This window comes from Hyperolius riggenbachi, chromosome 2 (genome assembly GCF_040937935.1).
Source record: "Hyperolius riggenbachi isolate aHypRig1 chromosome 2, aHypRig1.pri, whole genome shotgun sequence".
Taxonomy (NCBI): Eukaryota; Metazoa; Chordata; class Amphibia; order Anura; family Hyperoliidae; genus Hyperolius; species Hyperolius riggenbachi.
Genome location: NC_090647.1, coordinates 278,877,344 through 279,739,843, shown reverse-complemented (window position 1 = coordinate 279,739,843; position 862,500 = coordinate 278,877,344). Strand labels below are relative to the sequence as shown.

Here is an 862,500-nt window from a genome sequence, read left to right as displayed (position 1 = left end):
TTCAGTTATAAATCATTATTTGTATTTTTATCATTTTTTAGGATTTAAACATTGTGGCTTTTAGATTAATTGAATCTATTATGATTACTGAATGCTGATATTATATGGTTGTAGCAGACCTATTGGAAATCTATGATAGTATTAACTACTGTTAATGTTAAGGTACTAAGTAAAAACAGACATTATATTTTAGACTGAACTCTTACAGGCTACAAGTTTGAAGTAATCCCTGCCTTCTCCGAATAATCATCTAAAATTTCCCACATAAGTAGAAGTATCTGTAAAATGACTGTGTTGTGCCCTTTTTGCCTCAGCTCACAGCATGATGCCTTTTGCCTCTAAATACCCAGTACCTAATGATGCCAGAAGCATTTAGGCCCCTATATTGATGTATTCTGATCATGCTGGGTTTCATCACTTTGGTTAAGTGTTATAAAGACTTGATGCCAGTGATTTGGAATCCTCAGATGTGAATCTGAAGAGCTTTAAATTGTTCGTTACTTTTCTACATTTTCAAGATGTGGGTATCCATTGTGCTGTTACTGTGTAAGGGCTGGAACCCACAGGAGCGCTTTTGGCAGCGTTTTGGCAGCGCTGCGATACGCTAGCGTTTTGCCAAAACGCTCAGCTGATGTTAATGGATGGGGCAACTTCCACAGGAGCGTTTGCGTTTCCCAGAAACGCAAACGCAGGACATGCAGCATTTTGGGAGCGTTAGCGCTTCAATGTAAAGTATTGAAACGCTAGCAGAAACGCTCAGCAAAACCTAAACTGAGCGGTTCTGCTAGCGTTTTGCGGTTCAGCACGCTGTAACAAAATGAAAAATAATTCACAGGACCAATCAGGATAAAAACGCAAAACGCAAAACGCTAGGCACCCGCTGGGGAAAAAAATACACTGTTGCAAAACGCGACCGAAAACTCGCATGAATCAGCTTGCAAACCGCTCAGGCAAAACGCTAGCGGTTGCGTTTAGCGTTTGCGGTTTGCAGTGGGTTCCAGGCCTCACAGTGTCAGTGTTGACTAAGCCTTTTTTAATTAAATACTGCCTCCCACTGGACAAATAATGCTACAGTGAATATGTAAAACAAAAAAAACAGGAATAACTAATTTTATCAGGTGAAGTTGAAGTCTCTGGTCATACTAGACACTGAGATTCTAGAATGTTTAGTAACAATATATGCATAGATACCTTTTCTTATAAAACAGTAGTTCTGGTTTAGGTATACTTGTGCTTATCTTTGCAGTTAGGCCTTATTTAATTGCAGCATTTGCTGCGGCAGGAGGTTACCTAAAGCAACAATATACAATCGTTATTGGAAACTATAATAGAATGGCTATTGTCTTTATAGTGCAGAAGTAAGCCTCTTTGTGTCCTGACATCAGCTGTTTGACTCCAGGACTCAGAGAAACCAGAGTAAAAGTAGAGCTGCATCCAAGCCAGCTAGGATCACTGTTCGATTTAAAACCTGACTGGTTGCCCTAAGAGACTGCTTTACTTTATTCCCATTTTCTTGCTTACATCTTTTCAAGTCAGCCCCATTATGTTCTAGAAAGAGTAATGTACTGACATGTTTCAGTACAGAGCTATGACACTGGATAAGTTTAACCAGCACTTCATACATTAACTCCACCATACTGCAATACTGCATTGTGCCTTTTGTTTCTACAGAGTGAAAACTGGTTATCGTGGGCGTTTGAAAAGCTGGTCATCATTATGGTGTTCTATTTCATTCTTTCTATCATCAACTCCATGGCACAGAGCTACGCCAAGCGTGTTCAACAGAAAAAGTTATCTATTGAGAAGACAAAATGAGGGGAAGAACACTGGGAATAAATGGGCGGGTGACAAAAGACACAGTGCTACTAAGAACGTCAATTGACCTGATTAACCGTTAAATGCATACTGGCAAATTAAACTTTGGACATTTTAAAGCAAATTATTTTTTTTTCAAAAACAAATTAAATTATTTTTTTTCTCACTTTTTTTCATAATATAATATGTGGATAAGAGATGTCTCTGTGGCAAAACAAGGTAATGTATACCCCCTCTTCATTTTGCATTTCTGGTGAGTTCGTTTTTCCTTCTTTGTAGGTAAATATGTTTTAGCAGACGGTACTCTTACACAGTCTGTTCCTTCATATTTTTTTCCTTAGGTTTGGGTGGGAAGGGGGGATAAGGAAAATTAGGCCAGTTTTTCTCTGTATGTGGTGAGTAGCACATTCTCTGCCTCTCTGCTGCTTGCTGTATTCTGGAAGCCCTATGTGAAATTTTGATATTTTTTTTACATATAATAGGGAAAGTGAAAACCACCATGTCAAACTACCACTAAGAGATTTGGGGCTTTAAGACTTTGAGGGGAACTACATTGTAATTTTTCAACATCTTTCATGCCCCAGTTTGCCTGCTATAGTTTATCTCATTGGGAAATGACCGGGGTTTTGCAGAGCATTACCTTATGGGCTCTTCTAGTTGTGATGAAGTCAAGTCATATTGGAAATATGTCTTATTTTTCTGACGTACAGCCAGTCTGCAATACTGTTCATATCTTTGTTACTTTATGGGTGAGAAACATCAGCACAGTGCTGTGCAGTGTGCTATTCACCGAAGGACCTCTGATCTGTTTTGTACATGGAACATATTACTCAAGATGGCCCAGCATTTAGTAGTTGCACTGATATCTTACAATTCTATATATTTAATTTACTTATTTAGCTAATCTTATAGGTTATATTAATTATTTTGGAGAAAACTCCAGTAACAAGTGCTGACTACCAGTTTGATTGGTTTTTACTAGTCACTAAATTCTGACCTTCGGACAGGTATTCCCGTAAGCTTGGGATAGACTTGACAAAGATCTAGCAATATTGTCCATCCAGAATTGTATTTTTATCATACAGATAGGAATTGTAAGCTCTTTGGTGCCTCTACTATTATCTCTAAAATGAGCTGCTTATTGAAACCAGTCCACATGGTTGTAGCAGTCCAGTTCTATGGAACTGATTTTTTTTTTTTTATTCTGTACATATAAAATGGGAAGTTGAAAGTGAACTTTATATAAAGCCACCTTTGATCATTCCAGAACTTCTCGTGTCTGTTTTTTTTACCCTGCCTTAGTTTAATTTTCATTCTTTGTAATGTGTGCTTAGTTTTAAATTTCTGTTGCATTGATTCCTTTGTCCACTCCGCCCCCGTAGCTGTTGGACCAAAGTTGATTGCGTGCGTGCTAATCCTCCCTGTAGAAAAACCTTTTGTCTGTGATTTCCCAATCATTCTTGCCTTGCAGAAGCAGGAAGAAGGAAGTATGTATTTAGCTCTGGCGCTGTGCTCACTGCTGACCTAATATTACAGCTGCCTTCCTAGAAAACGTCTTCATGGTTCTACTTGTTCTCCTGCCAAGTCTGAGTCATTGGCAGCCAGGTTAACTCTTCAGAACACTTTTTCTTCCATTCACTCTTGCAGGCTCCAGCATTTATTAATATAGTCACAGGCATTGCATGGATTCTGGTCTTAAAAGGAAAAAAACTATATTAAATGGTCCACTTTGTCCTGTTAGCATTATGAATTGAATAATTAAATACAGATATTTCGGAAGTTGTTAGAATCAAATTTGACCGTGTTTATTTTTTATGTGGTTTCTGTACTTTTCCACAAGCTTCTAATATAATATTTGGAGTAAACCGGTTGAGCAGTGTGACCAAATCTACTAAAGATATAGACCCTTGACTCAATATGCAGGACGCTTAAGGCTACACATACATGAGTTCTAGCTGCTAATGTTCATTCAGCACATAGGGAAAAAGCGGATATCAAGATAGATGTGTCCATTTGGTGAAGCAGTTTTGAGGAGTGGAGACAACAGGGTCAACATGGATTGATGCTGCAACTCATGTTCATTTTATTGAAACTCAGCAAGTAGTTAGCTCAGCTCTCGTACATACTGTGTACTCTCATAACGGTCCTTGTAGTGATTGATCTAAATTGTTTTATCACTGTGGATATGAAGAGCACTTGTTTTTCACTAAGGCTTTTCATTCTTGATACTACCAAAGCTTTGTCATTAAACAGTTCAGTTGTGTTTAAATGTTTTTTTAAGGGTACCCTCACTTGAACCATTTAATTATTAAAGGCTAAATGTTTGGATCTTACAGCTATTGCCATGCATGCCCTTTTTACAGGTTTGGCCCACGTCATATAGGTGTGCATGAGCTACTAGTATTCATCGGTGCTGCTTCCACCAGTAAAGTTTGGTAGCAATGAATGCACAACCTTATGAAAGCCTTTATTGCGTAGGCCTTAGAATATCTGAACTATTCTGAAATGGGCTAATTACTTTTTTAGAAAGAAAATCTTCACTAATATGTACTAAGCTTTATAATCTGGTTTATGAAATAGCTTTAAGCTGTACATTTTCTGTTTGTCAACCTTCTAACATTGCGATTGGTACAGTCGGGAGCCAAAATGTACAGTCCCTACTGTCTGATGTCACCACTGAGTTCTATGAATGTTACTCTCTGTATTTTTGTACCTGTTTGCTGATGTTTTTGGCTGAGATGGAGCTCCTCTGTCCCCTTGTGTGCTTTGTCAGTCTTAGTATACTTCTGTTCTTAGCACAAACATTCCAAGTAAATGAGTCAACAACGAATGACGCATGTGGGGCCATTGCAATCAAGCTGCAGTATAAAAACTGCAAGGCTTTGTCAGAAATAAATTCCACAAGTGTACCCTTAATTAACATTGAAACATACCAGCTTTCATAATGCTTTGATGATGACAATAATTATATATTCTCTGCCTGGTTGAACGGATGTTATAAGTGGCATTTGATAGTACTGTATTTATACTGACCTTGAATTTGTTAATACACATAAACTTAACACATAACTGTGACCCAGGATTAGGAATACCATGGCTTGCACAAGCTTGTACACAGCTATTTGATTTGCTGGGAAAGATGGAGATTGTGGAAAATGTTTTGTAAAGCATGGGCTAGAACTTTATGCTACTTAGACAATCAAATGTGGGGCCAAATCGCTATAATATAGTGCTAGGAATATTGAATGGTGTCATCCATTACTGGAAATATCATGTTTTGCAGTATTTGTTGGATAATATTACAAGCAATAATTACACATTATTTGGCTCCTCCTACACAGAGATCATTCATTGGTTGTAGTCTCACACAGAACCAGTCAACAGCTGCCATACTAGCCCCTCCCTTCTTGATTTCCCACTCCATTCACAGAGAATTTAAGGCAAGGGCTATGATTCATGACTTGTAGGCAAAATGCCAGCTGTTGACTGGGCATGTAATACTATAACTGGGGGAAGCAGGGGGCAAACAAGGTAAGTAAAAGCTTGGCATACGATTTTAAATGTGACATCAGGAGATAGCCTATATTTAATGGAACGTTACATTTTAGTTTATTAAATATTAACAAATGCAGCAGTACATTACCATTGCAGACTATTATGGAATTTTAACCCAAAATCCAGTTTTCAGCAAAGTACTTGTCTTTCTGAGCAGTGCATGCTTCAAGCAGGTCATATCCATTGTCTTCAGCACCATGGTGTCTTCCTGACTATTACATGTATGTTGCGCCTCCATCTGTCACCGTGACATCTCCATGGCTGTACCATCCTGTCGGATAGCTTATCAGACTGATGTTGACTGTTGGATGTCATGGCAACAACAGTCGGTAGGCTGTCTGACATTTTGGTGTCGATCACCTGACCAACTGTGTCTTAATCATAACTGTGTTTTGGTGGGTTTTGTTATATATAAGTAAATATAGTGAAAAGCATTTACAACCGTGTTTTATTAGTCCTTCCCTGCAAGCATATATTGAGATAACATTTAAAATTGAATTCATAAAAAAGTAAGTGCCTCTGACTGCCTTAACTTTTATTGATTTTGAATGTAAATAATCACTGCAGTGTGAAAAAAAGCTGTTTAATTTGACAGTTTTAGCAAAGCTGTGTAATTATAACTTTCTAAGTACTATGCTAGATAATCCATTAATGATATCTTGTCAGTATTAGTATTATCTTGTCAGCTGGGCGGGCATTCCAGCGGCAGTAGTGCGTGTGTACAGTCTGTCAGGCAGACTGATAAGGCTGTTTCTGAACGATCCGCTGAGCGGACCATTCAGAAACAGCCTTATCAGTCCGCCAACAGCGTGTACACACGCGCTACTGTCGGCTGATCGTCCGCCCAGTGGGAGGGTCCGGCGGACCCGTCGTTGCCGGCGGTAGTGCGTGTGTACGCGCCTTTAATCAGACCAAAGACAGTCTAGTGTGCTCCATGTCTTGTGATCGTATTTCTTGTTTGTTCATTCAGTGAATTAACATTTTCCATTCTTTTCCCCTTACAACATTCAGACACATAACTTTAAGCTGACCAGTGGGGGAGTGCATGGGGGGGGTGTAAATCTGCAGTTTTGTAGGGTATGAGGCATGGGCTAGAGTTGTGAATGGGGACAAGGGGAAAGCCATGTTTATGGGGAATGGAGTAGAGGCAAGCTTATGGGAATGAGGGCAGGAGTAAGAGCATGGTAAGTTCCTCATATTCCTCATTACTGCTGTATTACCCCAATCCTCATCCTCTTACACATTCTTAAATGCCCGAGTACACTATTCTCATTTTGGAGCTCTGGTGTCACTAAAGATGCTACTGTGCTAATAGCTTCATTTTTTCATGCATTTACAAGTACAATACACTTGCATGCACGTGTCTATGTATTTTTTGTTGTGTATTATTGCTAGTGCACGTTTCTGGTTTACAACTAACAGTTATATTTTCTTTTCTTCAGCACTAGAACACTTCTTTTCTTCCCATGTCCCTTTAAGCATGTATAGTTATATGATCACATGATTTGTTTGTCCTTTAGTAAAACTTCCACAGAAAAGTAATGCCTGGCATAAGCAGGTTGGCTTTTCCACTCAAACAAGCAGTCCATCATTGTATGTCATCAACTGCTTATGGATTAAATTTGTCATTTGGTTGATGAAAGTTGATCAAACTTGAGGGTAGAATAGAAAGGATCTTGATGAATAGGCATTGGTTGATTTTCACACTGCTTGCATGAAATGTTCATATTGTTTCACCTCTTAAAACTTACTTCAGTTTCTTGACATTTTTAAAGGCATGCTTTTAAGCTTTTGCAAGGTAAACGATGAGGTTGGGTATATTAGGAGTCATTTAGAGCATTTCCTGCGATTTTCATTATTATATTCGTTTCCTTGCCTGTAGTATAAAACAGCTGAGGTATAATCTTTGATCTCTTTGATGCCTTGCATGCACCAAAATGACTTAACAGTATGGATTGTAGGCAAAACAAGCACGCTTCCTTCACTGGCAGTCTTTCATGCTGTACATTCAGTATATGTATACATGAAATTCAGATGTAGCAGGTACTACCAGCAGTGGCGTCTTAAAAATGTTAACAATCATGTTGCATTGCCTTTCAGTTTTGTAGTTCTCTCTCTTCTTTAACGTGAACCTGAAGTGTTGAGGCATGTGGAGGCTGCTGTTCCTGACCTTTTTTTTTAAATGTTAATTCTCTTGTGATCCTCTAATACATTGTCACTGGCCCAGGAGTATGCGGCACAGATGATGTGAATCCTAATGGAAATTATTCTAGCCACACTGAAGTAGCCTAGCGGTAACTCTACTAGGTGGGGTTGATTCTGTCTCCTGTATCATATGTCACACATATGACACAGCACTGTACATGATCCTTAGTACAAACTGTTACAGAGAACTTAAATGACACATCGCAGAACTTAAATTATTCAGGTAACTCATTTTTTTACCTTCATTATCCTGGTTTCAGCATCATTATCACTTTTTTTATCTATATATGGCTCTATAATGGTATGTGACTGCATCCCCTAGTGAAATTAAGCCCAAGTTACTGCTAATTGGTGTGTAACTGCACCGTCCTAGTGAACTTAAGCTAATGCCATTCAGCCTGATCCCCCAGACCTGTCTGGGAAATTGAATATTGGGCAACCATTGACATAAATGTATTAATCAATATTGTAAAAATAAGCCATTGTATTGATAAAGTGTCTCTTTAACTGCTAGTACTTAGCCCACAACAATGAGTCCTGATGGCTAATGTCAGTTTGTGGTACCGGTAGCCATTGTGTGACCATGGAAGGAAGAAGAAGAGTTACAATAACTAAATCCTGTTGTTATCAAACTTGGGAAGTGCAGCCATATTCATTTTTAGCTTCTGTAGGAAATTATCAATGATGAAAGGTATAGTTCTATTTTCATGCATCTTTACATACATTTGGAAGTGAGTCTCTTACAATTTACAATCAGCCTTCCTGTTCCATGGAAATGTAAAACAAAATATGCCTTTACTAGTTCAGTGTTAGTAATTATCACTAAGCCTACTGCTTAGAGGCGGGAAATGAAGGGAATAATATCAGTGAGTGTAAAATTAAGTGGTTATTACTACAGTAAGAAGGTAGTGCTTGCACAGCATGCATCATGTTTTAGGATGATGGAAGCCCAACAATTACGTGCAGGGCCAATACTGATCATTGAGGGATGAAAAGTAAAATTATATTTTGGGGCTGATCATCTAATAGGAGGGTTACTTCATTGGTGATGAGCTTTTTATATTTCAGGGACTAGCTCACAGTGGAGTAGCTAATGAGCTATGGGCCCCATCACAAGTTTTACATTGGGCCCCCAAGCATTCTATACACAACAGTTCATATGTTCCAACAAGACCTGCCAAGGACAATAACAGTATGAGAGGTGTAAGCAGAGGAGGGAAACGTTTGTTAATAATTACCTCTAATCAAAGCATATATTGAAGTGATCATTACCAGCATAGCACGGTTGAAGAGGTAATACTGTGGTTGAAGGGAGGGCCCAGGCGCAAACACAACCTCTGCGTTCCCTATTGCTACGCCACTGCTTGCTCAAAAGTACTTGTGCTGTGCCTCTTCAGGACGTTGCCTCCATTAAACACAAATTCTTTTGCAGATAACTTGTCACTAAAATATATATCTGTGACAAAAAAAGAAAGAACCATCAGCCCTGCAATGCATTGACATCTGGTTGTAATATATTTTTTGAACATGTTTCTGATAATGACTTATTTAAGCTTAACACTAATGCTTTATTTTCAGTCATTCTTTTTGGATAACTTAAATGTGAGCTGTTCGTACTGGAATGAGGATTAAGTATGTGAGTGTTTCTATTTTTGTGGCTTTTTTATGTTCGTTAAATCAATAAACAGACTGGAATAATATGAATCCTTTGTGTGAGTTTTTATTCTCTTCAATCAATAGATGCTTGTTGCTAAGCTTAAGGCCTCGTTTCCATGAGCTGCTGAAGGCAGTGAAGTCACAGCCTGTCAGCTGCTCACCTCCACCAGCCCTGCGCCTGCTACTGCTCTGCTTGTTATTGCATCCCAACGCTGCTTGTGGTCGGCAGCTGGGAGGCTAAACTGCCCGACAAGCGCACAGATTAGCCTCCCATGGTAAAAAGGCCTTAACCACTGTTTTTCGAACCAGTCTTCAAGTCTCACCAACACTTTTTTTGTGTGCATCAATGCTCTTTATTCCAGAAGAGGACCATATTCCGGTCTTCTGTGAAAGAAAGACTGGTGGTAAGATTAAAGAGGTATTGCAGAGTAAATACTAAAATCCAGCAGCCTGCAAGTAAAAAGTTATATTTACCCGAGAAGCCTTGTCCCGCGATGCCGTCTCGAAGTCCCTGCATCACACGACTTCCGGTGCCTGGCCCCACCTCTCTTCGCAGAGAAAAACTACAAGCTATCTACTGCAGAGAGAGAGAGAGGAGGCGGGCCAGGCGCTGGAAGTCGGGTGATGCAGGTACTTTGGGACGGCATCGCGTGACAAGGCTTCTTGGGTAAATATAACTTTCTTTTACTTGCAGGCTGCTGGATTTTAGTATTTACTCTGGAGGTCCTCTTTAATCTTACCACCAGTCTTGTGTATTGCTGCATGCATGTCACTTTGTTACTCTGATGGAGCAGACTCTTTCACTGTCCAGAGGACTGAGCATTTAGTACCTGCTTGGAAGTTGAACTATCTTCCAGTTTTATGTTAAAATACACCACTTCGAGTCCTGCTTTCCTCCTTTTGTTTAAAGGAAAACTTAAGTCAAAAAAAAAAATGACATTTACTCACCTGGGGCATCCCTCAGCACCCCGAAGCTGGATGGTGCCCTCGCAGCCCCGCTCCGATCGTCCTGTCCCCGCCGGCGGCTACTTCCGGTTCGGCGACAGCCGCCGACAGGCTGGGAACGCGGCTGTTTTTCCGCGTTCCCAGCCGCTGCTATCACCCTCTATGCTGCTATAGCGTATATATACGCTATAGCAGCATAGAGGGTGATAGCAGCGGCTATATACGCTATAGCAGCATAGCAGCATAGAGGGTGATAGCAGCGGCTGGGAACGCGGAAAAACAGCCGCGTTCCCAGCCTGTCGGCGGCTGTCGCCGAACCGGAAGTAGCCGCCGGCGGGGACAGGACGATCGGAGCGGGGCTGCGAGGGCACCATCCAGCTTCGGGGTGCTGAGGGATGCCCCAGGTGAGTAAATGTCATTTTTTTTTTTGACTTAAGTTTTCCTTTAATCATTTTTTGATATACACAGTTTTTTACCTGAACAAGCAAACTATGGATAGGTGAAGTTACCTAATTGCAGTGTTGGTGAGATTTGGACAGTTTGGGGAAGATGGGCAATTAGTTTTTTTCTGCTTTGAAGATACTGTGTGATTTCATACAGTATAGAAGGGTTAATAAAACCGTTTTCTACAAACACAAAGAGATCACTTAACGCATACACATACATGATGGTGTAAACCGTTAAGCTGTACTCTAGCCAAGCGCATACATGAAAAAAAGGCACCTGGAAAAAAGGGCACAGGAGATTGCCGCTAGTAGAATACCTCTACAACTAGTGATATTTTACTGCTGGATTCAGATAGTAAAATATCGATAATGTTCACCGATACTTTACTATAGCTAAACCTAACCCTACTCTCACACAGGACCCTCCCTCTACCAATACCTAACCCTAGGACCTCAAGTGCCTAACTCTATGACCTCCCCTAGTGGTGCCTAAAACTAGGACTTCCCCACCCGTGGTGCCTAAAACTAGTAGTCAGTAAAATATGTAGTAGATAGTAAAATATTAAATGTACTAATGTTTACCGATATTTTACTATAGCTAGCCTTACTCTCACACAGAACCCTCCCTCTGTGCTTAACCCAGTGGCGCCTAATCCCCAACACCGAAACAACCCCCACCCACCCACCCCCGCTGCAAAGCCGTGATATGCGTCAAGGAAGAGAAATTTCAGCGCTGGGTGGCGCCTGATTAGCGTCAGTGACACTAAGTTTCGGCGCCCAAAAGCATCGCAGGCACTAGGGGCTTGTGGAAATGCTCATTGCAGCATTGCATAGCTGGTGCTGAAATTTCCCTTTTGAAATTTGGGCATCAGAAGGTGCCTGATAACGGGCACAGCCATGCAGCACTCAAATGTCCTTCCTTTGCCACAAATCACAGCTTTTACAATAGGTGCCTATAGAGGGGCTGTTTTTTTGTTGTTGTAGAAGTGTGGATATTCCTCCCAGAGTATTAATAATTTTGTGTGACCACTGGTAAAAGTTAGACTTGGTGACCACAGTATCTCATAAGTGGCCATATGCAATTAACTTTTTCTCCTGAGTTATCTCCTAGGAGATCATTTTCATCTTCTCTTTAAATTAACTTTTCAGCATTTTACAATTGAAAAAGTTCCCAAAATTGGTGAAAAACTATCAAAAGTATTTTGAGTATTTTCTTGATTGCTGGTGGCTAAACAGGCATTTTATAACAAGGTGTGAAAATATCATCCAGGAGAAAACTCGGGAGAAAAAGTAAATTGCAAATGGGCCAAGGTATCCAAAGAGATTGTAATCCATCAACTGAATCAGTCTTTGTGCCAGAACAGGTGAGATGTCTTGTCTGTGCATGTTATGACACTGCCAGTTGACTAAAAAGATCAACAGTCTGAACAGTTGCTAATAGTGAATTCAGTTATTTATTAAATAAATAATTGGAGCAAGTTAAACAGTTGCCAGCTTTTTACAGCTTTAGAATCTCAGATTTAACTGCTTCACTGTCCCATCCCTACCCACTTACTGGACATTGATGGAGCACCACCAGTCCACAATGCTGAGGTCATAGGTATGCTGTAAACAGCATCCATCCACAAAGAAAGCATGCTGGATTTACCTTGTTATACCCCCCCACCTTCCAATACAGATTGTATGTGATGTAAACCTTCTTTCCTGATTCATTCAGGATAAGCAGAAGTAAAATCCATGGTTAATCTCCTTGGACATCACAGTGGTTAAGTGGTCAGCACTGTTGCCTACAGCACTATAGTGTAATGTTGAATTCCTCACCAAAACACAATGCATGAGGTTTGAATATTTCCTCTGTGTTTGTGTTGGTCTCATTTGGCTGCTCTAGTTTCCACACACAGCCCACAAACATACTGGCAAGTTAGTTGTTCCTGCTTCCAAATTGGCTTTAGGCTATGGTAGGGATATTAGATTGGTAATAGCATGTATTGTTCAGTGTACCCATAAACCAATGGTACAAATACTTGCTACCAAAGTGCATAACCATATACTGTAAGCACAAACAAAACAGTCATTCTGTCAAAATCTATCTTCAAGCTGTTTTAAAATCCATTTTTCTGAACAAGGTGATTTAACTGGCTGTTCATCAATGATTGTTTTGTTTGTGTTTAATGTATCAACAGCTGAATGCCTGGTACACACAATGCTATTTCCTGTGAGATCGAAGGGTTGAATCGATCATTTCTGGCATGTCTGGATAGTGTAATTGTTAAGGGATATGCCTCTGACCTGGGTTCAAATCTAATTTTTAACTGTTCAGTAAGCCAGCATCTATTCAGCAAGGAGTCCATGGGCTAGACTCCCTAACACTGCTACTGCCTATAGAGCGCGTCCTTGTCTTGTCCTGTCTGATCTGCTTCCAATCATCGGGATTTAATTTTTGCAGTAGTGATCTGAAAATCATTTCGGCCCACCGATCTGACGGAAAAATGTATTGTCTGTACCAATCTTAAGTGTGTGTGTATGTATGTATGTATATATATATATATATACCTATATTATACACAGAGGGGCTGCAGCACACAACAGGAAAAGAGTGACAGGGGCTCATGGTTACGCTTTAACGCGCTTAAGCTCACCAACTGCGCCAAAGTGTCCCCAATCTGGTGATTCCTACTCTACCATGCAAAATGCCAGTTTTTATAAGCAGTCTAGTGGGAACTAATCCAAAAACCCAAGAGTCAACTAAATGGGAGAAAAGGAAATTAAAAACACCTCACCAAACGAACTCTCTGGACATGTGCAATGCACTCATTTATATACTTACCCGTGCTAGAGGTGGGCGTGGTTATGCAGGCTCACAAGGGGAAAATTATAAATAAATACCAAGGGGTGAGCAGCACAAACCCAATTTTTATGCAATTCTATGAAAAGCATGCACACAGCACTGGAGGTCACCAGACTCCATAAGAAATATACAAATACAGAGGGGCTGCAGCATACAACAGGAAAATAGTGACAGGGGCTCTTGATTACGCTTGGTTTCTTGGATTCTAATGAGGCTTCCCATGTCCTCTTCATCCTCGGGGATCCAGCACTAGCTCCCCCAAAAATCCCCTGACAAGCTGTGCGCAGTAGTGTACGGCAATATTTACAATCTACGCTCTTGTGCAGGTGCTGTACAGTGCCAGCTTTAGAGTGGACCCAATCGGGCTCGGCTACTTCCGCCTGAGCCCAATCGTAAGATTATACATATTGCCGCACGTGGTGTTCGGGGGCTGCCAGCGCTGGAACCCTGGAGGGAGAAGAGGATCCTAATGAAGCTTCCTCCTCCTGATGTAAGTACCCCCAGGGGCAGTATTTTTTTCTTACAGATCCACTTTAAAACATCTCAGATGGACATCAATTTAAGAACCGTCTTTGTAGTATCACAGCAATGTGTTGTATGCTGACACAGCTGGCACTTTGTTGCTACTACTGTCTTTGTTCCTACTGAAAAGATTATTCTTATTATCTGTTGTAATAGAGAACAAGGGAGAGAAAATGTCCCCAAATGGGACACATTTAGCAACACATTCAACATTAACCACTTCAGGACCACAGTGCTAAACCCCCCTAAAGACCAGGCTATGTTTAGTTAAATTGGCCACTGCAGCTTTAAGGCCAAGCTGCAGGGCCGCACAACATAGCACACTAGTGATTCCCCCCCCCCCCCCCTCCTTTTCTCCCCACCAACAGAGCTGTCTGTTTTTTTGTAGCCCTGCTCCCTCCCTCCCCCTGCCAGCCAATCAGCGTGATCAGCTGTCATAGGCTTCAGCCTATGACAGCCGATCACTCCCCAGCCTCAGGAGGGGACAGCCGTGTCACACGGCTGTCCCCAGTACAGCGCTGCTGCCGATCGGAGACTGAAGGTGGGGCGGAGCTCCGACGCCAAGCAGGAGATGCGCACGCAGCCTGCACGCCATCTCCTGCAAAACAGAGCCCCAGGACTTGACGCCAATCGGCGTTAGGCGGACCTGGGGCTGCCGCCACGGCCCTGCCCATCGGCGTTAGCCGGTTGGCAAGAAGTTAAAAACGTTACCTATTCTTATTCTATCCTTATCTGACCACAGTGGGTAAAATATACCCACTGTGGTATAAACCCTAGCTGGAATTTTGAGCATGTTTGAAATGTAAGCCCTACCCCGAAAATAAGCCCTAGCGGAAATTAGAGAGGAGGAAGAGGCAGCCAGTAAGTGGGAACACAGTGGTGTAGTGCCAATCGATCACTGATCCTGTCATCCCAGCACACAGCAAGGTTATCAGCTGTGTGCAGGGATGAGAGGGCAGGTGCCTGATCAGTACAGTAGCATACTTTCAAATTCAGGAACAGCACAGTACAAAGGAACAGGAAATGTTCTGCTGAGAGACACTTCCTAATAGAAATATAAGACATTCCCTGAAAATAAGCCCTAGCACATCTTTTAAAGCAAAAAATAATATAAGACAGTGTCTAATTTTCGGGGAAAGACGGTGTATGTGTATATATATATATATATATATATATATATATCTCTGAACTTCCACTTTAAATCAGAATTCTAGGCTATAATCCGAACATATGTATAGATTTAGCTATACATATCCGAACATATGGCCCTCCCCAGCGCTGGCCACGCTTGTGGGGGTCGTCTGCGCTACCCAGCCTCCCCCTCCGGGGTGCCGCTGTGGTCCCTAGGCAGTGAGAGAGCCTGGGGCCCCGCAGCCCCCCCGGTTGTATGGGGGCATTGGGAAGCCTCCCCGTGGCGCTCCTGGATAGTGCTATATAGCATGAACTAATTCCCGCAGGGCAACCGCTTCGCGGTATTAGTTTTTGACCCTGCAAAGTTTGGCATGCGAAAGCAAATGCATTTTTGCGTGAGCAATGCCTCATGGTAAGCCATTTTAGCCAGATTTGCACAACCTGACTTGAAAGGGTTAAGCTTGGTGTTGAGCACGCATAAATTTTCTTGTGGTTAAACATTTTTGCATTTCTGTCCTTTGGAGGCAGGTGGTGGATGACTTGCTCTGTGGTGTGAGCCCTGGAGTGGGCTGTCTGTGCCTGTCCCCCCCCTTCTGGAGTGATGTGTGTGAGCCAGCCCTGAGCACCACAACTCGGGGTGACCCATGCGTCATTCCTTTCCTATGCAGTGCCCCGAGTTAATGCGCAGTAGCAGAACGCAATGGACGTTAAGGTAAGTGCCTGTTTTTAAATTTTGGGAGGTGGGTGCGGATGGCCCTCCCCGGCGCTGGCCACGCTTGGGGGGGTCGTCTGCGCTACCCAGCCTCCCCATCCCGGGTGCCGCTGTGGTCTCTAGGCAGTGAGAGAGCCTGGGGCCCCGCAGCCCCCCCCCCCCCCCGGTTGTATGGGGGCATTGGGAAGCCTCCCCGTGGCGCTCCTGGATAGTGCTATATAGCATGAACTAATTCCCTCAGTGCAACCGCTTCGTGGTATTCGTTTTTGACCCTGCAAAGTTTGGCATGCGAAAGCAAATGCATTTTTGCATGAGCAATGCCTCATGGTAAGCCATTTTAGCCAGATTTGCACAGCCTGACTTGAAAGGGTTAAGTTTGGTGTTGAGCACGCATAAATTTTCTTGTGGTTAAACATTATGGAGGTAAGTCCACCGCTTCCTCCAAGAAAATTTTAAAGTTTTTATCCTGCTGGCGCCTCTGTTCTCCTACTGCTATACCGTGTCCACCCCTGGTGGAGGGGTGATCTACCCCCTTTCGCATCTACAGAGAGCGACTTCTTATCCCTGAGTGAGGACAGGTCTAATCTCCTCACCTGCCTATACAGTGGTTGCCTCTGTGGTAACCCACGTTTGTGAGTATAATTTTCTCACGATAACCTTTACTTCATTTATGCTTAACATACTACACTATATTGGGCTCTCGGTTTCTCTACACTATATCTCTCTACAAATCTCTTCATAAGGGATTCTCAGCAAGGCTTTTATTCTTTATAAAGATATTGCCTAAAAGGATTTACACAATTATGCTGGCCAGCTTCCCTGCTCACTACACAGTTGTTTAGCAGTTGGACAGAGCAACTGACATTCACTAAGTGCTTTTTGAAAATAAATAAATCCCTGAGAATCCCCCATGAAGTGATGGACTAGTCCAAAACCTGTCGCTTCTGTCAGATTTCTACTATCTACTGTAAGTGACAGTAACAGGAGAAAAGTAATTTATGGCTCATTTTACTCTAGAAAAAAAATGTACTTCTTATTTGTATATGTTTGCACATATTTTACATTTTATAATTTTTCGCCATAGTGCCCCTTTAAAATAAAAAAAAATCCATGTTCAAAGGCCAAAAAAGGAGGAAGATATTGGTTTGCATAGGAAGTATAAACAAAGACCTAGGCCATATGCAATTAACATTTTCTTCTAGGTGATATTTTCATAATTTGTCAAAAAATGACTTAACACACCAGTAAGCAAGAAAATACACAAAATAATGTTGATAGTACATTCTCACCTACTTTTTGGTACTTTTTCAATTACAAAAAGCTGAAAATGTTTTAAAAATACAAGATGATCTCCTAGGAGAAAGATAATTGCATATGGGCACTAGTCACTAACCCTTAACCACTTAAGGACCAGACGCTTTTTTTTTCCATTCAGACCACTGCAGCTTTAACAGATAATTGCTCGGTCATACAACTTACTATCTAAATAAATTTTACCTCTTTTTCTTGTCACTAATACAGCTTTCTTTTGGTGCTATCTGATTGCAGCTGTGATTTTTAGTTTTTATTATATTCATTAAAAAAGACATGAATTTTGTCCAAAAATTATTTTTTTTAACTTTCTGTGCTGACATTTTTCAAATAAAGTAACATTTTTATATACATTTTTGTCTAAATTTATTGTGCTACATGTCTTTGATCAATAGACACTTATTGGATTTTTTTTTTGTTTGGGTAAAAGTTATAGCGTTTACAAACTATGGTGCAAAAAGTGAATTTCCCCAGTTTGAAGCATCTCTGACTTTCCTGAGCACCTGTCAGGTTTCATGGGGTGCTAGAATTCCAAGATAGTATAAATGACCGCATTTTGGAAAGAAGACATCCCAAAGTATTCACTAAGAGGCATGGTGAGTTCATAGAAGATTTTATTTTTGTCACAAGTTAGCGGAAAATGACACTTTGACAAAAAAAATTAAATAAAAAAGTTTCCATTTCTGCTAACTTGTGACAAAAAAAAATGAAATCTGCCACGGACTCACCATGCCCCTCTCTGAAAATTTTGGGTTGTCTGCTTTCCAAAATCAGGTAATTTGTGGGATGTGTTTACTGTCCTGGCATTTTGGGGGGTGCTAAATTGTAAGCACCCCTGTACAGCCTAAAGGTGCTCATAGGACTTTGGGCCCCTTAGCACACCTAGGCTGCAAAAAAGTGTCACATGTGGTATCTTTACACATGCCCATGCTGGGTGGGAGAAATATCTCTGTAAAGGAAAAAAAAATTATTTTGTTTACACACAATTGTCCATTTACAGAGATATTTCTCCCACCCAGCATGGGTATGTGTAAAAATACACCCCAAACACATTATACTACTTCTCCTGAGTACGGCGATACCACATGTGTGGCACTTTTTTTGCAGCCTAGGGGCCCAAAGTCCTATGAGTACCTTTAGGATTTCACGGGTCATTTTGAGGCATTTGATTTCCAGACTACTCATGGTTTAGGGCCCCTAAAATGCCAGGGCAGTTTAGGAACCCCACAAATGACCCCATTTTAGAAAGACAACACCCCCAAGGTATTCCGTTAGTATGGTGAGTTCATAGAAGATTTTATTTTTTGCAGCAATACTGCCTCCTGCCACAGATGTCTAAAGGCTTTTTTTGTCCCCATATTTCTGTGCCACGGATGTCAAAAGGCATTTAGGACAAAGTTTTGACTCCGAGGCAACTTTGCATTTGACTTAAAATATGCAAATAATTTTAAGTTGATGCAAGGCCTTTACAGGATGCCGGATTGATCGATTTCTGACAAAAAGTCGATTGGAATGGCGATCAGGTGGCCATTTTACAGCATCGATCTCTGTCAGATTTTGATCATTGGATATGAATGCCACAAATCGAGTAATGTATGGGCACCTTGAGGGTTTAGGTCTTAATGCTTTCAGCACACCTAAAAACTACTTGGAGCCAATCTTGCAGAAGTCCTAAAGCTTCATCCATTTTCAACCCTTGTCAGCTCCTGTCTATAATTTGCTCAACCAAGCAGTTATCAATAATTAGTAACAGACTGGCAATCAAACCCTCTGTAATGTTGTTGAAAGAAACTAGTAACTGCCTGACGCTTGTGTCATTTTCATCTCTAAGGGCCGGTTTCCACTACATGCAGATTGGATGCAGAAAAACTGACTCCAATGAATGCCTATGGGAGAATCTGCATCAGAAAAGTCGCATTTAGTGGAAACAGGCCCATAGGCATTCATTGGAGTCAGTTTTTCTGCATCCAATCTGTGTGTAGTGGAAACAGGCCCTTATCGACAGTAGGGATCTTCCATCACAACCCTTACCTGCTAGTTTATCAATGTAAATTCATGTTTGTTCTACATTGAGGCTGGTGAAGAAGACTCTCAAACAAGAGAGAAATAACAATACAATTTTGAGACGTACAATCAATTTGATTGTAACATTTGAAAAAGATGACCAATGTATCACACACGTGTTCTATTTTCATACTCTGTTATGAAAAAGAGTGATTGAAAACTCAGAAAAAATTATTTGGGTATATAAATCAAGAAATTGACCATCTATACTACACCATTGTAATTGTGCCGGAATTTCTGCCACTCCCATCAAGGATTATCGAAAAAAATTGGGAAATTAATTCAGATCGCTTGCTCAAAAAAAAAAAATGATTTATCTCTACAACCGATCATTTTATTGCTGTAATCGCATATGGCCACCTTTAGACTCCCTCCTTGTTACAGAAAATGTATATTGAAACCATTCTCTTGTTATCATCCTGATTCTATACTTACTAGCTTAATAGCTTAGAATTAGCTAAACACTAATAATGTCATTACTCCTTGCAGCATATTATAAATGAAATGCCATATCTCTAATGTTCAGAAATGAGCCTTTATGATGTAAGGTATTGCTAAACAGTAAAGAGAGCTGTAAGAATTCCTTGCCAAGTCTCAACTTACTCTTGTTTTGGATTATTTCACCTTAAATGAACTCAATGCAGTGATAATGAATCCCTAAAGCTAGCTGTGTGAGCCAGTCTGCAGCTGCTGCAGCCTTCTCTAATCTCTCCACCCTAAAAGACAAAAAAAAGGCTTTAAAGGAGTTCTTTAGCGAAAAAAGTAGGCAGTTAAAAAATGTGACAGATGACAGGTTTTGGGCCAGTCCATCTTTTTAAGGGGGATTCTCGGGGCTTTCTTTGTTTTCAACAGCATTTCCTGAACAACAGTTGCAAAATGTAAATGACATAATAGTGTGCAAGTGATTAGGGAGGCCGGCTGGTATCTTGCTATTTTGGCAGTTAAACTGCTGTTCAGGAAATGCTGTTGAAAACAAAGAAAGCCCTGAGAATCCCCCTTAAAAAGATGGACTGGCCCAAAACCTTTCATCTGTCACATTTTTTAACCAGTTCGGCCTATCTGGACGAGCTTCCTCGTCCAGATAGGCACTGCTGCTGCCGTTGCCTCGTGCACGCAATCGGGCGCGCCCCCACTGCCCGCCGCTAGCCCCCCGATCAGTGAATGGGAATATAATTCCCATTCACCGATCTCTCTTCCCCGCAGAAATACCGATGCTTTCTCTCCAGAGAGCGCGGTATTTCTGCCCCCAGGAAACATTTCCCCTGCTTATAAGTTCCTGGATGCGAGATCGTTCGCATCCAGGACTTTTTTCACTGTGGCCATCTTGTGGCCAAATAGTAAACCACAATACATTTTTAATAAAAAAAAAAATATTATTTTACATTTAAAATTAACAGTTTCCCTCCCACACCAAAAATTACCCACATACAATTAAAAAAAACAAAAACAACATAAATAGTTACCCAAGGGTCTGAACTTTTTAAATATGCATGTCAAGAGAATATGTTATTATATTATTTAAAATTATAAGCTTATAAATAGTGATGGACGCAAATTGAAAAAATGCACCTTTATTTCTAAATGAAATATCGGCACCATAAATTGTGATAGGGACCTCGTTTAAACGGTGTAATAACCGGGACAGATGGGCAAATAAAATACATGAGTTTTAATTACGGTAGCGTATATTAATTTCAAACTATAATGGCCAAAAACTGAAAAATAATGAATTTTTTTCATTTCTTTCTTAATCTTCCTGTTAAAATAGATTTAGAAAAAAATAATTCTTAGCAAAATGTAGCACCCAAAGAAAGCCTAATTAGTGGCGGAAAAAACAAGATATAGATCAATTCATTGTGATAAGTAGCAATAAAGTTATAGGCAAATGAATGGGAGGTGAACGTTGCTCGGATGCATGAGATTTTCGGACCGCGGCGCTGAACCGGCTAACTGCCTACTTTTTTCGCAAAAGAACCCCTTTAAGGAAAAAAATACATAAATGTCAGTAATGAATAAAATGTGTCTACATGTCAAGGTAAAGAGGGCAGCCACTTGAGCAGTATTTACATACAGAAACGTGTGGATCTTCTTCAGAGTAACTTTCCTGAAAAACTTCCAACTCCACCACATGAATCGCACGGGGAAACTCTGCCATAGGGGAGAATGGAGCCGCCGACCGAATCGCTTGCTCTAGCGATTCGGCCGGAACCCCCCGCAGAATTAGCGGCGGAGGCTGCGATTCCCGTAGCCGTGCATGGCACGGCTGATGGCAATCGCCTGCGATCCCGCCCACCCGCTCAGTGTCGGCGTGCGTCTCGCAGACGCACGCCGCACTAGTGGAAACAAAACTTAACTGGAAAATGTTCTTTATAAGTGAAATTTAAACTAAATTTAATAAAATTGGTATACACATATTAAACTGTGCTTCATAACACGCTGATTTAATGCTGTTAATTATATTTCCATTATAGTTTGTAGCTAGCCATGAATTTATGATGACCTGTAAGCTCAAAATGCTTAATACTACTATCTTTGAGATCAATATGGATTTGATAGGGCCAGCACTTCCATAAGGGCAAACTAGGCAGTTGCTTTGAGCCCAGGGGTGAATTATGCACAGGGTGATACCATCAGGGGTGCATTGGGCCAACCCAAACTGGCAGCAACTGCATTCATTTGGTCAGATTTCAGGCTGCATAGAAATTGCAACAATATTTGGAGTAATCACATGCAGTTATCAGCTAACAAACACTCTTGTTGGTGTTTCCAAGTACTCTGCAGATAAAATCTGCAATAAAGTTTTCAGCAACATCTTGTAATGCATAGATCTGATTCTTCTCTAGGCTGGACTATATTTTTGTCTACTGTTTCTCTCTAGGCATGTTGGAGTGAGGGTAAACAACATTACTTGCTCAGATCATGCTCCAGTCTTAGCTAATTTGGAATGGAATATGTGTACTGGAAGCAAAACAGTAGGATTGATGAGGCATGATAAAAATAAAAAAGGCTCAAGATTTGTCTTCCTTCTCAATGGACATCAGGACAACAGGGAAGCAATGGATTGTACAATGTACAAATTATGTTTAAAGTAATTGGGAATCAATAAAAAAAGCAAGATACTTACCTAAGGAGAATTAGAGCAGTATTTGACCAAATACTGCTACCAGCGACCGAGAGAGGAGCAGGAAAGCTCTGCAGAGTTCCCCAAACCTGTCCTCAAGGCCCACCAACAGTACATGTTTTGCAGAAAACCACACATAATCACAGGTGAGGTAATGAGTGTTGCATCAGAGCTAATCAACTATCTGCGTGGATTTCCAAAAAATGCACTGTTGGTGGGCATGGTTGGGGAACACTGCTCTATAGGACCCAGAGCCTTCCCTCTCCTTTAAAGCAAACCTTAACTGAGAGAGATATGGATGTTTTAAACAATACCAGTTGCTTGTCCCCCCCCCCCCCCCAGGAAAAAAAAAGTACAGTGAGCCCTTTCCCCCATAGTTAAAGCTAGCTGTCTGTAACATAAACGGACATGTCTAACTTTGGTTGTATGAGCCCTCTGACATGCCAATGGGTGATATTGTCTTGCAACATTACTTCTTGCATGAAAATTGATTATTATTGGTAAATGTGTTTTGGAAGTTCTTAACAGGTGAGTTTGTGTTGCACAGGGAGATTTTCATGTAACTGATATTTTTTATATTTGATGGAAACAACATTGTTTGGCATTATAAGACTGAATTCCATGTGATGGAATAATGTATAAAGGTAGTTCATATGTTCTTCCTCAACAGGTCCGCTCTAAAGAGTATTCATTCCTTTGTCCGCTTAGGTTTCAGTGTAAACCTAACCTGTTTAGAAAGACACAATGCAAGTCTATTTATAACAGAGTTTATTATGAAGTATTATTTACTGTATCCAGCTTTGAAGTCACGCTGCATTTGGATATCGAACGGTGGCACTGGCTACTGGCTTATGTGTTATTTCAATTTTCATTGCTAAGATTCAAATATGATAGAATACTGATGCTTTACTAACTATGGGTTAGTGCAGTTTGCTCTGTGCTGGGAGTGATTTCACTATTTGTGCCTACTCAGTAATTAGAAATTATCCCAAAAAAAAATAATGGAATACTAACATGAAGAACCATACAATTTGAAATATGATATGAATATATATTACTCCCACACCAAAACTCACTATAAAAGGACATTTACCCCGTGTCTGTCACTTACAGTAAGTAGTAAAATCTGATAACTCTGATATGATAATGTTGACAAATGGCTTAACGTCTTAGTACTTATTTAGATTATGAGAAAGTCTGATCTTGTCGCCCAGAAAGCACTTTCATTATAATTTCTGGGAAATTTCCAGGGCTGTGGAGTCAGTTAGAGTCGGAGCAATTTTTGGGTACCTGGAGTCGGTTGTTTCATAAACTGAGGAGTTGGAGTTGGAGTTGGATGTTTCTTGTACCGACTTCACAGCCCTGGAAATTTCTAGGAACAAATACTTGCAAAGAAACCTGTTCTATTCTATGGAAAATGGAGGACAAGGGAGAGCTGCTTCACTGTCAACTACAGAAGAAAACCAGTAGAAGTCGGTTGTTAGTGATCCAATCTGATAGACACTGACAAATGCATTAGGGGATACCTGTACTCACACTTCATTTCCTGACTGAGATTTCCACGAATGATCAATCTGACTAATGTAAATCTAGAGGGCGTCGATAGATTCGGATTGGTATCCTTTTCCGTTTTTAAAACAAAAGTAAATAAAAATTTAAAATAGAATACATCCATTTCCATAAAATACTGCATACCTTTTGAAAGGACCTGGTGAATAGGGATGATCAATGAGATGCAAATAATTTTTACTTGCATTCAAATTCGATTTCACTGTTATTCAGCTCCATTTGGAACTTGACAGGAAGATATTCTGATTGGTCTGATTTCAAGCTGTATATAATTTACAGGAAATTTGAATGCAAGGAGGAATTATGTGCATCTGATTGATCATCCCTACTGTTGAAGTCTTTCATAAGTCGCAAGGAATGTCAGTAGGTCTTACCAGTGAATTCCGCCTCACAGTTAGAGAGTGGACAATATTATTAAAGTACAGTATAATACAATCTTACAGACATCCCTGTGGAGCTTTAAAGGATTCTGAGGGGAGAGGGATATGGAAACTGCCATATCTCCTTTTAATGCCTGCCAATTGACGGAATGTCCTGCTGATCTCTGGCTGCAGCAATGTCTGAATCACACCCCTATAAGAAGCATGCAGCTAATATGTCCAAACTCTGTAGACAGTACCTGATGTTCATACTCGTTTGTGGGTCTTTGGCTGCTGGTATTAGAGACACAGGATCAACAGGAATGCCAGGGAACTGGTATGGTTTAAAAAGAAAAAAAGACAACCTTTTACGTCTGTTTCACTATAGCGTCCCTTAATGAGTTAAATTCCATTTGTCACTTTTCACCGGAATTAAAGGAATACTATCGATTCACATATTTTTTTCAATTGACACAGGAATTGTTTGGGAAGTGCTGCTAAGTACTGGTGTATACATTTTAGTAGCAACTTCTTTGTTTACTGTTAGCAAAATACTTTCAATCTTTATTGACACCAAAACTGATGGCTGACTGAGCCATGAGGAGAGGGGAAATTCCCCTCACACTTGATCAGTTAACTCTATGTGTAGCTCTGTGTGTGACAGAGAGAGACAGGACACAGGAGCTGCAGCTGTTGGGAGCTCTGTTTCTGACTGAAGTGTCTGAAGAGAGCAGAGGAAATGTAACTAATTGTCACAGCTTTTCATAGGTACTGCTTTTGCTTTTAGAGTTTGATATGTTTGATATTTGCTTTCTGTAGTCTGATATGCAACTCTGGCGGTGCATTAGCAGACACCCCTTCTGCAATTGATTTGTCCCAATATAGCTAAATCCTACCCTCAATAAATTACAGTTTTTGCCTCTGATATTTAACATGAAAAGTAGGAAAATGTTTACACAGCTACTTAGACATTATTTGCACACTGTCATTTTAGAACACTTGGGTATCGATAGTATTCCTTTAAGCTTTTAAAAAAGAACCCCATTAAACAGCACTACAAGGTTTTGCAGCCTTTAACCATATACGAGTAGTACAAATAGTCAGTAGAAATCACTTTCATTTACAGTCTGTGCCAAATATCTTTCATTCTGGCAAGTTCAAGAGATTGAAGCCAAGCATTAAAGCCAGTTCCAGCTCTGATATAAAGTACAATCCCACTAAGGCTCTCATCCAAGTGGGTAAAAGAGGTGTCATTTGTTTTTTACTGCAGCCCAATGAGCACTGCAACATGTTTTCATAGCTGTGAGTACTTTGAATGTAACATTGCTGTGTTTTTGCCAAAAACTTGTCAAGTACAAGTCAGCTGAATTATTTATAGGGTTTATATAAGGTACTGCTGTATTTTTTTACAGTCTGTTTTGCCTGTGAAAAAGCACAAACCCATTTTATGTTTATATAATAAAGCCATTTTAACACATTTCTTAAAATATACCTGTCAAGTCTGCATATAGATGCATTAATTCAATGTCTGAACACACACCTTTACCTACATGTAAGTAGAGTAAGGCCTGGAACACACTAGCAGTGCTTTTCTGAGCACTTGTGATTTTAAAAGCTCTGGCTAATGTAATGCTATGTGTTTGATCCCACTTGAGGGATATGATTTATAAAAAAAAAAATCCCCATAGCATTACATTAGCAAGAGCTTTTCAAATCCCAAGTGCTTAGAGGAGCGCTGCTAGTGGGTCCCAGGCCTAAGGGCTGGTTCACACTGCAAGAGCTTTTTCTAAGCGCTTGTGATTTTAACCACTATCTGCCCACGTGCTGTTTTTAAACATCCTGTTGAATCCTGTTAACGGACCACAGGGCGTTTTAAAGCATCGCTCCCCGCCTCCGCTGTTGTTTGCGATCACGGCACCCCCTCCCCAACCCCTCTTTGTGCCGCGCTTACCATCAAAATCCGCAGAGCCTTGATTGGGGAAAGGGAACCAATCTAAGTTCCCATAAGCACAGATCATGGCTTCAACGAGAAACCAATGAGCTTTGCTCTTACTACACCCTCTCTGTCTCACAGACACAGAGAGTGTGAGGACATCTAGTGGTCAAAAAAAAATACATGCAAAAATAAAAAACACATTTCATACTACATTTTACACTTATTAAATTAAATAAAAATAAATCAATACCTCCTTTTTCCCTTTTCATAGTTACCAAAATAAAAAAATAAAAACTTGAGAAAAAAAAAGACTGCATAAAAAAAAAAAAACATACATAATACATACAGTGGGTTGTAAAAGTATTCGGCCCCCTTGAAGTTTTCCACATGTTACTGCCACAAACATGAATCCATTTTATTGGAATTCCACATGAAAGACCAACACAAAGTGGTGTACTAATGAGAAGTGGAACGAAAATCATACATGATTCCAAACATTTATTATAAATAACTGCAAAGTGGTGTGTGCATAATTATTCGGCCCCCTTTGATCTGAGTGCAGTCAGTTGCCTATAGACATTGCCTGATGAGTGCTAATGACTAAATAGAGTGCACCTGTGTGTAATCTAATGTCAGTACAAATACAGCTGCTCTGTGAGGGCCTCAGAGGTTGTCTAAGAGAATATTGGGAGCAACAACACCATGAAGTTCAAAGAACACACCAGACAGGTCAGGGATCAAGTTATTAAGACATTTAAAGCAGGCTTAGGCTACAAAAAGATTTCTAAAGCCTTGAACTCCCATGGAGCACTGTTCAAGCGATCATTCAGAAATGGAAGGAGTATGGCACAACTGTAAACCTACCAAGACGAGGCCGTCCACCTAAACTCACAGGCCGAACAAGGAGAGCGCTGATCAGAAATGCAGTCAAGAGGCCCATGGTGACTCTGCAGAGATCTACAGCTCAGGTGGGAGACTCTGTCCATGGAACAACTATTAGTCATGCATTGTACAAAGTTGGCCTTTATGGAAGAGTGGCAAGAAGAAAGGCATTGTTAACAGAAAGCATAAGAAGTCCCGTTTGCAGTTTGCCACAAGCCATGTGGGGGACACAGCAACCATGTGGAAGAAGGTGCTCTGGTCAGATGAGACCAAAATGGAACTTTTTGGCCAAAATGCAAAACGCTATGTGTGGCGGAAAACTAACACTGCACATCACTCTGAACACACCATCCCCACTGTCAAATATGGTGGTGGCAGCATCATACTCTGGGGGGTGCATCTCTTCAGCAGGGACAGGGAAAGCTGGTCAGAGTTGATGGGAAGATGGATGGAGCCAAATACAGGGCAAACTTGGAAGAAAACCTCTTGGAGACTGCAAAAGACTTGAGACTGGGGCGGAGGTTCACCTTCCAGCAGGACAATGACCCTAAACATAAAGCCAGGGCAACAATGGAATGGTTTAAAACAAAACATATCTATGTGTTAGAATGGCCCAGTCAAAGTCCAGATCTAAATCCAATCGAGAATCTGGGGCAAGATCTGAAAACTGCTGTTCACAAACGCTGTCCATCTAATCTGACTGAGTTGGAGCTGTTTTGCAAAGAAGAATGGGCAATGATTTCAGTCTCTAGATGTGCAAAGCTGGGAGAGACATACCCTAAAAGACTGGCAGCTGTAATTGCAGCAAAAGGTGGTTCTACAAAGTATTGACTCAGGGGGCCGAATAATTATGCACACCCCACTTCGCAGTTATTTATTTGTAAAAATTGTTTGGAATGATGTATTATATTCGATCCACTTCTCACAAGTACACCACTTTGTATTGGTCTTTCACGTGGAATTCCAATAAAATTGATGCATGTTTGTGGCAGTAATGTGACAAAATGTGGAAAACTTCAAGGGGGCCGAATACTTTTGCAACCCACTGTAGTTAAAATACATAAAATAGTTATGTTAGGGACTCTAGGCTTTTCTACTATGCATGGCATGAGGGTATATTAGTTATATTTGCGTATATGTGGTTGTAATAAGCGACGGCCACAAAACTGAAAAAATGCACATTTATATGCAAATAAAATATTGTCGCCATACATTGCACTAGGGACATAATTAAAACGTTGTAATAACTGGCACAAATGGGCAAAGAAAATATGTGGGTTTTATTCACAGTAGCACATTTTATTTTAAAACTATAATGGCCGAAAACTGAGATATAATGAATTTATTCAATTTTTCCCCTTATTATTCCTGTTAAAATGCATACCCATTACCTAAACTGGGGACACCTATATACCCATTACCTAAACTGGGGACACCTATATACCCATTACCTAAACTGGGGACACCTATATACCCATTACCTAAACTGGAGCCACCTATAGACCTACTACCTAAACTGGGGATGCCTATATACCCATTACCTAAACTGGGGATGCCTATATACCCATTACCTAAACTGGGTACACCTATATACCCATTACCTAAACTGGGGATGCCTATATACCCATTACCTAAACTGGGGATGCCAATAGACCTACTACCTAAACTGGGGATGCCTATATAAAAATTACCTATACTGGGGACACCTATATACCCATTACCTATACTGGGGACACCTATATACCCATTACCTAAACTGGGGACGCCTGTATACCCATTACCTAAACTGGGAATGCCTATATACCCATTACCTAAACTGGGGACACCTATATACCCATTACCTAAACTGGGGATGCCTATATACCCATTACCTTTGCCAGTTAGAGCTAAAGCATTGTCAGCCCAGGACAGGTTCTCTGCGATGGTGACTCCCAAAAATTTGAAGCTGGAAACTCTCTCCACAGGCTCTGCATTGATCATTAGCGGTAGGTGAGTGGTCTTTTTGGTGGTCCTAAAGTCCAGAATAATTTCTTTGGTCTTCTTTGTATTTGATAACAGGTTGTTAATGTTGCACCATGCAGTCAGGTTCCTAACTTCTTCTCTGTATGCAGCTTCCTCATTGTCTAATATAAGCCCAATGACAGTCGTATCATCTGCAAACTTAACAATTATGTTTGAGATATGGATAGGCTGGCAGTCATGGGTGAAAAGTGCATAGAGTAGAGGGCTTAATACACAGCCCTGTGGCACGCCAGTGCTCAGGGTAAGGGTGGAGGATGTCTGTTTTCCTAGTCTTACAGTTTGAGGGTGATTAGTAAGGAAGTCCAATAACCAAGTACATATGGAGGGAGCAAGACCTAGTGCATGGAGTTTGTTGGTCAGCTGGCTAGGTACAATGGTGTTAAATGCTGAGCTGTAGTTAACAAAGAGCATCCTAACATAGGAGTTGGGCTTTTCCAGGTGTGAGAGGGCAGCATGGAGAGCTACACAGATGGCATCCTCAGTCGATCTATTTGTTCGGTAAGCAAACTGGTGTTGATCTAGATTTGCTGGGATGGAGGCCTTGATGTGTGTGGCTACCAGTCGTTCAAAGCACTTGGCGATGACAGGGGTTAGAGCAACTGGTCGATAATCATTAAGACAGGTTATCCTAGGATTTTTTGGGACTGGCACAATGGTTGTAGATTTAAGGCATGATGGGACTACACCCAAGAACAGAGAGAGGTTGAATATTTGTGTAAAAACTTTCACTAGTTGACCAGCACAGGCCTGGAGCACACGTCCTTGCACACCATCAGGACTTGCAGCTTTCCTGGTGTTGATATTTGTGAGTGCTTTCTGCACTTCATGTATGTGAAGGATTAAAGGCTTTGAGTCTGTAGTGGGCCCAAAGTTGACTGGAGGCCGATTGTTGTATTTTTCAAATCTAGCAAAGAAGTTGTTAAGTTCCTCTGCTAGGCTGGGGATGTTATTGACTAGTGTATATTGAGTGCTATTCTTCTTTTTGTAATCTGTGAATAGTTGAATGCTTTGCCACATCCTCTTTGGGTTTGAGTCATTTTCAAAGATTTCCTCAATCCTTTGTTTGTATTTAAGTTTTGCATTTCGTATGCCTTTTTTCAGACTTGCTCTGGCTGAAGAATATGCTTCTTTGTCCTGTATTTTAAAAGCTTTGTTTCTATTCTTTAGAAGTTCCTTGAGTTCTTTTGTTATCCATGGTTTATGATTTGGGTAAACCGTAATTCTTTTGTTGACAGTGATGGTGTCCACACTGAAATTAACATATGACAATACAGAGGCAGTACTCGTCTCCAGGTCTGTTTCATGAAAGAAAATATCCCAATCTGTATTTTCAAAGCAATCTTGGAGCTGAGAGACGGCAGTCTCAGGCCAGACTTTAACAGACTTGCTAATTGGTTTAGCAGTGTTGATAATGGCTTTGTATGCGGGAATAAGAAACAAAGATAGATGGTCAGACTGTCCCAGTGGGGGGCGTGGGGTGATTTTATAGGCACCTTTTATGTTTGTATAGACATGATCCAAGGTGTTTTCTCCTCTGGTTTTACAGTCCACATGCTGATAAAATCTGGAAAATACCTTCTTAAAGATTTGCTTGGTTAAAATCTCCAGCAATGATGAAAATTGCATCAGGGTGTGAGTTCTGTTGCTTACTAATGACATCAAACAGTTGTTCATTTGCTGACTTAGTATTGGCATGAGGTGGAATGTACACTGCCATAATTATAATAACTGTATGTTCCCTGGGTAGGTAAAAAGGTCGACATCTCAGCATTAGATATTCCACATCAGGTGAACAAGACTTGTTGATTATGGTTACGTTAGTGCACCAAGCATTATTGATATAAACACATAAACCTCCGCCTGTTTTCTTGCCAGAATCATGCGTTCGATCAGCACGGTGAAGCGTGTGACCCAGGGCCGGCCCGCTCATGAGGCGGGGTGAAACATTTGCCTCAGGCGGCAAACTTCAAAGGGCGGCACCCGCCCGGGGGGGCCGGCCGCCGAGCCGGAGGGGTAGCGGGCAGGTCGGGGGTATTGGGCCTAGCGGTGGGGAGGGGGGTCGGACCCCCCCCTCCCTCGCCTGGGTCCCCCGATCTGCGCTCCCCTCCAGCCTGTAATTAGTAAGCTGCTGCCAGATCGTAAGAGGCACGGGCGGGGAGGACTCACCTTTTCCGCGTTCCAGCGAGCGCTCCACTGACATCACTTCCTGCATCGCCGCCCACTGTGTTGTAAGTGGACGGCGATGCAGGAAGTGACGTCAATGGAGCGCACGATGGAACGCGGAAAAGGTGAGTCCTCCCCGCCCGTGCCTCTTACGATCTGGCAGCAGCTTACTAATTACAGGCTGGAGGGGAGCGCAGATCGGGGGACCCAGGCGAGGGAGGGGGGGGTCCGACCCCCCTCCCCACCGCCAGGCCCAATACCCCCGACCTGCCCGCTACCCCTCCGGCTCGGGGGGGGGGGGGGGGGGCCGCGGCAGCAGCAGCTCTGCTAAATTTGCCTCAGGCGGCAAAAAGTGACGGGCCGGCCCTGGTGTGACCTGCAAGCTCAACTGCAGCAGCGTCTGGTATGGAGGGGTCCAGCCATGTCTCCGAAAAAATAAAAAGGCAACAGTCTCTCATAGTTTTATACGTGGAGATATCCAGTCGGAGCTCATCCATTTTATTTGCGAGGGATCTCACATTTGCAAGCAGTGCGCTAGGAAGAGGGGTTTTATGTGGAGTAGCTCTCAGTCTAGTTAGCAGTCCTGATCGCTTACCTCTCTTTTGTTTCCTCTTGCTTCGCTTTCTGCCCGTCTATTTCCAAAGATAGCAGTGGTTAACGAAAGTCCCGGTGATCTAAGAATCTCCTGCGGTATTGATTCCGTGTTAAAGTAGTCTCCTGTGCTGCTTGATCCGATCTGTAGAAGCTCCTGGCGATTGTAGTGGATGCTTGCCTTTGCTTGTGAGGCGGTGAAGGTCAGTAGGAAGAAAATTAATAGAAGAGAGCACCAATGTGGGTAGCATGAAGCCGCTGCGTCTGTTCGCGCCGCCATCGTACTTGGTCTGTGCTGCAGATGATGGTTCTTGTGCTGCAGATGATGGTTTGTGCTGCAGATGATGCTGATCTCCAGAAGGGAGAGAGAGCAGAGAGATGTTACCTGCTTCACAGCCAGCCAATACTTTCTGAGAGAGAAGCACAGACCCACACTAGAGTAGGTACAATATCATGCTCTGCTGTGCAACGCTGCATATTAGGAGGGCCTGTCAGGGGAATAACATACTGGGCACACTTGTTGCAAGATTTATCGAGCGCTCCACACCGATACAACTAGCTGCCAGAGGAGAATTCCAATCCACAATGGAACAGAAAAAAATGTAATCTGTAATCCTTAGCGCTGCAAACGTCACCCACTTCTTGTTGCTACAGCCTGCAGTCACCCAGTGCTTTTTGGATACACAGTGTCCACCACCTTATTACACCATTCAATGGTCGTTCGTCTGAGATAGCCCGTCTCTCCTTCCCTACCAGGTTTCGGCGTTATGCTGTCATCAGGAGATATCCCCTGATGACGGCATAACGCCGAAACCTGGTAGGGAAGGAGAGACGGGCTATCTCAGACGAACGACCATTGAATGGTGTAATAAGGTGCACTTTTGACATTGGTCAATGCAAAAACCTTATATGCGTGTTTATGCAGTTTGGGTCCAGTTTGCATGGACCCACAATGTAAGTAATGTGTTTTATTTGATGAAGATTGTGGAATATAGTTTGTAACCCCCTGTTGTTGGAAACTACTAAGCCTGGTTTATTGCTTGTCCCTTGGTGGTGGACACTGGGTGACTGCAGGCTGTAGCAACAAGAAGTGGGTGACGTTTGCAGCGCTGAGGATTACAGATTACATTTTTTACTGGGCACACTTACTATGAAGAAAAGGAGGGTTGCTATACTGGTCACACTTGCTATAGAAGGGGAGGTAGCTTATACAGCCCCACTTGTTATGGGAATGAGTGTGTGTATGTGTGAGTGTGTGTATGTGTGTGTGTGTGGGGGGGGGGGGCATTCTGCTAGTCACGTTTGGTATGGGTGTTAACAAGTGGCTGTACTTGTTGTTGGGGGGAGGGTATGGTAGCTTCATTAGTTGTGTAGGTGGGCACCACACTTTAAAGCGGGTTATGCCCGCGGAGCATGTGAGACCTATTTTGAGGGGATCCTCCGTCTGACCTAGCCAATTTCCTGCACCTTACTACCCGGCTAAGTATCTCCTTTGTTTTGCACTCAATTATTGCACCATGTATATGGGCTGCTCCTGACTTTTCTCAATAGACCTACTACTGTGTAAATTACAGTTTTTATAGCACTGTTTGCACTATTTATTTATATATACCTTTTGCACATCCATGGTTTTGGAGCACATAATGTATTGTTGATTAATGTTTTTACATGTATTTTAATGTTTAAGTGAGTGATTTATCAATTTGTACTTGTTATTTACAGTCACTTTTTAGCTCTTTTGCACAGCTCTCTTGCACAGTTACATACTGAACCCGGGTTCACCCATGATGGGGCTCATTATCTGAACCCCTCATGGGATATATTATTACCTAGGATAAAGGTTGTATTACTAATGATTATTATATCTTGCAGGTTTATATGATCATATTATTACACTCTGGCTAGGTCATTATTGATATTAGTGTGTTTGTGTGTGTTTTTCAGAATCAGAATCAGAATCTTTATTTCGCCAAGCACGACTGGGTCGTGCCCGGAATTGGGCTTGGCACGTACAGGGTACTGATACACAATATAGTTACAGATACAGGACAGGACATGCAGTAGGAACAGAACTTACAGAATACAGAACATTATATAACCTTTATGCAGAGGGAGACAATGTGGCATAAGTTACAATACAAAAAAACAACCGAATGGTATGCTTGAGCTGGAGCGCCGTCTATGTGCAGAGTTCTACAGTGCATCATGGTATTGTGGGGTGGGGATGGGCATTCCCATGGAGAGAGTTCAGGAGGTTGACAGCCGAGGGAAAGAAGCTGTTCTTGTGTCTTGTGGTCCTGGTGTAGATGGATCGGAACCGAAGCTTCCTGCTCGAGGGGAGCTGATTAAAGAAGCGGTAGCCTGGGTGCGAGGGGTCGTTTGCGATCTTTAATGCTCTGGTGTTCAGCCTGGAGTGGTAGAGGAGGTCCAGAGTGGGAAGTGATCTCCCGATGATCCTCTCCGCAGATCTGATGACCCTCTGCAGTTTGAGCCTGTCGCTGGCGGAGGAGCTGGCGTACCAGACCAGGATGGACGAGCATAGGATGGATTCGATTGTGGCTGAGTAGAAGTTTGTCAGAAGTTTTGGGCCACACCGAACTTTTTCAGTTGCCGGAGAAAGAAAAGTCTCTGTTGGGCTTTCCTCTGTGTTGAAGCAGTGTTGGCGTTCCACCTCAGGTTGTTGGAGATAGTTGTGCCCAGTAGGCGGACACTGGGGACTCTTTCTACTTCCTTGCCGTCAATGTGGATTGGAGGTGGGGTAGAGGCGCGCCTCCTGAAATCAACGATCATCTCCACCGTTTTCGCTGTGTTTAGGACCAAACCGTTCTCTCGTCTCTGCACCAGCGGCATATGTTATCGACCTGGTGGCGGTACGCCTTCTCATTGTTTTTGGTGATGAGACCTACAATGGTCGTGTCGTCGGCAAATTTGATTACTTTTACTGAGTCTGACGTGGACTTGCAATTGTTCGTATACAGAGAGAACAAAAACGGCGACAGGACGCAGCCTTGTGGGGCCCCTGTGTTTGTGATTCTGGGTTGTGAGGAGATAGTGCCTAACCTGACGACCTGGGACCTGTTGGTGAGGAAGTCCGTGATCCACAGGCGTAGGGTGGGGTGGAGTCCTAGCGCAGCAAGATTTTCTTGAAGTATCTTAGGGCTGATGGTATTGAATGCTGAGCTGAAGTCCAGTAGGAGGATCCTGGCGTAGGAGTCTGGTCTATCCAGGTGATCATAGACGAGCTCCAAGCAGATGTTGATGGCATCATCAGTGGACCTGTTCGATCTGTACGCGAACTGGTGCGGATCCAGCAGTCCCTCTGTGGAGTGCTTGAGAAGGGGTAGCACCATGCTTTCAAAAGCTTTCATGATCACAGATGTAAGTGCCACGGGCCTGAAGTTGTTGAGGTCGAGGATGCCCTGCTTTTTGGGGACAGGGATAATGGCAGATCTCTTGAAGCATGCGGGAACTTTGCCTTCCTGGAGGGACCTCGTGAAGATGGAAGAGAGGGTGGAAGCGAGCTGACGAGCACAGGTTTTCAGGCAGGCTGGTGACACTCCGTCCGGACCCGAGGCTTTCCTAGAATTTAACCTTAGCAAGTGTTTCAGTACATCCGCCTCCCTCACTGGCGGTGGGGGTGAGTGGGGGCCCAGGGCTACAGTGGCAGATTGTGGTGGTGGTTGTGGGAGTCCTGCAGGTGCTGGCTGGTTCTCGAATCTGCAGTAGAATTTACTGAGACTCTCTGCAAGCTCAGTGCTCGGTGTGGCATGCTGAGGGGGGGGCTTGTAGTTGGTAGCAGCCTTCAGCCCTTTCCACACGGCTTGTGAGTCATTTGAGGAGAGGTTCTGTTCCATCTTTTCCGCGTAGCACTTTTTTGCGCACCTCAGCTCTCTGTTTAGGTCGTTTCTTGCCTTCCTGTATTCATCCTGGTTACCGGACTTATGTGCGACTTCCTTGCTGCGCCGTAGTTGTCATAGTTTTTTTGAGAACCACGGTTTATCGTTTGGATACAGTTTGAAGGTTTTTGTTGGAATACAGGAGTTCTCGCAGAAGCTGATGTACGAGGATACATTTTCTGCCCACTCGTCCAGGTTAGGCGATTCCAGAGCCTTCCAGTCTGTGCAGTCAAAGCAGGCCTGAAGTTGTAGTTTAGCCTCACTTGACCACACTTTGGAGGACTTAGTGACCGGTTTTGAGGTTTCCAGGCGCCTTTTGTAAGTAGGTACCAGGTGGATGATGCAGTGGTCAGATGAGCCTAGGGTTGCCCACGGTGTCGCTTTGTATGCGTCTTTCAGGGCCGTGTAGCAGTGGTCGAGGGTGTTGGCACTCCTGGTGGGGCAGGTGATGTGCTGATGGAAACGAGGCAGCTCTTTGCGGAGGTTGGCCTTGTTGAAATCCCCCAAGATAATGAACAGCGAGTTCGGGAGGGCCGTCTCCCACTGCGTGATGATGTCACTGAGGTCACGCAGGGCAGCATTTACCTCTGGAGGGATATACACACCCACAAGGACGTAGGAGGAGAACTCCCTGGGCGAGTAGATTGGCCTGCAGTTGATGAGGAGGAGTTCAAGTTCTGGTGTCCATTTCTTGGCCAGTACAGAGGTGTTTGAGCACCAGGCGGAGCTGATGTAGAGCAGATGCCGCCCCCTTTCTTTTTCCCAGAGAGAGTGCTGTCTCTGTCTGCTCGGATGAGGCTGAAACCTGGGAGCTGGAGGGCACTCTCAGGGATGTCGTCATGGAGCCACGATGATTTTAACCACTTCCCGACCGCCGCATGTACAAATGGCGGGCGGGAAGTGGATCCCGCAAGGACCGCCGCATGTACAAATGGTGGCGGTCCTTGTACGGGCATGGGCGGAGCGATCGCGTCATCCGTGACGCGATCCTCCGCCGGGGATCGATAGCCGGCAATTTAGCCTCCAGCTCGCCGGCCACTTAGCAGCGCCGGCGAGCGGAGGAATATACGAAATGAGCCAATCAACACATATAAGGCACTTTGTTAGGTAAACAAAGTGCCTTATACATGCTTCCTCCTCGCCTCGTGGTCTCATTGTTCCAGAGACCCCCAGCGGGGAGGAAGCCATTGTAAGTGAACAAGACACGTTGTTGTTTTTTTGTACCTAGCCCCCCTGATCTCGCACCCCAGCCTTCAGACCCCCCCCCCTGATCACCCTAGCAGACCCCTGCCAGCACCCTTGCACCCCTCTAAACCCCCCCCCCCCACCTGCCACTAACTATCGACGCTATCCCTTAGCTTAGGTCCCTAACTGCCTCCTAATCACCCCTGATCCCCCCCCTACCTTTAGATCACCCCAGACCCCATCCCAGACTACCCCCTGTATACTGTATACATCTGTATACAGCTACCTTACCCGCTGATCCCCCTCTGATCACCTGTCTATCACCCCTCAGCACCCCCACCCATCAGAGCAGACCCTAACTGCCCCGCGGGGGCAACCGATCACCTGCCCAAACCCTTGATTGCCCTCATACCCCCCTCCTGATTACATCCCCTGCGCATTGTTTACATCTGTCCTCCCCAGCAATCACTAACTGATCTGCGATCAGTAACCCCCTGTGTCTGCCTCTCATCAGATCAGGACTCAGTCTGCCCCGTGCGGGCTCCTGATCAACCCCCCACCCCCTCAAATCGCCCTCAGACCCCCCCCCCCTAATCACTGTCCGAGTGCATTGTATTTGACTGTGCTGTGATTGTATTTGATTGTGCGGTGATTGGATTCGATTGTGCTGTAATTGTATTTGATTGTCCCGTGATCTGCTTCGATTGTCCCATGATTGTTTGATTGCCTCTGAGACCCCACTTCCCGCCACCCCCAACCCCACCCTCCCCACCACCACCTCCAACCACCACCTTCCGAGTGCATCAGATTTGCTTGTGCTGTGATTGGATTCGATTGTGCTGTGATTGTATTTGATTGTCCCGTGATCGGCTTCGATTGTCCCGTGATTGTTTGATTGCCTCTGAGACCCCACTTCCCGCCACCCCCAACCCCACCCTCCCCCCCACCACCTCCAACCACCACCTCCAACCACCACCTTCCGAGTGCATCAGATTTGCTTGTGCTGTGATTGGATTCGATTGTGCTGTAATTGTATTTGATTGTCCCGTGATTGTTTGATTGCCTCTGAGACCCCACTTCCCACCAACCCCCCCCCCACCACCACCACCACCACCACCACCACCCCCCACCCCCCATCACCTTCCGAGTGCATCAGATTTGATTGTGCTGTGATTAGATTCGATTGTGCTGTAATTGTATTTGATTGTCCCGTGATCGGCTTTGATTGTCCCGTGATTGAGACCCCACTCCCCACCACCCCCAATACCTCTCAAATACTCCCTTTTGCTAGGTAGGTGCTCTTTTTTTCTGGGTAGTCTCGGAGGAAAACCCCATAAATTTAGCAGTCCACAATGGCAAGAAGGGGGATTTCCGATGAGGAGGTATACAGGTACATGGACCAGTCGGATGAAAGCGTTTGGGAAGACTCATCTGACGAATCATCCGGGTCCGAATTTGAACCTGTGGAAAGCAGTGGTTCTCTGACCGAATGTGATGACGAGGGTTTGGTCCCGGCTAGAGCCAGGCGTACCAGACCCCATGTCGTTAGACCGCAGATGGCACAGGATCCGCCTCAAGGGCAGCAGGTTGGTGCTAGCGCTGATGAGAGTTTTCTTGGTGAGGCAGGCACCAGCAGCGCAGCATCTCCTGGACTTAGTACCAGTACTTCCGTAGACCCTGGTGAAGTGGTGAGCGCCAGCATGGAAGTTGAAACTGGTACGTGCAGTAGTACCCCTGTCGCAGCCACCAAGAAGAAGACGGGCCCGTAGTACCCATAGACTCCCAGAGGTGCTGGCACATCCAGATTGGCAATCCCCTGATTCCGCCGCACCCGTAGAGCCCCCTTTCACCGCTAACTTGTGACAAAAAATATCTTCTATGAACTCACTATGCCTCTCAGTGAATACTTTGGGATGTCTTCTTTCCAAAATGGGTTCATTTGGGGGGTATTTATACTATCCTGGAATTTTAGTCCCTCATGAAACATGACAGGTGGTCAGAATAGTCAGAGATGCTTGAAAATGGGAAAATTCACTTTTTGCACCATAGTTTGTAAACGCTATGGGCTTGATTCACAAAGCGGTGATAACCCAGTTATCACGCCTAAAAGACTTTAGGCGTGATGACCTTTTCACCACTGAGTTATCACCGCTTTTTCCTGCTCTTCGCGCAAAGTTACCGCGCGTACGCGCGTGAGCGCGCGCGCAAAGTCCCATAGGGTTTAATGGGAGCTTCGCGCGAAGCGTCGGGTGCTGCGCGCGCACTTACGTGCGTATGCGCGGTAACTTCGCGCGAGTTTCTTCTTATCATGCCTAAAGTGAGTTTAGGCGTGATAAGGGCCTTTTCACCAGCGTGCAAACACTTTGCACCGCTTGGTGAATCAAGCCCTATAACTTTTACCCAAACCAATAAATATAGGCTGAATGGGTTTTTTTGTATCAAAAACATGTTTGTCCACATTTTTCGTGCTGCATGTATACAGAAATTTTACTTTATTTGAAAAATGTCAGCACAGAAAGTTAAAAAAATCATTTTTTTGACAAAATGTATGTCTTTTTTGATGAATATAATAAAAAGTAAAAATCGCAGCATCAATCAAATAGCACCAAAAGAAAGCTTTATGAGCGACAAGAAAAGGAGCCAAAATTCATTTAGGTGGTAGGTTGTATGAGCGAGCAATAAAAATCTGCAGTGGTCTGAATGGAAAAAAAAGGTCTGGTCCTTAAGGGGGGTAAAGCCCACGGTCCTCAAGTGGTTAAACTGTTTGTGCTGTGTTGGTATGTCGGATATCTATGAAATAAAGTTGTTATGATTTTTCTAAATTGATATTTTTGTCTTGAGTGGTGCTTTTTGTAAGGGGTTTCTGTCCGCTCCCCCTTTTTTGCATTATATTTATTACCCCAGCACACTTTCCAGTGCAGGTGTTGCGGACAAATATTGTGAGAAGGCACCACACCTACTAAGTGGAGAATCTAGGGGTGGGTTAAGGTGATCACAATAGTGGTGGAAGGAACCCTACACATTTTTTGCTGGGTGACCCAATGGTTTGTAGTTACACCTTTGGAGCTAGAAATCTTTTTTTTTTTTTTTATCTATGTCCATTGGAGAGACTTCATTCCTTTTCTTCCCGATTTTGGTGATACCTATCACTGAGGAAGTTAAAAAGAAATATTGCCAATGCCAATCCAATAAAGACAGATGATGTAAACTAAACCTACCCTAACCGTAGCTACAAACATACAAATGTTGACTCCCTTCCCACAAAAAAAAAAGAAGAACCCACAATTCCCTGAAATAACCTGAGACTGCCAGAAGTAATTGGCTCCCAGTACTGTTTGTTCCATATTTAACAAAAATCAGATTGCTTGAAAGTGTTAATGCAACAAAATATTTCAAATAATAACAGAAATCACGTTGTCAAAAATAATGGAACCCTTGCCTAAAAATGTGTTGAACAATCATTACAGGCAATCACTGTAAACAAGTGATTCACATAGCTCTCACTACTGCTGACCACTAATTATTTAATCGTTTTATGTCCAATCTTACCAATTCTATGTAATAGAAGGGTAAACTCGGTAAATATATTGGATGGATACTTTAGGCAGTCATGGTAAGATTGGATGATTAGTAGGGTCACACTTGGTCATGCAGAATTGCATGAGTTTTCCCCATAGAACATAGTTGAACTCATGTGAATCTGCTAAGTGTGACCCTGGCCTAATACTTTCCTGTCAACAAGTAGGTTTGATTCACTCTTACTAAGCAAACGGTTCCAGCTGCACTCGGTTTGAAGGTTGCCTTTTCCAGGCTGTATGTTCACTTATTTCCATATTCATATCCATGTGTGATAGGATTCACATCAGGACTCAGATGGTTACATCAGAATAGTCCAACATTTTGTTCTTAGCCATTCTTGGGTATTTTAACTTTAAACTGTTGGATGATTAATAACTTATGACTAAAACATAGTTTTCTAGTGCTGGGCAACACCTTTTGCTCCAGAATGTTTTAAAAAATTAAAGGCTCCCTGCACAGGATCAAGGCACATACAAATAATATAACATGGAGCCAAAGTGTAGTGTATACCAATGCTTGTCTGTTAGCCACTCAGTACACAATTGTGGTGCAACATCCAAAATGAATTCTGATAAGGACAGAAGATTAACGGTCTTGACAAAGTCCAGATTTCGGGGCGAAACATAAATCTGCACATTTCTAGTCTGGTCCTGTCCAGTCAGTTTTATATCCGTTATGTATATGTGTTTCTTTGGCCAGGTTCACACATAAAAGATTTACATTTCTGGTCCAGTCGGGTTAAACCGATAGAAAAATGATGCAAAACTGAAAGGACAGTACTGGACTGGACCGGAAATGTGCAGATTTGTGTGTGAACCAAGCCTAACTGCCATCTTTGTGATGTTTTCATTAGCAGGGGATTAAAATACAAGGATGCTCTCAGACAATAAATAGCCATGCATGAGATTTTGGCAGCAGTATAAGAACTGTCCTCCGGCTTTTAGCTGTTTTAGTATTGTTTACGAATTAAACAACTTGTGTCAGTAGTATAGGATGGTAAAATAGAGCTGTAGTACTTCTCTTATAATTGCACACCGTTGACTTTCCCTGTGAGTTAGTGGTTATGAATAACAGTTTTGCAAAAAGTGTGTAAGGGGGAGCGGGCCCCAGCTGAGAGGGTAAACTCACCCCTGTCGCCACTGCGCTGCTCACTGCTCTTCATCTTCCTGACACTGACAGTGCAGCAGTGAGAGGTGGTGACACCCCTGTACATGGCAGGACAGTTTTGTTTTCATATAACTGTCCTAGCTGCCTAGTTATGAGGTGGCTTATATTAATGCAATGCCACCTCAATGGGCCACAATGTAATAACCTCCACAACCCATACAAGCACTGTATGTGTGGCTGAGGAAGGAATAGATTTAGCCAAAGTGATCAGCAGGACTGCCAGGAAACTGGAATTGTTTAAAAGGAAATAAATATGTCAGCCCCCAAATTCCTCTCACTCTAAGTTCCCTTTAAATTGTCAGTATGAACGATGCCCAAATACAAGGAGGCAGAGAGTTTTATCCACAGATAATAATATACAAGGATAACATGAGTGTGCTTAAAATGTTCTAATACATGGCCCTGATAACTGTATGAGAAACCTGCTTCTAAAATATTCTCACTGCTTCATGAATAGCCACCCCACCCCCCCCCCCCCTCTCCTCCTCTACGTATTTGCACACTATTTTGGCTATTGCACAGAGTAACTTCCATTCAGTAGGTACTTTTGTAAATAAATAACAGAATCCCCAAGAGCAGATGGACTAGCCCAAATCTGTCAATGTTTTACTACCTACTGAAAGTGAAACCAACATAGGAACATTTAAATGTATAGTGCATTTTACTCGGGGAACAATGTACATTTGTATGTATGTATTTTACATTTTGTAATTAATTTTTCATGGTAGATGTCCTTCTATATAGAAGTTGTCTATATACCAACAGCTGAATTGTATAATAAGGATGATGTTTATTGAAAGGGAATATGGGAAAACTGGATTGTTTTGCATATACTTATACCCAGGGCTGGATTTACCATAAGGCACTGTAGGCACGTGCCTACAGGCGCCTAATGATGGAAAGGCGGCCCACTCCTTTTCCCTGAGAGGTTCCCTCCCTTCTTCCCTATGTAGAGTCCTGATGGAAGAGCGTAAATGGAAGCTTTCAGCATTCCACTGACAAGATCTACCTTAACCTCCTTGCCAGTTATCCTGAGCTGAGCTCAGGGTAACCCGCGCAGGAGGATTGCTCAGGCCCCACTGGGACGATTTTCACAATTTCTTTTTATTGCACGCAGCTAGCACTTTGCTAGCTGCGTGCATAACTCGATCGCCACCGCTCGCCACCGATTCATCGCTACCCGTCGCGCTGCGACGCCCCCCCAGACACCTTGCACAGCCTGGCCAATCAGTGCCAGGCAGCGCTGAGGGGTGGATCGGGACTCGCTCTGATGTCCCGACGTCCATGACATCGGTGACGTCATCGCGATCATTGCCATGACGACGGGGGAAGCCATGCAGGAAATCCCGTTCTGAACGGGATTTCCTGCTTGCGCAGATCGCCAGAGGCGTTCGGAGTGGGTGGGGGGATGCCGCTGCTCAGTGGCTATTATGTAACTAGCGCTAGGCTAGCTACATGATTTAGAAAAAAGGGCTGCGCTGCCCCCTTCCCGCAATAATTGGAACGGCAAGGGGGTTAACGGAATAAACCCACCTGATTCTAGAAATTTAACACATATATACTCTGACTGAGAGGTAATTAAAATTTAACTTTTGATACAATACGATAAAACACGAAAACCAAAATTGCTGACCATATAGTAAAAGTGTGATACAGTGGACTAGAGGTTTGTGGTCTTTGGTCGGAGGACCATCCTCCTAGCTCACACTGGTATTATTGGAACCCTACACCAAACTCAACATGTTTCATTTTCTTTAATTGGAAACTTCGTCAGTAGTGATAAGTGCCCTAGTGGTAGAGTGCTAAGTGCTCAAAATTACAAATACATATCAATATCACATATCTAATACATTTCGGTTAGCAAAGTAGCAGAGTAACGGCCACTACCAGCAGCCTATGAAGGAAGTAAGGGAGAAGTGACAGCTGGGCCAGCCAGCACACTTGTGGTGCAGTTCGGGGGGGGGGGGGGTTTATAAAGTGCCAGGACATCTGTGCCTATAGGCTCCTGCGAGTTAAATCCGAGTCTGCTTATACCTTATTTAAATATAACAAGAAGATACAAAATACTACAGGGAAATGTTTACAAACGTGTGTGATATGTTCCCCAGATGTTCTAAATATTGCTTCATAAGGAACTAGGCCTTCTTTTATCACATGGTTTTCATCTCATTTTACTCTGCTGTCTAAACACTTTTTTCCCGTTTACTATGCTAACTGCTCACCATTGGTCTTAGGAAACAAGACAGCATATTCTATTTGGGATTCACTGTGTGCTAGGACATTTGGTTCCTCCCAAAAATAATCATCAAGTTACATAATTTCACTGGAATGAGTTCCATCCTTCCACTTGATGCATACAAAATAATTCTTCCAAGTACAAAACTGTAATGTATGCTTCAAGTGATGGACAGGAGGGAACTTTGTGGGTGTCAGAGTTTCTAAACGCAGGCATTTCCATGTATTGAAAAAAAACTTGATAACTGGTATCTATTTACCATTTGAGGTCATCAAGGGCTGACTAGAGTCTTGAGTGCAAGACAGCAGATAGAGACAAGACAAAGCAGTCATATTTGAATGGAGGCTCTAAACCTGTAACCCTTGCACAAACTTTGGGGAGCCTTTTTACCCAGTAGAATTGAGGCTTATCCAAGGTACACTTCAGAGTCTGTGTCAGCTAGGTTTTCACCCTAAATACCCTTTAAACTTCTTTTTTTTATGTGAATTGGGAGGTGGCTATATTTTTCATTGCTTGTTGATTAATATATTATGAAGGTAGTTCAAGATAGCTTTTCAAGTGTGGAAACAATTTACTGTAAAAGTTGCCCCAAATGATACATTTTTGTTTGCACAATCTTACCAAATCTATGTAGTAGAAGGGGTAGCAAAGTGAATATACTTTGATTAGATATTTTAAATAGTCTCCCATATTACACCGAACATTTATACTGCGCTTTTCTCCTGGTGGACTCAAAACACCAGTTACATAGAAGAGGTAAAACTGTTCAACCAAGATTGTATCATTTATGGGCACCTTTCATTGTTTCATGGATTTGTACATGTTTGAGAAAGAAGATGCTGTAAACTGTGCATCATGTCCAGAATGTATGCTTGTGCTAGGATTTAACCACTTGAGGACCACAGTCTTTTCGCCCCTTAAGGACCAGAGCCTTTTTCTCCATTCAGACCACTGCAGCTTTCACGGTTTATTGCTCGGTCATACAACCTACCACCTAAAGGAATTTTACCTCCTTTTCTTGTCACTAATACAGCTTTCTTTTGGTGCTATTTGATTGCTGCTGCGAGTTTTAGTTTTTATTATATTCATCAAAAAAGACATGAATTTTGGCAAAAAAATGACTTTTTTAACTTGCTATGCTGACATTTTTCAAATAAAGTAAAATTTCCTATACATTTGAGCGCGAAAGTTATTCTGCTACATGTCTTTGATAAAAAAAAACCATTGATTGTATATTTATTGGATTGGGTAAAAGTTATAGCGTTTACAAACTATGGTGCCAAAAGTGAATTTTCCCATTTTCAAGCATCTATGACTTTTCTGCGCACCTGTCAGGTTTCATGAGGGGCTAACATTCCAGGATAGTACAAATACCCCCCAAATGACCCCATTTTGGAAAGAAGACATCCCAAAGTATTCAGTGAGAGGCATAGTGAGTTCATAGAAGATTTTATTTTTTGTCACAAGTTAGCGGAAAATGACACTTTGTGAAAAAAAAAAAGTTTCCATTTCTTCTAACTTGCGACAAAAAAAAATTAAATCTGCCACGGACTCACTATGCTCCTCTCTGAATACCTTGAAGTGTCTACTTTCCAAAATGGGGTCATTTGTGGGGTGTGTTCACTGTCCTGGCATTTTGGGGGGTGCCTAATTGTAAGCACCCCTGTAAAGCCTAAAGATGCTCATTGGACTTTGGGCCCCTTAGCGCAGTTAGGCTTCAAAAAAGTGCCACACGTGGTATTTCCGTACTCAGGAGAAGTAGTATAATGTGTTTTGGGGTGTATTTTTACACATACCCATGCTGGGTGGGAGAAATATCTCCGTAAATGACAATTGTTTTATTTTTTTTTACACACATTTGTCTATTTATAGAGATATTTCTCCCACTCAGCATGGGTAAGTGGAAAAATACACCCCAAAACACATTATACTACTTCTCCTGAGTACGGCGATACCACATGTGTGGCACTTTTTTGCACCCTAACTGCGCTAAGGGGCCCAAAGTTCAATGAGTACCTTTAGGATTTCACAGGTCATTTTGAGAAATTTCGTTTCAAGACTACTCCTCACGGCTTAGGGCCCCTAAAATGCCAGGACAGTATAGGAACCCCACAAATTACCCCATTTTAGAAAGAAGACACTCCAAGGTATTCCGTTAGGAGGATGGTGAGTTCATAGAAGATTTTTTTTTTTTTGGTCACAAGTTAGCGGAAATTGATTTTAATTGTTTTTTTTCACAAAGTGTCATTTTCCGCTAACTTGTGACAAAAAATAAAATCTTCTATGAACTCACCATACTCCTAACGGAATACCTTGGGGTGTCTTCTTTCTAAAATGGGGTCATTTGTGGGGTTCCTATACTGCCCTGGCATTTTAGGGGCCCTAAACCGTGAGGAGTAGTCTTGAAACCAAATGTCGCAAAATGACCTGTGAAATCCTAAAGGTACTCATTGGACTTTGGGCCCCTTAGCGCACTTAGGGTGCAAAAAAGTGCCACACATGTGGTACCGCCGTACTCAGGAGAAGTAGTATAATGTGTTTTGGGGTGTATTTTTACACATACCCATGCTGGGTGGGAGAAATATCTCTGTAAATGACAATTGTTTGATTTTTTTTACACACAATTGTCCATTTACAGAGATATTTCTCCCACCCAGCATGGGTATGTGTAAAAATACACCCCAAAACACAATATACTACTTCTTCTGAGTACGGCGATACCACATGTGTGACACTTTTTTGCAACCTAGGTGTGCTAAGGGGCCTAACGTCCTATTCACAGGTCATTTTGAGGCATTTGGATTCTAGACTACTGCTCACGGTTTAGGGCCCCTAAAATGCCAGGGCAGTATAGGAACCCCACAAACTACCCCATTTTAGAAAGAAGACACTCCAAGGTATTCCGTTAGGAGTATGGTGAGTTCATAGAAGATTTTTTTTTGTCACAAGTTAGCCGAAAATGACACTTTGTGGAAAAAAAACAATACATATCAATTTCCGCTAACTTGTGACAAAAAATAAAATCTTCTATGAACTCATCATACACCTAACAGAATACCTTGGGGTGTCTTCTTTCTAAAATGGGGTCACTTGTGGGGTTCCTATACTGCCCTGGCATTTTAGGGGCCCTAAACCGTGAGGAGTAGTCTTGAACCCAAATGTCTCAAAATGACCTGTGAAATCCTAAAGGTACTCACTGGACTTTGGGCCCCTTAGCACAGTTAGGCTGCAAAAAAGTGTCACACATGTGGTATCGCCGTACTCAGAAGAAGTAGTATAATGTGTTTTGTGGTGTATTTTTACATATAACCATGCTGGGTGGGAGAAATATCTCTGTAAATGACACATTTTTGATTTTTTTTTACACACAATTGTCCATTTACAGAGATATTTCTCCCACCCAGCATGGGTATGTGTAAAAATACACCCCAAAACACAATATACTACTTCTTCTGAGTACGGCGATACCACATGTGTGACACTTTTTTGCAACCTAGGTGTGCTAAGGGGCCTAACGTCCTATTCACAGGTCATTTTGAGGCATTTGGATTCTAGACTACTGCTCACGGTTTAGGGCCCCTAAAATGCCAGGGCAGTATAGGAACCCCACAAACTACCCCATTTTAGAAAGAAGACACTCCAAGGTATTCCGTTAGGAGTATGGTGAGTTCATAGAAGATTTTTTTTTGTCACAAGTTAGCCGAAAATGACACTTTGTGGAAAAAAAAACAATACATATCAATTTCCGCTAACTTGTGACAAAAAATAAAATCTTCTATGAACTCATCATACACCTAACAGAATACCTTGGGGTGTCTTCTTTCTAAAATGGGGTCACTTGTGGGGTTCCTATACTGCCCTGGCATTTTAGGGGCCCTAAACCGTGAGGAGTAGTCTTGAACCCAAATGTCTCAAAATGACCTGTGAAATCCTAAAGGTACTCACTGGACTTTGGGCCCCTTAGCACAGTTAGGCTGCAAAAAAGTGTCACACATGTGGTATCGCCGTACTCAGAAGAAGTAGTATAATGTGTTTTGTGGTGTATTTTTACATATAACCATGCTGGGTGGGAGAAATATCTCTGTAAATGACACATTTTTGATTTTTTTTTACACACAATTGTCCATTTACAGAGAGATTTCTCCCACCCAGCATGGGTATGTGTAAAAATACACCACAAAACACATTATACTACTTCTCCTGAGTATGGCGATACCACATGTGTGATACTTTTTTGCAGCCTAGGTGCGCTAAGGGGCCCAACGTCCTATTCACAGGTCATTTTGAGGCATTTGTTTTCTAGACTACTCCTCACGGTTTAGGGCCCCTAAAATGCCAGGGCAGTATAGGAACCCCACAAGTGACCCCATTTTAGAAAGAAGACACCCCAAGGTATTCCGTTAGGGGTATGGTGAGTTCATAGAAGATTTTATTTTTTGTCACAAGTTAGTGAAAAATGACACTTTGTGAAAAAAACAATAAAAATCCAATTTCCGCTAACTTTTGACAAAAAATAAAATCTTCTATGAACTCATCATACACCTAACAGAATACCTTGGGGTGTCTTCTTTCTAAAATGGGGTCACTTGTGGGGTTCCTATACTGCCCTGGCATTTTACGGGCCCAAAACTGTGAGTAGTCTGGAAACCAAATTTCTCAAAATGACTGTTCAGGGGTATAAGCATCTGCAAATTTTGATGACAGGTGGTCTATGAGGGGGCAAATTTTGTGGAACCGGTCATAAGCAGGGTGGCCTCTTAGATGACAGGATGCTTGGGGCCTGATCTGATGGATAGGAGTGCTAGGGGGGTGACAGGAGGTGATTGATGGGTGTCTCAGGGGGCGGTTAGAGGGGAAAATAGATGCAATCAATGCACTGGGGAGGTGATCGGAAGGGGGTCTGAGGGGGATCTGAGGGTTTGGCCGAGTGATCAGGAGCCCACACGGGGCAAATTAGGGCCTGATCTGATGGGTAGGTGTGCTAGGGGGTGACAGGAGGTGATTGATGGGTGTCTCAAGGTGTGATTAGAGGGGGGAAATAGATGCAAGCAATGCACTAGCGAGGTGATCAGGGCTGGGGTCTGAGGGCGTTCTGAGGTGTGGGCGGGTGATTGGGTGCCCGCAAGGGGCAGATTAGGGTCTAATCTGATGAGTAACAGTGACAGGTGGTGATAGGGGGTGATTCATGGGTAATTAGTGGGTGTTTAGAGGAGAGAAGAGATGTAAACACTGCACTTGGGAGGTGATCTGATGTCGGATCTGCGGGCGATCTATTGGTGTGGGTGGGTGATCAGATTGCCCGCAAGGGGCAGGTTAGGGGCTGATTGATGGGTGGCAGTGACAGGGGGTGATTGATGGGTGGCAGTGACAGAGGGTGATTGATAGGTGATTGACAGGTGATCAGTGGGTTATTACAGGGAATAACAGATGTAAATATTGCACTGGCGAATTGATAAGGGGGGGTCTGAGGGCGTTCTGAGGTGTGGGCGGGTGATTGGGTGCCCGCAAGGGGCAGATTAGGGTCTAATCTGATGGGTAACAGTGACAGGTGGTGATAGGGGGTGATTGATGGGTAATTAGTGGGTGTTTAGAGGAGAGAAGAGATGTAAACACTGCACTTGGGAGGTGATCTGATGTCGGATCTGCGGGCAATCTATTGGTGTGGGTGGGTGATCAGATTGCCCGCAAGGGGCAGGTTAGGGGCTGATTGATGGGTGGCAGTGACAGGAGGTGATTGATGGGTGGCAGTGACAGAGGGTGATTGATAGGTGATTGACAGGTGATCAGTGGGTTATTACAGGGAATAACAGATGTAAATATTGCACTGGCGAATTGATAAGGGGGGGTCTGAGGGCAATCTGAGCGTGTGGGCGGGTGATTGGGTGCCCGCAAGGGGCAGATTAGGGTCTAATCTGATGGGTAACAGTGACAGGTGGTGATAGGGGGTGATTGATGGGTAATTAGTGGGTGTTTAGAGGAGAGAAGAGATGTAAACACTGCACTTGGGAGGTGATCTGATGTCGGATCTGCGGGCGATCTATTGGTGTGGGTGGGTGATCAGATTGCCCGCAAGGGGCAGGTTAGGGGCTGATTGATGGGTGGCAGTGACAGGGGGTGATTGATGGGTGGCAGTGACAGGGGGTGATTGACAGGTGATCAGTGGGTTATTACAGGGAATAACAGATGTAAATATTGCACTGGCGAATTGATAAGGGGGGGTCTGAGGGCGTTCTGAGGTGTGGGCGGGTGATTGGGTGCCCGCAAGGGGCAGATTAGGGTCTAATCTGATGGGTAACAGTGACAGGTGGTGATAGGGGGTGATTGATGGGTAATTAGTGGGTGTTTAGAGGAGAGAAGAGATGTAAACACTGCACTTGGGAGGTGATCTGATGTCGGATCTGCGGGCAATCTATTGGTGTGGGTGGGTGATCAGATTGCCCGCAAGGGGCAGGTTAGGGGCTGATTGATGGGTGGCAGTGACAGGAGGTGATTGATGGGTGGCAGTGACAGAGGGTGATTGATAGGTGATTGACAGGTGATCAGTGGGTTATTACAGGGAATAACAGATGTAAATATTGCACTGGCGAATTGATAAGGGGGGGTCTGAGGGCAATCTGAGCGTGTGGGCGGGTGATTGGGTGCCCGCAAGGGGCAGATTAGGGTCTAATCTGATGGGTAACAGTGACAGGTGGTGATAGGGGGTGATTGATGGGTAATTAGTGGGTGTTTAGAGGAGAGAAGAGATGTAAACACTGCACTTGGGAGGTGATCTGATGTCGGATCTGCGGGCGATCTATTGGTGTGGGTGGGTGATCAGATTGCCCGCAAGGGGCAGGTTAGGGGCTGATTGATGGGTGGCAGTGACAGGGGGTGATTGATGGGTGGCAGTGACAGGGGGTGATTGACAGGTGATCAGTGGGTTATTACAGGGAATAACAGATGTAAATATTGCACTGGCGAATTGATAAGGGGGGGTCTGAGGGCAATCTGAGCGTGTGGGCGGGTGATTGGGTGCCCGCAAGGGGCAGATTAGGGTCTAATCTGATGGGTAACAGTGACAGGTGGTGATAGGAGGTGATTGATGGGTAATTAGTGGGTGTTTAGAGGAGAGAAGAGATGTAAACACTGCACTTGGGAGGTGATCGGATGTCGGATCTGCGGGCGATCTATTGGTGTGGGTGGGTGATCAGATTGCCCGCAAGGGGCAGGTTAGGGGCTGATTGATGGGTAGCAGTGACAGGGGGTGATTGACGGGTGATTGACAGGTGATTGACAGGTGATCAGGGGGGATAGATGCATACAGTACACTGGGGGGGGGGGGGGGGGTCTGGGGAGAATCTGAGGGGGGGGGGTGATCAGGAGGGAGTAGGGGGCAGATTAGGGACTAAAAAAAAAAATAGCGTTGACAGATAGTGACAGGGAGTGATTGATGGGTGATTAGGGGGGGTGACTGGGTGCAAACAGTGTTCTGGGGGGTGGGCAGGGGGGGGTCTGAGGGGCGCTGTGGGCGATCTGGGGGCAGGGGAAGGTAATCAGTGTGCTTGGGTGCAGACTAGGGTGGCTGCAGCCTGCCCTGGTGGTCCCTCGGACACTGGGACCTCCAGGGCAGGAGGCAGCCAGTATAATAGGCTTTGTATACATTACAAAGCCTATTATACATACGTGCAGCGGCGATCCGGGTGCTAGTAACCCGCCGGCGCTTCCGAACGGCCGGCGGGTTACAGCGAATGGTGGCCGGAGCCAGTCCCCGGCGGCTGATCGCGTCACGAATGACGCGATCGCCGCATAGCCACTCCCGCAGCCGCCCCCGCCGATGGGCGTATTGCGGTCGTTTGGGCCCGGACTTTGCCGCCGCCCATCGGCTGGGGGCGGTCCTTAAGTGGTTAATAGGAACCCGATGTAAAAGACATATTTATTTCCTTTTAAACAATACTAGTTGTCTGACTGTCTTGCTGATCTTTCTTGTCAGTAGTGTCTGAATCACACACCTGAAACAAATATGCGGCTAATTAATTCAGAAACTCCTCATCTGCATGCTTGTTCTGGGTCTATGGCTAAATGTATTAGAGGCAGAGGATCATCAGGACTACCAGACAAGGTGCTTTGTTTAAAAGGATAAAAATACTGTATATACTCGCATATAAGCTGACCCGCAAATAAGCCGAGGTACCCACTTTTCATTTAAAAAAATTCAAAAAAGTGATTGACTCACATATAAGCCCCCTCCCCCAGTATAGCCCCCTCCACTGTGTTATAATTTAAGTAGGCCTCAGTTATTTGGACTGAGTTTTAGGTAAAAGGCTTGTTCGCAGAGTATACCTTTAAATAGAGTTTTTCGTGATGCAGGCAGAAGTATCTCAGTGTCTGCTTGAAGCAGATGATGCTAGCAGATACTGAGAAGATGTTCCTAGTCCAAGGTCTTAGGCCTACACTGCCCCAGACAAACGGACTACGAGAACAATCAACATAGGCCATATTTTCCAAACATAACATTCCTGTATGTGGGGAAAAGGGATCATAGAATATTAATCAAGTAGGTGGGTATTATGACACCACGAGGGGTCTGAACCAATAGTAGATTTTGGGGGATGGCTCAGATGAGGTCACGATTAACTCTTTTCTGGTCAGTATTAAGGTTCATGATGGGCCAACGAAGGGCACTCTTACTTTCACGCTCTCTATCTACTGACTGGAACCCTAATTACTTTCCTTTATGTATGTAATCTGATATAATGTTTGCTGTACATAGGTAGTCTAGATGTAACGTAGTATAGACATAAGGGGACCTGATTACCTTCAGCAGGAAGGTAATCACGAAGCTGTAACGCAACGCAAGAATCTGCTTTGCTAAGATGTAACGAACTGTATCTGTATATCTGTTTACTGAATAAACAACTTGGAAGCCTAAAGAAGTTCTATCTCCTATAATGCTTGCTGTGAGGAGAGTCGAGTCAGCTCACATTCTGTGAGGTGCACTTCTAAGGGGGTGCTGGTGCCAGAGTAAAGGTGATATCTAACACACTGTATAAATAGAAAGGAAGTTCTGAGTTCAGTACCATTTTAACCCTTCATATGATTAAAACGAGGGTCTGGCTAGCAGAATAGGGTTAAGGACAACACATCTGGACTGGCAGGCTGGCATGACAGGGACATGGACAACAAGTTCAGACTGGAATGGCTGGCTGGAAGGTTAGGGAGAAGGACAACACATGTGGACTGGCAGGCTGGTATGGCTGGACTGGCAGGCTTGTATTGCTGGCCTGGTAGGCTGGTATGGCAGGGACAACAATAAGAAGTGTGGACTGGAGTGTCTGGCTAGCAGGATAGGGATAAGGAACATGTTGACTGGCAGGCTGGCATGACGTGTAACCACCAGCACAAGGGGACTGACCTGTGTAAGGGATTGTGCAATGATCATATGACGCCATCTAGTGGCGCCTTGAGAAACAGCGAGCGGGACAGAGAGACAAAGGAATCCCCAGAGCTGCACGTGACTCTGATACACGCACTGCTTCTGAGCTACCACGGAAATGGACACAGCGGGGAGCCCTAGAGGAAGCAGCACCTGTTAAACTGTGCGTCCGTGGAGCAGTGACGATGTCTCTCTTTCTCTGCTACAATTTATCAGGGGACACAGGTCAGTTGTAATTCTGGATTAAACACCGTTGCCGCAGGCATGCAGGGACATAAGAAACAGCCGGGGATGCAGTACATGAGTGTGGGATCATTGCACAATCCCTTACACTCCTCAGTGACTAGTCGGGAGGGCACCCGGGGGGACAATGATTCGCATATAAGCCTGGGGGGGGGGGGGGGGGGGGCGTTTGAGCACAAATTTTGTGCTAAAAAATGCGGCTTATATACGAGTATGTACTATACGGTATGTCAGCCTCCATATGTCTCTCACCTCAGGTTCCCTTTTTTTCATTAATTAAAGGTATTTATTGAGAAGATACAACATTAGTAATGTTGTAAAGTGAAATTCAGCATACAGACCTGTCAGCAACCTCCCCTTTCTGGGGAAAGTTATTGAAAAGGCTGTCTATCTCCTAACTTGAAGCCAGGCTCTCTAGAAACAGCATCCTTGATCCTCTTCAATCTGGCTTCAGGAAATATCACAGCTGTGAAACAGCCCTCACTCAGATTTGCAACAATCTGCTCATGGCAAGAGACAGAGGCCATTGTTCTATCTTGAGTTTGCTTGACCTTTCAGCGGCTTTTAGCACAGATCATAAAATTTTGCTTAACAGGATACAAGAGTACTGTGGCATAGATGGCTTCGTTCTCCAGTGGTTCAACTTCTTCCTGGCTGGCAGAACACAAAAAGTAGCCTTAAAGCCCTTCCTCTCCAATCCTGTACCACTAAAATATGATGTACCCCAGGGTTCAATATTATCCTCTTTACTTTTCACTATATAAATGCTGCCACTTGGAGAAATCATACAAAAACATGGCATAACAGATCATTGCTATGCTGATGACACCAAGCTGTATTCATCATTCAAACCTGGTGTCACAGACCCTACTCCACAAATAAATGCGTGCTTAGCTGAGCTTCAGGAGTGGATGAATAATAACTGGCTAAAGCTAAATGCTGACAATACTGAGGTTCTTGTTATCAAAGGTCAGCGCTAGACAGTAAAGCAGCCCCAGTCTCAACCAGCACCACTAAGGATAGGAAGCTCAGACCTGAACAACTCAGACTTTGTGCGCAGCCTGGTGATTGATTGATGGGAAATTAAGCTTCAGGAATCAAAACTTAGCTGTTGTGAAACATTTCTTCTTTCACCTAAGGAATATTGCAAGGATTAAACACCTCATTCCTCTTACGAAGTTTATGCCTTCATCAGATCAAGGCTGGACTACTGCAGTGTTCACCATACAGGCCTTCCAAACAAAGACCTGCACCGCATGCAATTAGTACAGAATGCCGCCGCAAGGCTGTTAACTAGCCAACACCGCCATTGCCACATAACACCAAACCTTTGCTCACTACACTGGCTATCGATAAAATGGAGAACTCTGTTTAAGATTGACTTACTGACATTCATATCCTTGTACAATCTGGGCCCTGGATACCTGAAGGACTTGTTGCAACCATATCAGCCCCCCCCCCCCCCCCTCACACACACACAATATTAGATCAAAGGATGTAATACCTTGGTCACCCCCAGAGTCCACCTCAAACCCTTTGGAGACAGAGCCTTCTGTCATGCTGCCCCTACACTTCAAACTCCCTACCACATCCAATCAGGACAGCTCCATCCCCGCAGGGATTTAATTCCAAACTGAAAACCCACCTTTAGTCTTGATCTGAGACATAACTACATGCTTTGAGTCTTATGGGAGACAAGCGCTTTACAAATGTTATTGTATTATTGTTATTGTATAATCAATAGTTTCAGCTGGAGTCTGAGATGTCAACAAAATCCACATAAGGAGAAGTACAATGAAAAGTAGTTGTAAATCATATTAGCAGGTAAGAGGAGCAATTACCGGTACATATGAGGATCCCAGATATGATAAAATGTCTTGGGACAACACCATGTGTTCTTACACTTATATGGCAGAGTAATCTTTATTTCGTACTTCTAATCCTCAATGGTGGGACAGTGTGGAGATAGCCATCGAAAAGGAAACTGTGTTTAGCAGCAAACAAAGTTTTCATAAGAAACGCGTTATCAAATTTGACCAAGATTTCTTTAGTAAGGTTTAATACACATAATTTGAGGTCTAGGGAGGCAGGAAATCGCGTAGTGCGGGTTCCCTTTAAGCGAAAGTTGTCATTTTTTTTTAAGTAATTCCCTGGAAATATTGCACTCTGTGTGACTTCACTATTGTGTGAAACCAGTAACCAGTGTGAAGGTATAAGTGTAAACATGTTTTTCCTAGGCACTCAGACATTTCATAGTGAAGCCATGCAAAAATAACCATGACAGCCACTGAACTAGCCAATTCTTACAATAAAAGTTTAATGAGATATTTTGATAGATTACAGATAACAAAACAAGGAGCTATAAATTGGTAGAAAGTTTTAGATTTTTTTTTTTTTTTTAAACTGTAACTTTCTTTTACAAATTTAGACAAGAATAGAAGTTCAACATTCTGGACTTTTGGTCCAGGATGCATTGTGTCGTGCAACCTGCATATTTGCAGTGCATTGCATTTTTCCACTTTGCCAAATTATCTGTTTGCATTTTCACAGCTGTTGAAAGTGAGTGGTATGCAAGTGGCTTTTTTTGCAACAAGGACCTGCTTGCTCACTTAAATTCCATGAATTCTTGAACGCTCTGCCGAGTGTAGTGTTTCCATACACACAAGCAGTAAGTGGCAGCTGCAATTTGCCATTCCAGTGGTGTGCATTCAAAAATCTGCACCTGTACTTCATAAAAATGTAGGTAAAACCACAAAAAAAACTGTTAAAGAGAACCTTAACTGTGAGGGATATGGATCTTTCCTTTTAGTTTTAAACGTTTTATTAAGATTTTTAGATGAAAACAAAAATGCTTTTGGTTTGGCCCTTAGAAAAGGGCACGTTCACAAAGTATACAAGAGAAATAAACAGGGTAACTTTGACAATAACAAGAACATGCAAAAACATGGCACAATATTTATGAAACAGGTTATTCAGAAAAAAGATTTCTTATTGAGTAGGGTTAGATGGATAAGGCACAGGATCTTAGGCCTATTGTGGCAGCAGCAGAGAGCCAAGGTTGCCAGGTCCTGGTGAAGGACAGCGTTGTATCATTTAGTATTGCAAGCAATCTTTCAGAGATCAGAATATCTTTTATTATAAGGTCTGCTAGTTCTAGGGAGAGAGATGGCTTTTGCCATTGTCTAGCAATATGCAGTCTAGCTGCTTTGACAATATGCTGCACTAGTCGATGCATAGGGAATTTCCATTTTTGTGGTTTGTTGCCAAGAAGGAGTTGGAACGGATCGGGAGATAAAGGTATCTCTAGGGCAGTACTTATAGCGGATGTGATGTCCTGCCAAAATTTCTGTACTACTGGACAAAACCACCAGATGTGCGCTATATCTCCAATTTGACCACAGCCTCTGAAGCATCGTGGTGATGTGGTGTTTGAGAATCTGTGGAGTTTCTGGGGTGTTAGATAGGTACGGTGGAGAATCTTATAATTTGTCTCGATGTGAGAGTAGTAGTTGCTGCCCTTAGTTAGCGTCAGGCAGCAGTTTGCCCAATTTTTTTCAGGAAGTGCCAGTCCCAGGTCTCTCTCCCAGTCTGCCATTGCTTTTAGTTTATTGAGATCTTGAGGTTGTGAAATTACTGAGTAGATGTATGAAATCAACCCCTCCTCCAATGGCCGAAGTGAGCACCAGGCCTCATACGGGGTACGGGTGAGGGTGTTATTAGGCTCGATTTTGAAAGACTTCAGAAAGTGAAAAAGTTGTCTAGCTCTGAAGTATTCAGTAGGCGGAAAATACCGTATTTTTCGGAATATAAGACGCACTTTTTCTTCCCCAAAACTGGGGGGAAAAAGTGGGTGCGTCTTATATTCCAAAGGTATGGTATTTTCGCCCCATAACATACTTACCGGATCCTGCCGCCGCGATCCTAGCCTCCTTCGTCTGTCCGCCGTCATCCAATGTCGCAGCAGCCGTCATCAGAGGGTCCAGCAATCCCATCCAGTATCCCCGACTGATCCCCGCTCTTTAAGTGTCCAAGTCGCCGGCTCCTCTTCACTGCAGTCATGCTTGTATGCAGGCTCGCGGTGATTACGCGCTGCCGGGGCCGCCTTCCTCCATAGTTACGGCATCCTCTTCTTAGATACAGTGCCCCCTTCTGTGTGACGAGCGGCGCATGTGCGCCAGGGTCACGCATGACGTCAGGCGCACGTGCGCCGCTCGTCACGCAGAACGGGGCACTGTATCTAAGAAGAGGACACTGTAACTATGGAGGAAGGCGGCCCCGGCAGCGCGTAATCACCGCGTGATCACCCCGAGGCTGCATACAAGCATGACTGCAGCGAAGAGGATCCGGCAACCTGGACACTTAAAGAGCGGGGATACTGGATGGGATTGCTGGACCCTCTGATGACACCTAATGGGACCCTCAGATGACGGCTGCTGCGACTCTCGGGTGATGACAGGCAGATGGAGGAGGGGAGGATCGCGGGGACAGGATCAGGTGAGATGCAGCAGGGGTGTAGTGTAGTGTTGTTTGGGTTGGCTGAAGGGGTTACTTAGTGAAGTGTAGTGTAGTTTGGGTTGGCTGCAGGTATTAGTGAGGGAAGTGTAGTATACTGTAGTGTAGTGTAGTGTAGTGTAGTTGTAGTCGGGGTTAGTGAAGTAATGTGTAGTTGGTGGGGGCAGCAGGGGTAAGGGAAGTGTAGTGTAGCAGGTGTTAGTATAGATGGGCAGTGTAGCTTAGATAAAGACAGTTTTTGGGGAGTTAGAGGTCCATAAGAAGCCCCTGCACCATAGACGCACCTAGGTTTAGTTTATTTTTTTTTTCCTGATTTTTGCCCTCTAAATCTAGGTGCGTCTTATATGCCGGAGCGTCTTATATTCCGAAAAATACAGTAGGTAGTTGACCAGAATTGTTGCCAGGAGGGTATCTTGTCATTTAGTAGGAGTTTTGTCTATGGAAGTAAGTCCATGAGAAATCCACCATTGATAGGCACGGGGTTCAAGACCCGGCGGAAAGGATGGATTATTAAATATTGAGAGTTGTTTCGGAAAGGCAGATTGTAGATGTTTAGTTAGTTTAATGCGGTTCCATATTTGCAGCGAGTGGGCATTTAAAGGTGAGTTGGATAGATATTTAGCTGGTGGGAGGTTCATCGACCATTGGAGTGAGGAAAATGATGCTGGAAACAATAAGGCATCTTCAATATCCGCCCAGAGAGGACTATTGTGCTGTGAGTGGATTTGGGCTATCTGTGCAATTTGAGCCGCTCGGTAATAGTTAAAGAGGTCTGGAACTCCCATTCCTCCTTTAGATCTATTCATGAACATTATTTTCTGATTTATTCTACTTTTTTTGTTGTTAGAAATAAATTTACAAATATGTGATTGAAGGTGCTTGAGCGCTGATTTGGTGACCTGGATCGGAAGCGTTCTAAATAGGTATAAGAGGCGTGGTAAGAGATTCATACGGACTGCTTGTATCCGACCAGTCCAGGATATAGAAGGGGTATTCCACCTAGAGAGTTCCCGTTGCGGCTCAGCAAGCATTAGTTTGTAGTTGAGGTCAAAGAGATTTTTGGGGTCGGCGGATATTTTGATACCCAAGTAAGTTAAGTAGTTAGTTCGGAGTTTTAACCCCAATTTGGAGGCAAGGGATATTGCGCTTTGTGTGGTAAGATTGGTTAATAGTATCTCTGATTTGTTGATATTCAGGCATAATCCAGATATGGAGCCAAATTGTTTAACTATTTTAAGCAAGTTAGGAACAGATGTGTGGGGGGAGGTTAGTGTAAGCATAAGGTCGTCGGCGAATAAATTGGCCTTGTATTCAGTAATGCCTACTTTAAGACCTTGTATATCGGTGGATGATCTGATTTTGTTAGCGAGCGGCTCGATTACTAGGGCGAAGATTGCTGGAGATAGGGGGCATCCCTGTCTAGTGCCGCGTTGGATGGGGATGGAGATAGGGGCATTAGTGGGCAATTTTAATTGGGCTGAGGGATTAGAATAGAGGCATTGGACTGCTTGGAGAAAAGCTCCCCCTATTCCTGCCCTTTGTAGGGCAATAAGCATAAAGGGCCAGTCTATAGTGTCGAATGCTTTTTCCATGTCGAGGGAAATTAGGGCGAGTGGTGTTTTGCGAGATTTAGCTACGTGTAAGAGATTGACAACTTTTCTGACGTTGTCAGGGGCCTGCCGTAGGGGGATAAAACCCACCTGATCTCTATGGATTAGGGGGTTTAGGACTTTATTTAATCTTGCCACTAGTATTGAGGTTAGTAATTTATAGTCAAGGTTAAGTAAGGAAATTGGTCTATAGTTTTTTATATCTAGTGGATCTCTTTGTGGCTTAGGAATAACAGCGATGACGGATTGTAGAAATTCAGGGGGGGGGGGGGGGGGGGGGATCTTTCCATCTAAAATTGAGTTGAATAGGCATTTGAGGTAAGGGGTTAAAACTTTTTTGAATTTTTTATAATATGTGGCCGAGAAGCCATTGGGGCCTGGGGCTTTACCAGTTTTGAGTTTTTTGATAGCAAGCATGATTTCCAAATCTGTAATGGGGATGTTGAGAGCCTGTGATTTTTCTGGGAGTATGTGGATGGTCCTTAATTGCTAGAGGAAAGGGGGGATTGTTGGGTCCTCTGTACTAGGGGGTTTGGCTGAGTATAGTTTTTTATAGTAGTCTGCGAACTCGGAGAGTGTATTTTAAGTGGATCCGATGTTATGTTACCCGATTTGGCACGTATTTTTAAGATTTTATTGATTGAGTGGATATAGCGCAACTTTCTAGCAAGCCAGGTGTTAGGTTTGTTATATTGTACATATTGTTTGGACCTTGTCCATCTGATTGCCTTTTCTGTGCGAGCTGAAAGGAGAATCTCTATTTCGGTTTGCGTGTCAGCAATTTGTTTTTGGAGATATCTGGAGGGAGAATATGCGTGGGCTCGTTGAAGTTGCGATAGTTTATGTTCTAAGTTTAGCTATTTATCAGTTTTAGATCTTTTCTTTTGGGAGGCTATTCTGATCAGTTGTGTGGGCTATTCTGAACAGGTTTGTCGGCAAGCCAGAGGGTGTCCGGCCTGATATTTTCAATGTTGGATCTTTCCTTTTAAACAATGCCAGTTGCTTGGCAGCCCTGCTGATCTCTTTGGCTGCAGTAGTGGCTGAATGACACACCTGAAACATGCATGCAGCTAATCCAATCTGGCTTTAGTCAGAGCACCTGATCTGCATTCTTGTTGAGGGGCTGTGGCTAAAAGTATTAGAGACACAGGATCAGCAGGAGAGTCAGGCAACTGGTATTTTTAAAAAAAATGTATAATATATATATTATATATTTATAATTAGAAAAAAGAAAATTATAATAAGAAAAAAACATATCCTTCTCTGTTTAGGTTCCCTTTAAACCCAGGTCATAGTGTTAGGTGCAGGGGCATAGCCAATAGGGGTTACAGGGGTTGCGACCGCATCAGGGCCCTTGGGCCAGAGGGGCCCCAAAGGGCATTCATTGGAGTCAGTTTTTCTGCATCCATTCTGCATCCAATCTGCGTGTAGTGGAAACAGGCCCTTATAGTACTCACACATCACAGAAGTAACTACCAGACTAGAGTAAACAGTATATGATAGCCATGCTTTATACCATAGTGCCATCCCATGTCTTCCTTCATGTAACAAGCAGGTGTTCATACTAATCCTAAATCAATAATATGCTTGATGTTTTTTCCTCCTGTATTGATGCTTCCAGCATCTGCCTAACTTGCTTTAACCTAAAAACTGCCGTCCCTGTTTACCACCCCCCTCTCCCCCCCCCCCGGACAAATAATAACCCCCGCCCTCATAAATAGCTTTGCACCCGGTAGCTGCCGTTCACATAGCGGATGCCCATTTTTATGAGCCACATTTAGCTGCTTTATATTAGGGAGGTCAGTTTGAGAATAAAGCTTTCCTTAGTATAGGATAGCATTAATCCTTTAGGGGTTATACTTAGGCATATGGTAGAAGAAAGGTAAGTACTGGCCATATAAAGGATAATAATAATATTATGTTTAGGTTGGCTCTGGAAATGTTTGTGCACTATCCAAAGTTATTGAGCTGAATCCAGAGAAAATTAGATAAATCTTTCTGATGGTGACTCAAATAGTGATCAATATTTTTAACTTTTCTGATTGCCCAAAATTACAAAAATAAAGTATATGGTGGTATGGAGAGTGATGATAAATGGTAACCAGCAGCCTATGTAATTTTCTGGACAGAGCTTGATGATGGACATGCTCCTTTAATCCAGTTCCTCAGCTGAGAATAGAGGGTTAGTGTCATCAATAACCCTCTGTAGTTGAAGAGGTGACAGATGGTACTGTTTTCCCAAGAATCTACATCTGGGTAGTGGGTGAGGCTGACCACTGATGTCAGAACTTAACCACTTCATAACTCAACTGTTTTTAAACCCTTTTAAACTTGACTGCTATGGCAGTTTTAGCTTTTCAACATATTGGCCTCAAAACTAAACCCTATTTTCAGGTTTAGTAAAAAATATTTTTTTATATATGTTTACTGGAAGTGTTCTATAAACAGGAACTAAATCAGTCCTTGTAGGGTTGTTTATGCTTATAATTTGTCAGACAACAGCAATCCCTCTGCAACCAGTATTTACAATATTACAGAACAACTTAGCCATACATGCGCCTGCAGGCGGAGTTCAACTCTTCAGAGGCTGCCAGCCAGAGATGGGTGAAGACCGGAGCTGCGGTGAGAGACCCACGTGACTCGTAGGGGCTGGAAGAAGCCCCAGGCAAGTAAAGATAGTTTTATTTACTCACTTTGCTTGTCCTTTAAAGAGATCCTGAGCTGGTAATAAACTATGAAAAAAATATACTACCTGATCCAGGGTGCTAGCCAGTTCAGGTAGAGACTCTTACCGCCTCTTCCCACCGCTCCTGGATTGTTTTATGCTGCCGATTCATTTCTGCATAAAAAGAAACAGACGCGACCCGGGGTCATGACGCTGAAAAAGAGCTCTGTGCTTCTCCTTTAAGAGGAGATAAAGGGATGGGGGAGAGGCTAGGCGGTGCAGGGGAACAGAGAGGTGGGGAAGGGGCATTCTTAAAGGAAACCTAAACCCCCCAAAAATGAGTTTCACTTACCTGGGGCTTCTACCAGCCCCATGCAGCCATCCTGTGCCCTCGCAATCACTCATGGCTCTTCCGGTTCCCAGCTGCCAGCTAGTTCCGTTTTTGCCGACTGGGAGTCGGCTGGCCGCCATGCGTACCTTTTTACGCATTCCCGCTGGTGCAGGAAGCTATCGCGGACATAACAAATAAATTTTTACGCGGTGCACCCGTAACGCATAAAAATGTCCGCGATAGCTTCCTGCAACAGCGGGAATGCGTAAAAAGTATGAGTGACTGCGAGGGCACAGGGTGGCTGCAGGGGGCTGGTAGAAGCCTCAGGTTGGTGAAACTCATTTTTTTTTTTCGGTTTAGGTTTCCTTTAATGCAAGAAGGGGCATTTTGTAGCAGCGCCTTTCCTGCAAAGGATGCCCTTTCCACTTTTAGTCTGCTAAAAAGCTAGTTCTCTGTAGATTCAGGGGATGGAGGGGGGGGGGGGGGGCAGAGAGTGGTGCAAAGAGGACACAGAGGCATGTTAGAGAGCAGGGAACATGCCTCTGTGTGCTATCTGCCCCCTGAATCCCCCTCAGGTACACTATGAAACCTTCTTTATTTTGTTCTGGACATGGTTAGAGCATTTGTGATGATTTTATTGGTGTCTCTGTCACAGTTTCCCAAATTTGTGATTTCCTTTTATCGTCTGTGTCAGCAATAAAGGAATGAAGAGGAAATCTCCTAAACGGTCTGTCCAAATCTAAACTAAACTGAGTTACGTCAACCGTCAAGTCCCTCTTTAGCTCATAGCAACCCAGCACTACACTGAAAGAATGCATGGTCATTTTTAAAAATATCAGGTTTTCTAGTTCAACACTGATTATTATAGCTGGCATTTACATTATTGCCAATGTTTATAGTCATTTCATATTTAATAAAATCATAAAGCGTGGATATCAGTTCTGCATAGCGAATGTGTAGAGCTTAATGGCATGGCTTGCTCTCTGGAACTGACACTGAGAGGACAGAGGCTGAGATCAGGGGCTTTCTGAGGAAAAGCTGAGGAAACGTTCTGACTAATTTCCTGACTCTGAGAAAATGGGGAATTCCTTGTAAGCGATCTCAGATTAGGTTACACTCCACACATATAAATCAGATATAAGTAATTCATAGCAAGTAACAGACAAACACTCTTCTAGTGGAAATCAAAGTGTGGACTGTGCTAATGAAAAGAAGGGCATACACCCAGAGTGCCAGATTTTAAAAACTGGTGTGTTTTGTTTTTTTTCAATGGCATTAAGTGTGCATATTTTATTAAAACTTTTTTTTTAATTAAATTTGTTTTTTTTAAAGACGGGATAGTTTCAGGTTAATATAAGTATTATGTCATGTTTCCATTTCAGTTATAAATAATTTTTATTCAGTATTATTTCAGGGCTTAGAAAGATGATGGTTTGTGTCAAGCTGAAAATACAGATAGATTTGTATTACTGTGCTGGTTGGGTTTGCAATGCTGGTTGGGTTTGCAATTATGATTTCCTGTGTGAATCTCAGATGCATCTTGACCGGCTTGACCAAGTCTGTGAGCTGTCCGGACTCCTTCTCATCTCATCATCACCCACAGAAGGTAGTCAGAGAAAGCACCAGCCAGTGATTACCTGTGAGTACAGAGCTGACTCTGCCTAACTGCCGACACACAACCAACTTGTATTAATGTTTGAGGACAGCCAGATCATCCTGCTCCATATTTTACAGCTCTTTTGTTACTGCCTCCATGCTGTTGGTCTTGGAAAGGTGCCCCTTGCCAACCTTGCACTGGCTGCCTATGGCCTGTAGGGTCAAACACCTATGTTTTTAGGCTGGAGGAAACTGTGGCTGGAGGAAACCCACACTAGTATGTGGAGAACATACACCTTGCAGATATAGTCCTGGACCAGATTTGAACTGGGTCCATAGCGCTGTTATTTATTTTTCTACAATAGTAAAGGGAGAAAATGAGTACAAATTTTTGGAGAACAATTCTGCATGAAAGAAAATCTTATTTGTTTCAAAACAGCAATATTTCTATTATAGGAAAGGAAAATTGTATAGCTATCTGTACCCCATTCTGCCCTATCTCCACAAGAAGCAGGGTAAATCTGTCCTCAGACCTTCAGGGCGCTTTCACACCAAGGTGTTGCGGTGCGGTATTTTTACCACACTCCATCGCCGTGCAATCTGTGTTGGCCCGGAAGCCATGTTAGTCTATAGCGACGCATAGTTTAAAAAAAAAACACTGACTCGATGTCGCAGTGCACATGTGCGGAAGCATATTTTAACAATACGCTTCTTTGCACTTCCACATACCCGAACCAGGAAGTGATGGCAAGCACACATCACGCGCGCATTACTTCCTGCTTGGCCGGCGGCCAGACAGGGAACACTGCGCAATAGTGCGGTGTTCCCTGAAGGCCTGTTTTTGATGGTGTGAAACCAGTCCCAGGGTTCACATTAAAGTCATGGACATTCAAGACATTCAAGAGACAGGAAATGTGTGTGTGTTGGTTCCAAAACTAACAAATATTTTTGGCTGGACTTGAGAGTTAATCCTTTGTGTTTTGAGAGTAATTTAATATCCATATGGTAGTAACTTATAGGTAATATTTTGTTAGGATTCCAACATCTATACTAAGCATACTGATTTAATTAGCTCACCGGGACTATTGCCCTGGTGCTCTCGTAGCTGGCTGACACAGCATAGGGGTGTGTATTGTGCACTAGTAAACACTTCCTAAGAAATAAGATATGGCTTAATATTTTGACTCATAGCAACAGTTGATAGGAGGCAGTCATGTAATTGCACCCAGGTTTAATATCAGCTGTTTGCTGATGTGGAGCACATATATATTACTTTTAGAAATCTAAAAAGGTGTTAAACGTGTATGTGAGAATACAGTGGAAACTGTACAGCTACATGTTCTGCTGCTATTTCTATTTTCTGATATTCACATTACAGTAACTCCAAACTGTCCCTCTCCCCTCTGCAGTTGTCCCCTTATAACACATTACATTTTGTGTCCATCCTCTGGTTTTTCTTATGTTCAATGGGATTAGTGATTTCAAAAATGGTTTACTCATTTATTATCCCTGCTATGTATAACTAAAAAGGATTGGAGGGGGTGAGGAAGGGTGGATGTCAGGGGCTTGTGTTTTGCCCTTTTTTTTTTCTTCTTTTTTTTTTTAGATGTCCTTCAATCTCACCTCTTAAAAATGAAGGTTCCTTCAATATTATTGTCAATTGCAGTGTTGTAACAATAACGGATGCAGAGTTTATGATCGCACTGGTGCCCCTGGATTAGAGGGGCCCACTAGGGGCCATCCTTAATCTATCTTATTAGCTTTTCATTGGTGCTATGCTGGTAATGAACACCTATACTGTATATGTGCATCGTTAGTGGTAATCCTTAAACACTTAAGGACCACAGGCTTAACCACTTGAGGACTCAGCCTTAACCCCCCCTTAAAGGGGCACTATTGCTAATTTCATTTTTTTTAGCCACTTATACATTCATATGTCGTTCTGGAGTAATGATCTTGCTAAGTATATAGTCCAGTTCAAATGTAAATGTTCACTGACAATATGCATTTAGAGCCAGGCACTCACATCAGTAGTTTTCCTTTCCGACGCCAATGCAGCCTAATCCATTTTATATTAGGAAGGCATCACTGGTTTTAGAGCTGCCGTTATTTTCCACCCCTCTGTGCAGCTCCATTTACTTTGTGCCACCTTGTAACTGCTCTAACGTGCAGTAACATAGCTCACAGCAGCCACCGTAAAGTGCAGTACGTGGCTGCGAGCGGCTGTGTGTTGAAACGAAGCACTGCCGCCAAGGACCCCTTTTGCTAAGCAGGAATGAAACGGACACCTATTGTCCGTTTCTATGGTAACCCGACCGGCTTCTGAACTGCGCAATCTAGCGGTGGCCGCTAGATTGCGCAGTTCAGAAGCCGGTCGGGTTACCATAGAAACGGATAATAGGTGTCCGTTTTATTCCTGCTTAGCAAAAGGGGTCCTTGGCGGCAGTGCTTCGTCTCAACACACAGCCGCTCGCAGCCACGTCCTGCACTTTACGGTGGCTGCTGTGAGCTATGTAACTGCACGTTAGAGCAGTTACAAGGTGGCACAAAGTAAATGGAGCTGCACAGAGGGGTGGAAAATAACGGCAGCTCTAAAACCAGTGATGCCTCCCTACTATAAAATGGATTAGGCTGCATTGGCGTCGGAAAGGAAAACTACCGACGTGAGTGCCTGGCTCTAAATGCATATTGTCAGTGAACATTTAAATTTGAACTGGACTATATACTTAGCAAGATCATTACTCCAGAACGACATATGAATGTATAAGTGGCTAAAAAAGATGAAATTAGCAATAGTGCCCCTTTAAGGACCATAGTGTTTTTTTATGATCTGTGCTGGGTAGGCTCTGCAGCCCCCAGCACAGATCAGGTTGCAGGCAGAGCGATCAGATCACTCCCCTTTTTTCCCCCCTATGGGGATGATGTGCAGGGGGGGTCTGATCGCTCCTGCCTGCCTGGGTGTTGCGCGGGGGGGCACCTCAAAGCCCCCCTCCGCGGCGAAATTCCTCCCCTCCCTCTCACCTCTGGTGATCGGGGCTGCACAGGACGCTATCCGTCCTGTGCAGCCTGTGACACGGCGCTGATTGGCCGGGGATCGCCGATCTGCCTTACGGCGCTGCTGTAGTAGCAGCGCCGATAAGTGTAAACAAAGGAGACAAACGTCTCCTGCGTTTACATTTAGTCTGCGAGCCGCGATCAGCGGCTTCCCAGCTATTCACGGAGACCCGCTCAGTGATCTAACAGGAAACGGCCGCTCGCACGAGCGGCCTTTCCTGATTAATTAGGGAGGCACCTGGCGACGCAGATGTGCGTCGCTGGTCGTCCAGCTACCACTTTGCCGCCGCACGGTATGAGTGTGCGGTCGGCAAGTGGTTAAACCCCCTAGTGATCAGGCCATTTTTTTTTTACTAATTAGGCCATTGCAAGCTTTAAGGCCTCACTGCAGGGCTGTACAACATAGCACACAAGTGATCCCCCCCCCCCTTTTCTGCCCACCTCCAGAGCTTTCTGTTGATGAGATCTGATCCCTGCAGGGATGTTTGTTTATTTATTTGTTTGTCTTCATATTTTAAATACATTTTACTATTTTTTGTTTATTTTTTAATCCCTCCCTCCCCCGCCAGCCAATCAGCGTGATCGGCTGTCATAGGCATGAGCCTATGACAGCGGATTGCTCTAGCGCCTCCCAGGGGGACAGCTGTGTCACACAGCTGTCCACAATACAGCGCTGAACAGTAACAGTCTCTCTTAGTGGCGATCACGGCTGGGAGACTTATGACAGAGCGGAGCACCGTCCTTCAAGCAGAGATGTGCGGCACATCGGCGCTCGCGGTCTCCTGCAAAACCCCAACCCAGGACCTCACGCCAATTGGCGTGGAGTGATCCTAGGGCTGCCACCGCGTTTATGCCAATTGGCGTGGAGCAGTCGGCAAGGGGTTAAACTGCTTCATTACTCTAAATAAATCTCTCTGTCACTGCAGCTGTCCTTGATAGGTTTTTGGGCTCCATATCAATAGAGTGCATGGAGCCCCATGTAAAATTAGCAATCACTGACCAATCGGCCGATTCCCAAGAGATTTCAGCATGAAATTATTCGGGAATCGGTCTGTGGCATATGGGCAGGCAACAGATCTCTCTCCGGTTTTAATGTTAGGGATATCTATCCCTTGATCAATCTGACCATAAATTGTCTGATGTATGTGGACCTTTAGACTTGACTAAGCAAATAAGGAGGAGGGCAGGCGGGTATTTATCAATAAATTCTTCTACTTTGATTCTAAAAAGGCAGGTAGGGATTGGTAGAGTTTACTGACAAGCATGTAATGATTATAAGATTCTAGTGACAGGCAGAAAGTGACAGTTAGATTCTTGTATTAGGAAGGTAGTGACAGTGACATGGTAAAAGTTGGACTCTAGCAGCAGGCCAATAGTGCTAAATAGTATCTGGTGGCAGGGAGGTAGTGATAGGTAGATTCAATTAACAGGCAGCAGGTGATAAGTATTGACAGGTAGTGGGACACAACGTCTGGGTGGCAAGTGGTGACAAGTGCTGGATGACACATTGGATGACACATTGGGCTTGATGCACAAAGCAGCAGTAAAATTGCAGTGCGCAGGCAGTGACCTACTGCACATTACTCCTCTAACAGACATTGCACTGCTAACGATGTTAAAAAACCCTGCGCACTGCATTTTTACTACTGCTTCATGTGTCAGACCCATAGTGACAGATAGTGACCAACAAGTAGTGGGTGGAGTAATCATAGAGAAATATGACCATTGCCAGGTAGTGAGAGATGAGTAGTAACAGGCCATGAGTGACAACTGTTGGGTGGCAAATAGTGACAGCAGATGATGAGTAGTGACAGATAGTGGGTAACAAGTACTGGGTGACATGTAATAACAGTTAGTTGGAGAGAAGAAGGGGGTGACAAGTAGTGTCAGATGGTGGACAGTAAGGATTGGCACATAGTAGGCAACACAGAGAGGGTGACAAGTCCCTTATGTTTACTCTGTAAGCTGGACTGGGAGTCACTGGTGGCAGTGGTCCAGATCATTCAGCAGATATCAGCACCTCTCCTCCATAGCTAATGCTCTCTTCCTCCAAAGGTTGTCCTTCTTCTTGACAGGTTTGTGGCCTCTTCCTCAAACCATGTCACATCCTCTCCCTTGTGTGGTCATGCTGTGAAAACATGTGGCAGGGAGAGAAGACTGACTGTCAGCACAAGACCAGGCCTGCTGAGTTGTAGCCTTCCATGTCTAAATGGGGACACACTAAAGAAGTAGGGGCATTTTCAACAGAGCATCAACGGGAAACTGAGGCTTCATGGCCTATGCCTAGAAATGGTTATTTTCAATTGCTGAATGTCGACAATGTAGCGTTTACACAAGATGAGAAGGCAGCTTCAATAGTGGGAGGTTTGCCATTCAGCTCTCGGCCACTGGGGGTATTCTGAAGGCATTCAGCAGTGTAGACAAAGTGACAAGTGACCATTTGTATTGATTGGGCCACATACGATAACATTATAATTGTATATACAATCTATATAATATGCAATTTCGTTAAAGGGGAACTGAAGTAAGAAGTATACGGAGGCTGACATATTTACTTTCTTTTAACCACTTGCTGACTGCCCACTGCACATTGGTGGCGGCAAAGTGGCAGCCCCAGGACCACATAATGCACATTGGCGTTGGGTCCTGGGACTCCTCCGGGTCGGGGATCGCGCGCATCCGCCGGCATTAGGCTCCGCCCACCCGCGACGACATCCCGCCGGCCATACAGAAGCACCGGCGGGATGTTAACCCCCGATCTGCCGCATACAAATCGTATAATACGCTTTGTATTGTATACAAAGCGTATTATACAGGCTGCCTCCTGCCCTGGTGGTCCCAGTGTCCGAGGGACCACCAGGGCAGGCTGCAGCCACCCTAGTCTGCACCCAAACACAGCACCCCTCAGACCCTCCCCCTGCCCACCCCCCAGACCACTGTTTGCACCCAATCACCCCCCTAATCACCCATCAATCACTCCCTGTCACTATCTGTCAACGCTATTTTTTTCTTTAGTCCCTAAACTGCCCCCTGGGGACTCCTGATCACCCCCCCCACCCCTCAGATTCTCCCCAGACCCGCCCCCAGACCCCCACACCCTGTGTACTGTATGCTTCTATCCCCCCTGATCACCTGTCAATCACCTGTCAATCACCCCCTGTCACTGCCACCCATCAATCAGCCCCTAACCTGCCCCTTGCAGGCAATCTGATCACCCACCCACACCATTAGATCGCCTGCAGACCCGACGTCAGATCACCTCCCAAGTGCACTGTTTACATCTGTTCTCTCCTCTAAACACCCACTAATTACCCATCAATCACCCCCTATCACCACCTGTCACTGTTACCCATCAGATTAGACCCTAATCTGCCCCTTGTGGGCACCCAATCACCCGCCCACACGCTCAGATTGCCCTCAGACCCCCCCTTATCAATTTGCCAGTGCATTATTTACATCTGTTCTTCCCTGTAATAACCCACTGATCACCTGTCAATCACCTATCAATCACCCCCGGTCACTGCCACCCATCAATCACCCCCTGTCACTGCCACCCATCAATCAGCCCCTAACCTGCCCCTTGCGGGCAATCTGATCACCACCCACACCATTAGATCGCCTGCAGACCCGACGTTAGATCACCTCCCAAGTGCACAGTTTACATCTGTTTTCTCCTCTAAACACCCACTAATTACCCATCAATCACCCGCTATCACCACCTGTCACTGTTACCCATCAGATTAGACCCTAATCTGCCCCTTGCGGGCACCCAATCACCCGCCCACACGCTCAGATTGCCCTCAGACCCCCCCTTATCAATTCGCCAGTGCATTATTTACATCTGTTCTTCCCTGTAATAACCCACATATCACCTGTCAATCACCTATCAATCACCCCCTGTCACTGCCACCCATCAATCACCCCCTGTCACTGCCACCCATCAATCAGCCCCTAACCTGCCCCTTGCGGGCAATCTGATCACCCACCCACACCATTAGATCGCCTGCAGACCCGACGTCAGATCACCTCCCAAGTGCACTGTTTACATCTGTTCTCTCCTCTAAACACCCACTAATTACCCATCAATCGCCCCCTGTCACCACCTGTCACTGCTACCCATCAGATTAGACCCCTATCTGCCCCTAGGGCACTCAATCACCCGCCCACACCCTCAGAACACCCTCAGACCCCAGCCCTGAGCACCTCGCCAGTGCATTGCTTGCATCTATTCCCCCCACTAATCACACCTTGAGACACCCATCAATCACCTCCTGTCACCCCCTAGCACACCTACTCATCAAATCAGGCCCTAATTTGCCCCGTGTGGGCTCCTGATCACTTGGCCAAACCCTCAGATCCCCCTCAGACCCCCTTCCGATCACCTCCCCAGTGCATTGATTGCATCTATTTTACCCTCTAACCACCCCCTGAGACACCCATCAATCACCTCCTGTCACCCCCCTAGCACTCCTATCCATCAGATCAGGCTCAATACAACCTGTCATGTAAGAGGCCACCCTGCTTATGACCGGTTCCACAAAATTCGCCTCCTCATAGACCACCTGTCATCAAAATTTGCAGATGCTTATACCCCTGAACAGTCATTTTGAGACATTTGGTTTCCAGACTACTCACGGTTTTGGGCCCGTAAAATGCCAGGGCAGTATAGGAACTCCACAAGTGACCCCTTTTTAGAAAAAAGACACACCAAGGTATTCTGTTAGGTGTATGAAGCGTTCATAGAAGATTTTATTTTTTGTCAAAATTTAGCGGAAATTGATTTTTATTGTTTTTCACAAAGTTTCATTTTTCACTAACTTGTGACAAGAAATAAGATCTTCTATGAACTCACCATACACCTAACGGAATACCTTGGGGTGTCTCCTTTCTAAAATGTGGTCACTTTTGGCGTTCCTATTCTGCCCTGGCATTTTAGGGGCAATAAACCGTGAGGAGTAGTCTAGAAAACAAATGCCTCAAAATGACCTGTGAATAGGGCGTTGGGCCCCTTAGCGCACCTAGGCTGCAAAAAAGTGTCACACATGTCATATCGCCGTACTCAGGAGAAGTAGTATAATGTGTTTTGGGGTGTATTTTTACACATACCCATGCTGGGTGGGAGAAATCTCTCTGTAAATGGACAATTGTGTGTAAAAAAATCTAAAATTTGTCATTTACAGAGATATTTCTCCCACCCAGCATTGGTATATGTAAAAATACACCACAAAACACAATATACTACTTCTTCTGAGCACGGCAGTACCACATGTGTGGCACTTTTTTGCAGCCTAACTGCGCTAAGGGGCCCAAAGTCCAATGAGTACCTTTAGGATTTCACAGGTCATTTTGAGACATTTGGGTTCAAGACTACTCCTCACAGTTTAGGGCCCCTAAAATGCCAGGGCAGTATAGGAACCCCACAAGTGACCCCATTTTAGAAAGAAGACACCCCAAGGTATTCTGTTAGGTGTATGACGAGTTCATAGAAGATTTTATTTTTTGTCACAAGTTAGCGGAAATTGATTTGTATTGTTTTTTTTCCGCAAAGTGTCAATTTCCGCTAACTTGAATAGGACGTTAGGCCCCTTAGCGCACCTAGGGTGCAAAAAAGTGTCACACATGTGGTATCGCCGTACTCAGAAGAAGTAGTATAATGTGTTTTGGGGTGTATTTTTACACATACCCATGCTGGGTGGGAGAAATCTCTCTGTAAATGACAATTTTTTTTATTTTTTTTTACACACAATTGTCCATTTACAGAGATATTTCTCCCACTCAGCATGGGTATGTGTAAAAATGCACCCCAAAACACATTATACTACTTCTCCTGAGTACGGCGATACCACATGTGTGGCACTTTTTTGCAGTCTAACTGCGCTAAGGGGCCCAAAGTCTAATGAGTACCTTTAGGATTTCACAGGTCATTTTGCGACATTTGGTTTCAAGACTACTCCTCACGGTTTAGGACCCCTAAAATGCCAGGGCAGTATAGGAACCCTACAAATGACCCTATTTTAGAAAGAAGACACCCCAAGGTATTCCGTTAGGAGTATGGTGAGTTCATAGAAGATTTTATTTTTTGTCACAAGTTAGCGGAAAATGACACTTTGTGAAAAAAAAACAATTAAAATTTCCGCTTACTTGTGACAACAAATAAAATCTTCTATGAACTCACCATACTCCTAATGGATTACCTTGGGGTGTCTTCTTTCTGAAATGGGGTCATTTGTGGGGTTCCTATACTTCCCTGGCATTTTAGGGGCCCTAAACCGTGAGGAGTAGTCTTGAAACCAAATGTCACAAAATGACCTGTGAAATTGGACTTTGGGCCCTTAGCGCAGTTAGGGTGCAAAAAAGTGCCACACATGTGGTATCGCCGTACTCAGGAGAAGTAGTATAATGTGTTTTGGGGTGTATTTTTACACATACCCATGCTGAGTGGGAGAAATATCTCTGTAAATGGACAATTGTGTGTAAAAAAAAAATCAAAAAATTGTCATTTACAGAGATATTTCTCCCACCCAGCATGGGTATGTGTAAAAATACACCCCAAAACACATTATACTACTTCTCCTGAGTACGGCAATACCACATGTGTGGCACTTTTTTGCAGCCCTTTCATTTTCATTTTTCATTAGTCATTTTCCGCTAACTTGTGACAAAAAATAAAATCTTCTATGAACTCACCATGCCTCTCAGTGAATACTTTGGGATGTCTTCTTTCCAAAATGGGGTCATTTGGGGGGTATTTATAACATCCTGGAATTTTAGCACCTCATGAAACATGACAGGTGGTCAGAAAAGTCAGAGATGCTTCAAAATGGGAAAATTCACTTTTGGCACCATAGTTTGTAAACGCTATAACTTTTACCCAAACCAATAAATATAGGCTAAATGGTTTTTTTTTATCAAAAACATGTTTGCCCACATTTTTCGTGCTGCATGTATACAGAAATTTTACTTTATTTGAAAAGTGTCAGCACAGAAAGTAAAAAAAAAAAATCATTTTTTTTACAAAATTAATGTATTTTTTGATGAATATAATAAAAAGTAAAAATCGCAGCAGCAATCAAATAGCACCAAAAGAAAGCTGTATTAGTGACAAGAAAAGGAGGTAAAATTCATTTCGATGGTAGGTTGTATGACCGAGCAATAAACCGTTAAAGCTGCAGTGGTCTGAATGGAAAAAAAGGCTCTGGTCCTTAAGGGGTTTTATGACTGCAGTCCTTAAGTGGTTAATCAATACCAGTTGCCTGGCAGCCCTGCGGGTCTATTTCTCTGCAGTAGTATCTGAATAACACCAGAAACAAGCATGCAGCTAGTCTTTTCAGATCTGACTTTAAAGTCTGAAACACCTGATCTGCTACATGCTTGTTCAGGGGCTATGGCTAATAGTATTAGAGGCAGATGATCATCAGGGCTGCCAGGCAACTGGTATTGCTTAAAAGGAAATAAACATGGCAGCCTCCATATACCTCTCTCTTCAATTCCCCTTTAAGAGATCGGGTATGCTGCCACCACTTCTCAAGAGCGTGAGAAGACGCAATTCTATATCTAGCTAGTCCTGTAGGAAAAAAGTTTTTTTCAACCACCTAACTAGACATAACAATATAATAATGAAACAATTATGGCTTTTTTTTCCTCCGAAAGGCAGGATTCCTTGCAGAGGATATTCAGAACAAGTGCTAGAACGAAACAATTTTTATCTTATAACAAAATCATGCAGCAAAGACTACAGAAAACTGTCAAAAATGTTGTAACAAACAAATGAGATTTGCATAGTAAAATAATCGGTAAATAAAATGGGAAAAAAACTGAACCAAGTCTGAGCAGTCTATGGAATTACCATGTCCTTTGGAACTGTAAGTCCAAGACGTTGGGAGAAATTATCAATATTTTTAGTTTTGGATAAAAGTTAAAATCGCTAGTACCCAGCGCTCACTCATACGATCCCGGGGGATGTGAAAATAAGTCTGATCGGCACACAACCAAGAGCTAGTTGCCTGGGTAGAACAGTGATTATTTGAATTTAACATAATGACAGACCTAAAACAAAAGTGTTACTAACGTTTTCCGACAACAATCCAACTTCACTGATGAAAATATTGTTCCATCCAGGTCAGTGACTCAAAAACTCACGAAGACAAAATATCACTGTGATGGCAGCTTCCTCCCATTGGTCTGTTTTCAAGCTGTACACATCGGCATAAAAATTAGCAAAAAAAATGTGTATCAACTCAGTGATTATGTGCTTCTCAGCGACCATTTCTACTCAGCAAGCAGAAAAGGGATTTGGTCTCTCATTAAATATTTTGTTTGCCTACATTTACAAGAATTCCCATAGAGGAATGTTTCTATGTTGGTATTCCAATCACGAAACCCAATGTATATTGCAGTCTGAAGGTAAACCTCAAGAGTTAAAATAAAATCCACTTTGTCAGCAAAACTAGTTAAAAAAAATATTATAAGAGGGGCCTTATATAAGTTCTGATGGTTAATCATGCTCCTCCTAGTTGTATGCCCTTGCAAAGACTGCTAAGAGATCATTTCATATATAAGTGGGAGGGGTCTCTGAAGACTCGTACAATTGTAAGAGGTCTGTCCCATGGCATGCATTGGGACTTGATCCCTCGGGCAATAGTTTAGGGCCCAATGCTGTACAGACATGTCACAAACTTCCAGGCTAATAATGCATCTGTTACTAAGGCGGGGGCGAAGGAGTGGGGCACATGATGGAGAGCCTTCTTCCAAGTGGAGTGAGTGGGGAGCACAATGTATTGAGGGGTTACTTGGACATTAGGGTTGCTAAGGATCTGGCATGCCTGATTTTTATGCGATGTAGCCTGGCCGCTGTACACAAGCTAGGTGACTGTACATTCTCACTCAAGGCAGTCTTTATCAGCCATCCTGGCTAAGCTTAATCTAGCATATGTACATTAGCAGTGTCCAGAGTGGTTCTGTGCTTCTGCTTGTGCCACTGAGTCAGCCTATGAAAGAGAGGAGAGGTGAAGAAAGAAGTAGTGGAATGGCAGCCATAATATAAGGCACTCCAAAACTGCCACAGGCCTTCCCTAGTCCGTACTGTATCATGCAGGAATCAACCATTGCACTGGGAGAAAAAGAGGGTAAACAGTCACACCATCTTTTTTTCACTTTGGAATTTACAGTTCAGGTTCACTTTAGGTCAGCTTTTTGGCTGGCGTAGCACTATGGTCTAGAGTTTGGAGTAACGTTGCCTCAGTGTCCTTATCAAATATATTAAAGGTTACTGCTATTAAGCTTATACTTAGGTGGTACTACATGCCGGTTAAATTACAACGCATGTTTCCCACTGTTTCACCCTTATGTTTTCGGGGTTGTGGGTGCCTGGGAACTCTTTCCCACATTTTTTGGGACTGCCCTGTAGCCCAAAGGTTCTGGGTGGACTGAGACACTCTGGCCTTCTCGTTTTTTCCTGTCACCCTCACCATTACCAAGAAGCAGGCTCTGTTCTTTCCTAACTCTAAAGTCCCTGTCAGGAATATACTGGGGTGCTTATGATGTAAGGATAATATTTTCATTTGCCTGTCTGACTGCTATGTACTGTACTTCAGATGCGTATGTATGGGTCATCATCTGGCTTTGGGGGAAGCTGTACTTGTCTGTGTGACAGTGTGGAATACAATTACCCTCAGTTCCTCGGAGAGCAGGGAGCTAATTAGAAGCCCTATTGTCCCATTATACCAATCAGGACATAGTCAGGGAACTTCAAAGACCTACATTTGCATCTAAAGAGGACTTCAGTGAATAATGCTTGGGGTAATAAGACAATGGCAGAAGTGAAGTGTGTTGAAGTCCTTGACACTTGAAACATTTACACTTCTGTTGAGGAAGTGAAGAACTGTAGGCTAAGTCAGGAAGAGTAGCTGCACCAAAAGTTGGCATGTGTGTTAAACACTATTTCATTGTGGGGAAATTGAATTATTGCTGGAGGTGCAAGCTATACCCTGTAAATTACATCTATTGGAAGTCTTTTCATGTATGTGGGCTATTGTACATTTTTCGCAGGTGGATGTTAGATCTCTGGAGATCCAATTATGACTGAGGATGTAATTAAATCTAGCTTCCCCCCGTCCACACAGGCTTACAGCCTCGAGGCGAATATTTCATTATAAAAACCAGGGGACATCTACCTCAAATCAGTTCTCTTCTGACGGTAGCGGCGGCTGGACTCCCAGCCTAAGCTAGTGGACTCCTGGTCTAGCCAGACTGTGTCCGTCCACACAAAGTCCACGATTCTTCTATCTGGATCCCTTTATTTTGGTAAGCAAAATCGCTTTGTGTGTTATCTTTGTAACTTTTATCTTGTAACTATTTTTACTTGGTTTTTGTAATCTTTTTGTATATATTAAGTTCTGCACTGTTCTATGTTTTTCTGGAATATTAAATTATTCTTTAATAAGCTTGACTTCTGCCGTACTAAACTAACACTCATAGCCTAGAAGAGACTGAAGTGTAACCGTGTATAAGTTTCATGCCTAATTGTACCCTTGAGCAACACTACCGTATGAAATTGTAATTGCATTGTGTGTGGGGGCGTTTGTCATACGTTGGCCTAAGCGCGCAGCTGACCCAACGTACGAACAACGCCAGTGCGAGTAGCGACAGCAGAGTGGCTAACAGTATCGTTCGGAACGACTGTTAGTGGGTCCTTGCTTCACGACAGTGTAAGATTGCAACTGTGTGTGTGTGTGGGTGCGTGGCATTCCCGTATTTGGCCTAAGCGCAAAGCTGACCCGAATACGAAAACGCGGAGTGCGCGCTGAGGACTCAACAGCAGAGTGGAAGTGTCTAGCGAACCGCTAGTGGTGGCAGTGAGAGGTGTTCGGAGGGGTCCCAGCCTTGTTTTAGCTTGAATAAGGCTGTTCCCCTCTCAGTCTGGTCAAACCCGCAGTTGGGAACCGTATACGCAGGCGTGCCGCGGGCCGGTTCCTGACATAATTGGCTGGCAGTGGTGGGATCGTTTAGTACATTAGTACGCAGTTTAGCTTGCTATTCTGAGTACTAAAGGCTGGAAGCTTGCTAGAAGCAACTAGCCTACAGAAGTCTACTCAGTGCAGAATCTATATACGTTTTTTTTTTGTTCAAAGATACACACTTGGTGTTTGCTTTCCCCTCCCCCCTTTTTCTTTTTCTTTTTTGCAACACGATGGCTCAGAAAGCATCCAGCTATGCAAGGCAAAACAAAGAGATACTACTCAACCTGTGTGAGCACAAAGGCATCGAGACGGTGAGCGGCCAGACTAAGGAGCAGTTAGTTTGTGCGCTCGAGGAGTATGATGAGGCAGAACAAGCCCGTGCTTCAACGTCAGCGGATGCAGCTCACGACACGCCAGAGGAGGAATCGCTCCCGCCACAGGATGCGAGTGGAGACGATGTCCTGGATGATCCACCGAACACGGAGATGACATCTCTGGAAGCCGACCTACAGCTACTAGGTTCGGCTGAGCCCGAACTGCGCCTAAAGCTGATTCTGGAACATCGGCAAGCAGAAAGGGAAATACGACAAGCCCAGAGGGAACAAGCTGCACAGCGACTCCAGGCTGAGAGGGAAAGTGCTGCCCAGCGACTCCAGGCCGAGAGGGAAAGTGCTGAACGGCAACACCAGCTGGAGCTGGCTAAACTTCAGCAGCAGAACCGGTCTGCTGGACCCGCAGAACGCGAAGGTGAGCGAGTCCACAGAATTCCCCTGGATAAGTTCCCCGCTATGGACAAGGACTCTGACATAGACACTTTCCTACAGGGGTTTGAAAGGACTTGTCGGCAGTATGGGGTGCACCGTGAGCAGTGGGCAAGATACCTCACACCAGGGCTGAGAGGCAAGGCCCTGGAGGCGTTTGTGAGTCTCCCCCAGGAGGAAGAAACAGACTTTGAGGCAAATAAGAAAGCCATCATTGCGCGATACCACCTCACGCCAGAGGTGTATCGCAAACGTTTCAGGACAGTGCAGCGAGGTCCTAATGACAGCTACCTGGATCATGCTTGCAACCTGCCTTCCAGCAGTGGCTAAAAGGACTGTCAGTTAAAACCTTGGATGCCCTGCAGGAGCTGATGATAAAAGACCAGTTCCTACACACCTGTCCTGTTGAGGTCCGTCTGTTTGTGCTGGATCGAGAACCAAAGACAGTGGATGAGGCTGCGGAAATGGCCGATGCCTACACCGCCCATAGAGCACCTGAGTCCCGAAGGACTACTACGCCCAGCTGGAGAGGAGAACAGATTGCTAAACCTGTTTCACCCAGCACCCAGAGGAGGCAAGCACCGCTGTCTCCTGGATTCAAGCAACCTGACACTCGGAAATGCTTTGTATGTGACAGGGTGGGTCATATCAGCACGACTTGCCCAGAGAGGAAGAGGGAGGCCCCAAAATCCAGTGAGGCCTCAAACGCCAGTGAAGTCCCAACGGCTTTGTGTGCTACCAGGAATGCCACTGGCTATGCAGAGAATCTGCAGCTTGTCACGGTTGGGGGTACAGTTGCCACTGGGCTGAGAGACACTGGAGCAGGAGTGACTCTCATACATCCCCAGCTTGTGAACCCGGAGCAGTACATACCTGGGAAAATGATTGCTGTCAGAGGAATTGGGGGTGTCACCCCAGCAATACCCACCGCCTTGGTCCACCTGGATTGGGGGACCGGCAGCGGACTGAAAGAAGTTGGGGTAACTGACAAAATCCCCACCAACGTTTTGCTGGGTACTGACCTGGGACGGTTAGTGGCCCGGTATGAGCCTGCTCCAAACCCTGTGGAGCCCGCCTCCCCAGCAGAAGTTCAGGACTCTTGCAAGGTACTGTTTGATAATGCTGTGCAAGTGGGGAGTGCTGGCGAGGCCCCAGGGGCTACGGACTGTATGCTAGGAGCCAGCCCTAGTGAGTCTCCAGTGCCTAGGCCTGGAGTGGGACATGTTGATACAAAGAATGCAGAAATTGATAATGTCATTTATGACGCCCGGACTATCGATGCGATCGATGCAGGAACTGTTGATGCTACTGGTGAAGTGCTGAGTACCACTGTGTATAATGCTGCAGATAATGTTGATGTTTTATGTGAGGGCCCAAATGACCATATACGTAGGGCTGATTATGCTGATGTCACCTGTGTTGTGCTACATAATGCTGTGTGTCATGTGGACACTCCGTCAGCTGCAGGAGTAACCAGCGGCGCTCGCTGGGCTGCAGCAGGTGGACTGTCCACTGAAGGGGCAGATGACACCAGGCCAGATCCTCCCCCTTCAGATGGTTTCAAGACCAAAGGCGATGTGATTTACGATGTGTGTAATGTGGGCGCTCCCTCAGCTGCCGTGGTAACCCGCAGCGCTAGCGAGTCTACAGCACAGGGACTGTCCACCGAAGTGGCAAATACTGCTGGGTCAGCCACATCTAATTCGGAACCTGGCCCTGAGGGCCCAGGAGCCTCTTCGTCTGCAACCTTCCTAGAATGTGTGACAGGCAGCACTGAGCTCTCTGGGGCTGTTCGATTTGACAGCAGCCTGGAAGAGCTCAGGGGGCTAGCCAGCAGGTCACCAGCTGGGAGGGGCGGGCTGAGAGGGTTCTGGGAAGTTATTCCCTCGGAGCTGTCCGAAGGGGAAGAGGCAGACCAGCAGATAATCGATCCCCAAAGGGACCGAGAGATAGCTCCTGCCACTATAGAGAAAGTGCGTGTAGCGACGGTTGGAACCCTCCCCCAGCTGCAGCACTGTCTCTATGGTCGCGAATTCACGGTTGTCACTGACCCTCATTCCCCTGGTTGGTTACGTCAGGTTGTCAGGGGCAATGACACATTGCAGCAACCTGACCTAGCTTTCCAGTCCTGTAGCTTGGAGCTAAGGAATTACCCCCCAGGCCCGGCCGTCAGTGTCGGCTTTGGCAGGACGATTCGTTAGAATCATCTGCCGGCGCCATTTGGAAGAGGGGGCGTGTCAGGAATATACTGGGGTGCTTATGATGTAAGGATAATATTTTCATTTGCCTGTCTGACTGCTATGTACTGTACTTCAGATGCGTATGTATGGGTCATCATCTGGCTTTGGGGGAAGCTGTACTTGTCTGTGTGACAGTGTGGAATACAATTACCCTCAGTTCCTCGGAGAGCAGGGAGCTAATTAGAAGCCCTATTGTCCCATTATACCAATCAGGACATAGTCAGGGAACTTCAAAGACCTACATTTGCATCTAAAGAGGACTTCAGTGAATAATGCTTGGGGTAATAAGACAATGGCAGAAGTGAAGTGTGTTGAAGTCCTTGACACTTGAAACATTTACACTTCTGTTGAGGAAGTGAAGAACTGTAGGCTAAGTCAGGAAGAGTAGCTGCACCAAAAGTTGGCATGTGTGTTAAACACTATTTCATTGTGAGGAAATTGAATTATTGCTGGAGGTGCAAGCTATACCCTGTAAATTACATCTATTGGAAGTCTTTTCATGTATGTGGGCTATTGTACATTTTTCGCAGGTGGATGTTAGATCTCTGGAGATCCAATTATGACTGAGGATGTAATTAAATCTAGCTTCCCCCCGTCCACACAGGCTTACAGCCTCGAGGCAAAAATATTTCATTATAAAAACCAGGGGACATCTACCTCAAATCAGTTCTCTTCTGACGGTAGCGGCGGCTGGACTCCCAGCCTAAGCTAGTGGACTCCTGGTCTAGCCAGACTGTGTCCGTCCACACAAAAGTCCACGATTCTTCTATCTGGATCCCTTTATTTTGGTAAGCAAAATCGCTTTGTGTGTTATCTTTGTAACTTTTATCTTGTAACTATTTTTACTTGGTTTTTGTAATCTTTTTGTATATATTAAGTTCTGCACTGTTCTATGTTTTTCTGGAATATTAAATTATTATTTAATAAGCTTGACTTCTGCCGTACTAAACTAACACTCATAGCCTAGAAGAGACTGAAGTGTAACCGTGTATAAGTTTCATGCCTAATTGTACGCTTGAGCAACACTACCGTATGAAATTGTAATTGCATTGTGTGTGGGGGCGTTTGTCATACGTTGGCCTAAGCACGCAGCTGACCCAACGTACGAACAACACCAGTGCGAGTAGCGACAGCAGAGTGGCTAACAGTATCGTTCGGAACGACTGTTAGTGGGTCCTTGCTTCACGACAGTGTAAGATTGCAACTGTGTGTGTGTGTGGGTGCGTGGCGTTCCCGTATTTGGCCTAAGCGCAAAGCTGACCCGAATACGAAAACGCGGAGTGCGCGCTGAGGACTCAACAGCAGAGTGGAAGTGTCTAGCGAACCGCTAGTGGTGGCAGTGAGAGGTGTTCGGAGGGGTCCCAGCCTTGTTTTAGCTTGAATAAGGCTGTTCCCCTCTCAGTCTGGTCAAACCCGCAGTCGGGAACCGTATACGCAGGCGTGCCGCGGGCCGGTTCCTGACAGTCCCCTCAGTATACCTGAAATTATATACCTTCTTTTGGCTGTTTATGGGCAATTCCTTCTAAATAGAAGTTGGTGGATCTACATATCTCTCTGGTTACAGGCTGCATGAACATGATTAGACTCTCTGTCCGGCCGTTTTATGCTTCTATAGACAATTTGGACAAATTTAATTCCATCTGGGAGGCCTGGTCAACATATTGTGGTCAAGTGTGTTCTAGTACAGTGTTTCTCAACATTTCATTGGTATGTACCCCTTTTTAAAACCCCGTACTCACCAAGTACCCCCTAGCATAGTAAATATTATCACAAGTACCCCTTGACAAATATATATTTAATCGTAGTACATGATAATTGGTTATAAACCATGTCCAAGCATTTACTATTGCTTTTAATTATTTAAACAACACCAAATTAGTATTTTAGCTAAGATTTATCATTTTCTAAAACTCTAAATGTGTTATTCTTGGTTAAATATATCAACCCGAGTACCCCCTGGAATCATCAGGAGTACCTCCTGGGGTACGTGTACCACACGTTGAGAACCTAGGTTTTAGTACACTGGTACCTTTAGCTCCTGCATCCACTTAGCCTCGAAAAGCTTTATGATTGTGCAATTCTTTAGGTCCATTATTCATGGCCTTTGTTGACAATGTGTATATTTGCAACCTTTGTATTCTTGTCACTTGATTTCTTTGGACTTATACTGATATTCCTGATAATACTACTATTTATTTTGTACTGTTTTTATCTTTGGTTTGAATAAAGCCTTTTTGAACTATAAAAACTTTGTAGGAGAGAAGATAGAAACATACATTTCCTGCTAGTGACTGCCTGGGAAAGTGGGCAGAATTGGGAGGCCCAGAGAAAAGCAAAATCAGCACCAAGTCAGCAACTGTCAGTCTTCTGCAGGCAGAACAAGTAGAACTTCACTACAATGGTTATGTGTGTCTTATTATGACTGAAGAATGCTGCAGGGAATCTTATAAGGCAGTGTATGTTTGTATTAACATCTGATGTACTTTGAATTATCATTTTTTCTAAAAGAGACTTGTCCTATTATGTTGTATTTGAAGTGTTCTTATTATTTCTGAAATCAGCTAGTGGTTCTGGTCATGCACTATGCAAATTGGAAACATGGTCAAATTCAAATTATGTAATTCAAATGCAAATGAAACACCCATTAAATAAATGGTTGCAGTGTCCAGGACAACAATGCAGCAGACTCACAGCTATATAGTGCCTTCCCTTATGCCCAGAAACACACCTGGCTGTACTTGTAAGAGTTTCAAACTAGCAAGCAAAGGACTGCATCTGTATGTGGCCTCAGAACCAGACAAAGAATATGTGGTGGTCACACTGCTAGTGAAAACTACAGTTCCTGGAAAATATGGATGAAAGCAGGATAAAGCTTGGTGATGACTTGACAAGTACATCTTCATTCATAGCAGCTTATGTTTTATTTACCAACCCTCCTCCTCATACTGTATGACTCTCCACCATGTCCTTTTACCTCTGCAGCATTGCCAAGAAATGATATCAATGTTGTGCTCACTAATTTAATTAGGTAAAATATCAAAGGTTAGATTTGTTATTCTTGTTACAGGCAACTATCCACAATAATTAAATTCTCTTTACTTGCAATAAAATTAATCAAATATATCTCAGTATAGTTTTCTTGCAGTATTTAGATTTAGATATAAGCCTATGGCAGCCCCTCCCCCCTTTATGTTCCCAGCTTGATCATGCACCCTCATCTTTGAACACCCCACTCATGGACTCAAACAGACTTGAACCATACCTCCCAACTTTTTGAGACTAAAAATGACACTTAAAGTGTAACTGTCATTAAAATCAAAAATCTATTCTTTATTTGTATCTGGTAAACAAGTAATAAGAATGCTAACCAGGCAATACAAAAGTTAAAAATCACTCTTACTTTTCTTCACCATAAAACATCATTCCCCAATTTTCCTGGCTCTTACTTGGTACATTGCTACACAAAGGAAGTTGCAGGGCATGCTGGGTTTTCTTTTTTTCTTCTCTACTTTCCCCTCAGACATAACTACTGCAGCCTGATTGGCTGAAGCCTCTTTCCCTCCTGTTTTCCCTTCCCTCGTCTCTGTTCCTCTCCGATTGGCCAATATTTATCATGCTGAGACAATGCATTTTCTACTGCAGAGTTGGTGGGAGTGTCTGAAGACTGGGAGGAGGGCAGGCAATGATACACAGACAGAGTAAGGGAGGAAATGATGTCAGGATTGGCTTCAAGATAGTCAAAATTGAAAATCCTAAGATTTTATTTTATTTTTACTATAGAAAAATCACTAAAATCAAAATGTGGACAGTGCAATACATACCTTATATAAGTAAAGCAAGTATTTATCCACTTGTATATGTGTTGTCCTCTTTAACCACTTGAGGACTGTGTGTGTTAAATTCAACTAATAACCTGGCCATTTTCTCCTAATTGGGCCACTGAAGCTTTAAAGAGAACCCGAGGTGTGTTTAAAGAATGTTATCTGCATACAGAGGCTGGATCTGCCTATACAGCCCAGCCTCTGTTGCTATCCCAAACCCCACTAAGGTTTCCCTGCACTCTGCAATCCCTCATAAATCACAGCCGTTCTGTGAGACTGTGTTTACATCTGTAGTGTCAGTCTCAGCTGCTCCCCCGCCTCCTGCATAGCTCCGGTCCCTGCCCCCGTCCCTTCCCTCCAATCAGCAGGGTGGGAAGGGATGCAGGCGGGGACCGGAGTTCTGCAGGAGGCGGGGAGAGCAGCAGACTGACACTATAGAGATAAACACAGCCAGCTCTGACAAGCTGTTTGTCAGCAGCGTGGCTGTGATTTATGAGGGATTGCAAAGTGCAGGGGGACCTTAGGGGGGTTTGGGATAGCAACAGAAGCTGGGCTATATAGGCAGATCCAGCCTCTGAATGCAGATAATATTCTTCAAACCCACCTCGGGTTCTCTTTAAGGCCTCGCTGCAGGGCCATCCAAGTGATTCCCCCCCCCCCCCACCTTTTCTCCGCACTAACAGAAACCTTTCTGTTGGTGGGGTCCCATCGCTCCAACAATGTTTATAGTTTTTTTTTACAAATAATTTGCTTCCTTATTTTTAAAAAAAATAATGTATTTTTTTATTAATTTTCCCACCTTCCCCCAGTCAGCCTATCACAGCAGATCGCACCTGTGTCCCCCAGGAAAACAGCCGTGTCACACGACTGTCCCCAGTACAGCGCTGCTGTAGATCGCAGTGCTGTACAAAAAACCACCGTTAACAGTCTCCGAGTGGCGATTGCCACTGGGAGACTGAAGGCGGAGCTCCATCATTCATGAGGAAATTCGCGCAATCTCCTGCAATCACTGCCCGCAGTCATTCACGCCAATCGGCGTGGAGTGGTCCTGGGGCTGCCGCCGCGTTCACGCCATTCTGCGTGGAGCGATCGGCTAGGGGTTAAGCCACGCCCCTGCCCCATCCCTAATCACACTTCTGACACACCCCTAGTTATGCATACCATAAAGATTTTATGAGAAAAATACATTGATTGATGATTCAAACCTCACTGATACTTTGTATCATGGTTCATTTCTATCATATTATCAAATGAAATGAAGAAATATATCAATTTACAGGATGTGAATAAAGTTTATAGTCAATTAAACACATATTTCAGTAGATAAATACAAATATGTACATAGACAATGAAAGAGGGACAAATGAGGAAGAAAGAGGGACAGAGGGATTGGCTTACCAAAGAGGGACTGTCCCTCCAAAAAAGGGACAGTTGGGGGCTATGCTTGAACAATTGTAATCAAAGACACTGAGGGCCCTATCACACCAGGGCAGTGCGGTATTTTTACTGAACCCCACCACTGGGCAATGAAAGTCTATGAAGACTTTAATACTGCCACGTTACAGCGCGATGCGACAGAAGTCCAGAACTATGTTACCGTGCGTCTTCGGCCCGGAAATCATGTTAGTCTATGGCGACGCAGGAATTTTTTTTTTTAAACGTGCCAATGCGGTGCATATGTGCAAAAGCATATTTTTACAATATGCTTCCGCGCACTTCCACATACCCGAAGCAGGAAGGGACTGCAAGCGTGCATAACTTCCCCTGAAGGTCTGTTTCTGGCGGTGTGATTCGGTGCAGTGGAAGCGACTCGCTGCATTGCTGCCGCCAGTTTGCAGTGTGAAATCAGCCTGATCCCCATTGCATGATCTTGTTTTATTGTTCATTTTTTTTTTGTTTAGATTGTGCTCCTTGTATGTCTTACCGTGTTATGTAAATCCCTCATATCTATTGTACAGCGCTGCGTAATGTGCTGGCGCTTTATAAATACTGTACAATAAATAATAATAAGCCAGTAGTTCTAGGATTGTTGTATGTTGTCACAAGAACATAGTTCTGGTTAATTTCTAGTTTCTATTTGCAAGGCTGCAATAGTGCCATCTTGTGTAACACAGAAGAATCAGCTGCATGTATTGAGGACGTACAGGAATTATTTCATACTTCAAGATCAAGGGTTATATGTCCTATTAAGCAGGCCAAGCCCAAATCATTACTGAGAAATCTCTACGGAGAGACATGGAAAGTGCTACCTTTAGTCGTACCTCTAGTACCCTTAGCTACTTGCCAATTGTGTTAATTTTTATAGCTTTATTTCCATGTGTCATTAACCCAAATGTGAATGGAGATTAACAGTTCAGACTCAAGAATAACTTTACTTGCAGCATATTTGTTACAGGCGTGTGACACACTACGGAAGGCACAGCAGGTATTCCTCACATAACAGGTTTCCTTGAAGACGTTAAAGTAAACCTCCAGACTAAAAATCTACTCAGCAGAACTGAAAAGGATGGATGTTTCTTTAACAGTTTCACGGCATCAGAACTTTGTTTTTCTTATCTAAAACTCATGTTTAGCTGCACAGAAGAAAACTGCCCGGGCATTTTTCCCCTGATGCTGTGCAAAGCATGATGGGATTTCTGATATTGTTGTTCTCGTTCTGCTGTTTTGGTGCAATTTTTTTTCTTTCTTTTTTTGAATTTGAGATTTGAAGCCTGGTGCACGCAGCTGGGAGGGGTGATCAGGACACAGGACAGTTGGAACTGTGTCATATGCTCCATGTCACCTCCGTTCAACCAAAAAGATGGCTGCCCCCATGAAATCACAAACATTTGCCTGTTCTTTTAAAACAGGGTGGGTAAGAGATTTAAATACCTATCTATTTTAATTAATATAGCTAATGTAACTGAATGACAGTGTGTTTGTTTAGGCTGGAGTTCCCCTTTAAAGCCTTCACAGCTGGACAAACAGTTATTTTTTCTTACTTTATCATTAGTATTATTCTATGCTAAAAGTAACCATTTTTTTCTGATTTTCCGATGTAATTCCCTATCAGTGAGGGTTGCTATAGTAAGGACTGGATTGAAACTGTTACTTGAAGAACTAAAATGTTAAAGGACAACCGAGGTGACAAGTGACATGAGGAGATAGACATGTGTATGAAGAGTGCCAAACACACAAATAACTATGTGGTCTTCCTTTTTTCTTTCTCTGTCTGAAAGAGGTAAACATCAGGTATGGAAGTGACTGTTTCTATCTGGGTCGGACTGGGTCAGACTATAGCATAACCCTCACTGATAAGTAATTATAGCCATAAAACACTTCCCTGCCAGTAAATGGCTTCTGAGAGCAGGAAATAAGATAAATAGGGTCGACAATTCATAGATTTGAGCTCTGGCATACTGCAATGAAGGTGTCATTGAGCAGAGACAATGAAACAGTAAAAAAAAACAACTTAAAAACTATTTTTAAATATAAAAATAAACCTGTGGGATATCTTAAAAAGTCATATTTAGGAGAAGGAGGATAGATACAATACTTTTTCTCATCAGTTTATTTTCACCTCGGATGTCCTTTAACTGTTTTAGGCAGAAAAGGAAAAAACGAACACAGCCTGTATGCTTGGCACAGTGCATACACATGTTTATCTCACCATGTCACAGTTCACCTCAGGTACACTTTAACTACCTTGGGACCGCCTAACGCCAATTGGCGTCAAGTCCTGGGGCTGCAGTTTCCCAGGGCTGCAGTTTCCCGCGATTGTTCCCTGCCACTTCACGGAGCCGATCGCGGCTAGCAGGCTGTTTGTAAACAAAAGGGGAAAGAAATCCCCTTTGTTTACATCCGTACAGCGCTGCGGTCCACAGATTGATTGGCCGGGGATCGCCGTCCTCTCATAGGCATCAGCTCAACTCTGTTCCACCGCCTATGAGAGGCGGAACAGGACGGATCGCCGTCCTGTTCCATAAAGATCACGGAAGGGGAGGGAGGAGGGACGGAAAAACAGCCTCATAGAGGCTTAGAAAAAAAAAAAGGGCCACAGCGATCGGACCCCTCCAGCGGCATGTCCCTATAGGGACAAAAAAAGAAGGCTCTTTTTTGCTAAGCTGGGCTGTGCAGGAGGCTGAAAAGCCTGCACAGCCCAGCTTAACAAAAAAGAGCCTGGTCGTTTAACCTTTTTTTTTTTAAAGGTTAAAACCAGTGGAGTGAGGCCTGGTTATTTGTTCTGGGTCAGTTTCTTAGAACATAATAACAGACACAGGATCAGCCAGGCAAGCAGCATATTTTAGGATGAATTCCATATCTGCCTCACTGCAGGTTTTTTGTTTCTGCAGAGATTTTGTTTCACTGATGCATAGTAAAAACAAGTCAGTTGCCAGCAATGAAGATGAGATGCAAACCTCACATGGATGGGCTAAACATGGTCCAAAACAATCTTTTGTGATCACTTTGGGTGACAGTTTACTCCCAATCAGTTTACAGAGGTGCTGCTTGACAGAGCAGAAACCCTAGCGGCTCATCTTGGTTTACGGAGTAGGGGAGGATTTGCAGGCGATGTCCCACTACAGCTTGCAGCAGGAAGGAACTAAAGGATATATCTACCTGGCATCGATTTTTACGTTCTGTTCCTGGCAGACCGGATCACTTTGATCAAATTTGTTGGAAATCTATTGCACCAACATATCCAATCGATTTAATTTTGATCGAGTTGAATTTAAAATCCATCCGGAGTATTGACTGGACAGGAGGAAAAATTGTTATTAATCGGGAATGGGGCAGGAGCAGTGACTGATTGATGGGCTATAGCATTGAAATGCATCGAACAGTGCAATGCTACAGTTTGATCATTTTTAAATAGATTTTCTACTGAAATATATTGAAAATTGATGTGCTGTGTGTGGTTGGAATCAATCACAATCTGATTGGATTCTGATCAAATAGTGATTGTTTGATTTGCCACTTCCAGGAGTAATTGATGCATGTATGGGCACCTTAAAGTGTACCCGAGACATCGGAAGTAAAATATTTGTTACTTTCCCGGGGCTACCACAAGCCCCATAAGCACAGATCCGTCCCACGCCATCCTCCCGAGTGCCTCTGTTCAGCCGAAATCACTCCTGGTAATTTTGCTTAGTTGCGCTAGTCGGCTCTTTTGCGCTCGGGGCGTGGGACACATCTGTGCTCATGGGGCTGGAGGAAGCCCCAGGTAAGTAACAAATCTTTTACTTCCGACATCTCAGGTTTTTAAGGCTGTCATCTATAAAGATCTGAAAATCAGTGTGAGTGATTCATATACTGTAGCATACGTGTGGCTTTAGTATTCTGCAGCAGAAAAGCAAGACACGTTTTATGCTGGACTGTCAAAAACCAGTGGGTGGAGCTGCAAACATATTAAGGTATCAATTGTAATATTTAATATTTTCTTTAACGAAAAATAAAAGTAAGCCGGATAAATATAATACGGTAATAAGTATATTCTTAAAGTCAGGGCTGGAATCACAGGCCCTCAATAGCATTAGGGAAACTTTTTACTGCTCCCTACTGCCATCTAAATCAGAAAAACAAATCTTCCAAGTCATCAATAGTATATAATGATACGTTTATTTAAAAAAAAAAAAATGTAAATAACCAAAAATACTTTCACCAGTAAAGAAATGAGTAAGAAGAGCTTTTATAAAGGTTCATAAGTTAGAATAGCTGGCGATAACTTGCTCCAGAGTTGTAAAGCACTGCAGGAATTCTTCCTCATCAATGCCGTATTTTGTGTACTGATGGACATATGCCCTAGGAATGAAAACACAAAAAGAATGATTAATTATTCTGGTTATCATATTCTAATAAATTAGATTTTGTTTATTTGAACTGGAAAGCATAATATATATATATAAAAAAAGATTTAGTGTAATACTGTTAGGCTGCATACGCAAGTTTATGTAATGACTCAGATGCTTAAAAGGATCTACGTTTTGAAAAAGTACATTTATCTAAACTAACTCCCTGCAGTTCCTCTATTAACAATAAACGCAATCTGCACATACTCAACCTTGTAGTGAAGCCTGCAAACTGTAACACAGGAATGACGGCACAGCAAACTGGATAACTGAACCAAAATTACATACAAGTGCCATCACTCAACAGGCTGTAATACGAAACACTTTATTAGTAGAAAAAACACTGGCAAGAGGGCAACCTAAAATCAATTAAAATCACTGGAGCGCTCCAATATCAGACATGCCGCAAGCACACCTCTCAATCCACCATCCATACAGGGGTACCGGTACCTCACCTAGATAACTACCCTGCAGGAGATGTGGGAAACAGAAATGGGAATGTAGGCAGTCTGTAGTGTGTCACCCGCTGATCCAGATATATCGCAAGGATCTCCAAGTGTCAGCAATAAGTGGGTGGAAACTCTTCGCCCGCTGTGCGGGACTCACCAATCTTCGTCCAATTGCGGACCCCGGATACCTGCTGTGCGCACAGCCGAGACTTGCGAATCTTCACCAGTCCTCAACCCGAAGGGGAGGTCACTGGTCACGGAAGCCAAGGCAGGCCAGCAACACGATAAGGGATCCCTGCTAGTAGACACGCCGGGACGCTCCAGAACAGCTGCGGGGTATTGCCCCGCCCACCTACACGTTGCGTCCGCCTTCTGCGGACTTCAACTGGGTGTGGCTCAGTAGGTATCCGGGGTCCGCAATTGGACGAAGATTGGTGAGTCCCGCACAGCGGGCGAAGAGTTTCCACCCACTTATTGCTGACACTTGGAGATCCTTGCGATATATCTGGATCAGCGGGTGACACACTACAGACTGCCTACATTCCCATTTCTGTTTCCCACATCTCCTGCAGGGTAGTTATCTAGGTGAGGTACCGGTACCCCTGTATGGATGGTGGATTGAGAGGTGTGCTTGCGGCATGTCTGATATTGGAGCGCTCCAGTGATTTTAATTGATTTTAGGTTGCCCTCTTGCCAGTGTTTTTTCTACTAATAAAGTGTTTCGTATTACAGCCTGTTGAGTGATGGCACTTGTATGTAATTTTGGTGCAGTTCCTCTATTACCATGCCCAAAAGCGCTTGGTACCTGGTCCTACCTGTCCACACCCACGGCAACAGGAGTAACTGACATGGTATTTGCATACTGTACCACGACTCCCTTGATGACCAGTTGGTAGTACCCCGCTCACCCAACCAGCAGGTTCCTTGGGTCCCACGTTGTCCTTGGAGGCCTACTCCAGAACCCATGCACTGCAGGGTTCGATTTCCTGTCTTCCCAAAACCAATAGGGCAATCCCAGGAATCGCCAACTGGCAACACAGTAGTCCCTCACTCACTAGTGTTGGCGGTGTAGCATACCTTGCAAGGTGCTCTGATGAAGTCCCATGGTCAATTCGACTCCACGCCCTGGGAGCACACACAATAACCACTGGTGCCAAAAATCAACATGGGTCCTTCTATTCCCCTTAGTTTCAATGTGTACACAAGCTTGGATGAAAAAAGTAAAAAAAACATAAAAAAAAAAAAAATACATAAAAAAATTGTGAACAAAATATATATACAAACAGATAAAGAATCTGTCTCTAGAGTAGTCTCCAATAATTCCTCTTATTATCGTCAACTTGCCAGGAGTTTTTTGGGTACAGTTTGCGTAGCTTATATTCACACTCACAGTTTCCATGTATATCTGATAAATATCACCACAAAGACATTCATACAGATGGCTTCTCCAACTCTGTTCCACTCCACTCCCCTCAGACCGTCACCGCCACTTGCCCCGGGGCAATCTGCTGCCAAACCTCCTGAAGAAGGCCAACGCTAATTGGCAGAAACGCATAGAGGTTATATACTTTTTGACAAAAGAAACGATCTGTGTAGGCCCAGAACGTGGGCGAGGCATAGCGCGCAGCGGCCACCCAAGCCTGAAGTTCCAAGGACCTGTAAGTGGTGACGTCACCCAGAAGAAACGACGCGAGCTGAGACCAGCTGGACGGAAGTGCGGCAAGCAGATCACTGAGCCTGACATACGGAAGTGACGTATGCCGCTCCGGGATACCAGCGAGGAAGGCGGCGCGCGGATTGTTTCGCAGCAGATTGCCCCCGGGCCCGTGACGTTCTGAGGGGAGTGGAGTGGAACAGAGTTGGAGAAGCCGTCTATACGAACGTCTTCGAGGTGATATTTATCAGATACACGTGTAAACTGTGAGTGTGAATATAAGCTGAGCAAACTCTACCCAAAAAACTCCTGTCAAGTTGACGATAATAAGAGGAATTATTGGAGACTACTCTGGAGACAGATTCTTTATTAATCAGAACTTTGTTTTTTTATATATATATTTTCACAATTTTTTATGTAGTTTTAATGTGTTTTTTACTTTTTTCATCCCGGCTTGTATACACATTGAAACTAAGGGGAATAGAAGGGCCCTTCATCCGGATGTGTGTGTGATGGAATTGGATGGGTGAATAAACTGATATTTATGTGAATTTAATATAGCTTTCTAAACAAATAAATTTGCATATATTATAGCGCGTTAGACTTGTTTTAAACTTGAGTTCATATTCATTAAGGAATTGAGGGATCCCTTATCTAACACGCTGCTGATTGGATAGATACCCCCTAGTGCTTGGTATATATTTTGATTTTGTTTTAAAAATCAACAGAGCCCTGACCGTGGCCTTCCCCTGAATTTATTGAAAAGGGGGGCTGTGTGTTGAATACAGCACAAAAGCCTAGAGTGGCTGGAGGAACAGTATAAAAATGAGTGTAAGCTAGCACTGGCTGCTAATGCCATCCTATACAATTAAACTGAAGTGTCGCTGCGTCCAGCAGTTTGCAGCGTCCCTGTGTCCCAGGTTTTTTGTTACTGCGCCGTAACGGACAGCTGGGACCAGGGAGCTGGGAGGATGAGCGAGGTGGGCGGGTGCAGGTGAGCGAGGGGTGCGGGTGAGCGAGGTGGGCAGGTGCGGGCGAGCGAGGTGGGCGGGTGCGGACGCATGTATGCGCACTGGCGGCTGCAGCTGCCGGAAAAAGACCTAGAACCCGTTTTTTAAACGGGCTTGGGTCTACTAGTAGAGGAAATAAAGGCGTGGGAATAGATACATTTGCATTGCAACAAGATTTCTTTAAAAACCACTTAACACCCAGGGTCTGTAAATTCATGTCCCACGGGTGTCAACTTGGAGTTGCAGCTCTGTACAGTCAGACTTACCTACAGTCAGATTCATAACACCAAAATCCAGCAAGCAGAACTAGGAACCAATCAATTTCCTGATTGTGTCAGGATCAAGAAATAATAGTCTGTGAAATCAAGAAGTCATCACATTGTGCTAAGTTAACCTCCTGAGTGTTATGCCGCTCAGGAGGTTTTGTTACTTTTTGCCCGATTTTTAAATAAATGTGCTAAATGGCTATAAACCCTCTAGCTAGCACTAGGCTAGCTAGAAGAAGTCTCCGGCACCCTCCGTTCCCCGCCGCTCCCTCGTTTATACATTACCCAGCCTGGATCCAGAGATCGGCGCAGCCCGGTCTTCACTATGGGGAGGATCGCAGATGACGTCATGCGCAAACCCGATCCTCCCCATAGAGAGACCGGAGCTGTGCCGGGAGGCTGCGCGATCACTGCATCCAGGGAGGTAATGTATAAATGGGGGGGGGGGGGGAATCGGAGGGGATCCAGGGGTGCCGGACACTCTTACTAGCTAGTTTGAGAGGCTTGATGGACCTCCAGTCCAAGTTTGTACTAAGTGAGGATTCACGGGGGGCGTATTGGAGTAATATAGCGCCTATGGCAAACACTGAAATTGCACAACCCCGAATCAGAGGCCCCTTCCGCTCTAAAAACAGCATCTTTTATCGCGTACATGTGTTATGGTTGCTTGTGTGTTTTGGCTCAGGATATTGCTGAGGTTGCTTTTTTTGAGATGGCTCTTGTTATTCACTCTCTGTCCTGTTTTCTAACACTAAGCAAAGTGTGTGCCATACATGCATAAGTTAAGCAGCCATGTTCCGCAGATAACTGCATTAATTTGATCTGAGGTCTGAGTGACAGGGAGGTATGGGGCAGGTATGGCTGCGCAGCACAATGGCAGATATGGCACCCATGGATGGGGCTGTGGCACCCGTGGCACAAGCCATGCCTGCACCCCTCTAGATAGGCCTCTGGTGAGGAATACACAACTATGAAGCAAGAAAAAGCATTTTTTGCTGGCTTCACATACTTATGAATTCATATAAAAGTCCAATGTCTGTTGAGTTTTGTACCTTCTTTAGTGCTATTGAAATAATTATAGGCAACTATAAAGCACACTTTATCAACAAACATAGCTGCCCTCACTCTGACTATGCCCTGTTGATTCATTGGAAATATGAAATAAGTGATGGGATTGTTTTAATTCAGGTATTTGTTTTCCTGGACATATGTCAAATTCTGAAAGACATTTCACTGGAGTGGGCACTAAAAAAGCATTTACAAAATATAAAATGGTTCATACATCAAAAATTGTTGGCAGCATAATGTTTGAATAACCTTCAAACTCTCTCTAGTCAAAATTGTGACTAATGTCTGGGAATACACTGAGAAGATGACTGAGCTGCTTAACTGATCGATACAAACATAACTTAGTAATTTTGAGTAATAGAAAAAGCTGGGTTCTGGCTCGGAGAACTTGTTTAATTTGAACACAGAAGATCATTTAAAGTGGAATATACGCAAGTGGGAAAAAGGGTTTAAAAACATTTGCTTTAGCCTATATAAATTAGGCACCACCTCCAGGGCCCTTTCACACTGGGGCGGTGTGGTGCAATGTGTCAAATTGATGCACTGCTACCGCAGCCTAATTAAAAATCTATAGGGAAGTTCATACTTCCCAAGGTGCGGTATGCTGCACCAGAAGTGCCCAATTTAACGATAGTGCACACCTATGTCACACGGTGGCTCCTGCAACGATCTTCGTATGGCCGGAAGTCATGGTAGTCTATGGCGACGCAGGGTTGTTTAACCACGTTGGCGTTGTGGCGTGCATGCGCGGAAGCTATTTTTACAATACACTTCTGTGCACTTCCGCATACATAAAGCAGGAAGTGACCGCAAGCGCGCGTCACTTCGAGCTCGGCTGAATGCAAGACAGGGAATACCGTGTACTAACGCGGTATTCCCTGAAGGCCTATTTTGGTGGTGTGCAGCGGGCGCGTTGCACCGCATTGCTAACGCCAATATGCAGTGTGAAACCAGCCTTGAGGAGTTTATAGTGGAATTAATCACTGTATTAAGTAAAGTTAAAACATACATGCTCTGTAATGAGAGAATCTCTTACTTTGATGCAAACATGTTCCAGGCTTTTTCTACAATTGTATCCAAAGGTTTTAGCAGACACTGGCTGTTGCTCAGTATTGCAGCTGACTTCTCATATTTGTTAAAAGCTCTTGGTGTTCTCCAAATCCTGAAGGCATCTTCTGGTAATAACCATGATGTATATAGAGAAGGATCCCTGAAGATGTCTAGTATAAAAGGACACAGCATAAAACTATTATTATGGAAATTATCACTATACAGTATCGAAAAAGCTAGTGGTTTACCAACAGTGCATATTATGCAGACATACTTGCCTATGCACAGGTTGGAAATTAGTCTCTTAGCGGTGTGGATATGTGCAAAGCATGCACAATTCTGGGGAACTGAGGGCAGATTCATTGTAAGTTCACAGTGGAAGCTTTAACCACTTAAGCCTAACAGGGCATATATATGTCCAGCAGGAGCCGCTTGGCTGCAATCTGGACGGATATATCCTTCCAGCGGTGTTGCGGCGTGTGTGCGCTTGGTCCAGACAGCTTTTACAAGGGATCAATTGGGGAAGGGGAACAAGTGTTCCCCTGAGCCAACCGAAGCCCCTATGAATCACGAGGCATGTTGAGTAATAAAAGTGAAGGTATTTTGTAGTAAAAAAAAATAAAAAAATCGTACACTTCCAGGTAACTTCCAAGACAGTGTACAGCACCATCTAGTGGCCAAAAATTAATATTAAAGTTAAAATAATAAAATAAATACATTTCATTTTTATTAAAACCCTATTGAACAATCCCCCACCTCCCCCGTAGCTGCAAAACAAACACATGCAAAAAAAAAAAAAAAAAAAAAAAGACATAACATACAATACTTACATTAGGGACTGAACTTTTTTATTATGTATGTTGTGAGGGTATACAGTGGGGGAAATAATTATTTGACCCCTCACTGATTTTGTAAGTTTGTCCAGTGACAAAGAAATGAAAAATCTCAGAACAGTATCATTTCAATGGTAGGTTTATTTTAACAGTGGCAGATAGCACATCAAAAGGAAAATCGAAAAAATAACCTTAAATAAAAGATAGCAACTGATTTGCATTTCATTGAGTGAAATAAGTTTTTGAACCCTCTAACAATAAAAGACTTAATACTTAGTGGAAAAACCCTTGTTTGCAAGCACAGAGGTCAAACGTTTCTTGTAATTGATGACCAAGTTTGCACACATTTTAGGAGGAATGTTGGTCCACTCCTCTTTGCAGATCATCTCTAAATCCCTAAGGTTTTGAGGTTGTCTCTGTGCAACTCTGAGCTTGAGCTCCCTCCATAGGTTTTCTATTGGATTAAGGTCCGGAGACTGACTAGGCCACTCCATGACCTTAATGTGCTTCTTCTTGAGCCACTCCTTTGTTGCCTTTGCTGTATGTTTTGGGTCATTGTCGTGCTGGAACACCCATCCACGACCCATTTTCAGTTTCCTGGCAGAGGGAAGGAGGTTGTCGTTCAGGATTTCACGATACATGGCTCCGTCCATTTTCCCGTTAATGCGATTAAGTTGTCCTGTGCCCTTAGCAGAAAAACACCCCCAAAGCAAAATGTTTCCACCCCCATGCTTGACGGTGGGGACGGTGTTTTGGGGGTCATAGGCAGCATTTTTCTTCCTCCAAACACAGCGAGTTGAGTTAATGCCAAAGAGCTCTATTTTGGTCTCATCAGACCACAGCACCTTCTCCCAGTCACTCACAGAATCATTCAGGTGTTCATTGGCAAACTTCAGACAGGCCTGCACATGTGCCTTCTTGAGCAGGGGGACCTTGCGAGCCCTGCAGGATTTTAATCCAGTGCGGTGTAATGTGTTTCCAATGGTTTTCTTGGTGACTGTGGTCCCTGCTAATTTGAGGTCATTCACTAACTCCTCCCGTGTAGTTTTAGGATGCTTTTTCACCTTTCTCAGAACCATTGACACCCCACGAGGTGAGATCTTGCGTGGAGCCCCAGAGCGAGGTCGATTGATGGTCATTTTGTGCTCCTTCCATTTTCGAACAATCGCACCAACAGTTGTCACCTTCTCTCCCAGCTTCTTGCTAATGGTTTTGTAGCCCATTCCAGCCTTGTGCAGGTTTACAATTTTGTCTCTGACATCCTTGGACAGCTCTTTGGTCTTTCCCATGTTGGAGAGTTTGGAGTCTGCTTGATTGATTGATTCTGTGGACAGGTGTCTTTTATACAGGTGACTAGTTAAGACAGGTATCCTTAATGAGGGTGACTAATTGAGTAGAAGTGTCTAACCACTCTGTGGGAGCCAGAACTCTTAATGGTTGGTAGGGGTTCAAAAACGTATTTCACTCAATGAAATGCAAATCAGTTGCTATCTTTTATTTAAGGTTATTTTTTCGATTTTCCTTTTGATGTGCTATCTGCCACTGTTAAAATAAACCTACCATTGAAATGATACTGTTCTGAGACTTTTCATTTCTTTGTCATTGGACAAACTTACAAAATCAGTGAGGGGTCAAATAATTATTTCCTCCACTGTATTACTGTTATTTTTTACCTATATGGGCTTGTAATTAAAGATGGACGCAAAGCTGAAAAATGCACCTTTATTTACAAATAAAATATTGTTGTCATACATTGTACTAGGGAAATATTTTAAACGTTGCAATAACCGGGACAAATGGGTAAATACAGATAACTTAGGTGTGATAAGCCGTGATAAAAATATTGGCGAATGAATGGGAGGAGCGCTGACGGGGGAAAATTGCTTCCGTCCTCAAGGTGAAAACACATGCGGGCTGAAGTGGCTAAAAACAGGAAGGCAATGGAGGGGAAACGTCGCACTGCACGTTATGTGTCTGTTGCGTACATACAGCACTCAGTCAATGAAAAAGTATTGACAGAGGTGCCTGGCTCTTCTACTGACCACATATGCTATTGCTCCGTTGTTATTGCCTGATGAAGCGGGATCAATCCTGCGAAACGCGTTGCATATTTGGAGTTCATAAACAAAATATATTGACTGTCTTTACTACAGTCGTTGTGTGTCTACTTGGAGGAGGTAAGTCCACCACTACCTCCTCTATTTACCAAGAATTTGGTTTTAAGCTCATTTAGCTTCCTTTTATCCTTTTGGCGCCTCTGTTCTCCTGCATAATATTGAGTCCACTCTGGGTGGAGGGTTGAACCCCCTTTTTTCTCATCTACAGAGAGCGACTTCTTATTCCTGAGTGGGGTCAAGAAAATCTCCCCACCTGCCTCTACAGTGGTTGCCTAATGGTAACCCTGGTTTGTAAGTATTAATATTTACTCTATCTAGTAACCATTTACCAGTACATATTACACTATTGGGGCTCTTGGTGTTCCTTGTTTTTATAATGAAAAAATATGGTTCCACTGTCACTGTTAATGAGTGCAGTAATGTGCTACATACACTGTGTTAGGATACTGTAGTCCGTTGGATCGCATCACACCGAATGCATTCTGAACAGGGGGTGGGGTTAAATACTAATAATTGCCTTTTTAATGTGTCTTCACTGTGTATGTGTGTGTGTACAGTATGCACCGAGTGGAGCACTCTCTAGTGCATTAATCTTTTTAAAAAGTGCAATTTTTAACTTTGGGAAGTTTCATTAAAAAAATGAATGCACCAGAGAGCACTCCACTCTCTTTATGTTTTAGTTTACCATACACTTGGATCCCACAAGTCTTGGTGGAGCAGCATACTCTGGTAGCATTGCAGATTGAAATTGAGGATGTGGTTGAACTGGTTTGGAGCTTTGGATGTAGATGGCAATGTAGTTAGGATAGAGACAGTTTATTTTTTTTGGGGGGGGGTCCATAAGATGCCCCTGCACCATAGATACATTAGATTTAGTACTTTTCTTTTTTCCCAGTGCAGAGAATCTTATAGTCCAAAAAATATGGTATGTGTTTATGTGTCGCCATTATTTGTATACAGCATGTGTGGTGAATTTAGGTTATTTCCAATGTCCACAATATAACTAACTCTCACATTCTGTGACACTAAAGTCACACCCCACTAACTACCTTCCACTTCTACCATCTCTGGATAGTGTACTGGTTAAGGGCATTGCTTCTGACACAGGAGACCAGGGTCTGAATCAGGGTCCTGTTTAGTAAGCCAGCACCTATTCAGTAAAGATTCCTTAGGCAAAACTCCCTAATGGCCCATACTCACGAGGGACTTTTGTCGCCTCAACACGCGGCGCGCGCGTGTTGCCCGTGAGTATGGGCCGCGCGCACCCCGAACTGTCGCCCGCAACGGGCGCGCACCCCGAACTGTCGCCCGTCGCTGATGTCGCCAGGCGATTGAAAAGTTCAATCGCCTGGCGACAGTCGCCGCCGCAGCTGTCGCTAGTTCGCGTGAGTACGCGGACTAGCGACAGCAACCTCCATTGAGGTACACAGAGCTTCCGGCGAGCTTCCGGCGGGGGAGGAGGAACGTCGGCGACAGCTTCCGTCATGCCGCTGGTCCCTCTTCCGCGTGTGTACGCGGAGGGACCTGGCGAGGAGCTGTCGCCGGCCTGTCGCCCACACGCTCACGTGTGCTGGCGACAGGCAACATTTGCTGCCTGTGAGTATGGGCCATAACACTGCAGGGTGGCCTACTGAGCGCAGCTTTAGTGGCTGCAGCTTTCAAGCACTTTGAGTCACAGAGGAAAAAAGCACTATAGAAATGTTAGGATTATTATTATCAAAAACACAAATACACTCCTTACTCACACAAGAGGCTACTAAAATATGCTTGTGAAAACCTACCAAAAACCAAACTGAAGCCACTCCGATTTCTACTGAACTCAGGAACTTCTCTCATCTACCTCTGAATTTCCACACTTTTTGCTAATCCCTCCAATTACTAGAGGATCCAGTTCAAAGTTCTAACTCTCTCTCACAAAGCTCTCCATAAGTTGTCCCCTCCCTGTATTTTCTCAATAATTTCCAGATACTATCCCACCCATGATCTTCACTCCTCATATGGAACACTCCCATTCTCAATTTTGTTTTTCCTTTCACCCTCGCTTCCAGGACTTCAAGGGTTTTACAAATCCTTTGGAATCCTCTTCCACATCTTGTTCGGTATGCTCTAAGCCTTGAAACCATCAAACACACCCTGTAAAAAACGCATCTTTGGACAGGCATATAATCTGCCGCAGTACCCCTTCAGATATAGATCCTCATTTGTGCCAGGTGTCAAGACTTGTGTCATCTAATAGCTCCTTTGTCACCTTAGTTAATGTCTCCACTCCCCTCTATTTTGCGAGCTCCCAAGGGCTAAGCACAGAGTACATGTTCATTTCACAGAATGTTATCACACCACACATGAACTACGTATGTATTTTGTACTTGTGTTGAAGGGATGTTCTGATTGTACTGTGCGGGAACGGTGTAGGATTTATGATCCTGAGTACTGTCTACCGGTATATTGTATTCTATATTGCACCAAGAGAATTATTGGCGCCATATAAATAAGACATAATAATTATATCTTAGCAAGGCACTGTATAAAAAGGACCTAGGAGTAGAGATATGTAAGATAATGTATATGACTGTGATGCAATTTAGTATGTTTCAAGCATAGTGCCAAACTAAGGAAAAACTCAGTTTCCGATTTACATAATTTCCAAGCCCCGAACACACACCAGCTTGGAGCATATGCATTTGATGCATGGTTGATAGAAATATAACTAACTAAATAACGAACTAAAACGAGATATAACCAACTAAAATAAAAAGTTTCAACTGGAGTTCCAATTTAACATAGTATTGTAAGGATGGGAATAGGTCACCTCTAAAATAAAGTTAAAAAATGGCATTGTCCATAATCATTTAACTCTCTGCTTAGTATGAAGTAACCAAATAAATAGGTCAAATGCTACTCACCAGGAGACGCCGTCTCAATATCCTTTCCCCGGAATATAGCAAGATTAGCCATTGATTTATTGAACCGCAATCCACTTTTCAAGGAAATCTTTTCTGCTGCTACTGATGGGGGCTGAACTTGCCAATCAATACCTTGAAAATAAGAAAATCACTTTATAATACATATAAAAGCACCGAACAAAGTTTAATGCCGTAGTTCATGCTTGTATTTGTTATGCATATTGTGCGATTATATAATTCACAAAGAACAATGTTATGTTTATTGGACATAATCCAGTTTTGCATTATTAATTATTTATAACTTGGCTTGCAAAGCTGTTTTCCTGTGTGAATGTCAGCTGCAGCTTGGTTATACTGAAAGGCAGTCTGTAAACTGTCCAAACTCCACCCCATTCCATCATCACTTACATGTCTGGGAGGAGCCAGGAGACCACTTATGCTGCATACACACTTGAGATAAAAGTCTTTGGAAAAGGCAAGATCACAGACCAATTTTACCCCCTTCCATGTAGTATGAGAGCCATACTCTACACAGTCTATTCTATGGAGCTGAACTCCACATCAGATAAAATCTTTGCAAGATGCTGCACACACAGATGCCCGTACACATTCAAAAGATCATTATCTGCAAAAGATCTCTTCTTATCTTGCAATAGATCCATTCCTGCAAAATGCATTCATAGTCTATGAGATCTGCAGATCATCATACACACCTTGTTTAACAGGCAATCATCTGCAGATCATCTGCAGATCAGATCCACCAGGATGGATTTTCAGATCTGCAGATGATTGCCAGATATGCAGATGAAGTCTGTTAAACCAAGTGTGTATGATGATCTGCAGATCTCATAGACTATGAATGCATTTTGCAGGAATGGATCTATTGCAGGAAGAGATCTTTTGCAGATAATGATCTTTTGAATGTGAACGGGCATCTTTGTGTGCAGCATCTTGCAAAGATTTTTTATCTGATGTGGAGTTCAGCTCCATAGAATAGACTGTGTAGAGTATGGCTCTCATACTACATGGAAGGGGGTAAAATTGGTTTGTGATCTTTCCTTTTCCAAAGACTTTTATCTTAAGTGTGTATGCAGCATTAGTCAGACAATGAACACAAAGTTGATGACCATACCCAACTCCTCTCTGCTGCTGAGAGAGATTAACTTTTTGTTGCCAGAACTGTAACACTACATTTCCACAAAGTTTCATCACTAATTCTGGTCTAGTTCCTTCCTGCTCAGGATGGATAAATGCTTTTACCATTCCCACACGCTTTCCAGTGCATTTATTAAAATAAAAATCTAAATAAAAGGTCAGGGGAGAATAGCTTCATACTGTAAGCCAGGCAAGGTTGACACATGGCTTTTATACAGTTGCAGTGGTTGCCATAACGGTTAAATCCCTATTAAGAGTGGGAGGAAGTGAGCTGGGTCAGGTGATCTGCTTTAATGCTAGGGAGGGATCCCCTGGCTATATAAAGGTACTGGATGTAGCCTGGTACAAGCCAGACAGGTATACGCATTGTGAAAATGACACACATGCAGTGCACAAATCCTAGTACATTTGCATCAATCAGCAATGCACAATCATAAGCATTAATAAATAGGAGGCTGAACTAAGGCTGTAAATTATAATATGAAGACTTCATGGCATCTTCCTTCAGCACATGAAAATCTGAAAAAAACAGATAACTGATATATCTTAAACAAGAATTCCTAACAGAATGGGAAAATACGTTATACCTATGTATGTGTAAACCTTAATGAAGACATTGTTGTAGCATTGATAGCGATTGTATTTTATCATGCAGATAAAAGAATATCAGTATAGCCATGTTATTTGTATGGCAATGTAGTTATCTGTAGTTCCCTGCATATGATTAGCGGGCTTGCAAACTGACAGAAGCAATCAGGATTCAGCATTGTCAACAGGGTGTTAGCTGCTAAAAGTTAATGTTATGGAGCATGGGAAGTGCAGTCCTGAGCTCAACAGGAAGTTAGTGCAGGAGGCAGTACTTCCCCCAACAGTGCTACAGCTAGGGTGGCGCATCAGGGCTACAATGATGAGATTAAAGGATACTGAAAACTATTTAAAAAGGTATCTGCAAACTTTAGAGGAGGGAGAAAAATGTGTTGTTTTTTTGGGGGAGGTTAGAGTTCCTCTTTAAGCAAACGTGTGCAATCAAAAATTGATGTATAATTGGAAGATGATTTATAAAGACTTGAATAATTAATAAATTGTTCACAACAGATAATTAAGGATTTGTTTCCCTTCTTGGAAAAATGACATCATGTGCACAACTGGCTGCTACTAGTAAAGCAAGATAGAAAGTAGATTTTATTACTTTCTAAAATTTTAGATGTTAGGCCCATTTTTGTCAATGTATGTTTTTAAATGCTGCCCTTTATAATTCAAAAGTACAAGTGTTTCCCCATAGCACTTGCAATTAGAGCTAATGCATTGCGATACAGGCCATTTTCGAAACATGCTGTTGAAAAGCATTTGTGTGCACTAAACGTGTTTAATGTTGTCAATGTGAAATTGGACACGACACGTTTTCTTTACCTTCAATCGCAGAATCTAGTAGGATAAAGCACATAAAGGAAACTAATAATGGTTCATTTATAAAAATATGATTAAATAAAGACATTAATCAACAGACTGTGAAAGGTAAGCCATCTCCATTTCAGTTATGAAATGTAGCTAAATATTTTTACTGCTGCGCAAAACTTAGAGCTAGCTGCTAGATTTAGGATGACCCTAAACTCGCGAAAAAGTATTTGAAAAATGCCAAGTGCACGTCTGGTTCAAGGCACAAGTACTGAGAAGGGTCTGTTCTAGAATGGGAGTCACTGCCGTCCAGTTTGGTGGGGTTCAGACTGTGGGTGCTGTAACCACAGTATATGCCGGTAAAGATGCTTCTTTAGCTTACGTGGAGGGAGATGTTTTTCCACTGACCCAGCCAAAGTCACCAGAGGAACATCCAAGACAAATAAACCCATGCAGCTTACAGGAACAGTTATTCTGAAATGCTTAGTTATTTGTGTTTATTTTGAGCTGGTCTACATGATTGCCTGCACCTTCTTCCATTTTTGTATTAGCTATGAGCATCTGTCTCAAATGCTTAACGAGTCCATGCCAAGTAAATGAGCTGTATGCCAGGGAGTGTTCAGACATCTGAGGAATGTTATGAAGACCCAACAACTTAAATTCAGGGTGTGGAACCAAGGACTCCATTAATTCCCCTGAAAAGAGAAAGAAAAGCATTCTATTAAAAAAAACACAAATAAGTGTTAATGGAAAATAGAGTTTCATGTGCTTTCAGATTGCAACATCTGTATTGAAAAACACAACAATGGTTTACAGCTTTTTCCAGACTGTGTGCTGAAGTTAGATAGAGGCTACATTAACTAGGATAAAAATTCTCTGAAAAGCCAGCTGCACAGCTATCTAGTGTCCACTGTGAAAGCCTTTTAACCATGGGAAAAGTAGTGCTTTCTGACAGGGCATGACATATTTTAGGACAGCTATGAATGGAATTCTATATTTAAAGTCCTTACTTCAACTTGCAGACGAGACAAAATAGGGTCACTGTAAGTTTGACTGTCTGTAGTGACAGGAATACGGAGGCTGCCACATGTATTTCCTTTTAGACAACGCCAGTTTCTGGCTGCCCTGCTGATCTTTTGGCGGCAATAATGTCTGGATGACACACCTGAAAGAAGCATGCGGTTAGTGTGGTCAAGCCTTAGTCAGAGCACCTGATCTGCACACTCGTTCCAGGTCAGTGGTCGAGAGTACTGGAGGCACAGGATAAACAGGAGAGCCAGGCATTAGGCATTATTTAAAAAGAAAAATATGGCAGCCTCCATATTCCTCTCACTATGAAGCAGGCAGTTTAGATGCACGCCTGACCTGGGAGCCGCTATAGCACTAATGCTATAGTGCGGATTCTATGCTAGGTTAATTCAGGGTTTCCGGACCCCAAATTACTTCTCCCTCCATGCTGTAGGATGCACAAAGCCCGGCCAGCACCTGTGCAGTAAAGCATGACTCCGGCGACCCGGAAGAGGGTCTCGGGAGGCTTTTAGGCATAATGTGGGGGGGCAGAGAGGAGAACGGGGGAGCGACAGGCATTAGAACAGGTAAGAGTATATGCCTGCTCCCCCGTTTCTGATACTAATTTGACATCTGGTATCCTTTAACAACACCACGAATTTGAGCAGCAGCAGGTTGAGCAGTCATTCGGCTCACCCTGCGCCCAACTCACCAGCGCATACTAACACATACGCCTCTCACTACAGCATCATTTAACAGACCTGTTATCTACCAGATATTAGAAGGACATAATTACAAGAATTTCTAGGACCATCAAAGCTTTGTGTTTCAATGATCTCCTTGCAATTTTCACTTCACTGTTTCAGTCATTGTAAAATTTTAAACTGATCTGATTGGTAAGCATACATAAAATTAAGCATTTTTACCATGGTGTAACAATTTATCTTTGGTTGCAGAAGGCTAGCTAGTCAGAATACTAGAGATGGCTATCCTCTACAAAAACACAAATGAGGATTTTTTATGTAAGCTCTAATGCAGATATTATATAAAAATGCATTTGGGTAAAAGCACAGTAGATGTGTATACAGAATGCCCTGCAACATCACATGTAAACTGGATGAAATTTGGCGATGATGAAGGGGGAGCTTCTTCAGCTTTGTGGGACTTCAAGTCCCAGAAATACCTCAGAATCAGAATCTTTTATTTCGCCAAGCACGACTGGGCCGTGCCCGGAATTGGTTTTGGCAAGTACAGGGCAAGTGTGAAGAAAAAGAAAAAGAACAGGACATACAATACAACTACATGCAAGCATCAGCAATACAAGATACAGTTCCAGCAATTGGTCGCCTTGAACATATTTACATAGCAATATGCTTCCATGCGATCAGGTTTAGAGTTCAAGAGTTCAGGTAGTTAACGGCTGAGGGGAAGAAGCTGTTCCTGTGCCTTGTGGTCCTGGTGTAGATGGATCGGAATCTCCGGCCTAAAGGGAGTCTGCTGAAGAAGCGAAAGCCTGGGTGGGACGGATCATTAGCTATTTTCTGAGCCCTGGAGCGCAGTCTTGAGTTGAAGATTTGATCAAGAGGGGGGAGTGGTTTCCCGATGATTCTCTCCTTTAGGGATTGTTCACATTAAGGGTGTTTTTGCCTTTTTTTCAAGCGCAGGCGATTTTCAAAATCGCCCATAAAACGCTTGTGGTTCATATTAGCGAGTTGCGCCCGTTTTGCGGTCGGCAAAGCGGTGCCTATACCATTTTTGGGGCTATTTGCTATAATGCACGGTATAGGCAAAACGCTTACAAAAGTGCTTTGTGCAGTGATTGCATTTGCATTTTTAAGAATAAATACATTGTATTTATTATTTTCCGGGTCACAGAGTTCACTTGTGTCAGGGAGCGAATTACAAAACCCCTCTAGAAAAGCTCTTAGAAAAAGCGCTTTTACCAGAAATGCAACGTGCAGTGGAGCGCCGGGAGGGGAAAAAAAAGCGCACGAAAGGAAGAAAAAAAACCCCAGAAAAACGCTTGCGGTTTTAGGTGTGAAAGAGGCCTTACTGAGTTTAATCTCCATGTTAGAAGCATTATTAAAGAGAGATATTGGCATATAGAAGTACTATACAGTGCCTCTTTATAGCTGCAGTTAGCTCCTATGTAGTTCTCCCTTTAATGTATTTCCTCATTCCAGCTGTCCCACCCATACCTCAGAGCAGTGGCAGAATCACTTTGTGCACACTTTGAAAAAGCAGGCCTGTATGCAATCAACTTTTTCTCCTGAGTTTTCTCCCAGGTGATATTTTAACACCTTGAAAGTAAATGCTTTTTAAAACACCAGTAAGCGAGAAAATACTCAAAACTATTTTTATAGTACTTTTTCATCTACTTTTTGGTACCTTTTCAATAGCTGAAGTGTTATTTTAAAAAGAAAGAAAAAAAACTCAGAAGAAAAAGTTAATCGCATATGGGCTCCAAAGTCTTGCAACTTCCTGGTTTGTATGAAATGCTGCACAGAATTGATAGCCTTTTACCATGTGCAGCTTTTGATGATATGAGATTTGGATGGAACTGGATTTGAGAAACTTTATTATGCAGGGTTCTACCATAGACCATAGCTGAAATAGGGCTATGTGCAGAGCACCTATACACCACTGAATGCTGGTGGGGACCAGGATACCCTGCCACGACAAACGACTCTGGGGGGACACGCATATCCCCGCCGGCTGGCCAGTATTGTATAGGAGAAAGAGAGGGCAAGGGGGAGGAGAGCGAGAGCCGAAGCCGGCGGCTTCATCTGTTACATTGCCGCCGGCTTCATGTTAATTCCATTAACTTACTTTTTACAATACATTTGGCCTCAGCGAGACGGCCACTTCAAACACAATACAATCGGTTACATTAACACTTTTGTTACGTGAAGTGTTAATGTAATTAGTGCCACCTGCCGGATACAATTGGTTACATTCACACTTTTGTTACGTGAAGTATTAATGTAATTTGCGTCACCTGCTGGGTGCGTCCGGCTAACGGAAAAGTACCGTTTTTTTCCCCATAGAAAATAGCAGCAGATGACACCATCCTATATAAAGAACACACTATAATCATTAAAAACATGCTGTGAAGTATACTTTAACCCTAACAGAGAATCTACTGGAAGTTCACTAAAGAGTTTTATTTCCCAGCCAAGTTCACTGTATACCTATTGACATCAGGTAAAACAATGGAAACAATATTTACCAAATGGATTTCTGCTATAATGCAAGGATTCCTCTTCTGCGTATGCAGGCTGCAACACACTACCTAACTGGTGTGCAATGACTTTGTTGACATCCGTGAAGGAAATGTGCTTAATGTTCATTAGTCGTGAGCAGATTTTGTGAATGACATCATTCTCATGGACCAGCAGAGCATCCGAATTTTGATAAAGGTGAGAAAGAGTCAGGACAGAGTTGTAATTTTGAACAATAACCTAAGATAAAAAGATATTTTCATGTTGATGTCAATGTGGCAATTACATAAATAGGCAAATGCCAATTCTTAAATCCTCTGCTTTTAGAATTAGAACAAAAAACTGGAACCTCTAGCGACTGAGGGACAGTAATCATTAAAGGGTGTCTGAAATGACTTGTAGCATGATGACATAAAATGTGTCCTAAGTAATCCTACTTAAAGGACAACTGAAGCAATATGGATCTGGAGGCTGCCATATTTATCTCCTTTTAAGCAATACCAGTTTACTGTCAGCCCTGCTGATCCTCTGATTTGAATACATTTAGCCATACACCCTGAACAAACATGCAGAAGATCCTTTTTTTCTGACATTTTTGTCAAATCTGACAAGATAAAGTTGTTATGCAGACACTACTACAGCCAAATATATCAGCAGGGCTGCCAGGATACTGGTATTGTTTAAAGAGACTCGGAAGTCTCATTAAAATCAAGTTTTTATATTAAAAATGTCTTTAACATGATTGCCCTAACTAAAACACTGCATCCCCACTGCTGAAATCTAGCTAAATCCCCCCAAACTAACCAGGGCACACTGTGGGGAGCACTTCTGCGAGAGGCAGAGCTTTTAGCTGCAGCTCTGCCTCTACACGTGTCTATCAGCATGTAACGTCGCCTCCGCCCGCACCTCTCAGTCTTCCTTCACTGAGAGGGGTGGGGGAGAGGCGGAGATACGCACTGATAGACGCATGTAGAGGCAGAGCTGCAGCTGAAAGCTTTGCCTCTCATGGAAGCGCACAGGGAAGCAAACTCCACGACCAAGAAAGTCGTGGATTTTGTAAGGGGGAGTTAGGGGGGATTTAGTTAGATTTCAGCCGCAGGGATGCGGCATTTTAGTTAGGGCAATCATGTTAAAGACATTTTTAATATAAAAACTTGATTTTAATGAGACTTCAGAGTCTCTTTAAAAAGAAATAAATATGGCAGCCTCCCTATCACTCTCAATGCAGTTGTCCTTTAAAGTGTATCTGAGATGAAGGGAACAAAATGATTTTACTTACCAGGGGCTTCTTCCAGTTCTCTGTAGTCCATCAGCTCCCCCGAAGTCCTGGCGGTCCCCTCCATTGTGCAGTTTTCAAGGCTGTTGAAGCCTGCAATCTGGCTTAGTCATGAATGGCTGTGAATGTGCAGTCCTGACTGAGCGACTCCCCAATGATCCCCCCCCCCCACCCGAGTATTTTGCGTAGCTGGTAAAGACTAATGCCCTGAGACACGGGAGCATAATGGGTGAGGAGTGCAGCCCGAGAACAGTGTGCGCATAGTGGCCTGCAACCCGGCTGGATCACAGACTTCACAGCAATACAGCAGACTGGACTTACATTGAGGGAGCTGACAGACTACAGGGGAGAAGCCCCAGGTAAGTAAAAATCCTCTTGCTCTCTTTGCCTCTGGTTTACTTTACAATGATCTTGTGTTCTGTTTTGTTTTTTTATTATTGTAAGTGTTAACAATCCATGGCTCTAAATCGCAGTATCTCTGCAGTCAAACTGCAGCATTAAGGTGTATATGCATTCTCTATTAATGTTGCCTGTCAGGATTGAGCTTGATACTGCCAGTGAGACTGGAGCATGAACACTGACATGTCCCTAATATGTACTATCTCCATGGATGTGGGGGTTGGGGGTCACTGTGGCGCACGATGGAGTTAGTAGGCAGGGCAAGAAGGAGAACAATGTGTTGTATGCATTCTGTCATACTGGCACAATTCCACAATTTGATTCACAGCTGAATTTTTCTGTTTTGTTTTCATACATTTTCACTGAACTTTTATCAAATGCATTAAAGTTAAAGGATTTGTAAATCACCAAATCATGTTCTGAATTTACAATTTTGCTACAAGGGGCCACAACCCCCCACCTCCGTGTGCAGCATCCCTTCCATTAATAATAACTGGAGGTGTGCACAGGGTATGCTTTTCCACCCATTCCCATTAATTTGGCATCTGTCCCTATCCCAGGGATGGGTTGTATTGTCCCTCTGCACTATAGCAACCTCCTCTTGCTCATAGCAATAGCCTCTCTTTCTTATGCCTTCTTTTTTATCCTTCCTGCCTTCCCGTGACCACAGTTCCTTAAGACTTCGTCCTATGTGACCTGTGATCTGTGGGCCCCTTTCACACATAACAAAATTTGCATGCGATTTGAGTTTTTGTAAATTTGCGTTCAACATCTAATACAAGTCAATGGCATCACATTTGTTGTGCGAATTTTCATATGACAATTTTCTGTAGAAATAAAGATAGCCTAAGTGTATGCTTTTTTTTTTCCCTCTACTGGACATGCGATTCATATACAATGCAAGTCAATGACATACAATTTAATGTGAATGAACTTTATTGGTATGCACGGAAAAATTGCAATGCTAAAATTAGCATAAAAACGAAAACAAAAGAACATTTGGAACCTAAAAAATGCAAAACGGGCTGCCTAAGATAAATCTGATCGCAAAAAGACAAAAACATGTGCACTATCCGTCCTATATCATTGCTGTGGAACACAGCGTGACCAAGCGTCCGGCTGGACATGAAATGGTTGCCGCTAGGCCCACCACCACCTCCCCGCCAGGCAACCTGCAACACAACATACAGGTAATTTTATGTATGTTCAATCTCTCGATCGATCACCATGGTTTCACTATAGTCACAATAAATCAGCAATGATATAAGATGGATGGTGCACATGCTTTGTCTTTTTGCTACAAGAATTGATGTGTTCTCTTTCAAGCTTTATTACGGAGCACACGTCCATTGACGGTAAAGAGAGATACAGGCTGTGGTGGAGTATCAGTTTGCTTTCTGTCACACTGCAATCAATTGTCGGTTTACACTAAAAGGGGAGTGCCCCACTTTCCTCATTTTCCTCCCATTGAAGAAGATAAATCTGACTCTCACTATAAAGCCCCATTAGATGATCAGCCATTGACGTAACTACTACGGCTTTCTAGGAGAACAGGTACATCTTTGCAGCCCCTTCTGTATTCTAAATGTTTGCTGTTACCTTTTCTTTCCTACTTCTGCAATATAACCATCACACTTCAGTCTTCTAATTTATTAATGCTACAAGTTTCTTTATAAGGTTGAGTGTTGAGAAAAAAAACAACCTATGGGAGCTTTCGTAATCTACATTCATATTTAAAGGGATACTGTAGGGGGGGGGGTCGGGGGAAAATGAGTTGAAGTTACCCGGGGCTTCTAATGGTCCCCCGCAGACATCCTGTGCCCGCGCAGCCACTCACTGTTGCTCCGGACCCGCCTCCGGTTCACTTCTGGAATTTCAGACTTTAAAGTCTGAAAACCACTGCGCCTGCGTTGCCATGTCCTCGCTCCTGCTGATATCACCAGGAGCGTACTGCGCAGGCCCAGTATGGTCTGTGCCTCTGCCGTGCGCCCCTGGTGACATCAGGGGAAGCGAGGACACGGAAACGCAGGCGTAGTGGTTTTCAAACTTTAAAGTCTGAAATTCCAGAAGTGAACTGGAGGCGGGGCCGGAGCATCGGTGAGTGGCTGCACGGGCACAGGATGCCTGCGGGGGACCATTAGAAGCCCCGGGTAAGTTCAACTCATTTTCCCCCCGACCCCCCTACAGTATCCCTTTAACTCAATTACTCATAACTTTAAGGCTAGTTACACACCAGGACGTTGCATTTAGGGGACGTTATAGGGCACATAACGTGCCCCTAACGCAACGCCTGGTGCTCTCTGGTGTGGACGTCGGAGTGAGCCGCGTTGTGCAGGTCACTCTGGCGTCCGTGATGCCGTGATGCGTACTCTTGGACGCATGCGGCATCACGTGGTCCCGCCCGGCCAATCACCACACAGAGCGGCCACTCCAGGAAGTAAACAATGCACGTCACTGAGTGCAGTGAATATTAATTAACCATGTGCCCGTCCGCTCTCCCCTCCTCCCCAATATGACTGAGCATGTGCAAACAGTCTAACACGGCTTAGCCGCGTAGAACGCACAGCATGCAGCACTTTGCTGCGTTACAATGTAACGCAACGTGTGCAGTGTGAACAGCCCACTTGTGTTGCATTGCTGTGCATTGGGGGAGCGTTACAGGCTGCACTAACGTGCGCCTGTAACGTCCCTGTGTGCAAGAAGCCTAAAGGTAGTACATGACTCAAACCATCCATCCATTTACAGTCTGATCAGACGAGGATCTCACATCTGTGGGGTTATTCTAGCAAGTGCTGGTAGTTTTCCACCACACTGATGTTACATAAAGGAGGAGATCCACTAAATTAAAAACCTTTACTAGCTCTCTGGTGTCCGCTTTATCACACTACAGCACTAACAGGGACCACTTGTCACAGTGGGACGTTGCATTGTAATGCGACGTTAAAGTCGCATCGCAGCATTACAACGCAAAAAAAAAGTGGTAACGCACTTGAACGCTACATTACCGTGACATACAATAGATACAGTGGAGCATACAGGCAATGAATAGTATGCCTCTCTGTATTTGTTTAACGTCTACGTTTAGAGGTAACGCACTGCAGGCAGTGAGTTACCATAACGCAACATTTACAACGCGACGTTAACATTGCACTGTGAATTTTGCATAGGCTTAACATTACAGTGCGTTACCCTGCGCTATAAGGACTTTATAACGCAGGACAATAACGTCCCACTGTGAATGGGCGTATAACTAGATTAAGCACAGTCTTTTAAAGAGAATTTAGTAATAAAATAGTCATATAAATAGATTGGTACTGCAAAGTCTTTGCAATTTAATGTTACTTAAAATGATCCTTCCTTTTCAATCTGCAGCCCGCTAATAATTTCCTCAACTAACTGAAAGTAAGTGTTAATTGCTTTGGCAAGACCACTCCGGAGTACTCTTACGACGAGACTGTCCAGAAAATACCATCTTGCTGCAAATGTAATTACGGCAGCTACGCAGGACAGAAGCCTTCAGTACTCATCTTCAATGTCTGGACTAGTCCAATGACTTACAGCAAATGTTGACACTTCCATCAGTTTCATTTAGAAACACTTTCACAATGCTGTATTTTATATACACATAAAAACAAAGTAATCAAGCTGAAATAGTGTTTCCCAATAATCCTTATAATGTACAAAGGTAGTCAAAAATTACTGAGTTTCTATAACAGAGGTGGAGTTTGCCTTTAAATTTTGTTCACAATCTCATGGTTTCACATACCTCTCCGGTCCCATAGGGCCAAATTACTTCATTGAGTAGCAGTGACTTAGGATAATCATCTCGTAAACATTTTGTCACAAAGGTTCCCATACCAGAGCCAGTGCCACCAGCCATACTCATTATGTTGAAGAAACCACCTAATCGATCACATTTTTCTACTTGCTTTCTGACCAAGTCCATGACAAGGTCTTGATGTTTTGGTCCATGTATGCAGTAACTGAAATGAAAGGCATATGTAAACATAACTTGCAAAAAAAAAACCTTCATAAAAATCATAAAACAGTAAACATCTTCTACTGTCCTCACAGCAAATAGACTGGTTACTATGGTTCTTATACAATAAACGTGCCTTGCCTCTTTCTGAATTTTTACTATAGGACAAAGTAGAGTCAAACAGAAAAATAACTCTTTATAAAATAATAATTTACAACAGAATTATTTAGAAAACTTCTAAGGGTACTTTTCACCTGGGCACTTTGCAGCCATTGAGGCAGCCACAAACTTCTCAGCATTCTAAAGTTACATGGACCACACGTGCAATAGCTAAAGCTTGGGTCATGCAAAAGAACAATGATCCCAAGCACACTAGCAAATCTACAAAAAAATTCACTGAAAGGAAGAGACAATCAGTTACAATTGTCAAACTAATGTCCAGACTTCAACCTGATTGAAATGCTTGGCAGGAGCTGGGAAAATGTGAATACCCACAAACCTCAATAGACTGAAGCAATGCTGTAAAGAAGACTTAGCCACAATTCCTCCACAACAAACTGAGAAACTAGTAAAGTTCTACAAAAAAAATGATTACTTCAAGTTCATTTTTGTTAAATAACGACACAGTGAAATCTGGTTTTCATCTGAGTAGGAATAGTCAGTGTAAAATTCCAAATTGATGCAAAAAATTTGATTATGCAGGTTGTAAAGCTGCATAAATCTGCATAAAGTTAGCATCAACAAGAATTATAAGCATCTCATTATCTATCACTACAGCTGAGCTTAAGTTTAAATACAATGGCCCCCAGCAACCCTCGCTGTCGTGAGGGGAGGAGCGGGGGCACGGAAGCTTGAAAGGCCCAGTCCTGTGGGTATGCAGAGCAGCAGTAGAGTTTTATACATTACCTGTTCCCAGCGGCTATTAGGGATGATCAATGAGATGCAAATATTTCCAAGCTGATGAAAATTTGTATGCAAATATATGCAGTTTGAAAATGGACCAATCAATTTAAATCCAAAGTTTAAATTGATTGGCCCATTTTCAAGCTGCATGTATTTACATAAACTCAGAAGTATTTGCATCTCATTGATCAGCCCTAGCGGTGATACAGGTCCTTTTCAGGGCCTGTTTCCACTACATGCAGATTCTGCATGCAGAAAACTGACTCCAATTAATGCCTATGGGAAATCTGCATCAGAAAAATCGCGTTCAGTGAAAACAGGCCCATAGGCATTCATTGGAGTCAGTTTTCTGCATGCAGAATCTGCGTGTAGTGGAAACAGGCCCTCACTCCCCTTCAGCGTAAAAGTGGCAAGCAGCCAGCCAATCACTTTGCAGCTTCTTTTCCCGATACATGACGTGGGCCCGAAGAAGCATAATGATTGGCTGGCTGCATAGCCCTTGTACACGGCCACCCTACATATCCACAGGACCAGGCCCCTCAAGCTTCCGCCCTCCCCCCATAACAGCGAGGGTTGTGCCCCTCCCATGACATTGATGCAGGTTAGGAGGGGAGGGGGCACCACTATATAGTTACGCCCCTGTAAATACATTAAGAGTCCAAATATATATCTAGGTCTTTTTTTTTGCCGCTGCCAGTGCCCATGCGCGCGCCCGCTGCACCCGCCCACCTCGCTCCCTGGTCCTGTACAGCTTTCCGTGTCCGTTACTGCGTACATGCGCAGTAGGCAAATAACAGGGACACAAGGACAAACGCTGGATGCAGCGACACAGGTTTTATAGTATAGGAGATATATATAAAGCCCTGATATGTAAATAATAGGATTGGAAGAGGGTGTACTTTCTTTTTCTCATGACTGAAACCTGCAACAATAATAAATATGCCATACCCGTGTGCCCAGTTGTTTCCAGATCCTTGCTTTTGTGAAAAATGTGACTTATCATCATACGTCCATTTTCCAGATTGGGCTGCCAATGAAATAGTTTGAGTAATGACTTTGGGTTCCATGTCAAGCAGAACGGCCCTGCTCACTAATTCTGCAATACAAATAATTGACTCAGTACAGTAAAAGCAAGATTTTTAAAGTATTTACAAAGCTTAAAAACTAAATTACCTCCGGCTTCAGTCTCATTGAAGAACCTTTCCTTGGAAACTGTCTGGTAATGTTCATTTTCTTTCTTAGAACACAGCCCATTGCTATGGAGGTCATTGTATATAAGACTGAACAACTCATAACCAATTTGGTTTCCACACTGGCCTAGCTGCAGTGTAATAAGCGACATATTTACCAGTTCAGCCTTTATCTGCAAAATGAGAAGAACAAAAGTATAAAATGTCAGTGTAGCATACAACATTTACTAATATCTGCTGAGCATATATGTGAACTAGTCATGAAAATAAATGGAATTTTAACTAAGGAGCATTTTTATACAGTATAATACAAGCATGAACAGGAAGGTACAAGTGTGAAGAAGCCCTAAAGAAAATTTGCTGAACACTTTTGGATTCATTTGTTCAAATCTTTCTCACTCTAGAGTTGGTAAATATGCATGAACTGGAGGAAATGCCAAGATCAAAGATTCTGATTGGTTGCTCTGGGCAACAGCTATGTCGTAAAGGTCGACTACTAATCCATAGTTCTTCTTCTCCGTAGCTCCTCATTTATCAAAAAGTTTGTGGTTCCTTACTGTGCCTTTTGTGCCTCCTGTGCAGCCCTGGGGTTTCTTCAATTTATAGACATGTCTATAAGTGGGGTTATCTGAACACCCACATCCCACCTATAATATATTTGTTCCAGAATCTTTAGCCCCATCCTTAAAAAACCACCAGAGCTGTAAAAAGAAAATTTGATACCTGCAGCTTTCTACTGCAGCATACATCCATCTGAGTTCCACGCCGACCTCCCGCAGTCTGCCATTCAGCCGCGATCAGCCCTGGTAATAGGTTCAGTGCGCGCATGCGCAGAAGACCCAGACTGGATCCAACTCAGCCTATTACCAGGGCTGATCGTGGTTGAACGGCAGAAGCCTATCACCGCTGATCGCAATGATTGGCTGACTGGGGAAGGGAAAACATTTAAAGAAATGTTTTTTTATTTAAAAAATATTTACATAAAAAAATAAACATGGGAAGCGATCAGACCCCACCAATAGAGAGTTCTGTTAGTGGAGGGAAAAAGGGGGGGTGGGGGGCGGAAATCACTTGTGTGCTGTGTTGTATGGCCCTGCAGCTTTGCCTTAAAGCTGCAGTGGCCCAATTAAGTACAAATGGCCTGGTCACCAGGGGGGTTTAACACCGCGGTCCTCAAGTGGTTAAAGGGAACCTTCACTCTTGCAACAAAAAAAAAACAACAAAAAAAAGTTTCACTTACCTGGAGCATCTACCAGCCCCCTGCAGCCATCCTGTGCCCTCAACACTACATAATATAGACCAGGGGTCTCAAACTCAATTTACCCGGGGGCCGCAGGAGGCAAAGTCAGGATGAGGCTGGGCCACATAAGGGAGTTCACGTGTCCCCGCCGCAAAACGAGGGCTGCAGAGCCCCCAAATCGCCCCGGGGGCAATCCGCCGGCATTTCCTGGAAGGGGCAGAGCTTTCAGCTTCAGCTCTGCCCCTCCTGACGTCAATCGCGGCGGATCGCCCGCCCCTCTCACTCTTCCTTCACAGAGAGGGGCGGGGGAGAGGCGGCGATCCATTCGGCGATTGACGTCAGGAGGGGCAGGGCTACAGCTGGAAGCTCTGCCCCTCAGCGCAGTCGTGGATATTTGCGCGGGGGTTTTGGGGGTCTGCAGCCCTTGTTTAGCGGTGGGGATGCGGCGGATTACTTTGGAGCACTGAAGCGAACTATAAGGTAAAATGGGCAAATATAGTTCGCTTCCGTGTCTCTTTTGCCGGCAGGCAGGGCCGGTTTAAGCAACAATGGGGCCCCAGAGCAAAATAAACCTGCCCCCCCCCCCAACAGATACCCTGGAACAAAAATCGGCATTAAGGGACCTTTTTTGCAGCTGGTATAGTCAGGGTGTGGAGCCCCAATCGGTCAGAGCTCCACATTCTGGCTACCCCAGCCTGCATGGGGGACAAGGGGTTAAAAAGTTTCAGGAGGGGGGACCCCACATAATTTTAAAAAAAAATTCCCACACTCTAAACATAGAAAAAAAATTGGGAAATAGGAAAAAATGCCAGGAATCTTCATACAGCCATATTGCGGCTGTATAGCAATCCCTGGCCAAAGCGCTGCGGCTGCGTATGGACCCCCTGGAAACCCTGTCAGGAAATGTATTGCTCTTTCTTTTGATACATGTAAAATACACTACCGTTAGGCTTGCTACTAAAAGTGACATTTACCGCATTTAAAAGTATACTATTTTCCTTCGAAACTTTAAAATCGATTTTCTCAAATACTATAAGGTCTTTTTGAAAAATTGTTTTTTCCTCTTATTCCTAATGATCTCCTTAACATATCCTGCAAATTTAGGGTTTCTAGCATTTAAGGTGGATTTGCTATTAACCATTAAAGTCGGCGGGTTTTTAAATGTGTATTTTTTTCCTTTGCAACTTTAAAATCGATTTTCTCAAAAACTATAAGGCCGATTTGAATTTTTTTTTCCCTCTTGTAGCCACTGGGGGCCCCTACAAGCTCTGGGGCCACAAAATATTGTATCGAGGGCCGCAAATGGCCCGCGGGCCGCGAGTTTGAGACCCCTGATATAGACATATGGCAATGGTTGGGATTAGATTGTGAGCTCCTTTGAGGGACAGTTAGTGAAAAGACAATATATATATATATATATATATATATATATATATATATATATATATATACACTGTACAGCGCTGCGTAATATGTCGGCGCAATATTAATGCTAAAAATAAAAAAATAATAATAACATCAGTCACGTCTCCTCCAGTCCCCTGCTGTCAGCTAGTTTCGATTTTGGGCGTTTGGGTGGCCCCCAACGCGTACCTTTGCATGCATTCCCGCAACTTCTTTTTTTTTTTTTGCAAGAGTTAAGGTTCCCTTTAAGACAATGGAGCAAATTTATCAACAACTGCACACAAAATTGGGGTACTGCTCTAGTTTTACTTCAATTTTTCATACAATTATGTTGAATAAAAACTGCTCTAAGGAACTTATTTTTTTTTAGATGTACTGGTAATCCCCAGTTAACAAACAAGATAGGGACTGTAGGTTCATTCTTAACATGAATACGTTGTTACGTTGGAATGGATATAGTACCTAGGGAATGTGCATTTGTTTTAGTTCCCCTCCACCCATATAGCATATAGCTTCCCTGGAATTGTTAAAGGGTACATGAGGTGAAGAAAATCATTTTAGATTTACTTACCTGGGGCTTCCTCCAACCCCTGGAAGCCAATGTGTCCCTCGCCACAGCACTGCTCTCAGCAAGTCTCCTGGGGTACCCTTCGTAGCAGGCGCCGACCCGAGTCAACAGGTTCTGCGCATGTGTGCAGATGCACCACTCGCGGTCATTGCACCTGCGCAGAACGCTCCTGGCCAGGGGGACGCGACCATGAGCAGTGCATCCATGCACTTGCATATAAGCCACTGACCCAGCTGGGTCGGCGGCCGCTACGGAGGGGACCCCAAGAGACTGACTGGCAGAGAGCAGATTTGCAGCGAGGGACACACAGGCTTTTATGGGCTGAGGAAGCCCCAGGTAAGTAAATCAAATATTATTTTTTTCACCTCCTATATCATTTAAAGGGACCCTGAGAGGTGGCAAAAAAGAAAATTGGATTTACCTGGGGCTTCCTCCAACCCACCATAGCCCACGAGGTCCCCCCTCATCTTCTGGCCCCTTCCGCGGTCCCGCTGGCGGCTCTGGTAATGCAATGACGTCGGACGGAGTCACGTGTGCGTGCCTCCGCACCATCACACCTGTCACTGTAAGAGTCCTGCCCATGCTTGGTTCTCTAAAGATTGAACTGCGCATCCACAGGACTCTTACGAACACAGGCTTGATGATGCGATGGGTGCGCGGCAGCGGCGCGCACACACAACTTCACTCGAAGTCACCGCATTACTGGAGCCACCAACGGGACTGTGGAAGGGGCCAAGAGGATGTTGGGGAACCTCGCTGGCTATGGTGGGCTGGAGGAAGCCCCAGGTAAGTTTAGTTTACTTTTTTTGCCACCGCATAGGGTTCCTTTAAAGAGACTCTGTAACCTCAAAAACATCCCCTGGGGGGTACTCACCTCGGGTGGGGGAAGCCTCCGGATCCTAATGAGGCTTCCCACGCCGTCCTCTGTCCCACGGGGGTCTTGCTGCAGCCCTCCGAACAGCTGGCGACAGACCCGACCGTAAAATCAATATTTACCCTTGATGGCTCCAGCGGGGGCGCTGTGGCTGCTTTCCGCTCCGAACTACACGGAAATACCCGATCTCAGTCGGGTCCGCTGTACTGCGCAGGCGCCGGAAACTTGACGGCGATCGGGCATTTCCGTGTAGTTCGGAGCCGACAGCCGTCAGAGCGCCTGCGCAGGAGTCGGGAAGGTAAATAATGACGTCATCTTGTACGGAGGGCTGCAGCGAGACCCCCGTGGGACAGAGGACGGCGTGGGAAGCCTCATTAGGATCCGGAGGCTTCCCCCACCCGAGGTGAGTACCCCCCAGGGGATCTTTTGATGTTACAGATCCTCTTTAAAGAGGAACTCCAGTGAAAATAATGTAATAAAAAAGTGCATCATTTTGACAATAATTATGTATAAATGATTTGGTCAGTGTTTACCCTTTGTAAACTCTTTCCTCTCCCTGATTTACATTCTAACATTTATCACATGGTGACATTTTCACTGCTGGCAGGTGATGTCAGTGGAAGGAGATGCTGCTTGCTTTTTTGACAGTTGTAAACAGCTGTGATTTCCCACAATGCAACAAGGCTCCCACAGTGTGATGTCAGAACCAGGATCCTGACATCACACTGTGGGAGGGGTTTCACCACAATATCAGCCATACAGAGCCCCCTGATGATCCGTTTGTGAAAAGGAAAAGATTTCTCGTGGGAAAGGGGGTATCAACTACTGATTGAGTGAAGTTCAGTTCTTGGTTACGGTTTCTCTTTAAGTGCTTCCCCTAATATAGATTCCTGGTATGTAGTAGTTTTCCCCCTCCCTTCTCAATATAGCTTTCTCAAGGGTGTTTTGTGCCCCCTCCCATATTACTTCGCTGGTGGTGTTTATTGATCCCCTCCTTCATTTAGCTTCCCTAGTGGTGTTAGAGGCCCCCCATATAGCTTCCCTGGTGGTGTTAGTGGCCCTCCCCTCCTTTGCTCCCCCAGCCCAGTCTATAATGCAGAGTATAGCTTCTCTCTCACCTTCCGGACAGAATCTAGCTCTGTGCTTCATCGTCTCTCCACCCACCGCTTGCTCTAGTGTCAACATCTTATTCTCCTCATGTCGTGTATAGTTATTATACAACATACAGGAGGAGACGCCAGGCACTGTTCAAAGCATTTATTATCTGTTGGCCCTCATACTCTATGGAGGTGGTAAAATTGGCCAATCAAAATTGGATTTGTGTACTTGGCTTAAAGTAAACCCATCATAATAGTACAATCTGAACTGTATAGTTTTACAAAATGTATTTAGTAGAGGGGTAAACTGAGTGAATATACTTTGTATGGATACTTTATGTAGTTTCTCATACTACAATAAAGTTGTAACATTGTATCATTAGTGGGCACCCTTAAGCTACTTACATATGCTGGAATGGACTCGAATGTGGTGGCCAATAAAGACTAAAGACTGCCTCGGCAAGAATCGAATGTATACCAACAGCCCCACGACGTCCGCTAAAATTCCAGCCTGCCAGAAACTGCATTGTTCTCTCCACTCACCTGTCTGCAGGAAGCCGCTCCTTCTCCCCCCACCACCCACAGCAACAGGCGCTTAGCTAGCCTGGAGGCTAGTGATGCATCTGTACAGTGTCAGCACTGCACTGTTTCTCCAGGGATTGAGTACCGATTCCTGCTGGGCAACAGAACTGCCTCCATGTGTACAAGGCTTTAGGGGGCGTATACAGACATACCCAGTCTGTTCTCTACATTTAAAACCTTTTGGCTCTCATACTACATGGAGGTGGTAAAACTGACCAATCAAAATTGGATGTGTGTACGCACCCTGAATCTTTCAGCAGCAGTGAGAAGGTGGACAAAGTGAACTCAGTTATCAGTGACAGACCACTGGTCAACCACAGTCCCAGTTTCTCTGACCCATTGTTTCTCTTGCATTCAGATTTGTACTTCTTATGATTGTCATTTGCGTCCCTAATTGCAATGTACAATGCTCTGGGGGTTTTACAATTAAAAGGCAGTAATAATGTGGCAGTGTTTCTAATAATATTCCGGTCAAATAATTATTGGTAATAATAACTTGGTTGAAATGCAGCATGATCGAAGAGAAAGAGAATGTAATTTTTTTTTATTAGTGCAACAGCTTCTTACATTACCTTAGCGACTTAGAACAAGAGTCTTCTCCATAAATTCTGAAGAAATTGACACTTTTCATCTCCCAAGGCAGCCGTACATTGACAATCAACAAAATAACTTTTCTCCTACGTTAACTATTTATCTTTCAGTATTAACTGACGTTTCAACTGCTTCCCTTCTAGAGCAGCAGCGCTAGGTGTACCCGTCTCTGCTAATCTTGTCTCCAACAAAGGAACCATTTTTGTGGAGTCACAAAGCGCACCAACCATGCCATTGATTAACAAAGATACAAACAATAAAAAAGAAAGGCATGCATGAAACGGACACACGTTTCTTAATCATAAAGCGAGGAAAGCGAACCTCCGTTCTGTAACGCAGAATCTCATTAGTTATTCTCTAGTATTACTATTAATAAAGGGCGCTCATTCTGTACATATGCAGTTTAGGCATGGTAAATTTGCTGTCTATAAACTGAAAGTTTTTTAATTGTTGTGGGAAAAACGGAACTGTCAGAACAAAAGTAACGGGCATCCCCCATGTGCGCATGCGTGTTCCCTGTCTGTCTCTTCGTCTGTCTGTCTGTGTGCGCGCGTACCGCGTAGTCCTGGCAGGGAGCGCGTACGTAGAGTTTCTGGGAAGTTGCGACGTGCAGAGGCGCCGCCGCGTTACAACGTCCGGTGATGGCGGCCGTGTGTAGGCTCCCATGAGGCGGGGAAACGGAGCACCGAATCGCGGTGGGGGTAAACAGAAAACGTCCGAGGCCATGGCGGGCGTGTTTGACATAGACCTGGACCAGCCCGAGGACGCGATCTCGGACGATGAGCTGGAGGACGGGGTAAGTGGAAGACCGGGGGAAGGGAGAGAGGCCTGAAGCCAGAGAAGTCTGTCAGGCCGGAACACCGGACTCAGCTTTGTAATGGAACCCGAATTTTGCTTGTGAGCGCAAAAGTGTTGCCTGACCGCCTTCCATTGTTGGCAGCTGTCAGCAGAATGACCGACAAGACGCAGATGGGACAGCAGCACCGACATGATCAGCATTCCGTCCCGTATGGCACTGCAGTCACAAGTTGTTTTGTGTGTCATGTGATGGTGTAGACAGTTAATTCCCTTACTTTTAGCAATAAACTACCCCGGCAGACAAATGTTTAGATTACTGTTACTAAGGGTGCTTCATACGTTAGTTCTGTCAGTTTGGCGTTGGAATGTACACACTGTCGAGATTTTTTTTTTGCTTATTCAGCAAAAACGTTTTCAAGTATGTGTCATACTTGTTCTCACATTATAATGCTCCTTTCCTGAGAACAGCTGTGGTCAAGGAACGGTATTATAATTGCTTGGAGTACAGAGAGTTCATGTTAGGGCAGCGTCATGCCTTGTACACTTGTCACACTGAGGGATCGTGTGACAGTGTGGTGTCATACACATTGCTAGCCTCTAGGCTAGTGGTGTGTTCTGTTGCTAATTGGGGGGTTGCTGACTGAGTACTGTGTGAGTAAGGAAAACAATGCTTGGCCAGCGATTGGTGGACCAGGCCTGTACTGTACCCACGCTAGATTCTTGGTAGAGGTAGTCATTCATGCTGCCTCGGCCGAGTTTCATGTAGCATGTGCAGGGCTTAAAGGGACTCCGAGCAGTGCAGAAACTATGGAAAGATGCACATCGTTTTAAAGCTCTCTTTCTCCTCTTTCCAATGATATATAAACCACCACCCTACGTCTTTTAGTTTTCGCTATTTCCGCGATTGAAATTGCCGCGGCCGCGATTTCGATCGCGAAAATAGAGAAAACTAAAAGGCATAGGGTAACGCTTTAGGTGTCGTCAGAAAGAGGAGAAAGAGAGCTTTAAAATGATATCCATCAAGCCATAGTTATATTGTATTACACAGGCCGACACTTTCCCCAGTGTCAGCAGCTCCATTCTGCTGAATGCAGCTGCTGACTTTGACAAAAAGTCGCCCTGTGTAATACAATATAACTATGGCTTGATGGATATCATTTTAAAGCTCTCTTTCTCCTCTTTCTGACGACACCTAAATCGTTGCCCTATGCCTTTTAGTTTTCTCTATTTTCGCGATCGAAATCGCGGCCGCGGCAATTTCAATCGCGAAAATAGCGAAAACTAAAAGGCGTAGGGTGGCGGTTTATATATCATTGGAAAGAGAAAAAAGAGAGCTTTAAAATGATGTGCATCTTTCCATAGTTTCTGCACTGCTCGGAGTCCCTTTAAAGCGGATCCGAGATGAAGAACTAACTATAACAAGTAACTTATCTATATATCTTATCTAAAGTTTAGATAGTTTACATAGCAAATCTAGCTGCAAACAGCTTCAACAGTTTATTATTTATTCCTGTGATATGACAGCAGCCATGTTTTGTTTGTCACATTACACACAGGCAAGCTGCTAACATCTCCAGCCTCCCTCCTCCCCTCTGCCTCTGAAATCTCTGGCCGGTAACCTCCCACTGCCCAGACTGAGTTCCAATCAACCCTTGCTACAGTGCCAAGGCACTCTGAAAAAACTGTGGGCGAGGCTTGTTTAGTGTATAGGGAATTGGAGTATTAAAACAACAAAAAACAGTATTTGGCTTGAGGAATGCCCTATAAACTATATGTAAGGAACACAATTATGCAATGAGTAAAGCCCCATCTACACCATGGGACATTGTAGCGATCCGGCGGCTCGATTATCCGCCGGATCGCCTCTTCTGCGTGCCCGCCGCGTCCCCGCTCGCGCCGCATTCGATTCCGCGCTCGTGCCCGGGGATCGAGCAGGGAATCGGCGGTGCGGAGATCCGTCCTGTCGGATCTTATCAATCGAGCCGCATCAGCGGCTCGATTGATAAGGAGCATCGCGGCCGCATCTACGCGTGTAGATGCGGCTTAAAAGTTTTTCTCGGATCCACTTTAAAGGGAAGGTTCAGGGACACCTTGAAAAAAATAAAAATCGATATCCACTTACCTGGGGCTTCCTCCAGCCCGTGGCAGGCAGGAGGTGCCCTCGCCGCCGCTCCAGAGGCTTCCGGTCGTCTTCGGTGGCCGACCCGACCTGGCCAGGCCGGCTGCCAGGTCGGGCTCTTCTGCGCTCCAAGGCCCGGCACTTCTGCGTCCCACGCCGGCGCGCTGACGTCATCGGACGTCCGCCGAACTGTACTGTGCAGTCGCAGTAGTTCTGCGCCTGCACAGTACAGCCCGGCGGACGTCCGATGACGTCAGCGCGCCCGCGTGGGACGCAGAAGAGCCCGTCCTTGGAGCGCAGAAGAGCCCGACCTGGCAGCCGGCCTGGCCAGGTCGGGTCGGCCACCGAAGACGACCGGAAGCCTCTGGAGCGGCGGCGAGGGCACCTCCTGCCTGCCACGGGCTGGAGGAAGCCCCAGGTAAGTGGATATTGATTTTTATTTTTTTCAAGGTGTCCCTGAACCTTCCCTTTAAGACTAGATAATGCAACATTTCATGATGGTGCGCTGCGTCGGCCTATATAATCGCATTGCTAACTTAATGTAATTGTATTCTAATGGTACTATTCACATCGGTGCAACGGATCTGTTGCAACAATGCATTGTGCATTTTAACAGTAGCAGTGTAGCATACTTTCAATGTACTGTATGCTTTACTGTACGTGTCACACTGCAGTCATAGTGTGCAATGTGACTTTAGCCCTCTGTCATTCTGTTTTTCCAGAGAATGCAATGCAACTCCCATCTGTGAAAATAATAATAATAAAAAGTAGCTTTACTCAATCCAATCAGATAAGCAATTAAAGAGACACAGAAGCGAAAACAAATATATGATATAATGAATTGGTTGTGTACTATGAATAATTACTAGAAGATTAGCAGCAAAGAAAATATTCTCATATTTTTATTTTCAGGTATATAGTGTGTTTTCTAACATTGCATCATTCTCTAATATGTGCAGATTACACAACACTCTGCATTCAAAATGATTATTTCAGAGCAGTCTGTGAACTAATGACCTCTCCTCTGGCAGATAAAAAGTAAACTGTTTACTTACAGTTGAGATAATAAAAGTCAGAAGACAGCCCTCTCCAGACTTTGAAAGTCGTAGAGATTAATGGCTTTTTTGCATAGAGATAACAACTGGAGTTTCTTGACTCTTCCTGTACTGGAAACAATTACACTGATGTATTTGATCTTAATCAGTGTTCTCCCCAGGCTCTTTTAGCCGGGTGCTCCACCCGGCTAGTTTTGGTGAGCACCCGGCTGTCATATACTCACCTCCTATGCTATAAGCAGAGTTGCGCAAAGAAGCACCAGCCCTCCATTCTCTCATAGTGCCCCACTCGGCTACTTTTTTATGCCACCCGGCTGGAAAAAATTTCTGGGGAGTACACTGTTAATGTTTTATTTCTTAGCTGTGCTACACATACAAATCATAATATCATACTTTTTTTTCGCTTCAGTGTCTCTTTAACATTTCATTGATGTAGCATTGATCAGGCAGTAATTATTTTTGTCTGCATTTTGCCATTTAGTTTTAATGAGATTACATCTGGAATCTAAAGGGGCGTGCGCACGCCGTATTGTTACAAACAACGGGTCCGTCAGACCCTACTGCGGGTCGGTCATTCTGACGACAGTAGTACGTGCGTACAGGCTGTCGGCAGACTGATAAGACTGTTGTTGACTGATCCGCCGGGCGGTCTTATCAATCTGCCGACAGCCTGTACTCGCGTGCCACTGTCAGCAGAACGACCGCCCTGTGGGAGCGTCTGACGGACCCGTCGTTTGTAACAATACAGCGTGTGTACGCGCCTTAAAGCAGGAGGATTAGCCATACTATGCAAGGGAAAAAACACATATATAAGTAGATAAATACTTGATCTACTTACGTAACACATGTATTGTACTGTCCACATTTTGATTTCAGTGAATTTTATATAGTAAATTAAGAGAATTCTGTTCCTGGTGGGAACCATGTCTTTTGCCAACAGTTTGGGGCTAAATACTGATATCATTTCTTCCCTTAATTTTTTTTCTTTTCTCCTCCAATCGCTGAGTCACCTCAGCTTTGCTTGTAAACACAAGTGAGCAGCGGATCATGTTTCAGCTAGCCAGCTAGACAGGGAAATAAAGGGAAGAGGAGGAATATATTACAGGGAGTGCAGAATTAGTAGGCAAGTGGTATTTTTGAGGAATAATTTTATTATTGAACAACCATGTTCTCAATGAACCCAAAACACTCATTAATATCAAAGCTGAATATTTTTGAAAGTAGTTTTTAGTTTTTTAGTTTTATCTATTTTAGGGGGATATCTGTGTGTGCAGGTGACTATTACTGTGCATAAATATTAGGCAACTTAACAAAAAACAAATATACCCATTTCAATTATTTATTTTTACCAGTGAAACCAATATAACATCTCAACATTCACAAATATACATTTCTGACATTCAAAAACAAATCAGTGACCAATATAGCCACCTTTCTTTGCAAGGACACTCAAAAGCCTGCCATCCATGGATCCTGTCAGTGTTTTGATCTGTTCACCATCAACATTGCGTGCAGCAGCAACCACAGCCTTTCCAGACATTGTTCAGAGAGGTGTACTGTTTTCCCTCCTTGTAAATCTCACATTTTATGATGGACCACAGGTTCTCAATGGGGTTCAGATCAGGTGAACAAGGAGGCCATGTCATTAGTTTTTCTTCTTTTATACCCTTTCTTGCCAGCCACGCTGTGGAGTACTTGGACGCGTGTGATGGAGCATTGTCCCGCATGAAAATCATGTTTTTCTTGAAGGATGCAGACTTCTTCCTGTACCACTGCTTGAAGAAGGTGTCTTCCAGAAACTGGCAGTAGGACTGGGAGTTGAGCTTGACTCCATCCTCAACCCGAAAAGGCCCCACAAGCTCATCTTTGATGATACCAGCCCAAACCAGTACTCCACCTCCACCTTGCTGGCGTCTGAGTCGGACTTGAGCTCTCTGCCCTTTACCAATTCAGCCACGGGCCCATTCATCTGGCCCATCAAGACTCGCTCTTATTTCATCAGTCCATAAAACCTTAGAAAAATCAGTCTTGAGATATTTCTTGGCCCAGTCTTGACGTTTTAGCTTGTGTGTCTTGTTCAGTGGTGGTCGTCTTTCAGCCTTTCTTACCTTGGCCATGTCTCTGAGTATTGCACACCTTGTGCTTTTGGACACTCCAGTGATGTTGCAGCTCTGAAATATGGCCAAACTGGTGGCAAGTGGCATCTTGGCAGCTGCACACTTGACTTTTCTCAGTTCATGGGCAGTTATTTTGCGCCTTGGTTTTTCCACACGCTTCTTGCCACCCTGTTGACTATTTTGAATGAAACGCTTGATTGTTCGATGATCACGCTTCAGAAGCTTTGCAATCCTTTTGCAAGTGCTGCATCCCTTTGCAAGATATCTCACTATTTTTGACTTTTCTGAGCCTGTCAAGTCCTTCTTTTGACCCATTTTGCCAAAGGAAAGGAAGTTGCCTAATAATTATGCTCACCTGATATAGGGTGTTGATGTCATTAGACCACACCCCTTCTCATTACAGAGATGCACATCACCTAATATGCTTAATTGGTAGTAGGCTTTCGAGCCTATACAGCTTGGAGTAAGACAACATGCATAAAGAGGATGATGTGGTCAAAATACTCATTTGCCTAATAATTCTGCACTCCCTGTATAGATAAAAAGAACCCCCAGCATGCAACTGATTGGCAATGGCTATTAAAGCAGTAGGATTAGCCATACTATGCCAGGGGAACACGCACACACACACACGTACACACACACACACACGTATGTAGCTGCAGGGGGAAGAAGGTAAACACACAAATGATCTCTTGAGATTCAAAAGGAAAGCTGTATACAGCCTGCTTGTGTATGGATGTATTTTCTATGTGTGGACGTACTGTACATCAACCTACTTCTGGTTTTGGTGGCCATTTTGTTGTTTGGTGGGGAGCTGCAAAATTGTGACAGGGGAATAGGAGATGTCCCCTAACGCACTGGTATGTTTACTTTTGTGCGATTTTAATAATAGAGATTCTCTTTAATACACTCAGAGCAGTTGCTGTTGAAATTTGATTTTTATGGTGACAATCCCGCTTTGAGTCCTCTATCATAGTGCAACGTTAAAGTCGCACGTTAGAAAATGTTTCAACGCATACTAACGCGCAGCAATGCTCAGTCTGTGCGACATTCACAGTGCACACATTGCGTTTGTGTGTAGCGTTATTACAAAGTTCTGCATGCTGTTTGTTATACACGTTATTAGCTGCGTTGGACTGTTTGCACATGCTCAGTAATGACTTGGAAGCATACTTATCATTGCCTGTATGCTGTACTGTATGCGACGATAACGGGGCATTAAGTTGCGCTGCGACCTATTTGGGGCGTTACGTTGTAATTTGCGTTGCGACTTTAACGTCGCATCAGACCGCAACGTCCTACTGTGAAAGAGGCCTAAAGCTACCTCTGACTTTGTACAGCTCATTGCATTACAGACATGTCAACCCTCTTCTGTTCCTTCCTGAGCCTAGTATCACAACACGTGATATTTGTACCCCAGTACCTGCAGGTTCTACTTGACAGTCAACTCATGATAGTAAATTTTGAGATTAAAAAACAATAAAACTTTACCTAAACAAATCTGAATAAGTATTAAACTGAAAAGCATAAGCGACGGTTTGAAACCATGTATGCATAATTATAGAGTTCTCTGAATAAACATTAAATCAAACCTGTAACATGTCTAAAGAATAAAAAGCAAGATACTTACCTAAGTAGAGGGAAGCCTCTGAATGGTCCAGAGGCTTCCCAATGCATCCACAAGCCCACTGTAATTGCAGATGGTCCCTTTTAACCAGGGGTCAGAAACATTTTTGTCTGAGAGCCACAAACGCAACATTTTAAAATGTGATTCTGTGAGAGCCATATGTTTCAAACTGGGACAGTGGGCATGCGCAGCAGGCGGCTCACGTCCTTGTTGCCATGGTAATGTGTATACAGTTGATCCGCTGGGCAGCGGAAGTGTCAAATACATCTTCAGCTTCTCTTGGGTTTCATCAACCTCAGCAATTTCCCCAAGAGACAGACAGGAGAAATACCAAATTACAGCTTGTACAATTAGCTAGCTGACTTGGGGTTTGATTCACTTTGTACGACGAGATTCCCGCACTTTGGCCCAATAGGCTGCCTGTCAAGTGACAGGCAGCCTATTGGGCCAATCATAGTGTGGGGATCTCATCCTACAAAGTCACTGGACCTGACAGGGTCCAGAGTGGGACAGTTGGAGTAGCTGTTAGTTTTGGTGGGAGTGTGAGTAAGTTAGTAGTGCATGCTACAGCAGTAGCATGCCTACTTTGAAAATGTTACTTGCGCTGCCACACTAAGCTGTACTTCTTGAACAGTGTAGCTTAGTGAATTAAGCCCTAACTTTGAGCCAGAGGTAGCCATCAAAAGAGCCACATCTGGCTCCCGAGCCATAGGTTCCCTACCCCTGCTCTGAACATATACGATAAGAGCTTGTTGGATATGTTCTCTTGGGTGTGCCCGTAGCTGTGCATTAGCAAGTACAGCCTCGCCTGTGCAGTTAGCCAGGCTGCTTGTCCATGAGTGGCTTCGTGCTACTGTGCAGGTGTGACGTAGTACTGCCGCGCTCATACATAGAGTGGAGCAAGGCGGCAAACAAGATTATGGTCTTGGCCAGTGGCGGTGGGGTTGAGGAGGACCTGGGAAGCCTCTACATCATCCAGAGGCTTCCTGCTTATTACAGGTAGCTAACTTTTTGTGATGGGATGGGACATGTTGCAGGTTTGCTTTAATGTGTCAGGGATACTTGAGATGATGTCAATCTCAAGGGGGTACATGGCCAACACTGTCATTTATAAAGGGGTACATGTTACAATGTTAAGAACGACTGGTCTAGAGTGACTAAATACCAATATGCCTGTCCAATAATGGTTGTCCAAAATTGTAATTTTTAATGACATTTCCCTGTATAACCAAGCTGTTTGACTCTCTGCCAATCAGTGTCTTCTGCTTTATGGAGAGGGGAGGAGGGATGATGAGCAACAATGGGCTGCTAGTGCCTATGCCTGTACATAACTATAGCAATCGGGCATGGTTTTCCAGCCTACCTGACCTAATGTGTTATGAGGGGTGACATCTGAGGACACGTGAATGCAATGGGAAATGGTGCCCAAAACAATATTTGTTATTGTATTGGAAAACTGAGTTTCAAGTGTTTACATTCTCTAGTTTTTAATATGAGTCCGTGTTCCCTTTGAATCAAACAAACCTCCTGCTTAAGGATATCGCATAATGTATGCTTAGTTTTAACACAATAATTCTTCATTCTAAATGGCCAGAGTTTTGTAAACGTAGAAGTTAGATGGTGGAAAGGCGTGTCATGTGTGTCCTCATTTTAGTATAGTTGCTACTAGTTTCTTGTTCTCCTTGTGCTGCATTACTTCAGGTTTCCTTATTTTCACCACTTTTATGTATGTGAACCATAAGAAAATTAATAACATGCTAGTAACAGTATAGCAAGCAGTAACATGATGGCATGAGGTATAAAATCATCCTCAAAAGCATTACAGGATACATCCAAGGAGATAAAAAGATCTACTTACCTGGGGCTTCAGCCAGCCGCTGGCAGGCGATTTTTTTTTTTTTTTCCTTCGGTGCAGCTCGTGTCCCGGTATCCCCTCCGTTGCGCTGCTCCCGATCGCACTCATGGCCTGGATCATTCAGCACAGAACATTCCAGGCCACATCAGTGCGAGCTGTGTGGCCACGTGCTTGAGCAGGCACAAAAGATGCTGACCTAGCGAGGTTGACATCTCCAATGGAGGGAAAACCGTGACACCGGAGCTGCAGCAAGGGACATACCGGCTGCCAGGGGCTGGATGAAGCCCTGGGTAAGTAGATCTTTATTTCCTCGGACCAGTCCTTTAAGGGTGAATATAAATGCATCCACTAATGTGGACATCTGCACACATGCTTAGTTCTTGCCAAGGTTGCTCTGAATGACCATGTCAGCTGAGTTTAGTATAGTGTATGTGCGCACCTTAAATTCTGTGCACAAACTTGTTTTTATAAACGGTTTCTGAACAGTTAATAGTTTTATTTTCCTTTTCTCAAGTTGCCTACAGGATTTGATTCTTACAGCAATTTGGGGGCTGAGTGCTGTACAGACATCTCACGTGGGTTTTCCTTTGGGGAGGAGGGATGATGGGGTGATGCACAATGAAGTGGCTGTGGTCAGAAAGGGTAAGGAGGAAAATGACGCATTTAGGGTTTGCTGTCATTTAAAAATACAGCATTCCTTGGACAGTAGTACACGTTCCATTTCTGGCTGAGATGAACACCTTAACTGAGCTCAAGCTTTGGAGAGATTTCCTGTTTAAAGTGCACCTAAACTGAGAGGGATATGGATGTTTCCTTTTAAGCAATACCAGTTGCCTGACTCTCCTGCGGATCTCTTTGGCTGCAGTAGTGACTGAATCACACACCTGAAACAAGCATGCAGCTAATCCAGTCTGACTTCAGTCAGAGCACCTGATCTGCATGCTTCTTGAGGGGCTGTGGCTAAAAGTATTAGAAACACAGGATCAGCAGGAGAGTCAGGAAACTGATATTATTTAAAAGGACAAATCCATATCCTTCTCAGTTTTGGTTCCCTTTAAGTCTATAAATAGCTATGTGCTGCTTACAGATTGAACTGGATATTCTGTATGATGGGAATGATGGGATGTCTTATTTAGGGCCTGTTTCCACTACATCCGAATTTGCTGCATTTCCACACATGTGAGTTGTCAAAAGAAATAACTTACACGATGAGACTTCTCCAATTGGTGCCAATGAAAATGAAATCTTTATTTACTCAGCTGAGGACCTTTTCATGTACCAGCATTTAAAGGAACCACAAGCTAGCAGCAGCTTGGCTAGTCAGAAAAGGTGGGAACTTCCTTCCTCTGTTGATCTTTATACCCCAGTTAATATGCTAAAATATTCCTCCCCCGGGCAGTCTGTTATCCCATGAGTCCAATGAGCAGTGTCCAAAGGAGACTGGACTTCTTCTTTGGGCGGGTTTTTTCCTGTGTCCTTCAAGAGACTTCCTGTAAAGTTAACTTCCACTTTAGTGAAATGATGTCAGAAGTCAGAACAGTTTCGATTCTTTTAAAGAGAATTCAAAGACATGCCCTCAGAATCTGGTTCAGGGCCCGTTTCCACTATCGCGAATCCGCATGCGTTGCCCGCATGCGGATTCGCACAGCCAATACAAGTGGATGGGCCTGTTTCCACTTGTCAGTTTTGCTGTGCGTTTTTCTGTCCAGGATTTTTCTGCATGGCACAGCCCTCAGAATTTGCCTGCGTGTGGAATGCAGGCGAATCGCACGCAATGTATTTAATAGGGAAATCGCATGCGTTTTCCCCATGCGTTTTTGCCGCGAATTCGCATGCGATTTCGCATAGGTACCCATGTTAATTCACACAGGCAGTGACATGGTTAAAATCGCATCACCCTAACCTATGCGAAATCGCGGCAAAAAACGCATGCGGAATCGCATCCGCATGCGATTTGCCTGCGGTGATTCGCCGGCGATTCCGCAACGCTATAGTGGAAACGGGCCCTCAAACTGCTTTTCCAAAGAATTATTTCTTTGTGCCGTCTAGAGCAGAAAGGAGGGGGGAGGTGTCCTGAAACAGAGACACTACAAAGCAATAACTGTATTCTGCATACACATTAATTTTGGTTACATTGTGTAATTCCTAAAACAATACTATAATCATATTCTTAAAGTGTCACTCTAGCACACTGGTCTGATTACATCAATGTGGTTCTTATAGCCACGTGGGAATATAAAGGATATACATATGATTAATTATAAATCTTCATTAATTCTTTCCACAGAGTCAGATGGGGAATGATGCCTATTTGGTAAATAAGCTTGTCATCCGGATTAATTGCCGGTGCAATTTAGACGGCATGCTGCAGTTTACCGCAGCATGCATCCAAATCCCCATAGCTGTGCATGACACAGATATAGTGGTTTGGCTGTGGCTTCACAGCACCATGGGTTATCTACTATTTCCCTTTTCAGCCTTGTCACACTGAACTGTCCTCAGCCAATCAGCAAGGAGCAGGCATGTGGGAGGGGAAGAAAGGAAGATAAGATTCATTACAGCAGACACATTAATGATTATTGGAATGCTTGCAACGCAGGGTCATAATGTAGACTACATAATTAACATGGCTGTCAATCCCTCTTTTAGATTGCTGCTTTCACACCAGCTGAATTTGACTTGGGTGACATTAGGATTTTTACATAGATTACAATACTTGATGACATTACTTTTTTGGTGAAAGACACACTGCATAACTAGTGAGCAGAGAGTTAGGAGGCAGGTTTTTATGTTCAATAGTTTATCAAACAGGATAGAGGCAATACAGTATAATCTTATTATAGTAAACTACCTCGCCAGGTCCTGGCCAATGTCCATTATAAGTCTATGGGAGCAACTCCTGGTATAGTAAACACAGATATAATAAAACCTGTTATAGTAAACGTTTTTTGGACCCTATGTGATGCTGACCCTGGATATAGTAAAAAGTGGGCAGTGCATGTATTATATGTCAGTGTGAAACCCATGGACAGCTGCTTTTTACAGGCTGGTTGTAGGTGAATTGATACCGGATAACATTTTGTAAAACATGAAGAATGGCACCGGAGCTGTATATACAGTACTGTACAAATAAGCAGCCTTCCTCAAGGAAAAAGAGGGATAGGTGAACATAAACAAGAGGATGTACCGTTACTACTTCCATGTTGCAATCACTGATAAAAGTATCTTCACAGTCCTCCCACAGGATTGTACACACTCCCTGGTATCTCTTCCTTTGTTAGCGATGACGCTCCTGGTAGCGTGTGGAGCGCAGTACAGGATACTTTCACTTGTTTTGCAGATCAGAGCAGGCCTACTCGCTTTAAGACTAAGAAAAGTGGAGAGCAGAGTGCTAAGTAGAGCCCATGGTGGTATCGGAGCCACTCACATTACAGGTGTGAGTGGTTTATCATGATTGGCTGCTTTTTAAAGAGATACTTCATGATTGACTCAAGTGTGAGCAGAAAGTTTTGCAGGATACGTGCTGCAAGTCCCGCTTGCGGAGGTATCGGAGCCACTCACAGGAAGCAAGTGGCTGCCTCTATTCGGTGACGGCAGCAATTTTTAAGGGGCTCTGGATACAGTACCAGCAATTTGTCCTGTCTGGCTAAGCAGCTCTAAGGTTTACTTAAAGAGACTCTGAAGTCTTTTAAAAATCCTCGTTTTATTACAAAATCCTGTTTAACATATTTGCCCTACCTAAACCGCCGCAGCCCCACCATTGTAATCTAACTAAATCCCCACAAACTCCTTGGGAGGCAATCCGGGCAGTGCTTCCGTGAGAGCCAGAGCTATGAGCCGCAGCTCTGCCTCTCAGCGCGTCTGTCAGCCCGGATCGCTGCCTCTCCCCCACCCCTCTGTCTTCCTTCACTGAGAGGGGCGGGTAGAGGCGCCGCTGAAAGACGCGAATGGAGGCAGAGCTGTGGCTCATAGCTCTGCCTCTAACAGCAGCAAAATCCACGACCAAGAAAGTCGTGGATTTTGCTGGGGAAAGGGAGGGGGGAGCTAGGGGAATTTAGATAGATTACAGCCGCAGGGATGCGGTGGTTTAGGTAGGGCTAACATGTTAAACAGGATTTTGTAATAAAAAAAGGATTTTTCAGAGTCTCTTTAACCTTGTAGTAATGTGCAAGTGCTTGTACTGTACCTTCAATAGAAAGACAGTGTTAAGGCTGCCATACACTAGTCGATTGCCACCAGATCAACCAACAGATAGATCCCTCTCTGAGGGATCTATTGGCATCCCATACACTGCACACATATTTTGAATCAATTTCAGCATGAAATCGATTTACAACCTGTGGAACTGCCGCCTGCCTCGCCACCCTCATGACATTCTCCTTTCTTGATCCCCTGGCCAGCAGCAATGATATTACAAGCAGAAGTTCAAACAGTAGAGGGCGCTCTACTGTTTGAACTTGGCCTTCTCACAGGACGGGACAGGAAGTGAAGAGGAGATGGAGAAGAAGGCCAGCCGGAAGAAGGGACCTGGGTACTCGTGCCGGCGGACAGGTGATGATATTGTTGCATCAACTGACGCAGAATTGAACACCGCTAACAACGTGCTCCTGACCTGCCGGTGATCAAAATCTTCCGCCTGGGCAGATCGACTGAATCGACTGATTTCTGATGGAAATCGATCGATCGGTCAACATTTGCATTAATGATTTCATAGCAGCTTTGATCACAGTGATTGAATCTGCTGTATATCGATGGGAAATCGACGTAGTGTATGGATGCCTTTAGTCCTTTGCCGCAGTGAATGTACAAAGGCAGACTGGACGATTTTTAGGACAATTTCTGATATAGTAAACCACTTTTCCTAGTCCCTTGGCGTTTACTATAAAGAGATAATACTGTACCAACATCACCAATTAAATGTTTCCATGTTTATGACTGTGTACGATTAAGAATGTTCATATTCAGAATAACCGCTTACAAAATAGAAAAACCATACGTATAAGCATGCAATATTAATATAAACCAATTGACCTATTCAGTTCTAACGTGTTAATTATATGAATAGCACTCTGCTGATGCTACCAAAAAATGTATCTCAATTACTCACAAATTCTCTGCATTTCCAGGATATTCCTGGTGATGTACAGTTTTTTTTTTTAAGAATACATGATGGGAGCGCGCTGTGCTTGCGCAGTTCAGGGAGAATTGAACAGCGCAAGCACACAATTCTTCCAGCGACTTGAGCGGGATCACAAGTGGTGCACATGCGCAGAAGATCCCAAGCTGACCACGGGTCGCAATGTTCTGGAGGGGAAAGCGGAACCCTGGCTCAGCGTGGAACCTAACAGACTTTTAGGGGCTGGAAGAAGCCCCAAGTTAGTGAAACTTTCTTTTTTTCCCCCACATGTACCCTTTAAAGAGCAACTTAAGTAAGAAGAATATGGAGGCTACCATATTTATTTCCTTTTAAAAAAAATACCAGTTGCCTGACAGCTCTGTTGATCTATGTGTCTCAACACCAGAAACAAGCATGCAGCTAATCTTGTCAGATCTGGCAATGTCAGAAACGCCTGATCTGCTGCATGCTTGATCAGGGTCTAATGCTGGGCACACACGGTAGGATTATTCCTTATCAATGGAGCCGCTGATGGCTCGATTGATAATTTCCGACAGGTCTGATGACCCGCCGGATCGATTCCCCGCTTGATCCCCGCGGGCGGACAGTAGCGAGGAATCGAGCGGAAGATAAGGAGCGCCCGCGGGGACGAGTGGGAATCAATCCGGACGGGGACGTGGCGGGAGTCGATCCGGCGGCTAATCGAGCGGCCGGGTCGACTCGTGTATGCCCAGCATCAGGCTGAATGTATTAGAGGTAGAAGATCGTCAGGATAGCCAGGCAACCGGTATTGCTTTAAAGGAATTAAATACGGCAGCCTTCATATCACTCTCACTTCAGTTGTCCTTTAAGGCAGCTGTCACAGACATCTTTGTCCTGCCATTTGAGCACTAAAGTCACTAAATGTGACTAGGTAAAAATTGGGAGAAGAGTGCTTCTTGGCAAAGGATTGACAACAAGGAGTCTACAAGGAAAGAACAGAGGTATAATAAAAATCAAAGTAGTAAGAGAAGAGAAGCAGATGGAAGCCTCTGGTTTAATTTGGACCAATTGTTTAATGCACTTTCCTGTGTCGTTTTTAATTTTATGTTGTGTAGCTGTAGTTCCACAGATGCAGCATTTGAATTCAGTCTCAAATGATGAGAGCAGTGATGGGAAGCTGTCTGTGCTGCCTCTGCCCCCTTCCACGTGTAGCTTGCAGAGCGTGGTCCAGGGCGGTGTGAGCAACTGGGAACCCTGCCTGTTTTGCACACTTCTGTTTGTGTGCTATATTCTACAAGGACATATGGTGGGAACACACCATAAGGGTTTTTTTTGTTTTGTTTTTTTAGTAGATTTGAACTCCAATCGATAAGTCCGATGGCCAGATCGATAGTAAATTTTTCGGTCGAAACCAATTTCTCACAACATGCCAATGCGTTTTCTTGACCGATTACGATCGTTTTCTAGTTTGTTCTCACTGGAAAACACAATCTAATTCTGGGGAAACTTGTCCAATTTCTTTTCTGATTCCTTTTCCAATCGACTTAATGGGCGGGGGAGAAGTGGTAAGCCTTTGCCATACAATGGCAAAGATGTAAATTCCTTTGAGAACGAGAATCCCCAGCACACTATTATCTTGCTTAACTGTAAAATCTTCCATGCCTCAATCCCAGAATAAAAGCGAAGTACCACCATGAAATGTTGTACAAAATGGGCAGCTCAAGATAAAATCAGCAATGGTTTGTTTCAACATTTTAAATTGCTAGGCTGGCGGTTTGCTCCATTTGTGGTTTTAAGCGCTGGGTTTGCTTGTTAAGCCCCGTCTACACGAGGCGATCCGGCGGCTAATCGCCTCTTCTGCTTTCCCGTGCGTACCCGCCGCGTCCCCGCTCGCCCGCGCGCGTCGGATTCGATCTGCCCTCGTCCCCGCGCCGCTTATCTTCCGCTTGATTTTCTGCCATTGTCCCCTCGTGAGGAACGAGCAGGGAATCGACGGCGGCAAAATCAGACCTGACGGATCTTATCAATCGAGCCGCATCAGCGGCTCGATTGATAAGGAACATCGCTCCGTGTAGACGGAGCTTTAGAGTGTGAAGATAAGCTTAGCTACTTGGTCTAGCACGTATTTATGACAATAATGCTGGGCAATTGAAAATGTTGAAATAAATAAAATAATTACAGATATTATCTGGAGACTTGTCTGGTTTCTTCTTAATTTGGTGGTGACTTTTTGAAAAATCAATTCAAGTTCTGGTTCATAGTTTTGCAGCTTTAGTAAATTAACCACACTGTTTTCCTAGTGTCATGCCAGAGTGTAAATTACACTATATTATTTCACCTGTGAGTAGGTGAATAGAACTGGAAAACATGTATAATTAAAATCTACCCAAACCTGATCTTTCAGTTTTGTATGAAGTCAGTGGGTTGTATCAACCACTGGCATCTCATAATTGTGAATGACTTTAGCATTATGGTCCTGCTCAGGGAGGTTTCTACTCCTCTTGGCTCTTGTGAAGATGAGTGGGTGGCTCTTGTTTTTCCTTCTGCTTTCCTTTTGAAACACTAAGGCAAGATTGAGATTTCTTTGTAATAGCTAGAGCCTGTGGGCATTGATGGCAATGTTTGCTTGCAAATCCCATGCATTTAACTGCAGTGGAAGATCGCAGTACAGGATTCATTCTGTCAGCTTTCATCCTAAATAGAAATTAGACTGGTGATTAAAGTGACAGGTAGCTTTTCACAGTGTTTTACCGAAATTTACCATTTGGCAAGCTTTGAAAATTAATTGTGCATCCAGTTCACTCTTAAGGGGCCCATACACTTACACGATTTCCCGCCGATATACAGCAGATTCGATCACTGTGATCGAATGTGCTGTGAAATTGTTGCGCAAACGCTGACTGATCGATTTCTGTCTGAAATCGATCGTTCACGTCGATCTGTTCACGCGGAATATTTTGCTCAATCGCTTGCGGGTCGGGAGTGCGTCGATAGCAGCGTTCGAATGTCCGGCCGACACTAGCTACAATACATTACCTGTTCCCCCAGCGCGTGTCCCCGCTGTCCCTTCTCCGCGCTGGGCTCCGGCAGGCTTCACTTACTTCATGTCCCAACAGGAAGATTAAACTGCTGTTTAAACTTCCCTCGACAGGAAGTAAAGTGAAGCTGGAGCCCAGAGCGGAGAAGAGACAGCAGAGACCGGGGGACTGGTGCCGGCCAGATCAGGTAATGTATGCAAGGGGGGAGGGGAGGGGGGGAGGGTTGAGCGGCGGCGGCAGCTCCACAGATTGTGAATCGGTTTTCACAGTGAAATCGATTCAAAATCTGTTTGCAGTGTAGGCAGCCAGTAGATCCCTCTTTGATCAGATTTGATCAAAGAGGGAGCTATCTGCTGGTCGATCTGGTGGCAATCGACCAGTGTATGGCAGCCTTTATACGAAGTAATAATCACACTGCATTTTCTGTTAAATGTTTAAATCACCAGGGCTTGATACAATTAACTGTTTGCTGAGTTGTCATGAAACTGACAGCCATTCAGCATGCACATACGTGGCCATACATCTTCAGTTTGCATGTTGACTATTTGGATTGGTCCAGATGCCGGCTGGAATGCTCATCTCGTTGACCATCTCTAGTAGGGTTTTAGCTCTGCATGGACCAGACAGCAGTTCTGTTGGGCAGGCCTGTCTGTTCCCTCGTGAACTTTTGTTTCTGTGCTGGAAGCAGTTAGTGAGAGTTATGAGAACAATGTGCCCATTTAAAACAGAGCTGACTTAGCTGATTTTATTCTAAACATTTGCCAGTTGCCTAGCTCTCATGGTGGTTCCCTGCTTGTAAATGAATGGCCCAGAACAAATATGAGAACCAACACTCTTTGACTACATTTGCAGCATGCTTGTTGCAGTTTAGGGGCTCAAATCCTTGTAATGCCAAAACTTCAGTATTACAGCCAACTAGACGTTTTGTGTGTGTGTTATGTTTATTATTATTTTTTAATAAAATCCCTTAGAGCAGTTTGAAATAGCTGACAAAGCAGTATACTGTAGTAACAAAATTTAGCTTTTTTGGAAAACCTTGTCATAGAAAATCATATCAAATTTACTTATACCCTTACCCTCTACCTCCCACCACCCCAGATTTGTTTCCTATTTCTGACACGCTGTTCCTGCTTCTGCTGCTTTGATAGATGTGAACTAACCCTCCCTGGCGTTCAATTTCTGCTGGATTTCTGTGCAAAAAGTGGTTCAATGAATTTTTTGCCTTTACCTTATAAAAATGTGTGAAGCAAGACTTATTATTATTTCGTATTTATATAGCGCCAACATCTTACGCAGCGCTGTACAGTGTGTGTGTGTATGTATGTATATGTATGTATATGTGTGTGTATATCTATCTATACATACATATATACATACATACATACGCAGTGCAGAATTATTAGGCAAATGAGTATTTTGACCACATCATCCTCTTTATGCATGTTGTCTTACTCCAAGCTGTATAGGCTCGAAAGCCTACTACCAATTAAGCATATTAGGTGATGTGCATCTCTGTAATGAGAAGGGGTGTGGTCTAATGACATCAACACCCTATATCAGGTGAGCATAATTATTAGGCAACTTCCTTTCCTTTGGCAAAATGGGTCAAAAGAAGGACTTGGCAGGCTCAGAAAAGTAAAAAATAGTGAGATATCGTGCAAAGGGATGCAGCACTCTTAAAATTGCAAAGCTTCTGAAGCGTGATCATCGAACAATCAAGCGTTTCATTCAAAATAGTCAACAGGGCCGCAAGAAGCGCGTGGAAAAACCAAGGCGCAAAATAACTGCCCATGAACTGAGAAAAGTCAAGCGTGCAGCTGCCAAGATGCCACTTGCCACCAGTTTGGCCATATTTCAGAGCTGCAACATCACTGGAGTGCCCAAAAGCACAAGGTGTGCAATACTCAGAGACATGGCCAGGGTAAGAAAGGCTGAAAGACGACCACCACTGAACAAGACACACAAGCTAAAATGTCAAGACTGGGCCAAGAAATATCTCAAGAGTGATTTTTCTAAGGTTTTATGGACTGATGAAATGAGTGAGTCTTGATGGGCCAGATGTATGGGATCCGTGGCTGGATTGATAAAGGGCAGAGAGCTCCAGTCCGACTCAGACGCCAGCAAGGTGGAGGTGGAGTACTGGTTTGGGCTGGTATCATCAAAGATGAGCTTGTGGGGCCTTTTCGGGTTGAGGATGGAGTCAAGCTCAACTCCCAGTCCTACTGCCAGTTTCTGGAAGACATCTTCTTCAAGCAGTGGTACAGGAAGAAGTCTGCATCCTTCAAGAAAAACATGATTTTCATGCAGGACAATGCTCCATCACACGCGTCCAAGTACTCCACAGCGTGGCTGGCAAAAAAGGGTATAAAAGAAGAAAAACTAATGACATGGTCTCCTTGTTCGCCTGATCTGAACCCCACTGAGAATCATAAAATGTGAGATTTACAAGGAGGGGAAACAGTACACCTCTCTAAACAGTGTCTGGGAGGCTGTGGTTGCTGCTGCATGCAATGTTGATGGTGAACAGATCAAAACACTGACAGAATCCATGGATGGCAGGCTTTTGAGTGTCCTTGCAAAGAAAGGTGGCTATATTGGTCACTGATTTGTTTTTGTTTTGTTTTTTGAATGTCAGAAATGTATATTTGTGAATGTTGAGATGTTATATTGGTTTCACTGGTAAAAATAAATAATTGAAATGGGTATATATTTGTTTTTTGTTAAGTTGCCTAATAATTATGCACAGTAATAGTCACCTGCACACACAGATATCCCCCTAAAATAGCTAAAACTAAAAACTACTTTACAAAATATTCAGCTTTGATATTAATGAGTTTTTTGGGTTCATTGAGAACATGGTTGTTCAATAATAAAATTATTCCTCAAAAATACAACTTGCCTAAAAATTCTGCACTATATATATCTCTATATATCTCTATATCATATATATCATATATATATATATATAGATAGATAGATATAGTCTTGTCACTAACTGCCCTTCAAAGGAGTGTACAGTCTAATCCCTACCATTGTCATTTGTCTATCATGTATTATGTCTTAGGTCAATTTGAGGAGGGGGGGGGGGGCATTGACTTATCTCTAGGTTTTGGGGATGTGGGGGGAGACTGGAGTGCCCAGAGGAAACCACACAGACACAGGGAGAGCATGCAAACGCCTTGCAGATAGTGCCCTGGCTGGGATTGGAACTGGGAACTCAGTGCTGTAAGGCTAACCACTATGCCTCCGTGCTGCACTTTCAGTATAATAAAAGTTTCAAGCACAAAATCATGTATAAAAAAAAACACCTTAATTTTCCCTTTCTGCCAGACCACAATTTCCCCACTCTTCATCTTTTTGACAGATGCGTTTGTGTGCTTATTTTGACATGCAGGATTCAAGCACGGCTGTGGAGTCAGTACAAAAGTCATCCAACTCTGACTCCTCAGTTTATGAAACCACCAACTCTAGGTACCCAAAGTTGCTCCAACTCTCTGACTCCTTAGTCTAATACTTACCAGGGCTGTGGATTATGTACAAAAATCAGCCGACTCTGACTCCTCCGTTTATGAAGCCACCGACTCCAACTCTGACTCCAGGTACCCAAAATTACTCCAACTCCAGGTACCTAAAATTACTCAACTCAGACTCCACAGCCCTGGTTTTTAGAGCATGTGAAAATTTGTATACAAATGTAAATTTTAATTTGAAAAGGATATGTAAAAAATGGAACCCTGCCTTAGAACTGCTGGACGAGCCTGACTCTTCCATACCGTTTTCAGCTATTTTTCTCTGGATGAGTCAGGCTTTCCTATACTGCCAGGGAAGTTAAAGCTCTACAGTAGTTCTGTCTCCCAGATTTTTCATTTTTGGTAAAGCTGAATAAGGGCTAAACTACTACTCGCACAAGTTTAATATTTGATGCAGATAAGTTCCCTTCAGAAAAGTCTGTTGCGTGACCCTGCCAGTTTTGCACACAAAGTACAGAATTGTCAGCAGAGTGGGAGTTTCTTCTTCAGCACAGAGCAGATCACCTCACCCCGCCCACCTTCTGTGCAGTAAATGATAGCAATGTGAAGTATCAGCATTTTCTGTGGCACTTTATAGTGCAGTGTTCTCCCCAGGCTCTTTTAGCCGGGTGCTTCACCGGCTAATTTTGGTAAGCTTCCGGCTGAAATCAGCTCAGCGTCTCATCATCCTCCTATGCTGTAAGTAGAGCTGCGTCAGCCCTGCATTCCCCCATTGCTCCCCACCTGGCTACTTTTTCATGCCACCAGGCTGGAAAAAAATTTCTGGGGGAGAACACTGTAGTTAGTAATGCATATATATCTTTCCCAGGACGTCTCCCAGGACAGCACCCCTCTTGAGTTTTGTCTCTCTTCCCCAAGCTGGACAGGAAGCGAAAAGATTAAAAAATTAGCATAACAAGCAGGCTGTCAGCATATATAATATCTGTAGCTCACCCTAAGTCCTCAGTTTGTTTTTTCTGTCCCGGATTGGATGCTTCGGGGGATCCTCCGCATAGCTATCTATGTCAGGGGGCAAGGGCAGCGCTGTTGCAGGCTGAGCTATAGCGCCGGTCAGGGGAGCCGGCTTTGAGTCTGCACAGCGTGTAGGAGGCTTCTCCCTATCGGGCAGCATTTTAATGCGCGCAGGGGGCGTGCAAAGGAATTTCCGGCCGTATACCGTAAATACGTCACGCGCTGGCGTCCCGTGTGACCGGAAGGAGGAAGCGCTGATTGCAGGCGTAATCCAGCGCAGCTGTAACCACTCCTCGCCAGGATACAGGTAAATGGCAACCTTATTTAAATGCAGTAAGCATTCCATGTTCTCTCTCTCTCTCTGGCAACATGGAGGACGCCGGTGGCCCTACTCCTTTGCAATCTGCTGAGTTTGGCATTGAACCCTCTCTGGTAAGCGGCACAGGGGTGCTCCCTTACCTTGTTATATACTGATATATATTTTGATGAGGATGTTGTGGAACCTGCACTAACTGGGGGGGCATATTGTGCAATATTTATTGCAGCCCAAAAAAGATAAGTCCAGCTCCCAGCATCATTCATCTTCTGCTTCTACCTCTAAAGTGGAAAAGAAATGTCCATTATGCAATGCAAAAATGTCCTCATCCTCAAGCAAAAAATTATGTCACCATTGTACTGATAAAATAGTGAAAAATAAATCACCTGTGATATTTCAAGATCTTATGGGTTGGATGAGATCAGCAATGTCTATAGCTATTAAAGAATTTAAGGATTCTGCTGTAGCCTCCTCTTCAGCTTCGGTTCCTACGGAATCTCAGCCTGCTACACAACCTGAGGAAACTGTTCCTCCACCTGCTTCTCCTCCTGTATCTTTAAATCCCTCAGGAACTAGAAGGAGAAGAGGGGTTGAAGAGTCGGTGGGATCTGAGTTATCTGAAGGGGAACTGGAGATGTCCTCCTTTGAGGAAATTTCTGAAAATGAGGGTGAGAAGGGTGGCAAGATCCAGAAGTTTGTTTTCTCACCGGATCTTATTAATGATTTATTATCTGCCTTGCATAATACTATGGGCATTAAAACTGAACAAAAATCTGACTCCGCTGGATCAGATGTATGAGAGCTTATCTAATCCTCAGACCTCTTTTATGGCAGTCCTTTCTTCTCTCAAATCTATGATTACAAAGGAATGGGATAATCCAGAGAAACCGGCTTTTTGGCCAAGGACTCGTAACAAACGGTACCCTTTTAGTGCCGAGAATCAGAAATTTTGGGGTCCCTCTCCTAAGCTTCATCCAGCTTTGTCTAAAGTTTCCATAAATACAGACTTGCAGTTTATGGACTTTGGGCACCTTAAAGACCCGATAGATAAGAAAACTGATAATCTTTGAAGAAGAGCATGGGAATCTTCATCCTTTACGTTTAAACCTGCTGTAGCTTCTACTGCAGTCAGCAGATCCCTTAAAGGATACCACAACCGATTGGTTGTGGTAAAAATGATTGCAGCACTGTGTAGGTTGTAATCAGCACATACCAGCTGTTCCTTCGCCCCTCTCCGTCTGCTACCGTTCTCATTGTATGCATCCCGGTGTGCGGCGACTTTCCTGAACTTTGACCCGGACATATTGTGCCCTGTGTGCGCAGTATGTCCTTCCCTCTTTACTTCTGGCCGGCGCTGGTGCAAGGCTCAGAAGCACGCGGACTCCTCTGTGCTGGGTATGCGCTCCATTACACCAAGCGTCACATGCTAATCATGTTGAGTATGTCCGGGTGAAAGTTCAGGAAAGTTTCTGCACACCGGGATGGATACAATGAGAACGGTGGCAGACGGAGGGGGGCGAAGGAACAGCTGGTATGTGCTGATTGCAACCTACACGGTGCTGCAATCATTTTTACCACAACCGTTCTGTTGTGGTATTCTTTAAAACCTGGTTGACTGAGACCAAACATAAAATCGCTTCTGGAGTTTCTAGAGAAAATTTTTTTAAATGATTTTCCTCATCTGTTTAATGCTACCAATTTCCTTACTGATGCTGCTGACGACTCAGTGAAACTTACTTCAAGAACGACTGTTTTAGTTAATTCAGCCAGACGTGGTGTGTGGGTTAAGACATGGAAGGGAGATAACTCCTCCAAATCCAAACTGTGTGGAGTTCCTTGTGAAGGAGGTTTATTATTGGGATCTAAACTAGATGAAACTTTAGATAGAATAGCTGATGCCAAGAAAAACTTTCCAGTTAAGTTTTTCAGCCTAAACGTTCCTTTTGAGGCCACACAAAGCCAGAGTCAGACAATAAGTCCACCTTAAAAAGGAGATGGGCCCTCTATAAAATTCAAAAGGGAAAAATCAAACTTTACCTCTCAACCTTCAGCCCAGTCTAACAAACAATGACGCCAGTATCCCACTAGGGGGTGGGTGGGAGGATTGCCTACTTTTACAAAAAATGGCAGGAAATATTTCAAAACCAGTGGTTATTAAAGATAGTACTAGAAGGGTACAGCATAGAATTCATGCAGCCGCCTCCTCAAAGATTCATGGTTTGCCCAATTCCAAGGGACATATGTCAGAGACGCCTTGCAAAAGGAGATATCCTCTCTTCTTCTGAAAAAAGTGATCAGAGAGGTACCAGCGTGCCAACAGGGACTAGGGTATTACTCCCCGGTATTCGTAGTAAAGAAACCTCAGGGGAATTTTCGGTTCATCCTGAATTTAAAGGAATTAAACAAGTCAGTAAAATACAGAAGGTTTCGGATGGACAATATTTACTCTGTCATAAATCTTTTACAGAAAAATTGCTTCCTAGCATCTCTGGATTTAAGATGCCTACCTGCATGTTCCAATACATCTGAGATCACAGCAATTCCTCGAGTTTGCCATTCATCTGGAGGGAAAGATAAGACATTTCCAATTTAATGCATTACCTTTTCGCCTCTACTCCATGGTTATTCACAAAGATCGTGTCATAAGTATTAGCTGTCATTAGGAGCAAATCTGTATCTATTCTGGGTTACCTTGATGATTGATTAATTTGGGGACATTCTAAGGACTCCGTGTTAGCTCAGTTAGAATGAACTATTTCCTTTTTACAGTCATTAGGGTGGCTTGTTAACTGGCCTAAATCGTCTCTCCACCCTTCTCAGCTCATGGGATTTTTAGGGTTCAATATTTGTACTTCTGATGAGAAAGTATTGTTACCGAACAGAAAGATTTCTGCGATTCTTAATGCGGTTTCTTCTTTTCAGCTGGCTGCATCTCTTTCAGAAAAGCGATGGCAATCCTAGGACTACTGACTTCCGCTTTTCTGGCCATCCAGTGGAGTCCGTTTCATTCCAGGATTCTACAGATTTGGATCCTCAAAGAGTGGAACAGACACGAAAAATCCTTAGACAAGAGAGTATTAGTTCCTTACAATGTAAAGGTGTCACTCATGTGGTGGCAAGATCTCACACATCTGTCCAAAGGTCGTCTGTGGCATTATACCTGTCAGTCAATGATGACAGATGCCAGTCTGTGGGGTTGGGGAGCTCACATGGATTGTCTTACAACTCAGGGACAGTGGTCCAGCAAGATGAGAGCACGGTCATCAAACAGCGGGGAACTTAAAGCAGTTTGGTATGCTCTGAGTCTACAACACTTCAGCAAACAGATAAACCAGCGTCACGTTTTAATAAGAACAGAAAACAGCAGTGTGGTGGCTTACCTGAATCGGCAGGGCGGAACAATTAGTCCAATACTGTGGTCTCAGACGATGCAAATCATGAATTGGTCAGAAAAGAATCTCAAATCTCTCAAGGCCACACACTTAAAAGGTACAGCCAACCAGCCGGCGGACTTTCTCAACAGATCTCTCCTGAAACAGGACAATTGGGCCCTAAATCCATTAGTATTTCAGGAGATCATAGATCAGAGGGGTTCTCCAGAAGTGGACTTATTCGCCAACAGGGAGAATACCAAGTGTCTGAAGTCTTGTTCACTATGCCTTCAAGACAAGCCTTGGGCAGTGGATGCATTTTCTCAGAATTGGGGAACCCATCTCATGTACAGCTTTCCTCCAATATCCCTCGTTCCGCAGGTCCTGAACAAGATCATCCAGGATCAGGCCCGCATGATTCTAATGGCTCTATTCTGGCCGAAAAGACCCTGGTTCACGTTGTTACAGAAACTGGCAGTATCTCAACCAATTATTCTACCAGATCTACAGGATCTGCTTCGATAGGGCATGGCATTTCATCTCAACCTTTAACTTATTTACCTTACGGCATGGAACCTAAGTGGAATATCTTAAAAGCAAAAGGGTTTTCAGATAAATTATCTGAAACTTTAATATCGTGTTGGAAGAAAGTAACCAGAAATATTTATAAAAAGGCATGGAGAGTCTACCCGGAATGGTAAGAAAAGATCTCTAGATTTAACCTTATCCTCTTCGGTTCTTGAATTTCTTCAGCAAGGCTTTCAGAAAGGATTAAGTGTCAGTACATTGAAGGTTCAAATTTCTGCAATCAATGTATTTTTAGAAAGAAAGCTAGCAGGTAGATTTTTTTAGGCATTGAAAAGACTTCATCCAGTAATAAGTTCCAGAATCCCCTCCTGGGATTTAAATACTGTCCTTCAGGCTATGTGTGCACCACCATTCGAATCGCTGGAAGAAATTTTCGGATTAATTTCTTTCTCTAAAAACTTCTTTTCTCTTAGCAATTACAACAGCTAGAAGAGTCGGTGAACTTCAAGCTTTGTCAATCTGAGAACCATATGTATAATTTCAGACGACCGAATTATGTTAAGACTAGATATTTATTTTCTTCCTAAAGTAGTATTCAGGTTCCACAGATCTCAGGACATATACTTACCTTAATTTTGTCCTAATCCATCCAATGATAAAGAAAAGCGATTACATTGCTTGGAAGTAAGAAGATGTATTCATTATCTAGAAAGAACAAGAGTGGAGAAAATCTGATACAATGTTAATCTTGTTCGGTGGAAAATCAAAAGGAAATCGGGTCTCTAAAGCCTCATCTACACACGTAGATGAGGCGGCGATCCGGCGGCTCGATTAGCCGCCGGATCGCCTCTTCCGAGTCCCTGCTCGCCGCGCCGCTCATCTTCCGCTCTATTCCCTGCCATTGTCCCCTCGCGGGGAACGAGCAGGGAATCGGCAGTGGGGATTTCCGTCCTGTCGGATCTTATCAATCGAGCCGCATCAGCGGCTTGATTGATAAGGAACATCGCCGCCGCATCTACGCGTGTAGATGCGGCTTAAAGCCACCTTGGCCACATGGATCAAACAGGCTATTACTACTTCTTACCAGTCACAGGGAAAACTGCTTCCTTCTTCAATTAAAGCTTATTCAACAAGAGGTTTATCAACATCCTGGGCAGAGAGGGCTGTGCATCTATTGAACAGATTTGCAAAGCAGCAACCTGGTCCAGCCAGAACACCTTTGGCAAGCACTACAAACTTAATGTCTTATCCTGTGCAGATTTGAGTTTTGGCAGAAAAGTTCTACAGGCAGTCGTCCCACCCTAAGATTTCATCTCGTCTCTCTCTCAAGGAGGGGTGCTGTCCTGGGAGACGTCCTGGGAAAGACCACATTTACTTGCGGTAAAGTCTTTTCCGGGAGTCAAAGGACAGCACCCCTATGACCCACCCTGTTGTGGGAAATATTAAGGTATATATGTACATGTATATGGATACAGTATGAAAATTTTATTTTATTTATTGAGCATCAAGTATGGTCCGTGTAATCTTTTTTTATTTTATTTATTTATTTATTTTTTACTACTGAGGACTCAGGGTGAGCTACGGATATTTATGCTGCCTGCCTGCTTGTTATGCTAATTTTTTAATCTTTTAGCTTCCTGTCCATCTTGGGGAAGAGAGACAAGTCTCAAGGAGGGGTGCTGTCCTTTTGACTCCTGGAAAAGACTTTACCGTAAGTAAATGTGGTCTTTTATAATAAAGTAATATGTAATTTAAAAAACTATATAATAATTTATAGGTTCATGTGATCTATACTAGGTAACACTATACTGAGTTAACCTAGCAGAAAAGACTGTGTACATGCAAACTTCCAATATACTTCACTTTCCTCTTCAGACAAGGCAAGATATTTATCCAGGCAATGTATTTCATTATATTCTGTTTGTTCGGTAGAACATTTTGTGGTAGCCACTTACACTGCTAATACATTTTAACCTGTTTTTTTGTTTGTTTCAGAACACCATAAATGAATTTATGGACCATGGAAACATATCATATGAACTGTAAGTTTGCAAATATTTATTTACGTTAAAAGCCATGTATGATTTGTAAGCATTTAAAAAAAAAAAAGCTTTTGACTATAGCTATGTCGAAATCTGACAAAAATCTTCCTGTAGGGCAAAAACAATATACTTGAAGGGCTCGTACACACGAAGGGCATTTTTGCTGTTTTTTACAGCGCAGGCGATTTTCAGAATTGCCCACAAAACGCTTGTGTCATATTTTTAGAATAAATACATTGTACTTAATATTTTCCTAGAAATAGGAGTATCACCTTTACTGGGTAGTCCATTTTATTTCAATATGGGGATGAACTTTAACAAAGGATAATCTCTTGTTGAGTAAAAAAGGTAGTTTCATGATTCAGCTGAACTCTTAATTACAAATGATAACTTTGCATGCCAGTCAGACTAGTTTTTCAAGATCCAGCTTATGTGCCAGATTCATCTGCTGATGACTCCACAGAGTCCACAAACATGATGATTGGAAAATGACGTCTTAATCAGGCTGGATGTTCTTCTTTTGTTGGCTTGACTCACAGTAAAAATAACACTTGCTTATTCTTGGAAAATAGGGTTAGAAGTAAGGGATATCTCAAGGAATCCTATTTTGTAAACAGTGGAAAGACTGTGTACTGCATTATTTATAATTTTTACCGTTTAGTCAGTGTTTTGTCATTAAAAGTGGATCTGTAATTTTAAATTATTAAAGGGTTGCTGTGGAGTTAAAAAAAAAAAAAAAAAAAAGACACACACTTACCTGGGGCTTTTATCAGCCCCCTGTAGCTTACATGTCCCGCGCCGTCCTCCTACTATTCTCTGTTCGCCGGCACCGGTCAATTATTCGTCTAACAAGACGAATAGTGTGCGCTGATGCTCGCGTCTCCAGGAAGCTTACTGCGCAGGCGCAGTATGAGGTTTTCACGTACTGCGCCTGCGCAGTAAGCTCCTGGAGGCAGGAGCAAGCACGCTCGCGGCCGCGCAGCCGCAGTATCCCTGAAGGCATAATTAGACCGGTTCTGACGGCGCGAGGCATGACAGTTACAGGGGGCCGATAGAAGCTCCAGGTAAGTGTCTGTCTATGTTTTGTTTTGAACTCCAGAAAACTCCTTTAACCTCTTAGCAACTTCAAACAGATATTTTGTTTGAAGATGCTGCACTCTGAGGTCATGCAGAGTGGCACAGGGAGCGTTTTTATAGCTACCTGTTCCGGACGTCTTCTAAGATCACGTTATTATATGTGATTTGGGTTCAGATAATAGTGTCAGCGGTACAGCACCACCTGGTGGTGGAAGAGGGATAATGGTAGTCTCTTCCATTACCCCTCTTCCACCACCTGGTGACGCTGCGCCGCTGACACTATCCTCTGAACCCCGATCACATGCAATAACATGATCGGAAGTCAGAAGCATATGCCAGGAGTGCAGTGCCACAGGTGGATGAAGAGAGGAAACCTGTCGAATGTCCGGAACATGTAACTATAGAAGCACCCCGTGCCACTCTGCATATACTGCCTAGCCTTTTAAGCGGCAGGAAAAATTTGGCCCTACAGCCAAATAGTTTTTTTTACTTTATTGGCTGCTAAAAGGTTAAACAACCTGATACTTCGGGAGGGGGAAGTCTGGATACTTAATGAGGCTTCACCTGTCCTCTGCAGCGAGCCCAACCCAGCACTGGGATCCCGGGACAGATCAAAACTGTAGCCTACACACTAGTGGCTTTCAGCTCAGGCAGAAATAGCCAAGCCCAATCTGCTATTTCCGCCAGAGCCCAAGGGGAATGATGCTATTATGCCTGCGCTCAGCAGTGACAAACTCGCTTTTTGAGGTCCCAGCTCTATATTGCGTCTGCTGAGGAGGATGCAGAGACTGCTCCCTCTGGATACTTTTTTCACTTCAGGTCCACTTTAAGAAATAGTAACTTGGGTAATTTTTTAACACTCAGTTGGAAAATTTATAGTATTAAAATATGTAATGGATGGACTCCGCATCAGTAAAAAACAAAGAGGTTCTGACGCCTTACCACACTTGCTAAAAATTGAATCATTTTTTTGTTTACTCTAAATTAATTAGAAAATGCCCTTTTTAGCTAATGTAAGCTTCTGTAATTGTTCCACATGCAAGAAAATGTTTGCTTTTGCCTAACTCAGGGGCAGGCAAATTAACCACTTCAGCCCGTGGGTTGTTTTCACTTTATGGACGAGAGTAATTTTCACATTTCAGTGCTCTTCCCTTTCATTCCCCAATAACTTTGTCCCTACTTATGACAATGAAATGACCTATCTTTTGTGGTGTTTTTTTTTTTCGTTTTTGTTTTTTGCCTCCAATTAGGCTTTCTTTGGTGGTACATTATGCTAAGAATTATTTTATTCTAAATGCATTTTAACGTGAATAATCAGAAAAAAATGCATTATTTCTCAGTTTTCGGCCTTGATAGTTTTAAAATAAAATGTAAAACTGTGGATGAAAGCCACACATTTTATTTGCTTATTTGTTCCGGTTATTGCAATGTTTAAATTATATCCCTAGTATAATGTATAAAAACGCGAAAACAAGTGGTACAAAAGCGCACACAATAATAAGAAATACAATATAATGAAGGCCTATATGGCCTAGGAGCCTGGATTTAAACACCAAGTAACCGGTGGAGCGCTTTCCTAGTGATAAATTCAATGGATAACAGTATAATAAGAGACGCGCTCAAATGTCCAGTTCCACACTCAATAGAGTCAATAAGCTTCATATATCTCACAGAGATTGCAGAGTACACAGTTCATATACAGGCGAGGTGGCATTTAAATACCACCCCCCTATGCGGGTTGACTCACCAGATGATGCGGCCTAGCTGGGCCCGTCTGCACGTCAGGGGTATTGGCCACCCCTCAGCCTTTCTGGCAAACCTCCTCCACACCGTGTCTTCAATCAGATATAGCCTCCAAAGAAAGCATAACAGACACTTCATATAGCGTAAAAGGGATTGTCTCAAATTTATTGTAAAAAAAAAGATATTAAAAGTAAGCCATATACAGAGGCACTGGCGGGGTTAGGGACTGAAGAGTGGGCGACTGTAAGCCTTATGCGGCGGTAAGTTCGCATCAAACTCGTTGGTATATAGAGTACACAAAAATCCCGCCGCTAGTGCAAGCAAAATGTGGCGCGTCCGGTGACGTCAGACGCTGATGAGTCACCCCTGATCAGTCGCTGATCAGAGCCCCTGATGAGTCGCCATAGCGACGAAACGCGTAGAGCGGAGCTACGGAGCAGCGTGACGTCTGACGTCACCGGACGCGGTGTTTGGTCGGCGCACGACACATTTTGCTTGCACTAGCGGCGGGATTTTTGTGTACTCTATATACCAACGAGTTGGATGCGAACTTACCGCCGCATAAGGCTTACAGTCAGTGCCTCTGTATGTGGCTTACTTTTAATCTTTTTTTACAATAAATTTGGGACAATCCCTTTTACGCTATTTGAAGCGTCTGTTATGCTTTCTTTGGAGGCTATATCTGATTGAAGACACGGTGTGGAGGAGGTTTGCCAGAGAGGCTGAGGGGTGGCCAATACCCCTGACGGGCCCAGCTAGGCCGCATCATCTGGTGAGTCAACCCACATAGGGGGGTGGTATTTAAATGCCACCTCACCTGTATATGAACTGTTTTCTCTGCAATCTCTGTGAGATATCTTAAGCTTATTGACTCTATTGAGTGTGGATGGAACTGGACATTTGAGCGCGTCTCTTATTATACTGTTATCCTAGTATAATGTATGGTGACAATATTTGAAAATAAAGGTGCTTTTTTTAAGTTCTACATCTATCGCTAATCACAAGCCCATAATTTTACAATAATATACCCTCTTGACATACATATTTAAAACAAAAATTTATTTCCTATTGTATGTAGGTATAATTTGACTATTTGCCCACAAGATGTCCTTGCACATTATTTCCTATAAGCGTACAATAAGTACACTAAATAGGAAGTAATCCGTGGCTGTGTCACTTTGGAAGTGATGCCTGCGATCATGTGGACTTAGAGGGGAGATAAATGAATGGGAACATTGTTCCCATTCATTCATTTAATGATCAGCGGTGGTAATGAGCAAACGGGAGGCAGCGAGAAGGCATTATTTAAGAATGATCATTGTTTTTGAACAAAACCGGTGATCATTCTAGCCGGGCAAGAACGGATTGGCCAATCAGCGGGGAGGGAAGGGACGCGAGCGGGGACTGGAGCTATGGAGGAGGCGGGGGAGCGGTAAGACTGACACTGGAGAAGGTAAACAGCCGGCTGCGACACGCTGTGTGTCGACAGCACGGCTGGTGATTTATGGGTGGCAAACAGAGCGCAGAGGGGGGGCCTGGGGGGGGGGGGGAGCGGTATAGCAACAGAGGCTGGGCAGTATATGCAGACCCAGACTCTGTGTGTTAACATTCTTAGAACCCACCTCGGGTTCTCTTTAAGCAATACCAGTTCTCTGGCAATCCTGCTGATCCTCTTTGTCTAATACATTTAGTCATAGACCCTGAACAAGCATGTGCAGATCAGGTGTTTCTGACATTTTCAGATCTGACAAGGTTAGCTGCATGCTTGTTTCTAGTGTGATTCAGACACTACTGCAGCCAAATATATCAACAGGGTTGCCAGGCAACTGGTATTGTTTTACAAGGAAATAAATATGGCAGCCTCCATATGCTTATCACTTTAGTTGCACTTTAAAAGAATGGCCAAATCTCAATGAATATTTATAATGGCAAAGAGTTGTAAGTTCATAAAAAGCAATTCCTTCATTTCCTGTATATTGATGCATCTCCTTGTATTCCAGCATCCTTAATACATCTTTGTACCTTGTGTGATATTAAACAGGTATATCAAACAAAATTGCTTTTCTGACGATTGTTTATTCAGTCAAATCTATATAAAACAGATGGTTTAGGAATGATTGATCTTAATTTTTGAATTTGGACTGTAAACCTGTCTAAATCAACCCTCGTATTTAATTCAGCATATTTTTACAGGTGGTGTTTTACTGTAAGAATTTTAAATACCTTATAACCAAAGATGGTTACTTGTTTGGTCATAAGTCTCTGAGAGTGTCTTCAAATGTTTGATCTATGTGTGTGCCATGGGAGCCCAAAAACCTAGGTTGTTAAAATGTGCAAATGCAAACTTTACATGATCTAAGAATGTTATATCAAAGTGACCTTGCTGTGGGGCACTGCCCTTCATATCTGGTAGCCAGGCTGCCTTCTAGACAGTCTTAGTACCTTAGAAGCACAGCTCGGACTCAGGATCTGCAGAGCTCCTGCGAGTTGCATCTGAATCTGGCTTTGGACTTCAAGTATTGACGACTTCTCCCTTCCCCACCTTACATCTGCTTGGCCTATGTCGAGGTTGGGAGAAGGTGTTGCAGTTGTGGGAATGGGTGAGGTGAGGTTTCGGGAAATAACCAAACATCAGGGCATATTAGAACATGTTTTTGTAATACAAACCAGTACAGATTTGATTTGATTCCAACATCCACCATTTTTGTTTTGGATTGCATGGAAAAAGGTTTGCAACTTTTTTTTCTTGGAACAGTCCATAATTGAATGCAGAGGAATTGTGAGGCAAGCCACACATACAGTACAGACCAAAAGTTTGGACACACCTTCTCATTCAAAGAGTTTTCTTTATTTTCATAACTGTGAACATTGTAGATTTACACTGAAGGCATCCAAACTATGAATTAACACATGTGGAAGTATAGTACATAACCACAAAGTGTGAAACAACTTAAAATATGGCATATTCTAGGTTCTTCAAAGTAGCCACTTTTTGTTTTGATTACTGCTTTGCACACTCTTGGCATTCTCTTGATGAGCTTCAAGAGTTAGTCACCTGAAATTGTTTTCACTTCACAGGTGTGCCCTGTCAGGTTTAATAAGTGGGATTTCTTGCCTTATAAATGGGGTTGGGACCAGGGCTGTGAAGTCGGAGTCGTGGAGTCGGGCAATTTTGGGTGCCTGGAGTCGGAGTCGGGAAAAAATGCTCCGACTCCTAATGAATTTGTAACTGTAATTAAAATAGAAAATATGATAAAATGTTCTATTTCTCAGATAATAGTCATTAAAAATAATGTATATATACAGTAATAGCTGTGCTTAGTCCACAAAAATGAAATAAACCAATCAAAATTAGTTACTTGTGCTGTTTCAATAAAGCAGTCCTCGTATTTTTAAGGTCAGATATACATATCTGATTGTGACTGTATATATGATGTGTACACAGGAATCTCTTATATATATACTAAATAACATCTATGCTGTAAGAATAAAGCCTGATGTGTAGCTGTGTCACTAATAGAGATGGTCAACGAGATGGAAATAATTCTGCATTGATGCTGATTTATGCAAATGTATGCACTCCCTTTGCTCATGAAATCAAATAATTTGATATGTTATTAAAATTTGGTTTGGTGACTACAAATTAAAGGGTAACTGAGACGGATGAAAAGTAAAGTTTTATACATACCTAGGGCTTCCTCCAGCCCCCTTCAGGCTAATCAGTCCCTCGCTGTCCTCCACCACCCGGATCTTCTGCTATGAGTCCTGATAATTTAGCCAGTCAGCGCTGTCCAGCCGCATGCCGCTCCCACAGCCAGGAACATTCTGCACCTGCGCAATAGTGCTGCACAGGTGTAGTATGCTCCTGGCGGCGGAGTGTGTGCATGCGCACTACGCCTGACTGGCTCAAGTACCTGGACTCATAGCAGAAGATCCAGGTGGTGGAGGAGGACAACGAGGGACTGATTATCCTGAAGGCGGCTGGAGGAAGCCCCAGGTATGTATAAAACTTTAATTTAATCTGTCTCAGGTTTACTTTGTTACACAGTAGTACTATACTCTACATATGCACTCCCCACAGAGCTGCAGGGAATCCACTGAGAATGCTGTGCACATTGAACACAGAGGTGTTGTCTGTTTACAATCTCCTCCTTCCCCTGCAGAGTACCTGCACATCATTCTTACATGTACCCACACTTACATTGCCTAGGGCCTGATAGATGTTCTTTGTTCCGGTTTGTACCTTTTACAAGTACTCTTACCAAGGACTAGTTTTAGTCTAAAGGGAATAAATATAGTAATCTACATATCCTTCTCACTTCAGTTGTCTTGTAAAATTCCTAAGCGTTGGCAGTTAAGAGACGAATTTCATGTTACATACTTTTAATCAACAAAATTGTAATATGCAAATTAGAGGAGTCGGAGTCGTGGAGTCGGAGTCGGTGGAATCCTAAACTGAGGAGTCGGAGTCGGTGGATTTTTGGACCGACTCCAGCCCTGGTTGGGACCATCAGTTGCATTGTGGAGAAGTCAGGTGCATACACAGCTGATAGTCCTACTGAATAGACTGTTAGAATTTGTATTATGGCAAGAAAAAAGCAACTAAGTAAAGAAGAATGAATGGCCATCATTACTTTAAGAAATTAAGGTCAGTCAGTCCAAAAAATTGGGAAAACTTTGAAAGTGTCCCCAAGTGCAGTCTCAAAAACCATCAAACGCTACAAAGAAACTGGCTTCTAGTCACCAGCCTCAGAAATCGCAGGTTAACAGCAGCTCAGATTAGAGACCGGGTCAATGCCACACAGAGTTCTAGCAGCAGACACATCTCTAGAACAACTGTTAGGAGGAGACTGTGTGAATCAGGCCTTCATGGTAGAATATCTGATACGAAACCACTGCTAAGGACAGGCAACAAGACTTGTTTGGGCTAAAGAACACAAGGAATGGACATTAGACCAGTGGGCATCTGTGCTTTGGTCTGATGAGTCCAAATTTTAGATTTTTGGTTCCAACCACCGTGTCTTTGTGCGACGCAGAAAAGGTGAACGGATGGTTTCTACATTCCTGGTTCCCACCGTGAAGCATGGAGGAGGAGGTGTGATGGTGTGGGGGTGCTTTGCTGGTGACACTGTTGGGGATTTATTTAAAATTGAAGGCATACTGAACCAGCATGGCTACCACAGCATCTTGCAGCGGCATGCTATTCCATCTGGTTTGCATTTAGTTGGACCATAATTTATTTTTCAACAGGACAATGACCCCAAACACACCTCCAGGCTGTGTGAGGGCTATTTGACCAGGAAGGAGAGTGATGGGGTGCTGCGCCAGATGACCTGGCCTCCACAGTTACCAGACCTGAACCCAATCGAGATAGTTTGGGGTGAGCTGGATCGCAGAGTGAAGGCAAAAGGGCCAACAAGTGCTAAGCATCTCTGGGAACTCCTTCAAGACTGTTGGAAGACCATTTCAGGTGACTACCTCTTGAAGCTCATCAAGAGAATGCCAATAGTGTGCAAAGCAGTAATCAAAGCAAAAGGTGGCTACTTTGAAGAACCTAGAATATTACATATTTTCAGTTGTTTCACACTTTTTGGTTATGTACTATACTTCCATATGTGTTAATTCATAGTTCGGATGCCTTCAGTGTGAATCTACAATGTTCATAGTCATGAAAATAAAAAACTCTTGAATGAGGTGTGTCCAAACTTTTGGTCTGTACTGTACATGGAATGCTTTATTACCGCATTAATCAAACTACCATTGAAAAATCACATTCTCCTGTGGCATGCAATTTTTCTTTAGTAGTAGATGCATTTTCTGTGAGGTGAATAAACCACAGTCGTTTTCTCATTTATCAACATACTCCTCCATTATGGTTTGTTTTTCCTTGCACACCAAAGATCATTGAAATTTGTTGTATTTTCTGGAGTTAGGTAAAAATTGCTTTTTTTTTAGTGGTATGGAACACTGTGAGAAGTTTGAGATCTCGGAGACCAGTGTGAACAAAGGGCCAGAAAAGATCAGACCAGAATGTTTTGAGCTTCTTCGAGTACTTGGCAAAGGTGGCTATGGCAAAGTAAGTAGATTATGTATTTCCCCCCCCCCCAAAAAAAAATAATATATTGCATGGCAATGTATGCACATTGTAAATTCTTAGTTTAATTTTAGGCAAAAACTAAGATTCTTCAACACAGTATGCCCGTGTGGTGGAGTTATTTTGTATTTATATAACACTATTTTCTGCAGCGCTTTACTGTTCATTCATGCATGTGTTTAAAAGTTTGTAATTCAAACTGGAAAAGTGTTACAATTAACCTTTTCCTGTGTTTCCTATCCATTTTATCTGAAAGTCTGAATTAATTTCAACTTCACTGGCATTCAATTTCCCCAGGATTTCTGTGCAAAAAGTGATCCAATTAATATTTTCATAACCTTTTTTTTTTATCGTGTAACTTGCCAAAATGTGTTAAGCAAGGGTCTAGTATACAGTGCAGGAGAGTACTGACGTGTATGCACGTCAATACCATTCACAGCATGTTTTGTATAGAGGTGCATAACCATCAATACCGCCAGGGAGGTTAAGGCCCACTATCACATAAAAATGTAACATTTAAAATTCATGTGCACACAGGTTTTCAGTCACCCTTTGATTCTGTACAAAAGCTCTCCCTAGAAATTATCTGTACAAAGATATCCGCCAGCCTGCCTAATAATTTGCTCCCTTTTTGGCAGTTGAACTGAGCAACTACAGTATTTTTCAGCATGTAACAGGTACTTTATCTCTCCAAATAATGGAGAGTAAAAGTTCCTGCATCTTATACCAAATACAGGGAGTCCCTGATTTACGATCGCCTGTCAATACCACCGGTTAGCCTGCCGCGTCCTTAGCGATTCTCCCCCTGTGTCAACCACCCCCCTTCCCCCCCCCCCCCCCCCCCCGTCTCCTCCATTCCCTGTGTGTAAACACAAGTAGCTGCGGCTAGGCTCACTACAGTTCCAGTGGCGATTGGTAAGATGCGCTATCTGTCCCAGGAGAGGACGTTAGGATGTGTGCTCCTAATCCATTGATAGGTTTGATGCAATGAATGTTTGCATGTCTGCACTATGCATGTTACAGGGCCAGAGTTAGGACACCTATGTTTACCTGGGTACTTCTGCGCAGTATAGGTGACTAAGCATAAGAATGCATTCTTCTGTGAACTAAGACCCCGGCTTTTAACTTAGCTGTAGGGATAACAGTGGTGCCTGGATGGGTGAATCTGTGAATGCATTTGTTTGAACATTTGCATGCGAGAGTGCGAAGGGTTAAAGCGGAATATAACCCTGCATTTCAACTTTGCTCTAAAACATTATTTACAGCATATTATATGCAAAAAGCATTTTTTTTTTTACTAGACCAGCATTGGAAGGGTTAAACACAGGTTTAAAGTTCCGTGGAGAGATATGCAGAAGTTCAGATTGTTACATTCTATTTATTTATATGTATCTATTGAGAAATGTTACACACTCTTTGGCTGTCCTCCAACTCCTTCTCAGTCAGAGAGATGAGTCACATTCAACACTTAGATACATTTATGTAAACAAAATGTATCTATGTCAGCTTCGGATGCGTCTGCAGAAATCTCCAGGAACTTTAACCAGCTGAGCGGTCTGGACGAGCTCAGCTCGTCCATCACCGCCGGAGGCTGCCGCTCAGGCCCTGCTGGGCCGATTTTCATCAAATAAAAAGCAGCACACGCAGCCGGCACTTTGCCAGCCGCGTGTGCTGCCTGATCGCCGCCGCAGCGCGGCGAAAGAGGGTCCCCCCAGCCGCCTGAGCCCAGCGTAGCCGGAACAAAAAGTTCCGGCCAGCGCTAAGGGCTGGATCGGAGGCGGCTGACGTCAGGACGTCGGCTGACGTCCATGACGTCACTCCGCTCGTCGCCATGGCGACGAGGTAAGCGAAACACGGAAGGCTGCTCATTGCGGCCTTCCGTGTTACTTCTGGCCGCCGGAGGCGATCAGAAGAACGCATCCGGAGCGCCCTCTAGTGGGCTTTCATGCAGCCAACTGGAGAAATAGTTTTTTTTTTTTATTGAAAAAAAACCCTCCCGCAGCCGCCCTGGCGATCTTAATAGAACGCCAGGGTGGTTAAAGCACTGTGTAACCCTTCCAATTTTTTAGAGCAAAGTTGAAATGCAGGGTTATATTCCGCTTTTAATAGATTTTTAGTGGTCCTTTAAAGGAATACTGTAGGGGGGTCGGGGGAAAATGAGCTGAACTTACCCGGGGCTTCTAATGGTCCCCCGCAGACAACCTGTGCTTGCGCAGCCGCTCACCGATGCTCCGGCCCCGCCTCTGGTTCACTTCTGGAATTTCTGACTTTAAAGTCAGAAAACCACTGCGCCTGCGTTGCCGTGTCCTCGATCCCGCTGATGTCATCAAGAGCGCACAGCGCAGGCCCAGTATGGTCTGTGTCTGCGCAGTACACTCCTGGTGACATCAGTGGGAGCGAGGACACGGCAACACAGGCGCAGTGGTTTTCTGACTTAAAAGTCAGAAATTCCAGAAGTGAACCAGAGGCGGGGCCGGAGCATTGGGGAGTGGCTGCGCCAACAAAGGATGTCTGCGGGGGACCATTAGAAGCCCCGGGTAAGTTCATTTTCCCCCGACCCCACCTTCAGTATCCCTTTAAGGAACTCCTGCTGCCTGCCTGCATTTTTGGTCTCTAGAGGAACTATGATGTGCGGTGAAGGGTATGACCATGCATGGGAAGCAAGATCCGCACCATCACGCTATAAACTTGCTTTCATAGCACATCATAGAGCTGCTTGATTAGTTTGGGTTTTGGGGAATTTCTCCCCAAAAGATAAAAATTCTTCAAATCAGGCCACCTCCTTTCACTGCTGCATGGTCCACTTCTGACACTTGCTGAAATCTCCAAGATAAAACAATATTTAGTTTGCATTGTATGAAAAGTATCCTGTACCTCTTTAAACTTCCAGGATAACAAATAAAAATGCAGCCAATGGTTTTTCAAAAGTGTCAAATTTCGGCTTGCGTATAAATATTGAAGTGTTTTTTTTTTTCTGTTTGTACACAGGTCTTTCAAGTAAGAAAAGTACTTGGAGCTCATTGTGGAAACATATTTGCAATGAAAGTATTAAAGAAGGTACCCTTATATTGGTTCTTTTCGTATTAATACTTGTTTGGAAAAAAAATAAAAGACCCCAAAAACATTTTCCTGTTTGTGTAATTCACTTACGGTATATAATTTGTTTAGTCTATTAAATTGCATCTGTGCTTTATGAAATAACTTCACTAACATTTGATAGAATGATCTGTGAGCTCTAGTTTTCATCATTTTTATGAAATGCTCAAACTGCAGCAAGAAAAATAGGATTCCTTATTGTCATAGTTAATGTTCTAATCTGGGTTCTTTTATTCGTAAACCTGCATAATATCGTCCAGAACACTTTACCACCATTACTTGCAGAGAGAGCCACCGAGCTGTGTTCCACGTCACACGAACTCTAGCTCGGCCTGCTATCTTTTGTTGCATACGACAGTAAGGAATTAGTCACGTACGCAGTTTTTTGTGCATTGCAGGTTTGCATTTTGGTTTGCTGTAAATATACCTATATTTAAATTATCTGGCTGGTGCAGTAACTCTAGTTCAACTCCTTATTAAGATGACAGTGCAACTTTGTTCCAAACTCATCCCACATCTCATTATTGCCCACTTGAATTCAGGGAGATGTTGAGATGGGAGGATCCAAGACAAGACAAATAACATTTCTATCGCGCTTTTCTCCTGGTGGACTCAAAGCGCCAAAGCAGCAGCCACTAGGGCGCGCTCTATAGGCCGCAGCAGTGTTAGGGAGACTTGCCAAAGGTCTCCTACTGAATAAGTGCTGGCTTACTGAACCATTAACCATTACACCATCCAGCCTCTCCTTGTTCCAGTTCAGAATGTTGTAACCTTTTAACCCTTCCACACTCTCCTGAGTGACTTAAAGTGGACCCGAACTCTTGCACAGGACAGAAGGAAAACCTATAGAAATGTACCCTGTATGTATGTAATTTGATCCCTCAGCTGTGTCAGCTGGCAGAGAGCTAATTTGGAAACATAGTAACCCTATGTCTGCTTCCATTAAATTAGGAGGTAGACACACTGCAGATTTATCACAGTATTTATATCCGCTGTAACAAATATGTTTTCCTTTAAAGGTTATTATGCTGTTTCTTATCTTTTAGAGCAGAGAGGAAGTTTTGAGTTCAGGTCCGCTTTAATAGAAGGCTTAAAGAGAACCTGAGGTGGGTTTCTGCCGTCAATATTAGGACACAGGCACATTCGGCATACAATGCCCAGCCTCTGTGTCCTTTTAGTGCGCCCCAACCCCCCATGCGCTCTGCTGTCCCCCAATATAAAAACCACCAGGCTAGCGACACGCAGATTGTTACTAGTTGGCTGTTTACCTTTTTGCTGCCAGTCACCGCCGATCCCCCGCCTTCTCTATAGCGCGGCTCCCCCGCCTGTGTCTCTTCCTTCTTCGCCTCTGTAAGCAGATTGGAGGAAGGGACACAGGCGGGGAGCGGCGGTGAATGGCAGCAGAAAGGTAAACAGCCGATTAGCGACAATCTGTGTGCCGCTAGCCTGGCGTTTTTTTTTATTGGGGGACAGCGGTGTGCAGGGGGGGGGGGGGGGGGGGTCCTGGGGGTGTACTATAAGGACATAGAGGCTAGGTATTGTATGCTGAATATGCCTCTGTGTCCTAATATTGATGGCAGAAACCCACCCGGGTTCTCTTTAAAGCCGACCTGAACTCATAACTTCCTCTCTGCAGAAAGCCGCTAGTGCAGCTCGCAGGCAAATGTACTTCCGAGAGGAAAGCCGCTAGTGCAGCTCGCAGGCAGGCAAATGTACATTATTATTGTGCCTGCTTGTTCGGGGTGCCAGCGATGGATCAGACTGGCAAAGGGAGAAGGGGAAACCTCATTAGGATCCAGATTCTAACTACTGCGGTCCCGAGTCGGCTAAACAATACAAATTGCCTGGCTGTCCTGCTGTTCCTCTGTCTCCAATGCCTTTTACCATAGGGCCTGAACAAGCATGCAGATCTAATTGAAGTCTGACTGGATTAGATCCCTGCTTGTTTCAGGTGTGTAATTTCAGACATGGCCACAAAAAAAGAAAAAAAAGTGCATTAAGTAACCGTAATATTAGTCTTTTCACACTGAACAATAGAGTATTGGTTCTGGTTCTTACTTAATTTCAAATATTTTTCTTTTTTTAGGCTATGATTGTGAGAAATGCGAAAGACACGGCACACACAAAAGCTGAGCGTAATATCCTGGAAGAAGTGAAGCATCCTTTCATTGTGGACTTGATCTATGCCTTTCAAACTGGTGGAAAACTCTACCTCATCCTAGAGTATCTTAGTGGTCAGTTTTCCTAATAGTACATGCTGCTCTTGTTACAAATGTGCAGACTGTTACATTGTTGAGTATTGTGTAACTGCTGTGTTAATGTAGGTGGAGAGCTATTCATGCAGTTAGAAAGAGAAGGAATATTTATGGAAGATACAGCTTGGTGAGTAAACAACAAGTTTGTTTTTATAATTGCTATTCTGTTTTCTTGCTACTTATGTTTTACGTACATAGACTACTTGAGTTCTATGTAGAGATGGCGATCGTGGCAATGAAGCAAGCTTTTGGAAGGAACAAAGCAAATGTTTAGTGACTTGCTGGCAAAATTGTATATCCACCATTGTGCTTCAGTAATGTAAAACAAGTAGTTATGCTTATATTCATAGAAGATTAAGTATACAAGAGAATGAGTGATCATGTTGCTGTTGAGCCTCTACTGCCTTTATCCAGACCATGGGTCTCTGCATCCTGTGCTAATGGTGTGGTAGCATAATCATTTGACAGGAGAACACACCACATGGGCATTCAACAGTGCATGTTTGCAAGTCGGTGGCACCAAAAGCCGGAGATTAAGTAGCTATGCACCCAATTGATCATCTCTAAAGCCTTGTACACAGTACATGGTTCCCAGCTGAGATGGGCAGTTAAGATCACTGCTGCCAAGAATCTAGCTTAAGTACAGTGGCCCCTGACACATCCTCAAGAGATCCAAAGCAGGGCTGTGGAGTCGGTACAAAAACATCCGACTCCTCAGTTTATGAAACCACCAACTTCAGGTACCCGAAATTGCTCCGACTCCTTAGTATACTTGCCAGGGCTTTCGAGTTGGTACAAAAATCATACAAGGACATTGTTCTTTTCACACCCTTCCTGCTCTGCTGTGCACCACCCTGTTGTCTTGACTGCCCCTCTATAGCTGTAGAATGCGTCACTAGCCTTGATGCTAGTGATGAGTCTATATAGCACTAAGTCTAGAGCTGTTGCCCAAGGGATCTCATGAGAAGAGTTAAAGGTATAAGCAGAATCATTGTGCTGCTTATTGTATTGATGCTGTTTCAGTACCAATGTAAAAGAGGGTGTACTCTAAACCAAATTTATGTAAAAACATTAGGTATAAATTATATATATATATATATATATATATATATATATATATATATATATATATATATATATATATATATATATATATTTGATTTCATAAATATCTTTAAGAATAAAAGTTCAGCCAGAGAATGCTACCATGCTTGCACACCTTTTACATCCTGAAATCAAATATGACTCACCACCTTCGCTTTATTACTGTGTAAACATTTGTTTTGCCACTCCACCCAACAAGCTCTTATGACTCATGGTTTAAAAAAGAAAAAAAAAAATTCTTAAAGTGGATTGGAGATGATTTTTTACTCATTGCATAATTGTGTTCCTTTCCTATTGTTTATAGGGCATTCCTCAAGCCAAATACTTTTTTGTTTTTATTTTAATGCTCTAAATCCCTATAAACTAAATAAGCCACTCCCACAGGTTTTCAGAGAGCCAAGGCACTTTCAGACACTAGCAAGGGCTCATGGGAGCTCAGTCTGGGCAGGAGGAGGGGGAGGTATTACTAGCCAGAGTTTTCAGAGGGGAGGAGGGGGGGGGGGGTTAGTTTTCTTTGCTCAAGATGCAGATAAGCCTGCCTCTGTGTAATGTTTACAATCAACATGGCTGCTGTCATTGTATCACAGGAAGAAATATTCTTATTCCATTAAAGCTGTTTGCAGCTAGATTTGCTGTGTAAACTATCTAAACTTTAGATAAGATATATAGACAAGTTACTTGTTATAGTCAGTTTTTCATCTCGGATCCGCTTTAATATGCAAATTTCCAGGAACACAATGAGTATACAAAGGTAGTAAATCACAGCCTTTAAATGCTTGTTACTTTTAGTCTCTGAATAACCCATTTTCAAGTTTGTGAAATGCAAATTGTATCAGCCCGCAGATGTCTAAAGCTCAGCCATACACTGTTTTTGATCGACCCACTACTAGAACCACGTAACGTTGATCATGTTGCTGGTGGAAATCATATTTTTTGTCTAATTGCACCAAAAATTGTATGGTGTATGTATGACTAGCTTTAGGTATCAGTTCCTGATCAAGAAAGTGGTTTATCAGGCCCTTAGGGAAGTTTAAATCTGTTATGCCTGAAACCCACTAGCAGCGCTTTCTAAGGGCCAGGGATTTGTAAAGCGCTTGCTAATGCAATGCTATGAGAGATTTAAAAGAAAAAAAAAAAATTACATCCCTCAAGTGGGATCACAACCATAGCATTTCATTAGCAAGAGCTTTTCAAATCACAAACGCTGTATATCCTTTGCTGACTCAAGAATCAGATATCCAAAGTTTTTTGCCAAAAGTGTCTGTATTGCTCCTCAGGTCAGTATGTTACCTACTTTGGTCCGATTCAATTAACTTTTCTTTGAAGTTTTCTCCCAGAATGTAAATTTTCATCTTAGCTTTGAAATAAGTTCAGCTCCGGGCAATTAAGAATATACTAAAAGGTAGGCAAGGAAGTAATATCAAACTTATTTGGTGTATTTTCTTGTTTGGTGGCTTAAAGTGGATCCGAGAAAAACTATTACTCATTGCATAATTGTGTTCCTTTCATATAGTTTTAGGGCATGCCTCAAGCCAAATACTTTTTTTTTGTTTTTTTTTGTTTTAATACTCTTAATTCCCTATAAACTAAACAAGCCTCGCCCACAGCTACTTTTGTGCCTTTGTACTGTAGCAAGGGCTTATGGGAGCTCAGTCTGGGCAGGAGGAGGTTACTAGCCATTGATTTCAAAGGCAGAGGGGAGGAGAGGGGACTGAATTTACACACAGGCAAGCTGATAGCATCTCCAGCCCTCAGCCTGTGACAAACAGAACATGCCTGCCCTTATTGTATCACAGGAATAAATAATCATAAACTTTTGAAGCTATTTGCAGCTAGATATGCTGTGTAAGCTATCTAAACTTTAGATAAGATATATAGACAAGTTACTTCTTATAGTTCATTTTTCATCTCGGATCCGCTTTAAAAGATGTTAGATTGGGTGTAAAAATGACTTCTATGAGGAAATTTGGGAGAAAAGTTAATTGAAAATGGGGTTTTTATCACTTTCACTTTTTAGAAATCAAGCTGGCTTTGCTTTTTCTTCCTCATAGAACAAACGCTTTTTAGAATAACAAAACGTCTATTTGTGAGCTTTTTAGGACCCTCAAAGACTAGTTTCCAGGGCATCTTAAGCCAGATGGTTGAAACGGGCAATTCATAAGGCCTACTCGGCAGCCAACGTAATTCCCCCTGTGAAGGTAAAAGTGATCCCTTTAAAGCGGTTTTAGTACCTTGCGCTGAGATGGAGTATCTACATTTTTTACAAAGCAGCCATTTGGAATAGGTCTGCTGCCATTGTTAAGCAGTATTGTTTAGATATGTTTGTTGGAAATGCTATAACTTCTGGCACAAACGTTTTAAATGGTGGTGTTTATGCTCACAGTTGATAGCTTTCTATTCTCCTGTGCTGAGCTGTTGAGGGATGTAAAGAAAAGGCCAACTTTTGTTCTTTCCTGGGAATTCATTTTCCTTTATATCTTGAAAGCAAAACAAATTTACCCAACCAATAAATGTTGTTGTTTTTTTTTTTTTTTAAACAGTCAGAGGAACAAAACTAAAAAAAAAAAAAAAAAAAAAAAAAAGCCTTGGCCATATTACACCCTCCGCATTATAAATAGAAAATACAACAATATTACCTAGTTATTCCTCCACTATTTCTTAGCTGTACTACACATACAATCAATTATCTCATACGTTTATTTTGCGTCAGGTTTGCTTTGATTTGCAACTATTAAACATTGTTAATAAGTTTCTATGCATTTTAAAATTGCTGAAGAAGTAACCTGCTGTTTAAATTGTTCTTTTGATGTGAATACAGAATACCCTATTTTCTGTTTGCACCATCTAAAATCCTGTTGCCACTGCTACTGGGGGAGATGGATAAATATTCATTTATTTTACACTAACCCTTGTTCTAAATAAAGATTTGTGTTTATTTCCAGCTTTTACTTGGCTGAGATCTCAATGGCTTTAGGACATTTGCATCAGAAAGGAATAATATACCGTGATCTGAAACCAGAAAATATCATGCTAAATCATCAAGGTACAGAAACCATATGCCGGTTGTGTCTAGGGCTGTTGTTAGAAGGCATCATACAATGTTAATCAGCATATTTGTTCATCTGTGATAAAACTATTGGAGCCTTATCAGTTCAGTCTGGTCCTAAGCCCAATCTACACGATGCGATTCTTTGTACGATTCGATTACGATTCTATTTACGATCTGATTAAATCCGACATGTCCGATCGGGATTCGATTCAATTTGATTTGCCATTGCAAAACAATGGCAAATCAAATTGAATCGAATCCCGATCGGACATGTCGGATTTAATCATATCGTAAATAGAGTCGTAATCTAATCGTACAAAGAATTGCATCGTGTAGATAGGGCTTTAGGACATCACTAGACATTTGATTATTGTTGCTATGTGTTCTTTGCAATGTCTGCTGAAGAAAGTGAAGCTCCAGTCTTGATACCTTAGTAGATCTACAAAGCAGAATGTTCTGCTGGCCTTGTTGTTCCATTTCAGATGATGTATAATTTTGTGCTTGATGGAAGTTGATTGTGGTAGGCACAATGCTTGGATTTTGATGAAGTCTGTGATTGCTCTCTGCATTGTGTAGCAAAGCTACATAAGCTTCAGTATCATATTAGCTGTGTGTTGCTAGATTGACATTGAAAGTGCAGGGTGGGGCACAAAAGACCGGCCCGCGTGCCTATCATGCAGGGCTGTGGAGTTGGAGTCGGAGCAATTTTGGGTACCTGGAGTTGGAGTCTGTGATTTTATAAACTGAGGAGTCTCAGTTGGATGATTTGTGTAAAAAAAAAAACCAAAAAAAACAAAACCCAAAGCCCTGGTAAGTATTAGACTAAGGGGTCAGAGTCGGAGCCATTTTGGGTACCTGGAGTCGGTGGTTTCATAAACGGAGTTGGAGTCGGAAGATTTTTGTACCGACTCCACAGCCCTGCTATCATGAGCATGAGTTTACAGGCAAATGCTGGCCACTCCCCTTGTGCTTCCTACTCCATCCCTGCTTTTTGTTTTCTATCCTGCCCAGCTTTACTGAAACCTGTATCGAATGCATTTGCTGCCATATGAGTGTGTTACGCATATGGCAGCAAATGCAGGCGACACCATACATGAAGAGGCGCACGGGGACCAGCTGGCATTTGCCTGTATACTCGCACCTTGGACAGGAAACTAGGCCGATCTTTTGTGCACTACCCTGTATCTGCTTTTTTCGCAAAGGTTGAATTAAATGCGCTGGATGGAAGGAATCTATCATTAACCTAAATACTGTATGTCTTATGAAGGCTGCTTATTAAGTGAGTCAGACCTTTTTTTTTAAGTAGACCTATGGGCTAGTATTACACTTTGTACACCATCAATGTGTTGTTTTTCAGCATAGCCAAATAACTTAGTTTTTTCTATATGAAAAAATGTTCCGTCTTGTTGTGCATGAAATATTTTTTCTGATTTGCAGTGGTCTGCAGCAGAACCTCCTTCTGTTTTGTGATTCAATTACCTATAAAAAGCAAGTAGCCAGCCCTTCCCCCTTTAAAGTGGAGGACGGGAAGGCGCCCTGGAAGACTAAATAAGCAGCTAGTCTAGGCAAGATTTGAGATCAACCCCCATTAAAATTCTGGAGATCAGAGTGATTTTTCTTGTACTGAAGTTTTGAGAGGGACAGTAATGTCTAAGCACACTGAAGCCTAGTGCCTAAGCAGGAGGGGTATAGCATAGGGATGGAGCTTTTTTCCCAGTGGCTCTCCTTCTATGGGCAGGGCAGTACCTCAAGTGTAAGGGCTCAAACCCACTAGAAGCCTCTTCTAAACGCTAGTGATTTGAAAAGCTCTTGCTAATGCAATTCTATGGGGGATTTTTATAAAATCACATCGCCCAAGTGGGATCACACCCATAGCATTCCATTAGCAAGAGCTTTTCAAATCACAAAGCGCTCAGAAAAGGGCTCATAGTGGGTTCCAGGCCTAATGCTGTGAACTGAAGATAAAGGGTATCGTATTTTACAGTGACTACTCAAAAAAACCTTTTTAATCCTCTATCAATATGTTTAGAGACAAGGGGGCTGATGCACAAAGCAGTAATGTGCAGTGCACTAATAGGATAACAACGCTGCTCCACTAGCATTAGTATCAGTAAATGTTATCACTGCTTTATGCATCAGACCCTAGGTTTACTACAGTATCACAGGGTTTAAAATGCCTTAGCACTCATCCACGTTTAGACAATTATTGCTGTCATTGTACAAGTTAATAATGAAGTGAAAATAAAACCTTATTTGGTGACTACTGTAAATACGGTAGCTAAATTTGCACACCCAAAGTTTGCCCTTTCAGCAGCGTTAATAGTGTCATGTGTTGAATAGAGTAATTTAAAAGCAAATAACATCTGTAATCAGTCAATATGCCGTTTCATCATTTCTATTTTTCTTATCTAGGACATGTAAAGCTAACAGACTTTGGCCTTTGTAAGGAATCCATTCATGATGGGACAGTCACTCATACATTCTGCGGGACAATAGAGTACATGTAAGACATCTTTTTTCTCTTTTTAACACTACTTCATTTTATTACTAGAACAAATGGAATTATTATTGGAAGTATTCAGTTGTACATCAGTTCCTAGAAATGGGGCAGTCATAAAAGACATTTAATAAATTTAATGTTTTAAGAGAAGTACTTAAACTGGATGATACCATGTATTGGCTAACTTAGAGATAAATAAAAAATAAAAATTAAGCTTTCGGCTAATATAAAGGCTTCATCAGACTTGGTTGCTGCATATACTGAAAAGTAAAAAAAAAGAAAAAAAAAAAAGGCTTATATACATTGGACATACAGAGGAGATGGCTAACTAACTCTACTGCTTCTACTTTAACTGGAGTGTGTGTAGTGTGAAAAATACCCATCTGACATTTTTGTATAGATTTTAAGTATTTTTTTTAAAGAGGAATTCAAGGAAGTATTTATTTAATATTTACCACTTTTACCTCTGATTTAAAGGGAACTTGAAGTGAGAGGAATACAGAGGCTATCATCTTTATTCCCTTATAAACAATGCCAGTTGCTTGGCTGTCATACTAGTAACCCGCCGGCCGTTCGGAAGCACCGGCGGGTTACTAGCACCCGGATCGCCGCTGCACGTATGTATAATAGGCTTTGTAATGTATACAAAGCCTATTATACTGGCTGCCTCCTGCCCTGGTGGTCCCAGTGTCCGAGGGACCACCAGGGCAGGCTGCAGCCACCCTAGTCTGCACCCAAGCACACTGATTTCCCGCCCCCTGCCCCCTGATCGCCCACAGCACCCCTCAGACCCCCCCCTGCCCACCCCCCAGACCACTGTTTGCACCCAGTCACCCCCCTAATCACCCATCAATCACTCCCTGTCACTATCTGTCAACGCTATTTTTTTTTTATCCCCCCCCCCCCTGCCCACTGCCCCCTCCTGATCACCCCCCCCACCCCACCCCTCAGATTCTCCCCAGACACCCCCCCCCCGTGTACTGTATGCATCTAACTCACCTGCCAATCACCTGTCAATCACCCGTCAATCACCCCCTGTCACTGCTACCCATCAGTCAGCCCCTAACCTGCCCCTTGCGGGCAATCTGATCACCCACCCACACCAATAGATCGCCCGCAGATCCGACATCAGATCACCTCCCAAGCGCAGTGTTTACATCTCTTCTCTCCTCTAAACACCCACTAATTACCCATCAATCACCCATCAATCACCCCCTATCACCACCTGTCACTGTTACCCATCAGGTTAGACCCTAATCTACCCCTTGCGGGCACCCAATCACCCGCCCACACGCTCAGATTGCCCTCAGACCCCTTCTTATCAATTCGCCAGTGCAATATTTACATCTGTTATTCCCTGTAATAACCCACTGATCACCTGTCAATCACCTATCAATCACCCCCTGTCACTGCCACCCATCAATCACCCCCTGTCACTGCCACCAATCAATCAGCCCCTAACCTGCCCCTTGCGGGCAATCTGATCACCCACCCACACCAATAGATCGCCCGCAGATCCGACTTTAGATCACCTCCCAAGTGCAGTGTATACATCTCTTCTCTCCTCTAAACACCCACTAATTACCCATCAATCACCCCCTATCACCACCTGTCACTGTTACCCATCAGATTAGACCCTAATCTGCCCCTTGCGGGCACCCAATCACCCGCCCACACGCTCAGATTGCCCTCAGACCCCCCTTATCAATTCGCCAGTGCAATATTTACATCTGTTATTCCCTGTAATAACCCACTGATCACCTGTCAATCACCTATCAATCACCCCCTGTCACTGCCACCCATCAATCAGCCCCTAACCTGCCCCTTGCGGGCAATCTGATCACCCACCCACACCAATAGATCGCCCGCAGATCCGACATCAGATCACCTCCCAAGTGCAGTGTTAACATCTCTTCTCTCCTCTAAACACCCACTAATTACCCATCAATCACCCCCTATCACCACCTGTTACTGTTACCCATCAGATTAGACCCTAATCTGCCCCTTGCGGGCACCCAATCACCCGCCCACACCTCAGAACGTCCTCAGACCCCAGCCCTGATCACCTCGCTAGTGCATTGCTTGCATCTATTTCCCCCCTCTAATCACACCTTGAGACACCCATCAATCACATCCTGTCACCCCCTAGCACACCTACCCATTAGATCAGGCCCTAATTTGCCCTGTGTGGGCTCCTGATCACTCGGCCAAACCCTCAGATCCCCCTCAGACCCCCTTCCGATCACCTCCCCAGTGCATTGATTGCATCTATTTTCCCCTCTAACCGCCCCCTGAGACACCCATCAATCACCTCCTGTCACCCCCCTAGCACTCCTATCCATCAGATCAGGCCCAAAACATCCTGTCATCTAAGAGGCCACCCTGCTTATGACCGGTTCCACAAAATTTGCCCCCTCATAGACCACCTGTCATTAAAATTTGCAGATGCTTATACCCTTGAACAGTCATTTTGAGAAATTTGGTTTCCAGACTACTCACAGTTTTGGGCCCGTAAAATGCCAGGGCAGTATAGGAACCCCACAAGTGACCCCATTTTAGAAAGAAGACACCCCAAGGTATTCTGTTAGGTGTATGATGAGTTCATAGAAGATTTTATTTTTTGTCAAAAGTTAGCGGAAATTGGATTTTTATTGTTTTTTTCACAAAGTGTCATTTTTCACTAACTCGTGACAAAAAATAAAATCTTCTATGAACTCACCATACCTCTAACGGAATACCTTGGGGTGTCTTCTTTCTAAAATGGGGTCACTTGTGGGGTTCCTATACTGCCCTGGCATTTTAGGGGCCCTAAACCGTGAGGAGTAGTCTAGAAAACAAATGCCTCAAAATGACCTGTGAATAGGACGTTGGGCCCCTTAGTGCACCTAGGCTGCAAAAAAGTGTCACACATGTGGTATCGCCATACTCAGGAGAAGTAGTATAATGTGTTTTGTGGTGTATTTTTACACATACCCATGCTGGGTGGGAGAAATCTCTCTGTAAATGGACAATTGTGTGTAAAAAAAATCAAAAATGTGTCATTTACAGAGATATTTCTCCCACCCAGCATGGTTATATGTAAAAATACACCACAAAACACATTATACTACTTCTTCTGAGTACGGCGATACCACATGTGTGACACTTTTTTGCAGCCTAACTGTGCTAAGGGGCCCAAAGTCCAATGAGTACCTTTAGGATTTCACAGGTCATTTTGAGACATTTGGGTTCAAGACTATTCCTCACGGTTTAGGGCCCCTAAAATGCCAGGGCAGTATAGGAACCCCACAAGTGACCCCATTTTAGAAAGAAGACACCCCAAGGTATTCTGTTAGGTGTATGATGAGTTCATAGAAGATTTTATTTTTTGTCACAAGTTAGCGGAAATTGATATGTATTGTTTTTTTTTCCACAAAGTGTCATTTTCCGCTAACTTGTGACAAAAAAAAAAATCTTCTATGAACTCACCATACTCCTAACAGAATACCTTGGGGTGTCTTCTTTCTAAAATGGGGTCACTTGTGGGGTTCCTATACTGCCCTGGCATTTTAGGGGCCCTAAACCGTGAGCAGTCGTCTAGAATCCAAATGCCTCAAAATGACCTGTGAATAGGACGTTAGGCCCCTTAGCGCACCTAGGTTGCAAAAAAGTGTCACACATGTGGTATCGCCGTACTCAGAAGAAGTAGTATATTGTGTTTTGGGGTGTATTTTTACACATACCCATGCTGGGTGGGAGAAATCTCTCTGTAAATGGACAATTGTGTGTAAAAAAAAAAGCAAACAATTGTCATTTACAGAGATATTTCTCCCACCCAGCATGGGTATGTGTAAAAATACACCCCAAAACACATTATACTACTTCTCCTGAGTACGGCGGTACCACGTGTGGCACTTTTTTGCACCCTAAGTGCGCTAAGAGGCCCAAAGTCCAATGAGTACCTTTAGGATTTCACAGGTCATTTTGCGACATTTGGTTTCAAGACTACTCCTCACGGTTTAGGGCCCCTAAAATGCCAGGGCAGTATAGGAACCCCACAAATGACCCCATTTTAGAAAGAAGACACCCCAAGGTATTCCGTTAAGAGTATGGTGAGTTCATAGAAGATTTTATTTTTTGTCACAAGTTAGCGGAAAATGACACTTTGTGAAAAAAAACAATTAAAATCAATTTCTGCTAACTTGTGACAAAAAAAAAAATCTTCTATGAACTCACCATCCTCCTAACGGAATACCTTGGGGTGTATTCTTTCTAAAATGGGGTAATTTGTGGGGTTCCTATACTGTCCTGGCATTTTAGGGGCCCTAAAACGTGAGGAGTAGTCTTGAAACGAAATTTCTCAAAATGACCTGTGAAATCCTAAAGGTACTCATTGAACTTTGGGCCCCTTAGCGCAGTTAGGGTGCAAAAAAGTGCCACACATGTGGTATCGCCGTACTCAGGAGAAGTAGTATAATGTGTTTTGGGGTGTATTTTTCCACATACCCATGCTGAGTGGGAGAAATATCTCTATAAATAGACAATTGTGTGTAAAAAAAATAAAACAATTGTCATTTACGGAGATATTTCTCCCACCCAGCATGGGTATGTGTAAAAATACACCCCAAAACACATTATACTACTTCTCCTGAGTACGGCAATACCACATGTGTGGCACTTTTTTGCAGCCTAACTGCGCTAAGGGGGCAAAAGTCCAATGAGCATCTTTAGGCTTTACAGGGGTGCTTACAATTAGGCACCCCCCAAAATGCCAGGACAGTGAACACACCCCACAAATGACCCCATTTTGGAAAGTAGACACTTCAAGGTATTCAGAGAGGAGCATAGTGAGTCCGTGGCAGATTTCATTTTTTTTTTTGTCGCAAGTTAGAAGAAATGGAAACTTTTTTTTTTTTCTTTTTTTTGTCAGAAAGTGTCATTTTTCGCTAACTTGTGACAAAAAATAAAATCTTCTATGAACTCACCATGCCTCTCACTGAATACTTTGGGATGTCTTCTTTCCAAAATGGGGTCATTTGGGGGGTATTTGTACTATCCTGGAATTTTAGCCCCTCATGAAACCTGACAGGTGCGCAGAAAAGTCAGAGATGCTTGAAAATGGGAAAATTCACTTTTGGCACCATAGTTTGTAAACGCTATAACTTTTACCCAATCCAATAAATATACACTGAATGTTTTTTTTTTTTATCAAAGACATGTAGCAGAATAACTTTCGCGCTCAAATGTATAGGAAATTTTACTTTATTTGAAAAATGTCAGCACAGCAAGTTAAAGTCATTTTTTTGCCAAAATTCATGTCTTTTTTGATGAATATAATAACTAAAACTCGCAGCAGCAATCAAATAGCAGCAAAAGAAAGCTGTATTAGTGACAAGAAAAGGAGGTAAAATTCCTTTTGGTGGTAGGTTGTATGACCGAGCAATAAACCGTGAAAGCTGCAGTGGTCTGAATGGAGAAAAAGGCTCTGGTCCTTAAGGGGCGAAAAGACTGTGGTCCTCAAGTGGTTAAGGGGCCCATACACCTAACGATTTTCCCGCCGATATACAGCAGTGATCGAAGCGGCTGTGAAATCGCCGCGCACACCACTGACAGAACGATCGTCCGTCCGAAATCGATCGTTCGAAATCGATCGATCGTTCCCGTCGATCCATCCGTCCGGATTTTTCTCGATCACCGGCGGGTCGGGAGTGCGTCGCTAGCGGCGTTCGAATGCCCGACGACCGACGCAATACAGCGGTAATACATTACCTGCTCCAGCCGGCGCGAGTCACTGCTGCTCCGTCTCCGCGCTGGGCTCCGAGTCCAGCAGGCTTCACTTCTTCCTGTCCCGGCATGAAGTTTAAACAGTAGAGCGCCCTCTACTGTTTAAACTTCCCTGGACAGAAAGAAGTGAAGCCAGCCGGAACCCGGGGCCCAGCGGAGAAGAAGACAGCGGGGACACGCGCCGGCGGAGCAGGTAATGTATGCGGGCGGGCAGTGGCAGCACCACCACAGATTGTGATCGGTTTCATGCTGAAATTGATTCACAATCTGTTTGCAGCAAAGGCAGCCATACGATCCCTCTCTGATCAGATTCGATCAGAGAGGGATTTATCTGTTGGTCGAATCTGATGGCAAATCGACCAGTGTATGGCCACCTTTAGGCAGCATAGAAAACTGTGGGCTTACTCCTACCCACTTCCATATACAATAAAATATATATAAAAAAAAAATTGCGCCAGTGAACCAATCTTCACACAAATTTACAGTGGGACGCGAAAGTTTGGGCAACCTTGTTACCGTATATACTCGACTACAAGTCGAGAAATTTAGGTCTGATCTATTTTTGTGAAGTAGGGGGGTCGACTTATACTCGCATCAGACCTAAATTTCTGACTTGTAGTTGAGTATCAAGTGTCCCCTCTACTCTGCATTTGCTCCATTCTGCCACCCTAGTGCTGCCATCCAGCCAGATTGTGTGTCCATTCTTTACTCAGATGCCTGGGTCACCATAATGCAGCTCCCCTCTGCAAGCTGCAAAATGGATTAACCCCCGCTCTGACAGCACGTGGTGCTAAACAGCCGGCGGGGGTAGGAGCTGCTCAAAGTCCTGTTATGTGTGCCTCCTTACTGCTCTAACCCCCGCTGGCTGCTCATAAATCCTCCGTCCGTTCTGGCCACAGATCACTGTCCTCGCTGCTGCCTGCAGCTCCCCTTCACTACACACAGGCTGGGCTGCCCTGCACAGTGACGAATGAGGAAGTGAAGGAGGGGGATCAGAGCGATGGGACACGCTGAATGGAAGCTGAAGCCAGCGTGTGTTCCGCGGTGCCTGGGAGTTTTAGCTGCATCCACACTGGGGAATTCACTGACAGCTGACACTGACCCACCCTGCATCTGAATGGTAAAGTTGACAGAGCTGTTTACACAGCCCTGAGCACTCAGGCTGGAAACTGTTCGGTTTTTTAATTGTTGCTTTGAAGTGCAGGACTGGCCTTATCTCCCCTGTCCGGTCCTGTACAGTGTGCTGGTGCTTGTTTTAAGCAATTAAGGGCTCTTTTCCACTATGAAATGCGATCGCGATTCCGATCGCAATCGCGTTTCAATTTCCACCATGCGATTGCGATTGAGCTACTATACTCATTATAGTCCAGCTCAATCGCATACAAAACGCGGCAAAACAAGGATTGCGATTTGACCAAAATCGCATCGCAATCGGATCGCACTAATGGAAATTGCTGCTGCAGTTTCCATTAGTTTAATGTACCTTGCAATTTGCGATCAGAAGCAAATCGCAAATCGCAGGCTAGTGGAAAAAGGCCCTAACTCCTTATGATCTGCAAGCATGTTTCCAACACTACTGCTGCTGTTACTGTTGTGTATTAAAGAGAACCCGAGGTGGGTTTGAAGAATGTTATCTGCATACATAGGCTGGATCTGCCTATACAGCCCAGCCTCTGTTGCTATCCCAAACCCCACTAAGGTCCCCCTGCACTCTGCAATCCCTCATAAATCACTGCCACGCTGCTGACAAACAGCTTGTCAGAGCTGGCTGTGTTTATCTCTATAGTGTCAGTCTGCTGCTCTCCCCGCCTCCTGCAGAACTCCAGTCCCCGCCTGCATCCCTTCCCTCCCTGCTGATTGGAGGGAAGGGATGGGGGCAGGGACCGGAGCTATGCAGGAGGCGGGGGAGCAGCTGAGACTGACACTACAGATGTAAACACAGCCTCACAGCACGGCTGTGATTTATGAGGGATTGCAGAGTGCAGGGGGACCTTAGTGGGGTTTGGGATCGCAACAGAGGCTGGGCTGTATAGGCAGATCCAGCCTCTGTATGCAGATAACATTCTTTAAACACACCTCGGGTTCTCTTTAACACATTAACAGCAACACAGTGTGGGGAACATGCATGGAGATCATGCAGGGTTGCTCCATGTAGCTTGCCTATACATGCCCATTGTTAACCTTATTTATCACTTACTATACTGACAGAAGGTTTGGACTTGACCACAACTTTGCTGGGTAGACTTTTATTTGAGATATTAATAAATACCAGATTAAGAGGGTCAAATATTGGGGTCGACTTATATACGAGGTCGACTTGTAGGTAATCATCATGATTTTCCTGTATAAATCGTTGGTTGTTACGATAAAAGATGTCAGTTAAATATATAATATAGGAGACACACACAGTGATATTTGAGAAGTGAAATGAAGTTTATTGGATTTACAGAAAGTGTGCAATAATTGTTTAAATAAAATTAGGCAGGTGCATAAATTTGGAAAAAAAAAGAAATGAAATCAATAGTTAGTAGATTCTCCTTTTGCATAAATTACAGCCTCTAAATGCTTCCTGTAAGTTGTAATGAGAGTCTGGATTCTGGTTGAAGGTATTTTGGACCATTGCTCTTTACAAAACATCTCTAGTTCATTCAGGTTTGATGGTTTCCGAGCTTGGACAGCTCTAACTCACACCTCAGATTTTCAATTATATTTAGGTCTGGGGACTGAGATGGCCATTCCAGAACGTTGTACTTGTTCCTCTGCATGAATGCCTTAGAGCAGGGGTCCCCAACCTTTTTGGACCCGAGGCCCACTTTGACATAAGACATTCTTTCTGAGGCCCGGCAAACCGGGATGAGGAGAAATCAAGCACATAACACGACAAAGTGTATATATAATATATATATTTTTTCAAACAATTCTTTCTTTAAACATACACACCAAATAAGCCCTTATGAAAAACGGCTTTTCAGCAACATAAACAAGGGAAAAACGGCACATATAAAAATTACAGCAGATCCATATCTCCAAATCAGACATTGCAACTAACACCGTCATAGCGTGATGAGTACAGCTAAAATACTAAAGCCTGATTGGCTGAAGCCACTTTACCTCCCGGTTTCCCCTCCCACACCTCTGTTCTTCTCTGACTGGCCAATATTTCTCATGCTGAGACAGTGCACTTTCCTCTGCAGAGCTGGCTGGGAGTGTCTGAAGACTGGGAGGAGGGAGGGCAATAATACACAGACAGAGTAAGGGAGGGAATGATGTCAGGAGTGGCTTCAAGAAAGACACAATCAAACTGGAAAATCCTAACATGGATTTTCTCTTTATTACTATAGAAAAATAACTGAAATCAAAATGTGAACAGTGCAATACATATGTTTATGTAAGTAAAGCAAGTATTGATCTACTTATATGTGGGTTTTTTTTTCTGAGATAGTATGGCTGACAGATCCTCTTTAATGAGATGCAGATGGTCCTCCCAAACCTCCTTAAAGGAAATCTAAACTGAGAAGGATATGGATTTTTCCTTATACTACCAGTTGCCTGACTCTCCTGCTGATCCTGTGTCTCTAATTAGTTGTAGCCACAGCCCCTGAACAAGCATGCAGATTAGGTGCTCTGACTGAAGTCAGACTGGATTAGCTGCATGCTTGTTTCAGGTGTGTGCTTCAGCCACTACTGCAGCCAAAGAGATCAGCAGAATTGCCAAGCAACTGGTATAGTTTAAAACAGAGTTCCCCAACCCTGTCGTCAAGGCCCACCAACAGTACATGTTTTGCAAGAAACCACAAGCATTTACAGGTGGGGTAATAATTAGTGTTGCAGCAGAGCTGATTAAATACCTTTGTGGATTTCCACAAAACATGCACTGTTGGTGGGCCTTGAGGGCAGGGTTGGGGAACACTGGAGGAAACATCCATACCCCTCTCAGTTCCCTTTAACGACACCTTCTGTTGATAGAATCTGGAGATTAAATTTTGTTGCGACTAAGTCAGCTGTACTGTACTAAGTGCTGAAAGCAAGTAAGCCCTAGTTTGGCCATCTCAGGTGATGCTATAGCCAGGAGAAAACTCATTTGTAAGTACTGCCAGAAAGGGAATGCAACCAACAAATCAGCAGTCAACTCAGCCAGTGAAATAGCATTCCCATCAGGCCATAAATCTTAAGTAACTAATTGTTTGAGGTTTGTAAGTCTTGGGAGAAAGTTAGAACTATGCCCAGGCACAAATCTTTTCTGAAAGCTTAAAGAAGAACTGTAGTGAGAGGTATATGAAGGCTGCCATATATATTTCCTTTTAAGCAATACCAGTTGCTTGGCTGTCCTGCTGATCTATTTGGCTGAAGTAGTGGCTGAATCACACCAGTAACATGCATGCAGCTAATCTTGTCAGATCTGCCAATAATGTCAGAAACACCTGATCTGCTGCATGCTTGTTCAGGATCTATGGCTGAAAGTATTAGAGGCAGAGGATCAGCAGGATAGCCAGGTAACTGGTATAGCTTATGGAAATAAATATGGCATCCTCCATACACTTCTCTCTACAGTTCTCCTTTAACGAAGTCAATAGACCTGGTCATTTCGTTTTCCGGTAGCGCCTTCGAAAGCCCACAATAGTAGCCCATATCAGAGGGTGAGAGGATATGAAAGGGGGCCAAGCTTGTTCTATCTCCGCGATTCCACGGTAACCAAGCTACATCCACTCAATAAAACTGCCTTTCCAAAATTGTAGCCAATCTTTATCAGAACCGCAACATCAGTGGGAGCCCTGCGCTTGTTTCCCTGCAACTAGCTGGTCCCACCTCGGGGTGATGGGAGACAAAGACACCCGAAGTGTGCTACTTATGTCCAGTCTACTACGTAATCTTGTTTTGGTTGCAGTCACTGCAGAGAATCCTGCTTCACAAAGGTAGGATGTTGGAAATGGAAGGAGGCTTTTCAGTGCTTTGGTGGCAATCTGACGATATTCTGCCTTGACTTTACTCCAGAAATTATAGAGATTTGAAGTTGTCTCAAACATACCTTTCAGACCACCATCATTTGCAATCTCAAGTAGTTGACCCTCTTCAAGTACTGATAAAGTGGATTCATCGGGTTTGTTGACAAATGGGTCACGGATCCATTTCTTTCCAGTACGGGGGTCTTTTAAGGTTGGGAAGTAATGCTCAAACTCTTGTGAAAGCTGAGACAGGTGATCCTGCACCATCTGAGTAAATGAAGGCCCAGGGTCGGTTTCTTCCAGAATGCCTGACAATGTTTGAAACATGACAAAAACCCCGTTGTTCACGTGTCGTAGCCATAATTCTAGTTTGGCTTTGAATGCAGCCACTTTATCCGCTGACTTGAACACGGTGGTCATTCTCCCCTGGAGTGACAGATTGAGTTCATTGAGCAGGCTGAATATGTCACACAAGTAAGCAAGTTTTAAAATCCATTCTTTGCTACTGAAGTGTGCTGCCAGTGGTGACTGTTTTTTTAAAAGAAATCTCTGAAGTGGCTCTCGTAACTCAAAAACTCTGGTCAGCGATTTGCCTTTAGAAAGCCATCTAACTTCTGTGTATAGGAGAAGACGTTTGTGGTCTGCATCCATTTCCTCACAGATCTGCTCAAATAGGTGTGAGTTAAGGGCATGTGCTTTGATGTAGTTGATCATTTTTATCACATTGTTCATAACGGTATTCAATTCAGGTGACATTTTTCGGCTAGCCAGTATTTCCCTATGAATGACACAGTGTGTAGATTCACATTCAGTAGCAACCTCCTTGACTTGAGAAGTAAGCCCAGAAATCCGTCCAGTCATGGCAGCAGCTCCATCCGTGCATATCCCAACATAGAAAGACCAATTCAGTTTTCCTGATATGTAATCATTCAAGGACTTGAATAGTTCTGCAGCTGTGGTGTTTGTTGGCAATAATAATGCACATAACATATCCTCATGCACCTCTTCCTGAAAAATGTATCTCGCAAAAACAAGCATTGTTGCCTTGTTGTCAACATCAGTAGACTCGTCAACCTGTATTGCATACCATGGTGATGCATTAATTCTCTCTATCAACTGTGTCTCAATATCCTCTGCTATTTCATCAATTCGTCCAGTGACGGTGGTAGCTGAAAGAGGAACTTGTGCAACCTTTTTAACTGCAGCCTCTCCTAAAACTTCACGTCAAATGTCCTTTGTAGCAGGCAGGATCAACTCTTCACCAATGGTAAATGGCTTTTTAGCCTTAGCAATGCGATTAGCCACCAGGAATGACGCTTTTAGTGCACATACATGTGTTGAAGTGGTGGACTTTAGCAATCGCTTCTGTCCTTCATATTCAGGTTGTTTTCTTTTAAAAAACTCCAAAGGCTTGTCTTTTAGTGCAGGGTGCTTGGTCTCCAAGTGTCGTAGCAGTTTTGAAGGTTTCATAGCTTCATTGGATAGCCGTTCACCACATGTTAGACAAAGTGGGTTTGGAGCAAGAGTATCTCCTATAGCAATGAACCCATAATTTAAGTAGGACTCTTGGTACTTTCTTTTAAATGCAGCTTTCTTTTTGTTAGCAGTCTTGGAGGATTCACTCATTCTGCCCGTGAGCTTGCAAAGAATAATGCAAGTGTAAAGTGTTTTTTCAGGCTCTGTCCTTTGTTTTCTTGCTTCTGATACTTCGGTTGGTCTGCTCTTTGTGATGTGTTCTTGTTATACTAGGAAAGAAACAAACTTGCGATACTAGGGATTCATGATGTCAAAATGTGAATCAACCTTGTTAACCTCCCCCAGCAATCTGCAGAAACCCCATCTCTCTGCCAATCCATATTGAATATTCTATGCATGTGTTGCATCATATGCCAGCACAGTAACTCCCTAGTCACTAGTGTGAATCACTAGTTACTAGGGCTGGCATATGATGCAAGGTATGCAAAGAGGCAACTGACCAAAGTGTGCCTTCCTTGACTGACATTCTCACTGTATAAGCAAGGTACCTGCAGAAAATAAAAAACGCTATCCATAACTGAACAAAATACACACCATTCCTTCTACATTTCAGTGTTAGCACAAAGTTTATTAGGGACTTATCCCAAATATGAAACCTCTATTTGGGGTAAGTCCCTAATAAACTTTGTGTTAAGACTGAAATATAGAAGGAATGGTGTGTATTTTGTTCAATCATGGAAACCCTTTTCCCTTTTTAACCTCCCCCAGCAATCCACAGAAACACCATCTCTCTCCCAACCCCTAATAAATAAACTTTGCATGCATTGCATCATATGCCAGCACCGTTACCTAGTCACTAGTGTGAATCCAACCTTAGGAAAAAAAAAAATATTCCAAAGGTTAGATTTACACTTGTGACTAGTGCTGGCATATGATGCAACACATGCAAAGAGGCAACTTTACTACCCAAAGTGTGCCTTGCTTGACTGATATTGTCACTGCATGAATAAAGGTACCTGCAATCTGACTCTGTGGACTTGAAAGGCTCCCCACGCAACTCTGTGGACTTGTTCCAGGGCTGGACTTGTCAGGACCCCCACGTAACTCCTCGTCTGCCGCTTGTCACACTAAGTAGCAAGGAAAATGGCGTGGCTGAAAACAATGCATGATTGGACAAAATACACACCATTCCTTCTATATTTCAGTGTTCGCACAAAGTGTATTAGGGACTTATCCCAAATATGAAACCTTTATTTGGGATAAATCGCGGCCTAATAAACTTTGTGTTAAGACAAATATAGAAGGAATGGTGTGTATTTTGTTCAATCATGGGATTTAACCTCCCCCAGCAATCCACAGAACAGAACCCCTAATCATAATTATGTGTAGTTTTAGATCCACCTCTTGCATAATACATTATTATTCATTATGGCCTAATCATGAATAATAATGTATTTTGTTCAGTCATGGATACCTTTCAAAAAACAAGCCAGCAAGAGGTGGATCAAAAACTGCACATAATTATGATCACTGCAAAGTATTAAAATGCATGTACAACAATCCTAGGCCTAGGACCTGCCCTATGCAGCACAGTATAGTGAGGCTACATTCAAAGGAAAGGTAGTGATGCTACATTCAAAGGAAATGTGGAAAAACGCTGACTAAAAGGCATATAGAAACTGACTTGTCAGCCGCCTTACCCTGAAGAGAATGTATCTGGAATACAGTCCGCAACGGCCACGCTATCTCCGTCTCACTGCCGCGCTGCCTCACACTGCCCGGGAAAAGCGCAGCTGCACAGGCTACACACGCTGACGCCACTCTCGAGAGAGATGGGATGGGATGGGCGTGACTTCCGCGGCTGCGCTCTGCATCTGCCTCTGCTATGCGTAAAGGCGGAGTTATAGCCACGTGCACTCGCGGCTAATGAAGGAGGGGGCGGGACGGTAGATTTACACCAGGCACCAAAAAAATCATTGTGAGGCAGGGGATTTGCCGCGACCCGGCGCTAAAAGTCCCGCGGACCGGTATTGGGCCGTTGACCGGGGGTTGGGGACCCCTGCCTTAGAGGATTTTGAGCAGTTTTTAGAGTCGCTGTCTTGTTGAAGGATCCAGCCCCGGCGCAGCTTCAGCTTTGTCACGGATTCCTGGACATTGGTCTCCAGAATCTGCTTGATACTGAGTGAAATCCATGCATCCCTCAACTTTGACAAGATTTCCCAGTCCCTGCACTGGTCACACAGCCCCACAGCATGATGGAACCACCACCATATTTTACTGTAAGTGTCAGGTCTTTTTCTTGGAATGCTGTGTTTTTCCTTCATGTATAACGCCCAAATAAATAAATTTTAGTTTCATCAGTCCACAGCACCTTATTCCAAAATGAAGCTGGCTTGTTCAAATGTGTTTTAGTGGCACTGTTTGCCCTGTGGGTGCAAAAAAAGCTTCCTTTGCATCACTCTCGCATACAGCATCTCCTTGTGTAAAGCGTGCCAAATGGTGATTATTATTTTGTATAGCGCTGACATCTTCCGCAGTGCTGTACAGAGTATATATATTGTCTTGTCACTTAACTGTCCCTCTGAGCGGCTCACAATCTAGTCCCTACCATAGTCCTATGCCTATATTGTGTAGTATATGTATCGTAGTCTAGGGCCAAGTTTTAGGGGGAAGCCAATTAACCTACCTGTATGTTTTTGGGATGTGGGAGGAAACTGGAGTACCAGGAGGAAACCCACACAGGCACGGGGAGAACATACAAACTCCTTGCAGATGTTGACCTGGCTGGGATTCGAACTGGGGACCAAGCGCTGCAAGGCAAGAGCGCTAACCCCTACGCCACCGTGCTGCCCATATGGAACACAAATGGTTGAACGACGCACAGTGACTCTATCTGCAGCAAGATGATGTTGTAGGTATTTGGTGCTGGTCTGTGGGTTTACTCTGACTGTTTTCACCATTCAATGCTTCTGTTTATCCGAGATTTTTCTTGGTCTGCCACTTCGGGCCTTAACTTGAACTTAGCCTGCGGTCTTCCATTTCCTCATTATGTTCCTAACTGTGGAAACAGACAGCTGACATTTTTCCTTCCCCCTAAACCATGATGGTGAACAATCTTTGTCTTCAGGTCATTTGAGAGTGGTTTTGAGACCCCCATGTTGCTACTCTTCGGTAGAGATGTTGCGAACTGTTCGCTCGGCGAACATCTCTGGGGCTTTTACTACTTCCGGGTCGCTCTGACCCAGAGTAGTACGCCTGCGCTGCCCGGCGAAGCGCGTCCTAGATCGCGCTCCTGTTGCCGGGCACTCTCTGCGCATGTGCGTGACGTCGTTCATGACGTCACGCACATGCGCAGAGAGTGCCCGGCAACAGGAGCGCGATCTAGGACGCGCTTCGCCGGGCAGCGCAGGCGTACTACTCCGGGTCAGAGCGACCCGGAAGTAGTAAATGCTCCATGTATTCAGAGATGTTCGCCGGCGAACGGTTCGGGAACCGTTCGCTACATCTCTACTCTTCGGAGAAAATTAAGAGGGGCACTTACAATTGACCCCCTTAAATACTCTAGCTCATAATTGGATTCACCTGTGTATGTAGGTCAGGGGTCACTGAGCTTATCAAGCCAATTTGAGTTCCAATAATTAGTTCTAAAGGTTTTGAAATCAATAAAATGACAACAGTGCCCAAATTTATGCACCTGCCTAATTTTATTTAAACAATTATTGCACCCTTTCTGTACATCCAATAAACTTCATTTCACTTCTCAAATATCACTGTGTGTGTCTCCTATATGATATATTTAACTGACATTTATCATCGTAACAACCAACGATTTATACAGGAAAATCATGACAATTTACAAGGTTGCCCAAACTTTCACATCCCACTGTATTTGCTAAAAATGAATATGAATACAATTCCATAAAATGGATTTGTTTTCATCCACAGCCACGTTTCTGGTCAGATAACCACACACAATCACACACCTCATACACACTGACTGACCCCTAACTGTGCTTGATTAGATATCTCTATTGACAACCAAGCAGTGAATATTGGTTGTCAATAGAGCTATCTAATCAAGCACAGTTAGGGGTCAATGTGTATAGGTGTGTACACACGCACTATTGTAACAAACGACGTGTCAGTCAGACCCTCCCGAGGCGCGGTCGTTCTGCCGACAGTCAGGGCCGGTTTAAGCAACAATGGGGCCCCAGGGCAAAATAAACCTGGGGGGCCCCCCCAACATATACCCCGGAACAAAAATCGGCATTAGGGGACCTTTTTTGCAGCTGGTATAGTCAGGGTGTGAAGTCCCAATCGGTCGGAGCTCCACATTCTGGCTATCCCAGCCTGCATGGGGAACAAGGGGTTAAAAAGTTTCAGGAGGGGGGACCCCACATAATTTAAACAAAAAAAAAAATTCCCACACTCTAAACATAAAAAAAAAATTGGGAAAATAGGAAAAAATGCCAGGGATCTTCATACAGCCATATTGCAGCTGTATAGCGATCCCTGGCCAAAGCGCTGGAAACCCCATCAGGAAATTTATTGCGCTTTCGTTTGATGCATGTAAAATTACACTACCGTTAGGTTTGCTACTAAAAGTGACATTTACCGCATTTAAAAGTATACTTTTTTCCTTCGAAACTTTAAAATCGATTTTCTCAAAAACTATAAGGTCTTTTTGAAAAAAGGTTTTTTCCTCTTATTCCTAATGATCTCCTTAACAACATATTCTGCAAATTTAGGGTTTCTAGCATTTAAATTTTTTTTCCCTCTTGTAGCCACTGGGGGCCCCTACAAGCTCTGGGGCAGCTGCCTCCTTTGCCTCTATGGTAGCGCCGGCCCTGCCGACAGTAGTACGTGAGTATAGGCTTTCGGCAGACTGATAAGACTGTTTTTGACTGATCCACCGGGCGGTCTTATCAGTCTGCCGACAGCCTGTACTCACGTACTACTGTCGGCAAAACGACAGCGCCGCGGGAGGGTCTGATGGACCCGTTCTTTGTTACAATAGTGCGTGTACACACATTTTGAGGTGTGTGATTGTGTGTGGTTATCTGGCCAGATAGGTGGCTGTGGATGGAAACAAATCCATTTTATGCAATTGTATTCACATTCATTTTTAGCAAATACATTTGTGTGAATATTGGTTCACTGGTGCAGGAACATTTTTGGGGATATATTCTTCTTTCTGAGCGACTGTTCAAGACGGACACACTTCCTTTCTCAGCCAACTCTTGAAAAAATACTTCCGTTGTTGCACACAGATTTGTAGTTCCTGCAGCTAAAAATTGCTACTGTTGCATACCTGTTATAAGTTAATTATAATTGTTTTAAATCACCTTAAAGATACTCTGAAGCGAGAATAAATCTCGCTTCAGAGCTCATAGTTAGCAGGGGCATGTGTGCCCCTGCTAAACCGCCGCTATCGCGCCGCTAAACGGGGGTCCCTTCACCCCCAAACCCACCCCCGCAAAACTTGGTCGTAAATTTTCTCTTCCTGGAGGCAGGGCTAATGGCTGCAGCCCTGCCTCTAGTCGCGTCTATCAGACGCGCATCGCCGCCTCTCCCCCGCCCCTCTCAGTGCCCCCTCTCAGTGAAGGAAGACTGAGAGGGGCGGGGGAGAGGCGGAGGTACGCGTCTGATAGACGCGCATGAGGCAGGGCTGCGGCGGTTAGCCCGGCCCCAATGCGGAAGTGCTCCCCGTCTGCACGGAGGGGATTTGGGGGTGAAGGGACCCCCGTTAAGCCGCGGGATAGCGGCGTTTTAGCAGGGGCACACATGCCCCTGCTATCTATGAGGTCTGAAGCGAGATTTATTCTCGCTTCAGACTCTCTTTAAATAGCACTTTGAGGGTAAAATGTGAAATACTTAAGATGCATCATAAAATGTGCAGTGAATTACTTTTCTATGTACCTTTCGCTTAGCGTAGGTATTATAAATTATTGGTTGACTGCTCTTTAGTGCGTGGCTATCCAGCACCTCAAGTCTGGTTAGGATTTACATGAATGAGCTCAAGAGCACAGAAGTAATGTTTTGTAATCCAGTTAAATGCCCTGATTCAGGGCCCTTTTCCACTAGAGCTGAATTCGGCCCGAATCTGCAGTGTTTCCCCACAGACGAGAGAGGCGGGGAAACGCTCCCTATATTTTCAATTGCTTTTCCATCCAGATCACACTGCTGTCTGAATCCGGACGGCATGCTGCAGTACACATCCGAATCACTATAGCCGTGCATGGCAAAGCTTAACCAATCGGATTGCGGCACAGCGAGAGCTGCAGCCAAATTGGGAACGGCTGCGGCTCCCAGTGTTAATAAGCCCTAATGCCTGGTACACACAATTCGATTTTCTGGCAGATTTACTGTCAGATTATTTCCAACATGTCCGATCTGATTTCCAATCGATCTTCCAAACGATTTTCATTCTCTTCTATGGAAAATCAATCAGAAAATCAATTAGAAATCGGATTGGACATGTTAGAAATATTTGATCTGGCTGTAAATCTGCCAGAAAATCTCATTGTGTGTACCAGGCATTAGTGACCTTTTCTCCTGAGTTTTCTCACAGCTGTTTTGTCCTATTATCTGCAAGATATATTTTCAGCAGCAAGCAAATGAAAAAAGTAAAATAAAACACCTTAAAGAGAACCCGAGGTGGGATTTACTTATGCTAGTGGGGCACAGAGGCTGGTTGTGCACACTAACACCAGCCTCTGTTGCCCCATGGTGCAATGCGCTGTGTGCCGCTAGCACTGCGGGGTGTATAGCGGCGTGCAGGGGGGTTCTGGAGGCACACCATGGGGCAACAGAGGCTGGTGTTAGTGTGCACAACCAGCCTCTGTGCCCCACTAACATAATTAAATCCCACCTCGGGTTCTCTTTAAATTAAATGTGAAACTTTTTATTTGATGTACTTTTTTGCTTGCTGGTGGCTGAAAAGTTGGTTTGTTGACAAGATATGAAATACTCTCCTGTGAAAAAACGCAGGAAAAAGTGAATTGAACCATGGGCTGGTGAGATTTATGGTAAAGTGGTACTGAATGTCAAACTGTAAAACATTGTTTACAAGAGGAGATTTATTTTCAGATGTAGTCAGATTATGGCTCTGATCTATCGCAGATCAGCTGTTACTGATTTGCATTTGTTTTATGTGACCTTCCAGTGTCCATTGACCGCTGTTCATTAAAGAGACAGTTTTTATTGTAAAAATGTATTTAACGTTACTGTCCTACCTAAACCGCCGCATCCCCGCCGCTGTACACTAATTAAATCCCCCCTAACTCCCCGTGGGGGCAATCCGGGCAGCGCTTGCGTGAGAGGCAGAGCTATGAGCCGCAGCTCTGCCTCTCAGCGCGTCTGTCAGCCCGGATCGCCGCCTCTCCCCCGCCCCTCTCAGTCTTGCTTCACTGAGAGGGGCGGGGTAGAGGCGGAGATCCGCCGCTGACAGACGCGTGTAGAGGCAGGGCTGCAGCTCATAGTTCTGCCTCACACGGAAGAGTAGAGGGAAGCAAAATCCACGACTGAGAAAGTCGTGGATTTTGCAGGGGAGAGGGAGGGCGAGTTAGGGGGGATTTAGTTAGTGCACAGCGGCGGTTTAGGTAGGACAGTAATGTAAACACATTTTTAAAATATAAACACGGTTTATAGGAGACTTCAGTGTCTCTTTAGTTTTGCAAACTTCAGCAGGAGATTAGCACTGGGAATAGAGTTCTATAACAATACATAAATTAGAAGCGGTTTGTGGCATATCTTTTCTTCACAAGGGCAGCAATTTATAAATTAGGTTGCAACCGAGTATTTTTTTTGCTTGTAGTGTACCAGAGCACACGCAAAACAAGGAATAGATGCTTACCTGGGGCTTCACGTGCTTATGGGGCTGGAGGAAGCCCAGGGTAAGTATCGATTCTTTGTTTTGCGTGGGCTCTGGTTCCTTTAAAAGGTATAAAATATAAGGTATGAAAATATCACCTGGGAGAAAACTTAAGACGAAAAGTGAATTGCTTAAGGGCCACGGTCTTTATTGTCCTGCAGGAGATATTCAATTCTACGTAATAACTAAATGTATCAATGCTTACAAATTGAATGAAATACCTTGACTAATATCACAGCCTCCAGAAGCTGACCCGGGCCCCAATGAGGAGTTTTTGAGGGGAGGTGAAGCCCTCTATAGTGGTAGAAAGGGAGGCAAATAACAATGTTCTAGCTGCCGTGTTGCTATCTTGGCATCTGTAATTTGAGTCACACTTCTCATAAGCATGAACTTGTTCAGGCCGAGTGGAATCAGAATATCTGAATATGCTTAAAAATTGTTCAGTCACAATGATTATTCTATTTGGAATGGGCTATGCAATGGCAATTTTCATAATCTCAGTAGGTTTACTTTTATTTGTGATGGTTTTCCTATATCTGTTATTTCTTTTCTCAGGGCTCCTGAAATATTAATGAGAAGTGGACATAATCGTGCTGTTGATTGGTGGAGCTTGGGAGCATTGATGTATGACATGCTGACTGGAGCAGTAAGTTCTCCCCCTCTGTTGTTCATAAGTGTATTCTCTGGCTCAAATTTTCTTGTTAATGAATTCTACATAAACCTGTAACATGTTCCTATCCATATAATTTACACATGTTCATTTGGCCAAGGCCCACTGGTCCATTTGTCCTTTATGAACTTTCGTTCTGTTAATTCTCCACACATTACAATCTACAAGGTGTTACAATCAGTAAGAATTGTAGTTACTGTAAAGAAGTATTTTGATTCTATTTATCGCTATATGTAATGTGACTTTCTCTTTTCCATAGCCACCTTTCACTGGGGAGAATAGAAAAAAGACCATCGATAAAATCTTGAAGTGTAAGCTAAACTTACCCCCCTACCTCACACAAGAAGCCAGGGATTTACTTAAAAAGGTAGGCATTTGTGCATGACCATTTTAGGCTTCTTTAGACAACAAAGGTGTGAGGAAGACAACGTGACTAGGCTGGGAAACAGATTTGTCGTTGTGGTTTATTGTAATTATTGCGGTTTCTTTTTACATTATCACTGTCCTATGCTTGTATGTTGATATTAAGTAGCTGAGAAACTATTAAAAATTGCTTTGTTTTTTCACCTCAAAGCTGCTAAAAAGAAATGCTGCCTCTCGTCTTGGAGCAGGAGCAGCAGATGCAGGGGATGTACAGGTAAATTTGTATTCTCCCTTACTTGCTATACTTCTCACTACTAGCACTGAAATGATTTTTTTTTTTTATCGTGTAGTCTGGGCCATACTTGTGTTCTGTATTAGTGAATGATTTAAGTTGCTTACACTAATTTAGTTGCCTCTGCCAATACAGATCAGTTTGTATTCGCTTGTTTTTTTTTCCCTCATAATAGCTTGTCCTTTTAATATGCTGACAGCACAGATCTGAACTACAACACTAGTTTCTGTAAAAACCAATATTCGTGAAAATATATCAGGTATTGCATTGAAACCTGTAAGAAACGCCCCACAGCATTGGCTGCACTGTCTGTTCAGACTACATGCGCTGCTCATCACATTGCTGCATGCCTCTTTTGGCAAAGCACAGTGCTGACCTATTCACTGTATTGAATGGGATCACCAGCACAACACGACAGCGCAGATGGTGCACGGTCACAACGGTGCGTTCCAAACGCACGGCCATCTGCTCTGAGAATCGTGAACTAACTTAGGCATACTCACATTCTTACCACATAGATGTTCTACTCCTAATGGGAATCCTTCGGGTCTTGGTGGCTGACTTAGTAACATGTACTATGAAAAGGAGCAGTTCATAAAAGCGTGGCCAAAAATGGATGCAACTGTTGTTTTATCATAATATTGATAGGTGTTATGCTACTTAGCGAGCGGCTGTGATTAAAATGTTTATCTTATTATTTTTAGTGTGGATTGGGGGGGGGGGGGGGGGGTCTTAGGGTTAGGCTCCACTTGGGGGTCTTAGGGTTAGGCACCACTGAGGGGGGGGGGGGGGATTCGGGGTTAGGCACCGCTGGGGAGGATTTAGGGTTAGGCACGGGAGGAGGGGGTCTTAAAGTTAGGCACCATCAGGGGAGGGTTCTGTGTGAGAGTTGGGAGAGGTTAGGTTATAGTAAGGTTGTAGCGTATTGGTAGATTTAACGATAATTTAATACTGCAATTAAAATGTTCTCTACCCTGGATTTGTTATGGTTATTTAATGTTGTGCCTAAATTGTGATATACTGTTATTGATATTATTTTACGTGGCGCCTAAATTAGCATGCAGGTTTTTCAAATGTATGCCTACGAAGGGTTTATAGCTGTTCTTGATGTAACTTTACATTTAAAGTGTATCCAAGCCGAAGCTCGGGTACAAAGTCAGATGGAAGCCTCAGGATCCTATTATCAGTTGTCCACTGTCGCTGAGCGTATATCTCCCCCCCCCCCCCCCCCCAAGATTAGCGACAAGGCATTGTTACTAATCACATCTGTGCCATACAGCTCCTCTTCCTGGATAATGTGCATGCAGTAGCATGGAGCTGCATGCTCCATTCTACTGCACATGCTTGGGCGGGCTCGCAAGGCTATTGCACGCACATGATCAAGGAAGAGGAGCTGCATGGCCCCGATGTGAAAGGGGGCCACGCTCAGCAAGAGGGGGAGGCTGGCTTGCGACAACCGAGGGAAGCCTCAATAGAATCCTGAGGCTTCTTTCTTTTTTCATAGTAAGTATCAGATTTTGAACCTGAGCTTCGGCTCAGGTTCACTTTACTTATTTGCCTTGTTTATCAGGTAGCAATCCAGAGTGCCTGTTGTTTTCCAAAGTGACTTTATTTCAACCTCAGATATTTAGAGTTATAAAGAAACTTCAACATTCGTATTTGTGTTGATTTTAAAAAGTAGAATTCTATATCAGAGGTTGTTTCTTGTACCTTTAGGCCTCTTTCCCACCAGGACGTTGCGTTTTAGGGGACGTTAAGATCGCATAACGTGTCCCTAACGCAACGCATGGTGGTGTTGAAGTTGGACGTCAGATTGAGCCGTGTTATGCAGCTCTTGGTGCGCTGTTTTCGTTCTATCTATACTGATAGAACAGCCTCTCCAGGATAGTGATGGGAAGTCCGGATCTTTTCAAGGATTCGGATGATTCGAATCAGATTATTGAAAAGATCCGGATCTTTGAACCGCATCATTTAAATCATTTTACTAGGGAAGCAGACTGGGGGTGAAATGACTAGCAGGACAGGACTTTCCCTACGCTGTACATTCTGTATGTTCCTGTTTCTTCCAGATAGACATCCACTGTGAACCAAATCGTTCATTGTGATGATCCGGATGATTCGACTCGCAAAAAATCCGGATCAACTGAACGATTCATTCATGATCCGGACAACACTATGAGTCCAGGTTACGTCACCACAGTGCAGTGAATATTAATTAGCCATGTGGCTAGTCACTGAGCATGTGCAAGCAGTCTAACGCAGCTAAAGCCCAGTAAACGCACAGGATGCTGCCCTTTCCCAGAACGTGCCCATTGATTTTTCATTACTGTGCGGTGGGCTGCGTTACAGGCTGCTCTAACGTGCGCCTGTAACGTCCCACTGTGAAAGCAGCCTTAATGATTGCTTTAAATGTGAGTACTGTGTTAAACCTGTAAAACATGCAGAAATACTTTATATTTGCCACTTTTGTTTCAGGCTCACCCTTTTTTTAGACACATCAGCTGGGATGATCTTCTAGCTCGGAAGGTGGAGCCTCCCTTTAAACCTCTTTTGGTATGTGTGTATTTTTAATATGTTTGACAGTAGTCCTATTAAAGTGGAGTTGTCAGCCATACTATCTCAGAAAAACACATATATAAGTAGATAAATACTTACTCTACTTACATAACATATGTATTGCACTGTCCACATTTTGATTTTAGTGATTATAAAAAAAGAGAAAATCCTTCTTAGGATTTTCCATTTTGTCTGTGTCTATCTTGAAGTCAATCCTGACATAATTTCCTTCCTTACTCTGTTTATCATTGCCCGCACTCCTCCCAGTCTTCAGACACTCCTATCCAGCTCTGTAGTAGAAAGTGCATTGAGAAATATTGGCCAATCAGAGAGGAACAGAGGTGTGGGAGGGGAAGACGGGAGAGAAAGAGGCTTCAGCAAATCAAGCTGTATTATTTAAGTCTGAGGGCACAGTAAAGAAGAAAAAATGAAAACCCAGCATGTCTTGCAACTTCCTTTGTGCGGCAGATGTACCAAATAAGAGCCAGGGAAACTGGGGAATGCTGTTATATGGAGAAGAAAAATAAGAGTGATTTTAAACTTTTGGATTGTCTGGTTAGCATCCTTATTACTTGTTTACCAGATAAAAATAAAGAATTGATATTTGATTTTATGCCCAACAGTTACTCTTTAAGAATATAATAATGCAAATAATAATATAGTTAAAGCTTTAAAACTCTTGTTGCTGATTAGATTACAGTGATATGTCATACATCGTCATCCATTTAGGCACAATGTGCAAATAAAATGTAAAAACAAAATTATTGAAACTTAATGGTGCGTACACTCATCCATTCTTGACTGGACAATTTTACCACTCAATCAACTGTTTAAAATATTTTGGCCCTCATACTACATGGAAGTGGTGAAATTGGCCATTCAATATTGTATGTACTGTATGTACTAGGCTTTAATGGTTGAGATCTTGAAAGTAAACAAAATAAGTCGATGACTTATTAATTGAGCAAGTATTTTGTCCACTTTAATTCTAGCTAGAACAGTTCAAGGGTATTGCATTCCAGTGGCAATGTTAGCACGCTTTATTGGTTTACATTAAAACAGTATGTCACTCCACAGCTGCAGAGCAAGCATACTCTTGCTTGCTACCCTGTAGCGCTCAATTCAAATTTGTAAATGCAGCATGAGGCTAGGTGACAAGTTCTGCACCAGGTGGCTCTTAATTATACAATTGTGATATCTAACGTTAAAACAAAGGATGTTTGTCGCACGCAGCCTTAACTATTTAAAGACCGCTCCACGGCAAGTGGCGTGGACGCGGCGGCAGCCCCAGGATTGCCTAATGCCAACCGGCGTGCAGACCTAGGGACGTGTTTTGCAGGAAACTGCGGACGCCAACGCTGCGATCTAAGGCAGCGCTGTACTGGGGACAACCGTGTGACACGGCAGTCCCCCTGGGAGGCTCTAGAGCGATCTGCTTTTTGGATCGGGGGGGGGGGGGGGGGGGGGAGCACCAAAAAATTACATATAAACATCATAGCCCAACAACATAAAGCTCTGTTGGTGGGCAGAGGGGGGGAAATCACTTGTGTGCTAGGTTGTATGGCCCTGCAACGAGGCCTTAAAGAGAATCTGTATTGTTAAAATCGCACAAAAGTAAACATACCAGTGCGTTAGGGGACATCTCCTATTACCCTCTGTCACAATTTCGCCGCTCCTCGCCGCATTAAAAGTGGTTAAAAACAGTTTTAAAAAGTTTGTTTATAAACAAACAAAATGGCTACCAAAACAGGAAGTAGGTTGATGTACAGCATGTCCACACATAGAAAATGCATCCATACACAAGCAGGCTGTATACACCCTTCCTTTTGTATCTCAGGAGATCATTGTGTGTTTCTTTCCCCCTTCTGCTCTCATGCACTGAAGTTTCAGGCTGCTCTTTTCTTCTTGCAAACAGCTTTGCCCTTGTCTGTAATCCTCAGTATGTGAAAGCCCAGCCAGCTCAGAGGACGATTTATCCAGCTTGTAAAAGATAAGAGAGAAGAGAGAATCTGCCATAATCTAAATAACACACAGGCAGTGTGCAGAGAGGGGCCTGGAGGGGGGAGATTCATCACAGAACCACAACACTGAAGAACTTGGCAGCCTTCCAGACACAGGCCGACAAGTCTGACAGGGGAAAGAAACATTGATTTATTACAGAGACTGTTATAGTAGAAAGTGCTACAGTAAGCCAGAACACATTAGAATAGCTTTTGGAACTTGTAGGATGATAAAAAACAGGATGCAATTTTTGTTACGGAGTCTCTTTAACCACTTCACCCCCCCCCAGTGCTAAATTTCTCCGTCCCTCTGCGCACCGCTTCACCCCCAGGGACGGAGAAAGGCGCACTTGTTTATTTACTGGCTGGGAGTGGGCGGGGAACTCTCGCGCACACTCCAGCCAGCCCGCACAGCAGGTGACTAATTGGATGTTAGGAACGAGCGTTCCTAAATCCAATTAGCCTTGCCGATTGCGAGTATAATGAAGACGGCTTTAAACAGAAGCCGTCTTCATTCAAAACAATGTAATGTAAACAAATGTGCAGCGCGCGATCGCGCGCCCCCGCACACACTCCGGCTCTGCAGTACAATGATTGGTTATGGGGACTCTCCAGTCCCCAATAACCAATCATAGTACATAAATACTAGAATGGAGGCAGCGCTAAAAGGTAAAAATAGCGCTGGTGTTACAGGGGTAAAACCCCTCAGTTGTGAAATGGTTAAAGCAGCAGTGGCCTAATTAGCAAAAAAATGGTCTGGTCACTAAGGGGGGTTTAAGCCAGTGGTCCTTAAGTGGTTAAACTGCATGGTGAGCACATGATCTCTTCCCTTAAAGGGAACCTTAACTGGCGTGGAAAAAATAATTCACTTACCTGGGGGCTTTCCCAAGCCTCCTGCAGCCGTCCTGTGCCCGCGCCGGTCCTTCGGTGCGCTCCGGTCTCCCTCCGCCGCTAAGTTTCGTTTTCGGACGACTGCCAGTCGTCCTCAGGCAAGCGTCATCTTCCGGATTCCCCGTCGTAAAGAGCCGTAAAGCGCGTCCGCATGACGCGTTTGGCGTCATGCGGACACGCTTTACGGCTCATCACGACGGGGAATGCGGAAGATGACGCTTTGCCCGAGGACGACTGACAGTCGTCCGAAAACGAAACTTAGCGGCGGAGGGAGACCGGAGGGCACAGGACGGCTGCAGGAGGCTTGGGAAAGCCCCCAGGTAAGTGAATTATTTTTTCCACACCAGTTAAGGTTCCCTTTAATTATTTTTTTGAACTTGGTAGAACTGTCTTTTTGCTGCTGTTTCAGCTGTGTATTGAGATATATTGCTTAACATTATGCAACCTTACTCTTTGTACTGCAGAGATCCTGTCTGGATCAATTTATAATTTAGTAACATGATTACAAGTTTAAGATTGTATGACTAGAATTAAACTTGGTTTTCCATATAAATAACAACTTTTGTTTTCCCCAAGCAATCTGAAGAAGATGTGAGCCAGTTTGATTCTAAGTTTACAAGGCAGACACCTGTAGACAGTCCAGATGATGCCACGCTCAGTGAAAGTGCCAACCAAGTGTTTGTGGTAAGACACTAGTTACTATACCTACCTATTAAGTGAATGCTGCTACCACCTAATTTTGTATATTGGCATAAAATAGGCATACAACTGACTTGTATAGCTTTACTCTTATCGCTGTGGCCCTTCCAGTCACAAACTATAATATATGCTTGATTAGGAAAGGGAATAGAGGGAAAATGTTTTCTGTTTTTGATTCTCACCGATTTAAAAACGGGTGGTTGTGGTGCAGGTATGTGTAGTGGTCTCTCCTCATGCTCACTGCTCCCCGTTCTCCTCCGTCCCCCTCCATTACTGTATACTGACCCCGGAACTTCCTGGTCAGGATGGTCGGTGTGGATCGCGTGTCCGGAGCTCTGTACACACACACACTCACACACTCACACACACACACACACTAACACACACTAACACACACACACTAACACACACACACTACGTAATTGTGTTGTAGTACACATGCATTGCTTCCGGACAGGAGTGCAGCCAGGGATGCGCGTCCGCCGGGCAGTGCCTGAACAGTCCGCTCAGACCCTCCCAACCTGGAAGTAAGAACGGGGGGAGCCATGGGCATGAGGAGAGCCCACTACACATGCCTGCTCCCCCCCCCCCCCGGTTTTCAATTTAGATGTGCGCTAAGGCATCCTTTAAAAGACATCTCATCTAACATGTTTTTAGAATGATTCTCCATAGGGATGATCAATGAGATGCAAATAATTTCTCCTTGCATTGGAATTTCATGTAAATTTATACACAGCTTGACCTTGGACCAATCACAATAACTTCCAGTCAGTTGTCATTGGTCCAAGTTGTATAACATTTACATAAAATTTAAATGCAAGGAGAAATTATTTGCAGCTCATTATTTGCACCACTGTCAATCCATAATGAAGTACTCCAATTGCTTTATATGTACCCAACAGCAATTCAACATCATCCTTGCTGTGTGCATCTGAATGCAAAGTGTTGGTATAACTGATCTAATCATATGTACCCTCAGCTCAGAGATCAGGTCTCTCAGAAACCTATTCTTTGGGCAGTGGTAGTAGTAGTAGTAGTAGTAGTAGTGGTGGTGGTGGTGGTGGTGGTGGTGGTAGTAGTAGTACGGGGCTTTATGTGCTGAATTCAGCTTGCATACACTATGCTTATATGCCTGAACAGCATATATTCATATATTATATGCCTGAACAGCATATATTATATGCCTGAAGCTGCATATAATTAGCTGAACAAAGATAAAACACAAAAAGAGTGGGGAACATTTCTTTATACAGTAGCAGCTGAAGACATGGGACTGATTGAAGATAGTATATTTGTAAGTGAGCTGTGTTATCACATAAAATATGGTTTCGTGCTACACTTAGTTACTAAATAAAAGTTTAAAACTGACCTAAATACTCCCTTTAAAGAGAACCCGAGGTGTGTTTAAAGAATGTTATCTGCACACAGAGGCTGGATCTGCATATACAGCCCAGCCTCTGTTGCTATCCCAAACCCCACTAAGGTCCCCCTGCACTCTGCAATCCCTCATAAATCACAGCCGTGCTGTGTGGCTGTGTTTACATCTGTAGTGTCAGTCTCAGCTGCTCCCCCGCCTCCTGCAGAGCTCCGGTCCCTGCCCCCGTCCCTTCCCACCAATCAGCAGGGAGGGAAGGAATGCAGGCGGGGACTGGAGTTCTGCAGGAGGCGGGGAGAGCAGCAGACTGACACTATAGAGATAAACACAGCCAGCTCTGACAAGCTGTTTGTCAGCAGCGTGGCTGTGATTTATGAGGGATTGCAGACTGCAGGGGAACCTTAGGGGGGTTTGGGATAGCAACAGAGGCTGGGCTGTATAGGCAGATCCAGCCTCACTATGCAGATAATATTCTTCAAACCCACCTCGGGTTCTCTTTAACTATTTATCTAAGGATTTACTAAAGTGAGTTTGGTTGAAAAAAAAGAGATTTGTAGAACAAGAATTATAAAGAGTCGTTTATGTTAATTGCCTGTGATTTCTCACTTTTTTATCTTTCATCTACAGGGTTTTACCTATGTGGCTCCTTCTGTGCTTGAAAGTGTAAAAGAGAAGTTTTCATTTGAACCAAAAATTCGGTCTCCCCGCAGATTCATCGGAAGCCCTCGGACACCTGTAAGGTAATCTATCATTGTCCATTTATTTGATTGTTCATTACTGTAGTACCGTATATACTCGGCTATAAGTCGAGAAATTTAGGACTGACTCAAAGTATAAGGGGGGGGGGGGGGGGGGGGACTTATACATGAGTAGTCCTAAATTTCCCAACTTATAGCCAATACGGAGGGGTGCTGCCTCCTCCCTCCCACCCACCATCACCCAAAGGGAGCCGTCCGTCTCAATGTCCTACTCGCTCTGTGCAAAGTGATTCCCGCTGTGGTAGCCGTCACCTCCCCCTCCAACAGCGTTTGCAGCGTCCTCTCTTCTCCCTTCGTGGCACTGATCCAGTAGCCCCGCCTCCCGATGTCAGAAGACAGTGCTACGCTGAAGCAAGGATACCAGCGCTACGCTAAAGCAAGGAGACCAGCGCTAGTGAAGGGAAAAGAAAGGCAGCTGCGCACACAGAGGGTGTGTGACAGCTTCTCACTGCGGGAATCACGTTTCACAGGATTACACAGATGAGGAGGAATTGGAGACAGGCAGCCCCCTTTGTGTGATGGTGGGTGGGAGGGAGAGATGAAATACACAGGCAGGCAGCAGGGGGTGAAATAGAGACAGGGGCTCCCTTTAGGAGATGGTGGGAGGGGTGAATTACAGGCAGCAAGTGTTTTGGTGATGGTGGGAAGGAGGGGTGAAATGGAGACAGGGGCCCCCTTTGGGTGATGATGGGTGGAAGGAAAGGGGGAATTACTGTACAAGCAGCATGGGTATGGGGAAGTTGCAGGACGCATGTGTTTGGTGATGGTGGAGGGGAGGAGGGAGCTACAGGCAAGAGGGTTAATGGCTGAATGTGTGTCCTGGAGGAGTTATTGGCTGTACTTGGGGTTTCAGGAGAGGTTAAAGGGATACTGTAGGGGGGTCGGGGGAAAATGAGCTGAACTTACCCGGGGCTTCTAATGGTCGCCCGCAGACATCCTGTGCCCGTGCAGTCACTCACCGATGCTCTGGCCCCGCCTCCGGTTCACTTCTGGAATTTCTGACTTTAAAGTCAGAAAACCACTGCGCCTGCGTTGCCGTGTCCTCGATCCCGCTGATGTCATCAAGAGCGCACAGCGCAGGCCCAGTATGGTCTGTGTCTGCGCAGTACACTCCTGGTGACATCAGCGGGAGCGAGGACACGGCAACTCAGGCGCAGTGGTTTTCAGACTTTAAAGTCAGAAATTCCAGAAGTGCACTGGAGGCGGGGCCAGAGCATCGGTGAGTGGCTGCGCGGGCACAGGATGTCTGTGGTGGACCATTAGAAGCCCCGGGTAAGTTCAGCTCAGTTTTCCCCCGACCCCCCTACAGTATCCCTTTAATGACTACAATACTTTATGCAGTGCATCCATTAACCCATCCTGATCCCCATGTGCAGCCATTAACTTTGCTGGATAGACTTATACATAAGTGATTGAAAAATTCCAGCTTATGAGGGTCAAATATTGGGGTCGACTTATACACGGGGTCGACTTGTATCCGAGTATATACGGTATTTCTGAGGGTCAAAAAAATGTTAGTCTGAAGGTTATTAATTTTTTAAGTTTGCAAATATTGTGGCATTTGCATTTCTCAATAATGAATATCACACATAGCCATAGTCTCTTATAGAAATGTAACTTATAAGCGTATTATTTTTTGGGGTGTAGAATTTGGTCACCATATGGGAATTATTATTGGAGAATGCAGAATAAGTGTTAAGCTATTTTTATACATAGTTTTATGCTTTATGGGAATTGTATGCTTTTAGCCTATGTTTATTTTGTTTAGTACAATTTATTAGCTATTAACTTACAAAATACTTATTTTTAATATTCAGGCGCTCCATCCATTGGTTTGACTGGAAAAATAGTGGATAATGTTTTTGTTTATTTGTTTTTTGATGTATGGAAAAGTCCCATTGAACTCTACTGTTTATGTTCATATGTTTATGTAAAACTTTTACTGATCTCAATATGTCATTACGGAAAATGTTATAACATGAAAAAATTTCCAATAAAAATTGAGCCCAGTTTGACTGGGAAAATGTTCTCTTAAGTTTTCTCCTAGGAGATAATTTTTCATCTTCTGTTTGCAGATTGCCAAAAAGTTATTTTAAACAGAAGATGAAAAAATGATCTCCTAGGCGAACACTTAGGAAAGTGAATTGAGGGCTTAACTACCTGAAGCACCGCACCACGCCCATGGGCGTGGATTTTGCTGCTCATGGAGGCAGAGCTATGAGCTGCAGCTCTGCCTCCATGCGCATCTATCAGCCGGCGGATCTCCGCCTCTCCCCGCCCCTCTCAGTGAAGGAAGACTTGAGGGGTGGGGAGAGGCGGCGATCAGCGCTGATAGACGCGCTGAGAGGCAGAGCTACAGCCATTAGCTCTGCCTCAACAGGAAGTGCTCCCCGGGCACCACGGAGGGGATTTGGGGGATAAAGACCCCTCGTTCTGCCGCGGGATAGCGGCGTTTTAGCAGGGGCAAACATGCCCCTGTTGAATATAAGGTAAAAAGCGATTTTTAATCTCCCTTCAGAGTCTCTTTAAGTCCCCCAACTCTGTGACTAGAGATGATCAGTGCGATGCTAATTTTTAGAGGGATTGAAATCAGATCAATGGAAATCCACATCAACTGCATTTGATTGCTCCAGCTTCAATCTGTGTATAGAGTGGTAAAAATGTAGTATGAAAGATGAGCAAATCATAATAATCTCTGTTAGCAACTGATTATTACACCCTGTTCTCTACAGAGCCATCTTTTAATTACTCACCAGCATTAAAACCATTTCCAACTTGAACTTAAAACCCTTTCTACCCAAACCAGCTTGCCAAACCAAAATCACTTTTTGGTAACCAGTTAAATTTCTCCGATTTTTAAAAAGAGGAAAACATTTTTTTTTCTTATAGTGAAAATAATTAAATGGTGAAATAAAAATGTCTGTTACCCTAGTTTAAATAAAAAGAGTAAAACAAGTTTAGTGGCTATAATTGTGACTACAAAGGCTGTGTGTATAATATAGGAGGGGCAGCAGCACAGTGGCGTAGTGCTTAGTACTCTCGCCTTGCAGCAGTGGGTTCCCAGTGCGAATCCCAGCCAGGGTAATATCTGCACGGAGTTTGTATGCTCTCCCCGTAAGAAATTAAGTGTGGCTGGAATTCCACAATGCAAAGTGTTGTTTTTCACATGATTAACCACTTTGCATAACTTTTTTTAGTTTTGCCATCAAAGTGATACACATGTAGGTTTTTTTTTCCAGGACAATCTAGGCTTTCTTTTGGTAATATTTGTTTTCAAGAATTTAATTTTATAGGCATTTCACAAGGGAGAAATGGGCATGAGTACAGAAAATACTATTTTATTTTTTTTCATATTTCACCTTTTGCAAATTTCACATGACGAGTGCCCCAGTTATAAAACATCTCTAAATCTATTACTTGTCTTTTCCCAGTTAAAATTGATACCCTACGTGCCATATTTCATCACTAGTTGGAAATGTTGCTTCCCATTATCACCAGCTTGCGCATCTGTAGTGATTGGATCGATAGGTATGGCACACAGTTTGGGGACCCCTGTGCTGTACAGACACATTGCTAGGCAACAGCACAACAATGCATCTGTACAGTGTTGGGTCACGGAACTACACGTGGTAGCAATTACAGGTGTTCACTAATCCTAGGGCTAAGTGTAGGTGACACATGAGGCTAATAAGTTAGGAGTTAATATCTTACTGTGGGAGGGGGGGGGGGAGGGGAGGAGGAAGAGTAACATTTAATATTTAAGGGTGACACTGAACATTAAAAAAAATGTATTCAACTCACCCCCCCCCCCCTTAGTTTTCATGAATGAGTGCTGCTATTAGCACCAGTCATTCACCGTTAAATGAATACTTGAACTCGTACCTGCAAACACAGGGATGGGGGTGCGCATCGATTTAACTGCAGGACGTGAATTTGTGTCCTGGAATGCACAGGTGGGCCAATTAGGACGTGCAATTCACCTCCTTAAATCCTTAAGAGGTTAGCCTACACAAAAGGGATAAAGGCTATGTCTAGAGTTACATGTTATACGTGTTAGCATATATATTTTGGTAATTAGTGGATGATAAATATTGACCAGGTTTTTTGTTTCTAAACCTTTTTTTGTTTTCTCTTTTAAGCCCTGTGAAGTTCTCTTCTGGTGATTTCTGGGGAAGAGGAACAGCTGCTGGAGCAACAAATACTCAAGCACCATCTGATTTCCGAATGGAAACAAGTGGTGTGGAACAAATGGATGTGACTGTGAGTGGGGAAGCCTCTGCTCCCCTACCAATAAGACAATCTAATGCTGCACCATACAAAAAGCAAGCCTATCCATTGATCCCTAAACGACCAGAGCACCTACGCATGAATCTATGACAGTGTGGCATTTCTTGATGCACTCTGACTTGTACGGGCAATGAAACCAAGGAAAACTAATTCTAGCTTATGAAATGGCAAATGCAAAGATTTCAGGAACAGTTTTAAATGCCTGTGAGAGGGACAGAAACAGTGGTCTGGGTCAGCATAAAGCAGATTGGACACAATAATGAACATACATTTTTTTTTTAAAGATAACAAATATATATATATATATACGCAGATATATATATATCAATCAGTGGTGCGCAAAAAAACAAAGCAGATTATGAGGCTGCATTCTAGACATGGATAAAATGTATTAATAAGCTCCCAGCATATTGTCGTAGATGGAAGATAAACCATAATATGTATGGATTTCATTTTATTTTGCGAGTTTACATTTTTTATTTCTCCATGAAAACAATCTGATGTTTGGAGTATAAAGATGTCAATCTGAAAGGACAATTACTGGGTCTAAAAGTATTTCATGAAATTCACAAATGCCAACTTGTCTTAATAGCTGAGGTTTGATTGCACGTGCTGATTAAAATGTAATGTGGTTTTCTGGATGCAGAACACAGCTCAGAAACAGCAGTGGAGATCATCCTGGATGTCCTGTTAGATAGGGCTAGTTTTATTCATTACCCATTTGGCAGTCTTCCATTGCATTATGGGACACTCTTGCATTGGCTGGCTTCATCAGTGTGACTGAGTTGCATTCTTCAAGTTATTTATGCACTGCTTTGCTGTTCAGGTGTGTCAGCGATAAAAGATGAGTATTTGAAGGCAACGTTCATTTTGAGTGAATCCAAGACACACGTGTACCTTGATAATGGAGTGTTATAGACTACCAGTTATGTATTTCATCTCTATTCTTTCTTTCTGTCCTGCTTCTTCCTCCCACAATCTTTGGTCTGGCTGTGCTCCCTGTTAGAACTTAAAATGCTGGGACTTCAAGATTGTAAAAGTATTAAATGGCCTTTCTACTCATGTCTTCCATGTTGAGGGAATTCTATTCCTGGACCTAGGGAATGTTATCACAATGCTGGTCTTGACTTCAGTTCTGTATGAATGGCTTATAGGTACAAAGAAATAAAGGTAACTTTACCTTAACTGCCTTAACAAAGCATCTTCGTGAAACATCATTAAGAGGATTAATAAAATAGTGATCCTTTTGTGATTTCTAAAGTTGGTTGTCCCATTCGTGTGTTAACTGTCTTGCTTTAAGGCTTTTATATATAATGTGCTGAATCTGGGATATATAGACTGGAATTTGATAAGGGTGCTTGAGCCAGCTATCTTAATCCACATTAAGCTGTAGGAAACAAGCCATATAAATATAAATACATTATCACTAACAAATTATAGACAAAACCATCCCCTGTGGCGCTATTTGGAACCATATTTGATGCCAGTTTATATTTTGTATGATTCCTAAGCTGGTACATTAAATTTCTGAGTGAGACTTTAGAGTTGAGGGCTTGCCTATATTTATAGGCAATATGTTTACTGAAAATCGATGTTATTGTACTCCTCATAGTAAGAATTTTATGCAGAATAATTCACTGCAGAGGGCATTGATAATGTGGAGTGGAGGACAAGCTAAAAACCTTCTGGTAGTATGGGGTGGCATCTCATCAGGATTTTATTAATGCCTGCATTATTGTTAGAAAGACTTTCTCTCACTGCTTGCCATGTTGTCAGTACTCAATTAAAATAAAACAAAGAAATACATTTGACTATTCTAACAGAAGTATTTCTCCCTTTAATCCTGGGCTGATCAGATTGGAACTTGTAATGGAATAGAGGTGCAGGCTGTGCAAGCTGTGAACGATACCTGCTCAGAGATACTATTCGATGTTATGTATCTCAGTCCTAAACTCAGTACAACTGGGAGAGACAGATAGTGGTCCTTCAGCAGAGTACAGTGCAATAGACTTTTTATAGACAAATGCCTAGAATTTATCAAAGAAAAATTCAGCAGAAGGTCTATTTCCGATTCTGTCCAATGATTTAACGTAAAAATTTTGCCTAGACTATAAACTTTGAAATAAACAAAGTATCCCTTTATAAGTGTCAATAATGCCATGATATGTACAGTTGGATTTCTAAATGACTACCGTATATACTCGACTATAAGTCTAGAAATGTAGGGCTGACTCACTAAATAAAACTATAGGGGTTGGCTTATACACTAATCATGAGCACCACTTAGCACACTGAGTAATGTGTGTGCTATTAATGACATTCCCATTTCCCACTTTCTTGATAAAGGAAATGCCAAGAAAATACAGGTCTGAAAGTCCTGGCCACAACAATTAACGAGGAAAGGGGGCAGGTGGGAAATACTGGTCTGCAAGTTATTGGCTGCACTTAAAGAGAAACTCCGACCAAGAATTGAACTTTATCCCAATCAGTAGCTGATACCCACTTTTACATGAAAAATATAATGATTTTCACAAACAGACCATCAGGGGGCGCTGTATGACTGATTTTGTGCTGAAACCCCTCCCACAAGAGGCTCTGGTACTGTACGGTACTCTGGGCAAACTGCCACAATGTAACAATGACACACACAGGAAATGGCTGTTTATAGCTGTCTGTTAAAGCCAGAACAGCTACATAATCTGCCCACAGTAACAATGTCACCATGTAATACATGTCAGAATGTGAATCTGGGAGAGGAAAGATTTTACAATGAGCAAACTCTGACTAAATCATGTATACATAATTATTGTAAAAATTAAGCACCTTTTTATATTAAATTATTTTCACTGGAGTTCCTCTTTAAGGGACAGGAGGAGGTTAATGGCTACAGTATTGCATGCAGTGCGGGCATTAACACCTCCTGGTCCCCAAGTGAAGCTGTTAAAGAAAATCTGTAATGAAAAAACCTCCCCTTGGGGGTACTCTCCTCGGGTGGGGGAAGCCTCCGGATCCTATTGAGGCTTCCCCCGTCGTCCTCGGTCCCACTGCGGCGGCGAAAATCCTCCCGGAGCAGCGGCGATGTAAATATTTACCTCTTGGCTCCAGCGCAGGCGCCGTATCGGCTCTCTGCACGGAGATAGGCGAAAATAGCCGATCTCCGTCGGGCAGCTCTACTGCACAGGCGCGAGTCTCCTGCGCCTGTGCAGTAGAGCGGACCCGACGGAGATCGGCTATTTTCGCCTATCTCCGCGGGAAGAGCCGCAACAGCGCATCCGCTGAAACCAGAAAAGGTAAATATTGCACAGCCCGACAATTGTCGCCTGTGCGTTCCGTGGGCTGCAGCGAGACCACCGTGGGACACAGGAGGACGGGGGAAGCCTCAATAGGGCCCAGAGGCTTCCCCCTACTGAGGTGAGTACCTTTTTTTTTTTCCCGTACAGGTTTTCTTTAATTCTTCCTGGTTCCCAAGTGCAGCCATTAACTTTGCTGGGCAGACTTTTGCTTGAGCCAATAAACAATTCCAGCTTAAGAGGGTTGAATATTGCAGTCGACTTATATTCGAGAATATACATTAACTTTCCAAAGATTCCATCTTCAGCTATCCAGATGTTATTATGTAATTATTTGAGATCGTTTGCTATTGGCTGTTAATACAGGTGACTCATTTTGCCCAAATTTCAATTTATACTGATTTCAAAGAAAACTTTTTTTTTTTCTTACCAAATTGGCATTTTGTTTGTTTGAATTATGAAGTATTTATAAACCATCCATGTCATAGAGGTGTATTGACAATGCAGGAGTGTGGAGAGATGTGAATCTACACAAGGCTCGAGGGGGGCTATCTTCAGGGCACAGATACAGTACTGTACTAGGGTTAGAAACATTCACTGTGATATAACGCACTGCAGAGTTTTACCGATATTTAGTACTGTACAAATGTGATCTGTCCCTCAGTTTGATGCATTGCTGGCACACATTGCAGGTCTTTTACTGCAGTGTGGCATGGGCTGGCAGGTTCCATTCACTTCAGTATTGTAATAATATACGTTTAGAATATACTTATGTTCATTCAAAACCCCTTGTATCGCAAACACCCAAATAGGTGGATAAAGGGAGAGTGTGGACAGAAACTGCATTTTATCCTGTATCCAGAATCAAGCACTGGCGACTAAGCACTTGCTTCTGCAATCCCATTATAGTGTATCCAAGTCTGATTAAAATAAAAAAAGGTTGTTACCTAAGAAGAGGAAAGGATCTGACCATCCAAAGGCTTCCCACATCCTCCTGGAGACCTCCTTTGCCACGCCTGTGCAGTAAGCCGAAGCCACTTGTACACGAGATGCTCCGTGCTACTACGCAGATGCAGTACAACTGCACTCTTGCATGAAGAGTAGCAAGGCTGCAATCTTCCAGAGGGTTCCAGGCAGTGGTGGTGCTCTCCAGGTGCACGTAGAGAACCACTGGAGGATCCAGAGATAAAGTAGCTAACTGAGTCACGTTCATTCATAAGATTTTTCTTAGAGGGGGAATTTATAAAATCATGTATATTTTGCTTTTCTCAGTATAGCTGACTTAAAATGTAAAGGTATCGTTTCCTACAATATAAATATGAGAATGAGCCGTAATTCCTTTTTTTTTTTTCCTGCTTGGTGTGAAGCTGCTTTTCTTTTTATTTTATTTCACAATCAGATATACAGTATAAGCTGTCAAAAATCAGATCCAACTCGAAATGTCTAGTGACTGGCCGTGGTAGTAATTACCGGTCCCTTTGCAGAAAGGCTTATCGGCTGGAGGATGCCGAATAAGAAAGGCCACAGGTCTTTCTATTTCCACCTCACATTGCTGCCCTATTTTACCTCTGTAAAGAGATTTTATTTTTCAAACATAAATTCGGCATCTATACAACTGAACAAATGGTCAGATTTTGGTTAGCTTTGTTACAAATCAACATTGGTTCAGTCGTCTTTAGTGGTCTATGAAGAATGTTCTTTTAGAAAGTGCGTGCGCACACCTACTTACACACCCACACCTCAGCCATTCATATAAAGCAGTGTTTGCGCAAGGATTTTTTTAATTTTTTTTTTTTACTCTTTACAAAGCTTTTCAGTTGGGCTTGAAACAATGAACTCCTAAATTAATATACACTTTGATATATAGATTCCTTAAATTGTTTGATATGCATTATTTTAATAAACTTTGTTTCAATGACGTTCAAACATCTCATCTAGCAAAATGTTCACCTATTTTCCATAATAAATTACTTGAATTTCATAAAAGGTTTGGGTGGATGAATACCTGTTTACTGATAACTGTGTACATTCCTAATTTTGTAAATGTAAGTCATTATTATTACATGTTTATTTTATAACTTCTGCGAAGGAATGGGGGCTGAGAAAATGAATTCATACTATATAACTCAAAAGGCATTTCTATTGACCTGAAAGCGTATACGTTACCATAAGGGACACCAGTAGCATTTAAAATACAACTGATAGCTTAGCTTTAGGCAGCCTTCTCTAATTGTATGTGCTATGCTTAAAATATGATACATACAGCATATTTAAATGCCTATACAGCTTTTAAGCCCCTATACATTAGGAGTCCAGCTGAATGGACCCCGGGATGTAAATGTAAAGGAATCTGTTGATGGGAAAAAGAGAGATAACTGACAATTTCAAGAGGAATACTTTTAAACTAATTGGGCCTATCTGGTTTAACAATGATCTGAATGTGGCCCTTTTCATTGACTTGTATAGGGGACCTTATGCAGTCTGGTCTCTTTGGGCTGATCTGTAAGTCTGTGGAGGCAGAGGATGATTTGTTTTCGTTTTGACTTAAAATCTTAATTTGATAAGGTTATTTTAGGTCCTATGTAGACAATGAGGCGATGTAGTTGCTGCTACATGAAATCAAGTACTTTTCTCTCCAGCTGTGAAATGGCAAACCGTTTTGTGTGGGACACCTTTGAGATGACAAGCATCTAATTAGTTGCTACATACACACCGTTGAAGTATTTGGTTTGAAGGGAGATAAAGGTTGACAAAGGTACGCCATCCGCTGTGGAAGGAGCACTTCTATTGTCTACTATTCCCTACCATTCTAATGCATATCCAGGAGGACTTTGTGCATGCAGCTGTCCTATTAGCCTAGTAGCTCACTGGTGAGATGCTGACCCAGGGATTTATTCTCCTATGTGCAGTTTCATATGTGGGAGGATTAAGAGGATCTGAATGTGGTGAGACTAAATCCCTAAGTGCTGTCTGCACTATTGGACAATTGTGGACTATTGGACTTCCATCTAAGTCATCACTACTGTTGGGCACCATCCTTTGAGCCACAATTATTTGATTATAGATTCAGAGGAATTTCGATGGTTAGATGTGTGTATGGTGTGACGAGTAGAACACTTTCCTCATTGTTTTGATATGGTTTTATGGAGGATTTTGATATATGTTTATACACTAATAAAGCCTATGCAATTTTGTTTGATTCAGTAGCAGTGCAATTTTGGTTTATTGCTCTGTATTAAGTGAAAGCGTTCTTTCAGTCACAAGGGATTTAAAGAGGTACAATCACATGTCTGTGCTCATTCTCTTCCGGCACCACTTAAAGATTTATCAATTAACCCTTTGCATACTCATGTAAATACTCATTGCAGACCAGCCATCCAGGAACCACTCTATTCCTACAGCTAAGTTAAAAGCAGAGGGCTTATTTTGCAGAATTTTTTTCTTTTTTAATGGGATAGCATGTTGATACAATGTAAAGTAGTCAATGTGCAGCCTGTATATAACGGTGAAAATTTGCTGCCCCATCAAAATAACTCACACAGTCATTAGTGTGTAAACTGTTTGCAAAAAAGTGAGTACACCCCTAAATGAAAAATGCCAAAACTCTGGGCTGATGAAGTCCCACCCAGGTTTAAATTGATTGGTATTTTTCAAGCTGCATATATTTGCATAAAATTTTACATAATTCTGCATCATCTCAGAAATATTTGCATCTCATTGATCACCATATCCAGTAGCAACCTGTAAAGCTCTTGTTAACTGCATGCCCAAGAGTGCTAGAAAACAATGGTGGACATACAAAATATTTACACTTCAGGCATGGCTCACTATCGCGTTTCCTCTTTCAAGCTGGAAGGAGGAAAAGAGGAAGTGTGATAGTGAGTCATGGAACACGGCTTTCATTACGCCTATGACATGTAATGAAACGCAGACGTCCCTGAAGACTTCTGGCTACATTAACTCCCTGCTGCCTGTAGTCACAGCTGAAGTCATTAGACTTTATTTGCATTTGGAATTCGAGTCCTTCTGGACTCAAAAGCCCTGGTAAATGCATATATTTTTATAAAAATCAACATTAACCACTTGAGGACCTAGGGCTTTACACCCCTTAAGGACCGGCCACTTTTTTTCCATTCAGACCACTGCAGCTTTCACGGTTTATTGCTCGCTCATACAACCTACCACCTAAATGAATTTTGGCTCCTTTTCTTGTCACTAATAAAGCTTTCTTTTGGTGCTATTTGATTGCTCCTGCGATTTTTACTTTTTATTATATTCATCAAAAAAGACATGAATTTTGGCAAAAAAATGATTTTTTAACTTTCTGTGCTGACATTTTTCAAATAAATTAAATTTCTGTATACATGCAGCGCGAAAAATGTGGACAAACATGTTTTGGATAAAAAAAACCCATTCAGTGTATATTTATTGGTTTGGGTAAAAGTTATAGCGTTTACAAACTATGGTGCAAAAAGTGAATTTTCCCATTTTCAAGCATCTATGACTTTTCTGACCCCCTGTCATGTTTCATGAGGGGCTAGAATTCCAGGATAGTATAAATACCCCCCAAATGACCCCATTTTGGAAAGAAGACATCCCAAAGTATTCACTGAGAGGCATAGTGAGTTCATAGAAGATATTATTTTTTGTCACAAGTAAGCGGAAAATGACACTTTGTGACAAAAAAAGTTTCAATTTCTTCTAACTTGCGACAAAAAAAAAATGAAATCTTCCACGGACTCACCATGCCCCTCTCTGAATACCTTGAAGGGTCTACTTTCCAAAATGGGGTCATTTGTGGGGTGGGTTTACTGTCCTGACATTTTGGGGGGTGCTAAATTGTAAGCACCCCTGCAAAGCCTAAAGGTGCTCATTGGACTTTGGACCCCTTAGCGCAGTTAGGCTGCAAAAAAGTGCCACACATGTGGTATTGCCGTACTCAGGAGAAGTAGTATAATGTGTTTTGGGGCCAGAGGCGCTTAATTTGAATCCTTGTGCAGATTGTTTGATACTCCTCCCTATATTGCCTGATGAAGCGGGGTTGAACCTGCGAAACGCGTTGCATTTCTTTTTGGAGTTCCTAATAAATGTGTTTGACTGTTTGAATCGCAGTCGTTGTCGTGTCTGCTTGAGGGAGGTAAGACCACCACTTCCTCCTTCAATTTTGCCATTTAAGTTGGTTTTTAAGCTCATTTAATCTAATCTTATACTTTTGGTGCCTCTGTTCATTGTATACAAGCATCTGCAAATGTTGAGGACAGGTGGTCTATGAGGGGCTGAATTTTGTGGAGCCGGTCATAAGCAGGGTCTCCCCTTTCATGACAGGTTTCGTCGTCGTTGAAGTGCAGGAAGCGCAGGATGGACTCAAATCGTGTCCTGGACATGGCAGCAGGGTACAAGGGAACATGATGTACTGGGTTCGTAGACCAATACGACCGCAATACATTCTGTTTCATTAGTCCCAAGTGAAGGATAAGGGCCAAAAAGATTTTAATGTCGGAAACTTGGACTGGTTTCCACCCGAAAGGCTGGGCATACATGCTCTCCGGGTGCTCGGTGATGAATTGTGTGGCTTTACGGTTGGTCTCAACCACAATTAAGTCCAAGAGAACCTGGGTGATGAACAGCTGCAAAAAGTCTAGGGCCGTTCCTAGATGAGCTGTCGCCACCTGGACTCCAGACTGGGCGGTGAAAGGGGGCACTACGGGTGCGGCGGAATCAGGGGATTGCCAATCCGGTTGTGCCAGCACGTCTGGGAGTCTATGGTTACTACGGGCCCGTCTTCTTCTTGGTGGCTGCGATGGGGGTACTACTGCACTTGCCACCGTACCAATTTCAACTTCCATGCTGACGCTCACCACTTCGCCAGGGTCTACAGAAGTACTGGTGCCAAGTCCAGGAGATGCTGCGCTGCTGGTACCTGCCTCACCAAGAAAACTATCAACAGCGCTAGCACCACCCTGCTGCCCTTGAGGCGGATCCTGCGCCACCTGCGGTCTAACGACTTGGGGTCTGGTACGCCTGGCTCTAGCCGGGACCAAAGCCTCGTCATCACTTTCGGTCAGGGAACCACTGCTTTCTACAGGTTCAAATTCGGACCTGGAAGATTTGACGGATGATTCTTCCCAAAAGAACTCATCCGACTGGTCCATGTACCTGTATACCTCGTCATCGGAAAGCCTCCTTCTTGCCATTGTGGATTGCTAAATTTATGGGGTTTTCCTCCGAGACTACCCAGAAAAAAAGAGCACCTACCTAGCAAAAGGGAGTATTTGAGAGGTATTAGGGTTGGTGGGAAGTGGGGTCTCAGAGGCAATCAAACAATCACAGGACAATCAAATACAATTACAGCACAATCGACTCCAATCACAGCACAAACAAATCTGATGCACTCGGAAGGTGGTGGTGGGGGGGGGGGGGAGGGTGGGGTTGGGTGTGGCGGGAAGTGGGGTCTCAGAGGCAATCAAACAATCACGGGACAATCGAATACAATCGCAGCACAATCGAATACAAGCGCAGCACAATCAAATCTGATGCACTCGGAAGGTGATGGGGGGTGGGGGTTGGTGGGAAGTGGGGTCTCAGGGACAATCGAAGCAGATCACGGGACAATCAAATACAATCGCAGCACAATCGAATACAAGCGCAGCACAATCAAATCTGATGCACTCGGAAGGTGGTGGGGGTTGGTGGGAAGTGGGGTCTCAGAGGCAATCAAACAATCACGGGACAATCGAAGCAGATCACGGGACAATCAAATATAATCGCAGCACAATCGAATACAAGCGCAGCACAATCGATACAATCACAGCACAGTCAAATACAATGCACTTGGACGGTGATTAGGGGGGGGGGGGGGGGGTTGATCAGGAGCCCGCACGGGGCAGACTGAGTCCTGATCTGATGAGAGGCAGACACAGGGGGTTACTGATCGCAGATCAGTTAGTGATTGCTGGGGAGGACAGATGTAAACAAAGAGCAGGGGATGTAATCAGGAGGGGGGTATGAGGGCAATCGAGGGCCTGGGCAGGTGATCGGTTACCCCCGCGAGGCAGTTAGGGTCTGCTCTGATGGGTGGGGGTGCTGAGGGGTGATGGACAGGTGATCAGAGGGGGTTCAGGGGGTAAGGTAGCTGTATACAGATGTATACAGTATACAGGGGGGTAGTCTGGAATGGGGTCTGGGGGTGATCTAAAGGTAGGGGGGGGATCAGGGGTGACTAGGAGGCAGTTAGGGACCTAAACTAAGGGACAGCGTCCATAGTTAGTGGCAGGTGGGGGGGGGGTTTATAGGGGTGCAAGGGTGCTGGGCAGGGGTCTGCTGGGGTGATCAGGGGGGTAGGAAGGCTGGGGTGGGTGATCAGGGAGGCTGAGGGCAAAAAACGCAGTGTCAATGTATACTCACAAAGTGGTTCCTCCTTGCTGGTGGTCTCTGCAACAATGAGACCACGAGGCGAGGAGGAAGCACCTATAAGGCACTTTGTTTACCTAACAAAGTGCCTTATACATCCGGATTGGCTGAATATGCGGATTCCTCCGCTCGCTGGCTCTGCTAAGCAAGCAGAGGCAAAATGCCGGGCTTCCGACTCCCGGCGGAGGATCGCGTCACGGATGACGCGATCGCTCCGCCCATGCCCCTACAAGGACCGCCGCCATTTGTCTATACGGCGGTCCTTGCGGGGTCCACTTCCCGGCCGCCATTTGTCAATACGGCGGTCGGGAAGTGGTTAATAAACAACCTGGCCTGTTCATACAAACAACAATCCCAACACAAAGAGCAAGCTGATGAAGCTTACTGTATATTCTCACTTAGGAATTTTTTCAATGTAAACTGATGTTTGCAAAAAAAAAAAAAAAACACAAACAATACAGGAAGTAAGGAAAGTTTATTTAGAGCCCTTCCCCACAGTCTGTTGCAGTGCAAAGGAATTCCTATGGGGCATTACACATGAAGGCCCATGTAGGGGCAGTCGGCCCATGACTCATTTGTGTCAGGCGGCATGGGTCCTGAAGCAGCATTCAGCCCTCCCCCTGCTCTGTGTTACTGTCTGAGCTGGTGTCTGCTTCCTGTATTAGAGTCCCCACCGGTCCCCCCTCCTCCATGTGAGCCTCGTCATAGCAGCATGTCTAGCGGCTGCTATGAAGAGGCAGATGCAGGACAGTGACTTATTGTAGCAGCGACGTATCTCGATTGGGGGGGGGGGGGGGGGGGGTAAACTGTGGCGGCAACTATACTTATTACCTATACCTGACTACCTACCTATTTTTCAACCCGGAAGGAGGAAGTGTATGTAATCACGTGACCGCCGGATTGGAACGCCGCGTGGAAGACGCCGAATCTGAATTCGAAGTTGAGAGCATCCCTGGTTACTGCCAGGATCCAGATATCTGGAAACCAGCTCCTGCTGCCAGCGATCCTCCAGCTATAGAGCAGCCAGGAGCCAATCAGGTACCGTTCCTGGGCAAATTGAAGACCTGCTGCCCTCTCATAGGAGCAGGCCTGTGCACCCCAGCTGCAAAATAAACAAATTAGCTGCCTTGGCCCCAGGAGTCATCCCATGGACTCACTTTTTAACCCTATGTTCCCTGCCATTATTCTGTGCGTTGTCAGTCATTTACAGTGGTAGTGAGGCTGCATTTCCACTTGTGCGGTGGGAATCATCGCGGGAAAAATTAGCGGATGCGAATTTCGCATGCGGGTCTATGCGAATTTGCGTGGATGACGATGTATGCAAATTTAACCATGGCAGTGCTGGTGTGATTTTCCACTGTTTCTATGCGAATTTGCATGAAAATGCGCAAACCCAAACTGCATGCGAATTTCCTATTAAATACATTGTATGCGAATTCTGATGGCTCTGCCATGCGATTTTTTTTTCTGCACAGAAAAACGCAAAGGAATCTTGACAAGTGGAAACAGTCCCATTCACTTGTATTGCTATGCGAATTCGCTATAGTGGAAATGGGCCCTGAGGCATACTTTCATTGTACTGTATGTCAACTCTGATTATGCATGATCCCAGATTTACACATGGAAGCCACAATACTTCAGCAATCTGGGTAATGTTTAACTTGTCACATTTGATTTCATAAAATACTTCAGAACTGTAATGAATAAAGCAATACAAGCTGAAACTAGAAAGCAGGGATGCTCAACTTCGGCTTTGGGTGAAACCCGGATAGTTGCTATCCGGATTTTTACCCTCCAAATTACAATCAGCTGGGCGGGGGGTCAATCTTACCTCTCTGACGTCTTTTTCGGTCCGTCCCTCTGAAGAAGACGTCAGAGAGGTAAGATTGACCCCCCCGCCCAGCCGATTGTAATTAGGAGGGTGAAAATCCGGATAGCAACTATCCGGGTTTCACCCAAAGCCGAAGTTGAGCATCCCTGCTAGACAGTAGCTGGAGAGCTGCAGCACACAGAGGTGTGACAATGGCGAGTTAACGCTCTGCCACAGCGTGCATCAGTTTAAATATCGGGTTTGTTCCAAAGCATTCTCAGCAGCGGTCAAAAGAAGTGGGCGACAACTGAGCTAAATTATTTGGAGATGCTGCAAAAGGTCTGAATATTTCTGTGTATGTGATTTCATCATTATGGCCTCAATTCACTAAGCTTTATCAAACGTTTGATAATTTACCTCATGGGTAAAATCTACTGTTGAATTCACTAAAGTGTTATAGATTTATTGAATGTTTTATCGATAAAACATTCAATAAATCTATAACACTTTAGTGAATTCAACATTAGATTTTACCCATGAGGTAAATTATCAAACGTTTGTTTGATAAAGCTGGTGCGTACACACGGTGGATTTGCGCAAACGACCCATCGTTTGGACGTGTGTACAGTCTGTTGTTCAGCTGATAAGTGCGGACTTGACTGATCCGCTTGGTGGATCGCTTAAGTCCACTCTTATCAGCTGCACGACAGACTGTACACACGCCCGAACGACCGGTCGTTTGGACGTCCAAATGACTGGTCGTTTACGCAAATCCGATGTGTGTATGTACCTTATGGTGTATTGAATGTACATTGTAGCATTAGGTTGCAACAAAACTGTAGTGGGTATGATTAACTGAAGGTATTGTATGTTATATACAGTCACACAATACACATTGTGCAGGACTATAGCCTGCACCCTACAGCATACCTTTGGCCTGTGCCGAAAACTTATTTCCAAATTTTTACTAAAGTGAGTGAGGTTAGTTAAAAACCTTTACAGCTGCTATGTGATAAGTCTGCAAAGGTTATTGAATAATCCTAAGAAAATGCAAAGCTTACAATTTTCAAACTTGTATGCAGAAGAGACCATAATCAGACACTAAATACACGAAAAGAGAAAAATAGTTTTATTTAAGTGATTTTTTATAAATATGCTGGGTTTTGCAACACCCCACACATGCACTAACAGAGAAATAATGTTGACTTATGTAAACAGTCATGATTCATTTAAAAAAACTAAAACCAAAATAATAAAACTTGATTCAGAATACATTCTGCTTCAAATTGGGTAGTAAAGCTTCCTGTAAATTGTACTACCCATGCAAGTATTTAAAAAAATAATAATCCATAAATCAATGTCTTTGTTATGATTATGTTGAAAACTATAGCTACCATAGGTTCAGTTTAGACATAAAAGCTGCTGCACTGTGCAGGTTGGCTGGATGCCAGCTAAGTAAAGCATGGATTTATACCATCCAGGGTTTATGTTCTGCCAGGCTGTGCAGAACGTCTGTCAAAATGCTGCTTAGGACAAAGGAAAGTGGATAGTGCAGACATCAAACACACAAATAGCTGAATGGCTGTGCTTTGGTTCTCTGAATAAATACATGCTTAGATAGTTTATTAATGTGAAGAATTCATTCCAATTGGATTTAATGAAAATCTCCTAAATATTTTTCCAGAGCAATTTTAAGTGTATCCAAGGCAAACCTAAGGATAAAAGATAGATACTAACCTAAGAAGGGAGCCTCTTAATCCTGCAGAGACTTCCAATGACCTCCTTAGACGCTCCCTCCTCCCCTATTGCTGCACACAGACTTCTGAAAGAAATCCGTCAAAAAGTTTTCTGTTAGTTTCTGCATTCCTATTCATGCACAAATAGCTTTGTGCTACTGTGCAGGTGTGGCCATACACATGCAGCACAACCATGCTAGTGCATGAAGAGGAGCACAGGCATGATCTTCAGGGGAGTACGGGGTAGTAGAGGTAAGGAGGACATGAGAATTCTATGGAGAATTCAGAGGCTTCCCTCTTAAGTATCTGCACTTTGACTTTAGTATCATCTTAAGTTCACTTTAAAGCATCATTCTCATAGATATGCTAAATAAAATAGGTCTGATCTACTAAAGTGGTAGGCCTATGAAAAATCATGATGCAAAGCAGGTAGAAATAGCCTACTATCAGAATGACAGAACTACTACAAATACAACCACTTCTGACCAGAACATAGTAGGTCTGCTTCTATTCATTGGAATTTTAATATGCACCCATTCCTAATAACAAATCAGAGCAAGTGTGCGCTGGTCCTGTTATTCTAGTAGCTGGCTGCTTCACCTTTTGGAAAAAAATTACTTAGCATATCTACCAAAAAAAAAAAAGGCCCCAGCCCAGAAACCAGTTTTACTACCAGGGCCAAAACTTCCACCATGTTAATAAGCTACAATAATGTGGTTTAAAGTGACCCTGAGATGACCGTTACTAAAATATTTATACATACCTGGTGCTTCCTCCAGCCCCCTCCGCACGGATTGCTCCAACGCAGTCTTCCTCAGCCTTCTAATTCTCCCATTACAAGCCCAGATATCTCAGCGAATCTGGGCACACTGCACATGCCCGCAACACTACCAGCCGCAGGGGTGCAACAGGACAACTAGGAGGCAGAGGAAGACGGCGTGGTAGCAATGGGTGCAGAGGGGGCTGGAGGAGGCCCCAGTTATGTATAAATCTTTTAATAATGTTCATCTCTAGTACACTTTAAAGCAGAATTACAATCAATTTCCCCTCTGCTCCAACAAATTTGCCAACTATAACTGTTAAGAAAAAAAAATGAAGTGAAGTCAAAGGCTTGGTTCAGACAGAAAAGTTTATATCCCAATTTTTTTCCCCATTGTTTGAGCCGACCCTGGAAAACAGGTTGCTTACAGTGTCTTTTACCACCATACCTCCCCGTGTCCCCCTGCGGGGATGAAAACCGCTGAATGCCACCAAAAGCTTTTTTGCATGCTTGCAGAAAAGCATTTTTATGAGATGCTGTGCAACATCTGAACAAAGCCTTATGTGATTGTACCAACAAGAAGTTTCTGCACACTCTGATCCCCTTGCGGTGCTGGCAGACTTTATTTTGATGGAGCAATAGTAGACGTTAAGATTGTTTGCAAATCAAAGTAGGAATCTGGGAAAAATAGGTGCTTGCTGCACTGATTCTGAGGAGTAGACCGCTTTTTCTCCATCACTTAGTCCTCTGACATACCACAACATAAGGTAACCTTGCAATGACTGCTTCCACCACTGCCTTAATGCCTGGTACAAACCATGACATTTCCTGACAGGTCGAATCAATCCTTTCCAACAGGTCCAATCATTTTTTGTTTTGTTTACTTCTGCACAAAATCTATCAGAAAAGCAATTGGAAATCAGATCAGGCCTGTTGGACATTATCAATTTAATGGGAAATTGCACTGTGTGTACCAGGCATTAGAGGGGAAAATTATGATCTTTACATAGATGACATTACTTAAAGATGAAGCTAATATAACTATGGAATGATTTCTACTTTGTTATTTTAGACAGAGAATGCACTGTAATTGTAGGGGAAATTGTATGCATATACACACTTCCAGAATTTGTGAGTTTTGCCCTCCATGTCTCTCTACTACACTGTAATGCAACAATAATAATATATCTAACTTACTGGGAACCCTGATGGCTAATGCAGTATAATACTACAATAATATTGCACTATAAGTACTTAAAGTGGATCCGAGGTGAACTTTTACTCATTGCATAATAGTGTTCCTTTCCTATGGTTTATAGGACATTCCTCAAGCCAAATACTTTTTTGTTTTAATACTCTAATTCCCTATAAACTAAATAAACCATGCCCCCAGGTTTTCAGAGAGCCTTGGCAGTAGCTAGGTCTCATGGGAGCTCAGTCTGGGCAGGTGGAGGAGGAGTTACTAGCCATTGATTTCAGATGCAGAGGGGAGGAGGGGGGGGGATTCAGTTTATTTCACAGGTTGAGTGCTCAAGATACAGATAAGTTGTAAATTGTGTAATGTTTACAAACAACATGGCTGCTGTCATATCACAAGAAGAAATAATCATTTTCTATTAAAGCTGTTTGCAGCTAGATTTGCTGTGTAAACTATCTAAACTTTCGATAAGATAAGTTACTTGTTATAGTTAGTTTTTCATCTCAGATCCACTTTAACACAAATTTGAGTCTTGCTTTCAATAACACTGTTTGTAATAGTTTACTGTGAATACTAGACTGTTGACCATATTAGACACTGCCCCATACTACAATGCATTCTGATGCTTTCTACAGTGGAAAGCATGCAGGATGCTTTCAGTCTTTGCAGGACACACAGACCAAGCAGTGTTTTTTTGTTCACCTGATGTTCCTCCATTAAACCTGCAATACATAGTCTACCATTTTTCATTGTCATGAATGTGTTTTTTCTGTAAAAGGAAAAGACAGTATACTGTAAAATTTGAAATAGACACATGTATATATACATTTTTGTCTAAGTGTAAGATGCACTGTAAACAATTTTTTCCTATGTAGATATTACTGTTTCTGACCCACTTTATTACAGGTTTTGGACCATGGAGAATTCTTAAAGCAGATCCGAGATGAAAAACTAACTATAACAAGTAACTTGTCTATATATCTTATCTAAAGTTTAGATAGTTTACACAGCATATTTAACTGCAAACAGTATTAAAAGTTAATGATTATTTATTCCTGTGATACAATGTCAGCAGCCATGTTCTTTTTGTCACAGGCTGAGGGCTGGAAATGCTATCAGCTTGCCTGTGTGTAAATTCAGTCCCCTCTCCTCCTCCCCTCTGCCTCCGAAATCAATGGCTAATAACCTCCTCCTCCTGCCCAGACTGAGCTCCCATAAGCCCTTGCTACAGTGCCAAGACACAAAAAGAGCTGTGGGCAAGGCTTGTTTAGTTTTTAGATAGGTAGAGAGGATGCAGAGAAGCACATTTGTCCCAGCGGTAATTTCGGGTGCATGACCTAGGAGGCTAAGCAACATCCCAAGCAATATCCAAGTGGTAGAAAGGTCGGTCAGCACACCAGCTTCTCAATGAGCAAAATTTAATGAATCATATGTCAACACTACGGTTAACAATTGTTTCGGGGCCACAAGGGGTCCCCTTCATCAGAACAGTGCAGACAAAATGAATGAAGGGGACCCCTTGTGGCCCCGGAACAATTGTTAACCGTAGTGTTGACATGTGATTCATTAAATTTTGCTCATTGAGAAGCTGGTGTGCTGACCGACCTTTCTACCATTTGTTTAGTTTTTAGGGAATTAAGAGTATTAAAACAAAAGTATTTGGCTTGAGGAATGCCCTATAAACTATATGAACGGAACAGAATTATGCAATGAGTAAACATTTATCTCGGATCCACTTTAAGGGTTTCCTTTATTTTTTTTCAAAGCAGTTACTGAATGGCAGAAGCACATTCCCACTGCCAGAATGAACCATGAGTAGACAGGCTCGCAGGGACGTGTGCACAAGTTCTTTCCAATGAGAGCTTTTTTTTTAAAAGAATAAAAAGGAAACCGTAAGAACCCCCCATAATGAGGTTAAACCTGGTTGATAATGGGTTCAAGCAAGCTACATGGAGAGAAAAGTTATTTGTGGTGCATTTTACTAGGAAACAATGGTTTACATTTTATGCATATGTTACAGCCAGAACCCAAAATCTGGCTACTTCTGGTTGTGGTCAGCCAATGCGTGAAATGGCTGACTGATGCAGCAAATACAAGGAGAATGGACTGTGGCCGGCCAGAACGTAACCTGACTATTCCCGGCTGGCCAAATCCTGAAGCAGCTTACCAATGCAGCTTTTCTTCCTGTGTTCCCTCAGACCCACACGGCAGAGTCACCCAGCCGGCGGGACTACTCACCTCCTCTAGCTGATCGAAGACATCTTCTGTTCCAAGTTTCTCCCTCTAGTGTGACACGCCTAGCGGCAACTTTCCTAAACCGGTTTGGTTGGTGGCATGGAGTTTCCTGCTGGGTCTCTTAACCACTTGATGACCCACCCTTTACCCCCCCTTAAGGACCAGCGCTGTTTTGAGTGATCTGTGCTGGGTGGGCTGTGCAGCCCCCAGCACAGATCAGGTTGCAGGCAGAGAGATCAGATTGCCCCCCTTTTTCCCCCTATGGGGATGATGTGCAGGGGGGGTCTGATCTCTCCTGCCTGCCTGGGTGTTGCGGGGGGGCACCTCAAAGCCCCCCTCCGCGGCGAAATCCTCCCCCTCCCTCTCCTACCTGGCCCCCCCCCCGGCGATCGAGGCTGCACAGGACGCTATCCGTCCTGTGCAGCCAGTGACGGGACGTCCCCTGTCACATGGCGGGGATCCCCGGCCGCTGATTGGCCGGGGATTGCCGATCTGCCTTACGGCGCTGCTGCGCAGCAGCGCCGTACAATGTAAACAAAGCGGATTATTTCCGCTTGTGTTTACATTTAGCCTGCGAGCCGCCATCGGCGGCCCGCAGGCTATTCACGGAGCCCCCCGCCGTGATTTGACAGGAAGCAGCCGCTCGCGCGAGCGGCTGCTTCCTAATTAATCAGCCTGCAGCTGGCGACGCAGTACTGCGTCGCTGATCCTGCAGCTGCCACTTTGCCGACGCACGGTATAAGCGTGCGGTCGGCAAGTGGTTAACTTCGCATGCATGGTAGGGTGGGGTTGCTTAGAACATTACACCAGCAGCAGAGAACTAACAGCGACCTGGCCGGTGAAATATTCTGTGCTACCCCTCCGATAATGGTACTGTGCATGCAGTTAGGAGACCCAAGCAGGAAACACTATCCCAGCCCCCAACTGATTACATTTAGTAAAGTTATGTGAGCGGAGGCGGTAGCCAAAGCCAGTGCCGTGCCTGAAGCCCAGCAGCTGACGATGAATAAGCATTATCTGAATCCGTGAAAGGGAAAAGTGGTTGGCAAATGTAAGAACTTCCAAAGGGCCAGTTCTAGAAATGGCTGACCACTTCCCAATGCACAGTGATTCCAAGAGATGGTCAGTCAGATAGCAATTGCAAGCAGCTTGAAACTGGGCCAAACAAATACACATCCTGTCTATTTTGATTTGCCCAATACCAAACTGCATACAATTTACATTAATACTGCATGCAAGCTAGGTTTATTTCAATGTGCTATCTTTAGTGTTCTGTTAAAAGGGGAGAAGAGAAGAGGAGACGACCTTATGCGGCAGCTGTGTACAATATTCATCAACCAGCAAAAGCCAAATGAGCAGACTTGACAATTCCCCAAAATTACGTTCACTGTAAACAGTCCAGGGTTCTGCCGGCTCTACACACACAAACATTTGTTGCCGGATTGGACCATAGTCATCCAGTCTGATGATCTATCACCTAACCACTGTATGTCCTTGCTAATGTCACGCAATCAAGCTCACTGAACAGATCTGTGCAGCTAAAGAAAGCTCAGATCACAGCAAAAGGAGAGCAGAAATCCCATTTTTGATAAATGCTGTATTATTAAAAGAGCTTGCTTTTATTTGCCCCAAAAGATGTATTAGCTAAATAATAATCTCTTCATTTTAAAATATTTTAAAGCACAGTACCTCATTTGCATAGAAATGAAAAAAAAAATGGATTACATTTAACAAATTCCAACCCACAACAATAACGCTTAGCCCTTTTTTGAAGCAAAAAAAAAAAAAAATGAACATTTTAAGCAAGTCTTGAGGGAAAAAAAGATGAAAATCATCTAATCCAGTGCAGAGCGGAGGTAAGACTAGAACAGACGAATCTGTAATGATGTAGCTCCATCTTTCCACTTGTGGTTATGGCTAGAAATCACAGTGCGGCACAGAGGACAGCTCTTTTCTCTATTAAACCACAGAGAGATGCACTCATCGCAGAATACATGCTGGGGAATAAGGGAAAAAATACAATTCATTACAACTGCACAACCGCAGGATACATTATAAAATTTATCATTGTATGGAGGTTCTGATATAACTAGAAGAAATATGGTTAGACAGCAATCTTATATTTCCCCATAAGTAAAACAAAGACTGTGTTCCATGGATCTAAAGCAGGGGTCTCAAACTCGCGGCCCGCGGGCCATTTGCGGCCCTCGATACAATATTTTGTGGCCCTCGCCGGCAAAAGCTTCCTTATAGTTCGCTTCAGTGCTCCCAAGTAATCCGCCGCATCCCCGCCGCTAAACAAGGGCTGCAGAGCCCCCAAATCGCCCGGGGGCAATCCGCCGGCATTTCCTGGAAGGGGCAGAGCTTTCAGGTTCAGCTCTGCCCCTCCTGACGTCAATCGCCGTCTCTCCCTGCCCCTCTCTGTGAAGGAAGAGTGAGAGGGGCGGGCAGAGGCGGCGATGAACCGCGATTGTGAAATTCCTTATGCGGCCCAGCCTCATCCTGACTTTGCCTCCTGCGGCCCCCCCAGGTAAATTGAGTTTGAGACCCCTGATCTAAAGCCTCATCTACACGATACAATTTTTCATCAGATAGACGGATCTATTAGACAGATCTAATAAGAAATTGCATTGTGAGCAGATGTCCAAATTGTTTCAGATCAATTTTGCGAAAGGATTTTGCTTTGATAAGTACCCAAAATCTATTGCAAAATCGAACGCAATCTGATTGGGCCGGTTGGAAATTATCTAATAGATCCGATCTGATGGAAAATTGGACCGTGTAGATGAGGCTTTATTCTGAGAATACACGGGTCGATTTTGCCGCTCGATTCTGCGGTCAATTCTCTTACTCATTTTTCTTGGGCAGGAGATCGGATATGTCGGAAATTATCTATCGAGCCATCTTAATGGCTCAAAATTGAGCCGTGTATTCCCAGCATTAGAACTGATGGCAATGTGTACTAAAGCTGTCCACACCCGAGGTGGATAGCCAGAGCGGACAATGACATGTCCATTCTGGTGTTCTGTTCCGGTCTGTTTGGAGATCGGAGCAGAAGTATTTCCACCACAGAAGTCTGCGGGAAACCATACATTGACCACAACGGTTCAAACATATTCCTTGCAAACAGATATGTTTGAATGGATCCTATTATGAACATATGACCACGCCAGTTTGCTGATCTGTCAAACGGACCCCCCCCCAAAAAAAGAAGTGATTTTTTGGCTCAAGTGGTCAACAGATCATGGTAGCAAGGGTAGTTTCTCAGCTACAGAGCTCCCAAGGTGAGTGTATAAAGATTGCATGCATACCCCACCCCCCGGTACATTTGGGGACACTATTGAGATGCGGTAGCCAGAAGTGCTATTAAATATCTTATGCTATTATATTATCCATATTGAATAGCCCACAATATAGCTACCAAAAGCAGCCCCCCCCCCCCCCCCCCCCAGCATAGGTAGCCACAGGAGCTCCCACTATTAGGTAGCTAGACACCGCCTCTCCAGAGATGCAAATACGGCCGTGGCCATGCATGAAGGGGAGCATGGATAATAATTTCCAATGCATCCTACTCAGCTGTCTGGAGAAGGGTTCCCTCTAAGGTAAATATCTATTTTTTTTGTATTCTTATGCATTGGGTTCTCTTTAAAAACAACTTAATTATTTTAAATTCAGCATCTATTTTTTACCCACCAGTAAACCTGGCAGTCAGTATTCTTACCTGACATATAAGTACAATTGGCTTCCTAAATTCAGCGTGACAGATTGCACAAACGTCAGCTTCAGAGCATTGTTTCTTGGTTGCAGCTACTCCATAACTCTAGAGATAAAAGATAAAATACTTGCGTTTGTTTTCATGCACATATTTAATTATTGCCCTATGCTCATCCATTTATTTGAGAGCTCACTTGAAAATTACAGTTTTTTAATGCACAAAGATGCTCTCCAACATAGGGTTTGCATCTGTATAGAAGTGCAGTACTGATGGCAAGTAAAGACCAAAGTTACTAACGGTAACTTCTTTTCCAGGTGTCGGAAGGACAGCACCCCAACTAGACAGGAAGTCTTAAGTATTAAGTGATAAAGATGCTAATTCTGCAGTCAAAACTTTTTCTGCTGTTATGGTTTGAAGTCATCACATACCTCAGGAGCACTGGCCCTTTAATTGCCATTGCCATCAGCTGGCAAAACAGTGGCATGCTGGGGGGGGGGGGGGGGGGGTCTTTCTATCTATACTATATTCCTCTTTCCTTTATGTCACCCCTCCTAATGACATAAGACAGTGCACTTCCTAGTATAGACCTCAGTGGGAGTGTCTGAAGACTCTGGTAGGAGGGTGGGTAACGAATACACAATTAGCAAGAGGAGAAAAAAGTGAGGGAGGAAATGTCAGGATTAGCTTCATTCAAAGGTAACCAAGATGGAAACTGTCTAGAATAGGATTCTCTGCTTTTCCTTTATAAAATTCACAGGAATCATAAGGTGGACAGTTATGTAAGTAGAACTAGTATTTATGTACTTATATATGTGTTTTATTTTTAGGTTAGTATGGGTGTCACTTGCTCTTTAATGCAAATTTTTGTTTCTTTCACGTTGGACAATATACTTGTGTCACCCCTGAATACAGGGATGGATTTCAAGCTCTCTCTTTAGATTGTTCCGTCTTTCCTTCTGCCTTCCCTAATTTATTATGCGGTTTGCCCCTCCTACTCTCTTTGTTCTCTTTTTAACCCATATGTACATCATTATTGGGTGCACAGTATCTGGGCAGTCACTCCCTGCCCCTCTTACATTGCAAAGCCCCGACAATCAGGGATGAGTGCATTTTGACTGTCAGTTTAATGCTGTTATGTGTTAAATTTTTTAAATTGCATCCTGTTTTTTATAATCCTACAAGTTCCAAAACCTATTCTAATGTGTTCTGGCTTACTGCAGCACTTTGTACTATCACAGTCTCTGTAATAAATCAACTTATCTCTCTCTTGTCAGACTTGTCAGCCTGTGTCTGGAAGGCTGCCAAGTTCTTTAGTGTTGTGGTTCTGCTATGAACTCCCCTTCCAGGCCCCTCTATGCACACTGCCCGTGTGTTATTTAGATTAGAGCGGCTGTCCCCCTGGGGGACAAGAGAGAGCAGAAGCCTATGACAGCCGATCGTCAGGATTGGCCGGCTGGGGGGAGGGAGGGCTTTGTAAAAAAAAAATAAAAAAAATAAAGAAATATTTATTTAAAAATAAATAAATAAATAAACAGATCAGACCCCACCAACAGAGAGCTCTGTTTGTGGGGGGAAAATCACTTGTGTGCTGTGTTGGACTTAGAGACACTGAAGCGAAAAAAAAAAATTATAATATTATGATTTTGTATGTGTAGCACAGCTAAGAAATAAAACATTAAGATTAGATACATCAGTCTAATTGTTTCCAGTACAGGAAGAGTTAAGAAACTCCAGTTGTTTTCTCTATGCAAAAAAGCCATTAATCTCTATGACTTTCAAAGTCGTGGAGAGGGCTGTCTTCTGAATTTTATAAATCTCAACTGTAAGTAAACAGTTTTCTTTTTATCTGCCAGAGGAGAGGTCATTAGTTCACAGACTGCTCTGAAAGAATCATTTTGAATGCAGAGTGTTGTGTAATCTGCACATATTAGAGAATGATGCAATGTTAGAAAACACACTATATACCTGAAAATAAAAATATGAGAATATTTTCTTTGCTGCTAATCTATCATATATTTTTTTTCGCTTCAGTGTCTCTTTAAAGCTGCAGTGGCCATTTTAGTAAAAATGTGCCTGGTCTTTAGGGGGGTTTACCACTGTGGTCCTCAAGTGGTTAATGTATACTCTTGTGTGACACAATGAGCAGTAACAGTAGTTCTAGAGGTGTGGCAAGACAGGTTTATTATACATTTACCCAGCCCCTTTGCCCGCTCTCAACCTCCAGACCCACATGCCAGCAAGTGTCCTGAGGGAAGTGAAACAGCCATAGTGCTGGCCTGACGTGCTTTTTGGCTTCCCACCCCATGAGTAACTTACACTCTGAACCGTTGTGTGTGGGAACTCTGTATGATACATTGCTGTGATTTGCTGTTGCTGTGATTTGCTGTTGCAATGAAAGTGAATGATTGGACAGTGGCCAGGTTCCATTTCTGCTTTGCTTTTTGTTCTAAGTAGCTTTAGAAGGCCGTTCCTCCAGGCGCTTAATGTAGTAAAGTACACCCTTCCTCACATCTAGACCCTACAGTCACTGCTCCTGTAGGAAAGTAGAAAGTATCCAGTTGTAGGGAATTCCTGTCAGCAATCATACAAAAAGTTTCTCTGACTAGAAGAGCCTGAAGTTTACCTACTCTTCTTGCTCATGAAATTCCCAAAAGAAAATGGTCTTTCATTGTAGATACTTTTCTCAGCTGGGTCAGTTTCTTGTAATGCAATCTTTGAGCCCTGTGTGAACCAATGTCTGACATGTAGCCCCACCCCCTTTCAGATGAGTGCCATAGCACTCATACACGAGAGTGCCAGGGAAAGCACACTTCCTTCTTCAACCCGGAAGGAGGAAGTGTATGTAATCACGTGACCGCCGGATTGGAGCGCAGTCTTACCCATCAGGCGTCTTCATCATCGCTCGTCCCTCGGCGCCTCTGATGCTGCATTCCATTCCGGCGTCACATGACTATACATTTCCTCCTTCAACCCGGGAGGAAGTGTATGTAATCCCCGGATTGGAACGCAGCGTGGGAGGCACCGAGGGACGGAGCAAGAAGCCGCCTGATGGGTAAGATTAACTTACCCCCCCCCTCGGCCACGCGCACAGCTGCAGTAATTAGCAGGATGAAATTCTAATAACCCTATTCAAATTTCATATGAATTTGAGAGCATCCCTGCAGTTTATATAACATTGTATAGTCTCTTGAACCACCTCTTACATTTTATAACATGGCATCATTGCTATGGATGACAACAAATAAAAAATCCTATTGAAACAAGAAACCTGTCAAATCACGAAGCATGCGAAAACAACCTAGGAACCAAGCAATTCTAATGTCTTCAGTGTTTGCATGGTGCAATGCAATAGGACAAGAAAATGTAGAAAGTGCACTAGTTATTACAATTTTTCTGTATGAAAGCCCTATTTCTCATTTCAGGATGTGTAATTGTTCGTAAAACTGAATCGAGAACTATTCCGTTATTCAGGTCATGGAGCACAGGAATTAGGTGGGCAGGGTCAGCTCTGTGCTGAGACCAAGAGACTGGCTGGTGGCGTTTCTTAGCTCCCCGACTACCTTCTGAGGCTAATTAGACAATATAAAAATACACATAATTTTGTTCACTGCAAACTATGATATACTCCACAATTTGCATGAGCCTGAACAAGGTTTTAAATTACTAGTTAGTTTGTGATCAATACCATGCAAATGAAAAATGTACTTCAACTACTTACATGTCGACTGAAAAAAATTTTCAGGAATTCTGCAGTTGTTTTCCATTGTCCAAAAATGACAAAAAGCTGAAAAAGTAAAGTTGTTTTATTCAGGGCTGGCTGTTAGTTACATTGATAAACTTAGGTTAACACTAAGCACAAAAAACAGTCAGATGGGTGCCAAGATTATCATCTGAAATATTAACATTTGGGTCATATAGGTGAAATTAGAAAAGTGGGCATATACCTCCCTTACTGAAATCTAAGCAGCAAATTTACTCTTGCTGCTGGAATGTCTTTAGGCTAGCATTAGTGGTGGTCATGTCTGTAACTCATAGAGAAGCATGTGATTTGGTTAATCAGCTGGTAGATTTGCAATGTTCTGATTTGCTGTGATCACATCCTGCTTTAGCACATGATCAAGACTAGCAAATCAGAGAATTAAATATCTATCACCTATAAACAACAAGTGTCAACGCCAAGGCAGAAGGCGACCGCAGCCAAGAAGGACAATGTCCAAAAGTCCACACAAGCAATGAATATATAAAGTCAGCGCAGGTCTATAGTAATACAGCTTTCGTCATTTTCTGGTATACAGGATCTTCGAACAAAAAGGTAAAGAAGCAAGGCTTACCAGATTCCAACAACCCACATTATAAGGTTGTAAACGAGTTTGATAGATGGTCCGCAGAACTTTCAAATGGTGTCGTTTCACCAGCGATGTTGCACACCACAGATTCCTCCGGAATATATTAGATATCCTGAGGTCGCAGAGACTCGCCAAAGAGGAGTCCAGTAGGATAGTGACATGAAAGATGTACGGCACATCTAAGTGTAAACCGTCTTTATTACATAACAAGTAAAACAATTTAAAAACAAGGATAAAAGAAACTCACATACGGGGCCCGTGCACTGGGAACCTCGATAAAGTAGCGCACATAAAATGATCGGGGTTCCCAGTGCACGGGCCCCGTATGTGAGTTTCTTTTATCCTTGTTTTTAAATTGTTTTACTTGTTATGTAATAAATACGGTTTACACTTAGATGTGCCGTACATCTTTCATGTCACTATCCTACTGGACTCCTCTTTGGCGAGTCTCTGCGACCTCAGGATATCTAATATATTCCGGAGGAATCTGTGGTGTGCAACATCGCTGGTGAAACGACACCATTTGAAAGTTCTGTGGACCATCTATCAAACTCGTTTACAACCTTATAAATGTGGGTTGTTGGAATCTGGTAAGCCTTGCTTCTTTACCTTTTTGTTCGAAGATCCTGTATACCAGAAAATGATGAAAGCTGTATTACTATAGACCTGCGCTGACTTTATATAAATATTTATCACCTGACCAAACTGATCACATGCTTCTCCAGGAGTTTGTGTAGACATGACCATCACTAACTAGCACAAGCACACATAGGTGGTTAACTGTACCCGAGCTGAAAATTGGGTCAAAAATCACTTACTTGCTTAAGATTAAGGAAGCTTTTGGATCCTTTAGGGTCCCATCTCCGCTTGTCAGTTTTACTGTGCATTTTCTGCACAGGAAAACTGAGAAACAATGTTAATCAATGGCTAATTTACATTAGAGTGCATTTTTCATATGCAAAAAACAAACAATTGATAGCAATGCAAAACTAATTCACACAATTCTATACCTTTGCAAAACCGATTAAAACATAACTTTTATTCCATCTACTAAAAACCCTTAGCCTATAAAAATACAGTTTCCATATACAAACTGGGGAAGAGAGAAGGGAGCACAGAGAGCCCTGTGAATGAAGCCCCTAGTATTAGTTCCTGGGTGAAGTGTTTCAGGTTTATAGGTGGGGTGTTGTGTGTTTGATTGGCAACCTTACCTGGATAATAGGGAGAACCTATGTAGTGAGCTAAACTCAATGGCTTCATTTACAGGGCTCTGTGTGCTCCCTTCTCTCTTCCCCAGTTTGTATATGGAAGCCGTATTTTTACAGGCTAAGGGTTTTTAGTAGTCGGAATGAATGTTATGTTTTAATCTCTTTTGCAAAGGTATGGATTTGTGAAAATTATATTGAATCGCTGTCAATTGTGTTTATATTGAATTGTAATTATATTGAATCAGTTGTGTTATTGCAGCAATGCAAAACTGTCAGACAACTCATGAAGAAAAACTGACAAGTAGAGACAGGCCCTTAGAGGTTCCCACGGTGTCCTCTGGGCTTGTCGGTCACCTTATAGGTGCCGCACTCCTCTTCAAGCACGAGTGCGTTGTACTGCTACTGCTTTGTCACAGCTGTGCTAGAAGCGGCCCCGATCAGCTGGAGGGTCCCTGGCAGCAGCGGAGGCCTGGAGGACAGCGTGCGAAGCCTTGAGGATTCAGGGGCTTCCCTCTCCTCAGGAAAGTGTGTGATTTTTCACCAAAGCTTCAGCTTGGGTTCTCTTTAATATTCCTTATCACCAAACCCTGCACTCTGCTAAGGTCCTGTACCAGACTACATAAAATTAACAACTGACTAGGTGTATGCAGGTAATTTTACATAATAGTTTCAGAAATCATAGGAGGTGAGGAATTCATTGTTGAGTAACCTAGTCAGGTTTTTCATACAGTCAACAGATTCATGAAGAAAAAAATAGCTACTTTTCTGCACTCTTAACAGCATAGCAAGTGCATCATGGTAGAGATGTGGGCAGGCCCGGATTTACCTCACAGGAGCCTACAGGTACAGACTTCCTGGCGCCATAGACTCTGCCCTCCATGAACCTACAAACCCCCACCCAACCACACCACAAGTGTGCTGGCTGTCCCAGCTGTCATTTCTCCCTTACTTCCCTTGCCTGCCAGGTAGCTACAGGTGGCCCTAAGTATTGAGAAGTACCCTCAATATTAAGTAGCAAGAGGTGCCCCCAAGTATAAGGTAGATAGAGGAACCGCAATATTAAAGGGAACCTTAACTGAGAGGGATATGGATGTTTCCTTATAAACAATACCAGTTGCCTGGCAGTCCTGCTGATCTATTTGACTGCAATAGTGGCTGAATCACAGAACTGAAACAAGCATGCAGCTAATCCAGTCTGACTTCAGTCAGAGCACCTGATCTGCATGCTTGTTGAGGGGCTGTGGCTAAAAGTATTAGAGACACAGGATCAGCAGGAGAGTCAGGCAACTGGTATTTTAAAAAGGAAAAAAACTCATATCCTCAGTTTAGGTTCCCTTTAAGTAGCTAGAGGTGCCCGACAAAAGGGAGATCTTGTCGGTGGAATGCCGAGAGCAGGTTGAGTAACCTCTCATTTATACTCTCATGAGGACTCTGCATAGGGAAGGAGGGATGTACTTGGGGAGGGGAGTGAGCCGCCTTTCCATCATCAGGTGCCTGTAGGCACGTGCCTACAGTGCCTTATGGTAAATCCGGCCCTGGATATGAGAACAAACTTATAAACCAGGTAAAAAGTACAGAAAATGAGGAATTACTTCAGGCTTATAAACATTTTTGTTTATCTTCTCCATTCAGACTTGGGGGTCTGATGCGCAAAAGGCTGGCAATTCTGGCGTGCGCAGGTAGTGCATGGCAATCTTACCGGTCCTAACTCCAGGGGAGCGCTGCCTGTTATCCTATTAGTGCCACATGAGGCCTTTCATGCATCAGGCCTTTGATCTGATAAGGCAGCAGAGAAAAATGTCTATCTACTTGAAACAGTGTAGCATCACAGTACTGCTCATTTCAAGGCCCTGTATCTTTGAATGGACACAGTGATTTCTTATACTGTAAGTGATGGCAAAGCATATATAATCATGTTTCACAAATCTACCTTTACATCACTACAATAGGTGTGAAAGAGGCATTTTACACATCATTAATGAGACACCTGAATTTGCATGTTAAAGTGATCCTGAGCAGAAGCTCGGGGATCAAAATCAGATAGTTACCTTAAGAGAGGGAATCCTCAGGATCCTATTGAGGCTTTCCTCACTGATCTAAAGCCCCCCGTTGCTGAGTGCACCCCCGAGTGCGCAGCTCATCTTCCTGAAACGGGGCCATGCACTAGCCGCGTGAACCCACCTGCGCATGTGCAGTATCACACAGAGCCCGCTGCTCCAGCTTACTGCACATGCGCAGGCTGGGTCAGCTATTGCACAGCCACGCTGGAGGAAGAATAGCTGTGTGGCCCAGATGGGATTAGCGACAATTCATTGTGCGCTCAGTGACAGGGAACAGCAGAGCAGGGAGGGAAGCCTTAATAGGATCCTGAGGCTTCCCTCTCTTTAGGCAAGTATCTAATTTTGTACCAGAGTTTTGTCTCAGGTACTCTAAGGCAGCTCTACCCACAGAACTCAGGTACAACTGGATGCATTCACTTAGCTCCATCTTACATTCATGTAAATTAATAACTAAGTACTACAGCTATCAGTTTATAAACCCTAGTGAGCAAAGCAGACATTGTCTTACTGGGCCGTGATCTGCATATTTACTTCTAAAGCTATGCTGGAGAGATACGTAGAGAGCGCCCTTCCTCTTACGCAGAATGGCCGCAACAGGAGGAAGTTACAGGACCTGATACCGGAGCTGCAGGCAGCGGCGTGGGACTGATCCGTGCGCATAGGGCTGGAGGAAGCCCCAGGTATGTATAATACCTTTTTTCCCCCGTCTTTGGTTTCCTTTAAAGTGAACCTCCAGACTAAAAATCGATTTAGCAGCACTGAAAAGGCCTGGTGTTTCTTTAACAGTTTCACAGCATCAGAACTTTGTCTCTCTTATACAAGCCTCATTTTTAGCTGCACAGAAGAAAAATGCCTGGGCATTTTCCCCCTGATGCTGTGCAAAGCATGATAGGATTTCTGATGATGATGTTCTCGTTCTGCTGTTTTGGTGCAATTTTTTTTTTTTTTTTACATTTTTAATTTGACATTTGAAGCCTAGCGCGTGCAGCTGGGAGGGGTTATCAGGACACAGGACAGTTGGACACAGGACATCATGTGTCTCATGCTCCCTGTCACCTCCTTTCAACCAAAAAGATGGCTGCCCCCATGACAAAGATGGCAGCCCCCATGAATCACAAACATTTGCCAGTTCTTTTAAAACGGGGTGGGTAAAAGATTATATTACCTATCTATTCTAACTAACATAACTTATGTAACTTAATGACAGTATGTTTGTTTAGGCTAAAGTTCCCCTTTTAACATTGTCAATGAGCTGCATGATTAGCCGTTTCTGGCATGAAGATAAGCTGTTCTAAATTATCACAAATATTTTGTTCTTCTTAAAACATATATTAACTAAACACAGCAGGCAGACAAAATGTCTCCAACTTACTTTTATGATGAGGTAGAGCAAAGCCAACAAAACACCAAAATGCCATTCCGCTCCACTGGTTTCAGCCCCATAATCAATCAAATAACGGAACCATACTGGCGTTGATACAAGCATGCAGTAATACTGTGCAACCTCTTCTATGCACATGTACCAATAGCCCTAGAGAAGAATAACGACATTGTTAATAAAAGTGGCCTGCAAGATCTCATTTGAAGACTACAGTGCTCTATTGTGAGATCTATCGGTGCTGAGATTAATAGTACATATAGTGCCAAGGTTCAGGCCTTTTTAAAGCAGCATACGCTTCATGGCACTCCTTACTTGGAATAGTTTTTGGGTTTTTTAACCATTTTTCCTGGTAAGGTGCCAGTTAGTGAGGTGTTGTTTCAAGGTAGTGTCATCAGAGTAGGGTTAATTTAGAGCTTAAGGTAAGTGTCAAGTACCAGCTAGCATCAAGCAACGTAAGGATTTATTATTATTTTAGATTTATAACATTGCCGTAATCTTCAGTGGCAAAGGAATAACGGTAACTTGTTGATGTTAGGGAAATTGTGAGAAATAATGTTGAGCTTCATATTTGGGCTACTTATTAAGGCAAAAGAAAATGCTATGCGCCCCAATAGATTCCTTATCTAGTGCAACATGTTTCAAAGGTGTAAAGTAGGCTCATAACTGATCTCTAGATCTCAGTCATTTGTTCAATAGCCCAAGAAGCTTGGACCAGGTAACAGTTGAGAAACTGGGAAACCTGATAAACAGTTATTTATAAGTTTATAAAGAAAAAAAAAAAAAAAAAAAAAAAAACCACAACTAAAATACTTAAAGAGAAACTCCGACCAAGAATTGAACTTTATCCCAATCAGTAGCTGATGCCCCCTTTTACATGAGAAATTATTCCTTTTCACAAACAGACCATCAGGGGGCGCTGTATGACTGATATTGTGGTGAAACCCCTCCCACAAGAAACTAAGGACCAATACTCCTGGCAGTTTCCTGTCTGTGAACCTTGTTGCATTGTGGGAATTAGCTGTTTACAGCTGTTTCCAACTCTAAATAGCACGCAGCAGCTACATCACCTGTCAACAGTAAAAATGTCACCATGTTATAAATGTCATTATGTAAATTAGGGATTTAAAAGATTTTACAAATGGTCAAACACTGACTAAATCATTTATACATAATTATTGTAAAAATGAAGCACTTTTTTTTATTACATTATTTTCACTGGAGTTCCTCTTTAACCACTTGCCAACCGCCCACTACCTATGGGCGTCGGCAAAGTGGCACCCTCAGGACTGCCTAATGCCGACTGGCGGCAGTACCTGGGGGACTGATTAGCCGGGGATCGCGCGCATCCGCCGCTATTAGGCTCTGCCCACCCACAACGTCAACCCGCCTAACCTGCCCCCTGCGGGCAGCTGATCACCTGCCCACACCCTCAGATCGCCCAAAGACCCGCCCTCAGATCACCTCCCAAGTGCATAGTTTACATCTGTTCTCTCCTCTAATCACCCACTGATCACCAGTCACCCCCTGTCACCACTACCCATCAGATCAGACCCTAATCTGCCCCTTGCGGGCACCCAATTACCCGCCCAAACCCTCAGATCACCCTCAGACCCCCCCGATCACCTTGCCAGTGCATTGCTTGCATCTATTCTCCCCTCTAATCACACCCTGATCTATCAATCACCCCGTCACCCCGTTACTGCTACCCATCAGATCAGACCCTAATCTGCCCCTTGCGGGCACCCAAACACCTGTCCACACCCTCAGATCGCCCTCAGACCCCCCACCTGATCACCTCCCCAGTGCATTATTTACATCTGTTCTCCCCTCTAATCACCCACTGATCACCCATCAATCACCCCCTGTCACTGCTACCCATCAGATCAGACCCTAATCTGCCCCTTGCGTGTACCCAATTACCCGCCCACACCCTCAGATGGCCCTCAGACCCCCCCCCCCCATCACCACCCCAGTGCATTGCTTGCATCTATTCCCCCCTCTAATCACACCCTGAGACACCCATCAATCACTTCCTGTCACCACCTGTCACCCCCTAGCACTCTTATCCATCAGATCAGGCCCTAATCTGCCCAAACCCTCAGATCCCCCTCATCCCCCTTCTGATCACCTCCCTAGTGCATTGATTGCATCTATTCTCCCCTCTAATCACCTCCTGTCACCACCTGTCACCCCCTAGCACTACTATCCATCAGATCAGGCCCTAATCTGCCCCCTGCGGGCTTCTGATCACCCGGCCAAACCCTCACCCGCCTCACTGCAGTGACAGAATTTTTTTTTTGATCACTGCTGGTCTCTACGACTTAATTGTGGGTGAGACCAACCGTTATGCCACACAATACGCAACCGCCAATTTAAGAAGCTACCATGCCCAGCCTTTTCAGTGGAAACCACTCCAAGTTTCCTAATGTAACATTTTTTGGGGCCTTCTCCTTAACATGGGTCTAGTCCAGGCATGGGATAACTTAGCCCTCCAGCTGTTAAGGAACTACAAATCCTACAATGCATTGCAGGAGTCTGACAGCCACAGACATGACTCATAAAGGCAAATGCAATGTGGGATTTGTAGTTCCTTAACAGCTGGAGGGCCAAGTTTGCCCATGCCTGGTCTAGTCAAAAAGACTACATTGCGGTCTTATTGTTCTACGCACCCAATACATCACATGCCCATGTTCTCTGCTGCCATATCCAGGTCACGATTTGAGAACATCCTGCACTTCAGTGCCAATACAACCTGTCATCTAAGAGGCCACCCTGCTTATGACCGGTTCCACAAAATTCGGCCCCTCATAGACCACCTGATGCTTATACCCCTGAACAGGAATTTTAAGGCATTTGGTTTCCAGACTACTCCTCACGGTTTTGGGCCACTAAAATGCCAAGGCAGTATAGGAACCCCACCAAGTGACCCCATTGTAGAAAGAAGACACCCCAAGGTATTCCATTAGGTGAATGACGAATTCATAGAAGATTTAAATTTTTGTCACAAGTTAGTGGAAAATGACACTGTGGGGGAAAAAAACAATAAAAAAAAAAAAACAATTTACGCTAACTTGTGACAAAAAAATAAAAACTATGAACTCACCATACTCCTAATGGAATACCTTGGGGTGTCTTCTTTCTAAAATGGGGTCACTTGTGGGGTTCCTATACTGCCCTGGCATTTTAGGGGCCCTAAACCGTGAGGAGTAGTCTAGAAACCAAATGCTTCAAAATTACCTGTAAAATCCTAAAGGTACTCATAGGATGTTGGGCCCATTAGCGCACCTAGGCTGTAAAAAAGTGTCACACGTGGTATCGCCGTACTCAGGAGAAGTAGTATGTGTTTTGGGGTGTATTTTTACACATACCCATGCTGGGTGGGAGAAATATCTCTGTAAATGGACAATTGTGTGTAATAAAAAAAATAAAAAAATAAAAAATCTCATTTACAGAGATATTTCTCCCACCCAGCATGGGTATGTGTAAAAAAAAACACCCCAAAACACACTATTACTCCTGAGTACGGCGATACCACATGTGACATTTTTTTGCAGCCTAGGAGCGCTAAGGGGCCCAAAGTCCTATGAGCACCTTTAGGCTTTACAGGGGTGCTTACAATTTAGAGCCCCCCAAAATGCCAGGACAGTAAACACGCCCAACAAATGACCCCATTTTGGAAAGTGGACACCCCAAAGTATTTTTTTTGTCACAAGTTAGAAGAAATGGAAACTTTTTTTTATTTATTTTTTTTGTCACAAAGTGTCATTTTCCGCTAACATGTGACAGAAAATAAAATCTACTATGAACTCACCATGCCTCTCAGTGAATACTTTGGGATGTCTTCTTTCCAAAATGGGGTCTTTTGGGGGGTATTTATACTATCCTGGAATTCTAGCACCTCATGAAACATGACAGGTGCTCAGAAAAGTCAGAGATGCTTTAAAATGGGAAAATTCACTTTTTTCACCATAGTTTGTAAACGCTATAACTTTTACCCAAACCAATAAATATACACTTATTGGATTTTTTTTTATCAAAGACATGTAGCACAATAAATTTGGACAAAAATGTATATAGAAATTTAAAGTTAAGAAAGTAAAAAAAAAAATCATTTTGACAAAATTAATGTCTTTTTTGATGAATATAATAAAAATTAAAAAAAAAAAAAATCACAGCAGCAATCAAATAGCACCTAAAGAAAGCTGTATTAGTGACAAGAAAAGGAGGTAAAATTCATTTAGGTGGTAGGTTGTATGACCGAGCAATAAACTCGTTAAAGCTGCAGTGGTCTGAAAGGAAAAAAAAGTGTCTGGTCCTTAAAGGGAACCTAAACTGAGAAGTATATGGATTTTTCCTTTTTAAATAATGCTAGTTGCCTGACTCTCCTGCTGATCCTGTGTCTCTAATACTTTTAGCCACAGCCCCTCAACAAGCATGCAGATCAGTTGCTCTGACTGAAGTCAGACTGGATTAGCTGTATAGAAGAAGAAAAAAAACTTGCGCTCAAACAAAATAGCACTGGCCCTTTAAGAATGCACATGGCGCTGCTTTCTTGGACTGGTTGGTGCCAGTAACTGTCAAAAACAAGAGGGTAGGGAAAGAAACAGAGAGCGCTCCATAGTGCAGCACTACGGAGCGCTCTGTTTCTTTCCCTACCCTCTTGGATTAGCTGCATGCTTGTTTCAGGTGTGTTATTCAAACACTACTGCAGTCAAAGAGATCAGCAGGACTGCCAGGCAACTGGTATTGTTTAAAAGGAAACATCCATATCTCTCTCAGTTTAGGTTTCCTTTAAGGGGTTTTAAGACTGCAGTCCTTAAGTGGTTAAAGAAAAACCGTGACTAAGTATTGAACTTCATCCCAATCAGTAGCCAATACCACATATCCCATGAGTAATCTTTTACTTTTCTCAAAAAGATTATAAGGGGGCACTGTATGGCTGATATTGTGTTGAAACCCCTCCAACAGTGTAATGGCAGGACCATGGTACTGACATCACACTGTGGGAGCCTTGCTGCATTGTGGGAAATAACAGCTGTCTCCAACTGCAAAAAAAGCAAGCAGCAGCTACTTCCACTGACATTACCTGCCAGCAGTAAAAATGCCACCATGCGATAAATGTCAAAACGTAACTCAGGGAGAGGAAAGATTTTACAATGTGCAAACATTTATACATAATTATCGTAAAAATTAAGCACTTTTGTTCATTGCGTTATTTTCACTGGAGTTCCTCTTTAAACTGTTAACCGCAGGGGAAAACGTTTGGGCAGGTCCAGCATCCTCCCCGGTAGTGACAAGTCACTTGTAAATGGACCGAGCTATGCAGCTTTCACTGGCCAAAACACACTGCCAGTCACAACGACTGTGCTCGGGCCAATGAAAGCCACACAGTTTACTTTTATTTATTTTAATTATAAAGCTCCAACATATTACGCAGCGCTGACATATTACACAGTTCAGTTCATTCACGAGTGATCTGCCAGCCGTTGCCACAGTAGTTCATTACTACCTGTGAGGAGGCAGGGAGGAGTGTGAGGGTGCTGGGCATAGACCTTCTGCCTACCTGTCAACTTCCTCTTGCCAGGCACTAAATACAGGTTCAAACAGGTTTTTTTTCAGTTGAAACTGTTTTAAACCATAGTTCTTGTACCTAGCAATAGTTTTATGGAAGACATTGTTGATACAAGTGATATTGATACAAGTGATATTGATACATGTATTGCCAGCATACAAGATCACTATCGCAAAAAATTGTTGCATACAGTAGGTAATGTTCTGACAGGTTTTGGACTAGTACAGCTCCTCATGGAGGATGCTCAAAGTTTTTTCTAGGACAGATAAACCTCTTATTAGTATGTATACAAAGGGATTTTCATTTTTTTTTTTTTTTTTTTTTTTTTTTTTTTTGCGATATTGGTCTTTTTAATAGTGTTATTAAATTATCTAATCAGGTTAAGAAGAGACAAGGACTTACTTTGCATTTATGTGACAATATAAAAGAAGGCACCAGCAGAACTAAACACTTGAGGCCCATGAAGAAAAATTTCACAACAAAGTCTGTGATACCAACAATCCACAAAACATCCCAAAACTGCAAAGGTCCAATGGTCGGGTTCATGAAAATCAAGCTGCAAGAGAAAAATCGTTTTGAATATTCTGGGATGTATAAATCTCAAGAACAGCCTCAGCTTTCAAGGACAACATTAAAGTGGAACTCCATGCAGAAAGGTAAATATGCTTTTCAAAAACTTAAATGTAGCAATTTAAATATACACCCATTTCAAATTTGTCTTCCGGTTCATGCACAACTTATTTTCTTTAGCTGTACCACTTGCCTTCTCATATACATGCTGATCCTCACAATACTGACTGTGCTTTGCACCATGACCTTGGAATCTGCATAAGCAGATTTATTTTAGTCTACCTTCCTGCTACTTGCTTTCTCACCAGCTCCCATAAGGTCACTCTAATGTCTGTGTGAAAGAGAAAAAAAATTCAACTTAAATCCCTCCTTCCTGTGCCAGACCAGGCCATACGCCTTTCAACATTTGGGAAGGGGGATTAATAAGAATGTGGATTACAGATGGCCAGGATGGGACAAAGCGACACCCTCATTCACATTAACCAACTTAAAGGCCCATACTCACCTCACGATTTTTCCGATGACTTATCCGACTACCATTGACTTTTTGAGCAACAAGCGGTCATTTCTGTGATCACACGGACGTTTAGCACCGCATGCCGATAATGACATCTCGGCGAATAGGATCTTTGAGATCCCCAGCGACTTAGCGGCAAGTACTGCGATTGCTTGACTTCCCATTTGCATCCGTCACGTGAAGTTGCACACACCCACCAGTAGGAAGATGGATAAGGGCGCGCTCGTCGTCGTGGGATGTCGCCGTGATCCATCTTCCTTCACCACCAGGTGAGTAACCCAGAAATCCAATAATGTACACAGAATCTCGCACAGACAAAACTATGAGGGCTGGGCTGGTTCACGCAGAGGGCAATTGCTCTGCGCATTGCACAATTGATAGGTAATTTAATGATTGCGTTTTGCAGTGTGAACCAGGCCTTACACAGATATGACTTTCCCAAACCAAATGACCAATTATCCACGACAAGTTTGACTTTTGCCCAAATCTGAACAGCGGCACTAATTTAAAAAAGGTTTTTAACTTAATTACCAATAAACCAAAGCCAATTTTTCAAGGTAATGGCAGTACTATTGTTAACATACGACTGATAGAATTGCAGCTATCAGCTAGTGCCTTCATATTCCTACCACTACATCTGAGAAAGCAATAAGGCAGATTGGTTAAGAACAACCCAGCACACACCATTTTCCACTTCCTACAGCTGAAGCTGACAACCACCTGGAAATCTGATCTCCCTGTGCTGAGTTCAGGAGGCTGCATTACACAATATAATTAAAGACCTTACAGCTCAAAGATAGATCGGATATCAGCACTGGGCACAGAAAAGCAAGCTTGAACAGGTTGCCTTTTTGCAACACTGTTCACCTGAAGTTGAAATATGTTTATGGCAAATAATCTGTGGAACTTAACTTAGGGCTGGTTCACACGGACGCTTGGCAGCGTTTACTGCCAAGCGTTCGAGACTCATCGGCTAAACGTTCCCATTCAAGTGAATGGGAGCATTTAGCATCACGCGGTTACCTGTGATTACAGTCGACTGCGCAAACGCAGCGTTCAAATCACGATTTAACACGTCGTTTCAGCCAGCCCTAGAAGCCGCAAGCGACGTCCAGGGTTGCCTAGCCATCGCCGCTTCATGTCCCCTTGCGGGGCCGAAACCCGCTGATCGCGACGGTAAGCCGACGATAGCTGTAACGCCGCCCCTGAACAAGACGTCACAGGATGACGCGGCTTCCGGCTGCCCCGACGCCACCAGCTGTCCGTGTGAACCAGCCCTTAACCACTTGAGGACCCACCCTTTACCCCCCCTTAAGGACCAGCGCTGTTATTTGTGATCTGTGCTGGGTGGGCTCTACAGCCCCCAGCATAGATCAGGGTGCATCCAGAGCGATCAGATCGCCCCCCTTTTTCCCCCACTATGGGGATGATGTGCTGGGGGGGTCTGATCGCTCCTGCCTGCCGGTGTTGCGGGGGGGGGCATCTCAAAGCCCCCCTCCGCGGCGAAATCCCCCCCCTCCCTCTCCTACCTGGCCCCCCTGGTGTTCCGGGCTGCACAGGACGCTATCCGTCCTGTGCAGCCAGTGACAGGACGTCCCGTCACATGGCGGCGATCCCCGGCCGCTGATTGGCCGGGGATCGCCGATCTGCCTTACGGCGCTGCTGCGCAGCAGCGCCGTACAATGTAAACAAAGCGGATTATTTCCGCTTGTGTTTACATTTAGCCTGCGAGCCGCCATCGGCGGCCCGCAGGCTATTCACGGAGCCCCTTACCGTGAATTGACAGGAAGCAGCCGCTCACGCGAGCGGCTGCTTCCTGATTAATCAGCCTGCAGCTGGCGACGCAATACTGCGTCGCTGGTCCTGCAGCTGCCACTTTGCCGACGCGCGGTATGAGTGCGCGGTCGGCAAGTGGTTAAATACCACTTTCCTGGAGTGTTTCATTCTCATTCCCATTTTCATTTTATGGGTTGAAAATGTATTCTAAAGTCTCAGCCAGATAACTTCACACTGACATTGCTGCTGTTCACCCACACAAAGAAACAATGACTTTGATGAATCTGTTAAATTGTTCATACCTATCCTCCTATAATTTAGTGTTTGCAGAGCCATACAAAGATGTTATGGCTTATACTAATTCTCAAAAGAGCTGCTGCCTGGGTGCACAAATACAAGCACTGTTTTATTAACCATTGCAATGAAATTAAATAAAAATAAGTAAATAAAATAAATTTTAAAAAAAGGGAGACACGGGCAAGTTCAAAGTAGAATTGGTACCGTATCACTCAGAACTACTCTCTGCTCTGAAAGATATACAACAGCATAATAACCTTTAAGCAAAACAACATTTCTTTGTTACAGCTGATATAAATCCTAAAATAAATCTGCATGGTTTCCTGATTCGTGCAAGCAGACATATTGTTTACAGCCTGTGCTTTCAAATGGGCTTATCTGCCGGGGCAGTCATGTGACACGGGGAGGATCAAATAACCTGTAATTAGACACAAATGAGGGGGAATTAAACAGGCTAAACTCTCTAAATACATTCAGGGGGCATTTCTCTGTTTTCCTTCTGTCCTCTGCAAGAGTTCAGGTACACTTTAAGGTACTTTAAAACAGTGCACACAACAAAAGTCATGGTCACACCCTGTTTTTTTGGTGAATAGCCATTCAAAACTTGCAATCTCCATTCACCTGGTTGGAGCTGTGGGACACCAGTTTAAGGTAATTAAAGCACTGATTGGCATCCCCCCCCAAAAATAAATAAATAAATAAAAAAATATCAGATTGCCGTTTTATAAATACAGCAATTTGTGGCAACCTGATTTTTCAATCAAACAAGGAAGTAGCGAGAAAGTTACGTGTGAATAGGGGCAGGTTAGTGTAAGTAGTAGGTAGAGGGGAGGGTTAGTGAGAGAGGAAGGTTAGGTAAAGCGATAGTAGAATATTAGTAATTTAGCAGATATTCTACTATCGGTATTAACCAGTGCACAATAGTAGTATATCAGTAATTTTACAAATATTTTACTGGCGGCTTCCACTGGCGCCCTTACTGCATGTACCCCAGTGCGGAACCCGCTCCTGAACTGTTTAACCATTTCAGTCCACGAGGATTTTTCACCTTATGCATCAGAGCAATTTTCCCCTCCCATTAATTCGCTAATAACTTTATCACTACTTATCACAATTTATTGATCTATATCTTGTTTTTTCTGCCACTAATAAGGCTTTCTTTGGGTGGTACATTTTGCTAAGAATTATTTTTTTATAAATGCATTTTAACAGGATTACTAAAAAAAAAATGGAAAAAAAATCATTTCTGAGTTTTCGGCCATTATAGCTTTAAAATAATCCACGCTACCATAATTAAAACCTATGTAGTTTATTTGCCTGTTTGTCTCGGTTATGACACCATTTAAATTTTGCCCCCATCACAATGTATGGCACCAATATTTTATTTGGAAGTAAAGGTGCATTTTTTCCGTTTTGCGTCCATCACTATTTACAAGCTTATAATTTAAAAAATGTTCGTAGTATACCCCCTTCAAATGCATATTTTAAAAGTTCAGACCCTTAGGTGACTTTTTTTATTGTAATTTTTCTTCTTCCATTAAAAATTTTATTTGGGTAATATTTTGGTGTGTGAAATAAACAAACAGTTAATTTTTAATGTTATTATGTGTGTAAATTGTAATGTAAAAAATGTAGATGTAGTTTTACTATTTGGCCACAAGATGGCCACCTTGAGTTTTTTTCTCCTTGTGCTTCTCGCTAACTGGAAGCACAAGGATGAAGCGGAAAATTTTACGTGCAGAAAGACTGAAGCCTCTTGTAAGAGCGCTTCGGTTTTTCTGCTGGGGACACGGATCGGTGATTGTGAACCATGTTCCCGTTCACTGATCTCAGGCCTACCGGGGGCGCAATCGCACGCCACCGCAGCAGAGCAGCCGCCCGGACGTGAGCTTCACGTCCGGGCAGCAGAAATGGTTAAAGAGTAACTGTTAGGCAGTAAATACAAATTGATTTTCTAGTGCAGGCTATTAAAATAGTCAAGAGGATGCTAACCAGGCAAATCCAAACTTTAAAATCAATCTTACTGTGTTCCTTCTCTCCCCATGCCCCAAGGCTCCAAGATGGTACACAGTGCAGAGAATGGTAGATGGGAACAGCAGCGCTTGGATCCATTGTTAGGCGAGTCTGTGCCTGCTGCCTTTACCCTCGTCGCTGTGCTCACAATCAGTGCGGGGAGGAGGGGGATGCGGGGGTTCTTTGAAACTGGAGGGCACAAAATGGCCCCTCCCAGGTGACTAGTAAAAATTGAAAATAAAAAGAAAACCAAAACGTGGACAGTGCAATACATCGGATATGTAAGTAGAGCAAGCATTTATCTACTTACATATGTATTTTTTGTGTGGGGGCATATGATGGCTAATAGTTCTTCTTTAACATAAACATGCACAGGCTATATCCATTTACAGCTTGCCTTGATAATGTTCTGGTTTCAAAAGGTTAAACTATTAATATGTGGTTACCTCTTGTACATGTTGCCAAACAACATATAAATAGCAATGGTAATTTACATAATTAGTTAATATAAGGATGATCCTTGGATGACTTACCTGTAATAAAGTGTCTGAGAGTAAAAGGTGTAATATAAAAGGACTGAGGAGCCAGATAAGAAAAATAATAACCAAATGCACTGCATTTTGGAATACTTGTCCTGTATAAGTAAGCAGAAAATGAAATGTTTAAATGTATAATTAAAAATACAGTGATAATACCATATAAAAGGTAATATGGATGTTTTACTTTCTAATCTTGTGGCTGCTGAGACAGACCAAGTAACCACAGTAGAATGTTACATCATTTTGCAATTGCCAAAGTCGATGGAGAAATTGGAATCATAATATTCAATACCTGTGTTCTCCCCAAGCCCTGGTGAACGCCTGGCTGTCATGGCTCTCTACAGAGGAGGTGGAACCAGCCAGCAGCGCAGTGAATAATTAAGGGGTGGGATCACACACTCAGCTCTGGTCATGCAAGTCAGCAACAGATCGGGAGAGAGTGTGAGAAAGAGGAGAGAGTCTCCTGTACCAGGGTACAATGCTGCTGCCCCCTAGAGTTTGCTGCCAGAATCACTATCGCGCAAACCTAAATAATGTAATTCAGGCAGCAAACTCTTGGGGAACCAGCACTGTTCATTGGTACAATGCTGATGCACAGAGTGGAGAGCTTCAAGTAAGTGCATCTCGCCTATCAACTTAATCATAACTTTCTTGTTTGGCCCTGCTTTGTCCCCCCATGCTGTTGCCATACCAGAGGTAAGCTTCTCATCTGAGGAGTGTATGTGTGCGTGTGGTGTGTGTGTCTGAATGTGCACACAGCAGCACCAAGCAATCATGTGTCAGAGGAGCACACTGATACTCTGCAAGGGTACTGAGGGAGCACTATCAATTGGGGGGAGACTTTCAGGCCTATCAGCCAGCTCTGGGGCCCTAGCCAGTTGCACTGTCTGTCCCTATGGAACCAATGGCCCCTGTATTTCCCTGTCCCTCCCCACCTGGCTAATTTTTCATGCCACCCAGCTGGAATAAAAAAACTATTCTGTAGAGAACACTGAGTACTGTACTAGTTTAATCAGATATCATTACCACAAAGCAAATCAGTTCCAGTCTCAATCAGCCCCATTGAGGGTAAGGCGCTCAGACCTGAATAGGTCTGACTTTATGCACGCAGTTTAGCTGTACTGATTGATGGGGCATTAAACTTCAGGAATCCGATTTCAACCCTCTTAAAAAAAAAAAAAATTTTTTTTTCACCTAAGGAAAAACTTAAAAAAAAATTGAAAGCACCTCATACCCCTAGAGGTTCTTCCAACCCCAGTTCACGGTTAAATCATCAAGGACTATTACAATGCCCTCTATGCAGGCCTTCCAAAATAAAGGCCTACATCACTTGCAGTCAGTACAGAATGCTGCTGCAAGGCTGTTCTCAAACCAACCCTGGCATTGCCACACAACACCAATCCTTTGCTCACTCATACAATGGAGAATCCTCTTCAAAATTCCCCTAACATTTACATTTCTACACAATTTAGACCCCAGACACCTGAAGGACTTGTTGCAACTGCTTCACACATCCCCAAACCTCAGATCAACAGGATCTAATCACTTGATCACCCCAGAGTCCCCCCCCCCCCCCCAAAAAAAAAAAAAAACACCTTTAAAGTCAGGACCTTTTGTCATGATGCTCCTACCCTTCAAGACCATTTCATACTGAAAAGTCACCTGTTGAGTCTGGCATTTAACTCAAATTTTCCTCTAACATTCCACACCTTAGCCATATATACATCTGAGATAAGTCTATGTGCTTTGAGTCTTATGGACATAACAGCCCTTCACACATGTTGTTGGGGCAATTAAATAATATGTAGATAGAGGAACCAAACATAATATTTCTACAGTTTTGATGGTTCCGAATTGTTCACATGGGTGCCATACAGCACAGAAAGTAACAATTCAGATAACAGTTAAACAACATTCAAATGAAGATATATGGCCATATGAATGAGTGAAAAAGATTAAAAGGATTCATGCAGTAATGGTTAGCCGTACTGACGTTTGTCCATACTGGATGTGGCATCAAAACAGAAGTCACTAGAAAACAGATTTAAACATAACTATACCAAACACTTACTTCTGGGCAAAGTAAAATGGAACTCAAACTACAATGTTTTCAGCCATTGTAATGTTTGGATTGTTATTTTCCTGCTGTATATCAGAGAAATGTAGTCTCATATTACTTAATAACTACTCCACAGATTACCTGCATCACTGGCTATTCTAATGTCCTCAAGTTCCACCAACAGTGCTTGTTTTGTGGAAATCCACAGAGATAGTTAATCAGCTCTGCTGAGACACTAATTAACCCACCTGTGAATGTTTGTGGTTTCCTGCAAAACAAGTACTGTTGGTGGCACTCAAGTCCTGCTCCAATGGATTACAGCCCCTTTACAGGGGTAGCTTTAGTTGTTAGGGCTAGAAGATAATGGTTATGCATCAGGAGAGGTTAAGCATTAGGGAAGGGAGATCAGGGATAGGCATGAGAAAGTAAATGTTTGGTGGGGGGTGGGATCTACACACTAATAGAATACACACTGTTTGGAAAAGCAAAAAAAGACTGGCAATGCTATTCCCAATACTCTTCACCAGTGCCATCCAACTCTGTGGACATGGGGGCCTAGCTACTGGGAGTCTTGGTCTGGTGGGAGCAGAGCAGTAATGTCCTGTCTTTTGGGGGTGGCGACACAGCAAATAAACTGGCCACAGCAAGAGCTTGAGGGGAGTATGTGGCCCGCCATTTAAACAGCCTGCTCTACATATGATCAGGCCACTGGCTTTACTATTAAACATACCCGAATGCAGATCACCATGCATAGCATACATTAAGAGCAATGTTCGGAGTCATAAAATACAGAATGACTGATGGATTGCTGTGGAAGGTACTGTAACAGCTACATGGTATGCAATAAAAAAAGGCAACTCCCAGCTCAATATGGAGGTAGAAGTTGTCTTACAGAAAGTTAATATTTGTCTCAATAGGATTTGTACTTCTCTCCTGTAGTATCAGTACAATAGCAGGAGATTAGGACATAGACTGGAAACATCACTTGTGCAAAAATGATTTTAAATTATGCAACAGAATTCGGTCTTATGTACACAGACATTTTAAGGTTTGATGTGATGTTTAAATGGTTTTCCTTTGTACTCCGTTTTTCTAACTGCACGCTTCTCTATTTGCCTACTTTACAGATCCTTTCCTGTCATTTGGAATACAGTGGGTGGCTGAGACCAAAAAAGTCTCATTGGAACCTAACACAATGCAAATGTAAACAACAATTTCATAAAGCCCTAAAACTCAAATTGGTGACTTCAGTTTTCAAACACAAATGATTGCATTCTGTGGCTGTAACAGTTACAAACTTGCTCGAACAGGAGCTTACTTACTCTTAGAAAAACCTGATTTACAATGCATTTGTTTGCATATAGAAAAGTTGTTAGCAGACCAATTCCAACAGAAATGCCTAATAAAAAAATAAAATAAAAAGCAGTTTAAATATCAAAACAAAAATATAAAAAACAGTTAAAATAAATATGGTCCAATTAAGAAAAAAAAAATCGATACAAAAAACAAAAACAAAAAAGAAGATAAAGTCCTTTCAAAACAGAAAATACAGATACAGGAGGAAATCTGACCCAAAGGCTTTTCCCTCCCACACAATATGGAGTTTCAGCTTAACTTTTTGTATTTTTATTATTGGCAAAATAAGAATGAATAACCAATTTGACAGCAGTGAGACAATAGGAAATGATGAGTAAAGAAGAAACATTGGGCAAACATTGGACAAATGGATAAATATTAGCAATGGCTGGAATAATTCTTTAGCCCTTCCACTTAATTTCCCATTAAATCTGGCCATATGCTATACAATTTGTTTTCCCAATTAGACCATTCGATTAGATGAAAACATCTAATTGGGCAAAGATCGTGTTTTGCAACAGCAACGCATTTGACATCACAAGAACCGCTGTGGCAGTTCTTGGTCATGTTGAACACCATGTTCAACATGACCAAGAACTGCCACAGCGGTTCTTGTGATGTCAAATGCGTTTGTATAGTGTATGGCTGGCATTATATACAAAGCATGACCAGTGACATTAGGACCAAGGAGATATTGGCTCAAGAACTACCAAGATAAAGCATGAAATGTAAAATACATATGTATACATACATATAACAGGTACAATAAGCGGCTAAGTAAAATGCACTTCATATAACTTAATTCCTATGTAGCTAATCACTTATAGTATGAATTTGCAATTTGACAATTCTGAACCTCTTACAAGAGGTTTTAAACCAGTACTTTATCCCACAGGGAATTCTAAAGGTTTCCTTTACTCTTTTCAAAAGCACTCCCCGTAAAGGGCCTATGGATCAATGTTGGATGGCCTGCTTATTTAAGTGCAGGCTAATCTGGCGGTTGGACTATGCCAATACTATTGACACGCCACGATGAGGTTTACTAGCTAGTCCAAAAGTGTAAGTGATGCCTACATATCAGGCAAAAGTAATTTACAGTGCATCTAACTCTGGGGCAAATATGCGAGGAAGGGAAAAGAAAAGACTGCTTAGGCAACAAGGGAGTAGATTAAATTACTGGTGTCTACATGACCCCTATACCTCTTTTGGCCAAATTAAACATAATGTGGGAAATCCAGAGACTCTGGTGCCCAAGTAAACAGGTGCTCAAAATCGCATATATACACTCCCCCCCAGTCATTATGAACTTGAACAGTCTGTGGTACAAGGTAGTATCCCTCTTGTCAAGTGTGCAATAACACAGCAGTCACACAGCATTACACGCTTGAATGCCTTTCAGCAACGGGCCAGTGGGGTGTTGTCTGTCTGGAATCAGCATGCTTCAGGGCCCATACCAACATGTGGAAAAATGGGTGGGGTTGGTGTTCCAGGAGATGGTTGATTCAATAAAACATTTTTACACTGCTATTGAAAGCCACTGGTCTACACCAAAGGCCCTGAATGGCTACATACACCAGCACCCTTCCGATTTATTTTTAAATGTTCATATGGAGGAGGAAGTTGTGGGAAGGAACACAAATTCTGTTACCATCCTTAAAGAACTTGTAGCTTTTTTCCCAGGATTTTAGTTCAGCTTTAAAACATGGCAAAACCCAATTACAATAATAACAACGAGGTGGCAGTTTAAATTGTTCATCAGTCATGGCCAGTGCACACCAAAAATCACTAGCGTAATCAAAACGTTAAGCCATTTTTCGAAGCGATACCAGGTATGTGCCTAGCAATTTTTGGAGCATTTTAGTGTAGATTTTTCTTTCCCAAAAAAAAGAGCTTAGAAAATCGCTGCTTTAGAGTTTGTTTTTTTTAAAGAAATTTTCCACTTTTCCTATACTGTACTTAACATTGAGGCTGAATTGCCCCAGAAATGCTGCAGGACCCATGTTTACATTTGAAAAAAAAAAAATCACACTCTGGTGTGATCAATCCCTTATGAATACATTAGCCAAGTGCTTTTCAAAGCACTAGCGTTTTAAAACTGCTCAAGAAGCGCTCTTGGTGTGCACCAGCCCTCACTCTTTTGCCTACATAGACAGTAGTCAGGGCTGTGGAGTCGGTACAAAAAAAAAAAAGAAAAATCAACCGACTCCTACTCAGACTCCTGAGTTTACGAAACCTCCAACTCCAGGTACCCAAAATGGCTCTGACTCCCTTAGTCTAATACTTACCAGGGATGTGGATTTGTTACAAAAATTACCCGACTCCGACTTCCAACTCCTCAGTTTATGAAACCACCGACAGACTCCAGGTAGACAAAATTTCTACGACTCCATAGCCTCGATAGTAGTGACACTATTTGGAGCGGTCTCAATGTTAGTAATAGTATGCCTGACTATCAAACAGCAAAGGAAAATGTATCAAATAGTACCTAAAGAAAACTTGTGAGGAAAACATTTATTTTAGTTGGCTACTTACCTTACTGCGAAGCCTCTGTATGCTCCAGAGGCTTACCAGATCTTTCACAGGACCACTGATGCTGGCTGGGGCCCTCTTCTCTTCCGTGGCTGCACTTCCATTCTTGTATGAGCGTTACTGTGAGTGCTGTCCGTGCACACCTAGTTGCATGAAGCCACTATTACACGGAGAAAAATGCTGTTCATGAGTGTCTTCAAGCAACTGGGCAAGCACAAACTGTACTCGTGCCTGCACAGTGTGGTCATACAAGAACATGGCCACAAAAACATATCAGACATGCCTCTGTCGAATTTGCTTACAGGGAACCTGTGCTGGAACAGTGGGATACAGGATGATCAACAAAGTCTCTGGATTATCCAGAAGCTTCCCTCTAATGAGGCATCTATTTTTTTTCTCCTGCTTCAGGTATCCTTAAATTAGGGCTGTGGAGTCCATACAAAAATCATCCAACACCTCAGTTTATGAAACCACCAACTGCAGGTACACAAAAATTGCTCCAACATCTCGACTGACTCCACAGCCCTGCTTTAAATTATGGAATGTTGTAGTTTTGAACATACTGCAGTCTGTAACAAAGCAACATTTTGTTTAGGTTTATTGAGTGAAACTAGCTTACTTACTCACTGCCCTGTCGCTAATTAGCAATATTTCTTAGGAAATAGGCTCCATACAGGATTTGAGTTTGTGGTAGAATCTCTGTATTAAAACTAAACATTACCTGCCAAATGTTGAACAATAAGTTTGGCACTGAAGATTAAAATATATGGAAAACTCTTATCCAGCCACTGGTAGACATGGAGAACCTCTGAAATACTGTTGCCATTTTCTCTACTGGCTGTGTTGTTGGGGTCTTCTTGTCCACCTGCCTCATTGGAATTAGCATTTGTGTGACTATGTCGACTGTGTAAACGTATGGTTGGCCTGTTATGTCTAGAGCCAGTCCTTCCTGCACTCTCAGAATTTGCAGGACCGAGATTTATTGCTACTTCTCCAGTATTGCAGGAACCTTCAGCTGGTGAACGTGTGGTGGGAAGAGTAAGACCAGTTGAAGATCCATCAGGATTTCCAGTGTGATGGGAGTGTACGGAGGCTGCTTGCATGTTGAACGTCTCCTCTTCTAAATGACTGGCCTCACTGCTACGTGCCCTGGATTTAGGAAGAAGGGTATGTTAGTCTTAGCTATGAATCAAAGTTACAAGCAAAACAGAACTATTTTTGAAGTCCAGTGTTCTACCAACTAAAGTATAAGGAACTGTACCGGAACTTCCCAGCATTCAGCTTTCCATTTGTTGCAATGCTCAGGACTTATCCTGAACTCTGTACATAACAAGGAAACAAGACTACCAGGCTAAGCTTATTGTACTGACCCATTTGCTACACAGGGAAGGAGTGGACACATCTGTGGGAATGAAGGGGAAACAATGACAAGAATGCCCTATTTTTCTGTATACTCCCAATGACTGCTTCTCATCACTTCCTATCAGGAAGTTATTCTACTTCACTGTATGGTCAGATCTAGGGTACAATAGGTCTTCTCAGTTTAATGAATGCCTGGCATAAGAACGATATCTCCCTGACATCAATTGTTTAATTGGGTAACCACCTGGTACCACTACCTATTAAATCAGATGTCTTCCTTCCGATAGTTTTGTACCACTTGATACAGTACACAGCTATACAGCCATTTATTACCAAGTACTAATCTCTGTTCTCCCATCCAGTGATTGCTTATCAATAGAATGGACTTTCAAAATTGAGGTTTTTAAGTGATAGTTTAAAAAACATCGCAAGAGCCCTAGTTTTAAAGAGGAGCCGTCGCGAAAATCTTAAAATTTAAAAAACACATACAAATAGGAAGTACGTTTCTTCCTGAGTAAAATGAGCCATAATTTACTTCTCTCCTAGTCCAAAACCTGTTGGTTCTGTCAGATTTCTACTACCTACTGTAAGTGACAGCAACATAGGAGAAAAGTAATTTATGGCTCATTTTACTCTGGAAGAAAAGACTACAGTACTTCATTGTATGTTTATATATTTAAAATTTTAAGATTTTCATGACAGAGGTCTTGTAAGTAGTGTCACTGGATTCAATGTTTTTATCAAAATGAACATAAAAGAGTAACTGTCGGGCATAAAATCAATTATTTTTATCTGGTAAACAAGTAATAAGGATGCTAATCAGGCAATCCAAAAGTTAAAAATCACTATTACTTTTCTTGTTGATAAATAATCATTACCCAGTTTACATGACTCCCATTTGGTACACAAAAGAGAAGTTGCAGGGCATGCTGGGCTGTCTTTTGCTTCACTACTTCCTCTCAGACTTAACTAATGCAGCCTGATTGGCTGAAGCCTCTTTCCCTCTTGTTTTCCCCTCCCACACCTCTGTTCCTCTCTGATTGGCCAAAATTTCTCAGGCTGAAAAGATGCACTTTCTATAGTGAAGGGCGGGAAAATCAGGTAGAGGAGACTAAGGGCGGATATTACATCACGACTGGCTTCAAAATAGCCACAGTAAATATGGAAACTGTCTAAAATAGGATTCTCTACTTTTCCTTTATGAAATTCACAGGAATCATAACGTGGACAGTGCAATACATATATTATGTAGAGCAAGTATCTATCTACTTATATATTTGTTTTTTTCCCTGAGATAGTATGGCTGACAGCTCCTCTTTAACAGCTTGTTAAAATGCTTGTCACGTATGAGGAGAGTGTGTTTCCAAAATGGAGTCACACTTCTATAAAGTTTCTGTTGTATTTTATTGAATCTACCAGAAATGGTAGTGTCTCACACTACGCAACAGTTGTATTTATTTGTACTTGTGCTGATGATTGTTTTAAACTTTTCATGTATCTATGCTCCCTATTGGCTGTTTTGTATCACGTACAGAACTACAGGAGATATTGGCGCTAGACTAATAAAAGCAGTATAATGATACTCTGCACCACTAATTGCCATTACAGGACACCTAAAGTAAGAGAGATATGCAGACTGCCATATTTATTTCCTATTAAACATTACCAGTTGCCTGGCATCTTGCGATCCATGAATCAATAATATCTTATCATCGACCTGAAACAAGCGTGCAGCAAATCAAGTAAAAATACCGTCCAACACCTCACTAGCATAATTTTTTAGGGTCTATGGCTGAAAATGTTAGAGGCAGAGGATTAGCAGGACAGCCAAGCCATTTGCATTATTGAAAATGAAATAAATATGGTAGACTCCATATTCCGTTCACTTCAGGTGTCCTTTAACCACCTTCCAACCAGGAAGTGAACACACTTTTCAGGTTAGACAACAGCTTGTTTAGTTGAGCTTTAATGTTATTTCATTTCCCAGTATCTAATTATTTAACCAGCACTGTATAGACAAAGGCAACTTACTGCAGTCTCTATATCAGGCACTCGAGGTACTGAAAGGTATACAGATAGCTATATACGCGAAGATACACTCCCCATCCAAATTTGATACATGTAACTATAACTATATCCTGCTTTGAAGTTGTCACAGTTATACCCTCTGCCAAGATCTTATGGCGATTGGCGAATATGTACACGTCCTCACCGCTCATAGCCCGGCCGGAGCTTCATTGCGTCTCCTGAAGCCGTGCCCGTCGTAGGCCATCTCACGCCTCCCAGCTGGCACCGCGGCCACTCGCACGACACAAGCACCGGAATGCGGCGACAGAAGCGACCTCAGATGCGAGCAGTGCGGGCCTGACGTCCCAGTCTACCCAACCGCGGAAGAGACGTCATGCCACAGGCGCGGAATGCGCCAATTACTGCAGCCCCAACAAGCAGCCTTCCCTGCGCGTCATGGCGGATGGGAGGATTCAGTGTGCGTCGTTGTCAAAGGAAAGGGGTTTGGCGTCTCCTGCCCGTAGCAACGAATCCTGCCTCGCTCAGGTGAACTATTATTATTTCGTAAGAATATCTATTTGTATTACTGTCGTTTTCTATAAAAATTACATCCGAGGATAAACTGTACCCCAGTTTGCACAGTTGCACTATTTTTTCTGGGAGAAAAGTTTACTTTTAAGAGTATTCTTTAAAATGTTAAAGAGGAACTGTAGTGAAAATAACATAATGAACAAAATTACTTTTTTTTAACAATATATTAATTTATATATTATTTAGTCAGTGTTTGCCCATCATAAAACCTCTCTTCACTCTGATTTACATTTTGAGATTTATCACTGGCGGTGACATCTTTAGTTCTGACAGTTGATCCGTACCTATGGAATGTTCGTTACTGAGAGTTCTATGCACAGATGGAGATATAGCTTGCACAGCAGTTGGAAAAAAACTGTTATTTCCCACAATACAATGAAGTTCACAGACAGCAAACTGTCAGGACTATGGTGATGATATCACACTGTCTGAGGAGTTTCACCACAAATCAGCCACACGGGGCACCCGTGGGCACCAGGCGGCGGTTCGCTGCTGCAAAAATGGGCGTAACCATGCAGGGAGTGAGCGTGGCTGACAGAGGTGGGACAAGGTCCTCCAGCACCCTAGGCTGAGATACCAAAGTGCGCCCCTCCATCCCCCCCACCCCAGCCGTCACACACTGATTGCTAGTAGACTAAGAGGTGCCCCCGGGTCCCCAACACCTTAATCTCTAGTTATCTGTCTTGCAATCACTGCCATGTATCCCCTTTTCTTATTTCTCTCTGCCTCAAACACAATAGGGAATGATAGCTGAGTGAGTTGTGCACCCCCTCCTACACTGCGCCCTGAGGCTGAAGCCTCCCTCTCCTCTGCCTTGGCCCGGCTCTGGTGGCCGAGTTACAGCGGTGTAAGGTAAAGATAATGGGCCTGTTCATCAAAATGTTGAACGGAGCCCAGGTCCTTTAATTGGATAGTTTACAATCAGTATAGGCATAGAGTAAAGATGCATACAGATACACACATTCAATTTTGACTGCTCAGTCACTGACCAATTTTACCACCCCCATGTAGTTTGAGGGCTAACAGACGTTGAATACTATGAACAGAGCTGAGCTCTCATAATACCTAGAGGTAGTAAAATTGGCTAATCAAAGTTGTATGTGTGTACCAGGCTTTACAGCCAATACTGTACATACTGAAAGTAGCAGAGATCAGCACACACTGCAGCTACAGGCACAGAGTAACAGCTTATCCTGTACATACAGCAGAGCAGCAGCAGAGATCAGCACACAGAGGCACAGTTGCAATCACTTACCTGCTACTGCTGGCATATTCCTCTGTGGCTGGCCGCTATGTGGGCAGTGGAGAGCTGTCGCTGCCCACTGAATTGCCAGGCTGGTGTGGCGCCATGGGGGTTCGGCGGGCAGGCATTCAAATTAAGTTTCGGCCGGCATCTCCTCCTCTTGCTGGGGGCGGAGCTACTCACGTTCTCTCCAGCCCCCTGCCTTTTCAGTTCAATTCTACGCCCCCTGCCAGATGCTCCTGATTGGCCAGGGGGCGGATGGGCAGAGCCTCTCTACTGGCCTGCCGCTGACTATAAGAGTAGCGAGCACCGCCCACAACATGGCGGCCGCCATCTCCAACATCATAGCTGCCACGCTGAGCCAATTAGGGGCACCTCAAAGCCATATTTGGGGCACGGGCCCCGAATAAAAGGGGCTAGCAACGCTGATGGTACTAACTACTAAAGTTGTGCCTGTGTGTTGCGGGACAAATAAAGCTAACTTCACCATAGGCAATACTGTCTTGTTTGATGCAGCTAGCAATCATACAGTCATGAAGGAGGACAGGAGGCACAGGGAGACAGAAGGAGGCCCAAAAGGGACACAGAAAGGGGGGAGGGGGCACGGGTGCAGGGGGACTAAAGACACATATGGAGATAGGAGTCACAAAGGGGGGCAGAAGAAGGAACAGGGGGACAGAAGGAGGCACAAATGGGAACAGAAGGAGGCACGAGGGTCAGAAGGAGTCACAAAGGAGGACACAAGGAGGCACACGGGGACAGAATGGGGCACAGTGAGGGACCTAAGGAGGCACAGGTGTAGAGAAGGAGGCACAGGGAGACTGAAGAAGGCACACAGGGTGGATGCACAGGGAGACAGAAGGAGGCATAAGGGCCAGAAGAAGTGACAAAGGAGGACAGAAAGAGGCACAGGGGACAGAAGGAGGCACAGTGGGGGAGGAACAAAGGGGGACAGAAGCAGGCACACGTGGACAGAGGGAGGCACAGGGGGACAGAAGGAGGCACAAAGGAGGATAAAAGGAGACACACAGGAGGACAGAAGGAGGCACAGGGAGACAGAAGGAGGTGCAAAGGTGGCACGGGGGATTGAAGATGCACATGAAGACAGAGTGAGACAAAAAGGGGACAGAAGGAGGCACAAAGGGGGAAAGAAAGATGCACAGGGGGACAGAGGAATGCATGAGGGGGGAGGGTGACACGGAGGGACACAGTGGCAGCTGCCTGCTACTTACGCTACCTTGACGCAGCAGAAGCAGGTGATAGAACACCTGTGGGGGCGGAGCTTATCCCAGGGCAGGACTTAATTTTGGGCAAGGCTTAATTCAGGGGCATTGTGTTCCCAGGACTTATGGCACTCCAGGCAATGGCCTGTAATGCCTATGCCTAAAACGCCCCTTAGATAGACTAATAGTAAAATATTGGTAATTTTATCGATATTCCACTATTAATAACAGGTAATAGTAGAAGACTGGTAAATTAACCGATATTATACAATTGACAATTTCTTGCACCCACTTTTCTTCACGGGAATATTACCTGAATCAATGTTTGTGTGTTTGATGTTGGCAAGTTTGATTGTCCTGTGTTTTCTACAGTGTTATTTATTCCTTGTAAACCTTACTGTAGGAACGTTAGTAAATTAGGTTCATTGTGTGTCTAGTGTGCTGTATGTTATAGTGCGTGTGTGTGTTTGTTTTTAGCTTTGTTTTTTAGTAATTTCTGATGATTCTGTCATGTTACATGTTATGTTATCACCAGGGATGGAAACAAAACTTAATCCCAATTCAGACAGCAGACAACACCTGTATAATGAACCATGGCTGGAATTGTGCCTCCATGAAACATTGTTACCAGGAAGTTCATGGACTAAGGTATGGAAATAAATATTTGTTCAACTAGGGAAATAAAATACTTGTTACTATGTAGGTATGAGTCTAGGGCGTTTATAAGAATAACATAACATATATAGGTTATTTATTTAGCACGCAGTCAATAAACTATGTTTTTATTAAATCAAAATCTGTTAGTAAAACAAAGCTTAAAGCAAACCTGAGGTGAAAATAAACTGTCACGATAAAGTATTGTATCTATAGTCATCATAAAATCCTGGAAAATCCAATAGGGCACTTCTGATTTGCGTTGTACATGCATTATTTTTTCCACATTTTGTCCAGACACCAAGGATATTTCCATGTGCAAACCATTAGACAAGTGGTAAAAGGCAGCACCCAACCATCCAGATGCGACGTGCTTTTGGTCGTTGTCCCTCTGCCTCCAGGAACAGCAAGTGGAAACTCCAAGAGTAGAGACCCACCACCATCTTCAAATGTATTTCAAGCTCTTTATTTTTAAAGCATCAAAGACATAAAAAGGGCAAGTCTCTGCGACGTTTCGAGAGGAGCCTCCTCCTCTCTTTCTCAAGCCAAAAAGCCCTCTGAATACATACAAGTTCAAAACAGCTTTAAATAGTACTTGCTCCACTAAGGAGCCAATCAGAATGGTCTAGACGCCCTGTTGTCAAACAATCATGGTTCATATGTAGGAACTTAGGCTGATTGGTTGACAACAGGACTTCCAGACCATTCTGATTGGTTCCTTAGTGGAGCAAGTACTATTTAAAGCCGTTTTGAACTTGTATGTATTCAGAGGGCTTGAGAAAGAGAGGAGGAGGCTCCTCTCGAAATGTTGCAGAGACTTGCCCTTTTTATGTCTTTATGATGCTTTAAAAATTAAGAGCTGGAAATACATTTGAAGACGGTGCTGGGTCTCTTCTCTTGGAGCTTCATGTGCAAATCATGTGCATTGTTTTTCCACAGCAGCAAAATGTAACTAAATAGAGAAAATGTGCATGCTGTCCAGAAAATAACATCACGTTAGATGGAAAAAGACCATTGATTAAACACAGACTGTGAGATCTAATGTGTTTTTTACATGCGTAAAACCGTATCTAGTGGAAAAGCTCCAATACAACAAGCAACAATAAAGAAGATCTGTCTTCTAAGCTTTAAAACAAAGCAGAAATAATGACCATTTGAATTTTCCTTTAGTAAAACCTTATCCAAGCTGTCTCTCACTGTTTCTTGGCTGTTTAAGTGCTTCAGAAAACAGGATAGGTCAGAGAAGCTTTCATCGATAACAACTGAAGTTTTTTAACTCTTCCTGTTATGGAAAACCATATGAGACTCTTTTCTTTTCTACTAATGTTCTATTCCTTAGCTGTACTAAACATACAATTCATTATCACATACATTTATTTTCACTTCAGGTTTACTTTAAAAAAATTACATGGGAAAAAGAGACTGCTACACTCACATGTGATCCCAAATGGGAGCAGGGAAATCCAAAGCCAGATGATCCAAGAGTAATGGTAAAAAAATCCCGCTGCACCAGATGGTAGGGTAAAGTGAAAAAATCTTTATTCTGTTACTCCATGTCAGTGTTACAAATAAAAGCTCACGCGTATCGGAGCAGAAGATGGCTCCTTAATCATAGCTAACAAACACATGTATTGCATTGGTTATATAGCAAACATGTAGCTAAATAAGAACTGTAGCTCCCAATGCCCACATGTTGGTCTCTGTATATATTTTGAATTGCGTAAAGCGAGAGCTCTGTCTGTTATGCACATCCTGTTGTAACAGAGGCCACTGTTATGGGGAGCTCTGTAATGGGAATGTAATATTAAGGAACACAATAACAGGGTCAGTATTATGGGAGGGCACTATAGCAGCAGTATTGCATAGGGAACACTATGGTGTGGGCACCATTATGAAGAACACTATAATGGGGCCATTGAATTGGGAAGTGATATTATAGGGAGCAGTATATTGGCGGCACTATTAAAGGAGACCCCTAAAATCCTTTAGAGAGGATGGTACCAGGATATCCAGGGACTTTAGTCAGGGAGCGGTTCCAGTAGGAAAAATAACCCTACCATCTTATTTCCTTTTTAAAAATGACAGTTGCCTTTCTGAGTATTTGGGATTTAGTGAAAGATCTGCAGCAAGAATGCAACCAGACTATGTAAAGATTAGAAAAACAAAATCATACCAAGTCTGCAAAATGTATACCTCTCCAGTTTTTGGGACAAGGAAGAAGGACAACTCTAAGACACTCCCCTGCCACACCTGTAATAATTCCCCTGCCACACCCCTAGTCACACATACCACAAAGAATTAATAAGCAAAAAAATGTAGTTTTATCATTTAAATCCACTCTGATTCTTCTTATAATCAGTTTCCCTTCATAATATCAATGTAAAACATGGGAGTAAAGACTAGAAGTAATTCAAAACACTTTCAGCAGAAAAATACTTATTTACACGGACCTATTCATCAGTTCTGAAAGAGGTTCCAACGATGGACACAATGGATGGGAAGATGGGATAAGAGATGGGCAGGGGGATTTGGTTCCCAAAGAATACATGTCTACACAGACCTTTTGAAGAACAATTATCGATTAACACAGTGGCATAGCTAAGGAGCTGTGGGCCCCAATGCAAGTTTTACAATGGGGTCCCCCAAGCACTCTATACATAACAATTGATACGGCGCACCAGGGGCGTAACTAAGCCCCACCGGGCCCCCCTGCAGAATTTCAGAGCAGCCCCAGCCCCTCCCCTGGGGCCCGCTCGTGGCCGTTTTGTGGGGGCTGGAGGGGTGGCAGCATGAGGGTAAAGCCTTGGCCACAGTCGGCGGGGAAAGGGGAAGTTCCCCCCCTCTCCCTCACCTCGGGGCTCTCCCCTCTGCGCTCCCCTCCAGCTAGTTACAGTGTGTGGGCGGCGGGCAGATACATACCTTCTTCCGTGCGTTCCATCGCAGACTTCTCGCTGTAGCGGCTGACGTCACTTCCAGAAGTGATGTCATTGTTACGCCACTGCGGCGCACCAAAACCTGCCAATGGCAACTACAGTGTCAGAGGTGCAAGAGGGAGATAGAACATTTTGTTAATGATTAACACTATTCAAAGCATCTATAGAAGTGATTATTATGAGCACAGGACCAATAGAGAGCTAATACTGTAGTTAAGGGAGGGCCCTCTAGCCCAAGGGCCCCGATACGATTGCAACCTCTGCACCCCTTATTGCTACGCCTCTGGATTAACATGTTTTTTAACTGGTTCGTGTTCCATGGTTTTTACCTTTCAAAGTTCCTGACAATTTTGACACTTTAGCTGTGTTGCTATTGATACTGCAATAACTTTTTCATTACTTAAAGATACCTAAGTGATATATATACTGTTTTTTTCAGGGCAATCAAGCCTATCTTTGGGTAAATGTGGGTTACAGTTTGTCACCAAATATTTTTTTTCTGGCAAGGACCCCTGTTATAAAACACACAAAAAAATGATTCTCCAGTTTCTGACGGTTAAAGTGAGGGCATTTGTGCCTTGTTGAAATAATTGGGCCTGCAGAGGGGCATTCTGGCTGGTGTGCACATTTGGATTTTAGTTTTGGTGTTCTTGTCGTTTTGGTGAAATTTTATCAAATCTGATCACTATTTTGAAAATTACATTTTTTAAGTGTGGGTTTGTCGTAGAAAACAAAAATTCTGATGGTCAAAATGAGGGCACATATGCCATTTTTTTTACTTGCAATAGGGCATTATGCATGGCATGCATGCTTGGATTATTGCAGGACCATTTTTACAAATTTACTAGGGTGGCACACAATTTGAGCAAAAAGTAAAATAGTTAAAAACAATGTATTGTAATAGGGTAAAAAGAAAAAACGTTAATAATTGTAGACTGTGCGGTAAATTTCAAAACATCCTTCAAAACAGAGACCTGGATTGAAAGGACAGGATGGGCAGTAATTTCGAGTGTCCTTTCGGATTTTGTGTTTGCTACACACTCTGCATTTTTTTTGAGGATAGGCTTTTCTTGGAGTAGGGGGGAGGGAAGCTGGAAAATGTTTGTCCCGTAGTCTGACGATATCCTCACAGTCAGTTTGATTAATGTTGCCACTCGGGCTGGCAGAATCAAATATCAGGGATGATAAAACATGCTCCTCGAACTTCAGGAAGTAGAAGTGTTGCCTGATTTTTGTATATGACAAAAGAATTATGCAATGCCATCTGAATCAGGTAAATCCCCATTTTTTTGTACCAGCTTTTGGTTTTCATGCTTACCAAATAGTAAGACATCATCTGGTCCGAAAAATCCACTGCCCCCATATGTTTACTATTATCCAGTATCGCCTGTGGTTTCTCCGTCTCTTGTCTTTGAGACCTCACTGACATCATAGCCTCAGTATGCATGGTGGTCAGCATCAGGACATCTCTCTTGTCTTTATATTTCATAACAAGGAGTTCACTGCTTCTCAGGCTGCACATCTCCCCCTTTTTTATTTTGTATGCACAACCTCTTCTGGTAGGCCCTTCCTGTTTGCCCGCAAGGTACCACAGGCCACAGTTTGAGCATCAAACAAACATTTAAAAAGGGGCACGCTGGTGTAAAAATGATCTAAATTGGGTGGTACCCTTTATTTAGTAATGGACTAATAAGGTCCACGACAATCTTTCCATTGGTGCCCATATAAGTAGGGCACCCTTGTAGTAGTCGATCCTTCCCCTCATATATATGGAATGAGTAGGTGTACTCTGTACAGCTTTCGCAAAGCTTGTACAATTTCACTCCTTACCGAGCTCGTTTGGTGGGGATGTATTCTTTTATGCCTAGCCTCCCTTGATGGGGCATTAGGAATTCATCGACTGCGATCTCCCGCTCAGGCACATACATTTCACGGAATTTCACATTCAGATGGTCCAGAAGTGGCCTTAATTTAAAAAGGCGGTCTCGATAAGGTTCTTCACAACTGAGGTCTTCCGAATTGTTGTTATAATGAAGAAACTGCATCAGCATTGTCATCTTCCCTGAATATTGAGGAGACTGATGGAGTGCATTTCTGCTCCAATACATGCCTAGCTGTGGTCGCCACGTTAAGCCCATATTTAAAATAAGAAAAATTCTGAGCTCAGCCAAATTTGTCGGTCGGTGTCCATTTTATGACATAAACTGACGTTTGATTGCAGCCAAATATTGTGCAGCATAAATGTTAGTCCACAATATGTTGTAGAAATTCATCGGGAACAAACATCTGAAAAAAATTAATAGGGGTCATATTCCCTGTATCCACCGTAATGCCACTGGCTGCAGTAAAGGGGAGGATTTGTGGGTCTTCCATGTTCGGAAGTAACCATTGTGGGTGAGCAATTTCAAAGGGTACCGCCTCTCTTTCACGTACCCTCGGCTGTATGCGTCCCCCTCTGCGTTCTGATGGCCCCTCAGTTTCAGAGTTGCTGTCGCTGCTGATGGCACGTGCAGCGACATTAGATTGCACCCCACTTCCAAGTATATAATGAATGATTGCTGCAGCAGCGGCAATCATTCATTATTAAAAGTGATCAGATTGATTCTGTGAACTTTAGTCGAGTGCGCGTGGGACCACGCGCGCGCACAACGCTGTTTTAAAGGGAGGGCGTAGTTCCTACGTCCCTGAACTTTCCTGCTGCATTAATTGGGACATAAGGATTACATCCAGAAACTTTAATAGGTTAAACTGGGAGGTTTTTTTTTAGCACTGCTGTATATCTCTTACTTTAGGAGCCTTTCACACTGGAGAGGTGTGGTGTGGTATCTTTACCACACCCCATGGCAGGACAATGAAAGTCTATAGGCCCTTTCATACTGGTGTAGTGCAGTGCGACGCAATGGAAGTGACGTTTTCGACGCATCCCTGCTGCGTGGGCAAACCTAGCATTACTGTGCGGTTCTGCGGAAATATGTGGCAGACCAGAAGTTATGTAAGTCTGTGGTGACGCGTGCATGTTAAAATGCCCACCGCAGGTTTTACGTGACTCGCATGTGCGGAAGTGTATTTAAACAATATGATTCTGTGCACGTGATTGCTTCAGCCACAGGAAGTGAGCATCACTTCCTGCTTGGCTGGCTGCCAGACGGGGATTACCACGTACTAATTTGGTAATCCCTGAAGGCCTGTTTTTGGTGGTGCGGCCCCTGGGCATCTCACCGCTACAGCCAATTCTCAGTGCAAAACCGTCCCCAATGCTATCAAATTCCTTTCAGGAGGGGTGTTGGACCAGTGCATCAGACCAGTGAATCATGAGGGGAGGGGGGAATCTCTCTCTACATTTTGTTAACCCTGTGTGTAGTTTATATCTTTAGCAAATGACAGGTCTCACTAGCTTAAACTGCAGCTGTAATGTTGTCTCTCTGAATGGGCTGTCCAGGTTTTGAGTGTTGTATGTCTGAGGAGAATTATGCACTGACATTTGCAGAACTAGCAGACTGAAATGTATCTATCTGCAGCATAAATAAACATTCTCTTTTGTGTGTGAAACCTGATACCAAGGCAGGATTTTCATACCAAAGTTTTCCTTTGCTGCAGTTGTTAACCACTTAAAGGGAAGGTTCAGGGACTATGAAAAAAAAATAAAAATCCACATCCACTTACCTGGGGCTTCCTCCAGCCCGTGGCAGGCAGGAGGTGCCCTCGGTAGCACTCCGCAGGCTCCCAGTGGTCTCCGGTGGCGTGCCCGACCTGGCCAGGCCAGCGGCCAGGTCGGGCTTCTTCTGCACTCCAATCTGCGTTTCACGCGGGCGCGCTGACGTCATCGGACGTCCTCCGGGCTGTACTGCGCAGGCTCAGAACTACTGAGCCTGCGCAGTACAGCCCGGAGGACGTCCGATGACGTCAGCGCGCACCAGTGAGACGTAAATTGGAGCGCAGAGGAAGCCCAACCTGGCCGCCAGCCTGGCCAGGTCGGGCGCGCCACCGGAGACCACCGGAAGCCTGTGGAGCAGCACCAAGGGCACCTCCTGTCTGCCACGGGCTGGAGGAAGCCCCAGGTAAGTGGATGTGGATTTTTATTTTTTTTCATAGTCCCTGAACCTTCCCTTTAACCTTTTGCTGACCGCGTCACACCGATGGGCGTGGCCGTGGCGGCAGCCCCAGGACCGCCTAACGCCAATTGGCGTAAAGTAATGGGGCTCTGTTTTGCATGAGATCGCGCGCAGGCTGCGCGCGCATCTCCTGCTTGGGGGGCGGAGTTCCGCACCGCCTTCAGTCTCCAAGCGGCTATTGCCGCTCGGGAGACTGTTAGACGGCGTGATTGCCGTCTATTTAGACTGTGCAGCGCTGCGATCAGCAGCAGCGCTGCACTGGGGACAGCCGTGTGACACGGCTGTCCCCCTGGGGGACAAGAGAGCGATCGGATCTCATAGGCAGAAGCCTGTGACAGCCGATCGCCGTAATTGGCTGGCTGTGGGGAGGGAGGGAGGGAGGGAGGGAGAGGGTTTAAAGAAACAGTTTGTTTTTTTTAAAAACCAGGAACAATAATATTTACAATAAAAAAATAAACATGGGGGAGCGATCAGACCCCACCAACAGAGAGCTTCGTTGGTGGGGAGAAAAGGGGGGGATCACTTGTGTGCTGTACTGTGCGGCCCTGCAGCTTGGCCTTAAAGCTGCAGTGGCCAATTTTACTCAAAATGGCCTGGTCACTAGGGGAGTTTAGCCCTGCAGTCCTCAAGAGGTTAAAGGACTTACAAGGTGAACAACATAAAAAAAGTTATTTACCTCATTGCAAAAGCAGACCTCAGGGCAGACGAATAGCGCCTTCCTTGTCACTATCAGGCGCTTTATCAGGCTAATCCACTGTTCATTGTAGCTCCCGACCCTCCACAGGGTCGCCTTATGAGAATCGCAGCTTTAAAAATCTACCTCCTGCGCAGCTTGCATAGCCGTGGCTGCGCAGGATTACAGCTCCGCTCGTGGCCGCCCTCACTTCCTGCGCACTGGTATACGTCATATGGGCGGCTCCACATGACTAACTACACTGACAGCCAGCCGCGCACCCTTAGCAGAGAATAAAAGCGCTGAGTGAGCGAGCAAGCTCCTATAAGAGCGATCGCTCTGTGAGACACTCCAGGAGACGGCCGAGTGACAGGGCTGTCCCCAGTACAGCGCTGTACAACATAAATAAACCGCAGTTTCTTAATTTAACAACCTGCCAGCGACGATCGCCGCTGGCAGGTTGTTTACAGAGCTCTGCTTCTTCACCCAAGCGGGGATGCGCGATCCCCTGCAATTAACTCCCCCAGGACTTGATACCAATTGGCGTTAGGTGGTCCTGGGGGAGCCACCTTGCCGCGCATTAGGCGGTCGTAAAGTGATTAATCTTCTGAGAGATGCAGAGACTAGCACTGGCTGTATTGTCACTTTTTTCACAAAGCACAGACTCTCCTTTGCTAAGGGCCTGAGCCCACTGCTGCGTTAATAAAAATGCACAAAAACGCATGCGTTTTAATGAATGTGTTTTACACACTAAAATGCCTTCAATGCATTTCAAAAACGCTTGAAACCATGTGTTTTTGTGCATTTTTATAAATGCAGCAGTGGGTTCACGCCCTAATAAATCCTTCCTATACAGCTAAAACCTACACACAATTATTTACAGCTTTTGCCTCTGATATTTAAGATGAAAAGTAGGAAAATGCTTACACAGCTACTTAGACATAAATTGTACATTGTCATTTTAGAACACTTGGTTATTGATAGTTGTCCTTTAGTTCTCCCAAATTGGGGTGATGCGAGTTGTGTCTGTGTGTTGGCCGCTAACATCATATTCAAAGAGAGTTGGCCACTCTCTGAAATTGTATAATTTCTGTCAATTAATACAAGCGCAAAGGTACAGGTGTTTAAAATACACAGAAAAAAACTCAGCGTGGCTTAATTCTTTAAAGAGACCCTGAAGCGAGTCTAATTCACGGTTTTAACTTTTATTAATGTTAAGCACTATAGCTAGTGCTAAACCGCCGCATCCCCGTGGCAAAACAAGGGGTTTATACCCCCAAATGCCCTGTGCAAATCCACGACTTTCTTGGTCGTGGATTTTGCTGCCCAGGAAGGCAGGGCTTTGAGCTGCAGCTGTTTTGCCGTGGGGGTGCGGTGGTTTAGCACTAGCTATAGTGCTTAATAATAAAATCTTCAGAGTCTCTTTAAGGCCTGGGATCCACTAGCAGTGCTTTTCTAAGCGCTAGTGATTTGGAAATATCACGCTAATGCAATGCTATGGGGGATTTTTATAAAATCACATCGCTCAAGTGGGATCACACCCATAGCATTCCATTAGCAAGAGCTTTTCAGATCACAAGCGTCTACAAATTTTGCTGCTAGAGGGTCCCACTGTCCCAGTCCTAAAAATACTGCTTTCTAAAAAGTAAAAAAGTTCTGGTTGCCTAGAAAGAAGTATAAGCTTCTCTGTCCCCCCTTATAACAGGGGGATCCAACTGAGGACCAACTTTCAGATCTGCTTGATTAATTTTTTTTTTTGCAGTTGTCACGTCTTTGAGCCTTTTATAATTGCCTGTTCTCACAGACGCCCATCAAATTCAAAGTGTGAGCATAGACGTAAATCAGTTTTGTCACTGAGAAAAGGTAAATCGGTTATTATTAGGACCATGTTGATACATCTGGTGGTAACGCTTCAAATAAGTTGCAGATTTTGGATCCAAATAGTGACTGCAATTACCTATATTTATGGGCAAACAGTACACAGACAAATGGAGTTCTTCAAACAATTAACCGTATGTTCAGTGCACACAAGAACATTTTTGCATTCGTTTACTGAGGAGAACATTGTATGTCATTTGTCAGAAGTATGTAGCAGATGGGGTGTATGATTGGATTAAAGTGCCTTCTCTTTCTGCAAGCAGACATATTTTTCACTAAGCCTGTCTTGCTTGTGCATTCACAGCTAGAGATCTTTCCAGGCTCAGTGTACTGACATATCATGCTGCGCTGGACAGATTACAGAGTGGCAAACTGAGGTTGTCTCTTGATGAGGATTTCTGGGGTCACAGCAGGTCACAGTACCATGGTTCAGCCTACCCAGCAGTCAAAGAGTTGGCTCAGGATAATAGAGGTGAAAAAAATAAAAATCAAGCATTAAAGCTGAACTGCAGGCCAATAAAGAAACACCTCGATTTAGCAATATATTAATTAAAAAACATTAAAACCATATATTTTATGTACAGCTTATATATATATAATTAGCAGACGTTGGGTAAAGAAAAAAACAGAACAGTACAGTCAGGCTGCTGCTGCTTAAAGGAAACCTAAGATGGGCATTGTGGGTGTATTTATACTTACCTGGGGCTTCCTCCAGCTCCCTTATGTGTGTGGTGTCCCTCGCCTTCCTCTCCGGCTGCTCCGTTCTCTAACAAATCCCTTCTGGTAATCCATCCGGCCGTGCGCTTCTGTGCATGGGCAGCAGCAGTGCAGGCGTGGCAGCGGTGCGCGCACGGTGACCCGCGCATGTGCAGAAGTGCACCACTGCCCCTGTCTGGCCGGATTACTGGGGATGAGGGGTTTACTAGAGAACGGAGCGGCCGGAGTGGACGGCCAACTGGACTTGCCTCCATCTGTTTACTATATTCCCTTGATACTGACAAAAGGGCAGGCAGAAGTCAAATAAGAACAACACTGTAAAACCATTTTAAAGTGTACCAGAGGTGGTACACTGGTCATTATTTATACGTACCCGGGGCTTCCTCCAGCCCCAAACCGGGAGTTATAGAGGCAGAACGGGGGACTTGAGGAGGACAGCAACGGAAGCCCCAATGCTCATGGGGCTGGAGGAAGCCCCAGATAAGTATAAATAAGGGCTAGGATAGGAAACCATCTCTGGTTTCCTTTAAATCCAACCTTTTCTTTTAACCTCTCAGGGCATAAACAATACAGCCTGTGTATCCAACTGGACCCTTTTTCAAGAAACAACGTGTTGCATTACAACCTCTTCTTAGAAATGATACATGATTCATTTGAGCTGAGACACTTGATGGTGTGTTACAATGTGGTGTGACACTGGTGTGTCAGTTCTTGGACCATCTGACTTATAATTGGCTACAGACATTTTATGTTATGAGATCCTCACTGATCTGAAAATTTCTCTAGCATTCATATGGCTGAACAGGCATGGCTGAAAGGATTAAAATCAACCTCATATGATACCTGGCTGCATGATGTTATACCCTTAAAGAGAACCTGAACTGAAAATAAACATACACAGGTCATACTTACCTCCCATGTAGTCTGCTCATCAATCACTTTCTCCTCTCCTGTGACCTGTTTGTCTACTGTGATCGATGGAATTCTCTGTCCTCCATTTTGAAAATGGCCATTACCCCATAACAGCTTCCTGGTCAGCACACTGTTAAACTGTTATATTGCCCACTTGAGCCTTAGGGAAACATGGACACTACCTTGCACATTCAGTTGTAACTGACAGCAGCTGATATATAACTGACAGCAACTGGTATATTTCAGTTCTGACAAAATATTGTCAGAACTGGAAGGGCTCACTATACAGTAACAAGAAAATGGTGAGCTTCTGAGAGGAACTGACGATGAGGTTAGTATGCAATATTCATTTGCAGTTACATCATGTGTTTATTTTAAATAAGTTTACTCCGTTCAGGTCCCCTTTAAATGACAGCATTGTAGGAATTGTACGATAAACAAGGAAATGTGCCACTCATTCAGCAATTCAGGTAATTCACTTGTTTACCGGTGGTATTATGCTATATATAAGATCTCAGATAGTTCTACCAAACTTGAAGGAAATCAGAGTTACACTGTAAATAAGTGGCCATACACTTTGGCCAAACTTAAAATTAGCAATTCTGTTCCAACTGCTTGTTTTACCCTATGGGATGGGATGCAGAATTTCTGTATAAATGATATTTGCTCACTTCTAGACTTTTGGAGCCTAATAACACTTTGTGACTCAGTGTAAGAATTTGATTGCACATGCTGATCAGTAATCCTCATGACTGACCATTGTCAACTAATTTCTTGATCAAGTCTATGGCCTCAATTCACTAAGCTTATCTCTTGTTTTTAATATCTCTTCTAGAGTTGTTACCACGGTGATAAGGCATGTAGTATTCAGGAAACATTTTACCTCAGGCAAGCCTAAAGTTAACTCTTCTGTCTTTAAGTTAACTCTCCAATCCTTAAAATAACTCCAGAGTTAAAGACAGACTGTTAATTAACTGCCTGTGAAAATAACTACAGAGGAGGTAAATTAACTACAGAGGAGGTAAATTAACTACAGAGGAGGTAACTTAAGGAATGAAGAGATAAGATAAGTCTCTCACTGTGTGGAGGTAAGTTTTCTCTTGCCTTATTATCTCCAGCATGATCTTAGTGAATTGAGGCCATTGAGTGGTGGGGGAAAGTGTTGTATAGGGAAGATTAAAAATTATTTAGTAAGTGTTTGCCCATTGGAATTTGTTTCTCATCCTTTTCTCTTTCTGACTTACATTCTGAAAATGTAACACGGGTGGCAACATCTTTAGTCCTGTTAGGTGCATCTCTGTAGAATGTTTGTTCACTCAGAGTTCTGAAGCCAATACCTTGTCTCCCAGACTGCTCTGGGAGAGAGCACTCCACATAGCTAAACAGCCTAGGCTAAGCATCACTTGGGGGAAATTCCATACCAATATTCAGCAATATATACTGTAGATATAGGAAGTGTTTCCGATGATGAAACCAGGAACATACAAGAGGGTATACTGAATAATTGACTACATTCTACTATATGTCTCTGTGGTGCCTCATTAATTAAAAAAAAAAACCTTTCTTTATGCTTCTCTTGTTCATCTGTCACTTCTGTCTTTTTTCTTCTATATTCTTTCTTGAAAAATTGCCCTCTAGCCGTCGCTCTTCGTCAGCCTACTGCTGCTGTTCAACGCTTCTTTGCCAAACATTCCCACCACTTTTAGAGCCTCTCCCTGTCTCAACTCTGCTAAGCATTGGCTCCATCGCTATCCATCCCCACAGTGCTGAACAAGCCACTCCCCACCGGGACCACCTCCACTTCCTCATTCATTGCTGGGACTTATCTGCTGCAATACTATACAGCAGGCTTTCTCAACCAGGGTTCCTTGAGTACTCTGCAGGGGTTCCTTGGCATTTTCCCCCATCGTGGGGAAGTATAATACAGCACACTATAATAGGTGGTACTGTAACAAGAAGCACTAGTTTGGGGGGTCAGGAGACAGTATAATGTAATAGGGTAATAGGGGGTAGTGAAATAAACAGCCACACATACTTTTAAAGACCATGCCTCTTGCAAAATAACTGCAGGGGTTCCTTGAGATCAAAACATTGTTTGCAGGGGTTCCTTGGGATCAAAAAGTTATGTGCAGGGTTCCTCCAGGGTAGAAAGGTTGAGAAAGGCTGCTATACAGGGAGCCTCAGCAAAGCATCTTCACACCTCCTCTCGGGGCTCCCCATTGATCCACAGTCTAAACCAATAAGAATCTTCCCGGACGAATACCACCTTGCCCGCCACTAAAGTGCTGTTCACTCCTATACACACCCAACGTTCACTGCTACAGCGCTGGGCACCTCAGTATTCTCTCAACGTTGTTCCCCACTTCCACTGTGTCATCCCTCCAGAACCTCCACCGATCTCTGCTGCAACTTACTGCAAACTAAAATAGGAGCCAAAGCTAAATGCATCTTCAAAGCTCCCTCTGGGGCTCCCTAAAGTTACCAAAAGTAACAGGCACATCGCAAAGCTAGTCTGGAGTCGGTCTTTGTGATTCACCAATACCAGGGTTTTGTTTGTGCTGTTCAGGCAATTTACAATATTTATAGGACAAACCGGTAATAAAACATAAACAAAAACCTTACTACTAGATTGGCTACTAACTGCAACTTAAAGATGAAAATCCTCTCTACAAGGAATAAACCTATTGTTTGATAAACCACAGAAAACACTAAACTCAAATACCTTTTGTTTGTCAGTCCAGTATGCTTTCCAGAGTAGAAATAATTTAGACTGAGCTAACAAGCCATTTATTTACCGAATGAGCATCTATTTCAGGGAGAACACCAAAACCAAAGGTGAATTTGTTAAAAGGTACCCGAGGTGAGAGACATATGGAGGGTGCCATATTTATTTCCTTTTAAACAAGATCCTGCTGATCTTCTGGTCAGTAGTGTCAGTACAAGCATACAGCTAATCTTGTTAAATTTATGTCAGTAACATCTGATCTGCAGGCTTGTTTAAAGAGACTCTGTAACAAAATGTTCAGCCTTAGTTCTTCTATCCTATAAGTTCCTTTGCCTGTTCTAATGTGCTCTGGCTTACTGCAGCCTTTCCTAATTGCACAGTGGCTGTGTTATCTCTGTTATATGATCTAATCTGTTTTCTTCTGTCAGCTCTGTCGGGCTAAGGCTGGAATGTGTGGAATGTGCAGGGCTGCTTGTGATTGGATAGAAGCGATACCCACCCTCTGCAGGCCCCCTGCAGGCTCTGTATGACTCACACACTCTGCTTATGTGAGCCTATCACAAGCTGGTTAGTTTGTTTGTAAACACTGCCTAAAACTGTTAATTACAAGCCAGGATTGCAGCAAAGAGTGGCAGAAACAGCACAGAGGGGCCCAGGAGAACATAATGAATAGAATGGTATGCTTTTTGCTGTAAAAATTTTAGAGTACAGATTCTCTTTAAAGGGAAGGTTCAGGGATGGGGGAAAAAATCCTTATCCACTTACCTGGGGCTTCCTCCAGCCCGTGGCAGGCAGGAGGTGCCCTTGCCACCGCTCCGCAAGCTCCCGGTGGTCTCCGGTGCCCGACCCGACCTGGCCAGGCTGGCTGCCAGGTCAGGCTCTTCTGCGCTCAAATGACGGGCTCTTCTGCGCCTCGCGGGGGCATGATGACGTCATCGGACGTCCTCCGGGCTGTACTGCGCAGGCGCAGAACTACTGCGCCTGCGCAGTACAGCCCCTAGGACGTCCGATGACGTCAGCGCGCCGGCGTGGGACGCAGAAGTGCCGGGCCTTGGAGCGCAGAAGAGCCCGACCTGGCAGCCGGCCTGGCCAGGTCGGGTCAGCCACCGGAGACCACCGGGAGCCTGCGGAGCGGCGGCGAGGGCACCTCCTGCCTGCCACGGGCTGGAGGAAGCCCCAGGTAAGTGGATAAGGATTTTTATTTTTTTCCCCCCTCCCTGAACCTTCCCTTTAAGGTTTATGGCTAAAAGTACCAGGCAGTGGATCAGTAGGGCAGCCGGGCAATGTGCATTATTTAAATGGAAATAAATATGCCAACCTCCATATGTCTTTCAGGGCAGAAGAGAGGAATGTGGGACATGTATAGACACCATTGATCACCTTCCCAGACACTGTCTCTGCAACTGCCATACTAACTATAATTTTTTAAACATTCCAAATAATATTTCCCAGATTTTCATGCTTACATCTCCATTTTGCTTTGTTTCATTTATGCAGGTTGGAATGTTTTTAAAAGAATATGTAACGATTGTGGAATTCCCTCCGTGATCAGCGCACAAGACGTGCGCTGACACTGCGGAAATCCTCCACAAGCGTGTAATTTGAGGGAACCCAGCAAAAGGTGCAATGCACCTGTAGAGGGAAATTACTGTCGACAGGTGGAGCTGTGGAGTGCAGAGGAACAGCTCCTCTGCCCTGCCACAGACGCCAGACAGGAATTGTACGAAGGGAAGAAACGCAGGGCAAGATAGCCCTGAAAGAGAGAGATCAAAGGGACAGAGGGTATGTGTGTCCACCAAACTAGTCACCACCCTGCGACGATGAACACATAACCATGAAGACAAAGTGAGAAGGCAATCGCCAGAGATGGCGATTGCTAACAGTGACACAAGACTGAATAAGCACAGATAAGGAATGTATGTATGTCCCCCAATCTAGCCGCCAACCTGCGACGGTGGACACACAACAGAAGAAACCAAGTGAGAACGCAATCGCAAGAGAAGCGATTGCGGAAGAGAATGAGCACAGGGACAGATTGTATGTGTGTGCACCAAATTAGTCGCCAACCCGCGACGGTGCATACACAACAGCAGATATGAAGTAGGAACGCAATCGCGAGAGAGGCGATTGCCGGAGGTGACACAAGGCTACAGCAAGGCAGAACACGAGAGTAGCAAAGGCACAGCAAATCATACAATGAGAAGATAAGGAAAATAACAAACGCTAGCTAAACGCGAACACCGCACTCATTCGCAACAGTGCACGCATTTATGTGCGGTCTCCACGTGATAAGCACAATAGAGACAAGCACGCCTAACTAACCACTGACAGACAAACATAAAACAGAGGACGCGAGCGCTTGCTTAACGGTTACCTCACCGAGCCTCCAGCAAGCGTTCGTACAAGACAAAACAGATACACGAAAACAGGAATACGTAAGAGATACGATCCACTGCTCTTTCTGCCAGAGCGAGTGCGATCCAAGTATAGTAACAATAGAACAGAAGGGCCTACCAGTAACAACCGCTGCTCTGGTAGCACCCCACAGACAGACAGAACAGGCAATACAAATAATGCAATCCTAACTGCACTAGGGGAACCTGCCTAGTGCAGTCCCAGGAATTACTCTAAGCTAATCTTCAAACAATGAGCAAGGCTGACACTGTCCGGAGTGTTTCACAGGAACTAACCCTTATGACCAGCCACTTACTGTGGAATCACATGGTATATATAGAGCAAGCCTACAAAGGATGTGGCTAGGCAATTTGCATGACAAACGTATGCAAATTCCTCAGCAGCAGCAAGCTGCAGAACTGACAAGAGGTCTCTCTTCCAGAGACCTGCAGAATGCAGACCTAAACAGTGGTCAAAAGGCTGGCAGCCGCGCGGATCCTCACAGAATACTATCGATTCACATATTTTTTTCAATTGACACAGAAATTGTTTGGGAAGTGCTGCTAAGTACTGGTGTATACATTTTAGTAGCAACTTCTTTGTTTACTGTTATCAAAATACATTCTAACTTTACTGACGCCAAAACTGACGGCTGACTGAGCCATGAGGAGAGGGGAAATTCCCCTCACACTTGATCAGTTAACTCTATGTGTAGCTCTGTGTGTAACAGAGAAGAGAGCTCCCAACAGCTACAGCTCCTGTGTCCATTGTGTCCATTGTTTCTGACTGACGTGTCTGAAGAGAGCAGAGGAAATGTAACTAATTGTCACAGCTTTTTTGCTTTCAGAGTTTGATATGTTTGATATTTGCTTTCTGTAGTCTGATATGCAACTCTGGCTGTGCATTGAAGCAGACACCCCTTCTGCAATTGATTTGTCCCAATATAGCTAAATCCTACCCTCAATAAATTACAGCTTTTGCCTCTGATATTTAACATGAAAAGTAGGAAAATGTTTACACAGCTACTTAGACATTATTTGCACACTGTCATTTTTGAACACTTGGGTATCGATAGTATTCCTTTAAGTTATTGCAGTATAAGAAATTCAGTTCCATGAAAGCACACCTGTGTTTTTGCCATTATTTTCGGGAAACCTAAAGGCCAAGGCCATGTCATGTGGTTCCATTCCCATGTATAGCTGCAACTTAATTAGCAAACTATGGGCCTGATGCACAGCAGTGTGCATGGCATTTTTACCATGCCGGGAGAGTTCACATTGCGAAAAGCAATTTTACCCTTCCTAACACCAGGGGAGCACCATACATTTACCTTTTAGTGTTGTGGCCATTACCGCACTTCAATGCGCGTTTCCATAGCTCTCCCGGCATTGGTAACTGTTGTGCATCAGGCCCATAGTGGCATGCTATTCAGATTGCCTGTGCTTGTTTGTGTGGCCACAGGTGGGAGGTGCTGTTTTAAAGTTGTCTCTGCTATCCAGATTGCCCGTGTTTGTGTGTGTGGCCACAGGTGGGAGGTGCTGTGGTAAGGTTGTCTGTGCTATCCAGATTGCCTGTGCTTGTTTGTTTGGCCACGGGTGGGAGGTGCTGCATTGTTAAATATTTGTTAAAGGAAAGCAAACACCAATTAGTAACCTGGAGTACAGGGCACCAGAAAGGGAAGTTATGCCTTGGACCAAAGATAAAGCAAAGTACAGTGGTCCAATAACTATATCCTGTGCAAGTTTAACTCCTTCCCGACCATCTAAAGGTACATACACACGTCGGATTTTCGCCAAGCGGATCACTCAAGTCCAGTCTTATCAGCTGATCGACAGACTGTACACACGCCCGATTTGACATCCAAATGTCGGGTCATTTGCGAAAATCAGACGTGTGTACAAGCCTTAACGCCGATAAGCGTCGGGAAGGTGACAACCCCAGGACCGCCTAGCGCCGGAAGGCGTCAAGTCCTGAGGCGGGGTTTTGCAGGGGACACTCACGCATCCCCGCTTGAATGACAGAAGAACTCCGCTCCGTCATCAGTCTCCCAGCGGCGATCTGGCCGCTATTAGATTGTTGACGGCGAAACCGCCATCTATTTACATTGTATAGCGCTGCGATCTATGGCTGATGCCTACTGTATGAGAGCTGATTTCTGTGATTGGACATCGGGGGAGGGAGGGGGATGGATTAATTAAAAAAAAATTAAATATAAAAATATTTAAATATTTATTTAAAATTAAATAACTGAAAAATTAATGATAAAAACAAACAAACTGGCAGCAGCAATTAGAGCCCACCAACAGAAATCTCTGCTGGTGGGCAGAAAAGGGGGGTTCATTTGTGTGCTCGGTTGTGTGGCTCTGCAGCGAGCCATTAAAGCTGCAGAGCACTTATTTGTAAAAAATAGCCTGGTCACTACGGGGGTGTAAGCCTGTGGTCCTTAAGTGGTTAAAGGGGGATTGTCAGCCACAAAATCAAATTCTATTTACCCACTGCACTATGTTCATTATGCAGCCTGGAACCTTACCCTACATTGCAAGCACTCCAATCTATTCAGAAATGTTTCAGCTGTAATTAATCTTACCTTAGTCAGCCTGGCTCTATTTCCCCATCGCCAACGAGAGGGTGAAAGGGAAGCTTGTCATCTCCCCTCCCACATTCCTGCTCCTCACAGATTGGCTGAGTGCAGTTCAATGTGAAGCTGAAATATGATCTATGCCTCTGCTCTCATGTGTTTACAAAGCAAACTAGCTATGACAATGCAGATTGTAGGAGGGGAAAAAAGTAAGGGAGGAAATGACATCAGGATTGGCTTCAGTCAGAGGGAACCAAGATGGCAAATGCCTGAAACATAATTCTTTTTATTTACTATATAGCATTTACTGAAATCAAGATGTGGACAGTACACAACTGTTATGTAGTGAACATTACATTTTCAGTTCCGCAAAAGTTTGTGAACGGGCGAACCGCCATAGACTTCAGTGGACAGGCAAATTTTAAAACCTATAGGTGTCAGTTTTCAAAAGTACATTTTTTTTTCTTTTCCCTCTAGTTTTCTTTGCAGCAGGCAATTAGCTAGGGGGAGGGACTAGCTGCAACAGGAGGTATTTGGTCAGCTTCAGGACTCAGTACTGAGCTTGCTCAGTCTGTGGCTTGCTCACTAAGTGGCTTCGACACAAGTGGCATAGGCATTAAAAACAGGCGTTAAAAACAGGCGTTACAACACAGGCACAAAGAGAGTGGTGAGAGGAAGTAGGTAAGGACTAAAAAAAAAAACAAACCTTCAACCAATATTGCGTTTTTTTGCATTGGTTAGAATGTGCTAGGCACGTTGTGGTGTAGTCTTTAAATTTTGAGGACTCCACCCCAACTTCACTCACTCCACTTCCACTCCTCCACCCCTCCCGCCCCTCCTCCCCCCCCCCCCCTAACTTCACTCACTCCCCAACTTCACTTACTCTCCCTTTCCTCCTTCCCAGCTACACTCACTCTCCCGTTTCATCTTTTACCGCCACAGTTTACTTTAAATAATTTTTCCCCACACAATAGTCATCATGTTGGACTATGCTGTACAGTGTACATCCTGCAACATGTATGCATGCCTTGATCAGCGGATTGAGGGTGTTTACTGTTGCCCTGGGTGTGTGCGTGTTGCTCAGTTAGAGGCGGAAGTCGCAGAGCTAAATAAGCATCTTGCAACACTGAGACGCATACACAACATGGAGAAGAGCTTGGATCTCACGATCCAGACACTGGATCGAACCGTTGAAGATGAGGAGGGTGGAGTACAGCCGGACCAAGAAGCAGAAGCAGCCGCTAGTTGGGTCACAGTTAGAAGGGGTAGGGGAAAAAGTGGCAGGGAGGCTAGTCCCGAGTTGTCCCTCACTAATAAGTATGCTTGTTTGTGTAATATTGGGGAGGATGATTCAGGAGTAGCAATGCTGCAGCAGGATGTGCTCCTTAGCAACCAAGGGGAAGACTGCTGCAAAGAGAAAGGAAATAGGAGTGCAGCTAAGGCTAGACAGGTACTAGTGGTAGGGGATTCAATTATTAGGCGCACAGATAATCTGTCGAAGAAACCGTGAATGCCGTACAGTCTGTTGCCTCCCGGGTGCTCGGGTTCGGCATGTAGCGGAAAGAATTGACAGATTACTGGGTGGGGTTGGGAAGACCCGGCTGTCATGGTACACATTGGCACCAATGACAAAGTTAGTGGGATATGGAAGGTCCTCAAAAATGATTTTCAGGTACTTGGAGATAAACTTAAAGCAAGGACCTCCAAGGTGGTGTTTTCTGAAATACTGCCAGTGCCACGTGCTACATCTGAGAGACAGAGGGAGCTTAGGGAGTTAAATAAGTGGCTGAGAAATTGGTGTAGGAAGGAAGGGTTTGCGTTCCTGGAGAACTGGGCAGACTTTGCAGTCGGCTACAGGTTCTACAGCAGGGATAAGCTGCTCCTTAATGGGGAGGGTGCAGCTGCATTGGGGGAGAAGATGGCTAAACGGTTGGAGGAGATTTTAAACTAGGATCTGGGGGGAGGCGGGAGGATAAAGTCTCAATACGTAGATAAGATGAGGTAAAAAGACAGTGGGAACCTAACATTATGAGGGGTGGAGAGGGGTGTGGGGACAGTGTAAAGATTAAGGAGGTTGGTAAAAATTTAAGTAGCCCATTTCGTGTAAACAAAATTGGTAAATGTGTTGGTAAAAATATGAAGTGCATGGTAACCAATGCTCGGAGCCTTGCAAATAAAGTAGACGAACTAGAGTTCATTCTGAATGACAAAGGCTATGACATTGTGGGAATAACCGAGACATGGATGGATAAAAGCCATGACTGGATAGCTAATTTAAAAGGATACAATGTGTTTAGGAGGGATAGAACAGGGAAAAAAGGTGGAGGGGGTTGTCTCTTTGTTAAGAATTCTCTTACAGCTGTCCTCAACGATGAGATGGAGGAAGATTGCGAAGATGTGGAGTCCGTTTGGGCAAATATTCATGGTGGAAATAAAAGTTGCCAATTGCTTATTGGGGTATGCTACAGGCCACCTCTTATTAATGAAGCTGCAGAACTGTGATTACTACAGCAGATTGAAAAAGCTGCAAGTAAAAATGAGGTCATAATTATGAGCGACTTCAACTTTCCAGACATTGACTGGAGTATTGAGGCTACCCATTCTGGTAAAAGCAGCAGATTTCTGGCAGCACTGCAGGACAATTACTTGACTCAAATGGTAACGGAACCAACTAGGGGGAATGCTAGGGGGAACTGGATCTGATCATTTCTAATAGACCAGATAATGTTTCAAATGTGCAGGTTCAAGAACATTTGAGAAATAGTGATCACAACATGATAACGTTTGATCTGGTGACTGATAGGCCACGGGGCAGCGGGACCACTAAAACTATGAATTTTAGAAAAGCAAAGTTCAGTCAAATTAGGCAGGCACTAAGTTTGGTGAACTGGGATAATGTACTACAAGGGGAAGACACTAAAGGGAAATGGCAAGCTTTTAAACTTATACTCAATCAATATTGTAGTATGTATATCCCATATGGAAACAAAATATCTATGAATAAAAAAGGCCTCTATGGATGAATAGATAGGTTAAAGATAAAATGAAGAGGAAAAAGAATGCCTATAAGGTCTTAAAACAGGAGGGGACCGAGGCTGCACTAAGCAATTATAAGGAGTGCAATAAAAATTGTAAAAAATAAATTAGGCAGGCAAAGATTGAAGCTGAAAAACAAATCGCTAAGGATATCAAATCTAACCCAAAAAAGGTTTACAAGTACATTAACTCTAAAAAAAGAAAGGTTGACTGTATAGGACTCCTAAAGGATGAGGGTGGGAACTCAATGGTGGATGACCAAGGTAAGGCAGAGTTATTAAATGCTTTCTTTGCTTCTGTCTTCACAAAAGAAACAGCACTGTTGCAAACTACAGAGGCGGATGAGTCTCAATCTTCTAACTGTAATATTAAATACTTAACGCAGGAAGAAGTGAAGGCAAGACTAAATAAATTAAAAATAGACAAGGCACCTGGCCCGGATGGCATGCATCCTCGGGTCCTAAAGGAATTAAGTTCAGTTATAGATAAACCCCTTTATCTTATCTTTTGTGACTCTCTTGCAACTGGCAGAGTCCCAGTGGATTGGCGTACAGCCCACGTTTTCCCATTATTTAAGAAGGGCAAAAAATCAGATCCCGGAAATTATAGACCTGTAAGCTTAACATCAGTTGTATGCAAACTATTTGAGGGGTTACTAAGAGATACTATACATGACTTCATAGTAGAAAATAATCTTATTTCTCAGCATCAACATGGGTTTACTAAAGACAGGTCCTGTTTGACTAACATACTCAGCTTTTATAAGGTAGTGAATGCTAATATGGATATTGGGAATGCTGTAGATGTGATATACTTGGACTTTGCAAAGGCCTTCGACACTGTTCCCCACAAAAGTCTGGTGCAAAAGTTGAGGATGCAAGGACTGGGGAAGAGTCTCTGTTCATGGATAGGGAACTGGCTAATGGACAGAAAACAAAGAGTTGTGGTCAATGGATCATACTCAAAATGGGAGACTGTTAGCAGTGGGGTCCCACAGGGGTCTGTTCTGGGTCCAGTGCTCTTCAATTTATTTATTAATGACCTAGTAGATGCAGCAGTGAGCAATGTTGCTATTTTTGCAGATGATACAAAATTGTGCAGAATCATAAACTCTCAGGAAGATAGTGTCATATTGCAACAGGATCTGGATAGGATGGCTATATGGGCACATACATGGCAGATGAAATTCAATGTTGACAAATGTAAAGTCATGCATTTTGGACGTACTAATGGTCTAGCACCATACAAAATAAATGGGATACAGTGGGGGACATCAAACTTGGAGAATGACTTAGGAGTATTCATTGACAACAAGTTAAATAATCGTACTCAATCCCAAGCAGCTGCAGCTAAAGCTAACACAATTTTGGGATGCATTAAAAGGGAAATAAAAGCTCGAGATGCTAGCATAATATTGCCCCTGTTTAAAGAGACACTGAAGCGGGAAAAAAATGATGATATTATGATTTGTATGTGTAGCACAGATAAGAAATAAAACATTAAGATCAGATACATCAGTGTAATTGTTTCCAGTACAGGAAGAGTTGAGAAACTCCAGTTGTTATCTCTATGCAAAAAAGCTATTAAGCTCTCCAACTAACTAACTAAATCTATTGGAATTCTATCCTGGTAAAAAATGTTCTAAAAACGTATCAGATAGATCATCAGATGCATTTCTTATCTATCTGCTGCCAATCTGACGAGTGTATGGGCACCTTTAGTCGTGGAGAGGGCTGTTATCTGACTTTTATTATCTCAACTGTAATTGAACTGTTTACTTTTCCTCTGCTAGAGGAGAGTTCATTACTTCACAGACTGCTCTGAAAGACTCATTTTGAATGCTGAGTGTTGTGTAATCTGTACATATTATAGAATGATGCAATGTTAGAAAAAACACTATATACCTGAAAATAAAAATATGAGAATATTTTCTTTGCTGCTAATCTTCTAGTAATTATTCATAGTACACAACCAATTCATTATATCATATATATTTTTTTCGCTTCAGTGTCTCTTTAACTCTCTAGTAAGGCCACATCTGGAATATGGAATTCAGTTCTGGGCACCACATTACAAAAAAGATATTGCAGTTTTAGAGCAGGTGCAGAGACGAGCAACAAAATTGATACGTGGGATGGAAGGTCTCACTTATCAAGAAAGGTTAGATAAACTGGGTTTATTTAGTTTAGAGAAAAGACGCCTTAGAGGGGATCTAATTAACATGTATAAATACATCAGAGGGCAATATAATAGCTTGGCGGATGAGCTTTTTGTCCCTAGGCCTTCTCAAAGGACTAGAGGACATGATCTGCGCATGGAGGAAAAACGTTTAGCTATTTATTTAGGAAAGGGTTCTTTACAGTAAGAGTGATTAAGATGTGGAATGCATTGCCACAGGAAGTCGTTATGGCAAACTCTATACCTGCATTTAACCACTTGAGGACCCACCCTTTACCCCCCCCTTAAGGACCAGCGCTGTTTGTTTGGATCTGTGCTGGGTGGGCTCTGCAGCCCCCAGCACAGATCCGCGGCCACACAGAGCGATCAGATCGCCCCCCTTTTTTCCCCACTAGGGGGATGATGTGCAGGGGGGGTCTGATCGCTCCTACCTGCAGGCATGTTGCGGGGGGGGCACCTCAAAGCCCCCCCCCGCGGCGACATTCTCCCCCCTCCCTCTCCTACCTGCTCCCCCGGGAGATCTGGGCTGCACAGGACGCTATCCGTCCTGTGCAGCCAGTGACAGGCTGTCTTCTGTCACATGGCGGCGATCCCCGGCCGCTGATTGGCCGGGGATCGCCGATCTGCCTTACGGCGCTGCTGCGCAGCAGCGCCGTACAAATGTAAACAAAGCGGATTATTTCCGCTTGTGTTTACATTTAGCCTGCGAGCCGCCATCGGCGGCCCGCAGGCTATTCACGGAGCCCCCCGCCGTGAATTGACAGGAAGCAGCCGCTCGCACGAGCGGCTGCTTCCTGATTAATCAGCCTGCAGCTGGCGACGCAGTACTGCGTCGCTGGTCCTGCAGCTGCCACTTTGCCGACGCACGGTATAAGCGTGCGGTCGGCAAGTGGTTAAAGGGGGCTTAGATGCTTTCCTTGCGTTGAAAGACATCCATGGCTACAATTACTAGGTAATGCCTAAAGGCCCATACACACGTCGGATTTTAGCGAACGACCCGTCGTTTGAACGTTCCGTCGTTCTGACGTTTTCGCGTCAAATCCGACGTGTGTACAGACTATCGTTCGGGTGATAAGACTGGTTACCAACGATCCGCCGGGTGGATCGCTGGTAACCAGTCTTATCACCCGAACGATAGTCTGTACACACGTCGGATTTGACGCGAAAACGTCCGAACGACGGAACGTTCAAACGACGGGTCGTTCGCTAAAATCCGACGTGTGTATGGGCCTTAATGATGTTGATCCAGCGATTTTATCTGATTGCCATCTGGAGTCGAGAAGGAATTTTTCCCTTTAGGGGCTAATTGGACCATGCCTTGTAAGGGTTTTTTTTGCCTTCCTCTGGATCAACAGGGATATGTGAGGGAGCAGGCTGGTGTTGTACTTTATACTGGTTGAACTCGATGGACGTATGTCTTTTTTCAACCAATATAACTATGTAACTATGTAAAATTGTTTCTTGCCACACAAGTGATGGAAAAGTTGTTTAAAGGGGTCTAACACCTGGACACTGGCATGCCAGAGGGGGATCCATCACAAAAGTCTCACCAAAAATGACATAGTTGACACAGAGTCATGTTTTAATCTCAGAAAGGGCAGAAATCACACTTCATTCCTAAATTTGTGGAATTAAGTTTGTTAAAACGTCTGACGTGCATACACTGCGATAAGGTAGTGTAACACACAGAACTGCAATATATTTGGACACACAGAACTGCAATATAACAATAGCACAAAAAAAAAGAAAAACAGCTTAGAAGGATGAACTACTGTAGCACTAAGCACTGACTGCGCCTGCCTGCAACAGCTAAAGTGCACTGTGTGGACACATTGAACAGCAATGTCACAACCTTTAGAAGGGCTCTTGGAGTTATGTAGATGGTGAATTGGTACTGTAGCAGCAAGAAACTCCACCGGGGACACAGAACTCAGGCCTAACTAAAGCTTTCCCAAATAGCAGTACATCTCTATCTCTAGTCTCCTTCATAGCAGCCACAGGCAGAGTGTAAAATGGCTGCTGTGCTGGCTTTCTGATAGGTATGGTGGGGGGGGGGGGGGCATTCTAGGTGGGAGGTGTAGCTGATTGCCTGCCATGTGTCTGCTGACTTTGGGTGAGGGGTCAATTTTTGGCTCCATTATAATGTATAGGTGCAGGTCGAACACGCCATATGTTCGTGAACAAATGCAAACACGCATTGTTCACCGGGAACTGTTCGCCAGAGAACAGTTCGGGCCATCTCTACTGTTATGTAAGTAGAACGAGTAGTTATCTACTTACATATGTGTTTTTCCCCCTGGCATAGTATGGCTGACCCTTCTGCTTTAACCCTTTCCACTTGTATGCCCTGCATAGCGGGACATCGCGAATTCCGCGTTGCACTCGTATGTCCCGCTATGCGTGACATCCCAGCAGCGGCGGTTTGCAGCTCATCAGGACCGCCGCAAACCGCCGATCTGTGTGCGCCCGTTTGTGGGCATGTAATACTACATGCCCACACACATAGTGTCCCCAGACCCATACCTGATCTCCCCCATCAGCCCTAGAAGGAAGTGACAAATGTCACTTCCATTTCTTTCCTGGTTTTTTGTTTTGTTTTGTTTTTAAATAAAAAATAGCTGCTGATTCATTTTTGCAGATTCCATTCTGCAAAAAAAAAGAAAAATAATTTCAGATTACATTTTTATCTTTCTTGCAGATTGCCTGCAAAATTGTTTAGAGAATGAATGGCATCCTATGGGATGGACTGGGGGAGGGTGTAAATAGTAGCCAGTATTTTATTGCTAACCTGCCCAATCGAAATACCAACGATTGCATTGTGTGTAGGGACAGTAAGACCCCGGGTGGCGGGCATAAAACCACCTAGTATTGCGAAACTTGCTCACGCAGACCCGGATTACACTCAGGAAACCATACCTTGGCTTTCTCCTCTGCTACTAGCCAATAGAAGATGCCAAACTGTCCAAATAAGATATCAAATTAAACTTTATAATGTGTTCTTTAAAATAAGATATACCATGTTACTGTGCTACATTCCATGTTAAAATGGGAGAGAGTGTAAGAGGGAGAGCGCATTTCCTTAAAAAAAAAACTCCGAGCAGAAACGACTTCCTTTAGGAAAGAACTCAGAGTGGAAAGGGTTAAGGGAAAATAGATAACATTTTTAGAAATAAAAACCTGAAAACAAATTCTATTATAATATTTTAATATTTCCTCACAATTAACTTTTCATTATTAAGCTATTTAGGTCTCAAGACTTAATTATGCTTAAAATGTGAAGAACATCTTCAGCGTTATCTCAGCAAGTAAACATGCTGTTGTCTGATTTGTTTAATGCTGTGATCTTTTCATCCTTTAATAAAGGCTAAGTTCTGACATTCTTGTAAAAAGGGTAGAGGTTAGCTTACTGTCAGAAACTAGCTTCAGGAGCACACCTCATTGTAGTTTAACCCTGGATTTCTCAGCACAAAACTGAGAACGGAGTGCTTTCTGTTTGTTAAGGTTAGGATTTTATAAAGGAAACATACTTATACATAAACAAACAAAAAAAGAAAAAGAAAACAGTTGACGGGATCTTGAAGTGGGAAGAATGTGGAGGCTGCCATCTGCATTCTTTAGTAAACAATGTAAGAAGCCTGAATTCTCTGCTGATGCTCTGCTTCAACATAGCTAATTATCTAACCTGAAAGAGATTCCTTGCTTCAGGTTCACGTTAAAGTTTTTCACCAATAAGGGCTAGTTCACACTGCAAGAGCTTTTTAAGAACTTGTGATTTAAAAAGCTCTTGCTAATGCAATGCTATGGGGGAATTTTATAAAATCACATCGCTCAAAGGAGTAGACACACATAGCATTACATTAGCAAGAGCTTTTCAAATCACAAACAAACTCTTACAGTGTGAACCAGCTCTAAATAGTGAGGATGCATGCACACATGTATATAGTGTGAGTCATGTGCCTCAAGCAGATCAAAGGAGGAATAAGCACAATAAAACAATCAGGGGCGTAACAATAGACCCTGCAAGGGATGCCTCCGCAGGGGGCCCCAAAAGCCACAGGGGGCCCCGTGGGGGAAAAAGTGAGAGACTGAGAAGCAACTAAGGGCATGGAGAGAAAATGTATTCTACTCTCGTACCATTGTTATGTTGACTGCATGTGTCCTCCACACAGATAAGGAATCATACACACTTTGGAATTTGTATACTGTCCCTGCTCCCTAGGGTTCGTAAAAAAACATCTGTATCACACTGCAGCAGTTCTGATGAATTCATGTTACAAACAAAAGAGTCACGGTTGGAAAAAAAGTTGTAGACCTTCCCTCAGAAGAGATTCCTAGATTCATATCACACACAGGATAGTGACCTGACTTTATGGTGTCTGGTTACTGGACACAGTGGAATGGGAAAGATTGATGTCTGACTGACTGCCTCATTGAGAGCTGGTTGTCTCATACTGAGTCCGAGATCCCCTAATAACAGTATCAATCAGTGACATTCTGAACGTTTTGCCAAAGTTACAGTGAATATACTGTATCTTATGTTCAGCATGCCATTGTTGTTCCTCCATATAGCATGTGCTCTCATGTAGTAAAATAATACCGCTGTGTGTGTATGTATGTACTGGGAACAGAGCTGTGACGAGGGACTTGTTGGCTGCAAGGGGCTGGAGGAAGCCCCGGATAAGTAGATCTGGGGGTAGCATAGATTGCCTGACATATCCTTTAAGTCTAAGTGTTTTTCTCTGCATGGGGAAAACACATTGGTCATTTTCCTGTGCAGAAAGCAAGGGGGTGGGTGGGCCCCTTCCAAAGTTTCGCAGGGGGGCCCAGTGATGTCTAGTTACGCCTCTGAAAACAATTAAGCAAAGAGAAGCATTAAGGCTGGACGCTATTTTAAGAAGGCAACTCGCCGCATAGTGGAAAACACATGCAAAAGCCCATATGCAATTCACTTTTTCTCCTAGGAGATAATTTTTAAACTTTTCAGCATTTTGCAATCCAAAAAGTAGGTGAAAAAGTACTATCAAAATTATTTTAATTACTAGTAAAAAGGCCCACCCATTAATAATAATAATAATAATAATAATAATAATAATAATAATAATAATGGCAGTATTTGTATAGCGCCTTTCTCCTGTCGGACTCAAAGCGCTTGCGAGGCAGCCACTGGAGCGCACTCAGTAGGCAGTAGCAGTGTTAAGGAGACTTGCCCAAGAAACTCCTTACTGAAATAGGTGTTGGCTTCCTGAACAGGCAGAGCCGAGATTTGAACCCAGGTCTCCTGTGTCAGAGGCAGAGCCCTTAACCATTACACTTTCCAGCCACTATCCAAAAAGCAGGTGCTAGGCAACGGCCGCTACCATACCCCCCTCCCACAACAAGTTTAGATGCATCCCGCTTACCCATCCTCCTGTCATGATCGCTGCTGCAGCAGGTATTGCTGGAAATAGTAGTGCTGCAGCTCAGGCAGTTCTGATCTCTTTCCATGCAAGCTGCATAGCTTTGTCTGTCTTTCCCTGCTGTCAGCTTGTGACTGATTATCATTCACCTGTGTGGGAATCTGCATGTCTGCTCCCATTGGATGACCTCAGTATAAAGATCTGCTTCCTGCAGGACTCCTCGGGTTTTCATAGCTTCAGTTTAAGCCTGCCTTGCTGTCGCTTCAGCCCCAGATCGTGTTTCTTGTTCTAAAGATACTTTGCTGGTCTTTGCATCATATATTGGTTCATTGCCAATATATATGCATACCAGCACGTTTATTATTTTCCTTGTATTCGTGTTACGTTGATACATCAGTGTCGCTGATATATACGTACACGAACTGTTTATATCCTGTGTTCAGTTAGTCAGTTTTCCAGCACGTTTTGGTAGTTTGCGCGTACCGTGATCACCCGTGCTGAGGTAGTTACCCTGCTCCTGGTTCTGTTTGTGGATTGCGTTCATCTCTGCAAAGAGATAACGAATCCTTCTGAATCCTGTTCTGTTACTGTTTGTGGATTGCGTTTATCTCTGCGAAGAGATAACGAATCCTTCTGAATCCTGTTCTGTTACCGTTTGTGGATTGCGTTCATCTCGGCGAAGAGATAGCGAATCCTTCTGAGTCCTGTTCCCTGTATTGCAGTCCTAGTCAGTGTTCCTGCTTATGTCATATATCGGTTCATTGCCGATATATACATATGTTAGTCAGACGTTACAAATAGTTTCATTGATAGCTGTAATTGTAATACGCTAGGAAAACATACTTATTGTATATTTGTCTGTGTTACGTTCATCTATCTTGATCCTGCTATTTCCTGACTATCCTGTCCTGTCCTTGTGAGGCACGCCATCGCTGCAAACGCATTGGCTGCCTCATTCCAGTCTGTCTTGTTGTGGACGCTTGCTGTCACTAAGTAGCGGCTAGCTAGCAAGCGTTCATTCTGTCTACCTGTCCTGATCTCCTCAGTTCTGGTTTATGCGCTTAGCGCTACCTTGCGCTGAGACGTTATCGCAAAAGTATTGTTTGTGGCTGTCGGATCTGCACCGGCTCTGTGCGCCACAATCTCCTTTTGGAGTCAGTCCTCCCCTCCACTATACTAGGGATAGCCTGTTTCCTTGTGCTAGTGTGTGTACCTCCTCCACGTCAGCTCATGCGTTGCATGCTGACTGTGGAGAATACACCACCAAGCCTTACATTATGAAAACCCCTTTACCAATCCCCATTGTGGGGGGGATTCCCAGAAAGTATGACACTGTTAATTATGGTTCCTGTTCCTTTAAGAAATTTGAAGAACTTAACTCTGAAACAGAAAATGAGTTTTTCTCTGAATGTGCCAGGTTCCTGGCCAATCCCGATCTCCAAGCGACTCCTGTTTCAACCTGGGCACTCCAACTAAGTTATATTTTGTTTAAAGGGCAATTGTTTCAGTGGGCATTTGATGTTCTCAATCATTCCGATTTGAAAGAGAGACTGCTGGAATTTCTAGTGTTTGTGATCCATAACTGGTTGCGCATAGATCCATTGCCTTTTCCTCTAAATGAACTCCTGGCAGCAGGCCAATCAGCTTCTCCTTCAATTGTTTGCAAAAATGATCAGCAAGCAGAGAGTGTTCCTGATAATTTTCCTGCAGCTTTGAATAAATCATCGAAGGCAGCAGGGTCTAAGGCCAAACGCAAATGTTCTAAGTAACGTGTCCGATCTGCAGAGTCGTTATCCTTAGCGACTGAGACCTATAATGAGATTCTGCCATTAAGGGCTAGTTCACACTTGATTTAAAAACGTATCCGTAGCTACGTTTTTTGTCCCGGACGAACCAATGTTAAAAATAGGAACAGTACACACTCAAGTTAAAAACGTATCCGCGTGCGATCCGCGTAATACGTTTTTAAACCCGGAACGCTGAGTCCGGACTTGCAGCATTTTTCACGGACCCGTATACACGTATGGGTAGTGAAAATCAATGGGGAAACGGGCCTCCCTCTTCACTGACATTTTGGGACACTGGAAACGGATCAGTTTCCAGTGTTCCATGGTGAAGGAGGGGGCCGCCATGCTGGAGGGGGTAGCAGCCAGGACGGGGGGCTGCGGGCAAAGCGGCGGCCAGGGGGGGTCACATCCCCCCCCCCCTTGCTCACCTGGGTGCCCCCCGTCCCCGCTCCCCCTCCAGCTCGCATATAATGTAATAATTTGTACCTAAGGAAGTTCGGCGAGCCGGGCACTTCCGCCCACACCGCTCGCCGTCACTTCCTGCGATGCCGCCCACTGAAATACAGAGGGCGACATTGCAGGAAGTGACGGCGAGCGGTGTGGGCGGAAGTGCCCGGCTCGCCGAACTTCATTAGGTACAAATTATTACATTATATGCGAGCTGGAGGGGGAGCGGGGACGGGGGGCACCCAGGTGAGCAAGGGGGGGGGGGAAGTGATCCCCCCTGGCCGCCGCTTTGCCCGCAGCCCCCCGTCCTGGCTGCTACCCCCTCTAGCAAAAAAAAACAAAAAACACGCAAGCGGATCCAAAACGTGTGCTGCAAAAAAGGCAGCACGGATCCGTTTGCGTTCCGGGTTTTGAAAATCGGAGCCCGGACCGCGGATGCGTCCCGCACCCGGAGCTAGTGTGGCCCTAGCCTAACAGATAATGAAATGCAATTGTCTTTCAGGGGAGTTAAATGGACTTATGAGACTACTAATGAACTTTCCTCCCTGGCTAGGGAAAATAAAGATTTTTGTTTAAAAGAATTATCTGAGTATGATTATGAGGAGATATTACAGAGTATTGAACAAATCAACTTATTTGTGAACCAAGGGAAGTTTGCATACACTACAGTTCAACACTTGCTACAGGTATTGGAGATTCTTAAGAATAAGGAATCTGCCAATCACCTGCTAATTAACCCTATACATGTGCCTGCCACAATCATATCTGCCAACTGTGATCAGCCTAAATGTTTCGCTGTTAAGTATGCATGGGATCCTCCATTGGAGAGGGGAGAGATGGAAGCCCTGGTCTGTGAATGGAAGAATGATTCAAGTTCATTTTGTCAATTTTACAGTGCAAAAAGTGAAATGGTATTGAATGCATGCATTAAGTCAGCCTATAACCTAATAGAGACTGGTGTGTGTAGGTATGACTGTGTGGCTCCTTTGATTGATGTGTGGGAACTGATTTTGGATGATTTTTATGTGACTCCGAATTCGCAAATATGGCGTTCTGACCCCCCTTCTTCAGCACCTTTCGCTAATTCAGCAGGTGATTCGGAGCTCTTTTTGTGTGAAATTGAAGTTCCTGCAATTCCACCCTGTACCATGGATAACTCAGTGTTACTTCCCAGTAAAACAGAAGCCACTGATACTTTCTTAACCTTGCCCTGCACAAATTTCTCAGCAGAGAATCCAGAGGTCCTGCTGACTTCCGAGTCCAGTCTAGCCAGTACTCATGAGTCTTTGTTCAGTGAAACAGACACCAGAAAAATCTTGCCTGCCTCTGCAAACACTTCTGCAGAAATTACCTGTGTTAATAAAGTTCAACTCCTGTCTGATCCAGCAGATGCCAATAGATGCACTACATCAGTTTCCGAGTCCCAGCAATCCTGTCTAGAAACCTCAGAACCCCAGCATCTGAATTTTCCAATTTTACAAATGAATGGTGATTCAGATGCGCAAACATTGTGTCTTGATCTTCCTGTTTCTACACCTCGCTCTAGTTACGTGAATAGCTCAGAGCATCTGCTATGTGAACCTGAAATCGCAGAATTATTACCTTGTTCAGAAAATGTTCCAGTAAATTTGCCCTGTACCATGAATTTTGCAGTAGATCTCTCCAATGAAACTCAGGTCACAGAATCATTATGCTGTCCAGCAGGTGCTTCCATGGTTTTGCCCTGCAATATGGACTGTTCAGTGATCCTGTCCAGTGAAGCTGTGGTCGCAGAGTCTTATGCTTCACCCAGTACTTTGGATACTTCAAACCCTCTAGCAGAGGAGTCTGAGGCACTGCTTACCTCAGTTGGTGTTGCAGTAATATTCACTTGTCTAGCAGCTGTTTTGGAATTACAGTCTGCTCTAATAAAACTTGATGAATTTCTGCCCAGCAAAGCAGAAGCCATTGAAATATTGTCCTCGTCAGCAAGTGTGTTAGATACCTTGCCCTGTACACAGTCTGATTTAACCAATGTTGTTGAGTCCCTCTCCAGTGTTGTAACAGCCGAGGAACTCCAGCCCTGTCCTCTGAATGTTTCAGAAGTCTTGCCCTGTAACATGGATAATTCTGATTCTCTGGTCAAAATAATAGAAATCTCAGAATTTCAGTCCGGTCTGATGAGTGTTCCTGAAACCCAGCCCTGTATCCTGAAAGATTCTGGTTCTCTGGCCGCTGTGGCAGAGGTTCCAGAGTCCCCTTCCTGTCCAGGGAATTCCTCAGTTTTGCCTAGTCCAGTGGGGGCTGCTGCAACACTGACTTGTTCTGCAGCGCCTCATGAGCTCCAATCCAGTGTATTAGATGAGTCTCTGTCCAGTCCAGAGGTAGTTGTGGAGTCCCTATCTGGTTCAGTGCATACATCAGAAGATTTGTCCTGTCTTGTTAGTGCCCCTGAATCTGATTTGTTACTGACTTTGCTGGAATCAGCGACATCTAAGTCTGATCCTGCATTCTCGTGTAAAAGTCCAGTAGTTGCGAAGTCTAGTCATGATGATTTTTTTTTGGCCAGTCCTGGTTTTGGTCCTGTCTTGGCTGACCCTGAGGCTAACAGTTCCTTGACATGCCCAGAGGTTTCTCTTGTGCCAGTGTGCCCAGATGTTCTTTGTGTGCCAGAATGCCCAAGTGTGTCTAAGGTGTTAGCGTGCTCTGATGCTTCCTTAGTGGGAACATGTTCTGATGTTGCCAGTCTGCCTGCATGCCCAGAGATGGTTCTGGTCCCTGAAAGCCCTGATCTTGATGTTTGTCCTTGTGGCCCTGACTCGGGAATTGCCCTAGGTTCCATAGGGGTTCTTGATAGTTCTCCATGTGAGTCTAAGGGGCATTCTGACCTATGGGGATCTCTTTGGAGCTTCAAGGTGTTCTGGGAGGTCTCTGAGAAAACTTGTCCTGGTGCCTTGGACTGGTTCAACAGTGGGTTTTGTGTTGGTAAAGACAGTCCCGGTGGGCATTGCAAAGGCTTTGGCGTTTTTGAACGGTTCCTGGAAGGCGGTGGGTATCGCTCAGGGAGTTTCGGAGGGCTTTCTTCTGGAAATCATGGTTCTGATGGGTGTCACACTGGGGCTTATAGTACTGATGGGCATGGTTCTGTAGGTTCTGGTTCTGATGGGTCCAGTCTTGTGGGGACTGATTCTGGAATTTGGTCTTGCCGGGCTGTCCCGGTCATCATGAATTATCAGTCAGACTGTTTTGTTGGGAATTTCAGTTTTGAAAAGCGTCTGGAATCCGCTTTTAAGGGCGGGGGTACTGTCATGATTGCTGCTGCAGCAGGTATTGCTGGAAATAGTAGTGCTGCAGCTCAGGCAGTTCTGATCTCTTTCCATGCAAGCTGCATAGCTTTGTCTGTCTTTCCCTGCTGTCAGCTTGTGACTGATTATCATTCACCTGTGTGGGAATCTGCATGTCTGCTCCCATTGGATGACCTCAGTATAAAGATCTGCTTCCTGCAGGACTCCTCGGGTTTTCATAGCTTCAGTTTAAGCCTGCCTTGCTGTCGCTTCAGCCCCAGATCGTGTTTCTTGTTCTAAAGATACTTTGCTGGTCTTTGCATCATATATTGGTTCATTGCCAATATATATGCATACCAGCACGTTTATTATTTTCCTTGTATTCGTGTTACGTTGATACATCAGTGTCGCTGATATATACGTACACGAACTGTTTATATCCTGTGTTCAGTTAGTCAGTTTTCCAGCACGTTTTGGTAGTTTGCGCGTACCGTGATCACCCGTGCTGAGGTAGTTACCCTGCTCCTGGTTCTGTTTGTGGATTGCGTTCATCTCTGCAAAGAGATAACGAATCCTTCTGAATCCTGTTCTGTTACTGTTTGTGGATTGCGTTCATCTCTGCGAAGAGATAACGAATCCTTCTGAATCCTGTTCTGTTACCGTTTGTGGATTGCGTTCATCTCTGCGAAGAGATAGCGAATCCTTCTGAGTCCTGTTCCCTGTATTGCAGTCCTAGTCAGTGTTCCTGCTTATGTCATATATCGGTTCATTGCCGATATATACATATGTTAGTCAGACGTTACAAATAGTTTCATTGATAGCTGTAATTGTAATACGCTAGGAAAACATACTTATTGTATATTTGTCTGTGTTACGTTCATCTATCTTGATCCTGCTATTTCCTGACTATCCTGTCCTGTCCTTGTGAGGCACGCCATCGCTGCAAACGCATTGGCTGCCTCATTCCAGTCTGTCTTGTTGTGGACGCTTGCTGTCACTAAGTAGCGGCTAGCTAGCAAGCGTTCATTCTGTCTACCTGTCCTGATCTCCTCAGTTCTGGTTTATGCGCTCGGCGCTACCTTGCGCTGAGACGTTATCGCAAAAGTATTGTTTGTGGCTGTCGGATCTGCACCGGCTCTGTGCGCAACAATCTCCTTTTGGAGTCAGTCCTCCCCTCCACTATACTAGGGATAGCCTGTTTCCTTGTGCTAGTGTGTGTACCTCCTCCACGTCAGCTCATGCGTTGCATGCTGACTGTGGAGAATACACCACCAAGCCTTACACCTCCACTGTTGTCCGAAGGATATGCACACAGGGAGATGTTGCTTACTTGGCAGTAGGAAAAAGCTGTTATTTCCCACAATGCAATGAGGTTCTCATACAGCAAACTGTCAGATTTGGAAGCAGAGACACAGGGAAACATGAGGACACAGAGACACAGGGGTTTTATTATATAGGACTAGTGACCTAAGCTCGTATAAAAATAGGCTCTAGGTCTGTCACCGCCGCCACAGCACGTGCGCCCACTCGCCGCCAAGCGGGCGCACACACGCCCACCACCTGGCCCCGTCGCCCTCCTCCTTCCCCACGTCATCCTCCCAGCTCCGCGCTGTGCGTTTCTGTTGCCCTAGCAAGCACAGGGACAGCGCAGAGTGAGCCGACCGAACTGCGGGCACATGCGCAATTAAGTTTTCACATGGACACAGGGATAAATGAGGACGCAGGGACAGTTAGGGATTATTATATAAGATTTTCTTGCTTGCTGGTGGCTTAAAATGCATTTTATTGGCAAGGCGTGAAAATATCACCTAGGAGAAAACTCAGTAGAAAAAGTTAATTGCATGTGGGCCAAAATTGCATATGATAAAAGTCTATGGTCTGCACAGTAATCGCATAGGTCCAGAATTTTGCAATGTGCATTTTATGCGTGTTGAAAAAATGCACAGCAGTTTTCTTTTTCTGCACACTGCAAGCAAACAACATGTAAATCAAATGCAATGGTTTCGTTTGAAAACGCAATAGGTGTATGTTTTCACCGCGTGTATCAAAAATAGGCGCCTGGGAAAAAGGGCGCGGGATATAGCCGAAATTATAAGTTGTAATGTAAAACAATATTTTTCGTTTATAGCTTATAAACGAAAATATAGTGCTAAACGGTTCAATAAACTGAAATGAAACGGCAAAATACCGTCTATAACAACAAACGAATTCGGAAATGAAACGTCAAATAGCGTCTATACCAAAAAACGATATTTACACTTGTATTAAGCATAGTAATACAATGGTAGATTTTACAGGTATTTTACTGCAATTATACCTGGTGGTGTATATTGTACTGTAACTATACCTACTCTCACACAGAACCCTCCCTGTACCTATCCCTAACCCCTAGACCCCCCTGGTGGTGCCTAACCCTAACCCCCCCTGGTGGTGCCTAGCCCTAACCACCCCCCTGGTGGTGCCTAACCCTAACCACCCCCCTGGTGGTGTCTAACCCTAAGACCCCCCTGGCGGTGCCTAATCCTAAGACCTCCCTGGTGGTGCCCAAACCTAAATCTCCCCTGGTGGTGCCTAACCCTAACCATCCCCCTAGTTGTGCCTAACCCTAACCATCCCCCTGGTCATGCTTAACCCTTACCTTCCCCACTGCACAAACACCCTTACACACATATAAACAATAATATATTTAATCCTTAGAATACTTCACTATAAATAACATGAATAGAATAATTTATATATTTGTGTAACGATCGGTGTCAGCACGCAGAGAGAATCTGATTATTGGTGATCTGCAGTATCACCAAGAATACAGATATATACCTGATTATTGATGATCTGCAGAATCACTGATAATACAGATATATTACTAACCTCTGGACACCTATGTATATAAGAGTGTTTGATGTAACAGAAATACTTTGAGAGACACACCTGATGAGCAGGTGATATTGGGCAGTATAGGCAATACTGCTTTAGAGAATACAAGAACCTTCCAGCAGCCTGAGACTCTCCAAGGGGTGGAGTCAGGCTGGAGGTAGGAAGGACCAGAGAGTGAGTGACACCTAAAGGTGAATGTCACTGACAGATCTGGAGACTATCTCTTAAGGAGAGAGATAGCTCTCGAGGTCGGGCAAGCCAGGTCAGCAACACACGGACAAACAAAGTACAAAGGCAGAAAGCTGATTCGGTATCCAAGGCTAGCAGGGTTTGGCAACGGAGTATCAGGTGTGCAAGGTACCGAATCAGATATCAGAGGAGTAGTCAGGAAAGCAATAAGTCATAACAGATATCAAACAATGCCTAGTCTGGGTGTGAGGTCCGTGGTCTCTACACCCTGGAACTAGTCTGATGTATAACAAGTTCCCTAGTCTGGGTGTGAGGTCCGTGGTCTCTACAACCTGGAACTAGTCTGATGTATAACAGAATGATAACACAATTTCCCTAGTCTGGGTGTGAGGTCCGTGGTCTCTACACCCTGGAACTAGTCTGAAGTATAACAGAATGATAACACAATTCCCTAGTCTGGGTGTGAGGTCCGTGGTCTCTACACCCTGGAACTAGTCTGAAGTATAACAGAATGATAACACAATTCCCTAGTCTGGGTGTGAGGTCCATGGTCTCTACACCCTGGAACTAGTCTGAAGTATAACAGAATGATAGTACAAGTAATCTGGCTCAGTGTGAATTCCCAGGTCCTCCTGGTTCAAACACACTGTTGGATCTGACTAAGGTCTGAGTGCTTCCACGTAGTGTTCTCAACAGCAACAGACAACTTGTGACTGGCCAGCAGTAACTATATATGGAGTAGTGCTCTCTGGCGCCACCCCTAAGTGATCAACCAATAGTTACCAGCTCTGGGATCAGCTGATCGGCTAGGTCAGCTGATCCCCCCGTGCCCATCATAAAAGTTCTGCCTCTCAGTGCGCGCGCTCGTATTCCTAAGCCTGTGTGAACTAACAGACTCAGCCACACCAGTCACACGCTGCTGCGTGCAAGCCGTCGCTCTGGACGCGGAACCAGCCGCCTTGCTGTCAATACATGCGGCGGCTTTTCCGCGTTCTGCCATGTTACCAGACGCACGCTTCCGCGTGCAAACCGCCGCATTGGACGCGGAATCAGCCGCCTTGCTATCAGCACACGCGGCGGCTTGTTCTCTCACAATTTGTAATAGAATAAATAGCGTTAAAATCACGTACACATTAATAATAATATTTTAAATAGAAAAAGGTGTATATATATATATATATATATATATATATATATAGAAGTACAGAGGGGCTGCAGCACACAACAGGAAAACAGTGACAGGGGCTCTTGGTTACGCTTTAACGCGCTTAAGCTCACCAACTGCGCCAAAGTGTCCCCAATCTGGTGAGTCCTACTCTACCATGCAAAATGCCAGTTTTTATAAGCAGTCTAGTGGGAACTAAACCAAAAACCCTAAAATGTCAACTAGATGGGAAAAAAGGAAATTAAAAACACCTCACCCTTCACCTAGCTACCAAACGAACTCTCTTAACATGTGCAAAGCACTCATTTATATACTTAACTGTGCTAGAGGTGGGCGTGGTCATGCAGGCTCACAGGGGAAAATTATAAATAAATTACCAAGGGGTGAGCAGCACAAACCACATTAATAATAATATTTTAAATAGAAAAAGGTGTATATATATATATATATATATATATATATATATATATATATATATATATATATATATATATATATATATATATATATATAATAGAATAGATAGCCTTACAGTCACGTACGCATTAAAAATCTTAAAATAACGGTAATATTAACAGTGATATATTACAAAACTATAATCAACGCATTATAAGTGTAAAAAACAAAGTTAATACCAAAAGCGACGTATTTCTTGTAGAACAAGGTTGAAAACAATATTTAAGCATTATACGTATGAAAACAAATTTTAAATGATAACATAAGTGTAAACGATAATTTACTTGTTACAGTCCTGAAAGTGAAATTTAAAAACGGAAAAATAAGTAAAAGCTCCTATAAGCGAAATTTAAAAACGAAAAAATAAGTAAACCACAAAGTTAAAACGAACTTGTAAACGGTATTTGTATTAAACCTTATTCTGTAAACGAAAACGTTTGTTAACACGATCCCTGGAACCATTATTTCTCGCGCGCCCTTTTTTCCTGTCGGGCGCCCAATAGCCGATATTTTGCATTGCAGTCTATGGCGGCGCCCTTTTTGTCCATTAGCCATATGCGCCCTTTTTTACTGGCCTGGTTTTCGCCTGCATTTTTCTGTCGAACAGATCTAGTGATGTACAGTATATTTTCTCTGTTGTTGAAAAGGCAGATTAGTAAAAACGCAACCGCATAAAAAATGCTGAAACATATATGCCTTGAACCGCAAGCTTTTCTGCATGTACATGTGTGCTCCCAGCCAAATGCTTAACTTTGCGCAGTTTGGTACTGTAAATCATACCCTTGGAATAACATTTACTACCATATTACCCCTCATGCTGGGCATACAAAGCTCGATTTTGCCGCTCGATTCTCCCGCTCGATCGATTCCCCGCTCGATTCCGTAGGTGATTCTTTTATCTTCTGTTCGTTTTTCTTATCTTTTTCCATTGTCCTCAATGTGGCATTGAGCGGCGAAATGAACGGGCGGGAGATCGAACATGTCGGAAATTATCTATTGAGCGATCTAAATGGCTCAGAATCGAGCCGTGTATTCCCAGCATTACTGCCATGCGCTAGTGCCACAACAATTCTAAATTACACAGTAAAGTTCCTTTAGCAAACAATCTTTTCCTTTGATCAGTGATGAGTGACTGGTCTCCAATCACCCTACAATGGTTGAGGCTGTGAGGTGTAGCGCGGACCTGGATGAAGCAGCACATTGGACATGATTCACAAAGCTTTTTCACCCTTTTCCCTCTGTTTTCACCTTATCTATGTTCCTTTTTTAAGCTCCCAAAGAGCCAAAATATATTATAATTAAGGTAAGAAAAGTAATATTGAAATGAAATTAGTCAGGAACAACTTACTTTGAGTGATTATTTTGCTTGTAAATGTGCTGAAAAGTTATTTTTATCAATTAGGTATTTGCGCTGCGTAATATGCTGGTGCTTTATAAATACAATAAATAAATGAATAAGTAAGTAATTTATGGGAAGTTTTGTGAATAGAGCCCATTTACATCTAATCTGGTGAAGAATAAAAGACTAGTATACTTGCAGCACAATGTACAGTATGTGTCATAAGAAAGTTAATTTACTGTGTGGCAGCAGGAAACTAGTAAAACAACAGTTGATACTATATTTGTAACAAAATTCTAGATTGAGTCACACACAGAATAGTCACACACAGATTGTTTTGCAATCATCTTAAACCTTTTATTCAGGATTGATTACAAAACAAAATAAAGTGATCTTTCAATTGTTAAAGTGAAAATCAGTACAGGCTGGTCAAATGTTTCTGGCTTTGTCAGTTAACTGAAAATACTCACTACTAAATGATCATCCTAAAAAGTGCCCACTAATTATACAATCTTGATTGTATAATCTCACCAGATCTACATTTTAGAAGCCAGGGTAAATTAATATACTTTAAATGGATATTATAGTTAGACCCCCAGATTACATAGAAATGGTAAGATTGTACAATCAAGATTGTATCATTAGTGGCCGCCTTTAAAGTGACCCTGATTTAAACCATGAGCAGTATAATAAATGATTGCTTGTTTTGCCATTTCAGGTTTCCGTGTTGTTTTTTTTCATGTAACAGATTGCTTCACTCAGTGGCGTAGCTAAGGAGCTATGGGCCCCAGTGCAAGTTTTACACTGTCCCCCCCCCCCCCCCCCCCACCTCTGGCCCAAGGGCCTTGGTGCAGTCACAACCTTTGCAACACCTATTTCTATGCCACTGGCTTCACTGGGCGGTAGGAAAGCTAAGCTTTTAGTTCCACTTTTCTTTGCATCTGCCCAGTTTTCTGGAACCAATGGAAAATCGTCATATGCTCTGTTTGTGCTACCAAAGCTTGACACAGGGTTGCAAATTTACAATCTTATTTTACTTAGAAGTGATCATTTTATGAAATCTTTTGTAAAAAAGAAGGCAACCTTCAGCTCTATCTTTGCTATGTGATTTTATTGCACAAATAAAAGAGCTATCTTTTTCACTTTAGCGGTGCTGCTGATACTTCTTTTTTTCTATTTTTGAACTTGATGAGCAACAAGTTCTGATCAGCTATAGCACGCTTGTCTCCAATTAGAGTGCTGGGTCAAACAATTTGTTTGCATGAAATCTTTTGTTTCATTGCAATCTTCAGGGGCAAATCCAGGATTTTCAAGGGGGGGGGTTCCTGATAGGTCTCTTTTGGCAAGCCGCACACTACCGCGCATGCGTTTGCCCACAAAATCCACATGATGCACACACAGCATTTCTCTACAAAATACACACAATGCGCAGTGTTTCCCTACAAAATACACATGATGCAGTAGCGTTTCGCCAAAATATATATAATGTGGCAGTGATTAAGTAGCCAGATAACCCCCCTTTATTATGGATAACGAAATTACCCCACCCCTCTTTAGTATAGGTGACCAGATGACCCCCATTTATCACACAGGTAGCCAGATGAGGCCCCCCCCAGTTAGGATAAGTAACCATATGATCCCCATTTATAGTATATAGCCAGATAACTCCCCGTTCAGTACATTCCCCCTTGTATTTCGCCAGATCCCCCTTGTATATATGGCCAGTGTATATAGTCAGATCCCCTGTATATATAGCCAGAGATCCCCCCCCCCCTGTATATACCCATATACCCACTGTATGCAGCCAGATGCCTCCCCCTGCATATAGCCAGTGTATATAGCCAGATCCCCCTGCATATAGCCAGTGTATATAGCCAGTTCCCCCTGCATACAGCCAGTGTATATATATAATCGTAATGTGGGCAGCAGCCATCAGAAAATAATCGTAATGTGGGCAGCAGCCAGCAGTCATCAGAAAATAATTGTAAAGTGGGCAGCAGTCACCAGAAAATCACAATGTGGGCAGCAGGCACCAGAAAATCGCAATGTGTGGGCAGCAGTGACCAAAAAATCGTAATGTGGGCAGCAGACACCTGAAAATCGCAATGTGGGCAGCAGACACCTGAAAATCGCAATGTGGGCAGCAGTCATCAGAAAATCGCAATGTGGGCAGCAGTGACCAGAAAATCGTAATGTGGGCAGCAGACACCTGAAAATCGCAATGTGGGCAGCAGACACCTGAAAATCGCAATGTGGGCAGCAGTCACCTGAAAATCGTAATGTGGGCAGCAGACACCTGAAAATCGCAATGTGGGCAGCAGTGACCAGAAAATCGTACAGTGGGCAGCAGTGACCAGAAAATCGTAATGTGGGCAGCAGTCACATGAAAATCGTAATGTGGGCAGCAGACACCTGAAAATCGCAATGTGGGCAGCAGTGACCAGAAAATCGAAATGTGGGCAGCAGTCACATGAAAATCGTAATGTGGGCAGCAGACACCTGAAAATCGTAATGTGGGCAGCAGACACCTGAAAATCGTAATATGGGCAGCAGACACCTGAAAGTCGTAATATGGGCAGCAGACACCTGAAAATCGCAATGTGGGCAGCAGTGACCAGAAAATCGTAATGTGGGCAGCAGACACCTGAAAGTCGTAATATGGGCAGCAGACACCTGAAAATCGCAATGTGGGCAGCAGTGACCAGAAAATCGTAATGTGGGCAGCAGACACCTGAAAATCGTAATATGGGCAGCAGACACCTGAAAGTCGTAATATGGGCAGCAGACACCTGAAAATCATAATGTGGGCAGCAGACACCTGAAAATCGTAATATGGGCAGCAGACACCTGAAAGTCGTAATATGGGCAGCAGACACCTGAAAATCGCAATGTGGGCAGCAGTGACCAGAAAATCGTAATGTGGGCAGCAGACACCTGAAAATCGTAATATGGGCAGCAGACACCTGAAAGTCGTAATATGGGCAGCAGACACCTGAAAATCGTAATGTGGGCAGCAGTCACCAGAAAATCCTTATGTGGGCAGCAGTCACCAGAAAATCGCAATGTGGGCAGCAGACACCTGAAAATCGCAATGTGGGCAACAGTGACCAGAAAATCGTAATGTGGGCAGCAGACACCTGAAAATCCTAATGTGGGCAGCAGACACCTGAAAATCGCAATGTGGGCAGCAGACACCAGAAAATCGTAATGTGGGCAGCAGACACCTGAAAATCGCAATGTGGGCAGCAGACACCTGAAAATCACAATGTGGGCAGCAGACACCAGAAAATCGTAATGTGGGCAGCAGACACCAGAAAATCGTAATGTGGGCAGCAGACACCTGAAAATCACAATGTGGGCAGCAGACACCTGAAAATCGCAATGTGGGCAGCAGACACCAGAAAATCGCAATGTGGGCAGCAGACACCTGAAAATCGCAATGTGGGCAGCAGACACCTGAAAATCACAATGTGGGCAGCAGACACCAGAAAATCGTAATGTGGGCAGCAGAAACTAGAAAAAAATGCACCTGTGAAAAAAAAAAAAACAAATCACTTACCTGACAGAAGTCTTCTCCTCTCCCGGCATCTGGCACCAGCTCCCCGATGATCCTCCTGCAGCACATCTCCCGCGCTGACAGGCAGAGTGCAGGGCTACGGCAAGATGGCTCCCGAAGCCCTGTACTGGAGACACAGTCTCCAGAGCAGGGCTTCAGCAGCCATCTTGCCGTAGCCCTGATCTGCCTCCGGGAGACTGCGCTGCGGGGCTGCGGGGAAGAAGCAGCATATCTGGCTGGGGGGTCCCTCAATAGGGAGGGTGACAGCGCTCCCCCCCCCCCCCCCCACACGGCTAGCGGGCCCCCCTACTGCGCACACACATGAGCAAGCGGCAGCTGCACTATTACATTCAGTGGCTGCCGCTGCTCAGATTCCGGAGGCACTTCCGGTCTAGGTGCAAGGGGGTGGTTCCAGACACCCGGAACAACCCCTTCAGTGCGCTAGTGATCTTAGTGTGTTGTCAGCATAACTTTATAATATGTCGTATTAAAATCTCAAGACGATCAAGTGAAAGTCCAGGTTAGCACACCATTTCAAGATGCGAAATGCTTCAATTTATTGCTTCATAAGCACATGAACATGACAATTGTTTTGGGGCCACAGAGGGTCCCCTTCTTCAGATAGTGCAAACAAACAAACAAACAAATGTTGTTTGTTTGCACTATCTGAAGAAGGGGACCCGCTGTGGCCCCAAAACAATTGTCATGTAAATTGAAGCATTTCGCATCTTGAAATGGTGTGCTAACCTGTACTTTCACTTGATCATTGCATTGAAATACCAGAAGCTTGGGCTCAAATATATCAGTTTTTTTATTTACATAACCAGAGACAATTTGGGAGTGAGCCTAATACCATTAGTAGGCTGAAAAATGCAACTCTTTAGATTTCTTCTTCAGGCAGGATACAGAACTGGGGCTAAAATTATTGCTTGTTTAAATTGCATTACTCTGTTTTTCCACATGGGGGCAACCTTTGCACACTGAAAAGAACACTATATAATAGCGTTCCAATGATGCCATAGCAGATTTATACTTTCTTTGACATATTAGTATTTATCTCTGGTAGTAAATTATAGTAAGACGTCTGTTCCAATAAATGGTTTGTAAATCTAGTCTAGCCGTCTTTATTCCATCCTTAGTAAGACTTATAACTAAATACTTATGAAACTGGGAAATTGTTTAAGTAATATCACTAAAGAGTACCAGTGTCAGGCTTGTCTGGTCAATGACTATAGGTCAGGCTGTATGCCCATATGACTGACCTATAGCCCAGCCTGTAACATCTGCACAAACTCCTACCTAGTACAACACTACAATAACCCTGCAGGTAGATGTAGCATACCGACTGACAGATAGTATCCACCAAACAGAACCAATAGCAATAATACAAAGCACAGTATCACAATGATATAGTCACCTGAGGCCTGACGGATGAGGCTATCCAGAGGAGAGTCAGATGACTGCAGGCAGGAGTAATGGTATGCAGATCAGGTGCCTAGAGATAACGTGGTCAGTACTAGCCAGATGTTAGGGCAGGCAGCGGTCATGCAAATCCTTATCCAGTCCGAGGTTGATCCAGGCGGCAATCAGGGAAGTCCAGGTTCAAGCAGAGTCGGTAACAGGTGATCCAATCAGAAAGCGTGGTCAGGAACAAGCAGTGGTCGGTAACAGGAAATCAATCTAGAAATAAGCTTGATCAGGATACCGGCAAAGTCGGCAACGATATCAATCAACTGTGAGCGCAATCTCAGCAACAAGCCCAGCATAAACTATCACGGGCGATAACTGAGGGCGCTCACCTTACATTTATACAAGGACTAACCAATCAGAAAGCAAAGGAATCCAAAGCACCCAATCCCATAGCAGCATGTCATCAAGTCAGCTGACACGCAAGTGAGCATGTGATTATTGTTTACAGTGGCAGAGTGTGTACTGAGAACGTGTCTGATGCGTATCCAATGGGAGCTGTGCGCCCTGCACTTCAGTGACGTCACTGAGCTGCCGAGACCCAGAAGCTTGCGCCTCAGCATGGGTCTGGCCATTCCGCCGCCATGAGCGGCCAGAGGATCTTATAACCAGCAAATATTACATTTACATAATTCGCTGTATATACCACTTTCCATTCACTTTGCATTAACATTGTTTTACTATGATCGCCTACTAGTTTTTGTAAATGCATTTCTGCCACATACCATGCACACTCGAATATGTTAAAACACACATGCTGTCAGCGAAATCCTAATGCATATCAATGTAAAAATCATGTGATGCACAGGTGACAGGCTCTGTCTAAATGATGGAGGATGGGGGTGTGTTAGGATTAAATATTTACCTGTCCTGATGTCTTCCCCCTCGAAGATGGGCCTGGGCGATTTTTTTTCCAAAGTGCCTTCCAAAGCTCTGGCCAAGACCACCTACATTGCCATTGCGCTGCCACTGGATTGGCAGGCGTGGCTCAATTGGTGGCTGTTAAATTGGGGGTGGACCGTGGCAACGCAGGTGGAGGTTCCTGAAGGGCTTCATCAGTCTTCGGAAACATGGCCGTTACTGGTCTGCCAAGGAGGGGGGTGTAGTGTCACCTGTGACCCGTTCGGACTAGTATATAATGCTGCCACCCCTCCCCGATCCATTCCCATTAAAGTGAACCCGAGGCGAGAGTGATATGGAGGCTGCCATATTTATTTCTTTTTAAGCAATACCAGTTGCCTGGCTGCCCTGCTGATCCTCTTTTAGTCATAGACCCTGAACAAGCATATGCAGATGTTGGGTGTTTCTAGCAATATTGTCAGAACTGACAAGATTAGCTGCATGCTTTTTTTCCTGGTGTAATTCAGACACTACTGCAGCCAAATAGATTAGGACTGCCAGGCAACTGGAATTGTTTAAAAGGAAATAAATATGGCAGCTTCCATATCACTCTCACCTCGGGTTCACTTTATGACAATTTTTTTCTATCAGGTATTCTTTCATGTTAAAAAGGGACATGGAGGGTTTGTCTGTAAATTATTTACAACAAATTAGTGTGCATGAAATGGGTTGTATACTGGATCTTAAGTAATCCTGTAAAATATCAATGTGAGATGCACTCACATTGAAAGACTACGTCTCCCGACATGCACTACAGTAGCCTGGAATGCACAACACTGCCGCAGGCACTTCAAACTGTGGCACCTCTGGCTGGAAAAGATGGCAGAATACATTGTAAGGTCTGACAGATCTCTCACCTTCCTTTAGCCTTTATCCTGCAATCTGACACCACATTCTTCACCTTTACCTAAGCCCCCACTTGAACAGGAAACTGGAATTGACTACCTGACTTTGGTTGCCCCCAGGTTTTAGTGTGCAAGGTATAGAGACTGAGGCCAGGAAGGCATGAGTACAACCAGAACCCACTAGGCAAAGACAGGCAATACTGGGTAATATCAGGAAATAGTGCGAGATGCACTGTGGAGTAGACACTACAGACCAAAGTAGGAGTAGGTAAACAAGACATGGGGAAAGCTTCTGGTAACCACCACAACAAACAAGAAAAAAACAGACAGGAAGAAGCGTTACGCAGCATCTACACAGTTACAAACAAGATTGGATACAACAGGAAGGAGCATCACTAATAGTGACCGCAGCTATGGCAATGTCCACACGGCTAGACTAGAAGGAGCGCTTGCCAATAATAACCACAGCAATGGTAACATCCTCACAGACACAAGCAAGACTGACAAAACAGAAAGGAGCGTTTACCAATAGCAACCGGAGCTATGGTAACATCCACAAGGCAGGACTAGAAGGAATGTTGCTGTTTGCCAATGTATGAACAGCAACTGTCCACAATGATGCGAGGCAAGGTAACCAACCGTTATAACACAAGACCCAACAATGCAGCTATGGCTCAAGCTACACACTACCACGGGCAATCTGCTCAAAATAGGGAGAGGCTTTTTTATAGACATCCGCCAATGAGAGCAGATATGCAAATTCTGTCCCTATCAGTATCTGACAATCCAAGAGCACTGAGCACAATACCAAAAAGTTCACTCTGCCCCCTCCCGCTGCTGAACAGACACATCACCTTGTCAACAGCTAAGTCTATGAAGCAGAAAAGAAGGAGGGCAGAGTGAAGACACATGCCTCAGAGAGCTTCAGCTGGCAATGATTATATTTGCTGATAACCATAGATAAGCAAGCTTCTCCTGCTCTCTGCAGTGAAAATAAAGGTTTTTACACACATGGAATACCTGAGAATGCTTTAAAATGTTATTTTATGTAACTAAGGTTCTGAAATTTAAGTTTTGGGAGTATAATCCCACTTTAACCGTTTGTGTCGAACTGGACAAATATATCTGTCCACCAGGAGCTGCTTAGCGGCAATCTAGACGCATATGTTCGTCCAGCGGTGTTGAGGCAGATGCTCACTCATTCCCAGCGCTTTGTCCCAGTGGACAAGGGATCAATTGGGGAAGGGGAACAAGTGTTCCCCCAAGCCAACCAAAGCCCTTGTGAATGATTCAACACACTTTGAATCACACACACGTATACTTCCTGGTAACTTTCAGAAAAATGTACAGCCATCTAGTGGCCAAAAAGTAATATTAAAGTTAAAAAAATAAAAACAAATACATTTAATATTTATTGAATCCCCTTTAAACCCCCCTTCCCCTGTAGCTGCAAAACACAAACACATGCAAAAAAAATAAAAATGACCGCTTAAAAAAAAAAATACACCTTATGGACTGAATTTTTTTTTAACAAACGCCGCCCGACCCCCCCCCCCCCCCTACCCCGGGCATGCGCCGAACCACCGCAAACCACCTTGTCTTCAGCCACCGGGATCCCCATGTCCCTGCTATTCTTCCGGGGACCCGGCAGCCAATCAGTGCGGCGGAGCGGCGTGACGTTGCGGGGGGCTGAAATTATGCACATGGCAGACAAAAAACATAGAGAAATGTGCCCTGTATATATATGTCTGTCCTGTGCAGCAGATCGGGGTCCAGATGGGGGAATCAGACAGGCTATATCTTACATAATAAAACCCCTATGTCCCTGCGTGTGCCTCCTGTCTCTGTGTAGCATTGTCCGTGCTTTTTGCTACTTCGCATGTGCGCAGCACGGACCCAGCCTCACTGCGACAGGAGGACGGGGCCAGGGAGCCGAGCGGGCGGTGTGTGAGCGGGCGGCCTGGTGTTAGGCATGTGAGCGGGCAGCCGGATGTGCGGCGGGTGAGCGGACGGCCTGGTGTACGGCATTCGCGCGCGGTGGCGCATGGCAGGCGCGCCCAGAAACACTGACTTAGAGCCCGTTTTTAAAAGGGCTTAGGTTTACAAGTATATATATATATATATATATATATATATATATATATATATATATATATATATATATATATATATCCTGTCTGATCCCCCCATCTTGACCCCGATTTGCTGCACAGGACAGTAATTAAACAGAAAAATGCAGCCTGCATGTATATAGAGAGTTTAGAATGTCTAATTCCTCCTCATTTGTCTCTAATCACAAATTGTAATTTGATCTCTTCCCTGTGTCACCTGACTGCCATGGCAGATTAGCTAATTTCACAGCACAGGATGTCAATATAGCCATTTAATTCCCAACTGTTTCTGAGCGAAGTGCTTCTGCTTTACTGTTACTGATTTTTGCCTGGATTTTGACTACTCTCTTCCTGCTACCTGCACTGACATCTGCCTGGATTTTGACTACTCTCTGCCTTCCACCTGCACCAACCTCTGCCTGGATTTTGACTACTCTCTCCGACCTCTGCCTGGATTTTGACTACTCTCTCCCTGCCGCCTAGACTGATAACAAAATGAATAAAATCCGAATGGAATCATGCTTCTACTACCACGATTGGGATGTCTCCCTCTGTGCCATTCTCTGTTCATATACCACACGCGGGAGGTGTATTAGGTATATATGTACATACTGTATAATAATCTGCAGCCTTATTTGTACAGTTTTGTAATTTTTTCAGTTTATTGATAAATTTATTTATTTCAACTATTTTGTGTTCCAGTCTTTTATTCATATGTGGAATATCTACCAGGCCTTTATTCTGATATATTTTGGTGAGATATGACTTAAGAATTAGAGGCCTAAAATTCTTTAAAAAAATGTACCGCTTTTGACTCATAATTCCGGACAGAAATGCACCGCCAGGGAGGTTAATATGCATGTTGTGAGGGTATATTACTGGTATAATTATTTATTTCCAAACAAAATATTGGTGCCATACATTGTACTGGGGAATATTTAAAAAGTGACAATAACCAGGACAAATGGGCAAATAAAACGTGTGCTTTTATGCACAGTAGAACATTTAATTTTAAAACTATAATGGCCGAAATCTTAGAAATAATGATTTTTTTCCATTTTTTTCTTATTATTCTGGTTAAAATGCATTTAGAATAAAATAATTTTTAGCAAAATGTACCACCCAAAGAAAGCCTAATTTGTGGTGAAAAAACTAAATATAGATCATTTTGTTGTGATAAGTAGTGATAAAATTATTGGCGAATGAATAGGAGGTGCGCTGATGGGAAAATTGCTTCGTCCTTAAGGTGAAAACACCTGCGGGCGATGATGATTTCTTTGTACATGCAACCCATGTCATAGAGTTACAATACATTCTGAATATCTATACTGATAGAATTCATACTTGGTTTAACCACTTCCCGACCGCCGTATATACAATTGGCGGCCGGGAAGTGGACCCCGCAAGAACCGCCGTATTGACAATTGGCGGCGGTCCTTGTAGGGGCATGGGCGGAGCGATCGCGTCATCAGTGACGCGATCCTCCGCCTCCGCCTGGCGCCGCTCACCCGCCGCAACATCCAGCCGGCCATACGGAAGCGCCGGCGGGATGTTAACCCGACGATCGCCGCATACAAAGTGTATAATACACTTTGTAATGTTTACAAAGTGTATTATACAGGCTGCCTCCTGCCCTGGTGGTCCCAGTGTCCGAGGGACCACCAGGGCAGGCTGCAGCCACCCTAGTCTGCACCAAGCACACTGATTTCCCCCCCCCCTGCCCCAGATCGCCCACAGCACCCCCCAGACCCCCCCCTGCCCACCCCCCAGACCCCTGTCTGCACCCAATCACCCCCCTAATCACCCATCAATCACTCCCTGTCACTATCTGTCAACGCTATTTTTTTTTCTATCCCCCCCCTGCCCCCTGCTCCCTCCTGATCACCCCCCACCCCTCAGATTCTCCCCAGACCCCCCCCCAGACCCCCCCACCCCATGTACTGTATGCATCTATCCCCCCTGATCACCTGTCAATCACCTGTCAATCACCCATCAATCACCCCCTGTCACTGCCACCCATCAATCAGCCCCTAACCTGCCCCTTGCGGGCAATCTGATCACCCACCCACACCAATAGATCGCCCGCAGATCCGACATCAGATCACCACCCAAGCGCAGCGTTTACATCTATTCTCTCCTCTAAACACCCACTAATTACCCATCAATCACCCATCAATCACCCCTATCACCACCTGTCACTGTTACCCATCAGATCAGACCCTAATCTGCCCCTTGTGGGCACCCAATCACCCGCCTACACGCTCAGATTGCCCTCAGACCCCCCCTTATCAATTCGCCAGGGCATTATTTACATCTGTCCTTCCCTGTAATAACCCACTGATCACCTGTCAATCACCCATCAATCACCCCCTGTCACTGCCACCCATCAATCACCCCCTGTCACTGCCACCCATCAATCAGCCCCTAACCTGCCCCTTGCGGGCAATCTGATCACCCACCCACACCAATAGATCGCCCGCAGATCCGACATCAGATCACCACCCAAGTGCAGCGTTTACATCTATTCTCTCCTCTAAACACCCACTAATTACCCATCAATCACCCATCAATCACCCCCTATCACCACCTGTCACTGTTACCCATCAGATCAGACCCTAATCTGCCCCTTGCGGGCACCCAATCAACCGCTTACACGCTCAGATTGCCCTGAGACCCCCCTTATCAATTCGCCAGTGCAATATTTACATCTGTTCTCCCCTGTAATAACCCACTGATTACCTGTCAATCACCTGTCAATCACCTATCAATCACCCATCAATCACCCATCAATCACCCCCTGTCACTGCCACCCATCAATTACCCCCTGTCACTGCCACCCATCAATCACCCGCTGTCACTGCCACCCATCAATCACCGCTGTCACTGCCACCCATCAATCAGCCCCTAACCTGCCCCTTGCGGGCAATCTGATCACCCACCCACACCAATAGATCGCCCGCAGATCCGATGTCCGATCACCTCCCAAGTGCAGTGTTTACATCTGTTCTCTACCCTAAACACCCACTAATTACCCATCAATCACCCCCTGCCACTGCTACCTATCAGATTAGACCCCTATCTGCCCCTAGGGCACTCAATCACCCGCCCACACCCTCAGAATGCTCTCAGACCCCAGCCCTGATCACCTCGCCAGTGCATTGCTTGCATCTATTCCCCCCTCTAATCACACCTTGAGACACCCATCAATCACCTCCTGTCACCCCCTAACACACCTACCCATCAGATCAGGCCCTAATTTGCCCCGTGTGGGCTCCTGATCACTCGGCCAAACCCTCAGATCCCCCTCAGACCCCCTTCCGATCACCTCCCCAGTGCATTGATTGCATCTATTTTCCCCTCTAACCACCCCCTGAGACACCCATCAATCACCTCCTGTCACCCCCCTAGCACTCCTATCCATCAGATCAGGCCCAATACAACCTGTCATCTAAAAGGCCACCCTGCTTATGACCGGTTCCACAAAATTCGCCCCCTCATAGACCACCTGTCATCAAAATTTGCAGATGCTTATACCCCTGAACAGTCATTTTGAGACATTTGGTTTCCAGACTACTCACGGTTTGGGGCCCGTAAAATGCCAGGGCGGTATAGGAACCCCACAAGTGACCCCATTTTAGAAAAAAAGACACCCCAAGGTATTCTGTTAGGTGTATGACGAGTTCATAGAAGATTTTATTTTTTGTCAAAAGTTAGCGGAAATTGATTTTTATTGGTTTTTTTTCACAAAGTGTCATTTTTCACTAACTTGTGACAAAAAATAAAATCTTCTATGAACTCGCCATACACCTAACGGAATACCTTGGGGTGTCTTCTTTCTAAAATGGGGTCACTTGTGGGGTTCCTATACTGCCCTGGCATTTTAGAGGCCCTAAACCGCGAGGAGTAGTCTAGAAAACAAATGCCTCAAAATGACCTGTGAATAGGACGTTGGGCCCCTTAGCGCACCTAGGCTGCAAAAAAGTGTCACACATGTGGTACCGCCGTACTCAGGAAAAGTAGTATAATGTGTTTTGGGGTGTATTTTTACTCATACCCATGCTGGGTGGGAGAAATTTCTATGTAAATGGACAATTGTGTGTAAAAAACATCAAACAATTGTCATTTACAGAGATATTTCTCCCACTTAGCATGGGAGATTTTATTTTTTGTCACAAGTTAGCGGAAATTGATTTTAATTGTGTTTTTCCGCTAACTTTTGACAAAAAATAAAATCTTCTATGAACTCACCATACTCCTAACGGAATACCTTGGGGTGTCTTCTTTCTAAAATGGGGTCATTTGTGGGGTTCCTATACTGCCCTGGCATTTTAGGGGCCCTAAACCGTGAGGAGTAGTCTTGAAACGAAATTTCTCAAAATGACCTGTGAAATCCTAAAGGTACTCATTAGACTTTGGGCCCTTTAGCGCAGTTAGGGTGCAAAAAAGTGCCACACATGTGGTATCGCCGTACTCAGGAGAAGTAGTATAATGTGTTTTGGGGTGTATTTTTACACATACCCATGCTGAGTGGGAGAAAGATCTCTGTAAATGGACAATTGTGTGTAAAAAAAATTAACAAATTGTCATTTACAGAGATATTTCTCCCACCCAGCATGGGTATGTGTAAAAATACACCCCAAAACACATTATACTACTTCTCCTGAGTACGGCAATACCACATGTGTGGCACTTTTTTGCAGCCTAACTGCGCTAAGGGGTCCAAAGTCCAATGAGCACCTTTAGGCTTTACAGGGGTGCTTACAATTTAGCACCCCCCAAAATGTCAGGACAGTAAACACACCCCACAAATGACCCCATTTTGGAAAGTAGACCCTTCAAGGTATTCAGAGAGGGGCATGGTGAGTCCGTGGCAGATTTCATTTTTTTTGTCGCAAGTTAGAAGAAATGGAAACTTTTTTTTTTTTCTCACAAAGTGTCATTTTCCGCTTACTTGTGACAAAAAATAATATCTTCTATGAACTCACTATGCCTCTCAGTGAATACTTTGGGATGTCTTCTTTCCAAAATGGGGTCATTTGGGGGGGTATTTATACTATCCTGGAATTCTAGCCCCTCATGAAACATGACAGGGGGTCAGAAAAGTCATAGATGCTTGAAAATGAGAAAATTCACTTTTTGCACCATAGTTTGTAAACGCTATAACTTTTACCCAAACCAATAAATATACACTGAATGGGTTTTTTTTATCAAAAACATGTTTGTCCACATTTTTCGCGCTGCATGTATACAGAAATTTTACTTTATTTGAAAAATGTCAGCACAGAAAGTTAAAAAAATCATTTTTTTGCCAAAATTCATGTCTTTTTTGATGAATAAAATAAAAAGTAAAAATCGCAGGAGCAATCAAATAGCACCAAAAGAAAGCTTTATTAGTGACAAGAAAAGGAGCCAAAATTCATTTAGGTGGTAGGTTGTATGAGCGAGCAATAAACCGTGAAAGCTGCAGTGGTCTGAATGGAAAAAAAGTGGCCGGTCCTTAAAGAGAGTCTGAAGCGAGAATAGATCTCGCTTCAGACCTCATAGCTAGCAGGGGCATGCGTGCCCCTGCTAAAACGCCGCTATAGCGCGGCTTAACGGGGGTCCCTGTCCCCCCAAACCCCCTCCGTGCAGCGGGGGAGCGCTTCCTGGTTGGGGCAGGGCTAACCGCCGCAGCCCTGCCCCATGCGCGTCTGTCAGACGCGTATCTCCGCCTCTCCCCCGCCCCTCTCAGTCTTCCTTCACTGAGAGGGGCGGGGGAGAGGCGGCGATGCGCGTCTGATAGACGCGCTGGGAGGCAGGGCTGCAGCCGTTAGCCCTGCCTCCAGGAAGAGGGGAAAAGCGACCAAGTCTGCGACCAAGGTTTGCGGGTGGTGGGTTGGGGGTGAAGGGACCCCCGTTAAGCCGCGGGATAGCGGCGTTTTAGCAGGGGCACACATGCCCCTGCTATATATACAATACAATACAATACAATACAATAACATTTCTATAGCGCTTTTCTCCCATAGGACTCAAAGCGCTTAGGCTCTCTCAGATTCAGTAATTAGTAGGATGAAGTATTCACACAACAAAAGTTATATTTCTGCAAATGCCAAACTGAACAGGTGGGTTTTCAGTCTGGATTTAAACACGTCCAGGGATCGAGCTGTCCTGATCTGTTGAGGTAAGGAGTTCCAAAACGTAGGGGCAGCATGACAGAAGGCTCTGGGACCAAAAGTTTCCAAGTGGACTCTGGGTATGACTAGATTATTAGAACCTGTTGATCTGAGAATGCGGGGATTGCTACGCAGCTGCAACATATCTTTCATGTATCCAGGGCCTAAATTATTCAGGGATTTAAATGTCAGTAGGCCGATCTTGAATAGGACCCTCCATTCTATAGGTAGCCAGTGAAGGGAGTGCAGGACTGGCATTATGTGGCAGTGACGGGGTTGGTTGGTTAGCAGTCTGGCAGCAGTATTCTGTATCAGCTGTAGTCGGTACAAGACCTTTTTTGGAAGGCCAGTGTAGAGAGCATTGCAGTAGTCCAGTCGGGATGTGATGAAGGCGTGGACTAAGGTTGGCAGATCTTCTGGGGGTATGAGGTGCTTGATTTTTGCAATGTTCTTCAGGTGAAAATAGGATGATTTCACCACAGCAGAGATTTGAGTTCTGAAGTTTAAATCCCAATCAATTAGAACTCCCAGGCTACGCACATGATCAGAGCTGCGCAGATCCGTGCCTCCTATTCCCAGTGGTGAAGACTGCAAGTTAAGTTGTTTTGTTATCATGCTCTGCCCTCCTATCAGAAGGACTTCAGTTTTGTCTGCATTTAGTTTCAGCCAGTTGTCATTCATCCATTGCTGTAGTTCACGTAAGCAGGCGTTTATAGTTAGAGTTGGGTCTGTCACACCAGGCTTGAAGGAAAGATATAGTTGAGTGTCGTCTGCATAGCAGTGGTATGTCAGGCCATGTTTTTGGATTAGTTTTCCCAGCGGTAACATGTAAATCGTGAAAAGCAGGGGAGAGAGGATTGAGCCCTGGGGCACCCCATACCTAAGTGATACAGGGGTGGACAGGAAGGGCCCCATAGACACTTTGTGGGTTCTGCCACTCAAGAAGGATTGGAACCACTGAAGAACTATGCCATCAATGCCGCAGTATTCCTGTAGCCTGTTTATCAAGATGTCATGGTCAACTGTATCAAAGGCTGCAGAAAGGTCTAGCAGTATGAGGATGGAGCACTCTCCTCTGTCTCTTGCCATGAGCAGGTGGTTGCATATTTGGATGAGGGCCGTTTCAGTGCTGTGGTGTTTCCTGAAGCCAGACTGGAATGGGTCATAACTGTTGTTTTGTAGGATTTTGACTTCTAGCTGGAGGTAAACAGCTTTTTCAATTAGCTTGCCCAGAAAGGGAAGGTTAGAGACAGGTCTGTAGCTGGTCATTGCATCTGGGTCCAGGGAGGGTTTTTTGAGGAGAGGCCTGATGATTGCTTCCTTCAGTAAAGCAGGAAATATCCCTGATTTTAAGGAACAGTTAACAATTTTTAGGAATACCGGTACGAACAGGTCGGGGCAGTTCAACATGAACTGTGTTGGGCCAGGATCTAGGTCACAGGTAGTTAGGCGGACGTGAAGGAGGATGCTTGATGTGACTTCTTCATCAATTTCTTTGAAGTTTGACCAAGGTGTTACATTGTCTCTGCTAATGGTCTTCGGCGCTATATTAGGCTCAGATGCTGTAAGTTGGATGGCGGACCTTATAGCGGAGACTTTGTCTGTGAAGAAATGGGCAAATTGGTCACAGAGGTCCTTTGAAGACTCGATGTTAAGTTTTTGACATGCCGGGTTGCAGAGTTTTTCCACTGTGCGGAACAGTTGGGCTGGTTTGTTAACTGCATTTGCAATCTCTTGTGATAGAAAGGATGATTTTTTTCCCGTGATTACCTTTTGGTAGCTCTTCAAGTGGAGGATTAAGGCATGTTTGTCTTCTGGGGACTGAGATTTGCGCCACAGTCTCTCAAGTTTTCGGCCTTGTCTTTTCAGCTCTTTTATAGCGTTATCAAACCACTGTGCATGATGGTGTGGAAGCGAGATTTAGTCTCGCTTCAGTGTCTCTTTAAGGGGTAGAAAGCCCTAGGTCCTCAAGTGGTTAATGATGCTGCAACAGGCAATGTTACAATAGCACTTTTTTCAATGTAGGGGACAGTTACTTAAAAAGGCAAATACAGATTTTAATAATAGGAGAGCCCTTTGATTGATGCACTTGGAGTAGATGTTAGAGTAAATTTGGAAGGTAGTAAAATGAGGAAGTGGCAGCGCTGGAGGAAAATAATGCCAGTGATACTTATTGTACTGTCTTTCCTTCCCTGCAGATCAGCATTAAATATTAATTCAACACATTAGCAGGCATTTCATGATCTCACACAGTTCTGCCTGCTATTTCTACCAGAAGCACACAATAGTTTTCTGTGAAACAATACCTCAGAGGTTAATTATGACAATGGAAACAGAGGCACTATGTTCCAAACTGATTGCTCCATATATGCAAAGAAAATGTATTCGAATTTATGAGTAGGATTCAGCAATATGTTTCCTGTAATAAATGTGACGTGTAAAAGAAGATCTAGAAGTTTGATTTTTCTTTGGCATATTGGAAGATCAAGTTTTAAACCCTGTACCCCTTTAGCTTACATATTATGTATCTATTTGTTAAAGGCTTTCCAAGACACTTAGCCTGAACTAGGTCACTGTGATTGGCCATTCCAAGAAAGACGAGTAAAATAATAAGAAATAATCCTTATCTCTATTGAGTATTCACTAACATAATGCTTCGCATTAGACACATCTTAGATGCTGCATGCTATTGATTGACAAATTGAATGAATAAATGAGCATGCACATGGTTAGTTTCTTAGGAACAAATTAGCTTGTTGCATCACAGTCACGTGGCACATTGCTCATGTCTATTCCATGTTTGTTTCTATCCTATTAATACATACAGTATACACTTGCATATAAATGTAAACATAAGTTCAAGTAAAGTATAAATCACCAAGCTTACTACCATCACTGAATACCTCCCGTATGGTCCATCAGCATTAAACCGTTTTGTTAATTTATTTTATTTGTGAAGGTTTACTTATTGGGAAAAGAAACATAATTCCCACCAAATCCATACATATTTTGCCTGAGGATGAAACCGGAGTTTAAAGTTAGCTGTCAGCTGATGCCATCCTGTTAACTGTCTAACTTCAGACTAATAAGACAGGCTGTCTCTTAATACCTAAATGTGTATAACAGCTCCAAATAGCAGAGCTATGAGGCTTAAAGTAATGTCTCAGAAAGCTTAATATATTGTATTCATAAATAGATAAAATGATGACCCTGATTCAATTACGGTAACTTTTCTGCAAATTTTCTCCCACAGTATAATTTTTCATCTAGCCTACAAAATAACCTTTCTAGAATCTAGCACTTACAGTAGGTAGTAAAAATCTGACAGAGTTTACAGATTTTAGAATAATCCATCTCCTTATGGGGTATTCTCAGTATTATCTTTATTTTTTTTCTCCAAAATCACTACCTGAAAATGATCCATACAAAGATGTCAGCCAGCCTCCCTACTTATTTGCACACTATTTTGGCAGTTGGACTGATCGACTGCAGTTCAGTAAGTGCTTCTTGATTATAGAGAAATAACTGATAATCCCCTATAAAGACATGGACTAGTCTAAAACCTTTCAGATCTGTCAGATATTCACTACTTACTGTAATTGAGAATGACATAGAAAAAAAAAGTAATTTATGAAATGTGCATTTATATCTATGTATTTAATACATTTAAATTTTTCATGATAGTTGTCCTTTAAATCTATTTTTATTAGGGCTCATTTACACTACACGCAGTGCAAAGCGGCTACATAGCCGGCACCGCGGCCGAACTGAAACCAAAGGAACAGTTTCCATTGCATGCTGGTTATCTGGAGTGGTGCGGAGCGATCAGAGAATCTGCAGCATGCCTGCATCCGCCCCCATCTCCTCCATTCGGGGGATTCGGAAGTGACGTGAATGGGAGCCGAAGTGATGCGTAGCCATATCGCATCCCTTTGGTTCCCATTCGCAAATGGGAATAGGAGCAATATGTATATTGTACAATGAAAGCAATACCTGGGGAAGTCCCAGAACATGGCAACATCACAAGAGTTCCCGAAGAAACATGAACAAAGTGCTGCTTTCATAATATAACAAGACAAAAGACAAAGAAAAAGTTGAGGTTAAAGACAAAGGGAGGGAGGGAGGCAATGGAGAATGAAGAAGGAAAGGATAGTACAGACCCTACAGGTGTCCAGGGACAGAGAAACCTAAGGGAGTACAGTAAGAAGGAAGAGCAAGAGAAAGTAAAAGAAAGCAAAAACTAAAAGGATAACAAGGCAAAGGGGGATCGTCAGCTACAAAAAATGTAGAAAATATATAAAAATACATCTATAGTGATTGGTGATGATCACAAGTAGTAAATACAGAAAAAAACTATGATAAATGTAATCTAACAATGGTCCAATGTAAAAATCCCACCTCCCCTGCATATCAGGTTTGTGTAAGTTTCATCTTCAAATGATTGTCTCAAATAAGGTTGATGCTAAGTTAAGTTTAAGTGCACATTTCCAAAAATCTTCCCACATGTCACATACGCAATGTAAAACTGAAAGCACTCAACACAACAGCAGAGGTAGCCTAGTAAAGCAGTGAATGGATGCTACTGTATATGCTACACAGTGGGTTTGATTTACTAAGCCAAACGATAGCAATATATAATCCTTCAGCTTAGTGCAGGAAAATATAATCATCAAGCAAGATTTATATTCTGCATAGCTGGCATTGTAGCCCAATCTCCAAAGAACCAGAAACTCTTCTGGCTTACTGCACAAGAGCCATGACTGTCTTCTTTGAAATCAATAGGGATAAAAAATTATAGTGCCCCCTCCCTAGTCATTATCTCCTATTCAGTAGGGAGTTCTTGGGCCAGACTCCCTAACACTGCTACTGCTTACTGAGTCGCTCTATTGGCTGCCTCGCAAGCGCATTGTGTCCGACAGGAGAAAAGTGCTTTACAAATACTGGAATAATTATTGCCATGCAGATTGACTGGCCAGAAAGGAAGAGCCAGTGAGCTTGTGTTTCTTCCTCCCAAGTTATAACCAAATCACCATTGTTCAGCATTGGGATGTACCTTGCGAGAGGAAGTTGAACTCCTCCTTGTTAAGTACCATTTTTCCAATGTTTAGGGACAAAACGCTCTCCTTTCCTGTCCCCAAAAAGACGTAAGGGTAAGAATGGGAGTCTTAAGGTTTTATTTAGACAAGCTGTTGGTAAATTCAAATTATCATCTTCACCAAGGTAAATTAGTAACGGGAGTCTTTTTGGTCAGCTTTTTTCTACTTTTTACACACAGTGCATGCTCAAGTGCACATAATGACAAAACATGATGCAGTGGACTACAATGGATAAGGAAACATACAGTATACACACATGGACTAATTTCTGTTCATTTAAATCAGGGGTGCTCAATAGGTCGATCGCGATCTACCGGTAGATCGCGACCGCCTATTTGGTAGATCGCGGCCTCTTGGCCGCGTCTTGTTAAATATAGCCGCGCGTTCTCTGTGTCGTGCTGCGGCTGTCAAAATCTGCTTCCGAGCGGAGCAGCGCTGATGGGAGAGGCGCAGCTAAACAGAGAGGCGTGGCTGGAGGGGGAGAGGAGCCAATTGAGCAGCGCTGATGGGAGAGGCGTGGCTGGAGGGGGAGAGGAGCCAATTGTGAGCGTCTTCTCTCCCTCCTCTGTGATGGTCAAGCGTTGTGGCCACGCCTCCCCCTTGTCCCGCGGGCTTCTACCACCGCATCCATCTTTGGAAGGACTGGACTGGAGACTGGAGAGCGGAGGAATTACATTGCTGCCAAGGTGGGGAATAGAATTATGGTGCTGGTGGGTCGGGTCGCGCTGCAGGTCGGGGCCAATTAGTTTACTGTGGGGCTGCAGGGGGAAGGGGATTTAGTTATTATTCATAGAAGCCCTGCGGGGGGAGGGGAGGGAGGGATGGGGGTGGCAGGGGGTTTAACTGAGCTTAATGTGGGCACTCCTAGTTGAGGGAAGGATTGCTGCCAAATATGCTGGGGTGGGGAGGGGGGTTAATGTCACTGTGTGGGGGTACATTTGTGGGGAAATCTGCCAATGAGATTGTATTTGTGGGGAAATCTGCCAATGAGATTGCACTTGTGGGGAAATCTGCCAATGAGATTGTATTTGTGGGGAAATCTGCCAATGAGATTGCACTTGTGGGGAAATCTGCCAATGAGATTGTATTTGTGGGGAAATCTGCCAATGAGATTGCACTTGTGGGGAAATCTGCCAATGAGATTGCACTTGTGGGGAAATCTGCCAATGAGATTGCATTTGTGGGGAAATCTGCCAATGAGATTGCACTTGTGGTGAAATCTGCCAATGAGATTGCATTTGTGGGGAAATCTGCCAATGAGATTGCACTTGTGGGGAAATCTGCCAATGAGATTGCACTTGTTGGGAAATCTACCAATGAGATTGCATTTGTGGGGAAATCTGCCAATGAGATTGCACTTGTGGGGAAATCTGCCAAGGAGATTGCACTTGTGGGGAAATCTGCCAATGAGATTGCACTTGTGGGGAGATCTGCCAATGAGATTGCATTTGTGGGGAAATCTGCCAATGATATTGCATTTGTGGGAAAATCTGCCAATGAGATTGCATGTGTGGGGAAATCATCTGCCAATGAGATTGCATGTGTGGGGAAATCATCTGCCAATGAGATTGCATGTGTGGGGAAATCATCTGCCAATGAGATTGCATGTGTGAGGAAATCATCTGCCAATGAGATTGCATGTGTGGGGAAATCATCTGCCAATGAGATTACATGTGTGAGGAAATCATCTGCCAATGAGATTGCATGTGTGGGGAAATCATCTGCAATGAGATTGCCTGTGTGGGGAAATCCTCTGCCAATGAGATTGCCTGTGTGGGGAAATCCTCTGCCAATGAGATTGCCTGTGTGGGGAAATCCTCTGCCAATGAGATTGCCTGTGTGGGGAAATCCTCTGCCAATGAGATTGCCTGTGTGGGGAAATCCTCTGCCAATGAGATTGCCTGTGTGGGGAAATCCTCTGCCAATGAGATTGCCTGTGTGGGGAAATCCTCTGCCAATGAGATTGCCTGTGTGGGGAAATCCTCTGCCCATGAGATTGCCTGTGTGGGGAAATCCTCTGTCAATGAAATTGCCTGTGTGGGGAAATCCTCTGCCAATGAGATTGCCTGTGTGGGGAAATCCTCTGCCAATGAGATTGCCTGTGTGGGGAAATCCTCTGCCAATGAGATTGCCTGTGTGGGGAAATCCTCTGCCCATGAGATTGCCTGTGTGGGGAAATCCTCTGCCAATGAGATTGCCTGTGTGGGGAAATCCTCTGCCAATGAGATTGCCTGTGTGGGGAAATCCTCTGCCAATGAGATTGCAATTTGTGGTCGTCCCATGCTAAACTTAGCATTTATAATGTTGTTATATGACTATACAAGACTTGTATAGTAATATACCAGCATTATTAATGCTAAGCTCAGTATTTGAAATGTTGGTAGATCTCCTGGCCTCGGCGAATTTTAAAGTAGCTCGCGAGCCGAAAAAGTGTGGGCACCCCTGATTTAAATAGTGACAATCTCTGCTCCTGTTTTGCATAGAACCATGCAATTCTATAGTTTCTTCACATTGCAGTAGCACCACAGACCAGGCAGTATGCGATCACATCCTGACAATTGTGTTCTCCACATAGCACTAAACTGAACTATAGCAAATTGCAATCCTTCAGCTTACTAAGTATTGCCCATGGTCTTCTAGGCAAAGATCGCTGTGGATTGAACAGACTTACTAGTGTTCACTCCATGACTGGCCAGCACTATCTGACTATCAACTAGCTTACAGTCCATTCTTCCTTTTTTCCCCCACAGTGCTTTTCAGATAAATCACACAACCCTCCTTCCTTTGTGTGGTGGCCATTATTTGCTTCCCTATGTGATTAGCTGTTATGCATGATCAAAGAGTTTTGCTGGTGCATTTTCAAATAGTTTTGTTGGTGCCTAATGGGATGCCTTCGCACACTTGTTCTTGATTTATTAGAGAGTGATAAAAAGTGAATTGCTATGGTTAATTTGAACCCCCAAAAATTGTTTTGGAATTGAAACTTACTCCTGGAAGGTTATTAACTCTTACTACAAATATAGATGTACTAGTAATTCTTTTTTATGTAAACAGCTACCGGTAGTACTTACTTGTTGTAATCTGTCCATCATGTCATTTCTGAAAATAACAAACCAATGTCGTTCTGCCGTTTGATGTAAAGATCCTGTCCCTTACTCCCCCATTGTTTCCACTGTCTTCTAGCCTGATCATGTGATCATGGAACATTTTCCATACATCACAGTCTGTTAGGTTTACTTTAAATGAGTCAAACATGTTTATGTTTTTGTTTTTAGGTGTTGGACAAAGTTGGAGCCAAGTTTGCTATAAAGGTGCAGCCATTTCTTAATGAGACCAAGGAAAGACAAATAATATTCAAGCTCTTGGGAAAAGAATTTGTAGAAAGATATTTCAGTAAATATCCAAATGTTCCTGGTCTTTTGGTAAGCATTAATACATTTTGACTTGACCAAGTGACATTCTGACTCACTGTGATCACAGCAGCGAGGGCATATGCAGAGCGCACATCAGATTAGGTTAACTCACCTTGCCAGGATTCGAGCATGGTATGCACTTCCTGGTGTCTGTCTCAAAGTAACATCCCCACCCCCAGGCTACCAAGGCTGGGGCTCAATGGTCACCAAACAGAGGGTTCTCTGGCTACCCAAATGGGGGGAGGTGGGGGAGCTCACCGGCCACCAAACAGAGGGCTCTCTGGCCACCAATCAGGGGCAATGACTCATCCTGCATCTCCCAGCGGCTTTCCGGTATACATGGACGGCTCCTGGCATATCACCTGACCCGATGCAGGTCAAGTGACACATCTGGAGCCGTACACAGAGGACGTCGGAAAGCCGCTGGAAGCTACAGAAGGGGAAGAAAATGGTGCCCGTAGAATCAGTAAATAGTTTCTGCTGCACAAGGGAAGGTTTGTGCTATTTTTGGCCGGTTGCTCAAGCAACCAGCAAAAATATGTATCCGATATCAGTCAATCACCACCTGTGTCGGATATAAGGGATTTTGCTGTAGTACCAGTAAGAACTTTCCTATGTTTCCTTTCTTTTATAGCAGTGTTAACAAAACCAGTGCATTATACTGTATAGTCTGGTTGAAAGTCAAATTACAGTGGAATGCAGGGCAGCTTTGCTGAAAAGTAAATAGAAGCCAAAATACTTGCATATAGTTGTACAATCACTGCAAATAACAATATAGCACTGAAAAGTTAAAAAGGTAATTACGGTACTTCTCTTTTGTTAGAGCTGGATGAACCAGATTTTTTATCCCAATGACATAGTTGCTGTGCGGTCTTTAGATTTAACCACTTGAGGACCACAGTATTAAACCCCCCTAAAGACCAGGCCATTTCTCACAAAAAGGGCCACTGCAGCTTTAACCCCTCGTTGCAGGGCCCACAATACAGCACACAAGTGATCCCCCCCCCCATTTCTCCCCACCAACAGAGCTCTCTGCTGGTGGGGTCTGATCGCTCCCCCAATGTTGTTTTTTTTTAAATAAATATTTATTTGTTTTATCCTTTATAATAAAACCCCTGTGTCTCTGCGTCCCGTGTCTGTGTGTCCCTGCGTTTGCGCTACTGCGCATGTGCCGCAGGGACAACCTTTGGACAGGGAGCCGGACGGGCCAGGTGGCCCCCAGGCGGGCGTGTGCTCGCGTGTGGCGGCAGTGTGCGCAGCGGGTGCGCATGTGCAGTGGCGGCGGTCACAGGGGATGGAGGAGAGAGGAGGGTGGGGGGTTCCAGCACAGACCTAGAGCCCGTTTTTTAAATGGGCTTAGGTCTACTAGTTTTTTTAAAAAAATGCCGTATTTTTATTTACCATGTGTCCCCACCCTCCCTCCGCCGGCCAGCCTATCACTGTGATTGGCTGTCATAGGCTTCAGCTGGCATGTATGGTAAGTCGTCCTGAGGCCCACTGCTCCCCCTGTTCTCTTTTCTGTCCCTCTGATGCGGCTTGCCCTCCAGCACCATCTTCCGGGTCACGAAGTCAGGCATCACTATGCCTGCACTGGCCCGGTTGCGCGCGTCACTCAGCTTGTGACTGCAGCCAGGAGCACTCTGCACATGCGCATGACTTAATCGTGACATCAAGTGCATGCACAGAGTGCTCTCGGACGCTCTCCTATATTTTTCGCATCTGGTATCCTTTAAACCCTTACATTTGAAATTATGGTAAAATTTGGAAAAATCTACAGGCCTTATGCAATTCACGAACTCGCCAGCAATAAGTGCTGGTGAGTTCTAAAGCACTGAAAAGTTAAAAAGGTAATTACTTCTTTTTTGGTAGAGCTGAAAGAACCCGATTTTATGTCTCACTGACATAGTTGCTATGTAGTCTTCAGACTTAAAATTTAAATCGTTAAATTTAATATTACGGTAAAATTTGGCGACGCTAGCTGCCCTATGCAATTCCCGAACTAACCAGTGACTAGCACTGACAAGTCCTAAAATTAAGTAACGGGATAGGTTAGACCATTAAGATTTATGGTATCCTAATTTATTGACCAGCAATGGGTATGCGCACCTCCCCTGGGGAAGCGAGGCAGCACAAATACCTTGCTCCACATCACTCAGCATCACACAGGACCAAGTATCGCTCACCTGAGTTATGCTTGCACATCACTTTATGCTTGCACATCACTCAGATGAAGTCGGCAATTGGATGCCGGTAAATCGTGAGTGATGTGAGGTGACAAGAAGCACACGTTTTCAGCTTCTTATCACCTCGAATTGCATATGGCCATAGGAATGTTCTCTTTATCATTACTACTACACATACAAATAATTATCTCATAAGTTATCCCTATCAGTTTAGGTTTGTTTTAAGTTAATACACATATTCCTTTGTTTATTTTAATGTTTTTTTTCTCCGTGATTTTTCAATGTGATCTCTTTTCCCTAATATCAAGAGTCCTCCACACATTATCAGTCTTGAATATGAAAAACTTGAGAGAAAGAAGCAAATCTTGCTGAAAGATCTATGGACAAAAGCAGCAGAAGAAACAGGATGTCATCTTTCAGGTTTTTTAAACTATAACATAAAATGCATGACATGATATGATATGACATGACTGATGGGTGGGGTGAAATCTGGGAATTTCCTTTAGTAATAAAAAGTCCCCCAGATCTTTGCCCCCTCCCAAGTAAATAGGTAAATCGATAAAACAAATCTGTTTTAAAAAAAAGCCTAAGAAAATCTAAAATATAGATATACGGTACATTACTGTTGGGATAAGCGGGGGTTTAAACTGAGAGACTATGAAAACTGAAATTGCTGACCGTCACCTAAAAATGATGCTTCGTTAGTTGTGTATGATCGTCTGAAAATCTTATCCACAAATGTAGAAAGAAAATGAATATCAGGTGTTCTGCCTTCTTGTTGCAGGTGTGTGCATGAAATGCCTGAATACCACCACAGACACTCCTACATTTCAGATATGTGTGACAAGGGGATTTCCCTACCTGTCCCCTGTAACAATAAAGGGTAATTTTCCGTTAGCCGGGCGCATCCGGCAGGTGGCAATAATTACATTAATAGTTCACGTAACAAAAGTGTTAATTTAACCGATTGTATTGTGTTTTTACTGGCCGTCTCGCTGAGGCCAAATGTATTGTAAAAAGTGAGTTAATGGAATTAAAATGATGCCGGCGGGGGGGGGGGGGGGGGGGGGGGCGGAGCCGGCGCTCGATGTAATAGGACGTGCGCGACCTGAGCTCCCGAGCAGCACAGTTATCCGAGGCTAATACGCCCACCATTCGGTTGACATCAAGATCAGGAACCACTGGACTTAACTGAAATGGCCACTGCACGAAAAAACAAACCAAATGCAGCGGAGAAACTTGCTCAGTTTCAGTACGCCGAGAGTGAAAAACAAGATGGCGCTGGATCAAGTAAGGGTGTGGAGGGCACGGCGGGCAACTCTGATAGTGACTCAGAACCACCTACGCTGGTCCCACTACAAGAGGACAGAGAAGAACTCACCTTAAGCAAAGTATATGAAAACTTACTGGTGGCAATAACGGAGACCAAAACCTCCCTGACTTCCAAAATCGAGGAGATGAAGGTAGAGGTAGGCCTCATCTGAGGTGATATGACGAAGCTACGCCAACGAACCACCGAGGCGGAGCAAAGGATATCCGACTTGGAAGATACGGTGAAACCGATGCCCAAGCAAATTGCTGAACTACGGACGTCGGACACCGCGACCACCGAGAAGTTAGATGACCTTGAGAATCGCCTGCGGAGGAACAACGTCCGCCTGATAGGCCTACCGGAGAAGGCGGAAGGAACAAATCCTGAGGCATTCTTTGAGACATGGGTGAAAGAAAACCTGGGATCTGAAGGCCTTTCCAGCGCGTTCATAGTCGAGAGGGCCCACAGGATTCCGGGGAAAGCACCGCAACCAGGGGCTCCTGCTAGGCCATTTATTGCTCGATTTCTGAATTTCAGAGATCGGGACACAGTACTTCGTTTGGCAAGAGAGAAGGGTGACATATCGTTCGAAAACGTCAAGGTACAGATTTTCCCGGATTTCTCGCTGGCTTTACAAAAACGCAGAGCTACCTTTATAACAGTTAAGAAGAAGCTGCGTGATAAAGGGGTGAACTACTCTATGGCGTATCCTGCTAAACTGCGTGTGATCCATGATGGTAAGACTCACTTCTTCGAAACACCCGAAGGGGCCTTAAACTATGCTGTTAAATATCATCTTATTTGAGCAAGGTCACTCTTACTTTTGTGTTGCTGGAGGCCTGATCTTGAATCTTTTGTTTTTCTTTTCCTTTAATTATTGCTTTCTGATCCTGCTGACTACATGTCTTATACAGCCGGGAAACTACATAAACAGAGGTCCCGGTGCTCCATTTTAATATGCCTCAGATCCACGTATATAAGAACTTGAACTGAACTAACCCTCTTTATATGCTTCAAAACATATATGAATCCGTATGCTACGGGTTACCAGTGGTATATCCAGATGCATGCCTGGGGGACGCTGGTTTAAGCTGAGCTGCGGGGGGCTCTCCTATTGCATACCCCTGACGTGGAGTAATCCACAATTACAGATGATGCTGAAAGTACCTATGAGCACTGTTTATGTGATATTGCCATATGTTACTATGTGGTATCTCTTGTATATAGTTAATAATCATTCCTGCATGTTGCAGGTAACTGATGCAAAATGTTGGTGCTGGCGTCTGGGGTGGGGGCGGGGGGGTTCAGCGGGGGCAGACGGTATGATCAATGATTCAGCGGATGGGGAGCTTGTGTATGAGAATGGGGCTCCTGAGAGTCTTAACTTTATATATAGATCCAAATGGGAAGAATGATTAAAATAATGTCCTGGAATACACGTGGGCTGGGCACTTCTATGAAGCGGAATTTAGTGTTCACGTTTGTAAGAAAGCATGACCCAGATATCTTGATTCTGCAAGAGACACATTTACTAAAAGAGACCTCTATAAGAGTACAGAGACCCTGGGTTGGATGGTCTTACCATTCATATCATACCTCGAACTCGAGAGGAGTCTCAATTTTAGTTCATAAAAGAATTCAATGGGAATTACTCTCAACTAAATCTGAAGCAAATGGCAGATATGTATTCCTTCAGGCAAACGTGGACACTGTGCCGTTTAAAATTTTAGCGGTATATTTACCGCCTCCAGCTTCATTGGAGGTGCTACGTCCGATTATTCCATCTATATTAGATGATGGACATACGTCAATACTGTGTATTGGAGATTTCAATATGGTTATGCATAATCAAAAGGATAGAATGTCCCCAGGAACGGCGGGAAAGGGAGATATAAGAAGTAATTTGGCATCATGGGCTGCGTCACTGGGCTGGTCTGATGGATGGAGATCCTTAAATCCAGACACATTGGCATACTCCTGCTACACCCCTGCACAAAAGTCATTCTCACGCATAGATTTGGCGTTGATGAATTCACTTGCTCTTACCCGTCTGAATTCTGCTGTATACTTAAATAGAGGAATTTCTGATCACTCACCTTTTCTTATATCAATTGAAATTCATAGTGAAAGAATTAGGCCAGTTTGGAGATTAAACCCCTTTTGGCTATCCTTATTCCCAATACCAGATAGAACTACTGATCAAATCACATCCTTTTTTATAGATAATAATTCCTCAGCTTCTACATCTGTAGTTTGGGATGCTTCCAAATGTTACATGAGGGGACGTTTACATGCCAGTATTTCATATGTTAAACAAGCTGCAAGTGAAAAAGAGGAAATACTTTTAACTAAATGCACCGAATTGGAGCAGGAGTGTGTTACTAATCCATCGGACCAGTCCAGAAGGGCGTGGCTCATGGCCCAAAGGGAACTTAATCTATTTCTGAATCATAAGTCTAAACAGAAACTATTTTTCTCAAAACAACAATTTTTTGAGTCCGGCAATTTTACTGGGAAGTTATTAGCCCAGATGGCACATGGCCATAGGGGCTCGTCAGTGATAACAGCTATTACCAATGGGACGGGACAGATGATTAGCTCTACTGCAGACATACTGGGGGAATTTGTCTCCTTTTACACTGAATTATATTCTTCTCATTCAACGAAATCGACAGAAGATATTGTTACATATTTGGCAGACTGTAACTTCCCTGCTCTCACTGAGGAACAAGCGAAAGATCTAGATAGTCCATTTATGCTAGAAGAAGTAGAAATAGCTATATCAGCCTTGCAAAACAATACAGCCCCGGGCCCAGATGGCCTCCCGGCCGACTATTATAAAAGATACAGAGATAAATTGGCCCCTGAACTATTAAAGGTCTTTCTATATATCAAAACTGAGCAACAACTCCCTCCTTGTTGTAATGAAGCTACAATTATAGTACTACTTAAACCAGATAAGGACCCGCTACAATGTGGGTCTTATAGGCCCATATCTCTGCTCAATGCAGACTATAAAATTTTTACTAAACTATTAACAAACAGGTTAGCCAAATATATATTAGACATTATTCACCCGGATCAAACCGGTTTTATGCCAGGCAAAAGTACATCAATTAATATTAGGCGTACATTAATACACTCCCAAATATTACACAATATTACTGGAGATAGAGCCTTAGTATCACTCGATACTATGAAGGCATTCGACTCCATAGAGTGGAATTTTCTCCTAGTGTGTCTGCAGTACTTTGGGTTTGGTCCTAGGTTCATCAGTTGGATAAAAGTGCTGTATAATAAGCCCCTTGCTAGAATGTGTATTAATGGACAGGTCTCTAATTACTTTGAACTGCAGAGAGGGACCCGACAAGGGTGCCCTCTTTCACCTTTCTTATTTGCAATATCTATAGAGGCCTTAGCCATTAAATTTAGATCATTTTTGACAATTCGTGGTCTATCAGTTGACTCATCCACAGACCTCATAGGGTTATATGCAGATGACATAATTCTATATCTGGAAGACACATACTCATCATTGAGAGAAGCAGTCATCAAAATCAATGAGTTTGGTCAGTACTCAGGCCTCAAGACAAACTGGGACAAGTCATGTATCATGCCCCTTGACCAACCCACAATTAGCTTGAGCCCAGAAGAATGCCCTCTATTGGTGGTATCTCAGTTTAGATATTTAGGGATCATCATTACAAAGTCCGCAGGAGATTTCTATCAATCTAATATCTTCCCACTCCTACAAGAACTATCAGAAAAATGTAAAATTTGGAGTAAACTCCCTTTGGCAGTTATTGGCAGAGTTAATTTAATAAAAATGATTTCACTGCCCAAAATTTTATATATTATTTAGCATACAGCAATACCCATACGTAAATCCTTTTTTACTAAACTGAATAGCATTATCTCTACGTTTATATGGGGAGGCAAAAGAGCTAGAGTCAAACTACAAACACTACACAGACCACTAGATGAGGGAGGCCTTGCTCTACCAGATTTCTTTTTATACTATTTGGCTGGGCAACTCCGTTTCCTTGTCTCTTGGATGCCCGATCAGATTCCCCTAGAATCAGAAATCTTTCTAGCATCATACGCTTCTAAACGGAACCTATTTCTGCTACTGGAGACAGGAGCAAAGGGAGGGGCTAGACCACTTACACCTATTCATAAACTTGCAATACAAGTATGGAGACTTAGTAAGTCTGTTCATAAATATAAAGATCTTCTGCCTGAAACCCCCTTATGGCATAATACTAGACTCACTGAACTGCTGGCTATACCAGATCCAATATACTGGAAAATGAAAAATGTAAAAACCCTCATTGATGTGACTTCTGATCAACATAAAATTTTATCACTAGCAGACCTCACCTCCAAGTACCAGATCCCAGACTCAGCTGGACTGAGGACTCTACAATTACGCCATGCTTTACGTACCCAACTTGGATGCTCCAAATTACCCATCTCTCAATACTCATTAATAGGAATACTTAAGACCCAGGATGCCCAGGGACTTATCCTACTTATATACCCATCTGCTGAATACAAAAGTTACTAAACAACCTCTGCCAATTTTTGCCAAATGGGACCGTTGTAATGTAACAATAACAGATGATGAACAAGAAGATTTCTTCTTGTCAGTAAAGCAATCTTCACCAGTGGCTCACAATCGCCTAATACAACTTTACATTATACATCAGGCTTATTGGACTCCTAGATCTATGCTTTTAAAAAACCTTAGAGAAGATGCAAATTGCCCTAAATGCAATGAACAAGATGCAGATTTCATACATTTGATCTGGTTGTGTCCGGCAGTACAGGCCTTCTGGACCAGGGTGGTTGCAATTCTAACTACTGTATCTGGATTTGCGATAAATTTAGAACCGAAACTCTGTCTATTTGGTATTATGCCAATTAAAGACGGCCAACACTACCATAGGATATTCCTAAATGAAACCCTATTTTTAGCTAGGAAGGTAATTATCCTTAAGTGGTTTGCTCCTGAACCCCCTAACGTGAGCCAATGGAAGAAGTTGGTTATTGAAACCATACACTTTGAAAAAATTCTATATTCCCATCGTAAATGTCCACAAAAACATAGTATGATTTGGCAGGAATGGTTAGATTCCATAGATACGGTTGACTAATTCAAAAGATAAATGATGCTGTTTGCCCCGGGATTGCCCGCCCCTTGACTAGAAGCCAGACCACCTGTTACTAGAAGAATGCAACACGTTGTTGCAACAATGTTAATTATAGGATAATAGTAAAATTTCTTGTGAGGATTGTATAAATGAATAGTGCATGGGTTAATATGAAGGAAACATTACTCTGTATACTCCATATTGAAGAAATGTTACTCTAGTACAATATGTGATCTGATGATAATTATACTATTGCAAATAACTTTGGAAAAAACATGTATTCCGGTGAAGTACACCAGCAAAAACAATGTTTGTATATTACTCATGCATAATATAAAAGCTGTATTGTTTTATACTTTTCTCAATAAAACGAATTTAAAAAAAAAAAATGATGCCGGTGGCAATGTAACAGATGAAGCCGCCGGCTTCGGCTCTCGCTCTCCTCCCCCTTGCCCTCTCTCTCTCCTATACAATACTGGCCAGCCGGCGGGGACATGCGTGTCCCCCCAGAGTCGTTCGTCGCAGCAGGGAATCCTGGTTGTTTTCTTGCGACGAATGACTATGGGGAGCACGCGTGTTCCCCCCCCCCCCCCCCCCCCCCCCCCCCCCCGGCTGCCAGTGTTCTATAGGAGAGAGGTAGAATACAATACAGTCGGTTACATTAACACTTTTGTTACGTGAACAATGAATGTAATTAGCGCCACTTGCCAGATGCGCCCGGCTAACGGAAAAGTACCTTTTATTGTTACAGGGGACAGGAAAAAGTACCCAATATAGATACTACCAAATATGTAATATTTGTAATATTAAAAAATAATAATAAATGAATAGTTTTACTACGTAATCTAATATAATACGTAGCCCTAACCTTTACCTGTAACGTAAAACCCATTCTGATGCCTAACTTTATTTTACCATTAGGAAAATTGCCTGCACATTTTCTGATACTGGAAAAAATGCATGGTAAAATGCATCTGAAAAATCACATTGGATGCAAACTTGTGAATTGTATGAGAAAATTTGCACATGAAATGAGGAAAAATACAGCTGGCTGGCAGTATTTTTCACATGTTAAAATGTGCATGAAATTGAAATTAGCCCATTTACAATCATTGGTTTCCATACTAATGCAAATTTCATTGTGAAAATTCAAGGAAAAATCACACAAATGGAAACCTAGCCCAAGGTGGAACACTTTATAGGTGCACCACCTATATAGTGCATGCAGTGTAATGTGTTTGTGTGCATACGTTGCAACAGGTGTAGGAAAAACTGAAGCACTCTGTCCACTCCCTTACACCTCTGTCATCTTTGACACCTGTGTATTTATTATTTGCAGAATAAGAATCAGGGAAATAGATGCCATTGTGTGACAACTTTTACAACCTGTCCTCTCTACTACCCTCCAGAAAAATCTCAGTATCGCAAGGGTGATTTTTTTGATGACAGTGGTACTGTGTGGATGAAAAAAATAGGCATGTTCTTCCAGTCTTCACTAAGTGTCATCTCACCAAATTTTAGGTCAATTTATTCATAAGAATTGACATGTGAGCCATCTGTGTGATTTACTTCACATTATTAATACCTGTTGCAGTTTTTTTTTTTTTACAAACATACAGTACATATCCAACAAGATCTACGTTGTATAGGGCAAATACACCCTTCCAAACTTCACTGTTGACAGTTTCCCTGTCTTTTCCTGGAGTTTATGTTATAGGGGACCAGTCTGCAAAATATTGTTAAACGTACATATAATTGTAATTTTCTCTAAAAGTAACATTTTATAGTGTGAGGGTGTCACAAGTGAAAATATCTAGTACTCTGTTGTTTCCTAAGTGAAAGTTTTATTGTGTTCATGTATTCCAAAGAATATACTCCTGCAGTAAATTAATTGGCTTCTGGAATATAATGTCAGAGGGGCATCTGTAAAATATCAGCAATGACAGCAGTAGCTCTTGTTTTACCTGGTAATAACAAAATGTGAATTGAAGAATTATTGTAGCTTCAGGCCTGTGCACTGCTTGTAAGGTAGATACATTAACAAATGACTTCCATTACCTTTGGTCCTGGATTTGGTGCTGGTGGTTTGGGTACAGGTCAATTCTACATAGCTAATTTTGTGCTGTTGCTCTCTACATGATATTTGCCGTTTTGTTTATATTCCATCTACTTTGTCTAAACCTACATTTCCATTTAGACATAGCAGACCCTAAACAATTTCCTTTAGTTTTAGCTGTCCCCATGCTTTAACCTAACTGTACACCCAATCATAACTACTGCACCTTCTGATGTGTAACCCTAAATCCCACCTTAATATGACACTTAACCTTAACCAATACCCCTAAGTGATGTCTAGCCTAGTTCCCCCTTTAAACCATGCCTATTGTTAACTTTCTAACCCTAACTGACAAAACTAACATCCCCCCTCCCTAGCTTTCGTATTGAAGCCGAGACATAACCTTACCTTTCTATGCTACTCTTTGCCTTCTCATTGCCATCAATACCAGTGCCCAAACCATCCCTGCCCTTATTTTCATCCACTGAAGCCAAGCACACGCACCTGAAACCATTGTGCCAAATCCATCCACTTACACTTCTGGCTGTTGATATTTCCTTTACAGGGTCGGTTCTCGACTTTTTGCTGCCTGAGGCAAACTTGTGATGATGCTCCCCCCCTCCCCGATTTGGAATGATTGCACAGCACCCAACAATTTACTCTGCTTCATTTAATGTTCTCACATGATGTGCTGCAGCTCAACACAATAGCATTCTGGCTGGCTGTGAGTCTGTGACAAACACTACTGCTCTCCTCACTCACTGCCAGGCTCCTCACATAGCACTACAAGCTGCTTTTCCCCAATGATGACCTCTTCACCTCGCTCTCCTCTCGCTTTTCCTCATACTCTGATTGCATGCTGTTAGTGTAAACACAGTAAAAAAAAATGCTGCCCCCGAAATATCTGCACCTGATGCAAATGTTTCACCTTGCTTCAGAAGAGAACCGGCCCTGTTCCTTTACCTATTCTATCTAATGTTCTTCCACGACTTTGATTGCAAGCTCTTTTGGACAGGGTGTTTCACTGCACTTGTATCATGTCTATGTGATTACTCATCACTTACATTTTCAATTTACTTCTCTTATTGAATTTACAATGGCATTTAATATGTTGGCTTTTTATAAATAAACAACAATAAGATCAATAATATTATGCATAATAGACACATGTATTTGAATTTTTACACTTGTAGACGACCCTGCTGAACTCTCAGCAGAAATGACAGGTTTTGTCAATCACACCTTTAATCTGGTTGAAAACAAGATGAATTTGATATTGGCACAGTGTGAGACAAAAACAGTGGTAAGTAAATTATTTTATTATCATAGTTACTTAATTGAGGGCTCATGTTTCCCTTTTTGGAAGGATAGCAACATCCACGCTTGTAAGTCCTGTGGAAGCTTATGTTAAAATTAGGAAACCCCCTTTAATAATAAGGGCACCCCAGATATTATCCTATGTAAGCAGGTAAACAGTCAGTTTTGACCCATACTTGTTTATCTAAAAGGGTTAAAATCTTTATTTGAAATAAATGTAATTCAAATAATTTATTAAAAATCATAAATAAATAGCTTTATCTGTCTATTCTTTCTTCCTCCGTGTACTTTTATCTTTACATTAGTTAAATATTTTTCTTCTTTTGTACACTTGAACAGTCTGGGAAATAATTATTTGATCAGTTGCTACATTTGTAAGTTTGTCCACTTACAAAAAAAATGAATAGTTTGTATTTTTTATGGTAGTTTCATTTTAATGAAAAGAGAAAGAAAACTACCAAAAATCCACAAACAACACATTAAATTAACGTTATACTTTTTTTGACTGTCATTGAGTGAAATAAGTATTTGATCCCCTGCAAACCAGACAGAATTCTGTTTCCCACAGATTGGTTATGTGCCCATGTGGCACACAGATAAAAAACGGTTACAGATATTCTTGATCTCGACTCATTATGTGAATGAAGCACACCTGCCCACAGAAAGATCCTTCCATTACAATCTCCCCTTCCCCATGGGCAAGAACAAAGAGCTGTTGAAGGAAATATGTGACAAGATTATAGACCTGCACAATGCTGGAATGGGCTTCAAGACCATTAGCAAGAAGCTTGGTTAGAAGGTGACAATTGTTGGTGCAACTATTCAGAAATGGACAAAATATAAAATGACCATAATTCTACAGCTACATGGGAGGAGCTTTTTAATGATCTAAAGGCAGTGGGAACCACAGTCACCAAGATCACCATTGGTAACACAATATGCTGCAATGGATTGAAATCTTACAGCACTCAGAAAGTCCCCCTGCTCAAGAACACACATGTAAAGGCATGACTTAAGTATTCCAGTGAAAAGTCATTTAGAAGGGGCTTGGGAGAAATTGCTGTGGTCAGATAATACGAAGATAGAGCTCAATGTAATCATCTCAAACAGCCGTGTTTGGAGGAAGAAAAATACTGAGTATAACTCAAAGAACACCATCCCAATGGTCAAACATAGGAGTGGAAACATTAGAGTTATTTGACAACTACAGCATACTGCATTGTGGGGGTCAATGAACTTTAAAGTTTTGGATGAGCACTGAAGATGGGTCATGAATGGGTCTTTCACCATGACAATGACCCAAAACATACAGCTAAGGTAACAAAGGAATGGCTCAAAAGGAAGCACATGAAGGTCCTGGAGTTGCCTACCCAGTTTCCAGACCTTAATCCAATAGAAAATTTGTGGAGGGAGCAGAAGGTTCGAGTTGCCAAACATCAGCCTCAAAAACTTACTGACTTGGAGAGGATCAGCAAAGACGAGTGGGCCAAAACCAAACTTGATGGCCAACTACAAAAAAGTCTCACGTCTATGATTGCCAACAAGGTTTTTGCCACCAAGTACTAAGTAATTTTTGATTGGGTAACAAATACTTATTTCACTCATTACAATGCACCGCAAGCTCTGACTTTGGGGCAATGTGTTTCTGAGGGTTGTTGTTATTCTGTCTCTTACAGCTACAATAAACCTACCATTACAATTATAGACTGGTAACTTCTTAGTCAGAAGGTAAACGAGCAAAATCCGCAAGGGCTCAAATACTTCTTTCCCTCATTATATGCTGTGATGTCATCTTCTTCTGTATACTTCTATCCTTTCCATCATTTTCCTCTGCAAACGTTTTTTTTCCTCCTTTTTCTTGTTTTTCAGTTCTTCTGTAATCCTGCTACAGAAGAGAGCCTTTATTATTATGGGGTTCCGTTATTAATAACACATAAGATAGTAATCCGCACCTTGTCCATAATTTAGGATGCTTTGCAACCCCCTTTTACTGATTGCTCCCCAATCTTATGGACTATGTGGATTGGTAATGCTCAGTAGGTGGAGCCACATGTCATTGAGTTGCCCAATATCTGGGTTATACCAGACTGCATGGAAAATGGTGGCCGATGATATGCACTATTTAGTTAAATGGACCCGTGCACAGCTGCAGTACCAGCTCCCCATGGATCCAAAAATGAGATGCCTCACTCATTTGCCTGTCTACTGCTGGTTACTCATGTTTTAGTAAATCACCAACAGTAGAGTTTTAGCCACAAGCAAATACAAAAGTAGAGTAGTTAAGAAGAGTAATATCAGACTTAGTTTTTTTCTTGCTTGAGGTAAGAAACTGATTTTATTGATAAAGTAGGGCAAAATCTCTTGTGAGAAAATTTAGGAGAAAAGTTAAATGATTCAGTTCTTTGGAGTTCCTTCTGGCATTACTAACTGCATGCTTGTTTGTGAGTTATTTGTAACATTTCACAACCCTAGAATTGCTATAGCAGTCAGCTATCCATGGGCAGGAAGGAGCCTCTGACTCTGGTGTACAAAACGTTTTAATGAGTTATCAACCCATTATTGCCCCAATTGCTGCAAGGCATGCTGGGCTGGTGAAAAGAGCAGAAAGGGGGCACCTACTCACTGGCTCTCTTTCTGCTTCCGCTAACCCCTATGCCTGGGGATGGAACTGTTTGACATAAGAAGATAGGCCACATGCTGTTTTTATTTCTCCTATTTACATGTGCTTTAGTAATAGAGTCACCGGACGTTCAGTACCCTGGAAAGGTTAATTTCATTTATACCATTTTTGCATGCATTATTTCACTTCTGCAGTGCAATATCTGAACTCACATTCCCACAGTTGCATTTGATAACAAGCTGTGCCTATGTTTTACTCTGGCTGCTCAAAAGTGAGACAGCTCTCTCTTAATTAATTAGAGCATGTACTAAGGAGTGCTACCGTGCATTAATGCCCCAGTCCGGGCTCTTTTTTCATGCAGGCTGTATGAAATGTATTATGACTCACAATGGACAAAACAGGAATGTAACAAAAACCCATGCCCCCCCCCCCCCCCTCCACAGTGAAAACAGCATGCACAGAGGGACACTATATTACCTTTCATCAGATCTCCTCAGATATTCTGGGCAAGCACCTGCTCTATGCTGCCATCCACTGATTCTAAAACATGTCAAGTCATCAGAAGCCAGGGGATGGCGGCATAGAGCATGTGGCTGCCAGGAAGAACTGAGGAGACACAATGCCCTGCTGGAGCAGGTAATATAATGGTTCACTGCATAGCTCTGCAGAGGGTTGAAAAGGAGCTGACCACCTTTGCTCCTCCCCCCAGTTGTGGGGGCTATACAGTTACACAGTTTTGTTCATTTCACTTAGACCCTTTTTTTCATGCAGCATTTTGTTTGTTAGTGTAATTATGAGTTTATTAGGTGCCAAAAAAACAAAATCATCCGAAACAATCAGTCAATTAAAGGTATAGAAATATCCCATCACTCCTACAAAACATCTATGTATGCAGATGATGTCCTGTTATATGCTACCCAACCGACAACAACACTACCTAACATAATACACGAAATAGACAGATTCAGTCAACTCAGTAACTTCAAAGTCAACACCACCAAATCTGAAATTCTCCCAATTAATCTAAACACCACTCAGACAGAGATTATAAAACAATCCTTTCCATTTGTTATTCAACAAACGCACATTAAATGCCTAGGAATTAACATCCCCACAAATCCAAATAACCTTTTCCAACTCAACTACCCTCCACTAATACACAAAATAACACAAGATATGGAAAGATGGCACCCCTTATTCATCTCATGGACAGGAAGATTAAATATGGTAAAAATGAATATCCTTCCACGTCTACTCTATCTCTTTCAGACTATCCCTTTCATAATCCCCAATGTTCTCTTCAAACCATTAAAATCTAAAATCATACATTTTTTATGGGCAAATAAAAAAACAAGAATGAAATACTCTCTCTTATGTGCAGCTAAAGATGTTGGCGGGATGGGGTTACCAGATCTTTTGCGCTATCACAAAGCCGCAAGGTTCACACAAATCGTAGATTGGTTTCAAAATAGCTCTCGTAAACAATGGGTAGTACTGGAAAAACACATTAGTGGCCGAGACCCCAGGGCATACCCCTGGATTCTCAAAAACACCCGCCCATAATCTGACAAAATTTCCTGGTGGGCAAAAATAACTCTCAAATCTTGGGATAAACATGTCACACAATACAACCTATCGACTGTTCCAAGCCCTTTAACAGCCCTCCTAGATAATCCAGAATTCCCGACCGGTATGCAAAGCTCCCATATCCTGCATCTCTCCAGAATAAAATTGGCCACAAGTTAGGCATATTAATACATCAGGAACTATCCCGATTACCTCAGGTTCAGATTCCACATTTAACTGCCCATAAATTTACGTGGATATTTCAAAGACAAATTTCTAGCTTTTATAACTCGCTACATCCCAAGTCATACATTAATCGAAATCTTCTCCCATTTGAACTGCTTTGTACATGTACAGAACCACAAGAACATACATTATCTCAGGCAGGGGCGTTTCTAGGGTCCTTGGAGATCGGGGGCACCTGTGGGCACCAGGCGGGGCAAAAAAATGGGCGTGGCCATGCGGTGAGTGGGCATGGCCATGGGTGGGGCCAAATGTACATGAACTTAGCAGCGGTGTAAGCTACAGATAACGGGCCTGCCCATCGAAATATTGGATGGAGCCCCCTGTCCTTTATTTGGATAATTTACAATCAGTATAGGCATAGATCAAAGATGTATACGCACATACAATTTTGATTGGTCAATTACTGACCCCCAATTTTACCACCCCCGTGCAGTAAGTGGGCCAACAGACAATGAATTTTATGAACAGAGCTAAAATTGGCTAATCAAAATTGTATGTGTGTACCAGGCTTTACAGCTAATACTGTACATACTGAAAGTAGCAGGGATCAGCATACAATATAGCTGGTTTACAATCAGTAAAGACACAGAGTAACACCTTACACTGTACACACTGTAGGTAAATCAGCACACAGTGCAGGCACTAGAGAACAGCGTATACTGTACATACTGTAGGCAGCAGAATTCAGCACACTGCAGCTAGCGTGCCAAAAATATGAGGATCACGTTGTGCGGCGTGCTTATCGTGCCGCACCGAAAAATGGGTGGGCCATGGACCAGAATATAGGTGTGGTAACGGCCGGGTGGAAACAAATTTACATGAACATAGCAATGGTGGGACATTAGATTATGACAGTGGTGGCGAACCTTTTGGAGGCCGAGTGCCCAAACTGCAACCCAAAAGTCACTTATCTATCGCAAAGTGGCAACCGCAATTTAAACTAAATACTGTACAAACGTTTTAACTCATACATGAACATTATGGAAAATCCAAGTTGAAAATAAACTGTGAAGATAAACAATTTCATCCATCCTACTCCTGAAAAATGTATTCAATTTTTTAGAACCTCGCAGTTTTATTTTCTGTTTTAAAAAGCTAAAAAAGTAGGTTTAATGCTATTGTCTCATATGATAAGGATTCAGCTTTTCCCATAGTCTCGCAGTTAGCAATCATGTGACCCCCAACAAGACAAATTCAGCAATCATGAGGCCCCCAACAAATCATGAGGCCCCCAACAAGACAAATTCAGCAACCATGAGGCCTCCAACAAATCATGAGGCCCCCAACAACACAAATTCAGCAATCATGAGGCCCCCAACAAATCATGAGGCCCCCAACAAGACAAATTCAGCAATCTTGAGGCCCCCAACAAATCATAAGGCTCCCAACAAGACAAATTCAGCAATCTTGAGGCCCCCAACAAATCATAAGGCTCCCAACAAGACAAATTCAGCAGTCATGAGGCACATAAATAGACAGCATTTCACATAAATAGGCAGAATCCCCCCTTAATATGGTAGCCCCCACGTTAGGTAGTGAGTGACAGGGACCCCCAGGTTAGCTAGTGAGTGACAGGCGCCTCCAGTTAGGTAGTGAGTGACAGGGACCCCGATAGTGAGTGACAGGGAGCCCCTTTAGGTAGTGAGTGAGTGCCAGGGAGCCCCTTCAGGTAGTGAGTGAGTGCCAGGGAGTCCCTTCAGGTAGTGAGTGGTAGTGAGTGAGTGCCAGGGAGCCCCTTCAGGCAGTGAGTGAGTGCCAGGGAGCCCCTTCAGGCAGTGAGTGAGTGCCAGGGAGCCCCTTTAGGCAGTGAGTGAGTGCCAGGGGAAGCCCCTTTAGGGAGTGAGTGAGTGCCAGGGAGCCCCTTTAGGGAGTGAGTGAGTGCCAGGGGGAGCCCCTTTAGGAAGTGAGTGAGTGCCAGGGAGCCCCTTTAGGGAGTGAGTGAGTGCCAGGGAGCCCCTTTAGGGAGTGAGTGAGTGCCAGGGGGAGCACCTTTAGGGAGTGAGTGAGTGAGTGCCAGGGAGGCCCTTTAGGTAGTGAGTGAGTGCCAGGGAGCCTCTTTAGGGAGTGAGTGCCAGGTAGCCCCTTTAGGAAGTGAGTGCCAGGGAGCCCCTTTAGGGAGTGAGTGAGTGCCAGGGAGCCCCTTTAGGGAGTGAGTGAGTGCCAGGGAGCCCCTTTAGGGAGTGAGTGAGTGCCAAGGAGCCCCTTTAGGGAGTGAGTGAGTGCCAGGGGGAGCCCCTTTAGGGAGTGAGTGAGTGCCAGGGAGCCCCTTTAGGGAGTGAGTGAGTGCCAGGGAGCCCCTTTAGGGAGTGAGTGAGTGCCAGGGAGCCCCTTTAGGGAGTGAGTGAGTGCCAGGGAGCCCCTTTAGGGAGTGAGTGAGTGCCAGGGGGAGCCCCTTTAGGGAGTGAGTGAGTGCCAGGGAGCCCCTTTAGGGAGTGAGTGAGTGCCAGGGGGAGCCCCTTTAGGGAGTGAGTGAGTGCCAGGGAGCCCCTTTAGGGAGTGAGTGCCAGGGAGCCCCTTTAGGGAGTGAGTGAGTGCCAGGGGGAGCCCCTTTAGGGAGTGAGTGAGTGCCAGGGAGGCCCTTTAGGTAGTGAGTGAGTGACAGGGAGCCCCCCCCCCTCCAGCCGCCGCCGCTGCCGCTCCTCCCCCCCCCCCCTCCCCTACCTCGTAGCAGACCTCAGGATCAGCGGCGACCCGACCAGTAAGAGCGGGCGCCGGACGCACCCGCTCGATATGCGGAAGTGATGTCACTTCCGCATATCAGTGCGGGCGCTGGGTCCTAGCGCCCGCACGATTGGTCGCCGGCTCGCCGCCTGATCCTGAGGTCTGAGACTGAGTGACGCGGTGGCGGCTGGAGAGAGCTGCTGCCAGAGGGGGCCGGGCGGAGATCCGTGGCACCCCAGGATAGATTGGGGGCACGTGCCCCCCCAAAATAGGGCTAGCGACGCCCCTGATCTCAGGTCTATCAAATAATACTTCTTCCCCTTACTAAAGGAGCTGCCCTACCACTTATCTCTAAATGAGAATCAGATCTACATATAACCTTCACACTCGAAGACTGGGATAAGATTTGCACCCGTACACATAAAAAATCTCTGGCGTACATAGCTCAAGAAAGAAATTATAAAATATTTGCTAGATGGTATAGATATCCAACCCTACTTCACAAATATAATCCAGAAATTTCAGGACTTTGTTGGAGATGCCACAATGCTCCAGGTACATACATACACATGTGGTTCAAGACTTTTGGTCTTCAGCTTTTAAACTATACTCAAAAGTAGTTGGCATTCCTAAATCTCCCACCCCAAAAATCGCCTTACTGTCTTGCATACCAGAATGTATAGCTATAGCGAAAAAATCATTTCTCAGACACGTCTTAATAGCTGCCAGAGAATTGATTGCTAGGCACTGGAAATTATCCGAGACACCACAGTTGAGCTAGTAAAAACAATTAACCACATTATGCAAATGGTAGAACTAGTTCATACCTCTCAGAATAGATTTGATAAAAATCTTGAGACCTGGGCATGCTGGATAGATATTCGGGATGAATTGACAAACCAAACATTACTAGAAGAACTCCTTACATAAGTACAGTACTGACATTCCTTAACGTTCTATTACCCTAAACTCATAGAGTCATTAATTCAGGGGGATCTGTCAAGCCCGGGGATCAGGACCTTCTTTTCTTTATATATATATATATATATATATATATACAGTATATATATATTTTTTTCTTTCTTTAGATTATGCTTTCCCTATCTCTCTTTTTCCTATCTTTGATATTTGCTACGTTCCTCGACGTAGCTCAAAAACGGGTCTAGAAACTCAAATATGTATGCCTAGTTCATTTCGCATCGACAAAAAATTGGACTCAAAGATGTCCGTAATCATTATATTACAGAATCATTTTCAGTAAATACCTCACTTCCACATACATAAAAGATTTTTGTGAAAAAAAAGAATGATTATATTAAACCTGGGGATTTTAGGGGATGTAAGAGTAAAGCCACCTAAATAGGCCATTGCAGCAATATAATGATAGCACTTTATTCATATGTGACCATACACTTGTTAGATTAGCAGCAGATAGATCATCAGACAGATTTCTGATTTATCTGATGTGTTTAGGAACATTTTTTTACTGGGAACAGATTTCCAATAGATTTCAGTATGAAATCTATTGAAAATCGATCTGATGGCATTTTTTTTTGCCTTTGTTACTTTACAATTAAAGGTTGCAACCAACCATCAAGCCAAGCCAGAGTATAGCATTTATCAGTCCCATCAGTCCCAGTTATTGATGTTTTTGATATACTATTGATTGTATGAAGACTGATTATGTGGAGTTGAAGAAACCGTTTTAATGTTTTTGCTATATGTGTTAATAAAGTTTTTCTAAAAAGTTTTTGTACCACAAGACAGCACTCCAGTTCCTCGTTCTTTAAATTTAATTCCTTTTTTGTAAAGTAACAAAGGTCCATACAGGCAAGGTGGATTGCCTCCTAAAAAGGACTGTGTTTTTGATACTTTACTTCATAAAGGATTGTACCCAATATTTGTACGGCATTTTTTTGCCATCAGATTTCCATTAGGTCCCATACAAAATGATAAGCAATCTCAACAGATCGATCTAGATTTTCCAGCATGTCAAATTGATTGAAGTCGATCGAAATCGTCCGCAAATCGATCGATTGGTCAATCGATTTGCGATCGATCGATTTTGATCGATCAATCGCCGCTAATCGGCTCAGTGTATGGGCCCCTTAACACTCTAAAACAGACATGCCGATTACTATGAGGGTATGTAAAAGTATTCCACATCGTATGTTGAATCATTTATGTTCCTTTTCAAAAACAAATGAAGCAGATTATTTAAACATTTAACAGAAATATATTTGCATTTATACAGTATAGTCCTCAATAGGAGAGCTGAACACTTTTCAATAGGAAGGATTCATCAATTTATTGTGGCACATACATTTTAACTAGATTCAAAATACCAATAAATGTAAACAAAGTCTGTTTTTACATTTCAGAACACATATTTTGGAACTGATAATGAGATGTTGGCATGGACAAGGAGAAGGCCAAAGTCGGTGGAAAGTAAAGATTTGTCTTTCGCTATGAATGGAACAGAACAATTCAGCTTAAACAGTCACAAAGGTAATTTGCCATTACAATATTTAGGTTGCAATTTTTAGATCATAAAAGGCAAATCGTAAGTTAATTTAAGTCTGTTGATGGCAGTCAGTATGCACCTATTTCTTACTCACAACACTCAAAAACACAGTACTGATTCAGATCACCTCTGACACTGCACCTCAGTTAATACTAACAAACTGACAGCTCCAAAATAGGGATTTTCACCCTCAACCCTCTCCTGATGGTTCCTGTTAGGGTTTTAAGAGCTACAAATATGCTTAATTGCATTCATAAGGGAAAGTATTATATAACACTTTCAATTATATAATCACTCAAATGCTTACTGCCCTCTTCCCCACTTGAAAATTGCAATATAGCCTTTATATAATGAAACTACCACCATATATATAAAATATTTAGGCAGGGAACACACTTGTCTTTTTTCTGCGCTCGTTTATCTGCATACTTTTTCTGCACACCAAGTGTGTTTCTATGCAGGAAAACGCGTGCGTTTTTTCACAGCAGCTAATGTAATTGATAGAGAAAATTGACAGAATGTGCAGAGTCATCATGCAGAATGTCAGTTTTTTTTCTGCGCACAAAAAACATATTTGTAACGATTGTGGAACTTTCTCCGTGATCAGCGCACAACGCGTGCGCTGATACGGCGGAAATCCTCCACAAGCGTATAATTCCAGGCACCCAGCGAAAGGTGCTACGCACCCGTAGAGGGAAATTCCTGTCGGCAGATGGCGCTGGGGAGTGCAGAGGAACCAATCCTCCGTACCTCCACAAATGCCAGACAGGAATTGTACGAAGCGCAGAACGCAATCGCAAGAGAGACGATTGCGAATGAGAACGAGCAAAGGGACAGGTTGTATGTGTGTGTGCCAACCTAGTCGCCACCCTGCGACAGTGCACACACAACAGCAGATATGAAATAGGAACGCGATCGGGAGAGGTGCGATCGCCAGACGTGACACAAGGCAGATCAGAACAGAATACGAGGTTAGCAAAGGCACAGCAAATAATACAAAGAGAAAGACAAGGAAAATAACAAACGCTAGCTGAACGTGAACACCGCACTCATTCGCAACAGTACACGCGTTCGTGCGCGGTCTCCACGTGCTACGCACAACAGAGACAAGCACGCCTAACTAACCAAAGACAGACAAACACGAAACAGAGAACGCGAGAGCTTGCTTAACGGTTACCTCACCGAGCCTACAGCAAGCGTTCGTATCAGACAAGACAGATAAACGTGAAACAGGAACTAGACAGATCAGAAGGATCCACAGCACTAGCGCAAGGCGAGTGCGATCCAGGTAGACAGCACAGAAGGATCCACAGCACTGGCGCAAGGCGAGTGCGATCCAGGTAGACAGAGTAGCAGAACAGAAGGATCCACAGCACTAGCGAAAGTGACTAGCGCGATCCAGGTACAGAGTAGCAGAACAGAAGGATCCACAGCACTAGCAAAAGTGACTAGCGCGATCCAGGTACAGAGTAGCAGAACAGAAGGATCCACAGCACTAGCGAAAGTGTCTAGCGCAATCCAAGGAGACAGAACAGAAGGATCCACAGCGCTAGCGCAAGATGCCAGCACGATCCAAGTGAGACAGATCAGAAGAGATAGCTGGTAGCAACGGCTGCACCAGCTATACTCCAAGAACAGAGATCAGAACCATTTCCTGTCGACCACCGCTGGGACAGGACAATAGCAACAGAACAAACAAACAGATAAGCAATCCTAACTGCACTAAGGAAACCTGCCTAGTGCAGTTTTCCAGGAATTACTCTAAGCTGATCTTTAAACAGAGAGTAAGGCTGACACTCATCCAGAGTGTTTCACAGGAAGACTCCTTATGACCAGCCAAGCATTGTGGGAAAGACATAGTACTTATAGTACACGCCTCCAATTTTCAACAACGTATGCAAATTCCTCTGCAAGCACAAGCTGCAAAACTGACAGAAGCTCTTCTTTCCAGAGTCCTGCAGCAAGCAAACCTAAACAATGGTCAAAAAACTGCCTGCCTGCACAGGCAGCCGAGCAGATCATCACAATATTAAGTGTGAACTAGCCCATTGATTAACATGAGTTCTCCGTTTTCTGTGCAGAAAATGTGCACGAAAACAGTCGAGTGTATTCCAGGGCTGTGGAGTTGGAGTCGAGGAGTCGGGGCAATTTTTGGGTACCTGGAGTCGGAGTCGGGAAAAGATGTACCGACTCCGACTCCTAATGAATTTAAACTGTAATTAAAATCAAAAATATGATAAAATGTTCTATTTCTCAGATAATAGTCATCAGAAATAATTTATCTACCTGTATACAGTAAAAGCTGTGCTTAGTCCACAAAAATGAAATAAACCAATCAAAAAATAGTTACTTGTGCTGCTTCAATAAAGCAGTCCACGCATTTCTAAAGTCAGATATACATATCTGATTGTGACTGTCAAGTATATAAGATGTGTACACAGGAATCTCATATATATATATATATATATATATATATATATATATATATATATATATATATATATATATATATACATACATACACTAAATAACATCTGTCAAAAACCGGCCCGCGGCACACCTGCTTATACGGTTCCCGACTGCGGGTTTGACCAGACTGAGAGGGGAAGCAGCCTTAGTCAAGCTAAAACAAGGCTGGGACCCCTCAGAACACCTCTCACTGCCACCACTAGCGGTTCGCTAGACACTTCCACTCTGCTGTCGAGTCCTCGGCGCGCGCTCCGCGTTTTCGTATTTGGGTCAGCTTTGCGCTTAGGCCGAATACGGGAACGCCACACACCCACACACACAGTACAGTTGTACAGTAACACAGCACTATCAGACACTGACTTGTAATGCGAGTTACACTGTCGTGCAGCAAAACCACTAACAGTCGTTCCGAACGATACTGTTAGCTACTCGCACTGGCGTTTCGTACGTTGGGTCAGCTGCGCGCTTTAGGCCAACGTATGACAAACGCCCCCACACCCACAATGCAATTACAATTTCATATGGTAGTGTTGCTCAAACATACAACTAGGCACGGACTTATACACAGCTACACTGCAGTCTCCTTTAGGCTATGAGTGTTAGTTTAGTACGGCAGAAGTCAAGCTTATTAAATAATAATTTAATATTCCAGAAAAACATAGAACAATGCAGAACTTAATATATACAAAAGATTACAAAAAACAAAGTAAAAATAGTTACAAGATAAAAGTTACAAAGATAAAAGTTACAAAGATACACACGGATACTTGCGTAAAAATAAAAATGGGGATTAAAAACGTTACCAACTTGAAGGTCTCAACGTTGTCGGCAGGAGCATGCCGCTTGTTCGACCAGAAGTCGAGATCAACTCTAGCTATGCGCTATCTCCAAGAGCAGATACCGGTGGCTGTCCTGGGTCAGCTTAAATAGTCCGAAGTGTCCCCTGGGGCATTTAATGTCCAGCCCCCAGGAACTAATGCACTTTCCCCGTTTGTGACATCACCGAACACTTGTCATAATCTTGAGGACAACAAATATCTTGTTGACACTTACAGATTTCAAAGCAATTCCTTTTCCAGAGATCCAACATCCACTATAGTACCCACACCCAACAAAAGACTTCCTTAGCCCAATTTCCCCAGGTTACAATGTCTATACATCCAGAGATTGTTAAGTGAGGCTTTCAACTCCAGGTGAAAACTTGATTAAGGCTTTTTCCTGTCTCCTGTTTTTAAAGTCTGCAGAGATTTCCAACCCCCTTCCAATAGATGCAATTTACAGGGTATGTTTGCGTTTCTTCACCACAAGTTGACATGTGTTAGTCTTTTCCTGACTAGGCTTGCTTTGTGTATTGAGACAATGGGCCGTCTCCTGAGTTCAAAAAGCCAGGCAGATAATCCCATTAGCAGAAACTCAAAGCACTTCATATGGTCAAGACAATACCCACTTCCTTGCCCCAAGCAATCAAAGGCAACAGCTCCCTCCATGGAACACAGGCAGAAAAATGAAAGAATATGTTCCTGTTATCCTTACATCATAAGCACCCCAATATATCACCACAACATCTACATAACATCTATGCTATAACCTATACCTATAGAGATGGTCAATGAGATGGAAATAATTCTGCTTTGATACTGATTTATGCAAATTTATGCACTCCCTTTGCTCATGAAATCAAATAATTTGATATTTTGTTAAAATTCGGTTTGGTGACTACGAATTAAAGGGTACCTGAGACAGATGAAAAGAAAAGTTTTATACATACATGGGGCTTCCTCCAGCTCCCTTCAGGCTAATCCAATCGCTCTCCTCCTCCGCCACCTGGATGTTCTGCTATGAGTCCTGGTAATTCAGCCAGTCAGCGCAATCCTGCCGCTCCCACAGCCAGGAATATTCTGCACCTGCGCAATAGTGCTCCACGGGTATAGTATGCTCCCAGGGTCGGAGTGTGTGCATGCGCACTATGCCCGACTGGCTCAAGTACCAGGACCCATAGCAGAAGATCCAGGTGGCGGGGGTGGACAGCGAGGGACTAATTAGTCTGAAGGGGGCTGGAGGAAGCCCCATTTATGTATACAACTTTAATTTCATCTGTCTCAGGTTTTCTTTGTTACACAGTAGTACTAGGCCCTGATCCATGTTCAAATTGTGCATGAAGAATGTGTAATAGAGGAAGAATCCCCTCATTCCCCTGCAGAGTACCTGCACATCACTCTTACACGTACCCACAGTCACATTGCCCAGGGCCTGATAGATGTTCTTTGTTTCTGTCTTCTACAAGTACTCTTACCAAGGACTAGATTTAGTCTATGACTAAAAGTATTAGAGGCAGAAGATCAGCTGGCTAGCCAGGTAACTGGTATTGTTTAAAAGGGAATAAATATGGCAGCCTCCATATCCCTCTCACTTCAGTGGTATTTTAAAATTCCTAAGCGTTGGCAGTTAATCGATGCATTTCATGTTACATACTTTCAATCAACAAAATTGTAATATGCAAATTAGAGGAGTCTAGTCAGAGTCGGTGGAATCCTAACCTGAGGATTTGGAGTCGGTGGATTTTTGTTCCAACTCCACAGCCCTGGTGTGTTCCCTGCCTAAAGGTCCGTACACACGCCGGACTGGAGGCAACGATGGGTCCGTCATCACCTCCCGCTGAGTGGGCGTTCCAGCGACAGTCCGGCGTGTGTACAGTCTGTCTGCAGACTGATACGGCTGTTTCTGAGCGATCCGCCCGGCGGATCGCTCAGAAACAGCCGTATCAGTCCGCCGACAGTGCGTACACACGCCGGACTGTCGTTGGAACGCCCACCCAGCGGGAGGTGACGACGGACCCGTCGTTGCCTCCAGTCCGGCGTGTGTACGGACCATTAGAGTGTTATTAAAATGTAAATAGAATGTGGTCTTTATTATTAAACATCAGGAGAATTAAGCCCCCCTGCACGCTCTGGTTCTTGATTAGATAAAGAACAGCTTGGCTTAATCAGTGTTGCTCAGATAAAGTGCTTTTGATTTAAATAGGTTTTTGATTTAATTTATGTAACATCTTATCTACAGGTTTAATTGTGCCCATACACTATGAGACCTTCCTTGACAGATTCAACCACTGTGTTCAAATCTGCTGAAGATTGACAAGTTGCCCAATCATCATTTTTATTGATTTCTAGTAGAAATCAGCTGACATTATTGATTGCATAGGACCTTAAACCGGTGACACCCCTCTGCTAATGCGGCTGTCTCCCTGGGGATCTATGAAGAGTATTAGCACAGTGAAGCGCTCTGACCCTCACCTCTACTGTCTACATGCTCCTTCCTCAATGCTGCCGGTGTCCGTAGTGACCCAGTGAGCTTGTGGTGTATGCAAGTTCATACATACTGGCAGGTCATTATGGGCACTGGGAGATAATGGCATGTCAGAGGTGAGTGTCCAAATGCTTTGCTGTGCTAAACTCTGCATAGGGCCCTTGGGAAAGCTGCATTAGCAGGGGGAATTCCTGGAGGAGCGGCAGTAAATTATTTTTAATAGTTTTCATGCTATTATCTATTAAAAATGATGCTCAGTGTGTGGCAATGATAGATCCCTTTCTGATCAGATGTCAATCAGAGATTAATCTATCTTTTGGGCATGTCGGGAGAAAGTCTGACAGTGTGTGGTAGGCTTATTAGTGTATGTTTTGCTTAAGTGATGCAGCAAAACTGGACTGGATTGTTTAAGAATTACTTGCAATCATGCAGGTAAAGATTGCAGACTTTGTTTAATGCAGGAGATACACTCTTCAAATTCGAAGAGTCTATGTCTAAATCTATAACACAACATGCCACATCAATAGTACCGTAATTCTTATTGATTTTTGCCAAAAATAGATTGCAATTGTCGATTGGACTGGACAGAATGTCTTGATTGAATGGTGGCAGGAAAAGATGCCCGGTAGATCGATGAGCAATAGCGTTGTACTGAATTGAGCAATGCAACACTGCAGTTCATTAGATTTTCAATAGCTTACATGCAATCTATTAAAGATCTTTGCATGGTGTGTGGGAGGATTTGATCCCTTTCTGATCAAACTCAGATCAGAGAGGGATCTATCTGTTTGCCACATTGGGTGGCAATATTTACTGTATATGTATGGCCACCTTAAGTCATACTAGAGTATAGTGGGGGTTGCTGAGAGGTGTGTATAAAAGTGGTTGTGTGACTGCAGTTACATCATTACATACAACAGCATCCACATTTTTTTTAGTTATAAAGGACAGCTGGGGCTTATTAAAGTGAACCTCCAAACTAAAAATGTACTCAGCAGCACTGAAAAGGCTTGGGGCTTGATTCACAAAGCGGTGCTAACTGTTAGCACGCCTGTGAAAACCCCCTTAGCACGTCTAAACATGCTTTTCGCGCATAAAACTTTACGCGCGCAAAACTTTACGCGCGTAAAACTTTACGCGCATACTGCACAGAGCGCAGGGCGCACCGCGCGAAGTGCCCATTAAAGCCTATGGGACTTAGCGCGCGTAAAACTTTGCGCGCGTAAAACTTTACGTTCGCAAAGTTAGCGCACGATATGATTGAGAAATCCGGTGCTAACCTACTTAGCACCCTGGTTAGCGCGTCTAAAGTCTTTAGACGTGCTAAGTAGGTTAGCACCGCTTTGTGAATCAAGCCCATGGTGTTTCTTTAACAGTTTCACAGCATCAGAACTGTTTTTCTTACTCAAGCCTCATTTTTAGCTGCACAGAAGAAAAATGCCTTTACACTTTTCCCCTGATGCTGTGCAAAGCATGATGGGATTTCTGATATTGTTGTTCTCCTTCTGCTGTTTTGGCACAAATTTGTTTAGCTATTTTAATTAACATAACTAATGTAACTTAATGACAGTGAGTTTGTTTAGGCTGAAGTTCCCCTTTAAGAAAAGTTGTACCTGCACAAGACTTCTTCAATCACACAGCTGCTAATTTACTAGCCTTTCAGCCACACTCCTCATGTTTTATAATAAATCAGGATTATGAATTGTTAGATAACAGAATTTTGCAGTCCTTACTTAAGCATGCTCCTTACAACAAAATGTAAAGAGCCTACACACATGTATACCATACTTTAAAGAGAGACTGAGGCCACGATAAAAATCAGTGTTTACCTTTTACTTCTTTTAAGGATCATTGCCAGACATAAACCTCCGCACCCCCGCGGCAAAAAGAGGGTTCTGTCACCTCCAAATCCCTGGGGCAATGTTGGGGGAGCGCTTCCTGATTGAAGCAGAGCTTTCCGTTGAAGCTCTGCCTCTAGTCGCATCAATCCACGCTGATCGCCACCTCTCCCCGCCCCTCTCAGTCTTCCTTCACTGAGAGGGGTGAGGGAAAGGTGGAGATCCGCTCTGGATTGACGCGAATGGAGGCAGAGCTTCATTGCCTTCCTGGGCAGCAAAATTCAAGACCAGGAAAGTCGTGGATTTTGCAGAGGGGATTTGGGGGGTATAAACCCCTCGTTTTGCAGTTTATGTCTGGCAATGATCCTAAAAAGAAATAAAAACTGATTTTTATAGTGGCTCCAGAGTCTCTTTAAGCAGAGGCGTCTATACTGAGGTATCTTATAGCTTTGTGCGATGGAGTTCTGCTGACTCAGGCATCTTCCAGGCATTGCTCATAGTCAGATTATGGTCTCTTTCACTTTCTGTTGCAGAATTGTGGCTAGTGGCCCTTTGAGCTCAAGGCATTCACTGTGCTAGTCACCTATTGGATGATTTGGCCCTGATCACACTGAGGGCTAATAAATAGGCTCTGGGGAGGAGGGGTTGGGCCAAGGCCAACTTACAAAAATACGTTCAATTAGGTTTGCCCAAATTTGTGACGGATATACTTCAAGCCACATGGTGTGAACTGGGACTAAATTCCTATGCTTTTGATTTAATGACCAGCCCTATTAAAAGATCATAGCAGTGGTCTTTCATTGGGACATTATTGTGGACATTTTCAATGTCAGAAATGTATGTTTATTTTAGTAGCCACTACCATTTCTTTTATGTTCATACTGACATTCATTAAATGTTCCTTAACTTACAGCAATATATTTCCAATTAAATATCATTCTGCCCTGTTGAATTGAGGAGTGTGGTTTCGGCTGTCTTAAGCTGAGTGTAATTACTCATTGGCAGATCAAGAGAGTAGAGAGAGGTTGGCACTACCTGTATCTGGGGGTATATTGCATGCTGGGGAGTCCCCCCTGGAAGGAAATGGCTGTCATCACTTACAATTCTCTGCTTACTCTGGGATTTTAAACAGTCATTTGTAACAGTTGAAAAGAGAGCAAAGTCCCACACTGTAGTGCACATTTAGGCGTTTATTTCAGTAGTTATATTTTGGTGTATGATATGCATACAATGCAACATTAAGTGAAATAGCATACAGTATGTTCTACCATTACAAGTGAGGTTGCTGGCAGTGGCTGTGGGTCAGCCTTGGAAAAAGCACCACCTCGTGAAACAGCCATCAGGCTACCCTTCTGTGCCCAGTACCCACTGCTAGCACCCTTACTTGTAGCGGAAGGACACTTGCTACTCCACTGAATGTTGCATTGTACAGTATGTACTGTACATCATGCAGCAAACGTCACCACTGAAATAAACACCTCAGTTTGCCCTGCAGCATCAGACTTTGCTCTCTTTACTTGAATTACCGTATATACTCGAATACAAGTCCAACTTGTTTATACATCAACTCCAATATTTGACCCTCTTAAGCTGGAATTTTATATTGACTCAAGTATAAGTCTACCCAGCAAAGTTAATGGCTGCATTTAGGGACCAGGAAGAATTAACAGGTGCACTTGGGGCCCAAAAGGGGTTAATGAATGCACTGCATAGATTATTGCAGTACTGTCACGTACCTGTAGCTGAGGAGACCGATTTGCTGAGGGCAGCAACCCCTGCTTACTTATCAACCAGAGGCCCTGGGTTGGGAACAGGGTCCTCCCGTTAACACGGGGCAGGAGTGGCTGCAGAACCAGTAGTTGGAGTAAACAGGAACTGGAGACTCCCGCAGGACGGGTCTGGTAGTGCAATAACCCGTGCACCAGTAGTACTGCAGATGATCTTGACACGCAGGTCCTGTAAGGATGGCACACAGAAGCAGATCCTTGGACAGGCCGGGGTCGGTAACAGAGCGGGTAGTCAGACAAGCAAAGTTCAGCAACAGAGCGGGTAGTCGTACAGAGCCGTGGTCAAAGCCAGAGCTGGTAGGCAAACGAGCCAAGGTCAGCATTATTATTATTATTATTTATTGTATTTATAAAGCGCCAACATATTACGCAGCGCTGGACAATAAATAGGGATACATACATTGCAACAAGGGGGGACAGACAGAGAGGTAGCAAACGGTTATACATCTTAGCACAAGGTTATACATACAATCAGGGTATAAAATGCGGTTTACAGAGGTCAGACAACAGGCAGACAGAATGTCAGATCACAGGAACCAAACTAGCTGCAATACCACAGCAAGGCAGCTTGGGCTCTCCAGACTTAAATAGGCCTTTTGGCGCGCAAAGCGCACACAGCATAGCGTGTCACGCACGCATGTGCAACACCTGCACGCGCACACATGCGAAACAAGAAGACATGCATAAAGCAGACGTCCTTGTGCGCGCGTGTGCCCAGCATTCACATGAATGCCTTGCAGCGCCAACGCTCCCGCCGCGCAACGCAACGCGCACTGGTGAGTACCGACAGACCGCCCCGAGAAGAAGCCTGCCGAGACCCCCCAAGACGACCGCCAGCATCCGTATGTGCCAGCCGCCTCACCTGGACAGGTAACTGACCGTGACAAGTACACATATTACTCAGTGTGCTCAGTGTTGCCGTGACTCGTGTATAAGTTGACCCCTATACTTTTATTTAGTCCTACTAGTTATAATAGACTTATACTAGAGTATATATGGTAATACTAATTAATTACACTTGTTTTAAACTTGTTAAAGGGGCACTATGGCGAAACATTTTACAATTTTAACCACTTCAGCCTACAGCTTCGAAAATCTTATGCATCCGAGCAATGTTCACCTCCCATTCATTCGCTAATAACTTTATCGCTACTCATCAAAATTAATTGATCTATATCTCGTTTTTTCCGCCACTAATTAGGCTTTCTTTAGGTAGTACATTTTGCTAAGAGCCACTTTACTGTAAATACATTTTAACAGGAAGATTAAGATAGAAATGGAAAAAAATCATTATTTCTCAGTTTTTGGCCACTATAGTTTAAAATTAATACATGCTACAGTAATTAAAACCCATGCATTTTATGTGCCCATTTGTCCCGCTTATTACACCATTTAAATTACGTCCCTATCACAATTTATGGCGCCGATATTTTATTTAGAAATAAAGGTGCATTTTTTCAATTTGCGTCCATCACTATTTACAAGCTTATAATTTTAAAAAAATTAATAAGATACTCTCTTGACATGTATATTTAAAAAGTTCAAACCCTTAGGTAACTATTTATGTATTTTTTTTTTTTTAATTGTAATTTTTTTTATTTTTTTTTTAATACAAAAATGTATTTGGTTAATTTTAGTTTGGGAGGTAAATAGCCAATTTTAGATGTAATATAATGTATTCTTTTATTCAATACAGGTATGTGGGTGCAGTTTACTATTTGGCCACAAGATGGCCACATTCAAAAAATTCCTGGATGCGAACGATGTCGCATCTAGGAACTAAAATGAAGAGAAGAAGTTTCTTGGGGCCACACTCTCTGATGAGAAAGCGTCGGTATTTCTGCCGGGGACTTAGATCGGTGAATGGGAATTATATTCCCATTCACTGATCGGGGGGGCAGCGGGAGGCAGCGGGAGCGCGCGCGGGCGCGCGCCCGATCGCGAGCACCACACGGCTGCAGCACCACTGCCTATCTGGACGGATATATGCGTCCAGATATGGCGAAGTGGTTAAATATGTGCAAAAATATACAAATAAGAATTATGTTTTTTCCAGAATAAAATGAGCCATAAATTACTTTTCTCCTATGTTGCTGTCACTTACAGTAGGTAGTAGAAATCTGACAGAAGCGATAGGTTTTGGACTAGTCCATCTTTTCATAGGGGATTGTCAGGGATTTATTTATTTTCAAATGCACTTAGTGAATGGCAATTGCTCTGTCCAACTGCCAAAAAACTGTTTAGCGAGCAGGAAAAGCTAGTCAGCATCATTGTTTAAATCCTTTTTAGGGAATGTCTTAATAAAGAATAAAAGTCTTGCTGAGAATCCCCTATAAGGAGATGGACTAGTCCAAAACCGGTCACTTCTGTCAGATTTGTACTACCTACTGTAAGTGACAGCAACATAGGAGAAAAGTAATTTATGGCTCATTTTACTCTTGAAAAAAACGTACTTCTTATTTGTCTATGTTTGCACATACCGTATTTTTCGGAATATAAGACGCACTTTTTCTTCCCCAAAACTGGGGGGGAAAAGTGGGTGCGTCTTATATTCAAAAGGTACGGATTTGGGTCCCGGAATATACTCACCTGATCATGCCGCCGCGCTCCTGTCCTCCATCTGCGGTATTCCGAGGCTGCCCGATCATCCAGATCCATGTCTTCTGTATCATGAGGCTTCCCACTCATTAAGGATGCAGCTCTTTGGCGTCCCATCCGCCGCGCTCCTCATCGCTGCAGTCTCGGTATATAGACTGCAGCCTTCCGGTGTACGCATTCCTCTGCCCGATACTCTTCCTAGTTACCGCGTCATAGGCACTTCCTGGTTACAGTGCCTCTTCTGTGTGACCCGCAGCGCACGTGCGCCTGACGTCACGTGCGCTGTAAGTAGGAAGTGCCTATGACACGGTAACTAGGAAGAGTATCGGGCAGAGGAATGCGTACACCGGAAGGCTGCAGTCTATATACCGAGACTGCAGCGATGAGGAGCGTGGCGGATGGGACGCCAAAGAGCTGCATCCTTAATGAGTGGGAAGCCTCATGATACAGAAGACATGGATCTGGATGATCGGGCAGCCTCGGATTACCGCAGATGGAGGACAGGAGCGCGGCGGCAGGATCAGGTGAGATACAGCAGAGGTTAGTTAGTGAAGTGTAGTGTAGTTGGTGGGGGGGGGGGCAGAAGGGGTTAGTTAGTGAAGTGTAGTGTAGTTGGTGTGGGCAGCAGAGGTTAGTTAGTGAAGTGTAGTGTAGTTGGTGGGGACAGCAGAGGTTAGTCAGTAAGGTGTAGTGAGGTGTAGTGTAGTTGGTGGGGGGCAGAAGGGGTTAGTTAGTGAAGTGTAGTGTAGCTGGCCAGTGTAGCCTAGATAGAGACATTTTAGAGGGGAGTAGGTTGGTAAGACGTCCCTGCACCAAAGACGCATCTAGGTTTAGTTAATTTTTTTCCCCTGATTTTTGCCCTCTAAAACTAGGTGAGTCTTATATGTCGGAGCGTCTTATATTCCGAAAAATATGGTAATTTAAATTTTCCAATTTTTCGCCATAGTGCCCCTTTAATTATTGCTAACCGGTAAGGAAACACTGACGTTTTGTGACTTATGTGCAATATTTAATATAATTTATACTAAAAAATATTCTCTGAAATTCTTGGTACATTTAAATATTTTTGTATACTTAATAATAACTGATAAATATGAGGGATAATTAATTAAATGTCCTTTCATTTGATTGTTTTGGTAGGCCCTTATACTGCATAGATAATGTAAGACTATGCAATCCAGTGTTCAGATTAGCTGGGATCTTATACTAAAATAAATACCTTTTCTAAACAATGAATAAAATACTTATCTCTCTTTGTAATTGTATTGTGCATTTTATGTAGATTATTTGAATGTTGCATTAAAAACTATGTATTTAAACTATACTTAGGTGATATCACATTTAGAATACCGTATATACTCGCAAGCAAGCCGAATTTTTGACCCCCCAAAAGTGGGCCAAAAGTTGGGGGGTCGGCTTGCTTGCGAGTCATGTGTGGGTGGGTGGGTGGATAGGTGCTGTCCCTCCCCGCTCCCCCCGCGGCCACCGCTGCTATTACCTTAGGCGGCGCCGCTGCCTCTATCCCCGTCCTCCTCCGGTAACTCATTCACAGCAGCGCGCCCCCCGCTGCTGTGATGACGCAGGAAACCATAGAGAGCGGTTCCCATAGTAACGGCATCACGCTACAGGAAGCCGCTCTCTATGGTTTCCTCGTCATCACAGCAGCGAGAGGCGCGCTGCTGTGAATGAGTTACTACCGGAGGAGGACGGGGATAGAGGAAGCGGCGCCGCCTGAGGTAATAGCAGCAGCGGCGGCCGCAGGGGGAGCGGGGAGGGACAGCACCTACCCACCCACCCATACTGGGGCATTATGCTAGCTATATGGGGCACTATACTAGCTATAATGGGGCACTATACTAGCTATAATGGGGCACTATACTAGCTATACTGGGGGCACTATACTAGCTATACTGGGGGCACTATACTAGCTATACTGGGGGCACTATACTAGCTATACTGGGGGCACTATACTAGCTATACTGGGGGCACTATACTAGCTATACTGGGGGCACTATACTAGCTATACTGGGGGCACTATACTAGCTATAATGGGGCACTATACTAGCTATACTGGGGGCACTATACTAGCTATACTGGGGGCACTATACTAGCTATACTGGGGGCACTATACTAGCTATACTGGGGGCACTATACTAGCTATACTGGGGGCACTATACTAGCTATACTGGGGGCACTATACTAACTATACTGAGCACTATACTAGCTAAACTGGGGCACTTCACTAGCTATACTGAGCACTATACTAGCTATACTGAGCACTATACTAGCTATACTGAGCACTATACTAGCTGTACTGGGGCATTTTACTAGCTATACTGAGTACTACCTACCTATACTGAGCACTATACTAGCTAAACTGGGGCACTTCACTAGCTATAATGAGCACTATACTAGCTATACTGAGCACTATACTAGCTATACTGGGACATACTGGGGGGATCACGCGGCCAGCGTTTCCTACCCCCGGCTTACATGAGGGTCAATCATTTTTTCCTGTTTTTTGGGGTAAAAGTGGGGGGGTCGGCTTACATGCGGGTCGGCTTGCTTGCGAGTATATACGGTATGTTTGCCATTTTTTCCAGTTTTTAAAGTAGTATTATTTCTTTATCATGCACCTCAGGATTGTATTCACCCATCCCTGAATACAGATGAACATTACCAATTTATTTTGTGCTAATGCTGTGCATACCAATGGTTTATTAATTAGTTACCTCTAAAGTAAAGTTGCGGGTAATGCATAACAATAGTGGAAATAACATTCTCAAAGTTTAATTGTTTTCCATTTTAACTAACTTTCCCAGTATATCTGTCTGCATTTAAGTGAGGTAAATGATCATAAAATATTTAGTAAAATTGTTTGTTCTTGCTTTTTAACATTCCCAGTTGGAATATATATATATACACTATACACTCGCCTAAAGCATTATTAGGAACACCATACTAATATGGTATTTGACCCCCTTTTGCCTTCAGAACTGCCTTAATTCTATGTGGCATTTATTCAACAAGGTGCTGAAAGCATTCTTTAGAAATGTTGGCCCATATTGATAGGATAGCATCTTGCAGTTGATGGAGATTTGTGGGATGCATATCCAGGGCACGAAGCTCCAGTTCCATCACATACCAAATATGCTCTATTGAGTTGAGATCTGGTGACTGTGGGGGCCATTTGAGTACAGTGAACTCAGTGTCATGTTCAAGAAACCAATTTGAAATTATTCAAACTTTGTGACATGGTGCATTATCCTGCTGGAAGTAGCCATCAGAGGATGAGTACATGGTGGTCATGAAGGGATGGCGATGGTCCGAAACAATGCTCAGGTAGCCTGTGGCATTTAAACAATTCCAACTTGGCACTAAGGGGCCTAAAGTGTGCCAAGAAAACATCCCCCACACCATTACACCACCAGCCTGCACAGTGGTAACAAGGCATGATGGATCCATGTTCTCATTCTGTTTACCCCAAATTCTGACTCTATCAAGACTCCTCAGACCAGGCAACATTTTTCCAGTCTTCAACTGTCCAATTTGTAGTGGAGATCAGTGGTACCCAGCGGGGTCTTCTGCTGTTGTAGCCCATCCGCCTCAAGGTTGTGCGTGTTGTGGCTTCACAAATGCTTTGCTGCATGCCTTGGTTGTAACGAGTGGTTATTTCAGTTAACGTTGCTCTTCTATCAGCTTGAATCAGTCGGCCCATTCTCCTCTGACGTCTAGCATCAACAAGGCATTTTAGCCCACAGGACTGCTGCATACTGGATGTATATATATATATATATATATATATATATATATATATATATATATATATATATACATACATACATAGGGGTTGAACAAAATAATGAAAACGCCTTGAAAATCAACAAAATATATTTTAATATGGTGTAGGTCCAACTTTTGCGGCAATTACAGCCTCGATTCTCCGAGGTATTGATTCATAGAAATTGTGAATTGTTTCCAAAGGAATTTTAGCCCATTCTTCAGTTAAAACACCCTCCAGTTCTTTTAGAAATGATGTCGGTGGAATTCGACTTCTTACTTGAATCTCTAATAACGACCATAAATGCTCAATAAGGTTGAGGTCTGGGGAGTGTGGTGGCCAGATGAGATGCTCAACTTCATTAGAATGTTCCTCGTGCCATTCTTTAACAATTCAAGCTGTATGGATTAGGGCATTATTGTCAGGAACGGGGCAGCTGCGGCGAACAGTGCCGCCGCAGCTGCCTCCATGCCGCCACCCGTCCTCCCAGCGCCTGGGACGCCGAGGACGGAACATATGTTTGGGAGGGAGGTCACCGTCTCGCGCGGGCGCGCGCACAGACGGGACCTTTATGCTGGGAGGAAGCCGGTCAGCTGACCTTCTGGTCAGCTGATCGCAGAGGAGACTCACGCCGCCCAGGATTGGCTGTTCGCAGGGGGCATGCCAGTGAGGTCTCCTCTGCTTCTTAAGCCTCCGGGCTTCAGTCTGGCACTGTCTGTTGTTGTGAATACATAGCGTGTTAGCGCTCAGACCTTAGATTAGATCCCAGGTGTTGATGCCAAGGACTTCACACCTAGACTAGGATATTGCTTGTATTATATTGATTTTCTGTGTATGACTCTTAGCTAAAACTCTGACTCTGATCCTTCTTTCTGATTCTGTACTTCTGCCTATATGCCTTCTTAGTTGCTGAACCTCTGCCTGATTACCGATTACTCTCTTGCCTCACGATTCTGTACCGATACTTACCTCTCTGTTGCTGAACCTCTGCCTGATTACCGATTACTCTCCTGCCTCACGATTCTGTACCGATACTTACCTCTCTGTTGCCGAATCTTGCCTGTCAGACCATTCTACTCACCAGTGGGCCCTCGCCACTGGTGAGGCGCTAGCTTCACCAGCGCCTCTGGTGAAGTTATTCTTTAGTGCAGTACTGTTTGCGTTTTCTGCTCCTAGGCTGCAGTACAGTCTGAATCACCTGCTTCTCAGTCGATCATTAGTGCAGTACTGTTTGTGTCTCCTGCTCCTAGGCTGCAGTACGCTCCTCGGGTGATCACTCGGCTGCAGTACACTCTGAATCACCCGCTCCTCGGGAGATTCGGTCTCTTCAGTATTGTATCTCCAGCTTGCTGGAGCTTGAACTCCAATACACGGTCAGTGTACCGATAGTACCTAACCAGCCCTTCTGGTGAGCTCTCATAAAGCTATTAAAGTTACGGTTGCACCAAACACTACACACTCAGCTCTTTGTGTTGCTATACTGGTATTATTGGTGATTCTGCAGATCACACATAATCAGGTATAGCGTCTGTATTATTGGTGATTCTGCAGATCACCAAATAATCAGACATCTGAGTTGTGAAACCCAACCGTTACAATTATCATCTTGAAAGATGGCATTCCCCTCCAAAAACAGTTCTTGAACCATAGGATGAACTTGGTCGCCCAAAATTCCTAAATAGTCTCGGCTGTTAATTCCTTCCATGAAGGCAAATCATTGGCCCGGTGGATTTCCAAGAAATAGCACCCCAGATCATCACAGAACCCCCACCATGTTTCACGCTTGGGAGTGTAACGATCGGTGTAACACAGAGAGGGTCTGATTACCGGTGAACTGCAGTATCACCGAGAATGCAGAATATACCCGATTATTGATGATCTGCAGTATCACTGATAATCAGATATATATTCTAACCTCTGGACACCTGAAGGATAAGAGTGTATTGGTGTAACAGTAATACTTTGAGTATTGCACCTTAGGAGAAGGTACAGAAGCAGTAAGGAGTACTGCACAGAAGTAAGTTCCTTCCGTATGCCTAGACTCTCCCGGGGGAGGAGCTAGGCTGAGGATAGGAAGGACAGAACGTGAGTGACACCAGAGAGAGGGTGTCACTAACAGGTGTGGGAACTGCCTCTAACAGTAAGGCCAGTTCTCGAGGTCGGGCAATCCAGGTCGTCAACACACAGACAGATACGGTACAGATTCAGGAGACAGATACGGAGTCCAATAAACAGGCAGGGTTTGGCAACAGTGTATCAGAATAGCGGGGTACAGAATCAGGAGGCAAATACAGAGTCCAGGAACGAGCAGAGTTTGGCAACAGGATATCAGAGATAGCAAGGTACAGAATCAGAGTTCAGCAGGATAGTCAGGCAGGCAGAAGGTCATAACAAATAATACAGTTCAATATTCCTAACGCTAAGGTGTGAGGTCCGTGATCGTCAACACCTTTGGAAACTATGCTCGAACACAGATACAGACAAGGCCTGAGTGCTACTACGTAGTGATCGCAACGCCAGACACCAGAGGAATGACCAGCACCCAGTATATATACACCAGTGCTCTCCAGCACCTCCCTTAAGTGCTGGACCAATGAAAGTTGCTGCAATTGTCAGCTGACCGGCCTGGTCAGCTGACCCTCCTCTGACTGCCATAAAGGCCCTGCCTCTCTGCGCGCGCACGCGTCCTCCTAAACCAGTGTGGGCTATCAGTCCCAGCCACACCAGTCATGTGTTGTAGTGTTGTAGCTGTATGGGATGCGGAATCCGCCGCCACGCTGTCTGAGCGTGCGGCATTTTCTCCGCATCCTGCCCCACTGAGAGAAGCAGGCCTATGCGTACAACCGTTTCTCCGCGTTCTGCTATGCCAGACGCGGAAACAGCCGCCTCATCCTGCGTCCATGCGGCGGCTTTTCCGCGTTTCTTCACAGGGAGAAGGCAATCTGGATGAAATGCTTCTTTTGGCTGTCTCCAAACATACACTCGGCCGTCGGTCGGAAATAAGGTAAACGATGATTCATCAGAGAAAATCAAATTTTTCCACTGCTCGAGGGCCAATTCTGGTGGTTTCTACACCACTCTAAATGCTTTGAAACATTTGTCTTTGAGAGCAGAGGTTTTCTAATTGCAGTTCCAGATTTGTGCAGCTCCCGAAGGAACAGTTTTTGCGGAAACCGTGTTCTGTAGGTGTTCATTCAGCTCTGCAGTGATTTTAGGAGCCGTGGTCTTGCGAGCTTTCTTAACAATTCGATTTAGAGTCCGATGGTCTCTCTGAGACAACTTTGACTTTCGGCCACAACTGTGCTTTGCTGAGGAAGTTTTTCCCTCTCTTTCAAAGGCAGTCATTACTTCTGAGACAGTACCTTTTGAAATGCCAAGCATTCAGGCAGTTTCTGTTACAGCAGCGCCTGCCATACAAGCACCAACAATTTGGCCTCTTTGAAAGTCTGAGAGATCTGCCATTTTTATAAATTATAACCAACTTTGGTTTAAATATCTGTGAAAAACAATTGTTTTAATTAAACATATCAAATAACAAAAATAATAAAGAAAAAAAAATGTAACATATGTCAAGTTTTGATTGCTTAAAACATGTTAAAGATTATGATGCCAAAATGTTAGGTGTTTCCATTATTTTGTTCAACCCCTGTATATACAGTGGTTTGAAAAAGTATTCGGCCCCCTTGAAGTTTTCCACATTTTGTCATATTACTGCCACAAACATGAATCAATTTTATTGAAATTCCACGTAAAAGACCAATACAAAGTGGTGTACACGTGAGAAGTGGAATGGAAATCATTCATGATTCCAAACATTTAAAAAAAATAATAACTGCAAAGTGGGGTGTGCGTAATTATTCAGCCCCCTGAGTCAATACTTTGTAGAACCACCTTTTGCTGCAATTACAGCTGCCAGTGTTTTAGGGTATGTCTCTCCCAGCTTTGCACATCTAGAGACTGAAATCCTTGCCCATTCTTCTTTGCAAAACAGCTCCAGCTCAGTCAGATTAGATGAACAGCGTTTGTGAACAGCAGTTTTCAGATCTTGCCACAGATTCTCGATTGGATTTATATCTGGACTTTGACTGGGCCATTCTAACACATGGATATGTTTTGTTTTAAACCATTCCATTGTTACCCTGGCTTTATGTTTAGGGTCGTTGTCCTGCTGGAAGGTGACCCTCTGCCCCAGTCTCAAGTCTTTTGCAGACTCCAAGAGGTTTTCTTCCAAGATTGCCCTGTATTTGGCTCCATCCATCTTCCCATCAACTCTGACCAGCTTCCCTGTCCCTGCTGAAGAGAAGCACCCCCAGAGCATGATGCTGCCACCACCATATTTGACAGTGGGGATGGTGTGTTCAGAGTGATGTGCAGTGTTAGTTTTCCGCCACACATAGCGTTTTGCATTTTGGCCCAAAAAGTTCCATTTTGGTCTCATCTGACCAGAGCACCTTCTTTCACATGGTTGCTGTGTCCCCCACATGGCTTATGGCAAACTGCAAACGGGACTTCTTATGCTTTTCTGTTAACAATGGCTTTCTTCTTGCCACTCTTCCATAAAGGCCAACTTTGTGCAGTGCACGACTAATAGTAGTCCTATGGACAGATTCCCCCACCTGAGCTGTAGATCTCTGCAGCTCGTCCAGAGTCACCATGGGCCTCTTGACTGCATTTCTGATCAGCGCTCTCCTTGTTCGGCCTGTGAGTTTAGGTGGACGGCCTTGTCTTGGTAGGTTTACAGTTGTGCCATACTCCTTCAATTCATGAATCATCGCTTGAACAGTGCCCTGTGGGATGTTCAAGGATTTGGAAATCATTATGTAGCCTAAGCTCGCTTTAAATTTCTCAATAACTTTACCCCTGACCTGTCTGGTGTCTTCTTTGGACTTCATGGTGTTGTTGCACCCAATATTCTCTTAGACAACCTCTGAGGCCATCACAGAGCAGCTGCATTTGTACTGGCATTAGATTACACACAGGTGCACTCTATTTAGTCATTAGCACTCATCAGGCAATGTCTATGGGCAACTGACTGCACTCAGACCAAAGGGAGCTGAATAATTATGCACACCCCACTTTGCAGTTATTTATTTGTAAAAAATGTTTGGAATCATGTATGATTTTGTTCCACTTCTCACGTGTACACCACTTTGTATTGGTCTTTCCCGTGGAATTTCAATAAAATTGATTCATGTTTGTGGCAGTAATATGACAAAATGTGGAAAACTTCAAGGGAGCCATATACTTTTACAAACCACTGTATATACTGCATATATATATATATATATAATATATAAAATACAATTGCCACTTCAGATTTAGGTGTGCTTTAAGAGATTTTAATCTCATGGAAAATGTAAAAGGTCACCATTTATTCCAGTTATGTATCAATTTATGCATGTGGAGAAAGTTGAAGAATGCATAATATTAATATACATTCCATTGAGACACTAGTGAATTTCTGTTTTATTAAAGGACCACTATTGCAAAAATCGTAAAATTTAAAATACATGTAAACACATACAAAAAATGAAGTACATTTCTTCTAGAATAACAAGAGCCATACATTACTTTTCTCCTATGTTGCTGTCACTTACAGTAGGCAGTAAAAATCTGACAGAACTGACAGGTTTTGGACTAGTCCATATCCCCGTGGGGGATTCTCAGGGTTTTGTTTGTTTTCAAAAGCACTTAGTGAATGGCAGTTGCTCTGTCCATCTGCCAACAAAAGTGTGCAGCGAGCAGGAAGGCTGGCTAGCTTCATTGTATAAATCCTTTTCAGGGATTGTCTTTATAAATATTAAAAGCCTCGCTGAGAATTCCCCATTAAAGATGGACTAGTTCAAAACCTGTCGGTTCTGCCAGATTTCTATTACCTACTGTAAGCGACAGCAACATAGGAGAAAAGTAATTTATTGCTCATTTTACTCTGGAAGAAACATACTCCTTATTTGTGTATGTTTACATGTGTTTTTAAAGTTAATTTTTTTTTGTAATAATGGTCCTTTAACAAAGACTTTATTGAATCCATACAAAATGTGCATACACAAATAGTGCAATGATACATCACACGGCAGTAAGGCCAATAAGAACAGAAGAGACAAGAAACGTAAGAGCAAACATAAACCTACCGTAGGTCAAACAGCCAAACCAAGGTGCAGTAAAAAGCAAAAAAATACACATCAAAATCAAGTATACCATGAAAAATATAAGGTCTAACCAAATAAGCAGCAGCAAAGGAAGGTCAAAACCCCTGATAGGCTATCCACTACTCCCAAATAGAACTATAACAATCCAATTTCTCAACACTTGCATAGAAAATTAATCTGTAAGCACAAGTAGGTCAATCATCTTCTTAACAAACTGTATATCTAACCCAGCATCATTTCATTTACAGGTCAGGGACCAGTGGGTTGAGAGTAGCATATACTGTATCTGTACATTATTATTATTATTATTATTATTATTATTATTTATTGGTACAAAGGATGACAGATGTAACATAACAAGATTATACAACATAGGACAAAGTTATACAAGGCAAATGGTACAAAATACATGATCATGTGATTTTTGGGCTATTTAGGTAGGTCCAGTAATTCAAGTAAGAGGTAGACATAGGAAAGGAGTTCAATGATAGGGGCACAAATAATTCCCTTCTTGCATGAGAAAACACATAAGAGACTGTCCAAGTCAGTTAAGTTGCAATTAGGAGGGGGAAGAAAATTCTGACATAGAAAAGTGCCCAATTTGACAATAGTTAATGTTTTCCCGGTTTAATCTAAATGGATGAAGGGAGATTTTCCCTTTGCCAAAATTTAGAGGCAATGAATAGATTCTGGTCCTTCCACCAATTGTAATCCTGAGGATGAGAAAAAGCTGGAGAGAAATTGTGGTTACTAAGAAAGGACATTTTAGGGGAGAGGGCGACACAAGGTTAAAGTGGGAGGCAATGTTGAGCATAGCCGAGGAGGCAACTATCTTGTTCTGATTAGCTAATTTATGAAGTATGCGATTGGTTACTGCAAAAGATCCATGGTCCAGTACTTTTGTTATTTAATGTAATTTCAAATCATTTTTTTAATTTCAACTTGCTGCAAGCTATGTGGTTGAAGATCTTACAATAATCTCAAACTGCACTTCTTTTCAGCAATGGCAGCAACACCATGTACAAGTAAAGGCTCCACAAAAATTGGCAGCACAATCAGGAGCCCTTGCTACTTTAATTACTCACCTAGCCTAACCAAGCAATAGTAGGCTATGATACCTAACTGGCAGTTTGGGCAAGCTAACATTGTTTACCAAACTCCTTGTCATATAATGAACTATTCTCTTAGCTTAGCTGCTTTTGTTCTCATGCAGAATGCTGTAACACTGGTCTGTGATTTGTGGCCACTGTGGTCAACACAGACTTGTTTCTTTACCTCCAGCAACATATAGTAAATCAGCTGCTGTGTTGCTTTGAGTGCTGAAGAAAGCATAGTTTATTACATAAAGTGTTTTTATGTCATTCTTCCTGGATGCACAGCTTATGAAACATCTGAAAGTCAGAAATGTGAAGATGTATAAAATTAGTAACTCTTGGTGACAAATCTGACCCAGTTTTACTATATATCCTTTCAAATCTAATCTGCAAATCCTTACTCTCAGCAGGCAAGCATTAGCATGTCACAGAGTTCTTGTAGTTGATCTAAAAAAAGACTGCCGCTGAGCACAATATTACAGTTGACATTGGATGTTATTGTGGACATGCTTACGTAAGACAATTGATGTCACTAGAAGATAAAGCACGCTGAGAAACGTAAGACGGAGGAATAATGTGTTTCTATGTAGGTTTAATCAGTTACCAGTGAACCCGCAAAAAATGGTTTAACAGACTCTTTACTAAGTTTAATGAAGTGATGTATTTAGTCATAGGGATCTTTTGATTTGATTTTAGTGTTTTATTATATTTAAAGCAAATTAAATATTTGGTCTTTCTCTGTCAGTACTACTGTTTATTTTCCACGACGGAAATCTACATTATGCATCTTAACCACTTCACAACTGAGGGGTTTTACCCCCTGACCACCCTAGCAATTTTCTCCTTTCAGCGCTCCATCCATTCATTCGCCTATAACTTTATCATTACTTATCACAATGAAATGAACTATATCTTGTTTTTTTCACCACCAATTAGGCTTTCCTTAGGTGGGACATTATGCCAAGAGTTATTTTATTCTAAATGTGTTTTAATGGGAAAATAGGAAAACATTTGGAAGAAAAAACATTATTTTTCAGTTTTCCGCCATTATAGTTTTTAAATAATGCATGCTACTATAATTAAAATCCATGTAACTTATATGCCCATTTGTCCCAGTTATTACACTATTTAAATTATGTCCCTATCACAATGTTTGGCGCCAATATTTTATTTGCAAATAAAGGTGCATTTTTTTCAGTTTTGCATCTATCCCTAATTACAAGCCCATAATTTATAAAGTAACAGTGTTATACCCTCTTGATATAAATATTTAAAGATTTCAATCCTTAAGGTAACTATTTAAGTTTTTTTTTTATTGTAATTTTTTTAAATTTATTTTAATATTTAAAAAAAAAAATATTGATAACAATTGGGGAGTGTGGGAGTTAATCAGTTAAAATTAATAGTAAAAATAATTTATTTGTATGTGAAAAAAATGTTTGGGTGTAGTATTACTTTTTGGCCACAAGATGGCCACATTTTTTTTTTTAGGCGTCCTGCAAGCGTCGGAAGGACGCTTGCAGGAAGGGAGGCTGGGAAACTGAGTTTTTTCACAATGATCGGCTGCTTCTCGTAGAAGCATGGCGATCATTGCGGGGGCAGAGAGCAACGAACGGGAATGGATTTTCCCGTTCATTGATCTCCGGGCGAGCGGGCAGCGGCGTGCACGATCGCGGGAGTGCGAGCGGGAGCGCGGACAGCGGCGGCAGCGGCGGTAGCGGCAGGGGGTGCGTATATCTACGCTCCGGGCGGGGAAGTGAAGTCCAAAGGAGCGTAGATATACTGTACCCTGGCGGCGAAGTGGTTAAGCACCTTCAAAAGTGAGACACGCTAAGCACAATAAGATCTCTATTGGAGTATTTCATGAAAGATTAACATACAAAAGCAAGTTCTCTGTGGAGAAGGGGCCCAAAGAGAGACACTGGAGTGTCAGTCTCCATGTTGGTAGATTTAATAGGGGAAAATACATCTTGCCTGATTGCTGTTTCCCTCAGGTATTGTTGCAGGATGGAGGTCTGATGGGCTTATGTGCACGTACAGACATTCAGTAGTTCTTCAATCTGATCATACATAGTTGGACATTGAATATCTGTAAGTAGTGTTAAACAGAACTTGTGCTTATTTTTTCATAGTGTTAGCTAAACTTTCCCATCCTTTCAGCAGTTTCATTTTGAAAAACGGATGCTGGGAATACACGGTTCGTTTCTGCCGTGCGTTTCTGCTCTCGATCGTTTTTGCCGCTCGATTCTGCTATTGATTCTCTTATCTTCCACTCGTTTTTCTTATCTTTTTCTATTTACTTCTATCAGAAATCGAGCAGCAAAATAATCGAAAGGGAGATCGAACATGTCGGAAATTATCTATCGAACCATCTAATCACCTAAAAAACGAACCGTGTATTCCCTGCATAAGCCTCCAATTATGAAAGCCCAAGTGCAGCAACCATAGTTACGTCTATCCATCCCATCAAACCATATTTCAAGTGGAGCATCGCTTATATTAAGACAGGTAGGTGTTTAACTATATGAGCATAGCCACACCCTCTGCACCCTAATCTGATTATAAGACAGCCCCCACTGCACAAATGGAAGTGAATCAGAATAAAATAGATATGGCTACATTTGCTGCAATTGAGCTTTCATAAATCGAAGTCCAGGTGCACAAAGATCTGTCTAAACTAAATGAAAGTAAAGCCATGTGATGTTTCAGTGCCTGTTATTTACTTATCACGTATTAATACTGTAACAGTAATTTTATGCATAATTTTGTAGGAAATGCAGCAGTAAATGACAAGATCCCTCCACCTTTAAGCAGTGCTAAGGGTGAGGTGCTGGGAAATGCTCTGTGTACAATTATGTCATCAGACTTGAGTACAATGACAGCAGTATGTAATAGACTCAATGGACATCTCCTACCCAAAGTCCTGCGAGAGTTCATATGGACAAGTAAACTTCTAAGAGCTGAAAAAGCCTTGAAAGATGAAAAAATAGAGTAAGTGTGATTACATTTTAAATAAATTGTTTATTTTTACTTTTAAAATGAAAAAAATAGTGATTTTCTATTAGTTGTATGCATATTTTGTTTTACAAATAATTGTTTGATGTGTGTGGGTGTAGCTGTTTCTCAATTTGCAAACCCTTATCGGGCTTAGGTTAACTAAGCACAGCAGTGAATGTGTACTGTGAGGCAATGCACTAAAGATAGCTTTAGTAAACATAACATATTACTCAGATTAAATACTCATAAGGCCCCATTCACACTTAAAAGCGCAGAGCGGGAGTGATTTTTCTGCGATTAATGTGGAAAAATCACTGGACACTGCAGCGATTTTTCCGCGATCGCGTTTACCACTTCTATAGCACTGAAACGCGATCGCCGGGAAATCGCCTGAAAATGGTGCAGGCTACGCGATTGCGTTTGGCGATTTACGTTAATTGCCGGCGATTAACGCAAATCGCCCAAGTGAGAACGGGCCCATAGGGTATTATTGCACTAGCGCTTTCAATAGCGCTAGCGCTTTAGTGTTTTGCCGAAATCACCGGCAAAACGCTCTAGTGTGAATCGGCCCTAAGTCTGCTTTGTCAAGTTTTTTGATCCTACAGGAGATATATACTGGAGTTCTTTGTTTTAATGTAAAGGTCTACCAGCTGCATGCCATCTAAACAGCCAGTTTAGATCATAGAAGCCAATTTTAACTCTATTTGGTGTCTGACCAAGTGAGGTAGGGTCCGTCGTTGGTCATGGAGCAGGTATGCTGACATCAAACGAACAAATGTTGATTGAGGAAATCACTAATTGTACTCAATTACCTTGCTAGCTTTCATAATTTTTAGTTTTTTTTTCCTGCAGAAAGGAATTGGTATTGCTCTTATTCAGTTCTGTATCATGCCTGAAGAACAAACTTATTTTGGTGTATGAATAAATTCAAATAATTAGGTATATAATTAACCTTCATTTTTAACCACATGTTAAAACGAATCCAGTAATGACAGATATTACCAACCTGGTAAAAAAAAAATGTTTCCTGACTGGGTAGAGTAGTTGCCATTAAAATTAACTTTTTTTTTTTTAAACTAAACTCTGTTTTAGAGCTCTTCCAGCTATGGTAGCCAAAGGATACATTGGCTCACTGTATAAGCTCATCACAAAATGTTTGTGGGTGGGTAGGCCAGGCTTAGAAGAGGTCTACTCTTCTAAGACCCATGTCAAAAAAAGAAATTGAGCTACCTAATTTTTTGAACTCTTTCTAGCAGCTAGATTCTCAGAAATGGAAGGAAGATATGCAGACAATTAAACTACAGTAGCAAGAAAAAGTATGTGAACCCTTTGGAATTATATGGATTTCTGCACAAATTGGTCATAAAATGTGATCTGATCTTCATCCTCTCAGGCTATGGCTTAATTTCATCTTGCAAGTCACAACAATAGACAATCACAGTTTGCTTAAACTAATAACACACAAATAATTAAATGTTTCCATGTTTTTATTGAACATGTAAACATTCAAAATGCAGGTGGAAAAAGTATGTGAACCCTTGGATTTAATAACCGGTTGAACCTTCTTTGGTAACAATAACTTCAACCAAATGCTTCCTGTAGTTGTAGATTAGAAATGCACAAAGGTCAAGAGTAATTCTTGACCATTCCTCTTTATAGAACTGTTTCCGTTCAGCAATATTCTTGGGATGTCTGGTGTAAATTGCTTTCTTGAGGTCATGCCACAGCATCTCAATCGGGTTGAGGTCAGGACTCTGATTGGGCCACTACAGAAGGCATATTTTATTTTGTTTAAGCCATTCTGTTGTTGATTTACTTCTATGCTTTGGGTCGTTGTACTGTTGCAACACCCATCTTCTGCTGAGCTTCAGCTGGTGGACAGATGGCCTTAGGTTCTCCTGCAAAATGTCTTGATAGACTACGGAATTAATTTTTCCTTTGATGATAACAATCCGTCCAGGCCCTAACACAGCAAAGCAGCCTCAAACCATGATGCCCCCACCACCATCCTTCACAGCTGCGATGAGGTTTTGATGTTGGTGTGCTGTCCCTCCTTTTCTCCAGACATAGTATTGTGTGTTTCTTCCAAACAACTCAATTTTGGTTTCATCTGTCCACAGAATATTTTACCAGTACTGCTGTGGAACATCCATGTGCTCTTTCACAAACTTTAAACGTGCATCAATTTTTTTTTTGGACAGCAGTGGCTTCCTTTGTGATATCTTCCCACAAACGCCGTTCTTGTTTAGTGTTTTACGTAGTGTTAAGCATATGTCAGAGACTTTTGTACGTCTTTAGCTGATACTCTAGGATTCTTCTTCACCTCATTGAGCATTCTGCGCTGTGCTCTTGCAGTCATCTTTACAGGACGGCTACTCCTAGGGGGAGTAGCAGCAGTGCTGAACTTTCTCTATTTATAGACAATTTGTCTTACCATGGACTGATGAACTGCAAAGCTTTTGGAGATACTTTTATAACCCTTTCCAGCTTTATGTAAGTCAACAATTCTTAATCGTAGGTCTTCTGAGAGCTCTTTTGTGCAAGGCATCATTCACATCAGGCAATGCTTCTTGGCAAAAGCAAACCCCAAACTGATGTGTTTTTTTATAGGGCAGGGCAACTGTAAACAACACCTTCAATCTCATCTCATTAATTTGACTCCAGCTGGCTAACACTTCACTCCAAGTAGCTTTTGGAGATGTCTTTTATCTAAGGGTTCACATACTTTTTTTCACCTGCTCTGTGAATGTTTACATGGTGTGTTCAGTAAAAACATGAAACTAATTATCTGTGTGATATTAGTTTAAGCAGACTGTGATTGTCTATTGTTGTGACTTAGATGAAGATCAGATCACATTTTATGACCAATTTCTGCAGAAATCCATATAATTCCAAAGGGTTCACATACTATGTCTTGCTACTTTATAGCCTGGAAGTCTTTTTAGGCCTCATCCAATTACCCATACAAACATATTGTTTAGATGGTACTATAGCAAATATAGTCTGAACAAAATGTTTCCTATGTCCTCAAATATTTTTTAAGGGTTTGTGCACAAAAAGGTATCGTGCTGCATACTTTTTGGAAGTGGCCAACAGCCATACAATTTTGAGGTAATGTCAAAATGCTCTATTATAAACAAATCTAACCTAGGCATCCATCTTGACTTTCAGCAAGTCCTCAGATGTTCTGAGATGCTTTAATCAGTTGTTTCATTATATACTTTTGGCTGCTAATGTTGTTATTATTTTTAATTGAAAAAACAGAGAAAGTAAATTTTTTAATGTGTGTGTGTGTGTGTGTGCACGCGCCCTACTAGCCGCCCTGCTATTCACATTGGAGGAGAGAGAGAAACAGGCCCCCTTAGCTCCTGGGCCCCACTGCGGGGGCTCGGAGGCTACAGTTATGCCCTCGTTTATAACCTGTTGTGACCTAACCTTTTTGCAGTCATCACTATGATCTGATATGGCACAGGTGACGGTTAAAAACTTTTTTCCCATATAATATGTGAAAATGCTTCAACTAATCCATTGAAGGTATGCTGGATCATACAGGCTCTCCACTCTCCCAGCCTTAGTAAATCAGTCCCTTAGTAACAGAGTAGCCTGTGTCACGTTGCTAAGCAGCTGCTGTTAATAGATATAAAAGCTGTTCTGTATGAGCAAACTACTTTATATCCAGATACAGTAATATTAATAAGATAGATAAGTGTTAAAATAGGAAATCTAATATATGACTTTTACCAAATCAGAAAATTAAATACATTAAAAATTAATATGGCTTTAAGTGAAGTCGGTGTCTGACCAGCAATGCAGTTCTCTGCTGTGTAGCAAGACATGTAAATTGCAGAAGGTATCTTTTGTCTTTTTATGCTGCACTGTAATGCTGCCAGCTAGTCTTTTGCCATTCCCATGGGAACATTATTTCCAGGAATACAATTTCAACATCTGCTGAATCTGATTAGCTACTTCTAAGGAACGTGTCTGAGTCTATAGACAGGTTTTCCAAGAAACCACCATATTCTCAGGCTATGGCTTAATTTCATCTTGCAAAAAAATCATCACACAACAGCAAGTACATACATGTAATATGAAAGTGCACTACAGTACTTTCATTCTAAGGTGATAATCTAGTAAAATTATGAGCTAGCTGTGGTTTTTTCTTTACTTTTTCTAGTAGCAGCAGCAGCAACTGAATCTTTTGTTTGAAAAAAGTAAACTATTGCCTGCAGATATCATTTGCAGTAATCTACTTGTCAGAGAAAGCATCAAATGATAATGTCATCTCTGCCTCATCCTTTAGTTACTTACAATTGACTTATAAGTAAAGCACTGTACGGCCATTGCTGTTCATGAAACAGAAATAAGATTTTTTTTTTACCACTGTAAATGTTTTAGTTACTGTGAATATTAATGTGTGACTCCAGCCAGTAACACCGCCCACCCAGTAGTAGCCATAACAATTTTAGGAGATGGGGAATGCCAGTTTTTAAAACAGAAACAGTAAGACACAATTAATAGACATTTCCACTTGTTACTCTGCAGTATTAATTTGTCCAACTATATTGGACTAGAGTACGTAGAGTGAGGGGCAGACTGCCTTCACGTAACTGTGATCCACAAGTTTTAGAGGTGTCCATACACTGATTGGTTTCCCCATTTGTTTCCCTGCAGATTTGATTCATCTACTGGGATTCGATTCCCCGAAATGTCACATCAATCAATTTTTGATTGATTTTGGCCAAAAATGTATAGAAAGTATTGTTTGGACAGGATTGTAGTTTGATCGAGGGCGAGGCAAGAGCATTGGTAGATCGATGGTCCAAAGCATTGCACTACACTGAACGGTGCAACACTGTTGTTTGATCAATTTTCAATAGATTACATGCTGATATCTACTGGAAATTGATGTGCAGTGTGTGGTAGGAATCAATTCCTTCTGACTTTTCAGAAAGGAATAGATCATTTTGGAACATTGGGTGGAAATCTATAAGTGTATGGCCAGCTTTCATCAAGTTTGAAGACAGGTGTTCTTTGCAGACATAGTGGTAGGTGAGAAGGGGGGCTTTTTTGTTTGTCTGTTGTTTCATTGTCCCTTCCATTATGCTCCACTCACACAACTTATAAACTGGCTTTAAGCAAGCTGTCATTTGTTTTTTTGTACTACAAATGGCACAGATGACCAGATTCTGCAGCTGATGCTATACAGATGCATCACTCGGGAATAGCTGAGTGGTAAGTGGTGGGAAGAGAATAGGTGATGGGCAATGCGCAACTGAGAGGCTTCAGAGGGTGGGTTAAATTCAAAAGCAAGGCGCTTATCTATTGGTTTCACCTAGAGATCCGACGTGCTTGTCCATTGGTTTTGCTTTAAGATCCAGCACACCAGTCATCTATGTAATACCATGAGAGGTTTTTCTAGATAAGGTCTAGAAAAACCTAAAGTCTAGATAAGATTCATGTTGGTGATTTTGTTCCTGCTGTGGCAAGAATCACTGTTATGTAAATATATATTTTAAAATGTACATATGTGTTTCGTCTGCTTATACTATTATTCAACAACTTACTACAGAATTATTGAAAAAGAGACAAGAGAAAGATATGGTAAAGCCCTGGAACACAAATGTGCAGAGCTGAAGCTCAGGAGTGCAACGCGTTCCCCAATTTCTGGTCTTATTGAAAATGCTGTAGTTGAGGTAAGTAGGATATGCTTCAGTTTTGTTTTTGTTTTTTTATTAAAGAAAACTCTATCTTGAATAGTAGCACAAAAAAATAGTCTACAGAACAAGTGGACCTACAGTAGCAATAAAAAGTATGTGAACCCTTTGGAATTATATGGATTTTTGCAGAAATTGGTCATAAAATGTAATCTGATCTTCATCTAAGTCACAACAATAGACAATCACAGTCTGCTTAAATGAATACCACACAAATAATTAAATGTTTCTGTGAGAAAACGCGGAAAAGCCGCCGCCAATACTCAAGGTGAGGCGGCTGACTCCGCGTTCAACATGGCAGCTGGCGCGCAGTCAGGGCGCGGAGAAACCGCCGCATGCTCTAACAACAGGGCGGCGGATTCCGCGTCCAATGCGGCAAGTTGCTCGCATAGGCCTGCTCCTCTCAGTAAGGCGGAATGCGGAGTAAACATGACTGGTGTGGCTGGGACTGATGCCTGGTGTGGCTGAGACTGATAGTCCACACTGGTTTAGGAGGACGCGCGCGCGCAGAGAGGCAGGGCCTTTATGGCAGTCAAAAGAGGGTCAGCTGACCAAGCCGGTCAGCTGACAATTGCGGCAACTTTTATTGGTCCAGCACTTAGGGGTGGCGCTGGAGAGCGCTGGTGTATATATACTGGGTGCTGGTCATTCATCTGGTGTCTGGCGTTGCGTGGTAGCACTCAGACCTTGTCAGTATCTGTGTTTATTAGTCAGTTTCGTAGGTGTTGATGATCACGGAGCTCACACCTTAGCCTAGGAATTCTGTTAATATCTGTATTGTTACCTAGACCAGTTTCCAAGGTGTTGACGGCCAAGGAACTCACACCTTAGTCTAGGAATTCTGTACCATCTGTGTTATTTGTATTATCTAGTCTAGTTCCTGGAGTGTGAGAATCTTGGAGCTCACACTCAAGTCTAGGCATTGTTGATTATCTGTTATGACTTTCTGCATTCCTGACCATTCTCCTGATCTCTGATTTTGTACCTTTGTCATTCTGATTCTCTGTTGCCAAAACTCGGCTAGTCTCTGGATTCTGAATCTGCCTACTATCTCTGTACTTTATCTGTCCGTGTGTTAACGACCTGGCTTGTCCGACCTCGAGAACTATCTCTCCTGTTAGGAGATAGTTCACAGATCTGTCAGTGACACTTCTCCATTGGTGTCACTCACGTTCTGTCCTTCCCACTGTCTCAGCCTGGCTCCGCCCCTTGGGGAGCATCAGGCCTGTGGAAGGAAGCTGATCCATAACAGTAGCCCCTACTGTCTAGCACCCATCCCACGGGTGCTTTCCTCAAAGTATTACTGTTGCACCAAACACTCTCATCTCTCAGGTGTCCAGAGGTTAGAAGATATATCTGATTATCGGTGATACTGCAGATCATCAATAATCGGGTATATTCTGCATTCTCGGTGATACTGCAGATCACCGGTAATCAGACCCTCTCTGTGTTACACCGATCGTTACAGAACGCCAGACCCAAAAAATGCAAATGGACGCACACACTGACCGTCTGGGCGCACTTACCACCTCGGTGGACTCTATCAACCTAGTGCTGGGTAATCACAAAGCTATGATTGACGCTTTGTCCGGTTCTCTACCTACCCTTCAGACGGCAGTGGATGAGGTGCGATCCCCTCCTAGCACAGACATACGTATGCCTGTACCTGAAAAAATTTCTGGTCACATATCTGACTTTTGAAATTTTAGGAGTAGAGTGTTGTCATATTTTGAGTTAAGACCTAGATCTTCAGGGACCATGACCCAAAGGGTCACCTTTATTAAGACTCTGTTATCAGGCGATTCCCAGACCTGGGCATACAGTCTGCCCACTGGAGATGTAGCTTTAAACTCTGTAGATTAATTTTTTAAGGCTATGGCAATAATTTACGACGATCCAGACATTGCCTCGACTTCTGAGCGGAAGCTCAAGTTACTGCGTCAAGGCAAGGGTCCAGTCGAGGAGTTTGCGGCAGAATTTAGGAGATGGTCAGTTTCAGCCAGGTGGGACACCTATGCCCTTTTAGACTGTTTCCTATCAGGATTATCAGATGAGGTTTCAGATCTAATGTTTTGTCTGCCCGAACCTAAGACTGTCGATGAGGCCATTTCATCGGCAATCAGGATTGATCGTAGGTTACGGTATCAAAGACAGACCAGGGGCAGAGACAATGTTAAAATGTTGACCTACGCTACACCCCCAGTGACTCCATCTCCGCCCGTTTTTCCTCCCCCCGAGCCAATGCAGGTTGGTCGGACAAAACTGTCTCAAATGGAGCGGAGACGCAGGATTTCTGAGCATTTGTGTCTTTATTGTGCAGAGGGGGAACATAGAGTACGAAATTGCCCTAAAAAGTCGGGAAACGCCATTGCCTAGGAGTAGTTGGGGGTGATACCCTAGACGTGCAGCTCTCACCCCTAGAGGATAAGCGGTTACTCCTTCCTTGTATGATTACATGGGAGGATAAATCGGAAGTCTCAGAGGCCTTCATTGACTCAGGCTCAGCGGCTAATTTTATAGATTACGAATTTGCTAAGAAATTAGGTATTCCGTTCACCCCGGTAAAACCACCTCTACAGGTTACGGCAGTGGATGATTCCCCACTGCAGCGTAACCATCCTCTGTCTCAGACACCAGAAGTGGAAGTCACTATAGGGGTGCTGCAAAGAGAGAGATTGCAGTTTTTTGTGTTGCGCATGACAACCTCCAGAGTCATCCTTGGCATGCCGTGGTTACACCTTCACTCTCCTCAGATAAACTGGGCTACCGGTCAGCTAGCCAGCTGGTCAGCCCACTGTTTTCGTCATTGTTTAGCGAAGGTGACCTTAGGCCAAACCAGGATTCATGTGGAGGGTGTTCCGGAACAATATGCAGAGTTTTCGGACGTGTTTTGTCCCAAAGCTGCCGATAAATTACCTCCACATCGCCCTTTTGATTGCCCGATTGATCTCCGATCGGGTTGTATACCTCCTAGAGGTCATTTCTACAACCTGTCGGGGCCAGAAAAGGTGGCCATGCAAGAATATATCCGTGAAAACTTAGCTAAGGGGTTCATTCGTCCTTCTCGGTCACCTGCCGGAGCGGGGTTTTTTTTTGTAAACAAAAAGGACGAAGGCCTTCGGCCATGCATTGATTACCGGGGACTGGATAAAATCACAGTTAAAAATCGCTATCCGTTACCTTTGATAGACGATTTATTCACTCAAGTCACCAAGGCTAAGATTTTTTCAAAATTGGATTTACGAGGTGCATACAACCTGGTGCGGATCAGTGAGGGCGATGAATGGAAGACGGCCTTTAACACACCCGACGGGCATTACGAGTATCTGGTGATGCCCTTCAGGTTGTGTAACGCCCCGGCCGTCTTCCAGGAACTCATTAATAAGGTTTTCAGGGAGGTATTGGGTAAATTTGTCCTAATATACCTGGATGATATATTGATTTTCTCAGACAACCTCTCTGAGCACAGGGCTCATGTCAGATTCGTGTTACACAAGCTCAGACAAAGCAGGCTTTATGCTAAATTGGAGAAATGCACTTTTGAGGTGACATCTGTCGCTTTTCTGGGATACATAATTTCCACCTCAGGACTTTCGATGGATCCCGCCAAAGTCTCTGCTGTCTTGGAATGGCCCCAAACCAGTAGGTCTCAAATCTCTACAGAGATTTCTAGGGTTTGCAAATTACTATAGAAGGTTCATAAAGGGGTACTCCACAGTCATACAATATACATGCAAACTGCGCCTGCCTTAATCAATCTTTATCGTTGAGTATTCGCTACCACAAGTCCATAGAGGTAATGTTGAAAAAGTTGTGACAGCGCTCCTCTTCTCGTTATCTACACATCTGAAATAAACAAGCTCCACATAGTGCATTACCAATAGTACAAATTGAATGCATGCACATCCACCCAGTGAAAAATAGTGATTTGTGTTCCACTCCATGTGACATTCAAATCCTCTCCCTCCAGTACAGCCACTCACCGGATAGATGCCACCTTAAACTCCAGGTGGGTCTAGCGCTTTGCCACACGGCAACAAACTTCACAGCTCCAATGTTTTCAACTTGTATAAAATCTCCAGTTTAATCCACAAAGAACATGTAAAAACAAATGAATGGCACATAGCATAATACTGTTTGCACATGAATTCCCTGGCCTGCGCACTCCAGTACACTCACTTGAATAACAAAGGTTTATGCGCACATCGGGCTTCTCAGTGCAGCAATATCGCTCTCTCACCGCGGTGTCGGCGTCTTGTACTCCCGCTGTACCAGCGCTCGACTCCACAGTCATAGCACCCCTCACCAGCCTCACTAAAAAAGGGGCAGATACCAACCATTGGTCCCCCGAAGCTCTGGCCGCTTTCTCCACTCTGAAAGAACTGTTTTGCTCTGCACCCATATTGAGACACGTGGACACCTCCTATCCATTTATTGTAGAGGTTGACGCCTCAGAGGTTGGAGTAGGGGCTGTGCTGTCTCAACGCTCTGGGCTGCAGGGAAGATTGCACCTGTGTGCCTATTTTTCTCGGAGGTTCTCTCCAGCAGAGAAAAACTACGATATAGGTAACAGGGAGCTTCTAGCCATTAAGTTGGCCTTTGAAGAATGGCGTCATTGGTTCGAAGGAGCTGAACATACGATTACAGTCTACACGGATCACAAAAATTTGGAATACATTGAGGGGGCTAAGAGATTGAGTCCTCGTCAGGCTCGGTGGTCACTGTTTTTCTCGAGATTTAGATTTGTAATTACGTACACTCCTGGTAGTAAAAACATTAAGGCAGATGCTTTGTCCAGATGTTTTGAGCCAGAGACAGCACAGCCCTCAGAACCTGAACCCATTGTTCCACAGAAGGTAGTACTGGGAGCTACAGAGACTTGAAAAGACTGGACGGAGACTTTAGGTCCCTTCCAGCAGGATGTCCCTGAGGGAAAGCCTGAAGGGGTTATGTTTGTGCCACTGCCTTTTCGTCTCCAGGTGTTACAGATGTTTCACTCACACAAGAATGCTGGACATCCAGGGGCCTCCAGAACACAAGACTTGATTGCTAGATGTGCTTGGTGGCCTTCTTTGGCAACAGACTGCAAGGAGTATGTCAGAGAGTGTGCAGTATGTGCTAAAAGTAAACCCTCCCGTCTGGCACCTGTGGGAACGTTGCAGCCTTCGCCCACCCCGAGTGAACCATGGACCCATCTGTCCATGGATTTTGTAGGTGAGCTTCCTAGGTCTGAAGGCATGTCGGTCATTTGGGTTGTAGTCGACCGTTTCAGTAAAATGGTCCATTTTGTGCCCTTGAAGGGACTCCCCTCGACCCAGGAGTTGGCCGATCTTTTCATCATTCACGTTTTCCGACTTCATGGCATTCCGGAAAACATTGCGTCAGGTCGGGGAGTCCAATTTGTCTCTAGATTTGGAGGGCATTTTGCCATCAAATGGGCATGGAACTGTCATTCTCGTCGGGCTACCACCCACAGACCAATGGTCAGACGGAGAGGGTTAATCAGTCTTTAGAACAATTTTTGAGGTGTTATTGTCACGATTGTGGAACTTTCCCCATGATCAGCGCACAACGCGTGCGCTGACACGGCGGAGATCCTCCACAAGCGTATAATTTGCAGGAACCCAGCAAAAGGTGCTATGCACCTGTAGAGGGAAATTCCTGTAGGCAGATGGCGCTGGGGAGTGCAGAGGAACCAATCCTCTGTACCTCCACAAGTGCCAGACAGGAATTGTACGAAGCGCAGAACGCAATCGCAAGAGAGGCGATTGCGAATGAGATTGAGCAAAAGGGATAGGTTGTATGTGTGTGCGCCAATCCAGTCGCCACTCCGCGACCACGCACACACAACAGCAGATACGAAATAGGAACGCGATCGCGAGAGGTGCGATCGCGAGACGTGACACAAGGCAGAACAGAATAGAATACGAGGGTAGCAAAGGCACAGCAAATACAATAAGGAGATACGGAAAATAACAACCGCTAGCTAACCGCGAACACCGCACTCATTCGCAACAGTGCACGCGGTTATGCGCGATCTCCACGTGATAAGCACAATAGAGACAAGCACGCCTAACTAACCATAAACAGACAAACATGAAACAGGGGACGCGAGCGCTTGCTTAACGGTTACCTCACCGAGCCTGTAGCAAGCGCAGCGGACAAGACAGACACACGAAAAACAAGAACTAGGCAGGAAGGATCCACCGCTCTTCCGCCAGAGCAAGTGTGATCCAAGCAGGAACACAGATCAGAAAGATCCACAGCCGCTAACGCTAGCGGCTAGTGCGATCTCAGCAAGACAGAGCGATTCGCTATCAACCGCCGTTGGTGACAGCGCAATCGCGACCGACAAGACAGAACAGAAGGATCCCCAGCGCTCGCACAAAGTAGCTAGCGCGATCCCAGGAAACAGAACAGAAGGATCCCCAGCGCTAGCACAAAGTAGCTAGCGCGATCCCAGGAAACAGAACAGAAGAGATAGCTGGCAGCAACCGCTGCACCAGCTATACTCCAAGAACATAGATCAGAACCATTTCCTGTCAACCACCATAGGGACAGGACAATGGCAAACAGGCAAGACAAGACAGAACAGGCAATACAGATATTACAACCTGACTGGGCTAGAAGGGGAGCCTAAAGCAACCCCCAGGAATTAACTATACTAGATAGCAATGGCTGACACTCCAGCAGTGTCCATCAGGAACTGAGCATGGAAGGGAAATGACCAGCAAAGCATTGTGGGAAAGACATAGTACTTATAGTACACGCCTCCAATGAATGTGGCCAGGCAATTTGCATGAGAACGTATGCAAATTCCTCTGCAAGCACAAGCTGCAAAACTGACAGAAACTCTTCTTTCCAGAGTCCTGCAGCATGCAAACTTACACAATGGTCAAAGGGCTGCCTGTCTGCACAGGCAGCTGAGCAAATCATCACAGTACCCCCCCCCCTCCAGGGTCGAATTCCAGACGACCCACAAAACTGCTATTAGCAACAGACTCAAACTGAAGACTCATGAAGGTCGGGGCAGCCCGACAAGGTCCAATTCCAGAGTCAGTCCACCCGAAACCGACCTCATCGGAAACAGAAGCCACCGAAACATGCCCATCAGTACTACCAGTCTCAGTATAACACCCATCAGGACTGTGAACGCCAGAGAAGAAGCCATCGACACCCTCCAGACAATACCCACCACCTTCCACGGAGCGTCCGAAAATACCAAACCTGCCACAATACCGTGTCGAAGTGTCCCTTACAACACAAAAGCCACCGTTGATCTTATCCAGTGTACCAAGCAAAATTTCTCCCGGAATCTCCCAGAACCTTTTGAAGCTCCACAGAGATCCCAAGAGGGCAGAACAATCACCAGGCTCACATGGAGAATTACCAAGAACCCCCATGGAACCAATGACAATTCCGGATTCAGAATTACTAGGACACCCATCAAGATCAAGACTTTCAGGGACCACTTCTGGGCATGCAAGCAGGCAGGCCATATCAGAGCATGTCTCCACCGAGGAAGCATCTGAGTACGCTGGTAACCGAGACACACTTGGGCTTTCTGGGTCACAGAGCACACTGGGGTACACCAGCACAGGAGAACCCTCAGGACATGTCGGGGAACTGCCAACCTCAGAGTCCAGCACGACAAGACCAAAACCAGTACCGGACAGAGAATCATCATGAGTGGAGGTCACAGGCACTGGACTTCCAAAAGAAGACTCGGATACAAATTCAGAAATTTCTGTGACAATAATATCATCTTTGACTACATATGAGTGAAGCTCCATCAGAGCTGAAAAGGTAGCCAGCAAGGCAGCAATGCCTACGGAAGAGGGTAACCCCTCAGAAGAACTTGGGGGGCAGGAGACATCTCCTACAAGTTCTGCACCCTTTGGGAGGAACTCGGAGACCTCCAGAACATCCAACAAGACCTCAGGAGCATCATTTTTCAAGTTTTCTAAAAAGGATTCTGAACTATCCATGTTACAGGGCAAAACTGGAACTTTATTTTGTGGACAGGGCAGATGTCCCAGGAATGGTTCCACCATAACCTGAGACTGAATCTCATCATCATGAGGGGAATGTACAGGTATATTTACTGGAACACACACTGACTCCCTAACTTCATTCTCACTGTACCCAGAATTCTGTGTGGCAGTCAAACTAGCTTGTAACTCCAAAACTGCAGAAAAACAAGTAAAAATAGCAGCAATACCTAGACGAGCCTCTAGGGGCAGGGCAGGAGATATTGTACAAGGCAATGTTGACTCATCCAGAGTACAGGGTGGAGAGTCAAAACTTCCCTCAGAGCAAGAAAGGGACTCACAAATGTCAGTGTGATTGGACATCATATTGTTATTCATGGTACAGGGCAGGTTCAGAGAAAGCGTCTCTGAATAAGGCAAAGAGGGTTCAGCATCAGATTCGCAAAACCGAAGCGCTGTCTCACTCTTAGATTCGGCTAACAATGTCGAATCCGAGGAATCAGAACGCAAAACCTGCGAATCAAAATTCACTTTAGGTTGTGAAACTGACGCTTCTATAGCGCAAACCTCCGCGATCTGCGGAGCAGACTGCAAGGCATCTAGGACCGAAACGCTGGAGCAACTGTTCCCAGGCAACGGGCCCTTACAGGTGTGAACAGGGTGAGACAAAGACTCATCTGCAGAAGAAGTAGTGACATCAACAGGACAAGCTTTATTAGGCATATTAATTTTACTTTTGACGCTGCACAGTCGAGAAACTTTCCCCATAGCAGGGTCACAGACGGAAGATCTCAAAGATCTGTTTCTAAATGACAAAGGATCCCACACATCCTTGAGGAAACCTGCAGACTCATGCCGATCACAATCTGCAGGAACATCCGAGAAACAGGCATCAGATCGCACAGATTCAAACTGCACACTGTCAGGAGCGAATCCTTCAGGATTCGCACAGGAATCAACCACAGCGGCACACTCATTCATTTCAGATTGCACAAAGTCAAGACTCACATGCTTTACCCCAGAAAGGCAGGAACAATCATCCGACAACGATGTCTCTTTATTGGAATCAATTGGTTGGTGTGTGTGCAACTCATCCAAAATCGTTTGCCATACATAGATCACCAGATCCACATCATCCTTGTCACATTCATCGGAATCAATCAGAAGGTACATAGAGTCAAGACAAGCATTCAAGACATCTTCGCTTTTTGCGATGTAAAAATCGCAAAAGGCTTTCCAATCAAAATCGAATTCCTCCAGCAAGGCCCCAACATCCCAGGAAGCAAATGGGGGTTCAAACAGGCCAGTATCCAAATAATCTCCATAGGGGTGGAGTTCAGGAACAAGAAAAGATTTTTTAACTGCTTTAATGTAGTGTGCGATCCTACCTATAGCAGGATCCACATAAGCTTTGGATTGGGGCAGAAAACCTGGAAACTGATCAGCAGATGCATTATAAACATCATTATCATACTGCATGGTTTTGCCCATTTCAGACTTGACAGAAATAACCTCTCTATCTGTGGTTGCTAGGGGCAACGGATCTTTCCGCTGGGAAGCCTTCCTAGATCTTTTACGTTTAGACTTAGAGGCTTTGGATGGCTGCTTTATGGATGAAAGAGTAGATGGAACAGCTGATTGAGCTGCTGACAACAACTCATTAAGGGGGTATGGTAATTGAGGTAATCTCAGCCAATTGTGAATTAAAAAGGCCAAGAATTCCAGGGGTCTTTGACTCAGGGTGGTATGATCTAACACATCATAACCCCACATTGACATTTCGCCCCCCAACAGAATGTAGACCATTTGGGGGGCCCAGGTAGACACTGGGGTGCATTGGAATTCAGGGTTCGCTAACAGTTTCGTACACTCAGACAAAAATTCGTCTGCTGATTCAGGTTCAAGTTTTTTAAATCTCTTAAAGGTACAAGAGCCATATTCGACAAAATCGTACAAATCGGAAATTCCGTCTACACTGGGGTTTTGGGTTGGGCTGGTCATTCTGTCACGATTGTGGAACTTTCCCCGTGATCAGCGCACAACGCGTGCGCTGACACGGCGGAGATCCTCCACAAGCGTATAATTTGCAGGAACCCAGCAAAAGGTGCTATGCACCTGTAGAGGGAAATTCCTGTAGGCAGATGGCGCTGGGGAGTGCAGAGGAACCAATCCTCTGTACCTCCACAAGTGCCAGACAGGAATTGTACGAAGCGCAGAACGCAATCGCAAGAGAGGCGATTGCGAATGAGATTGAGCAAAAGGGATAGGTTGTATGTGTGTGCGCCAATCCAGTCGCCACTCCGCGACCACGCACACACAACAGCAGATACGAAATAGGAACGCGATCGCGAGAGGTGCGATCGCGAGACGTGACACAAGGCAGAACAGAATAGAATACGAGGGTAGCAAAGGCACAGCAAATACAATAAGGAGATACGGAAAATAACAACCGCTAGCTAATCGCGAACACCGCACTCATTCGCAACAGTGCACGCGGTTATGCGCGATCTCCACGTGATAAGCACAATAGAGACAAGCACGCCTAACTAACCATAAACAGACAAACATGAAACAGGGGACGCGAGCGCTTGCTTAACGGTTACCTCACCGAGCCTGTAGCAAGCGCAGCGGACAAGACAGACACACGAAAAACAAGAACTAGGCAGGAAGGATCCACCGCTCTTCCGCCAGAGCAAGTGTGATCCAAGCAGGAACACAGATCAGAAAGATCCACAGCCGCTAACGCTAGCGGCTAGTGCGATCTCAGCAAGACAGAGCGATTCGCTATCAACCGCCGTTGGTGACAGCGCAATCGCGACCGACAAGACAGAACAGAAGGATCCCCAGCGCTCGCACAAAGTAGCTAGCGCGATCCCAGGAAACAGAACAGAAGGATCCCCAGCGCTAGCACAAAGTAGCTAGAGCGATCCCAGGAAACAGAACAGAAGAGATAGCTGGCAGCAACCGCTGCACCAGCTATACTCCAAGAACATAGATCAGAACCATTTCCTGTCAACCACCATAGGGACAGGACAATGGCAAACAGGCAAGACAAGACAGAACAGGCAATACAGATAATACAACCTGACTGGGCTAGAAGGGGAGCCTAAAGCAACCCCCAGGAATTAACTATACTAGATAGCAATGGCTGACACTCCAGCAGTGTCCATCAGGAACTGAGCATGGAAGGGAAATGACCAGCAAAGCATTGTGGGAAAGACATAGTACTTATAGTACACGCCTCCAATGAATGTGGCCAGGCAATTTGCATGACAACGTATGCAAATTCCTCTGCAAGCACAAGCTGCAAAACTGACAGAAACTCTTCTTTCCAGAGTCCTGCAGCATGCAAACTTACACAATGGTCAAAGGGCTGCCTGTCTGCACAGGCAGCTGAGCAAATCATCACAGTTATGTTGCAGAAGCGCAAACTGATTGGGTTAAGTTCTTGCCATATGCAGAATTTGCGCACAATAATCTAAAAAGCACTTCTTCTGGGTTCTCTCCGTTTCAGGTGGTAACTGGAAAGTTGCCCAAGTTTTCCCCATTGCCAGTAGCCTCCACTCCATTTCCAGCTCTGGAGGCTTGGCAAAAGTTGTTCAAAAACATTTGGGGGATCGTGAAAAGCAATTTGGAAAAGGCTTTTCAAAGTCAGAAAGGTCAAGCTGACAAGAAACGATCCTTAGAGTGGAAGTTCCGACCAGGAGATCTGGTCTGGGTCTCCACTCGTCATTTGACCCTGAAACAACCCTCGGCCAAGTTAGGTCCCAGGTTTGTGGGCCCTTTTTCTGTGACCAGGAAGATCAACAATGTTACTTATGCCATCGATCTTCCTGCTAGCATGCGTGGTGTAAGATCTTTTCATGTATCCCTGCTTAAGCCAGCAGTCCATGTGGGTACCAATCCTCCTCCTCCTGTGATGGTAGACGACCAACCTGAGTATGAAGTAGAGAAAATTTTAGATTCACGAGTAGTGCAGAATTCACTACAATATCTGGTTCACTGGAGGGGGTATGGTATAGAGGAGAGAACATGGGTACCTGAGTGTCGCATGCATGCGGACAAATTGAGAAGGGAGTTCCACACTCGATATCCTGAGAAACCTGGTAGGAGTTGTCCGGAGTCCACTCCTCAGGGGGGGTACTGTGAGAAAATGCGGAAAAGCCGCCGCCAATACTCAAGGTGAGGCGGCTGACTCCGCGTTCAACATGGCAGCTGGCACGCAGTCGGAGCGCGGAGAAACCGCCGCATGCTCTAACAACAGGGCGGCGGATTCCGCGTCCAATGCGGCAAGTTGCTCGCATAGGCCTGCTCCTCTCAGTAAGGCGGAATGCGGAGTAAACGCCGCACGCCCAGACAGCGGTGCGGCGGATTCCGCATCTAACACAACAGAAACATTTCAACACATGACTGGTGTGGCTGGGACTGATAGTCCACACTGGTTTAGGAGGACGCACGCACGCGCAGAGAGGCAGGGCCTTTATGGCAGTCAGAAGAGGGTCAGCTGACCAGGCTGGTCAGCTGACAATTGCGGCAACTTTTATTGGTCCAGCACTTAGGGGTGGCGCTGGAGAGCGCCGGTGTATATATACTGGGTGCTGGTCATTCATCTGGTGTCTGGCGTTGCGATCACTACGTGGTAGCACTCAGACCTTGTCAGTATCTGTGTTTATTAGTCAGTTTCGTAGGTGTTGATGATCACTGAGCTCACACTTTAGCCTAGGAATTCTGTTATTATCTGTATTGTTACCTAGACCAGTTTCCAAGGTGTTGACAGCCAAGGAACTCACACCTTAGTCTAGGAATTCTGTACCATCTGTGTTATTTGTATTATCTAGTCTAGTTCCTGGAGTGTGAGAATCTTGGAGTTCACACTCAAGTCTAGGCATTGTTGATTATCTGTTATGACTTTCTGCATTCCTGACCATTCTCCTGATCTCTGATTTTGTACCTTTGTCATTCTGATTCTCTGTTGCCAAAACTCGGCTAGTCTCTGGATTCTGAATCTGCCTACTGTCTCTGTACTTTATCTGTCCGTGTGTTAACGACCTGGCTTGTCCGACCTCGAGAACTATCTCTCCTGTTAGGAGATAGTTCACAGATCTGTCAGTGACACTTCTCCATTGGTGTCACTCACGTTCTGTCCTTCCTACTGTCTCAGCCTGGCTCCGCCCCTTGGGGAGCATCAGGCCTGTGGAAGGAAGCTGATCCATAACAGTAGCCCCTACTGTCTAGCACCCATCCCACGGGTGCTTTCCTCAAAGTATTACTGTTGCACCAAACACTCTCATCTCTCAGGTGTCCAGAGGTTAAAAGATATATCTGATTATCGGTGATACTGCTGATCATCAATAATCGGGTATATTCTGCATTCTCGGTGATACTGTCGATCACCGGTAATCAGACCCTCTCTGTGTTACACCGATCGTTACAGAACGCCAGACCCAAAAAATGCAAATGGACGCACACACTGACCGTCTGGGCACACTTACCACCTCGGTGGACTCTATCAACCTAGTGCTGGGTAATCACAAAGCTATGATTGACGCTTTGTCCGGTTCTCTACCTACCCTTCAGACGGCAGTGGATGTGTTACACTGTGTTACACTGATCGTTACAGTTTCCATGTTTTTATTGAACACACCTTGTAAACATTCACAGTGCAGGTGAAAAAGGTATGTGAACCCTCGGATTTAATAACTGGTTGAACCTCCTTTGGCAGCAATAACTTGAACCAAACGTTTCCTGTAGTTGCAGATCAGATGTGCACCATGGTCAGGAATAATTCTTGACCATTCCTCTTTACAGGACTGTTTCAGTTCAGCAAAATTCTTGGGATGTCTGGTGTAAATCACTTTCTTGAGGTCATGCAATAGCATCTCAATCGTGTTGAGGTCAGGACTCTGGGCCACTCCAGAAGGCATATTTTCTTCAGTTTAAACCATTCTTTTGCTAATTTACGTCTATGCTTTGAGTCGTTGTCCTGCTGCAACACCCATCTTCAGCTGAGCTTCAGCTGGTGAACAGATGGCCTTACTTTTGCCTGCAAAATGTCTTGATAAACTTGGGAATTCATTTTTCCTTCGATGATAGCAATCCGTCCAGGCCCTTATGCAGCAAAGCAGCCCCAAACCATTATGCCCCCACTACCATACTTCACAGTTAGGATGAGGTTTTGATGTTGGTGTGCTGTGCCTCTTTTTTCCCACACATAGTGTTGTGTGTTTCTTCCAAAGAACTCAACTTTGGTTTCATCCGTCCACAGAATATTTCACCAGTACTGCTGTGGAACATCCAGGAGCTCTTTTGCAAACGTAAAAGTGCAGCTTTTTTTTTTTTTCTGGACAGCAGTGGCTTCCTCTGTGGTATCCTCCCATGAACACCATTCATGTTTAGTGGTTGCCAACAGGGGTGTTAGCATATGCCAGAGACTTTTGTAAGTCTTTAGCTGACACTCTAGAATTCTTCTTCACCTCATTGAGCATTCTGCGCTGTTCTTTTGCAGTCATATTTACAGGATTGCCACTTCTAGGGATAGTAGCAGCAGTGCTGAACTTTTTCCATTTATAGACAGTTTGTCTTACTGTGGACTAGAGATGGCCCGAATGGTTCCCAGCGAACTTCGGTGGTTCGCATTCGCGGAGAACCGCAAACTTTTCCGGAAGTTCAATTCGCCCCCATAGTGCATCATTAGGGTCAACTTTGACCCTCTACATCACAGTCAGCAGGCACATAGTAGCCAATCAGGCTACACTCCCTCCTGGAGCCCCACCCCCCTTATAAAAGGCAGGCAGTGTCAGGCATTGGACTCACTCGTGTGCCTGCAGTAATTAGAGAAGGGAAAGCTTAGTTAGTTAGGCTCTTGTAGGCTTCTTAGCTTGCTCCTTGCTGATTCTTATTGCTAAAAAGGCACCCCTCAACAGCTCTTTTGAGAGCTAATCTTGTTCTTGTGATCTATTTTCTTTTGTGTGTGTGTGGCCTACTTGCATTATATACAGCCCTGTCAGTCAGTCGCAGCTGGCCTTTGGCCCATTGGTGGTATAATTACTACTGTGCCAGGTGCACATTATAATACCCATCACTGCATATACCTACTTGTTGTTTACAGTGCACCCACCTACCTACGTGCGCACACACACACAGTGTCACTGTGCCTGTCCGGTACCTGTCTGTGTGTGACAGGTGCACATTATAATACCCATCATTGCATATACCTACCTGTTGTTCACTTCAGTGCATCCACCTACCTACGTGAGTGCACGCAGTGTCACTGTGCCTGGCCGGTACCTGTCTGTGTGTGACATGTGCACATTGTAATATCCATCACTGCATATACCTACCTGTTGTTCACAGTGCATCCAGCTACCTACGTGAGCGCACGCAGTGTCACTGTGCCTGTCCGGTACCTGTCTATGTGTGACAGGTGCATATTATAATGCCCATCACTGCATATACCTACCTGTTGTTCACAGTGTACCCACCTACCTACGTGAGTGCACGCAGTGTCACTGTGCCTGTCCGGTACCTGTCTGTGTGTGACAGGTGCACATTGTAATACCCATCACTGCATATACCTACCTGTTGTTCACTTCAGTGCACCCGCCTACCTACGTGAGCGCACGCAGTGTGATATTTAATATCACCAGTCACTGTCCTTGTTGACGGTACGTGTGTGTGACAGGTGCACATTTGTAATACCCATCACTGCATATACCTACCTGTTGTGTTCAGTGCACCCACCTACCTACATGAGTGCACGCAGTGAGATATACCACTCCGCGCATACCTGTTAACTGCACCTGTGTGACTGCACATTGTATTAGTCAAGTCAGTGCATACCTTTCACTTCATCCCCCCCAATATGAACAAAAGGCAGAGGCAGGCCACCTGGCAGGTCTGTTCGAGGTTGTGCTGTCGTGATTTCGTGCGGCCCTCGACCAAAGTACAGTGATCAGAAGAAGGCACATGCCATCAACCCCAATATTGTGAGGACGTAGTTGTCTATTTAACACAGAACACCTCATCTTTCTCAGCTTCCGCACGGAAGCGTGACATATCTTCCTCCCCCTGCTCTGATTCTGGCACCCCACTTAACAGTCAGCCGCCACCACCAAAGTGCCATCACCCCAGGGCTCAGCGGTGTGGACATTTTTGTGTGTGTTTGCCTCAGATGAGAGCAATGCCATCTGTACTCTCTGCCACCGAAAATTGAGCCGTGGAATAACCAAGACCCGCGTTGGGAAAACTACCTTACGAAGGCACATTATTACAAATCTCAAACTGCAATGGGATGACCACCTGAGGAAAAGCAGCACACAAAAGCAAAGCCACACACCGCAGTGGAAGATACCAGGCCGCAATTTTTTCTCAAAAAGGTGATACCTAAACTGTACCGTGATGTTGAAAGGCAAGTGGTGACATCTCTGGCACACAGCGTTGGGTCAAGGGTCCATCTGACCACGGATGCCTGGTTTGCAAAGCACGCTCAGGCCTGCCCGAAGACTAAGTCATTCCCTACACACAGCATCTCTGCCTGAACGCCGTGTGACTGCCTGCCCCAAGGCTAAGTCGCTCCCCACACAGCATCTCTGCCCGCAGGCCGGTTGACTGCCTTCTCCACCACCACCAACAGGGTCCAGGACTCCAGGTGGATTTGTGAATTTTGGCCGCTATAATAATTTTTCTGGTGCGTGTACATGCCTGCCTAATTTTTCTGGCTGGTCTGTCATTGTGGACAGACCAAATTTGATCAGCTGGACAGTCTCTGTTCTGTCATTCAGCTACCTCAGTCCGGCGACCATATGGGCTGGAAAGCCGCCATCACCTGCATGGCCGTCACTACGCAAACTGCTATTTGCAGTCACTGCATACCTTTCACTGCATCTTTGACTGCACATTGCATTATACCTGGCAGTCAGTGCATACCTTTCACTTGAATGGATGGCAGACTTGCCCTCCATAACAGATTCTCGTTAAAGGATTTAAAGTTGATTCATCTCATATACAGCAGGTCCTCGAAAGTCCTCCTGTATTGTTATTTTTGGTCACTACCTCGGGATGTGCATGCCATGCCTACTGCCTTCCTTGGATGTGTGGTAGCCGCTCCTTCTCCTTTGCCCACAACGTGCCTGCTGCCTTCCTTGGATGTGTGGTGGTAGCCGTTCCTGCTCCTTTGCCCACAGCATGCCTGCTGCCTTCCGTGGATGTGTGGTGGTGGTAGCCGTTTCTTAGGCTCTTACTCCAGACCGGAATCGAACCAGGATTCCCCGGCCATTACCCGTGGTCACCATGGTATTGAGAAAGTACCATCCAAAGTTTCACACGGTTGATTGAATGGCAGACTTGCCCTCCATAACACATTCTTGGCAAATGCTTTCAATTTGGTTCGTCTTGCGCTGGGTCAAGGGTCCATCTGACCACAGATGCCTGGTCTGCAAAGCACGGTCAGGGCAGGTACATTACTTATACAGTAAATGGGTCCTTACTTGGATGTGTGGTGGTGGTAGCCAGTTCTCAGGCTCCCACTCCGGACCGGAATCGAACTCTGATTCCCTGGCCATTACCCGTGGTCACAATGGCATACTTGCCCTCCATAACAGATTCTCGTTACAGGTACTGAACAGCCAGCAGAAAATGTAATTTAAAAAAATAGATGTAAGCTTTAACAATGGTAGAGAAAGAACCATCGAAAGTTGATAAGGCAGTCAGACATTACCTGATATCACTGAGGAAGAGCAATCTCGCCATGGTGCGCACCAGTCCAGCACAGCCGTCACTACACAAACAGCTGTTTGCGGTGCCTTACACAGTGGTGTGTCAGTGTGAAGCAGTACTCTAATTACACTCCCTGATTGATGTATACACATGCAAGATGTTTTAAAGCACTTTAGGCCTGCAATTTAGCATTCAATGGCCTCTATTCATATAGCATTCCCGCATGCGGTAACAGATGACTTTACCGACCATTTAGCAAAGTGTCCATTCATAAAAGCTGTTTCCGCATGAAAAGCTACAATTCCTGAGCAGTGCGGGAAATTACCGCCTTATGCGGTGATTATCTCAACGCGTCACTACATGTCAATTCATAAAGATTAAAGCAAGCGGAATGGGAACGGAGAATACTGACTGTTTAGAAAAGGAGATAAGCCAGCGATAACAGGCAAGATAACAGGCAAGCTAATGGAGACAGACCTCCCAGGCAGCAGCAGTGAGAGCAGAACGAAAAAAGGCATTCCAGAATACCCAGGCTGTGTTTTTTAACCCCTTGGGTACCTGTTTTCAGATAAATGTCACATCAGAAAGCCTGCATGTGTAACATTTCTTGAAGTTCTTCTAAGCTGCGGCAATTAAATAGAGATTTAGAAAGACTAATAGACAGATTCAGCGCAGATTCAGGGCAAGGAGAGGCAGCTTTCAAAAAAATGCACATCTAAAGGGAAGTTGGGGCTGCCTCCTTTATAGTAACACTGTCTCTGCACAGAGAACATGTATCAACTCAGCCAGCACCGCTAGTTTAGTGCGGGAATTCCCCAACCTGTTATTGCAAGTTTAAACTTTTTATGAATTAGCACACAAAAGTCTAAAATACCAATGCAGTGTTTTCCCTACAAGATTTTTTTTTCTGCAAATGTTTTATGAATAGAGCCCAATGTGATTTCTGCCCTTAAAGAAAACCTGAACTGAAAATTAAAAGTCAAAATAAGCATACACAGGTCAGACTTACCTTCCATGTAGTCTACTCCTCAGTGTCTTTCTCCTGTCCCGCGTCCTATTTGTTCACTGTGATCAAGGGAATTTTCCGTCCTCCATTTTGAAAATGGCCATTACCCATAACAGCTTTCTGGTCAGCACACAGTTAAACTGTAACATCGCCCACTTGAGCCATAGGGAAACATGGACATTACCCTAGTACATTAGTTTTCCTCTCAGCTATAACTGACAGCAACTGATCTTTTACTGACAGCAACTGATATATTTCAGATCTGACAAAATATTGTCAGAACTGGAAGGGATCATTGTCAGAAGAAAATGGTGAGCTTCTGAGAGGAACTGATGGCAAGGTAACTATGCAATGTTCATTTGAAGTTACCCCATGTGTTTATTTTAAATATTTTTACTCAGTACAGGTTCTCTTTAAAGCGCTGCTTTGCGTCAAATCCAGATTTTTCCCCGGGACTTTTGGCGTCTATCCCATTCATCCAGGCAAAAACTCAGATGTTAGACCCCTTGAAACATCTTTTCCATCACTTTTGTGGCCAGCATAAGTGTTTTTAGTTTTCAAAGTTCACCTCCCCATTGAAGTCTATTGTGGTTCCGAACTTTTGCAGAAGTTCACGTTCGCGGGTCGTGAACCGAAAATCGGAGGTTCGGGCCATCTCTACTGTGGACTAATGAACAGCAAGGCTTTTGGAGATACTTTTATATCCCTTTTCCAGCTTTATGCAAGTCAACAATTCTTAATCGTATGTCTTCTGAGAGCTCTGGTGCGTGGCATCATTTACATCAGGCAATGCTTCTTGGGAAACGCAAACACAAAACTGGTGTGTGTTTTTATAGGGCAGGGCAGCTGTAACAAACCCTTTAGTCTCATCTCATTGATTAGACTCCAGATGGCTGACACCTCACTCCAATTAGCTCTTGGAGATGTCATTAGTCTAGGGTTTCACATACTTTTTACACCTGCACTGTGAATGTTTACATAGTGTATTCCATAAAAACATGGAAACATTTAATTATTTGTGTGATATTAGTTTAATTAGACTGTGGTTGTCTATTGTTGTGACTTAGATGAAGATCAGATCACATTTTATGACCAATTTGTGCAGAAATCCATATAATCCCAAAGGGTTCACATACTTTTTATTGCTACTGTAGTAGGAGGGCTTTGTATTACTGCGCTAAATATGTCTAACAGAGCCCTCTTTAGGAGGTCAAGAGACGCTGGGTTCCTAGGTCTAACACATTATTTAAATATGTACTAGCACTTTTACTGGGGTCCTGATGTGGAATTTTTAGAGACAGTCATGTACCTTATTCAATTCACCTTTTCTCTGTATAGATACTGTATATATGCATGGTATATATTTGGTAAGTTATTAATTGTATTAATCTTGTTGAACAGAAATATGGAAGTACTCCATCCATGTATCAATTTGCAACAAATGAACATATGATTGATGAGACCTGCAAGTCGTTAAATATACTTTATGTGTACAATGGGACTTATGAACCATATCTCGTCCACTGGATTTTCCCTCTCCAGATTGCATTCAGGCAGACACCTACTTCTGGTAAAATGATTTTAATATATATACACACACACACACACACACACACACACACACACACACACACACACACACACACACACACGCACACGCACTAACCCACACGCACTCACCCACACGCACACACACAAATCAATGAAAACATGAAAAATGTACCAAGGTAGATACTTAAAGAGACATTGAAGCGAAAAAAAAATGATGCTATTATGATTTGTATGTGTAGTACAGCTAAGAAATAAAACATTAAGATCAGATACATCAGTCTAATTGTTTCCAGTACAGGAAGAGTTAAGAAATGATGCTATTATGATTTGTATGTGTAGTACAGCTAAGAAATAAAACATTAAGATCAGATACATCAGTCTAATTGTTTCCAGTACAGGAAGAGTTAAGAAACTCTAGTTGTTATCTCTATGCAAAAAAGCAATCAAGCTCTGCGGACTTTCAAAGCGGTGGAGAGGGCTGTTATCTGACTTTTATTATCTGAAGTGTTATTGGACTATTTACTTTTTCTCTGCCAGAGGAGAGGTCATTAGTTCACAGACTGCTCTGAAAGAATCATTTTGAATGCTGAGTGTTGTATAATCTGCACATATTACAGAATGATGCAATGTTAGAAAAAAACACTATATACCTGAAAATAAAAATATGAGAATATTTTCTTTGCTGCTAATCTTCTAGTAATTATTCATAGTACACAACCAATTCATTATATCATATATTTTTTTTAGCTTCAGTGTTTCTTTAAGATACTTATGCAAGCTGCTGTACATTATAGGCCCATGTGCAATTCACTTTTTTTCACGAGTTTTCTCCAAGTCGATATTTTCACACCTTGTCAATAAAACACCTTTTAGACCACCAACTAACAAGAAAATACACAGAATAAATTTAAAAGTACTTTTTCTAATACTTTTGGTCCCTTTTCATTGCGAAATGCTGAAAAGTTATTTTAAAGAGCAGATGAAAAATTAATACTTAGGAGAAAAAGTGAATTGCATATGGGCCTATGTGTGTTTAAAACTGTTTGACCTTTAATAAGAAGTAGTACTCTGAAGAATACACTTACAAGGTCAGAGCCCTCCCCCTAGTGTTTCTTATTTCATCTCATTCTGAAATGAGCAAAAGCCCGTATTGCAGGATTTTATCATACCACTGTTGGACTTTGATGTGTTTGTACTGTGTGTAAACTATGTACGGTATGAATTTACAGCCCTTACCATTGTCTGTACTGTACTCTGCACAGCGCCGCCAACTATGATGGTGATTTATACATTAAAAAAATTAAAAAATAACAACTGATATAGAGGACCAACACTATCTTTATTTATTACCCCTTAAAAAAATCGGACTATACTGTATATTTTTTATAATAGTTATATTTAGCCACTTCACTACTGAGGAGGGTTTTCTCCTTCTGTACCAGAGCAATTTTCACCTTTCAGTGCCCCTTCCATTCATTTGCCTATGACTTTATCACTACTTATCACAATGAAACAATCTATATCTTGTTTTTTTGCGCTACCAATTAGGCTTTCTTGGTACATTTTGCTAAGAATTATTTTATTCTAAATGCTATTTAACAGGAAAAAAAAGAAAAAAATGGGAAAAAATAATTATTTCTCAGTTTTCGGCCATTATATTTAAAAAAATAATACATGCTATTGTGTGTAGTGTATTTTATTTGCCAATTTGTCTTTGTTATTAAAATGTTTAAAATACTGTATTTATCTAGTACAATGTATGATGCCAATATTTTATTTGGAAATAAAGGTGCGTTTTTTTTTTCAATTTTGCATCCATAACTAATTACAAGCTCATAATTTCAGAAATAACATTAATATACCCTCTTGACATGCATATTAAAAAAGTTCAGTCCAAAAGGTTAATACTTATGTATTTTTTTTTTAATTTGTCGTTTTTTTAATATGCATATCATTTATTTCGGTAACTATGGTAGAGGGTGGGGGGGGGGGGGGGGGGGTAAGGGGTTAATTTTAATTGTAATGGAACGTCTTTTTATTAAAAAAAATAAAAAATGAATGTAGGTGTAATTTTACTATTTGGCCACAAGATTTCCTTGCACATTATTTCCTATTAGCATACTATAAGTACGCTAAACAGGAAGTCATTTGTGGATGTTTTACTCCGATAGTTACAATGACGCACGCATCTTATTGATTCCAATGATCATTGACATGGGGACTTAGATTAATGAATGGGAGCTGCATAAAGTGAAAAGTGAATTAGATAGGACCCAAATATAGCTTAAGAGTAGAGATAGCCCGAATCGTTCACCGGTGGACAGTTCCCGGCGAACAACGGGTGTTCGCGTTCGCAATGGCAGGCGACCACATGGCGTGTTTGACCTGCCCCCTATACATCATCATGGAGACAAAAGTGAACCCCTCACCACAGAGTCAGCAGGCACATGGCAGCCAATCAGCTATCCCTCCTTCCTGGATCACAGCCCCCCTATAAAAATACCAATTCACCATCTACTTAACCTCAAGAGTCCCTCTAAGGGCTGTGCTTTGTTAGTGATATTGCTGTTCAGTGTGTCCACACAGTGCACTTTAGCTGTTGCAGACAGGTGCAGTCAATGCCTAGTGCTACAGTTGTTCATCCAAAAGGCTGTTTTCCTTTTTCTTGCTATTGTTATATTGCAGTTCTGTGTGTCCAGTGCACACATTAGCTGTTGGAAGGCAGGTCTGCTGGTCCCAGTAGTGCACCGACCATAACCCAATCACCCTTCAAAAGGCTGATTTTCTTTTTCTTGATATTGTTATATTGCAGTTCTGTGTGTCCAGTGCACACATTAGCTGTTGGAGACAGGTTTGCTGGTCCTAGTAGTGCCGCAACCATAACCCAATAATCCTTTACCACTACTACTGGCATCAAGTATCCACTACTGCCTTGCACAACGTCTCACTGGTAGGGCCTATATTTTGAGTTGATTGTTGCACATAGCATAAACCTATCTGTCACCTGATCTGTGTGAAGTGACATTCAGTTTGAAAAAAACAACAAAAAAAACTCCTGAGTGTCCAGAACCACTACTGGCATCTAGTATCCACTACTGCCCCCTGTATAAGGCCTCAGTGCAGAATCAGTGTTTTTTTTGATCACTTAACTGTCATTGAACTACCTCAGCCCATAGGGGCTCTAAAACCGCGATCGCCTGTACTCCCGTGAACATGCACACAAGCACTACACAACACTACACACCACACCACTACACACCACTACACAAAGACTGAGAGAACGGACATTTATGTCCTGGAGGTGTCAACTACTAAAACCAATGCTTTGCTCACCTGACAATATCTCTAAAGCTCTTTGCAGTTGTTTGTGGTGCATTAAACGTGGCATTTCGTCTGTCAGTGTGAACCGGGCGTAACCCTTACACAACCTTATCACCGTGTACGCACGCTGGACGTTTTAAAGCACTTAAATCCACAAATTTAGGAATGTACTCTGATTTCTGCCCTTTAGAAAGTAAAACACGACTGCGTAAACTACGTAATTTTTGGTGGGACTTTTGCCATGGATCCCCCTCCGGCATGTCACTGTCCAAGTGTTAGGCCCCTTAGACAACTTTTCCATCACTTTTATGGCCAGAAACAGTCCCTATAGGTTTTAAAATTCACCTGCCCATTGAAGTCTATGGCGGTTCGCCCGCTTCGTCTGTTCGTGAACTTTGCAGGAAATTCGTGTTCGCGTACCGAAATTTTTTACCGAAAATCATGTTCGTTACATCACTTTTTAGGAGGAAACAATGCTGTGTATTGAACCAAAACTATAGAGAAAACTATAGAGAAACTTTTCTTAAGAGGTGTGTGAAGGTGTGTGTGTGTGTGTGTGTGTGTGTGTGTGTGTGTGTGTGTGTGTGTGTGTGTGTGTGTGTGTGTGTGTGTGTGTGTGTGTGTGTGTGTGTGTGTGTGTGTGTGTGTGTGTGTGTGTGTGTGTGTGTGTCAGACTTTATTTCTGTATTGTAAAATAAATTGTTTTGCTCTTCCAGTTCAGCATCCATATGAATTATTCATGTATCTTCATCTCCTGATTAAAAACATCTTCCCTTCATGGTTGGAAATTTTTGCAATGGCTGAACGAGTTATGGACACCCTGCAAACTGAGGATATGGAACTGTATTCTCACCTTCAACGCAGTTTTCAAAGAGATATAACTTTCGACCCAAAAGTAAGAAATCTTCATGTTAAGCTGAAAAGTGTTTTTACTGTATGGATGCTATCATAACATTTAAAATGTTAGCTTTTCATCTATAGTTTATTAAGATTATTAGCATTGGCAGGCTAAGCCATACACATCACAAGCTTTTAGGTGCAAAAATATTGCATTTTAAAACCTGCCCATCAATAGTACACTGGATAGTAAAAGAGTGGTCAAGACAAAAAAACATCTGGACTTGGACTATAAGCTTGTACTGGCAATTCTTTCTCTTTCTCGTATCTTGATTACATACTGTATATCTTCTGTACTGCTATACAATAAAGAATACAAAATACATGCAGTTACAAGACAAAGCAGTTACAAGACAATTTGAACAGGTCAGCGAAGTAGGATATGTGGTGTAAAATATTTAACTATTTTACACAGTTGTAATTATACATAAGGGGTACACTTGAAGGAATACTGTAGAGGGTCGGGGAAAAATGAGTTGAACTTACCCGGGGCTTCTAATGGTCCCCCGCAGACATCCTGTGCCCGCGCAGCCACTCACCCATGCTCCGGCCCCGCCTCCAGTTCACCTCTGCAATTTCAGACTGAAAACCACTGCGCCTGCGTTGCCGTGTCCTCGCTCCCGCTGATGTCAGATCATACTGGGCCTGCGCAGTATGCTCCTGGTGACATCAGTGGGAGTGAGGACACGGCAACGCAGGCGCAGTGGTTTTCAGACTTTAAAGTCTGAAATTCCAGAAGTGAACCAGAGGCGGGGCCAGAGAGCATCGGTGAGTGGTTGCACGGGCACAGGATGTCTGCGTGGGACTATAAGAAGCCCCGGGTAAGTTCAACTTATTTTCCCCAATCCCCCTACAGTATCCCTTTAAGGGCAAAGAGAGCCCTAACCATCTGAGTATACAGTCTAAGGGGTTAAGGGATAGAACAACAGGTAAGAGTAGCTATGTACATGATGGCAGTGTGGTGGTCAATGGCTAGTTAAGTGTCTTAGGTAAGATTATCTGCTTTCCTGAAGATGTGCGTTTTAGTTCATGCCTAAAGAGTAAGTAAGTATGGGTGAGTGACAACAGATTGTGGAAGGGAGTTTCAGAGAAGGGGTAAAACTTTCAGAGAAGTCTTTATGTGAGAATGAGAAGAGATGACTAGAAAGGAGGAGAGGAGAATATTGGTGACAGAGCAATGAATTTGTGCAGGATGTTAGTAGTGTAGTTAAGAAGCGAGGAGCTGGGGCGCCTCTAGCCATTTTGTCACTCCACGCGAGAAAACCTGTGGCGCGCGCACCCACCTGCACCGAGTGCACCCGCAGCTGAAGCAGAGACTGAAGTACAGCAATCATGAGGGCAGCCAGAGACACAGAAACTAAAGGGAAGTCAGCTTATCATGTAACTCGTGCTGTACAGTGCCTCTGCTCCTGTCACTGCAGCTGCCATCATTATCCTATCCTGGACAGTATGACAACTGGCTCTTCTGCACTACTGATCAATCAGCATATACTATAAGTGACAACATATATGCTGATAATCAGATTGATTTAACGCTGGGCAGCCAGGGTTTGTACTGTCCAGGATGCAGATAATGATGATTGCAGTAAGAGGAGCAGAGGTCCCAACATCCACATCAAACTCACAGTCTCCCTGGTAATAGCGGCAGACATAAGGTCAAATTTTATCTCTCCTCCTCCTGGTATGTGCAGCTGTGTTACACTCTGTCCCTCATGGCTGCTGTGCGTGTGTGAAGGTTTCCTGCTACCTCACACTCACAACTCCATTCCCTCCATTCACTGCAGTGTGGCTGGCAGCTCAAGTCTTTGGGGGACGCAGGGGGCATGTCACAGGTCAGGCACTGTAAATAGCAAGCATGTCGCCCTAACTCGTGGCTTGGCTGGCAAGGGGGCGGAATTAAAGATGGGCCCAGCTCAGTGAACACTGGCTGCTGCTGATGCGAAGAGGGGGCGGCCTTAGAGTAGAAGGCGTGGAGCAGAGCTCTATTTCTCCCTCTATTGGCTGGGGGCGGAGTGGGGAGTGTATGGAGGTGGTGGCAATCTCCCTCATCCCTCGTGACTTCTGCTCTGCGCTAATGGCCAGCATCAAAGTAAATAAAAAAAAAACACTCTGCAGTAGAGGCGAGCAGCGCCCATCCCTCCTCCTGCTCTCCAGGCAGACCTTTGTACTTGCCTGGTGGGTGAGATGGCAGTGGCGAGGAGTAAGCCTGTAGAGTGCTTTGTAGGTGAGAGTTAAGCGCTTGAATTATATCCTTTGTGTAAAAGGCAGTTAATGGAGGGACTGCTAGAGTGGGTTAGCATTAGAGAAGCAAGTGTAAAGGTGGATGAGTAAAGCCGTAGAGCTCATGATGGACTGGAGCAGAGCCAGACAGATACCAGGCAGGCCACAGAGGAGGGTATTGCAGTATATTTAAAAGGATGGCGTGGAAAGTGGGCTGCATCACACTGCAAAACTCCCCCTAACTGGAAAAGTATTGGAGCAACTGATGAATCTCAAAGTCTATAACAACAGGAAATATACAGAGAAATTGTACTGATGAGGTTTTTGAGACAGAGGCGGAGGAATTCACAGATATATTATTAGATATCATGATCTTTATACCTATGCCAGGTGAGGCCACAAAAACACTAGAGATGGCCGGCGAACTTCGGTGGTTCGCGTTCGCGGAGAACCGCAAACTTTTCCGGAAGTTCGGTTCACCCCCATAGTGCATCATGAGGGTCAATTTTGACCCTCTACATTACAGTCAGCAGGCACATTGTAGCCAATCAAGCTACACTCCCTCCTGGAGCCCCACCCCCCTTATAAAAGGCAGGCAGCGTCAGGCTTTTGACTCACTTGTGTGCCTGTAGTAATTAGAGAAGGGAGAGCTGCTGTGCAGAGAGAGCTATAGGGAAAGCATAGTTAGGCTCTTCTAGGCTTCTTAGCTTGCTCCTTGCTGATTCTTATTGCTAAAAAAGCACCCCTCAACAGCTCTTTTGAGAGCTAATCTTGTTCTTGTGATCTATTTTTTTTTTGTGTGTGGCTCACTTGCATTATGTACAGCCCTGTCAGTCAGTCACAGCAGGCCTTTGGCCCCTTGGTGGTATAATTATTACTACTGTGCCAGGTGCACATTGTAATACCCATCACTGCATATACCTACTACTTGTTGTTCACTTCAGTGCACCCACCTACCTACTTAAGCGCACGCAGTGTCACTGTGCCTGTCCGGTACCTGTCTGTGTGTGACAGGTGGACATTGTAATACCCATTTCTGCATATACCTACCTGTTGTTCACAGTGCATCCACCTACCTAAGTGAGTGCACGCAATGTCACTGTGCATGTCCGGTACCTGTCTGTGCGTAACAGGTGCACATTGTAATACCCATCACTGCATATACTGTACCTACCTGTTGTTCACAGTGCACCCAGCTACCTACGTGAGCACACGCAGTGTCACTGTGCCTGTCCGGTACCTGTCTGTGTGACAGGTGCACATTGTAATACCCATCACTGCATATACCTACCTGTTGTTCACAGTGCACCCACCTACCTATGTGAGCGCACACAGTGTCACTGTGCCTGTCCGGTACCTGTCTGCATGTGACAGGTGCACATTGTAATACCCATCACTGCATATGCCTACCTGTTGTTCACAGTGCACCCACCTACCTACGTGAGTGCACGCAGTGTGATATTCCACTCCGTGCATACCTGTTAACTGCACCTGTGTGACTGCACATTGTATTAGTCAAGTGTGTGCACACTTTTTACTTCATCCCCCCCAATATGGACAAAAGGCAGAGGCAGGCCACCTGGCAGGTCTGTTCGAGGTTGCGCTGTCGTGATTTTGTGTGGCCCTCGACCAAAGTACAGTGTTCAGAAGAAGGCACGTGCCATCAACCCCAATATTATCAGGACGTAGTTGTCTATTTAACACAGAACACCTCATCTTTCTCAGCTTCTGCACGGAAGTGTGACATATCTTCCTCCTCCTGCTCAGACAAAACAGGTAGAGGCAGAGGTAGAGTCAGACCCAGAGGAAGGCCACCCAGCAGGTCTGTGCGAGGTTGTGCTGATGTGATTTCGTGCGGCCCTGGACCAAAGTACAGTGCTCAGAAGAAGGCATGTCCCATCAACTCCCAAGATTGTCAAGACGTGGTTGACTATTTAACAAACAACACCTCATCCTTCGCAGCCACCAGCGCTACTACAAGCATCACATCTGCTGCATTTGACAGTTCGCAGGAGTTATTTGGTGGGGGGAAATCACGGATGCACGGCCATTATTGTTACAACCTAACCTGTTGCGCTCAGCAAGTTATACCACCTCATATGTTTGAGTTAGGCAACACTATGGACGTAACGTGTGAGGAGGAGGATGATGAAGTACCTGCTGTTGGCGCAATTTTGGAGGTGTCTGAGGCAAGCGAAGCTGGGCAGGATGATTATGATGATGGCGATGATACGGATGCCACATATGTTCCCAATAGAGGAGATGAACAGGGGGACAGTTCAGAGGGGGAGTCAGAGAGGAGTAGGAGGAGACGAGTAGCTGAAAGAAGTAGGGGGAGCTCGTTGTCAGAAACAGCTGGTGGCAGTGTCCGGCGCCATGTATCACCACCTATGGACAGCCAGCCAACATGCCCTTCAACGTCAGCTGCTGATGCCACCATAGTGCCATCACCACAGGGGGGCTCAGCGGTTTGGAAATTTTTTAATGTGTCTGCCGTAGATCAGAGCAATGCCATCTGTTCTCTCTGCCTCCAAAAATTGAGCCGTGGAAAGGCCAACACCCACATAGGGACAACTGCCTTATGAAGGCACATGCTGAAAAGGCACAAACTGCAATGGGAAGACCACCTGAGGAAAAGTAGCACACAAAAGAAAAGCCACCCTCCTTCTCCTCTTCCTCCTTCAGGTGCAGCATCTTCAGCCGCTTTCTCCCTTGCACCTTCACAGCCACCCTCCTCCACTCCGCCTCTGACCTTGAGCAGTTCCTGCTCCTCTGCCCACAGCAGCCAGGTGTCTGTGAAGGAAATCATTGAGCGGAAGAAGCCAATTTCTGCCAGTCACCCCCTTGCCCGGCGTCTGACAGTTGGCTTGGCGGAACTGTTAGCTCGCAAGCTGTTACCATACCAGCTGGTGGACTCTGAGGCCTTCCGTAAGTTTGTGGCCATTGGGACACCACGGAAGATACCAGGCCGCAATTATTTCTCTAAAAAGGCGATACCCAAACTGTACCGTGAAGTTGAGAGGCAAGTGGTGTCATCTCTGGCACACAGCGTTGGGTCAAGGGTCCACCTGACCATGGATGCCTGGTCTGCCAAGCACGGTCAGGGCAGGTACATTACTTACACAGCCCATTGGGTCAACCTGGTGGCAAGCAGGGAGTACATGGCTGTGCAGCGGACTAACTTGTGACACCTCCACAGCTTGCATGCAGGCCTCCTGCCACCTCCTCTCCTCCTGCTACATCCTCTTCGCTGTCATCATCCTCCTTCTCCTTGGCTGAGTGGCAGTTCAACTCTACTGGTGCTGCGATCTCCTTTCCAGCCACACAGCCCCAGCTCCCCAGGGCCTATGCTGCATGCCAGGTACGACAGTGTCACGCCATCTTAGACATGTCTTGCCTCAAAGCAGAGAGTCACACTGGAGCAGCTCTCCTGGCTGCTCTAAACAAACAGGTGGCTCAGTGGCTGACCCCGCACCAGCTGGAGATCTGCAACGTGGTGTGTGACAACGGCAGCAATCTCATTTCCGCTTTGAATTTGGGAAAGCTGACACATGTACCCTGCATGGCACATGTGCTGAATCTAGTCATTCAAAGATTTGTGTCAAAGTACCCAGGCTTAGAGGATGTCCTGAAGCAGACCAGGAAGTTGTGTGGGCATTTCAGGCGGTCTTACACGGCCATGGCACGCTTTGCCAATATTCAGCGGAGAAACAAGTTGCCGGTGAGACGCCTGATTTGCGATAGCCCGACTCGCTGGAATTCGACCCTCCTCATGTTCTCTTGCCTGCTAGAACAGGAGAAAGCTGTCACCTAGTACCTCTACAACTACAGTAGAAGGACACAGTCTGGGGAGATGGGGATGTTCTGGCCCAACAACTGGACACTCATGCAAAATGCATGCAGGCTCATGCGGCCGTTTGAGGAGGTGACCAACCTGGTGAGTCACAGTGAAGGCACCATCAGCGACTTGATCCCGTACGCTTACTTCCTGGAGCGTGCCCTGCGTAGAATGGGGGATCAAGCTGTGGAGGAGCGTGAACAGGAACAGTTACGGGAGGAAGCATTGTGGGATCAATTCTCATCAGAACCAGATGTTTCCTCAACACCTGCGGCAGCACAGAGGGGGGAGGTGGAGGAAGAGTCATGTGGGGAAGAGGAGTCAGACTCGGATGATGAGGAAGGTGTTTCTTTGGAGGAGGAGGAGAAGGCAGCGGCAGAAATACAACTGCAGCAGGCGTCGCAGGGGGCTTCTGCTGCTCAACGTTCCCATGGTATTGTTCGTGGCTAGGGGGATGGAGGAGGACTTACCTGACGTCACTGAGGAAGAGCAAGAGGAGATGGATAGTACGTCTGGATCCAACTTTGTGCAGATGGCATCTTTCATGCTGCCCAGCCTGTTGAGAGACCCCTGTATAAAAAAACTTAAGGGGAATGACCTGTACTGGGTGGCCACGCTACTAGACCCTCGGTATAGGCACAAAGTGGCGGAGATGTTTCCAAATCACCAGAAGGCAGAAAGGATGCAGCACTTGCAGAACAAGCTGGCAACTATTTACATGCGTTTAAGGGTGATGTCACAGCACAACGCAATAAAGGTACTACTGCCAGTAATCCTTCTCCCATGTCCACGCAGGCAAGGACAGGACGCTCCAGCAATCTCATGGTGATGTCTGACATGCGGACATTCTTTAGTCCAACATATCCACAAGAGGTAAGCGCTCACAGCTGAAATGGATGAAGACCAAGACACACACCCGTTCGCCTCCTCCTATTGAATTTGGTATATATGTCAAGAGGTGGCGCTCAGGCGTATGCAATACCCAGCCCAATTAATTAAAATAGGGCCCTCATTTAACAGAACCAAAAAGCACATGTAAATAGGCAGCTCAAACTGATGTAAAAATTATAGCATAAAAGTCATAAGACCCATAAAAATCCTCTAAAAGTCCTAGTATCAATCCGGTTGCTAGTCCATGTACATGTGTCCTAATTCCTCAGATTGTTGCTACTAAGTTGTTATTTTTCCAAGAGGTCATAGATTACTCAAAACGCTGGATTTCCTAGCTGGACAGTGTGTCAGACCTCCACCAACACCCTTTGTGATCCACTCACCGCTGTCCTAGACCAACCAATGGTCTATATATGCCTTGGGACTGTTCCCGGGTCGTCCCCCACCTCTCCAGCACTGTGGTTCCACAGATCACACAAGACCTCTTCATATATGCTCAAAACTTCTTGTTTCACAACCTCATTAAGAGAAAACCCCACATAGCGTAATACTGCTAAAATATATTTATTGATAAAAAGCAATTGCACTCACATGTGTCCTCATAAAATCATCTCATAGAGTGATTTCTTAAACGGGCTCTCCCCCGTTCAGGTGGCCAGGCTGGCAGGCTTGTCTAGGCGTGTTCCCCCGCTCCTCCGCTGCGCACACAGAGATCAGAGACGCCACACGTGTCCTCCTGTCGCCGCTCTCCCTAGGCGTATACAATTCCGCTTCCGCATCAGACTCTGCCCGATCGATTTCGTCACTCAGTGACTCCTCAGGGGCATGGAGTCCGATGCGTATAGCGTGGCCTTAAGTGTGGATGTAGACACTGTGAGCAGCGATGGACCCTTGGACTACTGGGTGCGCAGGCTTGACCTGTGGCCAGAGCTGTCCCAATTTGCCATCCAACTTCTGTCTTGCCCTGCCTCAAGCTCCCTGTCAGAAAGGACCTTCAATGCAGCTGGAGGCATTGTCACTGAGAAGAGAAGTCGCCTAAGTCACAAAAGTGTTCAGTACCTCACCTTTATCAAAATGAATGAGGCATGGATCCCGGAAGGCTACTGCCCGCCCAAAGACTAAGTCAGTCCCCACACACAGCATCTCTGGCTGCACGCCATGTGACTGCCTGCCACACCAAAGATAATAAGGTCTCTGCTTCATTGTGGACAGACCAAATTTGATCAGCTGGACATTCACATTCACATTCTGTCATTCAGCTACCTCAGCCCGGCGACCATATGGGCTGGAAAGCCACCATCACCTGCACTCTTGTCATGGTGCGTACCAGTCCAGCACGACACAAACAGCTGTTTGCAATCACTGCATACCTTTCACTGCATATTTGACTGCACATTGTATTATACCTGGCAGTCAGTGCATACCTTTCACTTGCCCTCCATAACAGATTCTCGTTAAAGGTTTTAAAGTTGATTCATCTCATATACAGCAGGGCCTCAAAAGTCCTCCTGTATTGTTATTTTTGGTCACTTCCTCGGGACGTGTATGCCATGCCTGCTGCCTTCCGTGGATGTGTGGTGGTAGCCGTTCCTGCTCCTTTGCCCACAGCAATGTGTGGTGGTGGTAGCCGTTTCTCAGGCTCCTACTCCGGACTGGAATCGAACCAGGATTCCCCGACCATTACCCGTGGTCACCATGCTACTGAGAAAGTACCATCGAAAGTTTCACACAGTTGAATGAATGACAGACTTGCCCACCATAACAGATTCTCGTTAAAGGCAAGTGGTGTCATCTCTGGTACACAGCGTTGGGTCAAGGGTCCATCTGACCACAGATGCAGGGACTGCAAAGCACGGTCAGGGCAGGTACATTACTTATACAGCAAATGGGTCCTTACTTGGATGTGTGGTGGTGGTAGCCGGTTCTCAGGCTCCCACTCCGGGCTGGAAACGAACCCTGATTCCCCGGCCATTACCCGTGGTCACTCACAATGGCAGACTTGCCCTCCATAACAGATTCTCGTTACAGGTACTGAACAGCCAGCAGAAAATGTAATTTAAAAAAAATAGATGTTAGCTTTAACAATGATAAAGAAAGAACCAGCGAAAGTTGATAAGACAGTCAGACATTACCTGATATCACTGAGGAAGAGCAATCTCGCCATGGTGCGCACCAGTCCAGCATGGCTGTCACAACACAAACAGCTGTTTGCGGTGCGTTACACAGTGAGTTTGGTGTGTCAGTGTAAAGCAGTACTCTAATTACACTCCCTGATTGAAGTATACACATGCAAGATGTTTTAAAGCACTTTAGGCCTGCAATTTAGCATTCAATGTGATTTCTGCCCTTAAAATGCTGCTTTGCGTCAAATCCAGATTTTTCCCCGGGACTTTTGGCGTCTATCCCACTCCTCCATGCAAAAACTCAGATGTTAGACCCCTTGAAACATCTTTATCATCACTTTTGTGGCCAGCATAAGTGTTTCTAGTTTTCAAAGTTCGCCTTCTCATTGAAGTCTATTGCGGTTCGCGAAAGTTTGCGCGAACCAAACTTTTGCGGAAGTTCACGTTCGCGGTTCGTGACCCGAAAATTGGAGGTTCGGGCCATCTCTAAAAAAACACCAGACCTGAAGTATAGTTCCGCGTATCAAGGTTCGTTTTAAAACACTGCAAGTCTAAAAGGGCGCGGCTATCTCCCCTATTGAAATTAGCAGCTGTACAGAAATCATGGCGGACACAGTACTCAATTGGCACCCGCTATCATAACAGCTACAATTTGTAGCCGCTGCTTGTAGCTGCTATTTACTATGTATATCCACTATAGTGGCTACAATTTGTAGCCGCTATTTGTAGCTGCTATTTTTTATGTGCAGCCGCCATTTCTAATCACTATTTGTAGCTGTTATGTTCAGTGTATAGCTGCTACAGCGGCTGTAATTTTTATACACTGTTTGTTGCTGCGGAGATTCACACTGCATATTGGCGTTAGTGGTGCGGTGTGGCGGCCATGCCGCACTACCAAGAAAAACAGGCATTCGGGGAATACTGCATTACTATGCGGTATTCCCCTTCTGGCATATCGCGAAACAGGAAGTGACGCGCACTTGCAGTCACTTCCTGTTTCGGGTAGACAGAAGTGCACGGAAGCGTTTTGTAACAAATACGCTTCTGCGCATGTGCGCCACTCCACTACCCCCAACTTTTTTTAAAACACTGCATTGCCGTAGACTTACATAACTTCCGTTCTGATGCAGATCGCTGCAGGATGCAGCAGGAGCTGCACGGTAGTATAGGTATGCGATTGTGTCAGGTGCAGCGTACTGCAACGTGGCGAGTATGAACTTCCCCGTAGATTTTCATTAGACTGCGGTGGGATGCGGTAAATTTCCTGTACCCCTAAGGGTTAGGCACCACCAGGGGTGGATTTAAGGGTTAGGCACCACCAAGGGGGGTTAAGGGTTAGGCACCACCAGGGGTGGATTTAAGGGTTAGGCACCACCAAGGGGGAGTTAAGGGTTAGGCACCACCATGGAGGGTTAAGGGTTAGGCACCACCTCGTGGGAATTAAGGGTTAGGCACCAACAAGGGAGGTTAAGGATTAGGCCCCACCAGGGGAGGGTTCTGTGTGCGAGTAGGGAGAGGTTAGGTCATAGTAAAATATTGGTAAATATAACCGTCATCTTACTATATCAATGTAGTATAATATCGGGAACACTACCGATATTCTATTATCGCTATCCTGCACCCTTTTCAACTTGTGGCTTTTTCAAGTGTATGCCCATATCGGAGGAAGGGTAAGTTAGTAGTTCAGACCCCCAAAGCTCTAGGCCTCCATGCAATCGCAGGTGCTGTTCCCCTCTAGTTACGCCCCTGCTAGGGATATAAAGGTGTTTGGTATTATGCTTTTTGGTGCTGTGTGACTATACAGGGAAGCAGAGTGAGGCTTATCAAACCGCATAATGGTGCATTGCCAAAATATATGTAACACATGATGCTACACATTTGCATTATGAAAGAACTGTTAGTAACTTAATTATCAGAAAGGCTGATTTACCGAGAAATGTAAAGGAAAAGTGGAACTAATGGGCAACATAGCAGTCGGTGAACTTCCAGCTGTACGTTTTTTTTTTATAAAGATGTGTTTGTGACTTTCTATTTTTTTTTTTCTGTATTGTTGATTTTGCATTTCTGATTCCATTACAGACTGTGCTTGTAAATGCTCACATACTATATATTATTAGCTCTGTTTTGCTACCACTTGTTGCAGGGTTTGATACAGATAGGTTAGTCAGCGCTGACAGAGTAATAAGAATACAGATTTATTGATATTGTGAAAAGGAACATTTCAGAAGTGTACTTGAATAGTAGTAGTTAAGGTTCTCTTCTGAGTGGAGAAATTCTAGGCAGTGGTGCTCAGCAGAGCTCGAATATTCGAGTAGTTCGAATATTCGAGCTCTTTTTCAGCTATTCGAGCTCGGTATTCGAGCTCCGAATAGCTGGAGCTATTCGAATGGGCTATCCGAGTACACTCGAATAGCCCATTCACTATTCGAGCTATTCGAGCCACCCGGCGCTATTCGAGCTCGGTACCGAGCTCGAATAGCGTCATAGCCCAGATTGATGTCCTTAGAGCCAATCAGAGGGCTCCCAGGCCCTCTGACGGCAGCCAATCACAGAGGGGGACCCTGGCCAGCCCCTACCCTATAAATAGCGGCCGCCATGTTAGGTTTTTCCATGCTTGCCTGAGACTTGTACAGAGAGAGAGTTGCTCCTTTGTGCTTTGGCTTAGCAAGTGCTCTATTGTGGTCATTTACCTAGCGTTTTTGCTCACCTACACCTGCCATATACACCTATATTGTTGTTAGTTAGATAGACATTGTATTTTAGTTAGTAGCTTGTGTGTTACATTAGAGAACTGCAGGCAGCTGCTGCAAGCTTACAGGTTTAGGCCTCAGGGGGGCCTTGCCTCTGTGGGCAGCTGTCCTCTGTTTATTTCTCTCATATTCTATACCAGTATTTCTGCTGTCCTTTACTAATAGTATTGTAGTTATACTGTACTAGGAGTAGGACACTCACTGACTGTCACTGTTTATAGGCTACTAGCTAGCTCCTGCGTGTGTGCACTCACTCACTGTCTGTGTGTACACACACTCTATTTCCTTCTCATTACTGTTTGATTATTGTTAGTTGTACTTACTTACTACTTACTCTTACTGTACCCGTAGGGACACTCACTGTCACTGTTCATATAGGCTACTACTACCTCCTGCGTGTGCGCACTCACTGTCTGAGTGTACACACACAACACACACTCTATTTCCTTCTGATCGCTGATTGATTATTGTAATTAGTTAGTTCTACTTACTGTTACTACTTGTACTTACTCACTCTTACTGTACTAGGAGTCTAGGACACTGAGTCACTGTGTTCATAGGCTACTAGCTCCTGCCTGCGTGCACTCACTGTCTGAGTGTACACACACCCACACTCCATTTCCTTCTGATCGCTGATTGATTATTGTAATTAGTTAGTTCTACTTACTGGTGTTACTACTTACTCTTACTGTACTAGGAGTCTAGGACACTCAGTCACTGTGTTCATAGGCTACTAGCTCCTGCCTGCGTGCACTCACTGTCTGAGTGTTCACACACCCACACTCCATTTCCTTCTGATCGCTGATTGATTATTGTAATTAGTTAGTTCTTCTTACTGTTACTACTTACTCTTACTGTACTAGGAGTCTAGGACACTCAGTCACTGTGTTCATAGGCTACTAGCTCCTGCGTGCGTGCACTTACTGTCTGAGTGTACACACACCCACACTCCATTTCCTTCTGATCGCTGATTGATTATTGTAATTAGTTAGTTCTACTTACTGTTATTACTTACTCTTACTGTACTAGGAGTCTAGGACACTCAGTCACTGTGTTCATAGGCTACTAGCTGCTGCGTGCGTGCACTCACTGTCTGAGTGTACACACACCCACACTCCATTTCCTTCTGATCGCTAATTGATTATTGTAATTAGTTAGTTCTTCTTACTGTTACTACTTACTCTTACTGTACTAGGAGTCTAGGACACTCAGTCACTGTGTTCATAGGCTACTAGCTCCTGCGTGCGTGCACTCACTGTCTGAGTGTACACACACCCACACTCCATTTCCTTCTGATCGCTGATTGATTATTGTAATTATTTAGTTCTACTTACTGTTATTACTTACTCTTACTGTACTAGGAGTCTAGGACACTCAGTCACTGTGTTCATAGGCTACTAGCTCCTGCCTGCGTGCACTCACTGTCTGAGTGTACACACACCCACACTCCATTTCCTTCTGATCGCTGATTGATTATTGTAATTAGTTAGTTCTACTTACTGTTATTACTTACTCTTACTGTACTAGGAGTCTAGGACACTCAGTCACTGTGTTCATAGGCTACTAGCTCCTGCGTGCGTGCACTCACTGTCTGAGTGTACACACACCCACACTCCATTTCCTTCTGATCGCTGATTGATTATTGTAATTAGTTAGTTCTACTTACTGTTACTACTTACTCTTACTGTACTAGGAGTCTAGGACACTCAGTCACTGTGTTCATAGGCTACTAGCTCCTGCGTGCGTGCACTCACTGTCTGAGTGTACACACACCCACACTCCATTTCCTTCTGATCGCTGATTGATTATTGTAATTAGTTAGTTCTACTTACTGTTATTACTTACTCTTACTGTACTAGGAGTCTAGGACACTCAGTCACTGTGTTCATAGGCTACTAGCTCCTGCGTGCGTGCACTCAGTGTCTGAGTGTACACACACCCACACTCCATTTCCTTCTGATCGCTGATTGATTATTGTAATTAGTTAGTTCTTCTTACTGCTACTACTTACTCTTACTGTACTAGGAGTCTAGGACACTCAGTCACTGTGTTCATAGGCTACTAGCTCCTGCCTGCGTGCACTCACTGTCTGAGTGTACACACACTAAATTTACTTGTGATTACTACTGATTATTGTAACTGCTAGTTGTACTTCCTGACTGTTACTACTTACTTACTGTACTAGGGGACACTCACTCAGTCACCTCACCAACCAACCCACTCCATTAAAGTACCCCACTTTTCACCCGCCCTTTTAAAAAACTTTTGTCTATACGCCCAAAACATTGAAGATGTCTGGAAGTGGCAGCCAGCGCGGTTTGGGCAAGGGGAAGGGCAGCAAGGGAATCAGGAGGAGAGGGAGCAGCATTGTGGCAAGCCGCGGGCGCGCCACCATGCACAGTTCCGCAGCAGCAGCAGCAGCGTCAGTGGCTAACATTCCTCCCATAGCCACTGGCCGTGGACGCCTTGGGCGCCGCCCAGCAGGAGCATCTGCAACTCACGCTGCAGAGACACAGCAGCAGCAGCGTGTAGCACCTGCTCCGATTTTCCTCCAGCCGGGTCGGAAACGTCCCATTGAGGAAAAGGATGCAGACACTGTGGTGCAACTCATGACGGAGGATGAGCAGCCCGCCATCAGCTCTGCATCCGAGGCCTCCACCCTCACCACCACCACCACCACCACCACCCCTGTTCGCAGCAGCCGCCCAGCAGGGTCTGGGGAGGAGGCCAGTTCACCGTCAGTCGCCGACCTCTCATTCAGCACTCTTTTGACCCCAGGCATGATGAGTCAATTGTCTGCTGTTGTTGGCGATTTTGAGGAGGAGATGCTGATGGGCACTTTGGGGGATGAGGGATTGGACAGCAAGACTGTGGCGACAGTCAAGCAGCCCATCCATGCATCAGGAGAGGAGTTTGGGGGGTCATCATCCCAGCAGGACATGTTTGAGGAGGGGGAGGATGATGTTGATGACCCGGTGACAGACAGAGACTGGGTGCCACCACCTCCAGGGGATGTCGTCCTCAGCAGCTCGGAGGAGGAGGAGGATGCGCTTGTGGGCCTTGCAAGGAGGCGCATCATTGCAAGCATTGGCAGCGACCCACAGCCTGCTGGTGTCTCAGGCTCATCAGCAGCAGCAGCAGCATCAGCCAGTACCACCACCAGCCGCACCCAAGCCCCCCCCCCCAACCACCACAGGGAGACAGGCAGCAGCGCTTCCATGCCGTAGGGGGATGTTTCTGTCACCAATCTGGCGCTTTTTCACCATGCCCACTGTGTACAGCAAGTACGCCACTTGCAACCACTGTCAGCGGAAGTTGAGCAGAGGTGCAGACCCCTTAAAGTTCAGCACCAGCTCGCTGATCAACCACCTTGCGGCTAAACATTTCCACCAGCATGAGGAGTTCCAGAGGCTGAAGGCATCTGGTGCTGGCAGTGGCACCACACCCATCACTGCACAGCCTTCAGCAGCAGCAACAGCAGCCACCCGCCCTCCTGCTCCTCCAGCAGCACCAGCAGGAGTGCGGAAACGCACTGCTCCTCCCCCCTCTGCAACTCCTGCCGCCGACACTGAGGCCTGTTCTGGCAGCCAGTCCTCAGTGGCCTCCTCCGCTGTGTCTGGTGATTCCCGTGTCAGCAAAAGGCCACGCCAGAGCCTTTTGAGCGAGTCCTTCCAGGGGGTGGTTAGGGCTCTGCCTCCCAGCAGCCGTCGCGTGCGGCAGCTGAACGGCTTGCTGGCACGGGCCATGTGCTCCCAACTCCTGCCGTACACGCTCGTTTAGGAGGGGAGCGACATGCGGGCGCTGCTTGCTTGTGCAGCCCCAGACTGGCAGCTCCCCAGCAGACACTTTTTCTCCCGCAAGGCCATTCCAGCACTGCACCGCTTTGTGATGGCCAATGTGGAGCGAGGGCTGGAGCACGCGGTTGGTGAAAGGGTCCACGTCACCATGGACTCCTGGAGCAGCCGCTTCGGGACAGGCCGCTACCTGTCCTTCACTGTCCACTGGGTCAGCTTGGTGGAAGGGGGTGAGGATGGGAGAGCAGCAGCGGGCACAGCAGCAGCAGCAGCAGCAACACAGTGGGTGGTGCCACCCCGCAGGGTCAGGGGAACTGCAGCGGGTTCCTCCGATCCTCTGCCATCCTCCGCCACACCTGGCCAAACCCCCCGCCTCAGCAGCAGCGTGAAGGCCCGCCACTGCCAAGCGCTGCTGCACTTGGTCAGCCTTGGCAAGACCAAGCTGACGGCAGCCCACGTGTTGGCCAAACTCCAGGAGCAGGAGAGGATTTGGCTGACCCCCAGAGGCCTCAGAGTCGGAGAGGTGGTGTCCGACAATGGGGCCAATCTGGTTGCTGCCATAGACAGGGGAAACCTGACCCACATCCCCTGTCTTGCCCACGTGCTGAACCTGGTGGTGCAGAAGTTCCTGCGCACCTACCAGGGGATGGGCGAACTGCTGGAAACGGCAAGGAATGTTGTGCGTCACTTCCGGCGCTCGGCTGCAGCCTGTGCGAGCCTGGAAGACGTGCAAAAGGAGCTGGATCTGCCACGCCATCGGCTGATCATTGACGTTCCGACTCGCTGGAACTCCACCCTGGCGATGTTGGAGCGTCTGGTTGAACAGAGGCACGCTGTCAACCAGTACCTTGCCCTGGCCACTGTTTCCGCAGCTCGGAGAAGGGACAAGACCAGCAACATCCCGTCCATCGTCCCCGATGATGACTGGAGGCACATGCAGCAGGTGTGCTTTGTGCTGGCTCCCTTCCTGCAGGCCACAAACATGGTGAGCAGGGACCATGCTATGGTCTGCGAGTGGGTGCCCCTGGTTTCTCTGCTGAACAGGGCCCTCGATGGTTTGCTGGAACAGGGAGCGGCAGCCTTGGACCAGCAGGAGCGGCAACCAGCTGCGCAGTCCACCTCTGAGGGGGAGGAGGAGGAGGACTTGGTGGAGGTCCCTGACCTGGCTGCTGATGAGGGGGATCAGCACAGCGCAGCTGAGTTGGTGCGGGGGTGGAGAGAGGATGAGGCGGCAGAGGAGGAGGATGAGGACAGCACTGACGTCGATGTGCCAGCAGACGTGGCCCGCCTCTTCCCAATGGCAGCGCACATGCTGGCGTGCCTGCGCAGGGACCCCAGGGTGATCCAGATGAAGCAGAGGGAGGACATCTGGATCAGCATGATGTTGGACCCACGCCTCAAGGGGAAGTTGAGCCAGTTCCTGCCGCCTGCAGGAGGAGACCCAGCGCAACAAATAAGGAGCTTGCAGCAGGCCCTTGTTGAGCGCTTGGAGGAAGCCTTCCCCCAGCCTTCCACCCCCACTGTCCAGCAGCCAGCACAGAGGCAGCAGCAGGTGCCTGCATCCAGCAGCAGCAAGCGCCCCACAGACCTGCTGTCTCTCAGCCACGAGCTCTACAGGACTGTAGAGGCTCCGGCAGCAGTGACTAGAGAGGAGATGCATGCAGCAGCATCCTCCTCCGGTCACAGCCAGCGCCTGACCCGCATGGTGGCTGACTACATGGGGTCGTACAGCGGGCTTGACAGCGATGCCCCTGTTGATCCCATGGAGTATTGGGTCAAGCGCATGGAGATCTGGAGCGAGCTAGCGCAGTACGCCCTGGAAGTGCTGTCCTGCCCCCCTTCCAGCGTGCTGTCCGAGCGCTGCTTCAGTGCAGCTGGTGGCGTGGTCACCGAGAAACGCTCACGTCTGTCTCACAAGTCTGTGGACAGACTGACGTTTCTCAAGATGAACCAGGCGTGGGTGGAAGGCGAGTTCCTGGCCCCTGTTGTCGGCGAGAGGGGGACATGAACTGGCTGCCGGAACCATCGTTAATGTGCCTTACCACCCTTTACCACCTCCTGGCTCCTGCTCACTAAGCCAGCCTGGTTCACTTTGACTATTACGTCGCCTGCAGCCACACATTTTACACCTACAGTGGGCTGCTGTGTACTGCCCTTCTGCTGTCTGTCTGTGTTTCCCACTGCCAGGGTACACAGAATGACCTTCTTCTGCTGCCACTCTGCCACCAGCTATTACGTCAAACAATAGCTATATTGGTTGCAAAACCGAAACCAAACAAACCATTAAAAAAAAAAAAGGTTTAATTTTTCTGAGGTGCCCGGGTTGAAAACTGTGTTGTTCCAGTTGTGTATTGGACACAATGTGGGCTGCACGACCGCTGTCTGGGACCTCCTGTTGTGTTTATTTACGGCCCTGGTATCACCGCTAGGTACCAGGGCTATTATGTCACGCTGCCTACCTGCTGCCACACTCACACTGCTCCTCCATACCTCCTCCTGCTGCTGCTGCTGCTGTCTGTCTGTGTTTCCCACTGCCAGGGTACACAGATGATTTACCTTCTGCTGCCACTCTGCCACCAGCTATTACGTCAAACAATAGCTGCTCGCCTACTCCTCCATTCCTCCTCCTGCTGCTGCTGTCTGTCTGTGTTTCCCACTGCCAGGGTACACAGAATTACCTTCTTCTGCTGCCACTCTGCCACCAGCTATTACGTCCAAAAATAGCTAAATTGGTTGTAAAACCAAAAACCAAAAAACCATTAAAAAAAAAAAAAGGTTTAATTTTTCTGAGGTGCCCGGGTTGAAAACTGTGTTGTCCCAGTTGTGTATTGGACACAATGTGGGCTGCACGACCGCTGTCTGGGACCTCCTGTTGTGTTTATTTACGGCCCTGGTATCACCGCTAGGTACCAGGGCTATTATGTCACGCTGCCTACCTGCTGCCACACTCACACTACTCCTCCATTCCTCCTGCTGCTGCTGTCTGTCTGTGTTTCCCACTGCCAGGGTACACAGAATTACCTTCTGCTGCCACACTGCCACCAGCTATTACGTCAAACAATAGCTGCTCACATAATTACTCTCCTCCATTCCTCCTCCTGCTGCTGCTGCTGTCTGTCTGTGTTTCCCACCGCCAGGGTACACAGATTTACCTTCTGCTGCCACTCTGCCACCAGCTATTACGTCAAAAAATAGCTATATATCTGTGTAATTGGTTGTAAAACCAAAACTACAAAACCATTACAAAAAAAGGTTTAATTTTTCTGAGGTGCCCGGGTTGAAAACTGTGTTGTCCCAGTTGTGTATTGGACACAATGTGGGCTGCACGACCGCTGTCTGGGACCTCCTGTTGTGTTTATTTACAGCCATGGTATCACCGCTAGGTACCAGGGCTATTATGTCACGCTGCCTGCCTCATTGACTGCATGCTGCCACACACTCATCCTCCTCCTCCTGCTGCTAAATTTACCTCCTGCTGTCTGTGTGTTTCCACTGCCAGGGAGCACATACAATGGCGCTTCCAACATGCGTGCGCCACCAGCTATTTGTTGTTACGCTCAAAAATAGCTGCATTTCTTTAAAAAAAAAAAAAATGAAAAGAGAAATAAGTGACGAAGAAGACGATATAGAAGAAGATGAAGATGAAGAAGATGAAGAAGAAGAAGAAGAAGATGAAGAAGATGAATAAGAAGAAGAAGATGAAGAAGATGAAGAAGAAGATGAAGAAGATGAAGATGAAGAAGATGAAGAAGAAGATGAAGAAGATGAAGAAGAAGATGAAGAAGAAGAAGAAGAAGAAGAAGAAGAAGATGAAGATGAAGAAGATGAAGAAGAAGATGAAGAAGATGAAGATGAAGAAGATGAAGAAGATGAAGAAGAAGATGAAGAAGATGAAGATGAAGAAGATGAAGAAGATGAAGATGAAGAAGATGAAGATGAAGAAGATGAAGAAGAAGAAGAAGAAGAAGATGAAGAAGAAGAAGAAGATATAGAAGAAGAAGAAGAAGATATAGAAGATAAAGAAGAAGAAGAAGAAGAAGTATATACAGTACTGAACAAAATTCTGGACACAACTTCTCTTTTCACCTTTTTTTTTTTTTAAAGGAACATCCCCACATAATCACTTGCTGTTGTCACTTGGAAAAAAATATGTTTCTTGCATCATTAACCCTCAAAACAAGTGTTGGGAAGCTATTTAAGGCCAATTCGAATAGTCAGCTCGAATAATGAGCTCGAATACCGACTCGAATAGTGAGCTCGAAGTCCGAGGTCGAATCGAATAGTAAAATTTATTCGACTCGAATATTCGACTGACCTCGAATAATTTACTATTCGAATTCGACCAAACTCGAATTTTAAAAAGGGGTATTTGAGCACCACTAATTCTAGGGAACCATAGCAAATTGAACAGATTTTTCTCTGCATGACTGAGCTGACTACTGGTGATCATCAGCCTTAACCAAAGACATGAGACACCAGTACTGCCACAAATGGGCATATTGGGCAACTGTCTTCCCAGATCTATGCATTTATTAAGCATTAATACTTATTTTCTTTAAGCTGTTTTTGTCAGGCTTTCCAGGTAAACTGTGAGCTGTGTGTTGTTCTAATCTTGCATAGCAGCACATTTAGTTCACTTACATATGGCAGGCTTAAGTGGTAAATCTGCGTATGCAATATGCATGTAAACTAATTGGGATGCAGCCATGCGATGAATGCAGATGTTTTCCCAATCTGCACAGCAGAACACAAACAGACATCAGACAAGAGGCAAGGAAGAGCATAGAATGCTTTCTCTCTTGTTCATTTATGACTACATGGGGACATAGAAACCCTTTTTTTTCTTTAATATAAAAAGCAGTACTTTTTGCTTTTCTACATACAGTCCTCTATCTGTTTCCTACTCGTTCTACAAGAAATAAAGTTATTGGTAACTGTATAAATAAGCCCATACCATGACAACAACCAGGAATTTATTTTGAGAGAATGTGTTTACTTTCTATAGTACATGGTGTGCTGGAAAGTAATCTTTATATTTATATACTCTGATTGACTGTTCAGTCATCTGGTAATAGCTGAAGTTTATCCAAGTGATGAGTAAAGCAGATCTTTAGTTACTTCTCTCAAGGTGTCTTTTTTATTCTAGGAAAAAGTTTAGGCTGTTCTATATATATAAATGTAAGGTATGTTTAAAATAAGTGAGCAATTGTTGCTGCAGACGTTCAAAATACCAAGGTTTCACATGGAAATGTTCCCTTTCTATACAGGACTCCTTTTGCCTCCTGCACAAATGTATTTTTTTCTGCAGACCTCAACTGTTACTGCAGCTTCATCCTAAATATGGAACAAAACAACCAACCTTCCATTACACAGTTGGCAATCATAAGTTTGTGACAGTTGGCAATTATAACAGTTATTCTCACTGTTACAGCCTTACTGCCAGGGGCGTTCCTAGGGTCCTTGGAGATCAGTGGCACCTGGGGGCACTAGGTGGGGACTATGTGCGCGCGCCGCGGCAAAAAATGTGCGTGGTCATGCAGTGAGTTGGCGTGGCCATGGGTGGGGCCAATCGTACATTAGATTAGGACAGCGGTGGCAAACTTTTTGGAGGTCCAAACTGCAACCCACAAGTCACTTATCTATCGCAAAGTGGCAACAGCAATTTAAACTAAATACTATACAAACATTTTAACACATACATGAACATTATGGAAAATCCAAGTTGAAAAACTGAAAAGATAAACAATTTCATCCATCCTACTTCTGAAAAAATATATTCATTTTTTTAGAACCTCCCAGTTTTATTTTCTGTTTCAAAAAGCTAAAAAAAGTAGGTTTAGTGCTATTGTCTCATATGATGATGATTCATTTTTTTTCCATAGTCTCGCAGCTAGCAATCATGTGACCCTCAGCAAGACAAATTCAGCAATCATGAGGCCCCTATCAAGACAAATTCAGAATTTCTGAGGCCCCCAACAAGACAAATTCAGCAATCATGAGGCCCCCAACAAGACAAAGTCAGCAAGCGTGAGGTCCCCAACAAGACAAATTCAGCAAACATGAGGCCCCCAACAAATCATGAGGCACCCAACAAGACAAATTCAGCAATCTTGAGGCCCTCAACAAGACAAATTCAGCAATCATGAGGCCCCCAACAAGACAAATTCAGCAGTCATGAGGCACATAAATAGACAGCATTTCACATAAATAGGCAGAATGCCCCCTTAATATGGTAGACACCTCTCACCTGGCTTCTGAATTCTCCTCTACTGGCTGCTGTACCTGGCAATACTGTTTTTGGCTGGATTGGGGATGATGTGTGAGCTGAAAGGCCTGGCAGTGATGCTGTGGCCTGGCTGGCGGTGATGCTGTGGCCGATGTTGTGGCTGGGTTGGCTGGCAGTGATGCTGGGCTGTGCTTGGCTGGTTGAAGTAAATGCTGGCCTGACTGGTGGTGATGCTGTGGCCTTTTTGATAGTGATTCTGGGCTGGTTGGCTGGTGGTGATGCTGGGCTGGCTGGCCTGGATAGTTTAGGTAGCGACAGGTGCCCCCTAGTTAAGGTAGCGCCAGGAGTACCCCAGTTTAGGTAGTGACAGGAGCCCCCCAGTTCAGTTAGTGACAGGAGCCCCCCAGTGTAGGCAGTGAAAGGCACCCCCCAGTTAGGTAGTGACAGGGACCCCCCAGTTAGGTAGTGAGTAACAGGGACCCCCAGTTTGGTAGTGAGTGACAGCAGGGACCCCCAGTTGGGTAGTGAGTGTCAGCAGGGACCCCTAGTTGGGTAGTGAGTGACAGCAGGGACCCCCAGTTGGGTAGTGAGTGACAGCAGGGACCCCCAGTTGGGTAGTGAGTGACAGCAGGGACCCCTGTTTAGATAGTGAGTGACAGCAGGGACCCCCGTTTAGATAGTAAGTGACAGCAGGGACCCCCGTTAGGTAGTGAGTGACAGCAGGGACCCCCGTTAGGTAGTGAGTGACAGCAGGGACCCCCGTTAGGTAGTGAGTGACAGCAGGGACCCCCAGTTGGGTAGTGAGTGACAGCAGGGACCCCCAGTTGGGTAGTGAGTGACAGCAGGGACCCCCGTTTAGATAGTGAGTGACAGCAGGGACCCCCGTTAGGTAGTGAGTGACAGCAGGGACCCCCCGTTAGGTAGTGAGTGACAGCAGGGACCCCCGTTAGGTAGTGAGTGACAGCAGGGACCCCCACCCCACCTACCTTGCCGCTTCAGACCTCAGGATCAGCGGGCGACCCGACCAGATACAGCTGGTGCCGGGCACAAATATGCGGAAGTGATGTCACTTCCGCATATCAGTGGTGTCCGCTAGGTCCTAGCGCCTGCTCTATCTGGTCGCCCGGCGCTGATCGAGGTCTGAATGGCGGGGACAGCAGGGCAGAGCGGAGCAGCGGTGGCCGGGAGATCCGTGGCACCCCAGGACAGATTGGTGGCACGGGCCCCCCCAAAATAGGGCTAGCGATGCCCCTGCTTACTGCACTGTCTGGAGGCCCAATACTCCTACACAGACCTCAAACTTTAGGGTTTTAAGGTCTATGTATGCACCTTGACCACAAGACCCATGACTTGGTCACTGAGAGGTGTCATGATAAGGGGCAAGACCTCTCTACATATAATTAGCAAGTGCCTGTAGAGATTTTGAGGTTCAGAAAGTGGATGGAGTAATAGAATTAGAAAGTCCAATGGCATTAATGATGTCAAAGCACATAAAGAGTAATGGTTAATACAGAGGAGACAATAATCTGTGAAAATTAATGTATAGAGTTTTGTTTTAGAATACTTGTTTTATTTAATGCATTATCAAAGCTCACCTGCTAGATGGCAGATCGTGATTGGCTAGTATGATCTGCTGGGCAGTTATTGGTTTATAGGTAGACAGCCAAAAAGAACTAAGGAATGCTGCAATGCAGGCTGTAAAACAAAGCAAAAAAGAAGGGAAAACAAACGGGGAGAGCTGCGCTCCCTGTTCAAAGGGAGTTCATCAGGTGAGAGCCACATGTGATCAGGCCCGCCATCAGGGGGGTACAACTGTGACTTCCGTCACGGACCCGGGGCGGGCCCAGGGCCCGCAGCCTCGAGCCCCCCCAGGCATTAACCTCCTGACTGAGCGCTCCTGTGTCCCCCAACCTGTGGTCCGCGGGACTGTCCTCTTCCCGCCCCCCTCCCCCAGCGGCCACCGCTGTTAATACCTTTGCAGCAGCGGCTCTCCCCTCTCCGATGCGTGTACTTATTCCAGCAGCATCTCCCGGCTGCTGTGTGTGATGCGGCAGGAGGCAGGGCTCGGTTCCCATAGTAACGGCGATACACTACAGGAAGCCGCTGCCCTGCTTCCTGCCGCATCACACACAGTAGCCGGGAGATGCTGCTGGAATAAGTACACGCGCCGGGGAGGGGAGAGCGGACGCTGTTAAGGTAACAACAGCGGCGGGGACGAGCGGGGGAACCATCTACTCATACTGGGGCACTATACTGGCTATACTGGGGCACTATACTAGCTATACAGGGCACTATACTAGGTATACTGGGGCACTATACTGGCGCACTATACTGGCTATACTGGGGCACTTTACTGGCTATACTGGGGCACTGCACTGGCTATACTGGGCACTGTACTGGCTATACTGGGGCACTGTACTGGCTATACTGGGGCACTGTACTGGCTATACTGGGGCACTATACTGGCTATACTGGGGCACTATACTGGCTATACTGGGGCACTATACTGGCTATACTGGGGCACTATACTAGCCATACTGGGGCAATTTAACTCCCTATACTGGGGCAACTATGCTAGCTACGCCACTGCACCCTGGCCCCCCCCCCCCCTGTAACCCACTCCACTGTCCACTAGGACTCGCGCCCAACGTCCCCGCCACCCCCCCGGAAAAAAATTTGGTCAGAAAGTGGTTCCCGGGCCGGAAAAGGTTGGGGACCCCTGCCCTAGAGTATTTGCTAATTGCTAGCCAGCAGTTGACTTACTCCCACCCCGATGCAGGTGCTGGCATTGCCTGAGCAGCTTTCCGTCCAGGGACCCATCCCAGCGCTCGGCAAGCGACCTATTCATCGTATTGCAAGCCTCGCTTGCGCACTTCCTCCTTCCGGCTTGAAGGAGGAAGTGCGCCATAGTGAGGCTTGCAATGCGACCAATGGGTTGCTTGCAAGCTTGTTGAAACACAGGGCGGACGGCGGCATTATGGGTAATTAACCCTGCCGCATACAGCCACTCAGCTGAGGCAATTACAACTCATTTGATCTTTTGACCACCGTGGTTACATGTGATGAGCAGCAAGCCTGGTTGCTGGGTAGCAAACTAACTGTGTGGGGGTGGGGAGCGTGGTCACCTGTGCCTCATCTATTATTATTTAATATTTGTATAGCGCCTATATCTTCCGCAGCGTTGTACAGAGTATATTTTTTGTTCTTCAGGCGGCGCATGACTGAATGGCTGCTGCTGGGAGTTCTCCTCTGGCCATGATTGGTGAAATCAATACCTAGATTCAATGTAATGTTTTTCAACATCATTTTATGTATGTTCCGGCCCCCCAGCAGTCTGAAGTATGTTGACCCCGCCCTTGACCGAAAAAGTTTGGGGACCCCTGTTGTAAATGGTGGTGGGCACGGGGGTGGGGTGGCTAGAGGGCATGCACAGCAGTCTGTAGGGGGGCCCAGGCTTGATGTTGTGTTAGGGGCCCCAAAATTTCTGATGGCGGCCCTGCATGTGATTCCTAGGTCTCTCCCCTTTAATGTTGTCTGAATCTGTTGTATAACAGTATCAGCAATCAGCACTTTGTCTTTTGCCAGTTAAGTGTTCTGGTGGCTAGCATCAGGAATGGAGCTGGTGGGACTACAGAGACTAGAGCACCCAGAGCCGTCGGCAGGTGTGGGCTATGTCAGCCAGAGGAATTCTTTAGACCTCTGCCTACCCTGGCTTTGGCTAGTGTATTCGTTTTTGCACTTTTGCTGCCTGTCATGGCTTGTATATTTGATTACATCTGTCAGCCATAACCTGATGGTTACTAGGCAGCAAAGTAGTCAGTTACCCACTAGGGCTGCAGTCACGTACACTTTCCACCTGGGGGAGTCCGACCACCCCTACCACTAGTACCAGGGTCAATTGGGTTTGCCACTGAATACAGCAGTTATCACATTAACACCCAAACTGTAATATATATATATATATATATATATATATATATATATATATATATATATATATATATATATACATATATATGTATATGTATATATATATACACACACACATATATATATATATATATATATATATATATATATATATACTGTATATATATTCATTTTTTTTAAAGAGACTCTGTAACAAAATTTTCAGCCTTTTTTCTACTATCCTACAAGTTCCTATATCTATTCTAAAGCGCACTGGCTTACTGTAGCCTTTTTTAGTTGCTCCATTGCTGTAATAAGTCAAATTTACTCTCCTTTGTCAGGCTTGTCGGCCCAAAGAGGAAGTGGCTGTAATTGTTTACAGACAGGAGGAGGTTACACTGATAGCCCTGCTCTGAGTCTCTTCGAGTCTTTCACACACTGAAAACGGTATAAAGCAGAGCTTACACATTCCCTGCTCTCAGTAACTCAGTATCATCTACTGATAAAAGCTGATAGTTGTGAGAAGCGTAGCTCATAGAATATTGCAGAATGCAGACACGGACCTGCTATCAGTAATCACTACTAAAGATTGCAGCATTCTTTACAAGGTAAAACTTCTAAACTATGAAATAAACTCTAAAGGCTGAATTTATAGTTCAATAATATAACCTTTCTTGGAAACTGTAATGCAGTTTATAGGAACATGCAATATTATGATGAACGTCCTGTTTGGCAGCCATATTTTTTGTTTACAAAAACAGTTTATAAAACTGTTTTTTTGGGGCCAGGATTCTGGTGGGGAGCAGCGAAAATGTGACAGGGGGGCAGGAGATGAAAACCTACAGGCTAGTATGTTTATTTATATGAGGTTTTTAGGTTTTTAGGTTACAGATTCTCTTTAAACATGAGTTATTCATTTAATTTATACATACTGGTTTGCTTAGTAATGATCTGTGAGCAGAAGAGATACTTCTGACAATCCTCATATGCTATGTCTGTGTCTATGTCTATGTCTAAGTGTTGATGATTCTCTAAAGAAATAAACTTTTTTTCAGTGTGATGTTTTAATCCCTGCATTTGACTGAGCAAGGCAGAAATCAGTCTGTGTTGGGGTTAGCACTTTCTTACCTTACACACAACTTACAGGAACATCTCTAACTGCTGTGTAATTGTACTGTCGTTAGCATTACTTATACCATCTGTCACATTCCCAGTACAAGAATAACTAATTACCATGCTGTGAAAAGTAAATTATATGAAACGGCAAACTTCTCCACCTCTGCTGTAATAAATCCCTCCACAAAAACATGTTTGGCCTACTACACAGTAGGGCATATAAATGGAAAAATGCCTGCAGACCACAGGTTCCGAGAATATGAATACACGTCCTTTGAAATTCTTACTCCTGGAAATTTAAATTTGGCCACATTTATAACAATTTTGTCTTTTCAATATGTAATAGTTTTATGAAGCGAATTTGTTAATTTTCATAGGTACTAAATTTGCCATAAAAGTTAATGACACAAACAAACACTTATTTGCTCAATCTGTCCTTTATTTTCCTGAGTGCCCCAGAGCCTCTGAAACAAAGATTCTCAATATGCCACAGTTTCACTGCCATCAGAATTGCTTTTTCAGGTTTCTGCCTTACAAGTCTTGATTGTTACCCCATTTCTAGGGTTTAGAACACTGCAAATATTTGTTCTGGGCCAGGTCACCTATGGTGTTTTGTAATGTCTGCTTCTTCCAGGCCTTTACCACAAAGGACTTGTGTCTTCAAGTGTGCATGCACCATCAGCTGGTCTGTTTTGGAAAAGCAGACTCAGTTACTTACATATTGTTAAAGGGACTCCGAGCAGTGCAGAAACTATGGAAAGATGCATATCATTTTAAAGCTCTCTTTCTCCTCTTTCCAATGATATATAAACCGCCGCCCTACGCCTTTTAGTTGTTCGCTATTTTCGCGATTGAAATTGCCGTGGCCACGATTTCAATCGCGAAAATAGAGAAAACTAAAAGGCATAGGGCAACGATTTGGGTGTCGCCAGAAAGAGGAGAAAGAGAGCTTTAAAATGATATCCATCTTTCCATAGTTACATTGTATTACACAGGGCGACTTTTTCCTAAAGTCAGCAGCTCCATTCTGCTGAATGGGAGCTGCTGACACTGGGGAAAGTGTCGTCCTGTGTAATACAATGTAACTATGGAAAGATGGATATCATTTTAAAGCTCTCTTTCTCCTCTTTCTGGCGACACCCAAATCGATGCCCTACGCCTTTTAGTTTTCTCTATTTTCGCGATTGAAATCGTGGCCACGGCAATTTCAATCGCGAAAATAGCGAACAACTAAAAGGCGTAGGGCGGCGGTCTATATATAATTGGAAAGTGGAGAAAGAGAGCTTTAAAATGATATGCATCTTTCCATAGTTTCTGCACTGCTCGGAGTCCCTTTAATTAGCACAGATTAATTAACAAAGTTCAGCCCAGGTGCAGGGCCGGTGTTACCATAAGGGCAAAGGGGATAATTGCCTCAGGGCCTTCGCATCCATAGGGTCCCCCAAAAAGTGTCCACCACCACCCCACTAAATGATGTGGCTACCGGTCAGAGGTATTGACCCCCTCCCCCCTTTCCCAGCATTAAGGAATCAGTAGGGACAGGCACACACTCACCACCTCCTGCACTTCCTGCTTCTCCATTTGTGCTCTAGGGCCCAATGTGAGAAGCAGGGGGCAAAATTCCCCACACCAACACTCCACAGCTGCTTCTCCCCACTGTTCTTTGCTGCTCCCCCCCTTTACTGGGGAGGGGGACACATCTGACTACTATACTGGGAGGAGGGTGGGAGAACATCTGGTTCCTATACTAGGGGGAAGGAGAAGGGATCACATCTGGCTATTAAACAGAGGGGGGTTACTTTTGCCCTGGGGCCCCATGTAGCTAGAACCAGTCCTGTCCAGGTGTCCTAGCAAAGCAAGTGTTTCCTCTTTGCTACTCTGTTCCCAGACATTACTGTCTGTCAGGCAACAGTCTATTGAGGTGTTAGGTTAGTTTTCCGATTCTGTCTTATCTGCTGCCAATCTTGACCTTTTGTGAGTTCCTGATCTTGCTTTTTCGCTACTTGTCTAGATCTTTGTCGTGTTCCCAACTACACATCTGTCTCATATTTTAGTACTTCACATCAGTTTGGAGTGAAAGCTGCAGCTTGCTCTGTAGAAACCCAGGTACACTTCACCAAAGCTGTGGTAACAGTGTCAGAAATAAAACAACACAGCTAAACTCCTCCTGATGGACATCAGCTGCTCTCCAGTTAATGGGTAGGCACCTATATTAAGGGGGATTTTGCAGGGGGTGTTTGTCCTGATGATGCGCCACAGCATATAACGGCGCGAAACGGCTGTCGACCTCCCCACCAGCCTGTACCTCTCTCTGCTCTTTATGGAATATGTAATGTATGCCTTTTAACTTTTTAAAATAAAAGCTAAAGTTTTATTCAGGGATGTGCAAGGCCCTCTTTTTTATTTTTCTGTTCATAACAGCTAAACTCTTCCTGCTCTTTTTAGATTGCATTGTAATGCTTGCAGTCTGATTCTGCAATAACTATTGCCTTAAAATGATTAGAAAGCAGCAGCAGAAAGTGTCACCGGAGGAACCTATATTGAAATAAAAATGTAAACAAGAGCATATTCTTTTACAAACAGCCCACATGAGACAGAGCACCCATAGTGCAGAATAAACCGAAAAGTTCTTGTGTTCATGGACCTCTGGATTTTATTATTACTTTTTGAACTAACATTTTATTCTTATTGTAAATGACAGAGATTCAAACACTTAGCTGCAATAAATAGCAGTAAGAGGGCCTGATTTAAGAATAAGGCGGTGATGGGCGACTCATTAAGGGAAAGTGTTAAATATGCTTGCTGTACATAATCTCAGCTATAAGGGTAACTTCTGAGTTGTGTCTTGCCTGCGTTATTAGTTAGCGCCGCTCTTGGCTAAGTCATCAGATCTCCTGGGTACGAGGTGTTTTAGAGCGTAGATTTTCTATTAGTACCAAGAGAGTTTTTGTCCTCACACAGCAGTTGCTGTTGTTTTTTATTCTTAGAGGAATGTGATGCTCTGTTAAGCAAACTAGCTCATTTGTGCCATGTTGGAAAGTGTCTGATATCATCTTTGGACAAAATTCTCACAAATCGCATACCTAGTATTTTCTGGGTAATTAATTGTGAACAGTTTCCCCTCTGCTGAATATTGACATATGTTCTGAGTACAGTAATTACAACATCTGATTCAGGAGCCTTTGATTCAGTTAAAGACACGCTAGCATTTTAGAAGGCAGATGGTACAAACCCAGCATTGTTGAATTGCAGTTGTGAACCATCATTTGATCCTAATGCTGGCATTGTCATATAACTCTTGATGACGATCCGATAAAAATATACTACTACTTTTTAAAAATATGTTTTCTATTTGTTAAAACATTTACCAGACATGCCACCACAATTCAGATCCATTTAATTAACCTTCTGATTAGCTTGCAGCTGATTAATCAACCGTCAGCTACTGGCTTTGATGGGGTAAATGTAATTTTTTTTTCCTCTCTGTCAGTGAAAATGTTCACATTATTATTCAAAAAATGTTTTGCTTGTCATTATGATCGAATGAAACCAAAAAAAATAATAATGATAATAAAGCATTCAGGCAGAAACATGTTCAGTATTATGAGAAAATAGTTCACCCAAAGAATTTTAAAGAGTAACTTAAACCAAAGATTGAACTTTATTCCAATCAATAGCTGATACCCTCTTTTACACCAGAAATCTTTACCTTTTCTCAAACAGATCCTCAGGGAAGTCTGTATGGCTGATATTGTGGTGAAACCCCCCCCCTACAGTGTGATGTCCTAACCATTGCCCTGACAGTTTGTTGTGAACCTTGTTGCATTGTGGGAAATAACATATTTCAAAAACTGTTCATATACTGTATGTGCAGAGCTAAGTCACCATATCTCTTGTCAGTATCACTGACTATTGTCACACTCCAGACCTGTTAGCGCTCACGCTCGTGTGGCTGCATGGCCGCGTAAATAGTTAGCATGGAGGAGTTCAAAAATAAGCCAAAATAAAAAAAGATAATAATTAGGTTGTACACTGATGCTGGTATGTTTGGTTCCATCGTAAAGTTCAACCAATAACTTTTCCTTCCTATCCTAAAACATGGCCTCTGCTACACGTCCATAGCGATTAAAACACGACTCTGCGTCAGTTACGTCATTTTGGGTGGGACTTTTGCCATGGACCCCCTCTGGCATGCCATGGTCCAGGTGTTAGGCCCCTTGAAACAACTTTTCCATCACTTTTGTGGCCAGAAACAGTCCCTATAGGTTTTAGAATTCACCTGCCTATTGCAGTCTATGGTGGTTTGCACGGTTCGCCTATTAGCAAACATTTATCGATGTTCGAGTTTGAAGTTTGCAAACCCAAAATTTGATGTTCGGGCCATCTCTATTTATTATCACCATAGTACCAATAAAAAGGTAATAAGATGGATGAAGGAGGGCCCCTAGCAGGCGCCTCTGACCCAAGGGTGTAGTTGTAACCTCTGCATCCCCTATTGCTGCGTCACTGTATTTCTTTGTTCACTATTGTAAGACAAGACAAATAACATTTATATTGTGCTTTTCTCATGGCCAACTCAAATCGCTTGAGCTACAGCCACTAGGATGCGCTTTATAGGCAGTGGCAGTGTGTCTAGCTCAAGGACTCCTTACTGAATAGGTGCTGGCGATTTGAACCAATTTGAGGTTGCTTGTGTCAGAGGCAGAGCCCTTAACCATTAAACTATCCAGTCACTTTGTAAGAGAAAATGAGTTAAAGTAGCACCATAATGGCATATAGTAGAATGTGGTAAAGTATTCATGATACCCACTTTTATGTTAATTTTCCTGGTTTCAGAATCAGAAACACTTCCTATACAGGATCTTCTGAAAAAAGTAGCATATTGTGATAAAGTTCATTATTTTCTGTAACGTACTGATAAACATTAGACTTTCATATATTTTAGATTCATTACACACAACTGAAGTAGTTCAAGCCTTTTATTGTTTTAATATTGATGATTTTGGCATACAGCTCATGAAAACCCAAATTTCCTATCTCAAAAAATTAGCATATTTCATCCGACCAATAAAAGAAAAGTCTTTTTAAAACAAAAAAAGTCAACGTTCAAATAATTATGTTCAGTTATGCACTCAATACTTGGTCTGAAATTCTTTTGCAGAAATGACTACTTCAATGTGGCGTGGCATGGAGGCAATCAGCCTGTGGCACTGCTCAGGTGTTGTGGAGGCCCAGGATGCTTCGATAGCGGCCTTAAGCTCATCCAGAGTGTTGAGTCTTGCTTTTCTCAACTTTCTCTTCACAATATCCCACAGATTCTTTATGGGGGTTCAGGTCAGGAGAGTTGGCAGGCCAATTGAGCACATTAATACCATGGTCAGTAAACCATTTACCAGTGGTTTTGACACTGTGAGCAGCTGCCAGGTCGTGCTGAAAAATGAAATCTTCATCTCCATAAAGCTTTTCAGCAGATGGAAGCATGAAGTTCTCCAAAATCTCCTGATAGCTAGCTGCATTGACCCTGCCCTTGATAAAACACAGTGGACCAACACCAGCAGCTGACATGGCACCCAGACCATCACTGACTGTTGGTACTTGACACTGGACGTCAGGCATTTTAGCATTTCCCTCTCCCCAGTCTTCCTCCAGACTCTGGCACCTTGATTTCCGAATGACATGTAAAAGTTGTTTTCATCCGAAAAAAGTACTTTGGACCACCGAGCAACAGTCCAGTGCTGCTTCTCTGTAGCCCAGGTCAGGCGCTTCTGCCTCTGTTTCTGGTTCAAAAGTGGGTTCATGCTTCCATCTGCTGAAAAGCTTTATGGAGATGAAGATTTCATTTTTCAGCATGACCTGGCAGCTGCTCACAGTGCCAAAACCACTGGTAAATGGTTTACTGACCATGGTATTACTGTGCTCAATTGGCCTGCCAACTCTCCTGACCTGAACCACCATAGAGAATCTGTGGGATATTGTGAAGAGAAAGTTGAGAGACACAAGACCCAACACTCTGGATGAGCTTAAGGCCGCTATCGAAGCATCCTGGGCCTCCACAACACCTGAGCAGTGCCACAGGCTGATTGCCTCCATGCCACGCCACATTGAAGTAGTCATTTCTGCAAAAGAATTTCAGACCAAGTATTGAGTGCATAACTGAACATAATTATTTGAAGGTTGACTTTTTTTGTTTTAAAAAGACTTTTCTTTTACTGGTCGGATGAAATATGCTAATTTTTTGAGATAGGAAATTTGGGTTTTCATGAGCTGTATGCCAAAATCATCAATATTAAAACAATAAAAGGCTTGAACTACTTCAGTTGTGTGTATTTGAATCTAAAATATATGAAAGTCTAATGTTTATCAGTACATTACAGAAAATAATGAACGTTATCACAATATGCTAATTTTTTTTTAGAAGATCCTGTATGTATATATTGCTGTATTTTGCTATATAACCCTGCCCTCCCAGTCATGTTTAGCCTAGGCTATTTAGTTATGCAGACGTCTGCCCCAGTGCACTCTGGGAGACCGGATGTTTCTGCTCACTTCAGGACAGACGACAAACAAACATGCCAGAGCACCTTGTCAGTAGTAAAGATGTTGCTACCTGTGATAAATTTAAGAATGTTAATTAGCATGAGGAAAGATTACAGTGGGCAAACACTGACTTAATAATTTATAAATGAATATTGTAAACAATTAGCAATTTTAAAGTAAACTTGAAGACTTTAGTTCTTTTTTAGATAAAACCATTTATTTCTTCTCCTCTGAGTCAGGATTGTATATATTTCTGTAGTTTGCTTCTGTGATGTCTGATTCTTGCAATATCCTCATTTTCTCTGCAGTTGATTCTGATAGCAGTCCTTAGTTGCTCTCTTCTGTGTAAACAACATTATCTTACAGAGTCTTATGGTGCCCACACACTGGCAAGTGGCCACCAGATTCAACCATCAGATAGATCCCTCTCTGATTAAATCTGATTGATTGCTTCCAGTGTACTGTACATCCATTTCCAATAGGTTTCAGCATGAAATCTATGCAAATATGTGCAGCCGACGTATGTATATACCCTTGTATGTAGGTCATGAGGTACAGGCACCCAGCAGCAATGGAGAGAAGACACGGGACACAGGTGGAGTGCGGCAGCGGACAGGTGAGCTTCAGCACTTACCACAGGCCGAGGGAGGAACACATTACATATGGAGTAGAAACTGGTAGTGGGTCAGTCAGCTGTCCACAAATTGAGTACCATTAGTGCCGTGCACTCAACCATCCCCTTTTGAACAATATTTTTTTTAGCTTATAATATTAATCGTTTTCAGCTAGAGATCGATCAAAATTACAATCTGGTGGCCACATTGCATCATGGATCTCTGGCAGATTTGATCATTATGAATGAATCTGCTGGATATGGATGCCGCAAATTGAGTAATGTGTGGTCACCTCAAGAGGCAGAGTTGAAATGTTTAGGATCAGAAAAGGTGCCTCAAATACAGGTAATGTCACTTTTAGAATTTGCAGAGAGTAAGATGGCATCCCACATAACACAGACAATACATTCTGCAGCTCTGGCCAACCAGGTAAGAAGGCAATGAACATAACTGAGACAATGATATTGGAGGAAACTATAGCTCAAGGACGGTATATATGCGCCCCGCAGGACTTCAGGTCCTGCACAGGGGTGTAGATATTCATCTATTGCAGCGGATGGCAGCCGCTCGCTCCCGTGCTTGCTCCTGCATGGGTACTCGTCGCCGCCTGTTAGAGGGGAGATGAACGCAGTTCCCATTCATTTATCTAAGTCCTCTGTGTCAATGATCACCAGCATCAATGAGATGCCGGCGTCATTTTATCTTCTTGAGTAACACATCTACGCATGACTTCCTATTCACGTACTTATAGTATGTGAATAGGAACAAATGCGCGAGGACATCTTGTGGCCAAATAGTAATATTACACCTAAAGTCATTTATTTTAATAAAAAGACCCTTATATACATTTAAAATCAACTACTTCCCTCCCACACTCTCCCATAGTACTCAAATAAATTATATGCATATAATAAAAAAATGACAAACAAAAAAAAAATACATAAATAGTTACCTTAGGGACTACATTTTTGAATACGGTATGTATGTCCAAAAGGGTATATTAATGTTATTTATAAAATTATGTGCATGTAATTAGTGATGGACACAACATTTCCAAATAAAATATTGGCACCAAACATTGTACTAGGGAAATATTTTAAATGCTTTAATAACCGGGACAAACGGACATATACAATGTGTGGGTTTTAATTACGGTAGCATGTATTATTTTAAAACTATAATGGCCATAAACTGAGATTTTTTTTCCCGTTAAAATTTAGGATAAAATAATTGTTAGCAAAATGTACGACCCAAAGAAAGCCTAATTGGTGGCAGAAAAAAACAAGATATATATCATTTCATGATAAGTAGTAATAAAGTTATAGGCGAATGAAGGGAAGGAGCGCTGAAAGGTGAAAATTGCTCTGGCACAGAAGGGGAAAAACCCCTTAGTAGGGAAGTGGTTAAAGCACCTTTATAGTAAGCATTATCTTATTCCAGCTTTCACGGTTTATTGCTCGCTCATACAACCTACCACCTAAATGAATTTTGGCTCCTTTTCTTGTCACTAATAAAGCTTTCTTTTGGTGCTATTTGATTGCTGCTGCGATTTTTACTTTTTATTATATTCATCAAAAAAGACATGAATTTTGTCAAAAAAAATGATTTTTTTAACTTTCTGTGCTGACATTTTTCAAATAAAGTAAAATTTCTGTATATATGCAGCGCGAAAAATGTGGACAAACATGTTTTTGATTAAAAAAAAAACCATTCAGCCTATATTTATTGGTTTGGGTAAAAGTTATAGTGTTTACAAACTATGGTGCAAAAAGTGAATTTTCCCATTTTACAGCATCTCTGCCTTTTCTGACCACCTGACATGTTTCATGAGGGGCTAGAATTCCAGGATAGTATAAATACCCCCCAAATGAACCCATTTTGGAAAGAAGACATCCCAAAGTATTCACTGAGAGGCATAGTGAGTTCATAGAAGATATTATTTTTTGTCACAAGTAAGCGGAAAATGACACTTTGAGACAAAAAAAAAAAGTTTCCATTTCTTCTAACTTGCGACAAAAAAAATGAAATCTGCCACGGACTCACTATGCTCCTCTCTGAATACCTTGAAGTGTCTACTTTCCAAAATGGGGTCATTTGTGGGGTGTGTTTACTGTCCTGACATTTTGGGGGGTGCTAAATTGTAAGCACCCCTGTAAAGCCTAAAGGTGCTCATTGGACTTTGGGCCCCTTAGCGCAGTTAGGCGGCAAAAAAGTGCCACACATGTGGTATTGCCGTACTCAGGAGAAGTAGTATAATGTGTTTTAGGGTGTATTTTTACACATACCCATGCTGGGTGGGAGAAATATCTCTGTAAATGACAATTGTTTGATTTTTTTTTTACACACAATTGTCCATTTACAGAGAGATTTCTCCCACTCAGCATGGGTATGTGTAAAAATACACCCCAAAACACATTATACTACTTCTCCTGAGTACGGCGGTACCACATGTGTGACACTTTTTTGCAGCCTAGGTGCGCTAAGGGGCCCTACGTCCTATTCACAGGTCATTTTGAGGCATTTGTTTTCTAGACTACTCCTCACGGTTTAGGGCCCCTAAAATGCCAGGGCAGTATAGGAACCCCACAAGTGACCCCATTTTAGAAAGAAGACACCCCAAGGTATTCCGTTAGGTGTATGGCGAGTTCACAGAAGATTTTATTTTTTGTCACAAGTTAGTGAAAAATGACACTTTGTGAAAAAAAAACACAATAAAAATCAATTTCCGCTAACTTTTGACAAAAAATAAAATCTTCTATGAACTCGTCATATACTTAACAGAATACATTGGGGTGTCTTTTTTCTAAAATGGGGTCACTTTGTGGGGTTCCTATACCGCCCTGGCATTTTACAGGCCCAAAACCGTGAGTAGTCTGGAAACCAAATGTCTCAAAATGACTGTTCAGGGGTATAAGCATCTGCAAATTTTGATGACAGGTGGTCTATGAGGGGGCGAATTTTGTGGAACCGGTCATATGCAGGGTGGCCTTTTAGATGACAGGTTGTATTGGGCCTGATCTGATGGATAGGAGTGCTAGGGGGGTGACAGGAGGTGATTGATGGGTGTCTCAGGGGATGGTTAGAGGGGAAAATAGATGCAATCTATGCACTGGGGAGGTGATCAGAAGGGGGTCTGAGGGGGATCTGAGGGTTTGGCCGAGATACATGTGAGGTCCAAGCGGGGGCACAGGCAGGGTGTCTCAACTGGTCTGGTGGTAAGCACTTTTCCTTTCCTCCTATTTTCCATCTTCTATTTCTCAGGCTATATTTATTCCTCTCTCAGCAGTGGGCTTACAAGCAGTTTGCTGTAGTTATACATATTCATCTAGTGTGGGATTGGTGTGGTTATACATAGCTTATCCAGCATTCCAGTTGATGTATTTTATCATGATTGTGCACTGTATTGGTACTTTGATCATTATTGTCATATCACCATGACATCCTAACTGTACCCCCTGCGATATGTTTTACTTGCTTTTAAAGGGACAAGTCCCTAATAAATTGTTCATACTTTATTGAGCTTTTTTGCATGGATTTATTATGATACCTTTTTGCTATATGGATGCTTTTCTTTTATATTGAGTTTGACATTACCTATCCATGGCATACATGAATATTATCTGGCTCTCTTGTTGCTTTATATAGGTGGTCTATGAGGGGGCGAATTTTGTGGAACCGGTCATAAGCAGGGTGGCCTTTTAGATCACAGGTTGTATTGGGCCTGATCTGATGGATAGGAGTGCTAGGGGGGTGACAGGAGGTGATTGATGGGTGTCTCAGGGGGTGGTTAGAGGGGAAAATAGATGCAATCAATGCACTGGGGAGGTGATCGGAAGGGGGTCTGAGGGGGATCTGAGGGTTTGGCCGAGTGATCAGGAGCCCACACGGGGCAAATTAGGGCCTGATCTGATGGGTAATTGTGCTAGGGGGTGAAAGGAGGTGATTGATGGGTGTCTCAAGGTGTGATTAGAGGGGGGAATAGATGCAAGCAATGCACTAGCGAGGTGATCAGGGCTGGGGTCTGAGGGCGTTCTGAGGGTGTGGGCGGGTGATTGAGTGCCCTAGGGGCAGATAGGGGTCTAATCTGATAGGTAGCAGTGACAGGGGGTGATTGATGGGTAATTAGTGGGTGTTTAGGGTAGATAACAGATGTAAACACTGCACTTGGGAGGTGATCTGACGTTGGATCTGCGGGCGATCTATTGGTGTGGGTGGGTGATCAGATTGCCCGCAAGGGGCAGGTTAGGGGCTGATTGATGGGTGGCAGTGACAGGGGGTGATTGATGCGTGGCAGTGACAGGGGGTGATTGATGGGTGATTGACAGGTGATCAGTGGGTTATTACAGGGAAGAACAGATGTAAATATTGCACTGGCGAATTGATAAGGGGGGGTCTGAGGACAATCTGAGCGTGTAGGCGGGTGATTGGGTGCCCGCAAGGGGCAGATTAGGGTCTGATCTGATGAGTAACAGTGACAGGTGGTGATAGGGGGTGATTGATGGGTAATTAGTGGGTGTTTAGGGTAGAGAACAGATGTAAACACTGCACTTGGGAGGTGATCTGACGTTGGATCTGTGGGCGATCTATTGGTGTGGGTGGGTGATCAGATTGCCCGCAAGGGGCAGGTTAGGGGCTGATTGATGGGTGGCAGTGACAGGGGGTGATTGATGGGTGGCAGTGACAGGGGGTGATTGATGGGTGATTGACAGGTGATTGACAGGTGATCAGTGGGTTATTACAGGGAAGAACAGATGTAAATATTGCACTGGCGAATCGATAAGGGGGGGTCTGAGGACAATCTGAGCGTGTAGGCGGGTGATTGGGTGCCCGCAAGGGGCAGATTAGGGTCTGATCTGATGGGTAACAGTGACAGGTGGTGATAGGGGGTGATTGATGGGTGATTGATGGGTAATTAGTGGGTGTTTAGGGTAGAGAACAGATGTAAACACTACACTTGGGAGGTGATCTGACGTCGGATCTGCGGGCGATCTATTGGTGTGGGTGGGTGATCAGATTGCCCGCAAGGGGCAGGTTAGGGGCTGATTGATGGGTGGCAGTGACAGGGGGTGATTGATGGGTGATTGATGGGTGATTGACAGGTGATTGACAGGTGATCAGGGGGATAGATGCATACAGTACACGGGGGGGGGGGGGGGGGGTCTGGGGAGAATCTGAGGGGTGGGGGAGGGGTGATCGGGGGGGGGGGGGCAGGGGGCAGGGGGGGATAAAAAAAATAGCGTTGACAGATAGTGACAGGGAGTGATTGATGGGTGATTAGGGGGATGATTGGGTGCAAACAGGGGTCTGGGGGGTGGGCATGGGGGGGGGTCTGAGGGGTGCTGTGGGCGATCTGGGGCAGGGGGGGGGGGAATCAGTGTGCTTGGGTGCGACATAGGGTGGCTGCAGCTTGCCCTGGTGGTCCCTCGGACATTGGGACAACCAGGGCAGGAGGCAGCCTGTATAATACACTTTGTAAACATTACAAAGTGTATTATACACTTTGTATGCGCCGATCCGGGTGCTAGTAACCCGCCGGCGCTTTCGAATGGCCGGTGGGTTACAGCGCGAGGTGGGCGGAGCCAGTCCCTGGCGGCCGATCGCTTCACGAATGACGCGATCGCGCCGCCCATGCCTCTACAAGGACTGCCGCCATTTGTCAATATGGCGGTCCTTGCGGGGTCCACTTCCCGGCCGCCAATTGTCTATGCGGCGGTCGGGAAGTAGTTAACCCTCCTGGCGGTTTAATTATTTCCGCCAGGAGGCAGCGCAGCAGTTTTTTTTTTAAATCATGTAGCGAGCCCAGGGCTCACTACATGATAGCCGCTGCTCAGCGGCATCCCCCCCGCCCGCTTCCATCGCCTGTAAATGACAATTTTTGATATTTTTTTTTACACACAATTGTCCATTTACAAAGATTTCTCCCACTCAGCATGGGTATGTGTAAAAATACACCCCAAAACACATTATACTACTTCTCCTGAGTACGGCGATACCACATGTGTGGCACTTTTTTGCACCCTAACTGTGCTAAGGGGCCCAAAGTCCAATGAGTACCTTTAGGATTTCACAGGTCATTTTTGTTTCAAGACTACTCCTCACAGTTTAGGGCCCCTAAAATGCCAGGGCAGTATAGGAACCCCACTAATGACCCCATTTTAGAAAGAAGACACCCCAAGGTATTCCGTTAGGAGTATGGTGAGTTCATAGAAGATTTTATTTTTTTGTCACAAGTTAGCGGAAATTGATTTTAATTGTTTTTTTTTCACAAAGTGTCATTTTCCGCTAACTTGTGACAAAAAATAAAATCTTCTATGAACTCACCATACTCCTAACGGAATACCTTTGGGTGTCTTATTTCTAGAATAGGGTCATTTGTGGGGTTCCTATACTGCCCTGGCATTTTAGGGGCCCTAAACCGTGAGGAGTAGTCTCGAAACCAAATGTCGCAAAATGACCTGTGAAATCCTAAAGGTACTCATTGGACTTTGGGCCCCTTAGCGCACTTAGGGTGTAAAAAAGTGCCACACATGTGGTACCGCCGTACCCAGGAGAAGTAGTATAATGTGTTTTGGGGTGTATTTTTACACATACCCATGCTGGGTGGGAGAAATATCTCTGTAAATGACAATTGTTTGATTTTTTTTACACACAATTGTCCGTTTACAGAGAGATTTCTCCCACCCAGCATGGGTATGTGTAAAAATACACCCCAAAACACATTATACTACTTCTCCTGAGTACGGCGGTACCACATGTGTGACACTTTTTTGCAGCCTAGGTGCGCTAAGGGGCCCAACGTCCTATTCACAGGTCATTTTAAGGCATTTGTTTTCTAGACTACTCCTCACGTTTTAGGGCCCCTAAAATGCCAGGGCAGTGTAGGAACCCCACAAGTGACCCCATTTTAGAATGAAGAAACCCCAAGGTATTCGGTTAGGTGTATGGCGAGTTCATAGAAGATTTTATTTTTTGTCACAAGTTAGTGAAAAATGACACGTTGTGAAAAAAAACAATAAAAATCAATTTCCGCTAACTTTTGACAAAAAATAAAATCTTCTATGAACTCGTCATACACCTAACAGAATACATTGGGGTGTCTTTTTTTCTAAAATGGGGTCACTTGTGGGGTTCCTATACCGCCCTGGCATTTTACGGGCCCAAAACTGTGAGTAGTCTGGAAACCAAATGTCTCAAAATGACTGTTCAGGGGTATAAGCATCTGCAAATTTTGATAACAAGTGGTCTATGAGGGGGCGAATTTTGTGGAACCGGTCATAAGCAGGGTGGCCTTTTAGATGACAGGTTGTATTGGGCCTGATCTGATGGATAGGAGTGCTAGGGGGGTGACAGGAGGTGATTGATGGGTGTCTCAGGGGGCGGTTAGAGGGGAAAATAGATGCAATCAATGCACTGGGGAGGTAATCGGAAGGGGGTCTGAGGGGGATCTGAGGGTTTGGCCGAGTGATCAGGAGCCCACACGGGGCAAATTAGGGCCTGATCTGATGGGTAGGTGTGCTAGGGGGTGACAGGAGGTGATTGATGGGTGTCTCAAGGTGTGATTAGAGGGGGGAATAGATGCAAGCAATGCACTGGCGAGGTGATCAGGGCTGGGGTCTGAGGGCGTTCTGAGGGTGTGGGCGGGTGATTGAGTGCCCTAGGGGCAGATAGGGGTCTAATCTGATGGGTAGCAGTGACAGGGGGTGATTGATGGGTAATTAGTGGGTGTTTAGGGTAGAGAACAGATGTAAACAATGCACTTGGGAGGTGATCTGACATCAGATCTGCGGGCGATCTATTGGTGTGGGTGGGTGATCAGATTGCCCGCAAGGGGCAGGTTAGGGGCTGATTGATGGGTGGCAGTGACAGGGGGTGATTGATGGGTGGCAGTGACAGGGGGTGATTGATGGGTGATTGATAGGTGATTGACAGGTGGTCAGTGGGTTATTACAGGGAAGAACAGATGTAAATAATGCACTGGCGAATTGATAAGGGGGGGGTCTGAGGACAATCTGAGCGTGTAGGCGGGTGATTGGGTGCCCGCAAAGGGCAGATTAGGGTCTGATCTGATGGGTAACAGTGACAGGTGGTGATAGGGGGTGATTGATGGGTAATTAGTGGGTGTTTAGGGTAGAGAACAGATGTAAACAATGCACTTGGGAGGTGATCTGATGGCGGATCTGCGGGCGATCTATTGGTGTGGGTAGGTGATCAGATTGCCCGCAAGGGCCAGGTTAGGGGCTGATTGATGGGTGGCAGTGACAGGGGGTGATTGATGGGTGGCAGTGACAGGGGGTGATTGATGGGTGATTGATAGGTGATTGACAGGAGATCAGTGGGTTAGTACAGGGAAGAAGAGATGTAAGTAATGCACTGGCGAATTGATAAGGGGGGGGGGGTCTGAGGGCAATCTGAGCGTGTAGGCGGGTGATTGGGTGCCCGCAAGGGGCAGATTAGGGTCTGATCTGATGGGTAACATTGACAGGCGGTGATAGTGGGTGATTGATGGGTAATTAGTGGGTGTTTAGGGTAGAGAACAGATGTAAACACTGCACTTGGGAGGTGATCTGACGTCGGATCTGCGGGCGATGTATTGGTGTGGGTGGGTGATCAGATTGCCCGCAAGGGGCAGGTTAGGGGCTGATTGATGGGTGGCAGTGACAGGGGGTGATTGATGGGTGATTGACAAGTGATTGACAGGTGATCAGTGGGTTATTACAGGGGGGATAGAGGCATACAGTACACAGGGGGGGGGGTCTGGGGGGGGGGGGGGTCTGGGGAGAATCTGAGGGGTGGGGGGTGATCAGGAGGGAGCAGGGGGCAGTTTAGGGAATAAATAAAAATAGTGTCGACAGATAGTGACAGGGAGTGATTGATGGGTGATTAGGGGGGTGATTGGGAGCAAACAGGGGTCTGGGGGCTGGGCAGGGGGGGTTTGAGGGGTGCTGTGGGCGATCAGGGGGCAGGGGGGGAGAAATCAGTGTGCTTGGGTGCAGACTAGGGTGGCTGCAGCCTGCCCTGGTGGTCCCTCGGACACTGGGATCACCAGGGCAGGAGGCAGCCTGTATAATAGGCTTTGTATACATTACAAAGCCTATTATACGCAATGATCGGCGGATATGTGTATTCCTCCGCCCGCCGGCGCTGCTAAGTGGCCGGCGAGCTGGAGGCTAAATCCCCGGCCATTGATCCCCGGCGGAGGATCGCGTCACGGATGACGCGATCGCTCCGCCCATGCCCGTACAAGGACCGCCGCCTCTGTGCATGCGGCGGTCCTTGCGGGATCCACTTTCCGGCCGCCCCTGTGCAGTGGGGGGTCGGGAAGTGGTTAAGTAGCAGCAGAAAAAAAACCTTCTACAATAATTAGAAGTACGTTAGATGTGGTATCTACTCTTGTCCTGTTTCTTTTCTTTCTTGTCATATTCACCTTTTTAATAAACATGAAACAGTTTACATTTGAGGAGGTCTTTTTTAAGCTGTAAACTGTAATATCTTTATATTAATCACATCCAGCCTCTTTATTTTATACATAGGGCAACAATTTTCTTATGGGTTTTGCTTATATACCAGAGCAATGCATAGACGCAGGCATATTCAAGCAGGTCCAGTGCAGCTACACTTGTGCATGAAGGGGAGCATGGCTGTGAACTAAAATAGGGTCCTGGTTAGCAGCAGTGGGGTTGAAGAGGATACAGGAAGGATCCAGAGGCTTCCTTGTTTTTAGGTAGGTATCTAAAAAAAAAAAATTCGGCCTCGGGTTTGCTTTAAAACAGTGTGCTTTTGTTTTTGTGCACATATAAAACTTGGCCATTTCACTTTGTTTCAAGAAGAAACTACAAGATAATAGTGTCAAAGTTTGTTGCCAGTTAATGGATTAATGCAGGTGTTTAATATAATTCCCAAAAGCTGCTCCTCTATACAACTACTTACTCATCTAGATGGTGTTTCTTGACAAGGCTTCCACCGTGCTTTTTTAATCATGTTTTTGCCTATAATCAGTTTAAAAATTCTTAGCTAACTGCAAACTGAAATTGAATGGTGATTATCAATATCATTAGATTGCATAAAAAAGCAGCACCAATCAATGTCTGTTATTCCCCTTTAAAAGATTTTCTTTCTATTTTTAACTACAGTGAAATCCTAAAATATTTTTTTTCGCTGTTGAAAACATGCTTTTTGTTCAAAATAATATAAAGGAAAATATAGGCAATCATTTGCTTATTAAACTGTGCTAATAGACAAGTGTGCATTAATATATTTGTCTCAAATTAAATATTTTGTGCTACAGCTCAAAGAGTAACTGTAGTTAAACAACTAAATTGATGAATACAAGCTGTTGAAACCAGGAAGGTAAGTAACATTCCTTTGGAGAAAAATATTTACCTAAATCAAAGAGCATGTATCCATTGTAGTTTCATTTCATGCTCTACCACCTCTGCCAGTAGTGACAGTCAGCCTAGCTCAATGTGCACTCAGTAAAAACTCATCTAGCTGTCACTATCAGCCACAGCAGCTGTGTGTGAAATAAAGGCTTTCTTGATTTTAGTTTACTTTTGTTGTATGTCACCTTATGACGCTCATCCAGACTAGGACATTTTTTGTATAGTTGGTACCAACTCAAAAATACACATACAGCCTGATTCAATAATATGAGTAAAAACGTAATGCAAGTAAATGATTAGCCTGTAGTACACACATTTTACTGTCCAATTCAATTTCTAATTTAGCTGTTGTGATGTTTTAATTATTGTGTCACTGTGTTCACATTATCTAACCCTCATGTGTCCCTCTCAAACTTGTTTTCTAAAGAACAGGGAAAATATTGGCAGTGCTCAATCAAGCTGCAAATGAAATGAAACCAACAGAGGCATGCACCCCCTGGCAGGGACTTAAATACACACCTTGAATACAAATCAGATGCAAAACTATGCACTGAACCCTAATCTAAATAAATTGAATGCAAACTGATACACATGGATACAGCTAGCCATAAGTAGGTTTACATTTTTGTACAGCAGGAGATATTGGCAGCACTTCCAAATACAGGCTGCATCTGAGTTGACCAGCTGCATAGATGTTCAGAGCCCACACATGGGAAGATTACACAACTTGCATTCAAAACAGATGCAGCAAAGGAGGACATTGGCTTCAAGGACAGCATGTGCACAGATTGTTCAATACTAGACTCTTCCATGACGATGACGTGCCCTCTCGGAAAAAAACCCAACCACTAGCTGACAGCTAAAACATAGTATGAACCTAAGGCTGCTAGCCATAAATGGTCTACACATTTTCTAAAGAACAGGGAAAATATTAGCAGCACTCAATCAGGCTGCAACTGAAATGAAACCAACAGAGGCATGCACCGCCCCCAGGGACTTAAATTACACACCTTGAATACAAATCAGATGCAAAACTATGCACTAAACTTGTTTGGGATCTTGAAGAATTTTTGTAAGGTATCAGGATTTAAGGGTAAGAACACAAAGTCTGAGGCAATGGCTCTCAGCCTTTTGGGGATGCAGCAGGAATCCTTGACAGGGTCTTTTAGTATTAAAATGAGTCCCTTTGAGTTATAGTACCTAGTTAAATACATATTACTCCTACTTTTGGGAAGCTCTATGAAGCAAACTATACTCCTGTGCTACATAAGCCATATAAGCTGTTGAAACATTTGTCTCACTGTCCCTTGTCTTTACTGGGTCTTGTTTATACTATAAAAATGACCATCCTGCTAAAGATCCTATTCCCCTGGTGCTTACATAGCAGCACTAGTGGGAAGTATTTTCTTCCTTACTGCCCTGGTAGTGTTAAACAATGTACGTGACAGAGAGGATGAGATAAGGGACCATGATTCCTCCTCCCTATTCCTTCTTCGTCTGCTTCAGATCATAGGATTTTTCTTTCTGTTTTTGTGTTCTTAACTTTTTTATGCTGACTCTAAATGAAGTGGTGGCCATGCAGGGTTGATGCCTCCCCTGCATGAGGTCCCATTTCTACCAAGCCTTATTAAGTTTATGTGGATGGGGAGCCCATCTGGTGCTTTCAGGGCAGCCATCAGCTATAATTAGCTGTGCATAGGTGGCAGTTGTGGCTGGCTTTCCGGGTATCTTCTGCAGTTTGTGCACAGTTGCGTGTACTGGCGGTGGGCATTTTGGGAGTGATTTCAGTCGGCAAATTTGTTATTTTCTGGTGCAAAGGTGGGCGGAGGTAAGGGATGTATTTAAGAGCATCCCCTCTCACTTTCGCTGGTCTTTTCATTGTGGCAAGTCAGCAGGCTGGTTGGTCCCACATTCTGCATCAAAAATGTGACTGAGATTCGATTTAAAGCCCACTAAGATATGCTGCTAGTTAACTCTGCCGAATCATACAGTTAATGTGTATTAACTGACATGGCATGTGTATCTAATGTCATTATGCACAAGCATTTTAAGTAAAATGTAAGCAATCAATGTGCTTATCACATCTATTAAACTCTGATTCCACTCATTTTGGTAAATTTTTTACCTGCCATTACATATAGGGTGTTCATCTAAAAGAGAGCACCATCATGCTAAGAGGCAAGGAGAGGGTAAGTGATGTAAAAAAGAGGCAGGATTTGGAAGATCCAAGTTAATACGAAAATTGCTTTACTTTTTTTTGTAGCCCCATAAAAAAAGTTGAGGCGACTCACAGACGCTGTCCTCTGGAACGCGAGCGTCAAGTAGGGAAGGGCCTTCTAGACAGCATAGGGAGGAATCAACATCATCCAGATCTCATGCCACAGATCTAGGAGAAAGTCATGTTCACCTAGTCAAGTGCATTATAAAAGTGCCTCTTTTAATTTATCAAGAAGGCCAAAGGAGAACCAATGTTTGGTTCTTAATAGACCCAGAATTCTAAAGGAAGATGGCCTGCGAGACATGTCTGATTGATGTTACTAATGAAAATCAAGAACTTTCAGTGATTATTAACCTCCCTAGCGGTATGGACAGAAATGTCCATTCAAAAAAACATGCTGTGAACAGTTTAAACATGCATACACATCAATACTCTCCTGCACTGTATACTAGACCCTTGCTTGACACATTTTGGCAAGTTACAGGAAAAAAAAAGTTTTAAAAATAAATTTTATCACTGTTTGCACAGAAATTCTGGGGAAATTGAACGCTGGGGAGGTTAAGCAAGTGGTCAAAGATACAATGACTAAAGTAATTTTGTAGCCTGCCTCTGCTAATCCTTCAGCTGAACAAAGAGAATCTGATAAAGATCTTGAGGGCTTAGACACACTATATGCGCTTCTCTGAGCGCTTTTTAGCCAACAGCGCTTCCTGAAAGCTGATTAAAAAATGCTCCCATAGACTTACATTAAAATCGTGTTAAATCACGGTAAAATCGTGCAATTTTATTGCAATCACAATTTTACTGTGATTTTACTGCGATTTTAATGTAAGTCAATGGGAACATTTTTTAAAAAAGCTCTCAGAATGCGCTGATGGCTACAAGGCGCTCAGAAAAGCGCTTATAGTGTGTCTGAGGCCTGACACTGAATTTGATTTTGCACCGCTGCCTCCATTTGTAGTCCAAGTAAGGGAAACTCTTGGTTGGAAAGATGAACAAGAATCCTCAAAATCTAAAAAGAAAATATATTATAAAAGAGTTGGTAGGAAGCAGATCTCCTTTCCCTTCCTTGAAGAAATGAAAGAATTCTGTTTGTGTGGTCTAAAACGGTTAAGAAGCCTTCAGGGAGGAACAGATTGCATACAATGTATCTGTTAGACCAGTGGTTCCCAACCCATGTGCCACGACACATGTATGTGTCGCGGCAGCCTTGGGTTTCTGTCGCCATGTCCCCGCTCTGTCTCTCATCCACGCTGCTCTGTTGCCCCGATCTCTGTCTCCCCCTCCGCTCTGTCCCATTGTAGTTACAACAGGACTACAAGAAAATGGCCACCGGAGTCCACATTCGTGGACATCGACGGCCATTTTCTTGTAGTCCTGGTCGAGGAGGAGGAGGAGCGGAGGGATAGAATAATGGTGAGTGAGGCATTTTTGTGCACCTCTCTGCACATCTTTAAACAGCAGCCCCTGTTCCAGCAGCAACCCCTGGCTGTGCCAGAAGCAGCCCCTGTGCCAGCAGCAACCACTAACCAGCAGTCACCACTATAATAGCAGCAGCCACTGACAAGCAGCTGCTGGCAAAGTGACGGCTGCTGGTCAGTGGCTGCTGCTGGCACAGGGGTTGCTGCTGGTCAGTGGCTGCTGCTGGCACAGGGGTTTGTGCCAGCAGCAGCCACTGACCAGCAGCAACCCCTGTGCCAGCAGCAGCCACTGACCAGCAGCTGTCACTTTGCCAGCAGCTGCCACTATAGCAGCAGCAGTAACAGCCACTCACCAGCAGCCACCACTATGCCAGCAGCAATAACAGCCACTCACCAACAGCCATATAATGCCAGCAGCAGTATTAGTCACTCACCAGCAGCCACATAATGCCAGCAGCAGTATCAGTCACTCACCAGCAGCCACATAATGCCAGCAGCAGTATCAGTCACTCACCAGCAGCCACATAATGCTAGCAGTAGTAACAGCCACTCACCAGCAGCCGCTAGTCTGTGTGTCACGGAGATCTGAATGTTTGGAGTGATGTGTCCCAACTCCAAAAAGGTTGAGAACTGCATTAGATAAATCAGATGATTCAGATGACGTTTGTCCTTCTGTGAAAGCTTCACTAATAAAGGTTGTCAAGAATGTTACACTTTCGTTAGAAGATTCTTTTCTGAGAAAGGGACCCTGTGCAGCCCTGAAACAATTGTCAACCTATGTTATTTTGACACATGCTTTAGAAATAAAACATACTTTTTCTTGCTATTGAGAAGCCTGGTGTGCTAACTGACCTATGGACTTGCCAGTATCATTTAAAGACATGGTGGATAGGCAAATAGACCTAAATCTGAAGAAAATGCATCTGTCAGCGGGAGACTCTGCAAGACCAACAGTGGCTCTGACAGCTATAGCAAAAGCAACAAATGTTTGGATTGAGTATTTAAAGAAGGCAGTTAATAGAGAGGGTATATAAAAAAGTGAGTGAGCTGTCACCCACCCTTTAAAAAAAAAACACAGAGAGAAAGGGAGCCCAAATGGTGCGGTACGTCACACTCAATAGATGAAATAAGAAATCGTATACAGATGGTACTCACAAAGGAAGGTTGCAATGGGGCATCCAACCACTGCAGGGAGGTGGAGGTCAATGAACCCGACTCCACTTCGGGGTCCTGGAAATGGTTGCACCTTTCAAGGAAAACAGGGACAGACCCGTAGATGGGGTCCAAGGGTATCTTCTACCTTGAGTCGGGGGGTATTAAATGCACAAACAGGATGAAAAGGCACCCAAACGATAATAAATTAATTAAAATCTATAAAATAAATAAGGTTTGAGGTGGTTTACCTGAATGTAGACAAATTCATATATAAATGAATCTATAATAGCAGTAGCAATGTGTTTTGTGGGTCTCCGCCCACTTCCTCAGGCCAAATCAAGTGCCACGCTATGTTCAGAATCAGAAATAGATCGTCTTTGAGGAGTCAGTTGTTACTGCCTGACAACTATTGGGCATATATCATACAGTCACCCGGTGTGTTCAATTTCATTAAGGGAGGGAGATCACATTTGTGCAGTTTGGCAGCGTTTTGCCACAATATGAAATCTCAAGCAAAAATGCATGTAATGATTTTCTATGGGGAAGACACTCGAAAACACCGCTCACTCAGAACCGGACAGTGCTGGAACCAGGATGGCCAGATCCTTGAAACTATAGCAGAAGAAGACGTATCCAAAGAATCAGCACACACAATCACACATCTCTAGCTGGAGATGTGTGATTGTGTGTGCTGATTCTTTGGATACGTCCATAATAAAGGACTTCGTTTAGGACAACGTGCGGGCCTTCCTCTTCTTCTGCTATAGATTTTCTATGGGGGTGCTGTGTTTTCAGGAGGAATCCACAATTCTGCATAGAAAAACATACATGTGTAAATTTTTAACTATGGTGGATTAGGGCTTTTCTGGTTTGACTCCCTGGTGCATGAAAATGTAAGTGTTGAGTTTATTGTTTTCTTATCTATTCATACTGTCATGGATGGTCAACTTCCCTTGTCTGGTCTGTGACACTTAAAGTAATGCATAACTACTGACTTAATTTGAGTTGCCAGTTGCGGTCAACTGTTCAACTGGGGGTTTGAGAAGATATTTTGTATCTGTACTCTTGAATATATGACTGTCCATTTGTCAGAATGAAATGGTGTTTGTTTGTTTTTCCACAAGATGTTTATTGCATTAAAAGAAAAAAAATGCATAAAAAAAGGTATACAAACACCAAACTCAAGAATACACAATATAAGCTTAGCTGGTCATCAACAATAGTAATGAAATGGTGTTTTTATCTCTGACTAGATACTAGATAAAAGGTGCCCCCAAAAAATAAAATAGGGGAAAAAGTAATATCAGGGTAGATGTTTGAAACTTACCATCTGTAAGTACAGAACCACGACAGCACACTAGGAGGAATTTTATTTTATTTACCAACACAATGCATTTCACAAGCACTAAACTAACTTCCTCAGGTGCCTGTAGAGCAATAATGTTAGTACTTGGAAAGAAAACAATCATTCCTTTCGTTAAGCCCTACGGGGCCACATGCTCCAGTTTCGGAAATTAGTCTGGCCTCATTTTGGAGCAAAGCCTGCCCATGATTACCTCCCCTATGAGAAATGGGGACTTGCTTTAAACCCATAAACGGCAGTGAGGTAGCATTCCCACTATGACATTCCCGCATGTGTTTGATAAATCTACCAGCACCTACGCCTGTCACAATAGAATTGACGTGTTCCTGAAATCTGGTACGAATCATGCGGGTAGTCTGACCTATATAGAAACGGTTGCATGAGCAGACTATCGCATACACCGTATTTTTAGATCGGCAATGCAAGAATTGGTCAAACTTAATAAGTTTGGTGCCAAGATATGCGCTCTTACCTGTTTTAAATTGCGCACAATGGTTGCAATTTCCGCATCTAAAATTACCAACCAGGGTGTATTTTTGCAACCAGTTCTGCTCATGCACCGTTCTGAACTCACTATTGGTGACTACATCCCTAATTGTCCGTGCCCTCCTAAAAGAAACAAGTGGTTTATGACCAGCCACACCAGATAGGCCTGCATTCATTTGGAACTCACACCAATGTTTCTAAACTATTGCCTTAATTCTGTCCGACATCGGTGAGTAATCAAATACACAAGTAAAAGGTTGTTCAGTAGGTCTTGGGCTTTTTATAGCCTTTTTCCTGTTTATCAACAGCTCCTCTCGATCTCGGGCATCTGCCCTACGAAATGCCTGATTTAGGTCATTCATATTATACCCCCTAATGGACAGTCTGATGGCCAATTATCTACTTTGGTGGATGAAATCATCCCTCTTAAAGTTATTCCTTTCCAGCCGAACAAACTGTCCGTAGGGAATAGATTGGATCATGTGTGGAGGGTGGAAACTGGACTGGAGGAGCACGGAATTGGTGGCAGTGTCCTTACGATGTCCCCTACTACGTATGCAACCGCTCTCAACATACAGCTCTAAATCTAGAAAATGCAGTGTGGGGTCGGCTACCACCTCCGTGAACTGCATGTTGAGATCGTTGCAGTTAATGCAAGTGAGGAAATCCTCAAAATCACGTACCGTGCCCCTCCATGTCAGGACCACATCATCCACATATCGATTCCAATGGCCGATCTTCTCCCTAAAGGGGTTTGTGGTCCCAAAGATGTACTTTTTCTCCCAAAACCAAAGGAAGAGTTTAGAAAACGTCGGAGCTACCGGCGTTCCCGTGGCTACTCCGGATCTCTGATGTTACCATCTGTCGTTAAATAAAAAGACATTATGTGACAGCACAAAACTTAAACATTGCATCAAGTAGTCTACCCAAAGGTCTTCCTCCCTGATATCAGTTATCACAGTTTAGTGAATCAATCCCAATGTGTGTAGCTTTGACAAGTGTCAATGACAGTGCCTAACTGTCATTTGTTGTGTATTGTTTTCCTTCCAAAATAAAAAAAATATTGAAACTAAAAATGTAACATTGATGTTAAAATGTATACAAGATAGCACCAGTGTGCTGCAGCTGATCAATACAAAATGATAGCTGATATTCTACAACATAACACAAACCACAAACCACAAAACACAAACAACAAACCACAAACCACAAAACAGAGAGCGTAAAAGGAGTTTCAAATATTATAAAGTACATTAGTTAAACCCTCTTTTAAAAAGGGTATGTGAAAAAATGCAAAACCTTTATACTGTATAGTATCCTTGCTATGTAAAAAATAAATGCTCAATTTAAAGTGGACCTAAATTCTTGCACAGGACAGAAGGTAAACATATAGAAATGCACCCTGTATGTATTTAGAGACAGAAGGAAGTAAACACAGTGCAGATTTATCTCAGGATTTGTATCAGCTGTAACAAAGAAATATTTTTATTGAAAGGTTATTATGCTGTTGCATATCTTTTAGAGCAGAGAGGAGTTTCTGTGTTCAGGTCCGCTTTAAAATCTTCTTTTTTAAATAACTTTTCTCTTCAAAATAGCAAAAGGGCAAAAAATCAATATGATAAATCAGTTTGTTTCTAGCAGTAAAGCCTAAAATCTCATTGAGGCATAAATTGCTGTTCACTACGAGAATAAGTATGTTTTCACTTAAAGCAAGCTGCTTTATTTTATAATAAATATTGTACAAATGCCAGATCATCCACATTAGTTAATATAAGCAATATCACCAGCACTTTACTGGTAGATTTATAGGACACCCATTTTATACAATTGATTTGAAGTCTCTTTTTGATTTGTAGTGTAAAGTCATTTTTACGCAAGAATGAGTGTGAATGAAATGATACAAATATATATGATTTATTTTCACAGGATTTCTTGACAGAACTGATAGCTCAAGAAAGGGAGGAAGCTCTGAAATGCTACGCAGCTAAACAAAAAATGGGAGGTGCATATCTCCAAGGAGAACTCCTGGCAAATCCGGTTATCATCCTCAGAAAATGGATGGGTGAGGTATGATGATTAGGCTAAATCGGTTCTCTTGGCAAAAATTAAACTTAAGTGAAAGCTCAATGTTCTCCAATGCCAAAACAGCCTAAAAAGCTGTCTGCAAGTTGTAAAAAAAAACATGCCAGGTTTGCTTTATGTATGTTCTCCAGTTTTCTCCACAATCCTCTTGCTTCAGTTAAATCTTAGTAAACACAAAACTCAAATTATAATTTTTTAAACTGAATGGATGCTGTTGCAAATACATAGATATTTGTTTTCTTATTTGTATGTTAAGGATTTTGCAGACATTCTTCATAGGATGGTTTTTTTCACTGTACATCTTCGATTATTTTTTTTTACTGTACATTTACGATGATTTAGCTGCATTCATCACTACTGTCTCAGGTGAACACCAGAAGAAGCAAACTTTGAGCGAAGTATATGGTTAAATTCTGTGGTCGAGGTGATCAGGTTAGTTAGAATACTATGAGTGTGATGAATTTAGTTAGCGTTAGTGGCTAAAGAGCCAGACATTTCAGGAAGTTAATTTACTAATGCAGCTGTGCCCAACCTACGGCCGGTGGGCCACTTGCAGGCCGCGAAGCTGTCTTTTGTGGCCCACAGAAGTGTGCCATCACAAGGATGCTGAGGATCAGGGTATTGCATCATATGTAAACAGCTTACTCACGTTCTCTGCAGTAGCGCTGTGATAGTTAGAGACACTCGCCCATTGGTTGCTGCAGGAACTTCCCTCCAATAAGAATAAGGCTGATTCCTATTGGAGGGAGGTGTAATGTTGGGGAGGCATACTCTGTGTCTGATTCTCATACACATACTCAGCGTGTGTGCTCCAGACTATGTATCTGGGTAATGGAAGAGGCTCCACAGATGGACACAAGAGTAAAGAACAAGGGAGCAAGATTGCCCAGAGCAACTGCAGCTCTGGGCCGCCTATCAGGCTAGATGCTAAGTGATACAATACACAACAGAAGTAGTCGGTAACAGGCTTGGGTCATACACGTTAATTTAGATGTCAGTCGTATTGGAAGGATTAGGCAGATTCATAGTCGAGAGGCAGGCAAAGGTCGGTACACAATACAATATACAATATTACAAATAATACAATACTGACTGACTAGAGTACATATATATCGTGCTGATGCGCAATATATGAAATGTATCTCTCAAATAACTCACTAGCTAAAGCACAAGTAATGACATTTAACAAAACAGACAGACAGACGGAATGCTCAGCCAATCTAGTCGCTGTTTCAGCGACGGCAACGTTCACACTGAGATAGACAAGACTAACAGGTAGGAGCGAAACTAATGGCAACCGCTGCTATAGTTCAACCTCAAGAACAAGGCTAGAAGGAATACTACCAGTCACCAATGTGGTGCTGGCAGAATCCAAACTATCAGGATCAGAAGGACTTCACTGACCCCCGCAGGTCAGCAAACGTCCAGCAGACATGAAAATACAGAGCAAGGCATTATACATTTTTACAATAACAACTTTCACAGCATAGACCAAAATGACAACTCAGAGAGCTGAACGCTATGTCGGGTGGGGTCTGAAATGGGAGGCAGACTTTTATGCTGGCATCAGCCAGTGGATGCAGGTATGCAAATTCCCACACAGCTGAATGGTAATCATTCAATCCTGAACTGGCTTGATTACCATTTGCTAGCTGAAAGACTAACATAACAAATGCATGCAGTACTATGCAACAACATGCATGCAGGAAATCCAGGGCTATCTGGCTGCAGTTTAACTGCAGCAAACCATAGGAGGAATCCTGACAGCATCCTGAACTGCTCTGAACTGCAGAGTGATTGCAAATGACAATAAGACTCACTGCGAATGCGCAACCAAATGCAAGCAGACAAGTCAGAACTGTCCAGTCGCAGCTCCACTGTAAGCGACAGAACATGCTACAGGAGAGATCCTGACAGGAGGTTCCTGCAGCAACCAATAGGCAATGGTAGGGACAAGAGAAGAATCTGCTGTGGGGCTGGAGATGGCACCGGTAACCGTTAGGACAGGTTCTTCATGCTTCAGCTCTCCTCTTCCTTTTGAACGCTTTGCCACTTCTGTAGTCTTCCGATCTCAGGGGTTGCGAGCCATCACCCACTGCCCAGCCAGCCTTTAAAAAAATTATTCGCCCCATAAAGTGTTCCCCCGCGCTAGCCTTCACCCGCGGCTCAGCTGGGGCAAGTAATAGAGGTCCCGGCTTCTAGCTGAACAGTAGGCCGCAACTACCCGCAAACTCACACAGCACATGTGCTGGGCAGGGGGACCACCCAGAAAGCTGCTGGTCACAACAATAGCCCCTTCATTCTGTATCCTACCTAATAATTAACGTGTCTTTGCGTCCCATGTCCCTGTGTGTGTGTTTTTTTGTTGTGCGCATGTGCAGGGAGGGATGCAGAGACACTGAGGAGAGGTGGGGAATGACACATGGCTTGGAGGGGAGGACGGGGCCAGGAGGGGTGGGCGTATGTGTGCGCGGCGGGCATGTGCACACACTGATATGAGCAGTGACAGACCTAGCATGTTTTTAAATGGGCTAAGGTCACTAGTTAAGAATAAATGTTACAAATTTGGAGCCAAATATTCAGAAATTGGTTTCTGAAAAACAGCTGCAAACTTCACATTAAGAAAATGGGCATCAAATGGTGAGTACAACAATTCTTGGTTTGTCATTTTCTTTCCTTTTCCAACACCATGTTAACTAGAAAAATGTTAAAGATTGATATTTACATTTCCTATGTATGTGTTCTGGCCCGCGAGATTTATCTTAATATGAAGTGAAAAAAGGTTGGGCACCACTGTACTAATGGATAGCCACGAAAAGGGTTAAACAAAACACAACTGTAGGAAAGATGTCATAGATATGAAAATTCTGCTCCTTAACTTGGACTTTATCCCCTGCATTTCTGTCACTCATCTTACTTGGCAGGCTGTTTTTTAAATGAAATCTCAGCTTTGTTTTGGAATGCAAGTGAATATGGGGTTGTAAAAAATTCAGGTCTCATGCGTCCGAACCCTTAGCACTGCTCTCCATAGCCCTAGAGAGGGACATTACATAGAGCGATGCAAAAGTAGACTGTAATTCAACCAGAATATCTCTAGTTAATTCAGTGAGTATATTATATGAAACTCACTTTAAAGGAACATTGAGTAGAATTTCTAACTCTGGCACAGATGTCATGTTTCTTGCATAGCATTAACAGTGCAAAATCTATAGATTAGAATGTATATTAAACAATCCATTCTGTGTGGGAGAAGGAAACCAGGTGGTATCCTGCTTAAGTAACACCACTTACATTAGCAATCAGGAACTCTAAACTCTATTAATCTTAGTCTGAGTGTGTAAAATTGGGTGCTGTCATGCCTGAAATTCAAAAGAATAAGTTTTTTTTTTTTTACTTGTACCATTTATTGATAAAAGCAGAGATATATAAGTAAGTTGCAGATTATTGATAGGAGTATCTATCTTGCTCCCCTTCACTGAAATCTTCATATATATTCAAATAAAAAACTTTATTCAGAACTTAGCCCGACGTACTGATTCCTGCCTCACTAAAACTAGCTTTGAAAACAAATGCCATAGAGATCCCTTGGGCCCAGGTACAATCACTATTATTTATAACAGCCTAATCTCTTCCAAGACATCTTCCAAACCTGATTATATCCACCGCTGTGAAAAAGACATACACTCTGAACTAGATCTGGAGGACCTCCAGAATACTTGGGCTCATATCCCTAAAAGCTCTTTATGTTCCAATGTAGATGAAATAAATTATAATATCCTATTCCGGTGGCATCTTACCCCAGCTAGGCTAGCCAAATTTAACCCACAGCTCTTGCATAAATGCTTCAGAGGCTGTGGGCGTAAGGGTGCGGCTCTTCACATTTGGTGGGAATATCCCAAAGCTAGAAAACTTTGGCATACAGTGTATCAGATCTACATGGTAACGGATTCCCAGAACCCTAAGTCCCCTGAGATTGCTCTCCTCAATATAAAACCTCTACAACTCACAATTTCTATTAACTTCACACATATTCACAGCTACCAAACAATGGCCTGTGCCTGGGGTTCTCCTTCTCTGAGCTGTGAGTCGGTTAAACACAAATTGGGGCAATATATGTTTTAGGATAAAATGAAAGCCATCTTGAAAGACAAAAGGAAACTTTTCGAAAAGAGATGGTCCCCACGAAAATTATTGTCATCTGCTGCCCCCCCTGCCCCCCATTATAATAACTTATCTGAAACTGGCCTCCTCCTCGAATGGACTCACGCCAAAGTACGCCATTCCAAATTTAGTAAAATGATTCCTGCCATGGTCTCCATTACTTTCTTCACTGAACTCTCAGGTGAATCTCAGGTGAATCTTTCTCTCTTATCTTAATTTCCTCCTTTCCTGCTCTTTCCTTTTCTTTCTTAAAGTGTAACTGTCGGGCATAAGATCAAAAATCAATTATTTATTTTTATCTGGTAAACAAGTAATAAGGATGCTAATCAGGCAATCTAAAAGTTAAAATCGCTATTACTTTTCTTGTTTATAAATGATCATTCCCCAATTTACCTGACTCTTATTTGGTACGTTGCCGCACAAAGGAAGTTGCAGGGCATGCTGGGTTGTCCCTTTTTGCTTCTGTAAATTAGTTAAGTCTGAGGGGAAATGAAGAAGCAAAAAAAGACAACCCAGCATGCCCTGCAACTTCCATTGTGCGGCAATTTTATGCTCGAAAGTTACACTTTAACCACGGCCACACTGAGAGTTCTACTCTCCTAGATTTTGTCGCTTATAGGTTAGGTTGTTGTTTTACATATATACCTAATCTTTTAACCTGGTCCAATCACACTTATAAAGTTTTAGTAGACAAGTATCTCTTATTTATTTGGGCTCCTTACACACTTTCCTTTTTTCACGAAAACCCCGTGGGCATTGACCAGCTTTTACCAGGTGATAGGGTGGAGACTCAAAGTCTGACGATAGTCTCCCCACTACCCCTGGCCTCTCCTCTGATCATATATATCAACCCCCCACTCAGATTTGTTCTCTGCTGGGCTGTACCTGCATCATATAGCCCTATGTTATATGAGGTTTTGATAATTAATCATATGCTTGAATGACCTTGCTAAATGTCCATAAGATTTCTCATATTCATGTTAGTTTATGTATGACATGGTTGCTTGTTCATGGTGTATCATATATTGGACCATAGTGATGATTATCTTATGAAAATGTTATGTTGCTCTACCTTTTCTGAAAAAAAAAAAAAAAAAATATATATATATATATATATATATATATATATCTGTTACGGCCAAAACCAGAAATAGGCCAATTCTAGAATTGGCCGGACATTTCTAGAACTGGCCGATTTAAATAGCACTGGGAACTTCCTCTCTGCTCTGAAATACTCACAACAGCATAATAATCTTTTTAAAGAAAAGCATTTCTTAGTTACAGCTGATGCAAATCCTGCAATAAATTTGCAGTGTGTCTACATCCTGCTTTCTTGGGAGCAGACATATTGTTAACATCCTGTGCTTTTAAATTAGCTGCTCTGCTGTGGCAGTCAGGTGTTACGGGGAGAGACCAAATTACAGTGGTGATTAGTTACAGATGAGGGGAGATGCATGGCTGGGGGGTGCTTTGCTGGGGGTGCTTTGCTGGGCACTTTGCATGGTGGTGGGGGTCTTTGCTGGGGAGCTGTGCATAGCTGTGGGTGCTTTGGTGTGCACTTTGCATGGTCGGGGGGGGGGCTTTGCATGGCTGGGGGGGTCTTTGCTGTGCACTTTGCATGGTGGTGGTGGGGGGGGCGGCTTTGCACTGCTGGGGGGGGGGTCTTTGCGGGGTGCCTTGCATGGCTGGGGGTGTTTTGTTGTGCACTTTGCATGGTCTGGGGAGGGGGGGGCTTTGCATGGCTGGGAGGTCTTTTCTGGGTGCTTTGCATGGTGGGTGGGGGGGCGGCTTTGCATGGCTGGGGGTGGGATTTGCTGGGTGCCTTTTAGGCTGGGGGTGCTTTGCTGAGCTGGGGGAGCTTTGCTGGAGGCGCTATTCAGACCTCCGATCAGGGCGACCAGAGAGGTGGAGAGCAGAAGAGCAGCGCGCACTCTACCCGCCCGGACCCGTACACTTCAATGCGGAAGTGTTCAATGATGTCACTTCTGCATTGACGTGTATGCGTCATGCGGGTCGCATGTGAGCTGCACTGCCTCTCTCTGCTTCCCCGGTCCGGTCACCCTGATCTGAGATCTATAACTGCAGCGGGAGAGGAACGGTGAGCGGGGCTTCCTGGCTGGCGGTGGGGAGAGGAGAGCAGCTGGCGGGGGAGCGGTGCAGGAAACTTCGGCCGGCCAAGGTAAGTCACAATGCGTTCTGACCGGTCAAAGTCCGAAATTCATGGCCGTTTTGTATATTGGCCCGGATCAGCCGGCCACTTCGCGTTGTGACCGGCCAGAACCCGAAGTGGCCAGACTTCGGGTTCTGGCCGTAACATATATATTGATAACAGGAGTATCTATCTTGTAAAGATAGCCATAGATTTAATAGATGATATTTGTATGAGGTTGTTGGCTAGGAAGTTTAGTGAAATAGTACCAATTCCTATTGTCCCTGCCTCCCCAAGATAGATGCCACTAGCTTGCTGCCCACTTTTTATGAATTGCCCTAGAAGCAGAATACTTCCAGAATCATAAACACAAATGCTTAGGGGAGGGTTCTTGTTTATGAAGTACTCTGCTGAGATAACGCCCTGGGGTTGGCTGAATCCTGCCTCAATATTGGACCTCCAATGCAAGACAGCTACAAAGTGAGACTTTGAAATCTTATTTTGAATGGCCACTGGTTGTGCACTCTGTAAATAAACTATTTAACCACTTTACCCCCAGCGGTACGAATTTCTCCGCCCCTTTTTTCCCTCCTAAAAAACCAGGGACGGAGAAGTCCGTACCTTCCGCGCTACCGCCGCTGTCTGCGCTCCCGCCGCTCGTGCGCGCGCACCCGCCGCTCGTGCACGCCGCCGCCCGCTCGCCCGGAGATCAATGAACGGGAAAATCCATTCCCGTTCGTTGATCTAGCCCCCGCAATGATCTGCTGCTTCTTTCAGAAACAGCGAGATCATTGTGCGTCTCCCAGCCTCCTACTGCTTCCTGTAAGCGTCCTTCCGGACGCTTACAGGTCGCATGTAAACAAACACTCTGTGGCCATCTTGTGGCCAAATAGTAAACTGCACCCTAAAAGCATTTTACATATACAAACATTACATTTACACAATAAATTAACTCATTACCTCCCACACTCCCCAATTTTTATTTTTTTTTTTGTAATTAAAAAAAAAAAAAATACAATAAAAAAAAAACCATAAATAGTTACCTTAGGGACTGAACTTTTTAAATATTTATGTCAAGAGGGTATAACACTGTTACTTTATAAACTGCGGGCTTGTAATTAGGGATGGATGCAAAACTGAAAAAAATGCACCTTTATTTCCAAATAAAATATTGTCGCCAAACATTGTGATAGGGACATAATTTAAATGGTTTTATAACCGGGACAAATGGGTTAATACATTTCATGGGTTTTAATTACAGTAGCATGCTTTATTTAAAAACTATAATGGCCGAAAACTGAAAAATAATAATTTTTTCCCACATTTTTTCCTATTTCCCCATTAAAACACATTTAGAATAAAATAATTCTTGGCATAATGTCCCACCTAAAGAAAGCCTAATTGGTGGCAAAAAAAACAAGATATAGTTCATTTCATTGGGATAAGTAATAATAAAGTTATAGACGAATGAATGGAAGGAGCGCTGAAAGGTGAAAATTGCTCTGGTGGTCAGGGGGTAAAACCCCTCAGTGGTGAAGTGGTTAAGAATTTGTTAAAGTCTTGAGCACTTGATGCTGAGGTGGCAGCCATGTGACTGGATATATCACTCATGGCACTGTAATTAGAATTGATCTTTCTAGTACCTCAACAATACTGGGCAAGTACACTGCCTGATGAGCCTTAAAAGTACAGTAATTGTAAAATAATTGCATACATACAATCAGTTTTAAGAATTGCATTGTACCACACTGGCTTTGAAAAGCAAAAAGTTGCCTTTTTTGTATCATAGTTTTATTTAAGGGAAATGGCCTTATAACTAGTCAAAACCCCACCATAGTGCATCATTGAAATGATTTATCAAGCTATACAGCAAGCTCAGCAAAAAGTTGATCATTCTTAATATGAGTGGGTTACTTTGAGCACCTACAGAAAAACCTGTGAAATTGTGCCACTGTTTTAGTCTTAAAGACCAATGTGTAATATTTCCATAGCAAACAAACACAAGAATATAGCTAGGTAACCAGAAGTGTAGCTATGGGTAGTAATGTTCCACAGAAAATTATTGCAGGGCCTTTGACTTCTGAACATCCACCTCAATCACAACCCCTCTTGTAAGTCTTGCTCCATTATAAACAAGTAACAAACACCACTCCACAGTATACTAAATGCTTCCATAGCAATTATATAGACTTTGCCAAATATATTTTTCCATTTGGCTTGAATTAATAATGTTGGACACAGACACTGTGGTGCCACCTATGCACTGGGGCCTCATAGCAGTGTCTTTTGCTACAGCTATAGTTATAACTATTTTTTCATTTGCTTCCAGGGTTTTGTAAATTCCCTAGATCTACCTGCAGTGCTGCTAATATGGGACCAGCTATTCATGCAGGACTGGAATCGTAAAGTGATGGAAAGCTTCTGCCTAATATTACTTATGTTGCTGAGAGATTCAATCTTGACTGCTGACAATTATCCTGCAATCAGACAGGTAAATCACTTTCATGTCACAAGACAAGCTTATAGTAGCTACAGTGTGCAATTATTTAAATATCATGCATGTTTCCGCCATTTCAGAACCATTACATCTCATTTGCTTTTGCAAGATTTTTGCGCCTGGTACACTTTAAACTGTAACAACACGACTTTAAGTGGAAGTCACAGCAAAATGTTCCTTTTAGCTTTGAATACATTGGGAACAAATGCAACCTCTGCATAGGCTTTATTTTTTTGTTTTTCTCTATGTTAGTGAGATTTCTCCATGTCTCCTTATTAAGGACACAATAGAAGGAGAGTGTCCCTAAGATGGTTGTTACTAGAACAAACACCCTATTTTGAGTTTTAGCCCCAGCTCTCCTTGCTGCTCAGGTGAATGCAGCAGGAAGCAAATGGCAGACTACTCAAAGACAAGCTTCTTCTTAAAGTGGTTCTGAACTCCTCCCTGCTCTAATGCTCTGCATTTTGCAATGTGCATTTTTAAAAATGTTGGTTTTGTTGCATATTTTTCAAAAACGCATCAAAAATGCACATAATGAAAGTCAATGTGACGCAGAGATATTGCATCCCTCATGTGTTTTTATATGCATTTTAAAAAAACAAAATAAACAAGTTTGATGATGTATTTCCGCTTTCTATTGACTTCCTAGTGATTTTCATAAAACCAATATCAAAAATGCATGCAAAACGCTTTATATGCGAACCGCAAACGCATTAAAACGCATGCAAAACGCAAGAAAAATGCTTGTGCAGGGGGAAAACTGCAAACGCACAGAAAAGGCACTAAAAACGCGCAAACGCATATGCATCAAAACGCTACGTGTAAACACACTGCCAAGTGTTCACCCAGCCACAAGCACACAGCTAATCCAGTCAGACTCCAGTCAGAAACATCTAATCTGCATGCTTGTTCAGGGTCTATGGATAACAGTATTAAAGGCAGAGGATCAGCAGGACAGCCAGGCAACTGGTATTATTTATAAGAAAATAAATATTGCAGCCTCCACAAAAAATCAATTCTTGTTTAAAGAGACTCCGTAACAAAAATTGCATCCTGTTTTTTATCATCCTACAAGTTCCAAAAGCTATTCTAATGTGTTCTGGCTTACTGCAGCACGTTCTACTATCACCATCTCTGTAATAAATCAACTTATCTCTCTATTGTCAGACTTGTCAGGCCTGTGTCTGGAAGGCTGCCAAGTTCTTCAGTGTTGTGGTTCTGCTATGAACTCCCCCTTCCAGGCCCCTCTCTGCACACTGCCTGTGTATTATTTAGATTAGAGCAGCTTCTCTCTTCTCTCTTATCTTTTACAAGCTGGATAAATCCTCCTCTGAGCTGGCTGGGCTTTCACATACTGAGGAATTACATACAGGCAGAGCTGTCTGCACTCTGCAGGAAGAAATAGCCTGACACTTCAGTGGAAGATAGCTGCAGGGGGAAAGAAACACACAAATGATCTCTTGAGATTCAAAAGGAAGGCTGTATACAGCCAGCTTGTGTATGAATGTATTTTCTATGTGTGGACATACTGCACATCAACCTACTTCCTGTTTTGGTGGCCATTTTGTTTGTTTATAAACAAACTTTTTAAAACTGTTTTTAACCACTTTTAATGCGGCGAGGAGCGGCGAAATTGTGTCAGAGGGTAATAGGAGATGTCCCCTAACACACTGGTATGTTTACTTTTGTGCGATTTTAACAATACAGATTCTCTTTAAGGCAGATTCCAGCCATATCTAAATAATACTAATGACAGGCAGATTATCAGTGACATGAAGATATTACCAACTGTCAGACAAAATCCAGCAATTAAATACAAACAAGCAGATAGCAATGCCAAGCAGATGTCAAATGAAGCATACATAAAAAAATAGCGCCACACAAAAATGCCGCAGGGTGATGCAGATAATGACATCTTGCTACTAAGGTTATTTAATGTTTTAGAAATGTCCTAAAACGGTAAATAACCTTAGTAACAAGATGTCATTACCAGCATCTGCATACATTACCTACTACCAGCGATCACGTCTTCTCCACTTCTTGGTTAGTTTGCAGGAGTCCTGCAGCCAGCCAATCACCATGCGACAGCTGCAAACTAACTAGGAAGTGGAGGAGATGCGATCGCCCGGGACCAGGTAATGTATACCTACACCTCTGCCTACTCTCACACTGAACCCTCCCTCTACCTACGCCTAACCTTAAGACCATCAAGGTGCCTAACCTCTCCACTCTTGCTGCCTAACCACTAGTGTTGGGCGAACACCTGGATGTTCGGGTTCGGGAAAGTTCCCTGAACATCCCGCTTTTGGGGGCCCTATGGGGTCGCAGGCATAAGGGGGGAGCATGCCCCGATCGCGGTGGGGGGGGGGGGTCGGAAATTCCCCGCACCCCCTCCACTAGCGCTCCCCCCTCTGCCCGCTTCCCCATACAAAAGTTTCAGGAAGTACCGGTCCGGTGGTAGTGGGTGGCTGGCAGTGGGCGGCACTGTGAAGTGAGTGACTGAGGAGGAGGAGTCCGGAGAGTGACGCGTTGAGGGAGGCCGGGCAGCGGGCGGTTCAGCAGTAGTAAAGTACTACTGCTGAACCGCCCGCTGCCCGGCCTCCCTCAACGCGTCACTCTCCGGACTCCTCCTCCTCAGTCACTCCCGCGTTGAGGGAGGCCGGGCAGCGGGCGGTTCAGCAGTAGTAAAGTACTACTGCTGAACCGCCCGCTGCCCGGCCTCCCTCAACGCGTCACTCTCCGGACTCCTCCTCCTCAGTCACTCACTTCACAGTGCCGCCCACTGCCAGCCACCCACTACCACCGGACCGGTACTTCCTGAAACTTTTGTATGGGGAAGCGGGCAGAGGGGGGAGCGCTAGCGGAGGGGGTGGGGGGAATTTCCGACCCCCCCCCCCCCGCGATCGGGGCATGCTCCCCCCTGATGCCTGCGACCCCATAGGGGGGCAGTATTCGGCCGAACAGGGCCCTGTTCGGCGGCCATTTAGTAGTTCGGGGCGAACCCGAACTTAAAAGGCCGAACACCATCAGGTGTTCGGCCGAACGTGAACATCACCCGAACAGGGTGATGTTCTGCAGAACCCGAACAGTGGCGAACACTGTTCGCCCAACACTACTAACCACAGGGCCACCTTCAGGGCAACACATGGAGGACAGCTGCTTGCGGCCCAAGTGTAATGTGATGAGAGGTGCCGGGAGGCTCATCCTGGAGTTACCTTAGTCAGTTAGGGATCAAAGTAAACCTGATATGAATGGGAGAAAATGATTTTTACTTATCTGGAGTTCCTTCTACCCCTCCTTCCCTGTAGTCTATCAACTCCCTCAATACCTTTCTGGTCCAATCTGTTGTGCACCTGTGAATTTCACACAATCCATCTGGGTTGCTGGGAGCATTCTGTGCCAGCGCAGTTACAGTCTTAAAGAGGAGCTGTTAGGTATAAGGTCTCAGAGAAAATAAACACATATATCAGTAGCTAAAGATTGGCTGTACTTACATTACATATGCATTTCACTGTCCACGTTTGGATTTCACAGAATTTGTATATAGTATATGCAGAGATAGATGCTCCTGACAGCTCATGGCAGGCTCCATGTTTTTCTGTCAAATGTGTCGTCATGTCCTGCCTGCTTCCTGATCACAGATAAGCTTGTACTTGAACAACACAGTGTGCAGTGAATATTAATGAGCCATGTGGCTAGGAACAATAGCTGACTCCTGCAGTGTACTCTGCCCGAGATTTATCAGTGCTACGCGATTACAAGCTGCTGTAACGTCTCATTAGCAGCCGAGGGGAGAGCCCCAGAATGCTTTGCAGTATGGTATGCGGCTTGCGTCTTCTATAAGGTCCGTACACACGCCGGACTTTAGGCAACGACGGGTCCGTCGTTGCCTCCCGCTGGGTGGGCGTGCCAGCGACAGTTCGGCGTGTGTACGCTCTGTCGTCAGACTGATACGGCTGTTTCTGAGCGATCCGCCCGGCGGATCGCTCAGAAACAGCCGTATCAGTCTGACGACAGAGCGTACACACGCCGGACTGTCGCTGGCACGCCCACCCAGCGGGAGGCAACGACGGACCCGTCGTTGCCTAAAGTCCGGCGTGTGTACGGACCTTAAGAATAACAGACTTGCTGATAAGCACACATCAAAGGTAACTGAGATTTTTATCTTCACTAATTGCTTTTGGGCTTCCTTCTAAACTGTTTAACACAGGAGAATAGAGGTTTAAATTAGCTTCTGCAGCCTGACAGTTACTCTTTAATGAACTGAGCATACGCAGAACGCTCCCAGCCATGGGAGTGCATGAAAAGCTGACACACAGACGTTAGTGTGTTCAGAAAGATTGGGATTTGCCATGTGGGGGCAGAAGTGAGTGAGGGGGGGGCAGTTAGTTTGCCCAATATGGGGCCCAAACAGTGCCTAACCACTCCACCTCGGCTGCCAAACTCTAACCACTCCACCCCTGCTGCGTAATCATAAGACTCCACCCCCACTGCCAAACACTAACCACTCCACCTCCACTACATAACTCTACCCCGCCTAAGTTTACCTACTCCCTGCCACCATAGGCGGCAATAGTAAAAGCCACGATTAGCAGCAAGGAGGTTAAATTATGGTGCCCGATAAATAGCGGGCTCCTTATTGGGCACCATAATTTAACCTCCTTGCCGCTAATCCCCTCCACAAATAACTATAGGCAGAGTGGCCCCACCAATAAGAGGCAGCGTACTCCCCATGCACTTCACACAGTGTCTTTCAGTTAAACTTCTTATGAAAAGACTACTGGAAAAATGACAGCAATACATTAAAAGTATTTTTGTATTTTATTATTTTTTCCTGTTTCTGTCTGACAGGTATTGCTGAATGATGCATATCACTTACTTACAGCCGATATACAGAGAGCTTGGATGCACTTACAACAGGGAGGACTGCTTGCAGACATTCCTGGAATGAATCGCCTAGGCAATAGGTATTAAAATAAGTAGGTTACATAACTACGTAACATTTGTTGTAAGAAATATGTTAGTCTAGGTCTAAAACATTTACAAGGTAAACAATTGGTGCACTTTTTTTTTCATAAAGAATAATGTTTGCATTATAGATCCTCCTAGGTGCCCTTTTTTCTGAATGAATATAGACCCTTTGGGCAATTTAAACAGCAAATCTTAGAACACAGGATTGCTTATTTCATTCCACTTTTGCATGTAGTGCCAGATAAGCAACTTCATGTTTTCAAAAGACTTATTACAATAGAGGAGATCAGGAGAATGCTGGATGGACAAACCATTTCCATTAAGTGAATTTGTATGGAGTCTGAAAAATTCTGATGATGGTAGTGGATTTGGATGTTTCACAGAGATGCCAGTTAGGCAGTGGACTCTTCAATCTGCTGTGCAGGCTATGCATTTGTGGCATCTCCCAGTTTACTAGACTGGCAGAGCCAATACAGACTGAGTAGAGAACACAGGCAGGGTCATGTCTATCAGGGTACTCTAAACTGAGCACAGGAACAGGTAGTATGGTGATCGGTGGTGAGTTTAGGGTCTTAGTGAGATTATACGCCTACTTGAAGAGGTGTGTTTTTAGGTGGCGCCTAAAAATAGTAAGTGTGGGTGAGTGATGAACTGGGAGTTCCAGAAAAGCGCGGATGACAGAAGCTGTTTGACATGCTTATTTGCAGATAACAACTTTAGTTTTCTAACTTTTGTTGTACTGGAAAACAGAGAGGGTCTTCAGACAATATCTTAGTAGGGCTAGTACTGTATGTACCTATGTTTATCTCATCATGCCACATGTCACTTCAGGTACACTTTAAAATCATGCAAGCTTTATCATACACTGAACTTTCCTTCACTCTAGTGTGCATGGACATTTGTGTTTTGCTTCTCGTCTGTGTTTCTGAAGCATTTTGGATCTAGTGTTTCTTGATTGCAATCTCGTATGTGTTTCTATTACTTTTTACAGCTTTGGTTTGCTTTAAATTGTGTTTTTATAATGCATCATGTCATTTTATGATGTGTCTCAAGTGCTGGTGTAACTGTATTGGGGTCAATGGCAATGCTATGTAAATGCGTGGCAAAGCATCAAGAACACATCATAAACGCATCGTAAACCCATGGCAAGTGCATTGTAAATGCATCCTAAATTAATCTAATAGCAATACTTTTTTTTCTCTTGACTGCATTTAACTTGCTTATGAGTCTGATGACTGTCTACATTTACCTCAATTAACAAGTGCCATGTGTTTTTCCTTTCCTAAGCTTCATCAGCACAGCATAGATGTATTTGAATAATTGTTTATACTATTGTAAGGGAAGGTCCCGTACATTTAAATGCCTTGTGTATCGGGTTTGCTTATGTGAGCTAGCATGACCTTACCCAGTGATATAACTACATTTGTTTCTTTCAGAAAGTATCTCAGTAAACTGACAAGGTATCCGATAAAATCGGTAAAATGCTTTTAAATGACAAAATACATTTCAACGCTGTGTAATATGTTGGCGCTTTATAAATACAATAAATAAATAAAATAGATTACTATCTGTATTTCTACCTATATTCTTCCTATCTGTCTTATATTTATTATCTTATATTTATTTATTTTCTTTAAAAATTGGTTATAAGAAGAAGTAATTACATTTGTAATTCCACCAGGAGTCTTGCTTATTGCATTGTGCATTGCAGCTAGAAAAAAAATAAATTATTAAAACAAACTAATTAGTACTTTTTATGTGCAGGCAAGTCCGTGAACTGTCTCCAAGGCTCCAAGGTATTTAATGTCTGATGCAAATACTAAAACACAATGTTCTTCTGTTTTCAACACAGTAAATTATAAAATTCATAAACAAACATTCTTATGGGATATGCTGATATACTGACATTGCTAGATTATACTATGGCAGTTAACTCATTTTGTTCTTTTTTTTCATGGTAAATTAAAATGTTTCTTATTTTTTAAGATTAAGTAAAAATCACATGTAAGAGGGATATTCCACTTTATTTTAAGAAAGGCGGTTATAAATCATCAAGTATCTGTTTAGGTTTACATATCGATAGGCATAATTCAGCAGCAATTATAGCAATTCAATAAAATGGTATCAACAAGATAAAAATCAATTGTTAGTAGACTGTGGATTCTTACTCTGAATAGTACTAATAGACATGGACAATATATAATAAATCAATATACTTTTTATTGAAACAAAACACATATCTAACATTCTGATCATGCGATGACTATTCAGTAGACTCAAGATCTTATCCGGAAATGAGGAGATGCTTAAACCCTCTCTTTTTACTCTGCCCATTACAAAGTCAGTCACTAGTAGATGGATTTAGTAAGTTGTTAGTTTACATCCAATAATCAGAGATACATTGGTGAATCTTCCTGAAACTACAAAAAAAGAATAGACCTACACAGGTATACTATCACAGGACACAGCGAAGAATTATTGTTTAAGCATGGACATCATTTTCCCAAATCATTTGATTGAAAACCAGATGATTTTGGAAGGCAGGGAAAGAGGGACATGGCCCTTAGCAATCACATCAGCTTTTAAGCTTTATAGTTGGCCTCAATTTTACACTTTATACTCCTTATACTGGTTCTGTTTTCCAACATTATACATTTATGAATTTCTTTGTTATAATTGGTGGTCATATTTCTACTCTATTCTCACATTTAGTGATAGAACGAACCCTTTATATTAAGATGTTAATGTGTTGTATTGGAGCAAAAAACAAGGATGCACCAGCAAGTTTACTGCAACTTTGACTGGACACAAATCTTCTAGTGTGAGCTGCTCAACACCCAACAACCACATCCAACCAAGAAAAAAACACCCATAGGTGCAACAGCAGTATAAAATATGACAATTTTATTATTCAAGCAAATACACATGTACCCCCAATAATGACCACCAAGAAAAAATACCTCCCACTCCAGACCCCTGCATGTTTCACCCAACTCTTCGGGCTTTGTCAAGGCTGCTGTGGATGTGTTACAGTCAGTTTGTTTAAGGAGCAAGACTGTGAAAAGCCTATCCTGCAACAACATTTGTTAGTGCAAGTGTGAAGAGTATAACATTCAGTGCACAACCATTTTTGACATGGTCACTGGGGACTTATTCTTCTGCAAATCTTGCTAGCCTCAAAGGACCACTACTGCAAAAAATTGTAAATACATATGTATGCATCCATATAATTTGTACATTTTTTTTTGTACATATTTGTTATTTGAAGAAAGGTATCCTTAACCACTTCCCGACCGCCTAACGCACAGAGGCGGCCGGGAAGTGGAGCCCTGAAGGACCGGCTCACCCACAGAGGCGGCGGTCCTTCTAAGGGCATGGGCGGAGCGATCGCGTCATACGTGACGCGATCCTCCGCCGGCGCCTGTCACCGCTCGCCCGCCGCAACATCCCAACCGGCTATACGGAAGCGCCGGCGGGATGTTAACCCCGCGATCGCCGCATACAAAGTGTATAATACACTTTGTAATGTTTACAAAGTGTATTATACAGGCTGCCTCCTGCCCTGGTGGTCCCAGTGTCCGAGGGACCACCAGGGCAGGCTGCAGCCACCCTAGTCTGCACCCAAGCACACTGATTTCTCCCCCCCCTGCCCCAGATCGCCCACAGCACCCCTTAGACCCCCCCCTGCCCACCCCCCAGACCCCTGTTTGCACCCAATCACCCCCCTAATCACCCATCAATCACTCCCTGTCACTATCTGTCAACGCTATTTTTTTTTTATCTCCCCCCTGCCCACTGCCCCCTCCTGATCACCCCCCCACCCCTCAGATTCTCCCCAGACCCCCCCAGACCTCCCCCCCCCTGTGTACTGTATGCATCTATCCCCCCTGATCACCTGTCAATCACCTGTCAATCACCCATCAATCACCCCCTGTCACTGCCACCCATCAATCAGCCCCTAACCTGCCCCTTGCGGGAAATCTGATCACCCACCCACACCAATAGATCGCCCGCAGATCCGACATCAGATCACCACCCAAACGCAGTGTTTACATCTATTCTCTCCTCTAAACACCCACTAATTACCCATCAATCACCCCCTATCACCACCTGTCACTGTTACCCATCAGATCAGACCCTAATCTGCCCCTTGCGGGCACCCAATCACCCGCCTACACGCTCAGATTGCCCTCAGACCCCCCCCCCCCTTATCAATTCGCCAGGGCATTATTTACATCTGTCCTTCCCTGTAATAACCCACTGATCACCTGTCAATAACCCATCAATCACCCCCTGTCACTGCCACCCACCAATCACCCCCTGTCACTGCCACCCATCAATCAGCCCCTAACCTGCCCCTTGCGGGAAATCTGATCACCCACCCACACCAATAGATCGCCCGCAGATCCGACATCAGATCACCACCCAAGCGCAGTGTTTACATCTATTCTCTCCTCTAAACACCCACTAATTACCCATCAATCACCCATCAATCACCCCCTATCACCACCTGTCACTGTTACCCATCAGATCAGACCCTAATCTGCCCCTTGCGGGCACCCAATCACCCGCCTACACGCTCAGATTGCCCTCAGACCCCCCATTATCAATTCGCCAGTGCATTAGTTACATCTGTTCTTCCCTGTAATAACCCACTGATCACCTGTCAATCACCTGTCAATCACCCATCAATCACCCCCTGTCACTGCCACCCATCAATCACCCCCTGGCACTGCCACCCATCAATCACCCCCCTGTCACTGCCACTCATCAATCAGCCCCTAACCTGCCCCTTGCGGGCAATCTGATCACCCACCCACACCAATAGTTCGCCCGCAGATCCGACGTCAGATCACCTCCCAAGGGCAGTGTTTATATCTGTTCTCTACCCTAAACGCCCACTAATTACCCATCAATCACCCCCTGTCACTGCTACCTATCAGATTAGACCCCTATCTGCCCCTAGGGCACTCAATCACCTGCCCACACCCTCAGAATGCCCTCAGGCCCCAGCCCTGATCACCTCGCCAGTGCATTGCTTGCATCTATTCCCCCCTCTAATCACACCTTGAGACACCCATCAATCACCTCCTGTCACCCCCTAGCACACCTACCCATCAGATCAGGCCCTAATTTGCCCCGTGTGGGCTCTTGATCACTCGGCCAAACCCTCGGATCCCCCTCAGACCCCCTTCCGATCACCTCCCCAGTGCATTGATTGCATCTATTTTCCCCTCTAACCACCCCCTGAGACACCCATCAATCACCTCCTGTCACCCCCCTAGCACTCCTATCCATCAGATCAGGCCCAATACAACCTTTCATCTAAAAGGCCACCCTGCATATGACCGGTTCCACAAAATTCGCCCCCTCATAGACCACCTGTCATCAAAATTTGCAGATGCTTATACCCCTGAACAGTCATTTTGAGACATTTGGTTTCCAGACTACTCATGGTTTTGGGCCCGTAAAATGCCAGGGCGGTATAGGAACCCCAGAAACGGACCCCATTTTAGAAAAAAGACACCCCAATGTATTCTGTTAGGTGTATGACGAGTTCATAGAAGATTTTATTTTTTGTCAAAAGTTAGCGGAAATTGATTTTTGTTTTTTTTTCACAAAGTGTCATTTTTCACTAACTTGTGACAAAAAATAAAATCTTCTATGAACTCACCATACACCTAACGGAATACCTTGGGGTGTCTTCTTTCTAAAATGGGGTCACTTGTGGGGTTCCTATACTGCCCTGGCATTTTAGGGGCCCTAAACCGAGAGGAGTAGTCTAGAAAACAAATGCCTCAAAATGACCTGTGATTAGGACGTTAGCGCACCTAGGCTGCACCTAGGCTGCAAAAAAGTGTCACACATGTGGTATCGCCGTACTCAGGAGAAGTAGTATAATGTGTTTTGGGGTGTATTTTTACACATACCCATGCTGGGTGGGAGAAATCTCTCTGTAAATGGACAATTGTGTGTAAAAAAAATCAAACAATTGTCATTTACAGAGGTATTTCTCCCACCCAGCATGGGTATGTGTAAAAATACACCCCAAAACACATTATACTACATCTCCCGAGTACGGCGATACCACATGATTGGCACTTTTTTGCAGCCTAACTGCGCTAAGGGGCCCAAAGTCCAATGAGTACCTTTAGGATTTCACAGGTCATTTTTCTTTCAAGACTACTCCTCACGGTTTAGGGCCCCTAAAATGCCAGGGCAGTATAGGAACCCCACAAATGACCCCATTCTAGAAAGAAGACACCCAAACGTATTCCGTTAGGAGTATGGTGAGTTCATAGAAGATTTTATTTTTTGGCACAAGTTAGCGGAAAATGACACTTTGTGAAAAAAAACAATTAAAATCAATTTCCGCTAACTTGTGACAATCAAAAGATTGTCATTTACAGAGGTGTTTCTCCCACCCAGCATGAGTATGTGTAAAAATACACCCCAAAACACATTGTACTACTTCTCCCAAGTACGGTGATACCACATGTGTGGCACTTTTAGAAAGAAGACACCCCAAGGTATTCCGTTAGTAGTATGGCGAGTTCATAGAAGATTTTATTTTTTGTCACAAGTTAGCGGAAATTGATTTTAATTGTGTTTTTTCACAAAGTGTCATTTTCCGCTAACTTGTGACAAAAAATAAAATCTTCTATGAACTCACCATACTCCTAACGGAATACCTTGGGGTGTCTTCTTTCTAAAATGGGGTCATTTGTGGGGTTCCTATACTGCCCTGGCATTTTAGGGGCCCTAAACCGTGAGGAGTAGTCTTGAAACGAAATTTCTCAAAATGACCTGTGAAATCCTAAAGGTACTCATTGGACTTTGGGCCCTTTAGCGCAGTTAGGGTGCAAAAAAGTGCCACACATGTGGTATCGCCGTACTCAGGAGAAGTAGTATAATGTGTTTTGGGGTGTATTTTTACACATACCCATGCTGAGTGGGAGAAAGTTCTCTGTAAATGGACAATTGTGTGTAAAAAAAATTAACAAATTGTCATTTACAGAGATATTTCTCCCACCCAGCATGGGTATGTGTAAAAATACACCCCAAAACACATTATACTACTTCTCCTGAGTACGGCAATACCACATGTGTGGCACTTTTTTGCAGCCTAACTGCGCTAAGGGGTCCAAAGTCCAATGAGCACCTTTAGGCTTTACAGGGGTGCTTACAATTTAGCACCCCCTAAAATGTCAGGACAGTAAACACACCCCACAAATGACCCCATTTTGGAAAGTAGACCCTTCAAGGTATTCAGAGAGGGGCATGGTGAGTCCGTGGCAGATTTCATTTTTTTTTTGTCGCAAGTTAGAAGAAATGGAAACTTTTTTTTTTTTTTTCACAAAGTGTCATTTTCCGCTTACTTGTGACAAAAAATATCTTCTATGAACTCACTATGCCTCTCAGTGAATACTTTGGGATGTCTTCTTTCCAAAATGGGGTCATTTGGGGGGTATTTATACTATCCTGGAATTCTAGCCCCTCATGAAACATGACAGGGGGTCAGAAAAGTCATAGATGCTTGAAAATGGGAAAATTCACTTTTGCACCATAGTTTGTAAACGCTATAACTTTTACCCAAACCAATAAATATACACTGAATGGGGTTTTTTTTTATCAAAAACATGTTTGTCCACATTTTTCGCGCTGCATGTATACAGAAATTTTACTTTATTTGAAAAATGTCAGCACAGAAAGTTAAAAAAATCATTTTTTTTGCCAAAATTCATGTCTTTTTTGATGAATATAATAAAAAGTAAAAATCGCAGTAGCAATCAAATAGCACCAAAAGAAAGCTTTATTAGTGACAAGAAAAGGAGCCAAAATTCATTTAGGTGGTAGGTTGTATGAGCGAGCAATAAACCGTGAAAGCTGCAGTGGTCTGAATGGAAAAAAAGTGGCCGGTCCTTAAGGGGTAGAAAGCCCTAGGTCCTCAAGTGGTTAAACATAATGTATCCACAAAACAGGTTAGGGCCCACGCAGGAGTCCATATCCTGGAAAATCTTAACAACATATTTTCATTATAATGCAATGCTTTGCCTTCCTCATTCCAATTCACATCCAGCTAAGCGAAAAAAACATATGAATATTAGATCAAGCCCCTACCTCACCCATAGGTCAGATCTGACCTAGGCTACATAACATCTGCATTGGAACCCAGCTTAAAGAGGAACTGTAACATAAAAATATCCCCTGGGGGGTACTCACCTCGGGTGGGGGAAGCCTCCGGATCCTAATGAGGCTTCCCACGCCGTCCTCCATCCGTCAGGGGTCTCGCTGCAGCCCTCCGTGGAGTCCGGGCAGCGGTGACGTCATTATTTACCTTCCTGGCTCCTGCGCAGGCGCTCTGACGGCTTTCCATTCCGAACTACACGGAAATACCCGATCGCCGTCGGGTCCGCTCTACTGCGCAGGCGCAAGTCTCCTGCGCCTGCGCAGTAGAGCGGACCCGAATGAGATCGGGTATTTCCGTGTAGTTCGGAATGGAAAGCCGCCACAGCGCCCCCGCTGGAGCCAGCAAAGGTAAATATTGAAATGACAGTCGGCACAGTCGCCGGCTGTTCGGAGGGCTGCGGAGAGACCCCCGTGGGACAGAGGACGGCGTGGGAAGCCTCATTAGGATCCGGAGGCTTCCCCCACCCGAGGTGAGTACCCCCCAGGGGATGTTTTTAATGTTACAGAGTCTCTTTAAGTAACAAAAACAATAAAAGAAATAAAAAAACAAAATACAACATATTGAACATTGAACAAGTGGTGGTCTTCAACAATGTTACATCTGTCAAAACATGTCTATTTATTTTGTGATCACTCAAAGTAGGTAACTCAGATATTCTGGTGCGGATTTATAGTCAATCCATGCCGCCCAAAAAGAACAATATTTATCAAGCATCTTTACTTTTTATAACTGTTTTCTCTATTTGTTGGATTTTGTTTCATAAACTAATCTCTAACTGTTGGAACAGAGTTGTACTTCCAGTTAATGGAAAGCAAGCTCTTGGCCACGTCCTTTATTTTTTTCTAACACACACCTGTAATGAGCTATAAAAGGACTCTTATGGGGCCCCACAGTTCTCTATTACTAGTCAGAAGCTGGGGAGAGCGATGTTGGTTCCAGCGGTTCAGCTGATGCTGGCATGGAGTGGTGGAGAATGACAGGACCAGGGGAGCCTGGCATATAGCAGGTAGACATCAGCTGAGTACTGGTGATGCCTGGGGCTGAAGAGATGGTTAATGACAATTGCAGCAGCTGAAGGAGCCCCTGCAATCAAGATTTAAAGGGAAGACAAAAGATGGTGCTTAGCAGAAGATCAGAGCTGTGGAAGGCAGGGAGTGACAGGGACGAGGTCCCCCGGCAACAAAACAACAAGCTGCTGTGGTAGTAGCAACAGGGTGTGGTGTCCAGAAGAATATTTCCATCATCAACTTTTTAGGAATTTTTTTCACTGTCTACTCTATGGGCTTGATTCACAAAGCGGTGCTAACCTACTTAGCACGTCTAAAGTCTTTAGACGTGCTAACCAGGGTGCTAAGTAGGTTAGCACAGGATTTCTCAATCAGATCGCGCGCTAACTTTGCGCGCAAAGTTTTACGCGCGCAAAGTCTTATGCGCGCTAAGTCCCATAGTCTTTAATGGGCACTTCGCGCGGAGCGCCCTGCGCTCTGTGCACTGCGCGCGTAAAGTTTTATGCGCATAAAGTTTTGCGCGCGTAAAGTTTTATGCGCGAAAACTCGTTTAGAAGTGCTAAGGGGGTTTTCACAGGCGTGCTAACAGTTAGCACCGCTTTGTGAATCAAGCCCTATACCTATTCACCCTATGTACCTATTTACCTGTAACAGGATGGACATCTGGGAGGCTCCCAGATTCCAATATAAATGGTTAATCTGAATATTTTATCATACAATGCATGAATTACAAATGATATCAAATCATTGCTCACATTGTTTCAGTAGTTCATTTGTAAGCATGAAAAGAAGAGGAGTTTTATATGTTAATCTTTGCATAACTCATATAAAATAAAAATTCTAAACTAATATTGGAATTAGGAAGTAGAATCATGGCTTTTAAATGTGATAAAAGCAAATTGTTTAACTAGCATAATTAATGAGAACTTGTAATGTAAGCCAAGATCAGCATTTACCATTCGCCAAACATTTCTAATTTTTAAAGTTTTTAGCCAGATTGAAAGTTCCTAATGTAGATTACATGTGTTTTCTCAGCTGGTTGATCATTTTGAAACAGGCTTCATCAGCACTGCGAGATGAAACTTTTTAATCTCAGTAAGGAAGAAACCTTACTGTGCTTCATTGTGCTTTTTCATACATCACTGCAATTGGATTTATTAAATTAGTTGACACTTCATGCTGTTATAATTTCTCTTTTCCACTCCTCAAAAGAGCAAAATATAAAATATGTTGAAAATTATAAAATATATTCACATACAAGAACATACAAAAGCATTTTGTACATGAGGTACAAGGGGGACTTAATAATTTGGATCAGAAGGTCAACAAGATGCCCCTGCACCATGCATGCACCAGGTTTAGTATATTTCTTCCCCTGGTTTTTGTCCTCTAAACCTAGGTGTGTCTTATGGTCAGGAGCATCTTGTGGTCTGTATTTATTGAAAAGCCACTGATGCTTATCTGCTCCATCATTTGCTCCATCATTCAGCTGTTGATAATCTGCTGCCATCTCTCAGCCGCTGGGAATTAAGTAATCTCCATACCATATTTAATGAATGATGTCCCTCATAAAATGTGATGGGCAGGATTCCTACTGACATCTTGAATTCACAACAGGACCAGGGGTATTGTTAATTTAACAGGTTTTTTTAATATGAATGGGATTAGGGAGATGGGGGGGGGGGGGGGGATTGGTTAGGATGGGGTTCGAGAGTCCTGCCTTGTCTTTTTTTTTTAATCTCATTTAGATAATACTACCCTAGGCATCTAAGGGTAGATTTAGATAAATGGGTTTCTTGTGTTATTGAAAATCACCACAGTGCAGGGTTTATCATCACCTGTCCTGGAAACAGCAACACGGCTTGTATAGAAAACATACTTTCCATGAAGATTCCAATTAATCCAGGTCATGCAACATCCAACAAAAATTAGGTAGCTAGCATAAACTATACACCAATTTTTGCTCTTGAAATTTTTCCATCCCTCTTAAGGTGGCCACTTATGATTCAATCTTTTTCATCCAGTCTTACAATCTCTATGTAATATAAGGGAACTGCCTAAATTATCCATGCAATATTTTCACTCAATTTACCCTTAGGGCCTGTTTCCACTAAACGCAGATCGGACGCAGATTGGATGCAGAATGGATGCAGAAAAACTGACTCCCATGAATGCCTATGGAAAAATCTACATCAGAAAAATCACATTTAGTGGAAACAGGCCCATAGGCTTTCATTGGAGTCAGTTTTTCTGCATCCATTCTGCATCCAATCTGCATGTAGTGGAAACAGGCCCTTATACTACATGGATTTGGTAAAATTGGATGAAAAAGATTGAATCATTAGTGGCCACCCTTACAGAGCAACAACTGCATTGGCAACTGAGACAGTATGGATTTGTTCTAAACTGGATAATATTTTGAGCAGTCATACACAACTCAATGCAGATTTTTGCTTTACCTATGCTTTAAAAGCATCTGAGGTCTTATAAAATATGTGTAACAACCCCCCCTCCCCTTCATCCGTAAATGATGTGGGCAGTTAGAGGGTGGCAAGCATTACTTACTTTCAGGGGGCTTCTCCCTAGCCCCTCATCTTTACACGCTATGCCATCTTCTCGATTCAGAACCACAGGTGCCACAGTTCGACAGTGCTGGCAGAGAGCTGAGGAAATCCATGCATGACCATGCAGTGGTAATTACATCTTATTGTATGCTGCAGTAGATTTTTGTTCTAAAATATATAGTAGGGTTGCTGCTTTTTAACTGCAGATGGGTTGTCCCTGCTCCTGAGTCCCCACCGATATAATCCAGTACAAACAAAGTGACTTTGTGTAAGTAGTCCAATGTGCTTAGGAGTCCAATGTGATTAGAATATTTGTACACTGGGGAGACAAAGCAATCTCTGAGTAAGGACATAGTCCAGCACAGAAGTTCTAACTCTGCAGGTTAGGACAATGCAGATTACCTACATCTCAAGGAGAAGGAAATAACATGAAGGTTGGGTTCTCATTTATAAGTATAGCATGCAATTTTTCCTGCATGCAAATTTGATGTGATAGCCCATGTTAATAAATGTTATTTCCACTTGTAGGAAAAGGCACTTACTCAATTCATATAAGCATGATGAGTGTCAGTTGGCTAGACTGTTGACTGTAAGTGAATTATCTGTACTTAGAAGACTCTTGTTATCTCCTTCACTTGAGAACTGAAGAACTTTATGTGCATGAATTATGAAACTCTTGTGTCCAACTGAAGTTTTGTTAATTTATTTCTTCAGATCTATATCCAGCAATAAGTTATGGATTTAACAATTACATGATAAAAGTAAAAATGACTGCCTCCATTTATTACCCAGGTAAAGTGGAGTCAAGAGATTTCAGGAAGATTTTGCCATCTGGTGTAAAAGATATTGTTTTGAAGGTATTGCTTAAAGAAGGAATCAACAGATCTTCAGATGTAAGATATTTAAAATTATCAATGTGTAAAATATGTAAACTATTATTTAAATTATATAATGAAGCAGTGATAAAAATGTTATCAATATGATCCTTTCACCAGGCTTGGTTAAAAGATTTTGATCCTTCCTTTATGAGACTGACTGTCTCTGTATATTACGGCGTCGCAAAATTATATTCCAAGACAAGTGCACTGAAACCTGTTTTGCTAAATAATGCGAGGGACAGCCGGGACGCAAAATTAGACAATACAATGCTTCTGCAATTTGATGGTAAGTCATACCTAATCATGCTTTAATGTATGTAAGTGCTGTTTTTTCATTGGTACTGGAACGGTAGAACATAATAATTGTGCCTATATTGCTTGTTATCTTAAACTTTCATTTCCATACCAGATTTATCGATTACAATAACCCATTATTTAATAAATAATCATTTCTAAAACTGTATAATTGTTCCTAAAAATGTTCCCTATGCTTTCTCAGAAAAAAATAATAATTTACGGTTCAACTTTTTGCACCACAACAAGCAGCTTCCACGATTCTCCCCTGTGTAACAAATTATCATTTTTCAAAAAACTTAAACGTGTGTGTGTGTGTGTGTGTGTGTGTGTGTGTATATATATTGAGAAGTTTAGAGGGGTAGCAGCCAGCACGCAGTACACAGGTGTATAAAATAAAGTCCGTTTATTGTGCAGCAGAAGATAAACAGCTTCAGTTCAGCAGTAAAAAGTGGAAAAATAAACAGTCAGCTTACTTCAGCTTTGTAGTATAAAGTCCAGCATGTTCAAACAAAGTTCATTTTTCCATCAGGCCAATGCCATACTAACAACAGACCAGCGTATGGTTTGGCTTCCATCAAGTGATCTCCAATATTCCTTGTCAGGAGATTCCATAGCAGACACGCTACTGCTCCAACACCTATCTCTAGACTGCCTGTGAGGCTGCTTTTTATGCATAAATTAGCATCTGACCAGCACCACATTAGTGAGGCTCTCAGCCCCACTGACAACCAGGTGTGTACCTAGGTGGGATAGGAAGGCCCACCCTTCCTTCCCACCCATCCCAGGAGTCCAGCCCTGAAAAGAAAAAAACACAAGCAGCAACTGCTTGCTGCCACCAAAATCCGGACTCCTTTCCTAGGACCACACAAGGTTTTAAAGGGACCACAGTCCAAATACCGGAGAAATGTACCTCCCATCTAATACCCAGCCCCGATGACCCCTACATATCCCCCCCCTCTGCCTCAACCCCGAGGAGGTGGAGGCACATCGACCTACTAAACAGTGGACTCTGGAAAGGGCATCAGTGTTCTGGTGCACTTTACCCGGCCTATGCTCCACCACATAGTTGAACTCCTGGAGAGAGAGAAACCACCGGGACACTCTTGCATTTGTTCCTTTGTTCCTTTTCATCCAAGCTAGAGGGGCATGGTCACAGATCAACCTGAACTTCCTACCCAATAAATAGTAGCGCAGCGAGTCCAGGGCCCATTTTATGGCCAAGCATTCCCTCTCCACTACCGCATAGTTTTTCTCAGCGGCCGTCCGTTTCCGACTGAGAAAAACTATGGGATGTTCCTCTCCGTCAATCACCTGTGACAGAACCGCCCCCCCAACCCAACATCTGTAGTTCACTTCCCCCACTTTTTCAATGATCTCGAAGGGACCTTGCCACCTGGCCAAGAATTTACTCTCCACGGTTGGGATCAATACTGCCACTCTATCAATACCAGAAACTGCCTGATTTTTGCGGAGCGGTTATATACTCGACTCTGCGCTTCTTGGGCTGCCAGTAAGTGTTCCTTGACAAGGGGCATCACCTTGGCAATGCGTTCTTGCAACTGGGAAACATGTTCCACCACACTTTTGTGGGGACTGGACTCACTTTCCCAGGTTTCTTTTACCAAGTCAAGCAACCCTCGAGGTCTGCGCCCATATACCAGTTCAAATGGTGAAAAACCTGAGGAGGCTTGAGGTACCTCCCGAACAGCAAACATCACTGCAGGCAATAAACAATCCCAATCCTTTCCGTCCCTTTGAAAAACTCTTTTTAACATAATTTTTAAGGTCTATTAAACCGTTCAACCAGCCCATCTGTCTGAGGGTGATAAACAGAGGTTCTCATCTGCTTAATCTGGAACAGTTTACACACATCAGCCATAACTTTAGACATAAACGGGGTTCCTTGGTCCGTAAGGATTTCCTTGGGAAAACCCGTCCGAGTGAACATATTAAATAATTCTCGGGTGATAGCTTTGGACGTAGGTTTTTTTAAAGGAAAAGCTTCCGGGTAGCGAGTAGCATAGTCGAGTGTGACAAGGATATATTGGTGCCCCCTGGCAGACTTTACCAATGGTCCCACTATATCCATGGCAATGCGCTTAAATGGCACCTCGATTATTGGTAAGGGCACCAAAGGGTTTCGAAAATGGGACACTGGCGCGGTTAACTGACAGGTGGGGCAAGAAGCGCAATAATTCTTTACTTCGGCCTGTAACCCAGGCCAGTAAAACCTGTCAGTTATCCGCGCCTCCGTTTTCTCGGCACCCAGGTGACCTCCCAATGCTTCATTGTGAGCCAAGTCTAGTACCATCCTCCGAAATTCTTGAGGCACTAGCACCTGCTCAACCACCTCCTCTCTGACCTTTGCAATCCGATATAACATATCCCCATTAACTGCAAAATGAGGGAATCTCTCCTCTGCCCCAGGTTCCTGGGAAACTACATTTACAATAGATACCTGTTCTCTAGCATGGGATAACGTTGGATCCCGCATCTGCGCAGTGATGAAAGTCCCTTTTGACACATCCAGGTCAGGGAGCATAGATTGGGGGGAAGATTCCTCATCATCCTCGCCCAACATAACCTGTAATGGGGAATCATCCCCCCCTTCAGTAACCTGCTCAGGATCCCGACAAGGATGGTCAGTCACATTTTCATCCATTTGCAACAAAACATCATCATTTTGTAATAATAAATCATCATTTTGCAATAATACATTATCATTTTGCAATAATACATTATCATTTTGCAATACATTTTCTGCGACATCTTTGTCCAGACTTGGTGCATCAAGTTCTCTGGTAGAGGGAGTAGGGGCTAAGCTATTATCAGTAACCTTAAATAACTTCCCTTTTACATTCTCCCATAGTTCCCTAAACAGTGAAAAGTCTCGACCCAATATTACTTGACACATTAGGTTTCTTACCACTCCGACGGCGTGAGTAATTGTCCCACAGTCAGTTGTAATCGACACTGGCACCACAGGATAAGTCTTTGTGTCTCCATGAATACACACCACCTTAAGCGGCTTTAGCACAGTGTCAATTGTTCCTATCAGATCAGCGTGCACCATGGTTACCATACTGCCTGAGTCCAGCAAGACTTTAGCTGGTACCTGGTTCACACTAACGGTGCACACAAAGCTCTCCTGGCACTCTGCCAGGCATACCTTCTGAGCAAAAAAGGAAACCCTCCGTAGCACGTCACACTGCATGGGTTCCTCCTACAGTGGACACTGGGCTCTGGTATGGCCCCAGGCAGAACATCTCCAACACTGGATAGCACCTCCCTTCCGAGGTGTAGCAATAGCAGGTGGCAACCCCTGAGCGGCTGTTGGGAATACTTCCCTATTGCTGGTGGTGCTGGTTGCGGGGTTCCATGAAGCACCCTTTCCAGAGTAAGGGAACCTTGCAACACGGGATAAGGTGGGGCCCGCCTGGCACTTTGGAGAGAGTAGATCTTCCACTGCGGTATATCTCTCCACCATCTCCACCAGCTGCTCCGCTGTTTTGGGGTCTGCATGACTGACCCACTGCTGTAGTCCCACTGGCAGGGCACGCAGAAAACGATCCAGCACAAATCGCTCCACCATCTCGGGCCCGGTGAGTACCTCTGGCTGCAGCCACTTTTTCGCCAGTTGGATGAGGTCATGCATCTGCGATCTGGCTGGACGATCCATCAGGTATTGCCAGCTGTACACCCTCTGTGCCCGGACCGCTGTGGTTACACCTAGTCGGGCCAGGATCTCTGCCTTTAGCCGATCATAGTTGAGGGCGTCTGCAGGGTTGAGATCGTAGTAGGCCTTCTGGGGTTCTCCCATCAGGAACGGTGCAAGGATACCAGCCCATTTGTCTTTCGGCCATCCTTCCCGCTCTGCTGTCCTTTCAAACGTTTTTAGAAAGGCTTCCACATCATCTGAGGGTGTCAGTTTCTGCAGAAAGTGGCTGGCTCTCACCATCGCCTGGTTGCTAGGGGCAACTCCTGCTGTCTCTCTCCCCTGGGCCAGCTTCTGCACCGCCTCAAGCAGCATTTTGGCTTGCACTTCTGAGGCCTCTCGCAGGGCTTCCGTGGCTTGCTGTTGAGTCACCATACTCGCCTGCTGAGTCACCATGCTCTGCTGCAGCTGCACAGTTGCTAAGGCCATTTGTTTCACCAATTCCTCCATCATGCCAACAAGGAGACTGGCCCATTAAATGTCATTTTTTAAACTGAACTTTTTCCTGCAGTGCTGCGCTGCCCGCATCCGAGCACCAGTTGTGAAGTTTAGAGGGGTCGCAGCCAGCACGCAGTACACAGATGTATAAAATAAAGTCAGTTTATTGTGCAGCAGAAGATAAACAGCTTCAGTTCAGCAGTAAAAAGTGGAAAAATAAACAGTCAGCTTACTTCAGCTTTGTAGTATAAAGTCCAGCATGTTCAAACAAAGTTCATTTTTCCATCAGGCCAATGCCATACTAACAACAGACCAGCGTATGGTTTGGCTTCCATCAAGTGATCTCCAATACTCCTTGTCAGGAGATTCCATAGCAGACACGCTACTGCTCCAACACCTATCTCTAGACTGCCTGTGAGGCTGCTTTTTATGCATAAATTAGCATCTAATCAACACCACATTAGTGAGGCTCTCAGCCCCACTGACAACCAGGTGTGTACCTAGGTGGGATGGGAAGGCCCGCCCTTCCTTTCCTTCCCATCCCAGGAGTCTGGCCCTGAAAAGAAAAAAACACAAGCAGCAACTGCTTGCTGCCACCAAAATCCGGACTCCTTTCCTAGGACCACACAAGGTTTTAAAGGGACCACAGTCCAAATACCGGGGAAATGTACCTCCCATCTAATACCCAGCCCCGATGACCCCTACAATATATATATATATATATACAGTGGGTTGCAAAGGTATTTGCCCCCCTTGAAGTTTTCCACATTTTGTCACAATACTGCCACAAACACGCATCAATTTTATTGGAATTCCATGTGAAAGACCAATACATGTGAGAAGTGGATCGAAAATCATACATGTGTTATGATCGCTTCTGCAGCGTTTACTGCTGACTGCACTGGTATTGCAAACCAAGCAGTTCTAATGTCATTACATGCATTTGCTTGCATAGTTTGGTTTGCACTTAAACTAGTTGCTGATTCCATCTGCAGTCGCTCTGAAGTTTATGACAGTTTAATATGCTTTTGTGTAAACAAACATTGTCTGCTGCAGTGGAGGGGCGGTCCCTTTCCTGCAGGCTGCATATCATTGTCTGCCTTTTCCTGCTATCAGCCTGTGATTAATTACCATTCACTTGTGTGGGAATCTGCAGGTCTGCTCCCATTGGATGACCTCAGTATAAAGAACTGCTTCCTGCAATGCCTCATGGGCTATCATAGTTTCAGACTCTATCTGTTACTCTGCTCGTGCCCCACCTCGTTCCTGGTCCGTGTGGACTGCGCTGACTCCTGCGAAGGGGTCAGCGAGTCCTCCTAGTTCTGCTCTTGTTCTAGAAGTTGCTACTTGCTTGTCTTGTGTCATATATTGGTTCATCGCCAATATATACGCATACTTGCGCATTTTGTTATTTTCCTTGTATTCGTGTTACGTTAATATATCAGTGTCGCTGATATATACGTACACGAACTGTTTATTTCCTGTGTTCAGCTAGTCAGTTTTCCAGCACGTTTTGGTAGTTTGCGCGTATCGTGAACACCCGTGCTGAGCTAGTTATCCTGTTCCTGGTCCTGTTTGTGGATTGCGTTCATCTCTGCGAAGAGATAACGAATCCTTCTGAATCCTGTTCCTGGTCCTGTTTGTGGATTGCGTTCATCTCTGCGAAGAGATAGCGAATCCTTCTGAGTCCTGTTCCCTGTATTACTTCAGTCTTAGTCAGAGTTCCTGCTTATGTCATATATCGGTTCATTGCCAATATATACATATGTTAGTCAGACGTTACGAATAGTTTCATTGATAGCTGTAATTGTAATACGCTAGGAAAACATACTTATTGTATATTTATCTGTGTTACGTTCATCTATCTCGATCCTGCTATTTCCTGTCTCTCCTGTCCTGTCTTTGTGAGGCACGCCATCGCCGCAACGCATTGGCTGCCTCATTCCAGTCTGTCTGGTTTTGGACGCTTGCTGTCGCTAAGTAATCGCTAGCTAGCAAGCGTTCATTCTGTCTACCTGTCCTGATCTCCTCAGTCCTGGTTTATGCGCTCAGCGCTACCTTGCGCTGAGACATTATTACGAAAGTGTTTGTGGCTGTTCAGATCTGCACCGGCTCTGTGCACCACAATCTCCTATTGGAGTCAGTCCTCTCCTCCACTAAACTGGGGATATCCTGATCCCTTGTGCTGGTGTGTGTACCTCCTTCACGTCAGCTCATGTGTTGTATGCTGACTGTGGAGATTACACCTCCAAGCTTAACATTATGATAGCCCCATTACCAATCCCCATTGTGGGGGGGGTTCCCAGCAAAAATGACACTGTTTGTTTTGGTTCCTGTTCCTTTAAGAAATTTGAGAAGCTCAATTCTGAAACAGAAAATGAGTTTTTTTCTGAATGTGCCAGGTTCCTGGCCAATCCTGAGCTCCAGGCTACTCCTGTTTCAACGTGGGCCCCCCAGCTAGTTTATGTTTTATTTAAGGGAAGATTGTTTCAGTGGGCCTACGATGTCTTGGATCATACCAATTTAAAAGAAAGACCACTGGAATTTCTAGCGTTTGTGATCCATAACTGGCTGCGCAAAACCGATTTGCCTAGCCCTTTTGATAAGCTCCTGGCAGCTTGTCAGTCAGCTGCTCCTTCTACTGCCTACAAAAATAATCAGCAAGCAGATAATTGTTCTGATAACTTTTCTTCTGCTAAGGCAGCAGGGTCTAAGGCCAAACGTAAACGCTGCAAAAGAAAAGCGTTACAATCAGCGGAGTCGTTGCCCTTGGCGACTGCGCATCAGATCTGTAACGAGACTCCACCATTAGCAGATAATGAAATTCAGTCACCATTCAGGGGAGTCAAATGGACCTATGAAACTACTAATGAACTTTCATTGCTAGCCAGGGAAAATAAAGGTTCTTGTTTAAATGAATTATCTGAATATGATTATGAAGATATATTACAGAGTATTGAACAGATCAATTTATTCGTGCAGCAAGGGAAATTTGCATACACTACAGTTCAATACTTGCTACAGGTATTGGAGATCCTTAGGAATAAGAAATCGGCCAATCACCTGCTAAATAACCCAATGTATGTTTCTGCCACTAACACATTTGCAAACTATGATCAGCCGGAATGCTCAGCTGTTAAATATGCATGGGATCCTCCATTTGAGAAAGGAGAGATGGAAGCTCTGGTCTATGAATGGAAGAAAGATGCAAGTTCATTTTGTCAGTTTTACAGTACAAAAAGTGAATTAGTATTGAATGCATGCATTAAGTCTGCTTATAACCTAATAAAAACTGGTGTGTGTGGGTATGACTTTGTGGCTCCATTGATCGATGTGTGGAGAATGATTCTGGACGATTTTTATGCAATTCAATCAGTTGATACCAGGGAAGACACACTGTCAAGTGGAGATTGTTCCACTTCCTCAGTTCCTGAGGACTCGCCTGCTTCAGCACCTTTGGCTGATTCAGCGAGTGATTCTAAACTCCTTTTGTGTGAAATTGAAGTTCCTGTAATTCCACCCTGTACCATGGATAACTCAGTGTTACTTCCCAGTAAGACAGAAATTACTAATACTTCCTTAATCTTGCCCTGCACAAATTTCTCAGCAGAGGACCCAGAGGTCCTGCTGACTTTCGAGTCCAGCCTAGCCAGTACTCATGACTCTTTGTTTAGTGAAACAGACACCAGAAAAATCTTGCCTGTCTCTGCAAACACTTCTGCAGAAATTACCTGTGTTAATAAAGTTCAACTCCTGTCTGATCCAGCAGATGCCAATAGATGCACTACATCAGTTTCCGAGTCCCAGCAATCCTGTCTAGTAAACTCAGAACCCCAGCATCTGAATTTTCCAATTTTACAAATGAATGGTGATTCAGATGCGCAAACATTGTGTCTTGATCTTCCTGTTTCTACACCTCGCTCTAGTTTCGTGAATAGCTCAGAGCATCTGCTATGTGAACCTGAAATCGCAGAATTATTACCTTGTTCAGAAAATTTTCCAATAAATTTGCCCTGTACCATGAATTGTGCAGTAGATCTCTCCAATGAAACTCAGGTCACAGAATCATTATGCTGTCCAGCAGGTGCTTCCATGGTTTTGCCCTGCAATATGGACTGTTCAGTGATCCTGTCCAGTGAAGCTGTGGTCGCAGAGTCTTATGCTTCACCCAGTACTTTGGATACTTTAAACCCTTTAGCAGAGGAGGCTGAAGCACTGCTTACCTCAGTTGGTGTTGCAGTAATATTCACTTGTCTAGCAGCTGTTTTGGAATTACAGTCTGCTCTAATAAAACTTGATGAATTTCTGCCCAGCGAAGCAGAAGCCATTGAAATATTGTCCTCGTCAGCAAGTGTGTTAGATACCTTGCCCTGTACACAGTCTGATTTAACCAATGTTGTTGAGTCCCTCTCCAGTGTTGTAACAGCCGAGGAACTCCAGCCCTGTCCTCTGAATGTTTCAAAAGTCTTGCCCTGTAACATGGATAATTCTGACTCGCTGGAAAAAATAATAGAAATCTCAGAATTTCAGTCCGGGTTAATGAGTGTTTCTGAAACCCAGCCCTGTATCCTGGAAAATTCTGGTTCTCTGGCCGGTGTGGCAGAAGTTCCAGAGCCCCCTTCCTGTCCAGTGAGTTACTCAGTTTTGCCTAGTTCAGTGGGGATTGCTGCAATATTGACTTGTTTTGCAGCCCTTCATGAGCTCCAGTCCAGTGTATTTGATGAGTCTCTGTCTAGTCCAGAAGAAGCTATGGGAACCCTGTCTAGTTCAGTGCATACATCAGAAGATTTGCCCTGTCTTGTAAATGCCCCTGAACATGATTTGTTAATAACCCTGCTGGAATCAGCGACATCTAAGTCTGATCCTGCAGTTTTTAGTGAGAATCCAGTAACTATGAAGTCTAGTCATGATGAATTTTTTTTGCCCAGTTCTGGTTTCGGTCCTGTCTTGACTGACTTTGAGGTTCGCAGTTCCTTGACATGCCCAGAGGTTTCTCTTGTGCCGGTGTGCCCAGATGTGCTTCGTATGCCAGACTGCCCAGATGTGTCTGTGTTAGCGTGCTCACGTGCTTCCCTAGTGGAGACATGTTCTGATGTTGCCGGTTGGCCTGCATGCCCGGAGATGGTTCTGGTCCCTAAAAGCCCTGATCTTGATGTTTGTCCTTGTGACCCTGACTCTGGAGTTGCCCTGGGTTCCATAGGGGTTCTTGATAGTTCTCCATGTGAGCCTAAGGGGCGTTCTGACCTGTGGGGATCTCTTTGGAGCTTCCAAGTGTTCTGGGAGATCTCTGAGGAAACTTGTCCTGGTACCTTGGACTGGTTCAACGGTGGGTTTTGTGTTGGTAGGGACAGTTCCGGTGGGCATTGCAAAGGCTTTGGCGTTTTTGGACAGTCCTTGGAAGGCGGTGGGTATCGCGCAGAGAGTTTCTTGGGGTTGTTTTCTGGAAGTCGTGGTTCTGATGGGTGTCACACTGAGGCTTGTAGTGCTGACGGGCATGGTTCGGTAGGTTCTGGTTCCAATTGGTCTAGTTTTGGTGAGACTGATTCGGGAATTTGGTTTTGTCGGACGGATCCGACCTTCATGAATTTTCAGTCAGATCAGTTTGCTGGATTTCCCACTTCTGATTTTTTGGTTTGGGTGGTTCAGGAGAAATATGTCAGTTTTCATAGGCGTCCAGAGGCCGCGTTTAAGGGAGGGGGTACTGTTATGATCGCTTCTGCAGCGTTTACTGCTGACTGCACTGGTATTGCAAACCAAGCAGTTCTAATGTCATTACATGCATTTGCTTGCATAGTTTGGTTTGCACTTAAACTAGTTGCTGATTCCATCTGCAGTCGCTCTGAAGTTTATGACAGTTTAATATGCTTTTGTGTAAACAAACATTGTCTGCTGCAGTGGAGGGGCGGTCCCTTTCCTGCAGGCTGCATATCATTGTCTGCCTTTTCCTGCTATCAGCCTGTGATTAATTACCATTCACTTGTGTGGGAATCTGCAGGTCTGCTCCCATTGGATGACCTCAGTATAAAGAACTGCTTCCTGCAATGCCTCATGGGCTATCATAGTTTCAGACTCTATCTGTTACTCTGCTCGTGCCCCACCTCGTTCCTGGTCCGTGTGGACTGCGCTGACTCCTGCGAAGGGGTCAGCGAGTCCTCCTAGTTCTGCTCTTGTTCTAGAAGTTGCTACTTGCTTGTCTTGTGTCATATATTGGTTCATCGCCAATATATACGCATACTTGCGCATTTTGTTATTTTCCTTGTATTCGTGTTACGTTAATATATCAGTGTCGCTGATATATACGTACACGAACTGTTTATTTCCTGTGTTCAGCTAGTCAGTTTTCCAGCACGTTTTGGTAGTTTGCGCGTATCGTGAACACCCGTGCTGAGCTAGTTATCCTGTTCCTGGTCCTGTTTGTGGATTGCGTTCATCTCTGCGAAGAGATAACGAATCCTTCTGAATCCTGTTCCTGGTCCTGTTTGTGGATTGCGTTCATCTCTGCGAAGAGATAGCGAATCCTTCTGAGTCCTGTTCCCTGTATTACTTCAGTCTTAGTCAGAGTTCCTGCTTATGTCATATATCGGTTCATTGCCAATATATACATATGTTAGTCAGACGTTACGAATAGTTTCATTGATAGCTGTAATTGTAATACGCTAGGAAAACATACTTATTGTATATTTATCTGTGTTACGTTCATCTATCTCGATCCTGCTATTTCCTGTCTCTCCTGTCCTGTCTTTGTGAGGCACGCCATCGCCGCAACGCATTGGCTGCCTCATTCCAGTCTGTCTGGTTTTGGACGCTTGCTGTCGCTAAGTAATCGCTAGCTAGCAAGCGTTCATTCTGTCTACCTGTCCTGATCTCCTCAGTCCTGGTTTATGCGCTCAGCGCTACCTTGCGCTGAGACGTTATTACGAAAGTGTTTGTGGCTGTTCAGATCTGCACCGGCTCTGTGCACCACATTCTCCTATTGGAGTCAGTCCTCTCCTCCACTAAACTGGGGATATCCTGATCCCTTGTGCTGGTGTGTGTACCTCCTTCACGTCAGCTCATGTGTTGTATGCTGACTGTGGAGATTACACCTCCAAGCTTAACAACATGATTCCAAACATTTTTTACAAATAAATAACTGCAAAGTGGGGTGGGCGTAATTATTCAGCCCCCTGAGTCAATACTTTGTAGAACCACCTTTTGCTGCAATTACAGCTGCCAGTCTTTTAGGGTATGTCTCTACCAGCTTTGCACAGCTAGAGACTGAAATCCTTGCCCATTCTTCTTTGCAAAACAGCTCCAGCTCAGTCAGATTAGATGGACAGCGTTTGTGATCAGCAGTTTTCAGATCTTGCCACAGATTCTCGATTGGATTTAGATCTGGACTTTGACTGGGCCATTCTAACACATGGATATGTGTAACGATTGGGTGCTGCAACTCAGACTTCTGATTATTTGTGATCTGCAGAATCACCAATAATACAGACGCTATACCTGATTATGTGGTGATCTGCAGTATCACCAATAATACTAGTATAGCTAGCAGAGAGTAAGGTGTAGTGTTTGGTGCAACAGTATAGACTTCTCCAGAGGGGCTGGAGGGTCTACCAACACAAATAACAATACCTTTACCAGAGGAGCTGGCAAAGTACTAATAATGAAAGAATTAAAGAAGTTTGGCTAAACCTTACCAGAGGAGCTGGCAAGGTACTAGCACAAATGACTGAATAGTTTAACTAGACCTTGCCAGTGGAGCTGGCAAGGTACTATCAGTCACTGGAGCTATGCAAGTAATTCTGAACCTCACCAGAGGGGCTGGTAGGTTCTAATAGCTAGAGCACCTCACCAGTGGCTAGGGCCCACTGGTGAGTAGAGTAGTCAGACAGGCAAGGTTTGATAACAGGCAGGTAGAGAAAGTACGAAATCGGCAGGCGAGAGGATAGTTAATATCGGGCAGAGGTTCAGCAACTTAAGTCAGAAAGGCAGAGGTACAGAATTGTTTAGCAATAGCAAGGTCAGAGAGTAGCCAGAATCATACACAGGTTATCAGAATACAATGTAATAATAACTAACTATAGATAGATGTATATCGCAAACACTGCATATACATCTATCATCAACAGGAACCTCACTAGGTCTGAGCGCTAACACGAGTGTATTCGCAACAGCAGACGAGTTGCCAATGATCCGTGAAGGCTTAAGAAGCCGAGGAGAGCCCAGCGCCACGCCCCCTAACAATCAGCCTATCTGAGCGGCGCGAGTCACTCCTGACATCAGCCGACCGGCAGGTCAGCGGACGCGCCTTCCTCCAGCATAAAGGTCCCTACTCCGCGCGCGCCCGCGCGATACAGAGACCCTATGAACAAAAGACAATGCCGTTCCCGGCGTGCTGGACGCCGCCGGGACGGATAAGGCCAGTGAACAGGGAACAAAGGCGGCTGCGGCTATAGCATGCGTATCCGCAGCCGCCAAGTTTACAGATTTTACAATATGTTTTGTTTTAAACCATTCCATTGTTGCACTGGCTTTATGTTTAGGGTCATTGTTCTGCTGGAAGGTGAACCTCCGCCCCAGTCTCAAGTCTTTTGCAGTCTCCAAGAGGTTTTCTTCCAAGTTCGCCCTGTATTTGGCTCCATCCATCTTCCCATCAACTCTGACCAGCTTCCGTGTCTCTGATGAAGAGATGCACTCCCCCCGAGCATGATGCTGCCACCACCATATTTGACAGTGGGGATGGTGTGTTCAGAGTGATGTGCAGTGTTAGTTTTCTGCCACACATAGCCAGGGTTGCCAACCTAATTTCTAATTTTTTACGGACAAAAGGTCCAAAAAAGCAGGACACACAAACTTTTGGACGGACATGGGGGGCGGAGTCAGCAGCGCACTTTTTCGGCGGGGAAAGGTCACATTTTTAAATGTTTTTTTAAGCTACATGGATCAAGAAAAAAGCGCTGCACTGCTTAGGGAACCAGCAGGAAACCTCATTGGGAACAGTTCTCTAATCACAGTACCCTCTACAGCACAAAGAGTTGTAATTGGTGGAATAGTGTGGGCTTAGTTTACTACAACCTATTAGAAATCTAGCAGTTCGAGCGGGTGCCATTCACCCAATTATATTAGCTGCATCTCCATATGAATTATCCTGTTGGGTCCCCCAAAGTAGATCAGCAGAACCAAAAATGTATTAAAGACGATATGCATAAGCATAACTTTATATCAGGGAATGAGGTTGTCATTGATTGATGTGATCACTGATCAACCCTGATCTGAGGGGATATAAAACGGTTATTTTTAATAATATTTCATAGAAGGACAGGTGAGTTCTGAAGCCAATAGAAGGGGAAAACACTGCCTGCCACATCCAGCAGCTAGCTACAGGTAGAATCAGAGCACGAGTCAGGAGAGGTGATTTGTTGTCACAGTCACCACTGTACTTTTTCACTTTCAGTGCAAAAACATTGCAGGCGCAGACAGCCTGTCCCTGACGCAGCATGCTGTGCACTGCTCATCTTTTTGGGGGGGGGTTTATTATTATTTTCCTAAGTGAAAAAAGTGCAGTGCCCTGTGACAGCAAATCAGCTGTCCTGACTCCTGCTCGGAATCTCCCTTTAGCAGTGTTATTCATGCCTTGAGGGGCGGCTCAGTTTCCCCTTCTATTAGCTGCTAAGATAATAAATCAGTAACTGAGACTAGGAGAATACAGTGAATACTAGCCGTGGCACACATTACATCCCTGACTGAAAGACCTCTCAAGCATCAAATCACTCTCATTCTTTATCCTCAGTCAGAGAGTCAGCGAGCAGCGGCTGTAGTGTCATGCTGGAGGGAGAGAGGCTGGGGAGGACACATGATGAGCGTCCAGCAGCTCCCGGAATCTCTCTGAACCCCCGCTGTCTGGTGCTTTTTCCCTTTCCAGGAAGCAATGAATGATGGGCATTGTGGGGGTGACGCTAGCTTGGCTCTCACTTTCTATTGGTTGGAGAGGTGGTTGTCAGAGATTGGATGGAGGAGGAAAAGATGAGGACTCCTGCTTCAGCCGCACGGTGATGAGCGTCTCTCTATAGCGATGCGCACATGCGCGTGAGGCTGAGGCACTGCAGAAACTGCACTTTTGGACGGACGCTTGTTGCAAAATACGGACAGGAACGGACAGTGGATTTTCAGGGTCATTAGTACGGACTGTCCGTACTAATACGGACGCTTGGCAACCCTGCACATAGCGTTTTGCATTTTGGCCAAAAAGTTCCATTTTGGTCTCATCTGACCAGAGCACCTTCTTCCACATGGTTGCTGTGTCCCCCACATGGCTTGTGGCGAACTGCAAACGGGACTTCTTATGCTTTCTGTTAACAATGTCTTTCTTCTTGCCACTCTCCCATAAAGGCCAACTTTGTACAGTGCATGATTAATAGTTGTCCTATGGCAGTGATGGCTAACCTTTCAGAGGCCGAGTGCCCTAATTGCGACCTAACATCGACTTATTTATCTCCAAGTGCCAATGGGGGGGGGGGGGGGGGGGGGGGGGGCGCGCGCGCCGAAAAATGGGGGCGTGGCCATGATATTGGATGGGCGGAGCTAACGTAATGATGTAACAGCAAGGCATAAGAAAGCAGTGTTTCCGCCATGATGTGGTGAAACGAGGATTCGCATCATGGGTGTGCAGAAACTATGATGCTATTTATACCCGCCATAACCCCAAAGCAGCAAATATAGCCAACTATGACCATTAAGGGCTAATTCACACTATGTGCTGCGCTGTCAGTTTTGACGCAATGCACATAATGTAAGATTCATATGGTAACATGAAAGTCAATAGACTTCCATGTTACCATTCACACTACAGGTGTGCGTTCCCATGCGTGTAACGCATCTGGGAACATTTTAACGCACAACGCATACGTTTCCCCGATAGGTACAGCTGCCGACGTCCACATTTAGCGCACCACAACGTGCATTCAGTGCGATCACTGTGCGTTGGCAGCGCATGCATGAAATCGCATTCGTGCATACGTTCTGTAGTGTGAATGAGCCCTTAATAATAAATGCAGCAACAGTTACCCCAGACACCAGAAAATAAACGCAATGTGTGCAACATTTCAGCAGAAAATCATGCAATGTGGGCCACATTTCACCAGAAAACAAACGCAGTGGACCACATTTCACCAGAAAACAAACGCAGCGGGCCACATTTCACCAGAAAAATGCAGCGGGCCACATTTCACCAGAAAACAAACGCAGTGGGCCACATTTCATCAGAAAACAAACGCAGTGGCCCACATTTCATCAGAAAACAAACGCAGTGGGCCACATTTCACCAGAAAACAAACGCAGCGGGCCACATTTCACCAGAAATCAACTGCAGCAGGCCACATTTCACCAGAAAACAAACGCAGTGCGCCACATTTCATCAGAAAACAAACGCAGTGGGCCACATTTCATCAGAAAACAAACGCAGTGGGCCACATTTCATCAGAAAACAAACGCAGTGGGCCACATTTCATCAGAAAACAAACGCAGTGGCCCACATTTCATCAGAAAACAAACGCAGTGGGCCACATTTCACCAGAAAACAAACGCAGCGGGCCACATTTCACCAGAAAACAAACGCAGCGGGCCACATTTCACCAGAAAACAAACGCAGTGCGCCACATTTCATCAGAAAACAAACGCAGTGGCCCACATTTCATCAGAAAACAAACGCAATGGGCCACATTTCACCAGAAAACAAACGCAGCGGGCCACATTTCACCAGAAAACAAAGCAGTGCGCCACATTTCATCAGAAAACAAACGCAGTGGGCCACATTTCATCAGAAAACAAACGCAGTGGGCCACATTTCATCAGAAAACAAACGCAGTGGGCCACATTTCATCAGAAAACAAACGCAGTGGGCCACATTTCACCAGAAAACAAACGCAGTGGGCCACATTTCACCAGAAAACAAACGCAGTGCGCCACATTTCACCAGAAAACAAACGCAGCGGGCCACATTTCACCAGAAAACAAACGCAGCGGGCCACATTTCACCAGAAAACAAACGCAGTTTCACCAGAAAACAAACACAGTGGGCAGCATTTCACAGGACATAAACATGTGACAAAACATTTTAGCAGAAAATAACACAGTGGTCCGCATTTCACCTGCAAAAACAAGTAATGTACTCACCTGATAGAAGTCTTCTCTTTCGGCTGGGCTCTGGCACGCATCTCCCCCGGACGTTCCTTCTGCAGTGACAGTCTCCCGCGCTGCCGCTGACAGGCAGAGTGCAGGGCTACGGGAAGATGGCGCCCGAAGCCCTGTACTGGAGACACAAATAGTCTCCTGTACAGGGCTTCGGCAGCCATCTTGCCGTAGCCCTGGTCTGCTTCCCGGGAGACTGCAGGGCTGCGGGCTATGAGCTGGCGCGGCGGCGTCTAGTAGACGCTGCGGCCAGTTCATAAGCAGCGGTGGCGTGCCAGCAGATTAGGCCTGAGGCGCTACACCTGCTATTGCTGAAATTCTGTCTTGTCCCCATTTTTATTGCCTGATGAAGCGGGCTGGGCCTGCGAAACGCGTTGCACTGTTTTGGGGTACTAATTAATAAATGTGACTACTATTCAGACAGTCTTTCGTGTCTGCTTTATGGAGGTAAGTCCACCACTTCCTCCCAGCAAATTTTAAAGTTTTTATCCACTTTTATCCTGCTGGCGCCTCTGTTCTCCTACTGCTATACCGTGTCCACCCCTGGTGGAGGGGTGATCTACCCCCTTTCGCATCTACAGAGAGCGACCCAAGGTATTCCGTTAGGAGTATGGTGAGTTCATAGAATTTATTTTTTGACAAAAGTTAGCGGAAAATTGATTTTTATTGTTTTTTTCACAAAGTGTCATTTTCCACTAACTTGTGACAACAAATAAAATCTTCTATGAACTCACCATACTCCTAACGGAATACCTTGGGGTGTCTTCTTTCTAAAATGGGGTCATTTGTGGGGTTCCTATACTGCCCTGACATTTTAGGGGCCCTAAACCGTGAGGAGTAGTCTGGAAATCAAATTCCGCAAAATGACCTGTGAAATCCTAAAGGTACTCATTGGACTTTGGGCCCTTTAGCGCAGTTAGGGTGCAAAAAAGTGCCACACATGTGGTATCGCCGTACTCGGGAGAAGTAGTACAATGTGTTTTGGGGTGTATTTTTACACATACCCATGCTGGGTGGGAGAAATAACTCTGTAAATGGACAATTGTGTGTAAAAAAAATCAAAAGATTGTCATTCACAGAGGTATTTCTCCCACCCAGCATGGGTATGTGTAAAAATACACCCCAAAACACATTGTACTACTTCTCCCGAGTACGGCAATACCACATGTGTGGCACTTTTTTGCACCCTAACTGCGCTAAGGGGCCCAGAGTCCAATGAGTACCTTTAGGCTTTACAGGGGTGCTCACAATTTAGCACCCCGCCCACTTGCCAGGACAGTTAACAAACCCCACAAATGACCCCATTTTGGAAAGAATACACAACAAGGTATTCCATGAGGGTAATGGTGAGGTCATTGAAAATCTTATTTTTTGTCACAAGTAAACGGAAAATGACACTTTGTTAGAAAAAAAAATAAAAAAAAAATTCTGCTAACTTGTGACAAAAACTAAAATCTTTTATGAACTCACCGTGCACCTCACAGAATACTTTAGGGTGTCCTCTTTCCAAAATGGGGTCATTTGTGGAGTCTGTCCTGGCATTTTAGGGTTTCTGCAATCATTACATGTATGGCCAGTATTAGGAGTTTCTGCTATACTCCTTATATTGGGTATACGGGTAATGCACTCTGGGCTGAAAGGAAAAATGAACGGCAAACATACCTTGCTCCACATCAATGGCAGATCTTCCTCCACATCAATGGCAGTGATAACCTCAGGAGAGAGACACCCCGTGCCACCCTGCACTCAGGGTGAGCCACCAACTTATGTGACTGGGCCTCAGAACTTTAGTATACAGCATTATGCCTGTAGGATACAGCAATATGCCTGCCAATAGAGATGACTCTGTGTGGCATTGAAGCATCATCATAGGCCCAAATCACATATAAACCGGGGGTGTCCACACTCAAGGGAAATTCAAACATGCCGTCTTATATCGCCAACCCAGGACAGATCAGCAATATCAAGCATGGAAACCGATCCTTCTTCCCACTTTTATGCTTACCCGTTTGGTCTTCAAGCTTACCTCTCCTCTCCCTGCGACAATGTGCAAAAGACCACTGAGTGTGTGCCTACTCCTGTGTCTGGAGTTCCCTAGGTTCTAATAGTGTACCTGCTCGTGGTACCTCTCAAAACACGGCCCTACGCATAGGCCAGGCTGGTCAGGACAGCGGGGACAATAAAAACTGGTGTCATTCCTTCTTCCAGTCCTGCTGCAGACACGACAACGTTTTCTTCGGATGCATTGACCTGGGGCACACGGAATCTGATAGGCGTAATGCCTACCATGCAGTCGGCTAGTTGCATCTGGGGGGGGGGCCTGGCACCTCCTGGATACAGGATGTCCAGAATGATCTGTTCCTGAAATTGGAGGAAAGATCCAGTTCTCCCAGCCTTACTGTAGAGAACAAAGCTGTTGTAAACTGCCAATTGAATCAGATAAAAAGACACTTTCTTATACCAGCGTCTTGTTTTCCGGGTCATTAAATAGGGCGCTAACCTCTGGTCATTGAAGTCCACCCCTCCCATGTTGACATTATATTCGTGGACGACAAGGGGCTTTTCAATGACCTTAGTTGCCCGTTGAATTTGGACTGTCGTGTCTGTGTGAATGGTGGACAGAAAGTAAACGTCCCTCTTGTCCCTCCATTTCATCGCGAGCAGGTCTTCAGTACGCAAGGCGGCCCTCTGCCCCCGTTCAAGTCTGGTGGTAATGAGCCATTGGGGGAAGCCCTGGCGACTAGGCCGCGCAGTGCCACAGCATCGGATTCCTTCTAACTTTAAGTGCTGAAAGAGGGCCACACTTGTGTAATAATTGTCCACAAAAAGATGGTACCCCTTCTGGAACAAGGGTGACACCAAGTCCCACACAACCTTTCCACTGCTCCCCAGGTAGTCAGGGCATCCGACCGGCTCCAATTTTGAGTCTTTTCCCTCATAGACCCTAAAACGACATGTATAGCCTGTGGCCCTTTCACAGAGCTTATACAGTTTCACCCCATACCGGGCGCGCTTGCTTGGGATGTACTGTTTGATGCCAAGGCGCCCGGTAAAGCGTAAGAGGGACTCGTCTACGCAGATGTTCTGTTCAGGGATATAAGCATCTGCAAATGTTGAGGACAGGTGGTCTATGAGGGGCCGAATTTTGTGGAGCCGGTCATAAGCAGGGTCTCCCCTTTCATGACAGGTTTTGTCGTCGTTGAAGTGCAGGAAGCGCAGGATGGACTCAAATCGTGTCCTGGACATGGCAGCAGGGTACAAGGGAACATGATGTACTGGGTTCGTAGACCAATACGACCGCAATACATTCTGTTTCATTAGTCCCAAGTGAAGGATAAGGGCCAAAAAGATTTTAATGTCGGAAACTTGGACTGGTTTCCACCCGAAAGGCTGGGCATACATGCTCTCCGGGTGCTCGGTGATGAATTGTGTGGCTTTACGGTTGGTCTCAACCACAATTAAGTCCAAGAGAACCTGGGTGATGAACAGCCGCAAAAATTCTAGGGCCGTTCCTAGATGAGCTGTCGCCACCTGGACTCCAGACTGGGCGGTGAAAGGGGGCACTACGGGTGCGGCGGAATCAGGGGATTGCCAATCTGGTTGTGCCAGCACCTCTGGGAGTCTATGGGTACTACGGGCCCGTCTTCTTCTTGGTGGCTGCGACGGGGGTACTACTGCACTTGCCACCGTACCAGTTTCAACTTCCATGCTGACGCTCACCACTTCCATGCTGACGCTAGGGTCTATGGAAGCACTGGCACTAAGTCCAGGAGATGCTGCGCTGCTGGTGCCTGCCTCACCAAGAAAACTATCAACAGCGCTAGCACCACCCTGCTGCCCTTGAGGCGGATCCTGCGCCACCTGCGGTCTAACGACTTGGGGTCTGGTACGCCTGGCTCTAGCCGGGACCATAGCCTCGTCATCACTTTCGGTCAGGGAACCACTGCTTTCTACAGGTTCAAATTCGGACCCGGAAGATTCGACGGATGATTCTTCCCAAAAGAACTCATCCGACTGGTCCATGTACCTGTATACCTCGTCATCGGAAAGCCCCCTTCTTGCCATTTTGGATTGCTAAATTTATGGGGTTTTCCTCCGAGACTACCCAGAAAAAAAGAGCACCTACCTAGCAAAAAGGGAGTATTTGAGAGGTATTGGGGTTGGTGGGAAGTGGGGTCTCAGAGGCAATCAAACAATCATGGGACAATCAAATACAATTACAGCACAATCGACTCCAATCACAGCACAATCAAATCTGATGCACTCCGAAGGTGATGGGAGAGGGTGGGATTGGGTGTGGCGGGAAGTGGGGTCTCAGGCAATCAAACAATCACGGGGCAATCGAAGCCGATCACGGGACAATCAAATACAATTACAGCACAATCGAATCCAATCAAAGCCCAATCAAATCTGATGCACTCGGAAGGTGATGGGGGGAGGGTGGGATTGGCTGTGGCGGGAAGTGGGGTCTCAGGCAATCAAACAATCACGGGGCAATCGAAGCCGATCACGGGACAATCAAATACAATTACAGCACAATCGAATCCAATCACAGCCCAATCAAATCTGATGCACTCGGAAGGTGATGGGGGGAGGGTGGGATTGGGTGTGGCGGGAAGTGGGGTCTCAGGCAATCAAACAATCACGGGGCAATCGAAGCCGATCACGGGACAATCAAATACAATTACAGCACAATCGAATCCAATCACAGCCCAATCAAATCTGATGCACTCGGAAGGTGATGGGGGGAGGGTGGGATTGGGTGTGGCGGGAAGTGGGGTCTCAGGCAATCAAACAATCACGGGGCAATCGAAGTCGATCACGGGACAATCAAATACAATTACAGCACAATCGACTCTAATCACAGCACAAGCAAATCTGATGCACTCGGAAGGTGGTGGTTGGAGGTGGTGGTGGGGGGGGGGGAGGGTGGGGTTGGGTGTGGTGGGGGGGGGGGGGGGTTGGGTGTGGTGGGAAGTGGGGTCTCAGGCAATCAAACAGTCACGGGACAATCGAAGCAGATCACGGGACAATCAAATACAAGCGCAGCACAATCAAATACAAGCGCAGCACAATCAAATACAAGCGCAGCACAGTCAAATACAATGCACTTGGACGGTGATTAGGGGGGGGTCTGAGGGCGATTTGAGGGGGTGGGGGGTTGATCAGGAGCCCGCACGGGGCAGACTGAGTCCTGATCTGATGAGAGGCAGACACAGGGGGTTACTGATCAAAGATCAGTTAGTGATCGCTGGGGAGGACAGATGTAAACAAAGAGCAGGGGATGTAATCAGAAGGGGGGTATGAGGGCAATCGAGCGCCTGGGCAGGTGATCGGTTACCCCCGCGGGGCAGTTAGGGTCTGCTCTGATGGGTGGGGGTGCTGAGGGGTGATGGACAGGTGATAGACAGGTGATCAGAGGGGGATCAGAGGGGGATCAGGGGGTAAGGTAGCTGTATACAGATGTATACAGTATACAGGGGGGTAGTCTGGGATGGGGTCTGGGGGTGATCTAAAGGTAGGGGGGGGGGATCAGGGGTGACTAGGAGGCAGTTAGGGACCTAAACTAAGGGGCAGCGTCGCTAGTTAGTGGCAGGTGGGGGGGTGGGGGTTTTGCAGGGGTGCAAGGGTGCTAGGCAGGGGTCTGCTAGGGTGATCAGGGGGGGTATGAGGCCTGGGGTGGGTGATCAGGGGGCTGTAAGGCAAAAAAAAGGCTGTGTGCTGGGTACTTACAAAGTGCTTCCTCCTCGCTAGTGGTCTCTGCAACAATGAGACCACGAGGCGAGGAGGAAGCACGTATAAGGCACTTTGTTTACTTAACAAAGTGCCTTATACATTCTGATTGGTTACATTTGCGGATTCCTCCGCTCGCCGGCTCTTCTAAGTGGCCGGCGAGCGGAGACAAAATGCCCGTGCATCGATCCCGGGCGGAGGATCACGTCACGGATGACGCGATCGCTCCACCCATGCCCCTACAAGGACCGCCGCCATTTGTCTATACGGCGGTCCTTGCGGGGTGCACTTCCCGGCCGCCAATTGTACATACGGCGGTCGGGAAGTGGTTAAGGGATCTGAAAAAAGCTGCAGGAACACAAATTGGAATCATGGACCTACAAAACACCAACCTAGGCAAAATATTCATTTTAATAATATCTATACACCCAAACTATGAAAAACCCTTTCCACGCCATCCCTCCAAATCTTTTTTAATAAAACCTAATAATGGAAGATAACTTTGTTAAATCACTAGTAGGTAACATTATTCCTAAATATTTAATTGCCTCTTTTCTGAAAGGAAATGAAAAGTTACTTTCTACCAAATTCAAAACCCCTGGTGTCGATGACACACTCAGTGCTTCAGATTTATTCATATTAATCGTAAAATTTGACAAAATTACCATATCTCTTAATTTCATTAACTAAATTTGGCAAAGACACCAGAGGCTCCGAAATATGTCCTGAGGAGGCGTGACTACACGCGAAACAGCTGTTGACACAGGCGGCTTGTACTCGTTGCTATGTAACTGTGCTTAAATAAACTACCTCTTGCTTTGGAGTGCCCGAGTCCGTCTTCTTCATTCATCTATATAATATAGAATATCATCTGAAAATGCCGATAACTTATGCTCCTCACCCCCAACTCTAACCCCATGAATATTCCCGGACCTCCTAACAGTACACAAAAAAACTTCCAAGGTCAAAATAAAAATAATCGGTGACAAGGGGCAACCCTGTCTCGTTCCATTCGACAAGGACCATTTGCTCTAACTCTCGCAGTAGGATTAGAATAAAGGGCACCTACCCATTTTAACATATTCTCTCACAATCCCACAAATTTCAAAGTGGCCATAATAAAATCCTGATTCACTCTGTCGAATGCCTTCTCCGCATCCGTCGACAATACCATCATAGGAACCCCCTTCACCGAAGACCACTTAAATAATGCCATCGCCCTTGTCACATTATCCCTTCCCTTCCCTTCCTGGCACAAAACCAACCTGATCTCCTTTAACTACTAATCCTGACCATGGCTTAATTTTCTCAACTAAAATTTTTGCAAAAACCTTTATATCCAAATTCAATAATAATTTAGGCCTGTAACTTTGACATGAAGCCGAATCTTTTCCACTCTTGTGGATAATTGTTATATGGGCCTCTAACACATCTTTGTGCATTACTCTACCCTCATTAAGGGAATTAAAGAATCTACACATGGGTGGCACTAACACATCACTGAAATTGAAAAAGTATTGCTTTATAAAACCATTAGGACCAGGTGACTTACCCACCTTCATAGCTTTTATCATAGCTAACACCTCCTCCTCACTGATCTCTTTTTCCATTATATTTCTGTTTTCCTGTGATATTTTACCCATTCCTGATTCCTCTAAATATTTCAACATCCCTTTATCAAAATCCCTAGATCCGTTTTTCAGAAAGCCATACAGTGAAGAATAATACTCCCTAAAAAAAATCGCTATTTTGTGTGCCTGCAGCTTGACCATCCCCCCATCATCCTTAATCTTAGGAATATACGCACTATTCCTTTGCCCTTTTAATGCCCTTGCCAACCATCTCCCACTTTTATTTGCATGTTCAAACCATTTGGCAGAATAAATTCTATTTTTTCCCGGAGTCTACTCTCTAATAGTTCTGACAATTTCATCATTGCCCTATCCAAACTATCTAGTGCCTTCTGATCTAATGAACCCTTATGTTCTAATTCCAATTTTCCTATTTTCGATAATTCTGTAATTTTAACATTATACTCTTTTTTTTTTTTTTGGCTCCCAAGGAAATAAAGACCCCCCTTACCACCGCCTTATGGGCTGACCATACTATGCCCTTGTCCATACCATCCAATTAATTGTCCTCGAAATACTCCACTAATGTTTTTTTTATCTTATCTTTAACTTCTATATCATCCAAAAGGTTGTAATTGAGTTTCCAATGCCAATCACGCCTATTTCTTACCATCAAATCCAAATCAAGCCACACAGGCGCATGATCTTAAATAGTTATAGTCCCAATACCCGCCCCTTTTACTCTATCCCAAAAATATTGATCCAAAAACAGCATGTCTATCCTTGTATATATTTTGTGCACATGCGAAAAAAAAGGAATAATCCTTCACAGAAGGAAAAAGTGCTCTCCATACATCTATAAGATGGACACTCTGAAAAAATCATTTTGATAGATTTATTAGCTACTGCCGTAATACTCCTGGAACCAGATGACACATCAATTTTAGGCTCAGAGACCCAATTACAATCCCCTCCAAAAACCAAACATCCCTCTCTGAACCCCTCAAGTTCTTCAAGCACTAATCTAAAGAAAGTAGCCTGTGATTCATAGATATTAACAAAAGTATATACTTGTCCCATTAATTGACCTTTCAAAAAGATAAATCTACCCTTCTCATCACTCTTTTTATCCAAAAATACAAACGGACACGCCTTACTCCCTGCTATTGCAACTCCTTTAGCCTTGTTAATTGGAGAATTCGAAAAAAACAACACTTATCAAATATGGACAAGGGCATACCAGGCATCTTATCTCCACAAAAATGAGTTTCCTGCAAGAAAAGGATTTGGGGTTTAAGTCTATGCAACTTAATCCATAATTTTCCCCTTTTAACTGGAAAACCAAGACCCTTTACATTATAGGAGAGGATCCTTAAATTATCACCCCTTTGAGACATCAAATACAAACTTCATTCATTGTTTAGAGGAGACTGGAAGGTAAATAAAAAAAGAAAAATCAAAAACAACCACAAAGAAAAAATAACAACACATCCAAAAACAAACAAAAAGGCAAAACGACCCAGTTGTCCACTTAGAACACCCCCCACCAGAGAATCCCATTCTCTTTGTCTCCACCCTCTTAGAGACCCCTCCTAGGGATTTGAAAAGGCACAGCAGCATACCCCCCTCCCCCCACCCCCACCAGGAAAGCTCTAATACTTTACATTTTTATCATATAACTAATCATTCATTTTTCCTTTTCCCCTCTATCCAGCTGAGAAAAAGTTACATTAAATCCAGAACTTCGCCAATCCTCAAAGTCTACTAATCATATCCCCAAAGTCTCACAGAACTTTTTAACATCATCCTTGGATCTCAAAATTGCTGATTTTCCATTCAAACTTGCAGTAAGACTAAAAGGGAACCCCCATTTATATTTTGCTCCTGCTTTCCTTAATTCCTCTAACAAATGTTTCACTGTCCTTCTGATCATTAAAGTTCTCCAGGATAAATCCGGATATAAATCAATTATGCTTCCATCAAAGTCAATTGATCCTTTTTCTCTAGCTTTAAACATAATTTCCTCTTTATCAGCAAAACGTAAAAGTCTGCAAATTACATCTCTTGGCTTCTTAGGATCAGTCTTTTTAGGACCCAGTGACCTATGTACTCTCTCAATCTCAATAGATCTGTCACTATTCAAAAGAATATGGAAAATATTCACAATTGACTCTTTCAAATCAGCGGCATTAACATTCTCAGAGAGCCCTTTTATTCTGATATTTTGTCTGCAATTCCGATTCTCATAATCATCCAATTGGGACATCAGCTCATCAAATGTTTTATTATGCAAATTAATTTGGGAAGAAACTTCAGCCACAGTTTGCTCCATCTTTTCTGCCCTACCCTCTACAGCTACTACTCTTTGACCAATGCTCATCACTTCATTTTTAATCTCCATCATTTCCATATGAAACGATTTTTCTAAACGTTCAATCAAACTTTCCATATCAGACAAAGTGGGAAGAGACTTCACCCAATCTCTCCAATCTTCCGTATGTATCCGGGTGCCAATCGCACCCGGATACATACACAATCTACTGATTATCAAATTCTTGCGACCACCAATATGTAGCAATTTGCAGCACGTATCATATGGAACATATCTTCTGGCCAATCGCACCAGATTATATCCACAATCTGCTGAAAACAATTTCTTGAGACCACTAATATATAACCACTTGCATCACGTGTCATATAAAACAAATCCTCTGGCCAATCGCACCAGATTACATACACAGTCTGCTGTTATCGATTTCTTGTGATCACCAATATTTAGCAACTTGCAGCATGTGTCATATAGAACAAATCTTCTGGCCAATCACACCAGATGACATATATCATCAGCTGTTTATCTATTTCTTGTGACCACCAATATGTAGCAACTTGCAGCACGTTTCATATAGAGCAAATCTTCTGGCCAATCGCACCAGTTTACAAACACAGTCTGTTGTTAACGATTTCCTCTGACCACCACCACGCAACAGCTTGCAACACGTATCATATGACACAAATCTTCTGGCCAATCGCACTGGGTTACACACACAGTCTGCTGTTATTATTTCCTTATAACCACCAAGTATATAGTAACTTGCAGATTGTATCATATAGGAAAAATCTTCTGGCCATTCGCACCAGGACATGTGCACAATCCTCTGCACCCACTTCCTGACGTCCACCAATGTACTTATGCTTGTAATCTCACCACCTCTTCGCTCAGCACAAAGAGAGTTTGTCACAAACAGCGCTAAACCGTCCCCTGTAGCCAAACCTCCTCCTTTCTACCTCCTCCAGACCTGCAAACGTTTCCACTTTATGCCCTGTATCCGGGCTTCCCAGCAGGACTCCGGGCTTCAGTTCATAGACACCGCCGCATCACACGCGGCGTCTCGCACATTACTTCCCGGTGAGGGGGCGGGACAGGACGCTCCTCTTACTTCCCTAGCACACTGCCTCCACCTCGCTCATCTCCCCTCCTAAATATCAGGTATGTTAGTGGCTGACTCAGTCCTGACTCAGACAGGAAGTGACTGCAGTGTGACCCTCACTGATAAGAAATTCCAACTATAAAACACGTTCCTAGCAGAAAATGGCTTCTGAGAGCAGGAAAGAGATAAAAATTGTCAATAGTTCATAAACTTTATCTCTGGCATACTTCAATGAATGCGAAAAAAGAAAAGGAACTATGGAGGCTGGGCACCCGGCAGAGAATGGGGGTGAGCAACACCTGCTCTGGTGTAAAATATACAAGTCCTCACTTTTCTGGCCGCATAAACATGTTATGCACAGTGACGTGCTCACAGTTAGAAAAGACAGAAAAAAGTTCCCATTGTAACGAAAAACATAAAGATAAAGAGACCGGGCACTGTCCTGTTGTTGCAAATTGTTTACTGCTTGCAGCCAGATGACATATGGTATTGAATATAATCAAAGCATCAAACCTGTCAGGTGTCTTGCATCATAATTTCATGGATACATCCAGTGAGGCTTGCGGGGGGGTGTGGTGACCAGGGGGTGATGGATGTGCACAACAGCTGTTTCGCGCTCTGTAGCGCTTGCTCACGTGCGTATCCGGGCAAATGACGGCGCTTCTGAGTCTCGGCTATCTAGACCCGAGGCTCCGCCCACAGCGCGCGTCATTGGTCCGTGAGTGAAGGTTACAGGAAGTGTTTCATACTAGGATGTGAAGAGCGTGGGTACTGGCGGAAGTTGCCCGCCAGTGAGTCCATGCAGGCGCCATTACTGGCAAGGATACATGTAGAGTAAATTACGTGAAACGAATGGGATTATCATTATGTGATAGGAGGGGATTAGCCCATTGTGTTAAAACATGGATAGTGATTAGTGATATTCTGTGCATGAATTTACCTCATTTAGTGAAAACATAACACCACATATCAAGCATGACTGCGGAAGTCATTCAACTCCATTCAACATTTTAAAGGTGAATATAAACTGTTTTAAAACCATTACGTTTATTCGAAAATACCTACTACCTAAGCTAAAAACACTGTAGGGAAGCCTAACGTTTAAAGGAATGATGATCGGGACAATTACCCGATATATCGCCCGACCGTGGTCGTAGCAACCTAATTCAAGAGGGAGTATACTTGTGGGGCCAGGGTTACAGAACCATGTGTGTAAGGAGACGTTCCACCAGTACTGGCTGGTTGCCCTGGAATCGCCACCCCAAGGCAACAACCACGACCGATGTGTCAAGAAAGACGCATAGCTCAGGCATATAACAAATGTATGCCGTCGCTTCACCCCCTAAGGGGGGGAGGAGGAAGGGGCACACCACCTATGGTCCCAAGGGTGAGGTGGGGGGAGAAAATGGGGCGTGCGGAAAAACGGTGGGCAGTCATACCGCGCCGACCTGGGTGGTCACCCCATGGTAAAACGTGGGGCCAATAGATGGGGGTATTGAAAAAGAAGGGGAATGGCATATATCACCATGTCTCCATATATATCAGGTCGGAGCGGGGTCGCTCCCCGTGTTCGCACCACCCCTAATCCACATTTGGCTCAACTCATTTATGAGGGTCCTCGGGACAAAGAAAGCCTATTGGCTAACTCCAGTGCAAATTACACTCACTGTGGGGCGCCCCACCTCGTATCATCGTGTTTCTTGACCAAATCAGATCGGGTACCCTGGGGTCAGGAGAAGTGTATACACATGTGGGAGAAAGGGAACACTCCTATTGGTTTCACCGGGGGGGAGGGACACTGGAATAATTTGTTGGATGACAGTATGGGGGAAACCTGATGGGATCAGGGGATGAAAGGGGGCAAAGGGAGGGAGGAAGGAGGGAAGGGGCAAAAGGGGAAATTTTTCTCAAAGTAGGAGGGTGGGCGAAGATGGACCTCCTAAAAAGAGATTGGTCATCTTACTTTAGGGATCAAGAAAACATGCCAATTCCAGTCTGTCATTGAGGCCCAGGGGCCCCATTGCATCTGTCCGTAAAATGATACGCGACTCGCGTCTGGTTAGCTCGCGATCTCTATCACCTCCACGTCTCAACGGTGCGACGTGGAAAAGACCCGCAAATCTCAAACAGGAGGACTTACCTCCATGTACACTTCGGACGTGCTCGATCAGACGTTGGCATCCCTTGCCACTCTTTATGGAGCCATGGTGTTCACCCACCCTCTCCTTTAAAGGCCTAGTTGTCTTGCCCACGTAAAAAAATGAGCATGGGCAAAACATGGCATATGCCACAAATTTGGTCTGGCAAGTTATAAGAGTTCTTACTTCCCAATTTACTGCAATTTACTTATCCATGAAATTATGATGCAAGACACCTGACAGGTTTGATGCTTTGATTATATTCAATACCGTATGTCATCTGGCTGCAAGCAGTAAACAATTTGCAACAACAGGACAGTGCCCGGTCTCTTTATCTTTATGTTTTTCGATACTTCAATGAATGTGTCATTGAGAAAAACAATAAAATAGTTAAAACTTTAAAAGTAGATTTAAACATAAAATAAAACTAAGGAATATCTTAAAAAGTCATTTTTAGGAGAAGGAAGATAGATACAATCATTTATTTAATTAGTTTATTTTTGCCTATGGTGTCCTTTAAATGTAGCCAAGCTTGTGAACTGAGTAAATAGATGTACCAAATACGGTATACACACCCTAGCCTCCACGCAATTTCAGATCTCACCAGTGTTAAAGTAAACCTGATACGGGTGGAACAAGATGTTTTTTACTTACCTGGGTCTTCTTCTTGCCCCCCCTAGTCTTTCAGGTCCCTCTGTGTCTTTGGGTCCCTGCTGTCAGCCATATTAAAGTCTACTGCAGATACTCTTCCCATTTGAAACTTTAATTAGGACTAATACCTTAACCAACTGTCAGAGGTATAATAACCGATTGGCACCTTAAAGAGACTCTGTAACAAAAATTTCATCCTGTTTTCTACCATCCTACAAGTTCCTAAACCTATTCTAATGTGCTCTGGTTTACTGCAGCACTTTCTACTATCACCGTCTCTGTAATAAATCAATGTATCTTTCCCCTGTCGGAATTGTTGCCCTGTGTCTGGAAGGCTGCCAACTCTTCAGTGTGATCTGCTATGCACGCCCCCTCCAGGCCCCTCTATGCACACTCCCGTGTGTGTGTTATTTACATAAGTCAGCAGCGTCTCTGCTCTCTGATATCAGTGAGAGAAGAGAGCTGGATCAAAATCCTCCTCTGTTAGGCTGTGAAAGGAGCTGGCTGACACATACTGAGGAATTACAGACAGGGGCAGAGCTGTCACTCTTCAGTGGATGATAGCTGCAGGGGACAGAAGGTAAACACACAAATGATGTTTTGAGATTCAAAAGGAAGGCTGTATACAGCCTGCTTGTGTATGGATGTGTTTTCTATGTGTGGACATACTGTACATTAACCTACTTCCTGTTTTGGTGGCCATTTTGTTTGTTTATAAACAAACTTTTTAAAACTGTTTTTGGCTGCTTTTAATGCGGCGGGGAGCAGCGAAATTGTGACAGAGGGGAATAGGAGATGTCCCCTAACGCACTGGTAAGTTTACTTTTGTGCGATTTTAATAATACAGATTCTCTTTAAGGATATTGATATTGAAATGCAAAGCAAAACAATAATTTGGCTTAGTTTTATATTAATTTAAAATATTCAAGTTTATTTTAAAGGACACCTATTGAAAAAAAAGTATAAACTGTATGTTGGTTATTTAATTACAGTAGCACCGTTGTATAGAAACATTTTAATATTTTTCTGTGCCACCAGCTTTTCAGGAGATAAACTACATGCACACATATATGCATACATGCTTATCAGGTCTTATACCAAACTTACAGATTACTGGGAAGGTAAATTCCACTTTTATTGTATAGTTTAGACTGAGATATATTCTTTAGCACATTTGTAGTTGTTACAGCTTCTATTTTGCTATGTTTAATATGTCAATTCTTCACTGCTAGCTGGCAAGAAGGATCCTTTCTTCCAGTAGAAGTAACATAGATATTGGGCAGCTTAGACTAATCACCTGGAAACATGGAGTCTGCTTTATCTGCAGCTGCAATGGCAGGTTAGGTATCAGAACCAGCTTTCTTTTTTTGTGGGAAATACGCAGTTAAAGGGCCAACACTACAGGGAGTGCAGAATTATTAGGCAAGTTGTATTTTTGAGGAATAATTTTATTATTGAACAACCATGTTCTCAATGAACCCAAAAACCGCATTAACATCAAAGCTGAATATTTTTGAAAGTAGTTTTTAGTTTGTTTTTAGTTTTAGCTATTTTAGGGGGATATCTGTGTGTGCAGGTGACTATTACTGTGCATAATTATTAGGCAACTTAACAAAAAACAAATATATACCCATTTCAATTATTTATTTTTACCAGTGAAACCAATATTAACATCTCAACATTCACAAATATACATTTCTGACATTCAAAAACAAAACAAAAACAAATCAGTGACAAATATAGCCACCTTTCTTTGCAAGGACACTCAAAAGCCTGCCATCCATGGATTCTGTCAGTGTTTTGATCTGTTCACCATCAACATTGCGTGCAGCAGCAACCACAGCCTCCCAGACACTGTTCAGAGAGGTGTACTGTTTTCCCTCCTTGTAAATCTCACATTTTATGATGGACCACAGGTTCTCAATGGGGTTCAGATCAGGTGAAAAAGGAGGCCATGTCATTAGTTTTTCTTCTTTTATACCCTTTCTTGCCAGCCACGCTGTGGAGTACTTGGACGCGTGCGATGGAGCATTGTCCTGCATGAAAATCATGTTTTTCTTGAAGGATGCAGACTTCTTTCTGTACCACTGCTTGGAGAAGGTGTCTTCCAGAAACTGGCAGTAGGACTGGGAGTTGAGCTTGACTCCATCCTCAACCTGAAAAGGCCCCACAAGCTCATCTTTGATGATACCAGCCCAAACCAGTACTCCACCTCCACCTTGCTGGCGTCGGACTGGAGTTCTCTGCCCTTTACCAATCCAGCCACGGGCCCATCCATCTGGCCCATCAAGACTCACTATCATTTCATCAGTCCATAAAACCTTAGAAAAATCAGTCTTGAGATATTTCTTGGCCCAGTCTTGACGTTTCAGCTTGTGTGTCTTGTTCAGTGGTGGTCGTCTTTCAGCCTTTCTTACCTTGGTCATATCTCTGAGTATTGCACACCTTGTGTTTTTGGGCACTCCAGTGATGTTGCAGCTCTGAAATATGGCCAAACTGGTGGCATGTGGCAGCTTGGCAGCTGCATGTTTGACTTTTCTAAGTTCATGGGCAGTTATTTTGCGCCTTGTTTTTTCCACACGCTTCTTGTGACCCTGTTGACTATTTTGAATGAAACGCTTGATTGTTCGATGATCACGCTTCAGAAGCTTTATAATTTTAAGAGTGCTGCATCCCTCTGCAAGATATCTCACTATTTTTGACTTTTCTGAGCCTGTCAAGTCCTTCTTTTGACCCATTTTGCCAAAGGAAAGGAAGTTGCTTAATAATTATGCACACCTGATATAGGGTGTTGATGTCATTAGACCACACCCCTTCTCATTAAATCACCTAAATGCTTAATTGGTAGTAGGCTTTCGAGTCTATACAACTTGGAGTAAGACAACATGCATAAAGAGGATGATGTGGTCAAAATACTCATTTGCCTAATAATTCTGCACTCCCTGTATATGAAATCTAACACTGGGATTCTGATCTTCTGTTATAATAGCCTGCTCCCAATATGGTGTTTTGCTAAAACTAATGCACAGCACATTGTGCATAAAATTCAGAAACGGGGCAAATTTAAACAGAAGTATATTTTTAATGTGTGTGTGTTGCTGTGTCTGTTGTGTAAAAGTGTTATTATAGTGGGTTTTTCTATTACTATTCTGTGCCACCATCTGGCTATATGGCTGATAGCGTGGTGAAACCCCTCCAACAGTGCAATGCCAATGACATACTACAAATTATCAATCAGATTGAGATATGGGGAATTGGAAGTACAAAGAAGATGTGATTCATCGGCCACTTTCTTACAATGCTACATCGTTTATTTCTGATGCTTACATGCCCATTGTAGGCAACTTTAGTAGTGGACAGGCCTCATCATCGGTAGAGGCGTAGCCAGGGCTTTCAGCGCCCGGGGACAAAGACTATTAATGCGCCCTCTAAGGAGGGACCTGTGGCGTGCATAGCACGTTGCACTAAAAAGGGGTGTGGCCATGCACCAGAATGTGGGCGTGGTAATGGGTGGGGCCAAATATACATGACCTTAGCAGGGGTGTAAAAGGTCTGCCAGGGAAGTTTAAGCCCTGCCATAGTGTTTCCCCCCAAAATACATGTAATCTGACAGCATTTCACCAAACATACATGTAATTTGGCAGAGGTTCCTCCAAAATACAGATACTATGGCAATGGTTCCCCGTCATAATCTGGCAGTGGTGGTTCCCCCAACATACATATAATCTGACAACTGTTCCCCAAAATACACTTAATCTGGCAGCAGCGGTTTCCCAAAATAGGTGCCCCCAGTATAGGTAACCAGGTCTATAATTGTCCCCAGTGGAAGTAACAAGGCCTATAGGTGTCCCCAGAATAGGTAGCCAGGTGTATATGTGTCCCCAGTATATGTAGCCAGGGGTATATGTGCTGTTTATATGTAGCCAGGGGTATATGTGCCCAGTATATGTAGCCAGGGGTATAGGTGTCCCCAGTATATGTAGCCAGGAGTATATGTTCCCAGTATATGTAGCCAGGGGTATATGTGCCCAGCATATGTAGCCAGGGGTATATGTGCCCAGTATATTTAGCCAGGGGTAAATGTCCCCAGTATATGTAGCCAGGGGTATATGTGCCCAGTATATGTAGCCAGGGGTATATGTCCCCAGTATATGTAGCCAGGGGTATATGTGTCCCGTATATGTAGCCAGGTGTATAGCTGTCCCCAGTATATGTAGCCAGGAGTATATGTCCCCAGTATATGTAGCCAGGGGTATATGTGCCCAGTATATGTAGCCAGGGGTATATGTCCCCAGTATATGTAGCCAGGGGTATATGTGCCCAGTATATGTAGCCAGGGGTATAGGTGTCCACAGTATATGTAGCCAGGGGTATATGTCACCAGTATATGTAGCCAGGTGTATAGTTGTCCCCAGTATATGTAGCCAGAGGTATAGGTGTCCCCAGTACATGTAGCCAGGTGTATAGCTGTCCCAAGTATATGTAGCCAGGTGTATATGTCCTGTGTATATGTAGCCAGGTGCATATGTGTCCCCAGTATAAGTAGCCAGGTGTATATGTGTCCCCAGTATATGTAGCCAGGTGTATATGTGTCCACAGTATATGTAACCAGGTGTATATGTGTCCCCAGTATAAGTAGCCAGGTGTATATGTGTCACTAGTATAAGTAGCCAGGTGTATATGTGTCCCCAGTATATGTAGCCAGGTGTATATGTGTCCCCAGTATATGTAGCCAGGTGTATATGTCCCCAGTATATGTAGCCAGGGGTATATGTCCCCAGTATATGTAGCCAGGTGTATAGCTGTCCCCGGTATATGTAGCCAGGGGTATATGTCCCCAGTATATGTAGCCAGGGGTATAGTAGTAGTCCCCAGAATAGGTAGCCAGGTGTCACCCCAGCGGGGGAGCGCAGAGAAGAGGGAGAGCGGTGGGCACAGCGGTGGGGAAGGGGGGACGTCTCCCGCCACTTCCCTCACCTTATGGCTCCCTCAGTCTCCCCTCCACATATGAGCGCGGGCGGGTGGCAGAACACTTACTCTATTCCCGGCGCGTAGAAAGATCTGTGCTCCGCTACTCTGGTCTAGTCTAGACCAGAGTCGCGGCGCACAGATCTATCTACTCTGCTGTGAATAGAGTAAGTGTTCTGCCGCCCGCCCGCTGCTCATATCTGGAGGATGAGAGCGAGGGAAGTGGAGCCCTAAGGTGAGGGAAGGGGGGGAGACATCCCCCCTTCCCCACTGCTGTGCCTACCACTTCCCCTTCTCTGCGCTCCCGCTGGTGGGTAATAAAGAAATATAAATAAATAAATAAAAATCTCAGTTCACGGCTGGGCACCCCTAGGGACCCTGCGCCCGGGGGCACATGTCCTACCCTGCCCACCCCAAGCTATGCCCCTGATCATGGGCACTCTGACAGGTATGCAGCTACATAGTTCAATATGCATCAAGCTGCAGTCTGGGGCTTATGACCCAATAGCTAGTTCACTGATCCCTTGGACCTTTTTTGGTGGTTGTTACCACTGCATACCTTAACCACTTGCCGACCACCCACTGTAAATTGGCGGCGGCAAAGTGGCATGCCCAGGACCACGTAACGCACATTGGCGTCAGATCCTGGGTCTCTTCTGGGCCGGGGATCGCGCGCAGTGATGCATGTGCATCCACCGGCAATAGGCTCCGCCCACCTGCGACGACAACCCGCTGGCCGTTCGGAAGTACCGGCGGGTTGTTAACCACACGATCGCCGCATACAAAGTGTATAATACACTTTGTAATGTATACAAAGTGTATTATACAGGCTGCCTCCTGCCCTGGTGGTCCCAGTGTCCGAGGGACCACCAGGGCAGGCTGCAGCCACCCTAGTCTGCACCAAACACACTGATCCTGCCCCCCTTCCCTCTGATCGCCCACAGCACCCCTCAGACCCCCCCCCCCCTGCCCACCCCTCAGTCCCCTGTTTACACCCAATCACTCTCCTAATCACCTATCAATCACTCCCTGTCACTATCTGTCAATGCTATTTTTTTTAGTTTAGGTCCTAACTGCTCCCTGGGAGCTCCTGATCACCCCTCCACCCCTCAGATTCTCCCCAGACCAACCCCCCCCCCCCCCAGTGTACTGTATGCATCTATCCCCCCTGTAATAACCCACTGATCACCTGTCAATCACCTGTCAATCACCCCCTGTCACTGCCACCCATCAATCAGCCCCTAACCTGCCCCTTGCGGGCAATCTGATCACCCACCCACACCATCAGATCGCCCGCAAACCCGCCGTCAGATCACCTCCCAAGTGCATTGTTTACATCTGTTCTCTCCTCTAAACACCCACTAATTACCCATCAATCACCCATCAATCACCCCCTATCACCACCTGTCCCTGTTACCCATCAGATTAGACCCTAATCTGCCTCTTGCGGGCACCCAATCAACTGCCCAGACGCTCAGATTGCCCTCAGACCCCCCCTTATCAATTCGCCAGTGCATTATTTACATCTGTTCTTCCCTGTAATAACCCACTGATCACCTGTCAATCACCCATCAATTACCCCCTGTCACCCCCTGTCACTGTCACCCATCAATCAGCCCCTAACCTGCCCCTTGTGGGCAATCTGATCACCCACCCACACCATCAGATCGCCCGCAAACCCGCCATCAGATCACCTCCCAAGTGCATTGTTTACATCTGTTCTCTCCTCTAAACACCCACTAATTACCCATCAATCACCCATCAATCACCCTCTATCACCACCTGTCCCTGTTACCCATCAGATTAGACCCTAATGCTAACCACAAGAAAATGTATGCGTGCTCAACACCAAGCTTAACCCTTACAAGTCTGGCTGTGCAAATCTGGCTAAATTGGCTTATCATGAGCATTTGCTTTCGCATGCCAAACTTTGCAGGGTCAAAAACTAATACAGCGAAGCGGTTGCCCTGCAGGAATTAGTTCATGCTACATAGCAGTATCCAGGAGCGCCACGGAGAGGCTTCCCAATGCCCCCATACAACCGGGGGGGCTGCGGGGCCCCAGGCTCTCTCACTGCCTAGGGACCACGGCGACACCCTGGAGGGGGAGGCTGGGTGGTGCAGACGACCCCCCCAAGCGTGGCCAGCGCCGGGGAGGGCCATCCGCACCCACCTCCCAAAATTAAAAACAGGCACTTACCTTAATGTCCATTGCGTTCTGCTACTGCGCGTTAACTTGGGGGCACTGCATGGGAAAGGAGTGACGTATGGGTCACCCTGAGCTATAGGGCTCAGGGCTGGCTCACACACATCACTCCAGAAGGAGGGGGAGGACAGGCACAGACAGCCCACTCCAGGGCTCACACCACCTAGAGCAAGCCATCCACCACCTGCCTCCAAAGGACAGAAATTGCAAAATGCTAACCACAAGAAAATGTATGCATGCTCAACACCAAGCTTAACCCTTACAAGTCTGGCTGTGCAAATCTTGCTAAATTGGCTTATCATGAGGCATTGCCCATGCGAAATTGCATTTGCTTTCGCATGCCAAACTTTGCAGGGTCAAAAACTAATACAGTGAAGCTGTTGCCCTGCGGGAATTAGTTCATGCTACATAGCACTATCCAGGAGCGCCACGAGGAGGCTTCCCAATGCCCCCATACAACCGGGGGGGCTGCGGGGCCCCAGGCTCTCTCACTGCCTAGGGACCACGGTGACACCCTGGAGGGGGAGGCTCGGTGGTGCAGACGACCCCCCCAAGCGTGGCCAGCGCCGGGGAGGGCCATCCGCACCCACCTCCCAAAATTAAAAACAGGCACTTACCTTAATGTCCATTGCGTTCTGCTACTGCGCGTTAACTTGGGGGCACTGCATGGGAAAGGAGTGACGTATGGGTCACCCTGAGCTATAGGGCTCAGGGCTGGCTCACACACATCACTCCAGAAGGAGGGGGAGGACAGGCACAGACAGCCCACTCCAGGGCTCACACCACCTAGAGCAAGCCATCCACCACCTGCCTCCAAAGGACAGAAATTGCAAAATGCTAACCACAAGAAAATTTATGCATGCTCAACACCAAGCTTAACCCTTACAAGTCTGGCTGTGCAAATCTGGCTAAATTGGCTTATCATGAGGCATTGCTCATGCGAAATTGCATTTGCTTTCGCATGCCAAACTTTGCAGGGTCAAAAACTAATACAGTGAAGCTGTTGCCCTGCGGGAATTAGTTCATGCTACATAGCACTATCCAGGAGCGCCACGAGGAGGCTTCCCAATGCCCCCATACAACCGGGGGGGGGGGGGGGGTTGCGGGGCCCCAGGCTCTCTCACTGCCTAGGGACCACAGCGACACCCCGGAGGGGGAGGCTCGGTGGTGCAGACGACCCCCCCAAGCGTGGCCAGCGCCGGGGAGGGCCATCCGCACCCACCTCCCAAAATTAAAAACAGGCACTTACCTTAACGTCCATTGCGTTCTGCTACTACGCATTTACTTGGGGGCACTGCATGGGAAAGGAGTGACGTATGGGTCACCCCGAGCTATAGGGTTTAGGGCTGGCTCACACACATCACTCCAGAAGGGGGGGAAATCACCCCCTATCACCACCTGCCCCTGTTACCCATCAGATTAGACCCTAATCTGCCCCTTGCGGGCACCCAATCAACCGCCCAGACGCACAGATTGCCCTCAAACCCCCCCTTATCAATTCGCCAGTGAATTATTTACATCTGTTCTTCCCTGTAATAACCCACTGATCACCTGTCAATCACCCATCAATTACCCCCTGTCACCCCCTGTCACTGCCACCCATCAATCAGCCCCTAACCTGCCCCTTGTGGGCAATCTGATCACCCACCCGCACCATCAGATCGCCCGCAAACCCTCCGTCAGATCACCTCCCAAGTGCATTGTTTACATCTGTTCTCTCCTCTAAACACCCACTAATTACCCATCAATTACCCCCTATCACCACCTGTCACTGTTACCCATCAGATCAGACCCTAATATGCCCCTTGCGGGCACCGAATCACCCGCCCACATGCTCAGATTGCCCTCAGACCCCCCCCCCCTTATCAATTTGCCAGTGCATTATTTACATCTGTTCTTCCCTGTAATAAGCCACTGATCACCTGTCAATCACTTGTCAATCACCCATCAATTAGCCCCTGTCACCCCCTGTCACTGCCACCCATCAATCAGCCCCTAACCTGCCCCTTGCGGGCAATCTGATCACCCACCCACACCATCAGATCGCCCGCAAACCTGCCGTCAGATCACCTCCCAAGTGCATTGTTTATATCTGTTCTCTCCTCTAAACACCCACTAATTACCCATTAATCACCCATCAATCAACCCCTGTCACCACCTGTCACTGCTACCCATCAGATCAGACCCCTATCTGCCCCTAGGGCACCCAATCACCCGCCCACACCCACAGAACGCCCTCAGACTCCAGCCCTGATCACTTCGCCAGTGCATTGCTTGCATCTATTCCCCCCTCTAATTACATCTTGAGACACCCATCAATCACCTCTTGTCACCACCTGTCACCCCCTAGCACACCTACTCATCAGATCAGGCCCTAATTTGCCCCGTGTGGGCTCATGATCACTCGGCCAAACCCTCAGATCCCCCTCAGACCCCCTTCCGATCACCCCCCCAGTGCATTGATTGCATCTATTTTCCCCTCTAATCACCCCCTGAGACACCCATCAATCACCTCCTGTCACCCCCCTAGCACTCCTATCCATCAGATCAGGCCCAATACAACCTGTCATCTAAGAGGCCACCCTGCTTATGACCGGTTCCACAAAATTTGCCCCCTCATAGACCACCTGTCATCAAAATTTGCAGATGCTTATACCCCTGAACAGTCATTTTGAGGCATTTGGATTCCAGACTACTCCTCACGGTTTTGGGCCCCTCAAATGCCAGGGCAGTATAGGGACCCCACAAGAGACCCCATTTTAGAAAGAAGACACCCCAAGGTATTCCGTTAGTAGTATGGTGAGTTTATAGAAGATTTTCTTTTTTGTCACAAGTTAGCGGAAATTGATTTTTTTTTTCACAAAGTGTCATTTTCCACTAACTTGTGACAAAAAAAACAAGTTAGCAGAAATGGAAACTTTTTTTTTTTGTCTCAAAGTGTCATTTTCCGCTAACTTGTGACAGAAAATAAAATCTTCTATGAACTCACCATACCTCTCAGTGAATACTTTGGGATGTCTTCTTTCCAAAATGGGGTCATTTGGGGGGTATTTATACTATCCTGGAATTTTAGCACCTCCTGAAACATGACAGGTGCTCAGAAAAGTCGGAGATGCTTCAAAATGGGAAAATTCACTTTTTGCACCATAGTTTGTAAACGCTATAACTTTTACCCAAACCAATAAATATACACTGAATGTTGTTTTTTTTTAAATCAAAGACATGTAGCACAATAAATTTGGACAAAAATGTATACAGAAATTTTACTTTATTTGACAACTTTTATCACAGAAAGTTAAAAAAAAATCATTTTTTTGACAAAATTCATGTCTTTTTTGATGAATATAATAAAAACTAAAAATCGCAGCAGCAATCAAATAGCACCAAAAGAAAGCTTTATTAGTAAACAAGAAAATGAGGTAAAATTCATTTAGGTGGTAGGTTGTATGACCGAGCAATAAACCGTTAAAGCTGCAGTGGTCTGAATGGAAAAAAAGGCTCTGGTCCTTAAAGGGAACCTGTACTGAGTAAAATTATTTAAAATAAACACATGAAGTAACTTCAAATGAACATTACATAGTTACCTCGCTATCCGTTCCTCTCAGAAGCTCACAATTTTCTTCTAACAGTGATCCCTTCCAGTTCTGACAAGATTTTGTCAGAAATGAAATATATCAGCTGCTGTCAGTTATATATCAGTTGCTGTCAGTTACAGGTGAGAGGAGAACTGATGTGTCCATGCTTCCATATGGCTCAAGTGGGCGATGTTACAGTTTAACAGTGTGCTGACCAGGAAACTGTTATGGGGTAATGGCCATTTTCAAAATGGAGGACGGAGAATTCCATTGATCACAGTGGACAAACAGGACGCAGGAGAGGAGAAAGAGATTGAGGAGTAGATTACACAGGAGGTAAGTATGACTTGTGTATGCTTATTTTGAATTTTAATTTTCAGTTCAGGTTTTCTTTAAGGGGTTTTATGACTGCAGTCCTTAAGTGGTTAAATTACCCACAGAATCTGCTGTTTTGAAGATACTCTTACCCAGTTATCTAGCGTTCACTTATTGGCCTTTGTCAAAGTCACTCAGGTCCATAAGCTTGCCCCTTTTCCCTGCTGCCAGCACATCATCTTACAGAATTAACCATTGACTTGCTGCCTAATATAATTCTGTCCCTAGCAAGTGCTATTGTAACTAGATGATCAATTTATTCACGTACTCTGTCAGTGTTAATGTCAGTTTTAGTGTTGTAGCTACTGGTGGTTGCAATCAGGGCCGGGCCGAGGCAGAGGCAAGAGAGGCTCCAGCCTCAGGGCGCAGTGTAGGAGGGGGCGCACAACTCGCTCAGCTATCATTCCCCTATTTTCAAAGCAGAGAGAAATAAGAAAAGGAGATATGTGGCAGTGACTGCAAGCCAGATAACTAGAGATTAAAGAGAACCCGAGGTGGGTTTGAAGAATATTATCTGCATACAGAGGCTGGATCTGCCTATACAGCCCAGCCTGTTGCTATCCCAAACCCCCCTAAGGTCCCCCTGCACTCTGCAATCCCTCATAAATCACAGCCACGCTGCTGACAAACAGCTTGTCAGAGCTGGCTGTGTTTATCTCTATAGTGTCAGTCTGCTGCTCTACCCGCCTCCTGCAGAACTCCGGTCCCCACCTGCCTCCCTTCCCTCCCTGCTGATTGGAGGGAAGGGACGGGGGCAGGGACCGGAGCTATGCAGGAGGCGGGGGAGCAGCTGAGACTGACACTACAGATGTAAACACGGCCTCACAGCATGGCTGTGATTTATGAGGTATTGCAGAGTGCAGGGGGACCTTAGTGGGGTTTGGGATAGCAACAGAGGCTGGGCTGTATAGGCAGATCCAGCCTCTGTATGCAGATAACATTCTTTAAACACACCTCGGGTTCTCTTTAAGGTGTTGGGGAATTTGGTGACTCTTAGTCTATTAGCAATCAGTGTGTGATGGCTGGGGTGGGAGGAATGGAGGGGCGCACTTTGGTGTCTCAGCCTTGGGTGCTGGAGGACCTTGACCCGGCACTGATTGCAATGTGTGTGTGTGTGTGTGTGTGTGTGTGTGTGTGTGTGTGTGTGTGTGTGCGTGCGTGCGTGCGTGCGTGCGTGCGTGCGTGCGTGCGTGTATGTGTATATATATATATATATATATATATATATATATATATATATATATATATATATATATATTATATTGATACTGTATATACATACATACACACACACACACACACACACACACTTTTTTTCTTTTTTTTTTCTCACTTTTGTTCAGTTGCAATAATATTCAGAGCAATCCAGTGAGCAACACTATGATATTCTTCATGAAATACATTGCCACACCTCACCTGACCTGTATGCAGCCAGATGATGATATGAAGCTTCTTTGACATCAAGATGAAATGGCTTTCCAGCCTTCAGCTTTACAGTAATCAGAATCAGCATGAACAATCAGTATAAGTATGAATCCATTTGACTACATTTACATACATAAGCACTTATTTTCTTTGCCGCCTTAAGGAAATTCATTTACTTATTTATATTGTTAGAGGTTAAAAGGGGTTTCAGAATTTAAACCTCTTGCTAGAGAGAAAATTATTAATGGGCTCTGTGGAGCTACTTGGCATTCTGGTCTGCGGTGATAGTTTTGCTGGAGAACAATTGAGCATTTGTGGCTGACTGTTGTGGAGCTGGGTACATGTTTATATAATCACAGTAGTATCCTATTATCGTTTATCATACTTTGTGTGGTTATAATGCTGCAGAAACTATTACAGATCACAATGTTGATGCAAAAAATATTTTTTTATTCATTTTTTTTTTTTTTTTTTGTATTCAAATGTTTAAAATTCAGCTTACAAGTATAATACATTTTAATTTATCTAACTTGCATTAGTGAATAAGGTTAGGGCCACCATCATAAACTCTAAATACAATCTTGTTATTATGTCCATAGATTTGTATTTCCCAATTCTCAGTCAGTTACACTGTCTTTTAACGGTAGAGATTTTCAGTTTAACAGTATACACAATGTTTATAATGTTTTGTATGTGTAGGTGTCTATGTGTGTGTATAACTTTTATAGATTACTTAAAGAGGAACTCCAGTGAAAATAATGTAATAAAAAAAGTGCTTAATTTTTACAATAATTATGTATAAATGATTTAGTCAGTGTTTTCCCATTGTAAAATCTTTTAAATACCAGATTTACATTCTGACATTTATCACATGGTGACATTTTTACTGCTGGAAGGTGATGTAGCTGCTGCTTGCTGTTTTGGCAGTTGAAAACAGCTGTAAACAGCTATTTCCCACAATGCAACCAGGTTCACAGACAGGAAACTGCCAGGAGTACCATGGTCCTCAGAGTTTCTTGTGGGAGGGGTTTCACCACAATATCAGCCATACAGAGCCCCCTGATGATCCATTTGTGAAAAGTAATAGATTTCTCATGTAAAAGGGGGTATCAGCTACTGATTGGGATGAAGTTTAATTCTTGGTCACGGTTCCTCTTTAAAGATTAAATTCAGGGTCTACTAATTTTGCATGTGTTTAAAGTACACATATTTTGAATTACAGTACATCCCACAAAGGTCAATTTTTTAAAGTACATAAACTTTATAAAATAATTGTGCTTAAAGGGACACTATCAATCAATTGAGATAGAAAATGTTTGGGAAGTGCTGCTAAGTATTGGTGCCAAGCTGTTCTTTAAAGCAGTACTAACTGGTTTCCTAACAGAATAGTTTTTTTTTATATCGTGTTTCAACCTCTTATATTGTTCTAGGTTCTGACCTGTCTATGGATGGACCTTTAAAGGGAAGGTTCAGGCAAAATAAAAAATCCAAATCCACTTACCTGGGGCTTCCTCCAGCCCGTGGCAGGCAGGAAGTGCCCTCGCCGCCGCTCCGCAGGCTCCCGGTCTTCTCCGGTGGCCAACCCGACCTGGCCAGGCCAGCTGCCAGGTCGGGCTCTTCTGCGCTTCAATAACGGTTTCTTCTGCGCTCCACGCGGGCGTGCTGACGTCATCGGACGTCCTCCGGGCTGTACTGCGCAGGCGCAGTAGTTCTGCACCTGCGCAGTACAGCCCGGATGACGTCAGCGCACCCGCGTGGAGCGCAGAAGAGACATCATTGAAGCACAGAAGAGGGCCGATCAGGAAGCTGGCCAGGTCAGGTCTGCCACCGGAGGAGACCGGGAGCCTGCGGAGCGGCGGCAAAGGCACCTCCTGCCTGCCACGGGCTGGAGGAAGCCCCAGGTAAGTGGATTTGGATTTTTTATTTTGGCCCCATAGTCCCTGGATATTTCCTTTAAGAAAAGACTTATTATTAAACTACTTATCCTGAGTGAAATCGGCTTATTATGTAAATAAAGAATATAAACTCCTGAAGGAATGAACTCTACTTGGCTTATGTTCACAAAACACATTGAGGAGCAAAATCTAATTGGTTGATCTACAACTAAATTATGTAATGTGTAATACTACTTCTGGGCACTATGCTCAACTGGGGATTGGTGGTAGAATGTTTACAGGTCCTTCCCCAAAATAAGAGTTTCATCCTGTCTATGTGGGCTTTAAAGTAAATGACCACCGACAATGCGTTGATAGTTTGCATAAAATGGGTATATTAACCCTATGTGTTGTCTAGAATTGTCTTGTGTTTTTATATATACAACTTTTAATATGATGTGCAATTTTGACAAATACATTTGGATTTTAATTAAATAGATGACCTGACTGACAAATTTATATTCTTTCAAACACTTATTTGTGTATTCCTCCTCATTAAATATCGCAATGGCCCTGGATCAATGATTAGCATCTTTCATGGGATGTGAGGAATTAATCTATTTACCTTTATTGCACTAATACTGACCTTTGATTGTTCATTCAAATATAAGGGGCTTTGGCCTTGAGTTTGACCATACAGTAGTTTACTAAGATTTTTTACTTTATGTAGATTTGCTGAGATTTGATATAGACCTTCAGCTTAAACCAGCGCTTGGCAGCATGTTTTTCTATACAATGTGACCACGGAGAGACTTTTCCTTAAAATGGCCAAAGCTTCTATAAATGTTATTGCAAAAGAAATACATTTAAAAACATTCTGCAAATGTTTTAATACACAGAAGGCTTTGAGTAAAATTTGAAGATACACATTGACCACATTTTGATACTGTACTTTTAACAAGGCTGATACATCATCTAATGTGGTGGTTGTGGTGGTATTACCAATAATACAACAGCAGTGGAATAGATACATCAAACTCCTATAACCAAAGGGATGAATATCTGACCAGGTGCCTGATTGACACTCTTTTGCTTGAAAACTTCATAGATAGAGAAATGTACCAAAATATTTTTTGGATCACTTGGAAAATCATGGCTGTTATATGGTACAATGTATGGTCATCATTCTTATACTAATCAGGGGCACTTCTATAGATGTTAACAAATTAAGAACCCACCCCTTCTTAACAAGCAGATGCAAATAAGAATTCCAGATGAACAGAGTACTTGACGTGGTTATGTGGTGCCCTATCTAGCAGATGGCGATCTTGTCTCCTACCTAGTTTGTCTGTGCCTTAAGCAACTACTAAATGATCCTCGTAGTGCACATAGGTTTCATTGAATGTGCTTAAATAATTTCAAATAATATATGGTTGTTGTTATTTATACTGGAACTATACCATCTCAATTAACTCTGCTTATTCTTTTTATTTCAGATAAGTTTGAATTTGAATCAAAAGACCTTTCAGATTATACCAATTATAAAGAATCCAGAGAAAGGCCTTTTCTTTTATTACAGGCCCTTCACATTTCTGGAGAAATAGGTGTGTACTTTTTTTTAATAACTAATTATATTCACTTACACAAAGGATGTAGTGTGAGATTCACTTGGATTTATTTTAGGACAAGTCTTCTCTTGCTAAAGACGTGCTAAAGTGCACTAGCAGGAATAAGCATACATAGGATTAAAATTACTTAATGAACTTTGTTTAAATACTGTCTGTCTTGTTTAGTGGATGTGCTGGCTATTGTGAAAGCTGGCATCCTGTGCAAATATACAACATACTAACATGAAGAAGCAGGAAAAAGGGCAGATAAACTTGTTTGTAGAATGAATAACTTTACAAACTGAGGACGGAGGCATTTCATAAAATGGCACAGATTCCATCCATATAATACTGTATGTTACCTGTTTGGTTGCAATCTATTTGTGGGTGTGATTAACCAAAACCACTTGGATTTTTGAAGGGGCCAAAAAGCCACCTTCTTGCCAAATGTAATTTTACTTTTCCTAAACAAAAGGTGCTTGCAAGTGTTCTGTTTTCTTCATCAGCCAGAAGCTGCTCCCATAATTTATCCCTTTGGGACAGTGAGTAGAAATTAAAAAGGCCCAAAAGCCTGAAACACCGGTCTAAAAGTTATATGTGTTATGGCCAGATCCCCAAGTTAGCCCTAATATTTACAAACAGAAAAAGAAAATGGTAAGAAAAAAAAAGTCAACTTGTTTCTCTACTGGAGAAAACACCATGGCATTTCTTAGCAGGAGACAGGGCTACATGCCAGAAAGCGGTGAACACAGAGCTCCGGGACGGATTCACAATAAGACCCAGTAGATAATTTATAACTTTATAGGAGCAAGAGACCCACTGAATATGTAATGTACATTGGAGGTCTGCATTAAACCTAAACAATGGCTGATATTACATGTTTTAAGGCTGCCTTTAAAAAAAGGTATGGATTCCAGGATAAGGATGTAAATAATCCCCTTTTTATTGAAGTCTTGCATTTAGGATTCTTGGGGGAATCAAGGCTGCTGTGTAGTTCAGTTTTCTTGTTAATATAGCAGCAGTGGAAGAATGTTTCTCAGGATGTTTTGTTGTTTCTATGTTTTTCAGTGGTGAATTAAGGTCTATTGATGTAGTCATTTCCCAGTCACAAATACCCTGGCTCTGACTACAATCCTTTTACAAATGCTATCATGAGAAATATGCCCCAAAACTACAAAGCCTCTATACCAATTCTCTCAAAGATGGAATCCTTCCAGCAACCTTTTACTAGGCCCATGTTATATTATTATTAGTCCCTTGCATCGGACCACCTAGGTGAATCTGAAAGTGCTAGTTCTCCTGAAACTTTTGTACTGCTTCCAATGGTCATTTTTATAGTGGTAATTTGTAATAAAGCAAGGAATTTGACTAGTTGCCATGGGTAGTAAGCAAATACTTTCTATACAACAGGTCTTAAAGGGGCACCATGGTGAAAAAATGTAAAACACAAATGTACATGTACATACATTTGCCCCAGAGTAAACAAACTGTATATGCTTTTACTTTCTTTGTAGCTGTGACTAAAAGTTGGCATTATAATCTGAACTTCTTATCGACAGGTTTTGGATTATTAATGAGAGAGATTCTCAACGTTTCTTAATATTGTTTCAAAAGCACCCCCTGCAAAGCATCTATACAAGGATGTCTACCAGTCCGCTCATTCTTGTGCCACTATCCTCCAATAGGGTATTTTAGTGAGGGAAGGAGAAGTGGATACCATTATGCCAAACCAATATCAGAAAAAAATACAATTATAATAAAGGTAGTCATGGAGCAAATCTAAGACAGACATGTGTATAATATTTTCATAAGTTTACTTTACTTTTAGTAAGTGTTAATTTATTTATACTTAGGTATAATTGAATTAATATAAAACAAATCACTGATCCATAATGTCACATTTTTGAACTACTGAGTTTCACTATGTTTAATATACAACCATGTTGTTCCATTTGTTTACTTTACAAAAAGACTTATCACAAGCCAATAAGAATGGAGAGGGACAATTTGTGGCAAGGGAAGGGAATAGAAGTAATTAAAATAGTAAAAATAAGTATCCTATAAACATACATATGATTTATGCATACATGCCAAACGTTTTTTTTCACTTCTACTGATGCTCCTGTGCTATGTACACTAAAGTGTCAACCCATTTCTTTTTAATTCATTTAATTAATTCTTGTTTTTTTAAGCTCCCCAAGCTATCGGATGGACAAAAGTTGATGCTTTTGAAAAGGAAGAAAAGAGCACTCAAGAAATATGGAAACCGAGGGAGTTCTCATCACGTTTATCATTACATCCTGGGAAAGAGCCTGACAATATTAATGAGAGCACTTCAGGTATTAGCAAAGCAGGTAATTAAAAGTGCTATGCTGATTAAGTAACAACTGTATTGCAGTATATAAAGCGTTGTTGGTGTTAATAAATGTTGGTGTTAATAAATGTTCTGCAGCAGAAATCTTTAGGATTCTCTGGTTCAAATAATTTTTCACTTGTTGGCCTACTTTTATCGTACCACCTTGGCATTTTATCAACATCGCCAGGGTGGCAGCGCAGCACTATTTTTTGCTTTTTATTGTTTAAATCATGTAGCTAGCCTAGCGCTAGCTACATGATTCCCCCCTGCCTGCGGCTTCCCTCCCTACCCTTCGATTGCCGCCGTTGCATTAGCCCGTCCGGAAATCCCGTTCTGAACGGGATTTCCTTTAGGGCTTCCCCCGTCACCATGGCGAAGATCGTGATGATGTCATCGACGTCATCGATGTTGTGACATCATCCGGAGTCCTGATCCACCCCGCAGTGCTGCCTGGCACTAATTGGCCAGGCTGCGCATGGGGTATGCGGGGGGGGGGGCTCCTTTCGTGTCGGGTAGCGGCGGATCGGCGGCAAGCGGCGGCGATCGAATCCCCCACGCAGCTAGCAAAGTGCTAGCTGCGTGATTTAAAAAACAAACTAGCAAAATCGGCCCAGCGGGGCCTGAGCGGCGCCCTCCGGCGGTAATGGATGAGCTGAGCTCGTCCATACCGCTAAGAAGGTTAACTACTTGCCGACCGGCTAATGCTGATGGGCGTGGCTGCGGCAGCAGCCCCAGGACCGCCTATTGCCAATTGGCGTCAAGTCCTGGGGCTCTAATTTGCATGAGATCGTGTGCACGCTGCACGCGCATCTCATGCTCGGAGGGCGGACATCCGCCCCCTGTTCAGTCTCCAAGCGGCTATTGCCGCTCGGGAGACTGTTAGAAGGTGTGATCGCCATCTATTTACTTGCGATCAGCAGCAGCGCTGTACTGGGGACAGTCCCCTGGGGGACAAGAGAGCGATCGGCTCTCATAGGCAGAAGCCTATGACAGCCGATCGCATGATTGACTGGGTGCAGGGAGGGAGGGAGGGAATAACAAAAAAAAAAGCATTTTTTTTTTAAATGGAGATAAATATTTATATAAAAAAAAAAAAACCAACTTGGGGGCGATCAGACCCCACCAACAGAGAGCTCTGTTGGTGGGGGGAAAAGGGGGGGGGGGATCACTCGTGTGCTGTGTTGTGCGGTCCTGCAGCTTGGCCTTAAAGCTGCAGTGACCATTTTAGTTAAAATGTGCCTGGTCTTTAGGGGGGTTTACCACTGTGGTCCTCAAGTGGTTAAAACAAAAGTAATTTTCAGCCCTTTAATTCAATAATCATATTTGTATATAATCTAGTAATAATGTGTAGTATGTATGATAATGTTATATATAACTAAAGGATAAAATTAAAAATAGACGTTAGGGCTATTGCAGGGCCGCACTGCCCTGCATGTGTTACTACCATTACTAGGGCTAACAGCAAGCATTATTACAATGTGTTTACCTTGTGTTTTGTGCATATGGTGTACAGGTCCTTACTATGATCCTAACAGAGTCTGTCAAAGTCAAAGCTGCTGTCTTCATCTGCATAAAATAAGTAACAAGTATTTCTGCTCTGCATAGCTAATTACTCATGCAAGAACAGGAAAACAACCATAAATAGAAACAAAAATAATGTAATGGCACATAGCACTGACAGATACAATAATCTCACATACCTTTATTAGCCAATTACCCTGGACATAAAAAACAGATACAGCTCACCATTGCAAACATGAAAATGATAGCAACAAACATTACTAAAAAATATTTAGCAGCTAGATGGCATCATATACTCACACTGCTGGAAACACCTTGAATTCTATGGTTAGTTTTTGATGCCTAGTACAAAATTCTGGCTAAATGGGATATTGGGAAAAAGTAGTAAGAGAAGGCTCCTGACATGCATGTCATAGTCACGGTAGAGGAACACAAACCATGGAAGAGTAAGTGCAGCTTCTTCTATGGCTTAGAAGGCTGACATTTAGTCTTCATATGTAATGAGACTTAGACCTTTGGGAAGGATGGTGTTGGCAGCTCATTACAGAGACAACAACTAGAGAAAAGGATACATTTTGAAGTTTTATTGACGATAGTGAGTAAAGGAAGTAAAAGGAGTCCAGGGGAGGACAGAGAAAAAAAAAGAATGATGATAGGCTCAATAGTCAAATCTTTTATTGTCTATGGGTCCAGTGGAGGTATTTGGAGGGGAAAAGAATCCATAGGTATGCTGACTTAGGCACCAGGAAATGTATTAGTAAGTAAAATTAAAGTGAACCCGTAACTTTTAAAATAAAGTTACATACCCATTTGGAAGGAAACCTATGGATGGTCCAGATGCTTCCTGTATCCTCCTCAACCCCACCGTCCCTGGCCGGAACCCAGTACGGCCATAATCATACACAGAAGGGAGCACTGCCACAAGAACATTTCCAAGATGTTCTTGTTGGATTTGTTTGGAGGGATCCTGCATTGCAGTGGTGGGCTCCAAGGCTTTGCTCTACGTAAGTATCTTTTTTTTTTTTTCTTCAAATCATAGGTTCCCTTAAACTTACAACAAATGTGTACATCACTAATACATTAAAAATAAGTTTTGTGCAAGTAGAATTTCACATTAAATTGGAACTCTAGAAAAATATTTTATTGTAGCTTTGTAGAACCAGGAAGAGTTAAAAAAAACTTTTTGCTGTTTTTTACTGCATTATTGCTGTGGTTGAACTGCAAAAAGCAGAATGTCTGCAATAAAACAGCAATGATGATATTTTTTTTTGTAATTTTGTGAGAAAGTTATAATGCTTGTGAGAACACACATTGCATTAAAAATGTTACAAACGTTCTAACCCTTTCCAAGTCAATTCACAAAACCAAACATAAGCATTCTAGATAGAGTTGTATGTTTAAATACACCTCTCAATAGAGAGAGCTATGTAAGCTGTTATTGCTGCCCCCCCCTTCAAAAACCCTGGTTGCTGCAATGCTTATCCTCTCAATATAATTGTTTCTTAATGACTTACATGGAAAGTTAAGTCAAAATTCTTGGTCTACATGCTTATCATCTGTCACAGCAGTACTACAATAAACCTAAATGATATACATAGGAAATTTGGAAATGTGGAGACTCAGCCCTGATTCTATCTCAATTGAATAGTGAACATAAATTATCCTAGAGTGTAAATAAAATATAGCCTCTATGTCCAGCGGATCTAACATTTTTCTTCATTATTCTATTCTAGGATCATATGAACCAACTATTGGATTTACAGTATATGATCCAACAAAGGATTATGGATACAAAAGTATTAATTCAAGTAAAGACAATACGTAAGAAAGGAAATGTTAAATTATACATATGTATTTACTAGTAGACAGTATGCAGACTACCTTGCATAAAAAGTTTAAACAGCTCTCTCATTTTACTGAATTAACCTTTCTACTGTGATTTTTTTCTTCTGTGATATTTTTAATAAAGTTGTAATACAGGCAGAATTTTCTTGGCAAGATCAGTGATTTAAGTTATGAATGTTTAACTTGCCAGGACTGCTTCTGAGCTTTATAAGTTAGTGTTTTTTTTCCTATTCAAATTGACTTTCTTCTAGCTTTTGAGTCAAGGTTTGACTAAAAATTACTGCTGGGCTGTTTTACTAAAAAACCCTTAAAAACCTTCCAGTAGGGATTTTGGCAGGATAATCATGTTTTGCTTGCATTTCACATGAATATACAAATTATTCTTATTTTTAGATCTTATTTTATGTCATTATTTGTTTTCTGCATTGACAGTAACTGATAAAATTGGAGAAAAGAACTGTTACCATGTAATTCTGTACATCCGTGTTGTTTTACTTGAATATCCGTCTAGTATTTTGCTATGTAGCTTTTTAATAAGACAAACTTCTAATAAATGCCATGAAATAATACAAGTACTTCCTCCAGTGCTGTCCACATACAGGCATCATTTGGACAATGCTTCCTATTAAAGCGGACCTGAACTCAAAACTTCATCTCAGCTTTAAAAGATAAGCAACAGCATAATAACCTTTAAAGACAAAAAATTATTTGTTACAGCTGATACAAATTCTGCAATAAATCTGCAGTTTGTCTACTCCCTGCTTTCATGAAAGCTGACGTATTGTTAACATCCTCTGTTTACAAATTAGCTCTCTGCTATTGCAGTCAGCTGACACAGCTAAGGGAACAAATTACAACTTGTGCTTAGTCACAGATGAGGGGGGATTAGACAGGCTAAACTCTTTAAGTACGCACAGGGTGCATTTCTATATGTTTTCCGTCTGTCCAGTGTCCAGTGCAAGAGTTCAGGTCCACTTTAAAAAAGAGAATAATTACACACTGCACAGGAAAAGGCAGTCAGTCACTGCCATTCCTGCACTGTTTGGATTTGACTAGGGCAATTTTTATTTTACCTGGTGAACATGGTGGAAATGGAAATTCTGGTGGACAGCATATCCTAAAGTGTGCTTTTCTTTACCAATGTATCCCATTGTGTTAATTACAAGTAAATTGAAAGAATTGTGGACATGTATAAATGTATGCTTGTGTTTACACCTTATATTTAGGAACACAGAAGAACATGATCTGTCCTTGATACCACCCTGGGTGCAACATGATGAGACAACACTATTGCCATATTCCACAACACAAGATGAGTGCTTTGATTTATACATCGATGCCTTGCACTTCATACCTGACTGTGCAACCATTACTAAGGTGAGTACAATGAGCGAGTGCAGATTCAGGTACATTGAAGTATTATTGTAAGAACAAAATTTGGGTTTCAAGATCTCTGGACAAACGCTGGGTTTAGGGTGCAGGGAATCTGGATAAGCATCAGGTGCATCAGGCTACAAGACCTTTGAATGAACATTAGGGGTGCAAAGGTGTGGGACCTCTAGATGAGCAGCAGTAGAGTCAGAGTGTGGGAATGCTGGACAGGCAGCAAGATGTTTCTTGAATTTACTGTATAACAAGTGCCCATTACACCAGCATATAGAGTTTCAAAAAATGTTTTTCATAATTTGTAAAATTCCATTTGTAATATGTAATGTTTCATAGTTTCCTGATTATAAAACCCACCAAACTTCTAAACCCAATAAATACAAAATGCAAAAATGCTTTATATAATTCTCTGTATCCTGAGCCTATGATCAGTTTAATTAGATTCAGTGCAGATCTTGGAACTTAGTATAACTAGAGTCCATGCAATTTTCCACTAGTACTACTATCAAATCTTTTTTAACACAAGGCGGAGTACAATTTTTTTTAACACAATCCCTTTATTTCACGGGCTCAAGAGTAGTTAGACAAATTAAATAACGGAAATTAGAAAAATGCTGTCTCTGTCCAATATTTATGAACCTAACTGTATTTAACATGTGGTATTAGTTTTCATATACCATTTGCCATCTTTTACAAATTTTTGAAATCACAAGACATCATCTTTACATCATTTCAGATCACAGAGAGGATATTTGCAAACAATTTTTTATGTTCCTGAAAAGGCAGGCATGCATCCCAAAGCACTGGTTACAGCATGTCTATAGAGCTTTTCAAAAACACTTTAGAAGAGGTAAATAATTGCAGTTGTGAGCAATAGTTTGTTGACACTTTAGGAATCTAGGAAATGTAGATTTCTCCACGGATGGTTCCTAAAATGTGATCTGATCTTCTTTAAAAATAATGATTGCAAGCACAGTCTTACTTAACAAATGGGGACATTTTCAGTGTTACATCTTTGTTAATGTAAGTGGGATTCAACTCCATAAACTAAAATGTACATACTCTTGGGTACATAAAAGAACATTTGAAAGCATTCCCTGTGTGTTTACTTTCAATTTAATTTTGTACTTCTTTGCTAATTTCAGCTAATCTGCACATGTAATAATTTCCAGCCATAATAAGCTCCCTGCCTGATCTCTTACCACTGCTCCTCCTCCCTCCTCTGCTAGAGGAGACACATTGCCTTAGAAATTCAATTCAGCAGAAGAGGGAGGGGCAGCAAAGTAAAGAGACCAGGCAGAGAACTTCTAGCCTGCAATAATTGCATTTGCCAATTTCTGCATCAAAAGTAAACATTTTTACAAACATGTAATGCTTTAATATGTGTTTTTATGTACCTAAGAGTAGGTATTTAAATGTTAAAGTTTATAGAGTTTAATCCCACTTTAATCAACAAAGTTGTGACACTGAAAGAAGGCCCTTTTTTGTTAAATAAGACTGTGCTTGCTATCAATATTTTGATGAAGATCAGAATACATTTTAGTATTAGGAAACCTCTGTGAAGAAATCTAAAGCTCCTAAATGGGCTAATTTTCAAGGTCATTGGTGAGAAAAATGATGTGAACTTTTACCATAAACAAATCTGAAAAAAGAACACTGGAGTTACATGTTGCAGTACCGTATTTTTCGGACCATAAGACGCTCCGGACCATAAGACGCACCTATATTTAGAGAACAAAAACGGGGGAAAAAAAAATACTAAATATGGTGCATCCATGGTACAGGGGCATCTTGTGGATCTTCTCCCCTCCCCAATTATGTCCTCCTCGTACCTCCTTTGTCCTTGTGCCCCCTTTGTATATTTAGTGTCACCCTCGTGTCATCCTGTGTCCCTTGTGTTCTTGTTTGTCCCCGTGTCCCTGTCCTCCTGTATCATGTCCCCGTGTTCTGTCCTGTTCCCCTGTACTCCTCTATCTTGTCCTCTGTGTTCTGCTGCTGTCCCTCTATTCCATGCCCATTTTTGTCCTCCTCTCTCTTGCCCCTTCCCTCATTCCTCCTCTATCTTGCCCCCCTGTGTCCTGTTACTGTGCTGTGCCGTTCCTCTGTCCTCTATTATGTGTCTGTTTCCTCGTATCCTCCTCTATCTTGTCCCATGTCCTGCTGATTTTCAATCCCTCTGTCCTCCTATCTTGTCCCCCGTGTCCCCGCAGCCCGTCCCTCTCTGACTCTGAATGTTGTGCAATGGGCTTACCGCTACAGGCTACAGATGATCAGCGGTAAGCCTCCGGGAAAAAGCCGCGGCAGAAGTCCGTGCAGCTGTTGAAATTTCCATCCTCTTCACTCGTGCTGGCAGTCCAAGTTCGTGGCTTACCGCTGCAGGCTACAGATCACAGCGGTAAGCCTTCGGGGAAAAGCCGCGTGGGTGTCCGTGCACGCTGCCTAATGTTTATCTAGCGTCACTTCCGCTTACATCACCAAGGCGGACGTGACGCTAGATAAACATTAGGCAGCGTGCACGGACACCCACGCGGCTTTTCAATGAAGGCTTACCGCTGATCATCTGTAGCCTGCAGCGGTAAGCCACGATTTTGGACTGCCAGCACGAGTGAAGGGGATGGAAATTTCAACAGCTGCACGGACTTCCGCCACGGCTTTTTCCCGGAGGCTTACCGCTGTGATCTGTAGCCTGCAGCGGTAAGCCACGATTTTGGACTGCCAGCACGAGTGAAGGGGATGGAAATTTCAACAGCTGCACGGACTTCCGCCGCGGCTTTTTCTCGGAGGATTACCGCTGATCATCTGTAGCGGTAAGCCCATTGCACAACAGAGGGACGGGCTGCGGGGACAAGATAGGAGGACAGAGGGATGGAAAAGCAGCAGGGACAGAATAGAGAAGAAGGACAAGGGAGGCGGAATGCCTGGGACGCATTACCACGGGGATTCCCCGTGGATTGACACCTGGTGACGGCTAGCATTTGGACCATAAGACGCAGGCACTTTTTCCCCCTATGTTTGGGGAAGAAAAAGTGCGTCTTATGGTCCGAAAAATACGGTATATCCAATAAATAATTAAGTCTCAACAATTCTTTTTTCCTGTCTTTCACAACAGAATTAGCATTATTATCCAACAACAGGAGATTTCAAAGAATTTTAGAAGAATTGTAAATGCTCATCAGAATTGAATCACTGAGATATATGTTTTACCAGTATTAAAGGGGCACTATGGTGAAAAATCTTAAAATTTAAAGTAAGTGCAAACATAGGCAAATAAGAAGTAAGTTTTTTCCAGAGTAAAAGGAGCCATAAATTACTTTTCTCCTATATTGTTGTCGTCACTTACAGTAGGGTAGGTAGTAGAAATCTGACAGAAGTGACAGGTTTTGGACTAGTCCATCTCTTCATAGGGGATTCTCAGGAATTTATTTATTTTCAAAAGCACGTAGTGAATGGCAGTTGCTCTGTCCAACTGCCAAAAAACTGTGTAGCGAGCAGGGAAGCTGGCAAGCATCTTTGTTTAAATTCTTTTTAGGGAATATCTTTATAAAGGATAAAAGCCTTGCTGAGAATTCCCTTTAAAAAGATGGACTAGTTTAAAACCTGTCGCTTCTGACAGATTTCTACTACCTACTGTAAGTGACAGAAACATAGGAGAAAAGTAATTTATGACTCATTTCACTCTGGAAAAACATACTTCTTATTTGTCTATGTTTGCACATATTTTAAATTTTGTAATTTTATAGTACCTGTAATAAATATTTGTTGGTTGCTAAGTGCAACAACACTACACCTCTGTTCGGCACCATATCACAGAAAGTGTGATAACTTGACACACATCACAGCAACAGCACAAGAGATAGAACTGCTTAGACGTCGTCAAAGTTTCTGGAGTTTATTCGGAAAACAGATATACAGATGTGTTCAGCAATCTTATCTCTTCGTTACCTCAGCAAAGCAATCAGTCTGTAGAATCTTATGCGTTCCATGCAAACTTAGTCTATGCCTTGTGAATAGACCAGGCTTTCTCCTATAATCTATGATACGTTGCACTTAGGCCTATATACAGCATACAGGTAGATGACTAGAAGTATAATGAAAGTAGAAGTGAAATCTGAAGCTGGAAGGTAGAAACTCGAAGTGAGCTCAGGAGCCCACATTGGCTATTTTATACTGGCCACTAAAGAGTTAAATGTGACATCACCTAGCAGGGATGGCCTAGTCCCCATCACATGCAGTTGGCTGATAATAGCATGTGATGGATGACTCTATCCGCGCCTGCTCAGATGGGAAAAGCCAAATATGGCGTTTCCTCTCTTAGTACCCCGAAATGAGGTAATATGTCCTAAGACCATTGTTTAATGTACTTGTAAGAATATTTTCATAACAATGGCTCATGTTTATGTTGTTTGCCGTCAGCTAGTCTGGCCTACACACTGGATATCTCTGCTACGGCCTTGTACCTACCCATAGAACGTTTCTACTAAACCTCAGAACTGTAATTCCTGCAAATGTCTTCATGTCATTTAAAGAGACACTCTGCAGAGCAAGTCTTTTCCTCAAACCAGTTAGGTAAAGTGACTGAGGCCTCCGAATTAAAGTATATCATACTTACATTCTAATAGTGCCCCTTTAAGTTTATGCAAAAATGTTTTAATATTATATAATTATAACTTCTTTACTAGGGCCATTTTGCACTAAACTACTTTAACCAGCTGAGCGGTTTGGACGAGCTCAGCTCGTCCAACACCGCCAGAGGCTGCCGCTCAGGCCCTGCTGAGCCGATTTTCACCAAATAAAAAGCAGCACACGCAGCCGGCACTTTGCCAGCCGCGTGTGCTGCCTGATCGCCGCTGCAGCGCGGCGATCCGCCGCGTGCAGCGGCGAAAGAGGGTCCCCCCAGCCGCCCGAGCCCAGCGTAGCCGGAACAAACAGTTCCGGCCAGCGCTAAGGGCTGGATCGGAGGCGGCTGACGTCAGGACGTCGGCTGACGTCCATGACGTCACTCCGCTCGTCGCCATGGCAACGAGGGAAGCGAAACACGGAGGGCCGCTCATTGCGGCCTTCCGTGTTATTTCTTGCCGCCGGAGGCGATCAGAAGATCGCCTCCGGAGCGCCCTCTAGTGGGCTTTCATGCAGCCAACTTTCAGTTGGCTGCATGAAATAGTTTTTTTTTTTATTTAAAAAAAACCCTCCCGCAGCCACCCTGGCGATTTAATCAGAACGCCAGGGTGGTTAAAGAGGTATCACTCCTTATTTATTTTACAACTTTTTATGTACAGTAATAACTTTTTAGCACATGGCAAGCAAAATAGTCTAAAAAATACATTTTTTCCCTATTAACCAAAGTTTGACATTACTTTTTTTTTTACTATTTGTATTATTTTAATCACTAAATGGAATAAGCTTAGTGATTCAAAGTTTAGCTCGTTGAAAGCTAGCATTGTGCATCTTTTTCATTTCAAAAAGAGTTTTATTGAGAAAAATACCAAAGTAAAAACAGAAAATTAGAGTGAAATTCCCGCAGGGGCTCTCATCACACTCCATTAACATAATATAGTGAAAATAAAAGTTTGCTTACACACATAAAAGCATGAGAATACTGAAGAGATATACATCTTAGCAACAACAATGGAATGAAAACCAATAAATACACAGAGCTGCCTTCGTCGGACAAAATTGAAAGAAAATCCAGAGGCTGAAGGTGCGTATACACGCACTACTAAATGCAACGACGGGTCCGCCAGACCCTCCCGCTGGGGCGGTCTTTAGCTGACAGTATGCGTGTGTGTACACGCTGTCGGCGGACTGATAAGGCTGTTTCTGAATGATACGCTGAGCGGATCGTTCAGAAACAGCCTTATCAGTCCGTCGACAGCGCGTACACACACGCATACTGTCGGCTAAAGACCGCCCAGCAGGAGGGTCCGGCGGACCCGTTGTTACATTTAGTAGTGCGTATACGCTAGGCTGACCCGGCATCTTCTTTTGCCCGGACAGGTCCACTTTTTCAGACCTGTCCGGGCCGTCCTCCCGGGTTTTTGAATTGTCCGGTGAGAGAGCCGAACAGGAGCTGAACACGAGTGGCAGAAGAGCCGCTTGCAGAGACAGAGAGCCGAACACGAGTCAGAAGAGCCGCTTGCAGAGACACTGTCTCTGCAAGCGGCTCTTCTGACTCGTGTTCGGCTCCCCAAACGGCTCTTTGGCAATCAATCCCTGCTGCACTGCAGGGGTGGACAGAATTCGCTGGCCCGGAGGAGGAGTAGGATGGAGGACAGAGGAGGTCGGGTCGGGTCCAGACACAGCCAGCCAGTGAGGAGATGCGGGGATAGCACAGTGCATCTATCCTCATTTGAAATGGCAGAGACTGCCAGAAGAGTCCAGTCCTGCCTCGTGTCTGCAGCATTCTTGCAGAGTGCCAAGTGTCCCCTCAGCTCAGTCCCAGCATCCTGGCTCTTGAAGCTCCACGGGACAGGGACACTGGCTGCGCAGACACCACAGACACTCTTATTGGTAAGCCGACACCTCTTCTCTCCATTTGTCTATGTGTCCCTCTACTCCCAGACGTTATTCTGGGGTCCCCTCCGTAGCAGTTGGCGACCTGGTGTGGCCGGGAGCATTGTGCGCAGGCAGCATGGCTGTGTGCAGTTGCAGAAGTAGCCAACCTCACCAGGTCCCTGGCTGCTATGGAGGGGACCCCAGGATAACTCCTGGGAGCAGGGCTGAGGTGGGGGACACATAGGCTGCCAAGAGCAGGAAGAAACCACAGATAAGATCTGTCAAGCTGGTGCTGTGTGGCCTGTGGGAGCAATTCTCATTGCATTAGTGGGGAAATCTGCTGCCAGTAAGATTGCATTTGTGGGGAAACCTGCTGCCAGTCTTATAGCATTTGTGGGGAAATCTGCTGCCAATCTTATTGCATTTGTGGGGAAATCTGCTGCCAATCTTATTGCATTTGTGGGGAAATCTGCTGCCAATCTCATTGCATTTGTGGGGAAATCTGCTGCTAATCTTATTGTATTTGTAGAGAAATATGCTGCCAATTAGATTCCATTTGTGGGGAAATCTGTTGCCAATCTCATTGCATTTTGTGGGGAAATCTTCTGCGAATCTGATTGCATTTTGTGGTCGGTCGGCCCTCCACCATGTGGTCTGGAAAAAAAACGGCCCTCCATGCCCGCGAAGTTGGACAGCAAACTGCTAAGGTCTTGTATATGTGGCCCTGCCCATGACTACGCCCACATGCTGTTGTGATCGTCCTCTTTTTTTGGAAATCAAAATATGGTCACCCTAGTGTACGCACCATTAGAGGAATTAACCATAAGGAAAGATATCCTGCAATAGGATTGAGTAATCTATGAGAATAGGACCCAGGTTATTTAGAGAGCTTATCCATGGTGACCAAGTCCTATTGAAGTTGAGACTGGTGGCTTGAATAAAATGTTTTCAGAGATCATGACCTGCGTTACTCTGGTAAATACTACAGACAGATTGAGGGAAGGTTGTCTCTTTGAGGTAGCCACGTGAGCCTTGGCCATACCCCTTATATGTTGAATCAGTTCATGTTGGGGAATCCTGCACCTTTGTAATTATATCATAAAGATGCAATCAAAAAATTTCTCTTCACTAACATAACTATTTACTCTGCTTTTCACAAGTACTAGAAAGTTATAGCAGCTGCACCTGAAGTTGAAAGATATTACTGAACAACATTCAGTTACAAATTGGCTTGTACAATGATGTGATATTTTACAAAGATGCTGTGATGATTTGCTCAGCTGCCTGTGCAGGCAGGCAGCCTTTTGACCATTGTGTAGGTTTGCATGCTGCAGGACTCTGGAAAGAAGAGCTTCTGTCAGTTTTGCAGCTTGTGCTTGCAGAGGAATTTACATACGTTGTCATGCAAATTGCCTGGCCACATTCATTGGAGGCGTGTACTATAAGTACTATGTCTTTCCCACAATGCTTCGCTGGTCATAAGGATTTTGTCCTATGTAACACTCCTGGTGGGCTGTCAGCCTTACTCTCTGTTTGAAGATCAGCTTAGAGTAATTCCTGGAAACTGTGCTAGGCAGATTTCCCTAGTGCAGTTAGGATTGTTTATCTGTTTTGTTTGTCTGTTGCGATTGTCCTGTCCCAGCGGTGGTCGATAGGAAGTCGTTCTGATCTCTGTTCTTGGAGCATAGCTGGTGCAGCGGTTGCTACCAGCTATCTCTTCTGTTCTGCCTCTCTGGATCGCGCTAGCCACTTTTCACTAGCGCTGTGGATCCGTCTGTTCTGTCTCCTGGGATCGCGCTAGCCACTTTTCGCTAGTGCTGTGGATCCTTCTGTTCTGCTACTCTGTACCTGGATCACGCTAGCCACTTTTCGCTAGTGCTGTGGATCCTATCTCTCGCTTATCCCTGTTTTCGTGTGTCTGTCTTGTCTGCTACGACCGCTTGCTGGAGGCTCGGTGAGGTAACCGTTAAGCAAGCGTTCGCGTCCTCTGTTTCATGTTTGTCTGTCGATGGTTAGTTAGGCGTGCTTGTCTCTATTGCGCTTATCACGTGGAGACCGCGCATAACCGCGTGCACTGTTGCGAATGAGTGCGGTGTTCGCGGTTAGCTAGCGTTTGTTATTTTCCGCATCTTCTCATTGTATTATTTGCTGTGCCTTTGCTACCCTCGTATTCTGTTCTGATCTGCCTTGTGTCACGTCTGGCGATCGCACCTCTCGCGATCGCGTTCCTATTTCATATCTGCTGTTGTGTGTGCGCGGTCGCGGGGTGGCGACTAGATTGGCGCACACACATACAACCTGTCCCTTGCTCGTTCTCATTCGCAATCGCCTCTCTTGTGATTACGTTCTGCGCTTCGTACAATTCCTGCCTGCCATTTGTGGAGATACAGAGGATTGGTTCCTCTGCACTCCCCAGCGCCATCTGCCGACAGGAATTTCCCTCTACAGGTGCGTAGCACCTTTTGCTGGGTGCCTGCAATTACACGCTTGTGGAGGATTTCCGCAATGTCAGCGCACGCCTTGTGCGCTGATCACGGAGAAAGTTCCACAATCGTTACAGTATGACCAGCCAAACCCAAAACCCCAGTGTAGACGGAATTTCCGATTTGTACGATTTTGTCGATTATGGCTCTTGTACCTTTAAGAGATTTAAAAAACTTGAACCTGAATCAGCAGACGAATTTTTGTCTGAGTGTACGAAACTGTTAGCGAACCCTGAATTCCAATGCACCCCAGTGTCTACCTGGGCCCCCCAAATGGTCTACATTCTGTTGGGGGGCGAAATGTCAATGTGGGCTTATGATGTGTTAGATCATACCACCCTGAGTCAAAGACCCCTGGAATTCTTGTCCTTTTTAATTCACAATTGGCTGAGATTACCTTAATTACCATACCCCCTTAATGAGTTGTTGTTAGCAGCTCAATCAGCTGTTCCATCTACTCTTTCATCCATAAAGCAGCCACCCAAAGCCTCTAAGTCTAAACGTAAAAGATCTAGGAAGGCTTCCCAGCGGAAAGATCCGTTGCCCATAGCAACCACAAGTAAAGAGGTTATTTCTGTCAAGTCTGAAATGGGCAAAACCATGCAATATGATAATGATGTTTATAATGCATCTGCTGATCAGTTTCCAGGTTTTTTGCCCCAATCCAAAGCTTATGTGGATCCTGCTATAGGTAGGATCGCACACTACATTAAAGCAGTTAAAAAATCTGTTCTTGTTCCTGAACTCCACCCCTATGGAGATTATTTAGACACCGGGTTGTTTGAACCACCATTCGCCTCATGGGAAATCGGGGCCTTGGTGGAAGAATTTGATTTTGATTGGAAAACCTTTTGCGATTTTTATATCGCAGAAAGCGCGGATGTCCTGAACGATTGTCTTGACTTTATGTACCTTTTGATTGATTCTAATGAACGTGATGAGTGTGTTGTGGATCTGGTGATGTTTGTATGGCAGACGATTTTGGATGAATTACACACACACCAATCAATTGATCCCAATAAAGAGGTAAAAGTTTCCCGTTCTGTTCCTGCTCCAGTTCCATCTGTAGACTGTGCGCACTATGATTGTTCATCCTTTGTTAAGTGTGCTTGGGAACCCCCATTTGAGAAATGGGAGATCGAGCTCCTGGTCTTTGAATTGGAAGGTGATTGGAGATCGTTTTGCAATCATTACCTTTCTAAAAATGAAGCAGTTTTGTATGCGTGCATTGAGTCTGCGTGCACTTTAATCAAGACTGGTGAATGTATCTCTGACTTTGTGACTCCGCTGTTTGACGTGTGGAGAATGATTTTGGATGAACTACATGCGCTTCAATCTGCTAATTTTTGTAAAAACACATTGTCAACGGACGATTGTTCCAATCCTCTGGATTTAAAGAAAGTGAGTTCTGAATACATTTCCTTTCCCAAAGCTACTGAGTGTTTGAAGCCTGAGTGCAAGTCGTTCAGAGCAGTTGCTTGTGTGGAAGTTGAACCAGTGCGGTCTGATGTCGCCACCGCACGTATGGCTGCTAAAGGTCTGTGTGGTCCTTTGTCTAAGAAAGACAGATATTTTCCCTCAGGTTCTCTGAGATCTTTCATTTATGAACCTACTATGGGGAAAATTCCTAAGTTATGCAACTTTACGAAAATTATTGATGTGTCTAATAAAATTTCTTCTGTTGTTGTCGCCACTTCTTTTGCAAATGAATCTATGCCTTATTCTGTTCACACCTGTGAAGGCCTGTTGCCTAGTGACAGTTGCTCCAGTGTTTCTGTCCTAGATGCCTTGCAGTCTGCTACGCAGATCGCGGAGGTTTGCGCTATGGAAGCATCAGTTTCGCAATCTAAAGCGATCTTGGATCCGCAAATTTTGCGTTCTGTCTCCTCGGATTCGACATCGTTAGCCGAGTCTAAGAGTGAGGATGCCATGTAGATGGAAAAAAAGAAAAATGCTGGCACTGCACTAGCCGTATGCTGTCCAGGGAGGAGGAGGGGGGGGAAAAAGGGCGACACAGTCCAATGTTGACACGTATGCGCTGTATGTTGTATATCTTCAGCGTGCTCAGGTCAGAGTAGTATCTAAATGCCAAAGGAAAAGGAGGAAACCAGCACTGCTGTCATATACTTTAATCCAAATACTTAAAAAAGCGGAGTAACATTATCCATTTCAAGAATCAAAATCCAAAGACACATACCATTGGTGACTGTGGGTGGTGCGGTGGGTGCGGAGGGTGCAGAGCCTTACGGCCGTTTCACGCGTCTTGCGCTTCTACGGAGGCTGCGTAGCCTCCGTAGAAGCGCAAGACGCGTGAAACGGCCGTAAGGCTCTGCACCCTCCGCACCCACCGCACCACCCACAGTCACCAATGGTATGTGTCTTTGGATTTTGATTCTTGAAATGGATAATGTTACTCTGCTTTTTTAAGTATTTGGATTAAAGTATATGACAGCAGTGCCGGTTTCCTCCTTTTCCTTTGGAGTCTAAGAGTGAGACAGCACTTTGGTTTTACGAATCTGACCCTGAAGCATTTTTGCTGGGTCCAGAGAACGTTTCTCTGAGCCTGCCCTGTACCATGAATAACAATATGATGTCCAATCACACTGACATTTGGGAACCCCTTTCTTGTTTTGAAGAAAGTTCTGACTCTCCACCCTGTACTCTGGATGAGTCAATATTGCCTTGTACAATATCTCCTGCAGTGTCCCTAGAGGCTCGTCTAGATATTGCTGCTATTTTCACCTGTTTTTCTGCAGTTTTGGAATTGCAAGCTAGTTTGACTGCTACGCAGAATTCTGGGTGCAGTGAGATTAAAGTTAGGGAGTCAGTGTGTGGTCCAGTGAATATGCCTGTACATTCCCCTCATGATTATGAAATTCAATCTCAGTTTATGGTGGAACCTTCCTTGGGACATCTGCCCTGTCCACAAGATAAAGTTCCAGTTTTGCCCTTTAACATGGATAGTTCAGAATCCTTCCTAGAAAACTTGAAAAATGATGTTCCTGAGGTCTTGTTTGATGTTCTGGAGGTCTCCGAGTTCCTCCCAAAGGGTGCAGAACTTGTAGGAGATGTCTCCTGCCCCCCAAGTCCTTCTGAGGTGTTACCCTCTTCCGTAGGCATTGCTGCCTTGCTGGCTACCTTTTCAGCTCTGATGGAGCTTCACTCATATGTAGTCAATGATGATATTATTGTCACAGAAATTTCTGAATTTGTATCCGAGTCTTCTTTTGAAAGTCCAGTGCCTGTGACCTCCACTCATGATGATTCTCTGTCCGGTACTGGTTTTGGTCTTGTCGTGCCGGACTCTGAGGTTGGCAGTTCCCCGACATGTCCTGAGGTTTCTCCTGTGCTGGTGTACCCCAGTGTGCTCTGTGACCCAGAAAGCCCAAGTGTGCCTTGGTTACCAGCGTACTCAGATGCTTCCTCGGTGGAGACATGCTCTGATATGGCCTGCCTGCTTGCATGCCCAGAAGTGGTCCCTGAAAGTCTTGATCTTGATGGGTGTCCTCGTAATTCTGAATCCGGAATTATCATTGGTTCCATGGGGGTTCTTGGTAATTCTCCATGTGAGCCTGGTGATTGTTCTGCCCTCTTGGGATCTCTGTGGAGCTTCAAAAGGTTCTGGGAGATTCTGGGAGAAATTTTGCTTGGTACCCTGGATAAGATCAACGGTGGCTTTTGTGTTGTAAGGGACACTTCGAACAGGTATTGTGGCAGGTTTGGTATTTTCGGACGCTCCTTGGAAGGTGGTGGGTATTGTCTGGAGGGTGTCGATGGCTTCTTCTCTGGCGTTCACAGTCCTGATGGGTGTTATACTGAGACTGGTAGTACTGATGGGCATGTTTCGGTGGCTTCTGTTTCCGATGAGGTCGGTTTCGGGTGGACTGACTCTGGAATTGGACCTTGTCGGGCTGCCCCGACCTTCATGAGTCTTCAGTTTAAGTCTGTTGCTAATAGCAGTTTTGAGGGTCGTCTGGAATTCGACCCTGGAGGGGGGGGGGCACTGTGATGATTTGCTCAGCTGCCTGTGCAGGCAGGCAGCCTTTTGACCATTGTGTAGGTTTGCATGCTGCAGGACTCTGGAAAGAAGAGCTTCTGTCAGTTTTGTAGCTTATGCTTGCAGAGGAATTTGCATACGTTGTCATGCAAATTGCCTGGCCACATTCATTGGAGGCGTGTACTATAAGTACTATGTCTTTCCCACAATGCTTCGCTGGTCATAAGGATTTCGTCCTATGTAACACTCCTGGTGGGGTGTCAGCCTTACTCTCTGTTTGAAGATCAGCTTAGAGTAATTCCTGGAAACTGTGCTAGGCAGATTTCCCTAGTGCAGTTAGGATTGTTTATCTGTTTTGTTTGTCTGTTGCGATTGTCCTGTCCCAGCGGTGGTCGATAGGAAGTCGTTCTGATCTCTGTTCTTGGAGCATAGCTGGTGCAGCGGTTGCTACCAGCTATCTCTTCTGTTCTGCCTCTCTGGATCGCGCTAGCCACTTTTCGCTAGCGCTGTGGATCCGTCTGTTCTGTCTCCTGGGATCGCGCTAGCCACTTTTCGCTAGTGCTGTGGATCCTTCTGTTCTGCTACTCTGTACCTGGATCGCGCTAGCCACTTTTCGCTAGTGCTGTGGATCCTATCTCTCGCTTATCTCTGTTTTCGTGTGTCTGTCTTGTCTGCTACGACCGCTTGCTGGAGGCTCGGTGAGGTAACCATTAAGCAAGCGTTCGCGTCCTCTGTTTCATGTTTGTCTGTCGATGGTTAGTTAGGCGTGCTTGTCTCTATTGTGCTTATCACGTGGAGACCGCGCATAACCACGTGCACTGTTGCGAATGAGTGCGGTGTTCGCGGTTAGCTAGCGTTTGTTATTTTCCGCATCTTCTCATTCTATTATTTGCTGTGCCTTTGCTACCCTTGTATTCTGTTCTGATCTGCCTTGTGTCACGTCTGGCGATCGCACCTCTCGCGATCGCGTTCCTATTTCATATCTGCTGTTGTGTGTGCGCGGTCGCGGGGTGGCGACTGGATTGGCGCACACACATACAACCTGTCCCTTGCTCGTTCTCATTCGCAATCGCCTCTCTTGCGATTGCGTTCTGCGCTTCGTACAATTCCTGTCTGGCATTTGTGGAGATACAGAGGATTGGTTCCTCTGCACTCCCCAGCGCCATCTGCCGGCAGGAATTTCCCTCTACAGGTGCGTAGCACCTTTTGCTGGGTGCCTGCAATTACACGCTTGTGGAGGATTTCCGCCGTGTCAGCGCACGCGTTGTGCGCTGATCACGGAGAAAGTTCCACAATCGTTACAGATGCGTTTAGTTTGGTGGAGTTACCCTTTTAAATTCAGCTATATTTATTTCCTGTCAGTTACTTCATTGAGTTTGTCAGTAACTGCAGCAGTCTGGAACACTAAATGTTTGGGTCTGAAGCTGAGGAATAGTACACTGAACACTGGTTTGCTTTCATGTAGATCTGAGAATTTTGTATATGTAAATGTAATGGCAATTAAGAAAACAATATTATAATGGTGGAAACCAATACTGCTGTGAATTGTTAACGTTCATGAGGATTTGCCTGTTTAGATTACATTTTGAAATTCACTTTATGATTAAGTTTTTACCGTAATTTGTTTAATTAAAGTATTTTAGTATAATGGGGAACTTCCTGTGCAATCTTGGCTGAAACTGTCTGCAACTTTGTATATCTACTCTCAAATCCTATTTTCCTAAAGCTTAATTTGTCCACACAAGCACATGCAGCATTCCATAGATTATTGCTCTGCCAGGGACAAAATAATGCTCGTTTATTCAGAGAAAATAAATTACTGGTACTTGCTTACTATCGTTTGAAGTTATGCCGCCTATAGATTCATTATGGGTTAATGTTGTGTGTATTGGATATTTTTCCATAGGTCTCTGCACAAATTCTAAATCCTGGAAGCAAATCCAAGTCCTCTGTTGTGGCATTTCCAAAACTCAACAGTTCAGCTCGCAATCCAGTGTTTAGCTTCTGTCAGATCCTGAATACAGAGGATGAACAACTGCATCCTAATACTTTGATTTTTTTCCAAGTGTCTACAGTCGATTCAGATTCAAGAAGTTCCTCTATAATTGGTAATAAGATATCATGCCTTTTTTTTTTTACAAAACAGCAGAAAGTATTCAGTCACTTGTCCAGCAGTCATTTCTAAATACAGAAAAAAAGATAAAGAATAATGAAAACAGATGATTAATTTATTCTAAAGAAATTCTACTCGAGAAAAATGTATAGAGATGTGCGTAACTGATTTAAAAATCTTTGATTGTCTGAGATCATTCCATCATGCCTCTCTTCTGGTTCCTGCACAGGCTAAAGATATACACACACTGGTTTAAACTTGTGTGAGGGTAGCCATTAAGGACCACCTCAGCTGAGAATCCTGTGTACAGGAGTCCCCCAACATTGTTTAAAGATCTTCAGCAATGTGTGAAGTCCAACTGATCCCTGAGTGCATTTTCTCCGAATAACCCCATCCACCAAAAGCCACAATGCCGTGCACTGCAAATTATCTCTACCCTTGCCCCTCCATAGCAACGGACATGACGCTAGCCTCTAGGCTAGTGATGTATCTGTAAAGAACTTGGCCTCAAACTGTTGACCGAGTGATCAAGTCTTCAGAATAACGACACTAAAAGCTTATACTGTCAAATTTCTGTGACTGAAGTTACACTTTAAGCGTTGCAATATAATACCAACAAGAATTGAAAAAGATGTATAGAAGAATGAAAACCCAATCATAGAGTCTGGGGGGAAGCAGCATTACTCCATCTCAGTCTGTAGGATGGTTCTTAGATGGTCACTCTCTTTGAAAAATACAAAAACTGAGGCACTTCACTGACTCTTAACGAGGAAAGGAGTTTTATTTGGTCTGACCTGCCTGGACAAAATTATCCAATCAAAGGTAGTAGATATAACACAGTGGTTATAATTACTCCTTTAGGGCCTACACGCAGATTGGATGCAGAATGGATGCAGAAAAACTGACTCCAATGAATGCCTATGGGAAAATCTGCCTCATAAAAATTGCGTTTAGTGGAAACAGGCCCATATGCATTCATTGGAGTCAGTTTTTCTGCATCCATTCTGCATCCAATCTGCATGTAGTGGAAACAGGCCCTTAAAGTGTCAATAAATAAACTTTTACTACTGTATTGTATATAACAAAAATAGCAATACCTATATAAAAAGCCAGCATGATCATGCATCTTTGTTATCTAGCACCATGATAAACATTTCATAAAACTACATTTTAGTGGTCCTCTAGCCACAGCACCGGGGCATTTATGTACATACACATTAAGAAATCTGGTCACACTGGCACATATTAATATATGATATAACAGTTGTCTCCTCTTTAGAATTCAGCTGCACTATCAGGCAACATACACTTTATTGCTTGGCTGATTGCTCACTCAGCAGATCACTCTACATTTCAGGTAACCATTTGTCACAGGATAACATGAAGATTGCATTCATTCTTTGACACTGAATAAGTACATTTTTAAAAGCCTTTAAAGAAACAGCTCTGTGAGCCATGAAACATGCATCAAGTAAAAGGATTCTTTTTTACATAGAATTAGCGCTGAATGCACTATTATGTAGTTTTATGAAATGTTTGGTTAATGGTTCTGTCCATCATTTCTGATTAGATCATAAGGTATACCCAAATACAATTGTTTTTCATTTTAAACATTTTTTACTCATTCTTTTAGTGTTCGTATTCTACTAGGAGTGTAAAGCTGGAGACTAATGTACATATACTGTACACCCCAAACACATATAATCAAGTATCAACAAAAGAGTAAGAGACATCTAGTCTAGAGTACTATAATAAATAATAATAAAAAAGATGGCTTGGACCTGAAAAGGACAAGCATTACAAGACAACAGTGTGTGACACAGTGATTAATTACCGGTAGTTAAAGTAGTTCTCCCCATTTGTCACTCATAGGTCAAGCATACTTACCTCAGCCATATGCTTTGGCCTATCACTGTTTTTAGCAGTAAAGGGGAGATGTAATTGCATTATGTTTCCACTAAGTTTCCATCTACTGTAATTTTACGTGGCATCTGTGATATAATTAAACTTATTTTAGACCCATTACTGCATCACTGTACCAGTATGTTCTTTAAAATGCAAGAGCCCAAGCCAGGGCATTAAATAACGTAATACTTTAATTTGTTTACACCATTTTTCACGATGCAAACAGAACCGAATGAAGTATGTCCATACACTATGTCCGTTAGGACCTAACCCATAGAGTACTCTGGTGATATCAAGTTTAATCACCTGTGCTAATCTGGTCTATATGGTCTGTAGGATCAGTAAAGCACTTGTAAAAGATAAATAGTGCAAGTAAAAAGTGTTGTCATATCCAAGGCCAATAAAACGACTTATGGGATATACAACACGAGGTGTTTTGATATACAACATGAGAAGTGTTGTCATATCAAAATCAGAATCAGAATCATTTTATTTTGCCAAGCATGACTGGGTCAAGCCCGGAATTGGGTTTGGCACAATGGAGCAATACATAGAATGAAATGCGGGAAAGAAACATTAGAATGACAGTAATACCTCATACTCAAACATAGACGTACACAAATCTACAGTCAACATTAGATATACATATAGCTCAGTATTCATCTTACAAATACACCCACTACTGAAATCTACCGCTCCTATGCAGGTGGTAGGGCCCTGATAGAGGGTGGTAGAATATTAAGGGAGTTCAGGAGGCTAACGGCCATCGGGAAGAACGAGTTCTTGTGTCTGGTGGTCTTGGTGGGGATGGCTCGAAGTCTCCGACCCAGTGGAAGTGGGGTGAAAAAACAGTGGCCTGGGTGAGAGAGGTCGCTTGCAATCCTCAGTGCCCTGGCTCGCAGTCTTGTGTTATACAGGTGGTCAAGTGGAGGCAGAGGTCTCTCAATCACCCTCTCTGCCGACCTAATGATCTTCTGTAATTTGTGCCTGTCGCTGGCGGTGGCACCCACATACCAGACCAAGATGGCGGAGCAGAGGATCAATTCAATGGTGGCAGTGTAAAAGCATGTTAGGATCTCCTGCGCCATGCCAAACTTCCGCAGTTGGTGGAGGAATAAGAGTCTCTGCTGGGCTTTCCGTTAGGTTGACGTGATGTTGACCCTTCAACTGAGATCGTTGGAGATAGTGGTGCCCAGCAGGCGAGCGCAGGGCACTCTGGCCACCTCGGTGCCATCGATGTAGATGGGAGGAGGGGTAGGAGCCGACTTCCTAAAGTCAATTATAAGTTTGACGGTTTTGGCCGTGTTTAGCACCAGGCTGTTCTCCTTGCACCAGTGGCATAGACTTTCTACCTGCTGCTGGTACTCCTGGATGTTGTCCTTGGTGACAAGGCCAACAATGGTGGTGTCATCCGCAAATTTGATGACTTTGACAGAGTCTACCGTGGATCTGCAATGATTAGTGTAAAGGGAGAAGAGCAGCGGAGACAGGACGCAGCCCTGGGGTGCCCCTGTGTTGGTTATCACTTCTCGTGAGTAGATGTCCCCCAGCCTGACAACTTGGGATCTGTTAGAGAGAAAGTCAACGATCCATAGGCGTAGGGTGGGGTGGACCCCAAGTGCGGCCAGAACATTCTGGAGGGTGCGTGGGCATATGGTGTTAAATGCCGAGCAGAAGTCTAATAGCAGTATTCTGGCATACGCATCCTTCCTGTCCAGATGGTTCTAGATGTATTCCAGGCAGATGTTTAGAGCATCATCAGTGGACCTGTTTGCTCTGTAGGCAAACTGGAGTGGGTCTAGTAGGGGCAAGGTGGATAGCTTGAGGGTGGATAAGAAAACTCTCTCTAGGGTCTTCATGATAACGGACTTCAGGGCCACAGGCCTGAAGTTGTTGAGGTCAGAGATGCCTTGTTTCTTAGGAACAGGAATGATGGTGGACCTCTTGAAGCACGCAGGGACTCTGCCCTCTGTCAGTGACCTGCTGAAGATGGCGGAGAGGATAGGGGCAAGTTGCTCCGAACAAGATTTGAGGCAGGCTGGGGACACACCATCAGGTCCCGAGGCTTTCCTGGCATTTAGCGTAAACAGGAGGTGCCGAAAGTCTGCCTCCCTCACTTCCAGAGAGAGTGAGTCCTCACCTGGGTCGCTGTGCGCGGGGGCTGGGGGGAGGAGGTGGCGGGTGCCCCCCAGGCTCGGCCTGCTTTTCAAACCTGTGGTAGAATTTGCTTAGTTCTTCAGCTAATTCAGGGCTGGGTGTAGCATGTTGCGTGGGAGGCTTGTAGTTGGTGGCAGCCTTAAGCCCTTGCCATACAGCTCGTGAGTTGTTCGAGCGCAGGTTCTGCTTCATCCTCTCAGCAAACTCCTTTTTTGCGGCTCTCAGCTCTTGCTTCAGAGCGTTCCTTGCCTTCCTGAATTCCTCCTGGTTTCCCGCCTTGTGAGCCGCCTCTTTATGTTTCCGCAGTAGCCGTAGCTTGTTGGAGAACCACGGTTTGTTATTCGGGTTGACCTTGAAAGATTTGGTTGGGACGCAGGAGGCCTCACAGAAGCTGATGTATGAGGTGACGATGTCCGCCCACTCATCCAGGTCTGGAGCTGCCGAGGACTCCCAGTCCGTGCAATCAAAGCAGGCTTGAAGGTGGAGCTTGGCCTCGCTGGACCATACCTTGGAGGACTTCACGACCGGTTTTGCCGATTCCAGGAGCCTCCTGTAGGTGGGGATGAGATGCACAAGGCAGTGGTCGGAGGAGCCGAGTGCCGCCCCAGGGATAGCCTTGTAGGAATTCTTCAGTGGCCAATAAAAGGACTTATGGGATATACAACACGAGGTGTTTTGATATACAACATGAGAAGTGTTGTCATATCCAAGGCCAATAAAAGGACTTATGGGATATACAACATGAGGACAAATACTCAAAAGCAATGGAGGCCTTTGCTGAGCATCAGGGAAAAACCGCCCAGGCAGGTCTCTTTGATGGGTGGAGCTTAGCTAAAAATGCAGCTAAAAATGATGCTTTGGTAAGAAAAACAAAGTCCTGATGCTGTGAAACTGTTAAAGAAACACCAAGCCTTTTCAGTTCTGCTGAGTAGATTTTTAGTCCGGAGGTTCACTTTAATGGCCAGCTGTATGCACTGTTTCTCCCATGTTGCTTTCACTTACAGTAGTTAGTAGAAATCTGACGGAACTAATAGGTTTTAACTAGTCCATCTCTTCATGGGGATTCTCAGCATTTGATATATTCCTTACAAAAGCACTCCCTGGAAGAAACCTTTACAAAGATGCAGCCACCCCCCAATACAAACCCCCCCCCCACACACACACACACACACACCTGTTTGCACACTATTCTGACAGCTGGACTAAGCAATTGCCGTTCACTAGAGTAGGAGCTTTTTAAAATAAAGAAAAACCAGGGAATCCCACATCAGGAGATGGGCTAGTCCAAAACCTGTCAGTTCTGTCAGATTTCTACTACCTACTGTAAGTGACAGCAACATAGGAGAAAAGTCTTATAGACATGTACTTTTTATTTTTGTATTTTTGCATGTATTTAAAATTTTAACATTTTCCACGATCGTTGTCCTTAAGTATTTGTCAATTTGTGTGAAACATCTTCTTTATATACTTAGGAAACTGTATTCTCCGTGTGTTTAATGATGATACAAAACTTAATGTTGGTGGCTTTCAAATGAGACTGAGAACGGGCTTACCTTCCAAACTGCTAGACTCACTCGTACAAGCGGACTTACAGAAGTATCCAGCTTTTCCCTGCTGTACTCTCTTAGTTCGAATCCTTCCACACTTTGAGGCAAGTATAACTTTATTTTTAAAACCAATACATACTATTGCATTACAAAGTATGCTGACCTGTTGTCTTCTACCGGGCCTAAAATATCTCAATGTCAGTACCCAATATCACAATGTAAGTACCCAAAATTCACTAGCTACTTGTATGTTACACTGCACTCTAGTAGTTATAGCCTATGTTCTGATGAACAGCGAACCAGACCAATGTAAACTACCAAGCACAAACTGAACATTTTAAATAGTTTTCACTTATGCTATTAGCTTTCACTTATATTGACTTAATTTTCATCCATCAGCATTCAGCACATGTCAAACTGCACACCAAAGCACTGACATTTGCCTGTAAGTGGCCTCCTTGCCTAACACCCAGTGCTGACTGATCTGTCAGCTTTGATGTTCTTACCAGCTACCCAGTGGCAGTTCCTGTTGCCCATTCTGGTGTGATCTCGGATTGAACTTGACTACTTCAGATGCATTCTACTCATTACTATTCTCCTTGTTATCTTGTTGCACTTGTCTGCTGCCTGCCCTTACCTTAGCTTATGACCCCAACAATGATTGGCTGTTGATGCCCTGATCTTGGTTTGTGATCTCAACTATGCCATTGCCACCTGCCATAATTTCAGCCTGTTTCAACTCCATGGTGCTCAGTCATCTCCACATTGCAGCATTGCCCGTTGTCTCCTGTGACTGATGGGGTGGTCTGGCTATTAGGAAACAAAGTAGTCCACCATCCCTGAATTCCTGCTCATATTTGGTCTAGTTTTCAAGAACGCAGTCTCAGATAATAAGGTGGTGCAGTCTTACATAGGGCTGTTTAGAATCTGGGTCTTGGGTGCAGTGGGGTACCTACAGAGATATGAAGTTTTCACCATCTTTCACTAGCTCCTCTCACTTTTATCCTTTTTAAAAAAAGAAAAAGAAGAAAAGGGAGGGGAATGTGGAAAGAGACGGAGAGCGAATATAGTGTAGCATGTTTTTTAAACACAGGAGGGAGATAGATGTAAACAATTATACTCACTAAAGAGTGTTACACTATTTGCTGCACATTAGGCAGATGGGGAGAACAAACCCGACCCCACTTGGGATAGGACAAAATCCAGGGGTAAAAAAACTTTTAGGCTCCCTGCACACTGCATGCGATTCCGATTCCAATTTTTAATCGTTTTTTACATCCGATTCAGATTTTTAATCGTTACTGCATGCTGCGTTTTTTCCTCCATTTTTCTGTTGATTGCATTCAGGGAAATCGGAATTGCAAATCGGAAACGGAATCGGAATCGCAAAACAGATGTGGCGAACATCTCCAAATCCATGGGGCTTTTACTACTTCCGGGTCGCACTGACCCGGAGTAGTACGCCTGCGCTGCCCGGCAGAGCGCGTCCTAGATCGCGCTCCTGTTGCCGGGCACTCTCTGCGCATGTGCGTGACGTAATGAACAATGTCATGCTCATGCACGACAACAGGAGCGCGATCTAGGACACGCTCCGCCGGGCAGCGCAGGCGTACTACTCCGGGTCAGTGCGACCCGGACGTAGTAAAAGCCCCAGAGATGTTCGCCGGGGCGAACAGTTCGCCGCATCTCTACGTGCATGGAGCAAATAAACATTTTTTAGAGTCACTAAAATTATATAAAATGGTTAAAAAGAGGAGAGGCGATAAGGAGTTCATATCTAGCTCCTCTTTTTAAATGTTTTTTAACTATTTTATTTAATATTGGGCATCTAAAACTTAAAGGAATACTATCGATACCCAAGTGTTCTAAAATGACAATGTACAAATAATGTCTAAGTAGCTGTGTAAACATTTTCCTACTTTTCATGTTAAATATCAGAGGCAAAAGCTGTAATTTATTGAGGGTAGGATTTAGCTATATTGGAACAAATCAATTGCAGAAGGGGTGTCTGCTAATGCACCGCCAGAGTTGCATATCAGACTACAGAAAGCAAATATCAAACATATCAAACTCTGAAAGCAAAAACAATATGAAAAAGCTGTGACAATTAGTTACATTTCCTCTACTCTCTTCATACACTTCAGTCAGAAACAGAGCTCCCAACAGCTGCAGCTCCTGTGTCCTGTCTCTCTCTGTCACACACAGAGCTACACATAGAGTTAACTGGTCAAGTGTGAGGGGAATTTCCCCTCTCCTCATGGCTCAGTCAGCTGTCAGTTCAGTAAAGTTTGAATGTATTTTGCTAACAGTAAACAAAGAAGTTGCTACTAAAATGTATACACCAGTAATTAGCAGCACTTCCCAAACAATTTCTGTGTCAATTGAAAAAAAAATATGTGAATCGATAGTATTTCTTTAAGTGTTTTTTTTATCATTTTTTTTATTTTATTTAGATTTGGCTTGTGCAATGTAAATATACTGTAAGTGAATCTTCACTGTGTTCATTTTTAGTAAGGTTTTGAGTATTGTTTTAAATACATCAAACAGCATCCAGTCAGTTAAAAAAAATAAGCAATAAGATTTATTATAATCACCTTAATATGACAAATAGCAATGTGTGAGGCAGTGCAAGGGGTTTCCTGTGTTACACAAATGTTATTAGACTCCAGCAACTTTGGGCTGCTGCATTCAGAGGAATGAATATGGCATTTAACATGAAAACGACATCTCTTTCAAAGAGCAGCTGCAATAATCATATATACATGTGGATTCTAAAACTGTCTCCATTTTGCAAATGATAGTCATTGGCATATTTAGGTCACAGCACTGGAGCACATCTATGTTCATCTGAAAAGTGCTCAAGCATACAGTATTGTGTCACAAATGCAAACTATAGAGGGGAAGGAATTTGGTGCCCTGTATCTCAGAACAGAATCTGCTCCAGGCCAGCAGTACAACTGGGAAGAACTGCAAAAGGATAAATATCACAGCAAAACGGGAAATATCAAAATGCAGCTGAGAGACAGCCAGGAAAATATTATACCATGATATTTGTCCCTAGAAAGACATTATCCTTGGAAATCCCACCATTGCTCTGGTATACAATAAGGAAATGAATTACACACATAAAGAAGTATTTATATAGTTGAAGAATATTTTTTAAATAAATCTGTATTGGGAGAAATGCAGGGCTTGCCATTGCTTAATCTCTTTAAAAAATAGCCTTGCCAAACTGTCTGATCTTTTTACATTAGTACTTTCCAAGTCACAGACTTTAAAAGTAAAAGGATTCAGTGAGGAGTGCAGTGGTTACTTCACTTATACTCTTAGGCCTAGTGCACACCGGAGCGTTTCCGCTGCGGTTTGCGATCTGCTTGCGGGTGCGGATCTGCTAGGGTAATGCATTTCAATGGGGTGGTGCACACCAGAGCGGTAGGCGTTTTGCAGAAACGCATACTCCCGGGCTGCAGCAGATTTTGGATTGCGGATGCGTTTCTGCCTCAATGTTAAGTATAGGAAAAACGCAAACCGCCTGTCAAACCGCTTGGTATAGCGTTTTTGGAAGCGGATGCAGATGCGTTTTTTGTCAGAATCTGCTCTTCCAGGTCAAAGTGTACTTCCTGTTGTTCTGCTTTGCATGAGGGATTGCAGAGAAGGTTTGTGCAAGATGTCTGGCACGTGGTTTACCACAGAAAATTTAATAATTAAAATACAGAATAGTCCAGAGCTGTATGACAAGACATTGCCTGGACACAAAGATCATCAAAGGCTGCATGACATCTGGAGAAACATTGCCCATGAGTTCCTGGGTGAAAAATGGGAAAAATTGTCACCAAAGACTCAAGAAGCAAAAGGTGAGTGTATTTGTTAAACATGTGTTGTTAACTCTTTTAGGTTGACTCTTTTGGCACTGTGCTGACAATATGTGAAGACCCCTCCCCTGAAAGGTTAATTAGCTAATCCTAAGTGTCATTACCACATGTCTCTCTTGCAGTCTGTGTCTCTGTATAGGCATCTCTCAATCGGAACAGCACGTACATGTGTGTCTATGTATGCACATGTATTCTGCATGCGGTTGTGATATTACAGTAAAGAACATGATCATAGATTAACACATACAAAGAGGTTGACCTATTTTTTAATAGTAAAGTAAAGATCATAATGTAATCAAATTAAATGTCAACCTGTAATATTTACATACTTATCGGTTATGGCACAAAGTAATCTGCGAGTTTATCTCGCATTTGAATGGCAGAAATAGGCCCACGTAAGGTAGAAGGGGCAACATTTTGAAGAGCACAGGGTGGAATCTCCTCCTCCTCCTCTGTGTGCATGCCATCTAATGTTCTTACATAATTGTGTAAAACACATGTGGCCTTCACAACTGCAATAGCATACTGTGGTTGCATTTTTAGGGCAGTATGAAAAATGCGCCATTTGTTAGAAAGTATGCCAAAAGCACATTCCACCACTTGCCTGGCTTTGGTAAGGCGCTGATTAAACACTTTTTTTTTCAGAGACATATCTCTTTGGGCATAAGGCCGCATCACATGCTCGGATAGAGCAAATGCCTCATCAGCCACAAACACACATGGGTAAGGTGGGTGTTGTCTGTCAGGCCAGGGTCGTGGTGCTGGTAAGGTCATTTGGCCAGTTAGGAGTTTCAAGCCAAATCTGCTGTGTTGGAAAACAGCAGAATCATGTGAACTGCCGTAAGCACCCACATCCACATATATAAATTTTAAATTCGGATCCACCACAGCCATGAGCACAAGAGAGAAATATTTTTTATAATTGTAATACACACTGCCAGTGGCTGCAGGCATAACAATACGGACATGTTTCCCATCCACTGCTCCTAGGCAGTTAGGGAATTGATGCTTTTCCCAGAAATGCTGAATATTAGCCTCCCACATAGGTAGATCAGGAGGTGGCATAAATTCGGGCTGCAGTGTTTTCCAAATCAGTTTGCATGTGTCCAAAACCAGGTAGCGGATAGTAGATCTTCCCATCAGGAACTGATAATGCAGAGCTGCATATGAATGTCCTGTTGCCAGAAATCTGAAAAGTAATACAGAAATGTTTATTTGTTTTTTGTTCGAAGTTGGTCTCCTGCGCAAAAGATGGAAGTCTGTGCGAGACAGTTATAAAAAGGAGCTGGAGAAACAATATCAAGAATCTAAAAGTGGGTGTGGCAGTTCCCAAAGAACAAGATATAAATTCTGTGGGATTCTGGAATTTATGAGAAAACATCATGAGTCGGCTGAGTAAGTATGGCGCAAATGTACACCTATTACACTTCTGAAAAAAGTATCCGCTACAGCTGTAATATAAATACAAGTCACACAATGCATTGCAGGAGTGTGATAGACTCAATGTGATTCACTGCAGGTCATTTTACAGTAGGCCTTTGCTTAATATGATTGTTTACTAAGCTATTTATAGTGCGATTATCTGTCAGGAATCTGGTAGGATTTTGTGGACAAATACCAGTTGCCTTACACTCATGTGGATCTATTTGGCTGCAGTAGTGTCTGAATCACACACCACGAACAAGCATGTGTAGATTATACATTAATACTTCACTACAAACATGTGATCTGCATGATGACTCAGGGGCTGTGCCTTAAAGTAATACTCACAACATTTCTGCAGGAGAGAAAGGCAACTATGATTGTTGTACAGTTACACATGTACATCAATGACATTTTCTATTTTACATCACTGGCCTCTATACCAGTACTCAATTCTTCTCTTCTTCTTTACATTAGAACTGAAGATAGCCTGCCACCTGATCCTGATCCTGAGGAGGCGGAAATAGATGCAGGCCACAACACTAGCAGTGATCTGGAAGTGGATGATTTAACTCCACAGGATGGTGACACAGCTACACTGGATGAGAGTGACTCAACAACTGCTGATCAAACACAACCCAGTACACTAACTACTAGGCCACGCACAACTCACAGATCTAGTAGAGGTGTGAGGGCATCAACCCAAGGCAGGAGAATAGCAAGAGGTATGAGCAGGGCTGAATATGATCACAAGCTCATTACTTCTATTGAAAAGGCTGTGGATCATATGGAGAAGCGAGAGGAGGAAATCAAACAATTAAAAGAGCCATGCACCCAGTATCTGCTAAGTTTAGTGCCATTGTTACAGAAAGTGCCACCAGATAAGCAATGGGCAGCCAGACATGCCATATCTGAGACCCTGGGCAAATTTTTGCAAACTCAGAGCCAGGCAGAAGAAAATAGCTCCAACTATGTCACTCAACAACACATGCCTCATGCCACTCCTCAGTATCATTCATACCCACAACCATCTTACCAGAGTCACCGTATGTATGACCCACCTAGTTACCCACCTATGCATATGGCAACCCGGCCATATGGGCAGCAGCCACATTATCCTATGACAGGACCTATGCGTTTTGAGCAAGCTAATAGGTATCAAAGATCAGACACTCCAGTGTACACTGATTTATCAGCTCAGACCCAGCCACAAACTACTTCAGAATCAGCTACACAAGCTTTCATTCATGACACTGGAAGCATGTCTGATTATCTTGCACAACATGAGTAGGAAGTGTGCCTTATAGGTAGTGTAAATCGTTATATTTTATGTTAATATTTTAAAGTTAGTTTCACATACCTCAAAGTTATGAGGAGACGCTCCGTTGGAGTGATTGCACGGCGATAATTAGTATCTTGTCTTTGAAGGGCATCCTTCAATTTGGACAGTAGACAATCAAAACTGTCAAAAATACAGATGTATATGTAATTTGTTGATGATGTTTGTGATATAAAAGCATTCTTTTTTGAACATATACATTCTATGTTTGCAAAAATACCTTCATGACAACATGGCCTAAAGAATTATTTGGGCAACCACTACCAAAAACAAATAAAATAATGTCGCTGGCCACAACAAGTGTCTTTACTGAGTTTCTGCTGTTCATAGGTGCATGATATTGGTATAGGTATAAATGTGTGTTACGTGGGGTTATTACCTTAGGTTATTGTTCAAAAATGATGTATGCTTATATACTATAGTAGTTACTGGGTAGTCCAAAAAAGCAATAGGTGTTAGGCAGTGTATGCATAACACACCAGGAACAAGCATAATGGTAATCTTAGTCTTTTAATGCATATACATGATTGCTGAGTGTGTTGGTTTGTACATTGGAGTCCAACAGAGTGTTAAATAAGGCTCAGCAATGACTGCAACATTCATTATTTAAATAACAAGAATGCCAAATGGTACAGAACAAACAAAACAACTCTTACCTGCCCATAGACATTCTGGTGTAGCCAAAGAACTTGTCTGGATGCTGCCTCAAGTCACGATAGAGTGTCCAAAATTGACCCTTCCTGCGCCGCTGTTGCAGTATGGGATGCACCCAGTATCTCCGTGTCCTTGGCCTGCGTCTCATATATGCTGCTACACATATTAGTAATAGCAAATCAGGATACATTTTCTCTCTCCACAAAAACAACTCACTCTCAAACACTATGTCACCTCTCCTCAACTAACCCACAATGCTGTGAAGGAGCACTCCCTTTTTATATTGGTACTTGCACTTTAATTCCTTCATTTGATCCACATGTCATCAATATATCTAATTTTTAGCCTTTGGTTCAACTCTTTCTACCTTTTTCCTTAAAAAACGCAAAACGCAAAACGCTAGAAAAACGCATGCTAAACGCCACCGCAAAACGCAAAACGCTAGCAAAACGCAGCTAAAAAAACAGACAAAGCGTTCAGAAAAACGCTAGCGTTTTGCGGATCTGCTTGCGGTTTTTGGTGTGCACCAGGCCACAGTGTTCGTTGAGGGGGAGGTTAGTGTTAGGCATAGATGGGGAGAGGTTAATGTTAGGCATAGATGGGGGAGGTATGCATAGATGCAGGTAAAGTGTGAAAATAGAATAAGGTAGGGTGATAGTAGAATATCAGTAAAACTACCGATATTATTCTATTGATAACAGATGAAAGTAGAATTATGATAGTAAAATATCTGTAAAATTACAGATCATTCTACTATCTGCAATAGCTCAAGCAATAGCTTGAGCCCATTTTTCCTTGCTTAGTTAATGTCATAGCTTTTTCTCAGTAAAGAAATGTATTCATGATCTTGAGCACAAATTTAAGAGTATGTAAAAACGTCCATTGTCATGGTTCAGCAATCTGCCATGCTGGAACAAGAACTACTATTATTCAGCACCTCCTGTCACCTGACACATACTATCACCTTATCCTCTCCAAAGAGCAGAACAGGCTGTAGTCATCCAGCATTTCTGTACAACAATCTTTCCTATAAAGTGCAAAGTAGTAAGGAAGGTCCGCAACGATGTCTCTTTCCAAGGCTCAATCCTTATTCAGGACATATCCTCAAGACAGTAAAAAAAGCACAGCTGACATGTTTCGGGCCAAACATGCCCTTAATCATATGAGCTATGATTAAGGGCATGTTTGGCCCGAAACATGTCAGCTGTGCTTTCTTTACTGTCATGAGGATATGTCCTGAATAAAGATTGAGCATTGGAAAGAGACATCGTTGCGGACCTTCCTTACTACTTTGCATTTTGACTGGATTAAGCAGCTAAGGGTCCAGCACTGTCTCTGGCAGCTCACAGTGCAGCGGTGAACTTTCCCTTATCACAATCTCTCCTATAACTGATTGTGTTGGTTAGGATATTAGGGTTGGTATCAGGCAGGGGATAATTTGCTAAGTGGCATCCTCCAATACAAGAACCTCAGTTTTGTCAGCATTTGGTTTAATCCAGTTGCCGTTCATCCATTACGGAAGCTCATTGTGAGGATCCGCTGGGCTGCCTGCGCAGGCAGGCAGCCTTTTGACCACTGTTCAGATCTGCATTCTGCAGGTCTCTGGAAGAGAGACCTTTTGTCAGTTGTGCAGCTTGCTGCTGAGGAATTTGCATATGTTTGTCATGCAGATTGCCTAGCCACATCCCCTGTGGGCTTGCTCTATAAAGAGCTATGTTTCCCACAGTAAGTTGCTGGTCATAAGAGTTAGATCCTGTGTAAAACTCGCCTGGAGTGTCAGCCTTGCTCTTTGTTGAAGATTAGCCTAGAGTATCCCTGGAACTGCACTAGGCAGGTTTCCCTAGTGCAGTTAGGATTGCTTATCTGTTTTGTTTGTCTGTTGCGATTGTCCTGTCCCAGCGGTGGTCGACAGGAAATCGTTCTGTGTGTTTGGGTGCTAACCGGAACAGCAGTTGTTACTGGTAGCCCCTTCTGATCTGTTTCCCTGGATTGCACCAGCCTCTTGCGCTAGTGCTGTGGATCCTTCTGTTCTGCTACTCTGTACTTGGATCGCACTAGCATCTTGCGCTAGCGCTGTGGATCCTTCTCTTCTGTCTTCCTGGATCGCACTAGCCACTTGCGTTAGTGCTGTGGATGTTTCTGGTCTGCTACTCTGTACTTGGATCGCACTAGCATCTTGTGCTAGCACTGTGGATCCTTCTGTTCTGTCTTCCTGGATCGCGCTAGCCACTTTCGCTAGTGCTGTGGATCCTATCGTTCGCTTATTCATGTTTTCGTGTGTCTTTCTTGTCGGCTATGAATGCTTGCTGGAGGCTCGGTGAGGTAACCGTTAAGCAAGCGCTCGCGTCCTCTGTTTCATGTTTGTCTGTCGGTGGTTAGTTAGGCGTGCTTGTCTCTATTGTGCTTATCACGTGGAGACCGCGCATAAACGCGTGCACTGTTGCGAATGAGTGCGGTGTTCACGTTTAGCTAGCGTTTGTTATTTTCCATATCTCCTCATTGTATGATTTGCTGTGCCTTTGCTACTCTTGTGCTCTGCCTTGCTGTAGCCTTGTTTCACCTCTGGCAATCGCCTCTCTCGCGATTGCGTTCCTGCTTCATATCTGCTGTGGTGTGTGCACCGTCGCGGGTTGGCGACTAGTTTGGTGCACACACATACAATCTGTCTCAGTGCTCATTCTCAATCGCCTCTCTTGCGATTGCGTTTCTTCCCTTCGTACAATTCCTGTCTGGCGTGTGTGGTAGGGCAGAGGAGCTGTTCCTCTGCACTCCACAGCTCCACCTGCCGACAGGAATTTCCCTCTACAGGTGCATTGCACCTTTTGCTGGGTTCCCGCAAATTATACGCTTGTGGAGAATTCCACAATCGTTACACTCATCTTAGCCCGCATTTATTTTTGGAGTAGGGTCTGTCATGCCAGGTTTGAATTATAAATATAGCTGGGTGTCATCAGCATAGCAGTGGTATGTCAGACCATGATGGATTAGAACTTGTAGTAGGCACTAAACTGCTTTGCTGCCAAGAGCTCTTAGGTTGTGGCTTCCAGGTTAATTTTCCATAATCAAAAGACAGAGAAGCCACAGAATGGAGAGGAGCATGCTGAGTCAGGTGGAACTTAAAGTCTGGTTAAGGTTAGTGTTAGACTGTTTCACATATATACTATTTATCTTTTTTCTTTGTTTGGTTGTGTGGAACACCTATCTTTACACAATGGCTTTCTTCTCTTTTTTACATTGGCCACATGACATCTTGCTGATGGATGGCTAGTATGCTCTTGTTTCACTACAGCCATGTGGCTCATGATTGGTGATGAGCCATTTGATCTGCATAGTTTTTTCCTTTTCTGGAATACTAATGGGTAACTTTTTCTTCACATTGGATCTTTCTTGTTTTATTTTATTTTTTCCGCTCTCTTGTTTTCCACATTCATTCATATTTTTTTTTCTGGTGTGTTGTTACTAAATCACATTGAAAGTGATTTTTGTTGATTTTAATGTATATGTATTTGTTTAATTTATAGATAATTCTCTATGCTTTGTAAAGGCCTGACGAACTAAAATTTTGGAAACAGATCGCTATTTTGTGGCTTAACTTGATTTAAATCGATCCTCCTATAAAGAAACCTGGAACTTAAAGTCTGAGCAGGCAGAGATAGATTGGTGACATAAAGGTTTGGTCAGTAATCATTGCAGATGTTAATGCAGGTTTCATATTTAGATTTGAAGGCAGTCTTGAAGGCAAATTCCATTACATTGACAAGCATTGTCATTGTCAGATGATTACGCGTGAAAGCCAAACCCATGTAAAAACATGTACCATGGCTCTGGCTCCCAATCCTTTATTCCTCCGGGTCCGTCAGTATCACACGGGTAAGAGTAGCTCAGGGAATGGGGTTAAAGCAGGTATGGAAGCAAAACCATTACTTACCAACACCCGGGGGTTCCCCTAAGTAGCTGAGTCAACCTCGCCAGCTGCAGCAACATCTCCCACAAACATCCATGATCAAGTTGATCTGTTCTAAACAACATACAGTATGTTGGGGTCTGTACAGCAGCTGGGATCAGTTTTAATCCACAAATATGATTAAATAACCAAGAGAATGGTTGCATTTTGGTTGTTTCTGATTAGTCAGCAGCAGAATTAATTGCAGATCAATGGACGAACCAGACATTTGGATTTGATTGTTGCTTGATCAGCAGTGAATATTGGGTTATGTATACAAGCACTAAGTAATTTACAGATTTGGAAAGATGTTTTATCATATTCATAGTAATTACTCTGTAGATTCTGGTATCTAGTGTAATGTCAGTGAATAAACATATACAATAAGGCAAATCAAATATGTAAAGCAGAAAAACAATACATATTTCTAGTATATTGCAATTTACTGCTATTCTTGCATCCCCAATAGCATTTAACTAAAAGTGCTTCAGATGAGATTTATTAAGTTTTTTTCAGATACAGTGTTCAGAGTCCAAGCATGAATACAAACCATTACAGGCATCATTATGTTGATTTAGCATTGCTGAAGCAGCATAACATATGTCAGTGTGTACAATGCCAACTATTCTATTTTTGCCAATCTTTTCATTTTCTATATATGCTTTCTCCTTTTTCAGCATTCAGTACCTATGCCCAGCTATGCATCTGGCTACTACTTCACAGATAATGCTAAGCCCACAAGGTCAGAGATGGAGATTATGTCCACATTTCTAAGGGATACCTTGTACCCAAAACAGGTGAAGGATATGGCAGAACACTTAATTGAGAAGGAGCTGAGCCAAGGTATACAGACTTCAGAATGGCAATATGTAAAAAGCATAAAGGTTAATCAGTTACTTTTTTCCTGGCATTAAACCTCCTGGCGCTCAATTTTCTTTTAGATTTAAACAAATAATATAACAAGAGACATTACAGCTGCTTAAAAAAAAGCAGACACAAAAAAGGCATTTACTGCAATCAAGAGTTTTGCCAATGCTCTTCAGCAGTTTTCCTTGAACAAAACAACAAAAAAAGAAACAATCATTTGTCTTGTGCTTTTACTGTATGCTTGGATGAATTATAGCAACAGAGTGTTACAGTGATGAATTCAGTAGAATATCTGAGAATCTGATATAAGTATGGTTGGCATTCACATATATTTAAGCTAAAGATTATCTTGCTTTAAAAACAAATGGCAGGCATTCAAAGCTACGTTATGCCTTATGTGGGTGGGAAATAATGGGTAAAGCAATATTTGCATGCTGCAATATTGCCCATTTACAGTGGAAAATAAATGGTTTGTTAATGATTAACACTATTCAAATATTCAAAACACATATGAACATGATAAATACCTCTACAGCAGCAATATTGAGCTTATGCAGGAATTGTAGGATTGCCCCTCAGTGCCAGGGACCTTGGTGTGGTCGCAACCTCTTCATCCTCTATTGCTATACAACTGGTAATTTTTTAATGTTTAATAGGACTGCTGTTACAAAAATAACCTTGATAAGGCATTGTGGCATTCCATATGCTTGCTGACAGGTGTAACTAAAGCTACATACACACATGCGATTACCATCGGTCAAAATGATCGATAACGACCATTTCAGTGGACGATCGTTATATGTGTACAGCAGCCGCGATCATTCTTGCTTGGGCATCAGGCATTATTAAGGATCTGTCTATTTTCAAGATGATCATCATCCCTCTGCCCTCCCTCCCCCCCCCCCCTCCATAGCAACAGTACACATCACTAGCCTCAAGTCTAGGGATGTGTCTGTACAGCATCGTTCCCCAAATTGTCACCTGGGGGATTTTTTACCGATCCCTGATGGGTGACAATTCTTGCTTGTGTATTCCTAGCTTAACTGACATTTTTGTTTTAATTAGGTTTAGGGGCAGGTGTTCTTGAAAATTTGGTGGAAATTGAAAGTGATGTTTGAAGTTTTGTGCCCAATTTTTTATTTAAATTTATCATTTATTAACCACTTGAGGACCAGAGCTTTATACCCCTTAGTGACCAGGCCATTTTTTACAATTCGGCACTTAACAACTTTTACGGTTTATTGCTCGTACATACAACTTAAAGAGACACTGAAGCGAGAATAAATCTCGCTTCTTGTCTCATAGTGAACAGGGGCATGTGTGCCCCTGCTAAAACGCCGCTATCCCACGGCTAAACGAGGGTCCCTGACCCCCCACCCCCCCCCCCCCCCTGCAAAATCAATGACCAACTTGGTCGTAGATTTTGCTGCTCTTCAGGCAGGGCTAACGGCTGCAGCCCTGCCTCTCAGCGCTGTCTATTAGCAGCGCATCGCCGCCTCTCCCCCGCCCCTCTCAGCGAAGGAAGACTGAGAGGGGCAGGGGAGAGGCGGAGATACACGCTGACAGACGCGCGTGAGGCAGGGCTGCGGTGGTTAGCCCTGCCTTAATCCAAAGAGGGTATGCGCTACTCGGAGAGGATTTCGGGGGGTAAGGGACCCTCGTTTAGCCACGGGATAGCGGCGTTTTAGCAGGGGCACATATGCCCCTGCTGACTATGAGGTCTGAAGCGAGATTTATTCTCGCTTCAGACTCTCTTTAACACTCAAATTAATTTCACCTCCTTTTCTTCCCACTAATGGAGCATTCTTTTGGTGGTATTTGTTTGCTACTGTGATTTTTTTTCCTTTTAATAAAAAAAAAAAAAAGTCTGATTTAAAAAAAAAAACACATTTTTTTTATTCCCTCTTCCCCCCTAAATCAGTCCTAGACAAAGATACATAAACTACAATACACTTGCATTGACAAATGTCTATGATAGGGATTAGATTGTGAGCCCCTCCGGGTGACAGTTTTAACCACTTCCCGACCGCCGTATTGACAATTGGCGGCCGGGAAGTGGACCCCGCAAGGACCGCCGTATAGACAAATGGCGGCGGTCCTTGTAGGGGCATGGGCGGAGCGATCGCGTCACCCGCCGCAACATCCCGCCGGCCATACGGAAGCGCCGGCGGGATGTTAACCCGACGATCGCCGCATACAAAGTGTATAATACACTTTGTAATGTTTACAAAGTGTATTATACAGGCTGCCTACTGCCCTGGTGGTCCTAGTGTCCGAGGGACCACCAGGGCAGGCTGCAGCCACCCTATGTCACACCCAAGCACACTGATTTCTCCCCCCCTGCCCCAGATCGCCCACAGCACCCCTCAGACCCCCCCCTGCCCACCCCCCAGACCCCTGTTTGCACCCAATCACCCCCCTAATCACCCATCAATCACTCCCTGTCACTATTTGTCAACGCTATTTTTTTTTACCCCCCCCCCCCTGCCCCCTCCTGATCACCCCCCCACCCCTCAGATTCTCCCCAGACCCCCCCCCCTGTGTACTGTATGCATCTATCCCCCCTGATCACCTGTCAATCACCTGTCAATCACCCATCAATCAACCCCTGTCACTGCCACCCATCAATCAGCCCCTAACCTGCCCCTTGCGGGCAATCTGATCACCCACCCACACCGATAGATCGCCCGCAGATCCGACATCAGATCACCACCCAAGCGCAGTGTTTACATCTATTCTCTCCTCTAAACACCCACTAATTACCCATCAATCACCCATCAATCACCCCCTATCACCACCTGTCACTGTTACCCATCAGATCAGACCCTAATCTGCCCCTTGCAGGCACCCAATCACCCGCCTACACGCTCAGATTGCCCTCAGACCCCCCCCTTATCAATTCGCCAGGGCATTATTTACATCTGTCCTTCCCTGTAATAACCCACTGATCACCTGTCAATCACCTGTCAATCACCCATCAATCACCCCCTGTCACTGCCACCCATCAATCACCCCCTGTCAATGCCACCCATCAATCAGCCCCTAACCTGCCCCTTGCGGGCAATCTGATCACCCACCCACACCAATAGATCGCCCGCAGATCCGACATCAGATCACCACCCAAGCGCAGTGTTTACATCTATTCTCTCCTCTAAACACCCACTAATTACCCATCAATCACCCCCTATCACCACCTGTCACTGTTACCCATCAGATCAGACCCTAATCTGCCCCTTGCGGGCACCCAATCACCCACCTACACGCTCAGATTGCCCTCAGACCCCCCCTTATCAATTCGCCAGGGCATTATTTACATCTGTCCTTCCCTGTAATAAACCACTGATCACCCATCAATCACCCCCTGTCACTGCCACCCATCAATCACCCCCTGTCACTGCCACCCATCAATCAGCCCCTAACCTGCCCCTTGCGGGCAATCTGATCACCCACCCACACCAATAGATCGCCCGCAGATCCGACATCAGATCACCTCCCAAGTGCAGTGTTTACATCTGTTCTCTCCTCCAAACACCCACTAATTACCCATCAATCACCCCCTGTCACTGCTACCCATCAGATTAGACCCCTATCTGCCCCTAGGGCACTCAATCACCCGCCCATACCCTCAGAACGCCCTCAGACCCCAGCCCTGATCACCTCGCCAGTGCATTGCTTGCATCTATTCCCCCCTCTAATCACACCTTGAGACACCCATCAATCACCTCCTGTCACCCCCTAGCACACCTACCCATCAGATCAGGTCCTAATTTGCCCCGTGTGGGCTCCTGATCACTCGGCCAAACCCTCAGATCCCCCTCAGACCCCCTTCCGATCACCTCCCCAGTGCATTGATTGCATCTATTTTCCCCTCTAACCACCCCCTGAGACACCCATCAATCACCTCCTGTCACCCCCTTGCACTCCTATCCATCAGATCAGGCCCAATACAACCTGTCATCTAAAAGGCCACCCTGCTTATGACCGGTTCCACAAAATTCGCCCCCTCATAGACCACCTGTCATCAAAATTTTCAGATGCTTATACCCCTGAACAGTCATTTTGAGACATTTGGTTTCCAGACTACTCACGGTTTTGGGCCAGTAAAATGCCAGGGCGGTATAGGAACCCCACAAACTGACCCCATTTTAGAAAAAAGACACCCCAATGTATTCTGTTAGGTGTATGACGAGTTCATAGAAGATTTTATTTTTTGTCAAAAGTTAGCGGAAATTGATTTTTTTTTTCACAAAGTGTCATTCTTCACTAACTTGTGACAAAAAAATAAAATCTTCTATGAACTCGCCATACACCTAACGGAATACCTTGGGGTGTCTTCTTTCTAAAATGGGAGACAAGAATGAGAAACCGAGAGCCAAATCTGGTGTAGTATTTTTGGAAGGTTAGGAATATATAGTAAATAAAAGTTATACTCACAAGTCAGGGTTACCACGCAGGCAACCACTGATAACGCTGGTGGGGAGAATTATAACGTGACCCCACTCAGGTCTAAAAAAGTCGCTCTCTATAGAAGGAAAAATGGGGATACACCCCTCCACCAAGGGTGGACTAAGATATGGAGTAACGGGAGTAACAGAGGCGCCAAACAAGTATAAAATGAATTAAAAACCGTCTAAAAGGAGGGAAATGGGTGGATTCACCTCCCCCAGATATGTAAATGACCAGGCTAATATAGCCATAAAATTTATAATTCAATTTATTAAAACAATTCTCCAATTGTGATGCAACGCGTTTCACGGGCAAACATCCCACTTCATCAGGCAGTATAACAAGGAGAACACATCTGTCGGTCAGTCTGTGGCAAGAGCGCCTCTATGAGCCTATCAATCTTTTGATTTTTTTACACACAATTGTCCATTTACAGAGTTATTTCTCCCACCCAGTATGGGTATGTGTAAAAATACACCCCAAAACACATTGTACTACTTCTCCCGAGTACGGCGATACCACATGTGTGGCACTTTTTTGCACCCTAACTGTGCTAAGGGGCCCAAAGTCCAATGAGTACCTTTAGGATTTCACAGGTCATTTTGAGAAATTTTGTTTCAAGACTACTCCTCACGGTTTAGGGCCCCTAAAAATTTATTTTTTGTCACAAGTTAGCGGAAATTGATTTGTATTGGTTTTTTTCACAAAGTGTCATTTTCCGCTAACTTGTGACAAAAAATAAAATCTTCTATGAACTCACCCTACTACTAACGGAATACCTTGGGGTGTCTTCTTTTTAAAATGGGGTCATTTGTGGGGTTCCTATACTGTCCTGGCAGTTCTCAAAATGACCTGTGAAATCCTAAAGGTACTCATTGGACTTTGGGCCCCTTAGCGCAGTTAGGGTGCAAAAAAGTGCCACACATGTGGTATCGCCGTACTCAGGAGAAGTAGTATAATGTGTTTTGGGGTGTATTTTTACACATACCAATGCCGAGTGGGAGAAAGATCTCTGTAAATGGACAATTGTGTGTAAAAAAAATTAAAAAATTGTCATTTACAGAGATATTTCTCCCACCCAGCATCGGTATGTGTAAAAATACAGCCCAAAACACATTATACTACTTCTCCTGAGTACGGCATTACCACATGTGTGGCACTTTTTTGCAGCCTAACTGCGCTAAGGGGCCCAAAGTCCAATGAGCACCTTTAGGCTTTACAGGGGTGCTTACAAATTAGCACCCCCCAAAATGCGAGGACAGTAAACACACCCCACAAATGACCCCATTTTGGAAAGTAGACCCTTCAAGGTATTCAGAGAGGGGCATGGTGAGTCCGTGGCAAATTTCATTTTTTTTTGTCGCAAGTTAGAAGAAATGGAAACGTTTGGTTTTTTTTGGTCACAAAGTGTCATTTTCCGCTTACTTGTGACAAAAATAAATATCTTCTATGAACTCACTATGCCTCTCAGTGAATACTTTGGGATGTCTTCTTTCCAAAATGGGGTCATTTGGGGGGTATTTATACTATCCTGGAATTCTAGCCCCTCATGAAACATGTCAGGTGGTCAGAAAAGTCATAGATGCTTGAAAATGGGAAAATTCACTTTTTGCACCATAGTTTGTAAACGCTATAACTTTTACCCAAACCAATAAATATACACTGAATGGGGTTTTTTTTTATCAAAAACATGTTTGTCCACATTTTTCGCGCTGCATGTATACAGAAATTTTACTTTATTTGAAGAATGTCAGCACAGAAAGTTAAAAAAATCATTTTTTTGCCAAAATTCATGTCTTTTTTGATGAATATAATAAAAAGTAAAAATCGCAGGAGCAATCAAATAGCACCAAAAGAAAGCTTTATTAGAGACAAGAAAAGGAGCCAAAATTCATTTAGGTGGTAGGTTGTATGAGCGAGCAATAAACCGTGAAAGCTGCAGTGGTCTGAATGGAAAAAAAGTGGCCGGTCCTTAAGGGGGGTAAAGCCCACGGTCCTCAAGTGGTTAATGACAAGGCTTCTGTTCAGCGCTGTGTAAGATGGCAGCTCCATATAATTAAATGATCCCTTATAAATCTTGAAAACAGCCTGCCAGCTTCGATCACGGGTTGGCAGGCTGATCACTGCGGTCCCCTGTTTACAATGAGAGCTTGCGCTCATGCGAGCTCGAGCTCCGATCCAATCTTGCTCCTCACGAGATGGTGCCATATGGCATCGCTGAGGAACAAGAGAGCCACTTTGCAGCCGCCGATCGGTGTTAGGCGGTTGCAGAGAGGCTAAACAGTCTCAACCAGAAACATGAATTTGACAATAACCTTTTCCCCTAATAAACAAAATTAAAAAAAAAATATTCTTTTTTTTCTTCAGCAAAAACATTGAGCTAAATAATAGTATGGTAAATTTGATTGAGCATCTGTGGGATGTGCTGGAAAAACAAGTCTGATTTATGAAGACACCCCATCATCATCCCCTCCCCCCCTCCACAATTTAAATTACTTAAACAAGGACAAGTATCATAAAAATGGTAACATTTAAAAAAAATAATAATTAAAAAAAATATATATAAATATATATATATATATATATATATATATATATATATATATATATATATATATATATATTATACTAGCTGGATGCCCGGCGTTGCCTGGGTATGTATTTGGCTGGTGTTGGCCCTGCCCCCTTTTCCTAACCCTAACACACAATAACTTAATTACTTAATGACCAAGTTTGCGAGCTTTGCGGTCTTTGGCATCAATAATTTGCATTGAAATAAAAAAAAAATCTGTTTGGCTGTGGCTCCACCCCTTTTCTGAATTTGAACCCAAATCACCCAAATCATCAAAGAAACGTTTGACCTCTGTGCTTGCAAACAAGGGTTTTTCCACTAAGTGTTAAGTCTTTTATTGTTAGAGGGTTCAAAAACTTATTTCACTCAATGAAATGCAAATCAGTTGCTATCTTTTATTTAAGGTTATTTTTTCGATTTTCCTTTTGATGTGCTATCTGCCACTGTTAAAATAAACCTACCATTGAAATGATACTGTTCTGAGACTTTTCATTTCTTTGTCATTGGACAAACTTACAAAATCAGTGAGGGGTCAAATAATTATTTCCTCCACTGTATATATGTATATATATATATATATATATATATATATATATATATATATATATATATATATATATATACTAGCTGGATGCCCGGCGTTGCCTGGGTATGTATTTGGCTGGTGTTGGCCCTGCCCCCTTTTCCTAACCCTAACACACAATAACTTAATTACTTAATGACCAAGTTTGCGAGCTTTGCGGTCTTTGGCATCAATAATTTGCATTGAAATAAAAAAAAATCTGATTGGCTGTGGCTCCACCCCTTTTCTTGAACCCAAATCACCCAATAGCCAAGTGTACCAGGTACAGGTGATTAACAGTGCAAGAAGCTTGTGCTATTAACAGAGATGTCATGAACGGTTCCCGAACCATTCGCCGGCGAACATCTCTGCATCACTGGGCCTTCTACTACTTCCGGGTCGCTATGACCCGGAGTGGTACGCCTGCGCTGCCCGGCGGAGCGCTTCCTAGATCGCGCTCCTGTTGCCGGGCACTTTCTGCGCATGTGCGTGATGTCATGAACGACGTCACGCTCATGCGCAGAGAGTGCCCGGCAACAGGAGCGCAATCTAGGACGCGCTCCGCCGGGCAGCGCAGGCGTACTCCTCCGGGTCATAGCGACCCGGAAGTAGTAGAAGGCCCAGAGATGTTCGCACGGCGAACGGTTCGGGCCATCTCTAGCTATTAACAGTGCAAGAATGGCAGCAATTAAATATTCCCCTTAAAAATCAATAAGTGGATTTTGATTGGCTTTTGTACGCTCCACCCACCCTTCTGAATATTAATCCCAGTCACCCAGAAACTGTGCAAAGTTTGAGAACCCTACCATTAACAGTGTAAGAATGGCTGCAGTTTACATTTCCAGTGAAATTTGTATTTGTCTCCGCCCCCTTTTTGGTTATGGGAATAGAAAGTATCCTATACTTTATTCCAGGTAATGTACTATGTGTGTGCCAAATTTCATTCAAATCCGTTCAGCCATTTTTGCGTGATCGAGTAACAAACATCCGAACTTTCCCATTTATTATATTAGTAGGATATATACAGTGGCTTGCAAAAGTTTTCAGCCCCCTTGAAGTTTTCCACATTTTGTCACATTACTGCCACAAACATTAATCAATTTTAATGGAATTTCACGTGAAAGACCAATACAAAGTGGTGTACACGTGAGAAGTGGAAAGAAAATCATACGTGATTCCAAACATTTTTTTACAAATCAATAACTGCAAAGTGGGGTGTGCGTAATTATTCAGCCCTCTTTGGTCTGAGTGCAGTCAGTTGCCCATAGACATTGCCTGATGAGTGCAAATGACTAAATATAGTGCACCTGTGTGTAATCTAATGTCAGTACAAATACAGCTGCTCTTTGACGGCCTCAGAGGTTGTCTAAGAGAATCTTGGGCACAACAACACCATGAAGTCCAAAGAACACACCAGACAGGTCAGGGATAAAGTTATTGAGAAATTTACAGCAGGCTTAGGCTACAAAAAGATTTCCAAAGCCTTGAACATCCCAAAGAGCACTGTTCAAGTGATCATTCAGAAATGGAAGGAGTATGGCACAACTGTAAACCTACCAAGACAAGGCCATCCACCTAAACTCACAGGCCGAACAAGGAGAGCGCTGATCAGAAATGCAGCCAAGAGGCCCATGGTGACTCTGGACGAGCTGCAGAGATCTCCAGCTCAGGTGGGGGAATCTGTCCATAGAATAACTATTAGTCGTGCACTGCACAAAGTTGGCTCTTATGGAAGAGTGACAAGAAGAAAGCCATTGTTAACAGAAAAGCATAAGAAGTCTCGTTTGCATTTTGATACAAGCCATGTGGGGGACACAGCAAACGTGTAAGAAGGTGCTCTTGAACTTTTTGGCCAAAATGCAAAACGCTATGTGTGGCAGGAAACTAACACTGCACATCACTCTGAACACACCATCCCGACTGTCAAATATGGTGGTGGCAGCATCATGCTCTGGGGTTGCTTCTCTTCAGCAGGGACAGGGAAGCTGGTCAAAGTTGATAGGGAGATGGATGGAGCCAAATACAGGGCAATCTTGGAAGAAAATCTCTTGGAGTCTGCAAAAGACTTGAGGCTGGGGCGGAGGTTCGCCTTCCAGCAGGACAACGACCCTAAACATAAAGCCAAGGCAACAATGCAATGGTTTAAAACAAAACATATCCATGTGTTAGAATGGCCCAATCAAAGTCCAATCGACAATCTGTGGCAAGATCTGAAAACTGCTGATCACAAACGCTGTCCATCTAATCTGACTGAGCTGGAGCTGTTTTGCAAAGAAGAATGGGCAAGGATTTCAGTCTCTAGATGTGCGAAGCTGGTAGAGACATACCCTAAAAGACTGGCAGCTGTAATTGCAGCAAAAGGTGGATCTACAAAGTATTGACTCAGGGGGCTGAATAATTATGCACACCCCACTTTGCAGTTATTTATTTGTAAAAAATGTTTGGAATCACGTATGATTTTCGTTCCACTTCTAACGTGTACACCACTTTGTATTGGTCTTTCACGTGGAATTCCAATAAAACTGATTCATGTTTGTGGCAGTAATGTGACAAAATGTGGAAACCGTCAAGGGGGCCGAATACTTTTGCAAGCCACTGTATATATATATATATATATATATATATATATTGGGTGATTGGGGTTCAAATTCAGAAAAGGGGTGGAGCCACATCCAATCAGATTAATTTTATTTCAATGCAAATTATTGATGCCAAAGACCGCAAAGCTCACATACTTGGTCATTAAGTAATTGTGTGATAGGGTTAGGAAAAGTGGGCAGAGCCAACACTAGCCAAATACATACCCGGGCAACGTCGGGCGTCCAGCTAGTATATAAGTATATATATATATATATATATATATATATATACATATATACAGTGGTTTGCAAAAGTATTCGGCCCCCTTGAAGTTTTCCACAAACCTGAATCAATTTCATTGGAATTCATTGGAATTCCACATGAAAGACCAACACAAAGTGGTGTACACGTGCGAAGTGGAACGAAAATCATACATGATTTCAAACATTTTTACAAATAAATAACTGCAAAGTGGTGTGTACATAATTATTCGGCCCCCTTTGATCTGAGTGCAGTCAGTTGCCTATAGACATTGCCTGATGAGTGCTAATGACTAAATAGAGTGCACCTGTGTGTAATCTAATGTCAGTACAAATACAGCTGCTCTGTGAGGGCCTCAGAGGTTGTCTAAGAGAATATTGGGAGTAACAACACCGTGAAGTCCACTGAACACACAAGACAGGTCAGGGATCAAGTTATTGAGAGATTTAAAGCAGGCTTAGGCTACAAAAAGATTTCCAAAGCCTTGAACATCCCAAGGATCACTGTTCAAGCGATCATTCAGAAATGGAAGGAGTATGACACAACTGTAAACCTACCAAGACAAGGCCATCCACCTAAACTCACAGGCCGAACAAGGAGAGCGCTGATTAGAAATGCAGTCAAGAGACCCATGGTGACTCTGGACGAGCTGCAGAGATCTACAGCTCAGGTGGGAGACTCTGTCCATAGGACAACTATTAGTCATGCACTGTACAAAGTTGGCCTTTATGGAAGAGTGGCAAGAAGAAAGGCATTGTTAACAGAAAGCATAAGAAGTCCCGTTTGCAGTTTGCCATAAGCCACGTGGGGGACACAGCAACCATGTGGAAGAAGGTGCTCTGGTCAGATGAGGCCAAAATTGAAATTTTTGGCCAAAATGCAAAAGGCTATGTGTGGCAGAAAACTAACACTGCACGTGATGTGATTCTGAACACACCATCCCCACTGTCAAATATGGTGGTGGCAGCATCATGCTCAGGGGGTGCATCTCTTCAGCAGGGACAGGGAAGCTGGTCAGAGTTAATGGGAAGATGGATGGAGCCAAATACAGTGCAATCTTGGAAAAAAAACCTCTTGGAGACTGCAAAAGACTTTAGACTGGGGCGGAGGTTCACCTTCCAGCAGGACAATGACCCTAAACATAAAGCCAAGGCAACAATGGAATGGTTTAAAATAAAACATATCCATGTGTTAGAATTGCCCAGTCAAAGTCCAGATCTAAATCCAATTGTGGCAAGATCTGAAAACTGCTGTTCACAAACGCTGTCCATCTAATCTGACTAAGCTGGAGCTGTTTTGCAAAGAAGAATGGGCAAGGATTTCAGTCTCTAGCTGTGCAAAGCTGGTAGAGACATACCCTAAAAGGGCAGCTGTAATTGCAGCAAAAGGTGGTTCTACAAAGTATTGACTCAGGGGGCCGAATAATTACGCACACCCCACTTTGCAGTTATTTATTTGTAAAAAATGTTCGGAAGGATGTATGATTTTCAATCCACTTCTCGCATGTACACCACTTTGTATTGCTCTTTCACGTGGAATTCCAATAATATTGATGCATGTTTGTGGCAGTAATGTGACAAAATGTGGAAAACTTCAAGGGGGCTGAATACTTTTGCAACCCACTGTGTGTGTATATATAAATATATATATATATATATATATATATATATATATATATATATATATATATGTATGTATATATATATATGTATGTATATATATATATATATATATATATATATCTGTATGTATGTGTATATATATATATATATATATATATATATATATATATATATATATTCTGTATAAAAACACTCACTGGAAAGGATCTGAGCATAAATGTAAGTCAGCTTTTCTATTCATTTGCATTTTGTTTTGACATTTGAACTGGGCAGCTGCCATTCAGTAAGTGCTTTTGTAAATGAAGAAATGACCGAGAATCCCCTATGTGGAGATGGACTAGTCCAAAATCAGTCAGATCTATCAGGTTTCCACTACATAGTGACAGTGACATAGGAAAAAAAGTAATTTTTAGTACTTTTACTCACAGAGAACTCTCCATTGTATATGTATGTGCTTTAACCACTTGCCGACCGCACGCTTATACCGTGCGTCGGCAAAGTGGCAGCTGCAGGACCAGCGACGCAGTTCTGCGTCGCCGGCTGCAGGCTAATTAATCAGGAAGCAGCCGCTCGCGCGAGCGGCTGCTTCCTGTCAATTCACGGCGGGGGGCTCCGTGAATAGCCTGCGGGCCGCCGATCGCGGCTCGCAGGCTAAATGTAAACACAAGCGGAAATAATCCGCTTTGTTTACATTGTACGGCAGCGCCAGAAGGCAGATCGGCGATCCCCGGCCAATCAGCGGCCGGGGATCGCTGCCATGTGACAGGGGACAGCCTGTCACTGGCTGCACAGGACGGATAGCGTCCTGTGCAGCCCGGATCACCAGGGGGGCCAGGTAGGAGAGGGAGGGGGGGGGGGGGTTTCGCCGCGGAGGGGGGCTTTGAGGTGCCTCCCCCCGCAACACCCGGCAGGCAGGAGCGATCAGACCCCCCCAGCACATCATCCCCCTAGTGGAGAAAAAAAGGGGGGCGATCTGGTCGCTCTGCCTGCACCCTGATCTGTGCTGGGGGCTGCACAGCCCACCCAGCACAGATCAGCTAAAACAGCGCTGGTCCTTAAGGGGGGGTAAAGGGTGGGTCCTCAAGTGGTTAAATTTTACATTTTACATTTTTTCACAGCAGCTGTACTTTAAAGGATCTGTTGCTAATGTCTGGGTGCCAGATACTGCTAACATCTTCATGCTAGATATGTGTGTGTGTGTGTGTGAGTGTGTGTGTGTATTTACACGCAGTGTATACATATTTATACATTATTATTTACTACAGTTCCAGAAAAGGACATTATCGACTGGTATAAGATGAGGATGGGAGGAGAAAAGTCTTCTTTGCTGCAGCCATCCCTGAACTATAGTAACATCCAGCATGCAGTACGTTACCGGCAACATAATGGCTTACGCTTACAGATTAGACAAGCCTTTGGACTGGAAGGTACAATGCAGTTTTAGTGAACGAAAATGTTGTTTGTTGAGTGCTGATATAAAAGCTGAGTGTAGGTAGATTGATCAATAGATCCGGGATTTTGTGGTAATTTAGTTTGGTTTAGTCCCTGACACTAACTTTATATGTTAAAATGAATTACGATAGCTGCAATTTCCTTTACTTACACCGTCCACTGATGCTACACCATATAAGGCAAAAAAAACCAACCCCCCTGGCGGTATTATTATTTCCAGATTTGTTTTCCAAAAGCAGTGCAATTCTTTCACAAGCTTTCACAACGTAAAAATCATACCGCTAATAGATGCACCTCTAATAGATGCAACTCTGGATTACTGCTCAGAGCTGCAGATTTCCGTCCCGAGCCTGACTCGGGGTTACCAAGAAGGAAGTTAAGCATTTTTTCTAGAGGCTGGGTTAGCTCTTACACATCCCAGGCTCCAGCTATATAGCCTTCCCCCAGCTTCTGTGGCTGTAGTGTAATCGCACAACATTTATTATTATACTTTAGCCAGAGAGCTGGGTATGGACTACAGAGCTGGAGGCTGGGCTGTGAAGGAGGTGGTCCAGCCTCCAGGAATGCCATAGCATTATCCTGTAATGAGGGTGGAGCATTTGCCTTATATGGCATAGCAATGGCGGAAGGGGTGAGTTGCAATTCATTAGAATCATTATTAAGATCTAAAGTTAGTGTCCCTGACACTAACTGTAATTTACACTGGAGGTCAGCTAGTTGCAGTAGTTGTTCAAGTATAATTTTGCTATGGATACCATTCAAAGTATGGAAACATCCACATCTCTTTTAAATGCAAATATAGAATTTATCATAGTGTACAAACACACAATTTTTATGCAATTTGTGACATTTGTCAGGATCCTACTTTATCCGGCGGGTGACAATGGGAGGCCCCAATGCTGTCCAATCGCAATGCTAGGCAACAGTACAGTGACCAATGTTGTTTCTATGATGAGGGGAGGATGGATGACGGAGCCAGGCATGAAGAAGGGGTTTCCATGGGCATGAAAAGGTGATCAATCCACTCAGCTGCCAGTTGTCACTTTAAGATTATACATAATTTCATATAACCTGTGAAGATGACAACATTAATTTAAGAGAACTGGACCTACTATTGTCCCTGGCTAACATTTTGCTACTACTATTTTACTACTACTCTTTGCCTTCTGATCCTTAGCCAGGTCTCTATCCATGAACACACATTTTCCACAGTCACTGCAATTTGTGTCACTTGTCTGGATCGAACTTTATCCACCGGGTAACACTGTGAGGCTCCAACTGCTAACAGTTTCCCATTTTGAGTATGATCGATTTACTAGTACTCTTTGCCTTCTGACTCTTAACCAGTACTGTATCCATGCACACACATTTTCCCCAGTCCATGCATCCTTAGTTTCTACACCAGGCTGTTGAGAGGAACATATAGAAAATATTTTCCAAAGTATACCACTTCTTCCTGGTTGTTTCAGATTTTGTGCCACTAGTTTAAATTATGTTTGTAGTACAGACTCATCCAACCAACTACATCAGGCCCTAATGAACTCCCCAACTGGTATACCCCAGATGGAGTGGGGTGGAGGACAGCTAAACGCCTTTAGAGGGAAATCACCATGGCATGCTTTGTGAAAAGTTTCAGTAATAACCCCTCCCCATCCCAACACCCCCTTCCCCTGTGGAGTCTCCCTGCTGATCAATGTACAGTGAAAAGGGGATTATTATTGTTCTGATTATTACTATTTAGACAAGACAAGACAAATAACATTTATATTGCGCTTTTCTCCTTGCGGACTCAAAGCGCCAGAGCAGAGCAGCAGCCACTAGGGCGCGCTCTATTGGCAGTAGCAGTGTAAGGGAGACTTGCCAAAGGTCTCCTACTGAATTAGTGCTGGCTTACTGCACAGGCAGAGCCGAGATTCGAACCCTGGTCTCCTGTGTCAGAGGCAGAGCCCTTAACCATTACACCATCAGCCAACTGCATTTAAATGGATAAGGAACATTTGTAGAGCATCTGGAGGACCTCCCCAAATGACAAGCAGGTTGCTTATCCTGTACTGTACAACACAACTCCTAAACAAGCTCATCTTCCCAGATATATTGCCCCATGGAAGCTCCACCCCTCTGGAGACAGAATCCTCCCCCACCCATTCAAAAAACAAAACAAAAAACAGTTGTGAGTCAGGTGATAGCAGACCATCATGATAATAAAGGTCTGAACATTGTATGGCTCATGCAGTACTTACAAAGATAAAATTACAAAGCAGAAAATGCCATGCAATTTGCGAGGCATGAAAGAATATAAGAATATAAACATGCTGCTGCGTTAACAATGTAAAGTAATTGAGAGGATCATCCCGTTTACTTATTGGAAATCTGTTTAAAAGTTTTCCATTTATTGTTGGCTTCTTGCCCTGTAGCTTGTGATCACACTGTACGAGACCTAGTGAGTCCCTGAACTGCTGAAACTTGTTTTATCTAAAATTCAGAGTTATAGTTGTCCCCCTTATATAGAAAAGACATATTAGGACATACTGGATACCTTTTTCTGTTCTAGAAGATGTTTCATCTCTCCTGCAGAGTAAAGTGCTCAGACACACTATAAGTGCTTTTCTGAGAGCTTTTTGGCCTCCAAAACTTTCTGAGAGCTGGAGGCCAAAAAGCGCTCAGAAAGCTCTGGAGGCCAAAAAGCGCTCAGAAAAGTAAATAGATTTCTATGCATTTTATGTACATGTAATCCACTTATGTCAACCAGCAGCTTAATGATACTGATATGCAAATATTAATTGTTAAAGTACTTGGCTGAAGGTGTGTTCTGTCTCCACAGAGTTTCACTCAGTCCTGTTTTTAGCAGTATCAACTAAGTGACAAATACCATTTCCCAATATCTGTCTTTCATCCTAGCACTTTTGTTCAGTAATACAGTACACCATATATTTAATATTCTGAAAAACTGGTAAAAAGGTCAGTAGATTTTATGGATAGAAAACACTATGAATTCACATCCATATTTAAATTAAACCTACTAATGCATAAATTAGACTGTATACAGTTGTTTGAAACTTAATAACACCTTTAGAAACCAAATAGAACTTAAAGTGACCTGAGCACCAGAATATTGTTTTATAACTAACCTACCCATAAGGGAAGTTCATAATGGTGTGTGCCATTAGGGGGGTGGTAGTTGGGGTGAACCTCACTACTTACCTATGGGGTGCAGTGTGAATACTCTGATAGGGAAACAATGCCCTAGCGATTTGCTGATCGCCAGCAATTGCAATGCAATCTCCACAGAATTGCCCCCAGTGTTAAATCTTTATTGACCAGAGGACATTGAATTCTATTCTTGAAATCTTTACAATCTATTTTACAAGATAACAAGAGGGAATAATATGTTGTGAATTTAATGCCTAGCACACTAATGAGAACAAACGGTTCCAACATATTGTCTTAGCCTAATGAAACATCTGCCTTCTGTATATATCGCTAGCCTAGAATTAGAACATAATAATTGCTCACGTTTTATGCATAGGAGAGTCATTTTTATCATTTCTTTCCTTTTACACACGTAAAAGGATGCCTTCTGTATATATCGCTAGCCTAGAATTAGAACATAATAATTGCTCACGTTTTATGCATAGGAGAGTCATTTTTATCATTTCTTTCCTTTTACACACGTTTAAACAGTGGAAGGACTTTACACCAATGCGTTTGCTAGAATTCTAAAGGGAGCGCAAACTTTTCAGTTAGATGCTTTACCTCAAAACTGGGGAGGAGATGAGAAGCTGCTGACCCAAAACCATGACTTTACAAGCCTTCAGAGATCACCAAGGTGGACAGATCCTTCAGTGGTATGTTGCATAATTTTCAAATTTCCATTGTTGTAATTGGCATGCAGTACCTGATGTACTAAGGCATCTCTAAGTATTTCCAGTGAAGCTAGCAGTAGTGATCTGGCATGTATACATGTAAAAAGGGTGCCAAGAAATTTGGGCACGAGGTGAAGCCGAAAAAACAGCTCACTCTACTGTGGCTAATTTCCCGTGGCATCAATTACTATTCCCCCTCCAAGGCATCATACAGTGGGGGTAAGATGCAGTTCGGCTTCCAGCTATTGCTGGTGGACAAATTGCGCTATTTTTATTGTAATTTGGGCTCAGACTTTTGCCGGCGTCCAAATTACACACTGAGCGCTGCTATAGCCGTAATTCACATTGCGGCATATAGCAGTGTAATAATTGCTTGATCCAGATAAATAGCATATTTTAGTTTGAAATATATTATTTAATTTAGTGGGGAATTGTATTTGACAGTGAAGTGAACCTCGCACTCTTCAGTAGTTTTACTTGACTGGAACTTCACATTACTTGTATAGTCTTATATATTCCACTGTACTTCTCAGACTTGCTCCCAAGCCAGCATTAAACACACAAAGCAGCTATCTTCTCTCTGTGCACACCAGGGCAAGCAGTATGACTCATCAGAAGGGCGGGAATGAGGATGGAGTAAGCAGAAAGGCTGGGTAGGCTTAGAGATCTGTCCATTCTATGGTTGAAGCTCAACACAATTTTTATCTGACTGGGTTAGAAAGAAGACATCTTTTCCAGGGTAAAAAACAGCAACAGGACTTTTAGTTAACAGTTCTCTTTCATCTGTATAGATGGGAATGGGGAGGGGAAAAGACAAAAAGGTGGAGAGCGCACTCAATTTCAATTTGACATAATAAAAAAGCCTCTCTGTGGAGTGTTCTCACCTCTAAAAGTGGCTGACTCGCCCGTATGGGTTGGTCAGTGATATGGCTTTCGTCTCTCTAACAGCCGGGGACACAGGCTGTGGATGTAATCTTCTTCTGCAGAGTGTCTCCTTAGGTCCACAGGATACTCCGTGATCCACACAGGTAGCTCCGTGTTGGTCCTCTTGGATAGGATTGCCGGGCCGGATTGTACTTGTAGTCCTCCCAATGAGAGGGTGAATTGGTGTAAGGTGTGCGGAGTATCGGAAAGGAGAGCAAAGTAGGAGGCACAAAGCAATGCAACTCTGCTAGCTTTGCACCCAGTGTCCCTGCGCATCAGTCATACTAGCCACCTCACTTATGATACAGCGAGAGCGGCATTCTGGCCAACCGGGAAACACCTGCGCAGCATCACTGCTGCTGTTAAGAGTGGAAGAGAAGCAAGGCCACCTAGGGAGAGGCAATTAAAGGGCTGGCACGCTAGCAGGGAGGACACTCAGCGCTGCAGTGGCTAGTGGCTTGAACAGTCCCGCAGATAGGTGCTCTGCATTTGCTTTCCAGCAAGGTATGATTGGAATATATCTGGCCACTCGCTATAGGTAATAGCACTGAGCGGCCAGGATTTGTAGAGAGAAGTGTGCAGTAGGCTTGCGTGCAGTAGGAAGACACACAAAGTGCCTAGATGAAAAATAAAAAAAGATTTATTGTTGCAATGCGTTTCAGGAGACCTTTCTCCCTTTTTCAAGCTGGCAAACAGTGTGCAACATAAATTGCATTATTTAAATACAAGGAAAGTAACAATGATTGGTGGGATGGTTGTCAAAGCCATCCAATCACAGTTCAGTATGCAAATTGGTGGGATGGTTGTCAAAGCCATCCAATCACAGTTCAGTATGCAAATTTGTACCCATAATACCTCTTGGATTCAATAATGTGAAGAAATGGGCTTAAACAATAAAATTATTAGGCAAATTCATGTTAATACATAAAAGACTTCTATTAATAATTGTATTGTTTAAGCCCATTTCTTCACATTATTGAATCCAAGAGGTATTATGGGCACTAATTTGCATACTGAACTGTGATTGGATAGCTTTGACAACCATCCCACCAATCATTGTTACTTGCCTTGTATTTAAATAATGCAATTTATGTTGTACACTGTTTGCGACAACAAATCTTTTTTTATTTTTCATCTAGGCACTTTGTGTGTCTTCCTACTGCACGCAAGCCTACTGCACACTTCTCTCTACAAATCCTGGCCGCTCAGTGCTATTACCTATAGCGAGTGGCCAGATATATTCCAATCATACCTTGCTGGAAAGCAAATGCAGAGCACCTATCTGCGGGACTGTTCAAGCCACTAGCCACCGCAGCACTGAGTGTGCTCTCTGCTAGCGTGCCAGCCCTTTGATTGCCTCTCCCTAGGTGGTCTTCCCCCTCTTCCACTCTTAACAGCAACAATGACGCTGCGCAGGTGTTTCCCGGTCGGCCAGAATGCCGCTCTCGCTGTTTCATAAGTTAGGTGGCTAATATGACTGATGCGCAGGGACACTGGGTGCAAATCTAGCAGAGTTGATATTGCTTTCTGCCTCCTCCTTTGCTTTCCTTTCCGATACTCTGCACACCTTACATCAATCCACCCTCTCATTGGGAGGACTCCAAGCACAATCCAGCCCAGCAATCCTATCCAAGAGGACCAACACGGAGCTACCTGTGTGGATCACGGAGTATCCTGTGGACCTAAGGAGACACTCTGCGGAAGAAGATTACATCCACAGCCTGTGTCCCCAGTTGTTAGAGGGGCGAAAGCCATATCACTGACCAACCTATACGGGCGAGTCAGCCACTTTCAGAGGTGAGAACACTCCACGGAGAGGCTTTTTATTGTCATATTGAAACTGAGTGTGCTCTCCCCCTTTTTGTCATTTCCCCTCCCCATTCCCATCTATACAGATGTTTATACAACCTCAGTGATAGGCTACTACAGAGCAGCACCACGCATCCATCCTTGAACCACTTTTCTCTTTTCATCCTCCAGTACGGCCCCACATTGAGAGTACACAGGCTCCTGTCTGCAGGAAACACAGACTGAATAAACATTCTTAATTAGAACCACCCCACCCTCCATACATAGGTGCACCACCCATCATGCCTCACTTTTCACTGTGTTTCCTGTTCTCAGGTACACAGGCTGATACAGGGAAGTAGGTGATCCTGTGCTGCAGTCGTTAGGATACCTAAGTCTTCCAGGCTACTTCACTGGGCATGAGAAGCGTCAGTGTGCTGGCCAGCATGGTTTTGCGGCTGGCAAACACACCGGGGAAGAAAGCGGCTCACCTTTCCGGTGGTTTTGAGGCTTGAGTGGTGCAGTGGCTCTGCTGGAGTCTCCACTGGCAGGCTTTCTCATGCACGCGGCGATGGAGGATGTCCGGTAGTTGGAAGGTGCACGGGCAAAGTATGTCATGCTTCCTCGCCACTACTGATACCGCGTACCAGGAAGAGCCAGAACTTTCTCAGTCGGCCACTCTATATAGCGGCTAGTCCGCTTTTGAGGAGGTACCAGCCCTGGACAAAGCAGCCTCGCTGAGGGTTTGCAGCTTAGACAACAGTTAAGATGACCAGAACTAGAAGCTAGCTGCAGAAGGGTTGGGGTCGGCAGACAGGAATCTGTTTAAAGCAGTTCCTTAAGGAGAAAGATTGTTCAGAGTGAGGATGAATCATTCGACCATACCTCCATCTGAACCTATGGAAAGGACTGTCTGGCCAGTCTACGCCTAATGCGGTTTCTACAGCGCCAGGACAGGTTTGATATAACTGTTTCCCCTTACTACGTTATGTGTATTCTGTACAGATTGCAAGAAGTCAGATACCATATGTGAAGCAAATGAATTCTAGGTGTTTTTATATGCATTTTCTTCACACTCCCTGTTAACCTTACAGCTTGCTGCAAAGGTGCAAGGGTTTTGGCTGCATACCTTTATAAAATGTTTTACTTTTAATTGTAATGCTCATTAGTTCCTATTGTTCAGTTCACATCATATGCATACTAAACTGACATTGTTTCTCAATGCATTGCTATGGAAAAGCTAATCTGTTAAGACATCCGTTTGTTTTCAGATGAATTATTCTAATTTTATGCATAAGGCCTGCACCCTCTTAATGAATATAACGCAGGTGTCTGAAATAAAGGTACTGCATTCCTGGAGGAAAGCTGATCCATCTGGTTATAATATAAAAACCTATTGGTCAGATAATAATAATAATCAGATAGGTTGATAGATACTTACCATGGAATTCATATGCACAGCTACTCCATGAATCAGGCTTATGCTGATTGAGGCTAACTAGTCTGATGTGCAGGTGTGTGGTAATTAAGTCCTAACATGTGAGTTACCTAGTTACTCATGGAAAGTGTGAAGAAGCTTAACTGGGCTATCTGAAGAGCTGGTTGTGACCCATAGCTGATTTCAGACTGAATTATTAAAAGGTAACGGTACTTATCCGTTAGCTGGGCGCATCCTCTAGGTGGCGACAAAACTCCACCAGAGTTACATCTTTCCCTACTATCCATGTCGGCCTGGAGGGGGAATAGTAATTACCGCCACCTGCCGGATGCGCCCGGCTAACGGATAAGTACCAAGGTAACTTTTAATAATACTCTGAGGCTAGGCTCTCAGTGAGCGTTCTGTTCCCTGTTACAGCGGAAAATAGCACCGCAGGTTGTTCGCAGGTGGTGTACGGTCAATGAACAGTGTACGTAACTGGTGACGCGCATGGTGCGCAATAACTCACTGCAGACAGTACTGCACACCCTTCTCAAAGCGCAGCCGCCGTCACACTGTGAATGTTGCTTTGGCTGGCACAATGTGCTAAGCGGCGTTACAAACTGGCTTACCTGATGCAGATATTCCGTATATTTTTGGGGGGGGTCAACATCCAATCGGGTGGTAACTGGAGACAAGAATGTTTATATATAGTTGCAGGTTTTTTCGCCATGTAACACTGAAGTCTAATGTCTGGGAGTTTACATTGCTTATGGATAAAGGGATGGACTGGCTGTGCACCTTTTGGATGGTCACCCGGAAGGGTGGCATATTGAAGACAGCCAACTATCCTTTTGGGGGATAGAAAACAGCCTAGTTGGTTTTAGCCTATGCTAACCGAGGCTAGTGCATGTCATGTACTTTTGCTCTGTTTTGCAGCCATTTGAAAACTATTGGAAAAGGTCACACTGCACATAATGGGTGCAATGTTTAAAAAAAAAAAAAAAAAATTATCTTACCACAGGAATGCAATGCAGGTCTTGCATTATTTAGATGGTTCCCAAACCACTTTGCACTGCAAGCAGTGTGTCATGTCACATTGTCTTTAAGGACTGGGACCCACTATAAAGCGCAAGCCACTATTGTAATCACTAGCGATTTGTGGTAGCGCTTTCGGAAGCGATTTTCCTTCTCCTATATAATGCATTGGAAAGGACACACTTCCAGAACGCTGCATGTCCCGCGATTACTATTTGCCGAATCACAATCCCTCTAAATGGAACCTATCCCATTAAATTTACATTGGTAAAGTGTTCAGAGTAGTCGTTAGCGATTTAAAGCGTTCCCTAAACGCTCTTGTGGGTTCCTATCCTCATGATTACTACACCAACCGGTGGTGGCAGAGTGTGCCAAGGTCCATGGTAACTGTAAAAGAGTGGCCCCAAAAAACTTCTTCCTGCAGCCAGGTGCTACTTGCTCTGAACATTAGGGGTGTAGCAATCAGGGCCGGCCCGCTCATGAGGCGGGGTGAAACTTTTGCCTCAGGCGGCAAATTTCCAGGGGCGGCACCCGCCCGTCCGTGGGTGCGGGGAGCCGGCCCGCCGAGCTGGAGGGGTAGCTGGCAGGACGGGGGTATTGGGCCAGCGGCGGGGAGGGGGGTCGGACCCCCCCCTCCCTCGCCTGGGTCCCCCGTCCTCCGCTCCCCTCCAGCCTAAATGGAAGCAGCCGTATGTGTAAGAGGCACGGGCGGGGAGACACTCACCTCCTCCTCGCTCCAGCGTGCGCTCCACTGACATCACTTCCTGCAACGCTGCAGGAAGTGACGTCAGTGGAACGCACGCTGGGAAGAGGTGAGTGTCCTCCCCGCCTGTGCCTCTTACACATACGGCTGCTTCTATTTAGGCTGGAGGGGAGCGGAGGACGGGGGACCCAGGCGAGGGAGGGGGGGGTCCGACCCCCCTCCCCGCCGCTGGCCCAATACCCACGTCCTGCCAGCTACCCCTCCAGCTCGGCGGCCCCCCAGAGCGGCCCCACCCCCCGAGGGGGGGGGGAGGGGCGGCGGTGACAATTTTTTAAAAATTTGCCTCAGGCGGCAAAAAGTCTAGGGCCGGCCCTGGTAGCAATAGTCATAGCAGCTGCTATGGGGGCCTGGAGCATAGGGGGTCCAGATAGTACTTAATGTATTCACCTTTAACTTTTTTTTGGGGTGCTTCTCCACCCCAAGATGTTATCTCAGGGCCCATGAACTAGGTACAGTGTTAATTACATGATAATGCAAAGTGCCCATTTACCTCATATCCATAGGGAAGGGGCAGGTGGCATTGATTAAGAGTGCCTACATCTGAGGCCCCCCTGATAGTTTTGCTATGGGGCCCCATAATCTCTAGTTATGCCACTACTGAGTATTGATTGTTTTTGGCTGGAATCACTCTGCCCTTTACATATTGCATGAATTGATGTGGGAACTGCAATGGAGACTGGACATAGAATGTAATACAAAGCCTGCATGCAGCAAGTTAGAATTATATGATCCATTACAACAACTGACATGTGAACAGGCTCATAGAATTGTGTGGGCAGTGATCTTGACGTGCAGAATTACACTGCAACACAATGGATGAAGTGTGAAGGGGTCCTTACCTGTTACATGAATGCAAAGAGGCCAGGGATTGCTGCAAGACTGTCCTAAACTACATGAATAGTTACTGTGTTATGCTAACCAGCTGACCGGCCTTACATATTTTGTTTTTAGCTAAAAGGTCTGCTCCTTTGCTCTAGTGATTGGCAGGAGTTTACAATGTCATGGACATTCTGAAGACATTCAGTTCCACCTGATAGTGATCCAGGCCACTGCTTGGAATATTTAATTCAGAAATACTAGCCCTACTCAAATCTCCGAGATTACCTAGTAATATCCAGATCTCCATACCAAGATAGGTATAATGCCTCAAAGCGAAGACTGGGGGCCCGTGCACGCGGGTTTTTTTTTGCGGGCGACAGGTCGTTTGGGCGTTCCGTCATTTGGTCGTCCGCGCGCCGGGTCAGGCGTGTGTGCGGGCTGTCGTTCGGGTGGTGGGACTGCTTTTGAGCGATCCGCCAGGCCGGTCACTCGGGGGTGGTCTTGTCGCCCGGGCGGCGGTCTGTGCACGCACCCGGTTTGGCGTGCGGGTGGCGGGGCGTTCGGGTGACCCGTTGTTCGCGGGAGTCCGCCGTGTGTATGGGCCTTAACTGGCATTGTCCCGGAGCTGATCAATCCAATCCGTCAGTTCAGAACTTGAAGAAGTGCTGTCGATACCCAAGTGAATCGATAGTATTCCTTTAAGGCTGGTAGGAGTGATGGTACTGTACATATGCTCAGTTACTTCATTCTTTGGAGCCAGAGTTTTCCAAGCTAACCCATTATGTGATCATTAAAATGGCTTTATGTCAGTTCTGGGCAGCTAGTTAAAGAGACACTGAAGCGAAAAAAAATATATGATATAATGAATTGGTTGTGTACTATGAATAATTACTAGAAGATTAGCAGCAAAGAAAATATTCTCATATTTTTATTTTCAGGTATATAGTGTTTTTTCTAACATTGCATTATTCTCTAATATGTGCAGATTACACAACACTCAGCATTCAAAATGATTCTTTCAGAGCAGTCTGTGAACGAATGACCTCTCCTCTGGCAGAGAAAAAGTAAATAGTTAACCATCAGTTGAGATAATAAAAGTCAGAAAACAGCCCTCTCCACGACTTTGAAAGTCGTAGAGATTAATGGCTTTTTTGCATAGAGATAACAACTGGAGTTTCTTAACTCTTCCTGTACTGGAAACAATTAGACTGATGTATCTGATCTTAATGTTTTATTTCTTAGCTGTACTACACATACAAATCATAATATCATAATTTTTTTTTCGCTTCAGTGTCTCTTTAACACAATCCTCACGTTGGGTAGCAGAGTCGGTATGGTACTAGCTTGTAGGACATGTTTGGCTGTTGATAGTGCTAATAATATTTCACCTATCAAGGATCCGGTGTGGAATGAAATCTGAATCAGAAACTAATCAATCAAGCTAACAAATCCTTGTGAGTGGTTATGGGATCCTTACTCAATGAATGGCTAGGTTCACAGGGAGAGATGTGTTCCTGGGTTACAGGGATGCAATGAAACTAAAGTTACACTGCAGAATCCTAGACAGTTCGGGTACACTCTGCACTTCCTCAACAGATATTGCTAAAGAATTTTTTCAATTTTACTCAGAGCTTTATACTAGCAAAAGTAGTAAAGATTTAAATTCCATCTCTAAATTTCTGAGCGAAATAGATCTTCCACGTATTGATGAGGCGACTAGGCTGGCGTTGGATTTGCCCATATCGGAGTCTGAAATTTCCCTAGCCATAGAATCCTTTAAGAAAGGCAAAACTCCGGGCCCGGACGGTGTTCCGGTGGAGTGGTACCTCAAGAGTAAATCAATCTCTATCCCACAATTGGCTAAGTTGTTTACTCACTCTCTTCATGTCGGTCAGTTTCCTGACTCTATGTATGAGGCTTTAATTATTTTATTACCCAAACCCAACAAAAACCCTGATCTTTGCGAGTCATATAGGCCTATTTCGCTGATAAACACTGATGCCAAAATTTTAGCCAAGGTCCTGGCCCAGAGGCTTAATCAATATATTCCCCATCTGATTCATGAGGATCAGACGGGTTTTATCCCTGGTAGATCCACTAAAGGTAACATCAGGCGGCTTTTCTCCAACATTCAATTCCCTCACAGCAATAAAGGATCCAGAGTCATCTTGTCCCTTGACACTCACAAGGCCTTCGACTCAGTCGAATGGCCTTATATGAGGGCAGTGTTGGATAAAATGGGCTTTGGCGAAACATTCCGGAGATGGTTTGACATTTTGTATGCCAAACCACGCGCAAGAATCAGGGTCAACTCCTATATATCAGAACCCTTTAAGATCCACAGGGGAACTAGACAGGGCTGTCCCTTATCCCCTCTACTATTCGCATTAGCAATGGAACCTCTGGCTGAACACATTAGGTCATCCTCATTTATTTGTGGGCTTAAGATCCATAAACTAGAAGAACGTATTTCATTGTACGCTGATGACGTCCTTTTGTATTTGGCAGATCCCGGTCCATCGCTGGTCGAAGTCTTCACAATATACAAATCTTTTGAGAAGATATCAGGCCTAAAAGTGAACTGGTCTAAATCGGTTCTCTTTCCAATCGATCCTGCGGCAACGGAGGTAATAGACCCCTCTTCTCAATTAATGGTAGTTGAGTCCTGTAGGTACCTTGGGGTAAATATAACACGGAGGATAGAAGACTATATACAATTTAACCTTATGCCTCTTTTAGCTGCGCAGGAGAGCAAATTTAAAAACTGGAATAAGCTTCCACTTAATCTTGTGGGTAAAGTCACAATAATTAAAATGGTCTATGCCCCTAAATTACTGTATGTTTTACAGGCGTCACCAATCTACATCCCTAAGAGGCTCTTTAATAAAATAGACTCTATGGTAGTTAGTTTTCTTTGGGGCAGTTCCACTCCGCGACTAGCACTATCCACTCTACGTCTTCCAACAGCTCTTGGGGGTCTGGCACTTCCAAATTTTCGCCTATATTACCTTGCGGCCCAATTAGGAGTCATTCAAAAATGGATGAGCGCTGATAGACTAGATGCATCCATGAACCTGGAAGCTGATATCGCCAGAGGTGCCTCTAGCGATTTTGTCACTCCAGACGAGAAAATCTGTGCTGCCCCCCATGAAAATAATCGTAATGCGGCAGCGTTGCACCAGGAAATAATCACAATGCGGCAATTTTTCAACAGAAAGTAATCGTAATGTGGCAGTGTTTCACCAGAAAATACATGTAATGTAAGGCTGCAGTGAACTGGCGCGGCTTCTATTAGACGCCACAAGCCTGTTCACCACCTCACGGTTCCCTCCCGCACAGCACTTGTGACCGCTTGGTCAGCCTTGCACCTCTACAAGAGGGTCAGAAGGAGGCAGGAGGGGACTAAAGGAGGCACACAGGGACAGATGTAGGAATAAAGGGGCATAGAAGGAGGTGTAAGGGGACAGAAATGGCACATGGGGACTGAAGAGGCACATGGAAACAGAAGGAGGCACAAAGAGAGACAGAACGAGGCACAGGAGGACAGAAGGAGGCAGAGTGGTACTGAAGGAGGAACAGTGGGGCCGAGGTAGCACAAGAGGACAAATAAAGGCAAAGGGGACATAAGGAGGCACAGGGGGACAGAAGTAGGCACAAAGGGGCACAGAAGTAGGCAGAGGTGCCACAAGGACTGAAGGAGGCACAAGGAGACAGAAGGAGGCACAATAGGGCACAGAAGGAGGCAGAGGTGGCACAAGGAGACAGGAGGAGGCAAAAAAGGGGAAAGAAGGATGCACAAGGCACAGAGGTGGCAGCTGCCTGCAACTTACGCTAAGTAGATGCAGCAGAAGCAAGTATTAGAACACCCATGGGGGTGGGGCTTAGTCTGGGGCGGGGCTTAATTTGGGGGCGGGGCTTAAGCCAGCAACATGGCGCCCCCCAGGACCAATGGCACTCCAGGCAATGGCCTGTACTGTCTATGCCTAGAGGCGCCCCTGGATATCGCTACCTCCTATGAGGCGTTAGCCAATATTATATATAGAGGTGTAACGCCAGGTAAAGTGGGAACATCTCTTCTCAATTCCTCATTAAAAGTATACACCTCAACAGAGAAACTGTTTCCCAGCACAGAGCGTGCAATTTCCCCCAGTTCCCCGTTGTGGGCAAATCCTCGCCTGCCTGAACTTATTAAAATGGAAGATAGTCAATTCTGGATCGAACGTGGGATTAAATACACTAATCATATCTTTGCGGATGGTGAGTTTAAATCTTTTGCTAGATTCAGATCTGAGTTTGGTCTTCCTCGGCATTCGTTGTTTCGCTATTTCCAGCTTCGTGATGCTATTAGGTCCCAGATGGGTACCTCAGGGGTATATTTTGAGCCTTCTGAGCTGGAACTGATGGTTCTAAATAAAGACACTTCTAAACAAATTTCTAGATTTTACATGGCTTTGTCACTTAAGCTAGGTTTTCAAAAATTTGAAATAATTAAATCCAAATGGCAGTCTGAACACTGCGAATTAAGTGCAGCAGATTGGACAGAATTAGAAACTTTTTATATGCCTAGTGTGATAAGTGCTAACGATAAACTAATCCAAATCAAGTGGCTCCATCAAATATATTATACTCCGCTCCAGTTATCTAAAATGGGCCGTGGTATCAGCTCGGAATGCAATAAATGTGGCCAGTCCAATGCAGGGTTCATTCACTGTGTATGGGAGTGTATACCGGTCCAGGGTTTTTGGGGGCAGGTTACCCAGCTTCTTACCCAGATACTACATAGACCAGTAGACTTGTCCTTTAAAGCCTCGATGCTAAGCATCATAGACAACACTTCCTGTGGTAAGCATAAACAGTTATTCCTCAGGTTAGCTTTTTTCTACGCAAGGAAATGTCTATTATTCAAGTGGAAGTCTTCTTCTGTACCAACTTTGAATGAATATAAAAAGTTAATTAATCAGAATCTGCCCTTGTACTGCCTTACCTATCAAACTCGGGGGCATCCCACTAAATTTGATAAAGTATGGGGGCCCTGGGTTGATAATGCTAATTCTGTAATTCCTAATTTGGATATCACAGTACATATTTCAGATCTGCACTTGTAAATGTTTTTTTTCCCTACAATCTTAGTGATTTCAATGCTCTTTTGGTGTATTTAGCCCATATGCTGGTATTGTTTTGGTCTGTATGAAACAATTGGAAGAAATTGTAGATGTTTTTTTTTTCATTACCTAATTATTTATGGGGTCCTCTTGGGTTTGGGGATTGTGGGTCAGGGGGTGGGGGGGGGGGGGGTCTTGTTGGGATTGTTGGGATTGTATGTTTTTCTTGTACAAAATTCAATAAAAATTCTCTTTAAAAAAAAAAAAAAGTTACACTGCACATTATGCAACCTTTGCCTTGCATACAGTAAAGCACTCAGCCAACAAAAAGTTGCGGGACTGCTTCTGACTCACATGTAAGGTGATCATGCACATCGAGCTACTGTAATCTGTTGTAATGCTTCACATTGATCGTGCTCTGAATATTGCATAGACTTACTATTACAGTAGAATTTGCTGTATCAGGTTGCTTCTGTAAAATTTCATCTTTGTGTTCCACGGAACGGGGCCAAACTCAAATCTGGCATAGGTTCTAAAATTGTTTTCTGGAAAGCAGTGTAAGCAATGGGTCATTACAATCGCAGGCTGGCTCATCCAATGGGCCATTACCAGTGCCAGGCCCATCTAATAGGCCATTACCAATGTTAGGCTCATCTATTGACTTGCTGCCAACTGTGTGTATACAGTACACCATTACCATTTTCAGACTTGATCTATCTGGCCTTGGTTTGGCCAACATTTCTACAAGAGTACAATAGGGAATTGTGCGCCATGCTTCTGCATAGGCTGAACTCTAAGAGTAGCTTAATAATTCACAAAATGTTATGTGAGACGAGCAGCTTTAGGGTACTTAGAGAGTACTAAAGGCTGGTGTGGATCAAACAACCTCCTCATTCTTTGCAGGGCAAAGATATGGCCTTTACATACTTAAAGCTCAGTGGCAAGGGGATTTAGACAAACCATACAGCACGTCTACACCCCAGCAGGTAGAAAACTACCGAATGATGTTATAACAAATTCCACCAGAGTAATTTCAGAAGACACTACAGGATTGACGTTTTGAATCATGTCATAAGAAAAATCCTGAAAGTGTCACCCCGCCCTAAGAGTAAGACTAGTTCTCTGTGGTCTCTCAATGTAGGGGCCGTACTGGAGGACGAAAAGAGAAGATACCTGTAAGACCTACCGGTAATGGGTATTTCTAGGAGTCCTCCAGGACGGCCCCAGGATACCATGCTCTACTATTCACAAAAGGGGAAGCAATATATTAATATATAAGGGGTGTACACCCATGATGGTTTGTTCTCTGGGAAAAGTGAGGCATGATGGGTGGTGCACCTATTTATGGAGGGTGGGGTGGTTCTAATTAAGAATGTTTATTCAGTATGTGTTTAGCCTGTGTACTCTCAATGTGGGGGCCATCCTGGAGGACTCCTAGAAATACCCATTACCGGTAGGTCTAACAGGTATTTTTTTACCGGATTTACAATACCAAATCCATATCGCTCCTCCTATAATATTAGGAGTAAACATATACCTCTTGGTATATAGGATCATTTTCCCCAAAATAAGTTCTCTTTCATGACACTGTAGTCCTTCTGGATCCACTTTGAGTCCCTTTTAAAACTCCAGTCAAACATTTATGGATCACTGGAGATCACTGGAATGTCCTGTGAAAAAACAATACACAATGATTTTATCAGTGAGTGATCAGAAGTGTTTGCAAATATAAATTGGTTGTGCATATGTCATAAGTGTGCACAGTGCACTCTATTGATCAGTATAAGTCAAGTGCCCAAACCCATGGGAAGTTGCTGAATCAAATGATCAATTGGAAGAACCATCATACAAAATCTGTACGTTTATTTGGTGTTACCAACCAGTTGATATTCACCAATCAAGAAATCAATTGGAATGATTGTCTGCATGGTTGGCTGCAAAATGCCTCATACTGTATCTGCTAGGCCTTAGAGGCAAATAGCATAAACGTTCCTATTTTTTTATTTATGTTAATCAGCTATTACAGTGTTAAATATGTACTCATGCACCTCACATCATTGTACTTCTATTAAACATCTGTGCTTATTTCTAGAAAAATAGCTCAAACTTGTTGAAATATGACGTGTTAGATAATGAAATATAATTTGTATGCTATTCACTATATATTGTTTCCCCAGCCTAGAATGGCGTATAACATATATATAGAATTGCGATGTACACATCAATGTTACTTATCAGGTTACCACTATACATACACAAGAATGGGAAGACGATAACAAATCACTAAGCTATATGCAATCTTTTTGAGTATTATTTAGCTGTCAGTTAAATTGTACCGTAACTAATGGCAGCCTGTCAGATTTCCTTTTACTGTTCTTAGTCAGTGATAGATACATTTTGAATGGTTGTTAGGTCTTACTGGGTTCTTTACTTTGCAATATTAAATACAAGCTTGTATTGAAGGAAAATTGTACTAAGAGAAATATGGGGGCTACCATCTTTATTTACATTTAAAAATGGTATAACTCTGGTTGTTTTGCTTATCTCTGCCCTTAATATCCTCTGAGACACTGACCAAGAACAAGTAAGCAGAACAGGTGATCTGACCAAAGTCGGATTTCCCTGACCACATGCTTATTGTAGGTATATGACTTAGACACTACTGAAGCTAAAAGACCTAAGAAACGGTTACGTTGATAGTAGTCTATTAGTACATAGCAAGGAAATGAACAGCGTTACTTAAAAACAGGCAAGTGCCTACCTGCAAAAGAGTGCAAGCCCCACTTGTGGGATATAATAAACACCGATCATACACATGACCTGTCTACCACTGGAGGATGTTGGTTTCCTGTAACAGCTTGCATGCAACCTATTAAGTACTCGTCCCTCCCACTGCGAAGAAGTCAATCCTCCATGAGAGGGGCCTAACACTAACTAAATCCTAACCTATGTATATGCATAGCCTGGGTGCGGCTAATCAAGTAAAATCGAAAATTGCGCAACAGGTGGATCAGCGCAACACCAGGCCGCCTCTAAATGGCCTCCATCAGAGATGCGCTGAGCCCCCCCAGGAACTACAAACGCACCTTGAACCCAAACAGAAGTCTATTAATGGACTACAAATGGTGGCGTTCTTATAAAGTAAAACTGAAAGGTAATGTTAAGGGATAGGCAGAAACATTCCACAATTCTGTATTCCAGGCCAGATTTTGCAGCTCCAACCTGGAATTTGGAAAACTGGAAACCAGTGGTGTAACTACAAATTATGGGGTCTGTCAGGAATATATTGAGGTGCTGATGATATTAGGAAATACAGGAACATATCTCTGTCATTTTCTGTCTGCTATATCTCACATGTGTATTCTGCTTTGAAGGGATGGTTATCTGGCTGTATTACATTTGCATTGAATTTCTCTGGAAGCAGGGGGCTGGGACATTAGCATACAGTTCCTCTGGACAGCCAGAAAACAGGTAATTAGGAAACACTTAATCAGACAGTTGCTTTGAAGCAGATCACACAGGACATCCTGCTGCAATGTGAAAGCCTTAATCAATTGTCACCTGTAACCTGGGGAGATTGGAGGTTAACAAAGTCTTTTGTTGTATAGGACACTGTTCACATGTGGATGTCAGATCTCTGGGAAATCAAATTATGTCTGAGGATGTTATTAAATCTAGCTTCCCCCCGTCCACACAGGCTTACAGCCTCCAGGCGTATTTCATAGTATAAAACCGCAGCTAGGATAGCCACAACTTGTAGTTCTTGGAGGTAGCTCACACGGCTAGAACTAACCTGGTTCCTGACCAGAAGTGCGTACCGCCCGCAACAACACCAGATCGATACGCTGGTACGTTTATTTCCCGTTTATTTTGGTAAGCAAAATCGCTTTGTGTGTTATCTTTGTACATTTTATCTTGTAACTATTTTTACTTTGTTTTTTTGTAATCTTTTTGTATATATTCAGTTCTGCACTGTTCTATGTTTTTTCTGGAATATTAAATTATTATTTAATAAGTTTGACTTCTGCCGTACTAAACTAACACTCATAGCCTAGAAGAGACTGAAGTGTAACCGTGTATAAGTTCATGCCTAATTGTACGCTTGAGCAACACTACCGTAGGAAATTGTAATTGCATTGTGTGTGGGGGCGTTTGTCATACGTTGGCCTAAGCGCGCAGCTGACCCAACGTACGAACAACGCCAGTGCGAGTAGCTAACAGTATCGTTCGGAACGACTGTTAGTGGGTCTTTGCTTCACGACAGTGTAAGATTGCAACTGTGTGTGTGTGTGGGTGCGTGGCGTTCCCGTATTTGGCCTAAGCGCAAAGCTGACCCAAATACGAAAACGCGGAGTGCGCGCTGAGGACTCGACAGCAGAGTGGAAGTGTCTAGCAACGCTAGTGGTGGCAGTGAGAGGTGTTTTGAGGGGTTCCAGCCTTGTTTGTAGCTTAAATAAGGCTGTTCCCCGCTTAATCTGGTCAAACCCGCAGTCGGGAACCGTATACGCAGGCGTGCCGCGGGCCGGTTCTTGACATAATTGGCTGGCAGTGGTGGCATTGTTTAGTACATTAGTACGCAGTTTAGCTCGCTATTCTGAGTACTAAAGGCTGGAAGCTTGCTAGAAGCAACTAGCCTACAGAAGTCTACTCAGTGCAGAATCTATATACGGTTTTTTTTTTTTTTGTTCAAAGATACACACTTGGTGTTTGCTTTCCCTCCCCCCCTTTTTTTTTCTTTTTATTTTTTGCAACACGATGGCTCAGAAAGCATCCAGCTATGCAAGGCAAAACAAGGAGATACTACTCAACCTGTGTGAGCACAAAGGCATCGAGACGGTGAGCGGCCAGACTAAGGAGCAGTTAGTTCGTGCGCTCGAGGAGCATGATGCGGCAGAGCAAGCCCGTGCTTCAACGTCAGCGGATGCAGCTCACGACACGACAGAGGAGGAATCGCTCCTGCCACAGAATGCGAGTGGAGACGATGTCCTGGATGATCCACCGAACTTGGAGATGACATCTCTGGAAGCCGACCTACAGCTACTAGGTTCGGCTGAGCCCGAACTGCGCCTAAAGCTGATTCTGGAACATCGGCAAGCAGAGAGGGAAATACGACAAGCCCAGAGGGAACAAGCTGCCCAGCGACTCCAGGCCGAAAGGGACAGACTCCGAGCAGAGGAGGGAAGAGCTGAACGGCAACACCAGCTGGAGCTGGCTAAACTTCAGCAGCAGAACCGGTCTGCTGGACCCGCAGAACGCGAAGGTGAGCGAGTCCACAGAATCCCCCTGGATAAGTTCCCCGCTATGGACAAGGACTCTGACATAGACACTTTCCTACAGGGGTTTGAAAGGACTTGTCGGCAGTATGGGGTGCCCCGTGAGCAGTGGGCAAGATACCTCACACCAGGGCTGAGAGGCAAGGCCCTGGAGGCGTTTGTGAGTCTCCCCCAGGAGGAAGAAACAGACTTTGAGGCAATTAAGAAAGCCATTATTGCGCGATACCACCTCACGCCAGAAGTGTATCGCAAACGTTTCAGGACAGTGCAGCGAGGTCCTAATGACAGCTACCTGGATCATGCTTGCAACCTGCGCACTGCCTTCCAGCAGTGGGTAAAAGGACTGTCAGTGGAAACTTTAGATGCCCTGCAGGAACTGATGATAAAAGACCAGTTCCTCCACACCTGTCCTGTTGAGGTCCGGCTGTTTGTGCTGGATCGAGAACCAAAGACAGTGGATGAGGCTGCGGAAATGGCCGATTCCTACACCGCCCATAGAGCACCTGAGTCCCGGAGGACTACTACGCCCAGCTGGAGAGGAGAACAGATTGCTAAACCTGTTTCACCCAGCACCCAGAGGAGGCAAGCACCGCTGTCTCCTGGATTCAAGCAACCTGACACTCGGAAATGCTTTGTATGTGACAGGGTGGGTCATATCCGCACGACTTGCCCAGAGAGGAAGAGGGAGGCCCCAAAATCCAGTGAGGCCTCAAACCCCAGTGAAGTCCCAACGGCTTTGTGTGCTACCAGGAATGCTACTGGCTATGCAGAGAATCTGCAGCTTGTCACGGTTGGGGGTACAGTTGCCACTGGGCTGAGAGACACTGGAGCAGAAGTGACTCTCATACATCCCCAGCTTGTGAACCCAGAGCAGTACATACCTGGGAAAATGATTGCTGTCAGAGGAATTGGGGGTGTCACCCCAGCCATACCCACCGCCTTGGTTCACCTGGATTGGGGGGCCGGCAGTGGACTGAAAGAAGTTGGGGTAACTGACAAAATCCCCACCAACGTTTTGCTGGGTACTGACCTGGGACGGTTAGTAGCCCGGTATGAGCCTAATCCAACCCCCGTGGAGCCTGCATCCCCAGCAGAAGTTCAGGACTCTTGCAAGGTACTATTTGATAACGCAGTGCAAGTGGGGAGTGCTGGTGAGGCCCCAGGGGCTATGGACTGTGTGCTAGGAGCCAGCCCTAGTGATTCTCCAGTGCCTAGGCCTGGAGTGGGACATGTTGATATGGAGAATGCAGAAACTGATGATGTCATTCATGACACACGGACTATCGAGGTGATCGATGCAGGAACTGTTGAGGCTACTTGTAAAGTGCTGAGTAGCAATGTGTGTAATGATACAGATAATGTGGATGTTTTATGTGATGTTCTAAATGTCAATATGTATAAGACGGATAATGTTGATATCATATGTGTTGTGCTACATAATGATGCTTGTCCTGTGGATACTCCGTCGGCTGCAGGAGTAACCAGCAATGGTCGCTGGGCTGCAGCAGATGGATTGCCCACTGAAGGGGCAGACGGCACCAGGCCGGGTCTTCACCCTTCCGATGTTTTTAAGACCAAAGGTGATGTGGTTTATGATACGTCTAATGTGGACGCTCCCTCAGCTGCAGTGGTAACCCGCAGCGCTAGTGGGTCTACAGCACAGGGACTCTCCACCGAAGTGGCAAATGTTGCTGGGTCAGCCACATCCAATCCGGAACCTGGCCCGGAGGGCCCAGGAGCCTCTCCGTCTGCAGCCTTCCTGGAATGTGTGACAGGCAGCACTGAGCTCTCTGGGGCTGTTCGATTTGACAGCAGCCTGGAAGAGCTCAGGGGGCTAGCCAGCAGGTCACCAGCTGGGAGGGGCGGGCTGAGAGGGTCCTGGGGAGTTATTCCCTCTGAGCTGTCCGAAGTGGAGGAGGCAGACCGGCAGATAATCGTTCCCCAAAGGGACCGAGAGATAGCTCCTGCCACTATAGAGGAAGTGCGTGTAGCGACGGTTGGAACCCTTCCCCAGCTGCAGCACTGTCTCTATGGTCGCAAATTCACGGTTGTCACTGACTCGCATTCCCCTGGTTGGTTACGTCAGGTTGCCAAGGGCAACGACACATTGCAGCAACCTGATTAACTTTTCCATTCCTGTAGCTTGGAGCTAAGGAGTTACCCCCCCAGGCCCGGCCGTCAGTGTCGGCTTTGGCAGGACGATTCGTTAGAATCATCTGCCGGCGCCGTCTGGAAGAGGGGGCGTGTCAGGAATATATTGAGGTGCTGATGATATTAGGAAATACAGGAACATATCTCTGTCATTTTCTGTCTGCTATATCTCACATGTGTATTCTGCTTTGAAGGGATGGTTATCTGGCTGTATTACATTTGCATTGAATTTCTCTGGAAGCAGGGGGCTGGGACATTAGCATACAGTTCCTCTGGACAGCCAGAAAACAGGTAATTAGGAAACACTTAATCAGACAGTTGCTTTGAAGCAGATCACACAGGACATCCTGCTGCAATGTGAAAGCCTTAATCAATTGTCACCTGTAACCTGGGGAGATTGGAGGTTAACAAAGTCTTTTGTTGTATAGGACACTGTTCACATGTGGATGTCAGATCTCTGGGAAATCAAATTATGTCTGAGGATGTTATTAAATCTAGCTTCCCCCCGTCCACACAGGCTTACAGCCTCCAGGCGTATTTCATAGTATAAAACCGCAGCTAGGATAGCCACAACTTGTAGTTCTTGGAGGTAGCTCACACGGCTAGAACTAACCTGGTTCCTGACCAGAAGTGCGTACCGCCCGCAACAACACCAGATCGATACGCTGGTACGTTTATTTCCCGTTTATTTTGGTAAGCAAAATCGCTTTGTGTGTTATCTTTGTACATTTTATCTTGTAACTATTTTTACTTTGTTTTTTTGTAATCTTTTTGTATATATTCAGTTCTGCACTGTTCTATGTTTTTTCTGGAATATTAAATTATTATTTAATAAGTTTGACTTCTGCCGTACTAAACTAACACTCATAGCCTAGAAGAGACTGAAGTGTAACCGTGTATAAGTTCATGCCTAATTGTACGCTTGAGCAACACTACCGTAGGAAATTGTAATTGCATTGTGTGTGGGGGCGTTTGTCATACGTTGGCCTAAGCGCGCAGCTGACCCAACGTACGAACAACGCCAGTGCGAGTAGCTAACAGTATCGTTCGGAACGACTGTTAGTGGGTCTTTGCTTCACGACAGTGTAAGATTGCAACTGTGTGTGTGTGTGGGTGCGTGGCGTTCCCGTATTTGGCCTAAGCGCAAAGCTGACCCAAATACGAAAACGCGGAGTGCGCGCTGAGGACTCGACAGCAGAGTGGAAGTGTCTAGCAACGCTAGTGGTGGCAGTGAGAGGTGTTTTGAGGGGTTCCAGCCTTGTTTGTAGCTTAAATAAGGCTGTTCCCCGCTTAATCTGGTCAAACCCGCAGTCGGGAACCGTATACGCAGGCGTGCCGCGGGCCGGTTCTTGACAGGGTCGACCACTAAAACGTTGATGGGGCCCTTCAGTGTTTACACCCTTTCCTATGCCTACCCATGGTGATCCAAGTTGCAAGGGCCATAAAACAAGTCTGGACATTCTAATCTTCAAACCCATAACAAGTGTAGCCCCCAAACCACCTGATCTGAAGGATGGACCCCTTTATCAGAGGGAGTAAAGTAGTAGTTGAGCCCCCTTACAGCTTTGGGTCCCCCTGTAATTATGGTCCTGCTGGAAACAGCAGTGAAATTTTGGTTCAAGTATATGGCAAGAACTTTCCAAGCTATTTGCAAAAGCCCCTGTTTATCAGGACCACTCATTAGGGTTAGAAGTCCTTAGTTTTACTAACCCTATTCCTAGCAGGCCTGTCAAGAACATCCTGGTGGCCGTCTTGATGAGGGCATTGACCAAATAAGGTATTACTATACCTGATAAGCTCCCAGGGCTGTTTATAGCTGCAATGGGGCCCCAGGGCAATAGTGTCCTGGGGGCCCCCTGACAATGGATTGTGCAGTTGAAGGAGACAGGAAGGTGGACCGGGTGCCCATAGCAGGCAATGTTTATCTGCAGCCCAGTACCCTGTCCCACACATAATTGTGCTAGAGGGGAATATTAAAAAGTGCCCCCCTTCCCACCATGCCTGCCCAAGTATAGGTAATAAATGTCCCCCAGTATTATACAATAGCCATTATGTGCCACAATACAGTATATTAGCCAGATGTCCTCCCTGCTCCCTCCCCCAGTTTAATAGCCAGATATGCTCCCTCTTTATTTCCCCCCAGTATAGTAGTAAGATGTGCCACTACCCACCCTTTTCTCCCTAGTATAATAGTCAGAATCAGAATCGCCAAGTGCGACCAGGTTGCACCCGTAATTGTTTATGGTACACACGGCAAAAGATAATGGAGCAGTTTACAGGCATTCAAACGGGCATAAAGACATACAGGTAAACAGAGAGGGGGGTTAACATTGCAAAGGTGGGGTGCAGAGGCTACAAGGCAGTGGGAATGTGACACTAGGGGATTATGCATGAGAGGGTGGGCGAGTTGAGGAGAAGGAACGTCCGAGGGAAGATAGAGTTCCTGTGCCTGTTGGTTCCGGTGGTGGATATGGTTCTGAGGCGGTGACTAGTAATGATTGTATATCAGCTAATTATGATTACGCAAAATGTTGCGCACATTTTTGCAATTGTGCCTATACATAATAAAGATTTGTAAATTCAATTGATTTCGTATAGTCATTCGTAATTTTGCATAAAATTTCACATAATTCTTGTATAATGTCGTGCCGACTTTAGCAGTGAATAGCAAAGCCCCTATACATGCTATTGCCACCAAAATTGTTATACATGTTAAGGAGAATAGTGGGTACAAGAAAATTGATTTTAAAAATGCAAAGAAAAATGTTTTTAAAACTCAGAAAATTGACAGTTTAACCTCCCTGGTGGTGCCTTTCTCTCTGGAATTAGGAGTCAAAAATTGTACTTTTTTTTCAAGAATTGTAGGCCTATTCTTAAGTCTTAACTCACCAAAATATATCAGATTAAAGGCCTGGTAGACATGCTGCATATAAATAAAAGCCTAGAAAACAAAATTGTTGAAATTATTTAATTTATCAATAAACTGAAAAAATAGGAAAATTGTACAAATAAGGCAGCAGATTTTTATACAGTATGGACATGTATACCTAGTACCCCTTCTAGGTAAAGCAGGGAACAGCACACAGTTCAACATTACAATCAGGGCAGTACAAGCGTGATTCCTTTCTGACTTTTTTCCTCTTCTCATCAGTCTTTGAGCAACAAACAACACATGTCCTGGTTGGTGTTTTTTTTGGGGAGTGGGTGGTATGTACTCCATGAAGTGATGGGCAGTGAGTTGTTCCAGGTTCTCAATGTAGGAGGCACGGCACCCCACTCTGGCATCTGCTGCAGTCTGGTACTTCAGGCAGATGCACTCACACATCTTCCATATAAAGTCTGCGTGAGTTACTGGCCTGTCACTGCGCTGCTTGAAGAGGATGTATGCATTCCACAGATTTTTCTCCAGGAGATGCCGACATTTTTTTTGTAGTATTTTTTATTGTTGTTTGCGGACTGCAGGGTGAAAGGTCATCACTAGCGAACGGTTTGTCTGGCGAACGGTTCCAGGCGAACTTAGGGGGTTCGCGTTCACCTGCACCGGGCGAACTTTTGCGGAAGTTCGATTCACCCCATAATGCACTATGAGGGTCAAGTTTGACCCTCTGCATCACAGTCAGCAGGCACATTGTAGCCATTCAGGCTACACTAAGCCCTGGAGCCCCACCCCCCCTTATATAAGGTAGGGTCTGATGGCCATTACACTCACTCGTGTGCCTGCTAGAGAGAGGAAAGGGACAGCTGCTGCAGACTTTTTCTCCTAGGGACAGATTAGTTAGGTTCTAGGCTGCTTTGCTTACTCCTGACTGATTATTATTGCTTTTAAAGCACCCATCAACAGCAACAGCTCTTTTCAGAGCTCATCCTGTACATATTTTTTTTTTCTGTGTGTCAAACTGACACTTTTGTTGCATGCACAGCCTTGCTAATTGATAGTGTGCGTGCCACTGCCAGCAGCCCAGCACATTCAATGACTACTTGTGTGTGTGACAGGGAGCTGCACATTGTACTACCCAGTACTGCATATACCCCAGTACCTGTTGTGTTTACTTAACCCACCTCATCACTGCATATACCTAGCTTTGTGTTGAGTGAACCCAGCTCACTGCATCTAACTACCTGTTGTGTTGAGTGAACCCACCTGGCCACCTCACTGCATCTAACTACCTGTTGTGTTGAGTGAGAACCCACCTCACTGCATCTTAAGTACCTTTACTGTTCAGTGAACCCAGCTCACTGCATCTTACTACCTGTTGTGTTGAGTGAGAACCCACCTCACTGCATTTTAAGTACCTTTAGTGTTGAGTGAACCCAGCTCACTGCATCTAACTACCTATTGTGTTGAGTGAGAACCCACCTCACTGCATCTTAAGTACCTTTACTGTTCAGTGAACCCAGTTCACTGCATCTAACTACCTGTCGTGTTGAGTGAGAACTCATCTCACTGCATCTTAAGTACCTTTACTGGTCAGTGAACCCAGCTCACTGCATCTAACTACCCAGTACCTGTTGTGTTTACTTAACCCACCTCATCACTGCATATACCTAGCTTTGTGTTGAGTGAACCCAGCTCACCGCATCTAACTACCTATTGTGTTGAGTGAACCCACCTGGCCACCTCACTGCATCTAACTACATGTTGTGTTGAGTGAGAGCAAACCTCACTGCATCTTAAGTACCTTTAGTGTTGAGTGAACCCAGCTCACTGCATCTAACTACCTGTTGTGTTGAGTGAGAACCCACCTCACTGCATCTTAAGTACCTTTACTGTTCAGTGAACCCAGCTCACTGCATCTAACTACCCAGTACCTGTTGTGTTTACTTAACCCACCTCATCACTGCATATACCTAGCTTTGTATTGAGTGAACCCAGCTCACTGCATCTAACTACCTGTTGTTTTGAGTGAACCCACCTGGCCACCTCACTTCATCTAAATACCTGTTGTGTTGAGTGAGAACCCACCTCACTACATCTTAAGTACCTTTACTGTTCAGTGAACCCAGCTCACTGCATCTAACTACCTGTTGTGTTGAGTGAGAACCCACCTCACTGCATCTTAAGTACCTTTACTGTTCAGTGAACCCAGCTCACTGCATCTAACTACCTGTTGTGTTGAGTGAACCCACCTCACTGCATATACCTAGCATCCCCCCGAGATGGACAAAATGGACAAACCAGGTAGAGGAAGAGGTAGAGGCAGACCCAGAGGAAGGCCACCAGGCACCGGCAGGTCTGTGGCAGTGCGAGGTGGTGTTGCTGTGATTTCGGACCTGGCCCAAAATACAGTGCTCAGAAGAAGGCACGTGCCATCACTTCCCAAAAATCGTGAGGAGGTGCTTGAGTATTTAACACAGAACACCTCATCTCCCGCAGCCACCAGCGCTACAACAAGCACCACATCCACTGCATTTGACACTTCGCAGGAGTTATTTGGTAGTGGTGGTGAAATCACTGATTCCCAGCCACTACTGCAACAACAACAAGAAGGCGCAGGTACACCACCTCATACGTCTGAGTTAGGTGGCGATAGTATGGAGGAGGGGAATGATGAACCACCTGAAGTTGGTGCAGTTGAGGTATGATGGATGATGACGATTATACAGATACCACATATGTTCCCGGTAGAGGAGATAACCAGGGGGACAGTTCAGAGGAGGAGTCAGAGAGGAGTAGGAGGAGACGACTCCATGATAAAAGCAGAGGGAGCTCGTCCTCAGAAACAGCTGGGGGCAGTGTCCGGCGCCATGTATCGCCAGCTATGGCCAGCCAGCCAACATGCCCTTCAACATCAGCTGCTGATGCCACCGTAGCGCCATCACCCCAGGGGGGCTCAGTGGTTTGGAAATTTTTTCACGTGTGTGTCTCAGATCGGAGCAAAGCCATCTGTTGTCTCTGCCAGCAAAAATTGAGCCGTGGAAAGGCCAACTCTCACGTAGGGATAAGTGCCTTACGAAGGCACCTGGAGAGAAGGCACAAACAGCTATGGCAAGAACACCTGAGAAAAAGCAGCACCCCTCAAAAGACAAGCCACCCTCCTTCTCCTCTTCCTCCTTCAGTTGTATCGTCTTCATCCACTTTCTCCCTTGCACCTGCACAGCCACCCTCCTCCACACCGCCTCTTCCCTTAAGCGGTTCTTTCTCCTCTGCCCACAGCAGTACCCAGCTGTCCGTGAAGGAAGTATTGGAGCGTAAGAAGCAAATGTCTGCCAGTCACCCTCTTGCCCGGCGTCTGACAGCTGACGTGGCGGAACTATTAGCTCGCTAGCTATTACCATACAAGCTGGTGGAGTCGGGGGCTTTCCGTAAGCTTGTGGCCATTGGTACACCGCAGTGGAAGATACCAGGCCGCAATTATTTTTCACAAAAGGCCATACCCAAACTGTACCGTGCAGTTGAGAGGCAAGTGGTGTCATCTCTGGCACACAGCGTTGGGTCAAGGGTCCTCCTGACCACGGATGCCTGGTCTGCCAAGCACGGGCAGGGCCACTACATTACATACACAGCCCATTGGGTCAACCTGGTGACCGATGGCAGCAAGCAGGGAGTACATGGCTGCGCAGCGGACCGACTTGTCACACCTCCACGGCTTGCAGACAGGCCTCCAGCCACCTCCTCTCCACCTGCTACCACCGCTTTGCTGTCGTCATCCTCCTCCTCCTCCTTGGCTGGTGCCGCGATCTCCTCTCCAGCTACACAGCCCCAGCACCCCAGGGCCTATGCTGCATGCCAGGTACAACAGTGTCACGCAGTGTTAGAAATGTCTTGCCTGAAAGCGGAGAGTCACACTGGAGCAGCTCTCCTGGCTGCTCTTAACAAACAGGTGGAGCAATGGCTGTTCCCGCACAAGCTAGAGATCGGCAACGGTGTGTGTGATAATGGCAGCAATCTTATTCCTGCGTTGAATTTGGGAACGCTGACACACATACCCTGCATGGCACATGTGCTGAATCTGGTCGTGCAAAGATTTGTGTCCAAGTACCCAGGCTTAGAGGACGTCCTGAAGCAGGCCAGGAAGTTGTGTGGGCATTTCAGGTGCTCTTACAAGGCCATGTCACGCTTTGCGGACATTCAGTGTAGAAACAACTTGCCGGTGAGACGCCTGATTTGCTATAGCCGGACCCGCTGCAATTCCACCCTGCTGGTGTTCTCTCGCCTGCTAGACCAGGAGAAAGCCGTCACCCAGTACCTGTATCATTACAGTACAAGGACACAATCTGGGAGGATGGGGATGTTGTGGCCCAACAACTGGACACTGATGCGAAATGCATGCAGGGTCATGGAGCCCTTTGAGGAGGTGACCAAACTGGTGAGTCGCGATGAGGGCACCATCAGCGACTTGATCCTCTACGTCTACTTCCTGGAGCATGCCGTGCGTAGAGTGGTGGATACAGCTGTGGAGGAGCGTGAACGAGAAGAGTTACAGCAGCAGGAGTCGTGGGAGCCATTTACACAAGAACCCGATGTTCCCACAACACCTGTGGCAGCACAGAGGGGGGAGGAGTAGGAGGAAGAAGAGGAGTCGTGTGGGGAAGGAGAGGAGTCAGACTCTGATGATGGTGATGATGAGGAAGGTGTTTCTGTGGAGGAGGAAGAGGCGGCGGAAGAAGAACAACCGCGGCAGCCGTCACAGGGGGCTTCTGCTGCTCCACATTCCCGTGGTATTGTTCGTGGCTGGGGGGAGGAAGAGGAGTTGCATCCCGTCACTGAGGAAGAGCAAGAGGAGATGGAGAGTACGTCTGCATCCAGCTTTGTGCAGATGTCCTCTTTCATGTTGTCCAGCCTGTTGAGGGACCCCCGTATCAAAAAACTCAAGTTGAATGACCTGTACTGGGTGGCCACGCTACTAGACCTTCGGTACAGGCACAAAGTGGCGGACCTGTTACCAACTCAACACAAGGCGGAAGGGATGCAGCACTTGCAGAACAAGCTGTCGATGATGCTTTACAATGCGTTTAAGGGTGATGTGGCTGCACAACGCAATCAAGGTACCACTGGCAGTAACCCTCCTCCTCCCAAGTCCACGCAGGCAAGGACAGGACGCTCCAGCGATCTCAGGGTGATGTCGGACATGTGGACGTTCTTTAGTCCAACTCCTCGCCATAGTCCTTCCGGATCCACCCTTCACCAACGCCTGGACCGGCAGGTAGCCGACTACCTGGCCTTGAGTGTGGATGTAGACACTGCGAAAAGCGACGATGAACCCTTGGACTACTGGTTGCGCAGGCTTGACCTGTGGCCAGAGCTGTCCCAATTTGCCATACAACTTCTCTCTTGCCCTGCCGCAAGCGTCCTTTCAGAAAGGACCTTCAGTGCAGCTGGAGGCATAGTTACAGAGAAGAGAAGTCGCCTAAGTCACGACAGTGTTCAGTACCTGACCTTTATCAAAATGAATGAGGAATGGATTCCGGAGGGCTACTGCACGCCCGAAGACTAAGTCAGTCCCCACACACAGCATCTCTGCCTGCAGGCCGCTTGCCTTCTCCGCCACCACCAACAGGGTCCAGGACTCTAGGCGGATTCCTGAATTTTTAAGGCCGCTGCTAGCAGCGGCCGCTACACTAATTTTTCTGGTGCGTGTACATGCCTGCCTAATTTTTCTGGCTGCACTGCGGGCGGCTGCAACAAAAAAAACAAAAGGCATGTACATGTGCCCATCCCCCTTCGTGATCATTACCTTGCCGCGGTGAAGGGGCTTGCGTATCACAATGAAGCAATGACTTCCGGCTATTTAACCACTTGCCGACCGCGCACTCATACCGCGCATCGGCAAAGTGGCAGCTGCAGGACCAGCGACGCAGTTCTGCATCGCCGGCTGCAAGCTAATTAATCAGGAAGCAGCCGCTCGCGCGAGCGGCTGCTTCCTGTCAATTCACGGCGGGGGGCTCCGTGAATAGCCTGCGGGCTGCCGATCGCGGCTCGCCGGCTAAATGTAAACACAAGCGGAAATCCGCTTTGTTTACATCCGTACAACGCTGCTAACAGTAGCAGCGTTGTACCAGATCAGCGGTCCCCGGCCAATCAGCGGCCGGGGATCGCTGTCACATGACAGGCAGGAGCCTGTTAGAGGCTGCACAGGACAGATCCGTTCCTGTGCAGCCTCGGATCTCGGGGAAGGGAGGGAGGAGAGGGAGGGGGGGAATTTCGCCGCGGAGGGGGGCTTTGAGGTGCCCCCCCCCGCTACACCCAGGCAGGCAGGAGCGATCAGACCCCCCCCAGCACATCATCCCCCTAGTGGGGAAAAAAGGGGGGCAATCTGGTCGCTCTGCCTGCACCCTGATCTGTGCTGGGGGCTGTAGAGCCCACCCAGCACAGATCAGCTAAAACAGCGCTGGTCCTTAAGGGGGGGTAAAGGGTGGGTCCTCAAGTGGTTAAGTGTCTCGGGTGGGGGTGGCACACAAAAGATAATAAGGTCGTTGCTTCATTGTGGTCAGACCAAATTTGATCAGCTTGACAGTCACTGTTGTTCTATCATTGAGCTACCACAGCCCGGCGACCATATGGGCTTGAAAAACGCCACGGCCTACACTCTGGCCACGGTGCGCACCAGTCCAGCACGGTCGTCACTACGCAAACAGCTGTTTGCGGTGCGTTACACAGTGAGTTTGGTGTGTCAGTGTGAAGCAGAACTCTAATTACACTCCCTGATTGATGTATACCCATGCAAGATGTTTGAAAGCACGTTAGGCCTGCAATTTAGCATTCAATGTGATTTCTGCCCTTAAAACGCTGTTTTGCGTCAAATCCAGATTTTTCCCCGGGACTTTGGGCATGTATCCCACTCCACCATGCCCCCCTCCAGGTGTTAGACCCCTTGAAACATCTTTTCCATCACTTTTGTGGCCAGCATAATTTTTTCTATTTTTCAAAGTTTGCCTCCCCATTGAAGTCTATTGCGGTTCGCAAACTTTTACGCGAACCGAACCTCCCGCGAAAATCGGAGGTTCGTGACATCTCTAGTCATCACCTGGTCGGCTCTGTCCACTCCACCCATCGTGAAATTATAGTCCACCACGACCTGAGGTTTATCAATCTCTCTTCCTCCTTTCGTTCTGGTGGGGACAGTGGAGGTGTTGTGGACTGTGGAAAGGATACACACGTCTTTTTTGTCACGCCAGCAGAGAGCCAGCATTTTCTCCTTTTGTCAAGCAACGATGTTCCCAGTTTTCTGCTTCTGCTTGGCAAATGCTGATAGTATCCCCCGCCTGCTATGCCTAATGGTGCCGTAGGCATCAGTCTTATGCTTGATACGGATCTCAAACAGTTAAGGGGAGCTGTAGAAATTGTCCATGGTGACACAATAGCCTTTGTCCAGTAAAGGCTCAACAAGGGACAGGTCAGAGGATGTCGCCACTCAGTAGTCCCTGAACCTGGGGATAAACATGGTGCCTTTTCCAGTATACAGTATCATATTCCAGATGTATCCGGTTGCTGCTTCACATAGCATGTAGGATTTTACTCCAAAGCGGGCCCACTGGGATGCTATGTATTGGACCCAACTCAGTCTCCCCTTATAGGCCATCAGGTTCTCGTCCACGCTTATGTCCCTCTCTGGTTTGTAAGTGGTCTGGAAGTTGTCAACTACCATGTGATACACTCCCCGGATTTTTTTTAGTTTTGGAGCAGGGTGGATGGACTCCTCAAATTGATATTCGCACATCACCATTCTGAAGAAAAGAGTTGCTATTATCTTATTGGTGATCTAATACCATTTCTGCAGGGGCTTCCCCATCACTTCCTGCAGAATAATTAGGTCCCAAAACAACCAAATGTCCTCTTTGTTGAGTGGGTCCCATGTCCTGCTCCTGGAAAAGCACCCTTGTGGAGCAGCCAGTTGTTGGGTGGCATAGCGGTTAGTCTTCTCCACTATTTTCTCAAAAAACCTCATCCATGAAGAAGAGCTGCAGGTAGGCCAGGGGGTTGTGCTTACACTCTATCTTCAGGCTAGGTTTCCCAGTAAAAGGGAGACTTGGGGGGCAGTGGCGGAGCCTGAGTACAGTCAATGGGGCACCAAACGCGGACATCGCTGACTTCGGTGGTGATGTAGTCGCTGTCGCTACCTGGGCCAGATGACAGATCTCCAGGTGCATCACTGTGACTCGAGTCCGCCAGTGACTGCAGATCAGAAATGCTGTCCTCCAACTCCACCTTCCTTCCACAGTGAGATGTATTCTAGATGCTGACGCCATTGCAAATGACAGGCAGGCAGAGGTTGGTGCAAACGGCACGCAGAGAGTTGTCAAATCCAGGCAGAGGTCGGTACAGGCAGCAGGCAGAGAGTAGTCAAAATGCAGACAAAAATTGGCAACAGTAAATCAATAAAAGTCTAGGCAAATTATCAGTGCAAGCAGAAGGCAGAGAGAAATCCAGGCATAAATCGGCAACAGTAAATCAATCAAACTCCAGGCAAAAATCAGTGCAGGTTAAAGGCAGAGAGAATAGTCAAAGTCGAGGCACAAATTGGTAACTGGTAGGCAGAAAAATCAGCAGATCAGCAACTTACAGATCACACAGATCAAAGCTCTTCAGTCAGCCGCAGCCAGGAAGCAAATGGCAACATTGCATTGGATACAAATCCCCTTGTATCCAATACAATGCACAGGGTCAATCTGATTATTTTAATTATTTTTTTACTTCCCTGCCCCATGACCCCACGCCCCCCCCCCCCCCCCCGACATCACGTCGCACTGCCGCAAACCGCAGCTCCATGATCCTGATGGGCCGCTGGGTCCCCAGAAAATCAGAGAGGTAATGGGGACTCCGGCGGCCATGGGGGAGAAGCCTGGCCAGCCCTGATCATGTGCAGGACCCAGAATAGCTCTGTGCAGATTCCTGTTAAACCAAGTATTGTTATGTTGTGCTTCCCAGTATAGAAGTCAGATGTGCCCCAAATGACCCCCCCCCCCAACCCTCTAGCATTGTAGCCAGATGTGCAACCTTATTACCCAACCTCCCTAGTTCAGTACCCAGATGTGCTCCCCCCCAGTATTGTAGCCAGATGTGCCCCTAAGGTTTCCACTTTCCCCAGTATAGTAAACACACACACACACACACACACACACACACACACATACACAGCTTTACGAATGCAGAAGGTGACAGGCAGCAGCACACTCACCTCTATCAGGTTCCAGGTGCTGGAAGGTGCTCTGTACTTCCTGCTTCTTGCATCAGGGACTACAGCCCAAACGGAAATGCAGAAAGTGCAGAGCAGCACCTGGAACTCAGTAAAGGTGAGTGTGCTGCCTGATTATTGGTGAAATGTGACAGGTATACTAACAAATTATGGACACAGAACCTCTGTTGCAGGTGTATCCCAGAGCAACAGGAAAAAAGCAAATCTGAATAATAGCAGTACAGGGGGGGGGGGGGGGGGAGGGCTGTAGCAGCCAATTTGCTTTGTCCTGTTCCACAATGGGAATATACTGTGCAGTTAATATCTTGGCTGCAGAATTCTATAACTCACAGCACGTGGTGCTATTAGCAATTCCCATAACTGATGTCAATACAGATTTATATTATGTAATGTAAATATGACATCTGTGCCCTCACACATACATGACCTACATACAGTATGCATGTAAACAATTAAACCAGGTAGTTTAAACACACACACTTGATGAATTTCTTGGTTTGTCATTAAAGTGAAGTGAAGTTGTTTGGAGTTTTCCTGGTGAATTCAAGTCAAACAGATCTAAGGTAAATCACAGGACTATACATTTTCTGGCAATAAGAGCAGATTCTAAGTGTTAGAGAATCAAATGACTCTTTTACCAGATCCCAAGTACAGTATAAATAAACAATAAGTTGTAAGAATATTTGCTTTAATAGTCATTCCAAACTATGCAAGATATCCACCAAATCTGTCAAACAGCTGACAGAGCAAATTTAAAACCGTGTTCATTTATCACCTATTGTTTTCCTGTTGGTATATCACTGAGCAGCTGCACAGCAAGAGGAAGAAAATTGATAAAAACTTAGAATCAATTTAATGCTTGATAACAGAAACATACAGAGCTGGAAGATTTCTGTAACCGCAATGTTTCTTCCTCTGGAATGCTAATTTTACAAACATTTATGAGATGCAGTAGAAGAATGCCACTAGCAGCACAGAAATCATCTCACATTGGTGCCAGTGCATTACCTGCATGTAGGATTTATTGTTCTGTACCCGGCTTGTTTGCAACATAGAGGAAAATCTACCAAATATGAAGCTATTATAATTGGGGATGTGAAGTGAAATTCTACAGTTTTGCTTGATCTATACTGAGTGTGAACTTCCCTGGGCTGAACAGATTCAGGCTTGAGTCACAATAAATACATAAGGCAGACACATATGTTCAGGACAGTGCATGCATGTTTCCACACAGTCTCTGATGCACGGTCTTCAGCAATTAAAGAGACTCTGTAATAATAGGGGTATGGTGGCTGACATATTCCTTTTCTTTGAACCACTTCAGCCTATCGGCCATTTTACCCTTAATGCCAGAAGGCAATTTTCACCTGTCAGTGCTACTACCATTCATTTGGCCATAACTTTATGACTGCTTCTCACACGTGAATGATGTATATCTTGTTGTTGTTTTTTCACCACAAATTAGCCTTTTTGTGGGCAATGCTTGTTTTCAGTAATTACTTTATTTTATATGTATTTTATAGTCAAAAACAAGAAAAAAAATGAAAAAATACATATTTTTAAATATTTACATGAAAATTAGCAATTCTACTATAAATAAAACCCACCCATTTTATTTGCCCGTTAGTTCTGGCTATCACAACATTTAAATAATGTTCCTAGTACAACATATGGTGCCAATATATTATTTGGGGTTCTTTGCTTGGGTTTTTTTTGTGTCCGGTCAATTGCAAGCCCTTATGCACTGAAATAACAGTAATATACCCTCATGACATACATATTAAAAAAATGTGTGGTGTTTGTAATTTAACTTCTCACCACTAGATGGTGCTAGAAACACTATCCTGGTTTACTAGGAAGTATTCAATTTATTTATTTATTTTACTTTTTTTTAAATTCCATGATTATGAATGGACATGGCCCCTGATTGAGGTCATGTCCATTCATTTCAGGCACTGCGATTGGTTCAGGGGAACCCTTGTTCCCCTTCCCCAATCGCCAACATGGACATGCCACCGGGAATGAGCAGCAGTTGCGTGCACATGCTACTGTAATCCTGGATGTGTATACGCGTATACGTTAGACTTATGTCTATAGTGTCTACAGTCGTCTAGATAGACTAAAGTGGTAAAAAATTATGCCAGTTGCCTGGAAGTCACTCTTATCCTTTTGGCTGTAATAGTGTCTGAATTACACAACTGAAACAAGCCTTTTTTTCGAGACTAAATAGGCTTTATTTGGTCAACATTTTTCCCCAATAATTATTTATTTTTGTATGCAATTTAAAGGGAAGAAAAAAAAATAAAAAAAATCATGACTTCTCAGTTTTCACCAATTATAGATTTAAAATAAAAAGTGCTTAGCAAAAAGTAAGTCCTTGCTCTCTCTACTTTATTTAGTGTAAGGCTTGGTGGTGTATTCTCCACAGTCAGCATGCAACGCATGAGCTGGCGTGGAGGAGGTACACACACTAGCACCAGGAAACAGGCTATCCCTAGTATAGTGGAGGGGAGGACTGACTCCAATAGGAGATTGTGGCGCACAGAGCCGGTGCAGATCTGACAGCCACAAACAATGCTTTCGTTATAACGTCTCAGCGCAAAGTAGCGCTGAGCGCACAAACCAGAACTGAGGAGATCAGGACAGGTAGACAGAATGAACGCTTGCTAGCTAGCGGCTACTTAGCGACAGCAAGCGTCCAAAACCAGACAGACTGGAATGAGGCAGCCAATGCGATGCGGCGGTGGCGTGCCTCACAAAGACAGGACAGGATAGTGAGGAAATAGCAGGATTAAGATAGATGAACGTAACACAGGTAAATATACAATAAGTATGTTTTCCTAGCGTATTACAATTACAGCTATCAATGAAACTATTTGTAACGTCTGACTAACATATGTATATATCGGCAATGAACCGATATATGACATAAGCAGGAACGCTGACTAGGACTGGAGTAATACAGGGAACAGGACTCAGAAGGATTCACTATCTCTTCGCAGAGATGAACGCAGTCCACAAACAGTAACAGAACAGGATTCAGAAGGATTCGTTATCTCTTCGCAGAGATGAACGCAATCCACAAACAGGACCAGGAACAGGATTCAGAAGGATTCGTTATCTCTTCGCAGAGATGAACGCAATCCACAAACAGAACCAGGAGCAGGGTAACTACCTCAGCACGGGTGGTCACGGTACGCGCAACCTACCAAAACGTGCTGGAAAGCTGACTAACTGCACACAGGATATAAACAGTTCATGTACGTATACATCAGCAACACTGATGTATCAACGTAACACAAATACAAGGAAAATAATAAACGTGCTGGTATGCATATATATTGGCAATGAACCAATATATGATGCAAAGACCAGCAAAGTATCTTTATAACAAGAAACACGATCGGGGGCTAAAGCGACAGCAAGACTGGCTTACACTGAAGCTATGAAAACCCAAGGAAACCCTGCAGGAAGCAGATCTTTATACTGAGGTCATCCAATGGGAGCAGACATGCAGATTCCCACACAGGTGAATGATAATCAGTCACAAGCTGACAGCAGGGAAAGACAGACAAAGCTATGCAACTTGCATGGAAATAGATCAGAACTGCCTGAGCTGCAGCACTACTACTTCCAGTAATAGCTGCTGCAGCAGCGATCATTACAGTACCCCCGCCTTTAAAAGCGGATTCCAGACGCTTTTCAAAACCGAAATTCCCAACAAAACAGTCTGACTGATAATTCATGATGACCGGGACAGCCCGGCAAGACCGAATTCCAGAATCAGTCCCCACAAGACTGGACCCATCAGAACCAGAACCTACAGAAACACGCCCATCAGTACCACAAGCCCCAGTGTGACACCCATCAGAACCATGATTTCCAGAAGAAAGCCCTCCGAAATTCCCTGAGCGATACCCACCGCCTTCCAGGAACCGTTCAGAAACGCCAAAGCCTTTGCAATGCCCACCGGTACTGTCTTTACCAACACAAAACCCACTGTTGAACCAGTCCAAGGCACCAGGACAGGTTTTCTCAGAGACCTCCCAGAACACCTTGAAGCTCCCAAGAGATCCCCATAGGTCAGAACGCCCCTTAGGCTCACATGGAGAACTATCAAGAACCCCTATGGAACCTAGGGCAATTCCCGAGTCAGGGCCACAAGGACAAACATCAATATCAGGGCTTTCAGGGACCAGAACCATCTCTGGGCATGCAGGCAGACTGGCAACATCAGAACATGTTCCCACTAAGGAAGCATCAGAGCACGCTAACACCTTAGACACACTTGGGCATTCTGGCACACAAAGAACATCTGGGCACACCGGCACAAGAGAAACCTCTGGGCATGTCAAGGAACTGTGAGCCTCAGGGTCAGCCAAGACAGGACCAAAACCAGGACTGGCCAAAAAAAAATCATCATGACTAAACTTCGCAACCACTGGACTTTTACACGAGAATGCTGGATCAGACTTAGATGTCGCTGATTCCAGCAAAGTCAGTAACAAATCAGATTCAGGGGCACCAACAAAACAGGACAAATCTTCTGATGTATGCACTGAACCAGATAGGGACTCCACAACTACCTCTGGACTGGACAGGGACTCATTTAATACACTGGATTGGAGCTCATGAGGCGCTGCAGAACAAGTCAGTATTGCAGCAGCCCCCACTGGACTAGGCAAAACTGAGGAATTCCCTGGACAGGAAGGGGACTCTGGAACCTCTGCCACAGCGGCCAGAGAACTAGAATCTTTCAGGATACAGGGCTGGGTTTCAGGAACACTCATCAGACCGGACTGAAATTCTGAGATTTCTATTATTTTGACCAGAGAATCAGAATTATCCATGTTACAGGGCAAGACTTCTGAAACATTCAGAGGACAGGGCTGGAGTTCCTCGGCTGTTACAACACTGGAGAGGGACTCAACAACATTGGTTAAATCAGACTGTGTACAGGGCAAGGTATCTGACACACTTGCTGACGAGGACAGTATTTCAATGGCTTCTGCTTTGCTGGGCAGAAATTCATCAAGTTGTATTAGAGCAGACTGTAATTCCAAAACAGCTGCTAGACAAGTGAATATTACTGCAACACCAACTGAGGTAAGCAGTGCTTCAGCCTCCTCTGCTAGAGGGTTTAAAGTATCCAAAATACTGGGTGAAGCATAAGACTCTGCGACCACAGCTTCACTGGACAGGATCACTGAACAGTCCATATTGCAGGGCAAAACCATGGAAGCACCTGCTGGACAGCATAATGATTCTGTGACCTGAGTTTCATTGGAGAGATCTACTGCACAATTCATGGTACAGGGCAAATTTATTGGAAAATTTTCTGAACAAGGTAATAATTCTGCGATTTCAGGTTCACATAGCAGATGCTCTGAGCTATTCACGAAACTAGAGCGAGGTGTAGAAACAGGAAGATCAAGACACAATGTTTGCGCATCTGCTGGATCAGACAGGAGTTGAACTTTATTAACACAGGTAATTTCTGCAGAAGTGTTTGCAGAGACAGGCAAGATTTTTCTGGTGTCTGTTTCACTAAACAAAGAGTCATGAGTACTGGCTAGGCTGGACTCGGAAGTCAGCAGGACCTCTGGATTCTCTGCTGAGAAATTTGCGCAGGGCAAGGTTAAGAATGTATCAGTGGCTTCTGTTTTACTGGGAAGTAACACTGAGTTATCCATGGTACAGGGTGGCATTGCAGGAACTTCAATTTCACACAAAAAGAGCTCCGAATCACCTGCTGAATCAGCCAAAGGTGCTGAAGCAGGCGGGTCAGAACGCCAAATTTGCGAATTCAGAGTCACAAAAAAATCATCCAAAATCAGTTCCCACACATCAATCAATGGAGCCACAAAGTCATACTCACACACACCAGTTTTTATTAGGTTATAGGCAGACTTAATGCATGCATTCAATACCAATTCACTTTTTGCACTGTAAAATTGACAAAATGAACTTGAATCATTCTTCCATTCATTGACCAGAGCTTCCATCTCTCCTTTCTCAAATGGAGGATTCCAAGCATACTTAACAGGCAGATCATGGTTTGCAGATATGATTGTAGCAGGGACATATATTGGGTTAATTAGCAGGTGATTGGCAGATTCCTTATTCCTAAGAATCTCCAATACCTGTAGCAAGTGCTGAACTGTAGTGTATGCAAACTTTCCTTGCTTCACAAATAAGTTGATTTGTTCAATACTCTGTAATATCTCCTCATAATCATACTCAGATAATTCTTTTAAACAAAAATCTTTATTTTCCCTAGCCAGGGAGGAAAGTTCATTAGTAGTTTCATAAGTCCATTTAACTCCCCTGAAAGACAATTGCATTTCATTATCTGTTAATGGCAGAATCTCATTATAGGTCTCAGTCGCTAAGGATAACGATTCTGCAGATTGGACACGTTTCTTAGAACGTTTGCGTTTTGCCTTTGACCTTGCGGTTTTTGGTGATTTAGTCAAAGCTGCAGGAAAATTATCAGTAACACTTTCTGCTTGCTGCTCATTCTTGCAAGCAATTGAAGGAGCAGCTGATTGGCCTGCTGCCAGGAGTTCATTAAGAGGAAAAGGCAATGGATCTATGCGCAACCAGTTATGGATCACAAACGCTAGAAATTCCAGCGGTCTCTCTTTCAAATCGGAATGATTGAGAACATCAAATGCCCACTGGAATAATTCCCCTTTAAACAAAATATAACTTAGTTGGAGTGCCCAGGTTGAAACAGGAGTCGCTTGGAGATCAGGATTGGTCAGGAACCTGGCACATTCAGAGAAAAACTCATTTTCTGTTTCAGAGCTAAGTTCTTCAAATTTCTTAAAGGAACAGGAACCATAATTAACAGTGTCATACTTTCTGGGAGTCCCCCCCACAATGGGGATTGGTAATGGGGTTTTCATAATGTAAGGCTTGGTGGTGTATTCTCCACAGTCAGCATGCAACGCATGAGCTGGCGTGGAGGAGGTACACACACTAGCACCAGGAAACAGGCTATCCCTAGTATAGTGGAGGGGAGGACTGACTCCAATAGGAGATTGTGGCGCACAGAGCCGGTGCAGATCTGACAGCCACAAACAATGCTTTCGTTATAACGTCTCAGCGCAAAGTAGCGCTGAGCGCACAAACCAGAACTGAGGAGATCAGGACAGGTAGACAGAATGAACGCTTGCTAGCTAGCGGCTACTTAGCGACAGCAAGCGTCCAAAACCAGACAGACTGGAATGAGGCAGCCAATGCGATGCGGCGGTGGCGTGCCTCACAAAGACAGGACAGGATAGTGAGGAAATAGCAGGATTAAGATAGATGAACGTAACACAGGTAAATATACAATAAGTATGTTTTCCTAGCGTATTACAATTACAGCTATCAATGAAACTATTTGTAACGTCTGACTAACATATGTATATATCGGCAATGAACCGATATATGACATCAGCAGGAACGCTGACTAGGACTGGAGTAATACAGGGAACAGGACTCAGAAGGATTCGCTATCTCTTCGCAGAGATGAACGCAATCCACAAACAGTAACAGAACAGGATTCAGAAGGATTCGTTATCTCTTCGCAGAGATGAACGCAATCCACAAACAGGACCAGGAACAGGATTCAGAAGGATTCGTTATCTCTTCGCAGAGATGAACGCAATCCACAAACAGAACCAGGAGCAGGGTAACTACCTCAGCACGGGTGGTCACGGTACGCGCAACCTACCAAAACGTGCTGGAAAGCTGACTAACTGCACACAGGATATAAACAGTTCATGTACGTATACATCAGCAACACTGATGTATCAACGTAACACAAATACAAGGAAAATAATAAACGTGCTGGTTTGCATATATATTGGCAATGAACCAATATATGATGCAAAGACCAGCAAAGTATCTTTATAACAAGAAACACGATCGGGGGCTAAAGCGACAGCAAGACTGGCTTACACTGAAGCTATGAAAACCCAAGGAAACCCTGCAGGAAGCAGATCTTTATACTGAGGTCATCCAATGGGAGCAGACGTGCAGATTCCCACACAGGTGAATGATAATCAGTCACAAGCTGACAGCAGGGAAAGACAGACAAAGCTATGCAACTTGCATGGAAATAGATCAGAACTGCCTGAGCTGCAGCACTACTACTTCCAGTAATAGCTGCTGCAGCAGCGATCATTACATTTAGTCTGAGAAAGTTAACATACATCAATAAACAACTCATGAAATGTGTTAAACACTTGTTTTCATGGTAACTCTCACCTGAATTTGTTCAAGAAAAGCTGTCATGTCATGTTACAATTCAATATTGTATTACTCGTTCTTGAAAATCAATAAAAAATTGATTAAAATGATAAAAAACATAAAAAGTGCTAATGACCCTATGAATTGCATTAAAATCGATATGCGCACACAGTGCACTCTCACTCTAGCCAGCAAGGTAAGATGACACTGTGAAATAATAAAATTATGCTATTTAGATATGTAGACCATGTCATAGATGGGGCCAAGTGGAGAGAATTAAGATCAGGTTTGCTTTAGTATTCTTAAATTATACAATTATCTGTTTTGTCTTGTTTATTGAGCCATTTGATTAGTCGTCTGGAACAGATAGAAGTGTTATTTCTGCTTTTTTCTTATTATTGCTTGTTTTTGGGCAGTTTTAGTAAACAATCTTTTGAGTACAGCATAAAAATCAGAATTGTACTGCAGAATCCATTATGGTTTCCAAAGCTAATTCTTATTATTTTTATTTCTATTAGCAGATGTGGTGACCATTCAGAAAAAGAAATGACTGTTTATCTTTTGTTGATGTTTGTCACGTTGCAATCTAACTGCTTTGGAAGTGGGGACTAATGAAATCCAGTCCTCTTCTCCACAAAAGAATGTGGACTTTCAATAACCTCTCTCTAAATGAGACGTCACTTTGTTTAAACACATCTACTCACAACAAGCAATGCATTCCCTAGTAGTGCACCGTATTGATTTCTATACAAAGTATACTGCAACATCCATTAGTGGGATTATTTTATATTTGTCAGATCACATGCAGAATTATACTTATCCTGAAGAGGATATTCTTCTTTAATGTCCTTTTTTTTTTAATCGTTTTTTTAAAATACTAGATTTATTCCTTCCAAAGGGATTCTAAATTTAGAGTGAAGTAATTACTTTTTCCTTCTCACTGTGTGGAGCCTTAATGCTATGTTGGAAAGACAGACACTAACTTTATAGAAAGCGGTAACTAGTTTCAGAGGCAATGAATAATGTACTGCACAATTTTAAAACATATACAGATGTGAGCTATAGAGTGGTGTCTATATTAAAAAAACGAAGTCATATCTTCTGTGGAGTGTAATCAAAGGACAAGATCTATGGAAAAATCCTGTAGGGATTAAAAAGCTGAATGCTGCTTCAAACACATAACTTATATAACATCATGCTTTATCATTTGGCGGGCAGGTACTTAATGCTGGGAATACACGGATCGTTTTTGCCTTCGTTTAAACCTTCGTTTCGATTGTGCCTTTTGTCCTTTTCGATCCCGAAATAATCGGTCATACGGTTAATATCACCACCCACGGTTTCGTTTTTTTTTTCGATTCTGATGGTTTCGTTTTTCCAATGATCGAAGGCTGCAAAGAAACGAAACGAAAATCCCTTTTTACAGGGACGGACTAGCATAAACGAATATATAATCGATCTGAACAGCCATCAAGCCTACCAATGGCTCGATTAGATGGATAAAGAGAGATAATATCAAACATGTTCGATCACTAGTCGTTCGTTTTTGGGGTCTATTAATCGAAACTATAATGAGATTATGACTATTTTCACATACGTTTTCAACACTCGATTCGTTTACCGAACGAATCGAAGGTTTAAACGAAGGCAAAAACGAACCGTGTATTCCCAGCATAAGACTGGAAAAATTCTTCAGAGAATGCAGGGTGGGAAGCTATTAGTTGTTCTCATGTTAATGCAGCTAGTTAATACAATTTCACTAATTAACCGTGCATAGGGAGTTGAAGTAAAATGGCACTTTGCCCCCGAGATATACAATACAATACAATACAATACAATAACATTTGTAAAGCGCTTTTCTCCCATAGGACTCAAAGCGCATAGCTGTGTCTCAGATTAATACAGGGTTTCAGGCTGGGTTGTGTTACAGAGGAGATAGTCAGATGTTCATGAGTGCCAGACTGAAAAGGTAGGTTTTCAGTTTAGACTTAACCACCCTGGCGTTCTGATTAAATCGCCAGGGTGGCTGCGGGAGGGTTTTTTTTAAATAAAAAAAAAACTATTTCATGCAGCCAACTGAAAGTTGGCTGCATGAAAGCCCACTAGAGGGCGCTCCGGAGGCGATCTTCCGATCGCCTCCGGCGCCCAGAATAAACAAGGAAGGCCGCAATGAGCGGCCTTCCTTGTTTTGCTTATATCGTCGCCATAGCGACGAGCGGAGTGACGTCATCGACGTCAGCCGACGTCCTGACGTCAGCCGCCTCCGATCCAGCCCTTAGCGCTGGCCGGAACTTTTTGTTCCGGCTACGCTGGGCTCAGGCGGCTGGGGGGACCCTCTTTCGCCGCTGCTCGCGGCGAATCGCCGCAGAGCGGCGGCGATCAGGCAGCACACGCGGCTGGCAAAGTGCCGGCTGCGTGTGCTGCTTTTTATTTCATTCAAATCGGCCCAGCAGGGCCTGAGCGGCAGCCGCTGGCGGTGTTGGACGAGCTGAGCTCGTCCAGACCGCTCAGCTGGTTAAATGCTTCCAGGGATGGGGCTGTCCTGATTGGGTGTGGCAGGGAGTTCCAAAGTGTAGGGGCAGCATGACAAAAGGCTCTGTCTCAAAAGGTTTTGAGGTGGACTCTGGGGGTGACCAAGGTGTTACGTCCTTTTGATCTAAGATTGTGGGGGGTGTGATGTAGTTGCAACAAGTCCTTCAGGTATCCAGGGCCCAGATTGTGCAAGGATTTGAATGTCAGTAAGCCTATCTTAACCTTTTCGGGACCGGCCACCTACCCCCCCTTAAGGACCAGGCGTTTTGCGCGGGAAGGGGGTGCGCGCGTTTGGGGGGGTTAGGCGGCCGGATCCCGTGTGTGGCTGGCTAGAGTGGTGTCCCCCATGGTGGCCTGTGCCTCCCCCTTCTGCCCGCAGCCTTCACTTACCTTCCAGGCTCCAGCGATGAGCCGCACGGGACCCTCTTCTCCGGCCGGCATCTCCGCTCTGTCTGAAGATCAGTTCCGGGTCGCGGCTTGATGACGTCATCAAGCCGGGACCCGGCGCTGACGTCAGATGAAGCGGAGATGCCGGCCAGAGCGGAGGGGGGTGCCGATCGTCGCTGGAACGGCAGGGAGGTGAGTGGATCCTCTTCTTTTCCCCCCTGCCGCTGCAGCTGTCAAACTGATCACTACGATCCGACGGCGATCGTAGTGATCACGTGATCAGCAGCCATACGCGATGGCTGCTGATCACTGGGGGAGATGTCGGCTGTCATATGACAGCTTAATCTCCCCCTCCGGGTGCGCACGATCGCGTCGGGAGCGGAAATTGCGGGCCGGCGTAGATCCTACGCCGCATCAGGCTAGAACAGCCACAAGTGCGGCGTAGGATCTCATTAACATGGTCCCGAAAAGGTTAAACAGAATTCTCCATTTTATCGGTAGCCAGTGGAGTGAGCTCAGGGTTGGTGTTATGTGGCAATGGCGGGGTTGGCTCGTTAACAGCCTTGCGGCGGCATTCTGTACTAATTGCAGGCGGCGTAAGTCTTTCTTATGCAGGCCTGTGTAGAGGACGTTGCAGTAGTCTAACCTTGATGTGACGAAGGCATGAACTAGGGTTGGAAGATCCTCTGAAGGAATTAGGTGTTTAATCCTTGCAATATTCCTTAGGTGAAAGAAGGAATGTTTCACAACAGCTGAGATTTGATTCCTGAAGCTTAATTTCCCATCAATCAGTACTCCCAGGCTGCGCACACAGTCTGAGTTGTTCAGGTCTGAGCTCCCTATCCTTAGCGGTGTTGGTTGAGACTGGAGCTGCTTTGCTGTTGAGCCCTGGCCCTCGATAACAAGAACCTCAGTTTTGTCAGCATTAAGTTTTAGCCAATTATTATTCATCCACTCCTGAAGCTCAGCTAAGCATGCGTTTATTTGTGGAGTAGGGTCTGAGACATCAGGTTTGAATGACAAATATATGACAAATATATGATATATGAATTAAGTAATCACATGCCTCCAGATAAAAGTACAAGGTAATATAGTCACATGCCTCCAGATACAACAATGAAGTATCCACTTGCCTCCAGATAAAAAAAAATCCATTAGTTACATGTCTCCAGATAAAAGAATAAATACACCATGTGCCTCAAGATAAATTAAGTAACTAGGTGCCTCCGTATACAGAAAATAAGTAGCCATGTACCTCCAAATACAATAATTAAAGGGGAACTGAAGTAAGAGGTATACGGAGGCTGCCATATTTATTTCCTTTTAATCAATACCAGTTGCCTGGCAGCCCTGCTGGCTTATTTCTCTGCAGTAGTATCTGAATAACACCAGAAACAAGCATGCAGCTAGTCTTGTCAGATCTGACTTTAAAGTCTGAAAAACTTGATCTGCTGCATGCTTGTTCAGGGGCTATGGCTAATAGTATTAGAGGCAGAGGATCAGCAGGATAGCCAGGCAACTGGTATTGCTTAAAAGGAAATAAATATGGCAGCCTCCGTATACCTCTCTCTTCAGTTCCCCTTTAAGTTGGCATGTTCCCCCAGATAAAATAATTAAGTAGTCATGTGGTCCTAGATATAAGTATTAGGTAGCCAGATTGACCCCAGTCACCCACTTAACAGTTTCATGTAGCCCGGTTAGTCCCCAGATAGCATTAGGAAGCCATGTGTGACTCACTACCCCCATATTAGTATTAGGTAGCCAGGTGTGCCCCTAGATAATATTATTAGGTTGTCAGATGTGTACCTTAAAGTATATTAGATAGTGAAATGTGCTCCCAATAGTTTTATGCAGCCAGATGTGTCCCCCAAAAGTATTAGGCAGCCAGAGGTACCTTACAGTATTAAGTAGCTAGAGGTTCCCCCAAGTATTAGGTAACAAGTGTTTGGCAGCTAGTGGATCTCCAGGTATTAGGTAGTTTGGGGTAGCCCCCAGTATAGTGTGTTATCCTCCCCAGTATTGGTAGCTTTATGTGCCCCCAGTATTATGTAGCCTTCTCTACCATCCCCCCCCCCCCAGTATAAGTAGCCATATGTGCCCCCATATGCAAAGTCTCAAGCAAGCGGAGCGTGCTGGAGAAGGTACTCATCTCTTGGCACTGGGACCTCCTTCTGCCACGCCACAGCTTCCCCTCTTTATGACTCATCCAGCGGCATCACGTAATGAGAGACTCCACTGTAGGAGTCATACAGAGGGGACACTGTAGCACGTCTGAAGATAGATCCCAGTACCAAGAGGTGAGAGTAGCCAGATGTGCCTTTACTGTTATGTAGTACCCAGTATAGGTAGCAGATGTATGGTTTTTTAACTTATTTCAGGTGCCATTTAATAAGCTGTTTTCAGTAAATATCGTCACAATTTCTAAATGAAAACAAAATTGGACAGTTTCAGCCATTAGTTGTTATGATCTTATGATGCTGGCTGACCTGTAAATGTATTATTTTCTTTTTTTTTTTTCATAACTGAAAGTAATTCAAGCATTTTCACTGTTTATACATTATGTGGTATGGCTATAGTTCACAGTTGTTACAGGTGGTATTTTTATTGATTTACTTTTTAAAAGATTATTTATTTTTTGGATCATTAATTTTGGAAAAAATACTTTTACACAAAAAAAGAGAAATAAACAGTTTAAGAGCAAATTATAGATTGCATAAAAAAACCCATGAGGATGTCAGTTATGATGTGCTGGAAGTACAGTATATTCTGACATATAAGACTACTTTTTAACCCTTGAAAATCATCTGTAAAGTCAGGGGCCGTCTTATACGCTGGGTGTCATTGATGCCGGGTGATATGCCGTATCATGTTACCACTTGTCAGATCTCGCTGCTGAGGACTGTAATGAAGCGACACAGGTGCACAGGTGCGAGATCTGAGAGGCAGAGAAGGAGATAAATAGGATACAAGGGCGGTCAGAAGGGTGAAAGAGGCGTGTTTTATGGGCACAGCACGAACTATTCTTCCATACCGCTCTGATAAACAGGTAGACAAGGAGAGCTGACCAATTTGCTTGGAGACAGGTAGAGCTGACCAATCCACTTAGGGAGAGTTGACCAATCCAACCAGTCAATCGCCTATATACTGTTATATACTGGGTACCACATACAGTACAGCACCAGTATCTGTTCATACATAGCACCAGTATATTATGTTTGTTTCTTTTTCTTTTTTTTTTGGTGTGCATTGGAAGAGGGGTAGTCTTATATGGCGAGTATATAAAAAACTCTACATTTTAATTAGGAAAGTTGGGGGGTCGTCTTATACGCCCAGTCGTCTTATACGCCAGAATATACGGTATATTACATTATGTAGAAAACTGCAAGAATAAAGGACCAAATTACATTCCAAGTTAGCAGAGAAAAATACATAATATCATCCAAGGGTAATTTGACAGTTACATTTTTATGGTTGTTATTTTATTGGCTGATTTGTATATACTGTATGTTTGCAGAAAAGCTTACTGTCAGAACATGATATAATTTGCTGTCACTGTTTCGCAGAATAACAATGTATTTCAACTGTGTTTGTTTCCATAGGTCCTTCATCCATATGAGGATGATAACAGTGTACTCCTAGTACAGCTATTTGGTATGGCTGCCACATATGTACCACATGCTAGTAGAGATCAGCGTGGCCATGTGATATCTAATTTTGGACAAGAGCTTGAACTTCAACTGCTGGGCTGGACTGCTTTCCCCTTGTTTGATGGGTAGGTTATGAACAGAAGCTTCTACACACTGTAACATATTAGCAGACACGCATGAAAGTAATTTAAAGTGCATACAGGTACTTGTAGAGGTAGTTATATTATTTCAATGGCAGTTTAATTATGATAGATATTCTGGCATATAAGACTACTTTTTAACCCTGTAAAATCTTCTCAAAAGTCGGGGGTCGTCTTATACGGCGAGTGTCGTCTTATAGGGCGGGTGCTTAAACTTCCAAGCCGTACTGGAGAAGTGCAAGATCTAAGAGGCAGAGAAGGAGGTAATAGTGTACAAGGGCGGGCCAGACAGGTGAAAGAGGCATGTTTGCACTACCGCTCTGATACTCTTCAAGACAGGCATAGCTGACCAGTCCAAGCAGGCTTTGTATACAACAACCAGCCAATCGCCAATAAGGTACATTGCTTGCCGTGATTGGCTGGTTGTTGTATACTGGGTGCCACATACAGTACAGCACCAGTATCTGTACCTGTTTACACAGTATAGCGCCAGTACACACAGTACAGTATACGAATGTCCAAGAGTCAAGAGGGTAGCCTTATAGGGAAAGTATATCCCAATATATATATTTTAACTGGAAAAGTTGGGGGTCGTCTTATACGCCCAGTCGTCCTATATGCCGGAATATATGGTATATATATATATATATATATATTTACAAATGGCTGTTCAATCTTGTGTTAACAAAGGATTAAGTACAATGTTATGCTTCTGGTTAAAAAAAGTCAAGACAACTTTTCTGATGAAAACAAAATTATATTACACTGGCCATAATGCAGCAAAATGTTGAAGAACTGGCTTCACCAGTGTCCCTACAGGAACCACTTACCGGATGATAATATACTTTTGTCATTAATAAGCCCTTATGTGCTGGGATACTGCCTTGCTGTTTGCTCCAGTGCTTTTCCTGTAGGCTCTTTTGATTCGCTCATCTCCACTATGATCTGTAGTGCTCCACCTTCTAGTGACAATATGAAAAAAAACTTAAAGGGAAAGCTTTTGGTCATGTGTACTATTATTATTGATTTATATAGCACCACAATCTTATGTAGTGTTGTAAAGGATAAATAACAACCATTGGGCTTGACCAAGTGATATATTTTTTGTGGTATGATTAGGGCTTTGTTGTAATGGATATTAAATGAGCACAATTTTTGCCATAGCATGCCTTTAATCCGGTATGAAACTCAAATTTCATCTCTGCATTAAAACATTAAGCAGAGTATACAACTTTTATAAGGGAAAAATTACTTGTTTAAAGTTATTGGATGGGTTACTAATGCAAACTTTCACTTCACTCAGAAGCTAATTTGTAACATTGCCTGTGCATTAAGAAAATTATCACATTGTTTAGTCTTCAAATACTTAATTACAAGATAGTTTGCTCACCAAGGAGCAATGGTATCAATTAACTTCAGGGAACAATAACTTTGCCTTGTAATGTAATGTTTTAGAACAGAGATGACATTTTTAGTTTCATACCACTTTAAATGTCAGAGAGACTTGACTTCTTTGTTTATACAAGGCTGGATCAAATTCATCTATTAAAGTGGACCCAAACTAAACATTTTTTTAATTCAAAATATTTAGTTGCACCACTCTGACACATACAAAGATAAATAAACACTCCCTCAAGCCTATGAGCATTTCAGTGCATGCTTTTCACCCTTCTCTTTTCATAACTAGGGTTATACAGGTGGCAGCCATTACTTCTGAGCTTAGTAGGAGGTTTTAGATCATGGGCGTGTTTGTCATCAGCTACCCTCCCTCACAGGGGCGTCATCTATGTGAAATCTCACACAAGCTGATATCACCTCCCCTCTGACATCATCAGTAGTAGCCTGTGTTTTGTTTTAGTTTTTTACCTCCTCCACCAGTCTGCCGGATTCTGTCCCGGCAATATAAAAGGAAGGGAGGGGTTCCTCCAATAAATGTAAAATACTTTATATTTGTCATCATGCAGCTGAAAAAAAGGCTGCTGTTTATTATTATAAGTTAGAAAATAAATTTTAATTTGGGTCCACTTTAAACAAGAAATGGTCAGACAAACTAAAGATAAGATAACTATAAATAGTTGTGCCAATGTATCTCAGTCCATACTTATTATAAAAAGGCTTTAGTCAGTACATAACTTCCAGAAGGTCCACAGAAATGTAATACTGTATAAAAGGGAAAGCCCCACCAACACCCCACGCAGGTAAACAGAGGAAGGCTGACCACTTAGAGGTAGGAGGGGGACCCAGTAACTGTCCCAATATGCCAAGCTAGCTGAACAGAATGTTCAGCACCTTGAAAAAATGCTTATCTGACTTGCATCCTTAATGGACTTTAGGGGCCATTTCCATTTCATCCGAATAGGCATCAGATAGGTCACTGCAAACAAGGGAGTACAGTAATTAGCCCCAGTGACGGAGCCATGGTCCTGCTCACGAGACCATCGGCTCCAGTTAAAAACCGAGAGCATTGGGCAGCCATGATTGGAGAGTCTGGGTAGGGGCCCCTGCCTGATCTGTAGATAGGTTCCCTGCGGCAACTTCCTGATAATCGAAGGGCACATCTGGGGGACAGAGGACACAGGAAAGAGGGCACATGGGACAGCAGACACCTGTATATTATTCAGAATATAAGCCACGCCCCTCCCCCCAGTTTTGGGAAAGAAAAAGTGTGTATTTATTCAGAAAAATACAGTATATCATTGATTTTACACATGTCTGCATTTGTTTAAGTCTATTTATAGAGCAAGAGCGTGGAAGCCCTGGTGACTGTTATATTAAATTTTACAAAAAACTAATGGTGAGCAGGTAAAATAAAAAGGGGGAGGGGGGTGTTCCTGAGTCTGTAGGTGGTGGTCCTGCTCTCTGCTGTCACTAGTTGATTCTCTGGTGTTATTCAGACACTACTTCAGCTAAATAGATCAGCTGGACTGCCAGGCAGCTGGTATTGTTTAAAAGAAAATAAATATGGCATAGTTCATATTCTTTTTACTTCTGCTGTCCTTTAACCACTTAAGCCCAACTGGACGAGATTTCTCGTCCAGTTGGGCTGCGCGCGCGCCCGCGGGCCCCCCCGTGCGCGCCCCCGCTACTGGCCGCTAGCCCACCGATCAGTGAAAGGGATTATAAATCCCTTTCACTGATCGGACCCCCCCGGAGAAAAGCCGACAGCGTCTCTTCAGACGCTGCGGCTTTTCTGAGCTCTGGTCTCTTTTCTTCTGCCTGGGAGCGAGATCGATCGCTCCCAGGACTTTTTGATTCTGGCCATCTTGTGGCCAAATAGCAAATTACACCCAAAAAAAAAAAAGTTTTAAGAATAAACCTATAAATATATTAAAAAAAAACCTGTTTACCTCCCACACCAAAAAAATACCCACATACAAGTTTACATTAAAAAAAAATAAAAAAAAATTACAATAATAAAAAAAAAAAAAAAAACATAAATAGTTACCTAAGGGTCTGAACTTTTTAAATATTCATGTCAAAGGAGTATATCAATATGATTTAATAAATTATGGGCTTCTAAACAGTGATGGACGCAAAACGGAAAAAATGCACCTTTATTTCCAAATAAAATATTGTCGCCATACATTGTGATAGGGACATAATTTTAACGGTGAAATACCCGGGGCATATGGGCAAATACAATACGTGAGTTTTAATTATGGAGGCATGTATTATTTTAAAACTATAATGGCTGAAAACTGAGAAATAATGAATTTTTTCCATTTTTTTCCTATTCTTCCTGTTAAAATGCATTTACAGTAAAGTGGCTCTTAGCAAAATATACCACCCACAGAAAGCCTAATTGGTGGCGGAAAAAACAAGATATAGATCAATTAATTGTGATGAGTAGTGATAAAGTTATTGGCAAATGAATGGGGGGTGAAAGTTGCTCGGATGTAAAAAAATTTCAACCCTTCGGGCTTAAGTGGTTAAGCATGAGATCACACATGGGGCTTGATTCATAAAAGCGTGATAACATAAGTGAAAATTAGCTTCATAAAAGCGTGATAACTGTTATCACAGCTATCACGGCCGCGCTATGCGATTCGCGCAAGTTTGCCATGATTTTCGCATGTAAAGTTTTTTCGCGGGCAAATTTCCACGTAGCGCAGCCGTGATAACAGTTATCACGCTTTTGTGAATCAAGCCCATAGGGTGAATTCATTCCTTTTATATAGTCTGTGTTATGATATGCAAACTATTGTTTTATAGGTGTTGCTCATCCTGAAGGTGGTTTACTATTACAGGAGAACTACTAGAGTATATGAAATATTGAGCGCTAATGCATCTTTGAATATATGTATGTGCATGGATTTAGATGATCTAAGGCATAGCGCTCCACCTCACTGGGAGATAAGTGGAGAAAATAGACTGGTGATACGACTTTACCAGCAACAAAGACAAAAGATGAGTCTTTCCAACAACATTGTCCTTACCCCAATATTGCAAATGACCAACTCATTTAAATACTGCACGCGCAAGTGGAAGTGACGTTACGCATGACATGCGCATTCTGATAAATAATGTTGTTTAAAAGACATTGTACACACACATAGCTGTCTGCGCAATATATGCCCAAAAGTCGTCTGAGTTGATCCACCGGATGGATCAGGCAAAATGCCTGATATCCGTCGCTCGTTGATGTCATTTTGCTACATTGTCGTCCGATACGGAAAAATCTTTAATTCATCGGACGTTTTAAACTGATTTTGTTGAGCTTATGCAAACAGATTAAGGATGTAAAATAGAATACCAACCATTCTAACGTGCAGCTTACACTAAATATGTCCTCTACAGTAAGTATGCATTTAGACACTCTTTAGGTATATATAATTTGGTGTAAATGCATATTTGAATATCTATCATCTCATCTGTATACTTTGGTTTCCTATATTTTACTGTTCACAGTACTATGTTCTAATAGCTTAATAGCGGAATTTGTACTAGTCAATTTCAGTATGGATTGTACACCGCAAATTTTAGCTGGAAATAATTGCTGCGGCATTTATAACATTTCTACAATTTCAGCAACTAATAGGTGAAGGTTGAAAAGTCAAGGCCAATTTTCAAAATTACTGCCTGAGTACAGCAAATATGTTCAGTTTATTTTTATCTTGACAAGATACTCTGCTACGGCAGTAATCAAATGCAGTACAAGTACATCATCAAAATGTTCCATTTCTTTTTTTGTACTCTAACATAATGAGAGTAATTATTGATTGTCTTGAAAATAACCAAACACATGTTTGGGGAAGAGTAGGATATATTTTAGATGTAGCCATAACATCACAACACTGTACAATGGCCCTATACAGAGCATATTGTTGCATTTTATTGATTTCAGACATTTCAATGCAGTGACAATCAGATCTGTGTGTGGGTCATGGAGGTTCACATTAAATTCTTTCAAGTTTGTCTGAAATCTTGCTCTCTGTCATTTCAAAGATTGGACCATGCATTAGTCTCAGTGATCGGCTTTATGAAATGTATCTGATGAGCTCTAATTGATGGTCAGGTAGTTAAAGGACCATTATTGTGAAAAAATGTAAAATACATGTAAACACATACAAATAAGTACGGTAATAGGTTTCGTCCAGAGTAAAATGAGTTATAAATTACCTTTCTCATATGTTGCTGTCACTTACAGTAGATAGTAGAAATCTGACAGCTGACAGGAGCATTGCCTTTATTCTTTATAAAGACACTCTGAGAAAAGGATTTATAAAAAAAATGCTGGCCAGCCACCCTGCTCGCCGCTCACTTTTTTTAGCAGCTGGACAGAGCAACTGCTGTTCACTAAGGTGCTTTTGAAAATAAATAAAACCCTGGGAACCCCCCATTAGAAGATGGGCTAGACCAAAACCTGTCAGTTCTGTCAGATTTATACTACCTACTGTAAGTGACAATAACAATGGAGAAAAGTAATTTATGGCTCATTTGTACTTATTTGTATGTGTTTATGTGCATCTTATTAAATTTTATGATTTTCGCGATACTAGTCCTTTAGGATCACACACCTTGAACATAAGTGAAAATTAGTAAGATGCTGAAACCCAAAAGCACACTTGGGATTCTGACCAATAATTTTATTGTCCCATTTTGAGGCAACATGGTCCCCCTTTATCTAGGTATCTCAGACAGGAATGATAACATTGTGTACTGTTACAAACAACAATATATACATTCATCCCCAGGTGTATCATGGTAAGAAATCACACCCTTCCTGAGTAAGTGGTGTAACCACACCTACAAACCAGTGTTAGACAATTACTACCTTAGTATTATATCAATCAGGAAAACACCATTAAGATAAGTTTATTCCTACCAGCATCATTGTCTCACCCCTCCATGGGCTGGTACGCTGCAAGTGCTGTAGACTTCCTGTTTGTCCTCACAGTGAAGTGATCATCCGTAGATCAGCTAATGAAAAAGGGGAGTCAGACAAGGGAAGTGGATTCCTGCTGCACTGTCACTGCGTGTGATGTTGGTGACCTCATGGTAACCAAAAAGGACGGGTGTGCGTGTCTCTGTTGCGTAATGAAACATCACTATGATGAAAGTAGCCAGTGGGGTTGCGGAGGGGGAATGAACAGCCAAATCATCCTCACCATGTTTAATGCATTTGTCATAGCAACGCTGCCAGGAACACCCCTGATCACCATCACTGGTATAAACATGAAGATGCTGGGCTGGGTCATGCATGCTGTCATGCTGCATATGACATGCCCTTTGACATAAGAGACGCAAGGTGCAGTCGACATTGGTTTAACGTGACAAAAATAGAAAAAGGGAGGGAAAAAAATGACTGTGAGTTAATCTGTTGCCTCAGTCCTTCACATGAACAGCTACATATTAATAAATTATGCAGTTAACATCCCCAAGCCATGCAACCTTGTGGGTTCATTATATAGAGGCCAAAGAATAACAACAAATATTGACAAAACGCTGCGTCATACAATCCTCATTGGTTGCCTGATCCCATAAAGATGAAAAATGATCAACACATGGCCGGTCACCCCGTTCCATATAGATCTATAATACATGTGGTGATAGACATGCTTGCCATCACCACTAGAAGCACATGACCAAAACTTTTCAGTGTGGTGTGCCATGTGTGTGTGTGAAGGATTTCCCACACTTTGAATGTAAAGAAAGGATTTCCCACACTCTGAATGTAGAAAAAATAGGTAATGCTAATGGTAACTAAGGATTATTTTAACCAAGTAAACCTAAAGAGCTACAATGCATCGAGTAATGCATGGCCTCTGAGACTGTGGGGATCATATAACAAGACATAAAATACAAGTAGGAGAAACATGTAAATAAATGCACATATTGTTGAATAGGGAATCTCTTGAACAACTGCCTGAACTTGGTGCAAAAAAAAAAGGGGAAGGAGAGGAGGATTTACTGTACCTGATGCGCCACATGACAACCCATCACCATACAAGTGTGAAATAACAGTAGAACACAATATAAGACATCCCGTTAAAATATTTAAAATTATTATATGCATGGGTTGCAGAATGTCATTTAATTCTGTTATCACATTGAAACAATTATTTTCATCTTTCCTTTAAAAACATGGTAATCCCTTGTGGCTGTTCAGGCATGCTGGGGTCACTGTATTGAGTGTATAAATCCAAAAATGCTTCCTTCTGGAGAAGAAGGTGATTTCTATCATCACTTCTTGGTGTATGGGTATGATAAGTGGCCATGACCCTCAAGCTTTGTGTCTGGTGCCTCTTCTCAACAAAGTGCAAAGCAACGGTTTATTGAGATCCGGTTTGTCACTCTTAACTGCCTTAAAGGGATACTGTAGGGGGTCGGGTGAAAATGAGTTGAACTTACCCGGGGCTTCTAATGGTCCCCCGCAGGCATCCTGTGCCCATGCAGCCACTCACCGATGCTCCGGTCCCACCTCCGGTTCACTTCTGGAATTTCAGACTTTAAAGTCTGAAAACCACTGTGCCTGCGTTGCTGTGTCCTTGCTCCCCCTTATGTCACCAGGAGCGTACGGCGCAGGCACAGACGATACTGGGCCTGCGCAGTACGCTCCTGGTGACATCAGGGCCAGAGCATTGGTGAGTGGCTGCGTGGGCACAGGATGTCTGTGGGGGACCATTAGAAGCCCCGGGTAACTTCAACTCATTTTCCCCCGACCCCCCTACAGTATCCCTTTAAGTGCCAGCTTAATATTGCTCTTCTGCTTTTGGATCCTCACTTCAAAGTCTTGAGGACCCATGGTTTATACCCCCTCCCCCCCCCCCCCCCCCCCCAGTGACCAGGCGATTTTTATTTTTTTTACAACTCAGCACTCCACCACTTTAACAATTTATTGCTCGGTCATACAACTTACCACACAAATGAATTTTACCTCCTTTTCTTTCCACTAATAGAGCATTTTTTGATGGTATTTGATTGCTGCTGCATTTTTTTAAATTAATTTAAAAAGATTATTTTTTTTGATCCATACACTACACTAACCATACATAGGCATCAGCCTATGTATGGGACCGCATTGAATTTGTGAGCCATTGGGAATTGTTGAATGACAGGGCTAGATCGCAGTGCTGTACACATAAACATTGGCTTGTTTTATCTATATTACAGCTTGTCAGCTCTGATTGTGGCTGCCAGGCTGTTAACCAATCCCGCTTTGTTTATGTGCAGGGAACGCGCCTGCTAATCCCGCCCACTGTACTTTGACGCCAATTGGTGTTAGGCGGTCCCCCAGCAGCCACGCTCCCACTGCCCATCGGCATTAGGCAGTTGGGAGCTGGTTAAAAGGGTTTGTGGTCTTTCCCACATATATGCATCCACATGAACACTTAAAGTGGTCTAACACCCAGCATTTCAACTTTGCTTTAAAAGATTGCTTACAGCTTAGAAACTATTATGCCATTATGCCAGTTTTTTTTTTTTAGCAGAAATTCACTGAATGGGTTAAACATGACATTTTAGTGTTGCATTTAGCTAGAAATCCGCGTCCATGCTGAGGTTTAGATACAAATGTATCTATTTACAATGTAAATAAACAAACACCTCTCTGAGAGAGCACAGAGGGCTTCCCAGACAGGCTTTTCAGAGGTCTATTTGCATTCCAAACAAAGATACATTTTTATCTAAACCTCAGCACGGACGCGGATTTCTAGCTAAATGCAAAACTAAAATGTCATGTTTAACCCATTCAGTGAATTTCTGCTTTAAAAAAATCTGGCATAATAGTTTCTAAGCTGTAAGCAATCTTTTAAAGCAAAGTTGAAATGCTGGGTGTTAGACCACTTTAAGTAAGTAAACGACAAACTCAGAATTGCAATTTAGATTCAATCATAGGGTGATGGAGATTGTAGGTATATGTGCAGCACAGCATGGGGAAATAAAATTATTGGTTCTAATCACAAGTATGTAGAACCTTTCTATTCTCCTAACTGATGGCCATGCTTGGTAAAGCTATGTAAACACAATAGATTATCATCCGCTTTTTGCTGGCCAGAATGATCATTCTTTAAAAAAATCTTTCAGACGTTTAGTGTATAGGTGTCCCCGACGATGTTGTAAATAATCTATCATGTTGGATCATTAGAGACAGATCTCTATTTGTTAAGAATAATGTACTGCTATTTCCTGTGTGCTGGTGGTAGTATGGAGTTGGACTATCATACACTTTCACCATCCACCAGCAGGTGGCCTTTCATTGTACTCAAGGACTTGAAGTTCCCGCTGTGGCCTGAGGGTGATTCAGGCGCACTCATCATCAGCTGCATTCTGTTGTTATCATGCATTGACTTTTTAAGAACTGCCTCTTCCTCCTGCTAGTTGTCAGAACGTGGTTGCTCCCAGACCTGAGTATTCTGGACACTCATGTAAACCTGATTCTGGTCCTGTACGTGTACCTGCTGACTTGTTACTTGTTGCTGAACTTATTAACTTGTCTTGACTCTGCCTCTTGCCTGTTCCTTTTTACTGTGCCTTGTTTTGCTAGCCTGTTGCCGACCCTGCTACTGCCTGCTCCTTTGATGTAGATTAGGCTTGTACAGATCCATATGTTGTATACAGTTTTTATATTTGGCCTGTTTATTATCTTGTAAATAGATAGTTTAGTCAGGGTAGTGGTCAGATGTGTGCACACTGCATGTTTATTGGTGATTCTCTGTGCATACCTTGCTGTGTACAGTATATGGTTGCACAATCTGGTTTTGTTATTAACACTTTATGGCACCTTATCCATGGTCTCTTTGTCAATATTCCTTTAAACTGAACATTTCTTGTTCCTCTGTTCTGGTGCATAGAAGAAGTTCTTGCCATTTCACTGACCACTGCAGCTATACTGTGCACTGATAACCTATTATTACCTGGAATTAATCTGCAGGAGCTTTATTACTTTGCATTGCTGGCTGATGAGCATGAGGCTGAATGCCATGCTGAATGTTCTAATTACTCTAGTACTAAATGGCATTAACTAATTAGCCACATGTATAATTCTGTTAAAGTGGGAATTGTTTACACCCAAGATAATGAAAAATGATCCAGGACCTGGAATGACCTTGCATATCCTAGCATCACCTGGGATTACTTACCACCATACAATAACTATAAAATTGGAGCTCTAGTGGATTTGTTTGAGAGTGACAGGGAATGTTTCCTAGTTATTACTCAAACAAAGATAAACACTGTGCAAACTTGCATTGATTCCCTCCAGTCTCTGATCAATCAGGGGACATGCAAATATGTGAAGGCCTCTTTCTTATTGTCTACATGGCAGAGGATTGTATCTGATGTTCTCTGTTTTCCAGTCAATTATCCAACTTGCCTCCTTGCCTGATGGTTTTCAGTTTGTGCTCCAGCTTCCTGAGATCGAAATCTTAAAGTTTTATTTTTTTGTTTCCCTCCTTGGCTGCCCAGCTTTGGTATCAGTGGTACATCCTGCCAAGGTATTGGTTCCCTGACATCTCTTGGGACCCTGGCTGTAGTTTTGCAAGGACATTATGGAGCATCCGGAGGCCACTCCTTAACCCTTTAGCAGCTAATTTATTTAGAGGCTTGCAAGTGCTCCTGGATAATTTATTTTAGCACATTCTTTATTTATTTTTTGTTAGATTTCCTAGCTTCTAGTTAGTACTGTTGTAATGTGTATTTATGGCCACTTGTTACTAGGAGGCATTGTGAGACAATAATAGAGGACTTCTGCTTTCAGTTTCTGTATTTTATGTAAGCAGGAAGAGATCAAAGCATTCCAAGGTAATTACAGCTCAACAAGTTCTGCCAACTGAGGTCAAAAGCAGTGCACTTATCTCAAACGAGATAACTCTATTGAAGCCTGCTGGTGGTAGTATGGAGTTAGACTATCCTGGACTTTCACCATTAACCAGCATGTGGCCTTTCGCTGTGCTCAAGGACTTGTATTTACCGTTCTGGCCTGCAAGTGATTCAATAACACTGTCTGCAGATTCACACTATCAGCAGTATCCTGTTGTTATCATGCATGCACAATTTAAGAACTGCTCCTTCCTCCTGCTAGTTTCCAGAACTTTGTTGCTTCCAGGCCTGAGTACTCTGGACACTCATGTAAAACAGATTCTGACCCTTGACTTCTACCAGCTGACTTGTTGCTGAACGTATTAGCTTGTCTTGACTCTGCCTTTGTACTGTGCCTTGATCTGCTAGCCTGATGCTGACTCTGCTTTTCTGTTCCTGTGTCTCCCACAATGCATCACTGCTGAATATGCAAAATGTCCCTCTGTTGTCCCTGAAAGCTAAACACACCTCCAGAACCACTGGAGTGCAATAATATGTCAGCTTGTTAACTGTATAGAGCCACAATAATCCAACATGCATACAGACTGTTTTGGACTGGTTGGTCTTCATCAGTAAATGGCATGAATTAATATGGCTCTATGAGGTAAGACTTTAAACACCCAGAGTTACAGGTTGCCCAGCAAGCTCATGGTGAACCAGAACTCCTAGGAGTGTGTGGGAGACATCATATGCTCACTCTAACCTGTTAATCGCAAAAAAACTTCTGTTTTAAGAAGGCAATTTTTTGTTTTGCATAACATTTTAGTAAGAAGGCTTTTTGGTCCTTTTTAGCCCCTTACACACTCCTAGCTAGGTGTTCTGGATCACCATGAGCTTGCTGGCCAATCTGTAACCCAGAGGAATCAGAGTGAGATATTCGTTAGTTAAGGGTTTAATAAGTTGCTAGGTTCTGTATATGCCACTTACACTAATACTTGCAGGTTGATTCTTTTTAAACTCCTGTAAGGCTTGGTGGTGTATTCTCCACAGTCAGCATGCAACGCATGAGCTGGCGTGGAGGAGGTACACACACCAGCACAAGGAAACAGGCTATCCCTAGTATAGTGGAGGGGAGGACTGACTCCAATAGGAGATTGTGGCGCACAGAGCCGGTGCAGATCTGACAGCCACAAACAATGCTTTCGTTATAACGTCTCAGCGCAAAGTAGCGCTGAGCGCATAAACCAGAACTGAGGAGATCAGGACAGGTAGACAGAATGAACGCTTGCTAGCTAGCGGCTACTTAGCGACAGCAAGCGTCCAAAACAAGACAAACTGGAATGAGGCAGCCAATGCGATTGCAGCGATGGCGTGCCTCACAAAGACAGGACAGGATAGTCAGGAAATAGCAGGATCAAGATAGATGAACGTAACACAGACAAATATACAATAAGTATGTTTTCCTAGCGTATTACAATTACAGCTATCAATGAAACTATTTGTAACGTCTGACTAACATATGTATATATCGGCAATGAACCGATATATGACATAAGCAGGAACGCTGACTAGGACTGGAGTAATACAGGGAACAGGACTCAGAAGGATTCGCTATCTCTTCGCAGAGATGAACGCAATCCACAAACGGTAACAGAACAGAATTCAGAAGGATTCGTTATCTCTTCGCAGAGATGAACGCAATCCACAAACAGTAACAGGACAGGATTCAGAAGGATTCGTTATCTCTTCGCAGAGATGAACGCAATCCACAAACAGAACCAGGAGCAGGGTAACTACCTCAGCACGGGTGGTCACGGTACGCGCAACCTACCAAAACGTGCTGGAAGCTGACTAACTGCACACAGGATATAAACAGTTCATGTACGTATACATCAGCGACACTGATGTATCAACGTAACACAAATACAAGGAAAATAATAAACGTGCTGGTATGCATATATATTGGCAATGAACCAATATATGATGCAAAGACCAGCAAAGTATCTTTAGAACAAGAAACACGATCGAGGGCTGAAGCGACAGCAAGACAGGCTTAAACTGAAGCTATGAAAACCCAAGGAAACCCTGCAGGAAGCAGATCTTTATACTGAGGTCATCCAATGAGAGCAGACATGCAGATTCCCACACAGGTGAATGATAATCAGTCACAAGCTGACAGCAGGGAAAGACAGACAAAGCTATGCAGCTTGCATGGAAAGACATCAGAACTGCCTGAGCTGCAGCACTACTACTTCCAGCAACACCTGCTGCAGCAGCGATCATTACAGTACCCCCGCCCTTAAAAGCGGATTCCAGACGCTTTTCAAAACTGAAATTCCCAACAAAACAGTCTGACTGATAATTCATGATGACCGGGACAGCCCGGCAAGACCGAATTCCAGAATCAGTCCCCACAAGACTGGACCCATCAGAACCAGAACCTACAGAACCATGCCCATCAGTACTACAAGCCCCAGTGTGACACCCATCAGAACCATGATTTCCTGAAGAAAGCCCTCCGAAACTCCCTGAGCGATACCCACCGCCTTCCAGGAACCGTTCAGAAACGCCAAAGCCTTTGCAATGCCCACCGGGACTGTCTTTACCAACACAAAACCCACTGTTGAACCAGTCCAAGGCACCAGGACAAGTTTTCTCAGAGACCTCCCAGAACACCTTGAAGCTCCAAAGAGATCCCCATAGGTCAGAACGCCCCTTAGGCTCACATGGAGAACTATCAAGAACCCCTATGGAACCTAGGGCAATTCCCGAGTCAGGGCCACAAGGACAAACATCAAGATCAGGGCTTTCAGGGACCAGAACCATCTCTGGGCATGCAGGCAGACTGGCAACATCAGAACATGTTCCCACTAAGGAAGCATCAGAGCACGCTAACACCTTAGACACACTTGGGCATTCTGGCACACAAAGAACATCTGGGCACACTGGCACAAGAGAAACCTCTGGGCATGTCAAGGAACTGTGAGCCTCAGGGTCAGCCAAGACAGGACCAAAACCAGGACTGGCCAAAAAAAAAATCATCATGACTAGACTTCGCAACTACTGGACTTTTACACGAGAATGCAGGATCAGACTTATATGTCGCTGATTCCAGCAAAGTCAGTAACAAATCAGATTCAGGGGCACTAACAAGACAGGACAAATCTTCTGATGTATGCACTGAACCAGATAGGGACTCCACAACTACCTCTGGACTGGACAGAGACTCATCTAATACACTGGATTGGAGCTCATGAGGCGCTGCAGAACAAGTCAGTATTGCAGCAGCCCCCACTGGACTAGGCAAAACTGAGGAATTCCCTGGACAGGAAGGGGACTCTGGAACCTCTGCCACAGCGGCCAGAGAACCAGAATCTTTCAGGATACAGGGCTGGGTTTCAGGAACACTCATCAGACCGGACTGAAATTCTGAGATTTCTATTATTTTGACCAGAGAATCAGAATTATCCATGTTACAGGGCAAGACTTCTGAAACATTCAGAGGACAGGGCTGGAGTTCCTCGGCTGTTACAACACTGGAGAGGGACTCAACAACATTGGTTAAATCAGACTGTATACAGGGCAAGGTATCTAACACACTTGCTGACGAGGACAGTATTTCAATGGCTTCTGCTTTGCTGGGCAGAAATTCATCAAGTTTTATTAGAGCAGACTGTAATTCCAAAACAGCTGCTAGACAAGTGAATATTACTGCAACACCAACTGAGGTAAGCAGTGCCTCAGACTCCTCTGCTAGAGGATTTGAAGTATCCAAAGTACTGGGTGAAGCATAAGACTCTGCGACCACAGCTTCACTGGACAGGATCACTGAACAGTCCATATTGCAGGGCAAAACCATGGAAGCACCTGCTGGACAGCATAATGATTCTGTGACCTGAGTTTCATTTGAGAGATCTACTGCACAATTCATGGTACAGGGCAAATTTACTGGAACATTTTCTGAACAAGGTAATAATTCTGCGATTTCAGGTTCACATAGCAGATGCTCTGAGCTATTCACGAAACTAGAGCGAGGTGTAGAAACAGGAAGATCAAGACACAATGTTTGCGCATCTGAATCACCATTCATTTGTAAAATTGGAAAATTCAGATGCTGGGGTTCTGAGGTTTCTAGACAGGATTGCTGGGACTCGGAAACTGATGTAGTGCATCTATTGGCATCTGCTGGATCAGACAGGAGTTGAACTTTATTAACATAGGTAATTTCTGCAGAAGTGTTTGCAGAGGCAGGCAAGATTTTTCTGGTGTCTGTTTCACTGAACAAAGAGTCATGAGTACTGGCTAGGCTGGACTCGGAAGTCAGCAGGACCTCTGGATTCTCTGCTGAGAAATTTGCGCAGGGCAAGGTTAAGAATGTATCAGTGGCTTCTGTTTTACTGGTAAGTAACACTGAGTTATCCATGGTACAGGGTGGAATTGCAGGAACTTCAATTTCACACAAAAAGAGCTCCGAATCACCTGCTGAATCAGCCAAAGGTGCTGAAGCAGGCGGGTCAGAACGCCAAATTTGCGAATTCGGAGTCACATAAAAATCATCCAAAATCAGTTCCCACACATCAATCAATGGAGCCACAAAGTCATACCCACACACACCAGTTTTTATTAGGTTATAGGCAGACTTAATGCATGCATTCAATACTAATTCACTTTTTGCACTGTAAAATTGACAAAATGAACTTGAATCATTCTTCCATTCATTGACCAGAGCTTCCATCTCTCCTTTCTCAAATGGAGGATTCCAAGCATACTTAACAGGCAGATCATGGTTTGCAGATATGATTGTAGCAGGGACATATATTGGGTTAATTAGCAGGTGATTGGCAGATTCCTTATTCCTAAGAATCTCCAATACCTGTAGCAAGTGCTGAACTGTAGTGTATGCAAACTTTCCTTGCTTCACAAATAAGTTGATTTGTTCAATACTCTGTAATATCTCCTCATAATCATACTCAGATAATTCTTTTAAACAAAAATCTTTATTTTTCCTAGCCAGGGAGGAAAGTTCATTAGTAGTTTCATAAGTCCATTTAACTCCCCTGAAAGACAATTGCATTTCATTATCTGTTAATGGCAGAATCTCATTATAGGTCTCAGTCGCTAAGGATAACGACTCTGCAGATCGGACACGTTTCTTAGAACGTTTGCGTTTTGCCTTAGACCCTGCTGTTTTTGGTGATTTATTCAAGGCTGCAGGAAAATTATCAGTAACACTTTCTGCTTGCTGAACATTTTTGCAAGCAATTGAAGGAGTAGCTGATTGGCCTGCTGCCAGGAGTTCATTAAGAGGAAAAGGCAATGGATCTATGCGCAACCAGTTATGGATCACAAACGCTAGAAATTCCAGCGGTCTCTCTTTCAAATCGGAATGATTGAGAACATCAAATGCCCACTGGAATAATTCCCCTTTAAACAAAATATAACTTAGTTGGAGTGCCCAGGTTGAAACAGGAGTCGCTTGGAGATCAGGATTGGCCAGGAACCTGGCACATTCAGAGAAAAACTCATTTTCTGTTTCAGAGCTAAGTTCTTCAAATTTCTTAAAGGAACAGGAACCATAATTAACAGTGTCATACTTTCTGGGAATCCCCCCCACAATGGGGATTGGTAATGGGGTTTTCATAATGTAAGGCTTGGTGGTGTATTCTCCACAGTCAGCATGCAACGCATGAGCTGGCGTGGAGGAGGTACACACACCAGCACAGGGAAACAGGCTATCCCTAGTATAGTGGAGGGGAGGACTGACTCCAATAGGAGATTGTGGCGCACAGAGCCGGTGCAGATCTGACAGCCACAAACAATGCTTTCGTTATAACGTCTCAGCGCAAAGTAGCGCTGAGCGCATAAACCAGAACTGAGGAGATCAGGACAGGTAGACAGAATGAACGCTTGCTAGCTAGCGGCTACTTAGCGACAGCAAGCGTCCAAAACAAGACAAACTGGAATGAGGCAGCCAATGCGATTGCAGCGATGGTGTGCCTCACAAAGACAGGACAGGATAGTCAGGAAATAGCAGGATCAAGATAGATGAACGTAACACAGACAAATATACAATAAGTATGTTTTCCTAGCGTATTACAATTACAGCTATCAATGAAACTATTTGTAACGTCTGACTAACATATGTATATATCGGCAATGAACCGATATATGACATAAGCAGGAACGCTGACTAGGACTGGAGTAATACAGGGAACAGGACTCAGAAGGATTCGCTATCTCTTCGCAGAGATGAACGCAATCCACAAACGGTAACAGAACAGGATTCAGAAGGATTCGTTATCTCTTCGCAGAGATGAACGCAATCCACAAACAGTAACAGGACAGGATTCAGAAGGATTCGTTATCTCTTCGCAGAGATGAACGCAATCCACAAACAGAACCAGGAGCAGGGTAACTACCTCAGCACGGGTGGTCACGGTACGCGCAACCTACCAAAACGTGCTGGAAGCTGACTAACTGCACACAGGATATAAACAGTTCGTGTACGTATACATCAGCGACACTGATGTATCAACGTAACACAAATACAAGGAAAATAATAAACGTGCTGGTATGCATATATATTGGCAATGAACCAATATATGATGCAAAGACCAGCAAAGTATCTTTAGAACAAGAAACACGATCGAGGGCTGAAGCGACAGCAAGACAGGCTTAAACTGAAGCTATGAAAACCCAAGGAAACCCTGCAGGAAGCAGATCTTTATACTGAGGTCATCCAATGGGAGCAGACATGCAGATTCCCACACAGGTGAATGATAATCAGTCACAAGCTGACAGCAGGGAAAGACAGACAAAGCTATGCAGCTTGCATGGAAAGACATCAGAACTGCCTGAGCTGCAGCACTACTACTTCCAGCAACACCTGCTGCAGCAGCGATCATTACAACTCCTTTTTTGAGGACCTGCCTGTATTTATAGTTAGGATGAGTGGTAATAAGGGTCAATGTAAACATGGTCCTATATGTAAAAATGCACTTTTCCCAGCTCGCAGATGGACAGATAATTCTCAAGTAAATCTAAAAGATTATACATGTTTTTGACCTCTACATACATAATTCTTATTGAAGAATAGATTATTTACTCTTTTCATGTGATTTATTGACTAGTTGTAGTTTGGTGGACATGGGTTCAAGTGTTTGATGTGATCGCTCTTATGTGAAAAATCTCAGATATTTTCTTGATGAAGGAATACGTTTGGAGACTGATTCCCTACTGAAAAATGAGGAATTTCTATCAAAGTTGCAAGCAGAGATCTCAGGTTTTTTTTCCAATTAATGAGAGGAGTGGTCCTTCTATGCCAATTATCTAGGAGGTGCGCAAAGTAATAATAAAGTGTTCATCCATTAAACAAATGGGTTAGTCAAGAAAATTAGAGGGAACAAACATCATGAAGCTCTTAAACCAAATTCAGATAATAAAACAAAAACATGAAAGCATATTAGGGAGAAAAGATCCGCCCTTTCCTGACCTCTGTCACCACTAAACTCCTCATCCATGCCCTCATAATTTCCCGCCTTGACTACTGCAATGTCCTTCTGTCTGGTCTCCCTATGATCCGAATTGCCCCGCTGCAGTCTGTCATGAATGCGGCAGCCAGAATTATCCGCTCATTGCTCCACCATGGCGGCTCCCCTCTGTGAATCCTTCCACCGGCTTCCTGTCCAATCCAGAATCAGATTCAAGATACTGTGTCTAGCCTACAAATCTGTCCACAAAACCTGCCCAACCTACATTTCCAATCTTACTCAGAGGTACACACCTATCAGCTCACTCCACTCCTCCAATGAACTTTGCATGACTGCCCCCTGCATCACCCAGTCCCATGCACACCTCCAGGACTTCTCATGAACTGCTCCAACATTATGGTACTCCCGACCTCCCCCCCCCCCCCCCCCCCATAAGGGTTTCTCCCTCCTTCAACATCTTCAAGAAGGCCCTCAAAATGCACCTTTTTGACGATCTAATACTATGTATTTCACGTCCCACCAGATCTATTCTTACTCTCCTAAAGCTTTTGGACCATTTTGGTAGAGTTTCAGGCCTGCGAGTCAACCCTACTAAATCAAAAGCCCTAAATATCTCCTTACCATTTAATTTGATGCAAGCCCTACAAGATACTTTTGAATTTAATTGGGATCCACACAAATTACCATACCTAGGGATTCATTTAACTAGTTCCTACAACACACTCTATCAATACAACTTTCTCCCTCTCGTGAAGGAGCTCACCGGGCTGCTGGAGTGTTGGAAGAGGTACTCTATATTGTGGCTGGGCATAATAGCCGCCATAAAAATGACCTTCCTCCAAAAATTGCTATACGCCTTCAGATTGTTACCTATCCCTTTATCTCCTTCATTCTTCAACTCTCTTCAACAGAAAGTTAACGACTTTATATGGGGGGGCAAGAAGCCGAGGTTCAACAAAAAATATCTTTACCTATTGAGGTCTAATGGAGGAATAGGGTTACCCAACATCAGATATTACTATAAAGCCACGCAGTTGGCTTCACTCACTAATTGGTGTCTAGAAAGCGACTGCCCCTCCTGGGTCGAAATCGAGAATTATCTTATTTCCCCCATCGAAATAAACAATCTGCTATGGCTAGCCCCAACCTACCGCAACAACATCTCTAATCCCATCATTAGACACTCATTATATATCTGGGATAGTTGTAAATACTCTGGCCGGCTAATGTCCCCACATAGGCCCCTTACCTCCTTTCTGGGTAATCCTTCCTATCCGGCTGCTCTACAAGCCCCCAGCTCTTATCAATAGTGGAAACAAGCCAATTTATATAAGATTCATGACTTGCTTACGGCAACAGGTATCAAGTCATTTGCCTATCTCAAAGAGAAAGGGGCACTTCCTACATCTGAATCAATTCACTACATGCAGATTTCTCATTTTATCAAGCACCATATCGCTGATATTGAGATATCCTCATGTAAAACATCCTTTGAGAACATATGTGCCACTGACCCCCAATGCCCGGGAATTATCTCTTTAGTATACAAAGAATTATCCCAAGTTCGGTCGCAGAATAAACCTGATTACATAACTAAATGGGAAAAAGAGTTGAATATATCAATTGAATACACTAACTTATCAGACGTCTGGATAAATATCCCCAAAACTTCCATTAACGCAGACCTTATAGAGGTAAATTATAAAGTACTCCTACGTTGGTACATGGTACCACAGAGACTAGCTAAACTTAATCCGGATCTGTTGGGCGAATGCTTTCGGGGGTGCAAAATGGCGGGTACTTTCGTCCACATATGGTGGACCTGCAGTAAATCCAGCATCAGACCTTCACAGGAACTGTGCGAGAAATTTGCCCACTTCTTCTCAGACAAAGTCTCCTCCATACGATCTGCCATTCAATTCACAGGCCCAGAAACCCATGCAGAGCCTTATAACAGGTGCAAAAATAGCCTACCACCATGGTCTGATTTTAAGGTAATCACTGAAAAAGACATCTTGGATATCCTCTCAAACCTTCGCCAGACTACCTGCGATCTGGACCCCAGCCCCACTAAGTTTATGTTGAAATGCCCTGAACTATTTACACTGGCATTCCATAAAATAGTCAACGGTTCCTTACACAGTCGATCATGAAATCTTGCTCAACAGGCTACAAGAGTACTGTGGCATAGATGGCATTGTTCTCCAGTGGTTCAACTCCTTCCTGGCTGGCAGAACACAAAGGGTAGCTGTGAGAAAACGCGGAAGAGCCGCCGCCATGAGCCAGCGGCCGGCGGCTCTTTCCGCGTACAGCGACCTCACACACGGAGAGGCAGCCGCCTCCTCCCAGCATGAGGCGGCTGTCCCCGTGAAGAAGCGTGCGGAGCGCGGAGAAACCGCCGCGTTGGACGCGGCGGTTGGCGCGCATACTTCCGCTGTGGAGGCTCAGAGCGGGGCTGCTGTGGCTGGGACATGTAGTCCCTCCAGATTTAGAGTGACGCGCGCGCGCGCACTCAGGCAGGGCATATATAGTAGCCAGAGGTAGTCAGCTGACCAGGCTGGTCAGCTGACTGTGGCTTCACTCCCCATTGGTCCAGCACTGTGGGAGGTGCTGGGGAGCGAGATGGGTATATATACTGCTGGCTGGTCATTTCTCGGGTGTCTGGCGTTGCGATCACATATGTGGGAGCACCCAGATCCGTAGTCAGATTCGCAAGTGTGCCGGGACCAGCTGGAGCTGTAATCCTACACTTAGCTAGATTCTGTTGATAGCTAAAGTACTAGTTTGATTGTGATTATCTGTTATTACCTATTGCTTGCTCGACCATCCTCCTGAACTCTGACCTTGTACCTCGATATTTCAGATACTCTGTTGCCGAACCTCGGCTCATTCCTAGACTCTGCTTCTGCCTCCTGATTTTGTACCCCGATATATCTGATACCCCGTTGCCGAACCCTGCCTGTACTTTGACTCTGCCTTTGCCTCCTGATCTTGTACTTTATCTGTCCGTGTGTGTACTACCTGGCTTGTCCGACCTCGAGAACCGACCTTACTGTTGGAGGCGGTTCCTCATTCTGTTAGTGACCCTTCCGTCAGAGGGTTACTTTCAGTATATCCTTCCTGCTGGCAGCCTGACTCCTACCGTCTTGGAGAGCTCAGGTTTGCGGAAGGAATCTGTACAGTACGCCTTGCTGTACTGAGGCCTAGTCCTCTAAGTGTTACTGTTACACCTAAACACTACACTCTACTCAGGTGAACAGAGGTTAGCGAGTATATTGGATTATCGGTGATACTGCAGATCACTTATAATCTGGTATACATCTGTATTCCCCGTGATACTGCAGATCACCGGTAATCAGATCCTCTCTGTGCTTCACCGATCGTTACAGAACGCCAGACCAAAAAAAACAGATGGAATCACGCGCTGATCCTCTGACTGTGCTTGCCACTTCGGTGGATAACATCCATCAAGCACTGGGCCAGCACAAAGCCTTAATTGATGCCTTATCAGGCTCTGTGAAAACCCTCCAGACGTCAGTTGATTCAGTGCGATCCCCTCCTAGTGATGACATACGTATGCCTGTACCAGATAAATTTTCCGGCCACAAGTCTGACTTCCGGAATTTCAGGAGTAGAGTGTTATCATATTTCGAGTTGAGACCCCGATCCTCGGGGACTGAGACCCAACGGGTCACCTTTATTAAAACTTTACTGACTGGTGACTCCCAGTCATGGACATACAACCTGCCTTCTACCGATACTGCTCTGACCTCGGTAGAGGAATTCTTTAAGGCCATGGCCGTAATTTACGACGACCCTGACCTTGCTGCATCCTCTGAGCGGAAGCTCAAACTTTTGCGGCAAGGCAGAGGGTCGGTCGAGGATTATGCGGCAGAATTTCGCAGATGATCGGTCACTGCCAGATTCGACAACTTTGCCCTGATGGATTACTTCCTGTCTGGGTTGTCGGAGGAGGTTTCCGACCTAATGTTAACTGTACCCGAGCCTAAGACCGTCGATGAGGCTATATCATCGGCCATTCGAGTTGATCGTAGGCTACGCCATCAGAGGCAGACTAGGGGCAGTCACCGTGTCAGGGTGACATCATACGCAGCGCCATCCGCTACACCCCTAGTACCACCTTTCTACGCCTGTCTCACCTTCCCCGGCCTTGCCTCTGCCCGAACCAATGCAGATTGGTCGATCGAAACTGACCCAGGTGGAGCGAAGGCGGAGAATGACGGAACAATTGTGCCTGTACTGTGCTGCAGCAGGGCATAGAGTGCGAAACTGCCCTAACAGGTCGGGAAACGGGTCTGCCTAGGAGTAGTGGGGGGTGACACCCTGGGCACACAATCCTCACCCCTTAAAGAAACTCCCTTGTACTGTCACATGGGATGATAAGTCCGTAGCCACCGAAGCTTTTATCGACTCCGGCTCAGCGGCTAATTTTATGAACTTTGAATTTGCTCAGGATTTGGGTCTACCACTCACTCCCGTGAGACCCCCCATTCAGGTCACGGCAGTGGACGATTCCCCTTTGCAACGGAATCGTGCCCTGTCACAGACTCCGCTGGTGAAGCTCACCATAGGGGTATTGCATGGGGAACAGTTACAATTTTTTGTGTTACACATGTCAACCTCCACTATTATCCTGGGCATGCCATGGTTACAAATTAATTCTCCGCAGATAGACTGGGCCACAGGGCAGTTAACAGCATGGTCACCTCATTGTTTTCAGCAGTGTTTGGGGAAGCTGACATTGGGTCAAACCAGGGTGCAGGTGGAAGGTGTACCGGAACAGTACTTGGATTATGCGGATGTGTTCTGTCCCAAGGCTGCGGATAAACTGCCCCCACATCGCCCGTTTGACTGTCCCATTGACCTTCGTTCTGGTTGTATGCCTCCTCGAGGCCATTTGTATAATCTATCTGGCCCTGAGAAACTAGCCATGCAGGAGTATATTCGTGAGAACCTGGCCAAGGGCTTCATTCGGCCGTCCCGGTCACCCGCTGGGGCAAGCTTCTTTTTTGTTAAGAAGAAAGACGGGGGCTTACGGCCTTGTATCGATTATCGTGGCCTTAACAAGATCACAGTGAAGAATCGCTACCCGTTGCCACTTATAGACGATTTATTCACACAGGTCACGGAGGCTAGGATATTTTCAAAGTTAGATTTATGGGGGGCATACAATCTGGTGCGTATACGAAAGGGCGACGAATGGAAGACGGCCTTCAATACCCCTGACGGGCATTATGAGTACAGGGTAATGCCCTTCGGGTTATGTAATGCCCCGGCCGTCTTCCAAGAACTCATCAATGAGGTTTTTAGGGAGGTATTAGGGAAGTTCGTTTTAGTCTACTTAGACGATATTCTCATCTTTTCTAACAACCTCTCAGAACACAGAACCCATGTCAGAATTGTATTAGACAAACTGAGGCAGAATATGTTATACGCTAAACTCGAGAAGTGTATTTTTGAGGTGACGTCGGTTGCCTTTCTGGGATATATAATCTCCACCTCAGGTCTGTCTATGGACCCTGCCAAGGTCTCCGCGGTCCTGGAGTGGCCGCAGCCGGTGGGGTTAAAATCGCTACAACGGTTCTTGGGTTTGCGAACTATTATAGAAGGTTTATAAAGGGGTACTCCACAGTAGTCGCACCCCTCACTAGCCTTACTAAAAAAGGGGCAGACACCACTCATTGGCCTCCCGAGGCCTTACAGGCATTTTCTACTCTAAAAGGGTTGTTCTGCTCGGCGCCCATACTGAGACACGTGGACACTTCCTTCCCAATTATTGTTGAGGTAGACGCCTCAGAGGTCGGGGTGGGGGCTGTGCTGTCTTAGCGTTCTGGTCTCCAGGGTAGATTACACCCGTGTGCCTATTTTTCCCGAAGGTTCTCTCCGGCAGAGAGAAACTACGATATTGGCAACAGGGAGCTCCTAGCCATCAAATTGGCCTTCGAAGAGTGGCGTCATTGGCTAGAGGGAGCTGAGCACACTATCACGGTTTATACTGACCACAAGAACCTGGAATACATCGAGGGGGCTAAAAGGTTAAGCCCGAGGCAGGCTCGATGGTTTCTATTTTTCTCGAGGTTTACATTCTTGATTACGTACACGCCAGGTAGTAAGAATACCAAGGCAGATGCACTCTCTAGGTGTTTCGAACCGGAGACAGCACAGCCCTCTGTTCCCGAGACCATTGTCCCACGAAGAGTAGTGTTAGCCGCTACTGAGACTTGGGAGGACTGGAAGGAGACTTTGAGTCCTTTCCAGCAGGATGTCCCGGAAGGAAAACCAGATGGGGTGTTGTTTTTTCCGTTACCATTCCGTCTCCAGATCTTGGAGATGGTCCACTCTCATAAAAATGCGGGACATCCTGGGGCGTCTAGAACGCAAGATCTCGTGGCCAGATGTGCATGGTGGCCTTCGCTAGCAGCTGACTGCAAAGAGTTTGTCAGGGAATGTGCGGTGTGCACAAAAAGCAAGCCCTCCCGGCTGGCATCTGTAGGTACATTGCAGCCTTTGCCCACCCCGAGTGAACCATGGACCCACTTGTCCATGGATTTTGTGGGAGAGCTTCCTAGGTCCGAAGGCATGTCGGTCATCTGGGTGGTGGTCGACCGTTTTAGTAAAATGGCCCATTTCGTGCCCCTGAAAGGACTCCCTTCAGCCCAGGAACTGGCCGATTTATTTATCACCCAAGACATAGTATCCGATCGGGGAGTCCAGTTTGTTTCGAAATTTTGGAGGGCATTCTGCCACCAAATGGGCATGAAATTGTCGTTCTCCTCGGGTTACCACCCACAGACAAATGGCCAGACGGAGAGGGTCAACCAATCGTTAGAGCAATTTTTGAGGTGTTACGTTGCCGAGGCGCAGAGTGATTGGGTTAAATTTTTACCTTATGCAGAATTTGCCCACAACAACTTAAAGAGTTCTTCCTCAGGTTTCTGTCCATTTCAGATAGTAACCGTAAACTACCTAAATTCTCTCCGATGCCAATTGCGTCCACTCCATTTCCAGCTTTGGAGGCTTGGCAAAGGTCATTTAAGGACATGTGGTGGACCATCAAGAATAATCTCGTAAAAGCATTTCAGAGTCAGAAAGGTCAGGCTGACAAGAAACGCTCGTTAGAGTGGAAATTTCAACCAGGAGATTTGTATCACTTCTCAAACCCGCAGTCCAGGTGGGTCCCACTCCTCCTCCTCCTGTTTTAGTCGATGCCCAACCCGAATATGAGGTGGAGAAGATCATAGACTCACGTACTGTACAAAACTCGGTGCAGTATCTCGTACATTGGAAGGGGTACGGCACTGAGGAGAGGCAATGGGTACCTGGGAACCGCATGCATGCGGACGAGTTAGTGAGGGAATTTCATGCTGTACATCCAGAAAAACCTGTCCGTGTGTGTACTACCTGGCTTGTCCGACCTCGAGAACCGACCTTACTGTTGGAGGCGGTTCCTCGTTCTGTTAGTGACCCTTCCGTCAGAGGGTTACTTTCAGTATATCCTTCCTGCTGGCAGCCTAACTCCTCCCGTCTTGCAGAGCTCAGGTTTGCGGAAGGAATCTGTACAGTACGCCTTGCTGTACTGAGGCCTAGTCCTCTAAGTGTTACTGTTACACCTAAACACTACACTCTACTCAGGTGAACAGAGGTTAGCGAGTATATTGGATTATCGGTGATACTGCAGATCACTTATAATCTGGTATACATCTGTATTCCCCGTGATACTGCAGATCACCGGTAATCAGATCCTCTCTGTGCTTCACCGATCGTTACAGTAGCCTTAGGGCCCTTCCTCTCCAACCCTGTACCACTAAAATACGGTGTACCTCAGGGCGCAATATTATCCCCTTTAATTTTCACCATATACATGCTGCCACTTGGAGAAATCATACAAAAACATGGCCTGACATATCATTGCTATGCTGATGACACCCAGCTATATTTGTCATTCAAACCTGGCATCACAGACCCTACTCCACACTTTGGAACTCCCTGCCACACTCAATCAGGACAGCTCCATCCCTGAAAGCATTTAAGTCTAAACTGAAAACCTACCTCTTTAGTCTGGCATTCATGAACATCTGACTATCTCCTCTGTAACACAACCCAGCCTGCAACCCTGTATTAATCTGAGACACAACTATGCGCTTTGAGTCCTATGGGAGAAAAGCGCTTTACAAATGTTATTGTATTGTATTATTGTATAAAGTCCGAAAGATCTGGATAAGGGTTTGCACTTGGGCATCGTCTCTAATTAATGCTCCAGTTCCCAGGAACCCTCTCCATACTCTACTCGGCTGCCCATATCCCAATCTTACTTCTGCCCAAAATGAACTCATCAGATATATATTTGCTGCCACTAAAATTAAAATAGCGGCCACCTGGAATTCCCCGTCCATATCATTTGATTCTATCAAAGGTAGGCTAGGACATATTCTCTTTTTTGAAAAATTAAGAGCCCGAATGAACGATAATATGAAGAAATTTCATAAAGTATGGGACCCTTTGATCACTTACCTTGTAAATCCAGACCATGATAGAATGGTGCGCACTTGCTGAGACCAATAACCTAATCTTCTCTTTAAGTCTGGCGGTCATCTTTCGTTGAAGATGTTGATCGGAGGCACTCCCCGTCCCTGTGGTTTTTTTCTCCTTTTTACTCTATTCTCACTCTACACCTTTTCTTTTCTCTTTTCAGCTATTCTGTTCTTTCCTCCCTCTTTTTCCTTTATATTTTCTCTCATACAGTTTACTTCTTCAGATGAGCAGATACAAGAACCCCTTATATAACGGTCCTGCACCCAGTTAACAAATGTATCCCTCAACCCCCTATTCATTCTAGATCTCTAGTCGTGCCTGTAACGATCGGTGTCAGCACGCAGAGAGAATCTGATTATTGGTGATCTGCAGTATCACCAAGAATACAGATCTATATCTGATTATGGATGATCTGCAGAATCACCAATAATACAGATATAGTGCTAACCTCTGGACACCTCTAGATATATATGGTGAGTGTTTGGTGTAACAATATGACTTTGAGCAACCCACCTGATGAACAGGTGACCCTAAGCAGTACAGAAGACACTGCTATGGAGAGTACAGAAACCTTCCAGCAGCCTGAGACTCTCCAAGGGGTGGAGTTAGGCTGAAGGTAGGAAGGACCAGAGAGTGAGTGACACCTGAAGGTGGATGTCACTGACTGATCTTGGAGACTATCTCTTAAGTAGAGAGAGATAGCTCTCGAGGTCGGGCAAGCCAGGTCGGCAACACACAAACAGATAAAGTATAAAGACAGAAGGCTGATTCGGTATCCAAGACAGGCAGGGTTTTGCAACGTGATATCAGATATGCGTGGTACTGAATCAGAAAGCAGAAGGATAGTCAGGAAAGCAACAGGTCATAACAAATATCAAACAATGCCTAGTCTTGGGTGTGAGGTCTGTGGTCTCTACACCCTGGAACTAGTCTGATGTATAACAGAGTGATAACACAAGTTCCCTAGTCTTGGGTGTGAGGTCCGTGGTCTCTACACCCTGGAACTAGTCTGAAGTATAACAGAATAATAACACAAGTTCCCTAGTCTTGGGTGTGAGGTCCGTGGTCTCTACACCCTGGAACTAGTCTGAAGTATAACAGAATAATAACACAAGTTCCCTAGTCTTGGGTGGGAGGTCCGTGGTCTCTACACCCTGGAACTAGTCTGAAGTATAACAGAATAATAACACAAGTAATCTGGCTCAGTGTGAATTCCCAGGTCCTCCTGGTTCAACACACTGTTGGATCTGACTAAGGTCTGAGTGCTTCCACGTAGTGATCGCAACGGCAGACAATTTGAGAGTGGCCAGCAGTAACCATATATAGAGCAGCGCTCTCTGGCGCCACCCAAAAGTGATCAACCAATGGTTACCAGCTCTGAGGTCAGCTGACCGGCCTGGTCAGCTGATCCCCCCTTGACCATCATAAAAGTTCTGCCTTTCAGCGCGCATTCCTCAACCTGTGTGAACTAACAGGCTCAGCCACACCAGCTGCACGCTGCTGCGTGCAAACCACTGCACTGGACGCGGAACCAGCCGCCTTGCTGTCAGTACATGCGGCGGCTTTTCCGAGTTCTGCCATGTCACTAGATGCACGCACCTGCATGCAGACCGCCGCGTTAGACGCGGAATCAGCCGCCTTGCTGTCAGTACACGCGGCGGCTTTTCCGCGTTCTCACAGTGCCACAATAAATACCACTATGATTCATGGACCCCCTAAGATGCTTATGGCTAATAACATGCCCTACCTCGCTGGAGGAAGGGTATCATTCATGGCTGACAATCTAATGCTCAAGAGCAGTCTCCATCCAGCCATTTATGGTTTAGTGTTCGGATGGACGATATTCTCTGCAAAGCTATCTTTTGTCATACTTTCCTCCTTCTTTCACCTTTCTCCCAGTTGCACTTATAAGTCTATCCCCTCGACTAAGTGTAATTATATAACGGTGAATATTCTCCTAATTTCGTTAACCAATGTTATCCTTTCATATGTTCCTCGTTGAATGCTGAAATTATTATATTACACTGGTAATCCCATGCCTTTGTCAACCTTGTTGCAAGATTGATGTTCTACCTGTACCCTTAAGTATTTCATGTTATACTATAAGCTGTACATTTACTTTAATGAAAACCCAATAAAAATGATTGAAAATAAAATGCACCTTTTCACTCTAGCCTACCTCCCCCTCTCTCACTGGTGCTCTAAACCCACCTCTGAACTCTGGTCCGATAAAACTTTTGTGTCCCTACCTCTCTCTCTAGATTATAAGCCTTTGGCAGAGTCCTCCTCCTTGTGTCGCCTACCTGTTCATGCACCTCCATTACCGTAAACCCATCCTATGGATCTGAGTGAACTTTTGAGTGAACTTGACTTGCCTAATCTCCATACTCCCATCCAGTGACTGACTAAGCATTACCTTGTACTCATACTGTGCTATGTGATCTCATTTGCATGTATTCCTGTATTGTGTTATTGCTGTATGTCACCCCTAAATATTGTCTGTAACCTTAACTAATGTCCAGCACTGCATAATATACTGGTGCTTTATAAATACAATAAATAAAGAAATAAAAGATTGTATGATATTGATAGCATTTAAAGAGGAGTTTTTTTATTTTTTTGTTATATAAAACTTAGATGAGCTTTAGAAGTGGTTAAACTCCATTATAGAAATTTGGGGATAAAAAAAAAATGCCTAGCCAGAGCCTATAAATAATTAAATTGCAGCTGAATATGACAAAAAATAATATGACTATGAAGCATAAAGAAATAGCAGCAAATTTTCAAGATTCCATACAAGATGATACAACCTGAAAATAGGGGGATGTGAAGCACTGAACTAGTTGCAGAACTCAGGCATGATAAGTTATATTAAAGACTGAAGAATGCCTGAGAAGAGCAGATAGAATGTGTAAAAAAGCAGCTTTACCAAAAGAAAGAGGTTTTATAGGATAATATTGACTCATCTCTGGCCATATTATCAGCCCCAGAGGGTTTGGGGATATATTATAACACATGCAAAGATATGCTATTTCCAAATTTCCAAGGCTTTCACTCACGCAAGTACTCAGCAGGAATCTTTCTTCAACTCTAGGGGTCATATGCAATTTACGTTTCTTCCTACATTTTCTCCTAGGTAATATTTTCCCATCTTATCAATAAAATGCTTTTTAAGCCACCAGAAAGCAAGAAAATACTCAGAATAATTTTGTCAGTACTTTTTCACCTACTTTTTAGTATTTTTTTCAGTTGTAAAATGCTACAAAGTTATTTTAAACAGATGAAAATGTATCTCCTAAGATAAAACTTAGGAGAAAAAGTGAATTGAATAAGGGCCTAGAAGCACATATCACGTTAATTTATAAAAAAAAATAATAAATACAGACCACACACTATGTGACAGTTATCAGTCCATCTCTTTGTTCAGCTTAGACCACAATCTACTGTCAAAGATATTGAACAACTGAAAAAATTACTTTCTGAGAATATCCAACCTGGCTAGCTAGAAGGCAGAAAAATTAGGAACAAAGCCATTCAAATAGTAGACTTAATGCATGATGTGAAATCTAAATGAGTTGCCCTCCTTCTTTCATTGTCAACTTCCAAAAAGGCTTTCAACCAACTGGAATAAGTTTATAAAAAAATGTGCATGGCCCTTAAAGCTTTAGTACTGCATTGGTTAATGTCAGAATGTCCCACACTGTCGTAATGGAAGACTCTAGTGAGTACGGGTCTTCCATACAGAAATGGGGTCTATAAACACAAGGGCCGCTAACAAATGTTAATACAGTTTTGAGAATGTGGTGCACCCCCTATCCCCTTGCAGTAGTTGCAAAAGTATAAACTTTCATTCATGAATATTGATTTAGAGATCAATCTGTGTAGAAGGTATATGGATAGTAAAGCCCTGTACAAGGCTGTATTGGATCAGTTTGTTTGTGCTGACTCCTACTATTTTACCTTTTGTAGCCTATAAAATGTTAAATAGATTTTGGTTAAATGCTTATTGATGGATTGCTTTACTTTGTTATACTAGATACCAAAAAAAGTAATAAAATATACTAGAATCAAAGACTTCGTGCTTGGGTCAGCTGATGGTTTATTCTGCTCTTTTGGGGAAGGACGATGAGGTTCTTCTTTTGTTGACCCCAACACAGTAAAACAAGTGGTTATATCTAGTGTTGGTGTTCAGATTCCGAACATTCAGCACTGGACTTGCGGACAGGGTCAGGCGGGATTCACTGAACACCAACACAAATTATATCCATAATGCTAAATGTTTGGCAAAGGACGGACTGAAATGTATCTATATAATTTTGAATAATTATGCATAGAAAATCTAACAGACACACCCTTTCTGTACTATATAAATAATTCAGTGTTGTCAGGAACATAAATCCACACATATGCAAGTCACGGGAGAGGTATTTGGGTAGACGTCTATTAAAGATAAACCAGCACAAAGTTTTTTTTTATTAGCTTGTGCCTCTCGACAGCTTTAACATTTTAGGAAATGATTAAAATTATGATGAGACGGCATTACACCCCAATTCAATTATCCAGGATATTTCTGAGTAAAGAAGGGAAATGCTTGAGATGTGGAACAGTGGAAAAGAGGATTTTCCATATTATCTGCTGCTGCTGCCTTATAATTAAAAATATTAGCAGAATATGTACAGAATGATATCACTGAAATGTAATATTTCAGATGTGGCATTCTGGCATTTGAGCCAGGCACTTGCTTATTAGAACTTCACAGAAAAAGTTCAATAGTGTACATCTTCTGTATTAGTCCATGTAATCATTGCTCCTAATGTTTTGGAACTTTGGAAATAAAAATAACTACCATCTATTTTGAAATAGATTCAAATGTTTAAGCATATAAAGGAGAGGGAGAAGTTGCTATGTTGTAAATATGACCACAGTGAGAAGTTTGACTCTATAAGGGCCCTGTAGGACTTGGTCAGGGTCAGAACTGAGTCAGTTCAGCATCTCTCATGCTTGTTGTGAAATGGTGAGCTCCCTGCCATAATTTCCTCCCTCCCTTAGCTGTTTTTTTCCTTTTCACTTCCCTTTCCATTTTATAAAAAAAATACTTTTACTGTTTTAAAGAGTAATTTAATTGCTTTGTTGGATCTAGTCATTAGAAGATTCAGAAATAAAAGTATTTTGGAACAGGTGAGTTGCATTTTGTCTGTGGTCACTTAAAAAAAAGTGCCAAACTGTGTATGTGCATATTTATTACTCACAGAGACTGTAATAATATCATTATAAAATATATCTTTTTTCACTGGTTGTTTTTAGTGTATTAAAAACACATTGCCTGTGGTTTTCTATGAGAAAATTGCATTAGCTTTCATACTTTTGTGCCTGCGTTTTTTCAAAAGAACGTGAACCGACACAAATGCAAAATGCAAAAGTATATTCTAACATGAAAGAGCATTAGATTGTGAGCTCCTTTGAGGGACAGTTTGTGACATGACTATGGACAGTGTATAGTGCTACAGAGCATGTCAGCACCATGAATAATAGTAAGAAGAAAACGTAATGGTTAAATTTTTTTGCAGCATTTTTGAGAAAAAAACAAGAACAAAAAAATGAAATAAATTGTGTTTGTAACTGGTATATGATATGTAAGGCAGCTTACAGAAAGAACCCAACTCCAAAACATTATCCTTCCACAAAATGCTTTTCAGTTTCTGATTTGTATCAGCAATGAAATATTTCTGTGCAAACAGTACGAAAGCCATTTGCTACAGAACTGACTGCAAGGAGTAATTAGATCTTCATTAATATGCAAATGTGGTCCACTGCAAATTCATCTGAATATGAGGTTTAAATATGCAAACAGTGCTGAGCTAGAGACCCAGATGCCTTTATTTACTTTGAAATTGAGGGGCTTAGTTAATGATGTTGTTGACAGAAATACTTGAATGTACAGATCTGTTGCAATGTCATCATCTAACCATTTTCTGAGACAGATTTGCATTCTTTGTTATGTGCATGTTCAAAACTAGAAAAAAAAGTTGTACAATCCTAACATCTGATATTGTTTCTCTTCCTATTTAAACCACATGTTGAAATCAAGCATAATGTATTCTATAAATAAACATTCTGTAGATTGTTACACTTAGGTACTGGGAAAGGCTACCAGCAAAAATTGGTAGTGTAGTTATAACGATCATAAACATGAGAAGGCTGCTGAAAAATAAGAGGTCTGAATAACTACAGTTTAAAATACAGACACAGAAAATACATTCAAGCATAACTATATATATATATATATATATATATACACACACACACAAACACACACACACATATACTCTGCTGGTGCTAGCCTAATGTTTTTCAACACAAAATTCTCAGACACTTATTTCATTCCCTCTGCCTATATGAAATACCATATGGGAATGATCATATTGGAAAAAAAATACCTCCACCTGAATCCCTAAAATATTTTTTATTTACAATCTTCCCTCTCCCACTAACATTTTCATTGGTGCCTATACTTAATAGAAGGAAGAGCTAACACGTCCAAAGTAAACCTTTATTGGTTCCATGTAAAAGCGTATGCCCAATGTTTCAGGGCCACATAGAGCCCCTTTATCAAGGTAATGTTTGCTCGGAGGCAAAAATCTGTATGCTGCTGTGCAGAAATTCCTACATAGGAAGTGGGAGTAAATCTCCTCTGGACACTTGCAATAGTGATGTGTAATCCTCTGGGATCCCTGCTTTTATTGACAAGTTTGAAAATATCACTTAGGTGAAAACTCAGGAGAAAAAGTTTATTGCATATGGGCCCACATCTGTTAAAGTGTTCCTAAAAAATAACTAAATAAACATCTAGTGAACAAATCATGCAGATGTCTACCTTTAATGAACACAGAAAACATGCCCATCCTAACATACTAACATACAGTTCATCCAGTTTCAAATCCAAAAATGTTAGTAGCTGATTTAGCTGACAGAGCCCTGCTTGCATTAACAAGTACTACCGCACTGCTCATATTTTGTATTCTGCACCTTCAAAATATACTGCCATAATAATGGCCTGCAATTTACAGAGACATTATTGTGATATTAAATGTGTTTGGAATGAGCTTCACAGTAGTTTGCATAGACGGTTGTTACAGTTGCGCTGTTTTTCTTGACATACTCCCTTCTTCTCTTTCTTGATTTTAAACAATTTTCTTAATGCAGACCAAAGTTATTTCTCAGACACTCTTAAGCTATGTGCAATGCATCAAGCTCATCTGGTAAATATTCATAGACAAAAATTGTTCTTAAATGGTACCAAGGAAAAATGAAACAGTAAAACGCCCCATGATTTAAGACTGATACAACTGTCATTCTCCACTGTGATCTTCTTTTACTGCTTGTCTATCATGAGGCAAAATGATGTACATAACTTACTAAACAGAGTGGCAGTGATGCTCTGGCTAGTCTTTGCTTATCTTGAAGTGACAACATTATCAAAGATAAAATGCAAGAGCTATGCACAATAAATTTATGTCATCAATATATTGAAGAGTTTATGAAATATATTCTACTGTATATTGTATACAGTGTAGAGATTATTGACATTTTTGGACAAGAGTCAGTTTACTCATAAGTACACAAAAATGCACAATTTTAATCAAAAATGTGTTCTCCTACCATAATTAGCTAAATCCAGAACTTATATTCCCTCTCCCGGTGCATGTTAAAAAAGTAGTGACCCCTCAAGAAGCTGTCACCCCAGGCAGTTACCTGGTTTGTCTATGGCCTAATACTGGCCCTGTACATAACATAAAATTGTTTTTCAGCATTGTGCTCAGTCTGCAATTTGTCTTTCTCTTCTTCAGATGCATTTTGGGAGGGAGAGGTGTGACCAATTTGCTTCTCCTCATTCCTCCCAATCAGAACTTGGCAGCATGGTGTACTTCAGGTGCCTCTTTACCTATCTCCAATTAAGATGAACAGAGGATGCCAATGGATCCAGTGGGGGAGAGGGGGGGGGGGGGGGGCATGACTGGCGACTGTGTGAGAGAGCCTGCCAGTTGCATCAAACATAATGCAGAACAAACATAATGCAGAAGAGAAGGTCAGGAGGCCGCACTGCTTATTAGTGTTTTTACAGTATTATTATTATTAATATCAATACAGCCTTTAGAACCCTTTCATGATCTCTAAAGTATGTAATTTTACTGTTGGGGAGCAGAGCGAGATTGGGGAAGGGTCAAAAATGTAGGGTAAGAGGGTCTTTAAATGCCTACAAAATAGGCTTATTTTGTGTGCTGCTATTTATTTAAATGATGGCATCTTGTTTTACTTGTTGTTGATCATTTTCTCCTACATAATTGCTGCTGTATGGGAAATAATGTAGCAAGTCACAGATTCATGTAAGCTTCTGATTTGTTGGTTACAATTAAAGGACCTCGTGTAAGTCTGTTTTGTATGGTTTTGCTTGTAGGATAAATTACTTAGGCGAAATTAGTCATCTCTAATATTAATTTGGGTGCTGGGACAGTTCTGAGTTCTAGACCAGCAAAGGTGGAACATTACATACATCTATGAAATGGAGCTTTAAAATATTACCATTAGAAAACATGAAAAATTGTATGTTTGTCTGTAATTGTTGGGAGAACAAGTAAGCCATTTTGCTGTAAAATTAGTTTCACACAAAACACTGAGTAATCCTAATACAGAGAGTCGATAAATGTTATGCTGTTGGAATCTTAGGAAAACTAAAACTCCTTAGGTATGATAGTTTTATTTAGGTGCCAACTATATTTTCATCAGACGTGATCAATCAGTTAGACTTGCGGGATTGTAAGTAATCGGAAGATAATGATTGATTGTTAGCATAAACCGGACGATTATCACGCTCGATTCACTAAGCTTAGTGTTATGTAACAGCACGAGTTAGCTGCTGTTACGCGTGCTAGTGAATCAGAGGGTCTTCATTTAGTGTCCCTGCACGCTACGCGCGCTATTGGCAGCTATGACAGACAGCCTATTGGGCCAATCAGAGTGCAGGGATCAGGTTCTTTAATGTGAATGGACATGCTCGGGCTCCGGGCGGGAGCCATGGAGCCGGCGTTAATTACTAGCGTTCGCTATGCTGCAATTCAGCAGTGTAGCGTGCCCAGAGTGCTTGCTCCCCGATCACGCATGCTGTGATGCCAATAGTGCACGTAGCTTGCAGGGACACTAAGTTAAGGTCCTCTGATTCCCTAGTGTGCGTAACAGCAGCTAACTTGCTCTGTTATGCAGCGCTAAGCTTAGTGAATCAAGCCCTTTCTCTCTTCAGATACGATTGCAAAATCAAACATAGCAATCAACTACATTTTTTTAAACATCTTTTTTATTTTGGAGAGTAAAACAATAGGGTATAGCATACATAATCATAGTCTAAAAGGAATTCCATCAGGAATTTAGCCAATATATCATTATAATATACATACATGACAGAAAAAGAAGAAAAAGGCAGATAATCTCTCCCAACTACATTTTTTATTTTCATGGACCATACAATTGTTTTAAATCGATTTTCTCCACATACCACATCTGAGGAAAATGTTGTACTGTTAATGGGTGCCTTTAGTGTCAGAAAGGACAGGTATGCTACTTATCAGATTCAGCAAGGCAGGTAAGTGTTCAATAGAATATAACTGCACAGAGCTTCATACTCACTGACCCCACTCATCAGCACATCCCCCATCTAAACAGTGGTAAAATACAGCTAAGCTAAGCAAAAATCTTTTCATTAAGAATCTAAGTTTGGTTCATTATGTGCAAAAAAGTAAAAGGTTCGCTTGAAATCATGTTCAGGATTTACACAAGTCATTCAGCGAAGAAAAGAATGCAAGAGCTCCTGTACCAAGCAAATTCAGTGCTGCAGACTTGCTGAATTAAAGAGAAACTGCCTTTATACTATTGTATGACTGACTAGGTCTCTATAAAAGGTATTTCCATGGCCATAAGGTTTTCTAATAACGCTTTTCCTTATTTTAAGCTCTTCGTTGCAAAATGTAATTATTCAGCATTCCATTATACTTATAGAAAGCAGGACATTTCAAACTGTATTTCCATTATTAATACAGCCACCCTTGGTAATGACACATAGCCCTATTCCCAATTTTGCAAAAGTGTTTAGACCACTGACTAATAACCTAATTTAATTTGATATGAAATCCTACACTGTACTGTGCTTTGATGTTTTGTTTTTTTTCAGAGCGCTATTATTTTCAGTGTTACGTTTTATGTTTTTAAATCTTTTATGTTTAATGAATATAATTTTTTGTGAGATGAATCAGAACATGCAATTGCCTGAAATGTACTCACTGACCTTCCAGGATCTGTGGTATTTAGTAATAATAATTGCTTAGTGTGGTCATTACTTACTAAATATTGTAACGATCTGCTAGTGTGTGTGGGCACTAGCAGACAGACAAATCAAGTCGGCAACAGATCAGATAGGTCAGGTACAAAATCGGCAGGCAATCTCTAAGTGAGTAATCAGGCAGAGGTCAGCAACAGGTCAGATTGGCAGAGGTACAGAATCGGCAGGCTAAATCTAAGTGAGTAATCAGGAAATGGTTGGCAACAGATCAGATTGGCAAAGGTACAAAATCAGCAGGCAAAGAGAAGTCAGAGAAACAAGCAGAAGTCTAACACAGGTATAATCAATATATAATAGCTGAGCTAGTATGGAATCCCCGGGGTCCTGCCGGTTCAAGCCACACACTTAACTGACTAAGGTCTGAAGCCTTCACTGCGAAGTGTTAGCTAGAGCAGACAGTGAGCAAGTGTCAGAACTGCGCTTAAGAAGCCCGGGTAAGCAGGAGACCACGCCCCCAAGCCGCTAGGCCAATCAGGAACCGGAGGTGGAGCCATGCGTGTCAGCTGACAGGTGATCAGCTGACACGCTTCCTTAGAGCATAATAGGAGCGCCGCTGCCAGTGCATGCGTCCACCCTCATTTACAGTCTGAGTATCATGTGGCCGGAACTCCGCATGATCACTGCCGACACCATCCCTGTCAATGCGGCCAGCCGCAGCGGAAGTCCCAGATGTGCTCCCAGCGGAGGCAGCAGTGACTGACATGGTAAGCGCAGGATTACTGACAAATATTTTGAGCAAGGTATATGCCACTAGTAAGCTCTGGTTACTGCAGAGTATGCTCTGTTGCTATGTGGTTAGCTACTGTAGGTTCAATTTTACTTCAATCATCAGTCATATAACACTAACAAATTGATGAAATGCAATATTTTGGGGACCAAACAATGTTGCTCATGAAGCTGTATTGTGAAGAACAACCCTTTTTTGCTACATGTATGAGCAACCCATGTCATGTGGTGGCTGCTGTTAAATCAATTTACCTCTATTTCACCACATGCATGTGTGATGAGTGTTTTCCTTTTTTTACATTTAATCTTTCCTCCTCCAAACATTGCTAACTGCAATGCATTGCTTTTTAATTTACTACAGTAACTGAGAGACATATACATTACATGCATTATGTGATAACAATCTTGTTCAGTCAGTCAGAAACACATCTTATAAATGAAAAAGAACACAAGGAAAATGTAAGCCATGTGCTAAATGAGAAAAACCTGTACACAAAGATTTAGCTGTTGATAAAAACCTATTCAGCAATTTTTCATGAGGATATGACTGTTTACTGGCTCAGGATGAGGGTGAGTTCATTTTTGGAAAAACAATGTGACAAACATTTGTCTCATGCCTTTTCCTTTCATCCATTTAGCTAGTCAATGATGGACAGCAGCTGGAGAATCTTTCATTAAATCCTATGCTGAGGTCCTAGTGACCATATCCCAAGTTACAGTGCTTGCACTGCTTCGACTGCTTTGTGGGCAGGGAAGGGTGATCTTGTGTTCCTTGCCCTCAATATCTTCCTTCTAACTTGGACATGTGGTGGAAACCCTGACATCAGTTTCGCTTACTGTATGTATAGAAAACTTCTTCTCAGACATTCATAATTTGAAGACCGGATATCAATTTCTTCTCCCTTTCTAAGATCTTGCTACTTGTCAGCATGAACAGCCTTAAAGGGACTCCGAGCAGTGCAGAAACTATGGAAAGATGCATATCATTTTAAAGCTCTCTTTCTCCTTTTTCCAATGATATATAAACCGCCGCCCTACACCTTTTAGCTTTCGCTATTTTCGCGATTGAAATTGCAGCGGCCACGATTTCAATTGCGAAAATAGAGAAAACTAAAAGGCGTAGGGTGACGATTTAGGTGTCGCCAGAAAGAGAGCTTTAAAATGATATCCATCTTTCCATAGTTACTTGTATTACACGGGACGACACTTTCCCCAGTGTCAGCAGCTCCATTCAGCAGAATGGAGCTGCTGACTTTAGGAAAAAGTCGCCCTGTGTAATACAATGTAACTATGGAAAGATGCATATCATTTTAAAGCTCTCTTTCTCCTTTTTCCAATGATATATAAACCGCCGCCCTACACCTTTTAGCTTTCGCTATTTTCGCGATTGAAATTGCAGCGGCCACGATTTCAATTGCGAAAATAGAGAAAACTAAAAGGCGTAGGGTGACGATTTAGGTGTCGCCAGAAAGAGAGCTTTAAAATGATATCCATCTTTTCATAGTTACTTGTATTACACGGGACGACACTTTCCCCAGTGTCAGCAGCTCCATTCAGCAGAATGGAGCTGCTGACTTTAGGAAAAAGTCGCCCTGTGTAATACAATGTAACTATGGAAAGATGGATATCATTTTAAAGCTCTCTTTCTCCTCTTTCTGGCGACACCTAAATCGTTGCCCTGCGCCTTTTAGTTTTCTCTATTTTCGCAATTGAAATCGCGACTGCGGCAATTTTAATTGTGAAAATAGCGAAAACTAAAAGGCGTAGGGTGGCGGTTTATATATCATTGGAAAGAGGAGAAAGAGCTTTAAAATGATATGCATCTTCTCTTAGTTTCTGCACTGCTCGGAGTCCCTTTAAAGACTTCTGCTTCTTGGACGTCCTTTTCTAATAGAGCCTTCTAAACAATCAGACTCATCATTAACATCATCTGTATAACTGTCTACACTAGCAACAATAACTGATTTCAAAGCTGCCCACATGCCATATTCCCACCAATTTTCAATAGTAATTGGATTTACATAGGTTGATAAAAAGACATGTGTCCTTCAAGTTCAATCTTTTAAGTCTCACTGCATCTCAATCCAGACGAAAGAAAGCCACAAGGACATAAACTATCTCCCTTACTAGATCAAGGCAATAAGCATCTTACCACACCTAACAATAATAGCTGTAGATGCCTATTGAGGTAAGGAAAGCATCCTATCCCCTTTTAAATGTAATTAAAGAATTTGCCATAACTGCCACCTGTGAAAAGATAATTTATATTTCATAAATTTTAACTACTCTTGCTGTGAAGAACTTCTTTCTAAATAGCTGTTACAAACTCCTATCCTCCCTGCACAGTTCATGGTCTATTGTCCTTGAATATGCAGAGACATAGTGATATTGTCAGGATCCCTCCTGTAATGTATTCTGTCCTTTGCAGTGGAACTGCAAACGAACAGTTCTGGCTTATCTGCTTGCATTTGGTTGTGCATTTGCAATGGGTCTCATTGTCATTTGCAATCGCTCTGCAGTTCTGGGCAGCTCAGGATGCTGTCATCATTCCACCAATTGCTTGTTGCAGCTGAGCTGCGGCCAAATAGCCCTGGATTTCCTGCATGCATGTTGATACATAATACTGCATGTATTTCTTATGGGGGTCCTTTGCATTCACAGCCAGCTAGCAAATGGTAATCAAGCCAGCTAAGGATTGAGTGATTACCATTCAGCTGTGTGTAGATTTGCATACCTGCATCCATTGGCTGATGCCAGCATAAAAGTCTGCCTCCCATTTCTTACCCAGCCCGTCATAGTGGTCACTACACTGATCTACTGGGTATCTTGTTACTCTGAATAGTTCTGTTATTGTAGTTCTATGAGACCTTATTACTTGTGCTTTAGCTAGTTCCTGATAAATATATATGCAGATTTTGCATATATATATTTATCCGTTAGTTCAGGCGTTTGTTATTTTACTTATTATTGTGTATTGCCTAATTCCATGCTTGATGGATGTTCGCTGCATCCGCGGTGGATCAGTGAAGTCCATTATCCAGATAGCTTGGATTCTGCCATCACCACATTGGTGACTGTAGTATTCCTGCTACTCTAGTTTCTGGGAACGTAACTATAGGCTGCAGTTGCTATTACTTACATTCTATCCTGTACTCTTGCCTGGGTGGATGCTTGCTGGTGACTGTTAACCTGCTTGCTCTGCTTCTGTGGACGTGACTGTAAGCTGCGGTTTCTACTAGTTACGCTCCAATCTATAGTCCTGTCTTGTATCTGTCTGAAATCTTGCTATCGCTAAGGCAGCACAGTGCGAACTAAGGCAGTGCAACATCGCACTGCGCTGCCATTTTGTTTTATTTGTAGCGATATCGGAAGCCCAGAGCTGCAGTTGCTCTGAGCAGCCCGTGTAACCTCTTCCAATATCCAGCTCTTAGCCTAGTTGTTCTGGGTGGTCAGAAAGTATGACCCCCAGCATTACAGATATAAAGCCTATTTTCCAAAGTTTTCTTGTCCCTGAATGTTTTTATACATATTAATTAACTAATATCCTAAACTATGTATTTTCCATTGTAAATAAGCCCCGTTTGTGTAACCTCTCTTGGTAAGTTAGACCTAGTCTGATTAATTTAGTGGCCCGCCTTTGTACCTGGTCTAAAACTTCAATGTCGTTCTTGTAGTATGTTGCTCTAAAACTGTACCCCATATTCAGGGCCTGTTCTAGACTTTTTGCTATCTGAGGCAAACTTGTCCAGGTTGTGGATTTTGCTGCCCGGAGGAGGCAGAGCTTTGCGCTCCAGACGCATCAATCTCCGCGGATCTCTGCTTCTTCCCGCCCCTCTCAGTGAAAGAAGACTTGGAGATCCACTGAGCCCCAAATTTTGCCCTGGGGATTTCGGAGTGATTAAGGCCTCATTCTGCCACGGGAATGCAGCGATTCAGTTAGGGCATTAATGCTGAAGAGGAGTGGCTATTAAAAAGAGGTCATTTTTTAGGCTTCAGACTCTCTTTAAGAACAGTATTTTTGCTTTGATGGTACCTACCTCTAGGTGTAGGGTGCAGCAATTGGGACACGTTGTATTCTGTTATTTGCAAACCTGTACCTGGGGGAAGAAGTGGAATATCTTTAAAGAACAAGTGACAATCATGCTAACCTAGAAATTAAAAAACACATATGTAAGTAGATAAATACTAGTTCTACTTCCATAACATATGTATGGCACTGTCCTGTGAATTTTATAAAGAATAAGCAGAGAATCCTATTCTAGACAGTTTCCATCTTGGTTACCTTTGAATGAAGCTAATCCTGACATAATTTCCTCCTTCAGTCTTTTTTCTCCTTTTGCTAATTGTGTATTCATTACCCGCCCTCCTCCCAGAGTCTTCAGACACTCCCACTGAGGTCTATACTAGGAAGTGCACTGTCTTATGTCATTAGAAGGAGGTGGAATATATTATAGATAAAAAGACCCCCCAGCATGCAACTGTTTTGCCAGCCAATGGCAATGGCAAATAAAGGGCCAGTGCTCCTAGGGTATTGATTTTTATGGTGACAATCCTGCTTTAAGAATGACGACCTTTCAGAGTATCTGTGCCAGATATGATCCTGGCACATCTTTGTAGATTACATATTTATATTATATGTTATTTTGCCTTCTCAAAACAGAAGATAATTCAGCTTTAAGTGAGCAACTGTGTTTTCCAATGATGCATCACTCCTGAATATGCAAATCATCTCTTTTTGCCCCTGAAAGCCAGACACACAGCCAGAACTGCTGGTGTATGGTGAACCCATAGCTTATAAACGTTACAAAGCCACATCAATCCAACATTGCTATTAGGGGCAGAAAGAGATGATTTGCATATCCAGGATTTATGCATCATAGGAAATCACAGTTGCTCACTTAAAGAGACTCTGAAGCGAGAATAAATCTCGCTTCAGAGCTCATAGTTAGCAGGGGCATGTGTGCCCCTGCTAAAACGCCGCCATCCCGCGGCTAAACGGGGGTCCCTTCACCCCCAAACCCACCCCCGCAAAACTTGGTCGTAAACTTGGTCGTGAATTTTTTCTTCCTGGAGGCAGGGCTAACGGCTGCAGCCCTGCCTCTAGTCGTGTCTATCAGGCGTGCATCACCGCCTCTTCCCCGCCCCTCTCAGTGAAGGAAGACTGAGAGGGGCGGGGGTGAGGCGGAGGTACGCGTCTAATAGACGCGCATGAGGCAGGGCTGCGGCTGCTAGCCCTGCCCCAATGCGGAAGCGCTCCCCGGCTGCACGGAGGGGATTTGGGGGTGAAGGGACCCCCGTTAAGCCGCGGGACGGCGGCGTTTTAGCAGGGGCACACATGCCCCTGCTATCTATGAGTTCTGAAGCGAGATTTATTCCAGCTTCAGACTCTCTTTAAAGCTGAATTAATGAAAAAAACCTTCTGTTTTAAGAAGGCAAAATTACATTTAGCTTTGCTTTTTGATAGAGGGCTTTTTGGTTTCTTTAAGCCCTTCCATGAGCTAAATATTCTATCTTTATATTGTGGATGTGACTAATGTCAGAACTGAAAGAATTTGTGGACAGATTGAATTCTAATCACGTCACCCTAAGACTTTTTTAACAAGCAGATGCTCATCATCATTGTCATTCCTGGAATCAGGATATGTTTAGATGAAGATATACTGTATATACACGCACACAAAATTGGTTCAGAAAGTAACTACAACCAAAATGTTATGACAGTTTCCACCCCTGGCATACATTTAGGGGTATTCCTATTGAACAATATTTAAATATAAACACAAAATATGTGGATTTTGAAAGAAAGTCAAGAGCTCTAACGCTCTGTACACATGCCAGAGGAAACCCAACCAAGGTCGTCTGATAACGACGGCTACTGCCAGGAATTCAGCATGTGTATGGCAACATGGACCCCTCTTGATCCCAGTTACCCCACCCCGCATGACATAAGCCCCACATAGCTCCACACTTCCGCTCTCCTTAAAACAGAACATATCACTCAGTCGCAAGCGATGCGTCTACAGGGGCCTTTGCGCTGCAATGTCACCTGAGGGATCAAGTCCCAATCTCCATCAGGTGACAGTGATTGAGCACATGAACAGGCCTTATGGCATCTGTTATAAGGCCCATACACATGCTCAATCAGTATTGCTCGAAGGGTTAAGGACCCGATCCCTCCAGCAACATTGCATGGCCAAGGCTGTACAGTCGCGTCACTGGCTCGCAAGTAAGCAATGTGTTCTGTTCTATCCGGGATGGTGGACCGGCATGGGTGTGATGTCACAAGGTGGGCAGGGTAAGTGGGGAGAGCTCTTGGCTGTTGCTTGGTGGGAGTGATCCACCAGGACAGAGCGCTGTCTGAGCAGTCGAGCCACATGTTGGATTCTCAGCAGAGGAGGTCATTATTGGGGTGTGCAGGGCTTAAGGCTAGGAGTTATAAGTTTAAAGGTTCTTAAAATGGTATATAAAAGCCAAATCAGATTGTTTTTGATGTCTAGTGGATGCGGAGATATGAATCAGAATCAAGATATTAGATTCGTCAGCTAGTTTGTTTTGGTGACCATCATATTGTCACCAGACATTTCTTGAATCATTACTGGCAGATACTGCTGTATGGATGTTGAGGAATGTCATTTGTCATGTGCATCCAGAATTAGTGTTTAGGAGAGATAATACTATAAAATATATGTTTGAACAAAGCCATTTTGAAAATTAGACTGATCATCAGCATAATTGTAAAGTGAAGGGTATGTGAAAGTTGTCTGATATGTAAATATTTACATATTGGTTCATCTATTGATTTACCAAATGGACAATGCTGGCAGTTGCCGCATTTTTTTAACCACTTGATGGTCCAGCCTTTACCCCCCCCCCTTAAGGACCAGCGCTGTATTTGCTGATCTGTGCTGGGTGGGCTCTACAGCCCCCAGCACAGATCAAACACCAGGCAGAGCAACCAGATCGCCCCCCTTTTTGATGATGTGCTGGGGGGGTCTGATCGCTCCTGCCTGCGTGTGGCTGGCGGGGGGGGGGGGCACCTCAAAGCCCCCTCCACCGCAGGATTACCCCTCTCCCTCTCCTCCCTCCCTTCCCCGGAGATCCGAGGCTGCACAGGAACGGATCTGTCCTGTGCAGCCTCTAACAGGCTCCTGCCTGTCATGTGACAGCGATCCCCGGCCGCTGATTGGCCGGGGATCGTTGATCTAGTACAACGCTGCTACTGTTAGCAGCGTTGTACAAATGTAAACAAAGCGGATTATTTCCGCTTGTGTTTACATTTAGCCTGCGAGCCGAGATCGGCGGCCCGCAGGCTATTCACGGAGCCGCCCCCCCCCCGCCGTGAATTGACAGAAAGCATCCTGATTAATTAGCCTGCAGCCGGCGACGCAGATCTGCATCGCTGGTCCTGCAGCTGCCACTTTGCCGACGCGCGTTATGAGTGCGCGGTCGGCAAGTAGTTAATTGCAGTGCTGAATTGGTGGTATATGGTCTGCTGCTGTTGTAACTTTTATGTTGGGAAGAAAAAAAGACAGATAAGAATCAGAATCTTAAGGTGGCCACTAACGATCCAATTTCTAGCAAGAAATCATTTGAGCATTCAGATAATTCTGATCGGAAGTGTAATATCAGAATACACCATTCACTACATCATCAACGCACCAATCTTTGCTCCCTATCTATCACAACCAACAAAAAAAATCCAAATTTTGGTTTGATGAAAATCCGATCGGACAACTATTTTTATAATCATTTGTAGTTGATTGTGTCCATCATTGGAGATTATTTACAACCAATCCGATCACATCCGATCAGATTTATCTGATTGCTTAAACTATTTTTTGCTAGAGATTGGACCACCTTTAGAACACCTGTCAGACATCAGAAGATGTCATTTTAAATCATCTCTAGCCAAACATATTAACCTTTCTAGCCCATTGATTTATTTATTTTAATTATTTATTTATAAATAGCCCATAGATAGAAATAGTTGTGGTCACTCTTTAATTGAAAATATTTACTGATTTTGAAATAAACTGGTAGAGTTTTAATAGACCTTTGGTAATGCATTATACTGCAGCACAACATAATTAAGCAATGCTGTTCTATTAAAATGAAGCTTCATTTTAAGCGTGTGTGAGATCCTGATACCGATCACATAATTAGTGCAGGTTTTGTGCTTATAAAGAAGTGCAACCTTAGCTTACAGTAAAGCCCCATTAACACGCTCAACAGCGGTCTTTTATGCAGCACAATTATCAAACAACTTTTGTTATGAAACAAGTTGAACAACCCAAAAAAAGTTGATTGCTATTGTTCAAAGAACTGATAAGACTGATAAGACATCAGTTGACATCGTATCAGACTTATTAGTTGTGTAAACAATAGTAAGAAAATGTTTTTTGGTTTTTCAACTTGATTCACAACAAAAGTTGTTTGATAATTGTGCTGCATAAAAGACCGCTGTTGAGCGCGTGTATGGGGCTTAAGTTTTATAAATTATACCTGGTTGTTAATTAAGCAGATAGATAATTTTTAATAACATTTAATTAAAGAAACACTGTTCAACGCTGCCACTTGTTTATAGCAGTTTTAATAATAAAAAAATATTTTTAAAGATTCCCTTGAATTTTAGCATGTATATTTTTCCTTCAACTGACCATGTTCCCACTTATGCCTCAGCTACAGTATATCTACATCCTCTGTGACTACAGGCAAGCCACAAGGACATAGATATAGATTCAGCACTGACTGGTAAAAGGGAATATACTGTATGTCCTCTGAGCCAATTAGATACATTTTTGCCCTAATTTTTACCATTAAGAATGTTTTTATTTTCTCAGTCAAAGTAAAAAGTGCACACTGTAGCAAAAACCCACCCCACCATAAATTGTGAAAGGAACATGATTTAAGTTTTTTGATAAATGAGAAATAGCCAAACAATAATGTGTGGCTTTTATCTACAGTAGTGCTTTATTTTTTAATAATGTATTTTTCAATTTTTTCCCCTTTTAAAATGCATAGAAAACAAAATTGTTCTTGGAAAAAAATGCCACCCAATGAAAGTTTAATATGTCTTGAAAAAAACAGTATACAATAATTTAGGAGTCATAAGTAGGGATAAAATTATTGCTGATTAAATAGGGATGTAACTAAAACATCAAAACCACTCTGGTCCATAAAGGGGAAACTAGGTATAGATGCACAGTGGTTAAAAATGTTTATAGCTAGCATCAGTATCTGCAGCAGGATGTTTCTCTTATTTATGGTATTTGTTACCGGGCATCCCATTGGTTGTTCATGTCACACTCAAAGCAATGTAAGTCATGCAGGGGCAGGTTCACTAACCAGCGGTAAAATTGCATGCAACTTCTTATTCACATAATACACATTATACCAGCAACATGTGCTTTGTGTACATAATGCAAGTTGTGCTATTTACACAACGCCCATTATTTACTTTGCATAAATGCTGATGAAATCTACGTGCACTGTCTATGCTTCTTTATTTTTATTGCTGGTAACTTGAATTTGACGTATAAATATAGTACTTACACACTAAATATTTGCCCCTACATGTGTAATAAGGCTTGCTTGATTGTGTACTGTCTCAGTGAACTCTGAGTTACATCCAAGTTGTGAAATGCTGTTAAGACTAATTTTTTGCTAAGGCATACTTATAGACGTGACTTTGATCTTGCTTGAGTCCCATACCTGGACAATAAACACATTTTTTTTTTTTTGCAGCCACTATATCAAAAGTGGGATTCACAGTGCTCCTTTGTTCCAAGGGGTTCCAAATGCTGTAAGTCTTCTATATATTTTATCAATTTATAACTATAGTTATTATTATGTTAATAATTGGTGCTGGTCGTGGCTGTAAGTAGCAAATGTAGAGTTAGTATTTTTACAATTTTTGCTGTGCCCCCCTTTGGGGAGTTTTTTTCTTAAACTTCCAGTCCAGCTGGCACTAGAACAGGAAATGTGCTGAGTTTCAAAAATTAGCATTTCTCACCGTAACAGAAGCTGTAAAAATATTTATATGGTAAAGACCGGTTCCAGATTTGGTTGGATGTACCCATACTTGGAGCAAATTTCTTATTATTCCCAATTTTCTCTCTAGGATAGAAAGTGACATGAGTGAATGGGATTGACATAACAATGACAAACAAAACAATAAAAACATGATACAGCGTATATTCCTTTACCTTTAATATGTCATAGCTGACTAATTATGAAGCAAATATAATGACAGCTGATTTTATTTAACTATATAGTACATTTTAGACATTTTACAATTGTTCAAAAATATCTTTCATTCATTAGTCTTTAAACTATACTTGCTAAATTTCATACCAGATGGCATAACAAGTAAACATGACAGGCAATTTATACTTGAAACCATACACATGGCAAGGAAGGTTTTTGCTAGGAACTTGGTTACGCCATCTTGCAAAATAGATTACTGCAATCAATAAGGTATTGTAATATTGTAAACTGTTATATGAACTTAAAAACACCCCAAATAACGTTACAAACCTATGGTCCAAATGGTTTGAACATCTTCAAACAATGATATAGTACAGTGACCCCTTGACTGATTTTAAGATGTTATGCTGGGAATACAGGGTTCGTTTTTGAGGTGATTAGATGGTTCGATAGATAATTTCCGATAATGTCTGGTCTCCCTTTCGATCCTTTCGCTGCTCGATTTCTGATGGAAGTGAATGGAAAAAGATAAGAAAAACGAGCGGAAGATAAGAGAATCGACTGCAGAGTCAAGCGGCAATAGCGATAAAGAGGAGAATCAAGCGCTAGAAATGAACCGTGTATTCCCAGCATTAGTATGCTATGAATAAGTATTTACGTCAAGTCTAGGGGTGTAACAATAGACCCTGCAAGGGATGCAGCTGCATAGGGGCCCAGAAGCCGTAGGGGTCCCTGTGTAGGAGAAGTTTCTTTTCCCTGTCCTGAGAGACTGACAACTAAGGGCATGGAGAGAAAAAAACTTTCTGTTCTCTGCACAATTGTTCTAATGACTGCATCTGCTCAGCCTCTGATAACAAATCATACAAAGTTTTGTAGACAAAGATTATTCAGTGTGCAGCAGGGTCTTGTGAACAGCTCCCAGCCCCCAACCTCTTTACCCCTCCCCAAGTGCTCTGTACTGTAGTGATGCTGGAGAAGGCTGCAGATCCAGTTTTGCTCCATCAGAGATGGTCAGCCTGAATGAAATAAGCTGAGGCAGGGAGCACACTCATCTGTCGGTTTTCTGTACGTGTTTGCTGCACAAAATGTGTGTCTGTATGTGTGAAAACATGCACATTTTTCACAGAAGCTAATGTAATTCATATAGAAAATGCATGCAGTGCTTCGCTGTTGTCTGTATGTAGCTGCATGTGCAAAACAAGTCCAAGTGTGCACTAGCCAATTGAATAACATTGGTTCTCAGTTTATCTGTGCAGAAAGCAAGGGGAGAGGGGGCCCCATCCATAGTTTTGCGGGGGGGGCCCAGTGATTTCTAGTTACGCCCCTGGTCAGGTCAATTCTATAATTATGCATATCTAGAAGTAACATATAATGATTAGTACATATTACTTTGTAAAGCACTAGAAACTGAGGTGACCCAAGACATCAAAAGGTAGCGGTGCAAAAGGTACAAAATCTAAATGCAGAAGGAAACATAAGGGTTCAAATGCATCCTGTTGTAAAAACTCCATATTAACTTTAGTTCACTTTTTTGATATCTCCATCCCTGATATGGGACCAGAGAGAAGATAACATCAATCAAACAATGGATATCTTCTTTTCTGATAGGTCAGACCTCAATGTGTTATAATAATGGCTGATGATAATGAATAGGAGCTATGCAAATAGTTCTGAGCTGATGCAGAATGTAGCTAATTTTCTATGCACACTTATGGAGCCAGAAAAATCCCACTTCAGCTTGAGTCCAATTTTTAAGCTGCAAAAATTTGCATGAAATGTCTGCATTAGTCTGCATCAACTCTGCATTATTATTATTTCCCATTATTTCCCATTCCTAATAATGAATGCCATTGCTATACCAATGAAGCCTTACATTTGTATTCTACAACTTACTCTAATGTAACTATCATCTTTATTTGCTGGATGACCATGTTATATGACTTGAATTCCACATTAAATACTACTGTACTGTACTTGAGTAAAAAAAAAATCTTTTAATTTCCATTTGCCTATAAAATGTTCTCTTAGGGCTGGTGCACACCAAGAGCGGTTCTGGAACGTTTTTTTAAAACACTTGCACTGAAAAAAAGTAGTCTTATACGCCAGAATATAAGAAAAACAAAAGTTTGCTTTCCTAAAACAGAAAGAATTTGCGATAATTAAGGTTGGAGTGAGCTCGAGATGTCTCCCAGGCACCACTGCTGAATATATGCAAATTAACCATTGTACCCTTAGAAGCTAAACACACCTCCAGAACCGCTGGAATGCAATGATGTGTCAGCTTGTTAATATGTACAGAGCCAAAATAATCCAACATGCATACAGACTGTTTCGGATTGTTTGATCCTCATCAGTGCATGAATATACTGTAATATATATGAATATACGCCAGAATATACTGTATTTCCCCATTTTGCATCTTTACTGCAATTTCATACTTTCAAACATTTACTTATACATTTTGCTACAGCTTTTCTGCATTTGTATTGTTGTTTTATTGCAACTTTGCATTTTGATCTTTATAAAAACCAAAAGCATTTTCAAAGACATGCAACAGTGTTGAAATAAAAATAAGTGCCTGTGAATTATGAGAGAAAAAGAATACAGTGATGCAGTACAGCTAGTGTGCACAGATTTCTGATGCCAGTTAACTCTTGGTTTACTTAAATTTGGCCAACAGATCAAATGATGTCAAGCTGAGCTGGAGTCAAACTGTTGTAAGTCTTAAAGGATACCTGAAGTGAAATATGCGTGATGAGATAAATGTCAACATATAGTACCAGTCCTACTAAGAACTTATCATTGTTCATTTTTTCCCCACACTGCAGTTTTCTCGGAATCAGGGCAACAGTTACTTATACATTTTATTTCACCTCAGGTTTGCTGTAAGTCAAAGCTCAAGTTTGCTATGATACAGTTGTTCATTTTTGCACTCATAAAATTGTCATACAACAGTTTTGATAATTTACAGACAATAATTTAAGGTATATTGTGGTGTATAAAATATGTGTATACTATTTTAATATTTTGATTTAGAAAAAAAAAGCATAATTTGCCGATAATATATTCGGTTATTATATTTCATTGCCCCTTGTGGAATGCCGTGGTGAAGGCCATAAGTCATTTGGATTTCACTCCCTGAGAGAACCTATACCTGCCAGGTGTCAGAGCAAGCAGATAATGCAGAATTCAAAACATCCACAATTATCTTCATCCTTGTAAATAGTTGTATTTGCCTCACCTTATCAAACTTTCTATGAACCATTGAAAAATGTTTGTCCCATGAAAATAAATGGGAAATACACTGCTTACCAAGTTCCTCGCATAAAAAGCACATACAAATTAAAAAATAATCAGGAACAAAAGATACAGACTCCGGCATTCTCCAAGCAATCTCCATTTATTGAACAAGACAAGTACAACAAGAGCCCCCGACCTACAGCCGTTTCACATGCTAGGCATGCATCCTCAGGACACATAAGGCCTGAAACCTTACCCTTCCACCTGACCAATATACAGGTGAACATGACTACCCGCCCATTCAGGGAGGGGAAGTGACAGAATAGTAAAAAACATACAAAAGCCTAGAAAAAGTTACAGGACATTTAAAAAAATAAAAAAAGGCATTTGCCTCATTTCTCTTGTTCAGGGCTTGTTCAAACTAAAGGCGTTGTTTGGCTTTTTTTAAGCGCTAGCGATTTTTCAAAATCGCCCTGAAAGCGCACACCATTATTCTCTATGACACAGTTCACATCTGAGCTGTTCGTTTCTGATCCGCTCAGAAAAGTGGTGCATGGGCCATTTTTGAGGCGATTTTGCCTCAATGGTAGGTATAGGAAAAACGCAAACTCTCACAAAACTGCTTTGTGCAGTGATTGCGTTTGTGGATCAAAGAGATCACTTCCTGACTGACATCAGGAAGTGTAAAAATGCAATTACTCGGCAAAATTGCTTAGAAAAGCGGTTCACAAAAAAAAAAAAAAAAAAAACAGTGTGCAGGTAATCATCGGGAATCGGAAATAAAAATTGCCTCAAAAAACGCCAAACGTGGACGGACACGCGAATGAAACACAATGTGAACAAGGCCTAAAACCCAGATTCCCTACAGCTTTAGTACAAGCAATAATGGTGGCCTCTCTTATCAGTAATTTGTCATCTCTTAAACCACCTCTACTATACCTATCCACCACTTTCAAACTCGCAAAGGGAAGACAACGGGAATTAGATTGCCCTTGTTTATTTATAAATTATGAACTTCTCTTACATGCTCGATCATACATGTGGCACTTACACCACTTTTGATCAATCTCTTAAACTGTAAAAACCTTTCCTTTAAGGGCTGGACAGTTTTACCGATACAACATCGTCCACATGGACACCACACACAATAGACTACAAACCTAGTTCGACAACTGATGAACTGTTTAAGGTAATACCACCTATTTTTACACAGTTGCCCTCTACCATGGAACAACAAGCACTAGAATGTCTGTAGCTGTAATTCCCTTCCCATTTTTTCTAACTTAGCCAGTTGCCCATATGTGTATCACCCTTTTTTGAAATGTTGCTTTTAACCAACATCATTCTAATAGTTTTTCCGCTTTGAAAGCTAACCCTAGGAGGCATGGTGGCCACATCCTTCAAATGGCTTTCCAAGAACAGTAAATGCCATTGCCCTCAAATAGCCTGGTGGATCCTATCAGCTAGAGGTGAATACTCACACACAAAATAAAATCTACGTTCCCTAGAGTTTTTTTTTTAGAGTTTCTTACCAGTAATTTTTCTTGTGGGAATTGACAGGCTCTCTCAAGGGCTTGTAAAATGGATTTGGTCTCATAGCCTCTCTTATACAGGTGATCACATAATTCCTATGCCTGTGTCTCAAAATCAGCAGTAGTGGTATTGTTTCTTTTTAACCTAAAGAACTGCCCATACGGGATAGCATCCTTGACATGTCTGGGATGGTAGCTAGAGGAATGCAGCAAACTGTTAGTTGCTATCTCTTTTCTGTACCCTTTGGTTACTGCCAAATTGTTCTCTATCCTCACCTTAAGGTCTAGGTATTCCACTTAACTGTCCCCAAAGTGAACCATGAACTCCATATTCACTTGTTTGGAATTTATCCACTCCATGAATTGTACAAATTCCGCTTCGCCCGCAAACTCAGACTACAAGGTTGTCATCCACGTACCTCCTGCACATTTTAAGATATCCTCGAAAGAGGTTAGTAGGGGACCAGACAGTTTCTGCATTTAACAGAAAATGTGTGCATAAAGCACAAACACACAAATGAGTATATGTTTATTACATGCGCCCAGACTTTCATCAGCGTTTCTGCAACGCTAGGGTTTCGGCCTAGTGTGTACCCAGCCTGTAAACCCAACACATCACCTTGAGAACACATCTGCCATTCATATAATGCTTGGTGATAAGGGTTTAACAATACCTTTTTGAAATGCCTGCTCTGTTGAACAGCTAGGAAACAACTAAGGGTAGATCACAGGCATGTGTTATGTTTGTAACCCATTATACAAATTGAGACTCTATTTAGTGAAAATCTTATAACACAGGCAAGAAAGGTGTCAGTGTTTACTATTTGACAATAGCTCTGGTGCTTCTCCTGCTGCGAGGCAGTAGTCTCTACACTCACCCTGCTGAGCTGCCCTGCAGATTGATCGAGTCTCTGCTGGCCGGGTGAATCTGCGTGTCTCACAGTCTCTCACTGAATAAATCTGCCGCCATGTAGCACTAGCAGAGAAAGGAAGGGGGCGGGGTGGCACATTCATCAGGCTCAGCAGGAAGCTGCTGAGTGCCCTGCACTGCCTGTGCACATGACGCTGGCTGCTCTGCTTGTAGGGGCTGCTCAGAAAGCCCCCCCAGACTGATCGGCCGTCCAGCAACCCCCCAATTGCGGTGCCTGGAGACAGACGTTCCTCCATGTTCCCCCATGCGATGCTGCTGCTTCTGGCCAGCGAGGAGGGGGGCGGAGTTACAGGCAGAAAACGATGACAGCTCCACTCCACACTGGCTCTGTGTTGGGGAAGGCGTGGCCATATAGGAGGAGCAGAGCACATGTGCTTTGCTCCTATTGGCCCGGCGGGCAGGCCTCAGTGGGGGGCGTGTGATTCTAAAACAGCGATGCAGCTGCTGCAGTCAGAGATTGAAATGAAGGTGCATGTGAATGATAGGCGCACCACAGCGGCCAGCAGTGGTGCACTACAGGGTCCAGCGGCGTCGCCCTTGGCAACCAATGCGCCCCAGGCAGTTGTTTGTACTGCCTGTCCTGTCAGGCGCCCCTGACCCTTGTTCTAGATACTGCAATCTTTCTCAATACCAATGGTAACAGATTCAGTGGAGGGAAAGCAAATGCTAGACTGAAATCCCATGTCTGGGACAGAGCATCTACTGCCGTAGGATTGTCCTTGGCGTTCAGGGAAAAAAATTGACGACATTTTGTATTCTCCTTGTTGGTGAATAGATCTATGACAGGCGTTCCCCATAGGGATGTTATCCACTGATATACTTCGGGGTTCAACTGCCACTCCGAGTTCGATAGCTGTTTGCGACTGAGTAGATCTGCTAGTACATTCATAGACCCTTTCAAATGAACTGCTGTATATGACAAAAGAGTCTGTTCTGCCAAGTCCAGTATTTCTAGTGCAAGTGTCAATAGCCTGTGTGACCTCGTTCCTCCCTGGCGATTTATGTAAGCCACTACTGTGGAGTTGTCTGTCCTTATCTGCACATGCTTGGATGCTATCAAATGCTGAGTTGCTATCAGAGCTAACTTTACCGCCATTAATTCTCTGTAATTTAAGGACTGAGTTTTCATATGATGTTGCCAAAGTCCCTGTACCTTGAAGTCTTGAACGTGCGCCCCCCCATCCCGACAGACTTGCATCCGTGGTCAGGATTATCTGTGTCAGAAAGTGCCACAGTCTGCCTTGAGATAATGATTGAGGAACAGTCCACCATTCTAGACTTTCCTTTACAGCCATCGGAATCTGCACTAATTGATCTAAGGTTTCGATCGTCTTGCCCCAGTTTTTCAAAACCCAGGACTGCAGAATCCGAGAATGCTTCATTGCCCATTGCACTGCCGGTGCTACTGAGTTCAGGAGTCCCAGGAGTCTCATAGCATCTCGTATTGAAATGACCTCCACTTCCTTGAACTCTCTCACCTGCTGTACTACCTTCGCAATCTTTTGCTCCGGTAAGAACATCCTTTGTTCTATTGAGTTTATCATAAATCCCATAAAAAGAATATTTTGAGTGGGCTCTAACTGAGACTTCTCTAGCCTTTTAATCCATCCTGCTTGCTGGAGTTCTCTCAACTATTTCCCTGTGGAGTAATAATGTCTGTCTTGATTCTGCCACGATCAATAGATCGTCCAAGTAAAGAACAATCAGAATTCCTTTTTTGTGCAGGTCTGAGACTAGTTCGGCAATCACTTTGGTGAAAATCCTTGGAGCGGACTTTATGCCAAAGGGAAGGCAACGAAACTGGTAATGAGTCACTAAGGTTCCTTCTTTCACTGCAAATCTTAGAAATCTCTGAGATTTCTGTTCGATCGGGACATGCCAATAGGCGTCCTTAAGATCGATGCTCAGCATGAAGCAATTGGCTGTCAACAGGTTTCTCAGTGAATAAATTGATTCCATCCTGAACTTCTGATGTTTTATGAACGGATTTAAAGGTTTGAGGTTTAGAATGAAACGAAATTTTCCCGACGGTTTTCTCACCAAAAAGATCTTTGAATAAAATCCCTTTCCCTGCTCCAGAATTGGCACCAAAGTGACCACCTTCCTTGTTAACATATCTTGTAGAATGTAAGCTATGGCTCTTTGCTCTTCGTCTGATTATAACTCTTTTGTCACAATGAATCTTTTTGGAGGCCTCTGCTGGAATACAATATGATACCCCAGCTCGATCAGGTTGAGAATAAATGGGCTGGTCGCAAATTTCTGCCACTGAGGGAAGAAGGAGCCCAACCTTCCTCCCACCGCTTCTTTGTTGTCACTGTTTTTTTGTAGTGGAGTCTGAACCGCCAAACAAGGCGTTTGGCTTGTTCTGCCCCCGAGTGAATGACCAGGGTTTGCGTCTGTTTTGGGGTTTAACTTTATTCTCTTGTCTGTTTTTACGAAAAAAACTCTTCCCCTGTCTGAATTGCCTTTTCTTAGGAAAGCCTTTCTTTTTATCTGAAGTTCTCTCTAAGATTTCATCTAGCTCTGGCCCGAACAGTAAATCCCCTGAAAAAAGTATAGTACATAACTTGCTTTTTGAAACGTTATTACCCTCCCATGTTTTAATCCAGATATTCCTTCTGGCTACGTTAGACAAAGCAGCCGCTCTAGCTGTCAAACGGATAGATTCCGTTGCTGCGTCAATAATAAAATTTATGGCCTTAACCTCCTTGCCGGTCTAATTCCCCCGGCAAGGAGGCAGCGCAGCACTTTTTTTAAATTTTTTTTTTACATCATGTAGCGAGCACAGGGCTCGCTACATGATAGCCGCTGAGCAGCGGCAGCTCTGCAGCCACTCCGATCGCTTCCGGCGATCGGAGTAAGCAGGAAATCACGTTCAGAACGGGATTTCCTGCTGGGCTTCCCCGGTCGCCATGCCGACGGGGCGGGATGACGTCAGAGGGAATCCCGATCCACCCCTCAGCGCTGCCTGGCATTGATTGGCCAGGCTGCGCAGGGGTCTGGGGCGGGGGGGGCGACGCGGCGCGGCAGATAGCGGCGGATCGGCGACGAGCGGCGGCGATCGAATGTTACAAGCAGCTAGCAAAGTGCTAGCTGCATGTAACACAAAAAATTATGCAAATAGGCCCAGCGGGGCCTGAGAAATCCTCCTGCGCAGGTTACCCCGAGCTGAGCTCGGGATAACCGGCAAGGAGGTTAAACATTACAGTAAAGGAATTTAAAATAGTCTCTTTACTTGACCCCATCTTAATATGACGCATAACCTGATGCATCCATAAATCCAATGTGCGGCCCACACAAGTAGTAGCAGCGGCAGGGCGGAAGTTTGCACAGATATCCGACCATGTCTTCTGTAAGGCAAACTCCGCTTTCTTGTCTGACTGGTCTTTTAAAAACCCCAGATCCTCAAAAGATAACTCATTCTCCTTCTGCCCTTGCGAAAAAGCTGCGTCTAACTTTGGGCATTTATCCCACTGTTTACAGTCTTCTTCTGCAAAAGGGAATCTTCTCTTAAAACCTTTAGACAAAAAGACCTTTCTATCAGGGTTCTTCCACTGGCTATTTATCAACTGTTTAGTTGATGAATGCACTGGAAAAACCATAGGTTTCTCTCCTTCCATGCCTGCATATAATACATCATGCGTAGATACTGAAGAAGGAGAATCATCTTTCAATCCTAAAGAGGCATAAATCGCTTTCAACAACTCCTCTGTTTCGTTTGCAGAAAACCTAAACTTAGAAGGTCTGTCCTGATCTTTCTCAGACAATTCCTCGTCAGAATCACATTCAGACAAATCATCCGAATATTCATCAGGCTCAGAATCTGACAAAACAGGACCATCTGATTTAGCAGTTGCCTTCCTGTGTCCTGTTGCAGAAGGTGGTGATACCTCCATAGGTTTATCACTAAGTCCGTCTGAAGGTATGGCTGTTTGACCTACAGGAAAATTAGCTGTAGCTGTAGGTGTTTGAGAAATGACTACAGGCTGAGGTATAACTGGCTGTGGAACCGAAGTAGCAGAAGGTACAGTCCCAGAAACAGTTGGCACTTGTGCAATAACAATCGGCGGCGGATTAACAACAGATTGAGCTGACAGATTCTCTTAAAACCTTCATAGAATCAGTCATTTCCTTATGAACCATCTTAAGAAAATCTTTAAAAGCCACAGCAGATTCTTCATTTAAAACTCGGGTTGCACATTGCTGACACAATAACTTATTCCAAGGCACTGGCAGCTTCACATAACAAGAGGGACAGCGCTTTTTAGGCCTAGCAGTATCTGATGCTTCAGCAGATGGAGCAGAGGATGAGGCTGCCGTGCTCTGAAATACAATAAAATAAAATAACACTATTGCAACCTGTAATATAGTCAGCCGACATTAATCCACCATATTGTGATACAACTTCACACTAGAAGCTATTCACCAACAATTATTCTCCTAACACAGCCAGTATAGTGCCACCACAGAGAGCCCCCACATAAACAACTGTTTTTCATGTGCATCAAAAACAGATACCTTAGTATCCGACTTCGGCTCTGGCGCTTTGAGATCCTCCTGAGCTGCCTGCAGGCCTACGCTCGCCCCAGACGCTGGCTGTGTCTCCATCTTGCATCCTGCACGAGTGCAGAGACGCGGGGAATGCTGTGCGTTCTTCTATCCAGCGAGCGGAAGTGACGACAACCCGGAACCGGAAGGCCGCCGACCGCCATATTGGGTCCTGGCACGCTGCGCCGACTCAGCCTCTGCTTTCACTGCAGCGTGCATTCGCCATTCCAGCTGGCGGCGCCTGCCAAAAAGAAGCCAACACAGCCATCTCTCTCCTCAGACCATCCACAAAGGCTATAGAGAAGGTAAGCGGCCGCCAGTAGATTACAATGCCTATTGATCCGTACCTGCCACCGCAGCACCAACAGTCCCTAGCCCCCCAGGCTCTCCAGGACATGCAGCGCAAGGTATAGAGAGACCTGTCCCTGGAACAGGAAACATCCATACTGCCGGATACCTAGAGAGGCTTGTGGATGTTTCCTGTTTCCTGGGAGGGGCCAAATCTCGATGTATACCTGTCCTGGAGGGTTAATGGAAAAATCATGCTTCCCAGATTTTTAAACAGCAACAGCCAAGTGCCTTGCTCTCCTGAAAGGAGCCACTTCATAGTGTGCCTCGCTGTCATCCCTCCTCCTGCCACAGAGCAACAGTATCCAGCGCTAAGCCAGTGGCGTACTTGCGACCACACCGGTGTCCTTGGGACAGAGGGGCCCTGAAGGGCCCTCCCTCAACACTAGCATTAGCTCTCTATTGGTCCTGTGCTGGTAATAATCACTTCTATAGATGCTTTGTATAGTAGTGATTATTAACACACTGTTCCCTATCCCCTTCTGGCACCTCTGACACTGGTTGTTCTTGGCAGGTTTTGGTGCGCCATATTAGTTGCTATGTCTGGAGTGTTTGGGGGGGGGGAGGTCCCAATGGAAAACTTGGGACCCATAGCTCCTTAGCTACGCCACTGGGCTCAGCTGTAGCCAGGTTCGTACATTTTGCCTCTATCCCTACCGGCAACAGTTCTTGACAGTACCTATCCAGCTTTAGACTATGATGAGGATACCAGACTGTGGCTGTAGTAGGGATTAAATTGCAAACATCTCTGAGGGACAGTTCCAGTGTGAGACATGACTTTGCAAGCATCTCTGAGGGACAGTTCCAGTGTGAGACATGACTACAGACACTGTAAAAGTTCAGCATAAGATATCAACACCTTATAAATACACAAGAATAACAATAATAATGATAGGAAACCCTGTTTGTCAGTATCAAACATTTTCAGATGGATATCATAAGAAATAAAAATGTTTTTCTTGAATAGTGTGCTAGAATTCAAAAGCTGTCCTGGTCAAGAAGTAACTAAATGTATACTTCGTAAAATGCCGTTCTGTTATGGAAGTATTTCCTATGATTGCAGTATCTTTCCATTGCAAAACAAGAAAATAAGTTTACTAGTTCAACTGTTTAAAAATGATGAAGTAGTGCGTCTGTGGTCTCATTACCCTTTTCATATAATGAAACTTATGTTCAAATGTAATAGGATGATACTGTGTCATGTCAGATAGATATAAATTGTTTATGAAGCAGCATGTTTTTGGTTGCTTATCTCTGTGATGAGTTTTTGTAACACAAGAATCAGATGTACATGTTGATATATACACATATATCAGAAGAGGCTGGTAGTTTACATAGTGTATTACATATCATATGCTGTGAAGCTGCTCACAAAATTAATTGCCTTGTTTATTTCCAAATTATGGTGAGAATGCGACACTTTAAAAGGCACACTGACAAGGGTGATGGAAATCTTGTTTAATCATTTCAGATTGGTAATTACCACAACTAAGTTATTCAGCTGTATGTATTTTATATAATTTCATTACGAAGCAGGAAGCTGAGATTTGTAGGAGTTCCAAAATTGAAATGTCAGAACCTAACAATCATATTGTCATTTTTAACCAATGCTAAGAACCTTTTCAGTTGGCTTTCCTTGCCATTATTTTTACTTTGTAGGTTGCGTAATATAGTTTTCGTTGTTTTAAACTGGACCTGAACCCTTGCACAGGACAGGAGAAAAACATACATAAATGCACCCCGAGTGTATTTAGAGAGTTTAGCCTGTCTAATTCCCTGTCATTTTTTTAATCACAAGTTGTAATTTGATCTCTCCCTGTGTCACCTGACTGTCACAGCTTATTTGAAAGCACAGGATGTTAACATTAACAATATGTCTGCTTCCGTGAAGGTAGGAAGTAGAAGCAGTGCAGATGTATTGCAGGATTTGTATCAGCTATAACAAAGAAATATTTTTCTTTAAAGGTTATTATGCTGTTGCATATCTTTTAGAGCAGAGAGGAAGTTCTGAGTTCAGGTCCGCTTTAAAGAGACTCCGTAACAAAAATTGCATCCTGTTTTTTATCATCCTACATGTTCCAAAAGCTATTCTAATGTGTTCTGGCTAACTGCAGCACTTTCTACTATAACAGTCTCTGTAATAAATCAATGTATCTTTCCCCTGTCAGACTTGTCGGCCTGTGTCTGGAAGGCTGCCAAGTTCTTCAGTGTTGTGGTTCTGCTATGAACTCACCCTTTCTAGCCCCTCTATGCACACTGCCTGTGTGTTATTTAGATAAGAGAGAAGAGAGAAGCTGCTCTAATCAGCTGGATAAATCATCCTCTGAGCTGGCTGGGCTTTCACATACTGAGGAATTACAAACAAGGGCAAAGCTATTTGCAGGAAGAAAAGAGCAGCCTGAAACTTCAGTGCATGGGGGAAAGAAACACACAAATGATCTCTTGAGATTCAAAAGGAATGCTGTATACAGCCTGCTTATGTATGGATGTATTTTGTATGTGTGGACATACTGCACATCAACCTACTTCCTGTTTTGGTGGCCATTTTGTTTGTTTACAAACAAACTTTTTAAAACTGTTTTTAACCACTTTTAATGCGGCGAGGAGCGGCGAAATTGTGACAGAGGGTAATAGGAGATGTCCCCTAACGCACTGGTATGTTTACTTTTGAACGATTTTAACAATACAGATTCTCTTTAAAGAGATGGCAAGTTACACAGAGTTTGCAATTGGAAATAAACAGCTTTGTGCAAACTGATATATTGTTTAAAGGGCAGGAAGTGATCAGCAGTGAAACAGCGGAGGGCATGTCCTCGATTACACGCTTGTTTTTATGGATGTTTGTAAGTAGTACTACTATTATATTATATTAAAGCGCTGGATTTTACACTATGGAGCATAGTCTTAGGTTTTAGATTACTGCTTTATGATATTGTAAGAGGTCTGGAGTTGCCTGTGACTGTGGAGTGGCAGTACAGCGTCCTGGTGGACAAAGGAGAGGGGGACACCTGGCAGTGGAGGTCATTATTTCTAGTGGTGCTGTCTGTTGGTTGGGGTAGCTACCACATAAGATGAGCACATTTCCTGCAGGTGGTGGGTGCACAGATCTGGTCATCCAGTAGCAAACACAGAGCTATATGCAAAAGGTGGTGGATCTCTGTGTACATTGAAACAGTTTGCGCTATGAAAGCATTGCAACTTTTCTCTCCACTGTATTGGTGGAATTCATGCCACAGTGTTTTGGGGGGAGACAACGGATTGGAGGTGATGCCACTGGGATATATAACTAAGCTAGTACAGCTGTCTGTTAGCTGGGGCAGCAACCAATAAAGGTGAGTGTGTTTCCTGCTGGGTGGGCACACAAGGTTGTGGGTCTGGTGATCCTATAATTCATACGGAGGCCTACAAAAGATGATGCTGATCCCCTGGATATAAAAATCAGCCTGCACTATGAACCTGTGTTTTATCTTTTTATGTGTTTGCCTTGAGTTTCATCCAGTGAAAGATTGACTGTACAAACATGGTTTGGGGTAATGTTGACAATTGTCAGAGAACTGCACAGAACACTCATTGGGCTTGATTAACTAAGACAAATAGCATGCGTTATCAGAGATAACATGCCTTATCAAAGTTATCATGCCTTATCAAAGTAGCATAGAGAACGCTACAAACTTATGCCTGCTAATTGGCAATAACGAGAGCTCCATTCATCCTGTCCTGAGCCCCATCGGGTTCGTAGTGCTCGCTATGCTACTCTGAAAAGGTGTGTTAACTTTGAAAAGGTGTGTTAACTCTGATAAGGCGTGTTATTTGTCTTAGTGAATCAAGCCCATTGGATAAGTCTTCGACTTTCAGTTGGACTTGTGAGGAAGCACACATTTCATATATTATTTAAATGAATGTATTGATTTCTCTCTCTGTGGCTGCTTATGTGTGTAGTCTCCCATGCCTTTGCTTATGTTTCTTTAAATTCCAGTAGCATGCTGCTATTTATAAATCCATATACTGAAGTTTACAAAAATACAGATGTATTAAAGGAAACCTGAAGCAATTGTAAGAGTTTTGTTACGATTGTCCTGTCCCAGCGGTGGTCGACAGGAAATCGTTCTGTTTGTCTGGGGTGCTAACCGGCGCTGCGGTAGTTACTGGTAGCCCCTTCTGATCTGTCTTGTCTGGATTGCAATAGCCTGTAGCGGTAGTGGCTGTGGATCCTTCTGATCTAGTTTCTGGAGTGTAAGCTGGAGCTGCGGTCGCTTCTGGCTACCTCGTCTAATCTGTCTTGCCTGGATCGCAATAGCCTCTAGCGTTAGTGGCTATGGATCCTTCTGATCTAGTTTCTGGAGTGTAAGCTGGAGCTGCGGTTGCTTCCGGCTACCTCATCTGATATGTCTTGTTTAGATCGCACTAGCCGCTAGCGTTAGCGGCTGTGGATCTTTCTGATCTGTATTCCTGCTTGGATCACACTTGCTCTGGCGGAAGAGCGGTGGATCCTTTCTGCCTAGTTCCTGTTTCTCGTTTGTCTGTCTTGTCTGATACAGGCGCTTACTGTAGGCTCGGTGAGGTAACCGTTAAGCAAGCGTTCACGTTCTTTGTTTCGTGTTTGTCTGTCGGTGGTTAGTTAGGCGTGCTTGTCTCTGTTGTGCTTAACACGTGGAGACCGCGCTATAAACGCTTTCGCTGTTGCGAATGAGTGCGGTGTTCGCGTTTAGTTAGCGTTTGTTATTTTCTTTATCATTCTCATTGTATTATTTGCTGTGCCTTTGCTCCTCTTGTGTTCTGTTCTAGTCTGTCTTGTGTCACTTCTGGCGATCGCCTTTCTCGCGATCGCGTTCCTACTTTTGTTTCTGCTGATGTGTGTTCACCGTCGCAGGGTCGCGACTAGATTGGTGAACACACATTCGTCCTGTCCCTGTGCTCTTTCTCTTTATGGGCTGTTCAGCCCCGCATTGTCTTGATCTGTACAATCCCCATCTGGCATCTGTGGCCGTGCAGCGATTGTACTCGTCTGCACTCCACAGCGCCATCTGCCGGTGGGAATTGCCCTCTGCTGGTGCATTGCACCTAGCCTGGGTTCACCCAATTATACGCTTGTGGAAGGTTTTCGCTGTGTCAGTGCGCATCTCGTGCGCTGACCACGAAAACGATTCCGCAAACATTACGTTTGTTGTGAAATAATATACTTGCAGCTGGATGCCACCCTCCTGCCATCCAAATGCTGTCTGTGGCTGCCCCTGTTCACTGCGATCTCCCATTAAAATCTGCTTGTCGATGAAGAAACAGGAAGGAGAGGCATCAGCTGCAATGGGGACGCCCAGTGCATGGCCATTGCAGTCAAATATGAGCCCCCTTTCCGCCTCCTGTAGCCATGCTCTTGTCTGCGCCCGGAAAAAGACATATTATGGGAATCCTGATTTGTTTGGGACTCCCTTTGTCCTGTTTTCGCTGTTAAAGAGAATCTGTATTGTTAAAATCACACACAAAAGTAAACATACCAGTGTGTTAGGGGACATCTCCTATTACCCTCTGTCACAATTTCGCCGCTCCCCGCCGCATTAAAAGTAGTCAAAAACAGTTTTAAAAAGTTTGTTTATAAACAAACAAAATGGCCACCAAAACAGGAAGTAGACTGATGTACAATATGTCCACACATAGAAAATACATCCATACACAAGCAGGCTGTATACAGCTTTCCTTTTGAATCTCAAGAGATCATTTGTGTGTTTACCTTCTGTCCCCTTCTTCTCTCATGCACTGAACATTACAGGCTTCCTGCAGACAGCTCTGAATGTGCCTGTGTTTGTAATTCCTCAGTATGTGTCAGCCAGCTACTTTCACAGCCTAACAGAGGAGGATTTTTATCCAGCTCTCTTCTATCACTGATAAGATAGCAGAGAAGCTGCTGGCTTATGTAAATAAAACACACACTGGAGTGTGCATAGAGGAACAGACCAGCACAGAAGAGTCGGCAGCCTTCCAGACACAGGCCGACAAGTCTGACAGGGGAAAGATACATTGATTTATTACAGAGACCGTGATAGTACAAAGTGCTGCAGTGAGCCAGAACAGATTAGAATAGGTTTAGGAACTTGTAGGATGGTAGAAAAAACGTTCTAATTTTCACTTTAACCACCCTGGCGTTCTATTAAGATCGCCAGGGAGGCTGCGGGAGGGTTTTTTTTTAATTAAAAAAAAAAATATTTCATGCAGCCAACTGAAAGTTGGATGCATGAAAGCCCACTAGAGGGCGCTCCGGAGGCGTTCTTCCGATCGTCTCCGGCGCCCAGAATAAACAAGGAAGGCCGCAATGAGCAGCCTTCCTTGTTTTGCTTACATCGTCGCCATAGCGACGAGCGGAGTGACGTCATGGACGTCAGCCGACGTCCTGACGTCAGCCGCCTCCGATCCAGCCCTTAGCGCTTAACTTTTTGTTCCGGCTATGCTGGGCTCAGGCGGCTGGGGGACCCTCTTTCGCCGCTGCTCGCGGCGGATCGCCGCAGAGCGGCGGCGATCAGGCAGCACACGCGGCTGGCAAAGTGCCGGCTGCGTGTGCTGCTTTTTATTTAAACCAAATCGGCCCAGCAGGGCCTGAGCGGCAGGCTCCGGCGGTACTGGACGAGCTGAGCTCGTCCAGACCGCTCAGCAGGTTAACGAATGCTTTTTTATTATCTAAAATCGGTTTATAATTATATAGTCAATATAATATATATACTGTATATCCCTTTTAATAATTAAAATGTGATATAAAATTGGTGCATCCACCCTACAGCCTGGAGGTGACAACCTGGCTCCATTTTCACAGGGCACTGCATTTCTGTTATATTCTTCACACCCTAGTGTGTCAAGTCAGTCTATTTTCTGAACATGCAATTAGCTATTAGCCTCTTTTCAAGTACTCTCTGCCTGGAAAGAGGCTAATAACAAGAGCCATGGGACTCCCAGCTGCCATGCTTAGGTAGAATGTAAAGTCAATCCTCCACTCCCCAGTAAAGTGTTCCTGCTAATGTAAGTGTCATGGCACTTTTCATGCAGAGCAGTCTTACTATCGAATGTAAGACAAGACAGAACATATTTATACTGCGCTTTTATCCTGGTGGACTCAAATCGCTTTAGAGCTCCAGCCACTTACGTGCACTCCAAGGGTGAACAGGATCAATGCCTCCCCCAAAGACTCCTTACTATTTTACGCATTGGCTTGATCCAGAATTCGAACTCTGGTCAAAGGCTCAAATCCCACATCAAAGCCAACAGCCTTACCAGTACGCAATCCAGCTGACCCTGTAACATTGTCCTTGAGGTTTCCAAGGTATTATTTAGTCTCTGATGGACATCTTTTGTAGTTCTTTTTTTTTTTACATAATTTTATTGACACATTTTTGCAGTATACATTTTACAAACAATCCGAAGGGATTTGAGTAAGCAGTGTCAACAATAAAAACAGGTTAGGCTACATAGCAGATCGCACATGAGTCAACAATCTGATGTTACATATCTGTACAGATGTTATACACAAATAATAATAGCTGTGACAATTAGCTCTTTACTTAACAGCTCCAAAACAGAATGTTGAGAGTATATGGCCGAAAACGACCATCTAACATTCAGTGTATCCACGACATAGTCTATAAAGTTCAGGTTCAAAGTAATATTAGACCTAATTTATGATTATATAATCGAAACCAGTAAATAATAGGTCAACATTTCTTATTAATTGAAAAAAATCATAAAAAACAAACATCAAAATAAAACGGTTAACCCTTTCCCTGGGAAAAATGAAAGTTATTCAACCTATTCATGAAATTCTTAGGTCATCTTTTGTAGTTCTAATCCACATATAAATCACAAGTTACTTATATAGATCTTGTATGAGGACTCAGCATGAGTTGCTTGGTAGGTGCTTTACTGTTACCATTTATCTAAAGTAATCCTGTAGCTGCACTCACATGTAAGGCAATCATTGTCCGATTTGGCCATTTAGAGTTGAACTGGGAAATTATACACTCACCTAAAGAATTATTAGGAACGTCATACTAATACGGTGTTTGACCCCCTTTCACCTTCAGAACTGCCTTAATTCTACGTGGCATTGATTCAACAAGGTGCTGAAAGCATTCTTTAGAAATGTTGGCCCATATTGATAGGATAGCATCTTGCAGTTGATGAAGATTTGTGGGATGCACATCCAGGGCACGAAGCTCCCGTTCCATCACATCCCAAAGATGCTCTATTGGGTTGAGATCTGGTGACTGTGGGGGCCATTTTAGTACAGTGAACTCCTTGTAATGTTCAAGAAACCAATTTGAAATGATTCTAGCTTTGTGACATGGTGCATTATCCTGCTGGAAGTAGCTATCAGAGGATGGGTACATGGTGGTCATGAAGGGATGGACATGGTCAGAAACAATGCTCAGGTACCCCGTGGCATTTAACTACTTTAGGACCGCAGTGATTGAAATCTACGCCCTGTTTTGGTGGGCTCCTGGCTGGCAGGGCGTAGATTTCAATCACCATCCGCAGCGCGCATTTGCCGTTTCTGTCGCTCCCCAACGATCACGCCGCTCAAACCGACATTTCTCACCGCAGCTCACCGGCTCTGCCTGTCTCTATGAAAGTGGCTCCTGACCGGCTCACATGACGTTGTTCTTCTATCAGCTTGAATCAGTTCTCCTCTGACCTCTAGCATCAACAAGGCATTTTCGCCCACACGATTGCCGCATACTGGATGTTTTCCCTTTTCACACCATTCTTTGTAATGGTTGTACATGAAAATCCCAGTAACTGAGCAGATTGTGAAATACTCAGACCAGCCCGTCTGGCACCAACAACCATGCCACGCTCAAAATTGCTTAAATCACCTTTCTTTCCCATTCTGACATTCAGTTTGGAGTTCAGGAGATTTTCTTGACCAGGACCACACCCCTAAATGCATTGAAGCAACTGCCATGTGATTGGTTGATTAGATAATTACATTAATGAGAAATTGAACAGGTGTTCCTAATAATCCTTTAGGTGAGTGTATATAAAATACTATACAAACCAGAGCTAATGTTTGGGGCGAACCTTGCCTTGTCTGGGGAACAGCAATCCACTGGGATAGATTTTCCTGTCTGATCTCTACCATTTCCGTTGTGGGGAGAAGACTTTATCCTCTCTACCGTCTCCCACCTTGAAAGAAGAGAACATCAAATATGTGGACGTTGCATAGCAAAGATGGCTGGTAGCTGGCTTATACTACAACCATCAGAAATCTGAATGTAGTGTTTGTCTATTCACGCCATTCATAGGGATCAATTATATCTGCATGAATGAGTCCCAATACCAGTGCTGCTGCTAATGAAATCAGATATCACAATCCTAACTAACAGCAAAGGGGGAGTTGTGGGAGATAAACAGGAATCAACTTTTCATTTAAAGCGGAAGGTGCAAATATCAGGTACAGAAATCTATGGGTACAATATCCCAGCTCTTTATTTTGCCTTCAAGCATTGCAGCCATACTCTACACTTCTGTCAAGCTAATTAGGGATTTTGTAGTTTTGTATTTACATTCCAGCACAAACTAAACAAAGCGTACTTCAGGGAGCTTCATTGTAGAGACATATAAGCTAAATAAACAGAAACATAATTCATTAGGAAACAAATTGGCACTAATATATGAAAGATCATTACTCATAAGCTGATGTGCCTGGAAATGACTTGATCAGATTCTAAATCTAACCTGATGAAAATGTAAATATCTTCAACAAGCAGAAAAGTGTGCAGTAAGTACAGAAACAAAGTATCGCTGAATGTGGCAGTGCTCCCATGTTTCATTACTGTGCTTAAAATAATAGCAGGCAGAGCTTCTGAACAAACACCTCCACAGCCATGTCTCAAGGTGTTGCTTGAGAAAAGATTTTAGCAGGTTTTCCACATCTAAACAAATCTTTTGCGTTCACGTGTTAATAACATACCTTTCTATTCTCATAAGAATCATTCTCTGATTCTTATTCTCATAAGAATCAGACATTACACATATTCTTTTAATAAGGAAACAAATGACAACTCAAGCCCAATAAATACAATGATACTAGTTTTGGGTAATTTGAAGATTAATTAAACCCTCTTTTGCATTCTTACTAATGCCTGTGTCCTGATAGAAGACATTTTCCATGACTTCTAGTATTAGAGAACTGAACAGTCTTCCATGGCATTAATACAAACCTTGGTAGGCCTAATGACTGAAAATCAGGGACAGCAATAAAAAAAACCTGGTGGGAATTTTAATCCTCTCTTGCATTAAACAAAAAGGGTTCATTTGGTACCATTTCAGTCCCTTTTGGAGAAATGTATGCACTTCTGGTCTGATTATATCAGATGGAAACACAGACCGCAATGGGAACCCAAAAGAGCTTCTAAATCCCATTTCACACTGATCAGAAACCATTTTCTCTTCCTGGAGTTTAACGGACTACTGCCGTGAAAATCTTAAAATTTAAAATATATGTAAATATATACAGATATGAAGTACATTTCTTCCAAAGTAAAATGAGCCATGCATCACTTTTCTCCTATGTTGCTGTCACTCACAGTAAGTAGTAGAAATCTGACAGAACCGACAGGTTTTGAACTAGCACATCTCCTCATGGGGGGATTCTCAGGGATTTCTTTATTTTCAAAAGCACTTAGTGAATGGCAGTTGCTCCGTCCAACTGCCAAAAACATGTACAGTGAGCATCTTTGTATAAATCATTTTTCAGGGAATGTCTTTATAAAGAATAAAGGCCGTGCTGATAATCCCCTATGGAGAGATGGACTAGCCCAAAACCTGTCGGTAATGTCAGATTTCTACTACTTACTGTAAGTGACAGCAACATAGGAGAAAAGTGCGCAGGCTTGACCTCTGGCCACAGGTCAAGCCTGCGCACCCAGTAGTCTAGGGGTTCATCGCTGCTCAGACTGTGTACGGCCAGGGAATCAGGGTTCGATTCCGGTCCGGAGTGGCAGCCTGAGAAACAGCTATCACCACACATCCAAGGAAGGATCCAATGTGCTGTATAAGTAATGTACCTGCCCTGACCATGCTTCGCAGACCAGGCATCTGTGGTAAGATGGACCCTTGACCCAATGCTGTGTGCCAAATATGACACCACTTGCCGTTAACGAGAATCTGTTATGGAGGGCAAGTCTGCCATTCATTCAAGTGAAAAGTATGCACTGACTCCTAGGTATAATACAATGTGCAGTGACAGATGCAGTGAAAGGTATTCAGTGACAGCTGGTATAACAATGTGCAGTCACACAGGTGCAGTGAACAGGTATGCAGTGACTGGTATATAAAACTGCGTGCTGTCACACAGGTGCACTGAACAGGTATGCAGTGACTGATATTACAAATGTGCAGCTGCCACACACACAGGTACCGTGGACAGGTATGCAGTGACTGGTATATAATATAAAAAGTAAAAGAAGAGACGGCACACCACTGGCTGCAATCAAAGTGCTGTGTATTAGCGAGCAAGTCACACTACATGTTACGGAGGAACACCCTCCTTCATCAGGTGTCTTTTGACACCTGATGAAGGAGGGTGTTCCTCCTTAACATGTAGTGTGACTTGCTCGCTAATACACAGCACTTTGATTGCAGCCAGTGGTGTGCCGTCTCTTCTTTTACTTTTGATGTGATACCAGCTGTTTGAGCAATCCAGCTGAGACAAGGCACCGGCAGATTGTGTCAGGTAACTTGTTACCTGATTAGCTGCTTACCAAGCACCTTGGTGAAATTCCATATCTGTATATAATATAACACTGCATGCTGTCACACAGGTGCACTGAACAGGTATGCAGGGACTGGTATTACAAATGTGCAGCTTTCACACACACACACACACACACACACAGGTGCAGTGAACAGTTATGCAGTGACTGGTATTACAAATGTGCAGCTGCCACACACACAGGTACCGTGAACAGGTATGCAGTGACTGGTATATAATATAACACTGCATGCGGTCAAGCACAGGCAAGCTTACAATACTCATAGCCATTTTGGAAAAGTGTGCCCACAGCATCAATAGATCATCTCCTTAGTGTAATTATACCTATATGTCCTTAAATTAACTTCACTTACTTCACTTGCTTAAATAATAATAATCCGATCTACCGGTTTATCGCTTTTGTTTTTGTTTGACAATACTAGATCATGACTGACACTGTAAAATGAATCAACAGCAGCCAGTCAACATGCCAGTGTTTCGTTAAGGGTGTAATTAATATATATAATAAATATAATAATATATTAAATAATGCAAATCATTTCATTATTGATTTGGGGCCTCAGGTAATTTAACACACTTAGGGGCCTTTCATTATTTAAATTTGCTACTGTTTTGCGGTTTGCTGAAACCACGTTCATGGGACATCTAATGTATTTCAATAGTGTCACATTTTGTTTGCATTTTGCAATTTTGTTGTATTTTAAAATTGCACAGCAGGTCTTCTTTTTTGTGTGGGTTCAATGTAAGTTAATGGCAATGCCATAAAAAATAAAAATCACATCTTGTATGAATAATCATGCACAATTTTGAAGTAAATTATAAAAATTTTCATGTAAATTACTTTCATTGGTGTGCACGAAAAATTCACAAACAAAAAAAAATCACCTACAAACGTGCATAAAATGCAATGGAATGTTCGCTGAAAAATTCCCCCAAAATTGCAACCGCAAAATCATGCATGCGGGAAATCACATACAGGATTTACACTGACAAGTGATGGCCCTTACTGGCTGGACTTGGACAAATGTGTTTTTTCAACCAAACTAGCTATGTAACTTACACATTCAATTTGTCACAGAGGTTTACTTTATTTTATTACTTGCTCTATTTAATTTTGTACTTTTTTTTTTTTTTTTACTATTAAAGTCACTAGGGGGGTAGAAATGCCCCCTCTGTGACAATGTAGGTACTCTATATGGAGATGTCAGTGGTTAAATCAGACCTTTGATGTTTCTAGTGTACTCAGCAGACCTCCAGGCATAGTATTATGCCTAGCTTTTATCAGTGATGCTGTTCCAACCTTATAAATAAAAAAAAAAATCACTTCCTGTCTACAACTAGAGGCAGCGCATTAACCATGCAGAATCCTAAAGGCCAGCCCTCCAGGATAGGTGAGGAGCGTAAGGAGCATGTTGATTGTGGGGAATGATGACATGTGATGCAATATTGAGATATGACTGGATAGCTGTACATATGTCTGAATCATTTCTACAAACTGGCAGAATTAAATGAGAACATGTTCTATGAGGCTAATGCAGTTGTGAGCTTGTTTTTTAACCCTTAAGCTGCCATGACATATTAACTCACCATGTAAGTTGCCTTGACGATTTGATCCATCATAGGGGTGGAGGTGATTAAAAGACAATTCCATGATACTTTGAAAAATAAAAGTATCCCCCAAATTATTTCACGCACTACAATCATTGTTTTACATTATCTTTTTCCCTTGTCTACAATGTTTGCTTAAGGCAGAGCTTTTCCAGATTCTGTAAAAATAAAATGAATGAAACAAAATGTACATTTTATATATAATAATAAGGTGCGCTGGACGTGTATAAGTGGCCACCCACACTGGGTAAAATTATTTTCTTAATTATTATTATTATTATTTTTTATTTATATAGCGCCAACATATTCCGCAGTGCTTTACAAAGCACAAAAAGACGACAAGGGGAACATAGATACACAAAAAAATTTACAACAGAGTTCCAAGCAGCACAAATATTGTGACAAAAACAGTAAACATTAGGAGGATGACCCTGCCCTTGCGAGCTTATGATCTAATGGGTAGTGGGGGACACACTAGGCAAGGGGGTGGAGGATGGATGAGGCAGTGATCCTTTGCTTCTGATTACATTGTGTCAGATAAGTAAATAAGGGCTATAGAATGTTATAAGCTTGTCTGAAAAGGTGTGTTTTAAGATTGCGTTTGAAGATGTCCAGGTTTGGAGCATGACGTACAGGCTGTGGAAGAGAGTTCCAGATAAGGGATGATGCTCGTGTAAAGTCTTGGATGCGAGCATGAGAGGAGGTGATCAGCTTAGAGGCCAGGAGAATTTCTTGGGAGAAGCGGAGGTTGCGGGAGGGACAATATCTTGAGATTAGTGATGAGATGTATGGAGGGCACAACTCATGGAGGGCTTTGTATGTTAGAGTCAGGAGTTTGAACTGGATCCTCTGGGTAATGGGTAACCAGTGGAGAGAACGGCATAGTGGAGCTGCATTGGAAGAGCGTGTGGAGAGGGGAATGAGGCGGGCCTCTGAATTTAGTTGGGATTGGAGAGGTGCTAGCCTTTTTTTTGGTAGACCACAGAGCAGGGTGTTGCAGTAGTCTAGGCGGGAGATGATTAAGGCATGTACAAGCATTTTGGTGGCCTCTTGTGTGAGGAAGGGACTAATACGGAATATATTTTTGAGTTGGAAATAGCAGGTGGTGGTTAATGAGGCAATGTTAGGTTTAAAGGAGAGCTTTGAGTCAAGTATAACCCCCAAGCAGCGGGCCTTAGTGGTTTAGGTTATTGGGGTGTTGTCTACCGTTATGGTTGCAATTGGTGGGGGTGTAGATAGCAATGGTGGAAAAATCACAATTTCCGTTTTATTCATGTTGAGTTTGAGGAAGCGGGAGGACATAAATGCAGAAACGGCATGTAGACAGTTGGGGACTCTAGATAGTAGTGATGACAGATCAGGAGCTGAGAGATAGATTTGGGTGTCATCCGCATAGAGGTGATACTGGAAGCCAAAAGAGTTAATTAGTTGTCCCAGGCCATGAGTGTAGACTGAGAAAAAGAAGTGGCCCAAGAACAGAGCCTTGAGGAACACCAACAGACAGTGGGCGTGGGGAGGAATTGGTGTTAGAGAAGGACACAGTGTAAGAACGTCCAGAGAGATAAGAGGAGATCTAGGAATGTGCTTGTCCCTTGATTCCTAAAGATGACAGTGTCAGCAGAAGCAGAGCATGATCAACCGTGTCAAAGGCAGAGGAAAGGTCAAGGAGTATTAGAATGGAGAACTGGCCTTTGGATTTAGCTACCAGTAGGTCATTAGCAACTTTCGTGAGGACAGTTTCGGTGGAATGGTGTGTGCAGAATCCAGATTGAAAGAGGTCAAGTAAGGAGTTGGTAGAGAGAAAGGCAGACAATTCTGAATGGATGTGACGTTCCAGCAGTTTAGAAGCAAAGGGGAGGAGCAAGACAGGACGGTAATTGGATAGAGAAGTTTGATCAAGAGAGGGTTTTTTGATAAGTGGTGTGATGATAGCTTGTTTGTGATGATAGCTTGTTTGAATAAGGAAGGAAGAGTGCCAGTGGAGATAGAAAGATTGAATAGAGTTGTTAGAGCGGGATTAAGGGAGGAGGAAAGCTGGGGGTTTAGATGGGAGGAAATGGGGTCCAGGGCACAGGTAGTGAGATGTGCATTGGAGATTAGTGAGGAAAGACACTGTTCAGTGAGTGTGGTGAAAGATATTAGAGTGGGAGAGTGGTCTTGTGGATCGGGGGGAAGACAGTTAGTAGTGGGCGAGGGTGCAGGCGGACAGAAGGAATCTACAGGTGATGGTTGAGCTGGTAAAGGTGGTTGCGTGTTGAAGCTATTACGCAAGTATGATGCAAAGTTGTCAGCTGACAGACATGTGGTAGGGGGAGGAGGTGGGGGACGAAGTAGGAAGTTAAAGGTGTTGAACAATTGTTTTGGGTTATGGGACTGTGAGGAAATGAGCGAGGAGAAATAAGACTGCTTAGCAAAGGTGAGGGCATCCCTGTGCTCCTGCATAGTTTGTTTGTAGTGGTGGAAGTCCTCTACAGCAGTGCTCTTTCTCCAGCACCTTTCTGCCACCTTGGAGAGCCTTTTCAGCTGTTTGATTTGTTCAGTGAGCCGGGGCTGCCTGCTAGTAGGTGGTGGTGAGTGGGGCAGCTGAATTCATGGCAGAGGAGACTACACTAAATAAGTAACTGGATGCTGCCTCGGGGTCAGTGTAGGATGACAGAGTACTTAAAGGTTGCAAGGCCTCAGTCAGGGTATTCAGATCCAGGTTGCGGTAGTTCCTGCGCATGACTGTATGGTGTTTCTATGGATCCCAATAAAGTCTCAGCCATTTTGGATTGGCCCACACCTATTGATAAGAAAGAGATGCAGCGATTTTTAGGGTTCGCAAATTTCTATAGGAAATTTATTAAAGGATTCTCAGCTGTTGTAACTCCAATTACACAGCTTACCAAGGCTCAACGTACTTTCTCCTGGACTCCGGAAGCTCAAGTAGCATTTGATTTACTCAAAAAGCTGTTTACATCTGCTCCAATATTACGGCATGCTGATCCAACCAGACCCTTTGTGCTTGAGGTGGATGCGTCAGAATCCGCAGTAGGGGCGGTCTTGTCCCAGTATTTTGAACCCAAATCTGCACTACATCCGGTTGCTTATTTTTCTAGGAAATTAAATCCTGCAGAAAAGAATTATGACATTGGACATAGAGAGCTCTTGGCCATTAAATTAGCCCTTGAGGAGTGGCGGTATTTACTTGAAGGAACTAAGGAGCCTATTCTTATCTTTACTGATCACCGGAACTTGGAGTATCTTCGCACCGCTAAACGCCTCAGACCCAGGCAGGCTAGATGGGCTTTGTTCTTTTCTAGGTTCAATTTTCATTTGACTTATTGTCCAGGTTCAAAAAACACGAAGCCTGATGCTCTCTCACGAATGTTTACTGAAAAGGATCCTTCTTCCCCTCCAGATACTATTCTGTCCACCCGGAACTTTCTCCTTATCCAATCTGATCTCCTACAACAGATCAGACTCAGTTCCTTGTCCTCACCTCCAGATTCATCTTTTGGACTTCAGTTGCAGGATGGTCTATTTTTGTTTAAGGATAAGATCTTTGTTCCCGAAGATGATAGAGTATATGTTTTATCTTTATGTCATGATCATAAACTGGCCGGCCATGGTGGAACTGCTAAAACTTTGGAATTATTACAGAGGTAGAAAAAAAACAACGTTTTGTAAGAAATAATACCTTTTAATGGCTAACTAATAGAGTTAAATGATGCAAGCTTTCTGGGATCTAGTCCCCTTCTTCAGGCATATTTCCAGATGTAAGCTGAAGTAAAACACTGATGCAGATAAATGGTAAACACGAAGATGACAGTTGTGTTGGTTACTGTTTATCCGTTAGGTGTCAGGTGATCAGCAGGCTGGAGCCAGTGAGTTAGTGCAACCATACATGAAATCCAGCAGGTTTCTGAAGATCATGAAGCCAAATCAATCATGTTACATAAGGTGTCATGAATCCTGTTCCACAATTTAAACCTTCTGTTAATGTCTTGAACATTTTCATAAATTTGTACTCAGAAACTTTTCTTGATTGATCATTTTCTTGATTGATCCCAGAAAGCTTGCATCATTTAACTCTATTAGTTAGCCATTAAAAGGTATTATTTCTTACAAAACGTTGTTTTTTTTTCTACCTATATAATTTGTTTGGCTAACACGGTACAGAAACTTTTTTGCTACTAGAATTATTACAGAGAAATTTTTGGTGGCCAGAGATGAGGAGGGATTGTGCTGATTATGTGCTGGCATGCTCTATATGTGCTAGATCTAACAGTTCCAGGTCCAAACCATGGGGACTTTTAACACCACTTCCCATTCCCTCCCGCCCCTGGGAGATGATATCATTGGATTTTATTGTGGAATTACCTGTATCCTCCGGCAACACGGCTATTTTGGTGATAGTTGACAGGTTTACTAAGATGGCCCATTTCATAGCCCTAAAAGGAATTCCGTCGGCTGCTACTACTGCTGAGATTTTTATCAAGGAAGTTGTTCGCTTGCATGGATTGCCAGCTAATATTCTATCTGATAGAGGGGTACAATTTACCTCAAAGTTTTGGAAGGAATTATGGAAAAACTTGGATGTGAAACTTTCTTTGTCTTCAGGGTATCATCCTCAAACTAATGGCCAGACGTAGAGGACCAATCAATCTCTGGAACAATATTTGCGATGCTTCTCTTCAGCAGCCCAGGATGATTGGTCTAGTCTTCTACCCTTGGCAGAGGTGGCATATAACAACTCGGTTCATTCAACCACAGGACAAACGCCTTATTTTTCAAATTATGGAGTTCATCTAGTAATTTTTCCGGGTATCTAAACGGATTCATCGGTTCCTAAAGTTCAAGAGAGACTGGAGTGGCTATCAGAAAACTTTATTCAACTGCAGGAGAAAATTCAGCAGGCCCAGACCAAAGCAAAGAAGTTTGCTGACAAGAAGAGAGGCAGGAATCCGGTTTTCAAAATAGGAGATAAAGTATGGTTGTCGACAACTAATCTCAATATCCGCTGTCCTTCCAGGAAGTTAGGACCCAAGTTTATCGGTCCTTTTTCCATCATCCAGAAGATCAATGATGTAGCGTTCAAGCTTGCTTTACCCGAGTCTATTAAGATTCATCCGGTATTTCACGTATCTTGCCTGAAGAAGGTAGTACATGATCGTTACAGCAGTAGAGTGACGGGTCCTCCTCAGCCTACCTTGGTTGAGGGTCAAGAGGAATTTGAGGTAGAGAGAATCCTGGATAGCAAAAGGCGGGGGAACTCAGTACAATATTTAATCAAATGGGTTGGTTTCGGTCCCGAGGAGAATTCCTGGGAACCGGCACGGAACGTCCATGCTCCTCGGCTGGTGAAGGCTTTCCACAAGAGATTTCCAGGGAAACCTGGTCCTGAGGGCATTCGGAGACTGCCCTTAAGGGGGGGGGCAGTGTCATACTCACGTGGCTCTGCTCCGTCCGCGGCGTCCTCCGTGTGTGGCTTCAGTCCCGCACTGGCGTCCGGTGGTCTCTGCGCGCGCGCGTTGCTGGCCGTGGTTTGGCTACGACGGTCGGGGGCGTGCGTACGTCCATGCGGAATGGCGTCAGGTCATGCGTACGCATGCGCGGGACTATGCCGGACATTTGTACGCATGCGCAGCGTTCGAGATCGCGCGCCAAAGTGCGGCCCTGCCCCTATAAAAGGCGGTCCCTTCCCAGCGTTCAGTGCTGTTCGTTCTGACAGCTAGTTTGGTGTTCAGCAGTTCGCTCTTGACCAAGCCTGATTTCCTGTCTGATCTTCTGTTGTGACCCAGCCTGTTTGACTATCCTGATTTGCCTGCCGCCTGCCCTGACTCGGATTGCCATTGGACTCTGCTCTTGCCTGCCGCCTGCCCTGACTCGGATTGCCATTGGACTCTGCTCTTGCCTGCCGCCAGCCCTGACTCGGATTGCCATTGGACTCTGCTCTTGCCTGCCGCCTGCCCTGACTCGGATTGTTACTGGACTTTGCTCTTGCTTGCTGCCTGCCCTGACCCGGATTGCCTCAACGGACTTACCCTTACTGGATTACTCTAGTGGCATTGTTCTCCCAACCACCAGCTGAGACTATCCCAGTAGTGACCTGGTGAACACTAGGCAGCTAAGTCCAGCTTTCCCCTTGAGGTTTGTTGGTGAAGGCCCGTGGGCGCTTAGATCCCATTACTGGGTAACGTCTCCTCCATCGGTGGAAGGGTCAACAGTGTCCGAAGACATAACACACAGTGTTCTTGCTCCCAATATTCTCTTAGACAACCTCTGAGGCCCTCACAGAGCAGCTGTATTAGTACTGACATTAGATTACACACAGGTGCACTCTATTTAGTCATTAGCACTCATCAGGCAATGTCTATAGGCAACTGACTGCACTCAGATCAAAGGGGGCCGAATAATTATGCACACACCACTTTGCAGTTATTTGTAAAACTATGTTTGGAATCATGTATGATTTTCGTTCCACTTCTCATGTGTACACCACTTTGTGATGGTCTTTTATGTGGAATTCCAATAAAATTGATTCATGTTTGTAGCAGTAATATGACAAAATGTGGAAAACTTCAAGGGGGCCGAATACTTTTGCAACCCACTGTATATTAAAATCTCCAATGATGATAGAGGGTATATCAGTGGAGAGGAACTGGAGAAGCCATGCTGAAAAGTGATCAATGAAAGTAGAGGCTGGAGGGCGGTAGATAACAGTAATCTGAAAGTGGTATGGAGAGTAGAGACAGACAGCATGAACTTCAAAGGATGAGAGTGAGAGTGGGGGCAGGTGTGAGTGGCTTAAAGGAGCAGTGTTCACTCACTTATAAAATAGTAATCTCTGTACATGCAATCACACATATGAGCAAACTGGTTTCCTTTAAAAATTGTGTTGGGGGTAAAAAAATATTCCAAAAAATACCAAAAATGACTCCTTGTCCATTACAAGTTGTGCACCATAGCAAAACTCAATTTAAAATCTCCTGCATAGGGAAATGGTAATAGGATTAGATTTGAATATTCATAATAGTCTATCATATAACCATTCCAGGTGTCAGAGGTGATATTATCACTCAGTTAAATACTCCTTAGGAGCTTCAGAGTACATTTCAGCAATTCCTATTTCACAGTTACAGACCATATATGGTAATCTCCATATGACCTGTGTTGTGATTTTCACCATCCGTTGGAGTAACTGTTACTTGTGTGCTACACAGCAGTTAGTATCCAATGTTCTCTGCACTTCCCCACTGCTGCAGGCGGAACTGTTCACACCACCGCTAGTGCGTTCTCCACCGGTAGTAAGCAGAGGGATTACCCGATCTCAGGCGCGGGACTTCCGGTCTTCTGATCATGTGAGGTGATGTCACTTCCTTGTGTGTCTCATTCACTTTGTAGTTGCCACTTCTTTGCATTCCACTTCTGTAGCTTGCCACCTGTGCAATACTATGCAGCGTGCTATCTGCGGATAGGAATGATAGATACTTGAGCTAAAGCGGGTCGCCCCTTTGACCTCCACAGTATCAGAGCAATTTGATTGACATGTTTCAACGGACAAAAGGCCGTCTTCATCAGAATCATTAGATCCGTTTAGACCAGTAGCCATATTTATATGCAAATATCCACACCTCCTTTCCTCCTCTTGTATTTCCTTTCCTTGTATTTTCCATAAATGCCAATAGCTTGGTTCATACAGTCACTGCAGCTCATCGGGCTTTTGTGGAGCTCACAGACTGAACTGTTCTGCCCTGCAAACCCTTGTCCACACCTCAGTTGCTCCTCATATATTTCCTTAAAGTGGTATCGTCCTCATAAATGCCAACGGCTTGGTTCACACTATGTTAAGAGCAAAAAAGTTTTTATTAACCTCCTGGGCGATAATCCCGAGCTGAGCTCGGGGTATGTCGCGCAGGAGGATTTCTCAGGCCCTGGTGGGCCGATTTGCATAATTTTTTTTGTTACACGCAGCTAGCACTTTGCTAGCTGCGTGTAACTTCCGATCGCTGCCGCTCGCCGCTGATCCACCGCTACCCCCCCCCCCCAGACCCCTGGCGCAGCCTGGCCAATCAGTGCCAGGCAGCGCTGAGGGGTGGATCGAGACCCCTCTGACGTCACGACGTCCATGACGTCGGTGACGTCATCCCGCCCCGTCGCCATGGGGAAGCCCAGCAGGAAATCCCGTTCTGAACGGGATTTCCTGCTTACTCTGGTCGCCGAAGGCGATCAGAGTGGGTGGGGGGGTGCCGCTGCGCAGGGCTCGCTACATGATTTAAAAAAAAAAAAAGTGCTGCGCTCCCTCCTGGGCGATGTAATTGTATCGCCCAGAGGGTTAAAGAAGTTTTTATTGGGGTAGTTTCTATTCCTAATTGTGCCCTCTTTACACCAAAAGAGATACATAAAAATTGTTCTGTAAAAAAGTAAAATATAGAAAAATGTAAAAATGATGTGAATTTTTTTTTTTTTTTTTTTTAATGTACAATCATCCAAGCAGCTCCCCTCAGTATTTATAAAAAATGTACATTTTAACTTTATTTCAAATAAAACCTTAGTAGGCGATATAGTATCTCCTTCTGTATTGATAATGAAAAGCACTTTCTGCTGGTGTAATTCCATTCCTCTTGTCTTGTGGGTAGAGCCTTGTACATACATTAGAGAGAACTCGGCTGACGTGTCTGTTTTGGACCATCTTGGCCAAGAATGTATTGCACGCACAGGGGTATCACGATATCGCTTAGAGATTTGGCGCGCCAGATCTCTAAGTGACGCTGATGAATGAGCAATGATGAATGAGCGCGTTCACGTCAGCAATACTAGGATACGCTTGGCAAGGGCTGCGCAGTCGCAGTGGACCGCAGACTGATCAGTCGGCAGAAACGAAAGTAAGCAGTGGCGCAGGAACGGAGGACAGGATGGATGTGGGGGGGCTGGTCAAAGCCCCAGGTAAGTGAAAGTATTTTTTTTCTTCAGTTAAGGTACCCTTTAAGCAGGTGTTTTTTTGTGGCTCTTTACACGCGTCATTAGTTTCCCTACAGAAATACAAGAACAACAAGAATCTGTTCTAGATACGAAATTTGTCAGTCAGCCCAACAGGTGAAACTAAAAAACTCCAATTTTTATTTGTAATATTCCATATGTTTTATTTTTAAAAAATATGTTTTTCCTCTCTTTTTTTAAGCTAGAAAGCTAATAAATAAAATAGAACTAAGAGTAAAGGGGAAAAAAACTATAAAACCTTTCTTTAAAACAAAAAAAAAAGGATGTTTGGGGGATTCCTGCAGAGAAGATGGCATTGGATTGTCACAATAAACAAAGGTCGATACACCAGTAAACACATTCAGCTATAATAGCACATATTAACTCTGGATACACATGTCAATACTGATACTAAATCCATAAATATTTCTTTGTTTAAAAGAAATGTCTTTCTTGTCCTCTATCTCTTCTTGGTTTAGGACATACAGTAAATGACTGTATGGAATTGATGATGCACAAAGTCATCTGACAGAAACGTCCCTTCAGCCTATTTGTATCTATCTGTGTGACGTGAATTACTATGACAAGCCTGTATCCAGACCGTCTTGTAAAATATCCCTGCTTCTGACCAGTCATCCACACAGCCAAGCCAATAACTGACACATTTCATGTGTGGTTTTCTTTCTCATACTTCCAGCTTTGTGTTTATTGTTTGAAAATGATTATTTGTGCTACACTGGAGCAGTCAGCAGGGCATAAGCACCACTAAGATTCAAACTGTTCCATCTAATTCAAAAAGCTATTGGTACTACCTTAAGTGTGACTCAGAGCTCCCTTGGGTGCTGATGTTACATGCTGGTGGTCTGTATAGCATCTTACATACTTTTATCAGTTCTGTGAAATTGCTAATTCTACATTCTATAATTACATTTTGTTATAACCGGCTCGTAAATGTAAAAAGTAACATTTGGTAATGTAAAAAGTTACATTTGGAAGTGTATCAGTCTTCCACACAGAAAGCCAGGGCTGGATTTGTTCCTCTTGCCATCCAAGGCCCCCTATTCCCAGCCACCCCTGACCAACAGCATCTGTGTGCCTGTGTTGTGGGTGTGCATAGGGAGGCTTCTTGCCAGCAGCCAGGGGCAACACTTTCCCTTAATAAACACCAAGTAAGTAATCCATATTTTTACACACAGCTGACCAACATAGACCTCCCCCATTAAATAATCATTTCATTCCCCTATCTTCTCATGGATACCATAGCAATTTCTGTGGTATTGCTATGACACTAGCTGCAGCACTTAACCTTTTGGGGACTGCCCATATTAAATCCTACGCGGTACTTGTGGCTGTCTTAGCCTGATGTGGCGTAGGATTTACACCGCCTGCCTTTTCTGCTCCCGACGCGATCATGCTCACCTGGGAGGGGAAATTAAGCTGTCATATGACAGCTATCATCTTCCCTCAGTGATCAGGAGCCATCGCACTTGGCTCCTGATCACGTGATAACTATAATTGCCGGTGGATCGTAGTGATCACTGTAAGAGCTGCGGCGTCCTGATGTTCCCCTGGCGATCCTCGCTCCCCTCTGCTCTGGCCTGCATCCCTGCACGCTCTGATGTAAGTATCGGGTCCCGTCATCAAGCCGTGACCTGGAACTTAGCGGCAGTGCGAGTGTGGATGCCGGCCAGAGCGGAGGGGTCCACAGCTGCTCATTGCTGGAGCCTGGGAGGTGAGTAAAGGCTGCCTGCATTACAGGGGATACCTGGCTACACTGGGGACACCATGCCCAGCATAGCCCTACCACGGATCCGGCTGCCTGACCCCCCCAAATAGGCTCCCCCATGCAAAATTGCCTGGTCATTAAGGGGGGTTAGGTAGCCAGTCCTGAAACGGTTAAAGGGAACCTGAAGATAGAAAAAAAAAAGAGTTTCACTTATCTGTGGCTTCTGCCAGCCCCCTGCAGCCGCCTTGCGCCTGTGCCAGTCCTCAACAATCCTCCCGTCCCCCGCCGTGGCACAATTTTGGTATTGCCATCTTGTGCGTCGACAGCCACTGGCCACGCTCATCCGCATTCACGCCCCTGGCTGGAGCACGAACGAGGATGCGCGCCGCCAGGGCCGGTAGACGCAGTACACAGTGGTAGGCACAGTAGACAGGGACTCAGCAAAGTGAAGCTGAGCCGCCGCTGGGGACCGTGGGATCGTTGAGGAATGGCGTGGGCACAGGGTGACTGCAGGGGGCTGCCAGAAGAAAAAATAAATCTACTTACCCGGGGCTTCCTCCAGTGCGTCAATCAAGTCCACACTGTCTGGAGTGTACTACGCAGGCGCAGAACTACTGACGTCGCCAGAAGCTTCCTGCGCAGGCACAATACTGCGCAGGAAGCTCCCAGTGACGTCAGTGGGAGTGAGGAGGTGCATGGCCAGGGCCCTGCAGGCGCAGTGGCTTGCGACATTAAAGTTGCAAAAAACTGAAGCAAGCCGCGGCAGGGGATCAGAGGAGTGTTTTGTCCCAGTGTGGCACAGGACGTCTGCAGGGGGCCGGTAGAAGCACCAGGTAAGTTAAACTCTCTTCTACTTTTTTTTTTTATTACAGTACTCCTTTAAAATAAATGTTTGAGGATCCGTGGAGCAACATATTTTCCGTCAATCACTTTTCCTGAAAAATAAAATTATTTTTCAGCCATTCTTTCACACTGTATAAAGATCAAATAGCTCAACCTGGCCATGAGTTTTTTTTAATATATGAATATAAATATTGTATATAAAACCAGTACAGAGGATCAAATCAATTGACTTAGTATTTACTGTAGTAGGAGAATGTACAGTCTTTAGGCACCTTAGGGAGAAAAGTGTTTTACAAATGTTTTGTTGTTGTATTTATATCAACAAGTGATGTTCTAGCTGGGATCTTTCAGAACCTAATTGTAACGATTGTGAAATTCTCTCCGTGATCAGCGCACAAGACGTGTGCTGACACTGCAGAAATCCTCCACAAGCGTGTAATTTGTGGGAACCCAGCAAAAGGTGCAATGCACCTGTAGAGGGAAATTCCTGTCGACAGGGGGAGCTGTGGAGTGCAGAGGAACAGCTCCTCAGCCCTGCCACACACGCCAGACAGGAATTGCACGAAGGGAAGAAACGCAGGGCAAGATAGCCCTGAAAGAGAGAGAGCAAAGCGACAGACGGTATGTGTGTGCACCAAACTAGTCGCCAACCCGCGACGGTGCACACACAACAGCAGATATGAAGTAGGAACGCAATCGCGGGAGAGGCGATTGCCAGAGGTGACACAAGGCTACAGCAAGGCAGAGCACGAGAGTAGCAAAGGCACAGCAAATCATACAATGAGGAGATAAGGAAAATAACAAACGCTAGCTAAACGCGAACACCGCACTCATTCACAACAGTGCACGCGTTTGTGCGTGATAAGCACAACAGAGACAAGCACGCCTAACTAACCACCGACAAACAAACATGAAACAGAGGACACGAGCGCTTGCTTAACGGTTACCTCACCGAGCCTCCAGCAAGCGGTCGTAGCAGACAAGACAGACACATGAAAACAGGAATACATAAGAGATACGATCCACTGCTCTTACCGTCAGAGCGAGTGCGATCCGAGTAAGGCAACAACAGAACAGAGGGGCCTACCAGTAACAACCGCTGCTCTGGTTAGCACCCCACAGACAGACAGAACAGGCAATACAAATAATGCAATCCTAACTGCACTAGGGAAACCTGCCTAGTGCAGTCCCAGTAATAACTCTAGGCTAATCTTCAACAAAGAGCAAGGCTGACACTCCAGGCGAGTGTTACACAGGAACTAACTCTTATGACCAGCCCAGGTCTGTGATATCACATGGTACATATATAGAGCAAGCCTACAAAGCATGTGGCTAGGCAATCTGCATGACAAACGTATGCAAATTCCTCAGCAGCAAGCTGCACAACTGACAAAAGGTCTCTCTTCCAGAGACCCGCAGAATGCAGACCTGAACAGTGGCCAAAAGCCTGCCAGCTACTCGGATCCTCACACTAATCCAGTTAACAGCAAATAAATTAACATAAGCAAAACAAGAAGGATGCAAACAAAGTCCACTAAGCCTCACATCAACCTCTTTAAACAAGATAGCCATAATACACATGAACTGTATTAGAGGACAATACGGACAAGAAAGGTATTATAAAGGTGTTTAAATGAAATGTGGGGATGTTGGAGCCATACATCACATATTCTCATAGTGTCCATTAGTTTTTTGACAATGAAATGTTTCCTAAGACCCAATTTCCACTGAACCTATTTTGCCCTGTTTTCCAGCACGCAAATTCAGATCCGAAAGTACGGCCTTTTGAAATCAGTAGACTGCTCTTGATTCATGTAGAGGGGATGGGAGAGAGAGAGAGCCTGCTGCATTTTTTTTTTGCAGATTGGATTGGAATCCCCATTGCTGAGCATTGTCATGGCAGCGGGATTCTGATACGTATTCACATCAGTACCAGTGCCTCATTTGTCTCGGCGTCGGACACTGGCACACAGTGGAAGTGGAGCCTAAAGAGTTTCTTCTGAAATATATGGGAGTCAAGATACATAACAGCTATTACTAGATGTTACTCAATTAGGAAACAATATAAACTGTGTTTATTAATTAGTATTTAAACTTAAATAGGATAAAAATGCAGTACATTTAATTTGTATTATTCTACTCTTAAGAAAAGGAGCATAAGGAGATGCAGTCAAAACAGCCATTCCACACACACACTGGCAGCAGACGTGTAACAATAAACAGTCTGCTGCTGAGAGAGTAGGCTGGTAACAAATTTTAAATATGTAGGGTAGAATCATCACAGATTAACCTGTTATTCACATTGTAATTATAACTCGTATGCATACACCACCCTGCAAAGTCATGTTCCAGCATGTACTGCAGGGATTGTATTGGATACAGCTGTATGATTTTCTATAAATACAGGCCTGTGTAAGGCTGCACTTTACACATTTCAAAAGTCCAAGAAATAAACCAGCACAGAGGAAGCTGTGCATTATTTCATCCATTGCAGAATCTTCTGCCTCTGACACAGGAGACCAGGGTTCGAATCTCGGCTCTGCCTGTTCAGTAAGCCAGCACCTATTCAGTAGGAGACCTTGGGCCAGTCTCACTAACACTGCTACTGCCTATAGAGCATGTCCTAGTGGCTGCAGCTCTGGCGCTTTGAGTCCACCAGGAGAAAAACGCGATATAAGTGTTCTGTGTTAGTTTGTTTGTTCTAATGTCCCTTTCAGAGAAAAAAATAATAATAAAGTGGTAGCAGATTTAACAAAATGACGTTGTATATAGGAGATCTCAGAACTAATACAGAGCAAAATCTTCTCCTAACAAGCTAATTTACCTTACTTTTCATGCATAAATTGAGATTAGCAACTCCAAGCTTATAGCAACTGATCTGCTGATCTGCTTGTGGAGATAATTAGCATGTTTTATGACATTTTCACTACTCCAGAATAAAAAGCAATGATAAAGAGGGGGTTCAAATGCCAGACCTGTGTAGATGCCTGCAAATAAAATAATCACTGAGACTTACATTCCACAGTTTGGGGATGTCTGCACCAACAAGAATCTAGAAATGTTTGCTATTGACTTAAAATGATCACCGAACCCATTTTAAAGAAGAACTGTAGTGAAAATAACATAATGAATAACATTGAATAACATAATACATGCTTATTTTTAACAATATTTATTCATATATTTTTTTAGTCAGTGTATGCCCAATTGTAAACTCTTTTGTCACAGTCAGGGCTGGGCCGAGGCATAGGCTGGAGAGGCTCCAGCCTCAGGGCGCAGTGTAGGAGGGGGCACACAATTTATTCAGCTATCATTCCTAATTGTGTATGAAGCAGAAAGAAATAAGAAAAGGGGATACATGGCAGTGACTGCCAGCCAGATAACTAGATATGTTGGGGAGGTTGTGGGCCCTGTGGAGCTTCTTAGTCTTATAGCAATCAGTGTGTGATGGCTGGGGTGGGAGGGATAGAGGGGCGCACTTTGGTGTCTCAGCCTTAAGTGCTGGAGGCCCTTGTCCCAGCTCTGGTCACAGTGATTTACATTCTGAAATTTATCACTAATAGTGACAGCTTTAGTTCTGTCAGGTGATATGTGTGGAATGTTCTTTACTGAGAGTTCTATGCACAGAGTGAGCTATTGCTTGCTTGTCAGTTGGAAAATTACCCACAAAAGACAAGACAGGAGGAGTGGTCCACAGTGTGATACCTTTTAATTAGTATAAAAAATGCGCAATAAAAATGCACTTACTAGATACATGCAGTGAGCAGGCATTTGGTTTGGCATATAGCCCATAAGAAAAACGTCCCCTCCTGGAAATGGCCTGAGGCTGCAGTGGCCAGCGGCATGGAAAGTGGACACCAGGTGTCTCCTAAGGGGTGACTGTGTGCAGGTAACTTCAAGACACGTTTCGGCGTATCCACGTCTTCGTCAGTTAACCGCTGGCCACTGCAAACCAAATGCCTGCTCACTGCATGTATCTAGTAAGTGCATTAAGTGCATTTTTATTGCGCATTTTTATACTAATTAAAAGGTATCACACTACAGAGTGCTCCTCTCGTCTTGTCTTTTCTCTTTAAAAGGGACCCTGAGCAGACACTGTGGGTATGCATATAAACATAAGGGTTTTTGGTAAAGAGGAGACACTCACCACCTCCTTATGTAAGCGCTCCTGCTTCCAGGCTGACCACTATCAATTACATTGTAACCGGCGACTCTGACAAAGTCCCGCTGTGCCCCAGAATAGAAAGCCTGCAGCTCCGCTCTGCGAATGCGCAGGCTTCCTGGCTTCTTCCTCCCTCTACCGAGCGTCATACAGCGGTTTACGTGCGGAGGGGAGGAAGACGCTAGGAAGCGTTTGAGCTCTCAAACTATATGGAGATGGAAAAAATGGCTATTCATTGGCCAATTAAAACTGAAGGTGTGTACTAGGCTTAAAAACAGCAGTTTCCTAAAGGAAAATATATATAAGATATAAGGAATAAAATTGTGTCTAAATGTAGTTAAAAGTCATCTTAGTTGCTGTGAGCTAGGAAAGCTGCACAGTTTTGGTAAGGCTATCTCCAGTTTCCTCTTAAAGAGGAGCTGTCAACCATACTACCTCAGAAAAAAAAAACATACATATAAGTAGATGAATACTTGCTCAACTTACATAACATATGTATTGCACTGTCCACGTTTTGATTTTAGTAATTTTTCTACAGGAAAAAAAAGAGAAAATCCTTCTTAGCATTTCCATTTTAAGTGTGGCTATTTTGAAGCCAATTCTGATGCAATTTCTTCCCTTAGTCTCCTCTGCCTGGTTTGCCCACCCTTCACTATTGCATTGTTTCAGCATGAGAAATATTGGCCAATCAGAGAGGAACAGAGGTGTGGGAGGGAAAAACAGGAGGGAAAGAGATGCTTGAAAGACAGGAAACAAAGACCGAGAGCCGAATCTGGTGTAGTAAGTTTAGCCAATATGGAAAAAAGTATTTCAATGAGAGTATACTCACAAGTGTGGGTCACCTCACAGGCGACCACTGAAATGGCAGGTGGGGAGAATTTTTACCTGACCCCACTCAGGCATAAAAAGTCGCTCTCTATAGCAAGAAAATGGGGATATACCCCTCCACCTGGGGTGGACAAGATATGTAAGGTTGAAAAAATAGAGGCGCCAAAACAGGATAAGATGAATTAAAAACCGTTTAAAAACGAGGGGGTGGGTGGATCCACTACCCTCATAAGAATGACCAGGCTAAATGCAAGCCGTAATAATCAACAACTATTTATTGGTCTCCAAATATAATGCAACGCGTTTCACGGGCACACATCCCGCTTCATCAGGCAATCTGAGGTAGGAGAACACAGTTCTGGGTCATTTGTGAGCTAGAGGCGCTCTAGCTCACAAATGACCCAGAACTGTGTTCTCCTACCTCAGATTGCCTGATGAAGCGGGATGTGTGCCCGTGAAACGCGTTGCATTATATTTGGAGACCAATAAATAGTTGTTGATTATTACGGCTTGCATTTAGCCTGGTCATTCTTATGAGGGTAGTGAATCCACCCACCCCCTCGTTTTTAAACGGTTTTTAATTCATCTTATCCTGTTTTGGCGCCTCTATTTTTTCAACCTTACAGGAGGGAAAGAGACTTCAGCCAATCAGGCTGCATAAGTTAAGTCTGGGGGGAAGTACAGAAGCAAAAAAGGACAACCCAGCATGCTCTGCAACTTCCTTTTTGTGTACCAAATTTTGTGTGTGCCAAATAAGAGTCAGGTAAACTGGGGAATGATCATTTATCAACAAGAAAAGTAATAGAGATTTTAACCTTTGGATTGCCTAGTTACCATCCTTATTACTTGTTTACCAGATAAAAATAAAGAATTGATTTTTTATTTTATTACTCTTGTAATGATCAAAAACTGAAATACTGTAAGAGTTAATCGATGTCAAGTAATTTGACTTTTCTGCACTGTTATTTAAACCCGAAAAAAAAATGTTTTGTCGGGAGAAACAGTTCGGTCAGACAGAGCTTGCTTTGGTGAGAAAGTGAAACCGAAAGTAATGCTAAAAACAGAATCTGCATGCATATGTACAGTAAGCATAAATGTGGCGGAAGTAAAATACACATAGAAACATTTAAATAATGAGTTCAAAATGACAGTATTGTTTACACGTTTATCTCATTCACACATGTGATCAAAATCATTCTAAAGACTAGTTTTACTTTAAGACAGTCCCTTATGTTAAAAACAATCACCAGGCAACTCATTTAACATATTTGCATGATTCACTCTTGATAATGAATGCTGCTGTTGCTGGCAGGGCAGACCATGTTTCTTCATATTCTTGCATTTGAAACTCATCCAGTCCCTGGCAGCGGCACAGTCCATATGTCATGAGCTAGAATACCAATCTAGCTGGCTTCTAGCATTCTCACTCATTTCTCTGTATCGCATTATTGGCTAACTTTGTATGCTGCAGATGTAATGCCCATTCAGAACTTTGTGTGACTGCTTTTGAGGCAGAGAGCTGAATTATTTTATTCCAGTATTAAAAAACATCCTACCAGTGGCGTAACTAGAACTCACTGAGCCCCCCTGCGAAATTTTGGATGGGGCCCCGCACCCTTGACCCTGCTGAACACTGAATATGGACTGTCTATAAATCTTTGTCTGCAAAACTCTGTATGATTCCTTATCAGTGGCTGAGCAGATGCAGGCATTAGAAAAATTGTGCAGAGAGCAGAAATGTTTTTCTCTCCATACCCTTAGTTGTCAGTCTCTAAGGACAGGGAAAAGAAACTTCTCTCCCCATGGGGCCCCTGCAGCTTCTGGGCCCCCCTGCACTGCATCCCTTGCAGGGTCTATTGTTACGCCCCTGCATCCTACATACCTTAGCAGTATAATCACTGCTCGGGTCTACTATCTACAGGTGGGGTTAGATAGGCAGAACTTACATACAAAAAGTTACAGCTAGTCATAGAGTGCCCATAGGGAGGCTGTCTGTAGCATGGCTTCCAATGGTTCCAAGTTGAGTTTATTATTGTTAGCTGAACGCTCAATGTAATGATATTGAATGGAAGTTGGGCAGCATGGTAGTATAGTGGATAGCATTATTGGCTTGCATTATCAGGCGTCCTGTTTAAATCAAACCAGGACAATACTTGCATGGAGTTTGTATGGTCTCCCTGTGTATGTGTGGGTTTGCTCCAGGCACTCTGCTTTCCTCCTACAACCCAAACACATAGGATAGAAGCATGTAGCGAAGAGAGTGGAACAGCTCTTCATAGTTGCTACCATAGTTTCTAACATACTGGCACAGGCACTGATGGTCAAGCATGTGTACAGCGGCCCCCAACCAGCAAGCGATCTGCATACTGGATCAACTCATCCCCCGTGATGGCCGAACGCATCATCTGCACCTCCCCTTGCCCACTGCGTGAAGTCACACATGTGCCGCTTCCGTCTTTCCCTGCCCAACGTATAACAATAGAACATATTGTCAGCTACATAGCTGAAATGCATCTCTACAGATCGGCCAATGATGTCGCCCTAGGGGATCGGGTGCTGATCCCTGATGGGTGGCTAAAGTCAAGAGGGGTGTACGCACCTTTAGACGCTACAGGTGCAGCTTTGAAGTCAATTCTCAAGAAGCTGTCCTCACTGCGACATAGCTACTGTTGCTGCTAGTGAGGGATTAGGATTCTGGCAGCACTGAGGAGAGGGAGAGGGAAGTTGGCATACTGCAGGGCTGGGGAACATATTGAAGAGGAGAAGGGGCATGTGATGGAAGATGACCTGAGGTGTTTAACCCAAAAGGACAACTGGCCTAGGAGGGATATGGAGGCTGCTATATGTATTCCTTTTAAACATTACCAGTTGCCTGGCAGCCCTGCTGATCTTTCATGCATCAGTAGGGTCTGAATAACAAACTTACAAGCATGCGACAAATGCAGTTAGACTCAAGTCTAAGGGTGTTGAGCGTGTATGGTTAAAAGTATTAAAGGTAGAGGATCAGCAGGACAGTCAGGCAATGTGCATTGTTTAAAATGAAATAAATAGTTTCTATTCCCATATAGAAACCAACTACAAGATACTACATAGGACATATGTTACTCCTATTAAAATGCATGCTATATCAGCAGATAATTCCCATTTATGCTTCAGAGGCTGCGGCTCTCCCGGATCCATTGACCACATATGGTGGTTCTGCCCGGTTGTAAAAAGATACTGGGACCAGGTCACTTCTGCTCTAAGCACGGCCCTTGAGAAGTCACTCACACCAGACCCTCTACTCCTACTCTTAGGGGATAAGCCTCAAGGATGGAAATATCCTCATCATAGGCTCTCCCAGCACATAGCTAAAGCAGCTAGAATCCATATAGCACGTCAATGGCGACAACCAACACTATCAATGGACCTCACTGATAATATTATTAAAGATATATTAATATCTGAGCGAACCTTAGCCATAATTAATGACACTACAGACGCTTTCACTAGAACCTGGCAACCTTGGCTCTCTTGTTCGCAAACTCTGGGACTACGTTCGTGTGCCCTTACCTTTTGAGAAGGATAAAAAATAAAAATAAAAAAAAAATACCTCTAGCCCCAATGATGGCCCTGTAAGTCAACCTGGAATGTACCAACGAATTATCTAACTGTATGTCACCAACCATTACTGTTTATATGTTATTTACGCTATTCTTGTTTTGAATAGACTGTTTATTGTATTCGCATGATAAATGTCACAAAATTCGCCCTTTGCTAAGGGCTACACCTAAGCGATCTTGTAAACCTTAAATTCTTAATAAAATACTTTTGAAACTAAAATGAAATAAATATGGTAGCCTCCATATCCCTCTCAGGTCAGTAGTTCTTTAACTGTGTGTGTCTCCATAGATGTGTATGTGACTGTGCATGTATGCCAATGTATTTAACAAAAATCAGACTCTGAGTAAAGTTTTGATTCAACAGAATATTTCAAATAACAGAAATGAAAATGGCATAGACAGTAATGACGAGACCCTTAACCTAATGTTTTTGTTGCACAATCCTTAGGTAGGGATTGGGTAGATTGTACACATCCTCTCATCTGGATAAAAGTGTCCAAACACTGGCAAATGGTCAGCAGTTTGACTATCAAATAGATCCCTCTATGATCAAATCTGATCAGAAAAGGAGTCTATTGTTGCCAGTGTAGAGCAAACAGATTATATATATATATATATACTTCTGAATGAAATCTATTGGAAACCTGTGCATTCTCCTCCACCTGCTGGGCCCTCCAGATCTCCCCCATGTATTGTGTACCCCAAGCCCATGGTGAGTGTAGAAAGCTCGCCATGTTGTGCCTCCTACTTTGACCCACATCATCCTCCATGCCTGCCAGGGGTGTCTGTACCACATGACCCTACCCCATGTGCAGAAAAAATGTTTGCGTTTTCCATGCAGACCTCCCTCAGGTGCAGTGACTGCAAACAAAATGATTCCTGAGCCTCCCAGTGAGCCATCTGCACCAGACAACAGGCAGTTTGGACCCCTCTCTTTGATCCACCTGTTCCAGCTGTGTCAGGTTTGACAGGTGCCTTTGACGACGAGCCTAAAAACATGCTATGTCAGATGCAACAAACCAGTGTTAAAGCCAAACTAAATATCCTCCATGTTTCTCAATTGGTATTGTGTCTTTCTTCTGCAAAGTAAGTTTTTCATCTATGGACATAAAACTGATGTGAAATGCCAAAACAGCTCTCCTCTCTCATTTATCCAAGGGACATTGTGACTTGTCCATATATCCATGGTATATTCATGTAAAGAAAAAAATAGCATCTGTAAGGGTCTGCTCCTCTTGGCCGCAGTATGGTCTGAGGTGGCGACAGAGGTAGTGTCAGCTAACACTTAGGCAGGGGTTTTATTTAAATAATATGAAATAATGGTTGCTGGACCTGCCTGGGATTGAACCCTGGTCTCCCACATCGGAGGTGGTGAGCTTGACCACTGTGCTATGGCTGATACTGTCAGAAAGGTTTGCTGGTCAGTACTGGGTGGCTCAGCTGACCTGTTGTGGTCATCTGTGTTAGCTGATCTTGCTTTCAGCTGATTGATGCTTGCGTGTGGTTGGCTGTTGTGTGCATGTGGCCAGCCACTGATTGGTTGCATGTAGTATTTAAACCTGCTGAGTGCTTCCTACCATTGCTCGTGATAGCTTCTAGCTCTAGCTTGCTGGTTGCTCTATGTTCCTGCTCTTGTTATATTGAATTATCTGGACTTCGACCTCTGCTTATTATTGGACCTTCCTTGTCTGCTGCCTGGTTTGACCTCGGATCCATTCTTGACCTGTCTCCTGCCTAGCCCTCTTGTACTGCGATGTATCTGTTTACCCGTGTATGACCCTGGACTGTTTCTGGACTTTGCTAACTCTGAATCCTTGTTTGGCCTGGAAGTTTATTTGCTCACCCTGCATTCAGCTCCAATACCTTGCACACTAAAGGCCTGGGTGTAACCGAAGTCGGGTAGGTATTGTCTCCTCACCTCCTGTTCAAGCGGGGACGCGCCACATAGGGTGGAGCGTATGGAGGTATATTGGGGCATTGGAGCTGATTTGTGAGTGGATATCCCTACAGGCCTGACAGCATCATAGATATTAGAGCTTACCAGCAACTAGATAGAACAGAAGTTAACAATTTAAATGAAATACCAATAAATAAAATCATAACAATAGCAATGCCCTTGGGTGACTGGGAGATGAGCATTTAAAGAGAATCTGTATTGTTAAAATCGCACAAAAGTAAACATACCAGTGCATTAGGGGACATCTCCTATTACCCTCTGTCACAATTTCTCTGCTCCCCGCCGCATTAAAAGTGGTTAAAAACAGTTTTTAAAAGTTTGTTTATAAACAAACAAAATGGCCACCAAAACAGGAAGTAGGTTGATGTACAGTATGTCCACACATAGAAAATACATTCATACACAAGCAGGCTGTATACACCCTTCCTTTTGAATCTCAAGATATAGTTTATTTCCCCCTGCAGCTATCTTCCACTGAAGTGTCAGGCTGTTTCTTCCTGCAGAGTGCAGACAGCTCTGCCTGTATGTAATTCCTCAGTATGTGAAAGCCCAGCCAGCTCAGCGGAGGATTTATCCAGCTTGTAAAAGATAAGAGAGAAGAGAGAAGCTGCCCTAATCTAAATAATACACAGGCAGTGTGCAGAGAGGGGCCTGGAGGGGGGAGATGCATCACAGAACCACAACACTGAAGAACTTGGCAGCCTTCCAGACACAGGCTGACAAGTCTGACAAGAGAGAGATAAGTTGATTTATTACAGAGATGGTGATAGTAGAACGTGCTGCAGTAAGCCAGAACACATTAGAATAGCTTTTGGAACTTGTAGGATGATAAAAAACAGGATGTAATTTTTGTTACGGAGTCTCTTTAAGTGATAAAGAGGAAACACTGCAGGAGACAAACGGACTCACAATGGGGTTGATTCATTAAACATCAATAATGCTTTTAACATGCGTGTTATCCTGTTTTAACATTTTTGTTGGCTTCACTTTATCTCATAATTCAATAACAATAAGCACCTACAAGTAAAATGGTGTATTCATTGAGCTTAATTATGTGAATAAGTTAATGCCCATGTACCAAAATGTGCATATATTATCTTATTCAGTATTACCAGATGAGTCATGTCATCTTTTCAATTTAAAAGAGAACTTTTGTAAAAAAAAAAAAAATAATAATTGTCACAAACATAGATTGGTGCTGCGTAGGTCATTTTGCAATTGAATATTATTAACATTTTCTTGGCAGTTCAATCTGCAGGTATCTAATGCTAGGTACACATGATGCAATTGTCTGACAGATTTACTGTCAGATCGATTATTTCCAACATGTCCGATCTGATTTCCGATCGATCTAAGGGACAATTTTTCATAGAAGTGAATAGAAAATTGTTTGAAAAATCGATCGGAAATCAGATCGGACATGTTGGAAATAGTCGATCTGCCAGTAAATCTGTCAGAATGTTGCATCGTGTGTATCTAGCATTAGACTTTCCAAAATGAACAGTAGGCTCAAATGGCTCCTCTGTGCAGCCCACGCAGCAGTACTAGTTTGTTAGGAGTACCGTTGCTTTGAGCTTGTCTAGAAATTACCACTTTGTTGCAGGCAACTGGCTGCACGGGGCAAACGGCTTTGTTATTAATTTTCAACACCAACACTAATCTGTTGAATTGCAGCAAATTGTGACACTTCTATCTACCAGTTTCTGTTAGAAGCACTGTGGAGTGAATGTGTTTTATACGCACATAAAAATACAACATTTAGGCCCTATTCACAGTGCTCAGTTGCGTAGCAGAATAATTCTGCATGTCAGATCACTGCCCATGCAATTCTATGGACCTGTTCACAGTACTGCGTTGTAGGTAATCACATTATTCTAACTCTCTGCATGCAGGTTTTGTATTAAAGTCTATGTTCAGTCTCCATTGCAGTTCACACTCATAATAAATGCATTATAACGTGTGCGATATGCAACTGACCACCGTGAACCTAGCCTCAGGCTGCATTCACAGTGGTCAGTTGCATAATGCATGTGTTAAAATGAGTGTGAACTGCAATGGAGTCTGGACATAGACTTAAATACAAAGCCTGTATGCAGTGAGTTAGGATAATACAATCCGCTACAACGCAGCACTGTGAACAGGCCCATAGAATTCTATGAGCAGTGCGGTGACAAGCAGAATTGTTCTGCAACGCAATTGAGCACTGTGACCTAAACCTCTAACTAAAACAAATTTGCTTTTAAGCCTTGCAATATATAGTGCTAAACTAAGAGACAAACTGAAAACAATGATTTTATTCTCAACAAAAGTGGAATTTACCTTGAAGACCTTCCTAAAACAGGTCTAAACAGAAAACACAAAGGATACATTGTGAAGTGCAAGTAAGTGAACTCCCCTGACCCTGTCCACAGGTTCGGTGCTGAATGGTGCTGAAGTGTGGTGCTCGGATGAATTTGGAATTATGTTCCAATTTCGAACACCAACACATGCACTGTAATGAGCTTAACAAAAGGTAAATACCCATTTCCAATTAATTTTTTTAGCTTTCTTCCAGGAGCTAATTGTTCATATTCTCTATTAAAAAAAAGTACAAAAAAGTAGGTCAAAATAATTTCAAAGCCATTGAGTGTTTCCTTGCTTTCTGAAGGCTTCAAACATATTTTTATTGAACAGGTATGAAATACCTCTATCTCCTGGGAGAAAACTAAAGGAAAATAATTAAATAGGGTTCAAGAAGAGATAAATCGTGAGTTAATGAAATGAGAAAAAAGTGAGAAAATTCATGAAATAAGTTTTGCGAATCTTGTATGTTGTTCAATGAAAGTATTTTAGATCATGCAGTCCCAATGGAACCTCTGGATAATCCCATATATCAAATATCTTATTTTTAATGTAAAACAGAGAGAGAACTTTTGTATTTATTTAGTGTTCCCACATCCTAAGATAATTATGATAGAAAAAACTCAATGGACTAGGTAGGACTTTATAAATGGGGTATATACTATCAATCGCATGTTATATCATATGGAAGTTTCAGAAGTAGGTAATTCATTTTGGTTAAAAAGGTTTCTATTTATTACATACATTCAGAAGCTTTGAATTGAGATGATACCATTTATTGGCTAACTTAGAAGAAAAGGAGGAAGCTTTCAGCTATGAAGCTTTCCTCAGACTTGATTCCTGTATACTGACATCATTTAGAACACACAGCTTATACACACTGGACAGAGCCAAAACGTTCTCCTTTTCTTCTAAGTTAGCCAATAAATGGTATCATCCTGATTCAAAACCTCTTTCTATTGCGGATGGCTAACAGAGCACAATATTCCACTGCTGTTACATACATTTACAAAAACAAATTAAGAACAGCGAGATAATCACAAATTCTGCCATCATCATTACTTTATACGTTATACACGTGTATAAAAAAAAAGTACTATAAATGCCCCTATTCCCAAAGTGTCCGAGGGAAATGGGACAAGGATATTTTCTCCTGCTGGAAGGGTTCATATAAAAGTATTGCACCTTTTCTAAAGTCATAAACTGGAGAGATAATACCACATTGCTATTATGGTTTATACAAAGCCAAGTTTAGGGAGACTGAATGCATTTTGTGAACCTCAACGGCAGTAACATTAACTTCTGCAGGAGTAAGATCCCATCTTAGGGAGTTCTCGGACGCAGACTTTTTAAAATATTTTATTGCAATTAATTTGCAACAAAAGTTAACTATGTTAATTCGTGAAAGAGTTAAATAAGGAAGGATAATATGAATTTCTTATATAAATAAGCAGACCCCAACAAAGCTTTCTTTAGTATTTTAACAATTTATGTCAAACCATTGTTTCTAGGTTAACAGGAAAAGCAGGATCACTGTTTACTCATATATAACTGTTTATATGCATATAAAAAGGTGGCTAAAAAAGCTATCCATTGAACAAAAGATTACAGAACCATACTGGACTGTTAGATTTGTATGTTATAAAATTATTCTCTTGTTAATTTATCATTTATATGTAATTTATTTAGCTGAAAAGTTACATTGACTTTGTATCACCTTCTTTTTGATCATACCAAGCACTTAGGAAAATCTAAAATACAATTTTAACACAGTTTAGCATATGGACAAATTTTAGGTCTAACATTACTTTTTATTATTTTAGGCATTTTTACAGTCGTTGTCAATGACATCAATCAAAGCAGCTATTGAGGAAGCCCTAAATAAAAAGTATATAACTCTTCAAAAAAATTATGGTAGCGTAACCATGGAACTCTGGGATGGCCATTATTTTGATGAAGAACATTATGTTTTGCCGGTATGTTATTACTAAACCTAATTACGTATTCAATAAATATTTCACATTGGATATCTGGGATAGTCAAGGAAATGCAATTAACTGTGAGTTGATGCAAATTTCATGATTATTTTATACAAATTTTTCAAAATAGAAAATTGTACTTACATGGACTGGGGCTTCCATCCATGTCCGTATCAGCTTCTTGAGGCTATAATAGCATCTCAGTCATCAATTTTCATTTCTGGAAGGGGGCATGTCACTTCCACCACTCAATCCTTTTACGTGCACTGCTAGTACAACTACTGACCTCCAACTCATTCCCCAGTAGATTGATCGTTAGAGGTTGTAACTAAGCATATAATGCAGGATGTGATACTTTTGGATCAGCAAGGGGACTTCTGGCATTCAATGAGGGGAATATTGTGGGAGGGTTTGAGACAGGGCCAGTGGTGTAACTACTGGTGGAGCAGCCTCAGTGGTTGCAAGTGGGCCAGACACTAGAGTGAATAGGGAGTGAACATTATTTGGGCCTATCTAAACTTTGTTGGGAGCTGTTTTATTTATAGTTGCACAACTGGTGAGTATGGTGTAATCAGAGCTGAAGTGTGAGGATCCTGTTGATCTCAGGACAGGTGATTGGTGCGGGCACTCCCAGGACCTGGAGTCTAAGTGAGCATGGGTCTTCACCAGTGCACCCAGCAAGGAATGATGGCTGTTACCCTATTTTGACTATTTTGCTGCCTGGTGCCCACCAGGTCACAACCCCTAGGACTGCCCCGCTAGAAATGAAAAGAACAGGAGGGGTTAACCTTGCTGTAAGGGAAGGAAGATGAGGACCAATGAGACAGATATGACTAGCAGGACAGGCGTGACTAGCATGACTCAACTGATGACAGGACTGATGTGCAGGGACTGACTAACAGGACTGAACTGGTATGGCAGGACTGAAGACAGAACTGACCATCCATACTTGTGTAACAGGACTGGCTCAACAGGACTGGCATGACAGGACTGGTGTGATAGGACTGACTTAACAAGACTGGCATGACAGAACTGACTTGACAGGATTCACTTGATAGGACTGACAGGAAGAACAGTGTGGAAACATGACTACCAAAGCTTAGATCCTCTGTAGATGAGTGTTTAGGTGTTAAGGTTTTTTGGGGGCGGTAGGGGGGGGGGGGGGGGGTTGAATATACATCAGGTGTGCTGTGCTTATTCAGCATTTTCCAAAATGCAGAGCACTGTAGTACTTGGGAATTTTACACAGAATTGTCTTATAGGAGAAGGTGCTTAAAGGACTACAAACGGACTTCAAACGGTCCCCCTCAGACCACCTGTGCCCACGCAGCCACTCACTGATGCTCTTGTCACTGCCTCCAGTTCACTTCCGGAATTTGCAAATTGTGCGGCTGCGCCCTTGCTCCTGCTGACGTCACTGGGAGTGTACTGTGCAGGTGCAGACCATACTGGGTCTATGCCGCACACTCCCCATGACGTCAGCGGGAGTGAGGCCACGATCATGCAGGCACAGTGGGTTTCCAACTTTAAAGTTGCAAATTCCGGAAGTGAAACAGAGGCGGGGACCGGAGCATCGGTGAGTGGCTGCGCAGGCACAGGACATCTGCGGGGCACCATTAGAAGCCTCAGGTAAGTTCAACTCTTTTTCCCCCTACACCCCTACAGTACTCCTTTAACCACTTCGCCATATATGGACGCATATATCCGTCCAGATAGGCAGTGGTGCTGCAGCCGTGTGGTGCGCGAGATCGGGCGCGCGCCCGCGCGCGCTCCCGCTGCCTCCTGCTGCCCCCCGATCAGTGAATGGGAATATAATTCCCATTCACCGATCTAAGTCCCCGGCAGAAATACCGACGCTTTCTCATCAGAGAGCGTGGTATTTCTGCCCCCAGGAAACTTCTTCTCTTCATTTTAGTTCCTAGATGCGACATTGTTCGCATCCAAGAATTTTTTGAATGTGGCCATCTTGTGGCCAAATAGTAAACTGCACCCACATACCTGTATTGAATAAAAGAATACATTATATTACATCTAAAATTGGCTATTTACCTCCCAAACTAAAATTACTCAAATACATTTTTGTATTAAAAAAAAAAATAAAAAAATTACAATTAAAAAAAAAAAAAACTACATAAATAGTTACCTAAGGGTCTGAACTTTTTAAATATACATGTCAAGAGAGTATCTTATTAAATTTTGTAAAATTATAAGCTTGTAAATAGTGATGAACGCAAATTGAAAAAATGTACCTTTATTTCTGAATAAAATATCGGCGCCATAAATTGTGATAGGGACGTAATTTAAATGGTGTAATAAGCGGGACAAATGGGCACATAAAATGCATGGGTTTTAATTACTGTAGCATGTATTAATTTTAAACTATAATGGCCAAAAACTGAGAAATAATGATTTTTTTCCATTTTTTTCTTATTCTTCCTGTTAAAATGTATTTACAGTAAAGTGGCTCTTAGCAAAATGTACTACCTAAAGAAAGCCTAATTAGTGGCGGAAAAAACGAGATATAGATCAATTAATTTTGATAAGTAGCGATAAAGTTATTAGCGAATGAATGAGAGGTGAACATTGCTCGGATGCATAAGATTTTCGAAGCTGTAGGCTGAAGTGGTTAAGCAATCTACGGTACAGGTGGCACTTAAATAAGTCAAGACTATGATGATGGGAAAATTTGAGGAAAAATTGCTCTAGCCCACACATCAAGGCCTGTGACCCCAAACAGATCTTCTATCACTTCTTTCTAAGAATCAATAAATGTGCGGGAATAGATCTTGTTCCTTTAATGATAACACTGCAGCACATTACTATTTAAAGGGAACCTCCAGACTAAAAATCTACTCAGCAGCAGTGAAAAGGCTTGGTGTTTCTTTAACAGTTTCACAGCATCAGAACTATGTTTTTCTTACCCAAGCCTAATTTTTACCTGCACAGAAAACTGCCCGGGCATTTTTCCACTGATGCTGTGCAAAGCATGATGGGATTTCTGATGTTGTTGTTCTACCTCTGCTGTTTTGGTGCAATTTTTTTTTCAATTTTGAATTTGGGATTTAAAGCCTAGCGTGGGCAGCTGGGAAGGGTGAATACGACCGGGACAGTTGGAACTGTGTCTGATGCTCCCTGTCACCTCCTTTCAACCAAAAAGATGGCTGCCCCCATGAAAAAGATGGCTGCCCCATGACAAAGATGGCTGCCCCCATGAAATCACAAACATTTGCCTGTTGTTTTAAAACAGGGTGGGTAAGAGATTATATTACCTATCTATTTTAATTAACATAACTAATGTAACTTAATGACAGTATGTTTGTTTAGGCTGAAGTTCCCCTTTAAAGAGGATGTGGCATATCAGTAAAGTCACTGTACAACTGTTTATTGGAACTGCTTAATAGTTTTTCAGGGGGTGAGTTTCTTTAACATAAGTGGGCAGCAAAGATCTTCATTCAGTCTTGCATTTTCACTGAACATTAGTGTTAATATATCTGATCTTTACAGAAACGGTTTCTTTCATTTGTACCAGGTTGTTAATGACCTGCTTACCATAAGCAGCTCCAAGAAGTTACTGTCAACCCAGGCCAGCAAGAAAGGTAAAGACCTGTCTATGTTAGTCATAGAAAGCCTGGACAAGAAACAGCGTAAACTGCCAAGAAATAGTGCGGAATATCAGCAGCATCAGCGTTTCTATGAAGAGGCCATGGGAAAAAAGTTTTATGATCTTATTGTAAGTAACATATGAATATGGTAGAGTATTGGTTATGTGCCACCAACAGAGATCAGCTGATGCTGGATATTACAGTCCTATCCCCCACTCTATGTAAATATCATTAACGCTGTTTAAATACAGTCATTGAAGGTATATTAACTTTGGGGGAGCCATGGAACCCAGTCTTTAATGGAAACCTAAATAAAAAAAATGCTCATTTACATACCTGGGACTTCTTCCAGCCCCCTGGGACTTCTTCCAGTCTTCCTGGTCCCTAGCCGTCATCCCACACTCCCCATCTTGCATGCCTCCTACAATGCATTCCTGTAGCCCGGGACCGCTCTGCGCTTGCACAGTAAGCAAAATTGCTACTGCACATGCGTAAAACGCTTCCACCTGCATGATACCGATAAAAGACGCAGTGGCTGGGCAACTCGTCAGTCAGCCTAATTACGGAGGGTAAGAGCGGAGGACTGACTGAGTGCGGAGTCATGACGAGGGAGTCTTCAGATTCTCTCCATGACTAATACCGAACCACATGCAATTGATGGGGGAGCAGGAGGACTTCTGGGGGCTGGATGAAGCTCTGGTAAGTAAATGGGCATTTTTTTCTTTAGGTTCACTATAAGTACAGCAGAGACCAAAAATCTTTTATATGTTCACCTTTGATAATACATAACTTTCTTTTGTTGATTCAAGCTAGCTGCCCTGGTATGGTTTTGTACAGAACATTTCTTCCTGTATGCCTGCTGAGAAAATCACAGAGCCATTCACACTTGTCATTGCGATTTCTGTATGCGATTTTCCACATGCAGGAATCTGCGTTTTGCAATTTTTCTTTTGAGTTTTCATGTATGATTTTTGCTTGCACCCAAATGCAAATTTTTATTTGGGATGTTTTTGTGACTATAACTTAAAAGACAACTGAAGTGGGAAGGGGGGGGGGGGGGGGTTGTAGGCTGCCTTATTTATTGAGTTTTAACCTGCTGGGTGTTCTGAGGGTTTTTTTCACCCGATTTTTTTTTTTATATCATGTAGCTAGCCTAGCGCTAGCTGCATGATTCTCCCCTTCTTGCTCACTCATCCCACCCTACCGATCGCCGCCGGCTATCATGCCCATAAGGAAATCCCGTTCTGAATGGGATTTCCTTTAGGGCTTTCCCCGTCCCCATGGCGATGAACGGAGTGACGTCATCGACGGCGTGACGTCACAGGGACTCCCGATCCACCCCAAAGCGCAGCCTGGCAGCGATTAGCCAGGCTGTGCATGGGGTCTGCAGGGGGGGGGGCCTCTTTCGCGTCGGGTCGCGGCGGATCGGCGGCGAGCGGCGGCGATCGGGTAGGACATGCAGCAAGCAAAGTGCTTGCTGCATGTTTAAAAAAAAATTATTCAAATCGGCCCAGCGGGCCTGAGCGGAGCCCTCTAGCGTCTCTGGACGAACTCAGCTCGTCCAGAATGCTAGGGAGGTTAAGCAATACCAGTTGCCTGGCTGCCCTGCTGATCCTTTGTCTCTAATACTTGTAGCCATAGACTCTGAACAAGCATGGAGCAGATCAGGTGTTTCTGACATTAATGTCAGATCTGAGAAGATTAGCTTCATGCTTGTTTCTACTAGTGTGATTCAGACAATACTGCAGCTAAATAGATCAGCAGGGCTGCCTGGCAACTGGTATTGTCTAAAAGGAAGTACATTTGGCAGCCTCCACATTCTTCTCACTTCAGTTGTCTTTTAAGTTAATTTACATGAAAGAGTATTTAGGTAATTACAAAATCACACATGATTTTTAAATGTAAAACACCTTTTCTGCAATTTATCTGTATTTCCGTTGACTATGGCAGCACCCAGAGTGTAATTTGCGTGCCAGGCTATATAGTATAGCAGAGTGCCTGGAGGGTGTTACTTTTGGCCCTGGGATTTGACTAGAGTGGATGGCAATGTTGAAGTTAGAGCAGCGGCTATTTGACTAATCTATAGCTGAGCACTGGGGAGTGGTACCAATTAGTGTTAGGTGTAGGTAGATGGGGTGCTTAGGTTAACGTTGGATATAGGTAGGGGAGGGTAAGTGTGAGGTTTAGGTTACAGAGGGAGGATAGTAAAATATCGGTTAAATGACAGATATTCTACAATGGGGAACATATCACACCCATTTTACCAGGTGCTCCTTTTAAATTGTGCTCTAGGATTTGCAAGCTGGTTAAAATTACAACACCTCCTCCTGAACCCATTTCCAAAAATATAAATCTTTACTGAAAAAAAAAATCTCATCAGATTAAATAGTCTCAAAAACCCAAAGAAGACATCCATCAGTCACAAGAGAGCATGTAATGCAAGATACAATAATACTCTGCTGACATGAGGAAATTCAGATAGTCCCCCCAAAAGAATGCTGTTGTAAAATAAAACCTGCCCCTTTAGATTGCAAGCCTCTGGCAGGACCTTCTCCAGAAATCTTGAATATGGGCTCCCCACCCTGTGATACTTGCGTCTGTAGTCAAGATTACTTGAGTAAGAAAAATCCACGCCTTGCCTGGCGTGAGATTGTGAGACAAAGTCCACCACTTTAGGTCCTCTTTCACCTCCTGCGGAATACGTATGACCTGATCCAGTGACTGAGTTGACTTGTCCCAATTTTTCAATATCCATGATTGTAGCAACCGAGCGTGTTTCATCGCCCACTGTACTGCTGGTGCCACTGAATTCAGTAAGCCCAGCAGCCTCATTGCATCTCGAATTGATATTTTCTTCAACTCTCTGAATTCCCCCGCTTGTTGAACTACTTTTTGAAGTTTTTGTTCTGGAAGAAACATTTTCTGCTGCTGTGAGTCTATCAGAAACCCCAAAAATAGTATGTTCTGTGTAGGCTCCAGTTGCGATTTTTCCATACTGATGATCCAACCTGCTTGTTGGAGTTTTGTCACAACCTTTTCTCTTTGTAGTAATAGAGTCTGTCTCGACTCTGCAAAGATTAGCAGATCGTCCAGATACGGGACAATCATTATCCCTTCTTTGTGTAGAGCTGACACTAGTTCTGCAATCACTTTGGTGAAGATCCTGGGCGCTGATTTTATTCCAAAAGGGAGGCAGCGGAACTGATAATGGGTCACCCCCGAGCGATCTCTTACTGCGAATCTGAGGAACCGTTGCGACTTCACCTCGACGGGGACATGCCAATACGCATCCTTTAGATCTATGCTCAGCATAAAACAATTGGCCGTCAGCAGATTTCTGAGGGAGTAAATTGATTCCATTCTGAATTTCTGGTGTTTTATGTATGGATTCAAAGGTTTGAGATTCAAAATGAGCCGGAAGTTTCCCGACGGCTTTTTTACTAGAAAGATTCTTGAATAAAACCCCTTCTCCTGCTCTAGGACTGGCACCAAAGTGACTACATTCCTTGTCAGCATGTCTTGTAAGATGGAGCTTAATGCCATCTGTTCTTCGGTTGTCTGTAACCCTTTGGTTACCGTAAACTTTGTCGGTGGTTTCTGATGGAATACAATATGATACCCCGACTGAATCAGGCTGAGAATGAACGGGCTGGTTGCAAATTTTTGCCATTGTGACAGGAATAGGCCCAACCTTCCTCCCACAGCCAGCTCATTGTCACTGCTTTTTTGCGGAGGATCCAGAACTGCCAAACAAGGCATTTGGCTTGTTCTGTTCCCTTGAGAAGGACCAGGGTTTACGTCTATTTTGGGGTTTTGCTTTATTTTCTTGCCTGTTTCTACGAAAAAAAAGTTTTCGCTTGTCTGAATTGCCTCTTTTTGGGGAATCCCTTCTTTTTATCGGACGTCCTTTTTAAGATCTCGTCTAATTGTGTCCCAAACAATAAGTCTCCCGCAAAAGGAATTGTACATAGCTTATTTTTTGATATATTACTTCCCTCCCAGGTTTTGATCCAAAGGTTACGTCTGGCTACGTTAGACAAAGCTGCTGCTCTTGCTGTTAATCTAATAGATTCTGTTGCAGCGTCAATTATAAAGTTTATCGCTTTAAACATTACAGTAAATGAGTTTATAATTGTTTCTTTACTGGACCCCATTTTGATATGACGCATCACTTGATGCATCCACAAATCTAAAGTACGACCCACACAAGTAGTCGCTGCTGCAGGACGAAAGTTCGCACATATAGCGGACCATGTCTTTTTTAATGCAAACTCAGCTTTTCTGTCTGATTGGTCCTTCAAAAATCCCAAATCCTCAAAGGACAATTCGTTTTCCTTCTGAACTTGGGAAAAAGCAGCATCTAATTTGGGACACTTATCCCATTGCTTACAATCATCTTCTGCAAATGGGAACCTTCTTTTAAAACCTCTTGATAAAAAAACCTTCCTATCAGGATTTTTCCATTGACTGTTAATTAAGTGTTTAGTTGACTCATGTACTGGAAAGACTAATGGTTTCGTCCCCTCCATTCCTGCATATAATGCGTCATGTGTAGACACGGATGATGGGGTCTCATCATTTAGTCCCAATGAATCATAAATTGCTTTTAGAAGTTCATCGGTTTCATTTGCAGAAAACCTGAATTTAGATGGTTTGTCTTGATCTTTATCAGACACATCACCTTCAGAATCACATTCAGAAATATCTTCCGAATATTCCTCTGGCTCAGAGTCCGACAAGACTGGGCGGTCTGTTTTAGGGGTACATTTAGCAGGAGCAGTCGTTTTCCCACTATCAGTGGGCCCAGTAGGATTTTCTGCACCAACATCTGACTGAACAGGCTGAGGTGGTAGCAAAGGTTGTATATTTAAGACAGGTGCACTGGAAGATTGATCTCTAGTTAAAGGTTGCTGCATCCCTGTTTGTGCTACTGAAACCGTAGGATACACTGCACCTGTAGCACCAGGTACTTGAGCAATAACAATAGGTGGCTGATTAACTGATGATTGTGCAGACATTGACTCCCTGAACACTTTCATAGATTCCGTCATCTCCTTTCGAACCATTTTGAGGAAATCTTTGTAAGCAACAGCAGATTCCTCGTTAAGCACTCTTGTTGCACATTGCTGACACAATAATTTATTCCAAGGCACAGGCAGCTTAATGTTACAAGAGGGACAGCGTTTTTTGGGCCTTGCAGCTTCTGATGCTTCCGTAGTAGAAGTGTTAGTAGTAGAAGCTGCAGTAGCTGTCGTCCCCTAAAACCAAACACACACCAAGACTTCTGTAACTGCAATGTACATTAGTTTGCAACAAACAAACGACCATGACAATCAACTCCCCCACAGGTAGTGTGCTTAAATTGTCATATACAAACATCGTCCCCCATTAACTAGTCAGCAGGCACATGTGAGACAAACCATAAGGCTACACCAAACAACAGTTCTCAAGTGTAATGATACCTTGCTCGTATCCAGCCTTGGCTCATGTCTCTTCGGGTCCTCCTGAGTGGCCGCCTGGCCCGCTCCTGACCATGCTGACTGTTCCATATTGCGTCCTGCACGAGTGCAGAGACGCGGAGGACGCCGCGAGAACTTCTACCCGGCGAAGAAGGAAGTGACGTCACCCGGAAGCGGAAACTCTCCGTCCGCCATCTTGGATACTGGTACGCTGGACGCCCACGGCCTCCGCCTTCTCACAGCGTACCACCGCCATTCCCCAGCCAGCGGCGCCTGCCAAAACGAAGCCTCATGCTGTGGCCCACTCTCCTTACCGACCAACCAGCCTTTGGAGAGGTAAGCGGCCTCCTATCGGACGACATTACCTAATGCTCCATAGTGAGCCCCGCCGCGCCAACAGCTCCTTAGCCCCCCAGGCTCTCCAGGACCTTCAGCGTTTGTACAGAGAGACCTGTCCCTGGAACAGGAAACATCTATACTGCCGTCTCCCTGACAAATCTTTTTATTTATAGAGAGGCATGTGGATGTTTCCTGTTTCCTGTTAGGGACCGGATCTCGATGTATACCTATCCTGGAGGGTTAGTGGAAAAATATAGGTGTTATTTTTCGGGGGTGGGGGGGTTGTGTCCATAATTACAAGCCCCTGTATAGTAAAGTAATAGTAGTATATCCTCATAAAATATAGATTAAAAAAAGCTGAGTCCCTAAGGCAACTATTTATGCTTCTTTTTTTTTAAACTGATTTTTTTTTTGGGGGGGGGGAGGGGGGCTTTGGAAGTGTTAGGAATTAATTTTATTAATATTTAATAAGTGTTTGTGTATGTATGTGCCTGTATGTGTAATTTTACTTTTTGGCCACTAGATGGCGCTGTGAACGCTCTCCTGTTTTACAGGAAGTGTTCACTTTTTTTTTTTTCATTTTACTACTTCTGGCTGCTTCCTGTATGAATGGACATGGCCTCTGATCAGGGTCATGTCCATTCATTCCAGGCATTGCGATTGGGTAGAGGAGAACTTCCCCAATCACGGGTTGTGTCACACCGCAGGGCACCACTTTGAATATAGCCTAAGGACTGGCAGCTTCCGGGCTCTCAGTAAATGTAGATTGTTGCAAATGGAAAAAGAAAATTGAGTCACAAGAAATTAATGAAAGCGTATTCAGGGTTTGGAGAGTTATGGAGATGTTCCAGAATGAGATGATGTGACTTTATTTGAATAAGTGTTGATTTTTTTGTTAACCTTCCTGGTGGTAAGCCCGAGCTGAGCTCGGGCTATGCCGCGCAGGAAGATATCTCAGCCCCTGGTGGGGCGATTTGCGCACTTTAAACTGCTGTACGCGCAGCTAGCACTTTGCTAGCCGCGTGTACAGCTCAATCGCCGCCGCTCTGCGGCGATCGCCCGCACGCAGCGGCGCAAGAGCCCCCCCCCCCAGAGCCCTGCGCTGCCCGGACCAATGAGTTCCGGGCAGCGCTATGGGCTGGATCGGAGACGTCTGACGTCAGGACGTCGGCTGACGTCCATGACGTCATTCCGATCGTCGCCATGGCGACAGGAGAAGCCAAACAGGGGAGCGCGTTATATACGCGTTCCTCTGTTTGCTTTTGATGCCGGCGACGATCGCACTAGAGGGACACATGCGCCCTCTAGTGGTGTTTCATGTAGCTACCACTCTGGTAGCTTTACATGAAACAAAAAAAAAATAAAAAAAAAAAGGATTTTTGCCTAAGTGGCAAAAAAAATTAACCGCCAGGAGGGTTAAATAATAAATGTAGATTGTTGCTCATGGAAAAATAAGAAATCCCCTGAAAAGAAGCCACAGCAAATCATTTGGAGCAAAACTTCCAACTTACAAGCACATTGTATGCAAATTATATGCAGCTTGTAACCCGGACAGGACAAATAAAATGCACTTCCAACTTCCAATTCCTCCAGCCAGGGGCTGCAGCCAATATGTCCCTCGCTGCAGCTTCGTTGTCCCAGGATCCCCTCCGTTGGAGATGCCGACTTCACCAGGTCTACTGCTCCTGCGCGAGAGCCGCTCGTGGTCGCACTGACGTGGTTCGGAGTATACTGTGCAGGTGCAGTAGTTCTGCAGCGTGACCACGAGCAGCTCTCGCGCAGGGATAGTAAATGCTGTTCTGGCAAGGTCAGCATCTCCAACAGAGGGGATCCCGGGACACCGGAGCTGTGGTGGGGGACAAATCGGCTGCCAGGGGCTGGAGGAAGCTGCGGGAAAGTAGGTCTCATTTTATATATATTGCCTGATAATTACTTTAAACACCATTTGCAATGATTGATATTAAAATGAAGGCTTAATGCTGTTCCTGATATCTACTTTTAGCTTTATCAACAGACTCCTAAACTACCTCTAGCCCCCCTACCTGGCCTATTCTTAACCTCACCTACTGCTTATAAGCCATGTTTTTTATAAGGTAATGCAAAGCACAGTAACCAACAGAAACCTGTTGAAAATCCCATTTTATATGGTATGTTTGCATTTTTGTATACAATTACAAAATATGGATGAATGCCTAAAGGGATGCTTTTCTGCACATCTTGAGACTCTGCTAAAATGAAATTTGTTTGGAATGTATTTCAGGAGACAGCGCTGCTGAATGCTGGATATGGTCCTCTGTAAGCCATCTGTTCTACAACAATACCTGTAAGAAATGAGAAATTGTTACGCCGTTTGTCAGACATGCCCTAATAAAACACTGGTGACATATGTACTGTTTGTTATTTCTCTTCTGGGATGTGGTATTAATGTGCTGCTCAGCAATGTACAGTCATTATATATTTTTATTTAGACACCTCAGTTCATAAATCAATATAGTCTGTTATGTAAGTGCTGCACAGCATTCTCAGAACCATGAAACTGCAGGGCAGAAAATATAGGCACAACTATTAACTTTGTTTTTAAAAGGTAAAAAAAATCCAGATCTGTTATTCCATTCCTGGCTTCACTACTTAGAAGCCGTGATTTACGCAGGTTGGAGTGCATCAGAGAAGCTAAGTGAATTTAAAGGGAACCAACCTGATGCAAGAGGTATATGGAGGCTTCTGCCATATTTATTTCCTTTTAAAAAATACCAGTTGCCTGGCATGCTACTGATCATTCTGGCATAAGTTGTGTCTGAATCACACACCTGGAACAAGCATGCAGCTAATCTTCTCAGATTGTTGTCAGAAACACCTGATCTGCATGCTTGTTCTGGGTCTATTGAGGCAGAGGAGCAGCAAGACAGCGAGTCAATTTGTATTGTTTAAAAGGTATTACCTTTACAAAACTTTTTTTTTTTCTACCTACTTGTATTGTTTAAAGGAAACCTGTAATGTGCCCCCCCCCCCCAAAAAAAAAAAATAGTTTTGCTGACCTGGAGCCTCTACCAGCTTCCTGCAGCCTCCCTGTGCCCTCACCGTGAACGATCTTTCAGTCCCCCACCGTGGCTCTGTTTAGTTACCACAAGTCACCATCCACGGCGCCTGCACCTCCCTGGCTGCGCATGTCTTCATTTGCATTCCCCTTGCTGGAAGCCTTGTGTGCAGGCGCAGTCAGGGCCGGTTCTAGACCTTTTGCTGCCTGAGGTAAACCTGGGAGGATGTGCCCCCCTCCCCCCGATTTGGAATGATCGCACAGCACCCGACAATTAGCTCTGCTTCATTTAATGTTCTCACATCACCTGCTGCACCTCAACACAATAGCACACTGGCCATTCGGCCATCCTCCATTCCTCTTCAGTTAGGACAGCAGTGCCACCTCCTCCTTTCTGCTATGCAAGTCAAATGAAACACTGCTGCTCTCCAGTCTCTCCTATCCTCACTCACCAGCCCTGGGTGCAGTACGAGGTTTCCTCGTACTGCGCCTGCACAGGATGCTCCCGGCGACGGGCGCATGAATAAGGACGCACGCAGCCAGGGGTGCACAGGCGACTTGCAAGTCGGTGGTGACTAAACCATATCGGGAGACCGGAGGATCGTTTAGAGACGGCACGAGCACAGGGAGGCTTCAGGGGGCTGGCAGAAGCCCCAGGTAAGTGAAACTCTTTTTTTGGGGAGCATATCACAGGTTTCCTTTAAGAGGAAATAAATACTGTACATTAGCAAGCAATAGGCAGCGCTCACAGGCTGCAAGTGAAGTGAAGGCTCCAGAGATGTGCACAGCCCCCCTGAGACTAATTACACACCTTGAATACAACTCAAATGCAAATTATGTGTTGAACACTAATCTAAATTCTAAAATTTGAATGCAAGATGACACCCATGGAGGCAGCAAGCCTGAAGTATACTTAAAGAGGAACTCCAGCCTAAACAAACATACTGTCATTAAGTTACAATAGTTATGTTAATTAAAATAGATAGGTAATATAATCTCTTACCCACCCTGTTTTAAAAGAGCAGGCTAATGTTTGATTTCATGATGGCAGCCATCTTTTTGGTTGAAAGGAGGTGACAGGGAGCATGAGACACAGTTCCAACTGTCCTGTGTCCTGAGCACCTCTCCCAGTTGCTAGGCAACGTGAATAACAACATAGGAAATCCCATAATGCTCTGCACAACATCAGGGAAAAAAGCCTGGGCTTTTTTTCTTTGATGGGTGGAGCTTAGATAAAAATGCTGCTAAAAATGATGCTTTGGTAAGAAAAACAAAGTTCTGATGCTGTTAAAGAAACACCAAGCCTTTTCAGTTCTGCTGAGTAGATTTTTAGTCCGGAGGTTCACTTTAAGTTTTTGTACAGCAGAAAGGAATGGCAGCGCTTCCAAACAGACACTGCACCTGAATTGACTACCTGCACAAGTATGCAGAGCTCGAATAATGGGCAGATTACACACCTTGCATTCAAAACAGGTACTGTAAAAGGAGGACGTTAGCTTCAGCATAAGTTGTGCACAAATTATCCCTATTAGACGCTCCCACGGTGATGACAGGCCCCCACGGGAGAGACCTAACCACTAGTCTAACGGTGAAGCATATCAAATAGTAAAGCATATTCAAACTGTGAAAAATATTTAATCAAAGATTAAAAACCTAAAAACTAGCCTAACAGTGAAGCATGTTCAACATACTGTATGTTAGCCTGCATATCCCTCTCACTTCAGGTTCCCTTTAACCACTTGAGGACCGCCCCCAGCCGATGGGCGGCGGCAAAGATCGGGCCCAAATGACCGCAATACGCCCATCGGCGGGAGTGGCATCAGCGGTGGCTGTGCGGCGATCGCGTCATCAATGACGCGATCGCCGCCGGCAATAGGCTCCGCCCACCCTGCTCGGAAACCCGCCGGCCAATTAGCAGCGCCGGCGGGTTTCAAATGCAGCGATCCGGCCATTCAGAGCAGTATAATGCACTTTGTTATTGTAACAAAGTGTATTATACTGGCTGCCTCCTCCACTGATGGTCACTCGTCGTGCGACCATCAGAGAGGACGGCAGCCATTAGCTAAGTAAAAAAAAAACAAAACACATTTTCACCCACACAGACCCCCCGATCGTCCACCCCAGCCCTCAGAACCCCCCCTGACCACCCCAGCACACCAGTATCTGCACCCCACCACCCACCTAAAAACCCATCAATCACTCCCTGTCACTATCTAGGGACGCTATCCCCTAGGTTAGGTCCCTAACTGCCCCCTAGGGTCCCCTGATCACCCCCCTACCCTCAGATCCCCCCCAGACCCCCCTCCCAGACCACCCCCCTGTATACTGTATACAGCTATATAGCTGCCTTACCCACTGATCACCTGTCTATCACCCCTTGTCACCACCACCCATCAGCGCAGACCCTAAACTGTCCCTTGGGGGCACCTGATCACCCACCCAGACCCTCAGATTGCCCTCAGACCCCCCCTCCTGATAACCTTCCCAGTGCATTGTTTATATCTATTCTCCCCTGTAATCCCTCACTGATCTCCTATCGTCACCCCCTGTGTCTGCCACCCACCAGATCAGGACCCAGTCTGCCCCGTGGGGGCACCTAAACAACACCCCATACCCTTAGATCGCCCTCAACCCCCCCCCCCCCCCCCCCCCCCCAATCACCTTCCCAGTGCATTGTATGTGATTGTGCTGTAATTGGATTTGATTGTGCTGACTTTCAATTTCATTGTGCTGGCATTCAATTTGATTGTGCTGTAATTGTATTTGATTGTCCCGTTATTGGCTGTGATTGTCCTGTGATTGACTTTGATTGGCCTGTGATTGGCTTTGATTGTCCCGTGATCAGCTTTGATTGTCCCATGATCAGCTTTGATTGTCCCGTAATCGGCTTTGATTGTGCCGTGATTGGTTTGATTTCCCTGTGATTGCCCTGTGATTGGCTTTGATTGTCCCGTGATCGGCTTTGATTGTCCCGTGATCGGCTTTGATTGTCCCGTGATCGGCTTTGATTGTCCCGTGATCGGCTTTGATTGTGCCTTGATCGGCTTTGATTGTGCCGTGCTTGGTTTGATTTCCCTGTGATTGCCCTGTGATTGGCCTGTGATTGGCTTTGATTGGCCTGTGATTGGCTTTGATTGTCCCGTGATTGGCTTTGATTGTCCCGTGATCGGCTTTGATTGTCCCGTGATCGGCTTTGATTGTCCTGTGATTGGCTTTGATTGTCCCGTGATTGGCTTTGATTGTCCCGTGAATTGAGTGCCCTGTGATTGGCCTGCGATTGCCCTGTGATTGCCTTTGATTGTCCTGTGATTGTTTCTGATTGCCTCTGATTCCCCACTCGCCACCACCCCCGTCACTATCCTAGTGATCTAAAAACAGTGATCAGTGAAAACTTTTTTTGGTATCACTAGTGTTAGCAGTTAGGCCAGTTAGCTAGGCCCCTTTGTAAGTGTCAGTTAGTGCTCAGCCCACTGCACCACAGTCACTAATTAGCGTCATCACTGTCGCTAATCAACATTGGTACTATATAGTATCTGTAAGTGATCATTACTGATCGCAGTCAGATCTATTAGGGTCACTAGGATCCACAAAAAAACGCAGTGTTTGCCCGATCAGGCCTGATCGTTCGCCTGCACTTGCGTTCAGCCCGCCCCACCGCAGTGACAGAATTTTTTTTTTCTGATCACTGCAAAAAACACTGTACAATAGCTGTGGCACTGTAAACATCAGTTTTGATTTTTTTATCAAAACTCAGTGACCACAGCTTTCTACCTCTCAAATACTCCCTTTTGCTAGGTAAGTGCTCTTTTTTTCTGGGTAGTCTCAGAGGAATACCCCCTAAATTTAGCAGCCCACCATGGCAAGAAAGGGGTATTCTGATGATGAGGTTCTCAGGTACATGGCCCAGTCGGATGAGGACGATTGGGACGCCTCATTCGACGAATCTTCCGGGTCAGAGTTTGAACCTGAATTGAGCAGTGTCTCATTGACCGATAGTGATGACGAGGTTGAAGTCCCGGCTAAAGCCAGGCGTACCACACTCCATGTTGTTGGACCGCAGGTGGCGCAGGATCGGTCTCAAGGGCAGCAGAGTGGTGTTCGTGCTGGTCTGAGATTTCATGGTGGAGCAGGCACCAGCAGCACAACATCTCTGGACCTAGCACCAGTACTTCCGTAGACTCTGGTGAAGTGGAGAGCACCAGCATGGAAGGTGAAACTGGTTCGGTGGCACGTGCAGTAAGATCCCAGTCGCAGCCACCAAGAAGACGGGCCTGTACTACCCCTAGTTTACCAGAGGTGCTGGCAAACCCAAATTGGCAATCCCCTGATTCCGCCACACCCGTAATTCCCCCTTTCACCGCCCAGTCTGAAATCCAGGTGGAGACAGATAATCTAGGATCGGCCCTAGACTTTTTCTATCTGTTCTTCACCCAGGATCTCTTAGACTTAATTGTGGCAGAGACCAACCGTAAGGCCACACAATATATAACCGCCAATCCGGAAAAGTTCCTTGCCCAGCCTTTTCGGTGGAAACCAGTCCAAGTTTCCGAAATTAAAAAATTTTTGGGCCTTCTCCTTCACACGGGACTAGTAAAGCAGAATGTGTTGCGGTCTTATTGGTCTACGGACCCAGCATATCATGTTCCCCTGTACTCTGCTGCCATGTCCAGGACACGATTTGAGAACATCCTGCGCTTCCTGCACTTCAATAACAACGAAACCTGTCATCGAAGTGACCACCCTGCTTTTGACCGGCTCCACAAAATTCGACCCCTCATAGACCACCTGTCATCCAGATTTGCAGATGCTTATACCCCTGACCAGGACATCTGCGTAGACGAGTCCCTCATACGCTTTACCGGGCGCCTTCGCGTCAAACAGTACATCCCAAGCAAGCGCGCCCGTTATGGGGTGAAACTGTATAAGCTCTGTGAAAGGGCCACAGGCTATACATCTTATTTTAGGGTCTATGAGGGAAAAGACTCAAAATTGGAGCCGGTCGGATGCCCTGACTACCTGGGGAGCAGTGGAAAGGTTGTGTGGGACTTGGTGTCCCCCTTGTTCCAGAAGGGGTACCATCTTTTTGTGGACAATTATTACACAAGTGTGGCCCTCTTTCAGCACTTAAAAATAGAAAAAATCCGATGCTGTGGCACCATGCGGGCTAGTCGCCGGGGCTTCCCCCAACGGCTCATTACCACCAGACTTGAACGGGGGCAGAGGGCCGCCTTGTGTGCTGATGACCTGCTCGCGGTGAAATGGAAGGACAAGAGGGAGGTTTACTTCCTGTCCACCATTCACACAGACACGACAGTTGAAATTTAACGGCGAACTGAGGTCATTGAAAAACCCCTTGTCGTCCATGAGTATAATACTAACATGGGAGGGGTGGACTTCAATGACCAGAGGTTAGCGCCCTATTTAGTTGCCCGAAAAACAAGACGCTGGTATAAAAAAGTGTCTTTTTACCTCATTGAATTGGCAATTTACAACAGCTTTGTTCTCTACAGTAAGGCTGAGAGAACTGGATCGTTTATTCAATTTAATAAACAGATCGTGATGGAACTCCTGTATCCAGGAGGTGCCGTGGCCCAACCCCAAGATGCAGCTAGCCGGCTGCATGGAAGGCATTACGCCTATCCAATTCCGAGTACCCCAGATCACCGAATCCGAAGAAAACGTTGTCGTGTCTGCAGCAGGGCTGGAATAAGGCGTGACACCACTGTTTATTGTCCCACCTGTCCTGACCAGCCTGGCCTATGCCTAGGGGAGTGTTTTGAGAGGTACCACGAGCAGGTACACTATTAGAGAGTAGGGAACTCCACACACAGCGGTAGGCACACAAGGGTCTCTCAGTGCTATTTCACACTGCTGCGATGCGTTAGGGCAAAATGCCTAGCAAAAGTCACACTTTGCGGTCCCCCCCTACGCCGGAAGTGCTTGACTTAACGCTAGTGCATGTCTACGTTACTGCGTGGCTTCTGTGGCAATATCATTCAGCCCGGAAGTCATGTTAGTCTATGGCGACACAGTTCATTACTAGGCCGAATGCTACTCTTGTGGTATTGCCTGAAGGTCTGTTTTGGACGATATGGTGCGGCGGGCTCGACCCACCGGATATGTCAATATACAGTGTGAAACCAAACATCGGGTTTCCAGAGACCCTAATACACAGGGCTGCCAGAAACCTCTCCTTTCACTTGGGACAAATTGCGTAATGTACTTCGCCACAACTCTGTGCGATTTGCACTTCGCACATTGTTCCATGGGGGAGGAGAGGTTTGTCCTCGGGAGGTAAGTTAAAAAAAAACAAAAAAACAGGTAAGCAAAGAAGTTAATGTTTGGTTTGCAATGTTAAGGTTTTTATTAAAAAAGTTCAAAGTTTATTAATGTTAATGAAGCAATTGCTTTGCTGCTTGCTTGTTTTTTTGGTTTTTTTTGTATTTTTTTTCTTTTTCCATCCAATAACCTTCCAGGTGGACCGAGCGAACGACTAACCAGCTGCAGCACTGATGGTGCATCCTGACAGAACATTGCGCGTCTGTCAGCTTACACACAAGTCGGTGCATGTAGCGCTGCAGGACGAGATTTCTCCTCCGCAGTCAAAAAGATACGTTTGCCGAGGCATATGGGCCGAGAAGTGGTGTTGGGGTTTCATATGCTTTGGCAAGCACTTTGTATCAAAAAAGAACTCTGGCAATGATTTGTTCATCCACATCGATCGGTGTGAATTGATAAATCAGGTTTGCCAGGGCATACGAGCTGGTGGGTTTGGATTTTTGGGGCGGCAGCTCCTATGTCCTGGCAGACGCCTTCCCCTCTTTATTTTTTTCAAATTTTTTTGGCAGATATTTTTTCATCCACATTGATTGATTGATTGCTTGACGTTCATTTTTCCTTTCAGCCCAGAGTGCATTACCCTTATGCCCAATATAAGGAGTATAGCAGAAACTCCTAATACTGGCCATACATGTAATGATTGCAGAGACCCTAAAATGCCAGGACAGACCCCACGAATGATGCCATTTTGGAAAGAGGACACCCCAAAGTATTCCGTTAGGTGCATGGTGAATTTATAGAATATTTTATTTTTTGTCACAAGTTAGCAGAAATTGTGGTTTTTTGTTTTTTTCACAAAATGTCATTTTCCGCTAACTTGTGACAAAAAATAAAATTTTCTATGAACTCACCATGGCCCTCATGGAATACCTTAGCGTGTATTCTTTCCAAAATTGGGTCATTTGTGGGGTTTGTTAACTGTCCTGGCAAGTGGGTGGGGGGTGCTAAATTGTAAGTACCCCTGTAAAGCCTGAAGGTGCTCATTGGACTTTGGGCCCCTTAGCGCAGTTAGGGTGCAAAAAAGTGCCACACATGTGGTATCGCCGTACTCAGGAGAAGTAGTTTAATGTGTTTTGGGGTGTATTTTTACACATACCCATGCTGGGTGGGAGAAATATCTCTGTAAATGGACAATTGTGTGTAAAAAAAAAATCAAAAGATTGTCATTTACAGAGATATTTCTCCCACCCAGCATGGGTATGTGTAAAAATACACCCCAAAACACATTACTTCTCCCGAGTGCAGCAATACCACATGTGTGGCACTTTTTTGCACCCTAACTGCGCTAAGGGGCCCAAAGTCCAATGAGTACCTTTAGGATTTCAAGGGTAATTTTGAGACATTTGTTTTCAAGACTACTCCTCACGGTTTAGGGCCCCTAAAATGCCAGGACAGTATAGGAACCCCACAAATGACCCCATTTTAGCAAGAAGACACCCCAAGGTATTCCGTTAGCAGTACGGTGAGTTCATAGAAGATTTTATTTTTTGTCACAAGTTAGCGGAAATTGATTTTTATTGTTTTTTTTCACAAAGTGTCAAAACAAATGTCTCAAAATGACCCTTGAAATCCTAAAGGTACTCATTGGACTTTGGGCCCCTTAGCGCAGTTAGAGTGCAAAAAAGTGCCACACATCTGGTATCGCCGTACTCAGGAGAAGTAGTATAATGTGTTTTGGGGTGTATTTGTACACATACCCATGCTGGGTGAGAGAAATCTCTCTGTAAATGGACAATTGTGTGTAAAAAAAAAAATCAAAAGATTGTCATTTACAGAGATATTTCTCCCACCCAGCATGGGTATGTGTAAAAATACACCCCAAAACACATTATACTACTTCTCCTGAGTACGGCAATACCACATGTGTGACCCCTTTTTGCAGCCTAGGTGCGCTAAGGGGCCCAACGTCCAATGAGCACCTTTAGGCTTTACAGGGGTGCTTACAATTTTGCACCCCCCAAAATGCCAGGACAGTAAATACACCCCACAAATGACCCCATTTTGGAAAGTAGACACTTCAAGGTATTCAGAGAGGGCTATGGTGAGTCCGTGGCAGATTTCATTTTTTTTTTTGGTCACAAGTTAGCAGAAATGGATTTTTTTTTTCACAAAGTGTCATTTTCTGCTAACTTGTGACAAAAAAATAAAATCTTCTATGAACTCACCATGCCTCTCAGTGAATACTTTGGGATGTCTTCTTTCCAAAATGGGGTCATTTGGGGGGTATTTATACTATCCTGGAATTTTAGCACCTCATGAAACATGACAGGTGCTCAGAAAAGGCAGAGATGCTTCAAAATGGGAAAATTCACTTTTGGCACCATAGTTTGTAAACGCTATAACTTTTACCCAATCCAATAAATATACACTGAATGTTTTTTTTTTTTATCAAAGACATGCAGCAGAATAACTTGTATAGGAAATTTTACTTTATTTGAAAAATGTCAGCACAGAAAGTTAAAAAAGTCATTTTTTTGCCAAAATTCATGTCTTTTTTGATGAATATAATAAAAAGTAAAACTCGCAGCAGCAATCAAATAGCACCAAAAGAAAGCTGTATTAGTGACAAGAAAAGGAGGTAAAATTCATTTAGGTGGTAGGTTGTATGACCGAGCAATAAACCGTGAAAGCTGCAGTGGTCTGAATGGAAAAAAAGGCTCTGGTCCTTAAAGTGGATCCGAGATGAACTTTTACTCCTTGCATAATTGTGTTCCTTACATATAGGTTATATAGGTTATAGGGCATGCCTCAAGCCAAATACTTGTTTTGTTTTGTTTTAATACCCTAATTTCCTATAAACTAAACAAGCCACACCCACAGCTTCTCCAGAGTGCCTTGGCGCTTGCAAGGGATTGTGGGATTTCAGTCTGGGCAGGTGAAAAAGGTGTTATTAGCTATAGATTTCAGAGGCAGAGTTTTCACAATCTGAGAGCTGCAGTGCAGATACAGATCAGTTGCCTGTGTAATGGAGGAGATAAGAGTGGAGTTTTCACAGAATATGCAGATTAGCATGCCTAGATACAGATAAGCTGCCTGTGTGTGTAATTGTGTAATAGTGACAAGCAGAAAACATGTCTGCTCCCATTGTATCACAGGAAAAATTATTAATATACTGTTGAAGTTGTTTGAAGATAGATTTGCTGTGTAAACTATCTAAACTTTAGATAAGATATATAGACAAGTCGCTTGTTATATTTCGTTTTTCATCTCGGATCCGCTTTAAGGGGCGAAAAGACTGTGGTCCTTAAGTGGTTAAAAAAACAAATGTTTGCTGTAATGTGTCAAATGTGTCTCATGTGTCATATTAGACCACAGAGATGATTGTTATGGTGTAATAGTGTTCGAGTGATTTTAGTCCCTTGGATAGAGCAGCAGTGCAAATTTTTGTGTTATATACCCACGTTGTCCTGAGTCAGTACACAAATATTTCACTTCAGATGTGTATATGCTGATGCAAAAGTACACAAAGTCAGAGGAGTTCCACGCTCACTGGTTCAACCTTCATAGCGATTATTAGCTTGCATAGGAGATGAGGGGTTAGCAAGACTTGAGAGAGGGACACCAGGTGGGTTCTAAAAAATTGTACTATAACACTCTTTACAGCTTGCAGGGATATTTAACCACTTAAGCTCTTAGTCGTTTTCACTTTATGCATCCAAGCAATGTTCACCTCCCATTCATTAGCCTATAACTTTATCACTACTTATCACAAGGAACTGATCTATATCTTGTTTTTTCCGCCACCAATTAGGCTTTCTTTGGGGGGTACATTTTGCTAAGAGCTACCTTACTGTAAATGCATTTTGACAGTAAGAATAAGAAAAAAAATGAAAAAATTCATTATTTGTCAGTTTTCGGCCATTATAGTTTTAAAATAATACATGCCTCATAATACATGCCTCCATAATTAAAACCCACGTATTGTATTTGCCCATTTGTCACGGTTATTTCACCGTTTAAATTATGTCCCTATCACAATGTATCGCGACAATATTTTATTTGGAAATAAAAGAGCATTTTTTCCGTTTTGCATCCATCACTATTTACAAGCTTATAAAAAAAAATAGAGAGAAATATTTCATCTTTACATAGATATTTAAAAAGTTTAGACCCTTAGGTAAATATTTATGTGTTGTTTTTTTATAGTAATATTTTTGTTTTTTTTTAATTAAACATTTTATGTGGGCATTTTTGGGAGGGTGGGATATAAATAGTGTTTTATTTGGGGAAATATTTGTGTATTGTAATGTTTTTTTACTTTTACTTGTAGTTTTACTTTTTGGCCACAACATGGCAATCTTGATTTTGTTTACATGACGTCACTCTAAGCGTACAATGTACGCTTAGAGGGACATAGCTTCAGAAAAAGCGTAGCTTCTGAGAGAAGCTGTCGCTTTTTCAGCGGGGGAGAGGAATCAGTGATCGGGCACCATAGCCCGATACATTGATTCCTGGGCTACTGAATCCGCGGCCGGGAGTGCGCGTGCACGCGTGCGATCGGCCGCGGGAGCGCGTGGGAGCGCGCCTGTCCTCTTGACGTTTTTATACGTCAAGGAGGACAAAGTGGTTAATAAAAATGTCAGGGAAAATGTTTAAAAATCAATCCTGCATGTTTTTATATGCCTCAGCAATAGCATCGGCAGGTATATAGCGGGCAATCACCAGGAGCAGCAATCACCAGGAGCACAGCCATGTCCAAGATTTACATAGTGAATTCCTGATCTCCCATCTTGGGTTGTTGGAGCACACTGACATGCACATTCACTGATATTTATTTGTAGTAATTCAACAGTTGCTATTGTTGCTCAGCCTTTGATTTAGTTCCTTTATCTTCATTGGGTTGGTTATTTGTTGGTTGTATTAATGTCACTAATGCTACGTACACACATGCGACAACGATCGTTCGTTGAGAACGACGAACGAGCTTTTAATTGATGAAAGACCGACCTGAGTAAAGTTAGTCTGATCATTAGAACGAACGTTACATCACGTAAAGCAACTATTGCGCCTGCGCATAAAAATGAGAAGTTTCAGGGAGAAATAGTGAAATGCGCATGTCAAGCCTAGTACGAACGACCGTTTCCAACGATGTACTACTTTTGCAAACGATCGTCGTTGGTTAAAATCCGCCGAGACAGACTTTCTTTTGTAGCGATTTGGCTTGTTCGTCGTTTGCCTTAATAGTCGGTGGTTCGTTTTTTGTAACGATCGTCGTTAGTAAAGATCGGGGAACGATCGTTACAAACTACTATAGTCGCATGTGTGTACGCACCTTTAGGAGTTGATTTAGTAAAAGTCATATTTGTGTTAAGGCATGTTTTAAAGAACCCTCGAGTTTAAAGAAAGAATAGAAAAAAACAAAACAAATAGTAGGGTTAGTGAGGCTCTTCCAGCTTCAATTCATTGATGCTAGGCACACATGCACACCACCTAGTGTTAGTGAGGGGGCCTGGGAAATAGAACAGCTGGAAACACAAAGTGCAGCGGCAGTTCTAGCAACGAGGAGATACAAATACTTGATAGCAAAAAGGAGGTGTTACATACTCAATGTATGGATAGCAGGGGCAGAGTTTGTAGGTGTAAGGCGGTGCAGAAATAGTTAGAACTAAGACTACACTTTTTTTTTTTTTTACTTTAGAAGGACTTAAACCCAGATTTTCAGAGGCACATTTATTTTCTGATTCAGTACCATAAATCATATACGCAAATCTATATAAACAAAATCAGGGGGAAAAAAAACATTTAATTTACTACTGAATGGTTCAGAGCAACTTGGAACCATTACACATCTATAAATATCAAATGCACAGTTGAATTTTTCAGTACAGTATTTATTTATTGTATTTATAAAGCGCCAACATATTACGCAGCGCTGACGTAGATCAGCCATTTCTTTGCTCCTTCTCCATACAATACCAGTCTCCCTGCATGCTCCTCACCGGTTGGTGTTCAACTATCAGTATGACATGAATAGCTACGTTTCTCATACAGACATTCTGATCTGCCTGCTGAATGACCGTTTAATTTTTGAATCTTGGTAATTAAATATGCACAAGCTAATTATCTGCACCATTAAGATTGTGCATTATTAGTATGCATATAGTTAATTAGTGGAGCGCAAACCTACACCCCCCCACACCCCACACATGCACACTACAAAAAAATCATACACCTAAGAATGTCTATACAGGATACCAAGTTATTTGGGTCAACTGAGCTCAGACAATCACATTAGATAATCAGTAGTAGTGTCCTCCAGTTCCCGTCGCGGCTTAGTTTCGTTTTCAGCTGACTAACAGTCGGCCCTGGCAACAAGTCCTCTTCTTTGCCTTCCCCGCCGTCAATCATGTCATGCGCAAGCGTACTGCTAATGCGCATGACGTGCTTGGCGGCGAGGAAGGACAATAAAGTGGACGCGCTGTCGGGGGCCGAGGCAGAAAATTAAACTAAGCCGTGGAGGGGACCGGAGGGGACTTGCTTGACGAGCTGCGAGGGCACAGGACGGCTGCAGGGGTCTTGGGGAAGCCTCAGGCGAGTGAAACTTTTTTTTTCCTCGTCAGTTAAGGTTCACTTTAAGAATACACACAAAAAATTATACCAAAAAATTAAGGGAAACAGTGTTATTCTCACATAAACTGAGGAAGGGAAATGCAGGGACCACACACCCTTCCACTTCCTATGACCAATTTCAGAAGTCGGAGATTTAAACACAAAAACATTGCAGCATTTTCTGGAACGCAGGAAAAAGCAAAATTGGATGGTGATTGCATCCCTCTGTAATTAATAGGATGTGTTCACACTATCAATAGCAATGCAAACGCAATGCACACGGACTGAATCGCAAATGCAAAGTCGTGGTCTGCTGCATTTTTACAGAACAGTATCATGAATGTGTGGCAAATCGGATGTAATGTTAGCCCATTGGAATCGTCCGTTCTCGCTAGGCTGGTTGCTACATGGAAAACACTCACCTGTCCCATCGATTTGGTTCCGCTAACGCTGTTTGGTCCACTACAGGGGGTCGAAACCACGAGAAGCATGGGGCAGCCCACTGGCTTGCAAAAGACCAATGGGAATCCTGCTGCAACTGGAAAATTCTCATTGGTTCATGGTGGACCAATGAGAATCCTCCCTGTGGCTGGGTAGGATTCGAATAGATGTTTTACAATCCAGCAGAGAGCCCCATGCTTCTTCTGGTCTCTGAACAAATTTGCAACAAGTGGGGGCGGCGGTGAATGGCGCAGACAATGCGAATGGTATGGTGGAAGTTACAGCAAATAAACGAATGGGTGGCAACGCAAAAACAGCATATAGAAATGGCAGCAATGTGAGCAACATGGCAAGTACGCCGCGCATCCTGAAAGGTGGCACAAAACTCATATGCATTATTCTTAGTATATCATGAAATAATAGCACAGTTTAAAATATGAGATACAATATGCTGTAAATTGCTTTTGCCTTTAGCATAAACCTGGAATATTTATAAAATGAATGAGGCTCTATACCAGGCATGGGCAAACTTGGCCCTCCAGGAACTACAAATCCCACAATGCATTTGCCTTTATGAGTCATGACTGTGGCTGTCAGACTCCTGCAATGCATTGTGGGACTTGTAGTTCCTCAACAGCTGGAGGGCCAAGTTTGCCCATGCCTGCTCTATACACACTGCAGCTGACACAGCAGTAGCATATCTGAATAGTACGGATACTCTGTACCCTCTAGAGGTCCATTTTACAGTCCCCTGTACTGCAGATGCATGCCATTCTATCAGATGATTGGTCACCCATCCGCTGCGAGTAGAAATGTAGCAGATTAGGGTTGGTTCAGATGGATGTTTGGAGGCGTTGCGTTCGTTGGCGTTGCGGCAGTGGGCTTTCAGCAGCGTTCGTGTTGCGTTTGGATGCGGTCACGTTTTTTCTTCCCCTAGGGGGACATTAGACGTCGCGGTTAACCACCCCTGGAAGCTACTTGTAGCTTTCAGGGGCTCCTCGAACGCCAGAGAAAAATCGGGACCTGAACGCCACGTTTGTGTAAACGCGCTTGAAAGCTTGGTACAAACGCTCCCATTCACTTGAATGGGAGCGTTTAACACCAAGCCCCGAACGCTGGCTGTAAACGCTCTGCAAGCATCCGTCTGAACCAGCCCTTACTTTGCCTGTTGCTGCAATAATGCATTTGACAAACCTGGACATGGTAAGAAAAGATTGTGAGCAAACTCATAAGAAAGCATGGGATCATCCTGCATGTCCATTGGTTGCTGACATCTGCCGTCTTGCAGCCGATCTAGTGTGTTGTGATCCCCCTATATACCAGCCATCACTGAAAGCAGGGCTGGTGCTTCCATGGAGGCAACTGGGGAAATTGCCCCAGAGCCTGTGCTCCCCCTCCCCCCAGATGCCCCTTCCTCCCCTCCAGCTATGGTGACTCATGACAGTGGGGATGCAATATGTTTATTCTATATAGGAAAAGGAGGAGGTGAATAATGGAAACCCAAAAAATGCTTTTTAGGAGACATATGATGGACACCTAATGATATTGTATGATGGGGGACTGGATCAGGCCTGGCAGCTGGCTCAGGGGCACTGGGGGTGATTTGGTTAGAAGGGGGAGCCAGGGGGCCCCAAAGGTACTTTTGCTCCAGGGCCCCATTGTAGCTAGAACTGGCCCTGACTGAAAGATGTGACATAAATTGACACATCACAATGCCACCAGACAGGGTGGTCATTGAGATACAAGTAATTCTGAGTTGGTGCAAATGTTGTGATAAATGTATGCAAATGAATGCAGCAATAAAGTGGACCAAATGCAGCAGCTATTGCATTTCATTGGTATGTAATTCAGCATGCCCATATGTAATATAGTATGTTAAACCATTGCTGGCCGCAAACCCAACTGTAAATGTAATTTTAACAACATTATGGTACATAAAAGCTTGACACTTGTAATGCTTGAAATCATTGCCTAGTCATGCGGCTGGTGGATAATTTAATTGCTAATATGATCAGCATAGCATATATAAGAAAAGCCGATTTAATCAATGTGCACTATATCTGAAATATCGTGTTTTATCACACCTTCCACTGCCAAATAGAAAAGCAAAACTAAACAACTACGGTACCTTGGAAAGCAAACGCATGTCTGAAATATTTCTTCAGTCAGGAGTTTTCTAGGCACACCGAGATGAGCATCTAATCAGCCACTTGTTTTCTGTTTCTTTCTTCCTGGCCCCTCCCGAGTCTTAAAATGGTTGATTTCATACTGAGGTCAAATTACACTGAACCTGGAAACATTTTACACAGTAAGACCCAATTTACATGGTAATAACAACGACATAAGCACTCTGATTAGTTCAGGTACCTCTTTAGATGCAATTAGGGACTCCTAGTGTAAAGATGTTACAGGCCTTGATTACAATTCCTACTGTTTGTATAAACTTCAGCCTCCTTTTAGGTGACTTTCAACATTTCCCCCTCATTTGAATTTGCATATGCGGCACTGCGAACTAACACTTTCTTTCAACAAATCATTCTGGGCTGTTTTGTTTGTTTAAAGCAACAGTGCATGCTGAAATATAATGTGCACTGCACGTCTATTATGTCTAACAGATCTTCCCTCTCAGGTAAACTCCAGTAAATGTTTTTTAGACAAAGGCCTCGATTCATAAAGCATTCCCGCATGTGGTAATGCTGAAAACAGCTGATGTTACTGAACACTTAGCAAAATGTCAATTCATAAAAGCTGTTACCGCATGAAAAGCTGACATTCTCGAGCAGTGAGGTAAATTACCACCTTGTGCGGTGAACACCTCCAGCACATGTCAGTAAATGTCAATTCATAAAGATTAGAGCAGGCGGTATTGGGACGGAGAATTCCACCTGCTTTGGAGAGGTGATAAGGGTGCGGATAAGAGCAAAGTTAATGGAGACAGATCTCCCAGGCAGCAGCGGCAAGGGCGGAACAAACAAGGCTTCCCAGAATACCCCAGGCTGTGTTTTTTTTAACCTCTTTAACATTTCTTGAAGTTCTTCTAAGCTGTGGCAATTAAATAGATTGTTTAGAAAGACTAAGACAGATTCAGTGCAGATTCAGGGCAAACAGAAGCAGTATAACAAAAAAATGCACATCTAAAGGGAAGTTGGGGATGCCTCTTTTATTGTAATTCTGTCTCTGCAGGAGAAAATGTATCAACTCAGGCAGCTTCTCATGTTACCGCCAGCTAAGTTCGGGAAATCACCGAACTTCTATTGCAACTGTAAACATTTTTATGAATTAGCACACAGAAGTCTAAAATGCCGAATGCAGTATTTTCCTGCCCAGATTTTTTTTTACCGAACATACTTTTATGAATGGTAGCCAAAGTGGGAAAGGTTTAGAACATGTATGTTGGTTTTACTATTATTGTGTTCCCAGTCTTGAGTTTTCCGGTCACTTCCTACAGTGTCATTGGCAGTGTCATTGGCAAGTGAGGACATTTCTATGACTCTGACAAAGCCAAAGGAAAATACCTAACCTGTGAAGGTCACAAGCAGTTTAAAAAACTTTTACTTGTGTCTTTATTAGGAAAGAAAATTATAAAGGAAAAAGTTATTTTTTTAAATTTAAGTGCAGGAGTTAGAATCTCTCTACTCTAATGGTGTCACTAAGAACAGGAACTTAGGAACTAAGGGTCATCTATCTGATGGGACTGTGACAATCCAGCCCCGCGATCCCATCGAGATCTGCTCCCGTTAGCGTACGCAGGAAGTATGGGTGCAGACGGACAACGAAGGCCGGTTGTTGGATCGTCAGAGGGAGAAAGGTTAATGCGACAGAGCGTGCCAATCCCGTCTAATCTGCTCCCGTTAGTATACGCAGGAAGTACGGTGAACAGACTGACAATGAAGATTGATCGCGCAGCTGCCGACAATATGTAATGGGACAAACATTCACCAACCCCGTATTACTAGACCACTGTTGCCATGCAGGTCTCATGCACCAGAGACTGCTGGAGGCAAATTCACTGTCTGCGTAGTAAACGGTTAACCTGCTGGGTGGTCTGGACGAGCTCAGCTCGTCCAGTACCGCCGGAGCCTGCCGCTCAGGCCCTGCTGGGCCGATTTGGCTCAAGTAAAAAGCAGCACACGCAGCCGGCACATTGCCAGCCGCGTGTGCTGCCTGATCGCCGCCGCTCTGCGGCGATCCGCCGCGAGCAGCGGCGAAAGAGGGTCCCCCCAGCCGCCTGAGCCCAGCGTAGCCGGAACAAAAAGTTCCGGCCAGCGCTAAGGGCTGGATCGGAGGCGGCTGACGTCAGGACGTCGGCTGACATCCATGACGTCACTCCGCTCGTCGCTATGGCGACGAGGGAAGCAAAACAAGGAAGGCCGCTCATTGCGGCCTTCCTTGTTTATTCTGGGCGCCGGAGGCGATCGGAAGAACGCCTCCGGAGCGCCCTCTAGTGGGCTTTCATGCAGCCAACTTTCAGTTGGCTGCATGAAATAGTTTTTTTTTTATAAAAAAAACCCCCTCCCGCAGCCTCCCTGGCGATCTTAATAGAACGCCAGGCAGGTTAAGATTGGTTGGAGGTGCCCATACATGTACAATCGGTAAACTAAAAAATATCGATTTCGCGCTGTAAATCGGGTAAATACACTGCCACCACTCTTCCAGTTCAGTAGGGAGGAAAGAGACTCCCGCTAGCATAATACGGTAGCCAGCCCAATCACGTTCGACATGCTCCAGTCACCGTTCGGGGAATAGTCACTTCCGAAGGCTTAAAGACTGTGAGCAATGTGACGTTTAAAGAAAGGTTACTGGATCCATATATGATGCAATCTCGAATTGTATTTACAATCGAGAAACTAAAGTTAACGATTTCACACAGGAAATCGGGTACTAGCTGATCCTAAAAGGAAACGGTTATTTACAACCTAGCTAGCAAATCAACAATTTATAAGCAAATAATAAAGCAATGCGGTAGTATGACTGACTCTTCAGAGGGCAGATTCGTTATAGCAGCAATTAGATGACCAGAACAGGCACAAGACTGAACGATAAAAATCGTTAGTTTTATTCTAAAACTACATACACATACAGCTTACTTTAGAACAGATTTATTTGATAGAGAGATGAAAAGAAACAGAATGTCTGGATGTACAGTACAAATACCGTTATTGGTAGTCCATGCGGCAATCGCAAGTCTTTGGCGTAAAGTCCAAGATGGCGGTTTTGGCTGGTCGATTTGATGTTAATTCGATGTCAGATGAAAGGTGAAGGACCCAGAGCTTCAGGGCTCTCTGTAGTTATAGCCCCCACTCCAGCAAGGAGGGGTTAGGGGGCATGGATAACACGTCTCTTTGGAACAGGAGATATGCCCGCCCCTCTCATGGACACAGGAATATACCTGAATCATGATAGGTGTGCTAATCTGCAAACCATACAGGTTATGTTAAATCTAGTAACATTTTAGGTTTGTCAGAATTTATCAAGAACGTTGATACCAAACTTGGGGGATCAGACCCCTGGGGTATTAGAGGGTTATTTTAAAACAGTCTTATGCTAGATCTGGGAGTCCGATTGGTCCGTAAACCTCTCAAAACCAGCGTCCTGCGGAATTCCACAACCTGTGCAGATTTGATGGGCATAGAGATTTGCTATGCCATGAATTATGACGGAAATATGGAGAACATATGAATATTGGGTATCTCAGGGCCACATGGGGGTCAGCTGGGATATGGATTCTCTTTGATCCTTCAGTTGAGGTAATCCTGAGAGAACCCCCTGCTGTGATCGGTTCCTACCAGTCAGGAGAAGGGGGCTTTTTTTTAGCTTCTGTCCACCTCATCTCTGATGAATGAGCTATAACCATTCCAGGGATGCTTGGGAACCGCTTTCACACATAGGTGTGAAGAGCTGTAATTAGAAGCTACTAGAGAGCCAGGGGGAAGAGAAAAAAAAGTGTATTTAACCCAAAAAATGTCATTCTGGTTGCTTGCAATGAAACTTGCAAGTACGTTTGTGACTTGAATGGCGCACGCGCGGCTTTCTTGGGAACCATGTGCGTCACACCTCCTTCCCGGGGAACATTGCTAAATGACTGTTCTCACAGGAGAACACGACTGAAGCAATACCAACTTGCTACTTGGGCTCATTACAGCGGGAAAGCCCGGGTTCCACATGACCTTGGGGTTTGCCCTTTTCGTGTTGGTCAGTGGTTTAGCCAGGAGGCTACAGGGCTTGGCAAATTTCCAGTAGTACCCCGCTGTTCCCAGAGAGGCCTGTACCTCTGTCATGACAATCTGATCTGCGTCTGGTTCAACAGTCAGATTGTCAGCTGACAGCTGTCCTAGTACCAGGGACAAGTGATCGCAGTGTTGCCCCCATGTCGGGCGGAACACAGGGATGTCATCCGGGTACGTGACTGTACAACCGTGTTTGCCCTTCAACAGGTCGTTCCACACCAGTTCCATGGGGGGAGAGAAAAAAAAGTGTATTTAACCCAAAAAAATGTCATTCTGGTTGCTTGCAATGAAACTTGCAAGTGCGTTTGTGACTTGAATGGCGCACGCGCGGTTTTCTCGGGAACCGTGTGCGTCACAGGGACCGTACCAGCAATTATAGCATTCTTTGCACTTTAGGCTTTGCTCCTGAGCTGGATCAAGTATATAATTGTTGCTTTTTTTTTTGTATTTTTGGTTATGGGTTACCAGTGACCAGTGGCGTAGCAAAAGGGGGTGCAGAGGTAGCGACCGCATCGGGGCCCTTGGGCCAGATGGGCCCTATGGGGCCCACCCTCAACCACAGAATTAGCTCTCTATTGGTCCTATGCTGGTAATAATTACTTCTATAGGTTAGTTTATTAGTAGTAATCATTAACAAACTGTTCCCCATTCCCTCCTTGCACTTCTTACACTGTGGTTGCCCTTGACAGGTTTTGGTGTGCCGTATCAATTGTTATGTATACAGTGCTTAGGGGGTCCCAATGTAAACCTTGCACCGGGGCCCATAGCTCCTTAGCTACCCCACAGCCAGTGACTGGCCCAGAAAGCATTATAGTTAGATGATCAGAGCTAGATTCAGAAAATTATCATTTTCAAAAGGCATTCATGATGATAGCCTTAATGGGTTTCTGAGGACAGATGCTATTTAATTAGGATTTTCTAGTTACACTGGAAACCAAGACAACAAACCATGAAATGTATTCCTTGTAAGTAATTTGAAACTGAACATCAAAATATGTATGAAATAAATCCAGGCTTAGAAAAGTGAGGGCAGCGTTTTCTAGTATACACTATCCAGTGGTGTGTTCTGCATCCTCCATGTGTTGAAAACACCTCATAGATTGTAATCTGTGTCCAGTGGTCATGTGAAAGCTGCACAGCTCTCCTCTTCTAGTCTGACCCCAACTTGTATTAGTCTGGCAGTTTGGACACTTCATCAGGCCTTTCTAATAAGTGAGATGGAGTGGCAGCCTGAGCCATTCTGCCTTCCATGAGCATTGCAAGTTGTTGTGGTACTGCCTATGAATAAAGTGCCTGTCTACAAAAGGGAGCGGGTGACGGAAAAACATGAATGTATAGGCATTGTTTGCAGGAAATGCAAAAGGTTTAGGATCATTTTTCAATTTATGGAAACCCACTTTAACTGAGTTAATAGTAAGTCAGAATATTTACTATACCTTTTTGGAAAAGAACAAATAATATGTCTATTGCCAAGTATTCGAATATCCCTACATCTTAGCTCTATAAATACACTGATTGCATCTGAATGGATGTGAAGGTTATTTGGGTTGCTTGGGGACATGGGATTGCATGATATGTAAAACAATTTTTTTTACTGGCCTTACAGCATTATCAAATTATTGCACAAAGACCTTTTCAGGTATATATACTGTACTGTAGTTATTAGCATCATCTTATGTGTCTGTGTTCTTATTCAACTGATTTGCTGTTACTTTTACATAAGATTTATTTATTTGTACAGATCATGGCCATTATTCAATTTACTTTTTCATCTGCATTTTCTCCTAGGTGATATTTTCACACCTTATGCATAAAATGCATTTTAAGCTTCCAGCAAGCAAGAAAATAATTTTGACAATACCTTTTCACTTACTTTTTGATACTTTTTCAATTGCAGTGTGCTGAAAAGTTATTTTAAACAGACGATGAAAAATTATATCCAAAGAGAAAACTTAGGAGAAAAAAGTGAATTGAATAAGGGCCCATGGGTAGTATTTGTAGTTGCCTCCTGTCTGTTTTAATTTTTGTGATGTGGCAATTATGTATTCAATCTTTTCATGGGAACAGGAAGTTGGTTTTCTACATTAGCCTCAGGGTATGCAAGAATAATGGTTTTCAGTAAAGCTTTTGTTTGGAAACAAAAACTGTTGGCTCCCCTAAAAATGTTTGTCTTGGATCCAACTGTAACTTGTACACTGCTGAGTTGCAGATGAAACATATGACTGGTTGCTATAGACAAGAAACACAGACACTTTCCATATAGCAAGCACAATTGACAATTCAAGCCTTATTTTTACTCCATACACATTAGAAGAAAAGGCAATTTCACAGCAAAGAAAAATAGCACTGAATACAGACATGGAACAATTGCAAGATAGATAGGAATCTGTATAATTATAACAGGGTCACTTTTATTTCTTCTTAGGCCCTGTTCACATTACAAACGCGGACAGCCATGCGTTCGGAACGCAACGCATACGAACGCACGCCATTTTTTTCAGTTTTGCGTCCATCCCTAATTACAAGCTCATAGTTTATAACATAACAGTGTTATACCCTCTTGACATAAATATTTAAAAAGTTCAGTCCCTAAGGTAACTATTTATGTATTTTTTTTAATTGTATTTTTTTTTTTAATTACAAAAAAAAAATTGGGGAGTGTGGGAGGTAATGAGTTAACTTTTAATGTATAATTAATGTATTTGTATATGAAAAATGCTTTAGGGTGTAGTTTTACTATTTGGCCACAAGATGGCCACAATGAGTTTTTGTTTATGTGAGCATTTGCATCAGTGTACAAAGTCAGCTGACCTAGAAACCTGGAAACTTACTGCACACGTCACCAGCACCACAAGCCTTCACACCGTATGAACTTCGGTAACATCAAACTATCCAGCAAATAGGCTGTGTTGGTATTCTGAGCCCCTAGCGCCGGTGATCTTTGACAATACCTGTGACATCAGCCTGAGGAGTGGTGAGAGCCCAGTGTTCTCCCCAGGCTCTTTTAGCCGGGTGCTCCACCCGGCTAGTTTTGGTGAGCACCCGGCTGTCATCAGCTCACATCCTTTACTGCTGTAAGCAGAGTTATGCAAAGAAGTGCTGGCCCTGCATTCCCTCATCTCGTCCCACCCGGCTAGTTTTTTCATGCCACCCGGCCACTTTTTCATGCCACCCGGCTGGGAAAAAATTCTGGGGAGAACACTGGAGCCCATGTAGGCAAATCTTATCGGGCAGGTGTATACAGATTGCCCAGCAAACTCATGGTGAACCGAAGCTCTTAGGAGTGTGTAAAAGGCTATAAAGGACCAAAAAAGCCCTCTTACTAAAAACGTTACGTAATACAGAAATTTGCCTTCTTAAAACAGAAGGTATTTGCGAATATTCAGGTCTGTTGTGTATACAAGTGACATTGTATTGCCCTGTTGTTGTGGGCAGGACAGAGTAGGCTGTATATCATGCAATAAGGCTGAAATGTATCATGTGGCTGGATAGTGTAATGGTTAAGGGCTCTGCCTCTGATGCAGGAGACCTGGGTTCAAATCTCGGCTCTGCCTGTTCAGTAAGCCAGCACCTATTCAGTAAGGAGTTTCTTGGGCAAGTCTCCCTAACACTGCTACTGCCTACTGAGTGCGCTCTAGTGGCTGCCTCGCAAGCGCTTTGAGTCCGACAGGAGAAAGGCGCTATACAAATACTGCCATTATTATGTGAACTTACCCAGCTGCGCGATGCACTTGTTAGGACATTTAGCAGTTCCTGCATATTTTAGGGAGAGTAAGGAGCATGAAAGTGTGAATGGATTCAGATTGGGGTGCTTGTTATAAAGCTGGCTGTGTGGTCAGTGATTACATTGTTGGTTGGGGTGGGAAGTTATGGGTTGGTGATTTAGATTGATGTTAATAAGCCAATCATAAAGGTGTTAATGGCTTTGAGACATGTGCCAGGTTGGAGTTTGGTAAAATGCATAGTGGCAAGTCACAATCTTTCTGGGAGAATGCTCTTTGGACAGACCTGAAGCTTTTTCGCAAGTAACATTAGTTTTATGTCCACTGACATCAGTGCCATAGCTAAAAAACATGGGGCCCCATAGCAAATTTTTCATGGGGTCCTCAAATAAAGGCAATCTTAACCATTTCAGCCCGCGGGGATTTTTCACCTTAAAGCGGAATATAACCCTGCATTTCAACTTTGCTCTAAAACATTATTTACAGTATATTATATGCAACCAGCATTTTTTTTTTTACTAGACCAGCATTGGAAGGGTTACACAGGGCTTTAAAGTCCCTGGAGATTTCTGCAGACGCATCCGAACTTCAGTTAGATACTTTTTGTTTACAAATATGTATCTTTTAAAGAGACTCTGTAACAACAAAAACCTCCCCTGGGGGGTACTCACCTCGGGTGGGGAAGCCTCCGGATCGTAATGAGGCTTCCCACGCCGTCCTCTGTCCCACGGGGGTCTCGCCGCAGCCCTCCGAACAGCCGGCGACTGTGCCGACTGTCAGTTCAATATTTACCTTTGCTGGCTCCAGCGGGGGCGCTGTGGCGACTTTCGGCACGGAAATAGACGGAAATACACGATCTCCGTCGGCTCCGCTCTACTGCGCAGGCGCCGGAAACTTGCGCCTGCGCAGTAGAGCAGACCCGACGGCGATCGGGTATTTCCGCCTACTTCGGCGCCGATAGGCATCAGAGCGCCTGCGCAGGAGCCAGGAAGGTAAATATTGCGTCACGGCTGTACGGAGGGCTACAGCGAGACCCCCGAGGGACGCAGGACGGCGTGGGAAGCCTCATTAGGATCCTGAGGCTTCCCCCACCCGAGGTGAGTACCCCCCAGGGGCCGTTTTGTCATTACAGTTCCTCTTTAAGTGTTTATTGTGACTCATCTTTCTCACTGAGAAGGAGCTTGGAGGACAGCCAAAGAGTGTGTAACTGTTTATCAATAGATACATCTAACTAAATAGAATGTAACTATCTGAACGTCTGCACGGAACTTAAAACCTCTGTGTTTAACCCTTCCAATGCTGGTCTAGTAAAAAAAAAATGCTTTTTGCATATAATATGCTGTAAATAATGTTTTAGAGCAAAGTTGAAATGCAGGGTTATATTCCGCTTTAACAGAGCAATTTTCACCTCCTATTCATTAACCAATAACTTTATCACTACTTATCACAATGAATTGATCTATATCTTGTTTTTTCCGCCACCAATTAGGCTTTCTTTGGGTGGTACATTTTGCTAAGAATTATTTTTTTCTAAATGCATTTTCACAGGAATATTAAGAAAAATATGGGAAAAATTCAATATTTCTCAGTTTTCGGCCATTATAGCTTAAAAATAATACATGCTATCATAATTAAAACTTATGTATTTTATTTGCCCATTTATCTTGGTTATTACACCATTTAAAATTTGTCCCTATCACAATGTATGGTGCCAATATTTTTTGGGGAAATAAAGGTGCATTTTTTCAGTTTTTGCGTCCATCACTATTTACAAGCTTATAATTTTAAAAATGTCCGTAATATACCCTCTTCACATGCATATTTAAAAAGTTCAGACCCTTAGGTATCTATTTATGTTTTTTTTTTATTGTACTTTTTGTTTTCCATTAAAAATTTTATTTGGGTAATTTTAGGTGTGAGAGTTAAACAGTTATGTAACAAACTTATCTGGTGTTGTCTCTGGAGGCTGCAGGGATGTTGCTGATTGGTCCGATTTTCCTGGGGGCTTGGTCTGTGATCTATTCCTTCTATTTAAGCCCAGGGCATTCAGTTACTCGCTCTCCGTTATAGCTATCAGTTCGCTGAGCGCTGGACTTTGCCTTGCTATTGTGCCTAAATCAGCTAGTTTACAGAGATATATATACAGTGGTTTGCAGAGTATTCGGCTCCCTTGAAGTTTTCCACATTTTGTCATAGTACTGCCATGATTCCAAACATTTTTTACAAATAAATAACAGCAAAGTGGGGTGTGCGTAATTATTCAGCCCACTTTGGTCTGAGTGCAGTCAGTTGCCCATAGACATTGCCTGATGAGTGCTAATGACTATATAGAGTGCACCTGTGTGTAATCTAATGTCAGTACAAATACAGCTGCTCTGTGACGGCCTCAGAGGTTGTCTAAGAGAATATTGGGAGCAACAGCACCATTAAGTCCAAAGAACACACCAGACAGGTCAGGGATAAAGTTATTGAGAAATTTAAAGCAGGCTTAGGCTACTAAAAGATTTCCAAAGCCTTGAACATCCCACGGAGCACTGTTCAATCGATCATTCAGAAATGGAAGGAGTATGACACAACTGTAAACCTACCAAGACAAGGCCGTCCACCTAAACTCACAGGCCGAACAAGGAGAGCGCTGATCAAAAATGCGTAATCGTTGTCTATTTACATGTACAGCGCTGCGATCGGCAGCAGCGCTGTACTGGGGACAGCCGTGTGACACGGCTGTCCCCTCCATAGGCTGGACAGTGATCGTCTGTCATAGGCTGAAGCCTATGACAGCTGATCACCCTGATTGGCTGGCGGTGGGAGGGAGCAGGGGAAAAGAAATAAAAAAAGGCTATTTTTATTGAAAAAAAAAGGAAGTAAATATTTATATTACAAAAAATAAACAAATGTGGAGCGATCAGACCCCACTCTGTTGGTGGGGGGGAAAAGGGGGGGGGGGGAATCACTCGTGTGCTGTGTTGTGTGGTCCTGCAGCTTGGCCTTAAAGCTGCAGTGACCAATTAGGGGCTGGTCTTTAGGGGGGTTTAACACCGCGGTCCTCAAGTGGTTGATCTGTCCATAGGACAACTATTAGTCGTGCACTGCACAAAGTTGGCCTTTATGGAAGAGTGGCAAGAAGAAAGGCATTGTTAACAGAAAGCATAAGAAGTCCCGTTTGCAGTTTGCCACAAGCCATGTGGGGGACACAGCAACCGTGTGGACGAAGGTGCTCTGGTCAGATGAGACCAATATGGAACTTTTTGGCCAAAATGCAAAACGCTATGTGTGGCGGAAAACTAACACTGCACATCACTCTGAACACACCATCTCCACTGTCAAATATGGTGGTGGCAGCATCATGCTCTGGGGGTGCTTCTCTTCAGCAGGGACAGGGAAGCTGGTCAGAGTTGATGGGAAGATGGATGAAGTCAAATACAGGGCAATCTTGGAAGAAAACCTCTTGGAATGGTTTAAAACAAAACATATCCATGTGTTAGAATGGCCCAGTCAAAGTCCAGATCTAAATCCAATCGAGAATCTGTGGCAAGATCTGAAAACTGCTGTTCACAAATGCAGTCCATCTAATCTGACTGAGCTGGAGCTGTTTGCAAAGAAGAATGGGCAAGGATTTCAGTCTCTAGATGTGCAAAGCTGGTAGAGACATACCCTAAAATACTGGTAGCTGTAATTGCAGCAAAAGGTGGTTCTACAAAGTATTGACTCAGGGGCCGAATAATTACGCACACCCCACTTTGTAGTTATTAATTTTTTTTTTTTAATATTTCGAATCATGTATGATTTTTGCTCCACTTATCATGTGTACACCACTTTGTATTGGTCTTTCACGTGGAATTCCAATAAAATTGATTTATGTTTGTGGCAGTAATATGACAAAATGTGGAAAACCTCAAGGGGGCCGAATACTTTTGCAAACCACTGTATATATACAGACACTGCCAATATATATGTACTCTAGTTAGATCAGTCGTGTATATTGTATATTCTCCTGATTGTTTTCCTGTGTATGACCCGGCGTGCCCCTCACTTTGTTTAGTCTCATCCTTCCTGTACTACAGACATCTAATACTCAGTTTTGACCTAGGGCTGTTTACGACTCTGATTTTGTCTGACTCCTGGTACCTCTGTTTCTGATATGTGTATCACCTTTGGCTATCCCCGACTTCTTGATTTCTATATATCTGCTAGTATCTACTGCCCAGGCATTACAAGTTAATTTTAAAAGTAATAATGTGGGTTTATTTTATTAAAAAATGTATGTACAGTAGATGTAGTTTTACTATTTGGCCACAAGATGGCCACAGTGAGATTTGTTTTTTCTTTTCGTCCTGGAAGCGAGAACTCGCTTCCAGGAAGCACTAAGAGGACAGGAAACTTTTTTTTCTTTCAGAAAGACCACAACCTCTGATGAGAAGCCGTCAGTTTTTCTGCTGGGGACTTAGATCGATGAATGGGAAATATATTCCCATTCATTGATCTCTGGGCTAACAGGGGGTGGCACGGGAGCGCATGGGCATGCACCCAATTGCGCGCGGGAGCGCGCAGCAGCCCAGCAGCTGCCACCTGGACGTGATAATCACTTACAGGCGGCAGGAATGGTTAAGCAATGCCACCTGCCCTTACCTTATGGATAAGCGTTATTTGAGCAATTTGCAAAAAATTGTATGATCCGGTGCATAGGTCTTTAAATTATTAGTTCACCCAATTTGGGGAAGGCCGGTCACCAAACCTGAATATGTAGCACAAAAAAACGAGTGACCGCCGCTCAAAGAACTATAAACGTACAAAACTTTATTGGATCAATTGCACCACCTCTACACACCGACTAATTTCCCCAACCCTAAAACCTCCCCCCATAAAAGACTGTGTTGATCGATGAATGGGAAATATATTCCCATTCATTGATCTCTGGGCTAACGGGGTGGCACGGGAGCGCATGGGCACGCACCCAATTGCGCGCGGGAGCGCGCAGCAGCCCAGCAGCTGCCGCCTGGACATGATAATCACTTACAGGCGGCAGGAATGGTTAAGCAATGCCACCTGCCCTTACCTTATGGATAAGCGCTATTTGAGCAATTTACATTCTCATGTGTAACGATCGGTGAAGCACAGAGAGGTCTGATTACCGGTGATCTGCAGTATCACAGGAAATACAGACGTATACCAGATTATATGTGATCTGCAGTATCACCGATAATCCAATATACTAGCTAACCTCTGATCACCTGAGTAGAGTGTTGTGATTGGTGCAACAGTAATACAGAGGACAAGCCTCAGTGCAGCAAGGAGGACTGCACAGATTCCTTCCGCAGATCTGAGCTCTCCAAGACGGGAGGAGTCAGACTGACAGTAGGAAGGACAGACTGGAAGTAACCTTCAGGAGGAAGGATTACTAACAGAGCGAGGAACCGCCTCTAACAATAAGGTCGGTTCTCGAGGTCGGACAAGCCAGGTCGTACACACACGGACAGATAAGGTACAAGATCAGGAGGCAAAGGCGGAGTCAAAGTACAGGCAGGGTTCAGCAACGGGGTATCAGATATATCGGGGTACAAAATCAGGAGGCAGAAGCAGAGTCAAGGAACGAGCCGGGGTTCGGCAACAGAGTATCAGATATAACGAGGTACAAGGTCAGAGTTCAGAAGGATAGTCGAGGCAGGCAAAGGTCATAACAGATAATCACAATCAAACTAGTACTTTAAGCTATCAACAGAATCTAGCTTAGTGTAGGATTACAGCTCCAGCTGGTCCCGGCACACTAACAGATCTGACTACGGATCTGGGTGCTCCCACATGTGTGATCGCAACGCCAGACAAGAGATGAGTGAACAGCCAGCAGTATATATACCACAGATGTCCCCCAGCACCTCCCTAATTGCTGGACCAATGGGGAGTAGAGCTAGAGTCAGCTGACCTGCCTGGTCAGCTGACTCCCTCCTGGGTGTAATAAATCTTGTCTGAGTGCGCGCGCGTCACTCTGAACCTTGAGGGACTACGTGTCCCAGCCACCACAGCCCCGCTCTGCGGTGTCTCCGCAGCGGGGACATGCGTGCTAACCGCCGCGTCCAACGCGGCGGTTTCGCCACGCTCCACAACCTGTTGCACGGAGGCAGCCGCCTCATGATGCGAGGAGACGGCTGCCTCTCCGTGCGAGTGACTGCTGTGTGCGGAAGGAGCCGCCTGCCGCTGGCTCATGGCGGCGGCTCCTCCGCGTTTTCTCACAGTACCCCCCCCCCCCCCGAGGAGTGGACTCCGGACAGCTCCTTCCAGGTTTTTCTGGATGTACAGCATGAAATTCTCTCACTAACTCGTCCGCATGCATGCGGTTCCCAGGTACCCATTGCCTCTCCTCAATGCCGTACCCCTTCCAATGTACGAGATACTGCACCGAGTTCTGTACGGTACGTGAATCTATGATCTTTTCCACCTCATACTCGGGTTGGGCATCGACTAAGACAGGAGGAGGAGGAGTGGGACCCACCTGGACTGCGGGTTTGAGAAGTGATACGTGGAAAGACCTTACTCCGCGCATGCTGGTGGGAAGATCAACGGTATATGTGACATTGTTGATCCTCCTAGTAACTGGAAATGGACCCACGAACCTGGGACCAAGTTTGTCAGAGGGTTGTTTCAGGGTCAGGTGACGGGTTGACACCCAAACCAAATCTCCTGGTTGGAATTTCCACTCTAACGAGCGTCTCTTGTCAGCCTGACCTTTCTGACTCTGGAAAGCTTTTACAAGGTTGTTCTTGATGGTCCACCACATGTCCTTAAATGACCTTAGCCACGTCTCCAAGGCTGGGAACGGAGTGGCCACAACTGGCAATGGGGAGAATTTAGGCAGTTTACCTGTCACAATCTGAAATGGACAGAAACCTGAGGACGAACTCTTTAAGTTATTGTGGGCAAATTCTGCATAAGGTAAATATTTAACCCAATCACTCTGTGCCTCGGCAACGTAGCATCTCAAAAATTGTTCTAACGACTGGTTGACCCTCTCCGTCTGGCCATTTGTCTGTGGGTGGTACCCCGAGGAAAATGACAATTTCATGCCCATTTGGTGACAGAATGCCTTCCAAAATTTCGAAACAAACTGAACTCCCCGATCGGATACTATGTCTTCTGGAATGCCATGCAGTCTGAAGACATGGATGATAAATAAATCGGCCAGTTCCTGAGCCGAGGGGAGTCCTTTTAGAGGCACGAAATGGGCCATCTTACTAAAACGGTCGACCACCACCCAAATAACTGACATGCCTTCAGATCTCGGAAGCTCTCCCACGAAATCCATGGACAAGTGGGTCCATGGTTCACTCGGGGTGGGCAAAGGCTGCAAAGTACCTACAGATGCCAGCCGGGAGGGCTTGCTTTTCGCGCACACCGCACATTCCCTGACAAACTCTTTGCAGTCAGCGGCTAGCGAAGGCCACCATGCACATCTGGCCACAAGATCCTGCGTTCTAGACGCTCCCGGATGTCCCGCGTTCTTATGGGAATGAACCATCTCCAAGATCTGGAGACGGAATGGTAACGGAACAAATAATACCCCGTCTGGTTTCCCGTCTGGGATATCCTGCTGAAAAGGACTCAAAGTCTCTTTCCAGTCCTCCCAGGTCTCGGTGGCGGCTAACACCACACTTCGTGGGACAATGGTCTCAGGAACAGAGGGCTGTGCTGTCTCCGGCTCAAAACACCTAGAAAGTGCGTCTGCCTTGGTATTCTTACTACCTGGCGTATACGTGATCAAAAATGTAAATCTCGAGAAAAATAGTGACCATCGAGCCTGCCTTGGGCTTAACCTTTTAGCCCCCTCGATGTATTCCAGGTTTTTGTGATCGGTATAAACCGTGATAGTGTGCTCAGCTCCCTCTAGCCAATGACGCCACTCTTCGAAGGCCAATTTGATGGCTAGGAGCTCCCTGTTGCCTATGTCGTAGTTTCTCTCTGCCGGAGAGAACCTTCGGGAAAAATAAGCACACGGGTGTAGTCTACCCTGGAGACCAGAACGCTGGGACAGCACAGCCCCCACCCCGATCTCCGAGGCGTCTACCTCAACAATAAACGGAAAAGAAGTGTCCACGTGCCTGAGTATGGGTGCTGAGCAGAACAATCCTTTTAACTTAGAAAAAGCCTGTAAGGCCTCGGGAGACCAATGAGTGGTGTCTGCCCCTTTTTTAGTAAGGCTAGTGAGAGGGGCGACTACTGTGGAGTACCCCTTAATAAACCTTCTATAATAGTTCGCAAACCCCAAGAACCGTTGCAATGATTTTAACCCCACCGGCTGCGGCCACTCCAGGACCGCGGAGACCTTGGCAGGGTCCATAGACAAACCTGAGGTGGAGATTATATACCCCAGAAAGGCAACCGACGTGACCTCAAAAATACATTTCTCGAGTTTGGCGTATAACAGATTCTGCCTCAGTTTGTCTAATACCATCCTGACATGGGTTCTGTGTTCCGGGAGGTTGTTAGAAAAAATGAGAATGTCGTCTAGATAGACTAAAACGAACTTTCCCAATACCTCCCGAAAAACCTCATTGATGAGTTCCTGGAAGACGGCCGGGGCATTACACAAACCGAAGGGCATCACCCTATACTCGTAGTGCCCATCAGGGGTATTGAAGGCCGTCTTCCATTCATCGCCCTTCCTTATACGCACCAGGTTGTATGCCCCCCGTAAATCCAGCTTTGAAAATATCCTAGCCTCAGTGACCTGTGTGAACAAATCGTCTATGAGTGGTAACGGGTAGCGATTTTTCACTGTGATTTTATTGAGGCCACGATAATCGATGCAAGGCCGTAAACCCCCGTCTTTCTTTTTAACAAAAAAGAAGCCTGCCCCAGCGGGGGCCTGGGACGGCCTGATGAAGCCCTTTGCCAAGTTCTCACGGATGTACTCCTGCATGGCTAGTTTCTCGGGGCCAGACAAGTTATACAGGTGGCCTCGAGGAGGAATACAACCGGAACGAAGGTCAAATGGGCGATGCGGGGGTAATTTATCCGCGGCCTTGGGACAAAACACATCGGCATAATCTGAGTATTGTTCTGGTATACCTTCCACCTGTACCTTAGTTAGACCTAATGTCAGTCTCCCCAAACACTGCTGGAAACAATGAGGTGACCATGCTGTCAACTGTCCTGTGGCCCAGTCTATCTGCGGGGAATGAACCTGCAACCAAGGCATGCCTAGGATAATAGTGGAGGTGGACATGTGTAAAACAAAAAATTGTAACTGCTCCCCGTGCAATACCCCTATGGTGAGCTTCACAAGCGGAGTCTGTGACAGGGGACGATTCCGCTGCAAAGGGGAATCGTCCACTGCCGTGACCTGAATGGGGGGTCTCACGGGAGTGAGTGGTAGACCCAACTCCAGAGCAAACTCAAAGTTCATAAAGTTAGCCGCTGAGCCGGAGTCAATAAAAGCTTCAGTGGCAACAGACTTATCATCCCATGTGACCGTACAAGGGAGAAGTAATTTTTTCTCTTTAAGGGGTGAGGTTTGTGTGCCTAGGGTGTCACCCCCCACTACTCCTAGGCAGACCCGTTTCCCACCCTGTTAGGGCAGTTTCGCACCCTATGCCCTGCCTCTGCACAGTATAGGCACAGTTGTTCCGTCATCCTCCGCCTTCGCTCCACCTGGGTCAATTTTGATCGACCAATTTGCATCGGCTCTGGTGGAGGCAAGGCCGGGAAGGGTGAGACAGGCGGAGACACTGTTACAGAGGATGCAGCAACCGGTGCCGCGTACGAAGTCACCCTGACACGGTGACTGCCCCTGGCCTGCCTCTGATGGCGTAGCCTGCGATCTACTCGAATGGCCGATGATATGGCCTCATCAACTGTCTTGGGCTCGGGTATGGTTAACATTAAGTCGGAGACCTCCTCCGACAACCCAGACAAAAAATAATCCATTAAGGTGAAGTTATCAAATCTAGAGGTGACTGACCACCTACGGAACTCCGCCGCATAATCCTCGACCGAACCTCTGCCTTGCCGCAAAAGTTTGAGCTTCCGCTCTGAGGACGCAGCAAGGTCAGGGTCGTCGTAGATTATGGCCATGGCCTTACAGAATTCCTCTACCGAGGTCAGAGCGGTATCGGTAGAAGGCAGATTATATGCCCAGGACTGGGAGTCCCCAGTCAACAATGTTTTAATAAAGATGACCCGTTGGGTCTCAGTCCCCGAGGATCGGGGTCTCAACTCGAAATACGACAATACTCTACTCCTGAAATTCCGGAAGTCAGATTTGTGGCCGGAAAATTTGTCAGGTACAGGCATACGTATGTCGTCACTAGGAGGGGATCGCACTGCATCAACTGACGTCTGGAGGGTTCGCACTGAGCCTGATAAGGCATCAATTAAGGCTTTGTGCTGGCCCAGTGCTTGATGGATACTGTCCACCGAAGTGGCAAGCGCAGTCAGAGGATCAGCGCGTTCCATCTGTCTTTTGGTCTGGCGTTCTGTAACGATCGGTGAAGCACAGAGAGGTCTGATTACCGGTGATCTGCAGTATCACAGGAAATACAGACGTATACCAGATTATATGTGATCTGCAGTATCACCGATAATCCAATATACTAGCTAACCTCTGATCACCTGAGTAGAGTGTTGTGATTGGTGCAACAGTAATACAGAGGACAAGCCTCAGTGCAGCAAGGAGGACTGCACAGATTCCTTCCGCAGATCTGAGCTCTCCAAGACGGGAGGAGTCAGACTGACAGTAGGAAGGACAGACTGGAAGTAACCTTCAGGAGGAAGGATTACTAACAGAGCGAGGAACCGCCTCTAACAATAAGGTCGGTTCTCGAGGTCGGACAAGCCAGGTCGTACACACACGGACAGATAAGGTACAAGATCAGGAGGCACAGGTGGAGTCAAAGTACAGGCAGGGTTCAGCAACGGGGTATCAGATATATCGGGGTACAAAATCAGGAGGCAGAAGCAGAGTCAAGGAACGAGCCGGAGTTCGGCAACAGAGTATCAGATATAACGAGGTACAAGGTCAGAGTTCAGAAGGATAGTCGTGGCAGGCAAAGGTCATAACAGATAATCACAATCAAACTAGTACTTTAAGCTATCAACAGAATCTAGCTTAGTGTAGGATTACAGCTCCAGCTGGTCCCGGCACACTAACGGATCTGACTACGGATCTGGGTGCTCCCACATGTGTGATCGCAACGCCAGACAAGAGATGAGTGAACAGCCAGCAGTATATATACCACAGATGTCCCCCAGCACCTCCCTAATTGCTGGACCAATGGGGAGTAGAGCTAGAGTCAGCTGACCTGCCTGGTCAGCTGACTCCCTCCTGGGTGTAATAAATCTTGTCTGAGTGCGCGCGCGCGCGTCACTCTGAACCTTGAGGGACTACGTGTCCCAGCCACCACAGCCCCGCTCTGCGGTGTCTCCGCAGCGGGGACATGCGTGCTAACCGCCGCGTCCAACGCGGCGGTTTCGCCACGCTCCGCAACCTGTTGCACGGAGGCAGCCGCCTCATGATGCGAGGAGACGGCTGCCTCTCCGTGCGAGTGACTGCTGTGTGCGGAAGGAGCCGCCTGCCGCTGGCTCATGGCGGCGGCTCCTCCGCGTTTTCTCACATCATGCAATCAACATTGCACATAGTTGATGGGCACTGAAACAAAGTCAGAGGATGGAAAAACACAAGAAAGTTAATGGTGAGTACATTAACTACCTCCTGGGCCCCCTATGCTCCAGGACCCCATAGCAGCTGCTATGGCTATTGCTACACCCCTGACTGACATAAAAGTGAAGATTTCCAAGCAAATAATATTATAGTACTGTATCAGTTGAAAAGGTCACCAGAGCCATTTGTGTAAAAAGGGTGCCGCCATAGACTTCAATGTTATTTGCTGCGATTAGCGGCTATAAATGGTGAAAAGGGTGATCATGTTCATAGGCTATATCATGTTTACATCAGCTATATCATGGAAATGTTTGCAGTTACAATAAAGGACCTGATTTCAATTACGCTTACACTATATGCCCTTAATAAAATAAAGGCTATATTTTTACAACTACATTTTGACCTCATTAGTCTTGTTTCCTTTTATTTGCGGCTACTACAATCCACACAAAATGCTTGTTATTTTGATCAAGCCAAATACCGGTTATATCTTTACCAGTTGCATCTTTTCAATATTGCACCTACAAAGATCATTGTAAATATTGTTTACATCTTTGTCATTAAATGTGGCTACAATGACCACAGAGTATTCCAGTTATATTTTGGATAAATTGGGACTACAACGATCTCACTGAATACCGTTTATATCTTTGACATAAAATGCGGCTACAATCATCATGCCAAATACTGGTTATATCCCTAAAATGATCTCACTGAATACGGTTTATATCTTTGACATAAAATGTGGCTACAACGATCACGCCAAATACCAGTTATATCCCTTAAAAATTATGGCCACAGCAATCTCACTGAATACCATGGTTAAGGTTAGGCACCACCATTGGGGGTTAAGGTTAGGCGCAAACGGGGATTAAGGTTAAGATTAGGGTTATATTCTAATAGCTGCTAAATCAAGTATCTTTTGTAAATGGAATTACCGTATATACTCGGGTATAAGTCGCAAAATTTAGGACTGATTCAAAGTACAAAAGTGGGGGGGTCGACTTATAGTCGCATAGTCCTAAATTTTGCGACTTACAGCCTGAGTGGGGTGAGGGTGTGTGTTATGGATGTGGGGTGTGTGTGTGTGGAGTGGTTACTCACCATCTATCGCTGGGCGCAGTGTCCTCTTTTCCTCTGTTCTCCCTTACTCACGCGTCTACCCCTTTAAGAGATGGTCCGGCTCCCGATGTCACATGACGTCGGGAACGGAAGTTACCGCGCGAGTGGAGGAGAAGCGAGCAGAAGAGAGGAGACTGCGCCCAGCGGTGGATGGTGAGAGGAGACTGCTGCAGCGGCGGGGAGAGCGGGCATGGAGGCAAACATCCCACCTTCCACAGCCTCTATCCTCCATCTACTTTCCTTTACCACGCATCCCCTTGTGCTGATACCAGCGTCTCCTGTGATGATGTTATCACAGGAAACGCTGGTATCAACGCATGGGATGCCTGGGAGAGGAAGTAGATGGAGGATAGAAGGTGAGATGTTTGCCTCCATGCCCGCTCTCCCCACCGCTGCAGCCTATACATGGGGGCAACTGTACTGGCTACCTACCTATGCTACTGGCAACTATACTGCCTACCTACCTATGCTACTGGCAACTATACTGGCTACCTACCTATGCTACCGGCAACTATACTGGCTACCTACCTATGCTACTGGCAACTATACTGGCTACCTACCTATGCTACTGGCAACTATACTGGCTACCTACCTATGCTACTGGCAACTATACTGGCTACCTACCTATGCTACTGGCAACTATACTGGCTACCTACCTATGCTAATGGCAACTATACTGGCTACCTACCTATGCTACTGGCAACTATACTGGATACCTTCCTATACTGGGGGCAACTATACCTGGCTGCCTACCTATGCTGGCTACCTATACTGGAGGCAGATACCTGGCTGGCTTACCTATAGACTTACCTATAGACTTATACTTGAATAATTGGAAAAATCCACCTTGTGAGGGTCAAATTTTGGGGGTCGACTTATACACGGGGTCGACTTGTATCCGAGTATATACGGTACTCATTGGCTACAAATAGGCACCAGTTTATAAACAAAATCGTGTTTATCAGCTACATTCAGTGCCCTTTTATTAACAAAATCACGTTTATTGGCTACATCCAGCACACTTTATAAACAACATCACATTTATATTGGCTCTATGGGGTTGGACTTTAAGCACTCAGAAATAGAATTACAGATTGCCCATAGAGCCATATTAATCCATGCCATGCACTGTTGAGGATCAACCAATGCAAAATAGTCTGTATGCATGTTGGATTAGTGTGGCTCTGTAGTATTAACAAGCTGACACATCATTGCATTCCAGCGGTTCTGGGGGTGTATTTAGCTATCGGGGACAACAAAGAGAGGATTTGCATATTCAGCAGTGACACCTCAAAGCTCACTCCAACCTGAATAATCGCTAATTTTCTGTTTTAAGAACACAAACTTCTGCTTTGCATAGCAATTTAGTAAGGAGGCTTTTTGATCTCGTTCAGCCCTTTGCACACGCCTAGTAGTTTTGTGAAATATGAAGGATACTTGTTGAAGGCTGGTATTTTTGGCATTGCATGGCACCTGGTGGTTTAGGTGTTGCCATAGACTGCAATGTTAATTGTGGCTATAGCAGAGCCCAGTGTGTAATTTGGGCACCGGGTTATAGTTGGTAGGAAATAACTTGAAGGCAGGGATGGGTAGTTTTAGGTGTAGGGTAGCAGGAGGGTTAGTGTTAGGAGTAGGTAGATGAAGGGTTAGTTTGAGAGGTACATTTGGTGAAGTATTAGTAGACTATTGGCAGTATTGCCGTTATTATACTATCCACTTCACTCAGCGCCCAAATGTCCTGGTGCCCTTTTCCGATGTACATGACTTGGTTATCTTTTGTAGATGCACAAAGTGCCTTGCAAAGTGTGCAGGGAACAATGAAATGTTAAGGCTATCAAGACACTCTGGACACTCAAAATATTTCAGAAACAAGTGTGGATTCTTATTTTTTTGTGAAAGCATACCAATAAATTTGTCCAAGTCTGTAAGTTCAATTTACCAGTGGGGCACTGCTGTCTTTGGATATTCACATGAATGATAAGAAGCTGCAGTGCCTTGCAAAGGTAAGCAAATTCCCCAGCATTTTTCATGTATTTGTTGCCTTATCACCTGGAATTAAAATGGATTTTTCAAGAATTTGCACCATTTCATTGACAAAACATGCCTACAACTTTGAAAATGTATTATTTGGTTTATTGTGACTAGAGATGGCCCGAACTTCCGATATTAGGTTAGCGAACCGGGTTCGTGAACTTCCTCAAAAGGTTCGGTTTGCACAAACTTTCGCGAACCGCAATAGACTTCAATGGGGATGCGAACTTTGAAAACTAGAAACATTTATGCTGGCCACAAAAGTGATGGAAAAGATGTTTCAAGGGGTCTAACACCTGGAGGGGGGCATGGCGGAGTGGGATACATGCCAAATGTCCCGGGGAAAAATCTGGATTTGACGCAAAGCAGCATTTTAAGGGCAGAAATCACACTGAATGCTAAATTGCAGGACTAAAGTGCTTTAAAACTTCTTACATGTGTATACATCAACACACACAAGCAATAGAACACAGCAATACATGCATGCAGCTACATTTAAGTCGTCAGCAGGTGCTCGTCAGCCAATCAGGAAGCACTGTCATACACCCTTTACCTGCCATACCACATCTAGCAGCCATTAGCATTCAGGTGGGAGGCTTCAGTTGGACACAAACCGCAAGATTGCGTTGCTAGCAGGACCGCCCCGTGCAGGCATTCCTCCCACAGGGGTCCCTCCCTAACCGCTCACCTGTCTGCCATGTCCTAGAGCTGAAAAAAACATTTAAAAACACACAATTGGTTCGCACGATGGCCAGGGGCCCCGGACCTCTCTCACTGGCCGGGGCCCCAAGGCCAATGCACGATACCTGGATGGGAGTGCAGGTGGGCCTGGACCTCTCACACCCAGGCTCTGGACCTCTCACATCCAGAAAACCCACCACCACTGCCTCCATACTGAATGCTAAATTCGACACACACAAGCAATAGAACACAGCAATACATGCATGCAGCTACATTTAAGTCGTCAGCAGGTGCTCGTCAGCCAATCAGGATGCACTGTCATACACCCTTTACCTGCCATACCACATCTAGCAGCCATTAGCATTCAGGTGGGAGGCTTCAGTTGGACACAAATCGCAAGATTGCGTCGCTAGCAGGACCGCCCCGTGCAGGCATTCCTCCCACAGGGGTCCCTCCCTAACCGCTCACCTGTCTGCCATGTCCTAGAGCTGAAAAAAAAACGTTTAAAAACACACGATTGGTTCGCACGATGGCCAGGGACCCCGGACCTCTCTCACTGGCCGGGGCCCCAAGGCCAATGCACGATACCTGGAGGGGAGTGCAGGTGGGCCTGGACCTCTCACACCCAGGCTCTGGACCTCTCACATCCAGAAAACCCACCAACACTGCCTCCATACTGAATGCTAAATTCGACACACACAAGCAATAGAACACAGCAATACATGCATGCAGCTACATTTAAGTCGTCAGCAGGTGCTCGTCAGCCAATCAGGAAGCACTGTCATACACCCTTTACCTGCCATACCACATCTAGCAGCCATTAGCATTCAGGTGGGAGGCTTCAGTTGGACACAAATCGCAAGATTGCGTCGCTAGCAGGACCGCCCCGTGCAGGCATTCCTCCCACAGGGGTCCCTCCCTAACCGCTCACCTGTCTGCCATGTCCTAGAGCTGAAAAAAAACGTTTAAAAACACACGATTGGTTCGCACGATGGCCAGGGGCCCCGGACCTCTCTCACTGGCCGGGGCCCCAAGGCCAATGCACGATACCTGGATGGGAGTGCAGGTGGGCCTGGACCTCTCACACCCAGGCTCTGGACCTCTCACATCCAGAAAACCCACCACCACTGCCTCCATACTGAATGCTAAATTCGACACACACAAGCAATAGAACACAGCAATACATGCATGCAGCTACATTTAAGTCGTCAGCAGGTGCTCGTCAGCCAATCAGGATGCACTGTCATACACCCTTTACCTGCCATACCACATCTAGCAGCCATTAGCATTCAGGTGGGAGGCTTCAGTTGGACACAAATCGCAAGATTGCGTCGCTAGCAGGCCATCGTGCGAACCAATCGTGTGTTTTTAAACATTTTCTTTTAGCTCTAGGACATGGCGGACAGGTGAGCGGTTAGGGAGGGACCCCTGTGGGAGGGATGCCTGCACGGGGCGGTCCTGCTAGCGACGCAATCTTGGTGGGTTTTCTGGATGTGAGAGGTCCAGAGCCTGGGTGTGAGAGGTCCAGGCCCACCTGCACTCCCCTCCAGGTATCGTGCATTGGCCTTGGGGCCCCGGCCAGTGAGAGAGGTCCGGGGCCCCTGGCCATCGTGCGAACCAATCGTGTGTTTTTAAATGTGTATACATCAATCAGGGAGTGTAATTAGAGTACTGCTTCACACTGACACTAGAGATGTCCCGAACGGTTCGCCTGCGAACAGTTCCAGGCGAACTTTGGGTGGTTCGCGAACTTTTGCGGAAGTTCGATTCGCCCCAGAATGCTCCATTAGGGTCAACTTTGACCCTCTACATCACAGTCAGCAGGCACATTGTACCCAATTAGGCTACACTCAGTCCTGGAGCCGCCCCCTCCCCTTATATTAGGCAGGCTCCGCCGGCCATTACACTCACTCATGTGCCAGCAGTAATTAGTGAAGGGACAGCTGCATCAGACTCTCTCATAGGGAAAGATTAGTTAGGCTCTTGGCTTGTTAGCTTGCTCCTGGCTGATTGTTATTGCTAAAATAGCACCCCTCAACAGCTCACAGTTATGCTCACTGAAGTTTTCAGTTATTTTGTTCGATTTGTTGAGTGCGTCACAATTAGAGATGGGCCGAACAAACGGTTCGCTTGCGAACGGTTTCCGACCACCTTCCGGTAGTTTGCGTTCGCCAGTGAAGGCGAACTTTTGCGGAAGTTCGGTTCACCCCCATAGTGTGCCATTAGGGTCAACTTTGACCCTCTACATCACAGTCAGCAGGCACATTGTAGCCAATTAGGCTACACTCTCTCCTGGAGCCACTCCCCCCCCTTATAAAAGGCAGGCAGCCCCAGGCTTTACACTCACTCGTGTGCCTGCATTACTTAGTGAAGGGACAGCTGCTGGCTGACTCTCATAGGGAAAGATTAGTTAGGCTCTTGTAGGCTTGTTAGCTTGCTCCTGGCTGATTGTTATTGCTAAAATAGCACCCCTCAACAGATCTTTTGAGAGCTAATGTTCTCCTGATGTGTTTTTTTTTTGTGTTGCTCACTGACACTGAATTATACAGCCCTATCTGTTGCAGCTGGACCTTGGTAATTGCTATTACTGTGCCAGCCAGGCCCTGCCTAACTATCTATACTGGGACACCTACCTTTGCCTACCTAACTACTGGGGCACCTACTTACCTATATGGGGACATCTACCTACCTACCTATACTAGGGGACCTACCTATGCCTACCTACCTATACCGGGACTCCTACCTATGCCTAGCTAACTACTGGGACACCTACCTATGCCTACCTACCTATACTGGGACACCTACCTATGCTGACCTACCTATACAGGGACTCCTACCTATGCCTAGCTAACTACTGAGGCACTTACCTATACCTATCTACCTATACTGGGACACCTACCTATGTCTACCTACCTATACTGGGACACCTACCTATGCCTACCTACCTATAGGTAGATAGGTATGGGTACGTGCCTCAGTAGTTAGCTAGGCATAGGTAGGAGTCCAAGTATAGGTAGGTAGGCATAGGTAGGTGTCCCAGTATAGGTAGGTAGGCATAGGTAGGTGTCCCAGTAGTTAGCTAGGCATAGGTAGGAGTCCCAGTATAGGTAGGTAGGCATAGGTAGGTCCCCTAGTATAGGTAGGTAGATGTCCCCATATAGGTAAGTAGGTGCCCCAGTAGTTAGGTAGGCATAGGTAGGTGTCCCAGTATAGATAGTTAGGCAGGGCCTGGCTGGCACAGTAATAGCAATTACCAAGGTCAAGCTGCTACAAATAGGGCTGTATAATGCAGTGTCAGTAAGCAACACAAAAAAAACATATCAGGAGAACATTAGCTTTCAAAAGAGCTGTTGAGGGGTGCTATTTTAGCAATAACAATCAACCAGGAGCAAGCTAACAAGCCTACAAGAGACTAACTAATCTTTCCCTATGAGAGTCAGCCAGCAGCTGTCCCTTCACTAAGTAATGCAGGCACACGAGTGAGTGTAAAGCCCGGGGCTGCCTGCCTTTTATAAGGGGGGAGTGGCTCCAGGAGAGAGTGTAGCCTAATTGGCTACAATGTGCCTGCTGACTGTGATGTAGAGGGTCAAAGTTGACCCTATGGCGCACTATGGGGGCGAACCGAACTTCCGCAAAAGTTAGCCTTCGCTGGCGAACGTGAACTGCCGTAAGTTCGTCTGGAACCGTTCGCAGGCAAACCGTTCGGCCCATCTCTAATTGTGATGCACTCAAAAAATTGGACAAAATAACTGAAAACTTCAGTGTGCGTAACTGGGATTTTTGCCCATTCTTTATGGCAAAACTGCCCTAGCTCCTTCATGTTGGATGGTTTTTCCTTGTGAACAGCAATCTTCAAGTCTGACCACAGATTCTCTATAGGACTGAGTTCTGAACTTTGACTACACCATTGCAACACATTTAAATGTTTCCCCTTAAAAAGTACCTGAGATCAGGACACTAGGCATATTTATACTTACCTGGGGCTTCCTCTAGCCCCATTGTCAGAATTCTAGCGGTTTTATTTATGCAGGAAAAGCTGTGTATGTTTTTTAAGTTTTAATCTTCTATGCAAAATTTCATTGTAAACTGTAAAGTTGGGGTACTTCTTTAATATATTGCTCTGAGACATCTCAGGGCTTGTTTCCACTATTGCGGTGCAGAATCGCCTGGATTCCACCGCTGATGAAATTGCATGCGAATGCGATTCCTCTTGCGTTTTTTGCCGCGAATTCGCATGTGAATTCGCATAGATGAGGGTATATGCGATTTTAACCATGTCACTGCCTGTGTGAATTTACATTCGTACCTATGCGAATTCGCATGCGAATTCGCGGCAAAAACCGCATGACAAAGCCGCATGCGATTTCCCTAATAAATACATTGCATGCGATTCGCATGGATTCCACTCGCAGGCGAATTCTGCGGCTCTTTTGTGCGTTTTTTCACCACTGAAAAAAACGCACCTCAACAACGCTACAGTGAAAACAGGCCCATCCACTTGCATTACATGTGCGAATCCGCATGCGTTGGACACATGCGGATTCGCGATAGTGGAAACGAGCCCTCAGCATTTTCCAGGCTGTGAATCTTATAATATTATTTTAGTTACAGACGCTAAAACATTCTTGTTTATGTTAGTGCGCTTGTCTGCGGCCTTAACATTTGAAAGATGCTTCTGTGTGAAGACTGGTAAGAAACACATTTAAAACTCACATTACTGCAGCAGACATATATATACATTTTGCTTAATTATTACATATAAATATTATTAATCTAAATATCAATAATCAATACAGTCCTTCTAAAGAAAGAAATAATTATTGTTAAACCCTATATAATAGAATCTATTACTTTGAAATACAGTTAAATGGTAGATTCTGCAGTGAACGTTTCAAAACACATTAGAAGCGTTCCACATGAATGTTTGGGTTAGGAGGTCTTATCAAAAATTCTGGCATGTCAATAGGTTTTTTTCTATTGTCCCGTATTTAGGACAATTATGCCACCTGGCAGTTTTCATAGTTTTATATAATTAATATTATTAATACAGCTTGATATTTATATGACATCTGCCGGCTGAAAGTATTATATTTATTTCTTCATCAGAAAGGCAAATATATAGAACATGATTTTATATTATTAAATTTTAATGTGCAGTTATATCTTATATGATTAATTGTTTTAAGAAGAATTATATGATAAGCTTTATATTTTAATATGTATATTAGAAGCCCTGTATGTTTTAATAAGCCTTAAATTGCTGAAGACTCTTATAGTGTCAACCTGACCAATCTTATTTTTGGGAAAGAAGAGACACATTCCAAACTAATTAGTAGAGGGGACATTATCAGAAATGCATCACGAATGACATTGTTTAGTCTCAATGTCTGGGCAAAAAAGTCAACCAGCAGACAAGATGGCTGGTGACGTCCATTTTTAATTAACTGCGTCAGAAATGACCTAATCAAAATTCATAAACAATAATATTATGATTTAGGTATTCAAAACATGATAAAGCATTGACGCACGGAAGCTTTAGCCAATCGGAACCTGGGATTCAGGGAAATTCCAGATTTGGCAGTTATATTGCATCCAATCACTATAAAAGTAGGAGCTGAAAGCTCATAGTTTGCAGAAGCCCAAGAATCACCTGAGAAGACACATGAGGCAGAAGCTAACTTCCCACACGTGGTTCTAGATGCTGAAGAGATGACAGAGAAGGGGTAATATGCTTAATATTCTGGTGATTTACTTTATTAATTTTTCAGCATTAAGTTTTGATAAGATGTTAGCAAGTAGTTTTTTTAGTAGTTATTTTTATGCTATTTCTTTAAGAAGATTACTACAAGTTTTACACAGCTACTAGATACACAACTATTAATACAGATGAGACTACTTTTGATCTTATTCTACATAACATAACTGTTATATTCTTTTTTGAATGTACTTAGAAGATTGATGAACGCTTGGCTATAAAGCCTTGATAAGATAGAATACTGTTAGAAGGAAACACTACTTGGAACTGTTCATATGTTGTATATATGCTGTATGATAGGCAAATACATTTTTTATATAAAATCATATACTGAGTGCTCTGATTCATTTCAATGTACACCGTCAATATATAATTACTGTTATAGAGGGTGCAGACCCTGCTATGCCGGATTTATATGATAGCAACGCTTTAAGGGCTGGTCCTTTACTGAGTTAGCAATCATGAAAAATGCAAGAACCGCTCAGGTTTTTGACACCATGAGGTGCGATCACTCCTTCACCATCCTCGGCGGCTGCTCGGCTGTCCTGGAATCAGCCCTGGTAATTTGGCCAGTCGTAAGATTCTGCTCATGTATGGCTCTGCCGCATGCGCAACCCGCTGCGCTCCTGTCCCTTTGCCAAAACAGTAAAATCCAATTTTTGTTTAATATGAAATATACATTGATAGTGCCAATTACTTTTGGCCGTGTCAAATTATTTCAGAAACATGTGTGGATTCTTATTTGTTTGTGGAAGCATACCAATAAATGTATCCAAGTCTGTAAGTCCAATTTACCAGTGGGGCACTGCTGTTTTTTTGATATTCACATGAATGATAAAAAGCTACAGTGCCTTGCAAAGGTATGCAAAACCACCAGCATTTTGCATATTTTTTATGGCTCATTGTGGTCCTATGGACAGATACTCCAGTCTCTGTTGTGGAACTTTGCAACTCCTGCAGGGTTACCTTTGTTCTCTGTGTTGCCTCTCTGATTAATGCCCTCGTTGCCCAGTCTGTGACTTTAAAGATGATGGATTTTGTAGAACATATAATAAGATTAAGAAACATTAAAATTACAGGTAAAATAGGAACAAAGCCAAAGGGGTTGGGGATACTTCTGCAATCTTAAAAGATTTTTATAAAGACAAAGTAAAAATCTTTTAAAACTGACTTTGGACGACAAGTTAACCTTCCTGGCGGTAAGCCCGAGCTGAGCTCGGGCTATGCCGCCGGAAGGCACCACTCAGGCCCCGCTGGGCCGATTTGCATAATTTTTTTTTTGCTGCACGCAGCTAGCACTTTGCTAGCTGCGTGCAGTGCCCGATCGCCGCCGCTACCCGCCGATCCGCCGCTATCCGTCGCGCCGCAGCCGCCCCGCCCCCCAGACCCCGTGCGCTGCCTGGCCAATCAGTGCCAGGCAGCTCTATGGGGTGGATCGGAATCCCCTATGACGTCACGACGTCGTTGACGTCGGTGACGTCATCCCGCCCCATCGCCATGGCGACGGGGGAAGCCCTCCAGGAGATCCCGTTCTTTGAACGGGATCTCCTGATCGCCGATGGCGATCGGAGGGGCTGGGGGGATGCCGCTGAGCAGCGGCTATCATGTAGCGAGACTTTGTCTCGCTACATGAAAAAAATAAAAAAATAAAAAAAAAAGATTTGCTGCCCCCTGGCGATTTTTTAGCAAACCGCTAGGAGGGTTAAGAGACAGGCCAATACAACAATTCTGGAACTGTAAGAACTTCCACGTAGTTTCTCACACATAACAATTTTTTCATTTCATGTCTAGAATTACAATTACATTTTCTGCTTGATTTTAACATTTAAAAAATCTGAACAGTGTATCCCACACACGTGTTAATTTTTTCCCCAAATCTGAAAAAAAATTAAACTATAAAAAATATGCTTGTGTCTATAAATCAATAAAATGACAATTTTTCCTACACCGGTATAAATGGGAAATTTTCATTTCTTGCTCAAATTACAAAAAAAAATCTTTTGGCTGGGAGCATGCATAGCAGAATTGTATGTGTTTTTCAGGAGTGCACTGCTTGAAAACGCATGCAAGTTCTGCTAAGTGTTCTCCCAGCCTTTGATCTTTTTGTACAACTGATCATTTTGCCGTAAAATCGGATCTTTTTATTGCATTGTGTGTGGCCACTTTTACATAAACTCTGTTAAAGTATATGCAGTACACTTTTCATAATGCTTCTGTTTTTGTTTATATTTTACTTATGCAAATATAAGACTTTTGCTATAAATTAAAAAGATGGTTTACACATTTCAAGGACAGAGACTATGAAATGTAGGACAAGAATGAAACATCATCCAATGAATCATGCTGGGGCTGAGGCTTGAAATACATCTTGCTGATAATGTTGGCGAGTGGCACATGCTTCAGGTAAATGACCCTTGAAGGGTTTAGAAGGAATATTTATTTCCATCATTTGTTTTCTGTTGTAGACAATTATTAAAGGGGAACTGAAGAGAGAGGTATATGGAGGCTGTCATGTTTATTTCCTTTTAGACAATACCAGTTGCCTGGCAGCCCTGCTGATCCTCTGCCTCTAATACTATTAGCCATAGCCCCTGAACAAGCATGCAGCAGATCGGGTGTTTCAGTGGTTCAGACTTATAAGTCTGATCTGACAAGACTAGCTGCATGCTTGTTTCTGGCTTTAATCAGATACTACTGCAGAGAAATAGACCAGCAGGGCTGCCAGGCAACTGGTATTGATTAAAAGGAAATAAACATGACAGCCTCCATATACCTCTCTCTTCAGTTCCCCTTTAAGACTACAGCTGCAAATCTATGAGAAGTTATATATGAGCAACACTGAAATTGTACCACTAAATAAAACTGCAAATCTACTGATTCTTTTTCTTATAAAGAAAAAATGATTGGAAATGAATTATCCCTTATGTGTGCGTTTACATATTAGATGTCTCATGTGTGCTTTAGTCTACAGATGATGCTATGTCTGCAGTGGCAGCAGGACAGACACTGTACCATATCCATTCTGTATTGCTACCTGCTTCACCTGCAATGAAGATGGCACTTTTTACATAAGTACATATATAAATAAGTAAAATAACATCTAGCAATATCTGTACATACTAGGTAGAGACGTTATAGTCAAAACATAAACAGTGCAGCTGAGAACCCTGCCTTATTGAGCCCACAATCTAGTCAACTCATTGATTTTTACCAGTTGGTTTCAGCTGGGCTGACGTAAGAGAAATTTTGTAACTTTTGGGATTTTCACGTACAACATTGTCTAGATTGTTTAAATCAGACATCCAGTAATTGGGTTTTATAGTAAGAGTGTATGTGCATTGCTCGTTTTCCATATGAGATAGTATAAAAATTACTTTAGTTATTGTTGCTAAAGATGGTTGTAATGGTTACTGAATCATTGTCTAATCAGCAATGGACTACTTTGCTGCCTTGTAGCCACCTGATTGTGGCCCCTGGGATTACCACACTGGAGGCAGAGAGAACAAGTCATCTGTGGGAGGTGACCAGTAGCAGAGTCGGTAAACCAGTCATAGATCAAGGGCAGGCAGCAAACAGGCAGATACGTAAAGCAGACCAAAGGTCAAGGGCAGACAAGCAAATACAGGCAAGATCGGCAATGAGATTAAAGGGACTCCGAGCTCAGAAAAAAAAGGAAAGTTGTACTCGCCAGGGGCTTTTTCCAGCCCAGTGCTGGTCGGGAGGTCCCACACCGGCGTCCTGGCTCCTCTCCTTCTCCCCGCTCCGGAATGGCTGGCAGGCCGCAGCCCGGGCGACACTCTCCCGAGTGTCGAGCTGCTTCTTCCGCATATGACGCGGATTACGTCACACGCCGGCCGCCTCGCGTCATCACGGCGGCCGGCGTGAAAGTACTGCGCATGCGCGAACAAAGCGCGCATGTGTCGCCCGGGCTGCGGCCTGTCAGCCATTCCGGAGCGGGGTGAAGGAGAGGAGCCAGGACGCCGGCGTGGGACCTCCCGACCAGCACTGGGCTGGAAAAAGCCCCTGGTGAGTACAACTTTCCTTTTTTTTCTGAGCTCGGAGTCCCTTTAAACAAATGCATAACTAGCTGGCGTCAGGAATTGGCAAACAATCAGGCAAAAGACAGGCTTTAGCTAAACTAGAACCAAGCTTCTCGGAAGTAACAGCAATGGGTGGCTGTTAGCAGCATCCTTAAATAACAAATTCAAACTTGGAGTCTGAATTATGCACATGCGTGCTACCATTTGGAATTTCCACTTGATTAAATTAAACTCCAGGCCAGATCTTATTCTGGAATCCAAGATGGCTTCCATCTCAAAACTTGGGCCCAGTTTCCTGGAAGGACATTGGAGTCTAAGGTTTGCAGTGAAAATACAGACCAAATCTGTGGTTTAAACTGAAACCAAGGCTCCATGGATCTGTATACAGAGAATTTGGCTAATGTTGGGCCTGATAAAGAAGATCAATTATGGTTTTGGTGTTATTGGCTAAACAAATCAATCTGCCCTGAAAGGATGGAACAAATGATCAGGTTAGGCATGGAGACAGGATGAAAATCAAATTTGGTAAGGATGAAAATCAAATTTGGTAAGGATGAAAATCAAATTTGGTAATAGCAGAGTTGACAGAGTTATTGAAAGTAGACACAGCAGTGGGTAGATGTTACAGTATTACCAATTTTCTTGACAGAACACCAAAAATAATATTCCAAAGTTTGGTTGGTTCTTTCGGTCTGACCATTTGATTGGTGATAATAACCAGAAGAAAGTGACATTAACCTCCCTAGCGTTCTGGACGAGCTGAGCTCGTCCAGAGACGCTAGAGGGCACCGCTCAGGCCCCGCTGGGCGGATTTTGATAATTTTTTTTTCAAACACGCAGCTAGGGCGGAATTTACTTATGGGCGTGATCGCCGCCGGCAAAAGAGGGCCCCCCCTCGCAGAACCCGTGGGCAGCCTGGCCAATCGCCGCTAGGCTGTGCTTTGGGGTGAATCGGGAGTCCCTGTGACGTCATGACGTTCGTCGCTATGGCGACGGGGGAAGCCCTGAAGGAAATCCCGTTCAGGACGGGATTTCCTTATGGGCGTGATCGCCGGCGGCGATCGGAAGGGTGGGAGGGAAAAGCCAGCAAGGGGAGAATCATGTAGCTAGCATTAGGCTAGCTACATAATATTAAAAAAAAAATCGGGCGAAAAAAAACCTTCCATTGCCGCGGGAATCAGAACGCCCAGCAGGTTAAGGACTTTCCATAATTCTTCACAGATCTTAGTGGTAAGCTGATCTTCCCATCAGACACAATATCATCAGGAAAACGATGAAGACAGACAATCTCCTTAATAAAGGTTTCAGCAGTCTCTAAAGCAGAAGGTGTAGCTTTCATAGGTAAAAAGTGGACCATCTTGGTGCAGCGGCCACATAGATAATGTTGAACCCGATAGACAGGGGAAGTTAAAAAATAAAGTTCAAAGACAGCATGCCCCAGGGGCGGGAGGGAGTGGGCAAAGGTTTGAGCAAGCCCAAAGGTCTATCCCTGCTAATCTTAGAATGGGCACCGATAAAGCAAGATGACGCATACAGTTTCAATTCTTTTTTTTTTTTTTCACAAACTCAGCACAACAGCATAAGGTCAAACTGTAATAAGAGCTTTATCAACCCTCTCCTTTGTTGAGCTATAGTTTGCATCATTGCTTGAAAAAAAGATACAGTTTACAATCTTGTGTCATGTAAGACCTTCAAAAAATTCTTTGTAATAGCTCACAAGTCTTAGAAAACCCCAAATGACCAGAAGAGAGATGTTCATGACAAAACCTCAGGATCAGAACTGACTTTGTCTGGCACAAAATTGTTGTCCAAGACTGAAGCTAGTTGTGTAGTCATAACGTCTCTTTTAGGTCTTTTAATGTTTAACCACTTCACCACTGAGGGGTTTTACCCCCTGAGCACCAGAGCAATTTTCACCTTTCAGCGCTCCTTCCATTCATTCGTCTATAACTTTATTATTACTTATCGCAATGAAATGAACTATATCTTGTTTTTTTCGCCACCAATTAGGCTTTCTTTAGGTGGGACATTATGCCAAGAATTATTTTTTTCTAAATGTGTTTTAATGGGAAAATAGGTAAAATGTGGGGAAAAAAATAATTATTTTTCAGTTTTCGGCCATTATAGTTTTTAAATAATGCATGCTACTGTAATTAAAACCCATGAAACGTATTTGCCCTTTTGTCCCGGTTATAAAACCATTTAAATTATGTCCCTATCACAATGTTTGGCGCCAATATTTTATTTGGAAATAAAGGTGCATTTTTTTCAGTTTTGCGTCCAACCCTAATTACAAGCCCATAGTTTATAAAGTAACAGTGTTATACCCTCTTGACATAAATATTTAAAAAGTTCAGTCCCTAAGGTAACTATTTATGTATTTTTTTTAATTGTAAATTTTTTTATTTTTTTTTAATTACAAAAAAAAAAAAAATGGGGAGTGTGGGAGGTAATGAGTTAATTTTATGTGTAAAAGTCATTTATTTGTATGTGAAAAATGTGTAGGGTGTAGTTTACTATTTGGCCACAAGATGGCCACAGTAACTTTTTGTTTTAATGCGACCTCCAAGCTTCCTTCCGGAAGCTTGGAGGAAGAATAAGGAGGCTGGACACGTGAGTTTTTTTCTCACAATGATCGCGCTGCCCATAGGAGAGCAGCTGATCATTGCGGGGCTTAGATCAACGAACGGGAATGGATTTTCCCGTTCATTGATCTCTGGGCGAGCGGGCGGCGGCGTGTTTACTAGCGGCGGGTGGCGTGTTTACGAGCGGGAGCGCGGGCAGCGTCGGGAACGCGGAAAGTACGTGTTTCTCCGTCCCTGGTTTTTAAAGGATGGAAAAAGGGGCGGAGAAATACGTACGCGCGGGGGTAAAGTGGTTAAGTCTGGTTGGAACAAAAGAAAACTGGTGGGAGGCAATATGGTTTAAGAAGCACGATCCTTAGAATTTTCAGTATAGATTCTGGACAGAGCATCAACCTTGACATTCTTAGAACCAAGGCAAAGGTAATATGTAGAACAAACCGGGTGAAAGACAAAGTCCATGGGGCTGACTAGGCTTGATTCACTTAGCCGAGCAAGGGTACTCTAGGTTTTTGTGGTTGGTCAATACCAAAATTGGATTACTGGCACCTAAAGTTCTGTGTTCTTCTGTTTTTCTTCTATCCTTCCATCTCATTTTTATACATGTGACAACCCCAACCAGGAACTGTGGTGTCAGGATATTTAAATTTCCCACCAGGGTTTCCTATTAGTCTGTTCATCTAGAAGAACATGAATCATTAGCAGGAAATACAAATTAATTTCATTGACCTTTTCAATTTCTCACCTCACATCCCTATTGGCTTATTAAGCTGGTGGGCACTGCAGCTATTACCAGGAACTATGGCCATGTGTCCATAACAGGCACTATATCTTCTGATATACATTGCTGCCAAGTGGAGCCTTAGTAAATCAGGCACATAAGGAACTCATTCAATTCACTTTTTCTCCTAAGTTTTCTCCTAGGTAATAATTTCACATCTTATAACAAATGCCTTTTAAGCCACAAGCAAGCAAGACAATACTGAGAATAAGTTTGAAAGTTCTTTTTCACCTACGTTTTGGCTGGATGGTGTAATGGTTATGGGCTCTGCCTCTGACACAGGAGACCAGGGTTCGAATCTTGGCTCTGCCTGTTCAGTAAACCAGCACCTATTTAGTAGGAGACCTTAGGCAAGTCTCCCTAACACTGCTACTGCCTATAGAGCAGCTGCAGCTCTGGCGCTTTGAGTCCGCCAGGAGAAAAGTGCGATATAAATGTTATTTGTCTTGTCTTGATGCTTTTTTAATTTCAAATTGCTGAAAAGTTATTGTAAACAGAGATGAAAAATTATCTTGGATTAGACCCAAAGGGCTTGATTCACTAAACCGTGATAGCCCCTCTCCCCGCCGCACCTCCCACCCTCCCCATACCCGCGAACATTCTCGCCCCAATCTCATTCCCATCCGCCCCATACTCAGACAATCTCTCCCTCTATCTGGCGCTCTCTGGAATGCCAGATCTATCCGCAACAAGCTTACAACTATCCATGACCTCTTTATCTCAAAAACCCTCACCTTTCTTGCCCTTACTGAGACCTGGCTCACCCCCTCTGACCTGCCTGCAGCCCTATCCTACGGGGGTCTACACCTCAGCCATACCCCAAGACCAGATAACAGGCCTGGGGGAGGGGTGGGCCTACTCCTCTCCCCATCCTGCACCTTCCGTGTCCTTACCCCTCCCCCTTCTCTTTACTTTACCTCCTTTGAGGCCCATGTTATCCCCCTCCAGTACTATATCGCACTTCCTAGAAAACCTTGCCTCCTGGCTCCCACACATCCTGTCCTCCGATCTCCCAACAATCATCCTCGGAGACTTTAACATTCCAATTGATGAGCCTACCACCTCTGCTGCCACTCAGCTTCTCTCGCTCACCAACTCCCTTGGTCTCACTCAGCATACTAACGCCACAACCCACAGTGCTGGTAATACCTTGGACCTAATTTTCTCCAAAGCCATCGCACTTACCTCCTGGACATTACACCATTCCCCATCTCCGACCACCACCTCATCACCTTCACCCTCACTCCATCCAGCACCCCCTGTCCCCCTCCCCAAACTGGACGTTGGCAGAGAGATCTGCGCAACCTTGACCCCAATGTACTAGCCACACCCCTCCACTCTCTCTCCTCCTCCCTCCCCAGCCTAACCTGCCCCAACGAAGCGGCAGCTCAATACAACAGTAACCTCTCTGCAGCCTTAGACCATGCGGCTCCCCTGACCTTTCGTACCAACAGTCGCCCCAACCCCCAACCTTGGCACACTGCCCTCACAAGAAAACTACAAAATGAGACACGGGCTGCAGAACGCAAATGGAGGAAATCCCGCAACAACAATGATTTCCTGGGATACGTCGTCTTTTTGCCACCTTCAATGCCCTACTTAACCCCACACCTCCCCCCCCAACCTCCACCCTGTCAGCCACTGACCTATCAAATTACTTTATCAACAAAATTACAACCATCCGGAGGGATATTTCTCTCCTCCACTCTATCGCCCCCGCCTCCCCACCACATCCGACTCCTTCCTCTTTCTCCTCCCTTACCTCCTTCAATCCTGTCACGGTGGAGGAAGTCAACCAGCTGCTGGCAACTTCACCTGCCACTTCCTGCCCCCTAGATCCGGTCCCATCTGATTCTCTGCGCCCACATTTTTCTGATCTGGCCCCTGTCCTCACCCATCTGTTCAACCTCTCCTTCTCCACCGGCATCTTCCCCTCCGTATTCAAACAGGCCACTGTGCTTCCCCTGCTAAAGAAATCTTCACTCGACCCTGCTCTGCCATCCAACTACCGCCCAATCTCTCTCCTCCCTTTTGCCTCAAAAATTCTTGAACGCCTGGCCCACCAACGCCTGACCAACTTCCTTAACTCCAACTCCCTTCTCGATCCCCTGCAATCTGGTTTTCGCACAGCCCATTCTACAGAAACCGCCCTCACCAAAGTGGTAAATGACCTCGCCCTTGCCAAAGCCGAAGGTAAATACTCCATCCTGCTTCTCCTGGACCTCTCCTCGGCATTTGGCACTGTCGACCACTCCCTCCTCCTCCACTCCCTGCAGCTAATGGGCATTCAGGACCTAGCCTTAGCCTGGATCTCCTCCTACCTCTCCAACCGCTGCTTTACAACATTTTTCAATGGCTCCTCATCCACTCCTACACCCCTCTCAGTTGGTGTTCCTCAAGGTTCCGTCCTAGGACCCCTACTGTTCTCACTCTATACTGCCTCAATTGGCAAAATCATCTCCTCCATGGGCTTCAATTACCACCTGTATGCCGACGACACCCAGATATATCTCCACACCCCAGACCTCTCCTCCTCTACCATGAACAAAGTCTCTGGCTGCCTCACATCCATTTCCTCCTGGATGGCTGCCAGGTACCTGAAGCTTAATTTGGACAAGACTGAGCTTCTAATATTCCCACCCCGCACAGCTGCACCCCTCCCAGATCTGCATGTCACTATTGAAAATACTATAATCCACCCTACCTCCCAAGCCCGCTGTCTAGGCGTTACTCTGGACTCTGAACTTTCCTTCACCGCCCACATCCAAGGTATTGCCAGATCCTGCAACTTCCACCTCCGCAACATCTCCAAGATCCGCTCCTACCTGTCCCCTGACACCACTAAACTCCTTATCCACGCCCTTGTCATCTCCCGCCTAGACTACTGCAATTCTCTTTTATCTGGCCTCCCCTCTAACCGTACTGACCCACTTAAATTGGTAATGAATGCGGCAGCCAGACTGATACATTCTTCTCACCGCAGCGCCTCTACAACTCCGCTCTGTAAAACACTACACTGGCTCCCCATCAGCCTTAGGATCAATTTCAAAATCCTGTGCTTTGCCTACAAATCAGTGCACAAGACCTGCCCAACCTACATCTCTGATCTGGTCCACAGGCACATACCAGCCCGCCCCCTCCGATCCTCCAATGACCTGCGCCTAGTCGCACCACGCATAACTCAGTCACACGCTCGATTGCAGGACTTCACCAGGGCCGCCCCTACTCTCTGGAACTCTCTCCCACCAGCCGTCAGACTCGCCCCCACCTTTAATTCCTTCAAACAAGCTCTCAAGACTCACCTCTTCACGCTCGCATACCCCCCTACACCAGCACCATAATATGTTCTGTTAGACCCCCTCTCAAAAGACGCACCTATTGTCTCCACCCCACCCTTTAGATTGTAAGCCTCCGGCAGGGCCCTCCTCCCTAACGTATCCAGCTTGATTATGCAATCTTACTCGCAACCACCCCTCTTGTAGACTCGAACAGTCTCTATTTTGACCTATGACACTGTATTGTTATCAAATCATTTGCATGATCTTGTTTTGTTGTGAGTTTCCGTATGTTCTACCTGTATGTTAACCCATTTATCTATTGTGCAGCGCTGCGTAAGATGTTGGCGCTTTATAAATACAATAAATAATAATAATAACTCAAATATCACACCTTATCAAAGATATCACACCTTATCAAAGTTAACAAGCCTTATCAGAGTAGCATAACGGGCTCCACGAACCCACAAGGGGCTCAGGGCAGGATGAGTGCTATTGCCAATTAGCAGGCATAAGTTTGTAGTGCTCGCTATTCTACACTGATAAGGCGTGTTAACTTTGATAAGGTGTGATATTTGGAAGCAGTAGATTTGGGCGCATGAGACAAGTGGACAAAAAGGGCGCCCCATTCACTCCCATTATAAATATCGTTTATCGGGCGCCGAACAGGGAGAAAAAGGCGCCCGAGATTATTAACGTTTTAACAAACGGCGCCCGGAGAATTTTAAGGATTTATGACTATGTTTGTGATGATTTAACTTTACAAAATCAGCCCGTGACGAATAACATTTATAAAGATACTAAATCACTATTTATAAAACATTTCTAAAACATTATTATCCACCCCAAAAAATTAATTGCATTTTTTTATTTACATTTTTTATTTATTAATGTCTGTAAAACATTATTATCCATAGGGGGGTCTTAGGTTTAGGCACCAACAGGGGGGTCTTAGGTTTAGGCACCAACAGGGGGGTCTTAGGTTTAGGCACCAACTGGGGGGTCTTAGGTTTAGGCACCAACAGGGGGGGTCTTAGGTTTAGGCACCAACTGGGGGGTCTTAGGTTTAGGCACCAACAGGGGGGTCTTAGGTTTAGGCACCAACAGGGGGGGTCTTAGGTTTAGGCACCAACAGGGGGTCTTAGGTTTAGGCACCAACTGGGGGGTCTTAGGTTTAGGCACCAACAGGGGGGGTCTTAGGTTTAGGCACCAACTGGGGGGGGTCTTAGGTTTAGGCACCAACAGGGGGGTCTTAGGTTTAGGCACCAACAGGGGGGTCTTAGGTTTAGGCACCAACAGGGGGGTCTTAGGTTTAGGCACCAACTGGGGGGTCTTAGGTTTAGGCACCAACAGGGGGGTCTTAGGTTTAGGCACCAACTGGGGGGTCTTAGGTTTAGGCACCAACAGGGGGGTCTTAGGTTTAGGCACCAACAGGGGGGTCTTAGGTTTAGGCACCAACAGGGGGGTCTTAGGTTTAGGCACCAACTGGGGGGTCTTAGGTTTAGGCACCAACTGGGGGGTCTTAGCTTTAGGCACCAACTGGAGGGTCTTAGGTTTAGGCACCAACAGGGGGGTCTTAGGTTTAGGCACCAACAGGGGGGTCTTAGGTTTAGGCACCAACAGGGGGGTCTTAGGTTTAGGCACCAACAGGGGGGTCTTAGGTTTAGGCACCAACAGGGGGTCTAAGGGTTAGGGAGAGGTACAGGGAGGGTTTTTAACAAACGTTAAAATAAGTTTCAGTTTACAAATAGGGAAGATTAACGTTTTAAGAATTGCCGATCTCATACACATTATTTAGTGATTTATAAATTCTTCAAACACTATTTCTAAACGAAATTCTACACAATATTTCAATAAACGATAATACTGTTTATCGTTTACACCACGCGCCCTTTTTTCCTGACGCCCTTTTTTGATGTACCCGTGATATTTGAGTTATCACGGTTTAGTGAATCAAGCTCAAAGTGTTCAAAGGTCTTGGGCAAATGAAAAAGTTAGGGAGTGATTTTGAAAGTAATGCAACAATTAGTCTTTATTAATCAAAAGACTTTAAGTGCAGTAAACAAAAAGAAAATCAGTACGTTTCATGTGGTTTCTGCAAGAACTCGAGTAGAAGTTTGTCCCAAGTGTGGAAAACATGCCACAGTTTCACCAAAGTCTTTTAGTGTCTTTTGTTGCTTTATGATTTTACATGTATATATGGAGTCCATGGAACACAGTTTTCAAAATGAAGATGGCATCAGCTCGTTTATGGAACTGCATGGTGTCTCTTTATCTATACAATGTTTTTACAGCCCATGGCTTCAGAAAGTGAGTTGATGCAAAAAAAAAACAACTATTGTGTGATATTACTTTTATCACTTCACTTTAGTACTTTTATGTTTCCTTTGTCTTAAAAAGGTATTGCATGGATAACGTGAGAAAAAGATAAGTAAGCAAGGTCCTCTTGCATAAGCTTTTTCTCATGAGTTATCCCACCTTACCTTTTATCTCCTTATTTGTATACCTTTTTTGAAGCATATCCAGTGAAATAGGACTCAAAATAACTTGTCCCAAATAAAATAAGCCTTTACTATTTCTATCTTGTTCTTACCTTTTTTTCCTTGCAGGGTGCTAAAAAGGTGTTGCAAAAAAAAAAAAGGAAAAATGAGAAAGAAAAAAAGACATGTAACTCATGAGCAGTGTTTAGCACATCAGACCCCCTATGAGAGACCTTTTAGAAATGTTTAGCTCATCAGGGTCAGTGTACTGATTACATGGACAAAAATATAGGGTATATGACATATTCTATACATAGCTTTATTTCAACAGTAAAATGTATGTAAGGGCAGGTGTATACAGTTACTAAGAGTAAATGCATATTGTGTTTACATGCCAGTCTTAATGTGAATATGTTTACTTATGCTACCACAATGTCCTAAATGCATTACCAGTGAATCAATCATATGTATGTAAATGTGGATGTGCATGATAGATGTATTAGTGGTTTGAATGTTGATTTAGTATGTGAACTTCTGATTATCTAATCATTGTAGCTTATGCATATGTTCTCAGAGGTGCGCATGAATGTAATGTTTGAATTTTATATATAATACCTAGATGCATGAAATATATTGACACTCCAGAGTGAATATTCTCCTGCATCGCACATGCAGTCTTTGTGCGTGTAGCATCATTGTTTTCACGTGCAAATTACTGAAAGCGGCTTGTTGTAAGAAAAACAAATGCTGTGCATGGGCAAGTGTAAAATTACAGAACTTTATAAACTAGTACTGCTGTGTGGATTTGGGCTAAAGATAAATCCTTTCAAAATATTAGTACGGTAAAACCTTGGATTGAGAGTAACTTGGTTTAAGAGCGCTTTGCAATACAAGCAAACATTTTTGTAAAAATTTGACTTGATAGCCTGAGCGATGCTTCCTTGTCACGGGCGATGGGGAGCAAGGTTTTACCCTGTGGTGCTGTCCATCAGCACCACAGCCTCGCTCCTCACACATGCACACACCTGCCGAACATCCGCCGCCATCTTCCGCTGCTGCATCTGGGGGTCTCCTTTAATTAGGAGACCCCCAGAACTCCCCACCGGCCGCCGCTAGTCAGTGAAACCCCCCACGTAACTGCAAAGATATTTGGAAGCAATTTCCCTTTCGCCGCTAAACACCCGTCGCAAGTCCCCAACGTGTAATTACAGTGTATGAGTCACTGTAATTACTTTCGCTATAGCAGAGTCCCGGCAAAGCATCTTTGAATCAGCTGCCGGGGCTCCTCATTGGTTCACAGTCTGGACCAATGAAAATTGCTCAGACTGTGAACCAATGGGGAGCCCCGGCAGCTGATTCAAAGATGCTTTGCCGGGACTCTGCTATTAGCGAGAGTAATTACAGTGACTCATACACTGTAATTACACAGCGGAATTTTCGGCAGGTGTTAAGCGGCGGTAGGGAAATTGCTTCCAAGTATCTTTGCAGCTACATGGGGGGTTGCACAGACTAGCGGCGGCTGGCGGGGAGCTCTGGGGGTCTCCTTATTAACCACTTGCCGACCGCACGCTTATACCGTGCGTCGGCAAAGTGGCAGCTGCAGGACCAGCGATGCAGTACTGCGTCGCCAGCTGCAGGCTGATTAATCAGGAAGCAGCCGCTCGCGCGAGCGGCTGCTTCCTGTCAATTCACGGCGGGGGGCTCCGTGAATAGCCTGCGGGCCGCCGATGGCGGCTCGCAGGCTAAATGTAAACACAAGCGGAAATAATCCGCTTTGTTTACATTGTACGGCGCTGCTGCGCAGCAGCGCCGTAAGGCAGATCGGCGATCCCCGGCCAATCAGCGGCCGGGGATCGCCTCCATGTGACAGGGGACGTCCCGTCACTGGCTGCACAGGACGGATAGCGTCCTGTGCAGCCCGGATCACCGGGGGGAGAGGTAGGAGAGGGAGGGGGTGAATGTCGCCGCGGAGGGGGGCTTTGAGGTGCCCCCCCCCGCAACATGCCTGCAGGCAGGAGCGATCAGACCCCCCCTGCACATCATCCCCATAGGGGGGAAAAAAGGGGGGCGATCTGATCGCTCTGCGTGCCCTCTGATCTGTGCTGGGGGCTGCAGAGCCCACCCAGCACAGATCACATAATACAGCGCTGGTCCTTAAGGGGGGGTAAAGGGTGGGTCCTCAAGTGGTTAAAGGAGACCCCCCAGATGCAGCAACAATGACGTTCTCTTCCTCTCCCAATTGCTCTTGCTCCCCCCAAGCTGCTCTCGTGCTGGCAAACTGCACTTATGGTTGGGGGGATGGAGCTAGAGGCAGGGAGCAGGAGCAGGGCATCGGCAGCAAAATCTATTTTGTTTGGGAGAGGCGGGGGTGTAGCACGAGCTTCTGGTGTATTGGAGAGCAGAGTCGTTTTACAGGATGGAAGCAAGTCACGCTGCTAGTTCCTTCCTCTGTTGCAGTCAGAGATGTATGGTGTTGCAGGCAGCGTGAATGTGACTCAGCCCCCATCCTGCTAAGCGGCTCTGCTCTCCACTGCACCGGCAGCTCCGGCTGGAGCCTGCACTACACACTGCGTCACGCAGTCAAGTAACAGGGACATCTTCAGGAGGTCACCTTTCCCATATAAGGTGCCTATAGGCACATGCCTACAGTGCCTTATCGGAAATCCGGCCCCGAGTTTACCATTACTACCAGAAGCAACGTACTGCTAGAGATGGCCCGAACTTGTTCGCATGAATCTCAGTGGTTCGCACTTTTCCCATAGACTTTAATGGCGTCGACGTCAACAGTTAATAGCTAAGCCCCATTACATGCTATAAACTCCAAATTTGCAGGGTATTTAAATAGAGACAGTGGGTATAGGAGAAAAAAAACATTTTTTTTTTCAAAAAGACCTTATAGTTTTTGAGAAAATTGACTTTAAAATTCTCCTTCTGACCGTGGGAAAATTAAACGCCCGCCGACTTTAGCGTTTAATAGCAAAGTCCACTTACATAGTAGAAACACCAAATTTGCAGGGTATGTAGAGGGGGTCCGTGACTACAAGAGGATTTTTTTTTTCAAAAAGACCTTATACTTTGAGAAAATCGATTTTAAAATTTCAAAGAAAAATAGTATACATTTAAATTAAATGACAGTTCTTAGGTAAACAATTCCCGACGACTTTAGCAGTTAATAGCAAAGGCCCCTTATATCCTAGCAACACCAAATTTGCAGGATATGTTAAAAAGATAGTGGGAAACAATATTTAAATTTTTTTTTAATTTTAAAAAAAAAAAATTTTATGTTGAGTGTGGGAAATGTTCCCCCCAAAAAATGACATGGGGTCCCCCTTCTGAGCTCTCTGTAACCCTCCCATGCAGGCTGGGATAGCCTGAATGCAGAGCACCGGCCGCGTGGGGCTTTGCACCCTGAGCTAAACCAGCCCGCATGGTCCATGGTATGGGGGGGCTCCGGGGGAGAGGGGCGGCCAAGCCTTCCCCTCTCCCCCTGAGCCCTTGTCCAATTCATGGACAAGGGGCTCTTCCCCACCTCCGTTGCCCCAGGAGGAGGTGAGGGCAATGACTCCCTGGGGAGGGGGGTCATGGTGGCATCTGGGAGTCCCCTTTAAGAAGGGGACCCCAGATGCCCACCCCGCTCCCAGGAGAAATGAGTATAGGGGTACAAAGTACCCCTTACCCATTTCCACAAAGGGTTAAATGAAATAAAAACACAACGAAAAAAGTCCTTTAATGTTCTTAATTAACCAGAAATACTTACCTGTACCTTTAAAAAAAAATTCCCACGCCAATATCCTCTCATCTCAATTTTTTTTCCTCTTGTAGTCACTGACCCCCTCTACATACCCTGCAAATTTGGTGTTTCTACTGTGTAAGGGGACTTTGCTATTAACCGATAAATTCAGCAGGCGTTTAATTTTCCCACGATCAGAAGGAGAATTTTAAAATCCATTTTCTCAAAAACTATAAGGTCTTTTTGAAAAAAAATGTTTTCCTCTTGTAGTCACTGGCCTCAATTCACGGAGCATTATCAAACACTTTATCAAACGTTTGATAATTTACCTCATGGGTAAAATCTCATTTTAAATTCACTAAGGTGTAATATATTTATTGAATGTTTTACCGATAAAAGGTTCAACAAATATATAACACCTTAGTGAATTCAAAATGAGATTTTACCCATGAGGTAAATTATCAAACGTTTGATAAAGTGTTTGATAAACATTTGATAATGCTCCGTGAATTGAGGCCACTGACCCCCTTCAGGTGTTAGACCTCTTGAAACATCTTTCCCATCACTTTTGTGGGAAGAAACAGTGTTTGTATTTTTCAAAGTTTGCCTGCCCTTTGAAGTCTATTGCGGTTCGCATGGTTCGCTTGAGCATGAACTTTTGCGGAAGTTCACGTTCGAGGCAAAATCGGAGGTTCGCGCCATCTTTATGTACTCTGCATTACACTATTAGTGCAACCCGCGATACATGATTATGGTAATATTAGTGTTGCTGCTTGCATAACTCATGGTACTGTAGTAACGCTCACGTTAACATTGTGCCGTGGGTTACGCTATCAGCAAATGGTGTAATACACTGCTGGCGGTAGTAACGGTAATATTGCTTGCACTGTCTGCAATATTATAGGCAGTTACTGCATCAGCCCCTTAGTTCTGTTTGGTGTCAAAATGTCAACTCCTTCATCACTGACATTGCCTTGAACAGGTGAGAGTAGCCCCTGCTGCATTGCTCCTCACAAAATCAAATGTCACTAGCGATGCGCTCCCGATCGACCACAATTTTCCATCTTGCGTGACTGACCGGTAAATTTAGAAGAAAATCATTTGATTGGGAATCGTTTGCAGCATTGATTTCTAGCCAATTTTATCAAATGATTTCTAGCCAATTTTATCAAATGATTGAATCAGCTGGAGATCGATGCAAAAAATCTACTAGTGTATTGCCATCTTTACAGTTTCTAATTTGAATGCAGCTGATGATGAATGATGAACTTTGGAACCATAGACATACAGTAAAAGCAGTGCTATTCCTCAGTCCCTATTTCATACTTTGTAGTACAGTTGTTGTCCCCTGCAGTGCACATAGAAACAACTAACATGTGTACTGCTCTAATTATCACAGTAGCTAACCTGGCAATGCTAAAGCAACTGTTGGGAATACACTATGAGATATTTTGGCAGATAGATGGTTCAATAGATAATTTCCGACAGGTCTGATCTTATTTTCGATCGTTTTTATGATTGATTTCTCATAGAAGTGAATGGAAATTGATAAGAAAAACGATCAGAAAATTGATTAGGAAATCGATCGGACAGTAAATATGCTGAAAAATCACATTGTGTATTCCCAGCATTAGGCTGTGTTCCCACTTAAATGAATAACTGACATTTGTCTGTATTTTATAAATAGGAGTGTTCTCACTTGTCACTCTGTAACAAACCGTGGGACATATACACCTTGTGTAAAAATTTGAGGGCTGTCAGTCTGTGTTTCACAAAAATATTACAATTTAGCATAGTGGCTAGAATGTCCTCCAATTCCGCATTAGACAAGTCTGCTATATTCCTAGACCGCATTCATTTAAAAAGGGTGCCTGGAAAAAAGGATGCCTGATATAGCCGAGATATAGCCGTGTGTCTGCTGTGTATATGTCTTTTAAGCCACAAGCAAGCAAGAAAATACTCATAATAGTTTTGAAAGTACTTTTTCAATTACTATTTGCTACTTATTTAGTTGAAAAGTATTGGAAAGTTGTTTATATATATAGAAGATGAAAAATTTTCTCCTAGGAGAAAACTCTAGGTGAAAAAGTGAATTGCATAGGGGCCAGGCTGTTAATTCACAGAGAGGAATGCAAGAGTTAAGTCTCTGAGAAGTTATCACCTGGTCTGAGCTGTAGTTAAAGAGACACTGTAACAAAATTTTCAGCCTTATTTCTTCTATCCTATAAGTTCCTATACCTGTTCTAATGTGGTCTGGATTACTGCAGCCTTTTCTAGTTGCACTGTCTCTGTAATATACCGAATCTTCTTTTCTTTGGCAAGCTTTGTCGACCCAGGGAGGAATGCACTGCCTCTGCTGTGATAGGGAGAAGTTATGCACACCCCCTCCACACCCCCTGCAGGCTCCGTGTGTGTGCTGTGTGTATGAGTCACATGCAAGGTCTCTGCTCACAGCCAGCATATCTGCCTCACAGAGCTGGGACATTTCAAACAGCTGTGAGTGCAGAAGGATCAGTTCAAAGCCCAGACAAGCAGCTAAGGCAACAAGTGGCAGTAACATTCCAGCAGTCATGTCAGGCTTGGAAGGAGCCACTGCTCTGACGACATATATCCTGTTTGGCGGCCATCTTTATTGTTTATAAAAACAAAGAATAAAACAGTGATTTTAGCATCAAGAAAGTGGCAGGGAGCAGCGATGTCACAGAGGAGGCTAGGAGAAGACAACAAACAGGCTAGTACGTTTATTTATGTTAGATTTTCACAGTACAGATTCTCTTTAAGTGAAGTGTTACTACAGACTGCAACGTAAAGTGAAGCATTCTGAGCTGTCTGCTTTATGGTTTACTGGTTTATGCAGAATGAGACTCTGTATAGAAAGAAATTTATTGACAAGTTTAAAAATATCTTATATATGCTCAGCGCAGAGTCCAAAAACAAAAGACGAGTCTTCAGCAAAGGATAAAAGCAGGCAAATCTCCACCACAATATATATTGGGTTCACGGCACAGCTCTGCAATCATGGATACCCAAAAAAGGAAAGAGGCTTACCAGCTGGTGACAACCCACATTATAAGGTTGTATCAACGCTTTGGTAGGACATCAGGAAGCAACAGTCTGTCCAGGATCCACCAATTCAGCAATGATTCCTCTCACGAATGGATATCAGTAAACATCATAAAAAACAAACAAACGGCAACTCTAAGTGTAAACCGTTTAATATAGAGTTTTCATAGTAAAAACAGCTTAAAAATAGCATAAAAATAGCATAAAAACAAAACTTACATACGGGGCCCATGCAATGGGAACCCCGAGAAAGTTGCACACGTGTATGGGTCAGCGGTAAAGGATAGTATGAAGGTGCCGCCTGTCTCCTTCCCGACCGGTTTCGCAAACTAGCGTCATCAGGGGATTAAGGATACAAGCGGCTGGCACCAAATATATAAACTTTTACAATAAAGAAAGGGGTGGGGCTATGAACACCAACAGTCAAGACCCCTCCAATAGAGTATAGATCAGACTCTACTAGGAGAGTGACTATAACCCAGATCAATACACATTGAAAACAATGGGATATAAGATTAGAAGCTTGAAGTCTCCAGTGGCTAGACAGCACAGTGGTCAAGGGCCCTGTCTCTGACACAGGAATCCCAGGTTCAAGTCCTGGCAGCCAACACTGTTTTTTTTTTTTTTTTTTTATACTATAGTATGCAATACATACTGGCATATATAAAACCAGAAAGTGCACATTATAGAAGGTGAATAAGTGAAAAATTACCTAGACAGAGCCAGATAGATATTAAGTGAAAGCCAAGGTCCGAGAATACAGAACTGAATAGTGAATAAATGGCCGGCATAGGGAACTTACAAAGAGGAAAAACATAGTCCTCCTAATAGGATAGACAAACAGCGCATAGCTGCATTGCACGTCATCTACAACGCCTAAGCGGCAGAACGACATACATGTATAAAGTTGATGCAAAATAAAAAAAATAAATAAATAAATAAAAAAAAAAAATAAAAAAATAAAAATTATAAAATGCGTCATTAGTAACGCTAGGGGGGCAAAGTGCCACATATGCGTAAAATTCATGCGGCAATGCGTGTATGGTGCACAAACCCAATTTATGCAGGGATACACTTGGACTATATAAAACCGTGTGTAAAACGTATGCATAAAACGTATGAAATATATGAGATTATGCATGCGCCATTATTAATCGTGAAAGAAATGTAATAATCAACGCTATCACGTGAATGAGAGGTACACCGAGAACATAAAAGGACTCATACGTACCAATGAAAAATGGTGCACATGCCCACGTGACAGGGGGACGTGTAAAGAGAAGTAGAATACTAGTGAGCTCCTTATAGGAATGTGCATAATATTTCGCGCATAGACGCGTCGAATAAATAAGAATGTACGAGAAGGAAACAAGAGTGAGAGAAAGAAAGGTCCCATTAACCAATGTCGAAAGAAATTGCCAGTGAGACAATTACCCCATCTAAACTTTTTCGGGAAATATATACAGTACATATATATACACATATACATAGTCGAGGGAATACCACACCAGATATGCCAGTAAGTATAGCAAAAGGTTATACAAGTGACCTTAAAAATAATATTAAGCAAGTAGGCCAAGCAGACCGACACACATGTACAATCACAGAGTAAAAGTATCAAAAATTATAAACAGTCATAAAAATTATGAATTATTAATAAAACAATTTACGTCCAATTCAACATTCAGCCCATCTGGGCGTAGTGTTCGCAGTTTGAAAATCCATTCGGTTTCTAGTCGTGAGACATCTCTAACCCGATTTTGGCCTCTCCAGTTTTTCTTAATGCTATCTATAACGCAGTATTTCAAAAGGGAAGGGTCCTTATGATGTGTGGTAGCAAAATGTTTGGGTACTGGATGTCCCATAGATCCCTTACTGATCAGGTAGATGTGTTCCCCCAGTCTTTCCTTAAAGGATCTGGTAGTTCTACCCACGTATTTTAGACCGCAAGGGCATTCCAATAGGTAAACCGTGAAAGTGCTATCACAGGTGAATAACTGCTTAATTTCAAAGGGCCGTGAGGTAGCGTTCCCCGAAAAGGTGTGAATTCTGCGTGGCATGAACTTGCATGCTTTACATCCTTTACACTTACCACATCTATAAAAACCCTTAAGTGGTACTACACTGGAAGGGCTTATTTTGGGTGGATCAATATGGCTATGCACAAGACGATCGCGCAAATTTGGCGCTCTCCTGAATATAATCTCAGGATTGTCCGTAAGCAATGGACCAATCACTGGATCGCCTTTCAAGAGATGCCAATGTTTGCGCAAAATCTTTTTGATATCTCTGTGTTGGAAACTATATTGAGTGAGAAATTTAACACCACAATTGTCTCTCAAACTAACAGTCTTGGTCCCTCTATTAATAGGCCTGTCTTTCTCACCAATTTGGTCTCTAACAACCTTTAAGTCTGCCTGACCATATCCCTTGGCCTCAAACCTAGTGATCAACAGATCACTTTGCAAAACATAATCTGAGGGCAGGGTGCAATTTCTCCGAATCCTGGTAAATTGGCTCCTGGGAACTCCTTTTAACCAGGGGAAATAGTGACAGCTGGTAACAGGGATAAAACTATTTCTGTCGGTATCCTTAAAATAGGTCTTTGTAATAAATCTATCAGATTCCAAACGAATGGTCAGATCGAGAAAATGTATTTCCTCAGGACTACAAACGCAATTAAATACCAGATTATCGGTATTATCATTAATATGGTTAATAAACAATTGTAAAGATGTCTGATCTCCTTCCCATACCACCACCACATCGTCTATGTACCTCCTATATAAAAGGAGTTGGGGAAAGCGAGATTTATCGATGAATCGCTCCTCCCAAACAGCCAGAAATAGGTTAGCGAGGCTGGGAGCAAATTTCGCTCCCATAGCCACGCCAACCCTCTGCAGGAAGTACGATCCATCGAACCAAAAATAATTGTGGCTCATAGCGAAATTTAAACACTCCACAATAAACGCAGCTTGGTCAGAACTAAATTGATCGTTTTTCATTAGACATATGCGTGCAGCTTCAACTCCATCTTCCTGATTGATAACAGTATACAGGGATGATATATCGGCTGCCATCAAAATGCAGGGACCCTTAAACAAGAGAGATCCCAGCAGCTCGATTAGATGGCCAGAGTCTTTGAGGTAGGACGGGATAAAAGGGACTAAAGGTTGAAGGAAGTGGTCCACAAATTCCCCCAGCCTGGAAGTGATTGAGTTAATCCCACTAACTATGGGTCTCCCCGGTGGCCGTATGGGGTCTTTGTGAAGTTTTGGGAGATAGTAGATAACCGGGGTTCTGATATGAGAGGGAACCAAATACTCCGCCTCTAACTTGTTCAGAAAGCCATCGGATTCACCCCTAAGGATCAAACTACTCAGTTCATCATAAAAACGATGTCCTGGATCTCCTCGAAGGGGGAGGTATGTGGCACCGTCGCTGAGTAGGCGTGCCATCTCAGCTTTGTAGTCAGCCCTATTAAGTAGCACAATACCTCCCCCTTTGTCAGCAGGCTTTATTACTAAATCTCTCTCGTCCAAGAGAGCTGTCATAGCTTTCTGTATCTCAACATTACCCCTAGGCTTCCTTGTATCCAAAGCATAAATATCTTTAAACAAAGATTTCTTAAAGGCTTCTATAGAATGATTATTAGCAATCAAAGGATTAAACGTGGAAGCATTCCTGAGTCCACTGTTCAAAAGATTTCTTTCTAGGCTGATATCCACTGTACTAGTGGTAGGAGCAGTCTTACTAAGAAAGAATTTTTTAACATTTAGATGTCGAATAAATTTGTGGGCGTCAATGAAGAGTTCAAATTTATTTAAAGGTTTGGGGGGGGGGGCAAATTTTAGGCCCTTGTCTAGTAGCTTCAGCTCTGAGGAGGATAGCCTGTGTGAACTGAGGTTAAATATACCCTCCCCTATATGCCCATCCTCTTTTTGTTTCTTAGATTGTACCCTCCTTCCACCCCTATTGCCCCTTCTGTTTCTGATTCCCTTGTGTCTTTTTCCCTCGTGGCTGTTTTTGGGTCCGTAAAAGGGGTCAGGGGTTCTTCCTCCGAAAAACCAAATTCAGAATCTGATACATCAGAAAGCGGCTCAAAACGGTTATAGACAGAGACATGACTATAGTCAGGTGCTGGCGGTTGGGGCTTAAATGGTTTGGGAACCCACTGTTTTGGTGGTCTAGGTCTACAAAGTTTTTTGAATGGCAATGGGTGGTTGGGTTTGAAATCCTGGGCATAATAGTCTAAGGGACGATTTCCAGAAACATTAGATGGATAAGACACAGGATTAGATCCCCCATTTACCGGCCGACCTGAAGGGTGGTTAGGCACAACATGGGGAGACCTAATACGTGGGTGGGTGGGCCATCTGGGATTTTCATGGGGCTTTTGTGGATAATAATCATCCCGCGATCTATTTTGAAATCTTTTGGGACTATAATTGCCCTTTGGTATAGGTCTCGGTACATCTCCTGATCCTTTTCCATAGTATGGCCTGGGAGGGTAGCGAGGGGGGTAACGTGGTTGAAATTTTGGATGTGGATTATCTATAGGAGTTCTAGGTCTGGTATCTGATGGGGGTACATTATCCACTGGCTTATTTATTTTGTTCTTTTCTTTCTCCTTTGCATCCTGTATCTGCCATTTAAAGACCTCTCCCTTTTTATAATCTAATATATCCCTCTGGTATTTCTTTTGTTTTTTATTTTTAATTTCATTATCAACTTTCCTCAAATAACCTTGTAGGTCATTTGACAGGGCTTCATATTCATCAGAGTCCTTATATGGGTTAAGTTTCACCTGAATTTGGTCTATGTCTTTATTAAACATATTTAGGCGCTTTTTCTTTCCCTCAATGAGGATCTCCATTAGTTCCTTGCTACACTTTTTAAAAAAGGTGATAAGTTTCTCATCAGAGATGGTTATTCTCTCCTGCTCGTTAGGGATAAAATCCCACCTGAGTCTTCGCGGAGCAAACCCATCCTTGTTATACCTTTCGAGTGTGGCTATCTCCCACCAAAGGGACATCTTTTTTTCACAAAAATGGCTCAGTTCTCTAAATTGGCCTTCCACATTATCACCTGCCACTGTAGAGACCCGTTCAGAAAAGACCGTATCTAGATCGTACTCTCTACTTTCCATAAATTCAAAAACATCCATCTCAATAGGCTAATTATTAAGATAATAACACTGTACATACACAGTGATAGGAAAATACTCCAAGGCAGCTAAACAGTTGGACAGATAAACAAGTTTGCATATGTGTATCAGCGCCAAGGAAACAAAGTGGCCGCTGCTGAGAGAAGAACGATGTCCAGAGTTCACAAACAGATAAATTATATATGCTCAGCGCAGAGTCCAAAAACAAAAGACGAGTCTTCAGCAAAGGATAAAAGCAGGCAAATCTCCACCACAATATATATTGGGTTCACGGCACAGCTCTGCAATCATGGATACCCAAAAAAGGAAAGAGGCTTACCAGCTGGTGACAACCCACATTATAAGGTTGTATCAACGCTTTGGTAGGACATCAGGAAGCAACAGTCTGTCCAGGATCCACCAATTCAGCAATGATTCCTCTCACGAATGGATATCAGTAAACATCATAAAAAACAAACAAACGGCAACTCTAAGTGTAAACCGTTTAATATAGAGTTTTCATAGTAAAAACAGCTTAAAAATAGCATAAAAATAGCATAAAAACAAAACTTACATACGGGGCCCATGCAATGGGAACCCCGAGAAAGTTGCACACGTGTATGGGTCAGCGGTAAAGGATAGTATGAAGGTGCCGCCTGTCTCCTTCCCGACCGGTTTCGCAAACTAGCGTCATCAGGGGATTAAGGATACAAGCGGCTGGCACCAAATATATAAACTTTTACAATAAAGAAAGGGGTGGGGCTATGAACACCAACAGTCAAGACCCCTCCAATAGAGTATAGATCAGACTCTACTAGGAGAGTGACTATAACCCAGATCAATACACATTGAAAACAATGGGATATAAGATTAGAAGCTTGAAGTCTCCAGTGGCTAGACAGCACAGTGGTCAAGGGCCCTGTCTCTGACACAGGAATCCCAGGTTCAAGTCCTGGCAGCCAACACTGTTTTTTTTTTTTTGTTTTTTTTTTATACTATAGTATGCAATACATACTGGCATATATAAAACCAGAAAGTGCACATTATAGAAGGTGAATAAGTGAAAAATTACCTAGACAGAGCCAGATAGATATTAAGTGAAAGCCAAGGTCCGAGAATACAGAACTGAATAGTGAATAAATGGCCGGCATAGGGAACTTACAAAGAGGAAAAACATAGTCCTCCTAATAGGATAGACAAACAGCGCATAGCTGCATTGCACGTCATCTACAACGCCTAAGCGGCAGAACGACATACATGTATAAAGTCGTTCTGCCGCATACGTTTTATGCATACGTTTTACACACGGTTTTATATAGTCCAAGTGTATCCCTGCATAAATTGGGTTTGTGCACTTTACACGCATTGCCGCATGAATTTTACGCATATGTGGCACTTTGCCCCCCTAGCGTTACTAATGACGCATTTTATAATTTTTTTTTTTTATTTTTTTTTATTTTTTATTTTTATTTTTTTTTTTGCATCAACTTTATACATGTATGTCGTTCTGCCGCTTAGGCGTTGTAGATGACGTGCAATGCAGCTATGCGCTGTTTGTCTATCCTATTAGGAGGACTATGTTTTTCCTCTTTGTAAGTTCCCTATGCCGGCCATTTATTCACTATTCAGTTCTGTATTCTCGGACCTTGGCTTTCACTTAATATCTATCTGGCTCTGTCTAGGTAATTTTTCACTTATTCACCTTCTATAATGTGCACTTTCTGGTTTTATATATGCCAGTATGTATTGCATACTATAGTATAAAAAAACAAAAAACAAAAAAAACAGTGTTGGCTGCCAGGACTTGAACCTGGGATTCCTGTGTCAGAGACAGGGCCCTTGACCACTGTGCTGTCTAGCCACTGGAGACTTCAAGCTTCTAATCTTATATCCCATTGTTTTCAATGTGTATTGATCTGGGTTATAGTCACTCTCCTAGTAGAGTCTGATCTATACTCTATTGGAGGGGTCTTGACTGTTGGTGTTCATAGCCCCACCCCTTTCTTTATTGTAAAAGTTTATATATTTGGTGCCAGCCGCTTGTATCCTTAATCCCCTGATGACGCTAGTTTGCGAAACCGGTCGGGAAGGAGACAGGCGGCACCTTCATACTATCCTTTACCGCTGACCCATACACGTGTGCAACTTTCTCGGGGTTCCCATTGCATGGGCCCCGTATGTAAGTTTTGTTTTTATGCTATTTTTATGCTATTTTTAAGCTGTTTTTACTATGAAAACTCTATATTAAACGGTTTACACTTAGAGTTGCCGTTTGTTTGTTTTTTATGATGTTTACTGATATCCATTCGTGAGAGGAATCATTGCTGAATTGGTGGATCCTGGACAGACTGTTGCTTCCTGATGTCCTACCAAAGCGTTGATACAACCTTATAATGTGGGTTGTCACCAGCTGGTAAGCCTCTTTCCTTTTTTGGGTATCCATGATTGCAGAGCTGTGCCGTGAACCCAATATATATTGTGGTGGAGATTTGCCTGCTTTTATCCTTTGCTGAAGACTCGTCTTTTGTTTTTGGACTCTGCGCTGAGCATATATAATTTATCTGTTTGTGAACTCTGGACATCGTTCTTCTCTCAGCAGCGGCCACTTTGTTTCCTTGGCGCTGATACACATATGCAAACTTGTTTATCTGTCCAACTGTTTAGCTGCCTTGGAGTATTTTCCTATCACTGTGTATGTACAGTGTTATTATCTTAATAATTAGCCTATTGAGATGGATGTTTTTGAATTTATGGAAAGTAGAGAGTACGATCTAGATACGGTCTTTTCTGAACGGGTCTCTACAGTGGCAGGTGATAATGTGGAAGGCCAATTTAGAGAACTGAGCCATTTTTGTGAAAAAAAGATGTCCCTTTGGTGGGAGATAGCCACACTCGAAAGGTATAACAAGGATGGGTTTGCTCCGCGAAGACTCAGGTGGGATTTTATCCCTAACGAGCAGGAGAGAATAACCATCTCTGATGAGAAACTTATCACCTTTTTTAAAAAGTGTAGCAAGGAACTAATGGAGATCCTCATTGAGGGAAAGAAAAAGCGCCTAAATATGTTTAATAAAGACATAGACCAAATTCAGGTGAAACTTAACCCATATAAGGACTCTGATGAATATGAAGCCCTGTCAAATGACCTACAAGGTTATTTGAGGAAAGTTGATAATGAAATTAAAAATAAAAAACAAAAGAAATACCAGAGGGATATATTAGATTATAAAAAGGGAGAGGTCTTTAAATGGCAGATACAGGATGCAAAGGAGAAAGAAAAGAACAAAATAAATAAGCCAGTGGATAATGTACCCCCATCAGATACCAGACCTAGAACTCCTATAGATAATCCACATCCAAAATTTCAACCACGTTACCCCCCTCGCTACCCTCCCAGGCCATACTATGGAAAAGGATCAGGAGATGTACCGAGACCTATACCAAAGGGCAATTATAGTCCCAAAAGATTTCAAAATAGATCGCGGGATGATTATTATCCACAAAAGCCCCATGAAAATCCCAGATGGCCCACCCACCCACGTATTAGGTCTCCCCATGTTGTGCCTAACCACCCTTCAGGTCGGCCGGTAAATGGGGGATCTAATCCTGTGTCTTATCCATCTAATGTTTCTGGAAATCGTCCCTTACACTATTATGCCCAGGATTTCAAACCCAACCACCCATTGCCATTCAAAAAACTTTGTAGACCTAGACCACCAAAACAGTGGGTTCCCAAACCATTTAAGCCCCAACCGCCAGCACCTGACTATAGTCATGTCTCTGTCTATAACCGTTTTGAGCCGCTTTCTGATGTATCAGATTCTGAATTTGGTTTTTCGGAGGAAGAACCCCTGACCCCTTTTACGGACCCAAAAACAGCCACGAGGGAAAAAGACACAAGGGAATCAGAAACAGAAGGGGCAATAGGGGTGGAAGGAGGGTACAATCTAAGAAACAAAAAGAGGATGGGCATATAGGGGAGGGTATATTTAACCTCAGTTCACACAGGCTATCCTCCTCAGAGCTGAAGCTACTAGACAAGGGCCTAAAATTTGCCCCCCCCAAACCTTTAAATAAATTTGAACTCTTTATTGACGCCCACAAATTTATTCGACATCTAAATGTTAAAAAATTCTTTCTTAGTAAGACTGCTCCTACCACTAGTACAGTGGATATCAGCCTAGAAAGAAATCTTTTGAACAGTGGACTCAGGAATGCTTCCACGTTTAATCCTTTGATTGCTAATAATCATTCTATAGAAGCCTTTAAGAAATCTTTGTTTAAAGATATTTATGCTTTGGATACAAGGAAGCCTAGGGGTAATGTTGAGATACAGAAAGCTATGACAGCTCTCTTGGACGAGAGAGATTTAGTAATAAAGCCTGCTGACAAAGGGGGAGGTATTGTGCTACTTAATAGGGCTGACTACAAAGCTGAGATGGCACGCCTACTCAGCGACGGTGCCACATACCTCCCCCTTCGAGGAGATCCAGGACATCGTTTTTATGATGAACTGAGTAGTTTGATCCTTAGGGGTGAATCCGATGGCTTTCTGAACAAGTTAGAGGCGGAGTATTTGGTTCCCTCTCATATCAGAACCCCGGTTATCTACTATCTCCCAAAACTTCACAAAGACCCCATACGGCCACCGGGGAGACCCATAGTTAGTGGGATTAACTCAATCACTTCCAGGCTGGGGGAATTTGTGGACCACTTCCTTCAACCTTTAGTCCCTTTTATCCCGTCCTACCTCAAAGACTCTGGCCATCTAATCGAGCTGCTGGGATCTCTCTTGTTTAAGGGTCCCTGCATTTTGATGGCAGCCGATATATCATCCCTGTATACTGTTATCAATCAGGAAGATGGAGTTGAAGCTGCACGCATATGTCTAATGAAAAACGATCAATTTAGTTCTGACCAAGCTGCGTTTATTGTGGAGTGTTTAAATTTCGCTATGAGCCACAATTATTTTTGGTTCGATGGATCGTACTTCCTGCAGAGGGTTGGCGTGGCTATGGGAGCGAAATTTGCTCCCAGCCTCGCTAACCTATTTCTGGCTGTTTGGGAGGAGCGATTCATCGATAAATCTCGCTTTCCCCAACTCCTTTTATATAGGAGGTACATAGACGATGTGGTGGTGGTATGGGAAGGAGATCAGACATCTTTACAATTGTTTATTAACCATATTAATGATAATACCGATAATCTGGTATTTAATTGCGTTTGTAGTCCTGAGGAAATACATTTTCTCGATCTGACCATTCGTTTGGAATCTGATAGATTTATTACAAAGACCTATTTTAGGATACCGACAGAAATAGTTTTATCCCTGTTACCAGCTGTCACTATTTCCCCTGGTTAAAAGGAGTTCCCAGGAGCCAATTTACCAGGATTCGGAGAAATTGCACCCTGCCCTCAGATTATGTTTTGCAAAGTGATCTGTTGATCACTAGGTTTGAGGCCAAGGGATATGGTCAGGCAGACTTAAAGGTTGTTAGAGACCAAATTGGTGAGAAAGACAGGCCTATTAATAGAGGGACCAAGACTGTTAGTTTGAGAGACAATTGTGGTGTTAAATTTCTCACTCAATATAGTTTCCAACACAGAGATATCAAAAAGATTTTGCGCAAACATTGGCATCTCTTGAAAGGCGATCCAGTGATTGGTCCATTGCTTACGGACAATCCTGAGATTATATTCAGGAGAGCGCCAAATTTGCGCGATCGTCTTGTGCATAGCCATATTGATCCACCCAAAATAAGCCCTTCCAGTGTAGTACCACTTAAGGGTTTTTATAGATGTGGTAAGTGTAAAGGATGTAAAGCATGCAAGTTCATGCCACGCAGAATTCACACCTTTTCGGGGAACGCTACCTCACGGCCCTTTGAAATTAAGCAGTTATTCACCTGTTATAGCACTTTCACGGTTTACCTATTGGAATGCCCTTGCGGTCTAAAATACGTGGGTAGAACTACCAGATCCTTTAAGGAAAGACTGGGGGAACACATCTACCTGATCAGTAAGGGATCTATGGGACATCCAGTACCCAAACATTTTGCTACCACACATCATAAGGACCCTTCCCTTTTGAAATACTGCGTTATAGATAGCATTAAGAAAAACTGGAGAGGCCAAAATCGGGTTAGAGATGTCTCACGACTAGAAACCGAATGGATTTTCAAACTGCGAACACTACGCCCAGATGGGCTGAATGTTGAATTGGACGTAAATTGTTTTATTAATAATTCATAATTTTTATGACTGTTTATAATTTTTGATACTTTTACTCTGTGATTGTACATGTGTGTCGGTCTGCTTGGCCTACTTGCTTAATATTATTTTTAAGGTCACTTGTATAACCTTTTGCTATACTTACTGGCATATCTGGTGTGGTATTCCCTCGACTATGTATATGTGTATATATATGTACTGTATATATTTCCCGAAAAAGTTTAGATGGGGTAATTGTCTCACTGGCAATTTCTTTCGACATTGGTTAATGGGACCTTTCTTTCTCTCACTCTTGTTTCCTTCTCGTACATTCTTATTTATTCGACGCGTCTATGCGCGAAATATTATGCACATTCCTATAAGGAGCTCACTAGTATTCTACTTCTCTTTACACGTCCCCCTGTCACGTGGGCATGTGCACCATTTTTCATTGGTACGTATGAGTCCTTTTATGTTCTCGGTGTACCTCTCATTCACGTGATAGCGTTGATTATTACATTTCTTTCACGATTAATAATGGCGCATGCATAATCTCATATATTTCATACGTTTTATGCATACGTTTTACACACGGTTTTATATAGTCCAAGTGTATCCCTGCATAAATTGGGTTTGTGCACTTTACACGCATTGCCGCATGAATTTTACGCATATGTGGCACTTTGCCCCCCTAGCGTTACTAATGACGCATTTTATAATTTTTTTTTTTTATTTTTTTTTATTTTTTATTTTTATTTTTATTTTTGCATCAACTTTATACATGTATGTCGTTCTGCCGCTTAGGCGTTGTAGATGACGTGTAATGCAGCTATGCGCTGTTTGTCTATCCTATTAGGAGGACTATGTTTTTCCTCTTTGTAAGTTCCCTATGCCGGCCATTTATTCACTATTCAGTTCTGTATTCTCGGACCTTGGCTTTCACTTAATATCTATCTGGCTCTGTCTAGGTAATTTTTCACTTATTCACCTTCTATAATGTGCACTTTCTGGTTTTATATATGCCAGTATGTATTGCATACTATAGTATAAAAAACAAACAAAAAAAAAACAGTGTTGGCTGCCAGGACTTGAACCTGGGATTCCTGTGTCAGAGACAGGGCCCTTGACCACTGTGCTGTCTAGCCACTGGAGACTTCAAGCTTCTAATCTTATATCCCATTGTTTTCAATGTGTATTGATCTGGGTTATAGTCACTCTCCTAGTAGAGTCTGATCTATACTCTATTGGAGGGGTCTTGACTGTTGGTGTTCATAGCCCCACCCCTTTCTTTATTGTAAAAGTTTATATATTTGGTGCCAGCCGCTTGTATCCTTAATCCCCTGATGACGCTAGTTTGCGAAACCGGTCGGGAAGGAGACAGGCGGCACCTTCATACTATCCTTTACCGCTGACCCATACACGTGTGCAACTTTCTCGGGGTTCCCATTGCATGGGCCCCGTATGTAAGTTTTGTTTTTATGCTATTTTTATGCTATTTTTAAGCTGTTTTTACTATGAAAACTCTATATTAAACGGTTTACACTTAGAGTTGCCGTTTGTTTGTTTTTTATGATGTTTACTGATATCCATTCGTGAGAGGAATCATTGCTGAATTGGTGGATCCTGGACAGACTGTTGCTTCCTGATGTCCTACCAAAGCGTTGATACAACCTTATAATGTGGGTTGTCACCAGCTGGTAAGCCTCTTTCCTTTTTTGGGTATCCATGATTGCAGAGCTGTGCCGTGAACCCAATATATATTGTGGTGGAGATTTGCCTGCTTTTATCCTTTGCTGAAGACTCGTCTTTTGTTTTTGGACTCTGCGCTGAGCATATATAATTTATCTGTTTGTGAACTCTGGACATCGTTCTTCTCTCAGCAGCGGCCACTTTGTTTCCTTGGCGCTGATACACATATGCAAACTTGTTTATCTGTCCAACTGTTTAGCTGCCTTGGAGTATTTTCCTATCACTGTGTATGTACAGTGTTATTATCTTAATAATTAGCCTATTGAGATGGATGTTTTTGAATTTATGGAAAGTAGAGAGTACGATCTAGATACGGTCTTTTCTGAACGGGTCTCTACAGTGGCAGGTGATAATGTGGAAGGCCAATTTAGAGAACTGAGCCATTTTTGTGAAAAAAAGATGTCCCTTTGGTGGGAGATAGCCACACTCGAAAGGTATAACAAGGATGGGTTTGCTCCGCGAAGACTCAGGTGGGATTTTATCCCTAACGAGCAGGAGAGAATAACCATCTCTGATGAGAAACTTATCACCTTTTTTAAAAAGTGTAGCAAGGAACTAATGGAGATCCTCATTGAGGGAAAGAAAAAGCGCCTAAATATGTTTAATAAAGACATAGACCAAATTCAGGTGAAACTTAACCCATATAAGGACTCTGATGAATATGAAGCCCTGTCAAATGACCTACAAGGTTATTTGAGGAAAGTTGATAATGAAATTAAAAATAAAAAACAAAAGAAATACCAGAGGGATATATTAGATTATAAAAAGGGAGAGGTCTTTAAATGGCAGATACAGGATGCAAAGGAGAAAGAAAAGAACAAAATAAATAAGCCAGTGGATAATGTACCCCCATCAGATACCAGACCTAGAACTCCTATAGATAATCCACATCCAAAATTTCAACCACGTTACCCCCCTCGCTACCCTCCCAGGCCATACTATGGAAAAGGATCAGGAGATGTACCGAGACCTATACCAAAGGGCAATTATAGTCCCAAAAGATTTCAAAATAGATCGCGGGATGATTATTATCCACAAAAGCCCCATGAAAATCCCAGATGGCCCACCCACCCACGTATTAGGTCTCCCCATGTTGTGCCTAACCACCCTTCAGGTCGGCCGGTAAATTGGGGATCTAATCCTGTGTCTTATCCATCTAATGTTTCTGGAAATCGTCCCTTACACTATTATGCCCAGGATTTCAAACCCAACCACCCATTGCCATTCAAAAAACTTTGTAGACCTAGACCACCAAAACAGTGGGTTCCCAAACCATTTAAGCCCCAACCGCCAGCACCTGACTATAGTCATGTCTCTGTCTATAACCGTTTTGAGCCGCTTTCTGATGTATCAGATTCTGAATTTGGTTTTTCGGAGGAAGAACCCCTGACCCCTTTTACGGACCCAAAAACAGCCACGAGGGAAAAAGACACAAGGGAATCAGAAACAGAAGGGGCAATAGGGGTGGAAGGAGGGTACAATCTAAGAAACAAAAAGAGGATGGGCATATAGGGGAGGGTATATTTAACCTCAGTTCACACAGGCTATCCTCCTCAGAGCTGAAGCTACTAGACAAGGGCCTAAAATTTGCCCCCCCCAAACCTTTAAATAAATTTGAACTCTTTATTGACGCCCACAAATTTATTCGACATCTAAATGTTAAAAAATTCTTTCTTAGTAAGACTGCTCCTACCACTAGTACAGTGGATATCAGCCTAGAAAGAAATCTTTTGAACAGTGGACTCAGGAATGCTTCCACGTTTAATCCTTTGATTGCTAATAATCATTCTATAGAAGCCTTTAAGAAATCTTTGTTTAAAGATATTTATGCTTTGGATACAAGGAAGCCTAGGGGTAATGTTGAGATACAGAAAGCTATGACAGCTCTCTTGGACGAGAGAGATTTAGTAATAAAGCCTGCTGACAAAGGGGGAGGTATTGTGCTACTTAATAGGGCTGACTACAAAGCTGAGATGGCACGCCTACTCAGCGACGGTGCCACATACCTCCCCCTTCGAGGAGATCCAGGACATCGTTTTTATGATGAACTGAGTAGTTTGATCCTTAGGGGTGAATCCGATGGCTTTCTGAACAAGTTAGAGGCGGAGTATTTGGTTCCCTCTCATATCAGAACCCCGGTTATCTACTATCTCCCAAAACTTCACAAAGACCCCATACGGCCACCGGGGAGACCCATAGTTAGTGGGATTAACTCAATCACTTCCAGGCTGGGGGAATTTGTGGACCACTTCCTTCAACCTTTAGTCCCTTTTATCCCGTCCTACCTCAAAGACTCTGGCCATCTAATCGAGCTGCTGGGATCTCTCTTGTTTAAGGGTCCCTGCATTTTGATGGCAGCCGATATATCATCCCTGTATACTGTTATCAATCAGGAAGATGGAGTTGAAGCTGCACGCATATGTCTAATGAAAAACGATCAATTTAGTTCTGACCAAGCTGCGTTTATTGTGGAGTGTTTAAATTTCGCTATGAGCCACAATTATTTTTGGTTCGATGGATCGTACTTCCTGCAGAGGGTTGGCGTGGCTATGGGAGCGAAATTTGCTCCCAGCCTCGCTAACCTATTTCTGGCTGTTTGGGAGGAGCGATTCATCGATAAATCTCGCTTTCCCCAACTCCTTTTATATAGGAGGTACATAGACGATGTGGTGGTGGTATGGGAAGGAGATCAGACATCTTTACAATTGTTTATTAACCATATTAATGATAATACCGATAATCTGGTATTTAATTGCGTTTGTAGTCCTGAGGAAATACATTTTCTCGATCTGACCATTCGTTTGGAATCTGATAGATTTATTACAAAGACCTATTTTAGGATACCGACAGAAATAGTTTTATCCCTGTTACCAGCTGTCACTATTTCCCCTGGTTAAAAGGAGTTCCCAGGAGCCAATTTACCAGGATTCGGAGAAATTGCACCCTGCCCTCAGATTATGTTTTGCAAAGTGATCTGTTGATCACTAGGTTTGAGGCCAAGGGATATGGTCAGGCAGACTTAAAGGTTGTTAGAGACCAAATTGGTGAGAAAGACAGGCCTATTAATAGAGGGACCAAGACTGTTAGTTTGAGAGACAATTGTGGTGTTAAATTTCTCACTCAATATAGTTTCCAACACAGAGATATCAAAAAGATTTTGCGCAAACATTGGCATCTCTTGAAAGGCGATCCAGTGATTGGTCCATTGCTTACGGACAATCCTGAGATTATATTCAGGAGAGCGCCAAATTTGCGCGATCGTCTTGTGCATAGCCATATTGATCCACCCAAAATAAGCCCTTCCAGTGTAGTACCACTTAAGGGTTTTTATAGATGTGGTAAGTGTAAAGGATGTAAAGCATGCAAGTTCATGCCACGCAGAATTCACACCTTTTCGGGGAACGCTACCTCACGGCCCTTTGAAATTAAGCAGTTATTCACCTGTGATAGCACTTTCACGGTTTACCTATTGGAATGCCCTTGCGGTCTAAAATACGTGGGTAGAACTACCAGATCCTTTAAGGAAAGACTGGGGGAACACATCTACCTGATCAGTAAGGGATCTATGGGACATCCAGTACCCAAACATTTTGCTACCACACATCATAAGGACCCTTCCCTTTTGAAATACTGCGTTATAGATAGCATTAAGAAAAACTGGAGAGGCCAAAATCGGGTTAGAGATGTCTCACGACTAGAAACCGAATGGATTTTCAAACTGCGAACACTACGCCCAGATGGGCTGAATGTTGAATTGGACGTAAATTGTTTTATTAATAATTCATAATTTTTATGACTGTTTATAATTTTTGATACTTTTACTCTGTGATTGTACATGTGTGTCGGTCTGCTTGGCCTACTTGCTTAATATTATTTTTAAGGTCACTTGTATAACCTTTTGCTATACTTACTGGCATATCTGGTGTGGTATTCCCTCGACTATGTATATGTGTATATATATGTACTGTATATATTTCCCGAAAAAGTTTACATGGGGGAATTGTCTCACTGGCAATTTCTTTCGACATTGGTTAATGGGACCTTTCTTTCTCTCACTCTTGTTTCCTTCTCGTACATTCTTATTTATTCGACGCGTCTATGCGCGAAATATTATGCACATTCCTATAAGGAGCTCACTAGTATTCTACTTCTCTTTACACGTCCCCCTGTCACGTGGGCATGTGCACCATTTTTCATTGGTACGTATGAGTCCTTTTATGTTCTCGGTGTACCTCTCATTCACGTGATAGCGTTGATTATTACATTTCTTTCACGATTAATAATGGCGCATGCATAATCTCATATATTTCATACGTTTTATGCATACGTTTTACACACGGTTTTATATAGTCCAAGTGTATCCCTGCATAAATTGGGTTTGTGCACTTTACACGCATTGCCGCATGAATTTTACGCATATGTGGCACTTTGCCCCCCTAGCGTTACTAATGACGCATTTTATAATTTTTTTTTTTTTTTTTATTTATTTATATTTTTTTATTTTTTTTTTGCATCAACTTTATACATGTATGTCGTTCTGCCGCTTAGGCGTTGTAGATGACGTGCAATGCAGCTATGCGCTGTTTGTCTATCCTATTAGGAGGACTATGTTTTTCCTCTTTGTAAGTTCCCTATGCCGGCCATTTATTCACTATTCAGTTCTGTATTCTCGGACCTTGGCTTTCACTTAATATCTATCTGGCTCTGTCTAGGTAATTTTTCACTTATTCACCTTCTATAATGTGCACTTTCTGGTTTTATATATGCCAGTATGTATTGCATACTATAGTATAATAAAAAAAACAAAAAACAAAAACAGTGTTGGCTGCCAGGACTTGAACCTGGGATTCCTGTGTCAGAGACAGGGCCCTTGACCACTGTGCTGTCTAGCCACTGGAGACTTCAAGCTTCTAATCTTATATCCCATTGTTTTCAATGTGTATTGATCTGGGTTATAGTCACTCTCCTAGTAGAGTCTGATCTATACTCTATTGGAGGGGTCTTGACTGTTGGTGTTCATAGCCCCACCCCTTTCTTTATTGTAAAAGTTTATATATTTGGTGCCAGCCGCTTGTATCCTTAATCCCCTGATGACGCTAGTTTGCGAAACCGGTCGGGAAGGAGACAGGCGGCACCTTCATACTATCCTTTACCGCTGACCCATACACGTGTGCAACTTTCTCGGGGTTCCCATTGCATGGGCCCCGTATGTAAGTTTTGTTTTTATGCTATTTTTATGCTATTTTTAAGCTGTTTTTACTATGAAAACTCTATATTAAACGGTTTACACTTAGAGTTGCCGTTTGTTTGTTTTTTATGATGTTTACTGATATCCATTCGTGAGAGGAATCATTGCTGAATTGGTGGATCCTGGACAGACTGTTGCTTCCTGATGTCCTACCAAAGCGTTGATACAACCTTATAATGTGGGTTGTCACCAGCTGGTAAGCCTCTTTCCTTTTTTGGGTATCCATGATTGCAGAGCTGTGCCGTGAACCCAATATATATTGTGGTGGAGATTTGCCTGCTTTTATCCTTTGCTGAAGACTCGTCTTTTGTTTTTGGACTCTGCGCTGAGCATATATAATTTATCTGTTTGTGAACTCTGGACATCGTTCTTCTCTCAGCAGCGGCCACTTTGTTTCCTTGGCGCTGATACACATATGCAAACAAGTTTAAAAATATCACCTAGGAGAAAACCCGGGAGATAAAGTTAATTGCATATGGACCCCTGTCTTTAATATTAGAATTCTGTAGTTATTTTAAGGATTGAAACTTAACTTCAGAGAGCTCACCTTAACTTAAAGACAGAAGAGTTAACTTTAGGTTTGCCTGAGGTAAAGTGTTTAGTGAATACTACATGCCTTATAACCATGGTGATAACACTAAAAACAACTAAGAAACATTATTAAAGAAAACCTGAACTGAAAACTAAAAGTCAAAATAAACATACACAAGTCATACTTACCTCCTGTGTAGTCGACTCCTAAATCTCTTTTTGTTTTCCTGCGTCCTGTTTGTCCAATGTGATCAATGGAATTCTCCGTTCTCCATTTTGAAAATGGCCATTACACCATAACAGCTTCCTGGTCAGCACACAGTTAAACTGTAACATCGCCCACTTGAGCCATAGGGAAACATGGACACATCAGTTCTCCTCTCAGCTGTAACTGACAGCAACTGATATATAACTGACAGCAACTGATTTATTTCAGTTCTGACAAAATGTTGTCAGAACTGGAAGGGATCATTGTCAGAAGAAAATGGTGAGCTTCTGAGAGGAACTGATGGCAAGGTAACTATTTAATATTCATTTGAAGTTACCTCATGTGTTTATTTTAAATAATTTTACTCAGTACAGGTTCTCTTTAAAGACAGGAGATGAGCTTGGATGAATTAGTGAATTGAGCCCAATCTGGATACAGATTACATGTTCCCCAGTTTGAATGATGTGGCTCCTAAGTGCACCTGCTAATTCTCATAACACACACACAACAACAACAAAAAATACTCTGGTCAGGGCCGGTTTAAGCAACAATAGGGCCCCAGGGTGAAATAAACCTGGGGGGCCCCCAACAGATACCTCGGAACAAAAATCGGCATTAAGGGACCTTTTTTGCAGCTGGTATAGTCAGAGTGTGAAGCCCCAATCGGTCCGAGCTCCACATTCTGGCTATCCCAGCCTGAATGGGGGACAAGGGGTTAAAAAGTTTTAGGAGGGGGGACCCCACATAATTTTTTTTAAAACAAAGTCCCACGCTGTAAACATAGAAAAAAAATTGGTAAAATAGGAAAAAATGCCAGGGATCTTCATACAGCCATATTGCGGCTGTATAGCGATCCCTGGCCAATGCGCTGCGGCTGCGTATAGACCCCCTGGAAACCCTGTCAGGAAATGTACTGCTCTTTCTTTTGATACATGTAAAATTACACTATCGTTAGGTTTGCTACTAAAAGTGCCATTTACCGCATTTAAAAGTATACTTTTTTTCCTTCGAAACTTTAAAATCGATTTTTTCAAAAACTATAAGGTCTTTTTGAAAAATTGTTTTTTCCTCTTATTCCCAATGATCTCCTTAACATATCCTGCAAATTTAGGGTTTCTAGCATTCAAGGTGGATTTGCTATTAACCGTTAAATTTGGCGAGTTTTTAAATGTGTATTTTTTTTTCCTTTGAAACTTTAAAATCGATTTTCTCAAAAACTATAAGGTCTTTTTGAAATTTTTTCCCCTCTTGTTGCCACTGGGGGCCCCTACAAGCTCTGGGGCCCTGGGGCAATTGCCCCCTTTGCCTCTATGGTAGCACCGGCCATGACTCTGGTAATTAGTATCTATTTAATTACCTTTTTGCCCCGAGTTTTCTTCCAGACATAATTTTTACCATATCTATATAATAACTTTTCAGTACCTAACATTAGAAATAGTATTAAAAAGTGGTTACAAAAAGGTGTTATGGGCCTTAAAAAGATTTTTTTTTTATGAATAAGGTGTAAAAACATCTCTAGTGAGGACTCGAGAAACGTTCAATGAATAGAGGCAATATAGTAAGATGGGATTTTCATTTAATAAAGTTATGCAGAGAGTACTGTTTTTTCTGTAACCCAGTCTGAATGAACATTTTTTGCTTTATTATAATAAGTCACTTCATTGCTTTTATTACTGTGTGCCCTACAAAAAGAACACTTACTAGTATATTTCTTGACAGACTTATGAGTTAGTAACAGAGATAGAACTGGATTTTGAAAAGAAAAGTCATTTTGATTGATTGATACTGAAAAGTACCTACCTACTGTGAACACATGTTCTCAACATGAGACTGTACTTCTTCTGCTGAAGCGTATGCACTCAGAGTCCTTTACACTGTCACTGAAATAATACATTTCCACAGATACTAGCTTTAATTCTGAGAATTATGACTAAATCTTATATTAACAGCTGTTGTCTAAAGATATAAGTGAAAGTAGACTTGTCCAGAGAGAACAAACAACATATGGTGGGTTGACACTGTGGGGGTAGTACAACAGGTGGGTGCAGTGACTAGTATGTGTGTGAAAATGTCCTGTTTATTGCTGTCATTATTTGTTTCTCAGTTAGTGGTAAAGGAGAGATCAGATAAGATTTGACAGCAGCAAGACCAGTTGTGGTATATAGGCTATAGAAAGCATATTTACAAGTTTACACCACAAGTGAAACAAAGTATTGTTGTGATCCAAAATACATACTGTATCTGTGACATACTTTTTGTAGAGTCTTCTAAATGGATACAAGAAAAAGCATTCCAATAGTACTATTTATAACGCTGCCAATGTTTAGGAATTACCAACAAGCTCCCAAAGACCTTGGTAACCTCATAGTAGTATTCCACCTTTATTAAAAAAACTGCCATTAAATAATCAGTGCTATATTTTCTGTGAATCATGAATCAATATACATTTTAAAGAAAATATTATTAAAGAGGGCTTTATTAATGCCTGAATAATATAGTCACAAACTGTCCTCAGGAGCTTACATTCTGCAATCCTTGCCTCATGTCACTAACTGTCCTCAGGAACACACAGTCTAATTCCTACCTAATGCAATTAACTGACCTCATGGAGCTTACAGTCATATCCCTGCCTCATGTCACTAAGTGTCCTCAGGAGCTTGCAGTCTAGACTCTGCCTCACTAACTGTCACTAACTGTCTTCATGTAGCTTATTATTCTTAGTAATTAGTAAGGGGAATAAACAAATTGTAATAAACACTAAGCAACACGTTCCGTGGGTTCTTGCCCACTTCCTCAGGTTGAATGCAGTGCCCAAGCAGATGCCAGTCGGAGTGTGTGACTTACACTGTGCCTTACTGCACCATCAGCCCTGTTGATCTATTTGGCTGCAGTAGTGTCTGAATCACAATAGAAACAAGCATGCAGCTAATCTTGTTAGATCTGACAATAATGTCAGAAACACCTGATATGCTGCATGCTTGTTTTGGGTCTATGGGTAAAAGTATTAGAGAAAGAAAATAAGCATGATAGCTAGACAAGAAGGAAATAAATATGGCAGTCGCTATATCCCTCTCATTACAGTTGTCCTTTAAAGGGAACCTGAACTGAGTAAAAGTATTTAAAATATACACATGAAATAACTGCAAATGAATATTACATACTTAGCTCCCAGTCAGTTCCTCTCAGAAGCTCACCATTTTCTTCTTATAACAATTCCTTCCAGTTCTGACAAGATTTTGCCAGAACTGAAATATATCAGTTGCTGTCAGTTATAATTGAAAGGACAACTGATGAGCAAGGTAATGTCCATGTTTCCCTATGGCTCAAGTGGGCGATATTAGTTTAATAGTGTGCCGACCAGGAAACTGTTATGGTGTTATGGCCATTTTCAAAATGGAGGATGGAAAATTCCATTGATCACAGTGTACAAACAGGAGAGTAGAAAGAGATTGATGAATAGACTACACGGAAGGTAAGTATGACGTTTGTTTATTTTGACTTACTTTTCAGTCCAGGGTTGCTTTAAAGGATACCAGAGCCCAAATGAATATGAGAAACGGGGGGGAGCAGGCATGTATGGTGAGCTGTCAAGATGCTCACTGCTCCCCCTGTTCTCCAATCTGCCCCTCCAATTCTTCTAAATGCCCCCCTGGCACCCTCTTCTTGGACGGATGAATGGGGCATCACTTCACCTGTGTTGGCCCGGTTGTGCACGTCCTACAGCACGTGATTGCGGCCAGGAGCTCTCTGCACAGGCGCATGACACCACAATGATGTCATTTGCCTGCGAAGAGCGCTCCCAGACACAGACATGCACTGTACGACACGTGCACCCGGGCCAGTGCAGTGATACCTGGCCCTCCAAGAAGTGGGTGCCGGGGGTATTTAGGAGGATCAGAGGGGCAGACTGGGGAATAGGGGGAGCAGTGAGCATCAGGACAGCTCACCATACTTGCCTGCTCCCCCCGTTTCTCATATTAATTTTGGCTCTGGTATCCTTTAAGGGTGACAGTTCAGGGAACAAGTTCTGTACACAGGGCCGGATTTAGGCCAAGGCAGGGGCGTAGCCATAGGGGTTGCAGAGGTTGCAAACGCATCTGGGGCCCTGAAGGGCCTTTCCTCAACTACAGTATTAGCTCTCTATTGGTCCTGTGCTCATAATAATCACTTCTATAGATACTTTGAACAGTGGTAATCATTAACAAACTGTTCCCCATCCGCTTCTTGCACCGCTGACACTGTAGTTGCCATTGGCAGGTTTTGGTGCGCCGTATCAATTGTTATGTATAGAGTGCTTGGAGGCCCCATTGTAAAAAACTTGCATTGAGGCCCACAGCAACTTAGGTACGCCACTGGGCCAAGGCAACCTAGACCATGGCCTAGGGCACCAAAGCAGCAGGCTAAACTGGTGCAGCATTTGCTAGCTTGCAAATGTTGTAGTGCACTGAGATCAGGCAAGTGCTTGATCACGGTACTCTGATGCCAGTACCCTGTGCAGTGACCGCCCTGCTCTTTCTGTGCATGTTGGCATTGTGGTGGGCAGCTACAGACTTGAGCAGCATTACTAAGTAGCAAGTGAAGGAAGTGAACTAGCAGCTGCCAGTCATTCACATCTCTGCTCGTCTCCAACGTAGTAGCTTCCTCTTCCCCTCTGACTCGCTTGTAACATGCCGATGAGTCAAATGTGAGAGACGGCGATTGGAGGGGCAGATACACAGCGGCAGCTGATGGAAACGGAGGGGAAGAGGAAGCTTCTGTGCTGGAGATGAGCATGGAGATGGGAGTGACACTGACGGCTGCTGCAGTGTGGAGGCGAGCTAGCTACCTATACTGAAAGGGGGGAATGGGAAAGATTAAGGGAGTCATCTGGCTACCTATACTGGAGGGGGAAGAGTCATCTCACTACCTATACTGAAGGTGGGTGGCTGGTGACAGTGGCCTTGGGCGGTAAAGAGTACAAATCCTTGAGCAACATGTGCTGTGTAGGAGGGGAAGATGGGCCATGGGTAGCAAAGTGAGCAGCATCCTGAAGTGCAAGAAACAAGTAAAAATTAAGTAAAAAACAATATACAGTCACTCTTTGTTTATGCTATGAAATCATGTTACCTGCAACATCAAAAGATGTGCATATGCATTTGTTTTCCTAATTGCTGTTCTCACTGATGAACAGGCAAGACAAAAATGTTAATTTGTCCAATATAATTACCATATTCATCACTTGCATTCGTGTTACCTTCCCATCTCTAGTGGCTGCAGTCAGTGCTGCTGCTGTTTCAGAGCTGACAGCTATTCTAGGGCGGTTCTGGCACAGTTTAGACGTGGGGTTTCTAAAGAACAAGTAGGAGCTGCTAAACGTGCAATCTCAGTTCGAAGATAACTTTTCAGGATATTTGCGCTGTACACGGGATTATCTCTGTATCGCCAGTGGGCGGCGCGCATCTCCAGTACAGCCTCGCCCCCTAGTGGCCTTTTCCAGTCAAATATATTCCTAACCTTCCCCCACTCGCTTCGTTCCAGTCTAAAGCCTAGACCGGCCAATCAGCACCGGTGCCTTTTAACCACATGACGCCACAACAACCAATCAGCAGCGAGAGGCCGAGCAGGCACCACGGCCGCCATTAAAGAAAGGAATCTGTAAATTCAAATGGAAAAGCTGGCCCGACATTGATCCGATTATTTATGATGACTTATGATCGGCTCGTAGCGCTGTAATCGGTGTGAGAGCCGGAGGCCGGGAGCGGGGAGAGCGAGCAGCAGCGGCCACCACAACTACTGTGTGCGAGCACGGGAGGAGAGACTCTGGGAGGAGGAGGAGGAGAGGAAAATGGCGAACCTGTGAGGAGAGGAGCCGATAAACAGCCGGGGGACTGGCCGTGTCTAGCTCAGCCCGGGCTCGCCGCTTCCCTTTGTGTCAGACGCTTCAGGCCCAGCAGCCTCTCAGCGCTCCGGTGACCGGGCGGTTCCCGCCATGCTCTGCGCCCCGAGCAGGGGGACCAGCGGCGGGGGAGGGAGGACTGAGACACCGCCCGGATACCGGCGCTTGTAGAGCCCGTGGATTGGCTGCGGAGAACGTGTGCTGCGAGAGGAGCAGCCATCCCGTCTGCCTGCCTTGTGCCCAGCAGCCAGTCCAGCCAATAGCCGACATTCTACCACAGCCCAGGATTTACCCCAGCAGGCCGGCCTCCTGCCCCCATCACGTGCAATGCGCGGCCACTGACCGCCTGTCACCAGCGGCCTCACTCTGTGGACAAGTCATGGAGGAGCAGTGAGGCTGTGTGTGCAGCCGGGGAGGAGGTCACTGCTCGCTGCGGCGGCTCGTGTGTCTTTCTTGTTCGGGTGGGATAATGGCGTGTCTCCCCTGCCTGTGAGGAAGGATGAGTTCATGTTTTGTGCCGAACGGGGCCAGTCTGGAGGATTGCCACTCCAACCTCTTCTGTCTGGTGAGTATGAGTGTATGGCGGCTGCTGCTGGACATGTGTGTGTAATGGCCTAAGTGTCTGTTGCTACTACTGCTGCTCTGCCCTCTGTAGACACTGCACATCCGTCTACTGGGCTAATGTAAATACGTGTGGGTGTGCGGACATCAAACATACTGATAGGTGATCTGCATGTTCACCCTCTGACATGTTGTCATTTACATACATGATTGAATCCTGCCTACAAAACCTTTGGAGATGTAGATGCAACAGAAATGTCAGCTAGGACTACTTGCACCTGTCTTAAGGAGTGTTTATATGTGGTGTTGATATATATCACCTTTGCTTGAATCTTTGTGTGTTTTTGTTATTGCATTCAGTTGCATACTTTGTAAAGTGACTAAATTTCTTGAATTGCTGTATCCATTAATAAAGTGTACTTTGCTAGTTAGCAACGTGTAGTATAAATGTTTCACTGTAATTCCAATCGTTTATGACTTATTCTGTAGCTGTCAGTGCTATTCATTCAGTTGAGTTTTATTTTTCATACAGTAACTTGCTTCATCAGTCTACTTTGTACTGTCTCTTCAGTGCCTCTTATCTAGGGCTACTTATATCTCTAGTGCTTAGTTTGTATTCAGCCCTTCCTATTCTCTCTGTGGGAGTGGAGCCTGGGAAGGAGGAGGCAGGAAGCAGCCATTTTCCTGGCTCTTCTGTGGGGCCTTGTCCTGACTTTTTTGTTGTTGTTGTTAGCATGTGTCGTTTTGTGTTTTGATTGTTCCTCAGGTGACTCGCGCATGATTTCTTTTACACCAATTTATTTTCGTTGCAACCCGCACTGCACATTTCTGTAGTGTCCTCTTATCTCCTGGTTTTCATTTTTCCTTTGTCTCTTCCTGCTTCTCACTGTCCTCAGATAATCCCCCACATGTGATATCTGTTGCTCTATTTTCACATTTAGAAAACTTGTTTGTGTTCCTGTCATTTTTATTAAAACGCTTAATGGCTATTAATTTGTGGAAGACCTGTCTAGAGCAGTGCTGTCTTATGCGTTTGTTTATTTTGTGTTAACATTAAAGAGGAAGATTCCAGCACCATCCAAAGTAATAGCTGTTTTATGTATTAATGCAGAATAGATATAAAGCAACATTTCAAAGCTTTAACTTGCCCCATTTTTCTAGCAAGTTCACCATGCTGTATACCTGGATGGTGAACCTGCCTGAAAAAGGGGCAGGTCATGGTACTGACATGTCAGTTTGTCACTTACCATTTTTAGATAGAGCTATTGATGACTTTGGATGGTACCAAGTACAGCATCCTCCTTTCTAGGGTCAGATTACCGAACAGTAGTGCTGACTGGCCTGCTGGGCACATCAACTTCAGTTATTAGCTTGTTCCACTCTAACTCCAATGTTATAACATTGTATGCAGCCTCAGATTCCAAACAGTTTAATGAAATTCTCCTGCAGTAAATCAGGTAATTTTAGGTAGGTTTTGAGTTGTTTTTGCTGATACTTGATATCCCATAGCTGACTGCAGCAAACAATGTTTGCTAGCGCACTTATGTAATCGGAAATCTTAGAAAAACTCCTGAACTGTACCACTAGAGCAGTTGCTTTTGATAATCTGATTTATGGTTTAAATTCAATGACTTACAATTGCCAAGTCATTACATTTTAAGGAAAACTAAATTGGAAGTGCTATATGTCATTTGTTTGTGAGTATGTGTCAGGGCTATACATGTTTGACCTCATTAGACTGTTTGGCAGTGCCTCATTTCCCCCCTTCAGCATGGCTTGTAAAAGTGTACCTTGCAGTGTTTTCTGCAAACTCTATTTGCATGCTGGTATTCTGAAACCTAGTTGTGATTAATGAAATGAACATGTTTGCACCCATCCCCCTTCTTTGTCCCTGCAAGGGAAGTTGAAATGAGGCTGGATTCCAGCTGTTAGTAAACCTTGAAATCTTTGTGTTGTTGCCTTTCAAGTCATTATTATTCACTGAGCTTCTTCCATATAGGCTGCTTATCTTTCTTAGAAACAGTGTTACTTTTTTTTTTTTTTTTTACAATGTCATTCTTCCAGTTTTTAATATTGATTTTAAAATAATTATAATCCATTTTTAGTCATGTTCTGTTAATAACAATAGACAAGTCATACAGCCAAGCACATTTATGGTAACCAGCATTGCTAAACAAATCTCAGGAGTCAAATCTATTTAGAGAATCTTCTGTTGATTAATGGATGCACTTGTTCCATGGTGCTTTAAAATGCCTACTGCTTCTAAGATTGGCTTCTGACTTATGAGTCTTACTTTTTTTACATTCTATTTATGTTAGAGTAATATGCTAAATAAATAAATAAAAAAAAAAAAACTCTTAGAGAACCCGAGGTGTGTTTAAAGAATGTTATCTGCATACAGAGGCTGGATCTGCCTATACAGCCCAGCCTCTGTTGCTATCCCAAACCCCACTAAGGTCCCCCTGCACCCTGCAATCCCTCATAAATCACAGCCGTGCTCTGAGGCTGTATTTACATCTGTAGTGTCAGTCTCAGCTGCTCCCCCGCCTCCTGCTTAGCTCCGGTCCCTGCCCCCGTCCCTTCCCTCCAATCAGCAGGGAGGGAAGGGATGCAGGTGGGGACTGGAGTTCTGCAGGAGGCGGGGAGAGCAGCAGACTGACACTATAGAGATAAACACAGCCAGCTCTGACAAGCTGTTTGTCAGCAGCGTGGCTGTGATTTATGAGGGATTGCAGAGTGCAGGGGGACCTTAGTGGGGTTTGGGATAGCAACAGAGGCTGGGCTGTATAGGCAGATCCAGCCTCTGTATGCAGATAACATTCTTCAAACCCACTTTGGGTTCTCTTTAAACCTCTTAGTGTAGATTACTTTGAGGAGCGTCTGGTTCATCTGGAGTAGAAAACTATCCATAAGATATTTCCACTTTTGTCTAAAGCCCCATACACACGCTCAACAAAAGTATTTTGTATCTGGCGATTAACAAGCGATCTGGGAAAGTTGCATGACAAAACGTACGTGTAGACGCACGCACGACTAAAGAAAAGGACAGCAAAGCAACTGATAAGAGGAAGTTTGATCGTTCCGCAGTTCGGTTTGACGTGGGGAACGACCAGATTAGTGTGCCAGATAAGCGCGTGTATAGATATCTAGCGCAACTATCGTCTCTCAAAACAGTCGCTCAGCTTTGGCGGAAGTGTAATGACGTTTACTGCAGCTGACGTGCGGAAATACAGATGTACGTACATTACAACGTGCGCTCCAGCTGTATTCTTTCTGGATTGTCCTATCGCTATGCTTACCCATAGTACCAAAGAAATGTACAGGAAATACGTCAACATGTACGACAATGAAGGAAAGGTCGCTAGACTAAGTTATGTGTGTACAGCAGTTAAAAAATATATACTGATTAGCTCTGGTGTGTAGCGATATGCAAATGACACGTATTTTATTCAAGTCGCTCGTTAAGTCATGCAGTGTGTATTAGTCGTGCGCACATCAAGATGTATTTTCCCGCACCTCAAAATCGTTCAATTTTTATAGAATTGTTTGTGTTGAGATACTTTAGAGGAAGGTGTGTATGGAGCTTAAAGAGGAACTGTAATGACAAAACGGCCCCTGGGGGGTACTCACCTCGGGTGGGGGAAGCCTCAGGATCCTAATGAGGCTTCCCACGCCGTCCTGCGTCCCTCGGGGGTCTCGCTGTAGCCCTCCGTACAGCCGTGACGCAATATTAACCTTCCTGGCTCCTGCGCAGCCGCTCTGATGGCTGTCGGCGCCGAAGTAGGCGGAAATACCCGATCGCCGTCGGGTCTGCTCTACTGCGCAGGCGCAAGTTTCCGGCGCCTGCGCAGTAGAGCGGACCCGACGGAGATCGGGTATTTCCGTCTATTTCCGTGCCGAAAGTCGCCACAGCGCCCCCGCTGGAGCCAGCAAAGGTAAATATTGAAGCTACAGTCGGCTCTGTCGCCGGCTGTTCGGGGGGCTGCAGCGAGACCCCCGTGGGACAGAGGACGGCGTGGGAAGCCTCATTAGGATCCGGAGGCTTCCCCCACCCGAGGTGAGTACCCCCCAGGGGAGGTTTTTGTTGTTACAGAGTCTCTTTAAGATTTGTCTGGCTAGGTGTTGTGGCAGGAATAATGCTATATACACACTTGAGATAAAAGTCTTTGGAAAAGGCAAGATCACAGACCAATTTTTCCCCCATTCTATGTAGTATGAGAGTCATACTCAACACAGTCTATTCTATTGAGCTGAATTCCCTATCAGATAAAAATCTTTGCAAGATGCTGCACACATTCAAAAGATCAGTATCTGCAAAAGATCCGTTCCTGCAAAATGCATTCATAGTCTGATATCTGCAGATCCTCATACACACCTTGTTTGTTTAACAGACATTCATCTGCATATCTTATGCTGGGAATACACTGGTCGATCTGGCGGCCGATGAGCCGCCGGATCGACCCCAGCTGCGTCCCCGCTCATCGATTACCGCTCGCCCCTGCCGGCGCTTCCTTATCAGCGCTCTATTCCCTGCCATTGTCCACCGGCGGGGATCGAGCGGGCGGGGGTCGAGCGGCTTGATGGGCCAGCTGAATATAATCAGCTGGTCGATACACGGTACAGAAACGTACCGTGTATCCCCAGCATGACAATCATCTGCAGATCCATCCTAGTGGATCTGATCTGCAGATGAATGTCAGTTAAACAAGATGTGTATGAGGATCTGCAGATATCATAGACTATAAATGCATTTTGCAGATACTGATCTTTTGAATGTGTACAGCATCTTTGTGTGCAGCATCTTGCAAAGATTTTTATCGATACCGCGCTCGATCCCCGCGGGCGGACAATGGAAGAAACGAGCGTCCGATAAGGAAGCGCCCGCGGGGACGAGTGTGAATCGATCCGGGCGCCCACGGGGACGCGCCGGTATCGAGCAAGCGGCTAGATACCGCCGCACAAACGAGCAGTGTATGCCCAGCATTGGAGGCCGAGGCCCAGCAGGGCAGCCACGCAACTGGTATTGCTTAAAAGGAAATAAATATGGCAGCCTTCATATCCCTCTCGCTTCAGTTGTCTTTTAAAGTACTCTCTCATTTCTGACATTATGGTCAGATCTGACAAGATTAGCTGCATCCTTGTTTCTGGTGTTATTCAAACACTACTGCAGCCAAATAGGTCACCAGGGCTGCCAAAAAACAGGTATTGTTTAAAAGGAAATCACTTCAGTTGTCATTTAACAGACTGGAATTTGTGAAGCTGAACAGGAACTTTGTGGGGGCTAATCAAATAGTGCTTGTAAATTTCCTCCTCCACAAATTATTGCTTCTATACTAAACCCAAGTTTGCACATCAGCTCTGCTCCAAAGACTATAGAAGCTCTGCTCCAAAGACTATAGAATGGGCAGGACTGACAAGGAATGGAGACATGCCTACTAAACCACTATTCATCTTAGGCTACATACACACTTGAGATAAGTTTTTGGAAAAGGCAAGATCACAGACCAATTTTACCTCATTCCATGTAACACGAGAGCCATACTCTACACAGTCTATTCCATTGAGCTGAACTCCCCATCAGATAAAAATCTTTGCAAGATGTTGCACACAAAGATGCTGTACACATTCAAAAGATCAGTATCTGCAAAAGATCTGTTACTGCAAAAGATCCCTTCCTGCAAAATAAATTCATAGTCTATGATATCTGCAGATCCTCATACACATCTTGTTTAACTGACATTCATCTGCAGATCAGATCCACCAGGATGGATCTTCAGATCTGCAGATGATTGTCATGCTGGGGATACACGGTACGTTTCTGTACCGTGTATCGACCAGCTGATAATATTCAGCTGGCCCGATCAAGCCGCTCGATCCCCGCCGGTGGACAATGGCAGGGAATCGAGCGCTGATAAGGAAGCGCCGGCAGGGACGAGCGGTAATCGATGAGCGGGGACGCGGCTGGGGTCTGTGTATTCCCAGCATAAGATATGCAAATGGATCTGCAGATATCATAGACTATGAATGCATTTTGCAGGAACAGATATTTTGCAGATACTGATCTTTTGCATGTGCACAGCATCTTTGTGTTCAGCATCTTGCAAATATTTTATCTGATGGGGAGTGCAGCTCCATAGAATAGACTGTGTAGAGTATGGCTCTCATACTACATGGAATGGGGTAAAATTGGTCTGTGATCTTGCCTTTTCCAAAAACTTTTATCTCAAGTGTGTATGTAGCCCAAGATGAATAGTGGTTTAGTAGGCATGTCTCCATTCCTTGTCAGTCCTGCCAATTCTATAGTCTTTGGAGCAGTGTTGATGTGCAAACTTGGGTTTAGTATAGAAGCAATAATTTGTGGAGGAGGAGCTTTGCAAGCACTATTCTGATTAGCCCCCACAAAGTTCCTGTTCAGCTTCACAAATTCCAGTCTCTGTTAAATGACAACTGAAGTGATTTCCTTTTAAACAATCTGTTTTCTGGCAGCCCTGGTGACCTATTTGGCTGCAGTAGTGTTTGAATAACACCAGAAACAAGGATGCAGCTAATCTTGTCAGATCTGACCATAATGTCAGAAATGAGAGAGTACTTTAAAGACAACTGAAGTGAGAGGGATATGAAGGCTGCCATATTTATTTCCTTTTAAGCAATACCAGTTGTGTGGCTGCCCTGCTTAGTCTCGGCCTCTAATGCTGGGCATACACGGCTCGTTTGTGAGCCGGTATCTAGCCGCTGGCTTGATACCGTCGCGTCCCCGTGGGCGCCCGGATCGATTCGCGCTCGTCCCCGTGGGCGCTTCCTTATCTGACGCTCGTTTCTTCCATTGTCCGCCCGCAAGGATTGAGCGAGGTATCGATCCGGCGCGGTGATCAGACACATCGGAAATTATCAATCTGGCCGCTGAAACATCTCACCATGTATGCCCAGCATTATGCTTTTAGCCATAGACACTGTACAGGCATGCAGCAGATCAGCAGTTTCTGACTTTATCTGACAAGATTATCTGCATGCTTGTTTCAGGTGTGATTCAGTCACTACTACAGCCAAATAGAGCAAGAGCACTGCCAGACAACTGGTATTATTTGAATGGAAATAAATATGGCAGCCTCCATTTACCTCTCACTTCAGTTGCTCTTTAAGGGCTGGTGCACACCGAGCGGCTTTTTGGGCATTTTCAGATCCGCTTGCGGCTGCGGATCTGCTTGGTCAATGTATCTCAATGGGGTGGTGCACACCAGAGCGGCAGGCGTTTTGCAGAAACGAAAAATGCCTGGGTGAGGCATTTTTTGGATTGCGGATGCGTTTCTGCCTCAATGTTAAGTATAGGAAAAACGCAAACCGCTCTGAAAAACGGCACTTCAGAGCGGTTTGCCAGGCGTTTTTGTTACAGAAGCTGTTCAGTAACAGCTTTACTGTAACAATATATGAAATCTACTATACTGAAAACCGCAGCAGCAATCCGCAAAACGCTAGCAAAACGCCTCATAAAAATAAAAAAAAGCGTTTAAAAATCTGCTAGCATTTTGCGGATCTGCTAGCGGGTTTTGGTGTGCACCAGCCCTAACTTGCGCTAATCTAACCCACTATAGCCCTATTAAGAAAGGTGTTGTTTGCTCCAGGTACTTGCTCCCACTTCTGGGTGGTGCCAGTAATCTAAGTAGAGAAACAAGGGAACAGGGAGTGCTCCAATGGTGCATCAACCTTTTTAATCGCAAGAAATACTGCACTACCTGATGATGCACATCCATTACTGTACACTCATGCTATGCATTTGAGTTAACTCAACTTGCCTAATCTCCATGCTCCCATCCGGTGACTAAGCATTACCTTGTACTCCTACTGTGATGCGTGATCTGGTTCTTCTTGTATTCATGTATTGTCTTATTGCTGTATGTCACCCCTAAATATTGTCTGTAACCTTAACTAATGTACAGCACTGCGTAATATGTTGGCGCTTTATAAATAAAATGACAAACTTAGTAGGTATATGTATGTGTAGAAGCCGCCAATGAGCCCTCTTGCAGCCCCTGAGCTTGGCCAGAGCCAGCAAGAGCAATGGTACTTGGGGAGAGACAAACAGCGGGCGCATCCTCGTCACGGCGTGCCTTCTGACGTCACTACGCATTTAGGCGCATAACCAAGCCTCCTATACGTGCATATATCTACTAACTTTGTAAGTGCAATATTTCTTGATTGTTTTAAAGAATAAAAAGTTTTATCAAGGATACCTGAAGTAACATGATGAGGTAGACATGTGTATGTACAGTGCCAAGCACACAAATAACTATGCTGTGTTCCTCCCTTCCCCCCCCCCCCCCCCCCTCTGTCTGAAAGAGTTAAATATCAGGGATGTAAGTGGATGACTCAGTCCTGACTCAGACAGGAAGTGACTACAGTGTGACACTCACTGATAAGAAATTCCCCTTTTTATCTCTTTCTTGCTCTCAGAAGCCATTTTCTGCTAGGAAAGTGTTTTATAGTTGGAATTTCTTATTAGTGAGGCTCACACTGTAGTTGCTTCTTGTCTGAGTCAGCCACTTACATACCTGATATTTAACTCTTTCAGGCAGAGAAAGGAAAAGAAGGAACACCGCATAGTTACAGTGGTGTGAAAAACTATTTGCCCCCTTCCTGATTTCTCATTCTTTTGCATGTTTGTCACACTTAAATGTTTCTGCTCAACAAAAACCGTTAACTATTAGTCAAAGATAACATAATTGAACACAAAATGCATATTTAAATGATGGTTTTTAATATTTAGTGAGAAAAAAACTCCAAATCTACATGGCCCTGTGTGAAAAAGTGATTGCCCCCCTTGTTAAAAAATAACTTAACTGTGGTTTATCACACCTGAGTTCAATTCCTGTAGTCACCCCCAGGCCTGATTACTGCCACGCCTGTTTCAATCAAGAAATCACTTAAATAGGAGCTATCTGACACAGAGAAGTAGACCAAAAGCACCTCAAAAGCTAGACTTCATGCCAAGATCCAAAGACATTCAGGAACAAATGAGAACAAAAGTAATTGAGATCTTTCAGTCTGGTAAAGGTTATAAAGCCATTTCTAAAGCTTTGGGACTCCAGCGAACCACAGTGAGAGCCATTATCCACAAATGGCAAAGACATGGAACAGTGTTGAACCTTCCCAGGAGTGGCCGGCCGACCAAAATTACCCCAAGAGCGCAGAGAAAACTCATCCGAGGGGCCACAAAAGACCCCAGGACAAAATCTAAAGAACCGCAGGCCTCACTTGCCTCAATTAAGGTCAGTGTTCACGACTCCACCATAAGAAAGAGACTGGGCAAAAACGGCCTGCATGGCAGATATCCAAGGGGCAAACCACTTTTAAGCAAAAAAAACATTAAGGCTCGTCTCAATTTTGCTAAAAAACATCTCAATGATTGCCAAGACTTTTGGGAAAATACCTTGTGGACCGACGAGACAAAAGTTGAACTTTTTGGAAGGTGCGTGTCCCGTTACATCTGGCGTAGAAGTAACACAGCATTTCAGCAAAAGAACATCATACCAACAGTAAAATATGGTGGTGGTAGTGTGATGGTCTGAGATTGTTTTGCTGCTTCAGGACCTGGAAGGCTTGCTGTGATAAATGGAACCATGAATTCTACTGTCTACCAAAAAATCCTGAAGGACAATGTCCGGCCATCTGTTCATCAACTCAAGCTGAAGCAATCTTGGGTGCTGCAGCAGGACAATGACCCAAAACACACCAGCAAATTCACCTCTGAATGGCTGAAGAAAAACAAAATGAAGACTTTGGAGTGGCCTAGTCAAAGTCCTGACCTGAATCCTATTGAGATGTTGTGGCATGTACCTTAAAAAGTACCTTAAAAAGGTGGTTCATGCTAGAAAACCCTCAAAGTTGAATTACAACAATGAGTGGGCCAAAATTCCTCCAGAGCGCTGTAAAAGACTCCTTGCAAGTTATCGCAAACACTTGATTGCAGTTATTGCTGCTAAGGGTGGCCCAACCAGTTATTAGGTTCAGGGGGCAATTTCTTTTTCACACAGGGCCATGTAGGTTTTGAGTTTTTTTTTCTCACTAAATAATAAAAACCATCATTTAAAACTGCATTTTGTGTTCAATTATGTTATCTTTGACTAATAGTTAAAGTTTTTTGATGAGCAGAAACATTTAAGTGTGACAAACATGCAAAAGAAAAAGAAATCAGGAAGGGGGTAAATAGTTTTTCACACCACTGTATTTGTGTGCTTGGCACTGTACATACACCTGTCTATCTCATCATGTCACATGTCACTGTGGGTATCCTTAAAGAGAAGGTTCAGGGACTATCCGAAAAAAATAAAAATCCCCATCCACTTACCTGGGGCTTCCTCCAGCCCGTGGCAGGCAGAACTACTGAGCCTGCACAGTACAGCCCGGAGGACGTCTGATGACATCAACGCGCCGCCGTGAGGCGCATTTTGGAGCGCAGAAGAAGCCCTACCTGGCCGCCGGCCTGGCCAGGTCGGGCGTGCCACCGGAGACCACCGGGAGCGTGTGGAGCGCCGCCGAGGGCACCTGCCTGCCACGGGCTGGAGGAAGCCCCAGGTAAGTGGGGCAGTGGGAAAGTTCAAAACGCTCTACCCCCTCAAATCAGACCAGCAGGTGCAGGACCAGGAAAGCCAAGCTAATACTCAGATATGCATAGAAGGATCCGCAGACCAGGTGCTGGTAGAAAAAAATGCTGTTGTTCTTTATTCAAAAGATTCCACATGACATGGCAATAAAACCACAAGGTTCAACTGACGCGTGTCGGGCTTACAATCTGCCCTAACTATCACTAAGGGCAGATTGTAAGCTGACACGCGTCAGTTGAACCTTGTGGTTTTATTGCCATGTCATGTGGAATATTTTGAATAAAGAACAGCATTTTTTCTACCAGCACCTGGTCTGCGGATCCTTCTATGCATACCCAGGTAAGTGGATGGGGATTTTTTTTTTTTTTTTGGATAGTCACTGAACCTTCCCTTTTTTAAATGCACCAATAATGTCAAACACCTGATCTGCATGCTTGTTCAGGGTCTATGGCTAAAAGTATTAGAGGCAGAGGATCAGCAGGACAGCCAGACAACTGGTATTGCTTAAAAGGACATAAATATGGCAGCCTCCATATCCTTCTCATTTTGGTTGCCCTTTAAACACTTGGGGCCAGTTTCCACTATGCATGCGGGTTCAGGCGGGAAATCGATAGGCTGCCGTCTATTTGCATGCAAATTCCTATAGCTGTGCATGGCTAGATAGATTTGGATTCGAAAGCATCACAATGGTATCGGCATCATGTCTTGCAAGATGCATGCCATGCACAGTGGAAAAGGACCCAGTACAAAGTGCAATCACTAGTGATTTGTGGTAGCTCTTTGCAAGCAATTTTTGGAGCGATTTCCCTGCTCCTATACCTTAGATTGGAAACTGTACCAAAATACTGCATGTCCTGCGATTGCAATTTGCCCAATCGCTCTAGTGGAATCTGTCCCATTTACATTGGCAGAGCGTTTAGGGAAACTAACGATTGAAAGTGATCCTCAAAACGCTCTAGTGAGTTCCAGGTCTCAGGCTTTGATCACATATAAAGTCAAAATCGCTGACTACCAAATTTTGCGCTTTTTTTGCACAATTTTTTTCCCCCCTCCCGGCGCTCCACTGTGCGCTACGATTTTGTACAATGTACTTTGTAAGCACTTTTTTTGCAGAGCAATTCTGTTTTCACTTCCTGACGTCGGTCAGGAAGTGAACTTTCACCCGGAAATGAATAAATACAATGTATTTATAACAGCTGGAACGCAATTGCCGGATAAAGCGATTTTGTGAGCGTTTTGCGCATTTCCTATACCTTCCATTGTAGCAAATTCGCCCCAAAAATGGTACATGCAGCGCTTTGCTGAATGGAAAGCGGACGCAATGTGCTGATATGCATTCATTGCACTATTGATTTTAGGGCGTTTTTTAAATATCGCCGGTGTTCAAAACAAAACGCAAAACACCCTAGGTGTGAACAAGCCCTCAGACTTTATTCACAATTGAAGCTCCATTGCAATGCCTATAAAAACAGAAACATAAGTCGCACTGCATGATGTGTAACTGGTGCATCACATACAGTGAAGCATAGTCGATAAAAATTGTGCTTCAAAGCACACAATATGCGGTAATGGACTGCATGCACTGCATTGGGTTACTGTAGTCTATTGGGTAGCCTTACTATTGCAGTGCAACTTTCAGTGTAAAGATGCCTCCTTAGAGAGGTACCACATCACCCAACTGTTAACAAGGCCTGGCTTCTGCATTCGTGAAATTTTCGAAAAAATTTCCACTTTGTGTGGTGGGACAGAGCTGTACCTTTAGCTGGTCCATTGCCACTTTAACCTCCCTGGCAGCGCATTTCTGTCTGGAATTGAGTCAAAAGCGTTGTTGTTTTTTTTTTTTTTTTTTCTCCTTACAAAAATTTTAGGCCTCCAATTCTTAAACTGACTCTGAAGCGAGTCTCCATTCTCTTTTCTAACCTACATTAATGTTAAGCCCCATAAGCACAGCTAAACCGCCACTATCCCGCGGCAAAACTAGGGGTTAATACCCCCCAAATCCTCCCAAACCCCCTCTTCCCCCAACAAAATCCACGACTTTCTTGGTCGTGGATTTTGCTCTGCCTGGAGGCAGAGCTATGAGCTGTAGCTCTGCCTCCATGCGTGTCAATCGCTGTGCGGATCTCCCCCTCTGTGAAGGCAGATGAGAGGGGTGGGGGAGAGGCGGCGATCAGTGGGGATTGACGCGCTTGAGGCAGAGCTTATGGCTGTAGCTATGCCTCAATCAGGAAGCGCTCCCCTGACACAGGAAAGGGAATTTGGGGGGTATTAACCAGGGCTGTGGAGTCGGTCCAAAAATCCTCCGACTCCTCAGTTTAGGATTCCACCGACTCCGACTCCTCTAATTTGCATATTACAATTTTGTTGATTAAAAGTATGTAACATGAAATTCGTCTATTAACTGCCAACGCTTAGGAATTTTACAAGACAACTGAAGTGAGAATGATATGTAGACTACTATATTTATTCCCTTTAGACTAAAACTAGTCCTTGGTAAGAGTACTTGTAAAAGGTACAAACCGGAACAAAGAACATCTATCAGGCCCTAGGCAATGTAAGTGTGGGTACATGTAAGAATGATGTGCAGGTACTCAGCAGGGGAATGAGGGGATTGTAAACAGACAACACCTCAGTGTTCAATGTGCACAGCATTCTCAGTGGATTCCCTGCAGCTCTGTGGGGAGTGCATATGTAGAGTATAGTACTACTGTGTAACAAAGTAAACCTGAGACAGATGAAATTAAAGTTTTATACATACCTGGGGCTTCCTCCAGCCGTCTTCAGGATAATCAGTCCCTTGTTGTCCTCCTCCACCACCTGGATCTTCTGCTATGAGTCCAGGTACTTGAGCCAGTCAGGCGTAGTGCGCATGCACACACTCCGGCGCCAGGAGCATACTACACCTGTGCAGCACTATTGCGCAGGTGCAGAATGTTCCTGGCTGTGGGAGCGGCATGCGGCCGGACAGCGCTGACTGGCTGAATTACCAGGACTCATAGCAGAAGATCCGTGTGGTGGAGGTGGACAGCGAGGGACTGATTAGCCTGAAGGGTGCTGGAAGAAGCCCCAGGTATGTATAAAACTTTACTTTTCAACCGTCTCAGTTACCCTTTAATTTGTAGTCACCAAACCAAATTTTAATAACATATCAAATTATTTTATTTCATCAGCAAAGGGAGTGCATACATTTGCATAAATCAGCATCAATGCAGAATTATTTCCATCTCGTTGTCCATCTCTTATTAGTGACACAGCTACACATCAGGCTTTATTCTTACAGCATAGATGTTATTTAGTATATATAAGAGATTCCTGTGTACACATCATATATACAGTCAATCAGATATGTATATCTGACCTTAAAAATACGGGGACTGCTTTATTGAAGCAGCACAAGTAACTAATTTTGATTGTTTTATTTCGTTTTTGTGGACTAAGCACAGCTATTACTGTATATATACATTATTTTTAATGACTATTATCTGAGAAATAGAACATTTTATCATATTTTCTATTTTAATTACAGTTACAAATTCATTAGGAGTCGGAGTCGGTGCATTTTTTCCCGACTCCGACTCCAGGCACCCAAAATTGCACGACTCCACGACTCCGGCTCCACGACTCCGACTCCACAGCCCTGGTATTAACCCCTCGTTTTGCCGCAGGATAGCAGCCGTTTAGCTGTGCTTTTGGGGCTTAACATTAATTTAGGTTAAAAAAGAGAATTGAGACTTGCTTCAGAGTCTTAAGTCATAATTCACCAAAATATATCAGAATAAAAGCCTGGTAAACATTCTGTATATAAATAAAACACTGGAACACCATATTGTTGAATTGATTAAATTAATGAATAAACTTAAATTGTGAAACTGTACAAATAAGGCAGGCAGAGAGTAGTCAAAATCCAGGCAGAGGTCTGTGCAGGCGGCAGGTAGATCGAGGCAGATGTCGGTAACCGTAAGGCAGAAGCACTTAGCTCAGAAGGGAACCAAATGGCTAAAAGCCCTCTTGCTTGCCCCCTCTCAAATTTTTCTCATACCTCTGGTAAATTTGTACTTAGTTACTTAAAGGGAACCAGAGAGGTTGGGGGGAAGCTTTAATACATACCTGGGGCTTCCTCCAGCCCCATACGCCTGGATCGCTCCCAGGCCGCCGTCCTCTGCTGCCTGGATCCGCCGGTACCGGGTCCCGTCATTGCCGCGAGTCAGCCAGTCGGCCGGCAGACGCGGCCAAATGTCTGCATCACACTGCGCAGCCTCATGCGTACGAGTATGGAGGGAGCCCCTGTGATGCGGACAATTGTTCGCGTCTGCCAAAAGTGACGGGGCCTGGTACCGCCGATCCAGGGAGCGGAGGATGGTGGCGTGGGAGCGATCCAGGCTTATGGGGCTGGAAGAAGCCCCAGGTATGTATAAAATCTTGTTCTATTTTTTTTCAGCCCGTTCCTCTCTGGTTCCCTTTAAACAGCAAGTAAATTTTTGATGGGAAAATACATGGTTATCTCCCAAAACAAGCAAAACAACCAAGGCAACGTTCAAGAAGCATTATTGTGTGGAAAGGAAAAAAACATAATTTTCAGCTTTTATTTACATTTAGGCAAAATCTGTCCAGTTCAAAATTCATACCCTTCTCAAACTGTCAGGCCTGGTGCACACTAGAGGAGTTTTTTCTGAGCGTTTTGAGTTTTGAAATCTGCTGCTAATGTTATCCTATGTGTCTGTGCACACTGGAGCAATGAGGATTTGTAAAAAAAACCCCCATAGCATTACATTGGGAAGAGCTTTTGAAACCTCTAGCACCCAAACGCTAGAGGTTTCAAAAGCTCTTCCCAATGTAATGCTATGTTTTTTTTTTTTTTTTACAAAACCTCATTGCTCCAGTGTGCACAGACACATAGGATAACATTAGCAGCAGATTTCAAAACTCAAAACGCTCAGAAAAACTCCTCTGGTGTGCACCAGGCCTCAGTCTGTGGGAAAATTCAAAGTTCTATACTATTTCAAATAGTCCAAGCTGTTATAAAGCATCCTAATTACCCTGATTAATTGGGAACAGCTGTTTTAATCCTCTCAACAGGTGAAAAAAAGCAGGTCTCTGCAGTCATGGCTAAAGGCTCATACACACATCAGACTATAGTCTTTGGAAACTGAAAGATCACAGACCAATCTTACCACCCTTTATGTAGTATGAGAGCCATGCCTACACAGTCTATTCTATGGAGCTGAACTCCCCATCAGATACAAATCTTTGCAAGATGCTGCACACACAGATGCTGTACAGACACAAAAGATCAGTGTCTGCAAAAGATCTGTTCCTGCCAAAGATCCGTTCCTGCAAAATGCATTCATAGTCTGATATCTGCAGATCATCATACACACCTTGTTTAACAGACATTAATCTGCAGATCAATCATCTGCAGATCTGAAAATCCATCCTGGTGGATCTGATCTGCAGATGAATGTCTGTTAACCTCCTGGGCGATAATCCCGAGCTGAGCTCGGGGTATGTCGCGCAGGAGGATTTCTCAGGCCCTGGTGGGCTGATTTGCATAATTTTTTTTTTTTGTTACACGCAGCTAGCACTTTGCTACTAGCTGCGTGTAACTTCCGATCGCCGCCGCTGCCCGCCGTGCCGCGTAGCCCCCCCCGACCCCTTGCGCAGCCTGGCCAATCAGTGCCAGGCAGCGCTGAGGGGTGGATCGGGACTCCCTCTGACGTCACGAAGTCCATGACGTCGGTGACGTCATCCTGCCCCGTCGCCATGGCGACCGGGGAAGCCCAGCAGGAAATCCCGTTCTGAACGGGATTTCCTGCTTACTCTGATCGCCGAAGGCGATCGGAGTGGGTGGGGGGATGCCGCTGTGCAGCAGCTATCATGTAGCGAGCCCAGGGCTCGCTACATGATTTAAAAAAATAAACATTTTTAAAAAAAATGCTGCGCTCCCTCCTGGGCGATGCCATTGTATCGCCCAGAGAGTTAAACAAGGTGTGTATGAGATCTGCAGATATCATAGACTATGAATGCATTTTGCAGGAACAGATCTTTTGCAGATGCTGATCTTTTGAATGTCCACAGCATCTTTGTGTGCAGCATCTTGCAAAGATTTCTGTCTGATGGGGAGTTCAGCTCCATAGAATAGACTGTGTAGGTATGGCTCTCATACTACATGGAGAGGTACAGACTAACCAGCAAGCTCATGGTTACCCAGAACTCATTGGAGTGTGTAAGGGACTACAATGGTCCTAAAAGCCCCCTTACTAAGATGTTAAGAAAAACCGTTTTGCTTTCTTAAGTTTGCTTTCTTAAAACAGTAAGAAGTTGCGATAATTCAGGTTGGAGTGAGCTTGAGATGTCTCCCAGGGCATCACTGCTGAATATATGTAAATTAACCATTGTACCCTTAAGCAGGCCATACACTGGCTCGATTTGCGGCCGTTTCGACAGCAGATTTGATCCTGGGATCGAATCTGCTGCCAATCGTTCGCGGTAAACGCAGCAGCCGATCCGATTTCCTCCCGAAATCGGATCGGTCCGTCGATCGCGCCGTGCAGGAAATTACCCTCGATCGCCCGCGGGTAAAGTGCGCGTCGCTAGCGGCGGCCGATCCGATCAAGTATACATTACCTGAGGCTGGCTCCCGGGCGTCTTCTCCGCATTGCACGGCTCTGTTCCGGCTCCATCCATCCCGGCGCTTCCTGTGTCACTGCAGTGACCAGGAAGTTCAAATAGAGGGCGCTCTATTTGAACTTCCTGGTCACGGAGTAACACAGGAAGCGCTGGGATGGAGCCGGAATAGAGCCGTGCAATGCGGAGAAGAGGACCCGGAGCCAGCATCAGGTAATGTATACGGGGGGGGGGGGACAGGCGGCAGGAGCAGCTCAGCAGATGGTGAATCGGTTTCAGGCTGAAATCGATTCACAATCTGTTTGCAGTAAAGGCAGCCATACGATACCTCTCTGATCAGATTCGATCAGATAGGGATCTGTCAGCTGGTCGATCTAATGGCACATCGACCAGTGTATGGCCACCTTTAAGGTGCGTACACACATGCGACTATAGTCGTTTGAAACGATCGTTCCCCGATCGTTTAAAACGACGATCGTTTAAAAAAAAAAAAGCAGCCGACCATTAAGTCGAACGACGGGTGAGCTAGATCATTAAAAACGAACGATCTAGCTTGGCGGATTTTTTTCCAACGGCGATCGTTTGCAAAAGTAGTACTTTGTTGGAAACTGTCACTCGTACTAGGCTTGACATGCGCATTTCACTATTTCTCCATGGAACTTTCATTTTTATGCGCAGGAGCTATAGTTGCTTTTATGTGATGTAACGTTCGTTCTAACGATCAGATCGTTATACACCTTTTAAAACTTTGCTTAGGTCGTTCTTTCATCAATTAAAAGTTTGTTCGTCGTTGACAACGAACGATCGTTGTCGCATGTGTGTACGTTAGCTCTAGAAGCTAAACACACCTCCAGAACCGCTGGAATGCAATGATGTGTCAGCTTGTTAATTTGTACAGAGCCATAATAATCCAACATGCATACAGACTCTTTAGGATTGTTTGATCCTCATCAGTGCATGGCATGGATTAATTTGGCTCTATGCAGTAGGGCCTGTAACACCTACATGGAAGGGGGTAAAATTGGTCTGTGATCTTTCATTTTCCAAAGACTATGGTCTGATGTGTGTATGAGCCTTTAGACAAAGGAGCCCAATGAGGACCTGAAACTGTGAATTGTGGCTGCTCACAAGTCAAGAAAGGGCTACAAGGCCATTTTTAAATGTTCTCAAATTCCAGTGGCTACAGTGCAAAATATTATTAAAAAATACAAGATGTTTCACATTGCAGGCCTATACGGTGCAGGAACTGCAACCCACCTTTGTGAGTATATATCTATGTTTATTTTCCCTATACCTGACAATACTGCATCATTGGACTCCCGGTGCCATATGCAATTCTTTTCTCCTGAGTTTTCCCCTAGGAGATAAGTTTTCATCTAATATTTAAAGTAATTTTCCAACACTTTTTTTTTTTTTTTTTTTTTTTTCAACTGAAACAGTACTGAAAAGTAGTTGAAAAAGTACCATCAAACTTATTTTCCGTATTCTTGCTTTCTGGTGGCTTAAAAGGCATTTTATTGACAAGTTTAAAAATATCACCTAGGAGAAAACTTAGGAGAAAAAGTTAATTGCATATGGGCCCTGGTCTCTCCCTACTCACCTAGGTATTCTTGGCCTTTACAAGAGTCATCAAAGAAAAAACCCTATAACCTATCAGGCGATACAACTCAGCTGAGCAACGGCTGATTGCTTTGTGCATGCCACCCGCCGTGTGACATCACGTCTGTGCCTTCTCCACCTCCCCATTTAAAACCAAAATGAGCTTGTACTGCATCAGCCGAGAGATGTCTCCCCACATCGGGTTCCAACCCAATCAGGCAACATCAGCAGTGTATACAGACCTTAAAGGACAACTGTGTCTGAAGTGTGACCCACACCTTCCACTGAATTAAACAGTTGTACTTTGCAGTTGGAATTTGGTACACTATATGATGCAGGGCTGTGGAGTCGGAGCAATTTTTGGGTACCTGGAGTAAGGAAAAAGTGCTCTGACTCCTAATGAATTCAAGTTATTTAAAATAGAAAATATGATAATGTTCTATTTCTCAGATAATAGTCATCAAATAATTTTGTATATACAGTAATAGCTGTGCTTAGTCCACAAAAATGAAATAAACCAATCAAAATTAGTTACTTGTGCTGCTTCAATAAAGCAGTCCCTGTATTTTTAAAGTCAGATATATACATCTGATTGTGACTGTATATATGATATGTAAACAGGAATCTCATATGTACTAAATAACATATATGCTGTAAGAATAAAGCCTGATGTGTAGCTGTGTCACTAATAGAGATGGTCAATGAGATGGAAATAATTCTGCGACGATACTGGTTTATGAAAATTTATGCACTCCCTTTGCTCATGAAATCAAATAATTTGATATGTTAAAATGTGGTTTGACTAAGAATTAAAGGGTACCTGACACGGATGAAAATGAGTTTTATACATACCTGGGGATTCCCCATTCAAGCTAATCAGTCCTTCGCTGTTATCCTCCGCCACCTGGATCTTCTGCTATGAGTCCCTGTAATTCAGCCAGTCGGCACAGTCAGGCTGTGTGCCGCTCCCACAGCCGGGAGCATTCTGCACCTGCGTAATGGTGCTGAGCAGGTGTAGTACGCTCCCAGCAGCGGAGTGTGTGCATGCGCACTACGCCAGACTGACTCAAGTACCTGGGCTCATAGCAGAAGATCCAGGTGGTGGAGGAGGACAGCGAGGGACTGATTAGCCTGAAGGGTGTTAGAGGAAGCCCCAGGTATGTATAAAATATTAATTTAATCTCTCAGGTTTATTTTGTTACACAGTAGTACTATACATATGCTCTCCCCACAGAGCTGCAGGGAATCCACTGAGAATGTTGTGCACATTGAACATAGAGGTGTTGTTGTCTATCGCCCATAAACCTGGTTCAGATTGTGCATGAAGAATGTGTAATAGAGGAAGAATCTCCTTATTCCCCTGCAGAGTACCTGCACATCACTCTTACATGTACCCACAGTTACATTCCCTAGGGCCTGATAGATGTTCTTTGTTCCTGTCTGTACCTTCTACAAGTACTCTTACCAAGGACTAGTTTTAGTCTATGACTAAAAGTATTATGCTGGGAATAAACGGTAAGATAATGCGCCGGAATCGAGCCAGCGGCTCGATGCCGGCTCGTCCCCGATCGATTCCCGCTCGGAATCGATCCGCCGTGGTGATCGGACACGTCGGAAATTATCAATCGAGCCATCAGTGGCTCGATTGATAAGGAAAACCTCACCGTGTATGCCCAGCATTAGAGGCGGAAGACCCGCCGGATATCCTTTAAAATTCCTAAGCGTTTGCAGTTAAAGGCGTTATCCGGGCATTCTAAAGAAAATAAAGGCTACTTACCGGGGGCTTCCTCCAGCCCCAAGCTCCCAGGACCTCCCTCGCCGCACCTCTGCGCGCAGCCGTTCGCCGTAGCTCCGTCTCGGTCCCCGGCGATGACGTCAGAGCGACCTCCAGGTCGCTCTGTACTGCGCCTGCGCGAGTGGCGCTGTCAATCACCGACACGTGGGCCGGAGCGGACTGCGCAGGCGCAGAACTACTGCGCCTGCGCAGTCCGCTCCGGCCCACGTGGCGGTGATTGACAGCGCCACTCGCGCAGGCGCAGTACAGAGCGACCTCCAGGTCATCGCCGGGGACCGAGACGGAGCTACGGCGAACGGCTGCGCGCAGAGGTGCGGCGAGGGAGGTCCTGGGAGCTTGGGGCTGGAGGAAGCCCCCGGTAAGTAGCCTTTATTTTCTTTAGAATGCCCGGATAACTCCTTTAAAGAGAACCAGAGACGAAGCACCCTCATGTATTTTATTACATTTATCAGTGGGAACATGACAGTAAACACCTATCGTGCTTTTAGTTTTATTCTTCTCAGTCTAATTTATCTGTTATCAACTGTGATAAGAATCCACCGACTGATTATAGTACATTTTTTAGCCCTGCGTTTGGTGCGCTGTTTTCGTCGCTCAGTGATGGAACAAAAACGGTGCATGCATTACATTAAAAAAAAAAACCTTACTGAGCATGTGCAACACACATGATGCAGAAAATGTATTGCTAAACGCACAGCATGCAGCACTTTTTAAATATTGGTACACGTTACACACAACGCAACGTGTGCACTGTTAATGACGCACAGACTTTGTATTACTGTGTGGTAGTCTGCGTTATAAAATTTTCTAACGTGCGACTTTAACGTCGCACTGTGAAAGAGGCCTTACTGTGCAGTCTTCAAAGTTTTTAGGCTCTGGTATCCTTACGTTTTATAAAGGTGCTCATACATCTAGCGGTGATGGGCAAATTCAACCAAAAGACAAATCTCTCTTATCGAATCTGAATAGGGCGAGATCTGTCGGCTGCCCATATATCACAGGCCCATTTCCTATCCGTTTCATGCTGAAATTGTTTAGGAATCGGCCTAGTGACGCCGCATCCGACCCTACGCTGTCGGCCATGTTAGCATGCTATGCATTACCTGTCAGTGGCCTCCACTTGCTCTGGGCTCCTTCCGCTGTCCATACACACGCACCACATGGTTGCCTAGTAACATGGGCGCGTGTGTGTGATGCCTGACATGCACTGTAGAACAAGAGTACACCACTCGCCACCCCACTGACTTGACCAGGAGCAGGACCATGGGCAGCTAGGCCAAACGGATACCATAGAAGAAGGTCTGCTCAACCGGTACGATAAAAGTCCAATCTTTATTTAGAAGGGAACTTAATGGACCTGGCAAATTAGCTCATGTGTATCGGAACTTCACACTCGCTCATTAGTCATAGCCACTCGCGCCCTTACTATTCAACCACATCGGGCGCGTGTGTATGAACAACGGAGGGAGCTTGGAGCAAGCGGAGGTCACTGACGGGTAATGTATAGCGTGCACTGGGCATCAGGAGGGGGCACATCTAACAGGGTGGCTAGCGTTGGGGTTTCATTGTGTTCGTCTTTCTTCCTGATATCGCTCGCCGTTACTGACAGGCACCCGATCGAGCAAGTCTGCTTAACTACATCTTGCAGCATGTGTGACCCATTTCAGCCCAAAAATTGCATTGTCGATCGGGCATGCACTTAGTGGCACCGATTTTACTTCCGATTATAATAATCGAATTGCGTGGTCGATCAGCCGCCAAGTCACCTGATGTATGGCCACCTTTACATATCTGGATAATAATGTCCTATTTCTTCTTTTTAGTTAAATTAGCTTGAAGTTCAGTAATTGTTACAAACTATTAGAGCAGTTATGTTAACCAGCTTGAGGTAGCTGACATAAGCTGGTTTAGGTATGTTTGAATGAATGTTTTTGCTGTTAATTGACATATTCTATATCTATATTTCTCAGGCCGATCTTACAGGGATCAAATGGAAACAGTATGTGTGGCAAGGTCCTACTTCTGCTCCAATCCTTTTTCCAGTAACAGAAGAGGATCCCATATTGAGCAGCTTCAGTCGATGTCTGAAGGCTGATGTATTAAGTGTATGGCGACGAGACCAGCGCCCTGGACGTAGAGAGCTATGGATATTTTGGTGGGGAGATGACCCTAATTTTTCTGATCTAATCCATCATGATTTGTCAGGTAATAGTTGTTATAATATATTTTCTTCCTCACTTTTGCAAATTTGTTTTTTCTTCCGAACAGTGGATTGATTGATTTATAGAAACTGATTAGGAAAGTACATCCTCCTTCTGAGATGATTGTTGAAATCTTTGCATGATGCAAATTTAGGATTTAACTGCTTACAGAAATTTTTCAAATTTTTTTTTTTTCTGCTTCTTGGTAATACTTTGTTGTGGCTAATTTCTTGGTCTTTTCCATTGGTGCCACATTCAGAAAATATAATACATATTGCAAACTTGGATTGGACTTTTATCTAAGGTTCTATTGGGTGTCATGTTTGGTTCTAATGGCATGGACATAGTAAGGACTGCGGGGAAAGCTTAGTGAAGTGGTGGTTGTGCTATTGTAGTCATCTGCACACCCAGAGAGTATTTATCTGACTATAAGATGAACCTAGGTTTAGAGGACAAAAACCGGGGGAGGGGGAATTATACTAAACCTGGGGCGTCAATTGTGCATGGGGTTCTTTGGACCTTTTCCACCCACCTATGTCCCCCTTGTGCCTTGTGTGTACCCCGTGTCTTCCTCCTCTGTCCCTGTGTCCTCCGCTGTCACACGGAACTCATGAGCAAGCGGATTGACGGCCGATAGGTAGTGCATCGTGATTTACATGTAAATGGTGATGCATGTTTCCATTAGCGCGTCTCAACTTTTCCCCAAGCGCAATCGTAGTGCTGCACGATTATTGCCGCAGTTGAATTTTGCTCCCGACGGTGAATGTCGCAATCACGTCGAGTGTTGAAAGAAGCTTTTGCAAGGGCAAACAGTACTGTAAGTTACACTATTAGTGTGACCCACTGTACGCGAGCTTATTTACGGTAATGTTTGCGAGTGATGCAAGTTACCGAAGCAAACGCTTATGGAAACCACAGGTGTCCAGTGTTGATGGAACCAGGTTGTTGTGCAATCCTTGTGCACAGGAAAGGTTGATAAAAAAAATTTGGCAGTTAGCATTTTTTAAAGGGGTTCTTCTGTGGTGTTAAAAAAAAACAAAAACCAACACTTGGGGCTTCTATCCTGCAGCTGTCATGTCCCGCGCCGTCCTCCCACTATCCTCGGTTCCCCACCGCTAGTCCCAGCCTAATATTCGTCTAACTAGACGACTAGTGCTCGCTCCTGCGCGCGTCATCTGGAGCTTACTGCACAGGCGCAGTATGAAGTTTTCTTGTACTGCCTGTGCAGTAAGCTCCTGATGACACCACCAAAGTTTAAACCCCCTATCCCTTAAAGTGGACTTGAACTCAGAACTTCCTCTCTGCTCCAAATGATAGTAATCTTTAAAGTGACCCTCGGAACGACAGATATTACAGATCCTCCAGCCCGATAAGCACGGATGCATCCTTCGCTGTCCTCCCGCGTGCGTCCGTTAAGCTGCGATCAGCTCCCGGTATTTGGCTCAGTTGGGCCAAGTCTGACGCAGTGACGTCAGCCGGGGTCTTCTGCTTTTGCACGGAAGGTCTGTGCATGCGCAGAAGACCCCCTGCTTACGTCACTGAGCCAAATACCGGAGCTGATTGCTGCTTAACGGAGGCAATCGGGAGGACAGCGAGGGACGCATGTGTGCTTTTGGAGCTGGAGGAAACACCGGGTAAGTAAAAGGTCTTAAATATCTGTCGTCTCTGGTACACTTTAAAGAAAAAAACATTTTTGTTACATCTGATAGAAATCCTGTGATAAATCTGTCTACTTCCTGCTTTCATGGAAGCAGACATGTTAACATCTGGTGTTTACCAATTAGCTGCTCTGTGGCAGCCAGCTGACACAGCTGCGAGATATAATACAATACAGCTTGTAATTAGTCACAGATGAAGGTGAATTGGAGAGGCTAAACTATCTAAATAAAAGGTGCATGTCTCTATGCTTTTTCTTTCTGTCCTGTGCAAGCTTTCTAGGAGTTATAGTAACACCTGCATCTGTTTTATAATTACCAAGAACACACACTTAAGTTCATACTGCGGGCAATTTATTCATATTTTCTTTATAAAAGCTATAACCGATCCAGTAAACCTTATAAAGTGGTAGGTTTGCAACCCTCAGCTTGGTCATATTAGAACACAGAATTGCTCAAAGGTGTATTAACCACTTAAGGACTGGGCTGTGTTTTAGAGATCTGTGCTGCGTGGGCTCTGCAGCCCGCAGCACAGATCGTGAATACAGCAGGGCGATCAGACTCCTCCCCCCCCCCCCCTTTTTTTTCCCCACTAGGGGGATGACCTGCTGGGGGGGACTGATCGCTGCCGCTCTGTGTGGCCAAGCGGGGGGGGGGGGGGGGCTCCTCAAAGCCTCCGTCCACAGCGTTTTCCGCCCTCCCTACCTCTTCCGCCCTCTCGCTCTGGCTGTGAAATGCGCTGGACGGATATCCGTCCTGCGCATTGTAGGATAGGCTTCAGCCTATCAAATGACTGCGATCCCCGGCCAATCAGAGGCCGGGGATCGCCGATCTGCCCTACGGCGCCGTATGTGTTTACATTTTGCTGGCGAGCCGCAAGCGGCGGCTCTCCGGCTGTTCACGGAGACACCCTCCGTGAACTGACATGGAAAGGCCGCTCGATCGAGCGGCCGTTTCCATGGTAACCCACTTAAGACCTGCTGACGCCTATGGGCGTTAGCTGGTAGTTAACTGGCAGTGGTGTAGTTGCGCTCATAAGCACTTACCTACAAGGTGGTTACGCTATTTATTACAAAATAAGGTCCTACTGCATGAGCAGAAATACTAATGGCTCTGCCTCTGACACAGGAGACCTGGGTTCGAATCTTGGCTCTGCCTGTTCAGTAAGCCAGCACCTATTCAGTAGGAGACCTTGGGCAAGACTCCCTAACACTGCTACTGCTTATAGAGCGCGTCCTATCGGCTGCCGCTCTGGCGCCTTGAGTCCGCCAGGAGAGAAGCGTGATATAAATGTTCTGTGTTAGTAAAAAAAGATTATCCACATCACCTAGATCACAGATAAGCAACATTTGCTGAAACTAGACATTACAAACTATTGGCAGTCAAATTAAAAAAGAAAAGCCCTAATTTGCCAGATCACATACACTTCTTTTTCCAGTGAGCTGAGTAATTCAACTGAGGTCATATCATTTTATTTAAATTACCTTTCCACTTTAAGGCTTCTTTCACACAAGACGTTGCGTTAGGTGCTATGTTAAGGTTGCATAACGTGCACCTAACGCAACTCGTGGTGGTGGTGGCGGAGGACGTTAGCAAAGAGCCGCATTAAGCGGCTCTTTGATGTGTCCGTGATGCGTACTATAGTACGCATGCGCTGGTGGAGACCACGTGAGCGGAACACTCTGCATTATGTTGTCCCGCCAGTGACGTCAGCACAGTGTGGTGAATCTTAATTAGCCATGTGGCTAATCACTGCGCCAAACGCGGCAAAGCAGGCTAACGTGCGCCTGTAACGTCCCACTGTGAAAGCAGCCTTAAAGAGACTCTGTAACATTAAAAACATCCCCTGGGGGGTACTCACCTCGGGTGGGGGAAGCCTCCGGATCCTAATGAGGCTTCCCACGCCGTCCTCTGTCCCACGGGGGTCTCTCCGCAGCCCTCCGAACAGCCGGCGACTGTGCCGACTGTCATTTCAATATTTACCTTTGCTGGCTCCAGCGGGGGCGCTGTGGCGGCTTTCCATTCCGAACTACACGGAAATACCCGATCTCATTCGGGTCCGCTCTACTGCGCAGGCGCAGGAGACTTGCGCCTGCGCAGTAGAGCGGACCCGACGGCGATCGGGTATTTCCGTGTAGTTCGGAATGGAAAGCCGTCAGAGCGCCTGCGCAGGAGCCAGGAAGGTAAATAATGACGTCACCGCTGCCCGGACTCCACGGAGGGCTGCAGCGAGACCCCTGACGGATGGAGGACGGCGTGGGAAGCCTCATTAGGATCCGGAGGCTTCCCCCACCCGAGGTGAGTACCCCCCAGGGGATATTTTTATGTTACAGTTCCTCTTTAAAGGTTTTTTTTTTTTTTTTTTTTGTGTGTGTGTGTTGGCTTGAAGTGTACCAGAGCTTGATAATACAAAACGTTTTATCCATACCTGCAGCTTCCTCCAGCCCCATATGCTCCGATCGCTCCCACACTGCCGTCCTCAGCCTTTCTACAGCTCAGATATCGGGTCCCCGCAATTCTGTCAGTCGGGGCCAGTCTACGCAGGAGGAGTGCGCCCTCTAGAGAGATATACAAAGAGTGCACATCTCTTACGTCTGACTGGCTGCGACTGCCTGAAGTTACGGGACCCGGTATCGGAGCTGCGGGCAGCGGAGGACGGCGGAGTGGGATCGATCAGAGCGTATGGGGCTGGAGGAAGCCCCAGGTATGTATAAAACATTTTGTATTATCCAGCTCTGATTCCCTTTAAACTAACAGCATTACAGGTGAAGAAATGAAAACCAATGTACAGGAACACTGTTATTGATGAGTTTATATATTGGGCACATGCTCTTCATTTACACCTCTAGTATGGACAGGTCAATGGCCTGACCTTAATCCAAATGAAATGTTGTGGGAAGACCTAAAGGTAGTGTTTTTG

At 43.8% G+C, this 862,500-nt stretch overlaps 7 protein-coding genes across 12 annotated transcripts in view; 5 read left to right on the top strand and 2 right to left on the bottom strand.

The window, feature by feature from the left end:
• Positions 1 to 3,084, top strand: part of VMP1 (vacuole membrane protein 1) — a 229,023-nt gene extending 225,939 nt beyond the window's left edge. For all 5 annotated transcript variants that reach the window (XM_068268759.1, XM_068268760.1, XM_068268758.1 and 2 more), the window contains one exon: positions 1,672 to 3,084. In XM_068268759.1, coding sequence (XP_068124860.1) covers positions 1,672 to 1,815 — 144 coding nt within the window. In that variant the 3' untranslated portion in view covers positions 1,816 to 3,084. The remainder of the gene's footprint in view (positions 1 to 1,671) is intronic.
• An 87,614-nt stretch (positions 3,085 to 90,698) lies between these two features.
• On the bottom strand, positions 90,699 to 123,704 carry TUBD1 (tubulin delta 1). The gene is made up of 9 exons (XM_068268756.1): positions 123,161 to 123,704; positions 116,807 to 116,996; positions 116,582 to 116,729; positions 114,518 to 114,734; positions 109,085 to 109,316; positions 105,378 to 105,542; positions 102,298 to 102,429; positions 96,431 to 96,614; positions 90,699 to 90,900 (listed from the first exon to the last, which is right to left on the bottom strand). The coding sequence occupies exons 2-9, from the start codon at positions 116,973 to 116,975 to the stop codon at positions 90,798 to 90,800; spliced, it is 1,350 nt and encodes a 449-aa protein (XP_068124857.1). The 5' UTR covers positions 116,976 to 116,996; positions 123,161 to 123,704; the 3' UTR covers positions 90,699 to 90,797.
• Positions 123,705 to 123,769: 65 nt separating this feature from the next.
• Positions 123,770 to 207,751, top strand: RPS6KB1 (ribosomal protein S6 kinase B1). The gene is made up of 15 exons (XM_068268755.1): positions 123,770 to 123,975; positions 151,581 to 151,627; positions 160,403 to 160,523; positions 163,530 to 163,598; positions 165,724 to 165,871; positions 165,962 to 166,019; positions 169,939 to 170,039; positions 172,458 to 172,548; positions 193,156 to 193,246; positions 193,530 to 193,637; positions 193,845 to 193,907; positions 196,401 to 196,478; positions 199,949 to 200,056; positions 202,074 to 202,186; positions 206,344 to 207,751. The coding sequence occupies exons 1-15, from the start codon at positions 123,844 to 123,846 to the stop codon at positions 206,579 to 206,581; spliced, it is 1,566 nt and encodes a 521-aa protein (XP_068124856.1). The 5' UTR covers positions 123,770 to 123,843; the 3' UTR covers positions 206,582 to 207,751.
• Positions 207,752 to 225,317: 17,566 nt separating this feature from the next.
• On the bottom strand, positions 225,318 to 258,712 carry RNFT1 (ring finger protein, transmembrane 1). Its single transcript, XM_068268754.1, has 9 exons — positions 258,443 to 258,712; positions 255,590 to 256,017; positions 252,306 to 252,382; positions 248,919 to 249,019; positions 243,615 to 243,768; positions 237,632 to 237,790; positions 232,364 to 232,429; positions 228,652 to 228,750; positions 225,318 to 226,927 (listed from the first exon to the last, which is right to left on the bottom strand). Exons 1-9 carry the CDS (start codon positions 258,466 to 258,468, stop codon positions 226,793 to 226,795), a joined length of 1,245 nt encoding a protein of 414 aa, XP_068124855.1. The 5' UTR covers positions 258,469 to 258,712; the 3' UTR covers positions 225,318 to 226,792.
• On the top strand, positions 258,519 to 744,464 carry LOC137546374 (uncharacterized). Of its 2 annotated transcripts, XM_068268752.1 has the most exons (30): positions 258,519 to 258,783; positions 261,830 to 261,942; positions 326,406 to 326,552; positions 329,035 to 329,146; positions 338,441 to 338,550; positions 348,039 to 348,165; positions 373,972 to 374,191; positions 379,767 to 379,890; positions 400,024 to 400,192; positions 404,211 to 404,389; positions 457,358 to 457,498; positions 466,153 to 466,314; positions 471,172 to 471,287; positions 473,056 to 473,087; positions 483,846 to 483,946; positions 484,049 to 484,217; positions 529,995 to 530,102; positions 532,298 to 532,459; positions 535,716 to 535,803; positions 537,054 to 537,204; positions 552,092 to 552,293; positions 557,833 to 558,011; positions 569,815 to 569,980; positions 583,313 to 583,474; positions 587,181 to 587,344; positions 633,531 to 633,703; positions 681,857 to 681,914; positions 732,523 to 732,675; positions 736,208 to 736,408; positions 744,339 to 744,464. In XM_068268752.1, exons 2-30 carry the CDS (start codon positions 261,832 to 261,834, stop codon positions 744,375 to 744,377), a joined length of 4,026 nt encoding a protein of 1,341 aa, XP_068124853.1. In that variant the 5' UTR covers positions 258,519 to 258,783; positions 261,830 to 261,831; the 3' UTR covers positions 744,378 to 744,464. The 2 variants fall into 2 exon arrangements, with proteins under 2 accessions (XP_068124853.1, XP_068124854.1); XM_068268753.1 differs by lacking the exons at positions 732,523 to 732,675; positions 736,208 to 736,408; positions 744,339 to 744,464 and adding an exon at positions 684,999 to 685,022.
• LOC137546373 (uncharacterized) lies at positions 561,246 to 565,167 on the top strand. Its single transcript, XM_068268751.1, has 3 exons — positions 561,246 to 561,761; positions 563,012 to 563,174; positions 563,679 to 565,167. The coding sequence occupies exons 1-3, from the start codon at positions 561,476 to 561,478 to the stop codon at positions 564,490 to 564,492; spliced, it is 1,263 nt and encodes a 420-aa protein (XP_068124852.1). The 5' UTR covers positions 561,246 to 561,475; the 3' UTR covers positions 564,493 to 565,167.
• Positions 744,465 to 834,243: 89,779 nt separating the features above from the next.
• The window catches only part of MED13 (mediator complex subunit 13), a 191,143-nt gene continuing 162,886 nt past the window's right edge, over positions 834,244 to 862,500 (top strand). The window contains exons 1-2 of the mRNA XM_068268750.1: positions 834,244 to 835,112; positions 857,695 to 857,929. Coding sequence (XP_068124851.1) covers positions 835,047 to 835,112; positions 857,695 to 857,929 — 301 coding nt within the window. The 5' untranslated portion in view covers positions 834,244 to 835,046. The remainder of the gene's footprint in view (positions 835,113 to 857,694; positions 857,930 to 862,500) is intronic.

Coding starts and splice junctions, on each gene's coding strand:
- TUBD1 (XM_068268756.1), bottom strand. CDS start 116,975: ATGTCGCTTATTACACTGCAGCTAGGCCAGTGTGGAAACCAAATTGGT. Junction 105,543..109,084: donor TTATAGCAGAAATCCATTTG/GTAAATATTGTT, acceptor TTCTCTTTTCAG/GGGAATTAATGGAGTCCTTG. Junction 96,615..102,297: donor TATTGAGACGGCGTCTCCTG/GTGAGTAGCATT, acceptor CTTTTATACTAG/ACATCTTCAGGGATCCTTCT.
- RPS6KB1 (XM_068268755.1), top strand. CDS start 123,844: ATGAGGCGGGGAAACGGAGCACCGAATCGCGGTGGGGGTAAACAGAAA. Junction 166,020..169,938: donor TTTATGGAAGATACAGCTTG/GTGAGTAAACAA, acceptor GTTTATTTCCAG/CTTTTACTTGGCTGAGATCT. Junction 200,057..202,073: donor GTGCCAACCAAGTGTTTGTG/GTAAGACACTAG, acceptor TTTCATCTACAG/GGTTTTACCTATGTGGCTCC.
- RNFT1 (XM_068268754.1), bottom strand. CDS start 258,468: ATGAAGCTCCGGCCGGGCTATGAGCG. Junction 237,791..243,614: donor TATTGTCACATAAATGCAAA/GTAAGTCCTTGT, acceptor ATTCTTCTCTAG/GGCTATTGGTACATGTGCAT. Junction 228,751..232,363: donor AAATTTTTTTCAGTCGACAT/GTAAGTAGTTGA, acceptor TTTTATCTCTAG/AGTTATGGAGTAGCTGCAAC.
- LOC137546374 (XM_068268752.1), top strand. CDS start 261,832: ATGGAAACAAAACTTAATCCCAATTCAGACAGCAGACAACACCTGTAT. Junction 535,804..537,053: donor AATTCAAGTAAAGACAATAC/GTAAGAAAGGAA, acceptor CCTTATATTTAG/GAACACAGAAGAACATGATC. Junction 558,012..569,814: donor GAATCCTTCCACACTTTGAG/GCAAGTATAACT, acceptor CTCCTTTTTCAG/CATTCAGTACCTATGCCCAG.
- LOC137546373 (XM_068268751.1), top strand. CDS start 561,476: ATGCAGATGCGTTTTTTGTCAGAATCTGCTCTTCCAGGTCAAAGTGTA. Junction 561,762..563,011: donor AAAGACTCAAGAAGCAAAAG/GTGAGTGTATTT, acceptor TTTTGTTCGAAG/TTGGTCTCCTGCGCAAAAGA. Junction 563,175..563,678: donor AAACATCATGAGTCGGCTGA/GTAAGTATGGCG, acceptor TCTTTACATTAG/AACTGAAGATAGCCTGCCAC.